The 1,012,176-nt window shown below is 40.9% G+C and overlaps 6 protein-coding genes, 1 long non-coding RNA gene and 1 pseudogene across 13 annotated transcripts in view; 4 read left to right on the top strand and 4 right to left on the bottom strand.

The window, feature by feature from the left end:
• Positions 1–113,110: 113,110 nt before the first annotated feature.
• LOC135709791 (uncharacterized protein K02A2.6-like) lies at positions 113,111–120,006 on the bottom strand. The gene is made up of 2 exons (XM_065232182.1): positions 119,197–120,006; positions 113,111–113,182 (listed from the first exon to the last, which is right to left on the bottom strand). The coding sequence occupies exons 1-2, from the start codon at positions 120,004–120,006 to the stop codon at positions 113,111–113,113; spliced, it is 882 nt and encodes a 293-aa protein (XP_065088254.1).
• Positions 120,007–133,247: 13,241 nt separating this feature from the next.
• Positions 133,248–770,735, top strand: bs (blistered). 4 transcript variants are annotated; one of them, XM_065232172.1, is made up of 3 exons: positions 133,248–135,281; positions 201,304–201,552; positions 770,648–770,735. In XM_065232172.1, exons 1-3 carry the CDS (start codon positions 134,781–134,783, stop codon positions 770,699–770,701), a joined length of 804 nt encoding a protein of 267 aa, XP_065088244.1. In that variant the 5' UTR covers positions 133,248–134,780; the 3' UTR covers positions 770,702–770,735. The 4 variants fall into 4 exon arrangements, with proteins under 4 accessions (XP_065088244.1, XP_065088245.1, XP_065088242.1 ...); XM_065232173.1 differs by lacking the exon at positions 770,648–770,735 and adding an exon at positions 695,337–695,393; XM_065232170.1 differs by lacking the exon at positions 770,648–770,735 and adding an exon at positions 579,917–580,083.
• LOC135709785 (uncharacterized) lies at positions 292,965–356,888 on the top strand. The gene is made up of 4 exons (XM_065232178.1): positions 292,965–293,184; positions 355,915–356,226; positions 356,693–356,807; positions 356,876–356,888. Exons 1-4 carry the CDS (start codon positions 292,965–292,967, stop codon positions 356,886–356,888), a joined length of 660 nt encoding a protein of 219 aa, XP_065088250.1.
• LOC135709784 (uncharacterized) lies at positions 356,885–358,643 on the bottom strand (annotated as a pseudogene).
• LOC135709782 (uncharacterized) lies at positions 732,879–734,936 on the bottom strand. Its single transcript, XR_010518375.1, has 2 exons — positions 734,899–734,936; positions 732,879–732,982 (listed from the first exon to the last, which is right to left on the bottom strand). It is a non-coding gene; the product is annotated as an uncharacterized LOC135709782 (long non-coding RNA).
• A 236-nt stretch (positions 770,736–770,971) lies between the features above and the next one.
• On the top strand, positions 770,972–851,700 carry LOC135709781 (ras-interacting protein RIP3-like). Of its 3 annotated transcripts, none has more exons than XM_065232176.1 (4): positions 770,972–771,059; positions 838,696–838,771; positions 838,835–839,224; positions 850,550–851,700. In XM_065232176.1, the coding sequence occupies exons 1-4, from the start codon at positions 771,042–771,044 to the stop codon at positions 850,795–850,797; spliced, it is 732 nt and encodes a 243-aa protein (XP_065088248.1). In that variant the 5' UTR covers positions 770,972–771,041; the 3' UTR covers positions 850,798–851,700. The 3 variants fall into 3 exon arrangements, with proteins under 3 accessions (XP_065088248.1, XP_065088247.1, XP_065088246.1); XM_065232175.1 differs by having other exon boundaries at positions 838,696–838,780; XM_065232174.1 differs by having other exon boundaries at positions 838,696–839,224; positions 850,550–851,698.
• Positions 851,701–871,297: 19,597 nt separating this feature from the next.
• LOC135709790 (uncharacterized) lies at positions 871,298–885,683 on the top strand. The gene is made up of 3 exons (XM_065232181.1): positions 871,298–871,382; positions 885,264–885,430; positions 885,492–885,683. The coding sequence occupies exons 1-3, from the start codon at positions 871,298–871,300 to the stop codon at positions 885,681–885,683; spliced, it is 444 nt and encodes a 147-aa protein (XP_065088253.1).
• Positions 885,684–916,800: 31,117 nt separating this feature from the next.
• The window catches only part of mAChR-A (muscarinic Acetylcholine Receptor, A-type), a 387,414-nt gene continuing 292,038 nt past the window's right edge, over positions 916,801–1,012,176 (bottom strand). Inside the window, exons 4-6 of one of the 2 annotated variants that reach the window (XM_065232162.1) lie at positions 933,370–933,547; positions 918,316–918,503; positions 916,801–918,107 (exon numbers count right to left, since the gene is read on the bottom strand). In XM_065232162.1, coding sequence (XP_065088234.1) covers positions 917,303–918,107; positions 918,316–918,503; positions 933,370–933,547 — 1,171 coding nt within the window. In that variant the 3' untranslated portion in view covers positions 916,801–917,302. The remainder of the gene's footprint in view (positions 918,108–918,315; positions 918,504–933,369; positions 933,548–1,012,176) is intronic. The other variant, XM_065232163.1, reaches the window with a different exon arrangement.

Genomic DNA, 1,012,176 nt, shown 5'->3' with positions numbered 1-1,012,176 from the left:
ATGACCTTTTATAATAAACGCGAAACATTGAAAAATTGTTGGTACTGCCAAATCATTTACATTTGAGTTAAAATTCGGCCACTTTAAGTCCTGCAAAAAAGTCGAAATGGTGGATTAGATAATTTTCTGAAAATCGAAGAATGAAAACGTGTATTCCAATCATATTGGCGTCTTGGACAAACTTCTTCGAAAAAATGAATGCTTTCCAAGAAAATCTACACGTAAAATTTTGTTTTGTAATTTTCGGTAAACAAAAGCCAAAAATTTGCTTAAGCTTATATATATAAAAATGTATATCTTTAATTCTTTTTATAAAAGTTGTTATTGAAAAGCTAAAAAAATGCTAAGTTTTGTGAAGTTTTCAAAGTTGAAAAATATCATAGAACAAATACTCCAAAATTTGTTTAAACTTATTACTGAAACATTTTACTTGCTAGCTTTTTCAATTCCTTAGACCGTAAAAGTAGTTTCCCGTGCAAAAATTTACAAAAAATATCTAAATTATGAATTCAAATATTCGTCTAAAAGTTTTTCTTTTACGAGTTTTGTCAATTTTTGAGAGTCTACTTTCAATATTTCACAAAAGTTTTATTTTTTTCATAAGGTTTCCAATAGAAAATATTATGAAAAAATAAAAGTAAATTTTCTGTTATTCAAGTTTTTAACACATATTTTGTTTTTCTAGAAAATTACTTAAAAGTAACTATGTCTTTTTTCTGAAGCGCAATAATTTGTTCCTATAACTTTATCTCAGGCGCTATTTTGATTGGAAGTCACCTTTCCGTTCTATGATTTTTTTTTCAAATGGATGAATCTGTCAACTTGCCATTTATTTGCATGACTCATAATGGCTGAAATGTAAATGATTAGTCATAACAAACAATTATGCAAAATTCCATGCTTATTGGAGAAGGGCTAATTAAAAAAATATTTTTATTCGCCATTTGGCCTGGAACTGCTCATTAACTGTCATCAGATGCTTTTTGCGATAGTTTCAAAGATTACTTTCTGCTGCATACATTATTTATACACATTACAGATGTCTTTAGATGTTTACAAACAAATACAATTGTATAAAGAGAGAGAGAAAGATTAGTAATTTCCATTTAATTCCACTACCTTGTTTGCTTATCCTTGACAGATACGAGTATTTCGTCTACAATGTGCAGACTTCTTCAGTGTATTGTACTAATACTCGAGTATTAGTACAAGACACTGAAGAAGTCTGCACATTGTAAGCGAAATACGCGTATCTGTCAAGGATACGCAAACAAGGTAGTGGAATCAAATGGAAATTACTAATCTTTCTCTCTCTCTCTCTTTATACAGGTATTCCACTAAGACACCCACATTCATCAGGAAACTACAATTGTTTACCAGTGTCTACGGACTATTTCAAACTTCTGGTTTGGATTCATACACTTAAATTAGCCTTTATATACGTGTCACCTAAACCGTAATGTTCTACTAACGACGTAGACTCTGTAAACAAGAGTACGATCGTTCTATTTACCTGTATCCATCCGTTGATCCATGCCAGAAGCATTTTCAAACGGAATCAATCAACGGTAGCTTTCTGTTCAGTAATACCAATGAATCCAGCACACCAAAGCCACACAAATTGCTTTCCAAGTTCAACACTCCGCCACGCCAGCCAATTGCAGCAACAGCACCAGCGAACAGAACACCACATTTACTATTTCAGGGAGTTACCACCACCACTACCACCCAGCCTCACCCGCGCATTAATTTCCGCTGTGGATTACCCGCTCCTACTGCATGTACCCTCCTCGAACTCGTACCACCTGGGTGAGACCCAGACATTGCACGCGCACTCTGCACCCGTACGGACTCCCACCTCTTTTCAGAAGAAACAAATCTCCTCAAATCGCCTCCAATCCACAGCGGAACGCTTTGATGAGGAGTTCCGGGAGTGGGATGAATTTTCCGGCCATCATCGGGAAAGTTCATACGCACCGTCCCGGAACGCATCAAAGTCGAACTCTACACGAACGAACTATCGAAGGAGGTGGCTCCCACTCGATCCGTCTTATCTTATCTACTCTCTCTCTCTCTCTCTCGAATGTGGTGTTGAATCGAATTTCGTAACTTACCATCGTTAAAACAAGACTCTCAATCTCTACGATCTCTTTTTCCCTTGTGCGGGTGTCATGGCGGCCTCCACCGAATGGCACTAGCGAAAGAAAAAAAAAAAACAAAAACCAATGAATGAAAGAATTAAAATCGTGAAATTTTGTAGACGAATGTGAATGACGAAAAAGGCGAAAACGAATTTCAACGAACGACGAATGAGGGGAATGTATGTGTGGGTGTGAATGAATTTGTTGTTCGATTCCGATTTATCACGATTTAGTGAACCGATTAATTTCCCTTCGTGTGTAAAGAATTGTGTACCTGTCGTAGAATTGTTCTTAGTTAGAGGGTAATTTAAATGAACTTATCCGTTTACCTTTATTTATGTTGTAGAATAAGTTGATTGTTGAATACAGTTAAATTGAGATTAGATGATTAGTTGATGCGTAAATGAATGCGAGGCAAAGGATAAAGTCATTACCAAAATTTAAAGGAAAATATCGTTGTTTTGAGGAACATTATCAATACTAGCAGTTATATAGATTATTAAAATGTCTTAATAATTATAAACATATTTTTTTATGAGTTTGATGAATAAATTTATGTTCTTTTATTTCTCTCCTTGTTTAATTTTGTTTTGTTTTTATTTTTTCGAAAGGGCAAATGGCAGTTTTTGGGGATTCTTTTGAGTTTTGTCAGCATATTTCATATAAGTGTTATTTTGTAAAATATACTCTAAAAATAGAATTTCGAATTTACTCTGTATTTCCATGATATTACTTTAATAATTATGATCAAACTTATATGATCATAGCTAACAGCAGGCATGGTGAGAACACCGAAACGTTCTGCACGGGAGGCGCTTTGGCCTCAGCACTCAATGGCAGTAAATAAAACTCCTTTCCGACACCTGACAAATCAAAATTATTGATCAAAAATATTTTTTTTACATAGTTTTTTATCACTTTGTTGGATTTATTTTTCTCAAAATTACCAAAAAATTTGGCAGTGTATAGTGATCGTGCACGGATAGGACCCGATTTGTACGTTGTGTGATAATCAATTGAAATAAGAACTAATATTTGACCGTCCTACCATGGCGAAGGTATGAGAACTATAGTATGTTGACGTTTATTTATTTTAACATAACAAGGAAACTACATAACAAGCAATGACAATGATACGGGGACAAGTGGTGACATCTATGGATAGCAGTGTTGTGAAAATCACTTGTATCATAAATTTCACGCCAACCAAATATCAGTTCTGATTTAAGTACAACTCCTTTGAGTGGTATCACTGTGCGCCAACTACCACTCAGTCAATAGTACATTCTATATGCGCGAGTATTGATGTTTCGAAAGTGAGGATAACAATAACAAACCAAAATGTTTGGCTGTAGCGAAAGTGCAAGGGGGCAGGTAATACCTAAGAGGAAGAGGTGACAATTGACTTCTTCCTCTTTTATTTCTATCTCTATCTCTATCCCTATCTTACGCACATGAAATCGACCAATCAGGAGCTGGTACACGTTTAACAGAAAAGTGGTTCATTTTCGCCCCCGTATTGTCACCTCTTCTCTTAGGGTAATACGAACAATCGTCGCCTACCTCGCATAACTGGTTTCAAACGTAAACAACCCATAAGAAACCTACAAGGTTTGTTTACGTTTGGAACCAATTTCGTACAATAATGATCAGTAGGCTGATGTGACAGTACGTCCCCCTCCCCCCAGCAAAAATGAGGATAACAAACTTCTCACTTGAAAATGGGATTACTAAAGTGTGCGTGTTATAAAGGTCAGAAAGGTAAATGAAAAACAAACTGCCAAAATGACCTTTTTGACGTTTAATGATCTTTCTCTATCTAGCACACGGAGATTCATGGATTCATTGTTTTCCCACTAATCAGATTCCCTTTTGTTTGCACTTCTTCGATTTGGATGGTGCAGTAGAGAAGTGTGCGCAGATTAAACGTCAAAAAGCTCCATACACGTAACCTACCCTAGCAGCACACTTGACTCTGAACAATTGTGGTTACTTGTGTGCAACTTATTCCAGGCACAATCAAGTTGCAGCAACTTATTACGATGAAAGTGTGCTACTCGGTTAGTGCCTATGATCATATAAACCGATCGTGCGTTCTAAATTTACCGCCTCTTTCTTTCCTAACCCGAGCAGGAGAAAATAACTAATAAATAGCTGATTCTGAACTGATACCAAAATTTGGTATTGATCAGCATGACATAAGGGGCTGTTTATAAACTACGTAGACAGTTTAGAAGGGGGGGGTTGACAAATATCCACGGCCCATACAAATTTTAAACCTGTGTGGTATTGTTTTGGTATTGCATTATCAAAATTTGGTATTGGAATGGTATTGTGGGAACATTTTTTTTTGGTATTATATTTTGGTATTTACCTCTTATGTCAGGCTCATCTATACCAATTTAAGGTATCAAGATATTCGTTCCTGCTCGGGAAGTTGTTCTTATGGAACGTTCGCGTGACACCACAACAACATTCCATAAGAGTAACAAGGTAAAAAGAACATTTCAAATTCATGTTGCACCACCTGTTCTATATCTATCTCTATCTCTATCTTACGCACTTTAAATCGGCCAATCATGAGCAGGTTCGCGTTTGACAGAAAAGTGGTTCGTTTTCGCCGCCGTAGTGTCTCCTCTTATCTTAGGCTCTTCCTGGCATGAAGACTCTCATTTTCCTCTTAGCCGCTCAGATTTTGCATCTCTGCGTTGCGCGTTGCTCCATTTTCACTATATTTTTTTCAAGTTAACACACACCAGTAGATAAAGACATTTGAGAATACTGAAAATATCTTAATGACAGAAAACATAGCCAAAGAATTCACGATTCAAAGACCGTACGGGTACGAGTGTAATAAGTAGAGTGACAGAAAATCTCACGTGAGTTTTTATTATGACTCAAACGAGTTTTTCTATCATTTGAGATTGTAACGATTCTAGGCGATTAAGAGAGGTGACACAGTCGGAAGAAGTGTTAGTTTGTTCACTAAAATGAACCATCTCATTTTGTTATGGCAAGTTTGCTATAAGAAATGCTCCACAACGCACAGGGCGCTATCTAATCTAATCTAATCTAACACCTTGAAAGCATCCTGGAAAATGATATTTATACCTACATAATTTTTCTTGTCTATTTGATATATGTTTCACATCGAAGATGCGTCACACATATCAAAACGGCCAGGCCTACTGTGCAGCATTTAAGGGGCAAGATGATTCAGAAAACATCGGGCCTGTTTAAATTGAAGATTTAAACACGATGCTTCAGAATCCAATAAATGGATGAAACGTGGACATCTCGTGCCGTACGTTCCGATTTTGGTAATTATATGATTGGTTGGTCGTTGGAAGCATCAAAGCTAGAAATGTATGGTGCTCCATTTTTCTCTGACGGTTGGGGCATGAGCACTAACTCTTGTCCTAGCCTTTTATGACTTATGGCTATAGCGCCATGACTCGCTTTCTGAAAAGAGAAGAGGGATAGGAAAAGGAGAAGGACAAAGGTAAAATGATTATGTGAAATCTATGAACATAAACAATATTTTATATTTAAAATATACAATATAGAAATGCAGAACCCGAGTCTTGTCACTGTTATCAAGTCATAAAAAGTAACAAGGACTAAAATGTGATCCTTTGATTACTGGAAAATCCTGATTCCCTACTTTAAAGTTGTCACGACTAGGGTTCGGTGGTAGATCTTATACTAGTAACGCACCACAAAAAGGTAATCTCCCAACGTTACTGGTTTGAAAAGATAAAAATTAACAAAATGGAACGAACTCACCAAGTTTAGCCAATTGAACCTGAAGGCTGCCTGACATGTGTTGATGTAGAAGTCCAAATTGTAGACGAAGCTTGACGAAGATCAACATAAAATAGTCCAGTTTATGGTAGTTGCGCGAAATGTCTTCCTTCGATTTGAGATAAACAAATGTTCGGAAGTAAATAGTCGATTTTTGATGTGCATTGGCAAGCCTTTTCGTGGCCAATACTCAGGTTCAACGCTGCGACTCAACGAATGATGGAACTAATGATGGGACGAATGATGGAACACCTCGTGGAGGTTCTACTTAGCTTCGGAACAGCTTCTCAGCGGCAAATAATAGGAACCTAGAAATTGTCTCCTGGGCCTGGTTATGGCCAGATCAGCAACCGATTATAGATAAAAAAAAAAACAAACGTCAGGTTCGAACACACGCACAGCCTACTCTCTCGCAAGTCCTCCACAACGCACAGGGCGCTATGGTGAGAAACGACAATCTAGCGGGAAAAATATTAAAGGGTGTACCGTTTAAAATCCGCATACAAAACTTCAACCTACATCCTCATGTGACACATCAAACTTCATGAGAATTCAAAAATAAGAACATTGGTGGTCATATTACGTACTCAGAACTACGCTGGCAAGCCTTGTTCCGGGTCCTCCCGGGGAGTTTCACAAATTTACCGAATTGTTCCTGAGGACAATGGAACTTCTCTGGAGTTTTCGGAACTTCCCTGAAATTCTCCTCAGAAGTACTCTGAAGGTCTCCTCAGAACTACTCTGAAGTTCTCCTCAGACTTACTCTGAAATTCCCCTTAAAAATGCTCTGAAATTTTCCTCAGAACAACTCTGAATTTCTACTCAGAATTACTCTGAAGTTCTCCTCAGAACTAATCTGAAGTTTTTCTGAAAATTACTCTAGATCTTCGATGAAGTTTTCAACATTTTTCTGAAATGTACGAAGTTGTCTTATAATTTTCTTGACTTTCCCGATAGTCAGGACTTCCCCAAAGATATCTTTACTTCCCAGAAGTTGTTTGAACTGCACAGTAAATTAGAGTTCTCTAGACTTCCCTAAAATTCACGGAACTTTCCTTAGGATCCCACAGTTTTCGTGATATTTTTTTTAAATTCTTTATTTGTTCCAAATTAAAAAAAAAATACATTTCATTTTAACCTAGGTGCTCCAGTTACTACAGTAACTTACCAGCCTTATTTGTTATGATATATAGCTAAGTGTTGACATTGTTCCTGTCTTGGAAATTCAGTATTTTAAACAGGTTGTTTTTTAAACCTGCATGTCAGTATAACAATTGAAATCTTAAAACGCAATCTTACCTAAGTATAAAGGGAATTAATCGTTGCAATTGAGGATTGCAACGATTTTTGCCTGAAATTAATAATTAATTTGTTGGACATTTGTTCTAAAGTCTCAACATTCAAAAATCTTTGAACTTCGGTAGTACTGTACAAGGGAAGCAACTTCAAAATCATCTTCAGAACGTTGTTCTGAATCCTTTGAAGTGTTTTTTTTTTCCTGGTAGTGCAACAACTAGACCATATTGGCACAGCGTAAAGCATGGCCGGTCTAAAAACTTGTTTAAATATTAGAAGTTTATTCGTCAGGCAAAGTTTGGGTTTCCTGTTTATAAGAGGATACAAACATTTTATATATTTGTTACATTTGGCTCAATGTGATCTTTAAAAGTTAATGTTTGGTCAAGTGCTAATCCAAGATATTTCACTTTGTTTGACCAGAAAATTGGAACTCCGTTTATAGTGACTACTACTAGGGTTCAAAATCGAAGCTCTAGGCTTTTGTGGAAATACTATGAGTTGAGTTTTGGAAGCGTTGGGAGAAATCTTCCATTTTTGTAAATAAGAAGAGAAAATATCTAAACTATTCTACAGTCTGCTGTAAATAACATGGAAATGCCTGAGTCATCGGCGAACAAAGATTTGTGGCAACCCTGAGGCAAATCAGGGAGGTACGAAGAGAAAATGTTATACAATATAGGCCCAAGAATGCTACCCTGAGGAACTCCAGCTCTAACAGTTAGTCGATCAGATTTGGAATTTTGATAATTTACCTGCAGAGTTCATTCAGTTAAATAATTTGGAACTAATTTCATAATATAAAGTGAAAAATTTAACTTTTTCAATTCAGCAATCAAACCTTCATGCCAAACACTGTCGACTGCTTTTTCTATGTCTAGAAGAGCAACTCCAGTTGAGTGGCCTTCCGATTTGTTTGAACGAATTAAATTGGTAACTCTTAAGAGTTGATGAGTAGTTGAATGCCCATGGCGAAATCCAAACTGCTCATCTGCAAAAATTGAGTTCGTATTGATGTGAAGCATCATTCTATATAAAATTATCTTTTCAAAAAGTTTACTTATTGGGGTTTGGAACTCGGGTCTAATTTAGAAACATTATTTTCAAAAGTTTTGTTCCTCAGGGCAGAGAATCGCTTTTTAATTTGTTTTTGCAAATCCCTCCAGATAACTTTCATTACAGAATCGCGTGTTATTTGATATTGTCTCCTACGGACATTTTTTAGACGGATCAAGAGCTGAAGATCGTCGTCTATTATAATTGAATCGAATTTAACTTCGCATTTTGGTACTGAGGCAGCTCTTGCTTCAATTATATAAGTAGTTTGAGATTCAAGAGCATAATTAATTTCAACTTTGGTTTGCAAAGGAATGTTTGGATCGAAGTTATATTCCATAAATGTTCGATATTGCTCCCAATCAGCTCTATGGTAATTGAAAGTAGAGCTGTTGGGATTAGAAATTATTTCTTGGGATATTTCAAAAGTTGCTGGAAGGTGATCAGAACCGAAGTCAGCATGGGTAACCAATTGGCTACAATTCAATAGTTGAGGTATTTCTTGGTGAAGAAAAGCATGTTGAGCTGTTTGGATATTGAATAGTGTAATAACCTGCGGAACAATCATCAAACAGAATATTACCAACAATCAATACGAAACTAACGATTTTAAATTGGCTCACTACTTGACTAGCCTATTGGTCCCAAGCAAATCGATTAACGTACCCCATTCTAGTAAAAATTCTAGTTATACACTATGTTTGTTTTGATTCGCTTTGAAAGTTTGACAGATAAAATGAGGGGTTCGTGGATTTTCCTATGTTTCGATGGGTGAATCGATTAGCTTGGGACCGAAGATAGTACCAGACCTGAGCCAAAAAGTTGAGCACGTTTCTTCGGGACCTTCTAGTCTTAGAGTTACCTCTATGATATTACCATTGGAATTGCTTTGAGCATTATTCCATGAGCGGTGTTTTGCATTAAAATCACCAATAATGAAGAATTTAGACCTATGACGGGTAAGTTTCTGAAGGTCACCCTTGAGAAAATTCTTTTGCTATCCTACGCATTGGAATGGCAAATAGGCAGCTATAAACGTAAGTTGTCCAAATTTTGTTTCAACCGAAACTCCCAAAGTTTCAAAAACTTTGGTTTTAAATGAAGAAAACATTTTGTGTTTGATTCGTCTATGAACAATGATAGCAACGCCACCACAGGGTCCATCAAGACGATCATTTCTATAAATGAAATAATTTGCGTCCCTCTTAACCTTATAGTCAGGTTTAAGGAACCTTTCAGTTATAACGGCAATATGCACGTTATGAACTCTCAAAAAGTTAAATATCTCGTCTTCATTATCTTTAAGAGATCGAGCATTCCAATTCTAAATATTTAATGATTTAAAATCCATTACTGAATTTCAAAGTCATGACAATATTGTTTGCAAATTTTACTCCTGTTTGAATAGCATCAAACATGGAGTTAGATTTAAGCTTATCAGAAATCATGTCAATTAATGATTTCTGTAAAAATTCAATTTTAGGAGCAGTAATGCTTTCTAAGTCAAAATTTTCAAAATTTCCATTAGAATTACGCTGGTTAGTATTTTGATTTCTACCCGTTGCAATAGCAGCATAAGATTGTTAGCAGCGAGGGGAGTAGGTATAGATGAAACATTTGAAGCAGGGGTGAAATTTGTACCTACGGGTACGAATGTAGCATTTGTTCCTCGCTGACCGTTGTCAACAGCAGAGTAATTTGTACCTGGTCGAAAACGTGGAACGTTTCCTACCTGTCACTTAGAACGAGATTGTAGCATCGCTTTGCGAGTCTTACATTCCCAAAAATTGGATTTGTGGTTTTCACCACAATTTGAACATTTAAATTTTTTAAGGATCTTCCTTCACAGGACAGTCGTCCTTTGCGTGAGAGGAATCACCACAATTCATGCATTTAGCTGGCATGTAGCAATTTTTAGTTCCGTGACCCCATCCCTGGCACTTACGGCACTGGGTGAGGTTTTGGAAATGTCCTCCAGTCTTCCTGAAGTGTTCCCACTTCACTCGGACATGGAGCATAAGGCTAGATTTTTCTAAGGCCTTAAAGTTGTTTAGTACACTAGACTTGAAGCGAACTAAATAAAAATCATTAGAAATCCCGTTGCGCGAATCGCCAGGACGGGATTTCATTTTCATTTTGATTACTTGGAGTGGCACAACTCCAAGTAATTTTGCCATTTCATCTTTGATCTGATCCAGGGATTCACCACTGGGCAGTCCTTTCATGACAACCTTGAACACACGTTCAGTTTTGGTGTCGTAAGTAAAAAATTTATGCTGCTTCTCAGTAAGATACTTGGGAAGACATTTAAATCCGTCCAAGATTTCAGCCAATACACGGGATTCACCCCGACGTCCAATTTGTAGTCGTTTCCTTCTTGGCATTAAGCCGGGAAAGTTTACTAGAATTTTTCTTGGATGATGGATCATTCTCATCATCCGTGAGCAAATCAAATTGATTACTCAAATTAATTTCATCAGAAGGGGGGTCAAGAGTTTGCCCCTTTCTTTTGCGTTTATGCGCCATGGAGGCAGTAAATTTTTATCCAAATCGACTTCCAACCAGATTACTATAAGAATCTGAAGGATCAAAGAGGAATTTTCCAAATCGATATACAAGAAGGATTACCTCGGGTGGCGTCAAAACAACAATCGAAGAGGAATAAGAGTTGAACAAGGTATAAATTTGGCAGGTTGAGCATTGAAAAGTGCTGTTTAAATTTGTGGTAGCTTTAGGTAGTAGTAACACTTCCTTCAGCAAAAAGCAAATAGATCTGCACGGCAAGAGAGCACGATGCGGACTGTTTTCGTGATATTCATTACTTTTCTCCGAAGCTCTCCATATTTCCTCTCAGTTAATGGTTCTTCTTCAAAGTAAATGTAAATGCAAATTCAGAGAAAATCACTGAATTTCAAACGATTTCAAAGCCCGTTAGATATTTTAGCAAGAATTCAGATGGATTAATTCTTCAGAAGACCTTCTACTGATCAACTATTCAATCAGATAATCCCTCACATATTTCTTCACTATGTCAGCTGAATCAGAGATTATTCAAATAACCGTATGACTTCATGATGATTATCTAGTTTGACGATCTCCAACTGATTTAAAGTGCAAGAGACGACTCTAATACATAGATTTTGCGCGCATGCATTGTGGGTATGAATGCGGCAAAGCGGCAGCGGTACAGCGGTTAGCGCGATTTTAGTACATTGCGCATTTGTCGCTGTGCCGCTATGCCACTGTCATTGTGTTCATCCTTTATGCGAAGTCAGCACATGGATCAACCACGTACCAGCCACTATAAAACTGATGGCGAACGTTGGATCCTGATGCCGATTGCTGTAGCCAGTAGTGTCGGTTGGAATGATGGTGACGGCTCGGGTGATGGCGGATCAAACGACAGACAGATTGCCATCAGCTCCCATCCCCGCATCAACAAATTTCTGCTGGGATTATCCGTCATTTGCCGGAACATCTAGACTACTGCTATTCCCTCAACTGCGGAAAAGTCGATGAGATCCCGTCTAACTACTGTCCGCAGAGATATCATGGTCCACGGAATCCGTACAGAATATGGAACTTTCGTAAACTCTGGTTCGCCACATGGAATGTACAGTGGTGGATGATTCTTCACCGGGTTAGATTTACAGCTAGATCGTGCATGCTTCGTTGTTACCTCCTCTGATCGGGAAAAGGCAAGCACCCAGTTTAGAAGATTCCTTCCCAAATCGCCTTAAGGTGATTCCTTGTAGAGTCCACAAATGGCCGCTACGTAGGCTATACATGCACTTACACTTCGAGTTTTCAATTACACAAATCTCCGAAATCGGTGCTCCATTTCACCTGAAATTGTCGCTTTATGTATGCTGCAGTGCAGCAAACGTGGAGTAACAATTTGAATGTTGCACGTGTCGTAGAAGCTGATATTTTACTTAAATTTTCGAAGTGGTTCCGAGAATAAGGATGTCGCGATCGGAAAGTTGAAGCAGTAGTCCGTACTCCTCGTACGAATACCGTGACTTTTACTCGGCCATTCGCCCATCGGAATGGTCCGAATCTGCGTTGGTCGGTTTGTGGTCGGACAGTTACGCCTGCTCCAAGAGATGTTCGAGTACTTCCTGCGGGTGAAGAAAAGAACATTCGAGCTAGCTTATGTTCCAGTATAATGGCGACGTATTCCCGTTGTCTTAGTCGAAATCGAACACGGTTCCTTGGTTGTTGCGATTCTTATTTTGGGATGGGAGACGATGTTTGGCAGTGTCTGAAAATCAATGTCAGTGTCAATGTCACCCCAAGTAACAATTAGGATTTTATGAGGGTTCTGTAGACCATGATTTAGACTTGTAGAATACTTTAAAACTATGATAAAACCTGAAATGTTACTTTTGACTAGACGAATTCATTACCATTATTTCAACTTAGTATAGTAGCATAGGATCAATGTATGTATGTTTGTATTCCTTCTAACCCCCACTGGTCGGCAGTGTTATTATGGAAAAAAAAACTCTCTCTACAATGCCGCATTTATGGTCTGGAGAGTCAAGCCCATTCCGAGGTTACTTGCACTTACAATAAGCCCCGCACCGTAAGCGTGACAATGTTTGCATCATTGAGCAATGTCAAAATTAAAAAAAAAATTCTCAAAAATTTCGTTTTTGAGTTTTTTTTTTTATTTATTCAAAGGGGGGATGTTTCTCAGAGTCTTAAACTATGTTAATCATCGATCGAGTTTCCACTTGCTGCAATTACGGCCTCCACATGCTTCCGGAATGCACGGCAGGTTCTAATAATGTAGTCTGGATCAATTTCTCTCCAGGTACGGGTCAATGTTTGTCTCAGGCTTGCTGTACGTGGGTGGCGTTTAGAACAGGCCTTGGCCTTCATGACGTGCCATATTGAATAATCCAGCGGATTAAGATCGGGGCTGGATGGCGGCCACATATCCTTCGCCCAGAACGGAAGATGTTCCTGCAACCACTTCTGAGTGCGGTTCGAGGTGTGGCATCTTGTTGAAACACAACATTTGGCTTCGGACCGTACTGTTTTTGATCAACGGTAAAACATACTTACTTAAAATCCCGATTTAGTCCTCCGTGTTGACCTTGTCGCCTTCTGGAATGAACACCGGGTCCATTTTTTTTGCCATCGGAAGCCACCAATCAAATCACCATAACGCTAGCAGGATGCTTGGTCAGATACACGTTCTTGTGTTCGTCGGCCACGTATTTTACCGGAAGAGAACTAATATACCGGAATTTGATACGGGATCGACGGTAAACATGCTCTCGTCGGTGAACAGGATTACCGGATTTTTTCGCTTAAAGAAGTTCAAGATTTTCTTGCATCGTTCGACTCGTAGCTCCCGGATGCGGTTGGTAATCATGTGAGTTATTTTTTCCGTGCCCTCGACTTCGCCCCGCAATCTTCCTTTACGATCTTCCGTGCCGTAAAGTCACTGATCCCGTGTTCCTTTGCCATTTTCCTTATTGAACGCACTGGATTCACCCGAATCTTCCTTTTGATAGCAGCGATAACCCTCGGAACCCGAGCTGACCTCGGACGACCTGTGGCCACCTTCGCGGATAGTTGTCCTTTCTTTTCACGAATACGCTGCCACTTCGTCATGGTGCAACTGTCAAACTAAGTAAATCATTTTCACAGCCTACTACGGTATGAGCTATACACGGAACCGAAAAATCACCCAAAATTAAGTTCTTTTCACTCATCTCCCATGTTCCGTTCAATAATGTAATTTTCAGTAAACCGTTTTCATTTGACTACGACAAAAATAATTACTTACTCGTGAGTATTTTCTTCCCAAATTTAAGTTCAATTGACTCAAATTTGAAAATATCTCATATACTCACTAGTAGCTTATTGAACGATAGTCATGAGAAAGTCGAATCTCTCGTTCCGCTTTTGTCAACAACAAAAAGTGAGAGTGGGATGCAAAACTCAAAATTACCCAAAATTAAGTTAAAGGAACTTAAATTTAGGGTAATTTTGTTCTCTCTGTGTAGGTTACGTGCATGCAAAGAAAACCAAGGCATTGTATGCACAGGTGAAACGGGAACCTTATTTGTACGATGGTGCAAACATTATCACGCATATGGTACCTCTATCAATTGGATATTAATATTACATACACACTTCCCGGTTCCTAAATTTTCTTTTCAAACCTAGCGCGTATTTAGTTTAATTTTGATCTTTAATTTATAAATAATAAAAGGCTCGGTCTCACAATGTTGCGCTGGTCTGCCGACATTGATTGCTTCTTTTTGGAATCTCTTGTACTTTCTCTCTAACGCTTCGTATTTCATTCCTCACTTCACCGGCAATTTCCTTTCCGTAGATCGTCCTTTGTCGGTTCTGACATGATTCCGCCTTGTCCGGGTTTTTCTTGTTGTTCGAGGGAGATAAATCCGCACTAATTTCCGTACCTGGTGCGATTTTGACTCTTCCTCGCTGGTTGGTGTGGTCGAGCTCAGGTCCACCATCTGTTACTGTATTGTCATGGTCATCTGGTATAAGGCTCGCGTCTTAAATCGCTGGTCCACCGAGCACTCGGAATGAGTCATTGAATCAATGTAGAGATTAGTTTGAGATGGTGTTATATGCAAAGTGCGAAAAGAGAATGAATGGATACGAAAGGGATTTGTTTCAAGAAATGATAGTTTCATCAGATTCCCCAACCAACCATACTGAAGCAAAGTATGTGAATACAAGCTATATTGCGACTATATGGTTACTTGGGTACTCATATTGCCGTCAAAATGGCTCATCGGCTGCGAAGTAAAGTATTCCAGAAAGTGATGCGTTATATTTCTCAATGTTTTGATTTTATCCTAACGATACCTTAATTTTATATCACAGACAAACAGGCACAACACATTGAACATTTATCTTTGTAAACCCTACCGCTATTCTGTCGTATACACTGTGATGGGCAATACACTCAACATATGGCTGTAGTGTGTAAGTGGCGGTACTAACAACTAAGAAACATTTAAATTGACTGTTATAAGAGATTTAGATGAACATCTTAAGCACGTTATCACTGCTTGTCTGTGATCATACCTTCACTATCGCAACTCCGGGTAATCCACGAAAGTACTTACTTTTTTCTCAGGCACTTTTGATCTAACTGCAATCACTCTCTCATACTCGAAATGTGCCACGATCAAATTGACACAACGGCATTGAATAAGTATTGCATATCTATAAGTTGATTGAATTATAATCCTTCTTCGTTAAGTAATAATTTTGAGTGTAAAGAATTCAGCTCAGAGTTATGTAACTCCACCAGGCGACGCTAGTATGGCATTCTATTTGGCAACCCTAAGAGCCCCCGCACCAATGCGTTGCAATTCGGGCTGCTAGTTTGACAGCTTTAGCCATTGCTCTTTCAGGAAAATTTAGTTCAGCGAAGATCAAGAGCTTCAGGGCAGTTTTATTAAAATCAGGAAAGACCTATGAGTAAGTTACAAGAACTTCGGGTTAGTTAGGGCAGTTCCATGAATATCAGGAAAACTGTGAGAACTTGAGGGACGTTCCTAAAACTTTAGGTTTGTTTCAAGAACTTTATGGCAGTTCCATTTATTTCAGTTAACTAGAGGAAACCACCAAGAAGTTCCGAAAATTTATGGATAGTAAAAAAAACTTCAGAGAATGAACATAAATACATTAAGAAAGCTACAAAGAAGATCCATATATAAAGGAAAATTTAAAGATCTTCTTGGTAGTTCCATAAATTTCTGAACAATTCCAGGAACATCATTAGAAAAACATAAGGGAAGTTCCGTATACTTCAGGAAACAAAAGAGATTTTCAGGAGAGTCTGAAGAATGAAAAGAAGTACTGAGAATTTTGGGAAGTTTCATAGAAAAACTGCGGGAACAAAAGGAAAGTTCCGCAAAATTTCTGGAAATTTTTGTGAACTTCAGGCAAACTTCAGGAATTTTAAAGTCGTTCCAAAAGCTTCAGGAAACTGCAGGAACTTTTAAGAATGTTCGAGAAATTCAGGGATATCCAGAGAACTTTAGGAAAGTCAACATAACTTCAGAGATGTGGAAATAACTTGAGGAAAATTGACATTTAAAGAACTTCCAAGTACCTCAAAGAAGTTTAACTAGAGAGCTTTAAGGAATTTCTGAGATAATAATGGCACTTCCAATAACTTCATAACTTCAAGAAATGTAAAAAATTCCAGTCTTTCAGGGTAGTTTGTATGCGTAAGCTCCGATAAATTCCGGTCAATTTAATAAAATTCAGAAAAACTTCGAGAATTTTTTTGACAATTCTATTTAGTTCAGGGTAGTACCAAGAACTTCAATAGAATTGAGAGTACTTCAGGAAAAATAAATAAATAAATAAATCAATGATGGAAAAATATCAAAAAATTAAATCTCATCAACGCCCAAGATCACGCTTGATGTTCGTAGACAAAAATCAACAAGCAAACAACTGCGGTTGATTTTCCAAACTGTGATATCGCAGCTCAGAATATCAATCTAACAAAACTCACCAACTGCAAATCTCACCAAACTGTGATGAGATTGAGTTTAATGATTTTTGCTTAACACCCGAATGCAATCGAAACTTCCATAACGGCTGGCAGCAGTCCCTTCGTGTCTGCCATCGGTGAAGATTACAAAAAGATAGCAATCTATGCGTTCTCTTTCTAAGAAAACGATTTGCAATGGAAACATTTTTGTGTCGAGTCAACTCTCAGCTTGATTTTTGCACGTTGTGAATAGTCTCGCAATATCAAAGGAGCTTGTAAAATCAATATCAAGCATGATATTTTGTTCCAATATCACGCGTGATATTGCGAGCGCATGAGAGCGGAAAAATATTAATTGATTTCTGATTTTGCCAACACTGAAATAAATAAATAAACTTATATCATGAAAATTCCAAGGAACTAAGGGAATTTCCAAAACATCATAAAAGTACCAAGACCTTTATTTAAATTTCAGAAACATAAGAGATATTACATGAGCATCAGGAAGATGTGAGATCATTTTAAGAAAGTTCCATGGTATTCAATGCAGTTTAAAGAACTGAAAAAAAATCAGGAACTTCAGCGACTATCAGATTATGTTCAAGAAAATCGCGAGATCTTTTAAAATGTTCAGAAATCTTCAAGAACGTCTAGAGACCTTTAAAGAAATATATCGATTTTTGAGTAGTTTCATTATATTTTGGGAAGTTCTCGGAACTTCGTTGATGATTAGAGATCTTCATATCAGTTTCATTTATTTAAGGAAAATTGCAGGATATTTCAAGGAATTCAAAGGAATTATGGGATATTTCAATAATTTCATGAATTTTGAGACTTCAGAAACAATGCAAGGTCTTCAGGAAATTTTATAAACATGATTCAAATGTCCGGAAAAATAGAACAATTAATGAACTTCAGGAAAGATTCAACGGTGGTGTTGATCCCTCTGACATTTTGAGGTTATATCCGATGTTGTTCTTCAAGAATCTTCGGATTCATGGAAGCAACTTCCTCCGAGCAGTCACGTTTTGGACAGCTTGAAGCTGAAATAGGTTTTATTATAAGCATTAAGATTGGTTTAAACTTTATTTTAGTTTAACAAAACCTATTTCAGCTTCAAGCTGTCCAAAACGAGACTGCTCTGAGGAAGTTGCTTTCATTAATCCAAACATGGCTATATTTTTAAGTGCGTTTCTCTTCTAAAGATCATTCTCTAGCTAATAAATCATCACACTAAAGCTTCATGTTAGCATTTCCAACCAACTCTGAAAATCGTTAACTTCGCGTATGAAGTAACATAAAAAACACTTTGAATGTAACAACTCAAGGCGGGAGTAGCCGTCAACAATGCTGATGATGGTACAGCACGCAACAACCACCCTACTGCTTTCTCTCTGAGATGATCACGTTGGTCATGACGAGAGGAGCAACACAATAGTTGGGTAAAGAAGAACTGCATTATAACACACCATCGACTGGAAATGCTCTCGCAAAAACGTGGGGCTTTAGGTAGTGATGAAAACGTCGCTAGAACTATTCCACAGCCGCAGTCAGTTTATGAGCAACAAGAGGGACGCACATTTTTGCCTGTGGACTTGGAGACATACTTCAAGTCCCCGCGTACATCGTACGGGCTAGGCAAAAATGTTCGTCTATCTTGTAAACTGTCGCTTTAATGGCCCTTCGCTCATTTTCAACTTCTATTCAATTTTCATACTGCCGTACTCTAACGGAACTATCCACCTACCCTCTTCTAAAGATCATTCTCTAGCTAATAAATCATCACACTAAAGCTTCATGTTAGCATTTCCAACCAACCCTTGATTTTCTATGGATCACTTTCTTTAGTTTAAGCTTCACTGCTGAATGTGTTATGGATCAATTGTAATATGTGGATGGGTAATTCCACAATTTCAATTCTTATTCTTTAGAAATTTAGCGGTACATTTTTACAATTGTGTTGCTAAATTTTACATTAAATATGGATCATATTGATATTGTTATGGATCATTCACACTTTTTTAAGAACATTTTCTAATATTTTATGGATCATTTATTGGTTTTTATATTCAAAAGTATGTTTGCCATTCAATTTTCATTGTTTGTCCTAACTTAACATGTGGACTAGATTGAAGGTTTAGGTCTTCGGTAAAGTTGGTCAGATGGACAATACCAAAGCTAAGGTAAATAATTTAGTTAAATATTCAGTCACCAGCCGGCGCTAATGTGACGTTAATTTTTCAGTGTTTGCTCTAACTTAACATGTGGACTAGATAGAAGCAGAGATTGAAATTATCGCTGATGTGAGCAGAGAAAAGGTACACGGCGAATGAGAACGACTCAAATTTGAGTTTAGTTCACTCATAATCGCCAAAAGTGCAGGAACTCAGCGATGAGTAAAATTTGTCTCATGGTTTCCTGTGGAAAACCTAAACAATCTGCCGGAAAATGAGGAAATTGACGAAAATTTTATTCAGTCTCGGAGTAGTACCAATAGACTGAGTGAATCCAATCTTTACTTTTCTCAAATTCAGGAATTTTTCCCTGGAAAATCCTGGAAAAACCTGGGAAAACATGAGGCAAATTAACTCATCGCTGAGTTCCTGCACTTTTGGCGATTATGAGTGAACTAAACTCAAATTTGAGTCGTTCTCATTCGCCGTGTACCTACTTTTCACCCGTACAGAGAATGAAAAGTTAAAGCAAGAGCGAGAGAACTTAGTTCAAGCAAAGTAAATCTCTCGAGAAAAGTAGCCATGCTAATTTCTTCTCACTCGATAGTGACAGACGATAATCTCGTTTCCTTTTCGGCATTTTTTTTTCTCGGTGATTATGATTTTTCACTCTTCCCGAGAACCCGATTTTAAGCTGTCTTCAGACAAAACCAAGCTTGTGTCGTACAGGATTGCATTCGCGGAGGTATGAGAGAGATAACTAGTACTCAATGACCCCACGTATACAAATATATAGCTATGTTTCGAATACCATCCAAACCATTTTTGGAACTGTTCTATCATTTGGGTTATCGCTCGTTTATGTTTTTTTTTAATTGTAGAACATTCAAACCGCAGCAAACAATTAAATATTACTTGTGAAAGAAACCAGCGACTTCTTCTTTTTCTCTTGTTTTGGTCCTTAGTTGGCTCAAACCAATAGAACATTTTATGAGACTTTTCTGATAAGCTTATTTTTCAATTTATGACATGGTGACCAGTAAATCTCGATTAGCAATTTCCCGGTATTTTCCCGATTTTACGGCCAAATTTTGTCAGGATTTGATTGGAATTTTATCAAGCATTGCATTTAGAATCATTTCCTTTCACTGATGTCATTTCAGAATACTTCTAAAATAAGTTTGATATTCTTTGTGGGTGTCCTTTGAAAATTTCTATTCAACAGTCCAGACAATCTCTGCAGATCAATCCAAAAAATTAATAAAATTAATTCTTAGATCTTCTTCGATTTTTTTTTTTCGAAATTCACTGAAGCTTCCTTCCATAATTCTATTCACAACTCACTTGTATTCTCTTTAGAATTCACAGGAAATTCACATCACAATTGTCTTAAAATTGTTGTTCAGAAACATAGAATACTCCTCTAAATTCATCTGGAATTTTCTTAGATTTTAATTATATTCTTCAAAAATAATCTTCAATATGCCCTTGGAATTATCCTCGGAATTCCCTTAAAATTGTCCTCAGGATTCCGATGACTTCGAATTTCCGGCATTTTCGCCGTTTTCCCGATTTACCGGTTCACTGGTCACTCTGATTTCTGAATGAACTTTGACAGCAGACAGTAACCTAACGACTGTGAGAAGCTACATCAATATCATCAAATTCTATCAAGCCTGTCATTGCGTAAAATGGACTATGATGTGATGTTCTATCAACGTTCTCCCGCTGTTTAAATGGTTGACGGAGTGCGACGTTGAACTCCGTCATACATTTGAACTGCAGGCGAACAAAAGAGCCGGCAAATTTATATTTGCAGTACTCCTCCTCGGACCAGAGATGTCAGATTTTTTTCTATGCAATTCCGTAGACTTATTCAAATCTACGAATTTCTACGGATTTTTTAGTCAAAGGTGATATTTTTTTTAGTTCTAAGGTGATATTTTACATTAAATAATAAATCGATGAGAGAAGTTTTTAAAAACTACTAGGGATAGCCCTCTGGGGTAGTACGCAATGGTGACGTCGGACTACGTGGTCTTATATAATAAAAGTTATTTTTTAACTGCAGCACTGTTTTGTGTAGGAATAGGAATTTGAGTGGGGTTAAGTCATTGTCATTGTGTCCTTCTGACGGCAATCGATGTAGGAGATTCAACAAATGGGGCCACTACATCTCATTTGCATTGAGTGTGAGGAACATCGTAGGCTTTCCCAATTGTCGCATCATGGTGAACAAATTTCTCTTCTTATGTTGCCAATACTGTACTGAATTCGGTATTAATGTGAGGAAGGATATATTTCGCTCAATGCACTGCTCCATGAATAGGCGGTCCTTAAGGTTAACACGTGTTATGTTTGCGGTCCCCGTGCACTTAAAAGTGCAAGCCTTCGGTAACTCTAAGGCGAAGAACTTTCATTGTCATATACAACAAATGTTGTGGTTAGGAATGGCAAGAAAAGCTATCTCTTCGCCGTACTCGTCATATATTAACAGGGTGCCGGCTACATGGAAAAACCTGGAAAATCAGAGAATATCAGGGAATTTATTTTTGGACCTGAAAAATCAGGGAATCTCAGGGAATTTCATTCAAATTCAGGTAAATATTTCTTAATCACAGAAGTATGACAAACTTTGCTAGTTTCAAACAACTTGATTACTCGGTGTAGTTTGAAAATGGTTGTTCATTCCAAATTTTAAATAGAGTTGCGAATTTGTGGTGCTCAATGCTTGATCTTGCATTTACACACATAAAATGGTATTTTGATGATTTTGCGCCTAATATAAAGTCAGCTGGGTGTTGACACATTCCTGAGTTGTACTGAGATCCCGTAGACACTAGACATTGTTAGTTGTTGCAAAATTTAGCCTCCAAATTAGTATGTCTTGGTCTCTTAGTAGATGCTACATCTAATTGCGTCTGACTTAGATCCTTTGGGGGCATTGGAGCGCTTTTGAGTAAAGAGCTAAGAGAAGAGGAAGATTTTTTTCTGAACACTTGTAGTTCCTGTTACTTATTGTGTTCCCAACAGCCTTATTAGCTCAGAGAATAAATTAAATGATAAATTGGAATAATGGTCTTGCTTGGGTGGATTTTTGTCTTTGATGCTTGAAGTAGCACTTCAAAGAAACGTAGACAAGCATTGCCTCGTCAGCTTGTTTGAATATTCTAAGTCTTCATCGTAAATCTGATTAGCTCGGAAAATTAGCTTCCACAGCTCAGTCAAAGGTGAAAGTGCTGTTTTTACGATTTCCCACCATAGGAATCTGGCCGCAAATTAGCGTTTGGTTAAGCGTTTTAACCGGATTAATTTTCTTGTGAAGCTGGGTCTCAAATTGTGCTCAAGGGATTAAAGACAAGTGTTTCATATGTAAGATGTAGGAGAACTGGTTGAATTTCTGCCCTTAGCGTTGAGTTCAGAAACAGCCAGAAAAGAACTTCTAAGCCGGGTTGAAAAAGTTGACGATATTTCACGAAGTTCAACAAGGTAAGAGTGTGCGAGTCATAGTGAGTTTAAGTGAATATTTTCAACACTGCTTCTAAGGGTGAGAAAATCACCATAACAAGGATCTCTTCTCATATAATGGAGTAAATCGAGCAAGCTTGTTGAAAATATTAAGCGATTAAGCAAGACTTGTTTGTAGATTGATATCGAGATGGTTGCAGTTTCCTTCGCTATTAATCATTAATTGAACTGATTACCTGGCGCTTACCACGATTACAATTTGTGAATTTAGAAAAATGTGGTGCCTTCCCGTTTTTGGCAACACGCGATTTCTGTCTTTTTTGCATTCTATCAAATGTATCGAACGCTCTATTCAATTTGAGATTGTATTGGACCACTTTTCATGAGAAAGAGGCTTGTGTTTTGTGTAGGAATAGGAATTTGAGCGGGGTTCTTTCTATTTATACTCTTTAGTATGACACGTTTGATATAGATCGCCTACAGCAACTCACGAAGAGCTTCTGATTCCGATCAATAGCGGTGCGGCTTCTTCCTCCTTCTATGAATGCTCATGTGGGCTGCTGTTCGCTGCTTGCGAGGTCCTTTCGCTCATTGTACTGGAGAACACCACCACTCACTACGCGGTGATTGAATAAACACCGTTTGGTGAGCCCGGATGGAATTCAACTTTGAAATCTGTGTTAGGAAAATCGCCTTTGGAAGGCAATTGGTGATAATTTTAAGCTGAGTTATTAGCGTTCAAAATCTTTCATAATTTTGTTACATGTTCCATTTTTGGTTTTCACAAAGTGTACCCCCATATGGAAATCACAGACGTAGTCCTACGTCAAAAAATGTCCAGAAAGCAGTACCCAACTAACAATCTTGGCTGCAGACTAGCTGATACAACCGAAAAAATTACGTTATGCATCTAATTTGTGCCTGTATAGGCTGGTATGCAGCTTGAACTGTTTGTTGGGTAATACATATTTGAGGAAAGTAATAGCTGATGATATCATGTTGACAAAACCATGTAGACACTGTTATTGTAATTTGTTGAAAAATTACTGGAAAATCAGGGAATTTTGTTTTCTTCATTGAGTCGACACCCTGATTAATGACAGAGGAACTCTGTTTTGCGCGGGAGCGATCTCCAGGCATTTCTCCTCATTCCAAAGGAGCGTTTCCTGTTGCCCAAGCAGCAGTTCTGTCTCATTATCAGCGGCAATAGTTTCCAGCTCAATTTGAGCGGCGGTACAGTGGTGTCGTAATCTAATATGAAAGCCACGCTCTAACCGTAGTTTTCTTTATAAAGCCGGACAAGCACGACGACTTATGGATTACGTGCTTTTTGATGAACACGTTGAAGGCCTAATAATCATCGAGATGACGGGGAAGAGAGCGTCGTCTCTCTTACACAACGCAAACGGTAGAACAACATTCGAGCAAAAAGAAAATTGTCAAATAACTATCATATGACACATGTGATTTCGTTTTAATTCCTCAATTCAATGTAAATTAAACCATTTCTGATAAGAAATGTTATTACTAGGCCATCGTTGCTTGCTATTTCAGAATTCACACAAGCACAACATCAGCAGCTCTTATTATGAGAAAAACTAAAATACATACATTCGTGACGGCCTTCGGCGACAATTTCGTTTTGTTTTGCAAGTGTCGGAAGCAAAGGCAGTCGATTATCACAGAAAATGTGTCGACTACAGTGACCGCTTACAAGACTGGTCTCGACACGACTTTTATTCGCCTTCACACGGCACCGTCGAAAACTTTTCTCTTCAAGCAAAGATTGACAGTATATTATGGGAACTTTCGGCGGAGTGAAGAGATGTCATGTTTCACGCACATTCTGACGTTTGCTTACGGAATATTTCATATGAGGGAAGAGCTACAGAGTCGCCGTCAACGCCAATTCTATCAATAAGCGGATAAGTGAGTGAGAAAACGGCTGACAAGTTGCAGGGGTGTATTTTACTGTATGCTTCTTTCCCTTCCGAATCAGATTATACTCTAGATAGTAAAATTCGATTCTGAAGGGAGACGAACACTGAAGAAAAAATCCGTAGGAACTGTACCGAATTCCGTAGATTTTGCCTACCGATCCGTATTTTCGCAAAACATTGTAAAATTCGTAGATCTACGAAGATTTCCGTAGATTTGGCATCTCTGCGCTCGGACTCCAGCAGCATACTATCGAATATTTTCGGTTTCCAATGGGAGATGAAAAAATGTTCTCACCGATTTTAAGAGAGCGATATTTTCGTGGTTTGGATGCGAGAGGAAAATGACAAATCGTCGAAGAATGAGAGATGAAAATATTGTCGATTCTAAGCTCTGCGAAACGCAGCTTGAGTGATGCGTCGCTTATCTTGCTGCTGAGCGAAAATTTCGATCTCTGGATAGAAGGTTTGCGTTTTCGGTAAAGTTTTTCAGATGAACAAGACCAATATTAAGGTAAATAGTTTTGTTAAAATTAAGTCACCAGGTGGTGCTAATGTTACATTCATTTCGAATGGTTTGCCTTAACTTCTAATGTATTCCTTGAATCGGTAATTTTGGGAAAAAAAAAATCCAGTGTTTGTCCATGGGAAGGTGGTTCCACTGCTGTCAGTTGTTGTGATCTCAAAACTGATAGCTTACGTTAATCCATTATTAATTTTGTGTAGCAACGTCCGAAACTGCCATTGCCAAGCAATATGTATTTGTTTCCTGTGGGTAAAAGTAGTTTTGTTATGATTTACTTTATAGAATTTGTGATTAAGTTTTACCTAGATTTCCAAACTCTCAATGTTCTTAACTTTCCTATCTTGAATGTAATTCGTATGGAAATTCAAATTCTTTCCAAATATACAAAACAAAACAAATCAAGTGTTGTGAGCATCAAGATAACGGTGTAGAAACTTTTATACAATATACCTACACGTTACGGAAAAAAAATGAGAATTAGTTAAAAAGAAGGTACAGAAGATGAAGATGTGAGGTGAGCAGCGGTCGGTTCATCTTCCCTAGGAAGTGAACCGGGAACAAATGATAGCATCAGAACCAGAACTTTTTTTTTTTTGCTAGCAGTATCGATTGTTGGGTAATTATTGTATGGTAAAATCTCGTAGTTGTAAGGTGATTAAATTATAAATCCAAATACTAGGCCAGAGAACAAATTAAACAAACAAAAAAATGTGAAAGAAAAATGTGAGATCTTAGTTTATAGAGCCTAAAGTGAGAAAACAAAAATCAAGAGCTGAGAGTTGTGATCGCTCCGCAAGAAGTCATATTTAATCCCTTAGGACGATAGTAAATAAATAGGAACGGTGCACACTAGAACGATGTTGTTGTGTAATGGTAGAATAGTGCTCGTATCGTGGTAAATGTACGCGTGTGTGCGTGTATGTTTGTCGTGTTTGAAGGCAACAAAGACAGGCAACCTAGGCCCTAAAGCTGCAAAGGGACATTTCTGTACACAACGAGAATCAGATTTACACACGTTTGTGCTATTGGCTATTGGCACCAAATCAAGAAACCTATATCAAACAGGAAACAGCCCACATGAGTACTACTAATAATAAGCAAAGCAATCAACAAGACCATCGTTCTCGGTGCAACTGAGGAAGTCGAGGACGAAGCAGTCAACACAAACTCATCAAATTATATGATACAAAGAAGGAAACAATAATTACTCGGTAAATGTCTCTCATAATCACCCAGCATATTCACACCAACCTATGGAATAGTTCGTTATTTTACAACTTCTAAAGTGGTTTACGTTGTCAAAAACTTGGAGAGTGATACAGGAATAAGCGACAAGGAGGAGTAGAACCAAGTGAAAACCAAATACCCACCAAACTGCGTAGCGATGAAACGATTGTGAAGGGATTAAAAAATAAAATAAACTGTTGGAAAGCAACAGGACATTATGCAACTAAAATAATATGATAAATGTGAACCGAATAATGACAGGTAGAGTGTGGTCACACTGATAGAAAAAAAAAGAAGAAAATGAAGAAGTATATAGAGAGCAACCGTTAAGACTTTAGATGTGGATGTTGTGCTGTGTGTTAGCCGCGCGGTGCGGTAGGAGGTAGTAGGAATCAAAAATGATAAAACAGATGCATGTATGACTTTCATAAAGTTTAAATGTAATGACGATATATTTTTTATCACTTGATGCAGGAGATTACTAGAAGATGGTTGAAGACCTACAGGCTGGAAATTGGCTGATGGCTTTAAACATTGCGGAGATGCCGAATGAAGTTGAGTTGGGGTGAGGTGAAGTGGTGGAGAAATCGAATGCAAAAGTATGATTCAAGTTGAATCATGGTTTGAGTTCACGCAGTGCCACTTTGTCAAAACAGGCAGAATCACATCCATCCTGAAAGTGCAAGATCCCTAGTTTTGAGAGGTCTCATTACAAAAGCACAAATGTCAGCTTCCACATTACATGAAACAGTGAAAGTGTAACTTCGATTTCCTGTGTGATGTCGCAACAGTGTCCTAGATTTGTGCTCTAGAAAAATTGAAGTGATAGTGCTGTTGCGGCTGTTGAATTACACCGAATTTTGCTAGCTGTCCAAAAACAGCTTCGAAGCTGTAAATCTATTTCTATTATTATTATTTATACCGTCTGGTCCGGGATTTCAACCTGGGTGCTATCGATGAGATGAGAGCTTCATCGATCAGGATTTCGTTCAGTACGTAATTGTAGACAAGTACTTGTTGGGATGATATACTCTCGTTGGCAATCACGCCGGAAAATTTGTTCGCGAAGAGCTGGCAAATTTCTTCAAGGCTAGATGCAACTTTAACTCCTAACTTCTGGTAGTGCTGGTAGAGGGAAAAGCTCTCCAGTGTTGCCTTTTTGTGTGCCAAGTTTAGCCTCACGTAATAGTCTCGAAGTGATCTAGTGCGGTATCTCGTAAACCGTCTTAACGCAGCTCTCTTGATGAATTTCATCTTACAAAGACTTTTCGTTTGCCACGGATGACGATCTCGATCCCCGTGTACCGTGATAACATATGGCAGAATAACGGAAATTTCCACGTCGGTGGTTCCCAATTGATGCTTAATAAGACCTCAGCAATACTATTGTGATCCGCTCTCCGGAAATTGTAGGCAACAGTAGAGAGACTAACTGTGGATTCGCAGCAGGGTGATGATCGGTATCCTTAAACAGTCGAACTGGTGCAGCAGATAATGGAGGGGCTCAGTCACGTTCACTGATAAAGCAAAGATCCAGCGTCCGTTTTTTTATTAGTTCTTTATTAAGGAGATTTTTAGCCTATGGCTAGTTCATCTCCGGAGAAAGGAGAGGGCTCAGAGTGAGTAACCTCTAATTACATGGTATATTAACATTTTTTAAATAACTTTGGTTGCTGGCTCTTCAACTTATATGGAAAAAATAACAATATATAAAATAATGAAACAGAGGAACAACAGAAAACAAAATGATTTAAGACAAGCTACAAACGATCAATCCAAACAAAACAGAGCTCAGCTGGCATGGGTCCAATAGGGGGAATCCATCCAGCTGAGATGTCCCGACGGCCGAAAGAAATTCCTGCTATACCAAGTGGTAGATTTTGGCTTCTTTTAAGAAGGTTTCTAGTACTGCCGAGGCCGGAGTATCATTCCCGAGCAGATCGCTGATGCTGGAAGTTAGGCAGAGTGAATCCCGAAGATTTTGGAACTCCGAGCAGTTGCACAGGATGTGTTCGACGGTGTAGGATACCCCACAGATGATGCAGCTTCTGCGGAACGGCAGGCCACCATAGTTATAGTAGAGTTTGGTGTGCCCGGTTCGAAGCCGTGAAATCACGCGTTGATCCCTCAGGTTGTCCAGTTCGTTCCATGGTTCAGTTGACCCTTTGACTTTGCGGATGAAGGCAGTTCTGTTGTGGAACCACTCGGCTTCTCATGCCGCTCGAATGGTTCGCATGATCCACCGTCTGACGTCCTGTAGGGGTACCTTGTCGGGGACCCGATGTCCCGGCTCCGGCAAGTTGATCAGGTGCTTCCGAGGTGATCGCTTGAACGACGCGATGTGAGTCGGTTAATATAAGTATCAGTTTGTTGGCTGGCGTCGTAGCGGCACGGAAGATCGCAATACCGTCTCCAAAAATCCCGGTACCTACTCTGTTTATCGATCGGGAGCCGTCGGTGTACCGATGTACGTGGTCGGCATAGTTGGACCCAAGTAACTCGGCGACCGATCTGCGCAAAATCACGGATGCATCCCCTGCTTTGAAGCGGTTCTTGATCCGATTGTCCAACTGGATTCTGCCAATGGACTCCATGCCAATGGACTCCATGCCAATGGACTCCATGCCAATGGACTCCATGCCAATGGACTCCATGCCAATGGACTGGATGAATTGCCACTGGGGGGAGGTCGATGTCGGCGGCCGTGCGGAGGACTCTGTTCGAGAAGAAAGATCCTATTGCTTTCGGAGGTCTTGGCGGAAAAGGCGGCGGCTTTTGTGGCAATATTTGCGTTTAAGCAGAACCGGAAAGGAAGAAGACCCGCTTCGATGCATGCGGCGTCTGCTGGAGTGGATGGCAGGAGACCAGATATGATGCGGATGTAGCTGTTGTAGACTGGTGCTAGCGTTCTAACCAGCTTCTCGGAAGCGATGCAAGTAATTTCCGTCCCGTAAAGCAACCTACTGTCGATGATGGCTCGCGCCACCTGGAACCGAAAATCGCGGTTGTTGGATCGGTGAGGCCGAGAGATCGTTTTAACGAGGTTGAGTCTACTGCGGCATTCCTTTATGACCTGTTGGAAATGCTGGTCGAAGGAGAGCGTTTGTTCGATCAGTACGCCGAGGGACGCGAACTGTTTTCCTGTTTGGAATGGCTTAGTCGTGGATCGTAATTGGGGTGCTATTGAATCGGTGCTGAGACGGACATACGTGGCATCGGATGCTCTTCCTGGCGGACAGCTGGAAACCCATCGAGTCAGTCCATTTGACGACGGCAGAGACTGCCGCTTGCGCTTGCCGTAGGGTTCGGATCTGTGTGGGACCGGTGACCACAATCAGCACATCGTTAGCGTAAACAAATATGTAAATACGTCCAGGTAGCCGGTCAAATACCCCGTTCATTGCCACCAGAAACAACGTGACTGTGATAACGGAGCCTTGAGGGACTCCAGTCTCCTCGCTGAAACTTTTCAACCGCGTGTTCCCCACCAATACACGGAATGACCGGTCGGTCAAGAAGTTTCGTATGAAATACAAGCCCCAGTTTGTAAGTTTTTTCAGGACGGCTGGCGTCCACGTCCGGTTGAAAGCCTTGGAGATGTCGAAAGAGATGATTTCAACGTGGTGTTCCTGGTCGTAAGCTTCCTTGAGGACGTTCCCCAGAGTGGCAAAGTACGTGGACGTACCAAAACCTTGTAGAAAGGCATGTTGTCGGTGTTCGAGCATCCAGCGTCCGGTTGTTTTTGTTTACGACGTTGTTGATTTGCAGTACACGGTAGTTGTCAATAAGTTCAGTAGCTCCAGCGTGCAGAACCGAATGTTCTAGGTCAGGATGGAGAAAACCGCAATAGAACGGGCCCCATGCAACTCCCGGAAGATTGAAATCTCCGAGAATAATCACTTCATCCACTGCAGAAGCTTTTACGAGAACGGTCATAACCGACTGCGCATGAGAAGGCCAGTTTTACTTCAATCCAGATCTGTTCGACACAATCCCACAGAGCGTTCTCGATCATCCTTACTTTGAGTTTGGAGTTAAGAGCGATTGACACACCTCCGCCGAGGAACTTGTGGCTGTTGGTTGTATTGCGTTCGCAACGGAAGACCTGATAATAATCAGAGAATAACTGACTAGATAAGGTGCGATCATCGAGTCAATACATAACAGAGGTCTGAGCTGGCTAGCAGGAATTCCTTGACACTGGAATTCATACCACCGACATTTTGGTAGTCAACCAAAATGTTACTGGTGCTGGTAGCTGAGTATGAATCATAAGACGAACGTACGAATGCAGTATTCATCGCCGGAGCTGTCGCTACGAGACCTTTTGTTTATTTGTTTATATGTATATTGAAAAATTCAACTGACAATTATTGACGAAGAGGCCTCTCAGGGGCATACATATTTAGCTGAGCCAGCAGTGTTGGACAGTCAATGTCACCCGTAAGCAGCTTTCCAGCGAACATAGCTTGAGCGACCGTCCGTCTCACCTCTAATGGTTCGATTCCCAGGAGACGGCAACGCTCCTCGTACGGTGGCAAGTTCGTTGGGTCACGCCAGTTGAGGAAACGAAGAGCATATCTCACAAACTTGCGTTGAACGGATTCCATTCTAGTGATCCAGCTAGCATGGAAAGGGCACCAAACAACTAAACTTGACTCCAATAAGGATCGCACAAGCGAGCAGTAGAGTGATCTGAGGCATAGAGGGTCACAGAACTCGCCGGCAATTTTGAAAATAAAGCCCAATTGTCGATTAGCTCTGGAGATGATGTCATTGTAGTGGATTCTGAAAGTGAGTCTGCAGTCCAAGGTAACGCCGAGGTGCTCTACACAAGCAAGACAGCGTCCGTAGAGAACATAGTCATACATGATTGGTTCGATTTTTCGGTGATAGGACATAATGTTACATTTTTCGATGCTTAGACTCATCAAATTTCTTGAGCACCAGTCAGCAAAAATACCCAACATATTCGGCAGATCCCAACAGTGCAAGAGACGTTAAATAATTTTGTAGATTTTCGTATCATCTGCATAGAAAACGCGGCATCCTGATGGTATCAGACAAGCAACGTCGTTTAAAAAGATCGAAAACAGTAGCGGTCCTAGGTTACTGCCTTGCGGAACTCCCGAGTTGTTTGAGAAAACATCTGATTCCGACGCACCAATCTTAATCCGTACATAGCGATTCACCAAGTAAGATCTGAACCAATCCACAGCCGTTGACGAGACGCCAAGTATCTCCAGCTTGGCAAGCAAGACACGGTGGACCATAATCCACCGTGTCAAATGCAGCTTTTAGATCCATGTACGCAGCATCGACTTGCCATCCTGAATCCATACATTGCAAACAGTTAGAAGTAAACTGCACCAGGTTTCTGGACACGGATTTGCGACATTCTGTTTATCTCCTTTTTTGTAGACTGGGAACTGATAAAGTTTCAATCGGCAGGGGAACTCACATTGCTGTGCCGAGAGATTGAATAGCCTCGCAAGTGGAAGGCAGAGATTGGCTATACAAGGGCGTAGCCAGGTTTCAAGCTAGGAAGGGGCGAAACAAATTTTACTATGAAAAATTTGGCCGAATGCCATTTCACCGAAATCCTTTGTTTCGCTGAGTTTAAGGGGGGCAGTTGCCCCTCTGCCCCCCTCTGACTATGCCCATGTGGCTACACAACGTTTTAGAACTGATGACGGAATGCCGTCAGGTCCGGCGTCGAACGAGAGCTTAAGATTGCGTGTTGCGGCTATCACCATGTCTTCTGAAATGCGCGGAATATCGAAACTAAACACAGCACGTGGCATCCCAACAGTAGCACCCACTTGTGCCGACGAAGCGGAAAATCGTGGAACACTTGCCTGAAATGACGAGCAAACAAGTCGCCATTTTCTCTTTCGCTATTAGCCGAGTCATTCCCGAGAAACATGGAACAAGGCAACCCGGATTCCTTCCGTTTGGAGTTGACAAACGACCAAAAACTTTTCGCTTCCGTGCGTCTCACGTGTCGATTATATCAACCCGATAACTACAACATGCAAAATTGAACAGTAGGGTGTTTCATTTTGAAAAAAGTGATGAATTTTTGATAGGCCACCCTCCAGTTCGATTCATAGCCCCAAAATATGAACCTGTGCAAAAAATGGTAAAGATTGATGAAGGTTTAGAGGTCGCGCCAATGATTTGGATTTTGTATGGAGATTTTGGTGAATTAGTATGGGAAATTATTGATTTTCGTTTACATTGCTCTAACTTTGGTTGTAGTTGTCCAAACGTTGAAAAAAAAAAATATGTGGTTGTCATGACAATGATCAACAAGCCTGTTGTTTTTTTTTTTTTATTAATGTGTTTATTTTTCCAGGCTCATTTGCCGTAGCTTTGCGGAGCCGATATTCATTGTTTAGGTTACAAAATTTCTTAAGACTAACGTTAGTAAAGCGGGGGCCGATTACTCGCGGCTATCTCGAGGTTAGGGGTAACAAATTGTAACAAATGGATGGCAGGGTAGGGATTGAGAACACAAGGTTTGGAGAGCAATGTGCTCTTGATCTCGAACTAAGCGACCAACTGATGAAAAAGACAAACATGGGGGTACACCGATGGGCAGCTAACAACTTGGGGGAACACAAGATGACACTAACTACCAAATCCTCAGATCTATCCGTTTTAAAAACACATATATTAAATTGCAATAGTCGAGATCTCGGCTCGCCAAGATGTCTCTAACGGGCCGCATGGGTTGTTTTCCTCGGGCCCTGAGGGATGCGGATAACTCGGATCTAGCAACACAATGGAGGGTACATGACCAAAGTACGTGGTCGATATCGTGATAGCCACTACCACAAGCGCACAAATTGCTGCCTGCGAGCCCGATTCGGAAGAAATGCGAGTCTAACGAGTAGTGATTGGACATGAGCCTTGATATGACACGTATAAAGTCACGGCTCATGTCCAATCCTTTGAACCATGGCTTGTTCGATACCTGTGGGAGAATAGAATGTAACCATCTTCCCAGATCACTCTCATTCCATTTTTGTTGCCAGTTGGTGAGGACGTGCTGACGGGTAATTGGGAAAAATTCCGCAAAGGCGATTTGTCGATCAAAAATATCGCCTTCCATAGCGCCCACCTTAGCTAGCGAGTCCGCTTTCTCATTGCCCGGAATTGAGCAATGAGATGGGACCCAAACTAAGGTGATAGTATAGGAGCAGTTAGATAAAGTACTCAATTTAGCTCGGATTTCGGTCAGGAAATACGAGGAGTGCTTCATCGGCCTCATTGATCGAATAGCCTCCAACGAGCTAAGGCTATCAGTAAAAATAAAATAGTGATCAGATGGTAGTGAGGCAATTTGCTCTACTGCGTAAAATATGGCTGCTAGTTCCGCAACGTATACGGAACAGGGTTTTTGCAGTTGATATGAGGCGCTATGAAATTCGTTGAATACTCCAAATCCAGTGGAAGCGTTTATAGTTGACCCATCTGTGAAAAAACTCTTATTGTTACTAATATGGTGGTACTTGTTTGCAAAAATTAAGGGAACAACCATCGACCGATGGTGATCTGGTATTCCACGGATTTCTTGCAACATGGTCAGATCAAAATTTACAGAGGAACTATAAAAGTCTTGGAGGCAAACACGAGAGGAATTGAATGAAGAAGGGCCAATCTCCAGCGTCATGTACTCGTAATAGAGACTCATGAATCTTGTTTGAGGATTTCTGTCGAGCAGCTTCTCAAAATTTTCTATTACCAATGGGTTCATTACTTCACAACGGATAAGAAACCGGAAGGACAGTTCCGCGAAACGATCTGTCAGTGGGAGAACACCCGCAAGTACTTCGAGGCTCATCGTATGCGTCGAGTGCATACAGCCAAGTGCGACTCGGAGGCAACGGTATTGAACCCGTTGCAGCTTCAGGATATGTGTTTTCGCCGCGGATTGAAAACAGAAGCTACCGTACTCTAGAACCGACAAGATGGTTGTTCGATACAACCTGATCAGATCTTCCGGGTGTGCTCCCCACCAAGTTCCAGTAATTGTACGAAGAAAATTGATTCTTTGTTGGCATTTTTGTTTCACATACGCAATATGTTTTCCCCACGTGCTTTTGGAATCGAACCAGACACCTAAATACTTGAAAGATATACTTTGAGTGATTGTTCTACCCTTTAGTTGAAGCTGTAACTGTGCAGGATGATGCTTCCTAGAAAAAACAACCAACTCAGTTTTCTCCGGAGAGAATTCGATACCCAGTTTCATAGCCCAAGTAGACAAATTGTCTAAGGTATCTTGCAATGGTCCTTGCAGGTCCGGTGCACTTGGCCCTATAACGGACACAACCCCGTCATCTGCAAGCTGCCTTAGCGAACAATTTTCATCAAGACAACCATCAATGTCTTTTACATAAAAATTATAAAGAAGGGGGCTTAAACATGAGCCCTGGGGGAGACCCATGTAACTAATTCGTGAAGTTGTCGAGTTTCCATGAGAAAAGCTCATATATTTCTCAGACAACAAGTTGCTCAAATAGTTGTTTATAATTGGTGAAAGCCCACTATTGTGGAGTTTATCCGAAAGGACATCGATACAAACAGAATCAAAAGCCCCCTTAATGTCCAAGAAAACTGAACCCATTTGCTGTTTTTGCGCATAGGCCAGATGAATTTCAGTTGAAAGCAACGCAAGACAGTCGCTCGTTCCTTTGCCTCTCCGAAATCCAAATTGCGTATCTGAAAGTAAACCATTCGACTCGACCCATTTGTCTAGACGAAAAAGAATCATTTTCTCCAACAATTTCCGTATACAGGACAGCATCGCGATGGGACGGTACGAGTTATAATCCGACGCGGGTTTACCGGGTTTTCGAATGGCGATAACTCTTACTTGTCTCCAGTCATCCGGAACAATGTTGTGCTCCAGAAATTGATTGAATAAGTTCAACAAGCGTCTCTTCGCGACATCTGGGAGATTTTTAAGCAAGTTGAACTTGATTCTATCCATTCCTGGAGCTGAATTGTTACATGAAAGGAGAGCAAGTGAGAATTCCACCATCGAAAACGGGGAATCTATTTCGTTATTACCCGACGGACGATCACGAACGTTGGTTTGAACCGACACCGAATCCGGGCAAACTTTCCGCGCGAAGCTGAAAATCCATCTGTCCGAGTACTCCTTGTCTTCGTTAATCGGTGTAGACGCGTTTCGCATTCTCCTGCCGACATTCCAGAGTGTTCTCATGGAAGTCTCTCGCGACAAACCATCGACGAACCGACGCCAGTAACCGCGTTTTTTTGCTTTAATTAAGTCCTTAAAAGTTTTCTCGAGGTCGGTGTACCGCTCGAAATCCCCGACCTTGCCGTGTTTGCGGAAACGTTTAAACGCGGCGGACTTCTCGCTGTTCGCGTCGGTGCAATCCTTATCCCACCACGGGGTGGGAGGTCGCTTGCGGACGGAAACACCCGGAACACGTTTCGTCTGTGCTTGCAGCGCAGAATCGATGATGACACGCGCGAGAAAGGAGTACTCGTCCAGCGGAGGAAGTATATCAACCGATTGACTGGCATCAAGAACCGCGGTCGCGAATTTTCGCCAGTCAATGTTTTTTGTAAGATCGTACGCGATGTCGACCGAACGAGTAGAAGATGAACCATTGGTAATAGAAATTTTGATTGGCAAATGGTCACTACCGTAGGGATCTTGAATTACTTTCCACGAGCAATCCAACGATAGTGAACTCGAGCAAAGTGAGAGGTCTAATCTGCTTATTTTTGCTGGAGGTTTGGCTACTCGTGTTGCTTCCCCGGTGTTTAGAATTGTCATTTTGAAGAAGTCGCACATGTCGTATATCAAGGTTGAGCGGTTGTCGTCGTACAGTTCCCCCCAGCCTGTACCGTGAGAGTTAAAATCTCCCAAGATCAACCGAGGCTCTGGCATAGCCGTGCAGATATCCGAGAAACTTTGACGAGAAATCGCAGTTCGCGGTGGAAGATATACTGAGGCAATACTGAGGCATTTACCTCGAATATTAACCTGACATGCAACAACTTCAATGCCTGTCACCGAAGGCAGATCGATTCTGTAGAAGGAATGGAGCTTGTTGATCCCCAGAAGCACCCCTCCATACGAATCTGCCCGATCAAGGCGAATAATGTTGAAATCGTGGAAAGCAAGATCGTTGTCTGAAGAGAGCCATGTTTCACAAAGGGCAAATGCATCAGAAAGTAAATTGTTAACTAAAAATTTAAATGTGTCAAGTTTTGGCATAAGACTTCTACAGTTCCACTGAAGAACAGAGATCATATCCCCGACCTCATTCGGAGAATTATCCATCAAAGGATATGATCGATGCAAGGAAGGACCACCTAGAAGCTAGTTGCTTCAAAAGAGTTTTCACCATTGGGAGCACTAAATTAATAATGCTCCTCGTTGAGTCAGAGACATTGAATATACTGAAGAAGCTATCCACAATACCAGAAAACGTGAACATGGGGGCATGTTCTTGCTGATTATTCAGCTGCTTTTCTGGCCGAAAAACTGGGACATCTGGGGTTTTAGATGATCCTGGAAGTGACGGAAAGTTCTTGTCATAATTACAAGGTTGAAAACCCGGTGGAATGGGCTTCGGTGCATTTCCGTTACCTCTTGATTTTTCCAAGGTGGAAGGGTGGTCCGTACGAGTGGCCTTACGAGGCTTTTCGGTGTTGTGTTGTTTTGCTCGTTTTCTCGTATTGCCTTTAAAGACAAACGGACTACCCTCACCGACCTCTGAGTCAGAGTCTAGATCATCAACTGGCAAAATGGAGAACGTGTTACTGCTTTTTGGTGTGGTCTGAGAAGATGAAGCGGTATTCTTCAAGAGTTCTGCTAGTGTTCTCTTGGAGCGAGCTTGCAGAGACCGCTTAAGTTTTTCTCCCTGCTGTTTATACCTCGGGCAGTCAGTCAGAGTATGTAGGCTTTCCTTGCAGTACACGCATTTTGGAGGAGCACCGCAAGGGCCCTCTTGATGTTGCTCGCCACACTGATCGCAGCGTGGTTTGTTCGAGCAGTAGTCCGATGTATGACCAAGTTGTTTACATTTCGAGCAGTTCATTACCCGAGGTACAAACAGACGTACAGGCAGCCGAACCTTGCCAATAGCGACGTAGTGAGGTAACGCTGAACCCGAAAAGGTCACACGAAACGAGTTTGACAAGGAATAAGTTTTTTTGGAGCCTACTACGGATACTGACTGCATTTGAAGGCAGTCCAATATCTTCACCTTCGGCAGAGCACGGTTTTTAAAGATTCCGAAGGAATCGGGACCCAAGAAATCATCACTAGTCAAACTCGCTTCGGTGACCACTCCTTCAATTTCTACCTCACTACTGGGTATGTAGACTCGGTATTCCAATGAAAAAAGCTCGCACGCAACAATTTGGTTAGCCTGCTTCCGGTCATCAACGGTAACACGCAGTTTTATTGGTGTTACCTTGAAAATATCGGTAACGGCCGAAAAATGTGTTGTTAGATCCTTAGAGATCCTCGGAATGTTCAAAGGTTTTTGTTTGGGCCGGAAAAAAACAACCCATGGGCCTTTCGAGGCTTCTGGGTAAGCCTTTAGGCGGGGGAGCGCAGAGATTTTTGGGGGCAATGGTGTGGGGGGTGCAGGACGAGGAGGTGATGGTGGGGGAGAGGGTTGTGGGGGATACCTTTTCTTGGGATATGCTCCAGTATTTTTGCTGGAGAGCGAGTCAACTGGGACGTCAAGGGTTTCCATTTCCACAACTTCCTCGAGACTTTCGTGTGAGGAATTAAGAGTTTCGTCGTCTGAGATGGAAAGCGACCATCCCCCGCCTTTATCATTTTCATCCATTGCGGTTCAATATCGCCACAATGGTGTTTTTAATAAATATTTTACAAATAATTACAGTAATTTCAAATAGTATCAAAAAAATGCAAAAAAAAAATAAAATAAAAAAAAAAAAAAACAAACAAAGAAAAATTATATAGTTTTACTCTAATAAAGAGTAATACGAAAGAAGGAAAAAAAAACAAAAAAAGAAAAAAAAAATATATATACTAAAAAAAAAATGTTTTTGGATCACCCTAACTATGCTCTACTTATAAATAGTACGAGAAAAAAAAAACCAAGAAAAAAAAATTATAGATATATACTATTTACAAAATTTTGAATCACCCTAATTATGACCCAACCTAATCTAATATTGGACCATGCGGGGAGATGCGATACTGGTGAAAACAAAGCGACACGGTATACCTATTACACTGAGGCGGCAGATGACTGGTGCGAGGCTATTGTTTGCCCCAACGGCTGTTGGGTCGATAACCTGATAGCTGGTATGCCTCGGTCGCCTCGGTAGGCAATTTAACGTGCTTTCGTTGTTGCTATCAATGGGATGATGTGATGATGCGATGATGGTGATTAAAGCTGGACCGTAAGCAAAGCGCTCGGCGTATGGTTAACGGCTTCCTCACTCGCGCACTAGTTGTATAAGCACTATGCCAACTAACTTTGGCGAGAAAAAACCCTCGCGTGGGGAAAAACTCAAAAACTCAAAAACTAGTGTCGTACAACGAGACCGATGCGACTTGATCGGCTCAGCGTGCGAGACGGAATGAGGTGCCTGTTGTTGTTGCGATGAAATTGGCGTTGTTGCCTTGTACATATTCATCTGTCAATTTACCCTATTTTGAAATTTTTTCACATTTTTATAATTCTTGATACGCTGCAAAACTGAGCGTAGCAACTGTAGGCTTTTTGTTTATTGCCATAGCAATAACATACTAAATTTTTTCGACATTTGGACAAGTAGAAGCAAAGTTATAGCGATATAAGCGATTTTTTAAATTCTTCCATAGTAATTCCCATACAAATTTCAAATCATTGGCGCGACCTCTAAACCTTCATCAATCTTTACCAATTTTTGCACAGGTTCATATTTTGGGGCTATGAATCGAACTGGAGGGTGGCCCATCAGAAATTCATCACTTTTTTCAGAATGAAGCACCCTATTGAACAGCCGTTTATAGTACGGCGAGCAAGAGTTACAATACTTTCGGAGGGCAGCAAAGCGTTGACGTTTTAGCACACGTAGGCGTGGGTTAGACCATGGAGGCTTTTGCTGGGATAATGCGGAATCTTCCAGTGCAGCACTGAAAAAATCCACAACATCATTCACGCTAGCAGCTGTTTCGATTAATTGCCAATCAATTTTCGCATGCGCATTGTTCAATGCAACATAATCAGCTCGGCGACAGTCCAAAGAGCAGCACTCAGATGACGGCGTAAAAACAATCGGCGAAGGTAAACTAAATGACACGACGAGAGCGGGATTATCGGCATCTAGGTCAATCAGTGGCTCGACCGGCAAGGAAACAGAAGTGCCCGGTAATGCGGAATCATTTGCCAGGACAAGATCTAGCAAAGGTCCATTTCGGTTCGGAAAAGTATTCGCTTGTGTGAACCCGTAAATGTTAAAACCGTCCAAAAGAGCTCAGCAAGCAGGGGATCAATTAATGGTGTGCCACTGCCGGTTAAACGCCACTGCAAACCAGCTTGATTGTAGTCGCCAAATACGAAAGCGGGAGAGCAGGGACTTAATTGAGAAGAAATCGAGCCTAATACCCCGTACAGACTATGGCTTATATCATGTAATATACATAGGCTGTCTTGCAATGAGCACTTATACATCTAGTTTTTACTGGAAATCCAATGTATGAGTGCTCATTGCAAGACAGCCTATATTACATGACATAAGCCATAGTCTGTCTAGGGTATAACGATTCCACATGCTCACGGATGATTGTGCAGTCGTTTTTGCTGTCGGGGGCAGGTAGATTGCGCCTACACTAATACCCCGTACAGACTATGGCTGATATATCATGTAATATAGGCTGTCTTGCAATGAGCACTCATACATAGGATTTCCTGTGAAAACTAGATGTAAACTACATGATATAAGCTATAGTATGTACGGGGTATAAGCTTGCTTTGTGGAAGTTCTACGACAATCCACAGCTGTTCCAGTTGACTGAAAATGGGTGACGTACTCACGTAGCTGGCTAGTCTCGTTGATACTGAAATCCGGACTCCAAGTTCTGAAGACGGAATAGAGTGACCCGAAAAGTTGCGATGAGTAAATTCGATGGTCCAGCCACGTTTCCGTCAGCACAATCGAATCATATTCGGCCTCTCCAACAGCCAGGAAAAACGAGTCGATTTTAGTCCTCAGCCCACGCACGTTTTGGTAGTAGATCCGGAGACCATTCGAGGAGCAATCACGGGAGCTGGAAATCGAAAGGACATCAAGTACCGAAAGCTCGGAATCGCAATCATACTCGCATGAGGTTGCAGGCCGGAAGCCCCCGATACCATCACCGACCACAGGACCGGGACGATGAAGATGGCGTATGTTTGCAGCAAGCGCGACTGGGTCGGGAGGTTCGGAAGCTTCCTCAGTGCCTGTTATAGGGTGATCCGGATCCGAGGAAGAGCAGGTGGCGGCATAAACCAGCTGGCAGTTGGCAGGATGGACGCATAGCCTCGATGTGCCTAGTGCGGAGGCCGCAGAACCGGAAACACAGCTAGAAGTTGAAGTGGTATCAGGGGCTGAATCGTCAGTATTCTTGCCAGTAGTAGCTGGTTGGAAGAACCCCGACCTACATCTACACTCAGAGCCGAGATGACTATGCTGAGCGCTGGCTGGAATAAGCGCGACTGAGGCAGAGAAATCGGGGGCTTCGACAGTGCTTTCCACGATGCGTCTCGGTGGTGGTCTAGAAGCAGTATTATTCTTGGAGATCGTGGAAACATCGTGCATAGCGGGTTTGAAGACCCCATCTCCAATCCCACACACAGGGTCAGGACGACTGGTAAACGAAGGCGGGAAAAGCTCGACTGTGGTGGGGGGATTAGGGGCTTCCGTGGAGTTAACATCGTTGCGTCCCAGATGTTCCATCAACATGGTACGCCATCTGTTCTGGTCTCGTAAATCGCCTTGATGCTGACCATACAGTCACAACCGTTGGAACTGATATTGGTGGTATTACCAACGGAGCACTGACAACAGCGTTCGGCACAGGTGCTGGCATATGTACTTAGGCTGACGGAGTGGACACTCTGGCATAAGCTGTAGCAGTGGCATGGACATAGTAGTAGCACCCACGACCCGGAGATAAAGAGTCTCATGCTCTACCGACTCTACAGCAGCGTTCATTGAACTTGTCACTTCTTCGAGGGAGTGCACGGTTGGACGCTGCAAGGATTCACCTTCAAATAATTTAAAATAATGGATCTACATCAACATTTGAAACGGGTCAAACTGCTTTTGTAAGCATTGGCTTTAGCCGTTGATTTCTAACGAATTTAAGATCACACATGCAAACTAATGACATCATCAGGTAGGAAAATCCTTCGTCTACCATCTGGTATCGTTAATTTACAAGAATGTGTGTTTGTGTATTCCCCCTTCCCCTTTATGGAAGAAATCTCTACAATGTCGCATTTGTGGTCATTGTAGACAGCTTTAGTCCGGGAGTTAGAAAGTGATAGCTCTATTGCAGATCCAGCAACCCATTTCAGAATGTCTGGAGAGTTAGGTTATCAAATGGATTCATAGGGGAAACGCTCCTACAATTGCGGTACGTTAGAAGCGTTAGGTTCCTATAGTTGTGCATGGAGACACAATACACAACTATAGGAACCTAACGCTTCTAACGTACTGCAACTATAGGAGCGTTTACCCTACACGCTTCCAAGTTCGAAACTACTCTTTTCAAACCTGGCACGTATTTAGTTTATGCTTTTTAAAATAAAAAAACATGTTATTTGGGCTGGTCTCACCATGTTAAATTGATCCTCCAATCCATGGGTTCCGTAATTTTGACTTTCTCTAAGCTTTGCATCTCATTTCGTGATGCACCTTTGTCGTAATACTTCCTTTAACGAACACAAATTTTCTTGCGTTGCCATGGTCATCTGGGAGGAGGTTTGCGTCTAGTGCTTTCCCCAGGAACAGTTCGCGGCCACCCGTCACCCTTTCATATTGCTCGCAATCTCCGACACCAGCGAGAGACCAGCAGCACTTTTGCAAGCGGGAAACTAACTGATTCACGGCAACGTCGGCCACCGAATCACCACCAAAACTCACGACGGACACATTATCAAAACGCTCCCGGACTAATTCACCAACCGGACCGATCTCTCAATTGAACTACACACCGAAAGTGTAGCATCCGAACTCGGAAAACCGGACTCCCGGGAGGCAATGAAAATCGACACCGAACAATGGAGCTGAAGCTGCGTCATATATTTTGGAGGTTAGCTTCCGAGCCACTCAAGTCAAACTCAGGCAAAACACGATATATCACTAAATGATAACTTTATTAACACTTGAAACTAAATTTCAGTACACAAGTTAACAAATTTAATGCCAAAAAGTGTTTAAATCGCTTGCGAAAAAAACGCAGCAAAAAAACACGCCAGCTTTCAAGCGCAGCCTACTGCGATCCATCATAACGTTAATTTACAGGAATGAGCTTTTATTTGCAAGAAATTGGCTGTTTTGATCATTGTGCCCTGAAATCAAAGCTTCCGACGATTCTCCACCACTTTGCATCCCATAGTTTCAACTTCTTACTGATCAGAAAAGCTACTTTAAAACATTAAAAACAGACATTTAAAAGCTTCACCATCAACCGAAATCACCGAATTTCACGTTCAGAGCTAACAAATCACGGTAACCATGTGCAATAATCGTCGCGATAGAATTCCAGAGAATCACTATTTAACCAAATGAGAAAGGTATTTATTTTCAATCGAATGTGTAGTTCAAAACTGTTTGTAAACAAACAATTGGATTGGAGCGTTTTTCATGTTTATTTTCAAACCCATGAAACCAAATCAAATTGAAGCAAAAACAATCATCACCGCATTCGCTCATACAAAGTCATACGAATGTAAATTAACTGAAGGTAGAAACAGACAGATCCCGATAGAGATGGTATTTAAGAACCACAAACAGATGCTATATAATTTTCCTATATTTAGACAGTCATCGAGCCAACAAACGACAACCAACAAATTCAACCAGAACCATAGAGCCACAGATTCAGATATTTACTCTATAGATTTATCTAGTCTATTACTTACAAATAGTGAACTATTAGGCATCGCCCCCTGTTGCAGAGCGGAGGTGAACGTCAAACAAAAACAATAGTGATGCAAAATTCGCTCTATCTCTCGCTATATCTCGTTCTACCTTATCGACCGAGTTGCCGACTTGTGTTTTCCTCCGTAGAGTGCAGAAGTAGCTTCCGGGCTACCACCCAGAGTGGGATACAATAAATAGATCGTAGTATTAGCGGCGCCGGTGGTGTAGTGGTAAGCGTGATTACCTCTCACCCCAGCAGGCCTGGGTTCAATCCCAGTCGGCGCCGCCGAGATGTTCTGAGGCATAACATCTCTGATCACGCCTTCCTTCGGAAGGGAAGTAAAGCCGTTGGTCCCCGGTTCATGAGTTGATGGGTCGATAGGTAGGGTCCAGGTGTGGGAGCTGCCTTCCTGGCGTCGGTAGCATTGGTGCTCAGCACGGAAAACAAGATCGACGAAAAACAAACCAAAGGAAAAAAAAAAAAAAAAAAATAGATCGTAGCGGAACACTTATTTATTCTCTTCTTTCTGAAACTAAAACGGAAGCCAACAAAAACCAAATTGGCAGTTAATACTACAGGTAGAACCATGAAAAATCTGGACAAATCTAGTTTAGGGTGCAGTTTGAAACAAGAACCGTGTAGAGATATGATAAATCCAATACTAAAAAAAAAAAACAAGATAAACTTTACTATTTTAGAGTAGCATTGTGGTTGTTGGCCGACGAGGAAAAAATAACAAATGTTCGACTAAACGAGTAAGCGTTAGGCATATTTTTGTACCAAATCGATTCGCCAATTTTTATATATTTGAAATTCACTAACGAAAATCAATCCGGGGATCGACGATGGAGCAAGTGACGACGCGGTAAGATGTAAGAGACACCCTGTACTCATCAAATGATATCGATAATACTTGAAATGTATGAGAATTTTTTCCATATTCTAACTTTTTTTTTTGTAAGTGGAAAAATTATTCCTCACGATGGAAGTGGGAGAGCAAAGAAGCTGATAGCAAATTTAAACTGCTCGTGTAACAAAGGAGATGTGATTCGTTGGTGTGGCATTTGTTACAGTGTAGAAAATTCGGGATGTGCTAATGGACGCATGTAAACGTGTAAAAACAAAACAGTGTAGTGTTACAGCACATTGCGATGTAGAGGAAGGGGATAAGTAAGTCATAATGAGTAAAAACAGAACAAAAACTAGATAGACATATCAAGCTAATTTGAAACTATTACTAAACTGAAAAATCAAGCATGACTAATAAACTTCTACGTATATTGAATGAAGTAAAACCAAAACATAGATAACGATTATATAAACTTCTGAAGTAATATGAACAAAGGAAAGAAGAACAAATCAATACGATGTAAAAAAAATGAAACAGCAACTTACTACTACTCTTCAAAGTCTCTAATAAAATCTTAATGAATTCTACAAATATTAAGCTCCGAGTGCTATATTTTTCCCACCTGAAGATTTGAAGAAGCCCTTCACCCAACCGGAGGAAGTAAGATTTGCTTACAATGATGAGGGATTCATCATTGCAGGATGTTAGTGGAACGGAGAATGAGATCAACCGAGCAGCGGTCCAATGCAAGAAAATGGAGACTGAAAAATGCGGAGTGCATTAGAGCATCTCCATTGCGGGGTGCTAAACGGGGTGCTAATACCCATTTAAGCAACCCATGACTTGTAACGACTCCCACCGTGGGGTGCTAAATTGGTGTGCAAAATGAAAACTTAACCGTGAACGCACTCCCGGATAGTAGCGTGTCTTCAAATATGAAGACCGAGTTGCAACCCGAGATGGGTTGCTATTTTGTTTGTCAACAGAACAAAAAAAGCGCGCCCAAGTGATTTGATTTGCTTTTGTTATGATCCGACCATAATAATAATAATAATATTCCAGGAAAAGGAACGGTTGTTTGTTTAGTAACTGTGAATTAATTGTTGTTTAAATACATGTTTTCTTTTAGGAAATTGCATAGTCTGAAGCCGGATCCCGGCAGGGAGTCAGAAGCCAGCAGCCAGTTCGAAGCCAGATGACGGGAAAAAAAATCGAAGCCGCATCCCAAAAGAGTGAAACGGTTAGTGAAGGTTAAGATAAAGTTTCGTTAAAGTGGATCCCGTTGGAAACCCGATGACGGATTCCGTAGATGGATCTCGATGGATCCCGATGGGGATTCCGTAGACAGATCCCGATTTGGATTCCATAGACGGATTCCGATGGGGATTCCATAGACAGATCCCGATGGGAATACTGTAAAAGGATCCCGATGGGGATTCCGTAAACGGATCCCGATGGGGAAATCGAATACGGGTCACGATGGAGATTCCGTAGACGGATCCCGATGGGGATTCCGTAGACGGATCCCGATTTGGATTCCGTAGACGGATCTCGATGGGGATTCCATAGACAGATCCCGATGGGAATACCGTAAAATGATCCCGATGGGGATTGCGTAGACGGATCCCGATGGGGATTCCGTAAACGGATCTCGATGGGGATTCCGTAGACGGATCCCGATGGGGAATCCGTAAACGGATCCCAATGGGGATTCCGTAAATGGATCCTGATGGGGAAACCGAATACGGGTCACGATGGAGATTCCGTAGACGGATCTCGATGGGGATTCCATAGACAGATCCCGATGGGAATACCGTAAAATAATCCCGATGGGGATTCCGTAGACGGATCCCGATGTGGAAACCGAATACGGGTCACGATGGAGATTCCGTAGACGGATCCCGATGGGGATTCCGTAGACGGATCCCGATTTGGATTCCGTAGACGGATCTCGATGGGGATTCCATAGACAGATCCCGATGGGAATACCGTAAAATGATCCCGATGGGGATTACGTAGACGGATCCCGATGGGGATTCCGTAAACGGATCTCGATGGGGATTCCGTAGACGGATCCCGATGGGGAATCCGTGAACGGATCTCAATGGGGATTCCGTAAACGGATCCCGATGGGGAAACCGAATACGGGTCTCGATGGGGAATCCGAAAACGGATCCCGATGGAATTTCCGTAAACGGATCCTGATGGGGAAACCGAATACGGGTCACGATGGAGATTCCGTAGATGGATCCCGATGGGGATTCCGTAAACGGATCTCGATGGTGATTCCGTAGACGGATCACAATGGAGAAACCAAATACGGATCCCGATGGGGAATCCATAAACGGATCCCGATGGAGATTCCGTAAACGGATCCCGACGGGGATTCAGTAAACGGATCCCGATGGAGATTCCGTAGACGGGTCCCGATGGGGATTCCGTAGACGGATCCCGATGGGGATTCTGTAGACGGATCCCGATGGGGATTCCGTAGACGGATCCCGATGGGGATTCCGTGGACGGATCTCGATGGGGATTCCATAGACGAATCCCGATGCGAATTCCACAGAGGGAGCCCGATGGGGATTCCCTAGACGGATCCCGATAGAGATTCCTTAGACGGATCCCGATGGGGATTCCGTAAACGGATCCCAATGGGGATTCCGTAAATGGATCTCGATGGGGAAACCGAATACGGGTCTCGATGGGGAATCCGTAAATGGATCCCGATGGGAATTCCGTAAACGGATCCCGATGGGGATTCCGTAGACGGATTCTGTAAATGGATCCCGATGGAGATTCCGTAGACGGATCCCGATTGGAAATCTGAATACGGGTCCCGTTTGGATTGGAAATCGTCTACGGAATCTCCACCATTGCACAATGGTCCCAAAGCCGTATTTAGGAAGACAAAAATGTTTGCACTAAAACCGTTGGTTTTAGGCACATGGTGTCTACGGGAAAGTTAATTCATATTTTTTGACCAATGTTTTCATGTTAGTGAAATTAGGTTAGTCTATAAAATTGGTGAATTGAAAATGTGAACTTTTTTTATTGTTTGAGATGCAATGTTCCAGAAAGTTGCAGAACAATCAATTTGCAGCAACTTTGCTGAAGACACCAAATTTCCATCTCTTATGGTTCATGAGTTATGTTTTTTTAAACAAGTAGGTTAGGGTGGCCCCTGAAAAATTTGTTTTCTATTAATATCTTTTCATACGTTCATTTCTCGTAAAAACGATGATATAGAAACTTGCAGAACATTCAATGACAAATATTTTTGTTCAAGCAAGCAAGTTGCTTTTTTTATTGGAAAGTTAAAGGCGATTTTGAAATGACACTTCTCAATTGTCTATATCTCTAAAAGGAGCAAAACGATTTTCAAACTTTTAGTTACTTTCGAAAGATCGTTGTTTTGTTGATTTATGGTGGGAAAACTGCAAGAGCGATTTTTGTTTAAAGCATTACATTTAATTAAAAAAAAATATATTTTTATGCAAAAAAAAAACTGCCATAACTCTTCAAATAAAGGAGATAGTATTTAAATCGCTCCGGCAAAAATGTGCGCTTTTGAGTGTCTAGAACAAAGTGTCTAGAACAAAATAAAGAGTCTAGAACAAATTTTTTGCGACAAATCAATGTATGAAAAGATAATTAAAGATAACCTTTATTTTACGGTTTTTATCACCCCAGCAGGCCTGGGTTCAATCCCAGTCGGCACCGCCGCACAGTGGTTCAAAACCCCCCAAAACGTGCGTTTTTTATTTTTCGGTATGAAAACGACATTTTAGAAGGATGGTGTTTTGAGAAGAGTTGCGGAGTTTTCAAAGGGCTATCGTTTGGTGCTGAGATATTGCTGATCTATCCACCTAGAAGGGCAGGGCAAAATTAAAATTTTACAAACTTGCTCAAATCATGTTGGTGTCTTGAGCAAAGTTGTAGATTATATCAAATGAAACAACTTTGCCCAAGACACCAACTTCGTAAAACGATTGCGTAACGTAACGTTTTCTTTAAATCACCCCCCAAAAACAGTTTTTTTTAAATAACTTTTTTGGGCGCGATTTTATCAACAAGGTTTGTTCTAGAAAGTTATTCGCAATCACAAAACACACACCCAAAGACACTTTACCTCTCTGACCATAACTGTCAAAGCTATAAACAATATTATAGTCAAAATACGCATTTTTCACGTCGACACACCATAAAAACCGGCAAAAACCGGCAAACCAAACAGTTTCCATTCGAAAGATCCGCTTTCAAACTACAAAACACAATAGGTTTCATCTTGTTCTGTAATGTTCTTCAATTGATTTATCCTCATTCAAAGAGGAGCGTATTTTCCTCATACAGCATTCCGGTTTTACCTTTGGTCTTCAGTTTGCCATCCTACTAACACATTCACATCTTTATATAATACACAATGTTTACCGAGTTTATGTGAGAGCTAGACAAAAATAAATTACAGTTTTTGATCAACCACGTGCTGCTTAGTTTCAGTTTGTTTGTGCTGGCAATTCGTACCGTTCAGTTTATTGTGTTAGACGATCTTTATCATAAAATCTAAAATGGAGTCCGAAAAGATGTGCGACCTTTCAAGTACGTAAAAATAATAATATAGATACTTCCATTTTGCTGTATACCTAAAATGCAATGTAATTTGTTATCACAGAGGGTATTGATAGACGGGATCTGTTCCTCTCCTGGAAAGAAGCTAAAGGAACGTTAAAGACAAAAAGCTCTGCAGTTACATATAAAGTCATAGAATTTTATAGTATCGATACGGATCTTATGCCGGAAATTCATTCCGAGGTGTCAAAAATTACAGAAGTACTGTGCAAACAATTCAAGCGTCTTTGGATTAAACAACACCGAACGATGACCCATTTGTTCGAACAAAACGTTAGGTTTTTTGTACGACCATTTGAATTTCCCAAATCTATTTTAATGCAGCTTCCGTGCTCATTGAATGAATCAAAACGCGGTCGAAAGTCATTTACTGATTGCTCGGAAAGTGTCAAAAGATTGAAGACGTCTGAATTACGTCGTGTTTATTCTGCAAGTGAGCTTTGCTATGCTGCTCAGATGAAGCTTCGCGAGCATAAGAGAGTAGATGAAGCCTTGTGAGTTCGAGAAGCTACGTGCACGTCACCCACCAGAGCAAAACAAATGGTTTCTTCTCTGCGGGAAGCGCGCCAAGAAAAATTGGTGCCATATTCCAAAAACGAGGCGTTGGCCATGATTTTGGATGCAAATTTGACAAAGGCTCAATATATTAATATAAGAAACGGAGCCAGATTGAGACATTCAAACTTGTATCCTAGTTTTAAAAATGTTTTGACGGCTAAGAAAGACTGCTATCCCAACTGCAATGCTATCACTGTAACCGAAACATCCATTGAAATAAAACTTCAGGATCTTTTGGACCATACGACGTCAAGAATTATTGATGCTAATATCAACAAATTTCTTGCATTATCTAAATGCGAGCTACAGAGTATAACTCTTACGGTTAAATGGGGGTTTGACGGAAGTTCAGGGCACAGCGAGTTCAAGCAAAAATTTAATTTCGACGATGGAACCAAAACCGACTCCAATATGTTCGTAACATCAATCGTTCCCGTTTGTGCCAAGAGCGGTGACAAGCAGATTTTTCAGAATCCTCGTCCGTCTTCAACTCGGTATTGCCGTCCGTTACACATCCAGCTCGTGAATGAAACAACCGAAATTTCAATGGAGGAAAAAGATTACATGGATCATCAAATTGCGCAATTACAACCCACATGCATCACAAAAAACGAACGGTGCATTAAGGTTTATTATGAAATGTTAATGACTATGGTTTATGGCAAAGTATGCAATTCGGTAACATCAACAAAATCAGCACAAAGGTGTTATATTTGTGGACGATTTGTTATAAATGAACGATATTGAGAAATCCATTTCACGTTCTACAAATAATGATAACTTTCAGTTTGGGCTATCCACCTTACACGCGTGGATAAGATTTTATGAATATTTCCTCCATATATCGTATAGATTGGACATTGAAAAATGGCAAGCCAGAGGAGCTGATCGGGACAGGCTACTGAAAAGGAAACAGAATGTGCAGAAACGCTTCCGTATTGAAATGGGCCTGATCGTCGACAAACCTCGTTCAGGTGGGTCAGGAACTTCAAACGATGGGAATAGCGCGCGACGTTTCTTTCAAAATTGGCAAAAATCAGCTAACATAACTGGTTTGAACGCAAACCTATTTTACAGATGCAAGTCTATCCTTGAAGCTTTATCGTCAGGACTCGAAATAAACGGCTCGAAATTTGAAGAATATTGCGTAAGGAAACTGCGAAGGAATTAGTACGCGTCTATCCCTGGTTTTACCTGTCTACAACGGTACATAAAGTGCTCATACATGGAGCTAAAATCATTTCATCTTTTCTTGTGCCTATCGGCCAATTATCGGAAGAAGCACAAGAAAGTCGGAATAAAGACATCAAGCGCTACAGGCTGAGCCATACCCGAAAGTATTCACGGACAGCAACAAATACTGACCTACTAAATCGCCTTTTGGAATCATCGGATCCATTGATATCTTCACTAAGAGCACTTCCAGATAAGAAACAGTTATCATTATCTGATTATGCCAAAGCTCTCTTAGTGGGCATGGATCAGCCCAGTACAGATGGAACAGAAGAAAGTGATCAAGATAGCAGCATAAGTAGCACAGAAAGTGATGATGAAATTGAAGGTAAACAAAGTAGCGATGATGAGGTATGTACAAAGCTCAAATCGTAATCGTTCGGACAAACAATAATTTTATATTGCTTTTTTCTTATTTCCGATTTGATTGACACACACAACGAGATCAATAGCGGTTGAATAACTTTTAAAGCTTATGTTATTTTTTAGCACATAGTATTCCTCAAAGAAATATAGACTAAATATGTAAATGTAACTAAACAATTTGTAAAAATCTTATATGTCCGTTGGAACATTACAAAACAAGATGAAACCTATGGTGTTTTGTCGTTTGAAAGCGTATCTTTCGAATGGAAACTGTTTGGTTTGTCGGTTTTTGCCGGTTTTTATGGTGTGTCGACGTGAAAAATGTATTTTGACTATAATATTGTTTATAACTTTGACAGTTATGGTCAGAGAGGTAAAGTGTCTTGCGGTCAAATGTGTGTTTTTGCGAATAGCTTTTTAGAACAAACCTTGTTGACCAAATCGCGTCCAAAAACGTTATTTAAAAAAAAAACTGTTTTTGGGGGGTCATTTAAAGAAAAAATTCGTTAACTCGTTACGCAATTGTTTAACGAAGTTGGTGTCTTCAGCAAAGTTGTTTCATTTGACATAATCTACAACTTTGCTCAAGACTAACATGATTTGAGTAAGTTTGTAAAATTTTAATTTTGCCCTGCCCTTCTAGGTGGATAGATCAGCAATATCTCAGCACCAAACGATAGCCCTTTGAAAACTCTGCAACTCTTCTCAAAACACCATCCTTCTAAAATGTCGTTTTCATACCGAAAAATAAAAAACGCACGTTTTGGGGGGTTTTGAACCACTGTGCGCCGGGATGTTCTGAGGCATAACATCTCTGATCACGTCTTTCTTCAGAAGGGAAGTAAAGCCGTTGGTCCCCGGTTCATGAGTTGATGGGTCGAAAGGTAGGGTCCAGGTGTGGGAGCTGCCTTCCTGGCACGTCGGTAGCATTGGTGCTCAGCACGGAAAACAAAATCGACGGAAAACAAATCAAGGAAAAAAAAGGAGAGCACTTTAAGAACTGTTGTGGTTTTACTCCGTTGCGTGCCTTTATGTTGTTTTATTTTTTTGAGTCTGGCCTGTCTTTGTGCTGGCGTGGAGTTTTTCAATGCTCGCTTTTTGTTGGTTTTGTGTCCCGGGCACGATGATTTGATTTGGAAAGATTTGGGCAGCGGTTTTCCCGTGTTGCATGGGTACTTAGTGTGCTCTCGCTTCCTTTTGTTGCCAGCCAAAAACAAACCAATCCCACCAAGGTGGTCGACCGTGTACTAAGTCTAGGACTAATTCTGTAAAACAAATTTTGAATTTTGCCCATACCTAAAGATGAAGAAAGCAATTAAATCACTTAGTAAAAATTTATATGGTAATCGCCCAAGTTAAACTAAAATAAAGATCATTTAAACTAACTAAAAAAACTTTTGTTGCCAGTGTGACTCGACCGCGCTGATCTATTGTTGGGTGGCGATGAGCATTGTTTTTGTGCACGGAGTGGTTTGAAGGGGAAATGGAATAAAATCTCGATGAACATTTCAAATGGTCCTATCTGCTTTGATTGCTTATCTTCATCGACTTTCTCTTTTCATAACCACTGCTATGCATACGCTAATTCTACCACATATTTTGATAAAAGAGGTTTTTATCTAGCATGCAAAACGTCAAATACAACAGGGGAAAGGACATTTTGAAATGTTTATCTAGAAATGCTGCTGTTTGAGCATGGTCTGTGGCTAATCGGTGATGAGCGTGCCATCCGGGAGAAATGAAGTGATATGGATGAGATGTTTATCATATGTGATTGTGCGGCTGGAGTCGAACGAAAAAAAATGGTTGTCATGTCGGTTTGTGAGGGTGGGGTTATTCAAAAAAACGGAGTGAGGTGAGCACAAGTCAAGATATGCGGTGTTCTTATTTCAACCGTGTTTCTAGTATTATATCTGTGAAAGTCACTTCCTCTTTCAATTCGATCACACAAATATCGAGGCAGCAAACCGTTAACTACTTAAAATATATACCTTTTCGTGGTACTTTACGGAATTTAAGATCTACCACCGATTTCTAGTACTTCAAACTAGGGGACCAGGATTTTTCAGTAATCGAAAGAACACATCTTAGTCCTTGTTACTTTTTATGCCTTGTTGATAGTGGCAAGACTCGGCTTTGTCCACCGAGGATGATCTTGAAATAAGGAAAAAAATGAGTTAGTTAGACTTCATCTATGTGATTCCTTATCTTCTATTCGTTGTTCCCTATTTTGAAGAGGTTAAGATTAGGTTTCTGATGCATGGTCATTATCGGTGTCATTCCTTAATTTTGTTGCTAAGGAATCCAATTTTGACTGACAAAGGGGCGCCCCTTTAGAGTCGGATCCTTGCGATAAATGCGAGAATGACAACTATAAAAATCGAATACTTCATCATTTCTCAATAGTTCTTGAGAAATACAACATGCACTAAACTAAGGACACGGGATATACTACAATAGATCAAATTACTGGCCGCAGTGGTGTTAGGTCCCGAACAGAGGAAAAAAATTGTAAGGTGTCTAGCATCAAAGTGGAGGAAGTGAATCTATTACATCTCAAAATCAAATGCATTATTTTACTCTGCAAGCGCTGTAATCTCGATATTTGTGTTTCATTGGCCAGAAATAAAATGGAAGGGCAAAAGTCTAGATGAGGAGAGGTGATTGATTTGTTTAGCTGTATTTTACTGGCAATAGTTAAATCGTTTTTAAGTCGATATAGAATTCCATACTCCTTGGCAATTTTCTCGATGACATTGTCAATGTGAGAGTTGAACTTAAGTTCTTCATCAATAATCACGCCAAGATACTTAATCTCCCGAACGCGATCAATAATCTCATCATCAATTACAACAGAGACGTTCTCATTTACTCGATTCCGCGAAATTACCATAAATTTAGTTTTACTTGTATGTATTCAATTTCAACAGCTTAAACTTCAACCATCATCTTAGAGAATGCAAATGTTCATTCAAGTGTAAAACGGCATTATCTGAATCCTTAGCTGCAATGAATAATACAGTATCATCTCCAAAAATATTTATGTCGCAAAATCGTAAAACACGTCGCAAGTCATTAATATACATAATAAATAACAGGGGCCCTAATACACTTCCATGGGGCACTCCAAGGTTATTCCCCACGGGACTGGAAACAGAATCATTAAAAACAGTCCGTTGAGTTCTGTCAGACAAATAGCTTTCAAACCATTTATATGCATAATTCCAAAGCGCTTGATTTATCTTAACTATAAGGGTCTAGAAATTGTTTCAAAAGCGCGTTTTAGATCCAAAAATAAACAGCAGCAATCGTATCTTTACACTCCAAGTTATTTTTTCACTTCGTTAATACTAAATTCAACGCGGTTTCACAAGAATGACCTTCCCAATATCCCGATTGTTCTGGTATCAACAAACTATTACTATTTAAATACTCCAACAGCTGGCCTTTAACAACAAAATCTAAAAAATTCTCTAATGTGTGCAATATGTTGATGGGACGAAACTCTTCGGCTTTAATCGTTCCAGCAACTTTTTGAATAGGGATCACTAAGGATTCCTTCCAAATGTGTGGCACATGTCCAGTTTGCAATGATTTAATAAAAAAGGTCCAGCAAGATGTGGTCAATGGCATGAAAGCAATCTTGAATAACTCTAGCATTAACATTGACTACACCATCCGATTTTTCTAATGAAAAACTAATAACTCTAAGTTCATCTAATGTTATTGGGTGAAAACGTTCAAATCTACAACTACTTTTATATGACTGTTTTATTTCGTCAGGTCAGGGTTGATTGATCCATTAAACACTGCCTACAAAATAATCATTAAACTTAGATGCAATTACTTGTTCTGACTGTTATAATGTCCCATCAAAAGTTATGCACCATTATTTGCAATTACTATGTTTTAATAAAGATTTAAAATTTTTCCATAACTCTTTGCTACTGTTTTGATGCTGATCAATCTTCCTTTGGACATATTCACAACGAGTTTTCTTTATCGATTGTGAATACTTATTACACGCGATTGTGTACCTACTCCAATGATTGTCATTATTAGATCTACAAAACTTTTTGTACCATTTGTCCCTTTTCCGTTTAAGACGCAAAAGATCCAAATTGTACCAGATGTTCGAGTTTTTAAACAGAAACAAACTTTTGCTCAACTAGTTGATTGGTACACGTTTTTAAAGTGTTGGTTAGAACAGCTGTAGATTCATCTAAGGTACCGGCCACGAATGGGAAATCCGAGCTCCTCTCAACAAGATTCGAAACAGCTTGCTTCGAATATTTCCTCCAGCACTTCAATTTTACAAAATTATACTTATACTTCAATAGATTTGGAATAGCATTGTTACCGGTCAATCACCGAGAACAATGGCTTTGAAGCTGATTGGCTTTGTACAGCTTTTGTCCTTAATATAATTAAATTTATAGGAGGCTAGTTTATTAAATTTAATTGCTATAGGAAGGCTCACTCATACGTAAATATCTGTGTTTAGCATTATATAAATTTTTTATTTACTATATCTTAAAACTACATTTGTTAATTTATGTTTAACCTAAAATTTATTACGTCGACGCTTGCGTCATTTGTTCAATGATTATAATGTAAATGAGAAAAAAAGACGGCAAAGTTCCGCACTAAAATAATATAACCCCCGTTCACATTCCGTTCACATCCCTGATGGAGCGAAATGGGTATGTTTTCCCATTTCCGGAAGACAACCGGCGAAAGTGATGAGAAAGAGAAGTGAGAGAGAGTTGGAAAAGGAGTGGATGAAGGAGAAGGAAGATGGGAGATGACCGATGAGGGAGAATGTACGGGACCATCACGGAAGTCGGACGTGTAATAAGTTCGTCGCGGCAACTTATGCAATTTTTTGATATAGTTGGAGCCATCTTAAATAGAGGTGATACAGTGATACCGTACTTGCACGCGGTTATAATTACGGATTCTAATCCGAAATACTACGGATCGTAGATAGTGCGTTCACGTAAAAAGTTCGCGAGTGAGTGTTCGGAGATACCTGGTTTCTATCACGGACCAGCCATATTCCGTGGGTATCATTAGAAGCCGTTTCCTATCCAAGCTCCAGGATTAGGAAGATCCCGTTAAGTTTTGTCCAGGAAATTTCGAAGGAACGGCGTACTACTGGATCAGGCAAAAAAAAAGAAAAAAAACCGTAGCCGGGAGAAGGATCCGCTTCAAGGAGCTGCCTCGAAACACCGCTGTCAAACCACGTGGGTTGTGGAAATAGGAACCGGTGTACATCGAGGAACCGCCAAGAATCAACCCTCAAGGAACCGAAGAACGAACCCCAACCACCGGACAATATACCCATCCCAGGTGCAGGTAGTCGCCGAGGCCCCAAGTTATTTCGGTCGGCTACACACGGCTGCGGAGCGGAGAAGCGGACGTTATGGAGGTATCAGCCTGGTAAGGTCCGGAGGGTTCGCCCCCGCTTTCCAGTGTTTGGTACTGATGTGCCTCTCCCCCTTCCGTGAGCATCTTCAGCAAAGGTATGTCGACAATGCAACTCACTCTCTCTCTCTCCACCGCATGGGCCCCAACCGGAGCTGAACGGCCGCAACGTTTCCCTTTTCCTCTATCCCCTCCCATTACCCCCCTCCCCTCCTAACACCCCATTGACCAAGAATAAAAAAAAATGTTAAATGAACTTGTGTGCGTCTTATAATTTCTAAAACTCGAGCCTTAGGTGCATGTAAAGTCTGTTCAAAGTGATTGTTTGTCTGGTGATAGGTCCACTTTGTCCCCCGACGAGTCTGCTTGAAGTACGTGGGCAGTCGGCCCGAGATAAGAGTAGTGCTGAGCTAGCCACACTTACAGCGTGCAGTACTCTAAATAGGGTGACGGTTTTACTCCACTGAACGAGTGACGGTCTTACCCCAGCAGATTATATGTTTTGAAAATCATAATTAATAACATATTATTGATCAAAATTATCTGAAATCGCACAAGGATGCTGATACAAGTTTAAGATGACAATACGTGTGCAAAACAACAGGATTATCGTCTTTTAGTGCTTTCAAAACCTTAAAATCGGCTGACAAAAAATTAAATCCAGCAGCACACGATAAATGCTTGGGTATGTTTTGTATATTTTCATAGCATTTGACATTTCATTGTGGGTCCAATGGGTATCGAAATGTTCAAAATAAAGAAAAGAAAAATTTTCTGTGTTTATTTAGTAGCAATAAAACCGATTTCTAGTTAATGTGATGGTGTGCCGGGCTTACCCGCACTTCCTCTATATGTTTGACACACAAAACCTGATTTTTTTTAACTCTTTATTTGTTCCAAATTCAAAATAAATTACACTTCATTTTAACCTAGGTGCTCCAACTACTACAGTAACTTCCCCATAAAAGGATTATACCAAATTGATATCAAGTTCTGATACCTGGTTATCAAGATTTGATTACTGGAAATGCTTTCATTGTGCTTAAATAAGCAGCCAACATTACACAAATTATAACAAAAAAATACTCCGTGGATATCACAAAAATAACTGATTTAGTTATTATTGAAAACATCTTGATAACCCATCCTGTGTTCCATGCAAATATTTTCAACAAATTTCATATTATTTTATCGATTTGGTATTAAAGCCCTACACAGATAACTGAAACATGCTTGGCAGTGTGTTTTTTTATTAACATGCGGGTAATATTTGAAATAATAACTAAATTAGTTATGCGATAACAACTGAAAACAAAATGATATATGGAATAACAAGACTTGTTTTCAAGATGATATCAGGTTTTTATTTTACTTTGCTCGGGTTACCAGCCTTTATTGTTGTGATATAGGGGAAATGGCTCTAATGTTGGCCTATGGATCTAAGTTTGGTCCCATCGCTAAAAATCTGCTATTTATCAATTTTATCTAGATGAACGCGTCATTGGGACGGTACTAATGGATATGTTTGGTTGCTATTGAAAATTTAGTCGATTGCTGAATTTATGTATGGGCCCAAATAAGGGGCATTAGGCCGACATTACATCCATTTTCCCTATATCTAAATGATTTTACATTGTTCCGGCTTTGGCAATTCAGTATTTCAAACAGGTTTTTTAAGGTGATTCCTTGTAGAGTCCACAAATGGCCACCACGTAGGATACACATGTACTTCCACTTCGAATTTTCAATTACACAAATGATGAAAATCGGTGCCCCATTTCACCTGAAATTGTTACTTCGTGTATGCTGTAGAGCAGCTATCGTTGAGTACACTAGCGTGCACAGGAATCTTGTTAAGGAGGTGCAATTTTTTTTTATATGGTGCATTTAATCTGGGGATGGGGAGTACTCCAAAGTATGTGGTGGATGGTGCTGTCCACCTCCCACTATTTCCCTACTGTTCAATTTAGCTAATTCTATTTATTTTTTGCTCCGGTGGTGGTTCATCCTCTTTAACGCAAACTGCTTTCAGACAGCCAATGGTAATTTGCAATTTAATCCCATCGACGATGTCGACAATGATCGGTTCGTCAAATGGTTGCAATAGTAGGGCTTTAACCGAAATGATACATTTGCTGCAATGTTGTTGCCTTGGTGGTTGGATTCAGCTGAAGTCACGTCAGATGGTGGTGATAGCACCGACAAACCGACATGAATGACCAATAAGAATCGCATTCTCCTTTCGCATGCACACTGCTTCGACAAGTACAAGGTTCAAACAGTGCGCATAGCAGTGAACAAACAGTATATTGCTCTTGATCAATCCAATCTTGATCGGTGGTGTTGAGTACTTGGCAACGATGAAGTCTTCAAGAAGTAGATGAAATACGCGTATCAGTCAAAATATAAGCAATTATAACGGAATTAAAAGGAAATAAACCAACACACTCAAAGCTCTTCATAAAAGTATATGGTTGTTTTTGTCCTTGCACTTGGCTTGTACTCTAGCAGTTCTGCCAGCCATTGTGCTGGCACCGTCAAAAGATACTACCATCACCTGCTCCCAAAAAATTTGCATCGCTGTCAGGACCTCAGCAATGGTATTGAAGATGGTCGCCGCGTCTGTTTTCAATATCCGTCTCACACCCACGAATGTTTCCGTCGGCCGATCATTATCAATATACGGGAAAAGGATGTAATGTCGATCTTAATGCCCCTAATTTTGGGTCCATAGATAAATTCAGCAATCGACTAAATTTTCAATAGCGACCAAAAATATCCATTAGTACCGTCCCAATGACGCATTCATCAAGATAAAATTAATAGATAGCATACTTAAACCCACATTTCAATTAGGGAATCCAAAAGCATCTTCAACCTTTGTACAGTTGCAAAAAAGTTCATCCTCAGAATACCTTGAAGTTCTTTTCGAAATTTTTAGAACTCAATGAGCTCTTTTGATATTCTTCTCACAAGTCATCTGGAATTATTTTTAGAACTCTTCTTGACCTTTACTCAGAACACCTTGGAACTGAAATTCCCTTAGAGTTTCAGAAGAATTTCCTCAGTACTGTCCAGAAATTATTCCCGGAATGAGCTAGAAATTATCGGTACTCCCTTGAAATTTTCCTCAAAATCCCTTTGGGATTTCACTCAACATTTAATTTTTCTCGGTATTCTTTTCAGAATTATCTTGGAACTATCTGCAGGATTCCCTAGAAATTAATCGCAGAATTTTCTTGGAATACTCCCCGAGAAATCCTTTGGAACTGTCCTCAGAATTCAATATCCTTAAGGTTCTTTTCGGATTTTTTTAGAACTCTTCTAAGAGCTCTTTTGAAAATCTTCTCAGAAGTCCACTGGAATTATATTTAGAACTCTTCATGTTTTTTTTTTATCAGAACACCTTAAAACTGAAATTCGTTTAGAGTTTCAGACATTTTTCCCGGAATGAGTTTGAGATTATCCTCGGAATTCGCTTTAAATTTTGCGTAAAATCCCCACTCCAAATTTGATTTTCTCGGTATTCTTTTTGAAATTATCTTGAACTATCTGCAGGATGCACTACAAATTATCCACAGGATTTTCTTTGAACTCAACCGAGAAATATTTTAGAACTGTCCTAAGAATTCAATATCCTCAAGGAAACAAATTTTTTTCATTTAAATCAAAAATATAAATGTTCATTCTATAAACATATAAATCATTTAAAGTAAATTGAAAACATGTTTGCATAAAAAATTATGTATTTTTTGATTAAATTCAAAAGCATGTTTATTTCAACAATATATGATTTGAGTAAACTATTTGTAGCGTGTCATGCCTTCACCTTTTTTTTGTTTACATTCGGTAGAATTTAGCTCCTGCTATTCCTCGGAACTCAACCGAAAACGACCCACCCATCTAGGCAATCATCCTAATAATGCTCCAGCTCGACAAAACCAGCGGAGCCTGAAGAAAAACCCCACAATTCAACGTCACTCCATCGTTTCGCCGATCGTCATTTGACCCTCCCCCATCACATCGAGAAAAAAAAACGAAAACCCGAAATTGATTCTGAATCTATTCCGGTTTCTCCCCCTTCCCCGTAGAAAGAAGCCGATACCATGGAGGCACCTTATTTGATCCCGGACCAGGATGCCACTACCTACAGACCACCCTTAATCGACTCCGAAAACTGGCTGGAATGTAGATGCACCAGTCTGCAGATATTTTTTCGAATCATTTTGTTTTAAAGGGCATTCAAATACCTTCTAAAGTAATTTAATAGTATGTATGTTTGTTTTAAAAATGAACAGCATGTTCAAAATAAACATATATATTTTTGTTCCCATAGTTGTCAAATCATACAAAAATATTTAAGTTTATTTTCAACACGAATATTTTTAAAACATTATTTTTATTTTAAACATCGATATCACATGACTTCTAACATGGAATACGTTTGAAATGAACCTATTTTGTTTTTGTGGCCAGAACAAACAGAGTTTACGTTTAAATTTACCTCAAATATGTTTCTTCGACAATAGATTATTCTGCGTGCTTGAGGTTCTTCTCGGAATATTTTAGACCTTTTTTTCTCAGAACACCTTGGAACAGAAATTCCCCTAAAGTTTGAGAAGAATTTCCTCTGTATTCTCCAGAAATTCTTCCCAAAATGAGCTTGAAATTATCCTCGGAATTTCCTTGAAATTTTCCTCAACATACCTTTGTAATTTCAATCAAAATTTGATTCTCTCGGTATTCTTTTCGAAATTATCTTGGAACTATCTGCAAGATTCACTAAAAATCATTCGCAGAATTTTCATGGAATCATCCCCAGAAAGCTTTTCTTTTGGAACAATCCTCAGAATTCAATACCCTTGAGGTTCTTCTCGGAAGTCAAGTTTAAGTTGTCCGTCCATCCACCAAAACGTCGTAGTTTTTCTACCAGAAATGTTCAATAAAGCTTTCCCTTCCATTCACCAGAACTGTATTACATAAGAAATTTTCAATTCAGCTTGCCCCTCCATGCAGAAGAATGTTGCAAATCTTACACCAGAACTTTTCAATACAAACTTGCCACCAGAAAATGTTACACCAGAAAATTTCAATTGAGCAGAACGATGCAAATTTTCCACCGTTAATGTTCAATAAAAATTGCTTCTCCAATCTTCTAATTGGTGCAGATTTCCTTTTTCCATTTTTCACCAAACATTTTCAATATAGCTGGCTTCACCTATCATCAGAATGTTGCAGGTTTTCCACCAAATAAAGTTTGCCCCTATTTTCGGATTTTTTTATCATAAATTTTCAGTAAAGCAGCTTTCCTCCAATTATCAGAATGGTGCATATGTTACACCAGAAATTATTATTAAAATTTGTTTCTCTATTTAGCAGAAGAATGCTTTCCTATCCGTTCACCACAACGGTGCAGATTTTCCACCAGAAATTTACAATTTAGCTTAATTTTAAATAAAGCTTGTGCCTTCATTTACCAGACAAGTGCAAGTTTTCCACCAGAAATTTTCTGTTCACTTCATTAATCAGAGCGATGCGAATTTTGCACCAGAAATTTTCAATTGAGCATGCTCCTCCATCCACCAGAACGGTGCACCAAAAATCTTCATGCACCAGAGTGGTGCAAATTTTCCACCATACATTTTCAATGAAGCTTGCATTCATCAGAAAAATTAATAAATCTTGCAATTACATTCACCACAGTGTTGCGAACTTTCCACTAGAAATTTTCAGATAAATGTGCACCTCCAAATTTTTAGCGCGATTAAATTTTGGCTTTAATGCCCTCACACAAAACCTGTTAATATTGCTTTCAGAGCGTCACATTCTTTAAACACTCACGAATAATATCGCTGGTAGTGACGCTCTGAAAGCGAAATTGATTTGTTTTATGAGTCAAACACATACTTTACAACTTATTTTTGTAGCTTACAAAAACAAAATATCATTATAACATCTAATGATTTTAAAATAAAAAAAAAAAGTATTAGCGAGTAACTGAGCCCTGGATGGGGTAAGTACCTTTGTAAACAACAATGGCTTACACCATCAATTTATTCGAAAATAAGAGCTCGCCCACGGAAACTTAAACCACCACCAGGATGGTGAATTTTAACTCACCTAATGGTTGTTGTTGATTTGCGTGAGTGAACGACAAATTGACGGTTGACGGCCATTGTTTACAAAATTACTTACTTCGATTTCAATATTTTCTTGAGTTATTATTGAGTAAAATTTCTTTCTATTTTGTGTTATTTTCAAGGAATGTGTACTGTATATAGTATAACAGATTGTATAAGTATAATTGTTATAACAGTACATGCCATAAAAGTTTGAAAATTATAGCATTTGCTTTGCTTTAGGCACACCCGTTGAAATTAACTTAAAATTAGAAGAATTTTACTTATTTTAACGGACACAGAATTCTATCCAAATTACAGTCCCATATCACCTAGCCCTTTATAAGTCAGTGGCAACTACCGTGCTACCAACAATCAATATTCTGTTCTATGCACTCGTAATATCTTTTCAATTTGTGTTTTACCAGGTAGAAACTTCTAACATTTGGCAAAAGTCCTTATTTGTTTAAGCCACGACAAATGAAGAGCAAATTTTCATTATGTTGAAAGTAACAGACTTTAGTTAATATTTACTCATATTCGAGGAAAATGTTATTCTGTCTGTGAGTAACCGTCGTTTTATCGAAATTGAGTGAACGGATCTAAAATATGAGTTTAACTCTGCAGCCGTTTAGTAAAACTTCATTATGGGTTCTGTTCACTCACTTTCGCTAAAACCATGATTTCTCATAGACTAAGAAAGCATGCGCTAGGATTTAAGAAAATTTCACTCATATTCCAACAAATTTTGCTCGAATGTAAGTTGCATTTAATGAAGTTTGATGAGATTTTGATTACAGCTATGAATACGAAAATAATTTAACGGAACACAAACTTGAAGAAGTTTCTACGGCCGTGTGCCATAGTTTGGTTCATGCATTTGATTGTAGCTATAATTATGGTTGTTGTTGCTATAAATAACGCCTCATCACTGAACCAAAACATCCGCAATACTTCGAATGATTATTGCATTGCTCGAGCCCTTTAACAATATGCTTTCGAATTTCGGATGATTTTCTTATGGTTGAATTCGTCGTCAGATGATGAACATCCATATGACTGTCACCCAAATACAGGATGATTTTCGTTTGAAAATTAGCTATAAAACATACGGCACTCAGAGGACAAACATTTAAGTATAGTGTGACATGCAAGTGCCTTTAATTAGATTTATAATTTGATAATCTACAATTCCATACTGAATAGCCATAATAAGCCATTCTATTATAGATACAAAAAAAATTCGTGGTGGAGAAAACCTCATCCACCACATATTAGCCAAAAATTGGTTTTCATCCTTTACCTTTGTTCGTAACAGCTCTGATAGCGATGCATATGCTTCCACCTCGTTTGTCAGCTCAGATCAGCAAATGACGTTCGAAAGAATTATTTACATAATCGTTTTGAATGATTTGCGTTATGGGGCTGAACCAATACCATATGCAGTTCCATTAAGTATGACAGTCATTCTGTAGAGCGCATTACGCATTTCAACTGAAGGCCCTATCCCTTTTCATAACAAGTTTCATTCTGTATTCGAGAGGAAAATCATCTGATTTCAAAACAACCGTCATACAGTTGCAGCTATCATTCGTTAAAGCGATTTCGGTGTTTTGTTTTGAATGGTCTGAGGTTTCATTCGATCAGAGGATGATGTTTGTGTACAGTGTAGGTAACAGTCAGCATGACAGATGCGGCAGATGAGGTGAGTGACGATTGGAGAGTGAGTGACCCACCTGTTGCTTGTTTATTGTTTGGTAATAGCGTGAAATAAAAAAATGAGTGATACCCTTAAGGTCAGGGGTTGAAACAGTTGACGTTTTTTACTACACTCGCTCCGTTGTCGTGCGCGACAGTCTGTTTGTATTCGAACACTCATGCTCTACCGTCGTCTCTCTCACACAACACGAGCGGTAGAATAACATTCGAGCTAAAAGAAAATTATCAAAATAGCTATCATATGACATGTGTGATTTCGTTGTAATTCCTCAATTTGGTGTAAATCAAACCATTTCTGATCAGAAATATTATTACTAGGACATCATTGCTTGCTATTTTCAGAATTCACACAAGCACACTATCAGCAGCTCTTATTATGAGAAAAACTAAAATACATACATTCGTGACAGTCTTCGGCGACGGTGTCGTATGACAGAGCCTGTCATATGACATTTTAGTTTGGTACTGTACTATGATAGCTTGTTTTGCAAGTGTCGGAAGCAAAGGCAGTCAATTATCACAGAAAATGTGTCGACTACCGTGACCGCTTACAAGACTGCTTAAGGTTCAATTTACTTTGATGCTTTTTGGAAAATTTCAAAAGCAGTTTTTTCCGACGCATTATTTCAGATTGCAAAAAGCTCGCACTATTCGATTCCTTTTGATATTTTACACAAAATGAGGCGAGCTTTTTGCAATCTAAAATAATGAGTCGGAAAAAACTGCTTTTGAAATTTTCCAAAAAGCATCAAAGTAAATTGAACCTTAACAAAAGTAACCAGGAACAAGTACTTAACGACGTGTTCGAGTTATCGTCCAAGCCATCTGTGGAATAGTTCTACCGTTTTGGTTATCGTCCCTTTATGATATTTGTTTATTAGGGTGTACTAATTACAGATATCAAGATCAAATAAAAAATTCTAGATAAACATTTCAAAAAGTCCTATCTTCATTGAATGATTATCTTTCTTTGATAACTCAGAAGCAAAACATTTCCCTGTTGTATTTGACGTTTTGGACGCTAGATAAGAACCTCCTTTATCAAACTATGTGGTTAAAATAGCAGGAAATCTGTTTGCATAGCAGTGGTTATCAGAAGAGAAAGTCGGTGAAGAGAACCGATCAAAGCAAATAGGACCATTTAAAATCTTCATCGGGAATTCAAGATTTAGAACCTTATTTAGGATTTAGGCTCAAACAGTCAGTCTCAAAATTGAGCGTCTGTGATTCATTTAATAAAAATCTTCATGATTTTTGCAGTTATTAGTGAATAAACGCAAATAACTCTACATATAGCAAAAACAATCAATTCTAGAGTAACATTTGAAATGGGCCTATGTCCAAAACGTAAAAAAAATCGGGTTTTGATACCATTGTTTAGCACCGCTTGATAGCTACTAATCGTGTATGAAAATTCCGCATAATCGAGAAAAATCACTAAAAATAACTCGATTTTCGAAACGGCCGATCAACGAAATTTTTCGATTCAATAATAGGCCCGTACACTTTAATCGGCCAACCATTCATTTATTTAATTTTATTGACGGACCGATGATTGAAAACTTTCAAACCAAAACTAGGCCCTACTGCTTGTGGCAGGGCCGATGATTTGTTTTGAATTTATTTGACGTTGCGAAAAGGCTCAGCAAATGGCGTGTACCATTTCTGATGACAATCACAACGGCTTAACAAAACGGGCCTATCCATTGAAATATTCACAAAAGGCTTATTAATATAGGAAGTTAAATTGTTATCGATTACTCTAGAATTTCTCTTTTATTTAGTGCGTCAAACAAACAACAACAAATCAAATTGAACATTGCACTAGGTTTAAACTAACAATGATCGATTCTAAGGCGAACCAGCCTAAGGCTGAAAGCCTCCTAAATAAAGCTAAATAAATTAATGATCGATTCTCTTCGTCGACTTTCTCTTTCGTGAATATTTTGAGCACATAACCGTTTCTTGTTGTGTTTGTCGTATTATTTGTAAGCTTATTTGATCGATCTGTGTGCTGAGAATACCTGAGAATATCTTTACATGGCCGTAGGGATACAAAGAAAAAATCGATGAAGATTATTAATACAGTGCATGAACTGACATTATGTTGCTTTGACTGCATTTGTTTATTTTTGTGGCCATAAAAATTACATGAGATTTTCGACATGATTGAAGTGCATACTCTTGAGCAAGCGCCGGTGGTGTAGTGGTAAGCGTGACTGCCTTCTCACCCCAATGGGTCTGGGTTCAATCTCAGCCGAAGTCGGTGGGATTTTTCTGAGGCATAAAAATCTCTGGTAAAAGCCGTTAGTCCCGGCCCATGTGTGTTGTGAATGGGTGCGAGATCCTACGCAGGTGTGATAGCTGCCTTCCTGCAAATTAGATTGCCGTCAATGGATGGCAATCGATGTCCGTCGGTGATTGGCACTAGATTGCGGAACAGAGACCGACGTTAAATAAATGAATGAAGAAGAAGAATCATATTCTTGGATGTAATATTAAAAATAATTTTTTGCTGTGCACTTTAGGGTATTTTTTGGAATTTTTTAATAAATCTGGATCATTCGTCTCCCTTGGAAAAATCTGTATATTTTTCAAAAATCTGTGATCTGTATATACAGATATCTGTATTGGAACATTGAGATAAATCTGTATATGTGGCATCACTGTATTCAATCGGTGCTTTACCTCCCACCACAAATGCTAAGATTTAGCATTTGTGGTGGGAAGTAAAACACCGATTGAATACAGTGATGCCACATCTAGAAATGGGGTTCAAATCCGGCGACTGTGGAGGGGTTTTGAATTGTTTAGAAACATTGTAAAGCAACCACTTTCGTACTACGTGTGAGGTGTGCTTCCGATCATTGTCCTGCTGGAGGTAATAATCGCGAGGTAGCTCTAGTTTTTGCACAGAAGGTTGCAGGTTACGTTTCACGATGAGCCCATTTTTTCCATCGTGGTATCGATAAACCTCATAGTACCCACTCCACTGGCCGCCATTGAACCCCACAGCATGACACTTCTTCCTCCGTGTTTGACAGTAGGCCTCAGTAGGCCATACTTGGCATCCTCCTATGCCTAGGGAAGTCGAGAAAATTTACAACCGCGTATAGAACCCGCCGCCTCTGGCATACTGACTAGACTATCTAAGGCCCTGAAAATATAGATCACGGTGGAAATACCTTTACAGTTATACAAACCATCTATTTTTTGAAGCAGTCCTCTTCCAAACGTTCCATAATGAACAATGGGCCCCTTAGGCACTTAGGTGAGAGGCAAACATGCTGACCAATACCACAGGAGTGGAACTTCGGATCAGAAAGTGGCTCCACTTTGTCATTTGCGAACACTAGCGCCCCTAGGGGTAGAAGGCATCTTCTGCCTGCAGTTAAGATATATCTATAGGCAGCATGCTATGATAGTGTGAGTGCACATAGAATGCCCGTGTGGAACGCTACCACAACACATTGCTTGTTGATTCACCGATTTGTTTTCACTGCTAATACGCTAGGCCCACCTTTTTTCTAAATTAGTTTATTTGATAAGGCTCAACCGAATTAACTTTAAAGAGCGCAGGATTCTTGTTCACTATACAATACATCTTAGAACTATAGTCAAATGCTACAACACAATAAACATTTTATCTTCCGCTATCCAATAAGCCTCCTCCACCAGAGCGGAAGCCGCTTCCAGTGGTTTCATTGAATGGCAGATTCGCCAACGAGGGTCGGAGCGTTTCAATTGCAGCAATGGACGCAAAACGTGGCCATCACTGACACACTCATCACGAAACGGTTGCTTTCCAAAGGCGACGACGCATCGACTGAAAGAACTGCTGATGAAGAACAATGAGAAGGACCACACAATGGTTGCTGCCGAGTAAACAGACGATCGCGTGACACACATTGCTTCTATCGACAGCCGAGTGAACACTCAACCAGGCCCATCTTAATCAATTCAAAATGGCTAACGGGATAAGTTCACATACCATCTCGGATTTATGTTGCTATCTGCTGGTGATGACAACGACGATGGAGATCAGCATTAAGGGGCTATTCATAAATGACGTTATTTCTAAAAGTGACAGGGAATGGGTCCTCAAATTTGCATCAAAACGTGAAGGGGGGGGGGGGGGAATAAGGGATGCGGATGTCGTTCAAAAATGTTGTAGACGTAAATTTGTATCACTTCTTGATTTTAAAGGAAATTTGAATTCATACATGCTACAAGAGAGATCATGTTGAAGTTTGTCCGCATCTTGAAAAGGGGTGATGCATTTATTATGACACGCTCTAAGGGGGGATGAACAATTTTGTGACAAGCAATGCATTACGTATAAGAAAAACTTTTCCAAAGAGAGGAGGGATGCACGCCGTGTCCGAAGTGGCGGATTAATCAACTTTCCTGTACCTGGGATTTTTCTTCACCAAAAGTAAGTTTGGGAGCTTAAATTTAACAATCGATTGGTTTTAAAATATTGTATCGAGGGAAATTTGAAAAATCTTGATTTTAAATTTTGGATTTTTTACCGTTTTTATAGTAGGTTTTGCATGGAGACGCAATGTACTTTGTGGAGAGATGGATTAATCTACTTTCATATACCTCGGATTTTCTTCATCAGATGATAGTTTTGATGCTTGCATTTTAAAATCGGTTGGATTGAAAATAATCTGTCGAGGAAAAATATGAAAAAATTGATTTGAATATTTTGCATATTACTTAATTTGGCTCTAAAATTTGTAATGTTTGCTTGACACAACCCAACAAACATTGAAAGCTGAATAAAAGCTTATTAAGGCAAAAATATGCTTCTTCAGCTAAAAACTAGCTTATTCAACTATTAATCAACTCAAATTGTTTGTTGGGAAGTTCATCTTGGAAAACCACATAAATGCAACAAGTACACTAAGCTTCAAAATATTTCGGTTAGGGCGGAAGGAAGCCAAGATCATTTGGTTTCAACGGCTATACGAGAGAAATTATCAAAAGACCAACCAAAGGGGAAAACCTAGTCGAAGGAAAACACGGTGCCAATTTCTCATGAGGATGTGTTAATTGGAAAGCTGACCTGGATTTTAGCACGTGCAAGGAATGTTGTACAGAAATTAATACTAGATACTTGTTAACCTATGTTGGTTCCTGAAGCTGGCACGTAACATTCGTCTCAAAAACCGTAAGGCAATTCAACCTGGGTTGTGCACTTCAGAACCGAATGAGTGAGCTTGAAGATTTCTTAAAATTCCACCAAAGGGAAATCTTATCTTGCCGAAAAACGTCCCGTTGTTATGTGTAACAGCATTGAAGGTCTTATCCAATAAATTAAGGCTAGAAGAAATGTGGATGATTGTTATCTGAAGATAGTAATTGATGCTCTTCAACACATAATACTATTTTAATTGACTCTTGAATTAAAATAGTATTATGTGTTGAAGATAAGCAGAGGCAGCAATGCAAACAAGGATTCAAGGACTCAGGGGTTCGTCAAGCCCTGATCCTTGCTCTTGCTCCTGGTATACAAGAAAATTATGGAAACCAATATAAATTTTGGGGACATCTAAATTTGACTTCGCTTGAATATTTATTTTGTCGCAGGTGAGCGTTCATAAGATTAAATGTAACATCATTGCCAAATTTGTTATATGATACTGATAAATAATTATATTTTCAGGTGATCTAAAAGTAATCAACACACTAGCTGGTGTAATGGGCAATAGTGCGACTGATCCATGTGCATATTGCACGGTGCATAAGAAAGATGTAGCTACTACCACAGGTGAACCACGAACGCTTGGTTCGATAAAGCAATTTGCAAAACGTTGTATGGCATCAGATGGAAAGGAGAAGGAAGCTAGAGACTTCTTCAATTGTGTAAACAAACCTTTATTTTGCGGTAATCACTGCACGAAAGTATTGGATGTATGTCCACCGCCATCATTGGGTCTAATGAACCTACGACAAACATAGCTAAAAACTATCCAAGCATTGCAAAGATATGGGCTAAGGCTGCAAATGCAACTCGACATGCGCAATTTGGTTTTGCTGGAAGACATTGTCGTGCTTTACTAACCAAAAAAAGAAGTTTTACTTGATGCTGGTCTAAAATAATATGCCCTTACGATGCAAAATCTTGGATCGATTATTGAAAAATGTTTTGGCATGGAACTTATTGATGGGTATCGTCAATCTATCGACGAATTTTGTGAAAGTTGGGAAGCTTTAAGACTTCCAACAACTCCGAAGTTTCACATCATTAGATTCCACATAACTGGATTTTGCAGTAATGCAAACAACCCAAGTAACCAAAAGTTCTGATAAAAGGCTATTTATGGCTTAAGCACCTTGGTTGAAGGTGGTCTGTAGAACTCTAAGCAGCCTCATTTTTAAGTCGTTATAAGAACTTGAAAGTTCCGGCACCATAATTGAAGAGCATTCTAAGCAGCCTCTGGCGGAACTTGAACGGAACTTTTAGAAAATAAATTAAAAAACGTTTTTGTCCTCTACACCAATTCTAAATTTAGTTCGCACTTTTATGAAAGTTATTTCTAAAGGCAGGTATTAATGTGTATTGATTTTTCAGCATTAGTAGTAGTAATAGAGCTGTTTGAAGAATTAAACTCAGTCCTTCAGCGTGAGAGTCTCAGCACGAACCACTACGTCATCTGAAATATATTAAAGTGAGCTGTTGTCCCGCCCAGTGATGGCACGAGTCCTGGAGTTTAACATTTTTTCCTTAACATTTGATACTTTTTGCGATAACCATTGTGACGACACACAAAAACAAACTGGCAAGCGGCAAAAATGTCATGACATTTCTAAACTGTTTCTGCCAGCGACAGAACATTTTCGCACAAAGAAGCAGACAAGACCGGCGGCGCGCGCGACATAAATTTATGTCGTGTAGAATTTTGCTGATTTCTGGCTAATTACTGCATTTATTTGATGTTTATTGCATGGAATTAAAAGATAAGAATGAAGACTGACCACTCATAAGCATTGATGTTAAAATTATGCGTAAATAAGGGAGTTGGTAATTTACTGTCACACGCAAGCCTGCAGCTAAAATTTCATTACAATAAACTGTTTGGAAAAATCAGGCTGCGAGATTTTATTTATTCTCTATCTCCGCTGTTCGCTTGGAATGTAGTTACAAACGGCCGCCCGTGTGCTGGCTGTTTTGTTTCGCTCTGGACGATGGTTTTTCAAAAAATGTACTGTTGCCACCTCTGGTCCCGCCTATTGTTGGAGTTTTCTGAGCCAGCTGACTGACTTGAATACGAAACACAACATCTTGATGAATTTAAATTGGTGTATGCCCGCATGGTATTCCATCACACTTGTGGCGCAGTGGTTAGCAATCATAGATCACATTCCGAATACACGGGTTCGAATCCAGGAAATTACTTTTTAATTTTTTTTTTGGTTAGTATGTTGCATAAATATAAGAATTATGATTTATTCGGGCCACTGATTATTTCATATTTACGTACATTAAATTTTGTTACAAAAAAGGATTTGTGCGGATTGCTTTATGTGGCTTGAAAGTTCTGTCGGAACTTTATTTGAACTTTATGGAACTTGAATGTTCTGTCGGAACTTTATTTGAACTTTATGGAACTTAGAAGTGTTGAATGTGGAACTTTCGGTTACTTGGGAAAGGACTTGGACGATATTCAGAACAGACAATCGAAGCAATTCACCACGATTTCACCAAAACATCGATGAACTATAAAGTTCCTGAAAGCCACAACAGCTATCAACAAAATCTGCTTAAGGCAGCCATCGCATACAATAGTAGCCACATTTGAGACTAATCTAGGAATGAAGCTTTCCTAACAATTATGAATTGAATTAAACTTTGTTCGCAGCACCTGTATAAACAATTTACATAATTTAAATGAAATCAAATATTCGATATAATAAACAATCAAAAATTAAATACATGTATTTTTTATGATTGTCTACAGTAAAAGCGCGGCTATTTAGTTAGAAGACTTCCCTTGTCATAGAGTATCACTATATTTGTCTAACTCTACGAATGCAAAAATGGTACAACTGTGCAAGTGCTAAAACCACAAAGTTGAGAATAGACGTCAAGTTTCGTGTGTGACGTAAATGAAAACAAAAATAAAAAAAGCACCCAAACTTACTTTTGGTGAAGAAAAACCCGAGGTACATGAAAGTTGATAAATCCGCCACTTAGGACACGGCGTGGGATGGGGTGAATTTTTTTCATCAATTTATCGTGACATAATTAATACACGGCTCCAAGTCATTCTGCTGAAATCAATTAATTTAATTTTCAAATCATCAAAAAATCAACACGGAAGACCATCGCAAGAAATCAACGCTGTATCGCAACGTGATTCACCATCGTCACCATTGTCACCCCACGAAACGTTCACTGGCAACTTGGTGGTTAAATTTAGAGAAAATTCGAATTTATCTTCGTTTTGAATCCACACTGCCTTCCCTTATGGTGGGTGTGAGTCATAAAAATTATTGCTCATAAGTGGACCATGCTCAAGCGACCTGTGCTTGAACGATGGAAGGGGGGGGGGGGGGGGTCGGAAAATGCCCTTTCCGCGAAACCGATTTTAGCAGGAATGAATGTGTTCAGCAACCAGAAACCGTTGCCAAATTTTGTACCTCACTTCTCACCACAGACAGATCGGTGGGAATATAGTATGTGTCGTTTTTTACACGATTTTGTTGTCATCGAGAAATGAATGAACTTTTTCTTCCTGCATGACGACGACGAGACATATCGTGCCAGGCGCCACGAGGAATGACACAAAAATTTCCCAAAATTAGACGACCATGCTTGGCAGGAATGGATCATTGAAGATGCTGAGGTTTTGACAGCACCGTACTGTGGCTACCACAGTATTTTACATTGGTTCGTCCGTATACAGTAGCGCCAAATGAAAACTGTGGTGGGTTCAAAACTCAGCCATCTAAAATGATCCATTGGATTAAGGTCTTTAAATTTAGTCTGAATGTGAGATGGGATAATTTTCCGAATGGTCTTTCTCCCCGTGCGTTCGACGAATCATACCGGCATTTGCATTTATTTTGATGCCACGAAAGAGGCCCAGACAGTTTTCCCGTTGCCTTTGAATGAAAATCTGAAATACGGCCATCGGACGTGACAAGTTGAAATTTAATAAGAGGTAAATCACTTTTCACACCGATTAGCTCGTCAAAACCGCCAACCAACGGGACAGTATGGTGGTGGATGAAATATTGAGTTGTTTGTCGCGTGGAGTGTTGCAGACCGCCAACATTTTCGATTGCAACAGTGAATTAATATTCTCATGCTGTTTTTGGACTAAACGTTTTGCAACATATTGAGGAAAAATATGTTTCTTCCAGCGATTGTATGAAAAGTTACTGTGATCAGTAATCGGGTGGGTAATGAGTTTGTGAGCTCCCTAAATCGAAGCGAATCAGATCTAATTGACATCCCAGGTAACAATTTGATGTTTAACAAGCGTTGTTTAATCGATTTTAGTTCAGCCTTAGTTTGAATAATTGTTGTACATAGAGCACGTTAACTTTTGTTCAGCTTTTAAAGACTTTTTTTTTTCCTTGATTTTGAAAGCTCCTCTACATTGTCTCTACTGCAGCCGCTGCTTGGTATTAGAAAGGTAGGCAGTGCATTTAGAAGAACTAAAATGCCGAAAATGCAACGAATGACACTTACTACATTTCAACGAATTAGACTATCGAAATATTTGTAGTTCATTGCTGATTTGCGGAGTAGTTTTAAGCTAAAATAAAGCTTGTTCAATCTTAAGATCAGATAACTTATTGAGGTTGAATTATCAACTATACATTCAGCCTGGTGTTAATCAGTTTTGGCTTTTTTCACCTTAAGTCAACCAATAATCAGATTTTGTTCTTACTGTCCAGCTTGAATTGTTACTTCAAGAGCCACATGTGAAAAGGGCATACAAGCTTTTTTGTAAACAAACCTTCTTATGCCCTTTTCCCGCCACCCATATGTCACCCACGCAAACCAACAACATCATCGGGAAGAAGAAAGCTTCCCCTTACCGGTGATGTTGATGGTTTGCGTTGATGACATATTGGTGGCGAGAAAAGGGTATAAGAAGGTTTGTTTACAAAAAGCTTGTATGCCCTTATCACATGTTGTTCTTGACTTTGGATAGCTTACTATACCTATCACTACCACTCACTTGTAACAAGGCATGGAAAATCATTTATATTAATAAGCCTCTAACTTTTTTCATCAACAGAATTCTGTAAAATGATACATAAAATTTTTGTATGTTTTATGATTAGCTACAACTTTGATGAATAATTCAAATCTGTATCTTTATGCATAATGAACTTACAGAACATGGCAATGCATGTCTAGTTGCTAAGGGTATCTTTCCTGTCGAGGTTCAAGTGCATGTTCTCGAACATAAAATCTTCATAAGGTTTTGAATATCTGGGATATCGAGTTTGTATAGTTTTCATTCGAAAGTACAACATTGCCAAAAACAGTATGGTATTAACTATCACCGGTGATTTCATACAGCCAATCAAAAAGAGTGGGCATATATGACCCATCCGTCCCGAAAGGGTTGAAATTCTAGCAATTTCCATTAAATTAAATGAACTACCCTAATGTTTTCCGGTCTGTTCTTATTTTCTCGGAGCTTACCTAAAGTTCTCTCAAGGTTTGTTTACAAAATGGAGTTAAGGCCATTTCAATTGTTGGTCTTGAATTGCAATGCCAGGCAATGCATGCATTTGTAAATTGTGTGGCAAGCATAATGGTGCTCTATGCCCAGGAAAGATGAGAAAATGTCATAGTCCCTGCCTGGTAATACCGTACCTTTACTAACTAGGCTATCTGAGACCCCTGAAGATCTTGGTACTGTCCTGAGATTTCCGCTATATATCTGATTTTTTCTGAAGCTCTCTGGAGCTCTCTGATTTTTTTTTTAAATTCCTGGAACTTCTTTCGAAATTTCACAGAAGTTAATGGAACTGTATTGAATGTATCGGTACTTACCCTTACAGATCTTTAAGCGTACCAGAAAGTCTGAAGTTTCCTAATGTTTTTTGAACATCACTAAAATTATTGAACCATCCCTTAGGATCCCTAAAGATCTTAAGACCTAGCCTCTCGGGATACTTGGAACTTCTTAAATGTTTCAAAACTGTTTCTCAAGTTCTCTCTTCTCTAAAGTTCTCTTGATTTCCCTGTAGATCTCTTGATATATCTGATGTTTTCAGAATATCTTAAACGATTCGATCCCCAGCGTCAAAAAGCATGGCCCACTTAGTAATGGAACAACATCATTTGGGTCTATTTCGGATTTGTATCAACGGAAAACGGTTTTCACTCAAGTACTTAAGTCTGTTTTTATCATTTACCATCACACGCAAGGAGTAGCGCTTCAACCAAGTGTAGTTGAATTGCGTTTGTTTTGAAAATCTTCGCTGTTACGTAAGAGCAAAATGAACAAATGAGTTCATTATACATCAACGAATACGCGTTTGTTCATATCATCCAGTGCTTGATTATCCAACCCAAAATTGTCAAAAACAGAAATGACCCTCAAAAGCAAAATAATCAAATTCATTTTGGGCAAAATAATTCTTTTGAATATTGTCGGCTCCAGAGCCTAAAACCGATATCTTATCATCAATTCAGCGTGAGGCAATAATTTGCCATCGGTTTGTGTGTAAAAACTAACACAACACGTCCTTCAGCGCCATATTTCTGTAAAATAAAAAAAAAAAAACATTTTGGATTTGATCCTCAAAATCATCCCCACCAAGATGAAGACGAATGTTAATATTGACAACAACGAAGGCGATAATGAACATCCAGCTAGTAATGTCCGATTACTACTCGATTAATCGAGCTAATCGATTATCTGTTAAAATCGATTATTCAATACCTCGATTATCTGATAATCGATTAATTGACTTCGATTAATGCACGATTATTTATATTTTCATTGGAAGTAGGAGTTGAAGTTATTTAAATGTATATAGACTTTAACTATTTTGTTTGTATTAGTACATACGTGAAGTTAACGATTGACTTGTTTGAAGATACTAAGCGTCAAATAAAAAAGTCTGTTATTAAGTGGTCATTTTTGTACAATAGATAAGGAGATGAAAGTATAGAGTTGATAATTCCGTTAGAGTACGGCAGTGTGAAAATTTTATATGGAGAGTAGAAAACGAGCAAGGACAACTTTGAGGAAGATACGAATCGGGTTGATCATCTCTCTTTACCACACTCCCCAATTGGAGAGGGATGTCCCCCCACGCCAACACTGGCAAAAAGAGATGATCACCGATTTGCTCATGTACCTACGATGTGTGGAAACAGTTCTATCGATTGTACTGCACTCAAGTCGTTATCTGAAGGGAGGCATGTAGTTGTAGGTTTGTAAATTGCAGCTATTGTTGCCTCTACCACTGAATGTGCTTCTGTCATCGTCATCTATCGTATAAAAATTACCAGTCAATTGACGCTTAGCATCTTTAACTATGTACGTAGAACTTTCTACTAAGCCAACAGAGCATCGATTAAACTATGTACCATCCCAACTTGAAGCTCAAAACGTCTATTCTCTAAAGCAGGTCAGACAATAACAAAGTTGAGAAACCGTTTGTCTGGCCATCATCTCAACATTTCTGAATATAGGGGAAATGGATGTAATGTCGGCCTAAATGTCCCTAATTTAGGCCAAAACATAAATTCAACAATCAACTAAATTTTCAATAGCACTCAAAAATATCCATTAGTACCGTCTCAATTACGCGTTCTTCTAGATAAAATTGATAAATAGCAGATTTTTAGCTATGGGCCCAATCTTAGATCCATAGTGTCGTGCCAACATTAGAGCCATTTTCCCTACTATTGGAGAAGTTGTTTGTTTCGAGTAGTGTTTTTTTCAGGCAATGAGATTGCAGTTCAAAGTCAAAATCAATTCGTTATAAAGATGCAAGTTGTCTTTTCTCTCACTATTAATCTAATTAAAACGTTAATAAGAATTAAAGAGTACAAGTGTATTTAATTGAATTGTTATAGGGGAAATGGATGTAATGTAAATGCCCCTAATTTGGGCCCATACATAAATGCAGCAATCGTCTAAGTTTTCAATAGCGATCAAAAATATACATTAGTACCGTCCTAATGACGCCGTCATCAAGATAAAATTGATAGATAGCATATTTTTAGCGTTGGGCCGAATCTTAGAGAGTATTAAAATTAATCGAGTATTTCGATTAATCGATTATTTCATGTCGATTTCTATCATTAAAAAATGTAAGCGATTAGTAAATAATTGATTAATTGGGAAAATCGGACATGCCACGAATGAAGAAAAACAAATGTTGACTTCGATACTCAGAGGTTGCCATGATCAAGAGAATGTTGTTATGTCAAAATTAAGATTCGTGCAAGTACACTGGGCTACAAATGGTGAGTCGACAAACTGGAAGGAGTGTTGTCCCAACAGCTCTGGTCCTCACAAGTTCCTACCTCACGCTTCCACGGGTCAGCCGATGACAAAGACCGCCAGCAAAAGATGCTGGTAGCGTAGCCTGGGCAATGTCACCACGATAAAAACATGGATCCGGATCGTGGTGATAGCAAAGTGAGGAGGTGCGACCCTCGAGCGTCTGTTCACCATGGAGGTGCGGCTCAAACAGCGTCTGTCTCGGAGCGAGCGGCTGAATAAGAAATGCTGTATCACGTCAGCTACACCTAAGGCAGCCCCACCAACATGATGTAGGTATCGCGACCCCGGTAAGGTAGCATACTGAAACCCCCAACATTACTCAGAAAAACGAAGAAAGAGAAAACAACGAACGGAATTTTCGGCAACCGACCCGGCAACGAAATAAGGACAATGAATGGAAACTCGGTACTTGGAATGTCAGAACCTTAAATGAACCTGGACGCGCGGGCCTTTTGGCTCGTGAACTGCAAAAAGTGAATGTGAGCGTAGCTGCTATTCAGGAAGTACGGTGGCCTAGATCCGGAGAACGTGAATTCCGGGCGGTAGATCCCATCGCCAACACTTCCTTCAAGTATCATATCTATCACAGCGGTGGCGATAGGGCAGAACATGGAGTAGGGTTCATAGTGATCGGGAAGCAGATGAAGCGTGTTATGCGGTGGAGACCGGTAAGCGACCGCATCTGTGTATTAAGGATTCGGGGCAAATTCTTCAACTACAGCCTGATCAACATCTATGCGCCAACCAACGATAAATCCGATGACGTGAAGGACGCGTTTTATGACAGTCTCGATAAAACTTATGATGAGTGCCCAAAACACGACGTGAAGATTGTAATCGGAGATGCAAATGCGCAGGTCGGGAGGGAAGATTTCTTTCGTCCAATCATTGGTACAGAGAGCCTACATACAGTAACCAATGATAACGGCCTGAAACTGATAAACTTCGCCGCTGCTAGAGGTATGGCCATCAGTAGCACCTACTTTGCACGCAAGAATATCCGAAAGCACACCTGGAGACACCCAAATGGCGAAACTTGCACCCAGATCGATCACATGTTGGTGGATGGCTGGCACTTCTCAGATGTCATTGACTTTTAGCACTTTTAGGGGGCCTAACATTGACTCAGATCATTATCTTGTTGTCTGCAAAATTCGGGCGCGTCTATCGACCGTTACGAATTCAACGAACCGGAGATCGATGCGTTTCAATATCCAGCGCTTGTCAGTAGAAGGTGTTGCTGCAGAGTACCGCCAGAAGCTTGATGAGCGGATTAGCGAAATCAACGTGAACGAGGACCTCAACAATCTGTGGAACACAATCCACGGAGCGGTGAACACAACAGCACAAGAAGTGATAGGTACAGCTCAAAGACGACCACGTAATGTCTGGTTTGATGAGGAGTGCCAGAGGTTGACGGATGAGAAGAACGTTGCCAGAAGCCGGATGTTAGTGTCTGGTACCCGGCTGAACAGAGAGCGGTACAAGGTAGCAAGGGCAGCTGAGAAACGAACCCACCGCAGAAAGAAAAGGCAATACGAAGAACGCGTGATTGCTGAGGCGCAAGAAAGTATGGAACAGAACGATATGCGAAGGTTCTACGCGACTGTCAATGGTGTGTGGAGTAAAACAGCGCCATCTCCCGCCATGTGCAATGACCTTGAGGGGAATTTGCTGACAGATAAAACAATGGTGGCTGCCAGGTGGAAAGAACATTTTGAGACATTGTTGAATGGAGAGAGTGAGGGAGTATCGAGGAACAGAGTAAACATCGCAGACGACGATCAAGCTGTGGAGTCTCCAACGCTAGACGAGGTTAAAAAGGCAATACGTGAGCTGAAAAACAATAAGGCTGCTGGGAAGGACGAGCTCCCGGCCGAACTTTTCAAACACGGAAGTGAGCAGCTGCATCAAGCAATCCACCGTATTCTAACGAAGATATGGGAGGACGAAGAACTGCCTGCTAGCTGGTTGGATGGCCTCAGTGCGCCAATTATCGAGGAATAACTCTTCTGAATTCGGCGTACAAAATACTGTCACGCGTTCTGTTTAACAGATTGAGACCGCTTGAGGAGTCCTTCGTCGGTGAATACCAGGCTGGTTTTCGTGAGGGCCGATCAACGACGGATCAAATGTTTACCCTGCGTCAAATCCTTGATAAATTCCGGGAGTACAACTTGCAGACTCACCATCTGTTTATTGATTTCAAAGCAGCATACGATTCAGTGAAGAGAAATGAGCTTTGGCAGATTATGCTATAACATGGTTTTCCGGCGAAACTAATTAGACTGATTCGCGCAACGCTAGATGGATCGAAATCAAGTGTAAGGGTTGCAGATGCGATTTCGACCTCGTTCGTGACCTTAGATGGATTGAAGCAGGGTGATGCACTTTCAAACTTACTGTTCAACATTGCTCTTGAAGGAGCGATTAGGAGAGCTGGTGTGCAGAGGAACGGTATCGATCACACGATCGTACATGCTCCTTGCCTTTGCGGACGACATCGATATCATCGGAATTGACCGTAGAGCAGTGGAAGAGGCGTTTGTGCCTTTTAAGAGGGAGACGGCGAGGATTGGGCTCACGATAAGTTCTACCAAAACGAAGTACATGGTAGCCGGTAGACAGCGTGGGAGCAATAGTGGTGTTGGTAGTGTAGTGTTGTTAGATGGTGAACAATTTGAGGTAGTGGAAGAATTTTTGTATCTTGGAACACTAGTGACATGCGATAATGATGTTACCCGCGAGGTGAAGAGACGTATTGCAGCTGCAAACAGGGCCTTTTACGGATTACGTAGCCAGCTGAAGTCCCGTAGCCTGCAAACGAAAACGAAATTCGCTCTGTATAAGACGCTGATACTTCCGGTAGCCCTCTACGGCCACGAATCGTGGACGTTAAAAGAGTCTGACCGGAGAGCATTTGGTGTCTTCGAGCGTAAGGTGCTGCGAACAATACTCGGCGGTAAACAGGAGAATGGCATCTGGCGGCGTCGCATGAATCACGAGTTGTACCAAGTGTATAACGGTACGGATATAGTGAAGCTTATAAAACACGGCAGACTACGGTGGGCTGGGCATGTAGTCCGGATGCCGGAAGAACGACAAGCAAATATTATATTCAGCAGAGAACCCGGTAGAGGTCGTCGACTCCGGGGTAGACCTCGGACACGTTGGCTATTTGCAGTTGAGGAGGACATCAGGTCGCTAAACGTTCATGGCGACTGGAAGCGATTGGCTCAGGACCGAGTCCAATGGAGAAGAGTACTTCGTTCGGCGTTGAATCAACCTGGCGATTCGTAGCCCATCAAGTAAGTAAGTAGCAAGTACACTGAACCAAAACATCCGCAATACTTCGAATGATTATTGCATTGCTCGAGCCCTTTAACAATATGCTTTCGAATTTTGGATGATTTTCTTATGGTTGAATTTGTCGTCAGATGATGAACATTAGACTGATGCAAAATTTGACTTTTTCGCTCCACAGTGCTTAAATGGTTTCAAATCGGGTCCTGATTACCCTCCAAAAGTTACAACTCATTTGGTTAGAAACAGACTTCGCACAAACCATTTGAAGTTTACATGTAAATTACTATGGGAAATCTCAACTTTTTGTTCATTGCCTTCTAGTCTTTTTCCATATTGAGCTGCAAAACAGTTCGATAGCAATTCTTACAGATTATTTTCTCAGCTACAACTTTGCTGAAAATCGTTTCTATGTAAAACGAGACAGAAAAAAGTTATTAATTATTTAAGAGATTGGTAAACTTATGACATGATCAAGCAGCTGCTTTGTAGGCAACACTGTATTTTGCAGTGTGATATAGTAGCCATGATTTTTGTGTCCTATTCAACGCCCCAGAAACACCAATGCTGCCTGCTGAGCAGTTGATTGAGCATGATCATAAGACATCAGCGCATTGAACAATTGATAACTTTCTATCCTTGCATTTAATCAAAAAATGGTCTTCAGCAAAGTTGTAGCTGAGAAAATTTCCTACAAGTATAGTTGAAAGTTTTTGAAGCAAATCGATATGGTGAATTATTAGATAGACATGAACAACAATCTTGGTTTTACCATAGTAATTCCCATACAAACTTGAAATGGTTTGTGCCATCTCAGTTTCTCACAAAATGAGTTCAAATTTTGAGAGGTTAGTCAGGATCAGATTTGGAATCGTTTAAGTATTGTGGAGCGAAAATTTCAAATTTTGCATCACTCTAATGAACATCCATATGACTGTCACCCAAATACATGATGATTTTCGTTTGAAAATTAGCTATAAAACATACGGCACTCAGAGGACAAACATTTAAGTATAGTGTGACATGCAAGTGCTTTTAATTAGATTTATAATTTGATAATCTACAATTCCATACTGAATAGCCATAATAAGCCATTCTATTATAGATACAAAAAAAATTTCGTGGTGGAGAAAACCTCATCCACCACAAATTAGCCAAAAATTGGTTTTCATCCTTTACCTTTGTTCGTAACAGCTCTGATAGCGATGCATATGCTTCCACCTCGTTTGTCAGCTCAGATCAGCAAATGACGTTCGATAGAATTATTTACATAATCGTTTTGAATGATTTGCGTTATGGGGCTGAACCAATACCATATGCAGTTCCATTAAGTATGACAGTCATTCTGCAGAGAGCATTACGCATTTCAACTGAAGGCCCTATCCCTTTTCATAACAAGTTTCATTCTGTATTCGAGAGGAAAATCATCTGATTTCAAAACAACCGTCATACAGTTGAAGCTATCATTCGTTAAAGCGATTTCGGTGATTTGTTTTGAATGGTCTGAGGTTTCATTCGATCAGAGGATGATGTTTGTGTACAGTGTAGTTTAGTTGGTCTATCTGTTAAGGTTGTCTATCTGTTAAGGTTGTCTTCATTTTTAGCTAAGTTGAGTGTAGAAAAAATGATTTTTATCACTGAGGAATTCTCTTATATTTAAAAACTAAAAGGGACAGCCCAATGGGCTTGTACGGACAGTTGACGTAGAACTACGCTCACATATGTTAACTATTTGGAAAGAACGTTATTTAAAATTCCCGATATTATTATGACATCCGTGAATTTCTTCCGAAGTGTAATAATTGGTCAGTGTCCATTTTCCGTTTTATACTAATAAGATGCTTTTTCAGTTCATGTGTAATTATTCTTGTGTAAGAAAATATTCCAAACTAACTCTTTCTTTACAAATTGTCGTGGCCCTGAAAAGGGTCTTGTTGATGGTTTGTGGCTCTGAAAAGAGCCGTTTTGATGTTGCATGACCCTCAAAAGAAGCAAGGACTATCCAACGCTAATGTAATCACAAAAGCACAAGAATGAGCATCGGCTCGACGACGCCAATCTTATATAGTGGCTGCTGACACGTGATTGGTTAGTTCCATTATCCAATCAGGTTGCAACACGTGGTGGTAGCTTCTAGAATGCTTCGCTAGGATGTTGACAAAATGGCCGCCATCCTCTCTTCCACCCGGCAGATGTTGAAGAAATCCATCTGATACTTTTCCAGCCGGAATCTTCGATCTTGTCCTGAAGATGAATCGTTGCTCCAAGATGAACACGGAAAGTCGAAAACGGTTAGCACTTGAAAAAAAAAAAAAACAATTATTCACAGTCATGCCACAATTCCTTCAATCTTACCTATTGCGTGCGCGGTCACCAAATTAAACTAAATTTTACTTAAAGACCACCCGAGGGGAGATATCGGAATCGGTTACCGTTGCAGGCACTGTATGTTTTTTGAGGGATTTTGTCTTAGTGGACTATATGCCCTATTGGCTTTTCCGACGATGATTGAGTTTGCTTTTCGAAAGATATTTTGACAGTTTAACAGTTTTGGTTTTAAGAATATGCACTTTTAAAATTACGAGTTGATAGTGAAAAAATCACTTTCAAGCTTATAAATTAAATTTCATTTTGAAATTTGTTGTAGTTAAATTAACCAAATTTCGAGAACTTTTAATTTGAAAACACATAACATAATTTTTGTTTTTTGTGTGCACCAATTTTTCATCTGAATGTGCTGCGTTCATCAATGTGCATGTAAACATTTAGTTTCCTCTTCATAATTTTCGGAACAAACTGGACTCCAATGTCTTTCCCAGCTAACATTGAAAGCTGAATAAGGACTTATTCAGACAAACATATGCTGCATCAGCTAAAAAATAGCTTATTCAGCTTTTAATCAGCTCAAATTGTTTGTTGGGTTTTACCATTGTTGTACTTCCCGGCTTTAGGGACTACTCGCAAGATCCGGCCAAAATGTCACTGGACCATCATGTGACTAGATGAAGGGTAGATTCTTCTGGAGACATTCGGTTTTGTAAAGCTCCGAGTTCATCATTTTCTCAGTGACGAAAATCTTTGTCTTCTGACCGCAGCTGCTAATTCCCTGCCAAATCATAGATTTGCGTGAGAATTTATCCGCAAAAACACATTTGCCAGATTGGACGTGGACCACAATGGATTTCCAGGTGACAGCGATCGTTTTTTTTTTTGCTACGCTACTCTTGCATGGTGACTGTCTCCAAAACGTTATTGTTATTCTTGCTGTGATGTGATGTGATGTGAATGGAACCGACCATCAGTGCAAGGATTACCAATGTCTGCAGATGCTTAACCGGTTGTAAAGTTCTGCCAGATGGTTTGTTGCAGCAGGGTGAATCAGCTTCATTGAAGACCTTTGGAAGACAAAACGACCAGATGGCCATCTGTAATCACGTGACAAGGGACTGGCAAATCCCCGAACCCTCGTCCAGTCAACAAATCCTTTCATTCTCTAAGGCTGACCCCCTTCCCCCCCCCCGCCACACACACACACACAATCCAGTATATAATATAAAGATTTACAGTAATGTCACCTGTACCAACGAATGATTACGACAACGTGATTTTTTATGATCCTACATATCTCTATCGGCAATCAAAACAAAAGCACATGCATCGCACCGAATCAAGAACCACCATTCCACTGACAATAAGGACGATGAAACCACTACTGATACACTACACGGTAAGAAAAAAGTACCCAAAATTAAGTTCCTTTCACTCAACACGTGGCTTCAGTGGGGCTAGGTAAAATTAAGTTTAACAAGAAAACTCAATTTTGAGTAATCCTGATGAAGAATCCATTGAGTAAAAATTACCTAACGATCAATCGAATGGACTAGGTGAAAAATACCCAACGTACCAGCATGCAACCGGTTTTCGTTGCAACTTTTTTTGTCACTACCCCCTACGGATACCATACACAAACGATATCATAGATGGTACGACCATACCGCATTAGAGTTGGGATGATATCCTGAATTGGTGGTTAGGCGTTTCTTATGTTTATGCGGAAACTAACGAAGACTAATGCGAGGACTAATCGAGCCGGAACGGAGGCAATGGAGCACAAACAAATGACAGCGTCGATTGCAGTGCAGGTTGCTCTGATTTTCATCCAAAATTAAGTTAAAAGTACCCAACGGTGAAAACATAACGGGTGAGTGCTATTAACTGAAAATTGAGTTATTTTTTACTTTGAATCGCAGCGTGTTTTAGTTAAACGGAATGTATCGATAAATATTTCAGGATATTCTTCGTAAATTACGCAATACAATTTAGTAACATGTACATTTTAAACAACTACGGAAAGTACTAATTCAATCAATAATGACAAATACTACACTGATAAAATTTCAAAGACTGTTTTTATGTGTCCCACACATGAATTTTTGCAATGTGATCAACAAATGATATCAACAGTCTCATCGTCGCCCACTAGTCACTTACCATAGCCGGTCGAACTCCAGACGAAACTAGAACCGCACTACCATTCATACTGGCGACAACGCTCTGATGAGACAACGAAACCTTACCCCCAAGCTCCTCCCCTGATCCTATCCTTCGACAATGTACCTCTCTAACCTCGAGTAAGCCGCGAGTATTCGGCCCAACTCCTACTAGACATAGAATTAAGTGAATTTTGTTACAAACAAAGAACAATGAACTATCGGCTCCGTAAAGCTAACGCGATTGAGCCTTCCAAATAAACATACTGGTTAAAAAAAAAAACAAATGATATCTATGTGTCGGACACATACTTAATATGTGTACACATAAAAGCCATGTGTAACCTGAGTAAAACTTAATTGTGAGTATTTTTTCTTACCGTGTACGCTCCCTTCGATCCGCTGCCACACTGGGACGGGACTTGACAATCGGGTAGCGATTTCGAGCCAATTTGCTGTCAAATCCGAGCCAGTTTCTGATTGGTCGATTCGACAGTAGCAATTGTGGAATAAAACGGACAGAGGGATCGCATCAATCTGGCTGGCAGTGATGCCAGAATCAATGTTGACGTCAATGGCGTTATTAATTGTTTATATTTGCGAAAGGAAAGTTGAAAAATTGAGTGCACTGCGTGTTTTAAGCGATGCATATTGTTGTTGTTTATGGTTGTTTTTATTGTGTTGAGCAAAAATGATGTACAAGCTGCTAGACTGCGGGAGAAACTTCGAATATAATCCAAATAAAAAAAAAATATTTAACATTCCTGGCATCATTAGTCAACTCCGTCAAACACCACGCACAATTTTCCGAAGGGCATTCTTCAAAAACATAAAGAAGAGTGAGAAGCTCGATTGTCAAGTCCCGTCCCGGCTTCCACACACTTCTCGCTCACTCTTTTGGTTCTTGGTTCTATACAACTTCCCCCTCTCTCACACACACAAGTCAAATAATTCTACCTTCAGTAACATTCGATTGATCTCCGATTTCTAAAATCTACCATGCTCACCAACACCACCAAATTCGATCAACACTTGACCAGTGATGCCACATATACAGATTTATCTGCAATCATACAGATTTTTGTCAATATTTTGATACAGATATCTGTATATACAGATTACAAATTTTTCAAAAATATGCAGATTTTTCAGATTTTTCAAATAAAGGGAAAACATGTTTTACTAATTTTTATATTTTTTAATTCCGAACAATAATCTTTTCTTACTTTTGAACAGCTTGAATTCAATCTGAGCATCTTTTGAGTGGAACTCTGATGTTCAGATGCTCTGATTTCTCGTTGGAAGAAATAGTAGTTTCCCTTTCTATTTGTGCCGAAACACAGCAGGGCACATTGTTAGGCACATTAAGGCATAATATGATAAGGAAGACACAAACAATATAATATAAAACGGCACCACTATTGAGCGTTAACATTTTGCCAATCGTTTTTAAGGTTTACTACTCGGGTCAATACTTTGTTTACTCACAAACTGAAACTAGTGAGAGAATGTCATACATAAAACTGGTGATACAAGGATTCAATCAAGAAGTTGTAAACGACAAACGGATACCCACCGGTGTTGGGGATCATTCGAAAAATTCTGTAAGTATTGTCTGAATCGTGAACCTCTTCAAATCTAACATAACTAAGCCCGTCTCTTCCGAATCACAGCAAAAACCACAGCGGATCGTGTTTCCATCTAGAACAGCTTCTATCGGGGCCTCACTTCAGTCGAGTTCATCTATGTATACCATGGCCGGTCCAGAGCGTCTTGTCGATACGGCAGTCAAGACGGTTGAAACGGGTTTCCTCTAGAAATGATTCGTTTTCGATTGAGGATGAAATCATTGCGAAAAATGCCCGATGGTTGCCTTTGATGATAAATTCGAACGGCCACACCAACAATTTTATCAATATCAAGCAAATGGATCCAAACTATACAGCAGGTATGGCAGAACACATACACTACGCTGTTATTCGTATGAAAATAAGAGTACCATGCATCCTGCGAAGATCGGATTTAATTGTGGAACGATGAGCATCGGACATCTATAGTTTGATGAGTCTTCATATTCACTATTGGAAAAGTTCACCAAAACGCACTAGGACTTACGAACTTTTTCCTTGATGAACTTTGTGAAATATTGTGAGAAATTTTCCAATGCTGCTCACATTCTAGCCCACATGCTGTCCCACTGGAGGCTTTATTCCAGAACACACTTCTTATTTTCGAACATAACATTTGATACTGTCGTGTGTATCCAATCTCGAAGCGTACAACGAAGGATCAGAACAATATCTTCTGCGAGAGTTGAGGTACATCAACAATTTTGTTATGCATAATGAACAATAAAGAAGAAAACAAGCTTATCCTAGGGGCGGCCAGATTTGGCTCCCGGTCTTGCCGAGTATCTTCGGGACGGAAATTTTCACGTTTTCTCCTGCGTTTTTCCACGGATATTCTTGTCAGTCATTAGTCTTAATTGGTGTGGTCTTTGATACGACAACCACAGGACTTTAAAGCGGTGTCCATAGAATATTGAAAGGTGTATCTGTAATGCTATACGTTTGTCATCTGTGTGGAGCTGACTGGATTGGGCGGTATCTTCTCGAGTTCTATTCAGATCTAAGGCGCCTGATAAAGTGCTTCCGCTGAAGTCTGCGGTGGCTGACAATCCTATTTTCAACGTATGACAGTTCTTCATGAGGAGGCATCATAATCAGCGATACGATAGACTTGGGTTATATCTTTGAGGACACGCACTTCTGAGTCGATCAGATGATTTAAAACTGGTTCGACGATGTTGCTCAAAGCGTGGGATTGAACTATGCTTGAACACCGTATTGGTTTGATGGTTTGCAGTTTCTCTTCCACCTCCGACCCGCTAACGATCTCATGATAATGGAGGTGAATATCTCCCAGGATCTATCAGAGAAATTGAGAATGTAAACAAAATTACAAAAGTCATAACTTTCAGGGTTTCCAAACACCTTGATAAGCATTCTTTAATTGTCGTTGATAGGTACGTTCGGCAGAGCGCTTGGCACAGCTTTTGACACAACTAATAACTCGGCACGAATTAAGATGTGCCGAGTTGAACACCTCTTGGAATATTGCACACAATTCGACTAAACTTTCAGTAAAAGTTTTGTGTTAAAACTTATTGAAAAATTACGGAGTTGAAAAAAAAGCTAATGTCCAGATAAAGATTTTCGTAATTACAGGCATACAGAAAATTAAATTCAAGAAATTGTGATAGTTACTTCATTAAGAAAATCTTCAGCCGGAAACAGATTCGCCTCTCACAACTGAAACTTTCATTTTCCTACTATTTTCAATCTATAGAAAAGATAAACATCGCTTAACAAAAATTTTGTAGGATTTGGGGATTTTTCAAATAGACAAATTCTTTAGAAAGATTCTAAACTTTGAACAAAGTCCTTCTGAACTATGAATTAACTCAATGGAGATTTATGTAAAGCTGCACTAAGACCATAATAAAGAAATTTTTTGCGATGAAAATACAGATTGAAAATCGAAAAAATGTGGCATCACTGCACTTGACTAACCGAAACGCAACCAAAAACAAAACACTATGATCCGCCGAACCAGAAACCACTGTTATACTGACACTGCAAAAATGATGATTGTGGTGCTTAGCTGATGTCTTTTTTCGTTCTTTCCAATCCACTTCTATTTACTTCTCACTCACTCTTCAGGTTCAATGCTTTGACATCCCAAAACTTGTCCGAACACGAAACACTGCAACCGCATTCGTAAAAGAAAAACCATCCACTATCCACCACCACACTATGCCATCCACAATCAGCACCACCGAGAAACCACCGCGCTCCGCAGCTCTCCGTGGCCAACTCCACTTAACCACCAGCCCAGAATCACTTCAATTTCCACCGATTTCCTGCAACCCACCCAACAACCGAAATCCAGACACCAACATCCATAATTCTCTGACACACAAGTCAAGTTCAGTATAATTTCCAAGTGGACTCGAACATTTCTGATGCACCCGAACTCGATGAAACATGCGCTAAAGCCGTCCAGGAGGCAGAACACCAGCGCTTACCTACCAAAAGTAACCGAAACCGAACAGAGCGAACGCGTTCAAACTAAAGGGAGCAAACTTATCGTACAACCAACAATCAATTCTAAACTAACGATTTTAAATTGTCTCACTACTTGACTAGCCTATTGGACCTAAGCAAATCGATTAACGTACCCCATTCTAGTATAAATTCCAGTACTACACTATGTTTTTTTTTTGATTCGCTATGAAAGTTTGACAGATAAAATGAGGGGTTCGTGGGTTTTCCTATGATTCGAGGGGTGCATCGATTAGCTTGGGACCGAAGATAGTACCAGAGCTGTGCCAAAAAGTTGAGCACGTTTCTTCGGGACCTTCTGGTCTTAGAGTTACCTCTATGGTACAACCGTATCCAACGGGCTCCTAAATTGAACACGTATTGTTGTTGTCAACAAATCGACGTCAAATGCTTCCGAAAACGTCCACTAGGAGCGCTTTAATAATCAAAAGAGTTTGTTCTATTACTAAGTGGGGCATGGTGTATCAACATGAAGCTTTAGTGTGATAATTTATTAGCTAGAGAAAGTTCTGAAAAGGATAGGTCAATAGTTTCGCTAGAAAAGGGCTGTGTGAAAAATTGAATAGAAGTTTAAAATGAGCCGAAAAGGCCATTAATGCGACAGTAATAGTCAAACGCACACTCTTTTACCTAGCTCATTCATTAATGGATGCGGGGACTTGAGGTTTTTCCTCAAATCTACAGACAAAAGAGTGTGCGTTTGACTTGCTCATATACTGTCTACTGCTGTGGGACAGTTCTAGCGACGTTTATCACTACCTAAAGCCTTGGAGGCGAACCAGCCCAAGGCTGAAAGCCTCCTTAATAAAGCTAAATAATAATACCTAAAGCCCCCCAGCTTCGGAGCTTCGGAGTAACCATGAGTGGCTACCTCAATAAGATAAAAACAAGCAAATTGAAAATAAAGGGTGTCCACGATGAAATTGCCACACACAAAATTGATTCGCAAAATTCGAGTTTTCATCCGATTGCCATCAAATTTTCAGGGATTGAGAAATAACTATTAAACTTCATTTTACCATTTTACTCGTATTTTATTTACAGTCCATACGCAAATGCCCGCACCTTGGCCTTAACCCCGGCCATAAGATTCTGCACAACCTGTGAATCAACCGTTTTTTGCATGTAAACCCATACTTTCTTCAGTTCCTCGACTGTCTTCACTACCTTAGGTCGTTTAAGAAGGTGCTGCTTCATACTCGCCCAGTACTTCTCGATGGGGCGGAGCTCCGGAGTGTTGGGAGGGTTGAACATTTTCGGCACGAAATTGACCTTATTGTCCGCATACCACTTCAGCACGTCCTTGGAGTAGTGGCATGAGGCCAAATCCGGCCAGAAGATTGTTGGGACGTTGTGGGCCTTCAGGAGAGGAAGCAGCCGCTTCTGGAGGCACTCTTTTATGTACACCTGTCCGTTCATCGTGTCCTGGGTCACGAAAGGTGCACTCCGCTTCCCGCACGTGCAGATGGCTTGCCAAACCAGGAATTTCTTCGCAAATTTGGACATCTTCTGAGTGCGGACATGCTCCGGAACGCTGAACTTATCCTTGGCCGTGAAAAACAGGTTGCCGGGGATCTGTTTGAAGTCGGCCTTCACATATGTTTCGTCGTCCATGATGCAACATTCAACTTTCGTCAGCATGTTGAGGTACAACTTCCTGGCACGGGTTTTTGCGGACTTGTTCTGCTTCTTGTCGCGATTAGGGGCCTTTTGTACCTTGAACGTTCGAAGACCAGCCTTAGTTTTGGCCTTCTGGACAAAACTTTGGCTTAGGTGCAGCTTCTTAGCCACATCCCTAACGGAGGCGTTCGGATTTCGGTTGAAGGCCCCAACTACGCGGTTGTGATTTTTGGTGTTGTACGGAATACTTTTTCCTTCACTTCTGGGCTTCCGATCGGTGGTCAACCGTTCCTCGAATCGCTTAATCACTCGCGACACCGTGGAATTCGCGATTCCCAACGTTTTAGCGATGGAACGATGCGAGAGATCCTTGTTCTCGTGATGAATGCGCAAGATTTTATCACGCACGAGCTGTTCTTTCGACTCCATTTCCGCGAGTTTTGATCACAGGACTTTAAAACTTGCAGGATGTAAATAATGCACTATGAACTAAATCCACCCAAATTTTCATTAAATTCTACCCAACGGTTAAAAAGTTAGAGCAATTTCATAGTGTGGCAATTTCATCGTAGACACCCTTTATATAGGGTAACCAACTTGAATTGGACCCCTACATATTTTGGACCCTTTTCATATATTTTCCTCGCTTATTGTCTAGTTTCTTCAAATTCATCTGGGTTGATGTTGTAATTACATTCTTTCAATTACTTGCTATGCCTCAAGATCATTAGTTCACCTCAAATTGCTTACAATTGCTCAATTTATGCAGTTTTAGAAAATGTTATCGAAAAAGTTTCATGTTTCGACGTTTGTCAAGAGGATTCGGCGTTAGTGTACTTGTTTTAAATTTGGTGTAAAATATACAATTCAATGATTTTTTTTATCAAATCAGTTTATCTGACTTTGGAAGATGTATTTCACGTGTTTGTAAAGATTTCACCTTAAGATTTTACTTAGAAAGTATTAAATAAAAAGTGTCCAAAAAAGATCGTAAAAAAATGTTGCCAACTTATTTTGGACACTTATCAAATGAGAATCATCAAAAGAGCGACTAAAAAAATTCCGGTTGGTCGATCGTGCTATTATCTCAGATTTCTGATTAAATTGGTAAGTAAATCAATCAAAATTATATGAATTCATTGTTTTTGAATATATTTCTTGTTTATCAGGCGATTCAAAATGGGAAAAACGGAAAAACACGTAGAGTGGTCCACTCTAAGTTTTCCTAGTTTTCCTAGTTCCTAGTTTTCCACAAAAGTTTTCCTATCTCCAAAACGCATTTAACTAAGGGATTGTTCATAAACTACGTAGACGCTTTAGAGGGGTGGGAGCGCTTGGCAGATGTCTACGGTCCATACAATTTTTTAAATTTTGTGTTTGAGACTGTCTTTTACGGAAGGGGGGGGGGGGGGGGTTGAAATCTCTCAACAACCGTCTACGTAGCTTATGAACAGCCCATACAAAAAATAATATGGACTGCAAGCATAGAGTCAGGTCTCCGTATTAAGATTTACTTCTGAATGATTTTTTTTATGGTATGATCAGTTGTTTCCTTATGTTATATTATATTTCCTCCGTTACTCGCACCAACTTTTGTAACACGAGTACTCACGCGTTGTACTTTGTACAACAGTATGAGTTTTCCATTTCCATTTTGCAGCCGAGCTACCAATCGATCTGAAATCAACGAGTATTCCTCAAAAAACTTGCTTTTAACTAAACAAGCTAAATATTTATTACAGTTAACCCCCAAAATATGCGGATAATAGCGAAAATGTAAATGGAAACCGCGTAAATGGTGTCCATACTACGAGGGTTCTGACTTAATTGGTTACAACATGGAATATCTCGAGATCCTGACCAGATAGAAAGTTACTGTCTTTGCCAAAGTAGTTCTAGAGATCATAACCTTTTTGTTGGTGGACAGTAGTTCAAAATTTACTCACTACATAGCGCTAGTATACATGTGAAGTTCTCGCATGTGATATATCTCGAAATCCTGACCAGATAGAAAGTTACTGTCTTCGAAAAAGTTGTTCAGGAGTTCAAAGCCTATAGTTCAGAATTTTTTCACTATATGGTGCTAGTATATACGTGAAATTCTCATATAAAATATCTCGAAATTCTGATCATATAAAAAGTTACTGTCTTGGGCAAAGTTGTTCAGGAAGTCAAGGCCTTTTTGCTGGTGGACTTAAGTTCAGAGTTTTCTCACTTTGCAACGCTAGTATACATGAGGAATTCTCGCATATAAAATATCTCTAGATCCTGACCAGACAGAAAGTTACTGTCTTCGGCAAAGTTGTTCAGGATGTTAGGATTTTTTCGTTGGTGTACAGTAATTCAGAATTTTCCCTTTACGTGGCACTAGTATGCGGGTCATTCAGAGATATTTTATATGCAAGGATTTCACGTGTCTTTCAACGTCACCTAGTGAGAAAATTATGTACTTTCCACCAACGATAGGATTTGATCTCCTGGACAACTTTGCCGATTACAGTACATTTTTAGCAGGTCTTGAGATATATCATATGCGAGAATTGCACGTATATACTAGTACCATGAAGTGAAATATTCTGAACTACCATCCACTAGCCAAAAGGCCTTGATCCCCTGAACAACTTTGCCCAAGACAGTAACATTCTATCTTGTTATGCTCTCTAGATATTTTATATGAGAGATTTTAACGTGTATACTAGAACTACATAGTGAGAAAATTCTGAACTATTCTACACCAAGCACCTGCGAGAAGTGTATATGTATACAAACGCCACGTGGTGAGAAAATTCTGAACTACTGTCTACCAGTCGAAAAGTCTTGACCCCCTGAACAAGTTTGCCCAATACAGTAACTTTCTAGCTGGTCAAGAACTCGAGCTATTGTATATGCGAAAATTACACGTATATACTAGCGCCTCGTAGTGTGAAATTTCTGAACTACTCCACCAACGAAAAGAGCTTGACTTCCTGAACAACTTTGCTGTAGGCATTTACTTTCTATCTGGTCAGGATCTAGAGATATTTTATACACGAGAATTTCACATGTATACTAGCACCACGAAGTGAGATAATTATGAACTATTGTACACTAAGAAATAGGCTTTGACCTCCTGAACAACTTTGCCCAAGACAGTAACTTTCTATCTGGTCAGGATCTCGAGATATTCCATGTTGTAACCAATTAAGTCAATCCCACGTAGTATGGACACCGTTTACGCGGTTTCCATTTACATTTTCTCTATTATCCGCATTTTGGGGGTTAATTGTAATCAAAGTTTAGCTTTTTTAGTTCAAAACAAGTTTTTTGAGGAATACAAGTTGGTTTCAGATCGATTGGCAGCAACAAAATGGCAATGGAAAACTCATATGTGTTGTACAAAGTACAACAGCGCGAGTAACGGGGGGTTAACTTTTATGCATACCGTAAAACGGGGTGTAATTGATCAGCGGGGCAAAATTGATCGCTGAAATTTCTCGTGATATTTTTTCATGTGTAACATGTTTTTCGTTACTAAGCGTACGAAAGTATCTTTGTATACATTGTAAAAATGTTATGCATAAGTACAATATTGGGTATACTCAGCGATCAAATTCACCCCGCTGATCAATTTCACCCCGTTTTATGGCACCATCTTTGAAAATTTTCCCACCTAGACGGACCTAACAAATGCGAGATAGGAAGAAGTGACCATCGTAATTAATTTTAGGCTCATAGGTTGAAAGAACTTCAGCATGTCCAAAATATATTCGTTCCCATTCAGTGTGTCCAAAATATATTATGGACACTGTCCAAAATCAAGTGGAAGGGTCCAAAATATGTGAATATCATGATGTGAAAAGAATTATTTTTCGAGTATATATCAATAAATAAAACATCTAGTGACATTTTACATTCAAGATGAGTAGCTTTCGAACACAACCGCATGTAAATTGCATAATAATAATAAACAAATAATATTATTTTGACATAAACGTGATCTCACTTCCTCTAGGTGTCCAAAATCAGTTGGTTACCCTACTGTCTACTGCTGTGGGACAGTTCTAGCGACGTTTATCACTACCTAAAGTCCCCCAGCTTCTGAGCTTAGGAGTAACCATGAGTAGCTACCTCAATAAGATAAAAACAAGCAAATTGAAAATGTTTACAAAAAGAATAAAATTGTTAAAACTTGTCGGCAAACGTTACAATATTCGGACAGAGTGATCGGTCAGTCTTCATGATATTTAGTCTTCTCTGCCTTCATATAACGGGACATTTTCCGCTGTTTGTACTAAAAATAACTTCATCAGGAACGCTATGGAATCTATCAAAACAACTCCTTCGGCTTCATCTTCAATACTCACCTGCGAATAAAATATCACCGCAAGAGGCAAGCGTGTGGGAAGAAGCATCCACTTCTTGACCGACGTGTAGTAATTGCATTCAATTGCTGCGACTCATTAAGAAGGCTCAAAACGTGACTGTTTCTCACATATCATCAGCAACTGCGACAGTCTTACCGTCAATATTGTTCATACATACAGATTTTTATTTTTTTATTCGAAACCGATGGACAGTAGCAACACGTTTCGATGCGATTTTGATAACTGGGAAGGCTTTTTGATTTATTTTCCAACCCGGTTCCCGGTCGTCCCACCACAGTCCAAAGTGCTTGATGACAGCAAACATGTGCAGCTCCAGGAATCATTGTTATTCCAATCAGATCAGTTACATCAAATCGATCCGACTCCGACTCGTTGCTCGTTTATCACACGCAATTATAAATTCTCGTTGCTTCTTCTTGGTGTTGGTCCCGGTTTGCGGAGTTTGAGGTCAAATTTTCCTCCTCGCAGAGCGATGTGATCTACTCCTCTTCGGGACGCGACTTTCTTACAACAATTAGGCAACATTGTGTTCAGACCTCCCGGACCCGTTTCGCTCGTCTCTCGTGGGTTGTTCTGCTTGACGGTGCTTCTCGTTGAAATGCTTTTAGAAAAAAACGTTCAAACATCATCTGGTCATGAGCAGGTCTAGTTTGATAAAACGAGTTCAAAATCCAGCTATCTAATTACATTACTAGATATTGATAAATAATCACTAAAATCGCAGCCGGATACTTCGAAATTCGAAAACCATCCCAACAGTATTTAACACGCAGAGTGCATCGTTCGCCCCGTCACATCGGACCGTAGGGACCTCATCCCAAAAAGGGACAACGGTATGGCGTGCACTTGGCATTCTCCACACTGACTGCGGTTGCCATCCGCATCGAGTATCAACCATAGATGGACACATCACGAAATGTGTCGCCGAGTTGTCTTCCAGAGCTTCCATCAGTCAGGCAGCAGAGCGTGCTTAGAAACCGGTGGTGGTGACACTTCGCAGCGGGTGAAAGAGAGTTGAATGCCCAGCAGCAGCGCAGTGGGGTGAAAAGTTGCATTTCTCCACCACCGCACTTCACTGCCAGACCAGACAAGATGTGATGAGATTTTTTTTCCCGGCATTTTCTCGCTGCTTTCCGTGTGATGCTGTCTGTCGCATTAAAAATTCAATTCGCATTTTGTTGGGTTTTTCATCCCGCGAGATGGTGGTGTACGCTTTTCCGAGAAAACAATCGTCGGTTGCAGAAATAGTAATCTTTTGCTGTTCCGCGTGCGATCGGTTAGACATCGCGGCTCTTTCCCAGAGCGTATTGAGCGGGTGATTTACGGGATGGGATAGATTTCTAGGTTGCGTTGGAATCATACGGGCAAGTAATGACAACAGTTTGCCTGAATATTGAATGCTAAAATCGAACTACCAGTGCGTGTCGGATCAGTAAAGCAAGCCATTGTCATTTATACCAATGAATTTCTGTCGTTTGCAAACCATTTTGGGAACATGATTAGTTGGGTGTCACGGAGAATTACTCTGCAATCGAACCAAAATCGATCTGTCAAATCAAACCACTTTTAAATACTCACAGTAGGAAAAAACTGAAGAGGAAAATTGCAATCAACGCTGCACATGATGTGCACTACAATTGTTTTTAAAATATTATGTAATAGCCATGAAGCTATAATCAAAAGACTCTACTTGTGGTCTTGAGCAAAGTTGTTTGGCATAGTTTGTCCAATCTAAGCCTCAGAATTGTACAATATTGAGCAATATGTGAATTTTGGACTTACAAATGGACATATTTTTTTAGTTTGTCATACGTTTTCCATTCATTCGCAAATTCAAATCGCATCTAATATACAGAGATGGCCAAAAATATGTTCTAGCTTATTCTGCATTAGGTCGTTCGCAATGCTGTTGTATTTTATATGGGCTGTTTCAATTTGAAACTAGAAATGAATCACACACCCTCCCCCCCCCCCCAAATTTCTTTGGATGTATTTATTAGGATGGGTCATCATGATCATTTTTTTCAGAACAATGTTTTTTTTTTGGTTCCATTTGGGGTCTCAAACAACTGTGCAAAATTTGGGGACGATTGGTTGTAACCCGGCTTTCCGCATTGCGTTTGAAATTTGTATGGAAATTAGTATGGGAAAACCTACTTTTTATTACTAGGGACCACAAACTACGCATCTAAATACGCTAAAGTATGGTCCAGAAAGTGCCTAACAACTTTGCTGGAGGATGTGTGGTGCTAGAATGCCCCTAAAAAAATATAACTGTTCAAAGATCAATGTTTTGAATTAAATGCCAAAAATCCCTTTTTCTGCCAACACTGCCGGTGTAGCAATGAAAGTCAGAATCCAAACTGAAATAACTTCGGAATCTTATCGATTTGGTATGTTTAGATGAATTATTCACAAACAATTTTTCAATCTAATCTCGCCATCCTCACTCATATAAATGGAAGTAAAGCTTCAAATTGTAATTGTCAAGTTGGTATTAGATAAAATAAAAAGACTAAAATAACTTCGGAGTTTCCCATCTCTTGAGTCCGGATGGGTTATTCAAAAACATTTGCTTCATCTCATAAATGCAGTTGTAAAGCGAGTACCCTATTCCCTTCCCTACTCTTTTGGTACAATATACAGTGTCAGATACATCCACACAAATGTCATTGGATTGTAATGATTATATTTCATTTTAATATATTCTACGATTTCTCAGGGTACTCTTTTCGATACTGCTATATCCCCTAAAGCAAATATTGCTGTTGAACTAGGTCTCGGGTGGATCTCTTGATAAGTCAGAAATTAGCTTCACCCCTCATTCAGGCATATCGTTGGCAACCATCAAGGAAGCAACTCGTTGTATCGCATTGAAATAATCTGTATCATTACTCCACTCATTCGCCCGTTTTTGCATGAAGCCGGTCGAAATTTCCAAAATGAATCAGCACTGTTAGAAATGACCTTTGACTTGGGAGCCCAACTTAAACGGAGCCCACTTAAAGTTAGCCCAACAAGTGAAATCCAAATTTACCTGTGTCTGAGAAGAAACTGGTGAACACAGTTTTCGGTTTCTCCTGTTTTTGGTTTTTGACGTACGACTACTGCTGTGTTTTCTATATGCGGTGGCGAATGGCAGTTTAATATTTCAAACAAAAGCTTTATATAGAAATAATATAGCAGTTGGACTAATAATTCAAACAACATCTCCTCACTAACAAATGAACGGACAAGTGGATATTAAATATTTACACTACAGCAATTTTCGTTTTAAAAACTGCATACAGTAAGCCCTCACCCCCGCTCTCTAACTACGCTTATGATATTGAGCAAATGTTTTTGAATAATTCATCTGAACATACCAAATCGATAAGATAAGAAATTTCGAAGTTATTTCAATTTGAAACTTCACTTCTATTGATATGAGTGAGAGGGGTGGGGTTAATACCCCCCTCTCCAACTACACATATGAGAAAGAGTAATTGTTTTTGAATAATTTATCTGAATCGGCAAGATAAGAAACTCCAAAAATATTTCAGTTCGGAATCTGAATCCCATTGATACACCGGCAGTGTTGGCAAAAAAAGGGATTTTTTGTGTTTAATTCAAACCATTAATATTTGAATAGTTATAACTTTTTTTTAGATACATTGTAGCATCGTACTTTCTTTGGCAAAGTTGTTACGAAGGACTCCATAAAAAATGGAGAACTTCATAGAGAACAGCTTGTATTTTAAAATAGTTTCAGGGAGTTGAAGTTCAGGTAATTTCATAGAGAGTATTTCATAAAAGAGAAGTATTTCATAAATGATCGGGGAACATTGTAATGATCAGGAATTGTGTATAAATTTGTATATAACTTAATAGTTTTACATTGCTTGAATTAAGTTCCTTAGTGTAGGCACAAGCATTTTTTGCTGAAATCTTTCCTAAGAGGGGTCCATTCCTCCATCCTTCGATCTGCGTCACGAATCTCATCATCTCTTACCACACGGTAAGGTAGCCGCCGATGACGGATTCTTGCGGGAATCACCTTTTCCTCGTCGGAAAACTCGTCCGAACTGATTTTTGGTTGACCTCGTTGAATGCCATCAAACCTCCTGTAGTCTGCATCACGGTACGACTCGTGCTTCCTGCGTGATTCATTCTCTTGACCATTCTCGAACCCGTGTGTTCGCTGTCCATCAAATTGCTCCTCTCTTCCTTGCTCTCTCGGAAAAATGCCTCGACGCCTTCCCGGATGAAGGTTCTGGTTATTCCTAAAACTGTGGGGAACATGTCCTTGACCAAATCCCAAAGTTGCCCTTCTCCGTTCGATCTGGCTTTCCATTCTCCGCGCATGATTGCGTTCCTCTGAATGGTAGCCACAAGCTACTTCCCTGAGCCTCGTGTCCTCCAGTTCCATCCTTCCTCTTTTGTTTCTGCGTCAACCATGTGGAAACCTGACCATGGAACAGTCCTCCCCTGTTCTACCACACTAGCCTTACTACCATAGAGGTAACTCTAAGACTAGAATTCTCTCAACTTTTTAGCTCAGCTCTGGTACTCTCTTCGGTCCCAAGCTAATCGATTCACCCCTCGAAACATAGGAAAATCCACTAACCCCTCATTTTATCTGTCAAACTTTCATAGCGAATCAAAACAAACATAGTATAGTACTAGAATTTCGACTAGAATGGGATACGTTAATCGTTTGCTTGGGACCAATAGGCTAGTCAAGTAGTGAGCCAATTTAAAATCGTTAGTTTCGTATTGATTGTTGTTACTATTCCCAGTACAACGATCACTTCCGCCCATTCCTTCTACGGCTCTTTCTGTGCCCTGCAAAAGCAACTCCATTTTCCGCTGCAGATCTACAACCATAGCCTCCAACGCTTTTTCTCGTTCGCTAACTTTTCCTTCTGCGTCATTACCCGGTAACGGTGTCTTCGGTATCGCTCCTTTCTCTGTCTTGGAACCATTTTTGGAAGTTTCATCTTGGTCCTCCCCATGTCCTGGATTCTGCTCTAACCTGATATCGAACCTACTCAACTCCTCACGGATCTCATCCATTAATTCCTTCCACATTCGCTCTGACTCCACGTCTTGCGTAGCAATTCGTCGAACTCTCCACCAATAGTGCTTCAATCGAGAAATAGCCTTGTCGTCTTTAAATTTGGCCAACTTTCTTCGCAAATCTCCAATCTTAGAGCAAATATGATCATACTCTTGGTCGATCGTGTATGGACATTCATAATCTTTCCCGTCTTTCGCATCACTCAAGAACAAATTCCTCAACAAACGATATTTTGCCTCATCATAAAGACTGGAACGTGCAAAAATTGGTCGACAAAAAAAAAACGTTTCTTTCAGTTAAAATTCATATCACAAAAATCTTCTTATTTTCCTTTTGGTAGTTCAATTCATATATTTGAAGGAAAAAATATTTGTTTATCCGAACTGCCGTGCCTTCCGCTTAAACCCTTCCATTAAATTTTGCACAGTGGTCTCATCGACCTTATTCGCCACCGAACGCCAGTTAAATTTAAACTGCTGCTCGTTTTCCATGGATTTAAATAGATGGATTTAATAGTTTTTTTAGATTCCGTTTGACCAAGGCCCATTACCGTTCGATAGGGTGGAGTTCTGGACTGTTGAGAGGGTTGTGGTCTTTGGGTACCACAACCACGTTGTTCGCATCGTACCAATCAATTGCCTTTTTCCCATAGTGGCAGCTCGCCAAGTCCGGCCAGAACAGCACAGGTTCATTATGTTGATTTAGGAATGGTAGCAGCCGCTTTTCCAGGCACTCCTGGACGTAGATCTCGTGTTTGATGGTTCCCGTAGTAATAAAAATGCCGCTTTTTAGACCACACGTGCATATGGCCTGCCAGACGAGATATTTTTTCGGGAACTTCGATAGTTTGATGGTTTTAAAAATTTCAGCCACCTTCCCTTTTCTTGATGCGGTATAAAACTCCTGTCCAGGAAGCTGCTTGAAATCCGCCTTCAAATAAGTTTCGTCGTCCATGACGACACAGTTGAACTTTGTGAGCAGATTCGTATACAGCTTTCGGGACCGCTGCTTTGCTGACGTGTTTTGTTTGTAATCTCGGTTCGCCACCTTCACCTTCTTAAACGTCGACAACCCGGCTCGTTTCTTGGTTGGCTGCACAGTAGTATGGGAGACATTGAGCTTGCCAGCGACGTCCCGGATGGAGAGATTAGGATTCCGCTTATAGTTAACCGCCACCTTCTTCGTCATCCCTGCCACGTCCGGATTACGATTACCACCGCTTCCAGGCTTCCTGGTGGTCGACAGACGCTACCGAACACTTTTAAAACGTTTGTCACGGTTGATTTGGCCACATCCAGCACATTTTGCCAACTTGGCGTGTAAGAACGTCGGATTCTCTTGCTGCGCGAGCAAAATTTTGACGCGCTGCTCCTCTTGCTTGGACGTCATTTTGAAAACTGGAGAGCAAACGGTGAAAACTCATCATAGCAACCATTGTATATACACTCAACTTAAAAATTCAGCATTTCAGGTTTTTTTAGAAGCATTTTTACCAGAAATACACCAATTTGAAGTTGGCCAATATTTGCGCGTTTCAGACTTTATTCTGAAGATACCAAACTGTCTAATAATGTCTCGCAGCTGTTCTCTCAGGAAACCAGATGACTCCCAATTTTTCCAAAGATCTACAGATGATCAGAGATCTCCAAAAACTTCTCTGGATATTGTTTCAATACTTCTGGTTGATGAATTATTCTGAGGATCTTCTACAGTCTAGGAATTCAAATCACGTTTCTCAGATATTCTCTTACGATACCAGGTGGCTCAGAAACTATCGCAAAGGCCATCAGGGTTTTCATTAATTCCTCAAGATATGTTTCAAGCCTTCAGTTTAAATAGGTACCATTCTGAAGGTACCATTTGAACTAACAAATTGACATCTCGCTCCCATACGAAGAACTACCGAGGGGCACTAAGATGGTGATTTTTGCTAATGTAAACACACCTATTTAAAATAGTTCCAGTGCTCCAAAATTAATGAAATTTTATGATTTCGTTGCCATTTAGAATGCAGATTATGAATATACAATTACCTAAATATCCCTAAAGAACCCAATTATTATGATACCACCTTTTTGACCGTATAGAGGTATAGGTATAGGTCATCCAAATCTAAAGCTCATCACCAAACCGTAATTTTCAATTTCAAGAGTATCCAATGTCCGATAGACGCAGCATTTTCCCACAGACTTGCCTGCAGCGAATCTTCCACGTCTTCTAAAACTGTGAGGTTGCTTCCACTTGGTGCTGCAATCTCATGTACTTCAGAGCCCGCGGCAAACCGTGTCTGCGTATCCGTATCGATGGTTATCACTTGCCTAATCTCCTTATTCGAATCAGTGCATATAGGAAGGGTTTCGGGAAATGATAGACTACCGGTTCGTTCGAGTTTCACTTTTTTCAATCTGAGGATTCACGGTCTCGATCATTTCAATCTCTCAACGAACTTGAAAGGTGTGCGTTTGTTCGTGGTTGTTGTTTTTCAAATTTAAGTATGTTATTCAAAGTGATGTCAAGTGTTTAAATTAATTAATTTTTTTTTTTTCGTTTCCATAGCTAGTAGAAGTTAGAGTGTGCGTGAAAAATTTGTGATCTGGAGGCAGACTATAAAATTGCAGGTGATTAGATGTGCTCAATATGTGCTGTCCATGTACCCGAGCGCAGCAACTTCTCCCTGACGGACGGAATTTTCCCGGCATTCGTCAACCGGCTCGAAGCGGTCAGATCCGTTAAAAAAATCTATCCGAGGAGACTCAGGGGATCTCCACGTGGACACGGTCCACTAGAGTGATGCAAAATTTGAAATTTTCGCTCCACAATACTTAAACGATTCCAAATCGGATCCTGACTAACCTCTCAAAATTTGAACCCATTTGGTGAGAAACTGAAATGGCACAAACCATTTGAAGTTTGTATGGGAATTACTATGGTAAAACCAAGATTTTTGTTCATGTCTATCTAATAATTCACCAGATCGGTCTGCTTTAAAAGCAAACAAGTGTACTTGTAGGAAATTTTCCCAGCTACAACTTTGCCCAATACCACTTTTTGATTAAATGCAAGGATCGAAAGTTATCGATGGTTCAATGCGGTGATGTCTTATGATGATGCTCAATCAACTGCTCAGCAGGCAACATTGGTGTTTCTGGGGCGTTGAATAGGACACAAAAATCATGGCTACTATGTCACACTACAAAATACAGTGTTGCATACAAAGCAGCTGCTTGATCATGTCATAAGTTTACCAATCTCTTAAATAATTAATAACTTTTTCCTGTCTCATTTTACATGGAAACGATCTTCAGCAAAGTTGTAGCTGAGAAAATTTTCTATAAGAATAACTATCGATCTGTTTTGCAGCTTAATATAGAAAAAGACTAGAAGGCAATGAACAAAAAGTTGAGATTTCCCATAGTAATTTACATGTAAACTTCAAATGACTTGTGCGAAGTCTGTTTCTAACCAAATGAGTTGTAACTTTGGGAGGCTAATCAGAACTCGATTTGAAACCATTTCACTGTGGAGCGAAAAAGTCAAATTTTGCATCAGTCTAACGGTCCACCCGTCGGTTCGTAAACCTACCGGCACGGCAGAGTAACCGCCATCGCACCGGCGTGTGAAACGCCATTGCTCGAGCTCCATTCATCGGATCACCATCGACGATCACTAACGAGTGCGTCGAACCCGTCGATAGGTCATCGACTGTGATCACGTTAGCCAACGATCATCTGGTGAGTCAAGCCTTTTTTTTGTATTTTGTAGTGTGGCGTCCGGCGAGGGCGCCACGGAGTGATTTTTTGCCTAAACAAACAAAACAAAAGAAGAGCAGAACAACAACAACAACAACAACAACAACAACAACAACAACAACAACAACAACAACAACAACAACAACAACAACAACAACAACAACAACAACAACAACAACAACAACAACAACAACAACAACAACAACAACAACAACAACAACAACAACAACAACAACAACAACAACAACAACAACAACAACAACAACAACAACAACAACAACAACAACAACAACAACAACAACAACAACAACAACAACAACAACAACAACAACAACAACAACAACAACAACAACAACAACAACAACAACAACAACAACAACAACAACAACAACAACAACAACAACAACAACAACAACAACAACAACAACAACAACAACAACAACAACAACAACAACAACAACAACAACAACAACAACAACAACAACAACAACAACAACAACAACAACAACAACAACAACAACAACAACAACAACAACAACAACAACAACAACAACAACAACAACAACAACAACAACAACAACAACAACAACAACAACAACAACAACAACAACAACAACAACAACAACAACAACAACAACAACAACAACAACAACAACAACAACAACAACAACAACAACAACAACAACAACAACAACAACAACAACAATATTGTCTCCTCAGTGGCGGCTTGTTGCTAGTTTTCCCAGACTTTTCGATTCGTTGCGTGTGTAATAATAGTTTTTGCATTCCTTTGCTCAACGCCTTTGATTTTTTGATCGAATAATTCGATGAAATAATTAAATAAATGTTGTCATGTTACATTTACATGTAACATTTGAATGCTCATCAGTACATAGTGGCTTTAGCATTTTTTAATCCAAGGTTAGTTTTGTACTAGAATTTAATATTTTTCTTTCAATCTGGCATTGCTGGTACTGGTATAATGGACAACAAGAATCGTACAGTACTATCCTAATATTTTGATCATGTGAATCAAATGAAAACTTTACCGTTTTATTAAAGTACGTTAAATTAATTTTTTACTAAAGATTGCTAGTATTGAAACTTATTATTATTAAGGAGGCTTTCAGCCTTGGGCTGGTTCGCCTCCTAGTATTGAAAAGCCAAACGCAACGCATATGCATATGAGCACTTGTTAGGGAGAGAGAAATCGCACACACATAGGAGAGAGGAACGAACACACACAAGTAAAACACACACAAGTAAATAGAAATCGATAAAGATAACATGTAAGTAAATCTACGAAGGTTAAGTAATATTGAAATACCCGTTATTCCGTCAATGTACCGTCTGAATAGTTCGTAGCAATAAATGTTTTCTTATACGAACCATCTCCCTAGCTGTAATTGATTGAATGCATTCGACATCACTTCGCGTTCTCCGTTGCAGTTTTCGGGTTCCGTCCTCTTGTTGTGAGTTTGAATGTTGGGGAGAGTAGTCCACTTCCAGATCGGGGCGACGTCTTGTGGCAAGTGACTAGACTGCCGATGAAGATAAATTCTCTTTCGTACGTAGAGGTCATTTTGGTAGGGGTGAGCTCTCACCGACTTTCTGAGTGATTATCGTGTTTGTGATTTTACGGAGATAATAGGGTTTTCCCGTTTGGACGGTTATTTGAAAGACGACTTGCCTGATCCGTAAATGCTTTCTAGGAAATATAATGGACTCGCCCTTAGGAGAGTCTCAACCGGGCAAATTTACATTGGGCGTGTGGTCTCCCTTGTGGAGTGGCGCTTAAGCCACGCGTTTTAAGTCGGATCGTCCGGGCTGGCTACACGATGCCAGTTAGGAATCCAAGAAGGCAGCCGTCGGGTTCCAAAGAAGTGTTAAGTACTCTACAATATGGGTATTTTGGAAACCAGAAGCTACCATCTTGGATTTAAAAATGGCGTTGGATATCGGTTTCCAGCCTCTAGACATCATCCCGATTTAAAAAATACCTGCAGTATTTCCCACTTTTTCTGAAATTAAAAGCCACCGTCTTTGATTTCAAAATGACGTCGGATATTGGATATTGATTTCCGACCTGTAGACGTACCCGATTCCAAAAATACTTATATTGATGGGTATTTGTCAGAATGTCCAACTTTTCTTAAACTCGAAGCCAACATCTTGGATTTCAAAATGGCGTCGGACATTGATTTTCACCCAGATTCTAAAAATACCAACTTTTATGGCTATTTGATAGTAATTTCCATTTCTTCTGAAACTGGAAGCCACCATCTTGGATTTCAATTTCAAAAAACCAAAATCAACCGCGTCACGAAAAGTGGTCAGGTTTTGACCACTTATAACTCTGTGAATAGTGATTGGCTAGTAAACGGCTGGACAATGCGTACCATTGATATTTCGTGTATCTGCAGGTATAAAATAGACCCCAACACCTCTGTGAGCGTGGTCACTTAGCCTCTTGTCCAGTTACTACTTTCCCTACCTCCCGTGGTGCCGGCTGAGGTACGAGTAACCATAAGAAAGATCGGGTAACCAACCCAGGTCCTATGCTGACAGGGAAGGGGGGAATTACTCTCTCCGGAGAGTGAAGTCTTAGAGCATCTGTTTACCATGGAGGGACGGCTCAAAACGACGTCTGTTTTCCAAGTTAGGAGTGGCAGATCAACGTCCTGGAGCCAGCATGGGACTCTAAACAGTGCTGCGCACGATGCTCCTCCGGCGAGGCAATGGGGGTTGGTGTAGGCCCTACAAACCAGCCGTAAAAAAAACTAAATTACAGGAAGCAAGCAATGTAAATACGGACCACAACAATCGGCAAAGACCCAGGCAACGAAAACGGACTTACTTTTGGAAACTCGGAACATCCCAAGTAACAATTCAAGCTGATCAGTAAGAACAGAAGCTGATTATTGGTTGATTTAAGGTGTACAAAGCTGATTAACATTAGGCTGAATACATAGTTGATTAGTAGTGCATGTAGCGAATTGTATCCCCATAATCCAACCTCAATAAGTTAGCTGATCTAAAGATTGAACAAGCCTTCTTTAAGCTTAACACAACTTCACAAATCAGCAATACGTTACACAAATTTTGATAGCTTGATTTGTTAAATGTCACTATCTGTGTCACTCGTTGCATTTTCGGCATTTTAGTTCTTCTAAATTCACTGCCTACCTTTCTAATAACAAGCAGTGGCAGCAGTAGAGACTAGGAAGAGGAGATTTCAAGGAATAGCTCCAGGTAGATGTGGGCTGCGACGACGTCGGAAGAATTAGCATTTGTATTTCTGTGTTTTGACTGCTATATTGCACTGAAGTTTCAGACCACATCCAATATTAATACTCAATTATGGCACTAAAATAGCATCCAAATTACCATCGAAATAAATCACGCACTTGTGTCCACATTGTATTAACCGCACTTGAAAATAAGAGGAATGTTTTACTGTCACCAGTTGTTGTTTACAATTCTGCATTGCTGCATAATACTCTTCCGGTTGCTATTATTCAACTTAAATTTGACGTGCTTCAAGTCAATGATCATACCTTTTGCCACACATATGCTTAAGTGGTGCAGTAGGTGTGATTGATGCCTGTGAATCAGCGACTGCCGGTTCAAATCCCAAAATGCAAAGGTAATTTTTAGACTTATACTAACAATATAAATATGTAAATCCTATTAGTCAGCAACAAAATAAAAGCATTTCCACATGAATGCATAAGGTATGGAGCGATCTTCCCTCATTATTTTTTAAATAAAATTAGAAGGCTGAACAAGGGTTGGAAAAGACTGTTATTTAATGCCTTAAAAAGCTTATAATGTATATTACTGTTAAGCTTTTGGCTGATTTAAATCACCAGATTTAGCTGTTTAAAAGCTGAGCAAAGGTTAGCATGGTATATGTACAACAATTATTCAATCTAAGGCTGAATTAAAATCGATTAACCAACACTTATTAAGCATCAAATTGTTACCTTGGATGGAACTGCAAGTCCCTCAGTTTTTGGGAAGTACCCGCATTCTATCCGATTTATTGAGGGTCCACAAGTTCGACATTGTACCGCTGCAGGAGGTTTGCTGGAAGGGATCGTCGGTACATACGTATACCCAAGTAATAATTGTGGCTTAATGAGGGTTCTGTAGACCATGATTTGGACTTGTAGAATGCTATAAAACCTATATAAAGCTTGCAATGTTACTTGGGTAGGGATGGTTATACCATCTACCAGAGCTGTGGCAATACCCATGAGCTGGGTACATCTTTCATCGTGGTTCACCGTGCAGAAGCACGTGATTGGGTTATGCCAATCGATGGCAGAATGTGCAAGTTGAGGATAAAAGCAGTTTCTTCAATGTTAGCATAATCAACGTGCACAGCCCTCACGTAGCAAGTGACGATGACGATAATGACGCTTTTTACGCGCAGTTGGAACGGGAATACGACAGCTGCCCAAGCCATGACGTCAAGGTCGACCAGGAGGAGGAATTCAGTGCATGGCCATATGTAGTACCTACTTCCAGCATAGCCTATCGTATCGGTACACCTGGAGATCACCGGAGCACAGAATCGCAAATCGACCACGTTTGGATCGATGGAAGGCACTTCTCGGACTTTATCGACGTCAGGACCTATCGCGGCGCAAATATCGATTCGGATCACTACCTTCTAATGGTCAAGGTTCGCCAAAAACTTTACGTTGCCAACAACATTCGGTACCGACGCCCGCCACGGTACAATCTGGAGCGACTGAAGCTGCCCGAAATCACAACTGATTACGCGCAAAGCCTTGACAGCGTTGCCAGATGAAGGAGAGCTCACCGAAGCCCCTCTTGAGGACTGCTGGAACAACGTGAAAGCAGCCATTAACGGCGCTGCTGAAGGTGCCATTGGGTTTGTGGAGCGGAATCGACGGAACGATTGATTCAACGAGGAGTGTCAGACGGTTTTGGATACGATGTGGATGACATCGAGAAGCAAAGACATCAAAACCATCTTTTTCGGGATAAGATGCAGCAGCTGTACCGGGAAAAAATCCAGCAGCTGTATCGTTCTCACGAAACTCGCAAGTTATACGAGAAACTCAACGCATCCCGCAAAGGCTTGCCGAAATGTGTCGGGATAAGGAAGAGGTTATCTTGACGGATGAACGTGAGGTGATTGAAAGGTGGAAGCAGCACTACGATGAACATCTGACTGGCGCAGAAGCAGACGACCAAGGCAGCAGGAGGTATGGCTTCGTCGGTACAGCGGATGAGGGGAACATGGCAGCTCCCACGATAGGTGAAGTTAAGGATGCTATCCGACCGCTTAAGAACAAAAAAGCAGCTGGTAAAGGTGGTATCGGAGTGGATCTTATTAAAATGGGCCCGGATAAGTTGGCCTTTTGTCTTTACGGACTGATAGTCAGGATCTGGGATAGAGAACAGCTACCGGAGTAGTGAAAGGAGGGAGTAATATGGCCAATATATAAAAAAAGCCGACAATCTAGAATGTGGGAACTATCGAGCGATCACTATTCTCAACGCGGCCTACCAAGTGCTTTCCCAGATCATATTTCGCCGTCTATTGCCGCTAGCAAGTAGATTTGTGGGAAGTTATCAAGCCGGTTTTGTGGACGGGCGATTGACAAGGGACCAAATCTTTACGTTGCGGCAGATCCTCCAAAAGTGGCTCCAAGGTCGTTTGACTATTATACCATTGGAAGATTATGGACGATAACGGTTTTCCCGGGAAGCTGACCAGACTGATCAGGGCTACAATGGATGGTGCACAGTGCTGCATGAAGATATCGGGTGCGTTATTGGACCCGTTTGAAACTCGCAAAGGACTTCGACAAGTCGATGGTCTTTCCTGCCTCCTGTTCAACATTGCGCTAAAAGATGTTATGAAACGTGCGGACTTTAACATGCGGGCACGATCTTCAATAAGTCGCTGACGACGTGGACATTGTCGGAAGAACGTTTCGGGCCGTGGCAGAGCAATACACCAGGCTGAAACGTGAAGCAGAGAAGGTTGGATTAAAGGTGAATACGTCGAAGACAAAGTATCTGTTAGCTGGAAGAACTAAGCGCAATAGGGCTCGCATAGGCAGAAGCGTGACAATCGACGGAGATGATTTCGAGGTGGTGGATGAATTTATGTACCTCGGATAACAACTGCAGCAGAGATATTCGTAGACGCATGATTGCCGGAATTCCTGCTTAATACGGACTCTACAAGACCCTGAGGTCGATTAAACTTCACCCCCGTACTAATTGTACCATGTACCAGACGCTGATATGACCGGTATTACTCTACGGGTGTTTTCGAGCGACGAGTGCTTAGGACCATCTTTGTTGGGGTATGTGAGAACGGTGTATGGAGGAGAAGGATGAACCACGAGCTGGCGCAACTCTATGATGAACCCAGCATCCATAAAGTCGCAAAAGCTGGACGGGTACGATGGGCGGGACAACAATCCTGCAAAAATGGTGTTTAACTCGAGTCCGGCCGGTACAAAACGCAGAGGAGCACAGCAAGCAAGGAGGGGCAAGATCTAGGAATGTGGGACAGTTAAGAAATTGGAGACAAGCAGACACGAACCGAGTTAGTTGGCGTAACATTGTGACTCAGGTGCAATCCTGATGGACGTCGGACCAGGAAAAGTAAAGTAAGTAATAGTGGATGGATTTTATTTCTAAACAAGCCAATCGATTGGAAATTTTTCTACAAATCTGCTAAATGAACAATTTTAAATAGGTCAATTTTGAAAATCACACAAATGTTAAACTGTTCCAATGGTGATCAAAATTATCATCAATTGCCTGCAAAAATCGCTTTCCCTAGCACAGATTACAAAATCGAATTCCATCCGGTCTCGCTGTGAACGGTGCTTACTCAATCCGACTGTGTGATGGTGTCATCATCATCAGCAGCAGTGCATTCGGCACGTGGCGTTGAACATTGCTCTCCAGTTCACAACGAAAGGCTGCTCGCAAGCACACATGAGCGCCCATTTACCGAAGAAGGAGGAAGAAGCCACATCGCTTCTGATCGGATTCAGTTGCTTGTCGTGAGCCGCTGTGGGACATCTATGCCAAGCGCGTTACCCTTGTTCCAAACAACATACAGCTCACCAGCCTCATCCGTGTTGAACACCCTAATAGCTCAGCATTACTCAACCATCACGACAAAACGGTTCTTTTTAGGACCACCATAAATTATTGTTGTTTAAGAGTTAATTTTCATTGAACGTTCGCTCGCCTTGCTGTCAGCCACATCACCCCCAAAGCCCTTTGATAATGTACCCAGTAACCAAACGTTTGTGGTCAAATGCGTAACAGTATTAACAATTAACCAGAAACACTTCGAATTAAGCTAATGTTTTCTCCAGGACGGCAGACAAAAAAAAAGTAAAAAAATCTCGAATTTATATGATTGATTTAGAATATTTTTTTTATTAGGATGTAATTCCTCTAATCAATTTTTGCTTTTTTATTATCTATTAATTAAACCAAAAATTTCATGCGTTTTTTGCACGAAAATGCGTAATTTTGTGATAAGAAAAAGTTTCTCTGATAAAGTCGCCGAATATTGATATTGAACACGTAATCCTACGTCAAATCTTTTATTTTTTCAAAACAGGCATTTATATAAATGAGTTTACTCTAATGGTTTCGGGCGCTGAAGGATTAAAGGCAATTAAAGTTGTATCAACAAATCTCTAATTCAAGTAGCTCATTTTCCATAGTAAAATAAAACAATTTTGTGATTTCCATCAGATGCACCTCTTCGAGAACGCTTAACTTATTCTATACCAGCTGAAGAACACATGATAAACATGCAAGACCAAAGTCGCCCGATACCCATAATTCTATTCCACGGCTGCATTGTTTAGGGACGATTGCGAAGTATATTTAATAAATTGATATCGTTTACATTGTTATTCCACGCAGTCAATCAACGATCTCTACCGGTAACCATCATCAACCTCCTTAACATGGCAGGCAGTTAGGCATCTTTTGCCCATCACCAGTTGCACCACAAAGCATCGACCGCAGCAGCAGCAGCAGCAGCAGCACAAAAACGAGTATTGCGCACTGATTCCGAATTCAGTGATCGTATCACCAAACGTTCCAATTTAAGGCAAACTCTCCCACGGTGCTTCCTGCACGTCTACAGTGGACAAGGATCGCTCTGGTGGCGGTGTGGGGCGGAAAGAAAACACAGGGGTGCCGCGGGAAAAATCGTATCACGAAGAAAGCTCCCAAACCCAAACGAGGAGCATAGAGAAAATACCGCAAATAGCTCCACTAGTCTCTGCTGGCTGGCTGGCCGCACCGAAGCAGGGCTGCAGTTTCACAGTCTATAGGTGCGTGTCCCCGTCCGTCGTCGTCGTCATCGACGCGAAGAAGATGCAACCTAGCGAGATGAATTACCGTTACCACATATCATCTTCAGTGCAGTTCAGTCGGTAGAAGAGGCCTAGTCAGCGTGTGCAGTTAGGAGGAAAAACACACAAACACTCTTGGCTGTTGGTGATGCGAATCGCACACGCTGCTCCTTTCATCGCGGCCCGTGGTCCGCCAGAGGGAGCTGGTACACAGCAGAGGAAAATTTTTCTCACACATCCAGTAGAATAAGTGCATAAAATTAAATTGCGCGTGGTCCCTAGGGGGGGAAAGAGGGGGGAAACGCACAAACTTGTGCCCGATGTGATTTACTGCAGCGGGAGATCGATCTGCAAGTTCGGCGAAATGGACAGCATGCCGTCCCCACGATCCTCGTCCATCTATGTGCGGGGTCTTTCGATAGATGGATGGCTTTGGTGAGGCGGACTTTTGCCGCTTGATTTATGTTGTGCGTATGTTTGTGAGCAGGGTGATGAGTTGCTGCCCGCAGAGAGAGTGTCAATCGTGGTTTGGCTGACGGGAAAATTGATATTTGCACCAATCGGGCTCATAGGTGGCTCGGATTATAAACAAAATCAATCGGTCATTAGTTTTTAAAACATCGAACTTTGCCACATATTTTGAGCAACAAAATGCTACAACATTGTAATCGGAAAATATCATGTCCATAATACAGCGTAACATTTATCGCTGATATCTCCATCATCATCAGCCAGGAACCTCATTTCTCAACCTAAATCAAACCGTATCATTAACAGCAATCGAAGTCCCAAATTTTCTCATTATCAATTCACACCACACCGAAACGACCGCAACTTCCTTTGGCTGCGACTTCCATTGCGCCTTTTTATGGTGCGCTACTTTCGTGCGCAGCGTTGATTTTATTCAGCATTTCCTTTTCCGGAACACACACTGACGACGACGACAACAACGGCCGGAGTCATTCGCAGTACGGCACCGACCGACCGTGTCGATCGATCTGCTCGATCACCGGCACAATTGTCGTCAACGGAGTCAGGTCCCGGGCACCACCCATTAGCCCCCCTCCCCCGCACCCGCGTGGCAGTCAAAAAGCAATCGACAAGCCGCGGAAACCTGTCACCCAGCGTTTACACCACGCACGCCACCCGCCGCAGCTGCACTCTTCCGGGTAAGCATATGTAGAACCTCCTGACTTCCCAATAGGAAAACAACAAAGAAATTGTTTTAATCGCACAACGGAATCTATCAATTTCCAAAGGTTCTTTTTTTTCGCAACTTGCGTCTTTCTTCCTTCTTTGGATACATACCTACCTACATACTCATGAGTTCGATCGATTGAATAGACCATTATCGCGCGCCGTCCAACTACGGAAGGAAGTTTCAACCAATTGCGCTTGAGGTGCACGTGCGAAGGTACTGTTATATGGAAATATCAGTCACCTGGCAGCGGGGGCTGAGCTAGAGTTGATTGATTGACTGGACTCTGTCACCTCCTCCGCATGGATCCAATCGAAGCAAAAAAAAACAAAAACTGTTAGCTCGATTATGTGTGTGATTCAAGTTCGGGCCACCTCCGGTTGTTTCAACTGAAAGAGCTAGGAAATTGTTCAGTCTGATCGGAAACTTGATTGCGTACGAGGTTTCTCCAGGTGGATCTAACGGGAATGTTTTGAATTATTTTGCCGAACAATGTTAATAAAATTAAACATTGAACAACAAACACAGGTTTTATTATCATTGATTCATTCAATTTGTTTTGCACAGAAATGCACTCGTGCACCATATTTTGGGATGGTTTTGGTATTAAAGCTTGTGTTTATACCAATCAGTTATCGACATATTTTGTAAAAGAGACCATATTGATCGGGCAGGTGAATAGAACCTTTGTTATACAGTATTATTTCGTTTTTGATATTATCCATAGATATGCGAGCCCTTAATGAATAGTTTTATTTTATTGGTCCCAATTTTTGCACTGCTCCATTAAACAGCAATTGCTAGTTTGCATTGGAGTCCAAATCATAATTCAATAATCAATTGATTTATGTCTTCACGTTTACATCCTATCATGACAATAATTTTAAGATATAATTGTGGCTTATCTAACATAGTTATAGATTTTACAGTCACGTAGGGCTTAGTTCATAGATTAACATTGGCTCCTGTTTACAAATGTAAGTACTTGAACACTAAGAAATAAGTTAACTCAAATACTTTAACCGCATATATAAGAGATTTCGCGTATTGAGAGAATAATATAGTAATCGAGTACAACAAACTCAGGGAAATACAATACCTCCAAAGTTTAAAAGCTATTAATTGTCACATACCTCTACTTTTACTTATTTCCTAAACTATTCCTCTCCTTGTTAATCTGCTTAAGGGGAAGCAGACCGCTCCGAAAAAAAAATTACGTTTTGATTTTTCTAAAAATATTGAAAAAAAAGTATCAAAAATCTAAAAAAATCACATTTTTTCTAATTTTTTAAAGAAAATTCACGTGCAAAAACATGTTTTATAAGTCATTATGGCATAAAGTTGGACTCAAAAAACCACAAAACATCAACTTTTCGGTTTTTCTGAGAGTCCAATTTTTTTTTCATGATGGGATAGAAAAAAATTTTTTGCATGTAATTTTTGACAAAAATCTAAGGAAGAAATTGATTTTCTTTTTTTTTTATAATGTGTTTATTTTTCCGGGCTCATTTGCTATAGCTTTGCGGAGCCAATATTCATTGATTAGATTTCAAAATTACTTAAAACTAACGTTAGTAAAGCGGGGGCCGATTACTCGCGGCTATCTCGAGGTTAGGGGTGACAAATTGTAACAAATGGATGGCAGGGTAGGGATTGTGAACACAAGGTTTGGAGAGCAATGTGCTCTTGATCTCGAACTAAGCGACACTCTGATGAAAAAGACAAACATGGGGGTACAAAATTGATTTTCTTGGATTTTTGATAATTTTTCCCAATATTTTTAGAAAAATAAAAACGTACCGAAAATATTTTTTTATTTTTGGGCCGGTGAGCTTCCCCTTAATGCTATTGGTCTGCTTGCGTTTTCTTATTAAAGTTCAAGACTAAATAAGAAGATTTATTCCACAACTTTAAAGGTTAGTTGCCTCCCTAAGCGGACCCCCCGCATCTTAATTCCTTTGTTAATCTACTTAATGTCATTAGACTTTCTGAAGTTTCTTATTTGAGTTCATTTGATGATTATGATATCTCATTAGTCTAATTTAATAAATTATTAAAAGCTCTAATTCACCTAATCAATCATAACCCATCCTTTATTAAGTACCTGCATTTGTGCTTGCAATCTAAAATTAAACGTGTTTCAAGTACTTTTTATTTTGACCTATACCTATTTATTATATCTTAGTTCGACCCAGGTAACACCTTCAAGTGACTAAAATGCTTCATTTTGAAGTTAGTTTCCTAGCTGATTTTTAAATTATATGGGGTATATGCTCCAACTATGCTCACACGCTTCCACTATGTCGCACCACAAAAATACGTATGGGTATGTCACAATAGAAGCACACCACAGTAGAAATCCCGAGCCATAGTTCAAACACTTATCCCAAATCAAAATGAAGCGCATATAAGATTATTTACAATACCATATACAAAAATTGTGTTTAACATTGTTTCCTGAGTAATACTTCAATGAAAACAACAATGAAAGCTTGTCACGCAAATAGAAGGAGCACCGTTGGGAACTTTCTGAAATATTTCAATAGTATAATTCCCTTGCAAACCCAAATAAATCTATCTGCGTAAAAAAATAAGAGTGATTTGCGCAAAACCCACCAGTATCGCACACAACGTCAGTGCCTATACGTAAGCGTACTACGACGCGGCTCTCAATTAAAGGAGTAACAAGTGTGATACTATCACTGCTAGACTAGATCTTTGGTTCTCTCATGCAGTGGTTTATCAGAGAGGGGAAGCTCAGTAATCCCCATTGCCTGCCCATGACGCCATTCTATCGCGGCATGAGCCAGCAACGCAGACCATAAACCCACCGTCTCCAACACTCCACTAGCATGAAATTGAGCCCACCCACCAACAGCAAGGTGCAAAAACTAGCCAAGGGGAGGGTCCTGGAAATAATCGATATTATTCAGATAATAGTTGTACAATATCTCCAAATGTAAGATTCAAGTTCAAATAAAAGTTTGAACAGAAACTGATACTGTATATCGCCATATCGGAGAGAGGAATTTTTAAGCCATGGTTCAAGCCTAGCGGTTATGCTGTCAACCAAGAAGTGTGCCAAAATCAATATCTGAAGAAAATATTGATTCCATTTCTTCAAAAATATCACGCAGATGGAAATTGCGTGTTTTGGCCGCATAAAGCATAATCGAATTATGCTAAGAAAACACTATCCTTCTTGGCAAATCAAAATATCCCGTATGTGTGTATTCAATCTAACCCCCACTGGCCGGCAGTGGTATTATGGAAGAAATTTGCTTACAACAATCCTTGATGTAATAATTTAAAGCATGTTTAGTCCGGGAGTTAGAAAGGGATAGCTCTACTGCAGATTCAGCAACCCATTTCAGAATGCCTGGTAATTCACGTCCATTCCGAGGTTACTTTCACATACAATAAGCCCCGCATGTAAACACTATCGTTATCATATGAATAATGGTACTGCAAACACACTTCCAGATTTCGAAACGTGATGTTTCGAAATCTGGCGCGTATTTAGTAATACATGGAAATATGCATTTATGATTGATTATAAATCAGATGGATCTCACCAAATTCTGCCTCCGAAAAAGGACCGGTTTGTTCACTCGCGGTAATCGAAAAAATCTTCCGCGTTGTTTTTACAACCCAACACGACATTTTGAATCACATTCGAAGTTTTTCATTTTCACCGAATTTTTGCTTGACACCTCATTCGCGTGCATCCTCCGGAAGGCAGAACGCCAGCACCAAGAAAAGAAAAAAAAAATACCCGGTAAAACTCTTCTTGGGAGGGAGGCAAAGCACCAAAAACAAGCGAAATGAAAAATCGACCAACGCGACACCACAGTAACACAGTTACTCGAAACAAATTCTTGTCCCAGAATTTTCACGTTAATTACAATATCACTAAAAAAAAACTTCTCAAGACGTGATAGATCTTAATTCACACTTATCCACACGCGGAAAATAATATTTGTTTGATTTGGTACAATTAAAAAACATGCGAAAAACAGATGAAATCAGCGCCAGCGAAAACAAAACCAACCGTTCGCGGGCAGAGCCTACTGCGTTATTTCTTGGAAAATCAAAATATGTACCAAAAAACCGCAACCCAACAAACTTGCCTCAGTGTAGCCCAATTGAATATTTTTTTTTTTAATGTTATTTCGCTAGGCACCCCTATTAGCTAACGGGGCTGATCGGTATTAGTAGTAGTAAAATTACGTTTATTTCTGTTAACTATGATTTTACATTGTTTCAACATTTAAATTGATTAGCCTATCAGACTCTTCCCCGAGCAGGAGAAAATATCTAATGAATACCAAGGCGGTGATATCGTAATTAATTAAACTAGGGGAATTTACGTATTCTCGGCAACCTAAGCAGCGACCTTCTTTATATAGCCTTTTTCTCTATGGAACGCACACATATGCAGTATTGGTTTGTTTACAATCTTTTGCTGCCAGCTGCTCTAACAATTTCAGTCGAAAGAATGGTCAAAAACTGTTTTGAAACGCTTTTACAAAGCTCCAATCTTCTCTAGTGAGAGCGAGTATTGTCGGCAACCAGTTTTTCTTCGGCAGCCGTTCCATTTGAACTGCATGTAAATCTGCTGTTCTATTATCGGCAACTCGAAATCAGCTACAATTTGTAGTGCGTGTGTTTCATTTCAAGAAAACCCTGCTAGATTGCTTTTTCTCAGTGGTAACAATATAGTCAAATTGAAGCTGAAAGCATAAAGAATCGTTTGCATGCATTCAGCGAAGTGTTTTCGTAAGAAAATCCAGTGAAAATAGTGTTTCAATTTGGGTTGCCGAAAATAGTCTGTCATGCCGAAGCCGTCATTTCCCCTACTATACGTTACGATCTAATAAAACTATTTGTCTATTTAACGACATTTTAAAAGAGAGATTGTTCTTCATTCTAACGAGACAATGAATGACATACTGGTACTCTACAATGACACACAAATGACATCCATCCAGGTGACAGCCGACACTGCCAACGGTGAGCCCTGTGGTAATTCCTGGTTAGGGTTTCCAGTGTCCCCAACATCTCTCTCCTTAATATCTGCGGTACGCCTGGAACCATTGAGGCGGTCTTCGGTTGCGCGAAGAGCACCTAGGTAGCTTGACGCCGATGTTGAAGTTGAAGATGACGTTGTTGAACTTGATCTGTTGGATGATGGGGAGGCCACGGGCTGACCTACCGTTGACGTTGATGGCGCAGGATTCTCATCTTCCGGCAGTGGTACTGTGGGTACAGGTGTAGGGCTTGGTAACTTCCACTCACTCAGCAGGATACTGATTGGCAATGGCCTCGACGGTTGCTGTTCCACATTTCCTGTTCCAGTCATAGTTCGAGCCCTTAGTTGGTTGATATGGGACCGAATCATCTTTTTGTTGTTCACCCAGATGTTGTACATTACACTTCCAAATTTCTCGACCACGATGCCTGGAGCCCAAGTCCACTTGTTGTTTCCGTAGACCTTAGCGTATACAGAATCCTTCGGATGAAACGACCTCGGTTGGTTAGAGTTGGCTTGACGTGTTTCCGGTTCCAAATGCTGAGGTGCTCGTATAAGATCCAGGGATGTTTGCAGTGGTCGATTATACATAACTTCGGCAGGTGATTTTCCGTCTGGTACGTTCGGATTGGGTGTAGTCCGATACGTGAGTAGGCAGATGTCTAATGCATGTTTGATTGTGCCTTCTTCTTCCTGAATTTTCTTGACTGCGCGTTTAAAAGTATCGACAAATCTTTCGGCCTGGCTGTTTGATTGCGGATGAAATGGGACCGTATTGAGATGCCGTATACCGCTTTCGTTGCAGAACTGACTGAATTCCGCACTTTTGAATTGGGTGCCGTTGTCTGTAACGAGGACTTCGGGCATTCCCTTGTTGCTGAAAAGTGAACGAAGCAGGCTGATGGTGGCTTTCGCCGTGATCTGCCGAGTTGGAAAAATTTCCGGCCATTTGCTGTGTGCATCGACGACGATGAGGTAATATTCCCCGTCCATTGGGCCCGCATAGTCAGAATGTACGCGCTGCCATGGAGCAGTAGTGGACGGCCATGGTTCTGGTGATGCTTTTGGTGGGGACCGTGCTGCGTGGACCGCGCACAGTGATGGCAAGATCCGACGAAACTGGCTATCTCTTCATCCAATCCGGGCCAGTACACATAGCTACGCGCTATTGCTTTCATCCTCTGCACTCCCGGATGGCCCTTGTGGAGTTGATTCAAGCACCTTTTTGACGGCGGGGATCACCAACCTATTTCCGAACATTATGCAGCCTTGGACGATCGACAAACTTTCCTGACGATTTTGAAATCGCCACAGCTCCCAGTCTTGAGTGTTGGTTTTCGACTTTTGCCAACCGTCACGAACAAAACGGTACACCATCCGAAGGGTTGGATCCGACTTGGTTGCCTCTTGGACCATGCTGAAACTGAGAGGTAGGTTGTTGATGTTACGCTACTGATCTTCCTCCAAGCTGGTGGAAGCCACGACGAAATCTTCGTCCGGCTTGGCATGCTGGTTGATGAGCCTGGACAGTACATCGGCGTTCCCGAACTTGTCAGTCGAGACGTATTCCATGGAGAAGTCGTAATTGAGCAACGTCAGAGCCCAACGCTGGAGCCGGTTGGCCGTGTAAACCGGTGTTCCCTTTTTGGACCCAAAAATTTGTAGAAGTGGAGCATGGTCTGTTTGAAGCCGGAATCTTCTTCCATATACGAACTTGTGGAACTTCGTTAATGCAAACACGATTGCCAGACCTTCGCGATCGGGCTGAGAATAGCGTTGTTCTGCTGCAGTGAGTGCCCGAGACGCGTGCTGAATGACCTTGATCTTGCCGTCGGGCAACTTATGGCTAATGGTTGCCCCAACTCCAAACGACGATGCGACGGCGGACACTATTAATTCCAGCTTCGGATCATAAAGCGTGAGCAACAGGTCGGAGGACAATATCTCTCTGAACTTGTCGAATGCCTGCTGACATTCAGGAGTCCAGTCGAACGATGTGCTGGTCTTGAGTAACTCGTCCAACGGATAACGTAGAGTCCTCATGTTTGCGACAAACTTCCCATAGTAATGTATAGCGCCAAGGAAGGAGCGAACTCCGGTGATGTCTTTTGGCGGAGGCATGTTTTTGATTGCTGTAATCTTGGTTGGATCCGGACGGAGGCCATGCCGATCCAATTGATGACCCAGGTACCGGATCTGAGGTTTCGCAAAAGAGCACTTTTCCGGACGTATGGTGAAACCGTACTCCTGAATCCGCTGTAGAACTGCGTGCAGATTCTGTTGGTGCTCCTCAGCATCCTTGCCCCCAACGATGACATCGTCTAGGTAACCAGAAGTTCCCGGAAGTCCCGACAACATGGTATCTATTAGCTGCTGAAACGCACCAGGTGCAGCTTTAACTCCGGGTGGCAACCTGTTGTATTGATACATGCCCCGGTGTGTGTTAATGGTAAGCATTTTGCGGCAGCTTTCATCCACTTCCATCTGTAAGAAGGCATCCGACAGGTCAATTTGGCTGAATACCGTGCAGCTAGCCAATCTTGAAAAAATGTCCTGCGGTAGTGGAAGCGGATACTGGTGAGATTGAAGCCGCTCTTTGAGCCCAGTGGAGTAATCTCCACAAATACGGATGCTACCATTTGCCTTCCTGACTACTACTATTGGGGCCGCCCACTCGGAGTAGTCCACCGTAGAGATAATGTTCAAACGTTCCAAACGGTCGAGTTCCTCATCCACCGTGGATAGCATGGCGTAGGAAACCGGCCTACGAGGACGAAAAATAGGCCGACATGGCTCATGGAGCACTAGCTTGATTTTGGTTTTCGTACACAACCCTAATGTGCTACTGAACAGTTTTGGATATGCTTTCTGCAGGGAACTGTTGTCGACCGGCACTCCACTGACGTGATTGCAAAAGTTGTCCATCGGTAACGACCAAAGGATGAAATCGATACCGAGTAGGTTCAGTGGACGATTTGAGACGAAAATCCGGCCCTGATTAGCCGAACCGCTGATCGATACTTCACAGGCAAACTCGTACTGCAGGTCAAGCTGTTCGCCAGATGCTGATTTGGCGATTTGCGTTGACGGAACCACTGCACTATGGGCAAAAATGGGTCCAAAATTACCCAAAATTCAATATCTCAACAGCACGCTGAATTCCGGCCATGAAATGCGACTTTTCCGAAGGGAAATCGAGCAAGTGACGGTTTGTGCAGGTGGAAATCAACGGTGTTCCAGTGCGTCTCCAATTGGATATTGCGTCGAATATCACCATTGTGTCCAAGGAAGTATGGAAGCAAATAGGGCAACCAGCAGTGCACTATGGGCAAAAATGGGTCCAAAATTACCCAAAATTCAATATCTCAACAGCATACTGAATTCTGGCCATAAAATGCGACTTTTCCGAAGAGAAATCGTCGGGGAAATCGATTGCACGTTGTCCCATAGACCGGAGAGCCTTGTAGGTATGTGTTTTGGATCATTTTACCCCATTTTTCCCTACTTTTTGGAGGAAATGTTTTTTTCACAGCTCTATTTTTCGTAAAACATAAGCAATTTATGCATGGTTTTAGAATACAATGTCTTTAAACAACAGTTCATGAGATATTAGGGGAATACGCGGTACACTTTATAAGGGAGCAAGGAGTAAAAGTGAAACTACAATCAATGTTTTTAATACAAAATCCATTTTTTTTAATATCATAATATTTTTTTTCTAAAAAATACTTTTAATTAACTTTCATTTGGTATTTTGAGATCCGTCATCGGCCAAACAGTTCAAAAGTTATACATTTTTGAAAAAAATCGAAAAAAAAAACATTTTTTTTTTACCTCCCTAATATATAAATAGTCACCCTAATGATAAAATAAAAAAAAATACGGGTCTAATATGTTGCGATAAGGAACAAAACAACAAATTTTTACAAAATTCTGAGAACCACTATATCGTTTTGCTGTATACAGACAAAAAAGTGAAAACTCTTTTAAAACAGATAGCTGTAAATTAAAACTTATTTAACCCCAATTAACCTTAAAATTTCGAAAAAAAAAATATCTTATTATTACAGGCAACCTTTGGGGTCATTCAAACAATCGCATCGTTAAACATTTTTATGAATTAAAATAAATTTAGCGAGGTTTCACTTTTAACCCTTACTCCCCTATAAAGTGTACCCCGTATTCCCCTAATATCTCATGAACTGTTGTTTAAAGACATAGTATTCTAAAAATGGTCCAAAACACATACCTACAAGGCTCTCCGGTCTATGGGACTACGTGCAATCAATTCCCCGGACAATTTCCCTTCGGAAAAGTCGCATTTTATGGCCAGAATTCAGTGTGCTGTTGAGATATTGAATTTTGGGTAATTTTGGACCCATTTTTGCCCATAGTGCACTGCTGGTTGCCCTATTTGCTTCCATACTTCCTTGGACACAATGGTGATATCCGACGCAGTATCCAATTGTAGACGCACTGGAACACCGTTGATTTCCACCTGCACAAACCGTCACTTGCTCTGGACGTTGCCAACTGAAAGAGCGATGGTTTTAGTGGAAAACTTACCGCTGCGTTGTTTGACAGGTTTGGATGAACGTTTCGCAGTACTTTGAGAAATGCATCGCACCGCAGTTCCAGCACGGTGTTGCTGGACCATTCTTCCCCGCTTCCGGCATTTTCGGAACTTTCCGCTGCTCCATCGACCACTTCCGGAATTTATTCTGATGCTGTGGACCTCTTCGGATTGCTTGCACCTGTCCAGATGGGCCTTCGATCATCGCTGCGTCGCTCTTCAAATTGATTAACCGCTGACATTCCTCTATCAACGCCTCCAGGGTGACGTCATTGCTGTCCTCTATCTTCGTCAGCAACCTGGTGGGTACTTCGGCGTCGCACTCGCCCTTCATGCTGCACACGTACATTAAACATTTGAATTGTTGTTCGGACATCTTCGGCAACTCAAATTCCACGCACATTTTGTTCACCCGACACGCAAAAGTTACATAATCTTCAGTCGGGGCTTTGGTGATGGTGAGCGTACTGTAGCGTTTTTTTTACCATTGATTCCGTGGTCCCGAACAGCGATTTAAGCTTCTGGATCGTGATGGCGAACGTGAAATCCTTCGGGGTACTACCCAACAAACATTGAATGTTGAATAAGAGCTTATTCAGACAAAAACAAGATTCTTCAGCTAAAAAATTGCTTATTCAACTGTTGATCAACTCGAATTGTTTGTTGGGTAGGCAGGATATAACTCACATACCTGTAATACTCGTTTGTCCCCAGCCGACGAAGAAGCAACCTGTTATATTTGAATTGAAAAAAAGTGATAACCTACCTAGCTACGAGTATAACTTAGCCTAACGTGCTAGATCGCGTATGATCTGGAGATCTGATCTCAGACAGGAGTCTCTGAACCTTTCCAGGATAAACACTCTCCGTTCTTCTAATGTCTGAATTCCAGCCAAGAGGTGGATCTCAGAATTTCTAGTCCGCGGGGGACTGTTTAGGATCTTTTGGAGTTTGAGGTAATGGCATTTGGCGCGACTCTCCTAGATCGGGACAGGGTAGACCTCCTGTTGATGAGTGGATACAGGGATCCTATCAAGATGTTACATGGTTTTGGTTTTGTCAACGTAGAACACCGTAGTCGACAGTGGAGTCGACACAGTGTTGAAACTGATCCCAGCTGACGCGAGGGTAGTTGCGTCGGGAAGCTTGGAATCGGTTGACGGATGAGCCCACATCGGCCACCTCCGGATAGTGGTCCAAACTCAGCTCCTGGTGGGTCACAGGTTGCGAGATGTTGTCTCCCATGTTGCTGACGAAGATATCGATGGTGGAGTGTACGCCAGACCAGCTCAAGCGGGTGGGAGAATATGGCGCTATTATGGTGTAGTGAGCCTCTTGCAGGTCGTCGTTCATGATTGTGCCGTTTTGGTTGCGTCGACTGTTGTCACAAGCCTGATGTTTGGCGTTCAGCTCGCCAGCGATGATGTACTACTCACGGCGTCGAGTTAGTTTGATGATGTCTCTCCGCAGGTCTTCTGCCGACCCGTCCCTGATGGTGACTTTTTTGGGACTGTAGGCCGCAATGATGGTAATAGGGCCGACAGGAGTGGGGACTTCCACACACACCGCTTCGATCATCTTCAGCTGGAAACTCGGTAGCAGTCGACAGCTAAATTTTCCTTAATCCGATAGCCACTCCTCCGCAGGAGCTGGTCTGGTCTAGCCTTACGAGCCAAAAATCTGGGATAAATATTTTCACATTTCCAATCAAAGGAAGTTCATGGTACTCTGTTGAAATTATGATTTATTAACTTTTATTTCATTCCAGCATATCTATTCCACAATAGGGTCGTCCACTTTTTTAGAAAAGCGTAAAGAGTCGCTACACATTGTTTTTTAAAGTGGGTTTATGGGTTTTGCAAGTGGCTTAAGATTTATAATTTAGATTAATTAGCACTAATGTTAATAATTTGCCAGAATGCAGCCATGGTTTCTATACATGGATCCTGGAGACAACGGAACGGCCCTCGAAAGATCCGGAACATGTGTAAAAGTGGTCAATTCACGAACGTGATCCTATAGCTCCGTGTTTTTTTAAAGCATTAGGAATTGTGATATAAGAAAGAATTTGGGGTCGTTACATAAAGATGGACCTGGATGGCCATGATACCGTTCTCTGGAAAATCCGGAGCATTCGTAAAAGTGGTCAATCCACGAAACTGATCCTAGAGCTCCGTGGTTTTATTTTTTTTTAAACATTAGGAACTGTGATATAAGATAGAATTTGTGGTCGTGACATAAACATCGACCCATGACCATCGAACCATCCTCCGGAAGATGCACTCATTATTTGTTCATCCGCTCACTAGGCGCGTAAGTTTTCTCATTTGAGGTGGCATGAAATTTGATCCGTGGGATTGAGTATAATCTCCCAGTAGGATTACTTGTCGTCGGAAATTTAATAATAAGAAAAACACTTTAAGTTAAAGATTGGAATGAGCTAGACAGATGTGGGATACGTGGGAGGAAAAGAGATAGTATCTCTGATCGAATCGGAAGGTAATCGGAGATCGCCTTTTGATAAGATCGTTTTTTCGGTTTCCGGAACGAAGGCCAAGAATTGTTTTAGCGGCCTTTCTGAGGAATCATAAGATCTTTCTCGTCCACTTTAATCCAACCCGTGGAAGAGGCAGGACTGTGAAGTTTTTTGGTATAGTTTCGCGGTGTGTTTGTAGAGGTATATTTAAATGTGAGAAGTGTCTTTAAGTTCAGTGTAATTAATTGTTCGTTAATTCCTTTTGATTAGGTGTAGTTACTACTGAATAAGTTTAGTAGGCTAGTGCGGTACTGTGCGCGATTTAAGTTTCAACAAAAAGGTAAATGATTTACTATGCGGTTTTGCAACAATGCGCTCATCCAGTTGTACAGCCGTTTGACGGCTTTTTGTCTCTAGTTTCGTCCCACCACCTCCCGCTCGGCATACCGCGCCCCCCGTTATTACCACTACCCTGACCCCACGCGTCGGTATTAAAGGACCTAACTTCGGCCGGAGTTAGAAGGGAGCTGCGCCGTCAATATCGCGCTCCAGGTGAGCAATTTTCCCACCCACCGGGATATCACCACGAAAAGCAGTTGGTGAATTAGAGAATCAAGACTCACACCCAATTTGGTGAATCTTTTGTATTCCGTGCAGCGAGCGTCGCAGGGGCGACAGACGATGGTGAGGAGCAGTCGGTAAAGCAGAAGCGTGAGTAGAACCGTACAATGTCCGCATGCATGCATTAAATCTGGATGAAGCGCCAGTTATAAATAGCCATTTAGAAATCCGCACAGTTAGGTAGGGAATTAGAGAGAGAGTAAGAGAAGAATGAGGGTTCCCGGATAAAAATGTTAGATAATAAAATTTTCGTTCTATTAGTTTTTTTCTAAATAAATGTTTTTCTATTCTGCTAAATAATTGTGTTGATTGTTAGGTTAGAATTTCCCGTTCAATGAGTGCACTGGTCTAAAGAAGTTTCTCACGTTTCGTTCGTTGTTGTAGTTTTCGTTGTTTGGTTTTACTCCAAGTCGGACTGCTTGGGAATCTCAGTCCACCATTTCTGTCCTGAAGCGTGTAGATTTTGTGTTTGGGGAAGAGCTTGACCTGTGATGAGAAACAGGTCGTCCAGTGCATTCGCTCCGGTAGAAAGACGGTTTCTGGTTAGTTTTCATTCGGTTGGATTTAGTGTTTTTCTTTGAATCCCAAGTACTTAACGTCTACTAGCGCGTTCCAATCTTTTGCATTAGACTGAACTCGCCCTGGGGTTTTGAGTTTGCCGGGCATCCGAAACGACAAGTGGTCCTCTATGGAGGTGGCGCTTAAGCCATTTGTTTAAAAACCATTCCGCGGAACACTCTAGTAGACCGATTTAGGCTAGCCAACTTTATGCCGGCTACAGTGTTGAGAGAAGGAGTTTAACGAGAAAACTAAAAAGGGGAGAAGCTTTATCGGGATGGACACTGATATTTTGCGGCCTTCCAACCTTTTGCAGACACCAGTTCAACCCCTGTCCAGCAGCAGACAGGCAGAGACTCTTGCGAGTGCCCAATCATTGAACCGAAGAAAATGGGATTGTCCGGTTCGATTTGCTGATCTAGCTGCCTACACGTCATCATCTTCTTTCAAAGACTTTAAGCCTGTCCAAAAGAGTTAAATTTCTGAACATGTCCCAACTAAAATTCATATCAACAGTCAAACTAAAGATTATAAACAGAGAGAACCCCACTCAAATTCCTATTCCTACACAAAACACATGCTCCTGCTGCAGTTAACAAATAACATTTATTATATAAGACCACGTAGTCCTACGTCACCATTGCGTACAACCCCATAGGGCTGTCCCTTGTAGTTTTTATGAATCAGTTTTGTTTCATTGCAGTTGCAGTGGTCAAGACAATACTGAATACTTTCAATTTCATTTTTGACCAACGATCAAATGGCATCGATTTCCGGCCTCTACACGTCGTTCCCTTCCAGGAAATACTCATATTGTAGGGTAATTGAGAGTTTTTCTTAAACCGATGACCGCCATCTTGGATCTTAAAATTCGATTCCCGGCCTCTACACGTCATCCCTTTTCCGGTTTCTGTTCTCACATTGCACAGCAACATCTTATGTGGACAAGCTTTCGAGACATAACATATTAAGGAAGTTCACTTGCACACTTGCGCCGCGTAGTGAGAGTGATCTGAACCAATATGACCATCATCCAAAAGGACTTGGTCACCTGAAAAACTTTGCTCAAGACAGAAACTTTCTATTTTTCTGGCTCTTAAGATACAGTTTATATAGGAAGTTCAAATGCACACTAGTGCTGTGTAATGAGAGAGTTCTGAACTAACATTACCACCATCCAAAAGGACATGATCACCTGAACATCTTTGCTCAAGACAGTAACCTTCTATATGGCCAGTATTTTGAGATACATCTTAAACAGGAAGCTCGTGTGCACACTAGCGCTGCGTAGTGAGCGAGTTCTGAACTAATGTGGTCACAATCCGAGAGGACTTGGTCACCTGAACAACTTTCTCAAAACAGCAACTCTTTGTATGGCCAGGATGACGAAATATTCTATGTTGGACCCAAGATCCATATATTATAGCGCCCGTCATAACTAACATAAAAGTGAAGCGCCTCTAGTGGGGTTTTTCCCAATTAAACCTGAATCCAATGACTCAGGCTTGTTGACCGAACCCAGTACCACAACTTTGCCGAAGACAGTATAGCATTATATATTGAAACATATGAGATAATCCACCACAGCCCCTATTAGCGAAAATCCCATAAGCGGATAGCCCGGCAATAAGGATTCCTGACTGTATATTTCCATTTGGAAAACAATATTTTTCATCTCACTTCTAGGGGGATTAATCAAAATCTAAGTACCGTTAAAGGTTTTTTTATTCTTTATTTTAGACATTTTTAGCCGTAGGCTATACCGCCAAAGGATTGATCTTTCAATATCAAAAAACTTTACTGAAGAGACTACATACAAAGAAAGGAATAGCAACTTCATACAAACGCTGATTCAGAAAGTGTTTACTCTGACGATTGAAAAATCAACATCGATTTTTTCTTCCTTCAATCATTTTATATTTAGCGTGTTCGTTTATGACAGCTTAATCTGACATAAAACGGTATAATTTCTGACTACGTTTTGAAATGACCGTTAGCGTAACAGTTCATCCTGCTTAATACGAACTGTTGTTTTAAAGCTCACAAAAATTTGTACAAACAAGTTTTTGTATTTATGCATATGCTGGCCATATCTAGATTAACATTTCAAGAGGTCCTGTCTGCATTTATCTATTAATTTCAGGATTCATTCGATATTCTAATTGAGTAACCACAGTTTTGCAAACATGCTTCATGCTATTTGTGCCAAATGGTTTAAAGAAAAAAATGTAATCTTCTTCTTTTTCTTCTTTGGCTATCATGCCCTAACTAGAAGTTTACGCTTGCTCTCAAATGAGGGGATAAGAGGCAACGGGGTGCAAGTGATTTTGATTTATTCTCTTCATCGACTTCGTCTTTCGTTAATAATTCAGTGGCAAACATATTACTTGATGCGGTTGCTATTCTCCATAAGCTCCTTTATCAAACTATGTAGCAGAAATAGTATGAATACATCTAAGGGAGGCTCTAAAAGATGTAATGTATTACATATCTACCACATATAATAACAATCACAACAGTGAATGTTTTTGCAACGATATAAAAAAATTGTGAAGACGACGAGAGCTGACAAAATCGAATTATGAAATATGTTGAATGTAAATTTATTTGTTAGTTTTCTGCACTCAAGAATTTGTGAAAAATTACATTAATGACCCGATTTTGTCAGCTCTTCCGCTCATACAACTTTCAACACTTTCAGTTAACCAATTCCTAGCAAACATAGAGTTACAATCTCGTCAATGTATGTTTTTCGGAAGTTGAGATCGGTGCTTTTGAAATTCTGAGGTTTACTTCCCGCATAAACGCGAACCATATCTTGACCTTACCGAAAATGGTTACAAGTTGTTTATAATCCCTGCTAAACTTTAACTGAAATGGTTATTGAACTTTACATGAACGTTTGTGTGATAAAGTTTTAACCTTATGTATTATGGTTTTTTGGAAGTGAACCTTACAAATAATGGGTTGTTAAGAACCATTACCATTCTAAATTCTTGTTTTCTCCTTACATTTTCTGAAAGAAAACTATATTAGAACCTTTTTACTTATGGTTTGAGAATTTTAATGGTAATGGTTATGGTAGTCAGTAAGGTCCATGGATGGTTTTGTATTGTCGGTCAACTTTACGTGGAATATATCGCGAATAGGTTGCCTGTAAATTAATGCGTTTATGCGGGTTAGGTGCAATATTTAAGACCACTGAAGAATCTTATGAGCGATGTTAATTTTCTAGGAGGAGGAGGTAGAATATTTTTATTTTTAGCGTTATGTTATAAATGGACGCCGCCTTATAAAGTTGAGGATGAGATAAACTTTTAATGTTTATTGTTTAACAACTGCGTGTTCAACACACACACTGCACAGCATACATTGATTTCACTTTGATCGGAATAAACGGAACGATCTGTATTTATCTTGAATAAAATAAATTATACCAGATTCCACCTGTCATCACTAATAAATCAACATAGAGATTGCTAAAGTATGATTGTGTTAGTAATTTGTTTTCATCGGGAAAATTTTTAGCTCTGAAAGATTTTTGCCCGATGAAAACATTTCTCGTATACGTATACGCTACCTAGTGTGTGTACGATAAACGTCAGCAATCTCTATGGCATATCAAGTTGTTTCCGATAATGCGTGCAATTTCTTTTGATTAATCCGTGGTATTTTCACTTTATATTATTTTCACTTACCCATGTGATTTCATCGATGCATTGACAAAATCAACGTCGGCGAAATGATCCGAGCAGACAAACAAATTCAATTCGCTGATTTCTGCTCTGCCATTTTCAGCCATTTTTCACGATTTTCAATGTTGCTAGAAAACAGTTAAGCAATATGAATATGTTGCCTGCGCAAACGGATTACCGGATTACTTACCGTTTTGCGACCGTTTTTTACACAGGAAACAATTTAAAATTTAAAAGTCAAACCAGTTCTACACTGAAAGCAATTTCAAATTGATTCGAATACAAAGAATGCTTTTCCATCAAAACGACGAAACCGCTTTTTTAAACTAAAACTCAAACAAAAATTCGGTGAAACGCTCACCACTTCCTTCCACGCAAACCATCAGAGAAGTGGTGTTAGTTTACGTGGGAGTACTGAGAGTTTCGTCGAAACGACGTTTGATATTTTTTAATATACATATAAGCACATTCATCGCTGTGAAAAATCACCCTTCAGTTAATGTTGTAGACTAGGTTGTAGAGCATTTTATAAGACGTTTGCTAACTTTTCAATTTATTATTATTAATTAGAAATATCTTCTTACTACCACCACTCAAACTAACAGACAGACAGACAGACAGACAGACAGAAATTCATTTTTATATATATAGATTACGAAGTTCAAGTGGTAGTAAACGTCATTTTAACTGCTCGAATGAAGTGGTTAATTGGCCCGTGTTGGAATTTTCGGTTTTCTACTTTGCCGTATACGTTACTATACGAATGAATTGTATTGGTAGAAAAATATTTCGTTTGTTATAAAACCGGTTTAAAGCAGTCAAGCTGTACTTATACCTGTCATTAAAACTGGTATAATGCTAACTATATTTTCCGTGTAAAAAGCGTACTTTCCACCGCTAGGTGGCTTTCTAAAGTACATTGATTTTTTTTCACTTTTCGAAGCAGAGATGAGCTTCCTTTCTTTGCTACATACCTAAATCGAGTTTTCCCACGCCAATCTCGGTTTTAGACCATTGTGCCTTGGCGGGGGCAGATTTGAATGGAAGATATACAGGTTATCTATTATTCGCCGCGAGAACAGATTTTGTAATGTGGTTGTTCGAAGGCTAATAAATTGTATAACATCAAAAGCTAGTGCTAGTTTCACCGAAAGCACTTGGAACAGAAAATCATATTTTGATGATTTTATACGGAAATATCCCTTCTGGAAAAACTTGCTCGTACAGTACATTCCGTTTTAGTACTGCCATTAAATTTCTCGTATAGTAGGGGATCGACTGCGCAGCTTACGGACAGCGCCTCAACCAGATGCTGCTGTATTGAATTCCTCAGCAATTTAGGGGTGACGATTTCGAATAGTCAACGAAAGCAAAACAAACACCCAATCCATCATGATGCATGAGCAGCACCTCTTTTAAGGGAAAATCACACTCAAGTTCACCCATCCACAATATCGTGATGATTGAATTACATCCTCGCCCGCCCCCAAAATGGCTGCCACACGCTTCATTGACAAATTGAGCTTATCACCCTGCCATAATCATCCCTTTTGCAGCGGAAACTCCAGTCTCGTGACTCGAAGGTCCCAAACGAGCACCTGTAGTAGCCGCACAATAATGGGCAACAGCACCGCGCGAGCCACTCTCACTCGCATCCAAAAATTATGGCCAGACAGACCGATTTCGGACCCCTTCATTGATCCGTAAACAGCCCTAAATCCTTATTGTTGTTGCTTGCTCGTGCAGCGGTCGCAGATCACATCTCCCCATGTAACCGAACGGCTTTCGACCTGCTGACGTTTATTTTTAGGATCCCTGGCACTGGACGCGATCGAAACTACAATCAGTCGACCGTCAACGCGAGTGTGCGTTTCCTCCCGACATCCCCACAAGTGGCATTCTGCTAAAAATAGGCGTAACCATAAATTGCCGCCTCTTGCTTTGTTTCGATCAACAAACAACGACGAACGAAGAGTGTGAGGTCTAATTTGACGCTCTGGAGTCCGAAGAAGGAGTTGTCTCTTTTCGGCACGAGGCTCGGCCTGGTCCGTTTCGATCGTGTGAAAACTTTGATTGTGTGAGAGAGGTCCCAAGTCTCACGAATGGAATACGTATGCGAAGATGAACGCACACTTGCTGGATCGGATAGAGTGCGAACACGTGGAGCGAACGGCCCGATGCCTACCGAAGCTCTCGCACACACTGAAAGCCGTGAGGCAGTTCGGCGTACACGATCGCGACGATCTGCTGGATCGGTTTTATATTATTTTATTTTCGTAATTTTATTATATCGACAGTGGTCAGCTGGAGCCATATGTAGAATGTTCCTCGTGCGAGCGAAGCGCTAACAATCATCAGTCAGTGTGCACAGCAGAGAGTTGCCGTCCGTGTGTGTTTTGTGCGTGTTGAGTTTCGGTATTTTCGGCTTGGTGTAACAGCGGCGATCGATCGGGCGTTCGAACGATCGACGAGGCGAACAACAGAGGGAAAAAATCAAACCAAACCGTTGGAGTCAGTTTTTTGGAGAGATCCGTCCGGGTGACAGCCGAAATTTGAAGGACGCAGTTTGTCCATAGGGAGCGGAAAGTTGACGTAACCGGTGACGGGAACGTGTGCAATTTTGGAGAAAAAAGAAGTTTTTGTGGAAATCGAATGCCGATCGCCGAACGATTGGTGCCGAGCTTCGGAACAAATCAACAAGTGGCTTGTTTTGCTTTATTTTGAGGAACAGCGAAACATCTGCGTGAGTTTGACTGTGGTAGAACCGATGCCCTGAGCTGAGTTTTTGCTGTGAAACTTATGGAATTGAGTGAATTGAAAAAAGAACAAAAGTGATCGATCGAAGAAATTGTTGATTTTCCGACATAACAAAGTAACCCGATCAATGTTGCAACCTGTGGAATCACCAAAGTAACAAGAGTTCAACCAACTGTGCCTACTACGACGATCTGCCGCTCTAATTTCCCAAGCTGAAATGTTGAGTAATTGTACCGGCCAGAAGGCAGACGACGACAACGACACTTGCAAGCATCTGATAAAATAAGACATCGCAGAGATTCCAATCCGTAGGAGCAAAAGAGCGACCAAATCAAAAGATAAAAATAATCTCGAAAAGGGGATCTAAACATTAGACAAGTTCCCCAAAAAAGAAGGAGCTGAGCTGTGTGACCGAACATCGACATCAGCGACAACGACGACGAAGACGACGGCGTGTTTTGGCTGAAGCTGCTACTGCTGGTTCCTGGTCGTCCAACGGTGTGGAGGTGTAGGAGAAGGTGCGTAGCCGCCGCTGTTGCAGAGAAGGCGATCAACCATCGTGGGTGACGTGAGAGACCGGCTGAGGAGACCCTGTTGCTGCTGCTGTCAAAGGAGAGAAGGCGAACCGTGTACCGTCCAACGCAACGAGCGACCAACCAACGTTCATCCATCTGTCAAAACAAACGGAGAGTGAGTTCCCACCCGTCCAATCCCGAAATAAGCATTCTTCAGTTCATTCGGGGTCGCGGATTTTTACGGGTGCGAATTTTCCTCCTCGAGGAAAACTGTCGGTTTAGTGGTGTGTGGAAAAAAGGAAAACAGTGACTGACACGGCCCTTTCCCGGAAGACTACAGTGCGATAGGAACGAACGGAGTCGCGAGTGTGTCCGGAGGTCAAAGACCGCTGGAAAGATCCGAAATAATTCCGGTGCGTGTGAGTAGCGTTCTGCTGGTCGGAAAAGTGCGAACAACCGGGTAGTGACGTGATAAGAAGAAGCAATTCGTGTGCTAGAACCTACCGAAAGCCGCGAGCGTGAATCTTCCTTTGGTGCCAGTTCCCAGAAAAGCCGCAAAAATTTGGGAAATAATGGATCCGAATGCAGCGCGTGACTCGCGCTACAATCTGAACTACAGCATGAGTATGATGAGCGAAACGCCGGAGATCTACGGAAATCCGAACGTTTCGCTGGCCCGGCCCCCCAGTGGAGGCCTCGTGGGTCAAGTCATGTCTCGCGGTGGTAGCCTGATGAGTGGGAATGGACCTCAGTGCGGAACCGGTGGTGGTGGTGGTAACGGTGGCGGCGGAGGCGGTGGTGGAAGCCTCTCCCGTGGTATCAAACGAGCCAACTCGGACTGCTACGATGATGGCCGGCAAATGGTCGGTTCGCAGAACATGACCGGCCTCGAAGGGTGCAACGTTGGCTCGGATGTAGTGGACGAAAGCTATACCTCACTGCAACCGAAAAAGTCACCACCGAGCAATGGGAAGAAGACAAAGGGCCGTGTCAAGATTAAGATGGAATACATCGATAACAAGTTGCGACGGTACACGACCTTCTCGAAGCGCAAAACCGGAATCATGAAGAAGGTAGGTGGATTATTTTCGGGACCGGCGGGGGGCTTCTTTTCCGGGTCAAAACACAGTGGTTCAACCTAAAAGAGTGCATTTGTTGTTGTGTTCGGCAACAGGGGGGAGAGAACTGTCAAAATCAGCTTGTGAGTGCAGTTGGGCTGGGATGTGTTAGTGTGAAGCAGTGCTAGTGGATTTTTTTTTTTTCATTAATCGCATATCCATGATGTTATTGTAAAAAGTCAAAGTCCCTCGGAAGATGATTCAATTAAAAAATTCCATTTCTAGTGAATGGTCAGTGTTGTCAGCGATGGCGTCAATGGTGATTCAAACGTTCCTATCTTATCGAGCCGCTCATTATCTTTCCACTCAAATTTAAATTCAATACCGATGGACGATAAGACCATCCGAGTTTCGCAATGCTCAACTAAATTCGTGAAATAACAGGAAAGGGATTGTCGGTTAAGAATTCTTGACTTAGAAATTTCCATCATCGGAAGAAAACGAACTTTTAGTAGAATGGGTACATTGTTGTTGCTTATGACATTAAGTAAATTTATTTTAATTGCGCACACGATTCTCGCGCAGCTTTTCAAATAAACAAATGTACATTGATCGAATATCTGCTGGAGGAATGATATTCTTTCATCGAACTGTGTGTCGAACATATTCGCAAACGTCCATTTCCATTTGTCCAGTTCAGAAAATTAATGAACGACCATCGCAGTAAACGATTCAAAATTTCCAAACAAAGCTGACATCCCTGCCCGTAATGTTTTTGTTCATCCGCACCCTTTCCACATCGATGATCTCACAACGTTGCTCTCGCTCTCCGCTTTCAACGTTATTGAGTAAGTGAGTGACCACACTCGCACCGGCACCGTGAGCAACCAGTAGCTGTCAAATGAGAGCGAGAGTCGGTCATCGTTTGGCTTCTTCTTCTACTGCCTCTTCTTTTTTTTTCCCTATGCATGGATGCATATCAACTTCAGTTTTCGTCTGTTGGTTTTTGCTTTTTTTTTTTTGTTGGTTTCATCTCCGTTGAGATGAAGGCAGCATGTTTTTATGCTCGTTTTTTCGCTGTTAGTCTGGTTCCACTCGACAAACGCCGCATGCACGGGACTTGCGGGTGCAATGTTTTGAATTTTTGTCGTTTTTATTAGCTTTGTGTGCTGCTGCGGTGGGTTTTGGATGGTGTTTTGAGATTTTAGCTTCGCGATGCAGCGATATTTTTCTGGATTTTATTTTATCAAGCCAATTTGTTCCCGACAAAAGTGTATTGACAGATAGTGGGCACAAACTGATAAGAAGAGAATGATTAAACACAAGCGGTGCCACGTTTTGGCGTTTCATCCGAGCGGAGTCGTGTGGACAACTGGCAACGTGACCACTGTTCTTCGGTTTTGATAAGATAAACGCAGGTGGTTGAATATTGCCGTTTTGTGTGTCGGAGGTAAATTGAGGAATGTTTTGCGCAATAACAATTTAATGCACAATAAGCTGTGATGGGATTTTCTGCCGCTTGAGGTATTTATTTATTCAGCAATTACAAACAGTGTAAGACTATTGTCTTTAAAACGGTAGACGGCGATTGAGAACAACCCAAATTTGAGTTCAGTTTACTCATAATCGCCAAAAGTGCAGGTATGCATGGATAAGGTAATTTGCCTCATGGTTTCCTGTGGAAAACCTCAAAAATCTGCAGGAAAATGAAGAAAATTGACGAAATCTTTACTCGTTCTAGGAGTAGTACCAATATACTGAGTGTATTCAATCTATACTTTTCTCATATTCGGAAAGTTCTTCCTGGACAAACTTAGAAAAACATGAGGCAAATTAAATTATCACTGTGGAACTGCACTTTCTATAAACTTGCAGGGTATCGACTACCTGGAAAAACCTGGAAAATCAGGAAATGTCAGGAAATTTCTTTTTGAACCTGGAAAAGCAGGGATTGTCAGGGAATTTTATTCAAAGTCAGGGAAATATTTCTTTATAACAGAAACTTATTAATAGGTATGGCTGATTTCGCTAGTTTCAAACAACTTAATTACTTGAGGATGGTTTTCAATTTCAAATTTTGAATAGAGTTGCGAAGTTGTGGTTGTTCAATGCTTGATGTTGCATTTTTGAAAGTGGAGCAAAAGTAACTCAAATAAAAGGGTATTTCGATGCCAGTTCAGAGCAAAATTAATAAGATTTTACAACCGAAATTGAAAATCGGCACTGACTGATACGTTTGGGATTTTCGAACACTGAACCAAAATCGTTTCTTGAAGACCGAGTTGAAGACCTTATTCGCATGACAACACTAAAATATGAAAGGAAACATCAAGGCTTGTAGAGAGTCACGTCAAATCGACGATCAAATGCATTGTTTACAAAAGCTGATACGTCCCTTCGAAAAAGTAATCGAGAAATGATTTATTTCAAGTTCGAAATTAACTTTATGAAAGACTAGAGATCTTCAATGCAGTCCCATTAACTTTACAACAATTGTAGGAACTTTGGAGAAGTTCTGAGGAATGAAAGGAAATGCTGAGAATTTCAGTGAAACTCTATAAACAAACTGCAAGAACATAAGAGAAGTTTATACGCTGAAAATATGGGAAACTTACTGGAAGCTGTAAGAACATCAAAGCGGTTTTTTTTAGCATCCGAGAGTTTTCAGGAACTTTTATAAAGTTTCTCGAATTTCAGAGAACTTTACTGGTGTCAAGCGAACTTGAGAAATTGAGAAAACTTGAGGGGTATTGTGCAAATTTTTAAAATGTTTTAAGCACCTCAGAAAAGCTATATAGATTAAAACTCTATAATCTTAAATTTAGATAAATTCAAGATAGTTCTGTGATGTGCTGAAAAACAAATCGAGAATCCTTAAGATCAGTGGCGTCGCGTAACCTCACTTTTTACCTGTTCAACGACTTTGAAAACGTTATTTAGGGTCATGCTTACATTCAAATCAGTTTCAAAAGGCACAGGATCTTCTAGTTTCACTGATTTGTGCTGATTTGTTTCCATTGGAAGCCATTTCTTTTAAATTTTTTAAGTTTTGAGAGTTGTTGAACAGGTAGATTGAGGTTAGGGCGACGCCACTGCTTAAGATGTTCCGCGAATTTCAGGAAAGTACAGAGACCTTCAGAGAATTTATGAACAAAAGTCACAGACGTCCAGAGATTTTCAGGGAAATTTAAATGAGTCTACGGGAATTCTATTTATTTCCTAGCAGAACCGAGACCTTCAATAGAACAAAGAGCGCATTTTGAGCTTCGAGAAGATCAAGACAGGTCAGAGAATCAAAGGGCAGTTCAAATAATTTTAAGGAAATATTAGAAACCTTAAAGAAGTTTCGAGAAACTCAGTGAATTTCCGAAAACTTCGGAAAACGTGAGAGTATTTTAAGGGTGTTATATCATGGAGATTTAGAGAACTTCGAAAATTTAGCTTAGTTGATTAGAGAACATCAACGAAGTTTCATTAATGAAAAGCGAGCAACAGTGATCGCTACTAGGCCTGAAACATTCAAAACAATAATTCAGGATGAAGTTCGCAAGATAAATTGAAGACATCTTGAAAAACTTTAATGGAAAAATAAATTAAAACTGCTTTTCAGCGCATTAAAGAAGATCCTCCAACCAACCTATGGACTACTACACTATTTCATTTCATGAGGACACCGTCTCCACAATTATTTAGTAGATTCTAGGGTTACATGTGGTTCCAGTATAGCATGATTGATAAAATTGATAATCCAGCGGATCTGGTCGACTGCATCAAGAGGAATCGATCTGTCTTCAACCGAGGCTTCGAAGAATTAAAGCTATTATCCGGTTGTGTTTATGTTTGACAACTGCGGATGTTGCTTCTGCTAATTTGTGAAATATCGATGCATGCTACGATATATGTGAATCAGCAATATAAATTCAACTCCCACTCGGTGTTGTCACATTCCTGAGTTGAACCGTGATACAAATTCGGTTCCGTAGAGACGCTAGACGTTGTTAGTTGTTGCAAAATGAAGCTACATATGGAAAATGCGCGTCTCTTAATAGACGTTATACCCAATTCCGGCTGACAAAATTTAACCTTCAAATAGATTCTGCTTCTGTTCGATCCAGCTGTGTCCAACAAAAATCAATCCCTTGAGCGCATTTTGAGTAAATTGCAAGAATGATTAAGAGTTAAGCTGGGCTAAGACAAAGTAAGTCATTGATCAATTCAGTTGAATTCAATTGGCTTGAAAAGTTAAATGGCATAGTTGGCACTTGAACGTGTAAATCATTTGAATTCAACTGAGTTGATCAATTAACTTGCCTTGTCTAAACCCAGTTTTAAAAGAAGATAAAGATATTTTTCTGAATACTTCTAGTTCTTGTCCCTTATTGTGTTCCTAACAGCTTGATTTACTCAGAGAACTAACTAAATGAAAATTTAGGATAATGGTCTTGCTTGGGAGGTATATATTTTTTTGATTGCTTGGAGTAGCACTTTCATGATTTAATAGTGGTTCAAAGATACGTTGACAAGCATTGCTTTGACAGCATAAAGTGGCTGTGTTAAGTATTTTAGGTCTTCATTGAAAACCTGATTAGCTCGAAAAATTAGCTTCACAGTAAAGTTTTAGTATGATAATGTTGCTGCTATTGCAATTTAGTTGAAATTAACTTAAAGAATTGGAGAGGAAAGCGTTGTTTTTGCGATTTCCCACTGGAGGAGTCCGCCCGCGAATTAATTTTTGGTTAATTGGTATAATTTTATCACGGAGCTGGGTCTCAAGATATGGAAAAACAAATATAATGGGATTAAAAACAAGTGTTTCATATGTGAAACGCAGAGTGACCAGTGAACCGGGAAAACCGTAAAAAGTCACCGGGAAAATCCCACGACTTCAGTTGACAAATCTGCAAAAATATACCTCGTCCTTTCTTCGAACACAATAAAATGTCAAGAACCTTTGACTGGTCTAGATTTTCAGGATAACTACAGTCACTTTGAAGAACTATTAAGAGAATTTAAGATTTTTTTTCCAAAACAAATTTGAGCAGATTTTAGAATGAATTCTAGAGATAACGCCAGTGGCGTCGCCTTAATCTCAATCTACCTGTACACCAACTTTCAAAACATAAGCAAGTATCAAAATATTGCTTGCAATGGATAGATATCGAGTAACCTAGAAGGATAAGTGTATTTTTCAACCGATTCGAGTAAGAATATGGCAATATATCTGTTTCTGAAAGTTGGTGCACAGGTAAAAAGTAAGATTACCGGACGCCACTGGATAACACCAAGGTATTTCTGAGAATATTTTATAGGGAGCTTTAGGAAAACCTCCAGTAGAGTTGTTACTAGATCTCCCAAGAGAGCAGAGGATTCCAGTATTCTTGAAAAATACAAAGGAACGCGTGAAGATCTATAAGGATAGTCCGAGTATAATAACAAGCGCATTTCGGAAGGAATTTCTAGAGAATGTTAATGAGAATTCCATGCAATTTTCAAAAGAATTTAGAGGAGAACTCAAAGCTAATAGGCCATTTGGAATTGTTGCCCTGAAGTGAATTCTACGGAGAATTTCATGCAAATATAAAAAAAAATGAATCTTCAGTGAATTCTTGGAAAGAGTTTAAAATTCGAAGAAAGGATGAAATTTAAGAATTTAATTGAGTGTTCCACAGAGAATTTCTGTACTATTATAAAAAAAATATTTCAAGGGATTTCCAGAGAGAATTTCAAATTTATTTTAGAAGAATTCTGGAAAGATCTCTGTGAAAGGAAATTAATCTAAAGGAAAGGCTTGAGAACAATCAAATAAAAGCCTGTAAAGTTTTGAGCGAAATTTTCATACACAAATTGTGAAGACTTCGAACCTGTCGCAGATCCAAATTCAAGATCCAGCAAAGGTTTTGCTGACTTAGAAAATAAATTCCAAAATTCCGGGAGAAAAACGGGAAAATTGTTAATCGAGATTTGCTGGTCATCATGAAGATGAAGAAGATTTGGATGAATGTATGCCTCTAGGGTAGAATGCAGATGCTTCCCGTTTTTGGCAACACGAGATTTCTGTATTTTTTGCATTCTATACCCAAGTAACATTGCAAGTTTTATCACGGTTTTAAAGTATGCTACAAGTCTAAATAGTTTTCAGAACCCTCATGAAACCCCAATTGCTACTTGGGTAGAATGTACGGATCGCTTTATTTAATTTGAAATTGTACTGGACCACTCTTAATGGGTTAGAGGTCCGTGTGGAATTTCATGAAAAAATGTCCATAAAGCACTAATATATTCTGAGGAAAGTTCTAGCTGAAGAGTTGTGTTGCCAAAACCGGGTAGGCACTACACCTGGATTTTTTTTTGAAAATTACTGGAAAATCAGGGAATATCGGGGAATTTTGTTTTCTTCATTGAGTCGATACCCTGACTCGCCGTGTACGACGCATTATAGTTTTTGGTGAAAGTGGGCGTCACAATTAAATTAAACAATTACAAAAATCTCAAGCGTAATGACAAACGACTACCTTCAAACTGATTGATTGCAGTACAATTTAGGTATTAGCCAACGATACGTTCTGGAAAACCAAGCCTTCTATAAATTCACCGTAGCAATCTGAGCAATGATAAACTTCAACTTGACGTCAGCATATGATTCCCTATTATGATTTGATAGTATTCTTCTGACACAATTGATTAGTGAAAGTCGTACAGACCGTGTCAAAAGACAATCAGTGACATCGGTTTACTAACGCTGACGAATGCTTCCCGCCATAGAAGATGACTTAAAGTTTTAAAGTGAGAGTAGAGCCCGCCATTTTGGCATAAATTGCCTTATCATTTATTTACTAGCGACAACTGTTGCGAAAATCAACGATGCTGGTAATCCATTAAGGCTTGTACTCGAAAAAATGCACTAGACAAAAGTGTTCGCCAACAATTTATTTTAAGTCGGATTTTCTTGAAACTTTCAGAGAATGAACTAATGCATATGGATTATGTTTCGGCATAATTACTTTATTCAATTTCCTTTCCATCGCTGAAAGCCCGCACCTTTCCCTTAAGACCCCTCATTACATTTTGTGCAATGGTGGAGCCGACCTTTTTGGTCACTCTCATCCATTATTTCTTCAACTCCAGCTCGTTCTTAAACACCTTGGACGATTTCCGAACTTTGACCTTCATTATGGCCCAAAACCTTTCCACCAGACGAATATCTGGTGAATTTGGGGGGTTGGTGGTTTTTGGTACAAAAACAACGTTATTGTCTCTATACCAATCCAACGTCGATCGCGCGTAATGGCATGATGCCAGGTCCGGCCAAAATAATGTCTCGCGGACCTTGAATACACGAAGCCCAGGCGGAACACTTTGCCTTCAGAACAGCGTCGTGAATCGAAAGGTTCGGATTATGCTTGAAATAATCCAACACCTTCCGGGCCTTCACAGGGTCAGCTGTCTTCGATTTTCTTCCACTTCCAGCCCTCCGCTCGGTCGTCTGGGACTCCTTAAACGATTTTACCACCCGAGACACAATTGTATGGGTGATTCCCAGTTGTCTTCCGCAGTCGGATTTTCCATGACGGCGCGCAAAATTCTCCGGCGATTTTCTTCTTGTTTCGATGACATCTCAATAACCCAGAACCGATTGTTATGAAATTTTGCACATGTAAACAATTCACTCCAAACTAGTTATACCCAGATTTTCATCAATTTTTAATATGGTGCATTTTTTCCGAGTACAAGCCTTAGATGGTAAATGGCACACTAGAGTCATGCGGTGAGCGAATGATTAAGTGTGATGTGTACACCATCACCTTGAATAATAGGTTTTATTTACTTGAAAAACTTTGCCCAAGATACCAATCGTTTTTCTAGTCATGATGTCAAGTGAAGCAAGTAATTTAAAAACAAATGGCACTCGAATTCACAAACTTTTGTTCACTCGAGTATGCTGGATTTTTGTGAATTTGAGAGAAATCCAACTCAATTTAAAGTAGATCTCATCAGCCGAGCATTCACAAAACCTTTTTCATCCAAATAACTTAGATGAATATCGCAGGAATCTATCTAGTTGAAATGTCAAGTTAAAGCAAACAATTGAATACTCCTTTCAATCTTCGAATCCGAATGCTAGTGGTGCCTAATGCAGTTTGTTGTAATTTTTTCTTCAAATATAGCTCCTTTCTATGAGAAAATTTGTACATTATGTTCTTTGTAGTAACTGCGATATTATGTAGAAATAATATTGCGAAATTTTTCTTCATTTAGACTCGAGTGATTTTAATTTCGTCGTTCTCAAATTTCGCTTTCGCCAATCCCAATCCCCTTTGTTGCCGGCACCAATTGTGTAGTGGTAAGCGTGACTACATTCTCACCCCAATGGGTCTGGGTTCAATCCTAGCCGAGGTCGGTGGGAAGGGTAGTAGAGCCGTTGGCCGCGGCCCATGTGTATTGATGGGTGCGATATCCTACGCAGGTGTGGAAGCTGCCCCCTGCACATTGTCCGTCGGTGAATGGAACTAGATTGCGGAACAGAGAGACCGACGTTATATAATGAAATTCGAAAAAATAAGAAGAAAATCCCTTTGTTCTCTTAAATCTTAAAGCTGGTCATGTTTACAAAACAAATCCAGCTGGTGAACCTGTTTGCGCGCAAAAATGACAAGGAAAAACTGTAAGAGTTTAAAAAAACCACAGAAGATTTAAGCAGCTAAATATTTATAGAAACCACAGAATATGGAACAATGTGCAGAATTATTGATATTGAAATAAAACGTGAATTCCGCTAAACATTCTCAAATCGATTTTCCACCAGCCAACACATTTGAAAGCTACGCGCTCTTTGGTTGTGAGTGCTGTCAGAAGCATTCAGTTAAAAGCCAACGGCTGCCACCATTCCATAGATTTTGTTTATCTGAGGCAAGCGGAATATCGATATTGGAACGAGTTTACGGCGTTGAACGATGTGACAACCGCCACATTCACAGACGAACTCAAACAAAACGTACATCGGCACATCTCTCTCTGTTCTCGTGATAGTCATAGCAAGCAAGCAAGTGATTGGTTGATAACTGCTAAAATGTTTAATCAATTTTCAAATGTTTACTTATAACAAACTACTATAATCTATATACCAAGGAATCATACTTAAAATTTGAATCAAATGGCGTAAAGAGCTTTGAAATTCATCAATAATTGGCAAAGTTATAAGCGTTTAAAATCTAACACTATATCGTAACTATCGGGGCTTTCCCTAGGTCAGTCGATAAAGACGCAGCTACAAAGCAAGACCATGCTAGAAATCGGCTGGATTCGATTCCCGGTCCAGCCTAGGAATTTTTCGGGTTGGAAAATTTCTCGATGTCCTTGGACATAGAGTAATGGAAATGGATGTAATATCGGCCTAAATTCCCCTAATTTAGGCCCATACATAAGTTCATCAATCGACTAAATTTTTAATAGCGACCGAAAATATTTATTAGTACCGTCCCAATGGCGCGTTCATCTAGATAAAATTGATAAATAGCAGATTTTTAGCGATGGGCCAAATATTTGATCCATAGGCCAACATTGGAGCTATTTCCCCTATATGATTGTACTTGCCACATAATTATACTAATGCAAAAATGGTACAGGCATCGAAAGCTCTCAATTGATAACTGTGGAAGAGCAGCTAGAACACTAAGTTGAGAGCACGCAATAAGCTAATATGCGAGAAGCAACAAGCTTGAAATACGAGGATCATGTGAACTTATCCAAAATTGCCGGAACTTTACCAAGATATTCGGAGAAATTTCGAGAACTTCGGTGAAGTTTGAAAAATCTGAGGGATATTCCAAAAACATCAGCACAGCTAGTTTACATATCTTCAAAAAAAAGTTCAAATATTTTTTAGCATAGCTCAAATAAATTTAGTGACGGTCCAAGAGAGGCTTGAGATAAGCCTCGAAACCTTAATATAAATTCCGAGAACTTTAGAAAAACTTCAGTAGTCTGAGGAGCAGTTCAAGCTCCGATATCTTCAACGAAGGTTCAATAAATTCAGCAAAGTTTTAAAAACTTCACCGAAGTTTCAACAATTTTCACGAAGTTCAAAAACGTATGAAAAGGTTCGTCCACTTAAATCATTTTGGTATCCATGACAGATACGTATTGTAAGATAACCATTTTTGCTTTTTATTATTTAACTGGAATTAAATGGAAGATAACCCTTTTTTGCTGATTTACTTCAGAGATCTTTGGAGACATTCCGAGATGATTGGAGAAATTCGGAGAAGTTCAAGTACTTGAGACAAGCTCCGAGAGCTTCAGCAAAGACCTAAGAAATTCAGCGACGTTCCAAGGAATTTCTATTGCTAAATTTAGCAAAGGTTCAAAAAATTAAAAAAGTTCGAAAATTTGAACAAAGTTGCAAAAACTTGATCATAGTTTCAAGTTTTTAGCGATGTTCCTAAAAATTCAGAAAAGCTTCAATCATTTCTGCGAAGCTCCAAAAATGTGAAGCCGTCTATCAGCTTTATATTGTTTGAAATGTACTGCAGGTGGCTCGGTCAACAGATTGACTTGACTAAATGGTGCGACCTGCGGTCTCCTGGCATCTACCCTCGTTGCCTAGAATCAGCAATCCAGACAAGGACTCTGGAGTGACTCTGCTGAAAGGGGTATTCTTTTGCTTTTAGAGCCGCTCTCTTTGCGCTCTTTGGGGATTTTGGCATCGCAAGGCCAGAGCAAAACGGTGTCCTTTACTTTTAGGATTAGTAACCATTAAGGACCACTAATCCAACTCTTGTGCTTGCTAGTCGACTTGGCTGGTTGATTCACAAAATAACACTGTACCTAATGGTACCACCAAAAAAGCCCTGATCGAAGCTCTAAAATGAAGTTTTGTTTCTCTCATACAAACGTGTTCAACGCTTCGTTTAAGTCCTAGCTAGACTATCAGCAAGATACGAAAATGAAAAAGAAGCACGGTTAAAAGGAAAGGCTGGCTGTAGATTACGCTTCGTTGCTGGGCTCATCGCTTTCAATGTAAGTAACATCGATTTTCCCATTCCTCTTCTCGTAAGACGGTTTTAACCATCCATTTTGGATTTATAATTTCGTCCGAATGTTGTTGGACCCACTAATGCAATACTCATACCTATGTATGGGTTTATACGATTTTCAAATTGAATTTCTCACAAATTCACAATTTTATACAACGACTTCTAACCCTACTAATCCAACACCAAACAGCCTTCAGAGACGTGACGGTACATTTAACAACTCTAGATAGACCTGGAATTAGGGCGTAATAGCTTTTGTAAACAATAGCTTCTCTAGTTAATTTCTAGGAATTCAAAGCAATATTCATCGGGTAGGAGAAGTCTGCCTCTACTCGATGGTGGTGTCAATTTTCCAGGGAGAGCCACGACTTTCGATTAATCATTGAGAGAAGTCATTGTTTACAAAAGCTGTTACGCCCTAATTCCAGCTCTATCTAGAACTATGCACAAATTAAAAATCTTATAAGTTTTGTAACAAACGGTTGCATTACTTTGGCAACCTTTGTATTAACAACCGGTTCGAAAGTGAATGGTTAAATAAAATAGCAACGCCTTGCTTGTCATAATAATGACAACCAACCGGTGGGCTTGGTCTTACGGCAGTAACCTTTTGTTTGGGTTAGCACAAAGGGTAATCAACTCTGAACACTGTGCCGAAACACATCACATCATACTGATCGGCACACTGTTAGGGCACTGACAAGTATATCACAAAATATAATATACTGTTTTTGCTGACGTTTTTTTTTTCAATAGTTGCTAAGGTTTCGCACTATATTGACAGTTGTCGGTCTTCACTTCAGGTTGAAATTAACAAATCCATTGGGATCGATCAGATTCCGGATTTGAAGACAAACATATACTTTGCTCGGATCTCACCTGCAGTCAGTACTTCGTGCACTTCCCCGCTAGAGTTGTTAACGTTTGGGTGATAAATACCAGCGCCAAGATCATCACTAGCAATAGCAATACCTAGGTTACCCTCAGGGTCGTCCACTTCTGCAACCAACACTTGCTTGGCGTTTCCCGTGACAATATCGGTAATCACGGTTCACATGGGTCAATGGCCACTTATTCACTTAAAAATACACAATTTAATAACCTAACCCCGATCCTTAAGCTCTCAAACCTTCCCCTTGGTATACAACAGAACCGCATTCGGCAACTCGAGCAAATCGAACTTCTTTTTTTTTCAAAATCCCCTCAAATTTTCAGGTAGCCGCCCTCCACTTGCAGCCAATTGAACAGTTGTTATCGATGTCGTACTGCTTCATAATCAATGCCACGGATGAAGAACCGCGTCCAGCTTGCCGGAATCCACCACAAACTCTAACTATGCCATAATGTATTCGTGGCTGACGTTGAGCGTTTCTGGATTTATGAGGATCCATCGGAATTGGGGTTCGCAACCGGCATCCGTAAGGGATACAATCTGTGTTTTGTTGGTGATAAACGGACCGAATCTTGGAACAGATTTGGTTAACTTTCCTCAGATTTCTTATTAGCAGTGATTTTAGATTGAATGCATCAATTAATCACGCTTGATCTTCTTCCACAATCACAAAAGTCATTACAACTTCAGTGTTGCCAAACTCATGAGATACTTGATTGGCACGCTTCGAAACAGCTTTCGGCTCCGCTAAAACATTCGGCACGGATTTAGGAGTTCCAAGTTGATTGCCCCTTGGGTTAACAGCTAATTGAAGTGTAAAAATGATTCCAGCAATGATCCCTTATGATTCATAACGTGTATGTATGTATGTAAGAAGCCACCATCCTAGCTTGGGTTTTGCCCTGCATGCGGCTCCACTCAACAGCAAGATCAATTTTCGTAATCATTATGAATTCAACATACCTACTGCTGTATGAAGGGCCAAAAAGGGATGGACGTTCCCGTAAGCCGAGACACTTACGCGAAATATGCGGGAATAAGAGATTCTCCTTCCAGCAATATGATCCAACAAAATGAACTACGAAATCTGCAATACATGTTAAACTTTCCACGGGATGGTTTGATGATCCCTTATGATTCATAACGTGGTCCCAAAACAGCGTCAGGCGTTAAAATTTTCCCGGACAACCGCCACTTCTTCAAAGCTACCGACGTTTTCACATTCCATACCTCCAAATCGGTTCCCAGTTTGAATAGCCCAATTAATAGTTCGCACAATAGCAGTTCAATTAAAAGCTAATTAAAACGCTTTTGATGGGACTTACAACCCATTAATTTCCAAAAGCGCTAGGAATGTAACACCCTCCAGCATTTGAACCGCACTCGCAGAGACACACACATTGACCGCTGGGGCTGAAGAGGTCACTTTCCTCGCTGCCAACTCGGCATCAACTCTAATTTATTATCGATTCCCCAGCATCCAATCAATTAATTGAAAATAGTGTTAATTATGTGACGCGCGTGCGTCTATGTTGTCCCCCCTTGCCGTCGTCGTCATCGTCATCGTGGCAGACAGCAGCAGCAGCAGCATAATGATGGATGCGTGAGGAACTCGCTGCCGGTTGCCGCCGATACACACCGGGGTCGTTAAACCGTTTGTCGATCCTCCCATCTCATACACTTTTATCGATCTTTTACTAAAACTCACTCTCATTTAACGCCTCCCGTGGCCAAGCGGATCGCCGGAGGTTAAAAGTTGTGCCAAAGCAAGACAAAAAAAAAAACGAAGTCGATTGATGATTATCTGCTTCACGACTGTCCAGCTGTCGGCTTAGGGAGACCTTTTTTTGTGCGGAGCTACGCATATGTGGGGCTAATCGAATCATAGTCATGTCGGTGGAGTGGGTTCAGAATGAAGGGAAGTCACTTCACGATATTGTTATCAGGGCAAATTTTTCGTTTGTTCGTTTGAATCTTCATTAAAACTCGCTTTTAGAACAACAAGATTCTATAGCTCACTGATAATGAATTATATCGTCAGGCTATTTCTACAGAGATGGCGCTGTTCCGCTAGAAGGAAGTATTGATAATCCCGATTCAGAAATTGAGAGAAGTGGGAATAATTCGCTTTCGATGAATATTCAGTTTAAAAAAAACGAGAACCTACTTAAATAAGTGAGGGACTTTATCGTTCAGTGTTGTCTCGGATATTATGGTTAAACAAGATTCAATTGTAATGAGAGAGAGAAGGATTAGTAATTTCCATTTAATTGCACTACCTTATTTGCTTATCCTTGACAGATACGCGTATTTCGTCTACAATGTGCAAACTTCTTCAGTGTCTTGTACTAATACTCTCATTATACAGGTATTCCACTAAGACGCCAGCATTCATCAGGATTCAAGATTCAATAATTTTAAAACAGTATTTTTCCATACTTACATACACTCCCCAGAGCAAGAACTTTGTCTCACAAGCTCTATCTCTATTTCCGTTTCACAGACTACTAAATCAAGAGCGAATTTTTATTACGTCGAAAGTAACAAAGGTAAACAAAGTCGAGCTATCAATGTCAATCGATGCTCCCGCTATTTCACTATATACTGTCCGAATACAGGATCACGTCCCATTTTTAAATTTATTTACTAGTCAAATTGCTTTTTGACGTAATCATTTTCCGATCAAAATATTTTTCAAAGTTACTTAAGTCACCCGATTTCTATGGAGATGCCATTTGTTTTGAGTAACAGCGCAGAAAAGCCCGTGAAAAGTGTACGTTCGTCGATTCGCTTTCTCATTATTAAAGTGAATAAATCGCACTGTTCGTTGCTAAGATGGTTTCGGTGGTCCTAAAATGATGAATGGCCTGCACGTAAGGAGACGTGATTGATACATACTTACTTATCCTGGTCAGACATCCCTCACGATTACACCTGCATCACAATGTTACGCCAATTCACTCGGTCCGTGCTTGCTTGTCTCCAATTTCTTGACCGTCCCACACTTTTAATATCCTGCTCCACTTGGTCTAGCCACCTTGCTCGCTGTGCTCCTCTTCGTCTTGTACCGGCCGGATTCGAGGCAAACACCATTTTTGCGGGATTGTTGTCCGGCATTCTTGAAACGTGTCCCGCCCATCGTACCCGTCCAGCTTTCGCAAATTTCTCGATACAGGGTTTGCCATAGAGTTGCGCCAGCTCGTGGTTCATCCTTGGCCTTCAATGGCCCTTCATACACCGTTCTCACATACCCCGCCTAAGATGGTCCTAAGCACTCGTCGTTCGAAAACACCCAGTGCTTGCAGGTCGTCCTCGAGCATTGTCCACGTTTCGTGCCCATAGAGAACTACCGGTCTTATCAGCGTTTTGTACATGGTACATTTAGTACTGGGGTGAAGTTTACCCGACCTCAGGGTCTTGTGGAGTCCGTAGTTAGCACGACTTCCGGCAATAATACGCCGACGAATTTCTCTGCTGCAGTTGTTATCCGACGTCCCCAATGATCCGAGGTACACAAATTCATCCACCACCTCAAACTCATCTCCGTCGATTGTCACGCTTCTGCCTATGCGAGCCCTATTCCGCTCGGTTCCTCCAGCTAACAGATACTTTGTCTTCGACGTATTCACCTTTAATCCAACCTTCTATGCTTCACGTTTCAGCCTGGTGTACTGCTCCGCCACGGCCTGAAACGTTCTTCCGACAATGTCCACGTCGTCAACGAAGCAGATGAACTGGCTGGACTTATTGAAGATCGTGCCCCGCATGTGAAAGCCCGCAAGTTGCATAACACCTTCTAGCGCAATGTTGAACAGGAGGCAGGAAAGGCCATCGCCTTGTCGAAGTCCTTTGCGAGTTTCAAATGAGTTCGATAACGCACTCGATATCTTCACGCAGCACTGTACACCACCAGTCTGGTCAGCTTCCCGGGAAAACCGTTCTCGTCCATAATCTTCCATAGCTCTTCACGGTCAATAGTATCATAAGCGGCCTTGAAATCGATGAATAGGTGGTGCGTAGGGACTTGATATTCACGACACTTTTGGAGGATCTGCCGCAACGTAAAGATTTGGTCCGTTGTCGATCGCCCGTCCACAAAACCGGCTTGATAACTTCCCACAAATCTGCTTGCTAGCGGTGATAAACGGCGAAAGCTGATCTGGGAAAGTACTTGGTAGACCGCGTTGAGAATAGTGATCGCTCGATAGTTCCCACATTCTAGATTGTCGCCTTTTTATATATTGGGCATATTACTCTCTCTTTCCACTCCTCCGGTAGCTGTTCTGTATCCCAGCTCCTAGCTATCAGTCGGTGCAGACAAGTGGCCAACTTATCCGGGCCCATTTTGATAAGTTCCGCTCCGATACCGTCTTTCCCAGCTGCTTTGTTGTTCTTAAGCTGTCGGATAGCATCCTTAACTTCACCTATCGTGGGAGCTGGCATGTCCCCCTCATCCGCTGTACCGACGAAACCATTCCTCCTGCTGCCTTGGTCCTCCGCCTCTGCGCCGTTCAGATGTTCATCGTAATGCTGCTTCCACCTTTCAATCACTTCACGTTCGTCCGTTAAGATACCCCCTTCCTTATACCGACACGTTTCGGCTCGCGGCACAAGGCCTTGGCGGGATGCGTTGAGTTTCTTGTAGAACTTGCGTGTTTCTTGAGAACGATACAGCTGTTCCATTTCTTCGCACTCCAGCTCTTCCAGGCGGCGCTTCTTATCCCGGAAAAGATAGGTTTGCTGTCTTCGCTTCTGTTTATATCGCTCCACATTATGACGGGTTCCTTGCTACAGCATCGCCACCCGCTCTGCATTCTTCTCGTCCAAAACCGTCTGACACTCTTCGTTGAACCAATCGTTCCGTCGATTCCGCTCCACGAACCCAACAGCCCCTTCAGCAGCGCTGTTAATGGCTGCTTTCACGTTGCTCCAGCAGTTCTCAAGAGAGGTTTTGGTGAGCTCTCCCTCATCCGGCAACGCTGCGTCGAGGCATTGCACGTACTCAGTTGCGACTTCGGGCAGCTTCAGTTGCTCCAGATTGTACCGTGACGGGCGTCGGTACCGGAAAGTTTTTGGCGCCCCTTGACCATTAGAAGGTAGTGGTCTGAATCGATATTTGCGACGCGATAGGTCCTGACGTCGATAATGTACGAGAAGTGCCTTCCGTTGATCAAAACGTGGTCGATTTGCGATTCTGTCTGCTGCGTTGATCTCCAGGTGTACCGATATGGGAGGCTATGCTGGAAGTAGGTACTACTATGGCCATGTTTTTAGAGGCGGTGAAATCGATGAGTCTAAGGCCGTTGGCGTTCGTTAGCTGGTGAGCGCTGAACTTTCCTATAACCGGTCTGAATTCCTCCTCCTGGCCGACCTGAGCGTTAAGATCTCCGATGACGATTTTGACGTCATGGCTTGGGCAGCTGTCGTATTCCCGTTCCAGCTGCGCGTAAAAATCGTCTTAATCGTCTTCGTCACTTGCTAAGTGAGGGCTGTGCTGACATTGAAGAAACGGCCTTTGATCCTCAACATGCACATTCTGCTATCGATTGGCTACCACCCAATTACGCGCTTCTGCATTTTGCCCATCACGATGAAAGCTATACCCAGCTCATGTGTATTGCCGCAGCTGTGGTAGATGGTATACCCATCCCTATACGTATGTACCGACGATCCCTTCCAGCAAACCTCCTGCAGCTCTAAGATGTCGTACTTGCCCTCAATAAATCGGAAAGAGTGCGGGTACTTCCTAAGAAATTGAGAGACTTGCAGTTCCATGTTCCGAGTTTCCAATTGGTAGTCCGTTTCCGTTGCTTGGGTCTATGCCGATTGTTCCGGTCCGTATTTACATTGCTTGCTTCCTGTACTTTTGTTTTTTTTACGGCTGGCTTGTAGGGCCTGCACCAACCCCCATTGTCTCGCCGGGGGGGGGGGGGCATCGTGCACAGCACTGTTTAGAGTCCCACGCTGACACCAGGACGTTGATCATCCGCTCCTAACTGGAGAACAGACACCGTTTTGGCACCTCCATGGTGAACAGACGCTCGAAGACTTCACTCTCCGGAGAGAGGAGTCCCCCCCCCCACCTTCCCTGTCAGGATACGACCAAGGTCCCACTTGGGTTGGTTACCCGGTCTTCCCTATGGTAACTCGTACCCCAGCCGGCACCGCGGGGAGGTAGGGATAGGAGTTACTGGACAAGGTTAAGGACCGCTAATGGGGTTTATTTTATACCTGCAGATACGCGAAGTATCAATGGTACGCAATGTCCAGCCGTTTACCTACCAGATGTGATTGATAATCCTCCCGAATATCCTGCTATAAAACCATTGGCGTGCACAGGGTGGGGCAAGGTGGGGGGCAATTGCCCCCCCCCCTTTATAAACAAGATTTTTATTTCCACACTTACAAAATTATGATGTAACATAAATGAATAACTCTGGTGGAAACATTGAATCACGCTAAAAATTTGAAGGTGCACGTCTAACTGAAAATTTCTGGTGGAAAGCTCGCAACACTGTGGTGAATGTAGAAGCAAGGTTCATTCATTTTTCTGGTGCATAATTTGCATCGTTCTGATGAATAAAAGCTTCATTGAAAATTTATGGTGGAAAATTTGCACCATTCTGGTGCATGAAGAGGCAAAGCCTGAAAATTTCACCATAATGGTGCATGGTGACACAATCTTCACTGACAATGTTTGGTGCACCCCCCTTCTGGAGGAGCATGCTTTATTGAAAATCTCTGGTGCAAAATTTTTATCGCTCTGATAAATGAAATGAACAGAAAATTTCTGGTGGAAAACTTGCACTGGTCCGGTAAATGAAGGCATAAGTTTTATTTAAAATTAAGCTGTATTGAAAATTTCTGGTGAAAAATCTGCACCGTTATGGTGAACGGAACAAACTTTGATAATCATTTCTGGTGTAAAATTTGCACCATTCTGATGATTGGAGGGAAGAAGCTTTACTGAAAATTTATGATAAAAAATCTGAAAATAGGGGCAGCTTTATTTGGTGAAAAACCTGCAACATTCTGATGATAGGAGAAGCAAGCTATATTGAAAATGTCTGGTGGAAAATGTAAAAAGGAAATTTGCACCAATCAGAAGATTGGAGAAGCAATTTTTATTGAACATTAACGGTGGAAAATTTGCATCGTTCTGGTCAATTTAAATTTTCTGGTGTAAAATCTCCTGGGGGTAAGTTTGTATTGAAAATTTATGGTGTAAGATTTGCAACAATCTGCTGTTTATAGGGGCAAGCTGAATTGAAAATTCCAGATGTAAAAATTGCACAGTTCTGGTGAATGGAGGGGCAAGTTTTATTGAACATTTCTGGTAGAAAAACTACAACGTTTTGGTGAATTGACGGACAACTTAAACTTGTCTTCCGAGAAGAACCTCAAGGGTATTGAATTCTAAAGACAGTTCCAAAATAAAAGATTTTTGGCGAAGATACGATGGAAATTATGCGAATAATTTCAAGTGAATCCTGCAGATAAATTCAAGAAAATTTCGAAAAGAATGCCGTGAAAATCAAATTTTGAGTGAAATTCCAAAAGGATTTCAAGCAAAATTTCAAGCGAATTCCGAGGATAATTTCTAGTTCATTCCAGGAAAAATTTCTGAAACTCTAAAGGAATTTCAGTTACAAAGTGTTCTGAGAAAAAATCATGAAAATTTTTAAATATAATTCCAGTGGACTTCTGAGAAGAATTTCAAAAGAGCTCTTAGGAGAGTTCTAAAAAAATCCGAGAAGAACCTCAAGGATATTGAATTCTAAGGACAGTACCAAAGGATTTCTGGGGAGTATTCCATGAAAATTCTGCGAATAATTTCTAGTGAATCCTGCAGATAGCTCCAAGATAATTCCGAAAAGAATACCGAGAAAATTTAATTTTGAGTGAAATTCAAAAGGGATTTTGAGGAAAATTTAAAGGGAGTACCGATAATTTCTAGCTCATTCCGGGAATAATTTCTGGATAATACTGGAGAAATTCTTCTGAATCTCAAAGGGAATTTCAGTTCCAATGTGTTATTGTAAAAGTCAAGAAGAGTTCTCAAAACAATTCCAGAGGACTTCTGAGAAGAATTTCAAAAAAGCCCATAGAGTTCTAAAAAATTGGAAAAGAACCTCAAGGAATTTTTCACAACTGGACTTTTTCGTGGATGGACTTTTTCGCAACTGTACAAAGTTTAAAGACAGCTTTTGGATTCCCTAATTAAAAATTGGGTATTAGTTTTCCATTGAACCTTGGTCTATTGTTGTCTTACTAAGAATTCCTCTAAGAATCTTCTCTGAAAATTTCAAGTAATTTTTTTTACCGTGGTTAAAAAGTTTCAGCTGTCTATGTGCGTTGCAATAAACTCGGGTTTGTCCTTTATATCATCTTTAAAACATGTTGAATGTTCGGCATCATTTTCTGTCACCCCGACTGGTGGTACATTGGGACAGGGTTGACATCCTTCACACAAGTCGTCGAAATAGTTTTGTGCGCTTTTGATGACCAAGTTCAACGTACTTGCAACGTTAATAGTAAAGTGTAACTACAACAGCATATAGGGCTTACAAAACCTTTTAATAGCAAAAATAAACTTAAACGATGCCTTCAAAATATACAAAAATTTACTGCAAAAAATTTCAAAAATGTAACTGAAGAATATATTTTTAACCTGTAAAGAAGAGCATGACGCAAAACTTTATTACAACATTTTTCTATCAAAATATTATTCGAACTGTAACTTTATGTAACTTCCAAGAAATTTTAGAAACTTCAAACCTATTTTCAATGTTGTTCTGGATTTTCAGAGCCAATTCTACACAGTCAAACATTTCGCAGCCGGTCTTTTCGGAAGATCCAAGTTGTCCGATTCCAGGGTTCAGAAATTGAAAGACAGCGACCGACTTGCTGGTCAAACACAATCGCAGTGATACCCATGTTGGTAGTGGAAACGTGGAAAAATTTTAAAACCAGGAACTTTGTTTGTTCACCTTGTACTTGTCGACGCAGTTTGCATGCGAAAGGAGAATGCGATTCTTATTGGTCATTCATGTCGGTTTGTCGGTGCTATTACCACCATCTGACGTGACTTCAGCTGAATCCAACCACCAAGGCAACAATATTGCAGCAAATGTATCATTTCGGTTAAAGCCCTACTATCGCAACTATTTGACGAACCGATCATTACCGACATCGTCGATGGGATTAAATTGCCAATTTCCATTGGCTGTCTGAAAGCAGTTTGCACTGAAGAAGATGAACCAACACAAGAGCAAAAAATAAATAAAATTAGCTAAATTGAACAGTAGGAAAACAGTGGTGGGTGGATAGCACCATCCACCACGCACTTTGGAGTACTCCCAAGTTGAATGCACCATAGAAAAAAATACCCCTCCTTAGCAAGATTCCTGTGCACGCTACTGCTAAATACACTTCGACTTAAGTAACATTAGGGGGCCACCAAACGACGTATAATAACTTTTGACTAAAAACCTGTATTTTTTTTAGCATAAACCCTGCTTAATATGTTAAACATTGCTATCAACTATGAAATTAAATGGGTTTAATTGGAAATAGGAATAACTTTTAGGTCATCAAAACAAAACCTTAATTTTTCTCGGATCGGTGCGAATGTTACTTTCGACACAATGAAAATTTGCTCTTGATATAATGAAAAATTGGATTTAAGATCAAAAATCACAGCCAGTACCCACTTGTCAAAACCGCATTCGGAAACACTTCTTTTTTGGCTCCTGCCTTCCGATGTCACCTCATTACTACCCATTCAAGCCGAAACCAACTCGGTAAAAACTTTAACAGAAACAAAAAAAAAAAAAAACAATTTAAAAGATGCAAAAGTAACGACTAATTTATTGAAATAACGGCACCAATTATCCTCCTCCAAATGCGGTAGCAACAGTCCGCTTCAACAAGAGCGCCCGCCCCCTTTCTCGCCTGGGCCGTAGCGTCGTCGTTGTCGGTGACTGTACTAATTAAAAAATTTATGAACAATTCCGATCAACCTGTCCGCTGCCCGCTGTGGTCACCAGGATTTCGTCACTCTTGTCAGTAAGTCATGCAACAAAAAATGCATATTTTGTGGGCCTCCATTTATTTGCCAAAACACCACTTTTTGCACCTCAGCCGGCGTCCGCGTTGGCTGCTGCAGCTGAGCGAAATCTGAATAGCATACCTTGAATGAGCGGCCTGCCATAAAACTTCGCTTAAAAACACGAGCGCAAACATCGGTTTCAGGTTGCTCTTGTTTATAATAAAATAATTACTTTGCATTCTCGTCTTTTTGTTTCTCTTACTCATGCTTTTATCAACGTTGTAACTGATGCTCCGACGGAGAGCAACCACCACCCCCCGCTACCCCAACGTGTTTGATGGTATCGCGCGCGCGAAAAGATAATTAACGGCGGCGGCCGGTCACCAACTATTGCCGAAAGAATGGTCCTGGGGGGGGGGGATTGGGGTATCCTCGGACAAGTATCGTAAAAGTTTTACGTTTATGTTTTGTTGTTTGTTGGCGTGGACATTAGGCGAGTTCCACCCGCTTCGTGTGGCTCGGTAATTTCAAAATGACCAATTATTCGCCCTTTCTCTTTTTTTTTATTCGGGACTTTGGGGCAGATCCTTTGCTCCTGGCCCCTCCGGTTGGAATCTCACGAGGATGATTAATAAATAAATAAAACTCCAATAAAATGTGTTCATTAATTTTTCGGCGAAAAAAAATATCGTTGCCTATGGAGGATCAACTTTCGTCAGTGAGTGTTTCGCCTTTTTTTTTTTTTCTTTTGTGCTCGGTGCGTGGAGAAAAATTGTTTATGGCACTTGTTTGTTCGGAATTTCTTTTATGGCATTCTCGGTGGCTTCCCCGGGCGAGGTTCGGTGGGTAGGAGGAGGAGGTAAAGACCGAAATCATCCAATTATATCTTGGCACTTGATTATGGTTGGTAGAGAAGCGAGCGATCAGATCCCGAAGGAATCGGGATCCACTTGGAAGGAAGGAAGGACGAAGCATAATTTAATTAGTTTTTGTCTTGATCGTGAATTTCGGAATTGCCATGATGGGGCAATAAAAGTTTGCGGTTTGATTTCATGTTTCCGAAATACTGAGTGCAAATTGTAATTCCTCACCACTTTAGTTAATAGGGATGGTGGGGCCAAATGGGTCACGGGTTTGATTGAGTCATCACCGTTGATTTTATAAAGATTAACCCCTATGGTAGAAGTTCGAAAGGGCAAAAAGCCGTACTCTAATGACGAGGCAGTGTGAAAATTGTATATACAATGAAGAAGAAGAAGACGTTTTGTTACGTGAAATTGTGAGAATTAGGTGCATCATATTTATGCAATGCAATGCATCATGCAATATGATTAAATTTTAGATGATTATAAAACACGAACATAGCTTAAACTCATGTTGACAACATTGCATTGATTTTTTAAAATGACAGAACTCGTCACATATTGCACCTAAATGCAAGTTTTTTGGTGGCAGGTGGCTAGTAATCAAATGGCTGATGTAAGCTAAGTGATTTTCAGACCTTCTATCACCTGGAGATAAAATTAAGTCATGCTTGAAACATACCACAAATTGTCCACAATACAAGGCGATTTGCGACTTACGTTAGACGTGTATCATACTTGCAGACCGACTTGAATGTGTGAGATCATTGGTGATGTATAGGTGCCTAAAGCATGCACTTCTTGATATCTGATTGTATGCAAACACAGTAACAGAGAAAGGTTGCAAATCTCTCAAATTAGCGATGGTTACCGGATGCGCCTGTCAAAACTTAAGAGCTTTCTGTGGCTCATTCATGTGATGAATGAAGTGTTAATTAATTAGTGGTTGCTACAAAGGGGACTTAATGAATTTCTCTAGATTTTGACACTGTCATGCATCGGAAGTGTTTGACGGATATTCTTGATTACACTTCAGTCGAAAGAGTTAGCCTTGTGGTAAAAACGAGAATAAATGTAAGAGTTTTGAAATTCTCCCCTTCCTGATGGTGTTCTTGGTTTGAGTGGGCTTACTACGGTTCACGCGGTAAGGGAAATTCATATTTTGTTAACAAAAGATGCTAGGCTCTTGAAACGTTATGTGAGGTAGTGATTAATAAAGTAAATGATGTTCAACCTTTTCGTACAAGTACGTATCAATATTATGTTGGAAGCGGAACAATTCGCCGAATGCCAAATCGCTGAAAAAGAAATTACCGAAAGTCATTTCACCAAACGTCATTTTGACACCAAAAATCCTTCTCGTCAAACTAAAAAGTGTCATGAGCTTGGGAATAAACCTATGATTTTCTGCTCAGTAAGCAAAAACGATCCCTCAAGGTCATCGAGCATCTTAAAACCACAACGCTCCACGACAAACTACGATTAGTAATGAACGAAAGAGCTACGCGATAATTCATATAGTTTCTGCGGTTTATGATTAATTTTAAATATGCGAATCGTACTGCCAACGACGAGTGGTTTCTCATAATAGATCAATCTTTGATTTCGTCAATTCATTGCATTATCAAGGGGTGCAGAGACTCTTTCGCGAGACTCTCGGAAATAGAGACATCTCACAACATCGCATTATTAGCACCTCCGACGATTATCGTAACAATCAATTATCGTAACAATCAAATATTATTATTGAAAGAATAAATTGGAACGGAATCCAAGGGTAATCAAACACACTGTGCCGAAACACAGTATGGCGCACTGTTCGGCACGTTAAGGAACACGTTGACAAGTATTTTGTGAAAAATGTTATACAAAACGGGAACACACAGCGGAGCCGGTTGTGCAGTGGTAAGCGTGATTACCTCTCACCCCAGCAGGCCTGGGTTCAATCCCAGTCGGCGCCGCCGGAATGTTCTGAGGCATAATATCTCTGATCACGCCTTCCTTTTGAATCCTCAGTAGACGTGTTTTTTTTTATCAAAGGCAAGTGTCACTCGAGCCATAACACCAATTTATAAAATAAAGAACATTTTGAATGGTTCGAGTGACACTTGCCTTGGATAAAAAAAAACACGTCTACTGAGGATTCATATTTATGAAAAAATCATATATCAATGAAACAGTCATCGGTCGTCATTGAATAGCAATGCAACTATGTTCTGTCAATCTAATTGAAACTTTTATTGGCTCTGTTGTCTTGTGAATTTTACCTATAACGGCCTCTTTTCTGATTTTTATCTCTCAATCTATGAAATATGTACGAAAACTATGTTTGAACGAACTTTCTAGAACAATATGAGGAACATTATGCCGTAGACTACACATTTTTATATCATATGGGTGGGAAATTCGTAGAACAAATACTTTAAAATTCTTCACTTTTTAAGATATCTTTGAGCATGAAACTAAGTCAAACTTCAATAAAATCACTTTGATTAGTCAACCTTTGGTAACAAAGTTGATAGAGAACACATTAAACTTTGCTATGCAAGTTGCTACAGCAGTTTTCGTTGTTTCAGTCTCGAAATACAAATATTATAAGTCGTAAATTACCTTGAAAACATAAAATTAACTTGAAGCACCTCTAAATCATCACCGATTTTGCTGAAAATTTGCACAGAAGTTCAAATTAACATGACGAACAGTAATCACGGTTGACCCGTTACATTCCGAAAAATTTCGTTTAAAATGAACAGGTCTAACCTATTTGAATGAACCGGTTCTGCCTCGTTTAACCAAGGTAATCCGTTTTGCCCATTGCTATTTAGTCAATACTGGTGACACATTGATTTATCTTAGAATCTAAAAAAATGCTTGAGATGTACCAAGATAGGTACCGTTTCTAAAATGGAAGAGGCATGGGATGAGGTCAAAATTGCTGCCAGTTTTAGGCTCTTTTTTCTAAACAGTTGTAGAGTATGGAAAAATAAATCTCCACATCGAGAATATATTGAATGTTCAGAATTTGTGCCGGCAGTCCCTGACAAACCTAACGAGGGGAATCGATCTTGGCTACTTCGGTCCAGTATCGGTATTATTCTCTCGGTTTTCGACAAGCAAACCACTATGCGGGATGCTTGTTGTTCTATCTTAAAACTAATGTTTCAGCTTGATGAGCTTGAGCTTGATTGACCGCCCACGGTTGCTACTCTGTTATTGCTAGATCAGCTGTAATTACACAGAGAACCAATAGACGATGCTTGGGACTAGCAATCATCCTCAATGTGTAAAAACTGGTGATCTTAAATTAGGCAATACCAGCGCCGGCCGCGCCCGAACACAGGTCAAGAAAGGAATGGGAAGGATTGTGTTGACATGACACTCGCTTTGATGGAAGCCGAGAACACCTCTGCACTTCCACGAGGAATCACTGGGATGTTGGATAAGAGGGTTGGGTTTGCAGCAGGGTTCGTTTTGGTAAACGATAAGCTGAATTGATGTCCTAACGATCATATAACGCGAAGGAGCTTGGGACTAAACCCAAGGTCTTCTGCTCAGTAAGCAAAAACGTTTGCCACTAGGCAGACGATCACCTTTTTAATCACCGAGTTGCTGTTATTACCATGTAGTCGTATTAACAAATAAAACGATTGACGAATCTTGAATGTAGATGGGCCTGAGATTAGACTCATGATGTTCTGCTCAGTAAGCAAAAACGGTTGCTCTAAGGCCACCGAGACCCTCATATCACATAATACCGTTGCTCAAATTTGTGTATCCATTCAAACCCGGAACAAACGACAACAACGAGTTTCGCAAAATACACGATACACAAGCGATTTTACCATAAATATCTTTGATAAGTAAGGACCTGGAACCGCGTTTTTCTGCTCAGTAAGCAGGCCACTGTTACCGATGATCTTTCAAATCCGAAAACTAAAAACTACGAAAAAGTACTTAGGTCTTCATTAACTTCCACTTTCACGCGACGTTCAATGACAGGGTCCTATCCAGGATTACATCTGAAAAATCCAAATCTGGCCAACGCCGACCCTAAACCTAAACCTGTTCTAATCCACCTGAAATGACTAACGAATTGAAGACTTTGACTACCCAGCCATGCAATAGTCTCATTCCGTGCCTTATGGCAACTTGATGATTCTATTGCGCTCATCTTTTGGCACCACCCAGGGGAGACTTGGTCCTGTACCCAATGCTTAACTTATCTCCATTCCACTCAGCTACTCGCAATTTCTTGTGATATACTGGGCGGAATATTATTATATGAGATAATTCAATGCAGACGTCTTTCCAAATTTGGCATATCGACAGGTAATCGGTGAGTTACCACGATAGTTGCTATTCAACAACTCGACAACGTCCCATCGTCAACGCCTGCTATGAGAATTTCCATAGCAGACGCCAACGAAATGACGTCATCGAGCTATCGATCAACTATCCTGGTTATCGCCTGGTACCTTATAGCACGATGCTAGGAGGCGAACCGGAAGAATCGATGAGCTACCTCTCCCCCAATCTATCTTAAAACTAATGTTTCAATAGTTTAACTTTGATGCTGCTCCACTACATTTGCTTCTGCTATGTTCCGTTTTGGTTAGAACAGATTTAAATCATCTTATTTTAGTTGGCTTTTATTTTGCTGTAGTGCCGACAGGTGGCATTCGATTACTGTTGCTCCACCGGGCACATGGTCGTTCCGGTGGTACTGGTAGTGACGGTAACTGAAAACACTGTTGACGATATATTCAACTGCTTTTTTCAACTGTTTTTTAATATATTCAACTGCTCCTCGGTGACTCCGCTGAAGCAACCAGCCGTTAGCAGCACGAACACTTACGTCGTATGCTTCGGTGTATCCATCTTCAAAACTGTCGATGTAAACAGTTAGGACATGTCAAACCATGCATCCGCGTTTCCCGAGTTTGGTTGCCTTGTTCTTGGCAGCCGATTTAGATTCCCGGAAGAGCTCTTTGCGGGTTCGATTGATGAGCAGCTTCACGCTTTCGTAAATGTCATTGCTATCCAAAATTTTCAAGAACAGAATTGCACAAACGGCATCGATAACGTGAACCATTCCAGCGGCAACATCAGCAGCAGCTGCTCCCCAGCGGTTGTAGATTTCGAATGCCCTCAGATACGTTCCGATCCTGGTTCCGATGTTGTCTCGGCTTGAAGAGCGGTCAGAGGAACTTAATCGCCTTATCGAGGGTCAGTTTGTCCTGTACCAGCTTTCCAGTTGGGGTGCTTCTGAATCATCGATTCGGTCCGGTTTCAACTGCTTGTTGTATTGTTCCTTCGAAACAAAACATTTGAACTGTCACAGTACCCGGGTTGCCAAACAACACTTTTTTTTTTGCAAACAAGCAAAGACAGCCCGATGACTGGCACTCTCGGCACAGTGGCACAGCTGCGGCACACTGAGAGCCACCTATGACGATATATAGATTGATACAAGCTTTGACCAACGAGCACCAATGGTTAAATTTTTACACCTACCATAAGGGTAAACGACGCCTTTGGCAAGCAGTGACCCACATTGAAATGTTATTCACACTGGATTTTTCATCAAAGCACTTTGATTCAAACGATTTCTTAGTCTAACAGCATCAATCTGATTATATTTTTTCAACTTTAAAAACGCATCTTATCAGGTTTCTTTTTTCTAACAATGAATCATATGCACTACAAACTGCTGCTGATTTTGAGTTGCCGATAATATATTAAAGGCTGACTAAAAGTAAATTGGTACGCACAAAAAGACCTGTAATTTGTGATTCAATAAGTTTAAAAAGTCCATTAATGCTTGCTTTATAGAACTTTTATTAAAACTTCAAAGTTACAGCATTAGATGGTTACATTTCTCCAGTTGAAACGAAATCTCGAACCTTCCTCTTGATGGAGTCCATCACCGCCCGCACAGTGGAAACGGATATGGAATTGGCACATTTCTTCCATTTTGCCCACATTTGCTGGCTTCCCTTTACTACCCCGCCGCTTCGTCGAAGTCGCTGTTTTGAAATTGCCCAGTATTTTTCGATTGGTCGAAATTCCGGGTAATTCGGACGATTCATTAGCTTGGGGATAAAATCGATCAGCATACCACTTCAGAACCACCCTGGAGTAGTGGTACCTGGCCAAATCGGGCCAAAAGATGACTTTTCCCCTATGCAAGCGGATGAACGGCAATACACGCTTTTTCAGGCATTCTTCGATGTAAACTTGGGATGTCATCGTCAAGAATGTGACGAATGGTTCCGTTTTCAGTTTTCAGGCCACAACTGCAAATCGCTTGCCAAATCATGGCCTTCTCCGTGAACTTGTCGGCAAATACGAACTTGAATCTTCCCCGCACATCCCCACGTCCAGTCGCGATGTAAAACTTTTTATTTAATTTATTTATTCATTTAATTTGTTTTTCTTCATCGGACTTAACGTGTCTAAATGAAGCCTGATGGGGAAAAGCCTAGAAAAGGCGTAAAAACCCCATATCTTTTCGAAATACATGAATCACAATAATACAATATAATTACAACGAACATTAATCAAGTCTATAGCATAAAAAAGTTATCCTCCTATGGAATAGAGTTGTCCGTGAATCAGGTAGAAGTTCTCGTCCTTCTCAGGAGTCTGCGTTGAATACGGTGACGAAAGGTTTCCGCTGCACAGTTAAAGTCGAAAAACTCGTAAAACTCGTTGAAACGCCCATACATGAACCGTATTGGGTTATGCCAGCTGTAGTTCGCAGCACGAGGTCCAAGATGCAGGAAACTCCTCGACCGAAGAACTCGTTCGGGTGCGTAGATTTCGAATTCAGCCAAGATTCCTGGAGAGTCGATATCACCAATAAGTACTTTCGCTGCGAACACGGCCTGACTATTCGTCCGCCTATGTTCTAGTGTTTCAAGACGCAGGAGTTTACAACGATCTTCGTACCGCGGTAGGTTCACAGAGTCATTCCAAGGAAGGTGACGAAAGGCATACCGAACAAATTTCCTTTGAACAGATTCCATCCTCGCTATCCAAACTGCTTGATACGGGCACCATACTACCGAACTGAATTCCAAGATCGATCGCACTAGAGAGCAGTAACTCGTTAGCGATCTTGAAAATGAACCCGAGTTGCCTGTTAGCTTTCGCAACGATGCCCGTGTAAAGAAGCTTGAATGTTAAGGCGCAGTCCAGTGTGATTCCTAGGTCACGAACATTGTCCACACGTTGCAGAAGTTGGTGATTTATCGTAAAGTTTAATGCTGAAGCTGCAAGCAATCGGCGAAGCTACGAACAATCACATAGATCTTCACATCATCCGCGTAGAACGATCGGCAACCAGTTGGGAGGATCAGACCGGCCTCATTCACAAAAATCGAGAATAGCAATGGTCCCAAGTCACTACCTTGAGGAACACCGGAGCTGTTTATAAAATAGTTCGATTGCTCTGATCCGATTCTAACACAAAGTTCCCGATTGGTCAGATAGGACTTGAGCCTGAGGATACACCGAATTTTTCAAGTTTAGCTAGCAGTATGGAGTGGTCAACCCGGTCGAATGCAGCCTTAAGATCTGTATATACAACGTCCACCTGCGCTCCAGCTTCCATACTCCGAAGACATAAAGAAATGAACGGAGCTAGATTTGTTGAAACTGATCTCTTGGGAAAAAAAACCGTGTTGGTCAGGAGAAATGTAATTTCTGCAGCTAGAGAATAATGCGTCGTTGATGATGATTTCGAAAACTTTAGAGCAAGCACTGAGTGATGTGATCCTTCGGTAATTTTTGAAGTAGATCGGGAACATGAATGATGATTCCCCCTGCTGTAATGAAATATTGAATAGCTTCGAAAGCGGTGTTGTAAGCTCTGAACAGCATCGCTTCAGGATGCTTGAGGGGATCCCGTCAGGGCCAGCAGCATTAGAAAATTTCAGCTTCTTGATGGCGGATTCGACGAGGTCTACTGTAACCGATGTAATCGGAAAAAATGACAGCATCACTGGGAGTGTCCCTCACCGCTTCAGCAACTTGGGACATCGAAGCCGTAGTGTCATTGAAAATGCTTTTGAAATGTTCTGCCAGAAGATTACATTTCTCAAGGGAATTGCTGGCGATTCTATCACCCAGGTGAATTTCGAACTGCTTTGGATTAAGCCGTAAATTAGCCTGCACACGCCTCTTGTAAAGAATGCGGTTATATGTGCGATATTCGTTGCTCGCTGTTGAAAATAATCGTTTGGTGAATGGGTTACGAGTACGACAGTATTTACGGAGGGCCTTCGATCTCAGACGCTTCAAATTCCGTAGTCGAGCATTGGACCATGCGGGTTTGAGAGAGGGTCTCCTCAATGGGACAGAATCAGTTATTGCCCGGCCAACGACCTCAGCGAAGTAGTTGACGGCTTCATCAATAGATCAACACGTGTCAAGGAACTGCCAATCTGCCTGGGCAAGCGAGTGACTCAGCGCGACGAAATTTGCTCTACGAAAGTCGAGCTCATGTACATAAACAGGGGGGTTATCGTAGCGAACAGGAACAGATAGGTTGATGGAAACTTCCAACGCAGGATGATTGGTGTGGATGTCAATCAAAGGCTCTGGGGCTTCTAGGATTGAACATTCCAGTCCTGCAGCTTCGTTCGCCAGAACGAGATCAAGCAGCCGAGAGTTGCTATTCAGTATCGAGTTGATTTGCGTTAAGACATGCAGGTTGAAACCATCAAGGAGAGCACAGCAGGATGTGGGCATGTTCGAGCGAAGAACATCAATGCTAGGAAGATCGTTTGCAGGAACGTTCCATGAGAGCCCAGACTGATTGTAGTCACCAAATACCAGAGCTAGGTCGTTTTGTTCTAGTCGAGAGAACACGGTACCAATCGAACTGATGTGGTTTGCAATGCTGCTCGAATCAGATTTCCGGTCTGGAGGTAGATACATAGTGCCAATACTTATTGATCTACGAGGCGTCGTTATTTTGACCCACAGCTGCTCTTGAGAAGTGCAAACTGGAGTAGGATCGATGCAGGAGCTTAGGCGTTTGGATACCGCAATCAAGACGCCTTCCCCACGCAATTTGGTACTATTCTGGTGGTTGTGGTCGTTTCGAAATACCGTGAATCGACTACCAAACAATTGAGATAAATTAATGCGGTCATCGAGCCAGATTTCCGTAAGAACTATGACATCGTAGCCAGAGTCAACGGTGGTCAGGAAAAAATCATCAATCTTTGTTCGCAGTTGTCGGTTGGAGGTCTGCAGAATGATCGATCAGCCGAAACGAGCATGGTGGTACTCTGGAACACAGAGACGGATCAGGAGAAGAACTTTTTTCAAAAACGCATACTTGCCTGATGTAGAAGGTTGGAAGACCCCTTCACCATTCTCAACCACAGGGCCAGAACGACTACGATGACAGGAATCAGAAGATTTGGCCAGGAAGCTGCTTAAAATCGTGTTTGACGTATGTTTCATCATCAATCAAATTGCAGCCCTTGTGTTTCGTCAAAACACGGTCGTACAAGAGCCTTGCACGCTTTTTGGCCACGGAATTCTGCTTCATGTGCCGGTTTGGATGTTTATTGGCTTTGTACGACTTGTATCCTTCCCTGGCAAGGATGTTCCGCACCGTTTGAAAGTTGGCGTTGTAACTTCTGGCCACATCTTGGATCGAAAGACCGGGATTGGCTTTAACGCACCTCAACACCTTGCTGCGCAGCTGACGATCCCTGGTTCCAATTTTTTCGAGTAGGTCCGCTGATTCCTTTCCACACTCAGGGTTTCCTTGTAGGTTTTGGGCGACTCGACAAACTATAGTTTTCGGCATCTTCAGCACTTTAGCCAGCTAGGAACCGGGCCACTCTGGATTTTTCAGGTGTTTGACGTTATTTCTGAACGCGATCGCCTACTTTGATCAAACTTACATCAGTTGATTTCTTTTGAAAAATCCAACTTAAACTCCTGCGCGCCTGGTGGCAGGAATAAGCACTAATCGACGGTGATAAGTCTGTAACAGCCCTTGACATTTTTTTTTTGATTGTTTGCAAAATTGATCAATTTCATGCAAATTTCTTGTTAGAATGGATTAATCTTGTACAAAATGCATAAAACTATTTTGTAATGCATTGTCCCTAAATAAAAAAAAACTAGTATAAGACTTATAAATGACAGAAAACATGTTAAGCTTTGAAATCATCTACCGATTAAACAGAAGACGAAGTCAGCCGACTAAATTCATCGACGAAAAACTATTAAATAGGCCGATTGCTCGATGTATCACCAGACGAAAAACGGTTTAATCTGCTAATTAATACACCAACTGAAATTAATTACAAGTGGTAATAGATTTAATCGGTTGACGAATCGAGTGATTTGGATAATGTTTGTTTATTTAAAAGATATTTTCGAAACAAAGCACTTTAAAATTCAGCATTACATACCATTTTTAAGAGTACTACTTTTTTGCTCGGATCATGTTTTGACTTCAACAGAAATTCACTAGAATAAATAGAAAATAATAGTTTTCAGTCGCAATTTCAAAAATGTATTCAATTTGACACATTATTTTGGAGTTATCACAGCGGGGACTGCAGCACCCCAGTGGCCGTTCAAACTTGGATTTGTCAATATAAGTGTTAACAAACCACTGTCAAAGATTTTCGATTCCCAACACTAAAGGCGTGCTAGTGGCATACGAGGGGCGTACCAATAAACTTATAGTCAGCCTTTAGTCCATGATGGATAAAACTTCAAATGTTGCTTGGAGTATTTCACCTTATTTCGCTGTTTCACTAAACCGGAAAAACTATGTTAGTCAACCGGAAAATTACCGGGAATTTAAATTCTTCAATCCAGGCAATTTCGTTAAAATCAACGATTCCCGAGTTATGATTTTTTGGGAAATACGTAAGTGAAAATACATACGCCCATTTGAAAATTTAGCCTTGAGTCGAAACGAAAATCTCCCATATCGGAACACATGTCTAATGTTTCATCCAAATCGGAGAAAGTCGAGCTGGGTCGTTTGCTCATTTGGCAGAGCGTTTGCTCAACTGTAGGAAACCCAAATCTCCCGAGCAATGGGATCTCGAAACACTTGGATTCCTACCGACGCACCCCACGGTCCAAACATACCGCCCGAATGCAACGGCAGCACATTTTGAATCGAATGTTTTGACCGTGTAGCTGGGGAATAGCTTCTGGATTACTTATATTCCTCTCCGTACCTCTGCCGGCCGACCTCCGCTGGTTCACGTTCGCATCATCGGCTATCGTTCGTGCCATTGGAAGCCGAAGAATTTACGGACTTTGTCGAAATGTGTGTACAATGTGCCGTGAGGCTGCCGGTTGCAATCGTAATGTACAGCCAGCGAGTGCGGATTCGGGAAAGTGGTTTGTTGTGCACGGAATTCAGGAAGTTATGCCGCGATTAGATATTCGAACCATTCCAAGCCCCTCGCAACCGGCAGATAAACCTTTTAATGGGTTCGGGGCGATATGGGGTCGTGAAATTTAAAGCAAGCCGTTGGCAACGGATCGAAATACCACCACCATGGAGGTCGAGTGGGAGAGGATTTAAGAAATTACTCATAATGAGAAAATCCACCGGTTCATAAATCACCATCCCGTGACCGCGCAGTCGGCAAATCAGCGAACGGAGCGATAAGATAAAATAAGGACGTGCAAATTATCGGCGCACCTTTTCGGCTGGAAGACCGCTCAGGACGGGACTCGTCAGTCGGGTTCAGTCAAAAGAAGGCTCGGGGGAAAAAAAAAGTCCGATAAAATTGTCAACCTCCGGTTCAATCAAGGCGTATAGAGATCGTTATCTTGCCGTACAGAGTAGAAGGCTTCCCGCTCACTTTTTTCTGTGCTCCTCCGAGATTCGACTTTTCGGCGCAGAGCAGAGCTATCTTATCTTATCACGAAGGTATGGAGGTCGTTAAATTGATGTGTAAACTTGATAACGATCTACTATCGAGCAGTAAACGTAAACATACTCGAGCCTGGAGCGATCTTTTAAGAGAGAAAGACCAATCCATAATTGTTCTTTTCGGGCGGGGAGCGAAAAAAATAAGAAGTAAATGCATAAGTACTCGTTTTGAAATTCAAAGTGTCCTCGCTGTGCTGCGGATCGGCCGCGTGCACGATTCGAGCATAAATAAAACATTCGCTGCCGCGGCAGAGGAAAATTGTCCAGGTAATTGTAACTGCGGTCCCAGAAAATAAACTATCGATCCGGGCCGTGGATCGTGGATCGTTTTTCAAAGGTCGAAGGAATTTTCGCGCACACACCCGGTTGGCTCGAAAGACAATTGCCCGAGCCCAGCTTCCAGTAGCAAGACAAAACATACGAAAATTTGTATTCAGAGAGATCTCTTTTATATTTAACACTGCATAATAATCGATTCCGGAGGCAGGAGGCTGTGGGAGCGAGCGGGAATACGGACAATCGGAGATACAAAGGGATCTCCGCAAATTGAGCCGCGCCGCCGTAAATAAGATTCAGTGAATAGCACACTGGTTGGCATGCACAGGTCGCATTGAAAAGCATTGAATTCACAATTTCTTTTATTTATTAGAAGACTCATACCTTGCTATAGCGCATTCTACAACGTGCCGTTCAATATCTGCATGGAACTATCAATGACATATCAGCTTTCATATTGAACTGGACATCAATTTCATCCCATAAACACAAACAACCTGCTGCCAAATAGCGGCCATTCGCCATATCAACAAAGGGCATTATTTGTACATCTTTTGTACCGGACATGGTTCACCGAAATCATAGTCGTAAAATCTGGCAGAAACCGAAGGCGAATCCATTGAATCCCCTCATTCAAGACGACGACGACGAACGATACACAATCGATCCACGGAGGAAACATTTCAAACAAACAAAAAATAAGCCGGGCGAATGCGAGCTCGCGCGCGACAACCCGGGTGACAATTATCACGATCTCTATCTGAACATAAATCTCGAACAAACGAGAAACGGAGAGGGAAACGGGAATGAGAAGCGATCTCATTCGCGCCTTCGACCCACCAAGACCGTACATATTCTGCGGTGGAGGAGGATTTCTGGTAAACACCGAAGACAACGAAGACGACGACGTGAGGCGGTAATTGATCAATTGTTTGCTTTTGAAACCCGTTCGGAAAGTGGGCTGGACGAGGGAAGCATGAGCTTTCGGTAGGATTCCGTGATTGCGACAACGGACGAACAGGAGCATCGGTGTTCAATATGTTCGAACTTGATTGGAATACAATCGGAGGGCTCGTTTGCGAAGGAACGAACTTTAAAAACGAGACCGAGATGGTTTTCTTGAACACCTGCAAACAGTTCGTTTGCAGCAGTTCAGAGGCAGCAGCGATGAATCAAATGGTGCGAGTGAAATCCTAGTGCTGATTTTGTTAACAAATGAAAATATAGGCCGTTGGTGAACCAGGACTCCGTCAGCTATTCCTGGCTTCAGGGACACATAAAGCGATTGTCTTTCGTAGGAACAGTTGAAAATCGTTACACTTTTATTGAAATGGTAATCACATGTAAGAGCGGACTAACAAAAACGATCGAATTTTATAAAGCAATATTGAATGTTAGGTCGTACTTTTTCACTTAAGTCTATATTTAACAACAACGAATAAGAATTTAACTTCCGCAATTATTAATTGAGAGCTTTCGATGCCTGTACCATTTCAGCATTTGTATAATTGTGTGGCAAATACAATCATACTCTATGCCCAGGGAAGTCGATAAATTTTCCAACCCGAAAAAAATCCTAAACCGGAGTGGGAATCGAACCCAGCCACATGGGCTTGCTTTGTAGCTGCGCTAAGGGTGGTTCCTGGATTGAAGAAAATAAATTCCTAGCTTAATCGGGTGTCCAACATACGGCTTAGATCTAATTTTGGGCCTACTTAGCACAACTTTTTCTTTGCCTTTCGTTTTTGAGTGGATATTTTCACAAAATGGAATATGTTTAGTAGAGATCAATTCTAAAAAAAAAATCTAACACTCTCTCTAAAACCACATAACCTATGTGGAACTCGATCATCAAAAATCGACCCCATCTCAGTGATTTCAAGTGGTATCTGTTAAATTGATTATCCAGCTGTAAAATGAGTAAGGGGATCAAGGGGGTAGTCAATTTTATTAAAATAATTCTAACGTGGTTTATAATGACATGTCTTCTTAGTACTCCTGAACTCATGTATTAGTATTTCCTTAACCATTTACGTCCTTTATTTATAACAATATAGCTAGCCTTACAAATTCATTTCCTTGCTTCACATAGTAAAATATTAACGTTTCCATTAAAAAAGTAGACATTTTTTGCCGATTTTTTTACGATGACCTGCCACCCAACTTTTTGAAGCTTAATTTTGATACCGAAACGTATTGTTTTTCTGTTATTATGGCCAAAAAAGTTATAAATTATAACTCTAAATTTGCGCGGATTAATTTTTTATTTTTTTTTCTCTGTGGTTAACTTAGAATAATGTACTAATTTTTTCTTTGGACTTTTTTTTGTATTTAATTGGATCAATCTTTGATTTATTAGATTTCATATGAGGAAAAATACGGCTATGCAAATTTGGAGTTAAGTGCAAACATTTTGAAGTCCAGAGAGCAGCAGCAAAATCTTCGAATTGTTTGCATTACATTACATTCAATTAATATATTATCCGTTATCAATCCAATACAATTCAACCAAGACGAAGAGACGTAGAAATTTTGCATCTGTAAATAGGTAAATTACTGTTTAACAACGCTCTTGATTGTCTTCTGATCGACTTGAAAATACTAGTGAAAATATCCTTTAAACAGCGCCCTGACCGCATTATCAAATGAACTGTAAACAGCAAACTCCATCAACCCTTTAAACAGCGGAGGAACAAAAGAGATGATAAATCCTCTGGGCCTCACCTCTTTACACTCATTGCGCATTACCTTGACAATTAACAATTCGCCTTTTCGCCCTTTCACTCCTATGAAAATCCCATAAGATACTGTCAATCTTTCCGTGAAAAGAGGGCGGCTTGCGGTACCATGGTGGAAAGAAGTGATAAGACAAAGACCACCAGATTTCAAGCACACATTGTCAGATGCTTATTGGATTTTACCATAGGAGTAAAGAGTTGCAGAGTCACCGTCAACATCAATGCGTACTGAGCATGCAACCATATATCTGCATTTCTTTCATAAGGGTCAATTCCGCAAACGCAAATATTAACTTTTTCGGCGAATTTCTTGAGAATGAAAACTCACTCAAGTAAACCATCACGATAATTGTGTAGAGCGAGGGTTCTCCTATGCAATAACTTTGGTGGCTTACACTGATTGACTTTGAACTAGGAGAAATTTACGAAAGAAGCCATTGTTTACGTTTTCGACATTGGTCCTTCTGAACGCTGAGTGTCGATATCACAAAAATTTTGTTTTGACACATCGTGCAGACTTTTTCTACCGCACAAGTTGATCTCATGATTCTGAACAACATAGCAAAAATTGCATGGTTCTAGGACAATTTTTATAATGTGGTTCCTTTATCGGTCAATCCAGATTATCCGGAAAACTAGAATATGGCCACTATACACGAAAATATAGTTTCCATATTAAATATTTTCTTCCACCTGGAGACTGCCTAACTGCCTGGATATGACCTATCCTACTTAATAGTAGTGTAATTGATGGGTAGATTGGTGACCACTATGAGTGTGGTCCTAAAATTAAACTTAGAAATTGGTTTTCAGAAAATTTAAACTAATCAAAAATCAATTTTAGTTATTTCATTTTGCACGGAAAAGTTTTGATTGAGCGTTCCGTTTTTTTGTAAAAAAAAATCGATGAAGTGAGTCGTTCTCAATCGATCCACTTTCACCTTAATACTCAGTCTCAGAACCATAAAATAATATTATTATTAGAAAGAACTGTGTTTCTTTGTGAGACATATTTTTTTTTATTTTCTTAAGATATCTGTGTGCATTATTATTTTGTTTTCCCTTTTTGTACTATTCGACCATTTGTCAATTCGACCATTTTGTTCTCCTCTGTTCGGGACCTAACACCACTGCGACCAGTAATTTGATCTATTGTAGTATATATCCCGTGTTCTTAGTTTAGTACACGTTGTATTACTATTGAGAAATGATGAAGTAACGTTTGCTTTAAAAAATGGACTTTTTTTCGGGTGGTGATAAAAAAGAACTAAGACAAATAATTTATTTTGATAAATTTCCCATGGAAGGTAATTATTAAAGCTTACTTGCCAAAAAATTCTACGCCCTTGCGAGCGGCCTTCCGGCAGTTAACCGGAACATTCACCATGGCGGACGAAAAAATGCGTGTAGGCATGTTTTTGAGTTCTTTCTTCGTTTTATTTATCAATTCCTCCTCAGTTTTCGCGACAAAATTGTTGGAGTAGATCTTACGCTTTAGGTTGGCCCAGAAATTCTCGATGGGACGCAGCTGGGGGACGTTGGGCGGGTTCGCTGACTTGGGTACCACATCGAAATTCAGCCGCTCCATCTCCTCCAACGATCGCTTCGAGTAGTGGGCCGATGCCAGATCTGGCCAGAACACCGCGTCTTTGCCCTTATGGTATTTCTTGGTGAACGACGCAACTTCCGGCAGGCATTTCGTACTATAAATTTCCCCGTTTACGGCCAGTCCGGAGCGAAAGAAGAGCGGCTTTGACATCCCCTTCTCGCTGATTGTCAGCCACAGCAGCACCTTCTTGGGGAACTTGGTGTGTGAAATGAACTCCACCTCGGAGCTCACTTCCTTTGTGGGGGAAGTAAAATACGAAGTGCCCTGCCAGTCGTTGTCATCCAGGGTGAGATATGTCTAGTCGTCCATCACCACCGCCACGTCGCGATTCGCCGGGAAAAACGAGTTGACCATCTTATTCAGCCGCTGCCGCTGCGCCATTGCCTGCAGCTCCGAAACCAGTGGACGTAACTTCCGCTTCCTGACATGTATGTTCATGTTCGCCAGGTACTTTTTCACTGTTTGGTTGGTTGCACCGACCTCCCGGCCACGCGCACGCAGCGATGTAGCCTCTTTTCCCTCGGTCTTCCTCTTCAACATCCTTTGGAGCTTCTTGTCGCTCAGGGTCGTCGGCCGCCCGGAACCAGGCTTCCTTTCGATGCTCTGATTGTTGTCTAATAGTGCCAAGATGTTGTAGATGCCGGAACGGGCGTATCCGGCGTCCACAAAGTGCCGCACGATGTCCGTTTTCGACCCGGCGGGGTACCGTTCTTTGAAAGCGCACACTTCTGAACGGAGTTGCTTCACGGTTAGAGTTCGACTGATAGAGCTGTAAAATTTTGTCTGCTGACTCATGGACTACTATGATTGATGCTGCATGGGTAGTTTCGTCAGTGAGGGTGAAGGTAAACCCATGAAAAATCAACAATTTTTGTCCATTTTTTTAAATGCAAACGTTATTCGATTTTTTACAGTTGTCGTTCTTGCATTTATCACAAGGATCCGACTCTAATTGAAAGGTCCCGCTATTTATATCCTTTGGAGTGTTGAAACACCCTCCAAAGGCGCGCCCCTTTGTTAGTCAAAATTGTATTCCTTAGGATTAAGGATTAAGGAATGACACCGATAATGACCATGCATCAGAACTCTGATCTTAACCACTTAAAACTAGGGAACAACGAATAGAAGATTAGGAATCACATAAATGAAGACTAACTAACTGATTTTTTCCTTGTTTCATGATCATCCTCGGTGGATAAATGCGAGTCTTGTCACTATCAACAAGGTATAACAAGTAACAAGGACTAAGATGTGTTCCTTTGATTACTGAAAAATCCTGCTCCCCTACTTTTGAAATAGTCAAGAATAGGAATCAGTGGTAGATCTTACATACCGTAAAGTACAGCGAAAAGGTGATCTACCCACGTTACGGGACCTATTTGACCTTTAGTCTGCCTTCTAATTATTTGACCTTTTGTCCGTTCGACCTATTGTAGCTCTTTTGATCATTTGACCTTTTGTCCCCATTCCACTTTTTGGTCCTCTTTGAGCCATTCCATCTTTTGTCCCTTTTTGTACCATTCGACCTTTTCCCCATTCAACCTTTTAACAATTCGACCTTTTTTTCCAAGCAACATTGGTTCATTCGAGCTTTTGTCCCCCTTCGAATCATTCGACATTTTGTTGAAATTTAAAATTAAAAAACTTTCTCGAATACACACAGCATAAATTTTAATATTACATGCTAGAGGTTACGCTTCAATCATGTCGCAAATTTCATGTAATTTTTATGGCCACAAAAATAAATAAATGCAGTAAAAGCAGCGTAATGTCAGTGCATGCACTGTTTTAATGATAATTTTGTCCTTTTTGGCAAGTTATAATACACCATATTTTCGACACGATTGAAGTGTATCCACATTGATGTGATATCAACATTATTTTTTTGCTGTTCATTATACAGCAAAAAACTAAATGTTTAAAAGTATGTCTGTCTAAATACGGCTTTGAGACCATTGTACAGGGGCTTCGCTGACAATAAGGGATGTTTAAATATCGAAATCCCGATTTTTTTTTTACCTTCTATGGAATGTATCGGAAATAAGCTATCCACATACATTTGCGTTGTACGCACGGATTTGTGATGGTTTTAATATGCTATTCACTGCATCTTGTGCGTTTGACTGTCATGTTTCGTTTGTTTACTTTTTTGTATGGTTTAAATGGTGAAAATTAAGGGTTTGGACACATGGCTAAGTGAAAAGAGTGTAACTATGCGAAAATTGACGAAGGGCTTTGGAATTCATCACGCGAGTGTAAAATCCATCATAAACAAGTTTGGGGAAAACTATTCGTTGGGTGAAATGCCAGGAAGAGGTGAAAACCCGGATCTTCCAACCCGAAACTGGACCAGAAAGTGGTATCTCTAATTAGGAAGAACAAATCAATGTTGATACGTTATTTGGCCAATAAAGCGGGAACGAGCGTCGGAATGATCCAACGTATCAAGAAACGGAACAACCTGAAGACCTATAAGAAGCAGAAAATCGCAAAAAAAAAAGTGCAGAACAAAAGCTACGTGCTGCAACATGGGCCCGGAAATTGTATTCGCGAATTTTGCTGCGACCGGCTGCATGCATTTTAATGGACGACGAGACCTATGTGAAAGAGGACTCAAAAACCCTTTCAGGTCCACAATATTGTACTACCACCGTAGGAGAGGATGTAAGCGATGCGGACAGGTCGATTCAAGTGGAGAAATTTGGTCGAAAAGTGCTGGTATGGCAAACAATATGTTCATGCGGTTTGAAGCCTACCATTTTTTTTACACTACCGGAACTATAAATTCGTAAATCTATCGATCTGAGTGTCTGCAGAAGAGGTTGCTGTCTTTATATGAGAAGCATAGTACCCCCTCCAGTGTTTTGATTGGATTTGGCGTCGTCGCACTAGGGTAGATGTACCAGTTATGACCATACGTTCCTATTATGGTGTGTTCCAATTAGGGCCTATGGGAATCCCATAGGCCATAACTGGAACACACCATAATAGGAACGTATCGCCCTAACTGGTACACCTACCCTACGCCAAAACATTTCTCATTTGGCTCACGGAAAAGGGCATAGATTTCGTTGAGAAAGACATCAATCCACCGAATTGCCCTCAGCTTCAGCCCATCGAACGTTACTGGGTGATTGTGAAGAGTGTCTTCAAAAATACTGGTAAAGCAGCTGGGAATATGCAGGAGTTCAAAAAAAATTGGGGCTAAAGCGTCCAAAAATGTGATGAAACACTTGTCTAGAACTTGATGAAAAATGTTCGATCAAAAATTCGAAAATTCGTGAAGGAATAATATTAAATTCATCCGCTTTTCACAATGTTCAAGTTCATTCTCGTACCATAAAGGATCAATCGTTTGTTTGAATAAAACATCATTTTTTATATGATTTGAAAGAAAAATATGTGGATAGCTTATTTTCGATACAATCCTTATAAACCGGAAATTTATGGAATAGTTCAATCATGTGGGTTATCGTTCGTCTATGGTATTTTTTTTTTAATTAGGGCTTAATAAACGAATAAGATAAAAAAAAGAATGCAAAAAGCTCGTTTGGTACCGAGTGCCGTTCTTTACCCGATCTGTTTCAAGTACGTAAATGTGTACCGTAAAACGGGTTACACTTTTAAAGTTTATTCTAAATAATTTTTACAGCAATGACTGTTTTTCAAATTTTATATTTTTAAAACAAGTACTGAGGATTAGACTGATGCAAAATTTAAAATTTTCGCTCCACAGTGCTCAAACGGTTCTAAATTGGGTCCTGATTAGCCTTCCAAAATTTGAACTCATTTAGTGAAAAACTGACTTGGCACAAATCATTTGAAGTTTATATGGGAATTACTATGGAGAAACCATAATTTTGGTTCATATTTATCTCCAAATTCACCAGTTCACTCTACTTTAGAAAATGATAACTGAGCCTGTTGAAAATTTTCTCAGCTACAACTTTGTTGAAGACCACTTTTCAATCAAATGTAAGAGACAAAAATTATTAATGATTCAAGTCACTGATGTCTTATGATTATGCTCAATCAACTGTTCAGCAGGCAAGATTGGTGTTTATGGCGCGTAGAATAGAGGACAAAAATCATGGCTACTATGTCACACTGCAGAATACAGTGTTGCCTACAATACAGTTGCTTAATCTTGCCATAAGATTATCAATCTTTTAAACAATTAATAACTATTTCATTTAACGTTTGGCTGAAAAACGATTTTCTGCAAAGTTGTAGCTGATAAAAATTCCCATAAGCGTAGCAATAGAATTTGTTAACAGTACAATATTTAAAAAGGCTTGAAGACAATGAACACAAAGTTTTGTTTTCCCATAGTAATTTCCATATAAACTTCAAATGGTTTGTGCCAAGTCAGTTTCTCACTAAATGAGTTCAAATTTTGGGAGGCTAATTAGGGCCCAATTTGGAACCGTTTGAGCACTGTGGAGCGAAAATTTCAAATTTTGCATCAGTCTACTGAGGATCCAAGAGTTAATTCGTTAGTAATACGTTTAACAAAAATTAAAGCATTTGCACTATTTTTTTTTAGTTTTTTGACCGAATTCCAGTATTTTGATTTGGGGTTACTTTGATAATGCTCGATGAATGTAGAAAAAAAATGAGTGAAACTCAAACAATTTAGTTCTTTAAATATGAAACTTTGAATGAGAAAACTTCATAAGCAATAAGAATACAATATTTAATTTGTGATGGCTATATCGGAAATTCATTTCATTTTTGTAAATATGTAACACATACTATATAAAAACTATATGCCATATCAACGGAAATACCCTAAGCTACAATATGGAACCAATGTTTCTTATTTGGAAAAATCACAGCGAGTAAATTTATTATTTATATTATACTATCAAAATTACCCGCATTATCAAAAATACCCCGTTTTACGGTACCAATTTTTTGAAATGACCTATCAAAACCTTGCTACCACATAATTTCTATTCAAATTTGTCTAGACATGGACTCTGCTTGGGATAGATAACCAAACTAGCTCATTATTATTTTAAAATAGTGTTAATGCTTGAGGGGCCGGGCTTACCCCCCAGTTCCCCTATTCATTTTTTTACCATATTTTGCTGATACCCATATACACCCATATACACCCAGGAAAAACCAGCAAAATACCGGAAATTTAATAACAACAACTCTAACAACTAACAACTAACAACTCAGCCAAAAGAACCCAAAGTCTAGTTCTAATGGATATTTCGTCATTAAACGTCTTGAATGAAGAAAAAAGAAAAAGAAGAAGAGGAATAAGACATTTGAAGACACTTAGTCGATCCCCTCTATCGTAAAATAAAATCCAACCTGCTACTGGCATTAACTCACCGAAAAAGCTCTAGTCAAGGCAACGGGAAAAGCCATAGTTACACAAAGTTGTCCCCCCTACAACATACATCTATGTAACCAACTCGAAATCGTAGCCATCCCCCCCCCCCCCTCTACCCTTGGTCCACACCACCACAGCATTGCTTCGAACCGTTTTTTTTTTGCGGACAATAGCGCCTCTGGCTTAGCCATCGCCGCCGCCACTTCGAGCCACTCCACCGCGGCGGCGCAAATGTCACCGTTCGGCTGCATTTCCACTGCATCCCGTCGGTGCAGTGGGACTCGAATCCACTCCGCTGGCTTGTTTCGGCAAAATTCTAACGAATTTCCGAAATTCCTCGCATTTCTACCGACCGCACAATAGGAAAACGGGACAAAGATCTAACATGTGTGGCGTTCGTTCCGAGCGTTCCTTTCCTCGCCGTACAGCTCGGCAGAGACTTACTCCGTTCGATCTCCCTCCTGTTCGCTGTCGGGCCGAACGGTGGGACCCCAAGCCAGGCCGAGAAAGCCCGGTAGTGGCCAGGTCAAACCGGCCAAATGTTTGTGTTTATAAAAATTTGATTTTATTTCGATTCAGCTCGTGCGACTTCGACGGTATGCTATCGCCAAGAGGAGATTTTCGCTTTCGCCATGAGCCTTTCAACGGCAGGCCGGCGAGAAGAGGCTAGAGTTTTGCAAAGGGGTCCCCTTTTTTTACGACCGACCGCCTGCCCTCGTAATGGGCTTTGAACTTTTATTTTCCGATTTTGTTGCTGTTGTTGTTGTTGTTGCAAGTGGACATTACACGCGGTTACGCCGAAATTGTCGTGTGTGCTTTCTGCGCTATACAAATGAGCTGCGATGGGAGCGAAGACGCATAAAGGGTATTACTGTCCGGCAGGGCGGTCGGTGGTTTGGTGGTTCGTCTGGGAGTCTGGGCGGCGGTCGAGGTTGATCGCAATGAGGGCGCGTGTATCTTGTCATTGGTGTGTCGTCGTAATGTCGGCTTAAATTGGGCGAGTGCAAATACTTTTTTTTTGTGTGTGAATTTGGAAGGGATTATTCTGATTTTTGTGAGTTGGTCATTAGTGGACAATGTGTGGCTGCGAATGTGTCTGAGGAGAATCAGTAGCGGATTGTGATGGGATGGGAACAAAAGTTGCAGGCTTCGCGAATTATAGGGGAAATGGCTCTAATGTTGGCCTGTGGATCTAAGATTGGGCCCATCTCTATAAATATGCTATTTATCAATTTCATCTAGACGAACGCGTCATTGGGACGGTACTAATGGATATTTTTGGTCGCTATTGAAAACTTTAGTCGATTGCTGAATTTATGTATGGGCCCAAATTAGGGATATTTAGGCCGACATTACCACCATTTACCCTGTATGGGAAGTGTCCCAAGCGAGTCTAAAGACACCACTCTGAAAGATAGGAAGCTTTGATGCATGCAAAAAATCATTAGAAAAATGGTCATAACCTTGACAATGGTTTTTCCTGTGTGGACGTCTTAGTGGAATACCTGCATAAAAAGTGAGAGAAGGGTTAATAATTTCCATTTAATTTCACTATCTTATTTGTTTATCCTTGACATACCACAGCACACGTAAATTTTTTTCAGACGCACTTTGAAGTGTTCAAACTATGTTTTTTTTTATTAAATGCATTTTAACACTTCGAATACGGTGGGTAAAAAACTTTAAGCCGACTTCGAAGGCAGCCCTAAGTATGCATCTTTAGAATTGATAAAACAATCCATAAAATATTGAAAAACGTTCCAAATGATCCATAAAACATCAGAGAAAATCGTTCCGCTCTTCTGATAAAAAAAAACACGGGTAGAACAGTTAACCTGAGTAGCTACGCAGTAATGTAGCAATTTTCCAAGGTTTATTGATCAAATTAAAAAAGGGTCCAAAACATGAAAAACATATGTATATCCCATAGAATATAATTGGAACACACCATAATAAGAACGTCTACCAATAACTGGAACACCTACCCTAGGTATAATCCATAATATTAATATTTATTTTTCATATTTTCTTAAGAAGATTATTATAGAAGTTTCTTTTGGAAGCTAATTCTAGACGCTTGACCATCGCTTCGCACCTCTACCTAAAAAAAAACACGGCAGGACAGTAAATCTTAGTAGTTGCGCAGTCCAAAATGTGAAATAGACGTAAATTTCTTATTTATGGATTATGGCTGTTCGGAATATCGAGATAACCCTGTACCGCCAAGCCCAGCGACAACCCTGTGGGAGATTCGGAGAGCTACGGTAACGGTCTCTGTCAGAAATGACAGACGTCAGGTTTGGTTCAACGGAACTGTGAGTTTAGATAGGTCGGAACGGGAAAAAAAGAGGAAAAGAAAGTACAATTCCAAACCATCTAGAACACGTTTTACAGCTAATTTAAGTTAATTGCCTAAATTCGTTACTATACCTATCGTTTAATAAAATTGTAGTGATTTGTAGTGAACTAGCTATTGAAGTAGGTTAGTTGGAGGTGAAATTCTTGAAAATATTGAATTCAATAACCCTATATTTGCTTAATCTAGATACTACAATTTGATCCTAAAATCTGGTAACCTAAAATTTGTTCCTAAATGCTATACACTTGATTTACCCTAAGTTACTAGTAAGTAGCTCATTTTACATCGTTTGCGTGCTAAACTAAAATAATAATTGAATACCTAAATCCTAAATCTAGCCAAATCTTTGTTGAAAGAGTGACGGAAGATAACTCTCGGTTTGAAAAATCTCCCGCTCAGCCTCCTATCGCTTTTCATGGAGGAATTTCTCTTCCTCCAGCGTTTTCTCCTTTGCGCTTTTCTTCTGCTGCAACAGGCCGAGGGATTCCTCCAGGCTGACCTCATTGGTACTTCCTTTTCCAGATTCCGATCCGGCATCACTCCTCGCACTATTCTTTCTGCTAGGTGGTTTCTTTGGGACAGACTTCTTGATTCCTTTCGGCAGCTTCAGCATATTTGTGCACTTCGAGCACGTCTACGGAACCTCCTTTACAGCTGTTGTCTTACCAGCACAACTATAATGGGCCCATAAATCGCAGACATCACACTGGACCATATCATCTACGTGGTCATGGCCTTCACAAAGCGTACAGTTTCGATCGCTGTTCTGTTCTTCACTCAACGGTGGTGTTGATCCCTCTGACATTTTGAGGACATAAACTGGTAAGTCCAGAACATCCGTAAAAGAGGTCAATCAATGATACTGATCCTAGAGCTCCACAGTTTTTTTTCAAAAAACATTAGGAACGGTGATATAAGAATGCATTTGGGGTCGTGACATAAACATGTACCTAGATAGCCATGGGACCGTCGTCCGGAAGATCAACAACATCCGTAAAATGGTTAATGGTTACATAGCGTCCAATTGAGAGGTTGAAACAGTACTAAGACGAGCACCTCAACTGTGAGCTCGATCGTTCACAGTAAGGGAGTAGCTTAAGCGCCACCTCGTTAGAGGACTACTCGCTCGGATATCAATTGCCCGGGATGAGACTCGCCAAAGAAAAGGCCATAAGAAGGCCCTGGCGAACGGTTTGCAGAAAGATCCAACTCCCCTCAACTTTCCTAGCGTCCGACTTACTAGATGTCCGAATCAGTAAGCAGGCATTACTCACTCTACCCTAACTCTCCGCACGAAAGGAAGCTTTTACCCAACTAAAGCTTCTCATCACCTGTAGTTTCCTCCACAATCCTCGAGATGGCGATTCCGTCACAGAAGGGGTAACGACCATTCATTAAAATTAATGGAACAAGACTAATTCAACGAACGAGCGCAAAAGGAGATTCCTCAGGTGAACTTCAACATCAATAACGCTAACACAGATAGGGTTTCTCCGAACACTTTGAAACATCGAGTTCTAACTCATGGTAACACAATTTATTTATTAAGACGATACTATTCTAGGCCTAGACTTCCCTACCTAAAGCGTGCGTTCTCTCTAACCAGAGCGTTCTTCCCTCCCGATGTCACATGTGCACATGGAAAATATTTAGCGGGTAGAACTCACGGTCTCGTTCTTACATGCGGTGGCCGGTGCGAAACGACGGCTGTCGCTATTGTCGCATGCGATGACTCAGTTTACATGGGGTTTGCCGGTGCGATGTCCATGCTTTGTAACCGGCGAGAACAAACGACGGGTGTCGCTATTGTTGCGTGAACTGGCTCAGCTCACTATTGTTGGGTGGTGTTCTTTGTTGGTTTGGCTTGGCGGTTCAACTTCGTGTTCGACAGGCCGATGGTGAATCCACCTACCAGAGTGCGTTCGGTCAACTGACTCTCGAACGGTCACGATTCCGGTCACGTGGTTGGATTCGGATGCTTTACCGACGGATGATTCGCTCTGGACCGGGCGCGATGTTGATGGCGCAGCCGTCCTTGGCCACACGATGACAATGGCCAGCAACGCTTGCCTGGTCTCCGGAAGTGTCCACTATAGGAAACGTAGCTTTCCTAAACCCGAGAAATAAACCGTCGAACGGCTGTTCGATGAAAAGGTTTAGAGAGAAACGCTACCTTCCCACACACGACTTTCATACCTTTCTGTTCGATTTCTCGCTGCACCGATTTCACTACGGTAAACGGGGTTTTATTTTCTTTTGGGAAAGGCTAACCCAAGCTAAGCTGTAACGATCAGAGAAGTTAAAGAACACTTAGGAAACTACAAAGGGCAAGTCTAATCACTTTTTGGTTATACGCGACTATGATCACTTCTGACACGTTGCACCAGTTCAGGCACAGTGAACGAGAAACTTTTTGGTCCTCAGATAGGAGCCTGGGAAAACTCGCGTCTTCGAACGAAGAATTCGGGTTGGGTTTCCATGTCATCTTTCTGACTGCGACCTCTCGCTCCCACCAGTACTCATCAAGGCGACCTTCACATTCCACGCCTTATTGCTCAAGGCCGTCCTATAAACTTGACCTTCGGCTTTAGTCCCGATCCCGAGCAAAACGGGAGTGTACTTTAACGAGCGCACTTCCACTCCCCTACAGCGGAACAAGTATTTGAAAGCTGGCCTATGCATTGGCGCAGTTTTATGGTATGATGCGCGCGCAAGGCGGCAAATTAAAAGTTTCGAAATAACATCGAGAGTATGTTGTATATTTAATGACACAGGTGTAATTTCATGTGATGTTCGATAGTAATTATTCAATTCAATTATATGTTTTAAAAAGGTAGTTATTTGTACATATTTACAAAAAGGGTGACTGTTACAAGGCTACCGGCCCCTGATCTTCAAGAAGTTGAGGAGGAGATCGGTCGGCTGAAGAACAACAAAACAACTGGTGTAAATAAACAACCAAGTGAGCTATTAAAATACGGTGGTGAAGCACTGGCTAGAGCGCTGCACTGGGTAATTGCCAAGTTTTGGGAGGAGGAGATATTACCGGAGGAGTTGATGGAAGGTGTCGTATACCCAATCTACAAAAAGGGTGACAAGTTGGATTGCTGCAACTACCGCGCGATCACACTGCTGAGCACCGCCTACAAGGTACTCTCCCGCATACTCCACAATCGATCAAGATCAGCTATGGCAGATTATGCACGAGTACGGATTTCCGTATAAACTGACGCGATTGGTCAAGCCGACGATGGACCGAGTGATCTGCGTTATTGGAGTATCGGGGACACTCTCGAGTCCCTTTGAATCTCGAAGGGGGTTACGGCAAGGTGATGGACTTTCGTGTCTGCTATTCAACATTGCGTTAGAAGGTGATAGACACGAGTGGCACGATCTTCAGGAAGTCCATCCAGCTTCTTGGCTTCGCCGATGACATCGACATCATGGCCCGGAACTTTGAGATGATGGCGGAAACGTACATCAGACTGAAGACTGAAGCTAGGTGGATTGAACTTGCCATCAACGCATCAAAGACAAAATACATGAAAGGAAGAGGTTCTAGGGAATACAATGTTAGCCTCCCACCACGAGCTCAGATTGGCGGTGACGAAATCGAGGTGGTCGATGAGTTCGTGTATTTGGGCTCACTGGTGACCGTCGAAAATGATACCAGCAGAGAAATCCAAAGACACAACGCGCCCTTGGAGTTTTCGAACGAAAGCTGTTGCGTACCATCTATGGTGGAGTGCAGTTAGAGGATGCAAATGAACCACGAATTGCACCAGCTGCTGGAAGAACAATCCATTGTAGACATTTCAAAAATTGGACCCTTCGCAGACTACGAGGCTGACGAAGTGTGGCCATGGATCGAGTCGAGTGGAGACGACTTCTTCGGACAGCAGAGGAAAACAAGGCCTTAGCCTGATTGCAAGCAAGCAAGCCATAATGAATTTTGAGTCTTAACATAAACATTAGACTTGTTCATTTTAGCAGAAATGTTCGGGATGCACCGGGTCAACCGTGATTAATATTTGTATCTCGAGGCTGAAATAACGAAAACTGCTGTAACAACTACTACTGTCCTACTACGACCATGAGATGGTTCGGAAGACAACTGGGAATCACCCATACAACTGTGTCTTGGGTGGTAAAATCGTTTAAGGAGTCCCAGACGACCGAGTGGCGGGCTGGAAGTGGAAGAAAATCGAAGACAGCTGACCCTGTGAAGACCCGGAAGGTGTTGGATTATTGCAAGCGTAATCCGAACCTTTCGATTCGTGACGCGGCTCTGAAGGCAAAGTGTTCCGCCTGGGCTTCGTGTATTCAAGGTCCGGAAGGCACCGAACCGGCGTGATCAACAAAACACGGTGTTGCCCTTCCTGCTGTCTCACGGAGGTGAGACATTACTTTGGTCGGACCTGGCATCATGCCATTACGCGCGATCGACGTTGGATTGGTACAGAGACAATAACGTTGTTTTTGTACCAAAAACCGCCAACCCCCCAAATTCACCAGAGATTCGTCCGGTGGAAATATTTTGGGCCATAATGAAGGCCAAAGTTCGAAAATCGTCCAAGGTGTTTAAGAACGAGCTGGAGTTGAAGAAAGAATGGATGAAAGTGACTAAGAAGGTCGGCTCCACCACTGCACAAAATGTGCTGAGGGATCTTAAGGAAAAGGTGTGGGCTATCAGCGATGGAAAGGAAATTGAATAAAGTAATTATGCCGAAACATAATCCATATGTATTAGTTCATTCCCTTAAAGTTTCAAGAAAATCCTATCTAAAATAATTTTTTGGCGAACACTTTTGTCTGGTGCATTTTTTTTTCGAGTACAGGCCTTATTCATAAAACTGTTTTCTGCCAGTCTCAAGATTCTATGCAATTTAGAAAAAAATCGTGTATTTCTAGGATGATTTTCGGGAATTGACCATTTTCCCGGTGTTTCCGGATATCTGGAGATTCGTTTTCCTACCACCCAGCAACAGAATCGGTATGAGGATTGCATATTTCATCTATGCTCAATATTCTATGCAAATTACAAGAAATCTCTTATCTCTTGGCTGGCTTTCAAGAATTGGCTGTGCACGGGTTTTCCGGGAATCTTCAGACCATAATCCTCTCGCTGGCAAACTATAAGTCCAATCGATTCCCTATCTGTTTCCAATACCTTTTAAATTCTCAATTTCAAAATTTGATGGACGCATTGATGAGAACCAGCTATGCCAACATGCATCGATACGCATTATGCTCAAATGCAGGTCCAATCAGGTAACTTTCTATTTCATTTGAAAGTAGATTCCTATATCTATCGAATGGTGGCTAAATTACAAAAATAGATCATCACAATGCCATGAACCAACCATGCTTACATGAATCGATACGCTGTTTGCAGTCTTTGGCTTCTGGTTGTTAACGGATGTTCCGGCCTTTCTGGAGGACCAGCAGGATGGAGGCCATGGATGGTCCAAATAATGTATGTAACTATTTAAGTAAAGTAAAAGCAAATTTAAAAAAAAAAATCGCGAGGATTTAGATTGATTTTCATGATTGGACCATTTTAACGGGTGTTCTGGATCTTCTGGAGACTACTTCTCCCGGAGTAAGCGATGTCTCATATGGCTCATAGGGCAGAACAGCTGGTTTCCATTCTCCCGGACCGACTTCGGTTTATAGTTGATTCCGTGCGGTCATGATGACCAAATGGAATTCTGGCCGCTTAAATTTATTTATTTATTTAATTTGTTTTTGTTTTTCTTCATCGGACTTAACGTGTCTAAATGAAGCTTGATGGTAAAAAGCCTAGAAAAGGCTTAAAAACCCCATATCTTTTCGAAATACATGAATCACAATAATACAATACAGTTACAACGAACATTAATCAAGTCTATAGCATAAAAATAGTTATCCTCCTATGGCATAGAGTTGTCCGTGAATCAGGTAGCAGTCCTCGTCCTTCTCAGGAGTCTGCGTTGAATACGGTGACGAAAGGTCGTCAGTTAAAGTCGAAAAACTCGTAAAACTCGTTGAAACGCCCATACATGAACCGTATTGCCAGCTGTAGTTCGCAGCACGAGGTCCAAGATGCAGGAAACTTCTCGACCGAAGAACTCGTTCGAGTGCGTAGATTTCGAATTCAGCCAAGATTCCTGGAGAGTCGATATCACCAATAAGTACTTTCGCTGCGAACACGGCCTGACTAATCGTCCGCCTATGTTCTAGTGTTTCAATACCCAGGAGTTGACAACGATCTTCGTACGGCGGTAGGTTCACAGGGTCATTCCAAGGAAGGTGACGAAAGGCATACCGAACAAATTTCCTTTGAACAGATTCAATCCTCGCTATCCAAACTGCTTGATACGGGCACCATACTACCGAACTGAATTCCAAGATCGATCGCACTAGAGAGCAGTATAGTGCTTTTAGACAGGCAGGATCGCGAAACTCGTTAGCGATCTTGAAAATGAACCCGAGTTACCTGTTAGCTTTCGCAACGATGCCCGAGTAATGAAGCTTGAATGTTAAGGCGCAGTCCAGCGTGATTCCTAGGTCACGAACATTGTCCACACGTTGCAGAAGTTGGTGATTTATCGTATAGTTGAATGCCACTGGTTTCAGCTTGCGATGAAATGAGAAAATATTACATTTTTGCACATTCAACGTGAGATAGTTTCTTGAGCACCACTCTTCGAAAGTATCGATTAGACAAAAAGAGGTTTGTGCAGTTAGATGTCTCGCACTCCTCTTCAGAAATCAGAAAAGAGACCGTTAAAGCTAAAATTAACAAGACAACAGAGCCAATAAAAGTTTCAATTAGATTGACAGAACATAGTTGCATTGCTTTGCAATGACGACCGATGACTGTTTCATTGATAGATGATCTATTTAGAAACATGAATCCTCAGTAGACGAGTTTTTTTTTATTAACCATCCAAACCGTGTTTTTTTAAAACTCTTGGAACTGCGATTTAAGATAGAATTTAGGGTCGTGACATAAACATGGATCCGGGTGGCCATGGGACTCTGTCCTCCAAAAGATCTGGAACATCCGTAAATTTGCCAATCTGTGAAACTGATCCTAGAGCACTGTAATATAAGAAACCTCTGGACCACTTTTACGGATTTTCCGTATCTTCCGGAGGACGGTCCTATGGCCATCGAGGTCCATGTTTTTGTCACAACTACAAATTTTGTCTTATATCACAGTTCCTAATGTTTAAAAAACGCGGAACTCTAGGCTCAGTTTCGTAGATTGAGCACTTTTACGGTTGTTCCAGATCTGCCGGAAGACCGTTCCGGTGTCTCCAGGATCCAATGTATAGGAACCATAAAGGTATTCTAACTAGTTATGAACATTTGTGCCCATTAATGTAGATTATAGATCTTAAGCCATTTGCAAAACCCATAAGCACACTTTAAAAAAGACGTGTAACGACTCTTTTCGCATTCTGATGAAGTAGACGACTCTATTTTCAATGTTTTTTACAATCTACAGACCTTAGGAATTCTAGAAATGCCTCAATTTTTGAAATTCATCAAGAAATGGTTACGCTATGCCATCGCAAACTTGTCGTTACACGTTTTTCGGAGACATCGTATTCGGAGTGTTAATTGGCAAAATGCCGCTCTCGAATGACAGGTTGGAAATAGATATCCATTTAAGCACTTTCAGCACACATACTTGTTGGGCACAACACATGCCGTTGAACAGCTGCTAAACGTCACTGGAATACAAATGGCGGCATGTTAAAACTGTGTTTATACTTTCTGGGACACCCTTATAAACTACGTGTTTTGAATGAATAAATGTACTTTTTTAGAGTGGGCCGCAGTCAACGGAAGTTTGTGAGTCGCTGCGGTAGTGAGTTGATTGGTCATCGATAAAATTCTCATCGTAATCAGGCGCCTCCATCGAAAATTACTGCATCATATATTATTTCGACATCGATGGACAGTAGCGGTGAGCAGAACAGTTTATTACATTGAGCGGCTCAGAACCATGTGTTCAATTTAATGAACCGGTTCATTTGAATGGCTCACCGGCTTTTTTTTTTAATAAATGGTAAATTCGATTCGTGTAATAAAGTAAGAGACAATTAAAATGAAGTTTAAGCCAGTATTTAATGAAAAGAACAACACAAATGTGTGTTTATTGATGTGATTTCTCTAATACATATCTATTTCATAGTATTTCAATGCAAGTTTTGATATATTAACATAATTCTCTCCATGTTTCCCGATGTAAGTCTGCTGCGTTTATCACTGCAGATCTGTCCCGCTTTTGAAAAATCCTTTCACAAGAAACCGAAGAGGCCGGAATGCACAGCCTTTTCCAAAACCATTTGGTAGAGTCTAGGATAGGTTGATTCCCTTTCTTTCCACCATAACAATGGCACACAGATGATTGTGCTCCATCACTACTGGTTTTATCTGGTTTTTCCAAAGACGTCGGTTTTACGTCTGTCATTCTCAACTTCTCTATCATCGACTGGTATGCATAGTTGCATTTGCTGTCATCTCCGAACCCCTGCTTTTTGAAGCGAGGATCTAGTAGTATCGATTGAGCTACTAGCTCGTTTGACTCTAGAAAAACGCTTCTTCTGTCCCGCAGTCAGTTGATTACAGAACTATTCAATGGTCTCCGGAATTCTTTTTTCCCGCTCCAGATGCTGTCGAACATGTCGGGTGTTTTTAATCACGAAAGCATAACAGTTTTAGACAACGATACAGTTTTTTCGCCGGATATTTCAACCGTTACATCGTAGAATACTTTGAGAATTTTCACTGAATTTTCGATTGTTATCCAATCGTTAGATTCCAAGGACAAGTTAGATTCCAAAAGTGTCAAAGCAGACACGACAGCCTCCCTATTTAGAAGGATTCGATCCAACATATCGTAAGTGGCATTCCAACAACTTGGAACGTTTTGTTTCAACTTTGATTGCGGCTTGTTTAGTTTCTGCTGTATTTCATGGAGCTTGCTAAGAGCATCCCAACAAACATTGAAAGCTGAATAAGAGCTTATTCAGGCAAAAATATACTGCTACAGGTAAACAATAGCTTATTCAGCTTCTAATCAGCTCAAATTGTTTGTTGGGATGGCTACTTTATTTGAAGTATTGCACGATTGATTTGCGTTTGTCAACAACAGCTTTCATAGGGCAGTTAGGACAACAAGGTTGAGCGAATGTGCAAAACACCCTAAATGAGGTACATCGGGAAGCGTGGCAGTTGATTTCATATTTGAGGCATTATCAGTTACGAGAACTGCTACCTTGGAATTGATAGAAATCTTCGTCAAGACTGATGTGATCCATACAGAATTTTTTTTTCGCCGTATGTCTGCCGGGAAATTCCGAGCATTCCAACAAAACAGATTTGAGCACCGTTTTAGAGTCAAAACATGAGCAGATAACGCGTAAAAGCTTGTGTTATTCATGCTGGTCCAACCATCACATGTAATACAAACTGCGGGAGCATCGTCGAGTAACTGTTGCACTGCGGATAAGAGATCGTTGTAAGCAGTTGGTAACAGGCTATTTGTGAGTGTTTTTCTGCCGGGAAATTTATAGGAAGGATGCAACATTCCTACAATTGTTTTGAATTCTGTGTCTTCGAGTAGAGAGAAGAGGTGAAATTCCTTGCAGATCATCTTGAACAATTGAATGTCAAATGATCTGTGTTTTGGACAGACATTGGTTTAGTAATCTAAAAAAAAATCGCTATTAACTACTGCAAAACCGATTTTGGACGCACGACCGATGGTACGGATGATGAAGCACTTACGGTAACATCATTTTCTTGAGTCTCTGTTGATTCCTGTGTTGCACTGGATTCGGACCTACCACTAGGCGCTGACTGTCCTCTGTCAATGGAAATTGTTGGAAGAATCCCGTCGATCAGCAGCGGCTTAATTTGCTATCCAGCTTTCCACGCTCGGTAATGGCGTCCAGTATGGTATCAATAAATGTATCATTCACTGTGGTTTTGACATTAACTGGAGGTTCGCATTGTCACCCCTCTCTTTCCCACTCCCAGGAACAGAGGAAAATGGAACAACATGCGCCCTCCAGTTAGTGTCAAAAACCACAGTGAAGGATATATTTATTCATACCTACAGGACGCCATTGCCCAGTGTGGAAAACTGGATAGCCGGTTCGTGCGACATTATCATAGTGAGTCGCCGTACAATTTTGAGCTGCGGTTTGTTTTAGAGGTGCGGTTCAATTTTGAGCTGTGGTTCGTTTGAGAGCCGCGGTTCACTTTTGTAGAACCGTGGATCGTTCGCTCTTTTTCTCGAACCGGATCAAATAAGCGGTTCGTGAGCGTTTGCCCATCTCTAATGGACAGTGACGTAGGAGCAGGTTCCACCTGATCGCCAAAGTATGCGTTTCAAAGTATGCTACAAGTCCAAACCATGGTCTACAGAACCCTCACAAAACCAAATTTGTTACTTGGGTACTTAAAACAATCTATTGTCTATACATGTGTACACACACACAAAATCTACGTGCAAGATGGCAGAGCAATTTAACAACGACCTCTTCATTAAGGTGCCACCTTGACTTGACTACGCATGCATAAGCGCCTCCACACATTATCGACCTGCAACCTTCCTGTACCGACACGCTGCATAGCGTTGAAATTGACGATTTCTCAGAGGAATCCAGTACCGAAGCTCTTCTTCAATTAATCTCTAATTATCAATCCAAACATTCGCTCCTTTTTGGCAAGCAATCGATCGCCGAGCGACCGTAATCGCGCCGTGCAGCTTCATTTGAAAGTGAACAGGTTCTCCACATGCTCGTGAGCTGCTGGAAGGTCAGTCAAGTAGGAATTTCGTCGAGTTGCTCTTGAGTGGCATCAAGCACACATCATCGGGCGGCGTTGGAATGCCCTGTAATTTCTCCACATCGTCGTCGTCGCCCGCACCCGCATAATCACTGCGAAGTGACGTTGATTTGAGCTCATTTTTCATAGTGTTCATCATTAGCCGAGTGGACGTCTGCGAATTAGCTGGTGATTGCCGGTGGTTGCAAATCATCACCCCCTTTGCTAGGTTGCGAAAGTCTGCGGGTCCAAATGTGGTCAACTTGATCCTCCAGCGGTGGCGACGACGGCGGCGGAAGAGGGTTGAGAAATTTCAAACAGAACTCCTTTCCATCCAATTAAAAATACTTTAAAACGACTCATTACTAGATGTACGTTCGATTAATAATGCAATATCAATCCCACGCACTGAAGTGGGTAATGTATTTCCGTATCGTGGTCCCCTCGGCTTCGGACAGCATTTGCTTGCTGCCGTTTCTTTCCGATTGAATAATTTAATTTATTTTTATTATTTTGCGTTTGCCAAGCGCTGACTGGTCTATTGTAACGTCAATCCTCCTCTAGCAGCAGTGGGCAACACATGATGATGGTAGGAAATCTTGACTGGTGGTGGGCGGAAAATTATACGCAGGTACATGGCTGCTTGCTGGGTTGTTTTTTTCCCCCCTGATGTCCCTCAAATGGGACCCTACTTTGTATGTAAATTGGTTGAAGATCTAAGTCTTCCGAAGCTCATTTGCTCATGATGCGGTCGTTGGCTGCAAAATTGCAGATATCTGAGATTTCAATGCCTATTTGCTTTCCTCAGATGAATCAGCACCTCAAAAGCAAGCAAACACAAAACCGAAATCACACCAGCCAACGAGAGCGGGGCGTTTGGACTTGTACAAACTCACATATTTATCTTTTAATTAAAACCCCATTCGAGCATGATTTTATCACACTGACTGCAAAGCTAGAATCTAAATATCAATTTTTCTCAACGATCAACTCCACGGCGCGACGCTTTTTACTTCACCTCCTCGCTGCCAAACGAATCATCATCATCATCATCATCATCGGAGGATCATTCAAACCTTTCAAAGGCGCGCTATTATTAGTTTTAACGGTTATCCATCGCTCTGGTTCCCGCTGACTGACCGGCACTGCGTCGTAGATCTGGCCATTTACGATTGGTCATTGTGGATAGTTATTTGGTTGTTTTCACGGAACGCCAAAAGAAAAGAATCTGACCGGATCGATCGACAGATTGATCTTTTCTGTGTCTCACTCTCATACACACACCTCCTCTTCCCCCGATCGTCGCCGGTGGAACCCTTCTTGCTAGGCCAAGTATCAGCTAATCGGTTTGGATTCCCTTCTATTGACTTGTGTTTGGTACCAATGTACTTGGGATGTTTGGAAGTTCAAATCGTAGTTCCATTTTCCCAATTTTTCTCGACAGTGTGGCACAACCACTGTGTGGTTGTGGTCACCGGGAAATGGATTGGTCCCATATGTGCCGTAGCAAGTTTCATTACGCTAATCGTACACTGAAACACCACTGTTGTGACTGACTGCGATTGCTGAGCTAAATTTAGAAGCTCATTTTGCACTGCCAATTCTTGACGCATTTTGAGTGCCAAACTGCGTTCGTTCTTCCCTCTTGGAGCTGCATTACACAGAGTGACCTAGTTGCTGAAGTTGCTGTCGGATTATGGCATGTACTTACAGTTAAATGTTGGCATGAAAATGGATGCAGTGAGTTTTGCTTTCTTTTTTGCAAGTGGCGTGTCTCAGTTTAGTAGGGATTTTAAATACATGGTCAAAAATCATTCCATTCTTTATGCGCAGCTCCTTGCTATGCATAGTTGCTCATTTGGGAGATTCTACTCTTATACTGTCTTATACTGTTTACCAGATCAAATTAAAATGTTTGAAGCTATACGACTCAATTTGTATTTTTTATGGTTTAAAAAAAACGGAAGAAAAAATAATTTTTTTAATTAAATATAACCACAGACAAACAGAAATAACACTCTCCATCATATTCTTCGCAAATATGGTTTTAGTTGGGAATGTGCTTGCATTTGTCATGCTGGCGCCACTGAAGCGTTAAGCAAGCCATTTTCAAGTCCATTTAGTATACGTCAGCTCTTGATAATGATAAGGGGACCAAAGCATCTCACTGGATACAAATCTTTTTTAATGTTTTACGAATCCCATGCGATTTTTCAGTGGTCTTATTAGACCAAAGTATACCTTAAACACCCATCTTGCAAGAGAATGATTTGGAACTACGATTTTATGAAATTATTTAATGATAAAAGTCTAATGCGTGGAGGGGTGCACAAAATCGGGTCATTACTGTACCACATACTAATATTACCACATATTGGATATTACACCCAAACATTCGATTGGTCATTCCGCTTGTTGTGTAATATTATGCTGTACGATATACACATAATTTGTGAACAAATCATTTTAATGAGTGTATTATTGTATCCACTTTTAGTAACTGGTGTTCAATACATAATGAATAACATTGATTGACATTACATCCCGTAACCCTATATCTTTAAAAGCTCCATAATCGCTTCAGGGTGGTTGAGGATGCCTGCGAGTGACGAGATCGGTCCATATGGATGCAGCCGCACGATGCGAAGAGTTAAGCAAGGTCACTCAAGGACGAACTGCACGGAAATTCAAAGGTATCCCAACCAGAGATGTCAGATTTTTTTTTCAGAAGTCTGCGAAAAATGTTTGCGAATTTTATAAATTTCTGGAAATAGGCTGCATAAAAATAGTAGAAGTTTTGCGTGTCACGGAGGGGGGGGGGGGTATCATGAAATTGATGCAAAATTGAAAATGTCAGTAAAAGTCATAATCGAGCAAATAAGACCTGTTTTTAACAAATTGAACTTAATAACGATTTCACAACAAATGAGGTCGACTCAAAGTTGGGATTAGTTCACTAATATTGTTGAAAACGTAGTTAACACAGATGAGTAGTGAAAACACACAGTGTGGCTCTACGGTGCAGATAAATTGAATTTTGATAGGGAGATTAATAGCACCAAACCATCTATTTTAAGATGGGTTAACTAAAAATTCAATAGGATTTAAGGTATGCATTCTATATTAAAAACTACAAGGAACAGCCCTCTGGGTTTGTGCGCAATGGTGACGTAGGTCTACGTGGTATTATACAATTAATCTTATTCGTTAACAGCTTGTATTTTGTGTAGGAATAGGAATTTGAGCGGAGTTTTCTCTGTTTATACTCTTTAGTATGACGCGCTTGACATAGATGGCCCACAGCTACTCATGAAGAGCTACTGATTCCGATCAATAGCGGTGCGGCTTCTTCCTCCTTCTATGAATGCTCATCTGGGGTATGGCTCGCTGCTTGCAGTCAGCCTTTCGTTGTGTGCTGGAGAACACCATCACTCACCACGCGGTGATTGAATAAACACCGTTTGGTGAGACCGGTTGGAACTCAACTGTGAAATCTGGAAATCGCTTTTCGCAGGCAATCGGTGATAATTTTAATTATCACAGCAACAGTGCACATTCGTGCAATTTTCAATAGTGACATTTTGAAAAAATGATAATGTCTTAATTTTAGCAGATTTGTAGAAAATATTCCTATCGATTGGCGTATTAAGAATTAAAATCCATCATCTCTGGATCATAATCAAACCACTTTCATGCCGCGACCCCCAATGTTGCCTTAAAATACATGGTATGTTAGATTTAAACATATCTATATAGAGCTGGAATTAGGCGTAACAGCTTTTGCAAACAATGACTTCTCTCGATGATTTTTAGGAATTCAAGGCATGCCCACGCAAACTAACATTACCGTCGGGTATCGGGTAGAGGAAGTGTTAAACTACATAATGGTGATGTTGATTTGCGTGGCCAAGCCTTAAATAACAAGACATCATCGAAAGAAGTCATTGTTTACAAAAGCTGTTACGCCCTAATTCCAGCTCTATCTGGATATGAGAACAAACATCCGATTGATGACCTTGACAAATGTCCAAAAATACTCTTTTACAAATTTATGGTGGTCCTGAAAAGGACAGTTTTGTCGTTATGGTTTAGTAATGCTGAGCTATTAAGGTGTTAAACACAGATGAGGCTGGTGAGCTGTATGTTGTTTGGAATGAGTGTGACGCGCTTGGTATAGATGGCCCACAGTGACTCACGAAGAGCTACTGATTCCGATCAATAGCAATGCGGTTTCTTCCTCCTTCTATGGATGCTCATGTGGGCTGCAGCTCACTGCTTGCAGGCAGCCTTTCGTTGTGTACTGGAGAACAATGTTCAACACCATGTGCCGATAACACTGCTGTTGCTGATGCCGACGACCGGACACCACCACACACGGTGACTGGAACTGAATCCGATCAGCGATTGAGACCAGCCTTGGTTGCTAGCTGCTTGTGGGGAGCCTTTCGTTGTGTACTGGAGAACACCAACACTCACCACCCGGTGATTGAATAAACACCGTTTGGTGAGACCGTATGGAATTCAACTTTGAAATCTGTGGTAGGGAAATCGCCTTTTTCAGGCAAACGGTGATAATTTTAATTACCAAAGGAACAGTTGCACATTCTTGCGATTTTCAATAGTAAAATTTTGAAAAATGATAAAGTCTTAGATTTAACAGATGCGTATGAATATTACTAATCGATTAGAGATAAAATTATTGAAATAGTTCAGGGGCAGCTGAGTTATTAACATTCAAAATCTTTCATAATTTTACGTGTTCCATTTTCGGTCCATCCCTGGCAGCACATTGACAGATCTATAATTATGACTGTCTATAACACAGGGGCGGGATGTGCTATCAAATCGGCCTACTGATCATCCATCGATGTAAATAGGTAAGACCCACTGAATTGGTCGTCTCTTTCGTTCTCCCGTTGGTTAAATTGTTGAAAGAGTGTGACGTCATACTCTGTCACCAATTCCAACAGACGGAGAACGAAAGAGATGGCAAATTCACTGGGCCTCACCTGCTTACACTCATGGATTTTCCATATGTGAATTTGGCTCCAAACATCAACAAACCATCGTTGCTTGCTGTCGTTAGGAACCAGTTATGCGCGTTATGTGAGCTAGGCGACGATTGTTCGTATTTGACAGTTAGCTCCCCCCCCCTTGCTATGACAGTGACAGCTAGTTCGCGCACGCTCGTTTTGTTTTACTCTAAAGTGAGTAACTTCTACTCAGTTCGGTATTTTTACAAAATGTCAAAAACTGAGTAACATTTATTTAACAAACTAAGTAACATTAACTCGGTTTATAGTAAATTAAAGTTTACTCCCTTTTGAGTAATCCACAACAAAAATTACTCATCGTTCTTTTGTAAAAAAAAATATAAAATTATCGTTCCGTTAAACCCCTTTGCGTCAAACTGTAACAATTAATAAGTGTGGAATTCACGTCGACGAACTGCATTTGCATCGTTGTAACTTCTTCTGAAACCAACGATTATCACTAGGAGGTCAAATTCTCCGTCAAATTTCCCCGAGCCCGACACCATGTGCCCTGACTAAACAATCGACATCGACATCAAAACCAGAAGACCCCGTCTATTTTGGTCAGAAACGAAGGTTACCAATTCCAGAAGTAGCGTTCTTGTACTCGTAGTGTCCGGAACAATTCCGTCACTAGCATGTTTGAAGTGTTGGTAGGTGTATGTCTGGTTCTGTGATCGAGGAATTGTTGATAGATCGAATTAAATTTAATTTCAGGAGTTCGAAACATCCCATGTTGACGTTAAAAATCTTGCAATGGATCTTTATTGCTATAATATTTTGTTTAATATGCTGTTTTCCAATGATAATTCAAATTACTCATTTTATGAACCGATCAATTATATAAGAACTGTATAATATTTACTCACTTCCGTTAATTTTATTAAAACTAGAACTGAGTAGAAGTAACTCTAAATTTGACAGATGCACCCATTACTCAAAATTGAGTAACTATGTGTTTACTCACTTTAGAGTAGTTCGGCTTTTACCGAAAGTGAGTAGAATTCTACTCACTTTAGAGTAAAATTTAATGAGCGTGTGTGGTGGATTTGAAAACGCACGAATATCTAATGCGTGTTGCAAAATGCATCGTACGTGTAAGTTGATTAAAGATGTAAAACAGTGTAAACAAATAAATTTTAAAATTTTCCCTTGATTATAAATGTCTGTTAATATCTCTGAAAAAAAACTAAAAAGTCTGTACATGTCTGTACCGAAAAAAAAGTCAGTGAAAACAATAAAAGTCTGTAAATTCACAGACACAACATCTCTGATCCCAACATAAACTGGTCCTTCAAACCGGATATAACAAAAAAGATAGCAAATTTGGTACTTCAGCAAAAACTTATTTTAATTTGTCCAAGTCTGCGTTTAAGAGTATAATTAGGAACTTAGGTTAACAATCAGTCTGTATAGCTGTATGTAAGTCGACCAAGAAGCCTCTATCGAATGGAGAGCCAAATCAATAAAATAGTTTGCTGAAAAACTATCGAAGAAAGCACCAGTCTGAACATGGGTCAATGAATCACACTGATTGGATCTTGAATTCATTTGAACATTCGATTAAGAGTATGGATTGGTAATTTGCCTAGAAAAATCTTGCGAATTGGGAGTCTGCTAAAATTGATTTGTAATTGTATTTCCTTCAACTGAGGAAATCTGTCTCCTTTATTTCGAAGGCAATAGTGGATAAACTCTTCATCTATCCGATAATTAGTTGGAGTGGGCTGTACTGCTCATTGCTCCAACTCTTCGAGAGCATAACAGACTTAAGGAATTATCCATGCTTTTTATGAGCCATTACCATTACTGAAAAAGCATGAGTAATTCTGGGTCTTACAATTATCAAGTTATTCCAGTCAATTCACGGTTTAAGTTTTAAATTTTGATCAATTTCGATTCCACAATCCCAAAAAGCTTTTCAGACTAATGTATTCAGATGGTCGTAGGTTTCAAATGTATAGGTATTTCAACACTTTAAGCAAATACATTCTTATTAAATTTAAGATTCACTTCAACCATTCTCCCCCAATATCCCTCAACGGTTCCATTCTATTATTTATTTTGCACCTTCAGGATTACCTGCGGCTCGTTTAAATTCTCAACTCCCTCACCACTGCCCACCCTTGATGCCATCCCTTTCAGCGACCAACCGTTTCGCCACTCTGTCACTTCCTTCTTTCCTACAATCCTCCTACTTACCACGACGACGGCGGCGGTGGGTTATGCTAATTTTCTGCAACATTGCGCGCGTATTTCAAAAGCAGCCTGCCACCAACTGCATTGAATGTCTGTTGTTGTCCCCCGCCTGAGCTTCTTCCGCTCGAGATTCCGCACTTTTGAATTCACCAAAATAACACACAGGAGAAGAAAAAAAAACCCCGAGCGAAAATGTATTCAATATTCAACACCTCTCCTGCCGCCGATTGTGGACTTGTTGTGGGGCGGGGGAGGCTGAAAGGAAGACCTCGTTCTTACCCGGTAGCACAGCTTCCATCTCGCTCTCAGTCACAGAAGATCTTCTTTGGACCGCGCACGCCGCGGTCCGCAAATTCAAACATGCCGAGAATGCCGCGCTAACCATACGGTCGAAGAAGAAGAAGAAGTGGAAGAAGGTTTCGCGGACATAGGAAAAAAAAGGGATCTCCGAGGTGCAAAAGCTTTTTATCCGCCGCTGCCGCGGTGACCTCGGGCAAAAAGGTGTTAAAATGGGTCTCCAGCCATCGCCGAGAAGTGCCAACAAGGCGGCGGACGTTGATTTTCGTCGGTTTTTGTGTGTCTTTGCGCTTGATCTGTGAGATCGTTCCCGAATGGGGAAAGGAGGTGGTTGACAAGGGGGGGAGGGGGGAGGGAGAGGGAAGAATTATGTGCAGATGAGAAACATATGTTCAAACATAAATTCACACTTTCGCGTGTGCTACGAGGTTTTTGGGGAGCAAGGGGACACGGGTCAAACTTGTCGGTTGGCAAAGGGCAAATGCGGAACCGTTGTAGATTTGTTTTAAGTGGAATGGCCTTAAATAATTTCACTAATAGTAATTTGTTTTCTTTTCTTCGTCTACTTCCAGGCCTACGAACTATCCACCCTGACCGGCACGCAAGTGATGCTGCTGGTGGCCTCCGAGACTGGTCACGTGTACACGTTCGCGACGCGCAAGCTGCAACCGATGATCACATCGGAAGCGGGCAAAGCGCTCATCCAGACCTGTCTGAACTCGCCGGATCCCCCCACGGGATCCAGCGGCGATCAGCGGATGTCTGCCACCGGGTTCGAGGAAACCGAACTCAGCTACAACATCGGCGACGAAGATTCGAAAGTAAGACAGCTAGTTTACGGCCACGGCCACCACGGGCATGCTCATCTGGGACATCCGCAAACCGGGCACTACGGTCTCGATCAGAGTCTGATGCAGCAGCCCTATCCGGTCAGCGGGCAGGGCTCGCCGCTGTCTCACGCGCAATCCTACCCGCCACATTCGGGCCATTCGCACCATTCGCACATCCCGCATCACTCCCACACCGCCCATATGACCCATGCACACGCGCAACGGTAGTCAAGAAGGGGTCGGTCGGTGGCCGTTGCGATCGGGTGGCAACAAATTCCTCCAAAGCAGGGTTTTCGTTTCGATTTATTATGCTTTATTGTTATGGTAATTATTATTTGTGTGTGTGTGTGTGTGTGTGAGTGCGAGGGTCCATCCGAAGGCTCCCTTTCGCGCTCGCTGTCTCCGGGTGGGTGCCAATCAATCCGGTCCGCACCGGTTTTTCCTTTGGGAAGAGGACGACCCGGGTGAGGACCAAGTGAGTGTGTAGAAATGTTTAAGGAATACGTCCAATGCGCGGCAGTCTTTCACTTTCGGTGGATTTTGCGGTCGTCGGTGGCGTCACGGTGGGTTCCGATGGGTGTGAAATTTCAGCAAGAAATAGTTTCGAAATGTTTTAGGCTAGATAACAAATCTGTGGCAAAAAGTTACCCCGTTAGATTGTGCTGATCAAAAAGATTGGGTCGATGAGTCAATCAAATAACAGTAGCTTTCTTGGTTGAGTGTTTAACGAGCTTGAAGCTGCAGTGCACAGTGGGCTAGGAATGTAATCTAGCAGGCCAAAATTAATAACTCCAAAACGAAGCATGATTTACATGTTTTCAGCAAAGTTACTTATTATAATTTGGACCATCTTTGGGTATGATCCAATAATTCGAAACTGATCTGCACAGCAGGCGTCAAAACTTAACCTTTAACTCTTACATTATAGAGACTTTTTCGTCTTGGACAAAGTTGTTTATCTCATAAAAACGTGTTAAAAATGTTTTTAACCATTATTTTTCGATATTTTGATAAGTTGTATTTTTCACTTTCTGCAAATGCACATAGTGTACACAACTTTAACTAAAGATAAACCGCCAAAGCGAACCTGAAGTATTTTTGTGATTTAGTGCCTTGAGCGAAGTTTCTCACAATAATTAGGACCATCTATTTAGGACATCACCAGATTAACAGATAGTTCAATACTCAACCGTGTAGATGGCACCAAAATCTTACGAAAATATTACTCTGGCATTTTGGAGGATTGACGTCTTGGACAAAGTTGTCCAACTTATAAATATAACGAACTCGTCTATAGACGTTAAAATTCCACATCCGAGTTATTTCGAAAACAATTTTTTTAACCGTTTTTCCAATGCATTTGGATATTTTTATGAACAAGCATGAAAGTTAATCTTTTTCCTGGTGTAAAAACACTTAAAACTAAACTTTTCTAAGGAATGGACTGATTTTAGCCACACTGTGTCTTCTGACGTTCGTAGGCGTCTTCTGGATGCATACGTTTGTCGTTTTCTGATCTTCTGACGATTTCTAGGTGCTTTTTTAAGCGATTCAAGGCTTATTTTAGATTTCTTGAGACGACTTTCTGCGTCTTCTGACGTACTGAACAATCCAGGCCGGCTATGCGAGTCGTTTGACTCGTTGTCACTAATGAGGTGACAAAAGTCACGTCGTGTGCGGTGAGCTCTTCTTGCAAATCAAATGGAGAGTACCCTCACACGACGTGACTTTTGCCACCTCACTAGTGACAGACCCTCTTATTCTGCGAGTCACGTGACTCTCTTTCACTGGTGAGGTGATAATTGTCACCTCTTGTGAGGTAACTCTTCTTGCAAATCAAATGGAGAGTCACCTCACACGAGCTTACAATTGTTGCCGCATCGGTGACAGAGAGTCACGTGACTCGCAGAATATGATGGAGAGAGTCGCACAACTGGCAGAGTGAGACGGATGTTCTGAAGTCTGAATTAAGCCGTTTTCTGATGAATTAACCGTTTTTGGCGACTTTAGGCGTCTTATGACGATCTAAAGTATGTTCTGAAATTCTGACAACTTCTGCCCTAGCAGCACACTTATCACTTATCAGTTGTGGTTACCTGTAGTAAACTTATTTCAGTCACAATCAAGTTGCGACAACTTATTTTGATGAACGTGTGCTTCTTGGGTGGTGTCTTTGAAGGCTATCCTCTTTATTCTGCGAGTCACAGACAGAGAGTCACGTGACTTGCAGAATAAGGGGGATTAAATTAAGCGTCTTAAAGCTACTTTATGCGCCTTTTAACGACTTAAGATGTCTTCTAACAACTTCTAACGACTTTTATCGTCTTTTGTTAACAGATTTTAGGCGTCTTATGTCGACTTATTTTAGGCGTCTTATGTCGACTAATTTTAGGAGTCTTCTTACGATTATTTTTTTGTTTTTTTTCTAATGACTTAAGGCTTATTTTGAATTTTAGGAGATTTCAGGTGAATTAAGAGGCTGTTTTGAAACTATCCGTCTTTAATGCATCGATCGATTATAGACGTATTTATCGTCTTTTAACGTCTTCTGACAACTTCTGTTGAATTGAGGTGTCTTCTGACGACTTTTGATGGTTTGAGACAGGCTTTAAGCGGTTTCTGACTACTCACTTTAGGCGTTTTTCTGACAAGTTAAGTCGTTTCCTGACGTATCTTCTAGCTTTCTAACGACTTTAGGTGCCTTAGGAGGCTGTTTTTAAACTACACGATTTAATTATACTCTGCATTTTTGACTACGATCTAATGCGCCTTCTTACGACTTTTGATGGCTTGAGGCATCTTCTGACGGTTCTGAAGCGTCTTCTCACATCTAACTTTTTTTTCTTTGGTTTTTTTTCCGTCGATTTTGATTTCCGTACTGAGTACCAATGCTCCCACACCTGGACCCTACCTAACGACCCATCAACTCAAAGACCAACGGCTTTACTTCCCTCAGAGATTTTATGCCTCAGGAAATCCCGTTTGTGTGGACTGACTTTAAACTTTTTCTAACGACTGATTTTAGGCGTTTTTTTATGACTTTATTCATCTCCTGAAAACATTGCCCATCGAACCATTTTAGCTGCAGGCCAACTTATACAGCCAAAATTTGCCTGATGCTGATGATGATTTTTGCCTTTATAAGCTAAGTTGCTGCTAAAATAGTTTGTTGTGGCAGTTTCTAAAATAGTGACTACTTAAAGCGGTTACATGGTTACATTACATTAAGCGTCTTTTCGAAGAACGCCCAATGATTGTAGGCGTCTTCTGACGACAGTACACGTCTTTTAACGACTTTTGGCTTCTTCTGAGGACTTCTGACAGCATTAGGCGTATTTTGTTGAGTAGCTTAACTGAAGACATAAGGCGATTTCTGGTGATTTTAGGTGTCTTCTGGCATCTTTAGGCATGACGATTTAAAGCGGCTTCTGTCGACACTTTGCAGGCGTCTTCTGACGATTTTAGCCGTCTTCTGACAACTTTAGGCGTCTTCTGACGATTGTCTTTCGGCATCTTCTGACCAATTTAGGCATCTTCTGACAACTTTAGACGTCTTCTGACGACCTCGACAACTTTAAGCGTCTTCTGACGAGGCCTCTTCTGGCCACTTTAGGCGTCTTTTGACCACTTTAGACGGCTTCTGCAGATGGACGGTATCATGTGACGATTGACTATAGTCTTATTCTGATGATTTTAGGCATGTTCTGGAGACTAACTTTAGGCGTTTTCTGATGACTTTAGGTGTCTCCTGATGACTTTAGATGTCTGCTGATGACTTTAGGCGTCTTCTGATGACTTTAGGCATCTTCCGATGACTTTAGGCGTCTTCTGATGACTTTAGGCGTCTTCTGACGACTTTATATATCTGCTGATGACTTTAGGCGTCTTCTGATGACTTTAGGCGTTTTTTGGTCACTTTAGTCCTCTTCTGATGATTAACGGTATTTTGTGACGATTGACTTTAGTCGTCTTCTGATTACTTTAGGCATGTTCTGACGACTGACTTTAGACGTCTTCTGATAACTTTAGGCCTCTTCTGGCCACTATAGGCCTCTTTTGGCTACTTTAAGCGTCTTTGGCCTCTTCTGGCCACTTTAGGCATTTTCTGGCCGTTTTAGGCGTCTTATGACGCTTGCCGGTATATTGTGACGATTGACTTTAAACGTCTTCTGATGACATTAGGTATGTTCTGACGACTGACTTTAGACATGTTCTGAGGACTGATTTTGGGCGTCTTCTGATGACTTTAGGCGTCTTTTGGTCACTTTAGTACTCTTCTGATGATTGACGGTATTTTGTGACGATTGACTTTAGTCGTCTTCTGATTACTTTAGGCATGTTCTGACGACTGACTTTAGGTGCTTCTGATAGCTTTAGGCCTCTTCTGGCCACTATAGGCTTCTTTTGGCTACTTTAAGCGCCTTCGGACCACTTTAGACCTTTTCTGGCCACTTTAGGCATTTTCTGACCATTTTAGGCATCTTCTGACGCTTGAAGGTATCTTGTGACGATTGACTTTAAACGTCTTCTGATGACATTAGGCATGTTCTGACGACTGACTTTCAGCATGTTCTGAGGACTAATTTTGGGCGTCTTCCGATGACTTTAGGCGTCTTCCGATGACTTTAGGCGTCTTCTGACCACTTTAGTCGTCTTCTGATGACTTTAGGCATGTTCTGACGACTGACTTTAGGCGTCTTTTGCCAATTTAGGCCTCTTCTGGCCACTTTAGGCGTCTTCTTACCACTTTAGACATCTTCTGATGATTGACGGTATTTTGTGACGATTGATTTTAGTCGTCTTTTAATTACTTTAGGCATGTTCTGACGACTGAATTTAGGTGTCTTCTGATGAGTTTAGGTATCTGCTGATGACTTAAAGCGTTTTTTGATGACTTTAGGCGTCTTTTGGACACTTTAGTCCTCTTATGATGATTGACGGTATTTTGTGACGATTGACTTTAGTCATCTTCTGATGACTTTAGGCATGTTCGGAAGACTGACTTTAGGCATGTTCTGACGACTGGCTTTAGGCGCTTCTGATAACATTAGGCCTCTTCTGGCCACTTTAGGCATTTTCTGGCCATTTTAAGCGTCTTATGACGCTTGGCGGTATATTGTAACGATTGACTTTAAACGTCTTCTGATGAAATTAGGCATGTTCTGACGACTGACTTTAGGCATGTTCTGAGGACTGTTTTTTGGCGTCTTCCGATGACTTTAGGCGTCTTTTGACCACTTTAGTCGTCTTCTGGTGACTTTAGGCATGTTCTGACGACTGACTTTAGGCATGTTCTGATTACTGACTTTAGGCGTCTTCTGATGACTTTAGGCATCTTCTGATGACTTTGGGCGTCTTCTGACCACTTTAGACATCTTCTGATGATTGACGGTATTTTTTGACGATTGACTTTAAACGTCTTCTGATGACGTTAGGCATGTTCTGGTGATTGACTTTAGGCATCTTCTGACGACTGACTTTAGGCGTCTTTTGCCAATTTAGGCCTCTTCTGGCCACTTTAGGCGTCTTCTTACCACTTTAGACATCTTCTGATGATTGACGGTATTTTGTGACGATTGATTTTAGTCGTCTTTTAATTACTTTAGGCATGTTCTGACGACTGAATTTAGGTGTCTTCTGATGACTTTAGGCATCTTCTGATGAGTTTAGGTATCTGCTGATGACTTAAAGCGTTTTTTGATGACTTTAGGCGTCTTTTGGACACTTTCGTCCTCTTATGATGATTGACGGTATTTTGTGACGATTGACTTTAGTCATCTTCTGATGACTTTAGGCATGTTCTGACGACTGACTTTAGGCATGTTCTGACGACTGGCTTTAGGCGCTTCTGATAACTTTAGGCCTCTTCTGGCCACTTTAGGCATTTTCTGGCCATTTTAAGCGTCTTATGACGCTTGGCGGAATATTGTGACGATTGACTTTAAACGTCTTCTGATGAAATTAGGCATGTTCTGACGACTGACTTTAGGCATGTTCTGAGGACTGTTTTTTGGCGTCTTCCGATGACTTTAGGCGTCTTTTGACCACTTTAGTCGTCTTCTGGTGACTTTAGGCATGTTCTGACGACTGACTTTAGGCATGTTCTGATTACTGACTTTAGGCGTCTTCTGATGACTTTAGGCATCTTCTGATGACTTTGGGCGTCTTCTGACCACTTTAGACATCTTCTGATGATTGACGGTATTTTGTGACGATTGACTTTAAACGTCTTCTGATGACGTTAGGCATGTTCTGGTGATTGACTTTAGGCATGTTCTGACGACTGACTTTAGGCGTCTTTTGCCAATTTAGGCCTCTTCTGGCCACTTTAGGCGTCTTCTTACCACTTTAGACATCTTCTGATGATTGACGGTATTTTGTGACGATTGACTTTAGTCGTCTTTTGATTACTTTAGGCATGTTCTGACGACTGAATTTAGGCGTCTTCTGATGACTTTAGGCGTCTTCTGATGAGTTTAGGTATCTGCTGATGACTTAAGGCGTTTTTTGATGACTTTAGGCGTCTTTTGGACACTTTAGTCCTCTTATGATGATTGACGGTATTTTGTGACAATTGACTTCATTCGTCTTCTGATTACTTTAGGCATGTTCTGACGACTGACTTTATGCATGTTCTGAGGACTGATTTCAGGCGTTTTCTAATGACTTAAGGCGTCTTCTGATGGCTTTAGGTGTCTGCTGATGACTTTAGGCGTCTTCTGATGACTTTAGATATCTGCTAATGACTTTAGGCGTCTTCTGATGACTTTAGGCGTCTTTGGGCCACTTTAGTCCCCTTATGATGATTGACGGTATTTTGTGACGATTGACTTTAGTCGTCTTCTGATGACTTTAGGCCTCTTCTGGTCACTAAAGGCTTCTTTTAGGCATTTTCTGACCATTTTAGGCGTCTTATGACGCTTGCCAGTACCTTGTGACGATTGACTTTAAACGTCTTCTGATGACATTAGGCATGTTCTGACGACTGACTTTAGGCATGTTCTGAGGACTGATTTTTGGGCGTCTTCTGATGACTTTAGGCGTCTTCTAACCACTTTAGGCCTCTTCTGGCCTTTGTAGGCGTCTTCGGACCACTTTTGGCCTCTTATGGCCACTTTAGCCGTCTTGTGACCATTTTAAGCGTCTTGTGACGATTGACTTTAAACGTCTTCTGGTGACTTTAGGCATGTTCTGACGGCTGACCTTTAGCGTCTTCTGTTGGCTGTATTTCAGATGGCTTACTTCGATGTGATATAAAAATTAATTTGTTGCTGTGTTTTTGTTTTTCCCAATAAGACTTTATTTTTCTCCCCAACTTTGTTAATACGTCATGTTGATTAGAAGTGATGTTTTCATGCCACATTTTATTTAAAAATTACAAAAAAGTCATTCATTTTGGAATAACATTACATTCAAAATGGCCGAATTTTTGTGAGCGTGGATTATTGTCCATAACACACAATTATGCAAAGTGTTATGCAAATCGGAGTAGATCGAGTTTTTCTGAATCATCATTTGACGTGGAAATGCTCTCATACTAAGATATATTTGCAAGGATCAAGATAACTCTTACTGTGAAACTGTTTGGAAGCCTTAGCAGGAGTACAAATCTCAGCTCCCACAAAACAAACAATAATGAAACTGGAACTCCACAATTGCTGTAGCGCAGTAAACAGGGACCTTCAATTTCGTTATCGTATGCTTTGTTGGAGCACACATGTCAGGCTCTTTGGGGTTACAAGATAAGGCTTTATTACAAATTCACCTTAAAGATTTTTGGATTTCTTCAATTTCGGAAAATGGCGACATTCGCGATTTCGATACAATTTCGAAATATTAGACAAGAAAACTCTTAAATCATTTTTAAGTTATATTTTAAAATCCTGCTCTCAAAACATTTCTCTTGAACAGGGCTGGAAAGCACCTCAGAGCGTTAGCAAAGCAACCTTGTGCTTGCATCTCACAACACTCGACAAAGAGTGTGTGGTTCTCACATTTGCTTCGCACATTGTTTTCCAACTAATCTGTGAGAAAGCGATCCACACAATGAGCGGTACACTCCGTGCGGCGCAGAGAGCGAATATAACACAACAAGCGCTAATGTCTTCTTTAAGTTCTTTGCACACTTTGCTTACCACTACTGCATGCATAGGAGATGAAGAAGGGCATAACGAAGAATAATTTTGTCTTTTTGCTGGGTTCCCCATTTGCAACCCTACACTCAGTGGCGCTCTTTGCATCGAAGCCGTCGGAGCGATGGCTACACATTGAGCTTTCGTTATTTCTGGGTGTGTGTCTGTCTTCTCTTCTCCGCTGCTTTACGCGTGCGCAGGGTGAAAGACAAGCAAACGTTGTGTTTGCTTGATTCTCACTTTGTTTATTTCAGAATATCAGTGCATTGTGCGCATTGACTGATCCGATGACAGCCCTGCTCTTGAGTCTAAAATATCACGGTGTTTTGACAATTCTGGAACCGAGAAAAATAGCTGAGAGACCTTAAATATGGGAACATTAATAAATCATTGAAATTTTAAAGTTTGAAGCTGAATGTTTTTCTTCTAAAAATCGGTCTTAAAATTATTTATTAAGAATAGAAAAAAAATCTGAGATTAATTTAAATTTTGGACGCCAAAAAAATTCTGGAAGCCGTTCTATGAAACAGTTTTTCAAGATTCCTGACTTTAAAACATGTTTATGACTCTGGGGCTTGGGAGGTTCTCAAAAATTTGGTTAAATTTTTCTTAAAAGTGATTAAACCATAGAGGTAACTCTAAGACTAGAAGGCCCCGAAGAAACGTGCTCAGCTTTTTGGCTCAGCTCTGGTACTCTCTTCGGTCCCAAGCTAGTCGAGGCACCCCTCGAAACATAGGAAATCCACGAACACCTCATTTTGTCCGTCAAACTTTCATAGCGAATCAAAACAAACATAGTGTAGTACTAGAATTTCGATTAGAATGGGATACGTTAATCGATTTGCTTGGGACCAATAGGCTAGTCAAGTAGTGAGCCAATTTAAAATCGTAAGTTTCCACCGGGATTAAACTGTACCCAGGATTCGCCCAAATTTTGATGATCGATACTTTCAATCAATTTCCTCTTTTGTTTAGTTGAATGATTAGTTTCGATGCGTATGCTTTTGCTTTTCTTAACTAAAGGGTGGAACGGTCAAAAATTGGCCAAACATGATTAAGTACACACTGATTATGTTATTGTATAAATGATCAAACTTTAATTCTTTTTGAAGTTCCATGCGTACAAAATATAGGAACATTATTTGATTAGGCCTCCGTTTTTCCAAATGAGAACTGTCGGGTTTTACGTTACACGTACCATCAGACTTTGTACCGCTGTTGTATCAACCTTATTTGATGCTGGACGTCAATTGCTTTGAACTGTTACTCATTTCCAACTGTTTTCTGAGTTGTCTTGTGGTTTTTTCTTTGGGTACGACTTGTATGTTGTTGGTGGTATACCGTTCCTGAGCTATTTTCCCGTAGTGACAGGTAGCGAGGCCTGTAGCAAAAACCGCACAGATCAACTGTGTTTCTTGAAAAAAGGCAACAAGCGTTTTTGCAAACATACCTTTACATAAATATTTTGGTTGACAATGCCAGTTGTCACGAAAAATTCGCTTTCAGTCCACAGGTGCAAACCGCAAGCTAAACGAAGTATTTTTTTCGGGAGCTTTGACAACTTTTTCTGCTTTAACTTATCTTGAACCATTCCTTTGCCGGTAGGCGTGTAAAACTCTTGACCTCGGAGCTGCTTGAAATCCGTTTCATTGTCCATTATGAAGCAATCAAACTTCTGACGCAATCAATCTGCGTGAGAATAATTTGGATTTTGCTTCGACGCCATTTTGACAACTGGATGGAAAATGGCAAAACCAAAATAGAGGCAACATTCCGTACGTAGACTTATAGTAAGTTCAGACTACAGAGTTAAAATAAGTCTGCTCAGTCTGGACAGCGCTTTACAAAATGAGCGGTGGCGTATAAAAAATACGCCATATTTGAGTCAACCAATTTTTGACCATTCCACCCTTTAATAACAAGTTCTTGTATTGCAGAACAAAAATCTTTGAGCTTACTAATAGACTGAGTAAAAATTTGATCGATTTTCCTTATATTCGGGGAAAATTCATGAACTTTTTGTACTAACTCACCGAGTAACCAATTTTTTTTTTCAATTTTGAGACGAATTCGACCGAAATACTAACCGAAAGGTCACTTCATGCTTGGCATGCACAGTTGTACACACCAACTGCTTTTTGTTAATAACTTTTCACTCAGTTGTTGAAATTTGTTTTTCTTTAAAGTAATTGATAGATTAGGATCATAGTTTACTGTAGATATGCAAAGAGTCGGTAAATCTTAATATTTGAAAGAACACCAATAAATTTTTACTCTTAAAGTCCGAGATGTGCAGCGAGCATTTCTCACTTCATTTTTACAACGCGAAAACAAATACAGTTTATTACTCGAATTAAAATCAACTTTTTGCGTATCTATGACAAGTTTTACCTCTATTCTATCTTCTGCTTCAAAAATAACTATGTTTCGTCAACTGTGTTAACAGTTATTAGCAAATGAGTAGTCCGTGACAAAAACTGTGCATGCCAAGCATGGTCATCTTCCAATTGATAAATAGTTATGACCGAATTGTTTTGCAGACGATTTTCTTTGGGAAATTCAAAGTTTTGAGTTCATTGATGCTGATCCTTAAATTATTATCGTCCTCTACGAAAATTGAACCAAAAATCATAAGCTCAGTATTACTTTCAGCTAACCACCGGAAACTATATAACACGTTGTAGTTTTACTATCATCAAGTGATAGTATGATGATAACCCAAGTAACAATTTAGATTCTATGAGAATTCTGTAGACCACAATATATACTTGGAAAGAGAATATTGAAAATCATCATAAAATTTGGTAGAAAATGCCCAAATTAGGAATTGAATTCCCCAAATTCAGCAAAGCTGACATCTAATAAATCGAAAATAATCTCCCTTGTTCAACCCACCGTGACCCACTAATTCGCGGCCACCCGCTCCAGTAGCCGACGATCCGCGAGAGAAGGCTGCCCCGCGAGTGCAACACAAAATATAGGAATTGATTATTTATAAATAATAATTATAAAATATTCCATCGAGATCTCACACAACACAATAACTCCCGTACGGTTTTAAATAGTCTTCTTTATGTCCATCCTCATCCCATTAATTTCCCCCCTCAAGATGCCATATTACAACCGGACACTTTCTGCCCCCCCCCCCTCTCTCTCTCTCTCTCATTCCCGCACACTTCAGTGCAGATCGAAAATTACACGAATATAAATTTCGCGAATCATATTTTCCTTTATTATCCGCACGGTTGCGTCGGACTTCACCGATCGGCTGCCCACCGAATACTCTCATCAGCCATCAAGCGTGTGTGTGTGTGTGTGTGTGTTTGTGCGCGCGGTTCGCCGTTTCGTTGGCTGGGGTGGGTTTTAATTTCACTTGCACAAGAAGAAGATTCGTCACACACTCGAGTGCCAATTGAATTGAATGATGACGATGATGGTGATGCCTTCCTTCGATTGTGTCCGGCTGACGGCTGAATGCAACCAACAGCGAACGAAAAAAAAACACAGTTGTAAAAGTCCACTCGAATGAAAGTAATTTGTGGATGACATAAATATTTACGTGATGTCTCCAGGAGAAAAAAAATTTGATCGTTTTTCGTTGCTAAATTTTATGATGAATCTGCCCCTCCCCGTGCGCTTCCCGTGTGTAAGTGGGAGGTGGATGCGGCGGCGGGGGTGCGATTAATGGTTAATATTTTATTTATTTATTTTTTGCTTTTGAATACGCTCCCTCGAAGATTGCACAAGGGTAGCGTTTCGCCTTTCGTCATTTTAATTACCTTTAATACGCGATGGATTTCACGTCGTGGTGCTAAATAATGATCTTCTTGGGTTGGGGCTGTTCGAACTTCAAGTGAAAATATCTCACAGTAATTTGAAGCAATCAGCGGTCGCTAATTGGCAGTAATTACATTAGAGACAGGGTGACGAATTCAGGCAACTCCGTGAAGTGGGCGACGTCTCGAGGAAAAATCAATTTTGATGTGTCAAAAATCAATCAATCGTTGGAAATGTAGGTTTATGCAAATTCTATGGAAATGCTTCCAAGAGAGCGAAAATAAATAAACGCGACTGTCCGTTTGGTCCGAAGTCTAAGGTTGTGTTTGCCCATTAGGTCGATTTCCCATCAATCAATCGTTACAAAACCGGATGTCCCGTGAATGGCCAAAACGAAACCAGATGAGCATGCCCCGTGCTGTAATTGTAGTATTTTGCGAGTGTTTCCTTTCCGTGTTATATTCGTTTGTTTGTCCTTTCTATCTATTTGCTTAAACTATGTGATTTTGGAGTGTGAATCTTTCGTTTGTTGCTTCTACCTGTATCGAAAAACATGTTATTTATTTGAAATTTTCATCCACAAAAGTAAAATATTAGGAGCTAAAGAAAAGTCGAACCAGAAAACTCTGATATTAGAAATTCTTAATACAATTCATATCCAGTGTGCTATATAAGTAGTTGAATCGAAGAATCCCCCCTTTTGTTTCCCGTAAATCTTAGGTAGTTAGGTTAGGCAATCAATATCAATTGTTTTCATTCTAGTTGTAAGTGCTCTCGAATTAAGTTGTCGAAATCAAAGAATGGTGCATGAAAAACTGCTGAACTATTTTGTTGTTTCATTAGTAGGTTTATTTAGTAGATTTCATTCCCCGGCCCCCCCTCGATCAATCAAATGTGTATGTATGCGAGACAAATGTGAACGCGTGTGCCGTATTAGTTGTGTTAAGTGGAACATTTTGCTTAGGTAGAAATCAAATACGCTAGCTTGTAAGTAGTGTCAGAGATGTCTAGTATTTGTTGTTTATTTTTTTTTTCAGTTATGTTTAATTTATTAACATTCCCAGTTGATGCAGTATTTTTCCCTCATTGTGTAAATATAAACAAAAAAAAAACAAAATCGAAGCAATGGAGAACTTAATCTAGTTGTGTAGTGAAATAAATTCTTAGGTTTTAAATGTGAAAAATGTTATAACAAAATCGATGGCAAGTTTTCCCCTAAGGAAGACAATCTTCTAACTTATTTTCTAATAAATTAACCTTATAAACAAATTTTAACGTAGATGAAAGTGACAAAGTCAGTATACTCAATCCAAGTGTAGGAGATAGGAGATCCCTCAGTATAAGAATGAACTTTATATGGAAAATCGATGTATATTCGATGCTTTGTGCAGTATTCAATGTGAAAAGAATCGAACGTTGCTAATAAATGTTGACGAAATATACAGCTGAACGTTTGTTTAAGTTTGATGTTTGCCATGTCGTTCAATCGGTTATTTATTGCGCACTGTACTAACGCTTTTTATCGTTTGTGTTTCTGAACTAACTCAATGCTGTGTTCCATTAAAATATGTTCCTGTGTTTGAGGCGGTAAGTACATTTTCAGATCAATGAAATAATCAGAAAATGACAACATTCTAAGATATCACAAACTATATACATAGTTCAGCTGAAAATGATCGTAACGATTACACATGCAAAACTCGTAAATTACTTAGGAAGTATTTGTATTCAAGGCCATCGTACAACAGCTTTTGCAAGTTCTGGTGAAGGAGCTCTTAAAAATATGGATCAACATACATTACGTGTTGAATTATACACATCCACTAAATCTAAGAAACCTTCAGAGTTGGTTGGAAATACTATCTGACATGAAGCTTTAGTGTGATAATTTATTAGCTAGAGGATGGTCATTTTTAGGTAGTGATGAAACGTCGCTAGAACTATTCCACAGCCGCAGACAGTAATGAGCAAAGGCGGGTGCACACTTTTTGCCTGTAGATTTGAAGACAAACTTCAAATCGCCGCGTACAACGTACGGGTTAGGCAAAAGGTGTGCGTTTGACTTTATACTGGCGCTCTTCGCTCATTTTCAACTTCTATTCAATTTTCATACTGCCGTACTCTAATGGAACTATTCACCTACCCTCTTCTAAGATCATCTTCTAGTTAATAAATTATCGCACTAAAGCTTCATGTTAGATTATATTTCCAACCAATTCTGAAAATTGCAAACTTCACGTATGAAGTAACATAAAAACACTTTGAATCTAAGCAACCTTCTTAAAATGACGACACTAGCAGCTTTCCTAAATCCATTAGGATCATTCTTCGCATGAGCATCAGTAGGTGCTACGAACTTGATAACATTTTTCACTGAGCAAGTTTGAGGGTTTAAAGACTTCGTCCACTTATGCAACTTTGCATACTTCTTTTCATAGTGGAGGCGAACCAGCCCAAGGTTGAAAGCCTCCCTAATAAAGATAAATAATAATACTTATTTTCATTAAAAGCTACAAGGGACAGCCCTATGGGGTTGTACGCATTAGTTGGTGAAGTAGAACTACGTGGTCTTATACAATAAATGTTATATGTTAACTGCAGCAGGAGCTTGTGTTTTGTGAAAGAATAGGAATTTGAGCGGGGTTCTCTCTGTTTATATTCTTTACTATGACTATGATTGCTCTGAAAAGAACCTTTTGATATGAATTTTATTAAGGACATGTTCAGAAATTTAACTCTTTTGGTAAATCGGATGGTAGTTAAGGCTTAAAGCCTTTGGAAGATGATGATGGCGTGTAGGCAGCAGGATCAGCAAATCGGACCGGACAATCCCATATTCTTCGGTTCAATGTCAACTGTCTGTTGCTGGACAGGGATTGAACTGTTGTCTGCGAGCGGTTGGAAGGCCGCAGAATATCAGTGTCCATCCAGCTAAAGCTCCTCCCCTTTTCCGTTTTTCTCGTCAAACTCCTTCGCTCAACAAGATCGTGAATCTTAGTCTTCAGCAGAAAGACGCTTAACACTGCTTTCGGTGAATTGATGATCCTGTTTCACGCCATGGTTTTTCTCTATGCCTGTTCAGATAAATTAGTACTTTTATTTATTTTCTTTATTGCGCTAAATCGAACGAGTACAAATAAGAAGGGACGTCGGTTACGCGCTCGAATAATTGAAACTTCAATAAATATTGAATCGAATAGTTGGAAAAATCTATATGCAGAGGCGTCGCGTGCCTCATTTGTTTACCTGTGCACCAAACTTTGTTCGTTGTGTAAATACTGAGGACGCTGAGATGCGTGATACTAACCAACAAAGAACAGAAGCTAGCGGTGAAAACTTCAATGCTTCTGCAGATGTTGAGTTTAGTTTGCACAACGCTGATCAGTGCCCTCCTGGAACTACATAGTGGAGCAACAAATAATGAAAATTCTGTGTTGCCCACCTCTTGCTTCAAGTTCATGGATCCTCTGGGTAATCGACCTGAATTTGTTATAAAGGCAGACAATAATGCCTGTTTTGGTAAAAATAGTAACTCACAGAAATAGAAATGACCGGAACAAGTATCAAATTTATACAAGAAAACCTTCATCATGCAAAGGCAGCTTCCGCAATTCTATGTAAGACATTCATCAAAGGCAAACTGGACGTAGCGCTTCTTCAAGAGCCTTGGACATATAACAGTAGGATTTAAGGAATGCCTACACAATCGTTTTTAGTTAATTTATTACAATTCTCAGCTTGTACCAAGAGCTGCAATTCTTGTGAACAGTAATGCTAAAATTACACATATTACAGAACTTATCAACAGAGATATTGCTGCAATTTCGTTAGAGGTACCAACTACGAAAGGAAAAACGGAGATTTTCATTGCATCCGCTTATTTTCCTGGCGACGTTGATGATGTACCTCCTCTTGATGTTGCAGCCTTTGTCTCATACTGCAGAAGGCAAAATAAAGCCTTTATCATCGGATGTGATGCCTACGCCCATCATACGATATGGAGTAGTTAGGGGATCAACAAAAGGGGTGAGTCACTTTTTGATTTCATTTCTCAGCGAAATATTGATATATGTAATAAGAGTAATTCGCCAACATTCATTAATTCAATAAGGGAAGAGGTGTTGGATCTAACACTTTGCAGTCCAACAATCTCAGATCGTATAGTAAATTGGCATGTATCGGATGAAATTTCTTTATCTGATCATATGCAAATTATGTTTGAATTCAAGGTTAATGATGTATTAAAGGAAACTTACAGAGATCCTCGTAAAACAATTTGGGAGCTATACAGCTTCAGTCTTCAGAGTCAAAATGAGCCTATTTTACAGGATTTTGATTCAAATTCTAAGCTAGAAAAAGCTGCTAATTGCTTAATAAGCAATATCAATCAGGCTTATAATATTAGTTGCCCTGCAAAGGTGCGCACGACTAACAGATATGTGCCATGGTGGAATGATAGATTAGAAAAAAACTAAGGAAAAGGGCTAGGAAACTATTCAATTCTGCCAAATGCACAGCAAACTGGTCTCAGTATAAAGAGGCTCTAAGTGAGTATAACAGAGAAATAAGAAGATCCAAGCGAAAAGACTGGAGGCACATGTGTGAAAACATAGAAAGCACTCCTGAAACTGCTAGGCTTCATAAAGTTCTCTCAAAGGACCATTCTAACGGCCTGGGAGCTCTTAAAAAAGCTGATGGCTCTTTTACTATAAATGCAACAGAAACTTTGGAAATGATGATCCATTCTTATTTTCCAGGGTCTAGTCCTACTACTGACTGCTTACAATATACATCTCTAAGATGTGAAGAACAAAATGGTACTACTAGAATGAATAACTCTTGTGAACTAGTAGTGTTCAACAAGGAGGCTGTCAATCTAGCAAACATTCTATTTACAGACTCTAGAATTGAATGGGCAATAGACTCTTTCAGCCCATTCAAATCCCCAGGTGTAGATGGATTTTTTCCAGCACATATCCAAACGTGCAAAACTTTAATAATTCCTATTTTAATCAAGCTCTTCAAATCGAGCTTTCTTCTAGGATATATACCAAAAATATGGAGGCAAGTCCGGGTGGTGTTCATACCTAAGGCAAACAAAAAAGACAAAACTTCACCGAAATCATTTAGACCAATAAGTCTTTCATCAATATTTAATATCATCAATATAGAAAAACTTATAGATGAATATGTCAATTCAGATGTTCTTCATGGTAACCCACTATGTAGAGCCCAATTCGCCTATCAGTCAGGCAAATCCACCATAACAGCTCTTCATATGCTAGTTACTAAAATAGAAAAAAACCTTCACAGCAAAGAAAATTCTATTAGCAGTGTTTCTGGATATTGAAGGTGCATTTGACAATGCGTCTTTTTCGTCAATGATAAACGCCATGAGAAATCGTGGCTTCAATGAAAACATAATTAAACAGATTGTGGAGATGCTATCCAAAAGAAAAATATCAGCTAATCTTGGAGATGCACTAGTAAAAGTAACAGCTGTAAAAGGCTGTCCTCAAGGAGGAGTTCTTTCTCCACTTCTGTGGTCTCTGGTAGTTGATGATCTTCTTTTAAAGTTAAAACATCAAGGATTTGAAGTAATCTGATTTGCTGACGACATTGTTATTATAGTTCGCGGAAAATTTGATAAAATTGTATTTGATAGAATGCAAAAAGCATTAAAATTCACACTATCATGGTGCACACAAGAAGGACTGAACATAAATCCTACGAAAACATCAATTGTACCCTTTACCAAAAGACGTATAGTCTCTACCACTGATCTTAAACTAGGAGATGTTAAATTATCACTGTCGTCAGAAGTTTAGTATTTGGGAGTAATGCTAGATAGTAAACTCTGCTGGAACAGACATATGAAACAACAAATAGAAAAAAAAAAAACAACAAATGCTTTTTGGGTCTGTTAAAGATCATTTGGTAAAAAATGGGGTCTAAAGCCGAAGATGATACATTGGATCTACTCGGCTATTGTTAAACCCAGAATCACTTATGCATCACTAATCTGGTGGCCGAAAACCAGACAACAAACGGCACAAGTTAAATTGAACAAGTTACAAAGACTTGCTACTCTTAGTACTCCTTCGAAGGCATTAGATGCTCTGCTCAATATTCTTCCTTTACATCAATTTATTCAAATGGATGCAATGAAAAGTGCTCTGAGGCTCAAACGGTCCATGAATTTCTTTGATGGAGATCTTATTGGACATCTGAGCATTTTAAAAGAGTTTCAAATAAGTCCACTAATTTTAATGAATGAAGACTGGATGTTAAAGCGTAACAACTTCAATCACCAATTCAAAGTTCCTGAAGTGACTCGTTATGATTGGAATACAGGAGGGCCATCTTTTCGTCCTGGGTCAATAGTATTCTATACGGATGGATCGAAACAAGATAATATGGTTGGGAATAAGTGGTCCTGGGATCAGCCTATCGGTGCCGATGGGAAAATGGCCAACAGTGTTTCAAGCTGAAATATATGCCATCCTAGAATGTGCCACGATTTGCTTAAAAAGAAATTATAAAAATGCAAACATATGTATTTGTTCAGATAGTCAAGCAGCGTTGAATGCTCTAAAGTCCAGAACTTGCACTTCAACACTGGTTTGGGAATGCAATAAGCTATTGCAGCATTTGTCCTACTGTAATAAGGTTAACCTATACTGGGTTCCTGGTCATTGCGGAATCGAAGGGAATGAAAAAGCTGATCAATTGGCTAAAGTGGGATCATCAATGCTATTTATTGGACCTGAACCATTTTTAGGATTATCTTTTTGTGCTCTTAAAATGGAGTTCAATAACTGGGAAAGAATAAAGATACAGTGCAACTGGAATAATACCTTAAATGCCCGGCAATCAAAACGTTTCATAGAGCCCAACGCTTTGCACACACAAAAACCGCTGACCTTATCGAAACACGATTTGAGTACATATACTGGTTTGATTACAGGACACTGTCCTAGTTAATATCACCTTAAACTTATCGGAAAAGTTGATGAAGACAGATGCCGTTTTTGTAAACTAGAGAGTGAGAGCTCTAAACATTTGCTGTGTGACTGCGTTGCACTATTTCACAAACGACGTATATATCTAGATAAGGGGCTTATGGAACCCTGGGAAATCTGGGCTGCTTCTCCCAATCAAGTTATACATTTCATAAGGAATGCATTACCTGTTTGGGATAGTTGCCGACAACAGTAGTGGAGGTTGCTCATATTAATAGCATCTTGCCATTGCGTTACGGCAAAATCAAAAGAGGATACACCACAATAGATCAAAGTTATGGTCGCGGTGGTATTATGTCCCCAACACAGGAAAAAAAACTTTGTTCTTTATAGTTTACCACCACATGTTAGTTTGTGTTTTATTTTTCAATGCTCCATGAATTCGAGGGACATATCAGGCATAACATTTGATAACGGCACAAAAGCATTTGTAAACAAACATTCTAAGGCCCTTCACAAGCGAACCAAAGTCCGCCCACGCAAACCAACAACACCATCGGATAGGGGTAACTATCACCTTTCCGAAAGTGGTATTGGTTTGCGTGTGCGTACTTTGGTTCGAGCGTAAAGGGCCTTAAAAAGTTTGTTTACAAATGCTTTTGTGCCGTTGTCAAATGTTATGCCTGATATTCTCCATCACTATATTAATCACTACCTAACGTAACATTTGAAGAACCTATCATCTTGTATAAACAAAACTTGTATGGCCCTTTTCGCGCTAACCGAAGTAGGAGGAATTGCAAAACTTAACTAATTCCAGCTGAACATTGCATTAGGTTCTAAGTAATATTGATCGATTCTCTTCGTCGACTTTCTATTTCGTTAATAACTTGAGCACATAACCATTTCTTGTTGTGTTTGTCGTTTTAGATGCTAGATAAAAGCTTCTTTTATCGATCTGTGTGCTGAAAATACTTGGGAATGTATTTACATGGCCGTGGAGATACAAAGAGAAAGGTGACGGAGAGAATCTGTCAATGTTATCAAGGACCAAATGCAATGTTCAGCTTGAATTCTCGTTTTTTATCAAAAGGCTAACTCGTTCAACTGAAGTGTAGTAAAGAATATCCGTCAAACACTTCCGAAAACATTCTTTGATACAAACAATGCTAAAATCTAGAGAAAATTCATAATCCCCTGGGTAGCGAACTTGAATTAATCAACTCTTTATTCATCAGAACAACACTATCAGCATGAACCAGGGGAAGCTCATAATTTTTGACAGGCGCACCGGCGCAACTATCGGTAATTGAGAGATTTTACAGCTGACAAGAGAGTGAGAGCGCTCTCTTTCTCCATTACTCTCTTTGTTTGCAATCAGATATCCAAGTGCACAGCGAGAAATGCACACTTTGGGCACCCATACATCACAAATCAGTGTCAACATTTCAAAGGGGCGTAATTGTATTTGTAAACAATGGCTTTAGCCGTTGATTTCTCGCGAATAAGAGCTCACTCATGAAAAATAATGACACCACCAGGTAGAGGAATGTTTCCTCTACCAGCTAGTATTGTAATTTTGGAGAGGTAAGATTTCATTAGCGAGAAATTGACGGCTAAAGTCATTGTTTACAAAAGCAATTACGCCCCTTTGAAATGTTGGCACTGAAATGTTCTTCTATTTTAAACTCACACGTATTCGAACCGGTCTGCAAGTATGATACACGTTTAAAGCGTACCAGACTGCTGTTTCCGTGTTGCTCCCGTTTGACGCGTGACTGCTGAAAGCTTCAATTACAACCAGTGCACCGCCATGTATGGGGGAAAATTTGTGGTATGTTTCAAGAGGTGATAGAAGGTCTGCTTGGCTTACATCAGGCATATGGCCATTCACAAACTTGCCACCCGTGGCCCAAAACAGCTCGCTTATAGGTGCACTATTTAACGAGTTTTGTCATGGTAGTGATATCGACATGCTTAGAAATCATTGCATTAGGTATTAGGCAGACCATCCCAACTGAATTTAACCCTTTTTTAAGCAAATCAAGATTTAATTGAACCACACTATAAATAGTGTATTCATGGTCACTTGTTGTCTGGAGTAAAGAAGTTCAGCTATAATGTGACCATGAAATCTATAAAAATCTAAACGCATTTTTTAATTGTTTACACCTGTGTCGTGCACAGGTTGCACATGTGGACGCGACACCACTGTCTTAATGACTAATCGTTAATCAAACAATTGTACTTTTAGGCATCCCTAGAAAATAGTGTAATTTCATGTTTTTCGTAGTCCTTCGAAAATGTCGAACAGCAGAATTGCAACCAGCAAGTATAACCCAAGAACCAAAAGCGGTGCGATGCTAGTTTTCATTGCTATGACGACGACTGATTTAAGGGGCCTAGAAGCAAAGAGGTGAAAGTCAATTCTCTTCATCGATTTCCTCTCTTGATGACCATGGCTTCACTAACCTATTTCGCACTGTTTCTTCTCTGCTCTTCAATCATCCGGAATAACAAACGTATCAATGAATGTGTTTACCGTCGAGTTATTAACGAAACAGAAAGTCGATGAAGAGAATCGATTAAAATCACTTGCACCCCTGCTTCCAAGTTTGGTTACAAGATTACAACTCTGGAGAGCATTTGGCATGGTCGTTGGTGGCGTGTCGTTCTGAATATGACTCTCGACTCTCTGATGACAGTGTTGAGGAAGCAGCATATGCGGTACGTAATTGGTGGATTTGTTCGTTATTTAGACGGTTTTGGATAATTTTTGAAATTTACCACTTTTTCAATAATTTTTTGGTAAAAAATAAACTGTCGATGCGTAGACATATTTCTGATCAATTGGTGATAAAATTATTGAAATTGGTCCAGGAGCAGCTGAGTTATTAACAATCAAAACCTTTCATAATTTCGTTACATGTTCCATTTTCGGTTTTCACAAAGTGTCCTACGTCAAAAATTCCTATCGATTGGCGTGTTAAGAATTAAAATCCATTATCGCTGGATCAAAATCAGACCACTTTCATGCCGCGACCAAATTTGGTTTTTGAAATTGCACCCCCAAACAGGGTTGCCAAGAGGAAATCTGTGTTTTTGTCCATAAAAATCCGTTCTTCTTAGTTTTTTTCCAGAAAATCTGTGATGATATCTGTTTATAATTTATTAATTGAATCCTTTAAAAATGTCCTTTGAAAAGTGATTCAGCCATTTTTCTGATAGAGACAAAAAATAGATAAAAATATATGTATCATTAATTGCTTATGGTTTGGAAAAAAGAATACCGCTGATAGTGATCATTCTCCTGTTCTAACCGCAAAAAAAAGCATGGGTTGGTGATGATAAAATTTCACTGCATTGTTAAAACATTTCAAGTTTCAATAATATATAATATATAAAAAAATCTACATAATCTGTTTAAATCCTAACAATCTGTAATCTGTGTATACAGAATCTTGGTTTTAAAAACTCCGAAAATGTGTAGAAATACAAATTTATCTGTATTTTTGGTAATTCTGCCTCCACTGTTGCCTTAAAATACATGGTATGTAAGATTTAAACATATCTAAATAGAGCTGGACTTGGGGCCTAACAGCTTTTGTAAACAATGTCATTACCATCACATTACCGTCGGGTAGGGGAAGTCTTACCCTACCTGATGGTGATGTTGATTTGCGTGGGCGAGGCTTGACTTTCAAGACACCATCGAAATAAGTCATTGTTTACTAAACCTGTTAAGCCCTAATTCCAGCCCTATCTTGATATGGGAACTGACATCCGATTGATGACCTTGAAATATGTCCAAAAGTACTTTTTAACATATTTGTGGTGGTCCTGAAAATAACCGTTTTGTCGTGATGGTTGATTAATGCTGAGCTATTAGGGTGTTCAACACAGATGAGGCTGGAGAGCTGTATGTTGTTTGGAAAGAGGGTGACTCGCTTGGCATAGATGGCCCACAGCGGCTCACGAAGAGCTACTGATTCCGATCAATAGCGGTGCGGCTTCTTCCTCCTTCTATGGATGCTCATGTGGGCTGTAGCTCATTGTGTACTGGAGAACAATGTTCAACGCCACGTGCCGAAAGCACTGCTGCAGCTGCTGATGCCGACGACTGGACACCCCCACACAGGGTGATTGGAACTGAATCCGATCAGCGGTTGAGGGCAGCCTTGATCGCTTGCTGCTTGCGGGGAGCCTTTTGTTGTGTACTAGAGAACACCACTACTCACCACGCGGTGATTGAATAAACACCGTTTTGGGAGACCGGATGGAATTCAACTTTGGAATTTGTGTTAGGAAAATCGCTTTTCGCAGGCAATCGGTGATAATTTTAATTATCATATCAACAGTTGCACATTCGTGCAATTTTCAACAATGACAATATGAAAAATGATAAAAACCTAATTTAAATGGATGCGTAGAAATATTTTTGTTCGATTGGTGATAAATTTATTGAATTTGGTCCAAGGGCAGCTGGGTTATTTATGTTCAAAAACTTTCATAATTTCGTTACATATTCCAGTTTTGGTTATTATAAAGCGTACTCCTATATAGAAATCACAGACCTAGTCTTACGTAAAAAAAAACTTCACTACCCAACTAACAATTCAAACGGAACAGTAAGAACAAAAGCTTACATATTATTGGTATATTGAAGCTGATTAAAACCAGACTAAATAAATAGTTGATTCGTAGTTCATAAACCGAATTTTGATTTGGTTTATTTAAATATGTATTTGAACTATAGGCTGTAAGCCCGGTACCCTACTTAAACATTAGAAACAATGTACATGTTTCACATATTACACATTAAGCTGGTTTCTTAAAAATAACCGCAGTTAACATCTTGTAGCCTGTTGAATTCGTTCATAAATCTGCTTGTAGGCTCGTGCTAAGTGTAGTTTCATGATCTCAACGGAGGATCGAACACCCTTCGGTGACGAAGAGAAACCCGGCTGGTATTGAGCTCGTCTCGTTCGTAGCGGAACGGAGTCCTTTTCTGTACGTTTAGAATGCTGCAGAAGAATATTATGTCAGCGATCTCGTGGACCAGCGACTGACTTTACTGTGTCGAGGTCCACGAGAAAGCAGAGGTCTTGGTATGCTGGCAATTGTTCTCCACTCCATCCAAGGTTTCTCAAGGAACTTTTTCTGAATTCCCTCTAGTCTATGAATTTGCACCGCATATTGTGGTCGCCATACCACGCTCACAAAGTAGATAGTTAGTATTGTATGAGGATCCCCGAAACGTCGAGTGAGATCAAAGAATTTCAGCACTTCCTTAACAACTCTGTTGACGTGATCATTAAATGTTAAGGATTGATCCATCGTCACGCCCAAGTCCCGAACATTCCCTACCCGTTGTAAGGACGAATGTCCCAACTTGTAGCCAAACATTATCGGTTGAACTCTTCTGGTGTACTTCATAACGGCGGAGCATTTGTTTGGATTTACACTTAGTCCGTTTTCAACGACAAATCTTTCGAAGTTGTGCAATTCCTATTGAAGCAGGTGGCAATCATCGGTGACTCTCGCCCGGCATTATTTTTTTACATCATCTGCGTAGATGAGTACTATTGCCTTAGCAATGAATGCGGGCAGTTTATTCATAACCATGACGAAACGAAAAAGTTGGTTGTATTGTTGAGCACCCTGACATACTGTATCATGTCTTGTGGATTCCATTGATACCGAAATCAGATGCAGGCAGCACGCATGAGACTATCTATACCCACCACATCAAAGGCCTTGCTCATGTCAGTCGACTTGGTATCCTTTGGATATGTAATCCGTGACCATGGAACTGAATTCACACAGGTTCGTGACGACTGACTTTCCATTCAAGGACCCATGCTGTGTTGTTGAAATCGTTAGTTCTGTCATCGAGATGGGAGTAGACGACTCGCTTGAACAGTTGTGGCATCGCGGACAGAATCGATACACCCCGGTAGTTCTCAGCATCAGAACGAGAGCCCTTCTTACGGATTGGAGTTATGTGTGAGCGAGTAATAACCAGACGAAAGCGATGAATTGAAAAGGTTCGAGAAGCTCATTCCTGAATTCCTTCAATTACTTATTTGAAAATCTGTCTGGTCCTGCTGTTCCTTGTCTCACGACAAACCTTGCCTCACTTCTTCACGAGATAACTCTAACGAGTCAGCGGTTTCGTTGACTGGAGAGATGATTTCATTTGAGTGATCGTTCCGATAAACACTCTTGAAGTACGCCGCAAAAAGTTCAGCGGTATCCTGTCCATTTAAAGAAGCCCTGTTTCCATACTTTTTCACCTCCGGAATTCCGATGTTTTTACGTCTGCTATTCACGAGCTTCCAAAAAGATTTTGGATTTTCTTCAATCCCATTCTAAATCCCTGTTACATATGCTTTATACGCTTCTCTGTGTAACACTTTAAACATTCCCAGTAGCTGTTTGTAAGAAGCAGTGTTCTCCGGGGTGCCATTCCGGCGCTTTTTCTTCAGTGCTTTTCGTTTGTCTTTGAGAACTTGAATGAGTATCGGTGAGAACCATTCTGGGTACGGGTTTTCCCTATTTGATCAATCCTTGGGGGCATACCTTGCGAAGATGCTGAATAACACGAAATAAAACGACAAAACTTTAAAGTATATGCTATTGCCTACTCAACCTCAATAAGTTCGCTAAACTAAAGGATGAACAATATTTATTTAAGCTTAACACCATTCCACAAATCAGCAATGCGCTACACAAATTGTAATAGCCTGATAGAATAATATGAATCTATTGTACACTATTGTTAAATGTGGTCAATATCCACTTCAAATATATTTATTTATTTGTTCTTTGTCTTGAATTTATAAAAACTCCACAGACTGATTCTTAACCTAAGTTCCTAATTCTACTTTTGAATTCAAACGTGGACAGATTAAAATCAAAGACAGCACTAACATTGTTAAACCATAGAGGTAACTCTAAGACAAGAAGGTCCCGAAGAAACGTGCTCAACTTTTTGGCTCAGCTCTGGTACTCTGTTCGGTCCCAAGCTGATCGATTCACCCCTCGAAACATAAGAAAATCCACTAACCCCTCATTTTATCTGTCAAACTTTCATAGCGAATCAAAACAAACATTGCGTAGTACTAGAATTTCGACTACAATGGGGTACGTTAATCGTTTGCTTGGGACCAATAGGCTAGTCAAGTAGTGAGCCAATTTAAAATCGTTAGTTTCGTATTGATTGTTGGTTAAACGCCCTAGCACAATTATCAATAGGGTTGTTATACCCGTACGTGGTTCTATGCCGCCTGACTTAAAATAAGTCTCGTTCACGAAGCTGCCGAGAAGGTGCATAAAAGCAGTGCAGGGCAATCCAGGTTATCCTTGACAAGATTGAATACAAATCAAGACCAACAATTGAAATGGCCATTAACTCTATTTTGTAAACAAACCTTCATTCGCAAACCTAAACCACAATTGGGTAGAGGAGAATTTCCCCTACCTGTTCATTATGTTGGTTTGCCTTTGCGGACTTCGGTTCGCGAGAAAACGGCCTGACAAGGTTTGTTTACAAAATAGAGTTAAGGCCATTTCAATAGTTGGTCTGGAAATAACCTCTGAAGTTTAATGCGTCTGTGACTTAGAGTTTCCATGTCGATAAGTCTGCAACGGCTTGTTTAGTCAGGAAGATTTACTAGTATTTGACAGTATTTCCCACTTATTCTGAAATCTTAAGTCAAACATCTTGGATTTAAAAATTGCGTCGGAAATCGATTTACGGCCTCTAGACGTCATTCCGATTCCAAAAGTACCTATATTGATGGGTATGTCAATATGACACTATTATCCACTTTTTGAAATCGGAAGCCGCTAGTTTGGGATTAAATATGGCATCGAATATCGGTTTCCGGTCACTAAATATCACCCCGATTCCAAAAAATATCTATATTGATCGATTATTGACAATATTTTTCACTTTTCCTGAAATTGGGAGCCGCCAGTTTGGATTTAAAAATGGCGTCGGTCATCGACTTCTGGCCTCTAGACGTTACCCCGGTTCCAAAAATACCCATATTGATGGGTATTTGACAGTATTTCGCAGGTTTCCGGAAATAGAAGCCGCCATCTTGAATTATGCATCGGATATCGATTTTCAGCCTCTAGACATCAACCCGATTCCAAAAATACCTATATTTAGCCATTCCATAGCAAAATGATATCAAGAGCAAATTTTCATTACGTCGAAAGTAACAAAGGTAAACAAAGTCGAGCTATCAGTGTCAATCGATGCTTCTGCTATTACACTATATCCCGCGCAACACGAGAAAACGGCCTATCATTGTTGATCGATTCTCTTCATCAATTTTCTCTTTCGCGAAAAACCCGACTGCAAATGAATTTTCCATTGAGTGTGTTGTTTCAGGCGCAAGCTAACATCATCTTCTGTCGAACTGTGCTGCGAGCTTAGCGAGAAATTCGTTTATGTTGCCGTGGTAAACCAAAGAGAAAGTCGATGAAGAGAATCGATCAACGAGGATAGGCCGTTTTCAAGTGTTACGCGAGATATGCTGTCCGAATATATTTTCAAATTTATTTACCATTCAAATTGCTTTTTGACGTAATCACTTTCCGATCAAAATATTTTTCGAAGTTACTTGTTTTGAGTAACAGCTATTTGTTTTGAGTAACAGCGCAGAGAAGCCTGTGAAATGTGTACGTTCGTCGATTCGCTTTCTCATTATTAAAGTGAAGAAATCGAACTGTTTGTTGCTAAGATGATTTCGGTGATTGTGCTGCACGTAAGAAGACGTGATTGATAATTCTCCGAATATCCTGGTAAATACACTTTGACTTATGTAACATTAGGGGGCCACCAAACGACGCATAATACCTTTGGACCAGTTAAAAACCAGTATTTATTAGCATGAAAGCTAGCGATCTACTTTGTATGATTAAAACCCTGCTTAATACGTTAAACATTAAACATTGAGTTTAATTGGAAATAGGAATAACATTCCGGTCATCAAAACAAAACTTTATTTTTCTCGGATTTTTGCGAATGTTACTTTCGACTTATTGAACATTTGCTCTAGGTATAGTGGTATCCGAATTTCATAAAGATTTGTTGTTTTGTTGCTCCTTCGCAAAATATTAGACCCATAAATTTTTATTTTGTCATTAGGGTGGCCATTTCCATGTTAGGGTGGTCCAAAAAACCAATTGATTTGAATGACTTTTTTAAAAAAATTCATAACTTTTGAACCACTTACCCGATTTCAAAGATCAAAATATCAAATGAAGAGTATTTACAAATACTTTTTGCAAAATCTATAATTATATTAAAAACATTGGATTTAATTTGGAAACTTTCATTGTATTTGTTTTAATCGTTTTTAAGGATTTTAAACAGAAGCCGCAATATGTTTATACATTTTTCTTTGAAAATTTAGAATTTTTTACGCAACATATAAGCGATGTGGTTTTTTTTTTAGTTATTTTTTTTAATTATCAAATTTTGGGTTTTCACTCGATACTCCTATGCAACTAGACTACCATGCGTCTCCATTGATGTATACCAACTGTTACACAGGCTTGATGGAGCCTCGCTTGTGAGTTTGAAATGAGCCGATCCTTCCATTTTTCTGAGGAGTAGAATGCCTACTGCCAAATCATTCCACTAAGCTTCAGAGCTTGTGAGCGAAGGGGGATAAAATGAGAGTGAGGTTTGCTGCCATTCGTGTTCATGTTTTCTATCACATGCTCTAACTATCACTCTGGGTGAACTCTGAGCTCCTTGCGTCGAACAAAAAAGTCATCCGGAGTCTCGAAAAGCGCACCTCACGTCAAATCATCAAGGTGAGGGCTGGCTAAACTTGCAGGACAAGAGTTTTTTAAACCTCCCGTGAGTTTGAGGAGTTTCAGCAAGCCTGTTGTTACATGATCACGATGTTTTCTTAAAGAATTTTTAATTAACTTTCATTTGATATTTTGATCTTTGGAATCGGCTCATTGATTCATAAGTTATATATTTAAAAAAAAAAAGAAAATGATTTTTGGACCACCCTAACATAGAAATGGTCACCCGAATGGAGAAATAAAAGAAAAATACGGGTCTAATATTTTACAAAAAGAAACAAAACTACAAATTTTACGAAATTCTGAGAATCACTATATCGTTTTACTATGGAATGGCTGTATTATTGGGCATTTGACAGTTGTTCGCACCCCTCCGGTGCGAATGAAAAACAATTTTAAAAGATCGTTTAAGAATCTAGTGTGATTCCCCGGACAGCCATCTACCTTGCAACGAACTCTTATACGACATGGTCGTTGTCCATGGTCGTAAAGGCAGAGTGGACAGAGGTTCAACCGAGTCACCGTTTTCCACCGCTCTGCAACACTCTGTTTGAGCAATTCCTGGCAGTTCCTTCCGTAATGCCCAGACTTTTTGCACACGGAACACTTCAACTCTCGGCGCTGGGGTAGGGGCAACGAATTCTTCCCAGCTGACATCACACTCGCAGACCGGCCGCTATCTCCATCCGTGACGTGAACGAAAGCCTTCGTTTGTGGTTTATCTCGCATCTTACCCTTCTCCTTTGCATCTGCCTTCTCGAAGGTTGCTTTCAACGCCTTCTCTACGAGACCTTCCATAAATGCACCGAATGTTTCCAAGTCGACTGACTGTGCGCGTCGCTTGTAGTCCACCCACTCCATGATATAGTACGACAGCAGCTTCTGAACTAGACTCTGCATCAAAATTGGGTTCTTCAAGTGGCCGCTTTGAGATGCTGAGTAAACTCTTCAATGGCACTTCCGAACTCGATCACCGACTCCAAACTCTCCGACCTTGGTCCCTCTTGCTGATGGATCTTTGTCGCCAATCTGGTTGACAGGATCTCCGGATTCCCGAACCTCTTCCTCAGCTTCTCGATGATCAACGGCACGTTCTCCGGCAAAAGCAGACGATTTCGAACCGTATCCAATGCTTTCCCCTTCAGAGCATCCTGTAGACGGACCAAATTCTCTGCGTTTGTGAATCCACAGGATTGGTTTGCCTGCTCATAGGCGCTGTTAAAGATCGGCCACTCTTCTGCTGCTCCATAAAACTTCGGCAGGCTTCTTGGAAATACCTGTCGAGACGCTATCTGGAGCCGTGTTGGTCCCACCGCAATCACTTTATCGCCTTTGTAGTCCCCACCGTCGAGGATTGACTCTAGTGCTTCATCATCTTTCTCGAAAGACGGACGAGGCAGTCTCGGATTTGCAGAAAGCAATGATCTCATTCTTGTGGACTTTCCTGGTACTGGCTTCTGGGGCTTACTTCCATTCCGATCTTCCAGAAGTTCCTTGAAACGATCGAACAGGTCCTGGATATCATTTTCGGTTGACCTTTTCTTTGGATCTTTGCGAACCGCACCTAGACTCTTCGAGAGCTGCTTCTCCGGCTGCGGTTCCCCGGTTTTGTCCATCGATTCAACTTCGGCCTCTGAATCTGATTCACCGTTAGAACCGTTGATAATCTGTGTCAGCTCCATCCACCGCTCGAGCGCCTTCTTCCGTCTAGCAATCCGCTTCCGTTGAAGTTCGAGGATTTTTCGCTGATTTTCCTCCTCAATTTCGTCCAACCGGTTTCTTTCTACCAAGTCTCGAAGTTCTCTCAACGCATGAACTCGTGTTGACTCCGCCGACGGTACACTGGCACATCTCCGGAGAACACTTTTCCCAATTCGGCTACTCTTCGGTACTGAATCGGTGGGATTAACGCGTGCGGGTAGACTTGAATGACGATTTAACGATTTTAAAAGATCGTTTAAGAATCTAGTGTGGTCTTCTGACTTTTCTGTTTGCACATCTAGTTCTTGATGTTTTATTTTTGTTGCCATCATCTTCATCCTGCGCTACTAATGCGACCTTTAGTCGAAGATATGTTCTTACTCGCTACCTTACCGACCTCTTTCCCGCTACTTTCTGTCTGACTTCCTGGATGAATCCGAGTTTGACCTGGTACACCCAACGACTGTCTGATTGATCTATCCTCACCGACATAAGTCGAGCAGAACCAGACCTCCTCTGGGAAGAATTCGTCGCCCCTACCCCAGCGCCGAGAGTTGAAGTGTTCCGTGTGCCAAAAGTCTGGGCATTACGGAAGGAACTGCCAGGAATTGCTCAAACAGAGCGGTGGAAAACGGTGACTCGGTTAAACCTCTGTCCACTCTGCCTTTACGACCATGGACAACGACCAGGTCGTATAAAAGTTCGTTGCAAGGTAGATGGCTGTCCGGAGAATCACACTAGATTCTTAAACGATCTTTTAAAATCGTTTTTCATTCGCACCGGAGGGCTGCGAACATCCTCAAAATTTAGTTTTTCAACGCCTACTGCAACTCCTCAATGCCAATCTACCTTCGGCGGGCTTAGCGAGGTCGGTAATTGAACAGTAATACACTTAATGAAAACATATCTGCTTCCCGCGGTACAACAGTGGCGAACAATTAGGTACAAAGATCGGCACAAAACATAATTCGCAACAACAAAAACAAATCTATCGCGATGGAGTCTATGTATATTCTCCTCTTTCCAGACCAGCTGCTGGGGTAAACAAACAAAGTAGTGCGCAAGCGATGGCCGTGTTCAGCGTATCCCACTCACTATCGCACCTTTGTGTGTATGCATTCATGTATGCGCCTCACTGCTACAGCGACGGCAAGAAGCGTCAAAAACGGGCGCTTCAAAGGGGCGCATCAAAGGGGCGCGTTCACGGTAGTTTTGCTACCACAACCCTTTCAGGCCTGACTGCAACAGCATTAACAGTTTTATCCATTTATTCTGGAACGGGAAGCCGCCATCTTGGATTTTTAAATGGCTTCGCACAAAATTCCCATATTAATGAGTACATATTTGATATCAAACATATCTATTCTAAAGGTAAACTGTTTAGGGATGTTATCTCTATCCACTTTTTTGTCTATCAGGATAATTTTAAAACGGAGTTCATCCGAATAATTTTAACTCGTTTATCCGTTTAAATTTCTCGGCACGGATTTTCTAAGGTATAACATCTCTGATCCAGCCTTCCTTTGGAAGGGACGAAAATCCGTTAGTCTCCGGTCCATGAGTGGCAGGGTCGATAGGGAGGGTCCAGGTGTGGGAACTGAATCCTTGGTGTCAGAACAAAAAACAGAATCGACGCTAAACTAACTAAGAGAAACGCTATTCCTGGTGGCAATGAAAGGGGTATTCAGCCGATTGCCCAAGAACGTACACGTACACGTACTCATCGTCGTAACGGGACGAACGACTAAGTGGACCAGCAACATAGCTCAAGCAGCAGTCTACGCCGTCAGCAGGTGGGCGCTTTCGGTTGGTTTGCAGCTCTCCGCTCCGAAGAGTGTACGGTGCCATATCTGTCACTCGGGCCATCTGATTCGAGGACCACCGATCACCATCCAAGATCACCAGATTCCGCTCAAGAAAACAGTGCGTGTTCTGGGGGTAGTACTGGATCGCACCCTAAGCTTCAACCAGCACTTCAGGATGGTGAAAGAAGCCGCATCAACATAGTCAGGACAATCTTCCGCCCGCATCGCTCCAGCAACCGTGAGATCCGCCTTCGTGTCGCTCGGGCTGTTATCGACAGTCAACTTTTCTACGGCCTCGAAATAACCTGCTTCGCCACCGAGAAGCTCAACCACACCCTCGCTCCGCTATACAATACCTACGTACGCATCGTATCCGGCCTTCTTCCTTCCACGCCTGTGTGGAAATCGGAATCCTCCCTTTCAGTTATCGATCTGCTGCAGCCATTGCTACGAAAGCCGCTGCCCTCGCTGCTAAGACATCCGGGAATAAAAGGGTCTTTCTCCTCAACGAGGGGAACAGAGCCCTCCGCACTGCAACCAACCGTGATCTCCCCCCGGTGGCCAGGGTCCACTGGCATGGAGAGAAGAGTTGGCGATCAAACGTCGTCAAAATAGATAAGCGGATTAAGAGTGGATTCTAAGCCGGAGATAACTCTGTAGCTTTGAGACGTTCTGTTGCAGAGCTTCTCGGATCAGTTTATCCGGGGCACGTTCATCGTTTTACGGACGGATCGCGGTCGCGGGCTGGAGTTGGACTCGGAGTGGCAGGACCGAACACTGCAACGAGTTAAAGTCTACCGGAGGAGTGTTCCGTCTTTTCCGCTGAAGCCGCAGCTATTCTAGACGCAGTCATCACTCCGGCAGATCAACCGATCCTTGTATTAACTGATTCACACCGCGTCATCCAAGCACTAGAAACTGAAGCCCCGAGCCACCCCTGGATATAAGCCATTAAGTACGCCCCACCTTCAACCGTCTTTACGTGGATCCCCGGACACTGTGGTGTTCCCGGAAACGGCGCATCCCGCCTCGCTACACCAGGAACGTACCCCTCCTCGACGTCAGGCGTTGGATTGTGAATACCATTATGGAAGCCTGGCAGCAGGAATGGTTCCAGTCGCGGACCACTTCCCTGAGGAAGATCAAGGGAACCGTACGCTCCTGGCCGGACAGCCAAAAGTACAAGGACCAGCGGATCATCTCAAGACTCCGGACCGGCAATGCGAGGATTTCCTGTAATTTCGGTGGGACACCTTTCCGCAAGGTCTGTTGAATCTGCAGCATCCCCGCCTAGGTGGAACACGTGCTGTGTATCTGCCCAGAGTTCCAGAAGCTACGCAAACAACATTTTTTTTTCTTTGGTTTGTTTTTTCCGTCGATCTTGTTTTCCGTGCTGAGCACCAATGCTACCGACGTGCCAGGAAGGCAGCTCCCACACCTGGACCCTACCTATCGACCCATCAACTCATGAACCGGGGACCAACGGTTTTACTTTCCATCCGAAGGAAGGCGTGATCAGAGATGTTATGCCTCAGAACATCCCGGCGGCGCCGACTGGGAGTGAACCCAGGCCTTCTGGGGTGAGAGGTAATCACGCTTACCACTACACCACCGGCGCCGTTGCAAACAACATTGACTCCCGGAGAACGTCAGTAATCTGTCCTTACCACAGCCCCGATCTAATCCTCACTTTACATTAAGTTTTTAAATTGTTGTCTGTCTCATTCGTTGGGTAATCAGAGCCAGTTAGACGTCACGTTAATGTTAAATTGAAACCTATTTTTTAGGCAGGATCTAGCCTGACCATCTGCTGTATAACATGATGAACTAGCCTACGGCTAAAAATCACGGTAATAAAGAAAAAAAAATCGACGGTAAACAAATCAATGAAAAAAATATATATATATATATATCCGGATAGGGAAAGGAATAATATCCAAAAATAGATTGTATAGCGATATATTATAGATCGTTTGTGATTTTCAGGCATCCAAATTATCCCTGTTGGAATAATTGTGATACCATAAAATGACAAGCGATCAACAAGGCGAACGATTACACTATGTCTATGGCAAGTAATAATGACATAATCCGTTTCCCTTTTTGCCATGAAAAACTGTCTTTGTCACTTGAACCGGTAGAAAGCAACGACCAAATTGTTGGCAAGCTGCTTCACGAAGTGAAACCGAAGATGATACACGTGTGTCAATGGGATTTTTTGTCCTGTCTATTATCGAGCTACGTCCTCAACCGTGTATATTGCAACAAAGCATGCAAGCAACATATGTTTGTCCTTCTACAATTCCGATCAAGCAATATTACAGTGAGAGTTTATCGTGGTACTAGCAGCAAGCGTTTTGTGTTTATCGTTGGTTGTTTTGTATGTTTGGATTCGCTGCTCACGACTCATAATCACCGTAATATGTTCCAGCCATTTCTCCAGAATCAGTTGACCGATTCCAAAAATATTCAATAGCGCTCCCTGGGACCACAATACCTTCCAATTTGGTCCAGTGGTTACTGAGAAACACGACTTAATTTAAGTCGCCATTCTAAATCCAAAAATGGCGTCAGACGCCAATGACCCGTGCTTGTATGAATTACATCTGATCGTTTCAGTGTCAACTTCGATGCTTATGAATGAAACTTATCAGAGTTGCTGACAGTACAGCACTAATTTGTGTGTCTCAAACTAAACTGTTTACAAATTAAATCACTTCCCCGAACCATCTAAGGGTCCAGCAGCGATATAAGACGCAGTATGTGTAACAAGGTTCTGCGCAATTTGTCCTAATTCTTAAATTTTCAATTATTCAGCTTCAAGGTTCACAAACGCGAAATGCGTAAACATTCCGTTCAATTTACCCTTTCTGGGAAACCATTCAATAGCGATATTTTCCTAGCAGAACATCTTGTGCAATGCGGGAAAAACACATTTCAGCCTTCTCATTTCCCTCATCGATCCATCAGTCCGCGACGTTTCCATAATTACCGACTGACCATGAGCGAATTGGTGAGGCAAACATCGCAATAAAACCAAATCCCACAACGCGGTAGTGGAAAGCAGAATTGAAGCAAGCGTAGACACACACACACATTCCCGCACCGAAATGGCCATAGAATTTTCTAAAATTGTAATATTTACATTTTCGCTGAGAAGGAGAAACCATGTGTGGCACGACGTTCGTTGCCATCGTCATCGTCATCACCGAAGATGCGTTGACAGACACACGCTCGAATGCGCGGCGATGCACTTTTGGGGCTTGAATCGCAGATCGAACCGGTTTCACTCCCACAATATTCTTCTCGCGCTTACCATCCGCCGATTGACAGGTGATCCTCATCGCCTGCCCGTCTTCCGGAAATGACTCATCTTAACTCATGCAAATTACCTTCAGCTCAGCATGGGAAACACTTGTTGGAATCATTCAAGGAACGCGGCGGGGGAAGGGAACGCGGGGGGCGGAAATTGAATGTGCCCCATATTTGAACTAAAATAGAACAACGAAACTTAACGTTGGTGCTGTCGGAAAAAGGGGGAAAATGTTGCGCGTCGTGGTCGGTGCGTGCACCAGTCAAATTTCTAAATTTAGCCTTAGCGAGTTTGGGGCAGCGTGGTGTTCTCGCTAGAAGAGCAAATCGTGCCATAACAAGCACCGACGGCTGTTTAGACCAAATAGGACCGCGCAAATATGTTCGACGTTTCTGCGGTGTATGTTTGGCCGAGTTCGTCCGTTCGAGGGAGCATCCGAGGAAAGCGTAGCTGTTTACTTTGAATCACATGGATTGGCGAGTTGAAGCCGGGCGTGATGGAAGCCGAGCTCTCCGCGTCTCATGAATGGACTGATTTTAAAAATAAACAAACCCCAAGTTATAGACACAAATTTTACGATGGCTCAACCGAGTTGATTTGGACGGGAGCGAAGCTAGAGACGACGGTAGACCATTATTTCAGAACGTAAATGTACGGCGCAGAGAGAAAGAGCGCACGTAGGAGTCGTGTTTAGTTTACGGTGTTTATATACGTACATGTTGGCCATTTACAGTAGAAAATTGGGTGACGCAATCCGGTGACAGCGTCGCCGTCATGGGTTCGATCGAGGGATGTTGTTGGAAATGGGGGAAAATCAGTTTATATTTAGTTAATTTGATCGTAGGAAAAGCAAGCTTGTGTCCTGAATATCAGGAAGCGCAGTTGCGAGGATCTTTTGAAATTTATTATGTTTTGTCAATTTTAAACGCATTGAATACCAAAACAACCAGACGTAGTTCAGAATTAAGAGCTGTTTGGAACATTTAAATTCATATTTATCTAGCTGATATTCATCGAATAATAGCTGATTATTACTAAATAATTCTCATTAAATACGAGTGATGTAGACGTCCACTTATCAATTTATTGGAGGACTCTAACATGGAAATGGTCACCCTATTGACAACATTAAAAAATACTACAAGGACTACGTGGTCTTATATAATAAATGTGATTTGTTAACTGCAGCAGAAGCTTGTGTTTTGTGTAGGAATTGGAATTGGAGCGGGGTTCTCTCTGTTTATACTCTGTAGTATGACCATGATTGAAAAGAACCTTTTGATATGAATTTTAGTTGGAACATGTTCTGAAATTTAACTCTTTTGGAAAATCTTGGTGGCTCTGAAAAGGGTAGTAAAGCTCGATTCAAAGTAAATCTGGACGCACGGCTTAATACACCACCGCGCTCCTGGTGGTTGGAACAAAAAACGTTTGACAGACATTTGTTGATGTTTCATTGACGAAGAAATTGGTGAAAAATTTTTCTCAATTGATCGACGCATTCCAATATTACGGATCATGGAACTTGAGAAAAGAAAATTAATTGTGCACAAACATCTAGAGACCCCTTGGTGGTCTGCCTCAAAAATAGCAAAAGTGTTAAAATTCCCAAAGTCAACGGTGAGTCTTGTAATCAAACGTTACAAGGATACTCTGATACAGGTGTCTCCATATGTGATTTGGCAAAGAAATACGATTCCAACTTTTCCACCGTGCGTAACATCCTTTCAAGAGAAGGATATAAGTCTTTTTGTGCCAGTAAACAACCGAAACGCTCCCTGAAACAAAATTTAGTGACCAAAAAGCGAGCACGATTACTATGCGAACGAGTTTTGATGAAATTTGATGACTGTATTTGAATGGATGACGAAACATATGTCAAAATGGATTATAAACAAATCCCCGGACGAAAATTTTACCTGGCAACTGGTCGTGGGGATGTCCCTTCCAGGTATAAATTTGTTTTTGCTGATAAGTTTGCTCGGAAACTAATGATTTGGCAAGGAATCTGCAGTTGTGGCCTTAAAACCAAGATTTTCATCACATCTCACACAATAACGCCGAAGGTTTACATTAAAGAGTGTCTGAAAAAGCGGATTTTACCCTTCATTCGGCAACACAAGACCAACGTTATGTTTTGGCCGGATCTAGCCAGCTGCCACTACTCTAAGGAGGTACTAGAATGGTATGCTGCAAACAATGTTAATTTCGTCGCCAAAGAGATTAATCCTCCGAATTGCCCTGAGTTCAGACTGATCGAAAAATATTGTGCAATTGTCAAGCGAAAACTTCGAGGATGCGGTAAAGAAGTGACAAATGCACAACAAATACGTTTAAAGTGGAATAATTTCACCGGTACAGTGTCACCAGCGACTGTGTAGATCATGATGGCATCGATCGCAAGTAAAGTGTGACAGTTCGTTCGAAACGGTGAAATGTAATAACTTGTTATATATCGTTGAAAGCAGAATAAATACCCTTTTGCTTGACGTTTTGATCAACCGTGTATGTTGTTTAATTCTTGAATTATGATTACTTGAATGCGTCCAAATTTACTGTGAATCGGGCTTTACAGGCTTAAAGCCTTTGGAAGTTGATGATGACGTGTAGGCAGCTGGATCAGCACATCGGACCGGACAATCGCATATCCTTTGGTGCAATGATTGGGTACTCGCAACAGTTTCGGCCCGTCTGCTGCTGGACAAGGGTTGACCTGGAAGGCCGCAAAATATCAGTGTCTACCCAGCTAAAGCTCCTCCCCTTTTCCGTTTTTCTCGTTAAACTCCTTCTCTCAACAAGATGGTAAATCTTAGCCTTTAGCAGAAAGACGCTTAACACTTTTTTCGGCGAATTTATGATCCCGTTTCACGTCATGGTTCTTCCACAGACAAACAGACATAACACATTGAATATTTCTCGCTGTAAAACATCGTCGCTAAAACATTACCGCCATCTGTTGAGTACACTGTGGTGGGCACTACGCTGAACAGATGGCAGTAGTGTGTAAACGTCAAACGCAAGGGAATTGACTATGCGTGCCACAGGTGGCGGTACTACCAACTACGATACTTTTAAATTGTCCGTTAAATGCTTGTTCGATGAACAACTTTCGAGAGTTATGTCTGTTTGTCTGTGGTTCTTCTCTATGCCTGTTCAGATAAATTAGTACTTTTATTTATTTTCTCTACTGGGCTAAATCAAACGAGTAGAAATAAGAAGGAATGTCAGTTACGCGCTCGAATAATTAAAAATTCGATAAATATTCAATCGAATAGCTGAACAAATCTCTACGATTACCCGTTAATCGAATAATTGGACTTTAAGGCATCCCTAGAAAACAGTGTTATGTTATGTTTTTGGTGGTCCTTCGAAAATGTCGAACAGCAGAATTGCAACCAGCAAGTGTAGCCCAACAACCAAAAGGGGTGCGATGCTAGCTTTGATTGCTATGACGACGACTGAATTAAGGGGCTTAGAAGCAGTGAGGTTAAAGTCAATTTTCTTCATCGATTTCCTCTTTTGATGACCATGGCTTCACTAACCTATCTCGCTCTATTTCTGCTATTCTCTTCTATCATCCAGAACAACAAACGTATCAATGAATGTGTTTGCCGTCGAGTTATTAACGAAACAGAAAGTCGATGAAGAAAATCGATCAAAATCACTTGCACCCCTGCTTCCAAGTTTGGAATTGCAACTCTGGAGAGCATTTTGTGTGGTCGTTAGGGCCGTGTGTTTTTGAATATGACTCTCGAATTTCTGATAACAGTGTTGGGGAAGCAGCATATGCATGTACGTAGTTGGTGGATTTGTTCGTTATTTCGACGCTTATGGACAATCTTTGACATTTACCACTTTTTCAATAGTTTTTTGTTGAAAATAAACTGTTATAAGAATTTTTATCGATGCGTAGAAGCATTTCTGATCGAATGGTGATAACATGATTGAAATTGGTTCAGGGGCAGCTGAGTTATTAACAATCAAAATCTTTCATAATTTCGTTACATGTTCCATTTTCGGTTTTCACACGGTGTCCAACGTCGAAAATTCCTATCGATTGGCGTGTTAAGAATTAAAATCCATCACCTCTGGATAAAAATCAAACCACTGTCATGCCGCCACCAACTTTGGTTTTTGAAATTGGACCCCCAAACAGGGTTGCCAAAAGGAAATCTGTGTTTTTGTCCATAAGAATCTGTTCATCTTAGTTTTTTTTCCAGAAAATCTGTGATTTATTATTGAATCCGTAAAAAATGTCCTTTGAAAAGTGATTGAGCCATTTTTCTGATAGATAAAAATATATGTATCATAAATTACTTATGGTTTGGCAAAAAAGAAAAACGCAATCCAACATTACCGTCGGGTAGGGGAAGTCTCACCCTATCTGATGATGTTGATTTGCGTGGGTGAGCCCTGGCTTTCAAGACATCATTGAAAGAAGTCATTGTCACCAAAAGCTGTTAAATCCTAATTCCAGCTGACTGACATCCGTTTGATGACCTTGACAAGTGTCCAAAAATACTTTTTAACAAATTTATGGTGGCCCTGAAAAAGACCGTTTTACCGTGATGGTTGAGTAATGCTGAGCTATTAGGGTGTTGAACACAGATGAGGCTAGTATGTTGTTTGGAATGAGGGTGACGCGCTTGGCATAGATGGCCCACAGCGACTCACGAAGAGCTACTGATTCCGATCAATAGCGGTGCGGCTTCTTCCTCCTTCTATGGATTGAGCATTGTGGGCTGCAGATCGCTGCTTGCAGGCAGCCTTTCGTTGTGTACTGGAGAACAATGCTCAATGCCACGCGCCGAAAACACTGCTGCTGCTGCTGATGCCGACGACTGGACACCACCACACACGGTGATTGGAACTGAATCCGATCAGCGGTTGAGGGCAGCTTTGATCGATAGCCGCTTGCGGGGAGCCTTTCGTTGTATACTGGAGAACACCACCACTCACAACGCGGTGCTTGAATAAACATCGTTTGGTGAGACCGGATGGAATTCAACCTTGGAATCTGTGTTAGGGAAATCACTTTTCACAGGCATTTCGTGCAATTTTCAACAGTAACAATTTGAAAAATGATAAAGTTTTAATTTTAACAGATGCGTGGAAATATTTCTGATCGATTGAGGATAAAATTATTGAAATTGGTCCTGGGGCAGCTGAGTTATTAACGTTCATAATCTTTCATTTTTCTTTACACGTTCCATTTTTGGTTTTCATAAAGTGTACCCATTTATAGAAATCACAGACGTAGTCCTACGTCATTTCTGCAGAACCTGCCGAATCGCGAAAATTAGGTCCGTGGTACCGCGGACACCAATGAATCCCACCTGGTATTGCTCAACGAACTCTCTTGCAAATGGTGACAGGCAGCGGCATAGAACTTGGGAGAGTACCTTGTAGACTGCGCTCAGCAGTATGATCGCGCGGTAGTTGCAGCAATCCAACTTGTCGCCCTTTTTGTAGATTGGGCATACGACACCTTCCATCCACTCCTCCGGTAATATCTCCTCCTCCCAAATCTTGGCAATTACCCAGTGCAGCGCTCTAGCCAGTGTTTCACCACCGTATTTTAACAGCTCACTTGGTCGTTGATCTACACCAGTTGCTTTGTTGTTCTTCAGCCGACCGATCTCCTCCTCAACTTCTTGAAGATCAGGGGCCGGTAGCTTGTCGTTTTCTGCGCGTGCTCCAAGGTCTGTTGCCGTGCCACCTTCGTTTTGTGCTGCTTCACCATTGAGGTGCTCGTCATAGTACTGCTTCCACCTCTCAATCACCTTACCTTCGTGAGAAGGTTACCGTCCAAGTGCTTGCACATATCGGCTTGCGGCACGTAGCCTTTGGGCGAACTATTTAGCTTCTCGTAGAACTTCCGTGTGTCGTTTACACGGTAAAGATTTTCCATCGCCTCGCGATCTCGGTCTTCCTGCTGGTGCTTCTTCCTTCGGAAAACCGAGTTTTGTCTGTTCCGCGCTTGTCTGTATCGCTCCACATTCAATCTTTTCCGGTGTTGCAGCATTCTCGCTTGTGCTGCAACTAACTACTCTCAACTAACAGTTTGCATTCGCCGTCAAACCAGTCATTTCTTCGGTCCGGGATTGCAGTACCTAGTGCCGCTGCAGCAGTACTACCTATGGCAGAACGGATGTCCCTCCAGCCATCTTCAAGAGAAACTGCGTCAAGCTGCTCTTCCGTGGGTAGTGCAACTTCCAGCTGCTGCGCGTAGTCCTGGGTAACTCCGGCATCCCGTAGTTAATCAATGTTGGGCCATGGCGTTCGACTTCGACGGGTGTTATGCACCGTCGAGAGTTTTGAGCGCATGCAAACTGCAACTAGGTAGTGGTCCGAATCTATGTTCGCACTGCGGTATGTGCGGACGTTGATAATGTCGCAGAAGAATTTCCTGTCGATTAGAACGATTTGGTTTTCTGTGTGTTGGTCAGGTGATCTCCAGGTGGCTTTGTGGATATCCTTGCGAGGAAAAAAGTACTTCGAACTACCATTCCTCGCGAGGCTGCAAAGTTCACTCATCGTTGGCCGTTGTCGTTCGATACGGCACGCAGGCTGTTTGGCCCGATTGCCGGTCTATACATTGCCTCCCGTCCTACCTGAGCGTTCATGTCGCTGATGATGATTTTGATGTCCCGTTTCTACAGCCGTCGTACACCTGCTCCAGCAGCGCATAGAACGCTTCTTTCTCGTCGTCGAGTCTTCCTTCGTGTGGGCAGTGCACGTTGATGATGCTGTAGTTGAAGAAACGGCCCTTAATCCTCAACTTGAACATCCTCGCGTTGATCGGCTGACAACCAATCACGCGTTGGCGCATCTTACCCAGCACTACAAAGCCGGTTCCCAGCTCCTTGGTGGTGCCACAGCTCTGGTAGATAGTAGCCACTCGATGCCCGCTTTTCCATACCTTTTGTCCCGTCCAGCAAAGTTCTTGCAGTGTTAAAGTCTGTTCCAGTTAGTATTTGGCCGCTTCTTTATAATTACTGTAGCGCCTCTAGTTGTCGTAGCAAGAAACTATTGACAGCGTTTTGATCCGTTATTTAGTAGTGAAAATTTCATCAGGATTCATATACTTGTTCAAAAGTTATCGAAGATGGAACGTGACAGACGTGAAAAAAATCTGCACACTCACATTTTGATGGACGATGAAACTTACATAAAACTGGACTTTGGACAAATCCCGGGCCAAAAATTTTACTCTGCTAAACGTAAGAGGGATGCTCCGGATAAATTCAAATTTGTGTTTGAGGATAAATTCACTCGCAAGTTGATGATTTGGCAAGGCATCTGAAGTTGCGGAAAGAAAACAAAGGTTTTCATCACTGGAGCGACTATGAATGGACAACTTTACAAGGAGGAGTGTCTCCAGAACATAATTTCTCCGTTCATTCAATCACACGAAGGTCCCGTATAGTTCTAGCCTGACTTAGCCAGCTGCCATTACAGCTGCAATTTCATAGAATGGTATAAGCAGAATAATGTCGATTTTATTGAGAAAAGTATCAATCCACCAAATTGTCTAGATTTTTGTCCCATTGAAAAATTTTGGGCAATTATCAAGCGCAAATTGAGGAAATGTGGCAAAACAATCAAAACACCATCTGATTTGGGGAATTGCTGGAAAAGGATGGTAGATGAGGTTGGCAGTACTACTGTGCAAGACATGATGAGAGATATTCCGCGAAAAGTTCGAAAATTCACCCGAAAAGCTGACGATTAGTTTTTGTTGTATTTAAAGCTAAATAAAAATCTTACAAAATGATAGCGTTTTTGTACTTTATTTCCCCTTGGAGAAATGACCTATTTTGTGCGACCGAATTCTAAATGGAACAGACCTTATGACTTCGTAGGCCTTATTTCGTTGCGTAGGTCTCTGCCGATTGTTCCTATCCGTATTTCTTTCTTGAGTATTTGCAACTTTGTTTTTTTTTTCAGGGCGGCATCTTGGATTTATAAATGGTGTCAGACATCGATTTCCGGTCCCTACACGTCGTCCCGATTCCAAAAATACCCATATTGTGGGGTATTTGACAATATTTCTCAGTTTTTCTCTAACCGGAAGCAGCCATATTGGATTTCAAAATGGGGTCAGACATCGATTTCCGGTTCCTACATGTCACTACGATTTCTAAAACACCCATATTGTGGGGTATTTGACAGTTTGGCACTTTGAATTTTGATCATCTAAGCTTTAAGTCACTTGCACATTCGGCAACACTGCACCTCCATTTACAGCTTCTTCGCCCAACCGTTTAACCATGTTCAGCAAAAACCAGGTTTGGTTTGCAAAAACTGAACCAAATTCGTGGTTGATATTCCATTCACCCGACGCCAAACTCGTTTACACGTGTAAACGGTGCTGATGGATTCGGTTGTGTTTTCAAACCCGAGGCCCGGTTTTGGTTTCAGTTTCGTTTACCGTGTAAACGAAATAAAAACTTTACATGGTGTGCACCATTCGTTCACACGTGTTGCGATTTTGAGGACCGTAACAGTGCATGTTTGTACCGGTTGGTTTTCTTGTCCACCACTGTAAAGTATACAGTTTCCAATCTTTTAAATTGGTCGAACCTCTTAACGGAATCCCTTTGAGTGTGTTGGTTTATTTCCTTTTAATTCCGTTATAATTGCTTATCTTTTGACAGATACGCGTATTTCGTCTACTTCTTGCAGACTTCATCAGTGGTGCTGAGTACTTGGCACTGATGAAGTCTGCAAGTAGTAGATGAAATATGCGTATGTGTCAAAAGATAAGCAATTATAACGGAATTAAAAGGAAATAAACCAACCCACTCAAAGTTATTCATAGAATTTCCGATAAACGTGTACTTTTCAAAGATATCACACAGCTCCATGATTAATAGAATGAAAAAGCTATTAATACAAGCAGTCTGATTATGTTCTGTTTACGGTGTTTTACGTGTTTTTTTCTTAATCCGAAATTAGTCCGCCCATTAAATCAGTCGCCCAAACTTAAAACTGCAATCACAATCTGGGACGGGACTTGACAATCGGGTAGCGATTTCGAGCCAATTTGGTGTCAAATCCGAGCCAGTTTCTGATTGGTCGATTTGACAGAAGCAATCGTGGAATAAAAAGGACAGAGGGATCGCATCAATCTGGCTGGCAGTGATGTTGACGTCAAATTGCGTTATTAATTGTTTATATTTGCGAAAGTAAAATTGAAAAAAATTGTTTTAGCGATTCGAAAATTGAAAAAAATGTTATAAGCGATGGATATTGTTGTTTGTGTATGGTTGTTTTTATTGTGTAGATCGAAAATGATGTACAAGCTGCTAAACTGCAGTAGAAACTCCGAATAAAATCCAAATTAAAATAGAAGAAATATTTTACATTCCTGGCATCCTTGATCAACTCCGTCAAACACCACGCACAAGTTTCTGAAGGGCATTCTTCAAAAACAATAAGAACAGTGAGAAGTTCGATTGTCAAGTCCCGTCCTGGATCACAATCAAGCATGGGAAAATTCATTCACTCGCGCGAGCACCACAGAATCAAAATAGCCATCTTCGCCTACAAACAGATTGCCGAACAAGTGTAAATTTTTCCTACCAAGTGACTCTGCAGCTCGAATCAGAACTGACAGCAGTAGAAGGGAAAAAGCATAATCTGAAAGGCAGCCGAACAATTTTCTCTAGCGAGGGAGAACCAGATTGAATGCGTTAGATCCGAATGCTAAAGATTTAAATAGCTGAGTCAGATAGTTTTTGGCTCACTGATTTAAATCAGTTGAATTGGCCACAGCAGTTTTAAGTTATTTGCGTGACGTTTATGTTTATGTGTTACAGTATCACAGTTTTCTCGAAATTAAAAGCGATTTAAATGTGTCAATGTATGTTTAAAGCTAGAAAATAAAAAGTGATTCTTTCTGCAAAATTCTCATTCAGCTCACTCAGCAGAATGCAATCGTAAAAGGCTCAGCATGGAAAAAATAATAAGAGAGGAATCATCCACACTACTACACTCAGAATCATTCATGTTACGCTCAGCTGTCTGTTTTGCTCAATTCTGCATTCATCGAAGAAAATAGAAGCAGTGCGAATACGAACGAAATCAGTGCGGCTCGCACAAGCTGCTGTTCGTTTCTGATGTTATATGCGTGTGAGTGAGTTGAGAATGCAAAATTGAACGATTTTTCCCATGCTTGATCACAATAGGCCTTTTCAATGCACCACTAATGTACACGGTAAAAAATCATCATGTTCATGTAAATTGATTTGCTGTTGAATTTGCACTACTTGCCAAACATTGCAATTCGATGTGCAAATCCCTTGGAAGAGATCATATCGAAGCACGATGAAATCAACAGCAAATCACTTCATTTTAGATTGTATTGCACATTGTTGTTGATGTGCTGTGCTTTGAACTCAAAATGTCAACCATACTGATAATAACAATCTATCACTTTAAGTTCAAATAATTTATCCTTGGATTAAATTTTTGCTGAAAATGGGTTTAAATAAATATATTGCCTTGTTCATACTGCAAGCCTTGTTCTATATTATTTTGAATTTTTTTTGTTTTTTTTTGTTTATTAATTTATTTGATAAGGCTCAACCGAATTAACTTTACAGAGCCGAGGATGCTTGGTCACTATACAATACATCTTAAAACTATATTCAAAAGGTACAACACAATGAACACTTTATCTTCCGCTATCCAAAATGCTTCCTCCATCAGAACTGGAGCCGCTTCCAGTGGTTTCATTGTATGGCAAATTGTTGTACGCCAACGAGGGTCAGAGCGCGTCCATTGCAGCAATGGACGCAAAACGTGGTCAGCACTCACACACCCATCACGAAACGGTTGCTTTCCAAAGTCGACGACGCATCGACCGAAAGAACTGCTGATGAAGAACAATGAGGAGGACCACACAATGGTTGCTGCCGAGAAAACAGACGATCGCGTAGCACACATCGAGAGTGGCCTGCTTTTGTCGACAGCCGAGTGAACACTGATTATTTTGAATTTGACCATATCATATTACTACCCATATCACATGTTTCCAAGTGACATTGAACAACATCGCAAGGCTTTTAGTAGAAGCAAGGCGAGACATTGAGCAATGCATTTAATAAGTTTGACACTGTTTTGTAATCGAAATTATCTGAATAATACACTATTATTGACTGCAGCAACAATTTCGTATTACTCACACTCTAGAACGCAAATTATTTCGGGTGTAGATGGATAATTTTCGCTTCTCTCGCTTGACTTCATTTGTTGTTGACTTGCCATCTTCACGAATAATGTTTGTCATGTGCGTTTTGACATTTGCTTCCAAAAGCAAAACTAATCAAATTCAATGGATGAAAACAGTGGTGCTGATTCAAATGATAATCATTTTGATTTAAAGGTGTTATACAGTACAGATTTATCAACAACAAATCACTTTGTTTCAAAACTTGAAATGTTGATAAATCACTTCGATTCTTAGTGCCGCATAACAGACTGAGTCAAGTGCAAGAGCATTTGGATTAGATGTGATAGCTTTTTACCGTGTAGAGGGTGCCAGGCAAGTTCGAGAGGAAACGTCAACTAGACAGTTTGTTTACATCAAAATAAGGATTTTTCACATAGCAAATTAAAGCATTTTTCATTGAAGATCGTGCCAATTCCCTTCGCTAATTGTCTTATTTTACAATTCTCCACTGATCTGAACTGATTTGTGCCTCAACTATTCACACACAAGAAATCCGGAAGATCATAACCGCTAAGGCACTATTTAAATTTTTCATTTTTCTCAACAAAAATATTCCTGAATACAAGCAGGATCCTTGCAAAACTATGCAGAATTAAATTTTACAACTGTAGATCACGTTTTGGAGCATCTGAGATGAATAAATTATTCAGGAAAAGTGAACAAATGTTCCAATCTTTTTGGAGTTCTTATATTAACCACCAGAGGCTGAATCGATCGCTTAGTTTCTATTAAAAACGCGTATTATCACGTTTTCGTGGTTTGCTTACGTACACGGCAATTTGCAGTAACTCAAAATTGAGTCATAGTTGGCGCACTTTTACTCACTTATGAGTAAACGATGTTCTCGCGCATAGTGAGTCAAACCCACTCTGTGATATTTTCAGCCGTTTTTTATTTGTTTTGATAACCGATTTTCATGATTCATTTAACCGGAGCTAAAGACGACTGAATATCGTCTCCGCAAGCGAATCCTACTTGCCTTAATACATTTCCGCAGGGTTTTATACAATAATTTCACCGTTTGCTCCGACACGGCTGGCATTTTTTTTTTCTAAGGCCTGGATTTGGCTGACTGAGTGGCTTTTACTTAGTTTGCCATTTCTCGTTTACTCAGATTTTGACAACCTTATGCATCAGACGAAAGTGAGTATTTTCGACTCACCCGGTGAGTAAGCTGAAGTAAGCGTGTACAACATGCAGCGGAAGAGAAAAAATAAATAGATTTTATACTCAAAGGATTTTCAAATCTAAATAGATTAAAAGTTACGCTAAATCGCAACTCTCCTTACCGACGCATAGCTTTGTATAAAGAGAGAGAATACTAACTTAGTATAAAACTGATTTATATATTGGAAGGTATAAAATTGAGGTATTCTTCTGATGTATATTATGCGTTTATTCGGCAGATTCGTTAATTTTTCAATTTCATGTGGTTTGTTATGATTGAAAAACATAAACAAAAAGTTGGAGAGAGTGAACTGTATGGAGATACGTTTTTATTTTTATTCTTTAAAATTAACAACATTATGAAAAAAGTTATGGTTGAGGCTGTTAGTGGCAGTGATGACTGACATAGATGATGATGACTCGGATATATATAAAGAATCGAAGGTTTTCATTTGATTTTTCAAAGTCACGGCCAGAAAAAGGTACCATCCAATTGGATCCATGAGCGAGAATAGTCAGCTATCCGTATTCCGGTAGTTCATAGCTTCTCACACCTTCACCCTCGCACCCTTCAAGATGTTCCTCATGATACTATATACATACTATTATACTCCCCGTAAATCGAATCCTCATCATACTGTGACACACGGGAAATGGTCGATCCGGTTCAGGTTGTTGTACGACGAACCAATCTCTCCCAGATACAGTACACCTTCTTCTCGCATGGAAGCACCTTGTTTTAAATGGTGTACAATTTTTCGATAACGTTGTCATCTTATTGATTCGCCAAGGCACTTTCCATCCGTATAGATCAACTCAAAACCGGAAGTAGCCCAACGACCGAGTGTTGTTCATGTTGATCTGGCGTTGAAATGACCGGAAGTTTTGACTATAGGAAGAACCTCAGAATACTCGATCACCGAACGGAATAGACCACAGTTCAAACATCAGCATCTAAAATAATGGAGTTGCATTTAAATAATGATTTATAAACACTTACTGAAGTTTTTTTTGACACTTGAAGCTCAGATAAAAATACTTGTTTGAGGCGGTTTATGTCGATTCATGACAATCATGAACCATGACATGTCATGCATAAAAACAAAACCTGGAATAGATTACTTTTTAATCAAAGCTATGAATAAACAAAGCTAAATAAAATAAAGATTAAATTTTAATCTATTTCCGATTAGTAATATTTTTGAGTGTATGCGCATGCATTGTGGGTAGAATGCGGCAAAGCGGCAGCGGTACAGCCAGCGTTGCCAGATTGTTTTCATGATTATCGGTATAAAATGATTAAAAAATCGGTATTTATCGGTATTCACTATTTTTATTAATTTTAATTTTTGGACTAAACTCAAATTTTCCATGTAAGTCGGAAGAAACTTCTGGGAAATATGTGAATTAGTCTCTTAATGGTACCGACAAAACTTCCAAAGGAAGAATAAAGAAGATCTTGTGGAGAAAGTTTGAATGAAGTTCAAAAAATATCTACAAAACATCCGATGGGGATCTTCCAAGACAAATATTGAGAAAATTCTGGCTAATCTTTTAAGAAACATTCGGAACAAATCCAGAAGCCAGAAAAGTTTGGAAATCGGAAGCAAGTTCCGGAGGAGCCATTTCCAGGGGAAGTTAGGAGAAGCTCGGAAAAACCTTCCAATAAGTCGGAAAAAAAGAGAGTGACTCATGGAGAAACTTCCAGAGGAAGACGAAACCAAGGGGTAAGCCACTCAGCACATTGTGCCAAAATTAGATTCGGCACAGCTTGGGCACATCCATCGGTACAGCTTCGGCACAATCTCGTACGTATTGGATTGTTGTAAATAAAATGGGAGCACTGCTGGACAACTGTCATTGAAATTTTTCACTATTATTTACTGTTTGACCGTATATTCAGGTACATCTTCCATATACCAGAGGAACTCAGAACAACAGTTCACCAATTAGCATCCTTAATTCAAATAATGCTGCAACTCCAAGTGCAACTCACACAAAACAAACTAAAGAAGTCATATTCATCCTCCTCTATAGTCAGTCTCCAACAATGTTCCACACCGGTTCCAACTCTTTTCATAGACCGTTGCTTTTCACATCACGAAAGGCTAGGTTTCTGGTTTGCCTTTGAGAGCATTAAAACCCTAAAACACAGTACTTTTATTATTTTATGAGCACAAAACACCAACATTCCACACACCCGCCACTTCCTGCGTCATTCTCAATCCGATTTATCCTTGCGATTTCAAACCAAAACATTCAAGGTGTCATAAATACCGGGTTGCCGGGATGGATATTTTGCAAACAATCGCAGCTTGCTCTATGACCGGCACAATTGGTTCACCTCCACCACAATAGTGGAACACTGACAAAAAAGATGACCCAAGATTGGTGTGCGGAGTGACCTACCCCTTGGACGAAACAAACTTCTGGGAAAACTCGATAGATACATCCGGTAGAACTTTAATTGAAATTTTTGGAGAAGACTGAAGAAATTTCCAGGAGACACTTGGAGAAACTTCTTAAGGTAGATTGGACGAAACTTCAGGAAAAACTTGGACGCCAGAGAGCTTATGAAACAGTCGAAAGATACTTCAATGATAATATGGGAAAATATCTAGAAAAAATAGATTTCTGGGGATGTTAGCACAATATTTCCTGAAGTTCGTCACATGCTTTATTGATCCAGCAATTTTCCTGATATTTATAAAACAATGTTCCTGAAGTTTTCGGAACATGCCTGAATTGCACTTCTAAATATTCCAGTTTCTTCGGAACTCCTTAAAAGTTCTTGCAATTTTCCTAACGTTAATGGGGCTGTTTTGAAGTTCTCTGATTTTCCTGGTTATTATAGAACTACCGGAAAATCTCTTATCTTCTTTAAAAGTCCCTGAATTTTCTTTAGCGTTCTCCTTTTTTTTTTGTGTAGGACGTGATTTCAACATGGGGGTACACTTTGTGAAAAACAAAAATAGAACATGTAACAAAATTATGAAATATTTAGAACGTTAATAACTCAGCTGCCCCTGGACCAATTTCAATAACTTTAACACCAATGGATTAGAAATGTTTTTACGCATCTTTTAAATCAAAGATATTATCATTTTTCAAAACGGCACTATTGAAAATTGCACGAATGTGAAATTCTTGCTATGATAATTAAAATTATCACCGATTGCCTGCGAAAAGCGATTTCCCTAACACAAATTTCAAAGTTGAATTCCATCCGATATCACCAAACGGTATTCAATCACTGCGTGATGAGTGGTGGTGTCCTCCAGTACACAAGGAAAGGCTCCCCGCAAGCAACTAGCTATCTAGGCTGCCCCCGCTCATCGGATTCAGTTCAATCACCGTGTGTGGTGGTGTCTGGTCGTCGGCATCAGCAGCGGCAGTGCTTTCGGCGCGTGGCGTTGAACATTGTTCTCCAGCACACAACGAAAGGCTGCCTGCAAGCAGTGAGCTGCAGTCCACATCTATGCCAAGCGCATCACCCTCAATCCAAACAAAATAAAGCTCACCAGTCTCATATGTGTTTAATACCCTAATAGCTCAGCATTACTCAACCATCACGGATGTCAGTTGTCATATCACGATATAGCTGGAATTAGGGCGTAACAGCTTTTGTAAACAATGACTTCTTTCGATGATGTCTAGAAAGTCAAAGTTCGCCCATGCAAAACAATATCACCGTTAGGTAGGGTAAGACTTCCCTACTCGGGCGTGCCTTGAATTGCTAAAGATCATCCAGAGAAGTCATTGTTGACAAAAGCCGTTTCGCCTAATTCCAGCTCTATCTAGATATGTTTAAATCTAACATATCATGTTCTTGAAGGCAACATTGGGATTCAATTTCAAAAACCAAAGTCGGTTGCGGCATGAAAGTGGTCTTATTTTGGTCCTGAGATGATGGATTTTAATTCTACGTTTCTGTTAAAATTAAGACTTAATCATTTTTCAAAATGTCATTATTGAAAATTCCACGAATGTGTAACTGTTGCTATGAAAATTAAAATTATCACCGATTGCCTGCGTTTAGCGATTTCCCTAACACAGATTTCAAAGTTGAATTCCATCCGGTCTCACCAAACGGTGTTTATTCAATCACCGCCAGTACACACCGAAAGGCTGCCTGCAAGTAGCGAGCTGCAGCCCACATGAGCATCCATAGAAGGAGGAAGAAGCCGCACCGCTATTGATCGGAATCAGTACCTCTTCGTGAGAAGCTGTGGACCATCAATGTCAAGCGCGTCATACTAAAGAGTATAAACAGGGAGACTCCGCTCAAATTCCTATTCCTACACAAAACACAAGCTCCTGCTCTAGTTAACAAATAATATTTATTATATAAAACCACGTAGTCCTACGTCACCATTGCGTACAACTTCAGTGAGCTGTCCCTTGTAGTTTTTTAATTAATAAACATCAGCATTAAAGCTGATCTTCCCGATTTGTTTTTCTAAGATCTCGAAACTGCCGATAAAAAAAAAACAGAAGTTCCCTCAAAATGTTCTCAGAATTCTCTAATGTTCATGTAACTTACATTTCCAAAATTTTCATGAACTTCTCGGACCTTAACTAAAGTTTTCGGAAATTCCCTGAGTTTCTCGGAACTCATTTAAAGCCCAGAAATTTCCATGAATTAAATGCTTTCCTAAAGTTATCTCAATTCTTCTGAAACAAATGGAACTATCCTCAAAACCATTAAATTTCTACAAAATTATTTAGGCTTGTGAAGTTTCCAAAATATTTCAGTTTCCTAAAGTTCATTGGAGTTCTCTGGGCTTTCCTGAGATTCCCGGGTTCTTGGATTTGAACAGTAGTAGATGAAACTGTCTTTAATTTATCGGAGCCTACCCAAAAGTTCGAACTGTTCTTAAGTATCAGAACTTCTGAAAAGTTTCTGAAGTTTTCCTGGAACTAATGGAACCGTAATAAAACTCTGGAAGCAATTCTGAAGTTCCGGCGAAGTTGAAAAAACTGACAGGAGGAGACGGAATAACCTTTCGAGTGAAGCCAGAAGAAGCTTCCAAGGTGTTACGGTGGACGGAAATTCTTAGGCAAGTTGGAAGAAACTTCGAAGGGAAGATTAAAGAAATTTAAGGATGTTAAAAAATTTACGTTTTTATGGACCTATTTTTCCACTGAATAAAAGTATTTCTTGATTTCCAGAAAGAACTGGGATGAGCCATCAGCTGTTTCTCGACTCCTTGGTAAAAACGTCGAGGAAATGGAAGCATTAATCGAAAGAGTATCAAGCATATGACATTTTTCTAAATGATTTTTTAGAGTAGGCTTAAAATTTTAATTTTCAAAGAGGATTTTTTTTTCTCAATAGTTTCCTCTGATAATTCAGGCAGGCAGTAATCATTTTGATTATTAATAAAAAATCGGTATAAATCGTTATTAAAACTCAAAAATCGGTATTCTGAGAAACTTTATCTGTAAATCGGTATCAAGTTTGAAAATCGGTATAAATACCGATAAATCGGTATATCTGGCAACGCTGGGTACAGCGGTTAGCGCAATTTAAGTACATTGAGCGTTTGCCGCTGTACCGCTATGCTGCTATGCCGCTGTCATTGTGTTCAGCCCTTAAACCGATGGTCAGAGAGTGTTGATTGTACTTCAAAACCCAAAAAAAAGAAGATCAAGTCACCCCTTAACTCATTATCCTATGAACCAGGACACAAAGTTTAAAGCTTATACTCAAAATTTAAACGCTTGCTAACTTTTCAGTCATCGTAAATAATGCGCATAAAACCGGGTAAATTTAAATTTCGAAAGTTTCTGCCCGAACCGCCATCGCATCTTCTGACTCATTCCCCGAAAATCGAATCACATCACACTGCACTGGATAGGATTGTCTCCACGCGCGCTCGCAAAATCACGATAATCCTCTGCGACAGCTTGTTCCGGGCTTTTGATCCGATGGGTGCGCTCGCTCTTGTCCACTCTTTTCTTTTTTTTTCGTGGGTGATTTATTGGCTTACGAGTGGCTTTACGTCAATTTGCCTCGAAGCGATAAGAAATAAACCAGAAACTCGCGGACACCATTTCCCATCAGCCGATGTCAAGAACCTCTCCTCTCGGAAAGTGATGCTAAATGCTCGCCTGGGGGCCTAACTTTTTTAACGACGCGGACCTCCTTATTCGCTCCGCTCGGCGGCCGACTGACATAGTGCCACACAGCCAAGCGGTTCAGAAGCGAGGTTGACATTAGCGCTGCCATATTTGCTCACGCAGTCACCCCAAAAATGTATCGAACTCTCGCACCCCCGCACCGATCACCACCCCTTCCCATCCGTGGCGTAACTGTTTCTGTGTCGATCCAAATCCGGATCCCGACTGCTCTCCTACCCGGCTACTTCGACTAACTAGCTAAGTTGGTGAATGAACTCTCGTGACGTTGAGGCTCCAGAAACGGACAAAGTAAACAAACTCCATTCTGGGATCAGCAGCCATGGCCAAGAATGGTTTCGCCGACTAGTGTGTACAAGTGCATCACAAGGCAATGGCAAGAAGAAGGGGGTAATGTAGCAGCTTCCAAATCGGTCAAAGTGGTTTCATTGTCAAAGGCTACAACAAGGGGCATCGCTGATTTGCATGCAGCGGCTTTTGAAGATCGGTGACATTTTTATTTTGCGCGGCAAAGTGCTTGAGGGCAGGCTTTCGAGATACTTTCGGAAGAGCTGGTGAAATGTAGCTTGTGGAGACTTTGGCGCTGCTTGAGGCTGAGGTTGAACTTTTTCCCACATGAATTATAAGTCTAGGACTGTTTCCATCGGCGGTGCTTTGGGATTTGTGTTCAGTGTGTAGGCGGTAGGGAAATCAAATTTTGAATTTCTACTCATTCACAATACATCAGCATTGAAAGCTACTCACAACAAAGAGCAATAGTCAATCAGGAACATCCACCATTCCACATGACGCTTCGAACCACCGTGCATTTACGCGGAACATTTCATTCATGAGCCACGCCACGATCTCTGTGTGGGCAAACTCGCTTCGGATCGACCTTGAAACCCTGCAACTAGCGGCATTTCAATGATCGCAACGGACGGCAACTTCAGCAACCTGCACGCTACACCGTAGGTATGTGCTGAAATCTATCCGTGGCTTTTCACCGGCAGTGCTTTGCGGAGGAGGACCTCACTCGAGTTCAATTTCCGCAGCTGCGGCTAAGTAGCACTCACTGCAACACAGCTCCCCGTGGGGGGTGGATGAGCACGAGCAGCTCAGGTAAATTACAATTGCATGTAGTTCTTTCGGAAGAACCGCACAACCATGTTGCAGACTTAGCTGCGTTTTGGTTCATTCAAAAAAAAACACTCCAAGATCATCGTCGTCATCGCAAGCTGGCACAGGAGAGTGCCGAAGATCGCGCCCCCGCATGGTAAGCACGCACACGAGCAACAGCGTAACAAATGTCTTTGCGGCTCTGACGGCGGTGCGCGGATCAACCTGAGAAATGGTCCCCCGGGGGGCTATAAATATAAGTTCTATGATAAACGAGTTGTGTTCGGTTGAGTGTAGATTTGAGGGGGATTTTTTTTTATTTTGCTTAATTCATTATCAAGGTTTTACTCGACTGCATGCGTGGTGGCGGTGGCGTGGCGCAGCTTGTCGTGGGATAATAAGTATACAACCGAGCGACGACGTTCTGTGTTGTTTACTAAGCGAAGTCGATCGACAGCTATGGAGCCAAAGACAGGCGGAAAGGTTGAAGAGCAAACAACAAATTTCCAGCTGATCCCGATCCCAAGTGGGTGGACCTGTTGGGGCGTTTGAATTATACGTGATGGCAGAGTAGACCCATTGTGCCGTGTGACGTTACGTAAAAGTGGTTGCTACTCTCCGGGTTTCGCTAAGAACCGAGTCGTGTGTATAGCGGTTGTTGAGAAATCTATTCTCAATCCCACACCCAGAAGATCCGGACTTTTGCAACGTGCTTCAGATTTTCGGAAAAGAACCAACACACGCCATCAATGACTTCACACTTTGGTTGGGGACAACTTCACCGGCCACCGGTTCAAGTAGCGCCAGCAGCAACAACAGCAGCAACATCAGCAAAGTGTGAAGTGAAGTAGATCTCGATGTTGTTGTCTTTTCAACGCACCCAGATCAATATTTATTATTGTTATATTTACGCTTGTGTTTACTTGCCGATCGAGATAGAGGGGGACCCCATTCAAAAGCGAAACAGTTTTTTTTTTGAGGCAACACATCAAGATACTCGAGAGAAGGGACGCCCACACATTTGGCCACGGGCTTTCTCGCGATGTAGCGTTATTCACAACCTGCGGTTTCGTACGTGTCAGATTGAGTCAAGTCGGTGGTTCTGTGTTGAAATTATTCACACGGCTCGTGTGGACAACGGACGCTTCCATCATCGATGCTCAAATTCAATTTTCGGTGTGCTCCAGTAATGACTTCGATTTCAATAACTTCCCAAAATCGAGTCATTGTTTTAACGTTTTGCTCATAGATGAATTAGTACCGATTTTGTCAACGAACTAAAGCGGGAAAAAATGCATCATCTTGGGCAAAAAGAGCAAGTGGGCTGCGAGAGTGAGACATGGTGGAGAAACTTCACTACCAAAAATATGCGTCGGTAAATTCTTCACCATTTGAAAATATAGCTTTTTAACTTTCATTTGACACCTTTTTGAAAACAATCCACCGAAATTTTTTTTTTTCTTAAGTTACTTTCCGTCGAGCTTGTTTTCCGTGCTGAGCACCAATGCTACCGACGCCAGAGAGCTTTACCTATCGAACCATCAACTCATGAACCGGAGACTAACGGCTTTACTTCCCTTCCCCTTCCCCCGTGATTAGAGATCCCAAGTATCAATTCAGTAACCATTTCGCATCTACTATGATTTATGATGGTTTTAAAACGGCAATGAACAGTCCATTTAGTTTAAATACAGCATTTCACAGTGAAAAACATTCCTGCTTAGTAATTCAGCTTTTTGCTGTTTTAAAAACCTTTTATAGTCTGGCAAGAAAGCCAAAAACTGCCTTGTTTTAAAAGTAAATTTAAAATAGTTCTAAATCCCTCCTCTAACGACGCCGGTGGTGTAGTGGTGAGCGTGATTACCTCTCACCCCAGCAGGCCTGGGTTCAATACCAGTCGGCGCCGCCGGGATCTTCTGAGGCATAACATCTCTGATCACGCATTCCTTCGGATGGGAAGTAAAGCCGTTGGTCCCCGGTTCATGAGTTGATGGGTCGATAGGTAGGGTCCAGGTGTGGGAGCTGCCTTCCTGGCACGTCGGTAGCATTGGTGCTCAGCACGGAAAACAAGATCGACGGAAAAAAAAACAAACCAAAGGAAAAAAAAAATAAATAAATCCCTCCTCAAGACTGTTCTGTAATTCAAGCAAAAACGTCATTAGCAATTGTTTATTAATTGTTTATGATAAAATACTTTATAAACTTGTTTTATCATTATAAAAGCAGTCATAAAACCAGTAGGTTTTTCATTAGAGCAAAAATCATTTATTGTTGCTTTTTAATGTATAAACTCACCAATTACTCTGTTTACAAATTGAGCTTAAAAGATGGTTCCTCATAGTTAATAAAAGCAAAATTTATGACAAGGAAATCTCGAAGGATCGACGAAGTAGGATGAAAAATTCAAGTCGATTTCAGCAAAATTTACTTCTTTAGAAGAACCAGCACACAATCAATATTCCCGCTGATGTTCCGTAGGTTAGTAATTGTGAACCTCTGTCCGATTTCTTTAAGCAACTTACAACACACGTGGTTGTAATGTAGCTTTATAAATTTCGGTTTGCATAGGTATTAATAACACAATTCCAACTGTACTGAATGATGACACGCGAAATTAATTCGTGTGTTATATGCAATTTTAATAGGGAATAATCACTTCAGTTTAGATATAAGTTTTAGTACGGTGTAGGTGGCCAGGTCATTTGGTCGTGCTTCGGGAAAAGTCCCTCCACGATGACTTTCAGCTTGTCTGGGCACATTTCAATGGGCGTCGTTGGACCTCTAATCTTCGCCATCGCGACTCGGTATGCGTCACCCCAGAGGTTGGCATCAGCGTCTCGACACAGCTCCTTGAAGCAGTTTGACTTGCTCAGCTTTATCTCCTGTTTTAGAGCGGCCTCGAAACACCACCCTTCGCTCTGCTCTGTCTGCATCAGTTCTTGTCCTCTGAACGCGCCTGCTGGTTCGGAGACAACTAGCGCGGAGGGTGCTAAGTGCCTCGTTCCATCAGTAAGCTGGGCGCCGTCTGTTCCTTGGTTCCGATTTCCTCGGCATAGTTGTGTCGCATGCCCTCGTTAACGATTCGGTCAATTCGTCCGCGCTTTGGTCTGGGACGCTGCTGTCTACCCGGAGAGTTTCTACAAAGAGATCCTTGTCGAATGCCTTCGTTTTCCACCTCCGCTTGCTTACTTTCGTTTTCCACATTGCCGTAGGTATCCGTTGGCCAAAGCTGTACCTAATCGCCTGATGGTCACTATGAGTCTACTCCTCACACACTCTCCAGTTCATACTTGCCACTAACGACGGACTGCAGAAAGTGACGTCGATAATGGATTCCCTACCATCTTTGCGGAAGGTGCTGATGGTTCCTTCGTTGGCCAGACTGACGTCCAACATTGCCAGAGCTTCCAGCAGGCTATACCCTCTTGCGTTGGTACATCTGCTTCCTCAGTCCACTGCCCAAGCATTGAAATCTCCTCCAATGACGATTGGTCTCCGTCCGGTGAGCTCCCCGATGAGTCTTTCTAGCATCTGGTGAAACTGCTCCACTGTCCATCTCGGGGGTGCATAGCAACTACATACGAAGGTTACATTAATTTTGGCGATCACAAAACCTTCGTAAGACCTCGTCACCACTTCTTGTATGGGATACCTGCCCATAACTTGTATTACCGCCATCCCTGCTCTGTCGGCCACCCAGTTATCGTTATCGGGAGGGACTCGATACGGCTCCGCAATCATTGCAACGTCGCACTTTGTTTCCGTTGTCAACTGCCACAACAGTTGCTGTGCTGTGTCACAATGATTGAGATTTATTTAGGTTATCTCCATTACTATTGGCCCGCTATCGCCTTTTTGTAAGCTGGGCACCTGAAACTTCCCGTCATATGACCGTTTCCGTCCTCCTTTCTGCATAGCATGCACCTCGGTTGCTTCATACAGTCTTTAGCAACGTGCCCCTTGCGGAGATTTCCTGCACAGATCCGATCTATCAGGGCCTTTACAGTTTCTTGCCTGGTGACGAAAGTTCATGCACTTAAAGCATCTCTCCATTTGCTTGGTAGCCTGAGGGATAGCTTTCAGGGGGCATACTGACCACCCAACTTTGACTCGTCCTGTCTTCAGCAACTCGTTAGCTGCGTCCGTCGCAAGTCGTATCGACGCCGTTTGTGTACCAACGTTCGCCTTCCTCATCCGGATTGTCATAGGCACATCTCCCAGATTGCATTGCACCTTCAGCGCAATTCGTACCTCGTCTTCCGTTGTGATCTCATCCAGATCCTTGCACTTGACCACTGACTCCTGCGATAAGGCTCTTATGTTCGCGTCTTCGCCAAGAGATTTTTCGACGAGTTCCTTGAAGGCTGAACTCCTCACCGACGGGTCCTTTTTCAGCTCGAATAGCATCTCGCCTTTCTGGGTGCGCCTGGTTTTCACCACGTTCTTGCCTAGTTGCTTCAACTCCGGATCCTCTCTCACTTTCCGGAGGAGTGCTGCGTAAGTCGTTTTGTATTTCGCCTCGATAACCAGAGCGTCGCCCTTACTTCTCTCCCTACGATGCCTGGGGTTTTCCTTCTTCTTGACTTCCTTCTTCCTCTCTTCCGTCTTCTTTTTCTTCTCTTCCTCTTCATTCTTCTTTTCCTTCTCCTCCTTCTTCTTCTGTTCCTTCTTCCTTTGTTCCTCTTCCTTCAGTTTTTTTTCTCTTCTCCTTCTGGTTTTCGACTTTACGCCAATCACTGTCTTCTCCATCTTCTTGCTCATTGTCCCCGTATTCGTCGTCCTTGTGTTTTTTGGGGTCCTCTTCGTCTCCTGGCGTTTCCCTATCTCTTTTCTCCGGACGTGGATTCGTTGGTCCCTTCAGCATCTGCTGCGCTTCAGCCAGCTTTCATTCTCCTTGGCCTCAAGCAGAGCCTTTTCGGCCGCTTCGGCTCCCCAACAAACAATTCGGGTTGATCAACAGCTGAATAAACTATTATTTAACATTCAATGTTTGTTGGGTCTTCTTCTCCACTCTTGCAGTTCCCGATCTGCCACAGCTATGCCGGATTTGATGACCGTCACTAGTAGCTTGACCTCCTTGTGTATGTTGTTCTTATCCTTCACGAACACATTGAGTTCATCGATCTTCCTTCCTAACCTCCGTCATTTTGGTTCTCCCAAGCTGCAATTCTTGCTGTTTGCCACTGCTGGATTTCGGTTTCGCTCTCCTTGGGATCCATGCTGTTTCACTTGGAGCATACTACTACTGGAACTCGCTGTGGTCACCTGGTTCGACGCTGGTGATGTCTGCAACTTTCCGCTTCTTGCGAACACGTTCACTGCTCCGTTTTCACTATCTGGCGTCTTGCCGTCGTCCTTCATATTTTTTTTGGTTTTTTTTCATTTTCGTCTTTTTTGTTTTTCTTTTCGATCTTCTCCATGCCTTAAATAATATGACCACCATCAGAAAGGACTTGGTCACCTGACCAACTTTGCTGAAGACAGCAACGTTCTATATGGCCAGGTTCTCGAGATACAGTTTATATAGAAAGTTCACATGCACACTAGCGCTACGTAGTGAGAGAGTTCGTAACTAATATGGTCACCATCCGAAAGGACTTTATCACTTGAACAACTTTGCAAAAGAAAGTAGCTTTCTATATGGCCAGGATCACGAAATAATCTATGTTGGACCTATGATCCATATATTATAGCACCCGTCATAAATAACATAAAAGTGAAGCGCCTCTAGCGGAGTTCGCCACCTAAAAACTATCGTAATTACGGCTCACGCATGTTACATTGTCGATTACCGGTATAGACAATCAGTTTATGAAAATTAAGGTTCACAAATATCCAGAAGAAATATGTTAACAAGAAGTTCAAACCATTTTGACTGTCGAGTTGTGCGGGTGTGTTGAAATTTTCAAATCATGCCTGACGCAGGTTTCTCATGGGAAACGTCATACATGTAGTGAAAACTGGAAACTTCAGAATCTCTCTTTGCTGACGAAATTAAGGATCACTTTGTTGCCTTTTAAATTTGTCGAATCTCTTAACGGAATCCCTTTATGAAGAGCTTTGAGTGTGTTGGTTTATTTCCTTTAAATTCCGTTATAATTGCTTATCTTTTGACAGATACGCATTTTTCGTCTACTACTTGCAGACTTCATCAGCGCCAAGTACTCAACACCACTGAACAATCCATATTTTATCTACGAGTTATATACTAATCAATAGGTACTAAAAATCAGCAGCTATCCACTGCCATGTCACAATTCACCTTAATAGGTACCTAAATTTAGTCTCTAACATGTAGATGCATGCTACAATGTGTGGTTTTAGGTAGTATGCTAAAGAGTCTCGAGTATCGGTTTCCTTGATCTCTCCTAAGTAACATTGCAGGTTTTATCGCGGTTTTATAGCATTCTACAAGTCTAAATCATGGTCTACAGAACCCTTATAAAACCATAATTATTAATTGGCATAAAACCAAAATTGTTACTTGAGCTATTAAGCAATGTAGATGGATTATGTTTAAATATTTCTAAACTTTCTGCTACGTCTATTTTCCAAGGCGAAAATACACTCCGCAGGATATTAATGTTATCCTTTGTTAAATTTTGCCCCTTTGTAACGATATGTTCTGCAACCTTGGAGTTAAATTCATAATGAAGTCCTTTATCCATCTATTTGTTAGCCTTTTGTTACCTCTGCGATGTGTTCCTTAAACCTTGTTTCCAAAGTCCTTTTCGTCTAACCAATGTAGATTTTATTGCAATCTGGACAAGAGATTTTGTAGACTCCGGGTTTCATTTAGACATTTATTAAATCTTGTGTTGATCCTAACAGTGACTTCAGCTGATTTGTCTAAATCTAGGCCAAAACTTCTAAACTTCGAAATCAGTGGTTTGGTCAGTGCTGCAAAATCTCGACAATGCACGGTGATATTGACAATTCCGCTTTGGTCACTCATTTGAGCTAAGAGTCACAGTCAAGGCAAACCATGTCAATTGTCAGTGACAATTCTGTCAGTGACGAACATATACATTTTTTGCTTTATTAGCTAAATTTGTAACGAAATCAAATGACTTGAGTAACACAATTTCATGGAGCCGTTAATGTGAACAAGCATCTACGTTATGAACTGCTTGGATAACAATAATGTGACACAGAATATACGAAATTACACTTTTTGTTACCAGGTGATTCTTTGTCATTAACGAAAAAATGAATGAGATTTTGACGAAGGTTTTTTCGAGGATCAAGTCTGTCAGTGACTATGTGACGAACAATTTGGTCAATATCGCGCGAAAGTCTGTCAATGACAATGACAATTCTCAGCACTGGTTTTGGTAATGTTTTTGTCGAAAGTGTAAGAGTTGTCGAAGTACGCCTAAAATGATCCCTTGTTATTTTATCGATTTTCTTGATACCCATTAAGTCTAGTGATTTCAAAAATGTGAGCTATTTCCTCACAAAGAAAATAATATGGCAATAACTCTGTCAAAAGATAAGCAATTATAACGGAATTTGAAGGAAATAAACCAACACACTCAAAGCTCTTCATAAGAGCAGCGTTTCTCAATCTATAGGTCGCAACCCATCAGTGGATTGCAGACTACCCACCGACAAACCGACATGAAACTCAAACTTAACTTTTGATCGAGAATCCATAACGACCAATTCAAATGTACAGCAATCCCATCTGTCAAAATCATAGAAATGTTTTATCTAGATAAAAATAATTTGTCCGCAATAGATTAGACACGAACCAACTCATAAATGTTGTACGCGTGTTCGTGGCTAGGATAAATATTTTTCGCGGACACGGCAACAGATGTCAGTTTTGAGCTTTGATCAGAAATTTCTTTGTAATTTGTATGATCATTTATGTCGGTTTGTCGGTGGGCTACCCTCAGGTGAGTCGCAGAAATTCAGATTGTTGATCATAGGTTTTAGAACTAGCATGTAGAATAAATCTGATTTTAAAATCATGCAGGGGTAATCAATTTAAAAGCCATTATGGTATTTTACAGCCAGTTTGGAAAGCCTAGGCCATTTTGACCTATTTGGACAATTTTTGGGTATTTTAGAGCCATTTTAACTTGTCATGATTATTATGGGAGTTGTCGTTTTCAGGCTGTTGATAAGATTTGTAGACCAATTTAGCGTTTATGATGCAATTCTAGGTCGTTTTAATCTTGTTTTGCAATTGGTATGGTGTGTTGACGTTTCTAAGCCATTTTAGCGTTTTGATGCCTTTTACGCGATCAAAATAATCATTCTGGCCTTATAAGTAGGTATTGACATCGTTGTGAGGTGGTTTCCTAAATACACTGAACTTTCAACAGCTCCATATTCAAGGGACCATCGATTTATAGAATTATCGAGTTAAATAATTACAATCCCATACAAAATCGCTATTACAGTAGCCATGAAATTAATGTTTACTATGGTTCTATAACTCAATATCGAGTTAGTGAATATCGAGTTGTGGAGAGTTGATTGTAGTTTTAACACTAGATTTTCTATGCTTCTCATGCGTTTAGATAGCTCTTTCAGAGTCTTCAGATAATGTTTGGACGGTTTTACCGATTTACCACAAATTAGCCGATTCTAGCCATTTTTTCTTTTCTTAATTTTTGGGGTTATTTTGACGCTTCAAGCCATTAAAATATATTGGTTTTTAACATCATTTTGGTCTAATAACATCTCCATCTAATATTGGTTGGTCGCGAGCTTATACAATTCCTAAAAGTGGGTCGCAATCGAAATAAGTTTGAGAACTGCTGCATTTATCTGCATTTATTAGACAAAAAACAAGCCGAGGTTATTTTTTCAAACGTCGCAGGAAGACCAGTGGGTTAACATTTGAAACAGTCAGATTTTTTTTTTTGAAGATTTCTCCCGAAGATTTACTAAGCTAGCTAGTTATCCTTATAGCTTTATGTTTGACATAGCTTTACACTTAACTTTTGTAATATTACAGACGCTAAAATTGTGTTAACTTATGAGATATACCGCCCGTTAGACTATCCAGCCAGGCCTCAAATCAGCTATGAGGAAAGACAACGCGGCTAAGAATGACCCCAATAACGCTGCCGGAGAGTCGAGTGATTAAACGTTGCTAAGCATCGAACGCAAGGAGAAATACGGTCAGAATGGATGTTCTATTAGTGATCAGGATCACAGGCGAGTCGTGAAAGCGTTTATGCGGAATCCCAATGCTTCGATCAGGGATGTGGTCAAAAAGTTGAATCTGTCCAAAACTTTCGTTCAGAGAGCCAACGACCGGGAGGGACTGCATAAGTACAATGTGGCAAACAGTCTGCTATCTCTATTGAAGCAACACGAGGGTCCTACGATCTCATGATCGGATCTAGCTTCGTGCCACTATTCAAATGTTGTCCTGGAGTAGTACGAAGCCAACGGGGTCACTTTCGTACCCAAAGACATGAACCCCCCCCCCCCTCCACCACCAACGCACCGGAACTAAAGCCCATCGAAAAATACTGAGCTATTATGAAGCAGGCACTACAGCAACATCCCAAGGAGGCCAAATCTGAGGAAGACATGAAGAAAAGTGGGTTTCCGTACAGAAAAAGCTGCAGCCAGATATTGTAAAGAACCTAATGAGCGTACGTTTATGGTATTGAAGTTGAATGAAATAAATATGCCAAAATCTTACAAATGGGTTATTTTATATATTCTGAAAGTTTGAAAAGGAGCGGTAAACTAGGTAATTTTCTACAGCGTTTTTTCCGTGATGCAATTTGATGTGGGACACTCTTTATTAATGCGAGGATCTCAGCGTTGGATTGTGTGCAATTACGTAACTTACCTACCATTTATGCCGCCGTGTGCGTATTGTATGACAATATTTATCAAGTAATCCACGATACTGCTCCGGTAAAGGTTCGTAGACCTTCTATGCATTTCCAAAAACCGTGGTGGAATCCGCAATTGCGTTATCTGTGTAAGGCCCGTAAACGATACTATCACTCCAGGACTGCTGAAAACAAGTATGGTGCGCGACTTGCAGAAGCCGAGTACAACAGTTTGCATGAAGTTCGCTTTCGTGAGTGTATCGATAACCTCCAGAGTGACTTCAAAGAAAACCCATCGTCGTTCTGGTCTTTCGTAAACGCTCGCTAAAGATCAGCTGGCATTCCGGCAGACGTCACCTACTATAATCGCAGGTCGTCTACCGATTCAACTTCTGGAAACCTCCTGATGAATGTGGGCGTTTAAGTGGAATACCTGTATAATGAGAGAGAGAAGGATTAGTATTTTCCATTTAATTCCGCTACTTTATTTGCATATCCTTGACAGATACGCGTATTTCGTCTACAATGTGCAGACTTCTTCAGTGTCTTGTACTAATACTCGACTGAAGAAAAACATCGCATTTACCGAATATATATTAACACAGGTACATTTTCACTTAGAAACTAGGTAAACTTAAATATAATTTTCTATAGGAACAGGTACTCCGCTGCTTACTCGTTGATGTGTCCTAGGTAGTAACTTGAAAAGCCATGTGTGTCCGTTTCCTTGATCCCTGTTGAGTAAAGTTGAATTACGTTGTTTGTTGATCTCGAGGCTTTCTGCAATATCCAATTTCCATGGTGTAGATACGGTTCGTAAAATCGTGATGTCCTCCGTCGATAGTTGGTGGTCCTCTGTGAACATGTGTTCTGCAACCTTTGATTTGAAATCATATGTTAGGCCTTTTTCCTCTTGCTTTTTGGCCTTATTAACCTCCGCTATATGTTCTTTAAATCTAGTTGCTAAAGTTCTCTTGGTTTGTCCTACGTATACTTTGTTACAATGATTACAGGCTATTTGATATACATCTGCTTTACTTAAAACATTAACTGGGTCTTTGGTGGATCCTAACAATGATTTCAACTGGTTATGTCACCGATCTTCAAGTCAGGTAACATTCAGTATTTTCAACAGATTTTCTAAACCTGCATGTCGTTATTAAAATTATCAATCGTTTTTTATCTTCAAAACCGGTTAAATATATATCATAACAACTAAGGCTGGTAAATTATTATAGTATCTGGATCACCTAGCTGAAAATTAAATGTAATTTATTTTGAACTTGAGACACATCAAGAGTTAAAAAAAAATATTGCTTAATGCCTAAAACCACTGAAAACACAATTCCTCGACAAAAAAAAACCACAACCTCCATTTCGATCCATTTCGAAAAACGCCTCAACCCAGCAGAAGCAGCTGCAGCAGCCGCAACTCCTCCGTTTGACCAATTCAAATTTATGCAAATTCACACGCGGGTGATGTAATAAAAGCTCTTCCAGTTCCAGTCCATCCACCCACCCACATTCGGTTCATTCGAGTTGTCGCTCTGAAAGCAAGCAGAAATATAAACCGCCTTCGCCTTTTTTTTCGGTTTTGCTGTGGGGGTTCCCTGCCGGACCTCCGCCATCCACCTTCTATCTGCGTGTATGTAAAACGGACCTTCTTCCTTCCTCCCGATGCCAAGAAGATCACTCCGAAGAAACCAATGTGTTTATTTTTATGTCGCACCCGGTTGAGGCCTCCAAAACGTTATTGTCTTCTGAGCTCGTAGGAACCGAGGAGTTGGTGTCCACTGCTGGGCGTCTTGCATAAAACGATGATCTGCGGCTGTTAGTTAGGGTGCTAGCTGGCACGAGCAGATGAAGATGAGCGCATTTAAAAGCACATAAAAGCCACTTCAGCTCAGGCCACGGCCTCAGTGGTGCTGTTCCGTATCGGTTTCCGACTTTGCAAATTTCGCGTACGCCACCTATTGGGAAAGGGAAAAATCAAGTGACGCACTTAATGGGTATAAGTGCAGAATTGACCCAATCCGTGTTCAAAACTGTTTCGTTCGGCAATTTTATGGATCCTTATCCGACGGGGTCGGTCGGTGGTCCATCCGGTGTTTTTAGAGGCGTATTGAAATGTTTAAAGCCTTATAATATTGCGAACTTTATGACAATGATTAGTGTAACTGTTTATCAGGACGCGTCTGAGCGCTGCCTTGAGGTTCGGCTCTTCAGCAAGTTCTCGCGTGTCTCACGACAGCCAGTCAGTCCAGCCGGATGATGATTTAACTGTCTTTTGTCTCAGGTTTTTATTTCGATTTTGGCGAAAGTTTTCGAGCTTGAGACGAGATGAATGAAAGCAGTCATCGTCGTCGTCGTCGTCGTCGTGGTTTTCGAGGAGCTATGATTCATCATCTATGGGTTCGCGTGTGGGATGTTTGAATTTATGAATTTTCGTCTCCTCGCAAACGTTGGGTTTGTTTTTATGAGCGCCACCATTTGGACTATTGGTCGTAAAATTTGAATAGCTGGGAATTGAAATCGAGAAGCTACGGTGATCCACTTCTCGAAGGTGCTTAGCTCACGGAAGAGACTCTGTTTATAATTGAATCCCAAATGGGACAGGTTCTGCAAAACTTAATCACAGCATATTAATTTCAGCAAGTGTGAGCTTAAATTTTCCTCGGATAAGCGTTATTGATCAAGTCGATTGACTCATCTCGACAGGTTATTGTCACCCGAAGACCTCTGGCGAAACACGACAGCGTCGGTCGCAGCAAAACTTGTTCGACTCTGGCGTGGGTGGGAACCGTTCGGACCGACTTCCTCTGGAAGCCCCAAGAAGCACTCGCAACACATTCCGTTACGCAGTTGCGGCTAAATATTCGATCGGCGATGTAAAGTCAGTGAATTATGATCGCCTCGTATCGCATAAAGTTCACGTGTTTCTTAGATTCAAAGCCGGCGCTCTCCAGCTAATGATATAATTTACACCGATCCGATCGATAAATTATCACGCTGCCGCTGTCATCCAGCCAGTTGTCGCACTAATTTGCGAGGTTACAAACATTGGAAACCCTCCCGGAACCCAGCGCCTAGATTGTCGTGAGGAACTTTGAAACTATGCTCCCTCCAGAGTGAAAGACAATTGAAACCGACGATCGTGAGCGATCGCATTAAGATTGGAAATAAATAAAATAAAGAGCATATAATTCAACATTAATTTACTTTTAAGAAGATTTATAGGCATTATTATGCGAGCTTTTCTCCGAGTCTGGTTTTCGGCAGTGGAGGAAAGGGAAGGTGCCTGCTCACGAGTCTGATTTAGTTCCCGGGCAGTCGGGCGATGGCATCCCGAAGGGAACTTTGTATGTAAACAAACAAACCTTAACGCGACGTGATTTTTCTTATGTTGTTGGTTGTTGGCGGACAAGCTCCTTGAAGGAGAAGGTGGAGGACGATTTATAGAGACATCAGTCCACTGAGCAATGGTTGGAGACACATGTGGATGGGTTGTAGCTGTTGTTACAAAGATTTATAATAGGAGGCGATCCTGGCGTAGCGGTTAGCATCCATACCTCTCACGCCAAAGTCACGAGTTCAAATCTCACCCCCGAACAAGTCACGAATGACCCAAGAGCGTTAAAGTGACTGTAATTAAACAAAAATTATACTCTTGAGCGCTAAAAAAAAAAACAGACATTGATTGGAAGCTTTTGGAAAACCAGAAATTTTTTTTACAAATTAACCAATATTTACCCTAATAAAAATCACCATTAACGAACGACAACCCACATAGTTGAACTATTCCACAAATGGTTTTTGTTAAGCAAAATAACCATAACAATGTTATCAGGGTATTCTTATGTGTTTATTTTCTGGAGACGGGCTGAATATTGAAACCATAAATTCGAAAGAGAATTTTTTGAAAGTTGCATCGTTGATGTTTCCATTTGTGTCTTACCCCAAACAACATCACAAGTTTCATCGAGGTTTTAAAGCATTGTACAAGCACTAGCGTGCACAGGAATCTTGTTAAGGAGGGGCAATTTTTTTTTCTATGGTGTATTTAATTTGGGGATGGGAGTACTTCAAAGTGCGTGGTGGATGGTGCTGTCCTCCCACCACCGTTTCCCTACTGTTCAATTTAGCTAATTTTATTTATTTTTTGCTCCGGTGGGGGTTCATCTTCTGCAATGCAAACTGCTTTCAGACAGCCAATTGTATTGGCAATTTAGTCCCATCGACAATGTGGATGATGATCGGTTCGTCAAATGGTTGCAATAGTAGGGCTTTAACCGAAATGATACATTTGTTGCAATGAAATATCCCGAGAAATAATTTGTAATCCCAACAGCTCTACTTTCATTTACCATAGAGCTGATTGGGAGCAATATCGAACATTTATGGAATATAACTTCGATCCAAACATTCCTTTGCAAACCAAAGATGAGATTAATTATGCTCGTGAATCTCTGACTACTTCTATAGTTGAAGCAAGAGATGCCTCAGTACCAAAATGCGAGGTTAAATTCGATTCAATTATAATAGACGACGATCTTCAGCTCTTGATCCGTCTTAAAAATGTCCGTAGGAGACAATATCAAAAAACACGCGATCCTGCCATGAAGATAATGTTTCTAAGTTAGACCCGAGTTCCAAACCCTTTTGGAAACTCACAAAAATTTTGAAAAAACCTCAAAAGCCTATTCCAGCGCTTAAAGACGGTGGTAAAATTTTGATCACAAATTTGGAAAAAGCTCAGAAACTTGCTAAGCAATTCGAGAATTCCCATAATTTCTGTTTGGGTCTTACTAGTCCTTTTGAGAATCAGGTTGCTCGGGATTATCTAAATATTTTCTCTCGGGAAAATATTTTTGATGATTCCTGGGGGACTGATTTGGACGAAGTAAGCTAGAATGATGAGAAATTATCTAGATGAGCTAAAAATTATCCTGAGAATTCGCTTGAAATTTTGCTTAAAATCCCTTTCGAATTTCATTCCAAATTTGATTTTCTCGGTATTCTTTTCGAAATTATCTTGGAACTATCTGCAGGATACACTAGAAATTACCTCAGAATTTTATTTGAATTCTCTCCAGAAATATTTTGGAACTGCCCTAAAAACTCAATATCCTTGAGGTTCTTATCGGAATATTTTTGAACTTTTTTTCTCAGAACACCTTGGAACTGGAATTCCCCTAATGTTGCAGAAGAATTTCCTCTGTATTCTCCAGAAATTCTTCCCAGAATGAGCTTGAAATTATCATAGGGATTCCTTTTAAATTTTCCTCAACATCCCTTTGGAATTTCATTCAAAATTTAATTCTCTCGGTATTCTTTTCGAAATTATCTATTTATTTATTTATTTAAACTTGTCCCCAGGTAATTTTACACCAGAAAATTTAATTTACCAGAACACTGCCAATTTTCCACCGTCAATGTTCAATAAAAATTGCTTCTCCAATCTTCTGATTGGTGCAGATTTCCTTTTTCCACCAGACATTTCAATAAAGATTGCTTCTCCTATCTTCAGAAAGTTGCAGGTTTTTCACCAAATAATGCTTGCCCCTATTTTTAGATTTTTCATCATAAATTTTCAGTAAAGCAGCTTCCCTCCAATCATCAGAATGATGCAAATTTTACGCCAGAAATTATTATTAAAATTAGTTTCACTATTCAACAGAGGGATGCAAATTTAAGACCAAAAAATTTCCGAAAAGCTTGCCCATCTGTTCACCAGAACGGTGGAGATTTTATACCAGAAATTTTCAATATAGCTTAATTTCAAAAAAAGCTTATGCCTTCATTTACCAGACCAGTGCGAGTTTTCCACCAGAAATTTTCAATAATGCATGCTTCTCCATTCACCAGAACGGTGCACCAAAAATTGTCAGTGAAGTTTGTTTCACCATGCACTTATGTGGTGCAACTTTCAGGCTTTGCCTCTTCATGCACCAGAATGGTGCATGTTTTCCACCATAAATTTTCAATGAAGCTTGCATTCATCAGAACGATGCAAATTATGCACCAGAAAAATGAATAAACCTTGCTTCTACATTCACCACAGTATTGCGAACTTTCCACAAGAAATTTTCAGTTAAATGTGCACCTCCAAATTTTTAGCGTGATTCAATTTTTCCACCAGAGCTATTTATTTTGATTAGTCCCTCAATGCACCACCTTGATGATATTTTTACACCAGAAATATTCAACAAAACTTTTTCTTCGATTTACCACCATGAAGGTGAGTTTTCTCAACCTTAAATTTACCCTCTTCTTTCAACTCTCCATGAACCACCGTGAAAACAAAAATTACACCAGAATTTTTTTGTATGCACCTTGTGGTGCAATTTTTTGACCAAAAAATTTCATTGAAGTTTGTCCCTTCATGCACCTTTGTGGTGCAATTTTCAAGTACCATCTCAAAGGATTTGAGGCAATAAATGGTTTTCAGTGCTCTTATATTATGAAATGAAATTTTTTTTATCTTCAAATCAAGTTATCAAGAAATCAAATTATTTTATATCATAATTTTGTAAATGTGGAAATAGAAATCTTATTTATAAAAGGTGGGGCAATTGCCCCACCTTGCCCCACCCTGTGCACGCCAGTGTCTACAAGCCTAAATCTTTGCTTTAATTTGTTATCATAAAGTTCGTCTAATCGTTTCAACAAGAGCGACGAGCAAGCTTTTACGTCAATTCCATTGTAGCGACTTGTGTGCGATCAATTGGGGACTTGCATGCAAGTTCGTAAGACAGTCGAGCGTCGAGCAGGAATCGCTCCTGTACAGCAGCGTCACTATGCGCTCGCTTCTTTATAATCACTCACTTTATCTAACAAATTTCTACTAACCAGGATAGTTAATCAAGATTCCTTCATGGTCGTCCCCCAAAACTGCTCCAACTAGTGAACTGTGAAAGTTCGAACAATTTTGCTCGCGGTGACTCGAAAAAACAAGAGCGTTCATTAGCCTACCTGGCTTTACATCTTTGTTTAATTCGATATTCTAATTTAATATTTGCGTTTTTCAACTAGTTTACAGAATACTTCTCTGGGGGTATGTTTTGTTTGAATTGAAAAAAGTGATAACCTATCTTACTACGCATATAACTTAATCTTACATGCTAGATCTTGTATGATCTGATGAATTGATCTCAGACAGGTGTCTCCGCACCTTTCCAGGATGAATCCTATCCGTTCTTCTAATGTCTCAATTCCAGTCAGGAGGTGGATCTCAGAAATTCAAGTTCGTGGGGACTGTTTAGGATCATCCTAAGGATCTTGTTCTGGATCTTTTGGAGTTAGAGGTGATGGCATTCGGCGCAACTCTCCCAGATTGGCATCCCGTATTCTTTTTTGGGAAGGATGATTTTTTTGTAGACAGCAAGCTTATTTTTCATGAACACGGTAGACCTGCTGTTGATGAATGGATACAGTGATCTTTTCAAGATGTTACACTTGGTTCTGGTTTTGTAAATGTGCTCCCCGAAAATCAGCTTGCTGTCTAGTGTTAAGCCGAGGTAGACTACCTCTTTCGACCATTCCACCACTGTGCCGTTCAAGCAGATCTTATTATTCTCCGACAGAACAAATTTTGGAGATTTAAAGTGTGGAAAGATGATGACCTGGGTCTTTGCCGCGTTGATACGGATCTTCCAGCTGTTGAAATATTTAGACAGCGTCCAGGCGTCTCTGAAGTTTGGCAGTCAGAGCTTCGATTAACCCAACCCTTGTAGACGAAGGATGTGTCATCTACGAACAGAGACAACGATCCACCATCAGGAAGAGCCGGCATATCGGAGGTGAACAGGTTGAAAAGAATGGAGCCAAGGATGCTTCCTTGTGGAACCCCAGCACCGATATTGAAAGCATCCGATGTGATGACTCGGAACGTCCTGTTTGATAGGTAGTTGTTAATTATCTTCACTAGGAAGATTGGAAGACCCTAGTGCTGCAATTTGAACACCAAGCCATCATGCCATCCATTGTCGAACGCTTTTTCAACGTCCAACAACGCCATGGCAGATGTTTTCGAAACAGACTTTTTCCGTCTGAGAATGTTTGTTACTCGAGTCAGCTGGTGGACGGTCGAACGACCTTTCCGAAAATCAAACTGTTTCTCGAGTAACATGTTGTTTTCATCGGCAGATGTTAGGAGCCGGTGGTACACTGCTCTTTCGAACATTTTTGATAACCCTGAGAGAAGGCTGATTGGTCGATAACTTAAAGGAGAGGACGGATCCTTCCCAGGTTTCCGGATAGGTATGACTTTAGCTGACTTCCAACACGAGGGTAAGTAGCCAAGTCGGAGGTACAGATTAAACTAAAATCAGTGCCAGATGGTTGTAGAATGTGGAATTCAAGTGTTTGAGTTCCAGATTCAGGATGTTGCCGAAACCTGGGGCCTTCATGTTTTAGATGATTTAATATAGGCCAACAGTTCGTCAGCCGTAATCTCGGATTCCTCGAGAAAAATATTATCTGATGGAGGTTGGTTGCGTTTTCAGATTATGAGAGCTGACGAAGTTTTGACCTATCGCGGCAGCCTTCTCTTCAGGAGTTATCAGATGAACCACTGGGTCGCAAGAATTTTGGTTACTTTCCAAAAGGGCTTTGCACAATCTGGCAGAGAGAGCGGATCCTGCTAGCAAAATCCTGATTTCTGAGGTCCACCATCCTGGCTTGGATGGTTTTTGCTAAGCGATTACAGTGGGTCTTAAGGACAGGCAGACCAGAGCGTCGGTACTGCCTTCGGATGGTGTTACGGAGTCTTATAAGGTCTTGGGTAGATCTATCAAGGTTCAGAGTATTGCTCACCTGTCTGGATACTGGCACGTGTTGTTCCCTGGCCCGGGATTCCCGTATTCTATTACGGGAAGGGTGATTTGTTTGTAGACAGCAAGTTTATAGAGATAGTACCATGTATATAGATCCAATACCTTTGGAGGTGGTCTGGTTTTGATCCCGAGTCATTATGTTAGTCACTAGAAATAACCCAGGTTGCTTGGTTATTCATGTGTAGGCCTCTTTTTACACCTACTGGATAACAGTCCCGTGGTTTCACAAAATCGCCATTTCAAATTCTGAAAAGTAACAAGTTTCAATGCTAGTATTTTGGTTAAGGGTCACGTGGGGGCGGTCTGGTTTCTTCACCATTTTATTGCAATTTCTTGTACTTTCAATTGCTGACAGAATGGTCTTCTCGTTTTTGCCCGTTTAGAAGTTATTGGTATTGGAAGTTGGGTAATTTTCAACCAAAAAATGTAAATAACTTTTCAAATATAAATGATAGCAGTTTGCAGTCTTCTGATAAGATATGTAATTTAACATTTCTAATATCTTTGTAGAACATGTCAAACGTGTAGAAATATTGTAGAAAAAGTTACAGATACAAAACTGATTTTAACGATGTCTCCACAAAAAAACCTTTATATCTCAGCAGTTATAATAGCTAGAAAGTTATAGTCTTCAACAAAGTTGTTCACAGTAATATTTTCTACAGCTTTGCCGGAAATAATTATTTTGTATCTCATCATATTAAAAAAAATAATTTTGCATCTCACTTTAAGGTGGATTAATCTTTAATTTTCTTTTACCATAAGAAGAAATGTTGTAACTCGAGAAACTTCTCAGAAGACATCTAGTACCTTTAATCAACCGTTTTAGCGTAAATAAAAAAGCGCGTGTTTTGATACCATTGGCACCACTACTGTGCGATGGAATGCAGACACCGGTCAACGTCTTCGGGCGTCTCTGGATGGACACCGTAGTCGACAGTGTACTCGACACAGTGTTGGAACTGATCCCAGCTGACACGATGATAGTTGCGTCGGGAAGCTTGGAATCGGTTGACGGATGAGCCCACTCAGCTCCTGGTGGGCCACAGGATGGAGGATGTCGAGGATGTCGATGATGGAGTGCACGCCGGACCGGCTCAGCCGGGTGGGAGTGTCCGGCGCCGGGATGGTGTAGTGAGCCTCTTGCAGATCGTCGTTCAGGATGATGCCGTTTTGATTCCGTCTTTGGTTGCCCCAAGCCTGGTGTTTGGCTTTCAAGTCGCCAGCGATGATGTACTTCTCACGGCGTCGAGTTAGTTTGATGATGTCTCTCCACAGGTCTGCTGCCGACCCGTCCCTGATGGTGACTTGTTTCGGACAGTAGGCCGCAATGATGGTGACGGAGCCGACGGGTGTGAAGACTTCCACTCCCAAAGCTTCAACCATTTTCAGCTGGAAACTCGGTAGCATCCGGCAGCAGATGTTGCTCCTGGTAGCGATGGCCAGTCCACCACCCCCAGAGCTTGTCCGATCCAGCTTCACGAGCCAGAATCCAGGAATATAAACGTTCATCTTCGGTTTCAGGTGAGTTTCGGTGATGATAGCGATGTCGATGCTATGTTCGTTGAGGAAGTCAACAAACTCGATAATTTTGCTCTTGAGCGAGCAAGCGTTCCAGTTTGCAATTTTGATGAGCTCATGGTCCATAATTGAGCATGAAGGTAGCCACAGCTTGGAGCTGGTTGGATTTGTTCTTGATGGTGTTGGAAATGTCGTGTATCTTGAGGAAGATGATCATTAGCTCCGCTGTGGTGAACCAAAAACCATCGTTGATTTCGGGCTGCGGTAAGGACGGTCCATCCTGACACCAGTTAAGCCCAAGGGCTGTGGGGAAATCCTGTGGCTGTGGAGCAGCAATCGTCTCTTGACCTGAGTTTGCAGGGGCTCCGGCAGTTAGAGCTTGAGCAGCAGCGGTACGAGCAACAGCCAATCGTTGATTGAGTTGCAGCGGTGGCAACACGGTCGACGTGGAACCGGTGGGAAGTTCTGATCATTCATTTCCGGCACCTTCTTGCGGTCGGGCTGGTTTCTCGTCGATGCTTTCTTCCGGATCTCGATGTACTCGGTGAGCTTTGGGTAGGCCTTGCTTGTAGCTTTGTGAGCAGCACCGCAGTTGGCACAAATGAGATCGGCTTCATCAAGTCTGTCGTAGGCGTCGGTTTTGTATTGTTTGCCACACTTGATGCAGCGGCTGACCATATGGCAATTCTTCGTTCCATGCCTGAACAGCAGGCATTTCGAGCATTGGGCGAACAGGACGTGGATGCCGTGGAGGTCCATCAAATTTGTTGAGTTCTTCTTAAGGTGAACCAGGTATGGCTGGTCGCGGTGCTTGACGGCCTTATTGTGGTGGGTCATTTTGTGAATTTGGACTAGGACGCCTGTGTCTATGACGTATAGTCCTCGTAGGACCACCTTGAAGGGCTTAACAGCCTGGATTTCGTGGGAGAAGTACTCCACCTGTGCTTGGTCCAGTATGGTCTGTATGGTATGGTACAGTAGGGCGGCATTCTGTCCTTTGGTGGTCCTGTTGTTTCAGTCACCGGTTTTGCACCGTCCTTCAGAACGGAAAACCGATTGTTGTCCAGCAGCTTCTCCGCAGTTGTCGCACGAAACAAAAAACGGAACAACGCAATCGAACGAACGAAGAGAGTGAGAGAAAAAACGTCGACTGTACTGCAGCGAATGTTGAACAGAAATGTGTATCATCGTCAGATTTATACGCATAGGATAGCAAATGATGCTCCACCCATTAGGTTGTTGAATTTTTGCTGGTATTTACTATTTTTGTATTCGAAATCGATGTCTGTGCTAGGGATCCACTGTACACACTCGGCATGCAAGCACGTGATTGATTGAATTAGTTCGCTGAAATTGATAAATTTTCTATGGTATACTTTTGATAAACAATTCATAATTTAATAACAACAAATTCTGGAAACTCTCATCAAAAATATTCATTAAAGTTCGTAAGCTGCAAAACTTTTGCTAGATCCTTATTATTATTTTTTTGATCTCTGATGTCGACATCAAAGCAGCCGGACATTCTTGATCGGGATTTAATCCGAGGATAATACTGGTTGGAGCTTACCACCATCAATGTCCGCCGTCTTTCATAGCGGCGCCGGTGGTGTAGTGGTAAGCGTGATTGCCTCTTATTCCAAAAGGCCAGGGTTTAATCCCAGTCAGCGCCGTCGGAATTTGCTGAAGCATACAATCTCTGATCATGCCTTCCTTCGGAAGGGAAGTAAAACCATTGGTCCCCGGTCCATGAGTTGATCGGTGGATAGGTAGGGTTCAGGTGTGGGAGCTGACTCCCTGGTGTCGGTAGCATTGGAACTCAGTATAGAAAACAAGATCGACGGAAATCAAATCATGGAAAGAAGAAGGCGTATTTTATATTTATTTTCGTTCCTGACTTTTCAAAAGTTTGTCCATGTCTGATTGAATTTGGTACAGGGTTAAAAAAAAAACTTGTCTAAGTTTAAAATCTGTAGACATTATTCATGTTTCAGAATCCTAAAACAACAATTTAAGTTTCAGAATTAATGTTGCTACTGAAAATAAATCCGCTCAAGAATTATTATCTTCAAAAAGTAAACGTAACTAACGAGGAAGACAAAGATGATTGTGTTTTAAAATGTTTTGAAATTCTTGAGAAGGTTCCTTGGCGTTCCTTAAATATTTTCTATTTTATTTGTGATGAATTGATTGATGAAATGATTGATGATGCTTGATACGATAATTTCAAAATTCCCTGAGAATTCCAAGCTTTTCAGGTATTTCCAGATTTTTCAAACTAGTAGACATGCTTGGCATGCACAGTTGTACACACCAACTGTTCATTTGTTAATAACTTCTCACTCAGTTGTTAAAATTCGTTTTTCTTTAAAGTAATTGATAGATTAGGATCATAGTTTACTATAGATATGCAAATAGTAGGGAAATCTTAACATTTGAAACAACACCAATGAATTTTAACACTTAAAGTCCGAGATGTACAGCGAGCATTTCTCACTTCATTTTTGCAACGCAAAAACAAAAACAGTTTATTACTAGAATTAAAATCCACTTTTTTTTAAATATCTATAACAAGCTTAAACTTTATTTTATCGACTGCTTCAAACAGAACTATGTTTCGTCAACTGTGTGCAAAGTTATTAGCAAATGAGCAGTTCGTGACCAAAACTGTGTATGCCAAGCGGTGTTGATAAAATATCAAAAGATCAAATCTCGTAAATGAGCATAATCTCATTTGAGTATCGTAAACAAAAATCAACAAGCAGAAAACAGCGGATGATATTAAAAGCTGTAATACGGTTGCTCTGTTACCATGCTAACAAAACTCACCAGCTACGATTCTAACCAAACTGGTGAGTTTAAGCTTCAAGATTTTTGATGTACACCCGAACACGAACCGAAACTTTCATCACTGCTGGCAGCCAGTAACTTCGTGTCTGACATCTGTGAAGAGTAAAGAGAGATAGCAAACTATGCTTTCTCTTTCTAAGAATACGATGTTCAACGGAATCATTTTTGTGGTAAGTCAACTCGTAGCTACAATTTTACATGTCATGCTTGATATTTTATTCCAATATCTCGCGTGATATTGGGATCCTTTGAGAGCGAAACTAAATCATTTGAGTGCGGATTATGCCATCACTGATGACAATCATGCTAGTAGACACCCTGGTTTACTGTATTTACTTTCCAGTACGTTCCGGGAAATGGTTTGCTGGGAAATGACGTACAAGCATTACATACAGTTATTGCTGTTTACGTCTACTTAGGAAAGTCCCACTGTCAGGATCTCAATTGAACAGTTACGATGTGCTCAAGAACAACCGAGCTGTTCTTTATGTAACAAAGTAATTAAGGGCAATTTTCTGACCGCCAAACTGACAAAGGAATATATCTTGGGAAATGCACTACACAACCGTATGAAAACTGCATGATTTCCACAAAAACTGTGAAAATATGGCAAAACATGCACTTGTGATCAAAACACCATCAAAACTGCATAAACTAATAATGTGTGACATTGAAGATCAATTGAATGAAGGGAAAGTGAAGCGCAAAGGAAACATCGTGCCCGTCAGTGAAGGCCGTGGCGCCTTTCACAGTTGAAGACCATTGAAGACATCAGATCAGGTAATCCTGTAAAGGAAAACACGGACTAGTTACAATGTTGAACAAGGTTTTATTCGATGGAACACGGGATACAGAACACTTATCTTCTGCGGCATTGAAATTACCTGCTTAGCCACCGAGAAGCTGAACCGCATCCTCGCTCCGGTATACAATACCTACGTACGCATCGTATCCGGCCTTCTACCTTCTACGCCTGCAGACGCTGCTTGTGCGGAAATCGGAGTCCTCCCTTTCCGCTATCGATCTGCTGCAGCTACTGCTACGAAAGCCGCAGCCCTCGCTGCTATGACATCCGGGAATGATAGGGTCTTTCTCCTCAACGAGGGAAACAGAGCCCTCCGCACTGCAGCCAACCTTGACCTCCCCCCGGTGGCCAGGGTCCACTGGCATGGAGAGAAAAGTTGGCGATCTAACGTTATCAAAATAGATAAGCGGATTAAGAGAGGATTCCAAGCCGGAGATAACTCTGTAGCGTTGAGGCGTTCAGTTGCAGAACTTCTTGGGTCGGTCTATCCGGGGCATGTTCATCGCTTTACAGACGGATCGCGATCACGGGCTCGAGTGGGACTCGGAGTGGCAGGACCAAACTCCGCAACAAGTCAAAGTCTACCGGAGGAGTGTTCCGTTTTTTTCCGCAGAAGCCGCTGCTATTCTTGATGCAGCCATCACTCCTGCAGATCAACCGATCCTTGTGCTAACGGACTCACACAGCGTCATCCAGGCGCTGGAAGCCGAAGCCCCGAGCCACCCCTGGATACAAGCCATTACACGATATGCCCCGCCCTCAACCGTTTTTACGTGGATTCCCGGGCACTGCGGTGTTCCTGGAAATGAGGCTGCGGACAGGCTGGCGGGATCCGGTCCATCTGGTCCCCGCTTCACCAGGAACGTACCACTCCTAGACGTCAAGCGTTGGATCGCGAATATTATCATGGAAGCCTGGCAGGAGGAATGGTTTCAGTCGCGGACCACTTTCCTGAGAAAGATCAAAGAAACCGTACGACCCTGGCTAGACAGCCACAAGTACAAGGACCAACGGATCATTTCAAGACTCTGGACCGGCCATGCGAGGATTTCCCACAATATTGGTGGGACACCCTTCCACAAGGTTTGTCCAATCTGCAGCATCCCTGCCTCGGTGGAACACGTGCTGTGTGTCTGCCCAGAGTTTCAGAGGCTACGCGAACAACACCGACTCCCAGAGAACATCAGGGAGCTACTTGGCAACGACCCCTCGACACTGGCTGCGCTTATTGCTTTCTTGAAGGACGCCCACCTGTACAACTAAATCTAGCACTCTCGTCGTTGGCTGCGCTGTCCGTGTTCTTCCACCTTCCTATTTTCCTGCCGTCGGGGTATCTCTTCCGGACTGGGGCACTGTCTCTTACGGTGGAGCTCTACCTTGTTCGCGCATCCATTCCTCACCACAGTCCCGATGTAACTCCCATTTTACATTAAGTTTTTTTTTTTTAATGTTGTCTCAGAGCCAGCTTTACGTTACGTTAATGTTAGACTGAAACGTTTCCTTAGAGGCAGGCCCTCAGCCTGACCTACTATCAAATGTGATGAACTAGCCTACGGCTAAAAATCACAAAAATAAAGAAAAAAAAAAATCTTTGGTCAGTTTTCAGGCACGTTTACTTATAATTATGATGGTTACAGCACGGATAGCTTAATTCTAAATGGCCTTAAGAATTAAAGCTTATTTGTATGGGCTGTAATGCTTTATATAGTCTTCAGAGGCACATAGAATTTACTTACTTATCCTGGTCCGACATCCCTCAGGATTGCACCTGCATCACAATTTTACGCCAATTCACTCGGTCCGTGCTTGCTTGTCTCCAATTTCTTGACCGTCCCACACTTCCAATATCCTGCACCACTTGGTCTTGTACCGGCCGGATTCGAGGCAAACACCATTTTTGCGGGATTGTTGTCCGGCATTCTTAAAACGTGTCCCGCCCATCGTACCCGTCCAGCTTTCGCAACTTTCTCGATACAGGGATCACCAGAGAGTTGTGCCAGCTCGTGGTTCATCCTTCGCCTCCATACACCGTTCTCACATACCCCGCCAAAGATGGTCCTAAGCACTCGTCATCCGAAAACACCCAGTGCTTGCAGGTCCTCCTCGAGCATCGTCCACGTCTCGTGCCCCTAGAGAACTACCGGTCTTATCAGCGTCTTGTACATGGTACATTTAGTACGGAGTTGAAGTTTACCCAACCTCAGGGTCTTGTGGAGTCCGTAGTAAGCACGACTTCCGGCAATAATACGCCGACAAATTTATCTGCTGCAGTTGTTATCCGATGTCACCAATGATCCGAGGTACACAAATTCATCCACCACCTCGAACTCATCTCAGTCGATTGTCACGCTTCAGCCTATGCGAGCCCTATCCCGCTTGGTTCCTCCAGCTAACAGATACTTTGTCTTCGACGTATTCACCTTTAATCCAACCTTCTCTGCTTCACGTTTCAGCCTGGTGTATTGCTCCGCCACGGCCCGAAACGTTCTTCCGACAATGTCCACGTCGTCAGCGAAGCAGATGAACTGGCTGGACTTATTGAAGATCGTGCCCCACAATGTTCAACAGGAGGCAGGAAAGGCCATCGCCTTGTCGAAGTCCTTTGCGAGTTTCAAACGAGTCCGATAACGCACCCGATATCTTCACGCATCACTGTACACCATCCATCGTAGCCCTGATCAGTCTGGTCAGCTCCCCGGGAAAACCGTTCTCGTTCCATAGCTCTTCACGGTCAATAGTATCATAAGCGGCCTTGAAATCGATGAATAGGTGGTGCGTAGGGACTTGATATTCAAGACACTTTTGGAGGATCTGCCGCAACCTAAAGATTTGGTCCGTTGTTGATCACCCGTCCACAAAACCGTCTTGATAATTTCCCAAAAAATCTGCTTGCTATCGGCGATAGACGGCAAAAGATGATCTGGGAAAGCACCTTGTAGGCCACGTTGAGAATAGTGATCGCTCGATGGTTTTCACATTTTAGCTTGTCGTATTTTGTATATATTGGGCATATTACTCCCTCTTTCCACTCCTCCGGTAGCTGTTCTGTATCCCAGACCCTGACTATCAGTCGGTGCAGACAAGTGGCCCATTTTGATAAGTTCCGCTCCGATACCATCTTTCCCAGCTGCTTTGTTGTTCTTAAGCTGTCGGATAGCATCCTTAACTTCACCTATCGTGGGAGCTGGCATCTCCCCCTCATCCGCTGTACCGACGAAGCCATTCCTCCTGCCGCCTTGGTCCTCCGCCTCTGCGCCGTTCAAATGTCCATCGTAGTGCTGCTTCCACCTTTCAATCACCTCACGTTCGTCCGTTAAGATACCTCCTTCCTTATCCCGATTTGCATGTTTCTTGAGAACGATACAGCTGCTCCATTTCTTCGCATTTCTTCAGTTGCGATTTCGGGCAGCTTCAGTCGCTCCAGATTGTACCGTGGCGGTACCGAATGTTGTTGGCAACGGAAAGTTTTTGGCGCACCTTGACCATTAGAAGGTAGTGGTCCGAATCGATATTTGCGACGTCGATAGGTCCTGACGTCGATAATGTCCGAGAAGTGCCTTCCGTCGATCAAAACGTGGTCGATTTGCGATTATCTCTGCTGCGGTGATCTCCAGGTGTACCGATATGGGAGACTATGCTGGAAGTAGGTACTACGTATGGCCATGTTTTTAGAGGCGGCAAAATCGATGAGTCTAAGGCCGTTGGCGTTCGTTAGCTGGTGAGCGCTGAACTTTCCTATAACCGGTCTGAATTCCTCCTCCTGGCCGACCTGAGCGTTAAGATCTCCGATGACGATTGTGACGTCATGGCTTTGGCAGGTGTCGTATTCCGGTTTCAGCTGCGCGTTAAAAGCGTCTTTATCGTCATCATCACTTGCTAATTGAGGGCTGTGCACGTTGATTATGCTGACATTGAAGAAACGGCCTTTGATCCTCAACTTGCACATTCTGCTATCGATTGGCCACCACCCAATCGCGCGCTTCTGCATTTCGCCCATCACGATGAAAGCTGTACCCAGCTCATGTGTATTGCCGCAGCTCTGGTAGATGGAATAACCATCCCTATACGTATGTACCGACGATCCCTTCCAGCAAACCTCCTGCAGCTCTAAGATAGTAACGCGATCAGGGTTGGCGATTGCTGAACCAAACAGACTAAACACCAAAAAACCGGCCGAGCAGACACTGATCACAGCCTTTCTGCTGTACAAACTTCGCTTAAGCGCCAACAAACTCCAAATAAGGGGTTTGATGCGAAGTTGCGCGTTCGAACCTGACTAGATCATTCAGGGTAGGTAAAAGGCAAAACGCGACCCAATCTTAAGTACTCTACTGACGGACGAACGGCACTGAATATCCGTCTCAAAATTATGCGAAAACTGTAGTAATCGGACTCAATAACTCAAGGATCTTCCACACAATCGAACATCGCTCACAAAAACTAATGCTCACTCATTTTAAGCTTATATTCAATGCATGCTGGATAATCTCACATTTGGGATTGCGTATATAATTTCATCATCTGACCATTTGATTGATTTTAGAGAGAGAAAATAGTGAAAGTCTAACCTGTATCATCTGCTGGACAACCAAGACGCCGTAGTGTGACGTGACACTGATGTTGTTGCTGATAGGCGTGGCGATGAAAGTCGCACGATGCACGACGAAGCCGCAAATGATGGTTGAAAATGGAAGACGGCTTCTGAAGATACTCGACTGTCCCACGACGAATGTACCAAGGATTGGCTTGTTTGATGCGGCTGGTCTGGCTTAGGCGTTTCGTTCGCCCACAGCGAACACCGATGGATAACGATGGTACTATTCACCAAACTCGAAGCCAAGCATGCAGGTTGTTGTACGCAGGGTGACACACCGAAAGGATGATAAAAGCAATGCCACGTGGCGGGGAACTATTCCTATCCAACCGTCCGTTGCTCGTCCACTGACTCGGGGTTTGTGACGTGTAACCCTTACGGATCGGCAAGACCGGTGAGTGAGCACGGTCTAAAAGGACGACTGAGGCCGTTTCGCGCGACGGTTGCGTCCTATGGCTCAGGGCGATTGATGTTGGCCCCTACGGACTGAAGCAGGCGGTAACAGATGAGGAGTGTCCGGATCAGATCGGACCGGTGAGCACGACCAAGCGTACGACGAACTAATTCGAAGTCTTCGAACACCCTCACTCTGCGTCCTATGGCTCAGGGAGTTAGCGTGGTCCCCTACGGACTACTAATGGCAGTGCACTAAGCGAACACTATGTGTCCACGAGGTGGCTCTCCTTCCTATAGGAGGTTAGATCACTAGCACTAGCTTGGTCTTCCCGCGTGGCGCTTTCGGTGTGGAGAAAAGTCTCGAACCTGCGAATTTAGACCGAACAAAAAAACCTTCGTTCGAAGGTTTAAACAACCTTCAAACGAACCACGAAATCGTCTTACCACTGGTTGTCAGCACTACTAATCTCAAAGGTTTTTCCTACCTGTTGCTTTCTATAATCCTGCAAATTTCAGGATCTTTCTGAAACCGATCTGGTTTTACAAAAGAGGAGCAGTTCTTTAACGAGAATAAAAATTAGGCTATTTAATAATTGCGCCTTGTGCCACTTCTGGCTTTCACTCACTTTTAACAATAGTATAACTTTTTCTGACCCAGTACAATGGGGAGTACAATTCTTCTGTTTTACTTCACTATCTAATACACTGAACTGCTCCGACTGATGATCGATTGGCGAAAGAGGCCTGAGTTTTCTCAGCTTATTCCGAGCTGCCCACAATTAGAGGCGGTTATACTCGCGACACAATGTATTCACTGCTGCTCGTATTGTCACAGAGCAAACGAGATAGAGTTTGTTGCATGCTTCATGTCGCATCCGACATCGAGTAAATATCGCACGATCTTCGGTCGTGTCTCGGCTAACTTTTAGCTGTTCAGAATTATGGTTACAAGATGTCGTACTTGCGCTCAATAAATCGGAAAGAATGCGAGTACTTCCCAAGAAATTGAGAGACTTGCAGTTCCATGTTCCGAGTTTCCAATCGTTAGTCCGTTTCCGTTGCTTGGGTCTATGCCGATTGTTCCGGTCCGTATTTACATTGCTTGCTTCCTGTACTTTTGTTTTTTACGGCTAGGGTCTGCACCAACCCCCATTGCCTCGCCGGAGGATCATCGTGCACAGCACTGTTTAGAGTCCCACGCTGGCACCAGGACATTGATCAGCCGCTCCTAACATGGAGAACAGACGCTCGAAGACTTCACTCTCCAGAGAGAGGAGTCCCCCCCTTCCCTGTCAGCATACGACCAAGGTCCCAGCGGGGTTGATTATCCGATCTTCCCTATGGTTACTCGTACCCCAGCCAGCACCGCGGTGAGGTAGGGATAGGAGTTACTGGACAAGAGGCTAAGGACCGCTAGTGGGGTCTATTTTATACCTGCAGGTACACGAAATATCAATGGTACGCATTGTCCAGCCGTTTACCAGCCGAGACACATAGAAACGGGAGCTGATTCGGGTTCGAGCATCTCGAAAATGGCCCTTCTTATTTACTTTGTTACCACTAGCGTGCACAGGAATCTTGTTAAGGAGGGGCATTTTTTTCTTTCTTTGGTGCATTCAACCTGGGGATGGGGAGTTCTCCAAAGTACGCCGTAGATGGTGCTGTCCTCCTCTCACTTTTTCCCTACTGTTCAATTTAGCTAATTTTATTTATATTTTGCTCCGGTGGTTGTTCATCTTCTTAAATGCAAACTGCTTTCAGACAGCCAATGGAAATTGGCAATTTAATCCCATCGACAATGTCGATGATGATCGGTTCGTCAAATGGTTGCGATAGTAGGCTTTATCCGAAATTATACATTTGCTGCGATGTTGTTACCTTGGTGGTTGAATTCAGCTGAAGTCACGTCAGATGGAATCCAATCTTGATCAGTGATATTGAGTGCTTGGCACTGATGAAGTATGCTAGTAGTAGACGAAATACGCGTATCTGTCAAAAGATAAGCTATTATAACGGAATTAAAAGGAAATCAACCAACACACTCAAAGCTGTTAATTGAAATTTTCAGAGAAGATTCTTATACGATTTTTTAGTAAGACAATAATCCACCAAGGTTCAATGGCAAACTAATACCCACTTTTCAATTAGGGAATCCAAAAGCTTTTTTTTTAGAACTCTTTGAGTTCTTTTGAAATTCTTCTCAGAAGTCCTCTGGAATTATTTTTAGAACTCTCCTTGACTTTTTCTCGGAACACCTTGGAACTGAAATTCCCTTAGAGTTTCAGAAGAATGTACCCAGTATAATCCAGAAATTATTCCCGGAATGAGCTGGAAATTATCGGTACTCCCTTGAAATTTTCCTTTGGAATTTCACTCACAATTTAATTTTCTCGGTATTCTTTTCGAAATTATCTTGGAACTATAACAGGATTCACTAGAAATTATTCGCAGAATTTTCTTGGAATACTCCCCAGAAATTCTTTGGGACTGTCCTCAGAATTCAATATCCTTGAGGATCTTGTCGGATTTTTTTAGAACGCTCCTAAGAGCTCTTTTGAAATTCTTCTCAGAAGTCCACTGGAATTATATTTATAATTCTTTATGATTTTTTCTCAGAACACCTTGGAACTGAATGCGCTAGAAATTTTCCTCGGAATTCGCTTGAAATTTTGCTTAAAATCCCTTTGGAATTTCACTCAAAATATGATTTTCTCGGTATTCTTTTCGAAATTATCTTCGAACTATCTGTAGGATGTACTAGAAATTATCCGCAGAATTTTCTTTGAATTCTCTCCAGATATATTTCGGAACTGTCCTAGGAATTCAATATCATTGAGGTTCTTCTCGGAATATTTTAGAACATCCCTTTGGAATTTCATTCAAAATTGGATTCTCTCGGTATTCTCTTCGAAATTATCTTGGAACTATCTACAGTATTCACTAGAAACTATTCGCAGAATTTTCATGGAATCATCCCCAGAAATCATTTCTTTTGGAACTTGTCTTCAGAATTCAATACCCTTGAGATTCTTCTCGGAAATCAAGTTTAAGTTGTCCGTCCATTCACCAAAACGTTGTAGTTTTCCTACCAGAAATGTTCAATAAAGCTTGCCCCTCTAATCACCAGAACTGTGCAATTTTTACATCAGGAATTTTCAATTCAGCTAGCGCCTCCATGCAGCAGATTTTTGCATCAGAAATTTCAATACAACTTGTCCCAGATCATTTTACACTAGAAAATTTCAATTGACTAGAACGATGCAAATTTTCCATCGTTAATGTTCAATAAAAACTGTTCTCCAATATTCTGATTGGTGCAGATATCCTTTTTCCATTTTCCACCAGACATTTTCAATATAGCTTGCTTCTCCTATCATCAGAATATTGCAGGTTTTCCACCAAATAAAGCTTGCCCTTATTTTTAGATTTTTCAACATAAATTTTCAGTTAAGCAGCTTCCCTCCAATCATCAGAATGGTGAAAATTTTACACCAGAAATTATTATTAAAGTTTGTTCCTCTATTGAGCAAAAGGATGCAAATTTGAGACCAAACATTTTCCGAAAAGCTTGCCTATCCGTTCACCAGAACGGTGCAGATTTTCCTCCAGAAGTTTTCAATATAGCGTAATTAAAAAAAGCTTGTGCCTTCATTAACCAGACCAGTGCAAGTTTTCCACCAGAAATGTTCTGTTCATTTCATTTATCAGAGCGATACAAATGTTGCACCAGAAATTTTCAATAAAACATGCTCCTCCATTCACCAGAACGGTGCACCAAAAATTATCAGTGAAGTTTGTTTCACCATGCACCTTTGTGGTGCAATTTACAGGCTTTGCCTCTTCATGCAAATTTTCAACCATAAATTTTCAATGAAGCTTGCATTTATCAGAACGATGCAAATTATGCACCAGAAACATGAATAAACCTTGCTTCTACATTCTTCACAGTGTTGCGAACGTTCCACCAGAAATTTTAAGTTAAATGTGCACCTCCAAATGTTTTGCGTGATTCATTGATGATATTTTTACACCAGAATTATTCAATAAAAAGCTTTTTCTACGATTCACCACCACGAAGGTGAATTTTTTCAAACTTAAATTTACCCTCTTATTTTAACCCTCCATTGAAAAAAAAAAATTACGCCATAATTTTTTTGTATGCGCCACTGGGGTGCAATTTTTTGACCAAAAAAATTTCATTGAAGTTTGTCCCTTCATGCACCTTTGTGGTGCAATTTTCAGTCACCATCTCAAAGGAATTGACGCAATAAAAGGTTTTCAGTGCCCTTATAGTATGAAATCAAGACCAAGAATTGAAAAGGCCTCAACTCCATTTTGTAAACAAACCTTGTAAGGCCATTTGGTCGCAAACCGAAATCCGCCAACGCAAACCAACAAAATGAACAGGTAGGGGAAATTCTCATCTACCCGATTGTGTCTTAGGTTTGCGAATGTAGATTTTGGTTCGCGAGAAAATGGCCTTACAAGGTTTGTTTACAAAATGGAGTTGTGGCCTTTTCAATTGTTGGTCTTTAAATGAAGTTATTTACCTTAAAATCAAGTTATCAAGAAATCAAGTTATTTCATATAATAATTTGGAAATTTGGAAATAAACATCTTATTGATAAAAGGAGGGGCAATTGCCCCACCTTGCCCCACCCTGTGCACGCTAGTTATTGTTATATAAAGAATAGCTCGGTTTTTCTTGAGCACTTCGTAACTGTTCGATTCATGTTCCCTGACAGTGGGACTTTCCTAAGTTAGCGTAAATAATTGCAATTGAAACTATGGCTAAAAATTCCTTCTTCCGCCTAAGCCACTGGCGATCAGCAATTAGATCTATTGTGGTATAAATGTTCCTAAGTGATAGAAGTGTTCCCCATGGTATTGACATTTGCTTTAACAGAAACAAATCATAATTGGATCTTTTAAGCATTACTGGTACATTTGCGCCATTTTTACTTGAATCATCCCATCTTCAGCAAGTCAATGAAACGAGCTAGCCCACCGTCGTCTTTACACCCACGCTTCTAACATCAAGATTTCTTCCCATTCCCGAAAATCAGCATGCTAAAATAACACGTGTGGGCTTTGATTTGCTGCGACCCCAAATCACACACACGCGCCCGATCCTCAGCAACACGGAGAAGCCGAAAGATCATTACGGCGTCACTTCTGTACTACCCTGGCCGATTTCTATGCCGTCTAATGAATTGGAGAAATTAAGTCCGCCTCAAGCGTGAACGTCAAGAATCGCACCCACTTCCAACCGGAGGAGTCCACCGGAGTACTTTCCGTCGAAGTTGGCTCCACGGCTCAGCGCCGGGGTGGAATACTAATTATTTATTTATGTAAATACGTTTTAATCAGCCATCAATCGATAATTACCGATTCGATACGCAACTCGGACTTTTGCACAGGTTGGTTGGTCGCTGCTATTCAGCTAGTCAGCAGTTTTGAGCCCGGGTGGAAATCGAGGCAAAGTGGATAATAAATTATATTTTTACGATCCGTTTCCTTCCTATTTTGGTCGGGCACACGGAGGTACGATTGGGTGATAAGCGACTTCCCTGCATTCTCTGGGCTGATATTGGCTTACCCTCCGAACGACGGGGGTCCCGGAATTAGTCTAAATCAGTTATGTTTTAAGCATTTCAGTGTCATGCATCAAGTGACTTCTGGCTACAAGTGACGAACCTGAAGTTTTCATTACCTGCTCAAAAATCGCGAATGCGTTTTCGGTGTTAGACGGCGGATGTTTTTCGCGGAACTTTCGCCATAACTCTTCGCTTCGGTCGAGCCGGTCATGGACGTCGTTCCACGCACAGCACCATCCGTCCTCCGTGTGATGACTTGTGCGTAGGCGTAGGTGACGACCTGCCTGTGGCGAAAGAATCTTCACATCTCGCTGGGCTGGGCTGGGTTCCGCGCTCTCAAGACTGCTCGCAATAAATAAGCCAATAAATTAAATGTAATTAGTCTTTCCAGTCGCGGCGAGCGTCCGTCTTTCGTAGTTGCGTCTGCTTTCGGTTCGCGAACCGCGCAGTCAAGAATAAATTATTGTGCTGTCCATTCCAGTGTGGTTACCCTTCGTGAAGCCGCAATCCATCCCCCTCCCGCCCCCTGAGAGGGGGTGCCAATCTCCGAAGCTGCCAGGCGAAAACGCATTTTCTGTCACCGATTGGCAGAAATCCGGAGAAGGGGATGAATTATTAATAGGACCAATGGCTTCTTATGATTGGACGGAAGGGTGGGACGCAATTTGTCGATGGGGTATGCGCATTCAATTGATCCATTGACTAGGCGAATTCACGCACGTTTCCATGGGGCGGTGGTGGATTTTTAATTTTTATGACATCGGTTGCCCAATTGGGGAAGGAATATGTTGATATGATTGTTCAATTCACCGGAACGCCTTATTGGATGGCTGTTCGGATTCCTGTCGGGCGGTGACAACGGAATACTAAGCAGGGAAGTTGAAATAAAATGGCTGCGTTCCAGCAGAAACCCTTAGTACCGATGGGATGTGTGTTGAGGATAGTTTACGCTGGTGATCTTCTTGGAATTCAATGGACTTCCGGTCCCAATGTATTGTTTTTGCGAAAGTTGTCTTTGTTGGCACCTGCAAAAGATAAGATCGTAAAAAATGGCAATACATAACGCAATTTTCGAAATAACTCGTCCAATCAACTAGCTTTCACGAACCACATTTGTAAATTATCTAACAAAAGAAAATCCTTTCACACACGACCGGGAAGATTATGGCCGATATGTGAAAGGTTTTTTGGATGGCCCACATCGGCCCAGATCTGCAAACCGACACCCCAATCGCGTCAATCGCGGCTCCTCACGTAATCATCATCAGCATCATCGTCATCGCCATCATCAATCTTGCTTATCTCCGGAACAAGATCATCCTTCGTCTTAGGAGCATGCTGATAACACACATTCCATTACTCATCCGCCGTCTCCTTCCCCGTCGACGTCGATTGGCATTCTCCTGTTGTCAAAATTTTCGACGATCGGTCAATATTTACCGATCGACCATCGAACAAAAACAGTTTCAGAAACAGAATCCGCGCGGCGCGGGCCTCGGCCATCGAGAGAGAGACAGAGAGGAAATTGCACAACTTGTTACTGTCAAAATTTCTGACAGCTGCTCAATGGTAGCGTATAACCTTTCGCGCCTCGCGCTGCCAATAATCGGCCCCCACACCCCATGGGGTCTAATATATTTCAGCACTTTATAAGATGTTTGTTTTATCACAACTTTGTACAACAACAACCACCACCACACCGAAACGGCGGAAGGCACACGGAGCAAGAAAAAAAATACGAATTCGCTTGAAGAAATCCTCAATCCGGCCCCAATGATAAAACATTAATAAAAAGTGAGATTTTAAAGGCATCCCAAAACAAATAATGGACGATCGGGACCGTGGGGAGGAAGACAGGGTGGGTGAATGGCTGAATGGGACACGCGAAGAAAACATGCGGCCAAGCAGCGAGCGCGCCCCCTCGACGTCGGACAAGAAAGAGTTGTTAAGCGAAGTAACGAAATCTTTTGCGGGCGCTGTCGCTTGCGGTAGTGGCCTGAGAAGAGATAAGCCAAGGTGGCACGAGGCGTGGGAGGAGCAGGAGGGTCGGGGACAAGGGCCAGAAAAAAAAATGCATCATGTTGGCAAGCGGACGCGTGCCAATTTTTCGGGGGTTTAGCAGCAGATCCGTTGCCTTTCTCCACAGGCAGTCGGTCATAAGTTTCAAAGTTAATTTCAATTTCGATGTTTTTCGAATGGTACAATGGGTTGAACGTTATTTGACTGAATGACGGACATCAACTATGGTTTTGGCACAAAACAATTTTCATGTAACGTCTTCGTAATGTCGATGCTTTGGATAAATCAAATTGTTGATACAACTTTTGATGCAGGCGACGCCAGCAGAAGCCATTTTATAGTTTCTCAAAGACTCCGAAGGCTCTTCGGTTGACTTTTTGTAAATTTCACGATTGATGGGCTTTATAACGGTTTAGGTTATCGGAAGTATAGCTTAGCTTTGCTTACACTGACTGCACATATCTTCTTTCTCGCATTTCAAGCATGTTGCATATCGCATATTAGCTTATTGCGTGCTCTCAACTTAGTGTTCTACACAGCAAAAAAATAATTTTGATATCACATCAAAGTGGATGCACTACAATCATGTCGAAAATTTCATGTAATTTTTATGACCACATAAATAAACAAATGCAGTAAAAGCAGCGTAATAACAGTTCATGCATTGTATTAATGATAATTTTGTCCTTTTTAGCAAGTAATATTACACCATATTTTCGACATGATTGTAGTGCATCCACTTTGACGTGATATCAAAATTATTTTTTTGCTGTGTAGATGCTCTGCCAAAGTTATTAATTAAGAGATATCGATGCCTGTACCATTTTTCCATTAGTATAATTGTGTGGCAAGTTCAATCATATGCCCAGAGAGGACGAGAAATTTTCCTGCACCGGGAATCGAACCCAGCCACCTCCAGCATGGTCTTGATTTGTACCTGCGCCTTTACCGATTGAGTTAAGGAAGGCTGACTGCACATATCAAAGGTTCCTACTCCACTGATACTCTCTTCAACAACGATCTATGTAAGAAGCTTTGCTGTGATCTTGAACAAATCTTATTTACGTGAATCGGTCCGTGGAATTGGATACACGGAAATTTGTCTTTGGATACGGCAAAAAGAACGAAGGAATGCACAGCTATCGGAAGAATTTGTCTGGATCCACAAGTGCTCCATTCGGGATGGATATTCTTGTTCAGCAGCTTCATGTTCAACCAGAGATGGTGGAAGCTCACAGGACGTGGACACCAAATGAGTATGACAGTCCTCGTAATATTTCCGGAATATAATCGCAGAACAGCAGAGATAATTTTTTCAGTTGAATTTGCTTCAACCTACAAGAGATTCAACGAAAAAAAAGCGTCAGTTCAATTAAATTATTAAATCCTGGGAGTTTGAGCCACCTCAAGGAACGCCAGTTCACTCGGGATACGGTAGCCGACTTTGAACTGCACTGCAAAATTCTGCTGGCATAAAGGGTGATACGGTCAAAATTTGGTCAATATCAACTTGACGTATTTCTTTCAATTTTGCATTTAAAAAACCTTAACACCCCTCATTTTGAAGGTGTTTGTGTGTAGAATGTTGCTCCTATTTTGATTTTGGAATTCACTCTTCAGTTGTCAAAATGCCGTCCAAGCAAGAAGAGCAGCGTATCAAAATTTTGCTCGCGCATCGCGAAAATCCGAGCTACTCGCACGCAAAGTTGGCAAAATCGCTAAAAGTTGCCAAATCAACCGTTACAAATGTAATTAAAGTGTTTGGGGAACGTTTGTCGACAGCCAGGAAGTCTGGATCGGGGGGAAATCGAAAACCGGAAGCCGCTGAGACGACAAAGAGAGTTGCCGGTAGTTTCAAGCGAAACCCTAACCTCTCTCTCCGAGATGCCGCAAATAAGCTGGGTGTATCGTCTACAACCGTGCATCGAGCCAAAAAACGAGCCGGACTATCGACTTACAAGAAGGTAGTGACTCCAAATCGCGATGATAAACAAAATACGACGGCCAAAGCGCGATCCCGGAGGCTGTACACGACGATGCTGACGAAGTTTGACTGCGTGGTAATGGACGACGAAACCTACGTCAAAGCCGACTACAAGCAGCTTCCGGAACAGGAGTTTTATACGGCAAAAGGAAGGGGAAAGGTAGCAAATGTTTTCAAGCACATGAAACTGTCAAAGTTCGCAAAGAAATATCTGGTTTGGCAAGCCATCTGTACCTGTGGCTTGAAAAGCAGCATTTTCATAGCTTCCGGGACTGTCAACCAAGAAATTTACGTGAAAGAGTGTTTGAATAAACGTCTGCTGCCTTTCCTGAAGAAACACGGTTGTTCCGTACTGTTTTGGCCGGATTTGGCATCTTGCCATTACGGTAAAAAGGCCATGGAGTGGTACGCCGCCAACAACGTGCAGGTGGTTCCCAAGGACAAGAACCCTCCCAACACGCCAGAGCTCCGCCCAATTGAGAAATACTGGGCTATTGTCAAGCGGAACCTAAAGAAGACCAAAAAAACTGCTAAGGGCGAGCAGCAGTTCAAGGCAAACTGGCTTTCTGCGGCGAAGAAGGTGGACAAGGTGGCTGTACAAAATCTGATGGCAGGGGTCAAGCGTAAGGCCCGGCAATTCGGATTTGGAAAAGCGGAAGCCCAACTGAATATTTTTCCAGAATTTTATACTAATTGAACTTGAAAAAGAAATTTAATTTGATTTTTTAAATAAACGATTTCACCGATTTACACGCGTTTTCCCTTGACCAAATTTTGACCGTATCACCCTTTATAACAAACTCGAACCGTTGAATGCCAATATGCCAGTCCTTCGAATACTGATAAAATTATCGCAATCAAGTTGGGTACGATGTTGCCCAGTGATGTAATTACCGCCAGAGCCAACGGAATCAAAATTCAGCTGTCCAACATCTACAAATACTATTGCGAATGTCAGCTGCGCTTAGCATGCTGTATCCCGTAAACCGAAAACAGGATCGCCACATGGCCTGGTGCTACTGCTTGTCGGTGGATTGGTGTTAAGCCCGCGGGCCGGACGTGATCTCCGGATCTCAGAAATAGTGTCATTCTAGTCCAATTTTATTCATCATACTGAATTTCAGCCCATCGTGAATGAGAAAGAAACAAAATGCAGCTTGCAACATGTTCATCAAAAATAGATGCATCCATTTAAAACAGTAGAAGGGTCTGTGCTTAGGGGCACGAACGGAAGCTTGACGTAGGACCGCTAGTAGACGGAACAAATGTGAACATTTAGTTCCTTTAATTGATCAATCATCAATTATCTAAACTCTTTCCGTTTTTATTTGTAAGCGTATCAAATTTGTAGTATTTATTTCAAAGAGAAAGTTGATGAAGAGAATCCAAGGAACTTTCAACTTGAGTATTTTCGATTCATCTACCCGACTTTAAAAGGTGTATTTTGAGTTTTTTGTTATTTATAAATTTTTAAAGTTTTGTGCATTTTGGTATTAAAGTGTATTGAATTCACAGGATTTCCTTCCGAATTATATGAAAGGGGCGGGGCGGAAAATATCGTTTGTGCAGAATAGGTAAAAAAGGAGGGACTTCGAGAGATTAAACTCGTGAGAACTAATTTTCTCACAAATTTGATTTTATTGGCTTTCTGGGGACTGAATATACACCCAAAGCGAATTATTCCCACTTCTCACAAATTCTGTTCCCATGCTATACAGTGTGATAATTCAATAATCAATAAATTATCTCAACATTTAGTGGCAAACCATTCATAAATTTTGGTAACATAAAAAAAAATTTATAGTCCACATTAAATTTCATATGTAAGCGCCGATTGAAACACTCTTTTCGACATCACTACAATGGTGATTGATTAAACGAAAGAAACGAATCGTGCGGAATGAGCCGAGGAAAAACTAATTGCTCCAATATATTCAGGCCTACAATTCCATACCTTCTATAGACAGGTTGAGCCTTGATAGCTAGCTGCTTGCGGGAGCTGATGTCCTTGACCAATGTCCAAATAATACTCTTTAACAATTTTTTGGTGGCCCTGAAAAGGACCGTTTTGTAGTGATGGTTGAGTAATTCTGAGCTGGGTACTCAATACGGATGAGGCTGTCGAGCTGTATGTCGTTTGGAGCGAGGGTGACACGCTTGGCATAGATGACCGACCCGCAGCGACTCACGAAGAGTTACTGATTCCGATCCATAGCATAGCGGTGCAGCTTCTTCCTCCTTTGATGGTTGCTTATGTGGGCTCTGCAGCTCGCTGCTTGCAGGCAGCCTTTCGTTGTTACTGGAGAACAATTTTCAACGCCACACGCCGAAAGCACTGCTACTGCTGCTACTAATTTCGACGACCGAACACCACCACACAATGGTGTGGTCGTTGGGAGCGTGTGGTTCTGAGTATGGCGATGAGTGTGCAAAATATTACGCAATTCCATCCTCCCTATTCGCACGCGCCCGAAGATCGGAAGCGAATGCCACTTCGACTTGTTTCGTCCACTTACTACTCTCTGACGACTGTGCTGGGGAAGCAGCATATGCATGTAGGTAATTGGTGGATTTGTTAGTTAATTCGACGCTTTTGGACAATGCTGGACATTTCCCAGTTTTTCAATAGTTTCTTGTTAAAAATCAACATTCGGAAGCATTGTTATCGATGCGTAGCCATATTTTTGATCGATTGGTGATAAAATTATTGAAATTGGTCCAGGGGAAGCTGAGTTATTAACGTTCAAAATCTTTCTTAATTTGTTACATGTTCCATTTTCGGTTTTCACAAAGTGTACCCCCATATAGAAATCAAAGACGTAGTCCTACGTCAAAAGCAAGTTTTGAAAGGTTGGGCAGGCCTGATCTAGAAGCTACCAGCGAAATTTTCTATCCGTATTCAGAAATGCCTGATACTAAGGACGGTCTTGGTGGCGATTTTACCGAACTGCATTGATTCGCAAGAGTGGCAGACATTGGACGGACGAATCAAGCTCGAGTAGACTCTATGCCCTGGGGAAGTCACGAAATTTTTCAACCCGTAAAATTCCTAGACCGGACCGGAAATCGAACCCAGCTACCTCCAGCATGGTATTGCTTTGTAGCTGCGCCTTTACCGACTGAGCTGAAGAAGACGCTGACTGTACATATCAAAGGTTGCTGACTGATCAGAATCGGTGAAGTTGTACGAGGACCGGGGACCGTTTTTACCTCTGCGTTCCCACAAAGGTCACATGAGAGGAGATTTTTTTAGTAGGTTGGATTCTTTGGATCAGGATTTGCCTTAATAAGTGATGCGATCGTAGTTTTTATTAAATTAATTCTAGATAGAGCTGGAATTAGAGTGTAATAGCTTTTGTAAACAATGACTTCTTTCGATGATTTCTAGAAAGTCAAGATTCGTCATCGCAAATCAACATCACCATCGGGTAGGATATGACTTCTCCTACCCGTTGGTTGTGTTAGTTTGCGTGAGCGTGCCTTGAATTTCTAGAAATCATCGAGAGAAGTCATTGTTTACAAAAGTTATTACGTCCGAATTCCAGCTCTTCTAGAATTGTTTTACGAAATTCATACATATAATATGTGCGATCTTTTGATGAGCGAATGAAGCGACCCTATGAACTCGGTACCCACAATCTTTTACTCAGTGAGCAAAACCGGTTGGACTTGACAACCAACCTTCTGATACAGCTATCCCCCGAAGAACGCGTTACCCACTGAGTTGCACCCACCGCTTTTTCTCGGCGGAGTTTCAACCAGTCGGTCTGATTTTTTGCATGTGAGTAGTGCTAATGGAGAACTAGTCACTCGCAGAAAATCAGAGCGCTTGGTTGAAAACCCACCGAGACAAAGCGGTGGGTATAACTCAGTGGGTAACGCGTTCTTCGGGGGAAAGCTGTATAGCAACGAAAATTTCTCATGCCCAGCGGCATCAAACTTTCAAAATTGAGTTACTTCCAAGCTACTTCAAGCATGCGTCATATTTTACCGAGAAATTTATTTTCTTTTTCAAACTATTTCGACCGAGTTCTTTCTAACTAGCGATTGTCTTCTTCCTTAATATGTTATTTCTGGAAAGCTTGTCCATATAAGATGTTGCTGTGCAATGCGAGGACACGAAACGGAATAGGGACGACGTGTAGAGGCCGCAAATCGATTCCAGACTACATTTTAGAATCCAAGATGGAGGCCATCGGTTCAAGAAAAACTGTCAAATACCCTACAATATGGAGTTTTGCGCAGCCAAGAACATTAGCTTGAAGGCTTTGCTGCTCCTTAATAACGCTCCGTTGCATCCACCCGCCATAAGCAATCCCACCATAATGCTTCTATGCATGCCATAAAAGATCACGTATTTGATTCAACCCCTTAATCAAGGCATCATCAAAAATTTCAAGCTGAAGTATGTCAAGAGAAGCTACAGTTTTATTCTGAAAACAGCCGAGAATGAAGGTCTTTCACTAGCGGATACACGAAAGTAGTTCAGCATCAAAAATTGTTTCGACTGCTTGGTTGTGGTTCTAAAGGACATAAAACAAAGCACGTTGGTAAACTACTTCCGTCGTATTTCGCGAATTCACAATGCAATGAAGACGACTACGAAGATTTGCAGATCATGCCCGAAATTCAACAAATTCTCGAAAACTTTGGTGTGCCGGGGATAAGAAACACGGTGTAATATACGAAATCATAAGAGATGCACCGGCTGCAGCAGATGAAATTGTTAGCAAACTGGACCCATCTACAATGAATATGGATTATATTTTCATCCCACCACGGCAGAAATCGAGTTCGAAAGCTTCTGCACATTGGACAGTAATGTCGAACAGAGTGCAAAAATGCAAGATTTGCTAAAGGATGTCGAAACGTTGCCATCTTGCTCAATGATACGTTATACATATTATACAAATTATACGCAATATGCTTGGTAAGCATTATTCAGAAAAAAAATAATGCGAGGCAAGATTTTGAGCTCCAAAGTACTCTAAAATATTTATTAGATCAAATTCATCTTCCTAATGGATTATCGCCATACCCTCCCCGTACATTGTCCACATTAACTGTGCTGAACTGATACGAGGCTGTCCATAGCCACTAAATGTCCCTTCGAAAGCCAATTGCCACGATTTTGGATCCTAAAATGGTGGCAGACATCGATTTTGGGCCTATTCTCGTCATCCCCTTTAATAGTTTACGTTAAAGCAAAGGCCGCCATCTTCAATTTCAAAATGGCGGGAGGCATCGATATTTGATCGGCGTTCGCTATCCAAAAATACCCATATTGTGGAATTTGACAGTTTTTATTGAACCGATGCCCGCCAGCTTTGATTCCAAAATGACGACTTGCATCGATATCCAGCCTCTACACGGCATCCCTTCGCCAAAAATACCCATATTGTAGAGTATTTGCCAGTTTTTCTTGAACTGATGGCCACCATCTTGGATTTCAAAATAGCGTCTGGCATTGATTTCCAGCTTCTACACGTCGTTCCCTTTTCGAAAATACCCATATTGTAGGGTATTTGACAGTTGGGTTCCAAAATGACGTCCAGTATCGATTTCCGGCCTCTACACGTTGTACCCTTCCCGGAAATATCCATATTGTAGGGTATTTGCCAGTTTTTCTTGAACCGATGGCCGCCATCTTGGATTCCAAAATGACGTCTTTCATCGATTTGCGGACAATACACGTCGTACCCCTTGCGGAAATACCCATATTGTAGGATATTTGACAGTTTTTCTTAAATCGATGGCCGCCATCTTGGATTTCAAAATGGCGTCTGGCATCGATTTCCAGCCTCTACACGTCTTTCCCTTTCCAAAAATACCCATATTGTAGGGTATTTGACAGTTTTTCTTGAATCGATGACCGCCATCTTGAATTTTAAAATGGCGTCCAAAATCGATTTACAGCCTCTCTATACATCATCCCTATTCCGTTTCGTGTTCTCACCAGGGCTCTACATTTTCGAAGCTCTAAATTGAACTCGTGTTTTGTTTCTCTCATACATACGTGTTCGACGCTTCATTTCTATAACGCCTAGCTAGACTACACTGAAACCTCCGTTTACGAAGTCTTTTTTTTACGCAGTATTCAATTTACGTCCCTCTTTTTACGAAGTAAATCCCAAATAACGAGTTTTTTTTGCGATTATGGAAATCTGGTAAAAAATATGAAATATCCCACAATATGGGTATCTTTGGAATCGGAGTGAGATGTAGGAACCGGAAACCCATGTCTGACGCCATTTTGAAATCCAAGATGGCGGCATCTGGTTCATAAAAAACTGGAAGATACTTTCAATACCCCACAATATGGGTATGGGTAGGAACTGGAAATCTATGTTTGACGTCATTTTGAAATCCAAGATGGCGGCTTCCGGTTACAGAAAAACTTGGACATTCTGCCATATACAACACAATATGGGTATTTTTGGAATCGGAGTGACGTGTAGGGACCGAAAATTGATGTCTGACCCCATTTTGAAATCCAAGATGGCGACTTCCGGTTACAGAAAATCTTGGAGATTCTGCCAAATACCCCACAATATGGGTATTTTTGGAATCAGGGTGATGTGCAGGGACCAGAAATCGATATCTGACGCCATTTTGAAATCCAAGATGGTGGCTTCCGGTTACAGAAAAACTTGGAAATTCTGTCATATACCCCACAATATGTGTATTTTTGGAATTGTAGTGACATGTAAGAACCGGAAATTTATGTCTGACGTCATTTCGAAATCCAAAATGGCGGCTTCCGGTTACAGAAAAATTGGCAAATACCACCACGTCACCCCGATTCTTAAGATACCCGTATTGTAGGTAGGTATTCAATTCCAAAAATACCCATATTCTGGGCTATTTGAGAGAATTTCCAAGTTTTTCTGTAACCGTAAGTCGCCATCTTGGATTTCGAAATGACGTCAGACATCGATTTCTGGTCCCTACACGTCACTCCAATTCCAAAATACCCATATTGTGGGGTATTTGATAGAATTTCGAAGTTTTTTGTTAGCGGAAGCCGCCATCTTGGATTTCAAAATGGTGTCAGTCATCGATTTCCGGTCCCTGCACGTCACTCCGATTCAAAAAATACTCATATTGTGGGGTATTTGACAATATTTTCAAAAACCTCTTTTTACGAAGTAAATCCCAAATAACGAGTTTTCTTTTTACGAAGTAAATCCCAAATAACGAGGTTTTTTTTACGCACTAATTCGATTTACGAACCCCCGTTTTGGTTCGTAAATGGAAGGAAAGGCTGGCTCGTCGTTGCTTTGCTCATCGCTTTCATTGTAACTAACGTCGATTTTCTAGTTAAAGGGTGTCCACGATGAAATTGCCACACACAAAATTGATTCGCAAAATTCGAGTTTTCAGGGATTGAGAAATAACTATTAAAATTCATTTTACCATTTTACTCGTATTTTATTTACAGTCCATACGCAAATGCCCGCACCTTGGCCTTAACCCCGGCCATAAGATTCTGCACAACCTGTGAATCAACCGTTTTTTGCATGTAAACCCATACTTTCTTCAGTTCCTCGACTGTCTTCACTATCTTAGGTCGTTTAAGAAGGTGCTGCTTCATAATCGCCCAGTACTTCTCGATGGGGCGGAGCTCCGGAGTGTTGGGAGGGTTGAACATTTTCGGCACGAAATTGACCTTATTGTCCGCATACCACTTCAGCACGTCCTTGGAGTAGTGGCATGAGGCCAAATCCGGCCAGAAGATTGTTGGGACGTTGTGGGCCTTCAGGAGAGGAAGCAGCCGCTTCTGGAGGCACTCTTTTATGTACACCTGTCCGTTCATCGTGTCCTGGGTCACGAAAGGTGCACTCCGCTTCCCGCACGTGCAGATGGCTTGCCAAACCAGGAATGTCTTCGCAAATTTGGACATCTTCTGAGTGCGGACATGCTCCGGAACGCTGAACTTATCCTTGGCCGTGAAAAACAGGTTGCCGGAGATCTGTTTGAAGTTGGCCTTCACATATGTTTCGTCGTCCATGATGCAGCATTCAACTTTCGTCAGCATGTTGAGGTACAACTTCCGGCACGGGTTTTGGCGGACTTGTTCTGCTTCTCGTCACGATTAGGGGCCTTTTGTACCTTGAACGTTCGAAGCCCAGCCTTAGTTTTGGCCTTTTGGACAAAACTTCGGCTTAGGTGCAGCTTCTTAGCCACATCCCTAACGGAGGCGTTCGGATTTCGGTTGAAGGCCCCAACTACGCGGTTGTGATTTTTGGTGTTGTACGGAATACTTTTTCCTTCACTTCTGGGCTTCCGATCGGTGGTCAACCGTTCCTCGAACCACTTAATCACTCGCGACACCGTGGAATTCGCGATTCCCAACGTTTTAGCGATGGAACGATGCGAGAGATCCTTGTTCTCGTGATGAATGCGCAAGATTTTATCACGCACGAGCTGTTCTTTCGACTCCATTTCCGCGAGTTTTGATCACAGGACTTTAAAACTAAAAAAACGCACTATGAACTAAATCCACCCAAATTTTCATTAAATTCTACCCAACGGTTAAAAAGTTAGAGCAATTTCATAGTGTGGCAATTTCATCGTGGACACCCTTTAAACGAAACCTCATTATGGCTTTCAATCCCCTTTCACGAACACTCTATCACCGCTCTTTCAATTTGTTTAAAATGCGTTATGCCCCGTTTTCGATCATTTTTTTTTAGATAAATATATGGATGGTTATAAATTAAAAATATTACGCGTAATCTTCAAGTGTTTTCACGTGAGAAATGCTTTAAATGTGTTATTTCATTTTCCGTCATATACGTCATGAAACCTATGTTGATTTGATGTGTTTCATGAAAAAGAAAACTATTAAAGTCGAGCGCTCTTTCGCTCACATGTTTCACCGAAGCTTGAAAGGAAGACCAATGGAGCGACGGGAGAAAGAGAGACAAGCGATTGAACATTTGTTTGTGCACGCCGACTGAGGTTCTAGAATGCTGCGAAGCTGTTCGACTTTAACAGAAAAAGAAAGCCAGCAGTCTCTTCGTCGCATGGATTTGGTCATTTGAAGCTGATATTGTGATGCCCTGGTTCTCACATTGCACAGCAATATCTTATAAGGACAAGCTTTCCAGAAATAACATATTAAGGAAGTTCACATGCACGCTAGCGCTGCGTAGTGAGAGAGTTCTGAACTAATATGGCCACCATCCGAAAGGACTTGGTCACTTGAACAACTTTGCTCAAGACAGCAACTTTCTACATGGCCAGGATCACGAAATATTATATGTTGGACCTAAGATCCATACATTATAACACCCGTCTAAGTAACATAAAAGTGAAGCGCCTCCAGCGGCGTAGTTCCCAATTAAACCTAAATCAAATTACACTCTATCCTAGTACAACATATATGTCCAAGACAGTATAGCTTTATACATTGAAACCAATGAGATAATCCACCACAGCCCCTATTTGTGAAAATCCCATAAGCTGTGGGTATCCTTATTCGCGGATAGCCCGGTAATAAGTATCCGGCAATAAGGGATACCGGCTATAAGGAATCCGGCAATAAGGATTCCTGACTGTTTAATGCAGCGGAGAAGAGAAGACAGACACACACCCAGAAATAACGAAAGCTCAATGTGTATCCATCGCTTCAACGGCTTCGATGCAAAGAGCACCACTCAGTTGCTAATGGGAAACCCAGCAAAAAGACTACATTATTCTTCGTTATGCCCTTCTTCACCTTCTATGCATGCAGTCGTGGTAAGCAAAGTCTGCAAATAACTCAAAGAAGACATTAGCGCTTGTTGTATTATATTTGCTCATTGCAAGCAATGAGCTGCTGCTAGCAAAAAAGCTCACCAGCATAATGTAAACAGCGTCTACCACCATGAAATTTCGGGAGCAACACTAGCGCGAGTAAATCCGCACGGATGTAAACACCCCATTAGTTGGAAAAGAGTGTGCGAAGCAAATGTGAGAACCACACACTCTTTGTCGAGTGTTGTGAGATGCATGCACAAAGAGAGATGCATGCCGGATAGAGGATTCCTATGGTGATGGAATTTCATTCGTCATGTGGTTCAGAAGCAGTAGGCTGCCAATCTATTTCGGATCGCGGTCGGTAGAGTTTTCTGATGTCGAATCAGAATAATTGGAAGATTTTATACACGCAAACCGAAAATCTATTATAATGAATGTTAGTTCCGTTTCCTATCATCCTCTGTTCATGAACATCGCAACGAATGTTAGAAATTTACCATGCAGGCGATGTAATGGTTTTTTGTCTTTTTTATTTCGTGTTCTATCTACCCTTTCGACTATACCAGTAAGCTTGCAGAACGACGCACATTGTAGAACATTGTAGAACGACGCACACACTTGCCTCGAATCTCTCCAGCAAAAAAAGCATACGGAGTCGAGTATGCGAGAAAATGAGCGCTTGATGTTTGCTTTTAGGCAATCCATATTCAGAAGCATGGAGAGAGCAGTGGAGAAAGCACAGGTCTGATAATCGCAACGTTCGTTGTTCGAGTCCAGTCGGTGATCTGTTCCCTATTTTGACGTAGAACTACGTCTTTGTCGACTATACTGGGGTGCAAATCAAAAAATATGTGTGGTGAAGTAGTGTAAGGTTTCGAACGCTTGTAACTTTGTCATTTATCGATGAAATTTAAATCCAAATACGCCAATCGATAGGATATTACTTAACAAATCTGCTAAAATAAATACTTTTCCAATTTTTAATCAAAAAACTTTTGAAATATGCACAAATGCTAATTTTATCACTGCTTTCATGAACTAAAAGTTTTCCCCAAACCCAGTCATCATAAACGAGTACCAATTGGTTGCACATCATTCTGCTTGAACCTGAAAAGATATAAAACAGCGCTGCACTTGGCACTTGGTCCTTCAGCAAGCAGGACTAAATCAGCGGATGAAGGTGGATCACGGCATGATGACCTGTCATACAGTAAGGAATGAGACTTGGAAATGAAAAATACTCCTCTCCCCATCCCCCCGTCTATAACGACAACTCAAAAAAAAAATCATGGATTTGACGATCACTTATTTTTCCGGGCAATAAATTTTAAGCAAACTATAAGTAAAAAACGAAAGCCAAAATTTTCAAAACAGTTTCTTAAAAGGAGACAGATATTCTGTTGCTAAATTACCACAACTGACTGTAAAACATGGGGCCTCCCTTAGCTCAGTCGGTAAGGGCACAGCTACAAAGCAAGACCATGCTGGAGGTGACTGGGTTCGATTCCCGGTTAAGTCTAGGAATTTTTCGGGTTGGAAAATTTCTCGACTCCCTGGGCATAGAAGTATGATTGTACTTGCCACACAATTATACTAAGCTCTCAATTAATAACTGTGGAAGTGCATCTAGAACATTAAGTTGAGAGCACGCAATAAGCTAATATGCCATAAGCAATAAGCTTGAAATGCGAAGAAGAACAAGAAGAAGAAGAATGTAAAACATATCTGGTACCTCTATATATTTATGCAATTAGATTAACATCCAAAGTCCATCCTTTTTTACATATTCTGCACAAAATAAACTTTCTGCCCCGCCCCATTCATAAAAAAAACGGCGGGAAATCCTGTCAGTTGCGGGGCTAAAAAAGTATGTATTGTGCAGAATATGTAAAAAAGGTGGGACTTCGGATGTATTTTTTGTGCAAAATATGTAAAAAAGGATGGACGTCGGATGTTAACCTAAATGCATTTGTGGTGCAAAAAACTAGATAAAGGGTGATACGGTCAAAATTTGGTCAATATCAACTTGACGTATTTCTTTCAATTTTGCATTTAAAAAACCTGAACACCCCTCATTTTGAAGGTGTGTGTGTGTGTAGAATGTTGCTCCTATTTTGATTTTGGAATTAACTCTTCAGTTGTCAAAATGCCGTCCAAGCAAGAAGAGCAGCGTATCAAAATTTTGCTCGCGCATCGCGAAAATCCGAGCTACTCGCACGCAAAGTTGGCAAAATCGCTAAAAGTTGCCAAATCAATGTAATTAAAGTGTTTGGGGAACGTTTGTCGACAGCCAGGAAGTCTGGATCGGGGGGAAATCGAAAACCGGAAGCCGCTGAGACGACAAAGAGAGTTGCCGGTAGTTTCAAGCGAAACCCTAACCTCTCTCTCCGAGATGCCGCAAATAAGCTGGGTGTATCGTCTACAACCGTGCATCGAGCCAAAAAACGAGCCGGACTATCGACTTACAAGAAGGTAGTGACTCCAAATCGCGATGATAAACAAAATACGACGGCCAAAGCGCGATCCCGGAGGCTGTACACGACGATGCTGACGAAGTTTGACTGCGTGGTAATGGACGACGAAACCTACGTCAAAGCCGACTACAAGCAGCTTCCGGAACAGGAGTTTTATACGGCAAAAGGAAGGGGAAAGGTAGCAAATGTTTTCAAGCACATGAAACTGTCAAAGTTCGCAAAGAAATATCTGGTTTGGCAAGCCATCTGTACCTGTGGCTTGAAAAGCAGCATTTTCATAGCTTCCGGGACTGTCAACCAAGAAATTTACGTGAAAGAGTGTTTGAATAAACGTCTGCTGCCTTTCCTGAAGAAACACGGTTGTTCCGTACTGTTTTGGCCGGATTTGGCATCTTGCCATTACGGTAAAAAGGCCATGGAGTGGTACGCCGCCAACAACGTGCAGGTGGTTCCCAAGGACAAGAACCCTCCCAACACGCCAGAGCTCCGCCCAATTGAGAAATACTGGGCTATTGTCAAGCGGAACCTAAAGAAGATCAAAAAAACTGCTAAGGGCGAGCAGCAGTTCAAGGCAAACTGGCTTTCTGCGGCGAAGAAGGTGGACAAGATGTCTGTACAAAATCTGATGGCAGGGGTCAACCGTAAGGCCCGGCAATTCGGATTTGGAAAAGCGGAAGCCTAACTGAATATTTTTCCTGAATTTTATACTAATTGAACTTGAAAAAGAAATTTAATTTGATTTTTTAAATAAACGATTTCACCAATTTACACGCGTTTTCCCTTGACCAAATTTTGACCGTATCACCCTTTAATACAACAATCCATTGCCCCTTTAACGCTAGCGCCCCATTTTTCATTCCCTTCATAACATAAAACCAAAAAGCTGTTACCGTGGTCACACTTTTATCACGCACCTTCACACTGCATGCCATCATCATCGTCATCACGATCGAGCCCAACACGCACCTTAATGCGGCTACCGTTGTTAGCTGCACCTATCACCTATCCCGCGACCCTCCCTTCTAACTAGCGCTGGAGACGGCTGCAACCCGAGACCAACCACGACCGACGACCACAACTGCAGCAAACGACGATGACCACCACCGCCACACCGAGGCTGACCCGCACTGCTGCTCGATCGATCTAAACGGAAGCAGTTTGTATTCGCTCTCATCTTGTTAATGCTAATTGGGTGTTATTAATTAAGGGTGATAATGATTATCGATCATTTTCACAGTGCCCTCACTGGCCTGGAGATAGAATGTTGCTGCGTGACGATGCTGGTGGCGACCATCGAGCGATGATCAGCCGCAGATGAGCTTCTTCCTCGCGTGTCGCCATCGCATCATCATCAGGGTGATAAATCGATTAGAGATAGTTTGTATGCTTCCCTTCACGCGGCGCTGGATGCTCTTGCACATGGCTTTGGTTGAGTGTGGCGCTTCGGGAGTGGATTGGGGACTGAAACGTGAGAGCCGATCATTCGGACCAGTCTAATTGACCGCGACCGCATCATCACGATTTGACGTTCCCATGTTGATGACGCATTCCATTCTACCTCAATCTGAATTCAATTTGAAGAGAAGGTGGAGGCGACTTCCTTCGACCGTTCGAGTGTGTCCAAGTTCTGTCCCTCAAACACACACGCACCCGTCCGTCGTGAGGTGGCCGCTCGTAGCATCCACAGCCGCCGAGGCGTTCCCAGATATGTAATTATCATAAACGATTGCCTAATTGATTTGAATACATGAATATTAACTAATCCCAGCGAGAGAATGGAAGGCTGCCGAGGGGTTTTTGGGACTCCTTCACACGGAAGCTGGCCATTGCCGATTGTTGTTATGGGCCATGTTCGATGGTGTTCGTGGCTTAAATGGACGCATTTTATTATTGGCTCAGCTACTGTTAGTGGCTGAGGGAGCTTTGAAAGTGGCATGATTAGATTTTATAAATATTTGAAATTGATAAATTGTGTTCCCGGCGGGTCGGCCGGCCGGTGGTTTGGACGGGTGTGATTCCAATCCGCTTAGCCGGTTGTTGATGCAATTTACGACTGAAAGTGAAATGGACATCAATCTTGTGATTGGAAAAGGGTTCGGGTCTTTCGGAGAATTCCTGGGGAAGTGACAAATTGGATGTGCTTAAATTTATAACAATCATCCTTTCTTTGAGAAATCGTTGCTAGTTTGCATGCATTGGACGGTCGCGACATAGAATTAATGCCTTCCTGCGGCTTGCAGAATGATTTGCATCTTTCCCACACTGACTGACTGACTGACTGGTTCATTAATTGCCACCTGCTTGCTCCTCCAGAACGAGCTTCCCTCCGAGCCCTCAACAACGTGATGATGCATAATCTTTCAAACGTGCAGTTTTCACATCTTTATCTCTGCATCTCCACCTCTCATCAACCGGGGAGATCCACCATCTGTTCGTTCGAGTTGAACAAAATAACAGCTTCCTCTTCGCCATCATCGTCGTCCTCGCTTCGGAAACCACAAGCACCACTCATAGATGTCATCATTAGCCAATTATAGATAGAGTCATAATATATTTTATTACAGCTGCTCTTTCTCCGGCTGCGGTGCTGGCGCAGCTCCCCGCCTCATTCGTGAGCATTTCCTTCGTTTATTCCATTTTTCTACAACTTTAATTTTCATTTTTATTGCTTGAAGATTAGCACATCGGCTGTTTACTGCAACTCCTCCCCTATTTTACGTCCGCTCAACCTGCATAGGAAGACGAGTCTTAGCGCCATCCCGTGGCAGGGTAGCACTCCGGGGGTGTATCCAACACTTGCCACTTCAATTGATCCGTACACAGCTTCAGCTCTGTTGAAGTACTGCGGAATATCTTCGTCGGTACCGGATAGACGCAAGCCAAGGTGTTAACATGCACGCGTGCTTGCATCCGATCGACGACGGGGGCACACACACACACACAGGAAAAAGCAAGGCTCGTGTGGCTAAGATTACCTACGATTGGCAGTAGGTAGGAAGGTGATGACGACTGTTATTGCTGCCGTGACTCAATCAGGTCTTGCATTTCTTCATGGATCATTAACACGGGCACCGCGTGCTGCCATCAATACTTGCCACCGGACTTTACCATTGCAGCGTGGATAATGTCAGGACGTTTGACCGAATGGATCGTTTGACTGAAGGTATGGAGCTTTAGCGATATCACATTTATATTCCGGACATTGCTAAAATTTCCATATTCCGAACATTGGCGAAAGGCACCCATTTTGGTCAAGTTTAAGCTAATTTTGAGATGTAAACGTGTTGTTTCGAATCTCATTCATCAGGATAGACATAAATTATGTCCACAAAACGCAAGCAGATTAAGATTTTATCGTTTTTCTATGGCATGGCGAAAAAAAAAACAGTGTAGGGCCATTCCAATTAAAAGATGAAACTTAGAGTATTGGATAAATTTTCATCAATCTGGAACTTAGAAAATGATCCAATATCATATGCCTTTTGAAATCTTGAACTTGGAAAACTTTCAAAGATTAAGGATCTTTGAAAAAATATCAACATCACACAAATTAAAATTTAAATGATTGGGAATATTTAAGGCACTCAAAATTTCCCAAATTTGAAGATATTCAATTAGAAAACCAAGTCTGTGAACATTAGAAAACTAGAAAATGTTAAATATGAAATTGGACGTAAACAATATTTTAGAACTAAGATTTTGAAAATATTCGAGAGCCGTTTAAAGTACGAGTAGATAATAAATTGGCCCCCCAATGGGTTCAATCAAAACTAACTCCATTTCAAACAAAAAAAAAAAATAAAATAATCCAATAAGCTTTTGTAGAAATGATTTCAAAAAATGTCTCGTTGCAAACAAGCGCACTAGTATAAAAGTTTGGAGTTCATTCCTTTCGATTAGAATTTAATTTTAAATTTGGAACTTTTATTTTTTTTAACTCTTTATTTGTTCCAAATTCAAAATAAATTACATTTCATTTTAACCTAGGTGCTCCAGTTACTACAGTAACGTACCAGCCTTAATTGTTATGATATATATCTAAGTGTTTTTACATTGTTCATGTCTTGGCCATTCAGTATTTTCAACAGGTTTTTAACCTGCATGATATTGATATAACAATTGATATCTTAAAACTAAAAACTAAAACTAAATCGAAGTATAAAGAGAATTAATCGTTGCAATTGAGGATTGCAACGATTTTTGCCTGAAATTATCAATTATTTTGTCGGACATTTGTTCTAAAATCTCAACATTTGAAATTCTATGAACCTCAGTAGTACTGTACCAGGGAGGCAACTTTAAAATTATTTTCAGAACTTTGTTCTGAATCCTTTGAAGTGCTTTTTTCCTGGTAGTGCAACAACAAGACCATATTGGCACAGCGTAAAGCTTGGCCGGTCTAAAAACTTCTTAAAATATTAGAAATTAATTCGTCAGGCAAAGTTTGGAATTCCCGTTTATAAGAGGATGCAAACATTTTATATATTTGTTACATTTGGCTTGAATGCCCTCAATGTGATCTTTAAAAGTGAATTTTTGGTCAAGTACTAATCCAAGACATTTCACTTGGTTTGACCAGGAAATAGGAACTCCGTTCATAGTGACTATGTCACTACTACTAGGTTTCAAAGAGGAAGCTCTAGGCTTATGTGGAAATATTATAAGTTGAGTTTTGGAAGCGTTGGGTGAAATCTTAAGAAGAGAAAATATCTAAACTTTTCTGCAGTCTGCTGCAAATTACACGAAGACTTCTTTCTTTAGCGGAAATGTCTGTGTCATCAGCGAACAATGATTTGTGGCAACCCTGAGGCAAATCAGGGAGGTCCGAAGTGAAAATGTTATACGATATAGGCCCAAGAATGCTACCCTCAGGAACTCTTGCTCTAACAGGTAGTCGATTAGATTTGGAATTTTGATAATTTACCTGCAGAGTTCTGTCAGTTAAATAATTTTGAACTAATTTCATGATGTAAAGTGGAAAATTAAACTTTTTCAATTTAGCAATCAAACCTTCATGCCAAACACTGTCGAATGCTTTTTCTATGTCTAGAAGAGCAACTCCAGTTGAGTGGCCTTCAGATTTGTTTGAACGAATTACATTGGTAACTCTTAAGAGTTGATGAGTAGTTGAATGCCCATGGCGAAATCCGAACTGCTCATCTGCAAAAATTAAGTTCGTATTGATGTGAAGCATCATTCTAATTAATTAATTAATTTAGCTTTATTTAGGAGGCTTTCAGCCTTAGGCTGGTTCGCCTCCAACTGCATCATTCTATTCAAAATTATCTTTTCAAAAAGTTTACTTATTGAAGAAAGCAAACTTATTGGGCGGTAGCTAGAAGCTTCAGCTGGATTTTTATCCGGCTTCAAAATTGGAACAACTTTTGCATTTTTGCATTTATCAGGAAAGTATGCCAAATGGAAACATCTGTTAAATAATTTTACCAAGAAAGACAAGGTACTCTCTGGGAGTTTTTTGATGACGATATAGAAAATTCCATCATCACATGGAGCTTTCACATTTTGAAATTTTTAAGTTATAGACCTTACTTCGTCCAAATCAGTCCCCCAGGAATCATCAAAAATATTTTCCCGAGAGAAAATATTCAGATAATCCCGAGCAACCTGATTCTCAATAGGACTAGTAAGACCCAAACTGAAATTATAGGAACTCTCGAATTGCTTAGCAAGTTTCTGAGCTTTTTCCAAATTTGTGATCAAAATTTTACCACCTTCTTTAAGGGGAAGCTCACCGGCCCAAAAATTAAAAAAATATTTTCGGTACGTTTTTATTTTTCTGAAAATATTGGGAAAAATTATCAAAAATCCAAGAAAATCAGTTTCTTCCTAAGATTTTTGTCAAAAATTACATGCAAAAACATTTTTTCTATCCCATCATGAAAAAAAATTGGACTCTCAGAAAAACCGAAAAGTTGATGTTTTGTGGTTTTTTGAGTCCAACTTTATGCCAAAATGACTTAGAAAACATGTTTTTGCACGTGAATTTTCTTTAAAAAATTAGAAAAAATGTGATTTTTTTTAGATTTTTGAAACTTTTTTTTTCAATATTTTTAGAAAAATTAAAACGTAATTATTTTTTTTCGAAGCGAGTGAACTTCCCCTTAAGCGCTGGAATAGGCTTTTGAGGTTTTTTTCCAAAAATTTTGTGCGTTTCCAAAAGGGTTTGGAACTCGGGTCTAATTTAGAAACATTATTTTCAAAAGTTTTGTTCCTCAGAGAATAGTTTTTTAATTTGTTTTTGCAAATCCCGCCAGATAACTTTCATGGCAGGATCGCGTGTTCTTTGATATTGTCTCCTAAGGATATTTTTAAGACGGATCAAGAGCTGAAGATCGTCGACTATTATAATTGAATCGAATTTAACCTCGCATTTTGGTACTGAGGCAGCTCTTGCTTCAACTAAAGAAGTAGACAGAGATTCAAGAGCATAATTAATTTCATCTTTGGTTTGCAAAGGAATGTTTGGATCGAAGTTTTATTCCATAAATGTTCGATATTGCTCCCAATCAGCTCTATGGTAATTGAAAGTAGAGCTGTTGGGATACAAATTATTTCTTGGGATATTTCAAAAGTTACTGGAAGGTGATCAGAACCGAAGTCTGCATGGGTAACCAATTGGCTACAAATTTGACATGAATTAGTTAAGACCAAATCAATAGTTGAGGGATTTCTCGCTGAAGAAAAGCATGTTGGGCTGTTTGGATATTGAATAGTGTAATAACCTGCGGAACAATCATCAAACAAAATATTACCATTGGAATTGCCCTGGTTTTGACTAATTTACACAACGGCGCCGGTGGTGTAGTGGTAAGCTCACCCCAGCAGGCCTGGGTTCAATACCAGTCGGCGCCGCCGGGATGTTCTGAGGCATAAAATCTCTGATCACGCCTTCCTTCGGATGGGAAGTAAAGCCGTTGGTCCCCGGTTCATGAGTTGATGGGTCGATAGGTAGGGTCCAGGTGTGGGAGCTGCCTTCCTGGCACGTCGGTAGCATTGGTGCTCAGCACGGAAAACAAGATCGACGGAAAAAAACAAACCAAAGGACTAATTTACTGCAACTGATGGTGTACTGCTTCGGATAGCCATTAGGATATGCGTTGGTTTAGGAGAATCTATGGCGGGTCTTGACCGAAAATTCATAGTTGAGTTTATCCGCATCCAAAAATTGCAATATTTCAACAACAATGATTTGATGATTTCGCTAGTACAGTGTTGCCAGTTACTTCGAACTTGCCAGTTTGTGTAAGCGCTACTTTGGAAGTCAACTAGGTTTATTTTTAGACTTGTGCAGTTTTACAGCTTTTGCTGTGCTTCTTTACAAAGCTGAATTAACTATAGTTGAGAAAAGTGATTCATGTTCACTATTATAAATTGCCAATGGGGGCGACCCCGGCGTAGTGGTTAACATCCATACCTCTCACGCCCAAGTCACGAGTTCAAATCTTACCCCGGACAAGTCACGAATGACCCAAGAGTGTTAAAGTGACTATAAAAAAAAAAAACTTATAAAGCCTCTACTCAGCGTTCTTATTGTAGAAGGGCATGTAAATTTGTTTACGTCAATTCAAAGTGTTGGCTTAGTGAAGTTGGCAGTATGAAGGTTCACCAATGCGGTCGTCTCGAGTTCGATTCCAGGTTCTGGTACAATGTAAATAATTTGATATTGTTGCGTATAAACTAATTTCGATTAATTTGATCCGCAGTAAAATAAACATCATAAATTCCTCCAACAAAAAAAAAAGCGTAAACAATATTTAACCTGGCGTCAAGAGAAAACTGTGTGGTGATTATTGGATAATCGGGTAAGGCGCCTTTCAAGTTCACACAAAACTAAACAGCAGGATGACAGCGGTATAGAAGTGTAAATAGATATGCAATAAGAGCTTGTCCCAACCGTCACAACAGCCATAAGTAGCTGACTAAGTTCGCCAGATATGCTTGTATAGAGGTTGAGTAAAGGTTTCCTAATATCGTATAACGTTTGAATACAGCTTGAGGCTGTATAAATGATATGAGTAAAGCGTTTACATTGCGTTATTAGTTGAATTGTTTGTACATTTTCAATAGGGAAGACCTGTACCCTGGTTATTTAGCTATTTTGTCAAGAATTAGCACTCCAGGATAGTTTGGAAAGTTTAGAACATTAAATAATATTTGCGTTCGTTTATATGTGTGCATTTCTGAGAAAAAAAATAAACGCCAAAAAAAACTCTTATCCGAATAAAATACGAGTAAATAATAAATTGGTCCCGAATGGGTTCAATCAAAACTAACTCCATTTTTAATAACCCAATAAGTTTTTGTAGAAAGAATTTCAAAAAGTGTCTCGTCACAAACAGAGGCAGCATTTTAAAAGTTTGAATTTCATTCCTTTCGATTAGAATTGAAGTTAAATTTGGGACTATAATCTTGATTTTATTTCTAATTCAGTGATCTTGGAAGATAGCTGGTTGGAAGTATCTAAAAAAAACCAATTCTGGATAATTGCTTTATTATTTTCTTTTTTCATCAACATTAGAGTATGGAAATTCAGAATCCGCTAAGGGTCCTTAAAATCTGAAGAAAATTAAATTGATAATGATTTGTCAGTATTTGATATTTTCAATATTTAAATAAAATGGAAGATTTTTTCCAGGCATATTTGTTTTACTGGAGATTGTATGATGCTTGAATGTTTGATTAGGTGAAACATAGTTAAATTATTAAAATTCGGAATTGAGTTTTGTAATATTCATGTAATACAATATTTATGAAATTATAGTCTTCGAAGGTAGACTACTTTGTAGAAGTAGTTCAGTCCATTTAAATTTTTGAATAAAAAAAAATATTTAAGGGCACCCTAGTTTTACGCAGAAAAATAATTCTAACATGAGCTTGAAAAATGATGGCTCTCCAAAGCTGCTTAAAAAATTTGATTCTACAGCTTAGCTCGAAAATGTAACCACCTATAACTTAAACATAAAAGTTAGATTCCTGATTTAAGTTATAATGAGGACTACCTTAATCATATATTTTTTTTTATAAAAAGATGGCCTATTTAATTTTAAACAAATTCTACCAAGGCACTCACTGGCGTGCACAGGGTGGGCAATCGCCCCCTTTTTATAAATAAGATTTTTGTTTTCAAATTTACAAAATTAGAATATAAAATAACTAGATTTTTTGATAGCCTGATTTGAAGGTAAAATAACTGCATTTCATAATATAAGAGCACAGAAATCCTTTTATCGCGTCAATTCCTTTGAGATGGTGCCTGAAAATTGCATTAAGAAACAAACTTCAATGAAATTGTTTGGTCAAAAAATTACACCACAGTGGTGCATACAAAAGAAGAAAAAGCTTTTTTGGTGTAAAAATATCATCAAGGTGGTGCATGGAGGGATAAATCAAAATGAATAACTCTGGTGTAAAAATTGAATAACGCTAAAAATTTGGAGGTTCGTTCTTAACTGAAAATTTATGGTGGAAGGACCGCTACACTGTGGTGAATGTAGAAGCAACGTTCATTCATTTTTCTGGAGCATAATTTGCATCGTTCTGATGAATACAAGCTTCAATGAAAATTTATGGTGGAAAATTTTCACTATTCTGGTGCATGAAGAAGCAAAGCCTGAAATGAGTGAAACAAACTTCACTGACAATTTTTGGTGCACTGTTCTGGTGAATGGAGGACCATGCTTTATTAAAAATTTCTGGTGCAAAATTTGCATCGCTCTGATAAATGAAATGAACAGAAAATTTCTGGTGGAAAACTTGCACTGGTCTGGTAAATGAAGGTACAAACTTTATTTAAAATTAAGCTTCATTGAAAATTTCTGGTAGAAAATCAGCACCGTTATGGGCAAGCTTTTCAGAAAAATTTTGGTACACTGGAGTCGCTTTTTACGCGGGTGATACGTCCCGCGTAAAAAAAAAACCGCGTTAAAAAAACCGCGTAAATTCCGAAATCCGCGTAAAAAAAACCGCGTAAAAAACCGTGTAAAAAAACCCGCGTAAAAAGCGACTCTAGTGTATAAAGATAAACCGCGTTAATTCTGGAATCCGCGTAAAAAAAATCCAAAATCTGCGTAAAAAAAAAACCGCGTGAATTCCGAAATCCGCGTAAAAAAAAACCGTGTAAATTCCGAAATCCACGTAAAAAAAACCGCGTAAAAAGCGACTCCAGTGTATTAAATTGGCATCCTTCTGCTGAATAGAGAAACAAACTTTAATAATAATTTCTGGTGTAAAATCTGCACCATTCTGATTGGAGGGAAGCTGCTTCACTGAAAATTTATGAACTTTATTTGGTGGAAAACCTGCTTTATTGAAAATGTCTGGTGGAAAATGGAAAACGGAAATCTGCACCGTTCTGGTCGGTTGAAATTTTCTGGGGGCAAGTTTGTATTGAAAATTTCTGGTGTAAGATTTGCAACAATCTGCTGCATTGAGGGGCAACCTGAATTGAAAATTCCTGATGGAGAAATAGCACGGTTCTGGTGAATGGAGGAGCAACTTATTTAACATTTCTGGTAGAAAAACTACAACGTTTTGGTGAATAGACGGACAACTTAAACTTGACTTCTGAGAAGAACCTCAAGGGTATTGCATTCTGAGGACAGTTCCAAAAGAAAAGATTTCTGGGGATGATTCTTTGAAAATTCTGCGAATTATTTGTAGTAAATCCTGCAGATAGTTCCAACATAATTTCGAAAAGAATGCTGAGAGAATCAAATTTTGAGTGAAATTCCAAAGGAATTTTAAGCTAAATTTCAAGTGAATTCCGAGTATTCTTTCCAGCTCATTCCGGGAAAAATTTCTGAAAATCTAAAGGAATTTCAGTTCCAAGGTGTTTTGAGAAAAATCATGAAGAGTTCCAGGTATAATTCCAGTGGACTTCTGGAATGAATTTCAAAAGAGATCTTAGGAGAGTTCTAAAAAATCCGAGAATAACCTCAAGGATAATGAATTCTGAGGACAGTTCCAAAGGATTTCTGGGGAGTATTCCAAGAAAATTCTTCGAATAATTTCTACAGATAGTTCCAAGATAATTCCAAAAAGAATAACGAGAAAATTAAATTTTGAGTGGAATTCCAAAGGGATTTTGAGGAAAATTGCTAGGGAGTACCGATAATTTCTAGCTCATTCCGGGAATAATTTCTGGATATTACTGAGGAAATTCTTCGGAAGCTCCAAGGTGTTATGAGTAAATATCAAGAAGAGTTCTAAAAATAATTCTAGTGGACTTCTGAGAAAAGTTTCAAAAGAGCTCATAGAGTTCTAAAAATTTCGAAAGAAATTCGCAAGGAATTCTGAGGATGGACTTTTTTGCAATTGTACAAAGTTTAAAGACAGTTTTTGGATTGCCTAATTGAAAAGGTGGTATTAGTTTACCATTGAACCTTGATCTATTGTTGTCTTACAAAGAATATGTCTAAGAATCTTCTCTGAAAATTCTGTCATTTGTTACCGTGGTTAAACAGTTACAGTTGTTTATGTGCGTTGCAATAATTTTGGGATTGTGCTTTATATCATCTTTAAAATATGTTGAATGTTCGGCATCAAGTTGCGGAACATTGCGAAAACCTTGCGAGGAAAACCAGTTGCAATCATTGCAGATGATACGAGCGATTGTAGCCGCCACGAGCAGTTGGTGATTGTCATCAGGTATATTGATAATGGTGGGATTAAATTGCCAATTCCATTGGCTGTCTGAAAGCAGTTTGCATTGAAGAAGGTGAACCACCCCTCCTTAACAAGATTCCTGTGCACGCTAGTGAGGACACTAATCGTCTAAACTGAATAGAAACTGAGTAAATAATTTATTCCCGCAAAATTGCCGTTTTGACCACGGTGCATTGATTGGTTGGAATAGACAACTCTCAATGAATCACTGTGAGAGTGCTTGAAGAACTTTAAATTGAGAGCAGGCCATAGCTCGTTAGAAGAAGAATGGCTTGCTTATTTTCAAATAGTACGTCAAAGTAATGGAATTGTTGACAAAAACTCCCTGTGACTAGCGAATTTGTCTTTTGGTAAACTTGATGCAATTTGGCGAACCTGTCCAAACTATTGTCAAAAAACACCAAATCAATCTACCGCCACCGATTTCTAACCATCACACACTCCATCAGTACTCCTCACTTCGGGGCAAAAATGATCCCCCTCTACCTGGGTTCTGCGATAAGTGAGTGTATATTTATCTTAATAACAACTCGGCTAATAATTATGATTGAAATGCAAAACAGCGTGCTAATAGAATTGTTAGCCTGCATCAAGCGTGGAATTCCACATCCCATCCTAGGTACGATGGGGCGCGCGCACGTTCCGCCCGTTGTTTAGGAGGATCTGTGAGAGGGATCTGTCCGAAGCAACAATAACAAGCAATGACCGCTGCTCCATCAGCGATGCGGGTTGAATCGGATGGAGGGAAGAAGGACTGAGATATTACGGCGCGGGAAAAGGTGGTGAAGGTGGGTGTGTTTCTTTGACTCTCGTGGCTTTCTTGGCTGGGATCTCGTGACAGGCCTATTCAGAAGCGATCATGGCGAAAGGGACGACGACGACGACGACGATCGTGCGGATAATTGATGAGCAATTATCCGACCCGAAGTGAGAGTGATTGAAAGTCCATTAAATGTTATTGCTGATTTATGATAATTTTAGCACCCCCTCCGAGGGTGAAGAAGTTCATTCTTCGCGAAAGGCGGATGGTAAAGTTCCGAAGTGCTATTTGGGTTGATGATAGAATGGTAATTGGGAATGGTTGGATAACAGCCAGTAGAATCGTTTTTTTCTTCGACGAAAGTAGTAATTACTGCAAATGTGTTTAGTTGGACTTACTGGTACTTAGTAAATGGCGACTGCTAAGTGAGCATAACGGTGAAAAGTTAGCCCAACAATCTGCGACTGTTTCTTGGCTCAGGCTCGTTACGATCGCAGAATCGCTTCTTGCTTTACTCCAATTTTTAGCAAACCTCCTGCAGAAATGGAGTTCTCGATAAAATAAATATCTACCAACAACTTGAAAACGTGTGACTCCACCATCGCTGCACAAATCATCGCACGCTCTTCAAGTGTCGCTCTGACCACGTTAATCAAACCACCACCCAGCGTTTGACGGCTCGTGTGTTCGATTCATTCCGCTAGATAACAAGTCAACACGAACATCTTGCCGTCGATCGCCTGTTGATAATGGCGGGTTTGAAGGTGACGATAATTTGTAGTGTTTTAGGAAAGGAAAAGGCGCGTTACGATATAATTGTGCGCAAAACGAAAGTGAACCACTGACTGTTGCGAGGCACGCTCCCTTGGACGCCCGTTCGCTCCGGCACTCACGATTAGATCAGAGTGCGATGATAGGAAATCGCGTTTAATCTATGATTGATTTATGATTGCATATCCGCCACGCAGGAGGAGTTCCATCTCAGCGGCATCGGAATGTCAATTGGATGTTTTTCCTCTCGTTGGTCGTCGTCGTCTTCAGACGACAAGCTTGAATGGTAATTTTAGCTAAAGGAAGTGACAGATGGCAATTTAGTGATGTTTATTTTCTTCTGGCAGACGGAGGGTAACTTATTTGAATTTTGTGCTACGGGAGCTGAAGTTTTCCACTCGTGGAAGATTTTTGCGTTTCGAATCTAGTCTTTTGAAAGTTTCAATGCCCTTTCTATTATTGCTATTATTAGGTTAACTATTCAGCAGCAGCAGCAGCAGCAGCAGTCGGGCAAGGGGCGGGACAGAAAAGAATTCCGCGCAACAGAGGTAGCGCATTTTGCGTTCATCCATCATCGCGAGTTGAAAGATGGATTGAACAACTGCCTGGTCAGAAACGGGTTCGTCGCTTTTCAAACACAAGTCACCGGCCCAAATTAACGACCTCTAGTCCATTAATCGTTAATGAGTTCATTATTTCGCCCAATAAAAAGGAGCCTCCGGACCCATTCGAGGGGGGAATTTGTCAGCGGCGGGTCCACTTTGGGCTAGTCTTTGCTCATTTTCTTCGAAAGAGAAGCGTTAATCAACCGGACCCAACCGAAAATACCAATCTTTTACCCCGGACATATCGGCGATAATCATTTATCGATTAATCAACGTTGCTGCCTGTGATGGCAAAAGATACACAAAGTGCAGAGAATCGGTCAAGAAAGGGGATTCGGGACAGCAACGATGACGACCGATTGCACACGAGCTGGTGCTTAATAGTGGATTATCTTGTCCGCTAATGACAGTTTGCGGTAATTTGCACGTATGGGGTTGGACCTCTTCACTTTCTGCGCAAAAATTCGTCCGCAAAAAAAAAAACAATCCGTCAGTGACCTTTCACAAGTGGTAATATTTTGGCAGTTTCTTGATTTTCACAAATTAAAAAACCCACCTACATTAAAGTCATTCTAATTTACCCAAACAACCGTTAACCCGATGTAACGGATGGCCTCTGTCGCTCTCTCTCTCTCCCCAGGGGACCTAGGTCAAACTCCGTCACCTGTGAAAGCATAAAGCAGTTAAGGAGACAGCAGCACATTATAGTTGAAAAGCCACAAAAAAAACGGCACAAATATTTACTTTGAAACATTTTATTGCCCCAAGCAACACAGCCAGCGAAGCAACCACCACCTTAACGATGACGACACAACACGAGCAATGGCTCGCCGTTGGGTCCCTCGCGCGAGAAGAAATAAAAACATCAACCGTACAATATTACCCGATTAAAATATGATTTAGGAGCCTTAAGCACCTTTAATTGTTTCCATGCCCGGTCTGTCCGGCCCGACGCCTTGCGGTTTTCCTAGCCCATCATATGGCCCCTCTTCCTTGACGATTCTCTCGCGCTCCGCTGTGATCAGCTTCTGCCCTCGGGGATCTATTTTTAAATTAAATTCCAGCGCACTTCAAGATGCAATTGGCCCAATTTAGGAAATTTCATTATCACATCGAAAACCGCCAATCCGCGTCACCATCGCTCGAGCACCGAGCTTTCCTTCTCGCTAAAAATCGCAGCACTTTTACGATTATTTTCAATAAAAAGAAATCGAATGGTCACATTACGCTGTCCGTTTCATTGAATCTGATGGCACCTGAGGGGCATTGGTAAGGATCGCCATCCCCAGCACTGACTACTGCAGGTCCACAGTTATTGTGAGCACGCGCATACTTGCGCTGCACTGAGGCAAATCAACCTATGAATTCCATATGGCATGACTTATGAAGCTGGCAATTTTGATTTTATAAGACACTTATGATTTTTCGCCACAGAGATTTAATTATGGAAATCATAAGTTTGGCCTATGAAACATTAAACATTATTAAATCGAGCAGACTGGATTTGAAGTATCAGCGTTTAGATTAATTAATTCGGCACTCACGTCTATCAACGCTTGTTAAATCAGATAGGCTTGAAGTGTAGAAGAGTGACCTAATGTAGTACGATAATCATTCATGATCATGGAATTCATAAGTGAATTATCACAGAAAAACAGACGTAACACTTTGAAAAAGTGTTTCTTGGAAACATAGTACCTCAAAACATAGGATCTCAGAAACGACATCTATCGGGCTTCTCACGGAAAACAAGCTTGCTCGCTAACTCGCAAACAATATTGCATAAACGTTCTATAGAATGTATCGAAACGTCAAAGTGATCCGATCCCAGTGAACGAAGATACACAATGAAGTGTTACGTCTGTTTGTCTGTGGTCTTATGATATCAAAATTGTCCAGGATCATAAGTCATGCCTTATGGAATTCTTAAGCATATTTGTCTCAGTGTGTTGGTTGGCTGTTGCACCCTCAAGCATCATCACTGTGCAGGAACGCGCGAATATTTTTCGAGTGACGCCAATTAGTCAATTTACTGTTAGGTAATTTGACTTGTCTAGTTTTCTTTGCTTTATCGAATTCAGGAAATATGAAAGGATGGACGGAAGAAAAAGTAAAGAAATGCTTTCTCACTCTTCATGTCAATCGAAACGTGATGCAAATGGGAAAGGTCAGTGCATTTCCGGACAGGAGTTTATGCATTCTTCAAGATGGCATCGCTGGAGATGATCTTCGTTGATGGTTACGAGGCGTAGGTAGGGAATTTCCGCAATGCAACCAGGGTTGCTTCCACTCATTTCGCTATAATAAAATGTGTTTCTGAATTATGAAATTAATAGATGATATAATGAAATGTTGTACTTATAAGACTATCTGGGAAGTTACCGGTTTTGGATGACAGTTTTAAGCTAATTCTGAGATTCTGAGCACCTGTGAAGTGTTTGACTTCAAAAAAGGCATGAATTTTTGTTTTACATTTAAATGATCTTTATTTCTTGTATTTGTTTGGTTTACATGTATGGATTATCAAGTGACACAGATGCGTCTTTTCAACTTAAGTACATTTGAGATTTTAATTATTATTTACAGTTCCTAGTCCTATCAGGCCTGTTATTAGAGTATGACCACCTTGGTGGGATTGGTTTGTTTTGAATTTGAAAAAGGAGACTACTTTTAACTACTATTTACAACTACAATTAACCTGCTACTACTATATACACCTAATCTACTATATACAAATTGCTTATCAAAGCATGTTCTGACATATTGCATTTCTGCATAAACCTAGTCTTAATGTCATCAATTTTGAAATCTAATGTTGGAATGTTCGCCTCTTGGTGGAGGTCTAAAATTCTTGTGTCAATGGGACGATCAAGGATCATCCTAAGCACTCTGTTCTGAGCAACCTGGATTTTGTTCCTGTGAGTCTGAGCACATTATTCCCACACCGGAGCTGCGTAGAGGATAGCAGGTGCTATGATTTGTTTGTAGACAGCCAGTTTGTTCACCCTTGAGAGGCGGGATCTACGACCAATCAGCGGATACAGATACCTAACCAAGGCGGAACACTTGACTACGGTCTTCCCCAAATGCGAGCGGAATAGGTGCTTTTCGTCAAACAACATCCCGAGATAGGTTACTTCGGCGGACCACTCCACCCTTGTGCCTTCCATGATTACAATACAAGATGGAGCCGGTTTTAGTTTGGGCGATTGCCGATGGAGGAACATGATCGCTTGTGTTTTGGAGGCATTGATTTTGATTTTCCACGTGGTGGCATCCCGAGCAGGAGAAAATAGCTAATGAATACCTAATTCTTATCTGATACCAAAATTTGGCATTGGCCAGCATGACATAAGAGGTAAAATACTAAAGAATAATACCAAAAGATTACGTGGAAAATACTTTGTAAATACCAAAAGTTGATATTAGGATACCAAACGAATACCTGGGTGGTATTGTTTTGGTATTGCATTATCAGAATTTGTTATTGGAATGGTATTGTGGGAACATTTTTTTGGTATTATTTTTTGGTATTTTACCTCTTATGTCAGGCTCATCCATACCAATTAAGGGGTATCGAGATATTCGTTCCTGCTCGGGATAATCAGCAAAGGCGTCAAGGCATCGTTGAAGCTTGTTTGTTATTTCACGAGGCATCCTTCCCTTGACGGTTATAGCGGTATCATCTGCGTACAGAAATAACACGCAACCGTTACCCAAGGGAGGAATGTCGGAAGTGTAGATGCTGTATAGCAAAGGACCCAACAGACTTCCTTGCGGAACACCTGCTGGGATGGAAAATGTGCTTGAATTGCAACCATTCAACGATACCCTGAACGACCTTTGCTGAAGGTAGTTACGGGTGATTTTAACAAGATGCAAAGGAAAGTTGAAGTTACAAAGCTTGTATACAAGCCCATTGTGCTAGACATTGTCAAACGCTTTTTCAACGTCTAATAATGCCATGGCTGTAGTTTTGGATACAGCCTTGTTTCTTCGGATGTTATTCATCACCCGTACTAGCTGATGATTTGTGGAGTGCCCTTTCCTGAACCCGAACTGTTCCGGTAGGAGAATGTTATGCTCCTCGACAAACTTGAGCAAACGATTGAGAATGAGTTTCTCGAACAATTTGCTCAGCGCTGAAAGGAGGCTGATTGGTCTGTAGCTTGAAGCTAGCGTTGGGTCCTTCCCGGGTTTGCGGATAGGTATGATTTTCGCTGTCTTCCAGATACTTATAAGTAGTGCAGTTCCAAGCATCTGTTGAAGACAGCAGCCAAAAGAGAGTGAACCTTCATGCTGAGATTTTTCAACACTAGGTTGAATATTCCGTCAAAGCCTTCATGATTTGGGTGCATTTCAGCGCTGAACAAATCTGTTCCACTGTGATTCTATCCTCCGGAGGAATGGCACAAGGAGAGGAATCAAGGTTGAGTACGTATTGCTCAACCTGAGCTTCGAGCGGACTTAGGATGTAGGAGCCAAGCATGTGCGATTAGGCAATATGCTCACCAATCGCATCTGCTTTCTGAGCAAGGGGGTGATTATGAGCCGATCGTCATCATTTTCATCTTTGAGTGGAGTAATGGGTTTGGGGTGCGTCTTTAGGACCTTGGCAACCTTCCAAAATGATCTGGAGCGGTCGTCCAGATTTTGGATGAGCCACCCGAAACTTCTGTTCCGGAGTGAGACCATTCTGGAAGCAATCTCCTTGTTCAGATCGGCCATTTCACGTTTCCACGCTAGATCTCCGGTTCTTTGGAACTGGCGTCTACGAAAATTTCTCAGTCGAATCAATAGTTGGGTGTGGGAATCAATGGCAATAAACTTACCCCTCACAGGAACTCGTCGGACGCACGCCTCGTCATTCACGGCGGATTCCCTCCAACGCTCGGTCGATGTCCTCCACGGAGTCAAGCGGCGGGTTGTCGATGATGTGTCTGTCTACCACGCGTCCAAACTGGGCCTAGTTTACGCGATGGTAGTCCTAGCGAAGGCTTGGAGCAGGTGCTACATTTTATCCCAGTTCAGCCACCACCGGTTGGTGGTCGGAGCTGAGTTCGTTCAAGGCTACCGGCTTGGACAAGCCGATATTTGTCAGGAACAGGTTTAGCGTCGATAGGTTGCTCGCCGGGGAGATAAATGAGAAAACCAAACGGAGTACAGCCCATGCTGTGAGTGGTCTAACAGCAGACGACCGTTCTGGTTCTGCTGGTAGTTTCGCCAGGCCTCATGGCGAGCATTCAGATCTCCTCCAACAACGAAGTGGTAACCGGTACGGGTGATGGTGGACAGGTCTTTCTTGAATTTAGCCGCTAGTCCGTTGCTGGCGGCACACAGTCGAGGGCAAATAAGGTATGCAAGCAACCAGAGCATTTTGTATCCTCAACTGATTAGTTCAGGATTATGCCACCACGTCAGGATTATGCCACCAATTTGTGCTATACCTCGAGATACTGACCAATTAGGAAATTGATGTCTTCGTCTAAGTTATTCAGGTAACGAAAGCCGTCTATGGGCCCAACTAACAATTCAACAACCATTTGGAATCCACTCTGATTTATGGTGGTTTTAAAATGCCAATGAACAATCCATTTTGTTTAAATTCAGCATTTTAAAGTGTAAAGCATTCATGCTTAGTAATTCAGCTTTTTTGCTGTTTAACCCTCCGTTACTCGCGTTGTTGTACTTTGTACAACACACATTGCCATTTTGTTGCTGACTCTGAAACCAACGAGTATTCCTCAAACAACTTGTTTTGATCTAAACAACCTAAGCTTTGATAATAGTAAACACCTAAAAAATGCGGATATTTAGTAGGGAAAATATAAATGGAAACCGCGTAAACTGTGACCTTAATTGATTACAACATGGAATATATCGAGATCCTGACCAGATAGAAAAATACTGTCTCCGAAAAGTTGTTCGAGAAATCATAGCCTTGTCACTGGCGGACAGTAGTTCAGAATTTTCTCACTACGTAGCGCTAGTGTAAATGTGAAATTCTCGCATGTGATATATCTCAAGATCATGACCAGATAGAAAGTTACTGTCGTCGACAAAGTTGTTCAGAAGGTCAAGGCCTTTTTGTTGGTGGACAGTAGTTCAGAGTTTTTTTTCACTTAGCGGCGCTAGTATACATGTTAAATTCTCGCATATATAAAATACCTCTAGATCCTTACAATATAAAAAGTTACTGTCTTCGGCAAAGTTTTTCAGGAAGTCATGATCTTTTCGTTGGTGGATCAGTTTAGAAAATTCTCACTACGTGGCGCTAGTATATACGTGCAATTTTCGTATATACAATAGCTCAAGATCCTGAGCAGATAGAAGTTACTGTCTTCGGCAAACTTGTTCAGGGTGTCAAGTATTTTTGGCTGGTGGACAGTAGTTCAGAATTTTCTCACTACATGGCGCTAGTATAAATGTGAAATTCTCATGTAAAATATCTCTAGATCCTGACCAGATAGAAAGTTATTGTCTTAGGCAAAGCTGTTCAGGAGATCACAGCCTTTATGCTGATTAATAGTAGTTCAGAATCTTCTCACTAGTGCTCGTATAAATGTTAAGTTCTCGCATGTGATACATCAGTAGATCCTGACCAGATAAAGAGTACCCTACTCGGTGCTAGTATACACATGCAATTCTCGCATATACATCGCATCTCGAGATCCTGAGCAGATAGACAGTTACTGTTTTCGGAAAACTTGTTCAGGGGGTCAATACTTTTTGACTAGCAGACAGTAGTTAATAATTATCTCACCACGTGGCGTTAGTATACATGTACACTTCTCGCATATGCTATATCTCGAGATCCTGACCAGATAGAAAGTTACTGTCTACGACAAAGTTGTTTAGGAGGTCAAGGCCTTTTGGCTGGTGCGCAGTAGTGCACACATTTGTCAAAAATTGATCTGATTGCCGCCAATTTGTCTAGTTTTCTCCGATCCGCACGAGAATTTATTTTAAAGGTATGAATGGTTTAGCATGACGGTTCAACTACTACTTTTAATTTCTATTTAAAGTAAAGAGTAAATTTTGAAAAATAGTGTAACTTTGGGTGAACATTTAGTATACAAAATTTGAAAATTGTATTGAGCAATTTGTCTCTTCGTATTTCCATTTAAAATCTTTCAAATGTTCTAAAAAGAATGAAAATTGGACGTAAAATTACATAGATATGAACATGACACATTTTCATGTTTTTTTGGTGGTGTCCTTAAACATATGATCGGGTGTGTACGGTTTTATAAATTTCTCCATTCAACTGAACAAAAGTATCTCAATCTCTGAGTTAGTCTCGTTTTCCGTGCACACATAAATATAGAGATTTTTTTTGTTCTAGACCCCTCGATAAGACATTTTGAAATTAGCCTAAAATAAAAGGGAGTCTCTAAACATTCATTTGATGGAAGTTACAGCGATATTGATCTTTTAAGATAATGCTTTCCATCTGAGATACGTGTTACCCCTAATTTATCAGAGGTATACTAGTGGAACGACTCACCCCAATTTATGAATCCACAAATCTGCATGAAAATCTTCACCATGTATATAAATATTTGTCTTATCCCACTTAGGCTGATGTAAATTGTATTTTTATTTTATGATATTTGATATGCGAGAATTGCCCACCGAGTTTTGAAAAATTTCTAAGCTACTGTTCATCAGCCAAAAGATCTTTTTCTCCTTAACAGCTTTGCCAAATACAGTAGATTTCTAGCTGTCCAGGATCTCAAGATATTATATATGCGAATATTTCACGCAGTGTTGGCAAAATCAGAAATCAATTGATATTTTGCCGCTCTCATGCGCTCGCATTATCACGCGTGCTATTGGAACAAAATATCATGCTTGATATTGATTTTACAAGCTCCTTTGATATTGTGAGACTATTCACAATGTGCAAAAATCAAGCTGAGAGTTGACTCGACGCAAAAATGATTCCATTGTACATCGTTTTTTTAGAAAGAGAAAGCATAGTTTGCTATCTCTTTTTAATCTTCACCGATGGCAGACGCGAAGGAACTGCTGCAAGCCGTTATGGAAGTTTTGGTTGCATTCGGGTGTAAAGCCAAAATCATTATACTCAATCTCACCACAGTTTGGTGAGATTTGCAGTTGGTGAGTTTTGTTAGCTTGATATCACAGCTTGCAATATCAACCGCAGTAGTTTGCTTGTTGATTTTTGTATACGAAAATCCAGCGTGATCTTGGGCGATGGTGAGATTTGATTTTTTGATATTTTCCCAACACTGATTTCACGTATATCCTAGCGCCGCGTAGTGAGGAAATTCTGTACTGTCGACCAACGAAAAAGTTTTGATCTCCTGGACAACTTTGTCGATGACAGTTTAGCAGGTCTCGAAACATATCTAATGCGAGAATTGCACGTGTATACAAGCGCAATGATGTGAACAAAAAAAAATTGAATTTCTGACAACCAGTCAAAAGGCTTTGGCCCCCTGTACAACTTTGCCGAAGACAGTAACTTTCTATCTGGTCAGGATCTCGAATCAAACCACATGCGAGAATTTTACATGTATACTAGCGCTACGTAGTGAGAAAATTCTGAGCTACTGTCCACTAGCGAAAAAGCTATGGCCTCTTGAACAACTTTGTCCACGACAGTAACTATCTGTCTGATCATAATCTCGAGAACTATTGTGCACCTAGCAATAGACATTGACCTCATGAACAACTTTTTCGAAGACAGTAATTTTCCACCTGTTCAGGACCTCGAGCTATAGCATACGTGAGAACTGTATACGTTTACTAGCGTCACGTGGTGAGAAAATTCTGGGCAATTGTCCACCTAAAAGCTAAAAAGTCTCGACCCCCTGAACAAGTTTGCCGAAAACAGTAACTTTCTATCTGCTCAGGATCTCGAGCTATTGTATATGCGACAATTGCCCGTATATACTGGCAGCACGTAGTGAGAATTTTCTGAACTATTGTCACCCAACAAAAAGATCTTGACGTCCTGAAAAACTTTGCCGAAGACAGTAGCTTTTTATCTGGTAAGGATCTAGAGATATTTTATATATGCGAGAATTTTACATATATACTAGCGCCGCGAAGTGAGCAAACTCTGAACTACTGTCCACCAACAAAAAGGCCTTCTTCTGAACAACTTTGCCTACGACAGTAACTTTCTATCTGGTCAGGGTCTCGAGATATTTTATATGAGAATTTGATGTGTATACTAGCAACGCGTATTGAGAAAATTTTGAACTATTGTGCACCAAGCAATAAGCTTTGATCTCATGAACAACTTTGTCGACGACAGTAAGTTTCTATTTGGTCATGTAAATATGACTGCAGCCAAACTTTCTACGTTCCGCATTTGGATTATCATTATATGCCCCTCCTCTTTTCTGTATTTAGCTAATGTAGGTGAATGCATAGAAAAAAAAATGCTACGATGTCCATCCAAGCCAGGATGGTGGACCTCAGAAATCAGGACTTTGCTAACAGGATCCGCTCTCTCCCAGATTGTGCAAAGCCTTTTTGGAAACTAACAAAAATTCTTAAAAATAAGCCAAGACCCATTCCACCACTGACCCCACTGGATAGTCCCGGCGACCCAGTGGCTTATCTGATAACTCCGGAAGAGAAGGCTGCTGCGATAGGTCAACATTTCGTTAGCTCTCATAATCTCGGACAAAACATCGTCAGTCCTCACGAAGCTGAGGTTACTGAAAACGCAACCAACCTCTATCTTTTAATTGATTCCCAATATTTGTTCCGAGGAATCCGGGATTAAGGCTAACGAACTGCTGGCCTATATTGAATCATCTAAAGGGTGATACGGTCAAAATTTGGTCAATATCAACTTGACGTATTTCTTTCAATTTTGCATTTAAAAAACCTGAACACCCCTCATTTTGAAGGTGTGTGTGTGTAGTATGTTGCTCCTATTTTGATTTTGGAATTCACTCTTCAGTTGTCAAAATGCCGTCCAAGCAAGAAGAGCAGCGTATCAAAATTTTGCTCGCGCATCGCGAAAATCCGAGCTACTCGCACGCAAAGTTGGCAAAATCGCTAAAAGTTGCCAAATCAACCGTTACAAATGTAATTAAAGTGTTTGGGGAACGTTTGTCGACAGCCAGGAAGTCTGGATCGGGGGGAAATCGAAAACCGGAAGCCGCTGAGACGACAATGAGAGTTGCCGGTAGTTTCAAGCGAAACCCTAACCTCTCTCTCCGAGATGCCGCAAATAAGCTGGGTGTATCGTCTACAACCGTGCATCGAGCCAAAAAACGAGCCGGACTATCGACTTACAAGAAGGTAGTGACTCCAAATCGCGATGATAAACAAAATACGACGGCCAAAGCGCGATCCCGGAGGCTGTACACGACGATGCTGACGAAGTTTGACTGCGTGGTAATGGACGACGAAACCTACGTCAAAGCCGACTACAAGCAGCTTCCGGGACAGGAGTTTTATACGGCAAAAGGAAGGGGAAAGGTAGCAGATGTTTTCAAGCACATGAAACTGTCAAAGTTCGCAAAGAAATATCTGGTTTGGCAAGCCATCTGTACCTGTGGCTTGAAAAGCAGCATTTTCATAGCTTCCGGGACTGTCAACCAAGAAATTTACGTGAAAGAGTGTTTGAATAAACGTCTGCTGCCTTTCCTGAAGAAACACGGTTGTTCCGTACTGTTTTGGCCGGATTTGGCATCTTGCCATTACGGTAAAAAGGCCATGGAGTGGTACGCCGCCAACAACGTGCAGGTGGTTCCCAAGGACAAGAACCCTCCCAACACGCCAGAGCTCCGCCCAATTGAGAAATACTGGGCTATTTTCAAGTGGAACCTAAAGAAGACCAAAAAAACTGCTAAGGGCGAGCAGCAGTTCAAGGCAAAATTGGCTTTCTGCGGCGAAGAAGGTGGACAAGGTGGCTGTACAAAATCTGATGGCAGGGGTCAAGCGTAAGACCCGGCAATTCGGATTTGGAAAAGCGGAAGCCTAACTGAATATTTTTCCTGAATTTTATACTATTTGAACTTGAAAAAGAAATTTAATTTGATTTTTTAAATAAACTATTTCACCGATTTACACGCGTTTTCCCTTGACCAAATTTTGACCGTATCACCCTTTATAAAGATGAAGGCCCCAGGTTTCGACAACATCCTGAATCTGGAACTCAACCACTTGAGTTCCAGATTCTACAACCATCTGGCTCTGATTTTTAATCTGCGCTTCCGACTTGGCTACTTCCCCTCGTCCTGGAAGTCAGCTACAGTCATACCCGGAAACCTGGGAACGATCCGTCCTCTCCTTCAAGTTATCGATCAATCAGCCTTCTCTCAGGGTTATCAAAACTGTTCGAAAGAGCAGTGTACCACCGGCTCCTAACATCTGCCGATGAAAACAACTTGTTACTCGCGGAACAGTTTGGCTTTCGGAAAGGTCGTTCAAGCGTCCACCAACTGACTCGAATAACAAACATTCTCAGACGGAACAAGTCTGTTTCGAAAACATCTGCCATGGCGTTGTTGGACTTTGAAAAAACGTTCGACAATGTCTGGCATGATGGCCTGGTGTTCAAATTGCAGCAGTACGGTCTTGCAATCTTCCTAGTGAAGATCATAAACAACTATCTATCAGACAGGACGTTCCGAGTCTTTCTGAATGGCATCACATCGGATGCTTTCAACATCGGTGCCGGGGTTCCACAAGGAAGCATCCTTGGCTCCATCCTATTCAACCTGTTCACCTCCGATATGCCGGCTCTCCCTGATGGTGGATCGTTGTCTCTGTTCGCAGATGACACATCCATCGTCTATAAGGGTAGGGTCTTCGGAACTCTGAGTGCTAATCTTCAGAGAGGCCTGGACGTCCTGTTTGAATATTTCAACAGTTGGAAGATCCGTATCAACGCGGCAAAGACCCAGGTCATCATCATTTCACACTCTAAATCTCCCAGACTTGTTTCGTCGGTGAATAATAAGATCTGCCTGAACGACACAGTGGTGGAATGGTCAAAAGAGGTAGTCTACTTCGGCTTAACACTAGACAGCAAGCGGATTTTCAGGGAGCACGTTGACAAAACCAAAACCAAGTGTAATGTCTTGATAAGATCACTGTATCCACTCATCAACAGGAGGTCTACTCTATCTCTGAAAAATAAGCTTGCTGTCTACAAACAAATCATCCTTCCCGTAATTGACTATGGTATGCCAATCTCGAAGAGTTGCTCCAAATGCCATCACCTTAAAGTCCAAAGGATCCAGAACAAGATCCTTAGGATGATCCTAAGCAGTCTCCCGCGAACTAGAAATTCTGAGATCCATCTCCTAGCTGGAACTCAGACATTAGAAGAACGGAGAGTATTCATCCTGGAAAGGTTCAGAGACACCTGTCTGAGATCAAATCATCAGATCATACGTGATCTAGCACGTTAGGTTAAGTTATACTCGTAGTTAGGTAGGCTATCACTTTTTTCAATTCAAATAAAACACACCCCCTAAGGGGTATTCTGTAAACTAGTTGAAAAACGCAAATATTAAATTAGGATATCAAATTAGGGAGGCTTATATGTTAAAATGACAAATCAATGTACTACCATAATCAGCAGAAATAAACATAATTTCACTACTACTACGATGTCCACGCTGCAGCGAGCAAGTTCGAGGTCGACCCGTCCAACGTGCAACGTTTTGTGTTGTTAGGGACCAACTTTCTGATGGCTGTGTTAGGGGTGAGCACCTTGCAGTCGAAGAAAATTTATGAGAAATTTTAATGTTGTGATAATTCTTATTTTTTAGCTATTTAAATATTTAACATTAATAATGCGTTATACACCGCACAGATTTAATAAAACTCCAAATCGATCGACATACAAATCATCAAAATCCATTGAATATTGGCCAAGTTATTAGCATTTGAAGTCTGACCAATTTTCGTTGCATTTCCCTGGATTGGCGCGCTTCCCGAAAGACGTAGTCCTACGTCTAAAAGTAGAAGGGTATGTGCCTAGAGGCACGAACGGAAACTTAACGTAGGACCGCTAGTGGACGAAACAAATATGTCGAGCTTTTAGTTCTTTTAATTGATCGACACTCTATTATCTTAACTCTTAATAAGAACTAACACGAAATGTATAAACGTGCTACCAATTGACGTCTGCGGGAAGGTTTAGAGCTGCATGATTTACGGTCTGTTTTATACTTGCAGAATGGCTTAGGGAGTATTTTTCGTCAAAGCGTTCCTAGTTGACAATCCGACCAGCATTGAATTGGATTGTTGTGAAAGAACAACTAGCGCTACTTGACTCTTTCACACCAGTGCAAGTCGATGCCGACCGGATGGCGGCGTCCAAGTCATGCTGCCTATTGCGGGAAACCTTTCCTCCGGTCGATGTGGGTGCATCCGTCGTCGTCTTCGTATTGGTGCGATGAGTGCTGTTCCACTCATACGTCATGTCCGACGCTTATCCGTCAGTTGCTCGAAAGTAAATGACGAAGAAAACGATTTGGCAAGCGTTTTTATTACTGCTGTTTTTCTCCTCTCTTCCATTGATTGGTGAAATGGTGAGCGGTCAACCGAGCGGTGAGCTCGCTCATGTGAGCGTGCGCAATGTGTCGTGTGTTCGATTTGCGCTCTATCGTTACGTCCGTGTTTGGGATTTTTCGTTACATGTCTGAATTTTGAATTTTTTATTGTGACCCCCAGTATAGAAATTAAAGGCGTAGTCCATGCAAAATGTATAACGAAATCTGTGAAGCAAAGTGATGAATTTGTTAGAGCTAGCTATATTTTTATAAATAAACGTAACGTAAGAACGTAAATGGAAAATGGAAATACTAGACATGAGTTCAGGAGTACTAAGAAGACATATCATTATAAATCACGTTAGAACGTAAGAATATTTTAATAAAATTGACTACCCCCTTCATACCTTTACTCATTTTACAGCTGGAATAATCAATTTGACATATTGGTGTCCTTCTATACCACTTGAAATCACTGAAATGGGGTCGATTTTTGATGATCGAATTCCACATATGTTATGTGACTTCATGTTAGATAGCATTACCATTTTCGATACAGCCCTTAGTCAAAGATTTGACTGTATATTGCCAATTCAAGGGTCCAAAGATCGAAACTGAAAATAAATCCGTTTCACATTATCGTCTGGTCAATATCGAGAGGTAAATTGGCTGCTGCCAATTTCGGCTACACCTGAGAGCAAACTAAACATCTGATGTTCATTGTAAATCAATTTTATCCATGGTTTAAACCTTGTGTCGATTAATCAGAATGATATCGAATTGAAAGCAATCCTGATATAAATTCCTCTTATGACGGATTTCAAATAACATATTCAAACATAACCTTTAAAGAAACTGAATTCCTCCACTTAATTTCATCATAATTATTCCTTACTTCAACTTCTTATCGTGAACCCGATGACAACATGTCCCCTTTATCAAAACCACGCTGCTACCAAACATCAGTCCGAAAACCCCAAATCCAAAACCTTCAGAAAGAAAAACACAACGTGCTCTTCGGGTCCGCCAACTGAAAGGAATTTTTCAATTAATTTCACTCATTCACACCCTTGTCCGGGCTAGTCGCAATGTGTTCGTGTGTGTGTGTGTGTGCGAGAGTGCACGGCAGTGGATCCTGAAGACGGTGACGGAATCCAACCAAGTGAAAGATTACGCTCGACTTGCTCGACGTGCGGCGCTGCTACCCAAGCTGCTAAAAGCAAAAGCTCCGAAGTGAGAGTCATCGTCATCGATCGATAGGCAAATGAGAGAATAATTAGCTGGAAATGAGGGAACCTCCCTTTGGTGGCACGCGCAGCAAACGGACGGTCGAACGGACGACGACGATCGAACGCACCTCTTTGGATGATCGTAAAACACTTTGCCACACTGATGAGGCCTCCCCTTTGGATCAACCGTTCCCTTGCCCAGATGTGTAACAAGGTGGTTAATTATCAAATAACAAACATTTTACCGCCGAGCACTGACTGGTTGTGTAGACTTGCAGAGAGGTACATACCTACGAACGGTGACGTAGGTAAACCATTTAGATGATGATGAGTTTGTGTCTCGTGCCATCGGACCGTCGGATCGTCGGAGATCCTCGGAGAGTGTTGCCGTGGAGCCACCTCACTTTATCATAATTATAAACAAATCAACGATCTCGGACACACGGAGGTACTTAGTTGATGGAGGCGCCCCCGGCGGGTGATGCGCGTTTGTGTCGCTAAGCTGGCCTAGTGGGCTGGGAAGGTGCGGCCTAGAGGTCGGAGGAAAGCAGGGGGAAGTGAGAGTTTAAACGCGATCTTCTCGAGCGTAATCAGACAGGGAAAAGGTTGCTCAGTGTAGTGCATGGTTTATGTTTATAATTGCTAGCGAGGAAAGTTCGGGGTTGGACTAGGGGGAGTACTTTGAGAGTGTTTAAATGGCCAAACAAAATTTCACAAAGCGCATCGTAAACGTATACACCCTCGTAAATGCGAAAACTTCCATTACACTTGAAAGTTTCGATTGTTAAAACCGACTGAACATCTATGGGAAAGCTTCCCTTTCCATACGCTTTGCATGTTTTATGTTATTATTGATGTTATGTTTATGCATTTTCTATATCTATCAAACTTTTTGAAATGTTCGATTTTAAAATATGGTCTATTTTTCTTTCTTTTCAGGTATGTATGACTTTACTGCTATTGAGGAACGTGGCAACTGTAAATCACTGTGATAAAGTAATTTAGTTAAGGCACACATTACAAAATAATGAAAATAACATACGACGTAATCTGTTACAAACGATACAAGATAGTTCGATTGTCCAAAATCTCATGGACGGGATCGAAATAGATCAGACCGTGGCGGATGATAAGTGAAACAGAAAAAGAAAAAAAGGAAGATCCAGGAGTGGTGTTTGTTGGGAGCTGTCTTAGCTGATGGGCAACGAAGATTCCAAGATGATCACGATGATGTGAATCCAGCAGGTTTATAGTGATGCCGAAAGATGCTGGACTGTTGCATTTGATGCATCTCTTTCCAAGTGCTAGCAACGAGTAGCGATTTTCTTTAATCAAGATCCAAGAAACTTTTCCGAACTCTATTCGTGAGCTTCAAGGATTATTCGGGTGAGATCCTTCCTTTTTATTTATTTAGTTCGTAAGCCATATAAATTTCACTAATACAGTACTAAGAAAACACTTTGAGGAACTTGGCTAGCTTAGCGGCTGCTGCGTTTGCTTACTGCGCATAAAATCGTTGGTTTATCATCAAATTCCTAAAAAAACATCATATGCTTTTGGTTGTATCGCCTGGTTGAGGCGTATCTCGATCTAATACCGTACCCAATACTCCAACTCCGTAGTACTTAAGAGTGTGTCACTAATTCGGTGACCTCTCGTTGAGTAAGTACTACATCAACATTTCCTTTCCTATCCTTAGTTACGGTAAATATAGGCGTGGCCAGAAATATTGACAGTCATGCTTTTGGAATTCTTGTTTAGATTGCAAATAATGTTAACTTCCTAGCATTATTCCTAAACGCAGTCTGACTAAGAATACCGCAGCAACGCTGACGTTAACGCTAATGTGTTGATCGGAATTACATGTAAAATCCTTCTCCAGAGCAGTTGTTGTCGACGTCGGTAAGATCACCGCTGGGATCGAAATTTAGTGACAGCAAGTTGAACGGGAACTTGATCGTAATTTTTCTGTGATTTAAGGAGCTCGTTGGCCTTGTGGCGACCAATTTTGCTTACTGAGCAGAAAATCATGGGTTCGATAATTTTAGGCTTAATTTTTTCTGACATTGATTTTTTCATCGCGTTTTAGCCACTCGATAACATAGTTCTAGAAAAGAACTTTAGTGCAAAGCAAGTGCAAGTGATCGGGTAAATGCAATTGAAAGTGTTTTTTATCAGCATCCTTTTCGTCAGAATGATTCGGATTGAATCGGAGGCGGATTGTGCATGAGTTTCTTTGAAGATCCGATGGAATGGTTTGAAGTGTGGAGCTAGAACTAGGAGATGCAACAATCTTCCAAGTTTTTGCTTCACGGGCAAACCATCGTTCATTTGGTGAGATCGTTCCTGTTTATATATTCACCTGTTCCGGTTTATACAACTTTGTCTTAGATATCAGAAGAAGAGCCGCTTTTGTGATGTATTTTGATGAAAAATCAAATGCACTATTGTCAAAAGTTGGGAACGAGTGGGTATGGCCAAGTTCCAACATAGATTTGCTACTTGGTTCATTCGCCAAGAGAGTCGTCTACGTCTACGTTTGATGTTTTGTACCTTAAATATCAATTTTTGTGATCATGCCCAAGTAACCAACAAGCCCGTTAATCGCCCTTTTTGGTATATAAGGCTGCTATACGACTTATATAAGGTTCGGAAACCCTATATTTACCTTATATCGCAAAAAAGGGGGGTTTACGGGGAGTTAGCGGGCTTGGTGGTTACTTGGGTGATTTGCCTGAAGAATTTTTGAACTAGTTTTGCAATAACCCGGAACAGTCTTGGAAGCGCCAGGACAGTAAGAGTACAAAATTAATGAAACTTGCTGAGATCTTCCCTTTATTTTCATTAAGGGGAAATATTGGCTTCGGCAATACCTTAACCTACTATCGTCAGGAGGGTAAACAAAGTCCTAGAGCACTCAAATTTGGCCAATAATTGCTCTGAAACACAATGTATCCACATGCCAAAATTGAGCTCTCAAGGACGTTGTTTACCCCCCTGACGATAATAGGTTAAGGTATTGCCGAAGCCAACTTTTCCCCTATTTGTTTTTAAATTTAAAATATATTTTCGTTCTATTGCTTTCTACTGAAATCTAGCTCTTACTTGTTCGTGTTCAGCGTTGGGAAATTTTGCGAGGTTTTATGAAGCACACAAATAGAAAAGTTCGCGAGTCATTGTGAGTTTTAGCGAACTTTTCCTGTAGATTGCTTAGAGACCCGTTTTTTGGTTTTTACACAAGGGAAGATAGAACTAGGGTTCCTTCCTCCTTTTCCTTTCTCCTACGGCCTTTTAGTATTTTGTTTCTGTTCAGAAAGCGAGTAATGGCGCTATAACGCATATAGCGCTAAGACAAGAGCTAGTGCTCATTTCCCAACTACTCGAAGAAAATGGAGCATCATTTAACTTTTTTAGATGATGATGATGATGGTCCACCTCTTACCCCTAAATTTATCTTTGAGATAATTAAATATGTCTTTTTAACCAGGTTAGCAAACAAAATCGAACTGGTTTCAGTTACAGATATAAATTCCCTCTAGAGTTAACAGTTGCTTCACAGCGATATAAATGTGGAAAAGCTCAGGCGTCCACCTCTTAGTTCGCCTTTTTGTCCACCTAAAATATTCATAAGTATTACAAGCAATGAAGAGTTAAGGAACAATCAATAAAGCATCCTAGCAATTCCGCAATCTAATGCTATCATAATTTTCAGCAATGGCATTCATGAACCTCCAACATTTGCCAGAAAACTTAGATTAGATGCTCCCAACGACCAATCATTTATAGCAACGGAACGTACGGTACGAGATGTCCACGTTTCATCCATTTATTGGATTCTGAAGCATCGTGTTTAAATCTTTGATTTAAACAGGTACGATGTTTTTGAATCATCTTGCCCCTTAAATGCTGCACAGTAGGGCTGGCAGTTTTGATATATTTTGTTCATCTCTGATGTACCGGTGACCGATGCGAACAGATGGAATACTGTGCCTAAACACTATTTTGCCACTAACCCTTATTTACTGCAATGGTAGATACCACTGCAAACAGAAAGAAGACAAAGAAGACACAAATTTGAAGCTGTAAAAAACAACAATAAGAAGCATTCAAAAAATAAGAATTCTCACCAAATCTTCGATACAATTCACTTTCTTCTCATTGCTCCTGACCCTGGGTCCAGCTCTGCCTTTCCATCAATGATCATTGCAAACAGCCTCCCTTCGTTCGACCTTCGTTCCTCTTCTCGGATTTCTTAATGAAGCTGAAAATCATTGCTGTAAGTATTTAGTACGGTCGTCATCGCTGCTGCTGCTGCTGACCGGGTCTACCATTAGGCAGTCAGAGCCGTAGATTACAACCTACCGTCGCCCGTTCAACGGTGGTGGCACTTTTCGACGACGGCTCTGTCTCGAAGGTCTACTGCAAACACTTACGCGCGTCTACGATTTAATACCACGCGGTGCTTTGCTTCATGAACTACTGATAATGACTACCACCGAACGCACTCGATCCGATGGAGTGCAACGGCATGATCCACTCCACTCGGTGTATGTAGAGAGCTTTGTTTTATCGGCTTATTTGGTGTATGCAAATGGGAGGATGAAAATTTTCGGATTATTTCCCATGCCGAAAAACGTGGTACGGGAAATTCTGGTGGGCACTGTAATACATAAATTGATCAGCTAAGCGCCGAGAAGCCGATCGACCGATCGATCCAACCAGGGTGAGAGGCCACCGAGGGGCGGAGGCATTCTTTTAAATCTTTCTGACACATCATAAAATAATAACCGCGTCCGAGGGTAATGAAGAACCCGGAGAGGCAGAAAATGAACTACTAAAGCATGGAGCCGGTGGGCGAGGCACGGCACGGAGGGGGTTGGCTTGATGATAGATTTATTGCATAATGAAGCCAGACGTTAAGCGTTTAGCTTGTCGCGTACGGCGAGACGGCGCGGAACGGAGTGACGGCGCTTCAGCAGCGATTGATCAGGGTAATTGGAAATTTTTGGATTCTATGAAGGTTACACCGAATTTCGCGCAGTCGAGTAGGGGAAAATCACAATCGAACGCGGTTCTATTCTCTCACCTTGCACAATGGGTTATTAATATTCCATAATGATCACTTAGCGAAAATCTCATTACTGGCAATTTATTGGTTTCATTATGTTGCGGAAAAGATAATGGGTCTCGGAATGATTAACCGAGCTTCATCGGTTCTTGCGAACAAAATGGATTGCCCATAAGTGGAACCTGCTTCCTAGCGGCTGGCTGTGGCAGCTGATGTTACTTTCTCCATCAATCGTGCGAGGGTCCATGAACAGAAGCCCGCTTTCCTCCTTCTTCAGGTATCATATAAAAAACCTGAAAGCAGTGGTCCATAATCCCGTAGGGTCCAACTCAAGCAGATCCTTAAACGCGAATGCAATACAATATATCATATGAAGTTGAGCCACATTTATGAGCTGTTGAAAGAGACAATGTCAAATGGGTTTGAAAATGTATGCAGTACTTTTTGTTTGCTATCAGTTGGGAACTCTTCTAGCTCGATTTTCATTGCTAGAAAAGTGCATTTCCATAGAATGCAAAAAAAAATTACGGGCAATCATTCACTTTTAAGCTACAATTCTGCCTTCTTGGATCACGTAAAAAAATGGCGTGTTCGATATTTTTCAGCACATCACAACTCGAAAACGTCACTTCCAATTGAAACGACGTCCGAGAAAAAGATATAAGAAAAAATAAATCATTGTTATTAGAAACAAGTAAACAAAAGTAAAAAAAAAATCAATTATATTTGAGTAAAAATGCGAAACAAATATTCAAAACTTAAATATTTAATAATATCCCGTTCAATATTTTTGAAAATATTTTTATTAAACGGTTATGAAAAATTCTATCTGCTGCAAATTTTAAACTTGGCCATTTAACAATCTACAACAATCATAGAACACAACTTTTGGATAATTTTTATCAACCTTTGTTAAAAATTTTGAGATACACTCAACTCTCCACAACTCTATATTTTCTGTAACTCGATGGATTCTGTGGTCCCTTTATTTTCCCATGCCAAGGGGTTGGTCACTCCGCACAGTGTACCAAAACCACAGTTGGGCACACCTGGGTACACTCATTGGCACTGTTTGACACCCATGACTAAAAATTTTCATGATCGTCGAAGCTACTGGCAACACTGTTCTATCTCTGTGCCTGCGCAGTGCATGTGTCAAATCATTGTTGTTGACACATTGCAATTTTAAACCAAGACCCACCATAAATTCCTCAAAACCCAGTTGGATTTCCCAGCAGCGTACATCCTAATGCCTGTTCGAAGGAGTACATCATCAGAAGCAAAGTAACCACAGCAATCGATACTGCACTTGAAATGAGAGAACAGCTGACGGACTAATGTTTGGAAGGTCAATGGACATTCGAGCTACCAGGATCAGAACGATCCAGGACAGTGACAAGGCCTATACCAACAGCAGTGTTTGACAGTAGGCAGCATGTCCCGGGCTCAAATAATTTATTTTGCTTTGCTGGGCCCGCTGTCACTGTATAACATGTTGTCTACGCGCCTGCCTCTGGGCTGGAACGATCGGACCGGCTCACAGTGGGGCCGTTCTGGAAAAAGACGGTCAAAAGTCTTTTCTCATCATTTTTCTCGACGTTTTCGATGGTAAATTTCTTCGGAGAAGTTGCTGAGAATAGCGATCCGCTCCTATTGAAACAAACACCGGGTTTAATATTAAGGGGGTATTACACTTAGAAAAACTAACTTTTTATAAAAACGATATAAACATATGACATCTTGAGCAAAGTTGTAGATCTAATTATTTCATGAAACTTTGCCAAACACACCAAATTTCTATATCTTTAAACTAATGAGATATAATGATTTTTCTTTCAGGAGTACCTTAAAAGTGGTTTTTAAGTTAAATCATATTTTAATCAAGTTTGACCGGTTCACTATATTCGAGAAAATTTTAGATATCATCAAAACACATAACTTTTCTGAAGACGTCAACAACATTTATTGACTCTTGTTTGCTGTACTGTTATTTTGAAGGAAAAAATCATCAATTTTAGAAAAAAAAATTAAAAAAAAATGTGAATGTTTGTGAAATGACACTAAGCGTCATTGAGTTTGTTATAACTTTGAGCATACGTGTAGAAAAAATTAGCTTCGGGAACCCTCGGGTACAAAATTTATACAGCTATTTGATACAGCAGTTTTTACCATATATTCTACATTATTCTCATATAGTTCTTTGTGTAAATAGATCCAATCATACATACATGCACCGTAGGTTATTCAATTTTTATTGATGAGGATGGCCTTTGAAAACTGAAGATTTTGAAAGAAATTGAAGACACATTTTTTTTTTTATTTAACGGATATTCTTTATACACTAAAAGCCACATATTTGTTTATTCAGCTTGAAATCATATTGCCTCTAACATAAGATATTAAAATTCTCTTTATCACGTATCATTGAAAGTAGTTTTAATAGGACATCCTCAACACAAACTTAATACCCTACGGTGCATGTATGTATGATTGGATCTATTTACACAAAGAACTATATAAGAATAATGTAGAATATATGGTAAAAACTGCTGTATCAAATAGCTGTATAAATTTTATTCCCGAGGGTTCCCGAAGCTATTTTTTTCTATACGTATGCTCAAAGTTATAACAAACTCAATGACGCTTAGTGTCATTTCACAAACATTCAATTTTTTTTAATTTTTTTTTTCTAAAATTGATGATTTTTTCCTTCAAAATCACAGTACAGCAAACAAGAGTCAATAAATGTTGTTGACGTCTCCAGAAAAAGTTTTGTATTTTGATGATATCTAAAACTTTCTCGAATATAGTAAACCGGTCAAACTTGATCAAAATATGATTTATCTTGAAAAACCCTTTTTAAGGTACTCCTGAAAGAAAAATCATTATATATCATTAGTTTGAAGATATAGAACTTTAGTGTGTTTGGCAAAGTTTCATGAAATGATTAGATCTACAACTTTGCTCAAGACGTCATATGTTTATCTCGTTTGTATAGAAAGTTAGTTTTTCTAAGTGTAATACCCCCTTAATATTAAACCCGGTGCATGTGGAGCGGATCGCCATTCTCAGACACTTCTCCGAAAAAATCTACCCTCGAAAACATCGAAAAAAATGATGAGAAAAGACTTTTGACCGTCATTTTTCATCTGATTACACAGCTGCCATTCCATCGCACAGTGGTATTAAAAATCATGTTTCAATGGTTTAACTTTGATGCTGCTCCACTACTGCTGCTACTGCTATGTTGTGTTTTGGTAAGAACAGATTGAAATCGTGTATTCATTTTCAAAACCGGCGATGTAAATAGCTAGGACATGTCAAACCATGCATCCACGTTTTCCCAGTTCAGGTGCCTTGTTCTCGGCAGCCAATTTAGGTTCCCGGAAATGCTTTTCCCGGATCCAATTGATGAGCAGCTTCACGCTTTCGTAAATTTCATTGCCAAAAATCTTGCTATCCACAATTTGGAAAAACCGAATTGCACAAACGGCATCGATAACGTGAACAGTTCCAGCGACAACATCAGCAGCCTCTTTCCCCAGCGGTTGTAGATTTCGAATGCCAGCTGATGCGTTCCGATGTTGTCTCTGCTTGAAGAGCGGTCAGAGGAACTTAATCGTCTTATCGAGGGTCAATTTGTCCTGTACCAGCTTTTTCAGTTGGGGATCTTCTGAAACATCGTCTTGATGCGGTCCGGGTTCAACTGCTTGTTGTGTTGTTCCTTCGAATCAAAACATTTGATCTGTCACATTACTCGGGTTACCAAATAGCTTTTTTTTTTGTAAACAAATGAAGGCACTTTCGGCACAGCGGCATAGGTGCGGCACACTGAGAAAATGGTGTGTAGAGTGACCACCCCTTGCATGTATCATACTCTCCATAAGTCGATGCCTCCTTTGGTCGATGATATAAACACAGGGTGATTCGGAATAACTGTCACTTTTAAAAATGGTCATAAGGATCGAGCGCTTGCATGATTTTTTGATATCAGTTTATTCCAGATATACCCCAAGTAACACATAAAACATCTTTTAGAAAAATATTTAGAACGGCTTGTTATATAAATGTATTATAAGTGATGCAGAAAACATCCCACGTTATATATGAGGTTCATGGATGTTTTTTTTTTCATACTTCCTAGATTCAACATTTTCCAAAATAATTTTCTTTTGCTTATATCTTTAAATGCTATTTAAACGTGCATCTTACTGTTTTAATACCACAATAAAACTTGTCGTATACAAAATCAATTTTAGTAGAATGTATAAAGTTCTTGAAGAGATTCTGAACTTTCCAGATTGACGTAAACATTGACGGCGCCATTGAGCCGGACTGTCTCTTCACGCAGTGATTGACAGTTTCTTATGAGGTATTTGAAGGTTTGTTATAAAGAAAGTTGAAAACACTTGTTTATGACATCTCATAAATTAATATAACTGAAAATGTGCAGGTTGTCTTATAAGGAGTTGAAAATACTTTAAAATAACACTCTGGCAATTAGATGTACGCTTTGCTGCTAAAAAAACATCTTTATGACGGATCGAAAGCGTGTTGAACGAGAATATAATGTTCATGCCATTGGCAAGAACATGATAGATACTTATAACAAACCTCTCATCAAGCGGAGTTGGTCTAGTTAGGAAGTAGTAAGTCTACCACGCCAAGGACCAGTGATCAAATCCCATGCTCATGTTCTTTTTTGATGTTTTTTTTTTGCCGCCGGTTTTTATGATGTTTCCAAAACATGTTATAAGACCAGTATTTAGTTGTATAAGCTCCGCGACTTGCGCTTTTTAGGTTATATAAATGTATTTAATGACGTATATTACAGTATTATTAATTCTTTACGTAAGTCATTAAAATGTATTTCCAACTTCTTTATGACAAGCCGTGTTGCTTGGGACTACATATATAGCCTTCAACTAAGCATACTTGAATTCAAATCTCTCTCCCATTACCTTTAATTACCAGCCACATTTGTCACAAAAATTAACCACAGGGGCTGTTCATTAACTACGTAGATAGTTTAGGGGGAGGGAGCGTTTGGCACTGGAGTGACATGTAGGAACTGGAAATCTATGTCCGACGCCATTTTGAAACCTAATATGGCGGCATCCGGTTCATGAACAACTGGAAAATACTTTCAAAACCCCACAATATGGGTATTTCTGGAATCGGAGTGACATATAGGAACCAGAAATTGATGGTTGACGCCATTTTGAAATCCAAAATGGTGGCTTCCGGTTACAAAAAAAAACTTGGAAATTCTATGAAATACTCCATAATATGGGTATTTTTGAAATCGGAGTGACATGTACAAAATTGAAATCTATGTTTGAAATTTTAAATCCAAGATGGCGGCATATCGTTACAGAAAAACTACCCTACCCTACGCGAAACAAAACCAGGGAACTTCGAGCTGTTAGTGTCCTCAGGCATTAAGAGGCATCGTGCAAAAGATTGTGTGATCGATTCCCGAAGTTGTAATTTTTTTTCGCGGGAGCCTTTTAGACGAGATTATCCGCCGGGAAGGTTCCATTGTTGCAAGATATATCTATATATAATTAAGAGCAATTCTCTACTAAGTAAGCAAACGACTTGACTCGACCTCCTCCTATTTGGATGAAATTTTGCACATATCTTTGGTGTGGGAGATCATGTTTTTTTTTCAAACAATTATGACTCGAAAACCCGTTGATTGTAATTAATTATAACTGAAAAAAAGTTATAGAGAATCAATAGGGAATCACAAAAAAATATACACTATAAAAACCAGTGAGTAGCAAAAATATCCACATGTGTGCTCAAAGCTCGAACTATATTGAGAGATGATCAATTCCATCTTTAAAAGAGTATTTTTCATTATTTTTTTTAGAGATTACATATGTAACAGCTTGTTTGTAATTTATGGGCAGTTCATTCCATAGCTTCACAGCACGTTGATGAAAAGAGTATCTGAAAATGTATGCCCAACTGGTGAATGTTAGATTTCTTGAACGAGAGGACTTTAAAAATAAATCATGCGAATAATCAGGGCCTTTGTTCCAAATGTTGTACGTTTGGGTACATACTCTCATCCAAGTGTATTTTTCATAAGTGCAACCTAGAATCCCTTTGTGATTGATGACAATTTGCTCAAAGCGAATAATATTATATGCATATCTTGGCATAGAAAGCTCTCAATTAATAACTGTGGAAGTGCATTTAGAACACTAAGTTGAGAGCACGCAATAAGCTAATATGCGCTAAGCAATAAGCTTGAAATAAGAATAAGAAGAAGAAGAAGCATATCTTGTAAGTATTGTACTATATTGAAAGAATTAGATGTGTATAGGACATCAACATAATTAAAAAACGGAACTGGTAGGATTTTTAGCTAATTTCAAACGAATATGTTTAGGAGTACATTATTTTTACAGCACTAGTGAATGCATACAGAACATTGTTAATTTGTGCCGTTAAGTTCAAGTATGAGTGTGATATAATAACAATGAATACATTAAGTAATCTATGAATAATATGTATTAAAAATAATAAAGATTATAAGATAATAAAGAATGTGATATGATTCTTCAAGTCATCAAAAAAATGATGTTGGTGAGTGACATTCTACATGCAGCCATTTTTAAGGTTATTTGAATGTTATGTCGACAAATTTGTTTTCAGTGTGATTCTTCATCTACGCCATCTTTGATTTCAAAATAGTGTCAGCTATTGATTTTCGGTCCTTGTACGTCAGACATCGATTAGGGACTGGAATGTCATGGCACCACGGTTCTAAAAAATTCCATACTGTGGGATATTTGACAGTGTTTTCCAGTTTTTTCTCTTATCAGAAGCCGCCATTTTGGAATTCCAAATGGCGTCAGACATCGATTTTCGTTTCTTATACGTCACCTCGATTCCAAAAATACCCATATTGTGTGGTATTTGACAATTTTCTGTATCTGGAAGCCACCTTCTTGGATCTTAAAATGGCATCAGACATAAATTTCCAGTCCCTAAACGTCACCCTCTCAATACCCATATTATGGGGTATTGACAGTATTTCCCAGTTTTTCATGAACCGGATGCGCCATCTTGGATTTCAAATTGGCATCAGGCATGGATTTTCGGTCCTTACACGTCACTGTGATTAAAAAAAACCCATATTGTGGGGTATTTGACAATATTTTCAAAAACCTCTTTTTACGAAGCAAATACCAAATAACGAGTTTTTTTACGCACTGATTCGATTTACGAACCCCCCGTTTTGTTCGTAAATGAAGGTTCCAGTGTATGAGTAAATAAGGATAGGTATTCCAGTAAAGTGAGTATTTGCCCCGTAACGTGGGTAGATCACCTTTTCGTGGTACGTTACGAGATGTAAGATCTACCACCGATTCCTAGTCTTGACTACTTCAAACTAGGGGAACAGGATTTTACAGTAATCAAAGGAACACATCTTAGTCCTTGTTACTTTTTATGCCTTGTTGATAGTGATAAGTCCTCGGGTTGCGTGGACCGAGGATGATCTTGAAACAAGGAAAAAATTAGTTAGTTAGTCTTCACCTATGTGATTCCTAATCTTCTATTCGTTGTTTCCTAGTTTGAAGTGGTTAAGACTAGGGTTCTGATGCATGGTCATTATCGGTGTCATGTCTTGTTTTTTTTTGCTAAGGAATCCAATTTTGACTGACAAAGGGGCGCGCCTTTGGAGGGTGTTTCAACACTCCGAAGGGTATAAATAGCGGGACCTTTCAATTAGAATCGATTCCTTGCGATAAAGGCAAGAATGACAACTGTATCAAAACCGAATACTTCATCATTTCTCAATAGTGATGGAGTAATACGACATGCACTAAACTAAGGACACGGGATATACTACAATAGATCAAATTACTGGTCGCAGTGGTTTTATGTCCCGAACAGAGGAAAAAAAAAAAGTGAGTATTTCGGTAATGATCTTGAAATTATAGACGATAGAAAAAGAAATATTTTTGTTCTATAAGTCGATAACTCTATAACTAAATGGTCCCTTCAATATGTATTTATGGAGAGTTGACTGTATATTAAAAAAGAAAACCATTTATTAGACTTTTCAAATCGTTTTCTGTGAAAACAATTTCTAAAAAATTGTATAATCAATAGTGTAAAAGATCGCATCACTTTCCAGTTTGTATCCAGATCTAATTCACCTTTCTCACTAACAAAAACGTTCTTTCAGTGACAACCGTGGAGATGCAAAGGAATAATCGATATGTAGTAACAACGGGTGTCGAAATAACAATCCTTTCCCTCCCCGTTGACCATAAGGACGTGGAGTTACTGGATTTTGCACACTGAGGATGAATTTCTAATCCCAAGCCCCATTCATATGGTTCTTTGCGCAGATTTCGCTAAATCTGGTCAATAACGGAGTAGCAGCTACTGAAATGTATGGTCGTCAATGTCCATTAGGGTGTTTCATTTTGAAAAAAGTGATGAATTTTTGATAGGCCACCCTCCAGTTCGATTCATAGCCCCAAAATATGAACCTGTGCAAAAAATGGTAAAGATTGATGAAGGTTTAGAGGTCGCGCCAATGATTTGGATTTTGTATGGAGATTTTGGTGAATTAGTATGGGAAATTATTGATTTTCGTTTACATTGCTCTAACTTTGGTTGTAGTTGTCCAAACGTTGAAAAAAAAAATATGTGGTTGTCATGACAATGATCAACAAGCCTGTTGTTGTTGCGATGAAATTGGCGTTGTTGCCTTGTACATATTCATCTGTCAATTTACCCTATTTTGCCATTTTTTCACATTTTTATAATTCTTGATACGCTGCAAAACTGAGCGTAGCAACTGTAGGCTTTTTGTTTATTGCCATAGCAATAACATACTAAATTTTTTCGACATTTGGACAAGTAGAAGCAAAGTTATAGCGATATAAGCGATTTTTTAAATTCTTCCATAGTAATTCCCATACAAATTTCAAATCATTGGCGCGACCTCTAAACCTTCATCAATCTTTACCAATTTTTGCACAGGTTCATATTTTGGGGCTATGAATCGAACTGGAGGGTGGCCCATCAGAAATTCATCACTTTTTTCAGAATGAAGCACCCTAATGTCCATGCTCGTGCTCATGCTCGAAAAGTGCCTCAGCCTGAGTGCTTTTTCGTAGCTTTTAGTTTTCGGATTTGAAACATCATCGCTTGCAGTGTTGCTTACAGAGCAGAAAAACGCAGTCCAAGAAATATTCATATTAAAGAGATTTATGGTCAAATCGCTTGTTTATCGTGTATTTTGCGAAACTTGTCGTCGTCGTCGGTGCCGGGTTTAAATGGTTACAACAACTCAAATAGCGGTATAATTTGATATAAAGGGCTCGGTGGCCTTAGAGCGACCGTTTTTGCTTACTGAGCAGAACATCGTGAGTCTAATCTCAAACCCATCCACATTCAAGATTTGGAAATGTTTTTATTTGTTAAAATGACTACCTTAATAAAAATAACCATAAAAGAGAGCTTAACGACGTGTTCGCGGTATCATCCAAACCATTTGTGGGATAGTCAACAGTTTGTTTATGGTATTTGTTTACTAGGGTACATAGTAATAACAGCAACTCGATGATTAAAATGGAGCTCGTTTGCCTAGTGGGAAACGTTTTTGTCTACTGAGCAGAAGACCGTGGGTTCAATCTTAAGCTCGTTCGCGTTATATGATCGTTAGGACATCCATTCAGCTTATCGTTTACCAAAACGAACCCTACTGCAAACCCAACCCTCTTACCCAACATCCCAGTGATTCCTCGTGGAAGTGCAGAGGTGTTATCGGCTTCCATCAAAGCGAATGTCACGTCAACCCATTCCTACCCCTTCTTGACCTGCGTTCGGGCGCGGCTGGCGCTGTTATTACCTAGTTGATTGCTAGTCCCAGGCATCGTCTATTGGTTCTCTGTGTAATTACAGCTGGTCTGGCAATAACATAGTTAAAACCGTGGGCGGTCAATCATGATCATGCTCATGCTCATGCTCAATGTGAATGATTGACCATAACAAACAATTGTGCAAAATTTAATGCAAATCAGAGAACGTTGCGTCAGATCGACTTCTCATTTGGCATGGAACTGCTTAAATGCAATGCATTGTATTACAGAGTTTTGAAAAAGCCCTTCCCTCAACTCTGTGTTTTGTGTACTGAAAAATTGATGATTGAGTGCTTTTTAGGATCTTTGATTTATTAAATTATTGTACTGTTTGACAAGCATGAAGATATTCTAAGCCCAGGGAAGTCGAGAAATGTTGTAACCCGACTAATTCTGTGACTGGACCGGGAATTGGTACCGTCTCTGCTGTCGCGAATTTACGGACTAGGCCAGCCTTTTTTAAACTACGGGTCGCGACCAGGATTGCTTCCACTCAATTGCTATACAAAACTGTTTTTTAGAATTATGAAATCATTAGAAGTTATCATAATAATTTGTTCTTGTAAGTTTGAAGAATAGGTTGTAAAGTATGTGTTCGACTCATAAAATCTATACCTTTTCACTTTAAATACGTCACCATCAGCGATTTTACGATTCGTGAGCGCTTACCAAGTAACAATTCAAGCTGAACTGTAAGAACAGAAGCTGATTTTTGGTTGATTTATGATGTACAAAGCTGATCAACAGCACGCTGAATATATAGTTCATTAGTAGTGCATAAAGCGAATTGTATCCCCATAATTCAACCTCATTATGTTAGCTGATCTACAGGTTAAACAAGACTTATTCAAGCTTAACACTAAGCCACAAATCAGCAATGCGCTACAAATATTTTGATAACCTGATATACAGCCATTCCATAGCAAAACGATATAGTGGTTCTCAGAATTTCATAACAATTGGTATTTTTGTTCCTTATCGAAAAATATTAGACCCGTATTTTTTTTTCATCAACGGCGCCGGTGGTGTAGTGGTAAGCGTGATTACCTCTCACCCCAGCGGGCCTGGGTTCAATCCCAGTCGGCGCCGCCGGGATGTTCTGAGGCATAACATCTCTGATCACGCCTTCCTTCGGATGGGAAGTAAAGCCGTTGGTCCCCGGTTCATGAGTTGATGGGTCGATAGGTAGGGTCCAGGTGTGGGAGCTGCCTTCCTGGCACGTCGGTAGCATTGGTGCTCAGCACGGAAAACAAGATCGACGGAAAAAACAAACCAAAGGAAAAAAAAAAAAAAAAAAATTTTTTTTCATTAGGATGACCATTTCCATTTGAGAGTGGTCCAAAAAATCGAGTATCTTTTCTATTTTTTTTGTCCAAAAATTACATTTTTTTTTAAATCATAACTTTTGAACCACTAAGCTAATTTGAATGATCAAAAAATCAAATGGAAGGTTATTTAAAATACTTTTCAGAAAAAATATAACAAAATTCAAAAATTAGAAGAACTTTGATTGAATTTGTTTTTTTTATATGGTTTTCATAGTTTGTAGGCAATGGGCGTAACACGTATTTATATTTTTCTTTGAAAATGTAGGCTTTTCTACACAACATATAAAAAACCCAGCTATGTATTTTTCTTCGTTTTCGAGTTACGATTTTTACGGGTCTAATATTTTTCCATAAGGAACAAAACTACCAATTGTTATGAAATTCTGAGAACCACTATATCGTTTTGCTATGGAATGGCTGTATAAGATTAGTAATCTATTGCAAAATTTGTAAAATTTCGTCACTCGTTGCATTCCCGGCATTTTAGTTCTTCTAAATTCTACCCTACTAATCTCAAGCCAAGGCAGAATTTTTTTTTGGAAATGGCTCCAGGTGGAAGTGGACTGTGACCAGTGTTGGAAAAGTTCGCGATATTTCACGAAGTTCACCAAGGGAAAAGTTCGCGAGTCATAGTGAGTTTTCGCGAACTTTTCCATCACTGACTGTGACGACGACGGAAGTATTAATATTTGTATTCCTGTGTTTTGACTGTTCATCACGTCCAGAAATATAGCTCAATTATGGCCTCCAAATGACCATCAAAATAAATCACGCACTTGTGTCCATATTGTGTTACCAGCACGTGGACTATATACAGCAAATATTCTAATATATACGAAGCAAACGGAGAACCACACACTCTTTGTCGAGTGTTGTGAGATGCATGCAAAAAGTTGGTTTGCCAACGATCTGAGGTGCTTTCCAGCTCTGCATAAAGCTGGGTTTAGACTAGGCAAGTCAATTGATCAAGTCAGTTGAATTCAACTGACTTGAACGCAAATTGAACGTGTAAACCATGCCATGCAACTGACTTGATCAACTCACTTGAATTGAAAAAAGTTGAACCAGGCTCAACTTTTCAAGCCAATTGAATTCCTTGCCTGGTCTAAGCCCAGCTTAAAGTTTTATATGCATTCTGGAGACTTGTCAGACTGAAAACAGATCTGAACTCGATGGCAAAAAAGTAAATATACAAAACAGAAAACAAATAGAGAAAGTAACAAAAACTCTTCAAATACGGGAAATGCAGGTAATGTTCGACTTAAGTGTCCCTAATTTGGGCCCATACATATATTCAGCGATCGACTAAATTTTCAATAGCAACCAAAAATATCCACTAGTAACGTCCCAATAACGCGTTCATCTAGATAAAATTGATAAATAGCAGATTTTTTGCGATGGGGCCAATATTAGATACATAAGCCAACAATAGGGTCCTAATACCCTATCTCGTTTTTGACATCAATCGATGAGATTTGGCTCTGGAATACATAGCAAAGTTTTTTTTTTAATTGATTCATAGTCACGTAAAATTATATTTTTTTGTATTACAAAATTTTGAGAATGGAGAAGTCAACCCTATATTGAAAAACCATAGTATGTATAAGGCCACCCTGATAAAAAAAACTACTATCCCCAAACGTCACAAGACTTCGAGGCAGCGTTGCCAGATATACCGCTTTATCGGTATTTATACCGATTTCCAAACAAGATACCGATATACAGATAAGGTTCCTCAGAATCCCGATTTAAGATTTTATACCGATTTATACCGTTTTTTTTAATAATCAAAATTATTAATTCCTGCCCACGCTCGAATTCGGAGAAATTTTTTGTGAGTCTTGTATCTTTTTGAATACCTCATATATTTTTAGCCTTCAAAATTCTATTCAATCATCTCTAAAGATGCCTAATGTTTGATACGCTTTCGACTAATGTTTGCATTTCCTCACCGTTTTTGGATATCCATAAATCGAGAAATAGTCGATGGCTTAAATATTTTTAAAAAATTATTTAACTTCCGGAAGTTTTTATTCATTTATAAATTTCCTGAAGTTTCATCCAACTTTCCCTGCAATTTTCTTCCACCTTACCTTGCAAGCTTCTTCAGCCTTCGCTCGAATGATTCTTTCACCTTCTCCCGCCAGTTTTTTCAACTTTCCCGGAACTTCAAGGATGCTATCAGATTTTTATTACGAATCCACATTAGCTGCAGGCACATTTAGGAAGTTTTGCAACTTCAGAAAAGTCCAGAATTTTGTGTGAGTTTCGATAAATTAAACACAGTTTCATTAACTTCTGTTAAAATTCGATAACCTGGGAATTTCAGAAAAGTCCAGTGAACTCCAGTGAACTTAAGGAAACATCATAAATATTTTGGAAACTTCACAAGTCCAAAGAACTTCAAGGGAATTTAATGGTTTTCAGAAATATTAGTGAAGCTCAGAGAACATTAGGACAGATCAATTAATTTCAATGAACTTGCTGAAATTCTAAAGGAGTTCCGATAAACTCAGGAAATTTCTGAAAACTTCAGCAATGTCCTGAGGGGCTCATGCAAATTTAGGAAACGTAAGGATAGTTACATGAACATTATAACATTGTGAGAACAAACTATGGGTAGTTCTATGCGTTTTAATGCCTTTTGAAAACTAAGAAAATCGGGAAGGTCAGAGAACTTCAATGCTGATGTTAAAATAAATTTAAGAAAATTGTGAGAGCACTTAAGAGTTTTCATAATCTTCAAGAAAGTCCAGAGACCTTCAAAGATGATTAGAGAAAGTTCCGAGCACTTCGAGGATGGCCAGAGAACTCCTGGCCGAGAACTTTTAAGGAATTTCGAAGAATTATGGAATATTCCTGAGGATTATTCAGGACTATTCCAAAAACTTGAGGGAAATTGTGAAGTCTTCAGGGATGTTTTATGAATATTAGGAAAACTTTCTGGATCATTAGAACATCCCCAGGAATCTCTTTCTTCCGGAATTATGTCCTTGTTTCTTTCGACTGTTCCGTGAGCGCTCTGGCTTCCGACTTTCTTCAGATGTTTCTTCCGATCTACCTTAGGAAGTTTCTGCCAGCGTCTACAGGAAGTTTCTTTCGTCTTCTCCAGGAAGTTCAATTGATTCTCCCAGAAATTAATTCGTCTTTCTCTGGAAGTTTGACCATAAGCCAAAGGTTTTTTTGTTCGACTTCTATTGGAAGGTTTTTCCGAGCTTCTTCTGGCTTTCCCTGGAAATGGCTACTTCCGGTTTCCGAAACTTTTCTGGCTTCGTTTAGATGTGACATCCGATTTTTTTTTCGATAGTTTATTTCAATTTTCGCCATAAGTTTATCAATTCGTGTCTTCATCCAGGAGAGCTTCGTTCGTCTTTCTCTGGGTGTTTTTTCAGATTTATCTAGAAGCTTATCAAACATTCCCGGAGTTTTGTTCCGGAATGTTCCGATCATTGTACAAAACCTAAAAATTTTCATTGATTAACGGCTTTCTCAGTCTTAAAAAACTGCAACGACTGCGATGTAATCTGCTCGACATTACGGCCATGGGTTGTGGCCTTTTGCAAGTGAAAATATTGTTTGTCATTATTGTCAATAGTTAAGTCGTTGATGTGGCTGATTTTCCATAGTTTGGTTTCATTTAATGATATTTAATTGAAAAAACTACTTTCTCACAATTTTGGTCACCACTTGAGGACAACGATAATTTTAAAAAGTTTTGCCAATTTCGTTTCTTCACAAATACTCTTCTATTCAAAGCATCATTGACTGTTTTGAGATACAAATAATGAAACCATCTAGCCCCGTTTTCCAGTCAATCACATACTTGCAGTACAAATCGTGCAATACATTGAAGTATTTAATATCCTGCACTTCTTGTGGCTTCGTCACATTTATTTCCAAAGCATTTCCTGGTCGTGCAAGTGACCAAAAAATCGATCGACGGTCTGGTTATTTAGATATGATACACCCAGGTGCAGGAGTGTTAGCTGATCGTGGTTTCAAAAACGTGGCAACTGACATAGCCAGTGTTGGAGGAGTACTTATTAGGCCACCTAGTGTATCTAACAGTGCTGAGATTTGTCATTGTCATTGAGAGACTTTCACGCGATATTGACAAAATTGTTCGTCACATAGTCACTGACAGACTTGATCCTCAAAAAAACCTTCGTCAAAATCTCATTCATTGTTTCGTCAATGACAAAGATTCACCTGGTAACAAAAAGTGTAATTTCGTACATTCTGTGTCACATTATTGTTATCCAAGTAGTTCAGGACGTAGACGCTTGTTTACATTAACGGATCCATGTAATTGTGTCGCTCAAATTATTTAATTTCGTTACAAATTTAGTTAATATAAAAATCTACACATGTTCGTCACTGACAGCATTGTCATTGACAATTGACATGGTTTGCCTTGACTGTGACTGTTAGTTCAAATGAGTGACCAAAATAGAAGTGTCAATATCACTGTGTATTGTCGAGATTTTGCAGCACTGGTATCTAATGATGAACCGTTATCTAAAGAAGACTCGATTTTAGCGAAAGAAATTGCTAGCGTCAGGATCCATGTTGAACGTTTCATTAGGAGATTCAGAGAGTATAAAATGTGTGCTCTACATGCTGAATTGCCATCAACTTTATTTGATAAATTTGACGATATTGTTATTATTATAGCTGGATTAGTTAATCTGCAAGCCAAGTTGATTAGGTAGATAACTAAGAATGAGTGTCAATAAAAACAATAAAATATAATAAAATTTTGAAAAGTGCCAGTTTATTCTCAGTGATCGAAAAATGCAATATATAATACTCGAGAATTTTTCAAACAATTTAGTGAAAATGTGTTCTTGCCAAAATTTATAGCTAGATTTCATTATTCCTGTTAGGTAACTGTTGTCAAAATCAACTTCGTGGAATTCTACGAATTTTTCGGAATTTCTACTTTTTTCAAAACCTGGATGGGCAAGAACTAGTACCCCATTTTCTCTTTGTGCCATTACCATTTGTAGATGGATTTGGTAATTAACTTTGTCTTTCAGTTTTCCATCATCTTTGATGTGATTTCGAAAACGGTTGTCTCATTGATTGCGTCGGAAGAAGCACCGATAACGTGGATGTAGAAACAGTCCACAACGCTTCACATTCTTGTAGTGTTTTTTTAATAATATCAACTACCCTAACCTCTAGGCGCAGACCCCTTTTCATAGCTTCTATGGTTTTGGTACTGTGTCCTAGAACAGCATGAACTAAAGATCCGTCTGGAGTTGCACAACGAGACAAGTCATATAACTTTGATGCAGTGATTCGGCCAAATTTCAAATTATACCAGAACGACGAATCCTGCCCCCTTGTGCTAATCTCACATATGTTACAAGCTTGTGCTTTCATGATCATTTTACAAAAATAAATAAAACTTTTACAATCATGGTTTGCCCAACCCTGGTTTTGATTTAAATTCAAGCATTATATTATGCATGCTGCATAAATCACTTGGGTGAGTTGGTTTGTAATACTTCAAGGCAGTGTTTGTGTGAGACTTAGGACACTTCTCCAGTAATGCTTGAAGGAACCTTCCACTTCCGTTTTCCGAATCATTTTTTCTTTTCACACCAGATTTAGTATAGTTGCTGATATCGAAGTTATCGATATTTTCATCGACAAGCGCCAGTTGTGGTACTTTCCACAAACAAGTAGTATCAGTTGATGAGGGTGATGAGAACTTTTCATATAAATAGAATAAAAATGCTACTGCGTGCTTACAGCCACCAGCTGCTGCTTTGCATCCATCGCTCTCACTTTCACAATAAACATCTTCTATCTTCTCCAGCTGAGTGTCGACGATTGCCACCATAGAGGTAACTCTAAGACTAGTAGGTCCCGAAGAAACGAGCTCTAGTTTTTGGTTCAGCTCTGGTACTATCTTCGGTCCCAAGCTAATCGATTCACCCCTCGAAACATAGAAAAATCCAATAACCCCTCATGTTATCTGTCAAACTTTCATAGCGAATCAAAACAAACATTGTGTAGTACTAGAATTTTGACTAGAATTGAGTACGTTAATCGATTTGCTTGACACCAATAGGCTAGTCACGTAGTGAGCCAATTGAAAATTGTTAGTTTCGTATTGATTGTTGGCTGTACTGCCTTTTGGTCACCTTATGTTCCGGTACTACTCGAGCTTTAACAGTATAAACGCCGTTTTATATTTTATATTGAACTCTGCCAATAGCTGATTTCAAGTAATCGGGATTACTGGATCTAAACATTAAACAGCAGCATTAGGTCAATGTTGAAATTGTAATAGAAATCAAAGTTTACTTCTGAATTTTCCCCGCTTGTTAGCATCTCGAAACTTGTCGTTGGTAGATAGGAAATGCTGAACCATGAAGAAATCCACTTTGGGCAGAGTGTTAATATCAGCTTTCGAAAATCCTGTTTCCATTTCTCGATATTTTTCAAAACATATTTGTTAGAAAAATCACACACATTGGAAAATCTATAGCAAAATTGAGTCAGACGATAAGCTGACAGAACAAGGAAAAACGATTAGCTGACAGCTAGTTGTCAGAGTTGATGTCAAATAGTACACGTTTAGAAACATTCATGTAGATTTAGATGCTCTGAGAGTGACATATACGAGCGTCAATTTTGACATAAAGTTGAGTTATAACAGACGTGAAATATAGCTCAATCAAACGTACTTTTCGTCGAGCAACGAACTTTTCATTCTCGGAGCACTTAATATTACATGCAATGTTTGTTTAAGTCTCATCTTTTATGTCAAAGATGGATTCCGTCACGTGTAAAATTAGTTATTTCTAAGCGTGTATACCAACAGAATTAGTATCCCAACCAATTGATAGTAATCAATCGAAAACGGACGTCTGTTGCCACCGATTCACACAAATTTACGCTGCCCAGTGATAATCAACGCACAAAATGCTTGAAACCTTTTACGCGACTCCACCACACCTCGCACCGCTTCGATCCGGCGGCCTTTCTGGACCCGGAGGGACCAACCGGCTGTCAAAAAGCAGAAACTTCATCTTCGCACACACCACTTGCTTCGTATATCTAGAGAGAGAGAGAAAAAAAAAAGATATACGAAAAACTCTACCCGTGTACGTTGCTGTTGTTGTTGTTGCCGTCGTCGTCGTCGTCGTCGTCGTACACACCATCATGGTACGATCATCGAGCGAGAGAGCTAATTTAACAACCTTCCAAATAAGGATGCACATGTTTGAATACGGGGGCTATATTACGTCACCTGGATCCCGTAGGCCGGAATCGGCTCCGTTCTGGGTTTATTTGCGTGGAAAAAGTAACAGATTCCCCGTCGGAAATGGGCTCCCCGGCGCCGGAATTAGATTAAATTAATATCGAAGTTCCAGATGGCACCCTCGCCGCCGCAGCATCAACAGCAGCAGCAGCACAGTGCGACGTGTAAGCGCCGTCGCTTGGTCTGAACCAAAGCGAACTGTGTGTGCGGCTTAGGAGGTTCGTTCGTTCGTTCATTCGTTCATTTCTTCTCACATGTTCTTTTGCTCAAGTCATGCTGAAAGGCCGCGCACCACAACCGATCGACGGGGACGGGACCGGCTTGGCTTGGCTTGACTTGGTCGTTCGGTCATGCTGGAGCTGGAGATAGTGAGAGTATCGGCAACCGCAGCGGCGACTGCGACTTCCACGACCTGGTCCACGTAGAGTGTATGTATGTTTTTTTTTTCGGTGCGATCCATTGGAAATGACGTGGAAACGACGGGCGATGATGATGATGATGATGACGACGGCGACGGCGACGACGCCGGTAGTCGCGACCTCTTCCCCCTCGACTATCATGACCGATGATAGCAACAGGTATCGTGTGCCTACGGGCACGGTATCCCCAAGGGTGGAGATTGAGGTGAACTGATTGCAAAAATGCTGCCGGTTTAGTGGGATCGGGTTTTGTTGTTGTCGGTTGATTAGGTAAATAGAGGTTGCTGAATTCCTTTCTAGGAATTTCGAAAACTATTTCGTTTTAAATTTCTGCATTCCAAGTGTTAGCGATCGATGCATCAGACATTCAATATAGGTAGGATCTGAATGCAAATCTATGGCAAATGATGGGGGAAAGCCTTTAGGATTTTCGGGTAAAACATATATTTAATATACACAATACATTTAAGGAACTTACAAAGGTACGCTGAACAAAATTAGCAAAATAAAATAAATACACCGCCGCACCGTTGATGGTGATACATGCAAAAAGACAACAGGTAGCACAAACTTCATCAATGTAAATAATTGGACAGAAACTCGCCTACACCTTTAGTGGATGCTTCGTATAATCCAAAATCATTTATCGCCTTTCTATTGGCCTACGCTGGATCCGGTGACGAAAGGTTTCAGCTGTACAGAATTCAAACAATGTGTAGAATTCGTTGAATCACGATGAACCGTATCTAATCATATAGGCCGTAGTTCGCAGCCGGGGTCCGAGATGTAGGAAATTCCTATTTCGAAGAACTCGCTCAGGAGCGTAGATTTCTAATTCGACCAAAATGCTGCGAGATCCGGTAACAGTCTAGTAACACATTTGCCGAAAATACTGCCTAGCTAACTGTTCGCCTATATTCTAGTGTTTCAAGATCCAGGAGAAGACAACGATCCGCACAGGGTGGAAGGTTCACTGCATCATTCCAAGGAAGGTGACGAAGGGCGTAACGAACGAATTCTTTTTGAACAGATTCAATCCTTGCTATCCAAATTTGGAAAACTTTATGTTAGTTTCTGCCGAATCGAAACAATAACAACCTATTTGGATCTTGTATTCGCCACTGATACTGTGTCCTGTCAAATTACTGTAACTGACTCGATAATAAAACACGAAACTCACCACTATGCAATGCAAATGCCGATAACTACTGCTGCACAACGCCGAATTGAGACTTGGGATGCCCAAAAAGCACCTGAACCTCAAGTTAATGGAAATGATGTCTGTTAAAGCAGCATTAATGGATGTTTCGTGGAGCAACATTTTCATCTCTCAAGCTGATTTGGAATGCGAGTCGGACACAGGAATTTCTCAACTCAGTCGAATCTCGAATCTTCTACTATTGTAGGCAACAGCATAGACTTCAACATTTGGTCGTTTTATTTCGGCATCATCGCAAGGTATGCCCCATTCTCCAAGGTTCGATCGAATTGGGAAAACCCGTACCCAGAATGGTTCTCGCCAATACTTATTCAAGTTCTCAAAGACAAGCGAAAAGCACTGAAGTAAAAGCGCCGTAATGGCACCCCGTAGAACACTGCTTCTTACAAACAGCTACTGGGAACGTTCAAAGTGTTACACAGAGAAGCGTATCAAGCATATATAACAGGGATTTAGAATGGGATTGAAGAAAATCCAAAATCTTTTTGGAAGTTCGTGAATAGCAGACGTAAAAACATCGGAATTCCGGAGGTGAAAAAGTATGGAAACAGGGCTTCTTCCAATGGACAGGATACCGCTGAACTTTTTGCGGCGTACTTCAAGAGTGTTTATCGGAACGATCACTCAAAGGAAATCAACTCTCCAGTCAACGAAACCGCTGACTCGTTAGCGGTTAAGAATTCAAGGATGAGCTTGTCCAACCCCTGTCTATTCTTTTCAATTCATCGCTTTCGTCTGGTTATTGCCCGCCTCTATGGAGAATCTCACACATAACTCCAATCCATAAGAAGGGATCTCGTTCTGATGCTGAGAACTACCGGGTGTTCGATTCGGTCCGTGATGCCAAAGCTGTTCAAGCGACTTGTCTACTCCCATCTCTATGAGAGAATTAACGAGCGTGTTTCAACTACACAGCATGGATTCTTGAAAGGAAATTCAGTCGTCACGAACCTGTGTGAATTCAGTTTCATGGTCACGGAGTACATATCCAAAGGGTACCAAGTCGACTGACATGAGCAAGGCCTTTGATGTGGTGGGAATAGATGGGATCATGCGTGCTGCATCTGATTTCGGTATCAATGGAATCCACAAGACAGGATACAGTATGTCAGGGTGCTCGACAATACAACCAACTTTTTTGGCGTCCATTTAGGAGTTCTAAGAGGAAGCCATCTGGGCCCGCTTCGCTTCGTCATAGTTATGAATAAACTGCCCGCATTCATTACTAAGGCAATATAACTCATCTACGCAGATGATGTAAAACAATTTCTGCCGGTGAAAGCCACCGATGACTGCCACCTGTTTCAACAGGATTTGCACAACTTCGAAAGATTTCTCGTTGAAAACGGACTAAGTGTAAATCCAAACAAATGCTTCGTTATGACGTACCCCAGAAGAGTTCAACCGATGATGTTTGACTACAGGTTGCGACGTTCGTGACGATGGATCAATCCTTAACATTTAATGATCACGTCAACAGAGTTGTTAAGGAAGTGCTGAAATTCTTTGCTCTCACTCGACGTTTCGGGGATCCTCATACAATACTAATTATCTACTTTGTGAGCGTTGTATGGCGACCACAATATGCGGTGCAAATTCAAAGGCTAGAGGGAATTCAGAAAAAGTTCCTTGAGAACCCTTGGATGGAGTGGAGAACAATTGCCAGCATACCAAGACCTCTGCTGTCTGGTGGACGTCAACACAGGCAGTACGATATTCTTCTGCAACATACTGACCGGACGGACAAGGAGTCCGTTCCATTAAGATCGGCTCAGCTTCAATACCAGCCCGGATTCTCTTCGTCGCCGAAAGGTTTTCGATCCTCCGTTGAGGTCAAGAAACTACACGCAGCACGAGCCTACAAGCAGATTTATGAACGAATTCAACGGACTACAAGATGTAATTTCTACAAATATGACGCCAGAAGTGATTCGAAGTAGACTTAGGTTATTGTTAAGAAACCAGCTTAATTTGTAATATGTGAAACATGTACTTTGTGTCTAGTTTGTAAGTAGGGTAACGGGCTTACAGACTATAGCCCAAATACAAATACTTACTTACTAACATCAGAAAAATTGCCAAAAAAAACCTTCATGTAGTTCTGAGAATTCCATGGAATTCCAAAAATTTAAAAGAACTTCCGATAGCTTCATGGTTGTTCAGAGAATTTCAAGAACGTCCAGAACAACTTGGCAGTTTTAAGATCTCTAAGGATAGGTTCGTATAGCTTAAGGATAATCCCATAGATTTCAGGAATAAAATTCTGAAGATTAAAGAGTTTCAGAGCCGATCCATTTACTTCAGGAAAATTTTAGAAATTTTATTGATGTTTCCAAAACAAACAAAGGCTATGCGATCTTTTCTGATGTTTTCGAAGCTACTCTGTGATTCTTGCAATTCTCCTGAAGCTCTCGGTACTGCCAAAACGTTTTTTTTTGTTAACGCAATGTGTAAAAAATCGCATTATTTTTCAGCTCAAATTCAAATATATTTCATCTCGCAGGCTGCTTTGGATCTCCACGTAGCCGTAGATAATGAGTTTTGGAGTTTGAATGCGTTTTGAATATTTTTTGTTTACCGAAAAAAGTGCAAAAAATGCAGTTTTGACAATTTTTCAAACACCAAAACCACAATTTTTTTCAGCTCAAACGGAACTCTCGTCAAAAACTGTACGGTTATCTAAAAATATTTAAACATCTGCAAAGCTCCAAAAATATGTCTTAATATTTCTAAATTTTGTCAGGAATTCTCTGGACTTTCAATAAATTCCTGAAACTTCTTATGGTTTCTTAAAACTCTACTGACGTTAATGGTGCTGTCCTAGATTTATCGAAGCTTACATCTTTAAACTGAAACCCCTTAGCTCCTCCCCTAAGCCTATCCTTCTACAATGTACCCCTTTAATATCAGCCGCGATTATTCAGCCCAACTCCTACTAGATATAGACTTAAGTGAATGTTGTTACAAAGAAAGAACAATTAACTACCGGCGCCGTGAAGCTAATGCTATTGAGCCTTCCAAATAATCTAACTGGATAATAAATACAAAAACTGTCTCAAAAACCTGGACGTTCCGTGAGTTATCAGGACTGCCCTTAAAATCTGCAGACCAAGCCTCCCTGAGGTTCTTGGAACCTCTTTTAAGTTCCACAATTTTCTCTGGACTTCTCTGAAGATCCTTTGATATCCTAGAACTTTTTTAAAGGGCCAGCAGTTTTATTGAAGCATCGTAGAAGTGTCCAAAATGTTATAGAAGTTGCGTTATTATCCCATTATCTGTTCATGGAATTGCACTAAAATCCTTAGTATTTCAAATCATTCCTTGGAACTTCTGTGACCTTCTATCAATTTTAGAGGACCACCCTAAGAGCTATTCAATATTTCCTAAAGTTACATAAAGATCCCACAACTTCCGATAAGATCCCGGAACTTGCTTGAAGTTTCCTATCTGTCGCTTAGAACGAGATTGTAGGATCACTTTGTTAGTCTTACATTCCCAAAAATTGTATTTGTGGTTTTCACGATAATTTGAAACATTTCTCAGGATCTTCCTTCACAGGCCAGGCGTCCTTTTCGTGAGAGGAATCGCCACAAATCATGCAATTAGCTGGCATGTCGCACTTTGTTGTTCCGTGACCCCGTGCACTTACGGCACTGGGTGAGGATTTGTTCCTGTCTTTCTGCAGTGTTCCCACTTCACTCGGACATGGAGCATAAGGCTAGCTTGTTCTTAGGCCTTAACGTTGTTTAGTGCCCTATACTTGAAGTGAACAAAATACAAATGTATGTATGTAGGGTAGCCACCATCCCTTCAAAGATCTTGGCTTGTATGCACCTCCACTTAATAGCAAGATCAATTTGAGCAACCGATCTGAATTCACAATATCGCTGTATGAAACGCGTGAAATCCACGGGAATTTAAGAATCTCCTTCCAACGATACGATCCAACAAATCGAATAACGCAATTAGCAATATTTATTAAGCTTCCTACAGGACGCTTTGTAAAGAAGCGCCTGTCAATCTCATTAAAACTATTGAAGTAGAATTCACACCACCACAATCGAATCGGTAGGATAAAGAAAATGATAGTGTTTATTCCCTCCTAGACTCCGGTTGTCATACCACTCCATCGTCCAGTTTCAGGTCAAATGATACCCTGATGCTCCCTCCCAACCCAAGTGAAGTGAACGAAATACAAATCATTAGCCAGGGATTCACCACTGGGCAGACCTTTCAAAACAACCTTCAACAGACGTTCAGTGTTGGTGTCGTAAGTGAAAAATGGGTGTTACTTCTCAGTAAGATGCTCGGAAAGACATTTGAATCCGTCCAAGGTTTCAGCCAGTACATGGCATTCACCCCGACGGCCAATTTGAAGGGAATTGGCCGGAAGTGGTTATCACAATAGTGGGGACCTTTTCCTTCGTGACATTAAACCGGGAATGTTTCATGGAATGTTGCCTGGTTGATGGATCATTCTCATCATCCATGAACACATCAAATTAATTTCTCAAATAAATTTCGTCAGAAAGGGGATCAAGAGATTGCCCTTTTCTTTTGCGTTTAGTCACCATGGTGGCAGAAGAAAGATTCTCCAAATTGACTTCCAAGCAGATTACTTTAAGAAACCAATGGGTCGAAGAGGAATTTTCAAGATCCAAGCAGGATTACCACGAGTACGGTCCAAACAAGGATCGATGAGAAATAAGAATCAAACTTCCATCAAAGTCCCTGAACTTCCATTCTTCCATGATGTTCCAGGTGCTTCAATGAAGTTTCTGGAGCTTCCGTGAAGCTCCCATAATAATCCTAATAATCTTTGCCCTTAGCTCTTAGATTTTCCTGAAGCAACGTAATACAGCTTAAAATCTTTTAACTAAACTGAACTGTTGGCAACATTAATGTTCCTGCAATTTACCTGAATTAAATGGAACTGCTCTTATATTTGAATATTTGTAAGCAGTTTCATTATTTCAGGGATATTTCGATTATTTCAAGGAAGATCACACAACTTCAGAGCAGTTCCATTATTTAATTTCAGGAACTTTAAAGGTGTTCCAAGAAATTATTTTATATTCTTAGAATTCTAAAAATCTTCCAAAACTTGTTGGAAATTCACGGGGTCTTCCCAGAAATTCCATTCAGTAAAATGCTTGAAACGTACGAGAAGTTCAGAGTTGGGAGGAAATGCTATAGGGCTTAGATCTAATGTTGGCCCTACTAAGCACAACCCGCCCTTTGCCTATATTTTTCGAACGTATTTTTTCACAAAATGGAATGTTTTCACTGCAGATGCTTTCCAAATGTATTTAGCTTTCTGTACGTATCGCAAGATTTGATAAAGAGTAACTCGGCCTACTGATTCTAAACTTGGCCTAACGCATTGAAACGCCATTGAAATGCAATTGAATTCACTTCGGTCTACCGGATGAAGATAAAAATTGATTCGATCAGAGCGCTTCTTTTGTTTTTGAGAATCATGGGTGCAAACATTCATTTCACACGTTCTTATTGACTTCGTTCGGTAGATTTTGAACAGAAGTACTTGTTAACGCCGAAATCATGTCAAATGTCCTGTTGATATAAGTATAGCATTTTCTCCCTACTGAAAATTGTAAACTTCACGTACGAAGTAATAATTATAACGGCGCCGGTGGTGTAGTGGTAAGTTTGATTACCTCTCACCCCTGCAGGCCTGGGTTCAATCCCAGTCGGCGCCGCCGGGATGTTCTGAGGCATAACATCTCTGATCACGCCTTCCTTCGAATGGGAAGTAAAACCGTTGGTCCCCGGTTCATGAGTTGATGGGTCGATAGGTAGGGTCCAGGTGTGGGAGCTGCCTTCCTGGCACGTCGGTAGCATTGGTGCTCAGCACGGAAAACAAGATCGACGGAAAAAACAAACCAAAGGAAAAAAAAAAAGTAATAATTATATGTAAGAAATATTCCAAAAACTTTAGAAAATTTTTTGAACTTCAGAAAATTTAGGGGCTGTTTATTGACTACCTAGACAGTTTTTTTTTTGATTCTTACCCCTCTCCCCTCCCCCTGCGTATACAACTGTCCATACACAATTTTTAAAATTTGAGTGTTTCGTAGATAATTGGCAAACCCCCCCCCCCCCCCCGCAACTGTCTACGTAGTTAATGAACAGTCCCTTAGGAGATTTTAAAGAAAGCTCCATGAGGGTCAAGAAAGTATCGAAAACTTCAGGCAAATTGCGGAAGCCTAAACAACTACCGATGAACCGACATGAAACTGAAGCATAGGCTTAATGAATCTAATCTAATCTAATCTAATCTAATCTAATCTAATCTAATCTAATCTAATCTAACACCAACACAGGAATTTCTTGAAAGCATCCTGGAAAATGATGAATGTACCTTCATCATTTTTCTTGTCTATTTGATATATGTTTCACATCGAAGATGTGTCACACATATCAAAAACGGCCAGGCCTACTGTGCACCATTTAAGGGGCAAGAGAATTCAGAAAACATCGGTCCTGTTTAAAGCGAAGATGCTCCATAATTCAATAAATTGATGAAACGTGGACATTTCGTACCTACGTTCCGATTTTGGTTATTATATGATTGGTTCGTTGTTGGAAGCATCAAAGCTAGAAAGGTTAAGTGATGCTTCATTTTCTTCTGACGGTTGGGACATGAGCACTAACTCTTGTCCTAGCCTTTTATGGCTTATGGCTATAGCGCCATTACTCGCTTTCTGAAAAGAGAAGAGGGAAAGGACAAGGAGAAGGACAAAGGGAAAAGGATTATGTAAACTCTATGAAAATAAACAATATTTTATTATTTGACATATCTAATATAGAAATGGTCACTACCCGAGTCTTGTCACTGTTATGAAGTCATAAAAAGTAACAAGGACTGAAATGTGATACTTTGATTACTGGAAAATCCTGATTCCCTAGTTTGAAGTTGTCACGACTAGGGTGTCGGTGGTAGATCTTATACCAGTAACGCACTACAAAAAGGTGATCTCCCAACGTTACTGGTTTGAAAAGATGAAAATTTACAAAATGGAACGAACTCACCAAGTTTAGCCAATTGAGCTTGAAGGCTGCTTGACATGTGTTGATGTATAAGTCCAAATTGTAGACGAAGCTTGGCGAAGTTCAACATGAACTAGTCCGGTTTATGGTAGTTGAGCGGAAATGTCTTCCGTCGATTTGAGATAAACAAATGTTCGGATGTACCTATGTAGTCGATTTGTTTATGTGCATTGGCAAGCCTTTTCGTGGCCAATAGTCAGGTTCAACGCTGCGACTTAACGTATCATGGAACTAATGACGGGATGAATGATGGAACGCCTCATGGAGGTTCTATTTGTCTTCGGAACAGCTTCTCAGCGGGAAATAACAGAGACGAAAAACTAGATACAATGAGATGCAGCTCTCACAGGGCTTCTTCTGTCTTAGTGAACTCACTGAGGAACTAGAAATTGTCAGATTCGATCACATGCACAGCCTACTCCTTCTCATTTTATTCCTGGAGCACAGGCTTAATGAATCCCGGCAACCTCACAGTTCAGCTCTTCTTGCACAGTGAGTTTAAGCAGCCTTCACCTTGAGTGACTACGGAGTTGTCAGGGCTTAGGCGCAGTTCTCATACAATTTATAAGAACGCTTTTAGGAAAGTTTTGTGACTTTCAACGAAATGCTGCGCGCTATCGTACTTCAGAAAGGAAGCTCCGACACCTGGACCATATTGGCCCATCAACTCATGGACCGGAGACCAACGGCTTTACTTCCCTATCGGCGTGATCATTCAGTGACCTTCAGTGAACTTTAGGAAAGTTCTGCCTTCTTTAAAGAAACTCTGCAAACTTCAACTCAGCTTTGTTAAATTTAGTGATGATTTTCGAACTTTAGGAAAATATGGAAAACTTCAGGAAAAATCTTCGAACTTCAGGTACATTTAGCAAACATCCGGAAAGTACTACGAGCTACACTTTGTGAAATTCAACGAAGTACTGTGAACTCCAGGGAAGTAATGCAATCTCCAGTGAAGTTCTGCGGACTTCAGAGTTATTGAAGATTTTAGGGAACTGCTTCAAACGTTGCAGATCTTTGAACTTAAACGAAATTCTGAACTCCATTTTTGTGAATTTCAAGAAAATTCTGCGAACTTGAGAGAACTTCTGCGAACACATGTAAGATCTACAAACTCCAGGAAAGTTCTACGAATTTTAATGAGGACCTTCAAAAACTAAGAATATTTTAAAAACTTAAATAATGTTCTAAGAACCTCACGAAATTCTTGCAACCTCCGGTTCCGGGTCCCAAGTAGTTTTTGCGTGGGGAAGCTTTCGGATTGTGGGGAAGTCCTTACCAACTATAAAAGTAGAATTTACCTTACATTTATTTGTTATGCGAACCAATATGATGAGCTTGGCATTGTCTAGATCGTGGCGGCCAGTTAGTGACAGCAGGATGTTGGCGGCCAGATGGAATCCGGAAACTTCCCTAAAATATGGAACAACTCGTTTTTAGTGCCTATCTTTAAATCGGGTAAAAAATCCGACATACGTAATTATCTCTTGCATTCCGAAACTTTTCGAGGCGATTGTAAATGAAAAACTCTTTCTTCAAATTAAAAACAGAATAACTACTATGCAACATGGCTTCTTTAAAGGCCGTTCAACAACTACGAATTTGCTCGAATTAATTAATTATTCCTTGAATGCAATGGATAACGGAAACCATGTAGAAGTGTTTTATACAGTTTTCAGCAAAGCGTTTGATCGAATTGACATACCCATGCTTCTTTTTAAACTTCAAAAAATGGGAATTCATTACGCACTCCTCAAGTGGCTTGAATCATATTTAACTGACCGTCATCAAATAGTAAAATACAAAGGAAAGATATCAAATCCCGTTGATGTCACTTCAGGAGTTCCTCAAGGCTCCCATTTAGGACCACTTTTATTTATTCTCTTCGTCAATGACATATCTTTCATTATTAAGAAATTGAAAGTTTTAATATATGCTGACGACATCAAACTTTTTTTAGAAATAAAAGATGCCAAAGACATCATCACATTCAAAGAAGAAATTCAAATATTCCATACTTGGTGTCAAAAAAGCCTGCTACAATTAAATATAAAAAAATGTAACTCCATTACCATTAGTAGAAAACAAAAGCTACCCGATATAACAGTCACTTTAGGAAACCAGATCGTAGAAAAGTGTGATAGAGTCAGGGATCTAGGTGTTATTTTAGACTCAAAACTTACTTTCACCGATCATTATAACACAATTATTAACAGAGCTAACAACATGCTTGGTTTCATAAAACGTTTCTGCTATAACTTTCACGATCCGTATACGATAAAAACATTGTACATTGCTTATGTAAGGTCGATATTAGAATATTGCAGCATAGTTTGGTCACCTTTTTCAATCACACACGAAGAAAGAATAGAGTCCGTTCAAAAGCAGTTTCTATTGTATGCACTCCGCAAGTTAGGTTTGATTGTATTTCCTCTGCCATCTTACACAGCTCGGTGTATGCTCATAAATATCCAAACATTAAAAGAACGTCGTGAATTTGCTATGATTTCTTTCGTAAACGATATCGTATCACATCGAATTGATTCAATAGAACTATTGTCATCCTTAAATTTATATACACCATCTAGGCATTTACGAAACAGAAATATATTTGCTACAAATCGTCATCGTACGAATTATGCCAAATTTGGACCCTTGAACCAAATGATGCATACATATAATAAGCACTGCGATAACATTGACTTTACAATGACAAAAACTAAATTAAAGCAATATTTTAATTCGTCGCATAACGTCAACTAGAAGTAATGTTTTAACTTTTTCTTAAGACATATTATAAAAATATAAACAAAGACAAAATTGTAAAAATAGCACTTAAGACAACAATTGTAAAACGGTCTACACTGATTGACGACAAATAAATAAATAGATGGCGGCAGCCCAATACCGTATGGTTGCAGCCGAAGGGAAGCACCCCTATGGTGGTCGCCCGATGGCGCCAGCTCGATGGCGGTGGCTTAATGGCGGCGGCTCGATGGCGGCAGCAGAACAGAAGCAGTCTGAAGGCGGTGGCCTGATTGCAACAGCCAGCCGGAAAAAGTTGGCCTGATGGCGATGGCCAGATAGCGGTTGCCGGATGGCGGTGGCCTGCTTGCGGTGGCTGTCTGATGACGTCGTTCCGTCATGAGACCAACGATGATCATCTTCCTGTAGTCACGCGAACCTCGTACTTCGCATCTCATTTCCACTACCGTCTCAACCATTTTTCCACCGAACGTCTGCCCAGAGGCATCACTACACACCAACTCCCTCGAACTCTCTATCCTCCTCACCATCCACCCATAGTCACACTCACACCACTCTGCTCTCTCGTTCGCTACCACATTTCCGTTCCAATTACTGCAGCCGACTTCACTCGTCAGTCGTCACCCAAAGAAGTTTTGCTGAACAAATGGTGCCCTACGTTCCCACACAAAATATTTAAAAATACAAAATGTTACCATTTAGGATGGTAACAAAACAGTTCAAAAGCCTTCAGTGAAGATCTACAAACTTCAGGAAAATTCCGAAAGCTTTAAAGATGTGCTTCAAATTTAAGAAAAATTCTTCAAACTGTTAGAAAAGTACTGCAAATTTCAGGGAAATACTTCGCCCTTCAGACAAGTTCTACAAACTTCAAGAAAATTTTGCGATGTTGTGCGAAGATCTGAGAATTTTACGGAACCGCGTCATACTTTGGGAACGTTTTGCATTTTTTTTCGACCATTTCGTCAAATCTGAATGAACTTAAAATACAGGGTGATTCGGAATAACTGCTACTTTTAAAAATGGCCATAGAGCATTTCCAGCCCAAAACGCAAACCGGTTGGTCATGAGTGTTTCCGATTTGAATGAAACATTTCTCACGTGTTCGCTGCTACTAATGGTTGCATTTTTCATTTAAATATGATTTTTTCCTCCAGAGTAACTTTTGAAAAGGGCGTATTAAAAAATGGATTATTTTTTTTTTCAAAAAATCATAACTTGAAAACTATTGATTTGATCAAAATGACATATCAGAAGAAGTTTTAGGTAGTTAAATTATCTTTGCGGAAAAAAAAACACTGAAAGAAAAACTTAGTAAATTAGTATTTGAAAAACGTAAAACGATGATTATCTCAAAACACCCCCCCTTCGATCTTTATAATTTTTTTTTCAAGAAAATTGAAAAAAATGCCCCTATATTTGGTCAAGAGTGTATGCTGGTAACTTTCTTAAAAAAAAATCTATAATTTTTGAAATTTTTGTTGGTTTTTACAAGTTGGTGAAATTGCATATTTTTTAGTAAAATAGTTATTTATTTGGATTCCACGCATAATTTTCAAAAACTTTGCTTATAAAAACTTTTTTCCTAAGTCCAGCCGTTCTCAAGTTAATGCAATTTAAAAAAATAATTATAATAATTTTCTACATTTTGGGCCATTTTCAAATGTTAGTCGTGATGTCCAGCAACGAGATGTTTTTCCATGAATATATATTAAAAAAACAAACAATTCATTATCAAATATGGTAGCTGTCAGACTTACCCGTTTCTATTTAGACGCAGCAGAAAAGAAACAAGTTTATAAGTAAATACTCTCAAATATACCCAAATAATCAACAAACCCACTCATGTGCCTTTTTTCTGTCCTCTATTAGTTGTATACCTGGATAGAATTGTGTATGTCATAACAGAGGCTCAAAACATAAACAGGTAAACAAATATGTTATTAAACCTGTAATTGAGATAAATTCTCTAGGTACTTCTCTGACGTATACCATATTGTGCCTTAAGAGCTCATCCCGCGATATCACAACTACATAAAAAGGCACCCCGTGGAGGCTTCTTACACTCACACTTAAAAAAGTTTGCTATAATCAATTTTACCTAATGAAGATAGGTATAATGTCAACATTGTAATTATTCTACTACATATATCTATATATATTGGGACGTTCTTCACCTGTTCTGTATCCGCTGATTTGCCGCAGATCCCGCCTCTCAAGGGTGAACAAACTGGCTGTCTACAAACAAATCATAGCACCTGCGATCCTCTATGCAGCTCCCCTGTGGGAATCATGTGCACAGACTCACAGGAACAAAATCCAAATCACTCAGAATAGAGTGCTGAGGATGGTTCTTGATCGTCCTTTCGACACTAGAATAACAAATTTACATGAAGAGGCAGGCATTGCCAAAATAGATTCCCGAATTAACGAAATTAAGACTAAATTTGCACAAAAATGTATTTTATCAGAACATATATATAGTAGTTGTAGGTTAGTTGTAGTTGTAAATAGTAGTTATAAGTAGTCTCCTTTTTTCAAATTTTAAACAAACCAATCCCACCAAGGTGGTCATTCTTAAAACAGGCCTGATAGGACTAGGAACTGTAATTAATAATAATTTTAATTGAAAAGGAACTAAAGCTGAAAAGACGCATCTGTGTCACTTGATAAGGTATACATGTAAACCACACAATACAAGAAATAAAGATCATTTAAGTCAAGTTCTTCACCTGTTCCATTCAGTTCATCTCTTTTAGCGTTTCAAGTTAAAAAGCAAGTAGTTTTTTACGATGGATAACAATTTCAAGTGTTGTAAACCTCTACCTAAATCAATTTCAAAGCATGGCACAGTAGCAGTTCAGTTGTTTATCTCAAAATTATTAGAATTTTTAAAGTCGCAAATAACAGTCCAGAAGTGTATTTTTATGTTAGATAGAGCAGCATCACAATACAAAAACATAAAAAAATTTGCTAGCCTTTGTGGATTTAAAGATAAGCATAATGTAGAAATGGAATGGCATTTTTTGCAACTTCACACGGCAAAGGTCCTTGTGATGCGATTGGCGGTACCCTTAAGAGAATGGCAACCTGAGCAAGTTTAGCTAAGCAACACGAGCACCCTATAACGAACCCTAAACAAACAAAAATGTCATTTTGTTATGTTTCTACGGAAGAATACAAAAAGGCTGACACGGAATTTGATCCAATTTTTAAGAAAGTGAAACCAATTCCTGGAACTCGAAAATATCATTGCTATATTCCAGTTTCAAACAACCAAATTGCAGTAAAAATATTCTCTAATTCAAACGATACACCCAAATTATTCAATGTATTCAAATAATATGAGTTGTAAAATAAAATAATAAATATATACTGTTTCTTATCTCAACAAATCTTTCATTTGACCACATCAACGTGCTTCTCTTCCGCTGCCTCTAGATAGAAACGGGTAAGTCTGACAGCTACCATATCTGAGAATGAATTGTTTGGTTTTTAATATACAATCATGAAATAAAATCTCGTTACTGGACATCTCGACGAACATTTGAAAATGGCCTAATATGTTGAAAATTTTTATAATTATATTTTTTTAATTCGCATTAACTTGAGAACGGCTGGACTAAGGAAAAAAGTTTTTATATGCAAAGTTATCGAAAATTATGCGTTAAATCCAAATAATTTATTATTTTTTAAAAAATATGCATTTTCATCAACTTGTAAAAATAAACAAAAATTAAAAAAATTATAGCTTTCTTTTTAAGAAAGTTACCAGCATACACTTTTCACGAAATTTAAGAGTATTTCATCAATTTTCTTGAAAAAAAACAATTATAAAGATCGAAGGGGGGGTGATTTGAGATAATCATCGTTTTACGTTTTTTTAAATACTAATTTACGAAGTTTTTACTTTCAATGTATTTTTTCCGCAAAGATAATTTAATTACCTAAAACTTTTTCTCATATGCCGTTTTGATCAGATCAATAGTTTTCAAGTTATGATTTTTTGGAAAAAAAATAATCCATTTTTTTATACGCCCTTTTCAAAAGTTACTCTGGAGGAAAAATCATATTTAAATGAAAAATGCAACCATTAGTAGCAGCGAACACGTGAGCAATGTTTCATTCAAATCAGAAGGGGTCGAGACAAAATTGACATTTTTTTTAACGATTTGAGCTAGAAATGCTCCATAACGATTGATCTCTCTCCCTTTACCATTAATTACCAACCACATTTGTCTCAAAAATGAACCACAGCAGGCATGTTGTAGTTCCAGCAGTTTTGGAATTTATGTGATGAACTAGCCTACGGCTAAAAATCACAAAAATAAAGAAAAAAAAAAAAAAAAAAAAAAGTTTTGGAATCCTGGCGATGCGTCAAAGCACTGATATTGAACGGATTGTCCATGCATGGTTCCTTTGTAGCTCTATAATGATGCGAAAAATAAATGTTTCCTTCTTTCGAAGAGATTTCAGTTTGTAAAAGATAACACACGAATACATATGTATGACATGGCTGCTTGAAATCGCAAACGAATGCAATTTCAAATCCTACTATCAATACAAGCTGATATTTGTACACGCTTTAAAACAAAAATACTTGAACATATTCCCATTTTACCCATTGAGAATTGCATATTTGTGAAATCGGTGACAGTTATTCTGAATCACCCTGTAATAAACAAATACCTACACCAACCTTCAACACCTGTTCCCGTGGGTTGAAATCCAATTAATTTAAGGTCAGTGTTCGTAGCAACGACACTGAAGTGTCAAATACCAATGTGTTGACATTGCACATATGATTAACTTTTAAGATATTTACGATCAGCCGTGCACCACATGAGCAAGTACGGAACACTCCTTCTCGCGTGTCGACATCATCGATATCGGCAGCTTGAAAGGCACCACTCTAAATCGCAGCAATATAAGCGTGTAGAGAAAAATGCATCCATTCACTTCCTCTTCCCCTCTTGCCCGATCCCTTGTGGTCTTCTTCCATACGTCATAAGCAGCAAAGCATCCATCACACTAGATGCTTCGCACAAACCGCAAAAACCGAAAAAGCCATCCGAGATCGTGATTAGCGATGAAGATCTAGGCCCAACCTCAGAGATCTCACCCGTAATCAACTGTTGATGTGAGCGCTCAGATACGGGCTGCACGACTCAGGGTAGGCAGAAGGGTGCCCTCCCCCCGCGTTTTGGCACATACAGTGTATCGCAAAATTGTGAGAACACCAGAATGGACTTTTTTTAAATGCTGGTGATTCAACAACTATTTACTTTCCGAAGCCTGTATGGAGTTTAAGTAACTTTAGTGAAACGTTCTTATCTAATATAATCTAATCTAATCTAATACAAACGCAGCCAGTACGAGAAAGCATCCTGGAAAATGATTAGGTTAGATGAGGTCTAATCATTTTTCTTGTCTAATTGATGTTTACAGCATATCTGAGATATGATATAAACATCAATACGGTCAGGCCTACTGCGTTGTATTTGCCGCAAAGATGATTCTTGGAAATGAATGGGAACATTTCTTGAATCTACAGGAGTGGAAGGATGCGTGTACATACCGTACCAAACGCTCCGAGTTACTTGTGTAAATATTTGTACAATATTGAAGAATCATAAAATAATGCAATGGAAGGATCTTACCGAATTTTCTCCTATGTTGGTAATGATTCTTTTGCGCTTAAAAGTTTCGTTGGATGCATCCGCTCCTTGTTTATCATGCGGTTTGGGATGCAGTTCCTCGTCATTGCTCGTGGTTATGTTTAGTCCGTCGCATCCATCTGATTTTCTTTGGCCAGCTTTTTGATGTCGGCGATGATCTTCTTTTCCTGCTGTTCCATTTTAATCTTCTCCCGATCCAAATCCCGCATCGCTTTATTCAGAGCCCGCTGGTTCTTGCGCATCATCTCGTCCGGAGACATTTTCTTACCGAACAGCCACTCCATTTTGCTGGTTGTTTTCCGGATCAAATTGTGGTAAAACTGGTTGAATAAAGCGGAACTTCGGTGATCTCACAAGTTAATCTTGCACAAAATTGGATTCTAATTTTTTTTTTTCGAATCTGATTCTACTTGTTATCGGAATACCGGTCATAAATGCACTTGGAAAAAAAACCTTCTTTCGGCCATAATAAGAAAAACTATTCTTCAAAAAACTTATCGATTTTCAAAACTGGCAAATCATCTTCTGATAAAATTTGGAAAACCGCGACGAAAACATAATATCAAGTAATTGTAGTAGAACGCTCGATTTTAAACTTTATTCGTAGTACACGGATTTGAGTAAAATTGGATTGTTTAGGGCTATTGATGTAAATACATATTGATAATCTGCATTAGAAATGGAACCGAAATCTAAAGTTTCATTAATGTTGGTGCACTGGAACTATTTTAAATAAGTGCGATTGCATTAGCAAAAATCACCATCTTAGCGCCCCTCGTTGTAGCTGTGTATGGGAGCACGCTGTCAACTAATAGATGTAGTGTCTAAAATCAATATGAATGTCTAAATGATCGACAAAAATATCGTTGAGTTCAGAAACGAAGCCCGTTCAAATCATCTATAAAAACCGGTAAGTTTTTAGAAATAAAAAAAAAAACACAATTAGAGGAATATGTAAGATCAAATTGTGTGACAAAATGCTTCAGAAATGTTCAGAACTGCCATTTTTTCTTCTAAAATTTATCGACAGCTGTACACTCAATTTTGAGCTACACTGTATGTGAGCACAAGTGCCGCTGCCGTGAGTAGAGTGTTTGTGATCTACTTATGTTGGGTGCCTTTTGTCTATTAGCTACGAGATCGCAGGCGCGAGCTACACGATGATGGAAGATCAACATGTGTGTGGGATAAATGGAACCTTTTAGAAGCATAAATAACATTGTAGCAATGGATGATGAAGATGATGATGGGGCGCTAGCCAGCAGATCTGGGGCTTATTGGGCCTCCAGAGGACGGATGGGTGGACGTGTTTGGAGGAAGAAAAGGTTTTTTTTTTATTGTTTCCATATTCACGCGTAAACTGATCGGGTGAGGTGCAGACGCGTCGGTTATTGGTAGCAGCGGCAGTAGCGGTAATGGACCAGATGACGCGATCATGTTGACGCGGGCGTCTCGAAGGCGCTGTGCGAGATGATACGGGCTGCTACTTTTTCTGATTGCTAATGGACCCTCATCGTGGCGTTATGTGCCAATATTTTTCTTATTCTTTTAAGCTTTGTACATTTCTACTGAAACTAATGCCAGATCACACCAATCCACATTACAATTTCACCAGAAAGGTGTGCATTATGGCCTTAATTCTAAATGGATTCAATCTTAAAGAATCCAATGAACTACAAGGAATCAAATCTTAAGCATTCCAAAAGATCTCTCTCATGGCAAGTTCAGACAACGTTATGAGCATCAGGCCTGTCATGGTGGCTATGCTTTTTAACTAAACAAATTTGACTGGGCGTAAAACTGTCGCAAAATTCCACCGCTGGACAAGTATCGAATAACCCAAGAGCATTAAAGTGACTATAAAAACAAAACAAAAATTCCACCGAATGCTTAAGCATGCCAAATTTACATGAAAAGACATGTTTATTTAATAATTTCATCAACCGATGTAGACTAGTACAAATACATATACAAATTTGTTCTGTTCCTAACATTTAAAAATATTATGACATGTGAATGTATATAGATTCGATGGTCGGTTTTCATACATTTTGTTTTCGCTAATAGTTTTTTAGTGCTAAAAAACTATTTTTTCCAGCAACACCCTAACTCAACTCCGTTAACGTACTCTAAAATGAGAACGTTAAGAGATAGAAAAAAAAACTTCGACAAAGTTGCTTGTAATTAACTGAGCTACAACTTTTCTAAACAACACATGTTTTTATTTTGTAAAACAAATAAGTTAGTTTTAAAAATTCCCTAATTTGAGGACCACCCTGACGTTTAAAAACAAAAAAAAAGGAAATTTTTTAGAAAAAAAAAATCTTTGATGACACTAAATGTCCAACTATTGAAACAAATGCACTAGCACATTTTATTTAAATTTGTCATTGGAGTGGTCCTATGAAATCCATCTTTTGCCAATAACTTTTTTGTTTGAAATTTCTCATGAAAGTAATTTTCTAGAGACTTTTAAAACTTTTCAGGACGAATGTTTTACAGCGAAATTTGTTGCCTGTATCTCTTTTAATAAAAAAGATATACCCAAATATAGTTTAAAATATGAATAAATTAAAATTGATTTTATACGAGTTTAAAAAATAACATACCTCCATTTTTTCAAATAATTTAGAATAACATAGGTCCTTTAAAATCCATAAAAAAAAACTTTTTTTGTTTGCCCTAACCAGAGATATTAACATTTGAAAAGTGCATATTTTTAGTATAAAAACGTCTACAACTCTTGATCGGCGAAAGATATTGACAAGCTTTGTGTGGCAAAAATTTGCGCCTCTTCATGTTCTAAAAGTTATTTGAAGACACCTTTGCTGAGAAATTCGAAACAAGAAAACTAGAGCAAAACAACTGTTTTTTTTAGAGCCACCCTAACTCAATTCAAGAAAATAGCTCCTTATTGGCCAATTTAAGAGATACAAAAAAGCTGTTTCTTACAAAGTTGCTTAAAATTAGCTCAGCTATAACTTTGCCGAAAAATGTATACCTTAATTTATTCAAACAAAACAGTTAAATGTTTGATTTTAATGATAACAGGAACCACCCTAGAATTCATTGTCATAAAAATGAGGGCCTAACTATAAGGAACAACTTTGTACACGAGACTTTTAGTCTAAAGTTTCAATTTCAGGCTCAAAACATATCATTCCACCTAAATCTGCATTTTGGACCAATTTGCATTGTTTGCTTCGCCGCAGCAAACAAAAAGATGTAGGTTCAGCTACGTGCATTCACAGAAACCTTAATATTTTTACTTGTGAAATTGCAAAGTGTAACACAAAAAAGGACGCTACAGGGAATCACCTTAATATCAATCATATAGGGCTGATCACAACGATAGCGGCATAGCAGAAAGCGCAAATTTTCCTATACACTGAAATCCGTTTGAAAACTTACAATGAGCACGTTGCGGCAAAAGTGACGCTGTATTAAAACGCTTTTTTTTTTCAACATTTTGGAAAAACTAAGTACTCAGGCCATACTAAGTACTCAGCACCACGACCAACACCCACGTGCGACGCATCAAATTTTCATGAGAATTCAAAAATTTGATCATTGGTGGCAGTACTGACGACCATTTTAGCTAGATCCGAACATGTTTCAGGTACCCCCGAGGAACTGGTCGGATTATTCTTGAACCAATACCCTCATGTGACGTACCCAAGTACATCAGAATTCAAACATAAGATCATTGATGGCCATATTAGGTACTGAAGACCACGTTAGACAGATCCGGACATGTTCCGGATACCTTCGGGGATATGGCCACATTTTTCTTGTACCTACACACTCATGCGACACATAAATATGATCATTGGTGTATTAAGTACTAAGTACCACGTTGACCAGATCTGGACATGTTCCGAATACTCCCGGAAAAATGAATCTTGAGCCTACATTCTCATTTGGCTAATCAAACTACATGAGAATTTAAAATAAGAACATTGGTGGCCATACTAAGTACTCAGAGTCATGCTGGCCAGACATATTCCGGGTTCTTCCGAGGAGTTTCATTAATTTCCCGAAATTTTCCTGAGCCCAATGGAACTTCTCTAGAGTTATCGGAAATTTTCTGCAGAACTACTGTGAAGATCTCCTCAGAACTACTCTGAAAGTCTTCACATAACGACTCTGAAGTTCTTTTCAGAACTACTATGAATGTCTCCTCAGAACTAATTTGAAGTTCTCCTCAGGCTTACTCTGAAACTCTCCACATAAATACTCTGAAGTTCACCTCGAAACTACTCTGAAGTTCTCCTCAGAACTATTCTGAAACTCTCCACAGAACTACTCTGAAGCTCTCCTCAGCTTTACTTTGAAATTCTCCTCAGAATAACTCTGAAGTTCTCCTCAGAACTACTCTGAAGTTTACCTTATAATAACGCTGTAGTTCTACTCAGAACTACTTTGAAGTACTCCTCAGAACTACTTTGAACTTTTTCTCAGAACAGCTCTGAAGGACTCCTCAAAGCTACTTTGAAGTTTTTCTCAGAATTACTCTGAAGTTATCCTTAGAAATACTCTGAAATTTTCCTCAGAAATACGCTGAAGATCTCCTCAGACTTAGTCTGAAACTCTCCATAGAAATACGATGGAGTTCCCCTCAGAACAACTCTAAAATTTTCCTCAGAATTACGCTGAAGTTTTTTTCAGAACTACTTTAAACTTCTCCTAAGAACTACTTTGAAGTTATCTTCAGAACTACTCTGAAGGTCTCCTTAGAACTAATCTGAAGTTCTCCTCAAAACTACTTTGAACTTTTCCTCTGAACAACTCTAAAGGTCTCCTCAGAACTACTCTGAAGTTCTCCTTAGAACTACTCTGAAGGTCTCCTCAGAACAACTCTGAAGTTCTCCTCAGAACTACTCTGAAGGTTTCCTCAGAACTACTCTGAAAATCTCCTCAGACTTAGTCTGAAACTCTCCACAGAATTACTCCGAAGTTCTCCTCAGAACTACCCTGAAATTTAACTCTCCATAGAAATACGCTGAAGTTCTTCTCAGAATAACTCTAAAATTTTCCTCAGAATTACACTGATGTTTTCTTCAGAACTATTTTAAAGTTCTCGTCAGAACTACTTCAAACTTCTCCTCAGAACTACTCTGAAGGTCTCCTCAGAACTACTCTGAGAATCTCCACAAAACTAATCTGAAATTCTCCTCAGAACTACTTTTAACTTCTCCTCAGAACTAATCTGAAGATCTCCTCAGACTAAGTCTTTAACTCTCCACAGAAATACTCCGAAGGTCTACTCAGAACTACTCTGATAATTTCCTCCGAATTACGCTGAAGTTTTCCTCTAAACTACTCTAAAGTTCTCTTCAGAACATCTTTAAGCTTCTCCTCAGAACTACTCTGAAGTTCTCCTCAGAATTACTCTGAACTTTTCCTCAGAACTAATCTGAAAATTTCTTCCGTATTTTTCCTCAGAACTACTCTGAAATTCTCCACAAAAATACACTGAAGTTCTCATCACAACTACTCTGAAATTTTCCTCAGAATTACGCAGAAGTTTTCGTCAGAACTACTTTAAATTTCTCATCAGAACTACTTTGAACTTTTTTCTCAGAATTAATCTGAAGGTTTCCCCAAAACAACTATGAATATCTCCTCAGACTTAGTCTAAAACTCTCCACAAAAACACTATGAAGTTCTCCTCAGAACTACTCTGAAATTTACATCAGAATTACGCTGAAGATCTTCTCAGAACTACTTTAAAGTTCTCATCAGAACTACTTTGATATTTTCTCAGAACTACTCTTGAGAACTTCTCAGAAGTTCTCCTCAGTACTACTCTGCAGGTCTCCTCAGAACTATTCTGGAACTCTCCACAAAATTACTCTGAAGTTCTCCTCAGAACTACTCTGAAGGTTTCCTCAGAACTACTCTGAAGGTCTCCTCAGAACTACTCTAAAGGTCTCCTCAGAACTACTCTGAAACTCTGCACAAAATTACTCTGAAGTTCTCCGCAGAACTACTCTGAAGGTTTCCACAGAACTAATCTGAAACTCTCCACAGAACTACTTTGAAGTTCTCCTCAGAGCTACTCTGAAGGTCTCCTCAAAACTACTCTGAAGGTCTCCTCAGAACTGCTCTGAAGTTCTCTTCAGAACTACTCTGCAGGTTTTTTCAGAACTTCTCTAAAATTTACCTCAGAATTACGCTGAAGTTCTCGTCAGAACTACTTTAAACTTCTCCTCAGGACTAATCGGAAGCTCTCCTCAGAACTACTCTGAAACTCTCAACAGAACTACTCTGAAGTTTTCCTCAAAGCTGCTCAGGAGGTTTCCTCAGAACTAGTCTGAATTTTTTCCTCAGACTTACTCTGAAACTTTCCACAGAAGAACTTTAAATTTCTCCTAAGAACTACTCTGATTTTCTTCTCAGAATTACTTTGAACTTCTCCTCAGAAGTTTTCATCAGAACTACTCTGATGATCTCCTAAAACTATTTCTGATCTTCCATGAAGTTTTTAACATTTTCCGGGAATGTACGAAGTTGTCTGAATATTCTCGTGAAGATCTTTAAACTTTCCCGATAATCTGGACTTTCCTAAAAAATATCAGTACTCCCCCAGAAGTTCTTTGAACTTCTCAATACATTAGAGCTCAGGGTGCTCCCAAATTTTTTGAAGTTAATCCAAGTCAGAGACGATCACTGAACCTCGTAGAATTTCAAAGCCAAGGATTCAGATGGATTAATTCTTCAGAAGACCTTTTGCTGATAAACTATTCAATCATATTTCTTCACTATGCCAGCTGAATCAGAGATTATTCAAATAACCGTATGACTTCATGACGATTAGCTAGTTTGAAGACCTCCAACGCAAGTGCAAGAGACGACTCTCGAATATGATGGCTTCAAGTAGATTAGGTATTATTTTGAAGATCCTGGAGAAAATTCAATGACGTCTCGTACGCTAGATCAGGGAATATTCAAAACATCTCCAGATGATCGGAAATTAAATTCTTTCATGTATTTTCTTTCAAATTCTTCTTGTAGATTAGTGATAATTCAGGTAATTGAAACAATAAAAGAAATAACGTTCTTCAGATAGATATTCGTAAATGTTCACTTGGCTGTCGACAGAAGCAGTTCACTGTCACGAGATTGTCTGTTTACTCAGCAGCAACCATTGTGTGGTCCTGCTCATTGTTCTTCATCAGCAGTTCTTTCGGTCGTTGCATTGTCAACTTTGGAAAGCAACCGTGTAAGGATGAATGTGTGAGTGATGACCACGTTTTGCGTCCATTACTGCAATGGAAGCGCTTTGCCCCCCGTTGGCAATTATGTCATATAATGAAACCACTGGAAACGGCTTTCATTTTGATGGAGGAGGATAGCGGAAGATAAAGTGTTTATTGTGTTGTATCTTTTGACTATAGTTTTAAAATGTTTTGTATAGTGAACAAGAATCCTTGGATCTGTAAAGTTAATCCGATTGAGTCTTATCAAATAAATTAATGAATTTAAAAAAGGTAGGTATTGTTCAATTCATTTGAAAATCTTGATTATATTATAAATTTATGTTAATACTGACAAAAACCATACGAAAATCAGTTGCCCAAACTCAAAATAATCTCGTTTACGTGGTTTGTGTACATACAGCTTGTAGCGGAAGAGAAAAAATAAAATTTATTTAAAATTAAAATTTAATAGATTTTGCGCGCATGCAGTGGTACAGACATAGAGATAACTCTAAGACTAGAAAGTCCCTAAATAACGTGCTCAACTTTTTTACTCAGCTCTGCTACTCTCTTCGGTCCCAAGCTAATCGATTCACCCCTCGAAACATAGGAAAAACCAATAACCCCTCATTTTATCTGTCAAACTTTCATAGCGAATCAAAACAAACATTGCGTAGTACTAGAATTTCGACTAGAATGGGATACGTTAATCGATTTGCTTGGGACCAATAGGCTAGTCAAGTAGTGAGCCAATTTAAAATCGTTAGTTTCGTATTGATTGCTGGTACAGCGGTTAGCGCGATTTTAGTTCATTGCGCGTTTGCCGTTGTGCCGCTTTGCCGCTGCCATTGTTTTCAGCCCTTAACTCTTGTATTGTTTATTTATGCTCGTAAATTCATGAAAGAAAAGCGAGAAGCATAACGCACCATTTGTTGATGAAAAAGTTTAGAGAGTCGATGTTGATGCTTCGGGAAAATAATGTCGCTCAATTGATAAATTGATTTGAGATGAACTAGAAAAAAAAAAATCATATTGATGGACTGTAATACTTAGTTGTTTTCGTTTCTTCATACCGGGAGCACAGACAAACAGAAATAACACTCGCCATCACATTCTTCGCAAATATAACAGTTTAGTTGCTAATGTGTTTGCATTTGTCATGGTGGCGCCAGTGAAGCGGTAAGCAAATCACTACATCAGTGCCAACATTTCAAAGGGGCGTAATTGTATTTGTAAACAATGGTTTTAGCCGTCGATTTCTCGCAAATAAAAGCTCACTCATGAAAATTAATCACACCAGCAGATAGAGGAATGTTTCCTCTACCAGCTAGCATTAATTTGGAGAAGTGAGCTTTTATTTGCGAGAAATCGACGGCTAAAGCCATTGTTTACAAAAGCAATTACGCCCCTTTGAAATGTTGGCACTGACATTTCGAACTCATCAGTGATGCCAGTTCTTTCGGGTCAATTTAGTTTATGTCAGCTATTGATAAAGATAAGGGGTCAAGGGATCCCACTAGAGACATATACAGTAATGACCCGATTTTGCCAGCCCCTTTTTAGAAAATCTTTTCTAATGTTCTACGTAACCCATGCGCTTTTTCAGTGGTCTTATTTGACCAAAGTATACCTATCTTGAATATGCAATAATTTTATGAAATTATTTAATGATAAAAGACTAATGCGCGGAGAGATGGACAGAATCAGGTCATTACTGTACAACATACTAATCTGACGAATACCAAAAAAAAAGTTGTTGAATATTATACTCAAACAGTCGATTGGTCATTCCGCTTGTTGTGCAATATTACGCTGTAACTGGTTTTCAATATTTCATGAATAACATTGATTGCTACATATTGTTTGCTATGTACACATTAAAGTCATGGGCGGTGGTAGAAAGGGCACTCATAAGTGATGCATTACTACGCTTAAAAACTTGTTTCCAGCAAAAAAAAATCACTCTTAACAATCAAAACAAATCTCTTAAAAATACTGAGCTTCTGTGAATTTCTCATACGGATCCGTATTTCTGCAAAATTCAATCAATTCTTAAGATCTACTTAAAATTTCGTAGAAACGACATCACTGATTTCCACCTGTTTTGTTTTTATTCAACACAGCTGACGCGTTGACAGAACGAGGGAAAAGCAACTAGTGAAAAAATTGCATGAACGAGGGATGCTCCGGTTGCTAAGAAATGTTTTGGAATATGCATGATAGAGGGTGCTAGTGTGCATGCAAAATACGCTTGACGATATTTTTGAAGAATTTTCTACTAAGAGTTATGTCTGTTTGTATGTGCCGGGAGTGTAAAAACTTGATTAAATTTGATAGCTCGAAATTGGTTCGTTTTAGGTTCCGTCTCCGCATCACCCACACGGAGAACCAAAACCACCCAACGGTTGAGTTTTTTAAACTTACTTTGGAGTTGATGTCTCTCACTTGCTCTCGTGTTGTTGTCAAAAATGTAAAGAGCAAAACAACCCAAAATTGAGTTTTATTCACCCAACTCGACAGTTCCTTGGGCCAAGTTAAAATTGAGTACGTTGAGTAAAACCGAAGACAACAAATCAAGAAGACTGGCAACTTTGCCAGAATCTAAGCGACAGATACAGTAGCGCTGCACTTGACTGAAGGTGGAAGCAACGCATAGAAAAATGAACAAATACACAAACTCTTCTTCTGACGATGTAATCTTTGCTATCAAATTCGTTCGAAGCATTTACCTTTGAGCGGCAGATGACGCGATTGTTCCTGTCTCATAGCGTTTGTATAAGAAAATGGAAGAGTTGCCAGTCTTCTTGATTTGTTGTCTTCGGTAAAACTCAATTTTGAATAGTTTGAACTTGACGTTGAGTGAAAACAACTTAAAAGTAAGTAATCATGTTTAGTGAATGACAACAACTCAAAATTGAGTAGTCGCTAGAAGTCTAAATTGAGTTCTGGAACTGCCAACCTGAGTAAAAAGAACTGAATATTAGGTACTTTTTTCTTTCCGTGCAGGTTTTAAATAGAGGGAAGTTTATTGTGCGTGCACTCCCAAATTACACATTCTAGTGTAGGTGCGCTTATTAAGGCCATATGCCCACTGATGTGGCGGAGGTGTGGCATCTACTTGCATGTCAGAATACCATATCGCCACACGACTTCTTCATGATACCACACTAGTGGGCGCTCGGCTTAAAGGGAGCGAATGTATTTGAGATGGACAGGGATGCAAATATAACAAAAATCAGTGAGTTAAACAGCTCTGAATTTACTACTCTTATACTCAACAAAACATTCAGCGTTTTTCCAGGGCAATTTCAAAGGATCACCAGAGTGCCACACCTTGTCCAGATGACGAAAAAAAAAGAAACTAATTCTGGCAAGAATGCTGGAAAATCTTCTTCATCAGTCATAATCAAGACAATCCATATTTGTAAAGCGCCATCGCCTACATCCCGCAGTTTTCGCTATCAAGCCCAGAAGCGACGGCCATGAGAAGATACACTCGTGACCCTGACCGGAACGGTAGCAGCGGCAAATCTTAATCACACCTCCATCTCCGTTGCCGTTCTCTCGAAGTCATCCAAAAAAAAAACCCCCATAAGAACTGTACACACTGCGCTCACTTTTCCCTTTATTTTCAATTCATTTTTTTCATCGATTAGCCCACCGGAACGGAGCGGGGCTAGCTGTCATCCTGTGCACTTTTTCCACTTGCACCGAACAAATAAAAGCTATCGGTTCCCGTAGTTCCCGGCGTAAAGCTTAAAAACAATCCCAATGGATCAGATCTTCCGAAGAGCAAAAAAAAAAAAAACTGCGGAGCTGCGGAGCTGCGTGGCTATCGATCGCCAGCCAGGCTTTCGGCGGGGATGGATCAACTCGGCGGCTGGGTCCCCCCCACTTGCAAACGGGAGATGAGAAAGAAGGCTAATCTACCGACACAATAAACATTTTCATATATTGTTGTTACGGGAAAAAGCGATAAGACGCAGATTAATGGAGAGCAGCGAGAGCCAGGCCCGGGACTGATCCACCCAAAAGGGATCCGAGGGCTGCCGGGCCAAGACGACCGCTTGGGTCCAATACTCTCGGCCAAGGCAAATCATTTATCACGATCCACTTTGACCGGTCGATCAAGAATTTCGAGCTTCTTGCAGCATTGTGTTTTTTTTTTTTTTATTATGCTCCGTTTTGTTTTTCTTTTTTGCTACTTCGACCCGCGCCGCACCCGGACCGGCTACCGAGCTTTCGAGGAGTTGCCCTTACCATGACCATTTTTTTTTTTGTTTTTGTTTTCCTTCAGTCGATTTTACTTTTAGAGCACTTTTTTGCCCGGCTTGGGAGCGACTTTTTAACCGGTAGTCTCATTCTCTTTCAGTGCTTTTATAATTCATGCCAAATCGAAAACAATGTAAGTTATGAAACAGGTTCTCCGATAGATAGAGGTACCTACTGATGCGACGAAGGCGTGCCGCTTGAATCTTGGGTTGCGGCGGAGACAGGGGAATTTGCGTGCCGTTCAGCTTTTCGGAAGGGGTTTGGCTTGTTTATTATTATTCACGGGTTTGGGGCTGCCGGCCGCGCTGGATCTCTCATTGTGCGTTCTTTCCACATAATTTCCAGAAAGAAGCGTATCGATGCTTTTCGGACGATACGCCCTCACACGGCTTTAGCGCAACTTGGCCCCGGAGCAGAGTCGTTGACCGATAAATAGACGATGAGGTTGGGCGATGAGGAGCGACGCTAATTGAATGGAATGGATTCGATTGGCGATTCATTAAAGATTGAAAATAATTTAAAACTGGCAAATCCTGTGGGCAAGAAAAGATGATTATTATTATGTTATGTGTATGTTTAGATGGCATTTAGGACTAAACTTTGTTATATTTATCTGTTTCGTTTCAGGTACGTACATCATGGTTTTACCAATGGGTATCAAGTAAGATGAAAGTTGCTGCAAAAAGAAATAACTCCTAGCTTCAAAACGCACACTCAAGCACAAGCAAACTCGAATGTTGATTTTTGAAAATGTAATAAGTATGAAATTCCTAACAGAAATTGGTGTGATATTCTTATTTCCAAGCATTCTTTTTGACGTAGAACTACGTCTTTGTCGACTTTACTGGGGTGCAAATCAAAAAATGTGTGTGGTGAAATAGTGTTAGGTTTTAAAAGCTTGGTACTTTGTCATTTATAGATGAAATTAAAATCCAAATACGCCAATCGATAGGATATCATTTAACAAATCTGCTTAAATAAATACTTATCCGTTTTTCCATAAAAAAAAAAAAACTATTGAAAAATGTACAAATGATAATTTTATCACTTATTAAATAAACGTTTTTCCCAAACCCATTCGACATAATCGAGTACCACTTGGTTGCACATCGCTCTGCTTGAACTTGAAAAGATATAAAACAACGCTACTGCCGTGCCTCTGCTCACGACCAGATTCTTTGCTCGACTGTTGAGCTGTTCAGTCAGTATTTTCGCTCGAGTTCTCGTTTCGATTTTGTATCCACCTACTGTGTTTTGTCACCACCTTCTCGCGTTCTGGCAAGTTTACTTGAACTTGCAAACACGAAACAAATGGTGCGTTAACGTGCCAATGAGACAGCAGCGGGCCCTTCAAAGAAGGTGCTAATCAAGCCCAGCGCATCACAGGATGACGCCGGAAAACGGGTACTGTAAGCCAACCAGTATGCAGTACTGCCGGAAGAAAATGGCGATGGTGACGCCGTTCCCATTGCTAGAAGAGAGCGGATTCCCCCGCTTTTCACGTCGTCGAAGGATGTTGCTAAGCTGGGTGCCGAACTGGCAAAACACAAGCTGCTGCCTCGCTTTAAGCTTTGCAGCATTGGTCATGTGGTCCAGCCTGGAGGAGTACAAACAAATAGGATGTTTCATGAAGCCACTGAAGGTGGTTTTGCGTGGATTACCGTCGTTCGAGGCGGCTGTGGTGAAATCCGAGCTGGAGTGGCTTGAGCTCAAGCCTGAGGCAGTGTACCCGATGAACCGGCGTTCCAACCACAACACCAGCTTCCGTGATCAGTTGTTCCTGGTGCACGTCACGAAGGGATCCACCAGTCTAGCGGCTCTGAGATCCAAAATCCGGTACCTGTTTCAGGTCATTATCAATTGGAAGCATCACAAACCCCAATATCGTGATGTTACGCAGTGTATGAACTGCCTCTCCTATGGCCATGGCGCCAAAAACTGCCATATGAAGACAAACTGCGGCAAGTGTGCTGGAACTCACTCAACTGCGTCCTGTGAGCAAGTCGATGACATCGAGCCAACGTGTGTCAACTGCGGTGGAAACCACCAAGCCTCCAATCGCGGATGTCCCAAGCGAGTGGCCCGGTCGCCTCCGTAATCGTCGTTCGCCTCCTGTACTCACGGAAGTCCAGTACCCAGCTCTTCAGCCCCGTCGACATGTTCTGAACCTAGCTCCGCTTCCGCTCAACGACCAACAAGCCAATCCTGCGAGTATGCAAATGGTTCCCAACAGTCGGACAGTTCAGCATCGTCTTGCTGCTGCTGCGGCCCAGCCAATTCCAGGTTCATCCACCGCCCCTGGTTTATCATACACTGGTGCTGTCTCAGGTGAGCCTGCCGATGATTCTCCGTTCACCTCGGAGGAACTTGTGACGCTCGTGGCCGAGGTCATCATCATCACGCGCACCTGCAAGACTCGATCTGAACCGCTATATGCTGCCCTGTCCCTTGTCACTAAGTATGGACGGTGAAGCCATCAAGATCGTAAATTGCAGTGATTGCTCCTTGAAGAGCAAAACATCAAGTTTGTTGACTTTCTCAACTAACGGTACATCGACATAGCCGTCATCACCGAGATTCACTTGAAGCCCGAGCTGAACGTTTTCCTTCCCGATTTTCGGCTCGTACGCATTGACCGCACCAGCTCCGGGGGAGTGGCCATCGCTGCGCAACGGAACATCAGCTACTGGCTACTACCAAGCTTCCAGCTGAAAACTATCGAAGCCATCAGAGTTGAGGTGAGCACATCGCTTGGTGCAATCACCATCATCGTGGTCTACTGCCTCAAGCAAACCAACATTATGGACGGCTTGGCCGCAGACATCCGAAGAAACATCATCAAGCTAACACGACGGCGACAAAATTTCATCATCACTGGCGACCTGAACGCCAAGCTTCAAGCCTGGGGCAATAGTCGGCGAAACCAGAACGGCACAATCTTGTACAACGATCTGCAGGAAATCCACTACAACATTCTGTGCCCGGACACTCTCACCCGGTTGAGTCGATCCGGAGCTCATGCCACCATCGACATCTTCATCAGCAACATTGGCGATAACATCTCTCAACCTGTCGCATATCAGGAACTGAGCTCGGATCACTATCCGGTGGTGACTGAAGTTGGTTTTTCGACCAATAGATTTCAAGTTTCCAGACGAAATTACCATCGTGTCAACTGGCAGCAGTACCAGCGCTGTGCGGACACATCAATCAACTACGACGTCCTACCGGAGTCGTTCGAAGAAGTCGATCGGTGTCTGCAAACCATCGAAGAGGCGATATCCCGTGCCAGAGAGCAACACGTACCAGCATCCAGACAGATGAGTCATACTCTGAACCTTGACAGCCCAACCAAAGATCTTATCAGGCTCCGTAACACCATTCGTAGGCAGTTGCAGCGTTCTGGGCTGTCCCACTTGAAGACAATGTCAATAGGCTAACCAAAATTATGCAGCAGTTGTTGGTGGAACTCAGAAATTACGATTTTGCCAACAAGATTAACTCTCCCAGATTGTGCAAAACCATTTTGGAAGATGACCAACATTTTGAATCCCAACCCTGAAACCATCCCTACTCATAACCCCAGTTGAAAAGGCCAATGCTCTTGGCCAACATTTTGTGATTTCACATAATCTTGGCCAAACCATGGTGAGCCCCCATGAGCCTGCCGTACTGGAGGCAATGTCTAGAGTCGCTGACTCCCCCGTAGTAGTGCATGATGATAGTAGAACCTCGGCTAATGAGGTGATAGCAGCTGTTAGAAGCACTGAACCCATGAAGGCGGGTATGGATGGTGTAGTCAACCTCGAGTTGAAAAACTTGAGTATTGACTTCTTCAACCATCTTAACGTTATCTTCAACAAATGCTTGGAGCTTGGTTACTTCCCTGTATGCTGGAAGTTAGCCAAAGTGATTCCAATACATAAGCGTGGCAAAGATCCTACCAGTGCCAAAAGCTATCGCCCCATCAGCCTCTTGTCCTCCATCTCGAAGCTATTCGAAAAGTTGATACTCAGCCGGTTGCTGCAGTTCTCCAATGAAAATAACATCTTACTCAAGAAGCAATTCAGGTCTAGGAAAGGCAACTCTACCATCCACCAACTCGCACGGGTTACTAACATCATCAAGCGGAACAAGTCCGTTTCCAATACATCTGCCATGGCATTGTTGGACGTCGAGAAGGCGTTCGACAATGTCTGGCATGTCTGGCCTAGTGTACAAGCTGCATCGATACAACTTTCCGATCAACCTCGTGAAGATCATCAAAAACTACTTGTCGGGCAGATCATTCCAGGTCTACTTGAACAATGTCCCCTCCGATACGTTCAACGTTGATGCAGGGGTCTCTCAGGGTAGCCTGCTTGGACCTATCCTATTAAACATTTTCACGTCAGACGTTCCTCCCCTGCCGGGTGGTGGTTTCCTGTCAATGTTCGCAGATGACACCTCCATTATCTATAAAGGTCGAGTGATCCGTGCTCTGGCGAATAAATTACAATCAGGCCTGGATGTTCTGTCCGACTATTTCAAGAGCTGGAAGATTTGTATCAATGCAGCTAAAACACAAACCATTCTTTTTCCACACTTGAATTCACCTCGGCTTGTTCCGCTTTCTAACGTCAAGATCCATCTTGATAGCACTTCCATTGAATAGTGAAGTAGTCTACCTTGGTCTCACCCTCGATAGCAAATTGCTATTCCGATCCCATGTGGACAAGACATCCACCAAGTGTAACATCTTGATCAGGTCGCTCTACCCTCTGATAGAAAGGAAGTCCACCCTGTCCCTCAAAAACAAGCTTGCTGTCCACACGCAGATCATTCTGCCGGCTATTGAGTATGGTTTGTCAACCTGGGAGAGTTGTGCTAAGTGCCACCACCTGAAGCTTCAGAGGATCCAAAATATGATCCTCAGAATGATCCTAAACAGTCCACCACGAACTCTTAATTCTGAGATTCACCACCTGTCCGGTCTTCAAACACTCGAGGAGCGAAAGACTTCCACACTGGAAAGGTTCAGAGTCACCTGTTTGCGATCAAACCACCAGATCATTCGTGATTTTGCAACCTAGTTGAAGTAGTTAGGTAGGTTCCTGGGCTAAAGTAGATAGGTTATCAAATTTTTTAAATTTGAACGGACAGAATCCCATAATAGGGTGACCTTTAAATTAGCGCTAAACGCAATCATCACATTAGAATAACAATAACCAATTTACTAGAACAAAGATGAAGAGCCAAAGGCAAACCAATTGCAATACAGTACTTTCCCGTTTTTGTCAGCACCATCTGATATTTTAGGCTGACAAAAACGGGAAGCTGACAAAATCGGGATGATTTTGAAATCAAGTTTACCCATTATGTATCCACTATTAATGGAATTACTGATAAATGTTTACTATTCTTGCAACAAATTTCCTGACCGATCGTTCTTTCAGAGTCGCAGTTGGTAACACGAGGTCCCAGCTTTTCAGAGAAGAGACGGGCGTCCCACAAGGTTCAGTTATCGCCATTACCCTCTTCCTTGTGGCCATGAATGAAGTTTTCGGAGGACTGCCGAAAAATGTTTACATTTTCGTGTATGATGACGATGTACTTATCGTAACTTCCGGCCCAACAGCAGCACGTAACAGCGTGGTAGGTTTCCAGCTTTCGGCCACCAAAAGCGTCAGGTGCCACGTGAGTCCATCCCGGCACCGTGTCAGCGGGCCACCTATCAAAGTTCAAAGCCAGCCCATACCACTGAAGAAGACGGTCCGTATTCTGGGGGTGCTTGTTGACCGGTCCCTCAACTTCGAGCAGCATTTTAAGGTAATCAAGAACGACTGTCGCAGTAGGATCAACTTGATCCACACCATCTCTTGCCCCCACCGGTCTAACAATCGCGACACTCGTTTCCGGGTTGCAAGAGCCATCATCGATAGTTGCCTACTGTACGGTCTTGAGATGACGTGCAACGCCACCGAAAAGCTTGTGCAGATACTAGCACCAACGTTCAACACCTACGTTCGGATTGTCTGCCCTTCCGCCATCGTATGAACGCAGCAATTGCAACGAGAGCCGCTGCCTTTACAGTAATGACCTCCGGAAATGACAGGATCTTTCTCCTCGATGAGGAAAACAGACTCCTCCGCATGACTACCAATTCGGAGCTCTCCCTAGTGGCCAAGGTCTACTGCTACGGAGACAAAAGTTGGCGCATACCTCCACCAAAAATCGAGAGTCGGATTAGGAGCAGGTTCAAGGCTGGAGATAACTCTGCAGTGCTGAGGAGAACAGCTCGGACTACCCAACCCATGCCCACATATACACGGACGGATCGCTTTCCCGAGCCGGTGTCGGAATTGGAGTAGCCGGAATTTCAGCACCGATGAGTAGTAGCCTACCGCCACAATGCTCGGTTTGTTGCCGTTAAAACACCCTCGGACCGGCCCATACTGGTGCTATCCAATTCGTACAACGTGATACAAGCCATTACATCTAAGACCCTGACTCACCCCTGCATACAGGCTAAAGGGTGTCCACGATGAAATTGCCACACACAAAATTGATTCGCAAAATTCGAGTTTTCATCCGATTGCCATCAAATTTTCAGGGATTGAGAAATAACTATTAAACTTCATTTTACCATTTTACTCGTATTTTATTTACAGTCCATACGCAAATGCCCGCACCTTGGCCTTAACCCCGGCCATAAGATTCTGCAGAACCTGTGAATCAACCGTTTTTTGCATGTAAACCCATACTTTCTTCAGTTCCTCGACTGTCTTCACTACCTTAGGTCGTTTAAGAAGGTGCTGCTTCATAATCGCCCAGTACTTCTCGATGGGGCGGAGCTCCGGAGTGTTGGGAGGGTTGAACATTTTCGGCACGAAATTGACCTTATTGTCCGCATACCACTTCAGCACGTCCTTGGAGTAGTGGCATGAGGCCAAATCCGGCCAGAAGATTGTTGGGACGTTGTGGGCCTTCAGGAGAGGAAGCAGCCGCTTCTGGAGGCACTCTTTTATGTACACCTGTCCGTTCATCGTGTCCTGGGTAACGAAAGGTGCACTCCGCTTCCCGCACGTGCAGATGGCTTGCCAAACCAGGAATTTCTTCGCAAATTTGGACATCTTCTGAGTGCGGACATGCTCCGGAACGCTGAACTTATCCTTGGCCTTGAAAAACAGGTTGCCGGGGATCTGTTTGAAGTCGGCCTTCACATATGTTCCGTCGTCCATGATGTAGCATTCAACTTTCGTCAGCATGTTGAGGTACAACTTCCTGGCACGGGTTTTGGCGGACTTGTTCTGCTTCTCGTCGCGATTAGGGGCCTTTTGTACCTTGAACGTTCGAAGCCCAGCCTTAGTTTTGGCCTTCTGGACAAAACTTCGGCTTAGGTGCAGCTTCTTAGCCACATCCCTGGTGGTGAACCGTTCCTCGAACCGCTTAATCACTCGCGACACCGTGGAATTCGCGATTCCCAACGTTTTAGCAATGGAACGATGCGAGAGATCCTTGTTCTCGTGATGAATGCGCAAGATTTTATCACGCATGAGCTGTTCTTTCGACTCCATTTCCGCGAGTTCTGATCACAGGACTTTAAAACTTTCAGGATGTAAATAATGCACTATGAACTAAATCCACCCAAATTTTCATTAAATTCTACCCAACGGTTAAAAAGTTAGAGCAATTTCATAGTGTGGCAATTTCATCGTGGACACCCTTTATTGTGGAGGCCACACCTCCGAACACGGTGTTTTCCCGGATCCATGGGCACTGCGGTATCCCAGGAAATAGCGAAGCCGACAGCCTGGCAGGGTCTGGACCCAACGACCCCGTTACACCGACGAAGAGCCACTACAGGACATAACGCGATGGATAGTCAGCAAAATGTGGGAAGCCTGGGAAGCAGAGTGGTGCCAATCCCAATCCCTCTTCATACGAAGAATTAAGGGAACGACGAGCAAGTGGACGGATATGTCGAAACTACGGGACCAGAAGATGGTTATTATTAAAGGAGGGCAATGAGTTTTTATCAAACGTTTTAATAATATGTGCGCAATCACAAAATTCATGATTTTCAATTCAACCAACCAGGATTGTTCATGACTTGTAGTCGTTATCAATTCTTTTAATTTTCTCGTTATATTTCTGAAAAATGGAAATGATCTTGTCTAGCTGTTTGGCATGAAACCTACAGCTTTACAGCCTCAACACCATACCACCTTTTATTATGCACAAAAATCAGGATACATGTCATCGCTGATTGAAATCAACACGAAAAAGAAACATCTAAGCTTCCTGTTAATTTTATTACTGATTCAGCATAGGACTAAAATCCCATAGAACCAGAACGTCAACATCGAACACATGTTCAATTTTCACTTAAATTTGACAGATGGAACATTTCTGCTTTTCCAGCAGATTTATTTCTGACAGACAAGCAATCAATTTTGACAGAAACTTCATAGAAAATTGGTCGATTAACAGCAGTGGGATTTTCGAGCATTTTAATTTAACTTCGAAGTGTCAAATTTTAGTGAAAATTTTCCCAATGGAACACAGCCTAAGATGAATTTTTACTTAAATTTTACACTTCGAAAATAAATTATGATCTGTTGTTGATCGTCTGATTTTCGAGAAATCGTCTGTCAAAAATACAAGTCTGATAGAATAGAAGGTTTATTTGAACATTGTCCATCTGTCAAATGTAAGTGAAAATCCACCAAAAGTACCAGAGCCCAAGTGTAGCGCGGTTTATAGCTGTTGTATACTCCTAGTCTCACTATCGAATGGCATTTGCTAGATACGATGAGGTTGCGACATAATTGAACAAACAAGCTATGCAATCATCGCTCTTTGTACACAATTTTATGAATATGTTACTGGAAAAAAATGCAAGGATTAAAAAGGAGGACATTTTCTGGTAAAAGGAGGATGTAGAAAAAATATTGAAAAAGGAGGACATGTCCTCCTTTAGGAAACCATATGGTAACCATACTCCTAGGCATTTCAACACGCACTTCTAGTTTATTGCATGCGGGCATGACTTGACATCTGATCTTCGTCATCACGACACGGTGTGCGTCGGTGGCAGCAGCGTCTCGACCCAGCTCCAGTTGACAGTTTGACTTGCTCTGCTTTATCTCTCGTTTATGTACTCGGAACATTCCTCTACGTTCCTCTCTGTCTGCTTCTGTTCTTGTTCTCTGAACACGTCTTCTGGCTCTGAGACAACTAGCGTGGAGGGTGCTAATTGAATCGTTGCAGCAGTAAGCTGGAGGCCGTTTGTTATTTAGCTCCAGTTTCCTCGGCATGGTCGTGTCACATGCTCTCCCTAACGATTCTGTCAACTCGTCTTCCACTTCAGGTCACATGTTCTCGTCCTTTGTACTGCCACAGGATTCCGTTGGCCGATGCCATATCGGATTGCCTGATGGTCACTATGGGTATATCCTTCATACGCTCTCCAATTCATGTTTTCCACCAGCGACGGACTGCAGTCCGCATAAAGTGACATCGATAATGGATTCCCGGCCATCTCTGCGAAAAGTGCTGATGGTGCCATTATTGAACAGCCTAATTTCCAGCTTTGCCAGAGCTTCCAGCAGAATGTGTCTTCTTGCGTTGGTACAGCTGTTTCCCCACTCCACTGCCTAAGGCTGTGTTCCATTTGGTGATTTTTCACTTAAATTTGACACTTCGAAAATAAATTAAGATGTTCGAAAATCCCTCTGTTGTTGATCGGCCGATTTTCGATAAGGTGTGCGTCAAAATTGATTCCTTGTCGGTCAGACATAAGTCTGGTACAATAGCAGGTTTATTTGAAAAATTTCCATCTGTCAAATTTGAGTAAAAATTCGCCAAATGGAACACAGCCTAAGCATTTAAATCTCCTCCGATGACTCAAGAACAAAGAAAACATTTTTTTTTCTGCTTAATGTCGATTCGGACACAGCCGGCCTTGTTCCGTGTACCCCCGGGGATGTGGCAAGTTTTTGACTTGACCAAACCCTATCATGCGACACTTCAAATCACATGAGTATTAAAAAGAAAAAGATCAATGTCAGCCAAACGGAGTATCCAGAACCACATTTTCCGCATCTGGCTTTGTTCTGGGTACCCCCAAGGAAGTGTCCAGATGCTGATAAGGACCAAAACCCATTGTATGCACCTCCGAGTACAAATGAGACTGTATGAGTGGTAAATAATTAGCCGGCGCCGGTGGTGTAGTGGTAAGCGTGACTGCTTTCTAACACCCCAATGGGTCTGGGTTCAATCCCAGCCAAGGTCGGTGGGATTTTTCTGAGGCATAAAAATCTCTGGTCACGTCTTCCTTCGGAAGGGAAGTAAAGCCGTTGGTCCCGGCCCATGTGTGTTGATGAATGGGTGCGATATCCTACGCAGGTGTGGAAGCTGCCTTCCTGCACATTCGATTGCCGTCAATGGATGGTAATCGATGTCCGTCGGTGATTGGCACTAGATTGCGGAACAGAGACCGACGTTAAATAAAGGAAAGAAAAGAGTGGTAAATAAAAGATGAGACCAGACGTAAACAAGTATAGTCAGTACAATAGCAGTAGAATCGTAAAGTTGTTCGATATCTTTTATAAAATGTGGAAAATTAATAATTAATTAATTAACGGTTATAAGGTTTGGTTCGAGGAGTGTCGAATTGGAATCCTGCGTTGGAAGGGTATTCGGATTTCGATTGATGATCTTCAAAACGTCTTGCACGGACGTAACCTGGAAATAAAAGGGCTGAAAAGAAACTGTAAATGTTAGTAAAAGTCAAATAAGCATACACATTTAGAAAACAAATAATATGAATAAATTATTGCAGTTTTAAGCTGTGTTAAAATAAACACTGCTAAGAAAATTTGTTGTGCCATTAGGCTGGTCCAAACACCCTTTATTGGACACATAGAATCACATCAGAATTCAAACACCAGGTAGATGACGGCTAAACTGAGCTAGCAGGACCAAATTGGCTACATTCGGTCATGTTCTGGGTACCTCCGATGCAGTGGCCAGTGCCTGATTTTTTAGTGAATAGGGTCAGATCTCATCATTGCAGAGTGGCACAAATCTGAATAAAGACGGTCAAAAATATTTTCTACCCTTTCTTCGACGTTTTAGAGACTGGGTGTCTTCGGAGAAGATGCTCAAAATGATATCCCGCATCTTTTGAAATACACGGTGGGGTCTAAAACTGGTTGTATTTTGAAGATTACCTTATATATAAAATAGTACTTCTGATAATTTCAGCGTTGGGTAAAAGAGAGGTACCTAGTCAAATCTCGTTTCGAAATATTTAGTACCAGTTATAAACCAATGTGTGCTACGAGGTGTGCTACTTACTCATGATAACATTTTCAACTATGTTAAAAATGCTTTATCTTGAAATGTAATTCATGGGTTTGTTCGTCCATTGTATATCTCAACTTTGGTATTTTGAGTATGCTGATATTGAAAAAAAATGTTTAAATTCTTTTTTACCTGTCTATCTGGTCTCGTCCTAAGAACAACAAGAATCTGAAACTTAGTGTATGATATTGAAATGCAGAGGATAATGAAAAAGACCGATTTGTTTCCACAATCGGGTCCACACTGTAGCTCTTTAAAATGAGGTGAAACAATTACAAACATGAATGTTTTGTTTATGCTTAAAAGATTAGAACCATTTATTGAACAAAAGGCGTTAAAAACAAGTCTTGTTATAAAATCAGAACCTGTTATCTTTTCTGTAGACAAATGTATCAATCGGTCAAACTTATATCATGAACAGTTTTCTGAATCATCACTAGAAAGTTCATTATCTGGATTCAATATTTTTTTTTATTGCCGATCCGGTCAATTTTATTTTAATCTTATAGTCAGGTTTTAGCATCAATGAAATCAATGGGTCTGAAAGTAGTCGTTTGAAAATATCTGTATTTGTAGCAAGAAAGTGAAAATAAAAAAAAACTGATTTATACATTTTTATTTAGAAATTATGTTTTTCATATCAACCTTGAAATTTTACAAGATCGATAACGCCGAATATCTTTATGACGGCATTCCTGTGACTCTTCGGATAAGGTTCCAATAGGTAGCACAGCTTGTCTTATGATTTCGGCTCCATGTATCAGTACTCGATGAACTTTGGTAGTACCAACCATATTATTTGACATACAAGCTGGCAGTGTCTATACAAAACAATTTGAACGCCTCCACGTTTATTGCTTGACCACTGGCCAAGACTATCAACATGGTAGCAAAGTTCTCAACTAAATCTACTCGTATTCTAGTAAACGAAGCCGTCAACCCAGGATTCGCAAAAAAAAATCTGGCAGTGTTGCCATCATTGGTTGTTCCTTATCCATGTTTCGGTAGATCGATCAACAGTCCCATTTGCTTCTTAAACTGCTCATGAAGAATCCGTTTTCTCCTTGAAACTTTTTGTTTATCACATGGTTTTCTCGCTTGCCATACTTTTGAATTCATTTGGTATGCGATTTGGATGATACATTCCATAAAGCTTTAAAACATTTCATTGTATTACATTACATTACATTTACTTCATTTTTAACCACACCATTTATTTTTGTTCTATTGCAACCCCAAGACTTGAAGAAACGTCTTGTGGAACAAAATTTCATTAGTAGAAACATATTTGAGAAGAGTTATTTTTTCATCTAGTGCTTTGAGGTGGAGCCAAAATGGAAAGCATTGGTAGAAAATGAGAACAGCAGTTCTATGTACATTTGTAGTATAATACTCACTTGATATGTGCGTGTAATGGTGATATTCCAAACTCTAGAGCTGAAATGTTATCATCATGGCAATCATTTCATTGATATTGTGAAACTGCTCCAGTTAATGCTCCTTTCCATCTATCAAAGTGCACGCCACAGTGTGTTGAAAAGAATATGATCCTTCTTGAGTAGAATTTAGGTCTCTGATTTGCAATTCAATGATAGTTAAAGCTGTGATTTCCTTTGCTACCTGAATATTAATTGGCCGACAGAATCTGGTAGATGAAGGTTTCAGGTTACGCCAGAAGATTGTAGAAAGATTATCCTTCTCTGGAAGTTGAAGAGGAACCAATGAAGATAAAAATATTGAATTGTCATCTGCCTTTTCATGATCTAACTTTTGTTTGAAGTTGGAATGATCTGAAGAGCCGTCTAGGCCCCATTTTGAAATTAGCTCTAATGCAATTGAATCAGATTCATCATCCATAGAACTCATCGAACGCTTTGCGGTATGGTCCAGAAGATTTTGAAACCTCACCTCAGATCGCGTTTCAGTTATATTTATCCCATCAGGAATACAACGTTCCCGAGCAATGGAAACTTTGAGCAACGATGGATATATTTGGGGTGGATTGCATTTTTTGCTTGACTCCTTAGAAGTAACCACTGATGCTTTGAGAAATCGCCTTCAATGAAAAACGAAAGTCCTTCATCTTCTGACATTTTTTTCTGATGGTTGATCTTTTTTGTGTGGTTAGGATTTTCGAATTTTTGACGCCCGCTTTGGTGTGGATTGCATGATTTCATTGAGATGTTTAGCCGCATCCTCATTTCCCTCATTTCGCGCCTTAATCTCAGCAGACAACGACAATTCCTTTGCAAATCCCATGCTTCTTAGAGGCGCAACTCTTCCGCGCTTGTTTTCAGAATTTAAATCATGAAATGCTTTCTTTGACTTACCTCTTGGTTCCGTTTTTCGTATTACTAAAGCATTTGCCTTCAGCCAAGTTTCATATCGTGTATTAAAAACTTCCACGGACTTTTTAAAGCTTCTCCTACGGTTTCCTAAGTGCGAACAAAGCCTGGATACATTTTTAGCAATATTTTTTTATTCCAACGCACACTTGCTCCTCCACATTTGTTTTCGTTTAACGTTTGCCAAAATGCGATAATATTTGACAGGACGATATCCGTGAATCTTCTCTGCCCACACTTTGAAGAATTTCATCCAACAAGGATTGAATGAATTCATTTTGAACCACAACTTCCACACAAGATGCTCGTGAAAAAAAATCTCACTTAGATAATTAATGAAAGCCTATCGCTCTTTGCTATCACCAATGATGTTAATAAAAAGCATTGGTGTATTCAACAAAGTTGTGCATTTTAATGATGCCAACAATTTCTTAGGTCATCATAAATTGATCAAATTTGAAGAAAACAATTATAGCTCCTTAGAGCTCAGATGTAGAAATTTGGTGTCTTTAGCAAGTGTTCATAAAATCAACTGCTATGCAACTTTGTCCAATACATAGATCCATTATATCGTAACTGGAAAAAGTTGGAATTTGGATGTGTAATACTAGCTTAAAGATTCTTCAGGTGTGTATTTCAAAAGATGCGGGATATCATTTGAGCAACTTCTTCCAAGACACTCAGTCTCTAAAACGTCAAAAAAGGGTAGAAAATATTTTTGACCGTCTTCATTCAGATGTGTGCCACGTGCTTGGTGGAAAAATTCAGATTTTTCATCACTGAAGGGAATTCTACAGACATCTTTGGGATTGTTTTGCAGCTATCGTAGCTTACCCTGAAGGTGCAATTTACTTTGATGCGATGTCCAAAAATTCAAACCCAGTTTTTTTTTCGATGCAGAAAGCTCTCGTCATTCCATTTGTTATTTTACACAAAATGACGCAAGATGTTTGGCAACCTGAAATGGTACGTCGAAAAAAAAAACTGAATTTGAATTTTCCTAAAATACATCATAGCAAATTAAACCTTAAATATCGTTAAACTCTCCGTTCTTGATAGTCTTGGAACTACCATGTAATTTTCGGAACATCCTTGAAGTTCTTGTAATTTCAATGAAATTCTTAAAACTTCTTAAAGGCTTCCGCAATTTTTTTGACGTCTACAGATCTTCCATATTTAAACCGACCAATCGATATTGAAGCATTCACAAGCTTAAATATTTTTAGATGTTTGCAATGAGAGCAATTTGACGATCATTCAAACAATAATTATTTCCTTGTAAACGGTCTTACCATACCATTTTATTGTAATAACCAAACATGCATAATTTTACTCAAAAAAAAAAAAATCATGTCAATTCCCGACTCCACTTCATCAAGTTCGATTGTCCAGCAAGTTCACATCAGCCGATGCAAGTCCATCTACACATTGAATTCAAATTTCATAAGTAACAATCGGAATATAATGGCCACAATAATAATAACAATAATAAAATGCCACTCTTGATCGAACACAATCATCCGGTCATCTCCCGATCGACTAGTGCCCCAAAGAGAATCATTGTTTTTATCGCACTGCCCGAGATCAACCTTTTGTTGATCGTGCCCTCGGAGTTAGGCCCCGGGTCTGTCTATGTAGGCAGGTAGGTACCCCCCAACAGTGGACCATACCGGCACATGAAACGGACCTCGCGTCTCGTCAGACGAACGAACACGAGAAGAAAAAAAAAAGAAGTTCATAAGCCTATTCACTTCACTTCAGTGCGCGTATCACTTAGTTTACTTGCTCCTTGGAGTCTCTCTCTCTCCCTGACTCGATTGTGTACCTATAGAGAAATATTTATGAACTTTATATTTTTGACATAATCGACGCATAATCAAAATTGATTTGCTTTTTTCCTCCCTGTCTATCTGCCGTTTCGCTTTGTGTGATTTCGATTGTCTTTGATTGTGTGTTTGTGTGCGAGTGGGGCTGGCGATCGAATCGATCAGTTGTTGTTGTTCTTGCTGGGACCGTTTGATCAACTGCGATCAACTTTTTGTTTTATTTTCCCGTTAGTTCAAGACCCAGTGACATGGATCGTCGATATTCTGGGCTTGGCTGCTGTCAGAGGCTGGGGGGAGATGCGTTTTGTGAGATGATGGGTGCTGTTACATATTTGTTGGTTGGTGTGAAGCTCAGCGTGTGAGCCAGTCACGATCGGCTGTAACTATCAGATCGTAGCCACTTCGAACGAGACGGATCAGGTTTGTTTACCAGATTTCGATTATTTGATTAAAGGTTCAGTCGGGAAAATTCGTATTTGACCGGACCACGGAAAGCTAACCCCGAAAGAACCCGAATTAATTGAAACATCAATAAACAAATCCAAATGCATTTATCCATCATTTGCGATCCCTTTCGAACCGGGAGACCACTCAGGCAGCCTTCAAAAAGACTTCAAACAATTTCATCCCGCTCCGGTGCACTTCGGCAGGCATTATTTCCATAAGTCGAGATCCAATCGGCACACTCTCGGGGTCGGTTGTTGGGTGCGCGATGTGCAATAAGCTGAAGCGCCGCCTTGTGCTGTCATCCTGTCAGCGTCGATTTGACCGCGCAGTTGAAACTCAATCATCGGGATCCGGGATCTCCTCCGACCGGTGGCGACGCGGTGCGTTTCGGGGTGCAGGCTACAAAAAACGCCGCACTGCCGCACTGACTAAAACCATGCAATTCAGAGCTGGCCTTTTTTTTTGCCCCTCATATTTATTACCCGCCGACATCCGACGAAAGCAGCGAAAAAATACAATCTTTACGGTGGTGGTGCATCCGATCGGATGGATTGCAGTCCGGTGCATTCTTTCCCCCGTGGGTGCTGATGATAACTATCGCCACCGGTCATATATCGACTCTCGCAACGACCGAGACCGACTTTTGACAGGGCGGTTTTTATGGATCTTTTACACAAAAAGCGTCCATCCGATCATTCGGCTGACTGAGCGAGCGTTGAAAGCGAAACGACGCCGTTCTCCACCGCGCAGCCCATCAGTCAGCTCGTCTGGCTGTCTGTTTTCGTTATTCTGTGCAATATTTTGTTGAAAAGTTGATGAAATTCGATGATTATCACGGCTCAAATCTTCCCGGAGATCGGCCTACACTTTTCAGGGGAAGATTTAAAGTGGGTAAACAATTCCAGGGAGGAAGCCGACTTGGAAATGATAAACAAGGAGTGACGACTAAAGTGCATCGGATTTGGCAGTGTTGCTGGAATGTTAGAAACTGGTGAAATGGGATTTTATTCCAAGATATCGATAAAAAAATCCTTCCCGCAATAAGGGATATCATCCCAACTTTAAGCGGTACCAGGGTGGTCAAAAAACGATTTCATTCCGCGAGGTTCAATTGATTCTAAATCAGGTCCTGATAATCCTCCCAAAATTTAAATTTTTAATTGAATGCGAACTCATACTAAATACACTGGCCCTTTGAAGATTATTTAGGAATTAATATGGAAAAAGCGAATTTTTGGTTTTCAATGCCCTAGCACTTCGCCATAATGATTTACGAAAATGTTTGCTATCTCCTATCATGTGAAATTTTATCAGCTACAACTTTGTTGAAGACCTCTTTTTGATTAGACTTCAAGCCGATAACTTTGCGATATGATCCATCAACAACTTTCGGGACAACACTGCTTCTTGCAGTATACTCTGTGAGTATATATTCCATAAGACAAACCACATAGGTCCTATAAGGATGCATAAATAGTATGTGTGACCATTTATACATTCATATGACACATGATCTTCATTAACTTTTTTACAAGGCGTCTGCTTATTAGTTGACTTATACATTTTATGAATTATAATGACTAATAGAAATTTTCCAAAAGGTATAACGGGGCTTCTATCCGTATAGAGATTAGTGAACTTTAACACACGCACACTACCGGGAGTCTATCGCCGTTTAAAGTTGTTTATTATTTTCCTCGCACTAACATCAAAATGCATTCTTACGACGTGCCCAGCCCACAGTATTCGCCCATTTTTTGCAATGTGGACGATGGATGATTCTCCCAGCAGCTGGTGCAATTCGTGGTTCATTCGCCTCCTCCACGTTCCATCATCCATCTGCACTCCACCGTAGATGGTACGCAACACCTTCCGTTCGAAAACACCACGTGGTCCTCCACGAGCATAGTCCAGGTCTCGTGGTCGTAGAGGACCGGTCTAATCAGCGTCTTGTTGACAGTCATTTTCGCTGCGGTGAATTTTATTCGACCGGAGCGTCCTCCGGAGTCCAAAGTAGGTACAATTCCCTGCCATAATGCGTCTTTGAATTTCTCTGCTGGTGTCATTTATGGCGGTCACCAGTGAGCCCAAATATACGAACTCATCAACCACCTCGATTTCGTCACCGTCAATCTGAACTCGTGGTGGGAGGCTAACATTGTCTTCCCTAGAACCTCTTCCTTTCATGTATTTTGTCTTTGATGCGTTGATGGCAAGCCCAATCCGCCTAGCTTCAGCCTTCAGTCTGATGTACGTTTCCGCCATCGTCTCAAAGTTCCGTGCCATGATGTCAATGTCATCGGCGAAGCCAAGAAGCTGGATAGACTTCCTGAAGATCGTGCCACTCGTGTCTATCCCAGCTCTTCTGATCACACCTTCTAACGCGATGTTGAATAGCAGACACGAAAGTTCATCACTTTGCCGTACTCCACCTTCTTCGAGATTCAAAGGGACTCGAGAGTGTACCCGATACTCGAACAACGCACATCACTCGATCCATTGTCGCCTTGACCAATCGCGTCAGTTTATCCGGAAATTCGTACTCGTGCATAATCTGCCATAGCTGATCTCGATTGAAATCGATGAACAAATGATGTGTGGGCACGTTGTATTCGCGGCATTTCTGCAGAACCTGCCGAATCGCGAAAATTTGGTCTGTGGTAGCGCTGTCACCCATGAATCCCGCCTGGTCTTGCCCCACGAACTCTCTTGCAAATGGTAACAGGCGGTGGCATAGAATTTAGGAGAGTGCCTTGTAGGCCGGCGCTCAGCAGTGCGATTGCGCGGTAGTTGCAGCAATTTAACTTCTCACCCTTTTTGTAGATTGGGCATACGACACCTTCCATCCACTCCTCCGGTAATATCTCCTCCTCTCAAATCTTGGCAATTACCCAGTGCAGCGCTGTAGCCAGTGCTTCACCACCGTATTTTAATAGCTCATTTGGTAGTTGATCTACACCAGTTGCTTTGTTGTTCTTCGGACGACCGATCTCCTCCTCAACTTCTTGAAGATCGTCTTCTGCGCGTGCTCCAAGGTCTGTTGCCGTGCCACCTTCGTTTCCGGCTGCTTCACCGTTGAGATGCTCGTCATAGTACTGCTTCCAACTCTCAATCACCTCACACTCGTTCGTGAGAAGGTTACCGTCCCAGTTCTTGCACATATCGGCTTGTGGCACGTAGCCTTTGCGCAAACTATTTAGCGTATGTAACGTAGAACTTCCGTGTGTCGTTTACGCGATACAGATTTTCTGCCTTCGGAAAACCGAGTTTTGTCTGTTCCGCGCTTGTCTGTATCCACATTCAATCTCGTGTGGTGTTGCAGCATTCTCGCCCGTGCTGCATTCTTCTCCTCTACTAACAGTTTGCATTCGCCGTCAAACCAGTCATTTCTTCGGTCTGGGATCGCTGTACCTAGTGCCGCTGCAGCAGGATTATTATTATTTTTTTTTTTATACGGAGGGAATCTGCTCACAGACACCTGTGAAGGAACTCAGGGTGTGGGGATGGGAGAATTTCACTCCCGACCCACTAAACCTTACCCTGTGCGCTTGGCCCTTGACCTCCCCGGAACCACCCGAAGGCATTACTTCGTGGGAGGGGCCGCTCTAGCGCTATGGCGCCTCTCTAGCAATACTATATCGATCTAGTCGGGCAGTAGGCAACTGCTGCTCGGCACGCCACTGTCGTTGTAATTCCGAAACTATGTGGGTGACCGCAGTCACCACCGCGCTCCAGTTCTCGGTGGTACCACACATCCTAGGAACGATGTTATCCGATCTGGTATCCGCTCCGCATATCGCTAGCGTAGCGCTCGATACTGGCGCGAAGCGTGGACAGGCGAACACAACGTGTTCGGCGGTCTCCTCGACGCCAGCACACGTTGGGCAGATGGGAGTACTTGCATGTCCGAACCAATGCAGGTAGCTCCTAAAGCAACCATGGCCTGCCAGGAACTGTGTCAGGTGGAAGTTTACTTCCCCATGGTTCCTGTTGACCCAGCTTGATACGGAAGGTATCAAGCGGTAAGTCCACCTCCCCTTTGTCGAGTTTTCCCACTCCGATTGCCATCTCGCGGTCGACACAACTCGCGCGTTGTTGCGCACCCCTCGAACGGTCCTCGCGCCATAGCACACCACATCCTCTTTAATGATAAGGCTGATTGGCATCATCCCTGCTATGACACAGACGGCCTCTCTCGAGATAGTGCGGTATGCACTGGCCACCCTCAAGCACATTAGCCTGTGTGTGCTCTCTAATTTCCGCCTGTGGCAGTCAATATCCAGTACCGCAGCCCACGCAGGCCTCAGATGAGGATAGATACTACGACCCCAGCGAGGAGCCTGCGCTTACTGGCATTCACTGCCGAGCTGTTTGACATCATGCGGTATAATGCCCCCACAGCCATAGACGCTCTCCTGCAGGCGTACTCGACGTGGCAGCCGAAGCTGAGCTTATCATCGAGCATAACCCCCAAGAGTTTCAGAGAGCACACGGACCTAATTGTGCTTCCGCCGACTGTCAACGTCGCATGCTGTACTGACATGCGATTGTTGACTACGACCACTTCCGTCTTGTGAAGGGCAAGCTCCAGTTTCCTGGATCTCATCCATTCCTCCACAAGCTTGACGCAGTGAGCCGCTGTCAGCTCTACCTCCTCAAGGGATTCCCCGTAGACTACCAGCGTGACATCGTCGGCAAAACCTACAATTTTCACGCCTACCGGGAATTTTATCCTCAACAGTCCATCGTACATGACGTTCCATAACACCGGGCCCAGGATGGAGCTTTGTGGCACTCCTGCGGTGACTCTAATGCATCTTTCGCCATCTTCTGTGTCGTACGTCAACACACGATTCTGGAAGTAGCTTTCCAGAATCTTATACAGCCCTCCGGGAATTTGGAGCTGGTGTAGCGAGCGGCCTATCGCCCCCCAGCACGCGCTGTTGAACGCGTTCTTCACATCTAAGGTTACCACCGCGCAGTAACGAATGCCCCTTCGTTTCCGGTGGACCACCTCTGCCGTCTGGATGACGTCGCGGATGGCATCCACCGTGGAATCCCTTTACGGAACCCGTACTGGCTGCTTGACAGGCCGTCTACACCTTCGGTGTAGGCCGACAACCTGTTGAGGATGGCCCTCTCAAGCAGTTTCTCAGTGGTGTCCAGCAAAAAAATGGGCCTGTATGCTGACGGGTCCCCCGGGGGTTTTCCTGGCTTCGGGAGCAGCACCAGCCTCTGCCGCCTTCACGCATCTGGGAAGATGCCTACGTCCAGACAGGTCTGAAAAACAGAACGGAACATGTCTGGATGGCCGCCCTCAGAGCCACAACCGGGATCCCATCTGGGTCCGGGGCCTTGCCCACCACCAGCGACTTAGCAATACCGCCAAGTTCACTGTTCGTCACTCTAGACACTTCTCCCTGATCCGCGCCTGGGATCCGCGGCCAGGAGTGTACGTCCCTACGCGGGATCAGGAACCCAACGATCGGAGCCAGTACCGCTGGTGATCTCTTCGGGAGTGCCGTCACGCCGCGGGTCTTTGCCATGACCGCTTTGTAGGCATCACCCCATGGGTTCGTGTTGGCGCTTTGGCATAAGCTGTCGAAGCACGCACGCTTGCATCTGGCGATCTCTTTATTGAGGGCCGTCTTAGCCGCTCGAAGAGCGACACGACGTTCCTCCCGAGATTCAGTCGTACGAGCTCGTTGCATCCTCCTTCTCGCCTGGAGGCAAGACGCCCTGAGGATAGCAATCGACTCGCTCCACCAGTACACCGGTCTATGGCCATGCCTGGGATAGGCTCTCCTAGGCATGGTTGTATCATAGAGGTAACTCTAAGACTAGTAGGTTCCGAAGGAAAGTGCTCAAGTTTTTGGCTCAGCTGTGGTACTATCTTCGGTCTCAAGCTAATCGATGCACCCCTCGAAACATAGGAAAATCCACGAACCCCTAATTTTATCTGTCAAACTTTCATGGCAAATCAAAACAAACATTGTGTAGTTCTAGAATTTCGACTAGAATGGGGTACGTTAGTCGATTTGCTTGGGATAAATAGGCTAGTCAAGTAGTGAACCAATTTAAAATCGATAGTTTCGTATTGATTGTTGGTTGTATCGCACGCCCTTGTCAGCGCTGCTACCAGTTCTTCCCCCGTCAGCTCCGGGGTTATTCGCTCCCGCCTCAGTGCTTCGCCGAAAACCTCTTCCTCGAAGAACGACGTCCGCCAGCCTCGAGCGCAGGAAGGATTTCCTCCTGCCAATCGCCTCTCACCTGGCCCCACACTGTACCGAATCGCCTGATGGTCACTATGGGTGTAACCCTCATCGACCCTCCAGTGTAGGTTGCCCTCCAAACACGGGCTGCAGTACGTCACGTCGATGACGGATTCTGCACCATTCCTTCTGTAGGTAATGACCGAACCGGTGTTGGCAAGTACAACGTCCAGTTTGGCCATTGCCTCCAGTAGGATGCATCCTCCCTGGTTGGAGTGGTGGCTGCCCCACCCCACCGCCCATGCGTTAAAGTCGCCCGCAATGACCACCGGTCTTAGGCCGACAAGTACCGCAGTGAGTCTGTCCACCATCTGCGAGAACTGCGGAGAACTGGGCGGAGCATAACAGCTACATAAGTATACTCCATTAACCCTGGCGATCACGAATCCCTCGCTCGAGTTGGACACGACTGCCTCCTGAATGGGGAAGCTCCCCATCGTGCATATCGCCGCCATCCCCGACGCGTCCGTGACCCAATTCCCGTTGCCGGTTGGGACGCGGTACGGGTCGGAGATAATTGCGACATCCGCTCCCCATTCCACTGCCGATTGCCATAGCAGTTGCTGGGCAGCCAAGCAGTGGTTCAGGTTCAACTGCGCTACCTCGAACATGGCTGAGCATTGCTCTTTGCCGGGGCAGCATTGCTCTCGGGCCGTGGGCAGCGTGGGCCACCTGGATACTGATCGTCGAGCCTAGCGACTTCACCTGCACCCCATTACCAACGACCTCCTTTGCCAGTTTCTGGTAGGTTGGTCCCTGGTCTTTAGCGTCACGCTTGAGCACCAGGAGCATCTCGCCTGTACGAGTGCGCCTGATGCTCCTCACGTTGCTGCCCATCTCCGCAAGACGCTCGTCCGTTCTCATCTGCTTCAAGACTTTCGCGTATTTTGACGCTTCCGTCTTGAAGATGAGAGCCTCGCCCTTCATCTTGTTCCTGTTCCGGGCAGCGCTGCTCTTGGGGGCAGTTTTGTCCGGGGGTTTCGGGGAAGCGCCCTGCTTACCGCCCTGCTTGGAGCCGCTATTGGCTATTTCAGCCCTCTTTTGCGGAACGTCCACTGATGCAGTGGACTGATGGGCCACTGCCACGCACTCCACCTGGGCAGAGACTTTCCGTCTCTTAAGGCGTGCCGCGCCCTTTACTGGCGAGGGTGAGGGCCGATAGCGCTTCTGTTTCTGCGTAACGGCAAAGTGGAGGGCCTCGCTGGCCATCGTGTTGTTGCCCGCGAAGTTGAAGGCGTCCGTCTGGGTAGACTTCGGATCCTTCTGTTCCGCCCTCTCTGCGACCTCTAGTCACTTCCTAAGCCGCTCGTGGTCGTCCTGGGCTTCGTTCACGGTTGCGCGGAGCTGTCGCAAGGCCTGCTTTAGGTCCTTCGCGATGTTGCTCCGCGTGCTCGTGAACTCAATGATGGCGTCGAGCTGTCCCGCGATTGCCAGCAACCTAGGGAGGAGCCCAAAGCAATTCATGGCTCTGATTAGCCCGGGCCAGTCCTTCGGCTACTCCTCTGGCTGTCCACTGATCTCGACCGTTGTCTCTGCGTCACGCGGAGATTTCGACCGTTTGTTCGGATCACTGTGTTGGGGAGATCTGGTTAGACCACCCTTCGCGAATGGATTCTCGGTCGCCTCCTCGGTGACTTGTTCTCTGGGGGTTTGGGGTTTAGAGCTATTTTGATGATGATCCATCATCCCTACTATTGGGTCCCCCTTAGACCGCTATCCTACCGTGCAAATGGAATAGTCGCTGATTGATCCCCATGGGTGCCTATGCGAGCAGTGAGGTCCATGTCAAGGGTTGACATAGGCCTTCATGGGGCGTTATGTTCAGAGCCCGATCGCGTGAGACGGGAATAACTCAACCGAACCTATTCCCACCGCAGTCTCCCAACTGGGTGGCACGGAAGGAACGTATTCTAAGGTCTGCCAGGGTTTTATGGGACGAAGACGGACAAGGCATTAGCTCAAACGTCGTCTCGGTCGGTTCCACCCGAATGTACTAAGAGGATGAAATACCTTGGCCGCCAGCCCGTAGCGTGGTTTATGCGAAGTTTCCGCTCTGTTTCCTACATACTGCCAGTGTGTCAGTAAACATACTTGCGATTTTACTGACATCGATCGCAAGGCGCGTCCCCTCGTTTGTTGTTCGATTAGCCGACTGGATCAGTACCGCAGCACTGGTGGTCCATCGTTTCCAGGGTGCACCACGAGGAGGCGATCAACTTCACACCCCGCAGCAGGATTACCTATGGCGGAACGGATGTCCCTCGAGCCATGTTCAAGAGAAGCTGCGCCAAGCTGCTCTTCCGTGGGTAGTGCATCTTCCAGCTGCTGCGCGTATTTCTTGGCAACTCCGGCGTCCCGTAGTTACTCAATGTTGGGTCGTGGTGTTCGACTTCGACGGGTGTTATGCACCGTCGAGAGTTTTGAGAGAAGCATACTGCAACTAGGTAGTGGTCCGAATATATGTTCACACTGCTGTACGTGCAAACGATGCTAATGTCGGAGATGAATTTCCCGTCGATTAGAACGTGATCGATTTGGTTTTTGCGGGTTGGTTAGGTTATCTCCAGGTGGCTTTGTGGATATACCTTGAGAGTCTGCAAAGTTCACACATCGTTGGCCGTTGTCGTTCGATACGGCATGCAGGCTGTTTGGCCCGATTGCCGGTCTATACATTGCCTCCCGTACTACCTGAGCGTTCATGTCGCCGATGATGATTTTGACGTCCCGTTGCGAACAGCCGTCGTACACCTGCTCCAGCTGCGCATACTCAAACATCACACAGGTACTACCTTTGAATTTGGCTTGATCGAGAGGTGATTTTCTTTTCTTTAGATCAAGACGATGAAGTTTTGAAGAAGGCAACGATATTAACTATCTGCACGCTGGATCAACATGTAGCCATGATAGAGGGATAAAAACAGAACCATCAACAGACCATCAGGAAAGCCCTTTAGTATGGGATCCCGGAGAAGAAGAAAAGTGGAAGACCAGCGCAAGGTACGATGTAGCAAGAAGCGGTCGATTCTAATCAGCATCATAATATAAATATACCATCGCGCTATTGTCAAACTATTGGATGGTAGAATCAACTTACAACTTCTCTTACGTTTCATCAATTTCGATCATTATTAACAGGTTAAGGCCATCGTTCGGACATTTTGAGCCGTTTGTCTGTGATTTGGGTGGTTTTCCAGGAAACGTCCCGAAAATCCTGTGAAGGAAAGCGAATATCGGGAAACAAATTCCGTCCGATTGTAGCCAAGGATTTTGTTTTCCTAGTGGGGTAAAATTTGGGTGGAAAAATGCATTCAACTTCAAGTGGTGTGCTTTTTCCGGGAAAGTGGCATTTCCACCCAAAGAGAATATGCACGTGAGTGTATATGTGCGCGCAAGGAAATGCAATCTTGCGCCTATGTTTTCCCGGGAATTTCCCAAGAAAGTATACCATATTTTTATACCAGGACATTCTGCAGACTATGCACAACATGATGGTATACATAAAGATATGATTTTCGAAAATTTGTAGCATGGTTTTTCAATTTCCAAACCATGCGCCAAACATTCTCGCTGTAAATTCGTCACGGACATAGTAAAGAAGCAATCAGCAATTACGCATTTGTTTTACCACGTTGCCACATTTTCTTGTTCGTAGGTCCACGAGTCCTTTTTCGCTAGTTCGCTCATCATATCAAATTGATCAGGAATTCTTCCGAATGTCAAAAATTATATCGAAGACCTACGACGGATCCGAAATTGAAATTGAGATCTCCATATATTCTTTCATCATATCAAACTGAACAGGAGTTCTTCAAAATCTTATCTTATCTATCGAAGACCTATGACTTATCGGGAATTGAAATCGAATCCTGCATATTCCCTCATCACATCAAATTGATCATTAATTCTTCCGAATAATCAGAAATTATATATAAAACGTATGACTAATCGGAAATTGAAAATGAGTTTTCCATATATTCCACCAACACATCAAATCGATCATAAATCCTTCTGTAGACATTCGGGCAGTTAGAATATATTTCAAAATACAAGGATGGTCAAAAATTCTTCCAAACTATCAGAAGTTATATGGAAACCCTTCGATTGATTGCAAATTGAAATCAAATTCTCCATTAATTCCTTGATCATATCATATTGGAATTATCAGGAATTATTCCGAATAATAAGAAATTATATCGGAAAATGAAATCGAGTTCTCCATATGTTCCCTCATCACATCAAATTGATGAGGATTTCTTCCAAATTATCAGAATTGATATCGAACACGTATGACTAATTGGAAATTGAAATTGAGTTCTCCATATATTCCATCAACATATCAAATTAATCAGAAATCCTTCTGAAGAACTTCGGGCAGTTCGAATGTATTTCAAAATACAAGGATGATCAGGAATTATTTCGAAATTTCACCGAATTATCAGAAGTTATATGGAAACCCTATGACTGATTGGAAATTGAAATCGATTTCACCATAATGTGTACCCTGTGTACCATATCAAAGTGTTCAGAAATTCTTCCGGATTATCAGAAATTATATTGAAGGTCTTCGACTAATAGAACAATTGCAACCAAGTTTCCATATATATCTCAATCAAATCAGGTTGATCAGGAATTCTTTCGAATTATCAGACATTATAAAAAAAACTTCCTGATCAGAAATTAAAATCGAGTTGTCCTTATGCCCTTACCATATCAAATTGATCAGGAATTCTTTCATGTGACCAAAAATTGTATCGAATACCTACGAATGGTGGGAAATTGAAATCGAGTTTTATCAGGACATCTTCCGAATTATCAGAAATTATATCGAAGACCTCCGACTGATCGGAAATTGAAATCGAATGATCCATATACACCCTAGCAAAGTGATAATGAATTCTTCCGAATTATCAGAAATCATATTCAGGGCCTTCGACTTATAGAAGAATTGTCATCGATTTTTCCATATACAGGGTGCGTGACGAATTTTTGCAGTAAATGGCATATTTGAGAAAAAATACACCAGTTAGTTATTCTAGCAATGAATTTTGTGCGATTTATTTTCTTTCGCAACATATGGAAGTTGTAAGTTAATTTATTCAGTAAAATTGCCTTCCCTTTCGACGACTGTAGTTAGACGCTTCCGGAAACTGCAGTATGCACGGTTTAAAATGTTTCGATCCATAGATGTCATCACTGCCTTGATTTTAGCTTTTAGCGACTTAAGTGTGGTGTGAGGGGTTCTATTGGTATTCCGTTGGACGACGCCCTATACAAAATAATCCAACGGATTGATATCGGGACTGCTTGGGGGCCAATATTCTTCCTTCCAAATTTACGAAATGTTTTCCGTAAGCCATGTCTGTGCTTTATTAGCAGTATGAGCAGGTGCTCCGTCTTATCACTTTCCCAAGCCTTTTTTAATATTATACACTGTTCTTTCAGACACATTTACCGACCGAATTATTTCTTTCATGCATACTCTGGCGCGCAACAAAGCGACAACGGCTGACAGATTGCTCTCTTGTTTCGACATCTTTACGTTTACTCAACATTGTTTGTTTAAATCTTACACCTAACAGTATAAGCTATTCAGTGTTGCCAAATATATCTAAATCATGATGCACAAGCATGAGAAATTACTATTTGAAATTTACTGCAAAAATTCGTCACGCACCCTGTAGGTATATCTTTATCATATCAGGTTGATCGGCTATACTTTCGAATTATCAGAAATTATATCGAACACATACTACTAATTGGAAATTAAAATTGAGTTCCCCAAATATTCCCTCATCATATCAGATTTATAAGGAATTCTTCCGAAAAAGCAGAAATTATAAAAAAAGACCAATTACTGATCGGAAATTGAATTCGAGGTCTTTGAATATTTCCTCATCATATCAAAGTGATCAGGAATTCTTCCGGATTATCAGAAATCATATTGAAGGTCTTCGACTAATAGAATAATTGCAACCAAGTTTCCATATATATCTCAATCAAATCAGGTTGATCAGGAATTCTTTCGAATTATCAGAAATTATTTAAAAAAAAACTATTTCTGACCAGATATTGAAATCGAGTTCTCCTTATTCCATGACCATATCAAATTGACAAGAAATTCTTCCGAATTATCATGCATTATATCGAAGGCTTACGACTGATCGGAAATCCAAATCGAGTTTTCCATATATTCCTTCATCATATCAAAGTGATCAGGAATTCTTCCGAATTATCATATATTATACCGAAGGCCTTCGATTAAAAGAAGAATTGAAATCGAGCTCTCGATATATATCCTTTTTCCATCAAATTGAATAGAAATTGTCAGTTGGTCAGTAAGAATGTATTTACAAAATGTAATAATGATCAGGAATCATATAGAAGACTTTCAAATAATCAAAAATTTGTTTTAAATCCGTTGAATACTATCCAACAATGTCAGTTTGATAAATAATTCATTCGAATTATCATAAATGATACGAAGACCTACGATCGGAGATTGAAATCGAGCTCTCCATATATTCCCTGGTCATATCAGAGTGATCGGGAGTCCTTCTGATTATCTCTGTAAGAAAAAGTCCTTCTTGGTCTGTAAGAATGTATTTTCAAAATTTAGCATTGATCAGGAGCCATGTAGACGATCTTCAAATGATCTTGAAATAAAACCATTTGAATATTCTTACATCATATGAGATTGGTTAGGAATTCTTCCGAATTATAAGAAATTATTTCGAGGACTTCCAACTTATAGAAAAATTTATATTGTGTTCTCCATATATTCGCTTTTCATATCAAGTCATCTTCCGAAGATCTTCGGTCAGTTAGAATGTATTTTCAAAATATAAAGATGGTTAGTCGAAGTCTTTCAAATGATCTTAAATTGAAATTCAATCTTTTGAATATTATCGTCCCATATGAGGTTGATCAGTAATTCCTCCAATTTATCAGAATTTATATCGAAAACTTACGACTTACAGGAAATTGAAATCGATTCTCCATATATTCGCTCATCATATCAAAGTGATCAGTAATTATTATGATGATCGTCGGTCAGATAGAATGTAGCAAAACTTCGAATATTCAAAGGATTTTATTTCAATTTCTGACCGTTTACAGATCTTCGACATGATTCCTGTTCAACGCTATGTTATGAAAATACGTTCTTATTGACTGAAGATCTTCAGAAGAATTGCTGATATATTTGTTATAAAAGGGGCGCTGGTGGTGTAGTGGTAAGCGTGATTCCCGAAATGCCTGGGTTCAATCCAAGTCGGCACCACCGGGGTTTTCTGAGGAATAAAATTTCTTATCACGCCTTCCTTCGGAAGGGAAGTTAAACCGTTGGTCCCCAGTCCATGAGTTGATGGGCCGATATGTAGGGTCCAGGTGTGGAAACTATCTCCCTGGTGCCGGTAGCATTGGTACTCAGTACACAAAAGAAAATCGACGGAAACAAACCAAGGATTTTTTTTATATGATAAAGAAATATATGGAGAACTCGATTTAATTTTTTTTTATTAGTCTAAGGTCTTCGATATAATTTTTGATAGTTCGAAAGTATTCCTAATCAACCTCATATGATGAGAGAATATTCAATGGAATTATTTTTAATGTTTAATCATGTGATTCTTATATTTTGAAATGCATTCTTACTGACCGAAGATCTTCATAAGAATTTTTAATAATTTCGATTTGATAAGGAAATATTATGTCAATTTATCAATTTATTTATTTAGTTAGTCGTTAATCAAAAGCGTAGATTACATTATAATATCATTACTTATGATCTATGATTTCGCAGTGCTTGGAATTATTTTTCAATTTTAGCGGTGACATATTTAGGACTATCATTTCACAGTTTTCATAATATATAGATATCATCTGACTTATCGGTCCATATTTCGCTTAGCTAGTGCGGTGGCGATCTACCGCGAACAAATGTCTATTACGCAATTTTCGAAACGGTGCATAAAAATTAAGTCTTGATAATAAATAACCTGAGTCAATGCGTTGCGAAGCTATATTGTTTACGGAAGAGACCAAGAGACGATGCTCTTTCAATACCTGAATGTTGATTAACAAGCAACATGCTTCATAAGATGGGAGAAGAAATGCTGTCCATCCCAATTAACTCATATAATAAAAACTACTTTTGGATTGACTCTATTCGTTCAATTGTGTAAGCTGTAAAGTGGAAACCAAAACGCTTTATAAAATAAATATGAATTGCCTGCTCTAAGAATTATTGTGTTATAATGATCCATAATTGCTTATTTAGAATCTAGAAAAACACGTAAATCTTTTATTTTATATATTATTTATTTTATCAAACAAACTTTTACAACACCACGTCTAAAAAACATGTACTTCATCAGCATGAATAAGCAGTTTGAGCTTTTTTCAAAATAAGAGAGATATCGTTAACGTACAAAATGAAAAGAAGAGGTTCGAAGTGCGAGCCCTGAGGAACTCTTGACAGGACTTGAAATGAATTAGATTTTTTTCTCGCAGTATCTTACAATTGTCTGACGGTCCGTTCCCAAGTATCACTTGCAACATCGTTCTTGACAAATAAAACAAATCCCAGTTGTGAATAAGTTCTATATTAATGCAAAACGTCTTGTTTTATACCCGTTGTATTGTTTTTGTGAAGTATTCAACCTTTCTGGCATGCTGTTTATCTTGAAGTTATAATTCGGTATTGAATGTCTCAATTATCGGTTTACAACATATTTATAAAAAAAAACTTGGTGAAAACTTGCTAGCCTTATAAACAACATCTTTTCGTATGTTAGTTTTAGAAACTTGAGCAAATATGAATACATCTTAAATAAAACTTATTTAAAATATGAAAGTAATAAGTTATATTTCAGTGGTACACATGACTAGCAAATTTTCATCAAATACCATCAGTTATAAATGTGTTATAAACAGGTAATTAAGAGTTGCAATACCGAATTATAACTTCGTTATATGATACAAGTAATGTTCTTGTTTTTCGAATACATTTCATTCATGTTTTATCATCCCAAGTATGGTGTGTAGAAGAGAAACGTAAGATAACTAAAAATAAGTTGACATTCTATTTTTTCCCAAAAAAAAAAGATGTTTGCAAAAATTGGGAATTTTATCAAGAATATGGTGTACAATTCTATTAATAGTATCAAGCTTTTTCTAAAGAGCCCATGAGTTTTTTGAAAGTAGAATGTAAAGATTCACCAAAAAATTGCATCTGCATTGGGAGTATGAGATCTCATTTTATGCCCTTTTTTCACACAATTAAATACCCCAGAATAATAACTTTTGTTAATTGATGATGGAAACATAAAAAAATCCATTCGTTGGAAGGATGAAATTTATTTACTACATGCCCAAATTAGTAGGTTGCGTTATAATTATAATTAAGTTGCGCTAGCCAATTATATTTACCATAACATATGTGTTTTATATAGACATCACCTCTTGCGCTTTTATCGTGTGACTAGACTAAGTAAAAAATTTTGAAAGCGATTCTGCTGATTTTTACTTGATTTATTTGGTTTAGTCCTAAGAAAACATTGTTTTTTAAATAAACTGCAATGTCTCATTCACACCATTGACTACGAGCAGAATGCTCTCATTTTCTGAATCAGAAATGAATGAATTGAAAATCCCATAGATATGAATTTTAATTTCAGGAGGAAATTAAGATACTATTTATTCGGCTATTTGGAAGAATATTTCAATAGAAATATTACAATCATAATCTGTGGCGAATATAAAAGTTTCACCTGCTATATTTGTTTTCACCCACACACGCTCAAATTCTTTAGATTAAGATTGGATAATGACTTCCTAATTATTATTTTTATGAAATTGCGATGCACTATTCATGTGATTGAAATTCTTACAATAAACCAGAATTACAATAAAAAGTGTTTCGGAGAAAAAATTCTGATCAGCCGTAAGGCTTCTATATAATTTCTGATGATTCGAAAGAATTTTATATGATGCGAGAATTTGGAATAATTCCTGATCATTCTTATATGGTGGGATACTATTCAAACGATGTAGATTCAATTTTTGGTCATTTGAAGGTCTCGACATTATTCCTGAGATCCTTATATTTTGAAATACATTCCAACTGAAAAGATCTTCAGATGAATTTATGATCAATTAAACATGATAAGAAAATATACGGAGAACTCGATACCAATTTCTGATCAGCCGTAAAGCTTCCAACTAACTTCTGATAATTCGGAAGAATTTCGAAATATTTCCTGACTATCGTTGTATTTTGAAATACATTCTAACTGCCCAAAGATCTTCAGAAGGATTTCTGATCAATTTGATATGTTGATGGAATATATGGAGAACTCATTTTCAATTTCCGATTAGTCATACGTTTTATATATAATTTCTGATTATTCGGAAGAATTAATGATCAATTTGATGTGATGAGGGAATATGCAGGATTCGATTTCAATTCCCGATAAGTCATAGGTCTTCGATAGATAAGATAAGATTTTGAAGAACTCCTGTTCAGTTTGATATGATGAAAGAATATATGGAGATCTCAATTTCAATTTCGGATCCGTCGTAGGTCTTCGATATAATTTTTGACATTCGGAAGAATTCCTGATCAATTTGATATGATGAGCGAACTAGCGAAAAAGGACTCGTGGACCTACGAACAAGAAAATGTGGCAACGTGGTAAAACAAATGCGTAATTGCTGATTGCTTCTTTACTATGTCCGTGACGAATTTACAGCGAGAATGTTTGGCGCATGGTTTGGAAATTGAAAAACCATGCTACAAATTTTCGAAAATCATATCTTTATGTATACCATCATGTTGTGCATAGTCTGCAGAATGTCCTGGTATAAAAATATGGTATACTTTCTTGGGAAATTCCCGGGAAAACATAGGCGCAAGATTGCATTTCCTTGCGCGCACATATACACTCACGTGCATATTCTCTTTGGGTGGAAATGCCACTTTCCCGGAAAAAGCACACCACTTGAAGTTGAATGCACTTTTCCACCCAAATTTTACCCCACTAGGAAAACAAAATCCTTGGCTACAATCGGACGGAATTTGTTTCCCGATATTCGCTTTCCTTCACAGGATTTTCGGGACGTTTCCTGGAAAACCACCCAAATCACAGACAAACGGCTCAAAATGTCCGAACGATGGCCTTAATATTCAGTTTATTCAATAAGTATATTATACTGTCATTACTGTTCATACTATCATTGCAACTAATTCATTTATGCATATTCAATTGACCTGCGTTGGGTTATTATTTTGCATGCAATGATTCAAAAAAAAAAAAAAAAAAGGAAAAGGAGGAAATCACGATTCAGCATGGAGAGTGTATGGGAGCCGTTCTAGGGGTTGTTTGGGGCATGAGGTTGATTCTAGACATTATAGCTTGACGTGATCACCATGGTCCACTCACGTTCTGGAATGTGGCCTTGAGACTTGAGATTTGACCTTCATAAGACCCCCTTCTGTCTCGCAAAATCAAAATCAAAAATAAAAAAAATAAAACATCAGAACGGGATCCGCTTCCAGTGGTTTCATTGTATGGCAGTATCGCCAACGGGGGGCTAAGCGCTTCCATTGCAGCAATGGACGCAAAACGTGGTCATCACTCACACACTCATCACGAAACGGTCGCTTTCCACAGTCAACGACGCATCGACCGAAAAAACTGCTGATGAAGAACAATTAGGAAGACCACACAATTGTTGCTGCTGAGCAGTCTTGTAAGCGGTCACGGTAGTCGACACATTTTTTGTGATAATCGACTGCTTTGCCTAAGACATTTGCAAAACAAGCTTTCATAGTACAGTACCAAACTAAAATGTCATACGACATGCTCTGTCATACGACATGCTCTGTCATACGACACTGTCGCCGAATACCGTCACGAATGTATGTATTTTAGTTTTTCTCATAATAAGAGCTGCTGAAGTTGTGCTTGTATGAATTCTGAAAATAGCAAGCATTGAAGCCCTAGCAATAAAATTTCTGATCAGAAATGGTTTATTTTACACAAAATTGAGGAATTAGAGCAAAATCACACATGTCATATGATAGTTATTTGATAATTTTCTTTTTGCTCGAATGTTATTCTACCGTTTGTGTTGTGTTTGAGAGACGACGGTAGAGCATGAGTGTCCGAACACAAACAGACTGTTGCGCATGACAACGATGTGAGTGTAGTAAAAAACGTCAACTGTTTCAACCCCTACTGCTGAGTAAACAGATGATCGCGTGACACAAAAACCGGTGTTTCGGTATTGTAACAGCACGGTAATACTGGTAAAACCGGTTTCGGTAAAACCAGTCAATCAATACTAGTTCCTAATTCTACGCAGTTTTCTGAACTTTTCAACAGCTCCCTGAGTTTCTACGATTTTTTTAAGGCTCTTTAAAATTCCCAGATTCCTTAAAGTTTTACGAAGTTCCATGAGGTGAAAGAAAAATTCCTAATCTATTAGCAAACTTGTAGAGTCTGAAGACGTCTTAATATGCTATCGATTAAATGTCGATTTAATACAAATTATCGGCATTGTTTCTTCTAGTCTAGAATATTAAGAAAGTAGAAATTCATAAAATCAATAACAACAAAAAACAATCTCGAAACTGCTTAGCAAAATACCGGTGTATAAAAACACACAAAATTTATGGCGCTGGATTTTTCTGAAGGGAGCCTGGCCGCCTAGGCACCTCCGTTAGCTGCGCCAACGGTTCCAGGTGAGATTCCCTCCTGAAGTTTTGAGAATTATTACGGAAATGCAGATAATCTCCGAAGGGATCCACCAAATTTGACCAACGCAAAATCTGAGTAAACTCAAAAGAGATTTCCATATGCTATATCCCAGCGATTTTCCTCAAATCTGTGACCCCATGGACTGACCCGTCATAAATGCATTACCATACCACGTAATTAATATATCACTCTCGAAAACTCAATCGCAATGCAACGATAAGCACCAAGGAGGTACTCACACACGACCAATCCCCGCATAGTCGTCTAGAAAAGCGAAGAATGGGGGGGGGGCAAAGTCAAAGTGCGCCCCCCATGCAGTGACAGAGCGGAGAGACTGCAGAATTCGTAGAAAAACACATGACCATCACGCTTTACTTTTCTCACACAAAACCAGACAAGGCAAAAAAAACCTAGGTGGAAGAATAAGTCCGCTAATCCGATCTATAAAACGTTTTATTGTGATTTTTTTTCTTCTGTTGTTGTTGCCTGCCAGGTTGTCAGAGCACATGAGCAGCTTGAGCGGTAGACTGGTTCAGAAACTGTGGAGGTTATTTTTCAATAGATAATCTAAAATATAACTTCAAACTTGTCTAGGAAGCTCCATTGAGACCCAAACGAAGGGGGCAGGAGGCAGTTACCGAGATTTGTGCTTTCTATGCGAAGCTCGAAAAAAAAAATCTCCCGCTTAACGTATCAATCGATCAATTCACACATAAATCATACAGTCGAAATCGATATATCTCGTCTCAGAAGTCGCAGGGGTCGCGGATGGGGGGCCATTTTTTCTGGGCGCTTACCCTGCTTTCCTCCAGCACCCCCCGTGGGTGCTTTCTTTTCATGCTCAGAGTTCATGCACAATCTATCAAAACATAAACAGATAAATATTTTCCCCGTCTCTGCGCTTTTCGTTCGATTCTGCCATTCGCGGGCACTTTGTGTTAGGGCACGCTCCACCACCGTCGTCGTCGTCGTCGTCGTCGATTGGATTGGTCTTATTGGCACTTGGGTTGGATTTTTTTTTTATGTTTGCTCCTCTGGCAGCAGGGACATCGAACTGACCGCAACCTAGAGAGGACTCGACCACGAGGAGAGAGAGAGGTGAGAGTATCTTAATCGTAATAAAAATATGACTCTTGACTGCTTGAGGTGGGCAATGGGGCAGATTATTTCATTACGTATTTATTATCTTTTGCCTGGCCGTTGGATCGTGACTAATAGATAAAATATTGATGAAATGAAGTTATGAATAAATGAGTGCTTGAGATGATTGAAAGCTTCTCGGATGTTTTATGTACCTTTGGGCTATGTGGTCACATCTGGCCGGTCGTGTGGTTGGTGATCTATGGGCCGAAGTAGGAAAGATGGTCGGTAGAATAATAGAAATGTTTGGAAAATTTTCCTCCATGGAAATATTGATGAGCATCATCCAAAATTACACAAGCAACACAGCTAGTCATAAAACAGTTGAAAATACCATTTAGTGATAAGTAAAGGTTACAAAACGTAAAGTAGAAGTAGCATTATATCATACATCCATTCAGCTTGAAATAGGCAAAAGGAGCCTTATTAAAACTTAAAAAATGTGGTCATAAAGACTGACTTAAACAATTTGGTACTAATTGTTACGCACAACAAGACCTGTTATTCGTGATTCAATAAGTTCAAGGCTACAGCATTAGATGGTTACATTTTTCCAGTTCAAACGAAATCTTGAACCATCCTCTTGATGGAGCCCACCAGCGCCCGCACAGTAGACACTAGGGTGGGACAAAATTCAAATTCCAGTTCCAGTATGATTTCCTGGCGTCCTGGGTCCTAGAATAACAGTGTAAAATTTCAGGTCGGTCGGTGAAACTATGTTTTAGCGCCAGCGGTTTTAATTTTACCTAGGATTTTCTATGGGAAAACTTACTTTTTCAAATAAAAATCTGGTGAGGTCACACATTGTTCTCTAAAAATAAATCAACCCATGTACTCCCTAGGACATTTTACAAGGAAACTTTTCTTTCAACACCGCAAAACGATCCGACGCTTGTGGAAAAAGTTATTTAGCCATTACTGATTGCTAACCAAACGAACTGCTCATTATTCTTTTTTCTAGCAGCACTGCCAGCTGTCGCCTGCTGCTGTCTGCGCGAGGCAGTCACGTTGTGTGGGGGTTCACTCAGCATGGAGGAAAGCCGATATCATGCGCAAAGAATCTTAGATTTGGATGAAACTTTACACAGGTCTCCGGTATAGTACAACAATTATGTTTCACGGGGGTCACATGGAAACAAGCGTGATTTTTCACAAGGGTGTATTTGCTTTGGCGCACAATTTATTCAAACCTTATCAGTCGATGTGCTGCTGCTCAGACTTCAATATTTCATCGGCTTCATTTTTCGGTGGTACTCCACAACTTGCTGTAGGTATTCATGTTGTTCGGGATTCTTGGTTACCGAGTTGTTGAGGTGGAAAACAAACTTAACTGCTCTTTCCACGGCATCATTCACAACCCCAAGAGCTTGAACTCGCTGCTGCGCTCTTAAGTAGAAAAGAACCGCCGTCACTTTCAATAATGTTAAAGCACTTGTTTTGTTTAAAATCGAAACAATGTTTATGAAAATATATCACTCTCTTTCGGTTGGTAACAGTGAACACATTTTCATGAACATGACACATCCACAAAAAAATAACTTTGATCTTGATGATTTGTTATATTTACTCACCTCTCAGATAATCTTGATTCCCATGATGGAGGCGGCTGCGTTCGAATCCCGGTCCGGTCTAGGAATTGTTCAGGTTGGAAAAATCCTCGACTTCCCTGGGCATATAGCAAAACATAGAACTTGCCACACAATATACGAATGCACAAATGGTACAGGTTTAGAAAGCTCTCAATTAACATCTGTGGAAGTGCTCATGGAACACTAAGTTGAGAGCAGTCGTAAAGTTCAAGTTGCTGAATCAGCTGCGATAATGGAGACAATCAACGAGTGGGGTCTGCAGGAAAGAATAGTTGAAATGAGCTTTGATACAACTAGTATTAACCCTGGCGTAAAAAAATGGTATTATAACCCGTCATCCAGTTCTACTGAAAAAAAAACTTGCTACTATTGGCATGCCGCCATCACATCGCCGAAATTGTATTCAAACACGTTTTTGAAATATATGGCGTTAAGTCGAAGTCGAACAATCTCGATTCTTTCAATGAATTCAAAAAAGAATTCAACCAAAATCGGAGCAACCGAAAATTCCGGACCGTTATGGATGATCCGGAGCTGAGGACCTTAACTGAATCATGGAGAGACGGAATCATCGCGTTTTGTAACGACTAGCTGTTGATAAAACAACAACGATCGGATTACGAAGAGCTCCTCGAATTGGTCGTAATGTTTTTGGGTGGAGTTCCTCCAAAAGGATTAAGATTCCACAAGGCAGGTAGCCTCAGCCGTGCGAGGTGGATGGGTCGCGAAATAAACATTTTGAAATCGTGGATGTGCAGCGAAATCTTCGATGATCAGTCTCTTTGGAAGCATTACACAGCTTTGGCTCTATTTATATCGCAATGCTTCATTCGATATTGGTATCGTCTAAGTAGTTCTGTTTCGGCCCCTCGAGTGGATCTGGAATTATGGGCAGATCTCCACAACTATCACGATCAACATTACGCTTTGATTGCCATGAAAGCCTTTCAAAATCATCTATGGTACTTATCGGAATGGAACGTGGCCCTTGTTTTTTTCGATTCAAGAAATAGAACGAAAAAGTAAAGATGGTAGCTGCTTTAAATAAACCAAAAAAACCGTTCGAAAAATCCGGAAAACGACGCAAACTCAGCGAGGATAAAGTTCCCGTCAGAGCAAATATCATCAGTGACCATTTGACCCTTTACTGAGGCTTCAAGAGAGTTTTTTACTGTAATGAACATCTCCACCGATTTTCATTCCTGCTCCAGTAACAAGAGTGGGAAGCCGATCAACGCGCTTTCCGTTGATGTCAGGCAGAATCTTTCCATTCCAGTGTATTACCAAAGGTACATCAGGATCAAAGCTTTGCTTCAGCTGGAAAATTTTCAATCAGAGAGTGATATATTTTCATAAACATTGTTTCGATTTTGAACAAAAAAAAAATGATTTAAAATTATTGAAAGTGACGGCGGCTCTTTTCTACTTAACAGCGCAGCAGCGAGTTCAAGCTCTTGGGGTTGTGAATGATGTCGCGGAAAGGGCGGAAAGGCGTCAAGAATCCCGAACAACATGAGTACCTACTGCAAGTTGTGGAGTACCACCGCAAAATGAAGCCGATGAAATATTGAAGTCTGAGCAGCAGCACATCGACTGATAAGGTTTGAATAAATTGTGTGCCAAAGCAAATACACCCTTGTGAAAAATCATGCTTGTTTGCAAATGACCCCTGTGAAACATAATTGTTGTACTATACCGGAAACCTGTGTAAAGTTTCATTAAAATCGAAGATTCTTTGCGCATGATATCGGCTTTCCTCCATGCTGAGTGAACCCCCACACAACGTGACTGCCTCGCGCAGACAGCAGCAGGCGACAGCTGGCAGTGCTGCTAGAAAAAAAGAATAATGAGCAGTTCGTTTGGTTAGGAATCAGTAATTGCTAAATAACTTTTTCCACAAGCGTCGGATCGTTTTGCGGTCTTGCAAGAAAAGTTTCCTTGTAAAATTTTCTAGAAAATAGTTGGGTTGATTTATTTTTGGATGACAATGGGTGACCTCACCAGATTTTTATTTGAAAAAGTAAGTTTTCCCATAGAAAATCCTATGTAAAATTAGAACCGCTGGCGCTAAAATATAGTTCCACCGACCGACCTGAAATTTTACACTGTTATTCTAGGACCCATAAGGCGCCAGGAAATCATACTGGAACGAGAATTACTTTTTTTTTCATATATCCGTGTCCCAGCCTAGTAGACACAGACACGGAATCAGCGCATTTCTTCAATTTTGTCCGCATTTGCTGGATGTCCTTGACTGTCCTTCCGTTTCGTCGAAGTCGCTGCTTTGAAATTGCCCACTATTTTTCGATTGGTTGAAATTCCGGGCAATTCGGAGGATTGATTAGCTTGGGGACAAAATCGATCTTGTTTGGCAGCATACCACTCCAAAACCACCTTGCAGTAGTGGTAGCTGTCCAAATCGGGCCAAAAGATTACTTTGCCCCTTTGCTTTTGGATGAACGGCAATCCACGCTTTTTCAGGCATTCTTCGATGTAAATATGGAATGTCATCGTCGAGGATGCGACGAATGGGCCCGTTTTCAGGCTACAACTGCAAATCGCTTGCCAAACTATGGCCTCCTTTGCGAACTTGTCGGCAAACACGAACTTGAATCTTCCCGGCACATCCTCACGTCCAGTCGCGATGTAAAACTTTTGACCGTGAAGCTGCTTAAAATCGAGTTTGACGTATGTTTCGACATTGATCGAAGTGCAGCCCTTGTGTTTCGTCAAAACACGGTCTTACAACAGCCTTGCACGCTTTTTGGCCACGGAATTCGGCTTCATGTGCTGGTCCGGATGTTTGCTGGCTTTGTACGACTTGTATCCCTCCCTGGCAAGGATGGTCTGCACCGTTTGATAGTTGGCGTTGTACCTTCTGGCCACATCTCAGATCGAAAGACCACGGTTGGCACCTAACCTTGCTGTGCAGCTGACGATCCCTGGTTCCACTTTTTCGTAGGTCCGCTGATTTCTTTCCACACTCAGGGTTTCCTTGTAGGTTTTAAGCATTCAACAAACTGTTGTTTTTGGCATCTTCAGCACTTTAGCAAGCTTGGAACCGGACCACTCCGGATTTTCCAGGTGTTTTTTTTTGTTCATTAATTTATTTGATAAGGCTCAACCGAATTAACTTTACAGAGCCGAGGATTCTTGGTCACTATACAATACATCTTAAAACTATAGTCAAAAGGTACAACACAATAAACACTTTATCTTCCGCTATCCAAAAAACCTCCTCCATCAGAACTGGAGCCGCTTCCAGTAGTTTCATTGTATGGCAAATTGTTGTACGCCAACGAGGGTCAGAGCGCTTCCATTGCAGAAATGGACGCAAAACGTGGTCAGCACTCACACACTCATCACGAAACGGTTGCTTTCCAAAGTCGACGACGCATCGACCGAAAGAACTGCTGATGAAGAACAATGAGGAGGACAACACAATGGTTGCTGCCGAGAAAACAGACGATCGCGTAGCACACATCGAGAGTGGGCTGCTTTTGTCGACAGCCGAGTGAACACTGAGAGTGGCCTGCTTTTGTCGACAGCCGAGTGAACACTGTTTTCCAGGTGTTTGTGTACAATATTTGTTTCTTCTTTCGAGTTCGATTTGACGTTATTTCTGAACGCGATCGACTACTTTAATCAAACTTGCACCCAGCGTTGCCAGATTGTTTTAAAGCTTACCGGTATCAAAGGCATTAAAATATCGATATTTATTGGTATTTACTATTTAATTAATTTTATATTTATGCCGTTTTTGAAAGTGAAAATTTTAGCGATGGTGACGACTGGGGCTTGAGGGGAATTGCTTTGTTTAACGGCTTTCTCAGTCTTAAAACACCCTTTATTTTTTTTTTTTAATTTAATTTGTTAATCTATCGTTGTCCTCAAGTGATGATCAAAATTGTGAGAAAGAAGTTTTTCAATTAAATCTCATGAAATGAAAACAAAATATGCCAAATTAGCCACAACAGCGAATAAACAAACAATATTTCACGAAATGTCGAGCAGCTAACATCGTATTCGTTGCAGTGTTTTAAGACGGAGAAAGCCGTTAATCAAAGCAAAATTTAGCTTTTGTACAATGATCGGAATATTCCGAAAGAAAACTTAGGGGAATGTTTGAATTAGCTTCTGAACGAAGCCGAAAAAAAAACATCCAGAGATGGATGAAGTTCGAGAAAAGTTCTAAAAAATTTTGGAGAAACATCCGGGAAACTTCCAAGACACGAATTGAGAAACTTGTGGCGAAAATTTAAATAAACTATCTGAAAACAAATCTGATGTCACATCTAAAGAAAGCCAGAAAAGTTTCGGAAACCGGAAGTAAATTTTTAGAAGTAGCCATTTCCAAGGAAAGCCATAAAACAGTAGGCTGTGTAGTTTTAACGTCTTAAGGAGAGTTGTTTATTTTATCAAGATACAAAACTTTGCCTAAGTCGTCAACTCTTCTAAACGCCATTTCAATGCATTAAAAAAAGCTAAAGGAAAAAATCCATGCTCCACTAAAATGAAGAAATCCCAAAAACACCCAAATATACCTCTCTCAAATTTTGATTTTTAATTTTTGCTGAAAATTGCAGATTGCGATTTTTTGCGCTTTGGAAGATATTAAAGTTGAAAAATTGTTGTTGTTTTTTCGGTTTTTCGACAATATCTTCAAAATTTGAAGCTTAAACCAGTATTTTTCTCCACAAAAATTAGTTATTTAATACATTTGCATAAGAGAAAAATATAGCATTTTATAGTTGTCAGCAAAAACACCAAGACAGAAAAAAAAAAAATATTTTCGACATTTTTTTTCTTCAACTTCATATAATACGGAACCAGTAAACTCCGGAAATTTTACGTCTTCAAAAGAGTTGTTTATTTTGTCAAGGCAAACAACTTTGCTCAAGACATCAAGTCTCCAAAACGTCAGAGAAATAAGTTAGATTGTGGCACCATCTCTGTGCAAGAGTTTTGAACTATTTGTTTATGTCAACCGTTCTTTCTACTCCCGTTTCAGTCCATGCCAGAAATATCCTTTCCTCAATATCTTTGACACACATATCCTTCCGTAATCCTGGGTGTCCTTTTTCCTCGTCCTATTATTCTTCCATGTATGCCAGAAAACACTAGATATGTTGTCGTAAAACTACCACACTTTATTATAACACAAAACTGGCTTTATTGTGAACGCGCGGCGAATCGGTTTCTAATTTATTTATTGCCTCGAGATCAGTTGGCTACTAACTGGGGATTCTGTTATCCACATCTATCTTTACCTAAACCTAACTTCGTGCTGTATTCCTGTGTGAGTGTTATCAATGTTATCAGTGTCTATTAGTGTTAGCGTACCTGTACAAAAACTGTAGGGGTGTTCAATGTGTATTGTGTATAACAGTTATAATTTTCAATTTGTTTTAGCAGTAATTCAATTTTATCCTTAAATCTAAAGGGTGTCCACGATGAAATTGCCACACTATGAAATTGCTCTAACTTTTTAACCGTTGGGTAGAATTTAATGAAAATTTGGGTGGATTTAGTTCATAGTGCATTATTTACATCCTGCAAGTTTTAAAGTCCTGTGATCAAAACTCGCGGAAATGGAGTCGAAAGAACAGCTCGTGCGTGATAAAATCTTGCGCATTCATCACGAGAACAAGGATCTCTCGCATCGTTCCATCGCTAAAACGTTGGGAATCGCGAATTCCACGGTGTCGCGAGTGATTAAGCGGTTCGAGGAACGGTTGACCACCGATCGGAAGCCCAGAAGTGAAGGAAAAAGTATTCCGTACAACACCAAAAATCACAACCGCGTAGTTGGGGCCTTCAACCGAAATCCGAACGCCTCCGTTAGGGATGTGGCTAAGAAGCTGCACCTAAGCCGAAGTTTTGTCCAGAAGGCCAAAACTAAGGCTGGGCTTTGAACGTTCAAGGTACAAAAGGCCCCTAATCGCGACGAGAAGCAGAACAAGTCCGCCAAAACCCGTGCCAGGAAGTTGTACCTCAACATGCTGACGAAAGTTGAATGCTGCATCATGGACGACGAAACATATGTGAAGGCCGACTTCAAACAGATCCCCGGCAACCTGTTTTTCACGGCCAAGGATAAGTTCAGCGTTCCGGAGCATGTCCGCACTCAGAAGATGTCCAAATTTGCGAAGAAATTCCTGGTTTGGCAAGCCATCTACACGTGCGGGAAGCGGAGTGCACCTTTCGTGACCCAGGACATAAAAGAGTGCCTCCAGAAGCGGCTGCTTCCTCTCCTGAAGGCCCACAACGTCCCAACAATCTTCTGGCCGGATTTGGCCTCATACCACTACTCCAAGGACGTGCTGAAGTGGTATGCGGACAATAAGGTCAAATGGAAATTTGATGGCAATCGGATGAAAACTCGAATTTTGCGAATCAATTTTGTGTGTGGCAATTTCATCGTGGACACCCTTTAAGTTAACAGTAAACATTACCGGCCCCCTTGAACTAGCTTCAATAAATTCATTCAAAATTCAAAATCCCTAATTCTACATGTCCTAAATTTATGGCAGCGTCGAATTTCTTGCAGCCTGTTCTTCCTCGTCCTCAGTAGGCAACGGGCAGATTCGGTTGACCGCACGCTTGTAGATTCCCGTCGACGTTTTCACCGTAACCACTCTCACGACTCCATCTGATCCAGGATGCATCTCGATGATTCTCGCAAGTGGCCAGCACAATGGTGGAAGGTTGTCCTCTTTCAGCACGATGATATTGCCAATCCGCAGGAGACTGGTAGGCAAATTCTTGGCGGATGTCTGCAGCTGGGTAAGGTACTGCTTTCGCCATCGTTGCCAGTAGCGCTGGAACATTTGCTGAGTTTGCTGGTAGTGGTTAAGGCGGTTTGTGGGGATAGTCATTAGGTTGGGTTCTGGGAGGGCTTTCATGGCTGAACCAATCAAAAAGTGTGCTGGGGTAAGCGCTTCAAATTCGGTGGGATCGTCTGATAGCGGAGACAAGGGTCTTGAATTCAGTGCAGCGGTGATTTGCACCAATATCGTGCTGAAATCTTCTTGGCATAGCTTTTGAAGGCCGTTTCAGGGCGGTTTTCACGGAGCGCACTGCAGCTTCCCATAGTCCTCCGAAATTAGGAGCGCATGGTGGGATAAATTTCCAAGATGTTCTTTGCAGAACAAGCTCATTGCTGATAGCCGTCCAGCTTTCGTTGTTATTCAGAAGATCATAAAACGCTTTGAGCTCGTGATGAGCTCCAGCAAAGTTTTTAGCGTTGTCGGAGTGAATTTCTGCAGAGATTCCACGATGACCAATGAACCTTCGGAGGACGGATAGAAATCCAGCCGTTGATAGATCATATCCAATCTCTAGATGCATTGCGTAGAAAAGCAGACAAAGACTGCGATATACACCTTTGGAGATGCAGCATTTCGACGAAAAGGCTTCAAGTAGAAAGGTCCGCAATAGTCAACTCCGGTTATCAGAAATGGTCTTCCTGGGCGTTCAACGGTTGTTCAACGGTTTTTCAACGGTTTTTGGGTGGGTACGGAAACAACGAACGCATTTTCGGAGCAACGAATTTACAACACGCTTACCGTGAATTGGCCAAAACTCTTGACGTGTTTCAGACAGCGTTAGCTGCGGTCCGCAGTGGAAGTTTCTATCATGATGGAAATGCACTACCAATCGCGTAAAGGGATGATAACTTGGCAATACTGCAGGATGCTTGGTAGCAAAGCCTTCGTTGGCATATCTCAGACGTCCGCCAACTCTGATTATACCGTCGTTGTCGAGAAAAGGAGATAGCCGCTTGAGATCGGATTTACAATCAACTAGTCGCTGTCTCTGTAAGTTACGTAGGTCCTCAGGAAATCGTTCAGCCTGCACGATTCGAACAAGGACCAGTTTTGCCGACTGTATCTCTTCCTCAGTCAAATAAGCGGTACTTATGCGGTTATTCGGATGACGACAGTTGTGATAAAATCGACGACAATAGGCGACGATCCGCAAAAGTGGGGTTAACGAAGAACGCAGAGTAAAAATCTCGTTTGGATCTGGCGCAAGGATAACTTTGAGGACAGCCTTACGGGTTTCCAGCTCTTCGTTGGCGAAGCTCGATTCTGTAACCTGATTCGGCCAAGTTTCTTCAGCGTCCTGTAGCCATAACGGTCCCTTCTTCCACAGCTGGCTTTGCAGAAAATCATCTATTGGTAATCCCCGAGATACCAAATCAGCAGGATTCTCCTTTCCAGCAACATGTCGCCATGGATGATTGTATGTAAGCGTCTGAATAGTCGAAACCCTGTTTGCGACGACCGTTTGCCATGAGTTGGGAGGCGCACGTAACCAGTGCAAGACAATGGTACTGTCTGACCAGAATATAGAGCGTACATTATCCAATGAGAGAGCCTTCGTCACCTTGGAGTGAAGACGAGCAGCTTCTCTAGCTGCGCAGAGTTCCAGCCTTGGCAACGTTAATCTCTTAAGTGGCGCAACGCGTGACTTCGACGAGAGTAGCTCAATCCGCACGTTTCCTGCTTGATCCGTCGCCCGCACGTACAAGCAAGCACCGTATTCCAACGTAGAAGCATCAGCAAAATAGTGAAATTGTATATTGATCCAGTTAGAAACTAAGGCAAATCGACTGATTCGTAGTTCCGAGATTTTTCCCAAATGGGAATGGAAAGCCTTCCATTTCTTCTCGATATCAGAAGGAACAGGCTCATCCCATACAGACTTCAACAAAGCTAGCTCCTGCATGATAATTTTCGCCGTAACGATTAGTGGAGAAATCAATCCCAATGGATCGAAGAGTTTGTCAATAGCAGACAAGATGCTCCTTCTAGTCCAGATTTGCTCATTTTCCGCTACTTCGTAGTTGAAGCGTAATTGATCACTCCCGGGTTCCCAGGTGATTCCCAAAGTTTTCACCTTTTCTTCCGGACTGATTTCGAATGAAATCGATAGCTTTGTACCTAGTTGATCGGCAGGGATACCAGTCAAAACCTCTGGCCGATTTGAACACCATTTTCGCAAAGCAAATCCTCCTTTCCTTAGCAGAGTGCCTAGATTCTTCTGTAGTTGGATGGCTGCTTCTACACTGGGTGCTCCACCAATATAGTCATCCTTTTAGAAATCTTTTACTAGCGCATTGCTAGCTTCGGGGTATTCAGCTCCTTCATCCGCCGCCAACTGATGCAATGCTCGAATTGCCAAAAACTACGAAGGCTTCAACCCGTACGTTACTGTAAGTAACTCGAAGACCTTTATTGGTTCATCAGCAGAGAACCTAAAGAAGTTGAGAAACTTTACGCAAGACACCAAGTCACGGAAATGCTTCGTTTCGGAGTTATTAATTTTGCCCCGCTAGATTGCATCCTTCGCCCAGTGTGCAATGGTGACTACGGACTACGTGGACTAGGACTACGTGGTCTTATACAATAAATTTTATTTGTTAACTGTAGCAGGAGATTGTGCTTTGTGTAGGAATATGAATTTGAGCGGGGTTCTCTCTGTTTACACTCTTTAGTATGACGCGCTTGACATAGATGGCCCACAGCAACTCACGAAGATCAATAACGGTGCGGCTTCTTCCTCCTTCTATTGATGCTCATGTGGGCTGCAGTTCACTGCTTGCAGGCAGCCTTTGGTTATGTACTGGAGAACAATGTTCAACGCCACGCGCCGAAAGCACTGCTTCTGCTGCAGCTGATGCCGACGACCACACACCACCACACACGGTGATTGGAACTGAATCCGATCAGCGGTTGAGAAAGGCCTTGGTAGCTAGCTGCTTGCGGGGAGCTTCTCGTTGTGCACTGGAAAACACCACCACTCACCACGCGGTGATTGAATAAAGACCGTTTGGTGAGACCGGATGGAATTAAACTTTGAAATCTGTGTTAGGGAAATTGCTTTTCGCTGGCAATCGGTGATAATTTTAATTATCAAAGCAACAGTTGCACATTCGTGCAATTTAGCAGATGCTTTGAAATATATCTGATCGATTGGTGATAAAATTATTGAAATTGGTTCAGGGGTAGCTGAGTTATTAACGTTCAAAATCTTTCATAATTTTGTTACATGTTCCATTTTCGGTCTTCACAAATAGAAATAACATACGTAGTCCTACGTAAAAAAAAACCTTTGGCTTATGGTCAAACTTCCTGCAGAAGATGAAAGAAACTTCCTGGAGACGCTGGCAGAAACTTCCTAAGGTAGATTGGAAGAAACATCTGAAGAAAGTCGGAAGCCAGAGCGCGTACGGAACAGTCGAAAGAATCATCCACAAATTTTTCCTGATATTCATAAAACATCCCTGAAGACTCCGCAATTTCCCTGATCTTTTCGAAACATTCCAGTAATGCACTTAGAAATATTTTATAATTCCTCGAAATTCCTTAAAAGTTCTTGTAATTTTCCTGAAATTAGGGGCTGTTCGGGAGTTCTCTGGTCATCCTCGAAGTGCTCGAAACTTCCCTGATTATAATAAGACTACCGGAATATTTCTAATCAGCTTAGAAGGTCTCTGGACTTTCTTGAAGATTGCGAAATCTCTTAAGTGCTCTCACAATTTTCTTGAATGTATTGCAACATCCGCATTGAAGTTCTCTTATGTTCCGGATTTTTTTAGTTTTTTAAAAGTTATCAACACTGCCATTAAAAAGCATAGACTTCCCATAAAAATGTTCTCAAAATGTTCTTATGTTCATGCAACTTCCCTTACGTTTCCTAAATTTGCATGAGCCCCTCAGGACATTTCTAATGTTTTCGAAAATTGCCTGAGTTTCTCGGAACTTGTTTATAATTTCAGCAATTTCATTAATTAATTGATCTGTCCTGATATATAGATATAGCTTGAATTAGGGCGTAACAGCTTTTGTAAACAATTACTTCTCTTGATGATTTCTAGGAATTTAAGGCACTCTTACGCATATCAACATAACCATCAGATAGGGGAAGCTTTCCCCTATCCAATGGTGATGTTGATTTGCCTGGGCGAGCCTTGACTTTCTAGAAATCATCGAGAAAGAGTCATTGTTTACAAAAGCTGTTACGTCCTAATTCCAGCTCTATCTAGATATTCTCTAAGCTTTACAAAAGTTCCTGAAAATCATTAAATTTCCCTGAAGTTCTTTTGACTTGTGAAGTTTCCAAAATATTTATTATGTTTTTTTCCTAAGTTCACTGGAGTTTGCTGGACTTTTCTTAAAATCCCCGGGTTTTCGAATTTTAACAGAAGTTAATGAAACTGTCTTTAAATTATCGAAACTTGCGCAAAAGTCTGGACTTTTCTGAAGTTTCAGAACTTCTTAAATGTTCCTGCAGCTTGTGTGGATCCGCAATAAAAATCTGATAGCATCCTTGAAGTTCCGGGAAAGTTGGAAAAACTGGCGGGAGAAGATGAAAGAATCATTCGATCCAGAAACTTCCAAGGCAAGGTGGAAGAAACTTCAGGAAGTTTAAAAATTAATAAAAACTTCCGGAAGTTAAATAATGTATACAAAATTTTCCCAATAAATTACCGCAAAGAGGCATCGACTATTTCTCGATTGATGGGTAGCCACAAACGGTGAGGAAATGCAAAAAATTAGTCGAAAGAGTATAAAGCATCTTTAGAGATGATTGTTTCGAATTTTGAAGATTTAAAAATATGATGTAGACTGGAACCTCCATTTACGAACCAAAACGGGGGTTCGTAAACCTAATTAGTGCGTAAAAAAACCTCGTTATTTGTGATTTACTTCGTAAAAAGAAAGCTCGTTATTTGGGATTTACTTCGTAAAAAGAGGTTTTAGAAAATAATGTCAAATACCTCACAATATGGGTATTTTTTTAATCAAGATGACGTGTAGAGACCGGAAATCGATGTCTGACGCCATTTTTAAATCCAAGATGGCGGCTTCCGGTTTCAGAAAAACTTGGAAATTCTGCCAAATATCCCACAATATGGGTATTTTTGGAATCGAAGTGATGTGTAGGAACCGGAAATTGATGTGCGGCGCCATTTTGAAATCCAAGATGGTGGCTTTCGGTTACAGGAAAACATGGAAATTCTGTCAAATATCCCATAATATGGGTATTTTTTGAATCGGAGTGTCGTGAAGGGACTGAAAATCCATGTGTGACGCCATTTTGAAATCCAAGATGGCGGCTTTCGGTTACATAAAAACAGAAAAAATAATGTTAAATAACCTACAACATGGGTATTTTAAGAATCGGTGTGACGTGTAGGGACCAGAAATCGATGTCTGAAGCCATTTTGAAAACCAAGATGGCCGCTTCCGGTTACAGGAAAACAGAAAAATACCGTTAAATACACAACAATATGGATATTTTTGGAATCAGGGTGACCTGTGAGAACCGGTAATCCATGTTTGACGCCATTTCGAAATCCAAGATGGTGACATCCGTTTACAGAAAAACTAGAAAATATACCTCAATTTCAAAATGGCGTCAGATACCGATTTATTGTCCCTGCACATCATCCCGATTCCAAAAATACCCATATTGTGGGGGTATTTGGCAGTTCCAAGTTTTTCTGTAACCGGAAGTCGCCATATTGGATTTCAAAATGGCGTCAGACATTGAATTCCGGTCCCTACATGTCACTCTAATTCCAAAAATACCCATATTGTGGGGTATTTGGCAGAATGTCCAAATTTTTCTGTAACCGGAAGTCGCCATCTTGGATTTCAAAATGACGACAGACATCGATTTTCGGTCCCTTCACGTCACTCTGATTCCAAAAATACCCATAGTGTGCGGTATATGACAGAATTTCCAAATTTTTATCTAATCGGAAGCCACCATCTTGGATTTCAAAATGGCGTCAGATACCGATTTCTTGTCCCTGCACATAATCCTGATTCCAAAAATACCCATATTGTGGGGGTATTTGGCAATTCCAAGTTTTTCTGTAACCGGAAGTCGTCATCTTGGATTTCAAAATGGCGTCAGACATTGATTTCCGGTCCCTACACGTCACTCCGATTCCAACAAGATCCATATTTTGGGGTATTTCATGGTATATCCCAGTTTCCCAAAATCACAAAAAAAAACCCGAATTTATCCACCTATGGTGTGATCAGACCCTTCTTACTTATTCAAGTTTATTTATTTTATTGTTATTATCAGTGACCAAGCCCCCCACCCCCGTGTCATCCAGTGACGCTACGCCACTGCCTGGGGGTACCCGGAATATATCCGGGTGTAGTCTATTTGGTGAGGCTACCAATCACCTTATCATCGTATTTTAATGTGATTTAATGGGTTTTAATTCAATTCATATTCAAGCAACTTCCCCGGGGTACCCGGAACATGTCCAAGTGTGTCCAATGTGGTCTGGAACAGTTAACACGACTTGCATTGATCTTATTTTTGAATTCTGTAGTAATTTGATGTGTCGCATGATGGTTTTGATACGTTTTCCGTTAAATCTAGCGTGAAGGCCCATATTCACCGGATCTTATTGCGGCCATATCTCCGGAACCGGTTCACCGATTCCAAAACCGTTCAATAGCGTTCAATGGGACCCCAAGACCTATCATTTGGCGCCGAGTTTGTCCAAATCGGTTGAGCGGTTGCTGAGAAATGTGAGCGCATTCATTTCGTTACATACACACACACATACACACATACACACATACACACACACACACACACACACACACACACACACACACACACACACACACACACACACACACACACACACACACACACACACACACACACACACACACACACACACACACACACACACACACACACACACACACACACACACACACACACACACACACACACACACACACACACACACACACACACACACACACACACACAGACATGTTCCGATCTCATCGAGCTGAGTCGAATGGTATATGACACTCGGCCCTCCGGGCCTCGGATCGATAGTCGGTTTTTCAAGTGATATCTATACCCTTCTTTGTAAGAAGGGTAAAAACTCGTTATTTGGAATTTACCTCGTAAAAAGAAAACTCGCTATTTGGGATTTACTTCGTAAAAAGAGGGACGTAAATTTTATACTGCGTAAAAAAAAATCTTCGTAAACGGAGGTTTTAGTGTATTCAAAAAGATACAAGTCGCTCACAAAAAATATTTCCGAAATTCGAGCGCGTGCAGGCAATAATAATTTTGATTATGATAAAAAACGGCGTAAATCGGTATAAAATCTTAAATATCGGTATTCTGAGGAACCTTATCTGTATATCGGTATCTAGTTTGGAAATCGGTATAAATATCGATAAAACGGTATATCTGGCAACGCTGCTTGCACCAGTTGTTCTCTATAGAAGTGTAAACAAACAACTGTCAAAGATTTTCGATTCCCAACACTAGAAGCTGGCTACACGATAACCGCAAAATACCCAATAATGACTAGAAAGACTCGATATTTACTACAAAGTAAGCATTTCTGAGGGAGACTGCGACTACCCATTAAACGAATAAAAAAAATACCCATTTATGATTATTTGCTACATTACTTACAAATGAATACTTGTAACGAATGCAAAAGTTTCAGGCATTCAGCAGCTTAAACGCCACTCTCGTAAGTTGAGAGACTGCTGTTGCTGTTGGAGTGCTCGGCTAGAGACTCTATTTCAAGGCATGTAGTTAACGCTCAAACACCCGAATCCAATTTAGCTTTCCCAATCCGCAGGCCGAAAAATTATATCCCTAACTCAATCTGAGAATAATGAGAGGATATTCTGTCCCCCGCAGCGGTGTGATCGAAACACAATTCAATTCCCCAGAACACCCTATGTGGCAACGTCAACTTGAAAATAAAGAATCTACATATTTGCTTTTAGGATTGCTACAGGTAAAATCATTGTATTACTCATTTCTCAATTTTGGGTTCCCTGCCTGAAAAGTGACGTCACTAGGTTCTATTTTGTGGGTACAAAGTTCGCTTAATTCTACGCTAACCTGTGTACTGCTATGCTGGCTCACGATGGCTGGATACGCTGATCGACAACTTCGTATTGACCTGGAATCGGTCTCGGTAACCAGAAATCATTCACGTTCGGGTCACCGGGACGACGATCATGCGGTCACGCTCACCTTGCGTAAGCTACCAAGCGCACGTCGGTAAGTAGGTAATCGGCTCGATCGGGGCTCCCGCGTATGAGTTTACTTAGGGCAGTCTTGTGCACGTTAGCGCACGTGCGATGTTTCGACGTCCGATGACGTAACGGCTCGTAACGAATGGTTCGGGCCGTTGATAGCTCACGTTACCTCAACGGTCGCCACAAACTACCACGTGGCAGCGATACTGTCGTCTTCGCTGTTTTCGTGCAAAATTTTGTGTGGGGTGTCGGACCGTGGGGTGTTGGGCGGCCTAGCTTAGTCAAGCTCGGCGTTTACCGTATCTCGGTGCTACTTGGTTCACCACTGGGTCAGCACAAACCGACTGAAACAACCGATCAGCGAATGAGCCACTCCAAACAAACACCCATGTTGAGCGGTGGGTTTTGTCCCTGTTCAATGTGTACAAATTTGTAGAAAATCACATCTTTCACCGAGCAATTTTTGCACGAGATCTGACCTGACTACTTTTAAGTTTCAAATTCAGACAGCTAGTCTGGTCTAACTTGACTACACAGGTTAACCACAATCCTAGGAACACATATAGTTATAAATTTGACTATTTATTTAGTAATTTTGACAACACTAAACTCACTGTTACGTTGATAATCAGGCCGCACTATAAACTTTTCACAAATCGAAGGTTACTTATTAGCTAACTTTAAGCAGCGATACTTTTTTACGTGTTCTCAAGAGGACGCGGACCACCAAAGTAAAATTCAAAACCCCATATAGACCAATCGATTACTAAATATCTTTTTAATCGCCTCAAACAATACGCTATTGTATTGGAGCTGCGGGAAATGAATTTCATCTCATTTTATCCTACGCTAAATGATGCTTTCTTCTTCCCACGAACATCGATCAGTGTTTGACCAGTAGCTAGTATATTTTGGTTATCATATCTTTTTCGAAATCATCAACCAGCCCGGAGGGAAAGTAAATGAGATCCGTTGAATGGAACTCACATCAAATTTTAAATACACGGGCAAAGCAGTTTGTCATTTCACGTGGAGAGGGCGAAAAACTTGCATGAAAGTAACTGAAGCTTTGATTTGAAACATAAAGCTCCAATACTACAGATGAGTTCACAATGGAGCTTACATACTTACTACTTATTTTTATAGTTTTAATTACTCATAAATAAGTAAAATATTACTCATTTAATGGGTAGTCCAAGTTTCCCTCGAAAATGCTTACATCTTAGTCATTATTATGTATTTTTCGGTTACCGTGTAGTGGCACCCGAGGGGCGTACCAATGTACTTTTAGTCAGCCTTTATAACATATTTTGCAATGCACAATAACCAGTCAATTTAAAGGCAAATATGATATACCTTACAAATACAAATCAGACATAAGATGTAAAATACCAAAGAATAATACAAAGAAAATGTTACCGCAATATCATTCCAATACTTAATTAAGCAAATGCAAAACCAAAACAATAGTGGAAATGGCTCTAATGTTGGCCTATGGATCTAAGATTGGGCCCATCGCTAAAAATCTGATATTTATCATTTTTATCTACCAGGCCTGCCTTAGCTAAGTCGATAAGGGTGCAGTTATAGATCAACTGGAGGATCTACTGGAGGTGTCTGGGTTCAATTCCCGGTCCGGTCTAGGCATTTTTCGGGTTGAACATTTTTTTCACTTACCTGAGTATAGAGTATAATTGTACTTGCCAAACAGTTATACGAATGCAAAAATAGTACAGGCTTGCAAAGCTTCCAATTAACAACTGTCGAAGTGCTCAAATAACACTACGTTGAGGGACGACAAAAAGTCCCAGTAGGGACGTAATAAAGCCAAAGAAGAGAATCCCGAGCAAGTACCGAAAGCTGATCGATAACATATGAATATCTTAATCTGGTATGATATCTTACTTTTTTTTAACTAGTTCGTTTATTTGGAAGGCTCAATCGCGTTAGCTTTACGGAGCCGATAGTTCATTGTGCTTTGTTTGTAACAAAATCCACTTAATTCTATGCCTAGTAGGAGTTCAGCCGAATACTCGCGGCTTACTCGAGGTTAGAGAGATACATTGTCGAAGGATAGAATCAGGGGAGGAGCTTGGGGTGAGGTTTCGTTGTCTCATCAGAGCATTGTCGCCAGTATGAATGGTAGTGCGGTTCTAGTTTCTTCTGGAGTTCGACCGGCTATGGTGACCAGTGGGCGACGATGAGACTCATCGAGACGGGGGGACAAGGCAAACAAAAACTTTTAAAGAGAGCCAAAAGACAAAGGAATTAAATTCTTATACTAGACATTTTCAGAAACACATAAACCGACTGCATATAGCAGATATCGCGAGTTCCAAACACGTCTCTGATAGGAACATAAGGTTGTCTTCCTTGGGCCTCAAGGTGGCGTAATTATCCATACATTGCCAAACTGCGTGATCGATGTCATCGTAACCGTTTCCACACCGACAGATGTTGCTGTCCACGAGGTTTATTCTATTGAGATGAGCATCTAAATAGCGAGTGGTGGTTGGACATAAGTCTATGATTGGGATTGAGCAATGTGAGGGGACCCATACAAAGGTAATCATATATGATCTTTCGACCAGTCTATATCTTACTTTGATATGCTTGTGGTATAAGCCCTTGCCTTAATATTATTCAGCTATCAACATATATAGTAAAATATCAAAATATTTAGTAAAATATCTGAAGGAGCTTGGGTTTGAATCCACGGTCTTCTGCTCAGTAAGCAAAATCGGTCGCCACTAGGCAACCGAGATCCTTATATCACAAAACAATTACAATCAAACTTCCGTTACTAGGTTTCGATCCCGGCGGTGACCTCACCGACGACAACAACAACTGCTTTTGAGAAGAATTTGAAATTAATTTTCTATCAACACATTTATCCTAAAACTCAATTATTACTTCTTTTACGTACCCGTCCCAACCGAATGTAGAATCAGGAAGCAACGATCCTGATTAATTTCTCTAAAAACGATTGTTTTTAATCCGGGTTGGAACCAGGTCCAACCCGTGCGAACTTCGACCTTAGCCAGGTTTTAAAAACAAACGCTCAAACTGACGTTTGTCAGAACACAAACAGTACCAATGTTGATACCTGGTCCAGGTTGGAACTGAATCGAAAGCAAATTCACCATTCATTTTGCGGATAAATCGTGCGTAGGCCAAATTCCTTCCAAAGATACATTTTCCCCCCTCAGTTACATGGCACCAATTTAATTCTAAACAACATTCCCTCACAACAACTTCAACAATTTGCGTAAAATTCAATTCAAAATTGTTACACGTGAATCTTCGCCATCAATACCGGGTAATTTTCCGATAAAAAAGATCGTCGATACCTCCCTTCCTGCCCCGCGAATAATTCCTTTCCCGAATCCTACGGAAAAGAAAGACAACGCAAAACGCGTGATCAACCTTGACGTTGACAGCTCCTACCTGATTGTTTGTTCGAAAATACCTAACGACGACGACGGCCCCAGCGAGGGAAGAAGCTTTCTTCGAAGAATTTACGATGATCACTTTGGACGTGCTTACTGCACTCGCTGGCAGAAAGCCTCCTCTTCGCCGGGGAATTTCTAAAAACAAACCCAAACGAGACGCGATCTGGAACGAAGAGGAAAATTTTAGAACTTGATCATCGACTGCGAACAACATTCAAGGCAGCGAATGAAGGGAGAAAAAAGTGCGGCCTGGAATTTGTGGCTGATGAAAACACACGCACGAAGAGATAAAGAGGAAAGGATGGTTTTATTTATATCAGAGGGAATGATAATTTAGAGGGAAAACCGCGAAGGCGCTCCCCGAGGATCACGACTGACGACGACGACGACGACGATGTCAACCAGCGATCCATCGATCGATCGAACGGTGATCGACAGGTTGAAATGGGGCTTCTAAACAGAGACACGGCCACGACGTTCTGATTGTGTGATTCATTTTTTTTTTCTTCACTCGCTGGCTTCTTACCTTAAGCCCAATCTACCCGAACGGACATCTAATGAGTACGAGAATTTTAAATAACTGCGCACTCTGTACGAATCAGCCAGACCTGCGCGCGATGATTGTCTCTACTTCTCGCACGACGGGAGTGCGAAATCAACAAGATCGACAACCTAAAAGAACGACGACGACGACGATGGCGATGATGGCGGGAGTAGAGCAAAAGGCAAGAGTGGGTGAGGCAAAAAATGATGCTTTCAATTGCCCGTGAAGATTGTATCGCTGTCAGTGTTGAAGGATTTAAGAGGCTAATTAACACGAATGGCTGTTACTGTTCTAAGGCACGGGAGAATTTCTAAGTTTTTGTTTTCAAATTGTAGTCACATTTTAGGTCATTCGTGACTTGACCGAGCTTTGAACTTGTGGTTGTCAGTGTGCTCAGAGTTGTCAGGTTCTCGGACCTTTCAAACTGATTTTGTTCAGCAAACAACCGGTTCCATACATGTATGTTCAGCGCCAAATGTCTTAGATTACAAAGTAACTCGACTCAAAAACACGTTTAGAAACCGTACAACTATTCCCCGTCCCCATGTAAGAACAATGGGAAAAAGATCAGAAGTTGGCAACAAAATAATTGCGAGAAAACTCTCCCGTGAACTGACAGGAAAAACCTGCCACACAGCGTCCTACTGCTGGCTACCAACAGGAGATGATAACGAACGAGTAAACTTTCGCAGGCTTTCCTTCTGTACCGCCGCCACCGCCAACTTGTACCGACTTACCACGGGTACCACTTCGAGTGGGATCGCTACAAACGAGCGCACTTTTCCGCGTACGCACATTTCGTATGTGGGAAAGTTCCCCGATGATAACACTGCACTGATATCGCCTCGCTGCCTTTCTTCTCAGGAACCGCACACAGAAGCCGGTTACTTCGTCAGCGCAAAGCTATTCTCTACCCTGCTCAGGGTACAATCTGGTTCTGAAATCTTCGACTGAGCGTTCTCCGCATTGAAGAGTCACAATTGCCAACGCAACCCTATCGTATACACCGGGCGTAGTAACATGATCCAGTTTGGCAGCTCCTGCCGTGGTCCCGAATCCACCCCGACCGACGGACCCGATGGGATGGTAATGGCCTGGAATGTTTGTCTCGTTCGGATCGCGGTGTGGTAGAGTGTAACAATGCGAAAATCGACGGTCCACGTAAATCTTAAAGACGAACGACGAACGACGAACGACGACCGCCGCCGCCGCCGCCGCTACCGTCAACAGTAGTAATAATAACGACCACGCAATGCCGGTAGCCGCGTTCTTTGCCCTCACACTCCCATCGCTCCCTTCCCCGGGGTCCTGAGAAATCGAACAACAATCGAATATCGTTCAGAATTTTAAATTAGTTTTTTTTTTCTGTACACCGAGATGTCGTTTGGGCTCGTTGTTGCTTTGTTGAGTTTTCCAGCTTCGATGATGCTGAGGTCTTCTTCTGAAGATACAAGGATGGCGGGTATGTAGGGAAAGACTGGAAAGAATCTTATGGGCTTTGAGTGGATTTTTTTTGATTAAACAGAATTTGCGTGAAACATGATTTGCAAGACTATAGGAAATTTGTTTAATGGCGATTACCACGTGCACTTAATCCGTGTGATACCCAACTCACATTTTTAGCTTTATAAGCCAACTTTTCCAGCATTGTGCTGTAAAGTAGCTGAAAAAAAGCTGCAGAAACAGTTACAAACAGAAGCTAGCAAAATAGTTTTGGAAAGCGTTTACTCAATTTATTCACAGTCGCACTGAATAACAGTAGCCAATAGGTGATAATGTCACTTCTATGCAAATATTAATCAACTTTCAACTTTTAGCAGCAAAACAAAGCCAATAAAGTGAATATATTACTCATTTGATGGCTTCTACACAACCAACCACTCTTGCTGAATAAGAGAATTCATGTGCACTATTATAAAGCCTCTCTTCAGCAATCTTGATGTAGACGCACATGTAGATTTGTTTACATCCGTTCAAAGTCTTGGTGTAGCTAAGTTGGTAGTGTCAAGGTTTGTCAATGCGGTCGTCTCGAGTACGATTCCAGGTTTTCGGTGCAAGGTAAATAAATTTGGTGTTAGTTGGGTATACAGTCGGAAAATTTAGGACACAGGAATTCACCTGCATGGTTCTGAATTCTCCATAACATTCTTTTGGAATGTTTCTTGGAAATATTATCGTAAACTCTTCTGAATTACGAAATTTTTATCAATCCTTTTGAAATTTACTACAGAATTGCGTATGAAGTTTGTTTTGGAAGTGCGTGGCGATAATCTCAGAATTCTTTTGCAAAATTTCTTTGAAATACTTTTCTGGTTTTCTTGAGAAATGTCTCAAATTCCTTTGGAATTATTCTCAGGATTACGATTACAACAACTTTCATCAATTTTGATTTTTTTTTACGTAGGATTACGTCTTTCGGAAACATATTGAAGGTGCAATTTCAAAAAACCAAAATTGACCGCATTACGAAAACTGGTCTGGTTTTGACCTCAGATAACTCTGTCACTAGCGGACGAATTTTATTTCTGAAGAAGCCAATAGAAATTTTGCTACGAATCTGCTTAATTGAACACTCTATTAATTTTCAATAGGTCACTACTGAAAATTACACCAATGTCCACCTGTTGCAATAGTGATCAAAATTATCACCAATTGCCTGCCAACAGCGCTTTCCCAAACACAGCTTTCAAAATCGAATTCCATTCGGTCTCCCTGAACGGGGCTTATTCAATCACCGTGCGTGGTGGTGTCCAGTCGGTCGTCACCAGCAGCAGTAGCAGTGCTTTCCGCGTGTGGCGTTAAACATAGTACACAACGAATGGCTGCCCGCAAGCAGCGAGCTGCAGTCCACATGAGCGTCCATTCAGGAGGAAGAAGCTTCACCGCTACTGATCGGGATCCATCTTCGTGAGTCGCTGTGGGCCATTTATGCCAAGCGCCCTACCCTCATTCCAAACAACATACAACTCACCAGTCTCATTCCTGTTTAACACCCTAATAGCTCAGCATTACTCAAACAACACAACAAAACGGTGCTTTTCAGGATCACCATAAATTATTGTTGTTTAAGAATTAGTAACCAGGAACAAAACGTTTGTGATCAAATGCGTCAAGGGTTACAAACTAATCCTCGAAATGTCCGAATTCCACATGGCTATATCAATTAATCAGAAACACTTCGTAAGGTTTTCTCCAGGACGTTCGAAAAAGCAAATACGAAAACTAGAATTTATATTATTGATCGTGAATATCTCGAACTGGAAATTTTATAGAATTTTTTCCATCAACATTCGCTTTTTTATTTTGTCCTGAATAAATCAAAAATTCCGTGGGTTTTGTGCACGAAAATGTGTAATTTTGTCATCAGTTTTTGGACAATAACACTTCAAAGAGTTATTGTATTGGTATTAGAAGACCTTTCAAATAGCAAGCTATGGTATTCTGGCATATAAAAAAAAACTCGAGCAGGAAAAAATAACTTATTAATACCACATTCAGGTATGAAAATAGCATAACTGGCAACCTAAATATGGTATTAGTGAGGCTGACATAAGAGGTAAAATACCAAAAATAATACCTCAAAAGTTTTCTACGAATAAACAACAGACCGATAACAGACGCTTACCGAAGTTCAGTTTGTATTAGCTGAATGTCAGTAATTCCGCTAATTTGAACTGAATATTCAGTAAAATATTTGTTTTACGGTTCAAGCCAGTTAAAAAAAATACCGAACAACTAAATGCTGGATTAGTGTGTACATACAATGTATCTCAAAATTGAGCGTACAGATGTCGTTAAATTTTAGTAAAACAGCTGTAAAAGCCCAATTTAAAGAGAAACGTTTCTGAAGTTTTGGTTACTGAATCATCATACATTTATCAATTACACTGTGCAACAAATCGAAACTTTTTTTTCTAGGACTGAGTAAGTTGATCATATTTGATTTTCATGTAGAGTTCTGAATGAAAGTCCTGAACATACCTATATCCTTACACGTCCTAATTTTGTGGTACCGCCCACTTTATTAAGTTTGGTATGTTGTCCCGATGTTGCTCGTATACTGCCTAACTTAATTATGTTACGACATTGCCGTCCAAAAGTTTTTTGTAGAAATATAGTTTACCCCTCGTTTGGATGATTTTATAAATAAGGTACCCCCTAAAAACCTAGAATTCATGTAAAATAACTGTAAAACCCATAGTATGTGCTAGTATGTTGATATTTCCATAAAGTAATTATTTTAACAACCCAAAAGAATGAAAACACTCTGAATCCAATAATTTAAATCATACTTTGTTGTTATTTTATTCAATTTAGAAATATTATTGGCCTTTCCTGATTTGAAGAACAACACAACTTTCTAAGACTGTGAAAATTTACCATATTTGACTTTCTTGTTGTTCCCTGAGTAAAGTTTAGACCATACTTATATCCTAACACGTCCTAATGTTTTGGAACCGCCATCTTTATGAACTTTGGTATGATGTCCCGATGATGATCGTATACTGAAAACTGATTGGGAAATGCGTGGACAACGCCACCTAAGGAAATCTAATGTAATCTACCCAACGCTCGTTCCCAGCGACTCAATCTTGCTTCTTTCCCTTCATATCAGCTAGGGACAGTTAAAAGGTTTATTTATCATTGGACAAGAAAATGCCAGCGTTTCTATGTTTGCATGACTTGTTCCAGAAACTAAGACCAGCTTAACTTAAAGAAGGTAGCCAGTAAATATCTATATGATAGAACTATCTTAATTTTATTCGTTCGGCAAGAATTCTCTATAAGGAGATCCGGATATCAGGAAGCTAGAGAAGAGTACAGTCTTCGAAAACAAATTTGCCAAAGGAACAAGTTGCCTGGAGATGCGTTAAAGATGTGATTCATAATTGTCTTGCAACAAATCGGTCTCCAAGATTCCGATCAATTATTGAAAGTATTATAATCGCGTTCAACGATATAAATGAGCATATGTCCCTAAAAATCCATTTCCTGCGTTGCTATCTCGATCAACTCGAAAAACAATTGAGCACCGAAACCGATGACCCCGGCGAAAGATTCCATCAAACTGCTGCACCATTTGAAGCTTGGTATGCAAGAAAAAAAAAAATGGTATCTCTGTTGTCTTATTTGGTTGCGTTTATCAAAAGTAAGAGCTATTTGATATTTTCCTTGAAATACACTAATATCTTAAAATACAATGAACAAACTTCTTGAAATTTTGCTCATTTTTAGTCATAATAAAGTTTTTAAATATTTAAATATTTTTTTCTAAAATTCGTCCAATAGATAAAGAGTTGAAAATTGAGCGTTTTATTAGAATAAATCAAATTTCATACAGGTTCTTCCAATAGAGTCCAAAACTATAGCGAAAAATCCATAAATATCTGTTTAACCACCAGTCAAGGTTTTTAAATTATATGTTTCTTTACAATGTTTAAAAAAAAATCCACTAGGGTGTACGCTCAATTTTGCAATACACTGTGCATATAGAATTTAACTTCGTTGGTTCCAAAGTTAAAAACCTCGTTATCCTGGTCATATATAAGGTTGCTATCTTCAGAAAAGTTATTCGGTAGGTCAAAACAGCTGCCGGATGTTGGGCAAATTAGTTCAGAATTTTCTTATTGCGTGGCGCTAGTGTGTATGTGAATTTCCTGTATAAGCTGGGTCTCGAGATCCTGGCCATCTATGAAGATAGCGTGTTCGGCAAAGATGGTCTAAAGGCCAATACCTTTTGGATGGTGGACTGCTGTGTTCTGGAAAGTTACCCAAACATCACACAGCACTTGTAGTTTATATAACCATTATATATGAATGAATTTCTGTTACTTGGGTATTCAGGTGTCCAATGCCTTAAAGATTTCTCCACTACGAATTTTCTCACTTCGCGATGCTAGTTCGCCTGTTTCAAGATGTATAAGCTATATCTTGAAATCCAAACCATCTGTGCTCGAGAATTTTATTGTGGAAAACAAGGCCTATTAGATGCATAGCTGCCAGCTAAGGCGAAGGGTTGAGGTACTTTGTTCCCCCGAATAATGTTCAGATTCTCCCGTAAATTAAACGTAAAAAGTGTTTTTGTCCCCCCAATGTTGAGGCCAAGTTGGGGCAAGTTGAGTTTATATGAAAATATGAAAATTATTGGCGAGGGAATGGTACTCTCCCGCCCTCTAAATTGGCGTTTATGACCGGATGATAGATAGTTTCATAATTTTCTTACTGCGCGGTGCTAGTGTACAAGTGAGCTTCCTGTATACCAAAATTTTGGGTAAATTTTTAACGGAGACAACTGCCTCTACTGGAATTGCAAACAATGTGCGACACTATTTTAGAATCCAAGATGGCAGTCCTCGGTTTTCAAAAAAAAAGTCAAATACCCAGCATAATAAGTTGATATTAGTTAATATTAAAAAAATATATTCAAATACCTCAGATTTAGCGTGTACACTTTTTATGAAACTGAGTACTGAGTCCATATGTAAATTCGCAATAATGATACGTACAATATTCAATGCCATCTTTGGAAATTTAATTAACAGGTAGTCATATAGCCTCAAAAATAAAGTAAGCGGTTGTATCCAAGATACGACCATAGATTTGACGTAGGATTTCGAAAGGTTGTTTTGATGTCACAGCAAAAGTATAATAAATATAAAATTGATTTCTTAACTCGCTATCAGTGAAAACCTCGATGAGTTGAAATTCGGAAGCAATTTGAGAGTTCTGTTTTTGAGGTGCTCTGTCGATGTCCATGTAGTACAAGCCAATCCTGGACGATATGTCTTGGATACAAGCTCTTACTTGAACTCTTTCGTTAACTCTTTTATCAGTCATTTGGAAATTTATCCTCGATGTTCTTGGATATGATAGCGGTGCGGAAATAAAATATATATTAGGGAAAACACATCAATCATAGAATCTGAGCATACCGGACGGTACCTACGTTTATTTTTGTTGATGTAAATTTTAAGCGCCTTCTATTAAGAGAATTCGACAAGATTGTTTTTGGCACAATTCTCTTAATAGGAGGGGCTTAAAATTTGCATCAAAAGGCAAAAAGAAAGGTCTGGCATGCTCAGTGCTTGCGACTGTGTTAGGGAAACCAATTTTTCCATCAAGGAAACGCCTCGTTTTCTGATGACAAAATTACGCATTTTCGGGCACAAAATGCACGGAATTTTTGGTTTATTCAGGAAATAATAAGAAAAAAGCGAATATTGATTGGTATTCGGTATGTGGTATTCGGCTATTGCGAGAATCAGTGTGTAACCCTTCAATACTTGACGCATTTGACCAAAAACGTTTTGTTGCTGGGTACAATATCTAAGAGTTTTGGGGGTGATGTGGCTGGCAGCAAGGCGAGTGAACGTTCAATGAAAATTAACTCTTAAACAACAATAATGTATGGTGATCTTGAAAAGGATCGTTTTGTCGTAATGGCTTAGTAATGCTGAGATATTAGGGTGTTGAACACGGATAAGGCTGGTGAGCTGTATGTTGTTTGGAACGAGGGTGATACACTTGGTCTAGATGGTCCACAGCGACTCACGACGAGCTACTGATTCCGATCAGTAGCGGTGCGGCTTCTTCCTCCTTCGGTGAGTGGACGCTCATGTGGGCTGCAGCTCGCTGCTTGCGGGCAGCCATTCGTTGTGTCCTATGTTTAACGCCACGCGCTGAAAGCACTGCTGCTGCTGCTGATGACCGATCGGACACCACCACACACGGTGATTGAATAAGCACCGTTCAGTGAGACCGGATGGAATTCGGTTTTGAAATCTGTGTTAGGGAAAGCGCTGTTTTGCAGGTCCTTGGTGATAATTTTCGATTATCTTAGTTGTCGAGTAGCACAGAGAGTAGCAACGGTGTAAAAAAGTTCACTTTATTTCACTTCAAACTAATTCAAAAACTTCAATTTTATTTCACTAGCCTACACTTGCGTACAATACTTCAACGTTCAATACAATATCCACTATTCAATACAATTTCCACTTTCCATGTATTCTTCTGCTTGATGGGCTTTCCAATGTGTAAAAGAGGCTGACACATGTCAATGAAGTTCCTTATATATCAAGGAGGGCCGGAAGAAGGTACATCGCCATAGTAGTTCTCCTTTTTCTCCTTTTGGGTCTCGATTGGTGTCGATGAACGAGGGGATATGATGATTGGTGTGTGCGCTCGCTCACTGATAGATGGCGTATTATTTTCTTTTTTCTTTCCCTTTCGTGGTTCACGAACATGCTGGCCCCGTCAGGAACGCTGTTTCTGACACTTATGATGACGATGCTGATGACAGTGCGTTGCAGAATCGATGAAAGTCCGTTGTTTTGGTTTGGCGATGTCAAAACGATTACATTGTTCATTAGTCTGTAATGCATATAAGACCCGGTAGCACGTTTCGCTGAAATTAAATGCTTTGGACAGAGGCTTACCTTGTCCCTGCTGAAAGCAGGCCTTTAATTAATTCTTTTCTTTTAGGTGCTCCTGGATCAATGATGCAACGGTGATGTGAGGTGCAATTATGGATGTTCTGTCCTCGTTGGATGTTTGGTACTGGATCAGGTGTTATTGCGATCTATTTGGTGAATGTGTTTACTTCGCGGTTGTTGTTTGTTGGTCGCATGATGATGCTACTGGTAGAAGGCAGATTTTATTCACCGGACGGACGAATTGACCATTAGGTGTTTGGACAGTAACCACTCTGATGACGCCGTCGGTACCGGGATGTGTTGCCTGAATTCTGCCCGTCCGCCAATGCATCGGAGGGCAATTTTCGTCGCAAAGAAGAACTAGTTCATTTTCTCGAACTTGGATTGGAGGATGGAGCCATTTGGAACGAGTTTGCAGAGTGGAAAGATATTCCAGATGCCACCTCTTCCACAGCTGCTGATACAATTTCTGGACGTGATGCCACTTAGAGAGCCTGTTTGTAGGAATTCCGGTGTAATCGACGTCAGGAACAGATTTTAGTTGGGATCCAGTAAGAAAATGTCCTGGTGTCAAGGGTTCGTAGTCCGATGGGTCATCGCTTAATGGAACAAGTGGTCGCGAATTCAAACAACACTCAATTTGGCACAAAAGAGTTTCCATATCATCATACGGAAGGCTGTTTTTTCCGAGGACTCGAATGAAGTGCTTTTGAGCCGATTGTATGGCAGCCTCCCACAGACCACCAAAATTTGACGCTTTGGGTGGATTGAAGTGCCATCTAATTTGTTGTGCATTGCATTCCTGAGCGATGGCATTCCGGAACTCCTTGCTGTTCACTAATTGCTTCAACTCATTAGCGGCTCCCAGAAAATTCCTCCCGTTGTCGCTGTATAGGTCTGTACATAATCCTCGGCGAGATACAAACCGACGAAGTGATTGGATGAACTTGGCTGTGGTCAGGTCGGAAACCAATTCTAGATGCACCGCTTTGGTGCAGAAGCATACAAATACTGCCACGTAAGCCTTTCCTGGTGCAGCTCGTCGATGAGTGGGTTTGAGGAAGATGGGTCCCCAGTAGTCCACTCCTGTGGTGGAAAAGGGTCGATTCGCAGTGCTTCGTGATGCTGGCAATTCTGCCATAAATTGCTCCAACATTTTTGGACGAGCTCGAAAGCAAACAACGCAGCTATGGATCACTCGGTTGGCTAGGCTTCTGGCTCCGATGACCCAGTAGCGCTGTCGTAGTAGGTTTAGAAGCAATTGGGTAGCGGCGTGAAGATGCCTTTCGTGGTAGCTACGGATCAAGAGAAGCGAAAATGGGTGCGATCGAGGAAGAAGAACTTGATGCTTGACGTCATATGGTTGCAGTGCGTTTCCTAACCTTCCACCTATTCGAATCAGCTGCTCCGAAGATACGAAGGGATGAAACCATTTGAGACGAGACTTCGATGACACTGGTTGATTGTTTTTCAGCTGCTTCCATTCTTCGCTGAACGATTGCTGTTGAACTAATCGGATGATACTATTTTCAGCTTCATTTAGATCATCGACGTTGAGGAGTGAGGTTTTCGGTCGTTCGCTTGGTGCAGTTCGGCAGTTTCGAATAAAACGATGACAGTAAGCAACTATCCGGATAAGGGACAGGAAGTTGGAAAATTTTTCGACGAGCAGGTCGACAAAAGATGGTTCGCTCGGAGTTGATGGTGCTGCTACTGATGCGCGACGTGCTTCTTGAACTGCCGCAGATGGTTGATCAAATTTGCTAGCTCCTACCGGCCAGTGACGTTGATGAAGGTGTAACCATGGTGGCCCATGCCACCAGAGATCGAATTTAAGTATCTCATGTGCAGTCATCCCACGAGATAGGCAGTCTGCTGGATTCTCCAGGCCGGCAATGTGATTCCACGTACAGTTCTGGGTGGTAATTTGAATCTTGGAAGTACGGTTTGCGACGAAGGTGTTCCATTCAGAAGGCGAACCGTTAAGCCAGCACAGTACGACGGTGCTGTCGAGCCAGAAATAATAATCTGCGTCAAGTTGTAGCGATGATTTTACTTTCTCGTATAATTCTGCTGCCAGTAAAGCACCACACAGTTCAAGTCGAGGAATGCTGAGTTGTTTGAGAGGTGCAACCCGTGATTTGGAAGAGAGTAGGGCTACTTTTATCAACCCAGCTGTATTAGTGGACCTGACATAAGCACAGGCACCGTAGGCGAGTTGTGAGGCGTCGGCAAAAATGTGGACTTGGACGGTTTCAGGTTCTGGTAGCAAAATGCAGCGATTGATGCGGAGATTGTTCAGGTTTGGCAGCAGGGACTGATAATTGATCCATCGCGTCTGGTACTCATTTGGTAGTTCACGATCCCAACTCCAAAGTGCTCCCTTTTCGTCCTTCAAGGTCCAAAGGTTTTGCATGAACACTTTAGCGGTCGTAACAACTGGACCCACTAAGCCGAGCGGGTCAAAGAGGCGTGCAATAAGCGAGAGGGCGAGCCGTTTAGTGAGTAGATTTGCTGAGTCCGACGGCAATTCAATTTTGTAGCGCAGGCAGTCAGTTGATATCTCCCAGTAGAGACCGAGCGTTTTGATTACCTGGTCCCGGTGAAGGTCTACTGATGTCTGCACGGCACGGTTTTCAGGTGGAATCCCGTCAAGGACAGCTTCATCATTTGAGGCCCACTTACGTAGCTGGAAACCACCCTTTGCTAGGAGGCCTTCTAGCTGGTTTCGCAGCTCGATTACTTCCGCTGCGGTTTTGCCTCCGGAAAAGAGATCGTCCACGTAGAAATCTTTCTTCAGAACTGGAGCTGCTAAAGGAAAATTAGAGCCTTCGTCATTGGCCAACTGAGTTAATACCCGCGTTGCGAGAAATGGTGCACTAGCAGTGCCATACGTGACAGTCTTTAACCTGTAGGTTTCCATCGGCTGGTCTGGAGAAGGCTTCCATACGATGAGCTGGACTGACGTGTCTCGAGGATCGACAAGAGCCTGGCGATACATCATTTTAACATCTGCGACTATCATGACCTGGTGCTTCCGGGAACGCATTGTGATTGACCGTATGTCTTCTTGAACGGTTGGCCCAACCATTAGTGCATCGTTCAATGATGGCCCTGTAGGAGTCTTACACGAAGCGTCGAAGACGACCCGTAGTTTCGTGGTTGTGCTGTCTTCGCGAAGCACTGCATGATGTGGCAGATAAAAGCGTTTGACGTTTGGCTCTTCGTAGTCGTGTATCCGCTCCATATGATCAAGGTCGAGGTACTCGTCTATAAACGCCTTGTACTGCTGGCGTAGATCAGGATTCCGGATTAGACGACTTTGTAGCAGATGAAACCTACGGACAGCAGTCCGACGGTTATCGGTAAGTTGCTCAAGAACGGCTTCCTTGAAAGGTAAGCGAACTACGTATCGGCCCTCTGTGGTACGTGACACGGTTTGACAAAAATGCTGCTCGCAGGCTTGCTCTTCAACGGAGTAGGTGGAAGGTGAACTGTCCTCCTCGATTTTCCAAAACCGTTCCATGAGGTGATGAACGTCTGTGACGGTAGCGATGTTCGCGACAACTGGAGGATTGGATGTGCTAACGGTGGATTTTCCTGAAACTACCCAGCCAAATACTGAATTTACCAGCACCGGAAGATGGTCCCCGAGAGGAATTCGGCCGGGGACTCGGAACAACTCGAAAAATATCTCGGCTCCGATTATGATGTCGATCGGGTTGGTGCTATCGAACGATGGATCGGCAAGTTGTATGCCAGGTGGAAAGTCCCACGTCGAAGTGTCGACGGACGTAGATGGTAGGTCTATGGTGACGCTGGCAAGAACAAGAAATTCTACGCTGGTCTTGTATTCACCAACTCGTGAACGAACGATGGAAGTGAACTTCTGTTTGGCTTGTGTAGATGATTGGCCGATGCCACTGATTGGAAGGTAGATCTTTCTTCGCTGAGCCTTCATGCGTTGTGAGAAACGTTCCGTTATAAAACAGCACTCGCTTCCCGAGTCTAGCAGAGCACGTCCCATGTGTTCGACGCCGTTGTCGTCAACAAGAATGATGACCGCTGTAGCCAAAAGAACTGTTCGCTGTTTGTGGCCAGCAGAGGAGCAGCTGACCGACTCGATTATTTTTGCGGACGCAGAAGTAGTGGGAGAATCAGTTATCTGAGACGCTTCTATCAGTTTTGATTGTTGAGGGCTGACAGACTTCGAAGTTAATGGAGAGGATGATTCGTGACAAAGTAGCGTGTGGTGACGACCACGACACTTGCGGCAGTTGGAAGACGATGAGCAATCCTTAGAATGGTGACCTTTTCTCAGGCAATTTCGACAAAGCTGATGACGACGTACTTCCTTGTCCTTGTCTTCGGTCGACATCTTCGCAAAACTCCCGCACGAGTATAGGGGATGATGATCTGAACAAACGAGGCACTTTCTAGGATTGATCTGATTGGCACCGTGGCTTGACACGGAACGTTGAGCTAGCTTCTTCATCTGATTACACGGCAGATTGTCGATGATCTTTGTATGTAGAGATTGCAGAACTGATACACGTCGCTGGATAAATTCCGTCAAGTCCTTAATTTCAACGACTTCCTTAGAAGAAGAGTGCTCCTCCCAGTCTCTCCTTGTTATTGAATCTAAGCGGATGCTAAGCATTCGGATGAGAAGTATGTCCCAGTGTTGTGTCTGTTCCCCCAATGTCTGAAGAACCTTTACGTTGGCCTCGAATTTCTCAACTAAGTTGTGTAGTTCCGCAGCTGACTCACGTTTTAGCGTAGAGAAGTCAAATAGTGCGTCCACGTATGACTGCTTCAGTCGTGCCGTGTTCTGGAAATGCTTCAAGAGCAAGTTCCATGCCACCGGGTAGTTATTGGCACTTATCGGAATCGACTGAATAAGCTGAAGGGCCGTATTTGATAGGGATGACCGCAAATAATAAAATTTCTGAATATTAGACAGAGCAGCCGAAGAGTGGACCAGCGAGACGTACAAATCATGGAAGACGAGCCAATTATCGAGTCTTCCATCAAAAACTGGTAGCTTTACGTCCGGCAATCGCACCTGCGATGTCGACGGAGGGAGTTGTGCCTCAAATTGACTGCTATTTGGGATGGTTTGGTTTAACGGGGATTTATTGTGGGCTAACAAAAAACCTTTGACTCGATAGTAGGACGATTCGAGGCCCATACGATCTTTCAGGTATGCGTCGAGGGTGCTCTCGTCGAGTGTCTCCAGCTCGCTCTGCACGGTATTATAGTCCGACCAAAGTTTGGTTAGACTCTCTAGCCGAACGGGAATCTCGTCAGCTTGCGTACCCTCATCGAAGTCATCGACGAAGGTTTTGATGAGGTTGAGTGATGCCATCAAGCTCTTCAGCCGCATCTTGAGAGTTTTTACACGGCGATCGCTGGACATATTGCGATGATAGAAGTGGATCTGTGGACAATGGGACAAGCGGAGCACACACAGGCAGATAGGTATGTTGGTTGAAATGCTAATTACCTGCTCGAGGCAATGCAAATGCCTTGAATAGTTCAAATCTGCTGATAGGTGTTGATTCTGGGCCGTAAGTATACGACGGACTTCGTGAAACCTTCTGGAACTTTCTAGCGTAATTCAATGGCGGTTGAATGATGGCGTCTCACTAGCACAGGACTACCGGGAATACGGAGTATCGACGTATCCGGCTCGAAGGACCATATGTCGAGTAGCACAGAGAGTAGCAACGGTGTAAAAAAGTTCACTTTATTTCACTTCAAACTAATTCAAAAACTTCAATTTTATTTCACTAGCCTACACTTGCGTACAATACTTCAACGTTCAATACAATATCCACTATTCAATACAATTTCCACTTTCCATGTATTCTTCTGCTTGATGGGCTTTCCAATGTGTAAAAGAGGCTGACACATGTCAATGAAGTTTCTTATATATCAAGGAGGGCCGGAAGAAGGTACATCGCCATAGTAGTTCTCCTTTTTCTCCTTTTGGGTCTCGATTGGTGTCGATGAACGAGGGGATATGATGATTGGTGTGTGCGCTCGCTCACTGATAGATGGCGTATTATTTTCTTTTTTCTTTCCCTTTCGTGGTTCACGAACATTAGTGAACTATTGAAAATTAATAAAGTGTTCAATTAAGCAGATGCGTAGCAAAATTTCTAATCGATTTGCGAATTAATAATTAAAATCCATCATCGCTGGATCAAAATCCGACCACATTCATGCCACGACCGATTTTGGTTTTTGAAATTGCACCCAGTTGCAGTTGCCTTAAAAATACATGGGATGTTAGATTTAAACATATGGGAACTGACATCCGATTTTTGACCTTGACAAATGTCCAAAAATACCCTTCATCAAATGTATGCTGGTCCTGAAAATGTTGGTTGGTTGGTTGAGTAATGCTGAGCTATTGGGGTGTTCAACACGGATGAACCTGACGAGCTGCATGTTGTTTGGAACTAGGGTGACGCGGTTGGCATAAATGGCCCACAGCGACTCACAAAGCTGGATCCCGATCAGTAGCGGTGAGGCTTCTTCCTTCTCCTTCGCTGAATGGACGCTAGGATTGGGTGATCTTTGAGAGATCGATCTTTTTCATCTCGATTTTCGATTTTTAGGATCGATTGTTTGTATACTAAAACATCGTGAAAATCGATCTTTCTTTTCGATTTTTTCGATCTTCAAGGAAACAAATGAATGTAGTGTTTTTCAATGTGCATCGAAAAATCGATTTTTATTCATGCCAAACCATTTGGAAAATTTAATGAACGTGTCAAAAAAAAAAAAAATGAGGAGCTCTAGGATTAGTTTCACTAATTGATTACTTTTACGGATGCTTCGGATCTACCAGTGAACTATTCTGTGGTCTCCAGGGTTCATATTCCGGTCACAACTCCGCATTAATTCTGATCAGACGTCTATGAGTGGTTTTGAAAAAAAAAAACATGCAGCTACAGGATCAGTTTCATAAATTTGCCACTTTTACGAATGTTCCAGATCTTTCGGTCGACCCTTATGAGGTCCCCAGGGTCCGATCACAACTCCGAATTCATTCTGATAAAACTTTGATGAGTGGTTTCGAAAAAAAACCGCGTAGCTCTAGGATCAGTTTAATTAATATGCTCTTTTACGGATGTTCCGGATCTTCTAGTGGAGTATCCCGTTGACCCCAGGATTCATATTCCAATCCAAACTCCAAATTATTTCTGAAAAAACTTTGATGAGGGGTTTCGAAAACACCGCGGAGGTCTAGGATCAGTTTCATGAATTGGCCACTTTTACGGATGTTATGGGTCTTCCGGACGACCAGACTTGTGACTTTCCGGATACAAAATTTTCCCAAAAAAATGGTCATCCATCTTGTTAATAGCTTTTCAGAAGACAATAGGAAGTTATTTCCTCAAATTACCCTATAATTTGTCCCTTATCAGCTCTAATTCCATATGGAACGTGTATTCGTTAATGTGTATCAGAAGAAGTTTTTTTTTCCTTGATTTGTTTTCCGTCGATCTTGTTTTCGGTGCTAAGCACCAATGCTACCAACGCCAGGAAGTCAGTTCCCACACCTGGACCTCATGGTCAACTCATGAACCGGGGACCAACGGCTTTAATTTCCATTCCGAAGGAAGGCGTGATCAGAGATGTTAGCCTCAGAACATCCCGGCGGCGATGACTGGGATTGAACTCAGGCCTGCTGGGATGGGAGGTAATCACGCTTACCACTACACCACTGGTGCCGCTATATCATAAGAAGTTGTAGATGATCAATTAAGCTTTATAGGAAAAATATACAACATAAATCGTCAAAACTTGTTTTTACTAGCGACATCTGTTGTGAAAATCGACCATGCTGGCAATCCATTGTAAATTTTCAAGCAACCTGTTCACAACGTTCACACCAGGGGCCTGACTGGTGGCCATGTTTTTGATGCTATCATCTGCTCTTGACTTTCTGCTTATAATGCGATTTTTCCGTTCCTTTCAACCATGTATACGTCAGGTGGGTCGTATTTAAATAAGGCCCGTTATGTTGCCTACTGTCAAACGATGATATGGGGTTGCCTCCTGGTTCACACCCACACTAACCAACTATACCATCTGATAGAGCAAACTTCCTCTACCCTACCAGATACTGGTGTTGGTTTGTCTGAATGAATCCTCATCCACAAGAAACCGACATTTTTTTTAGGCCCGCCAACACACCCCACACCAAAGAGCTTGCACTGAGAGCCCCCTGGTAGTGGACTTCTCGATAATATTTTTTTAACGTTACAAGAGAAAACATATTGATATATTTATACACATAACATTACTTATTGTAAAGGTGTGTGATGCAACATTAATTGTGATAAGCTCCAACCGGTATTATCCTCGAATTAAATCCCGATCAAGAATGTCTAACTGCGTTGATATCGAAATCAGAGTTAATTAACGCGACTATAAGCAAACATTTTGCAGATCATTCAAACAAAAGATAATCCCTGTTAGAGCTTACCGCCATTAAAGTCATTGTTTACATTTGTCGATAAGGTCATGTTCAGAACTTGGAGAAATGTTCCCTTTGCCATAATTTCTGAAAGTGATTTAGAGTAGGGTAGAGCGCTGCTTCGTCGTAATCATCCATTTCCGTTATATCGAGCAGAAAACATCAGTAATATCAATGAATTCACAATAATACGATTGTACCGAAGCGTTAGTTCATAAGCTACACCACAATGCCTATTAGAGCGCATTGTATGCATATTTTTACTTATTGTCCTCAAAACTAGAGAAGATGCGCCTGGCGAACCCACTTTTTCTACCTTCATCCGTAGGACGAAGAAAATCCAATTGCATTTCAATGCGTTTGAACAGAATTGAAACTTGTAGGACGAATTTGGAACCAAGAAGCAGCGTTAGATGTTTAACAATATCTCAACAATGTGTGGCTCTTTATCAAAGCAAATGGTACGGATGGAAAGCGAAACACAATAAGAAGTCATCTTTCATATAAGCATTTCATTTATTGTTAAACCTCGTTCAAACAAATAGCTCAAAAACCCTAAGCGATTGTTTTACAGAAGCTGTTCCATGTAACTTATGATCTTTTTTTTTTGTAAATCAATTTATTTGTACAGGCTCAATGAACTTATGATCTTGAAAATATTGAAAGGATCCATAGCAGTTTATATAACCTATGTTTGACTGGTTTTCGTTGTATAGCACAGAGCGCAAAACTATTGACTGCTTAGGCTGAGTATGAAAGTACCTACTGCTGAATTGAATTTGTTGCTCTATCCCGTATGAATTAAACGGTAAATAACGAGGCAAGGAAAGAGCCTACATACATGCTTGGCATACACAGTTTTGGTCACGAACTGCTCATTTGCTAATAACTTTGCACACAGTTGACGGAACATAGTTCTTTTTGAAACAGTAAATAGAATAGAGTGTAAGCTTGTTATAGATATGTAAAGAAAAGTAGATTTTAATGCTAGTAGTAAAATGTATTTGTTTTTGCGTTGTAAAAATGAGGTGAGAAATGCTCACTACACATCTCGGAATTGAAGTGTTAAATTGATTAGTGTTGATTCAAATGTTAAGCTTTACCTTATCTTCGCATATCTACAGTGAACTATGAGCTTAATCTATCAATTTTTTTAAAGAAAAATAAATTTCAACATCTGAGTAAAAAGTTATTACCAAAGGAGCAGTTGGTGTGTACAACTGTGCATGCCAAGCATGCCTACACAAACATTCAGTCGCTCATGAACAGGTGACTCACACCGCTTGCCTTCGCTCACACAACATGTAATTGAGGCATTTTTCCAAAACAAGGATTGCGTACCATCACGGAAGAATAATCGTGCTGACTGAGCTACTGACTGAGTGCACTGCTGTCAGTGACTTGTTTACTTCCCAATCATTCAGACTTTCACGAGGCAGTGAATGATTAGGCGGATGGCTGTTTTTGTTCATATAAAAATGATTCATAATTCTATGAATTTGTGTTATTTGGGGTGTTGATTAACCCATGGAACATTGCAAGATTTATCGAGGTTTTAAAGTATTCTACAAATCTAAATCATGCGCTACAGAACGCTCATAAAATCAAAATTGCTACTTGGGTAAAGGGTGTCCACGATGAAATTGCCACACTATGAAATTGCTCTAACTTTTTAACCGTTGGGTAGAATTTAATGAAAATTTGGGTGGATTTAGTTCATAGTGCATTATTTACATCTTGCAAGTTTTAAAGTCCTGTGATCAAAACTCGCGGAAATGGAGTCGAAAGAACAGCTCGTGCCTGATAAAATCTTGCGCATTCATCACGAGAACAAGGATTTCTCGCATCGTTCCATCGCTAAAACGTTGGGAATCGCGAATTCCACGGTGTCGCGAGTGATTAAGCGGTTCGAGGAACGGTTGACCACCGATTGGAAGCCCAGAAGTGAAGGAAAAAGTATTCCGTACAACACCAAAAATCACAACCGCGTAGTTGGGGCCTTCAACCGAAATCCGAACGCCTCCGTTAGGGATGTGGCTAAGAAGCTGCACCTAAGCCGAAGTTTTGTCCAGAAGGCCAAAACTAAGGCTGGGCTTCGAACGTTCAAGGCACAAAAGGCCCCTAATTGCGACGAGAAGCAGAACAAGTCCGCCAAAATCCGTGCCAGGAAGTTGTACCTCAACATGCTGACGAAAGTTGAATGCTGCATCATGGACGACGAAACATATGTGAAGGCCGACTTCAAACAGATCCCCGGCAACCTGTTTTTCACGGCCAAGGATAAGTTCAGCGTTCCGGAGCATGTCCGCACTCAGAAGATGTCCAAATTTGCGAAGAAATTCCTGGTTTGGCAAGCCATCTGCACGTGCGGGAAGCGGAGTGCACCTTTCGTGACCCAGGACACGATGAACGGACAGGTGTACATAAAAGAGTGCCTCAGGAAGCGGCTGCTTCCTCTCCTGAAGGCCCACAACGTCCCAACAATCTTCTGGCTGGATTTGGCCTCATGCCACTACTCCAAGGACGTGCTGAAGTGGTATGCGGACAATAAGGTCAATTTCGTGCCGAAAATGTTCAACCCTCCCAACACTCCGGAGCTCCGCCCCATCGAGAAGTACTGGGCGATTATGAAGCAGCACCTTCTTAAACGACCTAAGGTAGTGAAGACAGTCGAGGAACTGAAGAAAGTATGGGTTTACATGCAAAAAACGGTTGATTCACAGGTTGTGCAGAATCTTATGGCCGGGGTTAAGGCCAAGGTGCGGGCATTTGCGTATGGACTGTAAATAAAATACGAGTAAAATGGTAAAATGAAGTTTAATAGTTATTTCTCAATCCCTGAAAATTTGATGGCAATCGGATGAAAACTCGAATTTTGCGAATCAATTTTGTGTGTGGTAATTTCATCGTGGACACCCTTTAAGCCAGTTATATTGATTTATACAGTAAAACAATAAATTAAGCCCTTGTGTAATAGTTTGTATGAAAACTAATAGTAATCTTTATCGATTTCTTATAAGGTATTGCTGCTCTTGGAATCTGATTCGTCGCTGTCAAATTAAAACATTGTTATCGCTTCCTCATGTCTGATTGGTATAATAAAATGTAATCATCTGAATACATTCGCTGTTTTTTTTTTCAAGGATGATGTGTTGTATCGGCATTCCAATTTGATAATTTTAGCCTGATCACACATTTAATAGTCGTATCATGTCCAGAATATTATTTTTTGGTTGACATCAGAGCGAGCATACTTGTTGCATCTACGATACCTGGAAAAGCTTAAGAATTAACCTTTGCCTCTGGAGTTACTCAGATGCCTCCAAGGATAAGTGATGAACTTATCATAGGGATCCTTATACATTTATCTAAAAGGTTACTGTGGGATGCTTGGAAGCACTAGAGAGACCCTACGATTTAACCTGAAGGATCTACGGACCACCATAATACAAAAACAAACAAGTATGAAAATTTGTTTTATTTGCCACTTAAGCAACTTCATTTTCTCGAACTCAATTGTACCGAGTATTGAAAATGACAAAGACGCAGAATGTGACTTGTACTGACTGAATCATGAGTTCCACCTAACAAACCTTCTTGAACTTCACCACACAAGCCATCGACCTCGACCTCAAATCACGTACCGCTTTCACTTGCAAAGTCACGTCGGCAAACACCCCCAAAATTAACTCATTCACCCCCCAATCTAAAACATCAAAGCACCTACCGAAATCCTCATCGACAAAACTTTCCCTCTCTAACACACAGCTCCGCCGCAAAACTATTCCTTCGTCAAATCCTGCTTCCCCGGTGTCAAACTATTCTTCATACAAACCTGAAAATACCTTTAAAATCAAACACTTCCGGAAATTCCACCACAAACCACCATCTCAATCGCATTCCGCCACGTGTTTCGGCTGCCATCAGCTGTTTGCAAGTTTAAAGCATATCCTCCTTATCAACCCAGCGTGTCTGTTTGCCGGTGGAGTCTGCTCTCCTGTGACGCTCTTATTAATGCAAATTTCCCTGTCCGGGGATCCTGTCCGGAAGTCACAGTTTTTTCATCCGGTTTCTAAATACCAGCTCTAAGGCTCTCCTATCGTCAGCTGTTGTTGCCTGGGTGGGCCAGGGCTCTAGTGCCAGACATGATGACGCTATGCAATCGACCGGCTGATCCTGCCAGTGCCGGTCGTGTGAATCATCTAAATACCTACGTAAGAAGGGGCGGAAGGGAGAGTTTTCCTGAAAATATTGAGGGGTAAAAAGAAGGATTGATCTGCGCATGGTCAAATACTTTGGCGAGGGGGAGGGGTGATGTCGTTGCCGAAAATGTTCATTGAATTTTCTTTAAAGTTTCGTTTGTGTCTTAATTTGAATTAATGTGAATCCCTATCAGCTTGTCGGCTAAATCTTTGGTGACCAATTCATGAAATCTCTGTTTTGAAAGAACCGTCCGAAGGACCGGTATAGTTCCATTCACAATTGGTTGTCCTTCATCGGACGATTGATAACAAAACACGAACCGTCCACATCGTGAGTGACCAGCAACTGGTCGAAATTCACCACTGACCGTGGAACGTGACTGACCGAAGTGGTCAGCCGAGAAACTCCCAACCTCCTGCAATCGATGCTCCGTCCCTGTTCGATCACTCATTACTCAGGCTCCACTAATGAAGCCAAAGGGACACCAATTTTAGGTAAAACTGGGACTTCTGGACCCAAACGCGGTCTCTTACTGTTTTCGTCTTAATATCAGCTGTTATTTCGAACCACGGATTCGCTTTAACGCGCACCGGCAAGCATAATGATTTTACGCAAATGCCAAAATCTTAATTCACGAACCGAATTGCCAGCATAGTTTCGCATGGCGCCCTGACCTCGCATTCCAATTTTTGCTTTCATGTTGCCATGTTGCCCAACATTGTGGAACGAGATGGGCTTCATAGGACTGACTTTTGTCTGACGACCGGCGTTGAAATTCCTTTGATGCTGCTCCAGCTGTGTGGGTGTGTGTGCTTGTTTGCGTGCCGTACTTCCGGTCTGCTGCTTGCTGTGGGTCTGCTGTTCTGGTAGCGAAATTCCGCTCAAGAAAAGTTCCACTACCGGAAGCAACAGGTGCGTGCTGATGGCTGCTAGCTCGTCTCGCCTGTTTCGTTTTTTGGCGGTAAACAGCGTTATCACTCGTCGTCAAGGTTGCTTCGGCGAGGAGGCTGCTGCCCTGGGAAAATTCTGATTAACATCCATGAAATGGGTGAGACTATATGTTGCTGTAGTGTGAGTAGCTATATAAGTGAGATGGAGAATATCATTTGATTTGGTGGGAAATAGAAGCTCTTCTGATTTTGATACGTATTGACGTATATTTTTTTTTAAGGTAGCTTACACAGAATTCTTTTGTAAATTTATTTGAATCCTATTCCGGATTCTCAACTTGTCTTCCAACTATCCCAACGGTTTCGGTTAAATGAACAACTTTGCCGAAGACAGCAATTTTGAAGGATGCCATGATTTCAATATGAAGCTTGTACAAATTTTGTGTAAGCTTCATATTGAAATCATGACATCCTTAAAAATTGCTGTCTTCGGCAAAGTTGTTCATTTAACCGAAACCGTTGGGATAGTTAGAAGACAAGTTGAGAATTCCATCACAACGTGGCGATAGTGTAAATGTGTATTTCTAACTTATGCTATATCTTGAGATCCTGGCCATCTAAAGATTTATGTATTCGGCAAAGCTGTTCAGGTCACCAAGACTTTTCGGGTGGTGGGAAGATAATTTGAGAATTCATTCCCTACGCAGCGCTAGTGCAGAAGTGAATATTTGTAACTATTTTTAAAATATAATTAAAGACCAGCGTCTTTATCTAACGCGCCTAGAAAACCAGCAAGGCCTGTCCAGATCAGAGAAATTGGCGTCTTAAATTTTAAAATGGTTAAAATCATCGATTTCCAGTCTCTACAAGTCATTTTCATTCCAAAGATATCGTAGGGTATTTGATAGTTTTTCAAAAATCATTAGCCGCCATCTTGGATTTCAAAATGTCGTCAACCATCGATTTCACGGTTTCTAATCGTCGTTTCCGTTCCTTAAATACCCATATTGTAGCCTATTTAACAGTTCTGCCATATTGGATTCCAAAATGATGCCAATCATCGATTTCCGGGTTCTAAAGGGTGTCCACGATGAAATTGCCACACTATGAAATTGCTCTAACTTTTTAACCGTTGGGTAGAATTTAATGAAAATTTTGGGTGGATTTAGTTCATAGTGCATTATTTACATCCTGCAAGTTTTAAAGTCCTGTGACCAAAACTCGCGGAAATGGAGTCGAAAGAACAGCTCGTGCGTGATAAAATCTTGCGCATTCATCACGAGAACAAGGATCTCTCGCATCGTTCCATCGCTAAAACGTTGGGAATAGCGAATTCCACGGTGTCGCGAGTGATTAAGCGGTTCGAGGAACGGTTGACCACCGATCGGAAGCCCAGAAGTGAAGGAAAAAGTATTCCGTACAACACCAAAAATCACAACCGCGTAGTTGGGGCCTTCAACCGAAATCCGAACGCCTCCGTTAGGGATGTGGCTAAGAAGCTGCACCTAAGCCGAAGTTTTGTCCAGAAGGCCAAAACTAAGGCTGGGCTTCGAACGTTCAAGGTACAAAAGGCCCCTAATCGCGATGAGAAGCAGAACAAGTCCGCCAAAACCCGTGCCAGGAAGTTGTACCTCAACATGCTGTCGAAAGTTGAATGCTGCATCATGGACGACGAAACATATGTGAAGGCCGACTTCAAACAGATCCCCGGCAACCTGTTTTTCACGGCCAAGGATAAGTTCAGCGTTCCGGAGCATGTCTGCACTCAGAAGATGTCCAAATTTGCGAAGAAATTCCTGGTTTGGCAAGCCATTTGCACGTGCGGGAAGCGGAGTGCACCTTTCGTGACCCAGGACACGATGAACGGACAGGTGTACATAAAAGAGTGCCTCCAGAAGCGGCTGCTTCCTCTCCTGAAGGCCCACAACGTCCCAACAATCTTCTGGCCGGATTTGGCCTCATGCCACTACTCCAAGGACGTGCTGAAGTGGTATGCGGACAATAAGGTCAATTTCGTGCCGAAAATGTTCAACACTCCGGAGCTCCGCCCCATCGAGAAGTACTGGGCGATTATGAAGCAGCACCTTTTTAAACGACCTAAGGTAGTGAAGACAGTCGAGGAACTGAAGAAAGTATGGGTTTACATGCAAAAAACGGTTGATTCACAGGTTGTGTAGAATATTATGGCCGGGGTTAAGGCCAAGGTGCGGGCATTTGCGTATGGACTGTAAATAAAATACGAGTAAAATGGTAAAATGAAGTTTAATAGTTATTTCTCAATCCCTGAAAATTTGATGGCAATCGGATGAAAACTCGAATTTTGCTAATCAATTTTGTGTGTGGCAATTTCATCGTGGACACCCTTTACTCGTTGTTTTCGTTCGAAAATTATCCATATTGTAGGATGTTTGAAAATTTGTCAGACACTAGAAGTCACCATCTTGGATTCTGAAATGGCGTCAATCATCGATCTCCAGCCTCCTTGATTGATTGATCTCCAGCCTCTACACGTCATTTCCATTCGATAAATGTCAGGGGTAAGGGTATTGGACAGTTTTTCAAAATCCGTAAATCAACATCTTGGAGTCTTAAAAATGGAGTCAACCATCAATTTTCAGTCTCTTATCGTCATGTCCGCTCCGAAATACCCATATACAATATGCGGGTATATTACAGTTTTTCAAAAACTGGCAGTCACCATCTCGAATTATCGAAAATCAGAAGCTGCGATCTTGGATTCCAAATTGGCGTCAATAATCGGCTTCCGAACTCTACATGTCATTTCCCATTCTTAAAATACTAATTTTGTAAGATATATGACAGTTTTATAAAACTGGAAGTCGCCATATTGGATTTCAAAATAACGACAATCATCTATTTCCGTCTTCGGCTCGTCGATTCCGTTCCGCAATTACTCATATTGAAGGGTATTCAAAACCGGAGGTCGTCATCTTGGATTTTGGAGAGTCTGAATCCGTCAACTTGGATTACAAATTGGTGCTAATCATCGATTTCCGACCTCTGAAAATGCTCATTTTGTATGGTATTTAAGTTTGGAAGATGCCATCTGGAAGGCGCCATTTTAGATTGCAAAATGGTGTTAATCACCGAAAATTGTGGGGAATTTAATAGCTTACCGAAAGTTGCCATCTTGGGTTCCTAAATGGCGTCAATCATCGATTTCCAGCCTGTACACGTCGTAACCTTTCCGAAAATACCCATTTTGTATGGTATTTTAATTTTTGAGAAACCGGAAGACGCAATCTTAGATTTCAGAAATCTGGAAGTCGCCATCTTGGATGCCAAAATGGTGCTGATCAACGATTTGCGGCACGTCGTATCCTATCCTAAAATACCACAATGTAGCATATTTAACAGTTTTTTGTGGAATCCGGAAGCCGCCATCTTGGATGCTTAAATTGCGTCAATCATCGATAGCAAAGAAGAAGAAGAAGAAGAAGAAGAAGGAAGAAGGAAGAAGGAAGAAGAAGAAGAAGAAGAAGAAGAAGAAGAAGAAGAAGAAGAAGAAGAAGAAGAAGAAGAAGAATAAGAAGCAGCAGCAGCAGCGTAACGGACAAACTTTCACGATTATAAATTAGATAAATAGATAGATATAGCGGCGCCGGTGGTGTAGTGGTAAGCGTGATTACCTCTCACCCCAGCAGACCAGGGTTCAATCCTAGTCGGTGCCGCCGGGATGTTCTGAGGCATATCATCTCTGATCACGCCTTCCTTCAGAAGGGAAGTAAAGCCGTTGGTCCCCGGTTCATGAGTTGATGGGTCGATAGGGTAGGATCCAGGTGTGGGAGCTGCCCCCTTGGCGTCGTTAGCATTGGTGCTCAGCACGGAAAACAAGATCGACGGAAAACAAATCAAGGGAAAAAATAGATAGATACAAATATTCACTTGTATACTAGCGCCACGTAGTGAATGAATTCTCAACTGATTCGCTCACTACCCGTAAGGTCTAGATCACCTGAACAAATTTTATGAAGACCTTAACATTCTACAGGGTGATTCAGAATAACTGTCACCGATGTCACAAATATGCAATTCTCAATGTGTAAAATCGGTATATGTTTCCTGATGAATGTGGGCGTCTTAGTGGAATACCTGTATAATGAGAGAGAGAAGGATTAGTATTTTCCATTTAATTCCACTACTTTATTTGCTTATCCTTGACAGATACGCGTATTTCGTCTACAATGTGCAGACTTCTTCAGTGTCTTGTACTAATACTCGACTGAAGAAAAACATCGCATTTACCGAATATATATTAACACAGGTACATTTTCACTTAGAAACTAGGTAAACTTAAATTTAATTTTCTATAGGAACAGGTACTCCGCTGCTTACTCGTTGATGTGTCCTAGGTAGTAACTTGAAAAGCCATGTGTGTCCGTTTCCTTGATCCCTGTTGAGTAAAGTTGAATTACGTTGTTTGTTGATCTCGAGGCTTTCTGCAACATCCAATTTCCATGGTGTAGATACGGTTCGTAAAATCGTTATGTCCTCCGTCGATAGTTGGTGGTCCTCTGTGAATATGTGTTCTGCAACCTTTGATTTGAAATCATATGTTAGGCCCTTTTCTTCTTGCTTTTTGGCCTTATTAACCTCCGCTATATGTTCTTTAAATCTAGTTGCTAAAGTTCTCTTGGTTTGTCCTACATATACTTTGTTACAATGATTACAGCTTATTTTATATACACCTGCTTTACCTAAAACATTAACTGGGTCTTTAGTGGATCCTAACAATGATTTCAACTGGTTATGTCTACTGGTGAAAACTAAATCTAATCCGAATTGTTTTAACTGTGGTCTTAGTTTACAAGTAATATCTTGATCAAATGGAACGGACACTCGTTTCAATGGTTCAGGTGCTGTGGTGAGGGTTGTAAATAATCTCCTTTGTAGAATTCTCGCTTTTTTATCGATGATTGCCTGGATTGTGGTCTCCTTGTATCCGTTGAGTCTTGCTGTTTCGAAGATGTACTGTAATTCCTTAACCTTTCCTGTATCGCTGAGTGGAAGAGTCTGCATTCGGTGAATCATGTGGTGAAAGGCGGCCATTTTCTGCTGGAACGAATGGTTGGAAGTATAGGGGATAACTCTTTTGGTGCTTGTTGGTTTCCTGTAAATTTCGTATTCAAGCGAGGAAGATGATGACGATTCCCTGATGACTAGAAGATCGAGAAATGCGAGTTTCCCGTCTTTTTCTACCTCGTGAGTGAATTTGATATCCTTATGAATTCTGTTGATCTCATCTAAAATTTGTGGAAGGGCTTCCCGTTTAACTACGCTGAAGATATCGTCAACAAACCTCCACCAACGGTTTGGTAATAGTCCTTTCTCCTTCAGGATTGTCTCCAAGTTGGCCATGAAAAGTTCACACAAGAAGGGGGATAGGGGGTTTCCCATTGGGGCTCCTTTCGTCTGCTTGTAGAAGTTACCTCGGAAAGAGAAGTAGTTCTCTTCCATACAAAGGCGGGTCAGCTTAAGGTACGTCCGAACCTTGTTTCTCCATGCTGCATCCTCTCGTTGTGTTAATGTCGGTATATGTTCAAGTATTTTTGTTTTAAAGTGTGAGCAAATATCAGCTTGCATTGATAGTAGGATTTGAAATTTCATTCGTTTGCGATTTCAAGCAGCCATGGACGTGAAAATGTAGTATGTCATAAATCAGTATGAACTCGTGTGTTATCTTTTAGAAACTGAAATCTCGTCGAAAGAATGAAACATTTATATTTCGCATCATTATAGAGGTACAAAGGAACCATGCGTGAAAAATCCGTTCAATATCAGAGGCCAGTGTTGGCTAAAATCAAGATCAGGAAATCAAAATCAGCTATCTTGCAAGATCAATATCACCTAAAATAGGGGCACCAGTATCACAAGCCTTCATCACCACGAAAATAACCCGTGATTTTCAACCAATATCCGCTTTAATTTTCGATTCCCAAAAACAATCAGCATCAATATCAAACAAGATCAAAATCATAGGATTAGAAGATACACACTGACGACATGCATCTTTGACATAAAGAATGAGACGTAAACAAACATGTCATGTAAAATTAAGTGCTCCGAGACGGAAAAATTCGAAAGTACGTTTGAATGAGCTGAATGTCGCGTCTATTATTACTTAATTATATGTCAAAATTTACGCTCGTATATGTCAGTCTCAGAGCCCCTGCATTTACATCAATATTTCTAAGTGTGTATGTTGAATTCTAGAGTCTGGGACATTCCAAAATTCAAGTCGGCATTCCGGATTAAATTAATATGGCGGATTTCAACTCAAAGTGGCTTCCACATTTACTCATATTGCATAGACTTAGATGCATATACGCTGTCCAAAATGGCGGCGGTTGTCGATTTTTATTTATTTATTTATGTACTCTATATAATTTCACCTGACTTCAAGTCTAAATTAAATATGGGATGGGGAAAAGCCTTTCTGAGATAGCACACTTGACTCAAAAAGGCGTAAAAACCGCATATCTTTTTACAAAGCAGTATACATTAACGTTTTCACATGGCATTATAAGGTATACAGATTTTAAATGAAACATATATAAGTTCTTAAAGTAAATCAATCAATAAAACAATTTTTAGTTGGCAACTGCAAACAGGTCACTCAATTGCATTCTCGTTCGATTCAAAATAGTTTATTATTATTAATTTGGCGTTTCAGAGTGGTGGCAGAACTATTCAAGTCAAATTTGCTGGCGATTTCGTCAGACCAAAGTGTCTCTGATTGGATCATGTTGTCCATAACGAGCGTGACGGTTAGCTAAATGCAAGAAATTGCGTCGTCTCAAAGGTCGTTCTGGAACATATATATTCAATTCAGCGAGAATATCTGGGGCGTCAATATCTTTGGTCAACACCTTAGCCACGAATACAGCTTGCATAGTCGATCTTCTTTGTTCCAGGGTATCAATTCCCAGCAGCATACAGCGATGTTCATTTGGAGGAAGATTCAGTGCGTCGTGCCAGGGTAAGTGGCGGAGGGCTAAGCGCACAAACCCGATCGATCCAGTTTCTATTGTATGGACACCATACTACTACAGCAGATTCCAACATAGAGCGTACTACGGCACAGTAGAGGGACTTCAGGCAGAAAGGATCGCGAACTCCATCTGCAAGCTTAAATAATGAACCCGAGCTGCTTGTTAGTTTTTGCTAACACATCTTCACAATACGGTCGGAAAGTGATTTCACGGTCCAATATCACACCAAGATCCCTCACCTGATCCATGCGTTCGAGAGTTTGCCCAGATAGCTTGTCGTTGAAATATAACGGTTGACGCTTTCTACTAAATGAGATCGTGTTGCATTTGGCTATACACAAATCAAGATGATTACGTTTTTTCCAGTCCTCAAACCAATCCAATAACCGTTGCTGCTCCAAGCAGTCTTCAATACAAGTGATTACCATAAATATCATAACGTCATCTACATAGAATATTCGCTGTCCGCGTGGAAGACCATATGAAACATCATTTATGAATAACGAGAAGAGAAGCGGACCAAGATTACTTCCTTGCGGCCAGAAGGAATGAAAAATTCATCTGAATATGAAGAGCCGATCCTTACTTTCACAGACCTTCCAGTCAGGTACGATCTAAACCAGTTTACTAGGTCGGAGGAAAATCCAAGTTTCTCAAGTTTTCCAAGTAGGATATCATGGTTCACTCGGTCGAATGCAGCTTTGAAATCTGTGTACACGGCATCTACTTACGTACCAGCGTTCATCGAGCGTATGCAGAGTGAAGTAAACTGTGTGAGATTTGTAGTGGCGGATCGAATCAAATCCATGCTGAGAACAGGATATGTAGTTCTCGCTAGCCTCAAAGAGAATATATTTAAAGATAATCTCAAAAAGCTTAGAGCAGGCACTCAACGAAGTAATTCATTGGTAGTTGGCAACATTACATTTGTCCCCCTTTTGGTGAATCGGAGACAGGAATGAAGCTTTCCATCCAGCAGGAAATGTTTTCCTTTGAAACGAGAGGTTGAAGAGTTTTACTAATGTTTTCAGCAGAGCACTTGAATATTTTTTCAGTACGGTTGAAGGAATCCTTCATCCCAGGTGATACCGAATTTTTTAACTTACGTAGAGCATTTTGAACGTGCTCCTCGGTTATTTGAAAAATACCAAGTTCAAAGCTGTGCGACGGAGTATTACTGAGGGCAGCGTCGATCTGCGTTTGCGTGGTCAATGTATTCGAGAAGGCATTCTTGAAGTGATCGGCAAATAGCTCACATTTACTAGACGCTGAACTAGCCAGAACTAGGTCATTAAAGTACATGGATGTAGGTAATCCATCTTTCTTACGTTTAGTACAAACAAACGACCAGAAATTTTTCGGATGCACACGCAAGTTCCTTTGCGTTCGATCAATGTACCGAGCATACTGAATACGATTGTACCGAGCATACTTGTTACTAAATAGCAAGCACAAAGCGATGCTTCAACTGTTGAGACCTATACTTCCGAAGCCTAGATCGTCTACGTAGCTTCAATTGGCGAAGGCTGGATTTTGACCAAGAAGGCTTCAATGGAGCACGTTGAAGAGGCACGTTAGCTTCGATGACGTTACGTATCTCCGTGTTGAAAACACCAACGATTTCATCCAGATCCAGCTCAGAATCCAGAAATTCCCAATCGATCGAGGACAGTGCATCGTTTAGCAGGTCGTAGTCTACCCGACGAAAATCAAACTGGTTAGAATTATGAAGTGGCTCGTGAATCACCGGTAACGATATAGATACGGTGACATCAATAGCAGGGTGTGCGGTGTCAGTATCAACGAGTGATTCGGCTGCGTCGGAAAAACAACATCATTAACGAGTACCAAATCGAGAATCCGTGAATTGGGAATTCACAACGCCATTTACCTGTGTCAGGCTATGGAAGCAGAATGCATCGTACAACATACTACTAGCTATCGTCAGTCGAGACCTGCTGGAATCTACTTTGAGACCTCCATCTTTTTTTTTTTTTTTTTTTCCTTGATTTGTTTTCCGTCGATCTTGTTTTCCGTGCTGCGCACCAATGCTACCGACGCCAGGAAGGCAGCTCCCACACCTGGACCCTACCTATCGACCCATCAACTCATGAACCGGGGACCAACGGCTTTACTTCCCTTCCGAAGGAAGGCGTGAACAGAGATGTTATGCCTCAGAACATCCCGGCGGCGCCGACTGGGATTGAACCCAGGCCTGCTGGGGTGAGAGGTAATCACGCTTACCACTACACCACCGGCGCCGCTTTAAGAGACCTCCATCTTCTGAAGGTATCCAATGCAATTGAGGGTGATTATAGTCACCGAGCTGGAAAGCGACATCATGAGACATGATAAAACGGAATCGATAGATGTAATATGCTGCTGGATGAGAAACAGATCATCTCTACGATCTGGTGGCAGATTTTTTTTTAACTAGTTTGTTTATTTGGAAGGCTCAATCACGTTAGCTTTACGGAGCCGATAGTTAATTGTTCTTTGTTTGTAACAATATTCACAATAGGAGTTGGGCCGAATACTCGCGGCTTACTCGAGGTTAGAGAGGTACATTGTCGAAGGATAGGATCAGGGGAGGAGCTTGGGGGTGAGGTTTCGTTGTCACATCAGAGCATTGTCGCAAGTATGAATGGTAGTGCGGTTCTAGTTTCGTCTGGAGTTCGACCGGCTAATCTGGTGGCAGATAAAGCACTTCCATTTCTATTCATCGAGCCCGTTCCATAGATACCCATATTACGTGGGCTTAGATGCATATAAGCTGTCCGAAGCATGTGCAAAGCATGACATTATTAGGTGAACAAAATAATTAATGGCATTCCTATGCAGTGAAATCGGTTTCCAAATGTGAGAATTATCCTCAATTATTATGCAATGATGTTCACCAACTGTTCAGTAGCAGTCAGTTTCAAAATTAAAATTAGTGAATTTGAAGGATACTATGAACCAGAGTCAATTAATTATTTATTAAGTAATGTTGATGAACATTGGTTTCAGCACTTTTATTAACTAATTCTCAAGCAAGAGAAGGTGGTTATGGATATAGTTTAGTAAGATTAAATAAATTTAGGAATAAAATCAGGTTGGTTAAAAACATCAAACGAAAAAGGTTTATCATAAGTATTTTTATTTTATAGAAGGTAGAATTTGAAAATTGAAAATAAATAGGGGCCCCACCATAAAACTTAGACCAGAGCCCCAAGGATAGTAAAGAAGGCCCTGGTTGTGAACCTGAGCGTCCTTCGGAGTCCAAAGTAAACACGATTTCCTGCCATAATGCGTCTTTATATTTCTCTGCAGTGTCATTATCGGTGGTCACCTGTGAACCCAGATACACGACGAACTCGTCTACCACCTCGATTTCATCTCCGTAAATCTGAACTCGTGATGTTTTACCCTTCTTACAAAGAAGTTTATAGATATCACTTGAAAAACCGACTATTGATCCGAGGCCCGGAGGGCCGAGTGTCATATATCATTCGACTCAGCTCGACGAGATCGGAACATGTCTGTGTGTGTGTGTGTGTACGTGTGTATGTGTGTATGTGTGTGTGTATGTAACGAAATGAATGCACTCACGTTTCTCAGCAACCGCTCAACCGATTTGGACAAACTCGGCGCCAAATGATAGGTCTTGGGGTCCCATTAAACGGTTTTGGAATCGGTGAACCGGTTCCGGAGATATGGCCGGAATAAGATCCGGTGAATATGGGCCTTCACGCTGGATTTAACGGAAAACGTATCAAAACCATCATGCGACACATCAAATTACTACAGAATTCAAAAATAAGATCAATGCAAGTCGTGTTAAGTGTTCCAGACCACATTGGACACACTTGGACATGTTCCGGGTACCCCGGAGAAGTTGCTTGAATATGAATTGAATTAAAACCCATTAAATCACATTAAAATACGATGATAAGGTGATTGGTAGCCTCACCAAATAGACTACACCCGGATATATTCCGGGTACCCCCAGGCAGTGGCAAACTCATCACAGAAACCATTGTATATACACTCAACTTCCAAATGCAGCATTTCAGGTTTTTTTTTAACAGAAATACACCAATTTGATGTTAACCAATTTTTGCGCGTTTCAAACTTTATTCTTGCCATAATGTCAATGTCATCGCCGAAGCCAAGAAACAAGAAGGATTTTCTGAAAATCGTACCATTCTTGTCTATCCCTTCCACGATAAACAGCAGCCAGGAAAGCCTATAACCTTACCCTCTTCGAGGTTCAAAGGGACTCTAGAGTGTCCCCGAAACTCAGATAACGCATATCACTCGATCCATCGTCGCCTTGACAAATTGCGAAAGTTTAGTCGAAAATCTGCATTCGTGCCATAGCTGGTTTAGTCGTTCTGGAAAGAATGATTAATGAAAACAAAATTAAATCATACAACTGCAACACATTGGTTGACAAGAAGTCGAAAGATCGGAATTTATTTATTTATTTTATCTCTTCATCTAACTAGAGATGTCTTAATGAAGCTGGACAGGGAAAAGCCAATTTTAGCCAAGCGATACTCAAATTGGCGTAAAAACACTGCATCTTTTCCAACAAAGCAAAACATTACATTAAGTAACACAATACATATATAGTCATAAGATCCAGCGTCGTCGTTGGCCTCAGTCGTCATCCGGAAGCAAGGCAACCACCGAGAAAAACGAATTCAAATCGAGTAGAACAGCTTACACAACCCTAAACAGGTGGACAGTAGACTGATGCAAAATTTGAAATTTTCGCTCCACAGTGCTCAAACGGTTTCAAATCGGGCCCTGATTAGCCTCCCAAAATTTGACCTCATTTAGTGAGAAACTGACTTGGTACAAACCATTTGAAGTTATGTATGGAAATTACTATGGCGAAACCATAATTTCGGTTCATATCTATCTCAAATTTCACCAGTTCACTCTACTTTAGCTGATAGCTGATAAAATGATAGCTGAGCTTGTTGAAAATTTTCTCAGCTACAGCTTTGTTCAAGACCCCTTTTCGATCAAATGTACGGAACAAAAATTAATAATGATTTAAGTCACTGATGACTTATGATTATGTTCAATCAACTGTTCAGCAGGCAACATTGGTGTTTATGTCGCGTAGAATATAGGACAAAAATCATGGCTACTAGGACACACTACAAAATACAGTGTTGCCCACAATACGGTTGATTAATCTTGACATAAGATTATCAATCTCTTAAACAATTAATAACTATTTAATTTGACGTTTGGCTGAAAAACGATTTTCGCAAAGTTGTAGCTGATGTAAATTCCCATAAGAATAACGATAGAATTTTTTAACAGTACAATATGTAAAAAGGCTAAAAGACAATGAACAAAAAGTTTTGTTTTCCCATAGTAATTTCAAAATGGTTTGTGCCAAGTCAGTTTCTTATCAAATGAGTTTAAACTTTCGGAGACTAATCAGGACCCGATCTGGAGCGAAAATTTCAAATTTTGCATCAGTCTAGTGGACAGTTACTACTACTGCATATAATTTATTTCACATCACAGAGTTAGATTCGGTTGATGAGACGATTTAGATGAACAGCAGCAGGGACATGGAAATCGAAGATCTCAGATACTTAATTTGAAGCGTGAGGCCATGAACCGTACCGAGTCGTGTTGGCCGTAAATACTTTTGCGGAACTCCAGATACAGCAGATTACGTCGACGAAGGGGGCGTTCAGGCTCAAAGACGTTTATATTCGCAAGAATATCAGGAGCATTAACCTCGTTGGTCAGGACCTTAGCGACGAAAACTGCTTGCTGGTTAGATCAACGTTTCTCCAGTGTCTCGATACCTAGCAACATACAGCGATGTGCGTATGGCAGTAAGTTAGAACGGTGACCGTTCAACGGTCACGCCGAGGTAGATATTACAGAGCTAAGCGCACAAATTTTCATTTAATCGGGTCTATTCGATCCAACCATACTCTTGTATATGGACACCAAACCAATGTAGCGGGTTCCAGAATGCAGCGAACTAGGGCTCAGTACAGTGATTTTAGAGATAGATGATCACAGAAGCCATCGGCCACCTTAAAGGAGAATCCAAGTTATCTGTTCACTTTCGAAATCACATCATTGTAATGTATCCGGAAATTGAGTTCAAAATAACACCGAGGTCTTTGACCTGATTCAATCGTTCTAGAACGTGGCAAGCAAGACCATACTGAAAGTGGATCGGATGACGCTTCCTTGTGATGGAAATAGTATTACACTTCGCTGCGCACAACTCAAGGGACAGTTTCGACAGCTCCAATCCTCGAATGAATTCAACAGTTTCTGCAGGTAGATGCAGTCCTCAATACATGTAATAGCCATGACAATTTTCACGGCATCAGCATAGAACAACCGGAGTACCGGATGTTAGAACACATCAGGTTACTTCTTTGAGGTACTCCAGATGTAACCGTAATTGTGGAAGAGTGAGATGAGCACTCTCATAGCTCGATCTGACTGGTACGATTTAAATCAGCTAACCCAGGCTACAGAGTCTCAGATACTCCGAGTTTTCCAAGTTTTCAAAGCAGAATATCATGACTCACTCGGTCGAAGGCAGCTTTGAAATCCGTATATACAGCATCTACTTGCAAACCGCCGTCCATTGATTGAATACACAATAGTAAATTGCACGAGAATTGCAAAACTTGAAATGTACAAGAGTAACTACTAAAAGTACCATGGTTCCCGGAACCTACTTTGACGTAACTAATAGGAATGGCATAATCAATTTCCATACACTTTTAAAAGCCACTCACGGTAAATTTTGTTGTAAATAAATTGACCAATTAATTGTTGGCTCTTGTGCTTCATCTGTCGCATAATCTTATGCGAACCATTTTAAGTCACGTTGAGTATCATTATGTAAAGGATCTACGATCTCATCTAAAACTAATTAAAGTTTCATCAATCGTTCCATTTTCCCATTTTCATTAGCCCCCCCCCCCCACTTCCACTTCCTCCCCATCAGCCCGAAACATACTCCGCACCCCTCGAGAGAAAACATCAAAGACCCATCCGAGGTAACCGGTTTGCAAATTAAATAATCCTCAGGAATTTCATCAAAGCTACATCAGCACGTTTGATGTCCATGCCAGGGAACAAGTGCGCAGAACACCGAATGCTATCTCTACTCAGCAGCGACAGCAGCGAACGAACCGTTTCGGAAGACACGCATTGCAATTGGACTCGTGTGCGGAGATTCTCCACGACAGAGATATCCACGGAGTCCCAGCCAGCACTACTATGTCAGTAGCCAGGGAGTGTAGAGTTTGCCATTTGGCGCCAAAGTTTTCCCGAGCTGTGAAGCATGCGCGTTTCCACCAAAACATTCGACCTCCCTCGGAGGGATGAATGCTGGGTACAAAGAAAATTTGCAACCACGAATTGAATTGGTAAAAAAATCGCTGCGTGGGTGGAAATGGTTTTTTATCCGGCTTGGATTTTTTTTTTCTTGGGTTGAGTTGAGGGAAAGGTGTTTGTAAATGGTTTTCGTAGCAGTTTGGAACTGAATTGGAGGGATCAGTTGTTGTGCTGCGTTGCAAGTTATTTGTGTAAGAATGATATTCGTTAATTGCTTTTTTTCTAATTTCTAAGATTTGGTAGTCAGAAAAAAAAAGAACATGATTTAACGTAGAACGATTCGTTCATCGCCCACAATTCGTCTATGTACATACAAGACATGAGCATCTAGAAAGGGGACTCTGGAAAGGAATTCGATCAGGTAAATAGAAGCGGATCCTGCCATTGACCGTTGGCATGTGTTTCCTTTTTTTCGTATGTATTAGAACTATCGAAGGGATCGAAAGGAGAGCTTCCATCCCCATTCGCTATTCTCATCTGTGGTGGCCGCATTGAACCAAGCAATACCGAACCAAGCTAACGCTGAATGAGAAACTCTCCTTCCAGCAGCTTGAATAGAGCGAAAGAAGAACTAGATGATAGAAGTTCAAACGGGGTTGGTTATTTTCTTTTTTCGGACGACTCAGCTGACACCGAACGTTGTCGTCGTCTCGTGAGTAGAGCTGAACCGTCAAGATTTTGCCCGTCGACGGCGTAGATACAAGGATCCACGGAATACTTGCTGGTGGTTCTGCTGTCCTCGTCGGAACCTTATTATCTCTCACATAATGAGATGGATTTAAATATGTTGTACATATTCTCTCATCCACGAGGAGCACGCGAGTTACTCGCGATGAAAAGAGAAATTTGATACATTCGAGAAGAATGCTTCAGTTGTTATACAGATTTCTGTGAAAATTACCCAATCAGATGGATGTGGGTTGTAATTTTCTAGTTCAAATAACTGCGAAAATGTTTAGGTAGTGTTTGCATGATTATTTATAGCCCAAAAAGATTAGATGCTCTTTCAAAGTAAATTTAAATATAGAGGAGAGTGAACAAACTTGGAGTGGACAGGGGATGTTTTGATTTTGGATTTATCTCTGCGGGAAAATCGAAACTTGATTGCAGTTTTCGCATAGACTCGAAGAAAAACATATTATGTAACATCTTAAATAGCCTGAGCCTTCCATATTGCTGCATACATTCTCTAAAGCACATTTTTTCGGTAAGATATCCGAAAGCACATGTTGTAACATTGGGAAAACTTGATCCCTTTTAGAACATATGCATTTTTGTAAAGAAGAATGGCCTCATAGATTTTTCATATGATTTTTTTTTATTTCTCTCGAGCCTTGGCATGATACATACATTCCTAAACGTACTTTATTCGTCGTCAATAAAATGTAGACCAGCTTTAATTTTCAATCTCTGACTAACCTCGAAAAGAAAAGTTTTTTAAGAGCATTTTTGTTCATTGTCAAATCATTTTTTTCATAACGTTCATTATAACAAGACTACATTCTATTTAATGGCGCGTTCCTGGCATAGTTTGTTCTTTGGTTGTTAATATAAAACATTTTTCAGTTTCTTAAGGAACGATATTTAAGAAAAAAAAATATATGTAACTTACCAGAAAGAACTAAATTATCATTAATACAGTGCATGAACTGATTTTACGCTGCTTTCACTGCATTTGTTTATTGTTGTGGCCATTAAGTGAGATTTTCTTCATGATTGAAGTGCATCCTCTTGGATTTAATATAAATTTTTTTTGCTGTGTATCCCGTGGTCGAGTGCGTAAAATTTTTGGGAGATCAGCTCTCCCCTAAGAGAGATTTTATTTTTCATGTATCAGGATTAGGTGTGTCTAATCCTTGGGAGATCAAGTCTCCTCTGAGCTTTCAACTTCAAATCAATCTGAACGAAAGGTCAATAGAAACGGCACCAATTCAATGATTATAGGAAAGAGAGCTACTTCGGCCTAATAGCTCATTCTGGGCCTATCGAGCAGAAAACATAAAATAAAACCATGATTTCGGTGTTAACAAGTCAATTGTCCGTTTGGTACGATACCTCTGTTCAAAATCTACCAAACGAAGTCAATAAGAACGTGTGATATCAATGTTTGCACCCATTATTCTCAAAATCAAAGAGGCACTCTGACCGCATCCATTTTTATTTTCATCCGATAGTCCGAAGTGAATTCAATTGCATTTCAATGGCGTTTCAATGCATTAGGCCGAGTTTAGAATCCGTAGGCCGAATTTTGGGTCACGAAGAAATGTTAGATTTTTAACAATATCTCAGCAATGTGTTACTCTTTATCAAATCTTGCGAAATAAATTTGGAAAGCATCTGCTGTGAGAACATTCCATTTTGTGAAAAAAAAAATTCGTTTGAAAAATAGAGGCAGAGGGCGGGTTGTGCTAAGTAGGCCCAAAATTTAGATCTTTATTTGATTCTTATTATTCTAAGCTTTGGGCTGTGAGGTCGGCCCCTAGCGTAGTGGTTAGGATCCTTACTCCTCATGACAAAGTCACGAGTTACCCAAGAATGGTAAAGTCATAGGCGTAGCCCCTAACTCAGCATCAACATAATTTTGACGTAGGACTACGTCAATGATTTCTATATGGAGGTACACTTTGTGAAACCAAAAATGCAACATGTACGAAATTATGAAAGATTTTGAACGTTAATAGCTCAGCTGTCCCTGAACCAATTTCAATAATTGTATAACAAATCGATCAGAGATATGTCTATGCATCTGATAAATTTAAGACTTCATAATTTTTCACAATATCACTATTGAAAATTCCATGAATGTGCAACTATTGCTATGATAATTAAAATTAAATATTGCCGATTTCCTGCGAAAAGCGATTTCCCTAACACAGATTTCAAAGTTGAATTCCATCCGGTCTCACCAAACGGTGTTCATTGAATCACCGCGCGGTGAGTGGTGATGTTCTCCAGTACACAGCAAGCAGCTAGCTGTCAAGGTCAGCCTCAACCGCTGACCAGAATCAGTTCCAATCACCGTTTGTGGTGGTGTCCGGTCGTTGGCATCATCATCAGCAGCAGCAGTGCTTTCGACGCGTGGCGTTGAACATTGTTCTCCAGTACACAACGAAAGGGTCCCCGCAAGCAGCGAGCTGCAGCCCATATGAGCATCCATAGAATGGGGAAGAAGCCGCACCGCTATTGATTGCAATCAGTAGCTCTTCGTGAGTCGCTGTGGGTCATCTATGCCAAGCAAGTCACCCTCATTTCAAACAACATACAGCTCACAGCCTCATCTGTGTTTAACACCCTAATAGCTCAGCATTACTCAACCATCACGACAAAACGGTCCTTTTCAGGGCCACCATACATTTGATAAACAGTATTTTTTGGACATTTGTCAAGATCATCAAACGGATGTCAGTTCCCATGTCAAGATAGAGCTGGAATTAGGGAGTTACAGCTTTTGTAAAAATAACTTCTTCCGATAATGTCTTGATAGTCAAAACTCACCCACGTAAATCAACATTACCATCAGATAACGTAAGACTTCCCCTACTCAACGGTTATGTTGGTTTGTGTGGGCGTGCCTTGAATTCTTAAAAATCTTCGAGAGAAGTAATTCTTTAGAAAAGCTGTTACGCCTAATTCCACCTCTATCCAGACATTTTTGTTTAAATCTAACATACCATATTCTTGAAGGCAACATTGGGGGTGAGATTATGTATTTCAATTCTTAATACGTCAATCGATAGGATTTTTTTCTACGAATCTGTTAAATTTAATACTTTATCATTTTTCAAAATTTCACTATCGAAAATTGCATGAACGTGCAACTGTTGTTATGATAATTATAATTATCACCGATTGCCTGAGAAAATCGATTTCTTTAACACAGATTTCAAAGTTGAATTCCATCCGGTCTCACCAAACGGTGTTCATTCGATCACCGCGTGGTGAGTGGTGGTGTTCTCCAGTACACAACGAAAGGCTCCCCGTAAGCAGCGAGCTGCAGCCCAAATGAGCATCCATAGTAGGAGGAAGAAGCCGCACCGCTATTGATCGGAATCAGTAGCTCTTCGTGAGTTGCTGTGGGCCATCTATGTCAAGCGCGTCATACTAAAGAGTTTTTAATCAGAGAGAACTTCGCCTAAAGTCCCATTCCTACAACCTCTTGCTGCAGATACACAAGCTCCTGCTGCAGTTAACAAATAAGATTTATTTTATAAGACCACGTAGTCCTACGTCACCATTGCGTACAACCCCTGGCTGTCCCTTGTAGTTTTATTTTAATTTTGTTTAAAAGGGTCACGTCTTTCGGCTAGATATTCGACAAATCGACCGCGTTACAGAAGGATTCAGGTTTTTACCACTTATAACTAGGTCAATAGCCGATGGATTTAAATTCTAAACTAGTCAAAAGATTGAAAATTTATCTACGAATCTGTTAAAATAAACACATTATCAATTTTCAACAGGTCACTTTTTAAAATTTAGCAGTGCTGGTGGTGCGTGATTATCTCTCACCCCAGCAGGGCTGGGTTCAATCTCAGTAGACGCCTTTGGGATGTTCTGAGGAATAATATCTCTGATCACGCCTTCCGGAAGTAAAGCCGTTGGTCCCCGGTTCATGAGTTGATGGGTCGATAGGTAGCGTCCAGGTGTGGGAGCTGCCTCCCTGGCGTCGGTAGCATTGGTGCTCAGCACGGAAAACAAATCAAGGAAAAAAAAGTAGAAGGGTCTGTGTCTAGGGACACGAACGGATACTTGACGTATAGGACCGCTAGTGGACGGAACAAATATTATTCTTATTCTTATTTGCATTTCAAGCTTATTGCTTAGCGCGTATTAGCTTATTACGTGCTCTCAAATTAGTGTTCTAAATGCACTTCCACAGTTTTTAATTGAGAGCTTTCGATGCCAATACCAATACATGAATTTGTTTATTGTGTGGCAAGCACAATGATACTCCATGCCCAGGGAAGTCGAGAAAATTTCCAATCGAATCGAACCCACCGCCTCCGACTTGGTAATACCGTGCCTTTACTGACTAGGCTATGAGGCCCCACAAACGGAACAAATATGTTGAGCCTTTAGTTCTTTTAATTGATCGATAATCGATTTAATTAATCCGTTTTTGAATTGGTGGACCTGAAAAGGGCCGGTTGTTTTTCAAATGGTGGTCCTGAGAAGGGCCGTTATTTTTTTTTTTTGTGTCATTTTGATCGTTTGGAACGGCTACCGTGTAGCTGATGAAAAATAGTGATTATTGATATCTGTAGGTAATTTTAAACGTTTGTTTGTGGCATTTAATTCTGAATGATGATATTTCTACTTACCTTTATCATTAAATATAGGCCGATGGTAAAAGAAATAGGTGATGAATGCTTTACATCTAAGATCTGGAATATGTAGCGCAAAGGCAGTGAGTGGTCGGAGCAAACGTGTTTGCTCTAAGTTCTTTTAATTATTCGAAAATCTATTATCTTAACTTCTTTTGCTTGTTGATTGTTGGCCCTGAAAAGGGTCGTTTGTTTGTTGGTTATTGGCCTTAAAAGGGCCTTCTGTTTTTCTAATGGTGGCCCTGAAAAGGACCGTTTATTGTTTTTTCCTGTTGTCCATCGAAAGGGTTGTTGGAGTTGGAGGGTACGGAACGAATATGTACTAATCGCTGTTGCCTTTTGGCGCTCCTTTTATTTCAGCGCTATTTGTTGATATTGCTGTTGTATTTGCTTCATTGGATGGAGAACTAACACGAAATGCATAGACATGCCACCAATTGACGTCTACGGGAAGGTTTAGAACTGGATGATTTACGCAAGTGTATTCTCTCACGGAGACTCAATGACCCAAAGCTGATAGTGATTTTCCGAACCCTGCTATTGGTACTGATTGATGAGTCTTTGCTGTTATTTCTCTCCATGGTTCAAACATATTTCAATTTTGTGAACCAGTTTTACTCACCATCTTAAAAGAAATTCTATTGCGTAGAAATATAGTGCAGTGTTCACTCGGCTGTCGATAAAAGCAGGCCGCTATCGATGTGTGCCACGGGATCGTCTGTTTTCTCGGCAGCAACCATTGTGTGGTCCTCCTTATTGTTCTTCATCAGCAGTTCATTCGGTCGATGCATCGTCGACTTTGGAAAGCAACCGTTTCGTGATGAGTGTGTGAAAGTTGACCACGTTTTGCGTCCATTGCTGCAATGGACGCGCTCTGACCCTCGTTGGCGTAACTGCCATACAATGAAACTACTGGAAGCGGCTCCAGTTCAGATGGAGGAGGCTTTTTGGATGGCGGAAGATGAAGTGTTTATTGTGTTGTACCTTTTGACTATAGTTTTAAGATGTATTGTATAGTGACCAAGAATCCTCGGCTCTGTAAAGTTAATTCGGTTGAGCCTTATCAAATACATTAATGAAAAAAAAAAAAAAAGAAATATAGTGGCCCTGAACAAAGCCATTTGTGATCCAAGAGATTTACATGCTGGTACTTTTGGGATGGCATGCTTACACCATTGCACTGTGGTTGAAATTATGCAGGTAATCAATGTTGTAGTCAGCCTAACGGAACGACTGCAGTGGAACGTCCGAAAGATGGTGAAGCTATTCAGATAGCCTCCGATGTCCGCGTCCTTCAGGATCCTACCAAATTTGTGGTGACCATCTCCGTCACAAATGAAACTGCCATTTTGGATCGCAGCGAACAAACTGGTGTAATTGGGTATCTCCAGAGACGAGGCGTGCCCAGTTGGCTTTCCTGGCAGCAGCATTACGCAGGTGATCATTGTAGTCAAACTCAGCTGTGTTACGTTCGAAGGATGTCGTTGAAGTTGGTAATGCTTCTCATTTCGATGTCCACGTCCACTTTCTGGGTCTTTCAAATTAGTTGTGACAAATGTCCTCACAGCTATGAAATGACCTTAATTGACTTCAGAAATGTTAAGAGCCACTTAACAAAGCATTGAATAACTTCATAATAGATCAGAAACACCTAATAAATATTCTAAAGTTGCGGAAAGTTCAATTTGAAAATAATTGAATCTGTTAGGAATGCACTGAATCACTTCAGAAATGTTCGGAATCACTTCGGAAAATACTGAATATCTTCAGGAATGTTCGGAATAACTTTGTTTAAGGTCATGATCACTTCGGAATGTACTGAATTATTAAGAAAGCACTGAATCATTTCGGAAAGTATTAAATCACTTTTAGTTCGGAATATCTTCGGATAGTATTGAATCACTTCAGAAAATTTCGGAATCACATTTGAAAGTACTGAATCATCCCAGAAAGTTTGTAATCATTTCCGCAAGAACGGAATCACTTCGAAAATAATTAATCAGTTAGGAATGCACTGAATCACTTCAGGAACGTTCGGAATCAGTTCGGAAAAACTGAATATCTTCAGAATGTTCATAATCACTTCGGAAAGCAGTGAATCATTTCAGAAAGTACTGAATCGCTTCAGAAAAAATCGGAATCACCCCTGAAAGTATTGAATCGCTTCAGAAATGATTGGAATCACTCCGAGAAGTACTGAAAAATTCCAGATAGTTTGTAATCACTTCGGAAAGTTCTGAATCACTTTAGAAAGAACTGAATCACTTTTGAACAGTTTGAAATCAATTCTGAAAGTAATGAATCACTTCAGAAAAGCTCTGAAATTATTCGGATAGTATTGAATGACTTAAAAAAATTTCTGAATATTTTTGGAAAATAAATCATTTCTGAAGTTTTGTAATCGCTTCCATAAAAACAAAATAATTCCACATTCATCAGGCTAAATAATTACGAAAAGAACATCTTCACAAAACTTCGGAAAGTACTGTATCAATTCTATCAAGTTAACAATCACTTCGTCAAGAGCGGAATCACTTTGTAATAACTTAATTACTCCAGAAAAGTTTGGAATCTCTTCAGAAAATATTTAATCAATCAAAATCGGAATCACTTTGGAAAGCACAGAATCATTAAAAAAAAAAGTTCAAAATTTCTTCTGAAAGTACTGAAACACTTTAGAAAATATTGGACTCAGTCTGAAGAGTGCCTAATTACTGCAGTAAAACTTCAGAAAGTGCTGAATGACTTAAGATAGTAACGACATAATTGAGCATTGATTTACCGCTCGCGGTTACTACTCCTTCATTACCAGAACACCTTAGAGAGCAACAAACGATGCATTGGACTAGCATGCATCTGCATTGTGTAAAAACTTGTGATCTCACACTTTACGATAGGCAATAACAGCGCCAGACGCTTCGAAATATAGGTAAATTAGACCGTCAAAAACCGAGAGGAGGATCACTCCTCCAAACCTCGATTTTATATGATTGATCGCGAATATCTCGCGATTGGAAAATTTTAACATAAAATTCCTCCAATCAATTACGCCTTTTTCATCTATTCAATAAACCAAAAATTCCATACTTAAAATCTACGGTTGTGTCTTGGATACAACGTCTTAGTTTTTTTTTATTATTATTAATTTATTTAATAAGGCTCAATCTAATTAACTTTACAGAGCCGAGGATTCTTGCAATAGTTTTTCAGCAGGATTCACTTAAGGGAGTATTGATTCTTATCGCTAAGACACTCAATTATGGCAAATCGAAAAAGGTCTCGATTTGACAACATAGATGAAGTACAGTCAACTCTCCACTACTCGATGTCCACTAGCTCGATATTGAGTTATATAACCATAGTAAAAATAAGTGTCATGGCTACTGCGATAGCGAATTTGTATGGGATTGTTATTCTATAACTCAATATTTCTATAACTCGAGTTGTAGAGTTACTGTAGTTACGTTTCCAAAAACGAGATCGCTCTATACTGACATTACATTACATTAGAAAAGTTTGGAATCACTTTGGAAAAGATCAGAATCACTTCAGAGAGTACTGAATAACTTGGGAAAAGCTTAAGATCACTTTGGAAAGTACTGGACCATTTTTGAAAAAAAAATAGCACGGATAGAATAACTTCGAACAGTACTGAACTATACAAAAGTTGAAAATCACTTCGGAAAAATTGGAAACACTGGATCCGTGTATTCAGCTCATAACATATTCAATAACTTCAGAAAAGCTTGAGTTCAGAAGGGAAAATGTTAAATCGCGCAAAGATAGACTCACTTCCGAAAGTGTTAAATTTCTGAAAACTGATTTAACACTTTCGGCAGTAATGTTATGAGCTCTTGGGAACGTCTTAAACAAGAACCTGATATAAACGTAAAAACCTGGCACTGCAACAGTAAACATATTGCCCATTAAGGTTTCCAAAGGTATCGTCAATTGTAACAGCACAAATATCTCTTGTTCTTATTTCACAGATTTGCGTAGCGACGATTACGTTATTGACACGCACACATGGTCGAGGAGTTTGGCATTCCACTTTTGATAAAAGTAGCAAAGGTTGGGTTCACGAGGTTTCCTAAATAAAAGTTTCCTTTACGAAAGTAAGGTTTCTTGTACGAGAGCCACATGGGTTGTGCCATTTTGCATTATTCCATATATATTTTTATGATTGCTGTTTTGTATGCTGGCGATTGATCTATGCTATCTTAACAGTAGACATAATTTATTACTACTCAAGATATCACAAATCCACCACCTCCAGCATAAATTGAACAGCATCGTAGAAACCAAATTGGTAATGATTTGTAAAACTTCAGAGGTATTTTGAGTAAAACGCATAAAGCGAATTATATTAATGTGGCTTTATTTTTGTGTGTTTTGATTTCAACTATCATCCTGTCCAGGCATGGAAAATCATTTGCATTCATTTCGTGCATTCATTTACAATCATTTGGCTCTAACTTTTTTCTTCAACAGCCCTCCGCAAAATGATGTATAGAGCTTTTTTAGGTTTTATTATTAACTTCAACTTTTGTCAACAAGTCAAATCCGTATCTCTTATGCATTACGAACCAGAGCTAACAGAAGCCACTACTGTTTTTCAGTGAATGTATTTTACATTCACTGAAAAACAGTAACAAGTTCTGCCCGCTCTAGTTCGTGATGTATAAGAGATACAGATTTAAATTATGAGCAAAAGCTGTAGCTAATAACAAAACCTACAAAAGCTCTATACATTATTTTGCGGAATGCTGTTGATAAAAAAAGTTAGAGGCAAATGAATGTGAATGAATGTATGAAATGAATGCAAATGATTTTCCATGCCTGATCATGTCCATAATTTTCTCCTTTTTTAGCCTATTACTTGTAACTTAACAAGGGGGACCGAGTGCCTTGGTGAAACAAAAGTCCGTTGCACCATTGCTTTGGTTAGCGCAATAAGGGCTTCATTCTGCGGAGGTTTTGATTTCATAACATACTGAAAGTAAAGGATGATATGAGATAAATAAGAAAACACAAATTATGGTGCTTGGAAAATGTTGACGGAACTTTTAGAAACTAATCATAATTTCAAGGAGAAAGTATTAAGGGACTCTGTATATATTCACGGAACATTAAAGAGATTTTCCGCCACTCGGGTTTTTGTTGTGTAGCAAATGCCACATTTGCCACCTGTAGAGTACGGTATGGTTCGATAAAGTGCAAATGTTTTGCAACGTACCATATAAGCTAGATAATACACTATTTGAAACAACGTCATCAACGTCGGGGGCGGACGCATCGTTATTTTAGACTACTAAGCTCAAAATTTTAGGAACACAGCACTGTCGCTTGCCTTGCTGTTAGATTCATCACCCTCAAAGCTCTTTGATAATGTACCCAGCAACCAAACGTTGCTGGTGCTGGTGGTGAAATGTGCAGCAGTATTGAAGTGGAACATAAAAAATCTCACGATGACCTAATACCGCATGCTCTTGTCAACTTACCAGAAACACTACGAATTAAGGGAAGGTTTTCTCCAGAACGCTAGAAACAAAATCCTCGAATTTATATGATTGATCGCGAATATCTCGCGATTGGAAAATTTTAGCAAAAAAATTCTCCAATCAATTTCGCCTTTTTTTTCTATTGAATAAACCAAAAATTCCATACGTAAAATCTTCAGTCGTGTCTTGGATACAACTTCTTACTTTTTTATTATTATTATTATTAATTTATTTTATAAGGCTCAATCGAATTAACATAACATAGCCGAAGATTCTTGTTCACTATACAACTACAACTAAAACTATAGTCAATAGGTACAGCACAATAAACACTTTATCTTACACTATCCAATATGACTTCTCCATCTGAACGGAATCCACTTCCAGTGGTTTCGTTGCATGGCAGATTCGCCATTGGGGGCCAGAGCGCTTCCATTGCAGCAATGGACGCAAAACGTGGTCAACACTCACACACTCATCACGAAGCGGTTGCTTTCCAAAGTTGACGACGCACCGACCGAAAGAACTGCTGATGAACAACAATGAAGAGGACCACACAATGGTTGCTGCCGAGTAAACAGACGATTGCGGACACACATCGAGAGTGGCCTGCTCTTGCTGACATCCGAGTGAACACTCCATATTTTGCAAATTCTGATGTGTGGAGAAAGCCACTCATCTCAAGTGTTTTTTGACGTAGGACTACGTCTTTGATTTCTATATGGGGGTACACTTTGTGAAAACCGAAAATGGAACATGTAACAAATTAAGAAAGATTTTGGACGTTAATAACTCAGCTTCCCCTGGTCCAATTTCAATCATTTTATCACCAATCGATCAGAAATATGGCTACGCATCGATAGCAATGCTTTCGAATGTTGATTTTCAACAAGAAATTATTGAAAAACTGGTAAATGTCCAGCATTGTCCAAAAGCGTCGAATTAACTAACAAATCCACCAATTAACTACATGCATATGCTGCTTCCCCAGCACAGTCGTCAGACAGTAGTAAGTAGACGAAACAAGTCGAAGTGTCATTCCCCTCCAATCCTCGGGCGCGCGTGAATAGGGAGGATGGAATTGCGTAAAATTTTACACACTCATCGCCATACACAGAACCACACGCAACCAACAACCACACCACTGTGTGGTGGTGTTCGGTCGTTGAAATTAGTAGCAGCAGTAGCAGTGCTTTCGGCGTGTGACGTTGAAAATTGTTGTCCTGTTACAACGAAAGGCTGCCTGCAAGCAGCGAGCTGCAGAGCCCACATAAGCAACCATTAATTAATTAATTTAGCTTTATTTAGGAGGCTTTCAGCCTTAGGCTGGTTCGCCTCCAACCATAAGCAACCATCAAAGGAGGAAGAAACTGCACCGCTATGCTATGGATCGGAATCAGTAGCTCTTCGTGAGTCGCTGCGGGTCGGTCATCTATGCCAAGCGTGTCACCCTCGCTCCAAACGACATACTGCTCGACAGCCTCATCCGTGTTGAACACTCAGCTCAGAATTACTCAACCATCACTACAAAACGGTCCTTTTCAGGGCCACCAAAAATTTGTTTAAGAGTATTATTTGGACATTGGTCAAGGTCATCAATTCCCGCAAGCAGCTAGCTATCAAGGCTCAACATGGTCTCTATAGAAGGTGTGGAATTGTAGGCCCGAATGTATTGGTGAGATTAATCATCGTCCGACCATTTTTCAGAACACGCTGGTAGGAAGTGTTAAGAAGTGGGAATAATTCGCTTTGGGTGTATATTCAGCCCCCAGAAAGCCAATAAAACCAAATTTGTGAGAAAATTAGCTCTCACGAGTTCAATCTCTCGAAGTCCCTCCTTTTTACATATTCTGCACAAACGATACTTTCCGCCCCGCCCCATTGATATAATTCGGAAAAAAAATCCTATGATGGGTGCATTGAATACACTTTAATACCAAAATGCACAAAACCTTCTACCACAGACCCTTCTACCTTTGTTTTTTCACGATTAGTACAATTGCAAATGCAATGCTATGCTCATCCCGTAAAATTTCGAAAATATTGATATACAGTGCTCTTCCGATTTGTCAGCTCCCGATTTTGTCTTCTCAGATTTTGTCAGCTTGAAGATTTTGCTGAACTTTTTGGTTGTTAAGCATGAATTCTCAAGCATTTCGCACTAAATGACACTTAATTGTTTTGTCGCAACAGTAACAGAGGTAACTCAAATAAACTTTAATTATTGCGACACTGCACAGCTGTATCGTGTCCCTCCCGATAACGGTAACTAGGTGGCGGATAGAGCTGGGAAGGTTACAAGTTAAGGACAGATACCTCATTGATTCCGTGATCGCCAAAATTAACGGAATATTCATATGCAGTTGCTACGCACCCGATGGACGATGGAGCAATTCCACGAAACGCTCGTTGGACTTACCGGAGAGCTGATCGAACGAAGACCGGTAGTCATCGGAGAAAACTTCAATGCTTATGCAGAGGAGTGGGGAATCAGTTGTACCAACGCAAGAGGGCACATTCGGCTGGAGCTCTGGCGAAGCTGGAAATTAGGCTGTTCAATAAAGGCACCACCAGCACTTTTCGCAGAGATGACCGGGAATTCATTATTGACGTCACTTTATGCGGACTGCAGTCCGTCGCTGGTGGAAAACTTGAATTGGAGAGTGTGCGAAGGATATACCCATAGTGACCATCAGGCAATCTGATATGGCAGTGCAGAGGACGAGAACAAGTGACCTGAAGTGGAAAACGAGTTGACAGAATCGTTAGGGAGAGCATGTGACACGACCATGCCGAGGAAACTGGAGCTAAATAACAGACGGCCTCCAGCTTACTGGTGCAAAGAGGCAATTAGCACCCTCCAGGCTAGTTGTCTCAGAGCCAGAAGACGTGTTCAGAGAGCAAGAACAGAAGATCAGATGTCAAGTCATGCCCGCTGAAATGTGCTTAGAGAACCTGAAAGTCATCGTGGCAGGACATTTCTCGAAGCACGATCCAACGACCTGGCCACCTACATCGTACGGAGACGGAGAGGGAGATAACGACGAAGTCACCAACGAGCAACTCGTAACAGTACCTGCTGGATACACTCGGAAAACTCATGCAGAGGATGAGGATCAGGCTGACGAAAAGCACGAAAAGTAAGCACGGATTGTCGGAGAAGCAGCTCGGATTTCGAAAAGGAAGAGCGAAAGTAGATGAAATTCGAACAGTTGTCGAGAGAGCCGAGAAGGCGTCGAAACAGAAGTGGAGAGGAGATCGATATTACGCCGTGATAACGATCGACGCCAAGAATGCGTTCAACAGCGCCAGCCGGGAGGCCGTCGCTACTTCCAGAACCGGATTCTGATTTACGAGACAAATATGGGACAGAAACCGATTAGGATAACGGTGAGAATTCCACAAGGCTCCATCCTTTGTCCAACGCTCTGGAACGTGATTTAAGACGGCGGTCCAACGCTAAAGCTGCCCAAACGAGATGAGATCATTAGCTTTGCGGACGACGTCGTCTTACGATAACAGGCAAGACACTGGAATAGATGGAAATATTGGCGATTGGATACTGGGATACATGGAGCAAAGCTGCAGATAGCGCACAAAAAAGCGAAGTGGTATTTGATCAGTAGCTTTAAAGCGCTGCAGCGGTCAGAAATCACAGTTGGAGAGCACGCCATAAACTAGAACTGCGTGTTGAAATGCCTGGGAGTGATGGTCGACGACCGTTTGGCTTCAATAGCCACGTAGAATACGCCTACGAGAAGGCGGCGAAGGCCATCGACGCGGTAGCTAGAATCATACCGAACATCTTGGGACCAAGCAGTAGCAAGAGACCCCAAGTAACATTGCAGGTTTTATCGAGGTTTTATAGCATTTTACAAGACTAAATCATGGTCTACAGAACCCTCATAAAACCAACATTGTTACTTGGGACGGCTCATGGCTAGTGTATGTACGTTAATACTGAGATATGGAGGTTCAGCCTTGGTTGCAGCGCTGAAAACCAAGCGGAATTTAAAAAAAGCCGAACAGTGCGCTCAACAAACCGTACGCAAACTTTTCAAAACGTTTGGTGAACCCTTTGTTGTAAGAATAGTAAACATTTATCAGTGATTCCATTAATAGAAGATAAATAATGGTTAAAATATTGAAAAAGAAAATTTCCCGATTGTGTCAGCTTCCCGTTTTTGTCAGCTTGAAATTTCATATGGGGCTGACAAAATCGGGAAAGTACTGTAATTCAACTCTAATGGCGGTAAGCTCCAACTCGGATTAACTTTTAATACCGTCCCTGTTTGTATGATCTGAAAAATGTTTGCTCAGAGTTATGTTGATTAACTCTGATGATCCGAGGATAATACCGGTTGGAGCTTACCACCATAAATGATCGGGACTAAGCAAAACGATGCGAAACACAAAACAAGCGAAACAGCTTCAAAATGTTCCGCGAAATTCAACGGAATTTTGGTTTGAAATGAACGGAATAATTACTCGATATATCGCATGACCCTTTAAAGTCTATGACGAAGACCCATACATTGGAATCAACTTGCAAAGGCTTCACCGTCAACCTAAGTGAGGTGGAGAAATGTGTTTGATTGATTTTGATGTGCTGTCGTAGGATGCCCGTGCGATGAGTAGATATAGATATAGACATATAGATTGTGAAGCTTGCCGGCAAAAAAGTCCGATTTTTAGTCGCTTACCAAATGTATCATCTTCATTCAACTCTAACGTTAAAATTTAAACCTCAAACCATCATCGTCAAGCATTCCCCGTGATGCACCCCTCGGTCGGCAGATCGGCCGAAAGATTCCACTTGACCACCAGACCCACTCACCGTCACTGAAGGAGACATCAACAGCGCAGATCGTGTGCCGCAGCGCGATGAAGGGTGGTCAGCACGAAGTGCGGTCGCACTTCGGCAGATTAGGAACACGTTTCGATTTGATTATGATTTATATGAATCAAACGTAATAATTTTCGGCCTCCCCTGAGGCCAAGCTAATAAGCATCTGCGAAACGCTTCTCTAGTTTTTCAATTGCTTGCCGGGAACGTACAGGAAGGAGCGGTGGAGGAGTGAGAGCGAGCCCAAAACGTTTTCACACTACTATCACCTTTGCGTCCATCGGATTTTGAAGAGGACTCGAGGAGGTGTAAATGGATCGCATACGACAACAACGACTACGACGATGCCAACGGAGCTCAGGTAAGCAGGTAATTGCCGCGTTGAATTATTTCGCTCTTCTTGGCTCCGCTTGACACACATCGAATCTAAGCTCCGAAAACTGCCACCCTACGCGTTTATTTATTTATGTTGTGCCCGAACGCATGTGTGTTGGGGGGGTTTACGTGACCGCCTTTGGGATCTGCTGTTTGGAAGAAGATTTGCCGTCCCACCACCAGCAATGAAGATGAATGAAGACGAATCTTGGGTTATTTATTTTTGTTCGACCGACATGAAGTATAAAGTTGTGCGAGTTGCGGAAATCGTCGACTCAAAGCGGCGGCAGTCCAGTCGGTGTGGGTTGCCGCAGAACGCCACCGCACTTTTCGGAGTTTTTGTCGTTTTCAATTATTGCCAGCGAGAAGCGGTTCAGCTCATTTGAAATCTTGCGGTCTTGGGACTTCCCACGACCGAATTTTGAGTTGGCGAATATATTGTGTATTTTTTATATAATTTGTTTAATTTATATCTAAGACTTCTTTTTGTTTCGCCATGTGAAGAGAGGGGAGGGCAAGATGTGACGCCAGTGATAAATTCGTAAGCCGAAAGCTCACATTAGCATACGGGAGGTCGGTGACTCACAAGTCGTCGGTGAAACGCTCTCAAGCGTGTCTGGACTTCACTGACAGAAGAAAGAGTGTAATTTTTGACTATCACTTTTTGCGTTATCTCTAACTAAGACGTCCAGTTAGGAGGAAATCCTGGAGCAATTACCACTGACAAATCCCTTTATCGCGTGACCGAGCATCAAATACCACCTCTGAGCGGTAATCGCAGCTTACATCTTCATTAATCTTCACCGCCTATCAAATCACATGGTCACGATGTTTCCCTGGTTCCATCAGAGTCGAGCAGAAGACGGTCTAGCTTGTCCGCTTGTTCCTCAAGCGTAATTTGATTATATACACACATATAAGAACCTTGGTCATTCGACGGCAACACCGAGTAAATAAGGCACCCCAACCACGGCTCAATCTAGCACTTTCCCGTATGCCACGTAGAAGGAAAGGTCCTTTTTTCCTTTCTATTTTCTCCTCGACAAAGTCCTTCATTTTCACCCTCCCCGCCCTGATCCTAGAAGCACATATGTGGCAGATTCACACGACTTTCACTTTCCTCGTGTAATCCGATTTCATCTGCCTTCCCTGGGAAAAGAAATGACCCTCCTCTTGGCTGAGCATATGCACAAAAAGCACGTAACCCTTTCTTTTGCCAGCATGCTAGCATGTGAGACTGTTCTTTCGCAATACTAAACTAATCTCATTCCATGACGCCACACTCACTAGTCCACAACCGTTCGTCCGAAATCTATTCCTAAAACTAGTATTCACCCCCGCTAGGGATTTCATCCCATGCTCATCGCCCGAATCCCACACGATTGCGATGACCCTAAACTATCCCAGCTATTCTAATATAGTACAAGTAGCCAAGAGCTCATGTTTGCGGAAGAGGACGATCCCGATCGCCTTAAAGAAGACCATCCACGACGACGTCGACGACGGCGACGATGGCGACGTCCATCTGAAGAAATCAACCTTCCCTGTCCCCATCCATCGGAGGAAAATCCCCGGAAAATCCCACTCCTCTATGTATACATGAGTGAAAACGGACCGCATTGTATCATCATCGTCGCCCCACAACTTTTGGTTTGGCTTGACTGGGCCGTTGGCGACGCCGGCAATGACGACGACGACGACGACGACGACGAGCGTCGGCAAAAATGAGGAAGACCTAACCTTTCTCTGGAATTCACTTTCACCGATCCGGTGAAGACGATGAAAGGTGCTGTCTTGGCAGAATGGTTGCGTTGGGTCCTTGTTCCCGGTAAATGACAACCCGGCTGGCGATGTGATGAGGGTGGAATTATCAGAATTAGATTGGCGAGCTAGGGGAGGGGGAATGTGCAAAAGAAACAACATTGACGTCACGGTTGCACGGTGGGATGGGATTCTGTGTGGAAGATGGTTCATGTATGGAGTTGGTTTACGAATTTACTGAAATTTAGATTGAGTTAAATGCGTCTTATTTGTTAGTATATAAGTCCCATTTGTAACACCACACTCGCCAGCATTCAACAACATCGAACCTTGTTTTGCAACGGCAAACGAAGAACCTGTTGTTGTTGTTGCTGCTGGTTCCGGTCGCGACCGGCTGGACAATCGAACCCAGGCAGATCTGCCATGCTCTTTGGTTTGGATGATCCGGTCGCAGCTTCCTCAGGTGAGAGCGATGCCACTCGCTTACTCGACTTATTTTCGGATAGGTGCTGCCCAAGTAACAATTTCCAGTTGAAGAAACGCTTTCGTTTTGATTTTGTTCAGCTGCATGTTGAATAATAATTGCACAATGTGTTCACCACAACTTTTATAAAACCCTTGATTCCGTATAGAAATTGGTGAGTTTCCTGGATTCTTCATCAAGCTCCATGTGAAAGAAGGCATTTGAAAGATCAGTTGTCGAAATACTTTTCGCGACGTTCAACTCTGCCAGAATCTTTTCTAAAGTAGGTATTGCAAATGGAGTACGGTAGATGCATCGGTTGGGTCCCTGGAGATCGACGACAAGGCGTATGCCATCGTCCCTTTCGGGACCACCAACATTGACGAGTAAAATGCTGTGTCCATGCCATCTACAATAGGTTCGGTGATATTCGCTGATACCAAACCTTCCAACCTCTTCTCGACCAACGGCCTGACAGCTAGTGGTATGTTTGAAAATACATTTCTACACGGAGGTTTTGACTTGTCGCAGAAGATTTTTACGGGCGGAATGTTGAATTTGGGAAAAATCTAATTATTTTCTATCGCAGCAACCTCTCCGGCAATATCAGCGCCGGTGGTGTAAAGGTAAGCGTGATTGCCTCTCACCCCAGCAGGCCTGGGTTCAATCCCAGTCGGCGCCGCCGGGATGTTCTGAGACATAACATCTCTGATCACGCCTTCCTTCGGATGGGAAGTGAAGCCGTTGGTCCCCGGTCCATAAATTGATGGGTCAATAGGTATGGTCCAGGTGTGGGAGCTGCCTCCCTGGCGTCGGTAGAATTGGTGCTCAGCACGGAAAACAAGATCGACGGAAAACAAATAAGGGATAAATAAAAATCTCTCCGGCCCACCGGGACTGTTTCATAAGAGCATTGTGAAGATTGAAGAGGTACCTTCAGGCCAAGCATCAGTATACTGTATCTAGAAGAAGTTTGTCTGCTGAGGAGTGCTCGACTTTCCCTGACGACGTAAAACTTCTCTAGCAGCATGGGTCTATCTTCATTGATTCAAAGGTATGCATCGAACATTGAGTGGCCGGTCTACATAATCCTGGACTTTACGTACACTGCTAAAAAAAAGTAGTGTAAATTTTCGTTACTATGATCCATAAATGGAGCGTCATAAATCATACAAATTTACATTATAAATCGTGTAAATTTATGAGACATGTCATGCAATATTCTATATATTGTATGCAACTTTCCACCTTTGTTTGCAACATTTCTTGCAAGCTGCTAGTTTACGTGAAAAGGAAGTTTACATGCATAAATGTTTGCATGCATGGATGTTTACATCACCAGTAAAATTCAGATTTTTTTAGTTAGATTTTCAAAACGATATAGTGGTTCTCAGAATTTCGTTAAAATCGGTTGTTTTGTTCCTTATCACAAAATATTACACACGGATTTTTTTTTTAATTTTGTCATTAGGGTGACCTAAAAAGCCCGACTAACAATTTTCGCAATGTAAACGCTTTACTCATTTCCTTTATACAGCCTCACGCTGTATTAAAATGTTATACGATATGAGGAAACCTTTACTCAACCTCTATACAAGCAAATCCGGCGAACTTAGTCAGCTACTTATGGCTGTTGGGACGGTAGTGACAAGCTCTTATTGCATATCCACTTACGCTTCTATACAGCTGTTATTCAGCAGTTTAGTTGTGTTTGAACTTCAAAGACGCTTACTCAACCTTAACCCGATTATCCAATAATCACTACGCAGTTTTCTCTTGACGCCAGGTTAAATATTGTTTACGGTTTTTTTTTATTTTGTGGTGGAATTTATCAATTTTATTTTACTGCGAATTAAATTAATCGAAATTAGTTATAAAACACACCACCAAATGCTTTACACTGTACCGGAATCTGGAATCGAACTCGAGACGACCGCATTGGGGAACGTTGATACTACCAACTTCGCTACGCCAACACTTCAAACCAGTGCTGTGCATTATTATAACGGTTATTGTACCATGACGGTCATCCTCACATTACCGTCACCTCTTAAAAATGACGGTCAACTAGCATATCACTTGGAAACACCTTTACCTCACTAGACCGTCTTCATAAAAGCCATCTATGACAGTTAGATTAAATGACAAGGAGAGAGTAGCACAATCATTCACTCACTGATCATCTCTGTTAAACATTTATAAGTGGGAAGTGAGAATAATGCTCCCTCATTTTCCTGTTCTTGCTAAAAGTTTTTAATATCAGAACATAAGAAACATTTTGAATAAAATGTTGTATTTTCATTTTCCTGTAACAAATAAATATGTGGGTGCTGTTACGTTACAGTGTAGAAAAATATCCGTTTATCTTCAAAAATGCCATTTCTTAAGGGTTGATGCATATATTATGTCACGCTCTAGGGGGGGTTGTGACAAGTAATGCATTAGGTATAGGAAAAACGTCACGATAGGGGACGGGGGTAAATTTCTCCTCGATTTAGCGTGACATACTTAATGCATGGGCCCTAACTTGCAAATTAAAGCCACACCGTATCAATTCTCTTTTATATACGCTTAATAAATCTGAAAACTGAAGCAACTCACAATTGACAAGCTCACGAGAATTTTACTGTCAAAACCAGTGTTAGAAAAGTATAAAATTGTATACAAAGCTATTTCACTAGTTGTATTTTATTGAAAAAAAAAAAATAGATTTGGGAATTGGGGTTGGCCCTTCTTACAAATGCAAATTCCTACTAACAATGTTTTCCATGATGTGTTCAAAGCAACACGGCACAACATACGCTTCTGATTACGCTGATGTGACAAAACAGCAACATGACGCTGCGTCAATTTTGAAAATTTTCAAAATTTAGCACGGCGTCAGCGTTTTAGTACTGGCGCGCAGTGAGCGCAACGCATCTTTGTGGGTTGCTAAACTTAATAGCGTTGGCTCAAACCAAGCTGTCAGTTGACGCTGACGGTGACGGACTATTGTGGGTGGCCCTTTAGACCCGGATTTTTTTTTATTTTGTCATTAGGGTGACCTAGAGAGGGTCTAGTATAAGAGAGAAGTGGATTCAAAACAAACTGCCTTGTCAGCCTATGCCTACACGATATCCGCAAAATATCCAAAAATGACTATAAAAGACTCGATATCGTCTACAAAGTAAGCATTTTAGAGGGAGACTTGGACTACCCATTAAATGAGTAAAAAGATTACGCATTTATGAGTATTTTTTACTTACAAATGAATACATACAACTTATTTTTTAATTGTAATTACTGATAAATGAGTAAAATTTAGCTCATTTAATGGGTAGTCCCAGTTTTCATTGAAAATGCTTACTTTGTAGTCATTATTGGGTATTTTGCGGTTACCGTGTAGGTGCTTTCTAGCAACACTGCCAATGCAATCAAGATAGGCGCTGCTCGATTGGCTCTGGCTTTGACAGTTCATTTGGCCCAAAACCAGCCAGTCCGCTCCTCTCTTATACTAAACCCTCTCTACTCCTTACGATAATCAAGAGTCTCGATCAACTTTTGGAGCATATGTACACACTACGAAAAATACATGTCAAGAGCCACATGTGAAAAGGGCATACAAGCTTTTTGTAAACAAACCTTCTTATGCCCTTTTCTCGCCAACCGAGGGTCGCTCACGCAAACCAACAATACCATCGGGAAGGGGAATGCTTCTCCTACCCGCTAATGTGTGGAGTAATCCATATTGGACGTAAATCATAGAACGTAAACAAACATTTCATGTAAAATTAAGTGTTCTCAAACCAAAACATCAACTAGTCGACGAAGACAACGTTTGATTGAATTGATTTTCACGTTTCTTTCAACTGATTCTTATGTCAAAAGGCCCGCTTACATGTGTCGGTCTCAGGGAACCGAAAGTTACATGACTTTTTAGTAGTGTGTAGGTGGCGAGAAAAGAGCATAAGAAGGTTTGTTTACAAAAAGCTTGTTCTTGATGTAAATTTCAGTGCCCTGAGACCGACACATGCAAGCGGCCCTTTTGACATAAGAATCAGTTGAAAAGGACGAGAAAATCAATTCAACCACACGCACTTTTCGTCGAGTAGCATGTGTTTCAGTTTCAGGACACTTAATTTTACATGCCATATTTGCTTACGTTCCATGATTTACGTCAAAGCTGAATTACGTCTCGTGTAAAAATAATAATTTCTACGTGTGTATCTTTGGTAAAAGTGTTCACCTGCGCTCCTGAATCGACGAGAAACACACAATTAATCCCAGCTGCTTTAGCTGTAATGTATCCAACATCGAAGCCCAACTAACATTTTCAGCTTTGTAAGCCAACTTTTCCAGCGTTGTGCTGTAAAGTAGCTGAAAAGAAGCTGCAGATACAGCTACAAGCAAAAGCTAGCAAAATAGTTTTGGAGAGCGTTTACTCAACTTTCTCACAACCATTATTCAATGTTTCAGTCGCACTGAATAACATCAGCCAATAAAGGCTAATGTCACTTCTATACACACACTAATCAACTTTCCACTTGTAGCTGCAAAACAAAGCTAACAAAGTGAATATATTACTCATTTGATGGCTTCTACACAACCAACAACTCTTGCTGAATAACATAAACATCAAAAGTGCTTTTTCAACAACTAAACAAACTGTACCCTTTCAAGTTCACACACAACTAAACAGCAGGATAACAGCTGTATAGAAGCGTTAATGGATATGCAATAAGAGCTTCTCCCGACCGTTCCAACAGCCATAAGTAGCAGACTGAGTTCGCCAGATTTGCTTGTATAGAGGTTGAGTAAAGTTTTCCTCTTATCGTATAACGTTTGAATACAGCTTGAGACTGTTTAAAGAAATGAGTAAAGCGTTTACATTGTGAAAATTGTTAGTTGGGAGTCGCTTAACGCCGCTTGTATCCGTTGCACTAACTCAGAGCTTGTCTGTGTGATATATCATCGGTAGTTTTCAGTTTGTCGTTTAACATTTTTAAATCCACCAATGCAATGGTTCGCTTGGATACTGGATCAGATGTACAGTCCTATTAAATAATACAAACTATCAACTCACCTCTGTTTAAGCTTCAATGACATTTCACGTCGGATTCTTGATTGTTTTATTAATGTTATAAAAGAAATGATCAAAATTTCGTATTTTCAAATAAATTAAACAAATTGATTTTACTGGCAATAAATTAGTGCCTTATTTACTACATATGGGCTTGCCAAATTTATGTCTATAAAGGCTGACTAAAAGTAAATTGGTACGCACAAAATACCTGCAATCCGGGATTCAATAAGTTTGAAAAGTTGGTTGCTTTCCAGTACTTTTATAAAAACTTCAAAGTTACAGCATTTGTTGGTTACATTTATCCAGTTCGTATGAAATCTCGAACCTTCCTCTTGATGAAGCCCATCAGCACCCGCACAGTGGAAACGGACACGGAATTAGCGCATTTCTTTCATTTTTCCCGAATTTGCTGGATGTCCTTGACTGCCCCCGCCGCTTCGTCGAAGTCGCTGCTTTGAAATCGCCCAGCTCTATTGGTCGAAATTCCGGGCAACTCGGAGGGTTCATTAGCTTGAGGACAAAATCGATCTTGTTGGCAGCATTCCACTCCAGAAACACCTTGGAGTAGTGGCAGCTGGTCAAGTCGGGCCAAAAGATTACTTTGCCCGTATGCTTGCGGATGAACGGCAATACACGCTTTTTCAGGCATTTTTCGATGCCAACTTTGGATGTCATCTTCGAGGATGTGACAAATGGTTCCGTTTTCAGGTCACAACTGCAAATCGCTTGCCAATTGCTTCATGTGCCGGTTCGGATTTTTACTGGCTTTGTACGACTTGTAGCAAGGATGTTCCGCACCGTTTTAAAGTTGGCGTTGTACCTTCTGGCCACATCTCGGATCGAAAGACCAGGGTTGGCTTTAACGCACCTCAACACCTTGCTGCGCAGCTGACAATCCCTGATTCCAGTTTATTCGTAGGTCCTTTCCACACTCAGGGTTTCCTTGTAAGTTTTGGGCACTCGACAAACTGTTGTTTTCGGCATCTTCAGCACTTTAGCTAGCTTGGAACCGGACCACTCTGGATTTTCCAGATGTTTGTGCACAATATTTTTTCTTCTTTCGAGTTCCATTTGACATTATTTCTGAACGCGATCGACTACTTTGATCATTCTTGCACTACTACCCAACATTTTATACACCTCTCCAAAAGCAGAACAACTTCTAAATAACTTTATTTCGATTGTCTATTTTCAGGTATGTATCTGTGACATGTATGGCCATACTTTCAGAGGCAGAACAAACATGAAGCCCAAGTAACTATATAGGTAACGGGTTTTAAAACATCAAAACATTAATTTGGGAAGAGATTTCCATCTTCAATGTGCCACTTCACTGGTTCAATCTACATATTATAAACGATGCCAGTCACGTCTTTTGAGAGAGCTGTCAACAATCACTTCAATTGAAAGTCATTCTGTCTTCTCTTCGAGCAGATCTCCTTCAACATCAACAGAACCACTTTCGATCAATTTTCATACTGTTTGATTTAACTTGACTCGTGTTCATTTCGTCTTTCATTGTAAAATGAACTTATTTTCGCATTGAAGCAAAGCTGTTCGATCCAAATTCGTGCAGTTTTTCTGAGTCAACTTGAGAGCACGCAATAAGCTAATATGCGATAAGTGTTTGAAATGCTGAGAAGAAGAAAAAGAATTAATTAATTTAATGTTATTGTTTAATTCAAAATGTTTTTATGTTACTTCATACGTGAAGTTTGCGATTTTCAGAGTTGGTTGGAAATGCTATCTAACGTGAAGCTTTTGTGAGATAATTTATTAGCTAGAGAATGATTTTTAGGAGAGGGTAGGTGGACAGTTCCGTTAGAGTACGGCAGTATGAATTTTTTTTTTTTTGTTTATTAATTTATTTGATAAGGCTTAACCGAATTAACTTTACAGAGCCGAGGATTCTTGGTCACTATAAAATACATCTTAAAACTATAGTCAAAAAGTACAACACAATAAACACTTTATCTTCCGCTATCCAAAAAGTCTCCTCCATCAGAACTGGAGCCGCTTCCAGTGGTTTCATTGTATGGCAAATTGTTGTACGCCAACGAGGGTCAGAGCGCGTCCATTGCAGCAATGGACGCAAAACGTGGTCAGCACTCACACACTCATCACGAAACGGTTGCTTTTCAAAGTCGACGACGCATCGACCGAAAGAACTGCTGATGAAGAACAATGAGGAGGACCACACAATGGTTGCTGCCGAGAAAACAGACGATCGCGTAGCACACATCGAGAGTGGCCTGCTTTTGTCGACAGCCGAGTGAACACTGAGTATGAAAATTGAATAGAAGTTGAAAATGAGCGAAGGGTCATTAATGCGACAGTTTTTAAAGTCAAACGCACATCTCTTGCCTAACCCGTACGATGTACGCGTTGTTTATTTATTTATGATGGGATGGGAGCCACAAATTGCCACCTGCTAAGTGCGGTGTTCTGCACATTTGTGCATAGGGGTCGTCCATTAATTATTTCACACATTTAGGGGGGAGGGGGGGAGGGTTTGGAAACTGAGACGAGCCATACAAAAAAAATAAGGTCCATACAAAAAATGTGACAAAGGGGGGAGGGGGGTTGAAAATGGGCCAAATTTGCGTGACATAATTAATGGACCATCCCATAGGTGGAATATTTTCCAAACATGTCTAGTCTAGTCTAGTCTAGTCTACACATACACAGCCAGTACTTGAAAGAATCCTGGAAAATGATACATCTATCATTTTTCTTGTCATTATTAATGCCTGCTGCACATCAAGGATGTGAAACAAACAATAAAGCGGCCAGGCCTACTGTGTAGCGTTTAGTTAATTTTTGTGGAAGTGAATGTTTACCATGTCTACTTAATAAGTATAGACAGTGGTTAACATTTAATCCACAGGTAATCAAAGAGCGGGGACATACCGTACCAACCGCTCCTAAATGCAGGATTTGAAAATAGGCTATATAAATCGTTGGGAGTGACAGAGCTAAGAAAGTTAATGTACACTCCTTGGTTGTCCGATCTCCTGGGATGGAACACAGGTATTTACCCCTTGTGTTCGAGCGTACAGTCCTCCCTTCGTACAAGCGTGGACGGCACCGCCAACCCACTGCCATCCCTCAATCGATCCAGCCGACCTCAGTCGAAGGACAACAGAGAGCGGTGTGCGGACGTAACCTATACGGAGGGAATGCTGTATTCGCCTAGGTTATAGCGCCCTTGCTCGCTACCATTTTCTTCTAGCGGTTGGGACCTGAGCACTAACTCTTGTCCTAGCCCTATATGGCATATGGTTATAGCGCCATTACTCGCTTTCTGAAAAGAGAAGAAGGGAAGGAAAGGAGAGGAAAAGGACTTGGGAAAAGGAAATGCGGAATTCCTTTCCTCATTAGTATTTGTATCGTCAACTTTTATGAAAACTATATAAAACATTTTTCCTTGGTCAGAGGTATTATTACGACATTTGAATAAGATTGTCTTATCATTTGTTATTCAAAATTTAATGTTATAATGATCAACATAGCTTTGGATTATCCAATATAAATCGGTAACACTGTCCTGCAACCGATGATTTTGTCTAATCCGAAAACTAAAAGTTACGAAAAAGCACTTAGGCCTTCATTAAGTTCCACTTTCACGCGAAGTTCAATGTTTCGCGGTTTGCTCTTTACGCATTGTTCAGGCTATCATAACAAGCTATGACCGGCGTGACGATTGCTTAAGCCCTGGTTAAACAAGTAAGTTATTAAAATGAAATCACGTTCCCGAAAGCAGTCAACAATGTATCTTAAACCGGATCAAGCGTGCGCCCAATTTTTCTAAACATTCCGACGCGTTCCGCCCAATATCTATCAATTACGTTTTTCTACAATAGTAGCCTGGGATAAATCCTAATTCGAGTGACACGTGTTTGTTGAAAAATTATATTCTGCCTAATATCAGTAGTCAGTAGTCATTAGGAAACCTGTTACTATATTACCACACGGGAAAAAACACGATCTCCGAAATGAGATAAATGACTCATGATTTCATGAACATAGCGTATTTTCATGTTATGAAAATACACCATGAATAATATTCATGATATCATGAGCAACTTTTGCGTAACGCAGCAAACATTCCCAAAATCATGAATCATCCGAGTTGAAATCATGAGCTAAATTCATGGGTTTAACTTTTAACCAAAAAAATGTAAAAAGAATAAAATAATGCAACAAACTGGATTCGAACCAAGAACCTTGATATCACTAAACCCACACTTTGACCACTAGACTATCAGTACTTGTATAAGATGGAAGACAAAAGGCGAATAAGAGATGCCTATGTAGTTCGGTTTAAGAACACGGTTTGCCAAGTACGTGTAACGCTTTTAGCGGTCTTGATTCCTCTGCATTATGAAATCATGAATTTCCATCCCGAAATCATGAATCATTGTAACGATTTCATGGGATGGCTAGTTTTTTCATTTCATGATTTTTTATTCATGAAAATGGAATCGGATTTGTTTCCGTGCACATATGTCATCTCGCGCTCCGTTAATTTGGAAGTTTTCTCGCTATTATCTGACGTAAATAATCAGTTTTTTCTCGCTTAGTGATTCCTGGCATAATTCCCGATAAATTTATCAAAAAGTGAGTTTTTTTTTTTGAGAAGAAAGTGTGTTTTCGGCATCATCGGAAGGAAAATTGTTTTTGCGATTGCCAATTCGCCAACCATTTTGCGCACCATACCTGTGCACACGGATCATCGTCATCGAGTGTCAGCATCTGCCTCCACACTCAAACCGCTCATCTCGTGTGTTCAGCTGAGTGCCGAGCTTCATACAAGCACACACCAACGAAGACCGCCCGCACACGCGGATCGAAGAGCATCAAAGCTGCGCGTCGCTCCGCTGCTGCTGTGTAAACGCTCGGTGGTAGTAGTATAGGATTATCAGATAAGTTTTTGTTCTTGTTTCTTTCTTTCTCCCATCAGTTAAATTTTAAGTTTGTGTTTCTGTGTTTGTATTTTTTTTCATCTCTCCCTGGTTCATCGTCTCAGTCTGGCAAAGGACAGGCTCAGATAAACCCCCGATCGCGAGCCTATCCAGATGACTCGACTGGCCCATGGGTTGTTTACTTTCAGCCCATTAAGAAACCTTTGAATGTAATGCAAATTACTAATGATCTGACGAAGCGGTTCTCGGCCGTGACCGAAATCTCGAAGGTGAGGTACAATAAACTTCGCGTTGTCGTCTCTAACCTGAAACAAGCTAACGAGATTGCTGCCTCCCAGCTCTTTACACTCGAGTATAGAGTGTACATCCCAGCTCGTAATGTGGAGATCGAAGGTGTGGTCACCGAAGCGAGTCTGACCCCCGAGATCTTGGCGAAGCAAGCGGTTGGCCGTTTCAAGAACCCCTTGCTTCCCACGGTTGAGATACTGGAAGTCCAGAAGCTGAACTCAGTATCTTTCAGCGAGGGTAAAAAGAGCTTTACCCCCACAGACTCGTTTCGGGTGACCTTTTCTGGTTCAGCCCTTCCTCACTACATCGAGTTGGGAAAACTTCGGCTACCTGTGCGTTTGTTTGTTCCTCGGGTCATGAACTGCCAAAACTGCAAACAGTTGGGACATACGGCCTCTCACTGTGGCAGCAAGGCACGCTGTTCCAAATGCGGGGAGAAGCACGAGGATGGCGCCTGCACAGTCACTGCACCAAAATGCGTGTACTGTAAGGGAACTCCTCATGGTCTCTCATCGTGTCCGGCGTACAAACAACGCGGGGAGAAACTAGAACGCTCTCTTAAGGAGCGTTCCAGGCAGTCTTTTGCAGCAATGCTAAAAACAGCCACACCATCAACCAACGACAAAAATCCCTTTGCTGTTTTGTCTGATGACGAGTCTGACTCTGACTTGGCTGAGGAGGGAGTTTCTTTCAGTTTTCCGGAAGGTTCTGCACGGAAACGAAAACGCATCCGTTCGCGGAAAGTTGCAGATAAGGAACCCCAAATCAGCTTGCCCAAATCAAGGAGTGATGGAAAAAAGGAAGTTTCAACTCCTCCTGGTTTCCGCAGAACTGACTATAACCAGAACTTTCCATCTCTCCCGGGGACATCAAAAACCCCTGATGGCCCATTTTTAAGAACAGAAGCCCCTTCTTCATCCGGGTTGTTCTCATTTGATAAAATTGTGGACGATATTCTCAAGTACCTCAATATTTCTGATCCTCTCAAAAGCATTGTTCTGGCAATGCTTCCTTCTGTGAAGACCCTCTTGAAGCAATTGACATTGAAGTGGCCCCTCATTGCAGCAATCATTTCCTTCGATGGATAATTTTCCAAACGAGGTCGGGGAGTTGATAACTGTTCTACAGTGGAATTGTCGAAGTCTCATTCCTAAATTAGACTCTTTTAAGTTTTTAGTTCACAATAATGATTGTGATGCATTTGCTGTTTGTGAAACTTGGCTCTCTTCAGATGTCGATCTTCCTTTTAATGATTTCAACATTATTCGCCTGGATCGTGAGGATTCGCGTGGAGGAGCGGTACTTTTGGGGATCAAAAAGTGCCATTCCTTCTATAGAGTGAATCTTCCACAATTTCCAGGTATTGAAGTTGTCGCATGTCAGGCTATTGTTAAAGGCAAGAGTATTTGTATTGTTTCTCTGTATATTCCTCCCCGAGTTTCAATTAATCAAAAACAACTTTCAGATATCTGTTCAGTTCTTGCGACTCCACGGTTGATTATGAGAGATTCTAATTCCCACGGTACAGGCTGGGGGGAACTGTATGATGACAACCGCTCTACTTTGATATATGACCTCTGTGACAATTTCAATGTGTCAATTCTTAATAATGGAGAAGTAACACGTTTGGCTGGTCCATCCTCCAATGGAAGTAAATTAGACCTCACACTTTGCTCTAACTCATTATCGTTGGATTGCACGTGGAATGTGATCCAGGATCCCCACGGTAGTGATTACTTGCCGATCAAAATTTCGATTGCCAGTGGGTTCAATCCGTCGGAATCCGTTAACGTCGCGTACGACCTCACTCGTAATATCGATTGGATAACGTTCAAGACCACAATAGATGAAGCCCTAACGTCGGTAGAAGAGCTTCCACCGTTGGAGGAATATAACTTCCTTTCCAATCTGATCTTGAACAACGCGCTGCGAGCTAAAACTCGGCCGGTTACTGGAACGTCTTTCCGTAGGAAACCTCCTTCCCCTTGGTGGGACCAGCAACGCACAGAGGTTTATCGAAAAAATTCCGACGCGTTTAAGCTTTTCCGGAAACGTGGAACACCCGAGCATTTTGAAGCGTACTCGATTCTTGAACGCGAACTCAAGAGCCTCATCAAAGCCAAGAAACGTGGTTACTGGCGGCAATTCGTGGACGGATTATCGAGCGAAAAGTCGTTGAATACGCTTTGGAATGCGGCGCGAAGGATGCGTAACCGGTCTTCAAACAACGAGAGCGAGGAGTACTCGGATCGTTGGATTCTCAAGTTCGCGCGAAAAGTATGTCCTGATTCTGTGCCGTCACAGATGATTCCTCGCGAAACGACGAATCCAGTAGACGAAATCAACCAGCCAGGAGCTCTCACTCGCGCTCCTTTCGTGTCGCAATTCGGCTCCGGGGGCTGATAGGATCAAGTTCAACTTGTTGAAGAACCTTCCCGACGTCGCAAAGAGGCGCATGTTGAACTTGTTCCGGATGAGCTTAATATTGTTCCGGATGATTGGACGCAAGTGAGAGTTATAGCCATTAAAAAGCCTGGAAAACCCACTTCAGATCATAACTCGTATCGTCCCATCGCGATGTTATCGTGCATTCGAAAATCCTTTTTCGCTTGGACAAATGGGTTGAGACGAACCACCTACTCTCAGATACTCAATTTGGTTTCCGTAGGGGCAAGGGAACGAATGACTGTCTCGCGTTGCTTTCCACAGAAATTCAGTTGGCTTTTGCTAAAAAAGAGCAAATGGCTTCTGTGTTCTTAGATATTAAGGGGGCTTTTGATCCAGTATCGGCTGAAGTCCTTTCAGACAAACTCCACGCATGTGGCCTTTCTCCATTAATCAATAACTTTTTGTACAATTTGCTATCAGAGAAACATATGAGCTTTTCTCATGGAAACTCTACAGCTTCTCGATTTAGTTACATGGGTCTCCCCCAGGGCTCATGTTTAAGCCCCCTTTTGCACAATTTCTATGTCAGAGAAATTGACAATTGTCTAAGTGACAACTGCACGTTGAGACAACTTGCAGATGACGGCGTAGTGTCTATGACAGGGCCCAAAGGGGTCGACCTGCAAGGACCCCTACAGGATACCTTAGACAACTTGTCTACGTGGGCTGTCCAGCTAGGTATCGAATTCTCCTCGGAGAAAACTGAGTTGGTCGTTTTTTCTAGGAAGCATAGCCCAGCACAACCGAAGCTTCAACTTTTGGGTAAGCCGATTACTCATTCCATGTCTTTCAAATATCTTGGGGTCTGGTTCGATTCCAAATGCACCTGGAGATCCCACATTGAGTATCTGAGACGAAAATGCCAACAAAGGATCAATTTTCTTCGTACAATTACCGGAACGTGGTGGGGAGCCCATCCGCAAGATCTTCTAACGTTGTACCGGACAACGATTTTATCGGTTTTTGAGTACGGTAGTTTTTGCTTCCAGTCGGCGGCTAAAACACATATCATCAAACTGGAGCGTATCCAGTATCGATGGCTTCGTATCACGTTAGGATGCATGCACTCGACTCATACGATGAGTCTAGAAGTATTGGCGGGCATGTTGCCACTCTCGGATCGGTTTTCGGAATTGTCCCTCAGGCTCCTCACCCGTTGTGAAGTTATGAACACACTGGTACTCGAAAACTTTGAGAAGCTTTTTGAGCTCAACCCTCAAGCTCGTTTCATGACTATGTACTACGTTTCCATAACACAGGATGTCAGCCCTTTACAGCATAATCCTCATCGTGTATGCTTCTCCGACTTCGGCAATTCAGTTAGTTTTGATTTATCGATGACGCAAGAGATTCGCGGAATTCCAGAACATCATCGTTCCATGATCGTTCCGTCATTATACACTGCAAAGTTTGGCCAAGTTGATTTCGCAAGATCGTTCTTCACAGATGGATCACTAACAGAGGCGTCCGCTGGTTTTGGTATTTATAACGAATTTCATAGCGCGTCTCGAATGCTTCATGCTCCTTGTTCCGTATATGTTGCTGAACTGGCGGCAATACATTATACGCTCGAAACCATCGCCATCGCCATCAGGATAGTCTCAGTTCTGTCAAGACTATTCGCTCCATGAGGCCGGTAAAGCACTCCTCGTATTTTCTCATGAAAATACGAGGTCTTCTAGGTGCTTTATCTTTATGATCTTTTGCCATCACCATTGCATGGGTCCCATCTCATTGCTCGATTCCGGGCAATGAGAAGGCGGACTCGCTTGCAAAAGTGGGCGCTATGGAAGGCGATATTTACGATCGACAAATCGCCTTCGACGAATTTTTCTTCATTTATCGTTAACAGTCACTCGCCAGCTGGCAAAATAAATGGAGTGAAGGGAGTTTGGGACGATGGCTATATTCGATCATCCCTAAGGTGTCGAAGAGTCCTTGGTTTAAAGTGTTGGACTTTATTCGTGTGATGTCTCGCCTCATGTCTAATCACTACCATGTTGGGCTGGGGGACAGCAATCTCTGTGAATGTGGACAAGGTTACCAATACGCAGATCACATCATTTGATCTTGTGCTGAGCATTGTGGAGTCAGATCTGAGCTGTACGATTCCCTTCGGGCTCGAGGTAGACAACCTAATGTGCCAGTTCGGGATGGGTTGGCTAGACGCGATCTGGAGTTTAAGAAGCTTTTATATGTTTTCCTGAAGAATATTAACCTTAGATTGTAAGTTTGATTAACTTGTGTTTAGTTTGTATTTTGTGTGTTTGGTTTTTTAAATTTGTTTTGGTAATAATTGTAAAATGATACAGCTGATTACAAGTTGAATAGAAATAAGTTCATGTTTTAGAAATAGTGAAATCTCCTCCTCCCTTTCCCCATCCATAACATTGTAAATCTCCTCCAGCCACGAGATGACCGCGAGTATTCGGCTCTATAAAGTTTATTCGATTGAACCTGTACAAATAAATCAATTAATAAAAAAAAACCTGATACATCCCTTCGAAAAAGTAATCGAGAAATAGTTCATTTTGACTAATTTTTTTTTATTGTTACAGTGGTGAAGCTAACCAATCAGATTCTCAGGCCTTGCATCAAATAAAGGTGGTTTCCAAAGCGGGACCAAACATTCGACGTTATTCTTCATCCAAATCTCAGCCATGAAAAACCTCATATTAATTTTGTCTCAGCCTACCGGCAGACCCCTTGGTTCCCGGCACCCACCATCGTCGGTTGGACAGTGCGGAAAACTTGATGTTTACACAGTGTCTTCCGCACTTGAAGCCATGACCACTTGAGGGTATTTTTTATCACGTTCATTCCATTTCAACTGATGGACCCCGTGAAGTTGCTCTGGTCATCGTTCGCACTGCACACATACCTGTCGTCGTCGTCTTCGTCGTCATCATCCGCGATATCAGGAGAGAGTCCCGCATCGCAACTTCACCCATCAAACCTGGACGGACATGAGTGCAAAACCTTGGGACCCGACGACCGACGGACGGTTTGGCGGGCGGTGTGCAACTTCATCATCGTCATCGAGTTGGAACATAAATAACATAAATTTCATAAATGTTTATGTTTTCTGCGAGATATGATAGATGTTCTCTGCCGCGCACTCTCTGCTCAGACGGCGGTCACCGTGGGCCCACTCGCCGAGGAGCCCAGTGCAGCCACGGAGACAAGTTGGTTCCGCGTTGAAACTTGGCAGATCGTGATCGTCGTGTGGGACTACGACCACTGACTACGAAGGGACTCTTGAACTGACGATTTTGATTATGCGCACACCACCGACCGAGACTGGCAGTCGCTTGGAGAATTTCGGTTCTCCCGGTTCCCGGCTCGATTCGGAATTCATAAATATATAAATGAGATGGGAATCTCGCGCGGGGAGTTACGAGTCAGTCCTCGTTCGTCAGTCAGAAGTTCCGTCAGCATCATCACCGATCGGTTGATCGGTCGGTCGGTAGCGCATGCATTGTTATGACAACAATTTGGATGCGCGCTCTGCTGCTGCTACTGCTCTCTGTCAGGCTGACTGAGGCCCGAGCCGGTCAAGAAATGATGGAATATTAATAATTGTGATATGGTTTTGTGAATTCTGATGATTGGTGAGGTGGAGCAGGGGGGAGGGGGGAGGAGCATTTTTCGGGAGTAGAAAACTGGAATTCGTATTACTTTAATGCCAATGATCATGCTGATGATGATGATGGTGATGGGGGCCTCATCTCGTTTGGAACAATTGAATTTGATCGGGCCCGGGATGACCGTGCAGGAATGGCTGTTATGGATTTTTGGGAATTTTAATTCGACAACTGATTCTTTACAAATTTAATGCTCGAGGTGGGTGATGAATTATTTATATGGAGGTTTAAATATTTTTATGAGAGAATTGTGAGGCTATCGGGTTTTCACAAGATGTATGGAATACATCATTTTGACCGTTTTTCAGAGAAATGTCATATAGCTGGAATCGAGCAGGAAAATAGTATGCGAAAAAATTATTCTCACCGAGATCTATTTTAAAATGATGTTTGTCCCGACATTCATTAGCACCCATTATTAAGATGAAGGAAATATTAAGATTCCTTCCACTTCCTATACCGGTTTTATCAGCATAACATTAAGCAAATTGCACTAGATTCTAGGAGTTAAAAGTCCTTTACCATTTGAACAATTCATGCAAATTACTACATACGTATGTAACGCTAGATTTGGTTAAAATTTACACAATGTTTCATACGAATTGAAGCGCAATATTGCATATATCAGTAACTAGTTGGCTGAATTCGTATTCTAACTCACTTCATACTACTCACTCGGTCAATTGTCACTCACTAACTTCTCATCCATCCATTTCGGGCGTCATGCACTTACCTACACACTCATAGTCTCATTCTCTTACTTTAATTTTGCCATTCCATGATAGAACTCGGGCTGACTTGGCAGCGCTGCTATGACATGCGAGCGGGATGGAAAGATCGAAATAGACAGAAGGATAAACATGGGTGTTCAGAATATCTTGTAAAAAAATAGACAGGGATACATTAAAAAAAAACGACTGACATTTTTTTCGCTGATATGGATGAGGATGTGTCGTACCCCCTGGGACGTACGATTGATCCGGTTTTTAAAACACTGTTAACTTTTTGCGAGAGCATCAATTCATTTGAATAGCTTCCTATACCTGGACTTGAACGATCGTTGTTCGAAGTTTGTTGTAATGTAAGGAGAACGGTGGCCTTAGAGTGACCGTTTTTGCTTACTGAGTAGAAGATATGGGTAAGTAACCATACCAAGTAACATTTTAAGTTTTATGAAGTAATACAGAGCTACTATAAAACAACATTCATTAAACCCTGGTCAAGCTACTTTGCCATTGATGCAAAGAGTTGCTTTAAATTTATTTTTAGAACAAGACAGATTTAAACTTTCTCGACAGACTATAAAAGGTCTTTCTAACAGCATGGAGCTGAACTACTAACCAGGAATGTTTTACACTTTGATATGCTGTCTTTAAACAAAATGGATTGTTCATTTCCATTATTAAGCCATCATAAATCAGAATGGATGCCAAGTAACTGCTGAATTGTTACTTGGGCAAGCCTCTTTACAGTACTAAGTTGATAGGGTCGCATTCTAAAGTGAACCCTCATAAACAATAACCATTAGAAGCGCCTAACTACCAGTGCCTAGATCCCTCTCGGCTACAACCCTAGAACTCCAATTTGAAGGTTTTTTAATGTAGATTATTAAAAGTGCACCTACATTTTGTTTTTGTCATAGTTACTACAGTACACAGACTGATTACCGGCAGGTAGTCAAATTAAAAAAAATGGCCAATTTTAACCATGGGCGGTTTTTTTTTAGTTCTTCATATTTTGGGCTCAAATTTGCACCAAACATTTTAAAACTCTCCTACTAGATGTGTTACCAAGGGCAAACGATTTGGACAAATAGTTTTTAAGATATGACCAGATGAGTGAGAGGAAGTTTTGAGCTTTTATGGTGAAAAATCAAAGCTTTTTAATAATAAATTATTTTTCCTTGAATTCGGATGGCATAATAATATTTTTATGTTGATTTTCACGTGTTCACATTATATGAGATCAAAACAAGCCCATTTTTTTTACTTCTTTTCACAATTTAATTGTGGTCTTTAAAGTGAAAAATACGTCCTTGCTCGTTAGAGTGTATCTAAAAAACTAAATTAATTATTCAAATAAAGGTATTATTCAAGTAGCAGCTATCATCCACAACTGAAATTTTATATAGGGTAAACGCTCCTATAGTTGCGGTACGTTAGAAGCGTTAGGTTCCTATAGTTGTGTATGGAGACTCCATACACAACTATAGGAACCTAACGCTTCTAACGTACCGCAACTATAGGAGCGTTTCCCCTACCTGCTAATCGATCTGATTTCATCGTACTTTTAAAGCACAACGTTTTGGCTGTATCCCATAGGAACGAATTTTTCACTTTTACGACCACAATTAAATTATGGGCAGAAGTAAATAAATGAGCTAGTTATGATTTCATATAATGAGAATCCTACCCAACACATGTGAATAATAAAATAAAAAAAATATTGTGGCATTGGCGTGAAGTAATTCAATAATAAAAAAAATATGATATAACATTGATTTTTCACTAGAAAAGCTCAAAACTACCTCTCACTCATCTGGTCATATCTCAATAACTATTTGTCCAAACCATTTGCCCTTGGAAACACACAAAAGTGGAAGAGTTTTTCAAAGAGTGGTGAAAACTTGAGCCCAAAATATTAAGGAATAAAAAATTCTGCTCATGGTGAAAATAGGCCATTTTTCGACAAATTGGATACCTGCTGGTAATCAGCCTGTTTACTGTAGTTACTAAAACCAAAACCTATAACCTTATAATAATCTGTATTTAAAAAACCTTCAAATTAACTTTCTAAGATCATGAATAGCTTATTTGGTTGTGGAGTAATCTCTTGTGAAAGTTGCAATTTTTTAAAAAACTTGGAAGCAAAATCAAAAAAGGCGTTTGTTCAGAATGCCAAAACAAGCGTTTTGGCCAAGTTTGGCTCAAATCGGTGACATAGACCACAACTTTTGACGTAGGATCACGTCTTTCGGCAACATATTGGGGGTGCAATTAAAAAAAACCAAAATCGACCGCGTTACGAAAAGTGGTCAGGTTTTGACTACTTATAACCTGGGTCTGGCGAACTCGAATCGCAGCCAGCTTCAGACACTATCCAAGACGCATTGCAGCAAGCTTTACTCTTCAACGGCGCCGGTGGTGTTTTTTTTTTCGGTGGTGTTTTTTTTTTTTTTTTTTTTTGCGCACAGTCACGGTGAAACGGTGTGTGGGATTCTTACCGCACTAAAACCTCCTTAGACGCCTTGCCCTTTTCCCCCGGAACCACTTGTCGTATTACTTCGGAGGGGGCCGTGCATTACGCACCTCACTTTACCTCAGCTAATTGGCGCTTCCAGTTCGCTGATCGTCTCTCCAATTTGTGAGCCATTTATCTCCCAGCGTCACGTTCTACTCGGTTATCCCTGGTGGTGGATACAGCCTACTCTGACGGAGAGTTCTCCCGGCTTCGGCTTTCAGTTCGCACTTGTGTGAGCACATTACTACTTTCTAGTTGGTCTTCCCGCCATTTTCGCTGCAGCGCTGACATGATCTGCGTTACTGCTCTGCTGACGGCGTTAAAGGTGCCCTCCTCTCGACACATTTCTTCGACGACATTCTCCGTGCTAAGGGCGAGCATATCCTCTCGCACATCATCAAATCTAGGACATTCGAAGACCACGTGCTCTGGTGATTCTTCCACATTCCCACACTCCGGACAGAAGGGTGACGTTGTGTGTCCGAACCGATGCAGGTACTTCCTGAAGCAGCCATGACCAGACAGGAACTGCGTCAAGTGGAAGTTGACTTCTCCATGCTTCCTGTTCACCCAGGTCGAAAGAGTCGGTATTAGCCTGTGTGTCCATCTACCGTTCTCTGCTGCATCCCACTCCTGCTGCCACTTAGCCATCGACTCCGTTCTCACCATTTTTCGTACTCCTCTGGTTTCTCTCGTCATATAGCACTCGTAGTCCTCCGCCAAGGTGATGCCGATTGGGATCATACCGGCGATAACGCATACTGCCTCCATCGAAATGGTTCTGTACGCACTCACGACTCGCATGGCCATGAGCCGGAACGTACTGCTCAATTTCCTTTGGTTCTGCTTCGTTTTCAGCGCTTCAATCCAGGCTGGACCTCCGTACCTTACACAGCAAAAAAATAATTTTGATATCACATCAAAGTGGATGCACTACAATCATGTCGAAAATTTCATGTAATTTTTATGACCACATAAATAAACAAATGCAGTAAAAGCAGCGTAATGTCAGTTCATGCATTGTATTAATGATAATTTTGTCCTTTTTAGCAAGTAATATTACACCATATTTTCGACATGATTGTAGTGCATCCACTTTGACGTGATATCAAAATTATTTTTTGCTGTGTAGTATTGATGAGGAAACACTAGCCAGAAGACGTCTCTTGCTGCTGCTTGGACCAGAATTGTTCGGCATGATTCTGGCTATTGCGTTGATGACCTTCGTCGCCTTCTCGCAAGCATATTCGATGTGGCTATTAAAGTTTAGCCGGTCGTCGATCATCACTCCCAGATACTTAAGCATGCGCTTCGAAGCAATGGTGTGCTCTCCAACGGTAATTTCTACCCGCTGCACTGCTTTGCAGTTACTGACCAACATCACTTCTGTTTTGTGGTGGGCTATCTGCAGCTTCGCTCCTTGCATCCAGTTACCAATCGTATCTATCGCCTCAGCCGCCAACATTTCCACTTCTTCCAGCGTCTCACCGGTTACCGTCAAGACGACATCGTCCGCAAAGCCAACGATCTCAACTCCTTTGGGCAGCTTGAGCGTCAGCACGCCATTGTACATTCCGTTCCACAGCGTGGGACCTAGAATGGAGCCTTGGGGAACCCCCGCCGTGATTCTAAGCGATTTCTGCCCCGTGTCTGTCACGTAGACAAGGACCCGGTTCTGGAAATAACTACTTAGAATCCTGCAGAGGTAGCCTGGAACCCTCATTCTATGGAGCGCCTTGGCGATGGCCTCCCAGCTGGCGCTATTGAATGCATTCTTGACATCGATCGTAATCACGGCGCAGTATCGATTTCCTCTCCGCTTCTGTTTGGAAGCTTTCTCGGCTCTGTCAATCACTGTCCGAATTGCATCCACCGTCGATCTCCCTTTCCGGAATCCAAACTGTCTCTCCGACAATCCGTGTTCACTCTCTGTGCATTTCGTCAGCCTGTTGAGGATGATCCTCTCTAAGAGCTTTCCTACAGTATCCAGCAAGCATATTGGCCTATACGATGCAGGATCCCCCGGCGGTTTTCCGGGCTTCGGCAACAGCACAAGCTTTTGTACCTTCCACCTATCAGGGAACTGACCATCGTCCAGACATTTCTGCAGCACCATCCTGAACATGTCCGGGAACGTCTGGATCGCCGCCTTCAACGCCACGTTGGGAATTCCATCCGGGCCGGGAGCTTTATTCGCTTCCAACCCTTTCGCTGCTGCTATGAGTTCCTCGTTGGAGACTTGTTCAACGTTGTCTTCATCTACCTCGCCATATGGTGTAGGTGGCCAGTTCGTTGGGTCATGCTGTGGGAAAAGTCCCTCCACGATGACTTTCAGCTTGTTGTGACACATTTCAACCGGCATCGTTGGGCCTCTGATCTTCGCCATCGCAACTCGGTATGCGTTGCCCTAGGGGTTGGCATCGGCATCGCGGCACAACTCCTTGAAACTATTTGACTTGCTCAGCTTTATCTTTCGTTTCAGTGCAGCCCTGGCCTCTCGGAACACCACCCTGCGCTCCTCTCTGTCTGCTTCTGTTCTTGCTCTCTGAGCACGCCTTCTGGCTAGAAGACAAGTAGCACGGAGGGTGCTAATTTCCTCGTTCCACCAGTAGGCTGGACGCCGCCTGTTCGTTGGCTCCAGTTTTCTCGGCATAGTTGTGTCACATGCCCTTGCTAATAATTCGGTCAACTCATTCGCGCTTAGGCCCGGGACGCTGTTGTCTACCCTTAGAGCTTCGATGAAGAGATCCTTATTGAATGCCTTCGTCTTCCACTTCCGCTCGCTTACTTTCGTCCTCCGCATTTCCACCGGTGTCCGTTCGCCGATACTGTACCGGATCGCCTGATGGTCACTATGGGTGTACTCCTCGCACACTGTCCAGTTCATATTTGCCATTAGCGACGTACTGCAGAAAGTGACGTCGATAATGGATTCCCTACCATCTTTGCGGAAGGTGCTGATGGTTCCTTCGTTGGCCAGACTGACGTTCAACTTTGCCAGAGCTTCCAGCAGGCTATACCCTCTTGCGTTGGTACATCTGCTCCCCCAATCCACTGCCCAAGCATTGAAGTCTCCTGCGATGACGACTGGTCTCCGTCCAATGAGCTCTTCGGTGAGCCCATCTAGCATCTGGTGGAACTGCTCAATTGTCCATCTCGGGGGTGCGTAGCAACTACATACAAAGATTCCATTGATTTTGGCGATCACGAAACCTTCATATGAGCTTGCCACCACTTGTTGTATGGGATACCTGCCCATGACTTGTATGGCCGCCATTCCTGCTCTATCCGCCACCCAGTTACCATTATCGAGAGGGACTCGGTATGGCTCTGCAATGATTGCAACGTCGCACTTTGTTTCCGTTGTTGACTGCCACAACAGTTGCTGTGTTACAATGATTGAGATTTATTTGGGTTACCTTCATTATTGCTGGCCCACCATCGCCTTCTTGAACTCAGGGCACCTGAAACTTCCCGTCACATGGCCATTTCCGTCCTCCTTTTTGCAGAGCATGCACCTCGGTTGCTTTGTACAGTCTTTTGCAACGTGCCCCTTCTCTCCGCATTTCCTGCACAGATCAGATCTGTCAGGGCCTTTGCAGTGTCTCGCCTGGTGACCGAAGCCCATGCATTTGTAGCATCTCTCCATTTTCTTAGATACCCGAGGAATAGCTTTCAACGGGCACACTGACCACCCAACCTTGATTCGGCCAGTCTTCAGCAGCTCGTTAGCTGCGTCCGAAGAAAGTCGTATCGACGCCGTCTGCGTGCCACCATACGCCTTTCTCAACCGAATTGCCATCGGTACGTCTCCCAGGTTGCATTGCACCTTCAGCGCACTTTTCAACTCGTCTTCTGTTGTGATCTCGTCCAGATCACTGACTCCTGGGATAAGGCTCTTACGTTCGCCATCTCGCCAAGAGATTTTTCGACGAGCTCCTTAAAAGCTGAGCTCTTAACCGTAGGGTCCCTTTTCAGCTCGAATAGCATCTCGCCTTTCTGGGTTCGCCTGGTTTTCACCACATTCTCGCCTAGTTGTTTCAACTCCGGATCCTCTCTCACTTTCCGGAGGAGTGCTGCGTAGGACGTTTTGTCCTTAGCCTCAACAACCAGAGCGTCACCCTTGCTTCTCTCCCTACGAGGCCTAGGCTTCTCCTTATTCTTCCTGTCTTCCTTCTTCTTCTCTTCCTTCTTCCTCGCTGCTTCTTCCTTCCTCCTCGCTTCCTCTTCCTTCTTCCTCACTTCATCTTCCTTCTGTTTTTTCTTCCTCTCCTTCTGGTTCTCGACTTTACGCCACGCACCATTTTCTCCCATCTCCTTGATGTCTTCCTCGTCGTCCCTGCGTTTTTTGGGCTCCTCCTCATCTCCTGGCGTGTCCCTATCTCTCTTTTCAGGACGTGGATTTGTGGGTCCCTTCGGAGTCTCATGTGCTTGAGCCAGTCTTATGTTCTCCTTGGCCTCCAGCAGAGCCTTTTCGGCATTTTCGGCCCTTTTTCTCCACTCTTGACATTCCCGATCTGCCACTGTTATGCCGGATTTGATACCGGTCACAAGTTGCTTGATCTCTTTGTGTACGTTGTTTTTATCCTTCACGAACACATAGAGATCATCGATCTTCCTCCTGACCTCCGTCATTTTGGTTCTCCCGAGCTGCAGTTCTTGGGATTTGCTACTACTGGATATTGGTGTGAATATCTGGCTTAGCCCAACGCCTGGCTGCTCTTCTTGAAACTTACTGCTGCTGCTGGAACTCGCAGTGACCCCCAGGTTCGACACTGGTGATCTCTGCAATATCCCACTCCTTGCGAACACGTTTGCTCCTCCGTTTTCACTGTCTGGCGTATTGCCGTCGTTCTTCATATTTTTTTGGTTTTTTCTTTTTCTTCATTTTTATTTTTTTCTCCAATTTTATCCATTCTGATGGGTCCCCCCTTCGGGCCGCTATCTCCACTCGTTGTATGTAGTCTCCTATCGTGATCCCATGGTTATCTATGCAAGCAGGGAGGCCATGCTAGGGTTGACACGGTCCTTCATGGGGGCCGTGTTCAGAGCCAGATCGGTGTAAGTCAGGAATGTTACATCTGAGCCTACTACTCACCAATCACCAATTGGTGACGAGTTTTGAACGTATCCGGAGGCCTGCCAAGGTTTTACCGGGACGGGGGCAGCCGCACTATTAGCCCACTCGCCATTTCAAGGAGGTGTCACCCTTCTTTACTTAGGGAGCAGAATAGCACGACTGTCAGCCCTGTAGCGTGGTATCCAATCCATTGTACCGTGTCGTGTCCATAGTTCCATGCCGTATCCAGTATGCCGTAATAAGGATCTTACTGGCGTCGATCCTAATGTGCCGGTTGGCACTCCTGCGGGTTGACGAAGCATTTCCTCTATCGCCGTGTTATGGTTACCGCGCCAGTGTTCGCGTCGCACCCCCTCACTTTGCTATTGTCAGAAGGACAACATTGCCCAGGCTACACCACGGGGAGGCGTGAGGTAGGAACTTGTGAGAACCAGAGCTAGGTTGTCAACTCACCATTTGTAGCCCACGGCGCCGGTGGTGTAGTGGTAAGCGTGATTACCTCTCACCCCAGCAGGCCTGGGTTCAATCCCAGTCGGCGCCGCCGGGATGTTCTGAGGCATAACATCTCTGATCACGCCTTCCTTCGGATGGGAAGTAAAGCCGTTGGTCCCCGGTTCATGAGTTGATGGGTCGATAGGTAGGGTCTAGGTGTGGGAGCTGCCTTCCTGGCACGTCGGTAGCATTGGTGCTCAGCACGGAAAACAAGATCGACGGAAAAAAACAAACCAAAGGAAAAAAAAAAAAAAAAGCTTTACTCTGTTCGAACGGTTGTCAAATTGATCAACAAAGCAAATGTGTGCAAGATTGTGAGTGACTCTCTTGAAATATCGATTGGTAGTTGTAGTCTGTTGTAGTTCGTTGTTATTGTCGGTCGCGTTTGACACCGGAAAACCCCACACCCGACTTTCGATTTTACTCTCGTTCTGTACAATAACAAAGCGTCGGACATGGTGTGCATTATGGCGCATCATTGTACAAATACAGCGCACTATGTCCGACGTAATGTTTTATGTACAGATTGAGAGTAAAATCGATTGGCGCGTGTCGAATTTCCCGGTTTTCTACACACGAAGATTATTTAACCTAAATCTGTGAATTTTTTACCGAAATCTCAACAGCTGAACTTTCGGTAAACAGTTCGGTGATTTTTTACAGATTTTGTTTGATTTTTTAACGAATATCTGTGAAAAATCACAGAAAATCTGTGAAAAATCACCGAACTGTTTACCGAAAGTTCAGCTGTTGAGATTTCGGTAAAATTTCACAGATTTCGGTAAAATAATCTTAGTGTGTACTGTATCAATAATATTTATGTATATGAATATGTTTCCAAAAATAATAACAACTACGTTTTATTCAGATTACAATACTCCCTATCTGTTTCTTCCATATGAGCTCTTATAAGAACAGTAAAAAATGGTTCGATTTTGACAGTTCAAAAAGGTTTGAAATCCATTACGAGTCCGCCAGACCCAGCTTATAACTATGTCTATAGCGAATGGATTTTAACTCTAAACAAGTCAAACGATTGGAAATTTTTCGACAAATCTGAATAAAATGTACATTTTATCAATTTTCAGTAGGTCACTATTGAAAATTACCCTAATTTCCAACTGTTGAAATGATTATCAAAATAATCACCGATTCCCTGCAAAAAGCGTTTTCCGTAACACAGATTTCAAAACCAAAATCCATCCGGTCTCGCCGAACGGTGCTTATTCTATCATCGTGTGTGGTGGTGTCCGGTTGGTCGTCATCAGCAGCAGCAGTGCTTTCGGCGTGTGGTGTTGAACATTGTTCTCCATTGTACACAACGAAAGGCTGCCCGCAAGCAGTGAACTACAGCCCACATGAGCGTCCATTCACCCAAGAAGGAGGAAGAAGCCACACCGCTACTGATCGGATTAAGTAGCTCTTCTTGAGCCACTGACTGTGGGCCATCTATGCCAAGCACGTCACTCTTGTTCCAAAAGACATACAGTTCGCCAGCCTGTGTTGAACACCCTAATAGCTCAGCACAACAAAACGGTCTTTTTCATTTGTTAAAGAGTATCTTATGAACATTTGTCAAGGTCAGTTCTCATAAGTTTTAATCTAGTTTAAAGCAACATTGGGGGTGCAATTCTAAAAACCAAAATCGATCGCGGCATGGCACTAAAAATTCCGTGCGTTTTGAGCACGAAAATACGTAATTGTGTCATCAGAAAACGAGGCGTTTCGGTGATGGGAAAAAGTGAATCCTATACCCAACCGAGGTATGTAAGATTAGCTTACAATTATGTGGGATTCATCATCAGAGGATGTTAGTGGAGACCGCATGAACCGAGGATGCGATATACCTAGCTGCGGTCCAATGCAAGAATATTGGAGACCGAAAAATGTAGAGTGTTTTAGTGATGCAAATTAGTTATGTCGAAAAAAATAGGAATCAGATTGCCGACTGGACTCGAACCACGAACGTTGCGATTATCAGACCTGTGCTTTCTCTACTGCTCTCTCCATGCTTGTGAATATGTTTAGCCTAAAAGCAAACATGAAGCGCTCATTTTCTCGCATGCTTTTTCTGCTGGAGAGATTCGAGGCAAGTGTGTGCGTCGTTCTACAATGTTCTACAATGTGCGTCGTTCTACAAGCTTATTGGTATAGTGGAAAGCGTAGATAGAACACGAAATGAAAAAGACAAAAAACCATAACATCGCTTGCATGGTCAATCTCTAACATTCGTTGCGATGTCCATGAACAGAGGATGATAGGAAACGGAACTAACATTCATTGTAATAGATTTTTGGTTTGCGTGTACGTCAAATCTACGCTCGTGTCTTGGATACAACCTCTTACTTTTCTAAATTCTGTACCCGTTTTGAGCTGGAATGACCCATATACAATTCATTGAGGAATCCAAGGGGATGTCTAATGAATTTTCTAATATAGTACCTCAATGTTTTGTTACGTTTTGCTGTTTTCGTAACCATTTTTCCATTTTTTTTTTGTTAACATAAGAGCATGGAAAATCATTTGCATTCATTTCGTGCATTCATTTACATTCATTTGCCTCTTACTTTTTTCTTCAACAGCATTCTGCAAAATGATGTATAGAGCTTTTGTAGGTTTTGTTATTAGCTACAACTTAACAGAAGCTACTACTGTTTTTCAGTGAATGTAAAATACATTCACTGAAAAACAGTAACAAGTTCTGACCGCTCTAGTTCGTGATGCATAAGAAATACTGATTTGAGTTATGAGCCAAGCTTGTAGCTTATAATAAAATCTACAAAAGCTCTATACATCATTTTGCGGAATGATGTTGAAGAAAAAAGTTAGAGACAAATGAATGTAAATGAATGCACGAAATGAATGCAAATGATTTTCCATGCCTGCATAAGAGTGGGTTTCCCAATGCTTATTCTGGTCCCAAACAAATGGGCAAAGTTTTAACGGATTTGGTAATACTTTCGATTAGCGGAAGAATTTTAAATTTTGTATGGGAAACGGAACGATCCTATTCATTTGCTTACCAAAAATCCAAATATTGCTAAAATTTCACCAGAACTTGGACTTAGATTTACTATACTATACAAAACAACTTTGTCGAAGCTAAAACCCACTCTAATGTACATACGTAACAAAACATTGAGGTACCTTATTAGAAAATTCATTAGACATCCCCTTGAGTCCCCTTATGAATTGTATATGTAACAGTAGACTAGAATATACTAAACGAAATAACGTCGAGTTAAGCTGCTAATACCTGCTAGACTTCAAGATACACCCCTTTAAAGCTAGTGTTGAAAAATAATAAAAAAGTATGTAAATCCATTACATGAACAGGTAGCGATCTGCTTCATTGAGCAAAAATGTGGAATTTAAGATCACTTACAACTTTGTAGAATATTGAAAAAAGTTTAAAATTCAAACTAAAAAGTTCAGTTGCTATCCATCTCTCAGACTGATTGGACGTTGTATCACCAGACAATACTTTCGAGCATCTTTTGTGCGACGCTCGTGTGTATTTTTTTTGCCATGCGGGCTTTAAGAGCAAATTGTGTCGTGTTAGACACATCAATTCTTCCGAAGCGACCGTGTATCTCAGATATTAAACATTTCTTGGACAATGAGCTGCAGCTCGACATGTCACTGGTGAAAAGTATCCAGCCACATAATGTCAAGAACGTTGTGTATTTGGGTATGAAAAGTGACGTAGTGGCAGAAAGAATCGCTTCAGCTCATCACCTGAAGCATTTCATGGTATACGAAAGGAAGAAGATCTTGATTCCAATTTACGTCGAGAACAGTGCGGTCGACGTGCGCTTGCATGATCTTCCGGACAACATGGATAATGTGGCTATCATGGATCATATGCGTCAGTATGGTGAAGTGATAGCCATTAGAAGCGAAGTCTAGAAGAGCTATTTTCCAGGCTTTAGTAATGGAGTACGCGTTGTCAAAATTAAGCTTACTCTCCCCATCCCATCGTACATAACCGTCGACGACGAAATTACGATGGTATCCTGCCATAATCAGGTAAAAACATGCCGTAATTGCGGGCGCAAATCCCATCCCAAACAACGTTGCTCTGAGGCGGCAACAGCAACTGCAAACGAGGACAATAATCCCCCAACTGACCAACAGAATAGAAGCATCAACAACAGTAACAGCGTGAACAGTCAAACAGTCAACAAACAACAATCAAACGCAGCCAACGGTAAGCAGTGGCCCTCTCTTTCCAAACCAACACCTATTGCAGAGCAACAGCACAACAATACAACTGAAACAAAGCGCCAAAGATCGATCGACTCGGAAACTACGAACAATGTAACGAAAAAATTGAACGCAAACGACTCCACCGAAAGTGATAGCAGCTTGATCCCAGTGAGTGGTGATATTTGTCCCTATACGCAGCGCCCTTATAGGATTCCAGATGTTTCACACATTGAAGATCCAGAAGAACGGTGTGCATTGATCAAGGAGAATAAGAGGAGGATTGATGCCGCCTATTTAGAGCAGCTAATGCACAAGAAAAAGAAAAAAGTGCTTGCTAAATAAAATAAATTGTCTATTTGTTCATAGCATTCGGCTTCGTTGAGTCTTATTGGCATTTGAGCCTAACAAAAAAAACGTAAGAAAAAAAAACTAAATAGATCTGGTAGAAAACGGTTTCTAAGGGGGTACTAGCGTTAGTACTCCATTTTCACCCTATAACTTCGTCCACTTGAGAGATAGAAAATGGACGTCTTGGACAAAGTTTCTTAAAATGACTTCCAATGATATTCATCAATTTCAACAGGACATAAAAAAAGTTTTTTTTGTCTTAAATAGTGCATACCTCCTTTAATCAAAAATGTTCACTTCTCAATTAAAGTACTCAAAAACTACAAGGGACAGCCCTATAGGATTGTACGCAATGATGACGTAGGACTACGTGGTCTTATATAATAAATGGTAATGTGTATCTTTATTAAGCCAGGTATTAATCTGAACCATATTTTAATTATTTTCCTTACCTCATTTTTAAATTTTGTTTTTATTTACTATTTACTATCGTACAGATACTTTTGTGCGTGGAATCTGACGAAATATTGCTTGGAGCCAATGCCCATGATTGTGCTGGGTAGTTTTAACATGGACCTCATGAACGAAGGGAACTTGAAGTTCGTCGAGTTCATGAAGAAATATTTGCACCTGGACATGGATCGTGAGTGGACTTAATTTTCGTTCGCAACGTCCGCCTTGACAGTAAAAAGTAGAACTCTTACACGTTAAACCATCGCCCAGTTTTGTCACTTTTCGGGTTCTAGGCTCTTAACTCAGGGCGTTTATCATCGTTGCCAATCTGCACCGTACCGGAGTGTGAGCCAACAGCAAAGCCATGCTGTGTTCATCAGAACTCATCTGACAAATCAAACGGCCATTTTCAAGGTCACATTAATTTTCTGGCTATTTGAATTTCTATCTTCTCAATTCAATAAGGCAGTTCTGTGTCAACCATAAATACTTCTTTGTACGGCTACGCTGGACACGGGTTGACCCGGTGGTTGGAAAGACAGCGCTAGCCTTCATCGCTACGAGAAATGGTCACTCAGAGAGCCCAGTTGCTTCAGGATTATAAGCTTGGTTGCTACCGTTTTACTGGTTCCAGGAATTCCAGTAGAATTCCTAAACAATCTCTTTTCAAATCAGTTGGTGGCCCTGAACAGGGCCATTTTGGATTGCGAAAATGAACGAAGCTTAATCTCAGGTGCGTCCCTGACGCTTCAGGTAACAGCGCCACGAAGGACGTTTTCCAGCATCACCTTGCCTTGAGCACACTCGGATTTTAGATCAGACCGGAGATACGCTTGACATCACCACAACGAGCCAGACGATGGACGGCGGATTTGGTAATACCCTGTAAGTTATCATGCAACACAACTGGCTCCTCCTTTGCCGAGTCCTTTGCCTCACTTGCCACGTCCAGTCATGTTTATTTATGCTGTTGGTGTTTCTTCGGGTAAGGTTGAAACGAATGTGACAAGAAATTCCAATTTTATGCAAGTTGCCTTTTCAGCGTCTGGTCCGTGAAATCTCCCAGGACTTCAAGACCGGTCTGCGCCTCCAGAGCTCGGCCGTTAATGGTTCTACAGGAATCAAGCGAGGCCCATCTGGTCGGTCTGTTCGCCATCCACGCCAAGCGTGTCACAATTATACCAAAGGACATTCAGCTGGCTCTAAGTATTTGTGGTGAACGCTCTTAATTTCTCTGTTGTAACCGGCCCTTTTCAGAGCCACTAAAAGATTCCACAAGAGAGTTGGGAAGGAAATTTCTACGCTTACAACTGATCGCATCACAGTGAATCCTGATTTAAAAATTGCAACCAGCAAGTGCCCTAGAACCAAAAGCGGTGCGATGCTATGACGATGACTGTAAGGGGCTTAGAAGCAGAACGGTGAAAGCCAAGTCTCTTTATCGATTTCCTCTTTTGTGATGACCATGGCTTCCTATTTCGCGCTATTTCTGCTATGCTCTTCTATCATCCACAACAACAAACGTATCAATGAATGTGTTTGCCGTCGAGTTAACGTTATCTGACCGTGCACTTCGTAGTTGCTCCTCCGTGGATGATCAGAACTAATCCACTTGCACAGAGAACTACAAAGATGGTGCATGGGATAAGCTTTCCATCTTCAATGTACAAGCACATTAATTCAATCTATAGACCAAATTCACAGCGCCGGCCACGTCCTCACGGTCTTTTGGGGAGGGGAGGATGATTAGTTCGACGTCTGGTTTTTACTAGAGACCGAGAATACCTCTACATCTCCACGGCTGTCTCTTGAAGGATAGTTGTGTTAGAGAGGTAGGTTATTTTTAGATCAGGATTCACTGTGGTAAGTAATGCGATCGGTTAAAGCAGAATTTGTTTTTATTTAAGTATAGTGAGGATAGAATAAGGAAAACTGCAAAATTGCAAGGAAGGGGACAGGCCTGGGATTGAACTCCCTACCTTCTGCTCAGTAAGCAGAAACGGTAACCACTGAACTACCGAACCTCGTCGTAATGCTACATCGACATGTTTCGTCTAGGAATGATTCTCTGATGACTGTGTTGGGGAAGCAGCATATGCATGTACGTAATTGGTGGATTTGTTAGTTAATTCTACGCTTTTGGACAATGCTGGACATTTACCACTTTTTCAATAGTTTCTTGTTGAAAATCAATATTCGAAAGCATTGTTATTGCGTAGCCATATTTTTGATCGATTGGTGATAGAATCATTGAAATTGGACCAGTGGCAGCTGAGTTATTAACATTCAAAATCTTTCACAATTTTGTTTCATGTTCCATTTTTGGTTCTCACAAAGTGTACCCCCATATAGAAATAACAGACGTAGTCCTACGTCAATAATGAAGACTCATTCTAAAAGAAATCAAAATGCTACACTCAATAGTTTCGTCGCAAATAGCCATGTCCCACTATTTTTTTATTTCGTCCCACTGTGCAACGCCAACTGGGATTGAATCCAGGCCTGCTGGGGTGAAAGGTAATTACGAATATCACTACACCACCGGTGCCGCTTATGAGGGATGCTTCCAAGCTTCAACGGAGTTTTAGATCAAAACTTATTTAAAAATGGCTTGAGCAATGTGCACAACTTTTTTCCCTGATTGTAATAAATGTAATTAAATTACCCCTGAGTAAGCCGTGAGTATTCGGCCCAACTCCCACCAGACATAGAATTAAGTGACTTTTGTTACAAACAAAGAACAATGAATTATTGGCTTCGTAAAGCTTACGGGATTGAGCCTTCCAAATAAGCGAACAAGACAAAAAGAAAACACTTACGTACCCCTCGGCTGTAATCAAATGCACATTGGTTGCCTTTTCTGAAGCTAGGTGGTGTGTCGAATAGGTATTTTCTGTCTCCTACGTGATATGGAAAATGGAAGAGTGAACTACATTGTTAATATAGTATATTTGCCGTAACCCTACTTCTGTCCCACTGTGCTAGTGCTCATCAGTTATAAATGGTACTACAGCTTTCCCCCGAAGAACGCGTTACCCACTGAGTTCTACCCACAGCTTTGGCTCGGTGGGTTTTCAATCAAGCGCTCTGATTTTCTGCGAGTGACTACCCAAGTAACAATTCAGCAACCGTTTGGCATCCACTCTGATTTATGATGGTTTTATAACGGCAATGAACAATCCATTTAGTTTAAATATAGCATTTTAAAGTGTAAAACATTCCTGCTTAGTAATTTAGCTTTTTGCTGTTTTAAAAACCTTTTATAGTCTGGCAAGAAAGTCACAAACTGTCTTGTTTTAAAAATAAATTTAAAACAGTTATCAATCCCTCCTTAAAACTGTTCTGTTATTTAAGCATAAACGTCATTAGCAATTGTTTATTAATGTCTTGATGAAATACTTTATAAACGTGTTCTATCATTATAAATGCAACCATAAAACCATGAGGTTTTGCATTAGAGCAAAAAGCATTTATTATTGCTTTTTAGGCTTTTTAAAGTGCATCAAATTCATTAACTCCCCAATTTGTTTACAAATTGAGCTTAAAAGATGGTTCCTCATAGTTAATAAATGCCAAATTTATGACAAGTAAATCTCGAAGGATAGACGAAGTAGGAGGAAAAATTCAAGTCGATTTCAACAAAATTTACTTCTTTAAAAGAACCAGCACACCATCAACGACTGACCATCTGGCGGAGAAGAGTAAAGTGAGCGTGGCCCTCGAATTCATAAAACAATGTCGAAAGTTTAAAAACATACCAGCCTTCTCCAGATCTTGCGAATAGATGACAATCGAAATAACAATCGACAGCAAACCACTGAAACCGTTAGTTAGCGGAGATTAGCTGGTTTCCGAATAGCAGCGATTTTATTCGGCAAAAGAATCAACTCTTCGAAAATTTCATTCAAGCGTAAATCCCTGCATCGTTAGACGGTGCACTTCTGTAACCATCCGGAAGAAGGGGATCTTTTTCGGGAACGATTGCACTTCCAGCTGTTCGAAATGCGAAATGTTGTAAAACAGTATCGCAAACTATCTGAGTAACTGCTCCCAATCCATCGGGAGAAAACTGCCTGGAAGAATCCTGGATCTCACAGCGTAACTATCGAAAGATAAACAAACTTTGACGTTTAACTTTTTGCAGGCAACTTTGCCTCCATAAATGCTGCCATAAATCTGAACGGGTTAGGATCAAGCAAAATGGCTTTAGATAAATACAATTCAGCCTGCAAGTTTTCTTCATAAAAGCCATTTTAAAACATTATTAATTTATTAATGAATTCTTGAAAGCAAAACAATTTTTTCACATATGTCCCATGAAAATCAACTTTTATGCCACCGCCATGTTACAATTAGTTTGCTTGGTTTTTTACAATCTTCGATTTTCAATCAATATTTCCTTAGATATAACTATGTTTTGGAAAATTTAGCAATGAGCAAACATTTAAATGCGAAAATAATAAAAGAAAATCTCGGCCAAGCTCTATCTGAAGAATATATTTTTTTTCAATGTTAAATAATTGGTTAAAGATTTTTATACCATCAGTTTCTATTTTACTAATTTTGATAAGATCGGATTCATAAATCCTTTTCTATCTTGATTGATGCTTTACTAGTGGATTCAGCATGCGGCTAGGGGAAATGGCTCGGAAAGGGTTTTTATTGTTGCTAAATAGCTTTTATTGTAGCTTTCAAATGGTTCTCAATGCGTTCGTCATACAACCTTTTGCAGTAAATCAATCTTGAAGAGCTTCGAGAATACACCCTTCAGAACCTTCTCCAGGGTGGGCCAACTAGACATATTCTAGTCTAAATGAGGTTTTGGCGGATGCATTAATGACAAAATAGCCTTGACCAGGGTTTTATGAATGTTGTTTTATAGTTGCTTTATAGTATTTCATAAAACTTAAAATGTTACTTGGGTAGTTCTCCATTGCCACTACTCACATGCAAAAAATCAGACCGACTGGTTGAGGCCCCGCCATGAAAAGCGGTGGGTGCAACTCAGTGGGTAACGCGTTCTTCGGGGGATAGCTGTACATTCTTACCTTCAATCGACTACATACTCACCTCCCCTTCGTATTGAAGTGTATCTGCTTGAAAAGAGGAATTCACCGTACGGGTGCACGCAAACAAAACCTCACCCTCTCACCCCGGCAGCCAAAAAGACATCCCCTAGGGAAAAAGGTCCATTTCATCGCTTATTTCTCTATTACTGATTCGTAGTGAACAGTCCGAACCCGAGGACGGCCACTCTGCCTGTACGGTCTGCTTTCTTGGTAGAAAATTATTAACTTATCAAACTGTTAGAATGTTTACGAAAATTAGAAAAAAGAAAGGCCAATACGAATCCTTCAGAGATCGGGTGAAAAACTAATTCCTAATCAACACTATCGCAATTGACCTTGTCCTTGTCCTCGTTCGAAAACCAAACCTAGCTGGTCCAGCCAGAGCTACCTTCCACTCGTTCTGGGAACTTGACCAAATTTTATTAAAATCAGCGAAATAAATCGACTTGACCAGACTGTCTGTCGTCGGTTTCTCCCAATCATCCATCTGACGTCACATTGGAATGGCCACCTGTTGATCCAATTCCGGAAAAAAATCCTCCTCTTCGGTTCTGATTGCCTAGCTTGCACCATTGCAAACCTCTATGATGTAAATTCCAGGGAAAATCACTTAAGCATTTTAGTCACGTACTCATTTCCCTGAGAAGCGATGTTATCACAGTCTCCGACCAATGAGGAAAGACCGCGCGTAAATTCCCGACATGCGCCTGACGACCTCATTCTCCGAATGTAGCTATGCAAAAATCCTCGCGATCCTTGTGTTTTCTTGTTTCAACCCCCTCCCCACCAAAGGAAGAAAATCCTCATCGTTGAGATTCTGCATCGGTCAGCGGCGACGGCGACGTTGCTACGAAGTGGACCAACGAAATCGTATGTCCTTTTTCTTCTCGCTTGACCTCGGCCGGGACTGGTCGACGACGGTGAGGAAAATGGTTTCCCATCGGGTTATGGACTCTTGCTACCGTCTCATTAGATTTCTAATCTAGATGTGTGTGTATTATGAAAGAAGCCAGAGACTGCTAGTAGTTGGGGCCTCGGTCCAAGCCATAGTGCTGAGTGTGTTTTTCTTTTCCGGTCGGTGTCGAAAGCCACGTGGTCGCAAATTTGAATGTCGCCCTGCATTTTCCAACGTGGATAGTGTTTTTTGTTGCTTGATGATTAGAACCGTCGGACGGGATGTGGCAGGCGAATTTGGTTGGGAAAGGAGCCAGTTTTTCCTTGCTTGGGTTTTGGGAGACAGCGGAATCAAATGTGAATGGTTCGTGAAAAAATCGTGAGAATAATTTCACATATATGGGTAGAAAATGCTCAAATATTTAAGAGAATCGCTCTAGAAAATTTTGTCTCAACCAATAGAAGACAGTATTGGCAAATAAAATTCTACATTTTTCACGGAACAATCTTCTCCCTTCCCGAATGAAACCCGACCGACTGCGCATGTCCACTGATAACAGCATTTGCCCGCTGGCTTTTCCGTAAACAAACAACCTCCCGTCGATGCTGCCGGCCTGGAATCGGGAAATTTTATCTCCTCGCCAATAAATTGATAAAAAACACACATACCCATCCGAAACGTGACTCACCACAACAGAGGCCACGCGCGGAAAACTCTGCCCCGAGGTGATGGTAGCCCGACAATTTTCCTTCTCCCCTGCTGAGAGTCGAAAACCGGCGCCATGCTTAAGTAATTTGATAATGTGTGTCTCCCGCGTGTTCCGCCGCCATCATCGTCGTTAAAACTGGAACAGAAAAAGAACAAGATCTGCCCTTGCAGCATCAGCCGGTCGGTGGTGGAGAGTTTCCCATTAGCACACCAATTTTCTCTCGTCTCCTCGGTAATTCGTTCTCTTTTGCGTAAGAGTGCCAGGCACTACTTTCCCCTTAATTTTTGCGACGACCGCGTGCCTTCGGTCGTCGTCAGGACGAAATTCAAATTGGGATCCGTTTCGGAGGAAATTTTGGGGACCCGCGTTCGCGGTCAGAACAGCTCATTATCAGTGGCTTAATGAGATGGACACCAGGCGACCATGGTCCATAGGAGGCTCGAACCTGTACTGGCGTTGGTCAGCTCTAACGGATTTTTTTTTTTATATTTCGGGCATCCTTTTCCAAACATCCATCCACGGAAGGCAGCGAAGCGAAAATCGATCGATATCCCACGCTAGCTCAACTACAGGGACAGATCATTATCCTTGATGTGGTTATGCGAAAGTAATTTGCTCATTGTTTTCCCTCGCCGCGAACATGCCCGAGACGATCTCCGGGTTCGAATCTTCGGTGCAGCGCTGCTCGCACTAATTTCCCCTTAATTTATCCTACAAGGATAACGCCGTCGCTGATTAGGATATTCACTTGCTGCTGCAGCAGCAAGGGAAAAATGGAAATGAGTTTCCTCTCATTTTTCTCGAATCGCGCGCACTCTCTCGCTTGCTCCAGACTTCGGTCGACGGAGGTAGCTATAGGTACGGTCATTACGGAGAGTGTCACGATTTTCTGGATCTTGCTCGGCAAGCGCACGTGTTCGGATTCTTTTTGTTCGATTTTTGAAGGAACTCATTTTCCTATCGCGCGCGGGTGACTGGTGAGAGAGTGGCTTGTGAATGTGAAATTACTTAAGCAGATTCGCGAATGCTACGGTTTTCGTGTGCGAGAAGACACCGACACCGACGGGCCCCCATTCGCCGGAAAGACGATTAGTTTCTGTCACACGGCGATATGAGGATGTTAATAAGAATTACAACAGGTGAGCAGGATTATGAGGAAGGTAGCACGAAAATTGGTTGCCCGTGCACATGCGCCAGATTTTATCAATGACAAAGGGTTGAATGATTGATGAGTTTGTGGGGGCGTGAGGGTGAGAGTGGGTGAGCCGATGACGTCATGCTGGAGAGTAATCGATAAAGGTGAGATCGTGGGAAATACTACACTTGACGTCAATTTTTAACGACAACATTGCGTGGGAGTGCTAATCGATTGACCTTGGTTGAAGTTTTGATTTTTGTTATCAATATTAGTCACACAGCTAAAAAAAACTAGTGTAAAATTACGTTACTATGATGCACATAAATGGAGCGTCATATATCCTACAAGTTTCACCTCTGTTTGAAACATTTCTTGCAAGCTACTAGTTTACGTGAAAAGGAAGTTTACATGCATGAATGTTTGCATGCATGGATGTTTACATCACCAGTAGAAATATGAGGGAACACGAAAAGAGTCATGGAGAATCCGGCTGGAAGCATGAAGCGCTTCCTCCGACGGTGAATCCATTTGTAGTGATTCCTCCTCCTTCGGACATTTCCTGGCTGAATCTACTGAGCCTGGTAGCTATTAGATGAGAAAATAAAAAGGCTACTGGACTGACCTGGGCGCACAATGCATCGGCATTCGGAAACTGATCCGTTGCGATAAATCTGACAGTTAGACAATAGATTTTGCTGTCACATCCGGATGCATTGTACGCCACACTTAACAGTCGCTGAAGAGCCATGAGTGATGAACGGCTAAAACTGAACTGCGTTGTAGGATTTCCACTGATCTCAACAGGTGAGTATTAGAGAATAATACAAAGGCAAGAACGACTCTATTGCAAACTCTCGACGCCTTATCATTGATATCACGATCTATTTAAGGTTATTTTTTAACCTTGACATATCCTCAATGATTCTCATTTTTCTGTTGCGCACTCAGGGACCTCCTCGTGGCTCATCCGACGGTAATATGAATGTTGTATCGGGCCGATCAAATTTCTGTCGATTTAAAGAAAAAAATATTTGCTGGGGCTTCTGGATCTGCCTCTGCTGCAATGTCATGCCGGGTTCTAATAAGGAGTTTGCTTGCAGATTTGATGTGCAGCCGAACCACCTCCACTTACGTTCTCGAATTTCTGCTGACATAAGTAATGCAGCTTTTGAGTGTTCTTCGAGGATACGCACCATGTTTTGCTGGCAACAGAAAATATTTCTGGGTGGGATTGAAAGTTAGGGGTTTGATGCGTTAATTTGGTCTAATCTCCAAAAAATTTGATAAAATCGCAAAGGCAGTCCCGTAGCCTTATTAATTCGGGCTCCTATGTCGACCTGGTCCCGTCGTCTGATGCTAACTGGTTGCCAAGACATTGGCAACTTTCGACTTCTTCACTGCTTACCGTCGCAGAAATCGTCGTCATTTTTCCAATAAAAAAGGCAATATGCCAGGCATAACATTTGATAATGGCACAAAAGCATTTGTAAACAAACTTTCTAAGGCCCTTTACACGCAAACCAAAGTACGACCACGCAAATCAATACCACTTTCGAAAAGGTGATAGTTGCCCTTATCCGATGATGTCGTTGGTTTGCGTGTAAAGGGCCTTAGAAATTTAGTTTACAAATGCTTTTGTGCCGTTATCAAATGTTATGGCTGATGTGATCTTTTAAATTTGTTGAACCTCTTTCGTTACCCTTTATGAAGAGCTTCGAGTGTGTTGGTTTATTTCCTTTTAACTCCGTTATAATTGCTTATCTTTGACAGATACGCGTATTTCGTCTACTACTTGCAGACTTCATCAGTACCAAGTACTGTTGTGGTGTCGCCGACAAACCTCCATTGCCCGTTTTTCTTCGGAACACAATGGAGTGGCTTGGCCCAGCTGCTACACGAAGATCTACAGATGCCAAGTTCTGTCATTAACGCGAACTCCTCTTAATTTAGCTACTTGCAGTTTATCGGGAGTTATTCTCCTAACCTTAGAAGCGACTGTTGGCCCTTTTGTTTCGATGTGATGTGTGACATCATGCTGAACATCGGCACGGAAGGGTAATTGGACGACACCTGGCCAACAATGTATGGAACGGATGGTCCATGCCGATGGGGGTGATCGTATGCACATCAGTGGTCATCACACTGCCAGAGGAATAATGTTTCGTTTTTGCGTAGAAGGGGGTCGCTGACGTCGGCCACCATTTTGAGAAGGTTGTCGTTAAAACAGGTGAGTTGGCGGCTTGTCCGATTGAAACTGACGTGTTTTGAATTTGCTACTGCTTTATTTTCCGAGGTGTTTATTGAAAATTTAGAGCAATAAGTCCTTTAGCTGGTGCATTTTGGACACCTGAAAAATTTTTCAATAATTTTGGTTATTTAAAAAAATAGGATCGAAAGAGTTATTAGGATTACCGTGAGTGAACAAACCGGGTTTTTTCTTCCTTCGCCGCCGTGAATCGTTGCGAAAAAGCAAATCTCCGATGAATTTTCTAATGAGTTTGGGTTTAGTTACAAGTGCATAACGATCCGGAAGCCGGAAGTTACAAAATAAGTCCAAGAGGTAGCGGTTATATTTAGTGGAAGTAGGTTAAAATCGAACGTGCAAATTTTCTCCTGCAAGCCAAAATGGGCGCGTATCTATCGGAATCACTCACAACGAAGGATTCGAGCGAGGAGGCAATTGATTTGCTTGCATGCGGTTCCAACTCGATGCAAGGCTGGTGGATCAGCCAGGAGTAGTAGTTTCTAGTGAAAGAAATGATCTCCATCACATCACTAAACATAACCATGAGCAATGACGAGGAACTACATCCTAAACCCCATGATAAACAAGGAGCGGATGCATCCAACGAAACTTTTAAGCGCAAAAGAATCATTACCAACATAGAAAAAATTCGGTAAGATCCTAAGGGAAGGACAGCTTCAAGTATCAGTATCAATACCGATGGTGGAAATATTAAATATTTTAATATGTGTGATATTTGCGAATCTTATATTTAGTCTGACAGTTGTTTTTTGTTTGTTTTTGACTATTTTTGTTTTAAGTGTACATTTGACATTCGTTTAATCAAAAATGTATTTCACACGAGAGGCAAGTCATTTCTTTGCGATCTTGCTGGCCACCGCCACCAAAATCCGCTCCTTGTTCTCATAAATTCGGCATTTTTTGGTAGCTGTTCTCAGTGAGAATGCAACTTGGAGAGATTTGTTGCTGGGGGAACGTCCAGTACCGTTTTTATCATGAAAAGCCGAAGTCGAAATCGATCAGAGCTATCGAAAACGAAAATCTAGGCAAAAATTATGACAAATAGAAAGCTGCAGGAAACATAAACAACAACGGTGCAACGTCATTGAGTGTATGCGTTAAAGTTACACTGTTATTTTTTTTACTGTGAAGCTTTCCGCTTGACAGTTAATATCATTAATATTTATACTAAAAATTATAATGGTAGATTTGAGCATTTTTTACATCAAATATTACTTCAGATCAAGTTGTACTTCCCCTAGGTAAGATCCTTCCATTGCATTATTTTATGATTCTTTAATATTGTACAAATATTCACACATTACACACAACTACACATAGCAACTCGGAGCGTTTGGTACGGTATGTCACGCATCCTTCCACCCCTGTAGATTCAAGAAATGTTCCCAGTCATTTCCAAGAATCATTTTTGCGGCAAATACAACGCAGTAGGCCTGACCGCATTGATGTTTATATCATATCTCAGATATGCTGTAAACATCAATTAGACAAGAAAAATGATTAGACCTCATCTGCGTTTGTATTAGATTAGATTAGATTAGATTAGATGGATGTTTACATCACCAGTAAAATTCAGATTTTTTTCTGTGCATGTAATTTGAAACGGATGCTGGGCAATAAGTAACCATAAGCGAAAGTTTTCATTGTCTAAAGTGGGACTGAGAGCAACATACCGTCTTAAACTATGTTAATCATCGGTCGAGTTTCCACTTGCTGCAACGCTTCCGGAATGCACGGCAGGTTCTAATAATGTAGTCTGGATCCATTTCTCTCCATGTACGGGTCGATGTTTGTCTGAGGCTTGTTGTACTCGGGTGGCGTTTAGAACAGGCCTTGGCCTTCATGACGCGCCATATTGAGTAATCCAGCGGATTAAGATTGGGGCTGGATGACGGCCACATATCCTTCGCCCAGAACGGAAGATGTTCCTGCAACCACTTCTGAGTGCGGTTCGAGGTGTGGCACGGAGCCCCATCTTGTTGAAATACAACATTTGGCTTCGGACCGTACTGTTCTTTGATCAACGGAAGAACATACTTACTTAAAATCCCAATGTGGACCTACGTTGACCTTGTCGCCTTCTGGAATGAACACCGGGTCCATTTTTTTTTGCCATCAGAAGCCACCAATCCAAACACCATAACGCTAGCAAGATGCTTGGTCAGATACACGTTCTTGTGCTCATCGGCCACGTCGGTCACCGGAAGAGAACTAATATACCGGTTGGTTCTGGAATTTGATACGAGATCGACGGTAAACATGCTCTCGTCGGTGAACAGGATTACCGGATTTTTTCACTTAAGAAAGTTCAAGATTTTCTTGCATCGTTCGACTCGTAGCTCCCAGATGCGGTTGGTAATCATGTGAGTTTTTTTCCGTGCCCTCGACTTCGCCCCGCAATCTTCCTTTACGATTTTCCGTGCCGTAAAGTCACTGATCCCGTGTTCCTTTGCCATTTTCCTTATTGAACGCATTGGATTCACCCGAATCTTCCTTTTGATAGCAGCGATAACCCTCGGAACCCGAACTGACCTCGGACGACCTGTGGCCACCTTCGCGGATAGTTGTCCTTTCTTTTCTTGGTCTAAAACCCTTTTGACGGTCCACCGGGACACTCCCACGGCGATTGAAATGTCTTTTTGCGACATTTGCGCGTGGGGCAGATCACGAATACGCTGCCACTTTGTCATGGTGCAACTGTCAAACTAATAGCGAATTCGTTTATTATCGGGGTTGGAACCAGCTCCAACCCAGTGCGAAACCGAACTTTTTGTCAGTGCGAACCTCAACCTGAGCTAGGTTTTAAAAACAAACGAGCAAACTGACGTTTGTTAGAAAACAAGCAGACCCAATCTTGATACCCGATCCAGGTTGGAACTGAATAATAAACGAATTCGCTATAAGTAAATCATTTTCTTCTATACACAGCCTACTACGGTATGAGCTATAGGTTTCGTGCATGCACAGAAAACCAAGGCATTGTATGCACAGGTGAAACGGAAACCTTATTTGTTGTACGATGGGGCAAACATTATCACGCATACGGTATATGCATACGGAAGGCTAGGAGTGCCTTTATGAGTTTACGAGATCAAATCAAATTAGTCAAGGCACCAACACCAGAGTTAACCTCTTCCAAAACCAAAAACTTTTCTTTTTTTTTTTTTTTTTTTTTAACTCTTTATTTGTTCCAAATTCAAAATAAATTACATTTCATTTTAACCTAGGTGCTCCAGTTACTGCAGTAACGTACCAGCCTTAATTGTTATGATATATATCTAAGTGTTTTTACATTGTTCATGTCTTGGCAATTCAGTATTTTAAACAGGTTTTTTAACCTGCATGTCAGTATAACAATTGATATCTTAAAACTAAAAACTAAAACTAAATCTTATCTAAGTATAAAGGGAATTAATCGTTGCAATTGAGGATTGCAACGATTTTTGCCTGAAATTATTAATTATTTTGTTGGACATTTGTGCTAAAGTCTCAACATTCGAAATTCTATGTACTTCGGTTGTACTGTACCAGGGAGGCAACTTCAAAATCATTTTCAGAATTTTGTTCTGAATCTTTTGAAGTGCTTTTTTCCTGGTAGTGCAGCAACTAGACCATATTGGTACAGCGTAAAGCATGGCCGGTCTAAAAACTTGTTTAAATATTAGAAGTTTATTCGTCAGGCAAAGTTTGGATTTCCTGTTTATAAGAGGATACAAACATTTAATATATTTGTTACATTTGGCTTGAATGCCCTCAATGTGATCTTTAAAAGTTAATTTTTGGTCAAGTATTAATCCAAGATATTTCACTTGGTTTGACCAGGAAATTGGAACTCCGTTCATAGTGACTATGTGACTACTACTAGGTTTCAAAAACGAAGCTCTAGGCTTATGTGGAAATATTATAAGTTGAGTTTTGGAAGCGTTGGGAGAAATCTTCCATTTTTGTAAATAAGAAGAGAAAATATCTAAACTTTTCTGAAGTCTGCTGCAAATAACACGAAGACTTCTTCCTTTAGCGGAAATGCCTGTGTCATCAGCGAACAAAGATTTGTGGCAACCCTGAGGCAAATCAGGGAGGTCCGAAGTGAAAATGTTATACAATATAGGCCCAAGAATGCTACCCTGAGGAACTCCTGCCCTAACAGGTAGTCGATTAGATTTGGAATTTTGATAATTTACTTGAAGAGTTCTGTCAGTTAAATAATTTTGAACTAATTTCATAATATAAAGTGGAAAATTAAACTTTTTCAATTTAGCAATCAAACCTTCATGCCAAACACTGTCGAATGCTTTTTCTATGTCTAGAAGAGCAACTCCAGTTGAGTGGCCTTCAGATTTGTTTGAACGAATTAAATTGTTAACTCTTAAGAGTTGATGAGTAGTTGAATGCCCATGGCGAAATCCAAACTGCTCATCTGCAAAAATTGAGTTCGTATTGATGTGAAGCATCATTCTATTCAAAATTATCTTTTCAAAAAGTTTACTTATTGAAGAAAGCAAACTTATTGGACGGTAGCTAGAAGCTTCAGCTGGATTTTTATCCGGCTTCAAAATTGGAACAACTTTTGCATTTTTCCATTTATCAGGAAAGTATGCCAAATGGAAACATCTGTTAAATAATTTTACCAAGAAAGACAAGGTACTCTCTGGGAGTTTTTTGATGAGGATATAGAAAATTCCATCATCACCTGGAGCTTTCATATTTTGAAAATTTTTAGTTATAGACCTTACTTCGTCCAAATCAGTCCCCCAGGAATCATCAAAAATATTTTCCCGAGAGAAAATATTCAGAAAATCCCGAGCAACCTGATTCTCAATAGGACTAGTAAGACCCAAACTGAAATTATGGGAACTCTCGAATTGCTTAGCAAGTTTCTGAGCTTTTTCCAAATTTGTGATCAAAATTTTACCACCTTCTTTAAGCGCTGGAATAGGCTTTTGAGGTTTTTTCAAAATTTTTGTGAGTTTCCAAAAGGGTTTGGAACTCGGGTCTAATTTAGATATATTATTTTCAAAAGTTTTGTTCCTCAGGGCAGAGAATCGCTTTTTAATTTGTTTTTGCAAATCCCGCCAGATAACTTTCATGGCAGGATCGCGTGTTCTTTGATATTGTCTCCTACGGACATTTTTAAGACGGATCAAGAGCTGAAGATCATCGTCTATTATAATTGAATCGAATTTAACCTCGCATTTTGGTACTGAGGCAGCTCTTGCTTCAACTATAGAAGTAGTCAGAGATTCAAGAGCATAATTAATTTCATCTTTGGTTTGCAAAGGAATGTTTGGATCGAAGTTATATTCCATAAATGTTCGATACTGCTCCCAATCAGCTCTATGGTAATTGAAAGTAGAGCTGTTGGGATTACAAATTATTTCTTGGGATATTTCAAAAGTTACTGGAAGGTGATCAGAACCGAAGTCAGCATGGGTAACCAATTGGCTACAAAGTTGACATGAATCAGTTAAGACCAAATCAATAGTGGAGGGATTTCTTGCAGAAGAAAAGCATGTTGGGCTGTTTGGATATTGAATAGTGTAATAACCTGCAGAACAATCATCAAACAGAATATTACCATTAGAATTGCTTTGAGCATTATTCCATGAGCGGTGTTTTGCATTAAAATCACCAATAATGAAGAATTTAGACCTATGACGGGTAAGTTTCTGGAGGTCACCCTTGAGAAAATTCTTTTGCTGGCCTACGCATTGGAATGGCAAATAGGCAGCTATAAACGTAAGTTGTCCAAATTTTGTTTCAACAGAAACCCCCAAAGTTTCAAAAACTTTGGTTTCAAATGAAGAAAGAATTTTATGTTTGATTCGTCTATGAATAATGATGGCAACGCCACCACAGGGTCCATCAAGACGATCATTTCTATAAATCAAGTAATTTGCGTCCTTCTTAACCTTATGGGCAGGTTTAAGGAACGTTTCAGTTATAACGGCAATATGCACGTTATGAACTCTTAAAAAGTTAAATAGCTCGTCTTCATTATCTTTAAGAGATCGAGCATTCCAATTTACAATATTTAATGCTTTAAAATCCATTACTGAATTTTAAAGTCATGACAATATTATTTGCAAATTTTACTCCAGTTTGAATAGCATCAAACATGGAGTTAGATTTAAGCATATCAGAAATCATGTCAATTAATGATTTCTGTAAAAATTCCATTTTGGGGGCAGTAATGCTTCCTAAGTCAAAATTGTCAAAATTTCCATTAGAACGTTGGTTAGTATTTTGATTTCTACCCGCTGCAATAGCAGCATAGGTAGCTCCATTAACTCGTTGAACATTGTTAGCAGCGAGGGGAGTAGGTACAGATGAAACATTTGAAGCAGGGGAGATATTTGTACCTACTGGTACGAATGTAGAATTTGTTCCTCGCTGACCGTTGTTAACAGCAGAGGAATTTGTACCTGGTCGGAAACGTGGAGCGTTTCCTACCTGACGGTTAGAACGAGATTGTAGGATCGCTTTGCGAGTCTTACATTCCCAAAAATTGGATTTGTGGTTTTCACCACAATTTGAACATTTAAATTTCTTAGGATCTTCCTTCACAGGACAGTCGTCCTTTGCGTGAGAGGAATCACCACAATTCATGCATTTAGCTGGCATGTAGCAATTTTTAGTTCCGTGACCCCATCCCTGGCACTTACGGCACTGGGTGAGGTTTTGGAAATTTCCTCCAGTCTTCCTGAAGTGTTCCCACTTCACTCGGACATGGAGCATAAGGCTAGCTTTTTCTAAGGCCTTAAGGTTGTTTAGTTCACTAGACTTGAAGTGAACTAAATAAAAATCATTAGAAATCCCGTTGCGCGAATCGCCAGGACGGGATTTCATTTTCATTTTGATTACTTGGAGTGGCACAACTCCAAGTAATTTTGCCAGTTCATCTTTGATCTGATCCAGGGATTCACCACTGGGCAGTCCTTTCATGACAACCTTGAACACACGTTCAGTTTTGGTGTCGTAAGTAAAAAATTTGTGCTTCTTCTCAGTAAGATACTTGAGAAGACATTTAAATCCGTCCAAGGTTTCAGCCAATACACGGCATTCACCCCGACGTCCAATTTGTAGTGAAAACTTAACTTTCACGAAATTCAAAAGTTCCATGCGAAGAGCATGGAAATCGGTAGTGGTTATCACAATAGGGGGAATCTTTTCCTTCTTGGCATTAAGCCGGGAAAGTTTACTAGAATTTTTCTTGGATGATGGATCATTCTCATCATCCGTGAGCAAATCAAATTGATTACTCAAATTAATTTCATCAGAAGGGGGGTCAAGAGTTTGCCCCTTTCTTTTGCGTTTAGGCGCCATGGCGGCAGTAAATTTTTATCCAAATCGACTTCCAAGCAGATTACTATCAGAATCTGAAGGATCGAAGAGGAATTTTCCAAATCGATATCCAAGAAGGATTACCTCGGGTAGGGTCCAAACAAGGATCGAAGAGGAATAAGAGTTGAACAAGGTAGAAAATTTTTACAGGTTGAGCACTGAAAAGTGCTGTTTAAATTTGTTGTAGCTTTAGGTAGTAGTAACACTTCCTTCAGCAAAAAGCAAATAGATCCGCACGGCAAGAGAGCACGATGCGGACTGGAAAAACTTTTCTTGTTTTCAATCTCAAAACCGAGGTTCACAACAAGAAGAATTTAAGGCAAAAGTTTGATGTGGCACATCTTATACCTGTAATGCACCACGAAAAGGTAATCTATCGGCGTTTCTGGTTATATGGCTACCCCAAGCAACACAAAAAACAAAGTAAATTCTTTTATTTTTTATTTAAGTTGCTCAGAAATTCCTTAAATTCCTTGTAGCGTCATCTATTCGATCATCGTTGCCACTTCCGTGCGATATCATCGTTGAAACACTTTTTGTCGGATGCGCAAGTGCCTCAAATTTCCTGCGTATTCAAAAAAAAAAAAAAAAAAAAAAAAAAAAAAAAAATTTGTGCAAAATGAATACACAATTGATACTCCTTACTTTAACCCTGTTGATGATCAGGACTATAGAAATGAATTGGTTTATTGTTTGACTCCTTGTATAAGCCATATGGCAAGATGAAAATAGAGCTATTTCAATGTTACAATCCGAATAATCCGATCCCACGTAAGCCATATTGGTGAACCTGTATTCGCGAAAAATGTCATCGGAAGATAAGCACCCACTTGAAGGCAACGTAGACACGATTAGCATACCACGACTCAATCCGCCGGTGATGACTGAATCGAACATCGGATCATACTTCCTATCGCTGGAATTTTGGTTTGCCGCCTCTGGACTTGGAAATCAACACGATACCACGTGGCTGAAAATCTACTTAATAAAGACAACCAACCAACCAACCAACTAGGAAATACAACATCGTCATGGCACATGTGCCACCGAGTAAGCTGACAGAATTACGTTCCATCATAGACGCCACACCCGCTGCCGACAAATATCGGTTGCGGCGTGTCCTTTCCGACATGCCTCTTGGTGACATGAAGCCTAGTCAACTGTATAACGAGATGAGTCGAGTAGCTCGAACTTCATTGTGTGAACCTGTGCTTCTAGACTTATGGATGGGCCCCCAGACTTTCAACTCACGCTCAAGCAGCAGTGATTGCTTCAAAAAGTGACCCATCCGAAAATGCAACAATTGCTGATGCAATCGTCGATTCCATGGGCCTCCGTTACATCAGTGCCAAGGGAATACTCTCTCCAACGACACCTGAAATACCGACTCCGAGCATTTTTGAAGACTTTCAACGCGAATTCGCACAGCTAACTAGAAAGTTCGAGCAGATGTTCCGTCCACAAAGAAGCTTCCGAGACCGTTCGCGTTCTCGCAACCGAAGTAGAATGGATCAACGCTACGACAACGAAGCTTCGTATGATATGTGCTGGTATCATCGTACATTCGAAAGAGAAGCACGTACTTGCAGAAAACCGTGCTCTTTCGGACATCCACCAAAATCCAATCCGCAATGACGTCATTTTGAACCTGCGTTGAAAGTTGGCGATATTTCCGACACAGCAAGGATATTTCGCCTGAAAATCACGGACACAATTACCAACAGAAACTTTCTCATCGCAACCGGAGCCGATGTGTCCGTTATACCGAGAGATTCGAATTTAACCCGGATGAAAGCTACCAGCAACAAGTTGTTCGCCGCAAATGGAACACCGATTAGAGTTTATGGAGAAAATCTGTTGAAGGTTAGCCTCGGGCTCCGGCGTGAATGTTTATGGAACTTTCTTATTGCAGATGTTACAAAAGGCATTATTGGTGCCAATTTCATCTGATACCACGACTTACTTATCGACTTAAAGCGGCATCGTCTAATCGACAACACAACGAAGCTTAAAACAATGGCTGTTTTAACTCATACCAGTGAATATTCGATTAATACGTTCAGCACAACATCTCCTTACGCTGAATTGCTAGCTGAGTTCCCATCCATCACGATACTGGCACAGTAAGTAAAACTCCCATAGTTCATCGCATCGAAACAACTGACCAACCAACATACGCTCGGCCGAGACAACACCTGAAAAACTCGTGGAAGCTCGAAAAGAGTTCGAAAACCTTATGGGAATTTGTCGACCATCGTCTAGCAGTTGGGCTACCCCATTGCACATGGTAAGAAAAACAGATGGATCTTGGCGGCCCTGCGGAGCCCTGCGATCATTAAATGCTCACACAATCCCTGACAGATACCCTTTATCTTACCTGCAAGATTTCACCACTATTCTACAGGGAAAACGATCTTTTCAAAGGTTGATTTGCAGAAAGCATTTCATCAAGTGCCTATACATCCTGACGACATCCCTAAGACTTCCATAACCACACCGTTTGGATTATTCGAATTCACCTATATGACATTCGGGCTTCGCAATGCTGCTCATACTTTCCCACGACTCATTCACGAAGTACTACGAGGACTGAACTTCGTATGCCCATACATAGACGACATTTTCATCGCTTCATCGTCACCAGAAGAACATCGAGATCATCTCCGGCAGCTGTTTACCCGACTACATGAGCATCACCTAGCGGCTAGCGATCAACGTAGCCAAATGTAAATTCGGTCGGGAGCAAATCATTTTCGTTGGTCACTCAGTCTCGGCCGACGGTATTCGTCCATTGCCCGAACGTTTCGAGGCAGTACAGAATTACCAACGTACAACCACAGTGAAGCAGGTCTAACCATCAACGTCAACAAGACCAAATCGTTGGATGTCAACAAAAAGTCAACAAAGTTGAAAGCTTCCAATATCTTGGCAGCCAGATAGCGTCAGACGGCGGCACTAAGAGCGACATAGGTGCACGAATTAAGAAGGCGAGGGCTGCTTTTGCCAGTTTGCAAAATGTATGGAGAGCGAATCAAATCAGTGGACGCACCAATATCCGAATTTTTAACTCGAACGTGAAGTCTGTGCTGTTATACGCCAGTGAAACATGGTGTGTATCAGCGGAGAACACTGGTGGCCCCACAATTGGATCTCAAATTCCGAGCTTCATCGTTTGTGCCGGAAGAGACAGAATTTTGTGAATTGAAGTGGAGGTGGGTCGGCCACACACTACGACGGAGCGGAAACGAAATCTGGAAGCAAGCACTGGACTGGAATCCAGCAGGACATCGCAGCAGAGACAGACCCAGAGGCTCGTGGTGGCGGAGCCTATACAGTGAAATTAAAAACGTTGACCGAAATTTGACACAGGTCAAGGACAAAGCTAGTAATCGCCCAGGATGGAAATCTTTCACAAACACCCTTTGCACCCCTAGAGGTGCGCAGGATCGTTAAGTATGTAAGTAACCACAGTGAAGAAGCCCAAAAGTTTTCTAGCTGTAATTAATTTCTACCACTACTACACTACACGAATACCACTACTCAACATGATTCCTGGAAATAAGCGCAACGATCGATCTTCACTAGTCTGGACAGCTGATACAATATCAGCATTTGAGCAGTGCAAACAACAACTCGCAAACGCAGCCTTACTTGCACACCCAGCGCAGAACGCCGAGCTTTCGATGTGGGTAGACGCATCTGATGTAGCAGCTGGAGCGGTGCTACATCAGGTCATCAATAATGATGTACAGCCTTTAGGTTTTTCTCCGAAAAATTCGATAAGGCTCAACTGAAATACAGCACGTATGATCGAGAGCTCACCGCAATCTATTTGGCAGTTCGGCACTTCAAATTCATGTTGGAAGGACGAAGCTGCCACATATACACTGATAGGAGCCGATCGTACTTGCATTCAATCAAAACTCGGACAAAGCCTCAAACCGTCCAGCTCGTCAACTAGACTACATCGGACAAATAACCACCGATATCCGACATGTAACCGGTAAGGAGAATATTGCAGAAGATCCGCACAAAAGCAATTAACCGAAAATCGAAATGCAGCTCTCCAGCTTATCAGCTCAGCTCCGGATCCGAATCATCGACTCGAATGATTCACTGGGAGCTGTTTAGGATGACAACTCTCGAACCCGTCCAGCTCTCGGACCCATCCAGCTCTTTGGATCTTTTTTTTCTCTCTCAATTCTTCACGATTCAGCTCCGGATCCGGTTCTGATCTGATGATCTGGAGCTAAAGCCGAGAATAGTGAGAGAAATTCTGTTGGAGAATTAACATCAGAAATAAAATCTGTAAGTATGTTTACGCGATGCGGGATTAGTTGTTGCCTTAGTGGCGTTTTCCATTGAAAAGTAGAGCCATGTTGTAAGGTACAGATTTATTGGTTTAGACTACTTTTAAGATTTTATGCAGTTTTAAGCACTTAAACCACTAATTAATTTTCCGGTTTTGAATTTGTGTCATAATTTATACAACTTCAATGTGAGCTGAAGAGCTGTTCAAGAGAATCAACTCCCTTTAGAGAGCTGGATAGGTTTGATCCACTCAGCCAGATGAGTTGTTTTGCCCACCTCTAATGGCGTCCGGCCCTTCATCACGAAAAGATTCCGCAATCAGTTTCTTCAAGCAACACACAACCTTTCACATGCCGGCACCCGTGCGATGGCCAAGCTAATGACTCAGCGGTTCGTCTGGCCAAGTATACGGAGGGACAGTGTCAACTACACTAGACTATGCCTGCAATACCAACGCTCGATGGTGACTCGCCACACACTATCATCTCTCGGTCGGTACGCCATACCCGACGATAGATTTTGCCACATCTACATTGACATCGTCGGGCCCTTTCGACCAAGCTACGGAGACCGATACTTCTCGTCGGCCAGAGGAAATACCAGTTCCGGACTATACAGCGCCTACTATCGCTCAGGCGCTAGTTTCTGGGTGGATTTCTCGTTTTGGTGTGCCTACACACATCACCTCCGATCAAGGACGGCAATTCCAGTCAACACTTTTTGCAGAATTGATTCGCACGTTCGGGCTAAGTCACTTGCGAACCACACCATATCATCCTCAGTCCAATGGCATCATCGAGAGGTGGCACAGAACATTGAAATCCGCCATTCTCTGCCATAACCCCGATCGCTGGAACCAATTGCATAAAACTTTGATTTCTTTATGTTTCGTAGGAGAAAATACACGACCACGTAAATTTGGAACTAAGTGCATACATTTTGAAGTTCAGAGAGAAGCAGCAAAACGTTGCATCGTTTCATTCGTTTCATTCGCAAGAATTTTGCAAGCAAGACGATAAATGATATCGAGTGCTTATCAATTCCTGCAATATCTGCAAGATTTCAACACTCCCTATGTTTCTCAATTGCCGTCAATTGAAAATTTCTTCAAAAAAAAAATAAGGGTTGAATCCTAGACACGACCACAGTACGACGTAGCATTTCAATGTTTCGGTTATGGTTCAATGTTGGTTCAAGTATCTTCCTGAAATGTAATAAATTATGAAATTCAAATTTGGAGTCCTAAACAAGCCGTTAAATATTTTGGAGTAGCACCCCAGTATAGTCCCCTACCATTAGTTTTAAAATAGGTCTCTGAAGCAGAGAAGAGAGTGAAGGTTGCATTTTATGATAACTCATCAGGTAGTTATTTTCCTTACCAGATGACGGTGCTGTTGGATCAATTGTCAGCGAATTAGAGGAGGAAGGGGTATAAAGATCATACGGAGTTTAAATACCACTTTTTTTTTAATCTTTATTTGTTCTAAATTCAAAATAAATTACATTTTATTTTAACCTAGTTTATTTGTTTATTTGTTTATTTGTTTATTTAATAATTCAACTGACAATTAATGTCTTAATGCATAAAACTTAATCTAAAAAGTTATGGTAAACGAAACGAAAACGGTCAAGTAACCGGTGACGAAACACATTTGCTGATACGTTAAAGTCAAATTCGCAATAAAAGTAGTTAAATTGTCGGCTGATTGCACGAATTGGCTCATTCTGCGTATAATTTCTGCCTCGTGGCTCCAAAAACAGAAATTCGCATTGACGAAGAGGTCTCACAGGAGCATATATAATTAGCTGGGCCAGCAACGTTGGACAGTCGATGTCACCCGTGAGAAGCTTTCCAGCAAACATAGCTTGAGCGACCGTCCGTCGCACCACTAGCGGTTCGATGCCCAGAAGACAGCAACGCTCCTCGTACGGTGGCAGGCTCGATGAGTCACGCCAGTTCAAGAAACGAAGAGCATATCTCACAAACTTTCGTTGAATAGATTCGATTCTAGCGAGCCAAGTGGCTTGGAAAGGGCACCACACAGTTTTAGTTAGTTTAAATGATCTTTATTTTAGTTTAACTTGGACGATTACCATATAAATTTTTACTAAGTGATTTAATTGCTTTCTTCATCTTTAGGTATGGGCAAAATTTAAAATTTGTTTTACAGGATTAGTCCTAGACTTAGTACACGGTCGACCACCTTGGTGGGATTGGTTTGTTTTGTTTTTAGAATTTGAAGAGAAACTACTTAATACTACTATTTACAGCTTAAAACTAACTTACTCTACTATATACACTTAACCTACTATGTACAAATTGCTTATTAAAGTAAAAAATGTTTTAAATGTTGTAAGAACGATAAGTGTTGTGTCTTGTCTCGCGTCGCGTGTTATGTGTGTCGTGGAGTTCTTACGTTAGCACAAAAACAACATGAAAAGTGTTATTAAAGTATGTTCAGAAAGATTGCATTTTTGGATAAATTTGGTTGTCATATCCTCAATTTTGGAATCTACTTTGGGAATTTCTGCCTCTTGATGGAAGTCTGCTATTCTTGTGTCGATTGGACGATCTAGGATCATCCTCAACACTCTATTCTGTGCAACCTGGATTTTGTTCCTGTGGGTCTGAGCGCACGATTCCCACACCGGGGCGGCATAGAAGATCGCGGGGGCTATGATCTGTTTGTAGACAGCCAGTTTGTTTTGCCTTGAGAGGCGGGATCTGCGGCAAATGAGCGGATACAAACACCTAACCAAGGCGGAGCACTTAATTAGGGTTTTCTCTATGTGCGAGCGGAACAGGAGCTTCTCATCGAACAACATCCCGAGATAAGTAACATCAGTGGACCACTCGACCCTTGTACCATCCATTATTACGGTACAGGAGGGAGACGGTTTAAGTTTTGGTGATTGTCTGTGAAGGAACATGATCGCTTGGGTTTTCGAGGCGTTGATTTTGATTTTCCACGTGGTGGCATAATCAGTAAAGGTGTCAAGGCATCGTTGGAGCTTGTTCGTAATTTCACGAGGCATCCTACCCTTGACGGCTATCGCGGTGTCATCTGCAAACAGAAAGAACACGCAACCGTCTCCTAGAGGAGGGATGTCCGACGTGTAGATGCTGTAAAGCAGTGGTCCCAGCAGACTCCCTTGCGGAACACCTGCTGGGATCGGAAATTGTCCCGAAAGGGAACTATTCAACGACACCCTGAACGACCTTTGCTGGAGATAGTTACGGGTGATTTTCACAAGGTATGGTGGAAAGTTGGAGTTACAAAGCTTGTATATAAGTCCGTCGTGCCAGACATTGTCAAACGCCTTTTCGACGTCTAACAAGGCCATGGCTGTGGACTTGGATACAGCTTTGTTACTTCGGATGTTATTCATCACCCGCACTAGCTGATGATTGGTGGAATGCCCCTTGCGGAACCCGAACTGTTCCGGAAGAAGAATGTCATGTTCCTCCACAAACTTGTTTAGTCGGCTGAGGATCAATTTTTCGAACAGCTTGCTCAGCGCTGAGAGCAGGCTAATCGGTCTGTAGCTTGACGGTAGTGAAGGGTCTTTCCCAGGTTTGCGGATCGGGATGATTTTTGCCACCTTCCAGATGCTTGGAAAGTAGTGCAGCTCCAAGCATCTGTTGAGGATGGCAGCCAGCAGCGAGTGGACCCTCGGGCTGAGATTTTTCAACGCTAGGTTGAATATTCCGTCAAACCCGGGAGCCTTCATGTTTTTACTATATTTCAGCGCTGAGCAAATTTGTTCCTCTGTAATCCGTTCTTCTGGAGGGACGGCACAAGGGAAGGTATCTAACGTCTGGACGCACTGCACAACCTGGTTCTCGAGTGGACTTGGGATTGTAGAGCCAAGCAAATGCGATTGGGCAATGTGCTCCCCAATTGCATTGGCCTTCTCTTCGTTGGTGATAAGCCGTTCGTCATTGACTCTAAGTGGTGGAATGGGCTTGGGGTGAGACTTCAGCACCTTGGCAACCTTCCAGAATGGTCTGGAACGGTCGTCCAGGTTCTGAACGAGCCGCCCGAAACTCTCGTTCCGGATTGAGACCATTCTGGAAGCGATCTGCCGATTCAGATCGACCATTTCGTATTTACGCTGCAGATCCCCAGTCCGCTGAAACTGGCGTCTACGAACATTTCTAAGCCGAATCAAGAGTTTGGTGTGGGAATCAATTGCTTGAAACTTACCCCTCACAGGAACTCGTCGAACGCACTCTTCGTCAGCCACGGATATGGCTTGATGGAGACCCTCCAGGGCCCGGTCGATGTCCTCCACTGTGTCGAGTGGTGGGTTGTCGTCGATGTGGCGGTCGACCACGCGTCGAAACTGGACCCAGTTGACTCGATGGTAGTCCTTCCGCTGGCACGGTGCAGGGGCCACGTTGTAGCCCAGCTCGGTCAGCATCGGTTGGTGGTCCGAACTCAGGTCGTTGACGGCAACCGGCTTGGCTAATCTGGTGTTTGCCAAGAACAGGTCCAGCGTCGATGGGTTGCCCGCCGGTGATGTGAAGGTTGGTTCGTCCGGAAACCAGACGGAATAGAGACCATGCTGGGAATGGTCGAATAGCAGGCGGCCGTTTTGGTTCTGCTGGTAGTTCCGCCAGGCCTCGTGCCGGGCGTTCAGGTCCCCTCCGATTACAAAGCGGGCATTGGTGCGGGTTATGATGGCAAGGTCGTTCTTGAACTGCTGTGCTGTACCATTGCTAACGGTACATTGCCGGGGGCAGTAGACAACGATGAACCGGACGTTTCCGGTCGATGTTTCCACCTCAACGCCGACGGCCTCGATGATGGAAGTGCGGTAGTGGGGTAGGGTGCAGTACTTGATGCCTTTCTTGATGATGACCGCGACACCGCCCCCCCTGGAGCTGGTGCGATCAAGCCGGACAATGCTGTGGTCGGGCAGCCAGAAGCTGTCACCGGTCTTGAGGTGGGTCTCGGTGAGAAGGCCCACGTCGATGTCGTGCTTGCGGAGGAAGTCTGCAAGCTCAATGTTTTTCGCCCCTACGGAGCGAGCGTTCCAGTTGGCGATCTTTATGGGTTCACGGTCCATAATTAGCGACGAAGGAGATGATAGCTTGGAGCTGTTGTGTTCTTGTTGCGCAGGTGCGCTTGATGATGATGGCCTGGGCCAACAGTGTGACGATCTCATCCGTTGACAGCGGAGAATCGTCTGTAGCTTCGCCGGTTGTACCGGCCAATCCCGGAGCAGGGGGATCCGTCGATGGCCCGGAGGCTTGACCGGGTACTGCAGCGTCAGCCAACTGTTGGTTGAGCGGGAGCGGCGGCAACACTGGAATTGGCCGTGATTGGACCGGTGATAACGGAGGAAAGTTCTGCGCGTTGTTTTCTGGAACCTTCTTGCGACCGGGCTGGCTGTTGGACGAGGCCTTCTTCCGGATCTCGGCGTATTCGGCCCGCTTCGGACAGGCCTTACTCGTGGCCTTGTGGGCGGCACCGCAGTTGGCGCATGTGGGAGTGGCTTCCTCGATGCTGTCGCAGTTGTCGATCTTGTGGTTTTTGCCGCATTTGATGCAGCGGCTGGCCATGCGGCAATTCCTGGTGCCGTGCCCGAACAATAGGCAGTTCGAGCACTGAGTGACGCCACGGTGGGTGGGCTTATACCGCTCCCACTTCACTACGATGTGGAACAGTGTGCGTGTCGTCTGGAGATCCTTCACGGTTGTGGAGTTCTTCTCCAGGTGGACCAGGTAGAGCTGGTCACGATACTTGATGGCCTTGCTGCGGGTCATCTTGTGGACTTCGACCGGCTTGAGGCCGTTCGCCTTAATCTCGTCCATTAAGGTGGTGGTGTCCATGTCGTGGAGCCCGCGCAGCACCACTTTCAGCGGCTTGGTGGCCTCGATGTCGTGGGAGAAGTACTCCAGCTTCATTCTGTCCAAGAGGGCCTGAACTGCGTTAAAGTGTTTTTCGGCCGGGACCATCAGTTTGTAGCCTTCCGTGCACCGTTGAATGGTGCAGCGAAGGCCCTGCTTAATGTAGAAATCCAGCTGCTCCCATAGCCCGGGAGGGAAGCCCTTCACATAGAAGGGTGGCAACTTAACTTTTTTCGGCACCGTCTCAGGGTCCGACTGCGGCTGGGCTCCGTTCTGCAGGGCGGAGAACGGATTGTTGCTCAGCAGCTTTTTTGCTGCTGATGCGGTGGCGCTGCTGTCTTCAGGTCTGGGTCGTTTAGTTCCGGGAGGCCCCGGCTGCGGGTCCGCAACGCCTGTCGGGATGGGCAATGGGGTTTTCTTCTGCTTCTTCTGGGCTGGCTCGGTGGTCGCGCCATCTCCTGGGAGAGTCTGTTTTCCCGGTAAACCGGCACTCGCGTTACCGCGCGATTTCTTACCCATGGCTGGGTCAGCGAGAGCGTCACTACACAACGCGGAGCTAATTCGACTTGTGAACGAACGAACGAAACTAGAGAGAATTCAAATCGACTGAACTGCTCAACAGTCTGGCAGCGAATGATGGGGCACCACACAACTGCACTTGATTCTAATATAGACCGCACAAGTGAGCAGTAAAGTGATCTGAGGCATAACGGGTCCCGGAACTCATCGGCAATTTTGCAAATAAAACCCAGTTGGCGATTGGCTCGGGAAATGATGTCGTTATAATGGATTTTGAAGGTGAGCCCGCAGTCCAGAGTAACACCGAGATCCTTTATTTGTTCTACACGGGCAATGCAACGTCCAAAGAGCACATAGTCAAACATAATTGGTTCGTTTTTACGGTGATAGGAGATGACATTGCTTTCTCAACGGCTGAACTGTTCGGTAAAAGTCAGGCATTTTAATTAATTTGTTTAAAGGCTTCATAACAAGGAAACTTCACCACTGAAAGTGTTTATAAATTAAAATTTAGTGAAAGCGAAATGAGGATCAAAGTTTTACCGAACGTTCATCTGTTGAAAGTTTGGTGAAAAATTACCGAAGTCGGTAGTAATTTCTAAGCGTGTAAGAGCCCGCAGGACCGATTGTCATAAATCAATCAACAGCCGCTAAATGAAACGTATTATACAGCACATATTTTTTTGAAATCGGTCAACCGGTTCTGGAAATATGACCGGAACATGCTGAGGTTTATGTGAGGCATGAGGCTAATTGCGACCTCAAACAAATAAAACTTATCATGTGACACCTCAAATCACATTAGAGTTCAAAAAATAGTTCAATGGTAGTCCGTTTGGGGGTCCAGTGCCACATTGGCCACACCTGGCCATTTTTCGATCCCCCGGAGAAGTGACCAGTTCTTAATATGGTCAAAAACCAGTTAATTGGCAGTTATTACGAATAGCCAGGATCACACTGGCCACATCCAGTCAATTTCCGGAAACCCCTAGGGAAGTAGCCAGTTTTAGACTTGGATGAAAATCCATTATGCGATGCCTCAAATCACATGAGAATTCATCTATTTCCTCTATGCACTGTTTAAGAAACTAGGAAAGTAAGCAGAAAATCATATAGATGCGCGCATAGGAAATTGTAAACTACCTGACTAGCCTATTGGTCCCAAGCAATTCGATTAACGTTCCCATTCTAGTCGAAATTCTAGTACTACACAATGTTTGTTTTGATTTGCTATGCAAATTTGACAGATAAAATGAGGGGTTCGTGGATTTTCGTATGTTTCGAGGGGTGCATCGATTTGCTTGGGACCGAAGATAGTACCAGAGCTGAGCCAAAAAGTTGAGCACTTTTCTTCGGGACCTAGTAGTCTCTATGGTGGTAGTACACTAGCGCTACCAAAACCACTGACTTGCTCCTGCTTGCTACAGGATCCAGTACTACGCCGTCCGAAGTGGTAATGAGCAGAGGCACTTTGACTTTAAACGATCTATATTTCTTGAATTTGTGTGGTTTACATTAGATGCGTCTTTTCAACTTTAGTTCCTTTGAAATTTCAATTTATATTTAATTACAGTTCCTAGTCCTATCAGGCCTGTTTTAAGAATGACCACCTTGGTGGGATTGGTTTGTTTTAAATTTGAAAAAGGAGACTACTTATAACCACTATTTACAACTACAACTAACCTACAACTACTATATACACCTAACCTACTATATACAAATTGCTTATCAAAGCATGTTCTGATAAATTTCATTTTTGTGCAAATTTAGTCTTAATTTCGTTAATTTTGGAATCTATTTTGGCAATGCCTGCCTCTTCATGTAAATTTGTTATTCTAGTGTCGAAAGGACGATCAAGAACCATCCTCAGCACTCTATTCTGAGCTACCTGAATTTTGTTCCTGTGAGTCTGTGCACATGATTGCCACACCGGAGCTGCGTAGAGGATCGCAGGCGTTACGATTTGTTTGTAGACGGCCAGTTTGTTCACCCTTGAGAGGCGGGATCTGCGGCAAATCAGCGGATACAGACTCCTAACCAAGGCGGAACACTTGACTACGGTTTTCTCCACATGCGAGCGGAATAGGAGCTTTTCGTCAAACAACATCCCGAGATAGGTTACTTCGGCGGACCACTCAACTCTTGTGCCATCCATGATTACAGTACAAGAGGGAGCCGGTTTTAGTTTGGGTGATTGCCGATGGAGGAACATGATTGTTTGTGTTTTGGAAGCATTGATTTTGATTTTCCACGTGGTGGCATAATCAGCAAAGGCGTTAAGGCATCGTTGAAGTTTGGTCGTTATTTCGCGAGGCATCCTTCCTTTGACGGCTATTGCGGTATCATCTGCGAACAGGAAAAACACGCAACCGTCTCCAAGGGGAGGAATGTCGGAAGTGTAAATGCTGTAAAGCAAGGGGCCCAGCAGACTACCTTGCGGGACTCCTGCTGGGATGGAAAACGTGTCTGAAAGATAACCATTCAACGATACCTTAAACGACCTTGGCTGGAGGTAGCTACTGGTGATTTTAATCAGATGTAATGGAAAGTTGAAGTTACAAAGCTTGTATACAAGCCCATTGTGCCAGACATTATCAAACGCTTTCTCAACGTCTAACAAGGCCATGGCTGTGGACTTGGATACAGCTTTGTTACTTCGGATGTTATTCATCACCCGCACTAGCTAGTGATTGGTGGAGTGCCCCTTTGTGAACCCAAACTCTTCCGGAAGGAGAATGTTATTTTCCTCGACAAACTTGAGCAAACGATTAAGAATGAGTTTCTCGAACAATTTGCTCAACGCTGAAAGGAGGCTGATTGGTCTGTAGCTTGAAGCTAGCGTTGGGTCCTTCCCGGGTTTGCGGATAGGTATGATTTTCGCTGTCTTCCAGATACTTGGAAAGTAGTGCAGTTCCAAGCATCTGTTGAAGACATCAGCCAGCAGAGAGTGAACCTTCATGCTGAGATTTTTCAACACTAGGTTGAATATTCCGTCAAACCCGGGGGTTTTTGGTGTATTTCAGCGCTGAACGAATCTGTTCCACTGTGATTCTATCCTCCGGAGGGATGGCACAAGGGGAGGAATCAAGGTTGAGTACGCATTGCTCAACCTGAACTTCGAGCGGACTTTGGATGTTGGAGCCAAGCAAATGCGATTTGGCAATATGCTCACCAATCGTATTTGCTTTCTCCTGAGGGGTGATTATGAGCCGATCGTCATCATTTTCATCTTTTAGTGGTGGAATGGGTTTAGGGTGCGTCTTTAAGACCTTGGCAACTTTCCAGAATGGTCTGGAGCGGTCGTCCAGATTCTGGACAAGCCGCCCGAAACTTTCGTTCCGGAGTGAGACTATTCTGGAAGCAATCTCCTTGTTCAGATCGGCCATTTCACGTTTCCTCGCTTGATCTCCAGTCCTCTGAAACTGGCGTCTACGAACATTTCTCAGGCGAATTAAGAGTTGGGTGTGGGAATCAACCCAAGCAACACGGCTTGTCATAAAGAAGTTGAGAATACTTTTTAATGACTTACGTAAAGAATCAATAATACTGTAATATACGTCATTTAATACATTTATATAACCTAAAAAGCGCAAGACGCGGAGCTTATACAACTTAATACTGGTCTTATAACATGTTTAGGAAACATCATAAAAACCAGCGGCAAAAAAAAACAATAAAAAAAAAACTTCAGCATGGGATTCGATCACTGGTCCTAGGCGTGGTAGACTTATTACTTCCTAACTAGACCAACTCCGCTTGATGAGAGGTTTTTTATAAGTATCTATCATGTTCTTGCCAATGGGATGGAAAATATATTCTCGTTCAACACGCTTTAGATCCGTCATAAAGATGTTTTGTTAGCAGCAAAGCGTACATCTCATTGCCAGAGTGTTATTTTAAAGTATTTTCAACTCCTTATAAGACAAACTGCACATTTTCAGTTATATTAATTAATGAGATGTCATAAACAAGTGTTTTCAACTTTCTTTATAACAAACCTCCGAATACCTCATAAGAAACTGTCAATCACTGCGTGAAAGGACAGTCCGGCTCCATTGGCGCCGTCAATGTTTACGTCAATCTGGAAAGTTCAGAATCTCTTCAAGAACTTTATAAATTCAACTAAGATTGATTTTGTATACGGCATGTTTTAACGTGGTATTAAAACAGAAAGATGCACGTTTAAATAACATATAAAGATAAAAGCAAAAGAAAACTATTTTGGAAAATGTTGAATCTAGGAAGTATGAAGAAAACATCTATAAACCTCATTTATAACGTGGGATGTTTTCTGCATCACTTATAATACATTTATATAACAAGCCGTTCTAATTATTTTTCAAAAATATGTTTTGTGTGTTACTTGGGAATGGCAATAAACTTACCTCTCACAGGACGCACGCCTCGTCAGCTACGGTTATGGTTTGGTGGAGTCCCTCCAACGCTCGGTCGATGTCCTCCACGGTGTTTAGCGGCGGGTTGTCGATGATGTGTCTGTCTACCACGCGTCTAAACTGGGCCCAGTTTACGCGGTGGTAGTCCTTGTGCAGACTTGGAGCACGGGCCACGTTGTAGCCCAGTTCAGCCACCACCGGTTGGTGGCCGGAGCTGAGTTCGTTCAAGGCTACCAGTTTGGACAAGCTGGTATTTGACAGGAACAGGTCTAGCGTCGATGGGTTGCCCACCGGTGAGATGAATGTTGGTTCATTCGAAAACCAAACGGAGTACAGCCCATGCTGCGAGTGGTCGAACAGCAGACGACCGTTCTGGTTCTGCTGGTAGTTTCGCCAACCGAGCATTTAGATCTCCTCCTACTACGAAGCGGGAACCTGTACGGGTGATGGTGGAAAGGTCGTTCTTGAATTTAGCCGCTAGTCCACTGCTGGCGGCACACTGTCGAGGGCAGTAGACGGCGATGAACTGGACGTATCCAGTCGACGACTCCACCTCCACACCAAGGGCCTCGATGATAGTGGTGCGGATATGAGACAGAGTGTGGTATTTTATTCCTTTCTTGACGACGACCGCAACACCAACCCCCTTGGAGCTGGTGCGATCAAGCCGGATAATGTTGTTGTCAGGCAACCAACAGCTGTCGCCGAACTTTAGATGGGTCTCGGTTAGAAGGCCCACGTCGATGCTGTGCTTGCGGAGGAAGTCGGCAAGCTCAATCTCTTTTGCTCTTACAGAGCAAGCATTTCAGGTGACGATAGTTAGCAGTTTAGACGCCATACTGGATGATGAACTTACCGAGCACTTGGATCTGTTCGGGCTTATTGCGGCACTTACGAAGAGCACCGGACATGTTGACGAAAATTTCCATCAGTTCATCTGCTGAGAACAGATCGGGGTTGTTGTTTTGCGCTGTTGGTTGTCTCCAGAATCCAGGGGGGATGCCCACACGTCAAACTCCGGGGGGGATGCCCACTAGAGTGATGCAAAATTTGAAATTTTCGCTCCACAATACTTAAACGATTCCAAATCTGATCCTGACTAACCTCTCAAAATTTGAACCCATTTGGTGAGAAACTGAGATGGCACAAACCATTTGAAGTTTGTATGGGAATTACTATGGTAAAACCAAGATTTTTGTTCATGTCTATCTAATAATTCACCATATCGATTTGCTTCAAAAGCTTTCAACTGTACTTTTAGGAAATTTTCCCAGCTACTGCTACAGTTCTGAAGACCAGTTTTTGATAAAATGCAAGGATCGAAAGTTATCAATGGTTCAATGCGCTGATGTCTTATGATCATGTTCAATCAACTGCTCAGCAGGCAACATTGGTGTTTCTGGGGCGTTGAATAGGACACAAAAATCATGGCTACTATGTCACACTGCAAAATACAGTGTTGCCTACAGAGCAGCTGCTTGATCTTGTCATAAGTTTACCAATCTCTTAAATAATTAATAACTTTTTCCTGTCTCGTTTTACATAGTAATGATCTTCAGCAAAGTAGTAGCTGAGAAAAATTTCTATAAGAATGGCTATCGAACTGTTTCGCAGCTCAATATGGCAAAAGACTAGAAGGCAATGAACAAAAAATTGAGATTTCCCATAGTAATTTACATGTAAACTTCAAATGGTTTGTGCGAAGTCTATTTCTAACCAAATGAGTTGTAACTTTTGGAGGCCAATCAGGACCCGATTTGAAACCATTTAAGCACTGTGGAGCAAAAAAGTCAAATTTTGCATCAGTCTAATGCCCACACGTCAAACAGCGGAGGAACAAAAGAAACGACAAATTATCTGGGTCTCACCTGTTTACATCTCATTACGCATTACCGTGCCTATTGACAATTCGCCTCTTCGGTCACTCTGTAACTCTTCACTCTTATGGTAAAATCCCATAAGAAAACATCAGTCTGTGCGTGAAACTTGGTGAACATTTCCTTACCCTTTCACTCCTATGAAAATCCCATATGATTCTGTCAATCTTTGCGTGAAGAAACGGCGGTTTGCTGGAGGAATGAAGAAATAAGACTAAGTCCGCTAGATTTCATACATAGATTGTCAGATGCTTTTGAGATTTTACCAGGGGTAAAGAGTTGCAGAGTCGCCGTCAACGTCAATGCTTACTTTCGTAAGGGCCAATGCTGCAAACGTAAACAATTACTTTTTGCGTGAATTTCTCGAAAAAGAAAACTCACTCAAGAAAACCAACACCATGATTGTGTAGAGAAAGAGTCCTCCTATCCGATAAAATAAGTGGCGTACTTGAATTGTCTATGACGTACGAGACATTTACAAAAGAAGCCATTATTTATGTTTTCGACATTGGTCCTTATGAATGCTCAGTGTCGATATCACGAAAATTTTATTATGACTGAGGCAAAACAAAAAAGGGGTCAGCTTTGAGTTCGCTTTTTGCATGAAGTTCCACATATGTTATGTGTGTAAATTCAACACTTGCCCTAATTACCGTAGATTCAATCGCACAAATTATCAGAATGGAGATTCAAAGCGATTTTAAGGCAGGGGTTACAGATTTCACCAGTCCAGTTCCCAACTGTGCCACGTTTTGAATTCTGGTGTCACTCCGCCTTATCAAAAATAATAAATTTAGTCTTTGTAAAGTCACTATTTTCGATCAACCAGAGCGAAATAAACTGGAATTTTGAAACCTGAAACTTTGAAGTTAGCAATCCAAGCGTTGAAATATCGATAATTATTGGACAGTATGCGCCCTTGTAATATTATGATCGATCACCTCCAGCATGGTCTTGCTTTGTAGCTGCGCATTTACCTACTGAGCTAAGGGAGGCTATTTGAGCGTGGTTAGGGTAATTTTGTTCTTATAAATCTATGTGCGAAATTGATGAACTTCTGTGCACTTCTTTACAGCATATAGGTCGTAAGAAATATTTCTAGCTCTTGGATTTCAACCCCGATCTTGTAACATATAAATTCACTATTTTCGAGCAGACTTTGTTGTTCACCAAGTTTGGCAATATCTAGCCACAAAAATGTGCTTTTTTATGTAATAAACCTAGACCATTTTTCATTTCACCTTTTCTGCCTAATACAAAACTCAAAATATAGTAAATCTCCTTGGTGAGCACCAAAGAATTAAATCGAAAATTCCGAAATGTATTGATAAGTATTTGCATGTTTATTAAATATTCCTAATTCTTCAGATGTCATCCTCAAATCAATATACAATCCAATTCAATCAAATGCCTCTTCACCTTAAAATCAAACTCAGTAGCAGGAACCCTCCGCCAGAAACACTAAAATTCATTGAGCGAACTAATGAGATTAGCACGTTCCTAATATGGTTTCTCCCCCTACCGAGGAAGGGATTAAAGACCAGTAGTCGATTGAGGAGGTCGGTTCGGATCGGCAATTTGTTGGTGAAATTCAATACCCAATCCAGCACACAACATCCCAGAAGAATGACGACGATGGTGATGACTAGTAGGATGCAGCAACAGCAGCAGCAAGTTTACCAGTTGGCCACAAAACCCCCCCTTAATCCGTCGTCTCCGGGTTCGAAGCCACGCATCGCCCGCCGCCGAGAGTGAGGAGGTGTAATTTTCATGTCAATCACAATTTTGCAACTACATATTCTATCACATCGACTCGAATGACAGCCCGGGGTTGGGTGTCGCGATCTTGTCCCCTTGTCCCCCCCCCCCCCCCTTCCTGGATCACTTTGCCGTCCGTGCGTGCGCTGCTGGGAGTTTGGTGAAGCGATAGAAATTGATTCCCGGACAGATTGGTGCTGTTGTGCCGGAGATGGGATTTAAGGTGACGAAGAAGTCCGATAAATGTTGATTGGAATGTGAGGATGAAGCAACGGGGGAACAGAGGGAGCGGGGGAATCTTAGACGACGGATGGAACAAATGATTTTGACACCTAAATAGACTTCTTAAATTGAGCACTGAGATGTTGGTGTTGTTGCTAGGGTGGAAGCTTAGGCTGCGGCGTCGTACGGCCAGTGTCTTGCTGTGGTGGTTGGAGGTGGATGAATGTCAGCTGAAAGGAAGCTGCGAATAAGAGGACACACCACTTGACGTTGCGTACGACACAACCGACGGACGACAGGAGGGAAGAGAGCCTAATAAATAATACCTGTATTGAATTATTTATATTAAATTCAATTACGCATTATCCAACCAATCCAATGAGTCATCTCGGGGGTGCGCGTTTCGCCGGCAGTTGAAGGACAGAGGAGATAAGCGCTGACTTGCAGCAAGTCCGTTCGTTTCCAGTTACAACGAAAACTAAAATGCACGGCCGATTCGACCAACTCAAATTTGAGTTTCGGTCAATCATTTTCGCAAAACACGTTGGTTACTCATTTCCAGGAAAAAAAACTTTTCGAATATGAGGATAATCGAGAAAGATTCCACTCAATCCATTAGTAAACTCCTTGACTGAGTGAAACTTTCGTCGATTTTCCTCATATTCGAGGAAATTTTGTGAGGAAAGTTTTACTCAGTCTATGAGTAGCCTAGCGTTTTAGCGATATTTAGTGAAAAACCACTCCATTTTGAGTCGATCTCATCGGCCGTGTCGAGTTTGCAAAGGAGCGGAACAAAACAAAAAATAACCGCCTCGACCCTACGAACGGCGAGGACAATGATGATGATGGCGAGTTGCGCACGCGTAAATTGGCTACTTCTCCCGTCAGGTCAGGGCAGGTACCTACACACCTTCCTCGCGAGATGATACGCAGCTATTAGCCGGTTCTTTACCGAGATCTTCGGGCTAACTTTTATTCGATTGGAAAACAAAACCGTATTCCTCCAGCAGCCATAGCCATTCGGATGGGCCCCGCAAGTTGCACGACGGTGAACTGTTATTGTTATTTGTACTTATGTATTTATCTTGCTCCGGATCGACCACTGTCTGGCCACTAAGACGACGACGACTAGGTACCTTCGAGCGGTGTTGGGGTCGAGGAAAGATCGTTACGCGTGCACGCATGTCTCCTCCTGACGCAATTGTCGACTGTAATGTAAACTGCTACGTCCAATTGTTTGCGCTGAATCTGAACGGGTTTGAGCCGGTTGACGTTTAGGTAGATACGATAAGAGAAATGCTTGCTGTTGAAGAACAATGCCCAAACGTCTAAAATGAAAGTGATTAGGCATTATTACGTTCCTACTGGGACTTGATGCTGGCTTTCAACTTAGTGTTGTTTGAGCACTTCCACAGTTATTTATCGAGAGCTTTCTAATAGCAAATTCACAGTGCGAAACTAAACTTTTTGTCAGTGCGAACCTCAACCTGAGCTAGTTTTTAAAAACAAATGAGTAAATTGACGTTTGTCAGAAAACAAGCAGACCTAATCTTGATACCCGATCCAGGTTGGAACTGAATAATAAACGAATTCGCTATAAGCCTGTACCATTTCTGCAGTAAAGACGGTACTCAAAAAATGCACAAGCAAAAATGATGCTTAGTCGGATATTTTTGAAACTCTCAGGAAATAAATAAATACATATTAGCTATGTTTCTGCAAAGTTGGTATATTCAACCTCCTCTCCTAGGCTAAATGCTTGCAAATTGGATTTAACGCTGCTCATCAAATCCTGCGCAACATTTGCACCATCTTTCTTACACACTTTCATTCACTATATCTTCAAATCTTTGTCGTTTTTGAAGACCTTCCCTGTTTTCCGGAGCTTGCCCTTCATAATCGCCCATTGGGAAAAGTTCTGGCGAGTATGACGGATTTGCCTCCTTCGACACAAAGACAACATCGTTGACTTCGTACCACTGCATCACCGGTTACGCGTAATGGCACGATGCCAAATCCGGCCAAAACAGAATGTCACCTTCGTGGGACCGGAGGAAGGACAGCAGGCGCTTCTGGAGGCATTATTAGTTATATATTTGGCCGTTGATGGTGCCGGTCGTTATATAGGGCTTGCTGAATTTGCCGCACCCACAGATCACCTACCGCACTGAGTACTTCTTGGTAAATTTGTCGACCTTCTTCTTCCGGAACATCTCCGGAAAATCCAGGCGGGACTTGCCGACGAAAAACTTCAGACCGGGGATCTGCTTGGCGTCCGCTTTAATGTACGTCTCGTCGTCCATTACGATGCATTTCGGCTGCACTAACCACCCACGGTACAGCTTTCTGGCGCGGGATTTGGCCCCCGTATTCTGTTTATCGGTTCGGTTAGGCGTCTTCCTTACCTTGAAGACATGAAGTCCGGCCCACTTTATTGTCTGCTGGACGAACCAGATGGAAGCAGTGACTTTCTTGGAAACGTCCCGAATCGAAAGGTTCGAATTGCGCTCGAAGTAATCCCTCACTTTTCTTGCGTTCACTGGGTCGGTCTTTTTTGCTTTTCTTCCGCTGCCAGCTCACCACTCGGTCTTCTGGGTTTCTTTGAATGATTTTACCACACGGTACACGGTCGAATCGTCGATTCCAAACTGTTTGGCGATCCACCTGTGGGACTGGCCTGGATTTTCCACGACTGCTCCAATATTTTTTTGTCGAAGCACTTCTTGCTCGGAAGCCATCTCGATAACCACTTGACAGATTGTGACGAGATTTTGCACATGTAAACTTTACACTTTAAACTAGTTTTACTTAAAATTTTATCAATTTTTACCCGTGAAATTTGTTGTATTTTTTTTTTCAAGTACAATCTTTAGTATAATTGTGTGGCTAGTATAATTATGCTCTATGCCCAGGAAAGTCGTGAAATTTTTCAACCCATATCCACTAACTAATGCTAATGGTCCCACCTGGGTGCAAGACATTAGGTATACATCCGTTAAGCATAAATACGATAGGCATAACGTAAAACTCATATCAGCTCCACATAGATAAGCCACAATTATATCTTAAAATTACTGTCATGTTAGGAAATAAACGTGAAGACATAAATCAATTGATTATTGAATTATGATTTGGACTCCAATTCAAACTAGCAATTGCTGTTCAATTGAGCAGTACAGGAACCAATAAAAATAAAAATATCCAGCCTCGTCTATCTATGGATAATATCAAAAACTAGAATTAACTGTGTAACAAATGTTTTTTCCATCTGCCCGTGGATCAATATGAGTTTTTTTAATTAAAAATCACATATTGTCCATTCTCTCTCATTAGCCGTTCTTTGTAAACAATATTAATCTTCTTTGTACTTCTTTGTACATATATGATATCTGTTATTTTCAAATGAGAATTAAAGCGAAGACATCATATCAAGAAGACTGGCAACTTTGCCCGCCCGAATCCAAGCGACGTACAATATACAATAACGCTGCGCTTGCGGAAGGTGGAAGCAACGCATTGAAAAATGAGTAAATACACAAACCATTCTTCTGAGCATGTAATCTCATGAGCGGCAGATGACGCGATTGTACCTGTCTCATAGCGTTCGTATGAGAAAATGGAAGAGTTGCCAGTCTTCTTGATGTGTTGTCGTCAGTTAAAAGCTAGCTGAGTTTGAATATGGGTAGACTTTTCATTGATAATAGGCTTCTTCTTCTTATTTGACTAAAGGACGTAGTTTGGTTTTTTGTTGAGTGTTGACTCATTATGCCGAATTACATTATGCTGAACGCCATAAGACCCAACGTGATTGGGTTGTAAATAAAACATTGCTCCACGACACCAATAATCTTTAGATATTTCTACCAGCATAGGAATATCATCCAGTTCTTGAACATTATTTTCATTTTTTGTTAAATTAGGGATATTGAAAAATTTCCATAGTAACAGAAATGGAATGAAAAGATGAAAAGAGTGATTGTAAAATTGGGATCCTGACAAAATAAATTTGTTGTGATTTTTGTGTCTTCTGGATATCTGGAAACTTTTTCATGACCTTAGTTCTTGAAAATATATTGTTATTGATTATTTTTTCTTATTTCAGTGTATGAAAAAGTTTCTTAATCAGAGACCCCTTTTTTGTCCGATAACGTTTATTTATTTCTTAAGGATTCATACTTATGAAGTTTTTTTAAACCGTTAGATGAGATCTCGATATAAATTTCAAGTTCTAGAATCTTCAAAGCATCAAACCTTCAGTCATGATTTTTCTGTTGAAAGTTTTTTTTTTGTGTGAGTTCTTAGAAATCCATGAATCCTGATTTCACCCATTCCTGAAGATATTCGAAAAGCCTCTGATAACCACATAGCAAGCTGAATTTCCAGATCCAAGATTGTAGTTACAGAACGAATATCAACAACAAAATTTACATCACAGTCTCTTGTCGTGCGGATCTATTTTCTTTTTGCTGAAGGAAGTGTTACTGCTACTTAAAGCTACAACACATTAAACAGCACTTTTCGGTGTTCAATATTATCTGCAAATTTTCTACCTTGTTCAACTATTATTCCTCCTAGATCCTTGTTTGGACCCTACCCGAGGTAATTCTGCTTGACCATCGATTTTGGAAAATTCGTCTTAGATCCTTCAGATTCTTATAGTAATCTGCTTGGAAGATTTGGAGAAACTTTTACTTTTACACCTAAATGCAAAAGAAAAGGACAATCTCTTGATCCCACTTCTGATGAAATTTATTTGAGCAATCAATTTGTTATGCTAACGGATGATATGAATAAGAAAATTCCCCTAATGATTCTCGGCTTAATGTCAAGACGGAAAAGGCTCCCCCTTTTGTGATAACCACTCCCGATTTCCATGCTCTTTGCATGGAACTTTTGAATTTCGTTCAATTTAAATTTGCACTTCAAATTAGCAATGGTTCTGTGTATTGGCCTTGGATGGATTCAAACGTCTTCGCAAGTATCATAATAATTAGAAGCAACACAAATGTTTCACTTAGGACACCGTCTGTTTAAGGTTGTCTTGTAAGGTCTGCCCAGTGTTGAATCCCTGGTCCTGGATGAAACCTAGTAGTATTAACATAGTCACTATGAACGGAGTAACAATTTATTGATCAACATTCAAAGTGTTTTTATATTACTTTATACGCGAAGTTATCGATTTTCAGAGTTGGTTGGAAATGCTATCATTAAGCTTTAGTGTGATAATTTATTAGCTAGAGAATGATTTTTAGAAGAGGGTAGGTGGATAGTTCCATTAGAGTACGGCAGAATGAAAATTGAATGGAAGTTGAAAATGAGCGAAGGGCCATTAATGCGACAGTATCAAGACAAACGCACATCTTTTGCCTAACCCGTACGATGTACAGGGCTTTAGGTAGTGATGAAACGTCGCAACAACTATTCCACAGACGCAGTCAGTAATGAGCAAAAGGAGGACGAACATCTTTTGCCTGTAGACTTGAAGACATACTTCAAGTCTCCGCGTTCGTAGTTGGCACCTCTAACGAAATTGCAGCAATATCTCTGTTGATAAATTCTGTAATAGGTGTAATTTAAGCATTACTGTTCACAAGAATTGCAGCTCTTGGTACAAGCTGAGTATTGTCATACATTAACTTACACGATTTTGTAGGCATTCCTAAAATCCTACTGTTATATGACCAAGGCTCTTGAAGAAGCGCTACGTACAGTTTGCCTTTGATGAATGTCTTACATAGAATTGCGGAAGCTGCCTTTGCATGATGAAGGTTTTCTTGTATAAATTTGATACTTGTTCCGGTCATTTCTATTTCTGTGAGTTACTATTTTTACCAAAACTGGCATTATTGTCTGCCTTTATTACAAAATCAGGTCGATTACCCAGAGGATCCGTGAACTTGAAGCAAGAGGTGGGCACCACAGAATTTCCATTATTTGTTGCTCCACTAGTTCCAGGAGGGCACTGATCAGCGTTGTGCAAACTAAACTCAACATCTGCAGAAGCATTGCAGCTTTCACCGCTAGCTTCTGTTCTTTGTTGGTTAGTATCACGCATCTCAGCGTCCTCAGTATTTACACAGATTGTAGAACTTGAACAGGACTGTTCTACATTGCCCTTACCCTTATTGTCATCAGGTTTTTCCTCTTTGAGACCTTGTTTATCTCTTGTGTCATCTGATTTCGTGGAGGCTTTTTTCCTTATATAGGCAACTCCATATTTGTAATCCTTAGTAAATTTGCAGTCTTCCAGAGTCTTCATAGAAACAGCATCAACAGTGAAGGCAAGCTCCACGTGATGCTGTTTGACCGTGTATCTCTTACTAATTCTCTAGGAATCAACCATTAACCCTTCATTTTGACTTTCCACATATGCAAGGATGTCCTCATTTGTGTCCTCAACACTGCGTGGAAAGAAGCCAAGTAGTATTTCAGGCCGAGGAATATCTTTCTCATCGATTGCAATGAGACGAGCTTCTTCCCATGGCTTAATACTGTGAATTGTAGCCTTTAACCACTTGGCGGTGTCGTGATTCTTACAGATGATAATCATGTGACCCGACCGGAACAGGCAGCTTCCGAACTTTGGTTTTATTCTTTCCTTCCTTTGTCCAGCTACTTTTGTTAAGATTGGCTTTTGGGTGGCAACTAATTGTTGTGTGGTTAACTCAATGCTTGGATAGCCATTGGGCAGAATTCCAATCCTAACAAAATTTAATGCCTCACTGTAAGACGGTTTTGGGGAGCCATTGTTACCTGTTGGCTCCTTTATGTTTGCCTTGTTGTCTGGCTATCTCCAGCCGAGACTGAACCGAGGACTTTGCATTTCCTCTATCAGCGTTTAGAGCGATCCTTTTAAGTGGATTGGTATCGCTACAATTGGATTCGCTTAGCTCTGCATTTCTGCGACGCTTGTTTGGATCCGAATACGGTGCTTTGAAAGGCTTCTCAGCCAATACACGAGCATCATCATAGAAATGACCATGAGCTGTAATAACAAAGTCTTACAATGTAATCCGATTTAATTTGTGATACAGTACGACGGAAAAATGAGTTATCGCAAAAAGGTCGGAAATTTGCATTTAACTTATACATAATGCGCGGTATGCCATTCTTAAATGCGATATTGACTTAAACTGTAGCAATTTACGATACTGTCTGTACATTGTTATACGACTTCTGGTTGTCTGGGAGTTCCGTTAGAGCACGGCAGTATGAAAATTGAATAGAAGTTGAAAATAAGCTAAGGGCCTTTGCCTAACCCCTACGATGTACGAGGAGATTTGAAGTATCTCTTCAAATCTACAGGCAAAAAGTGTACGCTTGACTTGGCTCAAATACTGTCGGCGGCTGTGGAATAGTTCTAGCACGCTACAACCACCCTAATGATTCCTCTCTGAGATGATCACGTTGGTCATGACGCGAGGAGCAACCAGGGTTGAAAAAATCACCATCATTCACTTTGAAATCAAGACCAACAATTGAAATGGCCTCAACTCCATTTTGTAAACAAACATTGTAAGGGCATTTTCTCGCGAACCAAAATGAACAGGTAGAGGAAATTCTCCTCTACCCGATTGTGTGTTAGGTTTGCGAATGTAGGGTTCGGTTCGCGAGAAAATGGTCTTGCAAGGTTTGTTTAAAAAATGGAGTTAAGGCCATTTCAATTGTTGGTCTTGAAATGAATGTTTCATCCATAGTGAGCTTTGATGAAATTTAGAGATTTTTTTCAGCCCTGGGAGCAACACAATAGTTGGGTAAAGAAAAATTGCATTTAAACATACCATCGACTGGCAATGCTTTCGGCAGCGTGGGGTTTTAGGTAGTGATGAAACGTCGCTAGAACTATTTCACAGCTGCAGACAATATTTGAGCAAAGTCAAGCGCACACTTTTTGCCTTCAAATCTCCACCTACATCGTACGGGTTAGGCAATGAGTGTGAGTTTGACATGCACTGTCGCATTAACAACGCTTCGCTCATTTTCAACTTCTATTCAATTTTCATACTGTCGTACTCTAACGGAACTATCTCCCTATCCTCTTCTAAGACCATTCTCTAGCTAATAAATTATCACACTAAAGCTTCATTTTGGTATCCATGACTGATACGTACTTCGACTACAATGTGCAGTCTTCATCAGTGTCATTCCCACTAAAGAACTATTCAAAATCTAACCCTCTTAAGTACTCATCCCCTAGGTATAAAAGTCAAGATCACAGGTATAAAAATGAAACTACAATGTGTTGAATCGGAACCTACCTAACTAATTAAAACCAAAGATTTAAGTAAACTATAGGAGAAAAATCTATTCAACTCTCTAATAAGGAAAATCCCAAAGGCTTGGTGGCCATCATAATGAAGTAATGAAATTGGGTTGTTAGCGGAATGCTTAAATAAAACAGCAAACAAGGTCTATAAATGTCATATTTGTTTTGCTCATCTGGTTAAAATGTTACTTTTTACTATCTTAAAGGTAAATCTCCAGCTCAATCCTTTGTAGATGTAGGAGATGGGCCCATCATCATCATCATGTGTGTTTTGCAGAAGCTGGCAGTTGTGCATTCAAAGTGTTTTTATGTTACTTCATACGCGAAGTGTGCGATTTTCAGAGTTGGTTGGAAATGCTATCAAACATGAAGCTTTATGAAGTAATTAGCGCAATGCAAAGGAAATGTTCCAATTTCAAAATTGTATGCATTGCTAAAGCTGACATTTATGCCTTTGAAGTTTCACGCCAAGGTTTTCTAAGAGCATCACCTTAAGCCATCTCCCATATGCTACGTGTAATCCATTAACGCGGTTCCCTTAGCACGTTCCCTATTAGGGGAAATGTACCGCCAATAAATTAAAAAAAAATAATTCCGCACGTTTTTATTTTTTTCAAATATTTGGGAAAAAATATTAATTTGCATCTAAATTTTTTTTTCCATCCCATCATGATAGGTTGATTTTATGTGGTTTTTAAACGTAGACTACGTCTAACGGGAAAATACTGGGGATAAATCAAAAATCTTGAATTGCAACCGTCACGAAAAGGTGTAAGGTTTTGAACGCTTATAACTTTGTCATTTATAGATAAAACTAAAATCCAAATACACCAATCGATAGGAAATAACTCTCGAAATCTTCAATAAATTCTTTTACAATTTTTTCAACTAATATCGTTTATACACTGATAGGCAAAATAAAGTGCCCACCCCATCATTTTTTGAATTTCTCTCATTTATTTGGTTCAAATTAAAGTAAATACACTGTAGTATTTTTTATATCTTATTCTTTATATTCTTTTTAAGTTTCACTTATAGAATACCAGATAAAAAGAAGAGACTGACTCGAAGAAAAAAAAATCAAAATGGGTGTAAAAAAGAACAGTGACAAAAAAAAGTGCCCACTGCATTTTAACTCCAGAAAACATAAAATAAAGTAAAAGAATACCAGCCTAATAGTTAATGTGTCCTCCTTTGGCCTTCAGGACCAGCTGCAGGCGCTTCGGCATGCTCTCCACTAGATTCTTCAGGTGCTGTGGATCTAGTTCTTCCCAGGCGCGCTCCAGGGCTTCAAAATAGTTATTTTTATTGGTAACACCAGTTTTGTCAACCCTGGCATCGAGAATCGCCCACAAATTCTCGATGGGGTTGAGGTCCGGGCTTTGTGGAGGCCATTCCAGTGGTTTAATTCGACATGACCGGAAGAAAGACTTAGTCTTCTTGGCAGTATGCTTCGGATCGTTGTCCTGCTGGAATACGAATTTCTCCTCAAGGCCCGTCTGGATCAGCGAAACTTCCAGATTTTCCCGCAGGATGTCGATGTAGGAATCTGCCGTCATTATCCCGTCGATTTTCACCAGGCTTCCCACTCCACCCCACGAAAAGCACCCCCAGACCATCACATTTCCTCCTCCATGCTTCACCGTGCCTTGTATGTGGCGCTCCTGAAGCTCCTCACCCGATCTACACCACACACGAACCCGTCGCTTCCGGTTGAACAGTTCGAATTTTGATTCGTCCGTCCAGAGAACCGTTTTCCAGAACTCTAGGGGCTTATCAGCATGCTCCTTAGCAAACTTAAGCCGTTTGACTTTGTTTGCCTTGCTGATAAATGGGCGCTTCCGAGCAACTTTGCTGTTCAACCCCTGTGCTACGAGACGGCGACGAACAGTTCGACTGGAAACTGTTAGCTGAAGAGCCTCCTGGATCTCGCGGACAGTTACCTTCGGGTTCTTCTTCACTTCACGCATGATCTTGGTGTCCGTTCTCGCATCCGTTTTGCGCATCCTGCCTCTGCCAGGGCGATCCACCACTGATCCGAACGATTTCATTTTCTGCAGAATTTTCCCGACCGCTGTTTTGCTGATATTGTACTTCCTAGCGACAGACCGGTGCGATTCACCGTTTTGCACATCACGAACAACCAATTTTCGGATACACACGGGAATTGCTTTCGAAATCACTACGTCCTCCATTTTTTTCAACTGATTCAAATGCGATCACGTGTACAAATGCACCAGTTCCACCCGTTTGCTTCAATACATGTCAAACTTTCAAAACAAAAACAATCGAGGGGTTTTCCGATGGAAACTTATCGAAAACATACCGATTTTTGAAGTGGGCACTTTTTTTTGTCACTGTTTTCTTTTTCAATCCAAATTGATTTTCTTTTACTTCAAGTAAAACTTTATATTTTCAGTATTCCATAGGTGTAACTTTAAAAGAATAATAAAGGTAAGACATCGAAACAGACTACGGTGTGTTTATTTGAATTTGAACCAAATAAATGAGAGAAATTTCAAAAATGATGGGGTGGGCACTTTATTTTGCCTATCAGTGTAAATGTACAAATAAAAAGTGATAATTTTATCACTGTTTCACAGAAAAAAAAAACGTTCTCCCCAAACCAAGGCGTCATAATCGAGTACCATTTGGTTGCGCATCGTTTTGCTTGAACCTGTAAAACTATATAAGAGCTCTGGTGTCGATCCTCCGATTGAAACTTCGGACGGCGTGGCAAGCAGAAGCAGGAGCAAATCAGGAAAAGGTGAAATTTTTCCCTCTACTGAACATTACCGCAGTCGGGCTATAGTGCTGCTGTTGTGAATCCGCTCATTTCCACATCGGACGGATGGTGTGGTAAAAAATCAGCGTGATCACCTTGATGACATCCAACGATGGGGTCCCAAGTAACAATTTTGGTTTTATGAGGGTTCTGTAGACCGTGATTTAGACTTGTGGAATGCTATAAAACCGCGATAAAACCTGCAATGTTACTTGGGGTGGAGAGGATGTGGAATTTGTGGAGATCGAACAATTGGTCCTTTTCAGGGCCAAGCATATTTAATTGAAATAGTTATTGAGACTGTTTTTGGTCCTTTTCAAATAATATGAAACGTGACAAATTTTATTTTTATAAAACATACCTCCCTTTTCTCCTATAACGACAACATATAAATAATTGACGTAAATTCAAGTTGAGAAAAAAATGTGCATGCCATGTATGCTGTACCTCTCAATGCTAGCAAATAGTGTAAAACATGTCTGGTACCTCTTTATATGCAATTCGATTAACATCTGAAGTCCATCCTTTTTTACATATTCTGTACAAAAGATACTTTCTGTCCCGCCCCATTCATAACAAAACGGTGGGAAATCCTGTAAGACTTAGAAAGTATTTTTTTTCAGCATAACATGTAAAAAGGAGGGTCTTAGGATGTTGTATACAAATTACTGTAAGAACTGTCAAAATCCTATGAATTTACACGCTAGTGTTCGTGAGATTCTGCTTGGCGAACTGAATTGTAATGATTTTGGGCCGTCTCTGAGTTGAAGTGGGATCCAGAGGGACGGTAAAAATTCATTTACATGTTTAAGCAGAGTTATACATACATTGTTGTTTGTTGCAAAATTCATGCACCAAATGGATTAGCGCGTTTCTTAGTGGTGCTGTGTTTAGTTCGGTCCAACAAAAATTAAACCTCTGAAAGTGGGTTGGAGCGTCATTGTGTAAATGCAAGAATGGCAAAAAGTTAGGAGATATATTTTTGAATACTTGTAGCTCTAGTTCCTCATTATGTGCTTAAGAGGTGGATAAATTCGGGCATTAAGCTATCGATAGAACATTTAGAATAATGATCCTGCTTGGATGATTGCTTGGAGTAGCAGGTTATGATCAAATATTGAATTCAGGGTCACATCGAACAAAATTTCTAATTTTGTGAAAGCACAACTCTGAATGTCAAATTTTTGAGTATTCTGATGGAAAGAAAGTGAGGAGCAATCCCAAGTAACCAACAAGCCTTCTTAGTAATAATCCGACTAATAATGCATCAAAGCCTTGTATTAGTTGTGGGTTAGCTTTATATAACAAAATCAATCCAAATTAGCGGGCTTATTGGTTACCTCCCAATTAACAATTTGGATTTTATGCTGGTTTAGGCTTGTAGAGTGCTTTAAAACCTCAATAAAACTTACAATGTTACTTGGGCTGGGATGTGCAATAAGTGCTTATGAACGATTTCCCACCGGAATCTGCGGAATCTGCGATCAAGCTTTTGGTTAAACGTGTTATCCATAACAAATGTTCAACGGAGATGGGATGGACATTGAAGTGTGCACGGAGAATATATTTAATAACAGAGGATTACAGACGAGTGTTTCATATGCGGAAATATCCCTAACAAAAAGTCCAGAAACAGTCAGGAAAATAACTAATAAGTGTGAGGAAATTGACAAGTCAAGGAGAGGAAATGGAGTAAATTGAGGAAATAAGATACTTCTACTTTATTTTAAATCAATATCAAGAAAAATACACGTGAAGTTCACTAAACATCTCAACGTAGTCTACGTCAACCATGCGGTCGTGTCTTGTACACAACCCCATCATTTTTTGAGTCCAACTCTAGGCCATGATGACTTAAAAAAAAATAAGAAAAAGATTGACATTTTTAGATTTTTGATAGGGGAAATGACGGCTTCGGCATGACAGACTATTTTCGGCAACCCAAATTGAAACACTATTTTCACTGGATTTTCTTACGAAAACGCTTCGCTGAATGCATGCAAACGATTCTTTATGCTTTCAGCTTCAATTTGACTATATTTTTACCACTGAGAAAAAGCAATCTAGCAGGGTTTTCTTGAAATGAAACACACGCACTACAAATTGTAGCTGATTTCGAGTTGCCGATAATAGAACAGCAGATTTACATGCAGTTCAAATGGAACGGTTGCCGAAGAAAAACTGGTTGCGGACAATACTCGCTCTCACTAGAGAAGATTGGAGCTTTGTAAAAGCGTTTCAAAACAGTTTTTGACAATTCTTTCGACTGAAATTGTTAGAGCAGCTGGCAGCAAAAGATTGTAAACAAACCAATACTGCATATGTGTGCGTTCCATAGAGAAAAAGGCTATAAAAAGAAGGTCGCTGCTTAGGTTGCCGAGAATACGTAAATTCCCCTATCTGTTTCCAATATTAAAAAAAAAAATCGAAACGTAACTATTTTTACGGAGCGGTGAACTTCCCCTTAAGCGTGCTTTTTGAATAAATTACTGTAGATTGAAATTGTATGAACGATTTCAACATTCTGATCTTAAGAGTCATGAGCTTTACAAAAAAAAGGAAGATTGAAATTGAAATGAAAACATTTGTAGTCTTTCATATTCAAGTGCTAGAGTTGTTTTCACTAATTTACCTTATTTTTTTAATCCCATTCCGACAAGATTTGTTATACATTGTACAAGTATATAATTAAACACCATTCTAATAGATTATTTTTTTTTATTTCGTTTCAGGTAAGTTTGATACTGATTCAAGAACGTTTTGAAGAGCGGAAAACGAAAGAAAGCAGATCTACCCGTGAAGTTAAAAGTAACGTATTTGCGCAGAACTAAACTGTGTCACTCAATTATTAAGACCGGAGATTCTCTATCCACAGATTTTCAAAATATTCAGATCACTCTAATACTACACATAACACTGACAACTCATCAACCTTTCAAGAATATCTAGCAACTCTCCGTTGTCCCCTAAAATCTACCCATTAGTTCAACTAAATTGCTTCCACCCTACGACCAAGCAGGAGGAAACCAGCGCGATATGAATTGATTGTCGTTCCCAGCGTTCCCTCCTCATTACTATTCATACCGAATAGCCTCATTTGTTTGACTGCAAACTCCTCTTTCACCGGTTCACCCGAATGGTTACGACCACTTAACCGTGGACAGTTATGTGTCGTTCCGGTTTCCTCCCCCCCAACCGCTCCAAGCCTTGTCCCCCACTCATCCACACGTGCTGTTGCGGTTAGATTCGGTTGATTTGATCACAATCGCAAAACCCGAAAACCACAATCACTACTTGTTATCATTTACAAAACGTCTTGACCGCAGTTATCTCCCTCGGATTCAGCTGGCTTGCTGCAGGCAGTTTCATGTCCTGATCTTGCTGCCGCGGCGAGACGAGTGCGTGTGACTCGATATCTGTCAGCGATAGTGATCGGCCCATTCCATCTTCCTCTAACCAAACCTCAACCGACGGATTTGGTGGGAAAGGGGAGTGCGGGGTACTAATCTGAAATCGGACTAACAGAGCAAGAGTTACGCGCGTCTTAATCCGGATTAATTGCCCATCGAGATCGTTTGCCACTGGTTTTCGGTGCGTGCGTGCGATGGGTTACTAATAGCTTTCACACGGAGCTGGGTCCCCCTGGAGAAGGGAGAGATAACCGGAGATATCTGCCGACTAAAAACAAACAAATCCGATCTTTATCATTGATAGTTTGATCGAACGGTGCTTTCGGCGACTGCTCGTCCCAGGCTGCTACCGACTTGGGACTCGAGGCCTAATTGATCACTATCAACAGCGGCTACACGGTTTTCTCGTGGTATAGTTATGAGCTCATAATTATTTATCAAAGCCCCCCCATTGCTGGTGGTGTGCACGGAGCGGTAGGATCATTGATACACATGCGCACTAGGCGCAGTTTGATGTTCATGGCGATCCCACGACGGATCATCCGACTCGGCACCAAGCACCACGCGGCGCTGGCAGTCTGTGAGTTGTTGTTATGAGCTGACAGCGGTGTTGCATTAGACAGACGACGACGACGACGACCACCACCAATAGCTTCCTATCGTCAAGAAATGCAACACGAACATGTCGATTGCAGGGGCGTATGCAGGTGTAACCTTCGCGTAGGACTTGATGACAATTCGTAATTGTCTTAGGCCCTACTCATGCCTACGACTTCCGATGAGACATGACCCAACATGAGATCACACTGATCGGCATGGCACACAGCAGATGATCTTCAAGGGATGAGCTAATAATTATACCAAGCCAGCTGGTCGGTAGAGAATGTAATTGAATTTGAGTTCGACCGAAAGCCCACGCATCGGATCGGACGATGATTGCGTGAAAATGGCTCGTTAATCGAGAGGCAGGCGCTATCGATATCAATTCACACGATTATTAGCTTCCGAGCCAGCAAGCGGAGACAAATGAATTGATTAATAATTTTTGTCACGACCATCGGGATGTGTTGGTTGTAGGGTCTAAGCGGTGCAATAGATGGAGCCGCGCTTGTTACGATCGCTAGACAAACTGCCTGAGTTGTAATTTGCGGGTGGCGGGTATGTGTGTGTGTGTGTTACACATGGGAAAGAAAGTTCGATCCCAAATCGTCGAGTAAGATCGACGGCTGGGAAAAAAATAGATGAATGGAATTGTGCGATCACTACGACTGGTTGTTGTTGCTGTTTAATGAATGGTCTATGGAATCATGCCTAGGGCTTTATGTGGGAAAATGTGACAGGTTCAATAGTGGAGTAACAACTTTATCAATTGAACTGGAGCAATAATTTAATGCAAGTATGAATGAAAGCAAAGTTCCGGGTGCACGATCGGTGGGAAGATGAGTTGTGATCGATTTCACTTTTTTCCTGTTCTGCTTGTATGGTCACGTTGGTTGGTTTTGCAATGCGTTTCACGCGTTTACTTACCGGGAAACATTTCACTGAAATATCACACTGATAAATTGGAATGTGTTAAAATCTAACACTTGATTGACGACCACTAGATTTATTGAAAAAAAAGTAAGGGGCTGGTTCAGTTTTTAGGGATCAGGTACTCGATAATCATTTCAGATGTATTTTAGATAACGATGCAAAATGAACTTACGCAGTTCTGTCATGATAAATAGAGAGCTAGATACGCTTCGATTATTCATATGCGTGCCCCTCGCCTACCTCAAACACATTCGCTCCCTTTCAGGAAGGCCTAAACTACCCACAATCGCATATCGGTCCCATATGGAAAAAGAAGGCATTGAGAAAATGGCCGTTGAAGTTGCGAAGTACAATTCCCATGTGAATATTCCAAAAAATATATAACTAAATTTATTGATAATTTTGTCAAGTTTAAATCAGTTGCAATGAAGTTTGCATGCAAATATGTTAATATTAAAAACAGAACTATCGATGATTAAATTTCAGGATAGGACTGGTATGCGATTATTTTCCTTGGTGGGTGAAACTGACTTGATGTTGTTTTCACATTTTCATGATCAAAGTCCATAGTTTTATCACCGACAAACCGACATGACACTTAATTCTGACTTATGCCCGAAAATGGTAAACGGCCGATTTAAATGTGCAGTGATCAGAACTGTCAAAGCCATAGGATTTTTTGATCTAGATAAAAATAATTTGTCCACAATAGATCAGACACGAACCAATTCATAACTTTTGCATGTGGGTTCTTGGCTTAGCTAAATATTTCCCGCGAACACGGAGCCAGATGTCAGTAGTGTGCTTTGGTCAAAAATTTTATTGTTGTTACTATGGTCATTCATGTCGGTTTGTTGGTAGTTTCATCACATAATGAATGCCAATTGATAGTGGCTAGCGTTGTTATTTCGAAATTGATGAACATCCATATGGGACTGATATGCGATTATAGGCAGTATTCATGTGATATAGTAAATATATAAATGCTTAAAAACACAATTTGGTTGCCTCTAAATGCCACTATTGGTTAAATTTATCTGCAACTAGCTCTCGAGCAAACTTAATTTAGTAATACAGCAATTACCCGGTTTTGACAGTCCCTACGCGCATCTGTGATTTATCTTTCAATAATTTTTCATAACCGTGATATCAAATTTTTCTCATTCATCTTCAAGATGGATGTTTAAGGTGTACTTTGGTGCAATAATACAACTGAAAAAACGCATGGATTTCGAAGAATATTAGAAAATATTTTAAAAAGGGGTCTGGCTAAATCAGGTCATTACTGTTGTTACCAACAGACAAGGGCATCATTCATAAAATACAATCAATTCACTGTGTTAGCTACCGATATCTGAACCACAGACAAACATACATAACAATTAACATTTTTGATTGCACAGCAAAACATAAATTTTAATATTACATCCAAGAGGATGCACTTCAATCATGTCGAAAATCTCATATAATTGTTATGGCCACAAAAATAAACAAATGCAGTAACAGCAGCGTAATGTCAGTTCATGCACTGTATTAATGATAATTTTGTCATTTTTGGCAAGTAATATTACACCATATTATCGACACGATTGAATTGCATCCACTTTTATGTGAAATTAATTTTTTTTTGCTGTGTATGAAACATTGTCGCTAACACGCTACCGCCATCTATTGAGTACACTGTCATGGGCACCACGCTCAATAGATGGCGATAGTGTGTAAACTTCAAACGCATGGGAATTGACTGCAAGCGCCACTGGCGGCGCTGCTACCAACTAGGAACAAATTAGATTCACCGTTAAATGCGTGTTTGACCAAGAGCATGGCGAGTGTAATGTCTGCTTGGCTGCTTTAATTTAATAAGCCAAGCCTGTTTACTATCCCGACATGTGGAATGTGAAACATAAAGAACTAATCGCTTAAAACGAATTGTTTTGCTGCATTGGCAATATACGCTACTAGGGTGGATGTACCAGCTATGGCTAAACGTTCCTATAATGGTGTGTTCCATTTATGGCATATGGAAATACCACCCCGGTACAACCACCCGAATTTAAAGGATAATATAAATCTTCAACAGATACCAATAGACAGGGTAACTTGAAAACCTCCTTGAAACTCCCGGAGCTTTTTTAGGTATGCACAATTTTCTATAATTAAAACGGAGTAATTAACTCAGCTCTAAGATTTACACTGAAGTGCATGGAGCTGGCATAAATTAATTGAAACTAATAGAACTTCCCCAAAAGTTTAAACAATTTTAAAATGTTCTCCCCGAAGTATCCCCGAAGTACTCTAGACTCCACTGAACTTCTCCGAAGTTTTGAATACTAACCGCAATTTCCAGAAGTTATTTGGTGTTCCCAAAATTTCCATGAAGTTTTCGAACTTCAACATGGAATTTCTCTCATAATATCTAAACTTTCCTGTACTTCCCTGGACTTCACTGAAGGTTGAGGTGCTAAAATTCTTGATACAGAATCTTTCCTGAGGTTTACGTAACATACGACATCGAGGCCCATACCTTGCTTATGGATGACTTATGCGAATTCACACTGCATTGGGGGTTTCACAGGCCTTAGCCTGAACATAGGCCCATATTGAACAAAAGCATACCATCACATTCAGCTTTAGATCTTCTTTTTCTTTCCTCGCATTTCAAGCTTGAAGTTTTCGAACTTCAACGTGGAATTTCTCTCAAAATATCTGAACTTACCTGTACTTCCCTGGACTTCCCTGAAGCTTAAGGTGCTTCCCAAAAAATTTTTGGAACTCTTGATCCGGTATGTTTACTGTGGTTTTTGAATGATTCTTGGAATTTTTGGGATTTCCCCTAAATAATTCCTCAGAAACTTCTCGAAAATGACTGTAATTTGAAGTACAAAAAAATAATGGGACAGCTATGATTTTCTCTTATCTACTTCGATGTACACGGAGCATCGTTGAATTCAAATCTCTAAACTTCTTTGAATTGATTTTGGAACTTGAAATTAATGGAGCTGCCTTGAAATTTCCGAAATTTTCTGAAGTTCTGGAAACAGCTGTGAAGTTCACGGAAATCCCCTAAAATGTTCTAGAAATTTTTTAACGTTCATAGAACATCTCTGAAGTTTACGATTGTGCCCGAACCTCTACACGAAACGAAAATCAATTATTTTATTCATGTGTTTCACTTCAGCCAAAACATCAGCCTTATACAGGGTGTTTCAGAATAACTGTCACCGATTTCACAAATATGCAATTCTCAATGGGTAAAATGGGTATATGTTCAAGTATTTTTGTTTTAAGTGTGTACAAATATCAGCTTGTATTGATAGTAGGATTTGAAATTTCATTCGTTTGTGATTTCAAGCAGCCATTGACGTCAAAATGGAGAATGGCATAAATCTTAAAAAAAAATCGTGTGTTATCTTTTAGAAACTGAAACCTCTTCGAAAGAATGTAACATTTATTTTTGCATTATTAAAGAGGTACAAAGGAACCATGCTTGGAAAATCCGTTCAATATCAGTGCTTAAACGCATCAACAGGACTCAAAAAGTACTGGAACTAAAGCGAGCGTGCCAGCTGTGGTTAATTTTCATGACAAATGTGGCTGATAATTAAGGTAAAGGGAGAGAGACTATGAAACTATGCTTAGTTGAAGATTATATATGTAGAATATCTGGAATATAATGATATCAAAAATTCATGCAAGCGTTCAATCGTTATGACCATTTTAAAAAGGGACACTTATTCCGAATCACCCTGTACATTCCGTAAGACAAACCACATAGGTCCTATAAGAATGCATAAAAGGTATGTGTGACCGCTTATACATTTCATTTGACACATGATCTTCATTAACTTTTTGCAAGGCGTCTGCTTATTAGTTGACTTATACATTTTATGAATAATCAGCAATAGAAATTTGCCAAACGGTATAAGGAGATTTCTATCCGTGTAGGAAATTACCTGAAGTTTCCTGAGATTTTCTGAAACTCTTGCAATGGACAAGGAGTTCTTGGAACTGCGCTGAAGTTGTTTAATCTTCCTTAAAGTTCTCAGAACTTTTTTGAGATGCTCACCACTTACCTGAAGGAAATGAATCTGCTCTGTTATCTGGAGTTCAGTGACGTTCCTGAACCTTTTCTGAAGCTTTTAAAACTTCTGAGACTCGAGATCTTTAAACTTCACTGAAAGCCTGGACTTTACTGATGTCCTTAGAGCTTCCATGAACTAATTGGAACAGCCCAAAAGATGGCGGAGCTTACCTAATGTTGATAAATCTTCTGTAAAGTTCCCACAATTTTTGTCAAGTTCTCTGGACTTCGATGATGATTTTGGTCATCTCTAAAGTTTTCAGAACTTCTTGAAAATTTTCTCGGCAAACGAAATTTTTCAAATAAATGTCATTCCTGCAAAATTAATTATGGAAGCAAATATTTTTTTATGATTTTCCAAGTTTATTTAACATGTTTTGAATACATTTATTCAATGTGTCCACCCTGGTTGTCTATCACTGGGATAGGAGGTTTCGCAGGCCTTAGCCTGAACATAAGCTCATATTGAATACTCTAACGGATGCAAGTCCGGGCTTTCGGGAGGACCAAAACTCCTTCGACTCGATTTGGTATTTTCTAAAGTTGGCCTTTATCCATGGCATCAGATGATCCTTCAGACCTCCGTGTTCACTTTTAGATCCTCTGTGATGAATACCGGAGACATTTTCAAACCATTGGAAGCGACTGCCCCCAAAACCGTAGCTCCTATAGGGTGCTTGGTGGTAAACCTAAATTGCATGTTCTCAGGAACCTCCTCGACCTTCTCCGGCGAAATAAACCGGTCGGTCCGCGTGTTGGACACCGAATCGATGTTGAAACGTTTTTCGTCAGAGAACACGATTATTGGTTTTCCTTTCTTCCACTAGGAGAGAAGCCGCTAAGATCGCTCAAGCCGTAGTCCCTTAATCCGGTTCGTTATCAAGTCATATTTGACCAACCGTTGCATCGAGGTGTTGGAGATATTTGCTTGTTTTGCCAATTTCCGAATCGATCTTAGAGAAGGTCCATTAATTATGTCACGAAAAATCGGCCCACTTTCAACCAGTGGGGGTGGTTGAAAGTGGGCCGATTTTTCGTGACATAATTAATGGACCTTCTCTAAGATCGATTCGGAAATTGGCAAAACAAGCAAATATCTCCAACACCTCGATGCAACGGTTGGTCAAATATGACTTGATAACGAACCGGATTAAGGGACTACGGCTTGAGCGATCTTAGCGGCTTCTCTCCTAGTGGGGCCCCCTCCTCTTTGGCACATTTTTTGTATGGACCTAATTTTTTTTTGTATGGCTCGTCACAATTTCCAAATCCCCCTCCCTCTAAAAGTGTGACATAATTAATGGACGATCCATTAAAGGATTCACCGTTATTTTCCTTTTGACTGATCGGATGATCCCTGGAGTGCGTGCCGATCGCGGTTGTCCACTTACTGGCTTCCGTGAATGTGGTCCAGCAAGAAGAGAACGTTCAATTCGATGAACAGTGGCTCGCTCAAGTAATATTTTAAGTTTTATTATTTATTTATTTCCATTTCGTCAAGCCAGTGTAGACTACATACAATAATTATTACAATGTTTACTTACATACTATGCATTAATTCTATTCTGTTTTAGCTTAGTTTTTATTTGCTGCTTGGACATAGTGATGTCAATAGTTCCGCAATGCAAATTATATAGGTGCATCATTCGATTGATTGGGCTATTTTTTGCATAGTTTGTTCTGTACGATTTTTCTGAAAATAAATTCCGTGTTCTAAGATATCGACAAGGTGTGTAAAAATTTAATTGTGCGAGAATTTCTGCCGAATCTATGCGCATTGAAATAATGTCGTTGATGAAGAAAAGCATTGCAAATTGGCGGCGCTCCTTAAGTGTTTGTATATTGATGAGCATGCAGCGCGCTTCATAAGATGGTAATGGAAAAGCAGTCCAATTCAATTTACGTAAAGCATATAAAAGTAATTGTTTTTGGACAGATTCTATGCGTTCTTCGTATATGGAAATGTATGGATTCCATACTAGGAGGCAGTATTCCAGAATTGGGCTTACATATGTGGTATATAATAGCTTAATAGTGTATGGGTCTTCGAAATTATGACTGAACCTTCTGATGAAGCCTAACATTCTGTTTGCTTTATTAATGATAGTATTATAATGTTCTATAAAAGTTAGTTTGGAGTCTAGGATTACACCTAGATCTCTTACAATTTTGCTTTTTTCTACTATTTGGTTGTCTAATGATATTTCAATATGCGGTGTTTCAATTTTTATGCTAAATGCTATTGCAGTACATTTTTTTACGTTCAGTTGAAGTAGACTTTTACTACACCAGGTGTGTAATATATTGATTTAATTCTGGAATTCTTCTGCATCGCTAGAATCACTTATTTCCATAAAGAGCTTCATGTCGTCTGCATATACAAGCAATTTTATTTTTTAAGTATGTAGGAAATGTCGTTTATGTACAAAATAAAAGAAGTGGGTCTAAATGAGAACCCTGGGGTACCCCAGAGGTGACTGAAATTGGTTCTGAAAGTTTATATTGAAAGCGGACTATTTGTTTACGATGTGTTAGGTATGATTGCCAATTCAAAAGTCCAGGCTCCATTCCTATTTTCTGCAATTTAAGGATTAATAATGGTATGTCGATGCGGTTAAATGCTTTACTGAAGTCGGTGTATAGCGCTTCAACATGCTTGCCACTGTTCAACGCTTTAATAATGAAAGATACATATTTTAGAAGATTAGAGGTAGTTGAGCGACCTTTAAAAAAGCCGTGTTGTTTACTTGTAATTAGATTTTTCACCTGCTGAAAAATATTGCCGTTTACGATTGATTCAAAAAGTTTTGGAATGCAAGAAATAATAGCAATTCCACGATAATTTCGAATGTCTGATTTTGCACCTGAATTGAAAATAGGTACCAGAGATGATTTCCAAATTTCAGGGAATTTTCCATTTTTCAGAGACATGTTGAAAAGACGCTCTAGAGGAAATGCGAGTTCTTCAGAAAGGTTTTTCAAAAATATGGGTGCGATGCCGTCAGGTCCAGACCCTTTCGACGCGTTTAAGTTTTTTAGTGCATTGAGGACTTCATGTTGAGAAAGTTGGTTGACAGAGATGTTTTAACAAAGCCACAATAAAACAACGTTCATAAAACCCTGGTCCAGAGTTGCGACCTATCACAATCACCATCATCAAACAGCTGATGGTAGTAACGCTTTGTACATTCCTATCAATGTGCTCGTCGAAGCTCTCTCCATGACCATCCATCAAGTTGACGAAAGAAGTAAAAAGCAACTGGTGAATCTCGTCTTCTGTTGTGATCCATCACCGATCTGGTCATTCCTGACAATCACGACACTCATCTGTGCTCGTTTTGAAGCAGTTGCTGCTTTGCTTACTTATGAGAGTGTGTTGGTGAGTGAGCCCAACAGCTTCCGTTTAATGTTGCCTGCTTTGTTTGTAACTCACACACTCGCGCCTGCCGAGACAAACTTGGAATTCGAAGGCATTGTTTTCATTTTCTTCTGTCGTTTCGCTTTTTCTCATGATCGTACTGCAGAAGTCTTCACTGTTTTCGTTGTGCTTTTCATTATCAGCAGCGAGTGTAACGATTTGCTTGTGAGCAGCGACCATTACTGGTGATTGTTGTTTGTCATGGCTCTAACTCTCACTGTGTGACAAAATGATCTGTAAGCGATAGTCGGTTGATGCGAAGACGAGTGTCACGTGAGTGTCATGATATTTTGCATCACTGCCCTGGTCAATGCATTTATGAAGAAAACTTGCAGACTGAATTGTTTTTATCTAAAGCCATTTTGCTTTATCCTAACTCGTTCAGATTTATGGCAGCATTTATGGAGGCAAAGCTGCCGGCAAAAATAATTAAACGTCAAAGTTTGTTTATCTTTATACAGTTGCGCTGAGCGATCCAGCGTTCTTCCAGGCAATGGATTGGACTCAGAAAGTGTGCGATACTGTTGTATTATATTTAGCATTTCGAACAGCTTGTTCCCGAAGAAGATCCCCTTCTTCTGGATGGTTCCCGAAGTGCACCATAAAACGACGCAGGAATGTACGCTTGAATTAAATGTTTGATGAGTTGACCCTTTCGCCGAATAAAATCGCTGCCATGGATCGGAAATCAGCTAATCTCTGCTAACTGGCAGTTTGATAGTTTGCTGTCGGTAATGATCCAAGTAATTCCGATCCTCAAAATTGGTACCGGTTCAGCCGGACGTGCTCGTTTTTCTATATTTCTATAGAAGTAAATTTTGCTGAAATCAACTTCCCTTCGATCGTTAGAATCGCTTGAATTTTTCATCGTACTTCGTCTATCCTTCGAGGTTTCCTTGTCATAAATTTTTGTTTTATTCACTATGAGGATCCACATCTTTAAAGTTCAATGTGTAAGCAGAGTAATTTTGGATGTTATGATACACTTTAAAAAGACTAAAAAGCATTAAAAAGTGCCTTTTGCTCTCATGAAAAACCTAATGATTTTAGGGTTGATTTCGTAATAATAGAACACTATTATAGAGTATTTGATCAAGACATTAATAAACAATTGCTGATGAAGTTTATGATTGAATTACAGAACAGTTTTATAAAGGGATTGAGAACTGCTTTAAATTTATTTTAAAAACAAGGCAATCGTCGATTTTCTCGCCACACTATAATAGGTTTTTAAACCATCAAAAAGCTGAATTACTCAACAGCAATGTTTTACACTTTGAAATGCTGTATTAAAACTTAATGGATTGTTTATTGCCATTATAAAACCATCATAAATAAGAGTGGATGCCAAATGGTTGCTGAATTGTAACTTGGACGGTGGCATCCCACGATCTTCTTAATCTCTTTTATTGACTTTTGGGCGAGAAACAAGCTCGTGAACATTTCTTTGGCGTACTTTTTGAACTAAAATCACTGTTTTGCTTGCATCACTTGACAGTAGAGATTTTAATCAATACATACACATGAAAAAATACTAAAAATAATTTTAAAATTTAGCCAAAAATAAGCTGTAAACAATGTCGCATTTTTGTATGGATCACACTATATTTCCTGAATTGAGCCACTCTAAGGTTCTCAAAGAATTCCTGAATTTCAAGTGTTCTAGAAGTTCTTGTAGCTTCCCAGTGCCTTCCCGTTTTTGGCAACACATGATTTTGGTCTACTTTGCTTTCTAAAAAATCTATCTAAAGCTCAATCCTGATTTCACTGCACCATTCTCTAAGCATCCTCTTTCCTTAGAATTTCATGAAAAATTGTTCAGAAAGCACTAGCACAAATTAGCTGATTAGATCATGTTGTCAAAAACTGGGAGACACTGTTTGTCCACAGCTTGGTCGAAACATCCTCGGAATTTCTATAAAGTGCCTGCAATGATCCTCAAGTTCACGCAATTCTTCTGAAGATGTTCCTGGAACTGCCCTGATATATATTGAAATGCGCAGAAATTATGTCAACTACCCTGAAGAACTCAAAACTTGGGGGAGGGCCCCAGAGTAATGGGCTTACACCCATGCCAAAGTCACGAGTTCAAGCCAAGCAGGAACATTTTTTGTGTTTATATATTAGACTAGTTGAGTGTGCCCGGCCTCGCTAGGGATTCAAGATTAGCTTGAATTTATGCGCCGATTCAAAAAAGCATGCTATATTTTTCTGTTTCATTTGTATGGGAGCTCCCCCCTACAGAGCGAGAGGGGTCTCGAACCATCAAAAGAACCTTTCCCGGCTCCAAAAACCCCTACATACAAATTTTCACGCCGATCGGTTCAGTAGGTGCCGAGTCTATAAGGGTCAGACAGACAGACAGAAATTCATTTATATATATATGTAAAGGTGTAGTGGTAGGCGTGATTACATCTCACCCCAGCAGGCCTGGGTTCAATCCCAGTCGGCGCCGCCGGGATGTTCTGAGGCATAACATCAATGGTCACACCTTCCTTCGGAAGGGAAGTAAAGCTGTTGGTCCCCGGTCCATGAGTTGATGGGTCGAAAAGTAGGGTCCAGGTGTGGAAGCTGCCTCCCTGGCGTCGGTAGCATTGGTGCTCAGCACGGAAAACAAGATCGACGGAAAACAAATCAAGGGAATAAAAAACTTTGTTTTCTATGGATCAATTTCGTTTGCTTCTGGTTCTGTACGTTTTACGGATCAGTTGCACTATATTTATGGGTAATTTGTACAATTTCAATGCTCATTCTTTAGAAATAAGGCGGTACATTTTTAGAATTGTGTTGGTAAATTTTACATTGAATATGGATCATAGTGACATTTTTTATTTGAGGGATTCACTGGGATTTTAAAGGATCATTTGGGTGCTTTTAAGGAGCGTTTTTCAATTTTTTATTAGTCATTTCATCAATGCTAAAGGTACATATTCACTAAAATATTAAAGTGTAATTCAAATAGTAGCTGGGTACCCGAGTACCGTTAACGGTTGATCAATTCAATAATTTAAAGTTGAGTAGAATTCCGTTTTTGGCAATTGAAACTCGAGAAGCATTTTACCAAAATTGTGACAGTGCTGTTTTATGGAACAAATTAATGTTTACACTACTAGCAGGTAAATAATAAGAATTCAAAGCATGTGAAATAATTCCTCTTCCTAACAAGCTTCTTACGCTAGCGTTTTGCCTGGCTCAACTCAGTGTTCTTCGGAGGACTTCCACAGGTACTAAGTGAGAGCTTTTTACTGTAGATCTCAGTGTTACCCTTCCTCCAATCCATGGGATATCAACGTCAATCTTGATACTTCCACCATGCAGCGCCACTCGCAAATGCCATTGACCACCACTTGCCGAACAGAACTGAACCTCGAAAGGAAGCAAACAATTTGGGCGCCTCATTTGCATACGCTCATCAATTAGTCATCCGTCTTCCGAATATACGACAGGCGAAAAAAAAACCTCATTCGCCTTAATCAGAAAATAAACAATTGTCAAAATCCGTGGAACCACCAAACCACAGTAACGATCCGGGCAGCCAGCTCAGGAAGCGAATCGCAACGGAACCGCACGGGCATGATCGAATCAAAAAAAAATCGCTCATTTATTATTCCGTGTACCTTTCACCGGCCGCGCATAATCACTTCCATTGACCTGTTCTTGCCTGTGCCTGTGCCTGTGCCTGGCCTGGACGGGTAATGGCACCGATGCGCGCGATGCCATGGTCAATTTGCATCAGAATAAAAATCGGAAGCAGTTGTCATTTTCCGGTTCTCACCTTTCTTGTTTACGAGCGGTGAGAGGGCACCTCTAGCTTTCGATGGCACATGAAGGGACAAGATCCGCCGAAATCGGCATTCACGGCACGACTCACCAGTTAATCACCTTTCTCGAAGGCGACTTCGTTGTACTGTTGGGTGTTGTACTATACTGTTATATGTGCAATAGATGGGGAAGAGATGGGATGCGGAAGAATAGAGAAACGAACGAATAACTGACGTGTCCAAGTGGGTTCTAATGCTTATCAAACATCACGTTGAACATCGACGGCGGCAGTGGTTGTAGAACGGTGCTTTACGAGCTCTGTGATTATGCGGAAGTACACGAAGACAGTACCAAGAGAAGGGAAGTACAACGGTACGGAAATTCATGTTTATTAAGCTATTGTTCAGACTGGGATTACAGCAACGAAATGGTTATTTGAAACATCGATCGAAAGTTCTTCAAAATTAAAAAATTGTACCGTAATTACGTACCCCCAAAGGGGTCACATCTTCTGACACATTTCACGCTAAGTACCCGGCCATTTCCCGGTTATTGTCCGATTTAGTAAATACCTTGTTGCACCACATACACTAGGTATTAATCGTCTCACCAGCGGTCGTGGTCGTGTTATTATCCTGTCTGCCATTATCGATACCAACTCTTGACTCCCAGTCGCGATACGACCGAATTGTGCTGCTCATCATCAATAGCCTTCCGCCCTCCACCGTCCACAAATCGATGAAAAGAGTTGTCCGTAAATAAGGGAGAAATCTGCCTTTTTAATGAACGACAACATCCTCCAACCTCCTGCCGACCGCCACCGGTGCGATTTAAGTGAAGCAAGTAGCGCATCTTCAATGCGACGAACGAATCAACCTGATCCATTGCCAATGCATTCACTGAGCATGGTGAGCAGCAGCAACAGCAGCAACAGGGACGTAAATAATAGTGGTAATAACGAACAGCCATTGAAAATCGAAATTTTTTTATTCCAAACCATACAATAAACTCATTAAAAGGTCCTTCGTTTCGGCGCTTTATTTCCATCTGACCACTCAGACGACGGCCTTTGCCTTGGGATGGACGTGTGTGAGCGTGTGCTGTTGTTGCGGGAAATAAAAGTAACAATGCTACAGCGAGGAAAGCTGACTTATTGTCCTCTCTCATTTGCTGGTCGGTGGCAGCAACAAACTAGGACACCAGGCGACTCCACGACGACCCCCGAAAAGCGATTATTCGAGTCTTTTGGGAAAGTTGACTCGAAATAACAGGATGGAACGGCACACCGTGCTGTGCTGAAATTAAATCACCAAATTTATTTCCTCGATCAACCAGCTTCATAACTTTGCACAACGTCACCCGCACCAACAGGTATCGGAAAAAAATAAATCAAAGTTCATCCTGATCCGAGCAGGGTGCTAGGTTCGATTCTTGGATTTCTGGATGAATTCCAACAGCACATTTTCTGAACGCCTCATCAGCAAATGTCCACGAACTTTAAGTCCGAGCAAATCGACGTCTCGAACCGGCACGGCAAAGCGATCCTCCAGGGAGCATCTCCGATCGACCATCAAAAGCGATACTTAATTTGATTGAAAATCCTCGTCGTTAAAATGCATACCGAATAAACGTATGTAGGTACGTCGAGGTCGCAGCCGGAGAAATCAGGTACCTATCGGTGCAGGGGCGTGTATAGGACCACTCTTCGACAGGACCACTGCACAGTTTTATGTCTTTAGGAATATATTGCTCTATGGCTGAAGGGAGTGAGGGTAGTCTCTAGAATATTGTTGCATATTTTGAGAGTCTGCAGAGAAGTTATTCTCCTCAGTGCACAGTGGTACAGAATGCAGATTTAGGAGGAAGGATATGTTTTGAGCCTGGAATTGAAACTTTAGACTAAAAGTCTCGTATACAAAGTAGTTCCTTATAGTTAGGCCCGAATTTTTATGACAATGAATTCTAGGGTGGTTCTTATTATCATTAAAATAAAAAAAAAATGGAACTGTTTTGTTTGAAAAAATTAAGGTATACATCACTAAAATAGCTAATAAGAACCACCTAAGAATTCAGTGTCATAAAGGAACAACTTTGTAGAAGAGACTTTTAGTCTAAAGTTTCAATTTCAGGCTCAAAACATATCCTTACACCTAAATATGCATTCTGGACCACTGTGCAGTGTAAGCAAAGTACGGAAGTGAAAAGAACATTTCACTCGCGTATACAGCTCACCCCACTAGAGTGCGATACAAACGCTCTTTCATTCATCGGGACCAGCACCAACTTCGAGATACGGAGCGCAAACTATTAGTAAAAATAACCACAGAGGCTGCCTCATTAGGTGAGGATTTTATTGAAAAATTAGTTTTATTTCTATTGATTACACTAGTTTACAGCATTTTTGAACTCGGTAAGGTGTTGTCATTTCCAATGCAAAATCCTACGGTGAATTCAATGCCGTGGTCAGAAAAAAATAAAGTAGAGCCATTCAAAGTGTTTTTTTTTTTTATGTTACTTCATACGCGAAGTTAACGATTTTCAGAGTTGGTTGGAAATGCTAACATGAAGCTTTAGTGTGATGATTTATTAGCTAGAGAATGATCTTTAGAAGAATGTAGGTGGATAGTTCCGTTAGAGTACGGCAGTATGAAAATTGAATAGAAGTTGAAAATGAGCGAAGGGCCATTAAAGCGACAGTTTTCAAGATGACGCACATTTTTGCCTAGCCCGTACGATGTACGCGGGGACTTGAAGTATGTCTCCAAGTCCACAGGCAAAAATGTGCGTCATCTTGAAAACTGTCGCTTTAATGGCCCTTCGCTCATTTTCAACTTCTATTCAATTTTCATACTGCCGTACTCTAACGGAACTATCCACCTACATTCTTCTAAAGATCATTCTCTAGCTAATAAATCATCACACTAAAGCTTCATGTTAGCATTTCCAACCAACTCTAAAGTAGAGCCATTTTTGAGATATACAAAAATTTTGATTTTTTGAATTTTGAACAAAAGTACGATTACTAAAATGTCAATATCTTTAGAACTAGTGCACCAATTTTTAATCTATTTTTATGAAAATAAAGCTAAATAAATTTGCTATCGTTAACTACAGTATTATGTCTAAATTAAAAATTTAATTTTGAAGTCATTTAAAAATTTACAGCATTTTTTTTTTCCTGCGAATTTTCCATAAAAATCTTGTTTTTCAACATTTTTAATGGGATAAAAAGATTCAAAAATCATTCCATAATTAATTCCTAAATTCCATTTAAAACCGGAAAAAATGAGCCTTTAATGGATGAAATCGGTTGGAAATTGTCGAAGTTATAAGCATTTTTGTAAAACACTTAAAAATGTTGCTGAAATACAACAGCTTTAGAATTCATTTTCTAGGTGTCGTTGTAAGCATTCAAATTGCATGTAAAGTTTTCATGGGAGATTCTTTTCTTTACATATCAATTTGATTAAGGCATATCAGGATTTAAAACCGAGTTGATACAAAAGAAATTTATTTAGGTTTTATTCAAAATGATTGAGAATCGAATGACTTTGTCTTCGATGTTTTGAACTTGTTTCTCGAATCAGAAACCAACAATAGTCACCCATCATTGCTTCATCCCAAAACCCTTGGTAACGACGTTCCGTCATCTTCATTTGTTGGTGAAAACGTTCGCCGTGCTCATCACTCTCGTCACCAAGATTTTCCGGGAAAAAATCCATGTGAGAATGTAGGAAATGTATCTTCAAAGACATATTCACACCTGTGTTCAGTGAAATAAAAGGATTTGAAATTAATTATATGTAACAAACACAATATTTTTGATTTATACCTATTTTCTCATAATTTTTGAGCAATTCATCGACGGCTTCCTCATAATCTGGGCTTCTGAAATTTCCTAAAAAGGTTGTGACAACACGCTGGAACGATTTCCACGCTTCTTCCTCATCTGGTGTCAAAACTGTATTGAATGCGGAATCATTGAGCAGTTTTTTGATCTGTGGGCCAACAAATACACCTTCCTTTATCTTTGCGTCAGATAAATTTGGAAATACTGATTTCAAGTACTGGAATGCCGGCCCTTCTTTTTGCAACGCTTTGACGAAAGTTTTATATGTAGTGGTGGAAGTATTATGCGTTCTTTTACCACAAGAGGATCATTTTTAACGCTGTCTTTACCAATTGTGAAATTATCCTGTTTTGGCCAATCTTTTCGGACGTAGTGTTCCTTACGAGCTCGACTGTCCCATTTACACAAAAAAAACACATATATTTTGTGTATCCCTGTTGCAATCCAGTCAACATGGCAACCACTTTAAGATCGGAACAAATTTTCCAATTGTGTTGATTGTAATTTATCAAATTGAGCAATAGAACTATTGATTCATACGTTTCCTTCATATTAACGGCATGAGCTAATGGAATAGAAGGTTTCTCATTCCCTTGATGCAGTAAAACGGCTTTCAAGCTCAACTTGCTGCTATCGATGAATAAAGGCCATTCAGCTGGATCATATGGCTCACCAAACTCTTCAAACAAGCCGTTTACGTCATGGCAAAAACATGCCTTGTCCTTTGTAGAATAATATTTGTCAAATTTCTTGTGACGATTCCTGTGACAAGAAATTTTGACCTCCTTGCTCAGCATGTTGTGTTCTTTCAAGCGTGATGCCAGCAATTCGGATTTCTCCTTCGATTAGTCGAGATCTCGCACCAAATCATTAAATTCGGATTGTGTAAACAGTTTTGGGTTTCTTTCCAATACCACCTCGAAGTCTTCCTCGCATTCCTCCTTGAATTCCTCCTCACTTTTTGTAACGGTCGATTCAACAGAGGGCGCTCGTTTCCGTTTTGGATAAACAGGATACGGGACCGAACTTGAATGTGGAACAGGTTTTGTCATAGAAGCCACTTGTGGATACTCAACTGTTTTGTGACGTCCTTGTTGCTTAACTTTTGTCAAGCAGAAATAACAATCCGTTGCATGACAAAACGGTCGACGCCATATGGTGGGCATGTCAAAGGACAAATAGCGACTGACAGATAACAAATAAGTGAGTTAGTAAGTAAGACATTAACACTTATCAAAAATAGATGAAGTAAGATAATGTCGATCAGGAAAGAACAAAGCACTACCATGCTGTACATAAATTGTTTATATGAAAGTTATTCAAAAAATCAATTTACCTTGCGCCTGACATCCACCTAGCCAAGCACGTTTTGCACGAACTACATAATACTTTTCGGTAACTTTGTTACGCGTAACAAAACTTTTGAGGATCATTTTTACACTTGAATTCACGTTTTGTCGTATACATCGTTAAGCAATGTTAAAGAAAGAAAGCTGTCAAATTGAGTTGGTTGCGTTAGGTTCTCGCCGAGCGGTCTCACAAACACTAGCGTAAATTATATTGTTGAAAATATCCCATTTAATTTTGCGTGACAGCTGGTAGTGTTAGTGTAATGCACCGTATGCGTACACGTCCGCAGAAAGGCTTACTGGAAGTGGTGCATGAACCTAGGAGCGGGACAACGGCCAATCTTGGAACATTCAATTTCCATGATTTTACAAAAAATTTCATAACTTCGACAATTTCCAACCGATTTCATCCATTAAAGGCTCATTTTCTCCAGTTTTTAATGGACTTTAAGAATAAATTATGGAATGATATTTTGAATCTTTTTATCCCATTAAAAATGTTGATTAAAACAAGATTTTTATGGAAAATTCGCAGGAAAAAAAAAATGCTGTAAATTTTTAAATGACTTCAAAATTAAATTTTTAATTAAGACATAATATTCAAGTAAACGATAGCAAATTTATTTAGCTTCACTTTCATAAAAAAAGATTTAAAATTAGTGCACTAGTTCCAAAGATATTGACATTTTAGTAATCGTACTTTTGTCCAAAATTCAAAAAATCAAAATTTTTGTATATCTCAAAAATGGCTCTACTTTAATTTTTTCTGACCACGGCATTGAATTCAGCGTAGGATTTTGCATTAAAACGTTGGTCAACCACTAAAGTTCACACTTTTTATGTTGTTTTGTAAACTAGTGTTATGATTGCACATTGATTTAACACTTTAGTTGATAAGCCTACCTGATTCTTCATCTTTGTTTGATTGGATATTCTTTTTTTTTTTATATTTGCGGTATTTCAACTGTTCTACAGAATACCCCTTTGGGGGAGGTGTTTTTGTTTAAATGTCTTATTGTGATAACCTACCTAACTTTGAGTATAATTTAACCTTAAGTGCTAGATCACGTATGATCCGATGAACTAATCTCAGACACACGAAACGAAAATCAATTATTTAATTCATGTGTTTCACTTATACATTTTTGCCAAAGTATCAGCCTTATACATTCCATAAAACAAACCACATAGGTCCTATTAGAATGCATGAAAGGTATGTGTGACCGCTTATACATTTCATTTTACACATGATCTTTATTAACTTTTTGCAAGGCGTCTGCTCATTAGTTGACTTATACATTTTATGAATAATCAGCAATGGAAATTTGCCAAAAGGTATAAGGAGATTTCTATCCGTGCAGGTGTCTCTGAACCTTTTCAAGATGAATGAATTCCGTTCTTCTAGTGTCTGAATTTCAGCCAAGAAGGTGGATCTCTAAACTTCGAGTCCGCGGGGGGACTATTTAGGAACATTCTAAGGATCTTGTTCTGGATGCTTTGCAGTTTATGGTGATGGAATTTGGAACAAATGTCTTAGATTGACATACCATTCTCAATAACTGTTAGGATTAGTATACAGCAAGCTTATTTTTCAGGGATAAAGTGAACTACCTATTGATAAGCAGATACAGTGATCTTATCAAGATGTTGCACTTGGTGTTAGTTTTGTCAATGTGCTTCCTGAAAAGAAGCTTGCTGTTTAGTGTTAGTCCGAGGTACACATCCTCTTTGGACCATTCCACTGCCCCGATTAAGCTAATCGTATTATTCTCAAAGTGAACAAGTCTTGGTGATTGGGAATGTAAAAAATCTGATGCACTGGGTCTTCACTGCGTTGGTACGGATCTTCTAATGTGTGTGTGTATTCAATCTAAACCCACTGGCCGCCAGTGGTATTATGAATGAAAGCCATCTGAAATTTCTCGTTTGCGGTAATTGCAGGCAATTTTAGTCTGGGAGTTAAAAGGTGATAGCTCTATTGCAGATCCTGCAACCCATTTCAGAATTACATAAGAGTCACGCCCATTCCAATGTTACTTTCATTCACAATAAATTCTGCATATATGTACCACCGTTATCAAATGGATATTGGTATTAAATACACACTTTCATGTCTGTAAATATTCTGCTCAAACTTGGCACGTATTTAGTTTATGTTTGATATTTAATTTAAAAAGAATAATTGGCCGGTCTCACCATGTTCCCCTAGTCGCATCTTTTGGAATCCCTTGTACTTTTCTCTAACGCTTCGTATTTCATTCCGTGCTTCACCGACAGTTTCCTACCGTAGATCGTCCTTGGTCGGTTCTGACATGATTTCGCCTTTTCCGGGGTTTTCTTGTTTTCCGAGGGAGATAAATCCGTAATAATTTCCGTCCCTGGCTCGATGTTGACTCTTTCCTCCCTGGTTGGTGTTGGTCTCACGTTCGTCATCGTGGTCATCTGGTAAGAGCCTAGCTACTAAAGTTGCTGTTCCAACGAACACTCGGAATGAGTGCCGTACTCTAGCAGAACTATCAACTTATGCTCTTCAGAACGTTCTCTAGCTAGTAAATTATCACACTAAAGCTTCATGTTGATATTAGTATAGCATTTCCAACCAACTCTGAAAATATTAAACTTCCGTATTTGGTAACAAAAAACACTTTGAATGTACTTATTCTTAAAATTCACCTGAAATTCTATAAACAATTTCTTCTTCCTAAGCATTGCACAGTGGTCCAGGATTGGAATTTAGCAAGACAAAAGGCCATAGTACTTTTGTTTTAAGATTTAGGCGTTTGGTGTCTTCAGTGAAGTTTTTTTTTTCTTAAAATTATCCTTCTTTTGGTGCCTTCAAACATTAGGGTGCTCCTTTAATTTTTTGAAATCCAAAAACTAACTTTCTTATTTAAAAAAAATAAATACACATACGGTTCAAAGATGTTGTTGGTGAATTAATTTCAAGTAGTTTTGTAGAAAAAGATTTTTTGTATCTCTTACCATTTTCATTTAAGAGATTTTTTTCTGAACTGCGTTAGGGTGCACTCAAAAAATCAGTTTTTCAGCTCTAACTTTTTTATTTAAAATTTTTCGTAAAAACTGTTTTGATAGAACTTTTAGAACTCATTAAAATACACAACTTTGCTCAAAAAATAAAATCTGTATCTCTCAACTGTCAAAAGATTTTGAAGATTTTCTATACAAAATAGAACCTTTGCAAATGTCAACCACTCAGGAGTATTCGATGGTAGTAATTCAGAGGAGAGCTCGTAGAATAGTTTCAAATCAATGTTCGTGTATTATTCCTTCTACGCAGTTTGTAACAGAATATCATAGCAACTCAAACGAGAATTTTATGAGAATTCAGTGAAGAAGCTTGGCGAGAATTCCGGAGCTAATAACAATATTGGCAAGAAATTCTAACATAATTTTAGAGAGAATTTCAAGAGTTATATTTCATTCCTAGTTGAACACTCAGTCGGTTAACAACGTCCCGGTCTCAGTCGCGCGGCATCTAGTTTTTTTCGGTGTTTTTTCCGCCCGAGCGGTTTTTTCACCCCCAATTGGGTGCCCCAAGTGACCAGTGTGCAACAGAGGAAGTGGAATTCCATGGGCCGAGCCCCTTGGAGTTGCCATCCAGCTTTAATCCACCCCGGTAATCCATCCGGTCGTCAAGCCATTTTTTCCATCATCGTGCCGACCCACCAACACCAATCATCACCACCAGCAGCAGCAAACGGACCATCTAGCTGCAACGGCTGATAGGTTGTTTACAACCGGCATAAGTATTAGACAATACATTTTGCAAGTCCATTGCCTCCCTATTGTAGTTCAATTTTGCCTCGTGGCGCGTGACTCTGTCTCTCACCCCTGGTAGGGGAGTAGGGTCATAGTGAGACAACTTTTTGCAAGTAGATATAAGTTTTTTTTTTTTTTCGATTTTTTTTTTCTTTTTGATTTGTTCGTACGTCGGGCAAAAAATTTAATTACTAGTAATTAAAATTAATTAATTAGTGAAGGTTTTATTTTTTTTTTTTTCCTTCTTAAGTGGTTGCGCACCGCTTTTGCGCAACACTTATGGCATCTTCCGATGCCTACGTTACGCGAACCAGATACTATGAACCGTCTTCGAAAGGACCATGGGTTGTCTTTTTTCGGCCCAAAAATAAACCTTTGAAAACTCTCGACATAACGAGAGATTTGCTGCGTAAGTATCCGGGAATCTTGGTACACAAAGAAAGATTCAACAAACTGCGTGTAGAAGCACCGACTTATGATGTGGCAAATAAAATTGCTGATCACGAGTTGTTTAGTGTTGAGTACAACATCTACATCCCTTCTCGAGATGTGGAGATAGAAGGCGTAGTCTCCGACGCGAGTCTGACTGTCGAGGACTTGAAACATGCCTCGGGAACTTTTAAAAACTCGACATTCGCTACCGCGCTAGTGAAGATACTGGATGTAAGGCAACTGCATTCAGCATCTTTGCTAGACGGTAAAAAAGTTTATAAACATTCAGACTCGTTCCGGGTGACTTTCGCAGGTTCAGTTCTCCCAAACTTTGTTAAAATTGATGGTGCTTTTTTTCCGGTGCGACTGTTTGTACAGAGGGTATATAATTGTACCAACTGCAAAAGGCTGGGACACTCGGCCAGCCATTGCGGCAACAAAACTCGTTGTGGCAAATGTGTTGAAAACCACAAAGAGGATTCTTGCCACAAAGAATCAGTAAAATGCGCTTACTGTGGCGAGAATCCTCACCCCTTGCAGGAGTGCCCGATGTACAAACAGCACTCCGATAAAGTGCAGCGTTCAATCTCTGGACGCTCCAAGCAGACATATGCTCAAATGTTGAAGGCTGCATCAGCCGTCGAAGATGCAAACCAATTTTCGGTTTTGTCAGTTGAAGAATCGGACTCTGACTCATCCGATGAAGGTGATTCTACGGTGGTACACGCACCTTCAAAAATGGACGGTTCCTCAAAAAGAAAATGCCCCTCCCCGAAAGTGCGCCGTAAGAAAACTAAAGTCACCTCCAGACGATTGCCAAATTCCCAGGGTAATGGGGATGAAAAAACAAAACCGAAGGCTCCTGTTGATCCAATACCTGGATGCAGCAAGAATTTTCCGCCATTGCCCAACAAAGATAAAAAAAATAAAAAAGCTGCTCCTCAAACTTCTCAAAAGAAATCCAAGTCCGAACGAGGTTTGCTAGCTTTTTCGGACATTGTGGAATTCATATTAAACATGTTCAACATACAAGACCCTCTAAGAAGCTTAGTTTCTGCCTTGCTTCCAACGTTAGAATCATATCTTAAGCAATTGACTGTTTCATGGCCCCTCCTTGCATCAATCATATCTTTCGATGGATAATTCGTCGAACGAGGTTGAAGATATGATCACTGTGCTACAGTGGAACTGCCGTAGTCTAGTGCCTAAACTAGACTCGTTCAAATTTTTACTCCACAATTCTGATTGTGATATATTTGCTCTCTGTGAAACATGGCTTTCTTCCGATAAAGAACTCAACTTCCACGATTTTAACATTATTCGCCTCGATAGAGACGATTCTTATGGAGGAGTACTTTTAGGGATCAAAAAGTGCTACCCTTTCTACAAAATTTCCCTTCCTGCTCTATCAGGCGTCGAAATCGTCGCTTGCCAAATAAATGTGAAGAACAAAGATCTTTGCATAGCTTCAGTATACGTTCCACCAAGAACCTCCATTAGCCGTAGTCAACTCTGGAATCTAGTTTCGATTCTTCCATCCCCAGTATTAATTCTGGGTGATATGAACTCCCATGGTACTGGGTGGGGCGATCTATATGACGACAATAGAGCGGCTATTTTTTACGATTTATGTGACGACTTCAATTTGACTATTGTGAACACTGGTGAAGCGACACGTATAGCAAAACCTCCGGCTCGAGAAAGCCGACTTGACCTATCTTTGTGTTCAAGATCGCTATCATTGGATTGTCAGTGGAAGGTTATCAATGATCCCCATGGTAGCGATCATTTGCCAATCATCATTTCAATAAAGTGTGGCCCTCACTCTGCAGAACCATCTCGGGTTCCATTTGATCTTACAAGGAACATCGACTGGCAGAAATATGCATCGGCGGTGACAATCGGTGTCGAATCAATAGATGCGCTTCCACCATTGGAAGAATATCGATTCCTAGCCGATTTGATTTACAAAAGCTCACTGGAAGCACAAAAAAGAAAAGTTCCAAGTGCACCCTTTAAAAGGAGACCAGCCACACCTGGTTGGGACGAAGAATGCACAAAATTGTATGTAGAAAAATCTGATGCTTTCAAAGCTTTTCGTAGACACAAAACCTCCACTTACTTCGAGGAATATTCAAAGCTTGAGACAAAGCTGAAACAATTAATCAAAGCTAAAAAACGCGGTTATTGGCGCAATTTCGTCGAGGGACTCTCACGAGAAACCTCGATGAACACCTTGTGGAGGGTGGCTCGCAACATGCGTAACCGCTCATCATTCAATGAGAGTGAAGAATACTCCAACCGATGGATATTCGATTTCGCTAAAAAGGTCTGTCCGGACTCAGCTCCAGCACAAAATATTCTTCGAGAAGCGTCTCCTAGCGGCGGCTCTCTGGATAGACCATTCTCAATGCTGGATTTCTCTATGGCTCTTCTTTCATCGAACAACTCCTCACCGGGAAGCGATATGATTAAATTCAATCTTCTGAAAAATCTCCCAGATATCGCTAAAAGACGCTTGCTAGATTTATTCAATTCCTTGCTAGAAAACAACATTGTACCGCCTGAATGGAGACAGGTCAAAGTAATAGCCATTAAAAAACCTGGCAAATCAGCGTCTGACCATAACTCATACCGTCCGATTGCTATGCTTTCGTGCATTAGGAAATTGTTGGAGAAAATGATCCTTTGGAGACTCGATCAGTGGGTCGAATCAAATAACTTGCTATCAAATACACAGTTTGGGTTCCGCAAGAGCAAAGGAACAAACGATTGTCTAGCGCTGCTTTCCACAGATATTCAACTGGCCTTTGCGCACAAGGAGCAATTGGCTTCAGTATTCTTGGACATTAAGGTCAGACAATCTGCACAGATGTGGACTTTCTGGAATTTTAAATAATTTCTTGTACAATTTGTTGTCAGAAAAGCAAATGAACTTTTCTCTTGGAAAACTGACAACTTCCAGAATTAGTTACATGGGCCTGCCCCAAGGCTCATGTCTCAGCCCTCTTCTTTATAATTTTTATGTCAAAGATATCGACAACTGTTTGGCAGAACAATGCACGCTAAGACAACTTGCAGATGACGGTGTGGTTTCCGTAAGAGGTCCACATGCCGTGGACTTGCAAGGACCATTGCAAAATTCCTTAGATAACTTGTCTTCTTGGGCTATGAATCTAGGGATCGAATTCTCGCCGCAGAAAACTGAACTGGTAGTGTTTACTCGAAAGCGGTACCCAGCCCAAATGCATCTTAATCTTTTGGGCAGAAACATTACTCAATCATTGTCTTTCAAGTACCTTGGGGTCTGGTTTGATTCAAAGTGCACTTGGAATGCCCATATTACGTATTTGAAGCAAAAATGTCAGCAGAGGATCAACTTTCTCCGTTCAATTTGCGGCACATGGTGGGGTGCTCATCCGGGAGACCTCATAACGCTTTATAAAACAACTATTCTCTCTGTTCTAGAGTACGGCTCTTTCTGCTTTCTCTCGGCAAGAAAAAGTCACCTAATAAAATTGGAACGAATTCAATATCGTTGTCTGCGTATTGCTCTAGGCTGTATGCACTCAACGCATAACATGAGTCTAGAGGTTCTGGCAGGAGTAACACCCCTCCAGAACCGTTTCTGGGAGCTCTCTCTCAGAATACTAATCAAATGCGGAGTGACGAACACACTTATAATTGCTAATTTTGAAGAAATTCTTGGGTTGAACACACAATCTCGATTTATGAGAATCTACCACCACTACATATCATCAGATATGTGTCTTCCTTGTTATACTCCAGACCGTGTTCACTTCACCAATCGCAGTTCCTCAATTGAATATGATCTGACCATGAAACAAGCAACTCATGGGATTCCCGATCAACTTCGACCTATTATTATCCCACGTATTTTTACTGAAAAGTACCAACAAGTCAATTGCATGAAAAGATATTTTACAGACGGGTCCCGTCTCAATGGATCCACTGGCTTCGGTGTCTTCAATGAAAACTCTAGCGCCTTCCGCAAACTTCAGGAACCTTGTTCCGTTTTTGTTGCTGAGCTGGCAGCAATCAACTTCGCATTGGGGATGATTTCCAATATGCCCACAGACCATTACTTCATCTTCTCGGATAGTCTCAGTTCGATTGAGGCTATTCGGTCGATGAAACAAGGTAGGCACTCATCTTATTTCCTTTCAAAGGTAAGGGAGCAGATGTGTGTGCTGGTCGAAAGATCATATATGATTACCTTTGTATGGGTCCCCTCACATTGCTCAATCCCAGGCAATGAGAAGGCGGACTCTCTCGCAAAGGTGGGCGCGCAGGAAGGCGAATTGTATGACAGGCAAATTTCACACGATGAATTTTACCATTTAGTGCGTCAGAGTACCCTTTCGAGTTGGCAAACCGATTGGGACACTGGAAATCTTGGACGGTGGTTACATTCAATTATTCCTAATGTTTCTTCGAGAGCGTGGTTTAAAGGCTTGGGCTTAAGTCGTGACTTCATTCGCGTGATGAGTAGACTTATGTCCAACCACTACTCGCTAGATGCTCATCTCAATAGAATAAACCTCGTGGACAGCAACATCTGTCGGTGTGGAAACGGTTACGATGACATCGAACACGCAGTTTGGCAATGTACGGATAATGACGCCGCCAGAGAGCGACTTTTGAATACCCTCGAGGCCCAAGGAAGGCAACCCTATGTTCCTATCAGAGACGTGTTGGCAACCCGTGATCTCTGCTATATGCAGTCCGTTTATGTTTTTCTTCAAATGTCTAGTATAAGAATTTAATTCCTTTTGTCTTTTGTCTCTCTTTATTAGTTTTTGTTTGTCTTGTCCCCCCGTCTCGATGAGTCTCATCGTCGCCCACTGGTCACCCACCATAGCCGGTCGAACTCCGGACGAAGCTAGAACAGCACTACCGTTCATACTGGCGACAACGCTCTGATGAGACAACGAAACCCTACCCCAAGCTCCTCCCCTGATCCTATCCTTCGAAAATGTACCCTTCTAACCTCGAGTAAGCCGCGAGTAATCGGCCCAACTCCTACTAGACATAGAATTAAGTGAATTTTGTTACACACAGTGAACAATGAATTATCGGCTCCGTAAAGCTAACGCGATTGAGCCTTCCAAATAAACGAACTAGATAAAAAAAAGAGTTATATTTGTAGAATTCCTACAGTACAGTACCAGAACGAGAGACAGTCTACAGCTGGACTTCATAGAGGAAATTTTACATAGTTGTATGGAAATTGCAATTCCTGCACAGTTCGAAACAGTAGTGTAAATTTCTGTTCAATATGATACTCATAAATGGAGCGTCACATATCATATACGTTTACATTATATATCATATAAAGTTCTGACACATTTCTTGCAATGTAGTAAATATTGTATACAAAAGCCCATCTTTGCAAACGACATTGTTTGCAAGTTGCTCGGTTGCATGAAATGAAACACAAGTCTACGTGAATGATTGTTTACATCATAATTAAAATTCAGAATTTTTATCTGTGTACAAGATTTTGGAATCGTGAACTGGTTTCGCAAATGTTGTGGTTTGTAAATGCTATGAAACTAAATGCGGCCTGAAATGAATAAAAACCATCATATCAAGAACAACATGTGAAAAGGACATACAAGCTTTTTGTAAACAAACCTTCTTATGTCCTTTTCTCGCCACCCATATGACGCCAACCCAAACCATTAACATCACCGGGTAGGGGAAGCTTTTCCCTTCCCGATGATGTTTTTGGTTTGCGTGGGCGACCCTCAGTTGGCGAGAAAAGGGCCTACAAAGGTTTGTTTACAAAAAGCTTGTATGCCCTTTTCAAATGTGGCTCTTTATATGAGAATTCAACAACTAGTTTAGTGATAGTTATAATCAGAGCACATCAACTGGCCACATCCGGTTATGTTCGGGGAATCCCCGGCACCAGTTTATAGCTAAGCAGGGTGCGTTACCTTAAATCACATGGGAATTCATCTATCTTTTCTCTTCGTATGAGCACTATAGTCAGAATTTTTATTAGCTTCAGGTCAGATTTTATCATTGAAGGGCTCAGGTTTTTAAAAATAATCTGCATGAAATCGTGGGTGGGACAAAACTTTGAATGTCCCACCCAGGTATTTTTGTGCGTAGAACATGTCCCACCTGCCGCGCCGACTCCGTACTCCTCTCTATATTAATAATGCTCTCGAATCTCTGACTACTTCTATAGTTGAGTAAGAGCTGCATCAGTACCAAAATACGAGGTTAAATTCGATTAAATTATAATAGACGATCTTCAGCTCTTGATTCGTCTGGAAAATGTCCGGATGCGGCACAAAAAAAACGATCCTGCCATGAAATTTATCAGGCGAGACGCCGTAAAGGGTCCCTCTCTCGGGAAAATATTTTGTTTATTCCTGAGGGACTGATTTGGACGTAGTAAGTTCTTTGGCTAAAAAGTTTCAAAATATGAAAGCTGCAGGTGATTTTCTATTTAATCATGAAAAAACTCCCAGAGAGTACCTTGTCATTCTTCACTGATAAAATTTCAAAGACTGTTTTTATGTGTCCCACACATGAATTTTTGCAATGTGATCTACAAATAATATCTATGTGTCGGAAACATACTTAATATATGTACACATAAAAACCATGTGAAACCACACATACTATTCATTTGACTCATAAATTTCATGTGTGCTTCTCGGTGGATTCTGTTTATGTGTTGTCACATGAAAATCATGTGGAATTTCACATGGAAATTCGTCAATAAAAATGTGTGGAATTTTATTCGTGTTGGCAATACTATTAAACAGATGTTTCCATTTGGCATACTTTCCTGATAAATGGAAAGTTAAAGTTGTTCCAATTTTGAAGCCGGATAAAAATCCAGCTGAAGCTTCTAAAGGCTGCCTAAAAATAAATTGGTATGCACAAAAAGACCTGTAATTCGTGATTCAATAAGTTTAAAAAGTCCATTAATGCTTGCTTTATAGTACTTTTATTAAAACTTCAAAGTTACAGCATTATATGGTAACATTTCTCCAGTTCGAACGGAATCTCGAACCTCCCTCTTGATGGAGCCCAGCAGCGCCCAAACAGTGGAAACGGACACGGAATCAGCGTATTTCTTCCATTTTGCCCGCATTTGCTGGAGGTCCTTGACTGCGCCGCCACTTCGTCGAAGTCGCTTCTTTGATATTGCCCAGTATTTTTCGATTGGTCGAAATTCCGGGCAATTCGGAGGATTCATTAGCTTGGGGACAAAATCGGTCTTGTTGGCAGTATACCACTCCAGAACTACCTTGTAGTAGTGGCAGCTGGCCAAATCAGGCCAAAAGATTACTTTGTAAACTTGGGATGTCATCGTCCAGGATGTGACGAATGGTTCCGTTTTCAGGCCACAACTGCCAATCGCTTGCCAAATCATGGCCTTCTTCGTGAACTTGTCGGCAAACACGAACTTGAATCTTCCCGGCACATCCCCAAGTCCAGTCGCGATGTAAAACTTTTGACCGGAAAGCTGCTTAAAATCGAGTTTGACGTATGCTTCGTCATCGATCAAAGTGCCCTTGTGTTTCGTCAAAACACGGTCGTACAAGGGCGCTTGTACGCTTTTTGGCCTCTAAATGTTTCGTCATGTACCGTTTCTGATGTTTACTGCCTTTGTACAACTTGTATCCTTCCCTGGCAAGGATGTTCCGCACCGTTTGAAAGTTGGCGTTGTACCTTCTAGCCACATCTCGGATCAAAAGACCGGGGTTGACTTTAACGCACCGAAACACCTTGCTGTGCAGCTGACGATCCCTGGTTCCAGTTTTTTCGAGTAGGTCCGCTGATTCCTTTCCACACTCAGGGTTTTCTTTGAAGGTTTTGAGCACTCGACAAACTGTTGTTTTCGACATCTTCAGCACTTTAGCCAGCTTGGAACCGGACCACTCCGGATTTTCCAGGTGTTTGCGCACAATATTTTTTCTTCTTTCTAGTTTCATTTGACGTTATTTCTGAACGCGATCGACTACTTTGATCAATCTTGCACCAGTCTTTCTCTATAGAAGTGTAAACAAACCACTGTTAAAGATTTTCGATTCCCAACACTACAGGTGTGCTAGCGGTGCGTGAGGGGCGTACCAATTTACATTTAGTCAGCCTTTAGCAACCGTTCAATAAGCTTGCTTTTTTCAATAAGTACCCTCTTTGAAAAGATGATTTTAAATAGAATGATGCTTCACATCAATACGAACTCAATTTTTGCAGATGAGCAGTTTGGATTTCGTCATGGGCATTCATCTACTCATCAACTCTTATGAGTTACCAATTTAATTCGTTCAAACAAATCTGAAGGTTGCTCTTCTAGACATAGAAAAAGCATTCGGCAGTGTTTGACATGAAGGTTTGATTGTTAAATTGAAAAAGTTTGTTTTTTCACTCTATATTATGAAATTAGTTCAAAATTATTTAACTAGCAGAACTCTGCAGCTAAATTATCACATTCCAAATCGGAACGAATATCTGTTAGAGCAGAAGTTCCTTAGTATAGCATTGTTGGGCCTATATTGTATAACATTTTCACGTATGACCTCCCTGATTTGCCTCAGGGTTGACACAACTCTTTGTTCGCCGATGACACAAGCATTTCGCATAAAGGAATAAGTCTTCGTTTTATTTTCAGCAGATTGTAGAAAAGTTAAGATATTTTATCTTCTTATTTTCAAAAATGGAAAATTACTCCAAACGCTTCCAGAACTTAACTTATAATATTCTCACATAAGCTTCCTTTTTGAAACATAGTAGTAGTCAGATAGTTACTATGAACGGAGTTCCAATTTTTTGGTCAAAACATCATGCTCTCATACTCTGCAGACATAATGAAATGAAAGGAGTTTAATTTGTTGAGAATGATCTCTCTAAATGAAAGCCGAAATTTATTTTCTGCAGCTACAAAATAATGCATCGTTGATGTTGATTTCGAATATGTATTATAGTCAGCGTTGCCAGGTCATTTTCAGAAAAATCTGGACCAGGTAAAATAGGGGAAATGACGGCTTCGGCATGACAGACTATTTTCGGCAGCCCAAATCGAAACACTATTTTCACTGGATTTTCTTACGAAAACACTTCGCTGAATGCATACAAACGATTCTTTATGCTTTCAGCTTCAATTTTACTATATTTTTACCACTGGGAAAAAGCAATCTAGCAAGGTTTTCTTGAAATGCAACACACGCACTACAAATTGTAGCTGATTTCAAGTTGCCAATAATAGAACAGCAGATTTACATGCAGTTCAAATGGAACGGTTGCCGAAGAAAAACTGGTTGCCGACAATACTCGCTCTCACTAGAGAAGATTGGAGCTTTGTAAAAGCGTTTCAAAACAGTTTTTGACAATTCTTTCGACTGAAATTGTTAGAGCAGCTGGCAGCAAAAGATTGTAAACAAACCAATACTGCATATGTGTGCGTTCCTTAGAGAAAAAGCCTATAGAAAGAACGTCGCTACTTAGGTTGCCGAGAATACGTAAATTCCCCTATAAAATCTTGAAAAATCTGGAATGCTCCAAAAAATCCTCCTTTTAACATAAATATATATGGTTAGAATTGTTTATAAAATTGTATTTTTTTTTAAAAAGAATGAGAAGCAAAGAATCAAGGAAATTTGATGGGTTGAATTTTTTCAACTAATATTCGATGTAGTCCTTACTATTTGATGCAGTACCAGAATTTAAAGATTTTATTAGTTCAAAATAATTCTAATATTACTCTGAGGTTAATCAGATTTGCAGTTAAATTCTTGATATCATAAAACACACAACACCCAGCAGACCAGTAGGCAATTTTATTTTGAAGCGAAATTCACCGGGCTGACGTGGGAATCAGGGATGGAAAATCATTTACATTCATTTCGTGCATTCATTTACATTCATTTGCCTCTAACTTTTTTAATACACAGAATACCGTAAAATGATGTATGAAGCATTTGTTGCTTTTGATGTTAACTACAACTTTTGTTAATAACTTAAATCTGAATCTCTTATGCCTGACGAAAAAGAGCTGGCAGAACATGTTATTGTTTTTAAGTGAATGCAATTTACATTCACTGAAAAACAATGGTGGGTTCTCATCGCTCTGATTGATCATGCATAAGAGATACAGATTTGAGTTGTTTACAAAAGATGTAGCTAATGTCACAAGCTACAAATTCTTCATACACCATTTTACGGTATTCTCTTGATGAAAAAAGTTAGAGGCAAATGAATGTAAATGAACGCACGAAATGAATGTAAATGATTTTCCATCCCTGGTGGGAATCAAAGCCTAACATCGTGGAACTCACATACAGTTTACCTAAACTACAGGTAACTCCACTATTCGCATGACCATTTTGCCAAAGAATGATTTTATTATATTACTAAAATGAAAGTCTGATAGCTTCATTTTTGAAGTCTCAGGATCTTGCAATGATTTTAAATTCCGGAATTTATATTTTTCCTGCGCCCCAGATCATGAATTTTTTTGTTAGTCTGAATTTATTTGTAACTCTTCACAGGATATCTTCATCTTTTTTTTTGGTTCAATTTGAATCATCCTAGAATTCCATCATATTTATTTTCTATATTCCCCTGAAATAATCTTGAGAATATCTAAACTTTCCCAGTAACATTCTACGAGTTCATTACCTCTTGTAACCTCTTATAAGTCACTCTCCAATTCCACAACTCCCTCAAACTGGTAAAAATTCCCAAGAATTGGCTCAATTTTGTGTCCACTTTTCTCTATGAAATTCTTCAAATATTCATAACAATTTCCTTGGTACACTCTTCAGAATGATCGTCACACTTTTCTCAGACTTATCCGATGATTCCATTTGAACTGCTTTGTAGGTAAGGTCAGAATTGTTTTGAAATCCTTTTCAGTTTTTCCTAAGTACTCAAGTACTTTGCCAAAATGGTTTTGAAAGTCTCCCAGAAATTGCGCTTAACTTTTTATTAAAATTAAACTCCATAGAAACATTGGACAGAATTCCATTGAAATTATTCTCTCGATTCGTATCAGTATACTCCTTAAGTTTCATCATAAGAATTTTCTATGATTTCTCTTTCTGATACACTTTATTAACAAAATCTCCATGCAATTGTCATCAGAGTTGACAAGACAATTGACACCGTCTTCAACCAGAGGTTGCACAGACTGAATATTTAACACTAGACAACGGACAACACACCACATCCATTAGACCAGTAGGGAAATTTTCAGGTTGCCAAATTTTGGACCGGCTGGAGTGGGAATCGAACCCTCACTTCGTGGCACTCACAATACGTCTAAATGATGGGTGACGCCGCTCGACCGCGAAGCACACACAGATGGATGTAATTCTACTCAGAATTAGCTTGACATTCTCCTTTGATTTCACATAGAATTCGCCTCACACTTAACTGTGAACTATTTTCAGAATTACCTTAAAATTCCAATAATGTCCAACGTTGATGGCCTTTAAAAATTTAAGTAGCAAGTTTGGCTTTTTTATTTTTTTACTAGAGAGTAAATCAATTGAAGTGATATTTTTAATACAACATGTTCAAAAAATCTGGGAAAATCTGGAACATATTTAAAAAATCTGGAAATATACGTAGTCTGTCTGTGTATCTGGCAAGACGACTAAAAATCTGGGAAAATCCAGATAAGTCTAGAATACAGGCAACGCTGATTATAGTACAGGCACTGAGCGGTCCCTCACGGTAGTTTTCGAAGTTTCGCTTGTCTCCTTTCTTGTAGATTGGTGACATGAACTCACCCAGCTGCTTCGAAATAATAAACAGGTTCGATAGCCGAGTATCTTTTCAGTATACAAGAGGAGATTCCGGTAGGACAATCTCGTTTACTAGATACTTTACACCCATAGTTTATTTAACACCCCAAAACATTCCTGCAAGATTTCCACAAACAAAAACTTCTAAGCTCAATTCTTCGCTGAACCCCAACTCCCCAGCACACCTCTGACGTAGCCCCAAAAGAAAAACGACGAATTGTTCCATTATCGGTGTCATCATTTTTCGTGAACCTCGGGTATTGGACCGCCACAGTGCACAGACATCAGGCATCAGACAGCCATCATCGGAAAGATGATGTGAGCTGCACTCTTTCCTGATTGAAATGTACACCCGCGTATTGTGTGTAAGCGCATTTCGGGAGACCAACAAGGAAGCGGTGTGATCCGGCGCGATCGAGTTCGATGACCAGACGAGTTATTCCTGCGGTCGTCGTCGTCGTCGGTTTGTCTTGGGACACTCTTCCTGAATTCCGCGAGCGAGATTTTCTCATCAAATTTGGTGTGCATTCTTCTTTTTTTTCTCCCGCTTCGCTCAGTGCGAGGTCGCGCACTTTTAGGAAATTCGGCACATGATCGCGATGACGCAGCATCACCGCCATCATCGGACGAGTGTTGTACGACAACTGAAATCAAATTTATCGAACAAACTGCCCGGGCGTAATTAAATGTCGTAATTTATGGATAATATTTTATTCGTTTGACATATTTCTTGTGTTCTGGTGATTTGTGCGAAAATGTTTTCGAGTTTTTCTGTCGCTCAGCGCCCGGAGTTGGCAATGGTACGTATCCAGTGTGCCACTTCCAGTTCGGCTGCAACTCTCCTTTCACTACGGCCGACATTGCACCGAAGTGACGGCGGATCCGGTGGCGGTGAGCGTGGAATTTACGACCTTAGAGACGGGTTTGATGGGAAATTATCGGGATGATTTGTGGCATTTTCATTTCGAACTAAAATGTCATTACATGGTTTCCAGGTGATTTGTGTCTGGTAGGAAAGTTGTACATTTTTTATTCACTGTGCACTTGATTTACTCAGTCCAGAAGCACAACAATTTACCTAACTTTTAATCGAATGCTTAGAGCGCTAAAATCTACACCTTGTAAATCAAAATCACACTCCACCACATCTTTCAGCTGGAACAAACTGCACAGGCTTAAGCTGAAGGCAACAAACGTCAACCACCCAGCACCTCAGTCTCATTCGCTCACACATGCAGTAGCCAAACGGGCTAAATTGAATTTCAATTTCCAACCTGACGGCAGCCAAAATTGATCAATTTGATATATCCGAAGCCCGTACGGTGCGAAACATGCAGCCTCGAGCAAAAAAAACAGATCGATCGTATCCCTACCGAAGCTCTCGCATGATGCAGTTCAAACGATCAGCGATTTTCTTCGCTGAAATCCCGCACAGATCCACATGGAACTCTACTCGGCGGCGGAAAAAAAACCGTTGAGGTAGGGGGGAAGGTGCTCAATAAATAAACAACAAATCAATAAGCACCCCACACGGGCGATAAAAGATTAGGACGTTGTTGGATGGTGGTTAGTGAGCTTCGTAGCCACAACGGCTCGGCACAACCCAAATAGCCCAAAGGGAGTTGTTGTTTTTCGTTCCTCGCACGCCGCGTGCACTCACTGACAGTAAACATGCAGAGAGGTAGGTACGTGACGTTAGTTAGGGTCGGTTGGTTGCGCCGAGAGCAAAAGATTATGATTAAGTATTAAAATATTTAACTTCGTAATGATAATAATTCATTTCATCGCTCCTGCTGCTGCTGCTGGTTGGTCGGTCGGAAGGTTGACTTTTGTTGGTGCACCGATGATGTGGCGCAGCAGCGAGTGCCCCGAAAACCGCGACGACGACGACGACTCGCATGCTGGTGGCTGACTGAGGTTGCAGTCTGGCGCTTTTTTTTCTCTTTCTTTCTTTGTTGTTGTATGATAAAGAAATCGAAGTTTAATAATAATAAGGCACGAAGGGTGTAATCAATTTTTTACATCTCGCACTTTCGCAGCGTTGGGTACTTTCTGTACGGTCATGCGAAATATCGGGTAGCAAAGTGTGGTGACCTGGGCGTCATTGGAGGTTACGTTTTGAACTGCAGTGTGTTTTAGGTGTGGGAAAGTTAGTTTGACTGAGGCGAGGCATGGTTGTCAGTTTGTAGGTCGATAGGTTTTCTGCATAAGGAGATATCCCTTTGATCAGTTGGTAAAAGTGTTTTGGCTTGGAAAACTCCTCCACTTCCCTGGGAATAGAAAAAGAATGGCTCAGGCTTAAAATTTCAACTCATTTATTTATTTATTAAGATGACGCTTACGTCAAGATGTATAATATAGGCTAAGGCGAAAAAGTTGACATGTTTTATTTTTGCAGCTGTACTTTTTTCGAGTGAATTTTTTTCGTGATTTAGGAAAAACTCTATAGAAATGTGTCCTAGTCGAGGGAAACCCATTCCGAAAAATGAAGTGTCGAGGAGGGAATCCTCTGGAACTGATTCGTGGGCAAAACGGAGGTACCCTGAATGTGTAAAAAACTTGGGTGAAGTGCATTAAGACAATTTAGAAGAAAAGTGAAGATATCGCATACTCGTAAAGAATGGGAGAAGGAAGTTTCGTGACGGCTTTGGATAATATTGAGTAACTGGTAGAATTTGGTGAGACTTTTTCCGAATATATAATCGGTTGTTGATGTATGTATGTATGTATGTATGTAAGAAGCCACCATCCTAGCTTGGGTCTTGCCCTGCATGCGGCTCCACTTAACAGCAAGATCAAATTTCGTAATCATTCTGAATTCAACTTATTGCTGTATGAAGGGCCAAAAAGGATTGGGCGGGCCCGTAAGCAGATACACTTACGCGACACTCGCGGGAATAAAAGAATCTCCTTCCAGCAATATGATCCAACAAAACGAACCACGAAATTCGCAATACATGATAAGCTTTCCACGGGATGGTTTGTTTGAGAAGAGCGCGTCAAATTCATTGCAACTGTTGGAGTAAAATGCAACTATCTAAAATGACAGAACATTTCCTCCTAGACTCCGGCTGGCACTCCACTCCATTGTCCAGTTACAACTTCAATGATACTCTGATGATCCCTCCCGTCCCCGCATTTTATGAGTATACAATATAATTTTAAATATATAACATGCATTATTTGAAGTTTATTAAATATATAGTGAATTGCAAAGTATAAGAGAAAATAAGCATGAAATAGATTTTAATTTTTTACAATTGCACTTTTTTTTATATTTTGAAAATATCGATACTATTTTTAGCAATGAATCAATAGACCGAAAAATCTAGGTTATTTGGACATGAAACAATACTACAACAATACAATACAAGGATACTAATGAATAAATCAACAATGGTTGTATATAGTGAAAAGCCTGTAAGAGTAAAATTATTTTGTTATTACACTGTAATGTAAGGTTATATTAAGGCAATTTGAAATTATCTCCAATGATGCTATGCTGTTTACTTCCAGACGTTTTTATATCCTGTTTGTAAATATTTGAACAATTAATTAATTATTTTGAACAAAATAAATATAATTTCATGTAATGTATTCGTTTTCGCATTATACCAATATCGATACTTTTATGAGTTGGTAGTATTTTGAAATGTAAAAATATAAGCAGCTTCAAATTATATGACCTTTTATCTGAGCTTATCGTAAAGACGGAAGTACCTTTTAATATACTAGTAATCGATATCATCTGTCGAACTGGGAACACGGCATATGCATCTCTGACTTTACAGCGCAGTTTGCATTCACGCTTATTCTATTCCATTGGAGTACTCTCACACACGCATAAAAGTCATACTTGAAAGCTTCATTGAGCGGTGCGCCTCTACCGGTTGTGCCATCCAACACATATACACTTAAGAACACCATTCGGAGATCAAATCACCCCTCAATAGACCAGTCCACATTTAACGATTATCTTCATCTACCGTCTCTTTCGCAAATAACTCGGATACAAAAATGTTCCCTGTCGTATTTGTTTTATGAATTGCTAGATTGTTGTTTCTTCTATGGAACTGTGTGTCGAAAATCTCCGGAAATATCTTAACATGGCCATGGCGATTCAAAGAGAAAGTCGATGAAGAGAACCGATCAATGCAGACAGGATCCATTGAAAAGTGCCGCGCGAAATCAATCTGCGGAGAATACTCTCTCACACATACAGTACTTATTTCGTTACTGATTTCGAAACGCTGTACGGGAACATCCATAAATCACGTAGCATTTGATGGGGAACGGTTTTTTTTAGTTTCAGAAGTTGTGACCGGTCACGTATTAGGCATAGCAAAATACGCTACGAGGAGGGAGGGTGTCTAAAGTTGGTAATAACTATGCTACGTCATTTATGGCTGGTCCCTAAAAAGCTGGTGTTTCGACATCCTCGTTGCTGAAATACCTGCTCTGAAAATGCTGTATATTGAAATAAAAACAGTGACGATGATGCTTGTTGTAGTGCCACTTCTTGCTGGACATGGATTAGTTTGCTAAATTCAAATTCATTAATCATTTTTATAAATAAAGCTTCATATTTTAACATAATTATGCCGATCAAACAAAAACAATTTACTTATCTTTTAATCCGCACATTAAATCTGGCAACATCTATGTAAAAGCGGGAATACTCCTTCGGTTTGCGCTATCTCAATCTTCTCTCTAGACGTTGAAAATTTTCAGCTATGCATACTCACTCACACTGTCTCGTTCCACGTACGTGTGCGACATCTTTCATAACGCTTTTACCGTTTACATTTCATGTTGCACACCGATTCCTCTTCTTCTCACCAATACAACCTAGCTCCACGATATGCGCTTTTAAGGTGTATTCAGATCTGAGCGATATTTCACGCGCGGAGAGAGATTTTGCGAAGGTACGAGAGGGAGAAAAGTACTAGTTGTCTCTCTCATTCCAACGCAAATTTTGCTCCGCTCCGCTAATGTACGCTCAGATCTGAATTCACCTTTATTCGTCAATGAAAACACAATTTCAATAATTTTCACAACTTTCTTCATGAAAATGATTTGAAAGCACAATCCACAACTTAATTTTATGTACAGCTCTCCATCCTGTCTATGCACTTAGTCAGATCAAACAAAATTAACACTGTGCTGCTCTTTTTTCATGTTCATTCACTCTACTCTAGCATAAACCATTATTAATAATTCTAACATTTCACTCAATAATTTGATTAACAATGAAAAACAGACTTGATAAATAATTTCGGCACACAATTGAAAGCAGAACCGATAGAAAATCTTGAAGACACAAAACAAAACAAAATCCAGACTCTTTGACTCAAGACAATCGTTCCCGACGAACGACGCGAGCGAACTGATATATATAATCGGTTGTTGATCTGGCCAAAACCAGATCCAAGAGACACTTTCTAGTTCCTCATTCTAGGTCCCTATTATTTTCCGCTGAGAAGCTGTTCCAAAGCCAAGTAGAACCTCCACGAGGCATCCCATCATTCGTCCCATAATTAGTTCCATCATTCGTTGAGTCGCAGCGTTGAATCTGACCATTGGCCATGAAAAGGCTTGCCAACCCTAATAGAAATTGTATGGTTAATTTGCTTAACGACGTGTTCTGGGTATCATCCAAACCATTTGTGGAATAGTTCAATGATTTGGGTTATCTTTCGTTTATGGTTATTTTTTATTAGGGAATGCACATCCAAAATCGACTGCATACATCCGAACATTTGTTTATCTCAAATCAACGGAAGACATTCCGCGCAACTACCATAAACTGGACTAGTTCATGTTGAACTTCGTCAAGCTTCGTCTACAATTTGGACTTATACATCAACACATGTCAAGCAGCCTTCAAGTTCAATTGGCTAAACTTGGTGAGTTCGTTCCATTTTGTAAATTTTTATCTTTTCAAACCAGTAACGTTGGGAGATCACCTTTTAGTGGTGCGTTGCTGGTATAAGATCTACCACCGAGTCCTAGTCGTGACAACTTCAATCTAGGGAATCAGGATTTTCCAGTTATCAAAGGATTACATTTTAGTCCTTGTTACTTTTTATGACTTGAAAATAGTGACTAGACTCGGGTAGTGACCACCACCGTTATGCATTTCTATATTGTATGTTTCAAATCAAAAATATTGTTTATGTTCATAGATTTCACATAGGGGAAATGACGGCTTCAGCATGACAGACTATTTTCGGCAACCCAAATTGAAACACTATTTTCACTGGATTTTCTTACGAAAACACTTCAATTTGACTATATTTTTACTACTGAGAAAAAGCAATCTAGCAGGGTTTTCTTGAAATGAAACACACGCACTACAAATTGTAGCTGATTTCGAGTTGCCGATAATAGAACAGCAGATTTACATGCAGTTCAAATGGAACGGTTGCCGAAGAAAAACTGGTTGCCGACAATACTCGCTCTCACTAGAGAAGATTGGAGCTTTGTAAAAGCGTTTCAAAACAGTTTTTGACAATTCTTTCGACTGAAATTGTTAGAGCAGCTGGCAGCAAAAGATTGTGAACAAACCAATACTGCATATGTGTGCGTTCCATAGAGAAAAAGGCTATAGAAAGAAGGTCGCTGCTTAGGTTGCCGAGAATACGTAAATTCCCCTAATCCTTTTCCAGTTGTCCTTCTCCTTTTCCTTTCCCTCTTCTCTTTTCAGAAAGCGAGTAATGGCGCTACCCGAGTAGGAGAAAATAACTAATGAATACCTTATTCTGACCTGATACCAAAATTTGGTATTGATCAACATGACATAACAGGTAAAATACCAAAGAATAATACCAAAAATAATACCGAATACTTTGCAAATAACAAAAATTGATATTTGGATATCAAACGAATACCTGTGTGGTATTGTTTTGGTATTGCATTATCATAATTTGGTATTGTAATGGTATTGTGGGAACGTTTTTTTTTTGGTATTATTTTTTTGTATTTTACCTCTTATGTCAGGCTCATCCATATCATTTCTTTGCTCGACTTTTGAGCTGTTCAGTCCGTATTTTTCGCTCGAGATCTCGTTTCGAGTTTGTTTCGTTTTGTGCTGTCGCGTTGCGCCGTGAAAGTGTCGCCACTTTCTCGCGTTCTGGCAAGTTTACTTGAACTTGTTAACACGAAACAAATGGTGCGTAAACGTGCCAATGAGTCAGCAGCGGGTCCTTCAAAGAAGGTGCTAATCAAGCCCAGCGCGTCGCAGGATGACGCTGGAAAACGAGTACTGCAAGCCAACCAGTATGCAGTACTCCCGGAAGAAAATGGCGATGGTGACGCCGCTCCCATTGCAAGAAAATAGCGAATTCCCCCGCTTTTCACGCCGGTGAAGGATGTTGCCAAGCTAGGTGCCGAACTGGCAAAACACAAGCTGCTGCCACGCTTCAAGCTTTGCAGCATCGGTACCAAAATCATGTCCTCCAGCCTGGAGGAGTACAAACAAATAGGATGTTTCTTGGAGGACAACAACGTGGACTTCTTCACGCATGATCTGCCATCGAGCAAGCCACTGAAGGTGGTTTTGCGTGGATTACCGTCGTTCGAGGCGGCTGCGGTGAAGTTCGAGCTGGAGCGGCTTGGGCTCCAACCTGAGGCCGTGTTCCAGATGAACCACCGTTCCATCAACAAAACCAGCTTCCGTGACCAGTTGTTCCTGGTGCATTTCACGAAGGGATCCACCAGTCTTGCGGCTCTGAGATCCAATATCCGGGACCTGTTTCAGGTCATCATCAGTTGGGAGCATTACAAACCCCAACATCGTGATGTAACGCAGTGTATGAACTGCCTCTCCTATGGCCATGGCACCAAAAACTACCATATGAAGACAAACTGCGGCAAGTGTGCTGGAACTCACTCAACCATGTGGAAACCATCAAGCCTCCAATCGCGAATGTCCCAAGCGAGTGGGGTTCATTAATATCCGTCGGAAGGCTACAATCAACAACCAGGTCTGTCGCCTCCGTAATCATCGTTCGCCTCCTGTACTCACGGAAGCCCAGTACCCAGCTCCCCAGCCCCGTCGACATGTTCCGAACCTAGCCCCGCTTCCGCTCAACAACCCACAAGCCAATCCTGCGAGTATCCAAATGGTTCCCAACAGTCGGACAGTTCAGCATCGTCTCGCTGCTGCTGCGGCCCAGCCAATTCCAGGTTCATCCACCGCTCCTGGTTTATCATACGCTGGTGTTGTCTCAGGTGAATCGGTCGACGATTCTCCGTTCACCTCAGAGGAACTTGTGACGCTCGTGGCCGAGGTCATCATTATCATGCGTACCTGCAAGACTCGATCTGAACAGCTTCATGCTGCCTTGTCACTCGTCACCAAGTATGGACCGTGAAGCTATAAAAATGGCAAATTGGAACGCTTGCTCACTGACGAACAAGCATAGAGAGCTACTCGATTTCCTCAACACCAAGGAGGTCGACATTGGTATCATCACCGAGACGCATCTGAAGCCCGGACTGAACGTATTCCTTCCCGACTTCCGGCTCGTCAGACTTGATCGCACCTGCTCTGGTGGTGGAGGAGTGGCCATCGCTGCAAGACGGAACATCAGTTGCCGGCTGCTACCAAACTTCCAGCTGAAAACAATTGAAGCCATCGGAGTGGAGGTGAGCACATCACTTGGCCCAATCACCATCATCGTGCCCTACTGCCCCAAGCAAACCATCGTCCGTGGCTCTCCGGTAAGACATCATCAAACTCACCCGGAGGAGCGGTAACTTTATCATCGCTGGCTATCTGAACGCAAAACATCAAGCTTGGGGTAACGGTCGGAGCAATAGAAACGGCATCATCCTCAATGAAGATCTGCAAGAGGGCCACTATACCATCTTGGCCCCGGACTCTCCCACCCGGTTGCGTAGGTCTGGGATCCATGCGACCATCGACATCTTCGTAAGCAACATGGGACACAACATCTCGCAACCTGTGGCATTCCAGGAGCTGAGCTCGGACCACTACCCTGTGGTGGCCGAAGTTGGATCCTCGGTTAACCGATTCGAAGCTTCCCGGCGCAAGTACCATCGAGTCAACTGGGCGCAATATCAACACTGCGTCGACACAACCATCGACTACGATGTCCAACCGGTGACGTCGGAAGATGTTGACCGGTGTCTACAAACCATCGAGGAGGCGATTTCCCGGGCCAGGGAACAACACGTGCCAGTATCCAGACAGGTGAGTAATACTCTGAACCTTGACAGCCCTACACAAGATCTGATTAGACTCCGTAACACCATTCGTAGGCAGTACCAGCGCACTGGCCTGCCTAACTTGAAGATCAATTGTAATCGATTAACAAAGATCATTCAGGCCAGGATGGTGGATTTCAGAAATAACGATTTTGCTAGTAAGATCCGCTCTCTCTCAGATTGTGCTAAGCCCTTCTGGAAACTTACAAAAAATTCTTAAAAACAAGCCGAGGCCCATTCCCCCCACTGACCTAACTGGATCGTCCCGGCGACCCAGTGGTTCATCTGATAACTCCTGAAGAGAAGGCTGCCGCGATAGGTCAACACTTCGTCAGCTCCCATAATCTCGGACAAAACATCGCCAACCCTCATGAATCTGAGGTTACTGAAAATGAAACCAATCTTCTTCAGATTCCTAACATTTTTCTAGAGGAATCCGAGATTACGGCTGACGAACTGCTGGCCTATATCAAATCATCTAAAAACATGAAGGCCCCAGGTTTCGACAATATCCTGAATCTGGAACTCAAACACTTGAGTTCCAGATTCTACAACCATCTGGCACTGATTTTTAATCAGTGCCTCAGACTTGGCTACTTCCTCTCGTGTTGGAAGTCAGCTAAAGTCATACCCATCCGGAAACCTGGGAAGGATCCGTCCTCTTCTTCAAGTTATCGACCAATCAGCCTTCTCTCAGGGTTATCAAAACTGTTCGAAAGAGCAGTGTACCACCGGCTCCTAACATCTGCCGATGAAAACAACTTGTTACTCGAGGAACAGTTTGGTTTTCAGGAAGGTCGTTCGACCGTCCACCAGTTGACTCGAGTAACAAACATTCTCAGACGGAACAAGTATGTTTCGAAAACATCTGCCATGGCGTTGTTGGACGTTGAAAAAGCGTTCGACAATGTCTGGCATGATGGCCTGGTGTTCAAATTGCAGCAGTACGGTCTTCCAATCTTCCTAGTGAAGATCATAAACAACTATCTATTAGACAGGACGTTCCGAGTCTCTCTGAATGGCATCACATCGGATGCTTTCAACATCGGTGCCGGGGTTCCACAAGTAAGCATCCTTGGCCCCATCCTATTCAACCTGTTCACCTCCGATATGCCGGCTCTCCCTCATGGTGGATCGTTGTCTCTGTTCGCAGATGACACATCCATCGTCTACAAGGGTAGGGTCATCGGAGCTCTGACTGCCAAACTTCAGAGAGGCCTGGACGTCCTGTCTGATTATTTCAACAGCTGGAAGATCCGTATCAACGCGGCAAAGACCCAGGTCATTATCTTTCCACACTCTAAATCTCCTAGACTTGTTCCGTCGGAGAATAACAAGATCTGCCTGAACGGCACCGTGGTGGAATGGTCCAAAGAGGTCGTGTACCTCGGGCTAACACTAGACAGCAAGCTTCTTTTCAGGGAGCACGTAGACAAAACGAAAGCCAAGTGCAACATCTTGATAAGATCGTTGTATCCACTTATCAACAGGAAGTCAACCCTGTCCCTGAAAAATAAGCTTGGTGTCTACAAACAAATCATCCTTCCTGAAATCGAGTACGCTATGCCAACCTGGGAGAGTTGCGCAAAATGCCATCACCTTAAACTCCAAAGGATCCAGAACAAGATCCTTAGGATGGTCCTAAACAGTCCGCCGCGGACTAGAAATTCTGAGATCCACATCCTTGCTGGAATTCAGACATTAGAAGAACGGAGAGTATTCATCCTGGAAAGGTTCTGAGACACCTGTCTGAGATCAAATCATCAGATCATACGTGATCTAGCACGTTAGGTTAAGTTATACTCGTAGTTAGGTAGGTTGTCACTTTTTTCAATTCAAATAAAACACATCTCCAAAGGGGTATTCTTTAAACTAGTTGAAAAACGTAAATATTAAATTAGAATATCACATTAAACAAAGATGAAGAGCCAGATAGACTAATCAATTAATATGATAAATCAATGTACTACCATAAGCAACAGAAATAAACATAATTTTACTACTACTACTACGCCTCTATTAGTGATCCATCTGTGAAGAACGATCTTGCGGAATCAACTTGGCCAAACTTTGCAGCGGCAATTGACGGAACAATCATGGAACAATGATATTCTGGTATCCCACGAATCTCTTGCGTCATAGAAAAATCAAAACTAATTGCCGAAGTCGGAGAAGCATACACGATGAGGATTATGCTGTGAAGGGCTGACATCCTGTGTTATATACACGTAGTATAATGACATAAAACGAGTTTGAGGGTTTAGCTCGAGTGCATGCATCCTAACGCGATACGAAGACAGCGAAATTGGATCCGTTCCAGTTTGATGATGTGCGTTTTAGCCGCCGACTGGAAGCAAAAACTACCGTACTCTAAAACCGATAAAATCGTTGTCCGGTACAACGTTAGAAGGTCTTGCGGATGGGCTCCCCACCACGTTCCGGTAATTGTTCGGAGAAAATTGATCCTTTGTTGGCATTTCCGCTTCAGATACTCAATGTGGGATCTCCAGGTGCATTTTGAATCGAACCAGACCCCAAGATATTTGAAGGACATAGAATGAGTGATCGGTTTACCCAAAAGTTGAAGCTTTGGTTGTGCTGGGCTATGCATCCTAGAAAAAACGACCAACTCAGTTTTCTCAGAATTCGATACCTAGCTGGATAGCCCAAGTAGACAAATTGTCCTGTAAGGGTCCTTGCAGGTCGGCCTCTCTGGGCCCTGTCATAGACACTACTCCATCATCTGCAAGTTGTCTCAACGTGCAGTTGTCACTTACACAATTGTCAATTTATCTGACGTAGAAATTATACAAAAGAGGGCTTAAACATGAGCCCTGGGGGAGACCCATGTAGCTAAATCGAGAACCTGTAGAGTTTCCATGAGAAAAGCTCATATGTTTCTCTGACAGCAAATTGTACAAAAAGTTATTCATTAATGGAGAAAGGCCACAAGCGTGGAGTTTGTCTGAAAGGACATCAACCGATACTGAATCAAAAGCCCCCTTAATATCCAAGAACACAGAAGCCATTTGCTCTTTTTTTTAGCAAAAGCCAACTGAATTTCTGTGGAAAGCAACGCGAGACAGTCGTTCGTTCCCTTGCCCCTACGGAAACCAAATTGAGAATCGGAGAGTAGGTGGTTCATCCAAACTCATTTGTTCAGGCGAAAAAAGATCATTTTCTCCAACAATTTTCGAATGCACGATAACATCGCGATGGGTACGAGTACGATACGAGTTATGATCTGACGCGGATTTTCCAGGCTTTTCAATGACTATAATTCTCACTTGCCTCCAATCATCCGGAACAATATTGAGCTCTAGGAACTGACAAAACAAGTTCAACATGCGCCTCTTAGCGACGTCTGGGAGGTTCTTCAACAAGTTGAACCTGATCCTATCAGCCCCCGGAGCCGAATTGCGACACGAAAGGAGCGCGAGTGAGAGCTCCGGCATTGTAAACGGCTGGCTGATCTCGTCTACTGAACTCGTCGTTTCGCGAGGAATCATCTGTTCCGTCACGAAATCAGGACATACTTATCGCGCAAACCTGAGAATCCATCAATGCGAGTACTCCTCGCTCTCGTTGTTTGAAGACCGGTTACGCATCCTTCGCGCCGCGTTTGAAAGCATATTCATCGACGTTTTGCGTGATAATCCGACCACGAATTGCCTCCAGTATACGCGTTTCTTGGCTTTGATGAGGCGCTTGAGTTTGCGTTCAAGAGTCGAGTACGCTTCAAAATTCTCGGGCGTTCCACGTTTCCGAAAAAGCTTAAACGCGTCGGAATTTTTTACGATAAACTTCTGTGCATTGCTCGTCACACCAAGGGGATGGAGGATTCCTACGAAAAGACGGCCGAGTTTGAGCTTAAAGCGCGCTATTCAAGATTATATTGGAGAGGAAGTTAAATTCCTCCAGCGGTGGAAGCCCTTCTACCAACGTTAGGGCTTCATCGATCATAGTCTTGAACTTTGTCCAATCGATATTACGGATGAGATCGTACGCGACGTTAACGGGTTCCGACGGATTGAACCCACTGGCAACTGAAACTTTGATCGGCAAGTGATCACTACCGTGAGAATCTTGGATCATATTCCACGTGCAATCAACGATAATAAATTAGAGCAAAGTGTGAGGTCTAATCTACTTCCATTTGAGGATGGGCTTGCCAAACGTGTTACTTCTCCATTGTTAAGAATTGTCATATTGAAGCTGTCACAGAGGTCATATATCAAAGAAGAAGGCTTTGTACGACTTGTATCCTTCCCTGGCAAGGATGTTCCGCACCGTTTGAAAGTTGGCGTTGTACCTTCTGGCCACATCTCGGATCGAAAGACCGCGATTGACTTCATCGTACCTCAACGCCGTGCTGCGCAGCTGACGATCCCTGGTTTTTTTCGTAGGTCCGCTGATTTCTTTCTACACTCAGGGTTTCCTTGTAGGTTTCGAGCACTCGACAAACTGTTGTTTTAGGCATCTTCAGCACTTTAGCTTGGAACCGGACCACTCCGGATTTTCCAGATGTTTGTGCACAATATTTTCTTCTTCTTTCGAGTTACATTTGACGTTATTTCTGAACGCGATCGTCTACTTCGATCAAACTTGCACAAGTCAAAGATTTTAGATTCCCAACATTAGAGGCGTGCTAGCGGCGGGCGAGGGGCGTACCAATTTACTTCTAGTCAGCCTTTACGATCGGAACTGGAGGCAGTCAAAAACGAAGACGTTCTTCTGCCTCAATTGGTCAAGATCATTTATAAGATGGCAAGGAGAGTGATATTGTCACATTATTGAAGTGCATTTTGCCTCATTGTCTGCCCCGTGACATTTATAAATTATTTTATCAATTTTTAAAATCACTATTGCGAATATAAACAACTAAATAACGCTTAAGAGAATTTATGCAATACATGATATTCCCTGTTGCTTTGAATTTTAACGGGAAAACAGCTTGATTTCCTATACTGTAAAATTCTTCCGCAGATCCAGATCGCAAGTAAATGCGTTCAACTTCGACATAGTGAGTGTGCATGCTCCCGATCATCCGTCTTCCCTGTAAGATACCTTTATTGCTTATTTTCTTCACTTCAGGTACAATCATAAAAAATGCAGCCTATCATACATAATACACCATACAACGGAGCAAAGTTAAGTAAAACTCGCTCGTAAAAGCAATACAATCGAAATTCACTTAACTTGTTATCACGACTGCCGTAGCCCGAATCGCCAACCCCGCAAAAACAGTCCTTCCCTGCATCCTTCTATCCATCCTCCGCAGTCGTGTAAACCCTGTGCCCTAATTACAGCGTGTTACGAATCGTTAGGCTAATGTGTGATAAATACAGATTGTTCGCCATCTCGCGATGGAATCCGACACTCTACTTTTTGCGTATCTTGCATCGTCATGAAAGAATCGGAGACATCGAACCCTCAGCTCAGCAGCCGACACCGAGAATCGCATTCTTCTGGGTGTGTTGATGGCTTTCTGATATATTTTGTTTCGTTTCCTCCGTGCTCATCGGCGAAACGATCATTTATCATGCCACGTTGGCCGTGTACCCTGGGGGCTTTTTCCGGGTGAATGATATCCAGCGTGATCCTTCGGGTCCAAAAACGGGGTGGACTGGACGAGGGGCACGAGGGGACAGATGAAAAACAACTTACCGCTCGCGCTCCCAGAAGGCTGTACGCGACGAGGGACAGCACAAAGTATGTATGCAGATACATTTGAATCGGATTGCTGATAAAGGCAGACGAAAGCAAACATTTCAGCAGCGTCCGAGAGGTGTGACACCTGTTTTACCACTTCTTCTCGAAACCTTAAAGGAGCACTCCTTTTAATTAAGGGCACAAAACATAATAAATTGAGTGTTGTGCCAATTCGTAATTCTGCTTATATTGGAGACGAGGACACGTAATAAATCGAGTGTCCACTGGGTCCGTCCGCCAGGAGGGCACAGATTTGCATCTGCGAAGGTGTAAACTCGACATTAATCGAGTCGCAGTCAAAGTCTTTCTTATCTCTGCCGACGAACGACTCTACGAGCGATCGACCTTTGAGCAAATAGATCAACTCCCCAAGCTTGTCTTAAATGCAGCCAGACAGTCCAATCCCGTTCTTAACACCGGTAGTCGAGCCGATAAATTTTGCTTACAACACGTATCTTCGAGATCGGTTGAATGAATGGAGTGAAGCACCTTAGATCCTAGACGGAGGGCCGAAGTGGACTACATTTATTTTATCGCACTTCATGTGTCTGCGTTTGCCCGACAAGTTCCCCGCACAGCCAGCCAGTGCCGTTTCAGCTACCACAGTTGCAGTAGTACCAACTGGGTAATTCGGAAGATTTATGGAGTGTTCCAAAGTGTTTGCTAAGTGGATGGGTGCCCGCGCGATGAATGGCTATAGGGCGAAGATTTACGGGTACATTGAGGTGGAATTCCAGGAGCGCGTTTTCGTTGGTGATTTGCTCCGGGAGTCCCATTCAATGTCGGTGCTGAATGGGACTGCAGAGTTGAATCATTACTGGGGTGGTGATGGATGAAAAAATCGATTTACTGGGATTGGTTGTTCGTAGGATTTGGTCTTGTATCATGTTCAAGGGCTTCTGGATTCATTGCATTTAGGATGCTTAATTTACGTTTTGCGGCGATAGGAAGGACGATCAACTGTTAAGAGTTTAGAACTCTGAGGTAGAGATGAAATGTGTGTCGTGTGTACACTCTGGTGCTAGTCTTGAGTAGTATAATATTTAGTTCACTCAGACAACCTCAGAAGTAATATCATTAAGAAGCAACTTACTGTCATCCTCAGAAGCTGTCATCAATGATGCTCACAAAAAATGAGATTGAGTTGGTAACAATAGCCACCAGCATCTTCCGAAGCTTTTTTTTTTAGCAAAAACACAAGAAATACATCAAAAACGCGTAGGGTAGAGCGCTACTTCGTCGTAATCGCCATTTCCGTTCTATCGATCAGAAAAGATCAATAATATAAATGATTTCACCGTACAATAATCAATAATAGGTTTGTTCCGATGGATTAGTTCATTAGCCACATCAAAAATCCTATTAGAGCGCATTGTATGAATATTTACGCTCATTGTTCTCAAAACAAAAGAAGCGCTCCTAGAGAATCCCTTTTTTCTACGTTTATCCGTAGGACGAAGAAAATCTAATGGCGTTTCAATGCGTTTTGACGGAATTGAAACTCGTGGAACGAATTAAGAATCAAGAAGCAGTATTAGATTTTGAACAATATCTCAACAATTTTTAACTCTTAATCAAATTATTGGTAAAGTCAAAAATTATTGGTAAAGTGCGGTTTACCCTAAGTAGGACGGAAATTAGATCTAAAACCCTATATCAACACTTTTTCCGATTTATTATCTTTATAAACTCACATATTGTTCAAGCAGTATCTAATTTCTTTCGATATAAAATTGCCTTTGGCCCCGTTTATTTCAATCACTTCCAGAAGGGATACTGGATTTTAAATGTTCTCACTACATCAGCATACAAAGCAACTTTCACAATCTAATCAGTTTTACTCGGTTTATTTCGAATATTGCTGAAAAAATGCTTTTTAATCCGCAGTTTACCGGTAAGCAACGAACAATTACAACACACGGTGTGTTTTAAAGAACAACTTCAACATAAAAAAAATCGCCAAGTCTGATATTTGCACACATGTAAGAATAGGTTTAACCTATCATTTGCAACCTCGATTGAAAGAATCGGTCGCGGGGTCTAGAGCAACAAGTTTTTTTTTTTGTAGCATTTAAACTATGGTTTTACAATGGTAGCTTTTGAATATCAATGATATTGGTAGTAAGAGCCCTCATCCCCCCTTTTGATTAAAAAAGGGACAGCAGAGCGGTGGAAATATGTTAAACAGAATAGTAGAGAAACCGAGGTAAGTAGAGAAGTCAGAAGATAAGTAGGCTTTTCGATTGAAAATAAGTAAATGGTTGTATTTAAGTAACAAGTTTACGCTAATGTTTATTTGCGTTTAAATGTGTATTAAAATTAAAATATAGATGAATGATCTGTTGTTCAGATATGCTATAGTTTTTTTTTTCAAATGAGCACTGTTGTATAAAATCACGGAACGGAGCAAATGATCGTTTTAATGTTCTGACATCTCTGGAACTTTCATCTTCTGCCATGTTAGTCCAAAATCAAAATGGACAGTTTCGCACGCTTGTTCGCCATATAACCTCAACCCTGATCTTACGAAGTTGCAGAACTCTAGAACATGGAAGCGTAAGATATGGAACTTGGAGCTATTTGGCAGTCCTATCTGAATCCAGCTTTCTGCAAATTCTTCATTTCTCTGAAGATATCCAGATATTAAGTTTTCTTGAAGGCAATCTTTGAACACCTCAGCAAAACGGTCAAGTACCTACGAATAATTGCTTAATTAAGTTAATGATAATAATAGAAGAGTAAATTGAATTCTTACATTTCTCAAAACACTGAGCGGTGCACCAGATTTCAACAAAGTCCTCTTCTCCAGTAATTTGTGGCAGTCTCTACCTGTAAAGCCATACTTACTATGACGTTGGCATGAACTTAGCTTCACCCACTGTTCAGCAGTTGTTGGATCAACAGCTTCAACACCTTTGTAAATGGCGTTTATCATCCCAAGTACGGGTGGTGGACAAAGCACAACAGTTCTATGATTAGGAGCTCAACACAGCATTGGTTTTTGAACACAATTATAAAAATGCTTTACTCGTTCAGCATCAGCATCATCAGTCTTCCTTTTTACGTAACTTGTGTTTATTAAGTCCAACGTTCTTGGACTTACTTGGACAAGGATAAGTTGAACTGCCAAAACGCCGGTGGAATGAATTCTGATGTTGAAGAGTACCGCCTAGCTGTATCGGATTGTTGCTACGATGTAATTGTCCTGTGTGGAACGTGGCTCGATAATCGAACGCTTTCCAGTCAAGTCTTCGGTCCTGACTACGAGGTCTTTAGTTGCGATTGGAATCCTAACAACAGCCGTAAATCTACTGGTGGAGGTGTCCTTGTAGCTGTCCGTGGCAGGTTAGAGGCAAAGGCCATCGGGAACGAATCATGGAACTATGTGGAGCAGGTTTGGTGATCTGGGTGATCGCATACTATTTCTATGTGCTCTGTACATTCATCCTGATCGAGTCCGCGACAATGAACTCATCTATACTCACTGTCGGTCAGTTTTCACAGTTATCGAAAGTGCCACTCCAGTTGATGAGATATTCATTTTTGGTGACTTCAATCTGCCAGGTGTTACGTGGAGTCCATCTCATAGCAGATTCCTGTATCCAGATCCTGACAGCTCTACATTTCACGCAGGAGCTATTAGCCTTCTCGACAACTACTGCGCAGCAACGTTTTTTCAAATTAACCACGTAGTTAACGAAAATGATCGTAGTTTGGACCTCTGCTTCGTGAGCACACAGGACACCCGAGCAAAGTCCAGCATCAAAATGACAGCAAATTGAAATCAAGTTTTGATATCAACATCTAACTGAAATCCTAATTTGATTTCAGTTTATGCAATTGACAAATTTTGTTTTCATTTTGCTGTACATTTGCTCTTCAAAAATATGTTGTTGCGGGTTTGTTTTCATTGCCTTAGCATAACATCAAATTGATTACTTGTTTTGTTATCAACAGGAAAAATTGATATCAAATTGAGTTTTCAGTTTGCTCTCACTGATAGCAGAAATAGTTTTCAATGTGATGTCACAGGAAGATTTTTTTTGCTCTCAATTTTGATATTTTAACCGTTAAAACGACCAAAACGACAGCAACCTGAGCAATCATTATCAGCGAAATCACAACATCAAATTTAGATTTCAATTTGATCTCAGACTTTGCTCGGACAGGGCTCCATTAATTTCCTCGGCTCCTTGTGCACCAACTAAGCTCGTTCCACATCACCCTCCTCTAATTGTCACTGTTGAGGACAAACTCGTGCGTGATTTCGACGATTATCCTGCTACGGTTTCTTATGACTTCCGTAAAGCTGACCACCGTAGCATCATAGATGTATTGTCTAGCATGGTATGGGAGAACATCCTTGATCCAGATGACGCTGAGGCTTGTCATATGTCATTGACAGACACGTCCCGAAAAGAACTCACCACAAAGTGTCTCACCCTCCCTGGCAGACGAGAGAGTTACGTAGGTTGAAGTCAATCAAGAGAGCAGCATTGAGAAGATTTACGAAGTATCGTACGCTTCCTCTGAAACTACATTATGTGAGGCTGAATCACATGTACCAGCGAGTCAGTCGTGAACGCTTTTCAAGTTTCCAACGAGGCATCCAGCGCAAACTCAAGTTACACCCGAAATCCTTTTGGAACTACGTGAACGAGCAACGCAGGGAATCCGGCCTTCCATCGTCTTTGGAATGCCGCCTATTTTCCGACAAGTTTGCCAGTGCATTCACTAATGAGATACTAACTGACAACCATATTAACCTGGCTGCCAGGAACGTTCCAGTAAATGATCTAACGCTTGGTGCAATTGATGTTAATGCTGAGATGATTTCTAAGGCCGCGACTCTGCTCAAGTCATCCTTCAATCCTGGACCTGATGGAGTTCCATCTGTATTTTTGAAGAGACATATTGCAAGCTTGTTAATTCCGCTTCATTGCCTGTTCCGAATGTCTTTCTCCAATGGCATATTTCCATCTTGCTGGAAATTTGCGTTCATGTTTCTCGTCCACAAAAAAGGAAGGAAACGAGCTGTGGATAACTATCGAGGAATTACATCGTTAAGTGCCGTTTCGAAGCTATTCGAGCTAGTGATTATTGAACCGTTCCTGTCCCATTGCAAGCAGTATTTGAGTGCTGATCAACATGGGTTTACTGTCGGCCGCTCTACAACCACCAATCTGCTTTGTCTCACATCGTATATAACCGAATGCATGTCGGATCGGGTTCAGACGGACGTTATTTATTCAGACCTATCCGCAGCATTCGACAAGTTAAACTATGCTATTGCGATTGCTAAAGTCGGCAGGCTCGGTGTATGCGGTAATCATCTAAGTTGGTTTCGATGATATCTTACCGGTTGGCAACTAAAGGTTGCCATAGGAGATTGCAGATCAGCGAGCTTCTTCGCCACATCAGGTATACCTCAGGGAAGCCACATGAGACCGTTGAGTTTTATACTGTACTTTAACGACGTGCATCTGGTCATCGAAGCTCCTCGGTTATCATATGCAGATGACCTCAAAATCTTCCTACGAATCTGCTCCATTGCTGACTGTCACTTTCTTCGAAGTCAACTGAGTGTATTCGCTAGTTGGTGCAGTTTAAACAGAATGGTAGTGAACCCAGCCAAATGCTCCGGTATTACGTTCTCACGAAAACAAAAACCGATAATATTTAGCTATGACCTGCTTGGCTCGACAATCGAACGCGTGAATCAGGTGAAAGACTTCGCAGTTTTTATTCAAGCAACACATTGCAAATGTTGTCGATAAGGCGTCAAGAACTTTAGGGTTCATTTTTAGGATAGCTAAAATCTTCACTGATATTACTGTCTAAAATCTCTCTATTGTTCGCTTGTTCGGTCGACGCTTGAGTATTGTTCAGCGGTTTGGAACACAAACTACAACAACGGTGCCGAGAAAATTGAATCTGTTCAACGTCGCTTTCTCCGTTTTGCGTTGCGTGGATTGCCTTAGAATGATCCGTTTCGATTACCCAGTTACGAAAGCCGTAATCAACTTATCGACCTAGAACTTCTCCGGACTAGAAGAGACACAAGCAGAGCCCTAACCGTGGCCAATATCCTGCAAGGAAGGACAGATTGCGAGGCTATCCAGAGGCAAATTGACCTAAATGTTCAACCCCTACCGCTTCGTGATAACCTTATGACTGCCTCAACAGAGTTGCATCTGTTTTCGACTTTCATCTCTCCCGTGATGCGCTTCGCGCTTCAGGAGTAACTGACTTTAAGATAAATGTTTTTTTTTATGTTATGACCATGCTTTTTTTACTATAGTTGATAAGGTTAATATCATTGGGGCTTCATCCGGCGTGTTGATGTAAAACTACTATAAACAACTATGACCCGTGATACCTAGCAAAAGATTGATTATTTTTAGGTCACCTGCGACAACCAGTTACAATTTGTCCAGCGCAAGAAGTTTCGACCAAACTTGTACAATATTGGTGTTCTTTTCCGGAATGCTGGATATTACTGCAAGAAGAAACAACTTCTTCACTCCTGTATCTTTAGGTCCATTCCCCCTTTTTTAGCTCCTTTTCTACGATAGATAACGTAATCTTAAATGAGCATCCTCCCCCATCTGCTACTATCTTATATAATACATTGGTATTAGATATAAATCTTTCATGTTCAACAAACTCGATTAAAGCCTTCACGTCATTACAATACATGACTGGCTTCATCAAGACTCTTGGAGAAGACCCCTTACTGGCCTGCTCAAATTCGGATGGAAGATGTGTAACAGAAAAGAACTCCTTGAGCTTCTGGTTCTTCATCTTATATCTTTTGGGGACGATAAGAGGGGACTCAAATTGCATTTGGTTTTTATTAGGAACAAGTCATCAACAGATAGAACTTTCATTGCTCTGCGAAGTTGATCAACCTGTGACCCAACGGGAAGGGCGTCCTCTTATGTTAGCAAGGGCTACGGAGCCATCTGCATCAGAACTGTTTTCCCGCAGATAGGATGCAACAACTGAATCGCCGGTTTGTGATTTTTCACCTTGCACAAGCTGCAGAAGGCTATTGTGTCGTTCAAGGAGGGTACATGAATGCCGTTTGTCTTTGGAAATTTCCGAAAAAAATATGCCGTACAGAATTTTGAAGTGCGCACACGTTACACACGTTACACGAGCAGCTATACATACGTCACATTGGCAATTCATCCCACTCCTCGTTGAAACATGTTGACCATGTTTATACTGATGCACTTATAGGGCTGATCAAATCACAATGACTACAATTTTTTTTTTTTCGGATGGTACCAACTTTTTCCGTCGATGTCCGATAGATAAGTGTTCAAAAATGTATTATCATAATTTGTGGCTTAATCGCTGAAGCCAAATTATAGAATATATTAAGGAAATCATTTATTAATTGAATCCCATTTTTCAATCTTTAATTTTTTTCTAAATAGATTGATGAGCGTTTTAATAGAATAATTGTCAGAGTTGGTTGGAAATGCTATCTTACATGAAGCTTTAGTGTGATAATTTGTTAGCTAGATAATGGTCTTTAGAAGAGTGTAGGTAGCAAAATACATAGTTTCGAAAGAAAGAAAAGAAAATGAACTCTCCGCAGAATCGCTTCATTTCAAGCAATATCATTTTCGTGTAAGTCATTGTGTTTCTTGTTATCGAGTGACGATGAACATTCCTCCTTTCAAATATGACTTGACTATCGCTTGTTTCGTTCTTCAAGTGCTTCAGTTCATTTAATTTGAAGCAAAGACTTGTTTCAATTGACACAATGAATGGCTCGAAAACTACTTCCTTCGTTTTTTCCACTTTCACTTCAATTCGGACTCATTCGACTTGTATAGTATCCACACAATATCGGTTGCCGATAGGGATGGCATCTGGATTATATATAGTAATAATGTAAAAATAAATTAACGAGGCCATTATGGAGTCCAATATGGCGGCCATCGGGGTCCGGAAAAGTCTCAAATAACCTACAATAAGGGTATTTTCGGAACGGGGACGACGTGAAGGTGCCGAAAATCGATATCCGACGCCATTTTGGAATCCAAAATGGCGGCCATCGGGTTTAAGAAAAAGTGTCAAATACCCTACAATAGGATATTTTCGGAACGGGAATGGCGCGTAGATGCTGAAAATCGTTACCCGATGCCATTTTGGAATTCAAAATTGGACAATCGGAAGTGTAGAATACCCTACACACTTAGTTTTTTTCTAGTGATTAAAAAAAAAACACATTGATCGGTATTTGACAATATTTCACAGTGGCATGTCGATATCGATTTCCGGTCTCTCGACGCCATCCCGATTCCAAAAATACCTATATTGATGGGTATTTGACAATATTTCCCATTTGTTCCGAAATCGGAAGCCGTCATCTTGGATTTCTAAATGGCATCGCATATCAATTTTCGATCTGAAGACTTCACACTGATTACAATAATATCAATATTTATGTGTATTTGACTTTAGCCGCCATATTCGATTTCAAAATGGCGTCAGATACTGATTTTCATCCTTTAGACATCATCCCGATTCCAAAAATACCTGTATTGATAAGTATTTGACAGTATTTCCCACTTTTATTAAACTGGAAGCCGCCATCTTGGATGTAAAAATGGCAACGAAAATCAATTTTCGATCTCTAGACGTCACCCCGATTCAAAAATACCCATATTGATGTGTAAACAAACCACCCGACAATGATAAATTTGACATCAAAGTGCACAGATCTATGCACATACGCTTAAATGAACCGAGTGAACAATCAACAAAAGTCATGAAAACTGCGCGAATTTGGATCGAACAGTTTCGCTTCAATGCGTAAATAGTAAGTTAGTTCATTTGACAATGATAGAAGAAATAAACACGAGTCAAGCCAAAACAAACAGCATGAAAACTGATCGAAAGTGGTTCTGTTGATGTTGACGGGGATCTGCTCGAAGAGAAGACAGAATGACTTTCAATTGATCGTCACTTGATGATTTTCGATTGAAAGTGACTTTGTGGGGCCCTAGTAGGTAGATAGTGCCGTTAGAGTACGGCAGTATGAAAATTGAATAGAAGTTGAAAATGAGCGAAGGGCCATTAAAGCTACAGTACAAAGTCAAACGCACAATGCCGTACAATATATGCGGAGATTTGAAGTATGTCTTCAAATATACAGGCAAAAAGTGTGCGTCTGCATTTGCTCATTACTGTCTGTGGCTGTGGAATAGTTCTAGCGACGGCGCTTTAGGTAGTTATAACTATCTATTCCACAGCCACAGACAGTAATGAGCAAAGGCAGATGCACACTTTTTGCCTGAAGACATAATTCAAATCTCCGCTTACATTGTACGGGTTAGGCAAAAGGTGTGCGTTTGACTTTGTATTGTCGCAGTAGTGGCCCTTCGCTCATTTTCAACTTCTATTCAATTTTCATACTGCCATACTCTAACGGAACTATCTACCTATCCTCTCCTAAAGACCATCCTCTAGTTAATAAATTATCACACTAAAACTTCATATTAGATAGCATTTCCAACCAACTCGGAAAATCACAAACTTCGCGTATGAAGTAACATAAAAACACTTTGAAAGAATAACTGTGTTCATTTACTTTGTTTTTCCTCTTAATTCAACTACTATTGTATCACTTTCACTTTCACTAATCTGTTATTTCGTTTACTACTTGCAAACTTCTTTAGTGTCTAGTCATAGACTTATTATTATTATGTTTGTTATGTAGGTAGTCAGTAGTACCTAGTACAGGTACGCGTGTTTTGTTTATTGAGGTACGTAATTTGTCGTTTGGGCTAGTTGTCTCTGTGTTCCAGGTAATAGTCCAAAAAACCAAGAATATCTATTACCTTTGAACTTATTTAATAATTGTGATTTCCTCCTTCGTCAATTGATGTGTGGTAGTAAATACATGTTCAGCCACTTTGAATTTAAAATAGTAAGGAATACCTTTTTCTGAGTCCTTTTGTCACTTCTGCTAAATGTTCTTTAAATCTTGTGTCTAAAGTTCTTTTTGTCTGCCCTGTGAATATTTTGTCACACTGGGAACATGATATTTTGTAAACTCCTGCTTTTACTTAATCGTTAACCGGGTTTTTAGTGTTTCCGAATCTCGGCTTTAGTTGATTGTTTCTGCTGGTAAAAACAATGTCAATGCCAAATTTCCAAAATTTAGTTCGTAGTAGTTCGGCTTTCTGTTACTGGTGTTAATGCAGTCAAGCTGTCTCAAATATATAGTCTAACTCTAACTAAGTGGTAAAGTGTCTAGTCTATGGATCATGTGGTGAAAAGCAGCCGCTTTATGATCGTAAGAATGGTTGAAAGTATTTGGTATAACCCGTCTCGTATTTGTTGGTTTCCTGTAGATTTCAAATTTCGGTGAAGTAGAGTCCCTTATAATTAGAACATCCAAGAACGGTAACACTCCATACCTCTCTTGTTCACAAGTGAACTTGATATCCCTGTGTGCACTGTTAATGGCCTCTAGAATGATTGATAAAGATTCTCAATTGATAATGCTGAAGATATCGTCTACTTATCTACACCATCGTTTTGCAAGCAATCCATTCTCCTTAAAATCACTCTCTAGTTTAGTCATGAACAGTTTACACAGGAAAGGAGAAAGAGGTTTACCCAATGGTGCTCCTTTCGTTTATTTATAATAGTCACCTAGAGAGTTGTGTGTTTGTTTGTCTGTGCTATGTGCGGTCTCTCTATTCTTGCTCTATTATTTCAAACATACAATTGTTGCTCAGCCACAAGCAATTTTAATTTCCGATCAACAAATCGACTAACCCCAAAACCCGGTCACCTGTCGTCAACCAATCATGACACCGCGTGTGTCACATTAGCAACGGATTGTTAATTCTGTCAAGCCGGGTGCGAGCATGTGCGCTCGCGTCCAAGCAAGACAATCCAATCCAATCCAGCATGACACTGGCGTTGATTAGCCCTCTTCTGGCACGTCGTGGACGTCGTCCGTTCGTTCGTTCGTTTGGGGACGAGGAAAGTCAACAAAATCCCAAAACCAAATTGGCCCAAACACAATGCGTGCCAAGAGTGGACGTCGCGCGATTCGAAAATAACTTGATGAGTGTGTGTCAGTGTTTGAACTCTGAAGAGAAATGGACGCGTTGATTTGAACAACACAAAAAAAACGACAACAACAACAACAACCCTGCCTCAATAAATCATAAACGACTGTAGCAAATTAGCGATGAAACAAATTGATCTAATCGGTTCCGCTCGATCGGGTTCAATTTTTCTCGCCGCATCGCATCGTTGTCGTCGTCGTCGATTTCGTCGCGCGTCGATGGAACCCCAAGAATTTCGGTTTGAGGATGGCGAAAACAGACAACAGGAAGGGTGTCCGATGGAATGGCAACGATAACAAAAAAGCGAAATCACTGAAAAATGGAATTTGATCGTTCAATCAGAGGGCGCAGAACGAACGCTCGAAGGGATCCCCGGTCAAAGGGAACACGAACGGGTAGCCGGAGGTGCCATGAACCTGATCCGAACCGAGGTTCCAACCAACAACAGTTGAACCCGAAATGAGGCGCGAAAAATGATACATCATGGTGCCACTTTTTGCTAAGCTGTGGTTTGGGGGCGGTGGTGGAAGGGGAAATTAAATTAAGTTGCGAAATGCCGAGAGATCCTTGCCAACCGAAGCTTTCGTAACGGTTCACCTGTGAGCGCTGTCCGTCCGCTGCTCCGAAGATGATTATAGACCGCACAGAGAAGACAGTGGCCGGGCCCCTGCCTGCTACCCGCAAGATAAATAGGTGCACATTTATCGCAGCATCAGTTTTTATGCTTAATGCTCACTGATAAATGAGACGTGCATCCTCGGAGGAGGAATCCTTGCCGGTTGAACTGCTCAGGGAGGGGAAAAAATGCAGCAGACGCCGAAAAGAAAACGAAAAAACGTATCGGAAATCACGCAAAAAGTGTTACGTGCGACGAGAGTGCTGCACCAGAAGAGCACCCTGAAACATGATATCCAAATTTGTTTTTCTTCGTCCCCGCGCAGGCTGATTGAAGATGGGGAAGTTGGTCACTTGCATCGACAGCTTCGAGCTTCTTTCGCGAGCGTGGCAATTAAAGTTTACGATACATATTTGCAAATTAACCTCTCGTAATTTTGGAGTACTAATTTTCTCGGGTCGGCTTTCGGGAGCGGAATGCCGCCTTCTGGGTCGTCCGAGGAGAATATCTTTGACGGCATGTTGGGTGAAATGTTACTCAAATAAATAAAATAATGCTGCGATGCGGGTTCTGGTGAGTCAGCGCGTTATTGATGGCAACATAGATATAAATTAATTCATTTCGAATGCTCTGGATCACTCGAAGGCTGGGGCGGAAGGCTTTCATCAAAATATCTGGTGCTTTTGAGGCAGGTCCAGCGTACAGTCATTTGGAATAAAGACAAATCTACTGAAGATGGTGGGCGATGTAGATCCAGAATACCACTGACATTTCTTTAGAATGACAACGAATGAGTTTGGTTGTGTGCTGGATAACGTTGCCCCGTTAATTATGCAGCAGAATTCCGATGTGTGGAATTCTGAATTTTCTAAAGCGTTCCCAATACAGTGCTTTCCCGATTTTGTCTACCCCCAATTTAGTCAGCTTTTTCCCCGATTTTGTCAACATACATATTTTGCTGAACTGTTTGGTTTTAAGCTTTTTTTCACTCCAAATGACACTTAACAGTAACGAAGATAATCCAAATAAACCTCAATCATTGTGACACTGCACAGCTGTTGTGGCAGTCGACTACGGAAACAAAGTGCGACGTTGCGATAATTGCGGAACCGTATTGAGTCCCTCCCGATAACGGTAACTAGGTGGCTGATAAAGCTGGGATGGCTGCAGTACAAGTTATGGGCAGGTACCCCATTCCAGAAAAAGGTTTCGTGATCGCGGAATCTTCATATGCAGTTGCTACGCACCACCTAGATAAACGATAGAGCAGTTCCACGATGCTGGATGGACTTACCGAAAAGCTGATCGAACGAAGATCGGTAGTCATCAGAGGAGACTTCAATGCTTCACCGTTTGAAAAATTCATGTTAATTTCTGCGAGATATAGCGCACATTAAATTATCGCTAGATTTGGCGTGAATTTACATGATATTTCGTGTAAATTTAAGCGCAATATCGCATATAAATATAAATTAACATTATTGTATGCATGCTTGCACACGATTTCGTTGTTCAAATTGGGAAGGAAAATTTTGCGCGATAGTTGAAATTCAGAATTTTTTCTGTGTTTTGCAGTTGAGTGGGGAAGCAGATGTTCCAATGCAAGAGGGCACAGTCTGCTGGAAACTCTGGCAAAGCTTTAAGTTATGCTGTCCAACGAAGGCAGCAGCAACACTTTTCGAAAAGATGGCCGGGAATCCATTATCGACGTCACTTTCTGCAGTCCATCGCTGGTGGCAAACATGAATTGCAGGGCTGGTAGCGAGTTACTTCTTAGTGACTTGGTCACTTTTTTCAAGTCAGTCACTAAAAAGTCTCTTTTTTTTAAGGCCAAGTCACTAAAGTCACTTTTCCTTGTAATAAGTCACTATTTTCAACTTTTTTAGCGTGAATTTATTTCAAGATTGATTATTCTTTGCGTTGTGACGTTTAATTGTCTTTCTCTGTATACAGGATGTCTACTCATTTTTATGGATAAAATTACCTGAGTTTTCCAAGTAAGCAAGTCCAAGATCTAAAAATAGTCAATGTCTTGAAGTTTCGTATTCCAAGTACAATTTCAAGATATTGAAAATATTCAAAGTGCCAGAATTAAGTAAACAAATAAATGATTTATTTCAAGTTCATAATTAACTTTTTGAAAGATTGGAGATCTTCAATGCAGTCCTATTAACTTTACAACAATTGTATGAACTTTAGAGAAGTTCTGAGGAATTTATTTATTTATTTATTTATTTATTTATTTATTTATTTAATATTTCTCATCTGACTTTGTGTTGTCTTAATGAAATTTGATAATTTGATGGGGAAAAGCCGAAATGGCGTAAAAACCCCACATCTTTTCACAATAAACAATACAAAATACAAAATTAGGAACATAACATTTAACAAACATGATGTCAGCAGCAGTCAGAAGTATAAAATGTGTAATTGGCATGGTCCATCGTTAGAAGCAAACCTCGTCGTCAAGTAAAATACAGAGAACATGAAACAAAAAAGATTCAGGTAGCACATTTCTTAAGCTGTGAGAGCATTGGAATATTACTCACCTGTTGCAAAATGTAACTTTGCCCATCATTGCACGTCGAGTTATTCCAATTTTCAGTAGATTTCATCCCTCATGCAGACTTCGTTGAATTCGGTTACGAAACGCAGCCGCAGAAATGTTGAAATCGAAGTATTCGTAGAAGCTGTTAAAACTAGCAGACATGAATCTTATTGGATCATGCAGGCCATAATTTATTGCGCGCGTCCCAAGATGTAAGAAATTCCTTGTCCGCAATGGTCGTTCAGGAGCATAAATTTCTAATTCTCCTAGCATGCTTGGAGAGTCGATACCGCCCAAAAATACCTTAGCAACGAACACTGCCTGAGCGATAGTGCGTCTACGTTCTAATGTATCAAGGCCCAAAAGTTGGGAGCGATGTTCGTATGGTGGGAGATTGACAGGATCGTTCCATGGGAGGTGGCATAATGCATAACGTACAAATTTTTTCTGAACGGATTCGATTCTCGCTATCCAAATCGCTTGGTATGGGCACCAGATGACATCTCCAAATTCCAATATTGAACGCACGAGAGAACAGTACAGTGCTTTCAGGCATGTTGGATCACGGAATTCATCAGCAATCTTGAAAATAAACCCGAGTTGTCTATTAGCTTTAGCGATGATCTCAGAATAATGCAGCTTGAATGTAATTCCAGGATCAAGCGTAATTCCTAGATCGCGGATACTGCTCACACGTTGCAAAGGTTCATTGTTGATTGTATAGTTGAACTTGATTGGCTTCTGCTTGCGATGAAAAGAGATGATCCTGCATTTTTGAATACTCAGCGTGACGAAGTTCCTGGAACACCAATCCTCAAAGTCTTCGATCATATGCTGTAACTGTAAACAGTCAGTAAGGCTTCGAACTACAACATAAATCTTAACATCATCTGCATAGAAAGAGAGACAGCCAACCGGAATAATCAATCGAACCTCGTTAATGAAGATTGAAAATAGCAACGGTCCTAAGTTGCTGCCTTGAGGGACACCGGATGTATTGGTGAAAGAGTTTGATTGTGCTGCTCCGATTTTCACGCAGAGCTCTCGATTTGTCAAGTAAGACTTGAACCAACGAATGAAGCCCTGTGACACACCAAGCTTATCCAGTTTAGCTAGCAGGATAGCATGATCAACTCAATCAAAAGCAGCCTTTGAATCCGTATAGACAACATCTGTTTGTGCTCCTGCTTCCATATTCCGAAGGCAGGAGGATACGAATGGTGCTAGATTTGTAGAGACAGATCTCTTAGAGTAGAACCCATGCTGGTCCGGAGAAATATAGCTACCGCAGCTTGCAAATGTGGCGTCATTAATGATTACTTCAAACACTTTAGAGCAGGCACAGAGTGAAGTGATTCCGCGATAGTTTTCAATTTTGCGCTTTTCTCCTTTCTTGAATACTGGGAACATAAAGGAGGATTTCCAACTCCTAGGGAATTCACCTTGCTGCAGTGAAAGGTTGAACAACTTCGTTAATGGCTTAGTAAGTGCGGAGGAACATTTCTTCACGATACATGCGGGGATCCCATCAGGACCAGCAGCAATCGAATGTTTCATCTTGTTAATGGCAGACTCCACTAGCTCCTCGGATATCTCAAAGATGTCGAAACGAAACACATCATTTGGCGTGTCTCTGGTTGCCTCGTTCACTTGATCCGCTGAGGCAGTTGTGTCGTTGAAGGCGTGTCTGAAGTGTTCTGCCAGAAGGTTACATTTCTCGAATGGAGTGCGCGCATGTCTATCTCCAAGAGAAATTTCCGTAGGAAGGCTAACTTCGTTTCTCTTAAGCAAACCCCACACGTATCAATATATTGACGCGAAGGGGAATTATTGACATTAATATTGATGATGTGAATACAAAAATATTGTCAATACCGATGTATTGACGTCAATATTGAATGTATTGACAATACGATTATTGCCAATAAAAGCAATCGTGTACGGTCCACATTAGTGTTGACAAACGACCAAAACAATTTAGGGTTGGTGCGAAGGTTGTGTTGCATTCGCCTAGTATACCGTTTGTAGAGAAACCGATTATACTTCCGATAGTTGTTGCTAGCTCGAGAGAACCATCGTTTTGTGAGAGCGGTGCGTGTTTGACAGTATTTTCGAAGGGCTGCTGATCGCAGTCGCTTGAGGTGACGGAGTCGAGCGTTTGACCAAGCGGGTTGTAAAGGAGGTGTTCGTAATGGTACACAAGTAGTGATTAAGCGGTTGACAATCCCAATGAAAATTTCGAAAGCCTCGTCGACGCTGGGTGATTGCTCAAGCATTTGCCAATCGACTTGTTCAAGCGCATGAGTCAGTGCAAGAAAGTCTGCTTTGCGGAAATCAAGACCTAGCACATCTTCGGTGGGTTCAAAGCTGATGGGAGCATGAAGGCTGATGGATGTTTCCAACGCGGGGTGATCGGCATCAAGACTTATCCAAAGATCTGCAGCTTCAGATACCGAGCATTCCGGGAGAGCGAGCTCGTTCGCCAGTACAAGGTCAAGCAGTCGAGCATTCCTATTTAAAAAGGTGTTGATTTGCGCTAAGCCATGCAGGTTGAAACCATCAAGTAGAGTGCCACATGATGCAGATATACTTGAACGAAGAACATCAACAGTTGGCAGCAGATTGTTCGTGTATGTATTCCAAATCAAGCCGGATTGGTTGTAATCACCGAGTTGCAGAGCCAAGTCATTGTTGTCCAATCGAGATAACACTGCACCAATTGAGTTGCCGTGGTTTTCAATGCAGTTTAGGTCAGATTTTCGGTCCGGTGGTAAGTAAATAACGCCCACGCTAACTGTTCTGCTCGTAGTTTTGATCTTAACCCACAGTTGCTCAAGCGAAGCAGTGATCGGTGTAGGGTCGAGACAGCAATTTAAGCGTTTTGCAACAGCTATGAGTACACCACCTCCACGAGATTTAGTGCTATTTAGACGGCTATGATCATTGCGAAATACTGTGAATAAGCTGCCGAAAAGTTGAGATGAATTGATTCGACCGTCAAGCCACTTTTCGGTTAGCACCACAGCATCATAGTTGCACTCGAGAGCAGCCAGGAAAAAATCATCAATCTTCGTATGTAACCAACGAACGTTTTGATAGTAGATCAGCAGTTCACCAGGTGATCCAGATTGAAGCGCAGACGTACGTTGTTCGGCTAGTGACGATGGTTGACTACCAATGGATGAATTGCCTGATTGCACAAGCTGGAAGCCTCCCTCACCAGATCCTATCACAGGACCGGGACGGCTGTTGAACGCAGGGTAGACGGTCACAACTGCGAAGGAGGGCTTGGACGCTTCCAAAATACTTTGCGTTGTGCGTCCCGGAAGGCGTGGTGTCGGTGACTGTGTTGCATTGGATGTGATGGTACTGTTATAATGAAGGTTATCAGTGCGGATAGTGTTCAAAACGTGATTGTACTTGCCTGCGCAGGCAGTTTGGAAGACCCCATCTCAGAAATCATACACAGGGCCGGGATTGCTGAAGGTCACTGGCAGGTTAGGCTCGACTGTGATGACAGGATTAGGGGCTTCCATTCTGCTAAGATCGATGCGTCCCGGTTCCGAAAGCTGAGCAGCGAAAACATTGGCAGGCGTTTTAGGCAAAACATCTTGAACAACAGGTATTGCGACGTCATTACAGGAGTGTTGAAGGCTTCGTTCGTAACATCCAGGATTGGTATCAGGAACTTGGTTGGGAATACGAGGTGTGGTGCTGAAACTCGTAAAGAAATCAGGCGGAGAATTGTTGCGATCATTCGGTAACTTGCCTGAATTGAGAGCTTGGAAGACCCCGCCACCATTCTCAACCACAGGGCCAGAACAACTACGATGACAGGAACCAGCAAGCACGACTGGGTTGAGAGGCTTTGGGGCTTCCATGAGGCAACAAGCAGTGCGTTCTGGTTCGGCGGATCCACGGGTAAGATTCAGTAGCTTATCTCGACATTCTGATGGGTTCGATTTCAACCACTCGGAGCAGGTTCCTCCGAACCGCCAGTTGGCTGATTGATGCTGATCACTCGTCAAACTCCCGAAAGTAAACATTTTCAGGCCACGAATTGCTTGAAAGCGCAACATCCTTCAGAGCTTTGCTCACGCCTACCTTGAATGTTACGAAACTCAAACTCGCGAGATCTCTACCTTTTGGTACCAATTTAACCACTCTTGGATTCACGTTGTCGTCCAGATTCAGGGAATCTCTAGCGAGTGATGCGATATCCGCTTCTGAGGTGCTCGGATGGAAAGCAGACAGATAGATCCAAACGGTGTCATCAGATTCGCCGAGCGGGACAGCTTTAACCAACTCGCTAGCTGATTTTATACTCCGAATACTAGGAAGTTTGCTAGTGGCATTAGCATCGCCTTCACGCTTCCTTTTAGAGGTATTGAGTGTCAGGTTCGTCTGTACTTCGAGTACTTCGAGGACGATCAGATAGCTTCAGAATAATCCCATTAACTTAAGCAAATTTGCAGCACTTACAAGAAGTTCCGTGGAATTATAGGGTATTCCAAGAATTCTATGATTGATCCTAAAACGTCCGAAGTGTCAGGGAATTATGAATATACATCAATAAATTTGCTGGATTATTAAACACATTTAGAGAACGTCAGGTAAGCATAAATAAGTTCAGGGAAAAGCGAGTGTTAATAATGGTTATTATACCCATGGAACATTTTCGAAACTTCAAGACAAATTAATCAATTTCAGTAAAGTTGCGGTTTCTTAAAAATACTGATACATTCAGGGCAGTCTAGAGAACTTTAAAGAAATGCAGTAATCGTTTAGGTACCAGGAAAGTCTAGACTATTGAAGAAGTCTTAAATTAGTGTTGACAATTAATTAAAGAGAAGTTTTATGAACTTCAGAAAAATCTTGAGAACTTCAGTGAAAATCGTAGCACTATATTAATTATTTCGTTCTTATTCCATGAAAATTGCGGGAGCACAAAAGTTCCATAAATTTAGAAAAACTTCGGAAACTTCACAGAAGGGTTAGTCTTCAGGAACCAAACAAAAATTTTTTTTTTAAATTTATTTCTAATAAATAAAGTTTTTTTTTTTATTAAATTTAATAATCCTAAAATCCACTGTGAATATTTAAAGTTCAAAGTGTGAATGAAAATAACGAGAAAAAGTAAATTGTTATATTTTAAAATTCATTATTTTATTTAAATATTCTTTAAATTTTTAAATTCTTTGAGACTTCCAGGTACTTTAATAAACAAAAAATTTGTTAAGGATTCCCGGTTTTCCAGATTTTTGAAGTAAGTAGACCGCGACTAATACCGTGGGATTAATTATAAACTTTCTTTTGAATCGTTAAAATCGTTAATATATGTTAATATCGTACATAAGTGTTTATGAGATGATAATTGAATAAGTCTAAAACATCCAACATTTATTTGATGCGCCTTCTCTTATGTCACTTTTGAGTCACTATTTTTGCAACTATAAATCACTATTTGGTCACTTATTTATTCAACATGGTCACTAAAATCACTATTTCTGACAGCAGTGATCGCTACCAGCCCTGGAATTGGACAGTGTGCGAAGGTTATACCCATTGCGACCATCTGGCGATCCGATATGGCATTGACAGTACGGAGGCCGAGAACTTGCGACCTGAAGTGGAAGACGAAGGCTTTTGACAAGGATCTTTTCATTGAAGCACACCATGTGGACAGGGGCCCCGCGGATCTAAATGCAAACGAGCTGACAGCAACGTTAGTGAGAGTACACAGCTAAAAAAGAAGTGTAAATTTCCGTTACCATGATGCACATAAATGGAGCGTCATATAGCATTAAAATGTACATTTTAGATCGTGTAAATTTAAGAGACATGTCATGCAAAATTCCATAAATTGTATGCAACTGTCCACCTTTGTTTGCAACATTTCTTGCAAGTTGCTAGTTTACGTGCATGAATGTTTGCATGTATGTATGTAAGTTTACATCACCAGTAAAATTCAGATTTTTTTCTGTGTATGTAAGATGGCCATGCCGAGGAAACTGGAGCCAAATAATAGACGGCGTCCAGCTTACTGGTAAAACGAGGCACTTAGCAGTGCAGAGAGCAAGAACAGAAGCAGACAGAGAGGAATGTAGCGGAATGTTCTGACTGTCCAGAGCCGCACTTAAACAAGAAATAAAGCAGAGCAAGTCAAACTGTTTCTAGGAGCTGTGTCGAGACGCTGATGCCAACCTCTGGGACGACGATTACCGTGTCGTGATGGCAAAGATCAGAGGTCAAATGATGCCCGCTGAAATGTGACCAGAGAAGCTGAAATTCATCGTGGATGGACTTTTTCCGCGGTATGACCCAATGACCTGGCCACCTACACCATACAGAGAGGGAGAGGGAGATAACGTTGAAGTCACTAACGAGGAACTCGTAGCAGTGATGCAAGGAAGGAAGGTGAAGAAAGTTCCCGGTCTGGATGGAATCGCCAACGTGGCATGAAAGCGGCGATCCAGGCGTCCTCGGACATGTGCCGCAGAAATGCCTGGACGAGGGTCACTTCCCTGACAAATGGAAGATACAGAAGCTAATGTTGCTGCCGAAGCCAGTAAAACAGCCGGGGATCCAACATCGTATGAGCCTATATGCCTGCTGGATACATTTGGAAAACTCTTGCAGATCACCCTAAACAGACTGATGAAATGCACGGTTTGTCGGAGAGGCAGTTAGAATTCCGAAAAGGGAGAGCAACGATGGATGCACTTCGGACAGTGGCCGAGAGAGCCGAGAAGGCGTTCAAACAGAAGCGGAGAGGAGATCTATATTCATAACCATGATAACGATCGACGTCAAAAATGCGTTCAACAACGCCAGCTGGGAGGCCATCGCCAAAGCGCTGCATACAACGTGTGCAGAATTCTAAGTTACTTCGAGAACCAAGTCCCTGTCTACGAGACAGACAAGGGATAGACATCGATTAGCATCATGGTGGGAGTTCCACAAGGCTCCGTCCTCGGTCCAACGCTCTGCAACGTGATGTACAACGGCGTACTAACGCTGAAGCTGCCAAAAGGAGTTGAGACGTTGTTTTGATGGTAACAGGCAAGATACTGGAAGAGATGGAAATATTGGCGACCGAGGCAATCGACATGAGTGGAAACTTGATGCAAGGAGCAAAGCTGCAGATAGCCCACAACATCACGCTATTGGTCAGTAACTTTATAGCAGTGCGGCGGACAGATATCACCGTTGAGGATAACGCCATAGGCCGCGGCCAGAGTAAACACGAGACGCGACCAATTAAAAAGAATCTTATTATTTATTATTATTTCTTGTGTGAGTCGCATCGCGGTCATATCCTCGAAGTGCGTGTTGAAATACCTGATCGAGTGATTGATGATTGACGACCACCTAACTTCAATAGCCAAGTCGAATGCTATTTCGAGAAGGCAACGAAGGCCACCCCAAGCAGCAGCCATAGACGGCTCCTTGCTAATGTATCTACGTCGATACTGAGATATGAAGATCCAGCCTGGGTTGAAGCGCTGGAAACCAATCAGAGTTTAAGGAAACTGAACAGTACGTACCAGCTCAGTACGCAAACAGTTTTGCCTTCTTGAAACGTTTATCAGTAAGTCCATTAATAGTGGATACATAATAGTTAATCTAGATTTCGAAATCATTTCGAAGGTTAAAATATCCCGATTTTATCAGCTTCCCGTTTTGTCAGCCTAAAATTTAAGAATGGGCTGACAAAATCGAGAAAACACTGTACTCCTAAAGATAGAAAATGCTTGAAGGTTTGGAGGTGATGGTATTTCCGAAAGCACATAAAAAAGCATTCAAACAAGACGTGGGAATCTATTAATGCAATTACAAATTAATTTGAAAATGTAGAAATTTTGCACATCATTTTAATGAACTCCTTTTAATATTTCAATTATTTTGAACTTATATAGGGGAAATAGATGTAATGTCGGCCTAAATGCCCCTAATTTGGGCCCATACATATATTCAGCAATCGATTAAAATTTCAATAGCAACCAAAAATATCAATAAATGCCGTCCCAATGACACGTTCATCTAGATAAAATTGATAAATAGAACATTTTTAGCGATGGGCCCAATGTTAAATCCATAGACCAACATGAGGGCCATTTCCTCTATTTTAAATTTTTTGTCGAATTTCACTGCAATTGATGTACAATTTAGTCTAAAATTTCACTGAATTTAAATCAAGTTATTTGTATGAAGACCTACATCAGCGCTATTTTGTTTCACTTACCGAAACTTTTAAAGTCCTGGAGATCGGAGAGCTGCCTAAACTGAGAAAATTGTTAAATCTTCACGATCCAAAATTGTTCAATGCTGCTCAAATTATGTGAACATACGTGGAAGAAGAGCTCTCCATCTCACCGGAGAGTACTAACGACGTAACTATAACTCCTGACTTCAGCCCGAACCCAGACAAGGGTGTTGATATGCCACTACCTAACACCAACACTCAAAAGTCCTCCAAACGACCGACCTTTGTTCTAAGCCCCCCGAAACGGCCACACAACAACAAAACAACATCACCGCAATCAATCAACCACCGCAAAACTGGTTCGTCTCCGTCTTGGGTAGCCGAGGCACCGTTGAACTGGAAGCCAAAACTCCACCAGAATCTTCGGACACCCCGTCGCACTCGAACATAGCGAACCGAGAATACTGTTGCTCATGTACACGGTGCCTCGAGTACACCGGAACTGCTGGACCACCCCCGTGGCTCGCGGACGAAGAACTCCCAAGAAGAACCCAGTGATATCCCCCGGCAGCCGGGGCCCCGTCGGTGCGGACGCCTTCCCCACACCGGAACTGACGGTAACCCCCCGGTACCGGGTGGGGTCTAGAAGAGGGACGGACAACGGTGGAATACCCCTTTGGAGGGAATCAAGTTAGTTCCAGATTTCGGGACGGACTTCGCGGGACGCAAACGTTCGATAGTCTCATCGGAACCAAATAGCGTCGCCCAAACACAACTAGCCAACACTGCCCCTATAATCGAGAACGAGATCACCCGTTCGCAAACTTGCCTGACCTTGGCGGACCACCAAACCAATGCCGAGGGAATCAAAACCGCCGCTACAGCGACCGAAGTCACTAGAACGTCACGGATTAACACAACCTTCGCTTCCATTGGGACATCCCTGCCCAAGATGGTGGGGATCTGTATCATTCGACATACGAAATCGACCTTTCGTCACCGTAACGAAACTGGGTCCTCTGGAGCGTACAGCTCGTACCTCCTACCGGCTTTACCACAGCCGATAAAGTTCCTGATGCAATGGAACGTCAACGGTTTCTTGCATCATCTAGCGCATTTAGAGCTGCTATGTCAAGTCAATTCTATCTGGGTGATAGCTCTCCAGGAAGTCAACAATGTTACAGTTGAGCAGATGAGCCGTTCGTTGGGCGGTAGATGCTGCTGAACAGTTAAACGCGGGAATGGGCATATAGTCTAGATACTGGCCCAACACTGAACTGTCAGACGACAGCTCAAACAGAAAGAAGAAGAAGAAAAAGAAACGCGGGAAGAATTTCCGACACTCCGTCCCGATCGGGGTTCTGAAGGAGGTCCCGTTTCGGCTTGTCGACCTTGACTCAGAACTTGGAGGTACCAGCCAACATACCTCAACGGTCAAATTGGCAGCATCTTCGATAACCTACCTGAACGGCGTATATTTTTGGGATACTTGAACGCGCACCACTCCAGCCGGAGGAGCCCCCGGTTCAACTCGAGAGTTTGGAAGGGAGGATATGGTCATCCTTAATGACGAATCGCCGATCGTCGTTTAAGAGACTTGGTGTCTTGGAAGAAGTTTCTCGTAATAATGGTCCACGTCTTTTGAAATGATTACCCAAATTTTTATTAAGCTGGTATTACACTTACAAAAACTATTTTTTTACTGGTTCGAGATAATAGCTTTATGTCTTGATTAATGTTGTTGAAAAACAAATTTTATGAAACTTTGCTGAAGACACCAAACTTCTATATCATTATCTTCACAAAATGTAGGTGAACTCTTGACAGGAGTACCTTGAAATCACTGTTTTGGCTTTTTTGGTCTTATAATCTCAACTAAACGGTTTGATCTATATATCATCAAATTAAACAACTTTGCTGAAGACAACGATAGTATGTAAAGCTTTGTTTGAGTTTTACAGTGGTTTAAAGGCAACATATTACCAATATTTCAATTAAATTTTCTCTTGAGTTTGCAAGTTTTAGCAGCCACATTTAACATGGTTTGATCAGTCGTGATGTGAAGTATAAACGAGCCAAAAATCCCAATCGGGTGTGGTCAGGCACTAAGGTTTTGTCAATAATCTTTTCAAGATGTTTTTAAATTAATGTTTATTCAAAATGTTGATCGATGTGTTTCTTTCCGCATATTGTCGCGCTTATGTTACATTCTCATGTGGTGACAATCGTAGCGCGCTGCAACTCCGCCCAAAAGGATTGTACACAGGTGTGTAACTGAAGCACACACCACACGGGCAAAAATATTGTCAATACTGCCTGATGACTGTATCAATACTGCCTATGCAGATGACGCTCATATTGATGATGTGAATACAGAAAAATTGTCAATCTCGATGTATTGACGTCAATATAAAATTTATTGACAATACGATTATTGTCAATAAAAAATGTCGTGTGGGGTGCACTTGAGATAGTATTCTATGGCAGTGGCTTGAGGAGCAAATCCTGGATAAAGAGCTCCGTGTGCTAAATAAATTGGTACAGTCATACGGTCATAAACATTATCCTGCCCCACACAAAATTACTTTGCTCAACACCAACGCAAATGTATGACCTGCTAAAAGCCGATGCGGTTTTATTTGTTTATATTTATTGAAACTGACAGTTCTATCGAGCGAGGAATTCGCGTAGTACGCGTGTAGTGTGTTTTCAAATTAGTTAAAATGAGAAATATATTTACTAACAAAAGCATAGAAAAAAATTACTGACAAAACCTAATTGCCCGACCAGACCCGATTGAGATTTTAGGCTCGTTTATACTTCACATCATGACTGATCAAACCATGTTAAATTTGGCTGCTAAAACCTGCAAACTCATAAGAAATTTAAATTAAAAAAAATGTAATTGTTTGCCTTTAAACCGGTTTATACTCCAAACAAAGCTATGTAGACTACCGTTGTCTTGAGCAAAATTGTGTATTTTGAGAATATTGAAAACTTTGTAGTACATATCACCCCGTTTATTTGAGATTAAAATACAAAAAATGACAAAAAAGCGATTTTAAGGTGCTCCTGTCAAGAATTCACTTAAATCTTGTAAAGATAAAGATATAGAAGCTTGGTGTCTTGAGCAAAGTTTCATAAAATTTGTTTTTCTACAACATTGATGGAGACATAAAGCTATTATCTCGAACCAGTAAAAAAAAAGTTTTTGCAAGTGTAATACCAGCTTAATAAATATTTAGGTAATTATTACAAAAGACTCGGACCATTATTACGAGAAACTTCTTCCAAGACACCAAGTCTTTAAAACGACGATAAAGGGGAGAAAAAGGTATTGACCTTTTTTTCAGAATGGTCCCACTGTGCAGTGGTGCATCAATCCGGACTTCTACGGTAGCGATCATTACCCGGTTCAGGTGCAGCTCTTTGCCGTCGCTATACCGGCAGCAACGCGTAGATCTCGGTTGCGCTATGACGAAACAAATTGGGAGAGTTACGGTGAAACCTTCCAGTCGCTCCTTCAACAACGTAACCCAGACAGCATCGAGAATTTCACTGAAGCAATAAACGCAGCTGCGTCAGCAATCGTCTAGAAAACCAGCAGCATTCCGGGGCGTAAAGCCCTCAGATGGTGGAACGAGGAAACGAAGAAGGCAGTCAAAGCCCTGCGAAAAACTCTTCGAGATGGAAAACGCGCTCTGTACCAGTCGAGATTGGCACAAGCAGTGTCGCCAATTGGTCCGAGATGCCAAACGATCCAGTTGGACGGACTTCCTAGAAAGCATAAATGCCTCACAGTCTTCGGCGGAGCTCTGGGGTAAGGTTAATACCCTCAGTGGCAAGCGCCGCACGGCCTCACTGCATATACAGGAAGACCGTAGCCGACCCCGAAATCGTTGCAGATAAACTTGGCGATTACTTCGCCGACCTTTCGGCTATTTCCAAGCAAACCCATCGAATTCGTCCGTAAGCAGTTTTCGCTTTTCTCCGGACACGAACAACCTGAGGATCAACCAGGATTTAACGTGGCAGGAGCTTCATTTCGTGCTTAGTAGAAGCAACGGGAAATCAGTCGGCCCAGACGAGATTGGCTACCCGCTACTTAACAACCTGCCTACTCTGGGTAAAGTAAAAATGTTGGAACTCTTCAAGCAGCTTTAGTGGGCAGCCTCTTGTTTTGACGTAGGACTAGGTCTGTGATTTCTATATGGGGGTACACTTTGTGAAAACCGAAAATGGAACATGTAACAATATTCTGAAAGATTTTGAACGTTAATAACTCAGCTGTCCCTGGACCAATTTCAATAACTTTATCACTATTCGATCAGAAATATTTCTACACGTCTGTTAAATTTAAGACTTAATCATTCTTCAAAATGACACTATTGAAACCTGCACGAAAGTTTCTATTATATGTAAAATTATCACCGATAGCCTGCGAAAAGCGATTTCCCTAACACAGATTTCAGTAGCTCTTCGTGAGTTGCTGTGGGCCATCTATATCAAGCGCGTCATACTAAAGAGTATAAACAGAGAGAAACCCACTCAAATTCCTATTTCTACACAAAACAGAAGCTCCTGCTGCAGTTAACACATAAGATTTATTATATAAGACCACGTAGTCCTACGTCACCATTGCGTACAACCCGTACTGTCCTTTGTAGTATTTTTTTTATTTGTTTTCGTCGATCTTGTTTTCCGTGCTGAGCACCAATGCTACCGACGCCAGGGAGGCTGCTCCCACACCTGGACCCTACCTATCGACCCATCAACTCATAGACTAGGGACTAACGGCTTTACCGCCCATTCCGAAGGAAGACGTGATTAGAGATGTTATGCCTCAGAACATTAGTGGACAGACTCGTATCCAGAGCATTGGAGGGAGAGCTTGGTTGTTCCCATCCCCAAAGCAAACGAGACGACTCGGGACGTGGTGAAGCTTCGACCCATTGCGCTCACCTGCTGCATGGCAAAGGTGTTCTAGCGGATGGTCAACCATCCACCAACACGATCGACCATCGACAACACGCATTCCGGCAAGACCACGGTACATCCACATATTTTGCGACGCTAGAAGAGCTCCTCAAGGTTACCAAGGATAACGGTCTCCGTAAGGAGTTGCTTTCCCTGGACATTGCGAAAGCTTTCAACCGTACATGGACGCCCTCGGTACTGAAGCAACTCGTCAGCTGGGGTCCTAGCAGCCATATTATCCATTTCGTCCGAAATTTCGTGTCTGGCAGTCTGCCAGTGGCAGATCCTTCCGAGTCTCGGTAGGTAATACCAAATTCCGCACTTTCTGCGAGGAAACTGGCGTAGTTCAGTGATCGCTTTTACATTGTTCCTGGTAGACATGAACAGTGTTTTTGAGCGGTCTTGGTGTACGCAGACGACGTGCTAATCGTAGCCACAGGTCAGATTCCGAGACGAACGACGATTAGGGCCCAACAGGGGCTTTCACCATGGCCAGATGGGCCGCTTCGAAAGGCTTTCAGCTGTCTGCTGAAAAGAGCGCTAGTTGTCACGTTTGCCAGTACCAACATTGCGTCTGCAATCCCACTGAAGAAAACTATGAAACTGCTGGGGGTTGTCATTGACCGGTTGCTGAGTTTTGACCAGTGCCTTCTAGGAGTCAAGGCCAGCTGTCGCAGCAGGATCAACCTCATCCGCACAATCCCCCGGTGGGCCGCTCCAAAGACAGTGTTATTCAGGCCTTTTCGTCGGAGGTCTCAGTCCACCCCTGGATCCAGAGCATCCTGAAGGTTGCGCCACCAAAAACTACCTACACAATGTTTCCCGGACACTGTGGGATCCCAGGGAACATGAAAGCGGAAAATCTAGCTGGGTCAGGCCCATCTGGTTCGCGGTACTTACACAACATGCCCTTCATGGGTAATGGAATTGTCCTGTGTCAGACTTCCGTTCATTAGAAAGATCAAAGCCGACATCGAAAAGTGGTGAAACTGCTAGACCAAAGATTTTTTTCCAGGCTCCGGACAAGACACGCCCACGGGATTTAAGCGGAGGACCCTTAAGGAAGACTTGTGAAATTTACCATATTCCGTTGACGGTGGAGCACGTGTTATGCGTATGCCTACAATTCGAGCATCTTCGTTGCCTCCATGGTCTGCCCACCAGTGTACGGGACATGTTAAGAGACATGTCCTCAACCCATGCAGCTGTGCTGCGCTTTGTGAAGGCGCGAAGCTATATTCCCAAGTAACCAAGAGTTCTGATAAAAGGCTATTTGTGGCTTAAGCAGCTTGGGTTAAGGTAGCGTAGTATTGGAGCTGTTTAAAGAATTAAACCTCTGCGTGAGAGCCCCAGCACAAACCGCTACGTCATCTGGAATATATTAAATTGAGTTGTTGTCCCGCCTACTGCTAGAGTTTTCAGTGCCAGCTGACTAACTTGAATACGAAACACAACACCTTGACGAACTTTAAATCGGTGTTTGCCCGCAAGGTATTACAACACACTTGTGGCGCAATGGTTAGAGTTCGTAGATAGAATATTGATGCACTGAATAAATATTAGAATTATGGTTTATTTGAGCCACTGGTCTTTTCCTATTTACGTAAATTAAATTTTGTTAATAATAAAGACTTGTGCGGATTGCTTCATGTGGGCTATGACGGATCTATTTAGAAAGTTTCAAGTTGCTAAGAAGTTCCACAAGAAACTTTTAAGATACTTTAAAGTTGCTAAGAAGTTCCACTGGGAACTTGTTCGGACTTTTGTTGTGGCCATGTTTTCAGCCTTACCTGAAGTTCATAAGAAGTGATCAGGGATGCTTTTTGGAACTTTTTTAGAACTTTCAAGTTGCTAGGAGTACCCACCGGAACTTTTTGGAGCCAGAAGTTCCTCGTGTGATTTCTATAGCTTCTAAAGTAGCCAGAAAGTTGTGTTGGAACTTTATATACACTTCATGGAACTTGAAAATACTGTTGGAACTTTATTTGAAATTTATGGAACTTGAAAGTTCTGTCGGAACTTTATTTGAACTTGAAAGTTCTGTCAAAACTTTATTCGAACTTTATGGAACTTGGAAGTTAACTTTATCGTTGAATGCGAAAATTTTGGTTACTTGGGTTATCATCATCGATTCTTTCAGCCGCTGGGACATCCCTGCTGGACGGGGGCTCCCACGGACCTCTTAGTTCCACTACGTTTTGTCATTGTTTATTTTTTGTTTTTGTTTATTTGCACCTTTTCAGTCTGTCTTTTTCGTATATACTGTTTACTGTGTTATTGTACTAGCTGTTTATACGTTTAGTTAAGTAGACAATGAAATGTTGAAGTAACATGATATTCAAGCAATGTGGCTGGGGAACCTCTTTCTAAGGCTTCCCACCTTTTTATGGAGATGAACTAGCCTATGGCAAAAATCTCCTAAATAAAGTATAAAAAATGAAGAAGAGCTTACGGAGTTCAAGAACTTTCAATTCTTCTGAAACTCCCAAAACTCATGAAACTCTGCAAAGTTCAAAATTCTAGCCCGTACCAAAAACTCTTGTACTTCTTATATCAAAGGCCTTGTTAACAATTAAGTAAAACAGCAAAATAGGTTATCTTCCATTTAATTCCACTTAATTAATTTATGTATCAATGACAGATACGTATTTCGACCACAATGTGCAGTCTTCATCAGTGTCATTCCCACTAAAGACATATCAATATCTGTCAACCTTAAGTACTCATTACCTAGGTAAAAAATGTCAAGATCACAGGTAAAAATGATACTACAACGTGTAGAATCGGAACCTACCTAACTAACAAAAACCAAATATTTAAGTAAAGCAAAGGAGAAAAATCCATACAACTCTCTAATAAGAATCCCTGCAGCAATCCAAGGTCCAAGAGATGGCATCACCGGCGAACAGAATTGCACCCGATGTGTTCAAAAATATGATGATCGCCAGGATGATTTAAGTGACCTCATAAGCATCATAATCGACAACAACCAAACCATTATGCAACACACGCTAATCGAACACACGCGCTCGATCCCACCAAGTCACACACGATTCCGTAAAGTTCATCTTCCCGCTGACGGCCAGCTTCTCCGATGACTTCCACCCCCCAGCGGCCGAGGCCTGGCAGTACTAATTGAGAACCGATGTTCAAATTAGTGGCAAATTAAGTGTCTCTTTGGCGAAGACCGCTTGCTCTCTAAGAGTGCCCCTCATTGCGCTGGCTGCCCCATCGAGAAGTGATGCTCTTTTTGGCTAATAACTTTCGTTAAGCAGCACCAGCCCCAGCCTCAGCGAAAAAAAAAAAAAAAGTTACAGAAACAATTCGTGCCGCCCGCATCGATGGGGGTGACGACATCGGTCCAGTGAAGGCATCTCGGCAGTAATGTCTCGAGTTCAAAGTCACAACATTTCCCCATTCTTTCGGCGGGCTTTCTTGACTACCTATGTTGAAAGTCAAGGGTCTCCTCTCTATGCAAAAACTCAGCACCCACCACATGGCTGGGTCTGTCGCTGGTTGCGCGTGTGGTTTGTCGTGAGGTAAAAGCTACACACGGCGGCGGTGGCGGCGGCAATGAATTAAGCGAAATGTAGATAAATTAAGCAATCCGGAGGCTCAACAGGCAGCGGATCGGTGAGGACAGGGGTTCCTTGGCAAAAAATCGAACCACTAAAACATCGATTTACATACACTTAATTTATATCAGACACACATTATCTCCTCGTTTTTGCTTCTATACTTGCTTACGACTACCGTCCCACTTCTTCCTCGCGGGCACCTAGGGTTTCAAATACTCCAATCGGGTACCACAACAGCTGCCTGAACCTGGGACAGAAGCAGCTCGTGACTCGGCTAAACGTTTCAACGACTCACCCATGTTTACTCTGCTTGGTTTAACCCTCCGATATGTTTTGCATTTCTGCAAGAATTAAAAGCCGAAGAGATGGCGACAAATAACACAAGTAGCGATGTTCTCGTTAAGAGCCTTCTGCACGAAGTAAGCAAGAACGACATCAGCATCAGAAGAGAGGGAGCCTTTAGACTAAATGGGACCGCTGTTGCTGCTGGATGCTGCAGCCGAGTGTCTCTAAACAGTCATAATATTTGATAAACGAGATGTTCCTACAGCCGCCCCTTGAGGGCTTCTTGATCGTGAATATAATTAATGATCTCTTGTAACTGTAGATATCTCCTCACTTTGAACCAATTAGAGTTCGGAGTTTTTCTCCCTTCGATAAGATTTAAAATTCTTGATCAACAAGTGATGGATCCGGGAATTTCACAGGTGTTGGCAGCGGTGCAGTTTTTTGCACATATCCAACCACTTGTCCTGGGTACACAGTCGTAAAAAACGGCATTTGTTGATGGTTTCATTCTCTTTGCCGGAGCCGTTTTTTATGGGTGATAAATGCACGGACAGGGAAAAGTTGAGCCTGGTTTTTGCAGACGTTTCTGTCTTCCTTCGCGGATGGTGCTCGAGGAGCCCAAGAGCGAAGCCCGAAGGGTCTCGTTAAGCTTTAAATCATGTTAATTAGATAATTAATTGGGCTGTTAAGAAGCAGGACGACAACAGCGAGCGGTTCAGAAGATGGGTCGCTTGGTTTTGGCGATTGATTGTGACGATTTACAAGAGAGTTGCATTGATTGACGACCGATGGAATGGGGTCAGGTTTTGGTCATTGATCTTGTTCGCAATGGAGCGTTAACTGTTAGTTGACCGTATTGATTTAAATGGCAGTTGCATTTTCGAAGCATTATTTAAAAATTAAAACAATACAGTGAACCTTCCTTCGATCTTTTACTTCCTTGATTTTATCCCTAACTCGATTCAAATCTAGGGGCCACATTAAGCAAACAAATCGAAATGACTTTTTCATACAAGCAATCATACGAAAACGCCTCGTTTCGACGATTTTTTGACCACTTCTCCCATACAAATTTCCAAAATTTACCTTCCGAACTCGATGGATTCTTCAATATAGAGTTAGGGAGAGTTGACTGTACATACAATAGGCACTATATTTCAACTCTAATCGAGCATTTTTAATTATTAAATTAAACTGACATAATGCTAAGATATCAAAATACCGCTTTTGACTGCTGTTACTTCTATAAAGTGGAACTTGTTTAAAGTTCCCTTGGAGCTTGTCTAAAGCTCCATTGCTGCTAGTCCAAAGTTCATCTGAACCTTTTCCAAAGTTCCTTTTTGACATAAATACACTGCGACCAGCTATTTGATCTATTGTGGTAAACCCCGTGTTCTTAGTTTAGTGCATGTCGTATAACTCCTTCTCTTATGAGAAATGATGAAGTATTAGATTTTGATACAGTTGTCATTCTTGCCTTCATCGCACGGAATCGATTCTATTTGAAAGGTCCCGCTGTTTATACCCTTCAGAGTGTTGAAACACCCTAAAAAGGCACGCCCCTTTGTCAGTCAAAAACGGATTCTTTCACAACAAAATCAAGCAATAACACCGATTATGACCCTGCATCGGAATTCTAGTCTTAACCACTTTAAACTAGAGAACAGCGAATAAAAGATTAGGAATCACGTAGATTAAAAAAAACTACCTAGCTAATTTTTTCCTTGTTGATCATCCTCGGTGGTCACTATCAACAAGGCATAAAAAGCAAAAAGACTAAGATGTTTTCTTTGATAACAAAACAATTCTGTTCCCCTAGTTTGAAGCACTTCAGACTAGGCTTTGGTGATAAATCTTAAAGCAAGTAACGCACCACGAAAGTTAATCTACCAGGCGTTACTGGGCTTGCCAAAAGCTCCCTTGGAACTTGCCCAAAGCTCCCTTGGAACTTGCCCAAAGCTCCCTTGGAACTAGCACAAAGTTCCCTTGGAACTAGTCCAAAGTTCCCTTGGAACTTGCCCAAATTTCCTTGGGAACTTGCCAAAAGTTCCCTTGGAACTTGCCAAAAGTTCCCTTGGAACTTGCCAAAAGTTCCCTTGGAACTTGCCAAAAGTTTCCTTGGAACTTGCCAAAAGTTTCCTTGAAACTTTCCCAAAGCTCCCTTGGAACTTGCCAAAAGTTTCCTTGGAACTTGCCAAAAGTTCCCTTGGAACTTGCCAAAAGTTCCCTTGGAACTTGCCAAAAGTTCCCTTGGAACTTGCCAAAAGTTCGCTTGGAACTTGCCAAAAGTTCGCTTGGAACTTGCCAAAAGTTCCCTTGGAACTTGCCAAAAGTTCCCTTGGAACTTGCCAAAAGTTCCCTTGGAACTTGCCAAAAGTTCCCTTGGAACTTGCCAAAAGTTCCCTTGGAACTTGCTAAAAGTTCCCTTGGAACTTGCCAAAAGTTCCCTTGGAACTTGCCAAAAGTTCCCTTGGAACTTGCCAAAAGTTCCCTTGGAACTTGCCAAAAGTTCCCTTGGAACTTGCCAAAAGTTCGCTTGGAACTTGCCAAAAGTTCGCTTGGAACTTGCCAAAAGTTCCCTTGGAACTTGCCAAAAGTTCCCTTGGAACTTGCCAAAAGTTCCCTTGGAACTTGCCAAAAGTTCCCTTGGAACTTGCTAAAAGTTCCCTTGGAACTTGCCAAAAGTTCCCTTGGAACTTGCCAAAAGTTCCCTTGGAACTTGCCAAAAGTTCCCTTGGAACTTGCCAAAAGTTCCCTTGGAACTTGCCAAAAGTTCCCTTGGAACTTGCCAAAAGTTCCCTTGGAACTTGTCAAAAGTTCCCTTGGAACTTGCCAAAAGTTCCCTTGGAACTTGCCAAAATTTCCCTTGGAACATGCCAAAAGTTCCCTTGGAACATGCCAAAAGTTCCCTTGGAACTTGCCAAAAGTTCCCTTGGAACTTGCCAAAAGTTCCCTTGGAACTTGCCAAAAGTTCCCTTGGAACTTGCCAAAAGTTCCCTTGGAACTTGCCAAAAGTTCCCTTGGAACTTGCCAAAAGTTCCCTTGGAACTTGCCAAAAGTTGCCTTGGAACTTGCCAAAAGTTCCCTTGGAACTTGCCAAAAGTTCCCTTGGAACTTTCCAAAAGTTCCCTTGGAACTTGCCAAAAGTTCCCTTGGAACTTGCCAAAAGTTCCCTTGGAACTTGCCAAAAGTTGCCTTGGAACTTGCCAAAAGTTCCCTTGGAACTTGCCAAAAGTTCCCTTGGAACTTGCCCAAAGTTCCCTTGGAATTTTCCTGTCGTTTTCTCGCAACTCTGAGAAGGACTCTCAGATCTTTTCTAAACCTAGGACCAAACCCTAAACCTTAACTTTCCTAGAACCTCAGAATTTTTCAGAAGTTCCCACAAAATTATGCATAACATCCCTAGAAACTTTTTTGAAGTTCCCTAAGTACAACATTTTCGAAACACCCTCAAAACTCGCCTGTATTCTACCGAAAAATTTGAAGAATTTAAGGAGTTTAGGAGAAGTTCACGGATTTTCTTTCCCTTGAAAGATCCTTCAAGTTTTCACTCGGGTTTTCTCTGACTGGTATTTTCGACTGGTACAATTTCCCTCACAAATTCCCAGAACATATCTTCATCCTGATCCTATGATTGTACTATCTGTCATGCGATTCTGGGATATTCAAACTTCATAAGTATACCATCTAAATTGAAGAAAATTAGAATTAAAGAACTTCGTAGAACTTCGTGGAGAAATTCAAAGTACTTGTGATGATGATGATGATGGTCCCACCTCTTACCCCTACAAAGGTTTGAGCTGGACGAGTTATCTTTAAGATAATTAAATATAAACATTTTAACCAGGTTTGCAAACAAAATCGAGCTGGTTACAATTACAGATATAAATGTCCTGTTAAATATGCTATAGGCATCAACCAAAAACATTCAAAGGTGTAGCTAGTTATCAAAGTCCAAGTATAGTCCTCGACAATACTTCCATTTACACGTGACCTGGGATTTACACGTTTAAGCTTCCGCAGTGCCAGGACTATATCCAAGGAAACGACTTCCAGCCAATCCTTTACTAATTTAAGGCTTATGCCACAATTTCCACGTATTAGTCATTTATACCTGTATTCCGCGCGCGAGGCTCAAACCATTGTAGACTACTCAAAGCTATTTTTACTATTACTACTACAAAATCAAAAAACTAAAAATCCATCATCACCATCGAGGCAAACAATGTAGTTTTTTGTATATGCTACACAAATTACTAAAATGTCTTGATGACAGTCTCCATACAAAATAATCCGTTAGTGATAACTTTGTCAAGATACATGATTTATCCATTCATAAAAAATTAACTGCTCAATAAACAGCTTTTACATGTGAAATGCAGCGTCTCTTGAATTCTGTAAGTGTAGTTGCACGCTTGATGTGTCTAGGCATCGAATTGAAAACATTTATACCTTTGAAAAATAATGAATTTTGTGAAGCATTATTCAAAAGATGTGGTGTTCTTACTTCATCCGCGTTTCTAGTGTTATATCTATGAAAATCACTTCCTCTTTCAATCCGATCACACAAATATCGAGGCAGCAAACCGTTAACTACTTTAAAAATGAACACCATAGTCAAAAACACAATTCTTTGCTTCACTGACAGCCATTGCAAAGCGTCCAGCATAAAAGTTGAGGAAGTGAATCTATTACATCTTAAAATCAAACGCATTACTTTATTCTGCAAACGCTGTAATCTCGATATTTGTGTTTCATTGGCCAAAAATAAAATGGAAGGGCAAAAGTCTAGATGAGGGGAGATGATTGATTTGTATAACTGTATTTTACTACCAATAGTTAAATCGTTTTTCAAGCGACATAGGATTCCATACTTCTTGGCAATTTTCTTGATGACATTGTCAATATGAGAATTGAACTTGAGTTTGTCATCAATAATCACGCCAAGATATTTAATTTCCTGAACGCGATCAAGTGTCTCATCATCAATAACAACAGAGACATCATCATCTACACGATTCCGCGAAATTACCATGAATTTAGTTTTACTTATATTCAATTTCAATTGTTTATACTTCAACCATCTACTTAGAGAACGCAAATCTTCATTCAAGCGTGAAACGGCTTCTTCTAAATCTTTAGCTGCAATGAATAACACAGTATCGTCAGCAAAAAGATTAATATCACAAAACCGTAAAACTCGTCGCATGTCATTAATATACATAATAAATAAAATAAACTTGTGAGAAGTTCACTTTGCAGTAGTTTACGGTACCAGGAAGAATTACACGGAATTTGGGAGTCATTGATGAAACAAAGGAGAATTTCGCGGAACTTGCAGGAAATTCAAGAGACTTGGAAAATGTAAACGGATATTAGGAAAAGTTCACGAATCACGGGGGAAGTTCACTGAACTTTGATAAAGTTCACTGAAGTTGGGTTAAGCCAAAGACAACATATCAAGAAGACTGGCAACTCTTCCATTTTCTCAAACAACCGGCATGAGACAGGAGTTGCCAGTCTTCTTGATATGTTGTCTTCAGTTAAGCTCACGGGACTTATGAAAATTTCTAAGAACTTGGGAAATCTTCACGGAAAGATATTGGTTTGTAACTGGCAACTGGCAATAGTCTTCACGGGAGTTGGCGACGTAATGGTTTTGTTTTTTTATTTAAATGCAGCCACACCTTCAAGCGAAAGAAAATTCTGCTCATTGGAATTATGGATCCATGTTAGATGCTAGAGAACTAATTCACAATGTGGATAACAGAAGAGGTTCTCCCGTCTTCCATCTGTTTCAAATGTACTATGTATGTCAACAGTCTTTCACCATGTTCTCAATGAAGCCTAAATCCGTTTGAATGAACACAGTTTGCCGCGGGTGAAATCCGACAAGTGTCTTCATGCTCCGAAACAATCAAATTAGTTGGGAAAACATCCATTCCGAGCGAATCTGTTTAGATTTGCATAACATTATCTCGTCCCTCCCAGCAAATGGCACAACAAGCAAAATGACTACTACCTTCGCCAGAAGCACCTGAAATTGTGAAGTTTTATTTTCCTAGCGTTGAATCGATTTCAACAACAACAAATCCTCTAACGATGAAAAGAAACTCGCTTCTGTTTGCCGCAACGGAACGCGCACGTGGTTTGTCCTTTTGTTACCTCATTAAATTCCCGCCCGTCAAAAGCTTCAACAAACGGTTCGTCTGTTCTTCAGTCACTGACTGGCTTGTGAGCACTGAAGTTGCTACTTTTTTTTTGTTATTGTCCAACATGAGGAACGCTCAATTTCTATTCTGCATATATTTTTTTTATGTTTTCCACACGTCATCATCGACCGGTGTGCGGTCAGTTGGCAACATTCGGTTGGGTTGGTTTATGGTGGGCTTCCAACTCCAGACAGTCAACCTTTTCATTGGGCCGATACATGATCATCTTGTTACTAGTGGGCACAGTAAGAATTTTCGATTTACTGCATTTGTAAAATTGTTCTTTTTACTAATAAACGTACCGCAGCAACTGAGTAAGGTCGCTCAAGTGTTTCCACGATGATCATCCCAAATTTTTTTTTTCAAACTGTGCATCACTCCACGCTGTCATCCGTCACAAATAATCAAGAAAACAAATAAACACACGCACTTTCGTTGCGATTCACTAGTTGAGCCTGTTCAAGTTGAACCGGAGGTTCAAGTCGGATCACGTTTGCGATCGGGTTAATCTTCCGCTTTCTTGGAGATTCCTGGAGGTTAATTGAAGAAAAACTCAATTCTCATCGTTACAAGACGTGCTAAATTATCAAAATAAAACGAGTGGCAACAACCTGGCCAGACATAGGATAGGTTATTGCAGCACCCGAAAGTACACGAAGTAATAGTATTGATGTCATTGTGTCCCATCGTCAACCCCCGTCTGAGCTGAGTGTAGAATGGGTCATTCGTCCAATGCTAGGGCAGGAAAGGTGTGGAAGTTAAATTTTGTGATTTAATGAATGAATCACACGTCGAAGCTCATGCTGCTGGAAACCGGTTGTTGCTGACAGCTTAGAGGGCTATTAGGCAGGAGACGGTGGCAGCTAGAGTTGACCGCATGACAATGGAGTAATGAAGGTGTTAAAATGTACTATGTGACGAATTGCAATTGCGAATAGCTTTTCTACGAAATCTTAACCTTTAAATGTAAGTTTTTTAGCATGTTATCGTCAATATATCCACTGAAAAAAGCTGCTTACCGCTTGTTGGATGCGACTGTACACCTACACATATTGAAAATGCAACTCCCACTGTCTGACATTGGGAATAAAGACTGTATATACTCGAAAAAAAAATGCAACAGACACACTTTCATCCACTCTTTCTTCAAATCCTTGTCGTTTTTCAAGACCTTCCCTGTTTTCCGGAGCTTGCCCTTCATAATCGCCCAGAATTTTTCTATTGGGCGAAGTTCTGGCGAGTTTGGCGATACAAAAACAACATCGTTGGCTTCGTACCACTCCATTACCGGTTTCGAGTAATGGCACGATGCCAGATCCGATAAAAACAGAGTGTCACATTCGTGGGACCGGAGGAAGGACAGCAGGCGCTTCTGGAGGCATTCTTCTCTATATATTTGGCCGTTGATGGTGCCGGTCGTTATGTACGGCTTGCTGAATTTGCCGCACCCACAGATCGCCTGCCACACTAAGTACTTCTTGGCACATTTGTCGACCTTCGTCTTCCGGAACTACTTCGGAACATCCAGGCGGGACTTGCCGGGGATCTGCTTGGCGTCCACTTTAATGTACGTCTTGCCGTCCATTACGATGCATTTCGGCTGCACCAACCACTCGCGGTACAGCTTCCTGGCGCGGGATTTGGCCACCGTATTCTGATTATCGGTTCGGTTAGGCGTCCGACAAACTTCATTGTCTGCTGGACGAACCAGACGGAAGAATTGAACTTCCTGGCCACGTCCCGAGCCGACGCCATTGAGTCGTCTGGGTTTCCTTGAACGATTTTACCACACGGTACACGGTTGAATTGTCGATTCCAAACTATTTCACGATCCACCTGTGGGACTGGCCTAGATTTTCCACGACCGCTTCCATAATTTTTGTCGAAGCACTTCTTGCCATCTTGATAACTACTTGACAGATTTAGACGAGATTTTGCACATGTAAACTTTACACTTTAGACTAGTTTTACTCAAAATTTTATTAATTTTTACCTATGCAATAAAAAGATACACAAAAGAAAATGTTGCATTTTTTTCGAGTACAATCTTTCTGAACCATTATCTGTCTAGAATTATGTATTGTGATTTTAAAACGCTTAAGCAAGAGAAAGTTACTTATTCCAATTAACACACACGGTAAAAAGCTATCACATCTACACTGAACCAAAACATCCGCAATACTTCAAATGATTATTGCATTGCTCGAGCCCTTTAACAATATACATTCGAATTTCGGATGATTTTCTTTTGGTTGAATTCGTCGTCAGATGATAAACATCCATATGACTGTCATCTAAATACACAATGATTTTCGTTTGAAAATTAGCTATAAAACATAAGGCACTCAGAGGACAAACATATAAGAATAGTGAGACATGCAAGTGCTTTTTATTAGATTTATAATTTGATTATCTACATTTCCATACTGAATAGCCATAATAAGCCATTCCATTATGGATACAATTTTTTTTCGTGGTGGAGAAAACCTCCTCCACCACGAATTAGCCAAACATTAGTTTTCATCAGTTACCTATGTTCGTAACAGCACTGATTGCGATGTATAGGCTTCACCTCGTTTGTCAGCTCAGATCATCAAATGACGTTCGATGGAATTATTTACATCATCGTTTTGAATGATTTGCGTTAAGGGGCTGAACCAATACCATATTCATTTCCATTTAGTATGACAGTAATTCTGCAGAGAGCATTACGCATTTCAACCTAAGACCCTATCCCTTCTCATAACAATTTTCATCCTGTATTCGAGAGGAAAATCATCTGATTTCAAAACAACCGTCATCCGGTTGCAGCTATAATTTGAAAAAGTGATCTCGGTGTTTTGTTTTGAATAGTCTGAGGTTTCATTCGATCAGAGGATGATGCTTGTGTACAGTGTAATCCAAATGCCCATGCACTTGACTCAGTCTGTTATGCGGCACTACGAACCGAAGTGATTTATCATTGATTTTCAAGTTATTTGCGTTTTGAAACAAAGTGATTTGTTCTTGAAAAGTAAGTAATGTAAAACACCTTTAAATCAAAATGATTATCATTTAAATCGGCACCACTGTTTTCATCCATTGAATTTGATTAGTGTTGCTTTTGGAAGCAAATGTCAAAAACGTACATGATGGCGCGTAGATGGCAAGTCAACAACAAATGAAGTCAAGTGAGAGAAGCGATAATTCTCCATCTCCACCCGAAATAATTTGCGTTCTAGAGCGTGAGTAATACGAAATTATTGCTGTTTTCAATAAAAGTGTATTATTCAGATATGTTCGATTGCAAAACATTTTCAAACTTATCAAATTTATTGACCAATTTCTCGTCTTTCTTCTACTAAAAGCCTTTCGATGTTGTTCAATATAACTTGCAAACATGTGATCTGGGTAGTAATATCCCAAGTAACAATTCAAGCTGAACAGTAAGAACAGAAGCTGGCTATTGGTTGATTTAAGGTGTACAAAGCTGATTAACAGCAGGCTGAATATATAGTTGATTAGTAGTTCATGAAGCTAATTGTATCTCCATTATTCAACCTCAATAAGTTAGCTGATCTAAAGATTGAACAAGCCTTATTTTAGCTTTACAATGCTCCACAAATCAGCAATGCACTGCAAATATTTTGATAGCCTGATTTGTTAAATATAGTCAGTGTCACTCTTTGCATTTCCGGCATTTTAGTTCTTCTAAATTCAATGCCTACCTTCCTAATCCCAAGCAGCGGCAGCAGTAGAGACAAGGTAGAGGAGCTTTTTAGGCATAGCTCTAGGTAGAAGTGGGCTGCGACGACGCCGGAAGTATTATCATTTGTATTTCTGTGTTTTGACTGCTATATTGCATTGAATTTTCAAACAGAATTCCAGAAACATAGCTCAATGATGGCACTAAAATAGCTTCCACATGACCATCGAAATAAATCGCCTCTAGTGTGCACATTGTGTTTACTACACTTGAAAATGAGAGGAATGTTTTACTGTAACCAGTTGTTGTTTACAATTCTGCATTGCTGTATAATACTCTTCCGGTTGCTGTTATTCAACTTAAATTTGACGTGTTTCAAGTTAATGATCATACCATTTACCGCACGTATGCTTAAGTGTGAATCAGTGACTGCCGATTCGAATCCCGAAATGGAAAGGTAATTTTGAGACTTATAATAACAATATAAATATGTAAACCCAATTAGTCAGCACTTTGTTGCAGTCCCATGAAAATGTATAAGATATGAAGCGGTCTCCCATTATTATTTTTTTTCTAAATAAAACTAGAAGGCTGAACAAGGGTTGGAAAATTTACTGTTATTTAATGCATTAAAAAGCTTAAAACTTATATAACTGTTAAGCTTTTCTCTGAATAAAATCACCAGATGTAGATGTTTGAAAGCTGAACAAAGGTTAACGTGGTCTATTTACAACAATTATTAAAACTAAGGCTGAATTAAAATCGATTGAGCAACACTTGTTAAGCATCAAAATGTTAACTGGGTCTTATTTTGGATAACATATAACAAGGCTTGCAGTATGAACAAGGCTATATATTTATTTAAATACATTGTCAGAAAAAATAAATTCAAGGATAAATTATTTAAACTTTAAGTGATAGATTATTAATATCAGTATGGTTGACATTTCGAATGCATAGCACAGCACATCAATAATAGTGTGAAGTGATTTGCTGTTGATTTCATCGTCCTTCGATATGATCTCTTCCAAGGGATTTGCACATCGAATTGCAATGTTTGGCAAGCAGTGCAAATTCAACAGCAAATCACTTCACATGAACATGAACATCAATGTTTTTTTAACCGTGCACGACTTGAGCACATACTCTAGGGTGCCAAATAATGTATAGGAAAAAAGTGACCATCAAATTTTACAAACGTACCATACACAAAATGTTTATTGGCTCGATAAAAAACCCTATAGGGTTGATGCAAATTTCAGGGGTGCCGTAAAGCATCGTGGAGTCGGAGTCGTGGAGTTGATGTCAGAGTCAATAAAAAAGTACCAACTCCTACTCCAACTTGAAAGGGGGACCCCTGTTGACATCTCTAAATAAAGTTTATTTTTTATATTTTTTTAGAACATTGGAATAAATGCAATCACTTTGGGTTTTCAGTATGTTATTAAGCAACATTTCAGCTTTATTTCAGAAAATGTTCAGCCCAAAATATAACTTTTTCACTGGTGGCAGCCCTGCAAGCTCACAGATGCATGTGATGTTGTTGTGGCTTGCGGGACAGCGTTTCATCACTGAACCATCGGAGAAAAGAAATAATTAGTATTTTGAGTTCTTCATTAAAATATCCCGTCAAAATCTTTTTTTCTGAAAAACAGAAACACTAACAGCTAAGTAATTTATTTCCTGACTATCCAAACTCACAGTTTTTTCCTGGTAACGATCGACTATCCACAAAGGCGAGAGCGAGATATATACAGAAAATCGCCAGTCGGATCAGTGATATCGAGTAGATGCAAATTGAGCTTAATGCAAAAACAGCTCGTTGTAGAGGTGAGTCTCCTAACACCCCACCGTTAGTTGTCAAGGTGATATTACTCATCACACTCGTCCGCTGCGATGATGTTTCTATTGCTTGCTGCTGGTACCTTGAGCGATCCGCTCACCACGCCGTCCTATACGAAAATGAGCGAAGGTGCGATAGCAGCGCTGTTTTATAGCTTTTCAGGTTCAAGCAGATGCATCCGCAACCAAGTGGTACTCAATTATGACGACTGGGTTAAGGAAAATGTTTTTTTGTAGGACTGAGTCTGTGATTTCTTTATGGGGGCATACTTTGTCAAAACCGAAAATGGAACATGTAACGAAATTATGAAGGTTTTTGAACATTAATAACTCAGCTGCCCCTGGACCAATTTCAATAGTTTTATTACCAATCGATCACAAATATTTGTACGCATCAAATAAAATGCTTCCGACTGATGATTTCTAACAAGAAACTTTTGAAAAACTGGTAACGTCAAGCATTGTCCAATGTACAAATATGAAGTGATAGGTGTGATAGGTTGAAGGAAATGTCGATACTGAAGTAGAAAAATTTCACTCAATTCTTCAAAGCCTAATTTTAGAAACTGTACCATCAAAAAAAAGAAGACGAACACAAAACAATAAACTACCCGCATAGTTCAATCCACAACTGAAAAATTTGAAGAATAAAAACAGAAAGCTCATTAACTATACAAAAAGAAAAAAACTGAAACCAATTTGCGAAACTATCACAACTTATGCAACCAATTAAATACAGCCATCATGAGGACTATAACCGCAAAGTCGAAAATGAAGTCAAATCATCTCCTAAGAACTTTTTAAATTATGTAAACACGAAATTATGAATTTGGATGCAAATGTAGGTGAGAATTCTTCTGAAATTTGCAATATTTTTGCAAATTTCTTCCAAGAAGTATACACCACATTTTCCGAAGAAGATCGTGACCGCGATTTTTTTGCATTCATTCCTGAAATTTCTAAAAACATCTCTGTCAACCAATTTTCTCAACATGAAGTCCTCAATGCACTAAAAAACTTAAACGCGTCGAAAGGGTCTGGACCTGACGGCATCGCACCCATATTATTGAAAAACCTTTCTGAAGAACTCGCATTTCCTCTAGAGCGTCTTTTCAACATGGTAAATTCCCTGAAATTTGGAAATCATCTTATTTGGTACCTATTTTCAAATCAGGTGCAAAATCAGACATTCGAAATTATCGTGGAATTGCTATTATTTCTTGCATTCCAAAACTTTTTGAATCAATCGTAAACGGCAATATTTTTCAGCAGGTGAAAAATCTAATTCCAAGTAAACAGCACGGCTTTTTTAAAGGTCGTTCAACTACCTCTAATCTTCTAGAATATGTATCTTTCATTCTTAAAGCATTGGACAGTGGCAAGCACGTTGAAGCGCTATACACCGACTTCAGTAAAGCATTTGACCGCATCGACATACCATTATTAATCCTCAAATTGCAGAAAATAGGAATGGAGCCTGGACTTTTGAATTGGCTTCAATCATACCTAACACATCGTAAACAAATAGTCCGCTTTCAAAATAAACTTTCAGAACCAATTTCAGTCACCTCCGGGGTACCCCAGGGTTCTCATTTAGGCCCACTTCTTTTTATTTTGTACATAAACGACATTCCCTACATACTTAAAAAAAAATAAAATTGCTTGTATATGCAGACGACATGAAGCTCTTTATGGAAATAAGTAATTCTAGCGATGCAGGAGAATTCCAGAATGAAATCAATATATTCCACACCTGGTGTAGTAAAAGTCTACTTCAACTGAACGTAAAAAATGTACTGCAATAGCATTTAGCAGAAAAATTGAAACACCGCATATTGAAATATCATTAGGCAACCAAATAGTAGAAAAAAGCAAAATTGTAAGAGATCTAGGTGTAATCCTAGACTCCAAACTAACTTTTATAGAACATTATAGTACTATCATTAGTAAAGCAAACAGAATGTTAGGCTTCATCAAAAGGTTTAGTCATAATTTCGAAGACCCATACACTATTAAGCTATTATATACCACATATGTAAGGCCAATTCTGGAATACTGCCACCTAGTATGGAATCCATACATTTCCATACACGAAGAACGCATAGAATATGTCCAAAAACAATTCCTTTTATATGCTTTACGTAAATTGAATTGGACTGCTTTTCCATTACCATCTTATGAAGCGCGCTGCATGCTCATCAATATACAAACACTTAAGGAGCGCCGCCAATTTGCAATGCTTTTCTTCATCAACGACATTATTTCAATGCGCATAGATTCGGCAGAAATTCTCGCACAATTAAACTTTTACACACCTTGTCGATATCTTAGAACACGGAATTTATTTTCAGAAACATCGTACAGAACAAACTATGCAAAAAATAGCCCAATCAATCGAATGATGCGCTTATATAATTTGCATTGCGGAACTATTGACATCACTTTGTCCAAGCAGCAAATAAAAACTAAGCTAAAACAGAATAGAATTAATGCATACACACTTAATTCAGATCACCGAAGTCGGTAGGAATTTACCGGGTTTTTGAACAGCAGAACAACTCGGTATAATTTTCAAATGACCGTTACACGTGAGAAATCAAGAAAATTTATAAATTTTATTTTTCATCAATAAATGGGGTAAACTGAACAATATCTGTACAAGTTCGGGATAAATTTTTTAATAATTGGATTTTTCACTGATTTTTAAACTTTTGCCGAACAGTTCTGTAGTTCAAAATTTACCGAACGACAGAGGCCTGGATTAGTGTGTAGTATGTAAGTAAACATTGTAATAATCATTGTATGTAGTCTACACTGGCTAGACGAAATGGAAATAAATAAATTTTATCACTGTTTTTCATGAAATACACGTTCTTCCCAAACCCAGTCGACATAATCGAGTTCCACTTGGTTGCACATCGTTCTGTTTAAACCTGAAAAGATATAAAAGAGTGTTGATGTCTAGATTCGGACCACGCCAGCAGGCAGCAGAAGCAGCAATAGTAGCAGTAAGAAGGTGGTGGCAGGTTAGGTAGTCCACTCTTCTACCTAACATGCAACAATGTTTGTTCGTGGCAAAGGAGGAAAAGATCTTGGTAAAGAAGGCGCCAAGCGTCATCGCAAGGTTCTTCGTGATAACCGCCATCCATTCGATAATAGATGATCGATCAATTAAAAGAACTAAATGCACTTCACGTTTGTTCCGTCCACTAGCGGTCCTACGTCAAACTTTCGTTCGTGCCCCTAGGCATAGACTCTTCTACTTTTTTCTTCATTAAATCCGTGATAAAATTGCAACCTTTTATTTGAACATTTTTCCAACGTTTTTCGGTGGCAAATTGGAAGAGTATTTATTTTGGCAGATTTGTAGAGTTATTTCCTATCGGTTGGTAAATTTGGTTTTTATTTAAATCTATCAATGACAAAGTTATAAGCGTGCATAACCTAACGCCTTTTCGCGACGGTCGCAAATTTTTTAATTACCTTCCCGTAAGACGTACTCTACGTAAAAAATTAGCAATGGATTAATGGAAAATGATTTTAAACTAGATCAACCCAAAAGTTGGTCAATGAGCACCGTTTTTGGCTCATTATCAATTTGATTAAATTTAAATGCCTATTATGAAATCTAACTCTGATTTAAATCTAACAAATCTCCAGCTAGTACAGATCAATAAAAGATGTTTTAAATTTTTTTAGTATGTTTTTTTTTAATTTCCTTTAAATATCTTGATTGTTATTTGAACTGAGACCGAGAAAGCTTTTCTTAAGCATGAATAAAAATTAACATCATATTAATTAGATAATTGATTAATGATTGAAAAAAAACTATGATAGTTAATTTTATACATTAAAATTGGTGAAAGATTATTTCCATTCTGTATTCATTGTAAGCTGCTTTTCTTAACAGTTTGGAAAATTTCAGCTCGGTTCGGTTTTCAAATAATAAACAAATCACCTAACTGTTAGACCAATTTTGTTTAAGATAGCGACCATGTTAATTTAAACAACATTAGGATTTTAATATTAATTGTGGCAAGCTTATTCAAAATGATGTTTTTAAAACTGTCAAATGTTGCGCAAATTTCCGTTTAAACTTGTGCCAATTTTTTCGTTCAAAATTGTGACCTTTTTCTTTAAAAGCAGTAGATATAATTTTTTAATTGTCTGCCCATTTGTATTTGTAAATTGAATCAATAAGAATCAATATAGAAGGATGTGTTAAATTTCGTTAAATATAGTGATCAAGTTCTTTCGAAGCTGTGACCAATTAATTTTATAAATTTGACCAATTTAGTTTCATATAAATTAAGACCAATGCAATTAAAAGATTTGCAGCTGATTTGATACATTTTTAAATTCATCTCGTTAGCAGTTGAGGGGAATTTTTTGATATTTATACATGATCAATCTATTCAGATATTGTAACAGGTGCTTGTAAAAGCGGTGTCCATTTGAGTTGAAATTGGTGAAAGTTTAAGATCAAGTTGTTAAAAGCTCTGAAAAATTTATTTTGAAACCTTCTTCTAAATTTGGCATTTCTTCCTTGATGACCAATTTCGTTGAAAAGTGGTTAGAAAGTTGTGACCGATGTTAATATAAGTTGAATACGTAGCACAGTCAATTTGTTTATTAAATTGATATCCAAAAATTTAATCTTAAAAAAAATAATCTCTAAAAATATTATCTTAAAAATATCAATCAATCAAGTTCCTAGCCACATCCCATTTAATATTGCTTCTTGATTTTGTTTTCTCAAATACTTAATCAACCGTAATTGGTTTAAGACTTATTATTATTTTATGATCGAGGAGTCGTCAGAGTCGAGGAGTCGTCAGAGTCGAGGAGTCGTCAGAGTCGAGGAGTCGTCAGAGTCGAGGAGTCGTCAGAGTCGAGGAGTCGTCGCAGCCGAGGAGTCGTCGCAGCCGAGGAGTCGTCGCAGCCGAGGAGTCGTCGCAGTCGAAGAGTCGTCGCAGTCGAAGAGTCGTCGCAGTCGAAGAGTCGTCGCAGTCGAAGAGTCGTCGCAGTCGAAGAGTCGTCGCAGTCGAAGAGTCGTCGCAGTCGAAGAGTCGTCGCAGTCGAAGAGTCGTCGCAGTCGAGGAGTCGTCACAGTCGAGGAGTCGTCACAGTCAAGGAGTCGTCACAGTCGAGGAGTCGTCTCAGTGGAGGAGTCGTCTCAGTGGAGGAGTCGTCACAGTCGAGGAGTCGTCACAGTCGAGGAGTCGTCACAGTCGAGGAGTCGTCACAGTCGAGGAGTCGTCACAGTCGAGGAGTCGTCACAGTCGAGGAGTCGTCTCAGTCGAGGAGTCGTCTCAGTCGAGGAGTCGTCACAGTCGAGGAGTCGTCACAGTCGAGGAGTCGTCACAGTCGAGGAGTCGTCACAGTCGAGGAGTCGTCACAGTCGAGGAGTCGTCACAGTCGAGGAGTCGTCACAGTCAAGGAGTCGTCGCAGTCGAGGAGTCGTCGCAGTCGAGGAGTCGTCGCAGTCGAGGAGTCGTCGCAGTCGAGGAGTCGTCGCAGTCGAGGAGTCGTCGCAGTCGAGGTGTCGTCGCAGTCGAGGTGTCGTCGCAGTCGAGGTGTCGTCGCAGTCGAGGAGTCGTCGCAGTCAAAAAGTCGTCGCAGTCGAAGAGTCGTCGCAGTCGAAGAGTCGTCGCAGTCGAAGAGTCGTCGCAGTCGAGGAGTCGTCGCAGTCGAGGAGTCGTCGCAGTCGAGGAGTCGTCGCAGTCGAAGAGTCGTCGCAGTTGAGGAGTTGTTGCATTCGAGGAGTCGTCGCATTCGAGGAGTCGTCGCATTCGAGGAGTTGGAGTCAGATACAGTAGGCCAGGAAATAAATCGATCACGAAAATACTAAAAACGCTCTGCTTTGCATCCAACTGACGTCTGCAGTAAAGTTTCTTAGAATAATTGGGACTAGAATTTGATCGATAAAAATAGTTCAAGTTTTGGCCGCAAAGATAGCGCAGCGATACAAACTTTATTATTTCGCAAGACAGAGGTTTTCTTTGGCTGGAAAAGTTGTAGAACGTCGAAATTTATAAACAGTTATATAAGACATATAGCGCATCTTCAAACAATTGAGATAAACATAGTTTTATAAAAATTTGCGTGAAATTCAAATACAAAAGAATACTTTTATTATTTTTGTGTCTGTAATACTGGACCAAACATCAATTTAGAGGGAGAGCATTTTTTCACAATTTTTCATGATGTTTATATTGGTGACTCAATACTTCTAGAAACCAAACGGAGCCGAGGGACTAATTTTTTTGAACGTTTAGGGAAATTGAGTTCTTAATTTTTCTCCTGTTTTTTTTTCTCTCTTCTGCATCGCTTCATATTCATATATATCATTCCAATGATTCGCCGTTGCTGGCACCAGGTCAGTTGGGGTTCGGTTTTGTTTTCGGTCTCCAGGGTCACCACGTCCATTTTCACCAACTCTTCATGCAACACCTGTATCCCTCCTTCTGATTTTTGACTGCTGCTGAACAGCGTACGTTCTGCTGCCATGGCTCTGATTTTTGTCCTTGTCATGCTTTCTATCGTCGTTTTTCGCTTGGGCGGGAATGCATATAGTGTCCCTCTGCCTTACATACGAAGCATTTATCTTTATTCCAAGAATATAATATATTCCCCTTCCGAATGTGGGAATTAAGTTAGGAGGGAATCTCTACATCCACGTCCATGTATACCCCTCGCACACTTTGTGTACATTTAGAGGCAAAATTCCGTATGGAATTGGTCTCGGATGACACGCTTCACTTTCCCGTATTTTCCCAGTACCAGCGTTAGATCAATATCTGGCACTTCTGGTGGTAAATTGAACACTCTTACGTATTGCATGTTGACCCCCGCAAGCGACATTCGTACCTCCACTGCAATGGAAAGTTAATTTCTCCGGGTTATGCATAAAGAAATACTGCATAATTGCTTCAGATTTGAATTTCATTAATACCGCCTTCTCCGCAATCCGATATATGGCGTCCATATCAACAGGGTTCGCATCCAGTGATTTCATGAAATATGCAGACTCACCCATGGTGGGCTTCACACGTCAATTTGAATAGGGAAAACAAAAAGTAAGCTTTATTTCGACCATTATTGTCGAAATTTTTGCAATGAACAAAGCACATCAAAAAACAGTCGACAGTCATGCTAAATTTACATGAAATATTCTGTAAATTTACGCTTAAAATAAAACGTAAAAACGTGTGCGCTATGTATTGCAGAAATTTACATGATTTTTTCAAACGGTGTATTGAAAACAGTATTTGCAATCTATTAGGCCACCCTCCAGTTTGATTCATGACCACAAAATATGAACTTGTGCCAAAAATGGTAATGATTGGAGAAGGTATAGAGGGTAAATTGATGGTTGAATAACTACACATAAACAACATCAATTTATACACAACAACGACAACCTTGTTCATCGTTATCATTCTAACCACATATTCAATTTCAACAGCATTTTAACAACTTGAACCAAATATGGAGCAATAGCTTTCTTATTGTAATTCACTATTATCTCCATCCAAACTTCAAACCAATTTGTGTGACCTCTTAGCCTTACAAGCACTTTTTGATGTAGGATTATGTCTGTGATTTCTATATGGGGGTACACTTTGTGAAAACCGAAAAAGGAACATGTTACGAAATGATGAAAGATTTTGAACGTTTATAACTCAGCTGCCCCTGGACCAATTTCAATAATTTTACCACCGATCGATCAGAAATATTGCTCGATCAGAAATATTTTTTTAAACTTCTCTTTTGAAAATTGCACGAATGTGCAACTGTTGCTATGATAATACAAATTACCACCGATTGCCTGCGAAAAGCGATTTCCCTAACACAGATTTCAAAGTTGAATTCCATCCAGTTTCACCAAACGGTGTTTATTAAATCACCGGTTGATGAGTGGTGGTGTTCTTCAGTACACAACGAAAGGCTCCCCGCAAGCAGCTAGCTGCCCTCAACCGCTGATCGGATGCAGTTACAATCACCGTGTGTGGTAGTGTCCGGTCGTCAGCATCCGCAGCAGCAGCAGCAGCAGAATATTGTTCTCCAGTACACAACCATAAACTGCCTGCATGCAGCGAGCCGCAGCCCACATGAGCATCCATAGAAGGAGGAAGAAGCCGTACCGCTATTGATCGGAATCTGTAGCTTTCCGTGAGTCGCTGTGGATCCTCATTCCAAACAACATACATCTCACCAGCCTCATCTATGTTTGACACCCTAATAGCTCAGCATTACTCAACCATCACGGTAAAACGGTCATTTTCAGGACCACAATAGATTTGTTAAAGAGTATTTTTGGACATTTGTCAAGGTCATCAATCGGATGTCAGTTCCCATAACATAACATATTATGTTTAAATCTAACATACCATGTATTTTAAGGCAACATTGGGGGTGTTCCAAAAACCAAAAGTGGTCTGATTTTGAACCAGAGATGATGGATTTTAATTCTTAATACGCCAATCGATAGGATTTTTTTTATGTAGGACTACGTCTGTGATTTCTATAAGTATGACCTTCTGGTCTTATAATTACTTCTGTGGCCTTACCTTAACAAACCTTGAAATTATCTGATTAGTAATAAAAGTAACAAATTTGTCTTGATTACAAATCAGAAAAAGCAACAGCATTAGTGTCTAATCTTTCGCGACCCTTTTAAACACAGCAACAATCCATTTGAGGGATACCAGATAAAACAGCAAAAAAAAACCCTTTTTAGGGCCACAAATTAAAAAATAGAGTTGAAATTATAGACAATTTGGACAATATGGACAATTTGAAGCATCAAACCCAAAAACTAATTCACCAACCCATGTGGTCCTACGTCAAGTTACCGTTCGTACCCCTAGGCATAGACTCTAATACTTTTTTTTTCAAAATGAAGCACCCTACTGGCACACCTACCTTGCATTAGTTTAGTTTAGTTTTCTTTATGAACGAGACTTTCAGCCTGCCTTACATTGATTTGCCGATTATGTTATATCAAATCTTAAAACGATGTAAACCTAATTAAGTATTGGTCACACATGACTCAAGGTTAGTTGTGCTTATCGACAGCCAAAATTGTCTCATTAAATTTTTCCCGAGTCTCTAACGATACTGTACGTGTACAACATTATCTTACAAAATTCAACCTTAGGACCGTTGACTATATGAACCCATTGTCGATGCAATCCAGTTAAGACAAACCCAACCAATAGGATTACATGCAAATATTCATCCTGAACAAAAGAGTTGAATTTCTCACAACCGTCAAAACCTGGCGGTGTATTATTCGTGCCTGTTTGTTTACTGACCACCTTGCCAAACAGGGTAGTTTTCCCATGCCCAATTCCGGCTCCCTGGTTCACACCGACGCCGCCGCTGCCGAAACAATACCCCGTGCGCACATATCTCGGAAGCCTAGTCAATAACAACAATACAAAACAGTCAGTGAGAGTGTAAACAATCCTGTCTTATCCGCTTGTCAATCAGCCAAACGCACGCGTGTCAATGAGCCTGTCAATCGATCCCTCGAAAATAGCCCGTCCGCGTTGAGTGTAAATCATTTGCACCTCGCTGTAGTGTTAGGTGCTAATAAGCCTTTGAGTCTAGAGATGAAAAGATGTAGAAAACGGCGTGTCATTTAGTCAAATTGTGCAACAACTTGGTTTGTTTAATGGCTGTCCGTCAACCAGGCAAGTGCTTTCGGAAAACACCATCCTAACGCCTAACCCAGGGCACCGATCGAAATTCCCATCGGGTCGGGTAGGCTTACACTTGATCTGCTCTCCACCTTGAAAGCAAAACTTAATTATCGAACAATACGTAAACTAATGAAAAGTATTGAATGAGCCAAAAATGTCGGGTCGACTAACGAGACTTCCAAGAAACGATAAGAGATAACTATCATCACTATGTCTATGACCCACTTCCACCCTCGGGTGAAAGGAAGCAAGGAGGCGGAGAGGGGTCGTCCTCTATGTAGAAGCAACAGCAGCCAGCCAGGGACCACAAAAGAAGATTGTAATTCATCATCAAATTGTCAAAAACGGCGAAACAAAACAGTTTCTAGCCGTTCGGGTGAAGATCGTGGGGTGATCGAGGACCAGGGGATGCTGCACGGCAAGAAGACGAACCAACAACAACAGCAAAGGCAAAAAATAACAACACAACAAGCAAGTCGCGTTTCACCGCATGACGTATGACGACTCTTCCCCTTCCGCCGCGGCCCTTTTTGACCCACTCTCTCGCTCTGTCCGCTGCTTGCGAGCGCAGCTCTCGTCACCGTCCACGGCGACCGTCGCTTTCGGTCACACTCACGATCTCGCGAACTAGATTCGACAATTCGGCACAATCACGCGGACACCATCTGGTGCATTTTCCGACCATTTCCCCCGGTTGCGCCAAGAATTTCCCAAATCTGATAGCCCCAGAGTCCGGTGGGTGCCGTAACTGATCGATTGGTACCACGGATCAACGGAGAAGTTGTAGAGGACTTGCAGTTGCATCGCGATAGTAGGATCACCCGCCGGACCGCATTGCCGTGTGCCGGGCCTTGAATGCAAACAGCTGGTCGTCGTCATCACCGCGTGAGCCGGAGAGATTTGTCGCTGGTTTCAAGCTTCCCAACGACGACATCAGTTCCACTGTGGCTCACCGTGCAGACTGACTCCAGCGGCAAAACTTCGCCGATAAGTTCGGTCGCACACATAGAACTGACGTTCGGACCCGATCGTGAGCTTTCCCTGGTGGTAGTAGTGAGCCTTTGCTCGTTGTAACTGTATGCGGCTCAAAGCTGCTCCTATGGTTGTCTCTCTTGATGCCTGTCCTTCTCATTCGCACCCACCACGATCTTCTGAAATTCCCTGAAGTGGGCGTGCTTGCAGCTCGCACACACGCTTCCCCTCTCTAGTCGAACAACAGATCGCTTCGATAGCTGCGGTAATCAGTTTCAATTACCGCAACTTATCGCACTGGACAACCGTATCTCTTCCTGTCCCCCACCGGTGCTCGGAGGTAGACGCAATTTACTTATCAATGCAATTTTATTACGCAGCCCAGCGAATCACGATCACGTCCCTACCTTTCCTTGCTTTCGCAGAGCTACCTGTCTGTCAGAACGCACAGAGCTACCGTTTCGCTACCCGTCGTCGTAACGCATGTCCTTTTATGGCGGCCGTTCCAAATATGGCCCAGCCGCTGGTCCTTCTCTTTTGTCCCCGGTGGCTGCAGCAGGCGCACTGATAGAAATGTCGTCGCCGTGTCTCTTACGTAAAAGTAGCACATGCGTCGTCGTTCTACCCGTAATCATGAGCCCCACTCGCTGATAAAAGTTGCAATCGATCGACAACAGTGTTCTAAGATTGTTGGACGGGTGTTCTTTGTCTTGGCAGAATGGTTTGCGTGGGTGATCCTGTTGCTGCCCAGTGCTGGCTGGTTGGCTTTTGTTTGACGAACCTTTTATGGCGGCGATCAAGATCGGACCGGCAGAGGTTGGTTCTTTCAACGCCACAGCGAGAACGGCAGCCGGAACAGAACTGTTGTGGCTATTGTCGGTCGTCGGTTGGATGCCGTCCGTTGGTCGTTGGTCGTGAGCGGTTACTGCCGCAGGAGTGATTAATAAAATTATGATGATGGATTTTGGACGATTTTAGGCGGTATTTTGGTGTGGGATTAACAATATAATATTGTAAGTCTTTACGAGCGTAGGTGGAGATTGATTTCTTGTTTAAAACATAAAACAGGGCAACGATGCATTTGAATTCTCACGGTTTGATTTTATGAACTGAACAAGCGTTCACAGTAGATGACTGGAGAATCTGAACATTAACATTAAGCATTGAAATTAAACTGATTCTACTGTCAAAGGTAGGGGTTAAATGGATACTTGAGAACTTCCCAAGTAAACAACAAGCCCTCTATCCAGTGCCAGATTGAGGATCCGGGATTCCCAAGGCAGCTTTTATTAGGGAGCCCCTCTTATTAATTGCTTTCGGAGTATGAATTATTCTCTAAATTTCAATTTAAAATATAAAAAATGCAAACAAGTAAGGGATTATAAACTTGCTTAAATATTTTTTATTATTGTTTTAAGACATACTTCAAGTCTCCACGTACATCGTACGGGTTAGGCAAAAGATGTGCGTTTGACTTTAAAAACTGTCGCATTAATGGCCCTTCGCTCAATTTCAACTTCTATTCAATTTTCATACTGCCGTACTCTAACGGAACTATCCACATACCCTCTTCTAAAGGTCATTCTCACACTAAAGCTTCATGTTAGCATTTCAAACCAACTCTATTATTATATGTTTAAGAGGTTTTAAAGGCTTGTTCATTCACCTTGACACAAATGAATTATTGCGAGCGAAAATGGTACGTATCCACTAGATTAAATTTTAAAGGAAACGCTCTTATTCAAAATACTCGAATAATAACATCTATTCACATTTTCTCAACTAAACTGCAAAAATGTGTTACTGAGGAGTTGATTAAATGTGATCATACAAAAAATAAAGAAATTGGCTGAAAAACTGAAAAAAAAAAGTAGAAGGGTCTGTGCCTAGGGGCACGAACGGAAGCTTGACGTATGACCGCTAGTGAACGGAATAAATGTGAAGAGCATGTAGTTCTTTTAATTGATCAATTATCTATTATCTCAACTCATTCCGTTTTTGAATTGTAGGCGTACCAAATTTGTAGTAATTTTTTTCAAAGAGAAAGTTGATTAAGAGAATCAATCAAAATCACTTGCACCCCTGCTTACAAGTTTGGTTACAAGATTACAACTCTGGAGAGCATTTTGTGTGGTCGTTGGGGTCTTGTGGTTCTGAATATGGACAAACAAGCACAGATGAATTCTATTCCTACTCTTTACTGATGTAAGCTTGATGGCCCTGAAAAGGGCCGTTTTATTGAAGAGGACATCCATGGCCACTTACGCTTGGCGTGTTTGTAGGTGACAGCATCACGGACCTCATTTTCCAGGAACACCTTCAGCACACCTCGTAGATCAGACCGGAGATACGTTTAACACCACCACGGCGAGCCAGACGACCGATGGCGGTTATCTCGAAGAACTTTGCGATGACGCTTGGCGCCTCCTTTACCAGACCATTTCCTCCTTTGCCACGACCAGTCAATTGTTGCTTGTTAGGTGAGAAGGAGTGGATTAGCCACCACCTTCCTACTGCGGCTATTGCTGTCCACCACGCCGTCCGAAGCGAAAATGAGCTAATGGCATACAGCAGAGCTCTTTTATATCTTTTCAGGTTGAAGCAGAATGATGTGCAACCAAGTGGTATAAAAGCTACAAAGACTCCTCCCATTATGAGTAGTTTGCTATCAAGTAGCGACACTAGCTCTTTTCCTTTTGCGTACACGGCGAATGAGAACGACCCAAATTTGAGTTTAGTTCACTCATAATCGCCAAAAGTGCAGGAACTCAGCGATGAGTAAATTTGTCTCATGGTTTACTGGTAAACCTAAAAAATCTGCCAGAAAATGAGAAAATTGACGAAAATTTTATTCAGTCTCGGAGTAGTACTAATAATCTTTACTTTTCTCAAATTCGGGAATTTATCGCTGGAAAATCCTGGAAAAACCATGAGGCAAATTTACTCATCGCTGAGTTCCTGCACTTTATTTCTTATTTCTGAGATAACTAAACTCAAATTTGGGTCGTTCTCATTCGCCGTGATAACCTCTCACCCCAGCAGGCCTGGGTCCAATCTCAGTCGGCGCCACCGGCATGTTCTAAGGCATAACATCTCTAATCACGCCTTCCTTCGGGAAGTAAAGCCGTTGGTCCCCGGTTGAGTTGATGGGTCGATTGGTAGGGTCCAGGTGTAGGAGCTGCCTCCCTGGCGTCGGTAGCATTGGAGCTCAGTACGGAAAACAAATCTCGCGTCACTTTTCAATAGGTCCTATCTACATTGATCGATTCTCTTCATCGACACTCTCTTTCGTAAATAACTCGGTTTCAACAATGTTTCCTGCCGTCTTCGTCGAATTAGATGCTAGGTTGTTGCTTCTTCCATCGACAATATCCGGCCGTGGCGATTCAAAGTTGATCAAGGTTGATCAAAATAATTTGCACCCCTGCTTCCAGTTTGATTACATGAGCATTTTGTGTGGTCGTTGGTTCTGAATATGGACATACAGGCAGATGAATTCTATTCCTACTCTTTACTGTAATAAGCTTGGTGGCCCTGAAAAGAGCCGTTTTGTTGCCAAAGTTGGTGATGATTTAACCTCCGAAACCAAACAGAGTGCGTCTCTGTCACTTCAAAACGTAGATGACATCCATGGCCGCTTACGTTTGGCGTGTTTAGTGTAGGTGACAGCATCACGGATATCATTTTTCAGGAACACCTTCAGCACACCTCGTAAATCAGACCGGAGATACGTCAGACACCCCCACGGCGAGCCAGACGTCGGATGGTGGTTATCTAGAAGAATTTGCGTTTGGTTCTGAATATGGCGATGAGTGTGCAAAATATTAAGCAATTCAATCCTCCCTATTCGCACGCGCCCGAGGATCGGAGGCGAATGTCACTTCGACTTGTTTCGTCTACTTACTACTCTCTGACGACTGTGCTGGGGAAGCAGCATATGCATGTAGGTAATTGGTGGATTTGTTAGTTAATTCGACACTTTTGGACGATGCTGGACATTTACCAGTTTTTCAATAGTTTCTTGTTGAAAATAAACATTCGGAAGCATTGTTATCGATGCGTAGCCATATTTCTGATCGATTGGTGATAAAATGATTGAATTTGGACCAGGGTCAGCTGAGTTATTAACGTTCAAAATCTTTCTTAATTTGTTACATGTTCCATTTTCGGTTTTCACAAAGTGTACCCCCATATAGAAATCAAAGACGTAGTCCTACGTCAAAATAAAACCTGATGAACAACCACTTTTAATGCGAACAAAATTTACCGTAAACCAGAAAACGTTACGAGCGAAAGTGGTACACGTTCATGATATTTCCAGGACGGGATATCTCATGAACTTCGTCATATGGAATGTTACCGCCTTGGTCTTCCGGATGTTAAACAGACTAGTTCTGAAATATTATGCTGCTAAATCTTAACATCCTGACTGTGTAAGAAGATGCTGTCTTCGAGAAAGTTGTTCAGGAGATAAAGGTCCTCAGAATGCTAGACTCTGAACTAGCTCACTATGCAGGGCTTGTGTGCATACTTATGTAAAGCTATTCTTCCATATAATCGCATAATACGGACCGCATGTAACGAAATCGCATGTATGGAGTCCACGGGATTTGGCTTAATTGGATCCAACATGGAATCGTGATCCTGGACATATAGAAAGTTTCACGCACAACGTTTGTGATTTCTAGATGGAGGAACACTTTGTGTAAACCAAAAATGGAACATGTAACGAAATTATGCAAGATTTTCAACGTTAATTTCTCAGCTGCCCCTAGACCGATTTCAATGATTGTATTACCAATCTATCAGAAATATTTCTATGCATCGATAACAATGCTTTCAACTGTTGATTTTGAACAAAAAATTATTGAAAAAGTGATAAATGTCAAGGATTGTACAAAAACGTCGAAATAACTAACAAATTTACCAATTAAGTACATGCATATGCTGCTTCCGACGTGTAGATGATTGGCGACATTTTGGAATTCAAGATGGCGACTTCCAGTATGTGGACAACTGACAAATACCCTACAATATGGAAGTTTCGGAACAGGGAAGACGTGCACAAGCTAGAAATAGATAATTGGAGACATTTTTGAATCCAATATGATGGCTTCCGGTTTGTGAAAAATGTCCAAGCAAGAATTTCCCTTTATAAAATTATCAGATACAAAATGGGTATTTGGGGAAAATTTGGGGGGCAGCCCTAAGTATGCACCTTTAGAACTGATAAAGCGATCCATAAAATATTTAAAAACGTTCAATAAAAAACATCCAAATTATCCATAAAACATCGGACAAAATCCCTTAAAAAGTGTGGATGATCCATACAAAATATCAATATTATCTATATTTTATGTAAAATTTAGCAATGCAATTGTAAAAATATACCGCTTAATTTATTAAGGATGAGCATTGAAATTGTACGAATTACTCATAAACATATTGCAATTGATCCATAAATCATTCAGCAATGAACCTTAAACTATAGAAAGTGATCCATAAAAAATCAAGTTTGCGCACTTAAAAATATAGACATGATCTTTAAATAAGACGTAATTTGTGACTATGTCACGAGCAGACACTCTCGAGTAACTAGCTCAGTAGCATGAGACCCCTTGAACTGTGTCGCAGGGCCGGCATGTTACTGGGTATTCGGAGGGGCTCCGCGGACAAAGTATGAAACACAGGAATATTCACATTTTCTAACACATTTATTTGCCCTTTTCTGTGGCGTGTGGGTGTGGGTTTTCACTTATATGTGGCGTGTATGCGAGGGTTTAAAATTTAGTACTCACTGCTGCAGCGGGATCTCCTACGGCGTCGCGACGCTGGCGTTGGCCCACACGGCTGCTCCTGCACTACCGTGTGGCCGGAAGCTTGCGGCGCACACTGGGGCAGATCAGTGATTTTCTCTGAAAAAATTAATAACTTTTGAACGAAGCATCCAATCAGAATACTATTTTCAGTAAAGTTGTTTGTATTAGTTAAGCGCTTCTTTTGAATAACTTAATTAGTTTGCAACTTGGTCGTAGAGATGGCGCGCAAATCTAACTTTTGAATAAAGCATCCTAGACGCATGGGGTTTCCAACAAAGTTTTTTATCTATTAAAAAGAAGGAAAGTTTCAGAAGACATGAAACTTTCATAACCTTTAGTTTCGGAGATATAGGGTATATTAAAAAATATGAAGCCAAAATTCTTATTTGTTAACTTTTATATATATTTTCATATGTTTGCTCTGGTTTCTGCATTTATTCCAACGGAAACAAACTAGGTGCGAATTTCCATTGAACTATATGTGGAATTTATAGTGACTTTAATGAAATATTCTCGAAGAACATGATATTTTGCCTGTATTTAAGGTGGGTGGGATTCTCATAAGGGCAGCTAAGGGCAGCTAAGGGCAGCTGGACTTTGTATCATTTGTTAGCTCATGTCATCCTTTAACATATACCAGAAAACTAAAGACATGATATTCGATGATTTTTTTTAATTTCACTTTTTGTAAACCGTTACAAGTATCTCTACTATTAAGGAAACCTGTCAGTTTGTATAATTTTTATTCGTTAAACTTTTTAAATTACAGAAGCAGTAATGCTTTAAAGATTAAACTATCTCTTAAGTTAAAAATTTAGAAATAGGTTGAATCATTTCCTTAATTGTCACTATCGTCAAATAAATCCGGTGGTTATAGTAATGCTTATGGATACCAACTACTAAAACATTGACGCACATAAATAATGCTCGATTACATTTTCGAAGAGACGTATTAGCTTTTGTAAACAATGCATTTGATCGTCGGTTTGGCGTAACTGGTAGTTTGCTCACGCATACTAACACTACCATCAGATAGTGGAAATTATCTCCTACATAATAGTGGTGTTAGTATGGGTGGACGAGCTACCAGTTACGCCAAACCGACGATCAAATGCATTATTTACAACAGCTGATATGTCTCTTCGAAAAAGTTATCGAAAATTGTACGTTGTACACGATCACGTTGGCACAGCAGCACACAGCTTGTACGATGATATCACACATACAACTTTACCTGGGTAATGCTGCTGATTAAGCTGACGTATACATGGTGGAAAGGGACGGATAATCGTGTTGTAAGCAGAGAGACAAAAGCAGACGATAGCATCAAAACCATGGCCGTCAGCCAGGCCCCTGGTTCGCTGGCAGCTCATGATAAGTAAACAATCTCAAAATTCAGCACAGCATTTAAAAATGGTGACATGTCAAAAATTTATATAATGTTATCCATTTTGAGAAACAGTTCATTTCAATGTAAAAGAGGTTTTTATCGGTATATATAAAGTTAAATTAAAAAAAATCATCGAATATCATGTCTTCAATTTTCTTGTATATGTTAGACGATGACATGAGCTAACAAAACAGACAAAGTTGAGCTGCCCTTAGCTGCCCTTATGAGAATCCCACCCACCTAAAATACATGCAAAATATCATGTTTTTCGGGAATATTTCACAAATAGTTCATTGAAAATTCGCACCTAGTTTGTTTCCGTTGGCATAAATGCAGAAACCAGAGCAAAAATATGAAAATATATAAAAAAGTTAACAAATAAGAATTTTGGCTTCATATTTTTTAATATACCCTATATCTCAAAAACTAAAGGTTATGGAAGTTTCATGTCTTCTGCAACTTTCCTTCATTTTAATAGATAAAAAACTTTGTTGGAAACCCCATGCGTCTAGGGTGCTTTATTCAAAAGTTAGATTCGCGCGCCATCTCTACGACCAAGTTGCGAACTAATTAAGATATTCAAAAGAAGCGCTTAACTAATACAAACAACTTTACTGAAAACAGTATTCTAATTGGATGCTTCGTTCAAAAGTTATTAATTTTTTCCGAGAAAATCACTGATCTGCCCCAGTGTGGGCGTGGGCTGCACACAGTGTTGTTGCAGCTTTGGGAGAATGGCGGATCTGGTGGCGTTCATCAGCCACATACGGCTCAGCAGGCGTTGCTGGCTCGTTTGGCTGGCAAGCGTCTTCCGTCGTTGACGGCATCGACTGACCGTGGCATAGCCACCTTGGTCTAGCCGAGACGGGACCCTCCTTGATAATTTAGGCCACTGGCCTGAGGGATGGGGGGGGGGGGTACACTAAATGGCACTGCACTTTACGATACCGCACTCGCATGCCTTTTGCCGATCATTCTCCATTATTAGCTTAAGACTACGATTTTCCTCCCTTTAATATCGTTCGAGTGTTTTTGCAGCGGTACTAACCCTCTCGCTGCTGTGTGTTGCCTTCTGTCTTTGATATTAAAATACGTGAATTTTCCAAACAACAACAACTCATACAAACGAAAATCCACGGATTGCAACCAACTGGTTACAAATTACTCATGTTTAGGACACATTTTTTTTTTTAATTTTGATCCATAAACCTTGAAACATGGCTTTACTGCATATTTACTTAGATTTATTGTCCTGCCCATGTATTTTAGGTAGAGGTGCGAAGTGACGGGCAAGCGTCTAGAATTAGCTTCCAAAAGAAGATTCTATAATAATATTCTTAAGAAGCACGGGCAGAACAATAAACCGGATATAGCATTTTGATTATATGTTTTAGTATTACTTCTACGTGAAGTCAACAATTTACATTTACAACATCTTCAACTGATATAGCAATTTTCCAAGGTTTATGGATCAAATTAAAAAAAGGGCCCAAAACATGAAATACATATGTATATCCCATAGACTATAACCGGAACACACCATAATAGGAACGTCTACCAATAACTGGAACACCTACCCTAGGTATGCACCATAAAATTAATTTTATTTTTCATATTTTTTTAAGAAAATTATTATAGAAGCTTCGTTTGGAAGCTAATTCTACACGCTTGACCATCTGTTAACCGCTCCCACCTCTACCTAAAAAACACGGCAGGACAGTAAATCTAAGTAGTTACGTACACAGCTAAAAAAAAGTAGTGTAAATTTCCGTTACTATGATGCACATAAATGGAGCGTCATATATCATTCAAGTTTAGATTATAGATCGTGTAAATTTATGTGACATGTCATGCAATATTCCATATATTGTATGCAACTGTCCACTTTTGTTTGCAACATTTCTTGCAAGCTGCTAGTTTACGTGAAAAGGAAGATTACATGTATAAATGTTTGCATGCATGGATGTTTACATCGCCAGTAAAATTCAGAATTTTTTGGTGTGTAGTAATGGAGCAATTTTTCATGGTTTATGGATCAAAATTAATAAACGTGTCCGAAACGTGAATAGGTTGGATAGGTTAGTTGGAGGTGGAATTCGTGAAAATATTGAATTTTATAACCCTATATTTGCTTAATCTAGATAGGGGAAATGCTCCTATAGTTGCGGTACGTTAGAAGCGTTAGGTTCCTATAGTTGTGTATGGAGACTCAATACACAACTATAGGAACCTAACGCTTCTAACGTACCGCAACTTACGTTTACCCTACTACAATTTGATCCTAAAATCTGGTAATCTACAATTTGTTCCTAAACGCTATATACTTGATTTACCCTAAGTAACTAGTAAGTAGCGTGGCATGCCTAACTTAAATAATAATTGATCCCTAAATCCTAAATCCTAAATCTAGCAAAATCTTTGTTAAAAGAGTGACGGAAGATAACTCTCGGTTTGTAAAATTTCCCGCTCAGCCTGCTATCGCTTTTCATGGAGGAATTTCTCTTACTCCAGCGCTTTATCATTTGCGCTTTTCTCCTGCTACAACTGGTCTAAGGATTCCTCCAGGCTGACCTCCTTTTCCAGATTTGGAGCCAGAATCACTCCTCGCACTATTCTTTCTGCTAGGTGGTTTCTTTGGGACAGACTTCTTGGTTCCTTTTGGCACCTTCAACATATTTGTGCACTTCGAGCACGTCTACCAAAGCCTCTTTTACAGCTGTTATCTTACCAGCACAACTATAATGGGTCCAGAAATCGCAGACATCACACTGGACCATATCATCAACGTGGTCACGGCCTTCACAAAGCGTACAGTTTCGATCGCTGTTCAGTTCTTCACTCAACGGTGGTGTTGATCTCTCTGACATTTTGAGGTTATATCCGATGTTGTTCTTCAAGAATGTTCGGATTAATCAAAGCAACTTCCTCAGAGCAGTCTCGTTTTGGACAGCTTGAAGGTTTTATTATTAGGTTTTATTATAAGCATTAAGGTTGGTTTAGATTTTATATTACTTTAATAAAGCCTATTTCAGCTTCAAGCTGCCCAAAACGAGACTGCTCTGAGGAAGTTAATTTCATTAATCCGAACATGGCTATATTTTTAAGTGCACAAACTTGATTTTCTATGGATCACTTTCTTTAGTTTAAGGTTCACTGCTGAATGTGTTATGGATCAATTGAAATATGATTATGGGTAATTCGTACAATTTCAATGCTCATTCTTTAGAAATTTAGCGGTACTTTTTTACAATTGTGTTGCTAAATTTTACATAAAATATGGATCATATTGATATTTTTTATTGATCATTAACACTTTTTTAAGGATTTTCCCCTATGTTTTATGGATCATTTGGATGTTTTTAAGGAATGTTTTCCAATATTTTATGGATCATTTATTGGTTTTTATATTCAAAAGTATGTTTGCCAAATTTGGAGTGATTCAGGGATTATCTTTCAACTGGACAAAGTTGACGAGAATAATTTCCTATTTAAAAGGTAAGTTCTTTTAGATAGAAAAAAAAAAAGATTTCAATCAGATTGATGCCACATGTCTGCAGTTCCAAACTCACATCATTTCTAGCTTAGTTCAATATCTCGTTGAGTACTTGACTGCCGCTCATCGTAAGTCGGTCCCATTTGCGTTTTTGTCAAAACTGAAATTTTCAATCGAAGCGTTAATCAAGCGGCGCCGGTGGTGTAGTGGTAAGCGTGATTACCTCTCACCCCAGCAGACCTGGGTTCAATACCAGTCGGTGCCGCTGGGATATTCTGAGGCATAACATCTCTGTTCACGCCTTCCTTCGGAAGGGAAGTAAAGCCATTGGCCCCGGTTCATACGTTGATGGGTCGATAGGTAGGGTCCAGGTGTAGGAGCTGCCTCCCTGGCGTCCGTAGTATTGGTGCTCAGCACGGAAAACAAGATCGACGGAAAACAAACCAAAAGAAAAAAAAATCGAAGTGTAAGCTAATCACCCATAGATTCATAATACTTAAAACGCGTTTTTTTCGGCTTACTGATTTGTGCTATGGAACGGACTAGCCATGAGCGGCAGTTGAGTTGATTGTAATACTTTCCCTACGATAGATAAACAGTAAAAGGCAAGAAGGGAAGTTTGTTTATTGTATTCATCTCGTAACAACTGTGAAACTTTTAAAGGAATAAATAGAGTTTCAATATTGAATTCATAAATATCTTCACCTTCGTATTTTTCGTATATCAAGATTATTGCTTATCGTATATTAGCTTATTGCGTGCTCTCAACTTAGAGATCTAGATGCACTTCCACAGTTATTAATTGAGAGCTTTCGATGCCTGCACCATTTTTGCATTAGTATAATTGTGTGGCAAGAACAATCATACTCTATGTCCAGGGTAGTCGAGAAATTTTCCAACCCGAAAAATTCCTAGACCGGTCCGAGAATCGAACCCAGCCACCTCCAGCATGATCTTGTTTAGTAGCTGCGTTTTTACCGACTGAGCTAAGGGAGGCCCATAGATATCAAACTGTTGATATAAGAAACACGGAGTAATAAAAGAGGGATGAAATTAGGCATAGTGATATTCGGGGTAATTTCGAAAAGCCTTTTTCACCTTCTATGATCTTCGGGGAAAATTTCTGTCCATTTAACTTTTTCCAAAAATTTTGTTATTATTCACCAGAGGCTGAAACGATGTTTAAGTTTCAATCTTAAAATCAGCAAATGCATTTAGTTGAGGTAAATCTATCTCTAAATCTAGCACATCATGATTGTTTTTCAAAAACCAACCTCAGTCAACTTAACCTTACAATTAAATATTAGCGACGATTAAATCTGTATTAACGTTTCCTTTTATCTTTTTCGTTTCAGGTGAGTTTTTGCAACAATTCATTCCCTAAAGAATTTAAATAAATGTGTCTGCTTCATTGGGATATCGACCTCTGCCATCATTGGGATAAGTATTCATGTTTTGATGTTAAATAATTGTACGTGCATGATGATTCAGAAAGTGAAATATGCGTTCATGGATTTCGCAGAATAAAAGAGCCTTAAGCAATTCACATACGTCCAAGGGGCAAGACAATATCAATTTATTTTGATATGTTTATCATATTTTAATATATATACGCTAAAATTATATCATCCTAATATCACATAAAAGCTTTGAAAGTTCATTCCATCAAGTAAAAGCTGCTCAATCAAATGAAAGCAAACGTTCCCTCGGCTGTCGACAAAAGCAGGCCACTCTGGATGTGTGCCACATGATCGTCTGTTTTCTTGGTGGCAACCATTTTGTGGTCCTCCTCATTGTTCTTCATCAGCAGATCTTTCGGTCTATGCGTCGTCGACTTTGGAAAGCAACCGTTTATAGTGATGAGTGTGTGAGTGCTGGCCACGTTTTGCATCAATTGCTGCAATAGAAGCGCTCGATACTGCCGATACGTTGGCAATACTGCTATACAATGAAACTACTGGAAGCGGCTCCCGTTCTGGTCTTCATCTTATTCGCATGCTTTCAACTTAGTGTTCTAAATGTATTTCCTCAGTTATTAATTAAGAGCTTTCGATGCCAATACCAATGCATGAATTTGTATATTGGGCGGCAAGCACAATGATACTCTATGCCCATGGGAGTCGAGAAAATTTCCAACCCGAAAGATTCCCTCGACTGGACTGGAAATCGAACCTGCCGCCTCTGGCTGGGTAATACCGTGCCTTTACTGACTAGGCTATGAGACCCCTCCCGTTCTGATGGAAGAGGCTTTTTGGATAGCGGAAGATAAAGTGTTAATTGTGTTGTACCTTTTGACTATAGATGTATTGTATAGCGACCAACAATCCACAGCTCTCTAATGTTAATTCGATTGAGCCTTATCAAATACGTCAATAGACAACAAAAATGAAAGCAAAATAAAAAAAAAAACTACGCAACATGGAACATGTTTCTGTTTTCCATTTGTTTTGGTCGGTTCTCAAAGAATTTCAAATTAATCTATATACCTACTCTCCTTATCTGTAGTCAAAGTCAAATTCAGCCTGTTTATGAAATAGCCACTTCTTACTGCTTCCTACTTTCTGAAAACGATAGCTTTTTTTTTTGTTTCCTTTGGTTTGTTTTTTCCGTCGATCTTGTTTTCCGTGCTGAGCAACAATGCTACCGACGTGCCAGGAAGGCAGCTCCCGCACCTCAACCCTACCTATCGACCCATCAACTCATGAACCGGGGACCAACGGCTTTACTTCCCATCCGAAGGAAGGCGTGATCAGAGATGTTTTGCCTCAGAACATCCCGGCGGCGCCGACTGGGATTGAACCCTGGCCTGCTGGGGTGAGTGGTAATCACGCTTACCACTACACCACCGGCGCCGTTGAAAACGATAGCTGATCTATGGGAAGTTTATGCCACCACCCATAGAAAATATCGATTAACATCTGGATGTAAGCTACTATCTAAGTTCCGATCGGATATAGATGCAGTCATATGATTTTATGAGACATCAGTGAATCCTGAAACCAGAGCAGCAATGGAAGAAAAAATCTGACTCCATATCAAGCGTGTGAGGGTGATGAGCCAAAAGAGACCCTAACCTTTCGTAAAGCCTTAGGGCTGCCGTCTAGAGTGGGTATAAGCTCAATCTTAGATCCTCGCTTATCGAGCACTAAATAGGAGTAAACACTCACTATTCTCGAGCAATATTTAAGTTTCAGTTTCATGTCGGTTTAGCGGTTGTATATTTTTTACCAAACCAAGCATTCTTAATAGTATTTATAAATGAATTCATGACAGATGCACGCATTTCGTCGCCTCCGATGAGCAGATATCTTCAACATACTTGAATAAACCAAACAAATTGCAGTAGAGTACAGCAATGAGATTCAACGCTCAAACATTTAGCAAAGAATTATTATTCATTACATGAACTTGTATGAACCATGAAGGTCTGTGCTAAGAATTTACATTAATTGCATCAAAATATCAATACATAAACCCCGTTAAGTTCAAGCCCCCATCGGGCAGCCGGAGAACAGCTCGGTCACCTCCGTTGAATTTCCGCTCGCGACTGAGCGCATTTAAATTCGAACGTAATAATCGTAAACACCGCGCTTATGTGATATTGAATGGTAAATAGATTGCCCCCATCTTTTTATCCCCCATGCTTTGAGAAGCAAATTCAGTGTAGTTTCTTCTATTGTCCAGTCCAAACGAGCAATAGCTCCAATACACGACGTTTTATATTGGCCTGTGTTATTGATAGGTGTGCTCCTGCTGCAATGCATCGCTCTCTTCGTCAACCGTCCGTGCAGCCTTCTGCTCATGCATCGGCAGCTAGCTAATGGCAAAGAGTAGGAGTTGCAATTGCTTGTTGCTAAATGTCAGTGGTCAACCGTGTCAGCTAATGTTGCCATTTTTCTGCGCCTGATTGAAACCTGCTGCAGCCGTGATGTGATGATTGAGTGCTTGTTAATTCGATTATAATGGACATGTATTGGCGATTGAACTTGGGCTTGGCTTGAAAGGTGCGACAGTGAGTGATACTTATGAATCGGAGGTCGTTTATTGCACACTGGGAATACAATGATTGCCACGTGACCTTAAATGAGTTTGATTTTGTTAGAGGAATGATTCCCATGGTAAACCATCTTTTATCGTTCAACAAATTGCCAACCCATTGAGAAAATCTTCGCAAGTAATCAAAGCAAAGCATTCCACAATGGAGTGCATCCTCAATATCTGGAGTGGTGCACAAAAGATAATGGTCAAGCCGAAGCGGCGATCGGCACTCGGTACCCTTCAAACAAAACCCTGAACTTCCCCCAACCCATCGTGACACTGTGCCGTCCTCCAGGGGACCAGCCAATTCGATTGCCGTCCTATAGCTAAATTGGATAACAAAAATAGTAACAAACAATAATCTACTTTTAATATGCGCACGCGGAATAATAACAAACAGACAAAAGGGCCCAGCAGTGCACTCGCTGAGCTGCGGTAAAAATGCGCCCATTCGTGAAAGGCACCCGGACACGAACCTTGACTCTTGCGCGCGCGCGCCCGATTGCCGACCAGGACCAAGACGACGATGCTGGCCGTTTGCTGGCCGCACCGGGGAGGATCAAAGGCGAATCTTACTACCCGTTACCGACCGCAAAACAGAAGCGCGATATGTATACCGGTAGCTATTGTTTTGCCCTCCGTCCGGCCTCATCCTGCAGCCTTGGTGCTGCATCCATGAGGATGATTTCGAGTCCCGTGTTGTGTTTCTCCATAGGATCTGTGCTGAATTGCTCGCGCGATATATGTGTGTTTTCATCGCACGCCGCAGATTGCCCGTTCACGTACTCTCCGACTGCAGATTGCTACTGGTTGGTCGGTTGGTTGGTTTGGTGGAATGATACACTGGTCATAAAGTGTAAAGCTGTGATTTTTCACCTCTTTTAGTATTTGGTGCCAACAAGAACTAAACGAATTTTGTCATCTTAATAGAGAGCATTATCAGTCGAGACGATTTTAGCAACCCTATTTTGTTTGACAGCTCCAGTGAAGTTATTAAATCTACAAACATATGGTACAACTTTTGGAAGTGATTAAGAAGAATGGGAATGGAACTCCCGGAAGTGACCGAATTGTTGGATGTACAAGAATTCCTGTATCTTGGAGCCCTTGAACACTAGAGTTCCTGAAACTGGAGTTGTGTATGGTGGCTTTCCATAGCACCTTTCCAAGATCTTTGAATCGGTAGATGTTAAGCACGTTCGTAAATTGGTTACTCCATTAAAACTGAGCAGTTCCACGCTAACTGCCGAATCGATTAATTTTTCCCTCTTGGAATTCCATGAAACTTCGCATAGTTCTAGTTGGTTTGCGTGAGCGTGCCTTGAATTTCTTGAAATCATCGAATTTTTAGGAATGGGGGGGAGCACTGAACCAAGTTTGTGCTGGAATTCGGCTATTTTGACGAGCGACTAATTTTTCAAAATGGTGGATTTTACATTTTTCAATTAATCATAGCACGAAAAACGCTCATCAAATTGAAAAGGCGTATGATACATGGTTGTAGGAAACATGTTAAAAATATCACCAATTTTCGTAAAAAAAAAAAAAAAAAACTGTTAAAATCTTCTATAATCAAAAAAAGTTTATTTTTAAGGATTTTAAACATCTGTTTAAAGCCTATAAATGCAAACCTTTTTGAAATGGACACAATGGACACTGTACGATGCCCGGCTAGATACTGGTCAATCAACCAGCTCAGAGAAGCCAAGAATCGTATTCCTTTAACTAAAACCTCACTAACGAGGCCCACCAAATCCATCGAATATCCAATTCCCGAAACGCGACCGAATCCTGACTATCATTACAGGCAGAAACCTCCCAATAACTCTGACTCCTTCGCACTTTGAAAGACGAAGAATTCTCACATTATCAACGAATATACTGACATTTAACGTAACGTGGAAAGACTTTAGTCCCTTTCAATTAGATTCATTTATCACCATATGATTTAGGTAAATACGGAATTAAACTCACACATTTATTAGTTTGCTACATTGCTTAACTTACTTATTAAGCTACTTATGATCGTCTCCCTGGTCGGTATCGCTTAATTATCCCTTTTCTGCCTAGTGTGTGTGTATGGTCAGAATCTACCCTATCGCACGATTGTGTGTCCGTTAGACTGATGCAAATTTTAACATTTTCGCTCCACAGTGTTCAAACGGTTCCAAATCGGGTCCTGATTAGTCTCCCAACATTTGAAGACATTTGATAAGAAACTGACTTGGCACAAACCATTTGAAGTTAGTATGGAAATAACTATGGGAAATCCAAACCTTTGTTCATTGTCTTTTTCCATATTGCACTCTTCAAAAATTCTAAAGCTAAACCTATGGAAAATTTTCTCAGCTACAACTTAGCAGAACATAGTTGTTGAGCCAAACGTCAAATAAAATAGTTTTTAATTGTTTAAGACATTGATAATCTTATGGCATGATCAAGCAGCTGTTTTGTGAGCAACACTGTATCTTGCAATGCACACCGGGCCAGGAACCGAAATCAGCAAGACAAAACCTTGAAATGGTGTCTCTGGAAAAGTTTCTCGGTCTATTATGTGCCTTCATCTGGTAATTGAAATTAGCTCCAATTTTCTCCGCATAGATGGTGCTGCGATACTAACTCTCTTATTTCACATGATAGAGGTTTTATTTTTTCGGTAAAGTTGTAGAACATTAAAAATTATAAAAAAATACCGAAGAACTCAAAGTTCTAGGTCTTCAAATAACTAAGATATAGTGAATATTGTAAAATTTAACTGAAATTTACGTTTTTTGTACTATTTTCCATACTAACGACAAATCCTTCATTTGTAACGCCGTGTATCTTTTAATCTTATGCTATACCATTCATACCATTCAAATAACCTTTGGAGATCGAAAATTGAACGTAAAATGAGAGATCATTGAACAAAACATATTTGCATGGTTTTTTGGGGGTGTCCTTAAACTTATGATCGGTAGTGTACTTACATTTTCAGTTAGTCAATCAGTAAGTAGTATATGTGTATTCTCATTTCAACATTAGATCAGTGCACGAAGATTTGCTGCAATCGTCTCTCACCCGTAAATTTTGACAGTTTTGGGTGGTTTGTTTTGGCTCCCATTCGTTGCCATCTCTTTTGCTCAGAGATTACATTATTGGAACCAAAAAGTGAGGTTAGGGACCGTGCACTGCTCCACAGACAAACAGACATAACACTGGCAATTTGTTCATCAAATACGCATTTAACGGTCAATTTAAATGTTTTTAGTTGGTAGTACCGCCACCTGTGGCGCGCATAGTCAATAACCCTTGCGTTTGACGTTTACACACTATCGCCATCAGTTCAGCGTACTACCCATCACAGTGTACTCAACAGATGGCGGTAGTGTTTTAGCGACGATGTTTTATATTGAACAATATTCTATGTTTTATTGCAATGTGACATAGTAGCCATGATTTGTGTGCTCGATTCTAAGCGCCAGAAACACCAATGTTGCCTGCTGAACAGTTGATTGAGCATAATCATAAGACATTAGTGGCTTGAATTATTGATAACTTTTGATGCTAACATTATATTGAAAAGTGGTTCTGGACAAAGTAGTAGCTGAGAAAATTTGCTATGAGCTCAGTTATCATTTTTTAAAGCAGAGCAATATGGTAAATTGTTAGATGGATATGAACAAAACATTTGGTTTTCCCATAGCAATTTCCATATAAACTTCAAATGGTTTGTGCCAAGTCAGTTTCTAATCGAATGAGTTCAAATTTTGGGAGGCTAGTCAGGTCCCGATTTTGAATCGTATGAGCACCGGGGAGCGAAAATGTCAAAATTTACATCAGTCTAGTGTCCGTGCTAGGCTTTTACTCACGTTCTGGGAAGCGTACGCTTTGAAGCTTTCTACGAAGTTGCTCCCGAGTGATCGACGGCAGGTTCGATGGTCGTGCTTACGATGACGCCGTTCAACGCAAAATGGTTTCCGTAAATCACCATCGTGAGAATTTAGTTAAATAGACCTCCCTCTTGAACCGTTACAATCTGCTAGTCTCATGTCTTCTCATTGCTAACTAATTCAAAAGGTGATTTAGAAGATTTTATCTAACCGAAAAACGGGAGCAGGAATAATGAGCCGTTTATAGATGGTTGTGCAAACAATGCCTTACAGTTTGCGAGAGTTACGCGACTGTAAATTAATTGTATGCAATGTAGCTATTCCAGTTTGTTTCATTTAGCTAGTCGGTCGTATCAGTCCAATTTTTTTAAATTTTTTTTAACTAGATTAAAATTAATTTAATATTAAGAAGCTATTGAATGGAAAACGGACCATCGAAAAAATATTTAATCGAATTTAAAAGATCTCATGTTTATTAAATAGATGAGAATAAATAGGAATAAATATCAAACAAAAATAGTATAACAAAAAAAGGCAACTGTTACAGTTTTGTTTTACGAAAAAATGTTTTTTTTTCAGCTTGTATTTTTTCTGAAAAGCCATTCCTGATCACTGCAACTTGTCTCATACGCCATTTCGATTAGGTGATCCGTTTTCGTGCTATACTTTATTGACAAATATCGAATACGCCATTTTGAAAAATAATGCAAGAGTCAAAATGGCTAAATTTCAGCACAAACTTGGTTCATTACCCCTAGCTAGAAATTTGGCAAAGTTTCATGGAATTCTGAGGGCTAAAATCAAAAAATTGTTTATTTTCTCGCTATTTGGCCTGGAAATTCTCAACTCCAGGAACCTCCTCAACTATTGGAACTCCAATTGCTCCGCAAATTTCTGCATCAGGTACTCTTGAGTACTCCTGGAAATTCCGATACACCACCAGCATTCAAAACTCTCAGACCTTGAAAGGACTCACACATTCCCGAATCATTAACAAGAGCTACGGAATTAATGGGAATTTTGAAAACTATGAATACTTTTAAATCACTGACAATTACAGAAACCATTTTAAAGGGCGAACACGAAATTATTGCGACACATTCAACAGGGCATAACTTTTTTACCATTGGGTAAAAATCAACCAAATTTTGCACACTTTCTCATTGATGTGTATTGTGTACATGCTGTCAAACTCGAAGTCGTGTTTTTCGATTCAACGAAAATGGAGGTGAACCAACGCGAGTTGAGAGAAAACAAATTCTTTCCAAACACCTGGAATTCCCGGACCTGTCGCACCGGCAGTTGGGAAAAATGTTGAACATTCACCATTCAACCGTCTCCAGAGTGTTGAAGCGGTTCCAGGAGCGGTTGACGTTGGACCACGGCAAAGGAGCTGGAAGAAAACCGGGACCGGAGAACAAAAAGACGGAGGGAAAGGTGAAGCGGATGATTAAAGCAAATCCCAACGTCTCAAGCCGTGATTTGGCTAAAAAGATCGGCATGTCGCAGAGCTACGTCCAGAATGCAAAGAAGAGAGCTGGACTACATACATACAAGGTACAGAACTTCCCAAACCGCAATGAGCGGCAACAATCGACGGCTAAAACTCGGGCACGGAAGCTCTACGAGAAGATGCTGACAAAATATGGCTGCTGTGTGATGGACGACGAAACGTATATAAAAGCCGATTTTAAGCAAATTCCGGGTTTGGAGTTTTTCACCGGCAAGAGCAAGTTCGATGTGGACGACAAATTTAAGAAGAAGAAAATGTCGAAGTTCGCCTCCAAATATCTCATTTGGCAGGCCATCTGCTCTTGCGGACTGAGGAGTGAGCCTTTCGTGACAAAGGGCACAGTAAATGGCGAGATCTACAAATCTGAGTGCCTCGAGAAGCGCCTTTTGCCGTTCTTGTAGCAGCACGACGAAGCTCCGCTATTTTGGCCAGATTTGGCATCATGCCACTATTCTAAAAGTGTCCTGGAGTGGTATTAGGCCAATTCTGTCCATTTTGTTCCAAAGGACATGAATCCGCCAAACTGTCCGGAGCTGCGCCCGGTGGATCATTACTGGGCAATAATGAAGCGGGAACTTCGGAAGAGCAAGAAGACAGTCAAAGACGAGAAGGACATGTTAAGAAAATGGAAAAAAAAAACTGAGAAACTGGTACCGGATGACACTGTAAAGACTTTGATGGAGGGCATCAAGCGAAAATGCGTTCAATTTTACACTCAAGGCTCCATCAAATAACTTTTCTTTTGATTTTTGAAGTAAATATATGTATAAAACTACCCTAAAATTTTGGTTTGATTCTAAACATTGAATGAAAATTGGCATGACATTTTCGGTGTCGCAATAATTTCGTGTTCGCCCTTTAAATCCAGGAATTTCTGGAACTCCAATATTTCCTTAGCAGATGGAACCCCTAGAACTGCAAAAAATCCTGCGAGTCCTCGATGTTTCGATGGTGATGCTTTACGAAATCTCCATATTTCGAGAGTTGTCGGACTTCCAGGAGTTCTCCGAGTTGAAGAAGTTGTCGAAAATGTTAGATTTGCCGGAGATTCGAAAGGTTTGACGCTCAGTTTCTAAGCCAGTGAACAGTGGTCCAGGGTGGAAATTTAACCCATTTACGTCCACTGATCTATCGAAACTTGAAACTTGAAGCTCAAATTTTATACATGTCTTAGCTAATATTGTGCTATGGATCAACTTCCTGAAAATGGTAAACAATTTAGTTCGGAATTAACTCACAAGGTGGTGTTAGTGTCTGCAGAAGACTTCATTTTATCAACATTTATGGAATCAAGTTCTCGTGATATGTGTTATATCTGTAATATCTCATGCTCCGGACTATAAACCAAGTTGCTGTTCACTGCAATGTTGTTCAGTAAGCAAATACCTTTAGAATTGTGGACAGTTTAGTTCGGAATTATCTCACTAGGTGGTTTAGGTAGGAATTATCTCACTAGGTGCCACTAGTGTTCTTTTGTTTTCCGTGTAAATACTGGGTTGATATATCGAGATCTTTCCCATACACAAAGTTACTGTTTTCTGCAGGCTAAGACCTTTTGAATTGTGGACAGCTCAGCTCGGAGTTTTCTCTCTAGGTGGCACTAATAAATACTGGGTCGACATCTTGAGATATTTGCTAGATACAAATGGCTATTTTCTGCAATTTTGTTCAGGAGGCCAAAGCTTTTTGAATTGTGAACACTTTAGTTCGGGATCATCTCACTAGCTGGTACTAGTGTTCATATAAATTTCGTGTAAAAACTGGAGTGACAACTCGAGATCTTTGCTCGATACAAAGTTGCTGTTTTCTGCTATGTTGTGCAGGAGGTCAATACCTTTAAATTTTTGACAGTTTAGTTTGGAATCCTCTCACTGGGTGGCACTGGTTAGTTGCTGTTTTCTGTATTGCTGTTCATGAGGCTAAGGCCTTTTGAATTGTGGACAATTTAGTTTGGAACTCTCTCAATAGAAAATACTACAATTAGTAATAATTAGACCATATCAAAGTGTTCCAGAAAAAAATCACGTATTTATTATGAATGTGAAATAATTCTTGCGTTAATGGGTTAACAAAACCTTATTATATAATCAATATCAACTGGGTACAAAAATATCGATCTAAATACGCGAGTGTTATAAAAGCTAAAGTAAAAGGAAATTTTTAGACACCCATCCAGCTCATATGAGCAAAACTGTGAAATGTTCTGTCTTCATCCAGATTAAATTTGCGCCTTCCAATGGGGAACAAAAATACTTCAAACTTAAAAACAAACGTTTGGAAAAACTTGTGCTTACGAATCTGGATAGAGCTGGAATTAGGGCGTAACAGCTTTTGTAAACAATGACTTCTCTCTCTGATTTCTCTAAAGTCATAGCTCTCGCTGGCAAATCGACATCATCATCGAGTAGAGGAAGACTTCCTCTACCCGATGTATAAGTTGGTTCGTGTAGCCGTGCCTTGAATTCCTCGAAATCAACGAGAGAAAACATTGTTTACAAAGGCTGTTACGCCCTTATTCTAGCTCTATCTAGAAATGTGACTCAAAATATGTGAACGCATCAGATATAAAACCCATCAAATAGGGATAACTACTCCATTTCCGGCCTATTAAGCACGAACCGCACTTAGTCTTTCTTAACCAAGCGCAGTTTAGAACCAAACGGAATGTTATTATTACTGATGGCTAACAAATTTATTTACCTTTCCGTGTGTACCGTAAGATTTGATAAAGAGAAATCAATCGTTGAGATATTCTCAAAAGTCTAACACCGCTTCTTGACGCCAAACTCGGCCTATGGGATGAAGATAAAAATTGATTCGGTCGGAGCACTTCTTTTGTTTTTGGGAATAATGGGTGCAAACCATCATATCACGCGTTCTCATTGACTTCGTTCCGTAGCTTATTAACTAAAGTATTGTAGAGTTGGCGTATGGATCTAACATTGGGCCCATCGCTAAAAATCTGCTATTGATTAATATTATCTAGATGAACGCGTCATTGGGACGGTACTAATGAATATTTTTGGTTGCTATTGAAAATTTAGTCGATGGCTGAATTTATGTATGGGCCCAAATTAGGGACACTTAGGCCGACATAACATACATTTCCCCTACCAAACACATAATTGACTTGTTAACTCTGAAATCATGAATTTATTCGAAGTTTTCTGCTCGATAGGCCCAAAATGGGTGATTAGGCCGAAGTACTTCTCTACCCTACATATAGTTTGGTTTTATTTGGACAGCCTTATCTGCATATCCGCTCAAATTTTCGATAGCTTCAGGACAGTTCCAAAGATTTCGAGAAAATTAATTTCAGCAAAGACTACCGAGCTTCAGGGCTGTTCCATTAACGTCATACAACTGCAATAACATTTCAGCAAACTTCGGGGTAGTTCTCAAAGCTTCATGGCTGTTCCATTAACATCATAAAACTGCAGAAATAGTTTTGTAAGCCTCGGGGCAGTTCTTAGAGCATAAGAGAAATTCCATTAATATTTGCGGGAAGTTCCTATAATTTTAGGTAAATTTCGAGAACTTTAGGACATTTTCATTAACTTTAGAAAAATAACGGAATCTTTCGATAAATTAAAAAAAAAGAAGAATTGTACGAAGAACTTCAGCGAAGTTTAGTGAACTTAAAAAAAAAATTGGAAAATACATAGAAGATCCAATAAATTCACGGAAGACCAGAGAAGTTCAGAGAAGTTAAAAGATCTTTATGGCGGGTCCATTAGTTTCAGGCTAATTCCAGCAACATGATAACTAGCAGTGTTGTTAAAATATCAAAAAATCAGATCTAAAAAAAGAACAATATCACGTTTGATTTGCGAAGACAGATTAGTATTGCAAGCTGTGATATCGCAGCTCTGAATATCAAGCTAACAAAACTCACCAGCTGCAAATCTCACCAAACTTTGGTAAGATTGAGTTTCATGATTTTTTCGAACGCTTCGTGTCTGCCATCGGTGAAGAGAAAAAAAAGTGAAGAGAAAAAAAGCATTATTAAAGGGTGATACGGTCAAAATTTGGTCAAGGGAAAACGCGTGTAAATCGGTGAAATCGTTTATTTAAAAAATCAAATTAAATTTCTTTTTCAAGTTCAATTAGTATAAAATTCAGGAAAAATATTCAGTTAGGCTTCCGCTTTTCCAAATCCGAATTGCCGGGCCTTACGCTTGACCCCTGCCATCAGATTTTGTACAGCCACCTTGTCCACCTTCTTCGCCGCAGAAAGCCAGTTTGCCTTGAACTGCTGCTCGCCCTTAGCAGTTTTTTTGGTCTTCTTTAGGTTCCGCTTGACAATAGCCCAGTATTTCTCAATTGGGCGGAGCTCTGGCGTGTTGGGAGGGTTCTTGTCCTTGGGAACCACCTGCACGTTGTTGGCGGCGTACCACTCCATGGCCTTTTTACCGTAATGGCAAGATGCCAAATCCGGCCAAAACAGTACGGAACAACCGTGTTTCTTCAGGAAAGGCAGCAGACGTTTATTCAAACACTCTTTCACGTAAATTTCTTGGTTGACAGTCCCGGAAGTTATGAAAATGCTGCTTTTCAAGCCACAGGTACAGATGGCTTGCCAAACCAGATATTTCTTTGCGAACTTTGACAGTTTCATGTGCTTGAAAACATCTGCTACCTTTCCCCTTCCTTTTGCCGTATAAAACTCCTGTCCCGGAAGCTGCTTGTAGTCGGCTTTGACGTAGGTTTCGTCGTCCATTACCACGCAGTCAAACTTCGTCAGCATCGTCGTGTACAGCCTCCGGGATCGCGCTTTGGCCGTCGTATTTTGTTTATCATCGCGATTTGGAGTCACTACCATCTTGTAAGTCGATAGTCCGGCTCGTTTTTTGGCTCGATGCACGGTTGTAGACGATACACCCAGCTTATTTGCGGCATCTCGGAGAGAGAGGTTAGGGTTTCGCTTGAAACTACCGGCAACTCTCTTTGTCGTCTCAGCGGCTTCCGGTTTTCGATTTCCCCCCGATCCAGACTTCCTGGCTGTCGACAAACGTTCCCCAAAAACTTTAATTACATTTGTAACGGTTGATTTGGCAACTTTTAGCGATTTTGCCAACTTTGCGTGCGAGTAGCTCGGATTTTCGCGATGCGCGAGCAAAATTTTGATACGCTGCTCTTCTTGCTTGGACGGCATTTTGACAACTGAAGAGTGAATTCCAAAATCAAAATAGGAGCAACATTCTACACACACACACCTTCAAAATGAGGGGTGTTCAGGTTTTTTAAATGCAAAATTGAAAGAAATACGTCACGTTGATATTGACCAAATTTTGACCGTATCACCCTTTATACCTTCTCTTTTTAAGAAAACGAGGTATAACGGAATCATTTTTGCGGCGATTCAACTCTTAGCTTCAATTTAACACGTTTGTAAATAGTCTCGCAATATCAAAGGAGTTTGTAAAATCTATATCAGTTGCTCCAATACCGCACGTGAAACACAGAGCGAATGAGAGTGGAGAAATATCAATTTGCTCATGATTATGCCATCACTGATCACGAGAACAGCGAGAACTTCAGGAGCATTTCGTAAATATCAAGGAAGATTATAGATCTTTAGGGCAGTCCCATTAACTTCACGAAAATTGAAGAAACTTTAAAGGAATGAGGAATGAAAGGACATGTCGAGACTTTAAGTGAAGATTCATAAACAAACTGCGGAAGCATAAGGGAAGTTCCAAGCATTTGGTAAATTTTGGGAAGTTCAGAGAAGCTTCATGCGCTTCAATGTGGTTTCATTAGCTTCAATTAAACCGCAGGAATAGTTTAAAGAAGTTCAGGGATATCCATAGAATATTAGAGAATTAGAGAGAACTAAGGAAAACTGTTGATTTTTTAAAGAAGATTCAGGAAATTCAGAGAACGTAGGTCTAGGGATCTTAAGGGTTTTTTAGAGCTCATTAGAAGAGTCCAATGGTTTCAGGGAAGTCTCAAAGACTTCATGGAAGTTTGCATCTGTAAGGGTAGGTTCCAATTAAATAAAGACAGTTCCATTAGCTTCTGGAAAATTTCGAGATCCCTAAATAAGATTCGGGAATTTCAGGAATGTCCAAAGAACTTAAGAAATCATCAGTAATATTTCGGTAGCTTCACATACTTTTAAATAAATTTTATTTTTTAATTCACAAACGTGCAGAGAACTTTAGTGAAGTTGAAAAGCTTTCAGGATAGTTCCATTCAGTTCAGGACAGTGCGAAGAATTTCAGGATAATTGAGAGAACTTCAGGACAGACAGTTGGCACCGTCAGAATTTTATGAGGCATAAAATCTCATATCACGCTCTCCTTCGGAAGGAAAGTAAAGCCGTTGGTCCCCGGTTCATAAGTTGATGGGTCGATAGGTAGGGTCCAGGTGTGGGAGCTGCCTTCCTGGCACGTCGGTAGCATTGGTGCTCAGCACGGAAAACAAGATCATCGGAAAAAAACAAACCAAAGGAAAAAAAAAATATCGGCAACTTCAAAGAAGTGCCAACAACTTCAGGGAAGTTTAGAAAAATTTAGGTCAAATAAGAGATTTTAGGAGAAGTTCCGTGGGTTTCCGTGAAGTTTTCAAAAGGCCAGGAAAATTACGCAAAATTGCGGGAACTTTTAAAACAAAGCTGAGGGGTCTCAGGAAAGTCTACAATTTTGGGAATGTTTTAAGATGTTGAAGAACTAGTTTTGAACTTCATTAATCATCTTAGAACTACTGTAGTATACCATTCCCACACTGTTAACAAAACCATGACCAAAGTGAACCAGCCTAATTAATTATCCACTCCAGGTACCGAGCCATCGCTCGGGCAAGAATGCAATTATGCAACTTTAACCGACCCATATGTTTGCCACTCGTTACTATAACTGCAGCGCTCTCTCGTCCTCTAGTCACCCTTCCTGTAAGGGCCGAGGTTGTTCACGCAGCAAGAAAGGTTTCGAATGTCCAGCGCTAAAACCAAATATATCCATTATTCCAAATACTGCTAGGATGAGCATTTTGGTGTCACTCCAGTCATCTCACTCTTTTAACCAAACGACTCTTTTCAACATACATGAACCATTGTAAACCAAATTGTATAAAAGGAAAATGCATTTGAATAAACTGAAAAATTCTTATTCCAAAGCTCGACCCTGCTGGGATTATCCCATGCAGCCTATCGACTCTTTGAAATCAAGTTCAAGTCTTTCTCTGCGACCCAGCTGAATTTCTCCAAGCAGGCTTCGCCACGAGGAAAAGAAAATCCTAAGACCGTGTGCGTACGAACTCTTTAATACGCACATCAATAGAAGGCATGAAATGTATGCCAAACAACATTATTTAAATTTCGAGGAGTCCATATTACTCCAGGAAAGTTATCAAATTTCTGTAAATCTTGAGAATTTCACAGAAGGTCTTGAAGGCCAAACTTTCACAGAAGGTCTTGAAGGCCAAACAATTCAAAAATTCGAGTGCATTTTAAATTTAACCTTCAGACCAGTTTCAACATTTGAGGGAACAGGGAAGCTTATTGCAGTTCTATTAATTTAAGGAAAGTTGCGGAAAATTCTGAGAGGTTCTCAATTTCTCAAGAAATCTAGAAAATTTCAGAGAGGCTTTCAAAAGTTCAGAAGCATGTTAAGAACCTCAAAGAAGATCGCGGATTTTCAAGGAAGATAAGGGATTCTTAGGATGTTTCTATTGGATTCAGGACAGTACTAAAAGCCCCTGGGTGCAGTTTGGGAGGTTTCCCCTTACTAATAAAGAAACATGATTAGCTCCTTTCAAACAAAGTAGAATGCAACAAATTTCCAGCATTTTCCTAGCTTTACTAAGGACCATTCCCACATCCCAGCCCAGCGAAAAAAAAAGCCGACCGATCACCACATTTTCCATTAGGTCATACGTTCATATATGCAACTATAACCAACCGGAGAGTGCGCGCGAGCATATGCACAAAACGATAAGTGCCGTATCCTCGAAAGCTTTCCCCCACCCCCACCCACGGGTAACATACCGGCAATCCCCCCGCGACTGTGTTGTGCGATCACTCGAGACGAGCAATCATGTAGAGCAGCCTTACGGATGCTCGCTCGGTCGCATATAGGCTGCCGGCCCCGAGACCCATTCCGAATGCATACATTCAATTCGATTCACATTAAAACCATGCAATTGCTCTCCGAGTACCAACAACAAACGAGGCAGGGAAGGTCTCGCGAATCGGTCGTCGCGATCGCAGCATAGCCTTAAGGAGCGTAGGAGTAGAATAAAACGATTTCATTTCTTGTCGCCCTCTCCCAACCCCCCAAGAAGGCAAGCCGGATGGGGCAAAAATTGAATAATAAGAATTAAATTGAATTAAATTTATTTATTAAAAGAAATTTTAAAAGCAACCAACTGCTTCTACTCGGGGTAGCTCGGGGAATGGATTGTTGTTGCTCGCGACTAAGGGGAAGCCAACAACGGAAAGAATGCAACTCGCTGAATGGATGTAAGTTAACTCGGAAGAGCCGGGAAAGTAATTGCACGGTAGCCGTGGAGCCCGGCGCAGTTCAATTGAAATTCGTTTATAATTTCCTATTGGTTCCCGGTTAATTTAATTTAATTGACTTGGAATACATTAGCCGTGGGGCCAGAGTTGTGATGCACGAATCCGGCGCGATTATGGTATGACACGGGGAAATTGACTACAAATATGCTTGCTGTCGCGATTGACTGTGCAGTACATATTGGTTTGTGATGGCTGGGGATCGCTAGGAGTTGTGGGCATTTGAAGCAACTTATGATCAGCACAAACTGTTACAATTTTAATTGAATACTTCTGAACACTTCGGTCAACACGATTGAGGAAAGAATGTAGTGTTTCAATATCAATCGCTAAACGGCCGCAGTGACTAACTCAAAATTAAGGACGATTTCAATCAGCAAGATGAGATCACTGTGCAAAAGTCATGTACACATACTGGTTAAAGCACACTAGACCAATACTGTGCACATCGACTTTAAGTATTGCGGTATGATTTATCTCGTATGTCAGTCCCAGAAACAATGACGATGTGAAAAGTGGTCGATTTTTCAACTATGGAGTTTTTTTTATCTAGGAAAAAAATAAATCTGCTTAAGAAGCTTCCTCTGGATGCTTCCTTTATTTATTTATTTTTTTCTTTTGGTTTTGTTTTCCGTCGATCTTGTTTTCCGTACTGAGCACCAATGCTACCGACGCCAGGGAGACAGCTCCCACACCTGGACCCAACCTATCGACCCATCAACTCATGAAATGGGGACCAACGGTTTCACTTCCCTTGATCAGAACACCCCGGCTTTTTAGGGTGAGAGACAATCACGCTCATCACTACACCACCGGCGCCGCTTGATGCTTATTTTAGAATCATTAGAAACTTAGCTTTAAAATTCTAGAAGTTTGCTTTAAACGCTTATTTTAAAAACTTATTTTTGACGCTTATTTTAGAAGCTTATTCTAGACTCTTGCCCGTCGCTCCCGGAATTCCCTGAGGATATCGATAACAATTCCAAGAGAGTCTTATGCTGAATATAACTGGAGAAAAATAAAATTTCTACGAGATAGACCTGTGCGCCGATCAAAATATTTTCGGTGGCGGCGTGATAAGTTTTTTTTTTCTGCCAGCGGCGGCGGCGGCGTGGTGGCGTCACGCCAATTGCTTTCGGCGTCGGAGGCGTGGTGGCGTTGGCCGGCGTGAGTTTATTTTTAATGATTTAGAAAAAAAAATACTTTCCAAACCAACCAAGTTCAGATTACTCCAAATCGCTAAAACGTAGGTCAATCATAGTATGAGTAAATTTTCCGACACTTTCCCGGAGAAAACTTCTCGAATATGGAGAAAATTTTAGAAAATTGTACACAAGTTAGAAGTGTACTAGTAGACAAACTAAAACCACAATCAGTTTTCCTTATATTCGAGAAGTTTTCCTCGGAAAAGCGTCGGAAAATTTACTCATTCTATAAGTGACGTGCGTTTTCGAGAATTTGAGTAACCTGAACTCAAATATCAGTAACTTTTACTCTATTTTGAGCCGATTTCATTTGTTTAGAAAAGTATCTCAAGTGATTGTTAAAATTTCAGGGAGTGTAGTCGTATGGCAAAGTGAGATAGTTTTTTAAAGCAATCAGTTGTATTCCGTAACATTTTAATGGACCCTAGGAATAATTTCATTTATTCAGCATTACACGATAAATTAAATGGTTTTATTACTTTGATGCATATTTGAATCTACACGCATTGTAGTCATATAACTTTTTTATGTATTTGAAGATGATGTATTTCGGATATACGTAGAATCCCGCACAACTTGTAAGAGATTTAAAAAAATAGGTCAAATAGCAACGTGTTGTTAATAATATGTAGTCACTTATTCACCTTTACAGCAAAATTCTATTTTTGCAAATGCTGAAATTGTCATGAATGAAGATTGTGTCATCGACATTGTTAGCGTGGATGCTTGACCGACGTGCAGATACGGTCAGCTCAGCTATGTTAAAAGCTCGTTCACTCGGCTACCAACCAGGGATACTGCAGCTTTCTTATTTTCCAAAAGCAGAGAATATCTCCATCTACAACGTTGTTCGGGTATGACGTAATGCGCAGGATCTATGGGTGAGGCAGAAGGAAACTCTAGTCCACTGTTTCATTCATCCGGTGTTTTTGTCGGATCAAGAGCAAGAAAGAGTCAGCTAGTTTCCTTCTGCCTCACCTATAGATCTCGCTCATCGAGACGAAACCACTAAACTGAGATTTTTGACGTTTGATCAGCGCACCAAAACACTATCTCGAACAAGTGTGAGCAGGAGGAAAAATAATGATTTATCCACGGGACTGACATCAAATGTTTCCACTAATGGATTTCACAAATTTACTTATTAACTGGTCTATAAATTCATGGCCCATTACCAATTTGAGCAAAACATACGAACTTTGCGGCTGTATTGCATATTTTACAGCTGTCGCTTACACCGCATGTGTTTGTTTTGCGTTGGTTGTAAGTGTGTGAGTGAAACATCGCAGCCAAAAGAAAAATTTTGACTTAGTAGCCCTTGGATTCATCCCTGTGCTAGATAGAGAAATTGCAAACAAACGTAAATAAAAACTAAATGACAATCGCTGACTCATACACGCTCCTGTGAGGTTACTCAAAAATCAGTCATACGTACTCATTTTCATAACTACTTTTGAAGCGTCAAATCATGAGTAGTTGTGATTTGTGAATTTTAGTTACATTGACCCAACGATAAGTAAATAAAGATGGATCTCAATTTCGAGGTTTCAGCCCATTTGTTGACTCAAAAAAAGAAAAAAAAAGGCGTTGTGATAATTTAAAAATACGAAGTTTGCCTTTCTGTCGTAGAAGGAAATTTGAAAATTTCGAAATAATTCGAAAATGAAGCAAATTGCAGCCGCCGTGGATGCGGAAACGTACCGCAACGCAAATTGAGAGGTAATTGTTTTGCATTCTGTTTGCTATGAAATAAAATGCTTGATTAAAATGTTTTTCAGTTTTTGGTTTATTAATCCTAAAGAAACGAAATGTTTGCCCATTTGTGTATTTTTGACTCATTTCCCTATATTTTTGATTTTATGGGAAAGAGTAGAAATAACTCATCAACAAATACCTAGCCGTTTTACTCAAAATTCAGTTCTGGATATGTTACTCAATTCAAATTAGATCTGGTTTTAATTAAATTGAGAAGTTTTTCACTCAATTTTGAGTGGACTCGAACGAGCGTGCACACAAGTTCTAATTTCAATATGTTCAAGATGCAATTTACCGGAAGGATGCCATCATTCGCTGCCAGACTGTTGAGCAGTTCAGTCGATTTGAATTCTCTCTAGTTTCGTTCGTTCGTTCGCAAGTCGAATTAGCTCCGCGTTGTGTAGTGACGCTCTCGCTGACCCAGCCATGGGTAAGAAATCGCGCGGTAACGCGAGTGCCGGTTTACCGGGAAAACAGACTCTCCCAGGAGACGGCGCGACCACCGAGCCAGCCCAGAAGAAGCAGAAGAAAACCCCATTGTCCATCCCGACAGGCGTTGCGGACCCGCAGCCGGGGCCTCCCGGAACTAAACGACCCAGACCTGAAGACAGCAGCGCCACCGTATCAGCAGCAAAAAAGCTGCTGAGCAACAATCCGTTCTCCGCCCTGCAGAACGGAGCCCAGCCGCAGTCGGACCCTGAGACGGTGCCGAAAAAAGTTAAGTTGCCACCCTTCTATGTGAAGGGCTTCCCTCCCGGGCTATGGGAGCAGCTGGATTTCTACATTAAGCAGGGCCTTCGCTGCACCATTCAACGGTGCACGGAAGGCTACAAACTGATGGTCCCGGCCGAAAAACACTTCAACGCAGTTCAGGCCCTCTTGGACAGAATGAAGCTGGAGTACTTCTCCCACGACATCGAGGCCACCAAGCCGCTGAAAGTGGTGCTGCGCGGGCTCCACGACATGGACACCACCACCTTAATGGACGAGATTAAGGCGAACGGCCTCAAGCCGGTCGAAGTCCACAAGATGACCCGCAGCAAGGCCATCAAGTATCGTGACCAGCTCTACCTGGTCCATCTGGAGAAGAATTCCACAACCGTGAAGGATCTCCAGACGACACGCACACTGTTCCACATCGTAGTGAAGTGGGAGCGGTATAAACCCACCCACCGTGGCGTCACTCAGTGCTCGAACTGCCTATTGTTCGGGCACGGCACCAGGAATTGCCGCATGGCCAGCCGCTGCATCAAATGCGGCAAAAACCACAAGATCGACAACTGCGACAGCATCGAGGAAGCCACTCCCACATGCGCCAACTGCGGTGCCGCCCACAAGGCCACGAGTAAGGCCTGTCCGAAGCGGGTCGAATACGCCGAGATCCGGAAGAAGGCCTCGTCCAACAGCCAGCCCGGTCGCAAGAGGGTTCCAGAAAACAACGCGCAGAACTTTCCTCCGTTATCACCGGTCCAATCACGGCCAATTCCAGTGTTGCCGCCGCTCCCGCTCAACCAACAGTTGGCTGCCGCTGCAGTACCCGGTCAAGCCTCCGGGCCATCGACGGATCCCCCTGCTCCGGGATTGGCCGGTACAACCGGTGAAGCTACAGACGATTCTCCGCTGTCAACGGATGAGATCGTCACACTGTTGGCCCAGGCCATCATCATCAAGCGCACCTGCGCAACAAGAACACAACAGCTCCAAGCTATCATCTCCTTCGTCGCTAATTATGGACCGTGAACCCATAAAGATCGCCAACTGGAACGCTCGCTCCGTAGGGGCGAAAAACATTGAGCTTGCAGACTTCCTCCGCAAGCACGACATCGACGTGGGCCTTCTCACCGAGACCCACCTCAAGACCGGTGACAGCTTCTGGCTGCCCGACCACAGCATTGTCCGGCTTGATCGCACCAGCTCCAGGGGAGGCGGTGTCGCGGTCATCATCAAGAAAGGCATCAAGTACTGCACCCTACCCCACTACCGCACTTCCATCATCGAGGCCGTCGGCGTTGAGGTGGAAACATCGACCGGAAACGTCCGGTTCATCGTTGTCTACTGCCCCCGGCAATGTACCGTTAGCAATGGTACAGCACAGCAGTTCAAGAACGACCTTGCCATCATAACCCACACCAATGCCCGCTTTGTAATCGGAGGGGACCTGAACGCCCGGCACGAGGCCTGGCGGAACTACCAGCAGAACCAGAACGGCCGCCTGCTATTCGACCATTCCCAGCATGGTCTCTATTCCGTCTGGTTTCCGGACGAACCAACCTTCACATCACCGACGGGCAACCCATCGACGCTGGACCTGTTCTTGGCAAACACCAGATTAGCCAAGCCGGTTGCCGTCAACGACCTGAGTTCGGACCACCAACCGGTGCTGACCGAGCTGGGCTACAACGTGGCCCCTGCACCGTGCCAGCGGAAGGACTACCATCGAGTCAACTGGGTCCAGTTTCGACGCGTGGTCGACCGCCACATCGACGACAACCCACCGCTCGACACAGTGGAGGACATCGACCGGGCCCTGGAGGGTCTCCATCCAGCCATATCCGTGGCTGACGAAGAGTGCGTTCGACGAGTTCCTGTGAGGGGTAAGTTTCAAGCAATTGATTCCCACACCAAACTCTTGATTCGGCTCAGAAATGTTCGTAGACGCCAGTTTCAGCGGACTGGGGATCTGCAGCGTAAATACGAAATGGTCGATCTGAATCGGCAGATCGCTTCCAGAATGGTCTCAATCCGGAACGAGAGTTTCGGGCGGCTCGTTCAGAACCTGGACGACCGTTCCAGACCATTCTGGAAGGTTGCCAAGGTGCTGAAGTCTCACCCCAAGCCCATCCCACCACTTAGAGTCAATGACGAACGGCTTATCACCAACGAAGAGAAGGCCAATGCAATTGGGGAGCACATTGCCCAGTCGCATTTGCTTGGCTCTACAATCCCAAGTCCACTCGAGAACCAGGTTGTGCAGTGCGTCCAGACGTTAGATGCCTCCCCTTGTGCCGTCCCTCCAGAAGAACGGATTACAGAGGAACAAATTTGCTCAGCGCTGAAACACAGTACGAACATGAAGGCTCCCGGGTTTGACGGAATATTCAACCTAGAGTTGAAAAATCTCAGCGCGAGGGTGCACTCGCTGCTGGCTGCCATCCTCAACAGATGCTTGGAGCTGCACTACTTTCCAAGCATCTGGAAGGTGGCAAAAATCATCCCGATCCGCAAACCTGGGAAAGACCCTTCACTACCGTCAAGCTACAGACCGATTAGCCTGCTCTCAGCGCTGAGCAAGCTGTTCGAAAAATTGATCCTCAGCCGACTAAACAAGTTTGTGGAGGAACATGACATTCTTCTTCCGGAACAGTTCGGGTTCCGCAAGGGGCATTCCACCAATCATCAGCTAGTCCGGGTGATGAATAACATCCGAAGTAACAAAGCTGTATCCAAGTCCACAGCCATGGCCTTGTTAGACGTCGAAAAGGCGTTTGACAATGTCTGGCACGACGGACTTATATACAAGCTTTGTAACTCCAACTTTCCACCATACCTTGTGAAAATCACCCGTAACTATCTCCAGCAAAGGTCGTTCAGGGTGTCGTTGAATAGTTCCCTTTCGGGACAATTTCCAATCCCAGCAGGTGTTCCGCAAGGGAGTCTGCTGGGACCACTGCTTTACAGCATCTACACGTCGGACATCCCTCCTCTAGGAGACGGTTGCGTGTTCTTTCTGTTTGCAGATGACACCACGATAGCCGTCAAGGGTAGGATGCCTCGTGAAATTACGAACAAGCTCCAACGATGCCTTGACACCTTTACTGATTATGCCACCACGTGGAAAATCAAAATCAACGCCTCGAAAACCCAAGCGATCATGTTCCTTCACAGACAATCATTAAAACTTAAACCGTCTCCCTCCTGTACCGTAATAATGGATGGTACAAGGGTCGAGTGGTCCACTGATGTTACTTATCTCGGGATGTTGTTCGATGAGAAGCTCCTGTTCCGCTCGCACATAGAGAAAACCCTAGTTAAGTGCTCCGCCTTGGTTAGGTGTTTGTATCCGCTCATTTGCCGCAGATCCCGCCTCTCAAGGCAAAACAAACTGGCTGTTTACAAACAGATCATAGCCCCCGCGATCTTCTATGCCACCCCGGTGTGGGAATCGTGCGCTCAGACCCACAGGAACAAAATCCAGGTTGCACAGAATAGAGTGTTGAGGATGATCCTAGATCGTCCATTCGACACAAGAATAGCAGACCTCCATCAAGAGGCAGAAATTCCCAAAGTAGATTCCAAAATTGATGATATGACAACTAAATTTATTCAAAAATGCAATCTTTCTGAACATGCTTTAATAAGCAATTTGTACATAGTAGGTTAAGTGTATATAGTAGAGTAGGTTAGTTTTAAGCTGTCAATAGTAGTATTAAGTAGTTTCTCTTCAAATTCTAAAAACAAAACAAACCAATCCCACCAAGGTGGTCGACCGTGTACTAAGTCTAGGACTAATTCTGTAAAACAAATTTTTAATTTTGCCCATACCTAAAGATGAAGAAAGCAATTAATTCACTTAGTAAAAATTTATATGGTAATCGTCCAAGTTAAACTAAAATAAAGATCATTTAAACTAAAAAAAAAAAAAAAAAAAAAAAACCGGAAGGATGTTACGGATTGATTTTTCATCGGCGTTACATTAAATTATTCGGCGGGGTGAACCATTTTACTGCCGCGCAGAGGCGTGGCGTGGTGGCGCACAGGTCTGTACGAGAATTGATAAGAACTTTGAAAGATTTTAAAGAGATGTCCGAAAGCGATTCAAAGAAGAGTGAATTAAGATTATCCTTAAAAAAATAAGAAGGGTTTCAGAAGATTCTGACATATAACAACATTTGGAGATTTTTCAAGGTTTAGAAAATACTTAAGATTATCACTTTAATCATGTGAAAACATTAGCACCACCTTGGGTTTAAAAACTGATCAAAATTCTGGGTAATTGCTACTTATTAGATCTAACCTTCAGGTGTTGGTATCCCGAGCTAAGGAAAAGTTCAGAATTTCACGCTTAGTGAATTATTCAAGATTCTATGTTTCAAGATTCTAATATTCAAGATAGCGGACTTTAAATATTCTTTAAAAAATAAAATTTAATTTTCATTTTAATATATATTGTTTAAATGTACATGTACATATTTAAATTTCAAATTCATAAAATAATTTACTAAGAGGAAATTGCTCTATTGTTGGCCTATGGATCTAAGATTAGGCCCATCGTTAAAAATCTGCTATTTATCAATTTTATTTAGATGAACACGTCATCGGGACGCTACAAATGGAAATTTTTGGTTGTTATTGAAAATTTAGTAGATTGCTGAATTTATGTATGGGCCCCAATCAGGGGCATTAAGGCCGACATTACCTCCATTTCCCATACATGAGAAAAATTATTTGAAATTCTTAGTTCATTCCCGGTTTTCCCGGATCAGTCGCCACCTTATTACTTATAATAAATAAAAAAAAACTAGTTGCAGCTAAAGCTGTTCTCAACAACCTACGATTTCTAACGGGACGTTACAAGAAATCAACTCAACAGGAGCACTGAATTGAATATCTAAGTGATTCAAAAGAGATTTTAAGGAGGATTTAAAGATAATTCTAGTGAGAATTCAACAAATAATTGGGGTACATGATGGCTTGGACACCCATTGACCATTTCAGCAACCCAAGTTTGAACGTTAATTTCACAGAATTTTCCCATGATGTTCGCTGAATGTTTTCTCCCGATTCCTTAGTCTTTGAGCTTCAATCGTATTAAATATTTACGACTTAGTAATCTTTAAATGCCAGAATTTTACTCATCATCAAATATACGCTCTACAAAATGCGGATGATTTCAAGTTGCCGATAATAGAACAGCTGGTTAACACAAAGTTCAAATGGAAAGGATGCCGAAGAAAACGAGGCTGCCGGCAAAGTTTGCAACGTTGTAAAAACATAATCAACCAGTTTTTGACAATTCTGTCGATTTTAATGGTTAGAGAAGCAAGCGGCAGATAAATGTAAACCAACAAACCCATCATATGTATGCGTGATGCTGAGAAAATGCTAATGGAAGCATTTAAGGTCTGTTTTCAGCGGATAATTTCAGGAATACTGAGGAAAATTCAAAAGTCAACTTCAAAGAAAATTCCTAAGCAATTATCAAAGCAATCGTATTCTAGTTATAATAAAATCAAAATTGAGGGGAAGAAGAGAAAAAAATCAGAAGAGAATTTTGAGGATTTCTGAGGAGTGCCAAGATCAAACAAAAATTGAACAGAATTTCAATGGAATCCAAATGTCAAAAAAGTTGCAAAGCAATTTTAAGAAGGATTCCGACAAACAAAATTTTGCATATAGAAACTTATAAAATAAGCTTCCTCTGGACGCTTCTTTTAGAGTCATTATAAACTTCTTTTAGAAACTTATTCTAGAAGCTCATTCTAGACTCTTGCCCATCGCTCCGTTCCTCTGACTAAAAAATAACACGGGCAGGACAGTAAATATGAAAAGCATACCAAGATTTAATATTTCTATGGGCAAAATAGGCACAACTAAAAATGTACCTTTGATTTTTTTTCTTGATTACCGTGATTTTCAGCCATAGGCTAGTTCATCACGTTATACAGCAGATGGTCAGGCTAGATCCTGCCTAAAAAATAGGTTTCAATTTGACATTAACGTGACGTCTAACTGGCTCTGATTACCCAACGAATGAGACAGACGACAATTTAAAAACTTAATGTAAAGTGAGGATTAGATCGGGGCTGTGGTGAGGACAGGGTACGCGAACAAGGTAGAGCTCCACCGTAGAAGACAGTGCTCGGTCCGGCGGAGAAACCCCGACGGCAGAGAAAATAGAAACGTGAGGAACACAATGATCAGTGCAGCCACCGACGAGGGGCTAGATTTGATCATACAAGTGGGCTTCCTTTAGAAAGGCGATCAGTGCAGCCAACGTCGAGGGATCGTAACCAAGCAGATTACTGACGTTCTCCGGGAGTCCATGTTGAACGCGTAGCTTCTGGAACTCCGGGCAGACACAGAGCACGTGTTCCACCGAGGCGGGGATGCTGCAAATTGAACAGGCCTTGCGGAAAGGTGTCCCACCGAAATTACAGGAAAGCCTCGCATGGCCGGTCCGGAGTCTTGAGATGATCCGCTGGTCCTTGTTTTTTTTTGGCTTCCAGCCAGGAGCGTACGGTTTCCTTGATCTTCCTCAGGAAAGTGGTCCGCAACTGGAACCATTCCTGCTGCCAAGCTTCCATAATAGTATTCACAATCCAACGCCTCACGTCTAGGAGGGGTACGTTTCTGGTGTAGCGGGGACAGGAGGCACCAGATCCCGCCAGTCTGTCCGCAGTATCATTTCCGGTTGAAGGTGGGGCGTACCGTGTAGTGGCTTGTATCCAGGGGTGGCTCGGGGCTTCGGCTTCCAGCGGTTGGATGACGCTGTGTGAGTCAGTTAACACGACGATCGGTTGATCTGCCGGAGTGATGGCTGTGTCTAGAATAGCTGCGGCTTCAGCGGAAAAGACGGAACACTCCTCCGGTAGACTTTGACTCGTTGCAGTGTTCGGTCCTGCCACTCCGAGTCCAACTCCAGTCCGCGACCGTGATTCGTCCGTAAAGCGATGAACGTGCCCCGGATAAACCGACCCGAGAAGCTCTGCAACAGAATTTCTCAAAGCTACAGAGTTATCTCCGGCTTGGAAATCATTCTTAATCCGCTTATCTATTTTGAAAACGTTTGATTGCCAACTTTTCTCTCCATGCCAGTGGATCCTGGCCACCGTTGGGAGGTCACGGTTAGCTGCAGTGAGGAGAAAGACCCTTTCGTTCTCGGATGTCTTAGCGGCTTTCGTAGCAATGGCTGCAGCAGATCGATAGCGGAAAGGGAGGATTCCGATTTCCACACATGCGGCGTCTGCAGGCGTGGAAGGGAGAAGGCCGGATACGATGCGTACGTAGGTATTGTATACCGGAGCGAGGATGTGGTTGAGCTTCTCGGTGGCCAAGCAGGTTATTTCGAGGCCGTAGAAAAGTTGACTGTCGATAACAGCCCGAGCGACACGAAGGCGGATCTCACGGTTGCTGGAGCGATGCGGGCGGGAGATTGTCCTGACTATGTTGATGCGGCTACGACATTTTCTTTCACCATCCTGAAGTGCTGGTTGAAGCTTAGGGTGCGATCCAGTACTACCCCCAAAACACGCACTGTTTTCTTGAGCGGAAAAGGATGATCTTGGATGGTGATCGGTGGTCCTCGAATCAGATGGCCCGAGTAACAGATATGGCACCGTACACTCTTCGGCGCGGAGAGCTGGAAACCAACCGAAAGCGCCCACCTGCTGACGGCGGAACCTGCTGCTAGAGTTATGTTCCTGGTGCGCTTAGTCGTTCGTCCCGTTACGACGATGAGTATGTCGTCGGAATAAACGATTACGTGCACGTTCTTGGGCAATCGGCTGAATACCCCGTTCATTGCCACCAGGAATAGCGTTACCGCTATGACTGATCCCTGGGGCACTCCTGTTTCCTCGGGGAACGGATCCGAGTGAGCCGATGAGCTGCCTGATGACACCAGATGTCCATGTCCTGTTGAACGCCTTTGAAATTTCAAGGGATACTAACTCCGCATGGTGACCGTTGTCCTGGGATAATTGTCCCTTTGATGCTGCTTCAGTATTGCATTTTTTAAAGTAGCATAGGTAAATCTACCAATAAATTTCATTGCTTCACCTATTTCAAAATGGTTTTATTTGTTTCCTTTTATTTGTTTTTCCGTCGATCTTGTTTTCCGTACACTAAAAAAAATCCACACGTCATCATCATGTGTCAAATTGTTATTTATTTATTTATTTATATGACTAAACATCAACAGGCGTTATTTGCCCCAATGATGTAACTTAAACTAAACATGAAAAGTACTAAAACAAAACATCATTAAGTACATAGATAGTCATCTCGTAAAAAAAAGGAACATTACTAAACAAACTAAACTGATCTAGAAAAAAACGAACTAAACCTCCGGCGAAGCAGCTGGCGAGTCAGGTCAAAATCAAACAGTGCGGAGACCCTATTGAAGAGTCTATGTAAACCACCGATTGCACCGAACATGCTATAATTAGTTCGCTGTATGGGCAGGCGCAGCATTGAATTATTCCGTAGGGCTCGGGGTTGAACATTGATGTCAATTTGCTCAAAGAGGACAGGGCAATCGGTGCGTCCTTGCAAAATATCCGCAATTAGCATTACCCTTGCTGTATCTCTTCGGACCGACAGGCGCTCCAGATGGATCAGTTGCAAACGACTTTCGTAGCTAGGCAATCGGAAGGGATCCGTCCACGGCAGTTTACGTAGCGCATATCTCACGAACCGTCGCTGAACAGACTCAACTCTTTCGACACCGTTGTTGTAGTCCAGACAACCGAGCAGTATTCTAATATGGAGCGAGACAAGGAGCAGTACAACGATTTAAGGCAGTAGATATCCGTGAAGTCTTTGGCCTGTCTATCCTGAAGATAAACCCTAGAATTCTGGAAGATTTGTCGACGGCGTGCGAGATGTGCTGCTTGAAAGAGAGTTTTGAGAGTTTTTTTTTCCAGAATCACGCCTAGGTCCTTAATATGGCTGGCGCGCTCAATTTCAGTGCCTAACAAAACATACTTGAACATAATAGTCTCTTTCTTGCGCGAAAAAGAGATAACCGAGAATTTGGACGGGTTAACCTCCATACCATTCAGAATACACCAATCAGCAAAAGCATTCAGCTGACGTTGAAGGAAGCAACAGTCTTCAATTGAGTGAATTCGGAGGTAGAGTTTAAGGTCATCTGCGTAAGATAATCGTGGTCCCTCAATTACCAGATTCACGTCGTTGAAATAAATCAGGAAAATCAGCGGTCCAAGGTGACTACCCTAGGGTATGCCGGATGTGGCAGCGAACCTACGGGACTGGTGATCACCAATGACAACAGTAAGATAGTGATCGGTGAGGTACGACTGAAACCATTGCAAAAGGCAGCTGTGGATACCAAGCCTGTCCAGTTTAGCGATTGATATGCGGTGATTCAATTTATCGAAGGCAGCAGATAAGTCAGTATAAATGACATCCGTCTGAGCACGATCCGACATACTGTTAGAGATGTAGGAAGTAAGGCACAGCAAGTTAGTGGCAGTGGAGTGACCAGCCATGAAACCATGCTGGGCGATACTAATATACGGCTTACAGTGAGCGAGTAACGGTTCCATAACAACGAGTTCGAACAATTTAGCAACAGCGCTAAGCGAAGTAATGCCACGGTAGTTGCCAACGTTTTGTTTGTTGCCTTTTTTATGCACTGGAAAAATGTGCGCTAGCTTCCAACAGGATGGGAAAACTCCGACGTCCACAGACCGTTGAAAAACGTGCAGCAGTGGAGACAACAAACTGTCCAAGTGCGTTTTGAGGAACGCCAATGGAATACCGTCAGGAACCGGATTGTACGACGAATTGAGTTTCGAGGAAGCCCTAGAAAACATCTCGGGATTGATATCAATTCTGCTCATGGTATGGCCAGAGAGTAGTACGTAACTGGCAGCCAGTCGGGCATGGTCGTCACTCAGTCTCTCGTCCGTGAAGACACCAGCAAATTTTTCAGAGAACAGCTGGCAGATATCTTGGGGCAGACGGCGGACCAGCTTCATGACGTTGTTCGTTGACAAACTTCCAAAACTGCTTGGGACGTGACTTAGGCTTTCTCTGCAATCCACGTCGATACTGAAGAAAGCACCGTTTCGCAACTCGTTTGTATGCGTGATTGATCCTGACATAGTGACGTTGAAGGGATAGTGTGCGGTGCTTGGTGAACTTCCTAAGAGACTTCAGTCGACGAAATTCGCTCGTATGCCATGGTGGATGGGTCGTATGATGATGAATCTTTTTCGGAACGTGTCTGTCAATGATATATGCCAAGACATTGGAAATAGTTTGAGCGGCGGACTCAATGTCAACGGTGTCCAATAAGTCTTCCCAATCTAAATTGGAGAGTAACTCGGCGATACTACCATGGTCGGCTTTGCGAAAATCGTAGGAAACGGTGGCAGGTGAAATATTAAAATCATGCATCAGCTTAGTACTTAACGTCACCAGTAGCGGCGGATGGTGACGATTCAGTCTCACCAGAGGAGTGGGCGCCTCGCATAAGAAAGGAGCCATGTCCTGGGCGCTTACAAAACAAAGATCAAAACTGCGGTTGTTGTGGTTAATAACATGGTTGATTTGAGAAAGAGTGGCTGAGCTGTAATTGTCCAGAAGGAGCGAACCGATTAAATGGATGACAGAGTGATCCATGTCAGGATAGAGGAAGCCGTTGCGAGTTTTTTTTCATGAAATCCCCGGGAGATTGAAGTCACCAAACACAATAACTTCATCGGTTGCTTTGGTGGTATCCAGAACAGAGAAAACCGATTGGCAATGGGTTTCGATGAGGTCACGCTCCCGTATACGGTCGGGAGGAAAGTAAACCGCACAGAGAAACAAGGCATTATTTTCTAGTAACCTTGCTCTAAACCTAGAACTTATAGCCACTAAAACACCTCCACCTTTAACTTTCCGACTATTAGCAGCATTCCTCTCGCAACGGAAAACTTCATAATCGTCGCCGAACACCTGACGAGAGAGCGTGCGTGAATCCAACCATGTCTCCGTAAGAATAATGATGTCGTAGCAAAGATCCGAGGTAGCAACGCAAAAATCGTCGACATCACAGTTGATACCACCGACGTTCTGATAATACAGCAGCAAGTCTAAAGGAGCAGGTATAGATTCAATGCGTCCTAGTGTCTGAGCAACTTGCGAAGCATGCCTTGATGGTGCAGGCGAATATTGGCTGGAAGTAATGAGCGGATCAGGAGTCGTTGAGTCGATAACAGAAGTTGACTTGCCTATGCTGTCGAGTTGGAAGACCCCTGCACTACTCCCACACGCAGGACGACTGCTGAACGCTGGCTGGGATGGCTCGACTGTGGTGGGAGGTACAAGGGTGTCATTAGTTTTGCGCTTATTGTGAAATACATCCATTTCATGTGTGAATCTTACGCTATGAATCATGCCTGAACACTATGGATTTGAATTGTGACACACTTGGATTCTATGTGCCTCATTTGGTGATATCATTTAGCTTTGCACATCATTGTTCAATATTCTACAATATTCTACTTTATCGACTTCTACTTTACCGACTCTAAAATTTAATCGACAAATATATAAACGAAACTGTCAGAGGTCAGTGCTTTCACATGTCTTTTTAATAGGTCTGATTTTGGATTCGATCATGGACTGTTGGGGTGTGCTGCTGCCGAAGTTTTCGTTCGATCTCACTGTGTCACGGTTGTTCGCATATATGATAGGATAAAGGGTTGATAGGATAAAGTCATAAGTCTTGTTTTCGATGTTTACCTTTCTGAGCAAGCAATTCACATCGCATTGAAATGTAAAACACTTTAAATCCATCTGTTTTGAACAGTAGTGTGACTCAATGTGCAATACACTTGAATTGATACTGAGAGATTTTCAACATTTCAAAGTTTAAAACACTATAAATTAACGTGTATGACACATTGAACCAAGGTGAAATACACTTCAAGTAAATGTCATTGTACATTTAAAAAATCAAGTGTTTAAACACTTCGATCAAACGTGTGGAATTTTTTGAAAGTACTGAGTACCAATGCTATCGACGCACACGACGACGTGGGAAAAAAATCAACATAAAAGAAGCAAATTTCATTATCTCTGAACAACGCTGATTAAACCTTTGCAAATAAAATCATTCCTACAGAAAAAAAAAGTCTCAGGAATATAATGGAAATAGTTTCGTCCTGTGCAGAATAGGGCAAGTTGGAGTTTTTGAAGCATTTTACTAAAATTTCAAAAATTTTGCAAATGACTCAAAAAATACCTTATTGTGGTTAATATACGTTCTGAAATATTGTTACTCTGGTCATACATCACCAGTCTGTGCAGACAATTAATTCGAAAAAATTCCCCCTATTACCTGATTTTCGATATTTTTTATAAGACTGTAGTCAATGATCAGAAAATCAATCCAATGATAGTCACTCGTGAAGGAAAACACCATAGATATCCAAAAATTACATGTCAGATTACATTAAAAGGTAAGCTGAAGTATGGAGCAATTTTTCCCCGATTCTCTCATATTTATAAAGTTTATAAGTAGTGTGTGTTACACAGTTATACGCGTTGACGCATATTCTCGTTTTGAGAAAATTTCAGTAAATTACCCATTTGGTAAAATTTTCTTCTTTTACTTTAAAAAATCTACCGCCATTCATTCATAAATACAAACATTTAGCAGAATACGTGGATAATATGGTAAGACCATTGACTACTTATCTATGCATGCAATTTCATTTATTTTAAAGCCATTTAGATTGAGTATTTTGGATGAGCAAGTTGATGAATCTTGCCGCAACAATTGTAAATATATTCGTCCCCATCTTGCTCGCAAATCTTCTCCAGAGGCCGATTTGTCAGATATGATGAAGTCTGCATTGACTCGTTTGGATCCCAAGATTGGAACATTGGTTATGGTACACAGTTCTAAACGAAGAAGATCTTCTGTCGGAACATTCAGTCGAAAAATGGGAGAATATTTCATGAATCCTCAAAGCGACCCTTGTAATTTGGCTGAATGAGTATTTTACTGAAATTTTCTCAAGACCATCATCACCATTCGATTCCTCAGTTATTTTTATAGTAATACAGTACACGAGGGTATTGTTTAGTAGACGCATTATTCGACGAACAGTACGTTTGATTGAGCTGAATTTCACGTCTATTATGATTTAATGCTACGCCAAAATTGACGTCTGTATATGTCAGTCTCAGAGCACATAAATTTAAACGTTTAAAGTGTAGGGGAGAATCGGGGGAAAATGGCTCCAAATGGAATACCCTTGACCATACCTCTCCAACGGGGAAGTTTGGTAAAGAGAGATGATCAACCCGATTTGTACCTTCCTAATGTAGTCCTTGCTCACTTTCTACTCTATGTATGCAATTTTCACACTGCCGTACTCTAACGGAACTATCAACTCTATACTTTCATCTCCTCCTCATTTATCGTATAAAAATTACCACTTTAGTCTGTTATTTGAAATTAGCATCTTCAACTATGTAAATCGTTGACTTCACGCAGAATTAATACTAAACATATAGTCAAAGTAGTTGAAAAAATCGCAAGGTGCATATTCAATAAGATATTGTTATAATCTTTTCATAGCAGATGGCTTTAATTGCGTAATTTTATGTAAACAAAAAATGAGAGGTTGCTTTATCCCTACTTTGCTGTCTGAAAGACATGCAAGCATAAAATTAGTGATTTATTTCTGCTCCCTTTCTTAGTGCCAGTAAACTGTCTCTTTAAAATATCCCACCGCCCAAAGCAAATTACACCTTCGAAAATCAACAGCAGCAATTTTAATGTGCTCTCCTTTCGGTTGACACCCTCCCATCATGAAAATAAAAAAAAAAAAACAGTCAAACTTCATACCGCAAAAGGGATTCTGCCGTCACTCGGCAGGCAAAAATGCCATCAGCGAGTCGAAAGCCCGCCATTTAACGACGCATTGCCGAGTGAAGTTAACAACTAATCAATGCGAATTTTATTACATTTCAATGATTCTGAAGAGCGCACTTGCTTCGGCCCCATCAGCTCACTGCCAGAAGTAATGGTGGTTGGTTTGCCCACAGAGACAAATATTTAAACTTTTCAATTAACATTGACAATAAAATGAGGCTGGTTGGCCGTCCCGCCTCCGCCGTCACCTTGCAGAGTGGTTGTGGCTGAAAGCCGATTGCAGTCGGGGGAAAAGTTGCTCTTCAAGCTACCGTTCGTAAGGAAAGCAAGTTTTAATGGTCCCTGAGTCCGGTGGAAAGCACCAACCGCCAGCGAGCAAAGATGATCTTCTCGTTTTAATTTAATTACTTCGTTTTTCTTGCCACATAGGCAGACCTTTTGCGCACGCGGACCTCGCAACTCTCGGCGGTTCAATAATATTTTACTGTGCGTTTATCAATCTCGAAAATTTATTTATAATGTACTTTTTGCAGTTAATTAATTAGTTTAATGATTACACTGGGGAGCGTTTTACGGTGCGGAGTGCGGACGAGACTGCAGGCAGACATTAAGTTTTACGAGTCCACTTAGAGGCGACGGGGTTCGTTCGATGAGAGCGACTCGTCTGGAAGGATCAGCCGCTGGAACCCATCCATCCGTTCCGACTGACCGGCCGACGGTGGCGTAGATGGCGTCGGGACAGCGATTATTGTGACGCCTTGCGCTATTTCAATCATTTGCATTAAAATAGTTGGAGCTAATGGTGCCTGCCTGTGTGAGGAGCGTGAGTCAGTTCTTGGGAGGGGGCTTTACCGAGAAGAAAGCAGAACATGAACGATTTCCAGAACGTGTCGCGTGTCGCGTTGCAGCAAGATTTGACGACAGACAGGAAATGTTTTGTTCGATCGTTCTTTTTTTTCCGTGGCGTGACGGGCAGGGGTAAGATTTATAACTGTCGAAATCCACAGCTTATTCATATGCTTGGGAAAACACAAACACGGACGATGACATCGCGGACAGATTGCTGATGCTGAGAAATTGACAAATTTATGCGACAACGGTTCGCTTGTCTGTCTACTGCGGTGTGATACTTTTGGCTTCAGGCAGTACGACTCTAAGCATGATAGATAAAATGAAGGTAAGGGTTGTTTGACCAATGTCTGTTCACTTAACCTTTCTGATGCATTAGGAAAAAATTACACAGTGTTTCCAGGCCAGAAATGACCTCAATAACAATCTGAAATGTTTAAGCTCAATCTTTGATGTCATCAGTGTGTGTGGAGAAGTGAATCAGCCTCTACTATCTTGACTAACTGTAGGCAATAATCAGGAAACATGTGTTGGTTTGTAGTAAAGAACACTGAGTGATTTGAATGTTTAATGTTGATGATAAAAATACCGAAGGATTGTGGAAAGGGCGAAAACCAAATATCTGCATCGGGTGTTATCCCTCTCAATGTCACAATATTTCTAAAGAGAATTTCATGAAAATTCTAAGAATCAAAACCTAGGAACTTAAAGGCATTGAAAAGGTAACGAATATTCCTCAAGAATCATAAATTATATAGGGTAGGGAACTACTTCGGCCTAATCGCCCATTTTGGGCCTATCGAGCAGAAAACTTCAAATAAACCCATGATTTCAGAGTTAACAAGTTAATTAGGCGTTTGGTATGATACTTTAGTTAATAAGCTACGGAACGAATTCAATGAGAACGCGTGATATGAAGGTTTGCACCCATTATTCGCAAAAACAAAAGAAGCGCTCCGACCGAATCAAGTGTTATCTTCATCCGATAGGCCGAAGTGAATTCATTGGCGTTTCAATGGGGTTTCAATGCGTAAGGCCGAGTTTAGAATCCGTAGGCCGAGTTTGGCGTCCAGAAGCAGTGTTAGTCTTTTGACAATATCTCAACGGTTGGTTTCTCTTTATCAAATCTTACGATACGTACGGAATGGTCAATAAATTTGGAAGCCATCAGTAATAATAACATTCCTTTTGGTGCTAAACTGCGCTAGACTAAGGAAGACTAAATGCGGGTTGTTCTTAATAGGCCGGAAATGGGGTAGTTAATCCTATGTATAACAAATTCAAAAAGAATTGTAGAATTAATGCCTTTTTTTTCTTGGATCAAACTTCATAAGTGTTGTGGAGATAATGTCAAGGGTACACCAGAGAAAACCTCTCTGGAGAAATTCCAGGATGATATTTAAAAATTAACGGCGCCGGTGGTGTAGTGGTAAGCGTGGTTACCTCTCACCCCAGCAGGCCTCGGTTCAATCCCAGTCAGCACCGCCGGGATGTTCTGAGGCATAACATCTATGATCACGAAGGATGGGAAGTAAAGCCGTTGGTCCCCGGTTCATGAGTTGATGGGTCGATAGGTAGGGTCCAGGTGTGGGAGCTGCCCTCCTGGCACGTCGGTAGCATTGGTGCTCAGCACGGAAAACAATATCGACGGAAAAAAACAAACCAAAGGAAAAAAAAAACAAAAAAAAAATTAAAAATTATTTCGCACGTTTTGGAATAAGAACTCCAAGAAAATTTTAAAAGAAAATCTGAAACGGACTTGCAGTTCAATAATGCAAGAAGTCAAAAATAGGTAAGGCGGGTCCAAGTAGTTTCCATTTACTTGTGTGCAATTCGTATGGAATTTTCCATTTACTTTCTACTCAAAAGTAAGTTAGTTGTACCCAAAGTAAGAGAATATGATTATGCTCAACGTTGGGTTTCAACACTTTACTACCCTTGTTGGGTGGTTTTGCTTGTTTTTGACAACATTTGAAGGAGAAAAGAAGACAAACAAATCGAAAATTGGTAAAAGTGAACTGGCCGCTGGGAACCGTGTCTGATAGTGGGAAAGATACAAAGAAAACAGGGAACGAGGATGAACAACCAACGATAATGACAAAACGCTTAAAGCTATGTCCATTTAGAATCCGGAATAATAAAATCATTCGGTAACGGATTGACGTACAAATAAGGTTAATACATCAAAACAAAGGTAATGCACCCCTCCGGAGTCAACTTCCTTGGCACATTTGTTCCACATTTTGGTCATCTGAATCGCGTCCCGAGCCGTTTTTTCCACTTTTCTTAAGCTTCCGCTTCATTATTTCCCAAAATCTCTCGATGGGCCGAAACTGCGGGCAGTTGGGTGGATTTATGTTTTTTTATCGATGAAATCTAGATTATTATCGCGGTACCACTGGATGACTTCCCGGCTGTAGTGGCAACTCGCCAAATCTGGCCAAAACTTCACGGGACCTTTATGGGCTTTAATGAAAGGTAGTACGCGGTTTTTGAGGCATTCTTCCTTGTACGGCTTCGAGTCCATTGTCTTATTCGTCACGAACACTTTGGCCTTTGCCCCGCAGCTGCATATCCCTTGCCAAATCATCAGTTTTTGGCAAATTTGTCCATAAAAGCAAACTTAAGCTTCGCAGAAACATCTCCTCGTGCCGTCGCCATGTAGAATTTTTGGCCAGGAAGCTGTCCGAAATCCATTTTGACGTAGGTTTCATCGTCGATGAGCAGGCAACTTCGAGCTCGAGTTTTGGTGACGAAACTTTGCTTCAACGTTCTGTTTGGTTGCTTGCTGGCTCCATATGAACAATAAAGGGTGATACGGTCAAAATTTGGTCAATGGAAAACGCGTGTAAATCGGTGAAATCGTTTATTTAATAAATCAAATTAAATTTCTTTTTCAAGTTCAATTAGTATAAAATTCAGGAAAAATATTCAGTTAGGCTTCCGCTTTTCCAAATCCGAATTGCCGGGCCTTACGCTTGACCCCTGCCATCAGATTTTGTACAGCCACCTTGTCCACCTTCTTCGCCGCAGAAAGCCAGTTTGCCTTCAACTGCTGCTCGCCCTTAGCAGTTTTTTGGTCTTCTTTAGGTTCCGCTTGACAATAGCCCAGTATTTCTCAATTGGGCGGAGCTCTGGCGTGTTGGGAGGGTTCTTGTCCTCTGGAACCACCTGCACGTTGTTGGCGGCGTACCACTCCATGGCCTTTTTACCGTAATGGCAAGATGCCAAATCCGGCCAAAACAGTACGGAACAACCGTGTTTCTTCAGGAAAGGCAGCAGACGTTTATTCAAACACTCTTTCACGTAAATTTCTTGGTTGACAGTCCCGGAAGCTATGAAAATGCTGCTTTTCAAGCCACAGGTACAGATGGCTTGCCAAACCAGATATTTCTTTGCGAACTTTGACAGTTTCATGTGCTTGAAAACATCTGCTACCTTTTCCCTTCCTTTTGCCGTATAAAACTCCTGTCCCGGAAGCTGCTTGTAGTCGGCTTTGACGTAGGTTTCGTCGTCCATTACCACGCAGTCAAACTTCGTCAGCATCGTCGTGTACAGCCTCCGGGATCGCGCTTTGGCCGTCGTATTTTGTTTATCATCGCGATTTGGAGTCACTACCTTCTTGTAAGTCGATAGTCCGGCTCGTTTTTTGGCTCGATGCACGGTTGTAGACGATACACCCAGCTTATTTGCGGCATCTCGGAGAGAGAGGTTAGGGTTTCGCTTGAAACTACCGGCAACTCTCTTTGTCGTCTCAGCGGCTTCGGGTTTTCGATTTTCCCCCGATCCAGACTTCCTGGCTGCCGACAAACGTTCCCCAAACACTTTAATTACATTTGTAACGGTTTATTTGGCAACTTTTAGCGATTTTGCCAACTTTGCGTGCGAGTAGCTCGGATTTTCGCGATGCGCTAGCAAAATTTTGGTACGCTGCTCTTCTTGCTTGGACGGCATTTTGACAACTGAAGAGTGAATTCCAAAATCAAAATAGGAGCAACATTCTACACACACACACCTTCAAAATGAGGGGTGTTCAGGTTTTTTAAATGCAAAATTGAAAGAAATACGTCAAGTTGATATTGCCCAAATTTTGACCGTATAACCCTTTATTCTGCTCGCAAACGAATTCTTCGAACGATACTGCGAGCAGCAGCGTATTGTTGTGCGATTTCATTATCTGATAGTCCAGGGTTTGCTCTGACGGTTCTCAACACCTTCTGGTTCAGCTTGCGGTCATATGTTCCACTACGACGCTTACCTTGAGGCACTCGATCTACGCTCTTTCGCTCCCTGAAACGTTTGAGCACATCATAAACGGTTGATTTGACGATTTTCAACGTTTTTGCGATTTTTATTGCGGACCACGTTGGATTATCAACGTGAGTGTGCAGAATTTTTTCTCTTCTCTCGGCTTCCATCTGGAACAATTTTTGACTCACTGCACGAAACACCGTGAAATTTTTACCACAGAAAGTGGGCGCCTAGGTAAACAAACCGCTGTAAAATAATTCTTGCAGCGGTCACTTTCCGTGCCGCTGCAACACAATAATTGGTTCCGGATTCTAACTGGACAGAACTTTACTAGGGTAGAGAACTACTTCGGCCTAATCGCCCATTTTGGGCCTATCGATCAGAAAACATCACATAAATTCATTGTTTCAGAGTTAAAAAGTCAATTATGCGTTTGGTACGCTGCTTTAGTTCAAAAGCTACCGAACGAAATCAATGAGAGCGCGTGATACGAATGTTTACACCCATTTTTCTCAAAAACAAAAGAAGCGCTCCGACCGAATAAATTTTTATCTTCATCCGATAGGCCGAAGGGAATTCAATGGCGTTTGAATGCGTTTCAATGCGTTAGGCCGAATTTAGAATCCGTAGGCCGAGTTTGGCGTCAAGAAGCAATGTTAGACTTTTAACAATATCTCAACAATTTGTTTCTCTTTATGAAATCTTATGGTACGTACGGAAAGGTAAATAAATTTAAAAGCCATAAGTTATAATAACATTCCGTTTGGTGCTAAACTACGCTAGATTGAGAAAGACTAAGTACGGGTTGTACTTAATAGGCCGGGAATGGGGTAGTTATCCCTACTACTACCACGATAAACTCTGTCTGTAATGAGTGTACCCCATTAGGCATAATATACGTTAGGAATAATGGACGTTAGGCATAAAATTCCTTGCTGGCAACTCTAGAAACCTGTTTCGTAGTGACGTAGCTACATATTTACTTAGATCCAAGATTAGTAGCGATAGCGGTTAAGTAATCTGGCAATGAAAACTTAGCATAGTTTTGAACTATATTTTGAAATCAATGGCATCTAGAAATTAAAAAATCACACATTTGTTGAAATATATTCTTACACACATATTGCAATTGATGCATTTCGCGCCAAATCGAATCGAATTTGGCAGCACCCTCTCAGACTTCAATAAAATTTTCTGGATGTGTAGACTTTGACTAAATAAGCACTTTTACATACTCAGTTTTACCAAAATTTATCTAGACTAACATTTTGTAAGGGCCAAACTTTTTCTGCCGATTTTTTTCAAAAAAAATATTATGGAAAAATGACAACTCCAACAAAAATATGCAGTATCGATGACTTTTAGCAAATTGTCCAAGTTATCGTGAAAAAATAATGGATAAAATTTTATTTGAGACCTACACTGAAAAAAAATCGATTTTTAAAATTTAAAGTCGATTTAAAAAAAATGACCATGTTTGATTTGGATAAAACTTTGCCTCAAGATAGGTAATTATGTTTACTACCATCCGTCCATACATCGTGAGATGGGCACTTTTAAGGAAAAAAAGTTTTTCTTACAAAAACTTTTTCATGTCTGAGCTGATTTTTTTAACGTGCCATTTTTGCACAAAACTAAACCAGTGAAGCTCAAAATCATCTCAGAACCCAATGAAGCTCAATTTGTGATTCAATTTTGTCTACAGTTTAAGAATTATGTCAAAAGATGCAATAATAGAAAAAAAATGCTTTGTAATAATTCTACAAGAACAACTGATTGCTTTTTCCGTGCTTGCGAAAAGTGTGCTTCCAATGAACATATTGAAGAGGAACTTACTTTGCTATTAGAATCAAATGTCAAACAAGATGTTGTGTTCAAAACAGTGGCTGAATACTGATCGTTGTAATTTGGAAACGACAAGGCTTGTTGATGAATTTGTTCCGTATCTCATTGATAAAATTAACAAACTTATAACTCATGATTTTATTTACAAACAACAGTCATCTTTTCTAAGAAATAAAACAGAATCATTAAAAGAAGGCGAAATTCTAGCAATTTGTGATTTTTCTGAAAATTATTCATTCATTTTCCAAAACGCTGCTCAAGGATATCACAGAAATCATTCTCAAGCTACAATACATCCATTTGAAGTTTATTATAAGAAAGATAATAAACTTGAAAATGTTAGCTTCATTATCATATCAGAAGTAATGACTCACGATACAGTTGCAGTTCAGTTGCTCATCAAAAAAAATGATAGATTTTACTAAACAATCGAAAGATTTTTCTAAATTTACATTTATTTCAGATGGGGCAGCATCACAATAAAAAAATAAAACATAAATTTTCTAGTCTGTGTAGATTTCAGTCAAAGCATGTATTAGAAGCAGAATGGCATTTTTTTGCAACGTCTCATGGAAAAGGTCCCTGTGATGCCATTGGTGGCACTCTCAAGCGAATGGCAAAGAGAGCTAGTCTTGCTCGAGATTATGGAAACACCATAACAACTCCACGAGAATAATATAACTGGGCAGTTGAACAAACAGATAAAAATATCACAAAACTACGTTTCGAGTACATATCCACTGTACATCGAAATGTCAGAAGAACTCGAAGAACTATATAACAGCACAAAGACAATATCTGGCACACAGAAATTCCACAGTTTTGTGCCTATAACTGGTGACAAAGTAGCGGCAAAAAGGTATTCTAATTCAGAAGATGAACCAAAAATATTTAACCTGATTGGAAAAAGGAAAAAATAGCATGTATTTTTTTTTTTTTTTTTTTTTTATTCTTATAGTCACTTTAACACTCTTGGGTCATTCGTGACTTGTCCGGGGGTGAGATTTGAACTCGTGACTTTGGCGTAAGAGGTAAGGATGTTAACCACTACGCCGGGGTCGCCCCCTAAAAATAGCATGTATGAAAATAGGTTTAAAACATTGAAAATATATAAATAAATGATATATGAAAAATCTTGTCTTTGTTCTCTCACATATTATCAAATTTTGCATCAGTAGTAGACAACAGAATAAGGGAATGATATTTTTTGACAAGGTCTACATGTCCAAATAGTTTTATTGAACTCTGAGAGGGTGCTGCCAATTCCAAATACGATTTGGCGAGAAATGCATCATCAGCCCTTTTCATATGAAATTCTCGATTAATCAAAGTGAGCTTAAGTGCTGATTAGACAAAATTGAATCGCAAATTGAGCTTCATTGGATTCTGAGATGATTTTGAGCTTCACTGGTTTAGTTTTGTGTGAAAATGGCAAATAAAAAAAAATCAGTTCACACATGGAAAAGTTTTTGTAATAAAAAACTTTTTTTTTCTTAGAAGTGCCCATCTCACGATGTTTAGACGGTTGGTAGTTAACATAATTACCTATCTTGAGACAAAGTTTCATCCAAATCAAACATGGCCATTTTTTTTAAATCTACATTAAATTTTAAAAATCGATTTTTTTCAGTGTAGGTCTCAAACTCCAGTATTTTTTTTTCGATAACTTGGACTGTTTGCTAAAAGTCATCCATAAAACACATTTTTGTAGGAGTTGTCATTTTTCCATAATATTTTTTTGAAAAAAATCGGCAGAAAAAGTTTGGCCCTTCTCAAAATGTTAGTCTAGATAGTGGCATATTTAGTCAAGGTCCACACATCCAGAAAGTTTCATTAAAATCTGAGAGGGTGCTGCCAGCTCCGAATACGATTTGGCGCGAAATGCGTCAATTGTCAAAGACGACAAGGTTTTCCTCAAAGAACAGCTCATGAAATAAAGAATGGCGAATTCTGTGTTTTTTTATTCAATAGCAAAAAAACAGCTAAGGTTGAATAAAATATGATGCCAAAGAACAGCTCATGAAATGAAGAATGGTGAATTTTGTGGTTTTCCATTCAATAACAAAAAAACATACCTGCTTCTTCCAGGATTTCCTGCCATACTTTCGATACAACGATTCTGGTTTTGTTGTCATCAGAATGAAAACTAGTGGAACCGTCTGCTGATGTGAGGGAGCGATACTTCCATGAACAGTGACGACTTGCCGAAACAAACAAGGAACAGTGGCAAACGTACCATCTGTAACCCAATACTTTTCCTGTCCAAGACGTCGCAAGTTTTCATGAGTTTTAAAAATTAAGGCTCTTTCATTATTGTCACCGAAGTCAGCAATCAATAGACGGTCCCCATTATCATCCTTCTGGAATTCATCGGGTAGATTATGCTTAACGTCCGTTATGCCTATCGTACATTATGCCTAACGTCCGTATGCCTAACGACCGTATGCCTGACGTCGTGTATCCGTCTGTAATGTATAGATATACATATATACATATCCCAAGTAACAAATCTAGAGCTGCTTGGCTATATTCAAAATTTATAAAGGTTTTATTGCAGCTGCAACCATTACCGACAGCTTTATGACGGTCATATACAATGTAAGTCATGGAAAATTTTATAGCTATCTACAAAACACCTATAAAGCTTATAAAAAAAAACCAACTGATGCTTATGATATTTCCACTTATTAAAGCTTTTATGATTGCCTTGAAGTAGAAAAAAAAGCAATATGAATTGCCCTTATAAACCCAAAAATAAATCCTTATATTGCTATATACGTAAGCGCAATAAAGCTAGATGGCCAAGGAACAGTTATTTTACAACCATTATAAGCATTCAGTTGCAACTTGTCAGAAGTGTAAATGTACGGTTTATTTCTACAACATAGAAAAGAATCAAAACTTTCCGGTATTTCCAAGAGGAGCGCAAATAAAATCAACAAGATTGTTAGCATGAGCCCGTTTATTTGCTACAGTCAGCCGCAAACCTTCGTGAATAACTCCAATCAAGAAAAAAAATGCCGCTGCATTTTTTGCGGATGTCACAAGCTGTAAAGAGTGTGCTTCCTCACCATTCCATTGGTCGAAATAAATGGAATGGTGACAGCTCTAGGACAAAAACAGTTTAAATCACGCATTACTTTTCATAACGGTTAATGTACCATTCAAAACTTTTCCAAATGTTTGTAAAATTCATCGGTTGCACCCGTAGAATAGGAGTATACATTTGCCCTCAAATAAAAAAAATGAATTGCTCTTGTAAAAAGAAAATAGTGCTCGTAATAAAATCATGCATTATGCTTTTCTGTTCTGCTTTCATTCAATGCACACTGGCACTGGGCCAGGAATGCAACCTAGCGGAGCAAAATTAATAACTCCGAAACGAAGCATTTCCGCGACCATCTATTGACATAAACAAATAGTTCAAAACTCTTCCGCAAAGATGACACCACAATCTAACTTCTTTCTCTGACGTTTTGGAGACTTGATGTCTTCGGCAAAGTTGTTTTCTTGACAAAATGAACAGCTCTTTCAAAGACACAGCCTACTGGTTCCAAGTTATATGGAGTTAAAAAAAATGTCGAAAATATGGTTTTTTCGATCTGTTTCGGTTTTTTTTTGCTTACAACCATATGATGTTGTATTTTTATCTTATGCAAATGTATTAAATAAATAATTTTTATGAAGAAATATACTGGATTAGGCTTTAAATTTTAAAGATATTGTTGAAAAAAACGAAAAAAAAACAACAATTTTTGAACTTTGGGCAAAAATTCGCAATCTGACATTTTCAGCAAAAATTAAGTAATACTCAATAAACAAAATATTAAAATTTGAGATAGGTATATTTTGGTGTTTTTTAGATTTCTTCATTTTAGTGGAACATGATTTTTTTTTCTATAACTTTTTTTAATGCATTGAAATGGCGTTTAAAAGACTTGACGACTTTGGCAAAGTTGTTTATCTTGATAAAATAAACAACTTTTCTTAAGACGTTGAGACTTCACAGCCTACCTCGAAAACAGTAGGCTGTGAAGTTTTAACGTCTTAAGAAGAGTTGTTTGTTTTATCAAGATAAACAACTTTGCCAAAGTCGTCAAGTCTTCAAAACACAAGTTCAATGCATTAAAAATAAATATTTAAAAAAATCATGTTCCACTAAAATGAAGAAATTTAAAAAACATCAGAATATACCTCTCTCAAATTTTGATATTTTGTTTATCGAGTATTGCTTTATTTTTGCTGAAAATGTCAGGTTGCGATTTTTTGCGCTTTGGGAGATATTAAAGCTCAGAAATTGTGTTTTTTTTTTCGTTTTTTCTACAATATCTTTGAAATTTGAAGCTTAATCCAGTATGTTTCTTTACAAAAGTTATTTATTTAATGCATTTGCATAAGAGAAAAATAAAAAAATATTTGGTTGTAAGCAAAACACCGAAACAAAAAGAAAAAAATCATATCTTCGACATTTTTTTTTAACTTCAAATAACTTGGAACCAGTAGGCTGTGGAAATTTCACGTCTTTGAAAGAGCTGTTCATTTTGTCAAGATAAACAACTTTGCCCAAGACATCAAGTCTCCAAAGCGTCAGAGAAAGAAGTTAGATTGTGGCGCCATCTTTGCGGAAGAGTTTTGAACTATTTGTTTATGTCAATAGATGGTCCTTAGTATAATAAGAAACTTTGCAGAACGCACCAAGTCGCGGAAATGCTTCGTTTCGGAGTTATTAATTCTGCTCCGCTAGGTTGCATTCCTGACCCAGTGTGCAATGTAAGCATTAGACATTTTAAGAAATTGCGCTTGGTGTTTTTCTTGCCAGCTATCATCTGTCGCCATATTGCCATTATGAAAATGTCATTAGCCTTGGAATAAAATCCAAAAAATTTCAATAAAATAATGGCTAAATTAGATATCCGAAATGATTTCCAGTGTGCATTGGTGTGAATTTATTTATTGAGATCTATTTTCTGTAAAATTAAGATGATTCCATCAAATTAATTTGATTTCTGAAACAATATTTTTTGCTAACTTGGATTATTTTGGAGGTGCATTTATTTTATTCTCATATACACGATAAAATTTCAAGCGCATATGTTTTGGAACTTCTAAAAAGTCACATATTTTCTTTAAGATTTTCACTAATGTCGCCATAAAACAAAATTGATTAAATACATGGTGATCTTGACACCAACACTCAAACCTATTTTTACCGCTAAAGATTTCCATATGGAGAAAAAAAGTTTCAGCAGAACAGAACAACAACAAGCTAATTTATGGCGGTTGCTTTGAAGCAAATATAAATTAAATTGGATTTATAGCTGATTTTCACAAAAGCGTAATAAGACTGCTTGTATACCTTTTGTAGAGTATGAGGCTTTCTGACAAAAGGTTTTAAGACAGCTTTATTCTGATTCTCAAACATGCTTTATAAACCTTATCAAGAGTGATCCACTAAGCTGTAAGACGATCTTATAGCGGTTATCAAAAGGTTGTGCTGGAGCTATTAATTTTATTGACGGTTTTATAAATTGATCTCAATAACCACTAATAGAGTGTAATAAAACAAGAAATGCTACTTGGGATATATGTATATGATAAAGATAAATACGAATTTTTTTTTGTTTGTTAATTTATTTGATAAGGCTCAACCGTATTAAGTTTACAGAGCCAAGGATTCTTGTTCACTATACAATACATCTTAAAACTATAGTCAAAACAATACACATTTTATCTTCCGCTATCCAATAAGCCTCCTCCACCAGAACGGGAGCCACTTCCAGTGGTTTCATTGTATGGCAGATTCGCCAACAGGGATGAGTTTGAATCTTGAACGTTAATTTGATTTTATTAAATATAATGCGTTTTTATAATCAAATCGTTATTTTAAACACAGGAAATGGGTAAAAGCAAAGTATGGAGTCATATTCACCCATCGCCTGACAACAAGGAAGCAGCTTGTAAATAATGCAATATGAAAATATTAAACGGTGGGTCTACGTCGTCGCTATGGAACCACTATAATTCTAAACATAAAATGTTAAATTCGGAAGAATCAGAGGTTGAGGTAGAGAAAGACAACAATAATGGAGAAGGGTGTTCCGATGCACCTGTAGATGAGCCATCCAGTAGCTCTGGCAATAAAAGGCGTCGCACCAGTATCGGTGATCGCCGTGTAAAACAGGTGAGCTCTGTACGATCCGAAGAAATCACCAAAGCCGTTTGTAAAACAATCGCAATGGGCATGCAACCGTTATCCATTGTCGCTGAAGTTGGGTTCATTGAGCTTATAAAAACTTTAAAGATCCTTTTTAGAAAAAGAATTGCTATTAGTTAAAGCCAAATAGAAACTAAACCAAACAAGCTACAGCAGATGAATGGATGTCTAATGCTTACGATAGCTATTTGACTGTTTCTGCACACTTCCTTGATAAAGAGTGGATAGGGTAGAGAACTACTTCGGTCTAACCGCCCATTTTGGGCCTATCGAGCAGAAAACTTCAAATAAATCCTTGATTTCAGAGTTAACAAGTCAAATGTGCGTTTGGTACGATACTTTAGTTTATAAGCTAAGGAGCGAAGTCAATGAGAACGCGTGATATGAAGGTTTGCATCCATTATTCCCAAAAACAAAAGAAGTGCTCCGACCGAATCACGTTTTATCTTCATCCGATAGGCCGAAGTGAATTCATTGGCGTTTCAATGGCGTTTCAAAGCGTTAGGCCGAGTTTAGAATCCGTAGGCCGAGTTTGACGTCAAGAAGCAGTGTTAGACTTTTGACAATATCTCAACGATTGGTTTCTCTTTATCAAATCTTACGATATGTACGGAAAGGTAAATAAATTTGGAAGCCATCAGTAATAATAACATTCCATTTGGTGCTAAACTGCGCTAGATTAAGGAAGACTAAGTGCGGGTTGTGCTTAATAGGCCGGAAATGGGGTAATTAACCCTACTTCAAAAGGTAAAATTGAGAACTCACGGGTGCTCTGAAAAAATACACTGTTGTTTAAATTCAGAGCCATTTGACGCATGTTATCGATGACTGGAACCTTTCCGAAAAAGTTGTTGGTAATATTTCAACGGCGCCGGTGGTGTAGTGGTAAGCGTGATTACCTCTCACCCCAGCAGGCCTGGGTTCAATCCCAGTCGGCGCTGCCGGGATGTTCTGAGGCATAACATCTCTGATCCACGCCTTCCTTCGGATGGGAAGTAAAGCCGTTGGTCCCCGGTTCATGAGTTGATGGGTCGATAGGTAGGGTCCAGGTGTGGGAGCTACCTTTCTGGCACGTCGGTAGCATTGGTGCTCAGCACGGAAAACAAGATCAACGGAAAAAACAAATCAAAAAAAAAATTTTTTTTTTTTCAAGTAGCTTGTATTATAGTATATTTCAAAATCAAGTGACTACTTTGATACATGTATGACTGTCTGATTTCGGTCAGTTGAATATTCTAATTTAGATCGACACTTTTGTTATTCGTGCCAGCGTCTCACCGTTTGTTGGGATGTTCTATACACTACAAAAAAAAATCATGTAAATTTCAGTGCCCTGAGACCGAGACATGCAAGTAGCCGTTTTGACATAAGAATCAGTTGAAAAGGACGAGAAAATTAATTCAATCAAACGCACTGTTTCAGTTTCTGCACACTTAATGTTACATGACATGTTTGTTTAGGTTCCATGATTTACGTCAAAGCTGAATTACGTCTCGTGCAAAAATAGTAATTTATTAGTGTGTAGTATTTGACTGATAAGCTGAAATCAGATTTTATTTGAACCACTACTGTCGACCTCTATTTCACCAGTTACGAGTACATCTTTATGTGTTGAAATTTGATTTAAGTGACATTTTTATATGTCTTAACTAATTTATTCAACAGCAATAGTTCATGACAACGGATCAAATTTTGTTCGAGCAGTTCAGGATATTAGATTAACTAAAACTGTATTCAGCCAAAGGCGTGTTGCACACACGCTTCAATTGGCAATTAATAAGGGTTTTGCAACATTATTCGACACTTTTAGTGCCTTCCGACATTCTTATATAAGAACCTGCGCGCTTGAATCGAACTTGAAAGCTCTCTGATTGCCTGAGCATCGCCTGCAACAAAAGTTACAAGATGGGATTCGACGTTTTATATGCTTGAGAGTTTGTTTGAGCTCCATGCTGGGATAACAACCATTTTGGCTGATTGCTCAGTGTTCAAGTCAAATGTAGCGGCCATGCTTGCGCTGTGTGAGCATGACTGGGTAGTGATAAAATCACTTGTAGGAGTTTATTTATTTATTTATTTGTCGTCAATCAGTGTAGACCGTTTTACAATTGTTGTCTTAAGTGCTATTTTTACAATTTTGTCTTTGTTTATATTTTTTATAATATGTCTTAAGAAAAAGTTAAAACATTACTTCTAGTTGACGTTATGCGACGAATTAAAATATTGCTTTAATTTAGTTTTTGTCATTGTAAAGTCAATGTTATCGCAGTGCTTATTATATGTATCCATCATTTGGTTCAAGGGTCCAAATTTGGCATAATTCGTACGATGACGATTTGTAGCAAATATATTTCTAGGCATTTACGCTAGATGGTGTATATACATTTAAGGATGACAATAGTTCTATTGAATCAATTCGATGTGATACGATATCGTTTACGAAAGAAATCATAGCAAATTCACGACGTTCTTTTAATGTTTGGATATTTATGAGCATACACCGAGCTGTGTAAGATGGCAGAGGAAATACAGTCCAACCTAACTTGCGGAGTGCATACAATAGAAACTGCTTTTGAACGGACTCTATTCTTTCTTCGTGTGTGATTGAAAAAGGTGACCAAACTATGCTGCAATATTCTAATATCGATCTTACATAAGCAATGTACAATGTTTTTATCGTATACGGATCGTGAAAGTTATAGCAGAAACGTTTTATGAAACCAAGCATGTTGTTAGCTCTGTTAATAATTGTGTTATAATGATCGGTGAAAGTAAGTTTTGAGTCCAAAATAACACCTAGATCCCTGACTCTATCACATTTTTCTACGATCTGGTTTCCTAAAGTGACTGTTATATCAGGTAGCTTTTGTTTTCTACTAATGGTAATGGAGTTACATTTTTTTTATATTTAATTGTAGCAGGCTTTTTTGACACCAAGTATGGAATATTTGAATTTCCTCTTTGAATGTGATGATGTCTTTGGCATCTTTTATTTCCAAAAAAAGTTTAATGTCGTCAGCATATATTAAAACTTTCAATTTCTTAATAATGAAAGATATGTCATTGACAAAGAGAATAAATAAAAGTGGTCCTAAATGGGAGCCTTGAGGAACTCCTGAAGTGACATCAACGGGGTTTGATATCTTTCCTTTGTATTTTACTATTTGATGACGGTCAGTTAAATATGATTCAAGCCACTTGAGGAGTGCGTAATGAATTCCCATTTTTTGAAGTTTAAAAAGAAGCATGGGTATGTCAATTCGATCAAACGCTTTGCTGAAATCTGTATACAACACTTGTACATGGTTTCCGTTATCCATTGCATTCAAGGAATAATTAATTAATTCGAGCAAATTCGTAGTTGTTGAACGGCCTTTAAAGAAGCCATGTTGCAAAGTAGTTATTCTGTTTTTAATTTGAAGAAAGAGTTTTTCATTTACAATCGCCTCGAAAAGTTTCGAAATGCAAGAGATAATAGCTATACCACGATAATTACGTATGTCGGATTTTTTACCCGATTTAAAGATAGGCACTAAAAACGAGTTTTTCCATATTTTAGGGAAGTTTCCGGATTCCAGTGACATATTGAAAATCCAAAATAATGGAGCAGTAAGTTCAATTGCTAAAGTTTTCATAAAAACTGGTGGAACACCGTCAGGGCCAGGACCTTTAGATGCATCTAAATTGTTTAAACCCTTTAAGATATCATGAACCTTGATTTGACTTACGCTGATGTCACTTGAAAATTCTGGATATGATTCAAAATATTCACGGTCACGGTCCTCTTCTGAAAACGTAGTATATATTTCCTGGAAGAAATTTGCAAACAAATTGCATATATCATCCGAGTTCTCACCTATCCTATCGTCCAAATGCATCTTTGAGGGAAAATTATCAGATTTTAATTTGGTTTTCACATAATTGAAGAAGTTTCTAGGACAAGATTTTATTTCAAGTTCAGTTTTTAAATTATACTCCTCAAATGCCATATTCACGGCCAAATTTAACTGATCGCAAATGTCTAAATAGTATGCCAAAGTTTCTTCACTATTATATTTTTTATAAAATTTGTGCGCTTTTTGCTTTCGATTTTTTAAATTTTTCAGTTCCCTGTTGTACCAAACTGGATGTTTTGCATGACTCTGACGTCTTCTTCTTTTAGTAGGCACTTCTTCAAGAATTATTTCAAGCAACACATTGTAGAATACGTCAACTGCACATTCAACATTTCCTGCAGTTCTTAATATTGCTTGCCAATCGACAATGTTCAATCTATTTCTAATGTTATCATAATTTGCTGAATTGTAATCAAAGATTTCATCAAATTCGCAGTCGTTGGTTCTTTCATTTATGTGAACGAATAGAGAATACTCTATTGCTGTGTGAAACATTTCATTTCTCCATATGGGACTTAACGATTCAGTCACACAGAAATCTTCATAAGTATTTGTTAATAAAAGGTCTAAATAACAATTTTGTTGATTTTTCACATGGTTAATTTGATTGAGTCCTAAATTTGCAATTTTGTCAAAAATGAAATGGAGTGTTTCATTTTCCCCAACGACTGGAAGTAAGATGCTTTCATTTTCCATATCAGAAATAAAGTCAACATTGCGTTGGTTAAAGTCCCCATATATATGAACTTTTACTTCAGGGGGTAAACTAGACAAAATTTCTTCCGCTTTTCCAAAAAACTTATCATACGTGTCCTTATGAGCATTGTTTGGAGGAAAGTATACCGAAGCAAAGACATGTGTTTCGTCTGCTACTTGCGCTTTTACCCATACATGTTCAAATTCTTTAAATTTAGTAGCCATAATAATTTCTGAATTCAATTGGGTCGAAATCGCTATTAATACTCCACCTCCCGATTTTTTTCCAGACCATTGAAAATTGCGGTCGTCTCTATAAACGTTATAATTGTTACCAAAAACTTCTTCACTTCTCACACTATCATCCCAACTTGTTTCATTAGCCATTATGACAGAGTAAGTAGAACTTAATATATTTTTGTTAATTTCATTCATTTTACCGGCGCTTCTCATGCGGTTAACATTTTGGCAATATACCAAAATTTCTGTACTGGTCTGAAGATTAGGTGAAGAAGTTGATGGTAACCTGTCATTCATAAAACTATTATCAAAATTATTTACCCCTGATCCATGTTCCGAATTTGTTTCGTTCTGCAAAGTGTCGTGATCTTCGTTATTTTCTTCCTCTATGGAGTGTGTCAGTTTTGTAGAAAAAACGAGTGCCTCTCCTTGATGTAGAGAAGTCGTCAAGTCCTGGATAATGTCGGGGTCTGCCGGATCATTATCTTCCTCCAAGGGGTGCGTCAATTTCGTACAAAACACGAATTCCTGCATACACACGCCTCGCATGATGCAGTTGCAGCCATCCCGTTATGCAAGTGCGCTGGAACGGTACGTGGGTATACATCGCACGCCGGGTAGGGGTTTAAGATTTCCCCTCGTTGGAATTGCATCGTGGGTCGATAGTTAGCCTGCGGCGGTCTGGAAAACCGATATTTCGCTGCCGCAAGAAGCTCTCGATCAGGTGGCAGTAGGTTGTTTCTATTCTGACTAACACTGCTGTGGAAACTGTTACGGTTAGTGTTGTTGTTTCGATGATTGTTAGATATGTTATTGTTGTTGTTGTTGCCAAAATTGTTGTTGTTGTTGTTGTGGTTGTTGTTATTTTTGCTGTTGTTGTTGTTGTTGTTGTTGTTGTTGTTGTTATTGTTGTTGTTGTTGTTGTTGTTGTTGTTGTTGTTGTTGTTGTTGTTGTTATTGTTGTTGTTGTTGTTGTTGTTGTTGTTGTTGTTGTGGTTGTTGTTGTGGTTGTTGTTATTGTTGTTTTTGTTGTTGTTGTTGAGCAAGTTTTGTTTCCTTCGCCTTCTAGCCTTTCCAGCTATTTTTTGCTGTATCAAACGGCGTGATTTTCGGTCATCGTACTCGGTCCAGTCTGCCTTCCATACCTTCCTGGTACCAAGTAGACGCCACCCTGAGTCATCGTTGTTGTTATTTAATTCCACCTCCAAGCTGGGGCACGAGTCAGATGGCGATTGCAAAGGTGCAGCGCTCCGTGTTGAGGCTATATTTGCTGACAGTGACTTCAGCTCGTCAAGAATATCGAGTTCCAGCACAGAGTTAGAGCTCATGGTACAACTTGCCGCAATGTCGAGCGACAGCTGGTTCAGTTGATTTATTTCATTACTGATATTTCGGAGCTCGGTGGATATATCTGACGTCACAGTTCTCAATGACGTAGACACACTGTCTTTTGTTGCCATCATAGCTGTATCGAAAAGCGATGTAGTGTGATTTTTGAGGGCAACGACACTGCCAGCTAAGGTGCTGTTTCTGTTAATTGCAGACAGTTCATTTTTTATGCCTACCAGCAGTACCTCCAGGCCTTCGACAGCTTCGTGAACAATTCGAGGATTTTCTTGCTGCATCGCGAAACGATGTGTCACTTCTGTGTTGGCATGCAGTTGCTCCGTTAGAAGTTTTTGTTGAGCCGCTAATTGATTGAATTCTAACTTTGCTTGCAGATGCTCTTGACACGAGTCGCAGCATGGTAGAAGATAAGAATTAAAATCCCCTACTTTTTTATTGTCCTTCCTGCGTAGTGAATTCCTCTGCACGGTCACTCCTACGCAGGCTGCATGAAATGTGCGTATGCAGCCAGTGCATTTCCACATCAGCGAATTAACGGAAGAGTCAAATGAACAAATTTCACAATTCATATTGAAATGAACGGAACCAACAGCTATCGCGCGAAATTACTACAGCGAGAACGAAACGTACGCAAAAAAAAGCACAGAACGCACGTGGCTAGGAACGATTAAAAAACGCGTCCAAACCGATTGACGATCGATCGACTAAATGTACGACTAAAAGTACTAAAGCCACTTCAGTAAGCTACTAAAATATTATGTGCGGACAATTCAGTAGTAGTGTCTCTGATTCGCCATACAATGAAGAGCTTAATTTCTCGACACCTGCTTGCAACTGAACATGACAATGATATTATTACGACAGTTGAATCACGAATCAACCAAGGAATTATAGGCAGGTTAAATACTCTAAATTAAGTTACTATAATAGTATTTCAAGTTTATATGATTTTATCAGGTTCAATTTGGAAGCAAATGCCTATTCTGAGATAAACCTCCAGCAGCTGATTTGTTCATTTGATCCACGCTATAAGTTGTTACTTTTTGAAGAATCAACAGTGCGTACAAAAGTTCGATAGGAAGCAAAGAAGCGGGATGAAATGAAGCAGCTTCAAGGTAACCCGGATTCTGCTGTCACAGTGAAAAAAAAGCTGTCTTAGACATGTTTTTGGGTGACGTACTTACCTTACCAATCAGGCTAAGGTCTTGTTGTTCTCTGCTGTCCGAAGAAGTCGTCCCACTCTACTCGATCCATGGCCACATTTCGCCAGCCTCGTAGTCTGTGAAGGGTCCGCAGATCACCTTCTACTTGATGGATCCACCTTGCCCGCTGCGAGCCTCTTCATCTTGTTCATGTGGGATCACTTTCTACAACCATTTTCACTGGGCGTCGTGCGGCATTCTAATGACGTGCCCAGCCCACCGTAGTCGCTCAATTTTTGCAATGTGGACGATGGATGGTTCTCCCAGTAGCTGGTGCAATTCATGGTTCATTCGCCTCCTCCACGTTCCATCATCCATCTGCACACCACCGTAGATGGTACGTAACACCTTCCGTTCGAAAACACCAAGAGCGCGTTGGTCCTCCACGAGCATAGTCCAGGTCTCGTGGCCGTAGAGGACCTCCGGTCTAATCAGCGTCTTGTAGATAATCAACTTCGTGCGGCGGTGAATTTTATTAGACCGGAGCGTCCTCCGGAGTCGATAATCCCTGGCATAATGCGTCTTTGAATTTCTCTGCTGGTATCATTTTCGGCGGTCACCAGTAAGCGCAAATACACGAACTCATCAACCACCTCGATTTCGTCACCGTCAATATGAACTCGGGGTGGGAGGCTAAGATTGTCTTCCCTAGAACCTCTTCCTTTCATGTATTTTGTCTTCGATGCGTAACCACCTTGCCGTAACCCCCTTCGAGATTCAAAGGGACTCGAAAGTGTCCCCGATACTCGAACAACGCACATCACTCGATCCATCGTCGCTTTGACTAATCGCGTCAGTTTATCCGGAAATCCGTACTCGTGCATATTCTCTTATAGCTGATCACGATCGATTGTGTCGTATGCGGATTTGAAATCGATGAACAAATTATGTGTGGGCACGTTGTATTCACGGCATTTCTGCAGAACCTGCCAAATCGCGAAAATTTGGTCCGTGGTAGCGCGGGCAACCATGAATCCCGCCTGGTATTGCCCCACGAACTCTCTTTCAAATGGTGACAGACGGCGACATAGAAATTGAGAGAGTACCTTGTAGGCGGCGCTCAGCAGTGTGATCGAGCGGTAGTTGCAGCAATCCAACTTGTCGCCCTTTTTGTAGATTGGGCATACGACACCGTCCATCCACTCCTCCGGTAATATCTCCTCCTCCCAAATCTTGGCAATTACCCAGTGCAGCGCTCTAGCCAGTGCTTCACCACCGTATTTTAATAGCTCACTTGGTAGTTGATCTACACCACACACTACTAAAAAGTCATGTAAATTTCGGTTCCCTGAGACCGACTCATGTCAGCGGGCCTTTTGACATAATAATCAGTTGAAAGAAACGTGAAAATCAATTCAATCAAACATTCTCTTCGTCGACTAGCTGATGTTTCGGTTTGAGAACACTTAATTTTACATGAAATGTTTGTTTACGTTCTATGATTTATGTCCAATATGGATTACGTCTCGTGTAAAAGTATTATTATTATTATTATTATCTCTATTTAGGAAGGACGTGTAAAAGTAGTTATTTCTAAGTGTGCAGTTGCTTTGTTGTTCTTCAGCCGACCGATCTCCTCCTCAACTTCTTGAAGATCAGGGGCCGATAGCCTGTCGTCTTCTGCGCGTGCTCCAAGGTCTGTTGCCTTGCCACCTTCGTTTTCTGCTGCTTCACCGTTGAGGTGCTCGTCATAGTACTGCTTCCACCTCTCAATCACCTCACACTCGTTCGTGAGAAGGTTACCGTCCAAGTCCTTGCACATATCGGTTTGTGGCACGTAGCCTTCGCGCGAACTATTTAGCTTTTCGTAGAACTTCCGTGTGTCGTTTACGCGGTACAGATTTTCCATCGCCTCGCGATCTCGATCGAGTTTTGTCTGTTCCGCGCTTGTCTGTATCGCTCCACATTCAATCTCGTGCGGTGTTGCAACACTCTCCCCGTGCTGCATTCTTCTCCTCTACTAACAGTTTGCATTCGCCGTCAAACCAGTTATTTCTTCGGTCCGAGACCTAGTGCCGCTGTAGCAGTACTACTTATGGCAGAACGGATCCCCCTCCAGCCATCTTGAAGAGTAGCTGCGCCAAGCTGCTCTTCCGTGGGTAGTGCAACTTCCAGCTGCTGCGTGTAATCCTGGGTAACTCCGGCGTCCCGTAGTTGCTCAATGTTGGGTCGCGGTGTTCGACTTCGACGGGTGTTATGCACCGTCGAGAGTTTTGTGCGCATGCATACTGCAATTAGGTAGTGGTCTTAATCTATGTTCGCACTGCGATACGTGCGGATGTTGATAATGTCGGAGAAGAATTTCCCTCCGATTAGAACGTGATCGATTTGGGTGATGTAGAAGATAATGGAGAAGAAGAATTTGAAAAGTATTTCACTGAACTACAAATGGATCGTTACTTAGACCCAGCCTTGTGGTAGAAGGAACACATGAAATGATACCCGACGTTGGCTGAGATAGCCAGAGGAGCTTTGGGGGTTCCAGCTACCTCAGCTAGCGATGAACGGGATTATTTTTTTGTGCAGGGTATATTGTTTCGGCCAGACGAAATTGTTGTTTTCATCAAAACGTTCCCGGATATCCGGATATTTTTATCCGGATAGTCCCAGCACTTTTTCTTACTTTTGTAGCACATTACGGCAACAACTTGGCAAACATTGATTTCTAAGAAAAAAATTTTTTAATTCGCCGAGCTTTCTTCTGAAATAGTTAATATTAGTGCTTAATTTTTCAGAACTCTAGAAAAGGCATTAGATGTCCAAAAAATTTCGAATTCCTCCCTTATGACAAGGATGCACTGCGTACAAATTTAATGTTGAAAAAGCATCAGTAAATTTGCCTCATGGTTTATTAATTTATAATCCCCTTTCGGGTCCGCTTGGAATGCTTCTTGAAATGCCTTCCGATTTGCTTTTGAGATCTCTTCCCAAGTAACATTGCAAGTTTTATCAATATTTTAAAGCATTCTATAAGTCCGATTTATGATCTACATAACCCTCATAAAACCCAGATTGTTATATACTATTCACAACCCCCATAATAATATCTTCAAAACTACCTAAGAATCCACCTGTTATTCTCCTTACAATTTTTTTGAAATACTTTTCATAATATCCTTTAATTTCTGTACAAATTCCACTGAAACTCTCCTCAGATTTCGTTTTTAATCATCTCTAGAATGGTTTTACAATTCTCCTCAAGGTTCATTTGGCATTATCACCATAATTCTATAGCCAATGCTTCGGAGTGTCAGAATCTTAAAATGTTGTCCAACTTCAAGAGTCATGATTTTTTTTTTTAATCTGAGATCTTTAAAATATGCCATATTGGAAATCAGTAATCTCGCAGCGTTCACGAATGTGAAAAACTGGCAAAGCCTAAAATTATTGAAAACCTTCCCATGTAATGATCAATCAAATTATTAGACCGAAAGTTTAAATGTTATTGCGTGGATCTCATTGGCTGTATTCGTGTTTTACCATATATTGCTGTTTATATGAATCCGGGAAAAATATGTTGAGCAACCGGGAAACACGGAAATTTATTTCCTTAAATTCAGTGGCCACCTTGAGGTGTTGGACAAATGCCTCTAGTGTTCTCAACTCGGATTTCATTCGCAGTGACCAGAAACATACGATCATTACAATCCAATATTGTACACAACTCGACAGCGTTGTTCCAGAACCGTTCCTCAACCCACAAAGGATCCCATTCATTGAAGTCAACTTTCCCGTCCCTCAATGAATCGCAATACAATCGAGTACGATTTCGATGTCGCCCAGAAAAGTTCACAGTAATCTCCGCATCCCTAATAATATCGTCTGTATTCAAATGAGCCCGCAACAGATGGAAACCAAATCAATACCCACCAGGGTTTCCCGTCGTCCCCTGCACACTGCCATCGCCCGAACCAAACCATACAATTGTCACAAATTACGATATGCCCCCTTCGCCTTGCATGCGATATAATTAAATGGCGCTATACACCACAAAGTTCACATGTTTTCCACCGCAAGCAAGCTAGCAAGGCAAATGGACCAGGATCTCAACGCAACAATCGTCATAAAAGCCCATCGGAATATTGAATTAGCGCACACACATACGCACACCTGAACTGCAGCGGAACTTTGATCCGACTGTGGAAACCCCTGGATTCGTATTAAAATTTTAATATCATCGTTTATTTGATTGCACCGAGCGAACAATTGTTTTCGCAATTGCACTGCAGCATTGACAACGACGACGACGACGACGACGACGACAGCAACTCCCTAGTGCAATTGTTTCCGCATCTTTCCGCGCAGCCCATTCATTTGCTATTTATTAAATGCAAATTGCGGAAAAGCTGCATTGCAATTGACGGCGTCCGGACGTCGTCGTCGGTGGCGGCGGTGGAGCTACAATTGCTCTGTTTCCAGGCGTGTTTAAATTCGATCAATTCCCAAACAACAATCGAAGAAATTCACTTAGCTGGTTCGGAAATTACAGAGCGGTACCTGCAGGAAGAGAAAGAGACTTCGTATTTTGCTAAGTGAATAGAACGATTTCTCTTCTTTGTAGTTCACTCGGTGTCTCCAGGGAAGGCAAACGCACCGGGGTTCGTCGCTTTGTCGGTTGAAGTCTTTTGCCGGCCCAGGCTTAGGGGATCATTTGTTATCAATGGCTGGTAGGTAATAGCGCTCATTTCACCAGATGCCTCACTAAATTACTTTCTTGACGCATTTTCTAACCCAACCGCGTCGTGGGTGTACCTACTTGGAACAAATGTGTTACATTTTCCAACCAGGTCCAGTCGGGCAGCAGCCGGTCGTTGTTTGTTGTTGCTGTTGTTGCCGTCGTCGCCGCAGATAGACGCTCGTAGAAAACCAGGCGTGGGTGGCGCTAACAGCGAAAGATAATTACCGAGGAAACAAACCTGCGTGCCTCGTGCTGTGCTGATAAAGAGCCGCGTGCATTCATTTGCATACCGGGGTGGACGCGGGGCTACAAATTGCGCACTTTAGAACAAATAACAATAACGCGGCGCTCAGCAGTGGGGCTGTGAAAATTGCGGAAGGTTTTATCTTAAGTGGCTGTAGTAGGTACGTGGTCAATGGTAGGTTGGTTTGTGCTCGCGTACGTCCCGCGGTGTTTGTGGATTATCTAAACGGGTACTTGTCGGAAAATGTTCACTACTGCGGTTGTTTTCATAAATCAACGTGATAGGGGTATGCTTTTAATAGTTCGCGAGAAAAATACTTGCTTATCAAAACTTCTACCACCATATGCTACAACTACGCGTTAAGTTATGCAAAGAGACTTTTTTATGATTTAAAAAATATGATCCTCTTATTCGACTTTTCTTTTCTTGAAGATTACGCTTCATCTGGGATTTTGCACATGTCCACTTGTGGAAGGGGTGATAACCCAAGTAACGTTTTACGTTATATGAAGTACTACAAGGTTACTATAAAACAGCATCCATAAAACCCTGGTCAAGACAGCTTCACCACCAAAACCTCATTAAGACTAGAATCTGTCTAGATGGTCCACCCTGGAGAAGGTTTTGAAGAGCATATTTTCGAGGCACTCCAAGATTGATTTGCTGCAAAAAGGTTATACGACTAAAGCATTGAGAACCATTTGAAATCCTTATTAAAACTGCAATAAAAGCCATTTGGCATCTATGCTTTTGCCTTTTGCCTTTGACGTTTGATAAGTGCACTAAAACTAAAGCATCAATCAAGATAAAAAAATACTTACTAGGGATACATGAATATCATCCGATCTTGCCAAATTCATTGTTCGAAAATGAATCGATAAAAAATCCTCATAAATTTCCTCATCACTACAGTGAAAAAGTAATCAAAATTAACGAAACAGTTCTCATATTGTGGTCTATTTTTAGGTGAGAAATCAAATCTAATGTGAAATGTGCTTCGGAAGATCTAAAAAATAAGTTCACCTTCGGAAAAAGTTTGCTTTACTCAAGTCACTCAGCACATTGGGTAATTCACTCAGCACATTGTGTCGAAATTAGATTCGGCACAGCTTGGGCACATCCATCGGCACACCTTCGGCACAATCTCGTAGGCATTGGATTGTTGTAAATAAAATGGGAGCACCGCTGGACAACTGTCATTGAAGTTGTTCACAACATTACGTGCTGTTTGACTGACGGAGAAACTCAGACCAGCAGTTCACTTATAGATCTAAATACGAAATGAAGGTTCTAGACTGGGCTCAAGAAAAATTCAAATAATGCGGCAACTCACACAAAACAAACTACATAAGTCTTTTCATCATCCTCTATAGTCAGTCTCCAACATGGTTCCCCACCGGTTCCAACTCTTTCCGGCCGCTGATAAACCGTTGCTTTTCACATCACGAAAAGCTAGGTTTCTGGTCTGCTTTTGAGGGCATTATAAAACCTTTATTATCCTTTTTATATCAAAAAAAAAAAAACTAAACATTTCACACCCCCCACTATCCACTTCCCGCGTTATCCTCAATCCGATTTATCCTTGCGATTTAAAACCAACACATTCAAGGTGTCAGAAATACCGGGTTGCCTGGATGAATATTTTACAAACAATCGCAGCTTGCTCTATGACCGGCACAATTGGCACACCTGCGGCACTCTTGCGGCACACTGACAAAAAAGATGACCCAAGACTGGTGTGCGGAGTGACCTACCCTTTGGTTTTACCTATTATTTTTAATTTAAGAACAAAATATAGTTAATTTTATATTAAAGCCTGTCCACGTTAAATTTCGGACACTAAGATAATGTAGGGGGAAACATCAACACATAAAACAAATAAACGATCATTTCAGTAAAGTAGACTTATATCGATAGCAAACGTAGCTTATTTGAATGTTAATTCTTTGTCTGTAAAATTCTCGAACTTTCTGTGGGATACCTGCCATCAGGTTCCGTACAGTATCCTTAGATACCTTAGTGGCGGCTTGCCTCCATCTCCTCTTGAAATCATTGACGCCATTTGTTTCGAATAGTTTCCGCTTAACCAGAGCCCAGTACCTTTCTATTGGGTGGATTCTGGACAGTTTGGCGGATTGGCTGTTTTTGGCACGTATTTTTATTTTTCATATTGGCAATAGGCCAAATAAGTCCAAAACAGAGCTGGAGTGTCGTGGCTTCTAATGAATGGTAGCAACCGGATTTGCAAACATTCTTTCACACCACCCATTTGTCGAGAGCATACTTTTCGATTTGTTCCACTTCCAACCTTCCGATCCACAGTTAAGCGCTGGCCAAATGATTTGCATACACTAAACACGGTACTCTTCGGCAGTTTTAGCTTTTTGGTGAGACAACGTTGGATATTGCTGCCGTTCGTACAAAATGAGTTTGCGTACTTCCACTTGATTCTTTTAAATACGCAGAGGTAATAAAAACAGGTCCATATTTGTTAAATGTTACACCGGAAGTGGATAATTATTTTATTTATTCTAATTCTAAAGCTACTAGGATTTGTTAATACAAGTTGCTATGCACCATCAGTTGGTTGCTACACACTTAGAAATAACTAATTTTACACGTGACGGAATCCATCTTTGACATAAAATATGAGACGTAAACAAACATGTCATGTAATATTAAGTGCTCCGAGACTGAAAAGTTCGTTGTTCGACGAAAAGTACGTTTGATTAAGCTATATTTCGCGCTCGTATATGTCACTCTCAGAGCACCTAAGTTTACATGAAATTTTTTAAGTGTGTATCTAATACTCCTGCTCACCTTCGAGTTCGGGATACGGCCGTATTAATAACGCGTCTTTATACCGCTGGTGTTTTAACTGTTTCTTTCGGGTGATTCTGACCGTTTCTTAGCGTAAAAATACCTTGGACCAGAAGAAACCGTAATTCCGAGTGTACTGTTACAAGAAGCGTGAAGAAATTCGCGTTATAACCCAGAATATTGGCAAAAGTAGTTTGGCTGACTTCGCGTGTGGAAAAAAACATACAATCAATATCCATTGATACTCCTATACGTTACTCTATTGTGTATTAGTGTGAACCCTACAAATAGAAGAGACCTAAAAGTGTTCCAATTTTGTTAGTCAATAAGTGAATGCAAGAATTTGCGAAATCTGTGCTCTAGTGGTTAAGTGAGTTCACCGGGCGCCCTTCCGCCGGGCACCCTTCCTTAGGGCTCTCAAGGTGACCGAACTTTACCAAATTGAATGCTGAAGGATGATGACATCGGTCAAACATTGGTGTTGCTTCTTCAACGGAAATCAGTGAATAATCCGCTCCAAACACATCCGATAGGAATGACCATAATAATCGCTTGCATCCGCCATTTATCATCGGCGAGTCGCTTGACCTAGCTGTTGGTGCAAGTGAGTCGAAAAAAATTAAGGCATCTAAAGAAGGACAAGGAACTCGATATCTCTTGCGTATGGCATCTAAAAAATTGGTCAATAAATTGACTTCCATCACAAAACTCACTAACGGAACTGGCGTTGAAGTTTCCACATCCCACTTTAAATACAATCCAGGGAGTGGTATACGAACCGGATTCTACAGAAGTAGACAATGACACTCTCATCCGTTTTCTGGAACCACAAGGTGTACACACCGCCCGCAGGATTACAAAACGTGTCAATGGAAGTGTACGAAATACTCCATTGATTGTGCTGTCGTTTCATGGTCCCGTGCTACCAAAATATGTCTATTTTGGTCCGCTCCGAATTCCAGTGAGAGCCTACTACCCATCGCCGATGCTTTGTTATAAATGTGGTGCCTACGGTCACTCTCGCAAGTTCTGTCAACAGCCTGGAATCTGTCTCCAATGTTCGCTCTCGCACGATTTAGCCGATGGAGAACAGTGTAACAATGCCCCTCATTGTTTGCATTGCAAAGGCCCTCACGCAGCATCGTCACGCCATTGTTCGAAATTCAAATTCGAGGAATCTATCATACGTTTAAAAGTTGATAATGGACTCTCCATTGCCGAAGCCCGTAGAATCTACACTGAAGAAATAAAAAAAAAAAGAAACGATGGCAAGTGAACTCCAAAAAAGGCTAACCCAAGTTGAGTCCGATAAAGACAAAATCATAGCTGAACTTCGCACGGAAATAAAATCATTGAAAGCCCACGTACAGACCCTGATGGATGACCGTGAGGACAAATCCCGCAGTGCTTCACGAAAGAGAGAAAAACTCGCAAGCAATTCGAAATCCCAAACACCTGGCCCTGCGGAATCGAATACCAGTCCCAATAACAAAGGACAAAACAGCCGACAATCGCGAAAAGACAAACCTTTCAAATCTCCTCCATCCGATCCAAAAAACAGTCGTAAACTCGATAATCTGGCACCACTTGAACACGATAAACGAACACGAAGCCGAAGTGGGAAACATTTGTTAGAAGCATCACCAACAGACTCCAACCAAAACCGGGGCAAGCGTCCTTCATTGCAGAGTGGCACTGATCGTAATACTATTGATCTCGATAAGTGATGGACCGTATCGCCCCTGAAGTATCGCAAAAAGTTTATGTTATTGACCCCGCAATTCACACGGACATGATTATGGAAGACCGACGACTCTTTACCAAAATTGACGATATTGAACCAAGCGTGAGTTGATTTCGAATCTACTACAATTAGAATGTCTCAAAAGCATACATTGCAGTTTGAAGCTGGGGAATGTGTAGTACCCTATTCACTTCCCAAGGAAGCGAGTGTGTGTAGTGAATGAATCCGAGACGCCTTTTCTCAACCCTTTGAACCCCAAACTTCCAACTCTGCTGCTTCCACACACTCTCTCACATACGACACCGACGTTACACGCCAACGGATGAAATCAAGGCTTGGAGGTGGGAAATGTAGAGTACCCGCTCCACTTCCGGAAGATGAAGCGATTATAAGCAGTGATGAGATCCAGAAAATCTTTTCTCAACCCGCCGATCACCAAACACTCAACTTGGCTGTAATCCAAACAAAATTTGCCGCATTGCCGATACCAGTAACACCTCACTACGATGCCTACGACCGCCTACGCGAGCCATCTTCTCAACCACCTCTTTCATCCAGGATTGAAACAACCGTACCATCAGATTCGCCAAGCGCAAAGCCTTCCACGTCGACCCTGACCAGGGATGTTCCGGGCTTGCTCGAAGAGCCCCTGGCGGCAGTCGACGTGGACCGCACTCCTCCAAGGGCAAGTACCATTCCAAATCCAAAACCTCACCACCCACCCAAACCTACCACCCCACCTCACATTGCGGAATCGATGCAACATCTCTCCTTTTCAGAGTCTCGACTCTAGTAGTTGTGAAACGAGCAACAATCCCAGAGGCAATATTCATCACGCAGAGCTGTCCTATCGGGAGTTGACGAACCGGTACGCATGGAAGCAAGCTAGATGCCGTTATTGTCAAGGAACCAGCCTCATGAACTCATCAGTCCCAGACGCCAGTATCGCATCCAGCCAAACCAAGTTTATCAATGGCTAACATAACATCTACAACACCATCTTCATCAACCTCGGAGGACGGATTTGGCTCTACCGATAGATGCCTCGCATTTCAATGGAATCTTCGCGGACTACGTGGCAACGCTTGCGAATTGAAACAACTCACCACATATCATCAACCTGCGGTGATAGCACTTCAAGAGACGATGGTAAACTCTCAAACTATACCCGCCAATTTCATTGGGAAGGATTATACACTACTACTCGAGAACGGTCCCAACCATCCGTGGATTCATGGGGTCGGCCTCGCAGTACGTGAAGGGGTCCCATTCGAGAGACTTCAGATCCAGACCACTTTACAGGCGATCGCTGTTCGGATCTATCTACCGCAAACCATTACAGTGGTCTCAATCTATTTGCCGCCCAATTCTCGCCAAATTAATGACCAACTGGAAAATCTCTTCGAGCAACTACCAGAACCAGTTTTAGCACTTGGAGACTTCAACGCCCATCATCCAGCATGGGGCTCCCGCAGCACAGATGCTCTGAGGCGCTTCATCGCAGAAAATACTTCGACGAGGAGGCTCGTTATTTTAAATGATGGATCCTCCACTCGCATGAACCCAGCCACTGGCTCCATGTCATCTATAGACCTCTCATTATGCTCCGATACACTCGCGCCCCGACTGTCCTGGCGAGTACTACCGGACACTCACAGCAGTGATCACTTTCCAATCGGAATATATATCCCAGGCTGGTCAGTTTTCCCTGAAACAAGGCAAAAATGGTTGTACGACCGAGCAGACTGGGCGGCCTGGCGTTTTGGTTGATTTGGACTCCTTTGTCGACCGAATACTAACTGCAGCAATAGCAAGCATCCCACGCACGAGCGGAAAAATTGGTCCCAAAGCAGTGCCATGGTGGTGCCCTGAAGTTAACGCGGCTACTAAACGACGAAGAAAAATGCTACGAACCCTAAGACGCCTTGCTGACGATGACCCGAAAAAAATCGATGCATTACAGGCTTTTCAGGAAGCCCGAGCAACAGCACGAGCAACGATCCGTGACGCTAAAAGTCAATCATGGGAAAACTTCGTCGCGAAGATCTCTCCTACCAGTTCAACGGCGGAACTTTGGCAGTCCATCAATACCTTGCGTGGCAAACGCCGTCACACCACTATAAATAGCTATCAGACATCCATCAGGTCCAACCGATGATCCCTTAAAAGTAGCTGAGATACTGGTCCAGCACTACGCTGAGAGGTCGGCAACTTCCAACTACTCAACAACATACCAAATAGCGAAGGAGAAAGCCGAACGTAAATATTCTGATCCATCAATAGACGAACATAACGGATACAACACTGATTTTACATTAGATGAACTCTTGTGGGCCCTTGAAAAGGGACGCGGCCTCTCTACGGGTCCCGACTCCGTGGGCAACTGCCATGCTCCAACGACTACCTTTTTCAGTAAAAAACCGCACTACTAGAGTTGTTTAATCTCTTCTTCATTTCAACAATAATATCCAGACGGTTGGATACGAAAATAATGTCGTTCGCATGAGATGACCACATTTGTCTCCTCTATCCACCAGTAAAGACAGTTATCCAGATTGGAACGTTTGAAGCCAAGCTGAAAAACAAAGTTATGAAACTCTGAGTTCCAGCTTCGTGGTGCCTGCTTCAATCCGTACAGAGATTTCTTCAAACGACAGACAAGGCCGGGATCACCTCGTTCGAATCCCTCGGGTTGTCGCATGAATATTTCTTCCTTTAGTTGTCCATTAAGGAATGCGGTCTTGACGTCCATTTGGTGCATGTTTTATCGCATTTGATTTGCCACCGCCAACAGCACACGCACCGTAGTTCCCTGCGCTACCGGTGCATACTTTTCGTCTTAGTCGTAGCCTTTCCCAACAAACAATTTGGACTGATTAAAAGCTGAATAAGCTAAATAATCGCTGAATATTTAAGCTAAATTTTGCATGTCAAGCTCTTATTCAGCTTTCAATGTTTGTTGGGTTACGTTGAGAATAGCCCTTGGCAACCAGGCGGGCTTTGTACCGGTCGACGTTATCAGCTTCATCCCTCTTGGTTTTGAACACCCACTTGCAGTCGATGACGTTTTTCTCTTGTGGTTTCGGAACGAGCTCCCACGTTTCGTTTTTTCGCAATGATTCCATCTCGCTGATGATGGCCTCCTTCCAATGTTGCCGATCGCTCCGTCGTTGCAACCCATCGATCGTGGTTGGCAAGTTCTCCACGAATGTTTCAGCGTTCAACGCGTCGAATCGTCATGGTCCTTGGAATTACCTGTGGAGCATTCAGCGGCAGTAGATGCTCGTAAGCAAATTACCGGGGAGTTTGCGTTTCCATTTGCTGCGCCTCGTGTTCATTTCTGCTGGGCAGTTGACACTTTCTGGTTGCGAAGGGAGTGCGGTATCAGCATTATCGTCTCTGTTTCTGTTTTTCAATGAACCATCCATGAGAGCTTAAAGTTGTAAACAAACAATCTCAAAAATCATAACTACAGGGTAGCCTAACTCATGGGGTACTGAGATCAACAGCTTGATTGCCACAATGCGGCACGTTAGGCGCAACACTGGGCACAGCTGTCGGCACAGATAAAGTACTAGGCACATATTGAGATGTGCAGAGTTGAGTATCCCTGTAGAAAACCTGAAAAACTCAGAGAACTTTATTAAGCCTAAGGAGAAGACAATCTTGTCTTAACCAAAGTAAACTATCAGTCAGTCAAATAGAATGTTGTAGGAAAAGAATGATCAGCTTTTCAAAGAAGGAAACATTAATGCGTAATTGCTTCTTTTGTGCATTGTGCCAAAAATCACGAAAACAGTAAAACTTGAAAGAACTGCTCATCTTTTAAAGAAGGAAGAAAACAGTGTCTGTTTAAATTTGTTTCCACTGTTCATTTTACCCGCATGCATGAAATCTTGCCTTGTAAAAACTTCAAAGGCACAAATGTCAGCTTCCACAACACATACAAATTTGAAATTGCTACTCTATGTTTTGTAGTAGCACAGAAAACAAGGAGTAGCAATTTCAAATTTGTATGTTTTGTGGAAGCTGACATTTGTGCCTTTAAAGTTTCACGCTAAGGCTTCCTTAGAGTATCACCTTAAATTGGAAAAGGGAAACTACTTATTACTACTATTTACAACTACAACTAACCTACAACTACTATATACACCTAACCTACTAAATACAAATTTCTTATCAAAGCAAGATACATTGCATTTTTGTGCCAATTTAGTCTTAATTTCGTTAATTCTGGAATCTATTTTTGGAATGTCTGCCTCTTCGTGTAAATTTATTATTCTAGTGTCGAAAGGACGATCAAGGATCATCCTAAGTACTCTGTTTTGCGCCACCTGGACTTTGTTCCTGTGAGTTTGAGCATTTGATTCCCACACCGGTGCAGCGTAGATTGCTATGATTTGATTTTTTTTTTCCTTTGGTTTGTTTTTTTCCGTCGATCTTGTTTTTCGTGCTGAGCACCAATGCTACCGACGTACCAGGAAGGCAGCTCCCACACCTGGACCCTACCTATCGACCCATCAACTCATGAACCGGGGACCAACGGCTTTACTTCCCTTCCATTCCGAAGGAAGGCGTGATCAGAGATGTTATGCCTCAGAACATCCCGGCGGCGCCGACTGGGATAGAACCCAGGCCTGCTGGGGTGAGAGGTAACCACGCTTACCACTACACCACCGGCGCCGTTTATGATTTGATTGTAGACAGCCAGTTTGTTAACCCTAGAGAGGCGGGATCTGCGAGAAATCAGCGGATACAAACACCTAACTAAGCTTGAAAACTTAACTAACATCTTTTCTATATGCGAGCGGAACAGGAGCTTCTCATCGAATACCATTCCAAGGTACGTAACTTCAGCAGACCACTCAACTCTTGTGCCATCCATGACTACTGTCCAAGAAGATGCCGGTATCTGTTTGGGTGATTGCCGATGCAGGAACATGATAGTTTGGGTTTTGGAGGCATTGATTTTGATTTTCCAAGTTTTTGCATAGTCAGCAAAGGTGTCAAGGCATCGTTGTAGTTTGTTTGTAATTTCGCGAGGCATTCTGCCTTTGACTGATATCGCGGTATCATCTGCGAACAGAAAGACCACGCAACCGTCTCCGAGGGGAGGAATGTCAAAAGTATACAAGCTGTAGAGCAAGGGGCCCAACAAACTGCCTTGCGGAATGCCTGCCGGGATGGAAAATTTGTCAGAGAGACAACCATTCAACGATACCTTGGACGACCTTTGCTGAACGTAGTTACGGGTAATTTTGACCAAATGCAACGGTAAATTGTAGTTACAAAGCTTGTATATAAGTCCGTCATGTCAGACATTGTCAAACGCCTTTTCGACGTCTAGCAAGGCCATGGCTGTGGACTTGGATACAGCCTTGTTACTTCGAATGTTGTTCATCACCCGTACTAGCTGATGAGTGGTGGAGTGCCCCTTCCTGAACCCAAACTGTTCCGGTAAGAGAACAAACTTGAGCAATCTATTGAGAATGAGTTTCTCGAACAATTTGCTCAGCGCTGAGAGGAGGCTGCTCAGTCTGTAGCTTGACGGCAATGCTGGATCTTTACCGGGTTTGCGGATCGGTATTATTTTTGCTATCTTCCAGATGCTTGGAAAGTAGTGCAGCTCCAAGCATCTGTTGAAGATGGCAGTTAAAACTGCTAAGCCTTTTTATGATTAGGTTAAATACGCCGTCAAAACCGGGGGCCTTCATATTCTTTGAATATTTCAGCCCTGAGCAAAGCTGTTCTACCGTAATTCTATCCTCCGGAGGCACGGCACAAGGGGAGAAATCTACATTTTGGACGCATTGCGTCACCTGATTTTCGAGCGGACTTTGGATAGTTGAGCCAAGCAAATTCGATGCAGCAATATGATTGCCAATCGCATTTGCTTTCCCTTGTGGGGTTATGAGCCGATTGTCATCATTTCCGGCTCTGAGAGGTGGAACTGGTTTGGGATGAGTTTTCAGCACCTTGGCTATCTTCCAGAATGAATGGGAGCGGTCATCCAGATTTTGGACCACACGCCCGAAACTTTCATTTCGGAGTGAGTCCATTCTGGAAGCAATCTGCTTGTTCAGATCGGCCATTTCACGTTTCCTCGCTAGATCTCCAGTCCTCTGAAACTGGCGTCTACGCACATTTCTCAAGCGAATCAGTAATTGGGTGTGGGAATCAATGGCAACAAACTTACCCCTCACAGGAACTTGTCGAACACACGTCTCGTCAGCCACGGATATGGCCTGGTGGAGTCCTTCCAGAGCCCGGTCGATGTCCTCTACGGTGTCAAGCGGCGGATTTTCATCGATGTTTCTGTCAACCACATGCCCAAACTGCACCAAGTTGACATGAGTGTAGTCTTTGCGCAGGCTTTGAGCAGGTGCCACGTGGGTGCCGACTTCAGCCACCACCGGTTGGTGGTCGGAACTGAGATCGTTGATCGCCATCGGTTTGGATAGTCCAATGTTGTATTTAAAAAATAGTCCAACGTGGAAGGGTTTCCCGCCGGAGGGATGAATGTCGGTTCATCAGGGAATTTCACTGTATACAGCCCATGCTGCGAGTGGTCGAAGAGCAGACGTCCGTTCTGATTCCGCTGATAGTTCCGCCATGCTTCGTGGCGGGCATTTAAATCGCCCCCAATGACGAATCGTGAGCTCGTGCGAGTGATGGTGGTCCGGCGACAAACCGGACGTTTCCGGTTGGTGATTCCACCTCCACACTAAGGGCCTCGATGATAGAAGTGCGGATATGCAGCAGCGTGCAGAACTTGATTCCTTTCTTCATGATGATCGCAACACCCCCCCCCCCCCCTGGAGTCGATACGATCAAGCCGGATAATGTGGTGATCAGGCAACCAAAAGCTGTCACCGGATTTAAGATGGGTCTCTGTTATGAGGCCTACGTCGATACTATGCTTGCGGAGGAAGTCAGCAAGCTCGAGTCTTTTTGCTCTTACAGAGAATGCGTTCCATGTGACGACAGTTATCGGTTAAGACACCATACTGAATAATAAACTTACTGAGCACTTGGATCTGTTCGGGCTTGCTGCGGCACTGGCGAAGAGCGCTGGTCATGTCGACGAAAATCTTCATCAGCTCATCCGCAGAGAAGAGATCGGGATTGGCGTTTTGTGCTGGTGGTTGTCTCCAGAATCCAGGGGGGATGGAGAGCTTTGTCCAGCTGAGGCACCAGACGTTTCTTGACGGGGGCCGGATTGCACCCGTGGATTTGCTTGACCGTGTTGCGTAGCAACGAAGAGGCGGGAAGTCCTCCACCCTGAATGCCGGAATGTGTTCCTTCTTCCGTCCTGGTTGTCCTCGCGTTTGGGGCACTGTTTGTCGGACCCCTTATGAGCTCCACCACATTTGCTACTTGTGTGAGCGCTTATTTGCTACTTGTGTGAGCAGTTAATGATTCTGAATAACATTTTGCATTGTTGATGTATAAAGAACAAGGAATCAACAATATCTCCAAATGAAAAAATTACGAGCGATCAACGAACCGAATGACAACGCTATGTCAGAAGTGGAAAGCAATAATGATATAATCTTCTTCCTTCTTTTCCATGACAAGCAGCCCATACGACACACAGAGAAAAAAAATTACCCTTAATTTAAGTTCTTTTTACTTAATTTTGGGTAATTTTGAGTTTTGCATCCCACTCTCACTTTTTGTTGTTGTTAAAAACGGAACGCGAGATTCGACTTTCTCATGACTATCGTTCAATAAGGTACTAGTGAGTAGATGAGATATTCTCAAATTTGAGTAAATTGAGCTTAATTTTGGGTAGAAAATACTCACGAGTAAGTAATTATTTTTGCCGTAGTCAAATGCAAACTACTATAAGCGGTTAACTGAAAATTAGCTTATTGAACAGAACATGGGAGATAAATGAAAAGAACTTAATTTTGGGTAATTTTTCGGTTCCGTGCACAGCTCACTCAGGGCGGTAGCTAAGAGAAGAGGTGACAATAAGGGGGCGAAAATGAACCACTTTTCTGTCAAACGTGAACCAGCTCCTGATTGGCCGATTTCATGTGCGTAAGATAGAGATAGAGATAGATAAAGATAGAGATTTAGATAGAAATAAAAGAGGAAGAAGCCAATTGTCACCTCTTCCTCTTAGGGCGGTAGAAGGAAACGAGCAAATTGTTGGCAAGCTGCTTCATGAAGTAAAGCCGAAGATGATACACGTGTGTTAATGGGATTTTTTTTGTTATGTCTTTTCACGATTTAGATCAAGCTATGTCCTCATCCGTGTAGGGTAGGATGGTGCAAAACGCACCGTTTAAGCAAAATCGTCAATGGCTGGCGAATGGAAGCTAAAATCAAGAAGAAAGTAATGGCGTTTGGTTCATTACCATGTTTTCTACAAAGATCAAGTGATTTAGAACTACAAAAGGATGATTTTCCATGACTTTCAAGGTATTTTTTAAATTGCTTCCAAAATGATATCGGGGCAAAACGCCTGATTCATGATGCAATATGCACCACAACATTGGAACAAGACGCACGACAACAATGGCCAAAACGCACCACAACATTGGGGTAAAATGCACCCCATGGTAAACAAACCATAACCCCTGCAAGTAGATAATGCAAAGGGATGCGGTATTTCAAATGATTATTTCTTTATGTTACATCAGAAGTAAGGTCTCAAAATCTCAATAGAATGTTAAACTGTGATTCATCAAGTAAAATATCTAAAAAATATACGAAACGTAAATTTTTTAATTTTTTTTTTGTGATACATGATGATAAAAGCTTAATTTACAGTCGATGATTTTAACAACTGTGTCCTGTTTTGCACAAAATGCAATTTTTTTAAGGAATCAGTAGGTCAATACATGATTTTATGATCAAGAATTATTTGTTAAACCTCCAGTTGAAAACAATCACAAACCGTTACCCGGAAAATGCATCTGAGGAAAAGTTATCGCTGTTTTTCTATAAGTGGGCATTTTACCCCAGGGGTGCATTATGGGCTGTTCTCCCTTATATAGCAACAGAGCAGGCAAGCAATATATCATTATCCTTCTACCACTCCGATCGAGCTATGTTACAGAGCGAGTTTGTCATGGTAGTCGTAGCAACCGTTTTGTCTGTATCGTTTGATGCTTTATGTGTTTGCATTCGCTGATCAAGAATATACTGTCTCAATTTAACACCAGTTTTTCGAATTTGAAGACTTAATTCTTCTTTCTGGCTCTGATGCACTTACACGTCCTTTTACCTGCCCTCAACTTAGCGTTCTTTGAAGCACTTCCACAGTATTTTTTTTTGACAGCTTTCGATGCCATCCAATGAATGGATTTGTATCTTGTGTGGCAACCCAACAAACAATTTGAGCTGATTAAAAGCTGAATAAGCTAGTTTTTAGTTGAAGAAGCATAATTTTTCCTAAAGAAGCTCTTATTCAACTGTCAATGTTTGTTGGGAAGCAGAATGGTACTCTACGCCCAGAAGACTGATGCAAAATTTGAAATTTTCGATCCATAGTGCTTAAACGGTTTCAAATTGGGTCTTGCTTAGCCTCACAAAATTTAAATTACTTTAGTAAGAAACTGACTTGGGACAAACCATTTCAAGTTTATATGCGAATTACTATGGAAAAACTTATGTCTTTGTTCATATGTATTTAACAATTCACCACATCACTATGCTTTTAAAAATGATAACTGCAAAGCAAATTTTCTCACCTTTAACTTTGTTGAAAACTACTTTTCAATCAAATGTAAGGAACAAAAGTTATTAATGATTCAAGTCACTGATGTCTTATGATTATGCTCATTCAACTGTTCTGCAGGCAACATTGGTGTTTCTGGTGCAAAGAATAGAGCACACATATCATGATTACTATGTCACACTGCAGAATACAGTGTTGCCACAGAACAGCTGCTTGATCATGCCATAAGATTATCGATCTATTAAACAATTAATTACACATTTGGACAATTTGACATTTTGCTGAAAAACGATACTCCGCCAAGTTGTAGCTTAGGAAATCGCCCGTAAAAAAAGGTCTAGAAATTTTCGAAAAAGTAATATGGAAAATGGGTAGAAGACAATGAACAAAAAGTTTGGTTTTCCCATAGTAATTTCCATATAAACTTCGAATAGTTTGTGCCAAGTCAGTTTCATGCCAAATGAGTTTAAATTTTTGGTGGCTAATCAGGACCTGATTTGAAATCGTTTGAGTACTGTGGAGCGAAAATTTCAAATTTTGCATCAGTCTAATGCCCAGATAAGACGACAAAATTTGAATCTCGAATTCCTGGACCGTGAATCGAACCCCCCCCCCCCTCCCCCCTCCGGGTTGACCGAGCCTTTGCTGACAATGCTATCTGAGGTCCAACTACTACAGAGCTATCTGAGGTCCAACACTACAGATAATGAAATATGGTGAAATTCATTCATCGTCATTTATTTGTTGAAAATTTCTCTGTCTTGAATTCTGTCTGCAACGGAAAGATCATGTATCGTATCATGTACGACATCAAGTATGCATGCAAATAAAGTTCACCCCCAGCCAAACCTTTCCAGCGCACAGTTGATCAAGTTGACATTTCACGAAAAATAGAACAGTCAATTATATCAACCCAAACGAAGAACCCACACTCCCGCGATATGCAAAGTGACCAGCCTATTAATGCCAATACCTGTCATGTGTCCTGTTGGTAATACTCGTCAAAAGCATAAAGTCCGTCTCGCGTCTCGTGCATTGCTTCATAACTTTCGTGTAACATTTGCGTACATTTCAGCGTCAATCAACTCGACTTGCGTCTGCAGGCAACCTCGACATCAAGTAGTTGATGGATCAAAATTCGAATGAGTTAGTTTGTATGAGACATAATTGGAAAGAGGAGGAATAGCCACAGTAGCAGGCAGCAGGCAGCAGGCAGCAGTGTGTAGTGCATCATTTGTTTATTCATTTGTCAAAAGGTGGTACGGCTTCATATTTGGATCGGCCCCGCATTATGTGTGTTGTCTTGTAGTGTCCAGAAACAACAGCATCCAGCAGCAACAGCAGCAGCAGCTTCAAAGCACTATTTCAACTGGGCAACACAAATCTCATTCTTCTTATTCTTCTTCTTCTTCTCCCTCTTTCCAGTGCATGTGCCCATGCAAATTGATCGATTTCGATTTCGATCTAGATTTCCTCTGAATTGTATGCAAATCAAGCCCACTCTGCACGGGGAGAGTTCGGAATTTAAAACTTGCATATAATATCGAGATGGAAGGAAGGAAAACGAGCACAACAACCTGCCACACATCTACAACATTTTCAGAAAACACACACACTCCACATCAGCGGCCGTCAACCGGACAGCGACAACATTAGCAACAACAACAACAACAACAATGATGCGGGGGTTGGAACTGTCCAAGGACCATGTTGGAAAATGTTGAATCCCAGAATTGTGTGTGCAGGCGAGCGTTGGCCAGCACTGTACAAAATAACATCGAGCATGAAATGATAGGTTTTAAGTTTTATTCTGGGCTTCATGCATGTTATAGAAAAGGTAAATTCTGCTTCAGTATTCTTATGCTTCGTCAATTGTTTTTCGCTTCGATGCGACTTTGTTAAGAATTCAATCGACTTCATGCTAGCATCAATTTTACATTTTGTCCAAAACGTCGGATAATTTCCCACAGTGCATCAACAAACAGGTAGCAGCATCATTATCCGATTCACTTTTTTTTCCAAAGCTCATTAGTGACGTCCCATCCAGACCCATCAATTGCGATGGTCAGAGCCCATTACAAACGAACCACGTCAAAACTAATGAAAACATTATGCGCACATTATGCTCCCGCAAAGCAATATGAGATTAAATAAAAAGCGAAAACTGCCCTCGCACACAAACACACCCCCGCCCATCTACCGGCCGATATGAGATGGTTTACGATGGGCTCCGACGAATATGTCGATCACACTGATAAGATTTATTGCCCCAATGCTTAACATGTAAGAATCGCGCATAAGTTACACCCAAATGTGGTCATTGGCAATCATTTGATGGGTGCTGGTCGTCGCCGTCGTCGTTGATGTCGTACTCTCGCACTCGGTAATCGATTGCTGGTCAGCAAGCGATAAATCACCGTCGTTACCTCCGCACTGCGAGTAGAAGTAGAGCTGGTGGCCGTCGTCATTTCCCCCATCGCAAGCCGGCAGGACACTAATTTAGAAATTGATCGTAAGATTCGAAGCGTGATAAGAAAGTTAATCAAGATGGTTTAATCGGAGGACATTCTAGCCTACTCATTGCGGTCTAGTGTGATTAAATCTTGGTTATACCATCGCATTGTTAAGGCACTTTTGTAGCTCATTTGGCCGGAGGCTAATGGAAAACTGATTCGGCTTTCAAAATGCATCTGTGGTGATCTAAGCATTTTGGAGAACTATTCGAATACCCTAGTGTGATGCGACGATGAATAAATATGGCTGCTCTTGGATATATCTATCGAGACTTGTTGAAGATTGGAAAGATACGAACCACGTGTAAATTAGTGTTTGTATTCATCAGTTTGTCGTGTTGTTCTGTTTACTTTTACTTTTTGGGCTTCAATCCGTTGACTCTGAATCTGTTGGTGCATGCGTATAAGACTGATGCAAAATTTGAAATTTTCGCTCCACAGTGTTCAAACGGTTCCTATTTGGTTCCTGATTAGCCTTCCAAAATTTGAACTCATTTAGTAAGAAACTGACTTGGCACAAACCATTTGAAGTTTATATGGAAATTACTATGGAAAAACCAAATTTTGTGTTCATATCTATCTAATAATTCACCCTATTACTATGCTCTAAAAATTAATAACTGCAATTGTAGTAAATTTTTACAGCTACAACTTTGTTCAAGACTATGTTTAGATAAAATTTAAGGATCAAAAGTTATTAATGATTCAAGCCACTATTGTTGCTTGATCAATTGTTGCCATAAGATTATCAATCTCTTAAACAATTAATAACTATTTAATTTAATGTTTGGCTGAAAAACATTTTTTTTTCCTTGGTTTGTTTTCCGTCGATCTTGTTTTCAATGCTACCGACGCCAGGGAGGCAGCTCCCACACCTGAACCCTACCTATTGACTCATCAACTCATGAACCGGGGACCAACGGCTTTACTTCCCTTCCGAAGGAAGGCGTGATCAGATATGTTATGCCTCAGAACATCCCGGCAGCGCCGCCTGCTGGGGTGAGAGGTAATCACGCTTACCACGTCTGAAAAACAATATTCCGCAAAATTGTAGCTGAAAACATGTTCCATAAGAATAGCTATAGAAATTTTTAACGGTGCAATATGGAAGAAGGATAGAAGACTACGAAAAAAAAAAAGTTTGGTTTTCCCATAGTAATTCCCATATAAACTTCAAATGGTTTGTGCCCACACTGAACCAAATCACCCTCCATTTATAGAATGAAACATCATTCAGTTGCATCCGATTCCAATGTTTCCGAAAACAGTATGACAAAATCAGTCGGATGATTGTCTATTCGGAAACATTCGGATGAATGAATATTAACAATGTCAATTTGACATGTTTTTGTATGTATTTCGTTAGCAATAAATATGTTAGATATAATGAAAAACATTCAGTATGGAAACGAATGGAATATAATTTGAAATAGTCCGATAACTAAAATCATTTGATTTCACCTATAAAATCATTTATAACCGAAAAAAATGGCAACACACGTTATGTGTAAACTTCAGTTTAAAGTTGTTGTATATTTTCAAAGATCTTAAGAGAAATGAAATGTTCAGATGTAAGTATACGTATCATTTTGCTAGTTCACATGCATTTAATGTTCAAGAATGTCAGCATTTGGAACGGTCATCACGCCTGGATCATCCAGAACGTCGTGGTCGACCAATTTTACTAACGAGGTCAAAAGATATGTTTCCTTCCAGATGCACATGCACGATGAGACTATTGAAGTTTTCCCATTATTTCCCAGGCCCCATAGCAACCTACGGATACGTTTCCCAAGAGTCAGAGCAATCGCTCCTGTAATGACATCGTTGACTACTACGAAGCCAACATCAATCTGCTGTATAAACACATCTTTGCCCTTCAATTGGCTCAATCTCGCCATCATCATTCGTCTCTCAAGGACCCGCCAGCTCAGTTCAAATCACAACTTGTAAATAATATAACCATAAATAAATTGTAAAATGACTTGATGTTGTGCACCTGATTTTCATCCGAAAATTATCATATAATTTCAATTTAATAATTAGTAAAAAATAATACGATTATCCTATGATTTAATGTTTGATTTATGTCTACTTTGGTTTTCGCAAATCGATCTGAACCCAACAAACAATGCCAGTTTAATAAGAGCTTATTCAGGCAAAATTACGCTTCTTCAGCTAAAAATTAGCTAATTCAGCTTTTAATCAGCTCAAATTGTTTGTTCGGAAATCATTCATTATACAGATGATTGTCATTTGATATGTTCATTTTCCAACAGATGATAAATCAAATGAAGATCCTCTCAAAATCATCTGATAATAGTTATAGGGCTTGAGCAAGGCAATAATCATTCGATGCCAGGATGATGTTTTGGTTCAGTACAGTCAGTTTCTTATCAAATCAGTTCAAACCTTGGGAGGCTAATCTAGACCCTATTTGGGATCCGCTTGAGCACTGTGGAGCAAAAATGTCAAATTTTGCATCAGTCTAATGCTATGTGCTTTACCTATATGTGAGGCAGTGCCTCTTACGAATGTATTAGTAAGCGGGGCAAACTTTATGGGTGATAGTGTGGTCCCGTGTACCCGAAGCTTCAGGCACCGGATACAATTAAGTTGCAACGCCATAATCACGATTTTTGTTCGAAGAGTTGGTTCTTATGTCGTCACCACTTTTCATCTCCGAAAATGTTTAGTAGTATTGCTCTCAAACACAAACAAACACTATCATGTGCCACTCCTGTACGTTTATCTCATTGAGTCTAATGCGTATGCATCGTCAAATCAACACTATCGTAAAAAGCTTAACAACGTGATTGGATTTTGAAGAAGTTCACTGAACGAAAACATCCGCAATACTTCGAATGATTATTGTTTTGCTCGGGCCCTTTAACAATATGCTGTCGAATTTCGGATAGTTGCCTTATGGTTGAATTCGTCATCAACTGATGATTCATCATGGATACAAAAAGTGTGTGTTGATAGAGGAAACTTCTTCTTCTTCTTCTTCTTCTTCTTCTTCTTCGCATTTCAAGCTTATTGCATATCGCATATTAGCTTATTGCGTGCTCTCAACTTAGTGTTCTAGATGCACTTCCACAGTTATTATTTGAGACTTTTCGATGCCTCTACCATTTTGCATTGGTATAATTGTGTGGCAAGTTCAACATACTTCTATGCTCAGGGAAGTCGAGACATTTTCCAACCCGAAAAATTCCTAGACTCGACCGGAAATCGAACCCAGCCACCTCCAGCATGATCTTGCTTTGTAGCTGCGCCTTTATCGGCTGAGCTAAGGGAGGCCCAAACTTCCTCCACCACGAAATAGACAATCTTCGATTTCCACGCTTTACCAATGTTCCAGACCAGAGGTGGTCCTGATAGCGATGACTATGTTTTCAACTTGTTTGTCTGCTCAGAGTAGCAAATTACATTCGATAGGACGAGGACGAGGAGGAGGACGATTTGCGTTAAGGGACTGAACCAATACCAAATGCATTCTAATTTAGGATGACTATCATTCTGCTGCGAGGGGGGCGACTCTATCTACCATGCAGGAGATATTGTGTTTTGCTGTGGCTAGCTGTGCGTACGCTGAGTACAGTCAGGAATCCTTATTGCCGGGGTAACGGGGGCGTGAATAAGGAACCGCGAATAAGGATACCCACAGCTTATGGGATTTTCACTAATGGGGGCTGTAGTGGATTATCTCATTTGTTTCAATACATAAAGCTATACTGTCTTCGACAAAGTTGCTGTACTGGGTTAGACCAACAAGCCTGTGCCATTGGATTCGGGTTAAATTGAGAACTACGCCGCTAGAGGCGCTTCACTTTTATGTTACTTATGACTGGCGCTATAATATATGGATCATATTTCCAACATAGAATATTTCGTGATCCTGACCATATAGAAAGTTCCTGTCTTGAGCAAAGTTGTTCAGGTGACCAAGTCCTTTCGGATGGTGGCCATATTAGTTCAGAACTCTCTCACTACGCAGCGCTAGTGTGCATGTGCAATTCCTATATAAACTGTATCTCGAGAGCCTGGCCATATAGAAAGTTGCTGTTTTCAGCAAAGTTGTGCAGGTGATCAAGTCCTTTTGGATGGTGGCCATATTAGTTCAGAACTCTCTCACTACGCAGCGCTAGTGTGCATGTGCAATTCCTATATAAACTGTATCTCGAGAGCCTGGCCATATAGAAAGTTGCTGTTTTCAGCAAGCAGGTGATCAAGTCCTTTTGTATTGGATGGTGGCCATATTAGTTCAGAACTCTCTCACTACGTAGCGCTAGTGTGCATGTGCAATTCTTATATAAACTGTATCTCGAGAGCCTGGCCATATAGAAAGTTGCTGTTTTGAGCAAAGTTGTGCAGGTGCGCAAGTCCTTTCGGACGATGTTCATATTAGTTCAGAACACGCTCACTACGCGGCGCTAGTGTGCAAGTAAATTTCCTGTATAAGCTGTATCTCGAGAACCTGGCCATAAAGAAGGTTACTGTCTTGAGAAAAGTTGTTCAGGTCACTAAGTCCTTTCGGATGATGGTCATATTATTTCATAACCCTCACACTACGCGGCGCTAGTGTGCACATGAACTTTCTTAATATGTTATGACTCCAAAGCTTGTACATATAAGACGTTGCTGTGCAATGTGAGAACAGGAACCGGAAAAAGGATGATGTGTAGAGGCCGAAAATCGATGTCAGATGCCATTTTGGAATCCAATATGGCGGCCATCGGTTCAAGAAAAACTGTCAAATACCGTACAATATGGATATTTTTGGAAAGGGGATGACGTGTAGAGGCTGGAAATCGTTGCCAGACGTCATTTTGGAATCCAAGATGGTGGCCATCGGGTCAAGAAAAACTGTCAAATACCCTATAATACGGGTATTTCCGGAAAGGGAACGACGTGTAGAGGCCGGAAATCGATGCCAGTCGCCATTTTGGAATCCAAGATGGCGATCATCGGGTCAAGAAAAACTGTCAAATACCCTACAATATGGGTATTTCCGGATAAGGAACGACGTGTAGAGGCCGGCCATTTTGGAATCCAAGATGGTTGCAGTTGTTGTTGTTGCCTGCTTTGATAAAATTTACACAAAAATCAATTTTACGGATGTTCCGGATCTTCTCACGGACCATCTGGTGACTACTCAGAGCCATTGAACAGCAAATATCTAAAATCACCATTTTACTACATTTCACGTAGTTGCAGGGCAAAATCAAGGCCTACTTTAATCAAATTTGCGCAGCAATACATTTTATGGGTGTTCCGGATCTTTCGGCGAGCCACTTGGAGCCAGTGAACAGCTAATATATAAAAAAAATCATAATATTACTACATTATATACAGTTGCAATTAAAAATCAAGGCATACTTTAATGAAATTTACTTAGCAACCAATTTTACGGATGTTCCAGATCTTTCGGTGGGTCATCTGGTGACCATTTGGAGCCAATGACCAGCTAATATTTCAGAAATCACAATTTTACTGTATTCCATATAATCGCGGAGGAAAATCAAGGCCTACTTTGATCAAATTTACACAGCAATCAATTTACGGATGTTCTGTATCTACCAGCGGACCATCTGGTGATAACTCGGAGCCATTGAACAGCTAACATATCAAAAATCACCATTTTACAACATTTCTCATTGTTGCAGAGAAAATCAAGGCCTACTTTGATCGAATTTATGTATCACTAAATTTTACGGATGTTTCGGATCTTCTGGCGGATCACCTGGTGACCACTTGGAGCCATTGAAATGCTTATATATCTAAAATCATTAATTTACTACATTTCATATAGTTGCAGAGAATAATCAAGGCCTACTTTGATCAAAAATACATAATAATCCAGATTAAGGTTGATCCAGGTCATCGGAAGGCCTTCCGGTGGACGCTCAGTATTTAGAACCAGGTTATGGGTTGATTTTGTTAAAATATTAATCAGCACTACCCATAGATGCCTGTTGCTGTGGATTTTCAGCACCACCTTGTTGTAGACGACTGGTACCTTTTCTCCCCCCGATGGCCTCTCGGAAACTCGGAATAAAACCGGAACCACTTGGCCATTTTTTTCCAATTTTTAGTAGACCATAATTTCGAACATTTTTCTACTCACTGTGAAAATTTCAACCAATTTCATGGTTAAACAAAAAAGTTATACCTATGCAAACATTGCTATTCGTATACCTGTTCGTAAAAATAAAAACTGCACAAGCGGTTAGGCCCTCGCCAGAAGTAAAGCAGGTGGTGTTCGTTTGAAACGCTAATAACTTTTCGGGGGTAACTCGGATTCACATCCGATCTTCAGCCAAGATGTTCCCAATACTCCAAAAGTGATACATTTTGTACACGAAGAAAATCGACCCACTACAGCGCCACCTAGAGCCGCGAATGTGAAAGTGGCTCGCTCCCCCATACATTTTGTCGATTTTCCCCATACAAATTTCAAGCCGTTTGAGCGTGGGGTTCCCGTGAACCAAATGACTTCAAATTTTGACAGGGTGATTCTGACCCCCCAAACTACCATTCCAGAGGGTAGCGTTTGAAATTCCAGACTTTGACTTTTTTTTTCCATATAACGCTGAAACACTCTAGTGACCATGGAAAACATGTTGCCGCCATATTGGATTCCAAAATAGCGTCTGGAATCTATATCTGGCCTCTACACGTCGTCCATTTTCGGAAATTCCCAAATTGTAGTGTATTTGACAGTTTTTCTTAAACTGATGGCCACCATCTTGGATCCCAAAATGTCGTCTGGCATATATTTCCGGCCTCTACACGTCGTGTCCTTCCAAAAATATCCATATTGTAGGGTATTTGACAGTTTTTCTTGAACCTATGGTCGCCATCTTGGATTCCAAAATGGCATCTGACATCGATTTCCGGTCTCTACACGTCATCTCCTATCCGAAAATACCCATGTTGTTGGGTATTTTACAGTTTTTCTTGAAACGATGGCAACCATCTTGGATTCCAAAATGGCGTCTGACATCGATTTTCGGTCTCTACACGTCGTTCCTTATCCGGAAATACCCATATTGTAGGGTATTTGACAGTTTTTCTTGACCCGATGGTCGCCATCCTGGATTCCAAAATGGCGTCTGGCATCGATTTCTGGCCTCTACACGTCGTTCCCTCTCTGGAAATACCCGTATTATAGGGTATTTGACAGTTTTTCTTGACCCTATGGCCGCCATCTTGGATTCCAAAATGACGTCTGGCATCGATTTCCGGCCTCTACACGTCGTCCCCTTTCCAAAAATATCCATATTGTAGGGTATTTGACAGTTTTTCATGAACCTATGGTCGCCATCTTGGATTCCAAAATGACGTCTGGTATCGATTTCCGGCCTCTACACGTCGTCCCCTTTCCAAAAATATCAATATTGTAGGGTATTTGACAGTTTTTCTTGAACCGATGGCCGCCATCTTGGATTCCAAAATGGCATCTGACATCGATTTCTACACGTCATCCCTTTTCCGGTTCCTGTTCTCACATTGCACAGCAACATCTTATATGGACAAGCTTTGGAGACATAACATATTAAGAAGTTCATGTGTACACTAGCGCCGCGTAGTGTGAGAGTTCTGAAATAATATGACGATCATCTGAAAGGACTTAATCATCTGAACAACTTTGCTGAAGACAGTAACCTTCTATATGGCCAGGTTCTCGAGATACAGCTTATACAGGAAATTTAGTTGCTCACTAGCGCCGCGTAGTGAGCGTGTTTTGAACTAATATGACCATCATCCGAAAGGAATTGATCACCTGCCCAACTTTGCTGAAGACAGTAACTTTCTATATGGTCAGGATCACGAAATATTCTATGCTGGAAATATGATCCATATATATTATAGCGCCCGTCATAAGTAACATAAAAGTGAAGCGCCTCTAGCGGCGTAGTTCTCAATTTACCCCAAATCCAATGGCACAGGCTTGTTGGTCTAACCCAGTACAGCAACTTTGTCCAAGACAGTATAGCTTTATGTATTGAAACAAATGAGATAATCCACTACAGCCCCCATTAGTGAAAATCCCATAAGCTGTGGGTATCCTTATTCGCGGATAGCCCGGCAATAAGGATCCGGCAATAAGAGATACCGGCAATAAGGAATCCGGCAATAAGGATTCCTGACTGTATATAGAAAGACGATTTATCACGATTTTGAAGATTTCCTGCAAAAAGATGATGGGCGATGCAAGTTGATGCCAGAAGTGAAAGAAGATTTTTCGAAGATTTATTCGCTAGTGTGAGATTTTTTGAGCATCTAGAATTGAGATTTAGATGTAGGGGCCTCATAGCCTAGTCAGTAAAGGCACGGTATTACCAAGCCGGAGGTGGCGGGTTCGATTCCCGGTCCGGTCGAGGGAATCTTTCGGGTTGGCAATTTTCTCGACTTTCCTGGGCATAGATTATCATTGTGCTTGCCACACAATATACAAATTCATGCATTGGTATTGGCATCGAAAGCTCTCAATTAATAACTGTGGAAGTGCATTTAGTAGAACACTAAGTTGAGAGCACGCAATAAGCTAATATGCGGTAAGCAATAAGCTTGAAATGCGAATAAGAAGAAGAAGATGTGTCACCCCCCTCGTTCTGCAGAGAGTATTACCAACAATCAATACGAAACTAACGATTTTAAATTGGCTCACTACTTGACTAGCCTATTGGTCCCAAGCAAACGATTAACGTACCCCATTCTAGTCGAAATTCTAGTACTACGCAATGTTTGTTTTGATTCGCTATGAAAGTTTGACAGATAAAATGGTGGGTTATTGGTTTTTCCTATGTTTCGAGGGGTGAATCGATTAGCTTGGGACCGAAGAGAGTACCAGAGCTGAGCCAAAAAGTTGAGCACGTTATTTCCGGACCTTCTAGTCTTAGAGTTACCTCTATGGTATTACATATTTCAACTGAGGTCCATTCTCTTCTCGTATCAATGTTCATCCTGTATTCGAGAGTTGCATTTTTTTGACGTAGGACTACGTCTTTAATTTCTATGTGGAAACCGAAAATGAAACATGAAACAAAATTATGAAAGATTTTGAACATTAATAACTCAGCTGCCCCTGGATCAATTTCAATACTTGTATCACCAATCGATCAGAAATATGTCTACGCAATGCTTCCAACTGATGATTTTCAACAAGAAACTATTGAAAACGTGGTAATGTCAAGCATTATCGAAAGTTCAAATAAAAAGTGGTAATTTTTTCACTGTTTTCATGAAATAAACGTTGTTCCCAAACCCAGTTGTCATAATTAAGTACCACTTGGTTGCACATCACTCTGCTTTAACCTGAAAAGATATAAAACAACGCTGCTGTCTTGCCTCAACTCATTTTCGCTTTGAATGCCGTGGTGAGCAAACAGCATAAGCAGTCGTCTGGCGCACCGTGGCGGTGTCAAACGTGTTTCCGATCTGATCTACGAGAAAACACGAGGTGTGCTGAAGGTGTTCTTGGAAAATGTGATCCGTGATGCTGTCACCTATTCTGAACACGCCACGGCCATCGATGTCGTCTACGCTTTGAAGCGACAGACGAACTCTGTACAGTTTCAGAGGGTAAATCATCACCAACTTTGGCAACAAAACGGCCCTTTTCTGGGCCAACAAGCTAATTACAGTAAAAAGTTAGAATAGAATTTATCTGCCTGTTGGTCCATATTCAGAACCACATGCCCCCAACGTCCACACAAAATGCTCTACAGAGTTGTAATCTTGTAACCAAACTTGGAAGCAGGGGTGGAAGTGATTTTGATCAGTTCTCTTCATCAACTTTCTCTTTGAAAAAAAAAAAAATACTACAAATTTGGTACGCATACAAATCAAAAACGGAAAAGAGTTAAGATAATAGATGATCGATCAATTAAAGGAACTAAATTTTCTTCACATTTGTTCCGGGCCCTAGTGGTCCTACGTCAAGCTCCCGTTCGTGCCCCTAGGAACAGAACCTTCTACTTTTTCTTTATTATACAGATTTTTAGCTATATGGGACTCGTCGCCCAACAGGTTCCGAATTCTGATTGACGCCAAGCCGAAGGCAGCCCGAAGGTCTTCCAACTCCGCGCAGTTCACGAGGATACGGTGGCTGGCACTCCTCAGGTTTCACAGGTCCGCCGGAACGGTGTTCCTCCGAAGTTGTGAGAGGCTCTGCTGTGCTCGGTGCGCAGCCTTCACACCCACTCATTGTTCTCTTATGTTTGGTCGATCCTTCCAGGTTCCGGTGGTCGCCTTGATCTTCCGAAGGTGGTGTGTCCTGTTGTTCCTCCACTTGGTGTCCCAGGCTCTTTGAATTGTCCGCTTGATCCACTTTCTGATAACTTGGAGCGGTACATTGCCGGAGGACCTGGATCCGGTGTAGCCTGAGCCAGCGAGGTGGTCGGCTATTACGTTCCCTTGGATCCCGCAGTGACCGGGTACCCACATGAATACTGTGTTGGGCGGCGCATGCTTTACCGTCCCTTGGATCCACGGGTGCTTCGGTGTTTCTGTTGTTAGGGCCAATATCACGCTGTGTGTTGCCCCGAGAGTTTCGACAACTGTCCGGCGTAAAGCCAGCGAGTTGTCTCCCTGAAGCGGTCCTTGATTCGGCTGTCAATTTTGATCTTGTGTGATTGCCAACTTTTGTCTCTGTGCCAGTGGACCCTGGCCACTGGAGAGAAATCTACGTAGGCAGCCGTGCGGAGGAGTCGGTTTGCCTCGTCGAGGAGAACGATCCTGTTGTTTCCCGACGTTTTAGGGAGAAAGGCAGCGGCTTTGGTAGCAGTAGCTGCGGTGAAAACGAGCCGAAAAGGTAGGATACCGGCTTCAACGCATGCAGCGTCAGCCGGGGTAGAGGGCAGGAGACCGGAGACTGTTCGAACGTAGCCGTTGTACACCGGTTCCAGAATCTGGTTGCAGCTATCATTCGAAGAAGTGATTTCGATGATTCAATTTGAATGGTCGGAGGTTTCATTCGAACAGAGGACGGTGTTTTGGTACAGTGTTGTTCTATGTTCTCAGACAAAAATTATCGCAGTAGGCCGCGCTTGAAAGCTGACGTGTTTTTCTTTGCTGCGTATTTTTCGTCAGCGTATTAAATGTTTTTTGCTTTAAATTGCTGCCTGTGTTTGCCTTGAGTGACTTTCTCCTGGGAGCCCGGTTCTTCGATTTCGGATGCCACACTTTCGGCGTTTCTATTGAGAGATCCGTCACCGTGGGTGAGTTTGAACCCGGTCCAGTTGGTGGATTATCCCTGGAACGTGCTTATAATGTGTCCGTCGTGAGTTTCGGTTGTGATTCGGTGGCCGACGTTGCCGTTTTTCCGCTCCCAAAAGTGCTCAGCGGCTGTTCTCTCGTCGGTGTTGGAGATTGTGAGCAATATGAAAAATGCCTCGCTGAATACGCCCAAGACTGGACGGGTGGTAGCTGGTGGCCGCGAACGGTTCCTGGGGAAAGGACTAGACGTGAACCTCCTCCCAGATGATCATGGCAATGCCAGAAAATTTGTTTTCGTTGAAGGAAGTATTAACATTAACATGGTGAGACCAAATACTTTTAACAATTTAAAAACAAACATAAACTAAATACATGCCAGGATTCAAAAGAACATTTTGAACCTGGAAGTGTGTGTAATACTAATATCCAATTGATAGAGGTAATACATACATGCGGGGCTTATTGTAAGTGAAAGTAACCTCGGAATGGGCGTGACTCTCCAGACATTCTGAAATGGGTTGCTGGATCTGCAATAGAGCTATCACCTTCTAACTCCCGGACTAAAGCTGTCTACAATGACCATAAATGCGACATTGTAGAGAGAGTTCTTCCATAATAGCACTGCCGGCCAGTGGGGGTTAGAGGGAACACACACACACACACACAGTGCTGTTCTAAGTTCCCAAACCAGCATTTCAGTTGGTTGGTAATTTGGTGTTTTCATTGGTGCGGATTTGCGTCTCTTTTAAATTAAATAAGATTCATTAAGGGAGTCCCAAATTACAGAGTTGAGGTGGGGATTCCAGTTGGGGATCTCTTAAAAAACGGAGTGGTAGGGGTGGGGATTCCAGAAGGGGGATCCCCCACAATACAGAGTTTTGGATTGCAGCGTCAAATATGGCATAATTACTGTCCTAAAATCTGGCAAGGTTCCTCAACAAATTAATAGATCTCTTTTTTCATTATCGTTATTCAGTGTCTGGTGTCTTACGATTTTATCAACCGGTCAGCACTCGTGTTTATTTCAGTTACGGTGGGGACATAATTTGTGTGTCATTATCCATGTACGGTCCTTATATTTGAAATGACGTTTCACATTCATCTAGTGATGGCCGATTTTCATTCGAATAATCGATTATTCGATTAACGAACCGAAAAGTAAAATATTTGTAATCGGTTATATCATGCCGATATAAGCATTAACCCTCCCAGAACATCATCGTTCCATGATTGTTCCGTCAATTTACGCTGCAAAGTTTGGCCAAGTTGATTCCGCAAGATCGTTCTTCACAGATGGATCACTAATAGAGTCGTCCGCTGGTTTTGGTATTTTTAACGAATTTCATAGCGCCTCTCGAATGCTTCAAGCTCCTTGTTCCGTATATGTTGCTGAGCTGGCGGCAATACATTATACGCTAGAAACGATCGCCTCACTTGCACCAGATCATTATTTTATTTTTACGGATAGTCTCAGTTCTGTCGAGGCTATTCGCTCCATGAGGCCGGTAAAGCACTCCTCGTATTTTCTCATGAAAATACGAGAGCTTTTAAGTGCTTTATCTTTAAGATCTTTTGTCATCACCTTTGCATGGGTCCCATCTCATTGCTCGATTCCGGGCAATGAGATGGCTGACTCACTTGCTAAGGTGGGCGCTATGGAAGGCGATATTTACGATCGACAAATCGCCTACGATGAATTTTTCTTCATTTATCGTCAACAGTCACTCGTCAGCTGGCAGAATAAGTGGAGTGAAGGGAGTTTGGGACGATGGCTATATTCGATCATCCCTAAGGTGTCGAAGAGTTCTTGGTTCAAGGGGTTGGATGTGGGTCGAGACTTCATTCGTATGATGTCTCGCCTCATGTCCAATCACTATTCGTTAAACGCTCACTTGTTCCGTGTTGGGCTGAAGGACAGCAATCTCTGTGAATGTGGACAAGGTTACCAGGACGCAGATCACATTATTTGGTCTTGTGCTGAGCATCACGGAGTCAGATCTGAACTGTACGATTCCCTTCGGGCTCGAGGTAGACAACCTAATGTTCCAGTTCGGGATATTTTGGCTAGACGCGATCTGGAGTTTATGAAACTCATATATGTTTACTTTAAGAATATTAACATTAGATTGTAAGTTTTATTAACCTTGTGTTTAGTTTGTATTTTGTACGTGTGGGTTTTTTTATGTTTGTTTTCAAGATGAATAGAAATTCGTTCATGTTTTAGGATTAATTAAATATTTGTATCGTAAACCACATTTCAAACCTCCCTCTCCCTTTCCCATCCAAAAAAATTTGTAAATCCCCACTAACCTCGAGACAACCGCGAGTATCCGGTCCAGCTCCTTTAACTTTAAATATAAGAAATCAATAATGTATAACAAAAATGATAACTCGGCTCTGTAAAGTTTATTCGATTGAGCCTGTACAAATAAAGTAATTAATAAAAAAAAAATAAGCATTAACTTTTTTAGAGGATCATCACCGATTCAAATATGTGCTGCACTCTCATTGGTGGAAAAATGACAGCACAGCAAACAAAAAATAATCAAGTAATTAAAAAATTGGACATCTCTGATTTTGGAGATTGTTTTGATAAAAAAAGAGCGCAAAATTTCATCTCTACTGAGGGGTAGCGAATCCACAAAACTAACTTGCATACGGGGGGTATTCATTGGATGAAAGGGATCGTGAAAGAGGACACTAAAATAGATTTTTTTTTCTTCCGACAGTTTCATCTTAGTATTCTTCTATGATTTTTTTTTTCTTTCCTTTATTTAACGTCGGTCTCTGTTCCGCAATCTAGTGCCAATCACCGACGGACATCGATTGCCATCCATTGACGGCAATCGAATGTGCAGGAAGGCAGCCTCCACACCTGCGTAGGATATCGCACCCATTCAAACACACATGGGCCGGGACCAACGGCTTTACTTCCCTTCCGAAGGAAGACGTGACCAGGGATTTTTATGCCTCAGAAAAATCCCACCGACCTCGGCTGGGATTGAACCCAGACCCATTGGGGTGAGAAAGCAGTCACGCTTACCACTACACCACCGGCGCCGGCTTCTATGATTTTATCTTGATCGAAATTCCAATCGTGTTCCAGGTTGCTAGCAAAGTTTGAGTAATGTTGGTTAAGGTGGTTAAAATGTCGTGATACGATCCGGCGTCTTTAATGAAACATAGTAGTGTCCCGGATGCCCTGAAAGCAGGGACAGTTGATCGCTATGTGGTCGACCGTCATTGTGACTTCACAAGTTTGAAGACTGACCGGAATGCAACCGGGACAGGACACGTTGTTTGGAACATCTGCCCATCTTGTTGTTTCCCCCTTAAGCTTGCCACTTACTAGCCCAAGCTTCGCGAAGTATGGATATAGTCCACTGGTCAGTGGCAGTGAGGTGATCCGCTTCGATGTTTTCCCTGATCCCACAGTGACCAGGGATCCAGAGGAAGATGGTATTCGGTGGGACTGACATTTGAATCCCTTGGATCCACGAATGATGTGTTAACGGTGATTTCAATGCTGCGAGAACACTGGAGGAGTCAGTTAAGATACACAGTTAAAAAGTGACCGCGTGGTGAATTGCTACAGCTTCCGCCGAATAAACCGAGCACTGGTCTGGTAGCGGAAAGCAGATCAAATAGTATTCTGAAGGTTTGAAACTGTTCAAAAAATTCAATTTTCATCTCACTCATATTCTTTCAAGACGGCAGGTTTGGCAGGAAGTATTTGAAAGACTTCCAGCTGATCAGAGATTTCAATGAAGTCCAAGAGCTTTACCACGTAGTTCTTTTTCCGACAAGATCACCCGATCTGTCTCAAGGAAACTCATCATTGGCCGTTCTCGGTGGCTCCATTTGGACTTTTTGCCCTGTCAGAACGTCTGATTGAACACAATGGACTTTCTAATCGGCGAACATCATCGTTAGTCAGGTGAGGTGTAGCATAAAGCGATCCTCTTTCCATCTCCCGATTGATCGCACAGAACCTTATTGAACACTTGTTGACGTCGTTGGCCGTTCTAGCCAGTCCTACGGATCCCTTGAACCTGTCAATATCATTAGATAAAATACTTTATAATCTAAAGTTCATAGATTTTTTCGACAACTTCAATGGTTTTATGAGTGAAATTCAGTGAAAAGGTAGTATTCAGAACTTCAACTGTGTCTAATTTGGTTGACACATGGCATGGCGGTGGATTTAACTTTAATTTAACTTGCCTAGAGAACATATCCATCAACATTAGAGCCCATTAAGGTCATCTATAGATATCCTTGAGGATTGTTTTAGAGGCAATATGGTTCCATTTTAGAAACGTTATCTGCTTCGTCTAGAAGTTTAGTAAATCAACTACAGATTTCTTCTGAGGCAACTCCAGCTAAAAAGCCCGCAGACTTGCAGGTTAAGCCCAACGTCCTATGAATTATGTTCTGAGAATTCATTGATAAACTTTGGAAACCTGCTGAGTTAACTTTATAAACCACTATCCAGAATTATGAGAAAACTTCAAATGGCCCTTGATATAATGCAAATGATCCGTCTCCATAACATATTAGGTCTAAGGCCTTGTGGATTAGGACTAAAAGATCAACTCCGTAAACAATATGGATTACTGCAAAGACCTTATGGACCCTTTCGGACAATAGTGCAAATTTTTCCAACTGCTGTTTACAGGAGTTTTAAGTTAAAATTCAGAAAACCCCTAACAAACGACAGAATCCACTAATAAGGCTTGTACCTGAAAAAATGCACCATTTTTATCCGTGTGTATCTTTTTTATCCGTGGGTAAAAATTGATGAAAATCTGGGTACAACTAGTTTGGTGTGAATTGTTTACATGTACAAAATTTCATAACAATCGGTTCAGTGGTTATTGAGATGTCATCGAAACAAGAAGAAAATCGCCGCAGAATTTTGCGCGCCTTCATGGAAAATCCGACTGCGACCATTAGATGGATCGGAAAACAACTGGGAATCACCCATATAACTGTGTCGCGGGTGGTAAAATCGTTTAAGGAGTCCCAGACGACCGAGCGGCGGGCTGGAAGTGGAATAAAATCGAAGACAGCTGACCCTGTGAAGGCCCGGAGGGTTTTGGATTATTTCAAGCGTAATCCGAACCTTTCGATTCACGACGCGGCTCTGAAGGCAAAGTGTTCCGCCTGGTTCGTTCAGCAAACCATGAAACGAGCTGGGCTTCGTGTATTCAAGGTCCGGAAGGCACCGAACCGGCGTGATCAACAAAACACGGCGGCCAAATCCCCCGCAAGGAAGCTGTATCGAGAGTGGTTAACGAAACCGATCTGTGTGGTTATGGATGACGAAACCTATATCAAGGCAGACGCAAAGCAGATACCGGGGCTGGAGTTCTACGTTGCCAAATCACGGTTTGATGTTCCGCAAGACATAAGGAAGAAGAAAGTGGATAAATTCGCCAAAAAATAGTTGCCCTGGCAGGCTATATGCCAATGCGGTAAACTGAGTAAACCGTACATCACAATGGGTACAATCAATAGCGAGATTTACCGCACCGAGTGCCTCCAGAAGCGTCTGTTGCCCTTCCTGCGGTCCCACGGAGGCGAGACATTATTTTGGCCGGACCTAGTATCATGCCATTACGCGAGATCGACGTTGGATTGGTACAAAGACAATAACGTCAGAGATTCGTCCGGTGGAAAAATTTTGGGCCATAATGAAGGCCAAAGTTCGAAAATCGTCCAAAGTGTTCAAGAACGAGCTGGAGTTGAAGAAAGAATGGATGAAGGTGAACAAAAAGGTCGGCTCCACCATTGCACAAAATGTAGTTAGGGGTCTTAAGGGAAAGGTGCGGGCTTTCAGCGATGGAAAGGAAATTGAATAAAGTAATTATGCCAAAACATAATCCATATGTATAAGTTCATTCCCTGAAAGTTTCAAGAAAATCCGACTTAAAATAAATTTTTGGCGAACACTTTTGTCTGGTGCATATTTTCAAAATCCTCAGATAATTCATATCAGACCGCGTGTTCACATGCAATCGCCATATCTTGGCTTCAGGCTTCCAAAATATGTCCCACAATCGTTGTAAACGATTTTCGCAGACACCAACCGAACGACCTTCATAGGCACTGACAGCAAGCATTCACTCGAAAACATGGCTATCAATAATTACTCCAAGACCTTGTTTGCTCCGGTTTAATTTATTCAAAATGGCCCCAAGCCACGGTGGACTGACTGGCTGCCAGTCGGCCGGTCACCTGCAAATCGATAAACGGGCGTGCCCTTCCCCTTCTCTGGCCAAACCGTTCTCGCGTGCTGCACACAGTTCGCGTTCGTAGATGCGTAATTACACCCAATAGGTACCTCTATGGTGCAAAAATGTTGTTTCACTTCTCAACAGCAACCGCTAGTAAACGATTATGTAAAGTTCTCCCCCCCTCTTCCCTTCTCAGATAATTATCCCCATCGGCCAGCCGTGCAACCAATAAGGTAGCGAGAAATCGATTCTAGACCACTCGCAGATTGCGACCAATTTGAACATGAAAAAAAAGCACAATCCCACAACACATCACCAGATCGATCTGCCTCGGAGAACACCCCACAAAAGTGTCACCGTAATTTGAGCTACATTTCTGCATTTTAAATCAGATCCAATCCATCACGCGGCGAAAGGTGAGCCGCGCGGCGGTGTAAAACTGTTGAAATCTTTCAGCAGAAGGAAAAGTTCGTTGGCTCGAATCGCCTCTCGCAAACGGCAGGCAACTGGTTGGATGGTGGTTGATGTTGATTTGTTGATGGACAGGAATTTTTGTACCTCCTCGATTCGAATGGGTGGAATTTTGGACGACGACGACGATGATCATGTGGGGGTGCGGTGGAAGGAGAGACTGGAGAAAAAAAAATGGTAACAGCAACATTACGCGACGATGCGCTGCTGCCGTGGTGTACATTACAAACTCGCGAATTGTCCTCGTTGCTGTCCGTACCGAATTCTGAGAAGTGAGGAAGAAGCATCCCCCGCTGCAGTGACGGAGCTGGGATGCGCGATTCGGGAAGGGGTTTTGTACCCCTGCATTGGATACTATGTGGAGTAGGGTGGGTCAAGTTTGTATGATGGATCACAATCTCCTGTTCTCCACTGCTCTGCCAATGTGTATTGAGGTTCCCAACAACGATGACAAATTTGAACAAATTTGGTTGGGATCTGGATTTGCGGGGAATTTTTAAATGTTGTATGGGAAAATGTATCGGAAACGAACCAAACCTATTAATTAGCTCACCAAAAATTCAAGTATTGCTCAAAACTCGTCAAATCTCGGCAATATATTGGGAATACTATTTGAAACAACTTAGTTGAAGACTGCAGATAACGATAAAGCATGATACACTCAAATTGAGCTTGTCAATTTGAAAGCTTTCAATTTGAAATTGACTGCGTGAAATTAAAAATGGGTTTGATGACATTACATTGTTGCCTCCTTGCCGCAATTAATGCTACATGGTTGAAGCTTAAGTAAATTTTGAAGCAGCAGCTCTGCTGACGTTTTTGGTAGCTTCAAGAACTGGATCTCATTGCAGGGGGTTGGTCTAAACTTTTTGATATTCTATATTCTATATTCTATCTAAATAGAGCTTCTTGATGGCTTTGGAGATTTTTTTTGAATTTAGTGGAACTGTCTTAAAGTCCTTGAAATTAATCTGACGTGCTTGGAACTCCCCTGAAGATAGTCGTAGAAATTCTCAGAGTTCTTACAACTGCCCCGTAGTTCATCTCACTTCCCTTAAGATCTTAAAATCGACTGAAATGTTGGCAACATTCTTGATAGTATTTAATCTGAAGTTCTTTGATCTTAACCTAAGTTCTCGAAATTTTCCTAAAATCTATTGAAGTGTTCTGATGCTATCGGAACTCAGTGTTGGCAAAATCATCAATCACATAATGTTTTTCCGATCTTCTACGCTTTCAATATCACGCGTGATATTGTATCAAAATATCATGCTTGATATTGATTTTACAAGCTCCTTTGATATTGCGAGACTATTCACAGCATGCAGAAATCAAGCGTTGACTCGACACAAAAATGATTCCGTTGCACATCGTTTTCTTAGAAAGAGAAAGCATAGTTTGCCATCTCTTTTTAATCTTCACCGATGGCAGGCACGAAGGGCCTGCTGCAAGCCGTTATGGAAGTTTCGGTTGCATTCGGGTGTAAAGCAAAAATCATTAAACTCAATCTCATCACAGTTTGGTGAGATTTGCAGTTGGTGTGTTTTGTTAGTTTGATATTCCGAGCTGCGATATAACAGCTTGCAAATCAACCGCAGATGTTTGTTTGTTGATTTTTGTCTACGAAAATCAAGCGTGATCTTAGGCATTGGTGAGATTTGATTTTTTGATATTTTTTCCAACACTGATCGGAATCAAACCTCAAAGATCTAAAAACGGCGCTGTATTTCTGGACGTTTTTGAAGATCTCAGAACCGCCCAAAAGTTTCCAGAACTTAGTTTAAATTCCACGAATTTCCATGAAATTCACAGAACTTCTTGAAGGTTTCAACAATGTTTCTGATGTTAATGGAAGAGTAGTTCCACGCTAACTGACGAATCGGTGTTAATTTTCTGGAATCCAATGAAACTTTGCCTAAATGTTCGCTAAGGGCAATGCGTCAAGTTTGTGCCGGAATTCAGCAATTTTAACTCACGCCCAATTTTCAGAATGGCGTATTCGATATTTTTTAAATAAATCTTAGCAAGAAAATGACTCATTCAATCGAAATGACGTCTGAAACAAATTTGTAGGAAACTCGTTTACTTTTTCAGAAAAAAAAATGCACACTGAAAAAAAAAATCGCAAGTTTTCGTCAAAAATTAGAAAAATATATTTCAATAAATTCAATATAAAAAAAGCATTGTTGCGGTACTTGGCAACACGCTAACTTCAGCTTACTCACCGGGTGAGTCAATTGTACTCATTTTCGTCCGATGTATCGAGTTGTCAAGAACGAGAAATTTCAAACTGAGTAAAAGTTACTCAGTCAGCAAATCCTGAACCATGTTCGAGGAAACGTCCTAGAAAACGGGTGAATGCTTCACTCAAAACCGACGTAAATTCATTCAAGTAAATAGAAATTAACCACTTCATTCGAGCAGTTAAAATGACGTTTACTACCACTCGAAATTGGAAAAAAAAATTATTTTGAATTTTTTTCTTCTAGAACTCCGAGAAAAGTAGCCATCATTTGTGCGTTTCATAAAAATAGAAATTAATTGATCCAGTTTTGTGGAATCGCTGGTATAAAGTCACGTCAAAACTGCTTGACAAAGTGGTCAATTGCTTAGGAGGGTAATGGTGTTTAACCATTTTCTGCTCCGATAGAATGAATCCGGAGCAGACAATTTTCTGTTACTTGACTAAAATCCAAACAAACACCTCCCCCCCCCCCCCCCCACACACAACTGAAAATATCACTGAGTGGATTTAAATCAGTCTACGTGAGAACGTCATTTACTCAAATGTGTGTCAACATTAGGCTACTCCATTTTGAGTAGCCCTATATGCCGGTGAGATGAGTACATTCGACTCAATTTTGGGTTGACCAGAATAAGCGTAAACACTGCGTGAGTGAAACAGGGTAGCTTTAATTTAGCGCGCGTAAGATCGACGCACTTTGTGCGGGTCACCTTGATTGCGCAAAACGCGCAAACGTCAAACGAACGATGGAGAAAAATAATAATAGACAAAAACAATAAGTGTAGGAAAGACTTTATTACGGCCATTGCTTCGGAAAATAGTGGTTATGCTGTAAATAATTCCTCCTAGCGAACATTAAAATTATAATTGAATGAGTGTTTAGCAGATGAATTCAGGTTGAAGATAATTACGAAGTTTGCAGATATTTAAGTGAGAGAAAGAGCTTGAATAGCGATAGCTAGACAGTGATGCAAAATATCATGACAATCACTCGACACCACGGCTGGCAAATGTCATTGTCAATGAAGGATCTCACGCGATATTTACAGAGATACTTCTGTCACTATCACTGGATGAGAAAACAATACCGTTTTTCATCAAAATCTCACCGATTTTTTTTTTTTTCATGGCAGAACGTGACAATTTTGTGATCATCGTAATTACTAGCTCATTTAATGCTATTAAAGTTACTTGTTACTTGGAAATCTTAAAAATAAATTCACTGTACCGATAACATACGGTTGTTTGCTTAAGTTCATCTAAATCAGTTAGAAATGTGGATGTCCAAACTGCATAAGAATTATTCTCATGAGTGCATGATCATTGACAAATGACAAGAAAGCTGCTGATAGGTAGTTTCGTCTCGTGATAGTGAGAGGACCTGTTTTCTCATCGTCACATGACGGCCGTGATATTTACCAGCTCTGCTCGACACTCGTCAACGCATCAACCGACTATCGCTGACAGAACGTTTTGTCACGCAGTGAGAGGTAGAGCCATGGCAAACAACAATCACCAGTAAGGGTTGCTGCATATATTATGTCACGCTCTAAGGGGGGGAGGCGGGGTCTAAGATTTTGTGACAAGCAATGCATTAGGTACAGGAAAAACGTCACGATAGGGGGGAGGGGGGAGGGGGCAATTTTTTGCTTGATTTAGCGTGACATAATTAATGCAAGGGCCCTAATGGTCGCTGCTTACAGGCAAAACCGAACACTCGCTGTTGATGAATGTAAAGCACAACGAAAACAGTGAAGACTTCTGCAGTACGATGATGAGAAAAACGAAACGACAGAAGAGAATTAAAACAATGCCTACGCATTTCAAGTTTGTCTCGGCAGGCGCGACTGTGTGAGTTACAAACAAAGCTGCCACAATTAAACGGAAGCTGTTGGGCTCACTAACCAACACACTCACATAAGCAAGCAAAGCAGCAACTGCTTCAAAACGAGCATAGATGAGTGTCGTGATTGTCGGGAATGACCAGACGACATTCACTAGTTGCTTTATACTTGTTTTGTCAACTTGATGGATGGTCATGGAGAGTTCTTCAACAAGCACATTTATAGGTATGTACTAAGCGTTACTGCCATCAGCTGTTTGACGATCGTGGTTCTGATAGGTCGCAACTCTGTAGCTAGGAGTGAAAATTATTAATGTATGTAATGCAAAACAAAAAGGTTACGATGAAATTAAAATTAATATTATATTCCAGTTTTGAGCTGCAACAAGAAAACGCTGTTTAATAAAAATGCGATCCGAAACAAGCATATTTTTGAGATTTTAAGTTTAAAAAATTAATATTTGAAAGCCTCTATTTTTCAGAATGGCGTACATGATAATTTTCAATAAATCTTAGCACGAAAATAGCTCATCCAATCGAAATGAAGTCTGAGACAAAGTTGTTGGAAACTGATTTGCCTTTTCAGAAAAAAAAACTGAAAAATAATCACAAATTTTCGCCAAAAAATAAATAAAAGCTTTTAGATTGTATGTTCAAAAAATTTATAAAAATTTAAGCTTTTCTAAAACGGACGCTATACACACATTAAATTTACCAAAATCGTAGAACAAGTTGATGTACATTCCATGTTCCAACAAGTACATTTGTTAGGTGATTTGGAAACGATTATATGGGCAAAACATGTTTTCTTATTTGGGGCAAAAAGTGGGAAATTCGACTAAAACTTACACCATTTTGGACATTTCAGAATAGTAAGCATTTTTTATAAACTTTCAAATAATAATTTGTTTTGAAATTATAACAATGTATTTTTTTGTTATTTTAGTTTTTATATATTAAAGTTGCATACATAAGACCGCGCATAACTAAAGAATGGATTTTCCGATTTGAGCAATATTTTTTTTTTTGTGTTCGTCTCCGCCCAAGGAACATTTTTACATTGAAAAAAAACAAACAAAATAAATTGCCAAAATAAACATTTTTAAGGACATTTCTTATAAATTGCACTTTTGAGTGTCATACATAAGCAAAATGCGTTACTTTCACACAAATGAGTTTTCTATCGTTATTCTGACCTTGCTTTAAGCCAAGAACAAATAATCTATCTACCAAACTGTGAGCCTTACTTAACAGTCCCCAACGTTGAGTTTATTTAAGCTCAATTTTGGGTACTTTTTCCTTACCGCGTAGATGGTGTTTACATTGCGCCATTTGACAGGTATGCTTTTTGCTTCGTTAGTTCATATAGAGTTCTCCAGAAGCACAAAAGTGTGCGTGAGACCGCGCGCTACCTTTTTAAGCAGTTGTGATATCGCGATACCTTTTTGGTTCTTCTTCTTCTTCATTTTTATATATGAACGTTGGACTTAAGTGTTCGTGAGATTGCGCTTGAAGATCTCTATTGATATTTTATGTAGTGAGGCATCTTCAGATTTAGTCGGCAGTCCATGTTTTGTGATTTTAGAGGTCATTTTCATGAATTTGCGGATTCAAAATGAAATTGAAATTTGAAATTTCCATGCATTTGCGAGTTCAAATTCTTCAACTTTGAATTTTAAGTGTTACAGAGACATTATGCCGCCGATCAGAAGATCGAACATTGGTTCACGCAGTTGCAATGCACGACGATTGGCCGTTCGCCGTGCGAATCAAACTCCTGAGCAACGCGCCGAAGCGAATGAACAGCTTCGAGCGCATGCATCGTGAATTCGTGCACACACTTAATTCAGATCACCGAAGTCGGTAGGAATTTACCGGGTTTTTGAACAGCAGAACAACTCGGTAAAATTTTCAAATGACCGTTCCACGTGAGAAATCAAGACAATTTATAAATTTTATTTTTCATCAATAAATGGGGTTGAGTGAACAACTTCTGTACAAGTTCGGGATAAATTTTTTAATAATTGGATTTTTCACTGATTTTTAAACTTTTACCGAACAGTTCTGTAGTTCAAAATTTACCGAACGACGGAGGCCTGGATTAGTGTACAGGGCAAACTCATGAGGAACGAGAAATACATGCAGCTGCTGAAAGATTGCGACAGTAGCGCAACCGTGATCGGCAACGCAATGCCAATCATCGAGTGAGGAGAAGTGCCATGAATCTCCAGTCACAACGCGCCGCTTTCCGGAACGATTGCACGATTGACTACAGCGAGCTGCCCTGTGTTACGATTGGGCCACGGACAAACCGACATGAATGACCATAGCAAAAACAATAAAATTTCTAACCAAAGCACACTACTGACATCTGGCTCCGTGTTCGCTGGAAACATTTAGTTAGGCCATGAACCCGCATACCAAAGTAATGAATGGGTTCGTCTCTGATCTATTCTGGACAAATTATTTTTATCTAGATCAAAAACTCCTATGGTTTTGATAGTTCGGATAACTGCACATTTATATCGGCCGTTAACGATTTTCGGGCATAAGTTAGAATTAAGTGTCATGTCGGTTTGTCGGTGATTGGGCCTATGGATGTGACATGCATATATTGCAATGCGGTAAAGTTTCATTCAGAAACGCCAGGATTGTGTTGTGCAGGAGGAAAAGTCAAACAACCACCACTGACTCAACCACCAGAACCATTGCGCTCCTTGCTTTACAGCGATTTGTCATTCTGCGTTGAAGCTGCCTTTGAATTTACAATTCTAGATAGAGCTGGAATTAGGGCCAATGTCGCAATGGGCTTGAACTGAGAAAAATGATTCTGAAGTTTTGAACAAAAATTATTAAATATAATTTAAACTATAAACCCATTTCTAGAAATGAACTGTTCCTAATTATTACATTATTGGTTAGCATTATGGTGAGATAAATAAAAATATTATTATTTTTATTTACAGCTCGAAAAAAATGAAAATGTTGCATGCGCCCTTTTGATTTATAGTATCTTGTATCGCCCTGAGGTTATTCGCCCGGCTGCGTTCACAGAAGCTATTTCGCCCCTATGTTTCGCTTGCTAGTTTTTGACATTGTCTGTTTCGCCTCAATGTTTACGTTCTTTTTCCTGATGGTTTGTTACTATCGACCTATTGCAGTTTGTTGGATTCTACATAAATTCATGTGTTGGGGTGTTTTCGCTTATTTCGATCAGATTAACAATGTTTTCTTTTGATTACCAACCGGTAATTGCAAGGAGTAGTGAAAAGATTCAAATTATATCTTAAGCCTTGTATGGAGAAAATATGTCTGTTTCGCCCCATCTATGTATATGGGAGGAAGCGGCCGTAAGAGCCACTCAATTTGTAATAAAAAAAAGTTGGTTTCGCCCTTATGTTTTTTGCGTTTTTTTTTTAAGAAAGTACATTATTTGTCCAAGCATTTTTAGTATCGTTTTGTAGCATTTTAATAGTAGTATAACGTGATGTGTTAACCTCAGTTTGTTTACACTTGCGACATTCGCCCTTATTCCAGCTCTATCTAGAATTGACTGATAAACCAACTTGCAACATTTCAAAGAATTCTGTTATGGCGAAGGTGTTGCAAAGCTGCAAGATTATCACATGGGACGAATGTACAATGGCACACAAACGAGCATTGGAGGCACTCGATCGGACTATGCAAGATCTTCGAAGCAACACGAGACATTTTGGAGGCGCAATGATTCTACTGGCAGGAGATTTTCGACAATCGCTTCCTGTCATTCCACGATCATCGGCAGCCGATAAAATCAATGCTTGCCTTGAGGAACAAACAAGCGTCATTAATTTTCAAAAGTTTCAAGAGTTTTTTTATTCACAACCAAAATTACGTTCATGAAAATGTGTTTCTAACATTCTGCTAACTTACAGAACACAATAATATGTTTCCATTGACAGTATTTTGTTTAGAAACGAAAAAATTGCTTATATATTTTTAATACATTAATGACATCTTTTTATCCTCTAAAGTTTTCGTATTTGTGGCGTTATGTGAAGAAGCTGCGATTGACGGCGAATATGCGAGTTGCGTTGCAAAAAGATCCGTCTGCCGAGGATTTTTCAAATCAATTATTGGCGATTGGCAATGGAAAAGTACCAGTTGACGTTTCCACCGCCGTTCCCGCCGAATTTCTGCCATTTCACAACAACGAAAGAGGAACTCATTATGAATGTGTTTCCAAACATCGTTCAAAATAATGGGAATCACGATCGGTTGAGTGCACATGCGATTTTGGCACCGAAAAACAAGGATGTCGATGATTTGAGTTTCGAAATTGTAAATTCAATTGCTGGACAATTAATTTCGTTCAAATCATTCGATACTGTGACTAATCCGAACGAAGTAACCAATTATCCAACGGAGTTTCTGAATTCATTGGATTTGCCGTGATTACCACCACATAATTTACGACTAAAGGTTGGATCTGTTATCATGCTGCGGAACCTCAATCAACCGAAATTGTGCAATGGAACAAGATTGGCCGGTAAACAACTCAAGAATAATGTGATCCAAGCAACGATACTTAAAGGTAAATTCAAGGGCAAGGAAGTGCTCATACCGAGAACTCCACTGATTTCAACAAATGTACCTTTCTAGTTCAAACGCATTCAATTTCCGGTTCGCCTTGCATTCGCCATGACAATCAATAAATCACAAGGCCAATCTTTGGAAGTGTGTGGAATCACCCTCGAATACCCTTGCTTTTCACATGGCCAATTATATGTGGCATGTTCACGTGTTGGAAAGCCTTCATCTTTGTTTATTTATGCGCCGGATAACAAAACAAAGCATGTAGTCTACCATAAAGCATTGAATTGACCTGATATATTATTCCATAAGCCGCTTAACATTCCGTGTAAATAAATGTTATTGAATGCAATCCAATTCGAAAATTGTTCCATTCAAATAATAATTGAAGTAAGAGTAGTATCATCTAAACCAATCGCGAATATTCCATTCAAAGAGATTAATTTAGGAATTGTGAATGCTCGAAATTGATAAAAACAAAAATCAAATTTGGGGCGGGATGAAGTTCGACGGGTCAGCTGGTATATATATTTATTTTTTATTTTTATTTATTTTTTGACGAGAATGTGTGATTTGTATCAGTGTGCATATTTTTCTGGCAAGAATGAAACTATCGCGAAGTTCTGGTCTTGATTAAGTTCATGAAATATTTCTGAAGTTTATTGAACTGTCCATCCTGAAGCTCTCGGAACTTACCTTTAAAGATCTTTAAGTTCCCCAAAGTTCTATACTTTTCTGCAGTTCATGGAATCCTCTGAATAACGCAGCCGATCCGTTAAGATCTTGGAACAGCGCTGATGTTTTCAAAGCTTTCCTGAAGATTTCTAAATTACTCTCCAGATATACCTTGATACAGCCATTCCATAGCAAAACGATTTAGTGGTTCTCAGAATTTTGTAAAAATTTGTAGTTTTGTTCCTTATCGCAAAACATTAGACCAGTATTGATTTATTTTTTCATTTGGGTGGCCATTTCCATGCTAGGGTGGTTTCAAACATTCATACCTTTCCGTGCTGAGCACCAATGCTACCGACGCCAGGGCAGCAGCTCCCATACCTGGACCCTACGTATCGACCCATCAACTTATGAACCGGGGACCAACGGGTTTACTTCCCTTCAGAAGGAAGGCGTGATCAGAGCTGTTATGCCTCAGAACGTCCCGGTGGCACCGACTGGGATTGAACCCAGGCCTGCTGGGGTGAGAGGTTATTACGCTTACCACTACACCACCAACGCCGCTATGAAACATTAGCGAAAACCCAAAAAAAAGGGAAATGGTCATCCTAATGACAAAATATTATTATTATTTAACTTTATTAATGAGGCTTTCAGCCTTGGGCTGGTTCGCCTCCAAAATGACAAAATAAAGAAAAGGGGCCAAATATGTTGCGAAAAGGAAAAAAAAATCTACAGATTTTCACGAAATTAAGAGAAACACTATATAATTTTGCTATGGAATGGCATAATACATGGTATAATATACGTCACTTTTCACATTCATTACTGATTTTTCGCAAGCGACCAAGGTATCAACACCATCAGTTCAGATGAGACAGTTCACTGTCTATTAATAATGGGTCATTTAAGCTCAAGTGACCGAGCAATTACATCGATTTTCTGCAATCCACCAAAATTGGTGGGTCTACTTATTTTAGGCCAAAACTAAAAATCCTAAGTTTTGTGCCCATCGGCCTACCAGTCGGCAATTGCGGCCAATTTTTAATGAACACCAATTTTCATTTTTACATATCCCTACGAACTTTTACCATTTTACATGAGTCTTTCATGGCTGTGTTTGTGTAGACTAGACTAGAGGAGACTAGAAAATAAGTGGACCCATCAATGTCACTGCTCTTGAGGAATCTATGATAAAAGATTGAAAACCAAAAGAACGAACGACAAAAGTCGTATGGACAAACAGTCAAATGGACGGCAGTTTGAATTTGGAGTCAAATTGACCCCTGGGTACAGATAACGTAATTTTTTGTTTGAACACAGAAATAGGTAAATGTATCATTTCCGTTGAAAATTACAGCCACATTCCCATTGAAACCAGCTAAAACTCGATTCCATGCCAACTAACCACCCTCTCTAAGACCTTCTGCTTCCGCCGCTGCTGGCCGTGCAATGAGCCTACGTGCGAGTATTGTTGCATTTGCGCATGTTCAGCTCAAGAAGCAAACTTTTTACATCTTGTCCCATTGGCACTCTCGAGATGTTTTACCTCTGGCCGGATCACGGTTACCAGCAGTCGGGTGCGATCATTTCCTAGCACCACCTCCGCCGATTGGTAACCTTGATCTCGAGCTGGAGCAGCCAAACAGTCTCTTCCTGCGTATCACGGGGGCAATCGTGAACGCGAACATTATTCCTCCACCGCCACCGAATGCAGCGAAAGAAATTCTGAACTTGTTACAAATCAAACTGCTTACACTTGCTGCTACTGGCCGAGGAAGAGCGCGTAAAAACAGAACCAGTGCAAATAAACATATAAATAAGTAAAATATTTCACCGTTTTTCACTTCTCGGTCGTCCCTGCAAATGATCCCCTGGCTGCTGCCTGTCAGGTCCATCGCTCGCTCGGCGTGATACCATTTAGAGATCGCGAAAGAGATCGATCTCTGGACGCTGGCCGTGGTCCATCATCCAGACGAACTGGGGACATGCGGGAGCAACTGTAGGCAAAAACAGCCACTACAAGACACATTGCTGCCCAGTTAGTGGACGTCGTCGTAGTCCCGGGACCGGGGGGGAGGTGGGCGGTTGGCTTTTTGCGCCACCATCAGACAGGGGAAAACATTATGGCCATTTCGACTGATGCTCCAGCAAAGTGACAGGGAACATGCCCTGAATCGTTGATGATCGACGGGAATGAGCCCGGTTGACGGTGGAGAGTGAGCGAAAGAAAAACCAGCAACTGATGAAAGTCCACGATATCGAGGGTTTGATGTGCGTAATGAGAAATGATGCGTTTTATGGGAAATGAAATCTCGATTATTTATTGGAATGTCAGAATTCGGGTTCTGGGCCTTCTTTTTCTGCTCGCCTCCAAACAAGGGCAAGGGTTCTCTCGTTTTCGAGATCGCTTACGAACGACACGTGCATGTTCGTACTGAGGCTTCTTCTTTTAGTAGGAATTACATTTTCGTTAGTTGTAGCTGTATCTATTTGGTATAGCGAAATTCAAAACAATCGTAGGTTGCATGAGGGACACATTTTTACATTCGTTTTATTCTGGAGCTTACTTTTAAAATCAATCAATCAATCTTGATGCGAGTCATTGCCAAAAATGGCTTCTCGTAAAAACAAAAAAACGAGGAGAGTTTGACGATACGACACGGATTCCGCGCAGTACTTGTCCTTAAAAATCAAAACAAATTAAATGTGCCAGATCGCACAAAAAACGGAACCATCAAACATAAATGATGTTCATTCCCCCGCATGGCCACTACACATTCTTTTGATTAAACAATAACATGAACTGAAAGCGAATGAAACATTACAGCATTCCGGAGTGGCGAGTGCGCGCTGGTTGTTCGTTTAGAATAATTGGATTCCTTTTTTTTGAGTTGCTGAAGCGCTGATGTCACTAGAGTTATTTGATAAAAAAGGAAGTAGAATTTTATGGAATATGAAACGCAGGGACGGGGTTACTTTAAACATTCCGGTGGTCAACAGTTTAGTTCGGCACGAGACAATGTAATGCCATGCTTTGAAAGTATTTGAGGCTGAATTTCTCAATTTATTTATTTATTTCATCAAGCAAAGTAGACTACATACGAGGTTTACCATGTTTCACTTTCATGCTATGCATTATTTCTATTTCCTTTAAGTTGACTTTTTATTTGGTTTTTGGGTATAGTGATGTAAATTTCGAGTTCTAAGAAGTCTAAAGGGCACACTAAAATTTAGTTGAGAGTGTATTTCTGCAGGTTCTATGTGATGAGAATCAATGTCATTGATAAAGAAAAGCATTGCAAATTCACGCCGTTTCTTTAGTGTTTGTAGATTGTTGAGCATGCAGCGTGCTTCATAGGATGGTAGAGGAAATGCAGTCCAATTTAATCGTCGAAGAGCATAAAAAAAATTGCTTTTGGACAAGTTCAATGTGTTCTACGTGTATGGCAGTGTATGGGCCCCAGCCAACAATTTTGTTCACATTACTGAATTGTTACTCTGCTATGTGCATCTTTATTCGGTAAAAAATAAATCGTATAAAGTGCATAGAATTCAACAATACGTACAAATCTGGAGGCCATATACGTGCATGTGGAAAAATACTCCTACATTGTATGATTTCATATGATTCAATAAGGTACTTTATACAATTCCATGTATAACTTTATCTTGCATCTAATATCATTTTGTATATGCCAATATCTTTTTTAAAAATTTATTTGTACGACTTTCAAATTACATCTCTAAAATTATGGCAGACCAAAAATCAAAAAACATGAAGAAATACCTTTTAAATGAACCTTCAATTTTCTATAGCTTGTGATATTGGTTTGAATATAAGTTGGAAATTGAAATATAATGAGTTATCTGTTGAAATGATGAACATATTTCAAGCGTAAAATAAATATTACCTGGAATACCTAGTTTCGAACCAAATACCTTTAGCTCAGTAGTCCTGCTGCGATCCTCGCTGGCATATGAGCACGTATATTCGGAGCAATAAATTTCAAATTATGATGCCTCGCTTGTATACGTGATTAAATTTAATTCGATCTGGTGTATTATATATCATTCCTCCTCTAGCTGAAACTGCTTAGAGCAGTGCAGATTGCATTATACAATCTTGTTCTGCATGATATATGACTTATTATCTTATATAATTTCAACTGTACATTTATGCGATTCATAATGAAATTATGTATTCCAAACCCATCCAAAGAGATATGGTGTCCAATGAGCTCATATGACGATGAATTTCACTTCGAAACCTCAATATTTACAATGAGTTTTGCCGAAATTTCTTGCTTTTCTTTGACACTCCATTTAACTTTTTTAGTCATCCGGTGCGCCACGCATTGTGTAATTTCCGCATTACTCTTAGTTCCACTAAATTTAATGCATCGGCAAAAATTACGTCTTCCACCATGTCAATCAGTAATTTTATTAACGGTGATACACCGCGTTGACAATCTGGATATTAACCGTCACGGAATAGCTCATGAGTTCTCAGCTCCACATCTACTCTTGGAAACACCATGGCTCTCCTATCTGGAGAATATTTCCCCTTTAATCCATGTTTCCAGTATAAGTTTTCAGCGCTTTTTATAAATGTTCGATTTTTCAATGAAATCCGGTAGTTATTTATGAGTACTCCAGAAGCCAAAAGTAGCAGTAGCTCTTGTATCATCGGTGACAAAAATTCATCAGCATCCACGGATTTAATTCCGATAGTCATTGGCTGAATGTGAGGAAGTGCATGAATATTGCCAACAATTGACTGTTACTTTTTGTTTATTATGGCCCAATATTTTGTTTTGACAATATGACTGAAACTGATCTTATGTACACATTTATAAGATCATCAACATTTTTAAAATAGAACGTGTTAAATGATTCCTTATTGACATCAAACGAGCTCATACATAATCTCGTAAAGAGGATTATAATTGAATCATAATTTTTCATCTTAAACAATTTCAACCAATTTGAAATTGCATCTTATGCAACTTATACGATTTATGGTTTGCTGGGGCTCCATACTATGAGGCAGTACTCCTGAATAGGTCTTACATATGTAGTGTTCAGTAATTTTATAGTGTATGGGTCCTGAAAATTGTAACTTAGTCTCTCAATGAAGTCCAGCATGCTATTTGATTTACTTATGCTAGAGTTATAATGTTCTACAAATGTATGTTTGGTGTTCAGTATTACGCCTGCCTAAGTCCCTTACAATTTTGCATTTGGCTACTATTTCGTTTCCTAAATGTATGTTGTTGATCCAATTTTTCTTCTAAATGTTATTGCGTTCCATTTGTTTACGTTGAGTTGGAGTAAAGTTTTGCTACTCCAGGTGTAGAATAAATTTTGAGTCATTTAATATCTGACGCACTGCGCAATGGTCCCAAAGCCGTATTTAGGAAGACAAAAATGTTTGCGCTAAAACTGTTGGTTTTAGGCGAAGACAACAAATCAAGAAGACTGGCAACTCTTCCATTTTCTCATACGAACGCTATGAGACAGGTACAAGCGCGTCATCTGCCGCTCAAAGGTAAATGCTTCGAACGAATTTGATAGCAAAGATTACATCCTCAGAAGAAGGGTTTGTGTATTTGCTCATTTTTCTTTGCGTTGCTTCCACCTTCACTCAATCGCAGCGCCATTGTATCTGTCGCTTGGATTCTGGCAAAGCTGCCAGTCTTCTTGATTTGTTGTCTTCGTTTTAGGCCTATGGTGTCTTCGAAAAAGTTTCTTCATATTTTTTGGCCAATCTTATCACGTTAGTGAAAAAAAAGTGGTCCATAAAATTGGTGAATTGAAAATGCCAACTTTTTTATTGCTTGAGATAGACCAATGCAATGTTCTGGAAGTTGCACAATAATCAATTTGCAGCAACTTTGCTCAAGACACCAAATTTCCATCTCATATGGTTCATGAGTTATGATTTTTTTTTTAAACAAGCAGATTTCCCAAGTAAGAAGTCTAGAGCTGCTTGGCTATATTCAAAATTTACAAAGGTTTTATTGCAGCTGCAACCATTACCTATGGTCATATACAATGCAAGTCATGGAACATTCTTATAGCTATCTACAAAACCCCTATGAAGCTTATAAAAAAAACCAACTTATGCTTATGCTATATTCTCTTATGAAAGGTTTTATGATTGCCTTGAAGTATAAAAATAAACAATATGAATTGCCCTTATAAAACCAAAAAATAAATCCTTATATTGCTGTATAAGTAAGCGCAAAAAAACTAGTTGGCCATGAAACAGTTATTTTAAAATAATTATAAGCATTCAGTTGCAACTTTTCAGAAGTTTAAATGGGCGGTTTATTTTTACAGTATAGAAAAGAATCAAAACTTTCCGGTACTTCCAAGCGGAACGCAAAGAAGGCTCTTGTAAAAATAAAATAGTGCTCGAAATAAAATCATGCATTATGCTTTTCTGTTCTGCTTTCATCCAATGGAAGCATTAGACATTTTAAGAAATTGCGCTTGGTGTATTTCTTGCCTGCTGGCCTCTGTCACCATATTGTCATTATGAAAATGCCATAAACCTTGGAATAAAATCCAAGAAATTTCAATAAAATAATGGCTAAAAAATTTCCAGTGACTACGTCTTTGTCGGCTATACTGGGGTGCAAAAATATGTGTGGTGAAGGAGTGTTCGGTTTTGAACGCTTGTAACTTTGTCATTTATAGATAAAATTTAAATCCAAACACGCCAATCGATAGGATATTACATAACAAACCTGATGAAATAAATATTATTTTTCCAATTTTTCTGTAATTGAACTTTTGAAAATGTACAAATGATAATTTTATCACTGCCTTTTTCCCAAACCCAGTCATCATAAACGAATACCACTTGGTTGCACATCATTCTGCTTGAACCTGAAAAGATGTAAATCAGCGCTGCTCTCCTGCCTCTGCTCATTACCGCTTCGGACGGTGTGGCACTAGGTCCTGCAGCAAGCAGGACCAAGTCAGCTGCCAAAGGTGGATCATGGCGTGTCACGGAATGAGACTTGAAAAAACGTGCATGTAAAACCCCCTCCCCCTAAATAACCACTCCCCTTCCCCCCTTAACATAATCCGAAAAAGACATGGACTTTGACGATCATTTTTTTTCCGGGAAATAAATTTTAAGCAAACCACAATTATGAATAAACAATTTATTTTTTACATGCAGAGCCAACATTTTCAAAAAAAATTGCTTAACAGGGGACATACACTTGATGAATTACCAACAACTGACTGTAAAACATATCTGGTACCTCTATATATGCAATTATATTAACATCCAAAGTCCATCCTTTTTTTACATATTCTGCACAAAAGAAACTTTTTGCTCCCCCCCATTCATAAAAAAACGGCGGGAAATCCTGTCAGCTGCGGGGCTTAGAAAGTATGTTTTGTGCAGGATATGTAAAAAAGGAGGGGACTTCGGATGTATTTTTTCTGCAAAATATGTAAAAAAGGAGGGATGTCAGATGTTAACCTAAATGCATATATCTGGATCAACAATAGAAAAGGGCCCATCAAAGACCCATGAAAGTTTCGGGCGTGTTGTCCAGAATCTGGACAACCACTACAGACCATTCGGGAAGGTAGCCAAGATCCTGAAAACTCATCCCAAACCCGTTCCACCTCTCAGAGTCGAAAATGATGACGATCGGCTTTTAATCACCACACAGGAGAAAGCAAATGCGATCGGCGAGCATGTCGCTTCATCGCATTTGCTTGGCTCGATTATCCAAAGTCCGCTCGAAGATCAGGTTGCGCAATGCGTTCAAAACCTAGATGCCTCCCTTTGTGTCGTGCCTCCGGCGGATATGATTACAGTACAACAAATTTGCTCAGCGCTGAAATGCACCAAGAACATGAAGGCTCCCGGGTTTGACGATATATTCAACTTGATCTTGAAGAGACTCAGCATGAAAGTTTAATCTCTTCTAACCGCTATCTTCAACAGATGTTTGGAACTGCACTACTTTCCAAGCATCTGGAAAGTAGCAAAAATCATACCGATCCGCAAACCCGGTAAGGATCCAACATTGTCTTCAAGCTACAGACCTATCAGCCTCCTTTCAGCGCTGAGCATATTGTTCGAGAAACTCATTCTCAATCGATTGCTCAAGTTTGTCGAGGAAAATAACATTCTCCTTCCGGAACAGTTTGGTTTCAGAAAGGGGCACTCCACCAACCATCAGTTAGTGCGGGTGATGAATAACATCCGAGGTAACAAAGCTGTATCCAAGTCCACAGCCATGGCCTTGTTAGACGTTGCGAAAGCGTTTGACAATGTCTGGCACAATGGGCGTAACTACCTCCAGCAAAGGTCGTTTAAGGTATCGTTGAATGGTTGTCTTTCCGATACGTTTTCCATCCCAGCAGGAGTCCCGCAAGGCAGTCTGCTGGGCCCCTTGCTTTACAGCATTTAAACTTCCGACATTCCTCCCCTTGGAGACGGTTGCGTGTTTTTCCTGTTCGCAGATGATACCGCAATAGCCGTCAAAGGAAGGATGCTTCGAGAAATAACGAACAAACTTCAACGATGTCTTAACGCCTTTGCTGATTATGCCACCACATGGAAAATCAAAATCAATGCCTCCAAAACACAAGCGATCATGTTCCTTCATCGGCAACCGCACAAACTGAAACCGGCTCCATCTTGTACTGTAATCATGAATGGCACAAGGGTTGAGTGGTCTGCCGAAGTAACTTATCTCGGGATGTTGTTCGATGAAAAGCTCCTCTTCCGTTCGCATGTAGAGAAAACAGTAGTCAAATGTTCTGTCTTGGTTAGGTGTCTGTATCCGCTGATTTGCCGCAGATCCCGCCTCTCAAGGGTGAACAAACTGGCTGTCTACAAACAAATCATAGCATCTGCGATCCTCTACGCAGCTCCGGTGTGGGAATCATGTGCACAGACTCACAGAAACAAAATCCAGGTAGCTCATAATGGTAAAAAGGTAAATGAATCATTAAACAATGACGATGTTCCTTAATAAGTAAAAAAAATCTCCTTAAAATAGATCGGATTGCTCCTTAAATGATTGATCAAAATACGTTAAAAATCTTAAAAGGCTCAGTAAATATTTAAAGTACGCTCCCTAAAATAGAGAAAACTGTACATTAAGCATTTAAAAATGCTCCTTAGTATGCACCGCTTTGCACCATTTTGAAGTGTAATTGTACCATATATCATCGGAAAAGCTGCTGTAGAAAGGTTAATAAGTATCATGAAATCAGCTGAAATGTTCAGTAAATCATTGTTTGCATTTGTGCATTTTTACTGAACATTTCAGCTGATTTCATGGTACTTATTAACCTTTCTACAGCAGCTTTTCCGATGATATATGGTACAATTACACTTCAAAATGGTGCATACTAAGGAGCATTTTCAAATGCTTAATGTACAGTTTTCTCTATTTTAGGGAGCGTACTTTAAATATTTACTGAACATTTTAAGATTTTTAACATATTTTGATCAATCATTTAAGGAGCAACCCGATCTACTTTAAGGAGATTTTTTTTACTTATTAAGGATAATTTCATCTGTTTTATTGAGCAAAAGTAGGGCTGCCGCTCAGAATAGAGTGCTGAGGATGGTTCTTGATCGTCCTTTCGACACTAGAATAACAAATTTACATGAAGAGGCAGGCATTGCCAAAATAGATTCCAAAATTAACGAAATTAGCACTAAATTTACACAAAAATGTATTTTATCAGAACATGCTTTAATAAGCAATTTGTATATAGTAGATTAGGTGTATATAGTAGTTGAAGGTTATTTGTAGTTGTAAATAGTAGTTACAAGTAGTCTCCTTTTTCAAATTTAAAACAAACCAATCCCACCAAGGTGGTCATTCTTAAAACAGGCCTGATAGGACTAGGAACTGTAATTAATAATAATTGAAATTTCAAATGAACTAAAGTTGAAAAGACGCATCTGTGTCACTTGATAAGTTATACATGTAAAGAAATAAAGCACACCACCGCGTCCTAGCAAGAAGTACGGTCGACTTGTTTCGCGCTCCGTTAATTTGGAAGTTTTCTCGCTATTATCTGACGTAAATAATCAGTTTTTCTCGCTTAGTGATTCCTGGCATAATTCCGGATAAATTTATCAAAAAGTGAGTTTTTTTTCTGAGAAGAAAGTGTGTTTTCGGAATCATCGAAAATTGTTTTTGCGATTGGCAATTCGCCAATCATTTTGCGCACCATCGGTGCGTGGTCACGCATACCTGTGCACACGGATCATCGTCATCAAGTGTCAGCATCTGCCTCCACATTCAAACCGCTCATCCATCATCGTTCAGCTGAGTGCCGAGCTTCATACAAGCACACACCAACGAAGACCGCCCGCACACGCTGATCGAAGATCATCCACGCTGCGCGTCGCTCCGCTGCTGCCGTTTAAACGCTCGGTGGTAGTAGTATAGGATTATCAGATAAGTTTTTGTTCTTGTTTCTCTCTTTCGCCCACAGTTAAATTTTAAGTTTGTGTTCTGTGTTTGTATTTTTTTTTGTTTATTGTGTCCGAGTGATTATCGTTTCAGTGGTAGAGCGTTTTTCGCTCCCACTAGTACGGCAAAATGGACATTTTGTCGGAAGACGAAATGGACGTTTTGTCGGAAGATGACACCACTTTGCCACGCGATAGCAAGAAGGGTCGAAAACGTCTGTCATCCCAGAAATCAGATGATGCCATCCCTGCTTCGTCATCTCAGTCTGGTAATGGACAGGGACAGATAAGCCCCCGATCGCGAGCCTACCCAGAAGACTCGACTGGCCCATGGGTTGTTTACTTTCAGCCCAAAAAGAAACCTTTGAATGTAATGCAAATTACTAATGATCTGACGAAGCGGTTCTCGGCCGTGACCGAAATCTCGAAGGTGAGGTACAATAAACTTCGCGTTGTCGTCTCTAACCTGAAACAAGCTAACGAGATTGCTGCCTCCCAGCTCTTTACACTCGAGTATAGAGTGTACATCCCAGCTCGTAATGTGGAGATCGAAGGTGTGGTCACCGAAGCGAGTCTGACCCCCGAGATCTTGGCGAAGCAAGCGGTTGGCCGTTTCAAGAACCCCTTGCTTCCCACGGTTGAGATACTGGAAGTCCAGAAGCTGAACTCAGTATCTTTCAGCGAGGGTAAAAAGAGCTTTACCCCCACAGACTCGTTTCGGGTGACCTTTTCTGGTTCAGCCCTTCCTCACTACATCGAGTTGGGAAAACTTCGGCTACCTGTGCGTTTGTTTGTTCCTCGGGTCATGAACTGCCAAAACTGCAAACAGTTGGGACATACGGCCTCTCACTGTGGCAGCAAGGCACGCTGTTCCAAATGCGGGGAGAAGCACGAGGATGGCGCCTGCACAGTCACTGCACCAAAATGCGTGTACTGTAAGGGAACTCCTCATGGTCTCTCATCGTGCCCGGCGTACAAACAACGCGGGGAGAAACTAGAACGCTCTCTTAAGGAGCGTTCCAGGCAGTCTTTTGCAGCAATGCTAAAAACAGCCACACCATCAACCAACGACAAAAATCCCTTTGCTGTTTTGTCTGATGACGAGTCTGACTCTGACTTGGCTGAGGAGGGAGTTTCTTTCAGTTTTCCGGAAGGTTCTGCACGGAAACGAAAACGCATCCGTTCACGGAAAGTTGCAGATAAGGAACCCCAAATCAGCTTGCCCAAATCAAGGAGTGATGGAAAAAAGGAAGTTTCAACTCCTCCTGGTTTCCGCAGAACTGATTATAACCAGAATTTTCCATCTCTCCCGGGGACATCAAAAACCCCTGATGGCTCATTTTTAAGAACAGAAGCCCCTTCTTCATCCGGGTTGTTCTCATTTGATAAAATTGTGGACGATATTCTCAAGTACCTCAATATTTCTGATCCTCTCAAAAGCATTGTTCTGGCAATGCTTCCTTCTGTGAAGACCCTCTTGAAGCAATTGACATTGAAGTGGCCCCTCATTGCAGCAATCATTTCCTTCGATGGATAATTTTCCAAACGAGGTCGGGGATTTGATCACTGTTCTACAGTGGAATTGTCGAAGTCTCATTCCTAAATTAGATTCTTTTAAGTTTTTAGTTCACAATAATGATTGTGATGCATTTGCTGTTTGTGAAACTTGGCTCTCTTCAGATATCGATCTTCCTTTTTATGATTTTAACATTATTCGACTGGATCGTGAGGATTCGCGTGGAGGAGGGGTACTTTTGGGGATCAAAAAGTGCCATTCCTTCTATAGAGTGAATCTTCCACAATTTCCAGGTATTGAAGTTGTTGCATGTCAGACTATTATTAAAGGTAAGAGCCTTTGTATTGCTTCTGTTTATATTCCTCCTAGAGCCGTTGTTAATCGCAAACAACTTTCAGATATCTGTTCGGTACTTCCTGCTCCACGGTTGATTATGGGAGATTTGAATTCCCACGGTACAGGCTGGGGGGAACTGTATGATGACAACCGTTCTACTTTGATATATGACCTCTGCGACAGCTTTAATATGACAATTCTTAACAATGGAGAAGTAACACGTTTGGCTGGCCCATCCTCGAATGGAAGTAGATTAGACCTCACACTTTGCTCTAACTCATTATCGTTGGATTGCACGTGGAATGTGATCCAAGATCCCCACGGTAGTGATCACTTGCCGATCAAAGTTTCAGTTGCCAGTGGGTTCAATCCGTCGGAACCCGTTAACGTCGCTTACGATCTTACCCGTAATATCGATTGGACAAAGTTCAAGAATGTGATAGAAGATGCCCTAACGTCGGTAGAAGGGCTTCCACCGTTGGAGGAATATAACTTCCTCTCCAATCTGATCTTGGACAGCGCGCTCCAAGCTCAAACTCGGCCGGTTCCAGGAACGTCTTTCCGTAGGAAACCTCCTTCCCCTTGGTGGGACCAGCAATGCACTGAGGTTTATCGTAAAAAGTCCGACGCGTTTAAGCTTTTCCGGAAACGCGGAACACCCGAGTATTTCGAAGCGTACTCGACTCTTGAACGCGAACTCAAGAGCCTCATCAAAGCCAAGAAACGCGGATACTGGCGGCAATTCGTGGACGGATTATCGTGCGAAACGTCGATGAATACGCTTTGGAATGCGGCGCGAAGGATGCGTAACCGTTCTTCAAACAACGAGAGCGAGGAGTACTCCGATAGTTGGATTCTCAAGTTCGCGCGAAAAGTATGTCCTGATTCTGTGCCGGCACAGATGATTCCTCGCGAAACGACGAATTCGGTAGACGAGATCAGCCAGCCTTTTTCAATGCTGGAACTCTCACTCGCGCTCCTTTCGTGTGGCAATTCGGCTCCGGGGGCTGATAGAATCAAGTTCAACTTGTTGAAGAACCTCCCAGATGTCGCTAAGAGGCGCATGTTGAACTTGTTTGGTCAGTTCCTGGAGCTTAATATTGTTCCGGATGATTGGAGGCGGGTGAGAGTTATAGCAATTAAAAAGCCTGGAAAACCCGCGTCAGATCACAATTCATATCGTCCCATTGCGATGTTATCGTGTATTCGAAAATTGTTGGAGAAAATGATCCTTTTTCGCCTGGACAAATGGGTTGAGTTGAACCACCTACTCTCAGATACTCAATTTGGTTTCCGTAGGGGCAAGGGAACGAACGACTGTCTCGCGTTGCTTTCCACTGAAATTCAGTTGGCTTTTGCTAATAAAGAGCAAATGGCTTCTGTCTTCTTGGATATTAAGGGGGCTTTTGATTCAGTATCGGTTGAAGTCCTTTCAGACAAACTCCACGCTTGTGGCCTTTCTCCATTAATTAATAACTTTTTGTACAATTTGCTGTCAGAGAAACATATGAGCTTTTCTCATGGAAACTCTACAGCTTCACGATTTAGCTACATGGGTCTCCCCCAGGGCTCATGTTTAAGCCCCCTTCTGTATAATTTCTACGTCAGAGAAATTGACAATTGTCTAAGGGACAACTGCACGTTGAGACAACTTGCAGATGACGGAGTAGTGTCTATGACAGGACCCAGAGAGGCCGACCTGCAAGGACCCTTACAGGATACCTTAGACAATTTGTCTACTTGGGCTATCCAGCTAGGTATCGAATTCTCCACGGAGAAAACTGAGTTGGTCGTTTTTTCTAGGAAGCATAGCCCAGTACAACCAAAGCTTCAACTTTTGGGTAAACCGATCACTCATTCTATGTCCTTCAAATATCTTGGGGTCTGGTTCGATTCAAAATGCACCTGGAGATCCCACATTGAGTATCTGAAGCGGAAATGCCAACAAAGGATCAATTTTCTTCGAACAATTACCGGAACGTGGTGGGGAGCCCATCCGCAAGATCTTCTAACGTTGTACCGGACAACGATTTTATCGGTTTTAGAGTACGGTAGTTTTTGCTTCCAGTCGGCGGCTAAAACGCACATCATCAAACTGGAACGGATCCAGTATCGCTGTCTTCGTATCGCGTTAGGATGCATGCACTCGACTCATACGATGAGTCTCGAAGTGTTAGCGGGCATGTTGCCACTCTCTGATCGGTTTTCGGAATTATCCCTCAGGCTCCTCACCCGTTGTGAAATTATGAACCCACTGGTGATTGCAAACTTTGAGAAGCTTCTTGAGCTAAACCCTCAAACTCGTTTTATGTCATTGTACTACGTGTACATAACACAGGATGTCAGCCCTTCGCAGCATAATCCCTATCGTGTTTGCTTCTCCGACTTCGACAGTTCTGTTCATTTTGATTTATCAATGACGCAAGAGATTCGCGGAATCCCAGAGCATCATCGTTCCATGATTGCTCCGTCAATTTTCGCTGCAAAGTTTGGCCAAGTTGATTCCGCAAGATCGTTCTTCACAGATGGATTACTAATAGAGGCGTCCGCTGGTTTTGGTATTTATAACGAATTTCATAGCGCCTCTCTAATGCTTCATGCTCCTTGTTCCGTATATGTTGCGGAACTGGCGGCAATACATTATACGCTAGAAACGATCGCCTCACTTGCACCAGATCATTATTTTATTTTTACGGATAGTCTCAGTTCTGTCGAGGCTATTCGCTCCATGAGGCCGGTAAAGCACTCCTCGTATTTTCTCACGAAAATACGAGAGCTTTTGAGTGCTTTATCTTTAAGATCTTTTGTCATAACCTTTGCATGGGTCCCATCTCATTGCTCGATTCCGGGCAATGAGAAGGCGGACTCGCTTGCAAAGGTGGGCGCTATAGAAGGCGATATTTACGATCGACAAATCGCCTACGACGAATTTTTCTTTATTTATCGTCAACAGTCACTCGCCAGCTGGCAAAATAAATGGAGTGAAGGGAGTTTGGGACGATGGTTATATTCAATCATCCCTAAGGTGTCGAAGTGTCCTTGGTTCAAGGGGTTGGATGTGGGTCGAGACTTCATTCGTATGATGTCTCGCCTCATGTCCAATCACTACTCGTTAAACGCTCATTTGTTCCGTGTTGAGCTGGGGGATAGCAATCTCTGTGAATGTGGACAAGGTTACCAGGACGCAGATCACATTATTTGGTCATGTGCTGAGCACCGTGGAGTCAGATCCGAGTTGTACGATTCCCTTCGGGCTCGAGGTAGACAACCTAATGTTCCAGTTCGGGATATTTTGGCTAGACGCGATCTGGAGTTTATGCAACTCATATATGTTTTCTTGAAGAATATTAACCATAGATTGTAAGTTTGATTAACCTTGTGTTTAGTTTGTGTTTTGTATGTGTGTGTGTATTTTTTTTTTGTAGATTTGTTTCGGTAATAATTGTATAATTACAGAGTTGATATAACGTCGATAGGATTAAGTATATCTTTTAGAAATAGTGAAATTTTTTAATCATAAATCATATTCCAAATCTCCTTTTCCCTCTCCCGATCCAAACAATTGTCATCCACTAACCTCGAGAAGACCGCGAGTAATCGGTTCCAATCCTTTAATTTTAGATTTAAGACATTTATAATGTATAAAGAAAATGATAAATTGGCTCTGTAAAGTTTATTCGATTGAGCCTGTACAAATAAAGTAATTAACAAAAAAAAAAAATAAAGAAATAAAGATCATTTGAAGTAAAAAAAAAGTCAAAAAAGATAGAAAGATTGGTTCTACGTTATACTGCGGTCGTGTCTAGGACACAACCCTTTATTTTTTTTTGGTTTTACGAAAGGTCACCAGTGACACACCCCCAGTTTCATTCGCCACCTCGAGCTGGAACGTTCCCGAGACTCTACCATTGGCTGATCCTGAGTTCAACGTATCGCGGTGAATAGACATGATTGTCGGTGCTGGTTACCTCCCCATGCTCATCGAAACAGTCTTCGGCTGAATCATAAGTGGTACGATGATGCAAACTAAGCAACGAATCACTTCATGGTAACTTGTCATGTGGCGACAGTTACTCCTGTAGACGTTCTATAGTTATTGGAACGGTTTTGGAAGATCGAAAAAGTCAGCGGATCGAGTTATTCAATAGACGAGCAGCGGTGTGAGCGGTTTTTTTTTTCGTGAAACCGTCTCCAGAACCGTCTGGAACTATGCGCCGCACTGGTTGGTACCCGTTTATATGAGAAAATCATTCTCGCGATCGATATCATCCAGCTACTTTTGGAGCGACTCAACGGTAGTTGAGCAAATCGTATCTCAGAGATACAATCAACCCCTCACGGAGATCAAAATGCAGCTGATCTGGTGTCCCGAGGAGTTTCTGCGAACGGACTGCTGGACAGCGATAAATGGAAGTACGGACCCAGCTGGCTACGAGAATCGAAATCATCGTGGCCTATCCAAACATACGAAGAAAGCCCCCTTCCAGTGGACGAGTTGGAGCAGAATAAATCCACGCCGTCACATGATCCGTTGTTCCTGCGATATTTGAGGTACACACGGCTGCAAAACCTAGTTGGATTTATTCAGAGATTTGTTCGAAATGCTTGATTTAATTTGGAGGACCGATGGCTTGAAAGGGTGTTGGACGCTGAGGAGTTAGATGTTGCTAAGTTAGTGCTGGCTAAATGGGTACAACGAGAAGTATTTCCCAAGGAGCTTAAGCTGCTACAAAAACGTATGTCTGTTTCCAGCCAACAGTGTGCAAAACAGTCAGGTTCAATGAGTCATTTTCTTATGAATATGAACAACCATCTGCCTCATCATTCACTGCCTCGTGAGAGTCTGAATGATTGAGAGGTAAACGAGTCACTGACAGTTAGCCGAGCACTCAGTCAGTAGCGCTCAGTCAGCACGTTTAATCATCCGTGATGGTACTCAATCCTTGTTTTGAATGACTGAGCGTACATTTTCCATGGAAAAATGCCTCAATTACATGCTGTGTGAGCGAAGGCAAGCTGGCTCTTTCATTGCCTCGTCTTTTATCGTTTGGCACAATTCAGCAGTGCTTTCACACTCAGCCTAAGTAGTCAATAATTTTACGCTCTGCCAGCCAATCGAAGCTACGGCTACTCAACCCATTCCTGGATACGGATGGCATTATCCGCATCGGTGGCCGGTTTGAGTTGTCGAAAGAAAGCTACAACGTACAATACCCAATCGTTCATCCTGGTGTCCACCCTTTTACGGAACACCTTATCAAGTACCATCAGGGATCGCCATCGTGAGGGATGAATTCTAGCCGCTCAGTGGTCGCAGAGCAATACGTACCGTCATCAGCAAGTGCTTCAGATGCTTCGTAAGGCAAGCCCTCATCCAACAGAGCAACCAATTGGACAACTACCCACTGTTCATGCTACCGCAGGTGAAGCCTTTGCCTGCACCGGGGTGGACCAATCTACTTGAAGACAGTACAACGCATTCCTGATAGCTTTGAATCGTTTTATCTGGAGGAGGAAAAAGCCGAAGCACATCTACTCCCATAATGGGACCACCAATGGGATATTCTTAATCAACTCTACACTAAGGGGTGACCCCGGCGTAGTGGTTAACATTCATACCTATCACGCCAAAGTCACGAGTTCAAATCTCACCCCCGGACAAGTCACGAATGACCCAAGAGTGTTAAAGTGACTATAATTAAAAAGAAAAAAAAAACTCTACAATATGCTCCAACATGGTGACAAACATGACGACATCAAGAAACAACTGGGTCTAGATGGAATACAGTGCGCCGCCTTTGGTGGCCTTTGGGAGGCCGCTATCAAAGTGGCCAAAAAGCAACTCGTGAGGTAGCTTCACGACTCTCTCGATAGGAAGACAATTCCAATGATTGCAGTACGTTCGGAATATGATTCGACCACTTCCTAAACCAGACGTCCGAAACGTGCCTCTGAACTGCCTTCGGCAGTATCAACGTCTTCAAGCCTACTCCCAAAGATTCTGGTACTAATGGCGGTTTGAATAATTTAAGAAGATTCAGTGTTAATACAAGATCAACGCCAAGCAGTACAAGATCAACGTTGTAGGCGTAGTGATTCTGAAGGACGACTATCTACCACTAGACGGCCTCTAGCACGTATCGTTAAGACCCATCCAGGACCAGATGGAGTGACACGAATGTGCATCCACTTTGTGTGATATCAAAATTATTTTTTTGCTGTGCAACCCATCACAAATAATTCAGGGAACTACGTTAAACTTCAAAGAAGTGTTTGGTTTTCTTTTTCAATGAACTTCATAGAAGTTCAGCCAAAATTGTGCAAGCTCAACGAAATTCGTAGAAGTTCAGAGAATTTTGATGTTCATGATTTGGTGTGAAATTTTGCTGGATGTTTTACGATTTTTGATTCACCCAGATGTTTAGAGAAATTCATAGAAAAAGCTCTGGCCTTCCTGAAATTTGGAGAAGGTCACGAACGTTCGGAGATCTAGTTGAAATTGAGATAACTTGGAACACATAAGTATGGAACTTCGTAGAAGTTGATGAGACTTCGCAGAAGTTGAGAAAATTTTCTAGAAGTAAAGAAAAGAGATAGGAAGGAACGTTGGAGCAATTTTTTCGTCCCTAAGGATTTTTTAGTGGTGAATGCCACCTTCACCACCTGCTGAGTACGGTACTGGCTAAGACATCGGATCGCATCCAGGAGACAAAAGTCAAAACTCAACATCCCAACCCAAGATATCACTTGCATTTTATCGATGATTCTAAATTAAGTACCAATGTTTCAACGGAAAAAAAAAATCAGTACCATGAAGGCAATAACTCACTGTTCCATTGCAATCCATTGCCTCCCACAGGGAATTCGCTCCCAGTGGGGACTGGAACCAATAAAAAAAAATACAATCCTCAAGTATGCCCTCATGTTTGCGCACTTCATTTCGCATCATGCTGTGATGAATACGAAATGTATGCCTTTTCCCCGGCAAGACCACCCATCACGTCAAAATGTCACTTGCTGTGAATTTTTGGGTGGCAATGTAATTGAGATATTGTTCGGAATGTGATGGACACAGCAGCATCCTTGACGAGTGAAAGGCCCAAGGCAGCAATTCCCAGAACGCTTCCCCCAAACCAGATTCAAACGAACCCGGATATTTTCCCTATGGTCGATTCCGAAGCACCAACCACGAGCATTCCACCCCGTCATAAATGTGAAAATGCAATTTATGAACGAGTTCAAACAAGGCCAACCAACGACGCAAACGATGTGAAAAAACGCACATTTCTCCGTCGATCGAACATTGATTTTGAATTCCTTCAAGCAGTTGTGGGGGAACGATGTAGCCCTGCCCGGAATGGTATGATATATGCGGTGCGGTTGGTTCATGATGCCAACCTGTCTCGGGAGTGCGCGATTCCTGGTACTCATAATTAATAGATTAATTTTACACGAGAGGCCTCGCTAGCCGGTGCGTGGCTCGATTGCAGTTCGCGTATCTGTTTATGATTTCACGAGCTTATCGATCGGTCCCGGCACGTTATCTGCTTTCCGAGAGTATCTGCAAGGAAGGAGGTTGATAAGATACAACAAGATTACCTTCTTCATCGCCGAGCCTTATCGGAACGGAGGAAGAATGATATGGCCCCGTCGTGGTGTGCTCTATGACAAACGACATTTTATCACCGACGAGAATCGAATCTCGTGGCTGTGCTACCACGGCCGCAGAGTGGCCCCCAGGAGCACTGATAATCCGATATGGTCAAAACTGGTGCTGGATGACTCCCCAAAATGGGGTACCGGACAGGTGCGAGCGCAGTATACTACACTGTGGTAGTCAATCTGGTTGTTGTTTGCGGCAGCGATAGACAAAATGTCTCTCTTGTCGATCGTTTTCTCGTGTTTTTTTTTCTCGCATCTTCAAAGGCCACTGCGTCGTCGAGGGATCTGAACGTTTTGTGACAAACGTCAATTGAATTAACGTTGACGACGGTGACGACGACGACGACAATGATGCTTGAAGTGGGCATTAGCGTATGCAGTCGGTTTCTATGATGGGGGTCATCAGAATGCTATAATGCCTATAATCGCATATCAGTCCCGTGTGGATTATCGTCGATTTTGTGATAACAACGTTATTCACTATGAATTGACATCTTCTTTCGTATTATGAATAATGTGAAAACAACATCAAGTCAGTTTGTACCATCAAGCAATCAGTCGCATATCAGTCCCAGTCTGAAATCAAATCGTTTACAGTGGAAGTTAAAGTTCTGCGTATTGAATTGCCATATTTTTTGCTAATGTAACAAAACATTCAAGCTTCATTGCAATTTGCACTTCATTACTTCAACGGCCGTTTTCTCAATGCCTACTTGATTTGTCCAGCAGTTAAGTCCTACGCTGTGTACTTCACACACGTCTTATTAGAAAGTGTCTTCAAGCGGCCGAAGTGTATAAATCAAAGTGTCAATATCCCAAGAAATTGGAAACCCTGAAATTAGACTATTGTGATTGTGTTTACATTTTCAATTGCTCTAATTCGTGATCATGGTTCATATATGAAGCTTCATTCTCATTAGAATGCAAGCGGAATGGGCAGTGAAAGAGGAACTAAAGCAATACAACCTATACGACCCCGTCCACAAGAAACGGACGGTGGACGAAACTTTCACCAGCTACCAGTAAAATGCTCCCCGACAAAATCAAAACCAAGAACTCGAACGGACGAAAGTTCACTCCCACCTCAGAAACAACATCTTAGAAAGAGTTCTGATCGACTCAGAACTACGCAACCTCGAAGACATCACCCAAGTCTATCGTATCGCGGATTGTGATGCCTCCTACCATCACCCTATAAAGTTCACGATCCTTTGCAGATGTGATACTTTCCTCCAATCAAAACCTGTCGCTGTTTCCAACGAATTCGCCTCCTGCGTAATCTCCAACGAACTATTTACTACAATTGAAGCGGTTTGGGTTAAGGTCAGCCTCACTTCGCGGGACATCCTCATTGGAGCGGTGTATATTCCCCCTGAACGTCGACATGACTGCACCACAATGCAGCTTCATCTGGATGCTACAGAATTTGCATCGTCCATGGCTGATATAACGGATGTGCTTCTTCTGCTTGGTGATTTTAATCAGCCTGGGCTTAGCTGGTCACCCTCAGGCCAGGGTTATGCGTTTCCAGATCCGATTGCATCTTCAACTACTCCTGCCAGCCGCTTGCTTGTTGACGGCACGGCTTTTCATGGACTGAGCCAGATAAACCTTGTTCTCAATTTCCAGTCTCGTTTTCTTGACTTGGTTTTTGTTAGCGAAAGTGCACTTCTGTACTGTGTCGTCGTTGAAGCGCCTGATGTCAACGTTCCTCTTGACAATTTCCACCCTGCTTTGGATATATCTATCGCGAACGTTCAAATTCGTTTTGATGAAACCATGACTGCCACTCGGCTCAATTTCCGGAAGACCGATTTCCGTTTGCTGAGACGTTCCTTGTCCCGGATCAACTGGAACGTGTTGAATGACCTTGATATCGATACAGCAGCCGCTCGCTATAATAGCCTTTTGCGCGACTGTGTTTGTGCTTCAGTACCGAAGTGCCGACCTCCAAGAAAACCGCCTTGGTCTAACGCTACTCTCCGCAACCTGAAACGAGTGCGATCTACAGCTCTCCGTGCTCTCACTCATCGACGATGTACCCTTACCAAGCGAAATTTTTCAATTACCAGCAATGATTATCGCCACTACAACAAGCTTCTTTACAAGAGGTATGTAATTCGTACTCAACATAATCTGCAATGCCACCCCAAGGGATTCTGGTCGTTTGTGAATACTAAGAGGAAGGAAACTGGACTGCCGTCAAAAATGTTTCTCGGCAATGACGTAGCATTGACAACTGAGGACAAATGCAGCCTATTTGCTAGGCACTTCTTGAGCGTCTTCTCGAATGACTCCCCATCGCAAGCAGAAATTGAGCGAGCCGTCCGTGATGTGCCAACCGACGTCGTAAACATGGATGTTTTTGTCGTAGATGTACAAATGGTTCTCTCTGTGATGAGTAAAACCAAATCATCATTTTCACCAGGTCCGAGTGTTATTCCATCTGCAGTCCTAAAAAAATGCTCCGATATCTTAGCTGCTCCGTTGTCCTTGCTCTTCAACCTGTCACTTCGTCAACAGAAATTTCCCGCACTATGGAAACGGTCTACTATGTTCCCTGTTTTCAAGAAAGGAGACAAACGTAATGTGGAAAACTACCGTGGGATTACCTCGCTTGGGGTTGAATCTAAGGTGTTTGAGTCGCTGATAAATGAGAGATTGTTTGCTTCCTGCAAGCATTACATAAGTACATGTCAACATGGTTTCTTTCCTGGCCGCTCCGTGGAAACTAATCTCGTCAGCTTTACGTCGTTCTGTATGGAAAATGTATGCAAGAAACTTCAAGTGGATGCCATCTACACTGATCTTAAAGCTGCGTTTGATAGAGTTGTGCACGACGTTCTGCTAGCAAAGCTTGAAAAAATTGGATGTTCTGTTTCCTTCTGCAGCTGGCTTAGATCGTACCTCGTGCAACGTGAAGTTACTGTATGCATTGGAAACTACTCATCGTACTGTTTCTCGAACAGATCAGGAGTTCCACAGGGTAGCACTTTGGGACCAATGCTCTTCTCTTTATTTGTGAACGATGTAACGTTTATTCTACTACGAGGAGGTAAATTGTTTTTTGCCGATGACTTGAAGATTCATCTAGTCGTTCGAGGCTATGCCGACTGTTTAGAACTACAAAACCTTCTTGAAATCTTTAATGATTGGTGTGAACGTAATTTTATGGTCCTGTGCGTCTCAAAGTGCTGCGTAATTAGTTTCCGTCGAACTAGGACTGCCATTTTGTTTGATTATAACGTTGCTGGAACTGCAGTTCAACGTGTCGATCACGTTAAAGACCTCGGTGTCATGTTGGATGAAAAGCTCACATACACTCGCCACTTCTCAACCACGATCGACAAAGCTAATCGACAGCTTGGATTCATGTTCAAGATATCTAAGGAATTTCGTGATCCTCTGTGTTTTAAAGCCCTTTACTGTTCATTGGTACGCTCACTACTGGAATTCGCGAGTGTAGTCTGGAATCCCTACCAAGCTGTATGGAGTGGACGATTCGAAGCTGTTCAACGCAAATTCGTCAGATACGCACTGCGCTATCTTCCATGGAGTGACCCGCTGAATTTACCACCGTATGCTGACCGCTGTCGTTTACTGGGTTTGGATACTCTTGCTAAGCGACGAAACATATCGCAGGTCGTCTTCGTTGCTAAAGTTTTACTCGCCGAATATGATGTTCCTGAGTTACTGGCCAAAATTAATCTGTATGCTCCTGCCCGAACACTCCGTCCGAGAACCTTGCTACATGAAGTAGTACATGCAACCAACTATGCTGCAAACAGTTCCTTTGTCGCCATGATTCATCATGGCGAAGCCTCTGACCTATTTGACTTTGACATCAATGCCTCGATGTTTCGTCATCGTTTGCTGTTGACCAATTTTTAATTTTTAATGAGTGACTACATTTAGATTTAAGTGTTTCATTGAGACTATCAAGTCAGATGGACTATAATAATAATAAATAAAACCAATGACCAATGTACCACCAGTGAAAGCCATCAAATGTCCCCCCACTTCATATCTGTCATACCTCGGAAATGGTGTACGATCCAGATAAACTTCGCATCTGCAGTTCAACTGTACCCTGTGGTTGTTGTTGTTCATCTGCACGCCCTTGGGATCTTGCCGAACAACAAATTACTTAGTGTCGTCATGCGTCATGCACTTTCGAGATTGAGCAAGGCCTTATAATTGATTGATTGGTAGGCCACCCATCGCACCGGGTCCTTTAGAGACGAACTAGTTCAACAGAAGAGTGCAGATTAGATCGTTGATGATGGGGTGTTTCGCTAAGGCAATCGTCCAGATCTGATGGATTATTTGGGGTTAATACATTTGACATCCCCCAATGAGTACTGGGACTTGTATGGACATCCCTATAATGTCCTGTGGATTTCCCATCGAAGTCCAAACCAATTGAAATAAATGACTGGCAAGAATACCTAAGGAAAAACGTAGGTGTAAATGATAAAATTTTCATCTCGGAAGATCCTTGGCAAGATCGGGATTCAAACCTGGCCGAAATACAAAACCCATCATCCACACCCCCTATGATGTGGTTTTTTTTTTATTTATCGTTCGTTCTGCATAACAACCTTGTAAATCAAAACAAAAATCCTCCCGAGCTGGCACTATATTGTAGTCGTTCAGAGGATTATTGCCCATTCAGTTCGCCGATTGCATTTCGCACTGTACCGTCGTATTGGACGATCTTACAGGTATTTGACTAACCGTTGCTGGAGTGAACCCATTTTGGCCATCTTGACTATCATATCGACCCTCTCGATCGAATTCTATTGGCGTGAAGCTGGACGAAGTCACGAGTCGCTGGAATTTTCGCTACGAATGGGATGAGATAAACTTAATTTCATGGTGCATGTGGCCATGTTTTTGAAGCTTTCATCTGCTCTTGTCTTTCTGCTTACAACACGATTTTGCGTCCCTTTCCTTCATGTATACATGGCCCGTGATCTTGCCTACTGTCAAACTTATAGGATTGATATGGGATTGCCAGTCTCCTGGTGCAGACAGGTGCAGGTAATACTCACAGCATTTCTCCTTGAAATCCGAACACGATGTAAAGCCCAATGCAGTAAACAAAGAAGTCAACCTTAGCAACGATTGGCAAAACGTCAACTCTCGACAGTGATGCCGTTTTATATTATGTTGATTGTATCCTACTTGTCAACGTTTGTCCTAAAGTGCCGAATAGTGTGTCATGCTGTGTTTCGGCACAGTGTGCAGAGTTGATTACCCCTTGTAAATTCCCTTATTTTAACAGTTCATAATACTTCATAATCGTCCCCCGGTACAAGGTGATATAACTGGCTGTCTGCCTTATGAAAAAAAACCTGGAAAACCGATAATTCACAGGGAATCTAATCCCAAGTAACATGAAGTACTACAATGCTTCTATAAAACAACATTCATAAAACGCATAACTCACAACTCATAAAAACCTAAACTTCTGCCATTTGCCTTTGACGCTTGCTAAGCACACTGAAAAGGGATTCATAAATATCGTCCGATCTTGCTCAAATTCATTGTTCAAAAATGAATCTGCAAAAATCTTCATAAATTTCCTTATCATTTAAGTGAAAGAATAACTAAAATTATTGAAACTCATATTGTGGTTTATTTTTAGGTGACAGATTAAATCTTATGTGAAATTTGTTTCGGAAGATCGAAAAAAATAAGTCCGCTTTCGGAAAACGTTGATTTCAAAAATGATTTTTAATTTAGGAATCAAAATAAAGTTATTTTTTATGTAAATCATTGCTCCCCGCCGAGACAATTTAATGATTTTTGTAATCTCTATTACTGCTCATTGATGAATTGATGAGAATTACGATATTTTAATAGAAAAACATCTTGAAAAACGAAGATTGTAAAAAAGCAAATGTAATATCAACAGTATGGTGCTAGCATAAACATTAATTTTCCAAAAGCCATTTGTGAAAAAGCTGTTTTGCTTCCATGAAATCGCTAACAAATGCAAAACATATTAATGCGGCTTTTATGGAGATAATTTGCAGACTGAATTCTTTTTATCTTAAGCCATTTTGCTAGATCCAATTTCGTTTAGTTTTATGGTGGTAATAATAGTGGCAAAGTTGCCTGGAAAAAGAGAAACGTCAAAATTTGTTTATCTTTCGATAGTTTTGGATCAACAAGGGCGATTACTCTATTGGAATCAGTTACTCAGGACGTGAATCGATTTCAAAACGTTTTCCATCTTCCGGATGGTGCGATGAAGTTTATGTGCGTTTGCTTGGAATTTTGGAACAGTTAACCCTTTCGCCGTACGAAATCGTTGCTAAGGTTCGGAAGGCAGGAAATTTCCAGCTGACGGACAGCTTCTGAAGTTTCCAGCCAGCAATTTTCCGCAGTCCCAGTTTGGCACTGATGCTATTTGGATCATCATCGCAACATTATTTCTGGAGAAGGCTGCCATTGACAATATGCTGTATATTCCCATCTATTTTAAGCGTCTTATTTGTCAGCTTCCAGTGCTTCGTAAACCGCATTCACTTCGCTCCTTTCAGCCGGCTGCTCTGTTGTTGTTGACCGATTTTGTCGGAGCTGCATGACCTCCCAGAAAGTTCTAGAATTGGATTCCTTTTCTCTTCCGTCGACAGTATTCCTAGAATTATTACTCGATTATCCTTTGGCATTTCCTTGTGATTCTGCTTTTGAAAACCCCTCTCGATAATGTTTTTTTTTTCTCTGTCTCTATGCGGATCCATCTGTTTAGTTATATTTGCAAACATTGGGAGGTTTTGTGATACACTTCATTGATACCAAAACGCATAAATATATACTTTTTGATCCCGTTTGAAACTAAACGGTTTTATAATTGCTTTTATAAAGCTAAAACACCATTAATGAGTATTTTGTTGTGACATCAATAAAACAAATACCAAGTAGGTTTATAATTGATTTACTGTACCGTTTTATAAAGGGATAGAGTGCTGCTTTAAATTCATTTTTAAAACAAGACACTTTCTGATTTTCTCGTCAGGCTTTAAAGCGTTTTTAAAACAGCATAAAGCTGAACTATTAATCAAGAATGCGTTGCACTTTTAAATGCTGTATTTAAACTAAAAAGATTGTCTATTGCCGTTATAAAACCACAATAAATCAGAGTGAAAGCCAAAAGGCTGTTTAATTGATACTTGGGATGTTTCCTGAAAATAGCTGGAATGTTCAGCGAATCTCATAATTGCACAGAGATTTTTGAAATTCTCTTACTTAAGATATTTTAAGGAATGTTCAAATATTAAAAATATTCCTCATATTTTCATTAATGTCGAACTTAATCGATCCGCAGCTAAAAATTCTTCAGTAACACATAGCATGTTTACCATGAAATAAGATATATAACTAAAAATTCAAGTTTTTTTTGACTGTAATTATACTTCAAAAAAATTTCAAAAACCTGAAGTTAAATCCCGTGCACAGTTCTAAAAGCTCTCGGACTGTGATTATAATTTCTAAGGATCATTCCAAAGGAGTTGAAAAATGTTTTTGAGGAAAACACCAAGTGCAATTTGATTTTAAGATAGTTCGAAAGTTTTCCAGATTTCATGTTAAACCTGAGATAATTTTGAGTACAATTTCAAAAAAAAAATCCTGAGCTGGATCCAACGTGAAAAGCTCATTGAAATTTCTGAGGATTATAATTCTGAGCAAAAATCCGGGGAGCACAAAGGAAAAGTCCAAGCGCAATATGAGGATAATTTCAATAAATTTGTGGGAAAAAAAATACTAGTAATTACTTGAAATTTTAAGGAGAATACAAAGGGGGTGGGGGTATGCTGAATGAAGGATTACAATTAAATCTGAGAATAAATCCAGGAGAACTTTTTGGAGAATTTTTAACATATTTTGAGGAGAAATCTAAGAATTTTGTGAGGAGAACTGCAAGCTAAATCTTAGAAAACATTCAATATGAATATAATTACAGGAAAATTCCGTGTAAAATATATAGACAATTTAATTCGGAGGATAGTTCCAACGTTTTGTGGGAATATTTCAAGGGAATTTGGAGAAGTATTCCGGTAATATGTTACGAGAATTCAAAGAAGCGTTCGAAGCTTATCATGCGGAGGATTTCAGAAAATTTATGGAATTTCTATAATAATTCCATGAGGACTTCGAGACAATACAAAGTAACTGCTGAGGAGAACTCCAAATGAATTTTTAGAAAAAAATCTCCTGGACTATTCTGAGGTCTTCAGAACTTCTTGAAAGTTTCCAAAATTTTCTTGATTTTAATTAAACTGTCTGGAAGTTCTGTTGTAGTTTGAGAAACAAACCTGATGCTCACAATACTTCTCTTCCTAATTTTTATATATCTCTGAACCATTCTAAACTTTCCTAAAGTTCCTCAATTTTCCGAACGATCAGCGATCTTCTCTGAACTGACATCAGATAACAACGTGACATAAGTCCATTAAGTGAATTGTTCAGAAAACAGATACGTTTGTTTAACCTCACAACGATCATTTCGCGCGATTTTGCACGATGCAGTCAAATTTGAATTGATACCACAACCTTGCGAGCAAGGTTGAAGATATTTCCAACGAATTATGCATCGCATTGTCTGCTTCTCATCAGCGATTTGATGCTATCACAGTAAACGTTGCGCTAGTTATGCACAAATGGTTCGTTTTTTCCGGTTTTTTGCTCCCTTTCCTCTTCGCGATCATTCGCTGAGCTACTTCATTTTGCCATCAAGCATTCGTCACTCACCAGCTGCTTACTTCTGCTCGAAGACTTGGGTGATGCATTCGACAGCGATTCGATTCGCAGCCGAATAATATTCACAACGAATGCTTCACAGCAATGCGTAAGCTACTGAAACTGAAGAGAAAAGCAACAATGAATGGTAAACCTTTTTTTTTCAATGTGGCACTCACACACATTTCACAGTTAACATGCCCACAAATATTCATCGCATCACTTCGCATCGTTCTACATCGCACGCACTTAAGCTGGGTTTAGACTAGGCAAGTCACTTGATCAACTCAGTTGAATTCAATTGGCATGAAAAGTTGAGCCTGGTTCAACTTTTTTTTCAATTCAAGTGAGTTGATCAAGTCGTTTGAATGGCATGGTTTAAACGTTCAATTCACGTTCAAGTCAGTTGAATTCAACTGACTTGATAAATTGACTTGCCCTGTCTAAACCCAGCTTTACATTCGTATCCATTCGCATCAATTCATACGGACGATGCGAATTGATCATTTTGTCAAGCTTCTGCATTCATGTTCCATCAGATGTCACAGCTGTTGTTTGCGTTGACATCTATCGGAAACTAGACACAATATGTTTTCCTATAATTGTTCACAGAAGACACTACAGTGCAAAACATGTCTGGTACCTCTATATATGCATTTAGATTATCATTCGAAGTCCCTCCTTTTTTGCACATTCTGCACACAAATTAGCTCACCCCTCACAGAAACTCTCGCCGAATTTTATGTATGGGGGCGGGGCATAAAGTATCTTTTGCGCAGAATGTGTAAAAAAGTAGGGACTTCAAATGCTAAAGCAAATGCATATATAGAGGTACCAGACATGTTTTGTAGTGTCAGGTACTCTATTTTGTAATCTGTGAAAGGGAAATCACAAATCGAGTGTCAACAAAATACATGGCATGTTGAGAGATTGAGCGCGTGAGAGAGAATTTTTCTCTCAAATTTGAATTTTTTTGGCTCTCTGGGGACTGGTAGTAAAGCAGGTAAAATTGTATGGGGAAAAATAATTTTTATTTAATTGTAGCTTGTTAAGCATTAGTTTCCGGGAAAAAACTTTACGACAAAGCCCCTGACTAATTTCTTTAGGTTGTCGTTTACTTGTTTTGACCTGAATATGCACCGAAAGCGAATTATTCCCCCTTGTCTCAATTTCTATATGGGGATTTTTATCACTTCCTACCAGCGGAACGAGACTGTAAGGAGGACAGCAAGAACAGCAGGAATAATCCTCGCTCACTGGTCACTCACAGAGACTCGAATCAAAGCATCGTTTGCATCGCTCGAGAATGCTTGCTTTGCTTCGTTCTTTCGAACGCGTTCCGAGAAGAAGAGTGATTTCGAGTCGTACGATGTGAAGATTAGTAACCCTGCTTGCGAGCCTTGAATAACGAATCAAGGGTAAAGAGCATTTTTCACCTATCTTTTGAGTATTCAATGCAATACTTAAAAAAATATTATGAAAAGCGAATTTTGGCCAGCTAGATCAGAAAAATACCCTTTTCCGTTTTTAAATACGCCTCGCTATCAGGAGTGTCTGGTGTTTTGCGAAGTCTTCAACGAGATCGACAAAATGTCTTCACATGTCTTCACCGCTGCTTCTTTGAATGATGGAGAGCGGGGGTGTGAATATCACTGTATTGTTTTTAATTAATGCTAATATTCATAAAGCTTGAATCAAAAAAGAGGAACACTGAGAATGTTACTCCTAACACTATATTAAGTAACAGCAACTTAATAAATTTACAGATTTTTAGAAATTTTGGAAGCTGGAAAATTATTTTAATTTCTAAAAAATCATTCCTGAAAATAATAAATTCTATTTAATCTTTTAAATTTATCGAACCTCTTAACGGAATCTCTTTATGAAGAGCTTTGAGTGGGTTGGTTTTTTTCCTTTAATTTCCGTTATAAGTGCTTATCTTTTGACAGATACGTGTATTTAGTCTACTACTTGCAGACTTCATCAGTGCCAAGTACTCAACACCACTGGTGTCTGCAAGTAGTAGACGAAATACGCGTATCTGTCAAAAGATAAGCAATTATAACGGAACTTAAAGGAAATAAACCAACACACTCAAAGCTCTTCATATATCTTATTTGTTAACTGCAGCAGGAGCTTGTGTTTTGTATAGGAATAGAAATTTAAGCGGTGTTCTCTCTGTTTATACTCTTTAGTATGACGCGCTTGACATAGATGACACACAACAAATCACGAAGAGCTACTGATTCCGATCAATAGCAGTGCGGCTTCTTCCTCCTTCTAAGGATGCTTATGAGGGCTGCTTGCAGGCAGTCTTTCGTTGTGTACTGGAGAACACCACGCAGTGATGGAATAAACACCGTTTGGTGAAACCGGATGGAATTCAACTTTGAATTCTGTGTTGAGGATATCGCTTTGCGCCATGATCTTAGCAACAGTTGCACATTCGTGCAATTTTCAAAAGTGATATTTTGAAAAATTATAAAGTCTTAAACTATAAGTCTTGGTGATAAAATTATTGAAATTGGTCCAGGGGCAGCTGAGTTACTAACGTTCAACATCTTTCATAATTTTGTTACATGTTCAATTTTTGGTTTTCACAAAAATAACCCCCTATTAAGAAATTACAGACATAGTCGTACGTCAAAAGAATCAGAATTATTTACGAGTAAGTACTCTAAAACTTTTCAAAGTCTCTGATATTTTAAATGTCATAAAAAAAATTAGGCTTTGAACACTTCTGGGATAAATAATAACGTTCTATAAACACGAATTTGGCAAAAATAAAGGAATAGACTTAGAAGTTGATTTAACATTTTGAAATTTAATTTATTGAGATTCGAGACAAATGTGTGACATTTGATTGTCTGCAGAGTCTTCAATACTGTAAGATCCAAAAAAAAAGTCAAGATCATGAGTCACATTCCTCAGATTCTGAAACACGAAAATGTTGTACGGCTGAAGAAAATGTTCAATTCCTGTACCTTAAAATAAATTTAATCTAAACTGTAGTAAATTTTCTGGCCCGAAGATTCAGATTTCGACTTTTTAAATTTAGTCAAGATTCAAAAAAGCCTCGACTGAAAGTCTATTTAATGAAGAGAAAAAAAAATTAGCCAAGATTCAAGATTTGAAAACAAATATCAATATAATGGATCATAGAAAATTTTCAAGGCTCACGGGCTGGAATTTCATGGCATTAACATGATAGTTTCTGAAGAAGTTGAGGCGAACTTAGAGGAAATTCAAATTAGTATCCTAAGAAGAATCTGACTGGAATGTCATTTTAGTTTAGGGATGAACTTCAAGTGAATTCGATGGTATGCTTCCAAGTTAATTCTGAGGACCTTATGATTCCTGGTAAAAGGTCAGTAGATTTCTAAAGGAGTTCTCATGACAATTCAAGCGATAAGAGTTTCTACTTAATTCTAATGAGAGTTACAAGGTGAGGAGAAAATTCAAACCATTATTTTTAAGCATAATTACAAAGCAAATGTGAAAATAATTCCATAGAGATTCAGAGAGGATTCTTAGTGAATCCTGAGGAGAAATACAACGGAAGGATGACGCATGATTTCTTGAATTATGAGGAGCGTACTAGAAGAAATTTAAAAGAATTCTGAAGACTGACTGTAATTTCAAGAGAATTCTGGTATGGAAGTTCCGAGGTGTAATTAACAGAAATTCAGAGGATATATCCTAGGGAAATCATAGTAGAGCCTAAAAGGAATTTCATGCATTATTCCAATGCATTTCCAATGAGAATTTCAAGGACACTTAAAGTGGAATTCCATTAGAATTCTGAAGCATATTTTGAGACATTCCTTAGCAGAAAAAGGAATACCAAGATACTAGCAATACCAATAAAACTACAAAGAAAGTTCTGAGAAAAATTCCAAAGGATTCAGATGAATTCTAAGGTGTATTTAAGGTAATTCGGATGGAGTTATTAAAAGTTCGAAGTGAATCGCAGAGTGAATTTCAAGATTATCTGTAGCTAATTTCTATAGTGTTTATAGTAAAATTATGTGGATACAGTGCTTTCCCGATTTTGTCAGCCCCTTTTCAAATGTTAGGCTGACAAAAACAGGAAAGTGACAAAAACCGGGAAAAAATACCCTTTTTTTTTCATCAAAACTATTGCATAATAATGAAATCCTTATAGAGTACGGAGTGCAATGGGATGATATGACCAACAGCGCTTATTTACATGTTTTGCATAACAAATTTAATGGAGTTTCATCCATAATCACTAGAAGAGCTGCAGAACATTCATCTGGGAAATTCTTTATATCAATTATCATCAATAATCATAATAATTTATAATCAATTTTAGTACGAGAAAAAACGCTGTTGGTCATATAACGCCGGGGTGCGTTTTACCCCACCTTGTCCTACATATGGCTATTATTTGTAAAAACTCTTCTAAAACATCCAATAATTAGAATTATTGAATTAATCTTCCTTCGACGGTAATGAAATATGTATCAACTTTCAAAGCAGAGAAAATGAGGGGGGGGGGGGTCACAAAGCTAGACCTGCATTGAAGTTGGCACGGGGTGGTATCCACTAGTTGCTTAATATAGCTCCACTAAAACCTATTCCTTACTCTCTCCTCTGCCTGGATCCCTCCGGGACCGCGCTGAAGCGACTACTTCGAGGGGGTGCTAGATGGCGTTGCTAGATCGCTGCTCCTCTCTACATTCCAAGTGCCTTCCTCTGGACACATTTCTTTGAGGACTTTTTCCACGTTAAGGACAGGCATCTCCCTTCGCATTGTCTCGCACCTTGGACAGTCGAAGACCACATCCTCCGGCGTTTTATCCACGTTGCCACACTCCGGACAGAGGGGTGACGCTGCGTGTCCGAACCGATGCAGCTGTGGCCATACAGGAATGGCGTCCGGTAGTGGTTGACTTCTCCGTGTTTTCTGTTCACCTCACATCGGTAATAACCGATGTGTCCATCTACCGTTATCCACTGTGTTCCACTCCTATTGCCACTTTGCCAAAGACTCCGCCTTCACCACTTTCCGTACTCTACCGGCTTCTCTCTGACTGTAGCATTCGCTGTCCTCCGCCGGGTGATGCCGATAGGGATCATTCCGACGATAGCACATACTGCTTCCGATGAGATGGTTCTGAACGCACTCACGACTCGCATGGCCATGAGCCGGAACGTACTGCTCAGTTTCCTTTGGTTCTGCTTTGTTTCTAGTGCTGTAAAGCAGGTTGGACCTCCATACCTCAGTATCTAGCCAGAAGATGCCTCTTGATATTGCTAGGAATAGAGTTGTTCAGCATGATTCTAGCTATTGTGGTGATGGCCTTCCAAGCATTCTCACAGACATATTCGACGTGGCTGTTGCAGTTTAGTCGGTCATCGATCATCACTCCCAGGTATTTCAATACGTACTTCGAGGCAAAGGCGTGCGTTGGACCAAGGATGGAGCCTTTTGGAACTCCCGTTGTGATCCTAATAGATCGTTGTCCCATATCTGTCTCGTAGACCAGAACCAGGCTCTGGAAGTAACTCCTCAGAATCCAGCACAGGTAGCCATGGACCATCATTCTATGCAGCGCTTTGGCAATGGCTTTCTAGCTGCACTGTAGAATGCATTCTTGACGTCGATCGTTATCACGGTGCAAAATCGATCTCCTCTTCGCTTCTGTTTGGACGCCTTCTCGGCTCTCTCGACCATTGTCCGAATTGCATCCACCGTTGATCTCCCTTTCCAGAATCCAAACTGCCTCTCCGACAATCCAAAACGAATGCTGATAGGGCTGATTAGGTTGAAGCATTGTCCCTTTCAATTAACGATGTTATTTATCTCCGTTGAATTCGAGAATTTGAGATGAAGAAATCTCTTGAAAATTGAGTGTCAATCAAAACTTTAAAGAACAATTCAATGAGATATGTAATGCTCTTTTTTTATATTCTAAGAATAAATGTGGCTGACAATGAAGATTGATTGAGATTCTAGACAAATGTTTGAAATTGGATTATCTGCAGAATCTTTAATAATGTGAGATTAAAAAAATCAAAATCATGAGTCAGATTCCTCAGATTTTGAAATATGCAAATTTTGTAGGGCTGAAGAAACTGTTCAATTCCTGTACCTTAAAAAAATATAATCCAAACTGCAGATTTAAGTTTCAGATCTTGAAAATTAGCCAAAATTCTAGATTTGAAAACAAATATCAATATAATGGATCACAGAAAATTTGCAAGGTTCACGGGCTTGAAGAATCTGGAATTACATGACATTACCACGATAGTTTCTGAAGAAGTGTAGGCGAACTTAAAGGGAATTCTAACTAGTATCCTAAGACGAACCTAACTGGAATGTCATTTTAATTTAGAGATGAACTTCAAGCCAATTCGATGGTATGCTTCCAAAGTAATTCTGAGGACCTTATGATTCCTGGTAAATGGTCAGTAGATTTCTAAGGGAGTTCTGAGAACAATTCAAGCGATAAGAGTTTCTACTTAATTCTAATGAGAGTTACAAGGTGAGAAGAAAATTCAAACCATTATTTTTAAGCATAATTACAAAGCAAATGTGAAAATAATTCCAAAGAGATTCAGAGAGCATTCTTAGTGAATCCTGAGGAGAAATACAACGGAAGAATGAGGCATGATTTCTTGAATTATGAGGAGCGTACCAGGAGAAATTTAAAAGAATTCTGAAGACTGACTTTTAATTTCAAGAGATTTCTGAAGATAATGCAATGGAAGTTCCGATGTGTATTCTACATAAACTCAGAGGATATATCCTAGGGAAATCATAGGAGAGCCTGAAAGGAATTTCATGCCTTATTCCAATGCATTTCCAATGAGAATTTCAAGTTGAATTCCATGAGAATTCTGAAGCATATTTTGAGGCATTCTTGAGCAGGAAGAGGAATACCAAGATACTAGTAATACTAATAATACTACTAAGAAAGTTCTGAGGAAAATTCCAAAGGATTCAGATGAATTCTAAGGTGTATTTTAAGGAATTATTAGCAGTTCGAAGTGAATTTAAGAGTGAATTTCAAGATTATCTGTAGCTAATTTCTAGAGTGTTTAGAGTAAAATTATGTGGGTCTTGCCATCTAGAGTCGGAATCTCAAGGCAGTTTTCTTAGATGATTAAAAAAAATCTTCAACAAACCCCAAAGACACCCTGCAGGACTTGGAGAAAAAAAAATTAAATCGGTTCAAACAGATCGATTCAAAAGGGTCGATTTAGTCGATAAATCGATAATTTTTAAAAAATAGATCGATTATTTTGACAAGATCGCCCAATGCTACCGTGCTCGTGATGCTGCCTTCTGTCAATCGTACTGGTTTGATATAGGGATGCCAGCCCCCTGGGGCAAACTGAAGACAAGTAATGATTATAGTCGCTATATTCATAGTCTGGTGGATAGAATTTCGATCTATCAAAAAGCGGAACCAATTCAATATATTGTAGACCAACAATTGAAAAGGTACTATCAACTTTCATAAACAAAACTTTGATTATTCTTTCCTCGCCAATCGAACGCAAATCACCAGCATCATCGGATAGGGGAAACTTTCCCCAACCCAAAGATGGTATTAATTTGCGTAGGCGAGTCTTGAGTCACGAGAAAACGGGTTCCGAAGTTTTGTTCACAATAGCTGTTGTTGGTCGTGATTTGCTCGATTGGTTCCGCTATTTGACAGCTCAATTGACTCCCGAGATTCTATCCGCCAGACTATGAATATAGAGACTATAGTAATGATCCCCAGTGAAAATCTCTGCTCTGCAAAACCCACAACCTGTGATGGCAAATATCGATGGTGGAGGACGGCTTTCATTTGAGTGCCTCTGTTACTCAGAGTTGCTCAGATTTACTCTGATTTACTCTGAGATCTGATCTAATTTGCGACGGAAACACAATTAGTAGGGCATATAGTTTTGGAAGCTGACCCTGCTTGTCAGTTCAATAACTGACATCATTGCATCTGATTGAGCAAAGTTCCTTAATTGAATGGGATGGTTAGGTTGCGTGGGAGTGGTTTGATTCTTGAGGAATTTTCGTTTAAAGCCATTGTTTACGTTTGGTTGTTCCGCCTATTTCAATTGTTGGTCTAGCGTTAACAGTAAAAGAAGGAAATCAATGGATGTCGTGACGTCGCCCTAACCTCAATGTACCTTTTCAAAAACTCTCAAAACGTTAACAAATAAAATTATATTGATTTAATTCGAGATAAATCTGTAAAATTTTGGGAACGATTTGAATATAACATTGGCTTTAAATTACGTTTTCAAAGTTGATGAGGAAGATAAAAGTGAGGCTACGTGATGCCACTGAATGAATGCAATACCTAAATTCAATAAATGATCTCGTTTTCTACCAGTTTATTGAAGTTTTTGACTTTTTTGGAAATCACTGTGGTGTCATGGCCTCTGTTGCTAGAACAGTAAAATGCATCCACAGACACACCCCCAAGCTCAATTTTTTTTTAGTATCTCCTCAGCTGGGATGAGTACAGACAACAAACGGAATAATAAATCGTTCATCAGAGAGCAAGTGAATTCCTCAGAGTTACTCTAGATTGCTCTGAATTTCTTACTGTCTTCCCCCTTGACTAATATTATGAGTATCATCATCTTTATATTACGCGATTCTGATTTAAGAAGTTCAAAGCAATTAATTTACATGACTTAAACTATTTGTTACTTCTGCGTGAAGTTAACGATTTACATAGTTGAAGATGCTAATTTCAAATAACAGACTAAAGTGGTAATTTTTATACGATAGATGAGGAGATGAAAGTATAAAGCTGATAGTTCCGTTAGAGTACAGCGGTGTGAAATTTACATGACCTTGCCCCGTTTTGAGCTACTCAATTCCAATTTGAAGTTCAACGCACTTCCCAAATGTGCAATAATATTTTTTTTCGTCACAGTGCAAAAACTGACGTAAAATGTGTCAAATGAGTTTTGAGCCCCTTTGATACGACCTGTGAACGCGTTCGTCTGGATGCCGAGGACCCCAGACGTAGTGGCAATAGTTTGTCTAGCTAGTGTTGTTAATTTATGCGATTGATGCTGTGTATTGCAGTAGCAGCTGCACCCCATCTTGTTGATTGGGTTGATGGATGGGTTGTAGCAAAGATCATCCCATGTGACAATTGAAGGAGTGCTTGTGATGAATTCGATTGAACACTGTAAGAAATCTTTGTTTCATTTCTTCTACTGGTAGACAATGTGGAAAAATCTTGTATTTGAGAATGTTTATCTCCGTATGACGAAAAGTCAAACACTATTCTACTCACGCTTTAGATTTTTTTTTTTTCGTCTATCACCGGCTACTAATGCGTCTCCTTCACCTAATCTGATAGCATTCAGCCTTCGGTTGAGTGTAGCTTTTTGTTCACCGTACTCAATGAAACTCACTTACCTGGAAAACGGCTCCTCGCTCCAGCGCAAGCATCGAACGAGAAAATTTCTGCATCTGTAATTTGTCTTTGTGGAAATTATGGAAAATCAAGTCTTCAAACCGCGTTCCTTGAGCCTTATCAGAGCACCTCTACCCTGTACCTCCCCCTCCTGAGCTGTACCTGACAATTTCCACCTGCCGACATCTCGAAACATGATGTTTTCCAATTCCTTTTGCGGGGACCGCTCAAACATGGAGGAGCTGAACAACAGAGAGTGAAAAAAAACCGATCTGCTACCGTCATCCAAATTAGGATCACCTTCTCCGCGCGCTCCACTGCTGTCATCATATGGCAGCATAAAAATAGAGAATATCTCGTTTGTCACCGCATCACCTCGTCGTGGGTCGACCCCGGTGTGTATCGTCGTCACTGCTAGACTGATGGACTGCAGCCGCAGCAGCTTGCTGCCAATGTCCATTTTCGATCATTCCGAGAGCAAACGACCGACCGTCCGCCATATCGAGAGGATCAACCAGCGAACGAACGGACGAACCCTGCGCACGTCTTCTCGCTTTGCCAAAGTGTGATGCAAAGCAGGTGAGATCCCAATGTGCATCGGTTGGTGATGATTATGGTGTCCCGCTGCATGCCAATGCTGCAGGATGCAAGCAGCAACTACAGCACACACACGGCCGATGATAATGATGATAACGATATGTGACACAAAGAAGCGGAAGGGTTGACAGAATGTGTGGGTGTTCAGAAAGGTTGTTAATGAAGTTTAGAACTTTTGATATTGGACCGATTGTAAAATAGTGGTGAAATAAGAATACAAAAGGTAAAGTCTTGATCATAAGCTACTACTATTCAAGAAAACCTGGCAACCCTGCACGCTATCACTCCGGCTACATCTTCACCGAGCATTGTCACCATTTCCCATTCCCGGAAAGAAGACTCATTCGACTAATAAAGTTGAGCATTTGCGTCATAATTTTTCGCTTCATTAATAAATACAATCGCCAGCATGTAGAAGGATTGGCCGTTCCGATCCAAACCTGCGGCAACAGATCCGGACCATACGGCACCAAGCATAAGCAAGTAACAAAAACTTATCTTCGATCACTGCGGATCCTATCGCTTACCTGGGATTACCAAATCAGGGTGGAATATTTTATTAATGAAATACCTTACCGTTGTTGGAGCGCTGCACTCCATCTTGTGGCGGAACGCATAATGTGCAGTGATATACTTTTTTCTTGCTGCAGTTTTAAGCATACCGCTTTTTTATACCATTCCGACTATTATGGCCAACTCGTACATATTATTAGCTTAAAGTGTCGTCGCTCAATGAAATGGACCAATATGGCGCACATACGTCGGTCGTCTCATCGCCGGAATTGGATAAAAACAATTTATCCACTTTCGGCACACGCTAATCCCCCATGTCGATGGTTTTTCATCGCCGTAAAATTGTGTAATTCCATCACCACGTTACGTGACAAATTGATCTCGCACTAATCCCCTTCTTGTGGCGTTTGTTCGCCTTTGTCTCTTTCAGGATGATCGTTCACCGATGACGTCCGGCAGCGATACCGAGGACTACTCGCCTCCCGATTCGCCTCCTGGACCTAGTTGTAGTAATAGTAAAATACCTAATGATCCAATCATTAATAGTAATAATCACAGTGTTAGTATAGCGCCACAAACGTCGTCTTCTAGTACGTCAACTTCAGCAGCAGCAGCAGCAGCAGCATCGTCGGCAGCGGCACAGGCAGCTGCGAATAGCAACACGCTGTCCGTCCTCCAGCAGCAAATCAAACAACAGCAGCAGGCTCTCCAGCACCAAATTCAACAACAGCAACAACAACAACAACAACATCAGCAGCAGCAACAACAACAACAACAACAACAACAACAACAACAACAACAATCATCATCAAAATCGGCTCAACATCATCAACAACATCAGCAACAGCAAGCTCAAGTGACAAGCAATGTAATCTATCCGGCAGCGGCCTTGGCTAATCTACCTCAGGACGTGCTGGTCAGTCTGCTGCAGTCCGGGCAGATTCAGCTGCACAACGAGGGTAAGTAATTTCCTAGATTAGACTGTAAATTTCGTTTGATCTTTCCTCATTGCGAAAACCTATTCCGATAAGCATAACAATTTGCATCATTGTTTGTTATGGGCAATCTTCCACATTTGTGCTAAATTCGGCCTTCCTTCCTTCCGAAATTCCAATGAGATTTTACCTCAATTTTCTGTAGATCACAACATTACCATAGAGATAACTTTAAGACCAGAAGGTCCCGAAGAAACGTGCTCAACTTTTTGGCTCAGCTCTGGTACTATCTTCGGTCCCAAGCTAATCGATGCACTCCTCGAAACATAGGAAAATCCACGAACCCCTCATTTTATCTATCAAACTTTTATAGTGATTTAAAACAAACATAGCATAGTCGTTGGCGTAGCTAGACAATTTATCTGGAGGGGACCTAGATAATTCTGGAGGGGGCCTATAGATAATTCTGGAGGGGGCCTGGCCCCCCTGGCACCACCATTAGCTACGCCAATGAGTATAGTACTAGAATTTTGACTAGAATGGGGTACGCTTATAGATGTACTTGGGACCAACAGGCTAGGCAAGTAGTGAGCCAATTTAAAATCGTTAGTTTCCACCGGTTGACATTACTCTATTTGTTCTAGAATTCACGTAGAAGTTATGCTGGAACTGCTACTGAAAATTTACCAGAAATTCCACACTGGAATTCTTCCTTGATTCCAAAAAATCTCTCTTGAGTTTCCTCTAAAAATCCCGCTTAAATTCCTCAAGAAATATTCCGGATACCTTTGAAAATTTTTCTAGGTATTTTAACAGGAATTTTTGAAATTTTCGTTGAGAATCGTTTGGAATTCCTGCTCCATAAATGCACCCAGGATTTCCTTATCAAAATTGAATCAGAAGCGCTTTTTGGAATTCCTTAGAAGGAACCCCTCCCAAAAATTTCTTCTTCATATCTTACACCCAACCGGTGGATGTAAGATTCGCTTACAATTATGTGGGATTCATCATCAGAGGATGTTAGTGGAGACCGCATGAACCGAGGATGCGATATACCTAGCTGCGGTCCAATGCAAGAAAATTGGAGACCGAAAAATGTAGAGTGTATTAGTGAGGTAAATTAATTATGTCGAAAAAAATAGGAAAAAGGTTGCCGACTGGACTCGAACAACGAACGTTGTGGTTATCAGACCTGTGCTTTCTCCACTGTTCTCTCCATGCCTCTGAATAAGGATAGCCTAAAAGCAAACAAGAAGCGCTCATTTCCTCTTACACTCGACTTCGTATGCTTTTTCTGCTGGAGAAATTCGAGGCAAGTGTGTGCGTCGTTCTACCATGTTATACATAAAAATCAAGGCAAATGCTTGCTTGTGTAGGTGAAAGCACAGACAGAACACGAAATAAAAAAGGCAAAAAACCATTACATCACCTGCAAGGTCAACTTCTAACATTCGCTGCGATGTTCATATTGATTGTAATAGATTTTTGGTTTGCGTGTACACACTGAATTTAGATCACCGAAGTCAGTAGCATTTAAGCTGGTTTTTGAACAGCTGAACAGGTTAATATAGTTTTCCAAATACCATTACTCGTGATATATAAATAAAATTAAGAAGTACATGATTTTATCATTAAATGACGTTGACTGAACAAAGCCTGGACAAGTTCGGAATCAATTTACTAATTTTCGAGTTTTTTAATTGTTAACCATTTACCGAACAGTTCCATAGTTCATAATTTACCGAACAGTGGAGGCTTGAATAAGTGTTAAAAGAGTTCATGGATTTCTATCACACATTCAATCTGTAGTTTCTTATATAATAGTATTGAAATTCTTCCTGTAATTTCTCTGAGTTACCTCAAGAAATAATCAAATAATTGGAGAAATCCCTTCGAGAAAATTTTCAGGAATTCTACAGTAATTCCACAACTCCTTCCTAAAACTCTTCCAATTCTAGAATTATCTTGAAATATATCTTAGAATTCATCCCGAAATTCCCTGTAGAATCTCAGTTGAATTCCTAATAATATAAGGTATGGTGAAAGTCTTTCTGATTTCTCTAGCATTTGTGTTAGAAATTCTGTGGACATCTTTCTGTAATTGTACTTGCAATTCTTACAGAAATCCTGGAGCTCCCAGTGGAATTGTACCTGGAACAGCACTAGAGTTCTTCCAGGAGTTTATCTGTAATTGATGCTGATAGTGGTCTACCACTCATTGTAGCACGGAAACTAGTCCGATAGTCGTGTAACCTTCTCACCGTTGAACTTGATCAAGCTTAATAACCTCTGATTGTCATCAGCAAATCTCTATATGAAGGGCCAAAACAAATGGATGAATTGATAGGCAATTTGCCTATGAATTTCCTTGGGACAGTTAAGAATCTCCTTCCAACAACTTGATCAGTCAATTGGTCAGAAAACGAGTCATCCAACAGAAAGATGTCCCTATGAATGGGGAGAAGAGCCCGCTCTTTATCCACGAAATGTTAGCAACAGGGAGTTGACATCTTCACTCTCTCCATTCAAATCGCTTCAATTCCAGGAGCTTATCTGGACTTCCTCCTAAAATTATTCATAAATTCTTCAGATTCTTCTCTTAAAACCTACCCCTAGAATACCTCAGAAAATGCTAAGGAATAACTCTTGGAATTCCGAACAGCATTCCTCCAAGAATTTCCCTTGGAACCTCTTTAAAAATTTTGTTAGGGAAACATCTTAAATTCCTCCTGCACGAAATCTTCCAAGAATTCATCCAGGCATTCCTCCTGCAAAATGGTAGAAAAAAAAACCATCGTGAAATTCCTAATATGTTTCCCTGGAATTTGTGCTTAAATTCATCCAGAATTGTTTAAAGAATTAATTAGAATTTTTTTCGAAAATTTTCCAAAATTCTTAAAGTCTTAAATTCTTCCAGCCATTTTTTCACGAACTTCTCTTATGGCGGTGAGCTTCAACTTGGATTAACTAAATAATGACCCTGATAAGATGATCGGCCAAATTTCACATCCTCTGGTGGCAACCTCAACCTTCTTACTGAGTTCCAGACTAAGATCACCATCGGAAATGTTACCAAGACTGGTCGTAATTTCATCTGAACTCACCATTCTAGGAATCGAGGCTATGGACCTGTTCGATTTGCGGTCTGTGCCGATAAGCAGCTTGATTAATGTCGTTCACCATCGTTCCAATCCGTTCACCAATCATTCAGATTATTCTCTTAAAACATACTCCAAGAATACCTCACAAAATGCTAAGGAATAACTCTTGGAATCCCAAATAGCATTCCTCCAAGAATTCTCCTTGGAACCTCTTAAAGAATTTTGTTAGGGAAACATCTTAAATTCCTCCTACAGAAAATCTTTCAAGAATTCATCCAGGCATTATTCCTGCAAAATGGTTGAAAAAACCATCGTGAAATTCCTAAAAATTTTTCCCTGGAATTTGTTCTGAAATTCATCCAGAGTTGTTTAAAGAATTCATCAGAAATATTTCCGAAAATTTTCCAAAATTTCCTCAGCAAATGGTCTTGAATTCTTCCAGCCATTTTTTCACGAACTTCTCTTATGGCGGTGAGCTTCAACTTGGATTAACTCAATAATGGCACTGATAAGATGATCGGCCAAATATCACAGCTTCTGGTAGCAACCTCAACCTTCTCGCCGAGTTCCGGACTGAAATCACCATCGGAAATGTTACCAAAACTGGTCGCATTTTCATCTGAATTCACCGTTCTAGGAATCGAGACTATGGACCTGTTCGATTTGCGGTTTGTGTCGATAAGCAGTTTGATTATTGTCAATCACCATCGTTCCAATCCGTTCACCAATCATTCAGATTATTCTCTTAAAACATACTCCAAGAATACCTCACAAAATGCTAAGGAATAACTCTTGGAATCCCAAATAGCATTCCTCCAAGAATTCTCCTTGGAACCTCTTAAAGAATTTTGTTAGGGAAACATCTTAAATTCCTCCTACAGAAAATCTTTCAAGAATTCATCCAGGCATTATTCCTGCAAAATGGTTGAAAAAACCATCGTGAAATTCCTAAAAATTTTTCCCTGGAATTTGTTCTGAAATTCATCCAGAGTTGTTTAAAGAATTCATCAGAAATATTTCCGAAAATTTTCCAAAATTTCCTCAGCAAATGGTCTTGAATTCTTCCAGCCATTTTTTCACGAACTTCTCTTATGGCGGTGAGCTTCAACTTGGATTAACTCAATAATGGCACTGATAAGATGATCGGCCAAATATCACAGCTTCTGGTAGCAACCTCAACCTTCTCGCCGAGTTCCGGACTGAAATCACCATCGGAAATGTTACCAAAACTGGTCGCATTTTCATCTGAATTCACCGTTCTAGGAATCGAGACTATGGACCTGTTCGATTTGCGGTTTGTGTCGATAAGCAGTTTGATTATTGTCAATCACCATCGTTCCAATCCGTTCACCAATCATTCAGATTATTCTCTTAAAACATACTCCAAGAATACCTCACAAAATGCTAAGGAATAACTCTTGGAATCCCAAATAGCATTCCTCCAAGAATTCCCCTTGGAACCTCTTTAAGAATTTTGTAAGGGAAACATCGTAAATTCCTCCTGCAGAAAATCTTTCAAGAATTCATCCAGGCATTATTCCTGCAAAATGGTTGAAAAAACCATCGTGAAATTCCTAATATGTTTTCCCTGGAATTTGTTCTGAAATTCATCCAGAGTTGTTTAAAGAATTCATCAGAAATATTTCCGAAAATTTTCCAAAATTTCCTCAGCAAATGGTCTTGAATTCTTCCAGCCATTTTTTCACGAACTTCTCTTATGGCGGTGAGCTTCAACTTGGATTAACTCAATAATGGCCCTGATAAGATGATCGGCCAAATATCACAGCTTCTGGTAGCAACCTCAACCTTCTCGCCGAGTTCCAGACTGAGATCACCATCGGAAATGTTACCAAAACTGGTTGCATTTCCATCTCGAGCAGCGCTGAACTTAACGTTCTAGGAATCGAGACTATGGACCTGTTAGATTTGCGGTCTGTGCCGATAAGCAGCTTGGTAAATGTCGTTCACCATCGTTCCAATCCGTTCACCAATCGACTCAAGCTATAGTTTCCAGAGGTATTCCGAAGCACGCTGGGTAGATGCACAAAAGCACAAGCGAAGCGGTACATGAAGGTACGTCCCGCCTATTGCCCGAAACGGCCAGTAACGTACGCTACACTCCCCAAGGCGGACGCAGAACTTGAAAGACTCCAGATCAACGGTATCATTTCTCCAGTTCAATTCTCGGATTGGGCAGCAGCAATAGTCGTCGTACGCAAGTCGGACAACGTATCAGTCCGTCTTCTTCTTCCTCGCATTTCAAGCTTATTGCGTGCTCTCAACTTAGTGTTCTAGATGCACTTCTACAGCTATGCCTGTACCATTTTTGCATTGGTATAATTGTGTGGCAATTCCAATCATACTTCTATGCCCAGGGAAGTCGAGACATTTTCCAACCCGAAAAATTCCAAGACCGGACCGGGAATCGAACCCAGCCACCTCCAGCATGGTCTTGCTTTGTAGCTGCGCCTTTACCGATTGAGCTAAGGGAGGTCCCGTATCAGTCCGTGTATGTGGCGATTATTCCACGGAGCTGAACAACGCGCTGGAATGTGACCGTCATCTGCTCCCTCATCCCGACATCCTCTTTGCAGAACTGGCTGGAGCACGTTACTTTACCCATCTCGATTTGTCTGATGCCAACCTACAGGTCGAGGTCGTGGAGGAATCGCGAAAGCTACTCACGATCAACACGCATCATGTACTGTTCCAGTATAACCGACTACTCCCTGGAGTCAAGCGCATCATCAAAAGCATGGCAGCCGGCATCTGGACGATATCCTCATCGCTGTCTCTACGCTGTTCTCGAGCAGATACGTGAGTATGGTTCTCACCTACGCCTCATAAAATGTCGTTTCGCACTCTCCGAGATCGATTTCCTCGGACACATCGTGGACAAGGACGGCATTCGATTTGATCCTACAAAACAGAAGCCATTTCGAATATGCAGCCTCCGAAGGATGCCCAGCAACTCCGCTCCTAACTCGGTGGATTCGTGAAGCAGATGAAGCAACTCAGGGCTCTCCTGAACAACCTCATCAAGAAGGAATCACGCTGGAACTGGACCAAGGATTGCCAGAAATCTTTCGAGCAGTTCAAGAGCATTTTACTTTTCGACCTGCTGCTTACACACTACGACCCGTCAAAGGAGATCATTGTTGCAGCAGATGCATCGAAGTACGGTCTTGGCGCTATCATCATGCATCGCTTTCCGACCAGTGAAGTGGAGGCAAACGCTCATGCCTCGCGCTTACTGACCCCAGTAGAGATGAACAACCCTAACATTGCAGGTTTTATCGCGGTTTTATAGCATTCTACAAGTATAAATCATGGTCTACAGAACCCTCATAAAACCAAAATTGTTACTTGGGTACGGACAAGTGGAGAAGGAAGCATTAACCCTGAAATTCGCTGTCACCCGTTTCCACAAGATACTGTAAGAACGACACTTCCTCCTGCAAACCGATCATCAACCGTTGCACTGCTCGTTTGCAGTGCTGGGCTTTGACACTCCTGCTGTACGATTTCGACATCCATCACGTTTCATCTACGAATTTTGGTTACGCAGATTTCCTGTCCCGGCAAATGTCATCGCATCATAGACCCGACGAGGATTACGTGATAGCCGCCGTGTACGTCGAATTGGAAGCCAAAGCAATGCTCAACGACACCAACAGCAACCTTCCAGTCACGCATCAGATGATTGTGGCTGTGGATCCAGTTCTTTAGCAAGTGGTGAATTGCCTGAACGAAGGTTGGCCAGTATTGTAGAGCGCTACTTCGTCTTAATTGCCCATTTCCGTTCTATCGATCAGAAAAGATCAATAATATCAATGATTTCACCGTGCACAAATCAATAATAGGTTTGTTCCGATGCGTTAGTTCATTAGCTACAACATAAATCCTGTTAGAGTGCATTGTATGAATATTTACGCTCATTGTTCTCAAAACAAAAGAAGCGCTCCTAGCGAATCCCCTTTTTCTACGTTTATCCGTAGGACGAAGAAAATCTAATGACGTTTCAATGCGTTAGGACGGAATTTAAACTTGTAGAACGAATTTAGAATCAAGAAGCAGCGTTAGATTTTAGACAATATCTCAAGAATTTGTGACTCTTTATCAAATCCAACGGTACGTATGGAAAGGTGAATAAATTTGCAAGTCATCTTTGATAGAAATAATCCATTTTTTGTTTAAACTCGTTCAGAAAAGAGATGTAAAGCGCGGGTTGTGCTTAGTAGGACGGAAATTAGATCAAAAACCCTATATGCGAAGCAGATTTCTGATCCTGATGTCAAGAAGTTTTTCGCTAGACGAGATGGAATTCAATTCGTCGGAAATTGTGTTATGTTCGTACCAATAAAGTTTCACAAGCAGATCGTTCGTCAGTTGCATCGTGGAACGGATGAAGTCTTTGGCCCGCAGTTGCAGCTACTGGCCCAATGTTGACGACGATGAGGTGCAGTTTGTCCGTCAGTGCACTGCATGCGCTGAAGCAGCAAATGGCATTACCCATATTCGCACTGCTCCCAACCATCCACAGTCCAATGGCCAAGTGGAGCGATTCGGTGATTCACTCAAGCGTGGCCTCAAGAAGCTAGCCAAGGGGGAAGGCTCGCCCACACTGGAGCACCGGCAGACATTCCTTTCGGTGTATCACTCAAAGCCGAACTGAAACACAGCATAATCGACGTCTCCAGCAGAAGCATTTCTCGGAAGACCAGTGCAAACCACTTTGGACCTGTTGAAGAAGCCTGTTCCTGTTACTCAAGGTGCCAAATAAAACGAGCAGTTCAATCGTCGGCATGGAGCAGTCAAGCGCGACTTCGAAGACGATCCCCTGGTCTACGTTGACCAGCATCACTAAAACGCCAAGTCCTGGATTCCTGGTCGAGTCATCAAACGGAAAGGCTCTGTCTACTATATCGTTTCCCTGGAGATGAACGGAAGCCGAAGCTGGTGAGGTTGCATGTCAACCCAATGCACCCTCGTCACAATTCTGATGTCCCAGAGCAATCGACGCAGCAGCTACCATGGCAAAACCTGCTCGATGTGGTTCAAGATGCCATAGCTGTACCGAATGATCCAGAAGAGCCTGTTAATTCCGATGTCCCTATTCCTGGTGGTTCTCCAGTAGCAAGTACATCCGACACGAATCCGATGGTCATTCATGAAGTTGCCGCTCTAAATGTAGAATTGCAGTTCGCACAAATAGCCGTGCCATCTGAACCAGTTGAAGAATTCCTACGACGTTCCTATGTTATTTTCAAAAGGAGGAGATGTAGTAGGCCCTGCCTGAATGATAGCAAAAAGATTTCCATTAGTATTACAACCACCAACCAAGTTAGACTAATAAGCAGCAGCTCCTCACAACAACTAGTTTTACTTGTTGGCCTTGGTTACGGATATAACAATTCCCATTGAATGCCTTCTGGAATTCCAATGTCATTTTTCCTGGTGTACTCTTTCTGACGTTCCTTCTAAAATTCCTCATGGAAAATAGCATAAAATTTCTCCTAGTTTCCTTTGAAATTCCTTTTGGATTTCAATTGGAATTCCTTCTACAGTTCCTCGTGTATTTACTAAAGTGATGCAAAATTTGAAATGTTCGCTCCACAATGCTCAAACGGTTTCAAATCGGATCTTGATTAGCCCCTCAAAATGTGAACTCATTTGGTAAGAAACTTACTTGGCACAATCCATTTGAAGTTTTTATGGGCATTACTATGGGAATTCCAAACATTTTGTTCATTGTCTTCTAGGCTTTTTCCATATGGAAATATTAAAAAGTTCTATAGTTTTCATATGAAAAATATTCCCCGCTACAAATTTTCCGGGGATTTTATTTCTGCCAAACGGCAAGTTAAATAGTTATTAATTGTTTAAGAGACAGATAATCTAATGACATGATTAAGCCCACGACGGGACTTGACAATCGAGCTTCTCACTCTTCTTAATGTTTTTGACGAATACCCTTCGGAAAGTTGTGCGTGGTGTTTGATGGAGTTGACCAATGATGTCAGGAATGTAAAATATTTTTTCTATTTTAATTTGGATATTATTCGGAGTTTCTACCGCAGTTTAGAAGCTTGTACATCATATTTGCTCAACTCAATGAACAACCATAAACAAACAACAATATCCATCGCTTAAAACATGCAATGCACTCAATTTTTCAACTTTCCTTTCGTAAATATAAACAAAACAAATGGCTCGAAATCACTACCCTATTGTCAAGTCCCGTTCCAGGATTAAGCAGCTGTTTTGTGAGCAACACTGTACTGTGCAGTATGACATAGTAGCCATGATTCGTAAGGTCGGCGCACAATAGATACGTTTTCAGGTTTTTTGAAAGTTAGCCCATGCATTATCTGTCAAAAAGCCGAAAACGTATCTATTGTGCGCCGGTCTTTATGCTCTATTCCACGCGCCAGAAACACAATTCTCGATCACTTTTTCGAAGAAACGTATCAGCTTTTGTAAACAATGCATTTGATCGTCGGTTTGGTGTAACTGGCAGCTCGCCCACACATACTAACACCACTTTCAGGCAGGGGAAAATTTCCCCTATCTGATGATAGTGTTAGCATGCGTGGGCAAGCTACCAGTTACGTCAAATCGACGGTCAAATGCATTGTTTACAAAAGCTGATACGTCACTTTGAAAAAGTAATCGAGCATTGTTGCCTGCCTAACAGTTGATTGAGCTTAGTCATAAGATTTCAGTGGCTTGAATCATTAATAACTTTAGTTCCTTACATTTTATCGAAAAGTAATCCTCAACGAAGTTTTAGATGAGAAAATTTCCTCAAGCATAGCTATCATTTTTTAAAGCAGAGTGAAATGGTGAAATTTTAGAAAGATATGAACAAAATATTTAGTTTTTTCATAGTAAATTCTATATAAATTAAAATCGTTTGTGCCAAGTCAGTTTCGTACTATATGAGATCAAATTTTCAGAGGCTGATCAGGACCCAGATTGAAGCCGTTTGAGCAGTGTGGAGCGAAAATTTCACTTTTGGCATCAGTCTAGTATTGACTCTAAAAATTCCGCTTGGAGTTCCTTCTGAATTTCCTCTTAATAATACTCCTGAAATTTCACCTGAAATTAAAGATACACTGCTCTTCTTAATCCATCGTGGAACTCATCTTAAAAATTATCTTGAAATTTCAGCAGAGGTTTTGCTCCAGTGCCATGCGGGACCAAAATCTGTTCACCTAAAAAATGGATTGACCGCATTTCGAATCATTTTCTATGGATGTAGGTACCACTTGAATGTTTCTCGTAGTTTTTTCAATGGAACACTGATTCCTTCAAAAAATTATCTATGAATTAGTACTTGAAATTATCCTGGAGCAATAAGAGTCCTTCTGGAATTCATTCTTGAAGTTCCTAGAATTCCTAGAAATGTCTTCTTGGACTTTCCCCAAGGCTCCATCAAGAATCACTCCAGAAATTCCTCCTGGATTATCTGTGTTGTTCCTCCTACAAATTCCTATGAAATTCTGGAAGTAGTTAGGGAGTTCACCAGATATTCTTCCTGGAATTTATCGAGAAGCTACTCCATGATTTACTTCATTATTTTTATCATGAATTCTCCCAAGACATAAGTCACAATTGATGATAAACAATTTTCTCAATAATTAACCGAGGAATTCCTTCAGAGATTTACCGGGACATTTTTAATAAAAGTGCGTCAATGATTCCTCCAACATTGTATCCGAAAATTTGTCCCAAAATTCCTCTGAAATTCACCCTGGAATTAATTCACGAAATTCTTTAAAGGTTCTTGTAAAAACAATCTGAATTTCATGAGCATATTGTTAATGGATGTTATCAACGAATTTGTCCAGAACGTTTTTCTAGAATAACTCAGGAATTCCGTCTATTATTGCTCTGAAATTTCTCCTGACAATACTTAGATTTTTTTTCCAGAAATTCCTTCAATATGTCTTCTAGGAATTTTTCTTGAAATCCGTATTGGAATTCCTTTAAATTATCTCTGGAATTCAATTCAATTAACCTTGACTCCCTTCTTAAATTCTACAATAGCTTTTTTTAACTCCTTCTGCAAATCCTTGCAATTAGTCTGAAATTCCAGTTTCAGATTTTCTTAAATTCCTCCTAAAATTACTCAGAACTTTGCTTCTAGAATTCACCCAGTCCTACTAGACTGATGCAAACATATTCAAAAGCTCTCTCCATATAATCTCACCATCGTTTCGTTTCCCTTCCGTTTCTCCCTCAGACGGCGCCCAGCAATACATCACCATCCCGCTATCGCTCATGTCGACCCTCAAACAGCACGAGCCGAAGAATGCCAACGGAAACAACTGTTCATCGCCAAACAATACCAAACCAAACTCTTCCAACTCTAGATCATCGTCTTCTTCTTCGACGTCTTCTTCTCGGGCCTCGCCAGCCACTGCTGGCGCCAGGCAACCACCACCGGGACTGTCCAAGGACATCATCGTCAAAACAGAAGTCGACGAATGAATCCAAAGTTTTGTTCTGTTTTTTTTTTCAATTTGTCCGGTTTGCACTTGCTTTTACAGGATTTTGCTTCTTATAATTTTGGGCTTGTCAATTAATACTCTACATTTTCTCCAACTGGAATAGCTGCCAAATAAGAACTACCAATTAGTTTTTCATAGCTTTCGAAATTTTGTTGCTTTTTTATCTGAATTTTGAACGAGCTTGCCAAATTCTCGTTGGAGCCCGGAGAATAGACTTAATACAATAAATTAGCTCAACTATACTATACATTGTATCTTAAAAAAAATTCGAACCTTAAGCCAGTGGCTAAGGTCACTTTCACTATAGCATAACAACAACTAACGCTTTTAAGAATTAATCTTTAAAACAAAAATAATAACCATTAAATACCAATTATCGGGAATTACCAAAACAGACTCAGACAATTGCTATTCACATTTATATGAAAACAAAAAAATCAAAACACACGCGGGACTAGTAGATTTTTCTCGCAGTGCAAAGCAAATAAAGCGAAGGGGTTTGCAAACACTTAAAACTGCATAACAAATAAGCAAAAATTCGGAATGAGATTCGAGCTGTTGTCGTTTTGAAGTTGACCTACGATTAAGTTGGCGTAACATTAGTTCTTAATACTAAAGTTTAAGATCTTTAACTAATCTTATGGCTAAGGATGAAATTTCTCATTGTTTTATTACTTCTAGCTAAACATAAAACCATATCCATAGATCTTCACTTGTGCACCTAAAATGTGTATGCTAGGTCAAATATTGAGCCGTAAGTAAGGAAATTTTCTGACCTTAAGCATACGGTAAAAGCTCCACATCAAACATCAAATTGTTCATAAACACGCTCTCAAAGCATTTTTTTTTGTTTCATTACGTTTGTCTCTAGTTCTATTCTATTTTCTCGTGTAATTTAAATTATTAATTTATTGTAATTCTCCAAAAAAAAAAGCGTTCTTAATAAAAATTATTGAAAACCATGCTCGTGCAAAATAAAAATAAAAACGACTGGAAAGAAAAGTCCATCACCCAAAAACCTGGGACATTGTTGGGTTGTTTCATAATAGCGTGTATTTCTCTCTGCTTCTCAGGGTGGCCAGACCTACCGATTTTCGGGATGCCTACCGATTCACAGACGAAAGGTTAAAAACTACCGATTTTTCACTTTTCCTACCGAGAATCACAGAATTTTTTGTAATCTTGAAAAATGTTCAATACCAATGTTTTGTTTTCCGTGTAGTCAGAATTAGAATCAGAAATATAAATATTGATTTCGACACGTTTAAAGCAGAAGAACTGAAGGACAGTGTATTGTTCTGGAGCAGAGTCTTGAGAAGCTACTGATAATAAAAAAATTATCTGGCCACCCTGATGCTTCTGCATAAACAGAGACAATCGAATGTCGCTCTTCTCACGTTTTTCTATTTATGTCAACCCTAATACCCTGGACAGACTATGGCTTATATCATGTAATATAAGCTGTCCTGCAATGAGCACTCATACATCTAGTTTTCACTGGAAATCCTATATATGAGTGCTCATTGCAAGACAGCCTATATTACATGATATAAGCCATAGTCTGTCCGGGGTATAAGAGGAAGAGCAGAAAACTAGCTTTTTACTCTTTCATCTCTATCTCTATCTATATCTATCTCTATCATACGCACTTGGCCAATCACGAGCTGGTTCGCGTTTGACAGAAAAGTGGTTCGTTTTCGCCCCCGTATTGTCTCCTCTTCTCTTAAGCTGGGCTTAGACTAGGCAAGTCAAATGATCAACTCAGTTGAATTCAATTGGCTTGAAAAATGAGCCTGGTTCAACTTTTTTCAATTCAAGTGAGTTGATCAAGTCAGTTGAATGACATGGTTTACACGTTCAATTAGCGTTCAAGTCAGTTGAATTCAACTGACTTGATCAATTGACTTGCCCTGTCTAAACCCAGCTTTAGTGTCAACCTATTTCAAACACACGTTCTGCTCACTGAAGAATACTCACTGCTATCCACATGGGTCATAAACATGCACCAAAATGCTACTTTATTATTACTCACAAACCCACTCTGGTCTCTCTTCAATTGTCGAATATTACTCACAACCCCCGAAACACACTAACACTTTTGCAAGTCCTTTCTCATGCTCACTGATTATGAATTTATAGTACGTTCAGACTACAGAGTTATAACATGTTATAGCGCTATCTTGATGGTCGTTTCTGTGTTGCAATTATTTGACAACCGTTATAACATGTTATAACTCTCCAGTCTGGACAGCGTCTTAAACATGTTATAACGGTTGTCAAATAATTGCAACACAGAAACGACCATCAAGATAGCGCTATAACATGTTATAACTCTGTAGTCTGAACGTACTATTAGGCACCATTTTTCCTTGCTGCTTTGAATTATTATAGTTCCCAGCACTTACAAATACAATTCCTTCGCATGTGAAACAATCTACCTCACCATTTCAAGACATTTAATAAACTTCTCTGACGTTTGTGAAATGCACAAGTATTAGTGCATGTGAGGTGCACAATTGACTGAATGGATTACCATTCAGTCATAGTGCAATATCCATTGGTGAACCCCTCGACGAGCTGTCAACTGGATGAACAGGATGAATCTATTCGTCCTCTTTAATCTGACCACCCAACGACGCTTCATTCAGCAAGCATCTCGTTCGTCCTCTCGTCGCAGTGCAGTTGAATAGGTAGGTTGTGCCTGCTCTCCAAAAGGGTTGGGTGATTCCGATGAGATACGGTCCAATAAACCTCACAATGGCGATCCTGCCAGGTTTTAGCTACTAACCAGTGCTAAAATAAATTGAACCATTTTCCATTAGAATCACCCAACGATTTGAGAGGGCTAAAAAGTGGAAATTGAAGTGTTATTTAAAAGAATGGCTAGTCGTAAAGTCCCACGTGTATATTCGTCAAATTTTCGTCTGGTCTATGAGAAAGTGTGAAGCGCGAACCGCGAACCGCGAATGGAATGGAATGATACCAACAAAAACAAAGCGTGCAATGTCAATGTTCATGAGAAGACATTTTGTTTTGCTTTGACGCGTTAATAGTGATTGTTTTTTTTTTCTTCGTTACGTTGCCTTTCAAAAGTGATAATAGCATAGAGGTAACTCTAAGACCAGAAGGTCCCGAAGAAACGTGCTCAACTTTTTGGCTCAGCTCTGGTACTATCTTCGGTCCCAAGCTTATCGATTCACCCCTCGAAACATAGGAAAATCCACTAACCCCTCATTTTATCTGTCAAACTTTCAAAGCGAATCAAAATATACATTGTGTAGTACTAGAATTTTGACTAGCATGGGATACGTTAATCGTTTGCTTGGGACCAATAGGCTAGTCAAGTAGTAAGCCAATTTAAAATCGTTAGTTTCGTATTGATTGTTGATAAAAGTTTCCTGCAGTGTAGTATGATTGCCGTGTTGTCTTAGAATAATCATTTTTGCAGCAATCATAACAGGTATCAAACACGTGGTGGGACGCCCGTGGAAAAATGGTTCGAGACGGCTATGTAATGTAATCATTGCCACGATGTGGGACGCCCGGTGGTGCAGATGCCCACTAGAAGACTATTTTTGCCATGGTGTGGGACGCCCGGTGGAAAGATTACTGCAAACCTTTAGTGACGAAGTGGGACGCTCGTAAGAAGGTCTGTGGATTTGCTGCTCAGAAAAGGCAAGTCGTTATGATTGCCTGAGTGTGGCAGAATACCCACTCGAAGAAGGTGGATCTTGGGAATCGCTAAGTTATTGAGCGTGTTGAGACACCCGCTCAGGAAAGGCATGTCGTGAGGATTTCCTGAGTGTTGTGGGCAGTCTTGTAAGCGGTTACGGTAGTCGACACATTTTCTGTGATAATCGACTGCCTTTGCCTCTGACACTTGCAAAACAAGCTATCATAGTACGGTACCAAATTCAAATTTCATTTGACAGTCTTTGTCATATGACACTGTCCCCGAAGACCGTCACGAATGTATGTATTTTAGTTTTTCTCATTATAAGAGCTGCTGATGTTGTGCTTGTGTGAATTCTGAAAATAGCAAGCAATAATGTCCTAGGAATAACATTTCTAATCAGAAATAGTTTAATTTACACCAAACTGAGGAATTAGAACGAAATCACTCATGTCATATGAAAGTTATTTGATAATCTTCTTTTTGCTCTAATGTTATTCTACCGGTTGTGATGTGTGAGTAGGACGACGGTAGAGCATGATGGTACGAATAAGAACAGACTGTCGCGCATGACAACGAAGCGAGTGTCGTAAAAAACGTCAACAGTTTCAACCCCTGGTTGTGGGTCACCCACTCGAAAGGGCGGATCTTCAGGAATAGATTCGCTCAGGAATAGATTGTCGATGATAGAGTGACGCGGGAGAATCTCGAACAGACGTATCTGAGCATGTTGAGTCACTCGATCATGAGTGCCTTAGTTTGAGGATTACTAGATGGTAAAAAGGTGATTCGTGTTGATAGCTAGAAAATTATAATTTAATTGAATGCCCTTTCTGACAGTTGAACGTAGTTAGAAGTGAGATACCAATTCTGAAGAGAAGAATGAATCGATTAAAAGGATCAGAAAGTTGAGGGTTCGATCATTGTACATTTACTGAGATCCAGAATATTGGATCAGAATACCGAATAGATTCATACGGGACATGAAATTCACTGATCAGATCTCTTGAAGCTAAGCCGGATGCGGCGGTTTCAATTCCCTTTCCGGTCGAAGGAATATTTCGGGTCGGAAATTTACTCGACTTCCCTGGGCATAGAGTATCATTGTGCTTGCCATACAATACATAAATTCATGCATTGATATCGGCATCGAATGCTCTCAATTAATAAATGTGGAAGTGCATTTAGAACACTAAGTTGAGAGCACGCAATAAGCTAATATGCGCTAAGCAATAAGCTTGAAATGCGAATAAAAAGAAGAAAAAGAATCTCTTGAAGCTTTTGCTGACATAGTGGCTACAGTATTTGTCAGTATTTGTGCAGCAAATGCTTAAGTCATCAATATTTTCTTTTTGATGGAGTTATTCCTATAAAGGAGTTTTATTACAAAAAAGACCCAGATTTTATCCACAGATTGTGTTTTAACTTGGTATTTGTTAAGACGAAGGAATAGGACAATTTATTACAATAAATCGATTGGAATTTCTCTGAATTAATTTAAGGCCATCCGGTAGCAGTAACTACTCCAGTGTACAGATTTATTCAAATATCGTTTTAATGAAAGATATACTTCACTTCTGGAGATGTATTATATTTCAAAAACAGATTTGGCATTTCTGAAATGGCATGCAAGAATTATGAGGAGAGTTTGAATTTAAGGCAATGAAGATTAGAAAGCAAGTTATAAAAACTGACAAGAATGCAACATTCTCAGAAGTCTTGATGTTTGATTACTAGAAATGATTTCCAAAAGTTCAGATTAAAAAAAAAAAAGAAAAGTTGAGCACGTTTCTTCGGGACCTTCTGGTCTTAGAGTTACCTCTATGGTAGCATTAAGGTTTGCAACTTGTCATTCGCAGTTAGATTTCCATTTTTTTTTGTTGGGACTTTTACTAAGACGCCATGAATCCAGTTGGCTAAAGAAGTTGCGGTGTATCAGAAATTATAGAAAAAATGACCTTTGTGCAGTTATTATGGGGTCAACATCACAGACAATTTAGGCTGCTGAAATGGACTGATATTAATTAAAGAAAAACAAGCACCCTAAAGCTATGAGCAACAGCGATTTTTTTTTTTCGTTTTTCTTGAGAGAAGGAGTGGGATGTGAGGTGCACAATTGACTGAACGGATTACCATTCAGTCATAGTGCAATATCCAGTGGTGAACCCCTCGACGAGCTGTCAACTGGATGACAAGGATGAATCTATTCATCCTCTTTAATCTGACTACCCAACGACGCTTCAATCAGCAAGCATCTCGTTCGTCCTCTATCGTCGCAGTGCAGTTGAATAGGTAGGTTGTGCCTGTTGCCTGTTATGTTGAGCACATTTTGCCTCTTTGTATTTAACCCCAAAATGTATGGTTAAGGGGAAGTTTACCGCCCCGAAAATATAGTTTTTTTTCGACACGATTTTTTTTAATAATGGGAAAAATTATCAAAAAATCAAGAAAATCAGTTTTTTTTCTTAGGTTATTAACAAAATTTACATGGAAAAATATTATTTATTTCTCCACAGATACGAATATTGTTCATTCAAATCAAAAATAAAACTGTTGAAACATATGAATGATTCAAAGTAAATTGAAAACATGTTTAAAACTCAAATATGTATTTTGAATTAAATTCAAAATCATGTTTTTCCAGCAATATAGAAATCAATCGTATTTGAAAGCTTCTGTCACCGATGTGTCTGTGTTTGAGCGGGAACGGTGACAAAGGTGCAGAAGGCGGTTGTTCTTTCGCTGGCCATTTCGCAGAATCAGAAGTTTTTTTTTAGGCCGATAAGAGAAAGAGCTGAACGGACACTGGAACTGGTGAATACTTTGGACATTCACACGCTGCGCTACTTCCGGGAAAAAATCGCAGCTAGTATGCAATTGTCTTCCCAGAACGTATAACTTGAGTGTGTCAAGTTGATCGGTAACATCCCCACTGCGACCTTGCAAGAAGTACAGTCGACTTGTTTCGCGCTCCGGTATTTCGGAAGTTTTCTCGGTATTCGATTGTTTTAAATTATCAGTTTTTTCTCGCTTAGTGATTACTGGCATAGTACCCGGCTAAACAATTATCTGAAAGTGAGTTTTTCTGAGAAGAAAGTGTAGTTTTCGGCGTCATCGGAAAGAAAATTGTTCACTTGAAATTGGATATTCGCAAACCAATTTGCGCTTCATCGGTGCGTGATCACGCATACCTGCACACAGATCATCGTCATCGAGTGTCAGCATCTGCCTCCGCATTTATACAGGTCATCCATCATCGTGTGTCCAGCTGAGAGCCGAGCCTAATACAAGCACACCACTACAAAGATCGCCCGCACACGCGCATCGAAGGTCACCCACGCTGCGCGTCGCTCCGCTGCTGCTGTGTAATCACTCGGTGGTAGTAGTATAGCAGATAAGTTTTTTTTCCTGTTTCTTTCTCTCGCCCATCAGTTAAATTTAATTTTGTGTTTCTGTGTTTGTAGTTTTTTTCTGTTTATTGTGTCTGTGTGGTTTTAAGCATCGTTTCAGTGGTAGAGCGTTTACCGCTCCCACTAGTACGGCAAAATGGACGTCTCGTCAGAAGACGATATGGACATTTTGTCGGAAGATGAAACCAGTTTGCCACTCGATGGCAAGAAAAGACGAAAACGTCCTGTCATTCATGGTTCGTCTCAGAAAAGCCCCCGATCGCGAGCCTATCCAGATGACTCGACTGGGCCATGGGTTGTCTACTTTCAGCCCAAAAACAAACCTTTGAACTTGATGCAAATTTCCACTGATCTGACGAAGCGATACTCGGCCGTGACCGAAATCACGAAGGTTAGGCATAATAAACTTCGTGTTGTCGTTTCTAACCTAAAGCAGGCTAACGAGATTGCTGCCTCCCAGCTCTTTACGATTGAGTACAGGGTTTACATACCAGCTCGTGATGTGGAGATCGAAGGTGTGGTCACCGAAGCGAGTCTGACCCCCGAGATCTTGGAGAAGCAGGCGGTTGGCCGTTTCAAGAACCCCTTGCTCCCCCCGGTGAAGATACTGGATGTCCAAAAACTGGGCTCAGTATCTGTCAGCGAGGGTAAAAAGAGTTTTACCCCCACAGACTCGTTTCGCGTGACCTTTTCTGGTTCAGCCCTTCCTCAGTATATCGAGCTGGGAAAACTTCGACTACCTGTGCGCTTGTTCGTTCCCCGGGTCATGAACTGCCAAAACTGTAAGCAGTTGGGACATACGGCGTCCCACTGTGGCAGCAAGGCACGCTGTTCCAAATGCGGGGAGAAGCACGAGGATGGCGCCTGCACAGTCACGGCACCAAAATGCGTGTACTGCAAAGGATCTCCTCCTCATGGTCTCTCGTCGTGTCCGGTGTACAAACAACGCGGGGAAAAACTAGAGCGCTCTCTTAAAGAACGTTCCAGGCGGTCTTTTGCAGAAATGCTTAAGACAGCCAAGCCATCGACCAACGAAACAAATCCCTTCGCTCTTTTGTCAGATGACGAGTCTGGCTCTGACTTGGCTGAGGAGGAAGTTTCTTTCAGTTTTCCGGAAGGTTCTGCCCGGAAACGAAAACGCATCCGTTCGCGGAAAGTTGCAGATCAAGAACCCCAAATCAGCTTGCCCAAATCAAGGAGTGGTGGAAAAAAGGAGACTTCTACTCCTTCTGGATTCCGCAGAACTGATTATACCCAGGATTTTCCACCTCTCCCGGGGACATCCAAAACCCCCGATGCCCCAATTTTCAGAACACAAGCCCCTTCTTCATCTGGGTTGTTCTCATTTGATAACATTGTGGACAGTATCCTCAATTACCTCGATATTTCTGATCCTCTGAAAAGCATTGTTCTGGCAATGCTTCCTACTGTGAAAACCCTCTTGAAGCAGTTGACATTAAAGTGGCCCCTCCTTGCAGCAATCATCTCCTTCGATGGATAATTTTCCAAACGAGGTCGGGGATTTGATCACTGTTCTACAGTGGAATTGTCGAAGTCTTATTCCTAAGATAGAATCGTTTAAGTTTTTGGTTCACAATAATGATTGTGATGCATTTGCTCTATGTGAAACTTGGCTCTCTTCAGATATCGATCTTCCTTTTCATGATTTTAACATTATTCGACTGGATCGTGAGGATTCGCGTGGAGGAGGAGTACTTTTGGGGATCAAAAAGTGCCATTCCTTCTATAGAGTGAATCTTCCACAATTTCCAGGTATTGAAGTTGTCGCATGTCAGGCTTTTGTTAAAGGCAAGAGCCTTTGTATTGCTTCTGTGTATATTCCTCCCCGAGTTTCGATTAGTCAAAAACAACTTTCAGATATCTGTTCAGTTCTTCCTACTCCACGGTTGATTATGGGAGATTTTAATTCCCACGGTACAGGCTGGGGGGAACTGTATGATGACAACCGTTCTACTTTGATATATGACCTCTGTGATAACTTCAATATGACAATTCTTAACAATGGAGAAGTAACACGTCTGGCTGGTCCATCCTCAAATGGAAGTAGATTAGACCTCACACTTTGCTCTAATTCATTATCGTTGGATTGCACGTGGAATGTGATCCAGGATCCCCACGGTAGTGATCACTTGCCGATCGGCATTTCGATTGCCAGTGGGTTCAATTCGTCGGAATCCGTTAACGTCGCGTACGACCTCACCCGTAATATCGATTGGACAACGTTCAAGACCGCGATAGATGAAGCCGTGTCGTCGGTAGAAGAGCTTCCACCGTTGGAGGAATATAACTTCCTCTCCAATCTGATCTTGGACAGCGCGCTTCGAGCTCAAACTCGGCCGGTTCCAGGAACGTCTTTTCGTAGGAAACCTCCTACCCCTTGGTGGGACCAGCAATGCACTGAGGTTTATCGTAAAAAGTCCGACGCGTTTAAGCTTTTCCGGAAACGCGGGACACCCGAGTATTTCGAAGCGTACTCAACTCTTGAACGCGAACTCAAGAGCCTCATCAAAGCCAAGAAACGCGGATACTGGCGGCAATTCGTGGACGGTTTATCGCGCGAAACGTCGATGAATACGCTTTGGAACACGGCGCGAAGGATGCGTAACCGGTCTTCAAACAACGAGAGCGAGGAGTACTCGGATCGGTGGATTCTCAAGTTCGCGCGAAAAGTATGTCCTGATTTCGTGCCGGCACAGATGATTCCTCGCGAAACGACGAATTCGGTAGACGAGATCAGCCAGCCTTTTTTCAATGCTAGAGCTCTCACTCGCGCTCCTTTCGTGTCGCAATTCGGCTCCGGGGGCTGATAGGATCAAGTTCGACTTGTTGAAGAACCTCCCAGACGTCGCTAAGAGGCGCATGTTGAATTTGTTTTGTCAGTTCCTGGAGTTCAATATTGTTCCAGATGATTGGAGGCGAGTGAGAGTTATAGCCATTAAAAAGCCTGGAAAACCCGCGTCAGATCATAACTCGTATCGTCCCATCGCGATGTTATCGTGCATTCGAAAATTGTTGGAGAAAATGATCCTTTTTCGCTTGGACAAATGGGTTGAGACGAACCACCTACTCTCAGATACTCAATTTGGTTTCCGTAGGGGCAAGGGAACGAACGACTGTCTCGCGTTGCTTTCCACCGAAATTCAGTTGGCTTTTGCTAAAAAAGAGCAAATGGCTTCTGTGTTCTTGGATATTAAGGGGGCTTTTGATTCAGTATCGGTTGAAGTCCTTTCAGACAAACTCCACGCTTGTGGCCTTTCCCCATTAATTAATAACTTTTTGTACAATTTGCTGTCAGAGAAACATATGAGCTTTTCTCATGGAAACTCTACAGCTTCTCGATTTAGTTACATGGGTCTCCCCCAGGGCTCATGTTTAAGCCCCCTTTTGTACAATTTCTATGTCAGAGAAATTGACAATTGTCTAAGTGACAACTGCACGTTGAGACAACTTGCAGATGATGGCGTAGTGTCTATGACAGGGCCCAAAGGGGTCAACCTGCAAGGACCCTTACAGGATACCTTAGACAATTTGTCTCCTTGGGCTATCTAGCTAGGTATCGAATTCTCCACGGAGAAAACTGAGTTGGTCGTTTTTTCTAGGAAGCATAGCCCAGCACAACCGAAGCTTCAACTTTTGGGTAAGCCGATCACTCATTCCATGTCTTTCAAATATCTCGGGGTCTGGTTCGATTCCAAATGCACCTGGAGATCCCACATTGAGTATCTGAGACGAAAATGTCAACAAAGGATCAATTTTCTCCGAACAATTACCGGAACGTGGTGGGGAGCTCATCCGCAAGATCTTTTAACGTTGTACCGGACAACGATTTTATCGGTTTTAGAGTACGGTAGTTTTTGCTTCCAGTCGGCGGCTAAAACTCACATCATCAAACTGGAACGGATCCAGTATCGTTGTCTTCGTATCGCATTAGGATGCATGCACTCGACTCATACGATGAGTGGCGGGCATGTTGCCACTGTGTGTTGGCGGGCATGTTGCCACTATCGGATCGGTTTTCGGAATTGTCCCTCAGGCTCCTCACCCGTTGTGAAGTTATGAACCCACTGGTAATCGAAAACTTTGAGAAGCTTCTTGAGCTAAACCCTCAAACTCGTTTTATGTCATTGTACTACGTGTACATAACTCAGGATGTCAGCCCTTCACAGCATAATCCCCATCGTGTATGCTTCTCCGACTTCGGCAATTCAGTTAGTTTTGATTTATCTATGACGCGGGAGATTCGTGGAATCCCAGAACATCATCGTTCCATGATTGTTCCGTCAATTTACGCTGCAAAGTTTGGCCAAGTTGATTCCGCAAGATTGTTCTTCACAGATGGATCACTAATAGAGTCGTCCGCTGGTTTTGGTATTTTTAACGAATTTCATAGCGCCTCTCGAATGCTTCATGCTCCTTGTTCCGTATATGTTGCGGAACTGGCGGCAATACATTATACGCTAGAAACGATCGCCTCACTTGCACCAGATCACTATTTTATTTTTACGGATAGTCTCAGTTCTGTCGAGGCTATTCGATCCATGAGGCCGGTAAAGCACTCCTCGTATTTTCTCATGAAAATACGAGAGCTTCTGAGTGCTTTATCTTTAAGATCTTTTGTCATCACCTTTGCATGGGTCCTATCTCATTGCTCGATTCCGGGCAATGAGAAAGCGGACTCACTTGCTAAGGTGGGCGCTATGCAAGGCGATATTTACGATCGACAAATCGCCTACAATGAATTTTTCTTCATTTAGCGTCAACAGTCGCTCGCCAGCTGGCAAAATAAATGGAGTGAAGGAAGTTTGGGACGATGGCTATTCTCGATCATCCCTAAGGTGTCGAAGAGTCCTTGGTTCAAGGGGTTGGATGTGGGTCGAGACTTCATTCGTCTGATGTCTCGCCTCATGTCCAATCACTATTCGTTAAACGCTCACTTGTTTCGTGTTGGGCTGGGAGACAGCAATCTCTGTGAATGTGGACAAGGTTACCAAGACGCCGATTACATCCTTTGGTCTTGTGCTGAGCATCGTGAAGTCAGATCTGAGCTGTGCGATTCCCTTCGGGCTCGAGGTAGACAACCTAATGTTCCAGTTCGGGATATTTTGGCTAGACGTGATCTGGAGTTTATGAAACTCATATATGTATACTTTAAGAATACTAACCTTAGATTGTAAGTTTGATTAACCTTGTGTTTAGTTTGTGTATTGTGCGTGTAGTTTTTTTTAATGTTTGTTTTCAAGATGAATAGAAATAAGTTCATGTTTTAGGATTAATTAAAAAAATTTGTATAATAAATCATATTTCAAACCTCCTTCTCCCTTTCCCCATCCAAAAATTTGTAAATCTCCACTAACCTCGAGACGACCGCGAGTAATCGGTTAAATTCCTTTAACTCTAGATTTAAGACATTATTCATGTATAATGCAAATGATAACTCGGCTCTGTAAAGTTTATTCGATTGAGCCTGTACAAATAAATTAATATAAAAAAAAAAAAGTTGATCGGTAACGATCATTTCGTGTCCTGTGCACATGGGACTCATCGTTTCCTATCGGTTTGGAGTTCTGCCTATAGTATTGTTTAGTTGACCCATGGAAATACAAATAATGGGGAGGTAAATTTCATAAGTGCTATCGCGTCAATTCTGAATACGGATGTGATGACTTCCGGATCATATGATGGCGATAATACAAATAAAATCACACAATTGGTTTGAATCATCTTAGTGTCTGCAACCAAAACAAGATAATATTTTTTGTTTTTTTGTTAATGAACTCTGCCTTAAATCTGTTAATTATTATTAGTATAATAATATTAAGTTTGAAAGAAATATTGAAATAATCGAAGAATTCACGTGTAACATCAGAAAATTAATGCAAATGCAAATGCAAATACATCTTCCGAATCTGTTAATTCAGGCACAACCTAATATCATCATCTGTCGAACTGGTGCTGCGAGCATGGCTTAAAATTCGAACATTATTGATTCGGGAGGAAATTTGCTCGAGGATTTGCTTGAATTTAAGGGAATGTAAAATTTGAAGACTTGTCGTCACAACTAAGTGATTCTCATTTCGTTTGTACGGCAATCACGGCCCTCATTATGAGTATCACTTCCTTTTCACTGTATATTGTCGCTAGAGTTGTAAACCGATATAACCCACTCGTGACAATCGATTTTATTCTAGTTCTGTATGATAAACATAACGTCGCATCTTGTGCGCATTAAAGCGCATTATTCAACGAATACAGTGCACTGTCGCTCTTCGCATGCCGGTCCCATAGTCGTTTTTGTCAAAACTGAGTTTTCCAATGCAAATGGTAGCTAATATCATAGAGGTAACTCTAAGACAAGTAGTTCCCGTAGAAACGTGCTCCACTTTTTGGCTAAGCTCTGGTACTATCTTCGGCCCCAAGCTAGTCGAATCACCCCTCGAAACATAGGAAAATCCAATAACCCCTCATTTTATCTGTCAAACTTTCATAGCGAATCAAAACAAACATTGTGTAGTACTACAATTTTGACTAGAATGGGGTACGTTAATCGATTTGCTTGAGACCAATAGGCTAGTCAAGTAGTGAGCCAATTTAAAATCGTTAGTTTCGTATTGATTGTTGCTAATATCCCATGTTTTCAAAATACTCAACAACTTTGTTCTGAAAAAGTTTGGAAAGACAGTCAAATTGGTTTACCCATCACATAAGAAGCAATGGTACGAAGCAAATTTAAAACGCAAATTTTCTCGGCTTGCTGATTTTCGCTATGGGACGGACATGCGAATAACGGCAGTGCACTAGATACGACATTATGTTGAACGTACAAAACGAGAGTGAAATCGATTGTCATGAGTGGATTATTTCAGTTTGCAACTCTAGTGCTAGTATAAAAATTCGCAGAATTGGTCAAGTCACGAATGACCCAAGAGTGTTAAAGTAACTATAAAAAAAAAAAAAAAAAAAAATCATTCGAGGATGTGTTAAGGGTTTTCTTAATTTTTTTAAAATAGAATAAGGATTTGGGTACGTTTTTAATAACATTTGTGTAACTTTAATAACATTAATTACAGAAAATAATGTTTAATAACATTAATTACGTAATCAAATTAAAGTACGTGTTTTAATTACAGTAATTACACTGGCACTGCTTTGATTACGCGAAATTAAATTTAATTACATGAAATAGTTAATTTTCATTTTAAATTACTTAATTACATAGTTGAACACCTTGTACTTTAAATCCAACGCAGTCAAAAAGGCAATTGCGTGCCCCTCGCGCTATCACTCATAGTTATGCAAACTTTCAAGTAAATCGGAGAAGGTTGAGTCTTAAATCTTAAATTTTTTTATCCTATGTGGCCTGGAACTGGTCACTGGTATCATACCGAAGATGATTTTGAGGTAAAATTCAGTTAATATACTGGACATTCGGGCGTTTGCGATATTCGGGCGAATGTCTTTCGGGTTTGTGTAACATTCGAGCGAATGAAACCAGTCACAGGTTACAAGAAAAAAATGAAAATATTCAAAGATTTTTCTCACACGCATCAATTGGATGGTGTTTGTTATGTGTTGCATGACCATTTTTATGAGAAAGTTTATTATGGACACCGAAATCGATATCTGGAACATCCGAGTTTGGTCACATGAAGCAAGAAACCATTCATTGCCCTTAATAAGGTATGCATCTAGGTTCCATTTGCTAAAAGATTGATGATATTTAATTAGTGACCAAGCTTCCGGAACTGTGGCCAAACCTGACTTCATTCAGCATCGATTTCTTGTGGCCAATCGTGATACAGATTTGATTACGAAAACCTTGTGCAAATTTAGTTTGAAATCCGGGTCAATATGCCTTTATTCGTCACAAAAAGTTAACATCCAAAGAAGGTAAAGATCACAAACTTGGGTGTGCAACATGTTAGCTTTTATCGTCCGGACACAAATTATTGTCCCACATCATAACACGCTCGCTCCACATTGCCGTTCCCTATCTGGATTATAAACGGCATCATGGATGTGTAGATTAAAGGGTGTCCACAGTTAAATGGCATCACTTAGAAGTGCTCACCAAAAATAAGTCTCTCAACCAAGGGGGACGAAAGCAATTCATTCTGCATTTCATTTAACAGATTTAACTAAAATCTGCTAAATAATTCAGATTTTTTGGAGAAACTTGATTCATGATGAATAATAACATGCGCCTGCCGGTATCATCCGATTTCATCCACTATTATTCGATAATTTTGGATGAGTTGGAATTATCAAACTGTTTGCTCTAATATGTTTTAATGTGCTTATTTTTACTGTCACTTTTATGATCGCGCGGGTTTCATATTCGGTCAATCTCGAAAAAATCGCAAATCGAATGGCAAATTCTTCCCCAGAGTAACAACAAACACCGCCCTTACCTGCCAATCTTCCGTTCAGCAAAGCAGTCATCCCCTCCGTCCTCTGTCTCTGGTCCATGAGCGCCGTCCCATTATCTGACCCATAGATTCCGATCGTGCTAATCTACCTAAATATCAACGACAACGCCTCTCAAATCTCCTAACCACGCCCCGGTTCGCAACCCATCAGGAGCAGAAGAAGAAGCTTAACTCCCGCACTCCACCTATACTACTCCCAATCAACAACCTCCCTCGCAAGATCGAGACAACCCCTCACGGAGCACTCCCGAAATCCAGCCGTCAACCAAAACTCGTTTGGTTTTACCGAGGGTTTAACAACCACCTCAGCGTCCCACCCGGAGGATGCTCAATTATTTCATCATTCTCAGCCATGCAAGTATCCAAGCAAAGGGCTTCCCTTAGCTCAGTCGGTAAAAACGCAGCTTCAAAGCAAGACCATGCTGGAGGTGCCTGGGTTCGATTCCCGGTCCGGTCTAGGAATTTTTCGGGTTGGAAAATTTCTCGACTTCCCTGGGCATAGAAGTATGATTGGACTTGCCACACAATCATATCAATGCAAAAATGGTACAGGCATCGAAAGCTCTCAATTAATAACTGTGGAAGTGCATCTAGAACACTAAGTTGACAGCACGCAATAAGCTAATATGCGATATGCAATAAGCTTGAAATGCAAAGAAGAAGAAGAAGAAGTATCCAAGCAAACCTGGTGCTGCTCGGTCAGACGTCGGTTGCACCTATTTGTACAGAACATGTTATCCAGGTTGCGATTCGTGTACTCGAAGTACCCACATTCCTCATCAAACTCTGACGAAATCCACCTCAACATCTGAACACTGAGAGTTCGTAAGGGCCAATGTTGTAAACGTAAACAATGGATTTTTTTGTTAAATTTCCCTTATTCAAAGTCTATCCATGCAAGCCACCAATTCTATCGGATAGGAGGACTCTCCCACATTCATTGTGATATTTTACTTGAGCGAGTTTTCATCTTCGAGAAATCCGTGGAAGAAGTCATTGTTTACGTTTTCGACATTGGCCCTTATGAAAAAAAATCAGCAGAGAGTTGTTAGTGACGGATTTCACGCCAACTCGTCTTCGGAGTTGGCAGCACCCTCTCAGAACCTTATGAAACTTTGTGGGTGTGGAGACTTAGCAATTTTAAGCAACTTTGAGTACTTATTTTTTTCAAAATTTATCTCGCCTAACATTTGATAAGGGTCAAAGTTTTTTGTCGATCACTCTGTTTCCGATAGACTAATAATCAATGAAAAACTCAAATTATGTATGGAGAATTATAGGAAAATAAATTATGCACTAAACAAAAACACTAGAGTTTTCATTTATTAAAACACCATTCGAAATGCAGGAAAATCCTCTGTATTAGGCCCTTTCAAATGTTCGGCTAGATTTTTGTTTTAAGCACGCCCAGATTATCAAAAGGTCAAAATCTTTATGCTCATTAAGTTTCAACAGATTTTAATAAGGTTGTGCGCGTATTACTATTCGACTTTGAGTGAAACACGCTAAAAAAAAAATTAACATGAAAAAGTTGTTGTTCGAACAACTTTTTTTCCTTAAAAGCGCCCACTTTGCGATGTATGAAGAAAAGTTAGGTAATTATATTGCCTTTCATGAGAAAAAATATCAAGCAAATCTGAGGGTACCATTTTTGGGAAAATGACTTTTAATTTTTAAATATATTTTTTTAGAGTGTAGAAACCGATTTTTTATTTTATTTAATTTTTTTTTAAAAATTTCAGATTATTTGCTAAAAGTTCGCCATACATCACTTTTTTGTAGGGCTTGTCATTTTTAAGCTATATCGATTTGAAAAAAAAATCGACAAAAAACTTTGACCCTTATCAAATGTTAGGCGAGATAAATTTTGAAAAAAATAAGTACGCAAAGTTGCTTAAAATTGCTAAGTCTCCACACCCACAAAGTTCCATAAGGTTCTGAGAGGGTGCTGCCAACCACTGGATGAGTTGGCGTGAAATCCGTCTAGTGGTAATGATAAATAATCTGTCATGCGATAGATTGAGATGTGACCCGATATATTAGAGATGTGATCGATAAAAAGACGATATTATTCATTTTAAAGATTTGAACGCGATTATTTCGGATAAAATAAATTCATCAAACTAAAAGGTATTTTTGGATAAAATTTGAATGAATCTGGGACTTTCGTCCTTCTCGGTCTCAACCGATTGTTATGATGTTTTTAGGGAATACTGAATGTAAGCTTGGTTTACGTATCTTTATTTCACTCTATTTCTTCACCAAATCCAAATGTCCGATCTTTCTTCTTAATTCCATCCATAAGGTTTTGTACATCGGTTGAATTGAATTTTTTCTACTTTCAACCATAGTGCCAACTTTAAAATGCTTACGAAGTTCATGCTTCATTAGAGCCCAGTATCTTTCGATTGGCCGCAACTCCAGTGTGTTTGGAGGATTGAGATCCTTCGGCACGAAATTGACCTCATTCGTCTTGTACCACTCCAGAACGTCCTTGCAGTAGTGACAAGAGGCTAGATGAGAAACGGAAGCAATCGTTTCTTCAGGCACTCATTCATGTATACTTGACCATTTACGGTTGTAGTTGTTACGAAACGTTTTATGACACGAGAAACAGTGGGTTGTTGGATTCCCAACATCCTTCCGATGGCTTGGTGCGAAAGATGTGGTTTGTTGAGGTGAGTGTGCAAAATTTTCTCGCGCACGCACTGTTCCTTCGACTCCATTTTCAAAAAAAACTAGAAATTTCACAATGAAACCACAGAGAACAGACATCCAAGTCAAATTCCTAAAATGTGTAAGAAATTTAACTGCTATTTTAATAGACATTGTTTCGACGACTGGCAGACGTCATATTTACATAAATTTCAGAATTTGTGTTTTTAAAACCGATCAAAACATAGGCCGCAAGTTTTACTGGTGCGCAAATTAACAAGGTGTTACCAAGCGAAAATCTTTTCACAATTTTCCAAAGGATGCTTAATTGTAAGTATTTGCTTATTGTTTAGTTTTACATCGATTCATTCATAAACATCCTTCCAAATTGTAGGTGCAGCCACTGAATAAATCACTGCGAGTCGCCCGAACTACAGGAGATTTTCTTCTCACGTGGAGTCCAGGCGCCAGCAACGAAAAAGTTATGTTACGACCACTTCCCCCCGGAGGATTTTTGAATTCCTCTTTGAAATTGATTTAAAACAAATCACTGTTGCAATAAATTATCACAATAACTAACATTTCACCGCTTGGTTTTTATTTGAAAATAATGGTTCCGCAGAAACTCGATCGATTTTCGTTGTTTTGTCTTGTTTGTTTTGAACTGATTTGACAGTTTGTTATGGCCACGGCCAATAAGATCAACCCAAATTTTAGTTCAGTTTACTCATTAATCGCAAACTCGAGTCGCAACATTCCGTATGGCGGCACTAGTGTTTCTAACGTATTTTAATTTGAATTCTTACATACAATTTTTCGAAACATTTGTTCAACCTTGGATGTCTGTTCTTTGTGATGAAACTCATGCTGTGTAAACAATACACGTTGAGACCATCTCACCGAAAATTTCATTAAAATTAATCCAAAGGGCAAAATGTTACAGCTTTTCTAAAGAGTTTCAATTTGACTGTGGACACCCTTTATTGACACATGCAACAGACAAATCGGTGGAAAAAAAACTATGTGCATCAACACATGCGGAAGGATAGTAACATATGAGTTCCCAATTGGTGCAGAAAATCGATAGAGGAAGGCAATTATCTGGCACCACACGTGCGTCTGAGTGTCTGTCCATGGCAGAATAAGTCGTCAGAGAGGAGTAGGACAATTATCATAGGTCACACCATCGATTGCACGTTGACAGAATGTTTCAATCAAGAATACGAACCTAAATCTATCATGAATGAACAAGTTTGGTGCGTTTTTTTTTTTTCAAATTTTGTTATATAGGGTGGTTGATTAGCGTTCAACGAACACATGACACATTTACCAATTCAAAGACAGCGTCTGTCGTTAGTTTTGATTGAAGGGAAGATAACATCACTGTTGACCCAATATTTGATAGCTTGTCAATGTAGAAGGCTTGGTATTTAAGTTTAATTACGTGTACGTTCACAGTGCGTAAGTTGTGAATAATGAATAATCCAAACAACGCACCTGTTACTCGACCTAAATAGGAGCTGAGTGGTCTCCGACCACCAAAAGGCCACTAGTCGAATATTGATGACCGATAGTGGATGATGGGCTTTCATTAGAAGAATTTCAAATAATTGTCATCTGAATGCAGTGAGTTCACTCTCTTCAAGCTACAAATTTGAGGTTCTGAATAAGAAATTACCCTTCACACTAATAATTGTAATATGCCCAATCAATCACTATGAAAGTTTGGGTGGGTGGACGCGGTTAACTAAAGCCACATAGCGCAAAGAAAGGTAACCAAACCAACAAGTGATTAATAATAATTTTCACCAACGCCAACACCTAGGTCAATATGGGTCGGAAAGCTTCCGTCGGTTGGCATTTGTGGTGACCGCACGGAAACAAACGCGCATGATTATTATGGATTGGGACATTTCCACCTCGATAGCATGCTGCCAATGTTCTGATATTTCACCTCCCTCCGAACGTGCGAGTCCTTTTGGGTCAATTCAGTTGGGTGCGGGTGATCGAATCGAACGGACTTGAACCAGTTCCGGAATAGTTCCTCAGTAGTAATACGCTTTCCTAGAAACCAAAAAAAAAATGTCAAACGGTAATGTGATGCAGGCGTAGCATTTCAGCGTGTTGTGATGATGTTGTTGTGACCATTTTGGAAAGTTCTATTTGTGTTCGTTGGATTAGCCGACGGTTATCGTGTGCTGTTTTCTGCTAGAACGTCCTGTTATTTGGTTGTGGATAAAATCAACACTTATATTTTCGATTCGTACCACCTATACCTTACATTGCCGGTGTACGATGGGATGTGGACCTTCCAACTCGGCAGCTGCCGTGATACCACTGGACGGTGACGGTGAATCGACTGGATCGAAAGCGACGTACCGTAGGTGTTGAAGCTATTTGAATTATATTAACGCAGTTCACGAATACACTTATGAAATGTCAAAACATGCATCATTTTATTTAATTTTGATAATCGGTTATTTCGGTTCTTCTCGTATTTTTATTTTAAAATCAAATCCAAAAAGCCTCATATATCCAAATGTGGTTTAATGTGCGTGGTAGTAGAAGATAAAGGAAGTTTTTTTTTTTCATTTGGATCTGTTATGTTATGAATTCTGGATCTCAATAGCTCTATTACCGGATTCTGGTAATTTTGGTAAATTCGAACAAAAACAGATCCAATTGACATTACTTACATTATCATTCACTCCCACGGACTTTCAACCAAATTTGCGTGTTGAGGCTTTTAGGATTTGATTTTAAATTAAAAATACATCGTGGCAAAATAAAAATTATGACTCGACCTCCTCCGATTTGCCAGAAACTTTGCATATTTGTTTGTTATGGGAAATGATACACTTTTGTGTGTAATTCAGCCATTTTGTAGTTTTTTTTTATTTTTTTTTTTTACATAAGACTACACTACGTCTTTGTCATCTATATTGGGGTACGAATCGAAGCATTGTGTAACGAAATACTGTTAGGTTTTAAAGGATTATAATTTGGCCATTTATTGATTGATTTCAATTGTTTTTACACCATTTGATTCATATTTGATGTAATATTTGTTTGGTACAAAGATTACAGTAAATTTTCATTTGTCATTGAAAATTGATCAAACATTTTGGCCGCAATCAACCAATCACGTGCTTGCTAGCTATTGCTATCGGGAGAACAGAGAGAGTCTAGCCGATTGGAAGTTTATAAAAGACCGTACCTGTACGTTTTGTTTCAGGCTAATCAGTTGAAATGTTAAATTAATATACAATCATAATCCACAAATATAAACATAATTTTACTACTACTGATATAGTTGAAGATGCTAATTTCAAATAACAGACTAAAATGGTAATTTTTATACGATAGAACTAAACTATAGAGTTGATAGTTACGTTAGAGAACGGCAGTGTGAAAATTGTATATAGAGAGTAGAAATCGAGCAAGGACAACTTTTTAGGAAGGTACAAATCGGTTTCATCATCTCTCTTTACCAAACTCCCCCGTTGGATAGGGATGTTGAGGGGCTTGAAATCCTTCAGTTCAATTGCAGTTCCACCCTTTTTCTTCAGTATGTGCTTAACAATTGAACTGTACCACTGATTGTCCAAGTCCAGCCAGAATAGGTAATTCACCTCATGCTTCTCCAGAAAAGGCAGTAGTCTCTTCCGTAGGCATTCTTTCTTGTGAAATTGCAGGTTCATGGTCCCAGGAGTAACGAAAGTTTCGCTTTTCAGCTCTCAACTGCAGGTTGCCTGCCAGAGAAGTAACTTTTTGGGGAATTTCCACTTCTTTTTGATTTTACATTCTTCCGGAGCACTCTTCCGGCCATCCGAGATATAAAAATCCTGCCCAGAAATTTGATCGAAAACTACCAGGAGCGGATAGACCGGTATTTTCGTTTCAAGCGTTCAGAATCGAATCGCGACATTCTTGCTTCGGTGAAGTAATGATGTAAACAAATAAACCTATCCTGACAACCAATGCCCACTGTGACTCTATACGCTTTTCAGTCTTCAGTGAAATTTAGAAAAATTTTACTCAAAAAATGCCTTAATGGTAGCGTTTTAAATGTGTCCGATTTTTTTCGTATTGAATCTTTATGTGCGACCGTGTTAGTGAAAATGTGGGGAAAATACAAGCAAACCGCTGTCAAACTCATTTTGACAGATCTAATTTTATAATTGTTTAGGTTAGTCAGAGGAAAATAATAAACAATTTTACACGGCAATGCACCCGCTAGTAGTATGCGTGCGTTAAACGTCACTTATCTCTTTGGAACTTACTCACCAGGTGACGCTAGTGTGCAATTTCACATCTTATTGCTTGCTTTAGCTTGACAGTATGACCAAAGAAGAATACTAAGATGAAACTGTCGGAAGAAAAACATTCTATTTTAGTGTTCTCTTTCACGGTCCCTTTCATCTAATGAATACCCCCCATATGCAAGATTATTTTGTAGTTATGCTGCCCCCTCGGCAGAGATGAAATTTTGCACTTTTTTGCTATCAAAACAATCACACCAAAATCAGAGATTTCCAAGGAGATTTCCCATTTTTTTAATAACTCGATTAACAACAAATCGATTGATTTGCGACACATGTTTGAAACGATGAACGATGATCCTCTGGAGAAGTTAATGCTTTTTTCGGCATGATATAACCGATTAAGCCAGCGCCGGTGGTGTAGTGGTAAGCGTGACTTCTTTCTTACCCCAATGAGTCTGGGTTCAATCCCAGCCGAGGTCGGTGGGATTTCTCTGAGGCATAAAAATCTCTGGTCACGTCTTCTTTCGTAAGGGAAGTAAAGCCGTTGGTCCCGGCCCATGTGTGTTGAATGGGTGCGATATCCTACGCAGGTGTGGAAGCTACCTTCCTGCACAATCGCTTGCCGTCAATAGATAGTGATTGGCACTAGATTGTGGAATAGAGACCGACGTTAATTTATGAAAAAAAAACGGTTAAAACCTTTTTTATCTATTTCTTTTACTTGAAAGGCTCAATCACGTTAGATTTACGGAGCCCATCATTCATTGTTGATTGTTTGTAACAAAGTTAACTTATTTCTATGTCTAGTAGGAACTGGGCCAAATACTCGCGGCTTACCCGAGGTTAAAGGGGTGCATTGTCGAAGAATAGGATCAGGGGAGGAGCTTGGGGGTAAGGTTTCGTTGTCTCATCAGAGCGTTGTCGCCACTATGAACGGTAGTGCGGTTCAAGATTCGTCTGGAGTTCCACCGGCTATGGTGACCAGAAGGCGACGATGAGACTCATCGAGACGGGAGGACAAGACATCCGGTTAGCATCTGATCAAATCCATCCGAAAGTAAGCCTGTGGCGCCAATTGAATAGAGTGGTTAGGGCATCTTTAGCGGTGGTCTGATCTAGATCCAAATTTATGTCACATTTGAACCAGCTAAAATTAAAAGGATCAAGCCACAATAGATCAAACTGTGTGCGTACGCACTGGTTGGTCTATTTTTGGCCGTTTGACCGTCAAAACCCGAGTCAAAACCAACTCACACCCTGATTTTGTGGTTAATCTCGAACGAAATTTTTAATCTCGTACTCATTCGTACACGGTTTATATACGGCAATTACCGTTAAATTGACCTCCGATGGCTGTCTTCGGGATTGATGTGCAGCTTTAACAAAAAGCCTTGAATTGCTCGTCCTCCTGCTCCTCGTTCTTTCTAGTGAAATAATAATAATAACCTGTATTTATTGAAATTTGTCTGGTATGTTGTTGCGTGTTGGGTTTTGGCCCAAGTCAGAAACTGAAAAATTCCCTGGGGGTACCCGGAACATACCAGAATGTGACCAATGTGGATCTGAACACTATATTTGCCTTAAACTGATCTTGTTTTTTATTTCTGTGAGATTTGACACTTCACAGGGTTTGGACCATATCAAAAACTAGTCACTTCCCTAGGGGTTCCTGAAAGATGCTTGGAAGTAAGAAAGGTGGTCTTGGGCACTTTATTTGACTTCCATTGATCTTGGTTTTGAAAACTAACGTGATTTGCTATGTGGCCCATGATGGGTTTTGGATTAAATCAGAAACTGGCCATTTCCTTGGAGGTGCCCGGAACATATCCGATAGGGGTCAACATGATTCTGTGCACTATATTTGACTACCATTGATATTGCTTTTGAAATCTAATGTGATTTGATGTGTCACATGATGAGTTTTGGACAAAGTCAGAAACTGGCCACTTCCCTGGGAGTTTCCAGAACATGCCCGGAAAATCCTGCAGAACAGAAGCGTCCGGATGTCGCACCGATAGCGCGATATAGCTGGAACTACACCAATGTCAAAAGCAGTCGATTGTTCCGCCCACGTTTCTTAGAAAATCGAGGAACTAAATCGGTTTGTTTTGCTGAAAAAACCCCAACATCGAAACAAAACAAAACAAAATCTCGAGTGCGACAGCTGTCAAACTAGTTTGGAACAGTGGTTGCCTTGATCCAAATTCAGTTCAAAATAGATCGAGAATTATACTGGATTAAAAAAATTACATTTTAGAACTACACACTTAGAAAAATTGATGTAAATTTAGGTGCTCTGAGATTGACATATACGAGCGTCAATTTTGACATAAAATTGAGTCATAATAAACGCGAAATTCAGCTCAATCAAACGTACTTTCGAGCTTTCCAGCCTCGGAGCACTTAATTTTACATGACATTTTTGTTTACGTCTCATCTTTTATGTCAAAGATGGATTCCGTCAAAGGGTAAGATTGGGTATTTAGACCAAACCAACCAATTGGATCGCCGCTAAAGATGCCCTTAATAAACAAAGATTAATCATAGTAACCAAGCAATGCTTACTCTCTGGTGGGCTTTTATAATATTAGCGAGTGCCCGAGCAAAAAGTGGCAGTGTTGCTCGGCAATATAAAATAAATAGACTAATTACTCGGTAAGGAATGATTTGGTAGGTAGGTCGCCATACATTGTTTTGCTGCAAATGTTGTCTACTTTCACCTCCTTTAGGGTGTAACACGAATTACCAGTCACCCTTTATATATATATACCGTGGAGGTACCATATTCGAAGCGGTTCCTAAATTGACGCACTCAATAATGTTCGAGTATTTTCAATAATTATTTTTGAAATGTTACTTCTGCATATATCAGTTTATATTATATGCCGGTGAGTCTGGGAACCGATGTCCCGGCTCCGGCAAGGTGATCAGCAGACTCGTTACCTGGCACTCCGCAGTGTCCGGGAATCCATGTGTACACGGTATTCGGTGGAGCGTACTTGATAATTGCCTGGGCACCGAGCACTGTGGAGGAAGACTGCTGCTTTCAGCAATACCGTCTTCGAAAATTTCGATACCTACTCCGTTTATCGATCGGGAGCCGTCGGTGTACCGGTGTACGTGGTCGGCATAGTTGGACCCAAGTAACTCAGCGACCGATCTCCGAAAAATCACGGATGCATCCCCTGCTTTGAAGCGGTTCTTGATCCGATTGTCCAATTGGATTCGTGAAGAGTGCCTACTTTTTTCTCCATGCCAATGGACTTTGGCCACTGGGGGGAGGTCGATGTCGGCGGCCGTGCGGAGGACTCTGTTCGAGGAGAAAGATCCTATTGTTTCCGGAGGTCTTTTGTGGCAATATTTGCGTTTAAGCAGAACCGGAAAGGAAGAAGACCCGCTTCGATGCATGCGGCATCTGCTGGAGTGGATGGCAGGAGACCAGATATGATGGGGATGTAGCTGTTGTAGACCGGTGCTAGGGTTCTAACCAGCTTCTCGGAAGCGATACAGGTAATTTCCGTCCCGTAAAGCAACCTACTCTCGATGATGGCTCGCGCCACCCAGAACCAAACATCGCGGTTGTTGGATCGGTGAGGCCGAGAGATCATTCTAACGAGATTGAGTTTACTGCGGCAGTCCTTTTTGACCTGTTGGAAATGCTGGTGGAAGGAGAGCGTTCGCCGAGGACGCGAATTGTTTTTCTGGTTGGAATGGCTTGGTCGTGGATCGTAATTGAGGATCTATTGACTCGGTGATGAGACGGACATCTGTGGCATTGGATGCTCTTCCTAACGGACATCTGGAAACCCATCGACTCGGTCCATTTGACAACGGCAGAGACTGCCACTTGCGGTTGCCGTAGGGTCCGGTGACCACAATCAGCACATCGTCAGCGTAAACAAATATGTAAATGCGCCCATGTAGCCGGTCAATTTCCACCAGAAACAACGTGACTGCAATAACGGAGCCTTCAGGGACTCCTGTATCTTCGCTGAAACTTTTCGACCACGTGTTCCCCACCAATACACGAAATGACTGGACGATCAAGAATTCGTCCGGTTGAAGGCCTTGGAGATGTCCAAAGAGATGATTTCAACGTGGTGTTCCTGGTCGTAAGCTTCCTTGAGGACGTGCCCCAGAGTGGTAAAGTACGTGGATGTACCGAAACCTTGTCGGAAGGCATGTTATCGGTGGTCGAGCATGCTGTTGATCTCAAGGAACATCTTGAGTCGACGGTTCACCATCCGTTCGAATACCTTGGCCATGCAGGATGTGAGAGCGATCGGCCGGTACTTAGATGCACCCCTGTCTTTTGACGTACAACTACGTCTTTGTCGACTATACTGGGGTGCAAATCAAAAATTCTGCACAAAAGAAACGTTCTGCCCCGCCCCATTCATAATAAAATGGCGGGAAATCCTGTCAATTGCGGGGCTTAGAAAATATGTTTTGTACAGAATATGTAAAAAAAGGAGGGACTTCGGATGTATTTTTTCTGCAATAAATGTAAAAAAACGTTAATGTTAACCTAAATGCATATATTATGCATCATAGATAGAGATAGATAGATAGGTTCTACGTCATACTCAGGATCTATCTGCATATTTTTCGACGTGGTGTCAGTCTCTGGGATATGCGGAAAACTGTACACCCATGGTAGATATCAGGCGACTTACGAAAGGAACTCCAAAGGCAGGAGCCGCCAGTTTGCTGTTAATCCAGTTTGCCATAACGGTGCAGAGGAACGATTTTTTCGCACGCTATCTACGCTCTCGCAACCTATCGCTTTTGGAGATTGGATTTTCGGTGAATCAGCGGATCTTCATCAACGAGAACCTTTGGCTCGCTACGAGGGGATTACGATCCAAAGCACTGGCGATGAAGAAAAACGGACAACTTTCGGGAGTCTTCACTAGAGATGGGATCGTCTTCGTCAAAACGAATGGAAGTGATCGTGCGGTTGCTGTAATGTCCGAGAGTGAACTGGAAGATATAATGCAACGTTGACCTATCCTTTCTTGCTATTGTTTACATCCTTGCCTCCGCTCCTTTTTATCCCGTGTCTCCCCTCCTAAAAGTTAAAGTTTTTAGTTGAACTATAGTGCTGATGTTGTTGCTGTTGCTGTTGCTGCTGTTGGGCCCGAGGACTGGGCGGTACGAGAGATGGAATGGAGCGTTGCTGTATTGGTGAATAATGCTATTAATAATTATTTGCGTCACATCTTGTAAATGAAGTACAAAATTTGAAATGTTTGATAACGTAGATTTTAGTTTAGTACTCAATTATCGTTTCCTCCTAATTGCTTCCGCGTTTTCTCATGCTTATGGCTAATAATTCCATCTATCACGTCTCAACGAACGTGTGTTTACCCGGAGTAGTACTGAAATCGGCATTGGTTCAAGGGAAGCTTTCAGTGTGTTGCATCAACAGCCAGAGTATTTGTGCTCGCAAGCTTAGTAAACTCGACGAATTACGCTAAAATACTTTCTATAGCAAGAGTTGATGTTGTTTGTTTGACTGAGTCCTGGCTCAATGAGAGAATAGATAGCACCATTTTATCAATGCAAGGTTATAATCTCGTTAGACATGACAGAGTGGGACGACTAGGAGGGGGAGTTCTGATTTATATAAAAAAAAAAGGAATCAAATTCAATGTATACGAATACTTAGCGCTGGAAATTTCAATACGAAATGAAAAAATCCTCCTTGCTTGTTTCTATAATCCTCCTGAAGTTGATTGCACTGACGATATTGACAACATTTTACTGAACTTTGGAACTAATTACGGCCATACACTTTTACTTGGAGACTTCAATACAAACCTACTTAATATTAATGCTACCAGAACCTCTAGATTAATGTCAGTTTTTTCATCGTTCAATCTTTCTACTCTGGGAAATCAACCAACATTTTTTCATACGAATGGGTCTTCTCAGTTAGATTTAATGCTTTTTAATGATGAGTCCAAAGTTTTAAGATTTAATCAAATAGGGGAAATGACGGCTTCGGCATGACAGACTATTTTCGGCAATCCAAATTGAAACACTATTTTCACTGGATTTTCTTACGAAAACACTTCTCTGAATGCATGCAAACGATTATTTATGCTTTCAGCTTCAATTTGACTATATTTTTACCACTGAGAAAAAGCAATCTAGCAGGGTTTTCTTGAAATGAAACACACGCACTACAAATTGTAGCTGATTTCAAGTTGCCGATAATAGAACAGCAGATTTACATGCAGTTCAAATGGAACGGTTGCCGAAGAAAAACTGGTTGCCGACAATACTCGCTCTCACTAGAGAAGATTGGAGCTTTGTAAAAGCGTTTCAAAACAGTTTTTGACAATTCTTTCGACTGAAATTGTTAGAGCAGCTGGCAGCAAAAGATTGTAAACAAACCAATACTGCATATATGTGCGTTCAATAGAGAAAAAGGCTATAGAAAGAAGGTCGCTGCTTAGGTTGCCGAGAATACGTAAATTCCCCTAGATGTCCCGATGTTTTCCAATCATGATCTTATATTTGCTACGTTTGATTTTGACATGGAACAGTGCGATAACATAACTTCTTTTCGGGATTACAATTCCATGGATGTTGATGGGCTGTTGGATGCTTATAATGAACTCGAGTGGTTGAGTTTCTATCAAACTCCCGATTCACACACTCTTTTAGAGTTTTTCAACACTGCTATGACAAATCTGTACGATGATTTCGTTCCTACTCGTGTTCTCAATTCAGATAAAAAAGAAAACTCCTGGTTTAACAGTTCAATAAGCAAAGCTATGGTTGATCGTGACTTGGCGTACAAAGCGTGGAAAAATTCAAAGCTCATTGATGATCACAATTTATTCAAACGACTACGCAATAAAGTCAACCAGCTCATTCATAATGCGAAAAAAAAACTATTTTACAGTGCATCTAGATCCCAAATTACCCGCCCAAGATTAAAATAAATGGGTGTTAGTAAAACCAACTCTTGTCCGATCAACGGATTAAATTCCGATGAAATTAATGTAAGTTTCGCCAAGAACTTTAGCTGTTCTAGTAATTCGAATGAATATAATTTCCAAAGTCAAAATGAAGAACACATTCCTGAGAATGAATTCTACTTTGATATCGTCAGTGAGGTCGATGTAATTAATGCAATGTATCATGTAAAATCAAACGCAGTTGGACTAGATTTGCTTCCATTGAAATTTTTGAAAACTATTTGCCCTTTAGTTATAAAACCAATTACTCACATATTTAATTCCATCATCTTATCCAGCCGATTTCCCGATGGATGGAAAAAGTCAAAAATTATTCCCATAAAAAAGAAATCTTCCAGTGATGCCATAGACAACCTACGTCCGATTAGTATTCTAAGCGCTTTATCCAAAGTTTTTGAACGTTTGTTGAAGCTGCAAATTTGTCAATACGTCGATCACAATAATCTTCTCAATACCCATCAATCAGGATATCGTCCAAAACACAGTGCGAAAACTGCGATGTTAAAAGTTTTTGACGATATTGGTATTGTCTTGGATAATAACAAGCCGGTAGTTTTGATACTCCTGGATTATTCTGGATTGCAGAAAACTTCGTCAAAATTTCAATTTCTCTAATCATGCGACAACTTTAATTCAGTCTTATTTGAAGGGTCGAATGCAAGCCGTTTGCAATAATGGAATACTTTCAGCCTTCATTCTTATTTCTTCGGGAGTACCTCAGGGTTCTATTCTTGGCCCAATTTTGTTTTCCTTATACATAAATGACTTGCCCGGTGTACTAAAGTATTGCAAAATTCATCTTTTTGCCGATGATGTCCAATTGTACTTTGATTGTTCAGGAACCTCTGCTTCTGATATCTCGGAAAAAAAATCAATGCAGATCTAGCCAGAGTTTACGAATGGTCTTCTAACAACATGTTGTCTATTAATATTAAGAAAACACATGCTATTTTTATCAGTAACAGTAGAGGAAATTATGTTTTGAAACCCACTTTGGTATTTAACAACCAAAATATTGAATTTAAAGAGCATGCTGCTAGCCTTGGAGTGACGATTCAAGAAAATTTCTCATTTGACAAATTTATCTTAAAACAGTGTGGCAAAATATTTGCTGGTTTGAAAACACTAAACCTAGCCTGCTCATTCCTTAGTGTGGACAGCCAGATTACATTGTTTAAAAGCTTGCTTTTTCCTCACTTCATTGCATGCGATTTTCTTTTGTTCGAAGTTTCGTCTTTCGCTCTATCTAGACTACGAGTTGCACTTAATTCTTGCGTACGCTATGTTTTTAACTTAAATAGATTCTCAAGTGTTTCACACCTACAACATCAACTCATTGGTTGTCCCTTTGATAAATTCGGTCACATGAGAAGCTGCTTGTTTCTGTTCAGTCTTGCTGCCACAAAACAACCCGGCTATTTGTTCAATAAATTGGAGTCTTTCAGAAGCAATCAATCGAGGAAGTACAAACTGCCGCGCTTCAACACATCAAGTTATGGAAAATCCGTTTTCGTTAGAGGCGTGATTCAATGGAATTTACTTCCCAACGATTTAACATTAGAAAAATCATTATTAGCATTTAGGAGGAGATGTATTGAGTACTTTAACTAAACAAAAATGTTTGGTCAATTAATGAATGAGTCAATAATTTAACAAAATCAGTATGGATTAATATTAATTTGAATTAGTAATCGTGACGCCAATTCTACGTGGAAAAACAAATGTAACAATTATAAAAAGACGAATGTCTTATGTTACAGATTAGTATTGAATAAATAATAATAAATAATAAATAATAATACTGCGGTCGTGTCTAGGACAAACCCTTTAATTTTATTTTTTTCAAGAGATGAACTAGCCTTAGGCTAAAAATCTCTCTAATAAAGGAAAAAAAAAAAAAAAACTTTAATTTTTTTCGTTTGCCTTCGGGATGGGCACGACGAGATTCTCCTTCCGTTTAAGGGGTACAAATTTAACATGGCCCCTGATAAGCCTCTCCTTCACCCACATTTGTTGTAATTTCATCAGATCGTTTGTGTTAGCATTTTACAAGATGTCAGAAAGCTTCATAGCGATAAACATCACGTACATGACGTTATTTCAATTCAAACATCAAAATGGGTACCCAGATACCCTGTCACCCACATATGGGTAAAGACGACATCCCTACTAGATAGAAGGTTGCTGCCGGCATGACCTATTGTATGGTGAACAGCTCAGTTCTGAATTACTTGCTTTAACTCGCCTTAGGGATGGTAAACAATTTCTATCAAAATGCGGTCTTACCACACAAACTCCAGGGACTGTAGCCCTTTCCACATCTTCTATTTTGGATGGCTCGAGTGATACGCGTACTGAGGATTCATATTTCTAAAAAAAATCGTCTTACAATGAAACAGTCTTCGGTCGTCATTGAAAAGCAAGTCAACTATGTTTTGTCAATCTAAATGAAACTTTGATTGGCTCTGTTGTCTTGTAAATTTTAGAAAAAAAGCCCTCTTTTCTGATTTGTACCTCTCGATCTATTGAATTTACACAGCTGTATGAAAATGTACTTTCAAATCATCGATAATGTAACACTTTTAAATTAATATTATAATGATTATCTTTGCTTTTCAGCTCATTGGTGAGAGAACATCTTTAGATTTATATTGTAATGATTCAATATTTTCAGCTTTTGCCCTGGTTGAATCTATTTACTTGATTTGTTTAATATAGTTTTCAGCTCTTTGATGATGGATCTTTGTATTTATATTATAATGGTGTTTTCAGCTTTCGTTGAGGCAAATCCATAAATTTAGCTTAACATGAGCAAACTCTCTTTATGCAGCGTATCGTCTACCAAAACGAACCCAACCCTTATATTCAGCATCTCAGTGATTTCTCGTGGAAGAGTAGAGGATTTCTCGGCTTCATACAACACGAGTTTTCACATCACATCAACTACCCAGTTTTTACACATTGAGAATGGTACCATGCATCATATGTTGGTTCTCTGTGTAATTACCACTGATCTGGCAATAACAGAGGTCAATCATGCTCATGCTCATATTTCATGCAGCTTCTACCATAGCCCTTACAGGTTCGTGTTGATGTCAAGCAGACCGTCTACAATTAAAATTATCACGTAAAGAAAAAGGAGACACCTGTGATGGGTCGAAGAATGTCTACGAAGAGGCCTGTTGCTGCTGGTGCAGCTCCAATTGGTTATTTGGGTGATCATTCCTTTTTATTTATTTATACAGTCATAAAATCTCCTAAATAGAGATAATAATAATAATAAATTTATACAGTAACCTCTCCATATCGTTAGGCCATCAATTCAGCATACCGTTTACCAAAACGAACCCTGCTGCAAACCGAACCCTATTACCCAGTGATTCTTCGTGGAAGTGCAGAGGTGTTCTCGGCTTCCATTAAAGCGAGTGTAAGGTCAACACATTCCTACCCATTCCTTTCTTGACCTGCGTTCGGGTGCGGCCGGCGCTGGTATTGCCTAGTATGAGATCACCAGTTTTTACACATTGAGGATGATTGCTAGTCCCAAGCATCGTCTATTGGTTCTCTGTGTAATTACAGCTGATCTGGCAATAACAGAGTAGCAACCGTGGGCGGTCAATCATGCTCAATCATGCTCATGCTCATGCTCATGCTCAATCTATGGAATTAACACGAAAACTATGTTGGAACGAAATTTCTAGAACAGTATAAGGAACATTACTACAGCTTTTTATATCATATAGATGGAAAGTTCGTAGAACAAATACTTTAAAATTATTCACTTTTAAAGATATCTTCGAGCATGAAACTATGTCAAACTTCAATAAAATCACTTTGAATAGTCAACCTCTAGTCCCAAAGTTGGTAGATAACACATGGCTATGAAAGTTGTTACAGCAGTTTTCGTTGTTTCAGTCTCGTGATACAAATATTATAAGCCGTAAATTACCTAAAAAACATAAAAATAACTTGAAGCACCTTTAAATCATCATCGATTTCACTGAAAATTTGCACAGAAGTTCAAATCAACATGACGAACAGTAATCACGGTTGACCCGGTGCATCCCAAACATTTATGTTGAAATGAACAGGTACAATCGGTCCTTCAGCCATTAAAACCCGTGCCAAGTCCAGCATCAAAATGACAGCAAATTGAACTCAAGTTTTGATATCAACATCAAATTGAATCCTGATGAATGTGGGCGTCTTAGTGGAATACCTGTATAATGAGAGAGAGAAGGATTAGTATTTTCCATTTAATTCCACTACTTTATTTATCCTTGACAGATACGCGTATTTCGTCTACAATGTGCAGACTTCTTCAGTGTCTTGTACAGTCGAGTATTAGTACAAGACACTGAAGAAGTCTGCACATTGTAGACGAAATACGCGTATCTGTCAAGGAGAAGCAAATAAAGTAGTGGAATTAAATGGAAAATACTAATCCTTCTCTCTCTCATTATATCAAACTGAAATCATAATTTGATTTCAGTTTACGAAATTGTCAAATTTGATACCAAATTTTGTTTTCATTTGCTGTACATTTGGTCTTCAAAAATATGTTGTTGCGGGTTTCTTTTCATTGCCTTAGCATTACTTCAAATTGAATACTTGTTTTGTAATCAACAGGAAAAATTGATATCGAATTCAGTTTTCAGTTTGCTCTCACTGATAGCAGAAATAGTTTTCAATGTGATGTCACAGGAAGATTTTTTTGCCTCTAAATTTTGATATTTGAACCGTTAAAACGACCAAAACGACAGCAACCTGAGTAATCATTATCAGCGAAATCACAACATAAAATTTAGATTTCAATTTGATCTCAGACTTTGCTCGGAAAGCTGTCCATAAGCATCTAAGTACATCACTTCTAACTAAATTCCTCCATTTTGTTTTAAATAATTCTGAAATCAGTACTTTACCGAATCATTGCAAAAGATTTTCCTGAATCACCACGCTAACATCATCCGCATCGGAATCTATCGCTTTCTTTACCCCCATCAGCCCCCTCGGAAGCATTCGAAATTCCCTTGAATGACGAGAATCCGGAGAGTCTTATCAAGAAGCATCCACCGTTGCGTCTGAAGCGTCTAGAGGAGCATACCAGCAACCCTCCCAGTATCGAAAACCTGGAGGAAAAGCTCGCCACCGCGGAAATTCGGCGACAGCAGGTCTAATAAGTTAAGTTCCAAAGTGTAATGCCTGAGTTCTAACGCTTGGCCTTATTTGCAGTTCCTAGCGAGTCGTGCACTGAAAACCACCACTTTCGACAAAACAGGAGATGATGCAAATGGCGATATCGATGCCATTCAGGAAGTGGAAGAACCGGAAGAATGCGGTGCTGGGCAGGACGATACGGACAAAGCAACGAAAAGCGATGAACCGGTTGCCGGGCAGGAGGAAACAAAACTGGAAAATAGTTAATTTGTCATGATTGTTCGAACCGCGGAATAAAACAATGCTGTTTTTTTTATTAAACATACATTTATTAATCTTTTCACTTTCATTATATACTTTTAATTGTTTATATATAGATCATTTGAACCTAGTTTTTGTTTTCACTTTTTCATAATAATAATCAATAATCAATTATAATCGTAATATTTTTATGGCATACCCGTATAATACTTTTATAAAATAAACACTTTTTCCACAATTTTTTTTTCTCTGCCTCTGTGTACACTTCTATCCTTTACTCTCCTTGCCACAAACATCGTAAATGCTTTCCTTTGTTTCATCCTCACTTGGTAATGCATATGCCTTTTCTCTGTATGTATGAACGTGTATGTGTGTATGTGTTTGTTTGTTTGTTTGTATTTTCATCTATATTTTAGGAAAAATTCTTCGTATTAAAGGAAAAAAGATTCGTCCACAAATACTATATGATAATCTCAATTCTCTTTCTCTCTCTCTATCTCTCTGTTCTTAGGATACTCTTAGGCTGCGTGTCTTTTAAATATAGCTTGTTTTGTCGTTTCCCATCCCAAATGCGATGTTCTTTGTCTATTATGCGAACGATCGATTGTTCTTCTGGCACCTGTCGAAATGACAAAGTGGCGATAGATAACAACCTTCTTCCTTTTTGTTTTTGCAATGGATGTTTTGATGGGTTTTTTTTTTGGGTCTATATGTGTGTGTATGTAGCTGATCGAAAATTTGGGATTATGCAATTTTCCAACTGTAAAAAAGTCAGAGTGCTTTCTCGGAATATCTTGATATCTATAAACATCCATCTAAATATACGCTGGTGAGTGAGTATGTTTGGTGGGGTGTGAAACGGTTTATTTGCTATGTGTTTATTCTTCTATTAAATCTACGGGGATTCGAGTAGTTGGTAGGATGTTCGAAGTATGAAGTTGCATTTTTGTGCTGATTGAGTTGGTTTCCGCTAGCTGTTTTACACATGTCTGTTACTATAAGTTGTGAAATGTTTGATTCTTTTAATTTCAATACTTTTCACTTGGTGGAGTTGTGGGATCTAGTGCTTGGGTCTGTTTCTTTCGTTTATATGACATTTATTTATTTGTCTGTTAGTCGTTGATAAACCAGGCTGTGAATCAATTGAGATGCGTTGGCAATGTTAGGACAAATGGGTAGAACGTAAATTAAATATAACGGAAGCTTATACCAGTAAATTTATTATAACAGTTGACCAAATACTACTAAGACAAACATTTTCCATATTTTTTTTTTAAAAGCCAATTAAGATAATGAGTCGTATGATGCAACAAGGAACTTTAAGATCAGTACAGCTTTGGTAAATACAACTTTTGGACCATTTTCGTAAGAACAAAAACAAATCCATTTCAAAGTTTCAAAGATGCTTCATATACTACCAGATAGAGGCAGTAATGAAAATGAAGTAAATGCTTGTACATGCTACAAATGCTGTGTATGTGAACAATATGGAATATTTGAAATTCTATGATGATCCAGGATTTTCTGAGATATTTGGAGATGTTCCATGGGATGTTTTCTCTTTCAAAGTAAAAGGATAGAAATCATTAAAGTTATATCAAGGGTTGTAGGACAAAAGGTCGAAGCGACAAAAGGTCAAAGGGGCAAGGCGAAAAAGTAGAAAACGATATATACTGAGTAAAGCAAGCAGGCAAACCAAACTGAGACGCTATTTAATATAAATTATAATGGCAATTCAACTGACGTTTTAAAGTAATTTATAATTTGTTAAAGTTCTTCTTTTTGAGTTCTTTTTTAAAAATGAGCAATAATTTAGAAGATAAAAGCTATCGAAAATCCAACTAAAAAAAAACATGAACGACTTTTCTCACTCTTGAGTTTGTCTCCTTCTTTAAACCATGAGCAGTTGTTTGACAGACAAAAACTTTAGAATAATTCATCTAAAAAACAAGTTTTTAGCTCCTAGCGTTGACTCCTTTTTTAATATATGAACACTCTTCCGAAAAAAAAATCGTTCTAGCTACGAGTTGACTGAAAACTCATCAAAATTCTGTAAGAGATTGTTGTAAACCTTGAATATATTGAATTAGTTTGATTCCAAATGTTTGGAGCTTTGAGAAATTTTTCAGGTTTTCAACTAAGTCCGAACTTATGCCTCACTTTACTCTATAAGAAAACTTCAGGACACCGTTATGAAAATTGCAGGACCTTCTTTGAAGATCTGTGAAATTCAGGGACGACTAGAAAAATCAGAAAAAATTAAGAACACTTTAGAGCAACTGAGATATGTTCAGAGATGTTAAAAGGACTTTAAGAAATATTCCAAGCATTCAGAGATGATTCAAAAATTTCAGGAAAGAACCGAGAACTACAGTAAAGTTCTGAGCTTTAGGGAAGTTTTAAGATCTTCAACCGATTCGATCCCACGAGGTCATATAAAATATGATCCACTTTGAATCCAGACATTTTATTTATGCTATAGCAGCGCCACTAGTGGTCGATTTTGGAATGTTTTGACAGCGATTTGTTTTGAAAGCACACGTGCTTCAGTGGTGAAAGTTTCGTCTCAATTCATGCAGAATTAAAAAAAAATTAAAGGGTTGTTTCCTAGACACGACCGCAGTATGACGTAGAACTACGCAAATTTGATGTATGTCATGCATTTTTGACTACTATACTTTATCTTAAATTTTTCAAGTATTCCAATGTTTCGGTTATGGTTTAATGTTGGTTCAAGCATTTTTCCTGGAATTAATAAATTATTGAAATTTAAAATTAGGGTCCTAAACAAGCCGTTATATATATTGGAATAGCATCCCAGTAGAGTTCAAAAAGACGCCATATATGTTGTGAGATAAAACAATTGCCAAAAAATACGTTAATTTTTTTTTAGTAGCTCCATCATTAGTTTTAAATTAGGCCTCTGTAGCAGAGAAGATTGAAGGTTTCATTTTATGATAACGCAACAGGCAGTCATCAAAAGACTCAGAAGACGGTACTTTCAATATTGAACAAAATGTTGGTTCAATGTCAGCGAAGTAGGGGAAGAAGTTCAATGTTTTGATAGTAAGCATCATAGTTAAGGTACACCGGGGTAAGTTGAAACGTTACGTGTATCTCTTAGCGAAAATGTATATTAACTGTAATTATTTTTGAGAGTTAATGCTACCGCAAACTACTATATTACAAATAATTTCAGTATTCATTCACTTCCGCTAAGAGATACATCTACCGTTTCCTTCCCACGCGTTTCAATTTGCCCTAGTGTAGGGTAATGGATTTTTCCCATACATATATGGACATGAAAAATGTGTGTTTGGTGAAAAAGTATACCATTCTAGTTTCTAATAATTATCCATTATGTTCTCTAATATAATTTTATTGAACGATTTTATCCAGCAATGAATTTGAATCATGGTTGGACCTAAAAATGCATCATGGTTGGACCTAAAAATGCATCATGGTTGGACCTATTATATACCAGTTGTATGCTTAAGAGCCCGAGGACCGAGTATCATAAATCAATCAACAGCCGCTAAAGGAAAGGTCACATAGAGCACATATTTTTGGAATCGGTCAACCGGTTCCGGAAATTTTACCGGAACATGCTGCAGTTTATATGAGACATGAAGCTTATTGCGACCTCAAACGAATAAAACTTATCATATGTGACACCTCAAATCACATTAGAATTCAAAAACTAGTTAAATGGTAGTCAGGGGGGCCTAGTGCCACATTTACCACACCTGGCCTTGTTTCGATCCCCCGGAGAAGTGGACAGTTTCTGAATATGGTCAAAACCATTTAATTACATTAAAGTTCAACAACCTGATCAATGGCAATTATAAGGAATAGTTAGGATCACGCTGGCCACATCCAGTAAGTTTCCGGAAACCCCTAGGGAAGTAGCCAGTTTTAGACTTTGATCAAAATCCATTGTGCGATGCCTCAAATCACATGAGAATTGATCTATTTCATCTATAGATGACTAGGAAAGTATACAGAAAATTATGATGATGCGCGCGTAGGAAATTGTAAACATACCGAAGGCTTGATAACACCGAACTCTCTCTGCAGCAGTCTTGTAGGTCGAAGAACCGTCTGCTTGACGATCCTTCGCATTCAACTAGCTGTAAAACATATCTGGTACCTGTTATATGCAATTAGATTAACATCCGAAGTCCATCCTGTTTTACATATTTTGCTCAAAAACTACATTCTAAGCTCCGCCCCTGACAGGATTTCCGGCCGTTTTTTTATGAATGGGGCGGGGCAGAAAGTATATTTTGTGCAGAATATGTAAAAAAGGATGGACTTCGGATGTTAATCGAATTGCATATATAGAGGTACCAGATATGTTTTACAGTCAGTTGTTGATAAATCACAATCATCATCGTGACCGAATTTTTTATCTCTAATTTGAATGTTTTCGCTATCTGGGCAGAAGCGGGTAAAACATTAATGGAATTAATTTTACTTAATTGTAATTGGGGGGGGGGGGGTTGTTCAAATAATTTCCGCGTTTCAATCTAGTTGAAGCCAGTCCCCTTCGACCCCATCGTGGGTTGTCAAGGTGATCACCATCTAGCGGTGTTTACATCTGTGCTTATTTGCTAGCGCTAGTGTACTAACATGCTGGTAGACTATGATGCCCTGCTTACATTATGCTGGCTACTTGTTACACAGTGCTAGTACACTAGCGTTAGCAAATCCGCATAGATGTAAACACCACATTAACCACTGACTTGCTCCTGCTAGCAGGACCCAATGCCAGGCCATCCGAAGCGTAAATGAGCAGAGGCACAACAGCAGCGCAGTTTTATATGTGTTTAGGTTCAAACAGAACGATGTGCAGCCAAATGGTACTCGATTATGATGACTGGGTTTGGGAAAAACGTTTCTTTCAGAAAACATTGAAAAAAATTTCATTTGTAAATTTTTCAAAAGTTTTGTATGGAAAATTTGAAAACTATTTATTTTAGCAGATCCGTAAAGTAATATCCTATCGATTGGCGTATTTGGATTTTAATTTCATCTATAAACGACAAAGTTATAATCGTTCAAAACCTAACACTATTTCACCATACATATTTTTTGATTTGCACCCCAGTATAGTCGACAAAGACGTAGTTCTACGTCAAAAAATTACTAGATGGAAGACGAGAAAGAAAATTGATCCTGCAAACCCACGTCGAAAACCCGACGGGGTCAATTTGAACTATCGCGAAATAGTTGAAAATGGCTGTTTCTACTGTGGGAGATGTTCTCAAATGGTTCCGTAATCGCAAGAGTGTGGCCCGGACGGTTCAAAGAAAACGTCGTGCTGTATCTTTGGATCGACAGCTGAACAGGAACGCCTTGTTTGCAGAGTAGAAATTACATGAAATATTGAGGTCCGTATTTCTCGATAGCCAGGAATGGATTAGTTTTATTTTATAACTACCGTATGCGTGATAATGTTTGCACCATTGAGCAATGTCAAAATTTAAAAAATCTCTCGTTTTCGAGTTTTTTTTATTTGTTCAATGGGGGGATGTTTCTCAGAGTCTTAAACTGTGTTAATCATCGATCGAGTTTCAACTTGCTGCAATTACGGCCTCCACACGCTTCTGGGATGCACGGCAGGTTCTAATAATGTAGTCTGGATCCATTTCTCTCCAGGTACGGGTCAATCACAGACAAACAGACATAACACATTGAATATTTCTCACTGTAAAACATCGTCGCTAAAGCATTACCGCCATCTGTTGAGTACACTGTGGTGGGCACTACACTGAACAGATGGCGGTAGTGTGTAAACGTCAAACGCAAGCGAATTGACTATGCGCGCCACAGGTGGCGGTACTACCAACTACGATATGTTTAAATTGTCCGTTAAATGCTTGTTCGATGAACAACTTGCGAGTGTTATGTCTGTTTGTCTGTGGGTCAATGTTTGTCTGAAGCTTGCTGGGGTGGCGTTTAGAACAGACCTTGGCCTTCATGACGCGCCATATTGTGTAATCTAGTGGATTAAGATCGGGGCTGGATGGCGGCCACATATTCTTCGCCCAGAACGGAAGATGTTCCTACAACCACATCTGAGTGCGGTTCGAGGTGTGGCACGGAGCCCCATCTTGTTGAAATACAACATTTGGCTTCGGACCGTACTGTTCTTTGATCCACGGAAGAACATACTTACTTAAAATCCCGATGTAGACCTCCGTGTTGACCTTGTCGCCTTCTGGAATGAACACCGGGTTCATTTTTTTCCCATCGGAAGCCACCAATCCAAACACCATAACGCTAGCAGGATGCTTGGTCAGATACACGTTCTTGTGCTCGTCGGCCACGTCTTTTACCGGAAGAGAACTAATATACCGGTCGGTTCTGGAATTACATACGGGACCGACGATAAACATGCTCTCGTCGGTGAACAGGATTACCGTATTTATTCGCTTAAGGAAGTTCAAGATTTTCTTGCATCGTTTGACTGGTAGCTTCCGGATGCGGTTGGTAATGGTAGATGGGTTGTTCAAATGCCTGTAAGATCGTCCAATATGACGGTACCACCGACAAACCATAGTAAAAACAATAAAATGTCTGACCAAAGCACACTAATGACATCTGGCTCCGGGTTCGCGGGAAATATTTAGCTAAGTCATGAACCCACATGCAAAAGTTATGAATTGGTTCGTGTCTGATCTATTCTGAACAAATTATTTTTATCTAGATCAAAAAATCCTATGGTTTTGACAGTTCGGATCACCGCACATTTAAATCGACCGTTTACGATTTTGGGACACAAGACAGAATTAAGTGTCATGTCGGTTTGTCGGTGACGGTACGGTGCGGAATGCGATCGACGAACTGAATGGACAAAAATCCTCTGAACGACGACAATATTTTGCCAGCTGCGGAGGATTTTTGTTTTGATTTACAAGGTTGTTATGCAGAACGAACGATAAAGAAAAAAACCACATCGTAGTGGGGGGGGGGGGGGTGGGGGGTTTTGTGATGGGTTTTGTATTTCGACCAGGTTTGAATCCCGGTATTGCCAAGGGTCTTCCGGGATGAATTTTACCGTTTTCTCCAACGATTTTCCTTAGGTATCCTTGCCAGTCACTGGTTTTAATTGGTATGGGCTTCGATGGGAAATCCACATATGGATGTCCATACAAGTCCCAGTACTGATTGGGGGATGTCGATACGTATTAACCCCAAATATTCCATCAGGTCTTGATGATCTTAACGAAACACCTCATCATCAACAATCTAATCTGCACTCTTCTGTTGCAGTAGTTCGTCTCTAAAGGACCCAGTTCGATGGGTGGCCTACCAATCAATCAATTATAAAGCCTTGCTCAATCTCGAAAGTGCATGACGACACTAAGTAATTTGTTATTTGGCAAAATCCCATGGGCGTGCAGATGAACATCAACAACCACAGGGTACAAGTTGTTATGCAGATGCGAAGTTTATTTGGATCGTGAACCATTTCCGAGGTATGACAGATATGAAGTGGGAGGACATTTGATGGCTTTCACTGGTGGTACATTGGCCATAGGTTTTGATTGGAGGAAAGGATCGTGAACTTGATAGGGTGATGGTAGGAGACATCACAATCTGCGATACGATAGGCTTGGGTGATGTCTTCGAGGTTGCATAGTTCTGAGTCGATCAGAACTGTTTAGAGGCTGTTGTTTCTAGGGTGGAAGTGATCTTACGTCCGTTCGAGTTCCGAGTTTGATTTTGACGGGGAGCATTTTACTGGCAGCTGGTGAAAATTTCGTCCACCGTCCGTTTCTTGTGGACGGGTCGTATAGGTTGTATTGCTTCCAGTTCCTCTTGCACTGCCCAATCCGGCCTCATTCTAATGAGAATGAAGCTTAATATTTGCCTGGTTCATGCAATGAATTCGATACATTGAAAATGTAAACACAATCACAAAAGCCTAACTTCAGGGTTGCCAAACTCATGGTATATAGACAACATGATTGATACACTTCGGCCTACTTCGGAATGATCGGCACAACCAGGGGGTAAGTCACTCTGCCACTCTGTATCAACACCCACTTTGGCACAGCAAAATCACACTAAAACACCCTTCTGCCTCATGAAAAGACAATTTTTCTATTATTTTTGGCACCGCTGCCAGAATTTTTTACGTCTGATATTTACATTCGTTTGTTGTTTATTAAAGATCCGACCGACGTTGGTGGTTTGGCGATTGTGGACGAGCTAAATCGACGGGTTTTGCCAGCTGTGCGTTCGCAGACGATCCGCTCAGCTAGCTGTCGCTTACAAAGGAGTTCGTTTTATTTGCGAAATTTAGATCCAGAGATAACTTCGAAAGGAGCGTGCTTGGCTTGGCTAGGATACCTGGGGTTGATTGCGACTGGTGTTCGTTTGGGATAGATTCTCTATTCTGACCGAGCATGTCCGGGTCAGTATCCCGTATGACAATGTGATTGGAATCAAGTGCGAAAATGCTACAAATTCTGTCATTCACTTCCGGCATACTTCCCGGAAATTTCCCATCGAATCGTTCGATCAACTATTCCAGCAAGTCCTGCATCTAGTCCAGCATACTTTGTTCAATCTATCGAGTACAGCTGCTCTGGGGTCCTCGGACCCGGTAGGCATTCCAGCAGCACATCCAACTTGCTTCAAATCGAATCTAGCTGCTCTTCGGAACACGCTGGGGCAGTTCCAACAGATCTCAACGGCACTTCAACAGGGCGCTTCGATTTTTCGCCATGGTAGGATTCTGAAATGGGACAAGTGCAAATGCACACTTTTTCCACTATGGTGTTGTTACTGTGTCACTGTTAGTGTGTTTGTTTTTATAATTCAGATTTAAATTACAAATCAAACGGACAGTTTTTCTTTTCCACTTTATTCAGGAGATTTTTAGCCATGGCTAGTTCATCTCCGAAAGCCAGGATAGAGGGATTAGACTCAGTTTTGCATACATTAAAAACCCTGTAAATCCAAGTTTGCCTCCCTTTCCGGGCAAGTAGTCATTTGGGAAAACAGATTTCGAAGAGACGTTCTATTCAAGGAAACAGAATTCGGGAAAAAACCATACAATCGTTTCGAAAGAGTACAAATCAAAAATTAACGATGTACTGTTAATGCAAACAAATACAAAATCAAAGGTAGAAGACACAGTCCACACACCTAGGCTGAATCGTATCACACTCATGCCGGTGGTAGCTGATGTGACACATTGATTTACTCCTGACTGGAGTAGCGGCAGCTGCTGGTACCGGTGCCAAACTGAACGCCACAAAATTGGCTAAGTCATCACCAGTGGGATTCGTTGTCGGATTTCCTCAATTAGATTCGAAATCTCCAAACTCTTGACCGCCCTTGATACAGCCGGAAGCGTTGGAATCGTGGATTTGGCGTGCCCATGAATTAAAGTCGTCCAAATTGTGCTTGGCGGAGGCGTCGGCGGACAGGTTCTGAACAGGTCTTTCAGAATGTCATTGCTTGACTGCTGTTTCCCGCTGAACGTGCTGATGATCTCTTCGAGGTCGATGTTGCAGTGGCTGATTTGCTATCCTGATAACCACCGTACTCACTGGAACCGCCTCCACCGCCACCATACTGCATTCCACCTATCACATCCAACGTGTCCTTTCCGCCAGGTTATCATCGCTTTATCGATCAGCTCACGAATCTTGTGCCACTCTGTGATTCCTTGGTTTTTGCCGTTTTCATACAATAAGGTATAATTCTCCAACGAACGCAGATCGATCGTAGATGTTTTCCTGCAAATGTGTCGCATTGATTTCGTTATTTTACGTTAATGATTTGTTAATAATGTTTGTTACGTTTGAAATTGAGATGAACCAACAAAGGTCTAAGTCGAACCAACAATAAAAAGAATCATCAATCTTAGTTTGTAAACAAATGTGGATGTTATGGTTGCCATTAAGCATTAATTTTCGCTCAACGTTTTGACAGGTAGGTCGACATGCAGAAACACCTTCTGATATCCAAAAACACGCAAGAAACACAATCAACACAAGCACAAAGTGGCATAGTGACATACCCCCTGGGCACAACGCTTGGCACAGCTTTCGGCACTCCCAAAACTCTTGACACAGATTAAGGTATTAAGAGTTGAATACCCCTTGTCGCCAACATAAAAAAAAAAACGTTTTAACAAAAAGATCAAAAGTTTTGCTAAAAGTTCCTATGCTACGTCAATTCTTAAGTGTCTTGTTAATTTGTGTCAAATTCAATTCATTCATTTAAACATTGCAAAGTTTTCGAATGAATTTGGTTGCAGTGCTTCATATCTTCAAGTTTCCCTTAGAAATAACATGAGTTATAACCAGGCATGGAAAATCATTTGCATTCATTTCATACATTCATTTACATTCATTTGCCTCTAACTTTTTTCAACAACAGCATTCCGCGAGAAGATGTATAGAGCTTTTGTAGGTTTTGTTATTAGGTACAACTTTTGGTCATAACTTAAATCTGTATCTCTTATGCATCACGAACTAGAGCGGGCAGAGCTTGTTACTGTTTTTCAGTGAATGTATTTTACATTCACTGAAAAACAGTAGTGGCTTCTGTTCGCTCTGGTTTGTCATGCATAAGAGAAACGAATTTGACTTGTTAACAAAAGTTGTAGCTAATAACAAAACCTATAAAAGCTCTATACATCATTTTGCGGAATGCTGTTGAAGAAAAAAGTTAGAGACAAATGAATGTAAATGAATGCACGAAATGAATGCAAATGATTTTCCATGCCTGGTTATAACTCACAGAAAATTCTCACAAAATTTGTCAGTGGAGTTTTGGGCGAAAATGGTTTTTTTTCTGATTAAAACTTGCATTCATGGATGCTATGATCTCACTTCATAAATCAAAAAGTAGCTTAATTCTATCTAGTCAACGTTTCATTCATAGTCCATACGCCACTTAAAACAAATGTATCTTAACAATGAACTATCCAGCAAATAAAAATAGCCTTTAATCAGTAAAAGCAGAATTTCCACAAACCACTTGATTCACCCTACTTCGTTTGTCCGAAAATAAAGATGTCCAACGATCAACTCATAACTATTTTAACTACTTTGAAGTGTGATAATAATTTTCATTTCTGATATCAAATCCACCTAGCAGTGAAATGGTCTTGCTCTTCTCTTCCTATCCGTGTTCTACCGGCCCGGCCTCCCCATTCATCCATCGCCTATCCGGAAAATCTCACTTTCTATATATATCAAAACCTAAACCGTAAACAACATAAATATGTTTCTATTCAATCTCTCTTTTGGTTTGTTTTTCTTTGTTTGTGTACTGATTTGCACAATTTCCATTTTGTGTTTCCTCTTATGTTCACAGTGTATAAATATTTGATTCTTTTCATAATCCCCTTGCCGTTTGTTGCAATTATATTTTTTTTTTTCACTAGTTCACTATTTCGGTCAAAGTGTGTCAGTTTGGGTATTTTTGTTTTGTTTTTCATTCGCATCCATGTTCCTCTATAGTATCCGGTAAGTATACAAATTGTTATGAAAAATATCGGTAAATTCCATAAAACGTTGCTTCATGATTTGTTTGCTTTCTATCTTTTGTTTCGCTTGTCAAAGTGGTTCCCTTTTCAATCATTCTGAGCTGCACGCCTACTGTTGCACCCTTTTCGTTCTTTTCAATATGATACATCAAAATGTGCGTTATTTTGGTTGAATGTTGGTTTTTGTTTGCTTTGTATTTATTTTACTCTTCGGTTACTTGCTATGTACGTCAACACTTATATATGATTCAATAAACAGTTTTCGCATTTTGTTGCATCTCTTGGAGTAGTGGATTTATCTTTTTGCATTTGCTATTGGATTTCAGTGTATTGGTTTCGGTTTTCGTTATGCATTACTTTTTTTGTGTTAAGCTTGAAGTCTGTGCTGCTTGCTTCAAGATTTCACCAAGACAAGTTTTAGAAAACAAAAAGATTAGGAAGTCTCCAAGAACACAGATTTCAATTTCAGGTTAAAACGTTGATTTAGTTCCCTCGCCTTCTCTCATGATAGTTGCCAATTTAGTGTTACGGGGGGGTCAGTGCTTTTCTCGAGTGTTTGTAAAGTAGGAGCAAAATTTGACATTAACATTGGTTCTAAGACTTTTCTTACAATTTTGCCTCACAAAAAATAGTTTCGTTATTTTCTTCGCACAATTTCAAATCACCCTGTTTTCAAATTTAAATTAATCAATGTTTGCACTTGTATTGGTTTTGTTTGAAGTGATAATTACTCTAAATACACGTTGCTTGTATGGGTTAATGGTACGCTTACACTTAGCTATGCGATTTTCTTTATACACTGCTTCTCTACTGGTTTTACAAAACTATTTTGCTTTTAGAAGATATCTTTGTATGTGTGTGTGTGTGTTGTTTCACTAGTCAGTTACACTTACACCGTTCATGCTAGGTTTATGCTCTATAGTTTCGTTCTTCATCATTAATCATAATGTAAACAATGATTTCATCGAACGAAAGTGTATCAAACAACAACTAAGTTACACTTCATTTGGATTTGTATATAAAACTTTTTTTCAATAAAAATGAAAACATCGGTACATCTTTAGCTATTTTCTTTTAAGTTTTCTTACGATTTAGCGTCTGTTGGATTTGCTCCTTGTTTTTATTACATTAACCTTAGTGTTAATACCATTTTCCCCTTCGGTTACAATTATTAGTATTACGTTTTAATTACTTTTATTATTGTCTGCAGAATAATAATAATATTTCTCTTACACGTTTGTTTACATAATGTTTCATTTATTCCACTTGATTATGAACAAAATGCTTCCAGTTCTGCGTGCTGTCCAGTTTCGCTTTGTTTACATCGGACAGCACTCAACAAAGCTATTTCAAATAAACGTGTAGAAAAATGTGACACTTTTTTCACTTGTTCCATTCAAGTGAGTGCTTTTTCCATTTTTTTTTTATTGAGCCGAAAATGAACCCCGATATCAGATTCACTTTTCGTTTTCACGAGCGAGAATGAGCGTTACATATTGCGTTATCTATCGTGACCGGCTACACGTTACCATATAGGGTGACAGTTCGTTTCGTTTCTCGCACTCAAACGATGCACGGCCGATTAATCCAACTTAATTTTCTGCAAAAACGAAGCTGGACTAAGTAAAATTTTCTTCGATTTTCCTGATATATCTGCGTGAAGATGACGAAAATCGATGAAAAAAATAAACACAGTCTACAAGGCCAATCAGAACAACTCAGCGACTGAATTCGATTGACTCGTTGCAATGTCTTCCCATACGAAATTTACTCATATTTGGGAAAACCTGCAGTTACTCATAAGCTATGACTATGAGTTGCTGCAGTTTTTCCCAAATATGAGTTAATTTTGTATGGAAAGAAAATGCTCTGAGTCAATTGAATACAATCGCTGAGTTGTTCTGATTGGGCGTGTACGAGTATGTTTTTGGTCTGATTAAAATTTTCTTTGAATTTCAACATATCCGAGCTAATTTTTTGAGGCAAATCGAGGAAATTTTACTCAATCTACCAGCGTTTTTGAGAATTTGAGTAAATGCATCTTAAATTTAAGTGCATTCAACGATCGTCTTGTATGATGATTATGGCAAATCAAGTTGCATGCAACTCGCCATGCCGTGCACCCAAAGCTTTCTTGCGTGCAAGTACACGGCCGATGAGAGTAGCTCAGGTACTAAGACGAATTCAACTCAAACTAGCAAAAAAATGTGGTTACTCAGTGAGTGAGTAAAATTTTTCTCACTTTCCCGTGGAAATTTGCTTGAATATGAGGAAAATCGACCAAAATGTTACACAGTCTATGAGTACACTAAAAGACTGAGTGAAACCTTTCTCGGTTTCATCATACTCAAGTACTTTTTTTCCTGGAAAATCGTGGAAAATGTTTTCTCATTCTCTGATTAACCCCACATATTGTTATTTTGAGTCAAATTCGACTCAACGTTAAGGTATTCCCACATTCAAATGTAAACCCCGAAGCGAAAGTCATTCCCCTTGGTCACCCGCTAGCCAGCTGATCGATTCGAACTTAGTTACATACACATTGCACAACGAACCGAAACGAGAAACGAACTCTTATCCTACCGTTACACGAATAATGTCCTATGCGATCGTCTATTAATGGTTTGTGTAGGTTCTCCGCTAAATTCCTCTAATGCTGCATATATCTAATGATTTCGGTTTTTCTCCCCTGACACTGCAACCAGCTGCAAATTCACGCTGCTTCCCAACTAGGAAAAGGAAAGAACCGTTACCAACGCGTCCAACTGCGGGTCCACCCGCGTTCTCTTCCTGTACATAACATCAATTACCCTCCGAACATCTTTGATGGGATATTTTAGATTCGCCAGGTTTCCGAAATTCTCTCCTTTTCGTTTCATTCATTAGGGTACATTTGACTACTCAGTTTGATTCATTAATATTTTCAAAGTGTTGCTACTAACCTACGGAAAGAGTGTGAGTTTTGAAAGATTTCTTCTTTGGTTATAGGCTAACTATTTCACCCAGTGTATTGTGTTACTCTTCTATAATCTAAATCGTACAGGGTGAATCACCGTATTTCTTTTCAATTTTTGCCTGGGGTACCTAACAGCAGTGAGCAATGTTTCAAATGTGTGTTCGTTCGATCCGTATTCATTTTTACATGCGGCTTCGGTTTGGTTTCTACATTACAGAGTGTACAGACTAGAGGATTTAGGGGGGAATGGGGTGAGTTTTATAGAGTGCATTCTAAAGGGACCTACTGTATGGGGTTGGATGACGAGCTACAAATTGATAATATTAGGTAAATCATCAAAATAAGCTAAGAATTTCACACTAAATACTCAAAACAACGGTAAATTATGCTGTCGCTATTCGCATAACATCCCCAAATCCTTAGACATTTGGTTCATTGGGAGAATCGGAATCTTAAATTAAATAATGCTTAGTGCTTTGAAACTCGGCGGTCGGTCAGTGTGAGACAAACCGTACAATTTTAAGCTTTAACAATTTTAAAAGATCAATAAGTGATAAAGTTTGGCATTAATTTATAACTAAGATGAAGTTTCATTAATGCAAAAATACTTTCTTAGGATAAAAAGCTCCTCCTTCGGAAGGCGGATGAACATCAAAACTCTCGTTTTTGGGATTGTGGTGCGAATAGAGACATAATTCAACAAGCAACATCTTCAATCATTCAAGGCTGGTGTTTGTCCAAAAGACTCTCCGGACAAGCTCAGTGGCAAGTTCGAAGCATTGTTAAGAACGTCCTGGACGAACCAGGAAGTTCCCGGAACAACTTTGGCGAAGTTTCTCGAACAGATTCTCCTCCCTTCTCAGTGTTCACTCGGCTGTCGACAGAAGCAGGCCACTCTCGATATGTGTCACGAAATCATTTGTTTACTTGGCAGCAACCATTGTGTGGTCATCCTCATTGTTCTTCATCAGCAGTTCTTAAGGTCGATGCGTCGTCGACTTTGTAAAGCAACCACTTTCGTGATGAGTGTGTGAGTGATGACCACGTTTTGCGTCCATTGCTGCAAGGGAAGAGGTCTGCCCCCCGTTGGCGATACTGCCATACAATGAAACAACTGGAAACGGATCCCGTTCTGATGGAGAAGGCTGATTGGATAGCAGAAGATAAAGTGTTTGTTGTGTTGTACCTATGGACTATAGCTTTAAGATGTTTTTTTATAGTGAACTAGAATCCTCGGTTCTGTAAAGTTAATTCGATTGAGCCTTATCAAATAAATCAATAAAAAAAAACAGATTCTCCTTCTGGACACTCTCCAGCAAATCCTCCTAATTTGTAAGCTAGGAACGCTAGGGGCCACATTATGCAACCAAGACGAAACGAATTTTTCATACGAAAATCGATTCGTTTCGACATCCCCAATGAGGCATCAGATTTCTACCATATTCCGTTTTGTTGTTGTTTCATAAAAAAACACAATATTACTGAGCTTCCTCGAAATTATTACTGCTAACTTCACCTCAATATTGTTTTCTGAAGTTTTCTGATCTGGCGGAGCTTCTTAATAAGCTTATTTGATTAACTTTTATAAAAGTTTCCCAAAAATAATTTCTCTGGAATTCGCTGTACAACTTTTCATACTTTTCAAGAACAAATTCCTAAAATTTTAGCTGAGAATCGTCCTCGATGTTTTGTCAACAATTTCTCCAAAAAGCGCTGACAATTTTCTTCGAAGCTATCTTAACTACTATTTTTCAGTTCTCAGAACACTATCCCTGAAATTTAATGAATAACTGCTCCTGTAATCCGCACACTTAGATTTTGTTTGCCGAGATGAGCTGAGTAGCTCGGCATTTTGTTTTGCTGGATCTAAGTGAAAACTTGCAGAGATTCAGCTAACCAATTTTGCCGAGATCTTTGCTAAAAATCATAAATTTTGCTAAATCTCGACAAAATACCGAGCTGCTGGTGCCCATCTCGGCAAAAAAAAAATCAAAGTGTGTGTGAACAACATGTACGAAGCTCTCTGAACAACTTCACTAACTTCTTTGCACCTTTTCTCGTAGTCTCTCGAACAGTTTCTCCAAAGATCCTAACTTTTGTTCCTTAGTTATCTGAAAATAACTGCTCCCAACATCCCCTGGCAACTTCACCGTAGTTCTCGGATTAGCTTCTTCAAAACACTCTGAACAACCTCTCCAATTTCTTTACACTTTAACTATTCACAGTTCAACTGCTCCAAAGAACCAGTAACACTGGTAGATCACCTTTTTGTGGTGCATTACTGGTATAAGATCTGCCTCCGAACCCTAGTCCCGACAACTTCAAACTAGGGGAACAGGATTTTGCAGTAATCAAAGGAACACATTTTAGTCCTTGTTAATTTGTATGCCTTGTTAGTATAGTGACAAGACTCGCAGAAGTATTCATTCCTTTATTCAACGTCGGTCTCTGTTCCGGAATCTAGTGCCAATCACCGACCGACATAGATTGCCATCCATTGACGGCAATCGAATGTGCAAGAAAGCAGCTTCCACACCTGCGTAGGATATCGCACCCATTCAAACACACATGGGCCGGGACCAACGGCTTTACTTCCCTTCCGAAGAAAGACGCGACCAGGGATTTTTATGCCTCAGAAAAATACCACCTACCTCGTCTGGGATTGAACCCAGACCCATTGGGGTGAGAAAGCAGTCACGCTCTGAATAGCAACCATGGGTGGTCAATCATGCTCATACTCATGCTCATACTCATGCTCATGCTCACCGTCCAACTGCTCCAAAGTAGAAATACTCAGAGGGGGAGATGGGCGGAGAGTGTTTCAGTACAACTTCAAATTAAGTAAAGCGTTCCATACATTTTATAGAATGCAAAAAAGACAGAAATCTTGTGTTACCAAAAACGGGAAGGATCCGCATTCTACTCTAGGGGCATACATTCATCCAAATCTCCTTCGTTATGGGTATTTTAATTAAGCACAAAACTGAATGAGATGAAGCTTAAGGTTCAATGGGTAATTTCCAAGACAGCAGCACCTTTGCTGGATCTTGAATTTGGATCTGGGACAGGTTCGAAGTCTTCACAATTGGTGTATGCAGTGTTCACTCGGCTGTCGACAAAAGCAGGCCACTCTCGATGTGTGCTGCGCGATCGTCTGTTTACTCGGCAGCAACCATTGTGTGGTCCTCCTCATTGTTCTTCATCAGCAGTTCTTTCGGTCGATGCGTCGTCGACTTTGGAAAGCAACCGTTTCGTGATGAGTGTGTGAGTGCTGACCACGTTTTGCGTCCATTGCTGCAATGGACGCGCTCTGACCCTCGTTGGCGTACAACAATTTGCCATACAATGAAACTACTGGAAGCGGCTCCAGTTCTGATGGAGGAGGCTTTTTGGATAGCGGAAGATAAAGTGTTTATTGTGTTGTACCTTTTGACTATAGCTTTAAGATGTATTGTATAGTGACCATGAATCCTCGGCTCTGTTAAGTTAATTCGGTTGAGCCTTATCAAATAAATTAATATACAAAAAAAAAAAAACAATTGGTGTATGAAAATTTCGCTCAAAACTTTACAGGCTTTTATTTGATTGTTCTCAAGCCTTTCCAAAAGATTAATTTCCTTTCACAGAGATCTTTCCAGAATTCTTCTAAAATAAATTTGAAATTCTCTCTGAAATTTTTTTTATAATTGTACAGAAATTCTCTGTAGAACACTCCAAAAAATTCTTAAAATTCATCCGTTCTCCGAATTCACTTAATTGAAGACTGTTGCTTGTAGGTTAACCTGTCCAAATGCTCGGTTATTTCTTTTTCGCGCAAGAAAGAGACTATTATGTTCAAGTATGTTTTGCTAGGCACTGAAATTGAGCGCGTCAGCCAAATTAAGGACCTAGGCGTTATTCTGGACACAAAACTCTCTTTCAAGCAGCACATCTCGCACGCCGTCGACAAAGCTTTCAGAATTTTAGGGTTTATCTTCAGGATTGCCAAAGACTTCACGGATATCTACTGCCTTAAATCGTTGTACTGCTCCTTGTCTTGCTCCATATTAGAATACTGCTCGGTTGTCTGGACTCCTCACTACAACAACGGTGTCGAAAGAGTTGAGTCTGTTCAGCGACGGTTCCTGAGATATGCGCTACGTAAACTGCCGTGGACGGATCCCTTCCGATTGCATATAGCTACGAAAGTCGTTTACAACTGATCCATCTGGAGCGCCTGTCGTTCCGAAGAGATACAGCAAGGGCATTGCTAATTGCGGATATTTTGCAAGGACGCACCGATTGCCCTGTCCTCCTTGAGCAAATTGACATCGATGTTCAACCCCGAGCCCTACGGAATAATTCAATGCTGCGCCTGCCCATACAGCGAACTAATTATAGCATGTTCGGTGCAATCGGTGGTTTACATAGACTCTTCAATAGGGTCTCCGCACTGTTTGATTTTGACCTGACTCGCCAGCTGCTTCGGCGGAGGTTTAGTTCGTTTTTTTCTAGATCAGTTTAGTTTGTTTAGTAATGTTCCTTTTTTTATGAGATGACTATCTATGTACTTATTGATGTTTTGTTTTAGTACTTTTCATGTTTAGTTTAAGTTACATCATTGGGGCAAATAACGCCTGGTGATGTTCAGTTATATAAATAAATAGTTTTTTAAGACTGCAAATCGATTAGACTTATGAGAAATAAGTTATAATTATATTAATTTAGCCCTATTGCTCCACGCAAACCTACAGGCATTTATGTGAGCTTGTAGGTACGTGTGGAATACTTGGTCTAAAATGAAAGATTAATAACTTTTGTACAAAGATCAAATCGACAAAGCTGATTTTTATAGTATTCTCAATCTTAGTCCGAGATTTGGTGAGATTTGAGCTACCTTTGGATTTTTGGTAAACAAATGAATAGGATAGTTTCGTTTCCCATGCAAAGTTTAAAATTCTTCCGCAAACCGAGATTATTACCAAATTCGTTCAAATTTTGCAATTTTTGGGAAACTTAAAATTCATGGAATGAGCAGTGTGGAACAGGTGGTTGTTATGTAGACCCAATGAGTATACCGCTTATATTAAGTACAAGAAGCAATCTGCAAGTATTATTCGAAATCCGTGGCTCAGGAATAGTAAACAAACATTAGTGCACTTTCAATTGCACCCTAGGATTGAAGAAGCCGCTTACTTGAATAACTAAAGTATAAACAAAATTCATCGACATCAACTATCAACAAGGTAACATGTAATTTGAATGAAAAAAGATCAACACAATAAAAAAAAACTAATCAAACACATTCACAAGCACCACAAGCACACAGAGACGAAAATAACAAACACCAACATGGGAGTGACAGCAGATGGTAGGCGATTGAATTCATGAGTTCGATTCGAAGTAATGTGTTTAGGCCGTAAAACAACCAATCGCCTTTTTGTTTCATAGATGAGTTGGAAAATTAGCAAAACGACACAGACTGAATCTCAGATACAATAATCAGATGAAATTCCTACTGGCTAGTTAGTTTTTCGTTATCGGTTCTGTTTTTTTTCTTTTACCTAACAGTATTTCTATTTGTCCTACTAGTTAGTACTGATGTCGCTATTTAGGGGAATATATCTCAGTTTTTCTTTTCTTCTTAGGGGTAGAATTTTGCTATTAGCTTCTCTATCATGTACACTGATAAATGATATACGTCTTAAGAGGAGCGAAGATATCCTTTGCACTACACACTCACCTTATCTATTAAGTATAGCTCTCTCTATCTCTTTCTCTTTATGTTTCTTTCCTTATTTTTTAAATTCTCTGCATTTAGACTAGAAATTATATTTAATCTCACTTTTGAGTTTCACATATTTTTTTTTTTGTATTTTGATCTAGATGCAATGGGACTTGGTTGCTTGCTTGCTTGCGAGTTCTGACAAACTCAATTTTTCCACGCTGGAATCAATTCATCACGTAGCGAAACAAAAAAAAGTACAAAGCTGAGGGAACAATCGACACGGCGGCAGTTCCATGATTAACTCCGACAGAGAGCGGAGGCAGGCCGGAGCTTGGCCAATCTAATCAGTATCTTTTTACGGACACTAATCACCTTCCGTTGACGCTCTGCTAGTGCGTGGTGGAGAGAGGCACCAGGGGAGGACCCAACTTTTGCCAGCGAAACGTGACAAGCGTTTTTCGAAAAGGCACTTGCTCGACTTGGATCCAATGATGGGACGTCGAGATGAGCAAACTGTATTTAGTGATTGTGTGGGGGTCGGCCGATAAAGAAAGTTCCATGGAAGTTCTGGGAACATGTTTCTCTTGTACAATTTACAGCAACAAAACAGGACTAATCTAATCAACGCAAGAGATCCCTGCTTACTTTGGGATGCATGTTTCAAACCAAAAAAAAAACTTATTACTGCTGGGCTAAACCAAATAAGACCAACTAAAAAGAAGGACTGCTTCTTGATTCTAATTTCGTCCTACGAGTTTCAATTCCGTCCTAACGCATTGAAACGCCATTAGATTTTCTTCGTCCTACGGATAAACGTAGAAAAAGGGGATTCGCAAGGAGCGCTTCTTTTGTTTTGAGAACAATGAGCGTAAATAGTCCTACAATGCACTCTAATAGGATTTATGTTGTAGCTAATGAAATAACGCATCGGAACAAACCTATTATTGATTTATACACGGTGAAATCATTGATATCATTGATCTTTTCAGCTCGATAGAACGGAAATGGGCGATTAAGACGAAGTAGCGCTCTACCCTATATAAAACACAACATGAAATCACGATTTCGTGAATTTCATGAATCCATAAGCGTGATTTCATTCTTGCTACTGTGAATTTGGATCACGAGAGGAGCTGCGGCCGCTGTCATTTTCAGTCTTTGAGTATGACTAGTTGTTTGGTAGGCAAAGCCAGGCGCCCGTAACTGCTTTCTCACCCCAATGGGTCTGGGTTCAATCCCAGCCGAGGTCGGTGGGATTTTTCTGAGGCATAAAAATATCTGGTCACGTCTTCCTTCGGAAGGGAAGTAAAGCCGTTGGTCCCTGCCCATGTGTGTTGAATGGGTGCGATATTCTATGCAGGTGTGGAAGCTGCCTTCCTGCACATTCGGTTGCCGTCAATGGATGGCAATAGATGTCCGTCGGTGATTGGCACTAGATTGCAGATCAGAGCCGACGTTAAATAAAGGAAATAAGAAGAAGAAGGTAGGCAAGATTTGAGTTCATTTATATCAGCTAGATATGAACTATTCCGGTGGCAGTAGAATTGGTAAACCAACAAGTGCTGAATTTGCCCATCAAACGTGTATCGGCGAATGATCGTTCGCTTTTGCAATTTTGTCTAGCTTCGGAGTGGACAGCGGAGCCGGCTCCAGTGCCAGTCCCCCGGGACTGACTTCGTCCTAAATCCACATCTTATTCTGTATCGATGACCACTTTGGCAGGTTCTGATATTTCGTCGTCGTATTTCAGCAGCAGCCCTTTCGGTGGTGCTAACGGTAGATCCTGATAAACTACCGGCAGTGGTGCTCCAATCCATGTCCAAGACATTAAAAATAATATTAAAGTTTACATTTCACAGTCCATGAACTATGCTACCGTTTTCGAGAATAGGTTTACGATATCAAGCACAACTCATGAACGAAAATCACGTTTACCAGAACTGAAAATCATGATTTTCAAAACAAAGTCCACGTTTCTATGACTTCTGTTGCCATTACTAGTGCTCGGTGCACCGTAACGCAGGCGTTACGATTATTTTGAGGAACAATGTTCACGATTTCATGATTTTTAATCATGGTGTTTTCGTAAACGAAAAATTAACTTGTTCAGAAAATAGTGACTTGAGAAAGATGAATTTCAGACCGGATTTTTTCCCGTATGGTTTATGACTATTAACATTTCAGGGTAGATGCACCAATCATGGCTATACTGGTATGGTGTGTTCCAATTATGGCCTATGAGAATTCCATAGCACAGTGTGTCAAACAAACAATTTAGATGACAGAACGAATAACTCCTAAACGAAGTATTTTCGCGGCCTGGTGTCTAAGATGAAGTTGGTAATTTTATTGAAACCCATCTATCGGCTTTAGTGCAGAAAATTCTCAAATTCAATTAATACATTTGATGGAAATGAAGAAAGCAACCATCCCCTATCGAAGGTACCTCTTTCAAAAGGATGGAATCAATTTACTTAATCATCTAACGAAGGCATCACTCAATTGAGTCCAACTTCCACCCAACCAGAGGTCTGGTAAGAGGTGGTAAGGAGTCATTTTTCCAAAAAAAATGTCACTGTGCAAACGTATGGGGAAACATGTCGTGACATTTTATCCCCTTATAATTTCTATAATACTTATCAGCTCTGCGTCTGGTTGGCATTGTGGTGAAAATGCTGAGCCAAAACGACACCAACTAGACTTCAACCATCGGCCTGGGTTTCCTCTACACTTCACTGCCGTATAACTATTGATAATGAATGTGACTCAATTGGGTTCTTTAGGTGTATTAAGGTGTATGCATATTCATAATATGCATTACAAGTTGACCCAAAATTTAAAATTTCAGCAATGTTGGTGCCCTGCAACTATTTAAAAAAAGGGCAATTACATTAGCAAAAATAAGCGGCGCCGGTGGTGTAGTGGTAACATCTTCCACATCTATGATCACGCCTTCCTTCGAAAGGGAAGTAAAGCCGTTGGTCCCCGGTTCATGAATTGATGGGTCGATAAGTAGGGTCCAGGTGTGGGAGCTGCCTCCCTGGCGTCGGTAGTATTTGTGCTCAGCACGGAAAACAAATCAAGGAAAATATACATTAGCAAAAATAACCATCATATCGCCCCTCGGTGGGAGCTTGTATGGGAACGAGCAGTCAATTTGTTAGTTTAGTGTCAAACAGTAAAGATAATATTTTGTTTTACACTAGGGACATCCCACTCTAAGCTTGAGATCTAATCCCAAGTAACATTGCAGGTTTTATCAAGGTTTTAAAGTATTCTAAAAGTCCAAATCATGGTCTACAGAACCTTAATAAAACCCAAATTGTTACTTGGGATATCTAATCATATAATCTAATCTAATGTCTGATTCAGAGAAGATTTTATTTGCATCGTAGTAACACTTTTATATGACGGGTTGCTACTGTAGTTGTTCGTTGTTGACTTGTTCTATGCTAGATCGAGGCGTTCGTCGTCAAATTCAAAATTTCTTGTGATGGGTATGTCTCGGGGTAAGTATTTCTATTATGTCTCTAAAATAGATTAACTTAATTTCAATTTTTCAGCAATTCACAATGCAGAGCTTCAAGAACGATATAGTTACAAACAACTATGTTTTGTGATCATTGGCATGGGATGCACTGGAGTATTATTTATACGGTGTGTCTTCCCAAGGAATCCAAGCTGGTCAAGCGAAGTTTTTGTGGAAGAAGCACTGTTAAATCTTCAGAAGCACAAAAACATCTGATCGAAAACAGGAAGAAAGTTTGTCAATCTACCGGGTTTCTCAATTGACGAAAGTGTTCCATTAATATTATAATAAATCATTTAAAACAATTTATCAACATTGAGCATGCATAAGGGCGCAAACGCGATGATCGATTCTCTTCGTCGATTTTCTCTTTTGTTAATAAGTCGCTAGAATTAACGTTTCTCGGTACGTTTGCAGTTGCTTTTGATAGCCAATTCAACCTGTTACAACTCTGCATTGAACAAATTCTAGAAAATTGTTTCGCTTAGCTGTAGCAATGCAAAGAGAAAATCGATCATCGCGTATACGCCCTTATCGACATTTTTTTTTTTTTCGAATCTACTACAAAGGAAAAATATAATCATAAGCAAATTGATACTTTTCCGCTATCATACGCTCTCAATGTCAAGCGTGAGTTGAATCGACGCAACAATGATTACGTTGCACCTCGTTTTCTTAGCAAGAGAAGGTAGAATAAAGCCATCTCGTTTCTCTCTTCACCTATGGTAGCCACGAAGCGACTGCTGCAAGCCGTGATGGAAGTTTCAGTTGCGGTCGGGTGTAATGCAAAAAACACGAAACTTAATGTCACCACTAGTGTTTTCATCTCCCGGCCATTTTTTGGCTTCCCGGGAAACATCTGATGGCTCTTTCTGGGAATTCCCGGGAATCGGGAAATATTTGATTTCAGAGTCCAGCAAAGAATTAAGTGGAATTCATGACAGTTATTCATCAGAATGTTATTTCTTAACTTCTGTAGAACGATTTATAGAGTATAGTTTAATTTAACCAATGGTTTTACCACATAATTTCAATATTTATGCAGCCATCGGAAAGTTTTGCCAAGCTGACTCCAATTTTTCTTCCGACGACTTCTTCTGGAATTTTTGTTAATGACTACCCTCAGGAGATTCTTTTGACCTAGAAGATATTTTTGAATTTTCTCACAATTTTCCAACCTACCTATTAATTTTCACCTGCTTTCATTGGAAACTTTTTCCAGAAGTCTTTATGACTTCGACGATAACATAGTTTGACTTGCGTCGTTCATCCAACTGCTCCACGAAATGTGTTTAAACTTTCATTAGACGTTTCTATTGAATCGATTTTAACTACCCCAGAGTTATTTTTCCAAACCCCGGAAGTTTCTTCCGACTGATAAGTCCTTTTGGCATTGCATAACAATTCTGGAACATTTTTCATTTCCCTTAGAAAATCACCGGTTTCCTCATGAAGTTTCTTAAAATTTTCTCCTTAAACATTTAATTTGACTTCTCTGGGAAATTCGAAATTACTTTCACCCAAAAAATCTTCTAAAATTGTTTCCTAGGAAATTGAAACCGATTCTCGGGAATCGGGAAACGTGATTTTTGGTAAGTTTCCCGGGATGTCCCGGGTAGGAAACACTACTCACCACAGTTTGGTGAGATTTGCAGCTAATGAGTTTTGTTAGCTTGATATTCCGAGCTGCAATATCACAGCTTGCAATATCAACCGCAGTTGTTTGTTTGTTGATTTTTGTCTACGAAAATCAAGTGTGATCTTGGGCGTAGGTGAGATTTGATTTTTTTATATTTTCCCAACGCTGCGAAAAAGTATTAAGAGAAATGTTTCTGGAGCAGGTCGAATAGATTTCACCGAAAACGGTCAGTGACATATAGTTGCTCTGCTCACGCTCTTAATAAAACGAACGACAATTTCTCAACATTTTTTTCAATATCGACACAAATCTCCAACACTACATATTTCTTAAGTATTTTTAAGTATATTTTGGTATCTTAGATATCACTGAGAACTTTTTTGGTATGAGCAGAAAAATACAAAGTTAAGAGTGGGATGACCCTAGGTTTTATATGTTAATCTAAAAATCAAAAACAAATCGAAAGAAAATACCATTATGCTCTGAAAACGAAGCTATTTCAGATGATGAATAATAACCGATATACGATGAGGTTCGTTTGAAAAAGTAAATCATGGGTATTTTTTTCATGATCGCACAAAATGGGTCGAGGGTGAATGCTATGAAGTTTCACCCACAGGAAGAGTTTATGAACATATGGACGAAAAAAAAAAATTCAGCAAATTTGGGTGGCCAATTTTTCCAGAAAAATTTAGTTGAAGTTATCAGAAATCACGAGCTTTGAAAAACAAATGTTGTTTTGCTTTGCAATGTGGTTTTCCTCCATGGTGAAAATTTCCGTTGAAAACGTTGTTCAGATTATATTTTTTATGGGTTGCTTGATTCAAGAGTTGTGAATTTTCAAAGTACGTGATGTCTTGGTAAATCCAAACACAATTTATTTTAAGATTTCTCCTAACAATCTGTTTGGCATTCAAGTCAGAACTCTCTTGGAATTCCTTTGAAGTTCTTTAGGAATTATTCTCAGATTCAATTGTAATCCTAATTTTGACATTTTTCTACTAGAATCTTCTTGAACATATTCTCATGATTCCCATGGATTTGTTGTTTGAATTGCCTTGAAGTTCCTGTCAGAATTATCGTGAAGTAATCCTCAAACATCCCTTTCAAATTTCCTATGTAATCATTTTGAATTTTCATTAAAGATTTCTTTGAATCCTTTACATAATTTCCATGGAATTCTACTCAGAACTACCTTGGGATTCTTCTTAAGTTTAGCATGCAATCTGGCGTTCCCGAGAACTACCTTGAAAGCAGTACCTTTCACATATTCTACACAGAATTCACTTGGAATGAGTTCCTTAGAAATTCAAATCAAATTCCATGAGCGTTGAACATTTTGCATGATTCGATTTTTTTTTAAATTAGTGGTCTTGGAAAATGTTCAATGCCCAACATCAGGAATAATTTATTTCAGATTCTTGAAAATGTCTCCAAGTATATTTATTTTCAAGACCTAAATTTAAAAAAAACTCAGATTTAAAATCTGTAAATAATCTCAATGTTGCAGAACCTGGAAAAGGAATACTGAATCCTCAAATTGATTTGATACTGAAGATAAATCTGGCCTGGGCAAGTGTTTCCTTGCCGGAACATCCCGGGAAACCCGATTAATTTTCCAAAAATCACGTTTTACTATTCCCAGGAATTCGTTCCAATTTCCCAGGAAACAATTTTAGAAGTATTTTTGGATAAAAAATATAAGAACTTTCCCAGAACAAACTAAACGAATAAGGAGAAAGCTTTCAGAAACGTCCAAAGTCTAAAGATCTTTTAAAGCTAATCGGAAGAATGCTCTAGCCAAAAGGACTTCTGGGAGAAGCTTCCATAGAAATAAGATGACTATTACTAGGAAAATTGGATGAGTCTTCTGAGAAAATTCGGTAATATCTTCTATGTAAAAAAAAAAAAACTCCCGACGGTCCTTAATCGAAAAAATAATCCAGAAGATGTCGGAAGAAAAATTGTTGGCAGCTCGGGAAAAACCTCACCCAATGCAGTAAGTGCCACGGATAGGGTCACGGGACAAAATACATGCTACATACCAGCTAAATGCATGAATTGTGGTGATTCCTCTCACGCAAAGGACGACTATCCTGTGAAGGAAGATCCAAAGAAATACATCCAATTTTTGGGAATGGAAGACTCGCTAATCGATCCTGCAATCTTGTTCTAAGTACAGGAAACGCTGCACTACGATCAGCTACTAATATCTGCTCAGTAAGGAACAAATTCTACATTCGTACCCGAAGGTATCAATTTCCTCATCTATACCTGCCTACGGCTAAAAAATCTGTCGAAACAAAATGTGGACACCTTACGTTTATAGCTGCATATTTACTATCCCAATGCGTAGGCCAGCAAAAGAATTTTCTCAAGGGTGACCTTCAGAAACTTACCCGTCATAGGTCTAAATTCTTCATTATTGGTGATTTTAATGCAAAACACCGCTCTCAACAGCTCTACTTTCAATTACCATAGAGCTGATTGGGAGCAAAATCGAACATTTAAGGAATATAGTTCCGATCCAAACATTCCTGTGCAAATCAAAGATGATGTTAATTCTGCTCTTGAACCGCTGACTTCTTCGATAGTTGAAGTAAGAACTGCCCTAGTGCCAAAATGCGAGGTTAAATTCGATTCAATTATAATAGACGACGATATTCAGCTCTTGATCCGTCTGAAAAATGTCCGTAGGAGGCAATCTCAAAGAACACACAAATTAAAAGGTGATTATCTGCCCTGTGGAACAAAACAAATAGCTTTTTATGGCCATAAAGTTTTCGAAAAATCATTTGCAAGCCTATTCCAGCCCTTAAGAAAGAAGGTAAAATTTTGATCATAAATTCAGGAAAAGCTCAGAAACGTGCTAAACATATTTTCAGTTTGGGTCCTACTAGTCCTATTGAGAATCAGGTTGCTCGGGATTATCTGAATATTTTCTCTAGGGAAAATATGTTTGATGATTCCTGGGGGACTGATTTGGACGAAGTAAGATGCCCGAAAATCCTTACATAAAAAATAACCCCCTGATTTGCTCTATCTCACTGAAACATATAGGAGTTGTACAACTTCAAAAATACGAAACAGAAATCGTAAATCGCCATCGCCATCGCCATCAACACCATCATCACCATCATCAAATTTGACATCTCTGTCAAGCAGCTGATCACTTTACACATTTCAATGATCCAAAAAAGATGCGTATACGCGTTTTGGAGCCTCCATTCAAATTGTTTAGGTATCGTCAATGAATATTTCATTCAGATGCAACATTTTAGTCCCGTAGCGAATACCGAAATGGTGAGTTTAATGGCAACCCGAGCAAAGATGTATAGCAAATTGATAACAAGTTCTAATAACCGGGCGTCAAATTATCAGCTTAAATTGACAAAATCGATGCAACGAAGAGACTGCTCGCTTTCTTTTTCTGTTGAAGTTGAACAGCGTCGAAAGTCGCAGCATTTTAGTCCACAGACTAATTTTCAGTCATTTGCTTCTCTTTCTCCCGTCACTTCATTGGTCATTGGTTATCGGCGGACGAGTGAAAAAGCGTGTAATCTTGATAGTTTTGCCTTTCATGAAACACATGAACCCAAGGGGTAAGTAACTCAGCACATTGTGCCGAAATCAGCTTGGGCACTTCCATCGTAATACCTTCGGCACAATCTCGTAGGCATTAGGCTGTTGTAAATTAAATGGGAGCACTGCTGGATAACTGCCATTGAAGTTGTTCACAACACTACGTGCTATTTCAGGAACGTCCTCAGATTGAATATACCAGAGGAACTCAGACCGGCAGTTCACTTATAAATCTAAATACGAAATGTAGGTTCTAGAGTGGGCTCAAGAGAAAGAGGCAGTTATTCAGCTTTTCGACCCTTAATTCAAACAATGATGCAACTCACACAAAACAAGCTACAAAAGTCATATTCATCATCCTCTATACAACGGCAAACCGACATGAATGACCATACAAATTGCCACGAAATTTCTGCTCAAATCACACTACCGACATCTGTCTCCGTGTTCGCGGAAAACGTTGATCTAAGCACGAACACGAGTGCAAAATGTATGAGTTGGTTCGTGTCTGCTATTCTGAACAAGGACTTTTCCTGTATCCTATGAACATAAAACACCAACACCCGCCACTTCCCCCGTCATACTCAATACGATTTGTCCTTGTCCAAAACATTCAAGGTGTCAGAAATACCGGGTTGCCGGGATGGATATTTTACAAACAATTGCAGCTTTCCCTATGACCGACTCAATCGGTACACGTGCGGCACATTGACAAACAATATGACCCCGGATTGGTGTGTGGAGTGACCTACCCCTTGCATGAACCGCAGTTTTATAACGTATATGACGGGAAATGAAAATATATATTAAAAGAATTTCTCATGTGAAAACACATGAAGATTACACGTAAAGTCTGGAACGCGCAAAAATTGGTCCACGATCCACTTTCACCTTAAGAGAAAAGTTCGAGAATTCCTTCAAAATATTTTTTCTTAAAATATCAAATCCGTTATTTCTAATCCAAAATAGGCCCAAATCATGTTGTTCCATTACTAAGTAAGCCATATTTTAGTTTTAGCATTTTTTGGGAGTTTGAGATTTAAACCCTTACGATGATAACTGAAACATGATTAGCGATGTAGAGCACAATTATTTTTATCTTTCATGCAGATAATATTTTGCGTTTTGAACAAGCCTTGCATCCTTCAAACAAATAGGGGAAATGGCTCTAATGTTGGCCTATGGATCTAAGATTGGGCCCATCGCTAAAAATCTGCAATTTATCAATGTTATCTCGATGAACGCGTCATTGGGACGGTACTAATGGATATTTTTGTTCGCTTTTGAAAATTTAGTCGATTTCTAAACTTATATATGGGCCCAAATTAGGGTCATTTAGGTCGACATTACATCCATTTCCCCTAGTACGGTTTTTTTTTTTTACAGGATAACAACTGATAACAAAATCAGTCAAGGTTGATAAGTAAATTAATAATGCGATAACAACTGAAAACAAAATGATATCGGGATTAACAAAGCTAATTATCTAGATGAAATCAGTCTGAAATTTTACTCTAATCGGGTTAACAGTGTCCTCTATCTAGGATTCGCAACCAGAGCGGTATGACGGAGCTGCACGTTCCATTCACTAATTGCTCGCAGATTACCGTTGCGATTCGGACCGGTTGTTGGAGGGAGAAGAAACATCAAGGCTCATCAACCAGCATCGGCACAGCAGGTGCTGCTGACAGGCAAATGTCAATGAATGATAAATATTGAATGGAAAGTATGAATGGTCACGCTAGCGCTAATTTGACTCCGGGTGCGGCTGACGATCCATTCTCCGGTGCTCATCGAAGCGCAAACATGACACACATGACTGATTACGCGAGAAATGGGATGAAAATTACGTCGTACCGTAGAATATATAACCACAAGTTAAAGACCTCCCGGTCAGATGGAAATCCATTTATCCAAATTAACCGGACAGTAGTGGTAGATAATAATTCCTAGTACTAGTAGCTCTTTTCGCCCTGTAATGGCCTTTTTCTACGAAACGGAACTGCCACACAAAAAACACTTACACGAAATGGGTTCTTTTTTGTGCTCTCCGTCTCTGTCGATCCACTTGGTACAGAGTAGCCCGGAGCCGAGCTACAAACGGGAAATCTTGGAACCACTTTTCTTCATCTACGCCACTGAATGACTGCGAGGCAAAAAAAAAAGAAATTCGTCTGTTACAGTTAGCGCGTTTCCCACCACCACCACCCACTCGGGAGTGTTTTTCAATGTTTCTCTCGGAAAAAAAGGGGATTTGTTCACACACATGAGAGCAAAAAAAAAGGATCGGAAAGAAATTTCCTGAACAGGCAGACATGAAAAAGAAGAGAAAGAAAAAATTGTTGATGAAAATAGTTTACTCCTCATCAAAAGTTCGCTTTTCGCGTGGAGGATTTCGAGACTGGGACGCAGCAAGAGGTTGTTTTGTTGTTTTGTGAGTTCTTTTCAGTTTGAGTGGATCTTGACGATTTCCTGTCGTTTCTTTCAGACGAAAGGTGTTGTTCAGTCGATATAATGGCCTGTTGCTGGCAGAAAGTCAGTCAGTAACGACGAGACGGGTTCGATTCCACACACTCGGAAACACAACAAGCAAGCAAACAGTCCCACCGCCCCACCGTGCAGTGCCTCGAGAAAGCACCAAGGAAGAACAAACCAAACCAATTGCTCAGGGCAGTTTACAAAACGACGTTAAACCTAATTGTAGACCCCTCGGGTCATCGCCTCCCGATTCCGGGTGTGCCACTTGCACGTCAAAATCCGCACGTAGGTCCTCCGAAATGAGGCATTACACAACGCGTAGCACACCGGATTGATGGTCGAGTTGATGTAGCACAAGGCGTAGAAAAAGTCCCACAATTCCTGCGGTATGCACCGGGTACAGGCCGTCAACGGTTTCAGCAGCACCAGAATGTTGTACGGAGTCCACGTGATGATAAAGCTCAGCAAAATGGCCGACAGTGTTTTGGCGGCCTTCGTCTCCTGACGCTTTTCCTGAGATTTCTTTTTCTTCTTGACCTGCCGCGCCGTTTGCAGCATGTTCGCCTGATGGATCTGCTGCTGCTTGGACAGCGGCTTCGGAATGATTTTGGTCGTCAGCGGAAGCCGGATGTCCGTCGTGGCCGTCGATTGTCTCCGCCCCACCGGAATGATGTAATCTGAGTCTCGTGAGGGAAGCGGTCGCCTAGGTGGAACCGTCATCGACATGGGCACGTCGTCCTGAATCATCTTGATCGAGGGCGCCCGCTCGTCACCGGATCCCCCCTCCGGTGGCAAACGTATCAGAATCGTATATACAGAGTCCTGGCTCACCGAGCGGGAGCCCAGGCGGTTGCTATTCGGTAGTGAGCGTGAGTCTCTTGGTCCATGCATGTCCTGCAGGTGGGACATCGGGGGCAACGTCGGTCGCATCGGCGTCGGCGAAATGTCCGGTATCATACTGACCACGTTGCCCCGGCCCGTGGTCCCGTAGGGATCGCGGATGACGTTCAATGATGTGCATCTAGAGAGATAGGATCCATTAGTATTATTTTCAAGTCCTAGTGGGAATCAGCGGGACATCTACCAACAAAACAATGAAACTACACCCAAACAACAGTGAAACGGAACGAAAAAAATAAAAAATAAATAAGAATCCAAATGTCACACTGATCATTTCCGAATTAAGTAAGAAGCAAGTTTCGTCCCGTTGGGGGGCACGGGTGGTCTACCTGGTAACTGAGCTTGGTAAGGGAGTTTCTATGGATACAGGTGTTGCATACCCTAGATCCGAAGGCTCCTCGGCGTCGTACCCGTAGTCGTCGGAATCCTCCCGGCCCGAGTGCCACCACGCGATGCACCACTCCTTGATGCCGCCGAAGAACGTGGCCGGTTTTTTCGGTAGGCCGTTGGTGGTGATCTGGAAAGAATGAAAATACCTGCAGGTTAATTTACATCCGAACCAAATTGGCTCTGTAGCGGGCAGCGTTGCCAACATTCCAGTTTAAACTGGATTCTTTCAGTTTTTTGGAAGCATCCAGTCAAACAGTTAAAGATTGAAATATTTCAGTTTTGTCCAGTTTTGACGTAGGACTACGTCTGTGATTTCTATATGGGGGTACACTTTGTGAAAACCGAAAATGGAACATGTAATAAAATTATGAAAGATTTAGAACATTAATAACTCAGCTGCCCCTGGATCAATTTCAAAATTTTTATCACCAATCGATCAGAAATATTTCTACGCATCAATATAAATGTTTTCGACTGATGATTTGCAACAAGAAACTATTGAAAAGGTTGTCATGTCAAGCATTATCCCATGCACAAATAAAAAGTAATCATTTTATCATGAAAAAAAACCGTTCTTCCTAAGCCCAGTCGTCATAGCCGAGTACCACTTGGTTGCACATCATCCTGCTTTAACCTGAAAAGATATAAAAGAGCGCTGCTGTCTAGCCTCAACTCATTGTCGCTTCGGAAGGCGTGGTGAGCAGGCAGCAGAAGCATCAATAGTCAGTTATTTTGATCGGTTCTCTTCATCAACTTTCTCTTTGAAAAAATTACTACAAATTTGGCACGCCTACAATTCAAATTCGGAAAGAGTTAAGATAAAAGATGATCCATCAATTAAACGAACTAAATGCTCTTCTTATTTCTTACATCCACTAGCGGTCCTACGTCAAGCTTCCGTTCGTGACCCTAGGGACAAACCATTTTAATTTTTCAATATTAAAAGCAAAATAATTTGAAGATTGATTACCATACAGAACGATTCAGATGCTTACACTTTAAACTTTTATATTGACATTGAAATTTGGAAATGTTATATATATGAACAGTAGACTGATGCAAAATTTGAAATTTTTGCTCCACAGTGTTCAAACGGTTTCAAATCGGGTCCTGATTAGCCTCCGAAAGTTTAAACTCATTTGATAAGAAACTGACTTGGCACAAACCATTTGAAGTTTATATGGAAATTACTATGGGAAAACAAAATTTTTTGTTCATTGTCTTCTAGCCTTTTTACATATTGTACTGGTAACAAATTCTATTGCTATTCTTATTGGAATTTTTATCAGCTACAACTTTGCAGAAAATCGTTTTTCAGCCAAACGTCAAATTAAATAGTTATTAATTGTTAAGAGATTGATAATCTTTTGGCAAGATTAAGCAATTTAGCTTTAAGCTTAAGCTTTAAGCTGTTCTACGCGCCATAAACACCAATGTTGCCTGCTGAACAGTTGATTGAGCATCATCATAAGACATCAGTGACTTGAATCATTAATAATTTTTGTTCCTTACATTTGATCGAAAAGTAGCCTTCAACAAAGTAGTAGCTGAGAAAATGTGCAACTAGCTCAGCTATCATTTTCTAAAGTAGAGTGAACTGTTGAATTTTGAGATGGATATGAACCGAAATTATGGTTTCTCCATAGTAATTCCCATATAAACTTAAAATGGTTTGTGCCAAGTCTGTTTCTCAATAAATGAGTTCAAATTTTGGGAGGCTAATCAGGGCCCAATTTGGAACCGTTTGAGCACTGTGGAGCGGAAATTTCAAATTTTGCATCAGTCGAATGAACAGTCATAATATCATAGCTGCAAAAAGTGTGGCGATGCTACCGACAAGCTCGTTTCACGGCAAGGGGACAGGCGTGCTGTGTCACAGCATCGATACGCTTTATGCAGGTTTTGTATCATGACAGTTAAAACAATTGTATGTCAAAGTTAATTTAACCGATGTCGAGTACCGTAGAGCCCCGTTAGTTTGAATAGCTTAAATGACAATTAAACGTATAGGGGTACTGTAATGTTCTGATTTTGATGGATTTTTTCTCGTTCAGTGTACATCTGCTATAAAATAATAATGTATTGATTACAACTACTATGTGGTTGTCAAAGAGCGTAACGCATGAAGCAGATATAAAAGATTAAAGTGGCCATAGAAAAGTCTCTTTTGGCAATCTGACAGCAAACTAAACACGAGTGCTTTTACAGCCTGTATAAAGAAATATCTCGTTAAAGTTCTCTCATATTAAGTGATACCCCGTTGGTACCTCAACTCGGTTGTTTGTCCCCCACTGGATTTTACAGGTACCAGTAAAAAAATATTTCAAATGAGCGCCGTGTAATTGCCATTTAAGCTGTTCAAACTAACGGGGTTCTACGGTAATTGTACTAGAACAGTACGCTTCAGAACAATGGAACCAACTAAAATCTTGCCGCCAAAATGAATTATGCATCTCTGTTGTTTTTATACCTTCGCTATATTTTCTAGTGAATTTTTTAATCCAAATGAAATAAAATATAAGCTAGTTCTTATGCTGCTGTCTAGAGTAAAATGGTACCAGACTACACACTCAGTTTCAAAATGCATGTACTATTTTTTACCGTAACATCATATGTTGGTTTATAAACGTGAGCCGATTCCTTGACCATTTGGCCACAATCCCAATTAATCATTTTGTTCGACCATTTCCACAGAGATGGCGCTGTTCCGCTGGTAGGAAGTAATGAAATTCCCCATATAGAAATTGAGAGAAGTGGGAATAATTCGCTTTCGGTGCATATTCAGGTCAAAAAAAGTGAACAACAACCTAAAGAAATTAATCAGGGACTATGTCGTTTAGTTTTTTCCCGGAAATTATTGTTAAACAAGCTACAATTGAAGAAAAATGATTTTTCCCCATACAGTTTTCCCTGATTTACTACCAGCTCCCAAAGAGCCAAAAAATTCAAATTTGAGAGAGAAAATTTGCTCTCACGGCCTCAATCTCTCAACATGCCATGTATTTTGTTGACACTCGATTTGTGATTTCCCTTTCACAGATTACAAAATAGAGTACCTGACACTACAAAACATGTCTGGTACCTCTATATATGCATTTGCTTTAACATTTGAAGTCGCTCCTTATTTACATATTCTGCGCTAAAGATACTTTATGCTTTGTCCCATACATAACATTCGGCGGGAAATTCTGTGAGGGGTGAGCTATTTTGAGTGCAGAATGTGTAAAAAAGGAGGGACTTCAAATAATAATCTAAATGCATATATAGAGGTACCAGACATGTTTTGCACTACAGTGTCCTCTGTGAGCAATTATAGGAAAACAGATTGTGTCTAGTTTCCGATAGATGTCACCGCAAACAACAGCTGTGACATCTGATGGAACATGAATGCACAAGCTTGACAAAATGATCAATTAAAGTAAATGGGTTCTGACTGCGTAAGGTCTGTGTTCGTGACAACGAAAGTGCATCGACGCGCCACCTGTTGCTCATCGGCCACATCTTAAAACCCCCTGTTGATCGACGGCAATAAACGCCCAAAAGGGAAATTCAGATTGGTAGCATGGCGTTATACCATCTTCCGCCGCGCCCTGATATAAAAGCCGAAGAGTGGCAGAACTGATCCTCTTTCGCTACACCGACGTCATCAATCATCATCATCAGTGAAGTGGAGAGTAATCAAAACAAACAGAAGAAAGTAGTGAAATTGAATTCAAACTGCCTCTTGTATCTTGTATCATCCTGAAATAACCTACTAATAGAAGAAGAAGTGAGTGATAAACTTTACCTGTCCGTGAACCGACCTTGAAGTCATCACAAATTCTCATATGCTGCTCGCTATGCTCCCGACATTTGATCCTTCGAGCCGGATTGCATCGAATTTCCGCTAGTCCGATAGTCCAGCGCCTAGCGAGCCGCCATCGCACATTCGCTATTGTGCCCGCTGAAGAATCGCTTCCTATCGCCATTGTCCCAGCTGAACAATCCTCTACGGAACGTCATCTACCGGCTTGGTTGCTGCCATTATCAAATACAAGGCAAATTAATTGCCTCAACAAGGTAATTAGGTTTCCAACTACTATTACTTTCTGTTTGTGTGCTACGCTGGTCCATTGTGCACAGATTTCGCTGCAATTTCGACCGAGCGCCGTATCAAGGCGCTAAAGATGCGGCTGAAGAGTCTAGTGACGTCACTGAACCTCATCAAGACCTTCGTAGACGACTACAATGAGGATACGCAGGCCGACGAAGTCCCTGTCCATCTTGAGAACCTGTTGTGGTCAGACTACAATACCGTCCAGGGCGAGCTGGAGACGCTCGATGAAGCTGCCATCGAGGTCCACCTAAAGGAGCGGACGTCGCTTGAGTCCGCTTATTATCATGTCAAGGGCTCCAGTTACACCAACTCACCCGTTTCCTAATCAATCAGAGACGCAATTCCTTTCGTTGGCATCGCAGGTGCGTTTGCCCGACGAAACTTCCCGTCTTCGATGGCAAACTGGAAAACTGGCTAAACTTCTACGATTTGTACGTGTCACTGGTCCACTCGGCGGTTGGTCTCTCGAATATCCAGAAGTTTTATAACCTCCGATCATCATTATCGAATACAGCTCTTCAACTCATCCAAACAATCCCAATATGAGCGAACAATTACCCGGTGGCATGGAACCTTCTGCTGGAACACTTCCAAAACCCTGCTCGGCTGAAGCAGGCGTACGTAGACACTCTCTTCGATTTCGCTTCTAGCAAAAGGAAAACGGCAACGGAACTCCACAGTCTGGTGGATAAGTTCAAGGCAAACGTCAAGGTTCTGCAGCAATTAGGTTGCTCATCCGTATGCTCAGCATTCGACTGGATCCGACGACAAGGCGAGATTGGGAGGAGTACTCTTCGACCAATCCAGCAATCACATTCAAGGACCTGACAATACATCCAGGCAAAGTCCATCGAAGCTCAACCGTCGACCATTCAGAAGAAGCCAGTCAGCGATCCGTCTCGAGCCACGGAGCCAACCAGGTCATTCTTCGGAAGTGTGTCGTCTGCTCAGACCATCACCATTTGTTTTGGACTCAGGAAGTGAATGCTGCTTCATCACGGAATCTATCTTCCAATCTCAGGAATCGGACAAGCGTCCCCTCAAGCTAGGCTAGAGTTTTCATTCACAATTCACTCTCGAGTTGGTGCGTACTCCACCAATTTCTCGTTCTGCCCAAGGTGCAGCTACTTCCGTCGATACTTCGACTTGAAATATGCCACCCAGCATTCAACTCGCAGATCCATCATTTGACAGCACCAATCCCATCGATGTCATCATTGTAGCCGAAATCTTTTTCGACCTGTTCAAGGCTCCCGGACGAAGAAGCTGCCTGCGAGGAACATTTCTGTCGTATTTCTACGTAGTCCAATTACCGTTCAAGGAAGACGTCATAAGTCAAGTTAGCGAAAACCGTCGTACCAACAATCAATACGAAACTAACGATTTTAAATTGGCTCACCACTTTAGTAGCCTATTGGTCCCAAGCAAACGATTAACGTACCCTATTCTAGTTGAAATTCTATTACTACACTATGTTTGTTTTGATTCGCTATGAAAGTTTGACAGATAACATCAGGGGTGTGTGGATTCATGCAGAACATGCAGGGGTGAGTGAAATAGCTTGGGACTGCTTGGGACCGTTGTTCTGGTACTGAGTGAGCCAAAAATAATAATGATTTTCTTCGGGACCCAGTGGTCTTAGAGTTACCTCTATGGTCGTATCGCTGTTCGTCGATTCCATCTGCTTCAAGGTCGTCTAATCCGTAACCCCGACCTTCACCAGCAGTACAAGCAACAATCAATACGATACTAACGATTTTAAATTGGCTCACTACTTGACTAGCCTATTGGTCCCAAGCAAATCGATTAACGTACCCCATTCTAGTCGAAATTCTAGTACTACACTATGTTTGTTTTGATTCGCTATGAAAGTTTGACAGATAAAATGAGGGGTTCGTGGATTTTCCTATGTTTTGAGGGGTGCATCGATTAGCTTGGGATTGAAGATAGTACCAGCATAGAGGTAACTCTAAGACAAGTAGGTCCCGAAGAAACGTGCTCAACTTTTTGGCTCACCTCTGGTACTATCTTCGGTCCCAAGCTTGTCGAATCACCCCTCGAAACATAGGAAAAACCAATAAACCCTCATTTTATCTGTCAAACTTTCATAGCGAATCAAAACAAACATTGCGTAGTACTAGAATTTCGACTAGAATAGGGTACGTTAATCGTTTGCTTGGGACCAATAGGCTACTAAAGTGGTGAGCCAATTTAAAATCGTTAGTTTCGTATTGATTGTTGGTACCAGAGCTGAGCCAAAAAGTTGAGCACGTTTCTTCGGGACCTACTAGTCTTAGAGTAACCTCTATGGTACAAGGCTTTCATCGACGAGCATCTCGACCTCGGACACATGAAGCGCATTCATGATTATGAAGATCCAGAGGTACAGCACTATTACCATAGAGGTAACTCTAAGACCAGAAGCTCCCGAAGAAACGAGCTCAACTTTTTGGCTCAGCTCTGGTACTATCTTCGGTCCCAAGATAATCGATGCACCCCTCGAAACATAGGAAAATCCACGAACCCCTCATTTTATCTGTCAAACTTTCATAGCGAATCAAAACAAACATAGTGTAGTACTGGAATTTATACTAGAATGGGGTACGTTACTCGATTTGCTTGGGACCAATAGGCTAGTCAAGTAGTGAGCCAATTTCAAATCGTTAGTTTCGTATTGATTGTTGCTATTACCTTCCACATCACGCTGTGATACGCGAGGAAAGCACAACGACGAAGTTACGGGTCGTCTTCGATGCCTCGTGTAAAACCCCGAACGGACCTTCACTCAACGACGCGCTGATGGTTGGACCAACGGTGCAAGAGGACATCCGATCAATCACGATGCGCTCCCGAAAGCATCAAGTCATGGTAGTTGCCGATGCCAAGATGATGTACCGTCATGTTCTTGTCGTGACTGCCGAGTTCAACTCATCGTCTGGAAACCGTCACCGGACAACCCGATGGAGACATACGAACTGAATACCGTAACGTACGGTACCGCCAGCGCTCCTTTCCTCGCCACTCGGGTGCTGATTCAACTTGCCGACGATGAAAGTCAACGTTTTCCCCTTGCAGCCAAAGTTCTAAAGATAGAAGTCTACGTTGAAGATCTCTTTTCCGGCGGGAGTAACGCAGCAGAAGTCATTGAACTCCGGAACCAGCTAGAAGCACTCCTAGCCAAAGGCGAATTTCAACTACGCAAGTTGGCTTCAAACGATGAGGCAGTACTCAGGCAGTACACCTGAGAATCGCGCACTCAAGACTTCCGTAGACCTCGATCGAGATCAGGTCATCAAAACTATCGGCCTACATTGGAAACCAGCCTCAGATTGCCTTCGCTACAAAATCGACCTGCCATTTGAAACAGCAGGTTACTAAACGAATCGCTCTTTCGCTCATTGCCCGTCTCTACGACCCGCTTGGCTTAGTGGGACCTGTAGTAACTGCTGCCAAGATCTTCATGCAGAACCTGTGGACACTGAAAGACGACTGTGGATCTTCGTCGAGTTGGGACAAGAAACTACCGATGGAGTATCACATCCATTGGGCAAATTACCTGCAACCTGCAACGATCCAGATTCACATCTTCGCTGATGCCTAGCAGCTTGCCTATGGAGCCTGTGCCTACGTCAGATCCTCTAGCACCTCTAAAAAGGCAATAGATTCCTCGACTCGAGCTCAGTGGAGCACTACTGGCAGCGCAACTCTACGAAAAGGTCCAGTCATCGCTCCATCTCGACGCGAAATGCTACTTCTGGCTCGATAGCACCGTCGTACTCTGCTGGCTCAACGAATCTTTTTCTACTTGGAACACGTTGGTTGCCAACCGAACATGCTCGTGGAATCATGCCGCTGGTCTAGAAAATCCTGCGGACTGCATTTCACATGGGATAACTGAACCTGAATGGCTTCGGCAACCCCAAGATTGCTGGCCAGTAGCTGGAAGTACACACGATCAACCTTCTGAAGGCGTTGGAAGAAGCACGTCGAATCTCCGTAGCAGTATCGTCGTCATCAAACGAACCGTCATTCGTCGACCTGCTCGTTGAAAAATTCGCCGCTTACTGCCGTCGTTTTCTTCAAAACTGTCGAGAACAATCCAGCGAACTTCCAAATTCTACTCTCCTGAAAATAGAAGAGATGTTAGAAGCGGAGAGTCTTCTCATCATATTGGTTCAACAACAAGCCAACAGCGAAGAGTGGAAGCAGCTTCAACAGTTGGAACCAGTATCGATGAAATCTCGCATCAAGTGGTTCCACTTGATGCTCTCGTCAGAGAAGGTCATTCGCATTGGTGGCAGATTGGGAAACGCAGAACAACCATACGATAGCAAGCATCAAATTCTGCTGCCAGCATCGCACAAACTTTCGCTGCTTTTAGTTCGCAGCTATCACAGCTATTTTTGACGTAGGACTACATCTGTGATTTCTATATGGCGGTACACTTAGTGAAATCCGAAAATGGAGCATGTAACAAAGTTATGAAAGATTTTGAACGTTAATATCTCAGCTGCCCCTCGACCAATTTCAATAATTTTATCACCAATCGATCAGAAATATTCCTACGCATCAAATTTAAGACTTTACTATTTTTCAACATGTCACTATTCGAAATTGCAACTGTTGCTATGATAATTAAAATTATCACCGATTGCCTGCGAAAAGTGATTTCCCTAGCACAGATTTCCAAGTTCAATTCCATCGGGTCTCACCAAACAGTGTTTATTCAATCACAGCGTGGTGAGTGGTGGTGATCTCCAGTACACAACGAAAGGCTTCCCGCAAGCAGCTAGTTATCAAGGGTGCCCACAAACGCTGATCAGGAGGAAGAAGCCGCACCGCTATTGATCGGAATCAGAAGCTCTTCCTGAGTTGCTGTAAGCTATCTATGCCAAGCACGTCATTCAAAAGAGTCTAAACAGAGAGAAACCCGCTCAAATTCCTTTTCCTACACAAAACACAAGCTCCTGCTGCAGTTAACAAATTACATTTATTATATAAAACCACGTAGTCCTACGTCACCATTGTGTACAACCCCATAGGGCTGTCCCTTGTAGTTTTTCGTAAGTTACCGTATTGATAAGCCAGATGTCGCAGGTGTTTTTCATTCGTCGCCATCTTGGAACATGGAATGTAAACACCAGCCATAGTCTTTTTCATCGATGACTCTTAGCTATACTTCAGCTAAATTGTTCACTCCTACGTGCAATATTTCAAAAGCTACATAGTGATTTGAAGGTATCTGGAACTACAGGCCTGTTGGAGGTAGAAACCTAGCAAGCGACGATTAATCGAAGGAACCTACAAATAAATGTATTCTCATAGTCTGAAATAAAATGCCATTCCAAGTTTGTCTCTCATCAAGCTAAGACGTATTTTCAAGTAGTAGTAAATCCGGTCTACGGCCATATCACATTCAAGAGGTTTTGGGCCTGAAGAAGTTCAAGATGGAAAGATCCGGAATAACGAAGCTGACGAACGAAAACTACGAAACCTGGAAGCTGGAGGTGGAATTCCTGCTGGTTCGCGAAGGACTATGGAAGTATTTACATCGTGCCCAGAGTCAAGCCGGAAGAGACTGCAAACCGAGCGAACGCGGCGGAGCTGCTTGCCTGGTGCGAAGGGGATCAGAAAGCGCGTGCGACCATTGGGCTGCTGCTGTCAACACGGCCATATCCGGGCTACGAAAACCGCAAAGGAATTATGGAAGAATCTGGAGAAGCAACATGAAAAGAAGTCACTAGCGTCGAAGGTTCACCTGCTGAAGCGGATTTGCGATCTCAAGTTCCAGGAAGGAGACGACATCGAGGACCACCTGGTAGAATTCGAGAGTTTGTTTGAAAAACTGGTCAACGCTGGTACGAAGCTCGACGACGATTTGCAGGTAATCCTGGTGTTCCACAGTCTACCAAGCTCTTTCGACGCGCTGACGATTACCCTCGAAAATCGATCGGAGGACGAGCTGACGCTGGCGCTTGTAAAGGATAAAATTATCAATGAGGTGCAGAAGCGAAAAGGGACTGTTCCGGCGGATTCAGCGGTATTGAAGGTGGCCGGGAAATCGAAATCCATTGTGTACCACCACTGCCAGAAGGTCGGCCACAAGAAGCGAGACTGCAGAATTTGGCAGAAACAGAGCCAGGATGAAGTTTCTCGAAGTGAAAAATCGGTTGCCAAGGAAACCAAGAAGTTTGCCAAGCAACAGGCAAATGCAAGAAAAACGGAGTCCACTGAAGAGGATTTCGTTTTCAGAGCTCGTGAAGGACCAGTGACGAAATGGATCGTGGATTCTGGAGCCAGCTCCCACATGTGCGCCAATCGAAAGTTTTTCGTATCCGTTGAGAAACCACGAGATGATATCCCAAGTTTCGTTACTGTCGCTAATGGGAAGAAAGCATTCGTGAAAGGTGTGGGGAACTGCCAGATCCATTGCTACGGGAAAGACAGCGAAGCAAAGCAAATCGTGCTCACCGGTGTCCTGTACGTCCCAGATCTGGACATGAACCTCGTTTCCGTCGGAAAACTCGTCCAGAAAGGCGCAGCGGTAGAGTCCAACGACAATGGCTGTACGATTGTCAAAGGTACACGAATTGCGGCTGTAGCAAGGCGTGGCAACGGTCTCTACCACTTGCAGATGGAGGAACGCAGGGTGCGGCAATTGAGCATTGCAATAAGAAGAACTGTTTGCATGACTGGCACCGTAAGCTCGGTCCCCGTGATGTCAAGGCAGTCCAAGAACTGGAGCAACGACAATTGGCGACGGGCATCAATATTAAGCAGTGCGGTTTGGTTTTGCCATTTCCAAAGGAAGCAACGAAGAAAACGACGGCTGTGATGGACCTGGTACACAGTGACCTGTGTGGACCAATGAGGATGGTGACCCCGGGTGGTCGTCGTTATTTCCTGACGCTTATTGACGACCACAGCCGGTACACAACGCTGTATCTGATGCGAGAAAAATCAGAAACATTTGACGCTATCCAGGACTATGTGCAGAAAATGAAGACGAAGTTTGGCAGACCGCCGAAAGTGCTGAGATCCGACCAGGGAAGCGAATATCGTGGCTCGAAGACCATGACGTTCCTCAAGCGTGAAGGTATTCAGCAACAATTTACGGCAGCATATTCACCGCAGCAGAACGGAGTCGCAGAAAGAAAGAACCGTTCCTTGGTGGAGATGGCCAGGTGTATGCTTTTGGAAGCAGGTATGCATAATCGCTACTGGGGAGAAGCAATCAACACAGCAAGTCATCTGCAAAACATGTTGCCAACGAAGGCGGTTAATCAAGCTCCGTACGAGATTGGGCATGGAGTCAAGCCGGACGTTTCGAACCTGCAAGTGTTTGGAACATCAGCATACGTATTTGTTCCTGAAGTCAAACAATCGAAACTCGAATCCAAAGCCGAAAAACTTACTTTTGTCGGCTACTCGTTGCAACACAAAGCATGGCGTTTCATCAGCATGAAGACGAACAAAGTGACGATTAGCCGGAATACCCGATTCCTGCCTTCGATGATCGACACGGGGGAAATTTCCACAGAGGAAGAAGGTACGTTATTCTTTCCGTTATCGCTATTCAATCAAAACCGTAGTGAGACGGATACACCGGAAGAGCTGAGACAACCTGAACCAGCAATCGATCGTGAAATCATGGAAGAGGAAGATCTCCACGGTGTTGAATAACATTCGGATGAAAGCCTGTACGAAGATGCTGATGAAGCAGAAGCACTCGATGGAGGTGAGTCACAGGAGGAGCCGGTACCAATCCACGTAGAGCAATTTGTAGGTACACAGCGACTATCAACCAGGGTGACGAAGGGTATTCCACCTCAACGCTACTGTGCCAACAGTCGGGTTGCACATCACGACAATGACGAGCCGCGCACCTATCAAGAAGCTGTGACTGGTCCGGAGAAAAACATGTGGAAGCAAGCCATACAGGATGAATTTCAATCGATGTACGAGAACAACGTGTGGGAGTTGACCATGCTGCCGGCCGGTAAGAAAACCATTGGATGTCGCTGGATCTTCAAAAAGAAAACGGACAAGAATGGAAGGGTCATCCGGTACAAGGCGCGGCTTGTCGTTCAAGGGTTTACGCAGAAATATGGAGTCGACTACGACGAAGTTTTTGCTACCGTGGTGAAGCAAACCACGTACCGGACACTATTCTCCGTCGCCTGCCAGAAGAAACTTCTCATCAAACATGCAGATGTCAAGACAGCGTACTTGAATGATGAGCTACAAGAACCCGTCTACATGCGGTTGCCTCCTAGATGCACAGCGGATGCAGAAAACGTGGTTTGTTGTCTTCGCAAAGGATTGTACGGGTTGAAGCAAGCCGCCCGTATTTGGAACCACAAATTGGACAAAACGGGGACAAAGCCGTCCATGAACGATTGTTGTCTCTACGTCATGCAGAATAGAGGTAAAATCGCTTATATTGCTGTATATGTTGACGATTTCATTATAGCATGCGAGACTGAAAACGACTACAAGGCTATCGTTAATGAGCTGAACCAATATTTCACGGTAACGTCGCTCGGGGATATCCAGCACTTCCTTGGTATCCAGGTCTTCCGTTCCGAGAAACACGTTGCACTAAGTCAGAGAGCCTACATCCAGAAGCTTCTGACCAGATTCGGTTTGGAAAACGCGAAGCCATCCGCTATACCATTGGACCCAGGCCACCTACATCCAAAGGAGGAGATCCCGCTGCCCAATAACCATCAGTATGCCAGCTTGATTGGTGGGTTGTTGTACGTGGCCATGTGTACTCGATCTGATGTTGCAGCAGCTGTTTCAATCCTGGGGAGAAAATTTAGTTGCCCATCACAGGCTGATTGGGTGGAGGCGAAGCGTATCCTTACTTAAAAGGTACTATTGACCACGAGCTAATCCTGGGAGCCGATTCCACGCAATTGGAGGTGTACGTAGATGCCGACTGGGCTGGTGACACCAAAGATCGCAAGTCAACCACAGGCTACCTGATCCGGTATGCAGGTGGTATGATTGGATGGTGTTCCAGGAAACAAGATTGCGTAACATTGAGCAGTTCGGAAGCCGAGTACCGTAAAACGGGGTATCTTTGATAATGCGGGTAACTTTGATAGTATAATATAAAGAATAAATTTAATCGCTGTGCTTTTTCCAAATAAGAAACATTGGTTCCATATTGTAGCTTAGGGTATTTCCGTTGATTTGGTATATAGTTTTTGTGTAGTATGCGTTACATATTTAACAAAAATATAAAAAAAAAACCATTTTCGTGTTTTTCGCCTTTTTTAAAAAACACTCAAACCATCACTTATGAAATGTATTTCCGATACAGCCATCACAAATTCAATGTTGTATTCTTATTACTTATGAAGTTTTCTGATTATATACTCATTCGAAGTTTCATATTTAAAGAACTAAATTGTTTGAGTTTCACTCAATTTTGTCTACATTCATCGAGCATTATCAAAGCAACCCCAAATCAAAATACTGAAGTTCGGTCATAAAACTAAAAAAATAGTGCAAATGCTAAACGAAAATTAGTTCAACATATTACTAACAAATTAACTCTTGGATCCTCAGTACTTGTTTTAAAAACATAAAATTTCAAAAACAGTCATTGCTGTAAAAAATATTTAGAATATACTTTAAAAAACTATCAATGTTACCCCGTTTTACGGTACGTTGCTATAACGGAGAGGAGTTATGCTGGATATTACGTCTATTCAACGATCTGGGAATCCACACCAAGTTTCCGGTTACTGTGAACGAGGACAACCAGAGCGCCATCAAGCAACTCGAATCCAACTCCAGCGAGCGACGTTCAAAGCATGTTGACGCGAAGTACCACTATGCGCGTCAACTGAAGGTGCAAGGAATCATCAGTCCACAGTACCTTCCAACAAACGAAATGATTGCAGACATGGTGACGCAGCCTCTTCAACGTATCAAGCAAACGCGGTTTCGAGATGCATCCATGATTCTTTCGTCGAGGAGGAGTGTTGGAGGTAGAAAACTACCAAGCGACGAATAATCGAAGCAACCTACAAATAAATGTATTCTCATAGTCTGAAATAAAATGCCATTCCAAGTTTGTCTCTCATCAAGCTAAGACGTATTTTCAAGTAGTAGTAAATCCGGTCTACGGCCATATCACATTCAAGAAGGCCTGATTGTGCAAAATAGTTGGTTTTACTTATTGTTTTTGGTATTGTACAGTATAACACTTTTTTGGTAAATTTGGCGTCGTTTCTTAGGTATTAATCATGCAGTTCTAAGGTTTTTTACTGCCATTTAGTAGTTATTACGGTAATGTTTACCGAACAACATCTGTAATCAATATTGGTGGGTCGCGAGCTTATGGAATGTCTCAAAGTGGGTCGTAACTGACAAAAGTTTGAAAACCACTGTCCTATTATGTATAGTGACTCAAACAAAAACTGATGAATATGTTAACTGATAAGTGAAAATGTATTCAAAGGAGTTAAATAATTGGGTAGGAGAAGAATTAGAGAAAAGAAAAGTGACAAATGAATTATTGGTTATTGAATAATAAATTTAGTGTGTTATCAACAAATGAATGAAAAGTACGTAAGTATGAAAGTAGTGATTACAGTGTAAGAAAGAAAAGTGAGTTATTTTTTAATTGTTTGTAAAAATTAGAAAGATCTGATAAGCAAATAAATAAGAAGAATGTGTGTAAGAAGCGAGCACCTGGGAAAGGATTGCGTGGAAGGTAAATTTGAGTAAGCGTGACGTGAGTCTTTGAGAGACAAAAACTGTCAAAATTTGACATCATTTCCTCTACTTTCGTTTACGTTAAACCAGCGGCTTCAAAAACTTTTCCTGTAGCAGATTGGACTATTTGAAAAGCAGTGCAATAAATGAACGGTATACTTACACTAGATCGCCGAGAGAGCATCCCGTGCCCGTAGCCCGAGTCCGAGATGACCGCGTTGGTCATGTAGACGCTTTCCACATCGGCAGACGACTCACTTCGGGGCCTCCGCCAGCCATCCGGTTCGGCGTTGGTCAGTTGCGCTATTGCTCCCGAGTGATTGACCGCCGTGTTCTCATCACTGTCAACGGAAATAAAGAAAAGAAATGAGAAAGAAGAGATCATTAACATTTCCCCCGATACCAGTGCAGCTGTACGAAGATATCAAAATCTATTTGGTCAAGAAGCGAAATTAAATACGGTCATTTCACAAACTGTTGAATCATGAGCAAACAAGCTTCATCATCCTCCAGAGATCCAAGTTTCATGTGCAATAACATTCCACAACACAGACAAAGATATGTATCAACCGTTCCCATCGTTGCACAGTAAACCGTCCAAATCCACCATATAAAGCAACAGCCACCCATCCACCCACAGCCGGCAGAGATAGAAATCTAAAACCAAGTTTCATACCCAACCAGCCTGCCAGCAAGTCCAGTTGGGTTGGGTTGAAAAACAAAACAGAACCATCACTCATTCGCCAAGTACAAACGGAAGCCGTGGCTTGGAAAATGTACACCCACGTACAAATACATATGTACGAGCCTCACAGCTACAGCAATTACGGCGGTACCTACAGTCCCAAACCAAACGGAAGGCAGAACAGATAGCGAACCGGAAAACTTTTGCTCTTTTTATTCTCCTTTGCCCTCAAGGATGAAAAAAAAAACCTCCGTTATTAGATATCAGCAGCAGCATCCGAGTCAGCGAACCAGTAACGTGCGCGTTTCCCGGCTTTGAAACTTTACGGCCTCGGTTAAGCGAGAACCAAGAGACCGGTGGATGACCGACAGTCAACGACAAAGAATTCCAAATAACTTGGAAATCCTCATGGTGTTTATTGTTTTTTTGTAAGCACGTTGTTAGGAGAAAAAGGGCACATACGAGCACGTGAGAGGCCACGAGATTCGAGTTGGGACGTGCAGAAGGCTTCAAGCCATCATTGTCACCCTTCCAGTATTAAGGGCCAGGCAACTTTTACTCAGTGCAGTGCAGAAAGATCTCGATGCCGGAGTAGCTAGTGTTCTGGGAAGATGATGATGCTGATGATGTTGATGATTATGATGCTCTTACATCGTGCTTTTCCAGAAACGTCCCACGCATTTCTGCCCAGTGAACTCGATAGCGTGATGCACGGAGTAAGTATGACGTCATACAAACTGGCCATGCCACAATACCATACTGGAGGATCCATGAATCTTATGATTCGTTTATGCCTTCCTTTTCTAGATGGAGCCATAAAACAACAGGTGAATTATGTAGGGCCATGAATAGCGTGGGAATCTGAATAAAATATTTCGGCTACGTCTTTCAACTTACGAGTATGTGCTGTTGTATAGCAACACGTAAATAAATAACAGCATGAGCATGATTGTCCACCCGCGGATACTACTCCGTTATTGCCAGATCAACTGTAATTATACAGAGAACCAACAGATGATGCCTGGGACTATCGAGCTATCGCATCCAACTACAGGTCAACTAAGAAATAGGAAGGAATATCCGAGCAAAGGAATATACCAAATTGATAACAAGATCTGATACCCGTTATCAAGATTTGATAACTGAACATGTTATTATTGTGGTTGAATACCCGATCAGAAGGCCATAACAAAATTATATTAATTGGTATTTATATCAACGTGTGTTATATTTTGATATATAAGTGAAAAGTGATTTGTGCGAAGTTTCTCATCATATGAGAATTATAACAAAGTCAGTTATAATTACTTTCAATACATAAAATATGTATTATTGATTCCAAAATATAGGTTTATCCACAATGTTCTGTTTCTAAGTGACGAATATTAGAGCCATCTGTGAATAGATAGTAAGAAATGATAAGATTATCGAATGATTGTCAATGATTGTTTAAATCATAAACGGCTTATATCGTGAATTTTTTCAGGAATAACCTGTGTCTTCAGCTATCTCTTTGGAATATTTCAAAAAAGATTATCTGATCTACTGCTATATGGGAAAAGTAACAAAAAAGTCCGTTTTAATTGATCCACAGTTTTCCACAGGGCATAGAGGTTCAAGTTGTTGAGCAGCTTCATATCTTAAAATAAAATAGGTTGTTAGTGTGCTGTCATTATTGAACAAGAAGACGACAAGGATAATTCACACAAAAATAAACCCTTTCGGAGCTGGGACAGCATTGGTAAAAGTGGTAAAGCTTTCGGGAAAAGATCAAAATTTTCATAAAGTCTTCCAAACCTACTTGGGTAAGCTTGTGCCTTATGTAAAAATTCTGTGCCATAAACATTATGTCTTTGACACGAATGTTGTCATGAAATGTTGCCGATTGATCGTAACTCGAAGGCTCCTGAAAGAAGATAGGATTTTCTCTGTCTTGTATACCTTGAATTAATAAGATAATAAATACCGATCCGGAACATCGTTCATCACATCCTTCGAAGAATTCGGCTTGTAAAAAATCTTCCTATTTTTCTGATTTGTCATCGGAAAAATCTACCGACCGCGATCCGAAATAAATTGGCTACCTACTACTTCTGAACCAGATGATGAATGAAATTCCATCACCATAGGAATCTCATGATTTGATGGAAGATCCTCTAGTAATCCACGAACGACGGCAACTAATCATCGGGCTCAACTGCCACATAACACGATTAAACGCGTTCCAATTGAGCCGGAAAAAGTGAAATATGTGCGAGGTAACCTTATTTTTTCATTCATTCATTCAGAATTTCTAAACCAACCAATTTTTCTCTCAGATCGGTTGTTGGAACTCTGCATTTATCGGGGAGACAAACAAGCTGCTGCAAAATCTTTGGCTGATGAAGCACCACACATTATGAAGCCAATTCTGGCATATTATGGAAAAAGAAGCCAGAAAAATGACTCTTAATTAATAAAAATGACCTACATTTGATGAATTCTAATTCATTATTTGATTTAGATTCGAAAAATGTGAAAAGAAACGGCATAGCCATTACCAGAAATATGGCAAATTTTATATCTAATTTATAACAACGGTTGTTATGGATGTATATTTTTTGTATACCTGAAATATGGCAAATTTTATATCTAATTTATAACAACGGTTGTTATGGATGTATATTTTTTGAATGCGATAGATTATATCGAATTTAAACTCCAGTTGTTATAATTTTGTTATGCCTTGCCTTACATTTATCGGGTAAACAGCCAACATAACAACAATTATAACAAAAGAATACTCTTGATAACAAATCCTGTGATCCATGCAAATGTTTTCAACAAATTTCAAATTATTTGATCGATTTGGTATAAAAGACTTACACTGATGATTGGCAGGGTTATTTTTTACCATGCGGATTATATTTGAAGTTTTGAATTAACCTTGCATCATTTCATATTCGGTCATGAAGACAACGGAGAACAAAATTAGTCGAGGTTGATACCAAATTTAGTTATGCGATAGCAAATGAAAACAAAATGATATCTGGAATAACAAGAATTGTTTTCAAGGTGATATCAGGTTATTATTTTACTTTCCTAGGGTATGTTGTAGCTTTGTTTGAAGCCGAGAAATCCTCTGCACTACCACGATAAATCACTGGTATGGTGGATAAAAGGGTTCGTTTTTGCAGACAGTAAACTGAATAAAAGTGACGTGTTCGCAGTAAGAAAAAAAAATGGTGGGGTTGTGTACAAGAAACGACTGCATGGTTTACGTAGGGGGCGTTTCTGTGGTGGGAAAAAAAGTGACTTCCATATCTATCACAGATTACAAATTCGACAGTGAGCATACATAAAGATGTAACCGCGATGATCGATTTTCTCTTTTGTTAATAACTCGCTTGGATTAACATTTCTCGGTGCATTTGCTGTTGCTTTTGATAACCAATACAACCTGTAACAGCACTACATTGAACATATTTCAAATAATATTCAAGCTGAACAAGCCATGATCGATTCTCTTCGCCGACGTTCACTTCCGTTAATAACTTGAGCACATAACCGTTTCTTGTATTCGTCGTATTAGATGCTAGATGAAAACTTCTTTTATCGATATGTGTACTGAATATACCTGGGCCGAGTGGATTCAAGGAGAAAGTCGATGAAGAGAATCTGAATTGTTTCGCTTAGCTGTAGCAATGTAAAGAGAAAATCGATGAAAAGAATCGACCATTAGAAGTAGGCCCTTTTGAACACTCACTACCGAATTTCAGTACCCAACAAACAATTCAAAGTCACAAATAAGCATATATGTCGAATAAATGCTTTATAACAGTGAACAATGCTGAATAAAAGGGGTTGTCAAGTTAGGAGCTGAAAAAAACTCATTCAGATCGATAGATGCGCCTTTTTTCCGCTGTTTTCTCTAATTTGATTATTATACTTATTAAAAGCTAAACAAACAATTACTGTCTTCCTGATTCAACACCAGAAGTTTGATCTAATAACACACTGAATAAATATAATTTGCACATACATTGACGCATAAATTCGACTGTTATCAATTGATTTAATAACATGCTTTATTTTTTTTGTTAATTAATTTATTTGATAAGGCTCAACCGAATTAACTTTACAGAGCCGAGGATTCTTGGTCACTATACAATACATCTTAAAAATATAGTCAAAAGGTACAACACAATAAACACTTTATCTTCCGCTATCCAAAAAGCCTCCTCCATCAGAACTGGAGCCGCTTCCAGTAGTTTCATTGTATGGCAAATTGTTGTACGCCAACGAGGGTCAGAGCGCGTCCATTGCAACAATGGACGTAAAACGTGGTCAGCACTCACACACTCATCACGAAACGGTTGCTTTCCAAAGTCGACGACGCATCGACCGAAAGAACTGCTGATGAAGAACAATGAGGAGGACCACACAATGGTTGCTGCCGAGAAAACAGACGATCGCGTAGCACACATCGAGAGTGGTCTGCTTTTGTCGACAGCCGAGTGAACACTGAACATGCTTTATTAGACGCCTAAAAATTGTTTTCTAGGTCCATTATTAGATTCCATTGCATTGCTTAACAATATTGCTGAATGAAGGTGAATACAGTCGGCATAATAGCCTTATACCACTATGCGTCCATGTTTTAATTGTTTGATTTGTAAATGCTTTACAAACGGCGTATTCATTCATTATTCCACAACACTGTTTCATGCTAACAACAAAACGCAATTGGTAGCATAGTGGTTACCGTTTCCGCTTGCCAAGTAGAAGGTCGCGAGTTCAATTAAAGGCTCAACCCTTTTTTATTTATTTTCTACGCCTAATTAATTTAAATCTTAAACATAGATCGTATCATTCACAACAACCAATTCATCAATCTATCGAAAAGAATAGCCCAGCATCCTTTCCATCGAAATTAGAGAGATGGAGTGTAAAATCACTATGAATGAAGTAATCCTTCTCACATCTCCTTGAATTAGCTAGAGTTTCCTGCTGGGAGTGCTGATCGGTATTCAGATTCAAGCTTTTATTGCTAATTTAGCTACCCATATGATGTATTCTAGGATAGCTCAGATGACAAGGCAAGCGGCTGGTGATCGGAAGGTCATGGTTCGAATCCCATCTAATGACATGTTGTGTGTGTGTACGTATGTATGTAATAAATTTTCTAGTTATATGTGGTGGGTGGTGTGTACTTCGACAGAAATAATGACACAACAATCAATAACTAGAACAACCCTGCTCTGTGCCGTTCTTATTTTCGGATGAATTATCCTGTAGTTAAATAATCGCTTAATAAATGTCTAATTAAACATTATTTCACATGAGAATCAAGCGTCTATAATACATAATACACCTTAACCCCATCGCTGTTTAAGGAAGTAGATGTCTAATAGACTTGTTTGTTTGTTTGTTTATTTAATAATTCAACTGACAATTAATGTGTTAATGAATAAAACTTAATCTAAATAGTTATGGTCAACGAAACGAAAACGGTCAAGTAACCGGTGACGAAACACATTTTCTGATACGTTAAAGTCAAATTCGCAATAAAAGTAGTTAAATTGTCGGCTGATTGCACGAATTGGCTCATTCTGCGTATAATTTCTGCCTCGTGGCTCCAAAAACAGAAATTCGCGTTGACGAAGCGGTCTCTCAGGAGCATACATATTTAGCTGGGCCAGCAACGTTGGACAGTCGATGTCACCCGTGAGAAGCTTTCCAGCAAACATAGCTTGAGCGACCGTCCGTCGCACCACTAGCGGTTCGATGCCCAGAAGACGGCAACGCTCCTCGTACGGTGGCAGGTTCGATGAGTCACACCAGTTCAAGAAACGAAGAGCATATTTCACAAACTTTCGTTGAACAGATTCGATTCTAGCGATCCAAGTGGCTTGGAAAGGGCACCATACAACTGCATTTGATTCTAATATAGACCGCACAAGTGAGCAGTAAAGTGATCTGAGGCATAACGGGTCCCGGAACTCATCGGCAATTTTGAAAATAAAACCCAGTTGGCGATTGGCTCGGGAAATGATTTTGATTTGAAGGTGAGCCCGCAGTCCAGAGTAACACCGAGATCCTTTATTTGTTCTACACGGGCAATGCAACGTCCAAAGAGCACATAGTCAAACATAACACTAGTTTACAAAACAACATAAAAAGTGTGAACTTTAGTGGTTGACCAACGTTTCTAATGCAAAATCCTACGCTGAATTCAATGCCGTGGTCAGAAAAAAATAAAGTAGAGCCATTTTTGAGATATACAAAAATTTTGATTTTTTGAATTTTGGACAAAAGTACGATTACTAAAATGTCAATATCTTTGGAACTAGTGCACCAATTTTAAATCTTTTTTATGAAAATGAAGCTAAATAAGTTTGCTATCGTTCACTAGAATATTATGTCTTAATTAAAAATTTAATTTTGAAGTCATTTTAAAATTTACAGCATTTTTTTTATTTTTCCTGCGAATTTTCCATAAAAATCTTGTTTTAATCAACATTTTTAATGGGATAAAAAGATTCAAAAAATCATTCCATAATTTATTCTTAAAGTCCATTAAAAACTGGAGAAAATGAGCCTTTAATGGATGAAATCGGGTGGAAATTGTCGAAGTTATGAGCATTTTTGTAAAACACTTAAAAATGTTGCTGAAATACATCCAAATACATAAGCATCCAAATCGCATGTAAAGTTTTCATGGGAGATTCTTTTCTCTACATATCAATTTGATTAAGGCATATCAGGATTTAAAATCTATGTAAATGCTCATAACTTCGACAATTTCCACCCGATTTCATCCATTAAAGGCTCATTTTCTCCGGTTTTGAATGGACTTTAAGAAATAATTATGGAATGATTTTTTGAATCTTTTTATCCCATTAAAAATGTTGATTAAAACAAGATTTTTGTGGAAAATTCACAGGAAAAATAAAAAAAAATGCTGTAAATTTTTAAATGACTTCAAAATTAAATTTTTAATTAAGACATAATATTCTAGTGAACGATAGCAAACTTATTTAGCTTCATTTTCATAAAAAAAGATTTAAAATTGGTGCACTAGTTCCAAAGATATTGACATTTTAATAATCGTACTTTTGTCCAAAATTCAAAAAATCAAAATTTTTGTATATCTCAAAAATGGCTCTACTTTAATTTTTTCTGACCACGGCATTGAATTCAGCGTAGGATTTTGCATTGGAAATGATCATCACCTTACCGAGTTCAAAAATGCTGTAAACTAGTGTAATTGGTTTGTTTTTTTTTGTTTTAATAATTTTATAGATTTTGGCGTCATATGCGTAGAAAAGACGACATCCAGATGGTAACAACAGAGCGATGTCGTTTAAAAAGATCGAAAACAGCAGAGGTCGCTGCCTTGCGGGACTCCCGAGTTGTTTGAGAAAACATTTGATTCCGTCGCGCCAATCTTGACTCGTACAGAGCGATTCACTAAGTACAATCTGAACCATTTCACAGCCGTAGACGAGACACCTAGTATCTTCAACTTAGCAAGCAGGATTTCATTATCCACCCTGTCAAAAGCGGCTTTTAAGTCCATGTATGCAGCATCAACTTGCCATCCAGCATCCAAGCTTCGCAGACAGTCAGAGGTAAACTGCACCAGGTTCGTGGAAACCGATCGCTTGGGGTAAAAACCATGTTGGTCCGTATCGATATAATTTTTACAGCACATACACAGAGCATCATTTACAATAATCTCGAAAAGTTTAGAGCAGCGGCGCCGGTGGTGTAGTGGTAAGCGTGATTGCCTCTCACCCCAGCAGGCCCGGGTTCAATCCCAGTCGGCGCCGCCGGAATGTTCTGAGGCATAACATCTCTGATCACGCCTTCCGGGAAGTAAAGCCGTTGGTCCCCGGTTCATGAGTTGATGGGTCGATAGGTAGGGTCTAGGTGTGGGAGCTGTCTTCCTGGCGTCGGTAGCATTGGTGCTCAGCACGGAAAACAAGATCGACGGAAAACAAATCAAGGAAAAAAAAGTTTAGAGCAGGCGCACATGGAGGAAATCCCACGATAATTAGCGACATTCCGTTTGTCTCCTTTTTTGTGAATTGGAAACAGATAGAAAAGCTTCCAGCGGGAGGGGAATTCACTTTGCTGTGCCGAGAAATTAAAAAGTCGCGCAAGTGGAAGGCAGAGATTGACTGCACATCGCTTTAAAACTGACGAGGGAATTTCGTTAGGACCAGCGGCGAATGAGTTCTTCATTTTGCGTGTTGCGGCTATCACCATGTCTTCAGTGATGTGAGGTATGTCAAAACTAAAAACATCACGTGGCATCCCGGAGGTTGCGACCAACACCTGTGTCGGTGAAGCGGAAAAATCGTGGAAGACTTGTTTGAATTGACGAGCAAACAAGCTGCATTTTTCACTTTCGCTGCAGGTCGTATCATCTCCGAGGAACATGGAACAAGGCAGCCCGGATTCTTTCCGTTTTGATTTATTTTTTAAGACGCTGAATATGCAAAAATTTGATCGAATAAGCTCTGTTTACAACTTTTGTAAGTCGAATAAAAGCTTCTCAACATACCTCATGTTGTGATTGAATAAATGCTCCAGATTTGTGTGAACAAAGCCTGAACAGAAGTTATTATTAAAAATAGTACAAGTATTATTAAGCATGCAGTTGAATAATATCGTCAAGAAGTCGTTTCTTCAATAGGCAATTGTTTGTTGGGTATCTAGCACTGAAAAAAAAACTCGACGGTACTGCTAAAAGATACGCATTGTAAGTCCCTCCTACTTGGAAAATTATAAAATCGAACGGCTCGCTATGCCTCGCCTGCATCAGCAAAAAATCTGGGATTTTATAAACCGTTCTATGGCATAATTTTCCATGTAGGATGGACTTTCATAGCTAATCTAAAAGCATAAAAAGAGGCACTGTCTGATAATTTCAGTGCTTGGTACAGGAGTCTGTAATCTGTGTAGGGAAATCATTTTTTTTTTTTCACCACAGAAACATAAAACGCACGAAATCTTAAAAAAAAACTATATTTAGTATTTTTTTTTTTCTTCAAGCAATAGATTAAAGATGTACCGAGAATTAAATTGAGGGATTTCATGCTAAAATATTCTGATCGCAAGATACTGACGATCAATACCGAAATTTCGCCTAAATTTCCAACCCATTTTGTGTGGTGTGTGCTGCTGATTTTCACTGTTGCCCAATGATTAGGGAACTTTCATAAATAACGTAGTAGTTGAGGGAGGAGAGGGGTTTCAGAAGTTGGGACCTACATTAGGTGTATTGCAAAACACGCTACGATGGTCAAAAAAATATACGTAATTTATGGATGGCTCTAATTTTACTTCCAAGGCTGTGTCCCAATGGGCGAGTTAAATTTAACTCGTGGTTAAAAGTGACGAGCGCGGTTATTTTGGACCGACTAGAAGTTAAATTTTAGTAACCGTGGCTGAGTTTTGTTTGAAAACAGATCAATTTCAGGCATTTTCAAACATTGAAAGTAACTTTCGAAATGTCACGCTTAACAACGAGTTAAATTTAACTCGGCAATTGGTACACAGCCCAAGAAGTATTTCTCGATTACATTTTCGAAGGGACGTATCAGTTTATGTAAACAATGCATTTGATCGACGATTTGGCGTAACTGGTAGCTCACCCACGCATGCTAACACTACCATCAGATAGAAGAAACCTGATATAGTGGTGTTGGTATGTGAGGCGAGCTATCAGTTATGCCAAACCGACGATAAAATGCGTTGTTTACAAAAGCTGATATGTCCTTTCGAAAAAGTAATCGGGATTTGTAGTTACCATTCAGGCAAGGAGCGCTTGTGCCATCGATGCGACGCCGCTGCCAGCAGCCAGTGATCTCGACGGGAACGACGCGCAAAGTTCGAGGTGCAAAACTCGAACGCTGCGCGATTGACATGAACCGCCTTCCTACTGCTGCTACTGCTACTGCTGCTGCTGCTACCTGATCACCCGGCGTCCGAAGCGAAATGAGTTGAGGCACATGATAACCTACCTACTTGAGCACAGGAACCTGCCTAACTACTTAAGCTAGGTTGCCAAATCACGAATGATCTGGTTGTTTGATCGCAGACAGGGAACTCTGAACCTTTCCAGCGTGGAAATCTTTCGCTCCTCGGGTGTTTAAAGACCGGCCAGGTGGTGAATCTCAGAATTACGAGTTCGCGGTGGACTGTTAAGGATCATTCTGAGGGTCTTGTTCTGGATCCTCTGAAGCTTTAGGTGGTGGCACTTATCACAACTCTCCCAGATTGGCATACCATACTCAATAACCGGCAGAATGATCTGCTTGTGGACAGCAAGCTTGTTTTGAGGGACAGGGTGGACTTCCTGTTTATCAAAGGGTAGAGCAACCTGATCTTGTCCACGTGGGATCGGAATAGCAATTTGCTATCGAGGGTGAAACCAAGGTAGAATACTTCACTCGACCATTCAATGGGAGTGCTTTCAAGATGGATCTTGACGTTAGCAGGCGGAACAAGCCGAGGTGAATTTGAGCGTGAAAACAGCATAGTTTGTGTTTTAGCTGCATTGATACAAATCTTCTCGTCCCTTATAGATGATGGAGGTGTCATCTGCGAACATTGACAGGACACCACCTTCCGGCAGGGGAGGAACGTATGATGTGAAGATGTTGAATAGGATAGGCCCAAGCAGGCTACACTGAGGGACCCCTGCATCAACGTTGAACGTATCAGAGGGGACAATGTTCAAGTAGACCTGGAATGATCTGCCCGACAAGTAGTTTTTGATGATCTTCACGAGGTAGATCGGAAAGTTGTATCGATGCAGCTTGTACGCTAGACCATCATGCCAGACATTGTAGAACGCCTTTTCAACGTCCAACAATGCCATAGCAGATGTATTGGAAACGGACTTATTCCGCTTTTTTTTCCTTGATTTGTTTTCCGTCGATCTTGTTTTCCGTGCTGAGCACCAATGCTACCGACGCCATGGAGGCAGCTTCCGCACCTGGATACTTCCCGGCGTGATCAGAGATGTTATGCCTCAGAACATCCCGGCTGCGCCGACTAGGATTGAACTCAGGCCTGCTGGGGTGAGAGGTAATCATGCTTACCACTACACTACCGGCGTCGCTTATTTTATTCCGCTTGATGATGTTAGTAACCCGTGCGAGTTGGTGGATGGTAGAGTGGCCTTTCCTTAGCCCGAATTGCTCTTTGAGAAAGATATTATTATCATTTGAAAACACCAGCAGACGGCTGAGTATCAACTTTTCGAATTGCTTCGAGATAGAGGACAAGAGGCTGATGGGACGATAGCTTTTCGCACTGGTAGGATCTTTGCCAGGCTTGTGTAATGGAATCCCAGCATGCAGGGAAGTAGCCAAGCTCCAAAAATTTGTTGAAGATAAGGGTAAGATGGTTGAAGAAGTCAATACTCAAGTTTTTCAACTCGAGGTTGACTACACCATCCATACCCGCGACCTTCATGTTTTTAGTGCTTCTAATAGCTGCTATCACTTCATCAGCCGATATTCTACTACGGGGGTGTCACTGACTGTTGAGGCACATTAGCAGCGCTGTTTTATAACTTTTCAGATTCAAGCAGCACGATGTGCAACCAAATGGTACTCCATTATCACGACCGGGTTTTGGGAGAACGATTATTTCATGAAAACAGTGATAACATTATCACTTTTTATTTGTACATTTTAAACCTGTTTTTATGAAAATTGAAAAAAAAATGTTTATTGTAACAGGTTACGAGAATTGTTTCCTATCGATTGGTGTGTTTGGATTTTAATTTCATCTATAAATGACAAAGTTATTAGTGTTCAAAACCTTACACCTTTTCGTGACGATCGCATTTTTAGATTTTTGATTTATCCCAAGTACCTTCCCGTTAGACGCAGTCTACGTCAAAAAAGCAACTAACGACTCTTGAATATGAAGGGGCCTGAGATTAAACCCATGAATTTCTGGTCAGTAAGCAAAGGCCACCGAGCCCCTCACATCACATCACACCACCTATGATCGAGTTGTTGTTGTAACAATTCAAACCCGGCACCGATGATGACGACAAGTTTCAACAAAACACTCAATAAGCAAGCACTCTTAAACTGCTTAATATGATGCGGCCTGGGATTGAACTCATGATTTTCTGCTCAGTAAGCTTTCAATGCCTTCACATTTTGCTTTTTTGGGACAAGTTGCACTAAATTTGGTCACTACGAGAAGCTCAAAACTGGTAACAGACACCATTTTGAAATTTTCACCAGAGTTTTCCTGATTTTCCCTGCGTTTTTCAGAAAGCTAATATTTTTTTCAAGAATATATAAACTTATTTTTAATTACACTAGTGAAAGAGTACTGCCCAACTAACAATTTAAGCTGCAACTCAGCTTATACAGGCAAAAATTAGCTGCATAAGGCAAATTTTGGCAGTATAAGCTAATCTGCAGCTAAAATTGTTTGTTGGGTGGTCTCTGCAATATTTGTCTCAGTTTGGTACTTCAAGACCTAATGTGAACATCACTTCATGCAGTAAAAGCAACAATATTTTCCTATTTTTCACTAAATGTATCAACTGTCCTATAATGCAGCTTCTCATTTTTTCCATCACTGCAAATTTCCAACTACGTTCTTTTCCATCACTCAATGATTTGTTCGAACTCCTCCAGTTGACACCTGACGCCCCGACTACCCGACTGGAATTGTGTGCTTTCGACAGTTCACTCCTCTCCATTGCTCCACTGGCACGTTGTCTCCGGTGGCATTCCTAGAAATCTAAGCTCTTATACTTTTACTTCAATTTGAGTGGAACATTCACAGGAAAGCATCGAGAAACAAGAAAAAAAAATATGTCTTCTACTTTCGCTATGGGTCGCCTTTCTCATAGATAAAGCAGTCGAGAAGACTGTGTGTCTCAAGTTTCGGCGTAGGTAACCTGACAATCTCAAGTTGTAACCCATCCTGCCAGGGACCACCACCCACGACAACGATGCGTACCTGCTTTAGTGACTGCATTGCAACATGGCTGGGAAGCGAACGAAGCGAGAAAAAAGATTTACGTGATCATAATTGTAAATGCGAGCTGCCACTCGAGCGAGAGAAAGAGAGAGAGAGAGAGAAAGAGCCGAATTCCATCGTGCATTCCAAGGATGCTGAGCTGTTGCTGCCATCGAACATTTGGCGTTTGATGCCTAGAAAATAGGGTGTCCCAAAAATATTGTTTTTCTACGAATTTCATTTTCTTTTTCATTTAGTTCGTTTATTTGGAACGCTCAACCGCCTTAGATTTACGAAGCCGGTAATTCATTGTTCATTTGATTTAAAAACAAATTCACTTATTTCTATGTCTAATAGGAGTTGGGCCGAATACTCGCGGTTTACCCGAGGTTAGAGGGGTACATTGCCAGAATCAGGATCAGGTGATGAGCTTGGGGGTGGGGTTTCGTTCAGAGCGTTGTTGCCAGTAAGTTCAAAACTTTGTAAAACATTTAATTCCTCTATCTATTGAAATAAAAAATGTTTACAAAATTACGTTACTGATAGAATTTGGCATTTAGGACACTTTTGCGTGAATAGAGCTCACAAGAAAATGTTTACGAGACATTAATACGCTATCTCTAATATTGTTCGAGTTATTATTTATTCCACCTAATGTTGCTTCCTGGACCACTGTGCATTGGAAGTAGCTCTTAAAAATTGCTTTCTCTTTCATATAATCTAAGCTAATGTATGTTTCTAATAGCCTTATCTACAATTCTAGGGGCACCCTACTAGAAAAGTATTTTGAAAATTGATATTAGCGACAAGCAAGCGATTCGTTTCGTATTCAACCGGTGCAGTTCAGCAGTGGGCGACATTTATGATTAAGAAGAAACGTTTACTGATCAACCCACCGGGAACTTTTCGTGGGAAAATCTGATGCCATTTTTTATTACTAGAAGAATTGTATTGGAACAGGCGCAAGATTTTCGTCTCAATAGTTTAAATGTGTTTGAAACATCTTATATTGTGACTTCCACCTTCATATTTCATGCACTTATCACCACCGTCGGAATTAGGACATTTACTGTCGTACAGAGATGCCAGATTTACAGACATGTCTGTGAATTTACAGACTTTTATTTTTTTCACAGACATTTTTTTCGTTGCAGACATTTACAGAATTTTTAGTTTTTTTCACAGATATTTACAGACTTTTGTAATGAAGGGAAAATTTTAAAATTTATTGTTTTACACTGTTAAACATCTCTAATCAAACAACACGTGCGATGCATTTTGCAAAACGCATTAGAAATTTCCGCGTTTTCAAATCCACCACACGAACGAGCTGTCACTGTTATAGACGTTGAAAGTTATAAACCTGTCAATGTGCTGCCATTTTGTATCCAAAACGAACATTTTCCAATGGTTTGACGGTTTGTTTCGATACGTCGACTCACGTTGGTCGTCTATAACTTGACTGTCTATAGACACTGTCACTGAAAAAGTGAATGAAATCGAGGGGGAAGAAAGTCCAAGATGTATTCAAAATTTGCCAAAAATTACTCTAAAGTTGGATTTATTGATTTATAGTCGGAGAAATCCATTTTATCGGATTAATCCGATATATTCGTGCTTAAATATCTTAAAACAAATAATATTGATTTTTATCAGCCATATCTCTTATATCGGGTCACATCTCCATAATTATCATGACAGGTAACGATGACACCCGTTTGTTTATAAGAAAGGAACGTCGTGAAATCTCAACCAATCTCACAAAGCTCACCTTTCCAAATCAACAACACCGTCGGCTAGAGAAAATTCTTTCCTATTCGATGGTAAAATTGATATTCGTAGGCGTACTTCAGTTTGCAAGATAAGATCATTACATGTTTGCTGATCCACCCTTAACACTTTGGTTGATAAATCTGTTCGAAAAACGTATGATCAAAAATCATTAAAGGTGATTTCTTAAATAGTCCACAAATTGGCTGCTGATGGCTGAAATGCCCTATCACTTCAAGTGTTCTAGAGAACAAATTTTGGACACAGATGTGACATCACTCATGAAATTGGACCTTCCTGTCTGCTGTATCAAATGCGAAGTTCCAGTTTCATTGTTGTATGTTTTGTGGCAGCTGTGCTCTTGAAATTTTGAGGTGAAAGTATAGCGCATTACACACATTATAGGAAGTACGGAAACGCATATGTCATTAGTAAGGTCATTAGTAATTTCCATCGCTACATCAACAGACTTCCCCAATCTCAGGCATCTGGTGAAGATCACATCGATGACACCTATCGTTTGGTCTTGGTTTTGGTCACGTTTGGCCATCAATTATGTAGCCAAATCTCCGGGCAAATATTGTTTCTTCCAGAGATTGAACATGCAAAAATCACAAAAGCTGGTGCTGTAATTATTGTGCAAAATGTAATGAATATGTTTCGTTTCAGCAACCCTGATCCTGATTCATCAACACTTTTTGAGCACGAAGTGTTTAGAATCGTATTAATGAGTTAATAAATTGCTCTTTTGATTGTCGATTTCTCTATATTTAGGTGGTGAAAAGTTGAATCCCTCACTAAGATGTGCTCGTTTCCCCGCTTCTGGCGTGCAAAGAACCAGTATTAAGTAACTAACGGATTTCCACACTACATAAGATCGACTCAAATTTAAGATTTAGTTTACTTGTAGAATGAGTAAAGTTTTCCGTGTCTTATAAATATTTTAGAATATGACAAAAATCAACGAAAATTTACTCATTTTAGAAGAACACACTCAAAGAATAAATCACATATCCAATGGAAATTATTCATTAGAATTTTACATAACTTTCATGTGATATCATAATGGGGAATTGCACCACAAAATCACATAAAGATTATGTGTCAAAACAAATTTAAGTGATGAAACTACTTGAAAACTTGTACTAATTTCATATGTACATCGAGATGTTGATCATTTAGAAAACAAATTCCTGTAATAGCTCGGCAAGTCTCAATCTGTTACTCAGTCTATGAGTTAACTACGTTCTCAAGAATATGAGTGAACTAATCTCAACTTTGAGTTGACCTCATTTGTCGTGTAATTGTAATTTATCTTTTTATTAATTGCTTTTAACGTATACGGCGAAAATGGATGCATTCTCAATTTCAATTAGGTTCAATTCGTTAAAAACAGGTATTTTTTAATCCTTTAAATTTGTCAAACCTCTTAACGGAATCCCTTTATGAAGAGCTTTGAATGTGTTGGTTTATTTCCTTTAAATTCCGTTAAAATTGCTTATCTTTTGACAAATACGTGTATTTCGTCTACTACTTGCTGACTTTATCAGTGCCAAGTACTCAACACCTCTGAAGAATCCATCTTTCATCTACGAGTTAAATACTAATCAAGGTATCCACTGCCATGTCACAATTTACCTAACCAGGTACCTAAATTTAGTATCCAACTGGTAGAGGCATGCTACGATGTATGGTTTTAGGTAGCATGCTAAAGAGCAGAGTTACATTTTCCTCGTGTGTGCAAAAATGTGCTGCCGAGACTCTCAACAAACCGTCTCCCGTCGCAACGAAAATAACATGTGACGAGCGAGAAAGAGGCACGCGAGCATAAGATACGAGCGAGAAAAAAATGTGACACCCAAAAATCCTGGCGTGCGCGAGGCTCGCGCTGATCTCATGTGTCTCATCTCATGTGCTACAATTAATGCTAGAACTGCAGAGCTCGAAGCTCTGGAAGGTGTAGGTAAGCGAAATACAGGCTGTTGAAACTTGGTTGCTTTGACCGACATTTCATTTGCGTTTCCACAAACCATTCCTATTTTAGAGGAAAGGTAGTATAGATTTGCAGTGCTTAAATTCTTGAAATCCTCTAATAGGAAAAGCCTTTAATTTGCCGGTCAATTAGAATATTCTTTGTTTATTTTTTCCGGTTCAACACTTAACTGCACTTGCATGACTAACATCTTTAGACACGTTATTTTCAAAATATAGAATGGACAAAATTCTACAAGAAGTGTATCGGTATTGTTTAGTACGGGGATTTGACCGTTGCAAGACGTTCACACATTTTCAACGTACATAATTTAACCATTCATCGGCAACACAACTGGTATACATTGTTAGATGGGATGTTACGTATTTTGAATAGATTATATCGGAATGCTAAATGTTTATCTAGAAATAGCTGCAGCATAATAGTGACATGAGCGGGCATCGTTGGCTTTAACTCAGATGAGCGTGTAGACCAGTGTAGTGATATATTTACCATTCCAATTATTAATATCACCAAGTCTACCGACCTTCTGTCCCGTTCCTTCAAATCGCTTTCTGGTTGGCACGGTATGATCTAGGTGGCTTCTGCGGATCATTGCTCTGCGGGTTTCGATGGCATCGTTTTCGCGTCGATGTCCATAATCGCTAAGAAGAAATAACCTTTTCGGTAGAATAATGGGCGACCTTGCCTTTGTATACCAACAGTGTCAGAAGGAAGCGCCTGAGTACCGGCACCAATTCCACAAAGTGACCACCAAGCGCCACCATCTCGCTGCAACAAACCAGAAAGTGGTACAGCCATTGCTACAACCTGCAACAGATCAACCAATCAAATCACCATGTTGCCAGAGTGTATGGTTTAAATTTGGAAAATACCGTGTTGAAAGTTGATCTATCCATTTGAAAAATTATGATATTCAAAAACTTAAGCACATTCTTCAGTCAACCTTTTTTTTAGCAACTCGCTAATTCAGATCAGAAGAACATCAGCAATTGCTGATCTTTTAAATCTTCCTGGCTGTCTAGGGAGCATATCTAAAAGAATATCTTGTTACTTATGCAACGTTTCCTGAGCATCTACAAAATTTCCTTAAGTTTTAGAAAATTTACTCAAATTTCAAAGTACCTTGAAATTAAACGATTGTGCAAAATCTTCATCTTCAGGAAGTTCATTGAGATTTTTTAAGATCTCTGACAAACTGCTATGAAGTTCCCTAAACTAAAACTAAGATCCCTGAAGTCTTCTATTTTAACTTAACTAATTCCCTGAACTTTTTCAAAATGCCCTGTACTTCTATGAAGTTATACGCAGTTCCTCGAATTATTACGCAGTCCACAAAACTTCATCAAAGCTTGCTTCACGTCTACGTTTCTCGTTGATTTTCCGCAATGTTCGACGCACGAAATTTCCTGAATTTGTGCGGAATTCTCTGAACTATTTCAAGTCCATGAGGTTTCATCAAAGCTCTGAAGTTATAAAAAAGGTCCCTGAGTAATAAAGAGGTTCCCTGCCATCAAACAATAAACTTCTACGAAGATACCTAAACTTGTATAAAGTTCCCACTTCTACGAAGTTTTCTAAACTTTTACATGATCTCACAACTTCAAATAATTTCACTAAATTAAGCTCATGATTCATCTGACATATGTTGGTCTTAATGCATAAAACAAAATATAATAATAATAATACCAAAGAAACATTCAAAATCAGGACAGTGTTCTAGTGAAAACAGTTAACGGAACATTAGAGTCAAACGAAGCATAATTGTTACTAATCACATTAGCGACAGTATGAATAGCCTCATTCAGCGCATACTGTCAATTACGAGCTGCGAGGTGTATGAAGTGTCGTTGTCTTATAACTTTTTCAGGTACGTAGAAGAAGAGTTACCGAAGCAGTTCAATGAAACTCTACGAAGTTCACTGAAGTTTGGTGAGCTTCTACAAAGTTAGCTGAACTTTAAAGAAAAATCTGCACTTCAAGAAAGTTTCCTGAACTTTTAAAAAGTTTCCTGAAGTACCACGAAATTTCTTGAAGAACTACAAAATTCCTTGCAACTCGGATAGCAGTTCGTACCCTGGTGTAGTGGCTGTAGGTGCATTGTCAGACACCACCAGCAAATCAACAGAATAAGTGGTAGAGGTGTTGCATAAAGAGGTGGTGATAATGGATGTGCCCTCAGGAGGCCGATAAAGCATGCAAAAACGAACATCAGCATCCTTGGCAGAAAGGGTTTGCGGATCTGTCAAGATTCGATGCGTTGCAAGTACAAAAAAATATAGGAAATCGATTTAGATCTCCATTGTAATATTTGTTTAGTCCTTCGGCTCCGCAGAGCTCTCAAAGATATTGAGCCTACTAAATAAACATTTTGGAAAACATGGTTTTCGATTCAGATACTGACCGTTGAGTGTGACAAATATGTTGGATTCATCCCAAAATTTACAATCCAGTTTTCTTATTTATCATCATATTTTCAGGTTGAATACTACTTGGGACGAACACACCATGCTTTTTGTCTAAATATATTTGAACAGTCCTCAAATTTAAGTACATGTTTGAATTAACTAGTGATGTCGGCTACAGCTTGAAAGGCTAAAAATACTGATGGATGAAGTCACACGAATCAATTTCAACAACGAAGTTTTTTAAAGGGCCCTCCGAACTATTGGTTCTCTGCCAGCTGCAAAATACCAAATCAGGCTGATCAATGTCCCAAAATTTGAGCTAATTAGGTGGCGAACTGATTCTGCACTGGCTCTTTGAAATTTATATGGGAATTACTATAAGAAAAGTGTATTTTTTGTCCTCATCGTTCTAGCCCTGCACCATAATGATTTTCGGAAAGTTGTCCATGAAAGCCCTCCCCCCCCCCTTTCTTACGTGAAAGTTTTCCAGCTACAACCTTGTTGAAAACCACTTTTTAATTGAATGTCAAGAAAATTTGTTATTAATTAATTTCCAAGTTGATAACTTGCTGGTAGGATTAATCGGCTGTTCTCAGGGCAACACTGCATCTTGCCCTTATGATATAATAGCCTCGATTTTTTTCCTATTATTCCAATGTTGGCTGCTGAGTAGTAAATGAACCATGTCAGAAGAACAACATTTTCCTAATCAATTAATAATTAACTATCCTAACGTTGAATTTCTCAATTCCCACATAAACTTCAAAGGGCCGAGTGCAGTATAAGTTCGCATCCTAATGAGGTCAAATTTTGTGAGAATGATCAGGAGCTGATTTGAGATCGTTTGAACTTGGTGGAGCTAAATCAATATTTTGAACCATGAAAATTCCATGCGCATGGATCAGTAACAAATAACCCCGCCGGTAATTGGTTCGTAATCGTTTAACTCATCTTCCGCAATCTCTCAACCCTCAAAAACTGAATACCAACTGATTGAAATCAATCAGTTGTACCAGCAACACGAGAATTTGACAGGACTACAACAGTTCTCTGCTGTTTTTTTTATCACCAACCAGCCACTTTTAGCATGTACGCAGGACGTAGGTACGCTGCCGATCTCCCTGGAGCTCGCCGAGCTTAGCTCATGAGACACAGCACATGTGACACGAATGAGGCACGTAGGAACAAAAAAGAAACGCGAAATAATACGTCTCGAAATGTACCAGGCACCTACGATCTTATAGAAAGTGTGTCTCTATTACGCGGGATGGATGCACGTGTACATTAACTCTGCTAAAGAGTCTCGAGTATCCATTTCCTTGATCTCTATTAAACAATGTTGATGGATTATGTTTAAGTATTTCTAAACTTTCTGCTACGTCTAGTTTCCAAGGCGAAGATGCACTTCGCAGGATATTAATGTTATCCTTTGTCAAATTGTGCCCCTTTGTAAAGATATGTTCTGCAACTTTGGATTTGAATTCATAATGAAGTCCTTTATCCATCTCTTTGTAAGTCTTTTTTACCTCTGCGATGTGTTCCTTAAACCTTGTTTCCAAAGTCCTTTTCGTCTGACCAATGTAGATTTTATTGCAATCTGGACGAGAGATTTTGTAGACTCTGACTTTCCCTAAGACATTTATTGAATCTTTTGTTCATCCTAACAGTGACTTCAGCTGATTTGTCCTACTGCTGAATACTAAATCTAGGCCAAAACTTCTAAACTTTGAAATCAATGGTTTGGTAATGTTTTTGTCGAAATTCACCGCTACCCGTTTTAAACCCTCAGTTACTGGTGTAAGAGTTGTCAAAATACGCCTAAAATGATCTCTAGTTCTTTTATCGATTACTGCTTGAATTGTTTTTTCTTGATACCCATTAAGTCTAGCGATTTAAAAAATGTGAGCTATTTCCTTTGATTTGCCTGTATTGCTAAGAAGCAGAGTTTGCATCCTGTGAACCATGTGGTGAAAAATGGTAATTTTGTGTTGATGGGAATGGTTTGAAGTGCTTGGTATTACTCTCTTTGTGTTTGTTGGTTTCCTATAGATTTCGAAATTGAACGAAGACGTTTCCCTGGGGCGACCCCGGCGTAGTGGTTAACATCCATACCTCTCACGCCAAAGTCACGAGTTCAAATCTCACCCCGGACAAGTAAAGAATGACCCAAGAGTGTTAAAGTGACTATAATAAAAAAAAGACGCTTCGCTGATGATGAGAAGATCTAAGAAGGGGAGTTTGCCGTCTCTCTCTTCTTCGTGAGTAAATTTGATGTCCTTGTGAACGTTGATTATGGCCTCCATAGTTTTTGATAAATCTTCCCTTTTGACAATGCTAAAGATGTCATCCACGTACCCATACCAACATTTGGGCAACAAATTCCTATCCTCAAGAGTATTTTCTAGGTTAGCCATGAACAATTCACATAAAAATGGAGAAAGCGGATAGGAGCGCCTTTAGTTTGTTTATGAAAATTTCCTCTGACAATGAAATAATTTTCCTCCATACAAAGACGAGTAAGCTTGAGATATGACCGAACTTTGTTTTTCCAAGTAGAATCCTCACGTTGCTTCAGAAGCCAGTCCTCTAAAAGGCTGAAGGCTTCCTTTACTGGTACACTCGGAAAAAGTGCTGTGACATGAAATGAAACCAAGACTTCATCTTCCCGAATCTCTCCTGATGCCTGAAGCTGACTTGCGAATCCTTGTGTGCTGTTAACTGAGCGAGTGGAAAATGGTTTAGGCATATTTTGAAATTCCTTTACTAGCCATTTGGCATGCTTATGAGTGGGGGATCCTTCAGCCGAGATAATCTCCCTCATTTCGTTTCCTGGTTTGTGAAGGTCTTTTTTGCTCGAACATGGCTTTTACAGCCATTTCAAATTTCGTATCTATTTCATGACCACCCCTCCCCCCCTCCCTCTTCATCACACGCAACATTTTTCGCAGACTTCTGAAAAATATATCTGGCATCTCTACTGTCGTGTCGACATAGATAGGCTTCTTTATTCAAATAATGGACTATATTTTCGTCTCTAGACCATTGATTTCTTGACGCAAGATTTCACGTTGCTAGTGTAACCGTGTAAAATCGATTGGTATATTATTTTCAACCACGAAATCAGCTGTCTTCGCAACTGTGTTCGACTTGACAGTGGTTTGTTTTTTTTTTATTTTCAACCAGTAAAACGCTTGTATTAGTGAAACTGCTTACTAATACTAACGGTGGTAGAGAACTCTATTCTTGAATAGGATGAACTGTAGAAAGTGCGGTGATATTTCTACTGTCGTCGTAATTAACATCATCATCGTCTGGACTATCACCGAGCTACAGATCATCAGTTTCATGCTATGAGGATTGATTGAAAGTGGACAACCATTTTTTTAGGAGGCAGGTTTTTTTTAAGAGATTTAATTTAAGATTAACTAGTGATGTCAATATCTGTGCAAATCAAATGGAGAGTCACGTCACACGACGTGACTTTTGTCATCTCACGAGTGACAGACAGATTCACGGAATAGGCCTGAATGACAAGCTATAATATCTTAGGAAACACTCAGGGAGAAACGAGAAAAATTCCATTCCGGAAGATCTCGATTGATTATTCGATGTCGGGTCATTAAGCCAAAGTACGTTAGGTTGATATCCCGCCCTATACTTCGTTCCAAATGTAAATTTGACCATCGCATGATGCAGGACATTTTCCGGACGTTCCCGTTTCGGTTATGGCTTTGTTGTGCGTTTTGCGCACCTGTGTCAGGAACATCTTGCAAGAAATTAACTGTAATTAAAACAGTCTACTTACAGTTACTCTTTGCGGAAGTCTGCTCGACTGCCATTGAAAACGAACTTCTTCGACATTTCTTCTGCAGCCGGCACAATTTAGTCTCCTTACAGAGGAGATTCGACCCTTCAGAGATACGTACTGCCAACGTGCATAAATTGACGTTCAACGTCTACCGGTTTGTTTTTGAACGCCATGTACCATCATGTTGTCACCAAAGGCAAATTCAACGATTTCTCCGATTTCGAACCAAATGGCAAATATAAATTTTGATGATTTATAAACTGTATAAGTCAACTAATAAGCAGACGCCTTGCAAAAAGTTAATGAAGATCATGTGTCAAATGAAATGTATGAGCGGTCGCACATACCTTTTATGCATAGGACCTATGCGGTTTGTCTTATGGAATTTATAAGGCTGATGGTAGTAGCCCGTTATGACCGTCTTGACGAAACCACAAGCCGCAGGGGTTTTCGCTGCGAATCAGATCAGATGGACTGAGTTTTGTTAGTTTGATTCGATTCATGGTGCAGAAAATATTTATAGTTTTTCGAAATGTGGCGTATCAAATTTATCAAATCCACAAATTTATTGGGCTTTACATTGGAGTAAACAAAGTATTCATCCTTAAAATCGATTGGCAAAACGTCAACACTCAACAGTGATGTCATTTTAAATTATATATTTTTGTATTCTACTTGTCAACGTGTGCCCTAACGTGCCGAACAGTGTGCCATGCTTTGTTTCGGCACAGTGTGCAGAGTTGATTACCCCTTTAAAGAACCATGTAGGGAAAATGGCTCTAATGTTGGCCTATTGATCTAAGATTGGGTTAATCGCTAAAAATCAGCTATTTATCAATTTTATATAGATGAACGCGTTATTGAGGCGGTACAAATGGATATTTTTGGTCGTTATTAAAAATTTAGTCGATTGCTGAATTTATGTATGGGCCCACATTAGGGGCATTAAAAGGATTCTCAGCAACGCTTGATTCCTCTTCATTGTTCTTGTCGGCATCCGAGGAAGTCACAACCATCTCAGACACTAGATTATTCTTCGATCCGTTGTTTGATTTCCTTCTCCTGTTATTGTTGTACCCCGTTGCTTCCGTTCTATCTTACAAAGAAAACACGTTTTTGTTCCCTTTTTAGAATATGTTCTCCTTCCGATTTAGGAAATGCAGCGATTTGGGAATCTCATTTTTACGTCCATGTAAATTCCCCGTACACCTGTCAGCATATTGAGGCCCAAGGCAGCTGAAAATCTCTAGCGTACTAAACGCTTTACGTCACCGTATTTCACTAGCACCAATCCTAGATCGCTATCAGGGGCTTTTGGTGGTTGCCAGTAAATTCTCACGTACTGAAAAGTGCCCCCCCCCCCCGCAGGGGCCATGCGAACCGCGATTGATTTTTCATCTAATTATTCACGGTTGTGCAATAAGCAGTGAAGCATGGATTCCTCTGATTTGAACTTGATGAACATAGATTTTTCGTCCACTATACCACAATCATCTGTGAGGGATCCGCGTCCAGAGCTTTCACAAAGGTTGCAATTTGCTTCCAACAGGCAATGACAAATGTAAACGAATTTCACGCAATGAGCAAGCACCGCAACAAAAGTTGCTATCGAGTAACAGGTTATGGCATGGCTTGGACCGAAAAAACACACAGCTGCCTGTGTCGACAGCACTGTTGATATTAGGATTCTGGTCGATATATTCAAAGATTATTGGCATCGTGGAATACTGACTTAATTATCCTGATAACACGATTAATTAAAGAAGTAGAAAAAGATTATTCTCAAAAAACAACTCATGTGAAAAAGAATGTTAAATGTTATGATTCGGTCAAATGACCCATCTTTAGATTCAATTTACTTTGATTCATTTTCAAAAAATTCAAATGCAGTTTTTTTCGGCGCATCATTTCAGTCAACTAATAAGCATTGCAAAAAGCTTGCGTCATTTTGTGTAAAATATAAAAATAGAATAGAATGACGCGAGCTTTTTGCAATCTGAAATGATGCATCAAAAAGAACTGCACTTGAGTTTTTCGAAAATATTGAACCTTAAGGGGGTAGTCCACTCTGGAAATTTAAAAAAAAATTTTTTGGCTTAAAAAATACTTGGAATGTCTACTTTGACATAGACTTGACCGCAAGTCCGCAAGTGACATCGTTCCAAAGTTATAGGCCGATTAGTGGACTCGTGTCCAGACGCTCTAAGCGCGCTCAGGTGAGTGCTCGGAGTACCCGCCCCTTACCGGCGAAACGGCGTGTCTTAGTAGTTCCAACTGCTGCCGCGATTATCTCTAAACGATGTTTTCAAAATAGACAGGCGCTGTATTTTAGAAACGGCTCATTCGATTTAAACGACGATTGAATTTTCGAGTTAAGTACCTTTTTTCTAGTTTTGTACGTAGCCGATTTTCAAAAGAATCAAAAATGGATTTTTGGTGCAAGCTTTTATCTCTAATTTTAGGGTACAAAAACGGACTGTTTTTTTTCAAAACGACGCCAAATTTTTTTTTTTCAACCAAATCAAAAACGGCTATGTACAAGAGTGGGTCATCTGTCAGAGAATAACCACAAAAAAATTCGTTGTTCCAGCTCCAGTGGTGTGACCGCCAGACGTCCCGCCCCGCGACGACTCAGACTGGTCCAGCGGCTACAGGAGACATCCAATCGCGCCAAAAAAAAAATCAATTAAAGAGGACATTTCAATTGACAAAACCATGCATTCCTGTTTTTGAATTGATCGTTATTTACCCTCAAAAAAATTCGTGAAAATGACCTATTTTTCATGCCGCCAGAGTGGACTACCCCCTTAAAAGAAATGCCCATATCAAAACCCAGCTAAGTCTTTGACTCTCATGTGAAAATAACAAAATTTATGAATGTATAAAAGAGATTAAGATGGTGATAAGAACAGCTTATGAGAGAAAGAACACCAAATTTTGGGATTTTTCATTTAAATATGAATTACGCCAATCGTCCATTATGCCTAACGATCATTTTGCCAGCCATCCATTATGCCTATCTTACATTATGCCTTTCGTTTTTATGTCTACCGTATGTATGTCCATCCCAACAAACATTGGAAACAGAATAAGAGCTTATTCAGGCAAAAGTATGCTTCATCAACTGAAAAATAGCTTATTCAGCTTTTATTCAGCTCAAATTATTTGTTGGGATGTGCCTAACGTATTTATGCCTACATTGGAGTAGAACTATCGAGGTAACTTTAGCTTGGTGCCAATAGGCTAGTCAAGTAGTGAGCCAATTTAAAATCGTTAGTTTCGAATTGATTGTTGGTAGAACCTGGTTGCAATGATCGCACAACAAAACTATCGAGAAATAAAGGGTGTGCCACATCAAATTGCATCACGGAAAAAACGCTGTAGAAAATTACCTACCCTAATAAATTTGTTATGGTTATTTTGCTTAACGACGTGTTTTGGGTATCATCCAAACCTTATGTGAAAAAGTTCAACTATTTGGGTTATTGTTCATATATGGTTTTTGTTTATTAGGGTAGTCGACCGATCCTTTTCAAACGTTCAGACAATAAAATATAACCCTTTAGTAAGCTTTTGGCATATTTATTTCATTCAATTTCAATACCATAACCGTACGCTCACACCTTACGCTTAACTCCACTCATTAGGTTCTGTACAACATCTGGCTGCAGCTTCTTCTGTACGGAAATCCACTTTTTCTTCATGTCTTCCTCAGATTTGACCTCCTTGGGATGCTTTCGTAGTGCCTGCTTCATAAAAGCCTAGTATTTTTTGATGGGCCTTAGTTCCGGTGCGTTGGGGGGGTTTATGCCCATTGGCTTCGTACCACTCCAGGACAACATTTGAATAGTAGCACGAAGCTAGATCCAACCAGAAGATCGTAGGGCCCTCGTGTTGTTTCAACACGATCTTCCCGTTTACCCCCGTCCCGGTATTCACGAACGGCGCACTCCGTTTGCCACATGAGCAGATCGCTTGCCAAATCATGTGTTTCTTGGCAAACTTTGAAAGTTTCTGCTTCCTTACTTCCCCGGAACATTAAACTTGTGCTGCGCAGTGAAGAACATTAGCCCCGTAAGCTGCCGGAAGTCCGCCTTGACGTAAGTCTCATCATCCATGATGAGACAATGAGGCTTCGTCAGCATCTGGGTGTAAAGTTTCCCGTGACTTTCCCACCGTATTTTGCCGCTCGTCACGATTTGGAGCCTTCTGCACTTTGTACAGTCCATCCCGGTCATTGGCTCTCGGAACGAAATACTTGGACAGATTCCACTTTTTGGCCACATCCCTGACCGAAGCATTGGGATTTCAGTGAAACGCTTGTGATCCTGATCACTAATAGAATATCCATTACGACCGCATTTCTTCTTCCATTCGATGCTCAGAGTTTCCTAGTATCGTTTAATCACACGACTCACCGTTGACTGCACGATTCCGAGGTGTTTTCCGATGTCCCGATGAGAGAGTTGAAGATTTTGAAGGTGCATGCGCAAAATCAATTCGCGACGTTGCTTTTCGGGTGACGCCATTTTTTTCAACTTTCGAAAAACTAACAGCGATAGAAATACAGTGTAAACAATTCACTCTAAACTACTTCTACCCAAATTTTCAAGAGAAATTGCCCAATGGGTAATTGGGAGATAGGATCAAGTAAAATGGGTTCCGATAAAAACAATTCAGTCCGCACACTATCTCCATAAAAGCTGCTTTAAAACGTTTTGCATTTATTTGCGATCTCATGAAAGCAAAACAGTTTTTTTCACAAATGGCCTATGGAAAATTATTGTTTATGCTATCGCCACATTGTTATTATTCCATTTGATTTCATAAATTCTTCAATTTTAAAAATATTTCTCTATGAAAATAAATGTATTCTCGTCAATTCATCAACAAAATGAATGAGCAGAAAAAGAGATTATGATTACGTTTTTGTAAATGATAAATTTCTTTTTGTGTAGTTAAAATGTGGTTTTCAAATGGTTCTCAATGCATTCATCATAAGACTCTTTTGCAGAAAAGTCAATCTGGAAGTGTCTCGAATTGGGCTAATTAGACAAATTCTAGTCTCAATTAGGTGTTGTTGGATGCAATAAAGGCAAAACTGTCTTGACCAGGACGTTATGATTATGATTGTTGTTTTATAGTAGCCATGTAGTACTTCATAAAACGTAAAATGTTACTTGGGTACATAGCTTATTCAAAATATGCGCACCAACAATGATTTATTTTAATTTGGAAGGGATTCAGATGAAATTTTGTTGGCTTTGGGATGGAATTCATCTGCTGAGAATTCATTCAGTGTAAACATGAAAAAGTTTTAGTTGAAATAACTTTTACCTTTAAAAGTGCCCATCTTGATATACATGAACGACTTGTAGATAAATAATTTGCCTTCTTACACAAACATTTCATAACCTTCAATGATTTTTTTATGATAATTAATTTCTAGTTTTTTTTTCACTGTATTAACGATATTAATGTTTTGATTTGTTTCTTATGAAAGCTTAAATCAAGCTCTACAAATCACTTCAGGGCAAAGTTTTTGCAGGTCTTATTATGTTTGAATTTTTTATAAAAGTTCCACCCACTTCAAATTGTAGCCAGATTTTTTATTTTTTCAAGGAAAAAAGTATTGCAGTTGATTAAGTAGACGAAATCTTCACACTCACAATTTTTCTTTGGGAACTTTGGGTACTGTTGAGTTGGCGTAAAATCCATCAATGGTACTCTATGCCCAGGGAAGTCAAGCCGATAGATTTCCTGGACTAGACCGGGAATCAAACCCACCGCCTCAAGCTTGGTAATACCAACCCTCAGCTGATAAGACTATACTAGACTATGGGAGACCCCAACGAACCTGCCCAGAGCGTAAACGACTCACAAATCTGTTTGAAGCATTTCGCAGTGATATGCATAAGTGTTCAATAGATGCAAAATTATGTAGTAATAATGTTCAATTACTCATAAAAAAAATGCTGCCATAGCACCAGGTTATCGATATAAAAGAGCAACGTGAAATAAAACGTCTTCAAATACATTAGCCCACCTCCACTAACTGGAGAAGTGGCCCCCGGCTGTGCGTGCTCTCTATTCTCCTCAAGTGGACGAACCGCCACCGCCAGTCGAGAGAGCATAATTAGGGCATGAAAGTTCCTCCCACTGTCTCGCTCGAGTCTCTGCCCCAATGCTGTGTAGGCCCATAAAAGTAAACGACAACGACAGCAACAACCGAGAGAAGCAAAAAAAACTCATCCCACCATCAGTTCACATTACCATCGAGGGCAAACGACGATGGCGAGGGATATGCAAGACAAAAATGTTAATGGCGGTAATCTTGAAAGTAAATTTCTAAAATGAAGTTCACTGCTATCAATCACTCTCGGATGTCATCGTCGTACTCCCGTCGCCACCCTTCCACCCACATTGTGCCAATCTTTAGTTTCGCCTTCATCTTCGAAAGGATGCGAGAAGAAAATCGGATGCGACTGCTGGTGATCGCCTGTCGAACGTGAGTCCATGCGATTTTTACAGCCTTCCTAGAGCCTCCGTGTGGAGCCAACAGCAGCTAGGGCGAAAGAAAGGCTAAGCAACAGAAAAATGCTAGCAAATGGACCAAGAATGTCGATGTCGACATTGAAATTCAACAGGCTTTCATCGTTGATTACAAGTTCTGGGGAAAGGAGGCTTTCTATTTTTAGAAATAAAAAATGTATCAATGGAATAAATCGTTTCTTTGGGAAAATATTTGATTCGTCTGTGTGCTGAAAATGGAATCATGGTCCTTCAATTTAGGAAATTCCGATTTGAACTGGTTCACTAGTTAGAGGGGAATTACGATCATATGCATGAAGGCAACGGTAATCCTTCATTGGCTACTAAATCTGCTGCATCAACTTTAGCTTCATGCTAAACCTGTGAGTAGATTAGACGAGAAATCTTTACTGGAGGTTCCAGGCCAAACAGCGAAAACAAAAATGAATGTTTTAGTCGACCTTCTTCGATTTGCTTGAAATTTTTGCATAAAGGGTGAGTCGATAATTTTTGCGACACCTTCAAACTTGCGTAACTTTTTTCATACTTTACCGAAATTAAGCAATTTTTTCTCAGTTTCTCTTTAGAGTGTATTGTTAAGATCCGCCCAGTTGTGTAGTTGTCAGTGGAATTTCGGTCGAGATGGAAGAAAATCAGCAATCCGTTCACCCACATGCAAAATCCTGGGTTGTCGCATCGCGCCTTGGGAAACATCATTCGACCGTCTCAACACACTTAGAAATTTTTACAGAAATCTGTAAAATCTGTAAATGTTTGGTAAACAGTTTTCCAGTAATTTTTCACAAATATATGTGATTTTTTCACAGATATCTGTAAATAATTACAGGATCCATTAGTACCGTCCCAATGACGCGTTCATCTAGATAAAACTGATAAAAAGCAGATTTTTAGCTATGGGCCTAATCTTAAACCCATAGGCCAACATTAGAGCCATTTCCCCTACAATGAGAATTTTCGGTCACTCCTAACCCCATTCACTGTGCAATTTCACTGATTCTGGCCAATCACGGAGTAGCAACCATTGATTTGTGAAGTCAGTCTAAGCCGTCTAAGCATGTCTGATGCAGAGAAGCAAGCTACTGATTTAATTTTCAGATCTGTATGACAAGGTTGCAAATACTCATTTCAGCTAAAAAAATGTTTTTTTTTAATTATGAAATATATTGGATAATCCAAAGCTATGTTGATCATTATAACATTAAATTTTGAATAACAAATGATAAGACAATCTTATTAAAATGTCGTAATAATACCTCTGACCAAGGAAAAATGATTTATATAATTTTCATAAAAGTTGACGATACAAATACTAATGAGGAAAGGAATTCCGCATTTCCTTTTCCCAAGTCCTTTTCCTCTCCTTCCCTTCCCTTCTTCTCTTTTCAGAAAGTGAGTAATGGCGCTATAACCATATGCCATATAGGGCTAGGACAAGAGTTAGTGCTCAGATCCCAACCGCTAGAAGAAAATGGTAGCGAGCAAGGGCGCTATAACCTAGGCGAATACAGCATTCCCTCCGTATAGGTTACGTCCGCACACCGCTCTCTGTTGTCCTTCGACTGAGTTCGGCTGGATCGATTGAGGGATGGCAGTGGGTTGGCGGTGCCGTCCACGCTTGTACGGAGGGAGGACTGTACGCTCGAACACAAGGGGTAAATACCTGTGTTCCATCCCAGGAGATCGGACAACCAAGGAGTGTACATTAACTTTCTTAGCTCTGTCACTCCCAACGATTTATATAGCCTATTTTCAAATCCTGCATACGGAGCGGTTGGTACGGTATGTCCCCGCTCTTTGATTACCTGTGGATTGAATGTTAACCACTGTCTATACTTATTAAGTAGACATGGTAAACATTCACTTCCACAAAAATTAACTAAACGCTACACAGTAGGCCTGGCCGCTTTATTGTTTGTTTCACATCCTTGATGTGCAGCAGGCATTAATAATGACAAGAAAAATGATAGATGTATCATTTTCCAGGATTCTTTCAAGTACTGGCTGTGTATGTGTAGACTAGACTAGACTAGACTAGACTAGATATCTGTAAATAATTACAGGAAAACTGTAAAATTGCTTACCGAACGTTCAGCTGTTGAGATTTCGGTAAAATTTTACAGAAATCTGTAAATAATCTTAGTGTGAAGGGTCCTCTCAAGGTTCCAAGAACGGATGATAGTGGATCACAAACCAGGAACTGGACGAAAACAGGGAACAACGCACAAAAAAGTGAGAGAGCGCTGATTGCTCATTTTAAGCGGAATCCGAACATTTCGACGCGGGACTTGGCCAAAAACTTGATGTTTCGCAAAGTTTCGTCCAGAGGGCCAATAAACGATCTTGATTAAAAATGTACAAGGTGCAGAACTTCCCAAATTGGGACGAATGCCAGCAGAGTGTTGCCAAAACGCCCGGAAACTCTACACGAAGCTGGTAACGAAGTACCGAAATACTAGTTCTGTTGATTTTGTGCGAAAGACATGAATACACCAAACTGTAAACGATAGTGATGAAAACGTCTCTAGAACTATTCCACAGCCACAGACAGTAATGAGCAAAGCGGGCGCACACTTTTTGCCTGTAGATTTGAAGACATACTTCAAATCTCTGCGTACATCGTACGGGTTAGGCAAAAGGTGTGCCTTTGACTTTGTACTGTCAAGGGGCATCCGAACTACCTCCGGTCTACTCCCATCAACTCCGGGTTTGGCAGCATGCGTCGAGGGAGGAGTCCTTCCTTTTGATTGCCTCATCGCCCTCACCATCTTCCGCCGAGCCGTCAGCTTCCTAGAAAAAAAAAACTACTGAATCGAGCGACGGAGTGTTCCTCCTAGAGGAAACAAACCAGCTCCTCGCTAGGATTGCTGACCAGGCGCTCACCCCAGTGTCCACGGTCCACTGGGTTGGAGCCAGGGGTTGGAACCTGCCCAAAATCTCCATAGACCCAACTATCAAGCATACCTTCAAGGCAGGTTCTAACCCTCTTGCCGTTACCCAAGTACACAGAGACCTAATATACCATCGCTACAACAACTATACGATCCGCAATTCCGACGGCTCGTTTGCACAAGGGAGAGTTAGAATTGGGGTATCCGGCCCCGATGTAAGTGTGTGCCACCGTCTCCCTGACCAATGTAACATTTTCTCCGCCGAGGCAGCCGCCGCCTACGTCGCCATCACCACACCGTCTAGCAACGCGGATTCCACCAGCGTAGTAGCCGCCCTTGACGCCGAGCACCCCACACACCCGTGGATCCAAGCCATCATCCGGTCTGCTCCACCCAACACCACCGTCGCCTGGATACCCGGTCACTGTGTGATCCAGGGTAACGTCGAAGCTGACCACCTCGCATCTTCAGATCGACAAATGAGCAAATTAATAAGAAAAGATCCAGGCCCGGATCTGAAAACCTGGCTTTCCAAAATTACATGGGAGTCTTGGAGGCAGGACTGGCTGGACTCACGAAATCTGTTCATCCGTAAAATTAAAGATGAGACACGCCGCTGGGAGGACCTACCTGACCACCGCTCTCAAGTGGTGATCTCCAAACAGGACACACCCGTATCTCACACAACATAACGGGAAATGGCGAATTCCACCGACCCTGTCCACTGTGCCAGATCCACCATTCGGTGGAACACTTTATATGCCACTGCCCGCAATACCAAGGAGCTAGAAACCTGTTCGACATCCCCGGCAGCATCCAAGACGCTTTCAGTGAAGATCCTTGCCGCTCAGCGTCACTACTGGCTTTCCTCCGCGAGGCAGGTCTGTTCTCTCAAATATGACTACAGCCGACCAAGACATTACCTCCGAAAGCGGACCCCTCAATGATGCATGCTGTCATACCCTCAACTCCAACCATGAGGACAACTACCTGTACACCACACCACGACCAGCCCAAACACTTTCAATAACCACGACCACAGCTAAGAACAAGGACTTCCTCTCCGCCAGCCATCCCAGGCAACCCTCCACCTCCCAACGTAAAATGAGTCAGCATCAAAAGACAATAACCGTACCTTAGATATCACTCTGTATCACATAAGTATTCCATATTAAAGGGACTCCCTTCTGGAGCCTCCCCCATCTCTCAGAAGTGCCCCCTCCGGACACTTTTTTCAATTTTTCTGTAATTTGGGGAAACCAGAATCTGGTTGAAAATCTCCAACCAACAAACTGTCGCATTAATGGCCCTTTGGTCATTTTCAACTTCTATTCAATTTTCATACTGCTGTACTCTAATGGAACTATCCACCTACCCTCTTCCAAAGATCATTCTCTAGCTAATAAATTATCACACTACAGCTTCATATTAGATAGCATTTCCAACCAACTCTGAAAATCGCAAACTTCGCGTATGAAGTAACATAAAAACACTTTGAATTCTTTAAAATATTTTAGCACGTAAACGGCACTGATCGAAATGACGTCAGAGACAAAGTTGTAAAAAGAAATCGGTCTTTTTGAGAAAAATGTTTATAATTATAAATTCTATAATTATTTTTAAAATAACTGTAACTGTCAATAATTACTAGCGGCGCCGGCAACGACAAAGATGGAAGCGAGTTACTCTTCCTCTTTCTCTCTACCTATATTGTTATCACCGAGCTCCGACTTTTTGGGTGGAAGCGATTTGACAAACCCTTGTGGACAAACATTTCCACTGCTTTTCCTCTTCCTCAATTCTGGTGTTATCACCGTCTTGACATTTACCGCCTTGACCCTAAGTAGAATATATCAATTAGAGTTGCGACCTTGCACAACCACGATCGCCAAACAGCTGATGGTAGTAACGCTTGGTACATTCACATCAATGTGCTTGTCGAAGCACTTTCCATGACCATCCATGAAGTTGACGAAAAATGTAAAAACCAACCGGTGAATGTCATCTTCGGTGGTGATCCATCACCATGATCTGGTCATTCCCGACAATCTTGACACTCATCTGTGCTTGTTTTGAAGCAGTAGCTGCTTTGCTTGCTTATGTGAGTGTGTCGGTGAGTGAGCCCAACCGCTTCCGTTTAATTATGCTAGCTTTGTTTGTAACTCACACAGCCACGCGTGCCGAGACTAACTTGGTCGTTTCACTTTTTCTCATCATCGTACTCAAAGGCTTCACTGTTTTCATTGTGCTATGCATCATCAGCAGCGACTGCTACGTTTTGTCTGAGAGCAGCGACCATTACTGGTGATTGTTGTTTGCTATGGCTCTACCTCTCACTGCGTGACAAAACGTTCCGTCAGCGATAGTGGGTTGATACGTTGACGAGTGTCGAGTGAATGTCTTGATATTTTACATTACTGATATCAACCTTAAGAATCGATAGATACCACGACTTGTTCTTACTGTTTCTCTGTAATATGCTGTCTCTGAAATACGAATACAATAAATATAACACAGTATCATCTGCCTCTGCCGTGGCAGGACGGCCAAATCATCATAGTCTTTTATTCATCAAATCACAACGTAGGAAATGGTCCTGACCATGTGCGATCATACACCCAACCGAGGGATGTAAGATTCGCTTACAATTATGTGGGATTCATCATCAGAGGATGTAAGTGGAGACCGCATGAACCGAGGATGCGATAGCTGCGGTTTAATGCAAGAAAATTGGAGACCGAAAAATGTAGAGTGTATTAGTGAGGTAAATTAGTTATGTCGAAAAAATAGGAATCCGATTGCCGACTGGACTCGAACCAAGAACGCTTCGATTATCAGACCTGTGCTTTCTCCACTGCTCTCTCCATGCTCCTGAATATGGATAGCCTAAAAGCAAACATGAAGCGCTCATTTTCTCGCATACTCGACTTCGTATGCTTTTTCTGCTGGAGAGATTCGAGGCAAGTGTGTGCGTCGTTCTACAATGTTCTACAATGTGCGTCGTTCTACAAGCTTACTGGTATAGTCGAAAGCGTAGATAGAACACGAAATGAAAAAAGACAAAAAACCATTACATCGCCTGTAAGGTCAACTTCTAACATTCGCTGCGATGTTCATGAACAGAGGATGATAGGAAACGGAACTAACATTCATTGTAATAGATTTTTGGTTTGCGTGTAGATTTTCCCATCCGTTCGCTCTTCTGATTAGTTTGCAAAATGTTCCCAGTCCGTTAAAATTCTTAATAATTTAACTATTTTCATTATTTGTACTAGGGGAAAATGGATGTAATGTCGGTTTAAATGCCCCTTATTTGGGCCCATACATAAATTCAGCAATCGACTGAATTTTCAAAAGCGACCAAAATATCCATTATAACCGCCCAAATGACTCGTTCATCTAGATAAAATTGATAAATAGCAGATTTTTAGCGATAAGCCCAATCTTAGATCCATAGGCCAACATTTGAGCCATTTTCCTATACACCAAAACATTGCTGGATAAATTCTCCCTCGAGTGGCATAGCGCACAACATATTTCCCATCAATGGTTTTGAGAAATATGCATTTGAAAACCTCCTCTTTTAAGTTACATATCCTACGTCAAAATACTATGCAAATGCACTCAATTCTATGTTTACGCGACAATAGACCGCGTTCTGGAAGCTCCTGTTTCTTCCAGCCCAGTCGTACCGAATCCTGCCAGCGCTCAGCATAATCGTCCAGGACCAATGGCTGGATATGGATTAGAAGTATTCCAGCTTGCTTCTACAGGCAAATACAGTCAATATATTGACCATTCACTGCCTGATGCCGATCGAACTTTCAGCAATTCAGACTAAAGACTGGAACGCGCAAAAATTGGTCGACAAAAACATCGTTTCTTTCAGTCAAAATTCATTGAAATGAAATGTGAACAATGTGAACAAAAATCTTCTTATTTTTCTTTTGGTAGTTCGATTCATATATTTAAAGGAAAAAATGTTCGTTTATTCTTTTGGTTTGCCTAATCCGAACTGCCGTGCCTTCCGCATAACCCCTTTCATTAAATTTTGCACAGTGGTCTCATCGACCTTATTCGCCGCCGAACGTCAGTTAGATTTAAACTGCTGCTCGTTTTCCATGGATTTATTAGTTTTTTGACGTTGGATAACGTCTTTGGGCAACATACGGGGGTACAAAATTGAAAACAGTCATTTTGGATGCGTTACGAAAAATTAAAAGATTTTGAACGATAATAACTCAACCGTCTCTCGATAGATTTACGAGATAATGGCATCAATCGATTGGAAATATTTCTAGCAATTTGTTGAATGTTTCAAATTTATTGATTTCTATCTGTAAACTATTGAAAAATGGTTAAAAGTAAACCATTGTCCCAAGATGGTGAAAATCGATTGATTTTTTTATATTCTTATACTTTCTCCAACAGATGCGAGTATCTGACACCTCTAATATTTTCTGTTCTACTATATAAGCGTCCAACAAGGTCGCCCGTTCCATCATTGTCTATCCGATCGTCGACCCAGCAGCAGAGCAGCAGAGCAGCAGTACCAGAGCAGCGGAAGCAGAGCAACGGCAGCAGAGCAGCGGCAGCAGAGCCTGGGGGCGAAAGGGCAACTACGCCGAGTGCGTTGGTGCCAGTGCTCCGGTATACTGGGCCGCCTTCATGGAATGCCCAGCTGCTGCAGTTCTCAGTCGGTCGTATTCACCGTCTGCTCCGCAAGGGCAACTACGCCGAGCGCGTTGGAAAAATGGCCCTTTTCAGGGCCTCAACATTATCAAGAAAGAATTTAACGATTAATTTTCTAATGCCTTTCCGACACTGGAATATCGAAAGTTGAATCTTCGCAGAGCCATAGATTCCATTTTTATTGCATTTCTACAAAACTTATTTCACAATCGAACTCGTTTTCACAGACTGTGTGAAGAAGAACGATGCATCATCGAGCACAACCCGTTCCGCTCCAAAATCGTCCTCATCACAACCTCCAAAACAACCATCTACCCTCTCGACATCTCGAGTGGATTTCCCGGTTCATCATACCACCTAGCGCTGTTCTACAGATTGGTAATAATATTTACCCGGAGTTCACCACACTCGTGGTTGAAGCAAAGCGCCCGGCATGCAAACCGCTCATCAAAATCGCCATCGCCATCCGGTACCCATGCTCGGCATAACCATCATTCCAAAACCACAACCAAAACGACCCTTTTCAGGGCCACCAATAATTCGACAAAGAGTTAGTTTTGAAGACAATTTCTTTCCAGAATATCACAGTTACACTTAAATTTGGGGACTATACTGGGGTGTGGGAACGCTGGAAGGGGAGATGCTGTCTGTCTTCAAACTACCAACATCATTCCAAACCTCCTCCAGGGTGACAGAGTAGAGCAAACCCAACAACATCAGCCCAACAAAATGGCCCTTTTCAGGGCCACCAAACTTTCGCAAAAGAGTTATCAAGGAATATTCCTAAAATATAATATACACAATTAAGTACAACACATAACAGACGTTATCCAACGCCAACCCTGCGGTCGTATCTAGTATACAACCCTTCCAACTTTTTGACGTAGGACTACGTCTGTGATTTCTATATGGGGGTACACATTGTGAAAACCAAAAATGGAACATATAACAAAATTATGAAAGATTTTGAAAGTTAATAACTCAGCTGCCCCTGAACCAATTTCAATAATTTTATCACCAATCGATCAGATATGTTTCTACGCATCTGTTAAATTTAAGAATTTATAATTTTGATTAATGTCACTATTGAAAATAGGACGAATTTTCAACTGTTGCTTTGATAATTAAAATTATCACCGATTACCTGCGAAAAGCGACTTCCCTAACACAGATTTCAAAGTTGAATTCCATCCGGTCTCACCAATCGGTGTTTATTCAATCACTGCGTGGTGAGGGGTGATGTTCTCCAGTACACAACGAAAGGCTGCCTGCAAGCAGCGAGCTGCAGCGCACATGAGCATCCATAAAAGGAGGAAGAAGCTGCATTGATCGGAATCAGTAGTTCTTCGTGAGTTGCTGTGGTCTATCTATGTCAAGCGCGTCATACTAAAGAGTATAAACAGAGAGAACACCGCTAAAATTCCTATTCCTACACAAAACAAAAGCTCCTGCTGCAATTAACAAATAACATTTATTATATAAGACCACGTAGTCCTACGTCACCATTGCGTACAACCCCATAGGGCTGTCCTTTGTAGTTTTTTTTTTTCGAGATTCCGTTTGACCAAGGCCCAATACCGTTCGATAGGGCGGAGTTCTGGGCTGTTGGAAGGGTTGTGGTATTTGAGTACCACAACCACGTTGTTCGCATCGTACCATTTTCCATTGTGGCAGCTCGCCAAGTCCGGCCAGAACAGCACAGGTCTATTATGTTGGTTTAGAAATGGTAGCAGCCGCTTTTCCAGGCACTCCTAGACGAAGGTCTCATGATTGATGGTTCCCGTAGTAATGAAAATGCCGGTTTTTACACCACACGTGCAAATGTCAGCCACGTTCCCTTTTCATGATGCGGTATAAAACTCCTGTCTCGGAAGCTGCTTGAAATCCGCCTTCCCGTAAGTTTCACACGTCCATGACGACACAATCGATCTTTGTGAGCTACAGCTTTCGGGACTGCTGCTTTGCCGACGTGTTTTGTTTGTAATCTCGGTTCGCCACCTTCACCTTCTTAAACGTTGACAACCCGGCTCGTTTCTTAGCCCGCTGCATAGTAGTATGGGAGACATTGAGCTTGTCAGCGACGTCCCGGATGGAGAGGTTAGGATTCCGCTTATATTTCACCGCCACCTTCTTCGTCGTCTCTGCCACGTCCGGATTACGATTGCCGCCGCTTCCAGGCTTCCTGGCGGTCGACAGACGCTCCCCGAACACTTTTGAAACGTTTGTCACGGTCGATTCGGTCACATCCAGCAATTTTGCCAACTTGGCGTGTGAGAACGTCGGATTCTCTTGCTGCGTGAAAAAAAAAATATGACACGCTGCTCCTCTTGCTTGGACGTCAATTTGAAAACTGGAGAGCAAACGGTGAAAATTCATCATAGCAACCATTGTATATACACTTCATGTTAGTTATTGTGATGATGCCTCTGTAGCTCCCAATCCAGGAAACTCGGAACGCGCCGTCTCAGTCCTATCATCAGTAACCTGCTGTTGGATGTGGAGAGGCGGTCTTGCAACCCACTCACTGGTCAGTTATTGCCTGATCTGTGATTTGCAGGGAAAACAGTCGTTCGATTCCCTGCCGTAAGCAGGACGGCGTGATCTTCTACCAAAACACCGGTGGAATGAATTCTGATGTTGAAGAGTACCGCCTAACCGCCGCCTAATTATCCTGTGCAAAACGTGGTTCGATTCTTGAACACTTTCCAGCCAAGTTTTCGGCCCTGACTACGAGGTCTTTTGTAGCGATCGGAATCCTAACAACAGCTGTAAATCTACTGGTGGAGGCGTCCTTGTAGCTGTCCGTGGTGGGTTGGAGGCAAAGGCATGTGGGTGATCTGGGTGATCGCACACTTTTTATATTCGCTCTGTACATTCCACCTGATCGATTGATTGATTGATTTATCTTTATTTGGGAGGCTTTCAGCCTGGGGCTGGTTTGCCTCCAAAGTCCACCTGATCGAGTCCAGGACAATGAAGTTATCTATACTCACTGACGGTCAGTTTTCACAGTTATCGGTATGATGAGATATGCATTTTCGGTAACTACAAGCTACCAGGCGTTTCATCTCATAGCGGATTCCTGTATCCAGATCCTAAAAGCTCTACATTTTATGCAGGGGCAATTAGTTTTCTGGAAAACTAGAGCTACGTAGGTTGAAGTCAATCAAGAGAGCAGCATTGAGAAGATTTGCGGAGTATCGCACGCTTCCGCTGAAACTTCATTATGTAAGGCTGAATCATATGTAGGTACCAGCGAGTCAGTCGTGAATGCTTTTCAAGTTTCCAACGAGGTATCCAGTGCAAACTTTAGCTACACCCGAAACCCTTTTGAAACTACACGCTTAGAAATAACTATTTTTACACGAGACGTAAATCATTGAACGAAAACAAAGATTTCTTATAAAATTAAGTGTTCCTATGTCGAAGCATACACAAAACGACGAAAAGTGCGTTTGAATGAATTGATTTTCTCGTCTCTTTCAACTGATTCTTATGTCAAAAGGGCCGCAGAAATTTTCATTACTTTTTGGTAATGTGTACATGAACGAGCAACGCAGGGAGTCCGGCCTCCCATCGTCTATGGAATTCAACGGAGAAGTTGCTCCCACCGCTCAAGTTATTTGACGCCATTTTTTATTTTGGTCAAGGAAATCGACCTTGTGGTTCAAAAGTTATAACTTTTAAAAAAAAGTCATTTAAAAAAAAATATTGATTCTTTGGACCACTCTAACATGGAAGCGGTCTGCCCAATGAAAAAAAATACGGGTCTAATATTTTGAGATAAGGAACAAAACTACAAATTTTTACGAAATTCTAAGAACCACTATACATCATTTTACTATGGAATGACTGCATTACCGCTTTGTATCAAAATTTTCTCTTCCTGAGTCGGCCTCCATTTCCAGTAACAATTACTTAACGCGTTGCGTGGACGTAACAAGTTCAACGCCTTCTAGACTCCTGACGTACCATGCTTGCCAACCAGGACGCATTGTAGAAAGTTTATTGGAAGCCCCCAGTTCCTCTAACACAGTCGTGCACGTCCCTGCCTGCGTTCATCACAGTCGTCCTGGACCTGAGTTTAGATGTGGGCTGGGGGTCTTCCAACCTCCTATGACAGGCAAGTACACACTCAACCATTCAAATTCGATACCTGATGCCGATCGAACTTTCAGCACTTTGAATGCCGCTGTGCCAACTCCATCTCGAAACTCGGAACGCATCGTAGAAAGCCTCATGGAAGTCCCCAATCCCTCCGCCTCAGTCCTGCCACTTGCTGTCTCCGCGCATCATCGTCGTTCCGGGCCTGTGGTCGGATGTGGAGAGGGGATCTTCCACCCAACTTATTTTGGCGAGTATTCTTCCGATCTTGACATTGGTCAGCTACTTCCTGTCGTTCCTGTGATTTCCAGGAAGAACCAAAGCCCGCTGACATGCCGTTTGCAGAACACCGAGACCCTCAATCACAACGACCAATTCTCCGTTTCAAGCCGAACATCAGCCGCCATTTCATCTAGCCTGGGACGCACGTCACAAAGCAGTATGGAAGCCCTGGACCCACCTAGCTCAGCTGCGCCCACTACTGGTTCCAGTCCTGGTCAGTTCACACGCCCCCACCATCTAAGTCGTCCCGGCCCTGAGTCTAGTGCTGGGGACAGGGCTTTCCAAGCTGCCATCCACGGCAAGTACCCTTATTCTTTCGACGTTGCTCTGCCTGATGCTGCCTCCACTTCCAGATTGCAGCCCGCTGTTCCATGCGTCCCAGCATCGCAAATTCTGCTATACTACCAGAACGTCGGTGGCATGAACAGCTCACTCGCCGAATACCAGCTAGCATGCAGCGACGCATGCTACGACATATACGCCTTCTCGGAAACCTGGCTGAATAACAACACTTTGTCAAAGCAGTTGTTTAACGATACATATTCCGTCTACCGTCAAGATCGATCAACCCTCAACAGCAACAAGAGCTCCGGTGGTGGAGTCCTTCTGGCCATTCGCTCCTGCTTCGTATCTCGCTTACTGAAACCTCCTGAAGATTCGACGGTTGAGCATCTGTGGGTTGCAATTTCAACTCTAAGTGGTACAATCTATATCTGCGTGATATACGTTCCTCCCGACCGCGTTAACGACCACAGCCTGATTGAGAAGCATGCACTTTCGCTGGATTGGATTGTCTCTCAAATGGATGCCAGGGACAGCATCTTCATCTTGGGCGATTTCAACCTTGGCACTGTATCGTGGCTTAGCGATGCTCACGGCTTCTTCTTTCCTGACAATTCCCGTTCATTGTTCAGACCGGCTTCTCTCTCCTTGCTTGACGCGTATTCAACCGCAAGGCTTCAGCAAGTGAATGGCGTTCTGAATGCAAACAACCATTTGCTCGATCTGTGCTTTGTCGGGGAGGATTTGGGACAAAACTGCTCTGTTACCCATGCTCCGGCACCGCTCGTCAAAAACTGCAGACATCATTCACCTCTACTGTTGAAGCTTGCAATCGATCCTGAGAAACGCTTCCAAGACCACGCCGAAACCGTCTTCTACAACTTTCACAAAGGAGACTTCGAGCGAATGAATAACTTTCTCGCTAATGTGGATTGGAATTCGACACTAGACTCCGGGGATGCGAATCTGGCTGCCTCGACCATGTGTGGTATCATATTCTACGCTATCGATCAGTTTGTGCCTAAAAAACTACGGTGTAAACCTGCCAAACCCGCCTGGTCGAGCTCTGATCTTAAGCATCTGAAAAAGGTGAAAAGGGCTGCACTGAGGAAACACAGTAAATATCACACAGATTCTACGAAGGCTAATTACGTCCGCGCCAACAACGAGTACAGAGATCTCAATGCAAGCTTGTACAACGCACATCAGTCTCACTTGCAGAGTCGTCTCAAAGCTAATCCTAAGCAATTCTGGCGATATGTGAACGAGCAACGGAAAGAAACGGGATTGCCGTCCAATATGACTGATGGCGTTACTGATGCCAACTCCGTCGCAGATATCGCCAATATGTTTCGCACACAATTCAGCAGCGTTTTTTCAGACGAAGTTCTTGATGCTCAGGAAATTGCTGCTGCCACGAGTAATGTCCCTCGTACGTCGGTGTTTGGTTCTCCATTCACCATCCACAGCGACATGGTGATTTCAGCCGGGAAACAGATGAAAACATCAACAGGATCTGGTCCAGATGGCATTCCCTCATTAGTACTGAAACGTTGCTTAGACACTCTTTCAGAGCCCTTAGCTAAGGTCTTCAACTTGTCAATGACCTCCGGAGTTTTTCCAGAATGTTGGAAGGATTCGTTTGTTTTCCCTGTTCACAAAAAAGATGCAAGCAGACTGTCGCCAATTACCGCGGAATAGCTGCATTGAGTGCTATCTCCAAACTATTCGAGCTAATTGTCCTGGAAAAGTTGGTTCAAGACTGCTCGTACAGTATTTCTCAGGATCAACACGGCTTCATGCCTAAGCGCTCGACGACGACTAATCTAACTGTTTTTACATCGTTCATTATTCGTGAGATTGAACGTGGCCATCAAGTTGACGCCATATACACCGACCTCTCTGCAGCTTTCGATAGAGTGAACCATGAAATTACCATCTCTAAATATGACAAAATGGGTGTTCATGGGAGTCTACTGGCTTCGCTCCTATCTGACTGGCAGATCTATGTCTGTTAAGATCGGTGACTACGCTTCTCCACCCTTCATTGTTACAAGGCAGCCACCTGGGGCCATTGCTTTTCCTGTTGTATATGAACGACGTGAACTTGATCCTCAAATGCCTTAAACTCTCGTACGCCGACGACATGAAGCTCTGCTACGTAATAAAAGGGCCTCAAGACGCTCATTTCCTCCACCAAGAACTTGTAGTCTTTGATGATTGGTGCCGGATAAACAGGATGTCTTTAAATGTGTCCAAGTGCTCGGTCATCTCCTTTGGCCGTAAACGGGCGATGCATTTCCATGATTACACCTTAAGAGGAATAAGCTTGAAACGCGAATCGACTGTCAAGGACTTGGGAGTCATGCTCGATTGCAAATTTACGTTCAAGGATCACATTGCTTATGTTGTATCTAAAGCTTCATCGCAGCTAGGATTTTTATTCCGTTTCGCCAAAAGCTTCAAGGACGTGTATTGCCTGAAGGCTTTATACTGTTCCCTGGTTCGACCTATACTGGAATACTCTGCCGTTGTTTGGTCGCCATTCTATCAGAATGCCATCCATAGAATTGAAGCTGTTCAGCGAAAATTTATTCGCTTTGCGTTGCGACACCTTCGTTGGCGCGACCCGCGTAACTTGCCGAGCTATGAAAGTCGCTGTAACCTCATCGACCTGGAGCTCTTGGAAGGAAGGCGTAATGTGGCGAAGGCTTGTTTCGTTGCGGATCTTCTGCAAGGGAACGTCGACTGCTGCACACTTCTCAGTCTTCTTGACATCAACACTCAACGACGGGACCTCCGGCTGCATGCGTTCTTCAACAACCGGCGTTCGAGGACCAACTATGGCGTACACGGACCAATGTTGAGTATGTGCCGCGTTTTCAATAGTTGTTATTATGTGTTCGATTTTAATGTGTCCCGCGAGAAAAATAAGCGTAGCTTTAAGAGATGTTTGCGTTAATTTTGTGTTTGAAGTAGTTTTGATGTTTAGATAGAGAAAATTGTCATTAGGGTAACTATTTTATCTGTTGACAAGTAGAAATAAATAAATAAATAAATAAATTACTAACTGCACTCTGATTGGCGTTATCTAAATACTTAAAATGTGTCCATTTAACTTTGAGCAGGAATTATGATTTAAAATAAATCAATTGTTTGTACGCCACCTAACAGAATGTACGCTGTTTGTTAACCCAAAAGCCAGTGGGTAAAAATAACACTTAAACTGTACAACCCGTAGGAAACGATGCTCATTATAATCCTCTAAGCACTGGGATACAAAGAAATGCATAAGATGAAAATGTGTTCACTTCACTCGATTACGTGATTAAAATTATACACAGTAATCCTGAAGTGATTAATATCACATAATATGCTGATAATTAGAATTTGAAAGTATAAAGGTCAACCATAAAGTTCCAAAAACCTTCCATCGGTCCCATCTGCAACGCACACCACCTACACATATTTCAATCGCCACCCGACGCTCAACACTCAATAACGCCAAGTCAAAGTTGGTTACAACGTAGTATAAGGCCTCCTCCACCTAAGGCATGATTCAGCGGAACTTGTGTATGTGCGAAAAAGTTTCTGCGGCTGAAAAACATCATCTTTTTGTGCAAGGACCTCCATCCTCCACTGTCCTCCGTTGCGGCGCTGTCGGGGATATTCTTCCACACATTCTAGTTCCGGTTTTCCGGTTCGTTTTACAATTTCATCACAAACCGACAACATCTAAAACTTTCCATTGACTCTACCCTGTTTGTTTGGACCCGTTGTTGGTGGGTGGAGCGGATGGTGCAAGAGCCTTCGGATTCTTCACACTCACAAACCGGCACCGGGAGCCTATGTACGTGTCCTTATCTTCAACATGTCACTTCGATGGATGGATGGATGGATGGATGGATGGACGGATGAAACTTTGAGAGACAATTGCCTCGTGTCCTCGTTACTCTGTGTTTGTCGGTTAGTAATGTCTTCTTGATATATGTCTGCAATAGGAGCATCATGCATAACGGATGGAAGTACGCGGGAAGGACGACGTTTGTTTGTCAACGATTTTATTATGTGATGGTTTTCGGAAGCACAAAACTAGAGCGAAAAGCTGCTATCGTTGTGTTTGTGGAGGGAAACGGGCAAGAATAAGGACAATATAGAGTAAGACCTCGCCCAATCTATCCGATGATGGCGGTCTTTGGTCAACATGTGGATCCATTGAACACACACATTTTCTATGAATAATAAACATTCTGCGAACAACCAAGGGGACGGATGCATGCACATAACCACAATCGTGCGTCAACATTCACCGATGTTTAGAAGAATGGAAAAGTTTACCGAGCATTGACAGGATGAGTTTCTTCTAAGTTCGCTTTCTTGGTGGAAGGAAAATAAACAAGCAGACCGAGATTGAAAGACCTATTGAACGCAAACAATCAACAGTTTGATGCAGAGAAGAAACCAATTCGTGGATAATCTCAACCAATAGATTCACATGATGTTTAGGGTAGGTCAAGATCAAATTCGAAGGTTAATTTACTCATCCGAACCGAGACACTCATGACCGGAAAGCATCTTGCCTCTGGGTCATCAAGTCACCGAAGCGACTATAAACAACCATTACGGTGAAACTTCCCTACCTCAAAGTGGGTGGGTCCACATGAGTTGAATTTTTCACCCAGCAGCTCATAGGACCTGTTCAAACAGAACATCTCGACTATCAAAAGTAGCAAAACTCGAAAAAGGTTAATATCAAACATCTTTTATTTCGTTCGCAAACGAACGCTCACCTTCGGGTCCCGATCAGAAGTTCAACCGACCTGATGCTGGGAAGAGGATTCTCGGAAAACACGACCTCAAATATTGTCCACAAGCGGCAGCGTGGTGGTGGGGGAGTCGGTTTGCATTGGAGTCCATTCCGAATGATATTTTCGAACGCTCCGTAGTATTATTGACACAAAGCGATTTATTTATGGCTTCCTAGCTCCCGAAGATGGGGACAAAACGGGCTATGACGTCGATGGTACGGAATTCGAAATACGCAAAATAACTACGTCCCCGGGGAGGTCAGCACCTCTCAGGAAAAGGTCGCTGCCTTTCTTTACCAAAATGACAATTGAAGAGGGAAAAGGGACTACTGTTTTGTGAGTTTCCACTGCTGATGGCTGCCATAAGACAATCATTCGTCCCCGGAAAACGGAATCAATTCATGCAGTCAGTCAGTCATTTAGACAGTCAGTATGGTGCACTACATGGACGGGGCCAAACGAATGTCACCTAAAAATGATGAATGGGGTAAAACTTTGGCGAAGGACTGTAAATGCTCTGAGATGAACCCGGGTGGATCTGACTTCCTGCGTTGAACCAGAAGGGGATGTTAAACGGACACCGTGACAGTGATGGGGTGATTTCGAAAATGACGTTTCCGGGTAACATGGATATTGTGAATGGAAGCAGCGTGATCTCTGAAAATAATAATCAAGATAATAGGAGCTTTTCTCTGATTGGATTGCTACGGACTCGTTACTGGCAATCGGTGATGTCGAATCTAGGAAGGGACTCCAACCGATACATTTTAGTTAGTCGTTGTCAAATAATCTCGTTGATTTGTGTCTAGAATTAGACTTTCAGTCTCGGAAATATGATGATGGCTGAATGTCACTAGGTCGAATGGGGCAGTAGGCCGAAATGTTGATAGTTGTTCAATATCTGCTTTGTGCCAATTGCTGGACATACTTGATGGAGTCCAAATATGGCCGACAAGATGAAGAACTTGCACTATCACTACAAATTATGCATAGTGCAAATCACGGAAAGAGGGCGTCACAATATCAGCATTAAAAGGAAAAAAACGGTGCGTCGAAAAGACTACTAGTTTTCTTATTCTGTTGAAGTCGAGCACCTTTGTCTACAAACAAATTTTCAATCGTTTGTCTCTCTTTCTCCCACCGCTTTATTTGTATTTCTTTCAAGCTTCGGTGTAACGCACGAGTCAAAGAACGCTCGACTTTGATCTGTTCATCTTTCATGAAATACATCAACTGTCCCAGACAACCATTTGTTACGTATACCACAGTTACAATTGAAATATGCAAGCATATATACCATTTGTTTAAATCGTATCTAATGTTCAAAAATGCCCTTTACGTACAAAAGTGGAGGCAATATACAAGCATCGCCAAAACATTAAAAAAAGAAATGGCTAGATACAATTTTGATAAGTAAGACCTACATTAGCATTTTCTCCGATTTCTGATAGACGATTCCTATTCCTGCATTGATTTATGGTTTATATATTTACGATTAAATTTTTACCACAAGACCATTTTGTCTATGAAATATTACGATTTGAAACACCTTTATACACGATGCACTAATTGATTACTGATTTACTTCACCATTGTATGCAATTTTCGAGGTCCATAGTTACGATTTTGTTTGATATTTTAAACGACCAATAAAATTAGCGTCAAAAAGTATTTTTACATGCACACAACATCAATCAAAGCCCCAATGCACTAGGACTTCCGTAATTGGCATGAAACTTATGTTATACTTACATCTTACACAATTAAAACCATCACTTACTGGAATCGAACTTTGAACACCCGGGTTGTTAGTTGTCGAGCTATCCACAGCATCACACATGAGTTGTAAGTTTTGCTGATTCTAATCAATAACATTTCACATCTATCGTATGGACCATCAAAGTAAATCGTTTATCCATGTTGCTAAATGTTGCTGCACTGCAATACTAGTTGATTCATTGATAAATGCGACTTTTTTTGTCGTCGTTTTTCACTCGTCACCCTATGCGACACATATTTGACAAGGCGAAGGAGCCATACTTGTTTACATTTTCGTCGCTATCAATAGTCTGTATGAATTCGCGTGAAAAGCAGTGCAATTCGCTTTAAAACTCAGCTCCGTGGTCATTTTTCACCCAGAAAAGGTAATACACAATAAAAAAGTACATAAAGGTACCATAATATAACATCAAATATATTTTCCAGATGTTTACCGTGGCGCAATTTTTCGAAAAGCAACAACTACGAGTATTGGCTATTCCATCCTCTTGGATTCGAGGCGACTGCTTGCTATGGCCAAAACTTCTATAAAACGATAAAATTGACAAAATGCGTGTAGATGGAACTGAATTTCACGGGGCTTCGAAAAAAAATTCCGGCCATAGTAACCCGAAAATACCGGAGTCTTCAAGCAGCAGAAGCAGCCGCTGAAGATCTTTTAAAGCATGAAGTTTCTGACATAGAAACTAAACGAAAACTTCTGAAACACAGCAATGTGAAGCAAAATCCACGCAAGGATTACAACCGGGCCATTGAGAGTATGTTGCGCATATAGCAAATTATTTCACAGCTATAATATCTATTTTTTAGAAATTGTTTCTTCCAAACAGGCGAAAATGCAACAAACCGGATCTCATGGAATCATTGTCGGTGCTAATGGGTCGATTCAGTCTCCCGGAACTCGAAAAACTGCACCAGGGTCATCGTTCCAAACACCAAGTAAGCAACGACAAATCGAATCCTTCAATCTAATACGCCAGCCATCCGTACCGCTATCATCGTCCCTAACATCCAGCACTTCCAGTGCTCTAAGGACTGCACCAGGTGCATCGTTCCAGACTCCGAGTGTACCTCGAAAAGTTGAACTCACCCTAGCACGCCAGGAGATTTTACCAGAACGAGGACCATCCGAAACTTCCGAAGCACGAGAGATAGCAACAGGCGCGTCATTCCCGGTACCCGGTGTGCAGCAACAAGTTGGATTCGACAAACTGACACATCAGAAGACAACATCACGACAAATAATCCAAACACCAGGCACGTACGACATTCGCGAGACTGATCCAGGTCTTTCGTTCCAAACATTGTGTACCACACCATCCTCGTTTATAGCACCTACAATGAATCATCAGGGACCAGCTCCAGAATTTGTACCAAATCTACAAGAGCTATCTGATCAGTACAAAACTGAAAGGATCCCAACAAATGAAATGATGTTTGCACCATCTTCTCCGAAAGGTAACAATAATTAAGTCAATATCTGATTTTTCTTAAATTTTGTTTTGTTTTCTTTCAAACAGATCCAGCCTTAGGTCATCAGTCTACTTATCAGCAACCTATCTTTGTTAATGATGATGGCATTATGTACATCACTCAAACAGACGACTCCGCCAACGCTGGTAAGAAATCGTCTGAAAGCATTCCTATATGATCATGTCACTAAGATATTTTCCTATTTTTAGGCAATCTGTCGCTCCTTCCTTTTGATGATTTCAAATGTGAAGTCAAAGCCCTCAGATCTGAAATGGCTAATTTGAAGACTGAATTCCACAATATGAAGCAGGAATTCAAAGAGACTATCTCGAATTCAATTCGCCAAGCCATGACAGATTGCTTCGAAAGCAATTTCATTCGATTGGCTGCCATGATGGACATGTCTAAAAAAATCGATGAGCCTGTGATGCAAACAGGGCAAACCGTCGAGGAGCATGTACCTATCAATGACGCAGATAATTTAACTAAATTTAACATACTATTGGCAAATGAGGATGTACGCAAACAATATGCAAGTTTTCTTTTTAATATATCGACAAATCTTGACATACTTTTGTTTCAGATTGCCTACTACACGAAAATTGTTATCCTAGACACGTACATTGGAAGAGGAGATTCGGCTTTTTATATAATAGCAGATTGCCTATTTACGCGAGCGTTCTGGGACACATTTAACTGGACGGGAATCAATCGTGGCAACAAATCCAAAAAGGGGTTTCGCGAATTTGCCAACGTTCATCAATTACTCCTGGCAATTGTACGTATTGGTGATCCAACGTACACATTACGAAATCTGGAAACATTTTGCAAAACTCGACTCTTCCGTTACTCGAAGGCAAGGTCTATCAGTAAGCAGCTACGGAAATCGGCTTGTCGTCCGAATCGGAAAAAGAAACACGACGGAAATGCGGATATTGAGGTTGATGAACCCGCAGCCGAAACTTTGGAAAATGCCGATGATGATGCTTCACATGCAGACAGTTCTATTGAGGGAAATGAACGTGAGTCAAACGCTGATGATACAAGAAAAGCTGATGCCGTCGATGCAACCACTGATTCCTGTGACGACGACTTACCCGAAGTGAGCACGCTGTTCAATTCCGATGATAATGCTTCACCAGATTTTGCCAGATTTGAGGAAAATTAAATTCAATAATTTGGTTTTCATACGATTGCTTTGCTGTATTTCCGAATTCCATGATTCCATGAATTGCAATAAACATTGAAGTTGCGAAAAACATTGTTATTCTGATTCATTGTTTAGGTAAACTACTTCACAGTATGTATTAGAGGAACAAAAACAATTTCATTGTTCCATGGTATAGCAACTAGTTTACACATGATCAAACTGATATCGCACAATTGATTCTTGGATAAGTTACTTTTCTCTGCCTTAGCAACAAAAATATGAATAAAAGAAGATTTGAAAGGTTTAACGAAAAAGTCATTCTTATGCCGTACATAACTACCTTCAATCACCCAATCCGAATTGTTTTCAATGACATTTTCCATACAAACAATATGAAGGTCTTTAGTTAGAATCCATTTATCTTCAAAGTTTGTACTCAAAATGAAGTCCGTTAGGGTGATCTTGATTTTAGATACTGTCTTCTCAACGGAAATAGTAGTTCTTGTATTAGTTGAACATGCATGGCTTATGTTTTTTGAAGTTTCATTATTAACAAGTTCGATCAAACGGTTTGCTATTTGATTCAAGGGCAGCGGGCCTGCTTGGATCATTTTTTTAATAGAATGTAAGTAATTTTCGAACGGATAAGCAGTTAGTGTACACAACGGTCCAAACCTTTCTACTTCATCTACTACGTGGCACAGATTATGAACATTGCTTGTAAGGTATTCTACTCCGTACAGATCTTTATATTCATTTATGAAATCATTCAACAAATCACGGGCAACTGGAAGATAACCATTGTACATTTCAATAGAACATATACGAACTGCACAAAACAAATACAGAAAATGATGATAGAATTTGTCAGGTAGAAAATCTTTAAGAAGTACCAAACTAACGTAGAAAATTACGATACTCTAAACCTTTCCACAAAGAAACAAACTGCAATGATCGCATTCGTCGATGAATTTCTGAAGGAAATCGAATTTTTACAAGGAAATTAGATATTTCTGCTTTATCTTTGATGCTCCATTTAGCACGCTTTGCCATTGAACCTGTGCGCCAACCGTTCAGCAGTGACAATATTTGTCCTTGGTAGTACACTTAAGGCAGCCGTGTTTGCCGTTGAAATTGATGACTCGTTTTATAAAAGACCGAGCAGGAGAATCGCATATAAAACATCGAATGCTGACCGCAATGTGGTGACCATTTATTACTAATCCATCCTTAAGGATTGGTAAAATCTCATTTATAAATGGAGTCAAAAATTGAGTTACAATTTGAGGCTTGCTGCTGCCATAAAACATGCCTATTACCATAGGTGTAACTTTGGGCAGCTCATGAATATTGCAGAGTATAGGCCAAAAGTTTTTCAGGCTACTTTTGTAGATTGGAAGGCCGTCAATATTAATATTTATAGATATTGACATTGGGCGATCAACCTGTTCCAAAGCTTTCTTCAAACAGTTTTCAATGCCTTGATGCCAATACAGTCCATTTTCAGCCATGTCAATGATGTTCAGGTTCCTTGGGGTTTTCATAAAAGTACGGGGATCACTTGGAAGATTTAACTCCAAGTTAGAGTTTAAAATCCCTACAAGTGATTTCAGCGCTGCCTGACTGTCGTGTAATATGATCATTTTCGTCACTTGAATGTATATGTTTAGCGAGATACCACTTTTTTCTGTACTTTTTAAGAAGTCGACTATACGTTCCGCTCTTACGAGCCTTGATAAGTTTTCTTTTTAGCATATATTCACGCATTTTAACCACAACTAACTGTTTTCGTTGTTAACGCTGATGGAGATGTGATTAACACTAGTCGTATGTCATAATAAAAAAATAACCCACAGCATTACATACGATTGAAAATTCACATAAATCGATTTTGTATGCACATTGTTCATGGCATCAAGCGAAATTGTAATTAGTGTTAAAAGTAGTATTTCTTACGACTCTACATAAGCACACTATAATTTGACAGTAATAGTGATCGTTTATAAATCACAAGTTGGAAAACATACAATCTTGCTTATACATACTGTGATGTGCATTGTACATTGTTACGATGTAAAATATTGGTCATAACAAATGGAAGAAAAAACATTAAATACGAAAAAATATATACATTTAGTATGCTTATGATAGACAGATATACGATAGTAATTTCAAGTATTATTTTATACGATTCAAACTGTGTAATGGTATACGATTTCTGGTTGTCTGGGGTAGCAGTACGGGGCCCTACGAAGAAGGCTCGAACCCAGGCCGGAGCGTCAGTGGACGACGCTGATAACCGTGTGCTACTAAGCAACCAGTTCTCGGTGCTCGAGGAAGACAATGGAGGTGGTGGTGACGCCGTTGCCATCACAGAAAAGGAGCGGATTCCCCCGCTCTTCACTTCGATGAAGGATGTCGACCACCTTAGGACTGTGTTGGCAGATCACAACCTACAGCCTCGATTCAAGCTCTGCAGCGTCGGTACGAAAACGATGTGCTCCAGCCTGGAGGAGTACAAGTCGATCGGGAGTTTCCGGAAGGACAACAAGGTGGATTTTTACACCCATGATTTGCAATCGCTGAAGCCACTGAAGGTGGTTTTGCGCAGGAGACTGGCAACCCCATATCAATCCTATACGTTTGACAGTAGGCAAGATCACGGGCCTTATTTAAATACGGCCCGCCTGACTTATAGGTACATGAACGAAAGGGACGCAAAATCGTGTTGTAAGCAGAAATGTAAGAGCATATGAAAGCATAAAAACATGGCCGCCAGCCAGGCCCCTGGTTTTGCAAGGTTTGCCTTCATTCGAGGCGGCCATTGTGAAGGCTGAGTTGGAGCGTCAGACTGAACTGAACAAGTCCATACGATACTGCGGTTGCTGAAAATGCCACCAAACTCCAGCAAATTCCTAACAATTTTCCTGTGGAATCCGAGACTACAGCTGACGAACTGTTGGCCTATTTCAAATTATCTAAAAACACAAAGACCCCAGGTTTCGACCAAATTTTGAATCTAGAGCTCAAACACTTGAGTTTCAGATTCTTCAACCAACTGGCACTTACTTTTAATCAGTGCCTTAAATTTAGCTACCTTCCTTCGTGCTGGAAGTCAGCTAAAGTCATCCCCATCTGGAAGCCTGGGAAAGATCCATCCTCTCCCTCAAGTTACTGACCCATCAGCCTTCTCTCGGGATTATCTAAGCTGTTCGAAAGGGCAGCCGATGAAAACAACTTGTTGTTCAATGAACAGTTTGGCTTCCGTAAAGGTCGCTCGTCCAGCTATCTTGAGTGACAAACATTCTCAGACGGAACAACCCAACAAACAATTCACAGTCACAAATAAGCATACAAATTGAATAAATGCTGTATAACAGTGTACCATGCTGAATAAAACAAGATGTCAAATTATGTGCTGAGAAAAGCTCATTGAGATCGATAGATGCGCCTTTATTCCGCCGTTTGCTCTGATATGATTAATTTACTTATTAAAAGCTTTATAAACGTTGACTGTCTTCCTGATTCAGAACCAGAAGTTTGATCTAATAACAAACTGAATAAGTGTAATTATCACATACATTGTCGCTTTAATTCGACTGTTTCAATTGATTTAATAACATGCTTTATTATACGTCTAATAATTGTTTTCTAGCTCCATTACTAGATTCCATTGCATTGCTTAACAATATTGCTGAATAAATGTGAATACAGTCAGCATAATAGCTCTTATACCACTATGCGTCCATGTTTTAATTGCATGCTTTATAAATGCTTTACAAACGGCGTATTCATTCATTATTCCACAACAGTGCTTCAGGCTAACAACAAAACAAAATTGGTAGCATAGTGGTTACCGTTTCCGCTTTCCAAGTAGAAGGTCGCGAGTTCAATCCCAGCCTCAACCCTTTTTTTATTTATGTTCTACTTCTAATTAATTTAAATCGTAATCATAAATCGTATCACTCACGACAACCAATTCATATAGAACTATAGAAAAGAATAGCATCCTTTCCATCGAAATTAGAGAGATGGAGAGGTAACGTTGGCTCATGTTAAACAACTATGAATGAATTAATTATTCTCACATCTCCTTGAATTAGCTAGAGTTACGACTGGAAGTGCTGATAGGTTTTCAGATTCAAGCTTTTATTGCTTATTTAGCTGCTCATATGATGTATTCTACACACTTAGAAAAATTCATGTAAATTTAGGTGCTCTGAAACTGACATATACGAGCGTCAATTTTGACATAAAATTGCCTCATAATAGACGTGAAATTCAGCTGAATCAAACGTACTTTTCGTCGATTAACGAAGTTTTCAGTTTCGGAGCACTTAATTTTACATGACATGTTTGTTTACGTCTCATCCTTTATGTCTAAGATGGATTCCGTCACGTGTAAAATTAGGAATTTCTAAGTAGGATAGCTCAGATGGCAAGGCAAGCGGCTGGTGATCGGAAGGTAATGGTTCGAATCCATGTATGTATGCATGTAAAATAAATTCGACAGAAATAATGACACAACAATCACTAACAAGAACACAACCCTGCTCCGTGTCGTTCTTATTTTCGGATTAATTATCCCGTAGTTGAATAATCGTTTAATAAATGAATAATGATGTAATAATTAAACATTATTTCACATGAGAATCAAGCGTCTACATACACCTTTATACTATCGCTGTTTAAGGAAGTACAGATGTCGAATAAACGCTGAATAATCAAAAATTTGTTCGAATAAGCTCTGTTTACAACTCTTGTAAGTCGAATAACAGCTGCTCGACATACCTTATTCAACACCAAATATTTCGATTTTGTGGTTGAATAAATTCTCCAGATTTGTGTGAACAAAGCCTGAACAGAAGTTATTATTAAAAATAGTACAAGTATTATTAAGCATGAAATGGAATAAAATCGTTTCTTCAATAGGCAATTGTTTGTTGGGAAGTCTGTATCTAAAACTTCTGGCACGGCATTGTTGGACGTTGAAAAAGCGTTCGATAATGTCTGGCACAATGGCCTGGTCTACAAATTGCAGCGATACGGTCTTCCAATCTTCCTTGTGAAGATCATAAAAACTATCTCTCAACATCGTTCATATTTTCTCATTACGAATCTCCCAGACATGTTTCGTGTGAGAATAATAAGATTAACTTAAACAGCACAGTGGTGGAATGGTTCAAAGAGGTAGTCTACCTCGGCCTTACACTCGACAGCAAGCTGCTTTTCAGGGAACACGTTGACAAAACGAAAACAATATGCAACATCCTGATGAGATCTCTGTATCCGCTCATCAACAGGAGATCCACTCTGTCCATGAAAAACAAGATAGCTGTCTACAAGCAAATCATCCTTCCCGTAATCGAATACGGTACGCCAATATGGGAGAATTCAAAGGATACAGTACAAGATCCTTAATTGGAGGCGAACCAGCCTAAGGCTGAAAGCCTCCTAAATAAAGCTAAATAATAATAATAATAACAAGATCCTTAAGATGATCCTTGTGGGACTTTGGATTTCTTCCGGAAAGAATCACCCCTACAAACAGTGATACACACAACTTACCCAGTCCAATGTTCGATCGCAAATGAGGCAGCATGGCCGCAACTTGATATCGTCAGCCTGTGCTCTTGTTTCGCCCAGGGATGCCAACATTGACGACTTGACAGTTTTTTTTACAATGCTCACCGCAGTGCCATCTATACCTCACATCTTTTCTCTTCTCACAAGAAAATAAAGTTAGTAAACATAAATGAAGAGCAGAAACGGAGAGATTTATTTTGAGTCGTCGGATATCCATTAAGTAGGAGTCTTCTGTCCACCAGCCAATGAAATACGCACTTACACCTAGGGGACACATTACAGACAGGTCTAGTATGTTACCGTTTTGGTTCCTGTACCCTATTGATTCTCTTCAAGCGAGAAAAATCAGGAGATAGCGAGAGCAAGGAATAGGGTATATGTGTATTCATTGTGAATTCAATCTGTATGTAAGTTTCTTGTATGCAATATTGTCTTGTTTTGAATATAAATATAATTAAATATGTAAGGCAAATGAAAGGCCACTCCCAAACCAACGGTCCAATTGCATATTGTAACCTAGTCACACCAACAACACATAACACAGAACACATAACGGGAAGGAGTAAGGATGAAGGTGGGCGTTGGAAACAGGAGAAGGATATGGACAAGGGGTGGTGGAAAAGTGGAAGGGAGGTGGAAAAGGGCTCAGGTCAAGAGAGAAGCTACTGGGTCAAACTGAAGAGAAGGGTATCTTTCACTTCAGCCATTGCGCGAGATTGATCGATCTGCCAAGTTAAGTTTCTTAAAAGTTTTGAAGAGAAGTGAAAAATATAGAGTCGCCAACAAATACCGGCTAATACCACCGAATACAGAGTCAGGTAGGACCCAATTAATAACCCGATAGTGGAATTCCCAGCCCTAAGACCACCTCTCACATTCCCCTCAGGACCTATTAATTACGGGCTAAACCACGAGGGGGCGTCCGTTAACACGCCAACACCCGTGTAGCAAGCGTCCATCGGTAATACACCGACGACTACTGGGAGACCACCGTCAATCACCCGATCGAGTCCCAGTGCAACATCCGTCGTGCCACACGGTGACAACCGTCGAGAACTGGCATCCACCGTGAACAGTCCGTTCATCCGCCGCCGAAAAACCCCACCCGCTGCAGAATCCCGTCATCGCTAGCCAGCACTCACACACATACACACTACAGACACCGAAATCGTAAGTAATAAACGAGTTAAAAGTGATAAAGAGGTGTTTTGTACTTTGGATCAGTGTCGACAAGCCAGGAGCCGACCTTGAAGCTCCAGGGTTTCAAGCTCGAGCTAGCCAACAAAAGAGACAAGTGTAGCCCACCCCAGACGATCTTCGTAGCTAGACCAGAGGTTAGGGGAATCTCTTTAAACTAGCCCATCTGGCTAGTCATTAACAAGTAAAAACAGACTAAATTATCTCTTTTAATGGGATTTATCTGATGTATTATAAGTATCATTGAAGCATCAAAACAGAGTGACGTTATTGATCTACCATATGTACAAAATCTCCAAGGTATGATGGAGTTTTCTAGGCCGCTCACTTGTTCTTAAAGCGCCCTCGTGGCAATTACCGACATTTTCATCAGATGACCTCTTCCGATCTCTGCCCACTGCCCAAGAAGGTGTACACTTTGTCTGCGTTAAATGACGTTTCAATGTAGCTCCTCCTACTAGCAACAAGCTACCGTTACTCTCCTCAAGCATCGTGTATCGTTTTGGGCCGAACCTCGAATCACCATTCGCCCGTATGTGGCGTTCAACGACTACCATGTCGCCGGGTTTGACCCGACACTCCCTAGCAGAACGTCGGCTGTCCTCTTGAGATTTACCTCGAAGTTTAGCCTCACGATCATGGCTCGGTGTAGGAGTGGAAGACCCCTTTTAATTTTTCTCCCCAGCATCACCTCAACTGGTGGTATCTTGGTTACAGAGTGTGCTGCCGCATTATAAGCCCTCACTGCTGCCAGCAACTCTTGATTATAGTTGTTTCCAGAATTCGTGGTGGCTGCCATAGCCATGTTTGCCGTTGAAAGGTGGTCCATTATCGCTCTTTATAGTTTGTGGGAATCCCTCTCTGTCAAACACGTCGTCTAAAACCGCCTTTGTGTGTTCGAAACTGGTTGACTTGACTGGTCGAGCAATAACGTACCTTGATCTATAATCAACGAGTACGAAGATGTAGATACCTAAAAAATTTGGAGTATGGACTATTGAAGTCTACCGCAATCGTCTCCCACACCGTGCCAGGGGCTATGGTTTGTAGCACAGGCGTGAGCTTCTCTAGTTTCTCATTAGTTGCGCAGATACGGCAAGCTTTGACCCAGTTTTCAGCATCTCCAGTCATCCCAGGCCACCACACACGCTCTCTGAGGATGCTTTTGAATTTGGCGGAAAGAGGATGGCCTTTGTGGGCTACTTCCAGCGTCTTTTCCCACAGAGCGCGTGGGATGACGATACATCCGTTTTTCACTACCAAACCACTCCATACATAGAGGTCTGATGCCACCTGCTGATATCTTCTCAATTGATTTGACCATTCACCTGAAGTCAAGGCCGACTCTACGTTGGAGGGTGTCTCATCGCAAGCCGTTGCTTCTAGGATTTCTTTCTCCGTCAGGAACCCTGCTACGTTGATTTCTAGCCTAGCTATTTCCCACGAACTGGAGTCATCGTCAAATGGCTCATCAACCCCTGTATAAAGGCGAGAGGGAAGATCAGCGATATTATCGTGGCCCTGAACGTTATACCTTTCGAGTCAACTCGCAATGTGAAGTGTCTTCCCAATAGAAAATATGTGAAGTGTTCAACAGCCCATACGGCGCCCAATGCTTTCCGTTGATTCTGGGCGTATCGCTTCTCTGTAGGGGTCAGGGCCTTGGACGCAAAACTGATAATGCGATGCGTGCCGTTGTTATCGACCTGTACCAGGACCGCACCTAATGCGATCGGTGACGCGTCTGGGGTACACGACGTTAGGCATACGGTCGTTAGGTATACGGACGTTAGGCATACGGTCGTTAGGCATACGGTCGTTAGGCATACGGACGTTAGGCATAAAGGACGTTAGGCATAATGGACGTTAGGCATAATGGACGTTAGGCATAATCTACCCGATGAATTTCAGAAGGTTGATAATGGGAACCGTCTATTGATTGCTGACTTCGGTGACAATAATGAAAGAGCCTCAATTTTTGGAACTCATGAAAACTTGCGACGTCTTGGACAGGCAAAGTGTTGGGTTACAGATGGTATGTTTGCCACAGTTCCTTGTTTGTTTCGGCAACTCGTCACTGTTCATGGAAGTATCGCTCCCTCACATCAGCAGACGGTTCCGCTAGTTTTCATTCTGATGACAACAAAAACAGAATCGTTGTATCGAAAAGTATAGCAGCAGCTGGTATGTTTTGTTTTTGTTATTGAATGAAAAACCACAGAATTTACCATTCTTTATTTCATGAGCTGTTCTTTGAGGAAAATCTTTTCTTCTTTGACAATTGTAATATGTGTGTAAGAATATATTACATCAAATGTGTGATTTTTTTTATTTCTAGATGCGATTGATTTCAAGTTATAGTTCAAAACTATGCTGAGTTTTCATTGCCAGATTACTTAACCGCTATCGCTACTAATCTTGGATCTAAGTAAATATGTAGCTACGTCACTTATGATATGATAAATAATGGATTCCAAACTGTGCTTATTAAAGAAACCTTGACTAACATTTGAAAGACAAAAACATTTAACATTTGGAAGAGCCAAAATGTAAACAAACCATATTTTGCCACATATAGAGACAATAGTTTACAAACTACTCGATAAACACGAAAATGTAGAAGAAAATATCACTTCAAATCATCAAAAACGTTTCTTCTTACATGGCGTATTTCCAACTTTCAACTCTAAGATGCATCTGGTTGTTACGCCTTGGACCAGAACTACGAATTATATCGTTTTATTATGCCAAACGTATTGAGTCTGTAGTATCTAGTCACGCCCGATTCATTTGAAATGCATCCGATTGATAGTTCACGTGTAAACAACGAACAAAAAGAAGACCAAAAAAAATCTCCGGGCGTAATTCCACTCTCACAAAATTTGCGAACGAAGAACCAAGGCGGAACAACAAACAAAAAATCCCGAGGGTGTACTTCCACGGCGTATCACCAGTGTTGGCAGTTCACAGGGTGGAAGGTCCGGGGGGTAACAACATGTATGAAATTATCAGGGCGTATGATGTTTTCTTCTCGATTTCACGACAAAGAAAACTTTTTTTGAGTTTTAAGTGATGCATATTATAGATTACACTATTAACTATATGTCAAGCAAATCATTTTTTATTCAACGCTTAGCCTAATTTAAGCATTGTTTACCATGCTTGAAACAGGTTTCTAGAGTTGCACAGCAGCAAGGTATTTTATGCCTAACGTCCATTATGCCTAACGTATATTATGCCTAACGTCCATTATGCCTAATGACTTTATGCCTAACGTCCATTATGCCTAGCGTCCGTATGCCTAACGTCCGTATGCCTAACGTATTTATGCCTAATGGGGTACACTCGACGCGTCTGTATAGAGAATGGTTTTATCGGTTTCGCAGAAATATCCAAGGGCTACCGTGCACTTCACAATAGTGTCCTTGACTGCTTCGAAAGCAGCGGTCTGAGAGGAACCCCATTCCCAACTGTTCTTAGCTGCAACTGTCCACAAAGGCCTTGTCAAGTCAGCAAAATTCCTTACGTGAGGACTAAGAAACGAAGCCAGACCTAGAAAACTGCGTAGTTCCGATACCGTCGCAAGTCGTCTAAATCCGCGGATGAGCTTTGTCTTCACTTTATCGGTGTGGAACCCCTGCTCGTCAAGTTTGTGCCCGAGGAATGTAACACAACTTTGTTCGAACTCGCATTTGTCAGCGTTCAACGTCAAATTGTTCGCTCTTAAAACCTGCATCACCTGTGCCACGGTTTTCCTCAGTGCGATCAAAGATTTGGTGAAAATCAAAATGTCATCTATATAGATTTTTTTTATATATAATCCATTTATTTGTCAAGGCTCAAATGCGTTAGCTTTGCGGAGCCGAATATTTTTGACATTAATATCATTTCTTACAACTAATGTTAATAGAACGTGGGCCGATTACTCGTGGCTTACTCGAGATTAGGGATTACATTTATTGATCATTTGGAGGAAGGACAAGGGAAAGCACTTTGAACTAATTTAAAACTTAAACGTAAAGGATGACTAAAACACAAAACATTAAACACATACATCAACAGCTTTAAGAAAGTCGTAAGTAAGCTTCATAAAGACGATATCACGGCAAGCCAAGACGTCTCTTATTGGCTTAAAGGGTTGTTTTCCTCGGACCCTAAGGGAATCACACAGAACGGATCTCGCCTCATGATGCAAACAACATGCTCGATGTCGTGATAACCGTTTCCACAGGTACACTAGTTGCTGTCGGCAAGCGTAATACGGAAGAGGTGGGCGTTTAATGAACAGTGATTGGACATGAGCCTGGACATTACACGAATAAAATCACGACTCATATCCAACCCTTTGAACCAGGGTTTGATCGACACCTGTGGGACAATAGAATGTAGCCATCTTCCCAGATCACCATCATTCCACTTTTGTTGCCAGTTGGCGAGGACTTGCTGACGAGAAATCGTGAAAAATTCGTGGTAGGCGATTTGTCGCTCGTAAATATCGCCTTCCATAGCGCCCACCTTGGCCAGCGAGTCCGCTTTCTCATTGCCCGGGATAGAGCAATGAGAAGGGAACCATACCAAGGTGATGATATGCGAGCTGTTTGATAAAGCACTCAATGACGATCGTATTTCCTGGAGGAAATACGCCGAGTGCTTCATCGGCCTCATTGAACGCATAGCCAGGGAGCTTAGGCTATCCGTAAAAATGAAATCATGGTCAGGTGGAAGTGAGGCAATACGCTCTAACGTGTACGATATAGCTGCTAGTTCAGCAACGTATACCGAACACGGCTTTTGAAGCTACTCCAAAACCAGTGGAAGCATTTATCACCGACCCATTTGTGAAAAATCTCTTCACGGTGGGGACGTGGTGGTTCGCAAAAATAGTTGGGACAATCAGGGAACGGTGAGGCTTTGGAATTCCTTGAATCTCCTGCCTCATTGTGAGATCGAATCTCACGCAAGAACAACTGAAATGATGGGAGACAGAGCGATTGGGGTTGAACGAGGAGGGGCCGATGTCCAGAGTCATGTACTCGTAGTACAAGCTCATGAATCGTGTTTGAGGATTCCGCTCTAGCAGCTTCTCAAAGTTTTCGATCACCAGCGGGTTCATGACTTCACAGCGGATGAGGAACCGGAACGATAAATCCGCAAAACGATTAGTTAAGGGGAGGCCGCCCGCAAGAACTTCAAGACTCATGGAATGCGTCGATTGCATACAACCTAGCGCGATTCGAATGCAATGATATTGAATCCTTTGGAGCTTCAATATGTGCGTCCCCGCTGCCGATTGAAATCAAAAGCTTCCGTACTCTAAAATCGAGAGAATGGTGGTCTTGTAGAGTCTTATCAGATCTTCCGGATGGGCTCCCCATGAAGTGCCGGTAAAGGAACGAAGGAAATTGATTCGCTGTTGGCATCTCTGCCTCAGATACGCTATGTGTTTTCCCCAAGTGCACTTGGAATCGAACCAGAGACCTAAATACTTAAACGACATGCTGTGAGTGATTGTTCTACCCATAAGTTGAAGCTGAAACTGTGCTGGATAAAGCTTCCTAGAAAAAACAACCATCTCTGTTTTCTCCGGAGAGAATTCGATACCCAGATTCATTGCCCAAGTAGACAAATTATCCAAGGTATCTTGCAATGGTCCTTGCAGGTCCGGTGCTGTTGGTCCAACCATGGAAACCACGCCGTCATCTGCAAGCTGCCTTAGCGTGCAATTTTCGGCCAGACATTCATCAATGTCTTTGACATAGAAATTGTACAGGAGGGGACTTAAACATGAGCCTTGTGGAAGACCCATGCAGCTGATTCGTGCAATTTCCGAGTTGCCATGAGAGAAGCTCATTCGTTTCTCGGGCAACAAATTTAACAGGAAATTGTTGATAATCGGAGAAAGCCCACCCGCATGGAGTTTGTCCGAAAGGATGTCGATGCAAACAGAATCAAACGCCCCTTTAATATCCAAGAAAACTGAACCCATCTGCTGTTTTTCAGCATAGGCTAATTGGATTTCAGTTGAAAGCAACGCAAGGCAGTCGTTCGTCTCTTTGCCCCTACGGAATCCAAATTGCGTATCTGAGGGTAAGCCATTCGCCTCGACCCACTTGTCCAGAAGAAGAAGAATCATTTTTTTCTAACAGATTCCGAATACACGACAGCATCGCGATGGGACGGTACGAATTATGATCCGACGCGGGTTTACTGGGCTTCTGGAAGGCGGAACAACGTTGAGCTCAAGGAATCGATTGAACTAGTTCAACAATCGCCTCTTTGTGACTTCTGGGAGGTTCTTGAGCAGGTTGAACTTGATTCGATCAATTCCCGGAGCCGAGTTATTGCATGCAAGAAGAGCAATTGAGAATTCTACCATCGAAAACGGGGAGTCCATATCATCGTTTTCTAGCGGCGGATCGCGAGTGTTGCATCGAACCGGAACCGAATCGGGACAAACCTTACGCGCGAAGTCGAAAATCCACTTGTTAGAGTACTCCTTGTCCTCGTTGACCGACGATGCCGCGTTACGCATTCTCCTGCCGACATTCCAGAGCGTTTGCATGGAAGTCTTTCGCGATAGCCCTTCGACGAACCGACGCCAGTAACCGCGTTTTTTGGCCCTGACCAAGCTCTTAAACTTTTCCTCTAGCTCCGTATACCGCTCAAAGTATTCGCGGGAACCGTATTTACGAAATTGTTTAAACACGGTAGACTTCTCGTTATTCACGTCGGTGCATTCCTGGTCCCACCACACAGTGGGAGGACGTTTGCGAATGGTAGTGCCAGGAACAGGCTACGTTTGTGTTTGAAGCGCGCAATCCACTATGAGCCGCGATAGGAAGGAGTACTCATCCAACGGAGAGATAACGTCGACCGATTCTGAACCGTCACGGACCGCGTTCGCGTGTTCTTCCCAATTGATGTTTCTCGTGAGATCTTACCCGATGTTGATTGGACATTGTAAAGATGAACCGTTGGAAATCGAAATTTTATCTATATAGATGATGACGTTCGGGAAATCTTTCTGGATTCTCGTCATTTCTCGCTGAAAGATTTCCGGGGCACAGTTCACTCCGAACATCAACCTCTTAAAACGGTACATCCGATTCTCGGACAAGTACGTAGTAAGGTCTTTGGAACCCTGGTCTAATTCCAGGTAGTATTCGACAGGTCTAATTTGGAGAAAAATCTGACACCGTGAAGTTTAGTTTTCATTTCATTCATCGGAGGCAGCCGAAAGTACTCCCGCTTAATAGCTTTATTTACAGCCCGCATATTACCCCAACTTTGTAACCCGCCAGCCTGTCGAGCTTTCCGTTCACAACATAGGTGGTTTAAGCGCCACTCCCAAAGAGAGACCACCCAGCAGATTGCCGGTTTGCCCAGCCTGAGACCTTCTTGAGGATAGGGTCGATGTTTCCCGAATACGGGGAGAATGCTGACTCGCTGCGGGAAAGATTCGGCCGAGAAGATTTCCCGTGAAGTCCCTAAAAATTACAAGTGCACAAGAACAACAATTTGTCCAGAACAGAAGTCACGTGAGCGGGGTTTTCATCACGGGCCTAACCAGAACGATCTATCGTACCAACTGTTAAGATTCGAGAGACGCCGGAGATCATAATCGGGCTAATCATCCCAGTAAACTACCAAAGCGAACGTGTGCACTACCAATGCTATTTCCCAGACGTGTGTTCAGCGTGTGTCCTCCTAACCATTCATGTTCTTCGGGTGCTTCGGGTTTTCACTGGTTAACCCATTCAGTGAGACTCTCACGAACTTTCGTTCGGTCTCATGCGCATGGACAATACAATGAGAAATAGTGGTTACATGCATGTACTCACGATTGACTACCTAGGGTTTATGTCGCTACAGCTTGATGAGGAGACGGCGGCGAGCGGTACCGAAGCTGCGGACGCACTACTTCGGCCCAGAAACTATCTCGGATGCGATCATACGATGCTGATTGGTCTCACTCACCGGAAGCGCGGGCTTACGCGGGAACGCGGCACGTGCGTTCGTTCGTCCGTACCCACGACCACGTGTTGCGTTGGTTGTTCGGTGTTCCGACAGATATCGATGACGGTTTCGTTTGGCCTGCCAGTCCAGGTCGCGTAGATTAACGGATGCGACCTCTTCTGACCACGTGTGCCTCGGGAATACTCCGAAGTCGACAGGTGGGGTCAAAAGCGGTTTCTCACGAAAGGTGGTGTGTCGGCAAATGGCTTTCGCTGCCACGAACCTATGGGGATAAGACACGCGCACGCTAGTAAGTCGACCTATTTTGTAGTCTAGGAATTACTACCTTTACCTCATGAACTTCTGGATCCACACACTTTGCCGCCCACTGCACTACACTAGCTAGAGTTTGCCTAACTTGTCTCTAAAGGAAAGGGAAATGTTTTAACAATCCTACTAGGGATTCTTATGTCGTTAACTACCTGTTTAAACACACCACGACACGATAAGAAAACTGACCACTCTTGCCTCTTCCACAAGTCGATTCGAATTGAACGATTCAAGCTAGGACATTCCTCAGTTAGCCGCTAGTACATAACTTTGCCCCGGAATCGTGGAATTGAACGAAGTCCAATTTCACGAACGCCAAAATTCTCGCAATTGTGCACCTGATTGTTAGGGCTTCGAAGTATCTCTTTCCAACGAGCTGTTCAAGCATCCAAACAATTTCTCTCCGGAATTCAGGGGGAGGGCGCAAAGCCGAACGGAAAAAAGGTCAACGCATTTTAAATGGAAATTTGGCGGGTCGATGTCCGCTTCTCAACGTGGTCGCGTCGGTACGCTCAACAGGCAGTTACATTTTATTTTGCGCTTGCATCTGAACGCAGGGAACTCATTTTGTATGACAAGTGTAACTCAACGTGAGTGGGTATTCTTTGGCGGTGAACATATTTATGAATTTAATTAAAAAAACGAAACTTCATGCAATTTGATTAAATGAGTATATTGTATAAATATGAATTCTTAACTAACTAAATAAATAACTATCTATATGGAAAGCGTACTTGTTACAACTTTCAACAATTTCATTTCGCCTGCGGTTCTCCTTCCCAGCAGTGAACGGCGCCTACCTGTTACTACCACAAAATCGGCCAACACCGTGGGTTTAGGCACAGACGATGTTGTATAAGAGACGCGCGGAGAAAATAAAAGTAAATCTGGTTGCACGGCCAACTAATTTATTTTTCTGCAAGATTTGGCAACCCGCAGTTTTGTGTTAACTTCAAGTGACTTTTAATTTGAGCGACTGTTGTCTGCTTCAGCATTACGGTAAAATGAATACTTTTTTAACCGTGTCGGTAGTATCGCTATTCAATGGAAGTATTTGAAGACTCAATTTTTGACGACTCTGAGTGAAACCAAATATACCGGGTATATTCTACAGAACGTTGCACAAAATTATTCAATATAAAATTGTTGCTTCCTACCATGTATGAGTGAAATCTCTTAGTAAGTCTTTCACAAATTTTACTATCTTAAAAAATTACACCAGAAACGCCTTGATCTTTGTTACAGAGCCTGTGTAGATGTATTTCGTTGTGCTGGAGCAAAAATTTCGTGAGAACAGAACGAGAATACAGCTGTTGAATAACAATAATCTTCCCTGTCCAATTGCACTTTTCATACGCAAGCCTAATTATAATTATTTAAATCTCATCAGTTAACCAGCGTCTGGCTGAAAATCTCCTTAATAAAACAACCAACCTCAACAATTAAATTTAACCCCAATCTCAATACTTCCCACGGTTTTCTTCGTGAAGCGCTAGTGTTTATTTACATTACTCGATTAGAACGGTTCGCTTGGAACTTTTGGCTTCAGTCTTCGCGCATCTCTTATTTAACATCGTCTCTGGGTTTAGAAAGTCCCACCGCTTCAACTTCTGCTCTGAAGGACTGCTGAATTTTCATAGGCTCGCTAGCAGCTTAAGCGTGGACCTTAAGAGTTGTTCCGTTCTTCAACAACTCGATATTTGCCCGATCTGATTCCATATCGCCCTTCAATTGTTCCCAATCACAACCGGGAAAACCTACAGTTCTTACGAACTGTTGAGGAAAATTGAATTTTAAAAATGAAGTTCCTGGTCGGAAATAGATTAATTCGTTTCTTAATCGTCACCCGGAGATTTCACGATGGCCACCAAGCATCTTAGCTAAACATCGGGCTGCCGTTTCTGAACCGGAAATAAGATCATGGTTCAGCTAAGTTCATAAGGGTTTTCCGATGTTTTAAAGAACCCTGAACATATATTCAACCTGGACGAGACATAAGTAGCACAAAGGAAATTCTAGAAAAGCGAAGAACGCTTGTTGTAAAAAGTTCAGAGACACCTTCCTGAGATCAGATCATCAGATCATACGTGATCTAGCACGTTAGGTCAAGTTATACTCGTAATTAGGTAGGTTATCACATTTTCAATTCAAACAAAACACCCCACCCCCAACCCCCTGGTAAACTAGTCGAAAAACGCAAATCTTAAATTAGAATATCCAATAAAACAAGTATGCAGAGCTAGGTAGGCTAATCAATTGAAATATTAAATCAATGTAAACGTTAAATCAACAGAAATAAGCATAATTTTACTACTACTACTACTAAAGTTGTTTTGACCAACCGACTGTTTGCCCATCGTATATTTATTTAATCGATTTGATATCCTTCCAACAAATTTCATCAGATGAAACGTTAAAGATCCATCCACTTTGAAGCTCATGTATCATATCTCACAATTACAGTATCCTCCCATTCACGGTATGGTCATTCAACAACACCACGTAACCGATCCGATAAATTTATTATCATTGGACAGAGCGTACAAATTTAATTAAATTTTGTTTAATTACCTACGTGACCCACGGGGGTAATGCCACTGGTGTATGTGCAATTGCACACGTTCGTACACGATTGAAAACCTCAATGTTTAGTTGGTAGAACCCATTCCATGGCACACACAAAAACGCTTCAATTCACCAATCTGAGCTTTTGATGTATCCAAATTGGACCGAAGTGGGTGTGTAAACTTTGCAACCATTGCATTCAGTCGAATGCACACAGTTCAAGCTGAACAATGCAAGAGGTCCTAAGTAATATTGATCGATTTTCTCTTTCGTCAATAACATGGGTACAGCTAGATAGTAGCTTTTTTCATCGATCTGTGTGTTGAAAATAGCTGGGAATATCTTGACAAGGCCGTGAGGATGCAAAGAGAAAGTCGACGAAGAGAATCTGTAAACGTTACTTAGGACCTAATGCATTGTTCAGCTTGAATTCAATGCGTAGGGCTGGCTCTGATAGGTGATAGTGCGCTTGTGGAGAGCAGCGTGTGTATGTGAGTCAATATTGGAATGGAATACGCAAATTTTGTCCAAAATTAGAACCATGGGATGATAGCAGTGGGAGTGGCAGCGTTGGAAAAGTAGAGCAAGATAGGCGGGTTGTAATTAATTACTGGCAGTTCGATTACGGTAAGTCTGAACGGATTGCTGGGGGATTGTAAGTGCTTGAACGGTTGTTTTTTGCACATTGGATTGGTTGATTTCAGCTTGTTCTTAATCTTTTTAGATGAGAAAAAACCATGAGGTGATATACTTTTCGAAAAAAGGTTGTAGAAATTGTGAGACAATTATTGCAGTATGAACCTTTTTAATACGGACCTTAAACCTCTATCAACTAACAAATTGCTTAACGATCGTAAGATTGCAAATAAATCAAGCTGAACAATGCATTCGGTTCTAAGCAACATTGACAGATTCTCTTCGACGACTTTCTCTTTGCATCCTCACGGGCATCAGTGTTCACTCGGCTGTCGACAGAAGCAGACCACTCTTGATGTGTGTGTGTCATGCCATGCGATCGTCTATTTACTCGGCAGCAACCATTGTGTGGTCCTCCTTATTGTTCTTCATGAGCAGTTCATGCGGTCGATGCATCATCGACTTTGGAAAACAACCCGTTAGTTATGAGTTTGTGAGTGATGACCACGTTATGCGTCCATTGCTGCAATGGAAGCGCTCTGCCACCCGTTGGCGATACTGCCATACAATGAAACCACTGGAAACGAATCCCGTTCTGATGGAGGAGGCTTTTTTGATAGCGGAAGATAAAGTGTTTATTGTGTTGTACCTTTTGAGTATAGTTGTACGATGTTTTGTATAGTGAAAAGGAATACTCGGCTCTATTAGGTTAATTCGATTGAGCCTTATCAAATAAATCAATAACAGAAAAAAAATCATCCCGGCCATGTTAAGACATTGCTAGCTAATTTCTGCACACAAATCGATCAAACAAGCAATAATGTAGCAGTTTATACGAAAGAATCGATCAATGTTACTTAGGACCTAATGCATCGTACAGCTTAAAATGACTACTTCGAGTTGCACACATTGTTCTTTTCCTCTCTGGTCTGGTCACGCCATTTGGTTATTGTGAAAGAATTCAATCCAACGGAAGAAACGGAAGGCGGTTGTCAACGACCACAGACAATAGACAGGACAGACAGGCGGGAAACCATTTGCATACACCACATCACACATATCATCAAAAAGAGTGCGCTGCAGAATAAGGTCCTCAATGCATGTACGTACAAAAACAAATCGGCAAACAACGGAAGCAAGTTCTCCACTCCCGCACTCACCCACTGCCCGCAAAAAAAAACTTCAGAGCGCTGCTGCCTGGCATCCTACTTACTAATAATGCTGAGGTTTAGAAGCTGCCGTTCCTGCAAACAAGGGAACAGTTTTGCCCGCATTCTGGAATTGGGGTTGTAAAACGAAATCGTTTTGAAAGAGAATTATTTTCTCTATCGTTTTGAGGTTTTCCGGCGAGAGAAATACGGGAAAGCATTAACCACAGACAGCCTCCGGTCCACAGGCTGCAAGGACCATGAACAGGACGACGACGACGGACTCCCGCATGGGATCATTATTACTGGGTGGGAGCTATGTTTTTAAAGGCAGCAGTTTGTAACTAACTACCATGTAGACTAGAGCGCCCTTGCTGCAGGAAAACTGTCCGCACTGGGAGATTGTGAGTGATACTATTGCGGTTAAGGGAGCACATTGCGACAAAGGACAACGATTTGGGTGAGAAGAAGGAATGGTGACTATGCTGGAGCATTGGAAGAGGATCCTATTTTTAGGTACGATTTGATACAATTTTAACGATCTTAATCTGATTATGGCCAATTGAAACCAAAATGTAGATGTCAATGTTGATGTAATGATACTGCTACGGTTTTCTAAATGAGGTTGTCATTTGAAGAGTCGTTTCAAAGTGTAGTTAGTGAGCATTTTCAGCAGACCTGAAAACTGAATCCAATATTTTAACGCTTCTGATAACAGTAAGTCTCGTTCCCTTACCACCAACAGCAGCAGCAGTCAGGAAAAGAAAAATATGCAACCCGAACATCAATAAATTACAATCTATTTCGAAGATTTAGCATCTCCTTCTGCATTAAATCCGCAGCAAACGAGTGCCATTTGCAAAATGCGAGCAACTTTTCCCTCACTGCTTCCCATTTCCCACCATGTAGCATAGATGTGCCGAGTGCATGTGTTCCCTTGCTTGCAGAAAATTCATTTTTCTTGCGTTTTATTATCGCTTTCCTGCATTTTAACACCCGGCCATATCTCCATGTCGTCCGTGAGAGGAGACGGCGTGCGACGGGGGGTGGCAGGCATCACTTGACAGGGTTTAAAGGGATTGTTTTTACTTGCTCCCACACTCGTCCGGACCGGGGAAGATGGATGAATGGCTGGGATTGACGGGTGGACGGGCAGAGCAGATGGATTGGAGAATATGTGGATTGGAGAGCATCAGCATCATTGGCTGCCCAGGTCTGCCGTTCGATGGATGGATGGGAAAACATTTGTTTGTGCTCGGTGGTGTCGGTTACCATTTCCACAGAGAGTCTAACGATCTGGGAAGGAACGAACTATTGAATAAAATGTTCTTTGCTGGAGATTTGTCACTGGATCCCTGGTGGTGGCTGCTTAAGATTTTTAAAACAAGATCTTCTCCAATAGTGAGGGAGGAGAAAACCTTACATATATTGACACTGCCCAGCATTCCGGGATTACGGCAAAACAATGTTACGCTTAAATTGGATTTTCAAACTTCTGGATATTCGATAAACGAGGTTCAAGAATTTATGGAATAAATTTAAGAGTGTGGATAATTCCGAAATCGCATGAAAGTTTAAACAAATCTTATCAATTGCAGTTGAGCAGTTCCACGCCAAATCTCGATAAACTTTTCAAATGGTCCTATCTGCTTTGATCGATTCTCTTAATCGACTTTCTCTTTTGATAACCACTGCTATGTGAACAGATTTCACGCTAATTTTACCACATTGTTTTATAAAGGAAGTTCTTATCTAGCGTCCAAAACGTCAAATACAACAGAGATAGGTTTTGCAGCTGAGTTGTTAACGAAAGAGAAAATCGATAAAGAGAATCGATCAATGCAGATAGGACCTGTTATCTAGAAATAACTAATCGTGCTGATGCGACCTTCAAACAAATCCATGCAAGATTTTTAACGTTAATAACTCAGTTGCCCCTGAACCAATTTCAATAATTTTATCACCAATCGATCACAAATATTTCTACATATCTTTTAAATTTGAGACTTTATAATTTTTCAAAATGCAACTGTTGCTTTTATAATTAAAATTATCACCGATTGCCTGCGAAAAGCGATTTCCCTAACACAGACTTCAAAGTTGAATTCCATCCGGTCTCACCAAACTATGTTTATTCAATCACCGCGTGGTGAGTGATGGTGTTCTACAGTACACAACGAAAGACTGCCTGCAAGCAGCGAGCTGCAGTCTACATGAGCATCTAAAGAAGGAGGAAGAAGCCGCACCGCTGTTGATCGGAGTCAGTAGCTCTTCGTAAGTCGCTGTGGGCCATCTATGTCAAGCGTTTCAGAGAGAACCCTGCTCCAATTCCTATTCCTACACCAAACACAAGCTCCTGCTGCAGTTATCAAATAAGATTATTATATAAAACTGACATCACACTGTTTGCCCATACGACAAATATTTGACTCGTTAAGTTTTGCCAAATAATGTTATTTGTCATATATGTTTGCCTCAGCCAAATATTTGACCATCAAATATTTAACCAAATACTACAAAACGGTTATTTAACCAGTTATTTGTCAAGCTATTTGTTGACGTATTACATTATTTGCATTTGACCACATTTCTAAATTTGCCCATTGATTTGATATTTTATTGCTGATGGTATTTGGTTTAATTTAATTTGCGTCAAGAAAGCGAATTTCGCTAATCTCGGGCCAAATCCCAGATTGAAGATCATATGTTCCATATCAGGTTCTGGGTCCACTGGAATCGGTTCTAGAACAAAAAAATTGCAGAAAAACTTTCATGTGACAAGTAAATTATGCTCATTTCAGGTTTTCTTGTTTGGGGATCTCGTATCAGCTCCTTCAGAGTTCTGAACTATATTTACAGAAGTAATGGATTTATATGATGTGATTGCTGTGTCACATCATTTTTTTACAAAACCTTGTTCATGACCCGGAAATGGCTAAATGTTTATAGTTAAATTAGAACGGTGAATATGGAAAGTACTAAGTACAGCACCATACTCAGCTGGTGGCGAAGATGACATTTACTTCAAAATAAATATTTAGAAACGGAAAAATTGCTCTAATGTTCTTTGAACATTTATAAAGTTTCCCTTTAGGAAAAACTTTGAACCTATGGTAAAACAAAGTTTTCAAATCTTCCCAAATCAAACAATTAAATTTTAGGAATAAGTTCCCGAACTGCGATCGATCATATTTCATCTAAAATATAATTGAAGTTGGCCCATAGGCATTTCCGAAAACTTGAAAAATTATCTTCGGATTTCATAAATAGCCTAGAGGAGGTTATTATTGAGGAACTATCCCCGTTAATCATAGGAAGCCACGGGTCCTTATGGACTTCCTTGAGAAACCTAACGGATATCCCAGTAAAGTTTAAGAAACTATCCGAGAAGAGAGAGAGAGAAGGATTAGTAGTGTCCATTTAATTCCACTACCTTATTTGCTTATCCTTGACAGATACGCGAAGTCCTACGAAAGCCTCCTAGCTCGGTTTTTTTATTGCATCCAATAAATCCCTTTTTCCACTTTATTTGTTCCTAAACAGAAAAATAATCAATATCGCATATAAAATTCGTTTGAAATAGTATTCCGTAATGCATCTTGTTGTTCCCCTACTAGACTTGAGCCAGTACTGATTCTGAAGGAACTTGTCCGGGAGATAAATAATCCATATGCATTGATATGTGTGTTGATCACATAAATTGTCTATTCCAGTGGTCAAGTACGATCACAACAAGCGACGATTGTTTGATGTTATTTGCTACTCAAGAATTTCTAGAGTATCAAATACATTATTTTGATGTTTTCAGTAAACATGTTTGGCAAAAAATAAAATAGCCATCACACTATTTGACAAATTGCCAAATAAATGAAATGACTGATACAAACCAAATATAAGTCAAAGCAATATTTGATGAAATATATTTGACCATTTCATCTTGGTCAAATATATTTGTCAAAATTTGCCAAATATTTGACGTTTTGTCAAACAGTGTGATGTCATCTTAAGACCACGTAGTCCTACGTCACCATTGCCTACAACCCTATAGGGCTGTCCCTTGTAGTTTTTTTTTATTTCGAATTTCTCTGCAAAGTTGTCTTCCAATAGCTCCTTTAGAAGAAGACGGGGGTGACCTCGGCGTAGTGGTTAACATCTTTACCTCTCACGCCAAAGTCACGAGTTCAAATCTCACCCCAGGACAAGTCACAAATTACCCAAGAGTGTTAAAGTGACCACAATAAAAAAATAATTAAAAAAAAAAAAAACGATACCTTTGGCCGATCAAGAGCTATTGGTATTTTCTTTTTAAAAAAATGGCCTTTTTAAATGTTAATGTATCATGTTGAGGCAACCATAAAACATATATTTTGATGGAATTTGAATGAGCGTATATTATTCTCTATAACAACAAAAAATAGAGATGTTATATTTTTAAACATCTATAAAATCAATTGAACTATGATCATTTTTTGAAAATATAATTGAGTATAAGCTACGAAAGTCTCTCCAAGATAAAATATGAGTTCATAGAGATAGTACTAAAAACTAAATTTAAAGGTACATCCAATTACAATTCTGTAAAATTGCTCTAAAATGAGAACGGTTAGATATAGAAAAAATGTTTCTGGCTGTGCTCAAACCATTTTAAGTTTGTACAATGGGAAATCCAAACTTTTTTATCATTAGCTTCTACATGTTTTATACATTGGTATGAAAAAAAGTTCGATAGCTATTGTTGTAGGATTTTTTTTTTCAATTACAACTTTGCTCAAGACTGGTTTTTAGTCAACCGACAAATGAAATAGTTTCAAGGCTTCATCATGATCCTGCACCATTTTCAAGATCATCAACTGCTCAACAATTCAAATCACGTCACCTAGATATTCTCTCAAAAACAGCTTTCTCAGAATATATTCCAAAGTCCTCCAAGTGATGAGATATTTCCAAAAAAGACTTCAGCTTGAAAATGTATCATGCTGAAGATTTTCATCTGCCCCTCAATTCAAATCACATCTCTCAGATATTTCCTTAAATAGCAGGTTTCTCATAAATTATTCCAAAGACTTGCAGGTGATCGGAAATCTCCAAAATATGTGATTGATCAGACATAATGCAGAAGATCTTAAACTGCCCAACAATTCAAATCACTTCTACAGATATTCTCTCAAATGCCAAGTTGCTCAGAAATTAGTCAAAAGACCTCCAGGTAATCGTAGAACTCCAAAAGTTCCTTATTATATCTATTGTAACCGTTGGTTTCATATACCCATTTGCATTGACTTTGCCAAGTGCACTAACATAAGAGCTACTCCTGTGTCACAAATCTGTGTTCATTTTCTAAGCAAATGAATTGGGTCCACTCCAGTATGCCTTACACTGAAAATCCAACCTAGGGAAGAAACATAATTCTCGGGTTGAACTGTAGGGGGCGAGTCAAAAAATTAACAGGAAAATTGTGGGCTCCCTACAACTCTAGAACTTTTTAGTTACTTCGGTCGGACTGATTGGATCTTCCTGGCTCAAGACTTCAAGGAAGTTAGAAGTGTGCGGCGCGTAATTGCAATCGAGGTTGTCCGTTGTGTAAAAAGTGTATGGTTCTCTTTGTAAATTTATATTTGTTTTTCTATTTTAGATTAGTTATTAACTAGTGTTATAAAAATTAGAGTGTTTGAAAAGTTAGTGTTAGTACGTGTTAGTTTGTTAATAAAATTGTGTCCTAAAAGTTAGTATTACTACCCTAGGGGTGCTGTGCCAGAGAAAGGGACCATTGTCCATCTCCAATACCAGGTATTACCGGAGTGCAAATTGGAAAAAGGTAACCTCTTATCGATATTGTGGATGGCCTTTGAAATGTACCCTAAATTCGGTGATGTGAGACTTATCTCAACTTGAACAGGCCAAGTGAGGCCATTTTCCGTTCGTCCAGCTAGTACTCGGACCACACAGCTCGTTACTCGACGGTCAAATACCACGTGGACATTGTCAGGCATCGTTCCTGCGGGTGCTCCATTGGAGGCCACGGCAGATGAGGGATTTTCTCGAGCTGTAAGGTCCAACACAACTCTCCCATTACGCCATTTTAGTGGCAGAACGACGGCTAGGACCGGCCATTGTTTCGACCACTCTGAGAGCTACACGTCGCCAGAACAAGGGCTGGTACCATCCATTGTGTCAGCCATTTTGGGGAGCCTTGCGTCCCCTGGAAAAGGCCATTGTTTCAGCCATTTTGGCTGGAATTCATCACGAAAAGTGACCATTGGAATAGGCCATCACCTGAGGCCTCCCGGTTGACCGGATCGACGGTTAGGTGGCCGTTGAAGAGTAGTGGATTCACCACCACCCAGCATTACCAGCAACCACCAGCACCGTAGTTCATCAGTTCCTGCGTCCGTAAGTCACCACCACCACCACAGCACCCTTCTGAAAAACCGTAAGTCGCGCTGGTTATGTTTTTTTTTTTTTTGAAAACCGATATGCATGAAAAGTTAGGACATAAGACAAAACACGAAAATTGTAAAAATTGGTAGTTATACACTATACACAAACAAGTTAAAAACGTGATCCCGTAGTAGTTTGTATTGGAGTTAAATGGGGAAGTTCGATTTTCAAACCACAAATTAGTAGCTTTTCTATTAGAAGAAGAAGATAGTCTTCCTTGGGTTTCAAATCTTTTATTTGAAATTCGTTCTACTACGTTGAAATCTTCATACAAAGTGGAAGTTTCACACCCGTTGCTCTCTGAACTCTTGCCGTGGTTTGAAAAGTGGCAGCGGTGTAATTAGAAGGTTCAACCCTGGCCGATGAACCCTTTAATGTTCATTCAGATCTTGATGTTTCTTCCTTATGCTGCGATTACAGTGTCTGACATCAGAAAAACCATAAAACGACCCTGGGACCGTTCCCTTCCACGATTGGACTAAGGGAAGTGGGACCACCCTTAGCTCAGTCGGTAAAGGCACAACTACAAAGCAAGACCATGCTGGATGTGGCTGGGTTCGATCCCCGGTTCGGTCTAGGAATTTTTCGGGTTGGAAAATTTCTCGACTTCCCTGGGCATAGAGAATGATTTTACTTGCCACACAATTATATTAATACAAAAATGGTACAGGCATCGTAAGCTCTCAATTAATAACTGTGGAAGTGCATCTAGAACACTAAGTTGAGAGCACGCAATAAGCTAATATGCCATACGCAATAAGCTTGAAATGCGATGAAGAAGAAGAAGAAGAAGAAGTGAAAAAGGAGAGTAACACTATTTTAGACTTCAGCTTGATCAGGTATGATTACGAAGATCTTCAATTGTACAACAATTCAAACCACATCTTCCAGAGAGTCTCTCAACATAAGAAGATGCTCAGAAATTATTGCCAAGACTTCCAGGTAACATACGACCTCAACAGTTCCACTGTCAAACAATTCAAATCATATCTCTCAGGTTTTTTCAAGATACCAGGTCACTCAGAAAAGACTTGCAAGTGTTCACAGATTTCTAAAATATACTCAAGATAATTGTTTTAGACTGCTTGATCAGGTGTCGTTCTGAAGATCTTCAACTGCCCAAAAATTCAAATCACATCTCCAAGAGATTCAGGCTGCTGCTCAGAAATTATTTGAAATAACACCAAGTGATAGGAGATCCCCTTGAAAACCTTAGAATGTTTTTCAAGATTTTAGATTGATTAGGTATCATTCTTAAGATACCCAAGTATTATATAACTCTCATCGCATCTCTCAGAGTATCTCTCATATGAAACACGGCAGATAATAAATTATTCCAAAGAGCTTCATGTGTTTTAAAATCTCCAAAACGTCACCTGGATGTTTTTTCAAGGCTTCAGGTTGATCATATACTATTGTTCTGTTCATCAAGTCTTATCACATCTTCGGG

The sequence above is a fragment of the Ochlerotatus camptorhynchus genome, unplaced genomic scaffold (assembly GCF_037179485.1).
Source record: "Ochlerotatus camptorhynchus isolate MF236.1 unplaced genomic scaffold, CSIRO-AGI_Acam_v1.1 ptg000364l, whole genome shotgun sequence".
In the NCBI taxonomy this organism is placed as follows: domain Eukaryota; kingdom Metazoa; phylum Arthropoda; class Insecta; order Diptera; family Culicidae; genus Ochlerotatus; species Ochlerotatus camptorhynchus.
This window is presented reverse-complemented; position numbering and strand designations above follow the sequence as displayed.

What these genes read in the sequence shown, in the direction of transcription:
- LOC135709791 (XM_065232182.1), bottom strand. Translation starts at nt 120,006, where the DNA reads ATGGACGGGGAATATTACCTCATCGTCGTCGATGCACACAGCAAATGG. An exon ending in CTGCGCCATCAACGTCAACG is followed by an intron (nt 113,183 to 119,196) that starts GTAGGTCAGCCC and finishes CCCCGCACATAG; the next exon opens with ATGGACGAGGATCGTGGGGA.
- bs (XM_065232169.1), top strand. Translation starts at nt 134,781, where the DNA reads ATGGATCCGAATGCAGCGCGTGACTCGCGCTACAATCTGAACTACAGC. An exon ending in AAACCGGAATCATGAAGAAG is followed by an intron (nt 135,282 to 201,303) that starts GTAGGTGGATTA and finishes GTCTACTTCCAG; the next exon opens with GCCTACGAACTATCCACCCT.
- LOC135709785 (XM_065232178.1), top strand. Translation starts at nt 292,965, where the DNA reads ATGGACGATCGGGACCGTGGGGAGGAAGACAGGGTGGGTGAATGGCTG. An exon ending in GGCGTGGGAGGAGCAGGAGG is followed by an intron (nt 293,185 to 355,914) that starts GTCGGGGACAAG and finishes AATTTTAAAAAG; the next exon opens with TTTTGCCAATTTCGTTTCTT. An exon ending in CGTGGCAACTGACATAGCCA is followed by an intron (nt 356,227 to 356,692) that starts GTGTTGGAGGAG and finishes GAGATTTTGCAG; the next exon opens with CACTGGTATCTAATGATGAA.
- LOC135709781 (XM_065232174.1), top strand. An exon ending in GATTCAGCTGCACAACGAGG is followed by an intron (nt 839,225 to 850,549) that starts GTAAGTAATTTC and finishes TTTCTCCCTCAG; the next exon opens with ACGGCGCCCAGCAATACATC.
- LOC135709790 (XM_065232181.1), top strand. Translation starts at nt 871,298, where the DNA reads ATGGGATGTGGACCTTCCAACTCGGCAGCTGCCGTGATACCACTGGAC. An exon ending in TGGATCGAAAGCGACGTACC is followed by an intron (nt 871,383 to 885,263) that starts GTAGGTGTTGAA and finishes TACCCCCATCAG; the next exon opens with CCCCCTCGGAAGCATTCGAA. An exon ending in CGGAAATTCGGCGACAGCAG is followed by an intron (nt 885,431 to 885,491) that starts GTCTAATAAGTT and finishes CCTTATTTGCAG; the next exon opens with TTCCTAGCGAGTCGTGCACT.